Source organism: Gorilla gorilla, chromosome 18 (assembly GCF_029281585.2).
Source record: "Gorilla gorilla gorilla isolate KB3781 chromosome 18, NHGRI_mGorGor1-v2.1_pri, whole genome shotgun sequence".
Lineage (NCBI taxonomy): Eukaryota > Metazoa > Chordata > Mammalia > Primates > Hominidae > Gorilla > Gorilla gorilla.
This window is the reverse complement of record NC_073242.2, coordinates 34,572,531-35,594,224: the sequence shown is the minus strand read 5'-3', so window position 1 is coordinate 35,594,224 and position 1,021,694 is coordinate 34,572,531. Positions and strand designations below refer to the sequence as shown.

Here is a 1,021,694-nt window from a genome sequence, read left to right as displayed (position 1 = left end):
GAGGCAGGTGGATCACGAGGTCAGGAGATGGAGACCATCCTGGCTAACATGGTGAAACCCTGTCTCTACTAAAAGTACAAAACTTAGCCAGGCGTGGTGGCACACGCCTGTAGTCCCAGCTACTCGGGAGGCTGAGGCAGGAGAATCGCTTGAATCCAAGAGGCGGAGGTTGCAGTGAGCCGAGATCACACCACTGCACTCCAGCCTGGGTGACAGAGTGAGACTCCATCTCAAAAAAAAAAAAAAAGAAAAAGTTAGACAGGTGTGGTGGCACATACCTGTAATCCCAGCCACTTGGAGGCTGAGGCAGGAGAATCGCTTGAACCCCAAGCAGTGGAGACTACAGTAAGCTGAGATCGCACCAATGCACTCCAGCCTCGGTGACAGAGTGAGACTCCATCTCAAAAGAAGAAGAAGAATTAATTAATTAATTAAAAATAAAAATAATAGCCATCTTGGCAACAATTGGTGCTGCCTAAATGAGGAGGCAGGGCCAGCTGTGGAGCCCTCCTGGGGGCCTGGTCAGCAGGGTACCTGTCCTCCACCCCCTAGTGCCTGCTACCCCTGGGGTGAAGCCAACTGAGCATGGAGACTGAGAGCCTGCCAAGAGCAAAAGAGGTTTTCAGGAGGGGACCTCAAGAAGCCTGGTTCCAATGCCAGCATGAGCATCTGGTTCTCAGTCAGTGTTCCTCCTGGGCATTCTGCAGGAGATCATTTCTTTTCTTTTCTTTTCTTTTGAGACAGAGTCTCACTCTGTTCCCCAGGCTGCAGTGCAGTGGTGCGATCTCAGCTCACTGCAACCTCCGCCTCCTGAGTTCAAGCGATTCTCCTGCCTCAGCCTCCTAAGTAGCTAGGACTACAGGTGCCTGCCACCACGCCCAGCTAATTTTTGTATTTTTAATAGAGATGGGGTTCACCATGTTGGTCAGGCTGGTCTCAAACTCCCGACCTCAGGTGATCTGCCCGCCTCAGCCTCCCAAAGCGCTGAAATTACAGGCGTGAGCCACTGCTCCCGGCAAGAGATCATTTCTCATCCAGATGGCTACTGAGAGCAGGACTCCAGAGAGTGTTCATTTTTTAGTGCAATGTGGGAACCAGGCCTTTAACCCACCCTGTGGGCTTTCCACTAAGAGCCCACAGAGGCAGGTTCAAGGCCTGGTTCTCCCACCTACAGGGCTTGAGCAATTCACTTTCCCTCCCTGAGTGTTGGTGACCTGTGCTGTGAAATAGAGAGAGACACCTACGACCTGCTGTCAGAGCCCATCAAGGTAAGATCACAAGAGGGAGGTGCCCATCAACATGGGTCTTGTTCATGGAAGAGGCGCAGAGGAAAGATTCATGCATGAGTAATGACTGGCGGCAATTTCCTGCCTGCCTTTGGAATGAATCAAAAATAAGTGAAAACGTGTGGCTGAGGCAAAGCATTTGGGTCTTCAGGGACTCTGCAGTGGACCAGAGGAGGCCTGGGGCTGGCTGAGTCATCTAAGTGGGTGATCGGTTTTTTCCTGTTTGCAAAACGGGAGTCAAGTTCCAGAGGGGATACGTGGAGTGGGATTAAACGTTTCTCTCCAAGCATCCTCCCAGTGGAAGGCTTCCCAAGAAGCATCACTGGGTAACTTTCCGTTGCCACTATCTGAAAGAGGTGGGAGGAGGAGTGGCAAATTTCTTTTTTCTTTTTTCTTTTTCTTTTTTTTTTTTTTTTTGAGACAGCGTCTTGCTGTGTCACCCAGGTTGGAGTCCAGTGGTACGATCTCGGCTCACTGCAACCTCTGCCTCTCAGGTTCAAGCAATTCTCCTGCCTCAGCCACCCAAGTAGCTAGCTGGGAATAAAGGGGCGTGCCACCACGCCTGGCTATTTTTGGGTTTTTTTGTATTTTTAGTAGAGACAGGGTTTCACCATGTTGGCCAGGGTGGTTTCGATCTTCTGACCTTATGATCCACCTGCCTCAGCCTCCCAAAGTGCTGGGATTACAGGCGTGAGCCACCACGCCTGGCCAGAATGGCAAATTTCTTATCCAAAGATAGTGTCTCTCTAAATCCCGAAACTTTTTTTTTTTTTTTTTTTTTGAGACAGAGTTTCACTCGGTCACCTAGGCTAGAGTACAGTGGTACCATCTTGGTTCACTGCAAACCCCGCCTCCCAGGTTCAAGTGATTCTCATGCCTCACCCTCCAGAGTAGCTGGGATTATAGGCATGTGCCACGACGGCCAGCTAATTTTTGTATTTTTAGTAGAGATGGGGTTTCACCACGTTGGCCAGGCTGGTCTCGGACTCCTGGCCTCAATCCACCATGCTGGGATTATAGGTGTGAGCCACCGCGCCCAGCCTAAATTCTGAAACCTTTATAGATGAAATGGATTACTTCAAAATAATACAGGAGAGGCAGATGTAGGTACGTGTATAGATTATACCAGGTCAGCCTGATTTGATGGGTGATGGATATGTGAGGGATTTATTTTTAATCAATAAAAGTTTGTTGTTTTTAAAGAGCAAAAAGTTTTTTTTTTTTGAGACAGAGTCTTGCTCTGTTGCCCAGGCTGGAGTGCAGTGGTGTGATCTCAGCTCACTGCAAGCTCTGCCTCCCGGGTTCACACCATTCTCCTGCCTCAGCCTCCTGAGTAGCTGGGACTACAGGCTCCTGCCACCACACCTGGCTAATTTTTTTGTATTTTTAGTAGAGATAGGGTTTCACCGTGTTAGCCAGGATGGTCTTGATCTCCTGACCTCGTGATCCTACCGCCTCAGCGTCCCAAAGTGCTGGGATTAGAGGCGTGAGCCACCACAGCCAGCCTAGCAAAAAGTTATTTTAAATATAATATCCAATACTCAATATGTATCGAGTCTTTTTTCTTCTTAAAAAAATTTTTATTTCTCAATTATACATAAAAGAGTGTTTTTAAAGTTAACATTCTTTTTTTTTTTTTTGAAGACAGAGTCTTACTCTGTCACCCAGGCTGGAGTGCAGTGGTGCAATCATAACTCACTGTAACCTTAAACTCCTGGGTTCAAGTGATTCTTCTGCCTCAGCCTCCCCAGTAGCTGGGATTATAGGCTTGCAACCACGACCGGCTAATTTTTTTTCAGAGATGGGGTCTCGCTATATTGCCCAGGCTGGTCTCAAACTTCTGGTCTCAAGTGATCCTCCCACCTCACTCTCCCAAACTGTTGGGATTACAGGCATTAGCCACCATGCCTGGCCTAAAATTAATATTTTTTAACCAAGCAATTCCACGTTTAGGAATTTTGCATGGAAGAGATACAAAGCAGATTACTAGAAAGAGCTGGGTTTTTAACTGCAAAAAAAATTGGAAATAACCAAAATGCCTATTAATAAAAGACTGCTTAACATTTATACTATAATTTAAAAATTATAGTATGCCTATTCAATAGAATGCTAGGCACTGTTTACCAAAAAAAGATGATATGAGGCTGGGCGTGGTGGCTCATGCCTGCAATCCCAGGACTTTGGGAGGCCAAGGCGGGCAAATCACTTGAGGTCAGGAGTTGGAGACTAGCCTGGCCAACGTGGTGAAATCCCGTCTCTACTAAAAATACAAAAATTAGCCAGGCATGTTAGTGTGCACCTGGAATCCCAGCTACTCGGGAGGTTGAGGCAGGAGAATCGTGCCACTGCATTCCAGCCCAGACCACAGAGAAAGGCTCCGTCTCAAAAAAAAAAAAAAAAAAAAAAAAAAAAGTAAATAAAAGGATGATCTGAAAGCAAAAAATAAACTAAGAAAAATAGTTGTATCTCAGGCCAGGCACAGTGGCTCATGCCTGTAATCCTAGCACTTTGAGAAGCCAAGGTGGGTAAATCATGAGGTCAGGAGATTGAGACCATCCTGGCTAACATGGGGAAACTCCATCTCTATTAAAAATACAAAAAGTTAACCAGGCAGGGTGGCATGCACCTGTAGTCTCAGCTACTCGAGAGGCTGAGGCAGGAGAATCTCTTGAACCTGGGAGGCGGAGGTTGCAGTGAGCCAAGATTGCTCCACTGCACTCCACCCTGAGCAACAGAGCAAGACTCCGTCTCAAGAAAACAAAAACAAACAAACAAAAAACCCAAAAATTAGCCGGGCATGGTGGCAGGTGCCTGTAATCCCAGCTACTTGTGAGGCTGAGGCAGGAGAATCACTTGAACCCAGGAAGCGGAGGTTGCAGTGAGCCAACATTGCGCCACTGCACTCCAGGCTGTGAGACTCCACCTTGAAAAAAAAAATACAGAATGAATTAGGTTTTTCAACGCAGCACTGAAGTCCTCCAAGTCCGTCAAATGGTTAAATAAATTTGATGGAATGAATTCAGCAGAGACCTGAACAGGGACCAGAAGCGACCATGAGAACATGAGCACTCTAGTGCTCTTGACCTTGAGAATCCACAGGGAATACACTTGGGGTTCAACTCAGTCTTTAGAATCCAAGGGGCAGAGAGATCCCAAATAGCATCTGGGCACATGTAAACATTGAAGTAGATTTTTATGTTCTAACAAAGAATGATGGCCATAAGGGCCAGGCACAGTGGCTGACGCCTGTAATCCCAGCACTTTGGGAGGCCGAGGCGGGTGGATTACCTGAGGTCAGGCGTTCGAGACCAGCCTGGCCAACATTGCAAAACCCTATCTCTACTAAAAAATGCAAAAATTAGCCAGGCCTGGTGGCACGTGCCTGTAGTCCCAACTACTCAGGAGGCTGAGGAAGGAGAATCCCTTGAACCCTGGAGGCAGAGGTTGCAGTGAGCCGAGATTGTGCCACTGCACTTCAGCCTGGGTGACAGAGCAAGACTCTGTCTCAAAAAAAAAAAAAAAAAGAAAAGAAAAGAAAAAGAAAGAAAGATGGCCGTAGTACACTATTAAGTTTCGGGTGTAGGGGTTAGTCATCGAATATTGTTAAGGTGGGTCCTATTTCCATTTGAAATGTAAATATCATGTACATGACAACAGATTCTTTCATATAGATTCAAGATCAAAACGGCATACCTGCTAAGATAGACTGTTGACTCCAGGGGTTTCTTTCTTTATTTTTATTTTTTATTTTTGAGACGGAGTCTTGCTCTGTCATCCAGGCTGGAGTGCAGTGGCGCGATCTCTGCTCACTTCAAGCTCCACCTCCCCGGTTCACACCATTCTCCTGCCTTAGCCTCCCGAGTAGCTGGGACTACAGACTCTCGCCACCACACCCAGCTAATTTTTTTCTTTGCTTTTTTTTTTTTTTTTTTTTTTTTGAGGCAGAGTCTCACTGTGTCGCCCAGGCTGGAGTGCAATGGCTTGGCTCACTGCAAGCTCCGCCTCCTGGGTTCACGCCATTCTCCTGCCTCAGCCTCCCAAGTAGCTGGGACTACAGGCGCCCGCCACTACGCCCGGCTAATTTTTCGTATTTTTAGTAGAGACGGGGTTTCGCCGTGTTAATCAGGATGGTCTCGATCTCCTGACCTTGTGATCCGCCCGCCTCGGCCTCCCAAAGTGCTGGGATTACAGGCGTGAGCCACCGCGCCCAGCCTCTTTGTATTTTTTAGTAGAGACGGGGTTTCACCCTGTTAGCCAGGATGGTCTTGATCTCCTGACCTCATCATCCGCCTGCCTCGGCCTCCCAAAGTGCTGGGATTACAGGCGTGAGCCACCGCACCTGGCCTACTCCAGGGGTTTCTATCAATACCATAAGAAACCTTTTCCCTTTGACATACTCTGAATTTTGTTGTTTGGGGGCTGTGTGTGTGTGTGTGTGTGTGTGTGTATGTATGTGTATGTGCAGTGTCCATCTGTATGAGTGCCAGTGCCTGCTACATTCCTGGTTCTGTATTGAGGAGAAGGATGTATAAAGAACCATGAAATATTAGCCCTCACTTTGTTTTGAATTCTGAGTAATGTTAATTTTTTTCTTTTTTTTTTTTTTTTTTTTTGAGACAGTCTTGTCTGTCGCCCAGGCTGGAGTGCAGTGATGTGATCTTGGCTCACTGCAAGCTCCACTTCCCAGGTTCACGCCATTCTCCTGCCTCAGCCTCCCGAGTAGCTGGGACTACAGGTGCCTGCCACTATCCGTGGCTAATTTTTTTTTTTTTTTTTTTTTTTTTTTAGTAGAGACGGGGTTTCACCGTGTTAGCCAGGATGGTCTCGATCTCCTGAACTTGTGATCCACCCGCCTCGGCCTCTCAAAGTGCTGGGATTACAGGCATGAGCCACTGCGCCCGGCCGAGTAATGTTAATTTTTCTCAAAACTGAATTTTCTTAAAAGAATTTTTTTTCTTTTAGATTTAATGAGGTATTGCTAACTGAAGCCAGTTTGACATAGTGAGAGAGATGTCAAATTGATTTGAAAGGTGTGCAGCCTGATTTAAAACTAAACGCTGAATCCTTTTAAAGAACAATAACACATATTTTACATGCAAAAAAATCATGTATATATGTTAGTATATGCATAGGAAAATCTAGAAAGAAGAGTGTTAGCCAAGCCATCCAATGTCTTATTTCTCTGTATGTTCTCAGCACCTTCTCAGTTAGATGCTGAGAACATACAGAGAAATAAGAAGTTTGAATGTAAATTCCACGAAGAAAGAGAACTTTTGTTTTGTTCTCTGTTATGTTCCCAGTGTCTGACACATGATATCTACTTGGTAAATATTTATGGGCTGGAAGGGAGAAGGAAGGAAGGGAGGATGAGAGGAGGGAGGGAGCGGTAGAAAAGAGTCCTGGCCCCCAAGTTGTTCACTGTTACTCACAGCCAGGCTTGGAAACAGATGTGTGGGCAGAGTGCAAAGAACATTGGGAGAAAAGGGCTCTGAGTTGGTAGGGACTTTGCATAAACTCTCTCTTGTCCTTATGTTAGCATCCTCCTTTCCTCAGAAGAGAAGTCATTTGCAAAGTCATCAGGCATGAAGCCCATCTTCAAATTCAAGGCTTAGCGGGCATGGTGGTTCAGGCCTATAACCTCAGCGTTTTGGGGGGCTGCAGCAAGAGGATTGCTTGAGCCCATGAGTTCGAGACCAGTCTAAGAGACCCTATCTCTTAGAAAAAAATTAATTAGGCTGGGCACGGTGGCTCATGCCTGTAATCCCAGCACCTTGGGAGGCTGAGGTGGGCAGATCACCTGAGGTCAGGAGTTCAAGACAAGCCCAGCCAACAGGACGAAACCCTATCACTACTACTAAAAATATAAAAATCAGCCAGGGGTGGTGGCAGGTGTCTGTAATCCCACCTACTCAGTAGGCTGAGGCAGGAGAATCCCTTGAACCCGGGAGGTGGCTACAATGAGCCAAGATCGTGCCATTGCACTGCAGCCTGGGTGACAAAGCGAGACTCCATCTCGGGAAAAAATAAAAAATAAATAATAATAATAATAAAACAAATTCAAGGCTTATGTGGTTGCAGAGAACACTCTTCTTTCAGGACAAATGAGAACCAGATATTCCTGTTAAGTCGGGGGCACAAGTGTTGGCAATGAATATACTGTATCTCCAAAGCAGATAGATCTTAGACAACCAGAATCTCTGGGGAAAGGCCACATTCATCAACCTCTGGGGGAAACTGGCTTCAGGTGACTCAGAGGTGACACCCAATGTCGCTCTGGGTAACTACACAGAAATCCTAAATGGTGTTAAAGAAGAGGGAGCAAGGCTGCCCTTTACTTCCAATGCTGTCCAGCCAGCTCCATAAGGCTCTGAGAGGCTGGCTCAGGTGAGCCAGGGCTCAAGTGAGGAGACTGGCCAGGGCTTGGCTAAAAGAGCCTCTCACTCAAAAGTAAGCCCAAAGCGAAATAAGCTGCATTCTCAGGGCTGCTGTATATTTTCTTCGCCTGAATAAGCTGCTGCTGATTTAGTTATCCGGGTTCTTCTCGGATTCCTGTGGCTGCATTTGAATAGCAGAAATCCTGGCAAGAGGAGATGAAGATCTGGGCTAAAAACTTCACTGAGGCTAACTAACATCTCAGGAGGACCCTGGAGTCACATGAGCCTGGTGGGAATCTGCTTTGCCTCCTACCAGCTATGTAGTGCTGGTCACACAACTTCACCTTGCTAAGCCTCAGTTTCTTGCTTTTAAATGGAGATGATGATACCTATTTTGCGAGGTTGCTGAGTTGATTGCATGAGATCACCGACGTGCACAGTAATAAAATAGAAAAGGCTTAGCAAGTATTGCTGTCATTACTACTGTGGCTGACATTTACTAAGCCCTTACCAAAGCCTTTGACAGTCACTGTCTTTTTTCCTTCCTTCCTTCCTTTCTCTCTCTTTTTCTTTTTTTGAGACAGGGTCTAGCTCTGTTGCCCAGGCTGGAGTAGAGTGGCCCGATCACAGCATCATGGCTCACAGCAGCCTCGACCTCCTGGGCTCAAGCAATCCTCCCATCTCAGCCCCCTCCCCTACAAGAAGCTGGGATTACAGGCATGCGGCAGGCACCACACCCAGCTAATTTTCAAATTTTTTGTAGAGACAGTGTCTTGCTATGTTGCCCAGGCTGGTCTCCAAGTCCTGGCCTCAAGCAATCCACCCACTTCAGCCTCCCGAAGTGCTAGGATTACCGACATGAGCCACCACACCCAACAAATCACTGCCTTTTTCAATGCTCACAACAAACCTCTGAAGTAGCTAATATTTCTTTTCTTTTTTTTGAGACAGAGTTTCACTCTTGTCGCTCAGGCTGGAGTACAGTGGCGCGATCTTGGCTCACTGCAACCTCCGCCTCCCGGGTTCAAGCGATTCTCCTGCCTCAGCTTCCCAAGTAGCTGAGAGTACAGGTGCCTGCCACCACGCCCGGCTAATTTTTATATTTTTAGTAGAGACGAGGTTTCGCCATGTTGGCCAGGCTGGTCTCGAACTCCTGACCTCAGGTGATCCACCCACCTCGGGCTCCCAAAGTGCTGGGATTACAGGCGTGAGCCACTGCGCCCAGTAAGTTTCCATTTTAAACACTCCACAGTCTGTATTTCCTATGAATTGGTACTTGGATCTACAGACTTGTTTGTATTTATGTTCAATCTTTTTGCCAAAAAATATTTCAAAAATGGTGTTGAGCGTGCTTTCCTCACAGATGCACAATCACCAATTGTCTCTTTGGTATCAGCAGCCATTGGTGCTTGATGATAGGATCCACAGTTCATTAGGAGTGCTTTTTTATTTCTGTTTGGTGAGGTGACCAGGTCACCAACCCTTCCCAGTTCACCTGGAACTTCCCCCGTTTTGGCATCTTCAGTCCCATGTCCCAGGAAACCACTCAGTCCCAGGACAGCTGGTCACCCTGCAGGAAAGCCATGTTTTAGGCAGTGACTCTTCCCACCCCCACTCTGCCTCCCTTTGCTGTAGTGGGCAGAGAGTAGGAGACAGGATGTGGATAACGGGCTGGAGAATGCAGGGCGAGGGGTCTGTATCTAGTGGCCAGTCTTGGGTGTGATTGACACCTTAGTAGTTGTCCGCCTAGTATCCGCTTTCACCTTCTTGCAATCCCCTGATTTTTGGTTAGGTAATGGTCCCTACCCACAGCCCACATGCTTCACGGGCACTGATGCTAGCGCCAGCTTCCATGACCAGCTCCCTTCCAGAACCCAGGACGAAGCTGGTCAGTGCAAGCCAGTCCCCATGCCACACCTTGGGCCAATAAATCACAAGGGGTAATTTGTCAGAGGCATTTGGGAAAACATTTCCTTATTCCTTTTTTAAAAAAATTATATTTACTTTTATTTTTTTCATCTAGAATTTCTGATGAAGATCACTCTTTAAAATATGTATATGTGGCCGGGAACGGTGGCTCACACCTGTAATCCCAGCATTTTGGGAGGCCGAGGCGGGCAGATCACGAGGTCAGGAGATTGAGACTCTCCTGGCTAATATGGTGAAACCCCGTCTCTACTAAAAGTACAAAAAATTAGCTGGGCGTGGCATCGTGCGCCTGTAGTCCTAGCTACTCGGGAGGCTGAGGCAGGAGAGTGGCGTGAACCTGGGAGGTGGAGCTTGCAGTGAGCCAAGATCGCGCCACTGTACTCCAGCCTGGGCGACAGAGCGAGACTCCGTCTCTCAAAAATAAATAAAATGAATAAAATATGTGTATGTACGTATGTACACACACACACACCATTCAACCATTGGCTGGGCATGGTGGCTCACACCTTCCTGCACTTTGGGAAGCTGAGGCAGGAGGATATCCTGAGCCCAGGAGTTTGAGACCTGCCTGAGCATCATAGTGAGACCCCATCAGAACAAAAAAAAATGTTTAATTAAAATATATATAATTGAATTTTATTTTATATATTATATATATGTTTATATATATACCATATATATATATATATAAAAATAATTCAAATAGTTGAATTTAGGCTGGTCAAGGTGGGTCACACCTGTAATCCCAGCACTTTGGGAGATTGAGGCGGGTGGATCACACCTCAGGTCAGGAGTTCGAGACCAGCCTGGCCAACATGATGAAACCGCATCTCTACTAAAAATACAAAAATTAGCCGGGTGTGGTGGCAAGCGCCAGTAATCCCAGCTACTCGGGAGGCGAGTTTATGTTACTTTGTGTAAACATGTGCTTTCATTCCTCTCAGTCAGAGATACCTAGGAATAAGATTGCTGGATCAATTTATCTTTACATTTTTATTAAACTTTCCAACTGCTTTCCAAAGTGGCAGGCCCCATTTTACTTTCCTACCGGCAATGTGGGAGAGTTTCTGTTTCTCCATATCATCACCACTTATTATTCTCTTTTTGAGTATTAGTCATCCTAGTGGATATGAAGTAGTATCTCATTATGCATTGCTTTTCTTAAAGATATGGTCTCACTCCGTTGCCCAGGCTGGAGTACAGTGGCACAATCATAGCTCACAGTAGCCTCAAACTTCTGGGCTAAAACTATCCCCCCACCTCAGCCTCAGCCTCCTTAGTGGCTAGGACTAAAGGCACACACCACTGCACCTGGCTAATTTTTTACCTTTTTTTTTTTTTTTTTGAGATAAGAGTTTAGCTTTTATTGCCCAGGCTGGAGTGCAACGGTACGATCTCGGCTCACCGCAACCTCCACCTCCCGGGTTCAAGCAATTCTCCTGCCTCAGCCTCCCAAGTAGCTGGGATTACAGGCATGTGCCACCATGCCTGGCTAATTTTGCATTTTTAGTAGAGACAGGGTTTCTACATGTTGGTCAGGCTGGTCTTGAACTCCCGACCTCAGGCGATCTGCCTGCTCTGGCCTCCCAAAGTGCTGGGATTATAGGTATAAGCCACCATGCCCAGCTCTCTGGGTTCTTTCCTTCCTTCCTTCCTTTCTTTCTTTCTTCTTTCATTCTTTCTTTTTTTCTTTTCTTTTTTTTTTTTTTTTTTGTAGAAGCCACAGGAAGAAACAAATCATGAGGGGATGCTTTGACAAGCTACAAACACTGGAGTCATAATATACCTGTATTTAACTTGGTAAATCCAACCATGCATGTTTGAATGTGAGAGAGACAGAGAAAGAAAGAGACAGAAATGAGACAGACAGAAAGAATAATGCTTTAAATAATGCAGGGGTTTCTGCCCTCCACTCTTAAGAACATAGAACCCATGGGCTGAATAGAAGGAGGAGAGGGCACAGCTGTCCTTCCCTCAGCCTGTCTCAATCCAGGGCCTTCACATTCCCTATGCTCAGCATGACTCCAGCATTTTGTTTTTGTTTTTGTTTGTTTTTAAGACAGAGTCTCACTCTGTCACCCAGGCTGGATTGCATTGGCACGATTTCCGCTCAGTGAAGCATCCACCTCCCGGGTTCAAGCGTTTCTCCTGCTTCAGCCTCCTGAGTAGCTAGGACTACAGGGACGTACCACCACACCTGGCTAATTTTTTTCGTATTTTTAGTAGAGATGGGGGTTTTACCTTCGTGGTCAGCCTGGTCTCAAATTCCTGGCCTCAAGTGATCCACCCACCCCAGCCTCCCAAAGTGCTGAGATTACAGGTGTGAGTTACTGCACCCTGCTTATTTATTTTTGAAACACGGTCTCCCTATGTTGTCCAGGCTGGACTGCAGTGGTGCCATCAGAGCTCACTGTAGCCTCGAACTCCTGGTCTCAAGGGATGTCCCTGCCTCAGCCTTCCAAGTAGCTGGGACTACAAGCACACACTACCTCATTGGCTATTATATCTTTTTATATATTTATTTATTTGTTTGTTTATTTTTTCAGAGAGAGTTTTGCTTTTATTGCCCAGGCTGGAGTGCAATGGCGTGATCTCGGCCACCGCAACCTCTGCCTCCCGGGTTGAAGCGATTCTTCTGCCTCAGCCTCCCGAGTAGCTGGGATTACAGGCATGCATCACCATGCCTGGCTAGTTTTTTTTATTTTTTTTATTTTTTATTTTTAGTAGAGATGGGGTTTCTCCATGTTGGTCAGGCTGGTCTTGAACTCCCGACCTCAGGTGATCCACCCACCTCAACCTTCCAAAGTGCTGGGATAACAGGCATGAGCCACCGCGCCCGGCTGGCTATTATATCTTTAACACATCTCCAAGGTTTCCTCATCTCCATTTTGAACAGAGAGGGCTTCAGCAGGTAACAGCATCTGGCCTAAATGTATTTTATTTCTTTTGTATATGTTTTGTTTTGTTTTCTGTTCCTGTTTTTTTGTTTTGTTTTGTTTTGTTTTGTTTTTGACACGGAGTCTGTGTCATCTCTGCTTACTGCAAACTCCATCTCCCAGGTTCAAGCGATTCTCCTGCCTCAGCCTTCCAAGTACCTGGGATTACAGGTGCGCACCACCACGCCCAGCTAATTTTTGTATTTTTAGTAGAGACAGGGTTTTGCCATGTTGGTCACGCTGGTCTTAAACTCCTGACCTCAGGTGATTCACCCGCCTCGGCCTCCCAAAGTGCTGGGATTACAGGCGTGAGCTACCGCACTCTGCCTATAAAAAATGTAAGGCCAGGTGTGGTGGCTCATGACTGTAATCCCGGGACTTTGGGAGGCTGAGGTGGGCAGATCACATGAGGTCAGGAGTTTGAGACCAGCCTGGCAACATCGTGAAACCCCCGTCTCTACTAAAACTACAAAAATTAGTTGGGTGTGGTGGCACGCGCCTATAGTCCCAGCTACTTGGGACTTAAAGCAGGAGAATCTCTTGAACCTGGTAGGGGGAGGTTTCAGTGAGCCGAGACCGCAATAGTGCATTCCAACCTGGGCGACAGAGCAAGACTCCATCTCCAAAAAAAAAAAAAACATCCAGTTTATCACCTGTATCACAGGCAGTACTGGTGTTCTGCTGTTTTCTGGTAAAATCTTCACTTCATGTTTTAAAATTTGTGGTTATGTACCAAGTATCACAGCCAATTCGTTAATCTTCCTTTCTTATAAATTATACTATTAGTTTTGCCTCTTTTTTTTTTTTTCTTTTTTTTTTGAGACAGAGTCTTGCTCTGTCACCCAGGCTGGAGTGCAGTGGCGCGATCTCGGCTCACTGCCAGCTCCACCTCCCAGGTTCACGCCATTCTCCTGCCTTGGCCTCCCAAGTAGCTGGGATTACAGGCGCCCACCACCATGGCCAGCTAATTTTTTGTATTTTTAGTAGAGACGGGGTTTCACCATGTTAGCCAGGATGGTCTCGATCTCCTGACCTTGTGATCCACCCGTCTCGGCCTCCCAAAGTGCTGGGATTACAGACATGAGCCACCGTGCCTGGCTTTTTTTTTTATTTTAAGACGGAGTTTTGCTCTTGTTGCCCAGGCTGGAGTGCAATGGCGCGATCTCAGCTCACTGCAACCTCTGCCTCCCGGGTTCAGGGGATTGTCCTGCCTCAGCCTTAGTTGCTGCATTACATAGAGATGCTATATTGCACGCAAAGGCTTTACTGACTTCACAAAAAAGTATTTGTCCCAGGTGTAGTGTACTAGATCCCTTCCAATCTGTAATTTTAATTTAAAAATGTCCAAATAAAAAAAAATGTCCAAATACCCCTGTTTTGAAGGATAAACTCTGTATGCTTGTGCTTATTTTGGAGAAGCCATAAACTTACTGTGTTTTGTACATGATCAGATGTGGGCGCTATCTCCAACTGTCTTCGCACTTCTGAGTAAGAATCTGATGATTGTGCACAGTGACCTGGCTGTTCACTTCCCTGCCATTCAGTATGCTGTGCTCTACACATTGTATTCTCATTGTACCAGGTACTGTATTCACAAATTTTTCTTAAGAAAAGAACCCCACAAAACATTTTATTTTATTTTTTTTATATGCTAACAACACTTTAATGAAAAATAACTGTTTTGCAAAACAAATTTAAAAAATGAGTGAGAAGAGTAGCACTGTTTGACATTTTTGGAAATCTCCTTAATGTCTGGCTTGATGGGAGACAGCTGGGTTCTCTTATCTACTTCTATATTCAATCTGTTGCAACACTGCATTTCTTTTTTTTTTTTTTTTTATTATACTTTAAGTTTTAGGGTACATGTGCACATTGTGCAGGTTAGTTACATATGTATACATGTGCCATGCTGGTGCGCTGCACATTTTATTTTTTTAATGGATAGATTTTAAAGATGTATGTTGATTTAACTTTGGACTTGCTTGCTTTCTTTGATTAAAGATGAAAAGATAATCTATGCTTTGTCTTTCAGGCATGATCACTTTATCTCTAGTAGCCTCAGTTCTTCCTCTCCTTCTTTGTTTGATGGAGCTGTGATTAGCACTGTAACTACGGCCACAAAGAAACATTTCTCAATTATATTAAATCTTCTGCGAATATTACTTAAGAAAGATAACCTTAACCAGGACACGAGGTAACAGATTTTATATAGTATTAACTATTCCTAACTTTGTTAATTTGCCTTTATAATTTGAGAATAAGAAATGTGGATTACAAAAAATTTTTAAAAATGTGGATTATAGAGGTGAGGTAGAGCAGCTTCTTTACTGTCAAACACCTTATAATTTGGTTTTATTGTTTAATCTAGGCTTTCGTATTCTTTCTGAAAAGAAATACATGAAAAACCTCAATCCCCCACCCCCAGTGTTTCATAGAAGAATATATATAGATTTTTAATATTCTATGCTTTTTTTGTTTTTGAGACGGACTTTTGCTCACTGCAACCTCTGCCTCCCAGGTTCAAGCAATTCTTCTGCCTCAGCCTCCCAAGTAGCCGTGATTACAGGTGCCCACCACCACACCCAGCTAATTTTTGTATTTTTAGTAGAGATGGTGTTTCACCATGTTGTTGGCCAGGCTGGAGTGCACCCAGGAGGGTGCAATGGCATGATCTCGGCTCACTGCAACCTCCGCCTCCTGGATTCAAGGGATTGTCCTGCCTCAGCCTCCTGAGTAGCTGGGATTACAGGCGTGTGCCACCATGCCTGGCTAATTTTTGTATTTTTAGTAGAGACGGGGTTTCACCATGTTGGTCAGGCTGGTCTCGAACTCCTAACCTCGTGATCCACCTGCCTCAGCCTCCCAAAGTGCTGGGATTACAGGCGTGAGCCACCATGCCCAGCCAAATCTAGGGCTGGAACATGGCTGCAGTATATAAATAGAATTGAATTCCATAGTTTTGTTAACCCTGTTTTTTGTTTGTTTGTAGTTGTTGCTGTTTTTGAGACAGAGTCTCGCTCTGTCGCCTAGGCTGGAGTGCAGTGGTGCAATCTCGGCTCACTGCAGACTCTGCCTCCCGGGTTCAAACTATTCTTCTGCCTCAGCCTCCCAAGTAGGTGGTACTAAGGCGCCCACCACCACACCTGGCTAATTTTTGTATTTTATTAGAGACAGGGTTTCACCATATTGGCGAGACTGGTCTGGAACTCCTGACCTTGTGATCCGCCCACCTCGGCCTCCCAAAGTGCTGGGATTACAGGCGTGAGCCACCACACCCAGCCCCTGTTTTGTTTTTGTTTTGCTTGTTTCTTAGGGTTGTTTTTCTATTTATGGTAAAGGCATTGGCTTTCCATTTGTAGCATCCATAGAATATTTCCTGTTTACAATAACCTTATGTCATAGTAAATGGTAAAGGGATTTAAAGCAGTGGTTTTCAGCTGCCAGAGGCCTGAGTGAGTTTGGGCACACTCTGTGTGATCGGGCAGAAGGCCTGTGGGAAGTTTCGCTGAGGACAGGGCCAGGAAAGGTGATGGACAGTGGGGGTCTGTCCTGGTCACCAGGCCCCTGTGTCCTGCCCACCTGCTTGGAGCTCCCCACCCATCACACATGATGCTGCCAAGCCCTCTGGGTATTGTGGGCAAAGACCTTAGGAGAGAAGCTGATGAACTTTGTTTCTTGAAATGCACAGATTCCTTGGACATCCCTGAGAGGTCAATCATGAAAGTCAACTTGGTTTTCTCCCCCTCATTTGGGTTCAGAATTTAAAGTCCACACACACAGGCAGTAAGATGATATAGATAAGGACACCATCACTCGGTTTCGGATGTTAAAATGTCTAGGTGGGTTAGGGGTGATTTGAGATCACACAACCTTGTGCCACAAAGAGGAATTCCCAGGCCAGAGGGAGACATTTTATTGCCATGTTATGATCTTATCATTGAGTTGAAAGGCAATCTTGTTTCATTTTGGATTCTTATGTTTATGTCTTATAAGGGCACTTTGAATTTCCAAGCAAATAATAATTTTGAATTAGCTTTTAATCATTGACTTCTAGCACAGCTATATGATCAGAAACATGCTGTGTGATTTGATTGCTCTCAAATATATTGAGATTTGCTGGAACAAAATGAGTCAGGTTAATTTTTGTAAATGTACCATGCATGCTTAAAATGAATGTATCTACATTTGTTCCTGAGATACAGGTTGATGGACGGATGGCTACATGGATGTGATGGAGATGGTTTACTATCGGGACCTTCCGCATCCTGCTGATGTTTTGTTGCTTAGGATATGAATGGCTGAGCGGAGGCTGTAAAACCTGGCACTCTGCTTGGGTATGAGGTTCTTCCTGCCATCCTGCCATCATTTACTTTTTATGTTTTGTCGCCAAAAGTGACCTTGAGGAACCCTGGGAGCTCAGGAAGGAAGGAGCGCCCAGAAGCAGGGACAGGGAGCTGGTTGGGGAGGACCAGAAATCAGGTTTGTGAAGGTTCCAGAGAGGACATGTCCTTGGGAGGAGAGTGGGAGACTGAGATGGGGGAGGGGTCATTGGAATGATGCGGGAGCTACTTGGCATTGTCCATTGTGAGGCACCACCGGGGTCATCAGGGATTGGTGGAGAGGGAGTATAAAGCCCCAGGGTTGCTAAGGGAGGGCCCAGACCGAAGAAGGTTTGGTGGATAGCAGAACCTTTGTCTCCCTCTAATTGCTCCTAAGCCTCACGCTCCCTTGCCCGCTCCCTTGCCCCGCGTGTCCTGTTGCTTCCCTGATCTTCTCCGTGACCTGTAGCTAAACCTTCCACCAGCGCTTGAGAACTTAATTTGAACCGGATCCTTTCCCAGACTCCTTTTTCTTCTTCTCCTCCTCCTCCTCCACCTCCTCCAGGTGCCCAACAGCCCCCTTCTCCTTTCCCTTCCCTTACTTCCCCCCTTCCCCTCCCCTTCCCCTCCCCCTCCCCTCCCCCTCCCCTCCCCCTCCCCAACTCAGATCCCGGCCCGGTCCCCGTCCCCTTCCCTCCCCCCTGCCCTAAGCCACCTCCACCTCTGTCCTGGCCGCCTCAGGGCGCCCTGAAAGGACCAGGACATGCGGGTGTGGTGGATGCTCTTTTGGCTCCTCTTTTTGCTCCTGCTGGAATTTATCAGCCATCAGTGCATCTCTGTGAGTAGACGCTGGACCCGTGGGGTTTCTTCCTTTTTACTGGGCTGTGTCACGCGGCATGAAATTACACAGCTCAGGCCTGTAATCCCAGCACTTTAGGGGGCCGAGGTGGGCAGATCACTTGAGTCCAGGAGTTGAAGACTAGCCAGGGCATCATAGCGAAACCCCATCTCTACAAAAAATTCCAAAAAAGATGAGTTGGGCCTGGTGGTGTGTACCTGTTATCCCAGTTACTGGAGAGGCTGAGGTGAGAGGATCGCTTGGGCCCAGGAGCTGGACGTTGCAGTGAGCCGAGATGGCCCCGCTGCACTCTTGTCTCTAAGAAACAAAACGGACCAAAACAAAGTGAAATGTCATTTGATTTGTGTCATCTGGTTTGATGACTTTTTTTTTTTTTTTAAGACAGAGTCTCACTCTGTCGCCCAGGCTGGAGTGCAGTGGCAAGATCTCGGCTCACTGCAACCTCCGCTTCTGGGGTTCAAGCAATTGTCCTGCCTCAGCCTCCTGAGTAGCTCAGATTACAACGCCTGGCTAATTTTTGTATTTTTAGTAGACCACCACACCTGGCTAATTTTTGTATTTTTAGTAGAGACGGGGTTTCACCATGTTCGCCAGGATAGTCTCCATCTCTTGACCTCGTGATCCGCCTGCCTCAGCCTCCCAGTGCTGGGATTACAGGCGTGAACCACCGCGCCTGGCCAAAATATATAACCTTAAGTGTAAGTTTACTAACTTTGGAAAGTACATACACCAGCATAAACCAACCCCCTTTCAAGATCTACATTATTTTATTTATTTATTTATTTATTTTTTTGAGACAGTTTCTCCCTTGTTGCCCAGGCTGGAGTGCAATGGGGCAATATCAGCTCACCGCAACCTCTGCTTCCCAGGTTCGAGCGATTCTCCTGCCTCAGCCTCCCGAGTGGCTGGGATTACAGACATGTGCCACCACTCCCAGCTAATTTTGTATTTTTAGTAGAGATAGGGTTTCTCCATGTTGGTCAGGCTGGTTTTGAACTCCCGACCTCAGGTGATCCGCCCGCCTCGGCCTCCCAAAGCGTTGGGATTACAGGCGTGAACCACCGTGCCCAGCCAAGATCTACACTATTATGTCACCCCAGAAAGTGAACTCTCACTCTTCCCAGCCAGTCTCTTTCTTATCATAGGTTAGCTTGCTTATTCTGGAATTTCGTGTATACAGATGCATGCCATGCCATAGGTACTCTTTTGTGTCTGCTTTGTTCTGCTCAACACCATGTTTCTGAAATCATTACCACTGTTGTCTGGTTCTCTAACTCCATCATTTCCATTTCAGACTCAGCATATGCTGAGTTCAACCTGTTGAAGGGCTATCTCTGTTTAATTCACCATCTTGAAAGAAACATTGAAAATTGAGATGTTTTCAAGAATATATAGTTAAATCCTGAGGAATCCATGTAGAAATGTTATCACAAGCTGTCTGAACTTACTCAGGGGACGTCTTCGTCTTCACTCACATAAGAGTCTAATGGAATTAATATCAACAGTCTTAGAGAAATCCCACACTATTCATGCCATTTTCATGATCTCCACCTTGGTAATTTTTTTTTTTTTTTTTTTTTTTTGAGACAGAGTCTCGCTCTGTCACCCAGGCTGAAGTGCAGTGGTGCGATCTCGGCTCACTGCAACCTCTGCCTCCCGGGTTCAAGTGATTCTTCTGCCTCAGCCTCCCAAGTAGCTGGAACTATAGGTGCATGCCACCATGCCCTGCTAATTTTTTGTATTTTTAGTAGAGATGGGTTTCACCGTGTTAGCTAGGATGGTCTCAATCTCCTGATCTCATGGTCCACCCACCTCGGCTTCCCAAAGTGCTGGGATTGCAGGCGTGAGCCACCACGCCCGGCCCACCATGTTAATTTTTAAGCACTAAAATTTGATACTTATTTGTGAATGAAGTAATCTCTTCATTGTGTGTTTTTTTTTTTAACTTATGCTGAGCTTTAAATGACAAAGATTCCTATAATCCAAGAGAGAAGTATTATTTAGAGGGATTCTTTTACCATGTGATATATAATAAATGCATCCAATGGTATACATCAATTTAAAAAACAAGTAAATAACTTTAAAGAAAAGATAACTACTGGCCAGGTGCAGTGGCTCACACCTGTATTCCCAGCACTTTGGGAGGCCGAGGCAGGTGGATCATGAGGTCAGGAGTTGGAGACCAGCCTGGCCAAGATGGTGAAACCCTGTTTCTACTAAAAATACAAAAATTAGCCGAGCGTGGTGGCAGGCGCCTGTAATCCCAGTTACTCAGTAGCTGAGGCAGGAGAATCGCTTGAACCCGGGAGGCGGAGGTTGCGATGAGCTGAGATCATGCCACTGCAATCTAGCCTGGGTGACAGAGCAAAACTTTGTCTCAAAACAAAAAAGAAAAGAGAAGATAATTACTTTATACTTAGCTTGTCTTACCCATGAGTGACGGGCTGCATGTGGCCCAGGACAGTTTTGAATGCAGTTCAATACAAATTTGTAAACTTAAAACGTTAGGAGATTTTGGCCAGGTACAGTGGCTCATGCCTGTAATCCCAGCACTTTGGGAGGCTGAGGTGGGCAGATTACCTGACGTCAGGAGTTCGAGACCACCCTGGCCAACATGGCAAAACCCCATCTCCACAGAAAATACAAAAATTTGCTGAGTGCACTGTCAGGCACCTGTACTCCCAGCTACTCAGGAGGCTGAGGCAGGAGAATCACTTGAACCTGAGAGGCAGAGGTTGCAGTGAGCCGAGAGCACACCACTGCACTCCAGCCTGGGTGACAGAGTGAGACCCCATCTCAAAAACAACAAACAAAAACAAAAATAAAAAAATGGCCGGGCAAGGTGGCTCACACCTGTAATCCCAGCACTTTGGGAGGCCGAGGCAGGCAGATCGCCTGTCAGGAGTTCAAGGCCAGACTGGCCAACATGGTGAAACCTCATCTCTACTAAAAATACAAAAATTAGTCGGGCATGGTGGCAGAGACCTGTAATCTCAGCTACTCGGGAGGCTGAGGGAGGAGAATGGCTTGAGCCCAGGAGCTGGAGGTTGCAGTGAGCCGAGATTGCACCACTGCACTCCAGCCTGGGTGACTGAGTGGAGCGGAACTCTGTCTCAAAAAAAAAAGAGGTTTTTTTTTAGATCATCAGCTATTGTTAGCGTTAGTGTATGTTATGTGTGGCTCAAGACAACTTTGCTTCTTTTAATATAGGCAGGGAAGTCAAAAGATTGGATATCCCTGCTTTATACCAAGAAAGACAACACAACACCCCACATTTGCAATGCTTAAAAACACTACCAGCCATCTGAAAAACATGTGACTTCTAACTTCTGTTCTTTTTTGTAGCAGTGGAATCCCACGGTGATATCTGAGGGATGTGGTTACCTTTTGGAGGAGGTTGACGGTTTCTAAGGATGATTCTTTCTGAGTGAAATATTGTCAGTGTCATTGACCTTTTCATTATTTCAACTATTATTATTCCAGGTTATCAATACTCTGGCTGACCATCATCATCGTGGGACTGACTTTGGTGGAAGTCCTTGGTTAGGTATCATTATTGAATTTCCGAGAAGTTATAAAGTTGTCATTATCCTCTGGACAGTTTCCCTTTGGGTGAGTATACTAACTTTCTGTAGAGGTATACTTGTAATCACAAATAAGAATAAATTATATAAAACAATTCACGTTTCTGGACTTCATTATGAATATGTGGTTTTACCCAAAAAATCAGGGAAATGATTTATTAGCATAAGAATTATGAAAATATCTGCCATTTACATTATGAAAATTAAATAGGTCAGTGTTTGTTTAATAGAATGTCAACAGAGCTTTTGGTCAAAAATAAGTTTTTTTAACCTTTGTGCTAGTTGTCACAAATGGAGTATGAGGTTTCGTCTCTTAAATAGGAAATTCTTTCTAAACTCTTCTGTTTTATAGTTCTATCGTATGGGTGGAAGGAAAGCTTCCAGTCTCCTCTCTGAAGATTCACTGCAGAAATGGGCTGACAACAGACAGCTTAACAGGAAAAGAAAAACATAGAACAGGCATAAACATGGGAACCAGCTGAAAAATGAGACTGCTAGAAGGGCTGGATGGTTGATGCTTAAAGAGCACCCTCTTCTGAGGGGAGAGGGAGATAGATGGAGATGTAGGCCATTTAGAGGGGCAGCAAATGATTTTTAGGGGAAATGAAAGAGCCCAAGGAACAAACAATTGGCCTGAGACAAAGTTCCTCTGAGGTCATAGGGACGAGGTGACAAACTGCCGGAAGGTGAAGGGCAGAACTGCACTGCGTCTCATGATGCAGAGAAAGCCCCAGAGAATCTCTTAGAACTGCCCTCCAAGAGAATCAATGAAAAGTGTGTCTGGGAAGGGTAATTTTGAATGAGATCATTCAAAGTGCATGTTCCCATTTGCAACTGGAGAGAGATCAGTATGTCAAAAGTCTGTACTTGGTAAGAATTTGGCTGCTAAGTTGTGCCATAATTTGTCTTTTGAGCCTTTTTTCCTTTGGGTAAGTTGAGCTCTACATTTTGTCTTGCCATTCATGACAGTAAAAATATGGTTGTCTGGGGGCTGAACCTCCTTCTGAACAATGATCCAAGATAAAAGTACTAATACCACAATGCTTTTTTATATTCAAGGGAAGAGGAAGTATGTTTCAGTTTTACCACCTAGATAATTACACGTCATTTGGCACTGCCTTTCAAGATATGTAGAAAACAGAAAATATATGAGTTATGAAGATATCTAGGCACATTTAACATTCTCTATGCCACTTAGTCCTGAACAGAGAATTTTCGGTATAAATTGGAGGAAGCTTTTTTTTTTTTTTTTTTTTTTTTTTTCTTTTCTCACCCCCAAGACGAGTCTCCCTCTGTTGCCCAGGCTGGAGTATAATGGTGTGACCTCGGCTCACTGCAACCTCCACCTCTTGGCTTCAAGCGATTCCCCTGCCTCAGCCTCTCAAGTAGCTGGGATTACAGGTGCCCACCACCATGCCCAGCTAATTTTTGTATTTTTAGTAGAGTCGGGGTTTTACCATGTTGGCCAGGCTAGTCTCAAAACCCGACCTCAAATGATCCACCCGCCTCAGCCTCCCAAAGTGCTGGGATTACAAGCGTGAGCCACCACGTGAGCCAGGGAAGTTTTTAAATTTACCACTTTTTAACAATTCCATTTAGGAAGGTTCAGTTGCGCTGTTGGACTTGGACAACTTCGCATCTCTCATCTTTGTCGTTGTCATCTAGTCATCTATACCATTACCTCCTAAGCAGGGACATCATGGGTGCCATGAAGCATTCATGCGTGATGGCATTTCTTTGCTTCTCATTTCTTCATGTGTTTGACGTTTCTCCTAGCTCCAAACGGGGCCAGCTACCTTTCCTATGAAATCTAGCAGTAGCTGTGGGATTGACGTGGTTGCTGTTTTCATCTTTTTAGATTACCCATTGCTTCTCTTGAAATCCTAGTACATGATTTTTTTTTAATCCTATGTGCAGAAATCAGGAAAAAACAAATTCTACAAAGAATTTGAAAGATATTATTTCAGGTCAGGTGTGGTGGCTCATGCCTGTAATCCCAGCACTTTGGGAGGCTGAGGCAGATGGATCACTTGAGGTCAGGAGTTCAAGACCAGATGTGCCAACATGGTGAAACCCCATCTCTACTAAAAAGACAAAAATTAGGCAGGCATGGTAGCAGGCACCTGTAATCCCAGCTACTTGGGAGGCCGAGGCACAAGAATCGCTTGAATCTGGGAGGTGGAGGTTGCCGTGAGCCAAGGTAGCTACGCCACTGCACTTCAGCATGGTTGAGAGTGACACTCCGTCTCAAGAAAAAAGTCATTTCAATGACTACCTCAGGAGATTCATAGGTATCTGACCCACATCTGAGATGGGATTTGCATTGCATTTTAGCTATGATGAGAATAAATATTTAGTATCTTCGAAGATTAAAAGCATACTGTGATAATATGGAAATCTTGGTGGGAATTCAGTCATTAGTGAGAATGTTTTGCGTTAAGTTCAAACCAGCCTCAATGAAGCTGATGTGAGGGAAGGGAAAGTGAACTCTGAGTAGAGCAGGGACAGAAGCAAGATGCTCCAGTGCAGATCAGGAAGGAGCAGGGGGTGAAATGTTACAAATTCTAGAACTCAGAGAGCTGAAGGTAATTACTTCCTTTTCAAGTTGTGAAACATGTTAACCTGTGGTAAAATACTTATAAGATGATAATTACCATCTAACCGTGTTGAAGTGTACAGTTCCGTTGTGTGAAGTATATTCATGTCTTTTTTTTTTTTTTTTTTTTTTTTTTGAGACAGAGTCTCACTCTGTCACCAGGCTGGAGTGCAGTGGTGGGATCTTGGCTCACTGCAACCTCTGCCTCCTGAGTTCAAGCAGTTCTTCTGCCTCAGCCTCCCAAGTAGCTGGGACTACAGGCGTGCATCACCATGCTCAGCTAATTTTTGTATTTTTAGTAGAGACGGGGTTTCACCATGTTGCCCAGGATGGTCTCCATCTCTTGACCTTGTGATTCACCCGCCTCAGCCTCCCAAAGTGCTGGGATTACAGGCGTGAGCTACCGCACCTGGCCTGTTTTTTTTTTTTTTTTTTTTGAGACAGAGTTTCAATTTTGTTGCCCAGGTTGGAGTGCAGTGGCACAATCTCAGCTCACCACAACCTTTTCCTGCTGGGTTCAAGTGATTCTCCTGCCTCAGCCTCCCGACTAGCTGGGATTACAGGCATGCACCACCATGCCTGGCTAATTTTGTATTTTTAGCAGAGACAGCGTTTCTCCATGTTGGTGAGGCTGGTCTCAAACTCCCGACCTCAGGTGATCCGCCTGCCTCGGCCTCCCAAAGTGCTGGGATTACAGGAGTGAGCCACCGTGCCAGCCTCATGTCATTCTTGTGTGTGTGTGTGTGTGTGTGTGTGTGTGACAGAGTCTCATTCTGTCGCTCAGGCTGGAGTGCAGTGGTGTGATCTCGGCTCACTGCAACCTCCGCCTCCCAGCTTCAAACGGTTCTCTGCCTCAGCCTCCCGAGTAGCTCGGATTACAGGCGCCCGCTGCCGTGCCCGGCTAATTTTTGTATTTTTAGTAGAGACGGGGTTTCACCATCTTGGCCAGGCTGGTCTTGAACTCCTGACCCCGTGATCCACCTGCCTCGGCCTCCCAAAGTACTGGGATTATACGCATGAGCCACCGTGCCCAGCCGTCATTCTTATATTATTATTTCCTAGTTGTCTTTCCTGAGGACTATCTTCCAGTCTGAAAATGGACATGTTGGATCCACAGATGTACAGCAGAGAGCCTGGAGGTCCAACCGCCGTAGACAGGAAGGTATGGCTCTGTTGGAGTCCCCATAGTGTGGAAATGAGTTTGCCCTGGAAAGGGAAAGAACAGCTTCTTGCCCTCAGGTTTCTCACCTTCTCCTCTCCTCACTCTCACCAAGGGCTGAGGTCCATTTGTATGCACACAAAGAAAAGAGTTTCTTCCTTTCCAGGAAATAAAATTGGCCGGAAAGACGTCATTACTCTATGGAGACATGTGAAAACAAAAGTTATGCCTAAAATCCGTAAGATGAAGGTGACAACGAAAATCAACCATCATGACAAAATCAGTGGAAAGAGGAAGACCGCCAAAAAACAGTAAGATGTGCCTTGACACAAATACTGTTGTATGAACCATGTGTCAATCAAAGTAGACAACTGTAAAGCCCTTGAGAATATTTTCTACAATATTTGTGGCAAATTCAGTGGGTTCAAAATTGAGTTTGTCCTTTCTGCTTCATTAGTTTAAGCTGTATAATTCCTTTCCCTTCCTACATTCTTGTTTGTCATTTTTTCGGGGGAAGAGGAGTTGCTAGTACTGGCATTGGTTTTCCTTTCTCTCTCTCTTTTTTTTTTTTTTTTTTCCTGAGATGGAGCTTTGCTGTTGTTGCCCAGGCTGTAGTGCAATGGCACAATCTCAGCTCACTGCCTTTTGGGTTCAAGCGATTCTCCTGCCTCAGCCTCCCAAGTAGCTGGGATTACAGGTGCCCACCACCACGCCCAGGTAATTTTTGTATTTTTACTAGAGATGGGGTTTCACCATGTTGTCCAGGCTGGTCTTGAACTTCTGACCTCAGGTAATCCACCTGCCTCAGCCTCCCAAAGTGCTGGGATTAGAGGCGTGAGCCACCACAGCCAGCCTTTTTTTTTTTTTTAATTTTGAGATAGAGTCTCGCTCTGTCACCCAGGCTGGAGTGCTATGGTGCAATCTTGGCTCACTGCAACCTCTGCCTCCCAGTTTGAAGCAATTCTGCCTCAGCTTCCCGAGTAGCTTGGATTACAGGTGTGTGCCACCACATTTGGCCTTTTTTTTTTTTTTTTTTTTTTTTTTTTTGAGACAGAGTCTCACTCTGTCACCCAGGCTAGAGTGCAGTGGCATGATCTTGGCTTGCTGCAACCTCCACCTCCCAGGTTCAAGCGATTCTTATCCCTCAGCCTCTTGAGTAGCTGGGACTACAGGCATATGCCACCATGCCCAGATAATTTTTGTATTTTTAGTAGAGGCGGGGTTTCACCATATTGGCCAAGCTGGTCTAGAACTCCTGACATCATGATCCGCACACCTCGGCCTCCCAATGTGCTGGGATTACAGGCATGAGCCACCATGCCCAGCCCAATTTTTGTAATTTTAGTAGAGACAGGAGTTCACCATGTTGGCCAGGCTAGTCTTGAACTCCTGACCTCAGGTGATCTGCCTACCTCAGCCTCCCAGTGTGAGCCACCACACCCAGACTGGATTGTTGAATTCAATGCTTGGGTCACCTCCAGATTCATTTTCACAGTCTTTCATGTTTTGGTCATATTACATTGTGTTTTGCTGCCATATGACTGATCTTTTTTTGTTAAATGTGAGATACTTGTTAAAAAATATTTAGCAATGAATTGAGGCCTAGTAGCATGTTATCTTGCTGCAGAAGAGATGGGAGTCTACTTCTGGGGGATGGTCAGGGGTCCTCCATACAGGCTGCAATTGAGGTCGCCGGTGCAGGCTCAGTCCCTACAAAGGCCAGGGTATTTCCTGTCCACCTCTATTCTGATGCATGACTCTTCTGGGTCTCAACCAGAGCCAGTGGACTTCAGTATGGGTCGCTTTCATTGGCAGACCCTCAATCCACTTGTTTTCCTTCTAATCCCACGCATGTGTGCAAAAGCTGCTGTGCTTCTTTGCATCTCAGTAGTTCCTTCTGGAATTCAGCAATGAAACTCAGGGAAATGGGTTCCAAATGCGAGGCTGACTTTCATCCTGGGTTTCCTTCTTCTCCATCTTCACCTCATGTCTGTTTACTGCCATGTTAGCAATTTGATGTATTCAATCATGGGTTTTATATTCTGTTTGGTGTCCCCCATTGTTCTCATCGGAGATCAGAAGCTTCAGATGCACTTACGTCAACTCAAGAGTACAATGCTTCCTTAGCTTCCCTCCAGAGTCAGGTTTTATGTTTCTAGTTCCCAAGTGCACAGCGGGAGTAGTGATGTCCTCACTGGCTTCTCATTTGCATTAAACTGTGAGCTTCTTTAGCGTGGGGACAGGACCCTGCTCCCATTGCATTCTCAGAACCTCACCACACACTCGTTGTTTGAGGCCACTCCAGACAGCATGTGCTGAAGGATGCCCTGTGGTCAGAAACAAGTTCATTAACTTTCTCTTTGAAGTGTTTTCGTCCCTGTTTCCTAGCGTTCTGGGAATTTTACACAACCTTCCTATAAAACCAAGTATCAGGTGAGATCCTTAGGATCAGGACCATGAATCAAGTGGTGTGAGGGCAACACAGCAAACTTACCCTTTTTAGGCCGTTTCCTTTTTCTGCCCTCAATCTCTGTGAACTGAACCTTGTTAAAGTCAGTCAACACCAGGGTGGATGGTTTGCCGTTGTCGCCTATTTTCAGGACATAACACCCTGACTTAGGAGCCATTCCAATCATTTGTAATTCAATAGATGCGCCCAGCCTTCAGATTGCCTTTTCTCTCAACCAGGATCTTTAAAGTCGATGACAAGAGTTCCAGTCCTGAATCATGGCAAAGTGCAGTAGTGAACTGCGGGGTTAATGACACCATATTCTGGAAGGATCTCTCTTTGGCTGATGGTCTCAGTTCCGGCATCAGCCTCTGACTGAGAATCAGGTCTCACACAGGAGGAGTCAGATGAGGAGCAATTCTCTGCTTCCGATGGAGTTAGTTGTGATGAATTGGTGAGGTCTGGTTTTTCACACTGAACTAAAATGAGCTTTCGCTGTGTCAAGCACAAGACTGACCCCAGAAACACACATAGTGCACCTCATAGAAGCTTTTAATAGTCTTTATATTTACTAAAGAATAGGACTAACTATGGAACTATGAAGATGAGCTGGAAATGACAGGTGACTTGCCAGCAGGCCAGAGTGTGACTTTTTTTTGTCCCTCAATGGGAGGTGTCAATTCTCCCTTTGGTTGTGAGAATCAGTTGGTTCATTTGTGGAAAGGTTGCAGGGGGGATCTTTGAATCACAGCCTTCAGATGCCAGAAGGGCAGAGGGAATCCCACACGGGCTGGTGGATCATGTGTGTGCATTTCTCTCCCTTCTAATCTGAGGAAACTAAGCATGAAAGAATGTGAGCATGCAGAAAAGGAGAGGTAGGTATCAGAGGCAGAGGAAAATGGGAAATTGGATATGAAAGAAATACACACCTACAAGTGAGTTCAGAAACTGAACCCCACCCTCCTGGGAAACGCCCATTGGAGTGTTGTTTTTAACCTTTGTACAATGTTTAGACCCAGTAAATGCAGAAATAGAAACAAATGGTCAGAAGACATATCGTGAGAGAGAGAGAGAGAGTTCACAAAACAGAAAACAAAGTACCTTAATATTTACCAGTGACCAAAAGATGTGAAGTAGCAAAACGTCTCCTGACCCCATTGCCAGCTAGACTGTGTGGAAACTCGGTTCATACCAGCCATTCTAGGGGTGGGGTGAGTTGTTGTCATCCTTAGGAAAGTGTGTTGTTGTAGGATCAACCACATCCTTCAAAAGGACTATGCCTGTTTATAAGCCCAGCTGTTTCTGCCCTGTGAAACACGGTAAGGATATTAATACAAAGACAATACAGCTTTATGATAAAAGATGCTCAATGAAGGATGAATTAGGGATATACTGAGAATGGGGAAGGAAACTATCATCTCAGAAGTCAGCAGGCAGTAAGCAAGAGGAGGAATCAATATAGCAACAGTTTGGATCAGACTGTACAGTTTTTTTGTTTTTGTTTTTGTTTTTGTTTTTCTGAGATGGAGTCTCACTGTGTCACCCAGGCCGGAGTGCAATGACGTGATCTTGGCTCACTGCAACCTCCGCCTCCCAGGTTCAAGTGATTCCCCTGCCTCAGCCTCCCGAGTAGCTGGGATTACAGGTGCCTGCCACCACGCCTGGCTAATTTTTTGTATTTTTAGTAGAGAAGGGGTTTCACCATATTAGCCACAATGGTCTCAATCTCCTGACCTCATGATCCATCCGCCTCGCCCTCCCAGAGTGCTGGGATTACAGGCGTCAGCCACCGTGACCGGCTCAGACTGTACTCTTATAGCCATCTGAAATACGTTTTCTAGGTATAGATAGATTGTGTAAGGGTACAGTTGTGAGGATAAGAGAAACATGGCAGATTATTTAAAATCATCCTGAAAGTGGTGCTTTATCTGATGAAAGTGATTGTAATCCATAGGAAAATGTTTCAACGTGCGCAAGAGTTGCGGCGGCGGGCAGAGGACTACCACAAACGCAAAGTAAGGAGCTTCCTCCCCGCAGTTGCAGGATAGTTCAGTGCTGATGCAGATGATGCCACGGCCCTTAGACTCTCTCAACATTCAATTTCTCATGTGTTGGCTTTTTCAGATCCCCCCTTCTGCAAGAAAGCCTCTTTGCAACTGGGTAAGTTTGCTTGTTTTCCTTGCTTTTGGACATAGTCTGCCAGGTCAGGACATGGATACATTTTTCTCCCTACAGCTCTGTGCTCAAGCCCTGCAGAAGGAGATGGCAGAGAGAAAGGCTGCCTACAAGCATCACAGTCCCATCCCTGTTGGTAACCATGTTGTGCAAAAACACTTTCATCCCCACCCAGTGGGGCCCCTGATCTAATATTCTAAGTGTCAGAGGTCCCATATTTGTAATAGCAAATGGGCCCTGACTGTAAATTAGTGAAGAGTGAATGTAACTTATTACCCACAGGGACAATTCCAAATGAAGGCCTTAAATGATGCTCAGCTAAGCTGGTTCTTGTGTGGCCTCTGTACCTTCAAAAGCTGCCGAGTCCTATGATTACACGTGATGGGACTTGTATACTTGAAGTGAAACACAGTTTTAAAACTTGCTTTGTTTAGAATTCCCACCTCATTTTTCCATGGACAAAAGTATTCTTCATGTCCTAGTGCACTTACAATTTGGTATTACCTGGGAGTGAAAAGAAATATTATAGCCATGCCTAACTGACTTCTTGAGATAAGATTGTTCTGTCAGAAAACCCTCTCCCAGTTCCCCTGCAGCTCTTCAGGAATCCACATCTCTCCAGAGCTCTTTGTTCTCATGGGTGGCACCTCCAGAGTGAAGAAGATCCTTTGTCAAGAAGGGAAACAGAGGGGAAATGAGAGGGTCCTGCAGGCAGAGCTGGAATCAACTTCCACTCTGCCTCTTGCAAGCTGTGTGACCCTGGGCACAATTTCTCCTTCCTCTGGAAACCTCTGTTCTCTTAGATTTGGAGCAGGGTGGTCACACTGACCTTGCAGAGTTCTGAGAATCAGAGACAGAACATAAAAGGCCTGGAAAACATTCTCCAAAAAGAAGCTGCAACATGTGTGGACAATGGGCTTTTCATGCCTCTCTTACTGTCTCTTACTGTCTGTTGACCTGGTGCAAGAAACATGCTCTGGTGATGGCTGTGAGGGAGGAATGAGGATAGACATAGACACTCCTGTGTCTCAAACATGCTTCTTTATTACTCTGTTATGACTCTGTCTTCCCTGGGGCAGGACCCCAGCCTGCCTACATTTGCAGACAGACACAGTGGCATGTGGAGACAACAGTGTGTCCCAATGACTTTTCTTTACCCCCCAGCTGTCGGCAGTACTCAGTGGAAGGGTGATATTATGACACTGATACTGCTATTTTGAAACCCGGAGGATGGAAAGGTGCAAAAATCTATCACCAGCAACAGAAGGTGCAGACTGTGTTGGTGGCGGTAATTTTGTCCATCAAACGGATATGTGTGAAAACATTCCCTCCTTTGTCCCTACAGGTCAGAATGGCGGCAGCGGAGCATCGTCATTCTTCAGGATTGCCCCACTGGCCCTACCTCACAGCTGAAACTTTAAAAAACAGGATGGGCCACCAGCCACCTCCTCCAACTCAACAACATTCTATAACTGATAACTCCCTGAGCCTCAAGACACGTGCCGAATGTCTGGTCTATCCCCTTCCACCCTCAGCGGATGATAATCTCACGACGCCTCCCGAGTGTTTCCTCACTCCTCTTCCACCCTCAGCTCCACCCTCAGCGGATGATAATCTCAAGACACCTCCCTTAGCTACTCAGGAGGCTGAGGCAGAAAAACCACCCAAACCCGAGAGACAGAGGGCCGCTGACGTGGAACCACCACCGAAACCCGAGAGGCGGAGGGTCGCTGACGTGCAACCATCACGGAAACCCGAGAGGCGGAGGGCCGCTGACGTGCAACCATCACGGAAACCCGAGAGGCGGAGGACCACTGACGTGCAACCATCACGGAAACCCGAGAGGCGGAGGGCCGCAGTGGATAAGACACCTGCCGAGTTTCTGGTCTATCCCCTTCCACCCTCAGCGGATGATAATCTCGAAACGCCTCTCGAGTGTCTCCTCGCTCCTCTTCCACCCTCACGTCTATCCCCGGCTCCACCCTCAGCGGATAAGACACCTGCCGAGTTTCTGGTCTATCCCCTTCCACCCTCAGCGGATGATAATCTCGAAATGCCTCTCGAGTGTCTCCTCACTCCACTTCCACCCTCACCTCCACCCTCAGCTCCACCCTCAGCGGATGATAATCTCAAGACACCTCCCTTAGCTACTCAGGAGGCTGAGGCAGAAAAACCACCCAAACCCGAGAGAGAGAGGGCCGCTGACGTGGAACCACCACCGAAACCCGAGAGGCGGAGGGCCGCTGACGTGCAACCATCACGGAAACCCGAGAGGCGGAGGGCCGCTGACGTGCAACCATCACGGAAACCCGAGAGGCGGAGGACCACTGACGTGCAACCATCACGGAAACCCGAGAGGCGGAGGGCCGCAGTGGATAAGACACCTGCCGAGTTTCTGGTCTATCCCCTTCCACCCTCAGCGGATGATAATCTCGAAACGCCTCTCGAGTGTCTCCTCGCTCCTCTTCCACCCTCACGTCTATCCCCGGCTCCACCCTCAGCGGATGATAAGACACCTGCCGAGTTTCTGGTCTATCCCCTTCCACCCTCAGCGGATGATAATCTCGAAATGCCTCTCGAGTGTCTCCTCACTCCACTTCCACCCTCACCTCCACCCTCAGCTCCACCCTCAGCGGATGATAATCTCAAGACACCTCCCTTAGCTACTCAGGAGGCTGAGGCAGAAAAACCACCCAAACCCGAGAGAGAGAGGGCCGCTGACGTGGAACCACCACCGAAACCCGAGAGGCGGAGGGCCGCTGACGTGCAACCATCACGGAAACCCGAGAGGCGGAGGGCCGCTGACGTGCAACCATCACGGAAACCCGAGAGGCGGAGGACCACTGACGTGCAACCATCACGGAAACCCGAGAGGCGGAGGGCCGCAGTGGATAAGACACCTGCCGAGTTTCTGGTCTATCCCCTTCCACCCTCAGCGGATGATAATCTCGAAACGCCTCTCGAGTGTCTCCTCGCTCCTCTTCCACCCTCACGTCTATCCCCGGCTCCACCCTCAGCGGATGATAAGACACCTGCCGAGTTTCTGGTCTATCCCCTTCCACCCTCAGCGGATGATAATCTCGAAACGCCTCTCGAGTGTCTCCTCACTCCTCTTCCACCCTCACCTCCACCCTCAGCTCCACCCTCAGCGGATGATAATCTCAAGACACCTCCCTTAGCTACTCAGGAGGCTGAGGCAGAAAAACCACCCAAACCCGAGAGAGAGAGGGCCGCAGACGTGGAACCACCACCGAAACCCGAGAGGCGGAGGGCCGCTGACGTGCAACCATCACGGAAACCCGAGAGGCGGAGGGCCGCTGACGTGCAACCATCATGGAAACCCGAGAGGCGGAGGACCACTGACGTGCAACCATCACGGAAACCCGAGAGGCGGAGGGCCGCAGTGGATAAGACACCTGCCGAGTTTCTGGTCTATCCACTTCCACCCTCAGCGGATGATAATCTCGAAACGCCTCTCGAGTGTCTCCTCGCTCCTCTTCCACCCTCACGTCTATCCCCAGCTCCACCCTCAGCGGATGATAAGACACCTGCCGAGTTTCTGGTCTATCCCCTTCCACCCTCAGCGGATGATAATCTCGAAACGCCTCTCGAGTGTCTCCTCACTCCTCTTCCACCCTCACCTCCACCCTCAGCTCCACCCTCAGCGGATGATAATCTCAAGACACCTCCCTTAGCTACTCAGGAGGCTGAGGCAGAAAAACCACCCAAACCCGAGAGACAGAGGGCCGCTGACGTGGAACCACCACCGAAACCCGAGAGGCGGAGGGCCGCTGACGTGCAACCATCACGGAAACCCGAGAGGCGGAGGGCCGCTGACGTGCAACCATCATGGAAACCCGAGAGGCGGAGGACCACTGACGTGCAACCATCACGGAAACCCGAGAGGCGGAGGGCCGCAGTGGATAAGACACCTGCCGAGTTTCTGGTCTATCCACTTCCACCCTCAGCGGATGATAATCTCGAAACGCCTCTCGAGTGTCTCCTCGCTCCTCTTCCACCCTCACGTCTATCCCCAGCTCCACCCTCAGCGGATGATAAGACACCTGCCGAGTTTCTGGTCTATCCCCTTCCACCCTCAGCGGATGATAATCTCGAAACGCCTCTCGAGTGTCTCCTCACTCCTCTTCCACCCTCACCTCCACCCTCAGCTCCACCCTCAGCGGATGATAATCTCAAGACACCTCCCTTAGCTACTCAGGAGGCTGAGGCAGAAAAACCACCCAAACCCGAGAGAGAGAGGGCCGCTGACGTGGAACCACCACCGAAACCCGAGAGGCGGAGGGCCGCTGACGTGCAACCATCACGGAAACCCGAGAGGCGGAGGGCCGCTGACGTGCAACCATCACGGAAACCCGAGAGGCGGAGGACCACTGACGTGCAACCATCACGGAAACCCGAGAGGCGGAGGGCCGCAGTGGATAAGACACCTGCCGAGTTTCTGGTCTATCCCCTTCCACCCTCAGCGGATGATAATCTCGAAACGCCTCTCGAGTGTCTCCTCACTCCTCTTCCACCCTCACCTCCATCCTCAGCTCCACCCTCAGCGGATGATAATCTCAAGACACCTCCCTTAGCTACTCAGGAGGCTGAGGCAGGAAAACCACCCAAACCCGAGAGAGAGAGGGCCGCTGACGTGGAACCACCACCGAAACCCGAGAGGCGGAGGGCCGCTGACGTGCAACCAGCACTGAAACCCGAGAGGCGGAGGGCCGCTGACGTGCAACCATCACGGAAACCCGAGAGGCGGAGGGCCGCAGTGGATAAGACACCTGCCGAGTTTCTGGTCTATCCTCTTCCACCCTCAGCGGATGATAATCTCAAAATGCCTCTCGAGTGTCTCCTTACTCCTCTTCCACCCTCACCTCCATCCTCAGCTCCACCCTCAGCGGATGATAATCTCAAGACACCTCCCTTAGCTACTCAGGAGGCTGAGGCAGAAAAACCACCGAAACCCGAGAGGCGGAGGGCCACTGACGTGGAACCACCACTGAAACCCGAGACGCGAAGCGCCGCTGACGCGCAGCCATCACGGAAACCCGAGAGGCGGAGGGCCGCTGACCTGGAATCACCACCGAAACCCGAGAGGCGGAGCGCCGCTGACGCGCAGCCGTCGCTGAAACCCGAGAGGCGGAGCGCCGCTGACGTGCAGCCGTCGCCGAAACCTGAGAGGCGGAGGGCCGCTGACCTGGAATCACCACCGAAACCCGAGAGGCGGAGGGCCGCTGACCTGGAATCACCACCGAAACCTGAGAGGCGGAGGGCCGCTGACACGCAACCATCACCGAAACCCGAGAGGCGGAGGGCCGCTGACCTGGAATCACCACCGAGACCCGAGAGGCGGAGCGCCGCTGACCTGGAATCACCACCGAAACCTGAGAGGCGGAGGGCCGCTGACGTGCAACCATCACTGAAACCCGAGAGGCGGAGCGTCGCTGACGCGCAGCCGTCGCCGAAACCTGAGAGGCGGAGGGCCACTGACCTGGAATCACCACCGAAACTCGAGAGGCGGAGCGCCGCTGACGCGCAGCCGTCGCCGAAACCTGAGAGGCGGAGGGCCACTGACCTGGAATCACCACCGAAACTCGAGAGGCGGAGCGCCGCTGATGCGCAGCCGTCGCCGAAACCTGACAGGCGGAGGGCCACTGACGTGGAATCACCACCGAAACTCGAGAGGCGGAGCGCCGCTGACGCGCAACCATCACCGAAACCCGAGAGGCAGAGCGCCGCTGATGCGCAGCCGTCGCCGAAACCTGAGAGGCGGAGGGCCGCTGACCTGGAATCACCACCGAAACCCGAGAGGCGGAGGGCCGCTGACCTGGAATCAGCACCGAAACCCGAGAGGCGGAGGGCCGCTGACGCGCAACCATCACCGAAACCTGAGAGGCGGAGGGCCGCTGACGCGCAACCATCACCGAAACCCGAGAGGCGGAGCGCCGCTGACGCGCAGCCATCACCGAAACCTGAGAGGCGGAGGGCCGCTGACGCGCAGCCATCACCGAAACCCGAGAGGCGGAGCGCCGCTGACGCGCAGCCATCACCGAAACCCGAGAGGCGGAGGGCCGCTGACGCGCAGCCGTCGCCGAAACCCGAGAGGCGGAGCGCCGCTGACGCGGAACCATCATCACCCGAACCCAAGAGGCGGAGGGTCGCTGACGAACCGCCATGCAAACCCCCACGCAAACCCAAGAGGCGGAGGGCCGCTGACAGGGAACGGCCACGCAAACCCCCACGCAAACCCAAGAGGTGGAGCGCCGCTGAGGCGCAGCCGTCGCCGAAACCTGAGAGGCGGAGCGCCACTGACGCGGAACCTCCACGCAAGCTCAAGAGGCGGAGGGCCGCTGACCGGAAACCATCATCACCCGAACCCAAGAGGCGGAGGGTCGCTGACGTGGAACCGCCACACAAACCCAAGAGGCGCAGGGTCGCTGACGTGAGACGGCCACGCAAACCCCCACGCAAACCCAAGAGGTGGAGCGCCGCTAAGGCGCAGCCGTCGCCGAAACCCGAGGGGCGGAGCGCCGCTGAGGCGCAGCCGTCGCCGAAACCCGAGGGGCGGAGCGCCGCTGACGCGCAGCCGTCGCCGAAACCCGAGGGGCGGAGCGCCGCTGACGCGCAGCCGTCGCCGAAACCCGAGGGGCGGAGCGCCGCTGACGCGCAGCCGTCGCCGAAACCCGAGGGGCGGAGCGCCGCTGACGCGCAGCCGTCGCCGAAACCCGAGGGGCGGAGCGCCGCTGACGCGCAGCCGTCGCCGAAACCCGAGGGGCGGAGCGCCGCTGACTCGCAGCCGTCGCCGAAACCCGAGAGGCGGAGCGCCGCTGACCTGGAATCACCACCGCAACCCGAGAGGCGGAGCACCGCTGACGCGCAAGCATCACCGAAATCCGAGAGGCGGAGCGCCGCTGAGGCGCAGCCGTCGCCGAAACCCGAGAGGCGGAGCGCCGCTGACACGCAGCCATCACCGAAACCTGAGAGGCGGAGCGTCGCTGACCTGGAATCACCACCGAAACCCGAGAGGCGGAGCGCCGCTGACCTGGAATCACCACCGAAACCCGAGAGGCGGAGCGCCGCTGAGGCGCAGCCGTCGCCGAAACCCGAGAGGCGGAGCGCCGCTGACACGCAGCCATCACCGAAACCCGAGAGGCGGAGCGTCGCTGACACGCAGCCATCACCGAAACCTGAGAGGCGGAGCGCCGCTGACACGCAGCCATCACCGAAACCTGAGAGGCGGAGCGCCGCTGACCTGGAATCACCACCGAAACCCGAGAGGCGGAGCGCCGCTGAGGCGCAGCCGTCGCCGAAACCCGAGAGGCGGAGCGCCGCTGACACGCAGCCATCACCGAAACCCGAGAGGCGGAGCGTCGCTGACACGCAGCCATCACCGAAACCTGAGAGGCGGAGCGTCGCTGACACGCAGCCATCACCGAAACCCGAGAGGCGGAGCGTCGCTGACCTGGAATCACCACCGAAACCCGAGAGGCGGAGCGCCGCTGAGGCGCAGCCGTCACCGAAACCCGAGAGGCGGAGCGCCGCTGACCCGCAGCCATCACCGAAACCTGAGAGGCGGAGCGTCGCTGACACGCAGCCATCACCGAAACCTGAGAGGCGGAGCGTCGCTGACCTGGAATCACCACCGAAACCCGAGAGGCGGAGCGCCGCTGACCTGGAATCACCACCGAAACCCGAGAGGCGGAGCGCCGCTGAGGCGCAGCCGTCGCCGAAACCCGAGAGGCGGAGCGCCGCTGACACGCAGCCATCATCGAAACCCGAGAGGCGGAGCGTCGCTGACACGCAGCCATCACCGAAACCCGAGAGGCGGAGCGCCGCTGACACGCAGCCATCACCGAAACCTGAGAGGCGGAGCGTCGCTGACACGCAGCCATCACCGAAACCTGAGAGGCGGAGCGTCGCTGACACGCAGCCATCACCGAAACCCGAGAGGCGGAGCGTCGCTGACCTGGAATCACCACCGAAACCCGAGAGGCGGAGCGCCGCTGAGGCGCAGCCGTCGCCGAAACCCGAGAGGCGGAGCGCCGCTGACACGCAGCCATCACCGAAACCTGAGAGGCGGAGCGTCGCTGACACGCAGCCATCACCGAAACCTGAGAGGCGGAGCGTCGCTGACCTGGAATCACCACCGAAACCCGAGAGGCGGAGCGCCGCTGAGGCGCAGCTGTCGCCGAAACCCGAGAGGCGGAGCGCCGCTGACTCGCAGCCGTCGCCGAAACCCAAGAGGCGGAGCGCCGCTGACACGCAGCCATCATCGAAACCCGAGAGGCGGAGCGCCGCTGACGCGCAGCCGTTGCCGAAACCCGAGAGGCAGAGCGCCGCTGATGCGCAGCCGTCGCCGAAACCCGAGAGGCAGAGCGCCGCTGCTGACACGCAGCCGTCGCCGAAACCCGAGAGGCGGAGCGCCGCTGACGCGCAGCCGTCGCCGAAACCCGAGAGGCGGAGTGCCGCTGAACTGGAATCACCACCGGAACCCGAGAGGCGGAGCGCCGCTGACGCGCAGCCGTCGCCGAAACCCGAGAGGCGGAGCGCCGCTGACGCGCAGCCGTCGCCGAAACCCGAGAGGCGGAGCGCCGCTGATGCGCAGCCGTCGCCGAAACCCGAGAGGCGGAGCGCCGCTGACGCGGAACCGCCTCGCAAACGCAAGAGGCGGAGGGCAGCGGACATTGAACTATCATCACCCGAACCCAAGAGGCGGAGGATCGGTGACGTGGAACGGCCACGCAAACCCAAGAGGCCGAGGGCCGCCGACGTGGAACCATCATTACCCGAACCCAAGAGGCGGAGGGTCGGTGACGTGGAACTGCCACGCAAACGCAAGAGGCCGCAGGCCGCCGACGTGGAACCATCATTACCCGAACCCAAGAGGCGGAGGTTGAATTAGGTGAGAACAGGCCATTGCACTCAAGCCTGAGCAATAAGAATAAAACTGAGTAGAACAAAATAAAAAAATCAAAAAACAAAACAAAACCCACACTCCAAAAACAAAGAATAAATAAATAATATAAAAATAAAATAAATACTGCAGTCCTTATGTTATTGCTTTGTTTCGATATCTGGTATGATTGCTTGAGGGACCTGAGGTTTTTAATCATGGGGGTTGTTTTAATCTTTAGAAGTGGTTGGTTATGTAAAATATTATTATTATTATTTTTTGAGACGATTTTGCTGTGTCACCCAGGCTGGAGTGCAGTGGCTTGATCACAGCTCACTGCAGCCTCAACCTCCTGGGCTTCAAGCAATCCTCCTGCCTCAGCCTCCCAAGTAGCTGGGATCACAGATGTGTGTCACCACGCCTGGCCAATGTTAAAAAATCCTTTAACTTTTGTGTAGAGATGCACTCCTGGACTCAAGCGATCCTCCTACTTGTCCCGACCACCAGCCCCTTTCTGATAAACACTTACACTGTTTATTATCTGATGCCATTTCTATCTTCTTCCTTGTCGTCCAGACATCAAATAATTAGCTTTCTTCAGGGTTTTCTTTTTCAAGTGCTCAGTGTTAAAGATCACTCACATTAGGGCCAGACACCACGGCTCATGCCTGTAATCCCAGCACTTTGGGAGGCCGAGGCGGGCAGAGCACTTGAGGTGGGGAGTTTGAGACCAGCCCGGCCAACTTGGTGAAACCCCACCTCTACTGAAAAAAATACAAAAATTAGCTGGGCGTGATGGTGCATGCCTGTAGTCCTAGCCACTTGGGAGGCTGAGGCATGAGAATCGCTTGAACCCAGGAGGCAGAGGTTGTAGTGAGCCAAGATCACATCAGCACACTCTAGCCTGGGTGACAGAGCCAGACTCTGACTCAAAAAATAAATAAAATAAATATCACTTACATTAGCTATACCCAAGGGGTGGTCTATAGAGACTTGGAAGCAGTGGTTATTGCAACAGGGGCACGGAAGTCATCTGGCTATGCCAGGGTGCCCAGGGGATACTCGGGGTGGGTGGCATGGTGCTGCTGGGGACTCACCGCACAGGACGCTCTGGTTGACGCACTGCCAGGAGTAGCACTCTGTCTTGGGGCTGCAGCCGGCCTCCTCAGCTCGAGTGTAACAACAGTCGTGGCCATGGCAGCACCTGCGGATGTCACATGGGCAGGACAGCTGGTGGGTGGAGCTCTCTCTTGGCCCTCCTCTTGCCAGGACCATGGGTGACTGAAGACCCCCAGGGAGGCACAGCATCCTCTTAATCTAAGTTTTTTTTTTTTGTTTTTTTTTGAGAGACAGGGACTTTCTCTGTCGCCCAGGCTGGACTGCAGAGGCACAATCATAGCTCACGGCAGCCTTGAACTCCTGGGCTCAAGCGATCCTCCCACTTCAGTGTCCCAAGTAGCTGAGACTACAGGCACACGCCAGCATGCCCGGCTGGTTTTTTAATTTGTATTTCCTTTGAGACAGCGTATCTCTCTGTCGCTCAGGCTGGAGTGCAATGGCTCAATCAGCTCACTTTAGCCTTGAACTCCCGGGCTCAAGTGATACTGCCACCTCAACCTCCCAAGTCTGCTACTACAGGAACACAAACTCCTTTCAAATGCTGGGATTACAGGTGGGAGCTACTGTACACCTGGCCTTATGTAAGCTGTTTCCCTGAAAATCCCCGACTTGGGTAATGATTCCGTTGGCCCCACCATGCCCTGTCCTACCTTCCTGGCTGTGCCCCAGCTTGGTCCCTGCCTGCCTGCCTGCCTCCCTCTCTGGGTCTCGAGCTCCTGTGACACATGACTCCTCTCTCTTCCTGGAGTGATCCAAGCCCTGCCACTTCCTGACTTTGCCCACACTGTACCCTCTGCCTGGGGCAACTTCATGTCTGCCCATTGACCCTTAGGCCTCAGCCCAGGCACAAGCCCCTGCCTCCGGAGGTCATCCAGGCCTCACCAGGCTACACCCTCTCGTAAAATTGGATTCTCTCCCTTCAGGGCAGGTTTATAATGAAATCCTCCTCAGAGGCCAGGTGCGGTGACACCCATCTGTAATCCCAGCAGTTTGGGAGGCTGAGGTGGGAGGATCACTTGAGGCCAGGGGGTCGAGACCAGCCTGGGCAACATAAGAGAGACTCTTGTCTCTATAACAAATTTAAAAATTAGCTCACCAGGCCAGGCTCAGTGGCTCATGCCTGTGATCCCAACACTCTGAGAGGCCGAGGCAGGTGGATCACGAGGTCAGGAGTTTGAGAGCAGCCTGACCAACATGGCGAAACCCTGTCTCTACTAAAAATACAGAATTAGCCAGGCATGGTGGCACGCACCTCTACTCCCAGCTACTCGGGAGGCTGAGGCAGGAGAATCGCTTGAACCCAGGAGGTGGAGGTTGCGGTGAGCCAAGATCACGCCATTGCAGTCCAGCCTGAGCAACAGAGCAAGACTCTGTCTCGAGACAATAAAAACACACAAAAAATTAACTCGCCATGATGGCACATGCCTATAGTCCTAGCTACTTGGGAGGCTGAGGTGGGAGGATCACTTGAGGCCAGGGGGTCGAGACCAGCCTGGGCAACATAAGGAGACTCTTGTCTCTCTTGTCTCTATAACAAATATAAAAATTGGCTCACCAGACCAGGCTCAGTGGTTCATGCCTGTAATCCCAACACTTTGAGAGGCCGAGGCAGGCAGATCACCTGAGGTCAGGAGTTCGAGACCAGCCTGGTCAACATGGTGAAACCCCATCTCTACTAAAAGTACAAAAATGAGCCGGGCTTGGTGGCGTGCACCTGCAATGCCAGCTACTCAGGAGGCTGAGACAGGAGAATCACTTGAACCCGGGAGGTGGAGGTTGCAGTGAGCTGAGATTGTGCCACTGCACTCCAGCCTGGGCGACAGAGTGAGATGCCATCTCAAAAGAAAAAGAGATTATTTTATTTCTCATTTATTTATTTAAATAAAAAATTGTTTATTTAAAACATGAAAGAAGGTGTTGAGGCATTGGCAATTGGCAATCGGCCAGGTGCAATGGCTCACGCCTGTAATCCCAGTACTTTGGGAAGCTAGGGTGGGCGGATGGCTTGACCTAGGAGTTAGAGATCAGCGAACATGGCAAAATCCCATCTCTACAAAAAATACAAAAAAACTAGCCAGGTGTGGTAGCTCGTGCCTGTAATCCCAGCTACTCGGGGGGCTGAAGTGGGAGGATTGCTTGAGCTTAGGAGGTGGAGGTTGCAGTGAGTCAAGTTCATGCCACTGCACTGCAGCCTGCATGACAGAGCAGGACCCTGTTTCAGAAAAAGAAAAAAAAAAGGCAATCTTGAGATTCCAGGTAAGTTTGTGAGTGATGGTGATTCTTTATACTGTTCTATATTTATACTGTTCTATATTTATAAAATTGTATATATATATATATATATATATTTTTTTTTTTTTTTTTTTTTTTTGAGATGGAGTCTCACTCTATTGCCCATGCTGGAGTGCAGTGATGCAATGTTGGCTCACTGCAACCTCCACCTCCCAGGTTCAAGCGATTCTCCCGCCTCAGCCTCCCTAGTAGCTGGGGCTACAGGTGCGTGCCACCACACCCGGCTAATTTTTTGTATTTTTTTAGTAGAGACGGGGTTTCACTGTGTTAGCCAGGACGGTCTCGATCTCCTGACCTCGTGATCTGCCTGCCTCAGCCTCCCAAAGTGTTGGGATTACAGGCGTGAGCCACTGCTCCCGGACAAAATTATATTTTTTATTTTTTAATTTATCTTTTGTAGAGACAGGGTTTTGCTATATTGCCCAGGCTGGTCTTGAACTCCTGGCCTCAAGCTCTCCTCCTGCCTCAGTTTCCCAGAGTGTTGCAATTACAGGCGTGAGCCACCATACCCAGCCTTAAATTCTCAAAGCTGAAAAAAATTCCCCCTTTCCCAACTGTACTCCTGCCTCAAACAAATTGAATCAAGGAAGACAGAAAAAATATTTTGGTAAAGACTTGGGAACCCAGGCTGAAGTCTGAAAGTCTGAATAATTTCACATGGAATTTTTTTTTTTTTTTTTTTTTCTGAGACAGGGTCTTGCTCTGTCATCCAAGCTGGAGTGCAGTGGTATGAACAGGGCTGCTGCAGCCTCAGCCTCCTGTACTCAAGCGATCCTCCCACCTCCGCCTCCTGAGTAGTTGGGACTACAGGCATAAGCCGTTGCACCCTGCGTTAACTTTTTACTTTGAAATAATTACAGACTCACGAAAAGTTGCAGAAATAGTAGAGAGGTCCCAAGTACCCTTCACCTAGCTTCTCCCAACAGTAAAATCTACCATAACTATAGTACACTATCAAAATTCAGGACATTGACATTAAGACAGCACAACTAACTAGACTACACACTTTACTGTGATCTCACTTGTTTAACCTTTTATTTTTGACTTCTTTAAGTTACAAAAGCAATTTGTCCATCAACGGATAAACAAATTGTGGTAAAATCCATACAATAAAATATTAGCCATTAAAAGGGATGAAGTGGCCGGGCGGGGTGGCTCACACCTGTAATCCCAACACTCTGGGAGGCCAAGGCAGGCAGATCACAAGGTCAGGAGTTCGAGACCAGCCTGGCCAACATAGGGAAACCCCCTCTCTACTAAAAATACAAAAATTAGCCAGGTATGGTGGCTCATGCCTGTAGTCCCAGCTACTCGGGAGGCTGAGGCAGGAGAATCTCTTGAACCCGGGAAGCAGAGGTGGTGGTGAGCCGAGGTCGCACCACTGCACAGCAGCCTGGGCGACAGAGCGAGACTCTGTTTCAAAAAAAAAAAAAAAAAAAAAAATGGGATGAAGTACTGATGCCTGCTTCAACATGGATGAACCTTGAAAACATTATGCTAAGTGAAAGAAGCCTGCCAAAAAAGGTCATAGTGCTATTGTGATATAGTAAGAGATATATATTTGGGCTCTGCCCCCAGTTTCTGGCACAGAGGTTCTAAAACTCTTGACATTTCCTGAGCAATAGAAGTGCTAGGTGCATCATTTGTCCTAATATTTGGTATTTGACCCGGGTTCCTGACACAGAGCTCCTAATCCCTTGGCATTTCCTAGGTGAAAGGAGTGTCTTTTGTTCTAATCATACAACCCTTTTTGTGTGTGTGTGTGATGTATCTCACTCTTGTTGCCCAGGCTGGAGTGCAGTGGCACGATCTTGGCTCACTGCAACCTCCACCTCCCGGGTTCAAGTGATTCTCCTGCCTCAGCCTCCCAAGTAGCTGGGATTACAGGTAGGTGCCACTATGCCCCGCTAATTTTTTTTTTTTTTTTTTTTTTTGAGACAGGGTCTCACTCTGTCGCCCAGGCTGGAGTGCAGTGGAATGATCTTGGCTCACTGCAACCTCCACCTCCCAGGTTCAAGTGATTCTTGTGCCTCAACCTCCTGAGTAGCTGGGGTTACAGGCGTGCATCACCATGGCTGGCTAATTTTTTTGTATTTTTAGTAGAGACAGGGTTTCACCATGTTGGCCAGGCTGGTCTCAGACTGCTGACCTCAAGTGATCCGCCCGCCTCGGCCTCCCGAAGTGCTGGGATTACAGGTGAGAGCCACTGTGCCCGGCCTAATTTTTGTACTTTTAGGAGAGACGGGGTTTCGCCATGTTGGCCAGGCTGGTCTCGAACTCCCGACCTCAGGTGATCCCCTCGCCTCAACCTTCCAAAGCGCTGGGATTACAGGCATGAGCCACGGCGCCCAGCTGGCTATTATATCTTTAACACATCTCCAGGATTTCCTCATCCCCATTTTGAACAGGGAGGGCTTCAGCAGGTAACAGCATCTGGCCTAAATGTATTTTGTTTCTTTTGTATATGTTTTGTGTTGTTTTTTGTTTCTGTTTTTTTTTTTTTTTTTTGACACGAAATCTCACTCTGTTACTCAGGCTGGAGTGCTGTGGGGTGATGTCAACTTACTGCAAACTCCATCTCCCAGGTTCAAGCGATTCTCCTGCCTCAGCCTTCCAAGTAGCTGGGATTACAGGCGTGTGCCACCACGCCCAGCTAATTTTTGTATTTTTAGTAGAGACGGGTTTTGCCATGTTGACCAGGTTGTTCTCGAACTCCTGACCTCAGGTGATCTGCCTGCCTCGGCCTCCCAAAGTGCTGGGATTACAGGCATCAGCCACCGCACCCTGCCTAATGATGCAACTCTTGATGGGCTCCTAGAAGACGACTGGTCACCAGAAAGGCCAAGTCATGATTAGAAGCTTGGAACTTTTAGCCCCACACCCAACCTCTCGGTGGGCAGAGGGGCTGAAGGTTGAGTTAATCAGCAACGGGCAATGATACAATCAATCATGGCTATGTAGTGAAGCCTCCATAGAAACCCAGAAGGACAGGGTTCAGAGAGCTTCTGGGTTGCTGAACACGTGGAGGACCCTTGAGGATGGCACACCTGGAGACAGAATGGGAACTGTATGCCCCTTCCCAGCCCTGTGTATCTCTTCCACGTGGCTGTTCCTCTGTATCCTTTGTAATGTCCTTTTTGGGTAACTGTAAGTAAAGTGTTTCCTTGAGTTCTTTTTATTGAGACGGAGTCTTGCTCTGTTGCCCAGGCTAGAGTGCGGTGGAGCACTTGGCTCACTACAACCTCTGCCTCCCACGTTCGAGCGATTCTCCTGCCTCAGCTTCCTGAGTAGCTGGGAATACAGGCACCCACCACCACAACCGGCTAATTTTTGTATTTTTTTGGTAGAGACAGGGTTTCACCATGTTGGCCAGGCTGGTCTCAAACTCCTGACCTCAGGTGATTCGCCTGCCTCGGCCTCCCAAAGTGCTGGGATTACAGGCATGAGCCACCGTGTTTGCCCCATTTCCTTGAGTTCTGTGAGCCACTCTGGCAAATTCCCTGAACCCATGGAGGGGGTCATGGGAACCTCCAGTTCATAGCCAGTTGGTCAGAAGCACAGGTCACAATGTGGAACCTGTTATTGGCATTGGAAGTGGGGGCAGTCTTGTGGGACTGATCCCTTAACTTGTGGGATCTGTCCTAACTGTGGTTAATGTCAGAATTGAGTGAAATGATTGCTTATCCTGTTGGTGTCTGTTGAAGAATTGGTTGGTGGTCGGTAGAAACTCCCTCACTTACTGGTGGAGTACAACTGGCCCTTAAACAATGTGAGCCTGAACTGCGAGGGTCCCACTTACACATGGATTTTTTTTTTCAATCAAATGAGGATCAAAAAGACGGGATTCTCAGGATGCAGGAACTCAAGTGTAGGGAGGGCTGACCTTTCATACACACAGTATAGATTGTGGGATTTTAGTATCGTTGGATTTTTGTATCTGAAGGGCTCCTGGAACTAATCCCCTTCCTCTACCCAGAGAGGACTGTACTCTGTGTTGAGTGGTGACTTGTGTGTGAGAGTAGGAAAAACTCTGATTTTTCCTAAGTTTTCTAAATTATTAGTCCTGGGGTGGGGTGTGGTGGCTCATGCCTGTAATCCTAGCACTTTGGGAGGCTGAGGCAGGAGGATCACTTGAGGTCAGTAGTTCCAGATCAGCCTGGGCAATATGGTGAAACCCTGTCTCTACTAAAAATACAAAAATTACCAGGGGTTGGGCGGGGGGTGGCGGGCACCTATAATCCCAGCTACTCAGGAGGCTGAGGCAGGAGAATCGCTTGAACTTGGGAGGTAGAGGTTGCAGTGCGTGAAGATTGCTCCACTGCACTCCAGCCTGGGCAACAGAGCAAGACTCCATCTCAAAAAATAAAATAAAATTAAATTAAAATAGCTGGGTGCGGTGGCTCACATCTGTAATCCTAGCACTTTAGGAGCCCGAGGCAGGCAGATCACTTGAGATCAGGAGTTTGAAACCAGCCTGGCCAACAAGGTGAAACCCTGTCTCTACTAAAAAAAAATACAGGCCAGGCGTGGTGGCTCACGCCTGTAATCCCAACAGTTTGGGAGGCCAAGGAGGGCAGATCACAAGGTCAAGAAATTGAGACCATCCTGGCCAACATGGTGAAACCCCGTCTCTGTTAAAAATACAAAAATTAGCTGGGCGTGGTGGTGCACACCTGTAATCCCAGCTACTCAGGAGGCTGAGGTGGGAGAATCGCTTGAACCTGGGAGGTGGAAGTTGCAGTGAGCTGAGATCACACCACTGCACTCTAGCCTGGGCGACAGAGCGAGACTCTGTCTCAAGAATAATTTAAAAAATAAATAAATAAATAAAATTATTAGCCCTGTGTCTCAGCAGTCTTAAATGAGTGTCAAAGGACAGTATCATCCCAGCTAAATTGATTAAGCACCTTTTATATACCGGGCATTACACTAGGCAGTGGAAATGTAAAGAAGATTAAGGTAAGACCCTGCCCTCAAGTCGCACAACTTACACACAACTTAGCACAACTAACAAGAAAGACTTTTCCCTTTTCTGCTGGAGCTCTGTTTGGCAGGTCAAAGCTTTGGAAAACCAATGGAGTGGATTTTTTCCTGAATATCCATAATTATCCTATTCAGAGACAAGGAAATTAATGACATCAACTGCTTTTCTAAGCAGCAGTCTGAGCAGTTTCTGCCTTTGTCGCTAGAAAAAGTACCAGGCAGAAGGAAACTCTGCTAATTCAATTAGATGTGAAGAACTAACCTATGAGAAAGTGATCATTCAGTGCTGTAGGAGTGCTACATGGAGGAGAGTAGTATTCAAAGACAAAATGCTTAGAGAAGGATGTGTAGTTCATTATTTGAGTCAGCTGATTGTGTTGACATTTTCTTAGGGGTGGGTGGCTGGGGAGTGAAAATCTGGAAAGAGAAGGCATTTCATTTAGAACACATTGTATTTTTTCTTGCGAATATAAGATGAAAATCTTTTATTCAATAGCAATACAGGTCTCGCATAAATGAAGTTCTAATTTTCATAACAGTTGTTAAGTTCTCTGTAAATCTGACAGTCACTTAATACCAACTTTAAAATGGACATTGTCAAGTATGATTCGGTGAGGTCTTCAGGTATAATAATAGGCTATAACCAAAACTTCCTATTAAGCAGAGGCAAACTCTGCCGGGTGTGGTGGCTCACACCGATAATCCCAGCACTTTGGGAAGCTGAGGCAGGTGGATCGCTTTTTTTGTTTGTTTTTTGAGACAGAGTCTCGCTTTGTCGCTCAGGCTGGAGTGCAGTGGCGCGATCTCGGCTCATTGCAGGCTCCGCCTCCTGGTTTCACGCCATTCTCCTGCCTCAGCCTCCTGAGTAGCTGGCAATACAGGCGCCCGCACACCACGCCCGGCTAATTTTTTGTATTTTCAGTAGAGACAGGGTTTCACCGTGTTAGCCAGGATGGTCTCAATCTCCTGATCTCGTGATCCGCCCACCTCGGCCTCCCAAAGTGCTGGGATTACAGGCGTGAGCCACCGCGCCCGGCCTAACTTTTGTATTTTTAGTAGAGACGGGGGTTCCACCACGTTGGCCAGGCTGGTCTCGAACTCCTGACCTCACGTGATCCATCTGCCTCGGCCTCCCAAATTGCTGGGATTACAGGTGTGAGCCACTGCGCCTGGCCGGTGTGTGTTTTTTTAATCCCTAAAGCTTGGTAGTTTAATATTAAATTCAAATTACTGTAGCCTAGGACTCTTTTGAAAAATACTTGACAGCTTCGTTTTTGACCTATCTCATTAGGCTGAGTTCTCTTTTATCTTTACAATACAGATGTTTAAAATGAAAATACAGATCGGCCGGGCGCGGTGGCTCACGCCTGTAATCCCAGCACTTTGGGAGGCCGAGACGAGCGGATCACGAGGTCAGGAGATCGAGACCATCCTGTCTAACACGGTGTAAACCTCGTCTCTAATAACAATACAAAAAAAAATTAGCCGGGCGTGATGGCGGGCGCCTCTAGTCCCAGCTACTCCGGAGACTGAGGCAGGAGAATGTTGTGAACCCGGGAGGCGGGCTTGCAGCGAGCCGACATCGCGCCACTGCACTCCAGCCTGGGCTACAGAGCAAGACTCCGTCTCAAAAAAAAAAAAAAAAAAGAAAATTAAAATACAGATCTAGATCTGGATTTTGTTAGGTTTTTTTTTTTTTTTAACAACCTAAGGTTGTTCAGAAACATCTATTCTATGTATGTACTTCTTTAGTCTGTAATTTCTAGGCAGATTAGTTGCACCCTGTCTAGACTCCTTTCAGAAAAATACTAACAATATGTTTTTCTCTGTCTTGGGCTCCACATGGGTGAATTACAGGAAAGCTTAACAGGTACTCAGAACAACATTTTTTCCTACTTCATGAAGGGCCTAAATGCGAACTCTTTAAAGTATTTCTCGTTTGCTTTTGTTCTTTTCCCAGGTTTACCTAATCTGTAAGTGTAAGATGCAGTCGATGAAAAGTACTATGGGAATTCTTGAGCAAATGAGACCATTCAAAAGGAAACCACTTCACGTAATGGTGCATAAGGAAGCTAGACTCACCAAAATAACCCTGTTAGGTAAGCCGGATACACCATGGAATACGGCAATCCTCTGTTTAATTTGCAAACCCTTTGGCAGGGAGGAGGAAAGGATGGAAAAATTTGGGTGAAGGCTTTATATGACTAGTCAAACAAACGGTGAGTCACTGAAATTTTCCAGTTAACAATCCCTTCTGCCTGGGCAGAGCCTGGGCCCCAGCGCTTTATGAGCCACACTGCAGTTTTAAGCCGGAATATCTCACGGTTTTATTGTTTCTTCCACGAAATGATTACATAAAATGAAATCAGCTTTGCAATCTGCACCGGCTTTGAAACGAAGGGCAAAATCTGGCTGGGGGTGAGGAGAAAGAAGGTGGAAAGAGAATAAGGTACGGAGACTGTGAGGCAGAGAACGCAGGAAAGGTGGTGAAAAGAGAATACAACAATTTTCGGGAGCTGAGTGTATTTTTCTTCCCCACGTTATAGATGCTGTCCGTTTTCCCCCAGCCTGTGTCCAGCAGGCCAGAGTGGACCCCTCCTATGGGCGAAAATACTCTCGGTCTTCGGCCCAGCCCAGAGCTGCACCAACCAGTGCCTGCCGCTGCCCCCCCCCCCCCCCCACCAGGTGACAGGTGGGGCCGCGGAGCGGCCACCAGACCTCCGCCTCCTCGCGTTGCCTGCCGGGAGCCGGAGCCGCTTCCGGTTGCGCCCTGTCCCTGAACTTCGACTCCCGTCGGCCCCCGGGAAAACCGCAGCGGGGTAGCGCGGGCGCTGCCGGAACTTGTAGTTCCACCTCCCGCCGCGCTAAATAGCCGGAAACGGGGGCGGCCAGAACAGAGAACTCGCGAGGCGAAGGTACGGGTGGCGGCGAGGGGTCAATCCGCGCCGGGCGTGGGGTTGGCTGTGAGGCCGTCGGAGGTGGTTGGGTGGGAGGAGATCCGCTCACACACACGAGGAGGAGGGTTGAGCCGCCGCCGCCGCCTCTGTCGTCGTCGCGAGTGTGGAGTCGGGACTGGAGCTGCTGCCGCGGCGACGCCGGGATCTTTGTCGCTAGCTCCCTGCCCTTCTGCCCCGCCGCCTTCCCTCGGTCAGCGTTGCCCACTCCTCCCCGGCCGGGCGCCCCTGCCTCCATTTCCCGCTCTCTGTCCACCACACACACGGCCCCCCCGATCATGGATCCGGGCAGTGGCGGCGGCGGCGGCGGCGGGAGCAGCAGCGGCGGCAGCAGCAGCGACTCGGCGCCTGACTGCTGGGACCAGGCGGACATGGAAGCCCCCGGGCCGGGCCCGTGCGGCGGCGGCGGCGGCTCCCTGGCGGCGGCGGCCGAGGCCCAGCGGGAGAACCTCAGCGCGGCCTTCAGCCGGCAACTCAACGTCAACGCCAAGCCCTTCGTGCCCAACGTCCACGCCGCCGAGTTCGTGCCGTCCTTCCTGCGGGGCCCGGCAGCGCCGCCACCCCCAGCTGGCGGCGCCGCCAATAACCACGGAGCCGGCAGCGGCGCGGGAGGTCCTGCGGGTAAAGGCCCGGGACGCGGGGCAGCCCCGGGGACGCGGGAGGAAGTCAGGCCGGGCGCCGGAGCCCACATGGCATAGGGGTGCGGTCCGGGGGCGCGCGGCCCTGGGGCCGGGTCGGCACGTGGGGCGCTGACAGTGGCGCCGTCTGCCTGGGTGGGGCGCCCCGAGCCCGGGAGCCGGCCTTCGCGGGGCGGCCCGCGGCGGTGGCCGGGCGGGGAGCGGACAGCGGGCAGCGCGCCCAAAGACCCGGACCCGAGTGCCGCCCCTCCGCGCCCCTGCCCTGCTGTGGAGTCCGCAGTTACCCCCTTGAGATGGGAACCGTATGGGACGGAGTGGGGGCCGCGGCGGATCCCTGCCACGAGGCGCAGAATGAGGACAGATGGAGCCAGGAGTCATTTGGGTGGGCGTTTAGAGATCCCAGGAGTTGGGGAGGACAAACGGCCGAGTTTTCCTTTCACCTTAGGCCCAGCCGAGGTGGGTGGATCACGAGGTCAGGAGATGGAGACCATCCTGGCTAACACGTTGAAACCCCGTCTCTCCTAAAAAAATACAAAAAATTAGCTGGGTATGGTGGCAGGAGCCTGTAGTCCCAGCTACTTGGGAGGCTGAGGCAGGAGAATCACTTGAACCCGGGAAGTGGAGGTTGCAGTGAGCCAAGATCGCGCCACTGCACTCCAGCCTGGGCGACAGAGCGAGATGCCGTCTCAAAAAGAAAACAAAGCAAAACAAAAGAACGTTGTGAATGTGTAACACTTGTGTTCACACTCAATCCATCACCTTTTCTATCTCCACTGCCACCACTGTAGACAGGCACCATGTCTTGCCTGGACAACTGCAATAACTCCTTAACCACCTGCTCTTTCTCCACCCTGCCCCCATTATAATTCATTCTCATCCCAGGAAGAGCCATTTTTGTTGTTGTTGTTGAGAGGGAGTCTCACTCTGTCACCCAGGCTGGAGTGCAGTGGTGGGATCTCGGCTCACTGAAACCTCTGCCTCCCGGGTTCAAGCAATTCTCCTGTTTCAGCCTCCCCAGTAGCTGGGACTACAGGCGCACGCCACCATGCCTGGCTAATTTTTGTATTTTTAGTAGAGATGGGGTTTCACTATGTTGGCCAGGCTGGTCTCGAACTTCTGACCTCAGGTGATTCACCCGCCTTGGCCTCCCAATCATGCCTTGGGATTACAGGCATGAGTCACCGCGTCCGGCCTAGGAGCCATATCTTAAAACCTAATTCAGATCGTGTCACTCCTCTGCTTGAATCCTTTTTTTTTTTTTTTTTTTTTTGGTAGAGAACGGCGTCTCGCTATGTTGCCCAGGCTGCTCTTGAACTGTTGGCCTCAAGCGATCCGTCCGCCTCCGCCCTCCCAAGTGCTGGGACCTTCCTAGAATTAGGCAGAAAAGCCCAAACTCCTTCCTCTGGCCTGCAAGGCCCTCCCTCCACCTCTTCAATCTCCTTTTCTCACTCACCCTCTCGAACTCCTGACCTCAGGTGATCCGCTCGCCTCGGCCTCCCAAAGTGTTGGGATTACAGGCGTGAGCCACCGCACCAGGCCTATTTTCTCACTCACCCCCTCGCTCCTGTCAACCCCTCCAGGCAGGGGCCTTGCAATTGCCCCTCCTTATGGAACACTTTCCCTGGGGATCTTCCCGGACTGGTTTCCTCTCATCATCCAGGTCTGGGCTCAAAAGTCGCCTCCTTAGAGAGGCCCTCCGGGATTGCCCATCCGCCTGTGCCCACGCTTTGTCCCGTTACTCTAGTTTTATTTCCTTTCCCGCTCGCATCCCTCTCTGGGACGAAGTCGCCCCATCACTCGTGGCTTTCTTCTCTGTCGCCCCGACAGGAGTGGGAACCTCAGGAAGGCAGGGGAGGCGTCTTGGGCACTTGGGGACAGCGACGCCTCCTCGCGGGGTCTCGGGTTTACCCGGAGTCCCCAGCCCGCGTAGCCTCAGCACCGCTCTCCACACCAGGTCCGGCGACCTGCATCTGCGCCGCGGTTTACGTTCCGGGTCGGCGGGCGGGCCTCGTCGGCGGCCAGGCTCTACTTCCGGGGCGGGGCGGCCGGGGCGGGGCTCCTGTCTCCCGGCTTGTCTGGAGCTGGGCGGCCGCAGAAGCGGCAGCGGCGGCGGCGCGGCGCAGGCACCGGCCCGGGGAGAGGCACCATGAGCGGTGAGTGGCCTCCCCGCCGCTGTCACCTGCCCCGGCCGCCCCGGCTCCCGCCGCTCCAGCTGCACACTCCGGCCCCTGCGTCCTCGCGCCCCGCTCCCTCGCAGACCCCCTCCCAGTCGCTCCCTTTTCCAGACCCCTGGCCCCCAGGACTCCCGGCTTGTGGCCCCTGCTCACCTGCGGGTCTCTGATCTCCCATGGCCGGGCACTCCTGGTCTCCTGACTCCTGCCCATCCATAAAAACCAGCTCCTAAACCCCTGTCCCCAGTTGTTCCAGTCCTGCGACCCCCTTGCCTAGTGTCCAGACCCCCAGTTCTGAGACCTCCCAGGTCTCAGTCTCTCCTAACTCCTAGACCCGCTGCGTCCCAGCTCCAGTTCCAGGTCCCCCATCCCCAGTCATCCCCGCTACCCAGGCCCCTGGTCTCCAGTCCCTGCAGTTTCCACACAGGCAGAGTCTTTCTGGACAGTTAGTTTGCTGACCCCAGTACCCCCGTGTCCCGGGAGCTTCTGGTCCCCAGAGGAGCTCAATTCTGCAACCCGTTTGTCTTCCCCATCCCTCTCATCCCTCCCACCCCTGTTCCCAGTGCTTTGCTCTTCCCATCACCAGTTCTTCCCAGTTACCCACTCGGCTTCCCTCTCCGGTCCTGGCTTTTACATTTCGATGATCCTTGCATATTCCATCCTTTTCCATGTCTTATCCTGGCTCATCATTATCATTTAAGATCTCTCTTGCCTTGTCCTGCAGCCATTCCCTTCTTGTCCCGTGCCCAGCCCATCTGGGGACCGTCACTTCGTCCTTGTTCTTCCCAGTCCAAACTTCTTCCTCTCACCATCGAGGGGGTGGTGTTGGTGGGGATGCTGGAAGTGAGAGGGAGGTGGGTGTGGACAGCTCGTCTTCAGTGTTTTCTGAAGTTTAGTCCCTTGACTCTACCCTCTTTTCCTCTGAGGAGTCTTATTGGTGTTTTGGTGCTAAGTCATTCCTGGGTGTTGTATGTGGAGATGGGAGTGACTCAGGGAAGCCTCTCAGCTCTCCCCTGACTGTCTGTCCAACCACTCTGGGATCTGGATTTATTTAGGAAGCCCCGCCTATCCTCCTAGTGCCTGTTTTCCCCTCACTGTGGAATTGTTTCTGAGGATCCCTGCATCCAGCCCTCCTGGCCGTTGTCTTCCACTCAGGCATTTCTGGAGCTTGAGCGGGGGCAAGGCCAAGGGATACTGCTGTCTTCAATTTTAACTTTTAAAGTTATCTCTGTGGACCTTTTTTGTTGGTTGTTTGTTTAAATAAGTGATGTGCCTTTTGTTTTTGTTATTCAAGGGCAAGATTTGTGAAATGGACAGTCCTAATAATGAGGGGGCTGGTGAGGGGGAGTTTCCTGGGAGATAATCCACCTTTGGTTGACAAATCAAATGATTTTAAGCCTAAGTATGGTTTCTGATTCATGAATGTTAGTAATACCTCAATAAAGATGTTATGAGCTGGCTTCCACCAGGAGCTGAGGTAGGTTGGCGTAAGTGCAGGCCTTGAGGCCAGACATCCTGGGTTCAAATCTTGGCCCTGCCACATAAACCTGTGTTATTTAAGAGTAAGTTCTCGACCATTCTAGGAGTCCCAGCAAAATGAGGATACCTAGTAGTACCTGTCTCCTAGGCTTGTAATGACTAAATAACATTCATCAGTTAAAGTGATTGGTACTGTGAATATCACGAGGTGCATTGTCAGAATCTCAGAGCTGCCTGCTTTTGTTTCTGCAAGAGCTCATGTGGGGTAGGAGTGGGGTTGTTTTTGCCTAGTTAGGAGAGGAGGGCTGGGACTAGGCACTCTCTGAAAATCTTTTCCTTTTACTATGACCGAGGAGTCTTTGCCACAAGCTCACAGTTCTGGACCCTTTTCGTTTTACCTTTAGCACAAGAGACAATGAAATTGATAGGCCAATAGAAATTGATCAGTTTATCTTTCAAGGAGAAATAATATGAAAACTCTGGTGGCACGCATCTGTAATCCCAGCTACTTTGGAGGCTGAGGCAGGAGAATCGCTTAAACCCTGGTGCCAGAGGTTGCAGTGAGCCAAGATCAAGCCACTGCACTCCAGCCTGGGCGACAGAGCAAGACTTCGTCTCAAAACAAACAAACAAACAAACAACAAAAGAAAACTTTAAAATTTAATTAAAAAATCATTACGTCTGCTGGATGTGATGGCTCACACCTGTAATCTCAGCACTTTGGGAGGGAGATGCAGGCTATCACTTGAGATCAGGAGTTTGAGACCAGCCTGGCCAACATGGTGAAATCCCATCTCTACTAAAAATACAAAAACTAACAGGGCATAGTGGCAGGCGCCTGTAATCGCAGCTACTCGGGAGGCTGAGGGATGAGAATCTCTTGAACCCAGGAGGTGGAGATTGCAGTGAGCGGTGATCATGCCACTGCACTCCAGCCTGGGCAACAGAGTGAGAATCAGTCTCCAAAAAAAAAAAAAAAAAAAAAAAATCGTTACATCTAAAGCCAAAGAGAAAAGGAAACCAACAAATGACTTTTTAGGAAAAAGCATTAAGGATGAAAACCTTCTTTTGGAAACATTGTAATTGGGGCAGAAAAAGTGCTCTGTGAAAATGGAAGGGGAAGTCCAATGATATATTTTAATTGTTTCTTGAGAATGCAGTTGAAAGTGGGTTTCCCCACTTGTGGGGTGGGTAACTGGTACACGATAAAATAAAGTGGCATGGAAATATTTCCTCTTTCTTCTGTTCCCCACTTATTTTATTTATTTATTTATTTTATTTATGTTTTAGAGATGGAGTCACGCTCTGTCACCCAGGCTGTAGTGCAGTGGCAGGATCTTAGCTTACTGCACCTTTCGCCTCCTGGGTTCAAGCAATTCTTCTGCCTCAGGCTCCCAAGTAGCTGGGACTACAGACATGTACCACCGTGCCTGGCTGATTTTTGTATTTTTAGTAGAGATGGAGTTTCGCTGTGTTGGCCAGGCTGGTCTCAAACTCCTGGCTTCATGTCATCCACTTGTGAACTCCTGGCTTCATATGATCCACCTGCCTCAGCCCCACAAAGTGCTGGGATTACAGGCGTGAGCCACTGCGCTCCGGCCGTAACATTTTATTTTATAGTGTATTTTAAAAACTCAGAATCTAAGGTTTAAACAGTGCACATTGGTTTGTGTTTTAAATCTTTTAGGTCTCTCCCTCACCTCCTGTTTATTTTATTTTTATTTTTTGGTATTTTCAGAGCCGTGTAAACATCACCATAGTTAATTTCACAACATTTTAATTACCTTAGAAAGAAACTTTGTACCCATTAGCAGTCATTCATCTTTTCCCCTCCCCTCAGACCCTGGGAACCACTCATCTGCTTTCTGTCTCTGGATGTGCCTGTTGTGGGTATTTCATATAAATGAAATCATACAATATGTGACCTCTCTTATCTGGCTTTTTTCACTCGGTATAATTTTCCTGAGGTTAAACCACATTACAGCATATATCTGTACTTCATTCCTTTTTGTGGCCACATTATATTCCTTTATGTGGATATCATATATTTTGTTTATTCATGCATCAAAAATGGGCATTTGAGTTGTTTCTACTTTTTAGCTGTTCTGAATAATAATGCTACTATGAACGTTCACGCACATGTTTTTGTGGGGGCAAGTCTCTTCATTTCTCTTGGGCATGTATGTAAGAGTGGAATTGCAGGGTCATATGGTAACTGTTTAACCATTTGAGGAGCTGTGTCAGACTGTTTTCTAAAGTGGCTGCACCATTTTCAGTTCTTACCAGCAGCATATGAGGGTTCTGTTTCTCCACACCTTCCCCAAGAGTCTTTTTAATCATAGACATTCTAGTGAGTGTGAAGTGGTGTTTCTTCGTAGTTTTGATTTGCATTTCCCTAGTGACTAGTGATGTTGAGCATCTTATCTTGTGCTTATTGACCAATTGTGTATCCTCCTTGGAGAAATGCCTCTTCAGATCCTTTGGCCGTTTTAACATTCGGTCGTCTTTTTATTGCTGATCTGTAAGAATCCTCTGTAATTTGTAGATGCCAGTCCCTTATCAGGTTTATTGTTTACAAAAATTTTCTCCCCTTCCATGGTTTGTCTTTTCATTTTCTTTTTCTTTTTCGAGTTGGAGTCTTGCTCTATCACCCAGGCTGGAGTGCTGGAGTGCAGTGAACAATTTCGTCTCACTGCAACCTCTGCCTCCCAGGTTCAAGTGATTCTCCTGCCTCAGCCTCTGGAGTAGCTGGGACTACAGGTGCACACCCCCACACCCAGCTAACTTTTTTGTTGTTTCAGTAGAGATGGGGTTTTGCCATGTTGACTGGGCTGGTCTCGAACTCCTGGCCTCAAGTGATCCGCCTACCTTAGCCTCCCAAAGTGCTGGGATTACAGGCATGAGCCACCGTGCCTGGCCAATTTTTGTATTATTAGTGTTGATGGGGTTTTACCATGCTGGCCAGCTGGTCTCCAGCTCCTGACCTCAATTGATCTGCCTGCCTCAGCCTCCCAAAGTGCTGGAATTACAAGCCTGAGCCACCGTGCCTGGGCTCTTTTCACTTTCTTGGTGGTGTTTTTTGAAGCAGTCTTTTTTTAAACTACAGGCTGCCTTTTAATCTCTCTCCTTTTCCCCTTGCATTTGCTGTTGAAGGAAACACAGTTATTTATCCCAAGATCCTTTGCAGGCCTCTGCTGATTGCATCCTTTTGGTGTGGCATAAAGTGTTTTTCAGTCTCTTGTATGTGCTATAAATTGGTAATTAGAGTCTGCTGTATTTTTGAGTTGAAAATGTTTGAGTAGAGTCAGAGGCAAGATGGGTGCAAAGCTGAATACATTAAGTACAAATAACCAGGCAGTGGAATGGCGCTAGGTAATATATATATACAAGATAAATGGGTATCATGAGGCCAGAAACAACTAAGATGACCATTAATTGGGGAGTAGGTAAACCTAGTGTGCTGTGGACACCTGACGGAAAGCCTCAGAAATGTTAAAAGGATTGATAGGGATTCATACACATCACCGTGGCTGCATCTCAACGTTAATGTTCTGTAAAAAAAAGCAGGGTGGGTCTGGCGTGATTGCTCACGCCTGTAATCTGAGCCCTTTGGGAGGCCCAGGTGGGAGGATTGCTTGAGTCCAGGAGTTTGAGACCAGCCTGGGCAACATAACGAGATCTCATCTCAAAAAAAAAAAAAGCAGGGTGTAGAATTATACCTAAAATATATACCTTGATGCAAATTAAAACATACCGAAGACAATATTTATGGATTCATATATGTATGTAGACCTAAAAAGATTATCAGGAAGAAATGCCTGCCAGACGTGAGTGGGTGGTTATTGTAGGGTGGTGGTCACAATTTGTTTATTTTTCTTTAAAGAACCCAGTAGATAGGAATACTTGATTGCCTACCTCTTCAGACTATGTAAGGAATGCTGATTTTCAGATATGTGTTTGTTGTTACTGGGAAAGTAGAACTCATAGAGCCAGAAAGTCATTATACTCAAGTTTTGTCTTTTGTAAGTCTTCATCCTTAAGTTCCTGGATGCTCCTTTCCATCAGTTTTTTTTTTTTTTTTGAGATGGAGTCTTGCTCTGTCACCCAGGCTGGAGTGCAGTGATGTGATCTCGGCTCACTGCAAGCTCTGCCTCCTGGGTTCAGGCCATTCTCCTGCCTCAGCCTCCCAAGTAGCTGGGACTACAGGCGCTTGCAACCACACCCAGCTAATTTTTTGTATTTTTAGTAGAGATGGGGTTTCACCATGTTAGCCAGGACGGTCTCGATCTCCTGACCTCGTGAACCACCTGCCTCGGCCTCCCAAAGTGCTGGGATCACAGGCGTGAGCCACCGCGCCCGGCCTCCATCAGTAAAGGAGACACTGAGATTCCTGTTTCAAGGGTGAGGAAAGCCAGGCCCATAGTGATCAAACAATTTGTGTAACAGATGAGCTCTAAGATTCATCATATATCAGAGTTTTGGGCTTAATGGGTAATTTACTGCTGTTTCTTGCCTGATGTTAATGTATATTTTGGCAGCTTTTTATTAAAAAAAATTTTTTTTTAATTAACGAATTTTTTTTGAGACAGATTCTCACTGTGTTGTCCAGGCTGGAGTGCAGTGCCATGATCTTGGCTCACTGCAACCTCTGCCTCCTGGGCTCCAGTGATTCTCTTGCCTCAGCCTCCCGAGTAGCTGGGATTACGGGTGTGCACCACCACGCCTGGCTAATTTTTTGTATTTTTAGTAGAGATGGGTTTTGCCATGTTGCGCAGGCTGGTCTCAAAATTCTGAGCTCAGGTGATCCACCTGCCTTGGCCTCCCAAAGTGCTAGGATTACAGGTGTGAGCCACTGTGCCTGGGTTACAATTTTTTTTTTTTTTTTTTTTTTGTAGAGATTGGGTCTTACTACGTTGCCCAGGTTTATCTGGTACTCCTGGCCTTAAGCCATCCTGTCTCAACCTTCCAAAGTGCTGAGATTATAGTCGTGAGCCACTGTGCCCAGCTGCTTTTTGTTAGTTTTCTGGAATGTTGAAGGTCACAGTTTTCTCCTCGGCACTGACTGGGCCCTCTCCGACAGTAGCTTGTACTTAGAATAAAGAATCAGCTGAAATGAATGAATGAATGAAAAAAGAATATTTGTGGTTTTCATTCAAAGTAGAAAAGTGATGCTATCAACATTTTTTCCCCCTTGTGAAGGCACTGGATTGATCTATGATGGTGGAATGCAAGAAGTACATGTTCTACCATCAGCAAACAGTTGACCCCCACCTCTGCTAGCAACTGGCGATGGACTAGGTCCTACTGATGTTGGCTATCTTGCCTCCTGGTTGCTTGACTCCAGGTAACTGATAGGAACTCAAATGCTTAGAGCTCTTAAAATTTGGAACTAAAATCCAAGATTTTATAGATTTCTCCAAATTGTGGCAATGTGAGCATATTTCCAGATAAAGCACCTTCCATCTGCCACTGTCTTGTCTATACATAGGCCGTATATTTGCAGTGGGGGTGATATCACCCTCAAGGGGGTGAACACTGGTTCTCAGGAGAGAAAAAAAACTTGCTTGGATGTATAAAGCACAGATAGGCATATAGTACACAAACAGATGTACATTGTATCTGTGGTATTACTTTTTCATGGAGGGGATGATTAGCAAAAAAGTGTCTAAAAAGTGTCCTTAGGGGGAAAGAATGAAAAAGATGGAGCTGGACACAGTGGCTCACACCTGTAATTCCAGCACTTTAGGAGGCTAAGGTGGGAGGATTGCTTGAGCCCAGGAGTTTGAGACCAGCCTGGGCAACATAGTGGGACCCGTCTGCCCGTCTTTGTACACACACACAGACACAGACACAGACACACACACACACACAAATTAGCTGGGTGTAGTGGTGCATGCCCATGGTCCTAGCCACTTGAGAGGCTGGGCTGACGTGGGAGGATCACTTGAGCCTGGGAGGTTGAAGCTACAGTGAGCCATGAATGTACCATTGCACTCCAGCCTGGGTGACAGAGCCAGACCCCTCAGACCCTGTCTCAAAAAAAAAAAAAAAAAGAAAAGATTGAGACTGATATAGGCTGCAGTAATTGTATTATTATCATACAACTTTGCATCTTGCTTTCACCATTAACATTTCAGGACAAAACTTTACCACATTGCTCCATGGGCTCACTATTGATCACTTTTATGGAATGTACAGTCCATCGTTCATCCATCATTTTGCATGTAGTACAACTTTTAACTATTGATTCTAGTTGTAGAAACTTAGCCTATCTTCCTCTCTCCCTCTCCTGCCTCTCTCCCTCTCTCTGTCCCTTCCTCCCTTTCTTCTTCTCTTTCCTCTCTTTTTCTTTTGAGACAGGGTTTTGCTCTGTTGCCCAGGCTGGAGTGCAGTGGTGATACAATTATAGCTCACTGCAGCCTTGATCTCCTGGGCTCAAATGATCCTCCCACCTGAGCCTCCTGAGTAGCTAGGACTAAAGGTGCGCCACCACACCCGTCTAACTTTTTCATTTGGTGTAGAGACAGGGTCTCAGTATATTGCCCGGGCTGGTCTTGAACTCCAGACCTCAAGTGATCCTCCTGCTTCAGCCTCCCAAAGTGCCAGGATTACAGGTGTGAACCACTATACCTGGCTTTCCTTCTTTCTTTTTTGTTTCTGTTATAAGTAGTGATGCAGTGAACATTTTTTTTTTCAAGGTAGTTTTCCATCCTTTAGATATGTCTGTAGGGAGATTTTCCAAAAGTAGCATTAACATTGAAGAGTTTATCACTTTTGATTCCTTTTTTTTTGGCGTATAATTAAACTCAGTTGAATTGATTTGATTTTTTCCAAAGTGGTTGCACTAGTTTCAATGCTGCTAGTAAGAATAAGGGCTCTGGTGGAAGCAGAGGTTGGCCAGAAATTTGGGGTTCAACATTCAGCAAACATCACTTATCAAAAGGTTGTTACCACTGGGGTCTGTTGAAGCAAAAGGATTTTGTTGGGATCGTGCTGAGTGTGTTAGCCAGGACTCTTTTCAGTGGAATGTGGCAGAAGCTGATGAAACTGATTTCAACAGCATGGGAATATATGGTGTCTTGTAATGGAAAAGTCTAGACATAGGGCTGGCTTCGAGCTTAGCTGGATCCACGTGTTAAAGGACTATCAGGATTATCTTTCTGTCTGGCTGTCAACTCGTCTTTTCTCTCTGTTGGCTTCATCCACAGGCAGCCGCTCCTCCATGGAGCGGGCTGGCCATGTGGTCATCCTGCGACTCATCACTGTGATTTTGGTTGGCCAGGTCTGGACCATAAGTCTAGTCTGGAGCCTGTGGCTGGGAGTCCATCCTACTAAATTGTCTGGATGGAGGATGAACTTCAGGGGAAGGGCTGCTGTAATTTTGGATGGGGTGGTTAGGAACGTGATGTGGCCGCAGAGGCTTCATGAGGCAGGTGGCTCCTAGGTTTTCTTCCTGAGCAGCTGAAAGGGGTTGGAATTGCCTTATCTTTTTTTTTTTTTTTTTGAGATAGAGTCTCGCTCTGTCACCCAGGCTGGACTGTAGTGGCGTGATTTTGGCTCACTGCAACCTCTGTCTCCCATGTTCAAGTGATTCTCCCGCCTCGAGCGCCACCATGCCTGGCTCATTATTGTATTTTTAGTAGAGATGGGGTTTCACCATGTTGGCTAGGCTGGTCTCGAACTCCTGACTTCAGGTGATTCACTGACCTCGGGCTCCCAGAGTGCTGGGATGACAGGTGTGAGCCCCTGTACCTGACCAGAATTGCCTTTTCCTGAGGTGGGAGAGCCAGTAGGCGAGCAGGTTAGGTGGGGGCTGAGCAGTTTGAATCCTGCAAGGGGAGTGAGGACTCTTTTTCTTGCCCTGACTTTTTGCTGTCCGGGAGCCCTTCAGAGACCTGGCACTAGTGTTTCCTCTGCTCACCCAGGCAGTACCCCGCTTCCTCTGAGGAGGGAAACTTGCCCACTCCATCTCATTTTTCTTCGCTTGCATCTGTGTTTCTTGGAATCTGCTCTTTCCTCCTACAACTTAAAAAAAAAAAAAAAAAAAAAAAAGCGAAAACCCAAAATGACATTAAAAACTATTGTGAAAACAGAATATACCTTTAAATATACATTCCTGGCACATTTAATATTTAAATTTGTAGGTATTCCTCTTCTGCCTTTGTTCAAAGCATACACTATATATGCATTTTGCATAATTGCATTGTATCTCCGTTTGAATGAGCGTTTCTGCTTACATGATAGCACTTATCCACGTTCCTTCTCTTCATGATTCTTTGAAAAGGCAGCATAGCATTCCACCAAATTGATGTACTGCAGCTATTTAACCTCTCTCCCATTGCAAAAGACAGTCAATTCCATTTATGGTGTTCTAGGATAGGATTGGTAGGCGTTTCCTGTGAAGGGCCAGATAGTAAATATTTTCTACTTTGTGGGCCATCTGGTCTCAGCCTCAAGTATTCAGCTCTGCTGTCGTAGTTTGAAGGCAGCCACAGACCATGGGTAAATGAAAGGACGTGGCTGTGTTCCAATAAAACTTTATTTAGAAAAAGTCAGCAGCTGGATTTGGCTCGGGGGCTATAGTTGACTGACCCCTACACTAGGACACTGCAATACAAATCTTCGTGCCCACTGATGCTCAGGAAGTCATTGTGTTATTACGGAAAAGCTTCGGATACAGACAAGTTCTGGATTTAACTCCCTATTGAAGAAGTTGGGCAGTTTTTTGTTTTCTGTCTTATTTTTTTGAGACAGGGTCTCACTCTGTCACCCAGGCTGGAGTGCAGTGGTGCAGTCATAGCTCACTGCAGCCTCAACCTCCTGGGCTCGAGTGATCCTTCCTCCTCAGCTCCCCAGGAGGCTGGGACTACAGGTGTGTGCCACCATACCTGGCTAATTTTTTTTTTTTTTAAATTTTCATAGAGACGAGGCCTTACTATGTTGCCTAGGGTGGTCTTGAAGTCCTGAGCCCAAGCAGCCCTCCCACCTTGGTGTCCCAAAGTGCTGGAGTTACAAGCGTGAGCCACTGCACCTGGCCTGGGCAGATTTTTGAACTTCTCTGACTTTTACTCTTTTTTTTTTTTTTTTTGAGACAGAGTCTCACTCTGTCACCCAGGCCGGAGTGCAGCGGTGTGATCACTGCAACCTCCACCTCCTGGGTTCGAGTAATTCTCCTGCCTTAGACTCCCGAGTAGCTGGGACTACAGGTGCGTACCACCACGCCCAGCTAATTTTTGTATTATTAGTAAAGACAGGGTTTCGCCATGTTGGCCAGGCTGGTCTTAAACTCCTGGCCTTTTGATCCGTCTGTCTCGGCTTCCCAAAGTGCTGGGATTACAGGCGTGAGCCAGCACGCCTGACTCTGACTCTTACTCTTAATTCCCTTTTCAGAAAATGGAAATTAAAGCAAGTAATGAATGTATAGTGCTTTTCTCAGGACCTGGAACATAGAGGACCAGGTGAAATTGTTATTTGTATCTTTTCTCATTTCCCCTGTTCCTTTTTAGCTTAATTTCCAAGGTGTGAAAAGGGATTTTGATTTATTTTTGTAGCTTTTGATATGCATTGCCACATCACTTTTCAGAACTTACTGCACCCATAGATTGTTACCAGTGTTGTGTACCTGATTTATCATAGCTTTACCAGCATTGGGGAATTTCACTTTAAATGTTTCTTGGAGGCTGGGTACGGTGGCTCATGCCTGTAATCCCAGCACTTTGGGAGGCTGAGGCAGGTGGATCACCTGAGGTCAGGAGTTTGAGAGCAGCCTGAACAACATGGTGAAACCACACCTCTACTAAAAATACAAAAATTAGCTGGGTGTGGTGGCGGGTGCCTGTAATCCCAGCTACTCGGGAGGCTGAGGCAGGAGAATCACTTGAACCCGGGAGGCAGAGATTGCAGTGAGCCAAGATTGTGCCACTGCACTCCAGCCTGGGCGACAGAGTGAGACTCCATCTCAAAAAAAAAAAAAAAAAAAAAAGTTTATTGGTTAATTTGTAGTTACATAATGGTGCCATGTGGTAGTTATTAATAGGCATATAATTTGCATTTCTCCAACCAGGAGGGAAGATATTCTTTCTTTTTTGAGATAGGATTTTGCTGTGTCACTCAGGTTGGAGTGCAATGGTGTCATCAGTGCTCACTGCAGCCTTGACCTATAGGCTCAAGTGATCCTCCCACCTCAGCCTCCCTCATAGCTTGGACTACAGGTGTGTGCCACCACACACGGCTAATTTTTAAAAAACTTTTTGTAGGGACGGGGTGTCACTGTATTGCCCAGGCTGGTCTCAAACTCCTAGGCTCAAGCAATTCCCTTGTCTCTACCTCCCAAAATGCCAAGATTACAGGTGTGAGCCACCATGCTTGGCCTATTGTCTCTTTAAAGTTTTTGTACATTGCCATGCTAGTGTTTTTTTTTGTTTGTTTGTTTTCTACAGCAAGAACTGGTGAACTGGGTTGGCCTCCTGTTTTGCAAATAAACTTTTATTGGAACAAAGCCATTTCTATTCAATTACTGTTGTCTATGGTTGCTTTTAGGCTGCAATGGCAGAATTGAGTAACTGTGACAGAGAGTGTATGGCCTGCAAAGCCTAAAATATTTACTGTTTTGCTCTTTACAGGAAATACTTGTCAATCCCTGCTCTAGAGTAATTTTTTTTTTTTTTTGAGATGGAGTCACACTCTGTCACCCAGGCTGGAGTGTAGTGGTGTAATCTCAGCTTATTGCAACCTCCACCCCCTTGGGTTCAAGCGATTTTCCTGCCTCAGCCTCCCAGTAGCTGGGATTACGGGCGGGTGCCATCATGCCTGGCTGATTTTTGTATTTTCGGTAGAAACGGGGTTTCACCATGTTGTTCAGGGTGGTCTTGAACTCCTGACCTCAAGTGATCTGCCTGCTTTGGCCTCCCAAAGTGCTGGGATTACAGACGTGAGCCATGATGCCCGGCCTGCTCTAGAGTAAATTGATGGTCCCCATTCTTTGTTCATTTATTTTGTCTTTGATCTTAGACACCATAAGCCCACATGGACGGCCCGAGCCCATCTGTCTGCATGCAGAGCCTGTCTCTTTCCATTGTGTGCTGGCAGACAGTCTGTCCTTTTGTCCTGGGCCAGTGTGCCACTTCACCCTACAATACTGGGAGCCAGTGCCCTGACTTTGGGGAAGAACGATTGTCCATTTTATCTGTGCGTATGCTAAGTCTAGAGCAGATAAAACCACCACCTCACTCTGCCCATGACAGGAATGAGGCAGCCGTTGTGCCCTGGCCAGTTCTGGTCCTTTTTATTTAAAGTAGCAACTTGGGGAGCCACAGAAGTGAGCTGCACCAGAATCTAGATTCAACAATTGTTGAGTTCCTTCTGTGATGGGAGAGTTCGTGAGGCTTCTATGTCCGAGAGCTCACAATGCATAATCCCTCCCATGATGGGGATTACATCAGCGCTATGGCAGGACTGCAGGGCCATGGGAGCACTGTGTAGAGAGACAGCAGTGTGTCCCTTGGGGGACCCTCTGCAGGAAGGCTTCTCTGAGAAGGGAACGTTTGAGTCAGCCATCGGGAGGTTGTTTTTTCTTTGGCAGCACTTTGATGATGTAGCCCTTTTTCTGTGCTAAGATTGAGCCATTCAAGGAGTGAGCCTGGTTTTGTGGAGGTTGAAGGGTACAAGGTTTGGGGTAAAATGTCAGGTCTGTCACCTCTGAGCTGTTCCTTGGGTAAATGATCAATGTCTCCAAGTCTCAGTTCCTTTGTCTGTTTCACCAGGGCGGCCAGCCCCCACCTTCCAGGTAGATGTGAGGGTTAAATGTATGTCTCAGTATGGCGGATTGGTGGCGGACCTGGCCCCAGGTGTGTTGTGTTTGTTTCATGTCAAGTTGGCTGGAACATTGTTCTCACAAGAGTATAATTAGGTGCCAACTAACTGACATAAAAAAGCTGGGTTTTCAGCCTCTCTTGAAAAACCAGGAGATGGGGCAATTGCTGGTATTGCTGTGAGGTACTGTCTGCTGGAGCTGGCTAGCAGCTGCCATCTTGAGAGGGGCACCTGCTCCGTTCTTGCGATCTGTGCCTTGCCAGCCCACCCTGCTCATTTCCATGCCCCACCTGACCCCTTGGGCACTGCGGGGGTCCCTCCTGGTCTTGTATGTGCCCCGGGCATATATTGGGCAGCCCTTTCTGCCCCCCTCCTCCTTTGCTTCTGCTTTCTTTCAGTTTCTTTATTTGGAATGGTTGTGGGTTTTGGGGGGTGGGATGGGAGTTAAACAATAGCAGCAACACTAAAGTCATCATTGGGCTGGTAGCGCCAGGCATCCCAGATGCCCGCCAGTGTAACTGAGAATGAATTCTGCAGTGACAACAGGTTGATGATGTCCTTGTTCCCTGCAAGACTCTGTATGTGGGGCCTTGGTTAGAGGGCAAGGGAAGATGGGAGCATGATTATGATGTGGGCCTGGTCTACAGCCTGCTGGGGAACTCTCACGTTTAACCATCTAACCGCACGGTGGGTGTAAGGTCTACAAACTCCGACACTATTGTTTTAATTTTTAACCTGCCAGCCTTCATTATTTCTGCCAGGGCAGTGGGCTGTTAAATCCAGCCCAAGACCTGTTCGTTACATATTGTCTATGGCTGTTTTTCACACTGCAGTGGCAGAGTTGGGTAGTGACAGCAACCCTTTGGCCCACAAAGCCTAAAATATTGACTGCGGGACTCTTTCCAGAGAAAGTTTGCTGACCCCCATTCTAAGGTATGCTAAAGGTGTAGGTTCAGTGAAAATCAGAAACAAATCATGTGAGGCAGCCCGCCACAGATGCACACGCAGGGCTTAGAGAAATGCTGTGTCCATTGCAGTTTTGCAGGGCACATTGGATGAATCACATAACATCATTGTGTGTATCCTGTAATACTAGTAAGTCATTTATTGTGTATTCATCTGCGCTTCCCGATGCTCTAGCCACTGCATAGATAATTCAGTGCAGGGTAAAGGAAATGAGAGCAAAAGGGCCAGAGCTAGGAACAGCAACTGAGGCAGGGGTGGCTGTCACAGAGGGCCTTTGCCATGAGACTTGCCATCTCATGAAGGAAGAGCCATGCCAGGCAGGGGGAGACAGGGGTGCAGGAGGGGCCCGTGGAAGCAAGGCATGGTTTCTATTACATTTATTCATTTTATTTTATAAAAATATAAATATATGTAAATTTATTTATTTATTTTTTATTTCATTTTATTTTATTTTGAGATGGAGTCTCACTCTGTCACCCAGGCTGGAGTGCAGTGGTGTGATCTCGGCTCACTGCAACCTCCGCCTCCCAGGTTCCAGTGATTCTCCTGCCTCAGCCTCCCAATTAGCTGAGATTACAGGTGCATGCCACCACGTGAGGCTCACTTTTTTTTTTTTTTTTTTTAAGTAGAGATGGGGTTTCACACGTTGGCCAGGCTGGTCTCAAACTCCTGACCTCAAGTGATCCACCCACTTTGGCCTCCCAAAGTGCTGGGATTACAGGCATGAGCCACCTCACCCAGCTGGGAGTAGGTTTTCTACTGTGTGATTCAATATGGGGACTGGGTTCTCCATGCAGTTGCCTTGTCTAGCCCTTCGGAGAATCCTACTGTAGTTGTTCCTTAGAATAGGAACATTTTCTCAGCCAACATCTACCTGTTGCAGTCCTTCTCATAAAAATATTGGGCCAAGAGTGGTAGCTCACACCTGTAACCTCAGCACATTGAGGGACTGAGGCAGGAGGATCATTTGAGGCCAGGAGTTTGAGACCAGCCCAGGCAACATAGCGAGACCCTGTCTTTACAAAACGTACAAAATTAGCCTAGTGTGGTGGTGCATGCCTGTAGTCCCAGCTACTTGGGAGGCTGAGGTGGGAGCACTGCTTGAGCCCTGGAGTTGGAGGCTGCAGTGAGCTATGATCATGCCACTGTACTCCAGCCTGGTTGACAGAGCCAGACTCCATCTCTTAAATTTTTTTTTTTTAATTGAGGTGAAATTCAGAAAACAAAGAATTAACTGTTGTTCTAAAGCAAGCAGTTCAGGGGCATTTAGTACAGTTGCATTGTTGAGCAATCAGCACTCTATCTAGTTTCAAAACATTTTCATCACCCAAAGGAAACTCCATATCCATTAAGCAGTAGCTCCCCATCCCCCTACCACCCCAGCCCCTGGCAACCACCTGTCTGCCTTCTGTCTCTATGGATTTACCTGTTCTGTCCTTCCCAGTTTTGCAAGCACGGCTCAGGTTCCCAATTGTTCAGTGAGCTTGCCCTGGTCCCCACCAGGATGACAGTGTGGTGTGTGGAAGGAACACTTGCCTGAGAGTTAGGGAGAGCAGGGCTCAGCCTCCAATGCAGCACCTGCTTGACTGTGTGCCCTTGGGCAGAATTCCTCGCACACAGTGGGCACTCAAAGAGCATTGCCTTCTTTTTCTTTTCTTGCTTGTACCTGCTTAATGTGTTACAAGGATCTCACCAGGGAAATGTCTAGCATGACATCACCTCCACCACTGCATGGAGAGACAGCGAAATACCACTATTTAAATATCTGCAGGGCTGGGCGTGGGGGCTCACGCCTGCAATCCCAGCACTTCGGGAGCCGAGGTGGGTGGATCACCTGAGGTCAGGAGTTTGAGACCAGCCTGACCAACATGGCAAAACCCCATCTCTACTAAAAATACAAAAAAAATTAGCCAGGCACAGTGGTGGGCACCCGTAATCCCAGCTACTCAGGAGGCCGAGGTAGGAGAATTGCTTGAACATGGGAGGTGGAGGCCTTAGTGAGAAGAGATGGCGCCACTGTACTCCAGCTTGGGCAACAAAGCGAGACTCCGTCTCATAAATAAATAAATAAATAAATAAATAAATATATATATATATATCTGTGTGGCCTTGATTAAGGAGCTTGACCTCTGTGGAATGGGAACCAGTTTACCTGGAGCTCCAGGGTTGCTAGGGTTAAAGAAGGAATATAGCCGGAGTGCCTGGTTGCCTCCTGCTTGTTTTCCCCTCCCCACGTGCCAGGGGTCCTCTTTCACCCTTTCATCTCCCAGGGCAGCAAACACAGAGGCTTGGATTGAATTGCTTTGCCTGGGCTTTGGAGAGAAGGTAGCTAGTTGAAAGGACTTCTGGGAGCCAGAGATCTTGATACCTTGGGGTAAGGGTTGCCAACAATGATGATAATGATAGCTAATTTTATTAAATGCTTGGTATATACCAGGCACTGTTCTAGGTGCACAATACAATTTCCCTCATTTCATCGTCCGAAGAGGTAGGTTCTCTGATGAGCCTGAAGGAGGGAGGTTAAGTAACTTGCTCATGATCACATGGCTGGTGAAGTAGGATTCTAACCCACACTATCCTGTTCTTAATTTCTGCTCTTTCTCTCCAGGAGGTCACTGTAGCTTGAATGGCGACCCCAGGCAGAAGGCTAGAGATTTGTGGTAAAAATTAATGTAGGACCCAAAGGACTCTAAACATTTAACATTAGATCCTGAGGGTTCTAAACATTGAAGACAAAGGCCGGGCACGGTGGCTCATGCCTGTAATCCCAACACTTTGGAAGGCCAAGGCAGGCGGATCACCTGAGGTCAGGAGTTTGAGAGCAGCCTGGCCAACATGGTGAAATCCCGTCTCTACTAAAAATACAAAAATTAGCTGGGCATGGTAGCAGGAGCCTGTAATCTCAGCTACTTGGGAGGCTGAGGCAGGATAATCACTTGAACCCAGGAGGCAGAGGTTGCAGTGAGCTGAGATCACGCCATTGCACTCCAGCCTGGGTGACAAGAGCAAGACTCCGTCTACAAACAACAACAGCAAAACATTAAAGAGAGACCCAACTAGGTGACTGACTTTCCCGTGCACGTGAGGATTCTGAGTAGAGTTGGGGGTGTCAGCTGACTGCATTTCTCAGACAGGTTTGTGGACCCCTGGAGGTATTCCCCTGGGTGCCTTTCCATTTTCTGTTTTCATTTTGATGGTGATCTAAATGAGAAATAGAAAGAAGCCTGTTCTTGTTCACCTGGTTGACTGCTGGCTGGGGGCTGCCCCTGGAGATGAGGAAGCAGGAAGATGGGGTTTGATCGCTCCTGTGTGGCAAAGTGTTTGCTGAATTTGCACTGGGCCACTGCTGCAGGTTGTGATGGAGGTCAAGGGTGAGCAGGGCTTAGCAGCTGGCAGCTCCAGGATCCCATGGACTTGGAAATGTATCCCTCCTCGGCCACTTCCCATGAGTCTAGCCCTGGGTAAAGGTCTTTTCCTCTCTGAGTCGCAGTGTTCTCTACTGAATGGAACCACTTTTCCTTCTTTGTCACGGATTAAATAGGTCATTTAATGACTTAGCCTGTGGTTGGGATTCCGTAGGTGGGCACATTCTTCCTACTTCTCTCTGAGTGGTGGCAACATTTGAAGCTGGCAGATTCTTCTGGGCCCTGGCGGAGGTGCTGTACTCTCCACTGGATTCAAAGGGAGAAGGTAAGAAGGAGACTGGTAGCATTGATTGCTCTGCCTGCCTGTCTCTGCAGAGTCTCCATAGACTGTAGAGCTAGAAGGGCATGATCTCATGCAGAAACCAGTGGCCAGACAAGGGAAGTGACTGTCCCTGTCACATGGCTAGCAAGCAGGCCAGGCAGGATGAGAGCTCAGGCCTTGTGACTTCCTGCTCAGTGCTCTCCACTGTTCCTCTCAGTTCATAAGTGGTCCTGAGACCACCTGTGCTCCTTTCAGCCTAGTAAAACCCCTTCTGTCTTATTTATTTATTTTTGAGACACTCTCACTCTGTTGCCCAGGCTGGAGTGCATTGGTGCAATCTTGGCTCACTGTAACCTCCGTCTCCCAGGTTCAAGCGATTCTCCTGCCTCAGCCTTCTGAGTAGCTGGGACTACAGGCGCCCGTCACCACACCTGGCTAATTTTTGTATTTTTAGTAGAGACAGGGTTTTGCCATGTTGGCCAGGCTGGTCTTGAACTCCTGACCTCATGTGATCCGTCCGCCTTGGCCTCCCAAAGTTGCTGGGATTATAGGTGTGAGCCACTGTGCCTGGCTGACCCCTTTCTCTTAAGCTCATTCAGGGCTAAGTTGGCCACAGCTGCCCCTTCTGAGGTCAAGGTTATCTCACTTGACAGCTTCTTGCCTGCAGAGAGATCACAGCCAGGAAGTGTGAGCCTCTGGGTTGAGACCTGCACAATCTCGGGTAGTTTTTGTATAAAGAACAGGTTTTTCTTTTCTTCCCCCAACCCCATCATGAAAAGAGGCTTTGCAGAGTAAGGCAGAGGAGGCTGCTGACATGTCATCCAGAACAAGCAGTAGAGCCACATTCTCTTAAAAAAAAAAAAAAGACATCGAGGATCATTGTGCATATCAGGAAGGGTAGGTGCTAAATCTTTGTTATTCAGGTGTGAAAGGAGCCAGCAGTATCAGCTCCCCTGGAAGCTTATGAGAAACCCAGAGTTGGCAGGGCGCGGTGGCTCACACCTGTAATCCCAGCACTTTGGGAGGCCGAGGTGGGTGGATCACAAGGTCAGGAGTTTAAGACCAGCCTGGCCAACATGGTGAAACCCTGTCTCTAGTGAAAATACAAAAATTAGCTGGGCGTGGTGGTGTGTGCCTGTAATCCCAGCTTTTTGGGAGGCTGAGGCAGGAGAATTGCTTGAACCTGGGAGGTGGAGGTTGCAGTGAGCCGAGATTGGGCCACTGCACTCCAGCCTGGGTGACACAGCAACACTCCGTCTCAGAAAAAAAAAAAAGAGTTAGGCCCCATCCTCAACCTCCTGAACCAGAACCTCCCTTTTGGGCTGGGTGTGGTGGCTCACACCTATTATCCCAGCTGTTTGGGAGGCAGAGGCAGAAGGATCACTTGAGTCTGGGGTGAGACCCCGTCTGTATAAAAAATAAAAATAAATAAATTATCTGTGAGTGGTGCCCTGTGCCTGTAGTCCCAGCTACTCGTAGGGCTGAGGCAGGAGAGTTGATTGAACCCAGGAGGTTGAGACTGCAGAAAGCTATGATTGTGCCACTTACTCTAGCCCATGTGATAGAGATCCTGTCTCAGAAAAAAATGCCAACAAATAAATTGCTGCTTTTTAACAAGATCTCCAGGAGATCTGTGTGGACATTAAAGTTTGAGAAGCACTGCATTAAAAAATTACCACTGGGGAGATGAAAGAGATTTTTATTTTCTTTGTACATTTTTTCCTGATATTATTCAATTTTTTTCCTGCATGAATTGCTTTTATGATGAGAAAAAAATAGCAAAGGCATTTCCAGTGCGGGGAACCCTGTCAAGTTTCCAGTTGGCATTGCTCAAGGGCAGGTAGAGCTGTCGGGCTCACTCATACTTGGAAAAAGGAAGAAAGCAAGCCTGACTTTTTTTCTATTCTGGTGTTAGGGAGGAAAGATCAGAATCCAAACCCTGGATTCTGAAACAAAGAGCGTTTGATTGATAGACACAGGTGTCAAGAGGTGTTGGAGGACCTTGGCCAGATGGGTCTATAGCCATCCTGAGCGATGCCTTGAGATGCCTCATGGCTGGTGGGAATGGTGTCTAGGCTATTCTTGATCGAAACCTCTTCCAGAAAAAAATACTAACGGTACTTTTTTTTTTTCTTTTTTTTTATTATACTTTAAGTTTTAGGGTACATGTGCACATTGTGCAGGTTAGTTACATATGTATACATGCGCCATGCTGGTGCGCTGCACCCACCAACTCGTCATCTAGCATTAGGTATATCTCCCAATGCTATCCCTCCCCCCTCCCCTAACGGTACTTTTTGAAGAGTCAGTTGTTTTATTGTGTGTCTCAAAGGATCTGCTGACTGGTTTCATTACCAGGCCTGGGGGTAAGGCAGGGTCCTTGGTATCATGGTCCTAACACAGGCTTTAGAGGTCTTGAGTCAGGATCACTGTTCCACCAATTAGTATTCAAATTTCAACAGTCTAACCCCTTTATCACGGCCCACACGATCCTATGTGACTGGCCTCTGCCCGCCTGTTTGATCTTTCCTTCCGCTTTTTTGCTTTTTGTTCAAGCCACAGCAAACTTCCTTCTGGTCCTGGAAGACGAGAGCCAAGCTTATCCTACCTCCGAGCCTCTCCCTTTGCTGTTTGCTCTGTCTGGAACACTGGCCTGCCCTGTCTTTCCATAGCTGCTCCTTCTCTTCATAGAGGGCTCAGCTCAAATGTCACCTGTGCAGAGAGGCCCTCAGTGGCTGCCTTGGCTAAAGCAGCCTTCTTGCTTCCTCCCTATCCCATCACTGTCTTTGTTTTTTCTTCCTAGTGTGACTCTCTAACACTTTTTCATTGATTAGTTTACATTTATACTTTTTTTTTTTTTTTGAGATAGGGCCTCACTCTGTCACTCAGGCCAGAGTGCAGTGGCACGATCTCAGCTCACTGCAACCTCTGCCTCCTGGGTTCAAGTGATCCTTCCACTTCTGCCTCATGAACAGCTGGGACCACAGGTGTGTGCCACCACGCCCGGCTAATTTTTTGTGTTTTTGGTAGATACAGGGCTTCATCTTGTTGCCCAGGCTGGTCTCAAACTCCTGATGTCAAGCAATCTTCCTGCCTTAGCCTTCCAAAGTGCTGGGATTAAAGGTGTGAGCCACTGTACCCGGCCTTCTAGTAGGATTTTAGCTCCATGAGAAGATGGATCTTTTACACCATTTAACTCCTGTGTCCTCAGCTCTTAAAACATTGCCTCACACACACTAGAAGTTAAATAAGTCCTGGGTGGATCAACACACACAATCACTTGACTTCCCTGAGCTTCAGCTTTCCCATCTGTGTTTGGGATCCTGGCTTATAGGGTGGATGTGAAGATGAAGGGAGATGATGCATGCATAGTGCTTAGCTTGGTTCCTGGCATGTAGGATGCGCCCAGCACATGGTGGTGGTGGTTATCAACCAGCTGGCCCTGGCTTGACCTGGAGGAATCACTGACCACCTCTGAGGTAATGCCCTGCTGCTACTCCCTGGTGCAGCCCACGTAGAGTTGCCCAAGACAGAAGCAGCCTGATGGCAATTCAACGCCTGCAGTGTGGAGCGTCTGCCCTTAGAAACTGAATTTCAGTATCCTTTGAAGTCAATGTGCTCTGTGTCTGGTGCATCATACTCCGGGCTTTGTATCTTGCTTGGAGTCATTGGGCCTCTTGTGGAGATCAGGTGTGGCTCTGCCAACTGTCTGCCTGGTGCTTTCAAGTGCCCTTGCCCCAGACCTTCCTAAATGGAAGTTCAGTGTATGTCATGTGTGTCAGTTGGGAATGCTTTTGGATGCAAGTAACAGCCCAATGTGCAGTGGTGTGGACAAATAGGGTTATTTATTTTGTGAGTGTTAGCTTGTTTCTAGTCTTGGCTTACCAACTCAGTGATATCAGGGCTGGTGTCTTTGTGATTCTCTAGGTCTTTCTCTCAGGCTCATGACGTCGTGGTGGCAAAATGCTACTCCGGCTCCACCCAACATGTTTATGATTAAGGCATGAAGGATGGCGGAGGGAGTGATGCCCTGCATAGCTCTTCTTTCTATCAGAAAGGAATGACTTTCCCAGAACTTTGGGAGCCACTTCTGCTGTCTTCTCATTGGCCAGACTGCTTAAATTCAACCTCAGCTGCTGAGAAGAGGAGTAATCAGGTTTCACAGCTTGGATTGCTGAAGGTGGCATGGGAAAAGGATGTTGGAGATGATAGTGAGAACAGCCAGTGAGCAGTTCCTGCTGTACTGGGAAACTTATATTTTATTTTAGGCTGCTGGTTGACAACTGGGGGCAGTTTTGATTCCCAGGGGACATTTGGCATTACCTGGAGACATTTTTGTTATAACTCAGGGGTTTGTGTGTGCTAATGCCACGTAGTGTGTAGAGGCCATGGATGCAGCTAAGCATCTTACAACGTCAGTAGTGCCAAGGGTTGAGAAACCTTTAGACCATTCTAGACATGTTCAGATTTGGGGAAAATTAGTTTAGCTGTTTTCCTTTGATGCAGTAACAGGCAATAGCCAAACTTCATTGTAATGATACAGATTATTGATACCTAGTTGTGCTACTGATTTTGTTAAAGATCAGTAGGAAAGGACTGATCTAGTTGGGGACAGCCGTGTCCGAGCGTCAGAGAGAACTAATTAAGCCTCATTGCATTTTAGGATCACAGAACAATGACAAAAGACAATTTCTGCTGGAGCGACTGCTGGATGCAGTGAAACAGGTAAGCAGAAAGCACACATTTGCCTTTTTGGTCGAGTAATAGTGTCAGATAATTAATGTAGGTCATTTCTTCCCTATAACATACACAGACTAACTCCCACTTTATACCTGGGAACAGTGAAGTGATCTAATCATTTTTCCCAGGAAATGATAGAGCAGTGAACACGGTCAAAGTTGGGTTGGAGGAAGTCCTGTGTCTTGAATTCCCAAAGCCCTCTAGAGGACCCCATCCGTCAGTGATGTCCCTTCAAGAAAGGTACTGGGCCAGGCGCAGTGGCTCACACCTGTAATCCTAGCACTTTGGGAGGTCAAGGTGACCGAATCACTTGAGGTCAGGAGTTCCAGACTAACCTGGCCAACATGGTGAAACCCTGTGTCTATTAAAAATACAAAAATTAGCAGGGTGTGGTGGCAGGCACCTGTAATCCCAGCTACTTGGGAGGCTGAGGCAGGAGAATTGCTTGAACCTGGTAGGTGGAGGTTGCAGTGAGCTGAGATTGCGCCACTGCACTCCAGCCTGGGCAACAGAATGAGACTTTGTCTCATTAAAAAAAAAAAGTCATTGATGTGGGTTTCAAAGTCTCATTGTCTCATTTCCAAGCAGTTGTGTTTGAGGGCAACTCTGAGGGGTGCAGAGGTGGTGGTTTGGAGTTAGGACCCTTGAGCACAAGAAGGCTAGGACAAGGAGGATGGAGGCCACGCCTGAGGTCCTCTGCTGCTGCCCCCAGCTGTGTGGACACTCCAGGTAGCTTTGCTGTGATTGATGTGATGCTGTTTGTGATGCTTGACTCCGGCTGGGCTTGGAAGTAAGCTTGGATGTGAGACTGGAATCTGCTTGCCGCATGTACCAGATGCATGCTGCTGTTAGCTGTAACTGATTACACCTCCACTGTGTGCCAGGCTCTCTGCTAAGCACTTTATATTTAATCCTTCCAACAACACTGTGAGATTATAGTTCCTACAATTGGTTTCATTTTACGGATGAAGAGACTGAAGCTCAGAGGGATCCAACAACTTGCTCAAGGCGTCATAGTAAGAGGCAGAGCTAGGATTCAAATCTAGGAATTCTAGGAGCTCGCTTTTTGGAAGGGGCAGTTGACAGTTATAATTATGTATGTAATTACACTATAGGGAGGTAAGTATTTTAATAGGGGTGTGTGTTAAAATTTTTTTTTTATTTTTTAGAGACAAGGTCTTGCTGTTGCCTAGGCTAGAGCGCAGTGGTACCATCATAGCTCATTGTAACCTCAAACTCCTGGGCTCAAGCAATCCTCCCACCTTAGCCTCCTGAGTGGCTGGGACTACAGGTGCATGCCACCACATGTGCCGGGGTGTACACTGAGTATTGAAGTGAGCCCAGAGAATGCAGTATCTATGCAAGCCTTGAGGCATTGTATGGTAGGAAGGACACAGGCTTTTGGCTCAGACGTAGCTGGAATTAAAGGCCAGCTTTATTACTTCTTTAGCTCTGTGTGTACAGGGACAACTCGTGCACCCTCCCTGAGCAGCTCTCTGCTCTTCTGTAACTGGGTCGCTTATCTGTGTATGGCTGCTGAGGGAATTGGCTTGTTTAAGTAGGTAAAGGGCCTGGACAGAGCCTGGTCCTCTGTTAACATGGTAACATCTGGAGCCCATGTTATTAGCTGGTTCTTTCTCTGCTGCAGAAATGGAAAATATAATAAGGCGAAGAGGCAAGTTGAACTACTTTAAAGGTAGCAGTTAGAGAGAAATAACGTGGAGCTTATGCCCAGAGCTGCTGCTGTTTTTTTTTTAGATGGAGTCTAGCTCTGTCTCCCGGGCTGGAGTACAGTGGTGCAGTCTCAGCTCACTGCAACCTCTGTCTCCTGGGCTCAAGTGATTCTGCTGCCTCAGCCTCCTGAGTAGCTGGGACTACAGGTCCGTGCCATCACACCCGGCTAATTTTTGTATTTTTTAGTAGAGGTGGGGTTTCACCATGTTGGCCAGGCTGGTCTCGAACTCCTGACCTCGGGTGATCCGCCCAACTCGGCCGTCCTAACTGCTGGGATTACAGACATGAGCCACCGCGCCTAGCCTGCTGTTATTATCATTATTATTATTATTGTTATTTTGACGGTTAAAGTGTTGCATATGACTTTTTTTGCATGACTTTCAAAAATAAATTTTATTGATGTATAATTTACATATAATAAAATATAGCCATTTAAGTGTACAGTTTCATGTGTTTTGACAAATATGTTATTTAAAATTATATGTATATACACACACACATATACACATACACACACACAGATACACACACACACATTGTAGTAGTTTTGATAATAAGTTTAGGAACCCTGCAAGCGTGCTACCCATAGCAGAGATACTATACCTTTAAAAGAAAAGACAAGTAGGCCAGGCACGGTGGCTCACACCTGTAATCCCAGTGCTTTGAGAGGTTGGGGCAGGAGGATATCTTGAGGCCAGGGGTGTGAGACCAGCCTGGGCAACATAGTGAGACCCCTGTCTCTACAAAAAATAAAAAATATGAGTTGGACCTGGTGGCATGTTCCTGTAATCCCAGCTACTTGGGAGGCTGAGGTGGGAGAATTGCTTGAGCCTAGGTATTCGAGATTACCATGAGCCATGATGGCACCACTACCCTTCAGCCTGGGTGACAGAGAGAGACCCTATTTTTTTTTTTTTTTTTTTTAAGAAAATTAGAATAGTGGATAATGGTGATGGTTGCTTAACATTGTGAATTGAAATTTACACCTAAAGATGGTTAAAATGGCAATGTTTATGTTATCTATATTTTAATTTTACCAATTCAAAAAGTAGCCTGCAGGGCCGGGCGCATTGGCTCACGCCTGTAATCCCAGCACTTTGGGAGGCCAAGGCGGGCGGATCACCTGAGGTCAGGAGTTCAAGACCAGCCTGACCAACATAGAGAAACCCCATCTCTACTAAGAATACAAAAATTAGCCGGGCATAGTGGCATGTGCCTGTAATCCCAGCTACTGGGGTATCTGAGGCAGGAGAATGGCTTGAACCCGGGAGGCAGAGGTTGTGGTGAGCTGAGATCGATATTATACTCCAGCCTGGGCAACAAGAGTGAAACTCCATCTCAAAAAAAAAAAAAAAAAAGAAGTAGCCTGCTTTTATTTTTCCCACCCTCAGTAAATTGTCATTCTGCACAACCAGATGACTCATATGAGGCTTGATTTGTGCTGTTGTAACGTCATAGCCAGTCATGACAACTCTGGGGCTCGTCCAAAGGGATCCATTCAGCACAGACTTGTAGAAGTTGTAATTATCGCCCGTGAAGAGCTCTGTGTGGTAGACAGTCCGCTGCCGACAGGCAGGAGCAGCTTCCTGGATAATGCACAGATGGCTGTGTGCTTTTGTTTTTCTGTTAGCAATGTTTTCCCACAAGGCTTGCTTCTGTACAAGAGGGAGATAAGGGTTTCCTTTAAGTGGCAGCTTCAAGGCTGGGGTGCGCACCTTCTTAAGTCTTGTGCTGATACCCAGGGGACAGGGACGTCCTCACTTGGCATGCAGAGCTTCTGGTCCCGTGTCCCCTCCCTGACCCTTAAGCCCTGTGTAGGCTGTTTTATGACGTTTTGAGTGTGCCATCCCAACAGCTGATCTCAGCAGCTTCTTTTTCTGTGCAGTGCCAGATCCGCTTTGGAGGGAGAAAGGAGATTGCCTCGGATTCCGACAGCAGGTAAATATGTCACTTCTAAAACCGTTGACCATCGAGGTTGGAAAGGCGGCAGAAGGCGGCCGGCTTCTAAAACTGTTGACCATCGAGGTTGAAAAGGCGGCAGAAGGCGGCTGGCTTCTGGGCTCTGCCTCTGCAGCCAAGAGGTGCAGCGCTGAAATTTGACTCAACCGTGGACTCTCTGTGTGGTGACTGCTCATCTCCAACACTCCACATTTTCCATAATTCTCTTTCTAGGAATCTATTCTGAGGGAATTATTCGAGATACCTTTCCATATAAAGTTATTTTCAGGGTAATTAATAATTATGAGAACTTGGATGCCTAAATACCCAAGAATTGGGAAATGGTTAATAAAATATAGTGCATTAATGGGGTGGAATGTTATATAGCCATTAAAAATGATGTTTATATAGAATTTGTTTTCAACAGAAAAATGCATAGGTAGTGGTTTAAAAATTACATATATAGTAAAAAGGCATATGTTATAACAAGAGCAGGATCCGAAATTATATGCGTATGGAGTGGTCCTAGCTATGTTAGATAGCAACTCTGGCCAGAACACACCGAAACGTGGCCTGAGGTAGCAGTAGGGGTAAGAATACTGGGAATGTTGCTTTCTAGTATTTTTCACATTTTTTATTGTGATCATTTGTTCCTTTTATGACAAAAATAATTCCTAAAAATGGGCCGGGTGCAGTGGCTCATGCCAGTAATCCCAGCACTTTGCAAGGCTGAGGCAGGTGGATCACTTGAGGTCAGGAGTTCGAGACCAGGCTGGCCAACATGGCGAAACCGCGTCTCTACTGAAAACACAAAAATTAGCTGGGTATGGTGGTGCACACCTGTAGTCCCAGGGACTTGGGAGCCTGAGGCAGGAGAATCGCTTGAACCCAGGCTAATTTTGGGGAAAATTAAGGATTTAGGAGGTGGAGGTTGCAGTGAGCTGAGATCGCGCCACTATACTCCAGCCTGGGTGACAGAGTGAGACAGGATGAGACTGTGTCTCAAAAAATAAAATTCAGCTGGGCGCAGTGGGTCATGCCTGTAATCCCAGCACTTTGGGAGGTTGAGGCGGGTGGATCACGAGGTCAGGAGTTCGAGTCCAGCCTGGCCAAGATGGTGAAACCCCATCTCTACTAAAAATACAAAAAATTAGCCAGGCACGGTGGCGGGTGCCTGTAATCCCAGCTACTTGGGAGACTGAGGCAGGAGAATTGCCTAAATCCAGGAGGCAGAGGTTGCAGTGAGCCGAGATTGCGCCACTGTACTCTAGCCTGGGCGACAGAGCAAGATTCCATCTCAAAAAAAAAAAAAAAATTTCCTAAAAATGGCCATTGACATTCATGACCCAGGAAAGGCTGACATCATTGCATAAGCTGATAACATTGGCTGGAAGGAGACACATAGGGCTTGGCAAAGGTAGGAGACACATAGGCATCCAGTCCTTGCTGCAAATGCGTTGTGAGCTCAGTCAGAGCTGATCCTTGCTCTGTAGCCCCTGGGGTGGCAGGAGGGACATTCCTGTGTGGGAAGGAAAGGGAAGGGAACTTGCTTGCCCACCGTTCATCTCATCCTGGAAACTGTTCATGTCCCCCACCCTCTCACCCTAGCCCACGCTCCCGTGTCCATCGTTCCTTTTTCTGTCCTTTCCTACCCTTGTTCTTTTGTAGAATTTTAACAGCCATGAGACAGCATGTAGACCTTCCTGGAATAGAGCCACGTGGATGATTTGAAACTGGCACAGATTTAAAATGATGCACCCTATTATCCGTTCCTTCTTTGCTTAGGTTTTCTCCATTGCACGTATTACCATCCAAACTATATATACATTCGGCTTTTTAATTTTGCCTATTACCTGTCACTATAATGTCGGCTCTGTGCAGGCAGGGATGTTTTGCTGTCTTGTTTACAGATGTTTCTCTAGTGCCTAGAAGCATCTAGAAGGTGCTCAGTAAAAATTTGTTATCCGGATGAGTGTGTGTATCACATTGTACTGTAGTCAAGCATTTAAATATCTGTGCCACCACGAAGCCTGTGAGATTTGAAGGCAGAAAGGGTGTTTCTCCATTTATTTTTAAAATGTTACTTCTCAGTGTTGTACACAAGCACTTTGTGCCTGTCGTGCATTAGATTCTCAGTATATGTTTGTGGCATTAGATCATTCGACTGATTGATCAATTTAGTCCTTCCTGAGGGCCTACTATGGGGCCTGGCCTTGGTCCACACAGGGATCCAAGGTCTGCTTGCATCAGAATCACCTGGGAGGCTTACTGATTAATGATCCTGTGTCTAAGTCCTGTCCTAGTTGTACTGGAGCAGGATGTGTATATGAGCATGAGTGTGTGTGTGTATGCCTGAAGCCGAGGAGCTTGCTGAGAATTTGCATTTCAACAGGACTCCCAGGTGATTCTGCTGGACACCAAAGCTTCCAGTGCAATCACTGTTCCAGGGTCTGGGATGCAAAGGTAATTAGGAAAGACTCCTCCTTCCTGGCCAGGTTGGTTTGTCTGTGTGTATGGGTGTGTGTGCCGTGTGTGTGTCTAAGTATCCATGACTTCTTGACCACTTTTCTTCATTACCATGCTGTCCACTTCCTGAGAGAGGCAATCCTGCTCTGAATGTTGGGTTAATGTGTTCTTACATGGGTGGAGTATCCCTCATCCAAAAACCCGAAATTCAAAATGCTCCAAAATTCAAAACTTTTTGAGTACCAGCATGATGCTCAAAGGAAATGCTCATGGAAGCCAGTTGGATTTTGGAGTTTTGGATTAGGCGTGCCTGTTAAGTATATAATGCAAATATTCCACAGTCAGGAAAAATCTGAAATCCGAAACATTTCTGATCCTAAGCATTTTGGATAAGGAATACTGAACCTATATAATAGAATTTACTACCATAACCTTTGTTATAGAAAATGTTCTATTTTATAGTAGAATTTAAAAAGTTAATTCTTTCTGTGATAACTGTTGTTTATGGCTAAAAGGAGTACGTGGCTTACTATTACTAATAATAGGCCAGGCGCTGTGGCTCATGTCTGTAATCTCATTGCTTTGGGAGGCTAAGGTAGGAGGATTGCTTGAGGCCAGGAGTTCAAGGCTGCGGTGAGCTATGATCGTGCCATTGCATTCTAGCTTGGGCAATAGACAGAGACCCTGTCTCTAAAATAATAATAATAATAATAATAATAATAATAATAATAATAATAGCCAGGCATGGTGGCTCACGCCTGTAATCCCAGCACTTTGGGAGGCTGAGGCGGGAGGATCACCTGAAGTCGGGAGTTTGAGACCAGCCTGACCAACGTGGAGAAACCCCGTCTCTACTTAAAATACAAAATTAGCCAGGCATGGTGGCGCATGCCTGTAATCTGAGCTAAGCAGGGAGGCTGAGGCAGGAGAAGTGCTTGAACCCAGGAGGCGGAGGTTTTGGCAAGCTGAGATTGCTCCATTGCGTTCCAGCCTGGGCAACAGAGACCCTGTCCCTAAATAATGATATTAATAATAATAATAGCCAGGCATGGTGTCTCACTCCTGTAATCTCAGCACTTTGGGAGGCCAAGGCGGGAGGATCACCTGAGGTCGGGAGTTCGAGACCAGCCTGACCAACGTGGAGAAACCCCATCTCTACTTAAAATATAAAATTAGCCAGGCATGGTGGTGCATGCCTGTAATCCCAGCTAGGCAGGAAGGCTGAGGCAGGAGAAGTGCTTGAACCCAGGAGGCGGAGGTTTTGGTGAGCCGAGATTGCGCCATTGCGTTCCAGCCTGGGCAACAAGAGCGATACTCTGTCTCAGAAAAAAAAAAAAAAAAAAAAAAAGCAATAATAATAGTTATAGTTTATGACTGCTTTTGCTACATTTTATTTATGTTGATTCTTAGTCCTCAGAAGGAGCAGAAGTATTGCCCTTTCTTTTTTTGTTTTTGAGACAGGGTCTTGCTCTGTTGCTCAGCCTGGAGTACAGTGGTGTGATCATGGTTCACATCAGCCTCAACCTCCCAGGCTCAAGATCTTCCCATCTCAGCCTCCTGAGTAGCTAAGACTACAGATGCAAGCCACCATACCTGGCTAATTGTTGTATTTTTTGTAGAGATGGGGTCTCACTATGTTGCCCAGGCTGGTCTCAAACTTGTGGACTCAAGTGATCCTCCCACCTTGGCCACCCAAAGTGTTGGTATTACAGGTATGAGCCACACTGTGCCTGGGTTATCCCTTTTTTACTGATGAGAAAACAGATTCAGAGAGGCAAAATGCCATAGCCTAAGTTAGACGTTTTGGAACGGCTAGAGTTCCATGACTTGTTCTTTCTCCCTTGTGTGCTATTTAGTGACTAAATGGTTTTTGAGGCTGAGTTTAAAAAAAACAATTATTCTCCTCTACCTCAGTGGGATTCCTTCTTAATATCAGAGACCTGGTCTTACCTTTGAAATGTATTTGGGTAAAGGTGGCACCACCTTCATGTTGGAAAGGCCACATCATTGTCCCTATTCTGTGAGAAAGTTGAATCTCGGCTGGATGCAGTGGCTCACGCCTATAATTCCAGCCTTTTGGGAGGCTGAGGCAGGCGAATCACTTGAGGTCAGGAGTTCAAGACCAGCCTGGCCAACATGGCAAAACCCCGTCTCTACTAAAAATAAAAAAATTAGCCAGGCGTGGTGGTGCCCACCTGTAATCCCAGCTACTCGGGAGGCTGAGACAGGAGAATCGCTTGAACCCAGGAGGCAGAGGTTGCAGTAAGCCGAGATCACACCGTTGCAATGCAGCCTGAGTGAGAGAGTAAGACTCTGTCTCAAAAAAATAATTAAAAAGAAGAAGAAAGTTGAATCTCAAGAGGGAAAGTCAGCGAACATTTAAAAATAACTTAGGACTGACAAGATAGATGAGTTGCCTCCCTTCCTCACCGCTGATAGCTGGCCCGACCCTGGAGTTGAGCTCAAATCCACTCACTTCCCTCCAACTCCTCTGCTGGCCCGCGGTCCCCATCACCAGCATCTCACAGGATGGCCGTTGCAGCCCTAGGCTCTTCCCATTCGTTCTTGTCCTGCTTCCACCACATTGAATGCAGAATGCAGATTCCCTCACCTCATGCTCCCTTGAAACCTCCCAGCTGCCTTGTCTTTGCTCTTGGGAGAAAGACCCATGTCCTTAACACAGCCTGGAGGCCTCACATGCTTTCCCCTGCTCTCTGATCCAGCCATCTGCCCTTTTCTCCTTTTGTTTCACTACTTTTCACTACTAGCTTTTCACTACTTTTTCTTTCTTTTTTTGAGATGGAGTGTCGCTCTGTCACCCAGGCCGGAGTGCAGTGGCGCTATCTCGGCTCCCTGCAAGCTCTGCCTCCCAGGTTCACGCTGTTCTCCTGCCTCAGCCTCCCGTGTAGCTGGGACTACAGACGCCCGCCACCATGCCCAGCTAATTTGTTTGTATTTTTAGTAGAGATGGGGTTTCACCGTGTTAGCCAGGATAGTTTTGATCTCCTGACCTTGTGATCCGCCCGCCTCGGCCTCCCAAAGTGCTGGGATTATAGGCGTGATCCACTGCGCCTGGCCTGCTTTTCACTACTTTTTCAAGGAAATTTTTTTTTCTTTTTTTGAGATGGAGTTTCGCTCTTGTTGCCCAGGCTGGACTGCAATGGCGCGATCTTGGCTCACCGCAACCTCCGACTCCTGGGTTCAAGCGATTCTCTTGCCTCGGCCTTCCAGGTAGCTGGGATTACAGGTGTGTACCACCATGCCTGGCTAATTTTGTATTTTTAGTAGAGACAGTATTTCTCCATGTTGGTCAGGCTGGACCTGAACTCCCGACCTCAGGTGATCCTCCCGCCTCGGCCTCCCAAAGTGCTGGGATTACAGGCATGAGCCACCACACCCGGCCTGGATCGTTTTTGACTTACAAAAATGACAGCTTGTTCAAAATAGTTAAAAACAATATGTTTTTCGTATGCCTCTCTTTTTTAAAACAGAGTGTGCAGATTTCAGGCTCAGAGCCGTCCTCTGGCCATGGCAGAGAGTCAAAATTTATTACATTAATTGTATTTAGTTTTTTTTTTTTTTTTTTTTAACTTGAGATGGAGCCTTGCTCTGTCGCACAGGCTGGAGTGCAGTGGCGCGATCTCAGTTCACTGCAACCTCCACCTCCCGGGTTCAAGCGATTCTCTTGACTCAGCCTCCCTAGTAGCTGGGACTATAGGTGCGCGCCTCCAGGCCTGGGTAATTTTTGTATTTTTAGTAGAGACGGGGTTTCACCATGTTGGTCAGGCTGGTCTTAAACACCTGACCTCAAGTGATCCACCTGCCTCAGCCTCCCAAAGTGGTGGGATTACAGGCATGAGCCACCACGCCCGGCCTATGTTTAGTTTTAAGGCTACTGTTTTTATGTCATATGATGCTAGTTTACCATTTACAACTGTGATGGAGCTTTCCATTTTTTAAATTTTAAAATAATTTTTCTTCTTAAACAGGTGTATGTAACTGAACAAAGTGAGTCAAATTCAAGACAAATAAGTAAATAATAGTACATATCCTTACACCGAAAAAAAGCTGCCAAGGTGTTGGTGGATGAGTAATGTTTCGAGTAGAGACAGTGCTAGCAGGACAGAGCAGACCATTGCTGGATTTGGGAGCCTAAATGGTGCACCGTATTTTGCCAAAATACAAAATCCAAGGTGGATGTGTGTGAGCATGTTTTTGTATGTGTGTGTGGGTATATATATATGTATACATGTATATATATATATTTATATGTGTGTGTATATATGTGTGTGTGTGTGTATATATGTATATTTGATCTTGTGAGAGACGGACACCGTGAGATGCAGCCGTCTTCACATGGAACATAAAGCAGTATTGACATTAGGGGAAATGCAGGTGAGACTTGTTTTTTCCTTCAGATGGAGTCCTGAGAAGCCTCCCCAGGAGGAAGTGGTGGCAGCCGCTGGGCTCTGAAATGCGTGCTTCTCTTTGTTGGTGATGTTTTCTAGCTCTGTTTTTCCCTAGGAACAAAGACTCATTCTTATGGTTCATTGAAATTATTCCGTGTTCTTTCAGTCAGACTGGACTGTGAAGAAGCTTTAAGATATCTTTGGAATATTTTGCCCTCTAGAAATAATGGCCCAGGAGCTTTGTAGGCCCTAGAAGTTACCTCAAAGACTAGACACGTGATTGTTCCGCCAAGGCGTCTTTGTCCCATACGGAATCAGAGGACGTGATCTGGAAGTTTTCCCTTTAAATTATGAACAGAAATGATAATGGGGGCAGTGGAATCAGCATGGGCTTTGGAGCTTGGCATTTGAATCCTGGGTTTGCCAGTTCTGGGTTGTGTTGTGATTTTGGGCAAGTTTCTTTCTTGCACCTCAATATCCTCAACTCTGAAATGGGTAGTATAATGGTATTCACTTCAGAGGGTTGTTATGAGTCAGTTCATGTGCAACCCTTAAAACATTGCCTGGCAGGTAGTAAGTTTCCAGTAATCGTTAGCTGTTGTGATTTTCATTATAAGGATATGTAAGGTGTTTTGACACTTGGTAGACATTTACCACACACTCACACACTGGATCTCTTTGCCATATGGGTGGCAGTGAGTTGGCTTCAGGTATTCATCTGTATTTAGAAGTTGTTAATTTTGGCCAGGTGCAGTGGCCCGCACTTGTAATCTCAAGCCCTTTGGGAGGCCAAGGTGGGAGGATCACTTGAGCCCAGGAGTTCGAGACCAGCCTGGCCAACATGGCGAAAGCCCATGTCTACAAAAAAACCAAAAATTAGCTAGCCAGGTGCGGTGGTGCAGGCCTGTGGTCTCAGCTACTCAAGAGGCTGAAGCGGGAGGATCACTTGAGCCTAGGAGGTTGAGGCTGCAGTGAGTCATCAACCCGCCACTGCACTCTAGCCTGGGCGATGTGAGTGAGACCTTGTCTCAAAACAAACAAACAAACAAACAAGAAATTGCTCTTTTTAATGAACTTTCAGGTGACTGTCAGAAGAAATCATAGGAGAGCATTTCTTTTCCTTTCAAAGCATGCAGGAAAGAATGATTTGTTTTGGTGATTTTTTTTTTTTTTTTAACCTTTTGAGGAATTAGAATCAGTTCTGGACTTTTCAGGAAGCTAAAAACCAAAACCAGCTGCCCTTTGTTGTTCCTGATGTTATTCTTAATGCAGTTGAAAACTGTCACGTGTATCCCCCAGAGGACTTATGAAACGGAATGGCTTTTTCAGGCTTTTTTTCTCTTTTAAATATCTCTGAATGTTTGTCATGTGATTTTTATGTTCCCTGCATCACAAGTTTCTTACCAGCCTCTAACTAGTTTGAGGTGTTGACTGGATGTTACGATTCTTGTCATCCTGGCCAAAAATCCTGGGGTTCATTAATTGGACTCTCCCCCTCCCTTACCCCAAGTACTTTATTTCCACTTTGAGGCTCTGTAGTAGACAGTCCATATTGCATACTCTTTTATTTTACTGCTTGATTAAATGAATTGCTTGGGTGTTTTTTTTTTTTTTTTTTTGAAAAAAGATTATTTCTAGCAATGGGGAACCTCCAGGACGTTTAACAAATCTAAGCCCATTTTTATATCTGATTTTTTTTTTTTTTTTTTGAGACAGGATTGCACTCTGTCGCCCAGGCTGGAGTGCAGTGGCGTGATCTCGGCTCACTGCAACCTCTGCCTCCCAGGTTCTAGCAATTCTTGTGCCTTAGCCTCCGAGTAGCTGGGATTTTAGGCGTGTGTCACCACACCCAGCTAATTTTTGTGTTTTTAGTAGAGACGGGGTTTAACCATGTTGGCCAGGCTGTTCTCAAACTCCCGACCTCAGGTGATTCACCCTTCTTGGCCTCCCAAAGTGCTGGGATTATAGGCGTGAGTCACTATGCCTGGCCCTGAACCTATTTTTATATCTAAATTTAAATTAGTATTTGTCTTACTTATATTGATAGTTGTTGAGAAATACTGCCTAGGCCATAGTAAACAATATGTTAGCACCATCATCTTCGTCATGAACCTGACAGTGGAGAGAGGTGGTGAGCATGGGGTGTGAGCTTTGGTGTCAGATATACTTACCTTCATGCCTCCTTCAGCCACAAATCACCAGTTACCAGCTGTGTAATTTTGGACTGACTTAGCTCCTTTAAACCTCGCATGCACCATCTGGGAAATCAGATAATAATAATGATACTCACTTGCTAGGGTTTTAGTCAGGATTAGCTGTAATAATATTTGCTTGGTACACCCAGTTAAAACGTAATAAACTCAAAACATTTTTTTTGTATGACTAGACATACCTGTGTTTTTTGACAGTTACTAGTAACTGAAGGTTGGAGGGATTGCCTCATTAATTCCTTCATTCAACAGGTATTTATTTATAGAGTACTATGTTGGCATTGGCGATGCAAACTGGATGAGATGGTTGCTGTCTTCAAGAAATTCAGAATTGAATCTGGGAGTTGGACATGTAAATTGTGGGCAATTATGGTGACCTGTAATAAATATTAGTTGTCATAGGGCGACAACAGGGTTGTTAGCGGTCAAATAGGTGGGATAGGAATTTTAGGCAGAGGGAATAGCAGATGTGAAGGTGCAGGGATGTGGGGCAAAATGGTGGGGTGCATGAATGAGTGTTGTTTGGTTTGGGAGATCAGTTGGAAAGTCAGCAGGTTCTTCTCTGCTATCACAGGGAAGTATTGGAATGCCATCGGTTAGGGCAGTATTTCTTTTGTTTATTTTTTATTTTTGAGACAGAGTTTTGCTTTTGTTGTCCAGGCTGGAGTACAGTGGTGCAGTCTTGGCTTACTGCAACCTCTGCCTCCTACGTTCAAGTGATTCTCCTGCCTCAGCCTCCCGAGTAGCTGGGACTACAGGCGCCTGCCCCCATGCCTGGCTAATGTTTGTATTTCTCGTGGAGATGAGGTTTCACCATGTTGGCCAGGCTGGTCTTAAACTCCTGACCTCGTGATCTGCCCGCCTCGGCCTCCCAAAGTGCTGGGATTACAGGCATGAGCCACCGTGCCTGGCAGGGCATTATTTCTTTAACTTAGGCCATTGTGTACCATTTTCACCATTTTCGCCATTTCTGTGTTCCATCTGAGCCAGAGGTTGGCTTGAGGTGGAATTCCAAGGCACTGTCTACTCTGGTCTGGGGCTGGTTATATTTTTTCCTGACACACATAAATGTTTATCTGTGTTTCCCTAAAATCATGTCATGTACTGTGTACCTATAGCGTAGTATGGTACCAATCGGGAAAAAAGAAAGAAAATGACACAGTCAGATTTGCATTTCAGGTAGATGGCTTCTGCCCAGGATGCATGGGTTGGGGTGGGTGGAGGAGTGGAGGTGGGTGGGGTGAGATGGAATCTGGGAGAACCGGGGTTGGAGGGCAGAGTGAAGCAGGGACTGGGGAAGAGACAGAAGGATTGAGGTTTGGGAGTGAGCCTTGATGAGATTCAGTGATTACCCAGATGTGGAGGTTGAGAAATAATGTCGTGGCTCTACCATGGAAGCTTGGTATAAAACAGCAAAGCCAAATAGCCAGCAAACATATATTAGGAAAAAGAAAGACACCGAAATTCACTAGTGGTCAAGGAAATGCAAATTAAAGCAACAGTGAGCTGCCTACTTTTCACCCATCAGACTGACAAAACCTCAAAACAACAGTCAAGATTATTGTTAGTGGCCAGGCACGGTGGCTCACGCCTGTAATCCCAGCACTTTGGGAGGCTGAGGGGGGCAGATTGCTTGAGGCCAGGAGTTCGAGACCAGCCTGGCCAACATAGTGAAACCCTGTCTCTACTGGGAAAAAATAAAAAATAAAAAATAAAAAATAAATAAATAAATAAATAAATATATATATATATCAAGAGAGAGGAGAAAAGGGTGGTCTCATGCACTGCTGGCCAGAAAGCAGGAATGAAAAGAAATATATATTGGTTTTTAAATTTTTTATTTTTATTTATTTATTATTTATGTATTTAATTTTGTGATGGAGTCCCGCTGTGTTGCCCAGTCTGGAGTGCAGTGGCATAATCTTGGCTCACTGCAACCTCTGCCTCCCAGGTTCAAGTGATTCTCCTGTCTCAGCCTCCCGAGTAGTTGGGATTACAGGTACATGCCGCCATACCCGGCTAATTTTTTTTTGTTTTGTATTTTAGTAGAGATGAGGTTTCACCATGTTGCCCAGGCTGGTCTTGAACTCCTGAGCTCAGGCAATCTACCCGCTTCGGCCCCCCAAAGTGCTAGGATTACAGGCATGAGCCACCGTGCCTGGCCTTTATTTTTATTTATTAAGAAAATGATTTAAAGACGGGTCTTGTTATATTGCCCAGGCTGGCTTTGAACTCCTGGCCTCAAGTGATCCTCCCTCCTCAAACTCCCAAGTAGCTGAGACTCCAGGTGCATGCCACTGTGCCTGGCTGAGTTTTTATTTTTTTAAAGCAAGCTTTTGGTTTGAATTTTTTGTTCTCTCAGGCTGTGGACTTTGACCATACTTGGAGATCCCATTGACTATTGGCTTCATGTGATTTCTCGTGTCGCATTTATTCACGCCTGCATCTAGGGGCTCTTGTTTTTCTCCATTCTCTTTTTCCATTTTGATTTACTGGCTCCTGCCGCAGATTCCTTCTCAGTGCCAGCACCTGTTCCTGATTTTGACGGTCCTCATCCGCCAAGAGTATCCAGGCAGCATTTATTTGCATCTAGACCAAGAGTTGGAGATCTGTCTATACCAGGGAGGACAATTATTGTTTATATTAGTAACATTTGGAAATTATCAGAGCCGGGCACGGTGGCTCATGCTTGTAATCCAAGCACTTTGGAAGGCCGAGGAGCACAGATCACCTGAGGTCAGGAGTTCGAGACCCGCCTGACCAACATAGAGAAACCCTGTCTCTACTAAAAATACAAAATTAGCTGGGCGTGGTGGTGCATGCCTGTAATCCTAGCTTCTCAGGAGGCTGAGGCAGAAGAATTGCTTGAACCTGGGAGCCAGAGGTTGTGGTGAGCCGAGATCACGCCATTGTACTCCAGCCTGGGCAACAAGAATGAAGCTCCGTCTCAAAAAAAAAAAAAAAAAAAAAAAAGAAAAGAAAAAGAAAATCATCAGAAATTATGATTTACCATTTAAAGATAGGTTATTTTTCCATTTTCTGGTTCCTCTGTACAAAGATTAATTTGATTATTTGTATGTACCTTTCTGCTATTCTCAAACCTTCACACTTATGGTACCTTGAAAACTGCTGCCTTGTGAGTTATCACTGTTGCCAAGCATGAATTTTTTTCTTTTTACTTTTTGGTCAACTATTTTTTTTTGGGGAGAGGGGGAGGGTCCCGTTTTTTCTGTCCTGTATGTTTTCCTTCCCTTTGGGTTGCTTCTGTTAATGACCAAGAATTATTTGTTCTATATTTTTCCATGCATACACAATTATTTACAGATAAAATAGCCATGTATATATACACATATATGTAGCCTTATTGCCATTGTTTTACAAAAATAGAATCATACATAATGCTGTGCATTTTTATTTTTTATCTTGGTACTCCTGCATTGAAACATTTCCAAGTTATAGTTCTTTTTTTTTAATTTTTTATATTTTTTGGAGATGGTGTCTTGCTCTGTCGCCAGACTGGAGTGCTGTGGTGCGATCTCAGCTCACTGAAACTCCCTGGTTCAAGTGATTCTCCTGCCTCAGCCTCCTGAGTAGCTGGGATTACAGGCACGCACCACCACGCCTGGCTAATTTTTGTATTTTAGTAGAGATGTAGTTTCACTATGTTGGCCAGGATGGTCTTGATCTCCTGACCTCATGATCTGCCCGCTTCAGCCTCCCAAAGTGCTGGGATTATAGGCGTGAGCCACCGCGCCTGGTCTTTTTATTTTTTTCCGAGACGGAGTCTTGCTCTGTCGCCCAGGCTGGAGTGCAGTGATGCGATCTTGGCTCAGTGCAAGCTCCGCCTCCCGGGTTCACACCATTCTCCTGTCTCAGCCTCCTGAGTAGCTGGGACTACAGGCGCCCGCCACCGTGCCCGGCTCACTTTTTGTATTTTTAGTAGAGATAGGGTTTCACCGTGTTAGCCAGGATGGTCTCAATCTCCTGACCTCGTGATCTGCCCACCTTGGCCTCCCAAAGTGCTGGGATTACAGGCGCCTGAGCCACTGGGCCCGGCCTCCGAGTTATAGTTCTAATGATTCTTTTTATTTATTTATTTTTTTGGGGACAGAATGTCGCTCTGTCACCCAGGCTGAAGTGCAGTGGTGCAATCTTGGCTCACTGCAACCTCCACTTCCCAGGTTCAAGCAATTCTCCTGTCTCAGCCTCCTGAGTAGCTGGGATTACAGGCGCCCGCCACCACACCCGGCTAATTTTTGTGTTTTTATTAGAGACGAGATTTCACCACGTTGGCCAGGCTGGTCTCAAATTGCTGACCTCAAGTGATCTGTCCACCTTGGCCTCCCAAAGTGCTGGGATTACAGGTGGGAGCCACTGCCCCCGCCCAGCTAATAATTCTTTTTAAAAGGCTACATTGCATTGCATGTTGCAGATGTACAAACAGTTGCCTGTGGAATACTGACTTTGTTTCTGATTTTTACTATGATGGACAGTGAAGCAATAGACATTCTTAAGCATCATTTTTTTTTAATATACTGAGGATTTTATATTTCTGGTATAGGTTTCCAGGAGTTGGGTTGCTGAGTCAAAGAGAGCAGCCTCTGGCTTTCGAAACATTTCTACCAGTAGTTCATGAGTCTACCTTTTTCTTTCTTGCCAACAATAATTTCTCTGGCACAAGAGTGTCATTGCTAGGTTGTGTGGTATTTGCATAGTTAGTTTTATCTAGAGCGGCTGTACCGTTTTGCGTTCCCACCAGTAGTGTGGCAGTGATCCAGTTTCTCTGTGTCCTTGCTAGCATTTGGTTTTGTCATGACTTTGTATTTTAGCCATTCTGATAGGTGTGTAGTTGTGTCTTATTGTGGTTTGAATTTGCATTTCCCTAATGACTAATGATGTTGGACATCTTTTCCTGTGCTTGTTGGCCATCTCCATATCCCTTTTGGTGAGCTGTCTGTTCATTTCTTGTTCATTTTCTAGCTGTTAGGGCTTTTATTTTTATAGGGTGATTTCCTAGAAGTGGGATTGCTGGGTTAAAGGGTTATGCACCTTAAAAAAAATTATACTGGCCAAGCACAGTGGCTCATACCTATAATTCTAGCACTTTGGGAGGCCAGGGCAGGAGGATTGCTTAAGCCCAGGAGTTACAGACCAGCCTGGGCAACATAGTGAGACCCCTGTCTTTACAAAAAAAAAAATTAAAAAAATTAACTGACCGTGGTAGTGCCTGTGGTCTCAGCTACTTGGGAGGCTGAGGTGGAAGATCACTTGGACCCGGGAGGTCGAGACTGCGGTGAGCCATGATTGTGCCATTGCACTCCAGTGTGGGTGACAGAATGAGACCCTATCTCAACAACAACAACAAAAATTATACTGCTTGATCTCTTTGCAGAAAGGTATAGCAATTCATATTTCTATTCCTATCGGCAATACCTATTTCCCCATGCTCTTGCTAGCACTATGATTGCTTTTGAAGTCCTTAGTCCTAACCTGGGCCTCAGTGTTACTATACTTTCTTGGGCTATTAGTGAGATTGAGTATCTTTTCTTATATTTCTTGGCCAACTTTTTTTGTGGTTGATTTCTTCACCTTCTGTGCTTTTTATTTTTTGAGTTGCTTGTCTTATCCATTTGTAGAAACAGAGTTTTTGTGAATATTAATTTTTTCAGCTATATGTTCTGTTAATATTTTCTCATCTGTCACTTTAGTTATTGTTTCACTGTATTTATGGTATCTTTTTGTCATGTAGACATTTACAAATTTTACGTAATTAATTCTGTGAACCTTAAAATGTTTTGGTTTTCGAGTACTGCATCTTATCCTCAGATTCTTCAGTATTTTTCTCAGTTATTTTTACTGTAAACGTTTTCATTTTTTACACTTAACATTTTTCTTTGATCTTGATCCATCTGGAATTTCATTCTGTCTGTGGTTTGCATTAGGAGTTTATCCTTATGAGACAGGAATTTATCCTTATTTTTTTTTCAGCTGCATGATCCTTTGTGTTAACGTCATTGGTTAAGCAGCCCATTCTGCCCATCTGACTGAAGTGCTACCATTATTATAGATGAAATGCTTCCATATGTATTAGGATTTTTTTGTGGGTGCGGGGGCTTTCTTTTGTTTTTTTTTTTTTTTTTTTTTTGAGATGAAGTCTCTCTCGTCACCCAGGCAGGAGTGCAATGGCGCGATCTTGGCTCACTGCAACCCCCGCATCCCGGGTTCAAGTGATTCTCCTGCCTCAGCCTCCCAGGTAGCTGGGATTACAGGTGCCTGCCACCACGCCTGGCCTGTACCCCAGAACAAGGGGTGCCAAGTCGTTCCTGCATTTGTTATTGGAATTGTATTAAGTTTGTACATTAATTTGGGAAGAATTGATGTTTTGAGTTTAATAAGTCTTCCCATTCAGGAAAATGGTGTTTCTTTTTATCTATTTGTTTGATCTTTATGCCGTTTAACAAAATTTTATGTTTTTCTTCATATAGGGCTTGTCTATTTATTTTTAAAAATGATTTATTTTGGCTGGGCGTGGTGGTTCACATCTGTAGTCCTAGCACTTTGGGAGGCCAAGGCAGGTGGATCACGAGGTCAGGAGTTGGAGACCACCCTGGCCAAGATGGTAAAACTCCATCTCTACTAAAAATGAAAAAAAAAAAAAAAAAAAAAAAAATCAGCCAGGCGTGGTGGTGGGCACCTGTAATCCCAGCCACTCGGGAGGCTGAAGCAGGAGAATCACTTGAACCTGGGAGGCGCAGGTTGCAGTGAGCCGAGATCATGTCACTGCACTTCAGCCTGGGTGACAGAGTGAGACTCTGTCTCAAGAAAAAAAAAAAGAAAGAAAGATATATTTTATTTTTTTACTGTTATGCATCAAGTTCCTCTCCTCTAGTTTTGTCTACCTAAAGTCAACTTTTAATGTTATGGTGTCTTTGTTTTTCTTTGTGCAAATTTGTGGGGTATATTATCTTTTACACTTTTTTTTGTCTTTTTTTTTCCTTTTTGTGGAGAATGCGGTCTCGCTATATTGCCCATGCAGGTCTCGAATTCCTGGGCTCAAGCTGTCCTCCTGCCGCTGCCTCCGTAAGAGCTGGGATTACAGGTGTGAGCCACTGAGCCCGGCCTGGGGTATATTATCTTTTATTGCAGTGTTTTTATATTTGTGGGTTAGAAAGATTTAAATCTTTTTGTAGATCTGTTTTTTTTTCATTTAATATTACAATCTAACCTTTTAAAAAATGCTATATCCAAGTTTTCTATAAGCATTTTAAATAATTGCATGATTTTTCCTCACCATAACCTTTAAACCATATTTCTTCATTCCTTATCTGTAGTTCAAGGCAATAATATTTCTGGTTCTTGAAGCCCGAATACTTTTTTAAATGCTTGTTTTAGCAAATGAGTTAGGTTCGGAAAAGTATGAAAGCAATAAAACCATGACCAGTAATTCTTTTTGTTTTTTTGAGATGGAGTCTCGCTCTGTCACCCAGGCTGGAGTGCAGTGGCACTATCTTGGCTCACTGCAAGCTCCGCCTCCCGGGTTCACACCATTCACCTGCCTCAGCCTCCCGAGTAGCTGGGACTACAGGCCCGCCACCAGGCCCGGCTAATTTTTTGTATTTTTAGTAGAGACAGGGTTTCACTGTGTTAGCCAGAATGGTCTCGATCTCTTGACCTCGTGATCTGCCCGCCTCGGCCTCCCAAAGTGCTGGGATTACAAGAGTGAGCCACCATGCCTAGCAACCATGACCAGTAAATCTTTTACCAAGTGGCTCTTAATTTTTTTACATAATTCCCTTTGGAATTGTTATATATGTAAATATATATATATATATATATAGATAGATAGATAGATAGATAGATAGATAGATATAGATATATAATTTTTTTTTTTTTTTTTGAGACGGAGTTTTGCTCTTGTTGCCCAAGCTGGAGTGCAGTGGCGTGATCTTGGCTCACTGCAAACCTCTGCCTCCCGGGTTCAAGTGATTCTCTTGGCTCAGCCTCCCAAGTAGCTGGGATTACAGGCACATGCCACCACACCCGACTTTTTTTTGTATTTTTAGTAGAAACGGGATTTCACCATTTTAGCCAGGCTGGTCTCAAACTCCTGACCTCAGGTGATCTGCCTGCCTTGGCCTCCCAAAGCGCTGGGATTACAGCCATGAGCCACTGCACCTGGCCTGTATTGTATTCTTCAAGCATAACTGAGAACATACTTAACATACAGTTCCCTATCCTGCTTATTTTTCATCTTATGTTATAAAGATACTGACTTATCAGTATAAGCTCTTGGTAAATATTTTAAAGACCTAAACAGCTATTGTTTATCTAACCAGTTCCCCAAGTGTTAAATATTTAGGCAGTTTCTAAACTTTTTTTTTTTTTTAAGACAAGGTCTTGCTCTGTCACCCATGCTAAAGTGCAGTGGTGCGATCCCGGCTCACTGTAGCCTCCGCTTCCTGGGCTCAAGCAACCCTTCTGGCTCAGCTTCCTGAGTAGCTGGGACTACAGGCATGTGCAACCACACCCAGGGCTAATTTTTTTATTTTTTGTAGAGATAGGGTTTCAGGCCACTGTGCCTGTAATCTTAACGCTTTAAAAAATTTATTTATTTATTTATTTTTTAGAATAGAGACGAGGTTTTGCTTTGTTGCCCAGGCTGGTTTCAAACTCCTGGCCTCAAGTGATCTGCCCACCTCGGCCTCCCAAATTGCTGGGATTGCAGGTGTGAGCCACTGCGCCCCACCTATTCTTAGATTTTTATCTGATTTGTAGATTATAGTCTAGGATTGATTTCTGCTCCTGAAATTCATGGATTAAGCATGTGAACCTTTTTGAAAAGTTAATTAATTAAACATAAATATAGCTCATGGCTCTTTTTTTTTTTTTTTTTTTTTTTTTTTGAGACGGAGTCTCGCTCTGTTCCCCAGGCTGGAGTGCAGTGGTGCCATCTCGGCTCACTGCAACCTCCGCCTCCTGGGTTCAAGCGATTGTCCTGTCTCAGCCACCTGAGTAGCTGGGATTACAGGCACTCACCACCATGCCTGGCTAATTTTTGTATTTTTAGTAGAGATGGGGTTTTGCCATGTTGGCCAGGCTGGTCTGGAACTCCTGACCTCAGGTGATCCTCCCGTCTCGGCCTCCCAAAGTGCTGAGATTACAGGCCTGAGCCACTGAGCCCAGCCTCATGGCCCATTTCAAATGATTGTCATGTAATGGCCTTGTTCTTACTGTCTTAAATCTGAGATATGGCTCATACTGTCGATTGACTGATTTTCACTGGTACAGCAGACTCCATTCCAGCTAACATTGGGATTTTACACATGACGATAATCCAGTCCATTTTCATGACTGTAGTTGGTTTTCTCAAAAAGGCTCCATTAAAGCTGTAACATAGTAAAAGAATTGCCGGTTGTGGTGGTTCATGCCTGGAATCCCAGCACTTTGGGAGGCTGAGGCAGGCGGATCACAATTCAGGAGTTCGAGACCAGCCTGGCCAACACAGTGAAACCCCATCTCTACAAAAAATATAAAAATATTAGCTGGGCATGGTGGCGCACACCTGTAATCCCAGCTACTTGGGAGGCTGAGGCAGGACAATTGCTTGAACCCAGGAGACAGAGGTTGCAGTGAGCCGAGATCGCGCCACTGCACTCCAGTTTGGGCAACGGAGCGAGACTCTGACTCAAAAAAAAAAAAAATCAAGTAAATAGGTCCTTCTGTCACAAGGTTAATTTGATGCAGTTTATAAAAATGCAGCATTCATGGCTGATCCTGTTGTTCTAATATTTGCCATGCAAAAGTATAGGATTCTTAGGAATCTTTTAATAGATTCGTGTGCAGATTAAGCAGTCTTGAAATATAGGACAGGCTGGGCTTGGTGTCTCACTTCTGTAATCCTAGCACTTTCGGGGGCCAAGGTAGGCGGATCACTTGAGGTCAGCAGTTTGAGATCAGCCTGGCCAACATGGTGAAACCCTGGCTCTACTAAAAATACACACAAAAAATGGCCGGACGTGGTGGCCCGTGGCTGTAATCCCAGCTACTCCAGAGGCTGAGGCAGGATAATCTCGAACGTGGGAGGCGGAGGTTACAGTGAGCCGAGATCACGTCACTGCACTCCAGCCTGGGGAACAGAGCAAGGCTCCATCTCAAAAAAAAAAAAAAAGATAGGACAAAGCTCATGAAAACAAATGCTTGCTGAATCTTCACAGAAAACTAGTTGAGCTGGTGCAGTGTCCAGGTCTGCTGGTCTTGGTGGACAGTTTCAAATGCAGCAGGAGGAAGTTACTTCATTTTCCATTCACAACTCTTTTGCTGCTTTATCAGACTTTTACTGAGCACCTGGGAGGAAGTTTTTTTTTTTTTTTTTTTTTTTTAAACAGCTTTATTGAGGTCTACTTTATATACTGTTAAAATTGTAAGTATACAATTCAGTGATTTTTTTTTTCAATTCAGTGATTTTTGTGCTTTTTTTTTTTTTTTCTTTGAGGCAGAGTTTCGCTCTTGTTGCTCAGGCTGGAGTACAGTGGCACGATCTCAGCTCACTGCGACCTCCGCCTCCCGGGTTCAAGCGATTCTCCAGCCCCAGCCTCTGGAGTAGCTGGGATTACAGGAGCCTGCCACCACACCCAGCTAATTTTTGTATTTTTAGTAGAAATGGAGTTTTGCCATGTTGGCCAGGTTGGTCTTGAACTCCTGACCTCAGGTGATCTGCCCACCTCAGCCTCCCAAAGTGTTGGGATTACAGGCATGAGCCACAACGCCCAGCCAATTTTTGTGCTTTTTAATAAATTTATAGAGTTGTGTAACCATCGATCACAATTCAGTTTTAGAGCATTTCCATTATCCCCCCAAATTCCCTTGTGCTAGTTAACACTTAATCCCTAATTTCAACTCCAGCCTTAGAGAACCACTAATTAAATGACTTTCTGTTTCTATATCCAAATGTTCCTTGACTTATGATGGGGTTATGTCCTGATAATCCTATTGTAGAGTCAAAAAGTCATAAATTGAACCATGGTTATGTTAAGGACTGTCTGTATTTACCCTTCTTAGACGTTTCATGGAATCATACAGTGTGTGGTGTTTTGGGTCTGGCTTCCTTCCTCTAGCATAGTATTTTCAAGGTTCTTCCATGTTGTAGCATGGATCAGTACCTTATTCCTTTTTTTTTTTTTTTTTTTTTTGAGACCAAGTCTCTCTCTGTTGTCCAAGCTGGAGTGCAGTGATGTGATCTCAGCTTACTGCAACCTGTGCCCCCTGGGTCCAAGGAATTCTCCTGCTCCAGCCTTCCCAGTAGCTGGAATTACAGGTGCCTGCTGTAACGCCCAGTGAATTTTTGTGTTTTTAGTAGAGTTGAGATTTCACCCTGTTGGCCAGGCTGGTCTCGAACTCCTGACCTCAAGTGATCTGCCTGCCTTGGCATCCCAAAGTGCTGGTATTATAGGTGTGAGCTACTGCACCCCACCTGACTGGTGCTTTTTAAAAAATTAAAATATTCACTGTTGTTAAGTGACCCACTTATTTAAAATAATATTCCTAGTTCATTAACTTAGAATGGAAGTTTGGTGTGATAAAATGGCAAGGAGGCAGCTGACCTCTCCAGTGAAGCCAGAGTGTCTACAGTAGAGAGTATTCTGGGAACCCCCCAGCCCTCTCAACAAAGTGAGACTCTGTCTCAAAAAAAAAAAAAAAAAAAAAAAGTAGCTGCGCGTGGTAGTGCATGCCTGTAGTCTCAGTTACTTGGTAGGCTGAGGTTGGAGGATCGTTTGAGCCTGGGAGATTGAGGCTGCAGTGAGCCATGATCACACCACCACACTCCAGCCTGGGTAACAGAGCAAGACCCTGTCTCAAAAAAAAAAAAAAAAAAAAAAAAGAAAGAAAAGAAAATAACTCTACTAAAGCTAGTGCCCCTTTCGTTTCGTGGGAATTATCATCTACTGCTTCCCATATAAGATGGTTCATTAACTTAATTAACTTCCCATATAAGATGGGAAGCAGTGGAAAGCCTTAGTGTGACCTAGTGTATGATATAGTGCTTCCAAGATGTGTCCACCAGAAGCTAAAGAGTAGATTCCTGTGCTTGGACAGGTGTGCTCTACTTGATTCACTAGTTTTAACTGACCTGGATTCGAATGACAGTTTATACGAAATCTCCTGAGATGCATCTCCCACCAAAATGTACATCAGGTTCATAATCTTGAGTTCCCTGACTGGAGAGACCATGTCGGTCACATTCTCTGTGGCAACCAGGCATGGTGCTGAGTGCACGGGAGCTCACAGTTAGCAAGAGCAGGCAGCCCTGGAAATCAGACCATTAACAGAGAGTGGCGAGCGTTGCAGTACAAAGAAGCTCAGAATGAGGAAACATTCAGGAAGGCTTCCTGGAGGAGGGAATACGTGAGCTAAGTCTTTTTTTTTTTTTTCTTTTGAGACTGAGTTTCGCTCTTGTCGCCCAGGCTGGAGTACAATGGCACGATCTCGACTCACGGCAACCTCTGCCTCCTGGATTCATGTGATGCTCCTGCCTCAGCCTCCAGAGTAGCTGGGATTATAAGCATGTGCCACCACACCCAGCTCATTTTTTATATTTTTTTTTTTTAGTAGAAATGGGGTTTCACCACGTTGGCCAGGCTGGTCTTGAACTCCTGACCCCAGGTGATCCACCCGCCTTGGCCTCCCAAAGTGCTGGGATTACAAGTGTGAGCCACTGCACCCAGTCGAGATCTGTCTTGAATGACCAGTAGATACGTGCTCAGATCCAAACTGGAGGTGGAAAGGGCATATGGGGAGGGTGTTAAGTAGAACGGCCTTTGGCGAGGAAGGCATCATAGTGATCTAATTAAAAGACTAGCATCCACCTGGGTATTCGTGCAGTGTTAGGTTAGTTGTGACCTCTGTGCCTCTGTGACACAGTACTGACGATGTAACCCAAACCTTGGGGACTGGATTTGTGCAGTTCGCCTGCATTCCATTCCTCTTAGGGCCCTGGTTTTATCTAGAGCTGGCTGGGCAGTTATTGACTTGTGCATTGGAACCAAGCAAACTGATAGCAATTGTTGAGTTGATTGCTGTATTTGCAGAAGATTCTTTTAAAGATAGAGGCTTTGGTTAATTACAGAGAACTCTCAACATACCCCAGAGTTTTTTTGTTTTTGTTTTTGTTTTTGTTTTTTTCTCTCTCTGAGACAGACCCCTGATCTAGGTCATTGTTGCTGTGTGCCATGATTTTGGTTTCTGTGGTATTTAGAGAGTTTTGGTGGACGTCCCAGCTTTCAGGAAGCCTTAAAATATGTGCCTATGAGGCTGGGCGCAGTGGTTCATTCCTGTAATCCCAGCACTTTGGGAGGCCAAGGCGGGCAGATCACCTGAGTTCAGGAGTTGGAGACCAGCCTGGCCGACATGGTGAAACCCCATCTCTACTAAAAATACAAACATTAGCCAGGCGTGGTGGCAGGCACCTGTATTCCCAGCTACATGGGAGGCTGAGGCAGGAGAATCGCTTGGACCTGGGAGGTGGACGTTGCAGTGAGCCGAGATTGTGCCATTGCACTCCAGCCTGGGCAACAAGAGCAAAACTCCATCTCAAAAAAAAAAAAAAAAAAAAAGTGCCTATGTGTACAGAGACTAGCGTATGCACATCTATAATAATTAAGAGTGATATCTGCCCAGCAAAGAGGTTTGTTTCAATGTGGGGGAGTATTCTGGGATCTCTGGTTCAAGGTTAATCATTGATTTACCTACCCACTGGAAAAACATTTGTGGGACACACACTATATACCAGGTGCTGAGCTAGGTGCCAGGAATCCAGCAAAGATAAGATAGAAGGTGAAAACCAAGCAGTATGGTTGAGGGGAAGTATTAGATTTGTGATGCCTAATAGGCTCCCTTCTGTGCAGGGCCAGCTTTGGTCATTTGCCAGTGGTGGCCTACAATGCTGGGATCGATTAGTGATGTCTGTCATGGGCACCGAATACAGTGGAAAGGCATGAATGCTGTGGATTTGCTGATGCTGTGTTAGGGGTGTGTAATGTAGACAGAATGACGAGTAAAGATTGAGTAAGGGAGCTAGAGGACTTTTATCTTAGAATAAAGGATGTTTGTCTTGATGATATGGGGGATGGAGGAAACTACATTGGATCAGTTTGCGAGGATGGGGTTCAGGTACAGATGTCACTGCTTTTTATGCAGTTTTCAGGAGGTCGGGTAAATGTCAGCCTCAGCTTCTTCAAGTGTAAAATGGAGATAATAATACGTGCCTCATCTATATTAAAGTGTTGATGAGAAGAGTAAAATAATGGGTATGAAAATATTTTACTACCCACAGAGTGATAAACACCTGGAGTATTTTTACCATGGGTGTCGGGATGGGTGGAGCAGCAAATGCCAGAGGCCAGGCAAGGCTGAGCCGGATGGTGGTGGCCTCAAGGCCTTTGCACTGGGCCTGTCTTTCCAGCCTGCTGCCCTTGTCATATCCAGCTCGTAATTCCAAGGCCACCTTCATTCAGCCCACAGAATCTAAGCCTGTCCTTGCCCCATCGCCACCTGCCATCTCATCCTGTCTTATTTTCTTCTAAGTTCTGATTAACTGAAATGGTCTGGTTAACTTATTTGTGTACCTCCCTTTGCTAGAAACATTCACATGAGTGAGGCAGAAACCTTGCCTGTCTCACTCCCACTGTCATCTCCTCAGAGCCTAGAACAGTGCCTGGCATGTGGGAGACATTTAGAATTTCTTAACATTTGTTGTATGAATGAATGGAAAGGGCTCAGAAGTCCACAGACCCAGTTAGGCAGAGGCTCAGGAGCCCTGAGAAGATTGCTAAGATCAAGTGCAGTTGCTGTGACCTCATCTTTTTGTTCCTGAATCTCCTATTTCTTTGGTTATTGAGAAACAAATTCAATTAAATGCACAGTAATTGTAACTTAATTGAAAATTCCATCAACTCACAATCTGAGTTCACAATGTAATCTCTTACAACAGAATAAAGAACAAGAATCAGAATTCATATTATTATTATTTTTAGAGCATGTAATCTCATATAATCTCTTTAGAGCATGTAATCTCTTATGTAAAGAATGAGAATCAGAATTCATATATTCTTTTTAGAGCATGTAACAGGCCATGAAATTACACAATGTTTCCAATTTGGCAGCCTGGTTGAATTCAGTCTCCAAAAACATAATCTTGTTCCTTAAACTACATGTAATATGAATTAGAGTTAAAACTTGTGAATTGGATGCAATTAACATCCAATCGCTCCCCACACGGAACTGATTGGTTTTTAACTTGTCCCCCCTCTGCACCCCCGCCAGCTGGCACCCGTCCCTGTTCCCATGTTCCTTGTGAATTGTTACTGTGCCAGTCTGATGCATATGGGTAGACTGTGCTGGGCATCCTGAGCTCTGTGAAATGAACATCAACACGGGAGGTGTGTGGAGTGGTACGGGTCAGTTACCGAGCCTGCACATCCAGGTGTCTCCTGTTTGCCTTCACGCTGAGGTTTACACCTGGCGGCTTACTCACTTCCCGGAGATGCTGGGGCCGCCCTAGTTGCTACTCCCTTTTCTGGGGGGGACTGATGAGTCATTGGTTTTCTCACAGGGTCACCTGTCTGTGTGCCCAGTTTGAAGCCGTCCTGCAGCATGGCTTGAAGAGGAGTCGAGGATTGGCGCTCACAGCGGCAGCGATCAAGCAGGCAGCGGGCTTTGCCAGCAAAACTGAAACAGGTACTGCTCTGCCTGGCTGTAGCTTGGAGGAGCTTGTCTTCCTTCTGCTCTTTTTCTTTTTATTTATTTTTTAATAGTGGGCAGGGCAGTGATCGCGTGGGACTTGGTGGGGTGGTGTATGGGCACAGAAATCCATGTCTTAATAGTAGTCAAAACATAATGGTGTTGTCTGGCATCTTAATTTAAATGAAGTCATCTTTTGTGCAGAATTCTCAGAGCCACATGGTACAGTCTCCTCTGGGTTCGGGGACCTGCAGCACACTGGTTTATTTCACCAGTGTGGCGTGCCAGTCGCTGGGAAATTAATAATCTGTTTTAATTTGATGCCTGAGGATAGCATGGCATTTCATAATTAATGTCTTCGACACCAGCAACAGAAACTGCAGAGGTTCTGTTATCATCCAATTTAATGTTGGAAAAACATTTCCATGTGAGTGACAAGCATAATGCTAAATAATAACTATTAATGCTTAGTACTTAGTGCAAGACTTGCACTTTGATGTAAATTAACTCATTCAGTTCGATAGCCCTGTGAGTAGTAGGGACTGTTATTACTGCCACTGTACAGATGAGGAAACTGTTCATAGTGATCTGCTTTGGAGCTGAACCTTGAAGTGGATCATGTCATGTAACAAATGTCCTGTGGTCTTCTTCTCCCCTGAGCTTTCAGTTCCAGCCCTGACCACGGCTGCTGCTGGGAATCCCGGAATCTTTCTTATCACTATGTCAGTGTCGTTGCTGAGTAAAATGTGCTGTCTTTGGCTGGTTCCCCTTTCACAGCCAAAAGTTGGACCTTGTTGCATTTGGTGGTGGTGTGTGGAAATTCTCTGCTAACAGAATCCTTAGTCTTTCCCTCTCCTTCATGTTGCTGTATCATCCTTTCTTTTTTCTCAACCCTTCAATAGATCTTTTTATTTATTTACTTATTTATTTTTTAGAGTTGGGGTCTTGCTCTGTTGCCCAGGCTGAAGTGCAGTGGTGTGATCATGGCTCACCGAAGCCTGGAACTCCTAGGCTCAAGTGATCCCCTTGCCTGAGCCTCTGAAATAGCTAGGATTGCAGGCTTGCACCACCATGCCCAGCTGGTTTTTAAACTTTTATAGAGACGGAGATCTTGTTCTGTTGGCCAGGCTGGTCTCAAACTCCTAGGCTCAAGTGATCTTCCCACCTCAGCCTGCCAACTAGCTGGGATTACAAATGTGAGACACTGTGCCTGGCTCCAACAGTTCTTTTTTTTTTTTTTAATTATTATTAAAATTATTTTATTGGTACATAATATTTGTACATATGTATAGGGTACCTGTGATTTTTTATTTTTTATTGAGATGGAGTCTTGCTCTTGTCGCCCAGGCTGGAGTGCAATGGCACCATCTTGGCTCAATGCAACCTCCTCTTCCTGGGTTCAGGCGATTCTCCTGCCTCAGCCTCCCGAGTAGCTGAGGTTACAGGTGCCCACCACCATGCCTGCCTAATTTTTGTATTTTTAGTAGAGACAGGTTTCACTATGTTGGCCAGGCTGGTCTCGAACTCCTGACCTTGTGTTCTGCTCACTTCGGCCTTCAAAGTGCTGGGATTATAGGTGTCAGCCACTGCGCCTGGCCTTGGTACTTGTGATATTTTGATACATGCCTAGAATGTGTAATCACTTTCAACAGATGTTTGCTTTTTTTTTTTTTTCTTTCTTTGGGCAGTCTCCCGGGGCTAGGGTAAGTTCAGAGAGGCTCCTAGATCTTTGTTTCTTGTTTATTTCACCAGTTACTCATTTTCAGAAATGAGTTGTTCAATAAACACACAGTTGTTCAATAAAATTATGTTCACTAAACAAATACATCTTGGTTGGAAGGAAGGGCATTATTCATTGCGTGCAGTACTGTATTTCATGGTTCCCGAGGTACCATATACCAGGATCACTCCAGCTTGCTACAGGGAAAGTGATTAATTTTTGAGGAACAAAGCAAAAATTAATGAAAAGTGACCCAGAGCTCTACACAGACTTGGCTTGCTGTCTTTGTAGCCACTGGAAACCCAAGTAGCCAGTACAGAATACAGTATGGAGAAATGAACTATTTTCCATTCCACTTGGGAAAGGAGAAAGAACCACTGCCGTTATTGGCGTTTGATGCATTTGATGGCATGACCTTGGAATTTGATTTTTTTTTTTTTAGATGGAGCCTCACTCTGTTGCCCAGTCTGGAGTGCAGTGGCATGATCTCAGCTCACTGCAACCTCTGCCTCCCAGGTGCAAGTGATTCTCCAGCCTCAGCCACCTGAGTAGCTGGGACTATAGGTGTGTGCCACCATGTCTGGCTAATTTTTGTATTTTTAGTAGAGATGGAGTTTCACCATGTTGGCCAGGCTGGTCTCGAACTCCTGACTTCAGGTAATCTGCCCGCCTCGACCTCCCAAAGTGCTGGGATTACAGGCATGAGCCACCACGCCCGGCTGGGATTTGATGTTCTTTTAATCACTGATATAGCATTGTCAGGTTATAGGTTGGCAGTCAATTACAAGGTGATCGGGGCCATTCAGAATATACCAGAGACACAGTTACTGTTGCTGACCTGCCTGTAAAATTGAAGTCTAATCTTCCCTGTCTGTTCGGCAGCCTTGGGCATTGAGGATCTTCTGACTTTGAAACACTGCCTTCCCTTGCTTTCTGTGATGCCATAGCCTCTTGGCACACTTTCTTCTTCTTTTCTGATCCTTGTTGGCATATCACTTCCATACCCTCGAATATTATTCATCCTTGGATTCATTGTTGGCTCTTGTTTCTATGCATACTGTTTGGATTCCTTGGTGAAGTTGCTCTGTATGTGCCTGTTATTCTTAGTCATACCCGCAGCCCAGAGCACTTCCTTGAACTCTGTCTCATGAATGTCTCTATTTGGTGTACAGCACGGGCTTGTCAGTCTCCAAAACTGAATTCTGATCTTCATCCATATGTGTTCCTGTGTTTCTTGCTTGGTAAATGGCTCTGCCTTTTACCCAGGTCTCCTGGACAGCTCTTGGGCTTCCTCCCAGCCTTCTCCTTCTCCCTCTCCTCTGCCCCAAAACCAGTCCCACAAAGAGCATTGTTTTCTGTCTCTCACATGGGTCCCTGAGCCACTTGCGGTTCCTCCATCCTCAGTGAGTTCTCTTCTTTCTCCCTGACTTGTGTTTTCCTGCCTTCAGTCTTGATCAGCTCTGACCCACTTTGCACATCATGGAGTGGTCTTCTTTAATGACCATCCCACTCCCCCACTTATTCCCCGTAACCCCACTAACTTAAAGCTCTTCTGTGGGTCTCTTGTAGAATCGGGACAAAGTATCCAGTGCTTGATCTGGCTTCTTGGGCTCTCTTCCCTACTGGCTGTGTCTTTCTCTGTTCTACCTCTTATGCCGTGCTGTATGCCAGGGCTGACAGGCAGCGGCAGGTCCGACATCACAACTCTTTCATCCAGTTTGCAAATAAATGATGGCCTGAGTCCCACAAGCTCCCCTCCTGCCACGCCCCTGCCTTGGGACTCTTGAGACTTCTCCATAATTCAGCAGCTAAAGCACTAATGCCAGATCCTGTGTGGGGCAGGGCCTTTAGTGCCACTGCCTGTGCTTTGCTTGGTGCCTCTCAGTAATTTAGATGATTCAGTTCTGTTTTTTTTTTTTTTTTTTTGAGACAGTGTCTTGCTCTGTCGCCCAGGCTAGAGTGCAGTGGTGCGATCTCGGCTCACTGCACCCTCTGCCTTCTGGGTCAGGTGATTCTCGTGTCTTGGCCTCCTGAGTAGCTGGCACTACAGGTGTGTACCACCACGCTGCCTAATTTTTGTATTTTTGGTAGAGATGGGGTTTCCTCATGTTGGCTAGGCTGGTCTCGAACTCCTGGCCTCATGTGATCCACCTGCCTCAGCCTCCCAAAGTGCTGGGATTACAGGCATTAGCCACTGTTCCTGGCCCAGTCCTGTATTTTGAACAGCTCTCCTAGTTTCTATTGTCTTGAAACTCTTCAAGTCTGGCAGTTCTTTCCCTTCTGCTACCTTCCTTCCTTCCGCAGCTCTCACCCAAGCTCCTACTGGCCGAACTTCTATTCTCTCTTAAAAAAAAATATGGCCGGGCATGGTGGCTCATGCCTGTAATCCCAGCACTTTGGGAGGCTGAGGTGGGCGGATCATGAGGTCAGGAGATCAAGACCATCCTAGCTAACACGGTGAAACCCATTTCTACTAAAAATACAAAAAATTAGCCAGGCGTGGTGGTGGGTGCCTATAGTCCCAGCTACTTGGGAGGCTGAGGAAGGAGAATGGTGTGAACCTGGGAGGCGGAGCTTGCAGTGAGCTGAGATCGCGCCACTGCACTCCAGCCTGGGCAACAGAGTGAGACTCCATCTCAAAACAAAACAAAGCAAAACGAACAAAAAAAAATTGGTAAAATATACATAATGAAATTTACCATTTCAGCCATTTGAAGTGTACAATTCAGTGTAAGTGTACTTAATGTACATTCACATGTCATACAGTAATCATTACCACCATTCATCTCAGAACCTTTCCATTTTTACAAACCGAAACTGTGTACTCGTTAAACACTAACACTCACTCCCTCCAGACCCCTGTCCCTGGCAGCCAGCATTCTACTTTCTGCCTCAGTGCATTCTACTACTTTAGGTTCCTTGTACCAATGGAATCATGCAATATTTGTTCTTTTTTGTCTGGCTTTATTTAGCATAACATCTTCAAGGATCGTCCGTGTTGTAGTATGTGTCAGAATTTCCTCCTTCTTCTTTTTTTTTTTTTGATGGAGCCTTGCTCTGTTGCCCAGTTTGCTGGAGTACGGTAAGTAGCGCTATCTCAGCTCACCACAACCTCCGCCTCCTGGGTTCAAGCGATTCGCCTGCCTCAGCCTCCCAAGTAGCTGGGATTATAGGCACACGCCACCATCCCCGGCTCATTTTTGTATTTTTAGTAGAGACGTGGTTTCACTATGTTGGCCAGGATGGTCTCGAACCCCTGACCTTGTGATCCGCCCACCTCGGCCTCCCAAAGTGCTGTGATTACAGGCATGAGCAACCGCGCCTGGCCCAGAATTTTCTTCTTTTTAAAGGCTGAACAATATTTTTGAGGGTATGTAGAGCCCATATTTTGTTTATTCCCATGACAGTTGGGTGTCTTCCACTTATGGGCTATTGTGAATGGTACTGCTGTGAATATGAAGATACAAATACTTGTTTTTTCCACTTTTAGTTCTTTTGGGACATATACCCAGAAGGACAATGCTGGATCATATGGTAATTCTATGTTTAATTATTTTTTAGAAACCATCAGAGGGTTTTCCATAGAGGCTATAGCCTGTTGCACTCCCACTAGCAATGCACACGAGATCCATTTTCTCCACCATCCTTCCACGTCCTTGCCAACTCCACAGCCTTGCCAGTGCTGGGTTTTTATTTATTTTTTGAGATAGAATCTCACTTTGTCACCCAGGCTGGAGTGTGATCTTGGCTCACTGTAGCCTCCACCCCCCAGGTTCAAGTGATTCTCCTGCCTCAGCTTCCCAAGTAGCTGGGATTACAGGCATGCGCCACCATGCCTGGCTAATTTTTGTAGTTTTAGTAGAGGCAGGGTTTCACCACGTTGGCCAGGCTGGTCTCGAGCTCCTGGCCTCAAGTGATCTGCCCGCCTTGGCCTCCCAAAGTACTGGAAGTACAGGTGCGAGCCACTGTGCCCGGCCAATGCTGGCTTTTTAAATTAGAGAAAAGGTATACAGCTTTAATTGTATACATGGGGAGAACCAGAGAGTGATTACCACCCCCTTTTTTCATATATATATATATATATATATATAGTAATTTTATTATTTTTTTGTAGGGACAGTATCTTACTATCTTGCCCAGGCTGGTGTCAAATTCCTTGCCCTAAGTGATCCTCCCACCTTGGCCTCCCAAAGTGCTGGGATTACAGGCCTGAGCCACTGTGCCTGGCCTCCTTTTTTCTATTTTCATAATTGCCATCCTAATGGGTGTGAAGTGGTGTCTCATGTGGTTTTGTTCTCTTCTCTTCTGAAGTTTCATAATTGTTTTCAAAAAGCCATTCATGAGCTCCCTACATGGTTCACCTGGACTGTGCGCCTCCTATAGTCCTGAGTTGTTCTTCCATCAAACCTATGTGTGGAACTACCTGTTTTCTTTGTTCTTTTTTTTTTTTTTTTTTTGAGATGGAGTCTGATCTGTTGCCCATGCTGGAGTGCAGTGGTGCAATCTTGGCCCACTGCAGCCTATGCCTCCTGGGTTCAAGTGTTTTCTCCTGCTTCAGCCTCCTGAGTAGCTGCGATTACAGGTGCACATCACCATGCCTGGCTAAGTTTTATATTTTTAGTAGAGACGGGGTTTCATCTTATTGGGCAGGCTGGTCTCGAACTACTGACTTCAGGTGATCCGCCTGCCTTGGCCTCCCAAATTGTTAGGATTACAGGCTCATCCTTGTAGCTCTAGTGTCTTGCAAGGTACCTGGCCACCTACACAGTAGAGGCCATCAAAGGACTGCATTCAAAATAACCACTTGAAGACCCTGACTTCAGAACATGCTGCTCATTTTCCCGGGAAGCCAAACCCCTACTCTCAGCGGTCTGTACGCGTCTTCAGTCAGTGGGAAGCGGTGGTAATATACCCACAACTGTAAAATGAGAGAGACCGACTTCCTTGATCTTCAGTGGGGATTTTTGAAAATGGTTGATTGCACTCAAAGCAGAATTTGTATTTTGCTTCATTGGGTCACCTTGGGCAACAATTTCATTTCTGTAGAAAATTAATTTTGGAGGAAGCTGCATGTGCCAGGGGAGCCCTGGGTCCATCCTTTTGATGGTGAGGGGAAGTCCAGTTCCTCATTCGCCCATCCCTGCTTTCGGTTCCCTGTTGGTGATTTTCTTTTGTATTCATGCACGTGTCAATCAGCTGCTTTTGGTAAGGGAAGCCTTGGAAGGATGTCTGCTAAAGGTGCAGAGAAAATGCAGAGCTCCATTCAAGGTGAAAAAAGTGGTTGACAACTGGCAGAAAGAAGCTGGCCTTAGGGAGGAAGTCAGAAGCCAGGGTGCTGTACCCCTTGGGCTGTGTGTTAACTCCTGGGTCACTGGATCATGGGGATGTCCACAGGGTCCCTCAGGGGTGGGTTCTTGACACCCAGGGTGGCAGGGACCTGGGCCAGTGGCTGTTTACTAAGGGGTATGAATGTGTCCCAGCATGTTAAGATCTAGTGGAGCTGGACTGATACCTATTGGCCGAATGTGACCTCTGCCTGTTTCAAAGGTGTTTAATCCTGATGTCTCATAAATTAAGACTCAGGCCTGTAATCCCAGCACTTTGGGAGGCCGAGGTGGGTGGATCAGTTGAGGTCTGGAGTTCGAGACCAGCCTGGCCAACATGGTGAAACCCTGTCTCCATTAAAAATACAAAAATTAGCTGGGCATGGTGGTAGGCACCTGTAATTCCAGCTACTTGGGAGGCTGGGGCAGGAGAATTGCTTGAACCCAGGAGGCGGAGGTTGCAGTGAGCCGAGACCGTGCCCTGGCACTCCAGCCTGGGCGACAGAGCAAGACTCCACCTCAAAAAAAAAAAAGGTAAAAAAGACTCAGTTTGGCCTCTGAGTTGTCAGTTTTTAGATCACAGTCATCCAGCCTGAGTTCCGTGGGTCCTTTGCTTTGCTCCTTTCAGAACGTAAATGACTCTTCAGCTTGTGATGGGGTATGCCCCTAAAACGAAGTGAGATACAAGTTTTAGAAGTCCTTCTTAGAAATTTCCCTTTTTTTTTTTAAATAAGAGACAGGGTCTTGCTCTGTTGCCAGACTAGAGTGCAGTGGTGCAATCATGGCTCTCTGCAGACTTGAACTTCCTGGCTCAAGCGATCCTCCCACTTCGGCCTCTCAAGTAGCTGGGACTGCACATGCACGCCACCATGCCTGGTTAATTTATTTCCTACTCTTTAATAAAGGAGGTGGTATGCTGTAAACTCTTGTAGGATGCAGGTGTATTATGCTGAGCCCTGGTTCTGGAAGGCACTCTTGTGGCTAGGTGGAAGATGGTAGAGTGACAGAGCTCAGCCCCTTGTTGGCACTCTGCTCTGACAATCCATTTGTGCCTTGCAGTCAGGCTGGTTCAGTTTGGGATGTGACAGATTTGGGAGCACTTGTATTCACTGAGTTCTCAGGCTGGCACATGAGCGAACTTGGTTTACCTTTGTTCCTGGCATGGCTGATACCATGTGTGGCTGATTCTGTTAGAGTGTGCCCTCACATTCATCCCTCTGTCTTCTTTGGCTTTGATAGAACCCAGATTTTGCTTGAGGCTGTGGTATGTACTCCTTTATCTCGGTGAGGGATTAAGCCAGTTTTGAGTTTTGTTCTTTGCTTTCTCTGCTCCCTTGTGATTTTCTGGGATTACTTGTTCTTTCCTGATAAAAGGGGTGATAAAGCTGGCTTCATCCCGTTCCCTTTCTTCCTGCTCAATTGTAAATGAGATGCCCAGAGTTAGGACAGTCCTCTGGGACAGCGAGGTCAAAAGGTTGGAGATTTTGGCCTGACATAGCCTTTGTATCTATCACTGGCCTATTTCCAGACTAGCCCAGCTCCGTGGGGTTGGATTTTCTTTGTGTGTGGGTTTTTTTCGTTTTGTTTTGTTTTTAGAGACAGGGCCTTGCTCTGTTAACTAGGCTGGAGTGCAGTGGTGCAATCATAGCTCACTACAGCCTCAAACTCCTGGGGTCCAGCCATCCTCCTGCCTCCGCCTCCCAAGTAGCTGGGATGACAGGTGTGTGCCGCCACACTCGGCTCCTTGTAGTTGGGTTTTCTGTTTCCTTTTTTTAGAGATGGGTTCTTACTATGTTGCCCAGGCTGGTCTTGGGGTTTTCTGTGTTTTTCTTTTTTTTTTTTGAGACAAAGTCTTGCTCTGTTGCCCAGGCTGGAGTGCAGTGGCACCATCTCGGCTCACTGCCAGCTCCGCCCCCCGGATTCACGCCATTCTCCTGCCTCTGCCTCCCAAGTAGCTGGGACTACAGGTGCCTGCCACCACACCCAGCTAATTTTTTGTATTTTTAGTAGAGATGGGGTTTCACCGTGTTAGCCAGGATGGTCTCGATCTCCTGACCTCGTGATCCACCTGCCTCGGCCTCCCAAAGTGCTGGGATTACAGGCGTGAGCCACCGCGCCCAGCGGGTTTTCTGTTTTTTTTTTGTTGTTGTTGTTGTTGTTGTTGTTGAGCAATGCTTTGTTTGTTTTTGGGCAGTGTTGTCACATTGATGAGACACCCCTCACCCCGCATGGCTGTGGAGCACAGGTGTTGCTCAGCACCTGGTGTGTTCTTGGTCTTCTATAGATGATTGTCAGATGACTGAAGAACATGCCCTGTCTCACTGCGTTATTTCCTGTGGTTGCAAATGATAGAAAATTCTTTAGATTGATTTAAGAAAAAAAAGATGAAGGACATTTATTTATTGACTCGAGTAATTAAGAAATCATCTTGGAGTTGAGCTGGATTCAGGGGGCCTGCCTTCTCCCAAATCTGTCTCCATCTGTCGTCCCTCAGCACCGCTTCTCTGTGGTTGGGTGTCTTTCCGGGTGGCGTCTCTCTACATGATGGGGTGGAAAATGGCCCCAAGTAGCTCCAGGTTTCCAGGATGATGAGAGATTCTACTTCTAGAACGGGGTCGGCACACTCCCTCCTTACGGGTCATATTATAGGGTTTGTGAGCCATGCGATCTCTATCGCAGTGACTCAGCTCTGCCACTGGAGCAGAAACTCAGCCACAGACCATATGGGAGCAAATGGGCGTGGCTGCGTTCCAGGAACACTGTGCTTATAAAAACAGTTTGGAGGCCAAATTTGACTCCCAGGCCATTGTTTGCTGACCTCAGCTCCTGGAGGAGACAAGGCCTCTTTTCTGGTGGCTCTGGTAGAATTTGTGCAAAGGGACCCTGTGGTCCAGGGCTGAGACTGGGGTGAGGTTAGTGAGACACTCACTTTGGCCACAAAATTGAAGGCGGTACCAAAAAACTTATCAATCAAGATAAATACTATTTTTATGTAATATTAAAAAAAACGAAAGTTGCATATGCCATGGTTCCGGCCAATTAATTGCCTGCCCTGGGTTAGCTGTCCACCCCTGCAGTAGGGGGAGGTTAGGATAGTGCTGAAGGATCCCAGTGGAATGTGTTTCCCCTAGGAAAGAGGGGTGCTCTTACTAGAAGAAAGGGAAAGGGACCAGGCTCAGTGGTTTACGCCTGTAATCCCAGTGCTTTGGGAGGCCGATGCTGGATGATCATTTGATTCTAGGAGTTCAAGACTAGCTTGAGTAACATAGTAAGACCCTCGTTTCTACAGAAAAAAAAAAAAAAAATAGCCATGTATGGTGGTGTACACCTGTAGTCCCAGCTACTCATGAGCCTGAGATGGGAAGATCGCTTGAGCCCAGGAGTTCAAGACTGCAGTGAACTATGATTGTGCCACTGTGCTCTAGCCTGGGGACCTTGTCCCCACCCCGCCCCTCAAAAACAAAACAAAACAAAACAAAACAAAACAAAACCCCAAACAAGGAAAAGGAATGCTGTTTGGTGCAAGTGTAGTAGTGATATTAATAGCTGGTTTTCATTGAGCACCAATTATATGCCAGGTATGTTAATAACTATGGCTAACATTTATTCACTGCATTTATTGGATACACTTTACATGTATTCCTATTTCTCATTTTTCCCTCATAGCAATCCATACACGTCAGTACTGTTCTCCCCACTGTACAGATGAAGAAAGTAGAGGACAAAATAAGTTTTCCAAGGTCACACAGTGCCTGAACTAGAATTTGGGACGAGGTTTTTGTCTTCCTTGTGGTCCCCAAGGAATGAATTCTTGGGCATCGGTGATAGTTAAGGCTTGATAGAAACTTTCCCAAAAGCCTGGTGCTGTTAGTCATCCTCTGTTAACAGGTGTCCCAGGGCAGCTCTTCTCAACACCCCTTCCTGGCACTTGTTCTTGTTGGCATTCGGCTTTCAGGTGTTTGGAGAACCAGAAGCCCTTGCCCGCTTTTTGACTTAACCCCATGTTTCAAAGCAGATCAGTGTATATCCCTAAATTAAATTACGGACACCGCAGGCGCTAATTGGCAGGTGAGCTGCACTTTAAATAGACCACATTAATTCTGGCAGTGGAAGCGGAACCCTGCTGGGATAATTCTTATCATCATCAGCATCACCCTGACAAGCTTTAAAGCGATTCTGTAGCAGTAAGCAATTTGCAGAATTGAAAGGTGAAAACACACTTTAAAGCGTTCATGTAGATTCAAGGTCGGAGGGAGGTGACTGCATTTTTCAAGACAGTCACTTGACTGGAAATGTGATGGACATACCGACAATGATCTGGGGTATTTCGAAATACGTTGTTGGCCAGCTGGCCCAGGGCGTTGTTGTCGCCAGATTCCCCGTCCTGGTTTCTTGAGTGAGGCGGAGAATGGAAGGAAGGCTGTTTTGTACAGTTGTGTGGATTAGACTGATCGGATGAGCTTGGGAGGTGGATTACTTTGACATTTAGGGATTGAGACACAAGATAGTCTTGAGGGACCTGCCCTCTTGCTGGTTTTTGTTATTCCTGGGAAGTTTATTCTAAATGATCCCAGTGATTGGCTTGATCCACAAATACTTATGCACACTCATACAGATGTATACATTTAGATGCTGCTAACACAAAAAGGAACCCACGCGAATGCCCTCTGCTATGAAGGGAATTAATTATTAAGCAAATGCTGATTGGTCATCATGGACTGGGCACTGTGCTCGGTGCTTTCCTTCCCTTTCTAGTTACCCCAGTAACCCTGGGCGATTTTGCACTTTTGTGTTGATTTTATGGGAGAGGATTTTCAGGCTTAGCATGGTTGAGTGACTTGCTGAAGGTCATTTGGTTGAATGGACTTTTTCTCTGTTGTCCTGCCTGCTAGACTGGAAGCCCCTTAGGGACGAGTTCTTGTTGTCTCTAGCTGGTGACACATAGCCTAGCTCGGTTCACAGCTCCCAGGAAGAATGCAGTGGATCCTAGTGAAGTTGAATTGAAACGTTAGAGTGAACTTAACTAGCCTGCCATGCAGTTTCTGGAGATGGGTGTACTTGCCTCCTTCTGGAAGGCAGGTTCAAAGCCTTTGTCACGTTTCAGAGGGGACCGTGAGCCTGTTTAGGTCCTAGATTGGAAGCCAGGTCCAACTGCAAAGACTCAGCTTCCCCTACTTGGAATATTAAACAGTTGTGAACGTGATCATTTTGAAGAAGGCCAAGTCCCCTCATTTTGCAGGGCAGTGTGATTTAGTGGTTTGCAGTGAGCTCTGGGGTCCCTTTCTGCCATACTGTTTACTAACTGTGTTGCTGGGCGAGTCGCTTCACTTGTCCTGGCTTCAGACCTTGTCTTTCACATGGAGATGGCCTTGGTTGTGATGATGTCAGATGTAAAGTGTTTACTGCAATAGCTGGTGCATGGTTAATGCTCAGTAAATAGTAGTTGCTGTTGCTGCTGTTATTATTATTGCCAGCATGAAAAAATATTAAAGAGCCAATGTTAAGTGAAGAAAATTGATCACAAAATTATGTATACACTAGCATTACAACTATGAAAATATCTGGGGTTGGGCATGGTGGCTCCCGACTGTAATCCTAGCATTTTGGGAATCTCAGGCAAGAGGATCGCTTGAAGCCAGGAGTTTGGTACCAGCCTGCACAACATAGCAGAACCTCATCTCTACAAATAAATAAAAATTAAAAAATTAGCTGGGCATGGGGGTGCGTGCCTGTGTCTCAGCTACTCGGGAGGCTGAGACAGGAGGATCACTTGAGCCCAGGACGTTGAGGCTGCAGTGAGCTGTCCAGCCTGGGTGACAGAGGGAGAGGCCCTGTCTCAAAAATAAATAAATAATAATTAATTTAAAATGTATATAAAAAATTTTAAAAATCTGTGTACATGTGGATAAAAAGTAGTGGGATGTGAGGAGATACAAGTAGTTGTAGGAATGACTGTCTTATGGATAAAAACAAACTTTCTTAGGTTTCCCATAACGCCTTAAATCTGTTCCTATCCTCAGACTGAGTAATTCGACCTGTGGAAATCTTTCATAAGGAACTAGGAATGAGGACAATTATTTATGTATAGGGGTGTTCTTTACTGTACAGAGGGAAAGTTGGCCATGTGCCATGCCCTTAGTAGTAGGGAAATAGTTATGTTTTACTGGAAAGCCAACAGAAATCATCTTTGAAAGACTTTTAATTGTAATAGGAAAATGTTCATGCTCTAGACAAGAAAATAAATGAATCAGGATACAAAATTACACATATAAATATGTATGCGTATACACTCATACAATATGATGTGGTTTTATTTATTTATTTTTTGAGACAGAGTGGAGTGTTGTGGCGTGATCTCGGCTCTCTGCAACCTCCGCCTCCTGGGTTCAAGCGATTCTCCTGCCTCAGCCTCCCAAGTAGCTGGGACTACAGGCGTGCGCCACCACACCCAGCTTTTTTGTATTTTTAGTACAGACAGGGTTTCACCATTTTGGCCAGGGTGGTCATCTCTTGACCTCGTGATCTGCCTGCCTTGGCCTCCCAAAGTGCTGGGATTACAGGGGTGAGCTACCGCGCCATCCTGTTTTTTTTGTTTTGTTTTTTTTGAGATAGAGTCTTGCTCTGTCGCCCAGGCTGGAGTACAGTGGTGCGATCTTGGCTCATTGCACCCTCTGCCTACCGGGTTCAAGTGATTCTCCTGCCTCAGCCTCCCATGTAGCTGGGATTACAGGCGCCTGCCACCATGCCTGGCTCATTATTGTATTTTTTAGTAGAGATGGGCTTTCACCATGTTGGCCAGGCTGGTCTCGAACCCCTGACCTCAGATGATCCACTCGCATCGGCCTCCCGGAGTGCTGAGATTACAGATATGAGCCACCGTGCCTGGCCTGATGTGTTCTTTTCTTCTGGCTGCTGTAACAAATTAATACACAGTTGGTGGCTTTTAAACACTATAATTTATTCTCCCACAGTTCTGGAGGTCAGAAGTCCCCAATCAGTTTCACTGGGCTAAAGTCAAGGTGACAGCAGGGCTGCTTCCTTCCAGAGGCTTCAGGGCCGAATCCGTTTCTGGCCCTTCCAGAGTCTGCTCGCTGCCCACCTTCCTTGGCTATGGCTGCCCCATTCTAGTCTTTGCTTCTCTGGCCACATCATGTCCTCGTCTTCTGTGTCAAGTTTCTCTCTGCCTGCCTCTTATGAAGATCTTGTGATTACATCAGCCTCGCAGGGATTATGCAAGATAACCTCCCAATTTCCAGATCCTAACACAGTTGCATAGACTCTTTTACTATATAAGGTAATATTCAGAGAATTCTGGAGCTTAGGACGTCGATATCTTTGAGGATTATAATTCAGCCTACAGCAAATGTTGATTTTATTATCAAAAAGAAAAGTGCAGTAAAAAAGACTGAAAACTCTTGAAAATGTCAACATTGGTCTTTTCTGGATGAGAGGTTTTAGAGTCATTTTTATTTTTGATATACTCTTCTGTATCTCCCACCTTTTTTTCTTATTTCATTATTGTTTTTGAGGCTGAGTCTTGTTCTGCCACCAGGCTGGAGTGCAGTGGTGCAATCTCAGCTCACTGCAACCTCCGCCTCCTGGGTTTAAGTGATTCTCCTGCCTCAGCCTGCCCGGTAGGTGGGATTACAGGTGTGCGCCACAATACCCAGCTAATTTTTGCATTTTTAGTAGAGATGGGGTTTTACTGTGTTGGCCAGGCGGGTCTTGAACTCCTAGCCTCAACTGATCCACCACATCAGCCTCCCAAGTGCTGGGATTACAGGCATGAGCCACCGTTCCCAGCCTCAATTTTTATTTTAGATTCAGCAGGTACATGTGCAGGTTTGTTATCTGGGTACATTGCATGATGCCGAGGTTTAGGGCACGATTGAACCCATCTCCCAGGTAGTGAACATAGTACCTGGTAGGTAGTTTTTCCGTCTGTGCTCTCCTCCCTCTCTACTCTCTCTAGCAGTCCCCAGTGTCTGTTGTTTGCCATCTTTATGTCTGTGTGTACCCAGTGTTGAGCTTCCATTTATAAGTGAGACTATCCAGTATTTCGTTTTCTATTTCTGTGTAATTTGCTTAGGATAATGGCCTCCAGTCATCCATGTTGCTGCATAGGACACAATTTTGTTCTTTTTCATGGCTGCATAGTATTCCATTGTGTAAATGTACCACATTTTGTTTATCCAGTCCACTATTGATGGGTATCTGGGTTGATTCCATGTCTTTGGTGTTATCTCCTACCTTTTCCATGCTAAGGGGATACTCTGTTACAATCTCCAACTTCGCCTAGAGGCTTTGTGTGTTCCTCTCCCAGTGCTGAGTGCCGCAGGCCGAGTGCCAGGCGCCTGTGCCCTCTCTCCGTAGAGCCCGTGTTCTGGTACTACGTGAAGGAGGTCCTCAACAAGCACGAGCTGCAGCGCTTCTACTCCCTGCGCCACATCGCCTCAGACGTGGGCCGGGGCCGTGCCTGGCTGCGCTGTGCCCTCAACGAACACTCCCTGGAGCGCTACCTGCACATGCTCCTGGCCGACCGCTGCAGGCTGAGGTACGTGGCCGGGATGGGACCTGGGATGGGATGGAGCAAGAGGTGAAGATCTTGGAGTCTGGAATCAGACCACCTGGATTTTCATCCTAGTTCCCCGATCTGGGGGAAGTGGGCCTCCCTCTGACAGCTCCGGCTGAGCTGTGGAGAAACTTGGGGGAGAATCATTGAGAGACTGCCTGTAAAGGGCTCGGCATGGCACTTGCATACAGCCAGCTTGGATGTGGAGAGAGCTGTTGTCTTAGGACATAGCTTCCTCTTCACTTTCTGGATTTTTTTTTTTTTTTTTTTTTTTTTTTAAAGACAGGGTCTTGCTTTGTTGCCCAAGTTGGAGTGCAGTGGCATGAACATGGGTCTTTGCAGCCTGGACCTCCCTGGCTCAAGCAATCCTCCCACCTTAGCCTCCTGAGCAGCTAGGACCCTAAGCGTACGCCACCATGCCTGGCTAATTTAAAAAATTTTTTTGTAGCAATGGGGTCTCAGTGTGTTGCCCAGGCTGGTCTCGAACTCCTAGGTTCAAGTAATCTTCCTGCCTCAGCCTCCCAAAGTGCTGGGATTACAGGTATGAGCTACCATGCCAGGTGCAGAATTTTAATTTGGGATTCTTGCATTCATTCAATCCCAAACTGAAAAAAACATGGAAATTTTACATTGGGGAAGGAAGTCATTTTTTTTGTTTGTTTGTTTGTTTGTTTTTGAGACGGAGCCTCACTCTGTTGCCCAGGCTGGAGTGCACTGATGCTATCTGGGCTCACTGCAACCTCCGTCTCCCAGTTCGAGCGATTCTCCTGCCTCAGCCTCCTGAGTAGCTGGGATTACAGGCGTATGCCACCATACCCAGCTAATTTTTTGTATTTTTAGTGGGTATGGGGTTTAATCATGTTGGCCAGGCTGGTCTCGAACTCCAGACCTCAGGTGATCTGCCCGCGTAGGCCTCCCAAAGTCCTGGGGTTACAGGCGTGAGCCACTGTGGCTGGCCGTGGCCATTAGTTTTGCTCTGAGAATGGTGGACTAGACATGTTGTTTTGTGTCCTTGAGTGATACGGAGCGACACTGACGAATCCTTTTCTGGTTCCTTAAGTAACTTCCCCATCAGCAATGCCCAGATCGTCAACAGTGAAATTTCACTGAATTCAGTAAGTGGGCAGTTTGTGAGTAGTGTGGCGTGTTCCCTTGATTTTATATCTTGCCCTGTGTTCCCTAGTTCAGGTCTCCTCTTCTGCTTTATCTACTGCTGTGGTCACCTCTCTACTGGTAATGTCTCAGATCTTCTGGGATTGTGCACTGGGGCTCTTAAAAATATCCTTAAAGTTCTCTGTTGCCTGTGGCTCCTTGTTCAATTGTATGGCAAGACTCTATGGGTCCAAAATGGGAGTGCTTGGGAACCAGGAGGACTGACGCTGATGACACCTGTGTACTGCTCACGGTCAGAGTTCGGAGGCTGAGAATGTATGGACCTCTAGGGCATTAACCAGCTTTAGTTAAGGAAAACACACTCCTGTTTCTTTCTTTCCTTTTTTTTTGAGAAGAAGTCTCGCTTTTTTGCCTAGGCTGGAGTGTAGTGGCGTGACCTTGGCTCACTGTACCCTCCGCCTCCCGGCTTCAAGCGATTCTCCTGCCTCAGCCTCCTGAGTAGCTGGGTCTACCAGCGCCTGCCACCATGCCTGGTTAATTTTTTGTATTTTTAGTAGAGACGGGGTTTCACCGTGTTAGCCAGGGTGGTCTTGATCTCCTGACCTCGTGATCCTCCCGCCTCGGCCTCCCGAATTGCTGGGATTACAGGCGTGAGTTATTGTGTCTGGCCTACTCCTTTTTTTCGAAGTGAATTTCTGTGAAGCTCCTTCCAGCATATCGTTTACGGGTAGTTCAGAGTTACATACTCAGTCTCAAAGTTGAAGTGACCAACAAGAAGAAGTGAGTCCAGCAGGTAAGAATCACAGTTGACCTTACCTGGATCACCAGCCACTTCCCCAGCTGGATGTTGGGAAAACACATTCATTTAGATGCACGAAAACAGGCTCAGATTTTTAAAGGATTATGATTTTAGGAATCAGGTGCAGTCAGAATGTCAGCTTGAGCATGTGGTTTGTACGTCTACTAACATTTTCTGGGAAAGTATATTGGAAATGTGCCTCTTCTTTCTTTCTGTTAGTTGTATTCAGTCACTTCAGTGGCTAATTTTTCCAGTCTCTCACTCAACTACAGGTCACGTGTCCCTGACTTTGCTTTAGCGAAATTGACTTTTTCCTTGATTAATTTAGAATTCAGTGACCTGGCGGGGAAGTTATGGCATTGGGGATTTTTGGTTGCCATTGCTTAACAGGAAGTCAGAGAGAGCTTGGAAGTTGGACTCGGGAGACCTGCTTTTAAGCCCTGGCTGGACCATTTATTGGCCAGATGACCTTGGACAGGCTCTGTAGGCTTCCTTGACACCCCTACCCCAACTGCCATCTAGATTTGTGGGGCATTTTTAGCCTCCTAGCCTTTTCCAAGGATAATGTGGGCTTTCAGGTCTGTAACCTAGGCAGGCATTGTATTATTATTATTATTATTATTATTTTGAGGTGGAGTCTTGCTCTTTCGCCCAAGCTGGAGTACAGTGGCGCGATCTCTGCTCACCAAGCCTCCAGGTTCAAGCGATTCTCCTGCCTCAGCCTCCCGAGTAGCTGGGATTACAAGCGCCTGCCACCATGCCTGGCTAATTTTTTATATTTTTAGTAGAGATGGGGTTTCACTGTGTTGGCCAGGCTGGTCTTGAACTCCTGACCTCAAGAGATCCTCCCACCCTGGCCTCCCAAAGTGCTGGGATTATAGGTGTGAGCCACCGTGCCTGGCCAAGGCAGGCATTATATTAAATGCCCTGGTTGATGAAGCCGTAGAAGCTCTGTAATTTCTGTCTGAAATGGTCTCTTCTTGTATTAGGCAAATCAGGCGAGCCCTGTGATTTCCTGTCTGTCTCTTGGGGACGTTGCTTGAGTGGAAGTCACCCACGTGACTGCTCCCTTCTACTTTGCTGCTTTATAAATACATTGACATATCATGTCTATTTTAGTACTCTAAAGCTGAGGGTCGGCAGGGGGACCAGTGAGGAAGTTGTAGGATGTAAGTGTTCAGTCTTCTGTTTGTAACCAGAAGCTTTAAACCAGCAGAGACCTCAGACAAATCATATCCCTCCTGGGGTGACCAGGTGCAGATCTTCCAGGGAGCCGTCTAATGGAATTTCCTGGTTAATGGACACAGAGAACCACTGCTAAGAACGATTTCCTTTTCTCTTTCAATCTGCAGCACTTTTTATGAAGACTGGTCTTTTGTGATGGATGAAGAAAGGTCCAGTATGCTTCCTACCATGGCAGCAGGTAAGCCTGGCCCAGACCAGGGTGCCGGGCCTTGTGACACATGGCAGAGGGGCTGCCTTGGGGCAGTTCCACAGCGCCATGGAGTGTTGTGATTCTTCTGTCCCTCAACAACTCAATGAGTCACTTGCTGCTGTCCTTTTACTAGCACTGAATGTTGGTTTTTTTATTTTTATTTCTTTAAAGAGAGAGCCTCACTCTGTCACCCAGGCTGGAGTGCAGTGATGCAACCTCGGCTCACTGCAACCTCCACCTCCTGGGTTCAAGTCATTTTCCTGTCTCAACCTTCCGAGAAGCTGGGATTACAGGCGCCTGCCACCACGCCCAGCTAATTTTTGTATTTTAATAGAGATAGAGTTTCACTATGTTGGTCAGGCTGGTCTCGAAATCCTGGGCTCAAGTGATCCACCCGCCTTGGCCTCCCAAAGTGTTGGGATTGCAGGTGTGAGCCACCATGCCCGACCACAATGTTGGGTCCATTTATCTAGAATGTGAGACCCTGGCAGAGAAAGCGAAGATGTGAAGGTTTTTAGTTGGGCTTTGGAGATGTAATATACATTGCGGGGAATTGGAGGTGGGAGACCTACCTTTGAATCCTGGCTTTACCCCTTGCTACCTGGTGACCTGGGGCAGATGCCGTAAGCTTTGCTGCCTTTTCTTTCCTCTCTGTGAGGTGGGAATCATGCTGTCTCAGCAGTCATCTTCATGGGGCTGTGAGAGAATCATGTGAGATCAGGAGTTGCACACATGACGAGTCAACGTGGAGAGACCCTGGGTTGATGTTAGTCGGTGGACTGTTACGTTGTTCGCCCTTTGACTCAAAGGGTGAAAGGTGGAATCAGCCGGACTGAAGTGGGCAACTTGCTTCCTCTTTCCAAGTTTTTTGTTGCCTCCTTTTTGTTTTTCCTTGAAAATTTATACTAAATCTCATATATCTGGGGTTATGTTAGTCCTGTCCATTGATGAGAAGAAGAATTTGACCATAATTTCCTTTGTAGATCATAAGATGCCCAGTGTAAGTTTCTTTCCACAGTAATGATGATGATGTTAACCAGTGCACATTTGATGGTTTATGGAGCTGAGTGTTTTGTGAGTGATTGCCTTTAATACTTACAATCCTGTGAGGAAGATAATATTGTCCCCATCTTACAGATAAGGCGACTGGAGTACAGGGAGATGCTAAGTTGCTGGACCAAGGTCTTTTTTTTTTTTTTTTTTGAGACGGAGTTTCACTCTCGTTGCCCAGGCTGGAGTGCAGTGGCATGATCTTGGCTCACCACAACCTCTGCCTCCTGGGTTCAAGCGATTCTCCTGCTGCAGCCTCCCGAGTAGCTGGGATTATAGGCATGTACCACCACGCCCGGCTAATTTTGTATTTTTAGTAGATATGGGGTTTCTCCATGTTGGTCAGGCTGGTCTCGAACTCCTGACCTCAGGTGATCCGCCTGTCTCAGCCTCCCAAAGTGCTGGGATTACAGGTGTGAGCCACCGTGCCCAGCCTGGATCAAGGTCTTGTAGCTAGTAGGTGGCAGTGCCGGGATTCACCCCCAGGCAGCCTGATCCCGGAACTTGTGCCTTTACCTCCTCCCAGTTGACTTCTTATTCATATTCATCTTCCTGGCTGTTAGGGAGAGAATGTGGCATGACTCAACTCCCATGATAACGGATGTCTGCTGACCCCAGTTTCATGGGAGGTTTTTTTTTTTTTTTTTGAGGCAGAGTCTTGCTTTGTCACCCAGGCTGGAGTGCAGTGGCGCGATTTTCGCTCCCTGCAACGTCCGCATGGGAGGTATTTTTATACCTATTTAAGATCAACGTGTCTCCTCTTCTGTACTCTGTTGTCTGCAGCTGTCTTCTCTTGTTGATGGTATGACTGCCCATCAGCAAGCACTCCAGACTTTTCCCTTTTTTTGGGCAGGTCTGAACTCCATACTCTTTGCGATTAACATTGACAACAAGGATTTGAATGGGCAGAGTAAGTTTGCTCCCACCGTTTCAGACCTCTTAAAGGAGTCAACACAGAACGTGACCTCCTTGCTGAAGGAGTCCACGCAAGGAGTGAGCAGCCTTTTCAGGGAAATCACAGCCTCCTCTGCCGTCTCCATCCTCATCAAACCTGAACAGGAGACCGACCCCTTGCCTGTCGTGTCCAGGAATGTCAGTGCTGGTGAGTGGGAACCGGTGCTCGAGGCGGAGCAGAGGGAATCAGAATGTGGCGGATGGGGTGGACATACCTCGTCATCTGAAAGTAATTCCAAGGGGAATGGAGTCCAGTGCACTTGCGTTTTCCATTTGTGTTTCTGTTTCTCATCCTCATTCACTCTGAAAGGGCTCTGACGGCCTTACCTAGATGCGAGAATTGCCGGGTGGAAAAATGAACAGCTCAACCATAGCAAACGGAAAGTGAGGGTGTGAGAGACACCGGGAGCCAGATGACGTTGATCCTCATTCATTCATTCCTTTATTTGTTCCTTCATCGTATTCTGTGTGTTAGGCGGTGAGCCGAATAGGAAAGACAGATTACCAGCAGGTAGCCTGCAGTCTCCTTTGGGATGGGTGTGGGTGGGTAGTTCATGACAAAATATATAATTTATGATCCTTAGGATAAAAGGGATGAAAGCCAAGCGTAGACTGCTATGGGGAGCATCTGCCATTGGTCTTGCCTCTGATTGGGGATGGCATTTAAGGCCTCAGGAAAGAGAGGAGTTGTCAGGTTTGACTCTAGGCTCTGGGGAAGCAAAAGAGTTGATTCAGGCCGGTCGTGGTGGCTCATGCCTATAATCCTAGCACTTTGGGAGGCCGAGGCAGGAGGATCGCTTGAGTTCAAGGGTTCTAGACCAGCCTGGGCAATGTAGTGAGACCCTGTCTCAGTTTTTTAACTTTTTTTTTTTTTTTGAGACAGAGTCTCACTCTATTGCCCAGGTTGGAGTGCAGTGGCATGATCTCAGCTCACTGCAACCTCCACTTCCCGGGTTCAAGCAATTCTGCCTCAACCTCCTGAGTAGGTGGGACTATAGGCGTGTGCCAACATGCGTGGTTTCTTTTTGTATTTTTAGCAGAGACAGGGTTTCCCCATGTTGGCCAGGCTGGTCTTGAACTCCTGACCTCAGGTGATCTGCCCGCCCTGGCCTCTCAAAGGGCTAGGATTACAGGCGTGAGCCACTGTGCCCAGCCTGTTTTTAAAAATTTTTAATTAAAAAGTTAAATATAAAAAAGGAAAGTTGATTCATTTAAGATTAATTTGGTGAGAAGTTTTCAATACCCTTTGATTCCTTTGGGACATTAAGATGTTACTACAGCAAAATTGGAAATTTTGTTGTAGTATGTATGTGTATATATGTAGACACAGGGTCTTGCCATGTTGCCCAGGCTGGTCTTGAACTCCTGGCCTCAAGTGATCCTCCTGCCTTGGCCTCCCAAAGTGCTGGGATTACAAGTGTGAGCCACTGCACCTGGTTGAAATTGGAAATTTTGGGCTTAAGTACTTAGTATTCTCAAATCTCTTAAACAAGGCAGTAACTGTGGCCATCCCTTTGGAATTATTCATGGTGAAAGTGCAGAGTCCCATGGTGTCTTTGGTACACAGTGGCCTTGTCTGTCTTGCCCTGTGCTTCTCCAGCAGAGACCCTGCATGAACCTTGTAGGAGACAGGCCTGTTGACAGCTTTGTGTAACAGACACTGAAATTTCTACACCCACAGGAGTAGCAGTCCCACCCATTTTTGGAACTCTGCTTTTGAGGTGATCTCAGAGTTGTGCTATACCAGTGAGGCCTCACCGCATCACACATTGGTTTAGACAGATTGGATTTTTGGAATTGGCTCAAAGTGTCTTACATCCAAGTGTGATGATTAAAATAGGGGCACAAAGTGTCTTCTGTGAGTGCTGGTCACTAAGGCAAGCTTGATTTCTTTTTCAGTTAACATTTGCTATATAACAAGTGATTTAAAAATGTAGCGGCTTAAAACCACTGCAGTTCGTTACTTTTTTGTGTGGGTTGGCATGGTGGCTCTTCTGCTGGGCTCTTTCGGCTCACTCATGGGAGCTGGTGGTTAGATTGGAAGATCCAAGATGGCCCCATCCACGTGTCTGGAATCAGTGCTGGGGCAGCTCAGGTTCTACTGATAGCCTCTCATCCTCCAGTAGGCTGTACTGGCTTTTTTATATATGGGGTCAGGGCCACTGTCCAGGATAGCAAAGGCAAAGCTGAGACCTTTTAACGCCTAGCTACTAGAACTCACACAGTGTTATTTCTGCCACTTTTTTTTTTTGGAGACAGAGTCTCGCTCTGTCACCCAGACTGGAGTGCAATGGCGCAATCTTGGCTCACTGCAACCTCTGCCTCCCGTGTTCAAGAAATTCTCCTGCCTCAGCCTCCCAAGTAGCTGGGATTACAGGCACCTGCCACCACGCCCAACTAATTTTTTTTTTTTTTTTGTATTTTTAATACAGACGGGGTTTCACCATGTTTGCCAGGCTGGTCTTGAACTCCTGACCTCAGGTGATCCACCCACCTTGACCTCCCAAAGTGCTGGGATTATAGGCGTGAGCCACCGCGCCCAGCCCTTTCTGCCACATTCTTTTGGTAAAAGCAGGGCATGGTGGCTCATGCCTATAATCCCAGCAATTTAGGAGGCTGAGGTGGGAGTATTGGTTGAGGCCAGGAGTTTTGAGACTAGCCTGGGCAGCACAGCAAGACCTCATCTCTACAAATAATAATAAAATTAGCTGAGTGTTGTGGCATGCACCTGTAGTCCCAGCTACTCCAGAGGCTGAGGGCAGAGGATTGTTTGATCCCAGGAATTTGAGGTTACAGTGAGCTATGATTGCACCATTATACTCCAGCCTGGGCAATAGAGCGAGATGCCCCAACTCCTAAAAAAAAAAAAAAAAAAAAAAAAAAAAGCAGAGCACTACGCCAGCCAGATTCAAGAGGGTGCAGAAATAGACATCACCTCTGGCTGGGAGGAGCCACAAAGACCCATTGCAAAGGGGCATTGCACAGGAATGGCAGGAATTTGAGGCTGCTCAACCCTTGACTACACCCCCCAGCTGGTTCTCCTGGTCTCATCTACCAGCTATGAGAATATTTTCCAAAGTGAAGCATTGAAGATCATTTTGGTAATGGTAGCATCCTTCGCATCAAAGTGACTGCTTAGAAGGAACAGTTTCAAGGCGTGCTCTGTGGTGTGTTTATTTAAATCAGAGGCAGAGGCCTGCATCCATTCTGCTCAATCTTCTGTACACAGATTTTCACTGAGGATTTTAAAAAGTCTGAATTCATGTTACAGTGTATTTCTCACTCGAATAGTATTTTCCATAACCTGGAGGTGAGTTGGTTCCATCATCCTTTTGTCTTGCCTCCTTTTTCTTATACTGTGTCTTTTTTTTTTTTTGCCAGATGCCAAATGCAAAAAGGAGCGGAAGAAGAAAAAGAAAGTGACCAACATTATCTCATTTGATGATGAGGAAGATGAGCAGAACTCTGGGGACGTGTTTAAAAAGACACCTGGGGCAGGGGAGAGCTCAGAGGACAACTCCGACCGCTCCTCTGTCAATATCATGTCCGCCTTTGAAAGCCCCTTCGGGCCAAACTCCAATGGAAGTCAGAGCAGCAACTCATGGAAAATTGATTCCCTGTCTTTGAACGGGGAGTTTGGGTACCAGAAGCTTGATGTGAAAAGCATCGATGATGAAGATGTGGATGAAAACGAAGATGACGTGTATGGAAACTCATCAGGAAGGAAGCACAGGGGCCACTTGGAGTCGCCCGAGAAGTAAGTTCCCCTCACGCTTCTTTGTGTGTGTGTGTGTGTGTAAGATGGAGTCTCACCGTCCCCCAGGCTGGAGTGCCGTGGCGTGATCTCAGCTCACTGCAACCTCCACCTCCCGGGTTCAAGCTATTCTCCTGCCTCAGCCTCCCGAGTAGCTGGGATTACAGGCACCTGTCACCACACCCAGCTAATTTTTGTATTTTTAGTAGAGATGGGGTTTCACCATATTGGCCAGGCTGGTCTCAAACTCCTGACCTCAAGTGATCTGCCTGCCTTGGCCTCCCAAATTGCTAGGTTTACAGGCATGAGCCACCACGCCCAGCCTCCCCTTGTGCTTTTAATGAGGGGGTTAAGTTCACTGTTTTCTCTTTCTATGGTATTGGGTGAAATAGGTCTGCAAGCTTTATATTTGCCTAGGGTATCATTCATTCTTCAGGTGTTGATTTAGGAGTGTTATTTGGAAGGAGTGTTATTTGCTCTTTCCCTGAGAACTGAAAGAGGGGAAGGGAGTACATTTGAGGGCACTTAATACAAAGTTAATGTTAGAATGTGTGCCTTGAAATTCTTGCTTTATACATACATCTGTCATTTTCATTTCACAGGGTTCACAGGGTTTCACAGTCTGATGAGACTGTGCCTGTTATTGTTTTTTATTTTTACTCTGGATTTTCCTTGCATCTGACTTGCCACTAGCACAGGAAGCTCAGGACGAAGGCAGCGTTAGGAGAATAGTTGTGGTATGGTGACTTCTGTGTTTATCTGCAGGGGTGTGAATAGCCGTAACTTGCCTGCACCTGCTGCCTTAACGGTGGAGTTGGCCGGGCGCAGTGGCTCACACCTGTAATCCCAGCACTTTGGGACACCAAGGTGGGTGGATCACCTGAGGTCAGGAGTTCGAGACCAGCCTGACCAACATGGTGAAACCCCTTCTCTACTAAAAAAATACAAAATTAGCCAGGCATGGTGGTGCATGCCTGTAACTCCAGATACTTGGGATGCTGAGGCAGGAGAATCGCTTGAATATGGGAGGTGGAGCCAAGATGACGCCATTGCACTCCAGCCTGGGCAACAAGAGAGAAGGTCCTTCTCGAAAAAAAAAAAAAATTCCCCAAATACCCCAAATAAGCTAGTTACCTCTTAGGCTTTGTGGTGCGCAGTGCCCTCCTAATCATGACTACTGCAAAATCCAGTCCATTAAAATGTAAAATAAGGCCAGGTGCAGTGGTTCATGCCTGTAATCCCAGCACTTTGGGAGGCTGAGTTGGGAGGATTGCTTAAGGCCAGGAGTTTGATACCAGCCTGGGCAACACAGCAAGACTCTGTCTCTACAAAAAAATAAAAAGTGTAAAATGAATATACAGAAATGTATCTTTCTATCTGACCTAAATCTTATGGTATTGTTTAGGCTGCAGTATACCCTTAGCCCTAAGATTTTCGTTTTCATGTTGTTACAATATTAGGGTTTTTTTTTTTTCTGATGAGACTGTGCCTATTATTGTTTTTTATTTTTACTCTAGTCCTCATCTGCATGGATGCTTGTACTAGTAGTGTTACCTTATTGATCATCTGAGATATGCCAGGTGCTGCAGGTGATTTATACACTGTATTGTAAGACGTCCAGCACTGCCCTATGAGGTTCATGGGTATCACCTCCATTTTACAGACAGAAGAACAGGATTCCATAGAGAGGCAAGATTTGTGAAAGCCATTGGCTAAATTGAGATTTGGATTCAGGTATGCTGTAATCCCAAGCTTATACTGTCAGTTTTTTTTTTTTTTTTTTGAGACAGAGTCTTGCTCTGTCGCCCAGGCTGGGGTGCAGTGGCGCGATCTCGGCTCACTGCAAACTCTGCCTCCCAGGTTCATGCCATTCTCCTGCCTCAGCCTCCCGAGTAGCTGGGACTGCAGGCGTCCGCCACCACGCCTGGCTAATTTTTTGTATTTTTAGTAGAGACAGCGTTTCACCCTGTTAGCTGGGATGGTCTTGATCTCTGACCCCGTGATCCACCCGCCTCGGTCTCGCAAAGTGCTAGGATTACAGGCGTGAGCCACCGCGCCCAGCCTTTTTTTGTTTGTTTGTTTTGAGATGGAGTCTTGCTCTGTCACCCAGGCTGGAGTGCAATGGCGCTGTCTCGGGTCACTGCAACCTCTGCTTCCAGGGTTCAAGTGATTCTCCTGCCTCGGCCTCCCGAGTAGCTGGGATTACAGGTGCCCGCCACCACGCCCAGCTAATTTTTGTATTTTTAGTAGAGACAGGGTTTCACCATGTTGGCCAGGCTGGTCTCGAACTCCTGACCTCGTGATCTGCCCGCCTCGGCCTCCCAAAGTGCTGGGATTACAGGCATGAGCCCCTGTGCCCGGCTATTCTTTCAAATGTTTTTCGTGTTTCTACATAATTATGAATATTGATTTGTTGATGTGATGGTTAATTTTGTGTGTCAACTTAACTGGGCTGTGGGATGCCCAGATTGAATATTCTGCTTCTGGGTAGATCAGTGGGGATGTTTCTGGGTGAGGGAAGTGTTTGAATTGGTGGACTCAGTAAAGGCGATAGCCCTCCCCAGTGTGGGTGGACCTCATCCAATCCATTGAAGGCCTGAACAGAACAACAAGTGAAGGCAGGGAGGGATTCTTTCCTTTCCGCCTGCTAGCTTCAGCTTGGACATGGGTTTTCGGCCCTGGGCCAGGGACTCGCACTATCTGCTCTCCTGGTTCTCAGGCTTCAGACTTGGACTTCACCACACCACCAGCTTTCCTGGGTCTTCAGCTTGTGGACTGCGGATCATGGGACTTCTTGGTCCCTGCAGTTGTGTGGACCAGTTCCTCAATATAAACCTGTATTTGTATCTCTCTGTCTCTCTCTCTCCAGGCACACACCCCTTGGTTCCATTTCTCCGCAGAACCGTGGCTAACGCAGTTACCTTTCAGTCAGATCAACATATTATGACTTGTGAAATGTTTCCCCTTTTGTTGGGTATTTATGCTGATGGTTTTTGTTTTTGCTTTTTGTTATCAGCGGATCTCAAATGAATATTTTCACACGCAAGATTTTTTTCCTACGAGTGAACTGTTTGTTAGGGCAGCTTTTCAGCAGCCTTGTTCTTGCTCATAGGGTATGAATGTTTTTGTACCTGGCATCCAAGTCTTGTGACCTGTTGTGTTACTCAGGGCTTTCTAGAGAAACAGAACCAGTGGGGCGGGGCTGAGGCGGACGTTCTGTGTGTGGATGTGTGTAGTTCCTTCTCTGTGCTGCTCTATTTTTTGTCAATTTCTACCTCTATCTCTACCTCTAACTCCATTTCTATCTCTGTTTCTGTGTCTCTGTTTCCTTTCTTTTTCTTTTTTTGAGATGGAGTCTTGCTTTGTCACCCAGGCTGGAGTACAGTGGCACGATCTCAGCTCACTGCAACCTTTGTCTCCTGGGTTTAAGTGATTCTTGTGTCTCAGCCTCTCGAGTAGCTGGGATTACAGGTACCTACCACACCCGGCTAACTTTTGTGATTTTAGTAGAGATGGGGTTTTACCCTGTTGGCCAGGCTGGTCTCAAACTCCTGACCTCAAATGATCCACCCACCTCAGCCTCCCAGAGTGCTGGGATTACAGGCATGAGCCACCACGCCTGGTCTTCTCTTGATTTATTTTAAGGAATTGGCTCATGTGATTGTGGGGCTGGGAAGTCCAAAATCCACAGGTTAGGTGTGTGGACTGGAGACCCAGGGAAGAGTTGCAGTTCAGGTCCAGAGGCAATCTGCTGGCAGAATTTCTTCTTCCTTTGGAAGGTCTGTCTTTTTCCTATCGAGGCCTTGCACTGCTTGCATGAAGCCCACCCACATTATGCAGCGTAATCTGGTTTACCCAAAATCTACTGATTTAAATGTTAATCTCATCTAATAGAAACAGCTAGAATAATATTTGACCAAATATCTGGGTATTGTGGCCCAGCCAAATTGACACATACAATTAACCCTCACAAGTGCCTTTATTCTTTTTTTTCTGAAACAGAGTCTTACTCCATGGCCCCGGCTGTAGTGCAGTGGTGCGATCTCAGTTCACTGCAACCTCTGATCCCAGGTTTAAGCGATTCTCCTGCCTCAGCCTCCAGAGTAGGTGGGACTACAGGAGTGTGCCACTGTACCCGGCTAATTTTTGTATTTTTAATAGAGATGGGGTTTCACCATGTTGGCCAGGCCTGTATTGAACTCCTGAGCTCAAGTGATCCACCTGCTTCAGCCTCCCAAAGTGCTGGGATTGCAGGCGTGAGCCTCTGCACCTGGCCATGTGCCTTTACTTTGTAATCTGGGCCTTTGAGGAGATGCTGCTTGCTGATGCCACTGAGTGTAGCCCCATGGGTGAGGCTGGTGTGTGAGCCAAGGCAGCCCCCAGTATTGTGATATGTAAATGCCCAACACGGTGCAGGGTGACCTGCACTTGGCCTGGGCCCTCTGAAGCCAGAGGGCCTCCTGCAGACTCTGGACAGCTCTCCCTGGCATTAAGAGGGATCTTGATTGACCCTTCCACAGAGCAGCCTGGGGAAGACACAGCGGAGTGATGGGATGGCCTGCTGAGTAATGCTTTGATTTTGATTCTAAGCTAGTGTTCACAGGGAAGGTCGAGGGGGCTGGTGCACAGCAGATGTGTGAGGGGGAATGTAGCCAGACCAGGAGAAGCTCACTGTGGATTGCCACAGTGTCTGGCAGAGTCTGCTGCCCTGTTGTCTTTAAGATCCTCTGTTGGTGAAAGTTAGGCTTACTCCTTGGTTTACTGGTCATTAACCCATTCTTTGATGTCTGAAGAAGTCTTATTTCTTCTGCCTCTGTATTTATCATAAGTGTTAGCTTTGCGTTTTGTATTTTCCTTTACGAGGGATAGTATTTTTATTATGGTCAGGGTTTGTTCTTTTGTTCTTTTTTTGTTTTGTTTTGTTTCTTTGTTTGTTTTTTTGAGACAGGTCTTGCTCTGTCATCCAGGCCGGAGGGCAGTGGCCTGATCACACCCTCAACTCAGGGAACTCCTAGTGTCAAGTGATCTCCCTGCCTCAGCCTCCTGAGTAGCTAGGACTATAGGTGCATGCCACCACGCCCAGCTAATTTTTTATAGAAATGGGGTCTCAAGGCATTGCCCAGGTTGGTCTTGACTTCCTGGCCTGAAGTGATCCTCCTATGTTGGCCTCCCTGAGTGCTGGGATTACAGGCATGGGTCACTGAGCCAGGCCCAGATGGGGCTTTTTAAATCACTTTATGTGTGCTCTATGATACCGGTAGGGAAGTAGGGGGAAACATAATTCAGAAAGAACTACAAACATATGCTGTGTCTCGCTATTCTGCATCTCACTAGCAGTTAAGCAAATGCAAAGTGAAACAAGACTCCATATTTTGCCCATCGTATTTGCGGAGACCTTGGGTTGGCGCCCTGGTGGAAGGGAAAGATCTTGCTGTCAGTGAGTCCTCAGTTCCAGGCACATCCCATAGCATCCACTTGGTGTCTGTGGGATGAATGAGGCTGCAGGGATGGTGCACAGGGGCTGGCCTCATAGACAGCTGGAAGCAGTTGAGCTGGGAGCAGTTGATAGCCATGGGGGAAAGCAGTCTGACAAACTGGCATGAACTTAAGGATGTTTATCCCACTTGGTTTAGCAGTCCCAGCACGAGAAGCAGCCCAGAGAACATACCCTCGATTCAGGGAAAAGTTGCTACATCTAGATACCAAAGTCCTTATTCAGAGAAGCAGAACACTGGAGTTGATCTAAATGTGCAGCCACAGGGGGACGGTTAACAGCAGAAGATTTTATAGTTTAAGCCTTGACATTTTAACGTTTAGGATCTCAAACATCTCAAATGATGTTTAAGAGTATCTAGTGTTATGAGGCTGAGCTAATGAGTACATATATATATACGTATATATATATACACATATATACGTATATATATACACATATATATACACATATATACATATACACATATATATACATTATATATACACATATATATACATATATATACATTATATATACACATATATATACATATATATATACATATATATGTATATATATATTTTTTTTTTGAGCCGGGTTCTCGCTCTGTCACCCAGGCTGGAGTACAGTGGCACAATCTCGGCTCACTGCAATCCCTGCCTCCTGGGTTCAAGCGATTCTCCTGCTTCAGCCTCCCAAGTAGCTGGGATTATAGGTGCCCACCACCACTCCTGGTTAATTTTTTGTATTTTTAGTAGAGATGGGGTTTCACCATGTTGGCCAGGCTGGTCTCAAAACTCCTGACCTCAGGTGGTCTGCCCACCTTGGCCTCCCAAAGTGCTGGGATTACAGGTGTGAGCCATCATGCCTGGCCTAATGAGTTAATATTGAATGGAAAAAACAAGATAAAAAACTCAACATTTTGCTTCATTACAACTGTGTAAAGAATAGTCCGCACAGCAGGAAAGAAAAAAAGGCATGTGGGAAACTGAGTCTGACACAGTAATGTTTTGGATAATGTGGCTGTTGGGTGGTTTATTTTTTCTGTCTCTTCTTTTGGGCATTTTCTACGTTTTCAAATAACGTGTGTTAATTGTCTTGCTGAGGAGCAACAGTTGTAATAATGAGTGGTTTTAAGCCAATCGAGGCACCAGATACTGAGGCAGTCTCAGCTTCAGGAATCTTTAATGTCACTCATTTTGAGGCAGTAGCCCTTGGGGCCCACTGGTGTTTTTTTTTTTTTTTTGAGATGGAGTCTCGCTCTGTCACCCAGGCTGGAGTGCAGTGGCGGGATCTCAGCTCACTGCAACCTCTGCCTCTCGAGTTCAAGTGATTCTCCTGCCTCAGCCTCCCAAGTAGCTGGGATTACAAGCACCCACCACCACGCCCTGCTAGTTTTGTATTTTTAGTAGAGACGGGGTTTCATCATGTTGGCCAGGCTGGTCTTGAACTCCTGACCTCAGGTGATCTACCCGCCATGGCCTCCCAAAGTGTTGGGATTATAGGCGTGAGCCACAGCACCCGGCCTGGGTTTTTTTGTTTTTTTGTTTTTTTTTTTCTCTGTGGCCCAGGCTGGAGGAAGTGGTATGATGTCAGCTCACTGCAGCCCTCGACCTCCCAGGCTCAAGGGATCCTCCCACCTCAGCCCCTCCAGTAGCTGGGTCTACAGGTGTGCAACACCATACCTGGCTAATTTTTAAATTTTTTGCAGAGACAGGGCTCGAACTCCTGGGCTCAAGTGATCCTTCTGCCTCGGCCTCCCAAAGTACCGGGATTAAAAGTGTGAGCCACTGGCCTGGCCAGCAATCTTTAATGTAACTCATTTTGATGCGGTGGTCCTTGGGGCTCACTTCTCGAGTTTGGAACCTCATCCTCTTGGGGCCTGGCTTCACCTTGTACTTGCATATGTTGCGGGGAAGGGTCAAGAATTATCTTAGAAACCAGCAGAACATCGCACCTGCCCTGAGGCAGTGGAGTGGCCTAGAAAGGACTGTCTGCTTTTGCTGCCTTCTCCTGAAAGGGCGCCCCTGACCACCTCTGGGTGCCTGCTCCGTGGTCACCAGTGGCCAGGTCAGAGCCTCAGGAGGGCGCCTCTTGACAGATTCCAGAGGCACAGCCAAGGTCATCTGGTTCTCCGCCCAGGTTGGGCTCGCTGCCAGGACACTCGCGGGAGCGGCTCTTCTTTTGCCCCCACCCTGCTGTCTGAAAGCCTCATTGTGGTACGGGCATGGTTGAATGATCCGTCTTGCAAAATTCTGCTAGGAGTATTTCCTCCTGTGCTTCTCGCTCTGTGCCAGATGTCTGGCCAAAAGCTAGAGAGGGCTGAAAGGAGACTTCTACCTGACAAGCCTCTAAAATAGGAGCTGGCAATCCCTGCCTGCGGGCCAAACCCACCCCCAAGCAGTGAACAGTTGTTACATTTTTTAAGAGTTATTAAGCGACACCAACAAAGAAGACTGTGTCACGAAGCCTGAAATATGTACTCTCTGGTCTATTACAGAAAATATTTGTTGATTTTAGAGTAGCTCTAACATAAAGACAAACTATATAAGTGATGTCACTTGTGGGCAGGAGACGACTCGGTGCACTTGAGTTTGGAAGACCTGGGCTCCAGTCCCACAGCCTTGGTTCTGTTGCTTAGTGCTGATGGCCTTGGACAAGCCACACACTTTTTCTTCTTTTGCCTCCCTTCCCTTTGTCTGCCCCCACACTTCCCTTCTTAAGTAGGTATGATTATGAACTGCTTTGGTCTTCTTTATCTACTGAGATACAGAATGATGTTTAAACCTTACAGTACAGCTGGCTCTCTGCATCCATGGACTCTGCATCCGTGAGTTCGACATCTATGGTTTCAACCAACTGTGGATAAAAAATATTACCAAAAAAACCAATAAAAATAATACAATAAAAATACAGTATAACAACTATTTACATAGCATTTGGATTGTATTGGGTATCATAAGCAATCTAGAGATGATGTAAAGTACGTATGTGGGAGGATGTGCTTATGCAAATACTACACCGTTTTACATCAGGGACTTCAGGCTAGGCGAGGTGGCTTATGCCTGTAATCCTAGCACTTGGGGAGGCTGAAGCAGGAGGATCGCTTGAGGCTAGGATTTTGAGACCAGCCTGGACAACATAGGGAGACCCTGTCTTCACAAAAAAAAAAAAAAAAAAAAAAAATTAGCCGGGTATGGTGGGCTCACACCTGTAGTCCGAACTCCTCGGGAGGCTAAGGCAGGAGGCTCTGCCAAATCCCAAGAGCTCAAGGTTGCAGTGAACTATGATTGTGCCACTGTACTCCAGCGTGGACAACAGAGCAAGACTCCAACTCTAAAACAAAACAAGGGACTTTGAGCATCCTCAGATTTGCAGGGGTTTTTTGAAACGGTTGATACAGATGTAATGCAGATACTGGGGGACGACTATACTGCAAAAATACCTCCGGGTATTTATTAACATTTCTTGATTGCTCAGAGGCAAGTGCTGCAGGGGCAATTACTCCCAAACAAACCCAACCACACCGCCTGGCGTTTCGAAGATGGCACGCATTAGAGATTTGTACTTTGTGGGTAAGGTGACAGTATAACAGATCATATGAGCCTGGTTAATAATTGAGCCGACCCCCTTTCTTGGAAGGGACCCAGACGTGACTGGTCTGATTCTGTCCTTTTACCCACGAGGGGCTCAGATGCAGCGAGGCAGAGCAACACTAGCCCCAGGTCAGGTGGCTGCTGTCATTTCGGAACGTGGAGCAGATGGCCTGTGATGCATGTGCTGTCCCCTTCCCCAAGCCTTTGTCCCTCCTCTTCACTCGGTGGCTTGGGCTTCCTCCAGCTCCCCTCCTCAAGCCCTGCTTCTTCCAGGCAGCCTTCCATGACCTTCCTGGAATGAGCTTCCTCCACAATCTGAGATGCCATTTACAGCTTCTTGCAGGATTATTTGGTTCATGTTCATGCCCCCCAACAGACTGCAGGCTCCCTCAGGGCAGGATCAACAGTATTCACTGGCTCTTTTGCCACCAGTAGGGAGCACAGTGCCTGGCATATAATAGGTGCTCAGTAAACACTGGTTGAGAGAACAAATGCAAGAGGTCTGGATCTGGACTCCACGCTCTACCTCCCAGCCCACACCTCCTTCTGTTCTCAGCCCTGCCTTGGCCTGGTTAGTTCTCAAGAGGGCGCTGTGGATGCTTGTTGGTGAGTCATGCGGCCTCTGGGCTCTTTGGCCTGTCCTGCAGCTGTATTCTTTCACCTTAGGCCACTGGAAGGGAACACCTGCCTCTCCCAGATGCACAGCTGGGCTCCGCTGAAGGTGCTGCACAATGACTCCGACATCCTCTTCCCTGTCAGTGGCGTGGGCTCCTACAGCCCAGCAGGTGGGTTCTCCCGATTACTCCTTTCCTCCAATAAGAGCTTTGGCTTCGAGAACCAGCAGGAGTGTCTGAGTTCCCTGGACAGGTAGGAATGGGAGCCGGGAGGCACGGGAGTCGGGGTGTGGTTCAGTGTCAGGGGGAGCTCACTGAGATGCAGAAGTGAGAGAGGGCTTGGCTTCTCTCCCTGAACCTGGGTATCCTGAGGTGCTCTCCGTGGAGTGAGTGTTGGGCTGAACCGGCTGGCAAGTCACCAGGGCCTGCAGGCCTGTTTTTCTCCCTTACCAGTGGCCCATTGAACTTGGTCGTTTAAAGCTGACCACAAATAGTGACCACGATTTTGCCTCTTTGGAGATGCAAGAAGGTAACTGAACCCCTGTCTGTAAAGGCCCTGCCACCCTGTGCAGAAAAGTGCTTGGGGATCAGGAAGTAGCTTGGTTAAAAGCTGTTTCTGGGCTGGGTGCGATGTCTCATGCCTGTAATCCCAGCACTTTGTGAAGCCGAGGCGGGTGGATCACCTGAGGTCAGGAGTTTGAGACCAGCCTGGCAAACATGGTGAAGCCCTGTCTCTACTAAAAATACAAAAATTAGCTGGGTATGGTGGTGTGTGCCTGTAGTCCCAGCTACTCACGAGGCTGAGGCAGGAGAATTGCTTGAACCTGGGAGGTGGAGGTTGCAGTGAGCCGATATCGTGGCACTCACTGTACACCACCCTGGGTGACAGTGAGACTCTGTCTCAAAATAAATAAATAAATAAATAAATAAATAAATAAATATGTCTCTGGTATGGGTAAGCATTTTTCCACCATTCCACACGGTTGAGCACGTGCCCGTGTGGTTTGTTATTGTTTTCTTTAGTGCAGGTCATGGGGAGGACGTGGTTGATCCCAGCTGGCCCTTGGGGTGCAGTGTAATGCAGCTGGCACAGCATCTGGCTCAGAGAAGTGCCCAGTTGCTGTCCCTGCCCCCAGAACACCGCTGGGTCAGAGAAGACTTGGCCCAACCTTCTTAGGCACCTCCTCGTTTTCTTAGGAAGCGAATGTCCCTTCTCTGGGCCCAGATTTAGGAAATTATGACTGGAGCCCACTAATCACTCAGGAAGCTGTTGAAATTCTGAACTGGGGTGTAGACTCTTCCTGTCACTTGGCAGGGAGCATAAACCTACTCAAACTAGCTGAAGCACAGAGGCAGGGCGGGGACAGTCAGATGCAGTACTAGCTCTAGAAAGTTGAGTAAGCCTGAGTGCATTACTGCTCTGAGCGTCAGCATTCCTGGCTGCTAAATGAGGCTGAGTGCTTCCTGTCTGTCAGTTGCTGTGTCCTCATCTGGAAAATGGGGATGACAGTGACAATGAGAGCCAGCATTTGCAAAGCCAAAGGAGCCCTGCACTGCAGTGTGGCTGACCCTGATGAACTCATCTGCTCTTGAGCACAGTCCTGTGAGAGTGGGGGTTGTGATTATATCAGCTACCTTTGAGATCCACAGTGAAGGCGCCCTGAGTTAATCTGGGGAAGGTGCCAGGCACATGCCAAGGCCCCTGGTGAGAGCTTCAGGGACATCTTCTCCATGGCCTAGGAGCTGGGGCGTTGGCATGGAGGGGGCTTTCTTGACTTGGTGGGGTGCTGTCATCTTTCTTATGTGGCCTCCCTCCACTTCCTGATGGGGGTCTGCCCACCTCTTCTTTTCCTAGTCCATCTTTTTTTTTTTTTTTTTTTTTGAGGTGGAGTCTCACTCTGTCACCCAGGCTGGAGTGCAATGGCATGATCTTGGCTCACTGCAACCTCCGCCTTCTGGGTTCAAGCGATTCTCCTGCCTCAGCTTCCAGATTAGCTGGGATTACAGGCATGCACCACCATGCCTGGCTAAATTCTTTTTGTATTTTTAGTAGAGATGGCGTTTCACCATGTTGGCCAGACTGATCTCAAACTCCTGACCTCACGTGATCCACCTCCTTGGCCTGCCAAAGTTGGTGGGATTATAGGCGTGAGCCACCGTGCCCGGCCTTTTCTAGTCCGTCTTTGCTCCCTGTTCATTCTCATGCCCTCCTTGGCCCACACCATGCCTCAGTCACATGACCTTCCATACCAACTGGAATTTCTTATGGGTCTCAGTTGAGGTCCCCTAAAAGTGACAATCTCGTAGGCCTAGCTCATGTTTGCAGGCCAGGCCACCGAAGTCCTGCATTTCTAGACCATCCATGGTCCAAATAGCCAAAGGTTACGGGGCTGGTGACCTTGCTGATGCCTGTTCAGCAGCAGTGTAGATGCAGGCAGGTCATCTGAGGAGGGGCAGGGGCTGGGAGAGAGCAGGTGGTCCCAGGATGTGTCTAGGACCCCTGGGGAGTTTTGAATGTGTGTTCACAGGCTCTGTCTCATGAATCAATTTCCTGCTCACCCTGTCCCGTTCCCCATGGAGGGGTCTTGTAGTTGGGTTCTTGAATTATTGTGGAGCCGTGAGGTGCTTGCAGTAGGTGGTCTGATTGTTTTGGCAGCTCCTTTGCCGCTTAGCTGCGCCCCCTGAACCATTAGACATCCGGGTCAGCTCCTTTGCCGCTTAGCTGGGCCCCCTGAACCATCAGACATGCGGGTCATCTCCTTTGCCGCTTAGCTGGGCCCCCTGAACCATCAGACATCCGGGTCTCCTTTTTCGTGCATGTTGGGCTTTGGTCTTAGAGAACCCAGAGCTCTTCCTACTCTTCTGGGCTTTCTGTAGCAAGTGTCTCCAGGGAAGGTAGCTCCCCATCAGCCTCTAGAGTCCTTGCAGATTTCCTGTGGTCCCACACCCGGCTGTCAGCTCGCAGACTCAGCTCCATCTTCTCACTGCTGATGGGACCCGAGCTCCAGCTGATGTCGAATGCACTCTCTGGAGATGACGTGTGCCGGCGTCAGCCAGCATTTCCCTTCACTGCAGTAACGATGCTGTCAGGGGGCTTGTGAGCTGGGACAGCCCAGGGGCTGCGCACAGGGGCAGGACATGGCATAGGGAGAAACATTATTCCAGGACTGTGTCAGGATGTTGGACTCAGAGCCAGGGGAATGGGTAGCCTGATTGGGATGCCAGGTTGCATCAAGTCCCTTCTGTCCTGATGCCCCATTTCCATGGGAGGCGTGGGGCCGACTGGTGCCAAGACTCTGCCTGCCTGCCCAGGTGGCCACCGCCACCATTTCTCCTGAGACTCCATTCCTTTTGCTCTGTTTCTGCCTCTTGTCCCTTCTGAGGGACATCTTCCTTCCTTAGCGATATTCTGACATTTCCTCTCATTCTGGAGCCACTTCGTCTTTTAATGGAGACTTCCCACATGGAAGGCTCCTCACCTTAGGAGACTTTTGTCATCTTTGAACACGCTGGTGCCTTTGCAGTCACTGCCAGGGGGGATAGTTAGAGAAGGCAAAGGCACTGGCTGGGAGAGGATGCTTTCTGCAGCTGAGGGTTGGGAGGGAGAAAGGAGCAAAGAAGGGGGAACCCTGAAAGGAGTTCTCCTGAATCTTGGAAGAGATAACTCTGTGGTTTAGGGAGGAGTTTTGGAGTTGCTTTTCTTGGGTAACAGAGCCATTCACAGAAGGGGACAGCATCCCAGGTTGCAAGAGGAGACCCCAGACAAGCAGATGAGGACTGGGGACCATGCGTGGTTCCTCTGGGAGTATGTGGTGTCTATACCTGAGCAAAGCAAATTCACCAGCATTGCTTTCCAGTTGCAAGGAAGGGAGAGCTACCCAGGTTTATTTTGAGTGGGAATAGTAAACGGGTGAAAAATCACCTGTCAGTACAAGGTGATATGACTGCTCATCTCTTCATTGAGGGTCCTGTATTTAGTGTTGGGTTTTAGGAAATGCACAATTTCCAAGGGCTTTCTTAGGTTCCTTTGAAACCTTGGGTCCTCAAACCCTTTGTTTCCCCATCAAGTCCCCATCAAGTCTAAAGTTCTATTTCTCCTTGTCCTCACGTTGGATCTTGGAAGTTGTTTGTTGAGGTTGAGGACAGACTGTGGTGGCTCTGCCATAATCTGATGTGATTGGTTTTAGCACTTAGCTCTTAGTGGGCAGTTTTACTGTTTTGGTTGTCAGTGTTGCGGTGGCTGGGCGGACACTGCCCTGGTTGTGCTTCCCAGTCAGCTTATACGGGTCGTGTGCTGTTTGGGGTTCCTGGTTTTCTTTATTCAGTCTTCCCACTGGATCACTGGATGCAGGCCTGTATGCTAAAGTGGGTACAGGCTCAGCTCTGCCATTGGACGGACCAGGGTTCAAACCTTTGCACTTGTTAGTTCTGTGATCTTGAACAAGTTGCTTAAATTTTCGGGATTCATTTCCTCATCCATAAAATTAGATAATGGTATCTGTCTTGGGGGCCTTAAGGATGAGACGGTCTATGCTGTGTGCACCCCAGAGCGTCAGGCCCACAACAAGTACAAGCCAGTCGTGGTTGTGCATCGTGAAGGGGCCCGTGGGCAATCACCTGGGACCGCGTGGACGTTGTGTCCTCACTGAGCGTTCTCACTGAATGCTGGGTGGATCCATGCCTTTGCCCCAGCTGTGGATTTCCACTCTGCATGTTGGAGTCCCTGTCTTTGCTTCAGGGAATGTAGTCTGACTCTGCATGAGTTAGATGAGCAAGGATGACACGGAACTGGGGCACCTGCTGTAGAAGGCCTCTTAGATGGTATGGAGCCTTTGGACCACAGGGCAGTGGACACGACTTGTGAGCCAAGAGGAGGAGGTCATTTTGGGGGCACTGAGCAGTCTTGGATCCCCCTGGCTCTGTGATGGGATGGAGGGAGGGTGCCGTGCTCTTGTGAGCTTACAGCCTAGTGCGACATAAGATGGGGTTGTAAGGGTCAGGATCTGTTGGTAGGCACAGCGGGGTATCCCAGTAGAGCTTTCTAGAAGGCAGTTAGAGATGTGGGACTGAGATTCAAGACAGGTCTGGACCAGAGGTGAGGGCTTGAGCGCTGTCGTCTTCACGGAGGTGAGAACTGTAGCCAAGACCTTGCTAGATGTGCCGAGGGTGACAGAGGGCCGTGGGGCCATGATTCAGGGCCACCTTCACTCAGGACTCAGAGAAAAGATGGTGGGGAGGAGGGCTGGAGATTAGTGTTGGGAAGGCTGAGAGAGGGGAGCGCCAAGTAGGAGGGGATGGTGGGGTGGGGGCTGAGGGAGGGGTTCCTTGGGCCATTCCAGTTGACCAGGTGGGAGGATGAACGCCCGAGGTAGCCAGGATCTGTTATGGGGTGAGTTGATGCCACCCTCACTGAGCATTCTCATTGAGTTTTACATGCGTTAAGATGTAACATTCGGGAGTCTGAGGCGGGAGGATTGCTTGAGGCCAGGAGTTTGAGACTGGCCTGGGCAACATAGTGAGACCCTGTCTCTAAAATAAATAAATAAATAAATAAATAAATAAGCAGGCCAGTCATGAGGGTGCATGCCTGCAGTCCTAGCTACTCAGGAGGCTGAGGTGGGAGGCTCTCTTGAGTCCAGGAGTTTGAGGCTGCAGTGAGCTATAATCGTGCCACTGCTCTCCAGCCTGGGTGACAGGAAAACCCTGCCTCTAAAAAAAGCGGGAGGTGAAGTGGACTTGAACTTCTTGAGAATTTGAGTCAGTACAATAACTTGATGGAGACAGCAAGGTAGAAGAAAAGGTTAAAACAATTTTTTTTTTTTTCCTGGTAAGTTTCCCTGAAGTTCAGCGCCTACAGAGCTGGGGGTTCTTGGGGCACCTTGAGTAAGCCAAGCAAAGATGGAGGGAATGGCATGGAGGATGGATGACGAAGGCACCGAGGCGTGCTCTCTCCAGCACCATGTTCCTTGTCCCCGATGCACGGCTGGTTCCATAGTGGGCATTCACTAATAAGAAGTTTCTTTTTCTTTTTCTTTTTTTGAGACGGAGTCTCACTCTGTCTCCCAGGCTGGAGTGCAGTGACGTAATCTCAGCTCACTGCAACCTCCACCTTCTGGGTTCAAGCAATTCTCCCACCTCAGTTTTCCAAGTAGCTGGGATTACAGGCGTGCACTACCTCACACAGCTAATTTTTGTATTTTTAGTAGAGACGGGGTTTTGCCATGTTAGCCAGGCTGGTCTTGAACTCCTGACCTCAAGTAATCCACCTGCCTTGGCTTCCCAAAATGGTGGGATTACAGGCGTGAGCCACCGCGCCTGGCCCAAGAAGTTTCTTGAGTGAGCAAGGTTTCTCCTGGGTGATACTGGCCTTAATGTCACCATGCAGCCCAAGGCTCATGGATTTGCACGTTTTCCTGGAAGGACACTTGAGCATTTATGAAAATTGTTCAGGTCCCTAGCCTGTTAGTTCCAGAGACTACTTATGGCCCCAGCTCTTGTGAATGCCTTTCCTAAATGCACTTAATGCAGGGAAAAGTGGTCTTTGTAGAAAGCCGCAGACATTGTCAGGAATTAGACCATGCTGCCCTCTAGTGTCTGACTCAAGGCACTACAAGCAGGAGCAGTTTTGTCTTAACAGCAAGCTGATTCATTACACCCGGTTTCTGGCACTGGTTCTGAATATGGACTTCATGCATAATTCTAGGTGGCTCAAGGTCGAAAATGTCACAGGCCAGGCACAGTTGCTTACATCTGTAATCCCAGCACTTTGGGAGGCCAGGGCGGAAGGATTGCTTGAGCCCAGGAGTTTGAGACCAGCCTGGGCAACATAGTGGGACCCCCATCTCTACAAAAAAAAAAATAAAAATAAATTAGCTCGGCATGGTGGCACACACCTGTAGTCCCTCCCAGGTACTTGAGAGGCTGAGGTGGGAGGACCACTTGAGCCTGGGAGGATGAAGCTGCAGTGAGCCGTGATCACACGCCACCACTGCACTCCATCTCAGCCTGGGTGACACAGTGAGACCCTGTCTCAAAAAAAAAAGAAAAAAGAAAAAAAAAAAGTCACAGGTTAAGGGGAAGTATAGGGCTTTTTAAAAAATTTTTTTAATGGAGCTTTGCTCTTGTTGCCCAGGCTGGAGTGCAATGGCACAATCTCGGCTCACTGCAACCTCTACCTCCAGGGTTCAAGCGATTCTCCTGCCTCAGCCTCCCGAGTAGTTGGGATTACAGTCGTGCACCAACACGCCCAGCTAATTTTTGTATTTTTAGTAGAGATGGGGTTTCACCATGTTGGCCAGGCTGGTCTCGAACTCCTGACCTCAGGTGATCCACCTCCCAAAGTGCTGGGATTACAGGAGTGAGCCGCCATGCCCGGCCAAGTATAGGGCTTTCTGCTTCTACAGTGAGTGACTGATGCCAAGTCTGAGATGATCTCTGAACAACAGGAAACAGCTGATTAAAATCCAGCTTGCAGGAGAGATGGAGAAAAATTTCTTAGTCAAGTGATGTAGCAGATGAGCCAGTGTCTGCATTGTGTCTTTGTCTTATGGAGAACATGTAGTGAGAAAAGTGACCTCTTTCTGTGATTGCTCTCTCTGCACAGATGCCCCCCTCGGAAGCCTGGAGAACGGGACAGGACCAGAGGACCATGTTCTCCCGGATCCTGGACTTCGGTACAGGTTAATATTGAGAAACCCAGTTGCCTTTGGCATTAAAACATCCTATTCATAGCTGTGCATTTTATTCTTTTTTAAAGATAGGAGTGCACCTGCTAGGATTAAAGGGCAAGGGTTTACTTCACATTTATGTTCAGATTTAGTCTTTTTTTTTTGAGACGGAGCCCGGTTCTGTTGCCCAGGCTAGAGTGCAGTGGCGCAGTCTCGGCTCATTGCAAACTCCGCCTCCCGAGATCAAGCGATTCTCTTGCCTGAGCCTCCCAAGTAGTTGGAATTACAGGCACACACCACCATGCCTAGCTGATTTTTTTGTATTTTTAGTGGAGATAGGGTTTCACCACGTTGGCCAGGCTGGTCTCCAACTCCTGACCTCAGGTGATCTGCCCACCTCGGCCTCCCAAAGTGCTGCGATTACTGATGTGAGCAGATTTAGTCTTTACATCACAGAAGATGCAGTTGCCAAGGGTCTTAGATCATTACTGCCTCAGAGAGACTGTGTAAGAGATGGTAGATGTCGAATGTCAACACCTTTTGGGGCATATCTGGGTGCCTCCTCTATTGTTATTTTCTTTTTTTTTTTTGAGACAGAGTCTCGCTCTGTCGCCCAGGCTGGAGTGCAGTGGCGCAATCTCGGCTCACTGCAAGCTCTGCCTGCTGGGTTCACGCCATTCTCCTGCCTCAGCCTCCTGAGTAGCTGGGACTACAGGCGCCCGCCACTGCGCCCGGCTAACTTTTTGTATTTTTAGTAGAGATGGGGTTTCACCGTGGTCTCGATCTCCTGACCTTGTGATCCGCCCGCCTCGGCCTCCCAAAGTGCTGGGATTACAGGCGTGAGCCACCGTGCCCAGCTTGTTATTTTCTTAATTTAAATATTTATTGATATTTGATAACAAGATTTGACCATCCTAGTGTTGTATATTTAAGCCATTTAGATATTACATAGTATTTGTGAAGTGCTTAGTATGCTGTCTGGCATGTATTAAGCACTATATAGGTTTTCTTTTTGTTTTTTCAAATAAAGTATCTCAAGGGGAAATTGAGTTCTCCCAAGTTGTTGGATGCTTTTTTTTTTTATTATTATACTTTAAGTTTTAGGGTACATGTGCACAATGTGCAGGTTAGTTACATATGTATACATGTGCCATGCTGGTGTGCTGCACCCATTAACTCGTCATTTAGCATTAGGTATATCTCCTAATGCTATCCCTCCCCTCTCCCCCCACCCCACAACAGTCCCCAGAGTGTGATGTTCCCCTTCCTGTGTCCATGTGTTCTCATTGTTCAATTCCTATCTATGAGTGAGAACATGCAGTGTTTGGTTTTTTGTCCTTGCGATAGTTTACTGAGAATGATGATTTCCAATTTCATCCATGTCCCTACAAAGGACATGAACTCATCATTTTTATGGCTGCATAGTGTTCCATGGTGTATATGTGCCACATTTTCTTAATCCAGTCTATCTTTGTTGGACATTTGGGTTGGTTCCAAGTCTTTGCTATTGTGAATAGTGCCGCAATAAACATACGTGTGCATGTGTCTTTATAGCAGCATGATTTATAGTCCTTTGGGTATATACCCAGTAATGGGATGGCTGGGTCAAATGGTATTTCTAGTTCTGGATCCCTGAGGAATCGCCACACTGACTTCCACAATGGTTGAACTAGTTTACAGTCCCACCAACAGTGTAAAAGTGTTCCTATTTCTCCACATCCTCTCCATCACCTTTTGTTTCCTGACTTTTTAATGATTGCCATTCTAACTGGTGTGAGATGGCATCTTATTGTGGTTTTGATTTGCATTTCTCTGATGGCCAGTGATGATGAGCGTTTTTTCATGTGTCTTTTGGCTGCATAAATGTCTTCTTTTGAGAAGTGTTTGTTCATATCCTTTGCCCACTTTTTGATGGGGTTTTTTTTTCTTGTAAATTTGTTTGAGTTCATTGTAGATTCTGGATATTAGCCCTTTGTCAGATGAGTAGGTTGCGAAAATTTTCTCCCATTCTGTAGGTTGCCTGTTCACTCTGATGGTAGTTTCTTTTGCTGTGCAGAAGCTCTTTAGTTTAATGAGATCCCATTTGTCAATTTTGGCTTTTGTTGCCATTGCTTTTGGTGTTTTAGACATGAAGTCCTTGCCCATGCCTATGTCGTGAATGGTAATGCCTAGGTTTTCTTCTAGGGTTTTTATGGTTTTAGGTCTAACATGTAAGTCTTTAATCCATCTTGAATTAATTTTTATATAAGGTGTAAGGAAGGGATCCAGTTTCAGCTTTCTACATATGGCTAGCCAGTTTTCCCAGCACCATTTATTAAATAGGGAATCCTTTCCCCAATGCTTGTTTTTGTCAGGTTTGTCAAAGATCAGATAGTTGTAGATATGCGGCGTTGTTTCTGAAGGCTCTGTTCTGTTCCATTGATCTATATCTCTGTTTTGGTACCAGTACCATGCTGTTTTGGTTATTGTAGCCTTGTAGTATAGTTTGAAGTCAGGTAGCATGATGCCTCCAGCTTTGTTCTTTTTGGCTTAGGATTGACTTGGCAATGCGGGCTTTTTTTTGGTTCCATATGAACTTTAAAGTAGTTTTTCCCAATTTGTGAAGAAAGTCATTGGTAGCTTGATGGGGATGGCATTGAATCTATAAATTACCTTGGGCAGTATGGCCATTTTCACAATATTGATTCTTCCTACCCATGAGCATGGAATGTTCTTCCGTTTGTTTGTATCCTCTTTTATTTCTTTGAGCAGTGGTTTGTAATTCTCCTTGAAGAGGTCCTTCACATCCCTTGTAAGTTGGATTCATAAGTATTTTATTCTCTTTGAAGCAATTGTGAATGGGAGTTCACTCATGATTTGGCTCTCTGTTTGTCTGTGATTGGTGTATAAGAATGCTTGTGATTTTTGTACATTGATTTTGTATCCTGAGACTTTGCTGAAGTTGTTTATCAGCTTAAGGAGATTTGGGGCTGAGACAATGGGGTTTTCTAGATATACAATCACATCATCTGCAAACAGGGACAATTTGACTTCCTCTTTTCCTAATTGAATACCCTTTATTTCCTTCTCCTGCCTAATTGCCCTGGCCAAAACTTCCGACACTATGTTGAATAGGAGTGGTGAGAGAGGGCATCCCTGTCTTGTGCCAGTTTTCAAAGGGAATGCTTCCAGTTTTTGCCCATTCAGTATGATATTGGCTGTGGGTTTGTCATAGATAGCTCTTATTATTTTGAGATACGTCCCATCAATACCTAATTTATTGAGAGTTTTTAGCATGAAGCGTTGTTGAATTTTGTCAATGGCCTTTTCTGCATCTATTGAGATAATCATGTGGTTTTTGTCTTTGGTTCTGTTTATATGCTGGATTACATTTATTGATTTGCATATATTGAACCAGCCTTTCATCCCAAGGATGAAGCCCACTCGATCATGGTAGATAAGCTTTTTGATGTGCTGCTGGATTCGGTTTGCCAGTATTTTATTGAGGATTTTGGCATCAATGTTCATCAAGGATATTGGTCTAAAATTCTCTTTTTTGGTTGTGTCTCTGCCCGGCTTTGGTATGAAGATGATGCTGGCCTCATAAAATGAGTTAGGGAGGATTCCCTCTTTTTCTATTGATTGGAATAGTTTCAGAAGGAATGGTACCAGTTCCTCCTTGTACCTCTGGTAGAATTCGGCTGTGAATCCATCTGGTCCTGGACTCTTTTTGGTTGGTAAGCTATTGATTATTGCCACAATTTCAGAGCCTGTTATTGGTCTGTTCAGAGATTCAACTTCTTCCTGGTTTAGTCTTGGGAGAGTGTATGTGTTGAGGAATTTATCCATTTCTTCTAGATTTTCTAGTTTATTTGCGTAGAGGTGTTTGTAGTATACTCTGATGGTAGTTTGTATTTCTGTGGGATCAGTGGTGATATCCCCTTTATCATTTTTTATTGCGTCTATTTGATTCTTCTCTCTTTTTTTCTTTATTAGTCTTGCTAGCGGTCTATCAATTTTGTTGATCCTTTCAAAAAACCAGCTCCTGGATTCATTAATTTTTTGAAGGGTTTTTTGTGTCTCTATTTCCTTCAGTTCTGCTCTGATTTTAGTTATTTCTTGTCTTCTGCTAGCTTTTGAATGTGTTTGCTCTTGCTTTTTTTCTAGTTCTTTTAATTGTGATGTTAGGATGTGAATTTTGGATCTTTCCTGCTTTCTCTTGTGGGCATTTAGTGCTATAAATTTCCCTCTACACACTGCTTTGAATGTGTCCCAGAGATTCTGGTATGTTGTGTCTTTGTTCTCGTTGGTTTCAAAGAACATCTTTATTTCTGCCTTCATTTCGTTATGTGCCCAGTAGTCATTCAGGAGCAGGTTGTTCAGTTTCCATGTAGTGGAGCAGTTTTGAGTGAGTTTCTTAATCCTGAGTTCTATTTTGATTGCACTGTGGTCTGAGAGACAGTTTGTTATAATTTCTGTTCTTTTACATTTGCTGAGGAGAGCTTTACTTCCAACTATGTGGTCAATTTTGGAATAGGTGTGGTGTGGTGCTGAAAAAAATGTATATTCTGTTCATTTGGGGTGGAGAGTTCTGTAGATGTCTATTAGGTCTGCTTGGTGCAGAGCTAAGTTCAATTCCTGGGTATCCTTGTTGACTTTCTGTCTCGTTGATCTGTCTAATGTTGACAGTGGGGTGTTAAAGTCTCCCATTATTATTGTGTGGGAGTCTAAGTCTCTTTGTAGGTCACTCAGGACTTGCTTTATGAATCGGGGTGCTCCTGTATTGGGTGCATATATATTTAGGATAGTTAGCTCTTCTTGTTGAATTGATCCCTTTACCATTATGTAATGGCCTTCTTTGTCTCTTTTGATCTTTGTTGGTTTAAAGTCTGTTTTATTAGAGACTAGGATTGCAACCCCTGCCTTTTTTTGTTTTCCATTTGCTTGGTGGATCTTCCTCCATGCTTTTATTTTGAGCCTATATGTGTCTCTGCACGTGAGATGGGTTTCCTGAATACAGCACACTGATGGGTCTTGACTCTTTATCCAATTTGCCAGTCTGTGTCTTTTAATTGGAGCATTTAGTCCATTTACATTTAAAGTTAATATTGTTATGTGTGAATTTGATCCTGTCATTATGATGTTAGCTGGTTATTTTGCTTGTTAGTTGATGCAGTTTCTTTCTAGTCTCGATGGTCTTTACATTTTGGCATGATTTTGCAGTGGCTGGTACCGGTTGTGCCTTTCCATGTTTAGTGCCTCCTTCAGGAGCTCTTTCAGGGCAGGCCTCGTGGTGACAAAATCTCTCAGCATTTGCTTGTCTGTAAAGTATTTTATTTCTCCTTCACTTATGAAGCTTAGTTTGGCTGGATATGAAATTCTGGGTTGAAAATTCTTTTCTTTAAGAATGTTGAATATTGGCCCCCACTCTCTTCTGGCTTGTAGAGTTTCTGCCGAGAGATCCGCTGTTAGTCTGATGGGTTTCCCTTTGTGGGTAACCCGACCTTTCTCTCTGGCTGCCCTTAACATTTTTTCCTTCATTTCAACTTTGGTGAATCTGACAATTATGTGTCTTGGAGTTGCTCTTCTCCAGGAGTATCTTTGTGGCTTTCTCTGTATTTCCTGAATTGGAATGTTGGCCTGCCTTGCTAGATTGGGGAAGTTCTCCTGGATAATATCCTGCAGAGTGTTTTCCAACTTGGTTCCATTCTCCCTGTCACTTTCAGGTACACCAATCAGATGCAGATTTGGTCTTTTCATGTAGTCCCATATTTCTTGGAGGCTTTGTTCGTTTCTTTTTATTCTTTTTTCTCTCAAATTCCCTTCTCGCTTCATTTCATTCATTTCATCTTCCATCACTGATACCCTTTCTTCCAGTTGATCGCATCGGCTCCTGAGGCTTCTGCATTCTTCACGTAGTTGTCGAGCCTTGGCTTTCAGCTCCATCAGCTCCTTGAAGCACTTCTCTATATTGGTTATTCTAGTTATACATTCATCTAAATTTTTTTCAAAGTTTTCAACTTCTTTGCCTTTGGTTTGAATTTCCTCCTGTAGCTCAGAGTAGTTTGATCATCTGAAGCCTTCTTCTCTCACCTCGTCAAAGTCATTCTTCGTCCAGCTTTGTTCCATTGCTGGTGAGGAACTGTGTTCCTTTGGAGGAGGAGAGGTGCTCTGCTTTTTAGAGTTTCCAGTTTTTCTGCTCTGTTTTTTCCCCATCTTTGTGGTTTCATCTACTTTTGGTCTTTGATGATGGTGATGTACAGATGGGTTTTTGGTGTGGATGTCCTTTCTGTTTGTTAGTTTTCCTTCTAACAGACAGGACCCTCAGCTGCAGTCTGTTGGAGTTTGCTAGAGGTCCACTCCAGACCCTGTTTGCCTGGGTATCAGCAGCGGTGTCTGCAGAACCAGGGATTTTCATGATCCGCGAATGCTGCTGTTTGATCATTCCTCTGGAGGTTTTGTCTCAGAGGAGTACCCGGCCGTGTGAGGTGTCAGTCTGCCCCTACTGGGCGGTGCCTCTGAGTTAGGCTGCTCAGGGGTCAGGGGTCAGGGACCCACTTGAGGAGGCAGTCTGCCCGTTCTCAGATCTCCAGCTGCGTGCTGGGAGAACCACTGCTCTCCTCAAAGCTGTCAGACAGGGACATTTAAGTCTGCAGAGGTTACTGCTGTCTTTTTGTTTGTCTGTGCCCTGCCGCCAGAGGTGGAGCCTACAGAGGCAGGCAGGCCTCCTTGAGCTGTGGTGGGCTGCACCCAGTTCGAGCTTCCTGGCTGCTTTGTTTACCTAAGGGAGCCTGGGCAATGGTGGGCGCCCCTCCACCAGCCTCGCTGCCGCCTTGCAGTTTGATCTCAGACTGCTGTGCTAGCAATCAGTGAGACTCCGTGGGTGTAGGACCCTCCGAGCCAGGTGTGGGATATAATCTCCTCGTGCGCTGTTTCCGAAGCCCTTCAGAAAAGCGCAGTATTTGGGTGGGAGTGGCCCAATTTTCCAAGTGCCGTCTGTCACCCCTTTCCTTGAACAGGAAAGGGAACTCCCTGACCCCTTGTGCTTCCCGAGTGAGGCAATGCCTCACCCTGCTTTGGCTGGTGCATGGTGTGCTGCACCCACTGTCTGGCATTCCCTAGTGAGATGAACCCGGTGCCTCAGATGGAAATGCAGAAATCACCCGTCTTCTGCGTTGCTCACGCTGGGAGCTGTAGACAGGAGCTGTTCCTATTCGGCCATCTTGGCTCCTCCCTTTTTTTTTTTTTTTTTTTTTTTTTGAGACAGTCTTACTCTGTTGCCCAGGCTGGAGTGCAGTGGCACGATCTTGGCTCACTGCAACCTCCGCCTCCTGGGTTCAAGTGATTCTCCTGCCTCAGCCTCCCAAGTACCTGGGATTACACATGTCCACCACCATGCCCGGCTAATTTTTGTATTTTTCAGTAGAGACGGAGTTTCGCCATGTTGGCTAGGCTGGTCTCGACCTCCTGACCTCATGTGATCCGCTTGCCTTGGCCTCCCAAAGTGCTGGGATTCCAGGCGTGAGCCACCACGCCCAGCCTGGTCATAACATTTTTATGTAGCCTGGGTGAGAAAGCGAGACCCTGGATGCTTGGTGGCAGAACCGAAATGGACACCAAAGTCTTATGCCACTGCCATCCTTGCTGCTCTACCGTTTTCTTCTTCTGTCTCTCCTCTTGGCTGTAATTTGGGGTCCCAGGGTGCTATTACATCCTTATTTTCAAACTTAGCTCTAGAGTGGAACTTCCTGACTACCGTAAACCATATTAGATGCCATGGTCTTACCTGGAACAGGCAAGGGTTCTGCTCTCTCAAAATGACATTGCTTGTAGGAAGCTTGTCCCAGTTAGTTCAGTGTCAGAAGGAATTGGTGTTGCCAGACCTTTCCAGAGCATGGAGTCTTTTTTTGCTATTTATTTTAGAAAATGTGACTAGGCATGGTGGCCCATGCCTGTAATCTCAGCACTTTGGGAGGCCAAGGTGGGAGGATTACTTGAGGCCGGGAGTTCAAGACCACCAGTCTGGGCAAGTGAGACCCTGTGTTTACAAATAAAACAACAAAAATTATCCAGATGTGGTGGTGCATGCCTGTAGTGTCAGCTACTTAGGAGACTGATGTGGGAAGATCACTTGAACCCAGGAGTTCAAGCTTTCAGCGAGCTGAGATTGCACCACTGCACTCCAGCCTAGACAACGGAGTGAGACCCTGTCTTAAAAAAAAAAAAATTGGAAAATGCAACAGTAAATGAAAAAAGAAAATCACTCTTAACCCTCAACTCCATTATGTTGTTGATGTTTTGGTACTTTTCCTCCTAGTCATGGTTTGTGTGTGTGTGTGTGTGTGTGTGTGTGTGTGTGTGTGTGTATCTCTGTTAACCATGTGATGACCGTGCTGTTCTCACCAAAGATACTAAACTTTATTTTTCATGTTGTAAATTATTTGTAAACATACAGTTGATTCTTATTATTCCTAGTAGTTGTGTTCTATAAAGTTGCTATGAAGACTGAACCAGTGCTCCTAGGGGAAGTACATGGTTAAGTTGCTTTGAGCCTCTGGTCACACATTTTGTTTTTGAGATGAACTGTTGCTCTTTTGCCCGGGGCTGGAGTGCAGTGTCGTGATCTTGGCTCACTGCAACCTCTGCTTCCTGGGTTGAAGTGATTCTCCTGCCTCAGCCTCCCAAGTAGCTGGGATTACAGGCATGTGCTACCACACCCAGATAATTTTTGTATTTTTAGTAGAGAAGGGGTTTTGCCATGTTCGCCAGGCTGGTCTTGAACTCCTGACCTCATGTGATCCACCCACCTCGGCCTCCCAAAGTATTGCGATTACAGGCATGAGCCACCACACCTGGCCTGGTCACAGCATTTTTATCAACTGATCAACACATAACCTGGTTTTATGTCTGTTCCTGTTTGAAGACACCTTGTTTAATGTATACAGTTGATTCATTAACATTGAATTCACAGCCAGCAGCACTGTAAGCCATGCCTGAATGAAGCATCTCTAACTCACAAATTATCTCCATATGGCACATCACAGCCTTCCTGTGCTTAGGAACTGTCGGCAGTACCACTTCAGCACTGTGCTTGGGGACATTTTAAACAACAAAATCAAGTGGAAAAAAAGGCCGGGTGTGGTGGATCATGCCTGTAATCCCAGCACTTTGGGAGGCCGAGGCAGGTGGATCACTTGAGGTCAGGACTTTGAGACCAGTCTGGCCAACATGGCGAAACCCCATTTCTAGTAAAAATACAAGAATTAGTCGGGTGTGGTGGTGCAGGCCTGTAATCCCAGCTACTTGGGAGGCTGAGGCACGAGAATCGCTTGAACCCAGGAGGTGGAGGTTACAGTGAGCGGAGATCACGCAAAAGAAAGAAAAGTGGAAAAAAAAAATGCTAAAAACGTGGCAGTAAATAGACAGCAAAGAGGATGCTTGTTTACAGTGTGAGATCTGAGGTCCTAGCTGTTCGACTTCAGCTGAGAATATGCACATTAGGGAGTGAAATTATTGGCCTCTGCACGTGTTCATGAATGATTGTGAAAGCACCTCAAGTATTGACTTTGGGGTTACAAATAAATTTTAGTGCGTAGATGAATTTCCAAAGACGGAATCTGCAGATAACGAGGCCTGACTAATTTCCAGTGACTGCCTCTATCCCTTCTAGTAGAGGTACCGGAGTAAACTGACCTCTGCTAGTTTTTGGAATGGTGAGGGTGTGTACTTTCAGTGGCCAAGTGTAACTTCCTCCTGCCTGCTTTTTCCTAGTGTGGAAGCCAGCTCTCCAGGCCACGGAAGTCCTCTGAGCAGCCTGCTACCTTCTGCCTCAGTGCCAGAGTCCATGACAATTAGTAAGTACTTTCGCAGCCCCCTCTACCAGCTCTGGGATGACTTCTGGCCCATGTCTCATGGCGGTGCCTTTGTGCTTCTAACCCTGTGACTGTGGGTTCAAGTCAGGTGTGTACGTCCCTGGTTGTAGACTGGAGGTGTGGTACGTGCTTGTGGATGTCCAGAACCGTGGTTAATGCGTGGCGCTTGGGCGTGTGCGCGCTGAAGGGCGTGCCTCAGGGTGGAGCAGCCTTGCCGTAGACTTCTGTGGTTCCAGGTTTCGGGGTTTGCCTCCCGTAATGCAGTTAGCTACAGAGGACCTATTCTAGTTGGATTTCCTTTGTAACTCTAAAGGACTCATTTTTGCAAGTGAAGAAGAATATGTCTCTCCAAGATGATTAAACTTTGCTAATGATCAGGCTTCAACTGTTTCCAACTTTACTACCTAGAAAAAGTATTAGAGATATAGCAAGGAAGACTAGGTTTGAATGGCTTTGTATAACAAAGAATAAACCAACTGTTATGTAAACTGACGGGTGCTCCTGGTATCTCACTCGTGGCTTGAGCCAGCATTTGTCCCATGGCCTCCCCTGGAGGCAGAGGGGGCACTTGTTCCCAGTTAAAAAAAAAAATTAGCTTTTGTTGCTAAGGAAGGAAGAAGGCGTTTGGGAGGCACCTAGCATTTTCTGATTCAAGGGTGAAGCAGGAAGTGAGCAGACACTATATAAACCAACAGTTGGTTTATTTTTTGTACACAAAGCCATTCAGATCTACTCTTCTTGAAGTTTTTGTGGTTAAGGAGATGTGATGGAAATTTCTCTCTATCCAGAGGTAGATGGGCTGGGGCCGGTATGTGGCTCCACGGCCATCAGAGACCGGGACTCCTCCTGTTTTGCCTTGTAGACCAAAATAGCCATTTTAGCTCCAGCCATTTCATTCTCATTCCAGGCGGCAGGAAGGAGGTGAGAGCAGAGAGACTTCGTCTATTTCTACATATAGGATTCAGGGGCCTGAGCTTGGATAGGGAAAAAAATTACAATGTTTTTCATTTAGCTCTGGGTGAAATATAGTATTTTCTTGAATTATGATCATTCTATTTTGATGTAATTGGTTTCCTTTGTGATATGGTATGTTTTATATATTTTAATACATTTTCCTGAATAGGAGCCCATGGTTATTCCTAGATTACAGAATGGGCTCTTGGTACAAAAACGGTGAAGCTCCCCCCACCTTCACTAGAAGGTGCTCACAGTATACCACTCGTGTCTTGGGCCAGCATTCATCTCATGGCCCCCCTTGGCTGCAGAGGGGGCAATTGTTCTTGATAAAAGAAAATTAGTTTTTGTTGCTAAGGAAGGAAGAAAGAGTTTGGGAGGCACCCAGCATTCTTTGATTCAAGGGTGAAGCAGGAAGTGAGCAGACACCGTAAGGCTACTGCGTGGGAACGGCTGGCCGCACTTTTTGTATGTGAGCATGTGTGGTTTACTGTGGCGCTGCTCAGCCCTGAACTCCGCTGAGCAGGTGTTAATAGATCACTCAGTCCGTGGGACACAGGGTGGGTGAGTATGTAGCTGGCTGCTTTTCACCTGTCAATCTTTTGTTTACCACAGTACTGTTACTTACCCTATAGTTTATTATTCATGTTTATTTATTTATTTTTTTGTAGAGATGAGGTCTCACCATGCTGTCCAGGCTGGTCTTGAACTCCTAGGATCAAGCGATCCACCTGCCTCAGCCTTCCAAAGCGCTGGGATGACAGGCGTGAGCCACCGTGCCCGGCCTACTACAGTTTACTTTTTTTTTTTTTTTTTTTTTTTGAGACAGAGTCTTGCTCTTGTCTCCCAGGCTGGAGTGCAATGGCACGATCTCAGCTTACTGCAACCTCCACCTCCTGGGTTCAAGCGATTCTCCTGCGTCAGCCTCCCAAGTAGCTGGGATTACAGGCCCACGCCCGGCTAATTTTTGTATTTTTAGTAGAGACGGGGTTTCGCCATGTTGGCCGGGCTGGTCTTGAAGTCCTGACCTGATGATCTGCCCCTCTCTGCCTCCTGAAGTGCTGGGATTACAGGTGTGAGCCACCGTGCCCAGACTGTAGTTTACTTTTAATGATGCACTTAAACAAATGTGAATTCCTTTATTTTTTGAAAAAGGAAGCTTTATCTCACTACTGTAAATCGAGAGTCACTATGAGTTAACGAAACCAGCAGGTCGCTGTAAAATGAAGACAGTAGATGGAAACTAGTACTAAGTGTGCCTGGAGTGGTTGCCTGCCCTGGGTTCTGATTGAGACCCACTCTCATTGTTCAAAAGAGAGATGAGTGCTGCTTCTTTTTGGCCCTGGCCTGTGGCAAGTATGTCAGTCTTCATACTGCTGGAAGCTCTGTAACCACCAGCAAGACCAGAAGTGGGGTGATCAGCAGTGCAGGAAAGCCCATTTGGGTGCAGTCCCCGCACCTAGCCCTTTTGGAAGTGCTTCTCCAAAAGGGAATTGTGCCGGAAAAGTAGGGACTGAAACCAAACAGCCACATCCTGCCATCAGGATGCTCTTTATGGCCCCACTGACCAAGAAATCACAGCTTCTGTACTCAGTGATGACTGCTTGACTTCAGTTGAGGAAAACAATGAAGTTCTGTAGCCAGGCGTGGTGGCAGATGTCTGTAATCCCAGCTACTCGGGAGGCTGAGGCAAGAGAATTGCTTAAACCCCGGGAGGTGGAGGTTGCAGTGAGCCGAGATGGCGACACTGCACTCCAGCCTGGGTGCCAGAGCGAGACTCTTTGTCTTAAAAAAAAAAAAAAAAAAAAAAAAAAAAAAAAAGAAACAAAAAGAAAAAAAAAAGCTAAAATAAAAATTTCGGGGAAAAAAATTTCGGGAGAAAAACCTTGGTGAAGTTCTGATTGCTGGATTTGGTCACAAAGGTCATGCTGTTGGTGACATCCCTGGGGTCCGAGTTAAGGTTCTCAGAGTAGTCAGTGTCTCTCCCTTGGTCCTATGCAAAGGCAAGAAGGAAAGACCAAGATAATACATTTTGGTGGTGAAAACACAGTAGAAATATATTTTTATAAGCCAAAGGCAAAGAGATGTGTCAGCGAGTCACATTAGAAAGGTGTTGAGGCTATCCTGTTACTGAACTGATGGTAATGGAGAGGACTGAGGATGGGAAAAGAAGCCACTCCTGTGACTTGCTGGGATCTAACGCCACATCACTTCCCAGCACCTACGATTCTGTCTCTGTGTGGGTGGCACCGTGGTGTAGATGGACAAGACTTGACTCTGGCTGTGAGGCACAGCTACTGTAAAGAACACTGCGTTTTGATTTATGGGCATTTTTTTTTTAAAGGACAGCAGCCCCGAGATCATGCCTGCGAGGCTTTGTAGGCACCGTAAGTAGGGCTGCAGGCATCCCTGTGTGCCCCGGCAGGTGTCTGACATTCTGTTTCCCAAGAGTTCCTGCGGCCGGGGCTGAGGTCCCAGCATCTCAGATAAACACGGTTTGCTTTGTCAGCTGCGTCTCAGGTCCACGTAGAGCATGGTGTCTGGGCCTTCCTCAGCCGCTTTCTGTCTTTGAGGAAGTCACTGGCCTTGCCTGTGCATTTTCAGTGATGACATACATGCCCTTAAACATGCTCGAGTTAGGCCAGTGACAGAGGCATAGATTGTTTTTCTTGTTTTGACTCAGACAATTTTTTAGAAACTAAATCATTTTATTATTTGGCATTTTGAGCAAGTTTGGGACATATCCAGAGCTTATACCTTGAATCTCTGAAGAAAAAAATGTCACCATGTCTGCATTTGAGCCTTGATACTTGGTAGAAATGTGGTCTGTGGTTAGGATTGTGTGTGGGTGGCTGGGACAAGCGGCTTCTGTCTTCTGCGGTGCCTGTACCTTTAGGAAGTCTTCAAGGACAGTGCTGTTGTCTACCCTGGATGTCATCCAGCACAGATGAGGGGTCAGGAATCCTAGAAATTTTGAGCGAAGGGTGGTTTTCAATTGTGTTTTCCCACCCTGCCATCACCTCCTGTGTCACATGCAAGAGGAGTAAGAAGAGTGGGTCTGTCTGGGTGTCCGGGGTATTTGCTTGGGCTACCATAACAAGGGGCCACAGATAGGGTGGCTTCAACAACAAAAACTTATTTTCTCGGCCGGGCACGGTGGCTCATGCCTGTAATCCTAGCACTTTGGGAGGCCGAGGTGGGGGGAATCACTTGAGGTCAGGAGTTCAAAACCAGTCTGGCCAACATGGTGAAACCCTGTCTCTACTAAAAATACAAAAAATTAGCATGGTGTGGTGGCTGGCACCTGTAATCTCGGCTACTCGGGAGGCAGAAGCAGGAGAATCGCTTGAACCTGGGAGGCAAAGGCTGCAGTGAGCTGAGATTGCACCACTGCACTCCAGCCTGGGCGACAGAGCAAGACTATGTCTCAAAAAAAAAAACAAAAAAAACAAAAAAAACCCTCAAAACTTACTTTCTTACAGTTCTGGAGGCTGAAAGACCAAGATCAAGGTGCCAGCAGGGTTGATTTCTGGTGAGGACTCTTTCCTTGGCTTGCAGACAGCCACCTTCTCTCTGTCCTTATGTGGCCTTTCCTCTGCAGGCACATCCTGGTGTCCCTTCTCTCTTCTTATAAGGGCGCCGGTCCTGTGGGATCAGAGCCCCATGCTTATGACCTTATTAACTTTGATTACCTCATTAAGGCCTTGTCTCCATATAAACTCAGATTGGGAGTTAGGGCTTCCACTGGTCCATTTGGGAAGGGATGCCATAGCATGAGTTGTCCCAGGAGTGAGTGTCGCAAATGCCGTCCCAGTTCAGATGGAGCATCCCATCGCTGCATGTGAAGCACCTGAGATTCTACTCTAGAGCAGTCACTCGACTCTTGGAAACCCCAGAGGAGCTTGGCAAAGAAACTCATCAGCTCTGCCCCCCGAAGCAGCGAATGCTTCACTCACATCCCGCCAAGTGGCTTCCCTGGCTTCGTGTAATAATCTGCGCAGGTGGCTGCCTCTGTACTGTAATTGAGCTAGAGCTAGGTTATTTAATCCTCAGTGCCTGGGGATAATTGTGAAGTCTTCTATCGAGCAACCTTTCCCTCTCAGGTATCTCTGAAATTGCAAAGGGTGTTTTGTCCTGAGGCATTCAGAGGGACTGTATTCTTGTGGTTATTTACTACTGAAGAGAAGATGGTGTGTCCAGACCCACATGATTGTTCTCCTTCTGCAAGGCCCTCTGGTACTTCAGAAAATACAAAAGCCTGTTATGAAAAAGTTATTATTTTTTTTTGAGATGGAGTGTTGCTCTTATCGCCCAGGCTGGAGTGCAGTGGCACAATCTCGGGTCACTGAAACCTCCGCCTCCCGGATTCAAGCTATTCTCCTGCCTCAGCCTCATGAGTAGCTGGGATTACAGATGCCTGCCACCACCCTCAGCTAATTTTTGTACTTTTAGTAGAGGCAGGGTTTCACCATGTTGGCCAGGCTGGTCTCGAACTCCTGACCTTGTGATCCGCCCACTTCGGCTTCCCAAAGTGAAAAAGTTAATTATTTAGCAAAGCAGTAAAGACAGTTTGGAGCAAACTAAAACACCCATAATTCTGCCTCACGGATGCCTTGCATTTCTGCAGGTAGGTTCCCAGTTCTTGTTTCGGGCACACGGAGCTGTACCTGGGGTTGGAGTTGCAGCTGTGCCTGTTGCTCTCAGGAGGCCATGTGCCCTCAGGGCCAGGAGGGCACACTCAGAAGCTCAGCTGCCTGGGCTCAGGTTCCAGCTGAGTGGCCCCAGCCCCCTCAGTACCGTGTCCTTATCAAGATAGAGTGACAGGATCAACACCCAAATCATGGGCGGCCATGAAGATAACTGTGATGTGCTTAGAACAGCATCAGGATCAGAGTTAAGAGTCAATAAATAGGCCGGGCGCAGTGGCGCACGCCTGTAATCCCAGCACTTTGGGAGGCCAAGGTGGGCAGATCATTTGAGGGCAGGAGTTTGAGACTAGCCAGGCCAACATAGTGAGACTCTGTCTCTATAAAAAATAAAAAAAATTACCTGGATATGGTGGTGCGTACCTGTATTCCCAGCTAATTGGGAGGCTGAGGCAGGAGGATTGTTTGAGCCCAGGAGGTCAAGGCTGCAGTGAGTTATGATTACACCACTGCACTCCAGCCTGGGTGACAGGGCTAGACCCCGTCTCAAAAAGAAAAAGAAAAAGAAAAAAGAAATCCCCAGGGCAGTGAGTGTCTTCTGTCCCCTCTGGGCCCTTTCCCCTTGTCTGGAGTCACCCACATGGCCAGTGGCTTTGCTTTTCTGCCTCCTCTTCTGTCAGCTCTTAACACCAGTTCCTGACAAACCCTCAAAGCAAACTTCTGGAATGCTATGGGCTTGTTAAGAACACAGCAGGTCCGAGGAGAGTGGCATTTGATTTGTTTTTGGAGGCCCCATATTCCTTCTCCACTCTTCTTCCCTTTCCTTTTGGACGGAGTCTCGCTCTGTCGGCCAGGCTGGAATGCACTGGTGTAATCTCGGCTCACTGCAACCTCCGCCTCCCAGGTTCAAGTGATTCTCCTGCCTCTGCCTTCCGAGTAGCTGGGGTTAAAGGCACGCGCCACCATGCCCGGCTAATTTTTGTACTTTTAGTAGAGGTGGGGTTTTGCCATGTTGGCTAGGCTGGTCTCAGACTCCTGACTTCAGGTGATCCTCCTGCCTCGGCCTCCCGAAGTGGTGGGATTATAGGCATGAGCCACTGTGCCCAGCCCCCACCCTACTTCTCTAATAAAATGTGTCTGTTTATTATTCTAGTTCTGACTAGAATAATAATCTTCTATCAAAATAGAAGCTAGTAAAAGTAACAGTATATTCTGGTAAAACTGACTGTATGCCATGTATGGTGCTGAAGCATTTTTATTTATGTTTTCTCATTGAATCCCCCAGCAGCCTTCTGAGGTGTAGGTTATATTATTCTCTTTTGTATAAGAAAATGAGGCTTAGGAGGGTAAGTACCTGCCCAAGGCCTCATGGCTAGTAGAACAGATAGTTACTGAGCACCTACTGTGTGCCAGACATGGTGTCTAGCTGTAGTAAGTGGTGAATCTGTGAGAGACCCAGGTGTTCTTACTCCAAAACCTACACTCTTGCCAATTCTTATTTTTTTTTTTTTTTGAGATGGAGTCTCGCTCTGGCTGGAGGGCAGTGGCGTGATCTCGGCTCACTGCAAGCTCCGCCTCCCGGGCTCACGCCATTCTCCTGCCTCAGCCTCCCGAGTAGCTGGGACTACAGGCGCCCGCCACCACGCCTGGCTAATTTTTTGTAATTTTTTGTAATTTTTAGTAGAGACGGGGTTTCACTGTGTTAGCCAGGATGGTCTCAATCTCCTTTCCTTGTGATCCGCCCGCCTCGGCCTCCCAAAGTGCTGGGATTACAGGCGTGAGCCACTGCGCCTGGCCACACTCTTGCCAATTCTACATTACCTAAGGAGACACATTTCATTGTCACCAGCCAGGGCAAGCAGCAGTGGACTAGTCATATGTGGGCATCCAGGTCTGAGAGCCTTAAGCTTATCATTACTATTTTTGGAGGCAGGGTCTCTGTTGCCCAGGCTGGAGTGCAGTGGTGCATTCCTGGCTTACTGCAGCCTTGAACTCCTGGGCTTAAGCGATCCTCCTGCCTCAGCTTCCCAAGTAGCTGGGACTGAAGGTGCATGCCACCCCGCCCGGCTGTGTTTTAATGCTTATTTTGTAGAGATGGGAGTCTTGCTATGTTGCCTAGGCTGGTCTTGAACTCCTGGGCTCAGATAATCCTCCCACCTCAGCCTCTCAAAGTGCTGGGGTTACGACATGACCTACTATGCCTGGCCAAACACCAAATTTTAAAATGAAGAAAAATTTTCTTTTTACCAGTTTTATTTAACTATTGTCATTTTTAAAAAACTTAATTTGCGGCAACAATGTTTCAATAAAATTTTGGATTAAATAGTCCCATGGGTCCCAATCTGGGGGACCAGGAGGGTACAAATAGAAGATGCAGGTGAGAGAGAAACATTGTGAACCAGAGTAATGGAGGCTGACACAGATGCAGAGCAGTTAGGTCTTTCTGGAATAGCACGTGTCTCTGCCTTTGGCTGCGATATTTCAGCTCCGTTATTGGCAGGCTTTAATAACAAGCAGGGTAACCATCATAACACTTAAAACTGATAGACAAATGTGGTTCATGGGTGTGGAATGAGAGGCATTCTTGGTGGTAAGTAATGATTACGGGGCCAGGCATGGTGGCTAATGTCTGTAATCTCAGCACTGTGGGAGGCTGAGGTGGGTAGATCACCTGAGGTCAAGAGTTTGAGACCAGCCTGGCCAACATAGTGCAACCCGTCTCTACTAAACATACAAAAAACAATTAGCCGGGTATGGTGGTGGGTGCCTGTAATCCCAGCTACTCAGGAGGCTGAGGCAGGAGAATCGCTTGAACCCAGGAGGCGGAGGTTGCAATGAGCCGAGATCGTTGCCACTGCACTCCAGCCTGGGCAACAGAGTGAGACTCTATCTCAAAATAAACAGATTAATAAAGTAAATAGAAATTAGCTGGTCATGGTGGCACATGTCTGTGGTCTCAGCTTCTTGGGAGAATGAGGCAGGAGGATTGCTTGAGCCCAGGAGTTCGAGGCTGCATTGAGCAGTGATGATGACACTGCACCCCAGCCTGGGCAACAGAGCAAGACCTGCTTCTTACACATTTAAGGTAATGATTAGTACTCATTAGATGGTAAAGCAGCCGTCATTATGCGAGATGCCTCTCTGAAGTTATCCTGGGCTGTACAGCAACCCAGAAGGTACAGGCATTACTGGTCCATTGTACAGATGAGAAAGTCACTGAGGCAGAGGCCAAATACAGTGCTCAGAGTCACACAGCCAAACTTCTGGGGCTGCAGCTTCCATATCCAGCTGTATCCTCTTTCCCTCTTCTTCCTGGTTGACATGGCTGGGAAGCAGCAGTGTTTTGTGTTCCATAGGCTAAGCTGGCAACCTGATTCCTGCTGGTGGAGCTGCTGCCGCCTCTGCAATATGCTTTTGAAGGAGGAGCTGTTGGGCAGTGGGCCCTCATGGCTAGACCCTGTGCAGGGGGCCATGGTCCTTTGGGGGGTATGAGCACTGCCCTGTCTCGTTCTGGCTTTGCTTGTGTCTCTAGGCTAGGCTGCATGACTGGAAGGATGGGTGCTCTCCACACAGGTCCTGCCGTGGGTGTCTGAGGCTGCAGGGCACCAGCTCAGTCTCTGCAGCAGGCCTCACAGTGTCACTGTTTGGGCCAGGCAGAAAGCTAGAGAGAGACAGGAGAGGCAGGAACAGATCTGGTCAGCTGATCCAGCACCTGCAGAAGGCTGCAGCAGGACCGGCTCTGCGGGGTCAGAGCAGGGGCGGGTGTTGGGTGGGTGTTTTCATGTTGCTAGGGGGAGGTGCCACGTTGCCAGGTGTCCCTTGTAAGCTCTGCAGGGTGCTTTTAGGACATGGGTGCTGACTTGTGCTGTTTGACAGACATAGACTCTGTTCCCACTTGTTCTTATACTTAGAAAGGATTTTAGCTGTCCCTCCCCAGCCCTCATTTATACGGGAAGGCTTGGCTCAGGGAGCGTAAGGACATTGTGGTCATGCAGTGTGAAAATGGCAGAGGAATGGCGTTTCGAGTGTTGACAGGAGTGCTTTTCTTTTTGAAGAAAAAAGAGAGATTTCTTTCTTTGTATTTTCTTCTGTTCTTTTACTGTTTGCTGGATCCCTTTTTCCATTCAAACACAATTTATGGCCGGGGCAGTGGCGCACGCCTGTAATCCCAGCACTTTGGGAGGCTGAGGTGGGAAGATGGCTCGAATCCAGGAGTTCAAGACCAGCCTGGGCAACATAGCAAGACCCTTCCTCTACAAATAAAAGCATTTAAAAATTGGCCAGGTGCAGTGGCCCATGCCTGTAATCCCAGCACTTTGGGAGGCTGAGGCGGGCGGATTACTCTTGAGGTCAGGAGTTCGAGACCAGCCTGGCCAACACAGCGAAACCCCATCTCTACTGACAGTACAAAAATTAGCTGGGCATAGTGGTGGGCACCTGTGGTCCCAGGTACTGGGGGGCTGAGGCAGAGAATTGCTTAAACCTGGGAGGCAGAGGCTACAGTGAGCCAAGATCATACCACTGCATTACAGCCTAGGAGGTAGAGTGAGACTTTGTCTCAAAAAGAAAGAAAGAAAGAAAGGGGAGAGAGAGAGAGAGAGAGAAAAGAGAAAGAGAAAGAAAGAAAGAAAGAAAGAAAGTGTGTGGTGGTGGCACCTGGCATCTGCCTGTAGTTCCAGCTACTTGGGAGGCTGAGGTGGGAAGATTGTTTGAGCCTAGGAGGTCGAGGCTTTAGCGAATAATGATTATGACCCTGCACTCCAGCCTGGGTGACAGAGCAAGACCGTCTCAAAAAATAAAATTAAAAAATTAAAAAAACCCAATAGAAAAAATCCTGCAACTATTTCTGCCCAGTGTTCATAGTATAATATGATCGCCACACTGCTACTCTTGGTTTATATATATTGATGAACAAGAAGCAAAGGTCCTGCCCTCAGAAGCTGCCAGAACTGTGGGGAAGACAAGCAGCAAGCATTAGAAAGGCAAAGCCTATGCCCTGTTTTAAGGCATGTTTCAGGAAAGGGCTCTCTCAGATGTCAGCGGGGCTGAGGTCTCAGGATGGGGGGCTTGGCCTGTTTTGGTGGCGGGTGGTACCGCTGGCATTGCGCTGCCAGAAGTGAGGGGGAGAGTGAGTTGGAGGATGCTGGAGAGGGTGGCTCGTGTAGATTTTATCCCACGTACAATGGGAAGCCAGTGGAGGACTTGAAGCAGGGGCAATAGGATTTACTCACTTCCTTTTGCGAAGAGCAGGCTCTGAAGCGTGCTTGCCACGCAGAGCACACTCAGCAGTGCGTTCCTTCCGTCCTTCACTGCTCCTTCCCTCCGCCCTCCCTTGTACAGGCAGTGCTGAGGGCTCCCCTGTGTCTCGGGGTAGGGAGTCCTGAGTTGACTTAGTGGCCATAGTCTCAGGCTGCTGACAGTCCTGTCACTGCCCTAAGCACGGTGCCCTAACACCCGTGAGTCATAGAGCTGTGCTAGGTGCAGCAGGAGAGACGTGTCCCAGCGGGGAGTTCTGGAGCCAGGATGCGGGGTGGGGCGGTGCGCGGGCCGGTATCAGAGTCCTGGCTTCCAGCCTCAGCTCCACCACTTCCTAACTAGATTTCTCTTTCTTTTTTTCCTTAAAGACTCTCTGGTCCCCTGTCCTCATTTGTGAAATGAGGACATTCTCACGGCCGTCTCAGGGGTGTTCTGAGGTCCAAACGTACTAGCTTAGGAAGGCATTAGACTTGAGTGTGGAACCGGGCATCCTTTGTGATTGGAGCCTTCTCAGCTACCTGGAAGCTTTTACGGTGGGGAGCGGTGGGGCTCTAGTTCTTCCGGGTTAGGACTTTGCCCAGGAATGCAGAGGCAGTGGGAGGGAATGGGGGTAAATGTCCCGTGCCGCCTCACGCGGTTATTGATGGTAGGTGGTGGCGTTGCTCCAGGGAGGCCAGTTCCTCTTGAAGTCACATCTGGAGACCCCCTTGGGACCAATTTTTAAGCCCATTTGGTAGCTCCCCAAGGGTTCAAGTGCCAGCTCCAAACCCTAGTCCCGGGGTTTAGGGTTTGAATTCTAGGATGCTGCCTGGTTTCCCATTTCCATCCTGGTTTCTCTCCAGATGGCCTCTGCCAGTCTTCACATATCAAATCCATCCGTAAGTTCATTCCTATTTCTGGGGCAATTCTAGATTTTCCTTCAAAGAGTGCCTGGAAGGCCAGGTATGGAGGCTTACACCTGTAATCCCAGCACTTTGGGAGGCTGAAGCAGGCAGATCAATCACCTGCGGCCGGGAGTTCAAGACCAGCCTGGCCAACATGGTGAAACCCTGTCTCTACTAAAAATACAAAAATTAGCCAGGTGTGGTGGTGCATGCCTGTAATCCCAGCTACTCGAGAGGCTGAGGCAGGAGAATCACTTGAACCCAGGAAGTGGAGGTCGCAGTGAGACAAGATCACACCACTGCACTCCAGCGTGGGCGACAGAGTGAGACTTCATTTCAAAAGAAAAGAAAAGAAAAAAAAGAGCGCCTGGAAAATAGTAATAATACAAATACCTTCTTATTCATTTTACCTACCATAAACCAGGCTTTACCTTCACTAATGCTTAATCTTCATAGCATCCATGTAAAATAGGAGTGCTAGACTTGTTCTGTAGTTGAAGAAACTGAGAGGCTTTGCTGAAGGTCATACTGCTATTGGGTGGTGGAGGCAGGGTTCACACCCGCTCCCCCTCCTTGCCGTTCCTGGAGACCCACAAGCTTGTGTAATGCCCCACCTTCAGAGAAAAGCACCCAGGTCTCAGGATGTCCCCTTTGCTATAGACTGAATGTTTGTGTACCCCTAAAATTCCTAGGTTGGAATCCTAATCCGCAGTGTGATGGTGTTAGGAGGTGGGCATTTGGGAGTTGATTAGGTCATGAGGCTGGAGCCCTCATGAGTGGGATTAGTGCCCTTAAAAAAGGGACCCCAGAGGTTGGGAATCGTGGCTCATGCCTGCAATCCCAGCACTTTGGGAGGCTGAGGCAGGAGGATTGCTTGATCCCAGAACTCGAGACCAGCCTGAATAGCACAGATAGACCCTGTCTCTACACACACACAAAAATTAGACTTGGTGGTGCGTGCCTGTAGTCCCAGGTACTCGGAAGTGAGCCCACTTTGAGGTGAGCCCAGGAGTTTGAGGCCGCAGTGAGCCAAGATCATGCTACTGCACTCCAGCCTGGGCAACAGAGCAAGATCCTTTTCAAAAAAAAAAGGGACCCCAGAGACCTTGTTTACCCTTTCTGCCATGTAATGATGACACAGCAAGAAGGCGCCATCATTGAACCAAGAAGAGGACCCTCACCAGATCCCGAATCTGTCGGTGCCTTGATCTCAGACTTCCAGCTGCCAGAACTGTGAGAAATCAGTCCCCGTCGTTCACAGTGCACTGGGTCCACGGTGTTTTGTTTTCGCAGCCCTACTGGGCGGAGGTGCTCCTGCAAGAGGCCCTCTTTCCCTGGCCGTCCATCTAGAAGAGCGCAGCAACAGGCAATCTCATCCCATCCCCCCAAGTGCAGCACTTCCCTGGCTGCTGACTTCAGGTTTCAGAGCCCCCTGTAACCTCACTCCCCTCTTTAGTTTCTTTCCTGTAGCCCCCACTGGGATACAAGCTCCCTGAGTAGACACACTTTGTCTGCTAATTCATTGCCATTTTCCTCCTCCCCCAAATCCTGCCTGACAAGTAGTTTGTTCAAGAGACATTTAAAGAAGGAGGGAAGGAAGGAAGGAACAAAGGAACTAATGTTTATTTTAGTTCTAACAAGCATGGAGAGTTAAAAGTGCATTCTGCAGGAATGAATTGAAACCGAGTTCCCTGAGGGCGGGCTCCAGTCTGTTACAATCACCACTGTGTCTCTATTTCGGGATGCAGTGAAGGCCTGGTAATATGAGTTGCTCAAGGGAGTGGATTTTCACCTTTTTTCCTCTTGTGTCAGGGAGAGGCAGCTGGTTGTAGTGGAATGATGCATTACCAACTCTTTGCTTTCAGTGAATGGGAACACTTGGTTTTGATCCTGGCTCTGAGAGTAGTAGGTCGCTTGACCTCTCTGTGCCTCAGTTTCCCAAGCTATGAAGTGGAGGAGGCTTCCCTCAAGGATTCTTTGTGGTGCTGACCATCTGTTCTGGGAAAGGAGCCAGGATATCCACATTCTCATTTGCGGTGATTAAAGAACCACGTTGCTGAAGTTTCTCATGACTTGCCTGACCTCGTTAGTTTCTTTGATACCAAAGACAGGTGTCTTCCTTTCCCCCTTGCCTACTGTCTCCTTTATACACGTGGTGACATTCAGGTGAATTTGAATGGCTTTTGGCTAGGCAAGCCAGTATCAGTAAACACACTGGCTTGGACATGTGGCCCATAACTTTTTATACCCGAGGCCAGGTGTTGGCCGACGTGGGAAGAGGGCTGGAAAAAGGCAGAATGGTATTTGTGTGAGTGCCCAGACCCCTGTGGACTGTTTTGCTGAGATGCTGTCTTATGGAGTTTGTAGAGGTGAATCAACAACTGTCTTTGTGAAAGGCAAATGTCACCTTGAGGTTTTAATTCTGAGTGGCCAGCAGCCTTTACATTGCCACTGTATATCATCAGAGCCACTAGAATATTAGATATGTAAATCCTTTCTGCACTTTATACATCCTTTAGTTTCGTAGGGCCCTGTTGTCAGTGATCACGGCAAGTTGAGAAGCAATGTGTTGGGGTGGAAAGAACATGGGTCAGGCAGACCACATCACTGCTGTTCAAGAGCTGTGTGGCTACGTGCAGTGGTTCCTGGCTGTAATCCCAACACTTTGGGAGGACAAGGCAGGAGTATTGCTTGAGGCCAGGAGTTCAAAACCAGCCTGGGCAACATAGTGAGACCCCCTCTCTTTACAAAAGAAGAAGAAAAAAAAGCCAGACATGGTGGCACGTGCCTGTAATCCCAGCTACTCGGAAGGTTGAGGCAGGAAGATCTCTTGAACCCAGGAGTTGTAGGCTACTGTGAGCCTTGATCACACCACAGCCTGGGTGACAGAGTGAGACCATGTCTTAAAGAGAAAGATCTATGTGACCCCGGGCAAATGCTTTAATTTCTCTGAACTCGTCTTCCCAGTCCTTGAAATGGTGGTAATATTATCCCCTTGGTGGATTCCTGGGAGTTATATGAAGTGTCTGTTGTATCTGGGAACCTCATTGGAGGCTCATAGATAGATTTCAGATGCCTCTTGCAATTGTGTGCAAAATCGTGCTTGTGTGTTTGTGCACATATGTGGATTTTCCTGGGGAGAAGTTCCTTTGCTTTCACGACTCTCCTTCAGAGTGTTCCAGGCTTTAGAAAAAAGTAAGAAACACGAAACACTTCATGTAGTTAGCAGGTGGTAATTGCACATAGGGTCTGGGGCAACACTGGCAATCGTAGTATCATTATTTTTGTTTTTACTGTTCTGCTTGCTGATGTTAAACCAGCTACACTGGCTGTGTTCTTATGCACATCCCTACATGTATTAGCAGTGGGAACCTGGGCAAGTTATTTAAGCTAACTGTGCCTCAGTGTTCTCGTCTATAAAACGGGGCTATCATAGTACCCCTCTGACACAGTTGTGAGGATTAAATGAACTAACAGATGGAAGATACTCAGAAGATACACTATGTAAATTACCACCTGAGCTATCGAAGGGTGTTATATGCTATGTAAATTATACCTTGATAAGAAAAATTGGAAAAAAAATCCAAGAGAGTATCTGGCATCTTAAAGACTGAATAACTGGTAGGTGTGATCATTATCAACACCCTCAAAGGGTACGTTGCTGACTAATCTTCCTGAAAACAACATCTGGGCCTTATTGTTGAACTGCAAATAGGTTGACCTGATTTTCCATCTTACTGAAACCATCCCTACTGCAGAGGCCCTGAAGTTCCCTTTAGCTGATATCTACCCCTCAATCCTCACTCTGGTTAAGAGGACATAAACCAGGCTACTCTTTCTGTGAGGCCTGAAAATTGGAAGTGATCAGGCAGGATGGTGGTTCTCAGCTGGGGGTGATTGCAATCCCCAGGGGACATTTAGCCATGTCTGGGACATATGGTTGTCACACCTGGGATGAGGGTCCTTCCGGCATCTGCTAAGTAGAGCCCAGGGATGCTGCTGAATGTCCTGTGGTGGACAGGACAGGTCCTCCCAACAGGACAGCTCCTCCCAACACAGCATTATCTAGTCCCAAACGGCAGTACTTGAGAAACCCCAAGACAGAAGGAAGCAGCAGGGCCGTTTTCCAGGAACCGTATTTTGTCTTAGGCTTTTTTTTTTTAAAACCTCTCGCCTCCTGCATAGGTCAAGGAATGAAACTTAGGAAAAAATGAGCCTAAAGAAAATGACACATCCCAGGGAGCATTTGTTTGTGTGTGTGCGCATGCATGTGTGTGTGTATGTTTGGGAGCTTTTTCGTGCCATCACTCCTGCAATGAAGATGGTGATTTAGGAAGGCAGTAGATGCATAAGGATACACACCTGTGGAATGCACCAGACTAAGTGATCCTGACTCCGTAGCTGCGGAAGTACCGTCACTTCTGCGGAAACCAGCTCACTGGTACTACTTTACTAGAGCTTAATCAAAATTCATTCAGTTGATATTTGTTGGTGTTTACAACAGCTTTGTCTCCCTTCACCTCCTTTTTAACAACAAAGTTTCTACTCTTGAGTTAATTTCGTTTGAATATATGGTTATTTGGGGGCTGGAGGTTGCAAGAAAGCGGCTCAGGCTTTATTCCTGCCAATTTCAGGAAGAGCCACATTGGAGCCACCAGGGGGCGCCCTAGTCTTTTCTCTGCCGCTTTCCTTCCGCAGCTGCGGGTGGTGGTTATCTGAATTTTTCATGTCCAGCGCGGTACCCCTTTCAGTGGTGAGGTCGCGAGTGGTGGTGGTGTTGAGAGCAGTGGTCTTTTCTAGTTGAAAAACATCAAGCATGCATGCAGCTTTCTGTTCACCATCAGTATAGCGCAGTCATGCATTGCCAGTCACTTTGTGGTCCTGTTCTAAAAGGGAATTTGCAGCTAATCAGAAAACATTTCCCGTGTTATTGCTTTTCATGAGATATAGTTGATTAGCTGTGGGTATTCAGCTTTTGAATCCCGATTGTTGCCTTCTTGCCCCTTTTTTGGGGCTGGGGAGTGAAGGTGATAGAGTGAGGTGAGCCCAGACCATCCGGCCCATTTGTTTCCTTTTAATTTGTTAGAGCTTTTGATTGTGAGCCAGGGCAGAAAGGGCAAGAAAAACATCCTTACTTGTCAATAGGCTGTGTTGAGGGGGTCCTTTTTTTTCCTCTTGGCTATTATTGGAAGAGATTCTCAACGCTAGTGAGGCGTTCTGGCTCATCCCCTAGCAACACAATTCCAAACATTCGGCAGCTCCAGAAATGAAGTTGAGGAGTGCTGTAGTAACATCAGAGAGAGATGCGAGGCCCCGCAGCCAGCCGCTTGCTTGGCTAAGGGCTCGATGATAAAATTTTAGGATGAGATGGTGGGGCAGTGGCCGTTAAATCGGCTGCAGTCTGAGCCCCCTGCCCCTTAACTGCCGAGAAGTGAACCTAGGTGGCGTGGCCAATATAGATCCCTCACGCTGGGCATCTTTCTTTAAAGGGAAAACTTCCTACTGAATTTTGTGTATTAGCCCTTCAGTGACTGCCTTAGTGTCTTAGTAATTGGAAGGTTCCAGGTGGCATTTAGACATGCCTCACTTCTTTATCATCTGTTTATTCATTCCCCAAACATTTACCAAGCATCTCTCATGTGCTGGGCGCAGTTCTAGGTGCTGAGGAGCCAGAGGTGGGGATCCAGCTTGGCCATGCATAAGCTCTGTGTCACACGTTAAAATTTCCCCATCATTAAAATGCAGATTTAAGAGTGCCAGCACCATGGGCTGTTGTGAGGACTAAATGAGTTCATACACAGAGAGTGCTTTGACATTTCGCTCAGCACTCAGGAGATGTTAGCTCTTCTCACATGGGCCCTGCCCACAGAGCATTCTAGTGGAGGTAATGATGGTAATAAAGAAATGATGAATGATTGGATGGGGCAAAACGGGAGGCAATGGGGTCATGTGGGAGTGATGTACTCTTTGTTATCTGTGGCACTGAACAACCCCCACTCGATCCACCCATGGGAATGAGTTCCCCGTGAAGTGGGAAATTCCTAATGGAAGTTTTAGGTTATGCAGTACAGCTCCCAACTCCTTACCTGGAAAAAGACCAGTGCTGGATGCTGGTCACTCATATAGACCCTGGATTCCTTGCTCCCAGGAGGGGAAGGAGGAACCGATGACAGCAGGATGAATGTAGCAAGGATAGGGTGGCTGAGGTCCAGAGGGCCACAGGAGGGAAAGGTTAAGGGCTGGGTGCGGGGGAGGTCAGGAGGTCTTGCACAGATGGGGATGCTGGGCCAGAAGGGAACCTCTCTGCAGTGTGCAAAGGGGGCTGACAGTGATCTTCCAGGCTGCACCTCTGGTTCTGTCACTAAGCACTGCAGGATGTCCGGATGGGCTTGAGGAGCTGTTGTCGCCATTATGAAGCCCTTGAGGAAGCATTGGTGATGGTGCTGCCGAGTACTGAGTCTGTCCTTGTCACCCATTAACTCACGCGTGTCTGCGATCCTGTGAGAGCTTGCGGTGATCCCCATTTCACAGAGGAGACGGGAGTGCTTACCGGTAGATAAACCTGGCCAGCATCACACAGCCAGTGGCTGGTGAAGCTGGGTTGCACAGCTAGGCTCTTACTCCGGGAAGAATATGTTTTAGCTTCACCTGGAGACCCTGCACCAAGCCAGAGGGCATTTTGAAGGGGCTGTATTTCAGGCCGACTTCCCGCATCTGGCTGGTTGTTCCCTGCCTCACCAGGCTCTCACTTGTCTGTGGTTAATGATCCAGGCTGCAGTGAGTTCACAAGGTCTCAGTATCATTTCTGTGCTCTTGGTTTGGGCCACACATGATTTTTTTTTTTTTGGTCCTTTTTAGCATTTGATCATTTTATTTGAGGTCTGCTGCATTCCTCCTGACCTCCCTAACAGCTCAGACTCTTAATTTGTTTACAGACTTTCAGGAAGGGCTGTCCCTGAACTGTAAGCTAGGATCAACTTTTGGTCTAGAGGTTTCTAGCCGGCTGTCTCAGCTGGGCCAGGCAGCAGCTTATGTAACCGTTTGATGCAATTCAGAGCCAATCCAAAATGGGCCTCTCGCTCAGGGGATGAGACGCGGTCAGACTTGTTTGAAATGTCAGCTTTGTTTGAGCTGGGACAGCTCGGTTTGTAAAGTTGGAAGGTGGGGGTGGTGGGGAGGCAGCTGGGTGTGAGTTTATTGGGAAGGAGTAGCCTGACTGGGCTGCTTCATTAAAGTTGGGGGAGCTGCACCGCCCTGGAGGAGAGCACCCCAGGCTCCTGCAGTCCCACATGAAGGGCTCACGTCCTGGCTTTGCCCTTTACTTTGTCCGTTTCCTTATTTCCAAAAGGAGGCGAATAGCACTCGCTATGTGCAGTGCCCGCACACGCTGGGCCCAGAGGACGTGCTCAGTACGTGGCCGGGGTGCTTAACGTTTTGGTTGCAGCCCAGCAGTTCTAACCCTTCCCCTGCCCCCTCCTTCAACTCCTTTTCCTCCTGCCCTAGACCTTATATTAATGTTAAAAATTTGTATTTAAATTTTTGTTTTGCATAAGTATATATTTACATGGAACAAAACTCAAAAGGTACATATGGGATACCGTAAAGGATTTCTCTTCCACTCCCACGTCAGCCACCTTGCTCCCCGTCCAGGACTCTAACCATTGGAGTTCACCTTCTGGAAGAACGTCGCTGCCCAGTTGAATAGGGGGTTGGGCATACTGGAGCTCCCACTTGCAGTGGCCACCGCGTGCCCTTTGATGGGACGTTACATTGCATTTCAGCAGCACCCAGCTGCTTCCAGGTGTCTGTACACACCGTCGGTTTCATGTGCGCAGACGATTCAGTTTCATGCGCGCCTGATTCACTTTCATGCTCTTCCGTCTGCCGGGACACCCTCCCCTCTCCTCCTCTTTTGCCTGGGTCGTGCTTATTCATCCTGTAAGACACAGCTTAGGCGTCGCCTCCTCCAGACAGACAGACACGTGAAGATCAAGGGGCTAGCTTTGTCATCAGTAAAGCTGGTTGGAAAACAGAGCTTTGAACCTGTGGGAAGGTGGGCTTACAAAACCTCGTCCCTGAGTCTAACAGTCAGAGGTAGAGACCCCCTCAGGGCAGCTCCTGAGCACACCTTTGGGGGGGGGGGGGTGAACAGGTGGGTGGGCCCTGAGAGAACCCACAGGAGCTGAGCTGAGGAAGAGCGCCTCCTGTCTGGCCCAAGTGGGCCAGGTCACTCCCTGCATCGTGGGAGCAGAGAGTGCGGGACAGAAAGAGTGCGGGTGGGAACTGGGGAGTGGGGACCTACTTCATGTGAAAATGGGAGGTCAGAGAACTGGCGGTTCCCCTCCAGCACAGAGCACTTCATGAGGAAAGAGACACTTAGGTTTCAGGCTGTTGTTAGATACATGGCTGTGGCTGGTGACTTTGCTGAGGTTCTGTTTTCTGTTCTGCAGAATGGGACTAATTACCTGTCTTTCACATGTTTGCTGTGAACATTGGCTAAAATAAAGTAGGTAGAGAGTGGTGTCTGAGTCTGCGAGGTGGTCAGCTCAGCACTAAACCCAGGGCCCTTGGTTCCGTTTTCTTGTACCGCCCTTCTCCCTGATTCTTCTCGAACCTCCCATCTCCTCTTCCCCTGAAGGAAGGAAGAGGCACCGTGATTTTTGAATGGGGTTGTGTAGCTCGTAGGGGAGTTGGGTGTGTGTGAGGAAGGGCCAGTGAGTTGGTGCTGCATTGTTCCTGGGTAGTTAGGTGGCAGCTGGCAGCTCAGTATTTAGTGACCTAAACAGGGAGGCTCCAGGGACAGGAGCAGATGCAGCCTGTCTGAGGGCGGCTCTGCCCTTGGCTCTTGGGTCCCCCACAGCGTTCTGGCCCGGACTCCCGGTGAGGGTGGAGTCCTGTCGGCCTCCAGAAGGAAGCCCGGTTCTGACCATGCCCTCTACCCTTTTGTATTCAGACTCCCACCAGCATCTGGGAGGACTTGCACCAGCCTGCTGTGCCCTTTTGATTCGGGGAGTGTGGATCCCTGGGCTGAGGGGCGGAGCAGAATGCCTATTGTGCCTATGTTCCTGGGGTGCTGGCCCACCTCCCTCTGTGGTGCAGTGCCCTCATGACTGCCTGGCTCTGAGATGGAAGGACCCTAAACGCAAATCCATCTCTGGAGTGGCACTCTCCCGTGAGCGCTAGGCATGATGAACCCGGGATGCATGGTACTTGATCAGTGTGCAGGCACTGTGCTCAGTACCGGACATGGATTTCCCCTGTCTAGTCCTTGCAGCGACCCCATGCAGCGGCTACTGTTATCGCCTCTCTCTCATCGAGCAGAATCAAGGCTCAGCGATGGAGGAACTTGTCCAGCACAGGGAGTCCTTGGTGGGAGAGCATGGGACTTCAAAGCCCACCTCTTAAACTGTGAGCCCAATACCTTCTGGCTTTTCATCCTTCAGTCATTCATTCACCAAATGTTTACAAAGGCCTGCTGTGTGTCATGTGCTGTGCTGGCTCTAGGAAGGGTGTCTCCACTGCGGCACTGTCAACCTTTGGATTGGATCATCCTTGGCCGTCCTGTGCATTGTAGGAAATTTTGCGGTGTCTCTGGCCTCTACCCACTAGTTGCTGGTAGCACCACCACCAGTTGTGATAGAGAAGTGTCTGTGGACAGTGCCCAGCGTCCTCCAGGGGAGCGGGGTAGGTAAAACTGCCCTTGGTTGAAACCCGCTGCTCTAGGAATCCATAAGCAGAAGAGACATGTCAGGTGGGGCTCTGTCCTCTACGGTAAAGTAAAGCTGGACAAGAGGAAGGACGGTGCATGCTGGAGGGGCTGCTGTGTCCAGATCGGGCTGTCTGCAGAGGGCTGTCTGACAAGGTGACTTTTGAGTAGGGGCCTGAATAAAGTGAGGAAGAGATCATGGGGATGTGGAAGGAAGAGTGTGCTTGGCAGAGGGAACGGCCAGGACAGAGGCCCTGGGTGGGGGCGCTGGGTGTGGTTGGGGCAGGAGGAGATGAGGCAGAGAAGTTGGGGATGGGGTGGGTGGGGTGGCCTCAGCTTTCACCCTGAGTGAGTAGGGGTGCTGCTGGGGACATTAGAGCAGAGGTGGTGAGACAGGTCATCTGGCCCCTGTGTGGACTGGGGGACAGCAGGGAGGGCAGCTGGCAGGTCACAATGTAGGCAGCAGATGCTGGCCACCTGGGGGAGGGCTGGGGACTTTCTGATTAGGAGGATGACCTTTGGGTTTTCTCCACATTGAAACGATCAGTGCAACACCTGCCCACGGTGAAAACACCCATCCATGGCCCATCTCTTCTCAATTCCCAGGACGAAGAGTGCCACGAAGAGTGCCTCTCCAGTCTTTCAGCTGTTACTTCATTGGAGGGACACTCTTCTACCACCATTTCTTGAATTGGCACGTTTTAGACATTACCAGTTTCCTGCTGGAATAGGTAGAGGTTGTGCATGCGCATCCTGAGCATCCTGCTGGGCTGAAGGGAGCAACCTATTTTGTTCTCTCCTTTCTCAGGGCTCCGCATTATTTTCTTCTTCATCCGGGTGTCCTAATGTACCTTTGTGGCCCCCACAACTTTTTTTTTTTTTTTTTTTTTTTTGCCTTGCAGAACCTTTAGCATCTCTCTCATTCTGTTCTTCCTCCTACTAAATGGTTGACCCCCAATTTTATTTATTTATTTTTATTTTTTCGAGACAGAGTCTCGCTCTGTTGCCCAGGCTGGAGCACAGTGGCGTGATCTTGGCTCACTGCAACCTCCACCTCCCAGGTTCAAGCGATTTTCCTGCCTCAGCCTCCTGGGTAGCTGGGATTATAGGCATGTACTACCATGCCTGGCCAATTTTTGTATTTTTACTAGAGACAGAGTTTCACCATGTTGGCCAGGCTGATCTTGAACTCCTGACCTCAAGTGATCTGCCTGCCTTGGCTTCCCAAAGTGCTGGGATTGCCGGCACGAGTCACTGTGCCTGGCCTGACCCCCAATTTTAATCATCTTATGTTGGCAGCTGTAGTTTTAGTCATAGCTGTCTCTTGGTAATAATGAAAAAGGAAAGTATCTTTTTAATTTAAATATACTTTTAAGTTCTGGGATACATGTGCAGAATGTTCATGTTTATTACATAGGTATACTCGTGCCATGGTTTTTTGCTGCACCCATCAGCCCGTCATCTACATTAGGTATTTCTCCTAATGTTCTCCCTCCCCTAGCCCCCTACCCTCAGACAGGCCCCAGTGTGTGATGTTCCCCTCCCTGTGTCCATGTGTTCTCATTGTTCAACTCCCACTTATGAGTGAGAACATGTGGTGTTTGGTTTTCTGTTCCTGTGTTAGTTTGCTGAGAATGATGGTTTCCAGCTTCATCCATGTCCCTGCAAAGAAGACGAACTCATCCTTTTTTATGGCTGCATAGTATTCCATGGTGTATATGTGCCGCATTTTCTTTATCCAGTCTGTCATTGATGGGCATTTGGGTTGGTTCTAAGTCTTTGCTATTGTGAATAGTGCCGCAGTAAACATCCGTGTGCATGTGTCTTTATAGTAGCATGATTTACAATCCTTTGGGTATATACCCAGTAATGGGATTGCTGGGTCAAATGATATTTCTGGTTCTAGATCCTTGAGGAATTGCCACACTGTCTTCCACAATGGTTGAACTGATTTACACTGCCACTAACAGTGTAAAAGCATTTCTATTACTCCACATCCTCTCCAGCGTCTGTTGTTTCCTGACTTTTTAATGATCGCCATTCTAACTGACGTGAGATGGTATCTCATTGTGGTTTTGATTTGCATTTCTCTAATGGCCAGTGATGATGAGCTTTTTTTCATATGTTTGTTGGCCACATAAATGTCTTCTTTGGAGAAGTGTCTGCTCATATCCTTCGCCCACTTTTTGATGGGGTTGTCAAAAGCTGGAAGCATTCCCTTTGAAAACCGGCACAAGACAAGGATGTCCTCTCTCGCCACTCCTATTCAACATAGTATTGCAAATTCTGGCCAGGGCAATCAGGCAAGAAAAAGAAATAAAGGGTATTCAGATAGGAAGAGTAGAAGTCAAATTGTCTCTGTTTGCAGATGACATGATTGTATATTTAGAAAACCCCATTGTCTCAGCCCAAGATCTCCTTAAGCTGATAAGCAACTTCAGTAAAGTCTCTGGATATAAAATCAATGTGCAAAAATCACAAGCATTCCTATACACCAATAATAGCCAAATCATGAGTGAACTCCCATTCATAATTGCTACAAAGAGAATAACATACCTAGGAATAAAACTTACAAGGGATGTGAAGGACCTCTTCAAGGAGAACTACAAACCACTGCTCAAGGAAATAAGAGAGGATACAAACAAATGGAAAAACATTCCATGCTCATGCATAGGTAGAATCAATATCGTGAAAATGGCCATACTGCCTAAAGTAATTTATAGATTCAATGCTATTCCCATCAAGCTACCATTCACTTTCTTCACAGAATTAGAAAAAAACTGCTTTAAATTTCATATGGAACCAAAAAAGAACCCATATAGCCAAGGTAATCCTAAGCAAAAAGAACAAAGCTGGAGGCTTCATGTTACCTGACTTCAAACTATATTACAAGGCTACAGTAACCAAAACAGCATGGTACTGGTACCAGAACAGATATATAGACCAGTGGAACAGAACAGAGGCCTCGGAAATAATGCCACAAATGATCTTTGACAAACCTGACAAAATAAGCAATGGGGAAAGGATTCCCTATTTAATAAATGGTGCTGGGAAAACTGGCTAGCCATATGTAGAAAACTGAAACTGGACCCCTTCCTTGCACCTTATACAAAAATTAACTCAAGATGGATTAAAGACTTAAATGTAAGATCTAAAACCATAAAAATTCTGGAGGAAAACCTAGGTAATACCATTCAGGACATAGGCATGGGCAAAGACTTCATGACTAAAACACCAAAAGCAATGGCAACGAAAACCAAAATTGACAAATGGGATCTAATTAAACTACAGAGCTTCTGCACAGCAAAAGAAACTATCATCAGAGTGAACAGGCAACCCACAGAATGGGAGAAAATTTTTGCAATCTATCCATCTGACAAAGGGCTAATATCCAGACTCTACAAGGAACGTAAACAACTTTGCAAGAGAAAAACAAGGAAAGTGTCTTCTTAATGTTTCCTTGTCTCCATGATCATCCTTCTGTGATGTTTTTGTAATCATCAACTTATTCTTCATTCCTAGAGTCCTAATTATGTGATTAGAACCCTTCTAGAACCCTGCTAAAAAAGATGAACTACACTTGCAAAAGTGACCTATACTCGCTTCAGTTTCCTGGAATTGGAAGCCTGCATTCCAGATGAGGCAGCAGAAAAAAGTCAGAGTTTGTTTCCTTGAAACGGTGGCTACCACTTGACCCCATACCATCTGGCAGTTGTGTGCCTTGTTTGAAAATCAAGGCATAGTTTGATGCTTGTGGGTACTGAGCTGCCAGGAGAATCTTCTCAAGAAAAATCAGGCACAGAGATCACCCAGGCTATGGTTCTTTGAGGTCAATGCTTTTAAAAAAACTTGTGGCCAGGTGTGATGGCTCATGCCTGTAATCCCAGCACTTTGGGAGGCCGAGATGGGCAGATCACCTGAGGTCAGGAGTTCGAGACCAGCCTGGCCAACTTGGTGAAACCCCATCTCTACTAAAAATACAAAAATTAGCTGGGCGTGGTGGTGCATGCCTGTAATCCCAGCTATACAGGAGGCTGAGGCAGGAGAATCTCTTGAACCCGGGAGGCAGAGGTTGCAGTGAGCCGAGATTGCACCACTGCACTCCAGCCTGGGTGACAGAGCGAGACTCCATCTCAAACAAACAAACAAACAAAAAACCCAAACGAAGAAACTTGTTGCCACTTTTTCTTTGACCTTCAGGTTCTCCAGATCTCCAGGATCGTTCCAGGATTAGCTGTGGGTTGGGGCCATTATTTTCATAAAGTGTAGTTGGAAGGTTCCTTAAATAGTGGATGTACCCGTCACTGTGAATACTGGAAACCTCTTGTTATGTTTATCCGTGCAAATCTTTGTTACAAATAGTTGGCAACCCTTGTCTTTATTGTTGTGCATTGTATGCAGAGCTTTCTTTGCTTTCCAGACATAAGATCCAAAAGACAAATTGTACTGAAGAAGGCGAACTGGAAAGAATGCCAAAGACTTGCCTTCTAGGGCTGGGTCTGAATGTCTGCTGGGAATGGCGGTGTGATTTGAAGAGTTGGCTCCAAATGCAGATCCACTCGGGTTTTATTAATGCTTCCTTCTGCAGGGTCCCTGCTCATCCACATAGGAAGGAGATTGAGGCTTACTTTGGAATTCCAGGGAAGTCAGCCTCAGTCTTCAGAGCATGAGGCAACACTGTGAGCAGTTTCTTAATGGTGAGGGTCACAGTTAACCCAAAAATGAGGCCAGACTGTGCTAAGAGTTTAATTTATTTCCTTCCTTCCTCCCTTCCTCCCTCCCTCCCTCCCTTCCTTCCTTCCTTCATTGTCTCACTCTGTCGCTAGGCTGGAGTGCAGGGTCGTGATCTCAGCTCACTGCAACCTCTGCCTCCAGGGTTCAAGCGATTCTTGTGCCTCAGCCACCCAAGTAGCTGGGATTACAGGCACACACCACCACACCTAGCTAGTTTTTTGTTTTTTTCTTTTAGTAGAGGTGGGTTTTTACCATGTTGGCCAGGATGGTCTCCATCTCCTGACCTTGTGATCTGCCTATTTCAGCCTCCCAAAGTGCTGGGATTACAGGCGTGAGCCACCACACCCGGCCAGGAATCTAATTTCTAAAGTGCATTTTGGGGAAAAAAAATCCACCCACAAATCTTTATTAAAGAGTGACCCTTATTAGTCTATATGTGATTTTCTTCTTTTCTAAGTAGCACTGGTGACTCAGGTGATGCATTTTAGTGATGGAAAAACTCAAAACACAGAGACAGTGCTGTGTTTCCAGGGTCTCCTAGCCCTTCTCTCCTCCTGCCCCAGAAGCCTTCAGGCTCAGCAGTGCGGTGTGTGGTCCTGCTGCCCAGATGAGCCCAGTCCTTGGAGTGGAGAGATTAGCTTGGAAAGAAGAGATCTGCAAAGCTCTTTTTGGGCGAATATTAAGTTTGGTGAATGAGTGGAGAAGTTGGGTGGGGGACCGCGACCATATTTACCAGCGAGCTCAGCGGTGGGCGTCCTGGCTGGCTCAGCATGAGAGGAGATGAGGAGTGATTGCTTCCTGGAGGAGTCTGTACTAATCCATCTTCATAAGCCTCAGCCGTGGCTCCTCTGGAGGGACAGAGCCAACGTTTCCATCTAAGTAACGCGAGGGAGGAGGGAGAGATGCTGAAGCAAGATTGTCACAGCTTAATGATACGAAATGCTCTCACCGGGGACTCTAGAAACTTGGCTTCTGTGAGTTTCATCTGCTCACCCCTGCCCTGTGTGGGCTGAGGGATGGACTGAAAAGCTACCCTCCTAATGTGTCAGTGGCTTTGCCAGGAATTGCATCGGTGGTGTGTCAGGTGGGCTGTTGTCTGGTTTCTGTGACAGAGACCCTGAGCAACGCTGGTTTAGACAAGGTAGAATTTTATTTCTTCCCACTTGACAGTCCACTCTTCTTGGTGGTGCCATTACATTTCAGATGTTGCCCTTGTCCACGTGTCCATCACATGCACATTTCTGCCAGAGCAGAGATAAGGCCCCCTCCTCGGCCCCCTCCTTTTCTGCTGCTGCTTGTTTTTCTTTTTCAGACAGGGTCTTGCAGTCACCCAGGCTGGAGCGCAGTGGAATGATGATACCTTATGGCAGCATCCACTTCCCAGGCTCAATTGATCCTCCTGCCTCAGCCTCCTGAGTAGCTGGGACTACAGGCACGTGCCACCATGCCTGGCTCATTTTTCTATTTTTTTTTTTTTTTTTTTTTGTAGAGACAGGGTCTCACTATGTTGCCTAGGCTGATCTATGACTCCTGGGCTTAAGCGATTCTCCTGCCTCGGCCTCTGAAAGTGCTGGGAGTACAGGTGTGAGCCACCATGCCTGGCCCCTTTTATTTAAGGGCATACCCCCAACTTGCAGTATTGCTTCCTTTTTTTTTTTTTTTTTGAGACCGGGTCTCACTCTGTCACCCAGGCTGCAGTGCAGTGGCACGATTATGGCTCCCTGCTGCCTTGTACTCCTGGACTCAAGCAGTCTTCCCACGGTAGCCTCCCAAGTAGCTGGGACTACAGGTGCCTGTCACCATGCCCAGCTAATTTTGAAATTTTTTTTGTAGAGATGAGGTCTCACTGTGTTGCCCAGGCTGGTCTTGAACCCCTGGGCTAAAGCAGTCCTCCATCCTCGGCGTCCCAGAGTGCTGGGATTCCAGGTGCGGGCCACGGCACATGGCCCTGCATCACTTCCTATTAACCTCACCTTGGCTGGAATTAGTTAAACGGCCACAGCTGCAAGGCTGCACGCGAAGGCGAGAGATGTCTTTATTCTGAGTGGTCACCTGGCCAGCCAAGGTGCTTCAGTTACTACAGAAGAAGAAAATGGGTGTGGGGACAGCTGGCATCTGCTCCAGGTGGAAGACAGCACAGGCCAATCTGACTGACCACAGCACTGTGGGTTTTTTTTTTTTTTTAAACGTTTTTGCTTCGAAAGAATTTAAGACCTGGTGCGGTGGCTGATGCTTGTAATCCCAGCACTGTAGGAGGTTGAGGCAGGAGGATCACCTGAAGTCAGGAGTTCAAGACCAGCCTGGCCAACATGCTGAAACCCCGTCTCTACTGAAAAATACAAAAATTAGCCAGGCATGGTGACTGAGGCAGGAGAATCTCTTGAACCTGGGAGACGGAGGTTGCAGTGAGCTGAGATGCATTCCTTCATTCCGGCCTGGGCAACAGAGTGAGACTCTGCCTCAAAAAACAAAAACAAAAACAAAAAAAAAGAGGAGGTGCTGGTTACGTGGATAGAAGAGAATCGAGGTGGCGAGTGGGTGGTGGGCACTGTGGATGTGATGACTGCCTGCCCTGTCCAGGCATCTGCTTGTTCTGGAGTTTCATTCTCAGACATCCTCCCCAGGCCCAGAAGCAGGTGTTCTGCTACCCGTCCATAGGAATTCTTCATTAGGAATGAAGAAACTGTGTGCCACAGGGATGGATTAACAGTCGTGTTTTAAGTGATAGAATTAGGTACTGTTGAAGCTATGAAATGAATTAGGCTGTGAACTTTTTTTTTTTAAGGCCAAAGATTGATTGACGGTAGTGGAATGAGACTTCGAAATTTAGTAGGAGTTGCTAGAAAAATAAGAAGGGGAAAGGTCCATGTTGAACCATAGAGATTTTCCATTTGACATCAATTGCTATTTGCTGTTCCAAGGAGGATAATTATGCTACCTGAGCTGAGATGCAGATGGGCCAGGCTCTTTTTGGACAATCTTTAGGGTAGGAGAAGCCCTCCCAGTGGTAGAGGAGGTTGACTTTTACTAGCCTTGCCTGGCATTCTTTGATGAGCTATGGTGGAGGTTAGGAAGGGCCAGGACTGAGGTGGGGGAGAATGCCACCTGGCTCTTGAGGCTGGGACCCCAGGCCTGATGCCCTCCTTATGGAAGTTCCATGCCAGGCCATGGGGAGACTCCATGATGGTGAGTGGCTTCCATGAGAAAAAGACAACTGGGCTGGACTTGAACATGGGAGAACCAAGTCAGCAGGTGCACCAGAAGGTGTCACGGCACCTGGAGGCTGGTTCTGGCTCCAGACTTGAACCTTTTGAGTCTTGGAGGTGCTGTGTTTTCTCTTTTAGGAGAGGGGTCAGAGGCATCCAAGCTTGTTGGGTGACTACTATATCTGGGCACTGTGCATGCGGGAACGTCCATAGCCTGTAGCTCTCTTAATACCTACAACAGCCCTGTGAGTTGAGTGATCATGTCCCTGTGCCCCGATGCCACAGCTGGCCATCAGGGAGGTTCAGTCCATTACGTAGAGTTATGCTGGTGGTGGCCGGTGCAAGGGTTTGAACCTAGACTGAGCCCTGAAGCCTCTGCTCCATCCATACGCACGAAGCTGTCCCTGTCTTGTTCGTTTTCTGTTGCTTATAACAGAGTACTTGAAGTTGGGTAATTAATAAAGAAAAGGAGGCTGGGCACAGTGGCTCACGCTTGTAATCCCAGCACTTTGGGAGGCCGAGGCAGGTGGATCACAAGGCAGGAGTTCAAGAGCAGCCTGGCCAAGATGGTAAAATCCCGTCTCTACTAAAAATACAAAAATTAGCTGGGTGCTGTGGCAGGCGCCTGTAACCCCAGCTACTTGGGAGGCTAAGGCAGGATAATCACTTGAACCTGGGGAGCAGAGGTTGCAGTGATCCGAGATCGCGCCATTGCACTCCAGCCTGGGCAATAGCGTGAGACTCTGTCTCAAAAAAAAAAAAAAAAGAAAGAAAGAAAAGGAATTTATTTCTTAGAGTTGTGCAGGCTGAGAAGTCTAGAGTTGAGAATTTGTATCTGGTGAGGACCTTCTTGCTGGTGGGGACTCTCTGCAGGGTCCTGAACTGGCATAGAGCAGCAGATGGGGAGGGGACTGAGTGTGTGAGCTCAGGTCTCTCTTCCTCTTCTTAAAAAGCCATCACTCCAAAAATGGGCCCACTCCCGTGGTACCCCATGCATCCATTAACTCATTCATCCATGAGTGCGTGAATGGTTCAATACACTCATGATTGCCAAGCTCTCATGACGCAGTCACCTGTTAAAGGCCCCACGTCTCAGTACTGCCACTGGGGCTTAAATTTCACCGTGAGTTTTCGAGGGGACAAACATTGAAACCACAGCAGCCCCCTGTCAGTGCCCTCACTACAGCACTAGTCCTAATTGTCTACATCTGGGACCCTCATGCATGCACCATGAAGCTGCTGTCATCTGGAGCAAGGAGGGACATGGTGAGTAGGGGATGCCCAGCAGTGCAGACTCTGGAAAGCTCCTGCAAGAAGGCTCAAGGGTTAACCTGTTTAGCTTCCATTGCCCTCATCTTTTTTTTTTTTTTTGAGACAGAATCCTGCTCTGTCATCCAGGTTGGAGTGCAGTGGCACAATCTTGGCTCACTACAACCTCCGCCTCCCAGGTTCAAGCAGTTCTCCTGCCTCAGCCTCCCAAGTATCTGGGATTACAGGCGTGCACTACCACGCCCACCTAATTTTTGTATTTTTAGTAGAGACAGAGTTTCACCATGTTGGCCAGGCTGGTCTTGAACTCCTGACCTCGTGATCCACCCGCCTTGGCCTCCCAGAGTGCTGGGATTGTAGGTGTGAGCCACCGTGCCCGGCCCTCATCTTTAAAATGAGTGTGATCTCACTGTCCTGCCGTCTGCACTGGGCAAAGTGAATACGGAGGCTCCGACCCTAAGCTGGACCTCTCACTGGATGCTGAGCTTGCGGGGAGGTGTTTCAGAACTGCAGCTCACGTGTCTAAAGCTGCAAATGGCTCTCAGATGACTCTCTTCCTGCATCCCTGCTTGGAGATACTTTCCCCTGAAGCTCCTGAGGCAAGAGAGAGGTGGAGGCATCCTTTATTTCCTGGGGTGAGGCAGCCCTTCCTCCCATGTGTCTAAAGTCTCCTGCAGCCCAGCATGTCGTTCCCCACTTAGTCTGATTAAAGACTAATTTTCTAGCTCTGAAGGTGGAACTTAGAACAGACTTTTTCCTTTTCTCCAGGTGAGTGGGTTTTGCACAGATGACTCAGACCATAGACTGTGATGAACACAGAAGCAAGACTCCAGCTTTTAGGGCCACCTTTTGGCCTGCTGAGCTCTGTGACGAGGAAGGGATGGATGGCCTTTTGCTAGGGAAGAGCAGGTGTGGTGGCTGGGCTGCTTGACTCCCTTTGGTTTCTGAAGGCTTAGTGGTTGGGCTTGCGGTGAGACAAACGCCCAGGCTTTTAAAAACACCCTGCTCCAGGGTGGTCAGTGTCACTTCACACAATGCCTTGGTGTCTAAACCAACCTCTGGACTACAGCAGTTGTATCATCCAGTTTTCTGTTGACAGTCTGTGGACCTGAGCCCTTTTAAGACAGTGTGGTGGCCTGAGGAAACAAACCTGATTATTAACAAAAAATGGTGTTTTCCTTTTTTAATTTTTTTTTTTTGAGAAAGGGTCTTGCTCTGTTGCCCAGGCTGGAGTGCAGTGGTGCGATCATAGCTCACTGTAGCCTCAAACTCCTGGGCTCAAGCAATCCTCCTGGCTCAGAGTAGCTGAGATCACAGGTGCACGCTACCACGCCTGGCTAATTTCTTATTTTTTGTAAAGATAGGGTCTGTAGCGAGCTATGTTGCCTCGAACTCCTAGGCTCAAGTGATCCTCCCACCTTGGCTTCCCAAAGTACTGCGATTACAGGTGTGGGCCAGAAAGCAGTGTTTTTCTGAGGGGGCCAAGGTCTTAATACAATGGCATGTTCACAAGGGCTACTGAGGCGATCTGCTGCATGCCCCTGCACCCCAGCAGGATGGTGGTTTATCTTGACAGGTGCATGCACACACCTGTACCCTTCCACCCCTGCACCAGTCAGCTCACTTCCCTGCCCAGCACTCTGCTGTGGCCTCGTTCTGCACTTTAGCACAAAATCCATGTTTTTGCTGTGGCCTGCAAAGCCTGCCTGATGTGACCCCTGCTGCCCTTTGCCTTCCATGACCTGTGTTTGTCACTTGCCAGCCACACCGGCCTTTGAGCCGTTCCTCGGACTTGCCAAGTTCCTTCTTACCTCAGAGACTTGAGGCAGGCTCCTCCTTCCCTCCCTGCACAGGAGTCCACTTAGCAGACTTCCCTTTACGTCTCAGTGACACAGTGGGGAGGTTCCTGGCCCCTTCCCACTGCAAGGAAAGCAAGTGCCTGCTTCCAGCCTCCAAGATGGCAGGCAGCAAGGAGAATGGGTCGGGAATGGCTTTGGGCATAGCCACCCAGCAGAGCTTGTTTAGTTGAGTGTGATGGAGAGGTCACCTAGACTGAATGGTGTGGGTAGCAGCTGGCAGGAGGCATGAGAGTCACTTCAGATGGTTTAGGAAAGCCTGAGTGAGAGCGAGAGATCTTCAGGAGGCTGCTGGGGTAAAGCAAAATCATGGGAGTATGGAGAGGTGAGATTTGAGAGTGTGTGTGGGTTGCTCCCCCAGATCCGTGTCACCTGCTTCTCTGAAGATCTGAGGTGGGGCGTGTGGTGGGGGGGTCTAGGAAGCACTCACTGCGTAGCAGTGAAATGCACAGTCTTCATTCTGGAGCAGGGCGTCCACAGACACACCCACCCCGTGGTCATCGTTCCCAGGGCTCTGCTGGCAGAGGATGCACACAGAGGTTGTGCGCAGAGGTTGCAGTGCTTTGCAAAGGTCCAAAGCTATGTGACTGCTGAACTCTGGGAGCTCTTGGAGTTTACTGCTGGGTGAAGCTGGGTCAACTGCCCAACTGTACCTTCCCCTCCCTTCGTAGGAGACAGGGTCAGGGTGGAGGAAGGGGAGCTGCCAGCTGCCAGTCTGTCCTGAGAGTGCCCAGTCACGAGCCACAGGTGCTTCCTTAAGTTTGGAGCTCTGTTCTGGAAGCAGCAGTCTGCTCCTGCCCCCACCTCCCCTCCCTCTTAAGTTTGAATCAGAACAAAGGCAGTTCTTGGTGAGGAGGCAACTCAGAAACAGGGAGCACGGCAGCCTTCGGGCACCTCCAGTGTCATCACTGCGTGGCTGCTGAGGTGGAGATCTGGGGCTGATTTAGTCCCATCCACGTGTATTCACGAAGGTGCTGCCATCAGGCAACGTACTAGGCTGCATGCGTGAGGGAAACGCAGAAGACATGGGTGGAATCCTGCTCACAAGGGACTCGCCATTTAGCCGGGGAGGCTGTGAAGTGAATGCCGAAGACGACAGCAGCCCCAAGCGGGAGAAGTGGCTTCATCTCGTGAGGTCCAGGTCTCTTCTGGCAAGACAGCTTGTCTGAGCTGGGTTTTCAGTGTGAGGTTCGAGTGAAAGGGTGCTAAATCCTTGAATGTCAAAACCCACTGATTGTTCGGTTTCCAGTTATATTTTTGCTCCAACATCACTGGTCCTGAATAGCCTACTGTCCTTAGCTTAGAAGTGCAGGTACCTGCACTGGGTACAGCTGGATGTATAACTGCCATTCCCTTCGGAATGGAGAATATTTCCCCTGTATTCCACATGTTAGAGATCACCTCTGCACTGGATTCATTGGAGCACCTGGAAGGAGGCCTGATGGAAACCACGCTGCCTGGGACAGCGTGGTGGACTCTTGAGTCTCAGGAGATCCACGTGATTCCCATTGTGTTTGTCCAGTTATGCTCTGAGTGTCTCTTGTTGCTCCGCATTTCTGGGCGTTGCTTGCCTTAACTCCAAGACTGGGCAGCATCCTCTGCTTCCCTTCCCTGCTCTCCAGGACTGAGGAAGTGGATTGAGCAGTCACTCCTTAGGCAGGCATTAGCACGGCATCTTTCATTTTGCAGATGCCTAATCTCTTTTCACCATTGAATCAGCTCCATAATTTGGGAGGTTGTCAGGAGGTGCCGTCATGCCCATTTCAGAGGTGGGGAAACTGAGCCTCAGAGCAGACAAGCCACACATCCATGGCTGCAAGGGAGGTAGAGTCGCCGAGCCGGGCTGGAACCTGGCCCCTCCTGACTACATGGCTCCTGCGTTCTGTCTAAGGATGTTCTGGTTATTTCTCGAAGTGTCAGGTGCAGAGTAGGATGGCGCAGAGTTGGTGAGATTCACTCCGGGTGTGAGATCTGCCTGCACCCTCTCAGTGGCTGGCTGCATCTAATTAATTGCAGATTATGTGTGAGAGTCTGTTTGAGAATTGCCCGTGCATATGATACCACAGCCTGAAGGGGAAGGAAGCTGTGCAGCTCCGCGTCCTCATTATTTATGAGTATTTCACATGCAATTAATCTTCCTTGCCACCAGTTAACCCCACCACTCCACTGTGCATGAGGCCAGTGACAACAGATGTTGGCCTCGCAGCCCCAGGGGCCATGGCAGACTCGGGGCTTTAGACAGGTCGGGGTCATATCTCTGCTGCTTGCATTTGGCCGGCGAGCGGCCAGCGGACAGGAACAGATGATGAGGACAGCTAATGTGCCACATTCACTTGCAGGAGCCAGAAACTGGTAGGGCTCATCTGCTATTCCTGATGAATCACAGCATCTGAGAGCTGGAAGGATTCTAGAAGATGAGCTTGTGTAACCTCCGCATTTTGTAGATGTAACATCTGAGACCCAAAGTGGGTTTGAAATGCCATGCCAGTTAGAGGCTGGGCCCACAGTCCTTGTCTGTTACTTGCCGTGACATCACATGTCTTTGCTTATAATGTCATTTTTCTCATCCTGTATATCTCCCACCTTGCTGGCCACGTTGCCTCCCGTGCCAACTCAGTGTAGGTTCCACATAGCATATGAGCTGTGACTCATTTGGTTACAAGGGACAGAAACCAGCTCAAGCCAGCTTAAGTAAAATAAGGGAATAATATCTTCCCCTAACTCCAGCATCCAGAGGTACAGCTGCAAGTAGGCGTCCCTGAATCCCAGGGTTGGATGGTTTTCAGGTCTACCCCTGAAGGGCTCTGTTAGGAGGAGAGAGGTGCAGAGAAGCACACGTCCATGACCTGTGGCCAGGCTGGCTTTGCCCCAATCCTGTTGAGGCTCTGTCTCTAAAATGACATGATGGTCTTGAGAATGTTGATTTGTGCAGAACCAACATGGAGCCCTGGCCTCTTCATTCTGAGATCCCATTTGGGAGACAGTGAGTATCACTAGGGTTATGGGTTCCAGTGTCAGATGGCCCGTGTTTCAGTCCCGGTTCTGTGTCGTCATTCCTTTTTTTTTTTTATTTTGTGTTTGTTCTTCTTGAGACGGAGTTTTGCTCTGCTGCCTAGGCTGGAGTGCAATGGCATGATCTCAGCTCACTGCAACCTCCGCCTCCTGGGTTCAAGCGATTCTCCTGCCTCAGCCTCCCGAGTAGCTGGGATTACAGGTGCCCCCCACCATGCCTGGCTAATTTTTTTGTATTTTTAGTAGAGATGGGGTTTCAGCATGTTGGCCAGGCTGGTCTCAAATGCATCATAATTCCTTTGTAATTTAGGGCAAATCACTTCATATGTCTCAGTTTCCTAATCTATAAAATGGGTTTGATTCTAAACACCTGCTTTGTGGTGTGATTTGGAGGGTCAAATGAGATAATTGACACACAGTTTCACCCTGTGCCTGGCACTCGGCTGGTGCCCTGCTAGCAGTTGCTATTAGGAACACTTAACTTCTCTCTGTCTTTCCATCTGTGAAATGGGGGATGACACCACCAGTTCCATGAAATAAAGGACTCGCTGGTTCCTTTAGTACAGTCGAGCCCAGACCTAGCCTTCAAGGTTGGCAGTGGATGAAAAATTGCCCCTGGCAGAAGCTGAAGTCCGTCCCTCCCCCTCCGTTGCTTTTTCCTTCAGCCCCCCTCGCTGCTTTCACTGCTGCTGGGGTTGTCTTCTTCTTGGCTGGGAATCCCATCCTATCTGTGGTAGGGACTGGATTCTCCTCCACAAGTACCAAAGGAAGAAAGTGGGTTTCTCAGTCTCCCTAGGGTTTATAGACCCATGCAGCTTTGAGAGCCAGGCCAGTGAAACCCCAGGCAGGGATGGGACACAGCAGGGTCAGACATGCTCTGACCAGAGAAATTCAGGGGAGTTTTTGCTGCCTCTACTGTATAGCCCAGGCCTTGCCCCTGGATTGCTCCACCTTGATTTGTGTGTGTGTGTGTGTGTGTGTGTGTGTGTGTGTGTGTGTGGTGCTGGGTACTAAGTGGAATCACTCTGTAAAGGCACATAGGACAGCCTGTTATTCACAAGAGCTCATGTGAATATCTTTGCAGAATGTGCCATCTCTTCTTGGAGACCTACTGATTTTGTGTTTTGCAGTGAAGAATGGGTAGGCTCCACTATGCACGGTTTCACATTTATCTGGAGCCATCTAATTAACACCTGTACTCCACTTGTCACCTGAACCTGGGCCTTTGGCGGGTTTCTGCAATATGTTCCTCCTCGAGGCCTTTCTTTGTGAAACATGTGTGTACCTCGCTTGCAGCTCTCTGCCCACTGACGGAGAAGTGAGTGAGCCTCTTGTGTAATTGATGGATAAGCCCTCCACTGCACCCCGCAAGAGGAGTATTCTTAGGGGAGCAGCTGTCTTCCTTTCCACCCTCGTCCCACTCTCCCTAACTGCTTTTTCAACTGGATCAGTAAGGATTTAGTGTTAAACAATATTTGGAGTCATTGTGGTGAAATAATCCAAATTGACCATGCCAGGTGATGGAGACAAAGATATCTGCCATACTAATTTCCAAACTCTTCTGTAAGTGCAATATAGTGATTTTGAAAAACTCTGTCTCCTAATTGTGGGAAACAGTTTGGTGGATCCTTAAAACGTTAGTGGAATTACCGCATGTCCCTGTAATTCCACTTCTAGGTACACATCCAAAAGAACTGAAAGTAGAGACTCAAACAGGTAACTATGCACAAAGGTTGATGGCAACATGATCACAATCTCCAAAAGGTGGAAACAGCTCAGTATAAATGTCCATCATCTGAAGAATGGATTAACAAATTGTGGCATATCCATACAGTGGAACATGATTCAGCTATAAAAGGAATGAGGGGCCGGGCGCAGTGGCTCATGCCTGTGATCTTACCACTTTGGGAGGCCAAGGCAGGGTGGATCACTTGAGGTCAGGAGTTTGAGACCAGCCTGGCCAACATGGTGAACGTCATCTCTACTTAAAAAATACAAAAATTAGCCGGGTGTGGTGGCGGGCACCTGTGGCCCCAGGTACTTGGGAGGCTGAGGCATGAGAATCACTTGAACCCGGGAGGCAGAGGTTGTAGTGAGCCAGGATCACGCCACCATACTCCAGCCTGGGCCACGGAGTGAGACTCCTTCTCAAAAAAAGAAGGAATGAGGCACTGATACATGCTTCAACGCGGACGAACCGTGGAAACAGGCTTAGTCAATACATGCTTCAACGCAGATGAACCGTGGAAACAGGCTTAGTCAATACGTGCTTCAACGCGGACGAACCGTGGAAACAGGCTTAGTCAATACGTGCTTCAATGCGGACGAACCGTGGAAACAGGCTTAGTCAATATGTGCTTCAACGCGGACGAACCGTGGAAACAGGCTTAGTCAATACCTGCTTCAATGCGGACGAACCGTGGAAACAGGCACGGTCAATACGTGCTTCAACGGGGACGAACCGTGGAAACAGGAGTGGTCAATATGTGCTTCAATGCGGACGAACCGTGGAAACAGGCGTGGTCGATACGTGCTTCAACGCGGACGAACCGTGGAAACAGACGTGGTCAATACGTGCTTCCACACGGACGAACCTTGAAAACCGGCTTAGTCAATACGTGCTTCAACGTGGACGAACCTTGAAAACCGGCTTAGTCAATACGTGCTTCAACACAGACAAACTGTGGAAACAGGCTTAGTCAATACGTGCTTCAACGCGGACGAACCGTGAAAACAGGCTTAGTCAAAGGAGCCAGGCAAAAAGACTCTATTAAAAAAGAAGACCACGTAAGAGATGATTCCATTTCTGTGAAGCATTGGAGTAGGTAAATTCATAGAGATGCAATGTGGATCAGAGGTTGCCAGGGAGGAGGATGAAATGGGAAGAAATTGCTTAATGGGTAAGAGGTTTTGCTTTGGAGTGGTAGAAACGTTCTAGAACTGGATAGTAGTGATGATTGCACAACATTTTGAATGTACTAAAGGCCACTGAATTGTTCACTTTCAAATGGTTAATTTTATGTGATATGAATCGTACCTCAGTACATGATTTTTAAAAAACCTTCAGTTTGGCGGGGCACGGTGGCTCACAGCTGTAATCCCAGCACTTTGAGAGGCTGAGGCGGGCGGATCACAAGGTCAGGAGATTGAGACCACCCTGGCTAACACAGTGAAACCCTGTCCCTACTAAAAATACAAAAAAACTTAGCCGGGTGTGGTGGCATGTGCCTGTAGTCCTAGCTCCTTGGGAGGCTGAGGCAGGAGGATCGCTTCAACCCGGGAGGCGGAGGTTGCAGTGAGCCGAGATCGCGCCACTGTACTTCAGCATGGGCGACAGAGGGAGACTCTGTCTCAAAAACAAAAACAAAGCAAAAAAACTTTCAGCTGTGCCACCGCTCCCCACCCCCTTCTCACTAGCCAAGTAAGCCTTTCGCTTAGTTCCATTGCTTCTACTGCTGGAAGCAACCTCTACAACTTTGTGCTTTTAATTCTGGTGAGTACTCCTTTAAAGCTAAAGTGCTCATGATGCCTTTTAAAAGAAGACTTTAGATAGTAGATATACAGACCACCTTTTTTTTTTTTTTTTTTTTGAGATGGAGTCTTGCTCTGTCACCCAGGCTGGAGTGCAGTGGCACCATGTTGGCTCACTGCAACCTCCGTTTCCTGGGTTCAAGTCATCCCCTGCCTCAGCCTCCCGAGTAGCTGGGATTACAGGCGCCTGCCACCATGTCCGGCTGATTTTTGTGTTTTTAGTAGAGATGGGATTTCACTGTGTTGGCCTGGTATCGAATTCCTGACCTGACGTGATCCGCCCACCTCGGCCTCCCAAAGTGTTGGTATGACAGGTGTGAGCCACCGTGCCCGCCCTAGAGACCACCTTTTGATGCCTTGATATGAAATGAGAACATATATGTGGAAAGGTATAAAATTAAGAGACACCCTCGACCCTCACCTGAGTTACTGCTCCTAATAAATTCACGCATACCTGAGTGCTGTGTTTTCTAGCCTTCTGTGAGTGGCACAGGCAGGGTAGGGATGCTCGGACTCTCTGTGGTCTCTGATTTAGTCACTTCGAGGCTGCTGGGGGAGTTCCTCTGGGATGTCCATTCACTGTCCCCTGTCTGCCTCCATTAGATCCCATCTCAGGCCCCTTCCAACTCTACACTTCTGACATTCACTGATGTGGGTGGAACGCTGCTTTGTAAAAATGGCCGTGCAAGTGTGTGCTAATTACCTTGACATTTCCAAGCTGCTTGGTGCTCAGAACTCATACTTTAGGACAGGAGGCTCACAATAGTGACCCACAGCGTGATCTCTTGGACCTGTGTGGTAAGAACCTCAGTTTACAGTGTTTAAAAATCAGATCTGTGTAAAAATGTGACTCCTGGCTTCTCTCAACAACTCAGGACTGGTGGCAGCCATGTCCCCATGTAGACAGTGGATTGGAGGCAGGGACTGATCGTTAGCTGGGGTCCTCTCGTCCCACTGTACCCTGTGAGGACTTTGCTCCCTGGAGGCCCTGTCTGTATCCGCTTTTGGGATGCCTGCCTTAAGGATTCGTAGTGCAAATCTTTATAAACGCTCACTGTGTGTGTTTGTGTTTGAGAGTGCGCACATGAACAAGAGAGAGAAAACCAAAAAATTACAAATCTGGAAAAGTTAGTAAAGATCTAGAACCTTATCAAGATCTTGCAAGGGGTTTTTCTTCTGTACCTTGTGACTTTCTTCCATTTTCCATCCCATTCCCATGAGTGCCTCACATTTGTGTTTTCTGTTTTGAGATTATAATTATGTAGAAACCATAGTTCTAAAACTGGAAAGGGCCAGAATTTAATCACACTTTTGATTTTCCAAAAGAGTACAGAGAAAGACTGGGAGAACTGCCAGAGGCCACACCCTGGGAACTGGTGTGAGTCCTGAGGCTGTGCACTGCCTCCCAGGAGCCGGGCTGGGCCTGGCACTGCCCGCTTGGGGGGACAGGCCTTCAAGCAAGCTGGACTAGGTGTGGGTCCTTGCCTGGCCACTTCCTGGCTGTGTGGCCTGAGGCAAGTCACTTCCCTTCTCCCGGTCTCTGTTGCCTCATACAGACAGCAAGTGTAATCTTGCTTGCTTCTCAGAAACCTTGTGAGAATTACATGAGATCGTGTATTTCAGGTGCCTCTCACATTGCTGGGTGTGTATGAAACAGGCAGTGCATGGTAACCACTGGCCATCTGAGCCCTGCGAAGGGGTCTTGGGACATTTCTTCCTCCTTCATCTTAACAAATTGAAAAGAACAGAAACTCTGGGTGGGCTAGGGGAGGAGGGAGGCAGGAGAGAGAAACAGAACGAAAAGTTAGAATGGGCCTGAGTAATTTAAAAGTTATATTTTAGAGCTCGATATAGTTTATCCTTTCTTTTGGAGATAAAAGGAAAGGGAGTGGGTAGGCAGACAAAGATATAAAAAGCAGGATGTTAAGTTTGAAAAATGATGATGTAGGTTAAGTCCATCCCCGTAGAGGAACATTCTTTATTTGTGCATGTGCCCTCATGAGCTCTGTCTTTAAATATAGCTGAGTATGGGCCCCAGGGGAGTGTTTGTAAAGGCTCTTTGAGGTCTTTGGAAAAAGATGCTATATAAAGCCAGGGAGTTATTGCACAGATCTGTGTATATATGTGAGAGAGTGTGTGTGCGCACACATGCGTCCACACGTCACCCTGTCTAGTCATCGCAGTCAGCAGTCTCTTCCCTTTTTAATTTTGAAAAGGCAGTTGAAGATCAATTAGTCTCAGGATAATTTCCCCCTGGGGGGCCTTTAGTGGCTGAAGAAGAGATGCCTCTCACCCCTCCCTTGGCGTCACTGTTTCATTGCTTTATATAGCAGCCTCCGAGGCCGTAATCATTTGTGTGAATGGGCCTGTGCGTCATCTGGCTGTGTGTCTGTGTTTATGTTTGGGTCCCTGGGGACTGGAGGCTGGTCCCTGCTCCACTGTTGTTTTTGAAATTGAGCATTCATGTGGTCACTGCCGAGAAAGGAGGGGAACGGTTTTGTAGGCTCGTCCTGTTTGAGGTCATGGTAATGATGTATGGGACCGTGTCCCCTCCTCCCCATGCCTGTCGCATTCCCGAGATGCATAATGGAAAAAGCTCAACGGGAGCCTGAATCTCTGTCACTGGGGCAAGAAATTACAGCTGTGAACCTGCTGGTTAGTGTTCTGTGCCGAGGCCTTGAACTTACGATTAACGTGGTTGACGTTTCTGTCCAGCTCATCCCATGCTCAGTTCCTGGAGCTGAGGGTGGCGTTTTAGCAGTGGGCGACTGTCAGTCATTCATTTGTTTATCAATTCACTTACGCATCTTACCTTTGATCATTCACCAGGTCTCACGTGTGTCCTGTGCTGGGCACTGGGGCCCCGGTACTCAAGGGACCCACAGGCTTGGGGGTGGAGCTTTGGTGGGCAGAGGTGCAGATGGGCACCTCTAGCCCAGCGGACAGTGTGCTTTCGTGGAGGTGCATATGAAGAGCAGTGGGAATCACTGAACTCTACTTGGATTGTTTGGCTGTGAGGACACAGAACCCATGCCAATTTACAACACAAGGGCACAGAACCCCATAGGGGCTCCCCAGAGCCTGGGAGCCGAGAGTCCTGCAGAAGCCAGCGTGGCCATTCGTGCATGACTGCTTTATTCCCTGTGGCCATGCGGTCACTGCAGGTCGGCCCGCACTTCTCCCGCTGGCCCCTGGGTAGCCGCCTTGGCTGTGCTCGTGCAGCAGGAGACTAAGGCAGGAATGAGGAGTTCACTGAGTCACCCCAGGCTACAGGGCTCTGTAGTAGCGCCTGACATTTCCAACACCTGCCGCTTTGCTAGACTCGGCACTTTCTCTGTGGCTGAGTGGGCTTTCCTTGAAGGGCTTTGCTGGCTCCCCTTTTTGGTGGCCCTCTGCCTTGTGGCTGCATCTGCGTTTGTCTCTGTCCAGGCCTCTGTACATGGTGACAGAGGAGCCTCCAGCTGGGGGTCCTGGGCCCAGTTTAGGATTTCATTTAAGGATGGGTTTGTTTGTTTATTTATTTATTTATTTATTTATTGTTTATTTTTTGAGATGGAGTCTCACTCTGTTGCCAGGCGGGAATGCAGTGGCGCGATCTTGGCTCACTGCAACCTCCACCTCCCTGCAACCTCTGCCTCCCGGGTTCAAGCGATTCTCCTGCCTCAGCCTCCCGAGTACCCAGGACTACAGGCATGCACCATCACGCCTGGCTAATTTTTGTGTTTTTAGTAGAGACGGGATTTCACCATGTTGGCTGGGATGGTCTCCATCTCCTGACCTGAAGTGATCCGCCTGCCTCAGCCTCCCAAAGTGCTGGCATCACAGGCATGAGCCACTGTGCCCGGCCAGGATGGGTTTATTAAACTGGTCTTTTGAGCACTTGGCTTTCGGCAAGTCACTATTTCAGTGTGTCTCCACAGTCACCGTGGTGGAGTGACTTGGAACTCTTTGCTCTTGGGCCAGATGCCTCTGTCGCCACCTTCCTTCGCATCTCTTGTCAGGCTGTGGCACATCTGAACTTCTGGAAGACTCTATATGATGGGCTTGGTTTGAGTCAGTAGCTACCCTTGGTCTCACTGATTACAAGTGGGGTGGGTGGGACTGGAGGCCTGTGGAGTCTGAGTCTCTGAGCGGAGGCAAGAGTAAGACAGGGCAGGCCCATGGACTCCCACGACTGCTATAGCCAGCAAGCCCCAGCTGCTCAGAAAAGGCGCTCCCCAAGCAGAAGCTTGAAGGACAACCTGGAGTGAGGGAGGGGGCCAGGCCTTCCAGACACTGGGAAACAGCCTGTGCCAAGACACAGAGGCACGAGAGAAGGAGAGTGTGTTCAGTATGGTTGGAGTCTAACCAAGGGGGAGCAAAGGAGATGGGCAGAGGCTGGAGCGGCAGAGAGGACATGGGTCTGGAGCTCAGGAGAGGGCCTAGGTAGAGATGTGGGTGTGTGCAGGGTGGAAGCGGTGACTGAACCCTCGGTATAGATATAGCCTTATATCCACACAGCACCACTGAGGCCGGGCTCCAACTTTTTCATTGCCTATCATCTCTGTTATTAATAATTAAAAAAAAATTTTTTTTCTAGGCGGAGTCTCACTCTGTCACCCAGACTGGAGTGTGGTGGCATAATCTCGGCTCACTGCAATCTCTGCCTCCCAGGTTCAAGCAATTCTCCCGCCTCAGCTTCCCAAGTAGCTGGAATTAGAGGCGCCTGCCACCACACCCAGCTAATTTTTGTATTTTTAGTAGAGATGAGGTTTCACCATGTTGGCCAGGCTGGTCTCGAACTCCTGACCTCAAGTGATCCGCCTGCCTCAGCCTCCAAAGGGCTGGGATTATAGGCATGAGCCACCGCGCCCAGCCTAATTTTTTAAAAATTTTAACTATATGACAAAAATTGTATGTACTCAGGGCATACAACATGATGATTTGATGTATCTCTGTATTTCGTAATGACTACCACAATCAGATGAACATATACGCCACCTCCCTGAGTGAACTTTTTTTTGTGTTAATGTGTGTGATGAGGACACTTAAAGTCTGCTCTCTCTTCAGATTTCAAGTAAACAGTACCATAGTATTGTTAGCCAGAGTCCCCATTGCTGTCATGAGATCTGCAGAACTTACTCATCTTCTAACAGAAAATTATAAGATGTACATTTTGGCCAGCATCACCCATCTCTCTCACACCCTCATGTACATACATATACATATACATCATATACATATATATCATATACATATACATCTATGCAGTGGAATAATATTCAGCCATAAAAAGAGAAGGAGTCTGAGGCAGCAGTGGCCCTCCCGCTGTTCCGTTTCTCTCCGTCTGCAGTGTCCTGTGTGGGTACAGCCAGCAGCCCCAACTGATTGGCACAGTGTCACAGCAGCTGCAGAGCTGCCTTCAGCCCTGAATGAAGAAGGCTGAGAGTGGGGCATGGAGGGAAGAACTTGCGATGTTCTCCTAAGATGGGCTGGCAAATGTTTTCTGGAAAGGGCTGGACAGTAGATATTTCAGGCTGTGTGGGCCCCACGGTCTCTGTCAAAACAACTCATCAAAGCAGTCTTGAACAATACAGAAATGGGTGGGTGTGGCCGTGTTTAGGGAAAGCTTTACTGGTCCCTGCTTTATCCTATGAGGTTGGTGATACCAGCAACCTTTTCCAGTGGAAGGAGCTGAGAAGCAAGGATGATATCATTTGCTGGGACCTCAAACCGAAGTGTGAGGGACATGATATTCAAAGGTAGATCTGATTAGAAAACTGGTGTTCAAGGCCGGGCGCGGGGGCTCACGCCTGTAATCCCAGCACTTTGGGAGGCCGAGGCAGGTGGATCATGAGGTCAGGAGTTCGAGACCAACCTGGCCAACATGGTGAAACCACATCTCTACTAAAAACACAAAAATTAGCCAGGCGTGGTGGCAGGCGCCTGTAATCTCAGGTACGTGGGAGACTGAGGCAGGAGAATCACTTGAACCCTGGAGGCAGAGATTGCAGTGAGCCGAGATCACACCACTGCACTCCATCCTGGGTGACAGAGTGGGACTCTGTCTCAAAAAAAAAAAAAAAAAAAAAAAAAACTGATATTCTTTCTACACTGCCAGTTTACTGCCCTGAGGAGCTTAAAGTTCCACAAACAATGGACCAGTTTTTTTTTTTTTGCGTGTGCGTTAGATGTGCCCTTGATGTGCAGATACTATAGCAAAATTATTATTTCCTTAGCGGCGTTGGTCTTTTGTTTCATGTTAAGAAAGATGGCATATATGTTTGTTCAGATACTTACGTAGTTTTTATTGCTTCACTTCACATATTTAAACATTATCGTACCAGAAATGTATTTCAGTACATTACAGGAGCAGAGATTCATTGAAATCTGGTGTCTTACTTCCTAAATGGTTCCTTGCTCAGCTGCATTTGTGGATGAATCCATCCTGTCCACAGCATTTTCAATGCTGCTTTTTATCTTAGATCAGTTTCCGTTGGTTGAAATTGACATTCCCCTGTGCTCTTGCCTGGTTTTGTGGTTCTGTCTTCTGAAGCCAAGCAAGGAACCAATGTTGAGATGGATGGTCGTTTGCCTTTCAGCCATAGGAGAGGGGACCCCCCCCAGCATGGCCAGGCTCTGCAGAGGCCACAGTGCAGGAGCGCTGCTCTGTTTCACTCGAAATGTGAGCTGTGGCAGGTCATAAAGAGGAAGGAAATCACAATGATAGAGACTAAACAAATCATGGGCGGCGCGGCTCAGGGGAGAGGAGAGAAAATTACATGTTCGGGAGCTCCGCTGCTCGTGTGTGTCACTCGTGCTTGGCGAAGTATAATATTTACCTGATCTGTGGAAATCACCCCGATGTTACCTACCAGCTTTACTGCCCAAAAAGAGTCACAAAAGAGCCAATGAGGCAGCGAAAGTGAATGTGTGTTCAGGTTCAAGCCCGTTGAAAGAACATTTTGGGGGGCATGCCAGCTCTCGGTCCCTTTCTTTCTCCACCGTTAATCTGAACATGATGTCATAGCTGTGTGGGGAAGGCGGAAGGTCTGACAGCTCGTCTTTCTATGATGGATTTTTAAAAGATTCCCACTATCAGAGTACTGCTTTGGCTGCACTTGTGATATCAGTCATTTTGATGTTGATAAAAACACAGGTGCCTCGTCCAAGAGGCTGGAGATGCACCGTGTATGGGACCGGGGAGGGCAGGGAAGGGTGAGGCCAGGGTGATATAGTGGATCGGGTCGGCATCCATCGTCCTCTGTTTCTCACAGGTGGCTCCTATGCAGTGATTTGGGCTCCTGCAAGGGGGGCTTGTGGCTGAGATCTCTCTCTCTTTTTTTTTTTTTGAGATGAGGTCTCACTATGTTGACCAGGCTGGTCCTGAACTCCTGGGCTCAAATGATCTCCTACCTTGGTCTCCCAAAGTGTTGGGACTACAAGCATGAGCCACCGTGCCCGGCCTACATCTCTTAAGGCTACTTGAGGCAGTACTTGCCAGGCAAGCATTGCTGTCTCTGAAACTTCCTGGGAAACAGTTTTTTCCTCCTAGAATTTCCTCCTGGAATATAACATTTTCAGCTATGAGGTCTGAGTAGCAGCACTGGGGACCCCCTTCTCCCATGCCTGCAAGGCCCAGAACCCAGATACCTGGTCTTCCAAATGCCACATCGCTCTCTGGGGCTGATTTCCCATATTGCCGGTGGTGATCTTGTTTCACACTTCAGAAAATTCTACTATCTAGTCTGCTGCTCTAGGGCATAGATCATTTAAAAAATCCTTTTTATTTCTCAAGGTTGAGGTATACAGGAGCTCAGTAAATCCCCTAACTCTTGAAAATATGCCCAGTTTAACCTACCATACGGCTACCTTATCTCCATCTTCCTATCTTCTGCTGTTGCATTTCTGCAAAGACTTGTAGTGATACTGATCAGTAATACTTGCTAAATGCTATTCTGTGCTGGGCACCATTCCTAAGCATCTCACTTACATATTGTCTTACTGAATTCTTACAACACTTCTAGGAGATAGTAACTGTTAAGATCTCATTTTATAGATAAGGGAGGTGGTGCTCAGAGGGGGTTGCTAACTTGCCTGAGCTGCAGAGGCAGGATTTGAACCTGGGACCTGACTTCAGAGACTGTGCTCTAAAATCCAGGACCCTGATCAGCCGAGTCTCTTAGACTGTTATAGGAGTTATTTTTGAAAGGGAAAAGGGAACTTATCTAGACAAGTCATCCTTGATAGCATATAATCCAGAGAGGTGAGGGCATGCTGTAACAGGCAAGACCTGCCAATTAATCTTGACTTTGTTTTCTTCCCTTAGGTGAACTGCGCCAGGCCATTGTGGCCATGATGAACAGGAAGGATGAGCTGGAGGAGGAGAACAGGTACTGTGATTTTCAGGCTTGAGGAATAGCCTCTTTCTTTGACATTCTGCCTCTGGGGAAGACAGAATATAACAGATGAGGGACATTTTGCTTTCTTGGCAAAAATTGTGACTGGCTATTTCTTATTGTCAGGGATGTGCCACTGTGGTATCTCTCTTTACTGTGGTATCTCTCTTTTGCCTGATACGTAAGAAAGAAGTGAGAACCTTACGATAATGGCAACTTCATAGATCAAGCAAAGAATTTGGTAGAGCAATCATTAATTCTTTTTTAAAAAACAGCCTTTATTGATATTTAATTCGCATACACTATAATTCACTCATTTAAAGTGTATGGCCAAGGCAGGTGGATCACAAGGTCAGGAGTTCAAGACCAGCCTTGGTGAAACCCCGTCTCTACTAAAAATACAAAAATTAGCTGAGCGTGGTGCTGCGTGCCTGTAATCCCAGCTACTCAGGAGGCTGAGGCAGGAGAATTGCTTGAACCCGGGAGGCGGAGGTTACAGTGAGCTGAGATTGCGCCATTGCACTCCAGCCTGGGTGACAGAGCGAGCCTCTGTCTCAAAAAAAAAAAAAAAATAAAATAAAATAAAAAAATAAATGAAGTGTGTAATTCAGTAGTTTTTACTATATTCACAGGAGTTAACATCAACACAGTCAATTTTAGAACATTTCATCACCCCCGAAAGAAGTCCTATACCCTTTAATTATCACCTCCTTAGCCTAGGCAGTCTTTTTTTTTTTTTTGAGATAGTTCTGGCTCTGTCACCCAGGCTGGAATGCAGTGGCGCGATCTCTGCTCACTGCAACCTCCACCTCCTGGGCTCAAGTGATCCTCCAGCGTCAGCCTTCTGAGTGGCTGAGACTACAGGCGCATGCCACCATGCCTGGCTACTTTTGGTATTAGCCTGGCTAATTTTGGTATTTGCTGGGTCAAATGGTATTTCTGGTTCTAGATCCTTGAGGAATAGCCACACAGTGTGTGGCTATTGAGCAGAATGGTTGAACTAATTTACACTCCCACCAACAGTGTAAAAGCATTCCTATTTCTCCACACCCTCTACAGCATCTGTGGTTTCCTCACTTTTTAATGATCGCCGTTCGAACTGGCATGAGATGGTATCTCACTGTGGTTTTGATTTGCATTTCTCTGATGACCAGTGATGTTGAGTATTTTTTCATGTGTCTGTTGGCTGCATAAATGTCTTCTTTTGAGAAGTGTCTGTTCATATCCTTTGCCCACTTTTTGATGGGGTTGTTTGTTTTTTTCTTGTAAATTTGTTTAAGTTCTTTGTAGATTCCGAATACTAGCCCTTTGTCAGACGGGCAGATTGCAAAAGTTTTCTCCCAATCTGTAGATTGCCTGTTCAGTCTGATGATAGTTGCTGACCAGGCTGCAGCATCACAGGTTGATCTTGGACTGCTTCGCTAGCAGTGACCAAGGCTCTGTGGGCGTGCGACCTGCTGAGCCAGGAACGGGAGGGAATCTCCTGGTCTGCCAGTTGCTAAGACCGTGGGAAAAGCACAGTATTTGGATGGAAGTGTACCATTCCTCCAGGTGCAGTCTGTCACAGCTTCCCTTGCCTAGGAAAGGGAAATCCCCTGAACCCTTGCACTTCCTGGGAGAGGCAACACACTGCCCTGCTTCAGCTCACCCTCTGTGGGCTGCACCCACTGTCCAACCAGTCCCAGTGAGATGAACCAGGTACCTCAGTTGGAAATGCAGAAATCACCTGTCTTCTGTGTTGATCTCACTGGGAGCTACAGACCAGAGCTGTTCCTATTTGGCCATCTTGGAAGTGACTCATCTATTTTTATTTATTTATTTTTGGAGACCGCTTCTCTCTCTGTCACCCAAGCTAGAATGCAGTGGCACGATCTTGGCTCACTGTGGCCTCTGCCTCCTGGGTTCAAGCAATTCTCCTGCCTCAGCCTCCCAAGTAGCTGGGACTACAGGTGTGGGCCACCATGCCCAGGTAATTTTTGTATTTTTGGTAGACACAGGGTTTCACCATTTTGGCCAGGCTGGTCTCGAACTCCTCACCTCAGGTGATCTGTCCACCTCAGCTTCCCAAAGTGCTGAAATTACAGGTGTGAGCCACTGTGCCTGGCTGAACATTGCCCTTTAATGTTTTAAAATGTAGGTTTTATTATTGTCTACCTATGCTGAGGCCAACAAATTAGGAGACAGCTGTCATTGAAAAGGTAGTTTGCAGCTGGGCGTGGTTGCTCGCGCCTGTAATCCCAGCACCTTGGGAGGCTGAGGTGGGTGGATCACTTGAGGTCATGAGTTCTAGACCAGCCTGGCCAACATGGTGAAAGCCCGTCTCTAGTAAAAAATACAAAAATTAGCTGGGCGTGGTGGGGGCACCTGTAGTCCCAGCTACTTGGGAGGCTGAGGCAGGAGAATCACTTGAACCCGGGAGGCAGAGGTTGCTGTGAGCCAAGAGTATGCCACTGCACTCCAGCCTGGGCGACAGAGCAAGACTCCATCTCAAAAAAAGAAAAGAAAAAAAAGATCAACGCACAAACATCAGCCACATTTCCATAAACTAACAATAAACAATCAGAAAGTAAAATTAAGAAAACAATTTCACTTCCAATAGAACAAAAATAAATAAATTTAACCAAGTAGGAGTAACACTAGTGCCCTGAAAACTACAAAACGTGGCTGAAAGCAATTATGAAGACCTAAATAAATAGAAAGACGATGTCACATGTTGATATGGTTTGGCTCTTTGTCCCCACCCAAATCTCATCTTGAATTGTACTCCCATGATTCCCACGTGTTGTGGAAGGGACCCGGTGGGAGATAATTGAATCATGGGGGCAGTTTTTCCCGTACTGTTCTTGTGGTAGTGAATAAGTCTTACAAGATCTAATGGTTTTATAAGGAGAAACCCATTTCACTTGGCTCTCATTCTCTCTCTTGCCACCGCCATGTAAAAAATGCCTTTCGCCTTCCACCATGATTGTGAGGCCTCCCTAGCCACGTGGAACTGTAAGACCATTAAACCGCTTTCTTTTGTAAACTCCCCAGTCTTGGGTATGTCTTTATCAGCAGCACGAAAACAGACTAATACATGTGTTTATGAATTAGAAGACTTAATATTGTTAAGATGATAATACTATCCCAAAGTGATCTATGGACTTGATATAATCCCTATGAAAATCCCAGTGTCCTTGTTTGCAGACCTGGAAAATTCAAACCTAATATTCACATGGTATTGCACCCAAGAGCCAATCTTGAAAAATGAGCAGAGTTGAAGACTCACACTTGGTGATTTCAGAATTTACTACAAAGCCACAATACTCAAAAGGTGTGATACTGGTATGAGGATAGGCATATAGATTAGTGGAATAGAATTGAAAGTCTGGAAATGACCCATACATCTATAGTCAATTGATTTTTTCTTTTGAGGCAGGATTTTGCTCTGTTGCCCTGGCTGGAGTGCAGTGGCGCAATCACAGTTCATTGTAACCACTACCTCCTGGGCTCAAGCAATCCTCCCACCTCAGCCTCCCACATAGCTAGTAGCTGGGAGTATAGGCACGTGCCACCACACCTGGCTAATGTTTTTTGTTTTTAGTAGAGATGAAGTCTCGCCATGTTGCTGAGGCTGGTCTCAAACTCCTGGGCTCAAGCAATCCTCTCACCTTGACCTCCCAAAGTGCCGGGATTACAGGCGTGACCCACTGCACCCAGGGTGGTCAGTTGGCTTTTTGTTGTTGTTTGTTCGTTTGTTTGTTTTCGAGATGTAGTCTTGCTCTGTCACCCAGGCTGGAGTGCAGTGTTGAATTCTTGGCTCACTGCAACCTCCACTTCCTGGATTCAAGCAATTCTCCTGCTTCAGCCTCTCGAGTAGCTAGGACTACAGGCACCCACCACCACGCCTGGCTAAGTTTTGTATTTTTAGTACAGACAGGCTTTCACCATGTTGGCCAGTCTGATCTTGAACTCCTGACCTCAGGTGATCCACCCACCTCGGCCTCTCAAAGTGCTGGGATTACAGGTGTGAGCCACCATGCCCAGCCAGTGAATTGGCTTTTGACAAGCGTGCCAAGGCCATTCAATAGGCGAAAGAACAGTTTCCCTCTCTCTCTTTTTTTTTAAATTTCAGTAGATTTTGGGGTACAAGTGGGTTTTGTTTACATAGATGAATTATATAGTGGTAAATTTTGAGATTTTAATGCACCCATCATCACCCAAGTAGTTACACGTGTACCCAACATGTAGTTTTCATCCATACCCTCCTCTCATCCTCCCCCTTCTGAGACTCCAGAGTCCGTTATATCACTCTGTATGCCTTTGGGTACTCATAGCTTAGCTCCTACTTATAAGCGAGAACATACAATATTTGGTTTTCCATTCCTGAGTTACTTCACTTAGATTAATGGCCTCCAGCTCCATCCAAGTTGCTGAAAAAGACATATTTTTTTTTCTTTTTTTTGAGATGGAGTCTTGTTCTGTCATCCAGGCTGGAGTGCAGTGGCATAATCTCGGCTCACGCAACCTCCACCTCCCGGGTTCAAGCAATTCTCCTGTCTTGGCCTCCCAAGTAGCCGGGACTACAGGTGCACACCACCATGCCTGGCATATTTTTACACTTTTAGTAGAGACAGGGTCTCGCCATGATGGCCAGGCTGGTCTTGAACTCCTGACTTCTGGTGATCCACCCCCCTTGACCTCCCAAAGTGCTAGGATTACAGGCATGAGCCACTGTGCCCAGCCTAAAAGACATAATTTCATAGAACAGTCTCTTCAACAAATGACCCTGGGACCATGAGATATCCACATGCAAAAGAATGCGATTGGACTTTGAACTCACACCATAATATTAACATCTAAATTATAAAAGTTAAAACTATAAAATACTTAAAAGAGAGCCTAGAGGGAAATCTTCATTATCTTTGGCTTGGCAATGGTTTCTTAAATATGAAACCAAAACACACAAGTAACAGCAGCAAAGGTTGAGAAACTAGACTTCATCAAAATTAAAACCTTTTATGCATCAAAGAACAGTATCGAAGGAGAGAAAAGGCAGTTCACAGAATGAGAGAAAATATTTGCAAATCACATATTTGATAAGGCTCTACTATCCGGAATATGTAAAGAACTTTACAACTCAACAACAAAAAAAGCAAAGCACCCAGTTTTTAAAAATGGGCCCCGGACTTGAATAGACATTTCTCCAAAGAAGATATACAAATGGCCAACAAGCACGTGAACAGATGCTGAACATCATTTGTTATTAGGGAAATGCAAATAAAAATCACAAAGAGATGCCACTTCACACACAATAGAATGGTTAGAATTTTTAAAAATGGAAAATTACAGCCAGGCGCCATGGCTCACGAGGTCAGGAGTTCAAGACAAGCCTGGCCAAGATGGTGAAACCCCATCTCTACTGCAAATACAAAAACATCATCCAGGCACAGTGGCAGGCAACTGTAATCCCAGCTACTCAGGAGGCTGAGGCAGGAGAATCGCTTGAACCCGTGGGGCAGAGGTTGCAATGAGCTGAGATCACGCCACTGCACTCCAGCCTGGGCGACAGAGTGAGACTCTGTGTCAAAAAAAAAAAAAGGAAAATTACAAGCCTGATGGGGATATGGAGAAACTGAAAGCCTTGTACATTGCTGCTAGGAATGTAAAATGGTACAGCCTCTATGGAAAACAGTTTGGCAGTTCCTCAAAAAGTTGAACATAGAATTACAATGTGACCCAGCAATTTAATGCCTGGGTGTATACTAGTATACAGGTGTTCAAACATTAACTGGCACACAAATGCTCATAGCAGCACTATTCGTAACGGTCCATAAAGTGGAAACAAATCAAATGCCCATCAATTAATGACTGTATAAATAATATTTAGTTTATCTATGCAATGGAATATCATTCAGACATGAAAAGGAAGAAAATACTGATGCATGCTACAACTGGGATGAACCTTGAAAACATCATGCTACAAAAAAGAATCCCAGTCAGGCGCAGTGGCTCATACCGGTAATCCTAGCACTTTGGGAGGCCGAGTTGGGCAGATTGCTTGAGCTCAGGAGTTCCAGACCAGCCCAGGCACCATGGCAACAGCGTGTCTCTACAAAAAAATACAAAAATTAGCCAGGGGTGCTGGTGCACACCTGTAGTCCCAGCTACTTGGGAGGCTGAGGTGGCAGGATCTCTTCAACCTGGGAGGTCAAGGCTGTAGTGAGCCATGATATGAAAGAAAAGAAGAAAGACAAAGAAAAAGAAAGGAAGAAAGAAAAGAAGAAAGAAAGAAAGAAAGGAAAGAAGGAAAGAAAGAAAGAAAAAGAAAAGAAAGAAAGGAAAGAAAGAAAGAAAGGGAGAGGAAGGAAACAGACACAGACACAAAAGACCACATATTTTATGAATATATTTATATGGGATGAAACACACGGAATAAGCAAAGCCGGAGAGACAGGAAGTAGATTGTGGTTCTCAGGGCCTAGGAGGAGGGGCGGAATGGAGAATGTTTGCTTAATGGTTATGGATTTTTGTTTTTTGTTTTTGCTTTTTGTTTTTGTCTTTTGTTTTGCTGTGGTAAAGATGTTTTAGATAGTAATGATAGCTGTGGAACATTGTGAATGTGACAAAAAACAGTGAACTATTCACTTTAAATGGTGATTTTTTTTTTTTTTTTTGAGACAGGGTATCACTCTGTCACCCACGCTGAAGTACAGTGGAGTGATCATAGTGCACTTCAGCCTCCTGGGCCCAAGTGATCCTCCTGCCTCAGCCTCCCTAGTGGCTGGAACTACAGGCACACACCACCATGCCTGGCCCCAAAGGGTGATTTTTAAAAATGTTTTGTGAATCTTACTTCAAAAAAAGAAAGAAGGCCGGGCGCGGTGGCTCACGCCTGTAATCCCAACACTTTCGGAGGCCAAGGTAGGCGGATCGCCTAAGGTCAGGGGTTCAAGACCAGCCTGGCCAAAATGGTAAAACCCCATCTCTACTAAAAAATACAAAAATCAGCCAGGTGTGGTGATGGGTGCCTGTAATCCCAGCTACTTAGGAGGCTGAGGCAGGGAGTATTGCTTGAACCCAGAGGCGGAGGTTGCAGTGAGCCAAGATTGTGCCACTGCACTCCAGCCTGAACGACAAAGCTAGACCCTGTCTCAAAAAAAAGAAAAAAAAAGAAGGAAGGAAAGAAAAAAGAAAGAGAAAGAAAGAAAGAAAAAGAAAAGAAAGAAAGGAAAAGAAAAAAGAAAGAAAAGAAAGGAAATGTAACTCAAATCAGGCTAATGAGATACGAGGAAAGTTTTGTTAAATGTTTCCGAGGAAGTTCTTCCTGGTGCTCTGGCAGAGATCCTGGAAGTCATTCTGTTTTCTCCTCTGAACATTGTAATCCTTGAATATAAGGCCTCAAACAGTGGTGATCATCCCACCAACCCTTAAAAAAATGGTGCCTGTCTGTGGTCCTCACGAAATGGGCACTTGCCCAAACTTGTGCCCTGTGCTATGGAAGTGCCGAGTAGATGATTGGGGGCTGACATTCAGCCCGTATGTGTGGTTGTATCTTCCCAAAAAAGGAGATTTTTTTTTGTTTGTTTTTAAGGAAATTGTCTGCTGCCCAGAGGAATCTCTCTCTCTCTCTCATCCATCTGTCCGTTCATCTGTCCATGGCCCATCCATCTGACCATCTATCCTTCCACCGATCACCCATCCACTTGTCAATCCATTCATTCATTCATTCAGTTGTCCATCCATTCATCCACCACCCATCCATCCATTCATCCACCTGTCCATCCATCCATCCTTCCATCACCCATTCAACTCATCCATCTATCAATTCATTCATCTGTCCATCCACCCATCCACTCATCCATCTCTTTATTCCTCATTCATTCAGTACTAGAATATTCGAAGTCCCATGTCAGGTTTTTTGTTTTTTGTTTCTTAAGACAGGTTGGCTCTGTTGCCCAGGCTGGGGTGCAGTGGTCCCATCTTGGCTCACTACAACCTCCGCCTTCTGGGCTCCACCTCAGCCTCTCGAGTAGCTGTGACTACAGGCATGCACAATCATGCCCAGCTAATTTTTGTATTTTTTGTAGAGATGAGGTCTTGTTATGTTGCCCAGGCTGATCTCAAACTCCTGGGCTGAAGAGACCTATCCACCTTGGTCTCCCAAAGTGCTGGGACTACAGGCGTGAGCCACCACATCAACTGGAATACCTTTTTCTAATTTGGTTAAGATGACCATATATTACAAGTGGCCAGCCTGGGGTAAGCCATGAGAATATAAAGAAAGATAGTCACAGTTACAGGCATAAGTCAACCCTTAAACCTGCCAAACTGACCAGGCATGGTGGCCAACGCCTGTAATCCCAGCACTTTAGGAGGCCAGGTGCTGGATCACTTGAGGCCAGGAGTTTGAGACCAGCCTGGGCAACATGGTGAAACCTGGTCTCTACTAAAGATACAAAACTTAGCCAGGCATGTAGTCCCAGCTACTCAGGAGGCTGAGATGGGAGGGTGTCTTGAACCCACAGGTGGAGGTTGCAGTGACCCAAGATCATGCCACTGCACTCCAGCCTGGGCAACAGAGCTAGACCTTGTCTCAATAAATAAATAAACCTGTCAAACATCTAGACTTCTGGTTATGTTTAAGATTAATCTTTTTTTTGGCCAGGTGTGGTGACTCATGCCTATAGTCCCAGCGCTTTGGGAGGCCAAGGTGGGTGGATCACTTCAGGTCAGGAGTTTGAGACCAGCCTGGCCAACATAGTGAAACCCCCTCTGTAAAAAAAATACAAAAATTAGCCAGGCGTGGTGGCGCGCGCCTATAGTCCTAGCTACTCAGGAGGCTGAGAATCGCTTGAACCCAGGAGACAGAAGATGCAGTGAGCCAAGATCGTGCTACTGCACTCCAGCCTGTGCAACAGAGAGTGACTTCATCTTAAAAAAAGAAAAAGAAAAAAAAAGGCTAGGCACGATGGCTCACGCCTGTAATCCCAGCACTTTGGGAGGCCAAGGCGGGCAGATCACAAGATCAGAAGTTCGAGACCAGCCTGGCCAACATGGTGAAACCCTGTCTCTACTAAAAATACAAAAATTAGCTAGGTGTGGTGGCACATGCCTCTAGTCCCAGCTACTCAGGAGCCTGAAACAGGAGAATCGCTTGAACCCGGGAGGCGGAGGTGGCAGTGAGCCAAGACCATGCCATTGTACTCCAGCCTGGGTCACAGAGTGAGACTCCGTCTCAAAAAAAAAAAGAAAAAGAAAAAGAAAAGAAATTGATATTTTAAAACCAGTAAGAGAGTTTGATTTGCAACCAAAAAAAAAAAAAAAAGTTTAACCAATAGGAGGTTATTTTGTTTTAAGAGCAGAAAAAATAGGATGAAAATAAATCAGACAGGTAGCTACCTATTTGACACATTCCTCCAGCTTACCCTGAATAAACCTGCCCAAGTATGTCCACTATCCATCCATCCCCTGAAAGGGACTGAGGAAGATCTATTATCTAGACAAATTCTTCTGGGACATAATATTTGGACATTTTAAACTTCCCCATAATCTGTCATGCATTTTCTGTTTGATTCATCATTGATCGACAAGCCAATTACTGTTCTTACCTACCATTTTATATTCAGGGACATTTAGTTCTTTTTTTCTTTTTCTTTTTTTTTTTTGGGTGAGACGAAGTGTCAATCTGTCACCCAGGCTGGAGTGCAGTGGCGCGATCTCGGCTCACTGCAACCTCCACCTCCCAAGTTCTCATAAATGTTTTCTAGAGTTTTTTGGAACCCCAAATTTAATATGACATTCAGATCAAGATGCAATAAACAAACATTTATTGATCACAAAAAAAGAGAGAAGGCTAGGTGCAGTGGCTCACACCTGTAATCCCAGCACTTTGGGAGGCCGAGGCAGGTGGATCACATGATCCACCAGAAGTTTGGGGCCAGAAGTTTGGGACCAGCCTGGGCAACATGGCAAAAACCAGTCTCTACTAAAAATACAAAAAGTTAGCTGGGAGTGGTGGTGTGTGCCTGTAATCCCAGCTACTCAGGAGGCTGAGGCTGGAGGATCACTTGAGCCTTGGAGGTGGAGGTTGCAGTGAGCCAAGATTGCGCCACTGTGCAATCTTGTGCCTGGGTGACAGATCGAGACTCTGTCTCAAAAAAATAAGAAATGAAAGAGAGAGAGAAGGAAGAGAGGCCAGATGAAGTGCTGGAGGCTTCTGAAGTGGTACGTAAGAACCAGGAATGGAGAATGTGTAGTTAGGGACAGGAAGAGAAAAATCCTAACCATAGTGTCTTTATTTATTTATTTGTTTGTTTGTTTTTTGAGATGGAGTCTCGCTCTGTTGCCCAGGCTGGAGTGCAGTGGCACAATCATGGCTCACTGCAACTTCTGCCTCCCAGGTTCAAGCCATCCTCCTGCCTCAGCCCCTCTAGTAGCTGGGATTACAGGCATGTGCTGCCATGCCTGGCTAATTTCTGTATTTTTAGTAGAGATGGACTTTCGCCATGTTGGCCAAGGTGGTCTCAAACTCCTGACCTCGGGTGATCCACCCGCCTCGGCCTCCCAAAGTGCTGAGATTACAGGCATGAGCCACTGCGCCCGCCAATGGTGCCTTTAAACAGTACTCTTGATTCCAGGTGACAGAAATTCAAATTAGCCTAAACCATCATGTATTGGCCCATGAATCTAAAATGTCCAGTGGCAGAGCTGGCTTTGGTCATAGTCCAGGAGCTCAATGGTCTGTGTCACTTGTTTCTACTTTCTCTTTGTTGATGTCATTTCAACAGGTTATTCTCTGGCAGAGGCAAAGGTGACACCCAACACTCCTGCCTCTATCCTACCTAGCAACCCCAAGGCAATACACTCTGTCTTGTCCAATAGCTGCAGCAGATGTCTTGGGTTTGAGCCTCATTGTCCCTTCTGAGGGTCACATGACCACACCCGAACCAATCAGTGAGACTGGCGAGGCTGGGTGAACTGTCTTGAATGGCTAGACCTGGGTCTTAACAGCCACCCCTGCAGCCAGCCCCACTGAGAGGGCTGAGGGCGGGTGAGTCAATGGTTCCCCAAAGGGAATTTAGGGTACTGTTTCTGAAAAAATGGACAATGAAGGCTGAGTGGAAACAGCAGTCATGGAAAGCACACAACAGACAAGTGCCTTTCTCTCTGCCTCTGCCACTCAAGGCCGCCTTAAGTTCCTCCAGTGTGCTAATTGTTCCCCCGGGTCTTTTGAACATGTTCTGTGTTTTTTGAATGCTCTTCCATACCTGTGCCTAAGTAACACCTGCTTATCCTTCAGCTGTCAGCCCCAACATCATCTTCTCAGGGAAGCTGTAGCACTTGTATTTTCCAAAAGTGGCCACAATTATTCATTCATGAGTAGATGCTCAATAATATCTTTTGAATGAATGCATGCATGAATAAAAGGTTAAAATGTAAACAAAGTGATCTTACACTCTTATTGAGAAGGGTGGCCTGTGTTCCCTTCCGTTGAATCCAGAGGAGCTTGAGGCTACTGTGGAACTGACATGGTGTGACTTTTTTTTTTTTTTTTTTTTTTTGAGATGGAGTTTCACTCTTGTCACCCAGGCTGGAATGCAATGACACAATCTCGGCTCGCTGCAACCTCCATCTCCCGGGTTCAAGCGATTTTCCTGCCTCAGCCTCCCAAGTAGCTGGGATTACAGGCACATGCCACTACACCCAGCTAATTTTTGTGTTTTTAGTAGAGACAGGGTTTCACCATGTTGGCCAGGCTGGTCTCTAACTCCAGACCTCAGGTGATCCATCCGCCTCAGCCTCCCAGGGTGCTGTGATTATAGGTTTGAGCCACTGCACCTGGCCAATAATATCTTTTGAATGAAAGAATGCATTAATGAAAGGTTAAAACGCAAACAAGGTGACTTTGACACTCATTGTGAAGGGTGGTCTGTGTTCCCTTCCCTTGAATCCAGACAAGCTTGAGGCTACTGTGGAAGTGACATGGTGTGACTTCTGAAACTGGTCATAAAAGGTGAAAAGCTGGCCGGACATCGTGGCTCACACCTGTAATCTCAGCACTTTGGAAGAATGAGGCAGGAGGATCACTTGAGACCAGGAGTTCCAGACCATGGGGGAGTGGAGTGGACTGGGCTGTGACCTGCCAAGGGCAACAAGCAAGACCCTGTCTCTCTCTCTTTTTTCTTTTTTTTAATAAAGATGCCAGCCTGGCCAACATGGCAAACCTAGCCTCTACTAAAAATACAATAATTAGCTGGGCGTGGTGGCACTCACTTGTAGTCCCAGCTACTCAGGAGGCTGAGGCACAAGAATCACTTGAACCCAGGAGGTGGAGGTGGCAGTGAGCCAAGATCATGCCACTGCACACCAGCCTGGGTGACAGTGAGACTTTGTCTCAATTGAAAAAAAAAAAAAGAGATATGAAAAGCTCCAGCTCCCACTTGGCTCTCTTAGGATGCTCCATCTTGGAACCCAACCACCATGCCATAAGGAAGCTCAAGCAGCCCGTGGAGGGGGCCCCCATAGAGAAGAACTGGGATCCCTGCCCACAGCCCTGGCTGAGTTCCCATCTGACAGCAAATACCAAATTGCCAGCCATGTGACTGAGCCATCCACAAAGTGGGTCTTCCAGAATCTTGATAACACTGTACTCAGTGACAGAAGCCAGACACAATAGGCCACGTAGTGTATATTCCATTTGAAGTGTCTAGAACAGACAGATCTATAAAGACAGAAGATAGATGAGTGTTTCCAGGGACTAGGGGAAGAGGGAATAGAAGAGACTGCTAATGGTATATGTTCTGTTGTTGTTGTTCTTGTCGTTGTTGTTTAGAAACAGGGTCTCATTCTGTCACCCAGGCTGGAGTGCAATGGTGCGATCATAGCTCACTGCAGCCTGGAACTCTTGGGCTCAATTGATCCCCCTGCCTCAGCCTCCCGAGCAGCTGGGACCACAGGTGTGCGCCACCACATCCAGATAAGTATAGGATTTCTTTATAGGGAAAAGGAAATATCGTGGGATTAGTAACAATAGTTGTACAATCCTGTGAATATACTAAAAAACATTGAATTGTATGGTTTCACATGGTGAAATTTATGGCATGTGAATTATATCTCAGAGCCAACCAAAAAAAAGTGGGTCCTCCAGCCCCTGTCAAGCTGCCCCATGTTGAGCATGGCATGTGGAACACAGACTTGCTGTCCAGGCCACATCCTGCCCAAATTGCAGATTTGGGGGTGAAATCAATAATTGTTGTTATTTTAAGCCACTAAGTTTTAGGACAGTTTGTTGCATAGAAACACGTGCTGTCCAACCTGCTAACTTTGTGAAAGCTCATCTCTACTAAAAACACAAAAATTAGCCAGGTGTGGTGGCACATGCCTGTAATCCCAGCTGCTTGGGAGGCTGAGGCATGAGAAGCGCTTGAACCTGGGAGGCAGAAGTTGCAGTGAGCCGAGATGGTTCCACTGCACTCCACTAAAAATACAAACATTAGCCAGGTGTGTTGGCACATGCCTGTAACCCCAGCTACTTGGGAGGCTGAGGCATGAGAATTGCTTGAACCTGGGAGGTGGAAGTTGCAGTGAGATGAGACGGTGCCACTGCACTCCAACCTGGGCAACAGAGCAAGACGCCATCTCAAAAAAAAAAAAGAAAAGAAAAAAGAAAAAGAAAGAAAGAAACACATGCTGATATGGAAGCCTTCCATTACCACCAACCTAGGCTAGGTTATGGCCCCTGTCTGTCTCAGAATCTCTGCATTTTTCATTATAGTATTTATCTGAGTTTGTAATTAAATATTTGATTAATTGCTGCCCTTTCTCTTGGCCAGTGAGCTCTATGTGAGTAGGGACCGTGTTTACTTTTTTGAGACAAAGTCTTGCTCTGTTGCACAGGCTAGAGTGCAGTGGTGTGATCTCAGCTCACTGCAACCTCCACTTCCTGGGTTCAAGCGATTCTCCTGCCTCAGCCTCCCAAGTTGCTAGGATTACAGGCATGTGCCACCACCATGCCCAGATAATTTTTGTATTGTTACTAGAGACGGGTTTTCTCATGTTGGCCAGGCTGGTCTCAAACTCCTGATCTCAAGTGATCCACCCACCTTTATCTCTGAAAGTGCTGAGATTACAGGCATGAGCCACCTCACCCAGCCAGGATCCTGTTTATTATATTTACTCTAGTATCCTTAGTGCCCGGTACATAGTAGATGCTCAATAATATCTTTCGAATGAATGAATTCATGAATGAAAGGTTAAAATGCAAAGAGATTTAGGGTCCAAGTGGAGGGTTCCTAGGGTCTTCCTACTTGAGTAGGAAACAGAGTGACCAAAGAGCAGGTGGAGGATGGAGGTGAGGTGGAGGATTTGTGGAGAATGGAGAACATCTGGGAAGGGCAGAGGAAGGGTGAGGAATTTGACAAGAGAAAACTGGAGCATAAATAAGTTCTTACACACATAATCCGGGCCGTCTGGTGTCGAGGCGACAAGAATGGAGACCATGGAGGAGTGGAGTGGACTGGGCTGTGACCTGCCAAGGGGGGAACGGTGAGGAAATAACCACTTTTTTTTTTTTTTTTTTTTTGAGACAGGGTCTAGCTTTGTCACCCAGGCTGGAGTGTAGTGGCATGATCTCGGCTCACAGCAACATTAGTCTCCTGGGCTCAAGTGATCCTCCCACCTCAGCCTCCCAAGTAGCTGGAACTACAGGTGGGTATCACCATGGTCAGCTAATTTTTGTAATTTTTGTACATATGGGGTTTCGCCATATTGCCCAGGGTGGTCTTGAACTCCTGAGCTCAGGTGATCTGCCTGCCTCAGCCTCCCAGAGTGCTCAGATTACAGGCATGAGCCACTACGCCCAGCCCACTTGTCGAGTGCCTATTATGTCCTAGGCACTGTGCTAAGTTGTTGCATGCATTAGTTCATTTTATTTATTTATTTAATTATTTTATTTAACTTTTTAAAATTTTATTTATTTAATTTAACTAAGTGCTCTTCATGCATTAGTTCATTTTATTTATTTATTTATTTATTTATTTATTTATTTATTTATTTAATTTTTTTGAGACAGAGTTTCACTCCTGTTTCCCAGGCTGGAGTGCAATGGCGCCATCTTGGCTCACTTCAAACTCCCAGGTTCAAGTGATTCTCCTGCCTCAGCCTCCCAAGTAGCTGGGATTACAGGCACCCACCACTACACCTGGCTAATTTTTGTATTTTTAGTAGAGATTTAGTAGAGTAAAGTGCTGGGATTACAGGCGTGAGCCACCGTGCCCGGCCCATCTTATTATTATTATTATCATTAGTTTTTGAGATGGAGTCTAGCTCTGTCACTCAGGCTGGAGTGCAGTGGCACAATCTCAGCTCACTGCAACCTCCACCTCCTGGGTTCAAGCGATTCTCTTGCCCCAGACTCCCGAGTAGCTGGGACTACAGGTGCAAGCCACCACACCCGGCTAATTTTTGTATTTTTAGTAGAGACGGGCTTTCACCATGTTGGCCAGGCTGATCTCGAACTCCTGACCTCAGGTAATCCACCCGCCTCGGCCTCCAAAAGTACTGGGATTACAGATGTGAGTCACCGCACCTGGCCCATTAGTTCATTTTAGCCACGATAATATCCCAGGAGTTAGGTACTATTATGGCCTCCTTTTAATAGCTGTAGAAATGGAGGCTCAAGGACGTGTGAGGTGGCTCACACCTGTAATCCCAGCACTTTGGGAGGCCAAAATAGGCCTATTACTTGAGGTCAGAAGTTTGAGACCAGCCTGGCCAACATGGCAAAACCCCATCTCTACAAAAATACAAACATTAGCTGGCATGGTGGTGCATGCCTGTAATCCCAGCTCGTCGGGGGGCCAAGGCAGGAGAATCGCTTGAAGCCAGGAGGCAGAGGTTGTAGCAAGCCAAGATTGCGCCACTGCACTCCAGCCTGCACAACAGACGGAGACTCCAACAAAGAAAGAAAGAGAGAGAGAGAGAGAGAGAGAGAGAGAGAGAGAGAGAGAAGGGGAGGGGAGGGGAGGAGAGGGGAAAGGGAAAGAAAGAATGAAAGAAATGGAAGCTCAGAGAGGTGCAGCAATTTGCCCAAGGCCACACAGGTACCCAGGATTCACCATCCAGTTCAGTGTAACAACAGAGCTTGCACAGATAACCAGGATGCTGCAGTGGGGCTCTAGGTGGAAAATCAAAGCTTCAAGGAGATCAGGGACATGTGTGTAAGAATCTTCTCACGAACCAGTGCCGCAGGGAGGGTCCAGTCATGGAACCAGGTGCCACCTCACCTGGCTGAGTTCAAGATTGGCTCTAACCCAAATCACCTGCAAGACCTTGAGCAACATACTTAACCCTTCTCTGCTTCAATTTTATTTTTGTTACGTTGATCGAAAGTCAGAAAGGAAAGGAAGTCCTCATTGGTACAGAGGTTAGGAAAATTGGAAGAGCTTTTGGAGAGGGTATCAGGTTTATCCTACATTCTTTATCAGCATGAAAAAGTCCTCCTTTGGGCTTTTTGTTTGTTTTGATTTTTGTTTTTTGTTTTTGGGGTTTTTTTGAGACAGAGTCTTGCTCTGTCGTTCAGGCTGGAGTGCAGTGGTGTGATCTCGGCTCACTGCAGCCTCTGCCTCCCAGGTTTCAGCAATTCTCCGCCTCAGCCTCCTGAGTAGTTCAGACTACAGGCGCCCACCACCATGCCCAGCTAATTTTTGTATTTTTAGTAGAGACAGGGTTTTGCCATGTTGGCCGTGCTGGTGTTGAACTCCTGACCTCAGGTGATCCACCCACCTCGGCCTCCCAAAGTGCTGGGATTACAGGGTTGAGCTAGCCAAAAAAGTCTTCATTTGGTTAAGTACAGTGGCTCACACCTGTAATCTCAAAACTTTGGGAGGCCAAGGTGGGAGGATCACTTGAGTCCAGGAGTTCAATACCACCTTGGGTAACATAACAAGAATTTGTCTCTACAAAACATTAAAAAAAAAAAAAAAATTAGCCAGGTGTTGTAATGGTATGCACCTGTAGTCCCAGCCACTCAGGGAGGTTGAGGTGGGAGAATCGCTTGAGCCCAGGAATTCAAGGCTACAGTGAGCTATGATTGTACCACTGCACTCTAGCCTGGGCGACAGAGCAAGACCCTGTCTAAAAAAAAAAAAAAAAAGGCCGGGCACAGTGGCTCACGCCTGTAATCCTAGCACTTTGAGAGGCTGAGGCGGGTGGATCACTTGAGGTCAGGAGTTTGAGACCAGCCTGGCCAACATAGTGAAACCCCATCTCTACTAAAAATACAAAAAATTAGCTGGGCGTGGTGGTGGGTGCCTGTAGTCCCAGCTACTCAGGAGGCTGAGGCAGGAGAATCACTTGTACCCGGAAGGTGGAGGTTGTAGTGAGCCAAGATCGCGCCATTGCACTCCAGCCTAGGCAAGAAGAGCGAAACTGCATCTAAAAAAACCAAACCAAAACAAAACAAAAAACTCTTCACGCTAGGATCTGTGAGTTCATTAGAACAACTACACATCATAGATTTGTCTAGTCCAGCCCAAGTATCAAATACTCTGTCTACTTGCTGGACAGATGAAACTAAAGGACCTTGAACCGGGCATCAGACTGTTTTTGCATCTGGCCAAGTCTCTTTCCAGCTGTTTGACCTTGGGCAGTTCCCTTTAACTCCCTAAGGCTTGCTTTCTTCATCTTAAAATCAGGATGACAGTAGCATCTACCTCTTGAGATCGCGTGAGAAATAAATGCAATGATGCATGAATAATGTTTCATACTGTATCTAGTATAGGGTGAGTACTTCTTCAAAAATAACAGCCACACCTTTTCCTAGGATTGCATGCAATGCAATAATATTGCAAATAAAGGCGGTTGTTGTTTTCTTCCTTAATAAATCAGGAGAGAATTAGGATTCTTTTGGGATTCAGACTAATCTCTTTGAACCAGCAGTTTGAATTTGGTTGCCATAGTGTCCTGGGCCATGAATGGCTGATAGAGAGACATGTCATATTTTCAACAGTTGCCTTGACTTGTCTGATGAGATGCCATTTCTATTAAGTAGCTGTCTCCAATTTGTAAAATTCCATCTGTGGCTTTCCCCAACCCTTATTTTCCAACAGCCTCTCACTCCAGGTCCTAAGAAAAGGCATATCTACCTGGAAGAAAAGAACTAAATCTTGGTAAAAGACATTTACCTTTTCTGAACTCAACCTTTAGTTTTTGTTCAACTGAATTCCCCTGACAAAATGCATTTCAGCAAGATTTACTTCCAGAATTTCTTTATCTCTAATGCTTTTAGTAAAGAAGGCATTGAATGAATTTATTGCTCATCCCTCTGAAAGTGACCTGAGAATGTCAACGTACCTGGAGGATTTATTTTACTTCCTCTAAAGGACTGACAGTAATATCCAGCACCTTCCCCCAACTAAGAACATTCCACTTTGAGGCCAGGTGCAGTGGCTCATGCCTGTAAGCCCAGCAATTTGGGATGCCAAGGCGGGAGGATCGCTTGAGCTCAGGAGTTTGAGACCAGTCTGGGCAACATAGCGAGACCCCATCTCAATTAAAGAAAAAAAGTCCACTTTGAAACCTCTGGGCAGAGTGCAGTGGTTCACACCTACAATCCCAACAATTTGGTAGGCTGAGGCAGGAGGATCGCTTGAGGTCAGGAGCTTGAGACCAGCCTGGACAACATAGTGAGACCTTGTCTCTACAAAAAAAAAAAAAAAAAAAAATTTAATGAAACTTCTCACGTGACAATTTTAATCATGAGAATGATGCACATGCCACAGTCTGGAACTTGGGATCTCAAATGGTCATGGATTCCGTGTTCTCAGTCCCCACACAGAAGGGAGGAGGGCTGGCCTTTGGACTCCCCCAAATCTGGGTTTAAATCCCAGCTCCACCACTTTAAGTCTGGTTGCTCTGGGCCAGTTATTTAATGTTCTCTAAACATCAGTTTCGTCTGTGAGATGAGCTACCTTGCAGGACTTCATTCGGTCCTTCTACAAATATTTGTTCTACCGGAGCAGAGCAGGATAACAAGGCATCTGTCCTGTAAAGCAGTCCACTGGGCACCCAATGTGAAACAGAGCCTCAGCCCCACATAGGCTGCAATGCCACAGTGTGGTCCAGGGTCAGGGAATTCTGGGGAGCTCTGAGGGTGCCTACATTCCTGCTGTGCTCCTGGCACACATTGAGGAGAACGCCCTCTGCTCTGAACTTACTGAGTGATGAGTCACCCTTGAGCACCTGAGGAAGTGGAGCAAGTAGACCATAGGCAGCCTGGAATTGCCCCTGGTTTCTAGGATTGAGTCACAGCCTCCCTGGAAGACTTGAAAGAGAGATCAATTCGATCAAGGCTCCTGGGCTGGATCAAAGCCTAGGAAGTGGGGGAAAGGGAGGAGGAAGTTGGGCTTCTCCACGGTCCCAGCAAAGGCCTCAGCCTACAAATATTCTACAGATATTTGAAGAAGGACTGAATGAAGTCCCGCAAGGTAGCTTATCTCATGGATGTAACTGACATTTAGAGAACATTAAGTAACTGGTCCAGAGCAACCAGACTTGCAGTGGTGGAGCTGGGATTCGAACCCAGATTTGGGGGAGTCCAAAGGCCAGCCCTCCTCCCTTCTGTATGGGGACTAAGAACAAGGAATCCAAGATTATTTGAGATCCCAAGTTCCAGACTGTGGCATGTACATAGTTCTCATGTTTAAAATTGTCATGGGGAAGCCGGGCGCTGTGGCTCATGGCTGTAATCCCAGCACTTTGGGAGGCAGAGATGAGCGGATCACTTGAAGTCAGGAGTTCAAGACCAGCCTGGCCAACATGGCGAGACCCCATCTCTACTAAAATATATAAAAATTAGCCAGGCATGGTGGTGGGCTCCTGTAATCTCAGCTACTCGAGAGGCTGAGATGAGAATCACTTGAACCTGGGAGGCGGAGGTGGCAGTGAGCTGAGATTGCACCATTGCACTCCAGCCTGGGTGACAGAGTGAGACTCCGTCTCAAAAAAAAAAAAAAATTGTCCTGTGGGAAGTTTCATTTTTTAAAAAAAATGTTTTCATAGAAACAAGGTCCTACTATGATGCTCAGGCAGGTCTCAAACTTGTGGCCTACAAAGGCCTCAGCTTACTCCCTCAGCAAGCTCTGCCATTGAGGCGATCCTACAGAATTGTCCCAAACTGGGGTGAGAGGGCTGGAACTTGATACCCCAGCATGGACCAGGCATCGGAAGCGGCCTCCCCTCGAGCCAGGGGTATGACCTCGGACCTGGGAGAAGGGCATTGGTGATGCACCTCTGTTGGAAGCTTCCTTTATCTCTATGCCCCTCCCTCTTCTCAGACTTTCCACCCCCCAAGATACATTTGAGAAGAACAATCGAATTAGCCAGGAAAGCTTTAGGAAGAAATGACATTTAAACAGACCTGGAGACCAGGCACGGTGGCTCATGCCTGTAATCCCAGCACTTTGGGAGGCTGAGGCAAGTGGATCGCTTGAGCCCAGGAGTTTGAGACCAGCCTGGCCAACATGGTGAAACCGCATCTCTACTAAAAATACGAAAAATTAGCTAGGTGCAGTGGCACACACCTGTAGTCCCAGCTACTCGGGAGGCTGAGGCAGGAGAATGGCGTGAACCTGGGAGGCGGGGCTTGCGGTGAGCCGAGATCGCACCACTGCACTCCAGCCTGGGCAACAGAGCGAGGCTCCGTCTCAACAACAACAACAACGACAACAAAAAGGTAGACTGAGACCTGGAGAATGAGCAGAAATTAACCAGAACAGGAGGAAGTTTCCAGGCTGGGGGATGGGCACATGCAAAGGCCCAGTAGAGAGGGGGCTGGGGGAGAGAAAAGAAGAGAGGAGGGCGAGGGAGAAGAAAGAGGAGGAGGGGGAGGAGATAGAAGGGGAGGAGGTGGAGGAGGAGGAGGAGGGCTGGGAAGAGGGAGGAGGAGGAGGGCTGGGTGGAGGAAGGAGGAGGGGGAAGAAGATGAAAGAGGAGGAGGGGGATTGGGGAGCAGAAGAAGAGAAAGGAGGAGAAGGAAGAGAGAGAGTTTGGGGGAGAGAAGGAGGGCAGGGGGAGGACAGAGAAGTGTCTGCAGTGAAACTGAAACAACTGAAAACGGCTGAGCAACGTTGGGTGAGTGGAGCAGAACTGGGGTCAAGTTGCACTGACTCAGCCATTTACTCAGAAGCAACTTCAACCCTCCAAACCTCAGTTTCCATCTGTAAAACAGGCATGATCACATCTGTCTCTCAGCTGTCTTCAGGATGCCATGAAACGACACACACACAATAAGGGCACCATCAATGTGAGTTGCTCTTTTTTATTATTATTGGCTATAGCTGAAAAAAAAAATAATGGTTAATCTGTTAATAATATACCTGTGGCCTAGAAAAAGTATGAAAAAGAATTCAAGAGTGGACAAATGTTTTCTTCAAGTGCCGGGTGAAATATTTTAAGTGAGTTCTGTTGCAGCTTCTCAATTCCTCTGTTGCCATGTAAAAGTGCCCATAGACAATGCATTAAGAAACAGGCAGGCGGCCAGATGCGGTGGCTCACGCCTGTAATTCATCCCAGCACTTTGGGAGGCTGAGGTGGGTAGAATGCTTGAATCTAGGAGTTCAAGACCAGTCTGAGCAACATGGTGAAACCCTATCTCTGCAAAAAATACAAAAAATTAGCTGGGCATGGTGGCATGCACAGGTAGTCCCAGCTACTTGGGAGGATGAGATGGGAGGATCGCCTGAGCCAGGGAAGGTTGAAGCTGCAGTGAGCCCTTATCACGCCACTGCACTCCAGCCTGGGTGAGAGTGAGAACCTGTCTCAAAAAAAAAAAAAGTGGAGGGCATGGCTGTGCTCTAATAAGATTACAGGCTGGGCATAGTGCCTCATGCCTGTAATCCCAGCACTTTGGGAGGCTGAGGTGGGAGAATTTGAGACCAGGAGTTCAAGACTAGCCTGGGCAACATAGCGAGACTCTGCTTCTACAGAAAATAAAAGAAGTAGCCAGGTGTGATGACGCACAGCTGTAGTCCCAGCTACTCAGGAGGCTGATGTGGGAGGATCCCTTAGACTGGGATGTTGAGGCTGCAGTGAGCTGTGACTGCACCACTGCAGCCCAACTTGGGTGACAGAGTTAACCCCTGTCTGGAAAAATAAAAAAAAAAAGAAAAACAAAAGATTTTACATTTCTACAAACATTTTATATTTCTACGGAAAAAAAAAAGAGAGAAAAAAATGTGCACCTCTCGCATCTCACACATGGATTACCACTCGCTCCCACTATTTGTTGGTCCAGCCACATTTCCAGAATTGTGTGGGTGCCTGAAGGGTCAAAAGGACTCCTATAGGCAGCCTATGGGGCATGGCGCTAGACGGGCCCTCAACAACGAGCAAGAGATACTCAAGACAGTGAAGAGGAGGGGTTATTGGGCTGTACTTGCCCACAGCTGGTTGCGCACAGTAATGCATGTACATAGTTAAAATTTTAAATTAGGCTGGGCACGGTGGCCCACACCTGTAATCCCAGCACTTTGGGAGGCCGAGACAGGAGGATCACTTGAGGTCAGGAGTTCAAAACCAGCCTGGCCAACATGGTGAAACCCTGTCTCTACTAAAAATACAAAAATTAGCCAGGCATGATGGTGTGCACCTGTAATCCCAGCTACTCAGGAGGCTGAGGCACTAGAATTGCTTGAACCTGGGAGGCGGAGGTTGCAATGAGCCCAGATTGTGCCACTGCACTCCAGCCTGGACAATAGAGCAAGACTCAGTCTCAAATAAATAAATAAATTAATAAATTAAAATAAGTCTATGGACAAAAGTAAGGCTGGGTGTGGTGTTTTATGCCTGCAACCCCAGGCCTTTGGGAGTTTGAGGCAGGAGGATTGCTTGAGCCCAAGAATTTGAGATCAGCTTGAGCAACATGGTGAGACCCCATCTCTACAAAAAATAAAAATAGCTGGGCGTGGCGGCACGTGCCTGTGGTCCCAGCTACTCGGGAGGCTGAAGGATCAGTTCAGCCTGGAGGTCGAGGCTGTAGTGAGCTATCATGGTGCTATTGCATTCCAGCCTGGGCAACAGAGACTGTCTCAAAAAGAAAAAAAAAAGTAAGTCTCCATTGAACACCGACCCTCAATCACCGAGTCCTCACCAGAGGACATTTTTTATTTTTTTGAAACACAGTTTCACTATGTTGCCCAGACTGGAGTGCAGTGGTGTGATCACTACTCACTGCAACCTGGACCTCCCAGGCTCTGCAGGTCTTCTCACCTTAGCCTCTGGAGTAGCTGGGACTACATGTTCACTCCACCATGCCTGTCTAATTTTTGTAATTTTTTTTTTTGTGTGTAGAGATGGGGTTTCACCATGTTGCCCAGGCCGGTCTCAAACTTCTGGGTTCAAGCATTCATCCCGCTTTGGCCTCATAAACTGTGGGGATTATAGGCATAAGCCACTGTGCCTGGCTACAAGTTCTTTTTTTGTGTGTGTGAGATGGACTTTAGCTCTTGTTGCCCAGGCTGGAGTGCAGTGAAACGATCTTGGCTCACTGCAACCTCCGCTGCCCGGGTTCAAGTGATTCTCCTGCCTCAGCCTCCTGGGTAGCTGGGATTACAGGCATGTGCCACCACACCTGGCTAATTTTCCTGGGTAGCTGGGATTATAGGCATGCTCCATCATGCCTGGCTAATTTTTATATTTTTAGTAGAGACGGGGTTTCACCATGTTGCTCAGGCTGATCTCAAACTCCTGACCTCAAATGATCCACGCGCCTTGGCCCCCCAAAGTGCTGGGATTACAGACGTGAGCCACCGTGCCCGGCCTACAAGTTTTTACTTCACTTGGGCAAACACCTAGTTTTGGGATTACTGGGCCGAGTGTACCTATGACTTAATAAGCAATTGCCAAACTGCTTTCCAAAGTGACTATACCACTTTGTCTTCCCACCAGCAGTATATGTGTGTTTGCCAACAGTATTGTCAGTAGTCTTTATTTTAGCCTTTCTGAAAGGTGTGCATAGTTTTTTCTACTATCAACAGTGAATGAATATTCTTATACTTATATCCTTTGTAAGTAGGTGTGATTATATCTGTAAGATATATTCTTAGAAGTAGGTTTGATGAGTCAAAGGGTGTGAAAATCTGATTGGATATTGACAAACTGCCTTCTGGATGGTGGTGTTGATTGCCTACCTACCAACTATGTATGGCCGTGCCTGTTTCGACATATCCCCAGCAATTCAGTGTGTTACTCAATGTCAGTGCATGTTTTTAATGTATGTATAAAGGTATTTATTTTTTCAGAGATGGGGTCTTGCTCTGCTGCCCAGGCTGGAGTCCACTGGTGCAGTCATAGCTCACTACAGCCTTGAACTCCTGGACTCAAGCAATCCACCTGCCTCAGCCTCCTGAGCAGCTAGGAATACAGGCGTGTGCCACCATGCCCAGCTACTTTTTTTTTTTTTTTAAAGACATGGGTTCTTGATTTGTTGGTTTGGCTGGTCTCAAACTCCTGGCTTCAACTGATCCTCTTGCTTCAGCCTCTCAAAGTGCTGGGATTACAGGCATGAACTGCTGTGCCTGGTCATTAGTACATGTTTTTTTTTTGTTTGTGAGACAGAGTCTTTCTCTGTCGCCCAGGTTGGAGTGGAGTGGCGCATTCTCGGCTCACTGCAACCTCCACCTCCCAGGTTCAAACGATTCTCCTGCCTCAGCCTCCCAAGTAGCTGGGATTACAGATGCCTGCCACCATGCCCAGCTAATTTTTGCATTTTTGGTAGAAATGGGGTTTCACCATGTCGGCCAGTCTGGTCTCAAACTCCTGACCTCAGGTGATCCGCCCGCCTCGGCCTCCCAAAGTGCTGGGATTACAAGCGTGAGCCACCGTGCCTGGCTGTTTGCTCTTTTCTTTTGTTTTGTTTTGAGTCGGAGTCTTACTCTGTTCCCCAGGCTGGAGTGCAACCTCTGCACCCCTGGCTCACTGCAACCTCTGCCTCCTGGGTTCAAGCAATTTTCCTGCCTCAGCCTTGCGAATAGCTGGGATTACAGGCCTCTGCCACCACGCCTGGCTAATTTTTGTATTTTTAGTAGAGATGGGGTTTCACTGTGTTGGCCAGGCTGGTCTCGAATTCCTGACCTTGTGATCTGCCCGCCTCAGGCCTCCCAAAGTGCTGGGATTACAAGCGTGAACCACCGCATCCGGCCTTGTTTGCTCGTTTTTAAAGACAGGTTCTCCCTATGCTGCCCAGGCTGTTCCCCCTCCCTTTAAAAAAAATAGTTAACAATTATTGATTGTATATTTCAAAATAACTAGAATACTTGTAATGCTTCCAACACAAAGAATGTTTGAGGTGATGTTTATCCCAATTGCCTTGACTTGATAATTACACATTGTATATGTGTATCAAAATATCACATCCCTCCCCATAATTGTGATATATCAATTTTTCTTTCTCTCTTTTTCTTTTCTTTTTTTTTTTTTTTGAGAAAGGGACTCACTCTGTCGCCCAGAGTGGAGTGCAGTGGTACAATCAGCCGTCCAGGCTCAAGTGATCCTCTCTCCTCAGCCTCTCGAGTAGCTGGCATGCACCATTATATCTGGCTAATTTTTTTTTTTTTTTTTTTTTTTTTTTTGTAGAAATGCGTCTCATGTTGCCCAGCTTGGTCTAGAACTCCTGAGCTCAAGCAATCCTCTATCCTCGGCCTCTGGCGTAACTGGGACTACAGGCATGCACCACCATGCCGGGCTAATTTTTTGTATTTATTTTGGAGAGATGGAGTCTTGCATTGCCCAGGCTGATCTCAAACTCACGAGCTTAAGCAATCCTCCCTCCTCGGCCTCCCAAAGTGCTGGGATTACAGGGATGAGCCACCGCACCTGGCCAATGTATCAGTTTTAAAAACAATAGGCATGGAACCAAAAGTATGCTGGAAGTTCCTGGGAAAGAGGTTTCCTTGCTCTTAGGTGGTTTTTGTTTGTTTGTTTGTTTGTTTGAGGTGGTGTCTTGCTCTGTCGTCCAGGTGGGAGTGCAGTGGCGCGATCTCATCTCACTGCAACCTCTGCCTCCCAGGTTCAAGCGATTCTTGTGCCTCAGCCTCCCAAGTAGCTGGGATTACAGGCGCCTGCTACCACGCCCGGCTAATTTTTGTACTTTTTTTTTTTAGTAGAGACGGGGTTTCACCAGGCTGGCCAGGCTGTTCTCGAACCCCTTACCTCAGTCTCCCAAAGTGCTGGGATTCCAGGCGTAAACCACCGTGCCCTGGCAGCTCTTAGGTGTACTTTTCTTTTTTTTTTTTTTTTTTTTTTTTTTGAGACGGAGTCTCACTCTGTCGCCCAGCTGGCTAAAGTTAAGCACTAAGGTGCCAGCAGCACCCCACAGGGCTCTCAACTGCCTCAGTCCCCGCCCTCCCTCCCGTCTCACTCAACTGGGCCCTCCGAGAGCGCTAGCTGATTGGTGGAGTCTCTGGTCGACATTCACCACCCACTCAACCGCAGAGCTCGTAAACTGAGAGGGGCGGAAGTAGGCGGGGCGAGAGCTGTGCGCCTATTGGCTACAGACCTCGCCGCAGAGTGAGTGGGGCGGAGCTGCGCGTGCGCAGGGCCTGGCGGCCGTTGAAAAATGGCGACTGTGGCGGAGTTGAAGGCTGGTGAGTGCGAGCAGGGAGGCCTCCACATGGGAAGCGTCGGGCCGTCATCTTGTGGAAAGGATGGGATGGGAGGAGAGCGCGCGGAACACATGGGTTGGCTTTTACAGGCGTCATTCTTCGGTGTGAGGGCCTGCGGGGAGCGTCTGGCTGCTGTCTCGGCCCGTGCGCGGGGAGCTCTTATGGGGAAGAGGTTGCCCACTGGCGAGTTTTAAGCCAGTTTGGAGCTAAAGGAGGAGTTGCGTAATCTTCAGGCACCTAAGAGGCCTACAGGCCTGCATCTTGGGCCCCTGGCGCATCTTCTTGGACCCTGCCAGGGGCTGGAGGACTCGGACCAGGCTTGGCACTCCGGGCTGATGACTACAGTTTCCACAACCCCTATTGGGTTAGGCACTGCCCTAAACAATTTGCTTGGTTGTCTCGTTGGGTCCTTACAACAACCTGTTAAGTAGCCCTCCCCTCCCTGCTTTTTTTTTTTTTTTTTAAAGAGGGTCTCTCTGTCGCCCAGGCTGGAGTGCAGTAGCGCGATCACAGCTCACTGCAGCTTCGAACTCCGGGACTCCAGCTATCCTCCCACCTCAGCTTCCAGAGCAGGTGGGAATACAGGGGCTCTTCACCACGCCCGGCTAATTTTTCTATTTTTTGTAGGCACGGGGTCTTACTGTCGAACTCCTGGTCTCAAGCTATCCTCCTGCCTTGGCCCCCTCAAAGTGCTGGGATTACAGGCGTGAGCGCCTGGCCCCTTTTTCATCGGAAGAAGCTAGAGGTAAAAAGTTTGCTGGCCTGGCCGTTCTCCTGTCTTTTCAGGAAAAGATACTCTAAGCTAGTTATGTGTGTCATTAATGACATTTGTACACTGTTTACTTTGAAGCAAATGTCCAGACAAGTAATAGTAATAATAGTTATCATTGAGCCTCATGTGTCAGGCACTACTCAACTCAGCCTGTGTGTTACCTGATTGTAACAACCCTATGCCCATTTCATAGATTGGGAAACGAGGTACTGAGAAGTGAAATAGCTCAAAGTGATTTCACTGGAAAGAGACAGCATGGGAACCTAGTTGTGACGCACTGGAGCGCCAGGTCTTAATCACTGAGCAATATTGCTGTCCAATAAATAAAACCAGTTCCAGTTTGCAGGGAACCCAGGGTTTAAACTAGTAATTCTTAGAGATTTTAGGGAGGAGACGTGTATAAAAGTGTGTATTTGGGGCACAGGGCTGGTGAACAATCATAAAACAGAACAGGCATGCATCTGTCCACAAGAACAGACTTCACATGAATCTGCAGATCCTGTTCCCAGGGAAATACACATCACATGTAATATTGCATACATTTTCAGAGGATTTAAAGGTACACTTGGAATGGGCCAACCACAGTGGCTCATGCCTGTAATCCTAACACTTTGGGAGGATCGCTTGAGCCCAGAAGTTTAAGACCAGCCTGGCCAACATAGTGAGACCCCATCTTTATTTTAAAAATAAAAATAAAAAAAAAAGAGCCGGGCATAGTGGCCTGTGCCTGTAGTTTCAGCTACCCCACAGGCTGAAACAGGAAGATCGCTTGAGCCCAGGAGATAGAGGTGACAGTGAGCTACAGTGGTGCCACTGCACTCCAGCCTGGGTAACAAAATGAGACCTTGTATCAAAAAAAATACAAATTAAAAAATAAAATAAAAAAGGTACTCTTGAAATATAAGCGAGGTTAAGACCTTTCCGAAGAAGTTTTGATGGCCCAGTGTTCTAAGCATAATAGAGGGAAAGGTAAAATGCTATGGACCTCCAAAAGAAACCCGGTGAAAACTTGTTTGCCAGCCAGTTACCTTACATTTTATGGGCTTTTACCTTTTTTAAGCACGATCATGTTTTTCCTTCTTACTTGGTTCTATCTCTGAGAGGTAGAGCTCATTATTTTAGAGAAGGCAACTGAGGCATGGGTTGGTAATCCACCACTGAGGTGCTGATGAGACATGCTAGCTTTCCTCATTCCACTGTCACTAATTCTCGTTTCTCTGTCCAGTTTGAGGCTGTCCTGTGTGCAATACAGAGTAATTGGGACAGGATCCTTGCCAGTGACAGAATCTCTCCATCCAATTTCCAAAGATGGAATTAGAGAATAGGGGTTCAGTTATGATTCTAAGAGTACAATAAGGCTGTACCTTCCTTTTATGGGCCTGTTACAAACTCTGATCAGGTGATAACTGTACTTAACCTATCTGCAAGAAGGTTGAAGGGATGCTTTAAAAATGAGGGGAAAGAAACGTCAAAAGTCAGTGAAGATTCTCTTTAGTCATATGATCCAGGGTTATAGTTGACGTTATTTATTGAAGCTTAGAAAGATCTTATGTCCATACTGACTTGGATAAGCTCCTGGGCTCTCTTTATGGATTTTTGTTATTGTGGTGTACTTAACTTGGTGCCTTTGGCAGGGTGCAGAACAGTGTTAAACTACATTGATTTCCCAGTAGTGTACAGCAATGTATTATAATCCTCCTAGGTGACACCTACTGAGCTCTTGCTATGTTCTTGACTCTGTGGATGAGATGTGTTCATTCTCTGAAGTTGTCATTTAGCCAGTAGGAACTGTTTGAAAATAAAAGTTGCAGATCACTACAAGGCATGGTGCCAATTCAGTCCTAAGACCCCCATTATCTATACTAAGTATGTACAGCCAAATCCCATGATCATAACTGCTTTGTCATGGTGACTCCGGCTAATCAGTAAGTTAGATTTCCATTCTGCATACACATCCCTGATTACTTAAGATGGCATTGATATAGTCACGTGCTAGATTTCTAACCAGGCTTAAAATTTCAGAATCCTGCTGTTCTAAGGAATTAACTCATAGTTGTCTTTAAAACAACGAGGCCAGTGGGCGCAGTGGCTCATGCCTGTAATCCCAGTACTTTGGGAGGCTGAGGCGGGTGGATCACGAGGTCAGGAGATGGAGACCATCCTGGCCAACATAGTGAAACCCTGTCTCTACTAAAAATACAAAAATTAGCCGGTCGTGGTGTGGCACACCTGTAATCCCAGCTATTTGGGAGGCTGAGGCAGGAGAATTGCTTGAACCAGGGAGCCTGGGGATTGCAGTGAGCCGAGATCATGCCACTGCACTCCAACCTGGCGACAGAGCGAGATTGTTTCAAAATAACAACAACAAAAAACCCAACACCTTTTCACTCCCTAAAGGGTTGTGGATTATCAAAGGTTTGTGTTTTTTTTTTTTGGTTGGTTGGTTGGTTGGTTGTTTGTTTTAGACAGAGTGTCACTCTTTCGCCCAGGCTAGAGTGCAGTGGCACCATCTCGGCTCACTGCATCCTCCACCTCCCAGGTTCAAGTAATTCTTGTGCCTCAGCCTCCCAAGTTGCTGGGACTACGGGTGCGTGCCACCACACCTGGCTAATTTTTTGTATTTTTTTAGTAGAGAGGGGGATTTCACCTTGTTAGCCAGGATGGTCTCCATCTGCTGATCTCGTGATCCGCCCGCCTCAGCCTCCCAAAGTGCTGGGTTACAGGCATGAGCCACCATGCCCTGCCATCAAGGTTTTTACACAGTAATCCAACAGACTTCTTTTATGGAATGTAGTTGTTTTCTTTAATCATCTTTCTAGACCAGAGGTTGTTAGTGACAAGCAGAACCTGTATGCAGTGGCAGACACTCTTGAAAATATATGAGAGACTGGGGCTTAAGTTCAGGTCGCAGTAAGCAACTATAATCCTATCCCCCCGCCTTTTCCCCTCACTAAAGAATTATGTATTGGCCGGGCACGGTGGCTGACGCCTGTGATCCCAACACTTTGGGAGGCTGAGGTGGGTGGATCACGAGGTCAGGAGATTGAGACCATCCTGGCCAATACAGTGAAACCCCCTCTCTACTAAAAATAGAAAAAAGAATTAGTTGGGCGTGGTGGCATGTGCCTGTAGTCCCAACTACCCCGGAGGCTGAGGCAGGAGAATTGCTTGAACCTGGGAGGCAGAGGTTGCAGTGAGCTGAGATCGTGCCACTGCACTCCAGCCTGGGTGAAAGAGCGAGACTGTGTCTCAGAAAAATAAATAAATAAATAAAGTAAAAAAGAATTTGTATTAAGACTACAACCCTTAAATTGCTGATGATGTAGGAATAAACTTGAATTTGCTCAAATATATTAAGACTAAATCACTGCAACATGAGAACTATATGTTTTAGTATAAACATGGCTGGTGGTAGTTAGTGTAATTGTTTAATAATTTGTCACAATGTTTAGATTAAGAGCTGCTTGAGAGCTGTTTTTGTACCATTTACCTTTTCAACATTTCTTTTCAAAGTATGCCTAAGAATGACAAATTTACTCTGTAACTGAAGCCTTAATATTTTATATCGAACAGTTTTAAAGGACACCTTGGAAAAAAAGGGGGTATTAGGGCATTTAAAAGCAAGGATCCGAGCTGAAGTTTTCAATGCCCTAGATGATGACCGTGAACCCCGACCATCATTGTCTCATGAAAACCTTCTAATTAATGAATTAATTTGAGAGTATTTAGAATTCAACAAATATAAGTATACAGCATCTGTCCTCATAGCAGGTAAGTGGTTATTATTTATCACATAAAATCTGTTTCTCCCCTTTCCCCAGTTCTCAGAAACTGTTTATCCTAGAAATCTAATTCCCTTACCAAATAGTGCCATCTGGGTGACTGGGACACAAAAATCACATAGGTTCTTTCTGTAGCTTAAACAGATTCTTACAAGGGAAAATACATAACTAAATAATCACTTAAACTAGGCATGTACTTGGAAAAATCATCTATAATTCCTGTAACTGAGAATAAACAATTGTTGACATTTTGTCCTGTTTGCCACCAGTTTTTTCCTGTGTATTAAGCTTTAAAAATATATGCTGATTAAGTATATTATTTGTTAAAAAATAGGCTGGGTAGGTGGCTCACACCTGTAATCTCAGTGCTTTGGGAGGCCGAGGCAAGATTACTTGAGCCTAGGAGTTCGAGACCAGCCTGGGCAACACAGGGAGACCCCATCTCTGGAAAAGAATTTTTAAAATTAGCCATGCATGGTGGCACGTGTCTGTAGTCCTAGCTGAGGCTGAGCAGAGGTCGGGGAGGGGGTGATCATGTGAGCCCATGTGCTCTGGGCTTTAGTGAGCCATGATCGCATCACTGCACTCCAGTCTGGGCAACAGAGAGAGACCCTGTCTCTTTTTTCTTTTTCCAGAGACAGAATCTCGCTCTGTTGCAAAGGCTCGACTGCAGTGGTGCGATCATGGCTTATTGCAACTTTCACCTCCTGGGCTCAAGCAGTCTTCCTGCGTCAGTCTCCCGAGTAGCTGGGACCACAGGTGCATGCCTCCATGCCCAGCTAAATTTTTTTATTATTTATAGAGATGAGCTCCCACTATGTTGCCCAGCCTGGTATTGAACTCCTGGGCTCAGGTGATCCACCTATCTCAGACTCCCCAAATGCTGGGATTACAGGCATGAGCCACTGCACCCAACCCCTGTCTCTTTTTTTTTCTTTCCTTTTTTTTTTTTTTTTTTTTTTTTTTGAGACGGAGTCTCACTCTATTGTGATCTCAGCTCACTGCATCCTCCGCCTCCCGGGTTCAAGCAGTTCTCCTGCCTCAGCCTCCCGAGTACCTGGAACTACAGGTGTGTGCTACCAGGCCCGGTGAATTTTTGTATTTTTTAGTAGAGACGGGGTTTCACCATATTGGACAGGCTGGTCCAACTCCTGTCTCTTAAAAAAAAAAAAACTACCTGTCTATGTATAGATATGTAGATATATGTCTATTTATGTGTGTGTGTGTGTGTGTGTATCTATATAGATAGATAGGTAGGTAGATAGATAGATAGATAGATAGATAGATAGATAGATAGATATAATGGAGATAAAACTTTAAAATATTACTGCTATGTAATGGATAGGTACATTTACAAATGTATGTATCTAAAAGCATGGTATTTATAAAGGACTAGGCTGGTATATTAGGTTGTTTTTGGATTGCTATAAAGAAACACCTGAGACTGGGTAATTTATGAAGAAAAGAATGTTTGTTTGTTTGTTTGTTTGTTTGTTTGTTTGTTTGTTTTGATACAGAGTCTTGCTCTGTCACCCAGGCTGGAGTGTGGGTTGATCTCGGCTCACTGCAATGTCTGCCTCCTGGGTTCAAGTGATTCTCCTGCCTAACCCTCCCAAGTAGCTGGGACTACAGGCCATGCCCGGCAAATTTTTTGTATTTTTAGTAGAGACGGGGTTTCGCCGTTAGCCAGGATGGTCTCAGTCTCCTGACCTCGTGATCCGCCCGCCTCGGCCTCCCAAAATGTTCGGATTACAGGTGTGAGCCACCGCACCCGGTTGAAGAAAAGAGGTTTACTTGGCTCACGGTTCTGCAGACCCAGTCTTAGGTGGACAGAGCCAGGGGTTCCAGAGACACCAGCTCATTCCAGGTGTCCTGGGGGTGGATTGGGTGGGGCCTGCCTGGGGGCCGGCCTGGGTCAGTTGGCTGGCCAGAGACAGGGACGCAGCACTGGGCTGGGAGTGCTGCCCGGGCGGGGAGACCTGTCCTCACAGCAAGGCCAGGCTTGCTGGTGCAGGCAGTTGGGCATCTCTGACGGTGGCCCGTGGGCGAATCAGGGCCCCAACACCCTCCCCTCCTCGCAGGGACCCCGGAGAACGGCAGCGAGCCTGAGAGCAGGTCCCCGGACAACAGGACCCAGCTGGCCCCCGCGTGCATGCCAGGGGGACGCTGGTGCCCTGGAGCCCTGGAGCCGACATCTGCTTGCCGCTGGACGCCTCCTGCCACCCCCAGGCCTGCGCCAGTGGCTGCACGTCAGGGCCAGGGCTACCCGGGGCCCCCTATGTGCTATGGAGAGAGTTCCTCTTCTCCGTTCCCACGGGGCCCCCCGCGCAGTGCTCGGTGTGTGGCCCTGACCTGGGTCTGTTCCCTGCATCACCTCAAGCCACCTTCCTGTCTGCTGCCCAAGGTCTGGGTCTGCTCACCAGACACACCCAGCCTGCAGGCCCCTCCCACGTCCTTGCCACCTCTGACCTCCGACCTCCAACCTCCGACCTCTGCAGTGCCCTTGCCCCTCTCCCAGTGGGAGAAGCTCTCGCCTGGGCCCTTGGCACGAGCTGTGCCTCCTCTTCCTCTCTCCCAGCACAGCCGCTCCTTCCTGTCTGCCAGGTCTTGGCCTGTGTCCTCTCCCCGTGTGTCCCCCTGTCTGCAACTGTCCTGCCTGTCCTTGTCAGGAGCACTGTGGGGAGGCTCCCTGAGGTGTGGCTGACGAAGCGGGGAGCCCTGCGTGTCCACCCTCATCCGTCGTGCAGGGGTCCACGGGCCATGACCGTGAGGACGTGATGCAGCCCTGCCTCCCTCTCCACAGGTCACCCTCCACGGCCAGGATGTCCTCATGCTCCCTGGTGACCTCGTTGGCTTGCAGCACGACGCTGGCCCTGGCGCCCTCCTGCACTGCTCGCCGGCTCCCGGCCACCCTGGTCCCCAGGCCCCGTACCTCTCCGCCAACGCCTCGTCATGGCTGCCCCACTTGCCAGCCCAGCTGGAGGGCACTTGGGCCTGCCCTGCCTGTGCCCTGCGGCTGCTTGCAGCCACGGAACAGCTCACCGTGCTGCTGGGCCTGAGGCCCAACCCTGGGCTGCGGCTGCCTGGGCGCTATGAGGTCCGGGCAGAGGTGGGCAATGGCGTGTCCAGGCACAACCTGTCCTGCAGCTTTGACGTGGTCTCCCCAGTGGCTGGGCTGCGGGTCATCTACCCTGCCCCCCCCGCGACGGCCGCCTCTACGTGCCCACCGACGGCTCAGCCTTGGTGCTGCAGGTGGACTCTGGTGCCAACACCACGGCCACGGCTCGCTGGCCTGGGGGCAGTGTCAGCGCCCACTTTGAGAATGCCTGCCCTGCCCTGGTGGCCACCTTCGTGCCCGGCTGCCCCTGGGAGACCAATGATACCCTGTTCTCAGCGGTAGCACTGCCGTGGCTCAGTGAGGGGGAGCACGTGATATGGACGTTGTGGGGGAAAACAGCGCCAGCCGGGCCAACCTCAGCCTGCGGGTGACGGCGGAGGAGCCCATCTGTGGCCTCCGCGCCACGCCCAGCCCCGAGGCCCGTGTACTGCAGGGAGTCCTAGTGGTGAGTATGGCCGAGGCTCCACCACCAGCCTCCAGGCAGGTGCCTGCAGACAGGGTGCTCACACAGGGCGTGAGGCCTGGCTTCGCAGTGAGGGCAGCAGCCCAGTTACTGGGGACGTCGGCCCCGGGCAGGTCCTGCTGGTTGGCTCCTCAGGCTGCCTGGTGGGCTTTAAATTCCTGGAAAGTCACGGCTCTGACAGCGGCTCCGCTAACTCATTCCACTGTCTCATTTCACGAGATGAATTTAAAACTCCGCTCCCTGACCTCACACGAGCCCCTGTGAGTCTCTCGCCCTCTGCTGTGTTCTCGCCTGGCTAAAGCGAGTGGCTTTTGAGGTGGAGTCTGAACCCCTGACGGGAAACTGCGGGCTGCCCGCGGTGCCACCATGCTGGGTACATGGGGGGACAGGGCTGTCTCCGTCTTGCGGGTACCTGCCCCTTCACCAGGGGCCTTGGGAGGGGCCATCAGAAATGGCGTGACCTGTGCAGCCTGTCCTGGGTTCCGTAAGCCAGTATAGGTGCTGTCCCTGTGAGGCCCGTGTGCCTCCCCTCACTGCTCCGAGCTCTCTGGCTGAGGAGCTGGGGCAGGAGCCCCGGGAGGGTCTGAGAAGACTCAGAGGGAGGTGGACTCTTTGTAGCTGGTTCTAGGTTTGCTTTACAGATGGGGAAACTGAGGCACAGAGAGGTTGAGGCATTAGTAGTACTACATGGCTGGCTGGAGAGCCGGACAGTCAGTGTCCCATCCCGGGCTTGGCTCCCATGGCATGCAGAGCCCCGGGCACCTCCTCTCCTCTGTGCCCCGCGTGGGACTCTCCAGCCTGACGGGAGGTGTGTCCAGGAGGCGACAGGCTAAGGGCAGAGTCCCCCACAGAGCCCAGGCTGACACCAGTCCCCCCGCAGAGGTACAGCCCCGTGGTGGAGGCCGGCTCGGACATGGTCTTCCGGTGGACCATCAACGACAAGCAGTCCCTGACCTTCCAGAACGTGGTCTTCAACGTCATTTATCAGAGCGCGGCGGTCTTCAAGCTCTCAGTAGGTGGGCGGGGGTGGGGAGGGGAGGGGATGGGATGGGGCGCGGCGGGGCGGGGCGGGGGCGGGCTCCACCTTCACCTCTGCCTTCTGCTCTGCTTCATGCTGCCCGAGGACGCTGCCATGGCTGTGGGTGCGTGGAGGGAGGGACGCCTCGGGAAGCTAAGGCAGGAGAATCGCTTGAACCCAGAGGCAGAGGTTGCAGTGAGCCAAGATTGCACCACTGCACTCCAGCGTAGGCAACAGAGCAAGACTCCATCTCAAACAACAACAACAAAAATCATTTTGAACAAATGCACTTAAATATATTTGTCTTTCAACCCTTTTTGGGGTTTTAGGGTGATGGATATATAATTATTTTTCTTATTGGTACTCACACTGTCTCGTATTTGACCAGATAGAACCCTAGTATAATATTTTGGTATGCAGTTTTCTAGATTTTTAGAAATGTACACACAAACATATAAAATGAAGACAAATACTTTATGACAAATATTTTAATCAGCTTTATTGAGGTATAATCTATATAAAGTAAAACTCAGCGATTTAAAACAAATTCACGTTTTTTTAAGTGTACAGCTTGAGTTTTTTCAACTTAAAAAATTTATTTCTTAATTGACAAATAATCATACATGTTCATGGAGTCCATAATGATTTTTTTAGTTGTTTGGTTGGTTGGTTTTGAGACAGGGTCTCGCTCTGTGGCCCAGGCTAGAGTGCAGTGGCATGATTACAGCTCACTGCAGCCTTGACCTCCTGGGCTCTAGCCGTCTTCCCGTCTTAGCCTCCTGAGTAGCTGGAACCATAGGCATGCACCACCGTGCCAGGCTAATTTTTAATTTTTTTACAGAGACAGTGGCTTCTTATGTTGCCCCGGTTGGTCTTAAACTCCTGGCCTCAAGGGATCCTCCTGTCTCAGCTTCCCACAGTGCTGGGATTACAGGTGTGAGCCACTGAGTCCAGCTGTTAGTAATGTTTTGATATTAATACATATAATGTGTGGGGACATAAGATCAGGATAATTAGCATATCCATCATCTCAAGCATTTACCATTACTTTTATTTTGCTACTTCTTATATAATGACATTTATCATTTCTTTGTGTTGGGAGCATTCAATGTTGTTCTTCTAGCTCTTGGAAACGATGTAATATTTTATTGTTCACTTTAGTCATCCTATAGTGGATAGAACATTCTTAATGAGTTTTGACAAATGTATACAGTCTTGTAAGCACCACCATGACCACAGGGAATACTTTTATCACCCCGAAAGGTGGTGCCTCTTACCTCTTATGTACCTCTTCTGTGCCTCTTACTAATCCATTCCTTTCCTTGCCACTGGCAACTCTTTTTTTCAATTTTTTTGAGACAGAGTCTCACTCTGTCACTCAGGCTGGAGTGCAATGGTGCAGTCTCGGCTCACTGCAGCCTCTGCCTCCCGGGTTCAAGTGATTCTCCTGCGTCAGCTTTTTGAGTAACTGGGATTACAGGTGTGCATCAGCATGCCCGACTAATTTTTGTATTTTTAGTAGAGATGGGGTTTTACCACATTGGGCAGGCTGGTTTCAAACTCCTGACCTCAAGTGATCCCCCTGCCTTGGCCTCCCAAAGTGCTGGGATTACAGGTGTGAGCCACCGTGCATGGCCTCCTCTGGCAACTCTTGATTGCCTGTCACCATAGATATGCCTTTTCTATTTTGCCATTACTTTTTTTTTTTTCAAGACAGAGTCTCGCTCTGTCGCCGAGGCTGGAGTGCAGTGGCGCTATCTCAGCTCACTGCAACCTCCGCCTCCTGGGTTCAAGCAATCCTCTTGCCTCAGCCTCCTGAGTAGCTGGGACTACAGGTGTGTTAATATTTGTATTTTTAGTAGAGACGGGGGTTTCCCCATGTTGCCCAGGCTGGTCTTGAACTCCTGACCTCAGGTGATCCACTCACCTCAGCCTCCCAAGGTGCTGAGATTACAGGTGTGAGCCACCGCGCCCGGCCGCCATTACTTTCAATCTCAATAACCACACTTACTTTTGCACCAGCCTAATAGTTTTTTGTATTGAAGGAATAATAGAGCATGTGGCCTTTCTGGTTTGTTTCACTGAGCATGATGCTTTTGAGACTCATTTATTTTATTGCATAATTTTTTTCCTTTTCCTGAGTTTCCAGTTATATACATTGGGTTGTTTGTTTGTTTGTTTGTTTTTAAGGCAGAGTCTCACTCTGTCACCCAGGCTGGAGTGTGGTGGCTTGATCTTGGCTCACTGCAATCTTGACCTCTCAGGCTCAGGTGATTCTCCCACCTCAGCCTCCGAAGTAGCTGAGACTACAGGTGTGCGCTACCATGCCTGGCTAATTTTTTGTATTTTTTGTAGAGACAAGGTTTTGCCATGTTGCTTAGGCTGGTCTCCAACTCCTGGGCTCAAGGAATCTGGGTAATTCTATGTTTAATCGTATGAGGACTCTTATTTTGTAGCGCACAGTTAGACTTGACCATCTTCCCATATTAGCATGTGTAGACTTACTTCCGGCTTCTTTTTTTTTTTTTTTTTTTTTTTTTTTGAGATGGAGTCTGGCTCTGTCACCCAGGCTGGAGTGCAGTGGCACTATCTTGGCTCACTGCAACCTCTGCCTCCCGGGTTTGAGCACTTCTGCCTGAGCCTCCCAAGTGGCTGGGATTACGGGTGCACACCACCACACCTGGCTAATTTTTGTATTTTCAATAGAGACGGGGTTTCACCATGTTGGCCAGGCTGGTCTTGAACTCCTGGCCTCAAGTGATTCGCCCACCTCGGCCTCCCACAGTGTTGGGTTTACAGGTGTGAGCCACCTTGTCCAGCCCTACTTCCTGCCTCCTGAGCACTGGGTAGAATTTCACAGTGTGGAAATAGCATGGCTTATGTATCCAGCTCTATGTTGGTGGACATTTGGGTTGTCTGACTTTTGGTATTTTAGGCGATGACACACATCCCTTTCTGAAGGGCCTTTGGGTGGTCTCTGTTCTTTGACCACATACACAATACTGCAGGTCTTTGTACTTGGTGGGATGTCTCTGCAGACCGAGTTCCTAGACAGGGCAAGGTGAGTGGTCGGTCTGTCTTCCGGGCTTGGTTGTGGTCTGATTCTGACCCTGTTACCTTATTCCACAGGGGACCAACAAGGCACCATGGCGCAGAAGGGCCAACTCAGTGACGATGAGAAGTTCCTCTTTGTGGACAAAAACTTCATCAACAGCCCAGTGGCCCAGGCTGACTGGGCCGCCAAGAGGCTCGTCTGGGTCGCCTCGGAGAAGCAGGGCTTCGAGGCAGCCAGCATTAAGGAGGAGAAGGGGGATGAGGTGGTTGTGGAGCTGGTGGAGAATGGCAAGAAGGTCACGGTTGGGAAAGATGACATCCAGAAGATGAACCCACCCAAGTTCTCCAAGGTGGAGGACATGGCGGAGCTGACATGCCTCAACGAAGCCTCCGTGCTACACAACCTGAGGGAGCGGTACTTCTCAGGGCTAATATATGTGAGTATTGCAGGCAGCCAGGTACCTGCCCCTGGCCTCATAAGGAAAGTAGGCATTAGAAATGTGTTGGGAGGGCTGGGCACAGTGGCTCATGCCTATACTCCCAGCACTTTGGGAGGCCGAGGTGGGCGGATCACCTGAGGTCAGAAGTTCGAGACCACGCTGGCCAACATGGTGAAATGCCGTCTCTACTAAAAATACAAAAAGTAGCCAAGGGTGGTGGTGCGCATCTGTAATCCCAGCTACTGGGGAGGCTGGGGCAGAGGAATTGCTTGAATCCAGGAGGTGGAGGTGCAGTGAGCCAAGACTGTACCACTGCACTCCAGCCTGGGTAACAGAATAAGACTCTGTCTCAAGAAAAAAAAAGGAAATGGGAGGCTGAAGGTTTGATTGAGGGAGATTGCAAGATGAGGTGGAATCATTCCAAGGTGGGTTCACATCTCAGCCCTTGAAGAGGTTATTTACCCTCTCGAAGCCTCGGTTTTCCTATCCGTAAAATGGGAATAATCACCCTCATTACAGACAGGAGGTGTGACAATCCCATGTCATCACATGTGCCAAGTGCCAAGATGTATGATAAACTCTCAACAGATTTCATTGGCATCATTCTCTGTCCTTCCTTCCTCTTGAAAGTAAAGAAGAGCTCATAACCACTTTGGAAAGGCTGGTTTGTCTTGGCAGCCAGGTGGGTAGGAGACATGAGGATGTGGCTAGGTTTTAGGGAGGCCTTCCTTGTCACAGAGGGGAATGTTCAGGTTGGTCGTAGGACTATTTTAGGTAGACTTGCAGAACAGAGTGGACTAGAGATGGCACAATATCGTAGCCACTGGCCACTCGTGGCTAACTAAATTTAGATTTAAATTAATTAAAAGAAACATTAGACCAGGTTTGGCGACTCAAGCCTGTAATCCCAGCACGCTGGGAGGCCAAGGCGGGTAGATCACTTGAGGTCAGGAGTTTGAGACCAGCCTGGCCAACATGATGAAACCCTGTCTCTACTAAAAATGCCAAAATTAGCCGGGCATGGTAGTGCACATCTGTAATCCCAGCTACTTGAGAGGCTGAGGCAGGAGAATTGCTTGAACCCGGGAGGCAGAGGTTGCAGTGAGCCGAGATGGTGCCATTGCACTCCAGCCTGGGCAATAAGAGCGAAACTCCATCTCAAACAAACAAACAAACAAAAAAAAGAAACATTAAAAAATTTATTGGCTAGGTGCGTGGGCTCACACCTGTAATCCCAGCACTTTGGGAGGCCAAGGTGGGTGGATCACCTGAGGTCAGGAGTTCTAGACCAGCCTAGCCAACATGGTAAAACCCCGTCTCTACTAAAAATACAAAAACTAGCTGGGCATGGTGGTGTGCGCCTGTAATCCCAGCTACTTGGGAGGCCGAGGCAGGAGAATCGCTTGAACCCGGGAGATGGAGGTTGCAGTGAGCCAAGATCGCGTTATTGTACTCCAGCCTGGGCAATAAGAGCAAAACTTCATCTCTAAATAAATACATAAGTAAAAGAAAATAAAAAATAACAAATTTATTTCTTTTGTTGTATTGGCCCTAGGTCAAGTAGTCAATAGCCACCTGTGGCTAGTGGCTGGTGTACTGGGTAGCGTAAGTGCAGAATGTTCCCATTATCATAGAAAGTTCTGTTGGACTGCTTGGACTAGATGATTGGGGCTTGGAGTGTGATGTTGTGGGGCACGGGTCGCCAGACTGATGCGCAGAGGTCACCCAACCCGGCCTATGTCTATCTCTTCTCTCTGAAAGGCCTTGCTCAACCTTGAGCAGGTTACCTCATGCCTCTGAAGCTTTGTTTCCTTTTCTGTAAAATGGATGCAAGAATAGTGCCAGCCTCTTGGGAGCTGGGCATAGTGGCTCATGCCTGTAATCCCAGCACTTTGAGAAACTGAGGCAGGTGGCTCACTTGAGCCCAGGAGTTTGAGACCAGCCTGGGCAACACAAAGAGACCCCATCTCTGCAAAAATAAATTAGCCAGGTGCAGTGGTGCGTACTCGTAATCCCAGCTACTCAGGGAGGCTGAGGCAGGAGGATCACTTGAGCCCAGGAGTTCAAGGCTGCAGTGAGCTATGATTGTGCCACTGCACTCTAGCCTGGGTGACAGAGCAAGACCTTGTCTGTTTCAAAAAAAGAAAAAAAAAAAAAAATAGTACCAGCTTCATGGAGTGGGTTACTCTAAATAGAAAGCACTTATTACACTTCCTGCTACATGTTAAGTGCAGGCACTGAAAATGTTAAGTGTTACTAGATTGGTTTTTGCTGTGGTCATGATCACTTTTGATTTTACTAGTAAGATGTTCTTCTTCCATCACTTGGCATCCTTCTGTCCCTTTGGTCCTGGTCTGTACATTTTGCCAAATGAAAATTACAAAAAGCCCCTTGTCATCTCTAAAAATGTCCTGCACATTCTTTTCCTAATTAGGAAACTAAGACACGTTCACTATGGAACACTTGAAGAGTTCAGAAAGCATAGTGAACACAAAACAGAAAAATTAGTCCTTAACCAGAGATGCGGTGCATTCTTTGTCTCTTTGTGATCATGGTATCTGTTTACATATTTAAAAGCCTATTGGGCACACAGTTTAGTGTCTTGCTCTTTTTTCCATTTGGAAATGCTCAGTGTTGACTTGTGTAATATATCTCAGGAAGCCCCAAAGATACCCCTCGTAAGGGGTAGTATAGAATCTGTCATGGGGATAGGCCGTTTTTCCACTGTCCTTATAGATATTTCAGAAGGAGTTAGAGTGGCTTTTTAAAGAGCCAAATGGTAAGAGTGAGCAACTGAGCAACTCATAACTTTCTTTTTTTTTTTTTGAGATGGGGGCTTACTCTGTCTTTGAGGCTGGAGTGCAGTGGTTCCATCGTAGCTCAATACAGCTTCCAAGTCCTGGATTCAAGCGATCCTCTCACCTCAGCTTCCTGAGTAGCTGTGGACCACAGGCCTGCACCACCACACCCGGCTAATTAAAAAAAAAAAACTTCTGTAGAGACTGGGATCTCACTATATTGCCCAGGCTGGTCTCAAACTCCTGGCCTCAAGCCATCTCCTGCCTTGACTTCTCACAGCGCTGGGATTACAGGTGTGAGCCACTGTGCCTGGCCATAACTGTTAAATATGTCCTCCAATCCAAGTGCTGCACCTTGACACATTGTATTTTATTTAACACAGCATCCCCTGAGTTAAAAATGTTTGCCCCTTTTAGGGAAGGAAGCTGAGGTGCAGTGTTGCAAAATGTATCTTTACTTTCTTAAGTAGGGGAAGTCTCTTGTCTGTGGCACTGTTTGTATGGAAAAAGTATTGATCTGGGGCTGTTTGTATGGTGGACATTTTCTTTTTCTTTCTTTTTTTTTTTTTTTTTGAGATGGAATTTCACTTTTGTTGCTCAGGCTGGAGTGAAGTGGAGCAATCTTGGCTCATTGCAACCTCCACCTCCCGGGTTGAAGTGATTCTCCTGCTTCAGCCTCCCGAGTAGCTGGGATTGCAGGGATGTGCCATCATGCCTGGCTGATTTTTGTATTTTTAGTAGAGACGGGTTTCACCATGTTGGCTAGGCTGGTCTCCAACTCCTGACCTCAGGTGATCCACTTGCCTCGGCCTCCCAAAGTGCTGGGATCACATGCCTGAACCACCACGCCCAGCCAGTATGTTGGATATTTCTAAAGAGGCCCGTCTGTAGGGAGCTAGAGGGAAAATTGGACTCTTTGGGGCCCAGGTCTTCCATCTAAGATGTATCGTCACCATCTAGGGAGTTTCAGGACAGGCCTGTGTATTCATCTCACCTGCTGTCCTCAAATAGAAATCAGAAAAAAAAGGGCGTATGAAGGTCCTGAGACCCAAAATATCTTCTGACAGCAGATTAAAAATAAATGAATCAAAGCTTCAAATTCCTGCTGTGCTTCTCTGGACAGATTAGATTAAAATCCTTTCAGCCTTGTGATGATGGCCCCGCTCTTCTCTTGTTCCTTTCTGGTCAGTTTAATTGCTTAATAGAAACCGTTGTCCATGACGGAGAAGATAAAGAAGGAAAGGGGTTGGGGTGGGGGAGCACAGTAACTTACTCTCCCAGCCCATAATAGCAGCATGCATGACTCTTGTTAATAGGCGGGTAGTGAGGTGATGCCAGGTCCGTGGTCTGGCATGCATGACTTTGCCCTCTGTGATGAAGATAAACTTTCTCCTCCGTTCTGCAAGGCTCGCCTCAAACGATGCGCCCTTGAGAAGGTTCTGGCAGACCTCCTGTGCTCTTGGATCTAGAAGAGTCTATAGAAGCCAGAGGGGCTTTTCTCCTTATCTTAGAGATGCAGGTTCTGGGCTCAGCAATGTCCAGCAGTCTGCCTAAACTGCTGAAGACCGTTTGTGGCATACCTGGCGGGGAGCATGGCTTTGATGCCTGGTCCTAAGGGTCCCTTGGTCTCCTGAATGCTGTCTTTTGGCTGAGTTCGTCTGCCTCGAGTTAGTTCCTTCCTTCCTTCCTTCCTTCCTTCCTTCCTTCCTTCCTCCCTCCCTCCCCCCTCCCTCCCTCCCTCCCTCTCTCTTTCTTTCTTTCTCTGTCTTTCTGTCTTCTTTTTTCTTTTTCTTTCTTTTGAGATGGGGTCTTACTCTGTTGCCCAGGCTGGAGTACAGTGGTATGATCTCAGCTCACTGCAACCTCTGCCTCCTGGAACTCAAGGGATCCTATCTCAGTCTCCTTAGTAGCTGGGACTACAGGCACGTAGCACCATGCCCGGCTAATTTTTTTGTGTTTTTGGTAGAGGTGGGGTCACACCGTATTGCCCAAACAGATCTCGAACTCCTGAGCTCAAGCAATCCACACCCCTTCGGCCTCCCAAAGTGTTAGGATTACAGGCATGATATTGTGCCACTGCACTCCAGCCTGGGTGACAGAGTGAGACTACATCTCAAAAAAAAAAAAAAAAAAAAGATGAGGATGCTGAAGCTCAGATGTGCTTAGTCCCATCACTGGAAAGTGGGCAGAGCTGGGATTCAGACAAGGTCTGTGTGAGTCCAGGGCCAGGGTGACTACCTATGATTAGTAGCAAAGGGCTCTTGGGGTAATAGGCTTAGAGCAGAAGGTGATGGTCGTGGGCTGGAGCAGGAGGGGACAGTGCCAGAGGCCTTGTTAGCTTTGAGGTAGACAAGCTTTAAGTGCAGAGCAAGAAGGAATTGAACCTTTTATTATGATTCCTTGGGCACCTAACTAGGTGCTAGACTAATGATTACAACCTGCTAACACAGAGGAGTGATTTTTGTTTTTAAATTGAGTTAACTTAATATATCAAAAAAAGAAATCTGTTTCTGGCATTGCTCGAAAAAGCAGAGGACCTGACACTGCAGAATGCAGAGTGCGAGTAGCAGTCCCTGTGAGATGGGCTTTATGCTCTCTGCTTTTCTACAGACCCCACCACTCCCTGTCGTCTCCCAGACCCTGGTAGCCATTGACCGTGGCACCTCTTTTTTTCGCTCACACACGCCCTGCTTCACTCATGCCTTACCTGCTTTGTCTCTGTAGACAGTGGGACCCTCCACCCTATACCAAACCTCTGGGGTTGGGAAAATCATGATCCAGAGTCAAGGTGGATGGGCCCCCCTGCTCATTGGAACTCCAAGCCCAAGTCCCCGACCCGTGAACCCCAAAGGACATTTTTCCAGTTCTGGTTCTGCTTCTGGAATGCCCAGGGGGTCAGGAGAAGCCCTCCTTCCAAACTTTAGCAGGTGACAATTTTTCTACCTTAGAGACCTGGCCCAGCAATCTTAGCCTACTCTGGAAGCAGTGTCCACCCAGGGACACAAGGAACAAGCAGATTGTGAACAGAGGCCTCCTGGGTGCCAGCCACTGCACTGGTCCCTAGAGGGTAGAAAGACACTATAACTGGAAGCTGCCCTTTGTCAAGCCCCAGGAATTAGCCCTTCTGATGTTTTTTTTTTTTTAGATGGAGTCTCGCTCTGTCACCCAGGCTGGAGAGCAGTGGTGTGATCTTGGCTCACTGCAAACTCCATTTCCTGAGTTCAAGCGATTCTCCTGCCTCAGCCTCCCAGTAGCTGAGATTACAAGCACATGCCACCATGCCCAGCTAATTTTTGTATTTTTAGTAGAGAAGTGGTTTCACCGTGTTGGCCAGGTTGGTCTTGAACTCCTGAACTCAGATGATCCTCCCACCTCTGCCTCCCAACATGCTGGGATTACAGGCATGAGCCACTGCACCCAGCCTTCTGATCTTTCAAGTCATTATTGCTTCAAAGAACCTCCTCCAGTAATACAAGGATAATCTATGCAAAGACCTCAGGAGAATATTTAAAAATAAGTATGTATCACAAAAAGCAGCCCTCTTCCCTGGAGGCAAACATGATTCACAGGTTCATGTATATATACACACAAACACACACACACACACACACACACATACCAAACATAAGAAAAAGTCACTCCTTGTATGTTTTGCAGTATGATTTTTTTCCACTTAACCCTACCTTATAGTTTTTTCTGTCTGTTCATAACTATCTAGTCAGACTTAAAATATGTTTTTGAATAGGTAAGACATGCAAATATGAAATAAAATAGTGTATAAGGGAATATAGAACTTCCCCCTTTGTTCCTATTTCTCGCCCTTCCAGTTCCCCTTCTTAGAGACACTGTGGTTGCTGGTTACGTATGTAGCCCTCCAGTCGTGTTATTTATTTATTTATATTATTTTTCGAGATGGAGTCTCACTCTGTCACCCAGACTGGAGTGCAGTGGCATGATCTTGGCTCACTGCAACAGCTCCCCCCTCCCAGGTTCAAGCAATTCTCTTCCCTCAGCCTCCCAAGTAGCTGAGACTACAGGCGTGCACCACCACACCAAGCTAATTTTTGTATTTTTAGTAGAGAGGGGGTTTTGCCATGTTGGCCAGGCTGGTCTCGATCTCCTGACCTCAGGTGATCCACCTGCCTCGGCCTGCCAAAGTGCTGGGATTACAGGCTTAAGCCACTGTGCCCAGCCTATTGCTTTTTTTGTGATAAAGTCTCACTCTGTCACCCAGTCTGGAGTGCAATGGTGCGATCTCGGCTCCTGCAACCTATGCCTTCTGGATTCAAGCGATCATCCTGCCCCAGCCTCCTGAGTAGCTGGGATTACAGGTGTGCATCACCACACCCAGCTGATTTTTGTATTTTTTGTAAAGATGGGTTTTTGCCATGTTAGCCAGGCTGGTCTTGAACTCCTGACCTCAAGTGATCCACCCACCTCAGCCTCCCAAAGTGCTACAATTACAGGTGTGAGCTGCTCCATCCAGCCTCCAGTGATGTTTTATACACATGCAGCCACATAGAGAGCCTCTCCTGCACCCCTCCAAAATGGCAGCACAGGCCCCAGCTGTTGTGTGTCTCAATCTTTGCATCTAACTGTGTATTTTAGCCATTCATCCATGGTAGTAGAGACAGGGCCACTGCACAGTCTTCTGCTATAGGGATGAACCATAATGATTAAACCTGTCTGCTATTGACAGGTATTTAGGTTGTTTCTAGTCTTTTTGCTCTTAAAAGCAAGGCTGCAGCAAAAGCACGTGCTTGGTGGACCACGTCTGTCTCTAGGTTGGGTATTTAGAAAGCCGTGATATTGCACTGCAGCTTCATAAAGAAGCCGTGATTATCCATCGCTTTACTGAGGAAACTCAGGGGTAGGTCTGTATGCACAAGTCAGGCAGGTGATAAGGCAAAGCCAACACTCTGCCCAGGCCTGTGTGTCTTTTTTTTTTTTTTTTTTTTTTTTTTTTGAGACCAAGTCTCGCTCTATCACCCAGGCTGGAGTGGAGTGGCACAGTCTCAGCTCACTGCAACCTCTGCCACCTGAGTTCAAGCAGTTCTCCTCCCTCAGCTTCCCGAGTAGCTGGGACTACAGGCACGCGCCACCACACCTTGCTAATTTTTGTATTTTTAGTAGAGATGAGGTTTCACTGTGTTGGCCGGGCTGGTCTCGAACTCTTGACCTCAGGTGATCCACCCACCTTGGCCTCCCAAAGTGCCGGGATTACAGGTGTGAGCCACTGCACCTGGCTATCCCTGTGTGTCTGAAAGCCAGTGTTCCTTCCACTTCCCTCCCTTCCCTCCCTGTTCCTCATTTCTGCTGCAGGCCCTGGGAGCACCCCCTGCTCAGGGCTCTGTGGCTGACCATATAAAGCGTCAGAGAAAAACTGGAGCTGCTTCCTAATACGGTCACAAGAGGGAAATCCTGGGCCTGCAGCTGGGACTTGCTGGTGGCACAGGGCCCATGAGATGCCGGCTGGGACACAGGAGGCTGGGATGTTGAAACCTCTGAATTTAACCAGCTGGAGAGGGGCTCATGGGGCCAGAGAGGCAGAAACACAGCCAACTATGTGAAGGAGAAGTGGCTGAATGATGTGGGAGGAAGAGCCAGATGCTGAAGCCCCACGGCCCTGCCGTGAGATGTGCAGCTGCCTGCACCAGTCTTACCTTTGCTCCATCGTCATACCCTGGCTTGCTTAGAAAGCTTTTACAGAACTCAGCAGAGATTCAGATCTACCTGGAAGTATGGATTAAATGCTTGTTGTGTGCATGGCACTGGGAGAGATGTCCCAAACAGAGAGGATGAAAGTCATATTCCTCTTTCAGAAGCTGGTGATGGAGTTGAAAAGGCAGTGTGGTCCTTCTTTTTAAAAATTCATTTTATTCTTTTTTTTTTTTTTTTCTTTGAGACAGTCTCACTTTGTCACCCAGGCTGGAGTGTGGTGGCATGATCTCGGCTCACATAACCTCTGCCTCCTTGGTTCAGGTGACTCTCCTGCCTCAGCCTCCTGAGTAGCTGGGATTACAGGCAACGCACCACCACACCCAGCTAATTTTTGTGTTTTTAGTAAAGATGGGGTTTTGCCATGTTAGCCAGGCTGTTCTCAAACTCCTGACCTCAAGTGATCTGACCTCCTCGATTTCCCAAAGTGCTGGCATTAAAGGTGTGAGCCACCATGCCCGGCCTCTTCCTTCTTTTTAAAAATTCCTTTTATTATTTTCTTTTCTCTATCTCTCTTTCTTCCTTTCTTTCTTACTTTCCTTCCTTCCTTCCTTCTTTTTTTTTTTTTTTAAGAGTCTCACTCTGTTGCCCAGGCTGGAGTGCAGCACCATGATCTCAGCTCACTATAACTTCCACCTCCTGGGTTCAAGTGATTCTCCTACCTCGGCCTCCCGACTAGCTGGGATTACAGGCGCCTGCCATCATGCCTGGCTAATTTTTGTATTTTTAGTAGAGACGGGGTTTTGCCATGTTGGCCAGGCTGGTCTCGAACTCCTGACCTCAAGTGATCTGACCTCCTTGGCCACCCGAAGTGCTGGGATTACAGCTGACTGAGTGTCTACCCTGTCCCTGGCACTGTGTGGGGTGCAGGAGATACAGTAGTGTGTGGGTCACAGTCCAGGAGGTAACATTTAGGCAGAGTTCTAAAAGATGAGAGGGAACCAGCTGTGGGAAGATGAGGGGAAAAGTGTTCCAAGTGGAGAGAACAGCATATTGAAGGCTCTAAGGTGGCAAGACTTTCCCTCTCGTGAAATGAAGGGAGCATAGTAAGAGTCACTAAATAACATTGATTGAGCACCTACTACATACCAGCCGCCATGCTAAATGCTTTTCGAGCATTATCTCGCAGCACATCTATGAAGGGCTTGTTCGTATGCCTCCCTGTTTTGTAGATGAGGATAAGTGAGACTCAGAGAGGTTAAGGGACTTGCCCAGGGTCACACAGCAAAGAAGTAGTAGAGTGAAGGTTCAAATTCAAGTACCCCATACCCAGTTCTGAGCCCTTAGCTACTGCCCTTTACTGCCTCCAAGTCAAGGGCTTGAGTGAGGACAGGTTGGGCTGTAAATGATACCTACATTCAAAAGGGGCGTGGCAGTGGACATAGCCCCAGAGGAGCTGGAGATGGAGTCGAGGCCTGAAGGAGGGTGGGGCTTGATTGACCTTTGTTCAGGTGACCACGGACTGGGCGCTTCTCTTTGGGAGGCTTGTCCTGGGGACAGGGGACACCGATTGAACCGGACATGGCCCCTGGCCTGGCTCAATGCAGTCCACTGAGTACCTACTGCTGCCGTGCAAGGCCCCCAGGTCACGGAGGTGAAGTCAGGCTGTCCCTGCTCTCAGGAAGCTGTATAATTAATTTATTCCCCTGGTTTGCATTTAGCAAGCATTTAGTTAGCACCTATTCTATACCAAGGCCTGTGCTGGGACTGAAGAGGAGAAAGAGGGGGTTCCCCGGCCTCAAGGCACTTGCAGCTGGTGTTTGCTGGATGGGTGGGAGGGTCCTGGGTGATGGAATGGGGAAGAGGGGTGTCCAGGCAGGCAGCCCCCCACTCCCAGTCCCACCACACTGGATGTTGCTCCTGGGCCCTGCTTACCTCTCACCCTTGCTTTGCTTCTCCATTTCGGTCCAGTGGAGCTGCTTATACCAAGCTGCTTATAGTTCACCCCCAGGGACCCCGTGTCCTGTTTTTCTGCCCATGTCCCTGCTTTGTCCTGAGCTGGTTAACACCTTGTTGTCCTTTAAGACTCAGCGCAGGGAATACCTCCCCACCTGGAGGTTTACCTGACCACCCCCAACGTGGGTTAGGGCCTTCCCTTCCTTGTTCCTATCATTCTCTGTTCTTATGACCCGTTTTAATGTACTTGTCTCCCCCTCTGATTTAAGTTTTTTGAGGGCAGGAGCTATCATTGATTTCTTCATCTCCAGCCTCTGACACAGATGTGATATATAGTAGGTGCTCAGTAAATGGTTGATGGCTATTTAGACAGGCATATGTTGACTCATTCATGCTCCTTTTAGGGGATGTGAGAACCTCTGTCTCCATCAATCCTGTTTCTTTCCTTTTTTGTTTTTTTGAGATGGGGTCTCCCTCTGTCACCCAGGCTGGAGTGCAGTGGTACCACCTTGGCTCACTACAACCTCCCTCCACCTCCCAGGTTCAGGCGATTCTCCTGCCTCAGCCTGCCGAGTAGCTGGGACTACAGGCATATGCCACCATGCCCTGCTAATTTTTTGTATTTTTGGTAGAAACAGGGTCTCACTGTGTTGCCTAGGTTGGTCTTGAACTCCTGAGTGTGAGCAATCTGCCCTCCTTGGTCTCCCAAAGTGCTGGGATCATAGGTGTGAACCACTGCGCCCAACAATCCTGTACCTTCAAAGAATATCATTCCTCCGCAGCACCCGCAGACATTACATACCATTGTCCCTGAGCAGACTGAGCCCTGGAAGGACCTTCCCACTCTCTCTTTTTCTTTCTTTTTTTTTTTTTTTTTTTTTTTGAGACAAGGTCTTACCATGTCACCCAGGCTGGAGTGCATGGCACAATCACGGCTTACTGCAACCTCAACTTCCCAGGCTTAAGCAAACCTCCCACCTCAGCCTCCCAAGTGGCTGGGACTACAGGTAAATGCCACCATGCCCAGCTAATTTTTAAATTTCTTATAGAGATGGGGGTCTCACTGTGCTGCCCAAGCTGGTCTCAGACTTCTGGGCTCGAGCAATCTTCCTGCCTTGACCTCCCAAAGTGCTGGGATTACAGTTGTGAGCCACCACACCCAGCCAGACTTTCCCACTCTCTAATTGGCTCCAGCCCTTGACTAAAAGCCCCTTGAGGGCTGGGATCCTGTGTTTTTTTAATGTTCTAATGTAGTCCTAGCACCTTTTGCATGGCATCTGGGACATACAGAATGAATGAATGAATGAATGAATGAATGAATGAATGAACGAACGATCAGTAGTTTCTGTTTCTGTCGGATGGGCCTAGGCTGGATAGCATAATGGACCATGCTCATACCTGGGGGTGGGCCAGGCTGGGCTTGGTGCTGCCAGGATCTTCTTTGGTGACCTCGGTCAAGTCACTTAACCCTCTGTTGCTTGGTTCACCCTAGCTGTAACTGAGAGATGGATCTGTGGTTCTCCCTAAGTCACTTGCAGGGAAGAGGATACGCTTTATGGCCATCAGAGTCTTGGGCAGTACTGATGTTTATCGTTTGGGGAAAGCAGTTCCTGTGAGACGGGTTGGAGCCTGTCTCCTGAACTGTGACCTCAACCATGGGAAAATCTAGTATCCAGTAAGGAAAAATCATGACAATAGTGCCTTATCACGTACAGCATGGCGGGACTTGCCTTGTGCCTTGACTCCTCCGTCCCTGATCTGATTATTTTCAGATGCTCCTATTCACCCAGTAGGAGAGGACTGCTATTTTTTAAATGGTAAAGTGCATATAACATAAAATTTACCATTTTAAACATTTTAAAGAAAACAGTGCCATTAAGTGCATTCACAATGTTGTACAGCTATCAATTTCAAGACAGGGTCTTGCTCTGTCACCCAGGGGCTAGAATGCAATGGTACAATCATAGCTCACTATAACCTTGAGCTCCTGGGATCAAGCAATCCTTCTGACTCAGCCTCCCAAGTAGCCGGGACTACAGGTGATCACCACCATGGCCAGCTATTTTTTTTTTTTTTTTTTGTAGAGAGGGGGTCTGGCTGTTGTTGCCTGAGCTGGTCTCAAACACTTAGCCTGAAGCAATCCTCCCACCTTGGCCTCCCAAAGTGCTGGGATTACAGGCATGAGCCACTACACTTGGCCCCAGAGCATTTTTATAGCCTCAAAAGGAAACCTTATACCCATGAGCAGTTCCTCCTCATTTCCCGCCTCTTTCCAGCCCCTGGGAACCACGAGTCTGTTTTCTGTCTCCATGGCTTTGCCTACTCTAGACACTTCACATAAATGAGATGATAGAGTACGTGACCTTTCGTGCCTGGCTTCTTTCACTAGGCATATTTTCAAGCTTCATCCACATTGGAGAGCTCATGTCAGTGTTTGTCTCTGTTTTGCAGATGGGGAAGGTATTAATGATCAGGAGCAGGCGCTGTGGGGTAAACAGGAGTTCTAGTTCCCAACTTCCCTCCAGCTGTGTAACCTGGTGACAACCTCACCATGCCTCACTTTGCCCTCCTGTCAAACAGGCGGTGGGGAAATCACTGTTACTGAGTAGTTGTGAAGATGCCATGAGGAGATGCCTCTGCCATCTTCTAGAGACTGAGTCACTGGGGTTTGTTCTTAGATATGGACATTGGGAGGTCCCAGAAAGAGATCAGAGGGTAGTGGGAGGAGAGAGAGCTTGGAGGATTATTATTATTTTCCTCCCTCCCTCCTGGACCACAGTTTCGGCAGCTGTGTTTCTATATGACTGCGGATCCCTCTGGACAGCCCCTTTTTAGGGGTGTGTGGCTTTCTATGCCTCCAATGTTCAGTTAACAACATACCCTCTCTGGCTGGGTGCGGTGGCTCCCACCTGTAATCCCAGCACTTTGGGAGGCTGAGACTGGCGCATCGCCTCAGCTCAGGAGTTCGAGACCAGCCTGGGCAATATGGTGAAACCCTGTCTCTACAAAAAACAAAATAAAAATTACCTGGGCATGGTTGTGCACACCTGTGGTACCACCTACTTGGGAGGCTGAGGCGAGAGGATCACTTAAGCCCAGAAACTCAAGGTTGTAGGTGAGCCAAGATCACCCCACTACACTGCAGCCTGGGCGACAGAGCAAGACCCTGTCTTAAAAAAAAAAAAAGTAAACAACATTCTCTTCTGTTCTTGCACTTCAGACTTAACTGCTCCCATCACTGGTTGGGTTTCTTTAATTCTGCACACATATCTGTAAACACTTTCTTTATTAAATGTTCCTGAGTTAATATCTTAAGCACACTGTTCATTTTCTGTGCCACCTGTTAAATGATGAGCATTTAATACGATTGTCAGCATCCAAAAAAGATCCTGCGTAGTGCTTAGTTTGGTGCCCAACCCATAGTAAGTGCTCAATGAACGGTGGCTGTTATTTAAGCCAGTGAGGTCCAGGGAGGTAAAGTGGCAGCTCGGAGGAGTGGAGCTGAGATTTGAACCCAGAGCTCTTCAAAACTCCACAGTTTGGCCAGGTGCAATGGCTCACACCCATAATCCCAGTGCTTTGGGAGGCTGAAATGGGAGAATCGCTTGAGCCCAGGAATTTGAGACCAGCCTGAGCAACACGGTGAAACCCATGTCTCTACAGAAAATATAAACATCAGCCAGGCCTGGTGGCACCCGCCTGTAGTCCTGGCTACTCAGGAGGCTGAGGTAGGAGGATCACCTGAGTCCAGAAAGGTCAAGGTTGCAGTGAGTCATGTTCACACCACTGCACTCCAGCCTAGGTGACAGAGTGAGACCCCATCTCAAAACAAACACAAAACCCCCACAGTTGCAAAATATAGGCACCCTGGAAACCCACTCTCGCCCTTTCTCCTCTTCCCCCATACCTGGAATATCAGTGAGGCCCAGGGTTTCCACTAAGACTCCAAGCTCCAGTTTCCCCATCTCTAACATGAGAATACTGAGTGCTTCTGTGCGATCTGTCTACCCGGGAGGAGGTCTGGAAGTAAGCTGGGTTCTCTGTCTGCAGACATACTCTGGCCTCTTCTGCGTGGTGGTCAACCCCTATAAACACCTGCCCATCTACTAGGAGAAGATCGTCGACATGTACAAGGGCAAGAAGAGGCACGAGATGCCGCCTCACATCCACGCCATCGCAGACACGGCCTACCGGAGCATGCTTCAAGGTGAGTGAACTCAGGGCTGCACGGGGCCAGCTCCAGGGAGCCCCTCCTGTCCTGCTTGTCTGCAGTTCTTGCCAGGAATGTGGAGTTTGGCAGGCGCTGCGAGGGACCAGGAGTTACTGTGGCTGAAAAAGGGAAAAAGCAAAAGGAACATCTGTGTTTGCAGCCTGGGAGGGTGAGGGAGAGCCAAGAGCTTGGGCAAATACGGGCATGGGCCTGCTCCAGCTCCAGCTCCGGGGCTCACTGCCCAAGGGCCCTGTCGGGCCAGCTGTCTGCAAAGGATGGAAAGAGGGTGGGGAACAGGCCTGGGGCTGAGCTATTGTGGTCTGTGTTGACACCTACCTGTCCCTCAACCCCTGTGGGACTGTGGGTAAATATCTTTTCCTCTTCAGCCTCAGTTTCCTCATTTGTCAAAAGGGGTGATAGTCTCTATCTTGTAGCTTCTTGTGAAGATTGTTAATGCTGGTTTTTCCAAACTTAAGACTTGTGCCTATTACTTTCATGTTTATACGTTATTATTTTTACTATCGTTTTATTATTTTTGAGACAGGGTCTTAATTTCTCGCCCAGGCTGAAGTGCAGTGGTGCCATCTCGGCTCCCTGCAACCTCCACCTCCTGGGCTCAAGCAATTCTCCTGCCTCAGCCTCCCAAGTAGCTGGGACTATAGGCGTGGACTGTCATGTCAAGCTAATTTTAAAAAGGTGGTTTTTTTTTGTTTTGTTTTTGTTTTGTTTTGTTTTGTTTTTGGAAGTGACAGGATCTTGCTATACTGGTTGGTCTCTAACTCTTGGCCTCAGGCGATCCTCCCACTTTGGCCTCCCAAAGTTCTGGGATTATAGGCATGAGCCCCTGCACCCAGGCCTTCTCACCTTCTATTTAGAACACTTTGGAGCCCCTGAAATAGCCACCCCCAAGTCAAACAGAGGGACTAGGCAGTTAATGCAAACAAGTGTACCAGGTCAGGCGAAGAGTACAAGAAACTCGAAAACTCACACCCCCTCTGAAAGGGCACCAACAGGTGGGAACCCAGGGATCTGAGTTGGGAGTTGAGAGGAGCCCAATTCTGGAAGTTCTTGAGGCAGGAATCCAGGTGTGCCTGAGAGATGCCACGACCCCGCCCCCAAGGTAGAGGGACTCAGGTATAAGTGCCCCAACTTTCTGACAGTTAGCCAGACTCCACAGGTAGGACCAGAACCTTGGCCCTTCTAGGCAGGGCCTGCCATTACCTCCAAAGACCAGCAGGTGGAGCCTTGCAAGGGCAATCTTGGAGCTGTAATCTCAGGTTGTAAAGTGATGGCTCCTGGAGTCAGGTATCTGTCTTTGTATTAAACACACAAACACACACATTCTTTATGGTGTCCCTTGATGGAAGAGTATTTACAAAGTGGTTCGTGTACACCTTTGGGAAGCTGAGCGTCACAGACCTCAGTGTTCCTATCATTTGTGGTGCTTTTGGTTGCAAGTAAGATAACAACTAACTAAAGTGGCTTAACCAGTAGGAGTTCATTGCCTCACATAACGGGAAGTCTGGTGGCTGATTTCAGGGTTGACTTCCTTGGGATTTTTCTCAGCTTCTTCCTCATGGTCACAAAGTGGTAGCCATAGTTCCAGATACCACGTTTTCATGTGATAATATCCAAAAGCATGAAGGAAGTGGAGGGTAAGATTCTTTCCCTGTGTGTCTCTCTCTTTTTTTTTTTAAGTCAGGTAGAAACTTGGTCATATGCTAACCCCTACAGCAATCACTGGCAGAGGGGATTGGAGTGTTTGTGATTTGTTTGAACCATTCCTGGTTCTTTTTTTTTTTTTTTTTGAGATAGGGTCTCACTCTGTTGCCCAGGCTGGAATACAGTGGCATGATCTGAGCTCACTGCAACGTCTGCCTCCCGAGTTCAAGTGATTCTCTCACCTCAGCCTCCAGAGTAGCTGGGATTACAGATGTGTACCACCATGCCTGGCTAAATTTTTGTATTTTTAGTCGAGACCGGGTTTCACCATATTGGCCAGGCTGGTCTCGAACTCCTGACTTCAAGTTATCCACCCGCCTTGGCCTCCCAAAGTGTTGGGATTACAGGCATAAGCCACCATACCCAGCAATTCCTGGTTCTTTTCTGGAGCTGAGGTCCCACTAAGCACATTTTGATCTAAATACCAAAAAGAAATAAAATTCTGTTAGCAAAGGAGAAGGAGGGGGAGCGACAGATGGGTAAGCATTTCTACAGTGCTCTGAAAAAATTTATTTGTAACTTTAAAAAGTCTTTAATATTGTATATTCATTCTAGAAAAACTTAAACATATATTTAAGTAAAAGAGAATTTGCTGCCACCTATGATTCTATCATCCAAAACTCATCACCATTAACATTTTTTTATGTGACCTTTCATTACACTAACTGAGCTAAATGGCATGAAAAATGAAGGAAATTTTTACTATCTGAAGATAATTCATTCCAGAAAAAGATCACTTAAAACAGAGACCAAAGTTTCACTGTAGATAGTATGTGTGTGGAGGAGGGAAAGAGAGTGGGCAAAATATTTGACTGAGCTTGAAAAATGACATTGCAGGCCAGGCACAGTGGCTCATGCCTGTAATCCTGGCACTTTGGGAAGACCAGATGGGTGGATTGCTCGAGGTCATGAGTTCGAGACCAGCCTGGGCAATATGGCGAAACCATGTCTCTACAAAAAATACAAAAATTACTTTGGTGTGGTAGCACATACCTGTAGTCCCACTTCTTGGGAGGCTGAGGTGGGAGGATCGCTTGAGACCAGGAAGTGGAGGTTGCAGTGAGCCGAGATCACGCCACTGCATTCCAGCCTGGGTGAGAGAGCCAGACCTTGTCTCAAAAGAAAAGAAAAGAAAAGAAAAGAAAACCAACATTGCAAATTATAAAAATAGGTTAATTTCAGCTTACATGTAATAAGAATTTTATCGTAATTACACGTAGGTGCTAATTTGCAGATTCAGTATAAAATGAATTAAGAGTGGGTGTGGGTTTTTTTTCTGTAACTTTTTTTGGGGTGAGGGATGAAACCATGTGAGCATAAAGTGACATCTTCATGTCATGCTTGACTTCTGCAGCCCGAGCTGAAAAGGATCATTCTTACAGATTTATGTGATGGGTCACCAGTTTTCAGTTTTCCTAAGGGCTTCTTTTACTTCTTTAGTGTTTAAGTCTCTCAAAACCCCTGTGGTCTTAGTGTTCATTCAGCTGTGAATTGCCCTGAATTGTTTTCTTTCTTTTTTTTTTTTTTTTTTTCGGATGGAGTTTCCCTCTTGGTGCCCAGGTTGGAGTGCAATGGTGTGATCTCAGCTCACTGCAACCTCCACCTCCTGGGTTCAAGCGATTCTACTGCCTCAGCCTCCCAAGTAACTGGGATTATAGGCATGTGCCACCACACCCGGCTAATTTTGTATTTTTAGTAGAGATGGGGTTTCACCATGTTACCCAGGATGGTCTCGATCTCCTGACATTGTGATCTGCCCGCCTCGGCCTCCCATAGTGCTGGGATTATAGGCATGCACCATCACACCAGGCTAATTTTTTATTTTTAGTAGAGATGGGGCTTTACCATGTTGGTCAGACTGGTCTTGAACTCCTGGCCTCAGGTGATCCTCCCACCTCGGCCTCCCAAAGTGGTGGGATTACAGGCGTGCACCACCACACTTGGCCCCTGAATCTTTTTTTTGGCCTTTCCAAGGCCACTGACTTTGCCAGTCACTGCACCTTATTTTGCAGAGCTGCCACTTTGTTTTGTGTTTGTATCATGATGGTGGATATTGATACCCAATAATTGGCAAGGTGAAGCCACTGAATCGTTGGAGAAGGAGGTTTCGGTGGAGTTTGATCGCTCATGTAGTCATTGAAGAATATTTTTGTGTTGTGGGGACTTTTGCTTTCCTAGACCAGCAGTCCCCAACTTTTTGACACCAGGGACCAGTTTCGTAGAAGTCAGTTTTTCCATGGACCGCAGGGGAGAGATGGTTCGGGATGATTCGAGCGCATTACATTTATTGTGCACTTTATTTCTATGATTACATTGTCATATATAATGAAATCATTATACAACTCACCATCATGTAGAATCAGTGGGATCCCTGAGCTTGTTTTCCTGCAACTAGACGGTCCCATCTAGGGGTGATGGGAGACAGTGACAGATCATCAGGCATTAGATTCTCATAAGGAGCACTATGAGCAGCCTGGATCCCTCTTATGTACAGTTCACAGTAGGGTTGGTGGTTCTATAAGAATCTAATGCCGCCTCTGATCTGAGAGGAAGCAGAGCTCAGGCAGTAATTGGAGTAATAGGGAGTGGCTGTAAATACAGATGAAGCCCACTGCTCACCTCCTGCTGTGCAGTACCAGTCGGTGGTTTGAGATGCCTGCGCTAGACCCCCTCTTAACTGTGAGGCAATGTTGTAATTGACAAGGACACCCTGTGTTCATATATTTGATTCCTCATGGGCTCTAGGTTTTAACACAAAATTGCATAGTCAGCTCTCTGAAACTACTTGGAAATGCTCACTTGACACATAGTAAGCTCCAATAGGAAATGACTATCATGATTGAGCACAGCAGCGTGTCTCCAGTCCTAGCACTTTGGGAGGCCGAGGCAGGAGGATCACTTGAGGCCAGGAGTTAGAGACCAGCCTGGGCAACATAGTGAGCTCTTGTCTCTGCAAAAAAATAATTAGCTGGCCACAGTGCGTGAGTCTGTAGTCCTAGCTACTCTGGAGGCTGAGGCAGGAGGATGGCTTGAGCCCAGGACTTCAAGAATGCAGTGTGCTATGATTGTGCTGTGGTACTCCAGCCTTGGCAACAGAGTAAGACCCTGTCACAAAAGAAAGAAAGAAAGAAAATGAAAACCGTGAATATGCACATCCATAAAAGATAAACTCTTTACTTAATTTAAATGTTAACCAACACCTGCTATGCACTCGTCTATTTTGGCATGACCTGGTGCTTTCTGGCAAATCAATGATGGCGGACTCCAAAAATAAAAAGAAAAGAATCGGGCACAGTGGCTCACGCCTGTAATCCCAGTACTTTGGGAGGCCAAGGCAGGCGGATCACGAGATCAGGAGATCGAGACCATCCTGGCTAACATGGTGATTCTCCGTCTCTACTAAAAATACAAAAAAAACTAGACAGGCACGGTGGCAGGCGCCTGTAGTCCCAGCTACTCAGGGGGGCTGAGGCAGGAGAATGGTGTGAACCCGAGAGGCGGAGCTTGCAGTGAGCCGAGATCACGCCACTGCACTCTAGCCTGGGCAACAAAGCGAGACTCCGTCTCAAAATAAATAAATAAAAATAAATAGAAAGAATGTCAAAAATAATGGAGAAAAATTTAAGCTTGGGAAGAATTCTGTACATCTGCTTAATTTTTTCTCCATTCCCAAGTAGGAAATTGGTTTTTGTGAAGAAACATGTAGGTCCAGTGTGTTGACTCCATTGATAAATGGCACTATCTCATTCTGTTAAGTCACTGGGCTGGGATCCACACTAAGCTTACCATGAAGGTAGAGAGAGAAAGCTAGCACATGTGGCTTCTTCCTTGAGTTCTTCATGGAAAAGATGGGGTGTGAAAAGGCGGGATTGAGGAGGGATGGGTAACACACATGCACTGAATATAAGATGAAGCATTGCAGTTGTGTCACATAGACAGTAAGTTCCTGAGGACCTATAAACTCCATCCTTCTTGCATGTTCATCATTGTATCTCCAGCACATTTTCTGGTGCCTGGCACATAGTAGCTGCTCAGTTAGTATTTGTTGAATGAATGAATGATTAGAGTTATTTATAGAAAAGAACCTACCAGGGTCAGGATGGATGGGGTGGGTTATTTGATAGAGGTGGGGCTTTATAAGCCTCGAAGAATGGTTTGCTAAAGTGAGAGAAGGGGGCAGGGATGGCTTTCTAGCCAAGAATAATAAAAGCATAAATGTAGGGGTGAGAATGGGTATGATGAGTGTGGGAGGAGCTGGTTTAGAGGGGTTGACTAGTATACTGTGGCAGGGAGCTCAGAGCCAGAGCTCAGCCCTTTGCTGCCTCACAGGAGTTGGGAAAATGGGAGGGACTTTCTAAGAGACACTTCACAACATGGCACCCTCCCAAATGGAAGCCAAGCCCGTTGAGGGTACGGGAAGAGAAGCTGATATTTAAAATATGTATCTTATATCTGCATATGCATAAATTATGTCATGTTTATTTTTTAAATTCTCCCCTCCTTTTTTTTTTTGAGGCAGAGTCTCGCCCTGCCACCCAGGCTGGAGTGCAGCAGCACGATCTCAGCTCAGTGGTATGATTTCGGCTCACTACAACCTCTGTCTCCTGGGTTCAAGCAATTCTTGTGCCTCAGCCTCCCGAGTAGCTGGGACTACAGGCACACACCACCATGCCTGGCTAATTTTTGTATTTTTAGTAGAGATGGGGTTTTGCCATGTTGGCCAGGCTGGTTTCAAACTCCTGACCTCAGGTGATCTGCCCGCCTCAACCTCCCAAAGTGCTGAGATTACAGGCATGAGCCACTGTGCCCGGCCGTGTTTTGTTTTTGGAAAGATGATACATACAAATTCAAAAGGTGAACTTCTCCCTTCAACCCTTGTGCGTTAGACCCTTAGCTTCCCTCCCAAGAGACAATTATGGTTTCTAGTGTATGAGGTTTTCTCCTAGAGATATTTTTGCAAGTATAAGCAAATAGGTATCTATTTTCTTCCCTAAGATTTCCCTACAAATACTAGCATTCCATATATATACAGTTCTATATTTTGCCAGAGGGTGTTACATATCAGTGCATGTAGGAATTCCTTGTTCCCTTTTTTAAAAAATTGGTTTTTATTTTTGTTAAAAGTATTCATGCAGATGGCTTAGAGTCAAGTAATTTTTGAAGGCTTGTTAAGAAAAATAGCCATCCTCTGCTACTTCTCAACTCCTTTAATTGATTTTTTTTTTTTTTTGGTATTTACCACCATATCTCTGAAAACAACACTTGATCATTGTGCTGCTATCTTAATTTTGTTTTCAATTTTAGGTATCATCTATTGACTTGCCTCCATGAAAGATGAAATTTAGCTCATTCACCCCCTGGATTTGCCCGTATTTCCTCATTCCAACACACATGCCTCATATCAGAGTCCCAGTATAATTTTATCTTAGTTTTGACAAACTCAGTGTTCAGAGTTTCCATTATTATGACTATGTAATGCTATCTAGAGTTTACATTATTATGATTATGTAGATGTTATTCGAAGCTGAGCTTTGCACTGCTTTGTGACTATTTTTCTTCTTTCTGTATGACTTTTCTTTTTCCTGGAGTTAGCAATTGCCTTTTTTTCCCCAATCTTGTTTTCCATGTACTTAACCACCAATTCTGCCCCAAAATCTCTTTCTAAATGTGTTAATCTTCTTTTAATATGTCCAGACATTTATTGGATATCATATTGATATCATCTCCTTGAACGTGATCTCTACTATAGCCTTCTGATCTGCCCTGGCTTTCTCTATAGCTAGTAACTGTCATATAGGATCTTTTTCACCATCCTTGGAATTCCCCTTAATGCTTTCATAGTGGATTCCTTGTTTCCCAGTTTTCATGTCTTCCTCTTTCTTGCTTTACTCTCCTGCTTAAATCAAGCACTTTGTCCAGTAGCTTCTCAAGAAAGAATGTACGTGATCTTGAGGCATTGAGAACTTCCACATCTGAGAGGCTTGATGCTTCTCTAACACTTAAAGGATAGTTTAGCTGGGTTTAAAATTTCAGGCAAGAAAGTTGTTTTCAGAAAGTTATAAATAACTTTCTTGCCTGAGCTTTTAAGGCATTTGTGTTGTTGCCTTCTAGTTTCAGTTTTGAGAAGATGAAACCCAATCTGATTCGTGTGTGTGTGTGTGTGTGTGTGTGTGTGTGTGTGTGTGTGTGTGTGTGATTATATTCACCTTCCTGGCTGGGAATATTCTTGATCCTTTGTACATGACCAGTTTTTGTTTTTCCTCCTTCTCTAGAAGCTTTTAGACTATCTTTGTACCCCTATTCAGGATGATGGGACTTGCTATGAGTCCATTTTTATTTGTTATCCTGGACACTTAGTGGCCCAATTAATCTATAAACTTGTGTCCACAAATTCTGGGAAATTTTGCAAATTATTTCTTTGATGCTGTCTTTCTCCCTGTGTTCTCTGTTTCTTTTTCTTAGAAGTCTTTTTATTTCCATAATGGAATTCCTAGACTAATCCTATAATTTAAATCTCTTTCTCTTGTCATTTTCATCACTTTAATGTTTTTAATGGTATTTTCTGGGCACTTACCTCAACTTTTTTCCCTAACCCTTCCATTGTGTTTTAAATTTCTGGTATATATTTTATTAAATTCCAAAAATTCTATTTTATTTTTAAATGTTTCTTTCATATGATATTCTTTTTCTGTGGATGCAGTATCCTGTTTCTCAGAGGATATTTAATGCAGAGTCTATTTCCTCCAAGATACATATTTTCCTAATTGTTTTAACTTCTGTCTGTCATATTAGTGGATTTCTTCAGATGTCTTGGGATTCTTGGCTATCCATTCATCTTGGATGCTTTAGTGCATAGGATACCAAATTGTTGATGGAAGCTCAGTGCTTATAGGATGGGCTTGCTGATGTGCTTGGCTGTAATATGAAAGTGCTGGGCTACCCCATTAGGACGCTTCTGTTTCATCTTTCAGTCTTTTGTTCATGGGCTAATCTGATTCTTCAGAGAAGGTTTGTAGAAAAATCTTCTGCCTGGAGGTTAAAGATTTGTCTAGCATCATTTTGAGGGTCTAGTTGAAAAGAAGCTGAGGGTTTCAAAATGTGCAGTGAAATTTGTACATTACCTTCCTTCTTTCAGTATGGTTCCTGGTGTCTCCCCAGGATGGAGACCCTCTGTTTAACCCTCACCAGAGACTAAACCCACCACCTTCTGTGGGGTGTGAGAAGGGCAGTCACTTGGCTTCAGGGAGTGTAGAAGATATGGGAGGGGTCTAACAGTGCCTTATATTTGACCCAGTCCTTACGTTTTTGTCTCCTCCTTGATCTTTTCTTCCAGAGGCCCCTGGCATTGCCAGTTTCTGAGGTTTGGGGCAGAAATGGGGAATTCGGTGTTGAAGTTAGGTCGTTTCTCACCTTCCCTCACTGCTCACCTAGACTTTTTTCTTGGTACCTTTTTTTTTGAGATGGAGTTTCACTCTCATTGTCCAGGCTGGAGTGCAATGGCATGATCTCGGCTCACTGCAACCTCCACCTCCCGGGTTCAAGTGATTCTCCTGCCTCAGCCTCCCAAGTAGCTGGGATTACAGGCATCCGCCACCACACCCGGCTAATTTTTGTATTTTAAATAGAGATGGGGTTCAACCATGTTGGTCAGGCTGGTCTCGAACTCCCAACCTTAGGTGATCCACCCAACTCGGCCTCCCAAAGTGCTGGGATTACAGGCGTGAGCCACGTGTCTGGCCTTTTTCTTGGTACTTTTCAACGCTTATCCCATTTTCTGTCTTCCAAGATGGCTTTGCTGTTCTCCCCTCTCTAGTTCTTTTTAAACTGCCTCATGTATTTTTACACTTTTTGGTTTGTTTGTTTTTTTTTTGGGGGATGGAGTTTCCCTCTTGTCGCGCACGCTGGAGTGCACGATCTCTGCTCACTGCAGCCTCCACCTCCCAGGATCAAGCGATTCTCCAGCCTCAGCCTCCTGAGTAGCTGGGATTACAGGTGCATGCCACCATGCCCAGCTAATTTCTGTATTTTTAGTAGAGACGGGTTGGCCAGGCTCGTCTCGAACTCCTGACCTCAGGTGATCCACTCACCTCGGCCTCCCAAAGTGCTGGGATTACAGGCGTGAACCACCACGCCCGGCCTTTTTCCCCCCCTTTTGTATGGAGAATGGGGTCTTGTTATATTTTCCAGGCAGGTCTTGAACTCCTGGGCTCAAGCTTTCCTCATGCCTGTGCCTTCCTAAGAGCTGGGATTCCAGGCATGAGCCACCATGCCCGGCTAAACTGGTTCATGTATTTTTGGAAAGTCTTTTACAGTTATTTTAGTAAGGTTTAGGAAGGAAGAGAGCTAAATGCATGCACTCAGCCTACCATCTTCTCATGGGAATTCTCTCATGCCTTCTTTTGCAAAGAAGCGATAATAATAATCATGGATTTTTATTATATGCTTCCTATAAAGCTCAGGGCTTTACAGAAATATTCTCAGTTAATCTTTACCACAAACCTACAAGGTGGACAGGACCAGATTAGGAATTTTAAAATTAAGCCCTGAAACTATTAAGGTTCAGGCATATGTCATCAAAAAAAAAAATTATAAAGTAAAGAAGGCTGACAAAATTGTTTTTGTTTTTGGTTTTTTTAGAGACAGGGTCTTGCTCTGTTGCCCAGGCTGGAGTGTAATGGCACGATTATAACTCACTGCAGCCTCAAACTCCTGGGTTCAGCAATCCTGCCTCAGCTTCCCAAGTAGCTGAGATTACAGAGATGCACCCCCATGCTTAGCTAATTAAAAAAAAAAAGTGTTTTTTGTTTGTTTGTTTTGAGACACAGTTTCACCCCTGTCACCCAGGCTGGAGTGCAATGACACGATCTCAGCTCACTGCAACCTCCACCTCCCGGGTTCAAGTGATTCTCCTGCCTCAGCCTCCTGAGTAGCTGGGATTACAGGCACATGCCACCATGCCCAGCTAATTTTTGTACTTTTAGTAGAGATGGTGTTTCACCGTGTTGACCAGACTGGTCTTGAACTCCTGACCTCAGGTGATCCACCCACCTTGGCCTTCCAAAGTGCTGGGATTACAGGCATGAGCCACCGTGCCCAGTCTTTTTTATTTTTGAGACAGGTTCTCACTTTGTCACCCAGGCTAGAGTGCAGTGGCACAAACACGGCTCACTGCAGGCTTGACCTCCTAGGCTCCAGTGATCTTCTCACCTCAGCTCCCCAAGTAGCTGGGACTGCAGCCACGCACCACCACACCCGGCTAATTTTTGTATTTTTTGTCGAGACGGGATTTCACCATGTTGCCCAGGCTGGTCTTGAACTCCTGAGCTCAAGTGATCCACCTGCCTAGGCTTCTCGAAGTGCTGGGATTACAGGTTTGAGCCCACTGTGCCTAGTGAAAAAACTTTTTTTTTTTTTTTTTTTTTTTTTTTAGAGATAAGATCTTACTGTGTTGCCCAGGCTGGTCTCTCATTCCTGGCCTCAAGTGATCCTCCTGCCTTGACCTCCAAAAGTGCTGGGATTATGGGTGTGAGCCACCGTGCCCAGCCTAAAGTTGCTATTTTTCCCATGATGTTTATCTTCGTGGTGGTTATGAAATGGCAACTATGGCATTCTTCCTTCTCGTGCGTGCCTGTGTGGGTGTGCCTTCAGCATATGCTTACAAGGTTTATTGGGTGATCCAACGCTAGCCGCAAGAGCTATTATTAGCCCCCTTTTACAGCTGGGAAAACAGACTCAGAGGAGTGGAGAACTTGCTGCAGATTTGTTAAGTGTCAGAGCCAAATATACACTTGGATTATCCTGACTCCAAAGCCGGAGCCCTGCTGGTCAGTTGGTGACACCGGGCAACCACAGGGATCCCCCTCAATCCCACGGAAGGCTGTCTACTGTCTTTCATCTCAGAGTGTTGACAGCTCAAAGCTTAGGAGGCTGGAGCTGAGTTCAATAAATGAACGTGATGAATAGGAGAAAAGCACCATTAAAGCCCTCCACACAAGAACCACTTTGGAGCCCCTCCGTGGGTCCCTGGGGTGTAGGAGGGGCAGGAAAGCAGATAAGATTCCATTCTGAGCCTCTGCACTTGCCCTATGCAAGATAGCCACAAGTAATGTTTTGTCCTCACCTCATTAGCAACAAATGGCCACGCTCAGGGGATTAAAAAAAGAAATAACAGCCAGCCTTTATCAGCTTGGGGCTCTTGGCTAAGTCCTCTCTAAGCTTAAGACAACTCTGCGGGTGGAGTGATCCAAACGACTTTCTTCACTTTGCAAGTTCCCACACTTGGCTGTATCCTTCTGCTTGAGATTGGCAGCCCCCTGGGGGATGGTTCCTGCTCACCCAACTCCCCTGAGGCTGCTCCCCAGTAGAAGCAGAGAGAAGAAGGGCACTGATGTCCTCAGCGCCCCTGCAATAGGTCAGGACCTGGGTTCACTACTCCATCAATCCCACATTGCTCGGCCCTCACTAGCACCACACAGGGTGGGTGGCAGCCTCCCCATTTGATCGATGGGGAAAACTCAGCACACCTACTTGGCCCCAGAACTGAGAGTCAAACCTGGGGACCCAGCTTCGTTGCCCTCAGAATGTTACTCTTCCCTCCTAGGTAGCGTGGTATAGATAGTGTAGTATTCTTGTCCCCATATAACGGAAGAGGAAACTGAGGCCCCCAGAAGGCTAAGGGACTAGCATAGGCCTTGTGTCTTAGCCTGTTAAGGCTGCTATATCAAAATACCATAGACTGGGTGGCTTTTAAACAGATATTTGTTTCTCATGGTTCTGGAGGCTGGGAAGTCCAAGATCAAGCTTGGTGTCTGGTGAGGGCCTAGTGCTACCTTCTCGCTATGTCTCACGTGGTGGAAGGGACCTGCTAGCTCTCTGGGTCTCTCCCCCAATGAGGATTGAACCCCCATGATCTCATCACCTCCCAAAGGCCCCACCTCCTAATATAATCACTTTAGGGGTAAGGATTCCAGCATATGAATTTGAGGGAGACATGAGCATTCAGACCATGACACCTTGTAATCAGAAAGGGGTTAAATATCCTTGGTTGAATATCCTGTCCTGCCGATTCAGAATCACTGCTGTCTATAACCTCTTCCCTAGATCCCTATTTTGGATGATGATGATGATGATGATGATGATGACAAAGATGATATTAACGGCAATTACCAAGCTCTTAAATGTGCTGTGGGTAAAACAATTTTAAGCTCCTTCTGAATCCAGTCTCTTTCAGTCATCTTCATGCCCTTGAAAGGTCTGGATTTTTGTCGATTTCCCTGGTGAGGAAACGGGTCCTGGGGGCAGAGGTGATAGGGCGGAGCCAAGAAGTAATTCCCAGCTGTTTCTCTGCAGAGGCAGTGCTGCTACAAACACATCTCCAGGAGGGGGTACAGCCAAATGCTTCTCTGTTTCTTGTGGGTTTTTCAGTGGCTGTCATCTATGTGTCTGGCCCGGTTGGGAATGATGGGGGACTGTGTGTGGGAATGAATGGCTCTGTCTGGCTGGCTCAGTCTTTACAGAGGTGCTAGGAGTATCTGTTTGGTGCTCTGACTAATCATGAAAAGTTCACGTTTTTATTTTTATTTTATTTTTATTTTTGGTACCAATGGTGCATTACAGAGAAGGGAGACAGCAAAGGAGAATTATTTGTTATAAAATAGTAAATATTGGCCAGGCACAGTGGTTCACACCTGTAATCTCAGCACTTTGGGAGGCAGAGGCAGGCAGATCATCTGAGGTCAGGAGTTCGAGACCAGCCTGGCCAATGTAGTGAAACCCCATCTCTACTAAAAATACAAAAAATTAGCCAGGCATGGTGGTGGGCGACTATAATCCCAGCTACTCAGGAGGCTAAGGCAGGAGAATCGCTTGAACCCGTGAGGTAGAGGTTGCAGTGAGCCGAGATTGCCCCCTGCACTCCAGCCTGGGCAACAAGAGCAAAACTCCGTCTCAAAAAAAAAAATAATAAACAAAACCAAAAACTGTAAATATTAAATTGAAAAAGGGACATACTTAAGGGAGTGAACTTGAAAAGCCCCAGCTGACACTTGGCAACACCTTCCTTGTTTGTTTTGGGCTTTTTTGAGACAGGGTCTCACTCTGTTGCCCAGGCTGGAGTGTAGTGGTGTGATCTCGGCTCACCTGAGCCTCAGCCTCTCCAGGCTCAGGTGATCCTCCCACCTCAGCCTCCAGAGTAGCTGCATACAGGCATGCACCGGTACAACTGGCTAATTTTTGTATTTTTTGTAGAGATGAGGTTTTGCTATGTTGTTCAGGCTGGCCTTGAACTCCTGAGCTCAAGCATCCACCTACCTCGGCCTCCCAAAGTGCTGGGATTATAGGCGTGACCCACAGTGCCTGGCCAGCACCTTCCTTGTTAAATTGCATGTGTCAGCCACCTCCCTCGGTGTCCTCCCAGCCTCTGGGCAGTCTGGCTCCCCATTCCTTTCTTTATCCAACAGCATTTTTTTTGTGAGACAAGACCTTGCCCTGTTGCCCAGGCTGGAGTGGAGTGGCACACTCATAGCTCACTCCAGCCTCCAACTCCTGGGCTCAAGTGATCCTCCCCTCTCAGCCTCCCAGGTAGCTGGGACCACAGGCGCAGATCATCACGCCTGGCTAATTTTTTGATTTTTTGTAGAGATGAGGTCTCATTATGTTGCCCAGGCTGGTCTCAAACTCCTGGCCTCAAGCAATCCTCCCGCCTCGGCCTCCCAAAGTGCTGGAATTACAGATGTGATCCACCACACCCGGTCATTCTAGCAATGTTGATTATTCGATGTTGTCCTAGACACAGCCTACTGTGCGTATGTGTAAATACGAATTGAATCATCCCACAAGTAGCTGCTAAGAAGAGGAGGTCCAGGGAGTGGGGAAGTGTAGCCCTGGGGACCTTGGGAGGACAGGGGAGGCTTCCTTGGAAGGTGAAGTGTAGGCTTGGCTAGGGAACTTGATGTAGGTTCTATGAGGCTGCTGGGGCTGGAGCAGAGAGAAGGGGGAGAATGTAGGAGGTAGGAGTGGAGGCCCAAGAGGGAGAGCATTGGTTTTCCTGTCTCCTACACCCCTTCACTGGCCAGTTCTGCTTTCATGTTTTTATTTATTATATTTTTTTTTGAGACAGAGTTTCACTCTTTCACCCAAGCTAGAGTGCAGTGGCACAATAATAGCTCCCTGTAACCTCGAACTCCTAAGCTCAAGCAATTTTCCTGCCTCAGCCTTCCCAATAGCCGGGGCTACAGGCACACACCTCCGTCCACAGCTAATTAAAAAAATTTTTTTTTTCATAGAGATAGGGGTCTCGCTTTGAGTCTCACACTCCTCGCCTCAAGCAGTCGTTCTGCCTCAGCCTCCCAAAGCACTGGGATTACAGGCATGAGCTCCTATGCCCAGCCCAGTTCTGCTTTTACAATACCAGGGCTTCCTGTAGGTTTGGAAAACACCTGTTGGGTTGCAGCACAGGCTCTCAAAGTATCTCTTCTTACTCAGCATCTCATCCTAACCAACTCTGCCGGGAGAGTAGAGTGGGGAGATGAAGGCTGGAGAAAGAGAAGGGCCCTCACTTACAGAATGGCTTAGGTCATGGGCTCTGGAGCTGGGTTCACCTCCGAGCTCTGCCCCGGCTATTACTTTGTGCCTCAGCTTCCTCACTTGTCCCATGAGGATGATGACTGTGCCTACTCCAGTTGTTACAAGGGTAATTCGGTCAGTGTGTAGGGACACGGTGCATGGACAGGACAAGTTCAACAGGCATTAGCAGTCAGCTGCCGAGGACCCACTGTCAAGGGCCATGCAGTGGCCACGTTCACAGTCACACCACGGAAGATCCAGAACCTCTGGCATCTGCCTCCGTGCGGGGCATTAGGTAGAGAGCCACTTTTCTACAGGCAATGGAGGCTGAGACCTTTCTTCTTTACTAGCCCAGGTTTTGATTACCTCTCACTGGGTCCCCCAGCAGCCTGTTACCAGAAAGAAGCGCAGACGCAGGGAGCCTGGGTCTGTGCTCAGTCCCCGCTGGGTTTTCTCCTTTTATGGTCAGCCTGCAGTGCTCTGGCTTCCCAGCCAGAATCCACCAGCTTGTGTTTGGGCTTGGGCCGAAATAGCTGGTCTGTGGGGAGCTGGGTACCTCCTGGGAGTCCTCAGGCCCACAGCGGGGGAGGAACTGCTGAAGCCCTTTATCTTCTCAGGAAACGTGCCTGGGGCCTTGCACATCCAAGGCTGGGTGGGGAGTCTGGGGAGGAGGAAGGGAGAGAGGCACGTTTAAGGATGGGGTGTGAGGTGACATGAACCCCAGGGATCTGGGCTGGGAAGCTCAGCCCCAGGCGGGTCCTGATGATGGCCGGCCGCCCCCAGCTCCAGCCTTCCCAGACTCCACGAAGGCTCGGTACTGTGTCCCTGCCCACTTTGGAGCTTCTGTCCCAGACCCTCTGCTTGGGATGCTCTGCCTCGACCTCTCCCCAGGAGATTCTTTCACATTTTTCTTAATGCTGTTCAGTGGTCACCTCTGCCGTGAAGGCTTCCTGTCTTGCTCAGGTGGTGTGAAAAAAACAAACAAAAAACTTCACGTCTATAGCACTTGGGTTCACATCCATCGTAGCACTGCTCATCTCTTACAGTCATTTCTTTGCCAATCTGACTCCCACCCTGGGTCATGAACTTCTCAAAAGCAAGGATAAGCAAGTCATGAAGCCCGGTGCATTGGCTTGAGCCTGTGATTTCAGTTACTTGGGAGGCCAAGGCGGGAGGATCACTTGAGGCCAGGAGTTTGGGACCAGCCTGGGTAATATTACTAAGTTACCTTACTAGGCCCTGTCTCTACAAAAAAAAAGAAAACAAAAAACAAAAAACCGTTAGCCAGGCGTAGTGGCATGCACCTGTAGTCCCAGCTGCTCAGGAGGCTGAGATGGAAGGATCTGTTAGCCCAGGAGTTGCAGACTGCAGTTAGCTATGATCGTGCTACTGCACTCCAGCCTGGGCATCAGAGTGACACCTCATCTCTTAAAAAAGAAAAGAAAAAAAAAAAGCAGATCTTACTGACTTTTGTGCTTTCAGTACCTGGCTCAGGACTCGTTTGTTGAATGAATATGTGAACACGTGAATATGCATTTTCCATTGCTTCTACCTTGGTTGCCTCTCTGAGCCAGAGAGCAATTCAAAATAACAAGCATTTCCTGAGCACCTACTGTGTGTCAGGCATTGTTCCTTGTACCCGAGATCAGGCACAGCCCTTGACCTTCAGGAGCTCATTGGTTCGGGGGAAAAGCATTGAAAACGAACAATTTTGTAATTGTTGGAAACCTAATAGAGCTGCATGAAGTGGAAGAAGTCAGATTTATAACCATTCAGAGGTGGTATAAAATGAACATCATTTTTAAAAAAGGTTTACGTGGTATAATTTAAATAAATTCATTTTAAGGATACAGTTCACACCTAAATAATATTGCACCTATGTCTGCATAACTGTCTAAATTCACTTGTAATTTACATGGTTATGCAGCCACTGCTGCAATATAATTTTATATTTCTATCATCCCCCAAAGAAATCTTGTGCACATTTTTTTGTCACTCCATATTCCTACCCGCAGCTCCTGGCAGCCACAAATTCACAAATCTACTTTCTGTCTCTATGGATTTGCCTATTCTGGACATTTCATATAAATGGAATCATATGTGACCTTTTGTGGCTGGCTTCTTTTTTTTGAGACAGAGTGTCTCACTGCACTCGGCCAGGCTGGAGTGCAGTGGTGTGGTCTTGGCTCACCACAACCTCTGCCTCCTGGGTTCAAGTGATTCTCCTGCCTCAGCCTCCCGAGTAGCTGGGACTATAGGCACGTGCCACCACACCTGGCTAATTTTTGTATTTTTAGTAGAGACGGGGTTTCACTGTGTTGGCCAGGCTGGTCTTGAACTCCTGACCTCGTGATCTGCCCTCCTCAGCCTCCCAAAATGCTGGGATTACAGGTGTGAGCCACCGCGCCCAGCCGGCTAGCTTCTTTCGCTTAGTATAATGTTGTCAAGGTTCATCCACGTTGTATCATGGATTCGTACTATTTATATATTTTTTTAAGACAAGGTCTGTCTCTATCACCCCGGCTGGAGTACCGTGGTGCAATCGTGGCTTACTACAACCTCCACCTCCTGGGCTCAAGCCATTGTCCCACCTCAGCCTCTTGAGTAGCTGAGGCCACAGGGATTGTGCCACTATGCCCAGCTAATGTTTGCATTTTTTTTGTAGAGATAGGGTTTCACCATGTTGCCCAGGCTGGTTTCGGACTCCCGGGCTCAAGCAATCCACCTGCCTCAGCTTCCCAAAGTGCTGGAATTTCAGGCATGAGCCATGGCCCCCGGCCATAACATCCTTTCTTTTCATGGCTGAATACTATCCCACTGTCTGGGTAGACCACATTTTGTTTATCCATTTACCCATTGATGAACATTTGGTTGTTTCTATTTTTTGGATATTATGAATAAAGTCCATAATTTTTACCAATATGAAAAAGAAAAACAAAAACTCTGAATGCCATATCATGGATAGATGGCCTATTATCATTCCATATCATCTGTACCTTTTTCCGCCAGAATGTTTTGAGACATTTGTTAAGTAAGGATCACAATGATGATAATTACTAAAATGGAGAGAACCTGTGGACCATGGGAACCACTAGGCCATGTGACACTCACGTTTATATTAGAGAAAGGCACCATTTTCTCAAAGCACTTTTCCTCCATCTGCTGAAAGATTATTGCAATAAATACACAATGCAATACAATAAATGACCAATGCAAATAGTTTCTCCATAGAGTTATGCAGTGTACAACATGCACCACGGTCCATGGCCATCCTGCAGGTAGGAGGTCAAGTGGAAAGGTCTCCAACTCAGCTCTAGAAAAGTGCAGAGTTAGAGAAGGTATCGTAGAAGAGTTGACTCCCAAGACGATGTTTCAAATACAGATTAGGGTATGTACCCGAAGGACTGAAAAGGTACTCAGACTAAAACTTGTACAGGAATGTTCATAGCAGCACTATGCAGAATAGCCAAAAGGTGGAAATAACCCAAATGTCCGTCAACTGTTGAATGGATAAACAAAATATGATCTATCCATACAATGTGATATGACTCAGCCACAAATAGGCATAAAGTCTGGGACCTGCTACAACATGGATGAACTTCAGCCACATGCCGAGTGAAAGAAGTCAGACATGAAAGGCCACACATGTTATAATTCCATTTATGCAAAAATATCTAGAATAGGTAAGACCATAGAGACAGAAAGCAAATTGGTGGTTGCAAGGGCTTATGGGGGAGTGACTGCTTAATGGGTAGAGGGTTTCATTTGGGGGTGACAGAATATTTTAGAACTAGATAAAGATGGTTGTTATGTAACATTGTGAATGTACTAAATGCTCCTGAATTATGCACTTTATTTATTTTTTTATTTTTATTACTATTTTTTGAGATGGAGTCTCCCTCTGTCACCCAGGCTGGAGTGCAGTGGCGCGATCTCAGCTCACTGCAACCTCCACCTCCCAGGTTCACATGATTCTCCTGCCTCAGCCTCCTGAGTAGCTGGGATTACAGGTGTGCACCACCGCGCCCAGCTAATTTTTGTATTTTTGGTAGAGGCGGGGTTTTGCCATGTTGGTCTCAAACTCCTGACTTTAGGAGATCCAGCTGTGTCGGCCTCCCAAAGTGCTGGGATTACAGGCATAAGCCACCGCACCTGACTTGAATTATTCACTTTAAAATGGTTCTTTTTATGTAGTATAAATTTTACCTCAATGGAAGAAAAAGAGAGAGAGAAAATGGATTAGGCCAGAGGAGAAGTGGTGGTGGGTGCACTGGGCAGAAGAAATCACTTGTGCAAAGCAAGGAGGGAGTGAAACTGCTTTGTACGGCGGAGAACACTGCTTTTGAGTCCAACACAAGCTCAGGCTTGGGGAAGGAATCAGATAAAAATTTCCAGGATCTCAGAGTTCCATGTGCTCCACACGGGTTGGCAGACAGCACCCACATGGAGTCCTTCTGCTCGTAACCAGCACCCTGCAAGCTTCCCACGCCTGGAAGTGGTGTGTTTCTGATGGGAACGTCAGGCCAGAGGTCTCCCAGCAGCCCCCAGCTCGGAGCCGCGCTGGCAGCTCCCAGGCCTTCTCCTGGAACCCGCTCCCTCTCCTGGGGGCCCTGTGAGCATCTGAGCCTATAAATCTCTCCTGCTCTGGGCCTAGGATTCACAAGGCTGCCAGGAAAGCCTGCCTCTCTCCCTGAAGTAGTGGGTCAACACAGCCCATCTGTCTGTCCATCTCAAAATCTTTCCTTAAGATGGTGGAGGTTGTCTGGGCTGGTCCCAGGAGGTTCTCTCTGCCTGGGTTCTAATCACAGGGTACCTGGTTCTTCTATCCTTCACCCTCTTTTAAAAAATCACTTTTTAGTACTTTGGGAGGCTGAGGCGGGCAGATCACCTGAGGTCAGGAGTTTGAGACCAGCCTGGCCAACGTGGTGAAACCCCGTCTCTACAAAAAATAGAAAAATTAGCCAGGCGTGATGGCACGCACCTGTAGTCCCAACTATTTGGGGGGCCGAGGTAGAAGAATTGCTTGAAACCAGGAGGCAGAGGTTGCAGTGAGCCAAGATCGAGCCACTGCACTCCAGCCTGGGTGACAGAGTGAGACTCCATTTCAGAAAAAATAAAAAATAAATAAACTGGTTTCCCATTTTGCTCTGTCCTCGAGTGAATTTCTCCCCCTGGGTGGAAGCTAAAGGCACGGGTATCTGTCTGTCTCCAGAGTATAATGGAGAGATTAAAGTTTGATTGTTTTTTTCCTGTTTTTTTTTTTTTTTTCTTTGAGATGGGGTATTGCTCTGTTGCCCAGGCTGGAGTGCAGTGGCAAAATCTCAACTCACTGCAACCTCCACCTCCTGGGTTCAAGCGATTCTCCTGCCTTAGCCTCCCGAGTAGCTGGGATTACCGAGTAGCTGGGTTTCACCATGTTGCCCAGGCTGGTCTCGAACTCCTGACCTCAGGTGATCCACCCACCTCAGACCCCCAAAGTGCTGGGATTACAGGTGTGAGCCACCACGCCCGGCCTCCTTTCTCTTATAAATAGGGACACCATTGATTTAGGTCTCACTCCAAGCCAGGATGACCTCATCTCAACATCCTTCCCTTAATTACATCTGCAAGACCCTTATTCTAAATAAAATCACAGGTGGGATACAGTGGCTCACGCCTGTAATCCCAGCACTTTGGGAGGCTGAGGCAGGTGGGTCACTTGAGCCCAAGAGTGTGAAACCAGCCTGGGCAACATAGCAAGACCCAATCTCTACGAAAAATACAAAAATTAGCCGGGCATGCTGGCATGTGCCTATAGTCCCAGCTACAGGGGAGGCCGAAGAGGGAGGATTGCTTGAGCCTGGGAGGTTGAGGTTGCAGTGAGCTGAGATCACGCCACTGTACACCCACCTGGGCGACAAAGTGAGACCCCATCTCAATCAATTGATTAGTCAATAACATCGCAGTCTGAGGTTCTGAGTGAACATAGCTTTTGGGAGTCACAGTTCAACCCACCCCAGTGACCTTGGGCAAGTTGCCTCACTTCTGAACCTCACTCTCCTTATTTGTAAAATGGAGGCAATGCCAGTGCCCACCCCAGGGGCTGCTGAGAGAATTCAGTGGGTCACTTCAACACAGAAGTTCAGCATACGCCTGCAGTGCAGTGAGCGCTCGGGAGATCGGAGCTGTTAGTGGGATCGTAATGCGGTGGCTCTTTCTTTTCTGTCTTTTTTAAGCTTTGTGGTCATGATGATTTCATAAAGAACAATACCGACTCTTTTTCTATTGACCATTTTTGGTGGGATGAGGAAAAGTTTGTATGTGTTCATAGCACAAACATAACCAGGATAGAAGTAGAATGGGTGAAAGTAGGTCTTCCTCCTGTCCCTTTTCTCAGTACTTCAGGCTCAGGCCTGTTTGTTGTTTTTGTTTGTTTGTTTTGTTTTGTTTTTGGAGTCTCACTCTGTTGCCCAGGCTGGAGTGTAGTGGCATGATCTCACCTCACTGCAACCTCCACCTCCTGGTTTTAAGTGATTCTCCTGCCTCAGCCTCCGGAGTACCTTGGATTACAGGTGCATGCCACCATGCCTGGCTAATTTTTGTATTTTTAGTAGAGACAGTGTTTCACCATGTTGGCCAGGCTGGTCTTGAACTCCTGACCTCAAGTGATCTGCCCGCCTCGGCCTTCCGAAGTGCTGGGATTACAGGTGTGAGCCACCGCACCCATCCCAGGTCTGTTTTTAGAGATAGGGTCTCACTCCATTGCCCAGGCTGGAGTGCAGTGGTGTAATCACAGCTCACTGCAACCTTGAACTCCTTGGCTCAAGGGATCCTACTGTCTCAGCCTCCCAAGTAGCTGGGACAAGGGGTATGTCCATCACACACAGCTAATCAAAAAATTTTTTTTTTTTGTAGAGACTGGGTCTTGCTATGTTGTCCAGGCTGGTCTGGAACTCCTGGCCTCAAGTGATCCTCCCATCTCAGCCTCCCAAAGTGTTGAGATTACAGGCATGAACCACTGCATCCTACCTATATATCTGTCTTTTTAAAACACAAAAGGTATAACACTATGCTACCTCATCTTTTAGTTTTAGCTTAATATATTTTGGATATTTTTCTGTGTCCATCCATAAAGCTCTGCCTGGTTCTTTTCAATGGCTGCCTATTTTATTTATGTATTTATTTTTTATTTGTTTTTGAAACAGAGTCTTGCTCTGTTGCCCAGCCTGGCGTGCAGTGGCGCGATCTCGGCTGACTGCAACGTCCGCCTCCTGAGTTCAAGCAATTTTCCTGCCTCAGCCTTCTGAGTAGCTGGGATTACAAGCGTGTGCCACGACACCCAACTAATTTTTGTATTTTTAGTGGAGATGGCATTTCACCATGTTAGCCAGGCTGGTCTGGAACTCCTGAACTCAAGTGATCCACCCTCCTTGGCCTCCCAAAGTGGTGAGATTACAGGCATGAGCCACTGCGCCCGGCCTGCCTGTTTTTAAATGTGCCATTATATAAACACACAAGAATTGAAACCCCAGAGCTGACTAGTCTTCAGGCCTTTTGTCTTGAGGATTTCGTTCAACCAGGCCACCCAAACATCCATCTATAATCCGAGGGAAGAGAGAGAGAACTGATTGGAGTTGGGCATAGAATCTGAGGAACGTGCCCACATCCAATCAGTTCTCCGTTAAGACTACAGATGAAAGAGTCATCTCTTTCACCTTGCCTTCTTCAGTCCCATCCATCCTCCCATTCATATTCCCATCCATCCATCCATCCATCCATCCATCGAACTCATTTACCCACCTATACACTCTCTCCTCCCTCCCATTCACCCACCCATCCACTCTCTCATCCACTCACTCATCCTTCCCTCCTCCGTCCAACCATCCGTCCAACCAGCCATATACCCACCCACCTACCCATCTACACACCCTTCCCTCCTTTCTTCTTTCTTTCTTCCTATCTATCCATCCATCCTTCCTTCCTTCTTTCCATTCATTCGTCCACCTACCCACCCACCCACTCATCCATTTGTCTTCCTGTCTCTCTACCTATCCATCTATCCATCCTTCCATCCAGCCATCTATCTGCCTGTTCACCCAGCTTCCCATCCATTTATCCTCCTGTCCATTTACCTATCCATCCATTCTTCCATCCACCCATCCTTTCTTCCTTTCTTCTTTCCTTTCTTCCTTCCTTCCACTCACTTGCCCATCCACCTCTTCTTCCATCCTCCCATCCATCTACTCATCTGTCCATCCATTTTCCCACCCATCTGCCCATACACCCACCCACCTAACTCACCTACTCATCTGCCTATCCACCCACCCATCCACCCTCCCGTCCATCTGTCTATTCATCCATCCACCCACCCATCCATCTACCTACCCATCTACCCACCCTTCCATTCACCCATCTACCTTACCTTCCTTTCTTCCTTCCTTCCGTCCACTCATCTTCCCATCCATCTACTCATCCATCCCTCAATCCATCCATCTAACAGGCATAATTCAGCACCTACCATCTATGTGCCAGTACTAGAGATACAATGTTAAACCAAGCCTAGGAGATTTTTGATGAAATGAAGCTTGTGAGAGCTGAGCGCTGAACTAGTAGGACTGAAGCCAGGGAGTGGATTTAAGAAATGCTTGCCACTGTGGCATTGTCTACCAGCAGATATGATGCTGGGATTTCTACATTGTTAGGTGACCATTGAACGTATTGGTAACTGTTCTCAGATCCCTCTTTGGGAAGGAAATGGGTCTTCAGAGCCTGGCTCCACCTCAGAGGCCTCTTTAAGAGTAGAAGGTGATGGGTAATGTCTGCTTAATCACGTCTAGTTCTTTGATGACCTCTGTATCTTTTGGGTTTCTCTGGTGGTAAACAAGAGAGACTGACTCTGTCATCTAGTAGAGGAAAGGGATTTGTAGGGGAGTATGGAGGAGCTCACAGATGCAGCGGGAACACTAGGAATCAGGCTAGGTAAATGACAGAAACTGGGCTGCTTGGGCCCAGGGGCAGAAAGGAAGTCTGCCTCGGGGCTCTGTCCACCTGCTGTGCTTCCCTGTCCTTGACTGAGCTTGGAGTTTTAGGCCAGACAGTCTGACCAATGCAGCCTGGAACACATTCTTACCTCTTTGTTGAAGGTACTTATGAGGCATTCCCACTAAGACTGTACATGACGGCAGGGGTGATGGGGGAAACCTCAAGGACCACAGGATGCTTCTGGAAGAAGAGGAAATGGATGCTGGATTTACAAAAAAACACAAATGTGCACAATACTATATTACAGATGAAGGAACTGAGGCATGGAGTTTAAGAATATTTGCCCAAGGCCACAGAGTGGAGAAGTGGCTAAGTGGGACCCCGATCTGTATAGATCCAACATCTGCGTTTGGTCCCTAACCTAATCTGGGTGGGGTGGGCCTCCCGGGACACCTCCAGAGCTGATGTGGCTGGATGCTAATGAATCCTGGATCAGTCAGGCTCCAGCATCTTTCTGGGGCTGCCTCTGGGACTTTGGGGCTGTCCTTTTGGCTTTGGTCTTGGCCCCTGTGGCCTGGGCAATGAGCCCAGCTGACCTGTTGTCACTTCCAATGAGGCCAGCATGGAGAAGCCTTAGAATGGGAGAGCCCTGGGAGGAGCCAAGTCCAGACCCTTAGCTCAGAGCTCATTTTAATTCATGGCTCTTTTTTCTTTCTGTTTGCAGATCGGGAAGACCAGTCCATTCTATGCACGTAAGTGGAACTGCTTTTTATTCTTTTTTTTTGTTTTTTTAAATCTGGAGTCGAGATCCAACCTATGAAAGAAAAGATCCATGAGTGCAGAGATCTTTGATTTGTTCATGGTTCCAAGTGCCTCTCTTTATACCTGGCACCATGTAGATGCTCACTAAACATTTGTGATATATGGTCTTCTGCGGAGGCAGGCAAACTTAAACGCTTAATGACACCTGGTATCATTTGGTTCCATACCTCTCCTCCTTCTAAAAAACTAGCATTTATTGAACATGTACTCTGTGCCAGGACTTGAACTAAAGATTTTATATGCAGAATCTTATCTAATTGCATAACAGCCATCTGTGTTGATAGGGAAGATGTTAAACTGTCACTTTAATATTTCACATTTATCAAGCCACAAACACATCAGTGCCATATTTGGTGATTGGTGTCACTGTTTCTTTGAAGACCTAGGTACATAGGCAGAAGATAGTAACTCATTTTAGAATCATTCAGAGAGTTTTCACTATTGTATTTATATGCAAGTAACATATATTAATATATATTGTTGATTCATTGACATTGAACTCACAGCCAGCAGCTCTGTGGCTGATGCCTGGATGAAGTTTATCTGATGTGTATTTATTACATAATGGATATCACAACTTTATTGTGCTTGGAAACATGAGCCAACACTTGAGTACTATGCTGGGGACATTTTAGTATGTGTGCTGCCGAAGGGAGCACATCTGAGGGGACATTTTAAACTGCAAAATAACTAACAAAAAGCCACAAAAATACAAAAAAAGGTGGCACTAAATACACTACAGAAAGGACACTTGTTTACAGTATGAGAGTTGAAACTAGAAGGTAGAGCATTCCCCTGTTCAACCTGAGCTGGGAACATGTGCATTGGGGGAATAGAATTTTCCTTACTCTGCACATGTTCACAAATTACTACAAAAGTGCCATGAATATTGATTTTGAGGTTACAAATAACTTTCAGCAGGTCAGTGAATTTGAAAATATAGAATATATAAATAATGAGGATAGACTGTGCATATATATATTTACATAATATATAATATGTATTATATTTAATATATTTATATTCATATATATATATATGTTTGAAGGTCTGGAAGCAACTAAAGCTATAATCAACAGAGGTTATTTAAATAAAATATAGCATTTCCAGGTAGCCACTACAAAGAGTGAGGCTGATCTATTTATGCTCAGAGAGAACGCTCTTTATAGATAATACCGTTGAGTGGAAAACACAAGGGCAAAACAGCATATGCATAATGTAAACCGTGTGTGTCTTTAAAAAGAGCAGGATTGCATGGACGTGCATATGTTTCCTATTAGCATGAAATTATCTGGAAGGACAATTAAAAACTAGTACTTAGAATTTCAGATGGTGATGGATGGTAGGATGGCAATGAACTGTATTGAGAGAAGATTGAAACAATTAATAAGTTTGGGGTTGATATAGATAGAAAACCTGGAAACAATAAAACAAAGGCAATTATAAACTCCAGGAAAAACCAAAAGTTGGGATGGAAGGAGAAGTAATCACATTGGACTAAGGAGCCCAGTTGTGCAAGTTAGGAGTATTTATCTAACCAGAATAACTACCTGTGATGGAATTGGCTCTGTGGGGAAAGGGAAGAGGCTTAGATCGGAACTGAATTCTCATATTTCATGGTAGGATGTACACATTTGATGTTTGACAATGAATAGTTTGGATCTAGAGATATAATGCTACCTAGATATGTGGATATAAATGCTAAAACAACCTGCCAACTTGGATTCCTAGTTTTCTGGCTTCTAGGGGTCACCTGCATTCCTTGGCCCATGGTCCCTTCCTCCATCTTTAAATCCTGCAGCATGGTATCTTCAAATCTCTTTCTCTGGTCCCCCTACCTCCCTCTTATAAGGCCCAGTACCTTTGTGGTTATATTAGCCCCACCTGGATGATCCAAGACAGTCTCCTCATCTCAAGCAATTCACAGATTTTGAGGATAGGCCATGGACATTCTTGTGGGGGCTGTTTTTCAGCTGACCACAGAGGCATTTGATCCCCTAGGAGCCGAACCCATGTGTGAGCCACATGTCATCTCCCCAGGAACCAAAACAGTGTAGCTCAACTGCCCTCTGTTGAGTGAATGAATTAAGTGTGGTAACAGAGAGGTGCAGGAAAGAGTAGGACTTTCAGATGGCTTCCTAGCTATGTAGCTATGCACGGGTCACTTGACCTCTCTGAGCTGAGCTTATGGAGAGGCTGTGAAGATGAAGAAGAGGCCACCCTGCTCTCATTTCCAGCACCCATGCCATCAGCAGGTGCTGTTTCATCTAAAACGGTGCTATCCAAAAGAACTTTGGGATGAGCACAAAGTTCACTTAAAAGTTCACTTAATTGAGCTCTTAAAAAGTGGCAAGTATATTGCAGAACTGAATTTTTAAGATTTTAGTTAATTTAGATAGCGGTTCCTGCCTTGGACAGTGCGATGCTGAAATATTTCTCATCTCTGTCCATTCCTCTGACTCCACCACTTCTTCCTAGTTCAGGGTCCCGTCACCTCTCACCAGGGCCTCTGTAGCAGTCTCTTAAGCTCCCTGCTCCCATTGCTTGCTTGCTTCCTTCCTTCAATAAATATACATTATAAGAATATTCACTCATTATTCATTGAATAAATATTCATTAGCATGCTGTCATAAAGTGTGGATTCCAGAACCTAACCCCTTGGGTTTGAATTCTGGCCCCATCATCGTCTAGTTAGTTGTATGCTCCAGGAAATAAGTCAGTTCACTTCTCTGAGCCTCAGTTTCCCCATCTGTAAAATGGGAACAATAAGCACCCCATTGGGTTGTTGGAAGGATGAAATGAGTCACTACATGTGAAGAACTGAGAAACAGGCCACTGCCCCATGGTGAGCACTTTGTAAGGATCAACTGCTATTGTAGTGAAAGTGCTCACTATTTTTTAAAAATCCTTCCTGCAATCCAGTATCCATCTTGCAGTTTATTTGTTTGTTTGTTTGTTTGTTTTTGAGATGGAGTTTTGCTCTCGTTGCCCAGGCTAGAGTGCAATGGTGTGATCTTGGCTCACAGCAACCTCCACCTCCCAGGTTCAAGTGATTCTCCTGCCTCAGCCTCCCGAGTAGCTGGGATAACAGGCATGTACCACCATGCCTGGCTAATTTTGTATTTTTAGTAGAGACAGGGTTTTGCCATGTTGGTCAGCCTAGTCTCGAACTCCTGACCTCAGGTGACCTGGGGAGCCTCGGCCTCCCAAGTGCTGGGATTACAGGCATGAGCCGCTGAGCCTGGCCCATCCTGCAGTTTGTTGTTGTTGTTGTTGATTTTTTTGTTGAGACAGAGTCTCACTCTGTTGCCCAGGCTGGAGCGCAGTGGTGCGATCTTGGCTCACTGCAACCCCCGCCTCCTGGGTTCAAGCAGTTCTCCTGCCTCAGCTTCCCGAGTATTATGCCATCATGCCCAGCTAATTTTTGTGTTGTTAATAGAGATGGGTTTTCTCCATGTTGGCCAGCCTGGTCTCAAACTCCTGATCTCAGGTGATCCACCCACCTCAGTCAGCCTCCCAAAGTGCTGGGATTACAGGCATGAGCCACTGCGCCCAGCCCATCCTGCAGTTCTGATTCTCCCCACACTGGTTCTAAAGTCCCGTTCCCCTCCTGAAATGGTTTCCTGCACCCATGAGAATAAAACTCAGATTCCTTACTGTGACTTGGAAGACTGAGTGTGATCTGCTCTTCCCTTGTCACTTCCTGCTGTCCCCCTCTGTTGTGGCCCTCCAGCCATGCTGGGAGCCATTCTATCTCATACCTGGGCCCAGCATTTCCCTCCCTTGGACCTCTGTCCATACTGTTTGCCCTGCCTGGCCCACCCTTCCCTCCATCCTTCCCACAGGGCTCTCTTGTAACTTTCAAGGCTCAGCAACTCCCTGGCTTCCCCATCCACAGCCTCCCCTCTCCTCCCTTCCCCTCGATCTTCTCAGTCACATCACCCCGATGTAGCAATGATATCTCCACCACAAACTATCTTGATTATTTGTTTACTTGGCTATTGTGTATCTCCATCTCCTGGAATGCAGCGTTAGCAAGGACTTGGCACAGTGCCCACACACAGCCAGTGCTGGAGAAGGAGGCCTTAGCCATTGTTAGGGAGGAAATCCCAAAACGATCTGACTTTTATTTGCAAATGCATCCAGTCAGCCCAGAACCACCACCATCTTCAGTCTCTGTATTCAATTTTATATGGCTTGTTGTGAAATTCAGCCAAACTGACTTGAAGAACCTACAAGTTGACAGCAGGGCTGAGCTTTTAGGCGTAGTTGGTGCTCAAGAGAAGCCAGGCTGGAGCCAACTGTTTGGTTATGCAGTTAAGAAACTGAAAATTGGCCGCTCACCGTGGCTCACGCCTGTAATCCCAACACTTTGGGAGGCCGAGTCGGGCGGATCACGAGGTCAGGAGTTCGAGACCATCCTGGTTAACATGGTGAAACCCCATCTCTACTAAAAAAATACAAAAAAATTAGCTGGGCATGGTGGCGGGTGCCTGTAGTCCCAGCTATTCAGGAGGCTGAGGCAGGAGAATGGCGTGAACCTGGGGGGCGGAGCTTGCAGTGAGCAGAGATCGCGCCACTGCACTCCAGCCTGGGTGACAGAGCGAGACTCTGTCTCAAAAAAAAAAAAAAAGAAAGAAAAGAAACGAAACTGAAAATTGGCTGTGCACCGTGGCTCACGCCTGTAATCCCAGCACTTTGGGAGGCCGAGGCGGGTGGATCACGAGGTCAGGAGTTCGAGACCATCCTGGCTAACACGGTGAAACCCCGTCTCTACTAAAAAAAATACAAAAAAATTAGCCAGGCATGGTGGCGGGTGCCTGTAGTCCCAGCTATTCAGGAGGCTGAGGCAGGAGAATGGCGTGAACCTGGGGAGCGGAGCTTGCAGTGAGCTGAGATCGCGCCAGTGCACTCCAGCCTGGGTGACAGAGCGAGACTCTGTCTCAAAAAAAAAAAAAAAAGAAAAGAAACTGAAAATTGGCCGGGCGCGGTGGCTCACGCCTGTAATCCCAGCACTTTGGGAGGCCGAGGCGGGTGGATCACGAGGTCAGGAGTTCGAGACCATCCTGGCTAACACGGTGAAACCCCATCTCTACTAAAAAAATACAAAAAAATTAGCCGGGCATGGTGGCGGGTGCCTGTAGTCCCAGCTATTCAGGAGGCTGAGGCAGGAGAATGGCGTGAACCTGGGGGGCGGAGCTTGCAGTGAGCTGAGATCACGCCAGTGCACTCCAGTCTGGGTGACAGAGCGAGACTCTGTCTCAAAAAAAAAAAAAAAGAAAAGAAACTGAAAATTGGATGGGTGTGGTGGCTTATGCCTGGAAACTCAGGGCCTTGAGAGGCCGAGGCGGGAGGGTGGCTGGAAGCCAGAAGTTTGAGACCAAACTGAGGAACACAGTAAGACCCCATTACTACAAAAAATTTAAAAATTAGCTAGGTGGGATGGTGCATGCCTGTAGTCCCAGCTACTCAGAAGGTTGAGGAGGAAGGATCACTTGAGCTTGGGAGTTAGAGGCTAAGTGAGCTATGATGGCACCACTGCACCTCAGCCTGGGCAACAGAGCAAGACCCAGAGGCAGGAAGGAAGGAAAGGAAGGGAAGGAAGACAAGAAAGGAAGGAAACTGAAAGCTGAATAAATGTAATTTTTAGGCCTGAGTTGTATTTTGTCTAGCATGTAATCCATCCAGTATAATCAGTTTAATTAGAGGCCATGGGCCTGGCTGGAGATAGAGCTGTGTGATCAGGGGGCTAAAGTAAGAGGAGGAGGGTGGTTTCACATAAAATTAGAGAGAGGTAGGGGGGTGCTTCCAGGCCCCGGGGAGGAGTTTAAACTTTCGTCTAAAATGGATGATAGGCTGGGCGCGGTGGCTCATGCCTGTAATCCTAGCACTTCGGGAGGCCAAGGCAGGCTGATCGCTTGAGCTCAGGAGTTCAAGACCAGCCTGGCCAACATGGCCAAACCCCATCTCTACAAAAAACACAAAAATTAGCTGAGCGTGATGGCATGTGCCTGTAGTCCCAGCTACTTAGGAGGGTGAGGCAGGAGGATCTTGGTTCACTGAGCCTGGGAAGCAGAAAGTTGGCACTGAGCCAAGACTGCACCACTGCACTTCAGCCTGGGTGACACAGTGAGACCCCATCTCAAAAAATATATATAACAATAAAATAAATAAATGAAATGGATGAGAACGTGCTAAGGGACTCAAGCCAAGGAAGGACAAAGTTTGACCAGTGGGTCAAATCAGGCCCTTGTCTGTCTGTTCCAGATAAAGTTTTATTGAAACACAGCCGCACCCACTTGTTTACGTATTTGCTTTTGTGCTGCAGTGGAGAGCTGAGCAGATGTGACAAAGAATGCGTGACCCCTCAAAGTCTAAAATATTTACTGTCTGACCTTTTACAAAAAGAGTTTGCTAACTCCTAGCTTAAACAGTGGGAAAATGTGAATATTATTTATATTTTAATGATAGGATGAATGCTGAAACTCATTATACAAACAATATATAACTTCTGTTATAAAAGTAATAATAGGTGGGCACAGTGGCTCACACCTGTAATCCCAACACTTTAGGAGGCCGAGGCAGGAGGATTGCCTGAGGCCTGGAGTTCAAGACTATCCTGGGCAACTTAGCGAGACCCCACAAAATCAAAAAATTAGCTAGGTGTAGTGGCACATGCCTGTCCTCCCAGCTACTCAGGAGGCTGAGGTGGGAGGGTCACTTGAACCCAGGAGTTCGAGATTGCAGTGAGTCAAGATTGTGCCACTGCACTCCAGCCTGAGCAAGAAGCAAAACTCTGTCTCAAAAAACAAAAGTAATAATAACTAACATTTTGGCATACCAGGCATTGTTCTAAGCATTTTATGTAAATATTCACTCATTTAATCCTCACAAGAATCATATAAAAGGTCAGGCATGGTGGCTCATGCCTGTAGTCCTAGCACTTTGGGAGGCTGAGGCTAGAGATCACTTGAGACCAGGAGTTCGAAACCAGCTTGGGCAACATAGCGAGACCCCTGTCTCTACAGAAAATTTAAAAATTAGCCAGCTGTGGTGGTGTGCACCTGTAGTCCCAGCTACCTGGGAGATTGGGGCAGGAATATCACTTGAGCCTAGGAATTCTCAGCTGCAGTGAGCTATGATTGCATCACTGCACTCCAGCCTGGGCCACAGAGTGAGATCTTGTCTCAAAAAAAAAAAAAAAAAAAAAAAAAAATCATACAAGGTAAGTGTTTTTATTATACCCATTTTATAATGGGGTAAAGAAACTGAGGTATGGAGAGGCTAAATGACTTGCCTAAGGTCACACAGGTAACTGGCAGAGCAGGGATTTGAACTTGAGCAACCTGTCCCTGGAGCCCATTATGCTATTCTGCCAATTGATGCTATAGGGGAGAGAGGCGTTGCTTCTGCCTGGGGTTTTGCAGGACGTGTAGGAGTTGTACAGTACAAAATGCCAGGGTGCTTTGCCAGTCACATAAAGACCAGGGACTGAATAGCTGTGAGGTTCATCAGAGACAATTTGGCTTTCCTACCAGTGGCAAACCACAGGCTGCAATGGACTTGGCAATATTCGACCCTGGGAGCTAGGACCAGCTGCAGAATTTGTAGAATTTTGCAAAATGAAAATGCTGGCTGAGTGCAGTGACTCACACCTGGAATCCCAGCACTTTGGGAGGCTGAGGCGGGCAGATCACACGAGGTCAGGAGTTCGAGGCCAGCCTCGCCAACATGGTGAAATCCCATTTCTACTAAAAATATAAAAATTACCCGGGCATAGTGGCAGGCACCTGTAGTTCCAGCTACTTGGGAGGTTGAGGCAGGAGAATCACTTGAACCTGGGAGGTAGAGGTTGCAGTGAGCCACCATCACACACTGCACTCCAGCCTGGGCAATAGAGCAAGAGTCAGTCTCAAAAAAAAAAGAAAAGAAAAGAAAAAAAAGAAAATGCAGAGCGTTTATAAAGAATTAGGAAGAATTTCCAGGTGGCAACATTAGAGTATTAAGCACAGGGTGGTCCCTGTGAGACTGTACAGGTCACACTCATGAAGCCAGCCTGGCTGGGGGATTAAGTGGCCATTGGTTGTTTCCTCCCAGCTGCTGGGGCTGGACTGATTAAAAGGACTTGGCATTGGGGTAGTTACAAGGCCAGGAGGCCATAACGTGGTCATGAGTCTGGTCCTTCTCCAGGAAGAGGGAGCTCAGTACCAAATTCCCCAAGAAATAAGAAAGGAGTTTAGGATGCTCAGACCAGGAAGGCATCTTCACCCCTAGAGGTCACGGGTCAGAAAAGCCAAGCTATGAATGTTTCTAGACCGGCTCTAAGCACATCAACCTTCAGACGCCCACGAGCCTGGAGCTTGGGATGTTTTCTTTGGCAGAACCTCCCAGGGCAATTTATTTTTCTCAACAGAACTTGGAAACAGTGGAGCCCAGCAGCTACATGGGAAGGGGTAGATGCCCAGAGTTTATGTCCCACTCCCCATCCCAGGCAAAGTGGGAGACCATAGCCACAGATGGGGCACATTGATGTCTTTGGGTTTTTTTTGTCTGTTTGTTTGTTTGTTTGTTTGTTTTTTGAGATGGAGTCTCATTCTATTGTCCAGGCTGGAGTGCAGTGGCACGAGCTCAGCTCACTGTAATCTCCGCCTCCTGGGTTCAAGGGATTCTCCTGCCTCAGCTCCCCAAGTAGCTGGGACTACAGGCACCCACCACCATGCCCAGCTACTTTTTGTATTTTTAGTAGAGACAGGGTTTCACCATGTTGGCCAGGCTGGTCTTGAACTCCTGACCTCAAGTGATCCACCCGCCTCAGCCTCCCAAAGTACCGGGATGACAGGCGTGAGCCACCACACCCGGTGATGTCTTTGTTGTAAAAGGGAGGAGGTGAGAGAGGTTCAAGGCCAGGGTGGAAAGGAAGGAACTTCTGTGGGAAAGGAGAAGTGAGCAGCAGCAGTCTAGGAGCACTGGTTTGTCAGCATGAAGAGTGTGATCCACACGTGTTGTTTGTGCACACCGCTGTCCTGATTCTTGTCTTGGATCTGAATAGGTTCATGACCACCTACGCAAGTGGTTTCCTACATCCAAAAATTTCTCTCCTTTCTCTTGCTTTAATCAGAATCCAACCCCTTCACTTTAGAATGAAGTCAAGCAAAGTTCTGACATTAGCCTGATTGAAGTAATTCATACTTAGGTGTGAATGACTGAGTGGCTTGGTTCATTGATTGGGGCAAGTAAAGCCTCCTGGAATATATGGCAGAATTGCGGTGGAGTGGGGCTGGAACTTCACTCTGTCTTTTCTCTTTGCTGATTTGTTAAAATAAAAGTGTGGGAGGCAGAACATGGGCCCTGGTGTCAAGTGGACCTATGTTCAAATCCTGCTTCTCCTCCATTTCCTATCTGTGTGAAAGCAGGAGCAATTGTGGGCTGGAGCAATTTACTTCAACCTCTCTTTGCCTCAGTTTCCCCAGGTGGGTGATGGGGATAATTAATAACTCTCTCATTAGATTGCTGGGTAGAGTAAATGAAAAGATTTGTGAGCCCAAAGCCTAGTACTGTGCAGGCCTTCAACAAATATCAATTCCCCTTCCCCTGCCCTTCTTCTGGCCTTAGAAAGCAAGTCCCTAGAGGGTTGGGCCTGTGTCATGGAACAACTTGGTGAAATGTAGTAAAAGGAATTCTGACTGCATTAGAATCAGAGACCTGACTTTCCATTCTGACTGTATCCCTTCTTTGCTGTGTGACCTAGGGAAAATTGCTTACCCACTCTGGGCAAGACTCTTCCTTCTATAATAACATGGAAGCAGGAAGAGGATAAAGGAAATAATTCATGTAGAGCAATTAGCAAAGGGACCCTTCCCCCTATATCCCCCCAATGACAAATGCCAATTCTTCTCTGTCTTAAGAGATGGGATCTTGCTATGTTGCCCAGGCTTCTGTCAAACTCCTGACCTCAAGGCATCCTCCCAACTCAGCCTCCTGAGTAGCTGCAATTATAAACGTGGCCAGTTCTCTGCTGCACCTGGCTAGTTATCCTCTTTTACACACACACACACACACACACACACACACACACACACACACACACACACATTCTGGTCTTAGTTTCCCCTTCTGGGGAAATGGGGTAATGCCTTCATGGTCCCCATTTCATAAACTGCCTCTGAGGCCATGTGAAATAATGTGGCCATTGGGAAGGAGGGCCTCTAGGAAGGGAAGGGACCACACAAAGTCACCGCAAGATGTTTCATCATTCTTGGCCATCAGACACTTGATTTCTGGACAGTGGGACCTGTAGGATTAGGCACAGCAATTTGGGGCACTTTTTTTTTCTTTCTCTTTCTTTTTTCTTTTCTTCTATTTCTTTTTTAAGCCATGAGCCAAGTTATTAATGGGCCCTTGGCAGAGAAAATTAATTTCTTTATTTCCTAATTAGGAAGAAGAGCAGACTGTACTAGCTTTGGTGGCACTGGTTCAGCACAGAGAACCTTGGGCTGACCTCGGGGTGAACAAATTCTTTTTCCAACTTAAAAAAAAAAACTCTCTTATATTTTAGAGTATTAAGTGAGCTCAGAAAATAAGAGAGATAAGGCAAAGAAAGGAAACACAAAAAGCAAAAGTAAACTGAAAAATAGAAGAAGACGATAAACAAGTGAAGTTTTGGTCAAGGCACTGTCCTTATCTTTCACTAGGAGTGGTGGGACATAGAGGCAGTATCTGGATGGAGCTGTTCCATTGTGATGATTTCTGGTGGCCAAAACAGGCAGCTAGTTCACAAAAGCCATCTTGGTTAAAAAAAAAAAAAAAAAAAAAAAAAATCTACCTTCATATTCCAGGAGGACATACTTTTTTGATACGACAAACCATGTCGTGCTGATCTAAACATATCAGTCATTTACACTTTAGTGTGAATTACTTCAGCTGGGTTTATTCTTAGATACTTGGCTGAGATCATCAGCTAGCTTCCTGATACATGGGGTGGGATTCCTCAGAGGATAAAGGGGCTTGCATCTGCCCAGTGACCAATGGGATAACCGGTTTTTTGGTAAATTTTTCTTTCCATAAGGGAGCTTCTTAAACTTTAGGTCCTGGTACTCCAGAGGCACTTACATCCTTTCTTGAAGGCTGCCTTGTGCCTGGTCTTTCCATTTCTAGCAATGCTAATGATGTCTGCAGGCGGATCATGAGGTCAGGAGATCGAGACCATCCTGGCTAACATGGTGAAACCCCGTCTCTACTAAAAATACAAAAAATTAGCCGGGCGTGCTGGTGGGTGCCTGTAGTCCCAGCTACTTGGGAGGCTGAGGCAGGAGAATGGCGTGAACCAGGGAGGTGGAGCTTGCAGTGAGCTGAAATTGTGCCACTGCACTCCAGCCTGGGGACAGAGTGAGACTCCATCTCAAAAAAAAAAAAAAAAAAAAGCAGATAATTCCAAATAAACCTGTTTGGACCTATGTAAGAAAACTAAGGTTTTCTTGTTCACCCTATTTTTTTAGAGATGAGGTCTTGCTCTGTCACTCAGGCTGGAGTGCAGTGGTGTGATCATGGCTCACTGTGGCCTCAAACTCCTGGGCTTAAGCCATCCTCCCACCTCAGCCTCCTGAGTAGCTGGGACTACAGGCATGCACCACCATGCCTGGTTAATTTTTCTTATTTTTTATAGAGTCAGGGTTGTGCTGTGTTGCTCAGGCTGGTCTTGAACTCCTGGACTCAAGTGATCCTCCTGCCTCAACTTCCCAAATAGCTGGGACTACAGGCATGTGCCACCATGCCTGGCTAATTTTTAAATCTTTTTCTAGAGGCAGTGTCTCTCTGTGTTGCTGAGCTGGTCTCACACTCCTGGGCTCAAATGATCCTCCCACCTCAGCCTCCCAAAGTGCTGGGATCACAGGCATGAGCCACCGCGCCCAGCCCACCTTTTCACTCTTTGTATCTGAATTCTTTTCTATGTCCTCTTGGAAGGAATAGATTGGGCATTGGACCTAGGCTGGGGACCCAGTTCCACTCACTACCAGAGATGTGGCCTTGGGCAAGTTACTTCCCCTCTGGGAGCCTCTGTTTCACCCTCTGGGAAATGATGGTGATGATCATTATTGTCCTGCCTGGCTCATGGAACTGCGGAAAGGTCACCATGGAACGTGTGCATAGATGATGTTCCCGTGTCTTTCAGAGGCGAGTCTGGAGCCGGGAAAACCGAAAACACCAAGAAGGTCATTCAGTACCTGGCCGTGGTGGCCTCCTCCCACAAGGGCAAGAAAGACACAAGTATCACGGTGAGTGGCAGTTCCCAATCAGAGGCCATGATTTTGCCAACCGGTCTCCAGCTTGCAGCCCAACCGAGATACAAACAGAACATCGTTGCAAGAACTCAGGCCCCTTCTGACTACCCCTCCCCTGAAGACTCAAAGAGGGACTGTCTTTTTGGCGAGCAGGCCTGTTGAGTGTGGGTGATTTCTTGGCTCAGCTAGAAGCATCCCTCCAGAAGGGGGCCCGTTTCGTGAAATGAGAATAAGCCCTTTCCTTCCATAGCGAGATCTTCCTCCACGTTGGGGCTTCTCAGTGGTGGCACTGATGTCATTTTGGACCAGATAACTCTTCCTTGGGGGGGCTTCCCTGTGGCTCGTAGAATGTTTCACAACATCCCTGGCCTCGACCCGCCAGATGCCGACAGCCCCCTTCCCTCCAGTTGTGACAACCAAAAATATCTCTAGACATTGTCAGATGTTCCCTGGGGTGGGACAGTTGCCCTCGATTGAGAAGCACTCCTTTCATGAATCTCTGTAACGTCCCAGGGGTTAAGGTACCTTTTGGGTTCCCGGATTCCTCCACGTGTCCCCCTGTCCCTGGGATGGAGATGCTGGTATCACTCGGCCCGTGGGCTTCAGTGCAATGCCATTCAGTAACTGTGGATTGAGCACCTACTGTATGCCAGGAACCACTTGGGGTGGGGACCTGGGGATAAGTCTGAGAGATGCTGTTATTCTCTTCTCTGAGCTTCCGGACCTGTGGAAGAGCATGTAGTTGTCAAAGAATCCCTCAAATAAACAGATGATGACACGGTATGACTAAGAGCTTGGGAGGAAAAGAAGAGCAGGTTTCTAGAGTCATCTCCTCTAGGGCCCATCCTTCTCTTCCTCCTCATGTGTCAGCCCTGCCCCATCTATCCCACAGGAGGGGGCACGTGGTAGGGCCGCTAGGACTGGCCGGTGCCTCCGTCTGCAGGTTCGTGGGTGGGAAGATGGTAGGATGGAGATCTGACTACGGCGTGCGGTGTCTCCAGTGTTCGCCATTCCAGATGTCACTTTGCATCCTCAGAGGGGACTCTGGGGCAGCCACCATGGCCGGCTTGTCTGGAGGCCCTTGGAGACCTAGGATGGGCGCTGGTCGTGGCTTTGGAGAACTTTCCTTCTCCAAACAAATGCAGGAAACTCAAGATTCAGCATCCTAGAATTGTCTCTGGCAAGTTGGTTTCTAGCCATAGTGAGTGGGAACAATGGCCCCAGAGGCTGTGTGGCAGTTTAAACACAGTTTCCACTGCCTTCCCTTTCCCTAAAGAGTAAACACAGGAGATAATACTTTCTAACAACTCATCGTTATCAAGGGCCTACTATGTGCTGCTTGTTTTGGCTGCATGCGTAAACACATCTCAGACATTGTCTCACTGGATACTGTTTTAAGGAGCCTAATGTGGCCCCAGTAATTATGAAAACCTTTGAAATGTCTGGATCTCTAAGAAATTAGAAAAAGGAGGGAATGGCTGAGCATGGGGGCTCATGCCTGTAATCTGTGTTTTGGGAGGCCAAGGTGGGAGGATGGTCTGAGCCCAGGAGTTCAGGACCAGCCTGGGTGGCGTAGTGAGACCCTGTCTGTACAAAAAAAAAAAAAAAAAAAAAAAATCAGGAGAATTAGCTGGGCCTGGTGTGCATGCCTGTAGTCTTAGCTACTTGGGAGGCTGAGGCAGGAGGATTGCCTGAGCCCAGTAGGTTGAGACTGCAGTGAGCTGTGATCGTATTCCTGCAGCTAAACAGAGAGAAAAGAAACAGTATCAAGGAAAAGGAGCTGACCAGTCTGTCTGGGAGACTCCAGGCTGTTTCGGGGGATCAAAGTCATATATTCTCCAGCCCCTGATGTCCATGTGATGGAAATAACACTGACATTTGTTTTATACTGTGTTGTTCAACCACAGCAAGGCCCATCTTTTGCCTACGTGAGTAACTGAGAGTGTTTTCCTGGTGTGTAGGGGAGGCACGGAGTGAACTTAGATCTGCATGATCCTATTGCACCCACCGAGTCCCGTAGCTGGTGGTAGAAATGGGGTAGGCCCTAGAGTTTCACAACTTAAATCAGTAAATGCACCAAAATACCATCTTGTGGGTGTCTGATGCCAGGGAAGGGTGTGGGGGTGCATTTACCACCCACGGGACGCCTATTGGAGTCCCCAGGGTTGCGCTCCAGCCTGAAATGGATTTCTCCGCTTCAGAATGAACCCCTGCACCCTTCAAAGCATCCACTCCCTTGACTGGAACAACCTAGACAGAGATGTCTGTCCCATCTGGCTGAGTGTTTTAGGACTGTCAGGCCCCAAAGCTTCCCTGGCTCGATGGACAGTCGATGGCACAGCTGTGGCATGCCTCCCTCTTCTCTCCCTGCCATCATCCCTAAGTGTCTTCCCTCAGCCCTGTCCCTGGTGCACCAGTGTGTCCCTGTGCATGCGTGTGCAGTGCGTGTCTGTCTCTTGCATGCTGGTTGCTTGACTCAAGCCTCCAGAAACAGTCTTGGAGGTCACGATGCACTAGCTTTGGTGGCGCGGTAAGGCCCCAGCTACGCAACGCATAACCTGGTCCTGCTTGGACCTGTGCATATGTAAACTCATCTCTAACACAGAGCTTGGGGGGCTGATGTATGGGTCCCAGCCTAGAAGAAACCCACAGGTGTCTTCCTTGGCTCCCGAAAAGATCATTCAATCCATCTTAGTTAGACCCTGGGTGACTGTGTTGCAGATCAGAAGGAGAATTACAGTTCTTATTTGGGATCTGCTTTTGTGTGACCTTGGCCGAGTCAGTTAACTTCTCGGGGCTACGGTTTCATCATCTATAAAATTGAGGGTTTGAACCAGGTCCCCCCATTTAAAGCTCTCTTGCCAAGACTTTTCAACCTTACCTGCCAGAATCCCCATTCTAGAAAGGGAGCCTTTTTCAGAGAGAATGGAGACCCCAAGTTTATGTGAACAAAAGTGATTCCTTTAGTCGTCTTCCCACCAACAAAGAAATGCCCGTGGTGCTCCTTGTAAATTTCCACCAGTCTCAGCTGTGGTGATTCCACTTGTGGCTGAGATTTGTATGCGGATGAGGCTTTTGCTTCATCTTTCTCTGGGAGCTACAAAAAGGAAGATGTGTGGACAAATCAAAACAGAAACAAATAGCAGCTTCCTGCTTTGTCCTGTAGACCAGGTACCCTGATGCCTTCCTAGCATGTGGAGGAATGAGGAGGAAGCCATGCCCATCCTTGTCCCCTCTAGACACTTTCCCGGCTCCTGTCCAGCCCAGCCCTGCTGCCTGGAAAAATAAGGAAGGGAAAGCAGGAGGGAGGACAAGGAGAAAAACTCCCAGAATCCAGGGCCTGGAGGCCTCGGGGCCCAACTGCAGCCACCATGTTTTAGGGCTAGGCCAAGAGCAGCTCATTTGCTTTCCCAGCTTAACTTAACCACATTGGCCCTTTCCTGCCATGATTAATCACGTGACCGCGTTTGTGCAAAGGCATCCCGGTAGAGGGGGCCGGTGGGCTGTGTACAGTCTCAGCTTCCTTTAACCCAGTGAATGGAGCTCAGGCAACCTGCTTGAAGCTTTATTCCGCAGTCCGCTAAGAGGATTCCTGGTGGGTTTTGTGCATTCCTTACTTGTCTGCTGTAGAAGACTTCAGAAAACCAGTCCTGAGAAAGGAAAAATTGCAACTTAAAAAAAAATTGCACTAAAATAATTAGAAGGAGGATTGTAGTGGTTTAGCTTGAAGAAGGCTGCTTGTTAAACATGAACAGCAGCACGACTGCCATGTACAGTGGGACAGGTGGTGCACTGCACAACTCCGGGGGGCACCATTCATCATGATGTAAATGACATCTCCGACATTGTGCAAGGCAGTGGCTTTGAGTGGCAGTGATGTTGCACAGATGAGCAGGCCCTAGTCTTGAAAAAAGTGACCTTCCTAGGGAGCAGATGTCCTAGCTATTAGAGAGCTCAGACAGTTGCTTCTCTTCTGAAATCCTCCTGTAAATCTGAACATTAGCATCAGGGTCTGAGAGGAGGTAGGAGATAGGAGAGAACCTGTGGGTTAAGGGCAGAGTTTTGTGACAACATCCATCCGAGGTAGAACTGTCAGGACCTAGGTTGCTTTCTCCAATAACTAGATATGAATGAATTTTAGGGAGAGCTGGAAAAGCAGCTTCTACAAGCAAACCCGATTCTGGAGGCTTTCGGCAACGCCAAAACAGTGAAGAACGACAACTCCTCACGATTCGTAAGTAGCAAAGCCCACATGGGTTTTCCAGAAAAGCTTTTGTGTCATCTCCTGCCTGGGGCTGCAGAGTGTTTGCGTGCAGAGGTGGGAGGGGCATCTGACCCTGGAGAGATGGGCTGTATCTCACAGTCTTGCAAGGGCTCCTGCCTCTCACTCTCTAATTCATTCATTAATGTATTCACTATTCACTCAACAAATATTGATTGGCCTGGTGCGGTGGCTCACACCTGTAATCCCAGCACTTTGGGAGGCTGAGGTGGGAGGATCACTTGAGCCCAGGGGTTCTAGACCAGCCTGGGCAACAAAGCGAGATCCCATCTCTATTATTAAAATAAAATTTAAAAAATTATTTATTGAGCACCTGGTATGGGCTGGACCCTTATATCCGATACCATTTTATGTAACAAAACATGAATTGAGTGCCAACTGTGTACCAGGCACACACCTCCTCCAAGAAATACTTAGTAAGTACCTACTGTGTACAATTACTCTGGTAGGCACTTTTACATGTACCACCATTCTCTTTGTTTTTTTCTCATTTGCTGTTTTTATTAAGTGCCTACTGTATACCAGGCATTCAGCGAGTCTCACAGGATTGCGATGAATAGTTCAGATATGGTTCCAGACTTCATGAAGCTGGTTCTTCCAATTGAATAACAGAGAGTAAGTGAGGCAGGGGGTACTACCTTCCCATGCACACTCCCCCAGGCTCCAAAGCAAAAGGTTTTTGCCTGAGCCCAACAGGGCAGGGGAACTCTGAAAGTGGGTGGTTGATGATAGGTGGACAACAATGGTTTTATTGTGCAAAAGAAGCGGTTGTCTCCATAGGAGGCTCAGAAAGATATTTTAGTGAGAAAAGATGAAGGAAAAATTGCCTCTGCATTCCAGGAGAAGGGGGTCTCTGAACTGTTGCTCGCTGAGATGGGGCCCTGTGAAAGACTCTTTGCAGAAAGCTCTGCTCTGCTGAGCATATTCACGTGGTGGTCCCTGACCCTGTGATCCCCAAGGCCCATTTTAGTAACAAACAATTACATAATGTCTCCTTTCCTCGCCCGAAATTAGAATCATAGATAGTATCACCTCCTACACGTATTAGATGAATACACATCAGCATAATGCCCTAACTGGAATATGAAGAAGAAATAACATAAGACAATTCATAATGAAAGTGTGCATTTCAGGCCAGGCAAGGTGGCTCATGCCTGTAGTCCCAGTACTTTGGGAGACTGAGGCGGGCAGATCACTTGAGCTCAAGAGTTTGAGACCAGCCTGGGCAACATGGGGAAACCCCATCTCTACAAAAATAAATAAATAAATAAATAAATAAATAAATAAATAAATAAATAAAGTGCATTTCAGCATATTAATGCTCGGGCCAGGCCACACCAACAGAAGACGCAGTAAGAGACAGACACTTAGGTCTATCCACGGCGACAGCTACAAATACAAGGAAAAGGGTCAAGTTCAGGCACTGATGATGTTGGCATGGGATTTTCCAGAATGGCAACTGACTCTCAGTGAAGCGCTGAACCAAAGAACAATCTTCTCTAGAGTCACACAGATGGGATATTCTTGTATTAGAACAACATTTTAAACACTTGTTAATGCTTTTATTTAAAAGCATAAAAATCTAGGCCAGGCACAGAGTGGCTCACACCTGTAAACCCAGCACCTTGGGAGGCTGAGTTGGGAAGATCACCTGAGGTCAGGAGTTTGAGACCAGCCTGGCTAACATGGTGAAACCCTGTCTCTACTAAAAATACAAAAATTAGCTGGGCGCGGTGACACACGCCTGTATTCCCAGCTACTCGGGAGGCTGAGGTGGGAGAATTCCTTGAACCCGGGGAGATGGAGGTTGCAGTGAGCCAAAGTCACACCACTGCACTCCAACCTGGGCGACAGAGTGAGGCTCTTGTCTCAAAAAAAACAAAAACAAAAACAAAAAAACGTAAAAATCAAAAGTCATAAAGGTTAGGTTCTAAGCCCGGCTAATTACAAACAGATTTTTACCTCCATGAGTGGCAGGTGAGACATTGGAAGAGTCATAAGGGATATAGACAAGGATTGGCATCAGAGACTCTCCAGGTCATTGCAGGACTCCCAAAATATCCTTGGCTCCACTGTTCACTAACAACGGCGGCCCCCACCATCATGTGACAAGCCAAATAATGGCTTCCACCGATTTCCAAAATCTCCATAGCAGATGTGCCGCCTCCACTGAGAAGCACTGCGTTTGCATGTTCCAATTCTGTGCAATGTTTCTAGCCTGTCATAAATGGAAGCACGTGCAAGACAAATCCCTAAAAACATCCTCCACTCACTGGCGTCCCTGCCATCTTGGGAAGGAGAGTGAAGAAGGTGCCTGGGCCTTGCCTGTGACCAGCCGGCTCTCCCTGGCTCCATCTGGGATATGGTCATCCCAAATCACTCTACTGCATGTTTCCCAATGGGGAAAGTTTGAAGGTTTTGTCAAGGACTGAGCAAGCCTAGGGGATTGTGTCCACACACGCCAACACTTCCCACCATGTTATGTCATGATGGGGGAAAAGGATGAAATCCTGTCTCACCTATTGAGGAAACAGGAAAAGGGTTGATGCCAACAGATGGAGGATTGGGTTCCATCCTTGGTTTCATGGCTTAGCTGAGGCAGGTAGATAGGGCCATCTTTGGAGATACTTGTTGAGCCTCTAGGGCCAGGGACATGAGCCATTCCTGCCTAAAGGACATCCTACACAGGGCCTGCTTGGGCAGTGTGGCCAATGCATACTCACCTGTCCACAGAAAAGGTTTAATCCATAGTGGGATGATGTGGGTGCAGCATGTTTTGGAGCAGGGTAGGGTCTGGGGAGGGAGCCCTCTAGCCCCTGAATATGGAAAAACCTTCTTTCTGCTTAGGGCCCTACCTCTCAGGAGCATTGTCACGTTGGACAAGTCACTTGATCTCTTTTAGCCTTAGTTTTCCCAGCTTTAAAATGGGGATAGTGGGCTGGGTGTGGTAGTTTACTCCTGTAATCCCAGCACTTTGGGAGGCTGAGGTGGGAGGATTGCTTGAGTGCAGGAGTCTGAGGCCAACCTGGACAACACAGTGAGATCCTATCTCTACAAAAAAAATTTAAAAATTAGCCAGGTATGGTGGTGCATGCCTGTAGTCCTAGCTGCTTGGGAGGGTGAGGTCATGGGGAAAAGGGGATTGCTTGAGCCCAGGAGTTCAAGGTTACAGTGAGCTGTGATTGCACCACTGCACTCCAGCCTCGGTGACAGAGCAAGACCTTGTCTCTAATAAATAAATAAGTTTTTTTAAATGGGGATAGCCATGATGGACTATGGTCATTGCAAAAGCCGAATGAAATTGATCTGTGAACATGTTTTACACGTTCTGTTGCTGTCAGGCCTGGGGTGGTTTCAGCTCAGCAGATGTTGGTTCCGCCTGACAACTTGACCTGTGGGGTTCTGAGTGTTCGCAAGAATCTCTCCGCCCCACCTCCCATCCTCTGTACCATCTGCCTCCTGCTTGCCCACAGCATGGGGTTAAAGGCTGAAGTTGGGCAGCAAAGCCTGAACTGTGTTTTCCTGTTGGCAGGGCAAATTCATCCGCATCAACTTCGATGTCACAGGTTACATCATGGGAGCCAACATTGAGACCTGTATCCTTTCCCTGAGCCTGGGCCAAACGGGTACCCCTGCCCCCTACCAATCTCCTGCCCAGAGGCTGGGAGAGTCCAAGAGCCACCCCTATCTTTCCAGCCTCTTAGGTTTCTTCCAGAACAAATCTCCCCTTAACAGCAGGCATTGTGGTGCAGTGGTTATACATGTGTGGACCGGACCCCTGGTTTGAACCCTAAACAAGCAGCCTAGGCTGCATGTGATGTCAAATGACCTGTCCCTTAGCTGAGTGACCTTGGGCTGGTTACTCCACCTCTCTGTGCCTCATCAGCAAAATGGGGATGATAATGAATGGTACCTGCCTCATAGAAATGTGAGAATAGAGTGAATGAACTCATATAAAGCTCTAGGCACCATGCATGGTGCAGAGTAAGGGCTGGCTATGTAGCGTCTATCGTATGATCTTCACTTCATCCTTATTCAGCCATTGTCCGAGGCCAAATTCTGGACCTGTTGTCCTCTTAGAGAGTTGGTCTGTGATCGGCTCCACTTCTTAGGTAGGAAATTGATGAAAACAGAGTTTACCCAGAAGAATGCTGGTATCGCAAGGAACAAGTAGAGCATCTCTTTCATGAACCTGAGCGGTGAAGTGGAGCCAAGTTAGAAATTTCTGGACGTGGGGGAACAACCAAGTCTACAGTTCAGTGACTGATCAGCCTCAGGAGCTTTGCAGGCGGCCCTAGGGCTCAGGCTTCCTGTGGAACACGTGCTTGGCAATGAATAGGACCTGGGGGGCTGACTTAGCTTCCTTCTGCACCTGAGGTTCTCTAGCAGCACCTAGTGGTCCCATTTGTCCACGTTTTATGTGCCCTGGATAAGAGGGTGGGTTGTGGAGTAGCTTCCTCTCCACTGTACTTGTCTAAGCTGTGGGGATTTGGGAAAATCACTGAAGCTGTCTGGGCCTCAGTTTTGCATCAGTAAAATGGGGGTGATTGCACCTAGTTTCTGGAGCTGGTGCAGTGGTTAAATGATATAATATGCATAATAATATGCACAGCCCTTGGTACGGTGCTGGGCCCAAAGTGAGCATCTCATAGGTGGTGGCTATTGCGTTAATTCAATGTTTTCTACGTTTCTACTTTAATCTGCCCAAACCAGCCAGGCTTCCCATCCTGCAGCTAGGAGGGCTGTCAGGCTTCGGTCAAGTCCAGAGCCAGGGCCTTCTTGTCCTGCAGCCCTGCACACACCTCTCAGCAATTCATTTCCTGTGTTTAGAGCGAGCCCCAGGCATAGCCCCGTCCTTCTGGCCTCAGCCTTCCTTTTGGATCAGTGGTTCTCAAAGTATGTTTCCAAACCAGCAGCATCAGCATCACTTGGGAGCTCTTTAGAAACACACATCTCAGCCAGGCACGGTGGTTCAAGCCTGTAATCCCAGCACTTTGGGAGGCCGAGGCGGGCAGACCACTTGAGGTCAGGAGTTCGAGACCACCTGGCCAATATGGTGAAACCCTGTCTCTACTAAAAATACAAAAATTAGCCAGGCAAAGTGACATGCACCTGTAATCCTAGCACTTTAGGAGGCCAAGGCAGGCAGATCACTTTAGGTCATGAGTTCAAGACCAGCCTGGCCAACAGGGTGAAACCCCATCTCTACTAAAAATACAAAAATTAGCCAGGTGTGGTGGCATGCACCTGTAATCCTAGCACTTTAGGAGGCCAAGGCAGGCAGATCACTTTAGGTCATGGGTTCAAGACCAGCCTGGCCAACAGGGTGAAACCCCATCTTTACTAAAAATACAAAAATTAGCCAGGCATGGTGGCATGCACCTGTAGTCCCAGCTCCTCAGGAGGCTGAGGCAGGAGAATCTCTTGAACCCGGGAGGCAGAGTTTGCAGTGAGCCAAGATCGCACACTGCCCTTCAGCCTGGGTGACAGAGCGAGACTCTGGCTCAAACATACATGTGTGTGTACCCGTGTACACCATGAGAAAGTCTGAGAATCACTGCTTTCCAGATTGGACATGGGCTGTGGTAGCCCGGGCACTGCTAGCTGGCTTTAGGACTTGAAGAAGACAAGGTCTGCTGATCTAGCCCCATCATCCCGCACCATCACGCTTAGCGCTGTGGAAATCCACCCAGTACAGTAGCCCAGCCTCCCAGTTGCCCTCTCCCATCAACCCGGACCCTGTGATCTCCATGCCACCGTCACCTGCCCTCCCCTCTGCTCTCCCTCCTGCCACCCCCCATCGCGGAGCAGCTCTCCTGAAGTTAATTAGTGTGGCGTGTTTACGGTCTGTCTCCCCTCCGTCCCGTCAGACCCCACTCTTGGAACAGAGGGCATGGAAGACAGCTTTGCCACTTGCTAGCTGTATGATCTTGAGAAAGCTTCTGTTCTCTGAGCCTCAGTTTCCCCTTATTGAAAACACCGATAATAGTTGCACTTATTTCCTAGCATACTTTGTGAGGCTTCAGTGAGACAATTTATATCAATCGTTTCACATAGGAATGAATCATAAATCATAGGATCATAGAGGGTGTCATTATTTGTGTTCTGTAATGTCTGAAGACAGCTCATTTTAAAGAAGATTTGCTGGTGATGGCTGTTAGGGGAACATCTCATTACCATTACCATCTTCCTGGAGTGTTTTTATGCTTTTTCTTTTCACTCTATTCCCCTCCCTTCTTTTTGCATCTGAAGTCTGCTGGCAGCACCCAGCGGTTCCATTTGTCCACAGGGGCGATGGTCAAAGTTAGACATTACCGATCCCAGGGGCAGAACTGGAAAGTCATCCCGTGTGAATTGGGTGTGACAGGGATGGAGGTGGAAGACCAGAGGAACACCCGCAGTATCCCCAGAATCCCTAACTCCCTCCAAACCAGATCTGCTAGAAAAATCACGGGCAATTCACCAAGCCAGAGACGAGAGGACATTCCACATCTTTTACTACATGATTGCTGGAGCCAAGGAGAAGATGAGAAGTAAGTGACTAGCAATGACATGTGATTGGATGGGTTGAGCCTTCCCTTTCATCAGAATCCGGGGTTAAGGGATTGGCTATTAAAACAGTCTCAGATCCTGCCAGAAAGGACCATGTCTGTGAGTGACATATGAGCAGTTCTTCATCTCCTCCCAATGAGTGAGTGTGGCTTGTGTTCAGTCATTCTCATTTACTGAGCACCTACTATGTGACATAGTAGCCATCAACTCCAATTAGACATTAGATCATTAATGATTCATGTCCCATTAGACCAGAGAGCATCAAGTCCAACTAGACACAATCTACGCCTTCAAGGAAAGGGAGAAAGACATTTGCCTTACTTGCCAATTTATAAAACTTGCAAATATAAAAGATGCATTCTGGTTTTATAAGGAATTTGCAGGGGCAGCGGGACTAAGCATTTTTCATTATACATGTTTTGCCAGTGACTTTGTAGAACAGGGGTCAAAACTTTTTCTGTAAAAGGCCAGATAGTAAATCTTCAGGCTTTGCAGGCCAGGTGGCTTCTGTCACAGCTATTCAACTCTGCCATTGTAATTCAAGAGCAGCCACAGGCAACACATAAACCAATGAGTGCAGGCAACACATAAACCAGTGAGCGCAGGCAACACATAAACCAGTGAGCTCAGGCACCACATAAACTAATGAGTACAGGCAACACATAAACCAATGAACACAGACAACATATAAACCAATGAGCACAGGCAGCACATAAACCAATGAACATAGGCAACACATAAATCAGTGAGTGCAGATGCATCACTGTGTTACAATAAAACTTTATTTACAAAAACAGGCAGTGGGCAGAAGTTTGCTGACCTCTGTTGTAGGGAAAAGTTTTTTTATGTAAATATAATACACTGTATACCAAACTCCAGTAGGAAGTTATGAGTTCTGGACCTGCAGCTGTTTACTAACTCTTAAAAATATATACAAATCGCATAGCTTAAAAAAGGAATGGATCAGTGACTCTGTACATGGTAGAGTCTACATGTTAGCAATAAGTTTTAAGTCTGAAATTCTATGGGAGCAATACAGACTTTGCTTCCCATCTCTTTTGTGGCCCAAGGTTAGTTATTTTGGTTAAGACAGTTACCAAAAGGATCTGTGTGAGCTCAGAACTTCGCTGTGTCGGAGTGTATTGTAGACCTCAGCTACTAGGGGGTGGCATTATCCATTATTTAAATTTCCAGGGTGGGGCAAAGTGGCTCATGCCTGTAATCCCACACTTTGGGAGGCAGAGGCAGGCGGATTACCTGAGGTCAGGAGTTTGAGACCAGCTTGGCCAAGATAGTGAAACCCTGTCTCCCCAAAAATACAAAAATTAGCCAGGTGTGGTGGCTGGCGCCTGTAATCCCAGCTACTCGGGAGGCTGAGGCAGGAGAATCGCTTGAAGCTAGAAGGTGGAGTTTGCAGTGAGCTAAGATTGCACCACTGCACTCCAGCCTAGGCGATAGAGTGAGACTCTGTCTCAAACAATAAAAATAAGTTTCCTTAATGGCTGGCTTTCAGGAACATAGGCTATGAGGTGGAGCAATTTTTGGTAAAGGGGGAATGCTGAATGGATTTTTTATGTACCAGCAAACATGGTATATTAGCAGTTACAGTGCAGGACCCTGTGGAATGGGCCAGGGAAAAATGTTGACATTCCTTTTCCTTTTATTTGGCACCCAAGAAAACAGTTTGGTTGTCTGGTACCTTGGGTTCCAGTTTTTTGCTTTGCCTCTGGTCTTCCAGAAGTGGGCAAGTATAGGGCTCACAACTAAATTCCCAGGGGTCCTTTGTATTCTAGATGATAGAAGTGGAAAGATGTTAGGCTTTTAGGAAGAACCAAATATTCCTAAATGCATCCATACTTGGGATAATGAAGTCTTGGCAAAGACCTCAATCCTCGTGACTTGAATCAGGCATTTCAAGTTAATCCAAAAGTTTGAGTTAACTGGTGTCTTTGGTCAATTTAACCTCGAGTTTATCAAGCAGCTTCCAAGTGACTTGACCCATAAAAGACCTTTATTTTGAAAGAAAAATATCTTGCTGACGTCTCTCCAAAAGTATAACCGAATCCATCCTAATTAAAGATTGATCTGGAAGAGGATCCTTGATATATTGGAGGGTATAATAAAAGCAAATGGTGCAGGAGAAAGAAAGGCAATTATAAAGTTGGGGGTGGGGGAGAAGCTGAACAACAACAAAGGAAATGTAATCATAGGATACAGTTTGACACAGAATATCTAATTAATGTCATAAAAAGGGAGTTGGCAAACTGTTTTCGCTAAAGGGTCAGTAGTAAACGTTTTAGACTTTAAGGACCAGATGGCCTCTGTTGCAACTACTCAACTCTGTTGCCTAGTGAGAAAGCAGCCATGAGAAATAAACAAGGACATCAGAGCAGCTGTGTTTCAATAAAACTTTATTTACAAAAACAACAGGGGACCAGATTTGCCAACCTGTGATATAAGCCTCATATATTGATTCAACTAAAAATAGCTGGGGGTGGCTGGGCACGGTGGCTCACACCTGTAATCCCAGCACTTTGGGAGGCTGAGGCGGGTGGATCACCTGATGTCAGGGGTTCAAGACTAGACTAGCCAACATGATGAAACCCCGTCTCTACTAAAAATACAACAAATTACCTGGGCGTGGTGGTGGGTGCCTGTAATCCCAGCTACTCGAGAGGCAGGAGAATTGCTTGAACCCGGGAGGCAGAGGTTGCAGTGAGCAGCCAGTATCGCACTACTGCACTCCAACCTGGACAAAGGTGAAACTCCCTCTCAAAAAAAAAAAAAATAGCTGGAGGAAAGGAAAGGTAGTATAAGAAAGCTGCATTTTTGCCTACCATAGCAGGAAGTCACTAGATACTATCTAAATTTGACATATCCAGAAATCACCTATTACAGCGATTGTGCTTTGCCTCTGGTCTTCCAATAGGCCAAAAACACCTGTTACTTTTGGCACTGAGGACTGGTTTCCTGGAAGAAAATTTTTCCACAGATTGGGCGGGCAGGGTTGGGGGGATGGTGTGGGCATGATTCAAGTGTATTACATATGCTGTGCACTTTATTATTACATTGTAATATACAATGAAATAATTATACTAGTCACCATAATGTAGAATCATTGGGAGCTTGTTTTCCTGCAGTCCCATTGGGGGGTGATGGGGGACAGTGACAGATTATCAGGCATTAGAGTCTTATAAGGAGGGCACATGCGCAGCTCACGATAGGGTTTGCGCTCCTATGAGAATCTAATGCTGCTGCTGATCTGATGGGAAGCGGAGCTCAGACAGTGATGCAAGTGATGGGCAGCAGCTGCAAATAGCGGATAAAGCTTCACTTGCTCACCTGCTGCTCACCTCCTGCTGTGTGGCCCAGTTCCTAACATGGACTGGTACTGGTCTATGGCCTATGGGTTGGGGAACCCTTGGCCTATGATATATAATACATAATGGTATATACATTATAATAGGCTAGTATATATAGCAAGCCTATTGTACAGAGAGAGAGTGGTAACTGCCAGATAAAAAACAGCTGAAAGAGATAAAAGCAGGTAATATGGAGTAACGTAGAGTTGGAGAAGGGATGTGACAGGAGAATGCTATTTTTCATTATAAACCTTTGGTAGTAATTGATTTTTAAAACTCATGTGCCTGTTTGAATTTGATAAAAATTTTATAAATACATGAATAAGGCCAGGTGCGGTGGCTCACGTCTGTAATCCCAGAACTTTGAGAGGCCAAGGTGGGTGGATCACCTGAGGTCAGGAGTTCAAGTCTAGTGTGGTCAACATGGTGAAACCCCACCTCTACTAAAAATACAAAATTTAGGCGGGCGTGGTGGCGGGCACCTGTAATCCCAGCTACTCAGGAGGTTGAGGCAGGAGAATCGCTTGAACCTGGGAGGCGGAGGTTGCAGTGAGCTGAGATCGCGCCACTGCACTCCTGCCTGGACGACAGAGTGAGACTCCGTCTCAAAAAAAAAAAAAAAAAGAGTAAAGATTGATCTAACTCTTCTGACAGCTTTGTCTCTGAAGGCAGGGTGCCTCTGGACAATTGAGGTAAAGGCATCCCTTCCTCCAGGTAAATGTAACTTTGTGCCAGGGATTGTGGCTTAGCAAGCAGAACCAAGGCTGGATATCAGCTGCAGTCACTGGAGCAGTGCACAACCTGCACCACTGTGTAAGGCTGGCAGTGGTTGGTGAGGCTGTCTACATGACGATGCATGAGGGCTTTAAACGGTTCAAGCCTTGATAAAGGGAAAGGAATTATGATGGCCCAGACCCTTGACCAGATCTCGGTCTCATGTTGAAATTAGAAGTGTGTCTTATTGACCCTGACCTCTCTTCGTCTCCTTCTAGGTGACTTGCTTTTGGAGGGCTTCAACAACTACACCTTCCTCTCCAATGGCTTTGTGCCCATCCCAGCAGCCCAGGATGATGAGATGTTCCAGGAAACCGTGGAGGCCATGGCGATCATGGGTTTCAGCGAGGAGGAGCAGCTATGTAAGCCTCACACCTTGAGTCTGGAGGGTAGCTTGCCTGGATACCAATGGAACCTGTTAAGAACTCTTCTCTGGTCAGGACAGATTTCTGCTCTCTGAATTCCCCACCTTCCATTAAAAAAAAAAAAAAAAAAGGAGGAAAATGAATTTTATTCTAGGTGGTTTGTTTGTGTTGTAGAAAAGTGGCTGTATAACTAGGACTCTTTTAGTTGCAAGTAACCCGAGCTGGCTTAAACCAAAGGGAAAGTGACTAACTCAGAATGTTGAGAAGTTCAGGGAGGTTAGGCACAGTGGTTCAGGCCTGTAATCTCAGCGCTTTGGGAGGCCAAGGTGGGCGGATCACTTTAGGTCAGGAGTTCGAGACCAACCTGGTCAATTTGGTGAAATCCTGTCTCTACTAAAAATACAAAAAAAAATTAGCCGGGGCTGGTGGTGCACACTTGTAGTCCTAGCTACTCAGGAGGCTGAGGTGGGAGGATTGCTTGAACCTGGAAGGCAGAGGTTGCAGTGAGCCAAGATTACACCACTCCACTCCAGCTTGGGAGATGGAGCTAGACTCCATCTCAAAAAAAAAAAAAAAAGTTCAGGAATTCAAGCTTCAGGTACAGTGAGATCTAGGTGTTCAAATGATTTTTCTAGAACCTAATTTCTTGTCTTCTATGTCTCTCTTGACTACATTGTTTCTCTATAGGATGCAGTTTGTTGACAGCAACATAGCTGGGTTCCAGCCCTTATATTCTTTGGGTTTATGTCCAAAGAACAGAGTAGATTCCCAGCTTAAGTTCCTGAACGGAGTGTCATTGACTCGGATTGGTTGGCTTAGGTTGATATGCACATTCCTGAGCTATGCAGCATAGGCAGGGTTGTGGAAAGCGCAGGGTGGTTTCATTATGGTCCCTAAGAATGGATTCTTGGAGCTGAAGGTAGAGATGTTGGCCTCATCAGGAACATGTGGGCAGGGTTTAGGGGAGGGGGAGTGATCGAGGCAGTGGATTTACTCAGGCTTTTCCTGGAGGGGTTGCTCTGGTGATCAATTGATATTGATCAAAATCATCTAACCAGTGGCCAAGAAATACACTGGGTCTTGAGAACAGGACAGCTCAGAAAGAAATTCTTGGTCGGGACACTGTGTTTCTAGAAACGATTTTCCTTCTGCGTTAGATGTGCCTCAGTGTTGAAGGTTAATCTCTTTCAGGAACACCAGGACAGAACTGTGGAAAGTTTCCCTTCCTTCCCACGCCTACGCCCGTTTGGAGCCCCAGAATAGCACTGAGGTTGCTGAAATGCTGCATAAGGGGAGGGGCAGCTCCTCCGAAGATAACTTGGGGTCTAGAAAAATAAGGCTGTATGGGTCAGTTGACAAATGGATGGTGTATGTGGGTCTTGGCCAGGGTCCCACATCAGAATCTAGTGCTGATAGCCTCCTTGTCTGAATGACATAGGCTCTCCAAGAATGATTCATTTCATTTGGGACAGGGGTCAGTTTTGCTTCTAATCTTGCTTTTAAATAACAATGAACAATGGTTAAGTATTTGCTGTGTGCCAGGAATTTACCAAATCCTTTTTTCTTGATGTACTACACTGTTCAGTATAGTTTTATTTAAATAATAAAAAACTGGAACAGGCTGGGCACAGTGGCTCATGCCTGTAATCCCAGCATTTGGAGACACTGAGGCAGGAGGATTGCTTGAGCCCAGGAGTTCGAGACCAGCCTGGATAACACAGTGAGACTCTGTCTCTACAAAAAAATAAAGAAAATAGAAAAAAACTGGAACAAACTAAAATAGGTTGATTAATAGAGGGTTTATTAAATCATTGTCTGTCCTTGTGAAAGAAAACAATGAGACCATTTAAATTGTTTTGCTGGGCATGGTGGCTCACGCCTGTAATTCCAGCACTTTGAGAGGCCAAGGCAGGCAGATCACTTGAGCTTGAGTTTGAGACTAACCTGGGCAACATGGCAAGATCCCTTCTCTACAAATAATACAAAAGATTAACTGGGTGTGTTGGTGCACACTGTAGTCCCAGCTACTTGGGAGACTGAGGCAGGAAGATTGCTTGAGCCCAGGAGGTGGAAGCTGCAGTGACCCCAGATCACACCACTCTGTCACCTAGGCTGGAGTACAGTGGTGCAGTCTCAGCTCACTGCAATCTCTGCCTTGCAGGCTCAAGCAGTCCTCCCAGCTCAGCCTCTCAAGTCATTGAGACTACAGACATGTGCTACCCCGCCTGGCTAATTTTTGATTTTAGGGTTTTTGTTTTGTTTTGTTTGAGATGGAGGCTTGCTATTGTCACCCAGGCTGGAGTGCAGTGGCACGACCTCGGCTCACTGCAACCTCTGCCTCCTGGGTTCAAGCAATTCTCTTGGCTCAGCCTCCCGGGTAGCTGGGATTATAGGCGCCCACCACCATGCCCCGCTAATTTTTTTTGTATTTTTAGTAGATACTGGGTCTCGCCATGTTGGCCAGGCTGGTCTTAAACTCCTGACCTCAGATGATCCACCCGTCTTGGCCTCCCAAAGTGCTGGGATTGCAGGCATGAGCCACCGCGCCTGGCCTGGGGTTTTTTGTTTTGTTTTGGTTTGATTTTTGGAGGGGTGGGTAGAGACAAGGCTTCACCATGTTATCCAGTATTCTCTGGTCTTGAACTCCTGGGCTCAAACAATCAGCCCACCTTGGCCTCCCAAAGTGCTGGGATTACAGGCGTGAGCCACCATGCCCAGCCCCCAGTGTTCTCAATGTACATTGGCACTTGCCAATTTCCCCTTTAACCACAGAGACCAGACTCCAGGCCTAGCACCTTCGGCAGCCCCAAGCATCTAGCTAGAATTTGGTAATACTGTTTTCCTTGTATTTATATTTATAATTGCTATCTATTTATGGCAAGTGAAGATGATTTTTCACTGAAGATAGAGAAAGTTTTCTGTTAAAACAAATGTAAGGAAAGAGAAGGAAGTAAATTTAAAGAAAATGGTTAAGCAAATAATGGAGCAGATGGTACACAGAGCAAGCATTCAGACAGTGGCGTGCAAATGACCAACTCTCATAGGAACCAACTTAGTCCTAAATGTACACCAATCCCATTTATAAACCAAGAGCTACTTCCAAACCCTCCATCAAGGGGCCTATGGAGAAGGGGGTGGGTCAGGCATCAGGCTGGAGCTTCATGAGGCTCCAAGTGACCAGGGGAGACCAGGATTTTCCCCACCACATTGGGTTCTGCAGCCTTGAACTCCTGGCCTCAAGATATCCTCATGCACCACCATGCCTGGCTAATTTTTTTTTTTTTTTTTTGAGTTGGAGTCTCACTCTGTCACCCAGGCTGGAATGCAGTGGCACCATCTCGGCTCACTGCAAGCTCCACCTCCCAGGTTCATGCCATTCTTCCACCTCAGCCTCTGAGTAGCCGGGACTACATGTGCCCACCTCCACGCCTGGCTAATTTTGTTTTTGTATTTTTAGTAGAGACAGGGTTTCACTGTGTTAGCCAGGTTGGTATCAATCTTCTGACCTTGTGATCCACCCACCTCAGCCTCCCAAAGTGCTGGGATTACAGGTGTGAGCCACTGCACCCGGCCCATGCCTGGCTAATTTTTTAATGTTTTGTAGAGACAGGGTCTTGCTATGTTGTCCAGGTTGGTCTTGAACTCCTAGCCTCAAGCAATCCCCCTGCCTCAGCCTCCCAAATCCTTGGGATTACAGCCATGAGCCACCATGCCTGGCCTGGTTATACTGCTTCTAACGTATTTTTAAGATAAAAAATAAAATCACCTAAATTGTCCATCCTGTGTATCCCTGGTGGTACACATGTCTGATGTTGGAAAGTCCTGTTTCTTATTCCTCAGTAAGAAGAGAGGTGTAAGGCCACTGTAAAAAATTAGCACAAACTTGATGTCTTAAAACAACAGAAATTTATTCTCTCCCAGTTCTGGAGGCCAGGGTTCTGAAATCAGGGTGTCGGCAGGAGCCGGGCATAATGGCTCATGCCTGTAATCCCAGCACTTTGGGAGGCCAAGGCGAGAGGATCGTTTGAGGCCAGGAGTTCAAGACCAGCCTGAGCAACATAGCAAGACCCCTTCTCTACTAAAAATTTAAAAAAAAATTTTTTTTTTTTTTTTTTTTAAAGGCAAGATGTTGGCAGGGGTTGTTCCTCCTGGAGGCACTGAGGGAGATCTGTTCCTGGCCTCTGTCCTGGCTTCTGGTGGCTCTGGCTGTTCCTGGCTTTTCCTTGGCTTGTCTCACTCCAGTCTCTGCCTCATCCTTCATGTGGCATCCATCAATCCATCATCTATTCATCCATCTATCCTCTACTCATCCTTCCATCACCCATCCATCCATCTACCCACCCATCCATCCATGAACCCATCCTCTATACATTTATACATTCATTCATCCGTTCGTCCTCCATCTGCCATCCATCCATCTCCCTCCCTCCCCATGTGTATCTGGACCCGGAACTAGGATTTGGAAATTCAAAGATAATGAGATTTATAAGAAGCAAAGCTGGGATTTGAACTCAGGACTCTCTAACTGCAGAGCGTGTGCTTTGCACCAGCACACCAGGATGCTGCCAGCCGTCACCACCCTTGCTGTGTTGTGTCTCCTCACTGGTTTACTTCTTTGCTGTCTGCTAATTCTGCCCCAAGGTTCATCTCTTATGGCCTGGGAGTGGTGGCATTCTTTTGTCATTTCTGGAATTACATTAACTATACCAGAAAGTGCAAACCAATGGTTCCTGAGCCCACAGGAGAGATCAGCCACTACAACCTTCAAAATTTTTAAAAATTGGTTCCTAAAGTTTAAATATGGGTAGGCCAGGCACTGTGGCCTATAATCCCAGCCCTATGGGAGGCCAAGGCACATGGATCACTTGAGGTCAGGAGTTTGAGACCAGCCTGGCCAACATGGTGAAACTCCATCTCTACTAAAAATAGAAAAATTAGCCGGGTGTGGTGGCACACGCCTGTAATCCCAGCTACTCTGGAGGCTGAGGCAGGAGAATTCCCCTGAACCCGGGAAGCGCGGAAGTTGCAGTGAGCTGAGATTGCACCAATGCACTCCAACCTGGGTGACAGCAAGACTCAGTCTCACACACATACACACACACACACACACACACAAAAACCATGGGTAGACTTCACATAAAAACTCTGGGTTTCCATTATCTAGAAAAATCAGAAGTTCTAGCAACACTTGGCTTATATCCCCTGTGACAATAACGGAGTAGCTGCTGGCCCCTTCAGATGGGTTTGTGGCCTCCTAGGGTCCTCATAGTCCTCATTAGTTGGCTTTGTTCATTTAGACTAGTGGTTCTCTGCCAGAGGTGAGTTTGCCTCCCAGGGGACATTTAGTAGTATCTGGTGACATTTGTGGTTGTCACAACTCTGTCAGGGTAACCACCACTGACATCTAGTGGTTAGAGGCCAGGGATGCTACTAAACTTCCCATGATGCCCAGGACAGCTCCCCACAATAGCGAATTATCTGGCCCCCAATTTCTGCAGTGACAAGATTGAGAAACCCTGAGTTGGCCGGCTCGCCTGGGCTGTGCAGGCATTTCAGGAATCTTTAGTTTAAATTGACACTTTTAAAACTGTGAGTGCAACTCTTCATAGTTTACAAAGACTCTTTCATAGATGTTATGGTTAAAAGGAAGTGTGTTTCCAAGCCCTGTCAACAGCAGCTTCATTCATTTTGGGGAGAAGGCTTTCTACCATAGTGACTGGGAGCAAATGGGTGGGTGGTCAGCAGCTGGGTCCTTTTGCTGAGCTGGGCCAGGGACCCCATGGCGTGAGAATAGCTGTTGTGAAGGGCCTTGTAATGTCTGGTTTGGCCTGAGGAACCAGAGAAGTCTGGGATCTCTAGGCTTTGTTCCTGGAACATAGTGACTGATTTGAAGCCAGAGCTCTGGGTGATTTGTACCTGAGTTAAGCTAAGCCAAGAATTTGCATTAATCATCATCCATCCATCCATCTACCATCCATCCATCCATCCATCATCCATCCATCCATCCATTCATCCATCCATCTATCATCCATCCATCAATGCTCTATCCATTCCTCCATCCATCATCCATTAATTCTCCATCCATCTATCCATCGTCCATCCATCAATCCTCTGTCCATCCATCAATCCTCTGTCCATTCCATCTATCCCTCTATCCTCTATCCATCCATCTATCCATCCATCCATCCATCCATCATCCATCTATCCTCTATCCATGCATTATTCATCCATCAATCCATCCTCTATTCATCCATCTATCCTCTACTCATCCATCCATCATTCACCCATTCATCTACCCACCCATCCATCCATCCATCCATTCATCCGTGAACCCATCCTCTATCCATTTATTCATTCATCCCTCCATCCACCTTCCACCTACCATCCATCCATCTCTCTCCCTCCCTCCCATATGTATCAGGACCTTGGAATAGGCTTTGGAAATTCAAAGATGATTAGGGCAGGCCCTCCACTCTCCAGAAACTCATGGTCTTATGGGGATTTCAGACATAGAAACTATTTTAACAGTAACATGGCCTGAGTATGGAGTCAGAAAGGTTCCAAGTACTCTGGGAACACAGCGTTTTTGTTTGGAGACACCTGGACAACAAGTGGAAACAAACGTATATCTTCTTCATCCCAACATGGGCATCTGGTACACCCAGCAGAGTATGTAAGAAGCACAGGGTTTTTATTTCAAAAATCCTTTTATTGACATATGATTTACATGTAGGAAATTGTGTATGCCATAGCGTGCAGTGCAAAGAATTATTATAAACTGAACACGTCTGTGTAACTAGAATCCATTTTAAATAAGACAATGCCACCAGCCCCATGGAAGCTCCCACATGCACCTTCTAAGAACTTCCCTCAATTAAGGATAATCATTATCCTGACTTCTAACAGCATCAATTAGTTTTGCCTCTTCTTGAATGGACGGTCTATATATGGACTTAGACGGTATGTTCTTGTTTCCATCTGTCTTCTTTTGTTCAGTATTTGTGTCTGGAAGATATGTCAGGGGTTTTTTTGTTTTAGAGACAGGATCTCCCTACATTGCCCAGGCTGTATCAAGCTCCTGGCTTCAAGCAGTTATCCCACTCAGCCTCCCAAAGTGCTGGGGTCGCAGGCATGAGTCACTATGCTGGCCCCAATACATCAGTTTTGATTTTTGGTAGTTGTAGCTCATTCATTCTCACTGTTCTGTGGCAGGGGTTGCTAACACATTTTTCTGTAAAGGGTCAAATAGTAAATTCTTTAGCCTTTTTAGGCCAGATGATCTTTGTTGCAACTCATTAACTCTGCCAGCGTAGCATGCAAATAGTTACAGACAATATGTAAATGAATGAATATAGATGTTTTCCACTAAAACTTTATGTATAATAGCAAGCAGTGGGCCAGATTTGGTCCATGGGCTATAATTTGCCAGTCCCTGCTGCATGGTATTCCATTGTAATGCAAGGTTTTAAGCAACCATATGAAAATATTGAGCTCAGAATTTAGTTTCTTTGGAGGAAAGATGTAAGCTGGCTCTGGGCCCCCAGTGGCTTTAGGCTCCCAAACTCCAGGGTACCTTGGCATTGACCTTTGTATCTGCTCTGCCCTTCTCTCCCCACCTCAGCCATATTGAAGGAGGTATCATCGGTCCTGCAGCTTGGAAATATCGTCTTCAAGAAGGAAAGAAACACAGACCAGGCGTCCATGCCGGATAACACAGGTACTTGCCACTTTTTCCCGATGGCCAATGACTTTGGGGTTGAGGGGGTGGGGAAGGTGACATTTAACCACTGGTTATTTTTCAAGGTGAAGGTATCTGGGATTTTAACAACCGTTGGACTAGGTTCTTATCACTCACTTTTCTTTTTTCAAACTTTTCAGTGCTCAAGACCCTATGTGGAAAGTTATTGAATCAGAGCGCAGGGATTAAAAAAAAACAAATCTAATAGTTTTATTTATTTGTTCTTTTTTTTAAATACAAAATTTTACAAGTTTTAATAGAGACGAGGTCTCACTGTGTTGCCCAAGCTGATCTTGAACTCCTGAGCTCAAGTGATCCTCCCACCTTGGCCTCCCAAAATGCTGGGATTACAGGCAAGAGTCATTACGTCCTACCCCTAATAGTGACCAGACAAGATCCTGAGGGACCATCTCTTCTAGAATACTCCACTTAATTGTTTTGTTAAAGAAATATTTCTCAAGCCTCTGCAATATGCCACTGGGATACAGCAGGAAATGACACAAGAATAGCTCTTCTTACGGTATCTGTGGTCGTCTTGGGGAGACAGACCTCAATTGCCCTGAGAATTAGGGGTGCCAGATAAAATACAGGATGTCCAGATAAATTTCAATTTTAGGTAAACAACAAACCTTTTTTTAAATTTTAAGTATGTCCCTTGTAACATTTGGACCGTGATCATACCAAGAGAGTATTCTTGTTTATCTGAAATTCAGGTTTAACTGAGCATCCTGTCATTTTCCCCCTAAATCTGATAAACCTACCCACAAATAAACAGTATTTTGTGTTTTGAGAAGCTGGCCTGGCTACCACTATGCTTGTTGGTGGCTGAGCTGAGAGCAAAACTTAGGTTTCTTATTTCCCAGCCCAGGCTGTATATTGTGGTGCTTTTTCCCGCTCCCTAGAGCCCACCTTGATCAAACCTGTTGCAACCGCTTACTGGGTTTACCTTGCCCACAGCCTAGACAGAGCCAATTAATCAAGACAGGGGAATTGCGATAGAGTAAGAGTGATTCACGCAGAGCTGGCTGCATGGGAGAACAAGAGTTTTATTATTACTCAAATCAATCTCCTTGAGCATTCGTGGATCAGAGTTTTTAAGCATAATGTGGTTAGGGGGAGGCCAGTGCTGATTGGTTGGGTCAGAGATGAAATTACAGGGAGTCGAAGCTGTCCTCTTGCCCTGAGTCAGTTCCTGGACAGAGGCCATAAGATCAGATGAGCCAGTTTCTTGATCTGGGTGGTGTCAGCTGATTCACCTGGTGCCAGGGTCCGCAAAAATATCTCAAGTACTGGTCTTAGGTTTTTACAATAGTGATGTTATCCCCAGGAGCAATTTAGGGAGGGTCAGACTCTTGTAGCCTCCAGTTACAGGACTCCTAAACCATAATTTCTAACCTTTGGGCTAATTTGTTACTCCTACAAAGGCAGTCTAGTCCCCAGGCAAGAAGGGGGTTTGTTTTGGGAAAGGATTCTTGTGTTTTAAACTATAAACTAAGAGGCTAGGCGTGGTGGCTCATGCCTGTAATCCTAGGATTTTGGGCCCAGGCAGGTGGATCACTTGAAGTCAGGAGTTCAAGACCAGCCTCGCCAACATGGTGAAACCCCATCTCTACTAAAAATACAAAAATTAGCCAGGCGTAGTGGCAGGCGCCTGTAATCCCAGCTACTCAGGAGGCTGAGGCAGGAGAATTGCTTGAACGCAGGAGGCGGAGATCGCAGTGAGCCGAGATTGTGCCACTGCACTCCAGCCTGGGTAACAGAGTGAGACTCTGTGTCAAAAAAATAAAAAATAAACTATAAACTAAGTTCCTCCCAAGTTATTTCGGCTTACACCCACAAATGGTTCAGTGGAGCTTGGAGGTTAGAAGCAAGATGGAGTCGGTTAGGTCAGATCTTGTTCAGTGTCTCAGTTATAATTTTGCAGTGGCAGTTTCATTCTCAGGTGTTTGTTATGTATTAGAGTCCCTAAATCTGGCAAATTAATGGAATCTGGATGCCAAGGAAAGACCTCAGGGAAAGAGAAATGAAAAAGTGCTCTTGCCAAGAGATGGGGAAAAAAATCCTAAAATCACTATTTACTCTGCCTTGCACATGCAAAGCAGCATGTAATGCTATTTTCATGTTAAGGGGCCAGCTCGTGGTCACACCACTGCACTTCAGCCTGGGCGACAGGAAGACTGCATCTCAAAATAAAAGAAGAGCATTTAGGTTGATTCTAGCATTTTGCTATTGCAAACAATGCTGCAACACATATCCTAGAAGGGTGAAAGAAATATTTATTGAATAGTAACTATTCAATAAATGTTACTATTAATAACTATTTAATACTTACTAAGTAACTATTAAATAAATCTCAAGGGCCAGTGGCTCACGCCTGTAATCCCAGCACTTAGGGAGGCCGAGGTGGGCGGATTGCCTGAGTTCAGGACTTCGAGACCAGCCTGGGCAACACGGTCTAACTCCATCTCAACTAAAATACAAAAGAAATTAGCTGGGTGTGGTGGCAGGTATCTGTAATGCCAGCTACTCGGGAGGCTGAGGCAGGAGAATTGCTTGAACCCGGAAGGCGGAGGTTGCAGTGAGCTGAGATCGCGCCACTGCACTCCAGCCTGGGCGACAGAGCGAGACTCTGTCTCCAAAAATAAATAAATAAATAAACAAATCTATCTATCTCAGGGACTTTACATACTTTACCTTATTTAGTCCTGGGTACCAACAAGGTACCGAAGAGCTGACCCTTTTTAAAGCTGAGAAAAGCAAGACGCTGGGAGGGTAAAGAGCTTTTCCAAAGTCACATGACTTGGAAGTGTGAAGGGACAGGGACTTGAAACTAGAACTACCTGACCCTAAACCCCCAACTGGGGCCTGCTTCAGCCCACCGCAATCATTGCCTCTCAGCAAAATACTGGGGAGTGTGACCACTAATGACAGCAGCCTTTAGGACACTTCAAGCTATATTCATGGTCAGCGGGTCCCATTTCCCCAAGAGAACCCGGTGTATTCACAGATCACAAATATCCCATGCGATGTGTCTTCTTGCCAAGCTATTTCTTTTGTGATGGACTCACGATGTTTCTTTTCTCCGTCCAGCTGCTCAGAAAGTTTGCCACCTCATGGGAATTAATGTGACAGATTTCACCAGTCCTCACTCCTCGTATCAAGGTTGGGCGAGATGTGGTACAGAAAGCTCAGACAAAAGAACAGGTAATGATGTACTTGCCGTTTACTTATCACTTATCCATCCATGCACCCACCCATCCATCCATTCATCCATCTATCCACCTGTTCACTCATTCATGTATTCATTAATCCATTCACCCATGGTCTGCCTCTGCATCTGTCCATCCATCCATCTTTCTACCCACTCATTCATCTGTCTGTTCATGCATCCATCCATCCATTCATCTGCCCATCTATCTGCTCACCCATCATCTCTCCATCCCTCACTCATCCATCTGTCCATCCATCCATGACCCAGCCATCTGTCCATCTGTCCATCCATCCATCATCCATCCAGCTGTCATTCCATTCATTCATTCATTCATTCATTCATCTGTCCATCCATCCACCTATCCATCTCTTTATCCCTCATTTATTCAATACTAGAATATTCAAAGTCCCATGTCAGGTTTTGTTTGTTTGTTTTTTGTTTTTGAGCCAGAGCCTTGCTCTGTTGCCCAGGGTGGGGTGCAGTGGTGCCATCGCAGCTCACTGTAGCCTCTGCCTCCCAGATTCAAACGATTCTCCTGCCTCAGTCTCCCAAGCAGCTGGGACTACAGGCATGCACCACAACGCCTGGCTAATTTTTGTATGTTTAGTAGAGATGGGTTTTTGCCTTGTTGGCCAGGCTGGTCTTGAACTCCCGACCTCAAGTGACCCACCTGCCTCGGCCTCCCAAAGTGCTGGGATTACAGTGTGAGCCACTGCACCCGGCCAAGAATAAAAATCTTCACCACCAGCCTGGCTTATGTGAAAATGGAGCCCACTGAGAATAACCGGGTTCCCCTGGTTCCCCTCTGCAGGCTGACTTTGCTGTAGAGGTTTTGGCCAAGGCAACATATGAGCGCCTTTTCCGCTGGATACTCACCCGCGTGAACAAAGCCCTGGACAAGACCCATCGGCAAGGGGCTTCCTTCCTGGGGATCCTGGATATAGCTGGATTTGAGATCTTTGAGGTACAGCTCGGTGGGATCGTAAGAGCCATGGTCTGGTTGTCTGAGATGGGCTTTTTCTTGGAGGAATCATGATTTTGGAGAAAGGCATGTAGATGGCTACTGTAGGGTAGGAGGCTGTCTAGTTAAGGGTGGATCATTGAGGGTATAAGAGACAGAAATCCAACATGAAATGCTTTGGTTTCTGGAACTGAGAAGGCCAGACATGTAGCTGGATCCCGTAGGCAGGGTCTGATCTCCCGCCATCGTTCTCTCTCTCTCTCTGCCTTCCTCCATATTGGCTCCATTCTCAAGCAGGCTCTCCCCTCATGGGGGCAAGATGGCTGCCACAGCTCCAGACTGCCTCTCAGTAATCCTGGTAAAAAAAAAAAAAAAAAAAAAAAAGCACATATCTCTTTTCTAACAGTTCCAACCAAAATCTTGGAATTAAGTCTCACTGACTCTTACTCACCTGAATTGGGCTACATGGTCACCTCCAAGCCAAGAACTGTTTGCAGGAGCTTGCAATACCTCATGTAGTAGAAACATGGATATTGGATCCCTTACCCATGGGTTTGAAGAAAGTTCTCAGAGAAAGGGAAGGTTTTTTTTTTGTCTTGTTTTTTTTTTTTTTTTTTTTTTGAGACGGAGTCTTGCTCTGTCGCCCAGATTGGAATGCAGTGTCACAATTTCGTCTCACTGCTGCCTCCGCCTCCTGGGTTCAAGCAATTCTCTTGTCTCAGCCTCCTGAGTAGCTGGGACTACAGGAGTGTACCACTATGCCCAGCTAATTTTTTTTTTTTTTTTTAGACAGAGTCTTGCTCTGTTGCCCAGGCTGGAGTGCAGTAGTGCAATCTTGGCTCACTGCAACCTCCGCCTCCCAGGTTCAAGTGAGTCTCCTGCCTCAGCCTCTCGAGTAGCTGGGATTAGTGCCACCATGCCTGGCTACTTTTTTTTTTTTTTTTTTTGGTAGAGACAGAGTTTCACCCTGTTGGCCACGCTAGTCTCAAACTCCTGATCTCAAGTGATCCACCGGCCTTGGCCTCCCAAAGCGCTGGGATTACAGGCATGAGCCACCATTCTTGGCCAATTTTTGTATTTTTAGTAGAGAGAGGTTTCGCTATGCTTGCCAGGCTGGTCGCAAACTCCTGACCTCAAGTGATCCTCTCGCCTTGGCCTCCCTAAGTGCTGGGATTACAATCATGAGCACCACACCCAGCCAGGAGGTTTTAAGATTGATAGATGTCCCGAAAGAAGTGTACTACCGAGTCACTTTCTCTCTGCGCCTCTGTTTCCACATCTGTAAAATGTTTCCACATCTGTACATGCAGTAGCGTGCCTTACGAGGTTTGTCCATCCATAGATGGTTGTGCAGATGGAGGAGATAAGCATCTTTAAGGTGTGTGAGGGCCATGTGATGTCAACTTCACCAGCCCTGGTGGACTCCAGGCAGCATGTTTTGGGGCCTCAGCCCTGTCTGGGTGCTGGGATGGCAGAACAGGATGTGGGCGAGCCATGGGGGTGCTGTCGGGTGGAGCTTCTGTGGGGCTCCTTGTCTTCTGACTTCATACCAAGATGCTCACGCCCCGCCCCCATGCCATGTGCTCAGGTGAACTTCGAGCAGCTGTGCATCAACTACACTAACGAGAAGCTGCAGCAGCTCTTCAACCACACCATGTTCATCCTGGAGCAGGAGGAGTACCAGCGCGAGGGCATCGAGTGGAACTTCATTGACTTTGGGCTGGACCTACAGCCCTGCATCGAGCTCATCGAGCAACTGGTGAGGGGCACGTGGGTGTGTGGGGCTCCGTCACACCTTGTACGTGTGTGGCCTCTGTGGAGCTGACGTGGACCCCACACTCTCCCCAGGCACATAGCATTCCCCCACCCAATCCATCACCCAGTCCTGAAAGGCTGTAAGCTGAATCCTTGTGAACTCATAATTTCCATTAACCCACATTTTCATATTAAAGGCATTTTCTTTAATTTCTGCCTTCCTTCCATCTTCTTTTTCCTTCCTTTTTTTCTTCCCTACCCTCTTTCCCTTCCCTTTCCTTCTCTGCCATTGCTTTTTTTTTTTTTTTTTTTTTTTTTATGACATGGTCTGACTCTCTTGCCCAGGCTAGAGTGCAGTGGCACAATCTTGCCTCACTGCAACCTCCACCTCCCTGCCTCAAGTGATCCTCCCGCCTCAGCCTCCCAAGTGGCTGAGACTACAGGCGTGCACCACCACGCCCACCTAACTTTTGTATTTTCAGTAAAGACAGGGTTTCTACTAATTAGCCGGGCCTGGTGGTGCACGCCTGTGGTCCCAGCTATTTGGGAGGCTGAGGTGGGAGGACTGCTTGAGCCCTGGAGGCAGAGGTTGCTGTGAGCCGAGATTGCGCCACTGCATTCCAGCCTGGATAACAGAGTGAGACCCTGTCTCCAAAAAAAAACTTTTCTAACAGGAACCCTAGGTGAATTCAAGTCAAGCAACAAATTCATTTGCAAGAATTATGAACTCGGCTGGGCGCAGTGGCTCACACCTGTAATCCCAGCACTTCGGGAGGCCGAGGCAGGCAGATCACGAGATCAGGAGTTTCAGACCAGCCTGGCCAACGCAGTGAAACCACAGCTCTACTAGAAATACAAAAAATAACTGGGTGTGGTGGTGGGCACGTGTAATCCCAGCTACTTTGGAGGCTGAGGCAGGAGCATTGCTTGAACCCGGGAGGTTGCAGTGAGCCAAGATCGTACCACTGCACTCTAGCCTGGGCGACAGTGCGAGACTCCATCTCAAAAAAAAAAAAAAAGTTCCCACCAATTTAGCCTTTCCAATCGATGACAGCTGCCAACCTTATCAGGTAGTGAGAGCTTTGGTGAGAGCTCTGAGTCAATAGGAAGGCAGTTACAATATTTAAATTCAAATTCTTTTCACATATGGTTTTTTTTTTAGCAGCTAATAGATGTTCCCTTTACCCTGCACTTGATTCCCCAAATCTAATGTATGATAGTAAAATTATGAATATATGAATAATTTGCACACATTAAATTTTGGAATTGCTCTGAAAAGTGTTAGCATGCATTGTTAATATTTTTTTGGAAACTTCCTGATTAAGAGGTTTTCGGAAATGGAGAGCATCAGTTTGGAGCTGTGATTAAAATGAATTCCTTTATTTCTATGTTTAAGATTCTGTCGATGGTGCAGATGACATGATTTTAATGTAAATGTGAGCCTACTTTTAAGTCTTTCACTTAATGTGTTTTCATTGTGAATCTAATGATATGCAAACTCAAGCTTTCAAAATAGATGTCTCTTCCATATTTCAACAGGCCGAAATCCTAGGCAAACCCTGCTTTTTTCATTATTTTAACAGTTATTGGAAAAGTCCACTTTGGACATGTGATTTTTCTAACACTTATTGCCACCCTCACAGAGGATTCATTTTTTATAGCCTTGTGTCTAGCTTTTTTACAAAACAAATGCTGACCTAAATAATGAAAGCTTGCATTCACAGGGCCCTTGGGAGATGCTGGGTGCTGTGCTGTGTGTTTTGCAATGATTCTCAGCTGATCTTCTCATCAACCCAGTAAGGTATATTATTACTCCCATTCCACAGATATGAGTATGCTAAGGCTGACGCTGAGAAGTTACAGCTCTTGCCCAAGGTACAACAGCAAGAATAGGGCAACGGGGCCAGGCGCAGTGGCTCACACCTGTAATCCCGGCACTTTGGGAGGCTGAGGCGGGAGGATCAGATGAGCCCAGGAGTTCAAGACCAGCTGGGCAACGTAGTGAGACCTCATCTCTACTAAAAAAAATTTTAAAAATTACCCAGGAATCGTGGCACATACCTGTAGTCCCAGCCACTCAGGAGGCTGAGGCAGGCAGGTTGCTTGAGCCTAAAAATTTGAGACAGCAGTGAGTGCTATGACTGTGCCACTGCACTCCAGCATCGGTGACAGAGACCATGTCTAAAAAAAAGAGTAGGGCAACAGGTAAAAAGTAAAGAGTTTAAAGTAGAAAAGTGAGATCAGATTTGTGTTAAAAAGAGGGGAAAGGATAGATGAAAAGCTGTTATAATAATTCAGTGGGAGCAACGGACAGGATTTAGAGTGATGAACCCAAGACAAGCTAAAGTTGATTAAATGGTACAGTGGACTAGACGTGAAGGAATTGAGTCACCCAAAAAAATTTAGGCCAGGCGCGGTGGCTCATGCCTGTAATCCCAGCACTTTGGGAGGCCAAGGAGGGCAGATCACTGGAGGTCAGGAGATGGAGACCAGCCTGGCCAACATGGTGAAACACCATCTCTACTAAAAATACAAAAATTAGCTGGGCGTGGTAGCGGGCACCTGTAATCCCAGCTACTTGGAAGGCTGAGGCAGGAGAATCGCTTGAACCCAGAAGGCGGAGGTTGCAGTGAGCTGAGATTGCGCCACTGTACTCCAGCCTGGGTGACAGAGCGAGAGTCCATCTCAAAAAAAAGAAAAAAAGCGCGTGCTGCCTGTTTCATGAGAAGAGACTGCCATGGAGACAGGGGGGAAGCTGCAGACAGTTAAGAGGTAAGGTAGGTGCAATTCTTATTATTACTCCCCTTCCACAGATGAGTAGGCTGAGGCTGAGGCTGAGAAGTTACAGCTCTTGCCCAAGGTCCAACAGCAAGAATAGGGCAACAGGGCCAGGCGCGGTGGCTCACACCTGTAATCCTGGCACTTTGGGAGGCCAAGGCGGGAGGATCAGATGAGCCCAGTAGTTCAAGACCAGCCTGGCCAACATGGTGAAACCCCATCTGTACAAAAAATACAAAAGTTGGTGGGGCGCAGTGGTTCACAAGGTCCCAGCACTTTGGGAGGCCGAGGCAGGTGGATCACGAGGTCAGGAGATGGAGACCATCCTGGCTAACATGGTGAAACCCTGTCTCTACTAAAAGTACAAAACTTAGCCAGGCGTGGTGGCACACGCCTGTAGTCCCAGCTACTCGGGAGGCTGAGGCAGGAGAATCGCTTGAATCCAAGAGGCGGAGGTTGCAGTGAGCCGAGATCACACCACTGCACTCCAGCCTGGGTGACAGAGTGAGACTCCATCTCAAAAAAAAAAAAAAAGAAAAAGTTAGACAGGTGTGGTGGCACATACCTGTAATCCCAGCCACTTGGAGGCTGAGGCAGGAGAATCGCTTGAACCCCAAGCAGTGGAGACTACAGTAAGCTGAGATCGCACCAATGCACTCCAGCCTCGGTGACAGAGTGAGACTCCATCTCAAAAGAAGAAGAAGAATTAATTAATTAATTAAAAATAAAAATAATAGCCATCTTGGCAACAATTGGTGCTGCCTAAATGAGGAGGCAGGGCCAGCTGTGGAGCCCTCCTGGGGGCCTGGTCAGCAGGGTACCTGTCCTCCACCCCCTAGTGCCTGCTACCCCTGGGGTGAAGCCAACTGAGCATGGAGACTGAGAGCCTGCCAAGAGCAAAAGAGGTTTTCAGGAGGGGACCTCAAGAAGCCTGGTTCCAATGCCAGCATGAGCATCTGGTTCTCAGTCAGTGTTCCTCCTGGGCATTCTGCAGGAGATCATTTCTTTTCTTTTCTTTTCTTTTGAGACAGAGTCTCACTCTGTTCCCCAGGCTGCAGTGCAGTGGTGCGATCTCAGCTCACTGCAACCTCCGCCTCCTGAGTTCAAGCGATTCTCCTGCCTCAGCCTCCTAAGTAGCTAGGACTACAGGTGCCTGCCACCACGCCCAGCTAATTTTTGTATTTTTAATAGAGATGGGGTTCACCATGTTGGTCAGGCTGGTCTCAAACTCCCGACCTCAGGTGATCTGCCCGCCTCAGCCTCCCAAAGCGCTGAAATTACAGGCGTGAGCCACTGCTCCCGGCAAGAGATCATTTCTCATCCAGATGGCTACTGAGAGCAGGACTCCAGAGAGTGTTCATTTTTTAGTGCAATGTGGGAACCAGGCCTTTAACCCACCCTGTGGGCTTTCCACTAAGAGCCCACAGAGGCAGGTTCAAGGCCTGGTTCTCCCACCTACAGGGCTTGAGCAATTCACTTTCCCTCCCTGAGTGTTGGTGACCTGTGCTGTGAAATAGAGAGAGACACCTACGACCTGCTGTCAGAGCCCATCAAGGTAAGATCACAAGAGGGAGGTGCCCATCAACATGGGTCTTGTTCATGGAAGAGGCGCAGAGGAAAGATTCATGCATGAGTAATGACTGGCGGCAATTTCCTGCCTGCCTTTGGAATGAATCAAAAATAAGTGAAAACGTGTGGCTGAGGCAAAGCATTTGGGTCTTCAGGGACTCTGCAGTGGACCAGAGGAGGCCTGGGGCTGGCTGAGTCATCTAAGTGGGTGATCGGTTTTTTCCTGTTTGCAAAACGGGAGTCAAGTTCCAGAGGGGATACGTGGAGTGGGATTAAACGTTTCTCTCCAAGCATCCTCCCAGTGGAAGGCTTCCCAAGAAGCATCACTGGGTAACTTTCCGTTGCCACTATCTGAAAGAGGTGGGAGGAGGAGTGGCAAATTTCTTTTTTCTTTTTTCTTTTTCTTTTTTTTTTTTTTTTTGAGACAGCGTCTTGCTGTGTCACCCAGGTTGGAGTCCAGTGGTACGATCTCGGCTCACTGCAACCTCTGCCTCTCAGGTTCAAGCAATTCTCCTGCCTCAGCCACCCAAGTAGCTAGCTGGGAATAAAGGGGCGTGCCACCACGCCTGGCTATTTTTGGGTTTTTTTGTATTTTTAGTAGAGACAGGGTTTCACCATGTTGGCCAGGGTGGTTTCGATCTTCTGACCTTATGATCCACCTGCCTCAGCCTCCCAAAGTGCTGGGATTACAGGCGTGAGCCACCACGCCTGGCCAGAATGGCAAATTTCTTATCCAAAGATAGTGTCTCTCTAAATCCCGAAACTTTTTTTTTTTTTTTTTTTGAGACAGAGTTTCACTCGGTCACCTAGGCTAGAGTACAGTGGTACCATCTTGGTTCACTGCAAACCCCGCCTCCCAGGTTCAAGTGATTCTCATGCCTCACCCTCCAGAGTAGCTGGGATTATAGGCATGTGCCACGACGGCCAGCTAATTTTTGTATTTTTAGTAGAGATGGGGTTTCACCACGTTGGCCAGGCTGGTCTCGGACTCCTGGCCTCAATCCACCATGCTGGGATTATAGGTGTGAGCCACCGCGCCCAGCCTAAATTCTGAAACCTTTATAGATGAAATGGATTACTTCAAAATAATACAGGAGAGGCAGATGTAGGTACGTGTATAGATTATACCAGGTCAGCCTGATTTGATGGGTGATGGATATGTGAGGGATTTATTTTTAATCAATAAAAGTTTGTTGTTTTTAAAGAGCAAAAAGTTTTTTTTTTTTGAGACAGAGTCTTGCTCTGTTGCCCAGGCTGGAGTGCAGTGGTGTGATCTCAGCTCACTGCAAGCTCTGCCTCCCGGGTTCACACCATTCTCCTGCCTCAGCCTCCTGAGTAGCTGGGACTACAGGCTCCTGCCACCACACCTGGCTAATTTTTTTGTATTTTTAGTAGAGATAGGGTTTCACCGTGTTAGCCAGGATGGTCTTGATCTCCTGACCTCGTGATCCTACCGCCTCAGCGTCCCAAAGTGCTGGGATTAGAGGCGTGAGCCACCACAGCCAGCCTAGCAAAAAGTTATTTTAAATATAATATCCAATACTCAATATGTATCGAGTCTTTTTTCTTCTTAAAAAAATTTTTATTTCTCAATTATACATAAAAGAGTGTTTTTAAAGTTAACATTCTTTTTTTTTTTTTTGAAGACAGAGTCTTACTCTGTCACCCAGGCTGGAGTGCAGTGGTGCAATCATAACTCACTGTAACCTTAAACTCCTGGGTTCAAGTGATTCTTCTGCCTCAGCCTCCCCAGTAGCTGGGATTATAGGCTTGCAACCACGACCGGCTAATTTTTTTTCAGAGATGGGGTCTCGCTATATTGCCCAGGCTGGTCTCAAACTTCTGGTCTCAAGTGATCCTCCCACCTCACTCTCCCAAACTGTTGGGATTACAGGCATTAGCCACCATGCCTGGCCTAAAATTAATATTTTTTAACCAAGCAATTCCACGTTTAGGAATTTTGCATGGAAGAGATACAAAGCAGATTACTAGAAAGAGCTGGGTTTTTAACTGCAAAAAAAATTGGAAATAACCAAAATGCCTATTAATAAAAGACTGCTTAACATTTATACTATAATTTAAAAATTATAGTATGCCTATTCAATAGAATGCTAGGCACTGTTTACCAAAAAAAGATGATATGAGGCTGGGCGTGGTGGCTCATGCCTGCAATCCCAGGACTTTGGGAGGCCAAGGCGGGCAAATCACTTGAGGTCAGGAGTTGGAGACTAGCCTGGCCAACGTGGTGAAATCCCGTCTCTACTAAAAATACAAAAATTAGCCAGGCATGTTAGTGTGCACCTGGAATCCCAGCTACTCGGGAGGTTGAGGCAGGAGAATCGTGCCACTGCATTCCAGCCCAGACCACAGAGAAAGGCTCCGTCTCAAAAAAAAAAAAAAAAAAAAAAAAAAAAAGTAAATAAAAGGATGATCTGAAAGCAAAAAATAAACTAAGAAAAATAGTTGTATCTCAGGCCAGGCACAGTGGCTCATGCCTGTAATCCTAGCACTTTGAGAAGCCAAGGTGGGTGAATCATGAGGTCAGGAGATTGAGACCATCCTGGCTAACATGGGGAAACTCCATCTCTATTAAAAATACAAAAAGTTAACCAGGCAGGGTGGCATGCACCTGTAGTCTCAGCTACTCGAGAGGCTGAGGCAGGAGAATCTCTTGAACCTGGGAGGCGGAGGTTGCAGTGAGCCAAGATTGCTCCACTGCACTCCACCCTGAGCAACAGAGCAAGACTCCGTCTCAAGAAAACAAAAACAAACAAACAAAAAACCCAAAAATTAGCCGGGCATGGTGGCAGGTGCCTGTAATCCCAGCTACTTGTGAGGCTGAGGCAGGAGAATCACTTGAACCCAGGAAGCGGAGGTTGCAGTGAGCCAACATTGCGCCACTGCACTCCAGGCTGTGAGACTCCACCTTGAAAAAAAAAATACAGAATGAATTAGGTTTTTCAACGCAGCACTGAAGTCCTCCAAGTCCGTCAAATGGTTAAATAAATTTGATGGAATGAATTCAGCAGAGACCTGAACAGGGACCAGAAGCGACCATGAGAACATGAGCACTCTAGTGCTCTTGACCTTGAGAATCCACAGGGAATACACTTGGGGTTCAACTCAGTCTTTAGAATCCAAGGGGCAGAGAGATCCCAAATAGCATCTGGGCACATGTAAACATTGAAGTAGATTTTTATGTTCTAACAAAGAATGATGGCCATAAGGGCCAGGCACGGTGGCTGACGCCTGTAATCCCAGCACTTTGGGAGGCCGAGGCGGGTGGATTACCTGAGGTCAGGCGTTCGAGACCAGCCTGGCCAACATTGCAAAACCCTATCTCTACTAAAAAATGCAAAAATTAGCCAGGCCTGGTGGCACGTGCCTGTAGTCCCAACTACTCAGGAGGCTGAGGAAGGAGAATCCCTTGAACCCTGGAGGCAGAGGTTGCAGTGAGCCGAGATTGTGCCACTGCACTTCAGCCTGGGTGACAGAGCAAGACTCTGTCTCAAAAAAAAAAAAAAAAGAAAAGAAAAGAAAAAGAAAGAAAGATGGCCGTAGTACACTATTAAGTTTCGGGTGTAGGGGTTAGTCATCGAATATTGTTAAGGTGGGTCCTATTTCCATTTGAAATGTAAATATCATGTACATGACAACAGATTCTTTCATATAGATTCAAGATCAAAACGGCATACCTGCTAAGATAGACTGTTGACTCCAGGGGTTTCTTTCTTTATTTTTATTTTTTATTTTTGAGACGGAGTCTTGCTCTGTCATCCAGGCTGGAGTGCAGTGGCGCGATCTCTGCTCACTTCAAGCTCCACCTCCCCGGTTCACACCATTCTCCTGCCTTAGCCTCCCGAGTAGCTGGGACTACAGACTCTCGCCACCACACCCAGCTAATTTTTTTCTTTGCTTTTTTTTTTTTTTTTTTTTTTTTGAGGCAGAGTCTCACTGTGTCGCCCAGGCTGGAGTGCAATGGCTTGGCTCACTGCAAGCTCCGCCTCCTGGGTTCACGCCATTCTCCTGCCTCAGCCTCCCAAGTAGCTGGGACTACAGGCGCCCGCCACTACGCCCGGCTAATTTTTCGTATTTTTAGTAGAGACGGGGTTTCGCCGTGTTAATCAGGATGGTCTCGATCTCCTGACCTTGTGATCCGCCCGCCTCGGCCTCCCAAAGTGCTGGGATTACAGGCGTGAGCCACCGCGCCCAGCCTCTTTGTATTTTTTAGTAGAGACGGGGTTTCACCCTGTTAGCCAGGATGGTCTTGATCTCCTGACCTCATCATCCGCCTGCCTCGGCCTCCCAAAGTGCTGGGATTACAGGCGTGAGCCACCGCACCTGGCCTACTCCAGGGGTTTCTATCAATACCATAAGAAACCTTTTCCCTTTGACATACTCTGAATTTTGTTGTTTGGGGGCTGTGTGTGTGTGTGTGTGTGTGTGTGTGTATGTGTATGTGTATGTGCAGTGTCCATCTGTATGAGTGCCAGTGCCTGCTACATTCCTGGTTCTGTATTGAGGAGAAGGATGTATAAAGAACCATGAAATATTAGCCCTCACTTTGTTTTGAATTCTGAGTAATGTTAATTTTTTTCTTTTTTTTTTTTTTTTTTTTGAGACAGTCTTGTCTGTCGCCCAGGCTGGAGTGCAGTGATGTGATCTTGGCTCACTGCAAGCTCCACTTCCCAGGTTCACGCCATTCTCCTGCCTCAGCCTCCCGAGTAGCTGGGACTACAGGTGCCTGCCACTATCCGTGGCTAATTTTTTTTTTTTTTTTTTTTTTTTTTTAGTAGAGACGGGGTTTCACCGTGTTAGCCAGGATGGTCTCGATCTCCTGAACTTGTGATCCACCCGCCTCGGCCTCTCAAAGTGCTGGGATTACAGGCATGAGCCACTGCGCCCGGCCGAGTAATGTTAATTTTTCTCAAAACTGAATTTTCTTAAAAGAATTTTTTTTCTTTTAGATTTAATGAGGTATTGCTAACTGAAGCCAGTTTGACATAGTGAGAGAGATGTCAAATTGATTTGAAAGGTGTGCAGCCTGATTTAAAACTAAACGCTGAATCCTTTTAAAGAACAATAACACATATTTTACATGCAAAAAAATCATGTATATATGTTAGTATATGCATAGGAAAATCTAGAAAGAAGAGTGTTAGCCAAGCCATCCAATGTCTTATTTCTCTGTATGTTCTCAGCACCTTCTCAGTTAGATGCTGAGAACATACAGAGAAATAAGAAGTTTGAATGTAAATTCCACGAAGAAAGAGAACTTTTGTTTTGTTCTCTGTTATGTTCCCAGTGTCTGACACATGATATCTACTTGGTAAATATTTATGGGCTGGAAGGGAGAAGGAAGGAAGGGAGGATGAGAGGAGGGAGGGAGCGGTAGAAAAGAGTCCTGGCCCCCAAGTTGTTCACTGTTACTCACAGCCAGGCTTGGAAACAGATGTGTGGGCAGAGTGCAAAGAACATTGGGAGAAAAGGGCTCTGAGTTGGTAGGGACTTTGCATAAACTCTCTCTTGTCCTTATGTTAGCATCCTCCTTTCCTCAGAAGAGAAGTCATTTGCAAAGTCATCAGGCATGAAGCCCATCTTCAAATTCAAGGCTTAGCGGGCATGGTGGTTCAGGCCTATAACCTCAGCGTTTTGGGGGGCTGCAGCAAGAGGATTGCTTGAGCCCATGAGTTCGAGACCAGTCTAAGAGACCCTATCTCTTAGAAAAAAATTAATTAGGCTGGGCACGGTGGCTCATGCCTGTAATCCCAGCACCTTGGGAGGCTGAGGTGGGCAGATCACCTGAGGTCAGGAGTTCAAGACAAGCCCAGCCAACAGGACGAAACCCTATCACTACTACTAAAAATATAAAAATCAGCCAGGGGTGGTGGCAGGTGTCTGTAATCCCACCTACTCAGTAGGCTGAGGCAGGAGAATCCCTTGAACCCGGGAGGTGGCTACAATGAGCCAAGATCGTGCCATTGCACTGCAGCCTGGGTGACAAAGCGAGACTCCATCTCGGGAAAAAATAAAAAATAAATAATAATAATAATAAAACAAATTCAAGGCTTATGTGGTTGCAGAGAACACTCTTCTTTCAGGACAAATGAGAACCAGATATTCCTGTTAAGTCGGGGGCACAAGTGTTGGCAATGAATATACTGTATCTCCAAAGCAGATAGATCTTAGACAACCAGAATCTCTGGGGAAAGGCCACATTCATCAACCTCTGGGGGAAACTGGCTTCAGGTGACTCAGAGGTGACACCCAATGTCGCTCTGGGTAACTACACAGAAATCCTAAATGGTGTTAAAGAAGAGGGAGCAAGGCTGCCCTTTACTTCCAATGCTGTCCAGCCAGCTCCATAAGGCTCTGAGAGGCTGGCTCAGGTGAGCCAGGGCTCAAGTGAGGAGACTGGCCAGGGCTTGGCTAAAAGAGCCTCTCACTCAAAAGTAAGCCCAAAGCGAAATAAGCTGCATTCTCAGGGCTGCTGTATATTTTCTTCGCCTGAATAAGCTGCTGCTGATTTAGTTATCCGGGTTCTTCTCGGATTCCTGTGGCTGCATTTGAATAGCAGAAATCCTGGCAAGAGGAGATGAAGATCTGGGCTAAAAACTTCACTGAGGCTAACTAACATCTCAGGAGGACCCTGGAGTCACATGAGCCTGGTGGGAATCTGCTTTGCCTCCTACCAGCTATGTAGTGCTGGTCACACAACTTCACCTTGCTAAGCCTCAGTTTCTTGCTTTTAAATGGAGATGATGATACCTATTTTGCGAGGTTGCTGAGTTGATTGCATGAGATCACCGACGTGCACAGTAATAAAATAGAAAAGGCTTAGCAAGTATTGCTGTCATTACTACTGTGGCTGACATTTACTAAGCCCTTACCAAAGCCTTTGACAGTCACTGTCTTTTTTCCTTCCTTCCTTCCTTTCTCTCTCTTTTTCTTTTTTTGAGACAGGGTCTAGCTCTGTTGCCCAGGCTGGAGTAGAGTGGCCCGATCACAGCATCATGGCTCACAGCAGCCTCGACCTCCTGGGCTCAAGCAATCCTCCCATCTCAGCCCCCTCCCCTACAAGAAGCTGGGATTACAGGCATGCGGCAGGCACCACACCCAGCTAATTTTCAAATTTTTTGTAGAGACAGTGTCTCGCTATGTTGCCCAGGCTGGTCTCCAAGTCCTGGCCTCAAGCAATCCACCCACTTCAGCCTCCCGAAGTGCTAGGATTACCGACATGAGCCACCACACCCAACAAATCACTGCCTTTTTCAATGCTCACAACAAACCTCTGAAGTAGCTAATATTTCTTTTCTTTTTTTTGAGACAGAGTTTCACTCTTGTCGCTCAGGCTGGAGTACAGTGGCGCGATCTTGGCTCACTGCAACCTCCGCCTCCCGGGTTCAAGCGATTCTCCTGCCTCAGCTTCCCAAGTAGCTGAGAGTACAGGTGCCTGCCACCACGCCCGGCTAATTTTTATATTTTTAGTAGAGACGAGGTTTCGCCATGTTGGCCAGGCTGGTCTCGAACTCCTGACCTCAGGTGATCCACCCACCTCGGGCTCCCAAAGTGCTGGGATTACAGGCGTGAGCCACTGCGCCCAGTAAGTTTCCATTTTAAACACTCCACAGTCTGTATTTCCTATGAATTGGTACTTGGATCTACAGACTTGTTTGTATTTATGTTCAATCTTTTTGCCAAAAAATATTTCAAAAATGGTGTTGAGCGTGCTTTCCTCACAGATGCACAATCACCAATTGTCTCTTTGGTATCAGCAGCCATTGGTGCTTGATGATAGGATCCACAGTTCATTAGGAGTGCTTTTTTATTTCTGTTTGGTGAGGTGACCAGGTCACCAACCCTTCCCAGTTCACCTGGAACTTCCCCCGTTTTGGCATCTTCAGTCCCATGTCCCAGGAAACCACTCAGTCCCAGGACAGCTGGTCACCCTGCAGGAAAGCCATGTTTTAGGCAGTGACTCTTCCCACCCCCACTCTGCCTCCCTTTGCTGTAGTGGGCAGAGAAGTAGGAGACAGGATGTGGATAACGGGCTGGAGAATGCAGGGCGAGGGGTCTGTATCTAGTGGCCAGTCTTGGGTGTGATTGACACCTTAGTAGTTGTCCGCCTAGTATCCGCTTTCACCTTCTTGCAATCCCCTGATTTTTGGTTAGGTAATGGTCCCTACCCACAGCCCACATGCTTCACGGGCACTGATGCTAGCGCCAGCTTCCATGACCAGCTCCCTTCCAGAACCCAGGACGAAGCTGGTCAGTGCAAGCCAGTCCCCATGCCACACCTTGGGCCAATAAATCACAAGGGGTAATTTGTCAGAGGCATTTGGGAAAACATTTCCTTATTCCTTTTTTAAAAAAATTATATTTACTTTTATTTTTTTCATCTAGAATTTCTGATGAAGATCACTCTTTAAAATATGTATATGTGGCCGGGAACGGTGGCTCACACCTGTAATCCCAGCATTTTGGGAGGCCGAGGCGGGCAGATCACGAGGTCAGGAGATTGAGACTCTCCTGGCTAATATGGTGAAACCCCGTCTCTACTAAAAGTACAAAAAATTAGCTGGGCGTGGCATCGTGTGCCTGTAGTCCTAGCTACTCGGGAGGCTGAGGCAGGAGAGTGGCGTGAACCTGGGAGGTGGAGCTTGCAGTGAGCCAAGATCGCGCCACTGTACTCCAGCCTGGGCGACAGAGCGAGACTCCGTCTCTCAAAAATAAATAAAATGAATAAAATATGTGTATGTACGTATGTACACACACACACACCAACCATTGGCTGGGCATGGTGGCTCACACCTTCCTGCACTTTGGGAAGCTGAGGCAGGAGGATATCCTGAGCCCAGGAGTTTGAGACCTGCCTGAGCATCATAGTGAGACCCCATCAGAACAAAAAAAATTGTTTAATTAAAATATATATAATTGAATTTTATTTTATATATTATATATATGTTTATATATATACCATATATATATATATATAAAAATAATTCAAATAGTTGAATTTAGGCTGGTCAAGGTGGGTCACACCTGTAATCCCAGCACTTTGGGAGATTGAGGCGGGTGGATCACACCTCAGGTCAGGAGTTCGAGACCAGCCTGGCCAACATGATGAAACCGCATCTCTACTAAAAATACAAAAATTAGCCGGGTGTGGTGGCAAGCGCCAGTAATCCCAGCTACTCGGGAGGCGAGTTTATGTTACTTTGTGTAAACATGTGCTTTCATTCCTCTCAGTCAGAGATACCTAGGAATAAGATTGCTGGATCAATTTATCTTTACATTTTTATTAAACTTTCCAACTGCTTTCCAAAGTGGCAGGCCCCATTTTACTTTCCTACCGGCAATGTGGGAGAGTTTCTGTTTCTCCATATCATCACCACTTATTATTCTCTTTTTGAGTATTAGTCATCCTAGTGGATATGAAGTAGTATCTCATTATGCATTGCTTTTCTTAAAGATATGGTCTCACTCCGTTGCCCAGGCTGGAGTACAGTGGCACAATCATAGCTCACAGTAGCCTCAAACTTCTGGGCTAAAACTATCCCCCCACCTCAGCCTCAGCCTCCTTAGTGGCTAGGACTAAAGGCACACACCACTGCACCTGGCTAATTTTTTACCTTTTTTTTTTTTTTTTTTGAGATAAGAGTTTAGCTTTTATTGCCCAGGCTGGAGTGCAACGGTACGATCTCGGCTCACCGCAACCTCCACCTCCCGGGTTCAAGCAATTCTCCTGCCTCAGCCTCCCAAGTAGCTGGGATTACAGGCATGTGCCACCATGCCTGGCTAATTTTGCATTTTTAGTAGAGACAGGGTTTCTACATGTTGGTCAGGCTGGTCTTGAACTCCCGACCTCAGGCGATCTGCCTGCTCTGGCCTCCCAAAGTGCTGGGATTATAGGTATAAGCCACCATGCCCAGCTCTCTGGGTTCTTTCCTTCCTTCCTTCCTTTCTTTCTTTCTTCTTTCATTCTTTCTTTTTTTCTTTTCTTTTTTTTTTTTTTTTTTTTGTAGAAGCCACAGGAAGAAACAAATCATGAGGGGATGCTTTGACAAGCTACAAACACTGGAGTCATAATATACCTGTATTTAACTTGGTAAATCCAACCATGCATGTTTGAATGTGAGAGAGACAGAGAAAGAAAGAGACAGAAATGAGACAGACAGAAAGAATAATGCTTTAAATAATGCAGGGGTTTCTGCCCTCCACTCTTAAGAACATAGAACCCATGGGCTGAATAGAAGGAGGAGAGGGCACAGCTGTCCTTCCCTCAGCCTGTCTCAATCCAGGGCCTTCACATTCCCTATGCTCAGCATGACTCCAGCATTTTGTTTTTGTTTTTGTTTGTTTTTAAGACAGAGTCTCACTCTGTCACCCAGGCTGGATTGCATTGGCACCATTTCCGCTCAGTGAAGCATCCACCTCCCGGGTTCAAGCGTTTCTCCTGCTTCAGCCTCCTGAGTAGCTAGGACTACAGGGACGTACCACCACACCTGGCTAATTTTTTTCGTATTTTTAGTAGAGATGGGGGTTTTACCTTCGTGGTCAGCCTGGTCTCAAATTCCTGGCCTCAAGTGATCCACCCACCCCAGCCTCCCAAAGTGCTGAGATTACAGGTGTGAGTTACTGCACCCTGCTTATTTATTTTTGAAACACGGTCTCCCTATGTTGTCCAGGCTGGACTGCAGTGGTGCCATCAGAGCTCACTGTAGCCTCGAACTCCTGGTCTCAAGGGATGTCCCTGCCTCAGCCTTCCAAGTAGCTGGGACTACAAGCACACACTACCTCATTGGCTATTATATCTTTTTATATATTTATTTATTTGTTTGTTTATTTTTTCAGAGAGAGTTTTGCTTTTATTGCCCAGGCTGGAGTGCAATGGCGTGATCTCGGCCACCGCAACCTCTGCCTCCCGGGTTGAAGCGATTCTTCTGCCTCAGCCTCCCGAGTAGCTGGGATTACAGGCATGCATCACCATGCCTGGCTAGTTTTTTTTATTTTTTTTATTTTTTATTTTTAGTAGAGATGGGGTTTCTCCATGTTGGTCAGGCTGGTCTTGAACTCCCGACCTCAGGTGATCCACCCACCTCAACCTTCCAAAGTGCTGGGATAACAGGCATGAGCCACCGCGCCCGGCTGGCTATTATATCTTTAACACATCTCCAAGGTTTCCTCATCTCCATTTTGAACAGAGAGGGCTTCAGCAGGTAACAGCATCTGGCCTAAATGTATTTTATTTCTTTTGTATATGTTTTGTTTTGTTTTCTGTTCCTGTTTTTTTGTTTTGTTTTGTTTTGTTTTGTTTTTGACACGGAGTCTGTGTCATCTCTGCTTACTGCAAACTCCATCTCCCAGGTTCAAGCGATTCTCCTGCCTCAGCCTTCCAAGTACCTGGGATTACAGGTGCGCACCACCACGCCCAGCTAATTTTTGTATTTTTAGTAGAGACAGGGTTTTGCCATGTTGGTCACGCTGGTCTTAAACTCCTGACCTCAGGTGATTCACCCGCCTCGGCCTCCCAAAGTGCTGGGATTACAGGCGTGAGCTACCGCACTCTGCCTATAAAAAATGTAAGGCCAGGTATGGTGGCTCATGACTGTAATCCCGGGACTTTGGGAGGCTGAGGTGGGCAGATCACATGAGGTCAGGAGTTTGAGACCAGCCTGGCAACATCGTGAAACCCCCGTCTCTACTAAAACTACAAAAATTAGTTGGGTGTGGTGGCACGCGCCTATAGTCCCAGCTACTTGGGACTTAAAGCAGGAGAATCTCTTGAACCTGGTAGGGGGAGGTTTCAGTGAGCCGAGACCGCAATAGTGCATTCCAACCTGGGCGACAGAGCAAGACTCCATCTCCAAAAAAAAAAAAAACATCCAGTTTATCACCTGTATCACAGGCAGTACTGGTGTTCTGCTGTTTTCTGGTAAAATCTTCACTTCATGTTTTAAAATTTGTGGTTATGTACCAAGTATCACAGCCAATTCGTTAATCTTCCTTTCTTATAAATTATACTATTAGTTTTGCCTCTTTTTTTTTTTTTCTTTTTTTTTTGAGACAGAGTCTTGCTCTGTCACCCAGGCTGGAGTGCAGTGGCGCGATCTCGGCTCACTGCCAGCTCCACCTCCCAGGTTCACGCCATTCTCCTGCCTCGGCCTCCCAAGTAGCTGGGATTACAGGCGCCCACCACCATGGCCAGCTAATTTTTTGTATTTTTAGTAGAGACGGGGTTTCACCATGTTAGCCAGGATGGTCTCGATCTCCTGACCTTGTGATCCACCCGTCTCGGCCTCCCAAAGTGCTGGGATTACAGACATGAGCCACCGTGCCTGGCTTTTTTTTTTATTTTAAGACGGAGTTTTGCTCTTGTTGCCCAGGCTGGAGTGCAATGGCGCGATCTCAGCTCACTGCAACCTCTGCCTCCCGGGTTCAGGGGATTGTCCTGCCTCAGCCTTAGTTGCTGCATTACATAGAGATGCTATATTGCACGCAAAGGCTTTACTGACTTCACAAAAAAGTATTTGTCCCAGGTGTAGTGTACTAGATCCCTTCCAATCTGTAATTTTAATTTAAAAATGTCCAAATAAAAAAAAATGTCCAAATACCCCTGTTTTGAAGGATAAACTCTGTATGCTTGTGCTTATTTTGGAGAAGCCATAAACTTACTGTGTTTTGTACATGATCAGATGTGGGCGCTATCTCCAACTGTCTTCGCACTTCTGAGTAAGAATCTGATGATTGTGCACAGTGACCTGGCTGTTCACTTCCCTGCCATTCAGTATGCTGTGCTCTACACATTGTATTCTCATTGTACCAGGTACTGTATTCACAAATTTTTCTTAAGAAAAGAACCCCACAAAACATTTTATTTTATTTTTTTTATATGCTAACAACACTTTAATGAAAAATAACTGTTTTGCAAAACAAATTTAAAAAATGAGTGAGAAGAGTAGCACTGTTTGACATTTTTGGAAATCTCCTTAATGTCTGGCTTGATGGGAGACAGCTGGGTTCTCTTATCTACTTCTATATTCAATCTGTTGCAACACTGCATTTCTTTTTTTTTTTTATTATACTTTAAGTTTTAGGGTACATGTGCACATTGTGCAGGTTAGTTACATATGTATACATGTGCCATGCTGGTGCGCTGCACATTTTATTTTTTTAATGGATAGATTTTAAAGATGTATGTTGATTTAACTTTGGACTTGCTTGCTTTCTTTGATTAAAGATGAAAAGATAATCTATGCTTTGTCTTTCAGGCATGATCACTTTATCTCTAGTAGCCTCAGTTCTTCCTCTCCTTCTTTGTTTGATGGAGCTGTGATTAGCACTGTAACTACGGCCACAAAGAAACATTTCTCAATTATATTAAATCTTCTGCGAATATTACTTAAGAAAGATAACCTTAACCAGGACACGAGGTAACAGATTTTATATAGTATTAACTATTCCTAACTTTGTTAATTTGCCTTTATAATTTGAGAATAAGAAATGTGGATTACAAAAAATTTTTAAAAATGTGGATTATAGAGGTGAGGTAGAGCAGCTTCTTTACTGTCAAACACCTTATAATTTGGTTTTATTGTTTAATCTAGGCTTTCGTATTCTTTCTGAAAAGAAATACATGAAAAACCTCAATCCCCCACCCCCAGTGTTTCATAGAAGAATATATATAGATTTTTAATATTCTATGCTTTTTTTGTTTTTGAGACGGACTTTTGCTCACTGCAACCTCTGCCTCCCAGGTTCAAGCAATTCTTCTGCCTCAGCCTCCCAAGTAGCCGTGATTACAGGTGCCCACCACCACACCCAGCTAATTTTTGTATTTTTAGTAGAGATGGTGTTTCACCATGTTGTTGGCCAGGCTGGAGTGCACCCAGGAGGGTGCAATGGCATGATCTCGGCTCACTGCAACCTCCGCCTCCTGGATTCAAGGGATTGTCCTGCCTCAGCCTCCTGAGTAGCTGGGATTACAGGCGTGTGCCACCATGCCTGGCTAATTTTTGTATTTTTAGTAGAGACGGGGTTTCACCATGTTGGTCAGGCTGGTCTCGAACTCCTAACCTCGTGATCCACCTGCCTCAGCCTCCCAAAGTGCTGGGATTACAGGCGTGAGCCACCATGCCCAGCCAAATCTAGGGCTGGAACATGGCTGCAGTATATAAATAGAATTGAATTCCATAGTTTTGTTAACCCTGTTTTTTGTTTGTTTGTAGTTGTTGCTGTTTTTGAGACAGAGTCTCGCTCTGTCGCCTAGGCTGGAGTGCAGTGGTGCAATCTCGGCTCACTGCAGACTCTGCCTCCCGGGTTCAAACTATTCTTCTGCCTCAGCCTCCCAAGTAGGTGGTACTAAGGCGCCCACCACCACACCCGGCTAATTTTTGTATTTTATTAGAGACAGGGTTTCACCATATTGGCGAGACTGGTCTGGAACTCCTGACCTTGTGATCCGCCCACCTCGGCCTCCCAAAGTGCTGGGATTACAGGCGTGAGCCACCACACCCAGCCCCTGTTTTGTTTTTGTTTTGCTTGTTTCTTAGGGTTGTTTTTCTATTTATGGTAAAGGCATTGGCTTTCCATTTGTAGCATCCATAGAATATTTCCTGTTTACAATAACCTTATGTCATAGTAAATGGTAAAGGGATTTAAAGCAGTGGTTTTCAGCTGCCAGAGGCCTGAGTGAGTTTGGGCACACTCTGTGTGATCGGGCAGAAGGCCTGTGGGAAGTTTCGCTGAGGACAGGGCCAGGAAAGGTGATGGACAGTGGGGGTCTGTCCTGGTCACCAGGCCCCTGTGTCCTGCCCACCTGCTTGGAGCTCCCCACCCATCACACATGATGCTGCCAAGCCCTCTGGGTATTGTGGGCAAAGACCTTAGGAGAGAAGCTGATGAACTTTGTTTCTTGAAATGCACAGATTCCTTGGACATCCCTGAGAGGTCAATCATGAAAGTCAACTTGGTTTTCTCCCCCTCATTTGGGTTCAGAATTTAAAGTCCACACACACAGGCAGTAAGATGATATAGATAAGGACCTCATCACTCGGTTTCGGATGTTAAAATGTCTAGGTGGGTTAGGGGTGATTTGAGATCACACAACCTTGTGCCACAAAGAGGAATTCCCAGGCCAGAGGGAGACATTTTATTGCCATGTTATGATCTTATCATTGAGTTGAAAGGCAATCTTGTTTCATTTTGGATTCTTATGTTTATGTCTTATAAGGGCACTTTGAATTTCCAAGCAAATAATAATTTTGAATTAGCTTTTAATCATTGACTTCTAGCACAGCTATATGATCAGAAACATGCTGTGTGATTTGATTGCTCTCAAATATATTGAGATTTGCTGGAACAAAATGAGTCAGGTTAATTTTTGTAAATGTACCATGCATGCTTAAAATGAATGTATCTACATTTGTTCCTGAGATACAGGTTGATGGACGGATGGCTACATGGATGTGATGGAGATGGTTTACTATCGGGACCTTCCGCATCCTGCTGATGTTTTGTTGCTTAGGATATGAATGGCTGAGCGGAGGCTGTAAAACCTGGCACTCTGCTTGGGTATGAGGTTCTTCCTGCCATCCTGCCATCATTTACTTTTTATGTTTTGTCACCAAAAGTGACCTTGAGGAACCCTGGGAGCTCAGGAAGGAAGGAGCGCCCAGAAGCAGGGACAGGGAGCTGGTTGGGGAGGACCAGAAATCAGGTTTGTGAAGGTTCCAGAGAGGACATGTCCTTGGGAGGAGAGTGGGAGACTGAGATGGGGGAGGGGTCATTGGAATGATGCGGGAGCTACTTGGCATTGTCCATTGTGAGGCACCACCGGGGTCATCAGGGATTGGTGGAGAGGGAGTATAAAGCCCCAGGGTTGCTAAGGGAGGGCCCAGACCGAAGAAGGTTTGGTGGATAGCAGAACCTTTGTCTCCCTCTAATTGCTCCTAAGCCTCACGCTCCCTTGCCCGCTCCCTTGCCCCGCGTGTCCTGTTGCTTCCCTGATCTTCTCCGTGACCTGTAGCTAAACCTTCCACCAGCGCTTGAGAACTTAATTTGAACCGGATCCTTTCCCAGACTCCTTTCTTCTTCTCCTCCTCCTCCTCCAGGTGCCCAACAGCCCCCTTCTCCTTTCCCTTCCCTTACTTCCCCCCTTCCCCTCCCCTTCCCCTCCCCCTCCCCTCCCCCTCCCCTCCCCCTCCCCAACTCAGATCCCGGCCCGGTCCCCGTCCCCTTCCCTCCCCCCTGCCCTAAGCCACCTCCACCTCTGTCCTGGCCGCCTCAGGGCGCCCTGAAAGGACCAGGACATGCGGGTGTGGTGGATGCTCTTTTGGCTCCTCTTTTTGCTCCTGCTGGAATTTATCAGCCATCAGTGCATCTCTGTGAGTAGACGCTGGACCCGTGGGGTTTCTTCCTTTTTACTGGGCTGTGTCACGCGGCATGAAATTACACAGCTCAGGCCTGTAATCCCAGCACTTTAGGGGGCCGAGGTGGGCAGATCACTTGAGTCCAGGAGTTGAAGACTAGCCAGGGCATCATAGCGAAACCCCATCTCTACAAAAAATTCCAAAAAAGATGAGTTGGGCCTGGTGGTGTGTACCTGTTATCCCAGTTACTGGAGAGGCTGAGGTGAGAGGATCGCTTGGGCCCAGGAGCTGGACGTTGCAGTGAGCCGAGATGGCCCCGCTGCACTCTTGTCTCTAAGAAACAAAACGGACCAAAACAAAGTGAAATGTCATTTGATTTGTGTCATCTGGTTTGATGACTTTTTTTTTTTTTTAAGACAGAGTCTCACTCTGTCGCCCAGGCTGGAGTGCAGTGGCAAGATCTCGGCTCACTGCAACCTCCGCTTCTGGGGTTCAAGCAATTGTCCTGCCTCAGCCTCCTGAGTAGCTCAGATTACAACGCCTGGCTAATTTTTGTATTTTTAGTAGACCACCACACCTGGCTAATTTTTGTATTTTTAGTAGAGACGGGGTTTCACCATGTTCGCCAGGATAGTCTCCATCTCTTGACCTCGTGATCCGCCTGCCTCAGCCTCCCAGTGCTGGGATTACAGGCGTGAACCACCGCGCCTGGCCAAAATATATAACCTTAAGTGTAAGTTTACTAACTTTGGAAAGTACATACACCAGCATAAACCAACCCCCTTTCAAGATCTACATTATTTTATTTATTTATTTATTTATTTTTTTGAGACAGTTTCTCCCTTGTTGCCCAGGCTGGAGTGCAATGGGGCAATATCAGCTCACCGCAACCTCTGCTTCCCAGGTTCGAGCGATTCTCCTGCCTCAGCCTCCCGAGTGGCTGGGATTACAGACATGTGCCACCACTCCCAGCTAATTTTGTATTTTTAGTAGAGATAGGGTTTCTCCATGTTGGTCAGGCTGGTTTTGAACTCCCGACCTCAGGTGATCCGCCCGCCTCGGCCTCCCAAAGCGTTGGGATTACAGGCGTGAACCACCGTGCCCAGCCAAGATCTACACTATTATGTCACCCCAGAAAGTGAACTCTCACTCTTCCCAGCCAGTCTCTTTCTTATCATAGGTTAGCTTGCTTATTCTGGAATTTCGTGTATACAGATGCATGCCATGCCATAGGTACTCTTTTGTGTCTGCTTTGTTCTGCTCAACACCATGTTTCTGAAATCATTACCACTGTTGTCTGGTTCTCTAACTCCATCATTTCCATTTCAGACTCAGCATATGCTGAGTTCAACCTGTTGAAGGGCTATCTCTGTTTAATTCACCATCTTGAAAGAAACATTGAAAATTGAGATGTTTTCAAGAATATATAGTTAAATCCTGAGGAATCCATGTAGAAATGTTATCACAAGCTGTCTGAACTTACTCAGGGGACGTCTTCGTCTTCACTCACATAAGAGTCTAATGGAATTAATATCAACAGTCTTAGAGAAATCCCACACTATTCATGCCATTTTCATGATCTCCACCTTGGTAATTTTTTTTTTTTTTTTTTTTTTTTGAGACAGAGTCTCGCTCTGTCACCCAGGCTGAAGTGCAGTGGTGCGATCTCGGCTCACTGCAACCTCTGCCTCCCGGGTTCAAGTGATTCTTCTGCCTCAGCCTCCCAAGTAGCTGGAACTATAGGTGCATGCCACCATGCCCTGCTAATTTTTTGTATTTTTAGTAGAGATGGGTTTCACCGTGTTAGCTAGGATGGTCTCAATCTCCTGATCTCATGGTCCACCCACCTCGGCTTCCCAAAGTGCTGGGATTGCAGGCGTGAGCCACCACGCCCGGCCCACCATGTTAATTTTTAAGCACTAAAATTTGATACTTATTTGTGAATGAAGTAATCTCTTCATTGTGTGTTTTTTTTTTTTTAACTTATGCTGAGCTTTAAATGACAAAGATTCCTATAATCCAAGAGAGAAGTATTATTTAGAGGGATTCTTTTACCATGTGATATATAATAAATGCATCCAATGGTATACATCAATTTAAAAAACAAGTAAATAACTTTAAAGAAAAGATAACTACTGGCCAGGTGCAGTGGCTCACACCTGTATTCCCAGCACTTTGGGAGGCCGAGGCAGGTGGATCATGAGGTCAGGAGTTGGAGACCAGCCTGGCCAAGATGGTGAAACCCTGTTTCTACTAAAAATACAAAAATTAGCCGAGCGTGGTGGCAGGCGCCTGTAATCCCAGTTACTCAGTAGCTGAGGCAGGAGAATCGCTTGAACCCGGGAGGCGGAGGTTGCGATGAGCTGAGATCATGCCACTGCAATCTAGCCTGGGTGACAGAGCAAAACTTTGTCTCAAAACAAAAAAGAAAAGAGAAGATAATTACTTTATACTTAGCTTGTCTTACCCATGAGTGACGGGCTGCATGTGGCCCAGGACAGTTTTGAATGCAGTTCAATACAAATTTGTAAACTTAAAACGTTAGGAGATTTTGGCCAGGTACAGTGGCTCATGCCTGTAATCCCAGCACTTTGGGAGGCTGAGGTGGGCAGATTACCTGACGTCAGGAGTTCAAGACCACCCTGGCCAACATGGCAAAACCCCATCTCCACAGAAAATACAAAAATTTGCTGAGTGCACTGTCAGGCACCTGTACTCCCAGCTACTCAGGAGGCTGAGGCAGGAGAATCACTTGAACCTGAGAGGCAGAGGTTGCAGTGAGCCGAGAGCACACCACTGCACTCCAGCCTGGGTGACAGAGTGAGACCCCATCTCAAAAACAACAAACAAAAACAAAAATAAAAAAATGGCCGGGCAAGGTGGCTCACACCTGTAATCCCAGCACTTTGGGAGGCCGAGGCAGGCAGATCGCCTGTCAGGAGTTCAAGGCCAGACTGGCCAACATGGTGAAACCTCATCTCTACTAAAAATACAAAAATTAGTCGGGCATGGTGGCAGAGACCTGTAATCTCAGCTACTCGGGAGGCTGAGGGAGGAGAATGGCTTGAGCCCAGGAGCTGGAGGTTGCAGTGAGCCGAGATTGCACCACTGCACTCCAGCCTGGGTGACTGAGTGGAGCGGAACTCTGTCTCAAAAAAAAAAGAGGTTTTTTTTAGATCATCAGCTATTGTTAGCGTTAGTGTATGTTATGTGTGGCTCAAGACAACTTTGCTTCTTTTAATATAGGCAGGGAAGTCAAAAGATTGGATATCCCTGCTTTATACCAAGAAAGACAACACAACACCCCACATTTGCAATGCTTAAAAACACTACCAGCCATCTGAAAAACATGTGACTTCTAACTTCTGTTCTTTTTTGTAGCAGTGGAATCCCACGGTGATATCTGAGGGATGTGGTTACCTTTTGGAGGAGGTTGACGGTTTCTAAGGATGATTCTTTCTGAGTGAAATATTGTCAGTGTCATTGACCTTTTCATTATTTCAACTATTATTATTCCAGGTTATCAATACTCTGGCTGACCATCATCATCGTGGGACTGACTTTGGTGGAAGTCCTTGGTTAGGTATCATTATTGAATTTCCGAGAAGTTATAAAGTTGTCATTATCCTCTGGACAGTTTACCTTTGGGTGAGTATACTAACTTTCTGTAGAGGTATACTTGTAATCACAAATAAGAATAAATTATATAAAACAATTCACGTTTCTGGACTTCATTATGAATATGTGGTTTTACCCAAAAAATCAGGGAAATGATTTATTAGCATAAGAATTATGAAAATATCTGCCATTTACATTATGAAAATTAAATAGGTCAGTGTTTGTTTAATAGAATGTCAACAGAGCTTTTGGTCAAAAATAAGTTTTTTTAACCTTTGTGCTAGTTGTCACAAATGGAGTATGAGGTTTCGTCTCTTAAATAGGAAATTCTTTCTAAACTCTTCTGTTTTATAGTTCTATCGTATGGGTGGAAGGAAAGCTTCCAGTCTCCTCTCTGAAGATTCACTGCAGAAATGGGCTGACAACAGACAGCTTAACAGGAAAAGAAAAACATAGAACAGGCATAAACATGGGAACCAGCTGAAAAATGAGACTGCTAGAAGGGCTGGATGGTTGATGCTTAAAGAGCACCCTCTTCTGAGGGGAGAGGGAGATAGATGGAGATGTAGGCCATTTAGAGGGGCAGCAAATGATTTTTAGGGGAAATGAAAGAGCCCAAGGAACAAACAATTGGCCTGAGACAAAGTTCCTCTGAGGTCATAGGGACGAGGTGACAAACTGCCGGAAGGTGAAGGGCAGAACTGCACTGCGTCTCATGATGCAGAGAAAGCCCCAGAGAATCTCTTAGAACTGCCCTCCAAGAGAATCAATGAAAAGTGTGTCTGGGAAGGGTAATTTTGAATGAGATCATTCAAAGTGCATGTTCCCATTTGCAACTGGAGAGAGATCAGTATGTCAAAAGTCTGTACTTGGTAAGAATTTGGCTGCTAAGTTGTGCCATAATTTGTCTTTTGAGCCTTTTTTCCTTTGGGTAAGTTGAGCTCTACATTTTGTCTTGCCATTCATGACAGTAAAAATATGGTTGTCTGGGGGCTGAACCTCCTTCTGAACAATGATCCAAGATAAAAGTACTAATACCACAATGCTTTTTTATATTCAAGGGAAGAGGAAGTATGTTTCAGTTTTACCACCTAGATAATTACACGTCATTTGGCACTGCCTTTCAAGATATGTAGAAAACAGAAAATATATGAGTTATGAAGATATCTAGGCACATTTAACATTCTCTATGCCACTTAGTCCTGAACAGAGAATTTTCGGTATAAATTGGAGGAAGCTTTTTTTTTTTTTTTTTTTTTTTCTTTTCTCACCCCCAAGACGAGTCTCCCTCTGTTGCCCAGGCTGGAGTATAATGGTGTGACCTCGGCTCACTGCAACCTCCACCTCTTGGCTTCAAGCGATTCCCCTGCCTCAGCCTCTCAAGTAGCTGGGATTACAGGTGCCCACCACCATGCCCAGCTAATTTTTGTATTTTTAGTAGAGTCGGGGTTTTACCATGTTGGCCAGGCTAGTCTCAAAACCCGACCTCAAATGATCCACCCGCCTCAGCCTCCCAAAGTGCTGGGATTACAAGCGTGAGCCACCACGTGAGCCAGGGAAGTTTTTAAATTTACCACTTTTTAACAATTCCATTTAGGAAGGTTCAGTTGCGCTGTTGGACTTGGACAACTTCGCACCTCTCATCTTTGTCGTTGTCATCTAGTCATCTATACCACTACCTCCTAAGCAGGGACATCATGGGTGCCATGAAGCATTCATGCGTGATGGCATTTCTTTGCTTCTCATTTCTTCATGTGTTTGACATTTCTCCTAGCTCCAAACGGGGCCAGCTACCTTTCCTATGAAATCTAGCAGTAGCTGTGGGATTGACGTGGTTGCTGTTTTCATCTTTTTAGATTACCCATTGCTTCTCTTGAAATCCTAGTACATGATTTTTTTTTAATCCTATGTGCAGAAATCAGGAAAAAACAAATTCTACAAAGAATTTGAAAGATATTATTTCAGGTCAGGTGTGGTGGCTCATGCCTGTAATCCCAGCACTTTGGGAGGCTGAGGCAGATGGATCACTTGAGGTCAGGAGTTCAAGACCAGATGTGCCAACATGGTGAAACCCCATCTCTACTAAAAAGACAAAAATTAGGCAGGCATGGTAGCAGGCACCTGTAATCCCAGCTACTTGGGAGGCCGAGGCACAAGAATCGCTTGAATCTGGGAGGTGGAGGTTGCCGTGAGCCAAGGTAGCTACGCCACTGCACTTCAGCATGGTTGAGAGTGACACTCCGTCTCAAGAAAAAAGTCATTTCAATGACTACCTCAGGAGATTCATAGGTATCTGACCCACATCTGAGATGGGATTTGCATTGCATTTTAGCTATGATGAGAATAAATATTTAGTATCTTCGAAGATTAAAAGCATACTGTGATAATATGGAAATCTTGGTGGGAATTCAGTCATTAGTGAGAATGTTTTGCGTTAAGTTCAAACCAGCCTCAATGAAGCTGATGTGAGGGAAGGGAAAGTGAACTCTGAGTAGAGCAGGGACAGAAGCAAGATGCTCCAGTGCAGATCAGGAAGGAGCAGGGGGTGAAATGTTACAAATTCTAGAACTCAGAGAGCTGAAGGTAATTACTTCCTTTTCAAGTTGTGAAACATGTTAACCTGTGGTAAAATACTTATAAGATGATAATTACCATCTAACCGTGTTGAAGTGTACAGTTCCGTTGTGTGAAGTATATTCATGTCTTTTTTTTTTTTTTTTTTTTTTTTTTGAGACAGAGTCTCACTCTGTCACCAGGCTGGAGTGCAGTGGTGGGATCTTGGCTCACTGCAACCTCTGCCTCCTGAGTTCAAGCAGTTCTTCTGCCTCAGCCTCCCAAGTAGCTGGGACTACAGGCGTGCATCACCATGCTCAGCTAATTTTTGTATTTTTAGTAGAGACGGGGTTTCACCATGTTGCCCAGGATGGTCTCCATCTCTTGACCTTGTGATTCACCCGCCTCAGCCTCCCAAAGTGCTGGGATTACAGGCGTGAGCTACCGCACCTGGCCTGTTTTTTTTTTTTTTTTTTTGAGACAGAGTTTCAATTTTGTTGCCCAGGTTGGAGTGCAGTGGCACAATCTCAGCTCACCACAACCTTTTCCTGCTGGGTTCAAGTGATTCTCCTGCCTCAGCCTCCCGACTAGCTGGGATTACAGGCATGCACCACCATGCCTGGCTAATTTTGTATTTTTAGCAGAGACAGCGTTTCTCCATGTTGGTGAGGCTGGTCTCAAACTCCCGACCTCAGGTGATCCGCCTGCCTCGGCCTCCCAAAGTGCTGGGATTACAGGAGTGAGCCACCGTGCCAGCCTCATGTCATTCTTGTGTGTGTGTGTGTGTGTGTGTGTGTGACAGAGTCTCATTCTGTCGCTCAGGCTGGAGTGCAGTGGTGTGATCTCGGCTCACTGCAACCTCCGCCTCCCAGCTTCAAACGGTTCTCTGCCTCAGCCTCCCGAGTAGCTCGGATTACAGGCGCCCGCTGCCGTGCCCAGCTAATTTTTGTATTTTTAGTAGAGACGGGGTTTCACCATCTTGGCCAGGCTGGTCTTGAACTCCTGACCCCGTGATCCACCTGCCTCGGCCTCCCAAAGTACTGGGATTATACGCATGAGCCACCGTGCCCAGCCGTCATTCTTATATTATTATTTCCTAGTTGTCTTTCCTGAGGACTATCTTCCAGTCTGAAAATGGACATGTTGGATCCACAGATGTACAGCAGAGAGCCTGGAGGTCCAACCGCCGTAGACAGGAAGGTATGGCTCTGTTGGAGTCCCCATAGTGTGGAAATGAGTTTGCCCTGGAAAGGGAAAGAACAGCTTCTTGCCCTCAGGTTTCTCACCTTCTCCTCTCCTCACTCTCACCAAGGGCTGAGGTCCATTTGTATGCACACAAAGAAAAGAGTTTCTTCCTTTCCAGGAAATAAAATTGGCCGGAAAGACGTCATTACTCTATGGAGACATGTGAAAACAAAAGTTATGCCTAAAATCCGTAAGATGAAGGTGACAACGAAAATCAACCATCATGACAAAATCAGTGGAAAGAGGAAGACCGCCAAAAAACAGTAAGATGTGCCTTGACACAAATACTGTTGTATGAACCATGTGTCAATCAAAGTAGACAACTGTAAAGCCCTTGAGAATATTTTCTACAATATTTGTGGCAAATTCAGTGGGTTCAAAATTGAGTTTGTCCTTTCTGCTTCATTAGTTTAAGCTGTATAATTCCTTTCCCTTCCTACATTCTTGTTTGTCATTTTTTCGGGGGAAGAGGAGTTGCTAGTACTGGCATTGGTTTTCCTTTCTCTCTCTCTTTTTTTTTTTTTTTTTTCCTGAGATGGAGCTTTGCTGTTGTTGCCCAGGCTGTAGTGCAATGGCACAATCTCAGCTCACTGCCTTTTGGGTTCAAGCGATTCTCCTGCCTCAGCCTCCCAAGTAGCTGGGATTACAGGTGCCCACCACCACGCCCAGGTAATTTTTGTATTTTTACTAGAGATGGGGTTTCACCATGTTGTCCAGGCTGGTCTTGAACTTCTGACCTCAGGTAATCCACCTGCCTCAGCCTCCCAAAGTGCTGGGATTAGAGGCGTGAGCCACCACAGCCAGCCTTTTTTTTTTTTTTAATTTTGAGATAGAGTCTCGCTCTGTCACCCAGGCTGGAGTGCTATGGTGCAATCTTGGCTCACTGCAACCTCTGCCTCCCAGTTTGAAGCAATTCTGCCTCAGCTTCCCGAGTAGCTTGGATTACAGGTGTGTGCCACCACATTTGGCCTTTTTTTTTTTTTTTTTTTTTTTTTTTTTGAGACAGAGTCTCACTCTGTCACCCAGGCTAGAGTGCAGTGGCATGATCTTGGCTCGCTGCAACCTCCACCTCCCAGGTTCAAGCGATTCTTATCCCTCAGCCTCTTGAGTAGCTGGGACTACAGGCATATGCCACCATGCCCAGATAATTTTTGTATTTTTAGTAGAGGCGGGGTTTCACCATATTGGCCAAGCTGGTCTAGAACTCCTGACATCATGATCCGCACACCTCGGCCTCCCAATGTGCTGGGATTACAGGCATGAGCCACCATGCCCAGCCCAATTTTTGTAATTTTAGTAGAGACAGGAGTTCACCATGTTGGCCAGGCTAGTCTTGAACTCCTGACCTCAGGTGATCTGCCTACCTCAGCCTCCCAGTGTGAGCCACCACACCCAGACTGGATTGTTGAATTCAATGCTTGGGTCACCTCCAGATTCATTTTCACAGTCTTTCATGTTTTGGTCATATTACATTGTGTTTTGCTGCCATATGACTGATCTTTTTTTGTTAAATGTGAGATACTTGTTAAAAAATATTTAGCAATGAATTGAGGCCTAGTAGCATGTTATCTTGCTGCAGAAGAGATGGGAGTCTACTTCTGGGGGATGGTCAGGGGTCCTCCATACAGGCTGCAATTGAGGTCGCCGGTGCAGGCTCAGTCCCTACAAAGGCCAGGGTATTTCCTGTCCACCTCTATTCTGATGCATGACTCTTCTGGGTCTCAACCAGAGCCAGTGGACTTCAGTATGGGTCGCTTTCATTGGCAGACCCTCAATCCACTTGTTTTCCTTCTAATCCCACGCATGTGTGCAAAAGCTGCTGTGCTTCTTTGCATCTCAGTAGTTCCTTCTGGAATTCAGCAATGAAACTCAGGGAAATGGGTTCCAAATGCGAGGCTGACTTTCATCCTGGGTTTCCTTCTTCTCCATCTTCACCTCATGTCTGTTTACTGCCATGTTAGCAATTTGATGTATTCAATCATGGGTTTTATATTCTGTTTGGTGTCCCCCATTGTTCTCATCGGAGATCAGAAGCTTCAGATGCACTTACGTCAACTCAAGAGTACAATGCTTCCTTAGCTTCCCTCCAGAGTCAGGTTTTATGTTTCTAGTTCCCAAGTGCACAGCGGGAGTAGTGATGTCCTCACTGGCTTCTCATTTGCATTAAACTGTGAGCTTCTTTAGCGTGGGGACAGGACCCTGCTCCCATTGCATTCTCAGAACCTCACCACACACTCGTTGTTTGAGGCCACTCCAGACAGCATGTGCTGAAGGATGCCCTGTGGTCAGAAACAAGTTCATTAACTTTCTCTTTGAAGTGTTTTCGTCCCTGTTTCCTAGCGTTCTGGGAATTTTACACAACCTTCCTATAAAACCAAGTATCAGGTGAGATCCTTAGGATGAGGACCATGAATCAAGTGGTGTGAGGGCAACACAGCAAACTTACCCTTTTTAGGCCGTTTCCTTTTTCTGCCCTCAATCTCTGTGAACTGAACCTTGTTAAAGTCAGTCAACACCAGGGTGGATGGTTTGCCGTTGTCGCCTATTTTCAGGACATAACACCCTGACTTAGGAGCCATTCCAATCATTTGTAATTCAATAGATGCGCCCAGCCTTCAGATTGCCTTTTCTCTCAACCAGGATCTTTAAAGTCGATGACAAGAGTTCCAGTCCTGAATCATGGCAAAGTGCAGTAGTGAACTGCGGGGTTAATGACACCATATTCTGGAAGGATCTCTCTTTGGCTGATGGTCTCAGTTCCGGCATCAGCCTCTGACTGAGAATCAGGTCTCACACAGGAGGAGTCAGATGAGGAGCAATTCTCTGCTTCCGATGGAGTTAGTTGTGATGAATTGGTGAGGTCTGGTTTTTCACACTGAACTAAAATGAGCTTTCGCTGTGTCAAGCACAAGACTGACCCCAGAAACACACATAGTGCACCTCATAGAAGCTTTTAATAGTCTTTATATTTACTAAAGAATAGGACTAACTATGGAACTATGAAGATGAGCTGGAAATGACAGGTGACTTGCCAGCAGGCCAGAGTGTGACTTTTTTTTGTCCCTCAATGGGAGGTGTCAATTCTCCCTTTGGTTGTGAGAATCAGTTGGTTCATTTGTGGAAAGGTTGCAGGGGGGATCTTTGAATCACAGCCTTCAGATGCCAGAAGGGCAGAGGGAATCCCACACGGGCTGGTGGATCATGTGTGTGCATTTCTCTCCCTTCTAATCTGAGGAAACTAAGCATGAAAGAATGTGAGCATGCAGAAAAGGAGAGGTAGGTATCAGAGGCAGAGGAAAATGGGAAATTGGATATGAAAGAAATACACACCTACAAGTGAGTTCAGAAACTGAACCCCACCCTCCTGGGAAACGCCCATTGGAGTGTTGTTTTTAACCTTTGTACAATGTTTAGACCCAGTAAATGCAGAAATAGAAACAAATGGTCAGAAGACATATCGTGAGAGAGAGAGAGAGAGTTCACAAAACAGAAAACAAAGTACCTTAATATTTACCAGTGACCAAAAGATGTGAAGTAGCAAAACGTCTCCTGACCCCATTGCCAGCTAGACTGTGTGGAAACTCGGTTCATACCAGCCATTCTAGGGGTGGGGTGAGTTGTTGTCATCCTTAGGAAAGTGTGTTGTTGTAGGATCAACCACATCCTTCAAAAGGACTATGCCTGTTTATAAGCCCAGCTGTTTCTGCCCTGTGAAACACGGTAAGGATATTAATACAAAGACAATACAGCTTTATGATAAAAGATGCTCAATGAAGGATGAATTAGGGATATACTGAGAATGGGGAAGGAAACTATCATCTCAGAAGTCAGCAGGCAGTAAGCAAGAGGAGGAATCAATATAGCAACAGTTTGGATCAGACTGTACAGTTTTTTTGTTTTTGTTTTTGTTTTTGTTTTTCTGAGATGGAGTCTCACTGTGTCACCCAGGCCGGAGTGCAATGACGTGATCTTGGCTCACTGCAACCTCCGCCTCCCAGGTTCAAGTGATTCCCCTGCCTCAGCCTCCCGAGTAGCTGGGATTACAGGTGCCTGCCACCACGCCTGGCTAATTTTTTGTATTTTTAGTAGAGAAGGGGTTTCACCATATTAGCCACAATGGTCTCAATCTCCTGACCTCATGATCCATCCGCCTCGCCCTCCCAGAGTGCTGGGATTACAGGCGTCAGCCACCGTGACCGGCTCAGACTGTACTCTTATAGCCATCTGAAATACGTTTTCTAGGTATAGATAGATTGTGTAAGGGTACAGTTGTGAGGATAAGAGAAACATGGCAGATTATTTAAAATCATCCTGAAAGTGGTGCTTTATCTGATGAAAGTGATTGTAATCCATAGGAAAATGTTTCAACGTGCGCAAGAGTTGCGGCGGCGGGCAGAGGACTACCACAAACGCAAAGTAAGGAGCTTCCTCCCCGCAGTTGCAGGATAGTTCAGTGCTGATGCAGATGATGCCACGGCCCTTAGACTCTCTCAACATTCAATTTCTCATGTGTTGGCTTTTTCAGATCCCCCCTTCTGCAAGAAAGCCTCTTTGCAACTGGGTAAGTTTGCTTGTTTTCCTTGCTTTTGGACATAGTCTGCCAGGTCAGGACATGGATACATTTTTCTCCCTACAGCTCTGTGCTCAAGCCCTGCAGAAGGAGATGGCAGAGAGAAAGGCTGCCTACAAGCATCACAGTCCCATCCCTGTTGGTAACCATGTTGTGCAAAAACACTTTCATCCCCACCCAGTGGGGCCCCTGATCTAATATTCTAAGTGTCAGAGGTCCCATATTTGTAATAGCAAATGGGCCCTGACTGTAAATTAGTGAAGAGTGAATGTAACTTATTACCCACAGGGACAATTCCAAATGAAGGCCTTAAATGATGCTCAGCTAAGCTGGTTCTTGTGTGGCCTCTGTACCTTCAAAAGCTGCCGAGTCCTATGATTACACGTGATGGGACTTGTATACTTGAAGTGAAACACAGTTTTAAAACTTGCTTTGTTTAGAATTCCCACCTCATTTTTCCATGGACAAAAGTATTCTTCATGTCCTAGTGCACTTACAATTTGGTATTACCTGGGAGTGAAAAGAAATATTATAGCCATGCCTAACTGACTTCTTGAGATAAGATTGTTCTGTCAGAAAACCCTCTCCCAGTTCCCCTGCAGCTCTTCAGGAATCCACATCTCTCCAGAGCTCTTTGTTCTCATGGGTGGCACCTCCAGAGTGAAGAAGATCCTTTGTCAAGAAGGGAAACAGAGGGGAAATGAGAGGGTCCTGCAGGCAGAGCTGGAATCAACTTCCACTCTGCCTCTTGCAAGCTGTGTGACCCTGGGCACAATTTCTCCTTCCTCTGGAAACCTCTGTTCTCTTAGATTTGGAGCAGGGTGGTCACACTGACCTTGCAGAGTTCTGAGAATCAGAGACAGAACATAAAAGGCCTGGAAAACATTCTCCAAAAAGAAGCTGCAACATGTGTGGACAATGGGCTTTTCATGCCTCTCTTACTGTCTCTTACTGTCTGTTGACCTGGTGCAAGAAACATGCTCTGGTGATGGCTGTGAGGGAGGAATGAGGATAGACATAGACACTCCTGTGTCTCAAACATGCTTCTTTATTACTCTGTTATGACTCTGTCTTCCCTGGGGCAGGACCCCAGCCTGCCTACATTTGCAGACAGACACAGTGGCATGTGGAGACAACAGTGTGTCCCAATGACTTTTCTTTACCCCCCAGCTGTCGGCAGTACTCAGTGGAAGGGTGATATTATGACACTGATACTGCTATTTTGAAACCCGGAGGATGGAAAGGTGCAAAAATCTATCACCAGCAACAGAAGGTGCAGACTGTGTTGGTGGCGGTAATTTTGTCCATCAAACGGATATGTGTGAAAACATTCCCTCCTTTGTCCCTACAGGTCAGAATGGCGGCAGCGGAGCATCGTCATTCTTCAGGATTGCCCCACTGGCCCTACCTCACAGCTGAAACTTTAAAAAACAGGATGGGCCACCAGCCACCTCCTCCAACTCAACAACATTCTATAACTGATAACTCCCTGAGCCTCAAGACACGTGCCGAATGTCTGGTCTATCCCCTTCCACCCTCAGCGGATGATAATCTCACGACGCCTCCCGAGTGTTTCCTCACTCCTCTTCCACCCTCAGCTCCACCCTCAGCGGATGATAATCTCAAGACACCTCCCTTAGCTACTCAGGAGGCTGAGGCAGAAAAACCACCCAAACCCGAGAGAGAGAGGGCCGCTGACGTGGAACCACCACCGAAACCCGAGAGGCGGAGGGTCGCTGACGTGCAACCATCACGGAAACCCGAGAGGCGGAGGGCCGCTGACGTGCAACCATCACGGAAACCCGAGAGGCGGAGGACCACTGACGTGCAACCATCACGGAAACCCGAGAGGCGGAGGGCCGCAGTGGATAAGACACCTGCCGAGTTTCTGGTCTATCCCCTTCCACCCTCAGCGGATGATAATCTCGAAACGCCTCTCGAGTGTCTCCTCGCTCCTCTTCCACCCTCACGTCTATCCCCGGCTCCACCCTCAGCGGATGATAAGACACCTGCCGAGTTTCTGGTCTATCCCCTTCCACCCTCAGCGGATGATAATCTCGAAATGCCTCTCGAGTGTCTCCTCACTCCACTTCCACCCTCACCTCCACCCTCAGCTCCACCCTCAGCGGATGATAATCTCAAGACACCTCCCTTAGCTACTCAGGAGGCTGAGGCAGAAAAACCACCCAAACCCGAGAGAGAGAGGGCCGCTGACGTGGAACCACCACCGAAACCCGAGAGGCGGAGGGCCGCTGACGTGCAACCATCACGGAAACCCGAGAGGCGGAGGGCCGCTGACGTGCAACCATCACGGAAACCCGAGAGGCGGAGGACCACTGACGTGCAACCATCACGGAAACCCGAGAGGCGGAGGGCCGCAGTGGATAAGACACCTGCCGAGTTTCTGGTCTATCCCCTTCCACCCTCAGCGGATGATAATCTCGAAACGCCTCTCGAGTGTCTCCTCGCTCCTCTTCCACCCTCACGTCTATCCCCGGCTCCACCCTCAGCGGATGATAAGACACCTGCCGAGTTTCTGGTCTATCCCCTTCCACCCTCAGCGGATGATAATCTCGAAATGCCTCTCGAGTGTCTCCTCACTCCACTTCCACCCTCACCTCCACCCTCAGCTCCACCCTCAGCGGATGATAATCTCAAGACACCTCCCTTAGCTACTCAGGAGGCTGAGGCAGAAAAACCACCCAAACCCGAGAGAGAGAGGGCCGCTGACGTGGAACCACCACCGAAACCCGAGAGGCGGAGGGCCGCTGACGTGCAACCATCACGGAAACCCGAGAGGCGGAGGGCCGCTGACGTGCAACCATCACGGAAACCCGAGAGGCGGAGGACCACTGACGTGCAACCATCACGGAAACCCGAGAGGCGGAGGGCCGCAGTGGATAAGACACCTGCCGAGTTTCTGGTCTATCCCCTTCCACCCTCAGCGGATGATAATCTCGAAACGCCTCTCGAGTGTCTCCTCGCTCCTCTTCCACCCTCACGTCTATCCCCGGCTCCACCCTCAGCGGATGATAAGACACCTGCCGAGTTTCTGGTCTATCCCCTTCCACCCTCAGCGGATGATAATCTCGAAACGCCTCTCGAGTGTCTCCTCACTCCTCTTCCACCCTCACCTCCACCCTCAGCTCCACCCTCAGCGGATGATAATCTCAAGACACCTCCCTTAGCTACTCAGGAGGCTGAGGCAGAAAAACCACCCAAACCCGAGAGAGAGAGGGCCGCAGACGTGGAACCACCACCGAAACCCGAGAGGCGGAGGGCCGCTGACGTGCAACCATCACGGAAACCCGAGAGGCGGAGGGCCGCTGACGTGCAACCGTCATGGAAACCCGAGAGGCGGAGGACCACTGACGTGCAACCATCACGGAAACCCGAGAGGCGGAGGGCCGCAGTGGATAAGACACCTGCCGAGTTTCTGGTCTATCCACTTCCACCCTCAGCGGATGATAATCTCGAAACGCCTCTCGAGTGTCTCCTCGCTCCTCTTCCACCCTCACGTCTATCCCCAGCTCCACCCTCAGCGGATGATAAGACACCTGCCGAGTTTCTGGTCTATCCCCTTCCACCCTCAGCGGATGATAATCTCGAAACGCCTCTCGAGTGTCTCCTCACTCCTCTTCCACCCTCACCTCCACCCTCAGCTCCACCCTCAGCGGATGATAATCTCAAGACACCTCCCTTAGCTACTCAGGAGGCTGAGGCAGAAAAACCACCCAAACCCGAGAGACAGAGGGCCGCTGACGTGGAACCACCACCGAAACCCGAGAGGCGGAGGGCCGCTGACGTGCAACCATCACGGAAACCCGAGAGGCGGAGGGCCGCTGACGTGCAACCATCATGGAAACCCGAGAGGCGGAGGACCACTGACGTGCAACCATCACGGAAACCCGAGAGGCGGAGGGCCGCAGTGGATAAGACACCTGCCGAGTTTCTGGTCTATCCACTTCCACCCTCAGCGGATGATAATCTCGAAACGCCTCTCGAGTGTCTCCTCGCTCCTCTTCCACCCTCACGTCTATCCCCAGCTCCACCCTCAGCGGATGATAAGACACCTGCCGAGTTTCTGGTCTATCCCCTTCCACCCTCAGCGGATGATAATCTCGAAACGCCTCTCGAGTGTCTCCTCACTCCTCTTCCACCCTCACCTCCACCCTCAGCTCCACCCTCAGCGGATGATAATCTCAAGACACCTCCCTTAGCTACTCAGGAGGCTGAGGCAGAAAAACTACCCAAACCCGAGAGAGAGAGGGCCGCTGACGTGGAACCACCACCGAAACCCGAGAGGCGGAGGGCCGCTGACGTGCAACCATCACGGAAACCCGAGAGGCGGAGGGCCGCTGACGTGCAACCATCATGGAAACCCGAGAGGCGGAGGACCACTGACGTGCAACCATCACGGAAACCCGAGAGGCGGAGGGCCGCAGTGGATAAGACACCTGCCGAGTTTCTGGTCTATCCACTTCCACCTTCAGCGGATGATAATCTCGAAACGCCTCTCGAGTGTCTCCTCGCTCCTCTTCCACCCTCACGTCTATCCCCAGCTCCACCCTCAGCGGATGATAAGACACCTGCCGAGTTTCTGGTCTATCCCCTTCCACCCTCAGCGGATGATAATCTCGAAACGCCTCTCGAGTGTCTCCTCACTCCTCTTCCACTCTCACCTCCACCCTCAGCTCCACCCTCAGCGGATGATAATCTCAAGACACCTCCCTTAGCTACTCAGGAGGCTGAGGCAGAAAAACCACCCAAACCCGAGAGACAGAGGGCCGCTGACGTGGAACCACCACCGAAACCCGAGAGGCGGAGGGCCGCTGACGTGCAACCATCACGGAAACCCGAGAGGCGGAGGGCCGCTGACGTGCAACCATCATGGAAACCCGAGAGGCGGAGGACCACTGACGTGCAACCATCACGGAAACCCGAGAGGCGGAGGGCCGCAGTGGATAAGACACCTGCCGAGTTTCTGGTCTATCCACTTCCACCCTCAGCGGATGATAATCTCGAAACGCCTCTCGAGTGTCTCCTCGCTCCTCTTCCACCCTCACGTCTATCCCCAGCTCCACCCTCAGCGGATGATAAGACACCTGCCGAGTTTCTGGTCTATCCCCTTCCACCCTCAGCGGATGATAATCTCGAAACGCCTCTCGAGTGTCTCCTCACTCCTCTTCCACCCTCACCTCCACCCTCAGCTCCACCCTCAGCGGATGATAATCTCAAGACACCTCCCTTAGCTACTCAGGAGGCTGAGGCAGAAAAACCACCCAAACCCGAGAGAGAGAGGGCCGCTGACGTGGAACCACCACCGAAACCCGAGAGGCGGAGGGCCGCTGACGTGCAACCATCACGGAAACCCGAGAGGCGGAGGGCCGCAGTGGATAAGACACCTGCCGAGTTTCTGGTCTATCCTCTTCCACCCTCAGCGGATGATAATCTCAAAATGCCTCTCGAGTGTCTCCTTACTCCTCTTCCACCCTCACCTCCATCCTCAGCTCCACCCTCAGCGGATGATAATCTCAAGACACCTCCCTTAGCTACTCAGGAGGCTGAGGCAGAAAAACCACCGAAACCCGAGAGGCGGAGGGCCACTGACGTGGAACCACCACTGAAACCCGAGACGCGAAGCGCCGCTGACGCGCAGCCATCACGGAAACCCGAGAGGCGGAGGGCCGCTGACCTGGAATCACCACCGAAACCCGAGAGGCGGAGCGCCGCTGACGCGCAGCCATCGCTGAAACCCGAGAGGCGGAGCGCCGCTGACGTGCAGCCGTCGCCGAAACCTGAGAGGCGGAGGGCCGCTGACCTGGAATCACCACCGAAACCCGAGAGGCGGAGGGCCGCTGACCTGGAATCACCACCGAAACCTGAGAGGCGGAGGGCCGCTGACACGCAACCATCACCGAAACCCGAGAGGCGGAGGGCCGCTGACCTGGAATCACCACCGAGACCCGAGAGGCGGAGCGCCGCTGACCTGGAATCACCACCGAAACCTGAGAGGCGGAGGGCCGCTGACGTGCAACCATCACTGAAACCCGAGAGGCGGAGCGTCGCTGACGCGCAGCCGTCGCCGAAACCTGAGAGGCGGAGGGCCACTGACCTGGAATCACCACCGAAACTCGAGAGGCGGAGCGCCGCTGACGCGCAGCCGTCGCCGAAACCTGAGAGGCGGAGGGCCACTGACCTGGAATCACCACCGAAACTCGAGAGGCGGAGCGCCGCTGATGCGCAGCCGTCGCCGAAACCTGACAGGCGGAGGGCCACTGACGTGGAATCACCACCGAAACCCGAGAGGCGGAGGGCCGCTGACCTGGAATCACCACCGAAACCTGAGAGGCGGAGGGCCGCTGACACGCAACCATCACCGAAACCCGAGAGGCGGAGGGCCGCTGACCTGGAATCACCACCGAGACCCGAGAGGCGGAGCGCCGCTGACCTGGAATCACCACCGAAACCTGAGAGGCGGAGGGCCGCTGACGTGCAACCATCACTGAAACCCGAGAGGCGGAGCGTCGCTGACGCGCAGCCGTCGCCGAAACCTGAGAGGCGGAGGGCCACTGACCTGGAATCACCACCGAAACTCGAGAGGCGGAGCGCCGCTGACGCGCAGCCGTCGCCGAAACCTGAGAGGCGGAGGGCCACTGACCTGGAATCACCACCGAAACTCGAGAGGCGGAGCGCCGCTGATGCGCAGCCGTCGCCGAAACCTGACAGGCGGAGGGCCACTGACGTGGAATCACCACCGAAACTCGAGAGGCGGAGCGCCGCTGACGCGCAACCATCACCGAAACCCGAGAGGCGGAGCGCCGCTGATGCGCAGCCGTCGCCGAAACCTGAGAGGCGGAGGGCCGCTGACCTGGAATCACCACCGAAACCCGAGAGGCGGAGGGCCGCTGACCTGGAATCAGCACCGAAACCCGAGAGGCGGAGGGCCGCTGACGCGCAACCATCACCGAAACCTGAGAGGCGGAGGGCCGCTGACGCGCAACCATCACCGAAACCCGAGAGGCGGAGCGCCGCTGACGCGCAGCCATCACCGAAACCTGAGAGGCGGAGGGCCGCTGACGCGCAGCCATCACCGAAACCCGAGAGGCGGAGCGCCGCTGACGCGCAGCCATCACCGAAACCCGAGAGGCGGAGGGCCGCTGACGCGCAGCCGTCGCCGAAACCCGAGAGGCGGAGCGCCGCTGACGCGGAACCATCATCACCCGAACCCAAGAGGCGGAGGGTCGCTGACGAACCGCCATGCAAACCCCCACGCAAACCCAAGAGGCGGAGGGCCGCTGACAGGGAACGGCCACGCAAACCCCCACGCAAACCCAAGAGGTGGAGCGCCGCTGAGGCGCAGCCGTCGCCGAAACCTGAGAGGCGGAGCGCCACTGACGCGGAACCTCCACGCAAGCTCAAGAGGCGGAGGGCCGCTGACCGGAAACCATCATCACCCGAACCCAAGAGGCGGAGGGTCGCTGACGTGGAACCGCCACACAAACCCAAGAGGCGCAGGGTCGCTGACGTGAGACGGCCACGCAAACCCCCACGCAAACCCAAGAGGTGGAGCGCCGCTAAGGCGCAGCCGTCGCCGAAACCCGAGGGGCGGAGCGCCGCTGAGGCGCAGCCGTCGCCGAAACCCGAGGGGCGGAGCGCCGCTGACGCGCAGCCGTCGCCGAAACCCGAGGGGCGGAGCGCCGCTGACGCGCAGCCGTCGCCGAAACCCGAGGGGCGGAGCGCCGCTGACGCGCAGCCGTCGCCGAAACCCGAGGGGCGGAGCGCCGCTGACGCGCAGCCGTCGCCGAAACCCGAGGGGCGGAGCGCCGCTGACGCGCAGCCGTCGCCGAAACCCGAGGGGCGGAGCGCCGCTGACTCGCAGCCGTCGCCGAAACCCGAGAGGCGGAGCGCCGCTGACCTGGAATCACCACCGCAACCCGAGAGGCGGAGCACCGCTGACGCGCAAGCATCACCGAAATCCGAGAGGTGGAGCGCCGCTGAGGCGCAGCCGTCGCCGAAACCCGAGAGGCGGAGCGCCGCTGACACGCAGCCATCACCGAAACCTGAGAGGCGGAGCGTCGCTGACCTGGAATCACCACCGAAACCCGAGAGGCGGAGCGCCGCTGACCTGGAATCACCACCGAAACCCGAGAGGCGGAGCGCCGCTGAGGCGCAGCCGTCGCCGAAACCCGAGAGGCGGAGCGCCGCTGACACGCAGCCATCACCGAAACCCGAGAGGCGGAGCGTCGCTGACACGCAGCCATCACCGAAACCTGAGAGGCGGAGCGCCGCTGACACGCAGCCATCACCGAAACCCGAGAGGCGGAGCGCCGCTGACCTGGAATCACCACCGAAACCCGAGAGGCGGAGCGCCGCTGAGGCGCAGCCGTCGCCGAAACCCGAGAGGCGGAGCGTCGCTGACACGCAGCCATCACCGAAACCTGAGAGGCGGAGCGTCGCTGACACGCAGCCATCACCGAAACCCGAGAGGCGGAGCGTCGCTGACCTGGAATCACCACCGAAACCCGAGAGGCGGAGCGCCGCTGAGGCGCAGCCGTCACCGAAACCCGAGAGGCGGAGCGCCGCTGACCCGCAGCCATCACCGAAACCTGAGAGGCGGAGCGTCGCTGACACGCAGCCATCACCGAAACCTGAGAGGCGGAGCGTCGCTGACCTGGAATCACCACCGAAACCCGAGAGGCGGAGCGCCGCTGACCTGGAATCACCACCGAAACCCGAGAGGCGGAGCGCCGCTGAGGCGCAGCCGTCGCCGAAACCCGAGAGGCGGAGCGCCGCTGACACGCAGCCATCATCGAAACCCGAGAGGCGGAGCGTCGCTGACACGCAGCCATCACCGAAACCCGAGAGGCGGAGCGCCGCTGACACGCAGCCATCACCGAAACCTGAGAGGCGGAGCGTCGCTGACACGCAGCCATCACCGAAACCTGAGAGGCGGAGCGTCGCTGACACGCAGCCATCACCGAAACCCGAGAGGCGGAGCGTCGCTGACCTGGAATCACCACCGAAACCCGAGAGGCGGAGCGCCGCTGAGGCGCAGCCGTCGCCGAAACCCGAGAGGCGGAGCGCCGCTGACACGCAGCCATCACCGAAACCTGAGAGGCGGAGCGTCGCTGACACGCAGCCATCACCGAAACCTGAGAGGCGGAGCGTCGCTGACCTGGAATCACCACCGAAACCCGAGAGGCGGAGCGCCGCTGAGGCGCAGCTGTCGCCGAAACCCGAGAGGCGGAGCGCCGCTGACTCGCAGCCGTCGCCGAAACCCAAGAGGCGGAGCGCCGCTGACACGCAGCCATCATCGAAACCCGAGAGGCGGAGCGCCGCTGACGCGCAGCCGTTGCCGAAACCCGAGAGGCAGAGCGCCGCTGATGCGCAGCCGTCGCCGAAACCCGAGAGGCGGAGCGCCGCTGCTGACACGCAGCCGTCGCCAAAACCCGAGAGGCGGAGCGCCGCTGACGCGCAGCCGTCGCCGAAACCCGAGAGGCGGAGTGCCGCTGAACTGGAATCACCACCGGAACCCGAGAGGCGGAGCGCCGCTGACGCGCAGCCGTCGTCGAAACCCGAGAGGCGGAGCGCCGCTGACGCGCAGCCGTCGCCGAAACCCGAGAGGCGGAGCGCCGCTGATGCGCAGCCGTCGCCGAAACCCGAGAGGCGGAGCGCCGCTGACGCGGAACCGCCTCGCAAACGCAAGAGGCGGAGGGCAGCGGACATTGAACTATCATCACCCGAACCCAAGAGGCGGAGGATCGGTGACGTGGAACGGCCACGCAAACCCAAGAGGCCGAGGGCCGCCGACGTGGAACCATCATTACCCGAACCCAAGAGGCGGAGGGTCGGTGACGTGGAACTGCCACGCAAACGCAAGAGGCCGCAGGCCGCCGACGTGGAACCATCATTACCCGAACCCAAGAGGCGGAGGTTGAATTAGGTGAGAACAGGCCATTGCACTCAAGCCTGAGCAATAAGAATAAAACTGAGTAGAACAAAATAAAAAAATCAAAAAACAAAACAAAACCCACACTCCAAAAACAAAGAATAAATAAATAATATAAAAATAAAATAAATACTGCAGTCCTTATGTTATTGCTTTGTTTCGATATCTGGTATGATTGCTTGAGGGACCTGAGGTTTTTAATCATGGGGGTTGTTTTAATCTTTAGAAGTGGTTGGTTATGTAAAATATTATTATTATTATTTTTTGAGATGATTTTGCTGTGTCACCCAGGCTGGAGTGCAGTGGCTTGATCACAGCTCACTGCAGCCTCAACCTCCTGGGCTTCAAGCAATCCTCCTGCCTCAGCCTCCCAAGTAGCTGGGATCACAGATGTGTGCCACCACGCCTGGCCAATGTTAAAAAATCCTTTAACTTTTGTGTAGAGATGCACTCCTGGACTCAAGCGATCCTCCTACTTGTCCCGACCACCAGCCCCTTTCTGATAAACACTTACACTGTTTATTATCTGATGCCATTTCTATCTTCTTCCTTGTCGTCCAGACATCAAATAATTAGCTTTCTTCAGGGTTTTCTTTTTCAAGTGCTCAGTGTTAAAGATCACTCACATTAGGGCCAGACACCACGGCTCATGCCTGTAATCCCAGCACTTTGGGAGGCCGAGGCGGGCAGAGCACTTGAGGTGGGGAGTTTGAGACCAGCCCGGCCAACTTGGTGAAACCCCACCTCTACTGAAAAAAATACAAAAATTAGCTGGGCGTGATGGTGCATGCCTGTAGTCCTAGCCACTTGGGAGGCTGAGGCATGAGAATCGCTTGAACCCAGGAGGCAGAGGTTGTAGTGAGCCAAGATCACATCAGCACACTCTAGCCTGGGTGACAGAGCCAGACTCTGACTCAAAAAATAAATAAAATAAATATCACTTACATTAGCTATACCCAAGGGGTGGTCTATAGAGACTTGGAAGCAGTGGTTATTGCAACAGGGGCACGGAAGTCATCTGGCTATGCCAGGGTGCCCAGGGGATACTCGGGGTGGGTGGCATGGTGCTGCTGGGGACTCACCGCACAGGACGCTCTGGTTGACGCACTGCCAGGAGTAGCACTCTGTCTTGGGGCTGCAGCCGGCCTCCTCAGCTCGAGTGTAACAACAGTCGTGGCCATGGCAGCACCTGCGGATGTCACATGGGCAGGACAGCTGGTGGGTGGAGCTCTCTCTTGGCCCTCCTCTTGCCAGGACCATGGGTGACTGAAGACCCCCAGGGAGGCACAGCATCCTCTTAATCTAAGTTTTTTTTTTTTTTTTTTTAAGAGACAGGGACTTTCTCTGTCGCCCAGGCTGGACTGCAGAGGCACAATCATAGCTCACGGCAGCCTTGAACTCCTGGGCTCAAGCGATCCTCCCACTTCAGTGTCCCAAGTAGCTGAGACTACAGGCACACGCCAGCATGCCCGGCTGGTTTTTTAATTTGTATTTCCTTTGAGACAGCGTATCTCTCTGTCGCTCAGGCTGGAGTGCAATGGCTCAATCAGCTCACTTTAGCCTTGAACTCCCGGGCTCAAGTGATACTGCCACCTCAACCTCCCAAGTCTGCTACTACAGGAACACAAACTCCTTTCAAATGCTGGGATTACAGGTGGGAGCTACTGTACACCTGGCCTTATGTAAGCTGTTTCCCTGAAAATCCCCGACTTGGGTAATGATTCCGTTGGCCCCACCATGCCCTGTCCTACCTTCCTGGCTGTGCCCCAGCTTGGTCCCTGCCTGCCTGCCTGCCTCCCTCTCTGGGTCTCGAGCTCCTGTGACACATGACTCCTCTCTCTTCCTGGAGTGATCCAAGCCCTGCCACTTCCTGACTTTGCCCACACTGTACCCTCTGCCTGGGGCAACTTCATGTCTGCCCATTGACCCTTAGGCCTCAGCCCAGGCACAAGCCCCTGCCTCCGGAGGTCATCCAGGCCTCACCAGGCTACACCCTCTCGTAAAATTGGATTCTCTCCCTTCAGGGCAGGTTTATAATGAAATCCTCCTCAGAGGCCAGGTGCGGTGACACCCATCTGTAATCCCAGCACTTTGGGAGGCTGAGGTGGGAGGATCACTTGAGGCCAGGGGGTCGAGACCAGCCTGGGCAACATAAGAGAGACTCTTGTCTCTATAACAAATTTAAAAATTAGCTCACCAGGCCAGGCTCAGTGGCTCATGCCTGTGATCCCAACACTCTGAGAGGCCGAGGCAGGTGGATCACGAGGTCAGGAGTTTGAGAGCAGCCTGACCAACATGGCGAAACCCTGTCTCTACTAAAAATACAGAATTAGCCAGGCATGGTGGCACGCACCTCTACTCCCAGCTACTCGGGAGGCTGAGGCAGGAGAATCGCTTGAACCCAGGAGGTGGAGGTTGCGGTGAGCCAAGATCACGCCATTGCAGTCCAGCCTGAGCAACAGAGCAAGACTCTGTCTCGAGACAATAAAAACACACAAAAAATTAACTCGCCATGATGGCACATGCCTATAGTCCTAGCTACTTGGGAGGCTGAGGTGGGAGGATCACTTGAGGCCAGGGGGTCGAGACCAGCCTGGGCAACATAAGGAGACTCTTGTCTCTCTTGTCTCTATAACAAATATAAAAATTGGCTCACCAGACCAGGCTCAGTGGTTCATGCCTGTAATCCCAACACTTTGAGAGGCCGAGGCAGGCAGATCACCTGAGGTCAGGAGTTCGAGACCAGCCTGGTCAACATGGTGAAACCCCATCTCTACTAAAAGTACAAAAATGAGCCGGGCTTGGTGGCGTGCACCTGCAATGCCAGCTACTCAGGAGGCTGAGACAGGAGAATCACTTGAACCCGGGAGGTGGAGGTTGCAGTGAGCTGAGATTGTGCCACTGCACTCCAGCCTGGGCGACAGAGTGAGATGCCATCTCAAAAGAAAAAGAGATTATTTTATTTCTCATTTATTTATTTAAATAAAAAATTGTTTATTTAAAACATGAAAGAAGGTGTTGAGGCATTGGCAATTGGCAATCGGCCAGGTGCAATGGCTCACGCCTGTAATCCCAGTACTTTGGGAAGCTAGGGTGGGCGGATGGCTTGACCTAGGAGTTAGAGATCAGCGAACATGGCAAAATCCCATCTCTACAAAAAATACAAAAAAACTAGCCAGGTGTGGTAGCTCGTGCCTGTAATCCCAGCTACTCGGGGGGCTGAAGTGGGAGGATTGCTTGAGCTTAGGAGGTGGAGGTTGCAGTGAGTCAAGTTCATGCCACTGCACTGCAGCCTGCATGACAGAGCAGGACCCTGTTTCAGAAAAAGAAAAAAAAAAGGCAATCTTGAGATTCCAGGTAAGTTTGTGAGTGATGGTGATTCTTTATACTGTTCTATATTTATACTGTTCTATATTTATAAAATTGTATATATATATATATATATATATATTTTTTTTTTTTTTTGAGATGGAGTCTCACTCTATTGCCCATGCTGGAGTGCAGTGATGCAATGTTGGCTCACTGCAACCTCCACCTCCCAGGTTCAAGCGATTCTCCCGCCTCAGCCTCCCTAGTAGCTGGGGCTACAGGTGCGTGCCACCACACCCGGCTAATTTTTTGTATTTTTTTAGTAGAGACGGGGTTTCACTGTGTTAGCCAGGACGGTCTCGATCTCCTGACCTCGTGATCTGCCTGCCTCAGCCTCCCAAAGTGTTGGGATTACAGGCGTGAGCCACTGCTCCCGGACAAAATTATATTTTTTATTTTTTAATTTATCTTTTGTAGAGACAGGGTTTTGCTATATTGCCCAGGCTGGTCTTGAACTCCTGGCCTCAAGCTCTCCTCCTGCCTCAGTTTCCCAGAGTGTTGCAATTACAGGCGTGAGCCACCATACCCAGCCTTAAATTCTCAAAGCTGAAAAAAATTCCCCCTTTCCCAACTGTACTCCTGCCTCAAACAAATTGAATCAAGGAAGACAGAAAAAATATTTTGGTAAAGACTTGGGAACCCAGGCTGAAGTCTGAAAGTCTGAATAATTTCACATGGAATCTTTTTTTTTTTTTTTTTTTTCTGAGACAGGGTCTTGCTCTGTCATCCAAGCTGGAGTGCAGTGGTATGAACAGGGCTGCTGCAGCCTCAGCCTCCTGTACTCAAGCGATCCTCCCACCTCCGCCTCCTGAGTAGTTGGGACTACAGGCATAAGCCGTTGCACCCTGCGTTAACTTTTTACTTTGAAATAATTACAGACTCACGAAAAGTTGCAGAAATAGTAGAGAGGTCCCAAGTACCCTTCACCTAGCTTCTCCCAACAGTAAAATCTACCATAACTATAGTACACTATCAAAATTCAGGACATTGACATTAAGACAGCACAACTAACTAGACTACACACTTTACTGTGATCTCACTTGTTTAACCTTTTATTTTTGACTTCTTTAAGTTACAAAAGCAATTTGTCCATCAACGGATAAACAAATTGTGGTAAAATCCATACAATAAAATATTAGCCATTAAAAGGGATGAAGTGGCCGGGCGGGGTGGCTCACACCTGTAATCCCAACACTCTGGGAGGCCAAGGCAGGCAGATCACAAGGTCAGGAGTTCGAGACCAGCCTGGCCAACATAGGGAAACCCCCTCTCTACTAAAAATACAAAAATTAGCCAGGTATGGTGGCTCATGCCTGTAGTCCCAGCTACTCGGGAGGCTGAGGCAGGAGAATCTCTTGAACCCGGGAAGCAGAGGTGGTGGTGAGCCGAGGTCGCACCACTGCACAGCAGCCTGGGCGACAGAGCGAGACTCTGTTTCAAAAAAAAAAAAAAAAAAAAAAATGGGATGAAGTACTGATGCCTGCTTCAACATGGATGAACCTTGAAAACATTATGCTAAGTGAAAGAAGCCTGCCAAAAAAGGTCATAGTGCTATTGTGATATAGTAAGAGATATATATTTGGGCTCTGCCCCCAGTTTCTGGCACAGAGGTTCTAAAACTCTTGACATTTCCTGAGCAATAGAAGTGCTAGGTGCATCATTTGTCCTAATATTTGGTATTTGACCCGGGTTCCTGACACAGAGCTCCTAATCCCTTGGCATTTCCTAGGTGAAAGGAGTGTCTTTTGTTCTAATCATACAACCCTTTTTGTGTGTGTGTGTGATGTATCTCACTCTTGTTGCCCAGGCTGGAGTGCAGTGGCACGATCTTGGCTCACTGCAACCTCCACCTCCCGGGTTCAAGTGATTCTCCTGCCTCAGCCTCCCAAGTAGCTGGGATTACAGGTAGGTGCCACTATGCCCCGCTAATTTTTTTTTTTTTTTTTTTTTTTTGAGACAGGGTCTCACTCTGTCGCCCAGGCTGGAGTGCAGTGGAATGATCTTGGCTCACTGCAACCTCCACCTCCCAGGTTCAAGTGATTCTTGTGCCTCAACCTCCTGAGTAGCTGGGGTTACAGGCGTGCATCACCATGGCTGGCTAATTTTTTTGTATTTTTAGTAGAGACAGGGTTTCACCATGTTGGCCAGGCTGGTCTCAGACTGCTGACCTCAAGTGATCCGCCCGCCTCGGCCTCCCGAAGTGCTGGGATTACAGGTGAGAGCCACTGTGCCCGGCCTAATTTTTGTACTTTTAGGAGAGACGGGGTTTCGCCATGTTGGCCAGGCTGGTCTCGAACTCCCGACCTCAGGTGATCCCCTCGCCTCAACCTTCCAAAGCGCTGGGATTACAGGCATGAGCCACGGCGCCCAGCTGGCTATTATATCTTTAACACATCTCCAGGATTTCCTCATCCCCATTTTGAACAGGGAGGGCTTCAGCAGGTAACAGCATCTGGCCTAAATGTATTTTGTTTCTTTTGTATATGTTTTGTGTTGTTTTTTGTTTCTGTTTTTTTTTTTTTTTTGACACGAAATCTCACTCTGTTACTCAGGCTGGAGTGCTGTGGGGTGATGTCAACTTACTGCAAACTCCATCTCCCAGGTTCAAGCGATTCTCCTGCCTCAGCCTTCCAAGTAGCTGGGATTACAGGTGTGTGCCACCACGCCCAGCTAATTTTTGTATTTTTAGTAGAGACGGGTTTTGCCATGTTGACCAGGTTGTTCTCGAACTCCTGACCTCAGGTGATCTGCCTGCCTCGGCCTCCCAAAGTGCTGGGATTACAGGCATCAGCCACCGCACCCTGCCTAATGATGCAACTCTTGATGGGCTCCTAGAAGACGACTGGTCACCAGAAAGGCCAAGTCATGATTAGAAGCTTGGAACTTTTAGCCCCACACCCAACCTCTCGGTGGGCAGAGGGGCTGAAGGTTGAGTTAATCAGCAACGGGCAATGATACAATCAATCATGGCTATGTAGTGAAGCCTCCATAGAAACCCAGAAGGACAGGGTTCAGAGAGCTTCTGGGTTGCTGAACACGTGGAGGACCCTTGAGGATGGCACACCTGGAGACAGAATGGGAACTGTATGCCCCTTCCCAGCCCTGTGTATCTCTTCCACGTGGCTGTTCCTCTGTATCCTTTGTAATGTCCTTTTTGGGTAACTGTAAGTAAAGTGTTTCCTTGAGTTCTTTTTATTGAGACGGAGTCTTGCTCTGTTGCCCAGGCTAGAGTGCGGTGGAGCACTTGGCTCACTACAACCTCTGCCTCCCACGTTCGAGCGATTCTCCTGCCTCAGCTTCCTGAGTAGCTGGGAATACAGGCACCCACCACCACAACCGGCTAATTTTTGTATTTTTTTGGTAGAGACAGGGTTTCACCATGTTGGCCAGGCTGGTCTCAAACTCCTGACCTCAGGTGATTCGCCTGCCTCGGCCTCCCAAAGTGCTGGGATTACAGGCATGAGCCACCGTGTTTGCCCCGTTTCCTTGAGTTCTGTGAGCCACTCTGGCAAATTCCCTGAACCCATGGAGGGGGTCATGGGAACCTCCAATTCATAGCCAGTTGGTCAGAAGCACAGGTCACAATGTGGAACCTGTTATTGGCATTGGAAGTGGGGGCAGTCTTGTGGGACTGATCCCTTAACTTGTGGGATCTGTCCTAACTGTGGTTAATGTCAGAATTGAGTGAAATGATTGCTTATCCTGTTGGTGTCTGTTGAAGAATTGGTTGGTGGTCGGTAGAAACTCCCTCACTTACTGGTGGAGTACAACTGGCCCTTAAACAATGTGAGCCTGAACTGCGAGGGTCCCACTTACACATGGATTTTTTTTTTCAATCAAATGAGGATCAAAAAGACGGGATTCTCAGGATGCAGGAACTCAAGTGTAGGGAGGGCTGACCTTTCATACACACAGTATAGATTGTGGGATTTTAGTATCGTTGGATTTTTGTATCTGAAGGGCTCCTGGAACTAATCCCCTTCCTCTACCCAGAGAGGACTGTACTCTGTGTTGAGTGGTGACTTGTGTGTGAGAGTAGGAAAAACTCTGATTTTTCCTAAGTTTTCTAAATTATTAGTCCTGGGGTGGGGTGTGGTGGCTCATGCCTGTAATCCTAGCACTTTGGGAGGCTGAGGCAGGAGGATCACTTGAGGTCAGTAGTTCCAGATCAGCCTGGGCAATATGGTGAAACCCTGTCTCTACTAAAAATACAAAAATTACCAGGGGTTGGGCGGGGGGTGGCGGGCACCTATAATCCCAGCTACTCAGGAGGCTGAGGCAGGAGAATCGCTTGAACTTGGGAGGTAGAGGTTGCAGTGCGTGAAGATTGCTCCACTGCACTCCAGCCTGGGCAACAGAGCAAGACTCCATCTCAAAAAATAAAATAAAATTAAATTAAAATAGCTGGGTGCGGTGGCTCACATCTGTAATCCTAGCACTTTAGGAGCCCGAGGCAGGCAGATCACTTGAGATCAGGAGTTTGAAACCAGCCTGGCCAACAAGGTGAAACCCTGTCTCTACTAAAAAAAAATACAGGCCAGGCGTGGTGGCTCACGCCTGTAATCCCAACAGTTTGGGAGGCCAAGGAGGGCAGATCACAAGGTCAAGAAATTGAGACCATCCTGGCCAACATGGTGAAACCCCGTCTCTGTTAAAAATACAAAAATTAGCTGGGCGTGGTGGTGCACACCTGTAATCCCAGCTACTCAGGAGGCTGAGGTGGGAGAATCGCTTGAACCTGGGAGGTGGAAGTTGCAGTGAGCTGAGATCACACCACTGCACTCTAGCCTGGGCGACAGAGCGAGACTCTGTCTCAAGAATAATTTAAAAAATAAATAAATAAATAAAATTATTAGCCCTGTGTCTCAGCAGTCTTAAATGAGTGTCAAAGGACAGTATCATCCCAGCTAAATTGATTAAGCACCTTTTATATACCGGGCATTACACTAGGCAGTGGAAATGTAAAGAAGATTAAGGTAAGACCCTGCCCTCAAGTCGCACAACTTACACACAACTTAGCACAACTAACAAGAAAGACTTTTCCCTTTTCTGCTGGAGCTCTGTTTGGCAGGTCAAAGCTTTGGAAAACCAATGGAGTGGATTTTTTCCTGAATATCCATAATTATCCTATTCAGAGACAAGGAAATTAATGACATCAACTGCTTTTCTAAGCAGCAGTCTGAGCAGTTTCTGCCTTTGTCGCTAGAAAAAGTACCAGGCAGAAGGAAACTCTGCTAATTCAATTAGATGTGAAGAACTAACCTATGAGAAAGTGATCATTCAGTGCTGTAGGAGTGCTACATGGAGGAGAGTAGTATTCAAAGACAAAATGCTTAGAGAAGGATGTGTAGTTCATTATTTGAGTCAGCTGATTGTGTTGACATTTTCTTAGGGGTGGGTGGCTGGGGAGTGAAAATCTGGAAAGAGAAGGCATTTCATTTAGAACACATTGTATTTTTTCTTGCGAATATAAGATGAAAATCTTTTATTCAATAGCAATACAGGTCTCGCATAAATGAAGTTCTAATTTTCATAACAGTTGTTAAGTTCTCTGTAAATCTGACAGTCACTTAATACCAACTTTAAAATGGACATTGTCAAGTATGATTCGGTGAGGTCTTCAGGTATAATAATAGGCTATAACCAAAACTTCCTATTAAGCAGAGGCAAACTCTGCCGGGTGTGGTGGCTCACACCGATAATCCCAGCACTTTGGGAAGCTGAGGCAGGTGGATCGCTTTTTTTGTTTGTTTTTTGAGACAGAGTCTCGCTTTGTCGCTCAGGCTGGAGTGCAGTGGCGCGATCTCGGCTCATTGCAGGCTCCGCCTCCTGGTTTCACGCCATTCTCCTGCCTCAGCCTCCTGAGTAGCTGGCAATACAGGCGCCCGCACACCACGCCCGGCTAATTTTTTGTATTTTCAGTAGAGACAGGGTTTCACCGTGTTAGCCAGGATGGTCTCAATCTCCTGATCTCGTGATCCGCCCACCTCGGCCTCCCAAAGTGCTGGGATTACAGGCGTGAGCCACCGCGCCCGGCCTAACTTTTGTATTTTTAGTAGAGACGGGGGTTCCACCACGTTGGCCAGGCTGGTCTCGAACTCCTGACCTCACGTGATCCATCTGCCTCGGCCTCCCAAATTGCTGGGATTACAGGTGTGAGCCACTGCGCCTGGCCGGTGTGTGTTTTTTTAATCCCTAAAGCTTGGTAGTTTAATATTAAATTCAAATTACTGTAGCCTAGGACTCTTTTGAAAAATACTTGACAGCTTCGTTTTTGACCTATCTCATTAGGCTGAGTTCTCTTTTATCTTTACAATACAGATGTTTAAAATGAAAATACAGATCGGCCGGGCGCGGTGGCTCACGCCTGTAATCCCAGCACTTTGGGAGGCCGAGACGAGCGGATCACGAGGTCAGGAGATCGAGACCATCCTGTCTAACACGGTGTAAACCTCGTCTCTAATAACAATACAAAAAAAAATTAGCCGGGCGTGATGGCGGGCGCCTCTAGTCCCAGCTACTCCGGAGACTGAGGCAGGAGAATGTTGTGAACCCGGGAGGCGGGCTTGCAGCGAGCCGACATCGCGCCACTGCACTCCAGCCTGGGCTACAGAGCAAGACTCCGTCTCAAAAAAAAAAAAAAAAAAGAAAATTAAAATACAGATCTAGATCTGGATTTTGTTAGGTTTTTTTTTTTTTTTTAACAACCTAAGGTTGTTCAGAAACATCTATTCTATGTATGTACTTCTTTAGTCTGTAATTTCTAGGCAGATTAGTTGCACCCTGTCTAGACTCCTTTCAGAAAAATACTAACAATATGTTTTTCTCTGTCTTGGGCTCCACATGGGTGAATTACAGGAAAGCTTAACAGGTACTCAGAACAACATTTTTTCCTACTTCATGAAGGGCCTAAATGCGAACTCTTTAAAGTATTTCTCGTTTGCTTTTGTTCTTTTCCCAGGTTTACCTAATCTGTAAGTGTAAGATGCAGTCGATGAAAAGTACTATGGGAATTCTTGAGCAAATGAGACCATTCAAAAGGAAACCACTTCACGTAATGGTGCATAAGGAAGCTAGACTCACCAAAATAACCCTGTTAGGTAAGCCGGATACACCATGGAATACGGCAATCCTCTGTTTAATTTGCAAACCCTTTGGCAGGGAGGAGGAAAGGATGGAAAAATTTGGGTGAAGGCTTTATATGACTAGTCAAACAAACGGTGAGTCACTGAAATTTTCCAGTTAACAATCCCTTCTGCCTGGGCAGAGCCTGGGCCCCAGCGCTTTATGAGCCACACTGCAGTTTTAAGCCGGAATATCTCACGGTTTTATTGTTTCTTCCACGAAATGATTACATAAAATGAAATCAGCTTTGCAATCTGCACCGGCTTTGAAACGAAGGGCAAAATCTGGCTGGGGGTGAGGAGAAAGAAGGTGGAAAGAGAATAAGGTACGGAGACTGTGAGGCAGAGAACGCAGGAAAGGTGGTGAAAAGAGAATACAACAATTTTCGGGAGCTGAGTGTATTTTTCTTCCCCACGTTATAGATGCTGTCCGTTTTCCCCCAGCCTGTGTCCAGCAGGCCAGAGTGGACCCCTCCTATGGGCGAAAATACTCTCGGTCTTCGGCCCAGCCCAGAGCTGCACCAACCAGTGCCTGCCGCTGCCCCCCCCCCCCCCCCACCAGGTGACAGGTGGGGCCGCGGAGCGGCCACCAGACCTCCGCCTCCTCGCGTTGCCTGCCGGGAGCCGGAGCCGCTTCCGGTTGCGCCCTGTCCCTGAACTTCGACTCCCGTCGGCCCCCGGGAAAACCGCAGCGGGGTAGCGCGGGCGCTGCCGGAACTTGTAGTTCCACCTCCCGCCGCGCTAAATAGCCGGAAACGGGGGCGGCCAGAACAGAGAACTCGCGAGGCGAAGGTACGGGTGGCGGCGAGGGGTCAATCCGCGCCGGGCGTGGGGTTGGCTGTGAGGCCGTCGGAGGTGGTTGGGTGGGAGGAGATCCGCTCACACACACGAGGAGGAGGGTTGAGCCGCCGCCGCCGCCTCTGTCGTCGTCGCGAGTGTGGAGTCGGGACTGGAGCTGCTGCCGCGGCGACGCCGGGATCTTTGTCGCTAGCTCCCTGCCCTTCTGCCCCGCCGCCTTCCCTCGGTCAGCGTTGCCCACTCCTCCCCGGCCGGGCGCCCCTGCCTCCATTTCCCGCTCTCTGTCCACCACACACACGGCCCCCCCCGATCATGGATCCGGGCAGTGGCGGCGGCGGCGGCGGCGGGAGCAGCAGCGGCGGCAGCAGCAGCGACTCGGCGCCTGACTGCTGGGACCAGGCGGACATGGAAGCCCCCGGGCCGGGCCCGTGCGGCGGCGGCGGCGGCTCCCTGGCGGCGGCGGCCGAGGCCCAGCGGGAGAACCTCAGCGCGGCCTTCAGCCGGCAACTCAACGTCAACGCCAAGCCCTTCGTGCCCAACGTCCACGCCGCCGAGTTCGTGCCGTCCTTCCTGCGGGGCCCGGCAGCGCCGCCACCCCCAGCTGGCGGCGCCGCCAATAACCACGGAGCCGGCAGCGGCGCGGGAGGTCCTGCGGGTAAAGGCCCGGGACGCGGGGCAGCCCCGGGGACGCGGGAGGAAGTCAGGCCGGGTGCCGGAGCCCACATGGCATAGGGGTGCGGTCCGGGGGCGCGCGGCCCTGGGGCCGGGTCGGCACGTGGGGCGCTGACAGTGGCGCCGTCTGCCTGGGTGGGGCGCCCCGAGCCCGGGAGCCGGCCTTCGCGGGGCGGCCCGCGGCGGTGGCCGGGCGGGGAGCGGACAGCGGGCAGCGCGCCCAAAGACCCGGACCCGAGTGCCGCCCCTCCGCGCCCCTGCCCTGCTGTGGAGTCCGCAGTTACCCCCTTGAGATGGGAACCGTATGGGACGGAGTGGGGGCCGCGGCGGATCCCTGCCACGAGGCGCAGAATGAGGACAGATGGAGCCAGGAGTCATTTGGGTGGGCGTTTAGAGATCCCAGGAGTTGGGGAGGACAAACGGCCGAGTTTTCCTTTCACCTTAGGCCCAGCCGAGAGAGCGTCTTCTGCTGCGTTTTCTACTATTGAAACTGTAATTACGGTTTGAACTATCCGTGGCCCCCAACCGTCCTGAAGGAATCCCAAGATGCATTGCAGCCTTGTGATCGGACAGAAACTTGGCTATCAATACCAAGATCTGTTTTACCCTTAGCATTGTGTACGCTTCTAAAGTTTACAAAGTGCCACGAAGTTAGGATTCCTCACTTAATGTGTGATAGGACACTATATTGATTTGTGTCTTTTTAAAGTGAAGCTTACACTTTTATCCTTTGTCAGCGACACGTTTAGAGAATTTTCATTGCTGTAAAATCGTTGACCTTATTCAGATTGCTTGGAATAACTCACTGTGTTCGTGCATCAGTAATTCAGTCTATTTCTTCAGACACTTGAGCATTTGTTATAATTTAATAGTTCTCACGTGTCTTTCTGACCATAGCTAGTAGACATACATTTTCTAATCCATAAAATTTCGAGTTAACTTTGGTTTTTAAACATCTTCCCGTACTTAGGGGTTGCTTAAGTCGTAGGTAGCATGCTTGCAGGTGCTGACGTTGTAGGAATATCCAATGAGTGAACTTATGTATTCTCATAATGGTGCTTATTTTGTGGTAGGTAGCTTGCTTTCAGGTACTGATTTTGTGGGAATGTCAAATGAGTGAACTTAAGTATTCTCTTCCTAATGCTGCTTATTTTAGGAACTATCAGTGTTTCCTTAAAGAGAAAATGAAAAAGGAAGGAAAAGGCTGAACGTCCTTTCATCATTTAGCCAGGACGTTAGTGGGGTGGGTCATGACATCCAGCGCATTTTAAGTGAGAACATATTGTTGATTTCTCTCTTTAAAGTTCTGTATTGTGGTGGTTCTTAGATAAGTGGACATTATAAAAGTGCTCCAGGAGTTTGGTTTCTACAGAAACTTTTGTCACCGTGTGCTCTTTCGTGGTAAAAGGATAGTGTCTGGAGAAACACTCTGATGACGTATGTACGTCAACACGGTTGATTTGGTGGTTTTGTTGACAGTGGCATTTATTTGTGTGGGTGGTTGATGTTTTCTTTTGAGGAGATCGAGCACTTTCAGGGTGGTACGGCCCTAAACAATGTTTTCCTCTTGAATAAGGAAGCTTAGCTTGTAATTCTTGACTTACATCAAGCCATTTTGACTGCCTAACCTAATTCACTTCTCAGCTCCTAAAAGTGCCCATTCCCTACCTTACTTTGCAGATTCTGTTTATCCAGCCATTTTCTTTCTTGGCTCTTCCTCCTTTCTGTGGAGCCACCAGCACCACTCTGACTAGACTCAGGACTCCATTTACAGCCTGTCCAGCGAGTCATCCGGGGATAACCAACCTTGGTCTAGAATGGTCACTGTTGGTGACTAGGTATTACCTCTTATGCAGGCTTTCTCTCTTCCTGATAGTTGCTAATTTGTAGTTACACCTAATCTTTTTCTCTTTGACAGTGCTAGAAATTGGAGATACGAAAACCTGTAGGGAAGTAGCTGTCAGTAAGAGAATCCGTACAGCATGGTCAGCTTTCTTGTTTGTAATCAAAAAACTATTTTGGTGTTACTGACTTTACCAATTGCTTGTACCAAAATGCCAGTTAATGGTTTTAAAAAATTGTCCTATATAGGATGTCTATTTGGAAAAGAACTGATTTTCTAAATTGAGGTCCAGGGTTATATTGAGACTGTTGGATTGCATGTTCCAGACTATTAAGTCCATAAAAAGCCAGCATCGGAGAACAATCAGTGCTTATAAAAAGCAGGGGGATAAATAGGAAATAACACCTGGATTGGAACTTACAAAGGGGGAACCAAAAAGTTTGCAAGGTTTTTTTGATAGCGAGGAAGTGGACAATAGGGCTAGCATGTTTTGTTCTTCAGTTAAGCCATAGCCGAAATTTGTGGTGGGTGTGTTTTTAAACTGCATGCCGGGAAAGCTGTTGAAGGAGCCTGGAGAGTCAGACCTTGGGATTCAGTATTGACCTTGGATCTCTTTGAAAACTAAAGAATATAGGTTCCTTAAGAAATAATTAAGTGGAACTCATTTAAGTGTAATTAAGTGTAATTCATTTAAGCACAGTTCTCTAGAGCCAAGTAAATTGGCCAAGAGATTCTCCTTAAAAAGTGAGGTCCCCAAATGAATAAAAATATAGAAGACAAGGCTTAATGTATATTAGAACAAGCATTTTATCTGATAGGATGTATTTAAGTTGCAATTTGCACCTAGTTTTTTTTATTGTTAGATAAGAAACTGGTTTAGTAATTTTAGGGTTACTTGAACTTTTTAGAACAGCCAGAGCTTCTAAAGTAATGATGTGGTGTTCTTTGCATCATCCCACCTTTAATGCTTCTCAGAACTCACTGCCATTAAGAAACAAGCATGGAATAAAACCAGCAGCCCTCAGTACTTTCTTGGAGGAGGCACTGTCTCCAAAACTTAGCAGATTGTATTGTGGAACTTGAATTTTAAAGAGAAACATTCTGTTTTGTAGTGTTCAGTATTTGCTGAATGCCTTATTTATTGGAGGACGAGGTTTGTTTTTTTTTTTTTTTTTTGAGACGGAGTCTTGCTCTGTTGCCCAGGCTGGAGTGCAATGGCACGATCTCGGCTGACTACAACCTCCTCCTCCCAGGTTCAAGCAATTCTCCTGCCTCAGCCTCCCGAGTAGCTGGGATTACAGGCACCTGCCATCATGCCCAGCTATTTTGTGTGTGTGTGTTTTTGCAGGGATGGGGTTTCACCATGTTGGCTAGGCTGGTCTTGAACTCCTGACCTCAGGTGATGTGCCCGCCTTGGCCTCCCAAAGTGCTGGGATTGCAGGTGTGAGCCACCGCGCCTGGCCTTTTTTTTTTTTTTAAATGATTGAGATTTAACTTACACACTGTAAAATTCACCCTTTTCAACTGTACAAGCTGGGCGCATTGGCTCACACTTATAAACCCAACACTCTGGGAGGCTGAGGTGAGAGGATTGCCTGAGGCCTCCATAAAACATAGTGAGACTGAGACCCTGTCTCCACAAAAAAAAAAAAAAAAACAAAAAAAAACAAAACTACAGCTGGGTGCAGTGGCTCATGCCTGTAATCCCAGCACTTTGGGAGGCCGAGGTGGACGGATCACCTGAGGTCAGGAGTTCGAGACCAGCCTGGCCAACGTGGCGAAACCTGTCTCTATTAAAAATATAAAAATTAGCCAGGCATGGTGGTGCGCGCCCATAGTCCCAGCTACTTGGGAGGCTGAGGTAGGAGAATCACTTGAACCTGGGAGGCGGAGGTTGCAGTGAGCCGAGATCACACCACTGCACTCTAGCCTGGGCGACATTGACACTCTGTCTCAAAAAAAAAAAAAAAAAAAAAAGCTGGGTGTGGTGGCACAAACCTGTAGTCCCAGCTACTTGGGAGGTTGAGGTGGGAGGATCTCTTGAGCCCAGGAGCTGGAGGCTGCAGTGAGCTATGATGGCACCATTGCACTCAGCCTGGGTGACCAAATGAGACACTGTCCAAAAAGAAAAGTAAAGTGTACATACAGTTCAGTGGCTTTTAATATATTTGTAAGGTTATGCAACCATCACCACTTGGCAGATGCTTTTTACAATATTCTCAGTTTTAAGCTGGAACATCTCAGAAGTGACCTCTTCAGGGCCACCAGAGTAGAGAGGATTCCAAATCAAAGTAATGGTTGTTTAATCCAGAAAGGCCCTTACACTTTATTAATATGTTAAATTCTATCTGTTGAGGTAGATAATAGGTAAGATTCTGTATTTGAGAATGTGTTTTTGAGACTGAAGTGCCTGCAAGAACAGTGCTCGTATAAAGGTGTTTTTAGGCTTCAGTGGGACAGCAGATGGGGTAGAGGAGAGGCCCCACAGTATCCCTGGAGTATCACAGTAGTAAACACTGCCTTTCGTCACTTCTCCTGCCATGGCTGACCTGTTTGCCTCTTGTTTCATGGTTTCACACGTATGAATGGCTTGAGACTGAGGATTTAGGGAAGAAGCGAAGGCATCATCTAGGGCTATGCTGTGCCAAGTTGAGCAGTTGTTTAAACTGTTAGAATTTTTGACTGGTATAAAAACCCTCTTTGGAGCAGGTATTACGTAGTGCTGTCAGTACATATCTTATTGCATTCTTCTCTTCTTTATTTTTTACCTTTTCTGAAGTTGCACAGCGTGAAAAGACAGCAATTTCAGTTTGAACAAGTTAAGGAAGTAATGTAGACGACAAAGTTTAAGCCTTGATTTGCTTGCTTTGGTTTGCTGGGGAAGAAATGTCTGAAAGTGTTCAGATAGTCTTTTCTTTCTGGTTGAAGAGAAAGGAATGAAAAAGAGATTTGATAACCTTCTGGGTTGAGTTAGCAGTATTGGAATGGAATTTTTTTCCAGAAATGTGAATTTCTGGTTTTGCTCAGATATATGTACTAGCGACTCATTAACAAACGTTTACCAGTCCACTGAATGTAAGATGCTATGCTAGGCACTTGAAATAACACCAAGATGAATAAACTGTGGTCCTGAAGGAATCTAGAAAGGGATCAGATGCCCAGTGTACTCTAGTGGAAGTCACAGTGTGGTAAGTGAGCCCTGCAGAGAGTGTAGAGAAGGCTTTCAAAGCCGAGAACAGCAATCCCTTACGTAAAACCTCTCAGTCTTGTCACTCTCATAAAACTAAAGATTTATCTATTATCTGCTCACTGTTCTTTGCGAATGCCTTGTGTGTATTTTTTTTTCTGGCCTCCTGGGCCAGAGTTGCAGCCAAAGCCTGATCACCAAGGTTGTGTGTATTTTAAAAAACTTTTTACTTATTATTTTTTAGAGACCGGATCTTACTTTGTCACCCAAGCTGGAGTATAATGGTGTGATTATAGCTCATCGTAACTTCAAATCCCTGGGCTCAAGTGATCTTTCACCTCAGCCTCCTGAGTAGCTAGGACTATAGGCACCCACCACGACACCTGGCTAAGTTTTTTGGTTTGTTTTTGTTTTTTGAGATGGAGTTTCGCTCTGTCACAGGCTGGAGTGCAGTGGCCCTAACTCGGCTCACCGTAACCTCTGCCTCCCCAGGTTCAAGCGATTGTTCTGCCTCAGCTTCCCAAGTAGCTGAGATTACAGGTGCCCGCCACCACGCCCAGCTAATTTTTGTATTTTTAGTAGAGATGAGGTTTCACCATGTTGCCCAGGCTGGTCTCGAACTCTTGACCTCAAGTGATCCACCCGTCTCAGCCTCCCAAAATGCTGGGATTACAGGCGAGAGCCACTGTGCCTGGCCAAGTTTTGTATTTTTAAGTTTGTCGAGAGTGCTGAAGGTAGAGCACTGGTTATCTTTTTACAGTACTTGTCTATTTCGTATTAAACAGCAGTGAGTTCAGTTACTATGAGTCTGGCTAGTGTGTCTATTGGGGCATGTTTAGAATTTCATCATTCTACCCTTGGTTTTAAAATATCTTCGGGAGACAAGAATTTGGCTACTAGTTGAAGGATCTGAGGTCCTCAGAACAATCAAGAAAACTGACAGTTTTTAGCTGTTGATTGTTGATTCATTTCAAGGCTTAGAAGTTCCTGCCTTGTTTTCAGTAGAGTTTAACAAAGTGAGCCGAGGCTGTAGATTTATATGGCTCCTTCGTAAATGGCTTTGTTCTAAGGAAACCTAGTTGTTACAGTACTCTAAGTTGAACCAGTTTCCCATCATAATTCTGCTTTCAAAGAGAGAAGAACACTTAATAAGGCTTTCCCGAGCACCTGACCTAACAGTGGTGACACTCACTTCCAAACCACATTCCCACTAGGTAATTGTATGTCGCTTCACTTGAAAAAAAAAAAAGCGCATTCTACAGAATGTCACTGGGTAATTTCCTGGTTGAATATTTCTGTAGAACTCCAGTATGTTACCATACTACTTGTCCATTGCCTTTAGGTGGTTAATTTTGGTAGCAGAAAAATGTTTCGGTTATTTTTTTTTTTTGACATGGAGTCTCCCTTTGTTGCCCCGGCTGCAGTGCAATGGCGTGATCTCGGCTCACTGCAACCTCCACCTCCCGGGTTCAAGCGATTCTCCTGCCTCAGTCTCCTGAGTAGCTGGGATGACACCGCCATGCCTGGCTAATTTTTGTATTTTTAGTAGAGACAGGGTTTCACCATGTTGGCCAGGATGGTCTTGGTGGCTACTGACCTCAAGTGAGCCACCCACCTCGGCCTCCCAAAGTGCTGGGATTACAGGTGTGAGCCACCGCACCCGGCCGTTTCTGTTATTTTTGTACTTTTTTGAGGGTATCTGAAATGGTTTTGGTTTGTGTATTTTAAATGTTATTTAAATGGTGTTTTGTTTCTTTTTTGTTTTTGAGATGAATCTCTCTATGTCGCCCAGGCTGGAGTGCACTGGCACGATCTTGGCTCACTGCAACCTCTGCCTTCCTGGTTCAAGCGATTCTCCTGCCTCAGCCTCCCAGGTAGCTGGGATTACATGTGTGCACCACCATCCCCGGCTAATTTTTGTATTTTTAGTAGAGACGGGGCTTTGCCATGCTGGCCAGGCTGGTCTCGAACTCCTGACCTCAAGTGATCTGCCCGCTTCAGCCTCCCAAAGTGCTGGGATTACATGTGTGAGCCACCGCGCCTGGCCTCAAATTGTTTTTGAAGTAGTTAGGATGTAGCTCATAAGACTGTCTTTCAGGGTTGTTTGAAAAACATAATGGAATTTTAGTTACTCTGTGCAAAGTCTGATCAGGTTGATAATGTGGCATTGCTTTTGTGTCCGAATAAAGAGGTTCTTAGAATGTTAGCGCATCCAAGAATGTTAGCGCTGGATACGACCCTAGCAGTTGTACAGCCTCTTCATTTTCAGATAAAGGAACTGGAGCCTTAGAAATGCTAAGTAAATGCCTAAGGTCACTCACAGAGTTAATGACACCATTGAGTCTAGAATGCAGATTTGCCACCTGCTAGTTTAGTGCTTGATCTGCCACATCATGCTGTTTAATAACAGGGGGCGGGAAGGGCATGCCTGGAGCTAATTACTACAACTAGCGTGTAGTTTTCTGAGAGTGGCCCTGGCATTTGCCTAATGTTTCATTCTTAAAGGTTTTTGAAATTATTTTGGGGCTTTGAAGTGCTTGCTGTAATAAATTTATTGAGCATTTACCACCCCTTATCAGTTATTTAGTCTTCACAACATTCTCTTGAGGTTAGGTACTGTTGAACCATTTTACAGATGAGAAAATAAAGGCTCAGTAAAACTAAATAACTTAGGTCAGTCATATCCATGAGAAGAGTGAGGCTTGGAATCGAGGTCATTTCAAAGTTTATTCTAGTAGTGACTGCTAGTGCTTTCCTTGTGATTTTGTATTAAAGTAGACTGAGACTCTCCAGAAACTGGACCTGTGAGCTTGGACCATGGCATTTCTCTGTGTTCTGTCTCAGTAGTAGCAGAATGACATTTGTCATAAGTAGGCAGTGCTCTGATTTAAAGCAATATTTTGAAATTACTTCTTTTTACATTTTAGCAAGTGTTGATGTAAAATACTTTAAAACAGCTCTGTTCACCACTGTCTGTACCGAGCCTTTTTATTTTTAGAGTGTTAGGTAATTAAGGCAAAACCATCCACATTGTTTTATGTGTTCTGTAGACTTCTTTCTGGTGTTTGCTTTTACTGTTTTTCAGTATTGTCTATGGGAAAAAAAAAAAAACCTCAGCTTGCAAATTTTTGTTCAGAGATGGGATCGTTCTTTGTTGTTGGAGGGATTTACATTAAAAAAATTCAAGAAATATTGTCTCATGTGATCTTACCAGATAAGTGCCTATTATTAAGACTTGTTGACTGCTGGATTTATTATCTTAGCCTAATTTTCTTTCTGAGTTAAATGAATCTTGCTTTTTTATCGTTACCACCCTGGCATAATCCAATGGGAATATAGTATGAACCACATAGTTAATTTAAAATTTTCTTTCTTTAATTTTGTTTTTTGAGACAGGGTCTCACATTGTTGCCCAGGCTGGAGTTCAGTGGCACAATCATAGCTCACTGTGGCCTCAACCTCCTGGGCTTAAGTGATTCTTCTGCCTCAGCCTCCTAAATAGCTGGGACTACAGTTGTATGCCTCCACGCCTGGCTCATTTTTACATTTTTTTTTGTTGTAGAGACAGAGCATCACTGTGTTGCCCTGGCTGGTCTTGAACTCTTGGCCTCAAGCAACCCTCTTAGCTTGGCCTCCCAAAGTGCTGGGTTTATAGGCAGGAACCACCACAGCTGGCCCAACATCTCCTGAGTGTAGTGTTTCCCTAACCCCTTCTTAGAAAGTTGGCACATTTAAAATTGTTTTCACTCTCTTGAGCCCTAATGGAAATGCAATGAATGTACAGATGGAGGCTAGGGGTCCTGGTCAGAAAAGGGAAGTGAGGCCAGGTGTGGTGGCTCATGCCTGAACCCAGGAGGTGGAGGTTGCAGTGAGCCCAGATTGTGCCACTGCACTCCAGCCTGGGCGACAGAGTGAGACTCCATTTCAAAGAGAAAAAAGAAAAGTGAAAAAATGAAGTGATGTGACTGGAAGGAACCAGTGTGAAAATCAAAGGAAAACACAGTAATTCAGTAAAAATTGATTGTGTATTTATTCTATACAATACATCATGCCAACTTGTTGAGACTACTGAAGTAGAGAAAAAAGTCATCCACCCACAGTTCATTCTGGAAGTCTATAATCTAGGGAACAAGAACTAAGATACATGTGTACCTATAATTTATTTATTTATTTACTTACTTATTTTTGAGACAGAGTCTCGCTCTTGTCGCCCAGGCTGGAGTGCAGTGACTCAGTGATCTCAGCTCACTGCAACCTCCACCTCCCCGGTTCAAGCCATTCTCCCACCACAGCCTCCTGAGTAGCTGGGATTACAGGTGTGTGCCAGCAGACCCGGCTAATTTTTAATTTTTTAGTAGAGACGGGGTTTCACCACGTTGGCCAGGCTGGTCTCAAGTTCCTGACCTCAAGTTATCTGCCCGCCTTGGCCTCCCAAAGTGCTGGGATTACAGGTGCAGGTGTGAGCCACTGCACCCGGTCCCCATGTGTGCCTCTAATTTAAAAAAAGAGGTGTCATGTCCTGGGGGAGTGATCATTAGCCCTTCAGGGTAGGGGATGGACAGGGAATGGGATAGAAATGGGAGATTGGGTAGGCAAGTGTGTACTACAATTAAGGAGAATCCTTGAGCTAGAACTGTTATCCAAAGTGTAATCGAGAACCACATGTGGCTATTTAAATTTATTAAAATTAAATTTAAAATTCAATTCCTCAGTCATAATAGCCATGTTTCCAGTGCTTAATAACCACATGTGGCTGGTGACTATCATGTCACAGCACAGATATAAAACATTTCCATCACTACAGAAACTTGGACAGAATTTTGTCACACATATTTCTTACTTTCATGCAATGTGAGACACTTCTGTGACAGCTCCGAAGTTGTATTTTTCTTTAATGAACACCCATTTGGCTAACAAAACTACAGTTTCACTCAGGATGCCTGTGTTTTGTTGTTATTGTTTGATACAGGGTCTTACTCTGTCACCCAGGCTGGAGTGCAGTGGTGTGATCACCGCTCACTGCAGCCTCCACCTCCCAGGTTCCAGTGATTCTCCTGCGTGGGACTACAGGCCTGTGCCACTATACCCGGCTGATTTTTAAATTTTTTGTAAGGACGAAGTCTCCTTGTGTTTCCCGGGCTGGTCTCAAACTCCTGGCCTCAAGTGATCCTCCTGCCTTGCTGCCCAGAGTGTTGGTTTTACAGGCATGAGCCACTACACCCAGCTTGAAGATTAGTTTTGTATCTAAAGCAGTATGAATTTAAATTGCTGATTTATGAAATACATGCATCAAGCACTTTTTAAGACTTAGCCAAACATTTGTGTTTAAAACATGTAACTTGAATCAAAACGTAGCTTTTTTTTTTTTACCTGCCATGATGTCTGTGGCCTTGACTGACGTATGCTGTGTGGATATGCTGGCCAAGTAGGGTTCTCCATATTCAAGTCCTTTGACCCATGATCATCGCTTTAAAAAAAAATTGTACACTCTTTTAAAAAATTGAAGCAAAATCCACATAACATAAAACTGGCTGGGCGCAGTGGCTCACGCTTGTAATCCCAGCACTTTAGGAGGCCAAGGCGGGCGGATCACAAGGTCAGGAGATCGAGACCATCCTGGCCAACATGGTGAAACCCCATCTCTACTAAAAATACAAAAAATTACCCAGGCGTGGTGGCGCGCGCCTGTAGTCCCAGCTACTCGGGAGGCTGAGGCAGGGGAATCGCTTGAACCCAGGAGTCGGAGGTTGCAGTGAGCCGAGATTGCACCACTGCACTCCAGCCTGGCAACAGAGCAAGACTCAAAATAAATAAATAAAATAAAATAAAATAAAATGAGTCAGGAATGATGTTGATGTTGAGGTTGGCGTACATATCAAGGACAGTAACTACCATGGCTCCCGAAGTGTTGCCAAAACCTCAGATGTGTGGCCTTCTGGCCAAGCGTCTGCGATTTCATATGTTTGGAGCATTCATGGTGTCCCTGGGGGTTGCAGCTTTGTATGAGTTTGGTGTGGGTGAACCAAGAAAGAAGGCATATGCAGATTTCTGCAGAAATTACGAGATTTTGAGCAGATGAGGAAGGCTGGTATCTTTCAGTTTAAAGTAATCTTGGAATATAAAGAATTTCTTCAGGTTGAATTACCTAGAAGTTTGTCACTGACTCGTGTTCCTGAACTATGACACATGAATATGTGGGCTAATAGTTGGTCTTGATAAACAATTAACAAACAAATAAATAAAACCATTTTAAAGTGAACAATTCAGTGGCATTTAGTACATTCACACTGTGTTGTACAACCAGCAATTCTACGTAGTTCTAAAACATTTCGTTTTTTTTTGGAGACAGGGTGTCACACCGTGGTCCAGGTTGGAGTGCAGTGGTGCGATCTTGGTTCACTGCAGCCTCCCTCCACCTCCCGGGTTCAAGTGATCCTCCCACCTCAGCCTCCCAAGTAGCTGGCACTACAGACATGTGCCACCACACCCAGCTAATTTTTATTTTATTTAATTTTTTTGAGACAGAGTCTCACTGTTATGCCCAGGCTGGAGTGCGGTGGTGCAATCTCGGCTCACTGCGACCTCCGCCTCGCAGGTTCAAGATTGCCAGATTCTCCTGGCTCAGCCTCCTGAGTAGCTGGGATTATAGGCACCTGTCATCACCCTGGCTAATTCTTGTATTTTAGTAGAGACAGGGTTTCACCATGTTGGCCAGGCTGGTCTCAAACTCCTGACCTCATGTGCTCCGCCTGCCTCAGCCTCCCAAAGTGCTGGGATTATAGTCATGAGCCACCGTGCCTGGCCTGAAACTGGATTGATAGTTAAAATTTGATTATGGTGAAGCAACACAAACACCACATATTCTATGATTCCATTGATATGAAGTATTCAGAAGAGGTAAATCCACAGAGACAGAAAACAGACATACTGATGGCTGCCAGAAGCTAGGAGAGAGTATGGGCAGTAACTGCTAAATGAATACGGGTTTCCTTTTGGGGTGATTAAAATGTCTTGGAAGCCGGGCGCGGTGGCTCACACGTGTAATCCCAGCACTTTGGGAGGCTGAGGTGGGTGGATTGCTTGAGCTCAGGAGTTGGAGACCAGTCTGGGGAACCTATTGAAACCCCATCTCTATAAAAAATTTAAGGCCAGGTGTGGTGGCTCATGACTGTAATCCCGGGACTTTGGGAGGCTGAGGCAGGCAGATCACATGAGGTCAGGAGTTTGAGACCAGCCTGGCAACATCGTGAAACCCCCGTCTCTACTAAAACTACAAAAATTAGCTGGGTGTGGTGGCACACGCCTATAGTCCCAGCTACTCGGGACTTAAAGCAGGAGAATCGCTTGAACCCAGGAGGCGGAGGTTGCAGTGAGCCGAGACTGCGATAGTGCACTCCAACCTGGGCGACAGAGCGAGACTCCGTCTCTAAAAAAAAAAAAAAAAAAAGATCCAGTTCCAGTTTATCATCTCTATCACAGGCAGTACTGGTGTTCTGCTGTTCTCTGGTAAAGTCTTCACTTCATGTTTTAAAATTTGTGGTAATGTACCAAGTATCACAGCCAACTCATTAATCTTCCTTTATTATAAATTATACTATTAGTTTTGCCTCTTTTTTTTTTTTTTTTTTTTTGAGACAGAGTCCTGCTCTGTCTGTTTTTGAGACAGAGTCGTGTCACCCAGGCTGGAGTGCAGTGGTGCGATCTCGGCTCACTGCCAGCTCCGCCTCCCGGGTTCATGCCATTCTCCTGCCTCGGCCTCCCGAGTAGCTGGGATTACAGGTGCCCGCCACCAAGCCCGGCTAATTTTTTGTATTTTTAGTAGAGACGGGGTTTCACCATGTTAGCCAGGATGGTCTCGATCTCCTGACCTTGTGATCCACCCGCCTCGGCCTCCCAAAGTGCTGGGATTATAGGCATGAGCCACCGTGCCTGGCTTTTTTTTTTTTAAGATGGAGTTTCGCTCTTGTTGCCCAGGCTGGAGTGCGATGGTGCAATCTCAGCTCACTGCAACCTCTGCCTCCCGGGTAGCCTCCTGCCTCAGCCTCCCAAGTAGCTGGGATTACAGGCACAAGACACTGTGCCCGGCAAATTTTTGTGTTTTTAGTAGAGTTGGGGTTTCCTCATATTAGTCAGACTGGTCTCAAACTCCCGACCTCAGGTGATCCGCCCGCCTCCACCTCCAAAAGTGCTGGGATTACAGATGTGAGCCACCGTGCCCAGCCTAGTTTTTCCTCTTTTTTTTTGAGACAGGGTCTCACTCTTTCACCCAGGCTAGAGTGCAGTGGTGCAATCTTGGCTCACTGCGACCTCTGCTACCTGGGCTCAAGCGATTCTCCTGCCTCAGTTTCCTGAGTAGCTGGGACTACAAGCATGAGCCACCATGTCCAGCCTAATTTATATATATATATATATATTTTTGTGTGTGTGTGTGTGTGGAGATGGGGTTTCACCATGTTGCCCAGGCTGGTCTCAAACTTAGTTTTTCCTTGTAATTTGGGGCATGGCATTTGCACTCAGTGGTAAACCCTGGAAGCTTTCCCACTTAGAAAAAATTGTTCCATTTTTAAATAGTTAATAAAGGTGTGTTTCTAAACATAGAGATAACACTGGAAAATTTGAAACTGTAATTTCATTCCTTGAGAGGGTTCTAACTTCCTTTACTAGCAGCTGTGAACCATGCAGGATGTGAGAAATTACACCCTAATCATCTATTTCCTAGCCATGAACAGTTTCAACCTCGGAAAATTCTAAGCCCAGGCTCATTAGTAGCCAGTAAAATCTGGATGTTATGTGAGTCATGAATAAGACCAGAGTAGAATGAACAAGTAAAGGTTTACTGTGTATGTGTGAAGATAGGGTAGAAATATATCGGTTTTATTTTTATTTTTTGAGACAGGGTGTCACTCTCTTGCCCAGGCTGGAGTGCAGTGGTGTAGTCAGGACTCATTGCAACCTTGACCCTCCCAGGCTGAGCCCCCCGAGCAGCTGGGACTGCAGGCGCATGCCGCCACTCCCGACAGTTTTTTGTTTTTTGTTTTTTTTCTTTTTTTGGTACAGGTGGGGTTTTGCCATGTTGCCCAGGCTGGTCTCAAACTCTTGCCATCCTCCCACCTTGGACTCCCAGAGGTTTAGGACTACAGGTGTGAGCCACCATGCCCAACCCATTTGCAACTTACAATCCATTGTAAGTTGAGGAGCCATCTGTATTGTAAATCTAATAGTTGGTGCCAGGAACTAAGTGGTCAGGTGTAAGCACTGTTTTGTTTTGAAAAGCTGTTACAGTTAGTGATACACTTGAGAGTGGTGAGGAAGCCCACCACACCCGTCATTTTCCTGCCTTAAGATACGCAGTACATCATAACTGTATGTCCGTCAGAGCTTAGTTTACTTGTACACTGATTTTCAGCAGGGACTATCTGAGGAAGGGGAAGATGGCACTTGCATAACTTGGAAATGCCTGCAGTTGATTCTGATGTGCCTGTATGTTAGATGGTAGTGATTACAGGATCTGTTTCCTAGGGCTTTTGGTGGGGATGAGCTAGCAGTCGGCACTTAGGGCTCAATAAAAATTAGTTAAAGCAAATTGCTACCCCCTCCATCCCCCACTCCCTACACAATATGGATTTGTGAGTACTTTTATCCTTGTCTGGCCCATAATAGATACTCAATACATTTATATATGTATTCATTTTTATTAATTTTTTTTTTTTTAGACGGAGTTTCATTCTTGTCCAAGCTGGAGTGCAGTGACGTGATCTTGGCTCACTGCAACCTCCACCTCCCGGGTTCAAGCGATTCTCCTGCCTTGGCCTCCCGAGTAGCTGGGATTACAGGTGTATGCCACACCCAGCTAATTCATTCACTCAACAGAGGGCAGTTGAGCTACACTATTTTGGTTCCTGGGGAGATGACATGTGGCTCACACATGGGTTCGGCTCCTAGGGGATCAAATGCCTCTGTGGTCAGCTGAAAAACAGCCCCCACAAGAATGTCCATGGCCTATCCTCAGAATCTGTGAATTGCTTGAGATGAGGAGACTGTCTTGGATCATCCAGGTGGGGCTAATATAACCACAAAGGTGCTGCTACTGACCACAAGCACGCACTACCACACCTGGCTAATTTTTAAATTATTTGTAGAGATAGGGTTTCCCAGGCTGTCTCGAACTACTGGGCTCAAGTGATCCTTCTACCTCAGCCTACCAAAATGCTGGCATTACAGGTGTGAGCCACCGTGTCCAGTCTGTACTTTGTGTTTTTCACTTGGTGATTTATCTTTCATATGAGAACACATCTGTCTCATTCTTTCTGATGGCCATAGTCTTCCATTGTGAGGCTCCCAGTGACGAACAGTTCTGTTGCTCTGGGCTCTTATGAATAGATGTGATGCCACAGTAAACTACATTGTACCTGAGATTTTAAGTACCTGAGCAAGTATATCTGTCAGACACAATAGTGTTTTCTTTCCAAAGAGTTAGCAAAGCTTTCTTCCCCTGGCTTCTGGCTTCCCAGGTATGGTTCCCTTTTTTTTTTTTTTTTTTTTTTTGAGACAGAGTCTCCCTCTGTCGCCCAGGCTGGAGTGTGCAGTGGCATGATCTCAGCTCACTGCAACCTCTGCCTCCCAGGTTCAAGCAATTGCCCTGCCTCAGGCTCCCAAGTAGCTAGGATTACAGGTGTGCGCCACCATGCCCAGCTAATTTTTTGTATTTTTGGTGGAGACGGGGTTTCACCATGTTGGCCAGGCTGGTCTTGAACTCCTGACCTCAGGTTATCCGCCCTCCTCAGCCTCCCAAAGTGCTGGGATTACAGGCATGAGCCATGGCGCCTGGCCTCAGGCATGGCTCCTATTGGCTGCCTCCTCTTCCTCACCACTCCTTAAATATCTACCATCTGGCTTGCATCAGGGACACACTCAAAGGCCATCAATGACCTGCTTCTTTAGTGCATCGCCCCTGATCTTCCTGTAGAATTTGACTCCACTCCCTAACTCAGGCTAAAATCTCTCCTTGCTTGACTGTTATGGGAGATTTTTTTTTCTTTCTTTTCTTTTTTTTTTTTGAGACACGGTCTCACTCCGTAGCCCAGACTGCAGTGCAGTGGCGCAATCTTGGCTCACTGCAACCTCTGCCTCCCAGGTTCAAACGATCCTCCTGCCTCAGCCTCCCAAGTAGCTGGGATTATGCACGCCACCACGCTTGGCTAATTTTTGTATTTTTAGTAGAGACTGGGTTTCACCATGTTGGCCAGATTGGCCTGAAACTCCTGACTTCAGGTGATCCACCTGCTTCAGCCTCCCAAAGTGCTGGGATTACAGGTGTGAGCCACTGCACCCAGCCTGGGAGATAATTTTTGTTCTCTCCCTATTTCTCTAATCATGTTTGTCCTGTCTCCTTTGCCTGTCTTCCAAAGGTCAGCAATCTGGCAGAGGCTGAGGGAGTGGAGCCTCCTGGGCCAGCTGCTTCAGCTTCTCCCTGTCCTGCCTAGGCAGCCTCTCCCACTTACCTCACCACCTGGACCCCAGAGGAATTTGAGGTTTTGATCAATATCTAAGTTCAAAATCTTTCCTAGGCTCAAGTCCTGCATTAAAAAAAAAAAGTATTTTTTTAAATTTCTGCATTTTATTTTCATGATTTTAGCATTTATTATGTACTATTTTAAAAATACAAAAAGAGGCCAGGCGCAGTGGCTCACGCCTATAATCCTAGCACTTTGGGAGGCCGAGGCGGGCGGATCACTTGAGGTCAGGAGTTCGAGACCAGCCTGGCCAACATACTGAAACCCCGTCTCTACTAAAAATACAAAAATTAGCCAGGCCTGGAGGCACGCACCTGTAATCCCAGCTACTAGGGAGGCTGAGGCAAGAGAATGGCTTGAACCTGGGAGACGGAGGTTGCAGTGAGCTGAAATTTTGCCACCACACTCCAGCCTGGGTGACAGAGTGAGACCCTGTTTCAAAAAAAAAAAAAAAAAAAAAGGTATGAGCAGTTGTATAATATGCTCTATCTGCCTCCTGGGTGGATACAAATAAAATAGGTAGGGTCTGAATAGACAGACATAAACAGAGGCTCTATTTGGAAAGACAGAAGACTGACAGTGGCTGGGCACTGTGGCTTACACATGTAATCTCAGTACTTTGGGAGGCTGAGGCGGGAAGATCACTTGAGCCCAGGAGTTCAGGACCAGCCTGGGCAACATGATGAAATCTCATCTCTACAAAAAATACAAAAATTAGCTGGGCATGGTGCCATGTGCGTAGTCCTAGCTACTCAGGAGGCTGAGGTGGGAGGATCGCTTAAGCCCAGAAGGTGGAGGCTGCAGTGAGGCCTGATGGTGCCACTGCACTCCAGCCTGGGCAATAGAGCAACACCCTGTCTTAAAAAAAAAAAAAAAAAAGGCTGGGCGCGGTGGCTTACACCTGTAATCCCAGCACTTTGGGAGGCCGAGGCGGGTCGATCACGAGGTCATGACCATTCTGACCATTCTGACCAGAATTGAGACCATTCTGCCCAACATGGTGAAACCCTGTCTCTACTAAAAATACAAATATTAGCTGGGCATGGTGGCGCACGCCTGTAATCCCAGATCATGAGGTCAGGAGATCGAGACCATCCTGGCTAAGATGGTGAAACCCCATCTCTACTAAAAATACAAAAACAAAATTAGCCAGACATAGTGGCGGGTGCCTGTAGTCCCAGCTACTCTGGAGGCTGAGGCGGGAGAATGGCATGAACCTGGGAGTCGGAGCTTGCAGTGAGCTGAGATAGCGCCCCTGCACTCCAGCCTGGGTGACAGAGCAAGATTCTGTCTCAAAAAAAAAAAAAAAAAAAGAGGAAGACTGACAGTAATTACTGCCTCTGGCAAGAGAGGGGAAATCCAGGGTAGGAAAAAGACTTACTTTTCATTGAAAAATCTTTGGCACTGTTTGAATACTTATTTTTTAATAATATGAATTTTAAAAACAAGAATTATCAGTGGCTGGGCACGGTGGCTCACACCTGTAATCTCAGCACTTTGGGAGGCCAAGGCAGGTGGATCACGAGGTCAGGAGACTGAGACCATTCTGCCCAATATGGTGAAACCCTGTCTGTACTAAAAATACAAATATTAGCTGGGCATGGTGGCGCATGCCTGTAATCCCAGCTATTCCGGAAGCTGAGGCAGGAGAATCGCTTGAATCCGGGAGGCAGAGGTTGCAGATCGCACTACTGTACCCCAGCCTGGCAACAGAGGGAGACTCCATCTCAAAACAAACAAACAAACAAACAAATAAATAAAAAATCATCCAGGCTAGGTGGCTCATGCCTGTAATCCCAGCAGTTTGAGAGGCCAAGGCCGGTGGGACACCTGAGGTCAGGAGTTTGAAACCAGCCTGACCAACATGGTGAAACCCCGTCTCTACCAAAAATAGAAAAATTAGCCGGGCGTGGTGGCGTGCACCTGTCATCCCAGCTACTCAGGAGGCTGAGGCCAGAGAATCGCTTGAACCTGGGAGGTGGAGGTTGCAGTGAGCCGAGATCGCGCCATTGCACTCCAGCCTGGGCAATAAGAGTGAAACTCCAGCTCAAAAAAAAAAAAAAAAAAAAAAGAATAAGTTTTTAAAGGTTGGGGTGCTTGGAGGATGAAATAAAGTAGAAGGGATGGCAGGTTTCCTTGGCACACTCCTTGGGCCTTAAGAAAGTGTAAAGAATAAGACAAATACAACAAAAGGAAAACAAATATCAATGTATCCACCACTCAGCTTAATAAAGAAAATATAATAAACACAGGTGAAGCCTCTTTTGTGCTCCCCTTCTTCCCCACCACTTACCTCAGAGATAATCACTATACTGAATTAGGAGTTTGCCATTTCCTCAAATTTTAATTGAGTCCTGCATTTTTGACAAACATCTGGACGTCTCTGTATGGGTATTTCACTCAGTATGGTTAAAAGCAAATTCAAGCTGGGCTTAGTGGCTCACACCTGTAATCCCAGCGCTTTGGGAGGTCGAGGTGGGTGATCACTTGACCCCAAGTGTTTGAGAGCAACCTGGGCAACATGGCAAAAACCCATCTCTACAAAAAATACAAAACTTACCAGGCATGCTGGCGCATGTCTGTAGTCCCAGCTACTTGGAAGGCTGAGGTGGGAAGATCACCTGAACCCAGCAGGTGGAGGCTGCAGTGAGCTGTGATCGTGCCACTGCACTCAGCCTGGGAGACAGAGTGAGACCCTGTCAAAAAAAAAAAAAAAAAAAAAAAGGCAAATTCAAGTGATCCATTTATGTAAACAGAAAAATGCACTATATAAATGTATCTATCTAGAATTCAGGGATCGGTGAAACAAAAGACATCGCATCGGCAGGTCTGTTTGCAACTTCTGGGATACACCAGGTGTTAGCGGTGATTACTTCTGGATGCTTGGACTGTGGATTTTTAAAATGGTTTTTTATCTGCTCATCTGTATTTCTAAATCTTCAACAATGGAACATAGATTATTGTATTATTATTATAATACCCCAAACCTATCTTCCTTTCAGCCCTCTTTCCACGAGCTCTTACCCTAAATGTCTCTTTTTCTGTCAGTGGCATTGTGAGTCTTCCTTAGTGCATCACCTCTGATCTTCCTGTAGAATTTTTTTTTTTTTTTTTTTTTTGAGATAGAGTCTTGCTTTGCCACCCAGGCTGGAGTGCAGTGGCCTGATCTTGGCTTACTGCAAACTCCGCCTCCCGGGTTCAAGCACGTCTCCCTGCCTCAGCCTCCTGAGTAGCTGGGATCATAGGTGCCTGCCATCATGCCTGACTAATTTTTGTATTTTTAGTAGAGATGGGGTTTCACCATGTTGGCCAGGCTGTTCTGGAACTCCTGACCTCAAGTGATCCACCTGCCTCGGCCTCCCAAAGTGCTGGGATTACAGGAGTGAGCCACAGTGCCCAGCTTACACCCAACTACTTTTTAAAATGTTTTTTGTAAAGTCAGGGTTTCGCCATGTTGCCCAGGCTGATTTTGAACTCCTGGGCTCAAGCAATCCTTTTGCCTTTTGCCTCCCAAAGTCCTGGGATTACAGGTGTGAACCCCTGCACCTGGCCTCAATGTTAAGATCTTAAGGGGCACAGCACAGACCTTGTCTTGTCTATCTCCCTGGCACCTCTCACACAGTACAGCTTATTAACAGATGTTCCAGAAACTGTTACTGAACATTCGGCTTGATGCCGTGGGCTTGTCTGCATCTTGCAACTGTCACCTGGCTGAGAAATTTCTTCTATAAATAAGCAGTTTCTGTTTCAGATGTGATATGCCCTGATATTTACACCTTGTCTCTTACCCCATCCAAGACTCAAACTTAGAAACTTGAATTAGATGTGGTATTCAAATCCTTAGCTGCCGCGAAGACACAGACGGCCCCCGTAAGAACCCACGAAGCAGGCGAAGTTCATTGTTCTCAACATTCTAGCTGCTCTTGCTGCATTTGCTCTGGAATTCTTGTAGAGATATTACTTGTCCCTCCAGGCTGTTCTTTCTGTAGCTCCCTTGTTTTCTTTTTGTGATCATGTTGCAGATGGCTGGGCAGTGCTCCCAAAATGAATATTTTGACAGTTTGTTGCATGCTTGCATACCTTGTCAACTTCGATGTTCTTCTAATACTCCTCCTCTAACATGTCAGCGTTATTGTAATGCAAGTAAGTAATATTGCTTGAACGATTATTCATTGGTGTGAACTATTCTGTCTATATGGACTGCTTATTCAGAGAATCAACATAATGGGCAGGATGGTGAGTTTTCTTGAATCAAAAAGAGAAAGGAAGCAAGGGAATGATTTTAATGTTTATGGAAACAAAGTAATTATTTGGAACTGAACTTGATATGATTCAGCACTATTAGCAACATAGATTTTTTTTAAAAATCAGCTCTTCTAATTAAGCGATATTTAGAATTTAAAAGTCAATGTTCATTAATTAAGGTGATTGAATGGAAAAATCCATACTTTATTATTTTGCTATCAAAACAATCCATAATTCATTATTTTAGCAAAATAATAAAGTATGACAGCCGGTTGTGGTGGATGGCTCACACCTGTAATCCCAGCACTTTGGGAGGCTGAAGTGGGTGAATCACCTGAGGTTGGCAGTTTGAGACCAGCCTGGCCAACCTGGTGAAACCCCGTCTCTACTAAAAATACAAAAAATTAGCTGGGCGTGGTGGCACAGGTCTGTAATCCCAGCTACTCGGGAGGCTGAGGCAGGAGAATCGCTTGAACTTGGGAGGTGGAGGTTGCAGTGAGCCGAGATCGCGCCACTGCACTCCAGTCTGGGCAACAGAGCAAGACTTTGTCTCAAAATAAATAAATAAATAATAACAATAAAGTATGTGAATATTATGTTATCAGCTCATTATCTGTCTGACGTTCTTTTCATAAAGGTGTGACCAATTCAGTGAAAGGAACGAATGCGATTCTCTGGACCTGTTTGGGACTGAGCTTAATAATTTCTTTGGCAGTTTTCGTGCTAATGTTTTTGCTAAGGAAGATAAGCTCTGAACCATTAAAGGACGAGTTTAAAAACACAGGTTGGTTTGATGGTGAATCTTTGAAATCTATTTCCAGGGGATGGCTATTGTGAGTTTCAGTTCCTTTTCTTTTTTTAGCGTTGACTATTTCACTTCGTTACAGCCCTTTCGAATGTGTTAGAACATTGTTACATTAAATGAACTTGGTAGAGGTGAGCCATCTTCATTCTGATTTTGACACCTTGGCAGATTTTCTACAATGTCAGTCTTCTCCAGGATTCTTCCATTGTTAATTACTCTATTGAAAGTACTAAGGCTTTCTTGGGAAACATCAGTCTCTTTGACTAAAGTTAGCACATCGATTAAATGCCACATTATCAGAAACTCCTAGCCAGGTCTGCTACTGTCAGGAAAAGCATATTTGTCAAGATCTATGGTCATGTTTCTATACAAATATAGGTGTTCTTTGCTTGAGTGAACATTTTACTACTGAAAAATGTTAGAAATGAATAACCAGTTGCTCCTGAATTATTTGAGGAATCATCTAAAAAATAATTATTTTTAAGCAATAGAGAACCAGTCCCAGAAAAATGAATGTTCTACTTAAGTGCCTCTTAAGATAAAAATACTTCTGCAGCACCTTTGCTCATGATTGGATTCCCAAGCACGTACAGCCATTGCCCTATTTCTGCATTTATTTATTTATTTATTTATTTATTTATTTAGAGATGGAGTCTCGCTGTGTGGCCCAGGCTGGAGTGCAGTGGCGTGATCTCAACTCACTGCAGCCTCTGCCTCTTGGGTTCAAACGATTCTCCCATCTCAGCCTCCTGAGTAACTGGGACTATAGGTATGTGCCACCACCTCCGACTAATTTTTGTACTTTTTGGTAGAGACAGGGTTTCATCATGTTGGCCAGGATGGTCTCAAGCTCCTGACCACAAGTGATCTGCCCGCCTCAGCTTCCCAAAGTGCTGGGATTACAGGCGTGAGCCACAGGGCCCAGCACATACTCATTCTTTTTTACTGAAAAGATCTGTTTCAAGCTGGGTGTGGTGGCATGGAGCTGTAGTCCCGACTGCTCTGTAGGCTAATGTGGGAGGATTGCTTGAGCCCAGGAGTTTGAATGCAGCCTGGGCAACATAGTAAGACCCCACCTCTAAAAAATGAAAAAATCTCTCTCACATTGCTTTGAGTCCCGATGTGTACTGCTAAGACTCTCATGACCACATTCTCTGTGAAGTTTGGGTTAATGTTTCCGTTTCTACATAATTAGGATCAGGTCTCCTGGGCATGGCTAACATTGACCTGGAAAAGAGCAGGACTGGTGATGAAATTATTCTTCCGAGAGGCCTCGAGTACACGGTGGAAGAATGCACCTGTGAAGACTGCATCAAGAGCAAACAGAAGGTCGACTCTGACCATTGCTTTCCACTCCCAGCTATGGAGGAAGGCGCAACCATTCTTGTCACCACGAAAACGAATGACTATTGCAAGAGCCTGCCAGCTGCTTTGAGTGCTACGGAGATAGAGAAATCAATTTCTGCTAGGTAATTAACCATTTCGACTCGAGCAGTGCCACTTTAAAAATCTTTTGTCGGAATAGATGATGTGTCAGATCTCTTTAGGATGACTGTATTTTTCAGTTGCCGATACAGCTTTTTGTCCTCTAACTGTGGAAACTCTTTATGTTAGATATATTTCTCTAGGTTACTGTTGGGAGCTTAATGGTAGAAACTTCCTTGGTTTCATGATTAAACTCTTTTTTTTCCTGACATCTAAGTTTTTATTACCGTGAGTTTTTAAAAACAAGCATGTATACCAGTGTGGGGGGTGAGGGTGGGAGAGAAAGGTGGGAGGGGGAAAGAATTCCAATCTATTGATAATAAAGCTCCAGTTTTGGCCAGGCGCGGTGGCTCATGCCTGTAATCCCAGCACTTTGAAAGGCCGAGGTGGGCAGATTACCTGAGGTCAGGAATTTGAGACCAGCCTGGCCAACATGGTGAAACCCTGTCTCTACTAAAAATACAAAAATCAGCTGGGCATGGTGGAAGCACCTGTAATCCCAGCTACTCAGGAGGCTGAGGCAGGAGAATCGCTTGAACCTGGGAGGTGGAGGTTGCAATGAGCTGAGATAGCATCCCTGCACTCCAGCCTGGGCAAGAGGGCGAGACTCCGTCTCAAAACAAAACAACACAAACAAACAAAAAGACCTCCAGCTTCATCTTCTGCTGGATTTTATAGTGCCCCAAAGATATGTGGTCCTTAAAAATTGTATACCACTTATTCAGGAGTCTTGTTCCTGAAAGGGTTGTTCTTGTTACAGCCCTAGTCTGGGCTGTAATCAGCTTCTTAAGGTCCCCAATGGTGTTATCTGTGTAGCATTTAACACAGAGCTTCTCCACACTATCCACTCTCCACTGAGGTTGTTGCAAACAACCTCGATCATCCTAGCTGATGCTCATCACCTTGAACATGCTGACATGACAATCTTCTCACTAGAGACCTCTAAACGCTTGACTCACTGAAAAAAAAAAGTACAGCATTCTGTAGATCTCAGTAACCAATTTCTTTTTCTTTTCTTTCTTTTTTTTTTTTTTTTTTTTTGAGACGGAGTCCTGCTCTGTTGCCCAGGCTGGAGTGCAGTGGCATGATCACAGCTCACTACAACCTCCACCTCTCAGGTTCAAGCGATTCTCTTGCCTCAGCCTCCCGAGTAGCCGGGATTACAGGCACGTGGCACCATGCCCTGCTGATTTTTGTATTTTTAGTAGAGATGGGGTTTCACCGTGTTGGTCAGGCTGGTCTTGAACTCCTGACCTCAGGTGATCCACCTGCCTTGGCCTCCCAAAGTGTTGGGATTACTGGCGTGAGCTATCGCGCCCGGCCCCAGTCATACGCTTCTATGGTTAGGGCGCTTCTCTCCCATATACATACATACAGACTTCAGGAAGGATCGGATGTTTCTCTTGATTTTTAAATTTTATTTATTTATTTTTTGAGACAGTCTCGCTCTGTCGTTGACACTGGAGTGCAGTGGTGCGATCTCAGCTCACTGCAACCTCTGCCTCCCGGGTTCAAGCAATTCTCTGCCTCAGCCACCCGAGTACCTGGGATTACAGGTGCCCGCCACTGCGCCTGGCTAATTTTTGTATTTTTAGTAGAGACAGGGTTTCACCATCTTTGCCAGACTGGTCTTGAACTCCTGACCTCGTGATCCCCCTGTCTCGGCCTCCCAATGTGCTGGGATTACAGGCGTGAGCCACCGTGCCTGGCCTTTTCTCTTTATTGTTAAAGGAAAGCTAACTTATGTACTTCTGCAAACAGGAGAAGCCTAGAATCAACTAGACAAATTCAGTGTGCAGTGCACAGGTGGTTCTTGGCCTTGTGAGCTTCCAGCTTAATGAAAGCATCAGGCATTACTATAATTACACAAGTAAATGTGTAATCGCAAACTGTGATAACGGTGCACGACATACTGTTTTCAGCCCAAAATGTGAGTGGTGCTATAATAATCATATCTAACCCTTATATAGTCTTACTAACGTGCCAGGGACTGTTCTAAGTGCTTCACCTGTACTAACTCATTTTATTTTTTTGAGACGGGGTCTCGCTCTGTTGCCCAGGCTGGACTGCGCTGGCATCATCTTGGCTCACTGCAACCTCTACCTCCTGGGTTCAAGATTCTCCTACCTCAGCCTCCCAAGTAGCTGGGATTACAGGTGCCCGCCACCACACCCGGCCTATACTAACTCATTTTAAGCACACAAAAACTCCTGGGTATGGCTGGGTGTGGTGGCTCATGCCTGTAATCCCAGCACTTTGGGAGGCCGAGACAGGCAGATCACCTGAGGTCAGGAGTTAGAGACCAGCCTGACCAACATGGTGAAAACCTGTCTTGTCCCACATTTCCAGTCTTTATTTTTATTCATTTATTTATTTATTTTTGAGATGAAGTCTCACTCTGTCGCCCAGGCTGGAATGCAGTTGTGCTATCTGAGCTCACTACAACCTCTGCTTCCTGGGTTCAAACAATTCCCCTGTCTCAGCCTCCTGAGTAGCTGGGACTACAGTCGCATGCCACCACGCTCAGCTAGTTTTGGTATTTTTAGTACAGATGGGTTTCACCATATTGGTCAGGCTGGTCTCGGACTCCTGACCTCAGGTGATCCACCCACTTTGGCCTGCCAAAGTGCTAGAATTATAGGTGTGGGCCACTGCACCTGGCCTTCCAGTGTTTAAAATCAGCATTTTTTTTTCTTTCTTTTGAGACACAGTTTCACTCTTGTTGCCCAGGTTAGAGTGCAGTGGTACGATCTTGGCTCACTGCAACCTCCACCTTCTGGTTTCAAGCGATTCTCCTGCCTCAGCCTCCCGTGTAACTGGGATTACAGGCGCCTGCCACCACGCCTGGCTAATTTTTGTATTTTTAATATAGACGGGGTTTCACCTTGTTGGCCACAGTGGTCTTGAACTCCTGACCTCGTGATCTACTTGCCTTGGCCTCCCAAAGTGCTGGCATTACAGGCATGAGCCACTGCGCCTGGCCTAAAATCAGCATTTTCTTACTCGTTTCTTTTTTTTTTTTTGAGATAGGGTCTTACTCCAGTGCCCAGGCTGAGTGCAGTGGCATAATCTTGGCTCACTGTAGCCTCGACCTCTGGGGCTCAGGTGACCCTCCCACCTCAGGCTCCTGTGTAGCTGGGACTACAGGCATGTACCACCACTCTCGGCTAATTTTTTTTATTCTTTTAGTAGAGACGGAGTTTCGCCATGTTGCCAAGGCTGGTCTTGAACTCCTGGGCTCAAGCGATCCTCCGACCTTGGCCTCCCAAAGTGCTGAGATTACAGGCATGAGCCACCATGCCTGGCCTAAAATCAGCATTTTCATCTGCTACATTGTTGTGTGCTAGGTCAGTCATGTTAAAGAAAAGGGTCAAACTCTAAAACATGTGAAGAGATTTATTCTGAACCAAATATGAGTGACCAGTGGCCATGACACAGCCCTCAGGAGATTCTGAGAACACATACCCTAGGTAGTTGGGCCACAACTTTGTTTTATACATTTTAGGGAGACAAAAACCATCAATCAATACATATAAAATGTACACTGGTTCGGTCCAGAAAGGCAGACCAACTAGAAGCAGGTATGGGGGAGTGGGGTGGTGGGGGGGTGGGTGGTTCCAAGTCATAGGTAGATTCAAAGATTTTCTTTCTTTTTTATTTTTTTAGACAGAGTCTTGCTCTGTTACCCAGGCTGGAGTGCAGTGGCGCAATCTTGGCTCACTGCAACCTCTGCTTCCCAGGTTCAAGCAATCCTCCAGCCTCAGCCTCTCAAGTAGCTGGGATTACAACTGTGCGGCACCAAGCTCAGCTAATTTTTGTATTTTTAGTAGAGATGGGGTTTTGCCATGTTGGCCAGGCTGGTCTTGAACTCGTGACCTCAAGTGATCCGCTCTCCTCAGCCTCACAAAGTACTGGGATTACAGGTGCGAGCTACCGTGCTCCTGGCCTAGATTCAAAGATTTTCTGATTGGCAGTTGGTTGAAAGAGTTAAGTTATTGTCTAAAGATTTAGAATCAGCCAGGCGTAGTGGCTCTTGCCTGTAATCCCAGCACTTTGGGAGGCTGAGGTGGGTGGATCACGAGGTCAGGAGTTTGAGACCAGCATCGCCAACATAGTGAAACCCCATCTCTACCAAAAATACAAAAAATTAGCCGGGTGTGGTGGCAGGCATCTGTAATCCCAGCTACTCGGGAGGCTGAGGCAGGAGGATCACTTGAACCTGGGAGACAGAGGTTGCAGTGAGCTGAGATCACGCTATTGCACTCCAGAGCCCAGGCGACAGTGCGAGACTCTGTCTCAAAAAAACAAAAACAAACAAACAAAAAAACATTTCTATGTTAAGATAAGGGATTGTGGAGACCGTAGTTCTGTCATGCCAATGAAGCCTCCAGGTGGCAGGCTTCAGAAAATAGATTGTAAATGTTTCCTACTGAAGAGTCTGTTCTGGGCTGGATGCCGCGGCTCACGCCCGTAATTCCAGCACTTTGGGAGGCCGAGGTGGGCAGATCGTAAGGTCAGGAGTTTGAAACCAGCCTGAACAACATGGGGAAACCCCATCTCTACAGAAAATACAATAATTAGCCGGGGCTTGGTAGCATGTGCCTGTAATCCCAGCTACTTTGGAGTCTGAGGCACAAGAATCACCTGAACCTGGGAGGCGGAGGTTGCAGTGAGCTGAGATCACACCACTGCACTCCAGCATGAGTAACACAGCGAGACTGCATCTTCAAAAAAAAAGAAAAAAAAGCTAGGTGTGGTGGCTCACGCCTGTAATCCCAGCACTTTGGGAGGCTGAGGCGGGCAGATCATGAGGTCAAGAGATTGAGTCCATCCTGGCCAACATGGCGAATCCCCGTCTCTACTAGAATTAGCTGGACGTGGTGGTGGGCGCCTGTAATCCCAGCTACTTGGGAGGCTGAGGCAGGAGAATTGCTTGAACTCAGGAGATGGAGGTTGCAGTGAGCCGAGATCACGCCAGTGCATTCCAGGCTGGCAACAGAGCGAGATTCGGACTCAAAAAAAAAAATAGCTGGGCGTGGAGGCTGATGCCTGTAATCTCAGCACTTTGGGAGGCCGAGGCGGGCGGATCACCTGAGGTCAGGAGTTCGAGATCAGCCTGGTCAACATGGAGAAATCCTAACTCTACTATAAGTATAAAACTAGCCGGGCGTGGTGGCGCATGCCTGTAATCCCAGCTACTCAGGAGGCTGAGGCAGGAGACTTGCTTGAACCTGAGAGGCAGAGGCAGAAGTTGCGATGAGCCGAGATTGTGCCATTGCACTCCAGCCTGGGCAACAAGAGTGAAACTGTCTGACAAAAAAAAAAAAAAAAAAAAGACTCTATTCTATCAGTAATTCTAAAAGGGAGGAGTCTATCGTGAGGCATGTCTGGCTCCCATTTCCCATCATGGCCTGAACTAGTTTTTCAGGTTGCCTTTGGAGTGCCCTTGGCCAAGAGGAGGGCTTCATTCAGATGACTGGGGGACTTAGAATTTTATTTTTGGTTTATAGCCATGATTTCCATAGCTGGGATTTGGTTCTTTCCACTGTGGGGGCCAAGGGAAAAACTTCCTTAGTCCTTTGAAAGTTGCTGAAAAATCAGCTCATAAAAGGCAGATAAACTGGAGAAAAGGTAGACAAGTTTTACTGACTTGTACCCTGGGGGAGAACTACAGAGTGAATACCTACCCCTCAACAGAGTTCAGCAGCTTATAAATTATTTATTTTATTTTTTGAGACAGAGTTTTGTTCTTGTTGCCCAGGTTGGAGTGCAGCGGTGCCATCTCGGCTCACCGCAACTTCTACCTCCCGGGTTCAAGCGATTCTCCTGCTTCAGCCTCCCGAGTTAGCTAGGAGTTCCTAGCTGGTCTGGAACTCCTCACCTCAGGTGATCTGCTTGCCTCCCAAAGTGCTGGGGTTACAGGTGTGAGCCACCACACCCAGCCAAATTATCACAAGGCTACAAAAAGAATGAGGGCTTGGAACCCCAGCAAAACAGGTTATGGGACTGGGGAGAAGAGGAATTCTGTTGAGGAGCAATAAAGGATCACTGGAGATGGAATGGATCCTGGAATGGAGATTATGCTGTAAACAGTTCTCTTTGGAATTTGAATGATTCTGAGAGGGTCTTTATCTTGTGAAAGCATTTGTTCAGGTGTGGTTACCTTCTCAGTTTTACAGGGAGGGGAAAAATTGTTATTTTTGGTGGGTCCCAAGTTTAGGCAGATGAAGGAACTTCATCCTGGCTTTGAGAGATTTGCTGTGTATGGGCGAGGCCAGAGAGACTATGATGCTTCTTCAGTCCAGCAGGTCAAAATGCCATATTTTCGGGTACTGGTTTCTAAGCCCCAACGCCACTTTTTCATTATTACAGAGAATGCTGCAGACTGGGGTTGGTGGCTCATGCCTGTAATCCCAGCACTTTGGGAGGCCGAGGAGGGTGGATCACCTGAGGTCAGGAGTTCAAGGCTGACCAACATGGTGAAAGCCAATCTCTACTAAAAACACAAAATACAAAAGTTAGCAGGCATGGTGGCACACCTGTAATCCCACCTACTCGGGAGGCTGAGGCAGGAGAATCGCTAGAACCCGGGAAGCGGAGGTTGTAGTGAGCCGAGATCACGCCGTTGCACTCCTGCCTGGGCGACAGAGTGAGACTCCATCTCAAAATAAAAAAAACAAAAATAACAAAGACGTATTATGGATCAATTGAGTAAGTCTCCTTCAGCATTAGAGGAAAAAAAGAAAGTAGAGGAGAATATACTATCTACAGAATTGTTTTTTAAAACATCTTAAGTGTATGCTTATGTGTACAAGGTTATGATATAAAATACATTTCTTCACTCGGGGTGTGGGCAAAACAAGTTGGGAAAATACTCCTTCAGTCCCTTTTCCCCGATGTGTAAAATGGGACAAAACCCTGGACTTCATAAGAATGTGCAGGGCGCGGTGGCTCACGCCTGTAATCCCAGCACTTTGGGAGGCCGAGGTGGGTGGATCACGAGGTCAGGAGATGGAGACCATCCTGGCTAACACGTTGAAACCCCGTCTCTCCTAAAAAAATACAAAAAATTAGCTGGGTATGGTGGCAGGAGCCTGTAGTCCCAGCTACTTGGGAGGCTGAGGCAGGAGAATCACTTGAACCCGGGAAGTGGAGGTTGCAGTGAGCCAAGATCGCGCCACTGCACTCCAGCCTGGGCGACAGAGCGAGATGCCGTCTCAAAAAGAAAACAAAGCAAAACAAAAGAACGTTGTGAATGTGTAACACTTGTGTTCACACTCAATCCATCACCTTTTCTATCTCCACTGCCACCACTGTAGACAGGCACCATGTCTTGCCTGGACAACTGCAATAACTCCTTAACCACCTGCTCTTTCTCCACCCTGCCCCCATTATAATTCATTCTCATCCCAGGAAGAGCCATTTTTGTTGTTGTTGTTGAGAGGGAGTCTCACTCTGTCACCCAGGCTGGAGTGCAGTGGTGGGATCTCGGCTCACTGAAACCTCTGCCTCCCGGGTTCAAGCAATTCTCCTGTTTCAGCCTCCCCAGTAGCTGGGACTACAGGCGCACGCCACCATGCCTGGCTAATTTTTGTATTTTTAGTAGAGATGGGGTTTCACTATGTTGGCCAGGCTGGTCTCGAACTTCTGACCTCAGGTGATTCACCCGCCTTGGCCTCCCAATCATGCCTTGGGATTACAGGCATGAGTCACCGCGTCCGGCCTAGGAGCCATATCTTAAAACCTAATTCAGATCGTGTCACTCCTCTGCTTGAATCCTTTTTTTTTTTTTTTTTTTTTTTGGTAGAGAACGGCGTCTCGCTATGTTGCCCAGGCTGCTCTTGAACTGTTGGCCTCAAGCGATCCGTCCGCCTCCGCCCTCCCAAGTGCTGGGACCTTCCTAGAATTAGGCAGAAAAGCCCAAACTCCTTCCTCTGGCCTGCAAGGCCCTCCCTCCACCTCTTCAATCTCCTTTTCTCACTCACCCTCTCGAACTCCTGACCTCAGGTGATCCGCTCGCCTCGGCCTCCCAAAGTGTTGGGATTACAGGCGTGAGCCACCGCACCAGGCCTATTTTCTCACTCACCCCCTCGCTCCTGTCAACCCCTCCAGGCAGGGGCCTTGCAATTGCCCCTCCTTATGGAACACTTTCCCTGGGGATCTTCCCGGACTGGTTTCCTCTCATCATCCAGGTCTGGGCTCAAAAGTCGCCTCCTTAGAGAGGCCCTCCGGGATTGCCCATCCGCCTGTGCCCACGCTTTGTCCCGTTACTCTAGTTTTATTTCCTTTCCCGCTCGCATCCCTCTCTGGGACGAAGTCGCCCCATCACTCGTGGCTTTCTTCTCTGTCGCCCCGACAGGAGTGGGAACCTCAGGAAGGCAGGGGAGGCGTCTTGGGCACTTGGGGACAGCGACGCCTCCTCGCGGGGTCTCGGGTTTACCCGGAGTCCCCAGCCCGCGTAGCCTCAGCACCGCTCTCCACACCAGGTCCGGCGACCTGCATCTGCGCCGCGGTTTACGTTCCGGGTCGGCGGGCGGGCCTCGTCGGCGGCCAGGCTCTACTTCCGGGGCGGGGCGGCCGGGGCGGGGCTCCTGTCTCCCGGCTTGTCTGGAGCTGGGCGGCCGCAGAAGCGGCAGCGGCGGCGGCGCGGCGCAGGCACCGGCCCGGGGAGAGGCACCATGAGCGGTGAGTGGCGGCCCCGCCGCTGTCACCTGCCCCGGCCGCCCCGGCTCCCGCCGCTCCAGCTGCACACTCCGGCCCCTGCGTCCTCGCGCCCCGCTCCCTCGCAGACCCCCTCCCAGTCGCTCCCTTTTCCAGACCCCTGGCCCCCAGGACTCCCGGCTTGTGGCCCCTGCTCACCTGCGGGTCTCTGATCTCCCATGGCCGGGCACTCCTGGTCTCCTGACTCCTGCCCATCCATAAAAACCAGCTCCTAAACCCCTGTCCCCAGTTGTTCCAGTCCTGCGACCCCCTTGCCTAGTGTCCAGACCCCCAGTTCTGAGACCTCCCAGGTCTCAGTCTCTCCTAACTCCTAGACCCGCTGCGTCCCAGCTCCAGTTCCAGGTCCCCCATCCCCAGTCATCCCCGCTACCCAGGCCCCTGGTCTCCAGTCCCTGCAGTTTCCACACAGGCAGAGTCTTTCTGGACAGTTAGTTTGCTGACCCCAGTACCCCCGTGTCCCGGGAGCTTCTGGTCCCCAGAGGAGCTCAATTCTGCAACCCGTTTGTCTTCCCCATCCCTCTCATCCCTCCCACCCCTGTTCCCAGTGCTTTGCTCTTCCCATCACCAGTTCTTCCCAGTTACCCACTCGGCTTCCCTCTCCGGTCCTGGCTTTTACATTTCGATGATCCTTGCATATTCCATCCTTTTCCATGTCTTATCCTGGCTCATCATTATCATTTAAGATCTCTCTTGCCTTGTCCTGCAGCCATTCCCTTCTTGTCCCGTGCCCAGCCCATCTGGGGACCGTCACTTCGTCCTTGTTCTTCCCAGTCCAAACTTCTTCCTCTCACCATCGAGGGGGTGGTGTTGGTGGGGATGCTGGAAGTGAGAGGGAGGTGGGTGTGGACAGCTCGTCTTCAGTGTTTTCTGAAGTTTAGTCCCTTGACTCTACCCTCCTTTCCTCTGAGGAGTCTTATTGGTGTTTTGGTGCTAAGTCATTCCTGGGTGTTGTATGTGGAGATGGGAGTGACTCAGGGAAGCCTCTCAGCTCTCCCCTGACTGTCTGTCCAACCACTCTGGGATCTGGATTTATTTAGGAAGCCCCGCCTATCCTCCTAGTGCCTGTTTTCCCCTCACTGTGGAATTGTTTCTGAGGATCCCTGCATCCAGCCCTCCTGGCCGTTGTCTTCCACTCAGGCATTTCTGGAGCTTGAGCGGGGGCAAGGCCAAGGGATACTGCTGTCTTCAATTTTAACTTTTAAAGTTATCTCTGTGGACCTTTTTTGTTGGTTGTTTGTTTAAATAAGTGATGTGCCTTTTGTTTTTGTTATTCAAGGGCAAGATTTGTGAAATGGACAGTCCTAATAATGAGGGGGCTGGTGAGGGGGAGTTTCCTGGGAGATAATCCACCTTTGGTTGACAAATCAAATGATTTTAAGCCTAAGTATGGTTTCTGATTCATGAATGTTAGTAATACCTCAATAAAGATGTTATGAGCTGGCTTCCACCAGGAGCTGAGGTAGGTTGGCGTAAGTGCAGGCCTTGAGGCCAGACATCCTGGGTTCAAATCTTGGCCCTGCCACATAAACCTGTGTTATTTAAGAGTAAGTTCTCGACCATTCTAGGAGTCCCAGCAAAATGAGGATACCTAGTAGTACCTGTCTCCTAGGCTTGTAATGACTAAATAACATTCATCAGTTAAAGTGATTGGTACTGTGAATATCACGAGGTGCATTGTCAGAATCTCAGAGCTGCCTGCTTTTGTTTCTGCAAGAGCTCATGTGGGGTAGGAGTGGGGTTGTTTTTGCCTAGTTAGGAGAGGAGGGCTGGGACTAGGCACTCTCTGAAAATCTTTTCCTTTTACTATGACCGAGGAGTCTTTGCCACAAGCTCACAGTTCTGGACCCTTTTCGTTTTACCTTTAGCACAAGAGACAATGAAATTGATAGGCCAATAGAAATTGATCAGTTTATCTTTCAAGGAGAAATAATATGAAAACTCTGGTGGCACGCATCTGTAATCCCAGCTACTTTGGAGGCTGAGGCAGGAGAATCGCTTAAACCCTGGTGCCAGAGGTTGCAGTGAGCCAAGATCAAGCCACTGCACTCCAGCCTGGGCGACAGAGCAAGACTTCGTCTCAAAACAAACAAACAAACAAACAACAAAAGAAAGAAAACTTTAAAATTTAATTAAAAAATCATTACGTCTGCTGGATGTGATGGCTCACACCTGTAATCTCAGCACTTTGGGAGGCAGATGCAGGCTATCACTTGAGATCAGGAGTTTGAGACCAGCCTGGCCAACATGGTGAAATCCCATCTCTACTAAAAATACAAAAACTAACAGGGCATAGTGGCAGGCGCCTGTAATCGCAGCTACTCGGGAGGCTGAGGGATGAGAATCTCTTGAACCCAGGAGGTGGAGATTGCAGTGAGCGGTGATCATGCCACTGCACTCCAGCCTGGGCAACAGAGTGAGAATCAGTCTCCAAAAAAAAAAAAAAAAAAAAAAATCGTTACATCTAAAGCCAAAGAGAAAAGGAAACCAACAAATGACTTTTTAGGAAAAAGCATTAAGGATGAAAACCTTCTTTTGGAAACATTGTAATTGGGGCAGAAAAAGTGCTCTGTGAAAATGGAAGGGGAAGTCCAATGATATATTTTAATTGTTTCTTGAGAATGCAGTTGAAAGTGGGTTTCCCCACTTGTGGGGTGGGTAACTGGTACACGATAAAATAAAGTGGCATGGAAATATTTCCTCTTTCTTCTGTTCCCCACTTATTTTATTTATTTATTTATTTTATTTATGTTTTAGAGATGGAGTCACGCTCTGTCACCCAGGCTGTAGTGCAGTGGCAGGATCTTAGCTTACTGCACCTTTCGCCTCCTGGGTTCAAGCAATTCTTCTGCCTCAGGCTCCCAAGTAGCTGGGACTACAGACATGTACCACCGTGCCTGGCTGATTTTTGTATTTTTAGTAGAGATGGAGTTTCGCTGTGTTGGCCAGGCTGGTCTCAAACTCCTGGCTTCATGTCATCCACTTGTGAACTCCTGGCTTCATATGATCCACCTGCCTCAGCCCCACAAAGTGCTGGGATTACAGGCGTGAGCCACTGCGCTCCGGCCGTAACATTTTATTTTATAGTGTATTTTAAAAACTCAGAATCTAAGGTTTAAACAGTGCACATTGGTTTGTGTTTTAAATCTTTTAGGTCTCTCCCTCACCTCCTGTTTATTTTATTTTTATTTTTTGGTATTTTCAGAGCCGTGTAAACATCACCATAGTTAATTTCACAACATTTTAATTACCTTAGAAAGAAACTTTGTACCCATTAGCAGTCATTCATCTTTTCCCCTCCCCTCAGACCCTGGGAACCACTCATCTGCTTTCTGTCTCTGGATGTGCCTGTTGTGGGTATTTCATATAAATGAAATCATACAATATGTGACCTCTCTTATCTGGCTTTTTTCACTCGGTATAATTTTCCTGAGGTTAAACCACATTACAGCATATATCTGTACTTCATTCCTTTTTGTGGCCACATTATATTCCTTTATGTGGATATCATATATTTTGTTTATTCATGCATCAAAAATGGGCATTTGAGTTGTTTCTACTTTTTAGCTGTTCTGAATAATAATGCTACTATGAACGTTCACGCACATGTTTTTGTGGGGGCAAGTCTCTTCATTTCTCTTGGGCATGTATGTAAGAGTGGAATTGCAGGGTCATATGGTAACTGTTTAACCATTTGAGGAGCTGTGTCAGACTGTTTTCTAAAGTGGCTGCACCATTTTCAGTTCTTACCAGCAGCATATGAGGGTTCTGTTTCTCCACACCTTCCCCAAGAGTCTTTTTAATCATAGACATTCTAGTGAGTGTGAAGTGGTGTTTCTTCATAGTTTTGATTTGCATTTCCCTAGTGACTAGTGATGTTGAGCATCTTATCTTGTGCTTATTGACCAATTGTGTATCCTCCTTGGAGAAATGCCTCTTCAGATCCTTTGGCCGTTTTAACATTCGGTCGTCTTTTTATTGCTGATCTGTAAGAATCCTCTGTAATTTGTAGATGCCAGTCCCTTATCAGGTTTATTGTTTACAAAAATTTTCTCCCCTTCCATGGTTTGTCTTTTCATTTTCTTTTTCTTTTTCGAGTTGGAGTCTTGCTCTATCACCCAGGCTGGAGTGCTGGAGTGCAGTGAACAATTTCGTCTCACTGCAACCTCTGCCTCCCAGGTTCAAGTGATTCTCCTGCCTCAGCCTCTGGAGTAGCTGGGACTACAGGTGCACACCCCCACACCCAGCTAACTTTTTTGTTGTTTCAGTAGAGATGGGGTTTTGCCATGTTGACTGGGCTGGTCTCGAACTCCTGGCCTCAAGTGATCCGCCTACCTTAGCCTCCCAAAGTGCTGGGATTACAGGCATGAGCCACCGTGCCTGGCCAATTTTTGTATTATTAGTGTTGATGGGGTTTTACCATGCTGGCCAGCTGGTCTCCAGCTCCTGACCTCAATTGATCTGCCTGCCTCAGCCTCCCAAAGTGCTGGAATTACAAGCCTGAGCCACCGTGCCTGGGCTCTTTTCACTTTCTTGGTGGTGTTTTTTGAAGCAGTCTTTTTTTAAACTACAGGCTGCCTTTTAATCTCTCTCCTTTTCCCCTTGCATTTGCTGTTGAAGGAAACACAGTTATTTATCCCAAGATCCTTTGCAGGCCTCTGCTGATTGCATCCTTTTGGTGTGGCATAAAGTGTTTTTCAGTCTCTTGTATGTGCTATAAATTGGTAATTAGAGTCTGCTGTATTTTTGAGTTGAAAATGTTTGAGTAGAGTCAGAGGCAAGATGGGTGCAAAGCTGAATACATTAAGTACAAATAACCAGGCAGTGGAATGGCGCTAGGTAATATATATATACAAGATAAATGGGTATCATGAGGCCAGAAACAACTAAGATGACCATTAATTGGGGAGTAGGTAAACCTAGTGTGCTGTGGACACCTGACGGAAAGCCTCAGAAATGTTAAAAGGATTGATAGGGATTCATACACATCACCGTGGCTGCATCTCAACGTTAATGTTCTGTAAAAAAAAGCAGGGTGGGTCTGGCGTGATTGCTCACGCCTGTAATCTGAGCCCTTTGGGAGGCCCAGGTGGGAGGATTGCTTGAGTCCAGGAGTTTGAGACCAGCCTGGGCAACATAACGAGATCTCATCTCAAAAAAAAAAAAAGCAGGGTGTAGAATTATACCTAAAATATATACCTTGATGCAAATTAAAACATACCGAAGACAATATTTATGGATTCATATATGTATGTAGACCTAAAAAGATTATCAGGAAGAAATGCCTGCCAGACGTGAGTGGGTGGTTATTGTAGGGTGGTGGTCACAATTTGTTTATTTTTCTTTAAAGAACCCAGTAGATAGGAATACTTGATTGCCTACCTCTTCAGACTATGTAAGGAATGCTGATTTTCAGATATGTGTTTGTTGTTACTGGGAAAGTAGAACTCATAGAGCCAGAAAGTCATTATACTCAAGTTTTGTCTTTTGTAAGTCTTCATCCTTAAGTTCCTGGATGCTCCTTTCCATCAGTTTTTTTTTTTTTTTTTTTGAGATGGAGTCTTGCTCTGTCACCCAGGCTGGAGTGCAGTGATGTGATCTCGGCTCACTGCAAGCTCTGCCTCCTGGGTTCAGGCCATTCTCCTGCCTCAGCCTCCCAAGTAGCTGGGACTACAGGAGCTTGCAACCACACCCAGCTAATTTTTTGTATTTTTAGTAGAGATGGGGTTTCACCATGTTAGCCAGGACGGTCTCGATCTCCTGACCTCGTGAACCACCTGCCTCGGCCTCCCAAAGTGCTGGGATCACAGGCGTGAGCCACCGCGCCCGGCCTCCATCAGTAAAGGAGACACTGAGATTCCTGTTTCAAGGGTGAGGAAAGCCAGGCCCATAGTGATCAAACAATTTGTGTAACAGATGAGCTCTAAGATTCATCATATATCAGAGTTTTGGGCTTAATGGGTAATTTACTGCTGTTTCTTGCCTGACGTTAATGTATATTTTGGCAGCTTTTTATTAAAAAAAATTTATTTTTAATTAACGAATTTTTTTTGAGACAGATTCTCACTGTGTTGTCCAGGCTGGAGTGCAGTGCCATGATCTTGGCTCACTGCAACCTCTGCCTCCTGGGCTCCAGTGATTCTCTTGCCTCAGCCTCCTGAGTAGCTGGGATTACGGGTGTGCACCACCACGCCTGGCTAATTTTTTGTATTTTTAGTAGAGATGGGTTTTGCCATGTTGCGCAGGCTGGTCTCAAAATTCTGAGCTCAGGTGATCCACCTGCCTTGGCCTCCCAAAGTGCTAGGATTACAGGTGTGAGCCACTGTGCCTGGGTTACAATTTTTTTTTTTTTTTTTTTTTGTAGAGATTGGGTCTTACTACGTTGCCCAGGTTTATCTGGTACTCCTGGCCTTAAGCCATCCTGTCTCAACCTTCCAAAGTGCTGAGATTATAGTCGTGAGCCACTGTGCCCAGCTGCTTTTTGTTAGTTTTCTGGAATGTTGAAGGTCACAGTTTTCTCCTCGGCACTGACTGGGCCCTCTCCGACAGTAGCTTGTACTTAGAATAAAGAATCAGCTGAAATGAATGAATGAATGAAAAAAGAATATTTGTGGTTTTCATTCAAAGTAGAAAAGTGATGCTATCAACATTTTTTCCCCCTTGTGAAGGCACTGGATTGATCTATGATGGTGGAATGCAAGAAGTACATGTTCTACCATCAGCAAACAGTTGACCCCCACCTCTGCTAGCAACTGGCGATGGACTAGGTCCTACTGATGTTGGCTATCTTGCCTCCTGGTTGCTTGACTCCAGGTAACTGATAGGAACTCAAATGCTTAGAGCTCTTAAAATTTGGAACTAAAATCCAAGATTTTATAGATTTCTCCAAATTGTGGCAATGTGAGCATATTTCCAGATAAAGCACCTTCCATCTGCCACTGTCTTGTCTATACATAGGCCGTATATTTGCAGTGGGGGTGATATCACCCTCAAGGGGGTGAACACTGGTTCTCAGGAGAGAAAAAAAACTTGCTTGGATGTATAAAGCACAGATAGGCATATAGTACACAAACAGATGTACATTGTATCTGTGGTATTACTTTTTCATGGAGGGGATGATTAGCAAAAAAGTGTCTAAAAAGTGTCCTTAGGGGGAAAGAATGAAAAAGATGGAGCTGGACACAGTGGCTCACACCTGTAATTCCAGCACTTTAGGAGGCTAAGGTGGGAGGATTGCTTGAGCCCAGGAGTTTGAGACCAGCCTGGGCAACATAGTGGGACCCGTCTGCCCGTCTTTGTACACACACACAGACACAGACACAGACACACACACACACACAGATTAGCTGGGTGTAGTGGTGCATGCCCATGGTCCTAGCCACTTGAGAGGCTGGGCTGACGTGGGAGGATCACTTGAGCCTGGGAGGTTGAAGCTACAGTGAGCCATGAATGTACCATTGCACTCCAGCCTGGGTGACAGAGCCAGACCCCTCAGACCCTGTCTCAAAAAAAAAAAAAAAAAAAGAAAAGATTGAGACTGATATAGGCTGCAGTAATTGTATTATTATCATACAACTTTGCATCTTGCTTTCACCATTAACATTTCAGGACAAAACTTTACCACATTGCTCCATGGGCTCACTATTGATCACTTTTATGGAATGTACAGTCCATCGTTCATCCATCATTTTGCATGTAGTACAACTTTTAACTATTGATTCTAGTTGTAGAAACTTAGCCTATCTTCCTCTCTCCCTCTCCTGCCTCTCTCCCTCTCTCTGTCCCTTCCTCCCTTTCTTCTTCTCTTTCCTCTCTTTTTCTTTTGAGACAGGGTTTTGCTCTGTTGCCCAGGCTGGAGTGCAGTGGTGATACAATTATAGCTCACTGCAGCCTTGATCTCCTGGGCTCAAATGATCCTCCCACCTGAGCCTCCTGAGTAGCTAGGACTAAAGGTGCGCCACCACACCCGTCTAACTTTTTCATTTGGTGTAGAGACAGGGTCTCAGTATATTGCCCGGGCTGGTCTTGAACTCCAGACCTCAAGTGATCCTCCTGCTTCAGCCTCCCAAAGTGCCAGGATTACAGGTGTGAACCACTATACCTGGCTTTCCTTCTTTCTTTTTTGTTTCTGTTATAAGTAGTGATGCAGTGAACATTTTTTTTTTCAAGGTAGTTTTCCATCCTTTAGATTATGTCTGTAGGGAGATTTTCCAAAAGTAGCATTAACATTGAAGAGTTTATCACTTTTGATTCCTTTTTTTTTGGCGTATAATTAAACTCAGTTGAATTGATTTGATTTTTTCCAAAGTGGTTGCACTAGTTTCAATGCTGCTAGTAAGAATAAGGGCTCTGGTGGAAGCAGAGGTTGGCCAGAAATTTGGGGTTCAACATTCAGCAAACATCACTTATCAAAAGGTTGTTACCACTGGGGTCTGTTGAAGCAAAAGGATTTTGTTGGGATCGTGCTGAGTGTGTTAGCCAGGACTCTTTTCAGTGGAATGTGGCAGAAGCTGATGAAACTGATTTCAACAGCATGGGAATATATGGTGTCTTGTAATGGAAAAGTCTAGACATAGGGCTGGCTTCGAGCTTAGCTGGATCCACGTGTTAAAGGACTATCAGGATTATCTTTCTGTCTGGCTGTCAACTCGTCTTTTCTCTCTGTTGGCTTCATCCACAGGCAGCCGCTCCTCCATGGAGCGGGCTGGCCATGTGGTCATCCTGCGACTCATCACTGTGATTTTGGTTGGCCAGGTCTGGACCATAAGTCTAGTCTGGAGCCTGTGGCTGGGAGTCCATCCTACTAAATTGTCTGGATGGAGGATGAACTTCAGGGGAAGGGCTGCTGTAATTTTGGATGGGGTGGTTAGGAACGTGATGTGGCCGCAGAGGCTTCATGAGGCAGGTGGCTCCTAGGTTTTCTTCCTGAGCAGCTGAAAGGGGTTGGAATTGCCTTATCTTTTTTTTTTTTTTTGAGATAGAGTCTCGCTCTGTCACCCAGGCTGGACTGTAGTGGCGTGATTTTGGCTCACTGCAACCTCTGTCTCCCATGTTCAAGTGATTCTCCCGCCTCGAGCGCCACCATGCCTGGCTCATTATTGTATTTTTAGTAGAGATGGGGTTTCACCATGTTGGCTAGGCTGGTCTCGAACTCCTGACTTCAGGTGATTCACTGACCTCGGGCTCCCAGAGTGCTGGGATGACAGGTGTGAGCCCCTGTACCTGACCAGAATTGCCTTTTCCTGAGGTGGGAGAGCCAGTAGGGGAGCAGGTTAGGTGGGGGCTGAGCAGTTTGAATCCTGCAAGGGGAGTGAGGACTCTTTTTCTTGCCCTGACTTTTTGCTGTCCGGGAGCCCTTCAGAGACCTGGCACTAGTGTTTCCTCTGCTCACCCAGGCAGTACCCCGCTTCCTCTGAGGAGGGAAACTTGCCCACTCCATCTCATTTTTCTTCGCTTGCATCTGTGTTTCTTGGAATCTGCTCTTTCCTCCTACAACTTAAAAAAAAAAAAAAAAAAAAAAAAAAAGCGAAAACCCAAAATGACATTAAAAACTATTGTGAAAACAGAATATACCTTTAAATATACATTCCTGGCACATTTAATATTTAAATTTGTAGGTATTCCTCTTCTGCCTTTGTTCAAAGCATACACTATATATGCATTTTGCATAATTGCATTGTATCTCCGTTTGAATGAGCGTTTCTGCTTACATGATAGCACTTATCCACGTTCCTTCTCTTCATGATTCTTTGAAAAGGCAGCATAGCATTCCACCAAATTGATGTACTGCAGCTATTTAACCTCTCTCCCATTGCAAAAGACAGTCAATTCCATTTATGGTGTTCTAGGATAGGATTGGTAGGCGTTTCCTGTGAAGGGCCAGATAGTAAATATTTTCTACTTTGTGGGCCATCTGGTCTCAGCCTCAAGTATTCAGCTCTGCTGTCGTAGTTTGAAGGCAGCCACAGACCATGGGTAAATGAAAGGACGTGGCTGTGTTCCAATAAAACTTTATTTAGAAAAAGTCAGCAGCTGGATTTGGCTCGGGGGCTATAGTTGACTGACCCCTACACTAGGACACTGCAATACAAATCTTCGTGCCCACTGATGCTCAGGAAGTCATTGTGTTATTACGGAAAAGCTTCGGATACAGACAAGTTCTGGATTTAACTCCCTATTGAAGAAGTTGGGCAGTTTTTTGTTTTCTGTCTTATTTTTTTGAGACAGGGTCTCACTCTGTCACCCAGGCTGGAGTGCAGTGGTGCAGTCATAGCTCACTGCAGCCTCAACCTCCTGGGCTCGAGTGATCCTTCCTCCTCAGCTCCCCAGGAGGCTGGGACTACAGGTGTGTGCCACCATACCTGGCTAATTTTTTTTTTTTTTAAATTTTCATAGAGACGAGGCCTTACTATGTTGCCTAGGGTGGTCTTGAAGTCCTGAGCCCAAGCAGCCCTCCCACCTTGGTGTCCCAAAGTGCTGGAGTTACAAGCGTGAGCCACTGCACCTGGCCTGGGCAGATTTTTGAACTTCTCTGACTTTTACTCTTTTTTTTTTTTTTTTTTTGAGACAGAGTCTCACTCTGTCACCCAGGCCGGAGTGCAGCGGTGTGATCACTGCAACCTCCACCTCCTGGGTTCGAGTAATTCTCCTGCCTTAGACTCCCGAGTAGCTGGGACTACAGGTGCGTACCACCACGCCCAGCTAATTTTTGTATTATTAGTAAAGACAGGGTTTCGCCATGTTGGCCAGGCTGGTCTTAAACTCCTGGCCTTTTGATCCGTCTGTCTCGGCTTCCCAAAGTGCTGGGATTACAGGCGTGAGCCAGCACGCCTGACTCTGACTCTTACTCTTAATTCCCTTTTCAGAAAATGGAAATTAAAGCAAGTAATGAATGTATAGTGCTTTTCTCAGGACCTGGAACATAGAGGACCAGGTGAAATTGTTATTTGTATCTTTTCTCATTTCCCCTGTTCCTTTTTAGCTTAATTTCCAAGGTGTGAAAAGGGATTTTGATTTATTTTTGTAGCTTTTGATATGCATTGCCACATCACTTTTCAGAACTTACTGCACCCATAGATTGTTACCAGTGTTGTGTACCTGATTTATCATAGCTTTACCAGCATTGGGGAATTTCACTTTAAATGTTTCTTGGAGGCTGGGTACGGTGGCTCATGCCTGTAATCCCAGCACTTTGGGAGGCTGAGGCAGGTGGATCACCTGAGGTCAGGAGTTTGAGAGCAGCCTGAACAACATGGTGAAACCACACCTCTACTAAAAATACAAAAATTAGCTGGGTGTGGTGGCGGGTGCCTGTAATCCCAGCTACTCGGGAGGCTGAGGCAGGAGAATCACTTGAACCCGGGAGGCAGAGATTGCAGTGAGCCAAGATTGTGCCACTGCACTCCAGCCTGGGCGACAGAGTGAGACTCCATCTCAAAAAAAAAAAAAAAAAAAAAAGTTTATTGGTTAATTTGTAGTTACATAATGGTGCCATGTGGTAGTTATTAATAGGCATATAATTTGCATTTCTCCAACCAGGAGGGAAGATATTCTTTCTTTTTTGAGATAGGATTTTGCTGTGTCACTCAGGTTGGAGTGCAATGGTGTCATCAGTGCTCACTGCAGCCTTGACCTATAGGCTCAAGTGATCCTCCCACCTCAGCCTCCCTCATAGCTTGGACTACAGGTGTGTGCCACCACACACGGCTAATTTTTAAAAAACTTTTTGTAGGGACGGGGTGTCACTGTATTGCCCAGGCTGGTCTCAAACTCCTAGGCTCAAGCAATTCCCTTGTCTCTACCTCCCAAAATGCCAAGATTACAGGTGTGAGCCACCATGCTTGGCCTATTGTCTCTTTAAAGTTTTTGTACATTGCCATGCTAGTGTTTTTTTTTGTTTGTTTGTTTTCTACAGCAAGAACTGGTGAACTGGGTTGGCCTCCTGTTTTGCAAATAAAGTTTTATTGGAACAAAGCCATTTCTATTCAATTACTGTTGTCTATGGTTGCTTTTAGGCTGCAATGGCAGAATTGAGTAACTGTGACAGAGAGTGTATGGCCTGCAAAGCCTAAAATATTTACTGTTTTGCTCTTTACAGGAAATACTTGTCAATCCCTGCTCTAGAGTAATTTTTTTTTTTTGAGATGGAGTCACACTCTGTCACCCAGGCTGGAGTGTAGTGGTGTAATCTCAGCTTATTGCAACCTCCACCCCCTTGGGTTCAAGCGATTTTCCTGCCTCAGCCTCCCAGTAGCTGGGATTACGGGCGGGTGCCATCATGCCTGGCTGATTTTTGTATTTTCGGTAGAAACGGGGTTTCACCATGTTGTTCAGGGTGGTCTTGAACTCCTGACCTCAAGTGATCTGCCTGCTTTGGCCTCCCAAAGTGCTGGGATTACAGACGTGAGCCATGATGCCCGGTCTGCTCTAGAGTAAATTGATGGTCCCCATTCTTTGTTCATTTATTTTGTCTTTGATCTTAGACACCATAAGCCCACATGGACGGCCCGAGCCCATCTGTCTGCATGCAGAGCCTGTCTCTTTCCATTGTGTGCTGGCAGACAGTCTGTCCTTTTGTCCTGGGCCAGTGTGCCACTTCACCCTACAATACTGGGAGCCAGTGCCCTGACTTTGGGGAAGAACGATTGTCCATTTTATCTGTGCGTATGCTAAGTCTAGAGCAGATAAAACCACCACCTCACTCTGCCCATGACAGGAATGAGGCAGCCGTTGTGCCCTGGCCAGTTCTGGTCCTTTTTATTTAAAGTAGCAACTTGGGGAGCCACAGAAGTGAGCTGCACCAGAATCTAGATTCAACAATTGTTGAGTTCCTTCTGTGATGGGAGAGTTCGTGAGGCTTCTATGTCCGAGAGCTCACAATGCATAATCCCTCCCATGATGGGGATTACATCAGCGCTATGGCAGGACTGCAGGGCCATGGGAGCACTGTGTAGAGAGACAGCAGTGTGTCCCTTGGGGGACCCTCTGCAGGAAGGCTTCTCTGAGAAGGGAACGTTTGAGTCAGCCATCGGGAGGTTGTTTTTTCTTTGGCAGCACTTTGATGATGTAGCCCTTTTTCTGTGCTAAGATTGAGCCATTCAAGGAGTGAGCCTGGTTTTGTGGAGGTTGAAGGGTACAAGGTTTGGGGTAAAATGTCAGGTCTGTCACCTCTGAGCTGTTCCTTGGGTAAATGATCAATGTCTCCAAGTCTCAGTTCCTTTGTCTGTTTCACCAGGGCGGCCAGCCCCCACCTTCCAGGTAGATGTGAGGGTTAAATGTATGTCTCAGTATGGCGGATTGGTGGCGGACCTGGCCCCAGGTGTGTTGTGTTTGTTTCATGTCAAGTTGGCTGGAACATTGTTCTCACAAGAGTATAATTAGGTGCCAACTAACTGACATAAAAAAGCTGGGTTTTCAGCCTCTCTTGAAAAACCAGGAGATGGGGCAATTGCTGGTATTGCTGTGAGGTACTGTCTGCTGGAGCTGGCTAGCAGCTGCCATCTTGAGAGGGGCACCTGCTCCGTTCTTGCGATCTGTGCCTTGCCAGCCCACCCTGCTCATTTCCATGCCCCACCTGACCCCTTGGGCACTGCGGGGGTCCCTCCTGGTCTTGTATGTGCCCCGGGCATATATTGGGCAGCCCTTTCTGCCCCCCTCCTCCTTTGCTTCTGCTTTCTTTCAGTTTCTTTATTTGGAATGGTTGTGGATTTTGGGGGGTGGGATGGGAGTTAAACAATAGCAGCAACACTAAAGTCATCATTGGGCTGGTAGCGCCAGGCATCCCAGATGCCCGCCAGTGTAACTGAGAATGAATTCTGCAGTGACAACAGGTTGATGATGTCCTTGTTCCCTGCAAGACTCTGTATGTGGGGCCTTGGTTAGAGGGCAAGGGAAGATGGGAGCATGATTATGATGCGGGCCTGGTCTACAGCCTGCTGGGGAACTCTCACGTTTAACCATCTAACCGCACGGTGGCTGTAAGGTCTACAAACTCCGACACTATTGTTTTAATTTTTAACCTGCCAGCCTTCATTATTTCTGCCAGGGCAGTGGGCTGTTAAATCCAGCCCAAGACCTGTTCGTTACATATTGTCTATGGCTGTTTTTCACACTGCAGTGGCAGAGTTGGGTAGTGACAGCAACCCTTTGGCCCACAAAGCCTAAAATATTGACTGCGGGACTCTTTCCAGAGAAAGTTTGCTGACCCCCATTCTAAGGTATGCTAAAGGTGTAGGTTCAGTGAAAATCAGAAACAAATCATGTGAGGCAGCCCGCCACAGATGCACACGCAGGGCTTAGAGAAATGCTGTGTCCATTGCAGTTTTGCAGGGCACATTGGATGAATCACATAACATCATTGTGTGTATCCTGTAATACTAGTAAGTCATTTATTGTGTATTCATCTGCGCTTCCCGATGCTCTAGCCACTGCATAGATAATTCAGTGCAGGGTAAAGGAAATGAGAGCAAAAGGGCCAGAGCTAGGAACAGCAACTGAGGCAGGGGTGGCTGTCACAGAGGGCCTTTGCCATGAGACTTGCCATCTCATGAAGGAAGAGCCATGCCAGGCAGGGGGAGACAGGGGTGCAGGAGGGGCCCGTGGAAGCAAGGCATGGTTTCTATTACATTTATTCATTTTATTTTATAAAAATATAAATATATGTAAATTTATTTATTTATTTTTTATTTCATTTTATTTTATTTTGAGATGGAGTCTCACTCTGTCACCCAGGCTGGAGTGCAGTGGTGTGATCTCGGCTCACTGCAACCTCCGCCTCCCAGGTTCAAGTGATTCTCCTGCCTCAGCCTCCCAATTAGCTGAGATTACAGGTGCATGCCACCACGTGAGGCTCACTTTTTTTTTTTTTTTTTTTTTTTTTTAGTAGAGATGGGGTTTCACACGTTGGCCAGGCTGGTCTCAAACTCCTGACCTCAAGTGATCCACCCACTTTGGCCTCCCAAAGTGCTGGGATTACAGGCATGAGCCACCTCACCCAGCTGGGAGTAGGTTTTCTACTGTGTGATTCAATATGGGGACTGGGTTCTCCATGCAGTTGCCTTGTCTAGCCCTTCGGAGAATCCTACTGTAGTTGTTCCTTAGAATAGGAACATTTTCTCAGCCAACATCTACCTGTTGCAGTCCTTCTCATAAAAATATTGGGCCAAGAGTGGTAGCTCACACCTGTAACCTCAGCACATTGAGGGACTGAGGCAGGAGGATCATTTGAGGCCAGGAGTTTGAGACCAGCCCAGGCAACATAGCGAGACCCTGTCTTTACAAAACGTACAAAATTAGCCTAGTGTGGTGGTGCATGCCTGTAGTCCCAGCTACTTGGGAGGCTGAGGTGGGAGCACTGCTTGAGCCCTGGAGTTGGAGGCTGCAGTGAGCTATGATCATGCCACTGTACTCCAGCCTGGTTGACAGAGCCAGACTCCATCTCTTAAATTTTTTTTTTTAATTGAGGTGAAATTCAGAAAACAAAGAATTAACTGTTGTTCTAAAGCAAGCAGTTCAGGGGCATTTAGTACAGTTGCATTGTTGAGCAATCAGCACTCTATCTAGTTTCAAAACATTTTCATCACCCAAAGGAAACTCCATATCCATTAAGCAGTAGCTCCCCATCCCCCTACCACCCCAGCCCCTGGCAACCACCTGTCTGCCTTCTGTCTCTATGGATTTACCTGTTCTGTCCTTCCCAGTTTTGCAAGCACGGCTCAGGTTCCCAATTGTTCAGTGAGCTTGCCCTGGTCCCCACCAGGATGACAGTGTGGTGTGTGGAAGGAACACTTGCCTGAGAGTTAGGGAGAGCAGGGCTCAGCCTCCAATGCAGCACCTGCTTGACTGTGTGCCCTTGGGCAGAATTCCTCGCACACAGTGGGCACTCAAAGAGCATTGCCTTCTTTTTCTTTTCTTGCTTGTACCTGCTTAATGTGTTACAAGGATCTCACCAGGGAAATGTCTAGCATGACATCACCTCCACCACTGCATGGAGAGACAGCGAAATACCACTATTTAAATATCTGCAGGGCTGGGCGTGGGGGCTCACGCCTGCAATCCCAGCACTTCGGGAGCCGAGGTGGGTGGATCACCTGAGGTCAGGAGTTTGAGACCAGCCTGACCAACATGGCAAAACCCCATCTCTACTAAAAATACAAAAAAAATTAGCCAGGCACAGTGGTGGGCACCCGTAATCCCAGCTACTCAGGAGGCCGAGGTAGGAGAATTGCTTGAACATGGGAGGTGGAGGCCTTAGTGAGAAGAGATGGCGCCACTGTACTCCAGCTTGGGCAACAAAGCGAGACTCCGTCTCATAAATAAATAAATATATATATCTGTGTGGCCTTGATTAAGGAGCTTGACCTCTGTGGAATGGGAACCAGTTTACCTGGAGCTCCAGGGTTGCTAGGGTTAAAGAAGGAATATAGCCGGAGTGCCTGGTTGCCTCCTGCTTGTTTTCCCCTCCCCACGTGCCAGGGGTCCTCTTTCACCCTTTCATCTCCCAGGGCAGCAAACACAGAGGCTTGGATTGAATTGCTTTGCCTGGGCTTTGGAGAGAAGGTAGCTAGTTGAAAGGACTTCTGGGAGCCAGAGATCTTGATACCTTGGGGTAAGGGTTGCCAACAATGATGATAATGATAGCTAATTTTATTAAATGCTTGGTATATACCAGGCACTGTTCTAGGTGCACAATACAATTTCCCTCATTTCATCGTCCGAAGAGGTAGGTTCTCTGATGAGCCTGAAGGAGGGAGGTTAAGTAACTTGCTCATGATCACATGGCTGGTGAAGTAGGATTCTAACCCACACTATCCTGTTCTTAATTTCTGCTCTTTCTCTCCAGGAGGTCACTGTAGCTTGAATGGCGACCCCAGGCAGAAGGCTAGAGATTTGTGGTAAAAATTAATGTAGGACCCAAAGGACTCTAAACATTTAACATTAGATCCTGAGGGTTCTAAACATTGAAGACAAAGGCCGGGCACGGTGGCTCATGCCTGTAATCCCAACACTTTGGAAGGCCAAGGCAGGCGGATCACCTGAGGTCAGGAGTTTGAGAGCAGCCTGGCCAACATGGTGAAATCCCGTCTCTACTAAAAATACAAAAATTAGCTGGGCATGGTAGCAGGAGCCTGTAATCTCAGCTACTTGGGAGGCTGAGGCAGGATAATCACTTGAACCCAGGAGGCAGAGGTTGCAGTGAGCTGAGATCACGCCATTGCACTCCAGCCTGGGTGACAAGAGCAAGACTCCGTCTACAAACAACAACAGCAAAACATTAAAGAGAGACCCAACTAGGTGACTGACTTTCCCGTGCACGTGAGGATTCTGAGTAGAGTTGGGGGTGTCAGCTGACTGCATTTCTCAGACAGGTTTGTGGACCCCTGGAGGTATTCCCCTGGGTGCCTTTCCATTTTCTGTTTTCATTTTGATGGTGATCTAAATGAGAAATAGAAAGAAGCCTGTTCTTGTTCACCTGGTTGACTGCTGGCTGGGGGCTGCCCCTGGAGATGAGGAAGCAGGAAGATGGGGTTTGATCGCTCCTGTGTGGCAAAGTGTTTGCTGAATTTGCACTGGGCCACTGCTGCAGGTTGTGATGGAGGTCAAGGGTGAGCAGGGCTTAGCAGCTGGCAGCTCCAGGATCCCATGGACTTGGAAATGTATCCCTCCTCGGCCACTTCCCATGAGTCTAGCCCTGGGTAAAGGTCTTTTCCTCTCTGAGTCGCAGTGTTCTCTACTGAATGGAACCACTTTTCCTTCTTTGTCACGGATTAAATAGGTCATTTAATGACTTAGCCTGTGGTTGGGATTCCGTAGGTGGGCACATTCTTCCTACTTCTCTCTGAGTGGTGGCAACATTTGAAGCTGGCAGATTCTTCTGGGCCCTGGCGGAGGTGCTGTACTCTCCACTGGATTCAAAGGGAGAAGGTAAGAAGGAGACTGGTAGCATTGATTGCTCTGCCTGCCTGTCTCTGCAGAGTCTCCATAGACTGTAGAGCTAGAAGGGCATGATCTCATGCAGAAACCAGTGGCCAGACAAGGGAAGTGACTGTCCCTGTCACATGGCTAGCAAGCAGGCCAGGCAGGATGAGAGCTCAGGCCTTGTGACTTCCTGCTCAGTGCTCTCCACTGTTCCTCTCAGTTCATAAGTGGTCCTGAGACCACCTGTGCTCCTTTCAGCCTAGTAAAACCCCTTCTGTCTTATTTATTTATTTTTGAGACACTCTCACTCTGTTGCCCAGGCTGGAGTGCATTGGTGCAATCTTGGCTCACTGTAACCTCCGTCTCCCAGGTTCAAGCGATTCTCCTGCCTCAGCCTTCTGAGTAGCTGGGACTACAGGCGCCCGTCACCACACCTGGCTAATTTTTGTATTTTTAGTAGAGACAGGGTTTTGCCATGTTGGCCAGGCTGGTCTTGAACTCCTGACCTCATGTGATCCGTCCGCCTTGGCCTCCCAAAGTTGCTGGGATTATAGGTGTGAGCCACTGTGCCTGGCTGACCCCTTTCTCTTAAGCTCATTCAGGGCTAAGTTGGCCACAGCTGCCCCTTCTGAGGTCAAGGTTATCTCACTTGACAGCTTCTTGCCTGCAGAGAGATCACAGCCAGGAAGTGTGAGCCTCTGGGTTGAGACCTGCACAATCTCGGGTAGTTTTTGTATAAAGAACAGGTTTTTCTTTTCTTCCCCCAACCCCATCATGAAAAGAGGCTTTGCAGAGTAAGGCAGAGGAGGCTGCTGACATGTCATCCAGAACAAGCAGTAGAGCCACATTCTCTTAAAAAAAAAAAAAAGACATCGAGGATCATTGTGCATATCAGGAAGGGTAGGTGCTAAATCTTTGTTATTCAGGTGTGAAAGGAGCCAGCAGTATCAGCTCCCCTGGAAGCTTATGAGAAACCCAGAGTTGGCAGGGCGCGGTGGCTCACACCTGTAATCCCAGCACTTTGGGAGGCCGAGGTGGGTGGATCACAAGGTCAGGAGTTTAAGACCAGCCTGGCCAACATGGTGAAACCCTGTCTCTAGTGAAAATACAAAAATTAGCTGGGCGTGGTGGTGTGTGCCTGTAATCCCAGCTTTTTGGGAGGCTGAGGCAGGAGAATTGCTTGAACCTGGGAGGTGGAGGTTGCAGTGAGCCGAGATTGGGCCACTGCACTCCAGCCTGGGTGACACAGCAACACTCCGTCTCAGAAAAAAAAAAAAGAGTTAGGCCCCATCCTCAACCTCCTGAACCAGAACCTCCCTTTTGGGCTGGGTGTGGTGGCTCACACCTATTATCCCAGCTGTTTGGGAGGCAGAGGCAGAAGGATCACTTGAGTCTGGGGTGAGACCCCGTCTGTATAAAAAATAAAAATAAATAAATTATCTGTGAGTGGTGCCCTGTGCCTGTAGTCCCAGCTACTCGTAGGGCTGAGGCAGGAGAGTTGATTGAACCCAGGAGGTTGAGACTGCAGAAAGCTATGATTGTGCCACTTACTCTAGCCCATGTGATAGAGATCCTGTCTCAGAAAAAAATGCCAACAAATAAATTGCTGCTTTTTAACAAGATCTCCAGGAGATCTGTGTGGACATTAAAGTTTGAGAAGCACTGCATTAAAAAATTACCACTGGGGAGATGAAAGAGATTTTTATTTTCTTTGTACATTTTTTCCTGATATTATTCAATTTTTTTCCTGCATGAATTGCTTTTATGATGAGAAAAAAATAGCAAAGGCATTTCCAGTGCGGGGAACCCTGTCAAGTTTCCAGTTGGCATTGCTCAAGGGCAGGTAGAGCTGTCGGGCTCACTCATACTTGGAAAAAGGAAGAAAGCAAGCCTGACTTTTTTTCTATTCTGGTGTTAGGGAGGAAAGATCAGAATCCAAACCCTGGATTCTGAAACAAAGAGCGTTTGATTGATAGACACAGGTGTCAAGAGGTGTTGGAGGACCTTGGCCAGATGGGTCTATAGCCATCCTGAGCGATGCCTTGAGATGCCTCATGGCTGGTGGGAATGGTGTCTAGGCTATTCTTGATCGAAACCTCTTCCAGAAAAAAATACTAACGGTACTTTTTTTTTTTCTTTTTTTTTATTATACTTTAAGTTTTAGGGTACATGTGCACATTGTGCAGGTTAGTTACATATGTATACATGCGCCATGCTGGTGCGCTGCACCCACCAACTCGTCATCTAGCATTAGGTATATCTCCCAATGCTATCCCTCCCCCCTCCCCTAACGGTACTTTTTGAAGAGTCAGTTGTTTTATTGTGTGTCTCAAAGGATCTGCTGACTGGTTTCATTACCAGGCCTGGGGGTAAGGCAGGGTCCTTGGTATCATGGTCCTAACACAGGCTTTAGAGGTCTTGAGTCAGGATCACTGTTCCACCAATTAGTATTCAAATTTCAACAGTCTAACCCCTTTATCACGGCCCACACGATCCTATGTGACTGGCCTCTGCCCGCCTGTTTGATCTTTCCTTCCGCTTTTTTGCTTTTTGTTCAAGCCACAGCAAACTTCCTTCTGGTCCTGGAAGACGAGAGCCAAGCTTATCCTACCTCCGAGCCTCTCCCTTTGCTGTTTGCTCTGTCTGGAACACTGGCCTGCCCTGTCTTTCCATAGCTGCTCCTTCTCTTCATAGAGGGCTCAGCTCAAATGTCACCTGTGCAGAGAGGCCCTCAGTGGCTGCCTTGGCTAAAGCAGCCTTCTTGCTTCCTCCCTATCCCATCACTGTCTTTGTTTTTTCTTCCTAGTGTGACTCTCTAACACTTTTTCATTGATTAGTTTACATTTATACTTTTTTTTTTTTTTTGAGATAGGGCCTCACTCTGTCACTCAGGCCAGAGTGCAGTGGCACGATCTCAGCTCACTGCAACCTCTGCCTCCTGGGTTCAAGTGATCCTTCCACTTCTGCCTCATGAACAGCTGGGACCACAGGTGTGTGCCACCACGCCCGGCTAATTTTTTGTGTTTTTGGTAGATACAGGGCTTCATCTTGTTGCCCAGGCTGGTCTCAAACTCCTGATGTCAAGCAATCTTCCTGCCTTAGCCTTCCAAAGTGCTGGGATTAAAGGTGTGAGCCACTGTACCCGGCCTTCTAGTAGGATTTTAGCTCCATGAGAAGATGGATCTTTTACACCATTTAACTCCTGTGTCCTCAGCTCTTAAAACATTGCCTCACACACACTAGAAGTTAAATAAGTCCTGGGTGGATCAACACACACAATCACTTGACTTCCCTGAGCTTCAGCTTTCCCATCTGTGTTTGGGATCCTGGCTTATAGGGTGGATGTGAAGATGAAGGGAGATGATGCATGCATAGTGCTTAGCTTGGTTCCTGGCATGTAGGATGCGCCCAGCACATGGTGGTGGTGGTTATCAACCAGCTGGCCCTGGCTTGACCTGGAGGAATCACTGACCACCTCTGAGGTAATGCCCTGCTGCTACTCCCTGGTGCAGCCCACGTAGAGTTGCCCAAGACAGAAGCAGCCTGATGGCAATTCAACGCCTGCAGTGTGGAGCGTCTGCCCTTAGAAACTGAATTTCAGTATCCTTTGAAGTCAATGTGCTCTGTGTCTGGTGCATCATACTCCGGGCTTTGTATCTTGCTTGGAGTCATTGGGCCTCTTGTGGAGATCAGGTGTGGCTCTGCCAACTGTCTGCCTGGTGCTTTCAAGTGCCCTTGCCCCAGACCTTCCTAAATGGAAGTTCAGTGTATGTCATGTGTGTCAGTTGGGAATGCTTTTGGATGCAAGTAACAGCCCAATGTGCAGTGGTGTGGACAAATAGGGTTATTTATTTTGTGAGTGTTAGCTTGTTTCTAGTCTTGGCTTACCAACTCAGTGATATCAGGGCTGGTGTCTTTGTGATTCTCTAGGTCTTTCTCTCAGGCTCATGACGTCGTGGTGGCAAAATGCTACTCCGGCTCCACCCAACATGTTTATGATTAAGGCATGAAGGATGGCGGAGGGAGTGATGCCCTGCATAGCTCTTCTTTCTATCAGAAAGGAATGACTTTCCCAGAACTTTGGGAGCCACTTCTGCTGTCTTCTCATTGGCCAGACTGCTTAAATTCAACCTCAGCTGCTGAGAAGAGGAGTAATCAGGTTTCACAGCTTGGATTGCTGAAGGTGGCATGGGAAAAGGATGTTGGAGATGATAGTGAGAACAGCCAGTGAGCAGTTCCTGCTGTACTGGGAAACTTATATTTTATTTTAGGCTGCTGGTTGACAACTGGGGGCAGTTTTGATTCCCAGGGGACATTTGGCATTACCTGGAGACATTTTTGTTATAACTCAGGGGTTTGTGTGTGCTAATGCCACGTAGTGTGTAGAGGCCATGGATGCAGCTAAGCATCTTACAACGTCAGTAGTGCCAAGGGTTGAGAAACCTTTAGACCATTCTAGACATGTTCAGATTTGGGGAAAATTAGTTTAGCTGTTTTCCTTTGATGCAGTAACAGGCAATAGCCAAACTTCATTGTAATGATACAGATTATTGATACCTAGTTGTGCTACTGATTTTGTTAAAGATCAGTAGGAAAGGACTGATCTAGTTGGGGACAGCCGTGTCCGAGCGTCAGAGAGAACTAATTAAGCCTCATTGCATTTTAGGATCACAGAACAATGACAAAAGACAATTTCTGCTGGAGCGACTGCTGGATGCAGTGAAACAGGTAAGCAGAAAGCACACATTTGCCTTTTTGGTCGAGTAATAGTGTCAGATAATTAATGTAGGTCATTTCTTCCCTATAACATACACAGACTAACTCCCACTTTATACCTGGGAACAGTGAAGTGATCTAATCATTTTTCCCAGGAAATGATAGAGCAGTGAACACGGTCAAAGTTGGGTTGGAGGAAGTCCTGTGTCTTGAATTCCCAAAGCCCTCTAGAGGACCCCATCCGTCAGTGATGTCCCTTCAAGAAAGGTACTGGGCCAGGCGCAGTGGCTCACACCTGTAATCCTAGCACTTTGGGAGGTCAAGGTGACCGAATCACTTGAGGTCAGGAGTTCCAGACTAACCTGGCCAACATGGTGAAACCCTGTGTCTATTAAAAATACAAAAATTAGCAGGGTGTGGTGGCAGGCACCTGTAATCCCAGCTACTTGGGAGACTGAGGCAGGAGAATTGCTTGAACCTGGTAGGTGGAGGTTGCAGTGAGCTGAGATTGCGCCACTGCACTCCAGCCTGGGCAACAGAATGAGACTTTGTCTCATTAAAAAAAAAAAGTCATTGATGTGGGTTTCAAAGTCTCATTGTCTCATTTCCAAGCAGTTGTGTTTGAGGGCAACTCTGAGGGGTGCAGAGGTGGTGGTTTGGAGTTAGGACCCTTGAGCACAAGAAGGCTAGGACAAGGAGGATGGAGGCCACGCCTGAGGTCCTCTGCTGCTGCCCCCAGCTGTGTGGACACTCCAGGTAGCTTTGCTGTGATTGATGTGATGCTGTTTGTGATGCTTGACTCTGGCTGGGCTTGGAAGTAAGCTTGGATGTGAGACTGGAATCTGCTTGCCGCATGTACCAGATGCATGCTGCTGTTAGCTGTAACTGATTACACCTCCACTGTGTGCCAGGCTCTCTGCTAAGCACTTTATATTTAATCCTTCCAACAACACTGTGAGATTATAGTTCCTACAATTGGTTTCATTTTACGGATGAAGAGACTGAAGCTCAGAGGGATCCAACAACTTGCTCAAGGCGTCATAGTAAGAGGCAGAGCTAGGATTCAAATCTAGGAATTCTAGGAGCTCGCTTTTTGGAAGGGGCAGTTGACAGTTATAATTATGTATGTAATTACACTATAGGGAGGTAAGTATTTTAATAGGGGTGTGTGTTAAAATTTTTTTTTTATTTTTTAGAGACAAGGTCTTGCTGTTGCCTAGGCTAGAGCGCAGTGGTACCATCATAGCTCATTGTAACCTCAAACTCCTGGGCCCAAGCAATCCTCCCACCTTAGCCTCCTGAGTGGCTGGGACTACAGGTGCATGCCACCACATGTGCCGGGGTGTACGCTGAGTATTGAAGTGAGCCCAGAGAATGCAGTATCTACGCAAGCCTTGAGGCATTGTATGGTAGGAAGGACACAGGCTTTTGGCTCAGACGTAGCTGGAATTAAAGGCCAGCTTTATTACTTCTTTAGCTCTGTGTGTACAGGGACAACTCGTGCACCCTCCCTGAGCAGCTCTCTGCTCTTCTGTAACTGGGTCGCTTATCTGTGTATGGCTGCTGAGGGAATTGGCTTGTTTAAGTAGGTAAAGGGCCTGGACAGAGCTTGGTCCTCTGTTAACATGGCAACATCTGGAGCCCATGTTATTAGCTGGTTCTTTCTCTGCTGCAGAAATGGAAAATATAATAAGGCGAAGAGGCAAGTTGAACTACTTTAAAGGTAGCAGTTAGAGAGAAATAACGTGGAGCTTATGCCCAGAGCTGCTGCTGTTTTTTTTTAGATGGAGTCTAGCTCTGTCTCCCGGGCTGGAGTACAGTGGTGCAGTCTCAGCTCACTGCAACCTCTGTCTCCTGGGCTCAAGTGATTCTGCTGCTTCAGCCTCCTGAGTAGCTGGGACTACAGGTCCGTGCCATCACACCCGGCTAATTTTTGTATTTTTTAGTAGAGGTGGGGTTTCACCATGTTGGCCAGGCTGGTCTCGAACTCCTGACCTCGGGTGATCCGCCCAACTCGGCCGTCCTAACTGCTGGGATTACAGACATGAGCCACCGCGCCTAGCCTGCTGTTATTATCATTATTATTATTATTGTTATTTTGACGGTTAAAGTGTTGCATATGACTTTTTTTGCATGACTTTCAAAAATAAATTTTATTGATGTATAATTTACATATAATAAAATATAGCCATTTAAGTGTACAGTTTCATGTGTTTTGACAAATATGTTATTTAAAATTATATGTATATACACACACACATATACACATACACACACACAGATACACACACACACATTGTAGTAGTTTTGATAATAAGTTTAGGAACCCTGCAAGCGTGCTACCCATAGCAGAGATACTATACCTTTAAAAGAAAAGACAAGTAGGCCAGGCACGGTGGCTCACACCTGTAATCCCAGTGCTTTGAGAGGTTGGGGCAGGAGGATATCTTGAGGCCAGGGGTGTGAGACCAGCCTGGGCAACATAGTGAGACCCCTGTCTCTACAAAAAATAAAAAATATGAGTTGGACCTGGTGGCATGTTCCTGTAATCCCAGCTACTTGGGAGGCTGAGGTGGGAGAATTGCTTGAGCCTAGGTATTCGAGATTACCATGAGCCATGATGGCACCACTACCCTTCAGCCTGGGTGACAGAGAGAGACCCTATTTTTTTTTTTTTTTTTTTTAAGAAAATTAGAATAGTGGATAATGGTGATGGTTGCTTAACATTGTGAATTGAAATTTACACCTAAAGATGGTTAAAATGGCAATGTTTATGTTATCTATATTTTAATTTTACCAATTCAAAAAGTAGCCTGCAGGGCCGGGCGCATTGGCTCACGCCTGTAATCCCAGCACTTTGGGAGGCCAAGGCGGGCGGATCACCTGAGGTCAGGAGTTCAAGACCAGCCTGACCAACATAGAGAAACCCCATCTCTACTAAGAATACAAAAATTAGCCGGGCATAGTGGCATGTGCCTGTAATCCCAGCTACTGGGGTATCTGAGGCAGGAGAATGGCTTGAACCCGGGAGGCAGAGGTTGTGGTGAGCTGAGATCGATATTATACTCCAGCCTGGGCAACAAGAGTGAAACTCCATCTCAAAAAAAAAAAAAAAAAAGAAGTAGCCTGCTTTTATTTTTCCCACCCTCAGTAAATTGTCATTCTGCACAACCAGATGACTCATATGAGGCTTGATTTGTGCTGTTGTAACGTCATAGCCAGTCATGACAACTCTGGGGCTCGTCCAAAGGGATCCATTCAGCACAGACTTGTAGAAGTTGTAATTATCGCCCGTGAAGAGCTCTGTGTGGTAGACAGTCAGCTGCCGACAGGCAGGAGCAGCTTCCTGGATAATGCACAGATGGCTGTGTGCTTTTGTTTTTCTGTTAGCAATGTTTTCCCACAAGGCTTGCTTCTGTACAAGAGGGAGATAAGGGTTTCCTTTAAGTGGCAGCTTCAAGGCTGGGGTGCGCACCTTCTTAAGTCTTGTGCTGATACCCAGGGGACAGGGACGTCCTCACTTGGCATGCAGAGCTTCTGGTCCCGTGTCCCCTCCCTGACCCTTAAGCCCTGTGTAGGCTGTTTTATGATGTTTTGAGTGTGCCATCCCAACAGCTGATCTCAGCAGCTTCTTTTTCTGTGCAGTGCCAGATCCGCTTTGGAGGGAGAAAGGAGATTGCCTCGGATTCCGACAGCAGGTAAATATGTCACTTCTAAAACCGTTGACCATCGAGGTTGGAAAGGCGGCAGAAGGCGGCCGGCTTCTAAAACTGTTGACCATCGAGGTTGAAAAGGCGGCAGAAGGCGGCTGGCTTCTGGGCTCTGCCTCTGCAGCCAAGAGGTGCAGCGCTGAAATTTGACTCAACCGTGGACTCTCTGTGTGGTGACTGCTCATCTCCAACACTCCACATTTTCCATAATTCTCTTTCTAGGAATCTATTCTGAGGGAATTATTCGAGATACCTTTCCATATAAAGTTATTTTCAGGGTAATTAATAATTATGAGAACTTGGATGCCTAAATACCCAAGAATTGGGAAATGGTTAATAAAATATAGTGCATTAATGGGGTGGAATGTTATATAGCCATTAAAAATGATGTTTATATAGAATTTGTTTTCAACAGAAAAATGCATAGGTAGTGGTTTAAAAATTACATATATAGTAAAAAGGCATATGTTATAACAAGAGCAGGATCCGAAATTATATGCGTATGGAGTGGTCCTAGCTATGTTAGATAGCAACTCTGGCCAGAACACACCGAAACGTGGCCTGAGGTAGCAGTAGGGGTAAGAATACTGGGAATATTGCTTTCTAGTATTTTTCACATTTTTTATTGTGATCATTTGTTCCTTTTATGACAAAAATAATTCCTAAAAATGGGCCGGGTGCAGTGGCTCATGCCAGTAATCCCAGCACTTTGCAAGGCTGAGGCAGGTGGATCACTTGAGGTCAGGAGTTCGAGACCAGGCTGGCCAACATGGCGAAACCGCGTCTCTACTGAAAACACAAAAATTAGCTGGGTATGGTGGTGCACACCTGTAGTCCCAGGGACTTGGGAGCCTGAGGCAGGAGAATCGCTTGAACCCAGGCTAATTTTGGGGAAAATTAAGGATTTAGGAGGTGGAGGTTGCAGTGAGCTGAGATCGCGCCACTATACTCCAGCCTGGGTGACAGAGTGAGACAGGATGAGACTGTGTCTCAAAAAATAAAATTCAGCTGGGCGCAGTGGGTCATGCCTGTAATCCCAGCACTTTGGGAGGTTGAGGCGGGTGGATCACGAGGTCAGGAGTTCGAGTCCAGCCTGGCCAAGATGGTGAAACCCCATCTCTACTAAAAATACAAAAAATTAGCCAGGCACGGTGGCGGGTGCCTGTAATCCCAGCTACTTGGGAGACTGAGGCAGGAGAATTGCCTAAATCCAGGAGGCAGAGGTTGCAGTGAGCCGAGATTGCGCCACTGTACTCTAGCCTGGGCGACAGAGCAAGATTCCATCTCAAAAAAAAAAAAAAAATTTCCTAAAAATGGCCATTGACATTCACGACCCAGGAAAGGCTGACATCATTGCATAAGCTGATAACATTGGCTGGAAGGAGACACATAGGGCTTGGCAAAGGTAGGAGACACATAGGCATCCAGTCCTTGCTGCAAATGCGTTGTGAGCTCAGTCAGAGCTGATCCTTGCTCTGTAGCCCCTGGGGTGGCAGGAGGGACATTCCTGTGTGGGAAGGAAAGGGAAGGGAACTTGCTTGCCCACCGTTCATCTCATCCTGGAAACTGTTCATGTCCCCCACCCTCTCACCCTAGCCCACGCTCCCGTGTCCATCGTTCCTTTTTCTGTCCTTTCCTACCCTTGTTCTTTTGTAGAATTTTAACAGCCATGAGACAGCATGTAGACCTTCCTGGAATAGAGCCACGTGGATGATTTGAAACTGGCACAGATTTAAAATGATGCACCCTATTATCCGTTCCTTCTTTGCTTAGGTTTTCTCCATTGCACGTATTACCATCCAAACTATATATACATTCGGCTTTTTAATTTTGCCTATTACCTGTCACTATAATGTCGGCTCTGTGCAGGCAGGGATGTTTTGCTGTCTTGTTTACAGATGTTTCTCTAGTGCCTAGAAGCATCTAGAAGGTGCTCAGTAAAAATTTGTTATCCGGATGAGTGTGTGTATCACATTGTACTGTAGTCAAGCATTTAAATATCTGTGCCACCACGAAGCCTGTGAGATTTGAAGGCAGAAAGGGTGTTTCTCCATTTATTTTTAAAATGTTACTTCTCAGTGTTGTACACAAGCACTTTGTGCCTGTCGTGCATTAGATTCTCAGTATATGTTTGTGGCATTAGATCATTCGACTGATTGATCAATTTAGTCCTTCCTGAGGGCCTACTATGGGGCCTGGCCTTGGTCCACACAGGGATCCAAGGTCTGCTTGCATCAGAATCACCTGGGAGGCTTACTGATTAATGATCCTGTGTCTAAGTCCTGTCCTAGTTGTACTGGAGCAGGATGTGTATATGAGCATGAGTGTGTGTGTGTATGCCTGAAGCCGAGGAGCTTGCTGAGAATTTGCATTTCAACAGGACTCCCAGGTGATTCTGCTGGACACCAAAGCTTCCAGTGCAATCACTGTTCCAGGGTCTGGGATGCAAAGGTAATTAGGAAAGACTCCTCCTTCCTGGCCACGTTGGTTTGTCTGTGTGTATGGGTGTGTGTGCCGTGTGTGTGTCTAAGTATCCATGACTTCTTGACCACTTTTCTTCATTACCATGCTGTCCACTTCCTGAGAGAGGCAATCCTGCTCTGAATGTTGGGTTAATGTGTTCTTACATGGGTGGAGTATCCCTCATCCAAAAACCCGAAATTCAAAATGCTCCAAAATTCAAAACTTTTTGAGTACCAGCATGATGCTCAGAGGAAATGCTCATGGAAGCCAGTTGGATTTTGGAGTTTTGGATTAGGCGTGCCTGTTAAGTATATAATGCAAATATTCCACAGTCAGGAAAAATCTGAAATCCGAAACATTTCTGATCCTAAGCATTTTGGATAAGGAATACTGAACCTATATAATAGAATTTACTACCATAACCTTTGTTATAGAAAATGTTCTATTTTATAGTAGAATTTAAAAAGTTAATTCTTTCTGTGATAACTGTTGTTTATGGCTAAAAGGAGTACGTGGCTTACTATTACTAATAATAGGCCAGGCGCTGTGGCTCATGTCTGTAATCTCATTGCTTTGGGAGGCTAAGGTAGGAGGATTGCTTGAGGCCAGGAGTTCAAGGCTGCGGTGAGCTATGATCGTGCCATTGCATTCTAGCTTGGGCAATAGACAGAGACCCTGTCTCTAAAATAATAATAATAATAATAATAATAATAATAATAATAATAATAGCCAGGCATGGTGGCTCACGCCTGTAATCCCAGCACTTTGGGAGGCTGAGGCGGGAGGATCACCTGAAGTCGGGAGTTTGAGACCAGCCTGACCAACGTGGAGAAACCCCGTCTCTACTTAAAATACAAAATTAGCCAGGCATGGTGGCGCATGCCTGTAATCCGAGCTAAGCAGGGAGGCTGAGGCAGGAGAAGTGCTTGAACCCAGGAGGCGGAGGTTTTGGCAAGCTGAGATTGCTCCATTGCGTTCCAGCCTGGGCAACAGAGACCCTGTCCCTAAATAATGATATTAATAATAATAATAGCCAGGCATGGTGTCTCACTCCTGTAATCTCAGCACTTTGGGAGGCCAAGGCGGGAGGATCACCTGAGGTCGGGAGTTCGAGACCAGCCTGACCAACGTGGAGAAACCCCATCTCTACTTAAAATATAAAATTAGCCAGGCATGGTGGTGCATGCCTGTAATCCCAGCTAGGCAGGAAGGCTGAGGCAGGAGAAGTGCTTGAACCCAGGAGGCGGAGGTTTTGGTGAGCCGAGATTGCGCCATTGCGTTCCAGCCTGGGCAACAAGAGCGATACTCTGTCTCAGAAAAAAAAAAAAAAAAAAAAAAGCAATAATAATAGTTATAGTTTATGACTGCTTTTGCTACATTTTATTTATGTTGATTCTTAGTCCTCAGAAGGAGCAGAAGTATTGCCCTTTCTTTTTTTGTTTTTGAGACAGGGTCTTGCTCTGTTGCTCAGCCTGGAGTACAGTGGTGTGATCATGGTTCACATCAGCCTCAACCTCCCAGGCTCAAGATCTTCCCATCTCAGCCTCCTGAGTAGCTAAGACTACAGATGCAAGCCACCATACCTGGCTAATTGTTGTATTTTTTGTAGAGATGGGGTCTCACTATGTTGCCCAGGCTGGTCTCAAACTTGTGGACTCAAGTGATCCTCCCACCTTGGCCACCCAAAGTGTTGGTATTACAGGTATGAGCCACACTGTGCCTGGGTTATCCCTTTTTTACTGATGAGAAAACAGATTCAGAGAGGCAAAATGCCATAGCCTAAGTTAGACGTTTTGGAACGGCTAGAGTTCCATGACTTGTTCTTTCTCCCTTGTGTGCTATTTAGTGACTAAATGGTTTTTGAGGCTGAGTTTAAAAAAAACAATTATTCTCCTCTACCTCAGTGGGATTCCTTCTTAATATCAGAGACCTGGTCTTACCTTTGAAATGTATTTGGGTAAAGGTGGCACCACCTTCATGTTGGAAAGGCCACATCATTGTCCCTATTCTGTGAGAAAGTTGAATCTCGGCTGGATGCAGTGGCTCACGCCTATAATTCCAGCCTTTTGGGAGGCTGAGGCAGGCGAATCACTTGAGGTCAGGAGTTCAAGACCAGCCTGGCCAACATGGCAAAACCCCGTCTCTACTAAAAATAAAAAAATTAGCCAGGCGTGGTGGTGCCCACCTGTAATCCCAGCTACTCGGGAGGCTGAGACAGGAGAATCGCTTGAACCCAGGAGGCAGAGGTTGCAGTAAGCCGAGATCACACCGTTGCAATGCAGCCTGAGTGAGAGAGTAAGACTCTGTCTCAAAAAAATAATTAAAAAGAAGAAGAAAGTTGAATCTCAAGAGGGAAAGTCAGCGAACATTTAAAAATAACTTAGGACTGACAAGATAGATGAGTTGCCTCCCTTCCTCACCGCTGATAGCTGGCCCGACCCTGGAGTTGAGCTCAAATCCACTCACTTCCCTCCAACTCCTCTGCTGGCCCGCGGTCCCCATCACCAGCATCTCACAGGATGGCCGTTGCAGCCCTAGGCTCTTCCCATTCGTTCTTGTCCTGCTTCCACCACATTGAATGCAGAATGCAGATTCCCTCACCTCATGCTCCCTTGAAACCTCCCAGCTGCCTTGTCTTTGCTCTTGGGAGAAAGACCCATGTCCTTAACACAGCCTGGAGGCCTCACATGCTTTCCCCTGCTCTCTGATCCAGCCATCTGCCCTTTTCTCCTTTTGTTTTTAAAGCTTTTCACTACTTTTTCTTTCTTTTTTTGAGATGGAGTGTCGCTCTGTCACCCAGGCCGGAGTGCAGTGGCGCTATCTCGGCTCCCTGCAAGCTCTGCCTCCCAGGTTCACGCTGTTCTCCTGCCTCAGCCTCCCGTGTAGCTGGGACTACAGACGCCCGCCACCATGCCCAGCTAATTTGTTTGTATTTTTAGTAGAGATGGGGTTTCACCGTGTTAGCCAGGATAGTTTTGATCTCCTGACCTTGTGATCCGCCCGCCTCGGCCTCCCAAAGTGCTGGGATTATAGGCGTGATCCACTGCGCCTGGCCTGCTTTTCACTACTTTTTCAAGGAAATTTTTTTTTCTTTTTTTGAGATGGAGTTTCGCTCTTGTTGCCCAGGCTGGACTGCAATGGCGCGATCTTGGCTCACCGCAACCTCCGACTCCTGGGTTCAAGCGATTCTCTTGCCTCGGCCTTCCAGGTAGCTGGGATTACAGGTGTGTACCACCATGCCTGGCTAATTTTGTATTTTTAGTAGAGACAGTATTTCTCCATGTTGGTCAGGCTGGACCTGAACTCCCGACCTCAGGTGATCCTCCCGCCTCGGCCTCCCAAAGTGCTGGGATTACAGGCATGAGCCACCACACCCGGCCTGGATCGTTTTTGACTTACAAAAATGACAGCTTGTTCAAAATAGTTAAAAACAATATGTTTTTCGTATGCCTCTCTTTTTTAAAACAGAGTGTGCAGATTTCAGGCTCAGAGCCGTCCTCTGGCCATGGCAGAGAGTCAAAATTTATTACATTAATTGTATTTAGTTTTTTTTTTTTTTTTTTTTAACTTGAGATGGAGCCTTGCTCTGTCGCACAGGCTGGAGTGCAGTGGCGCGATCTCAGTTCACTGCAACCTCCACCTCCCGGGTTCAAGCGATTCTCTTGACTCAGCCTCCCTAGTAGCTGGGACTATAGGTGCGCGCCTCCAGGCCTGGGTAATTTTTGTATTTTTAGTAGAGACGGGGTTTCACCATGTTGGTCAGGCTGGTCTTAAACACCTGACCTCAAGTGATCCACCTGCCTCAGCCTCCCAAAGTGGTGGGATTACAGGCATGAGCCACCACGCCCGGCCTATGTTTAGTTTTAAGGCTACTGTTTTTATGTCATATGATGCTAGTTTACCATTTACAACTGTGATGGAGCTTTCCATTTTTTAAATTTTAAAATAATTTTTCTTCTTAAACAGGTGTATGTAACTGAACAAAGTGAGTCAAATTCAAGACAAATAAGTAAATAATAGTACATATCCTTACACCGAAAAAAAGCTGCCAAGGTGTTGGTGGATGAGTAATGTTTCGAGTAGAGACAGTGCTAGCAGGACAGAGCAGACCATTGCTGGATTTGGGAGCCTAAATGGTGCACCGTATTTTGCCAAAATACAAAATCCAAGGTGGATGTGTGTGAGCATGTTTTTGTATGTGTGTGTGGGTATATATATATGTATACATGTATATATATATATTTATATGTGTGTGTATATATGTGTGTGTGTGTGTATATATGTATATTTGATCTTGTGAGAGACGGACACCGTGAGATGCAGCCGTCTTCACATGGAACATAAAGCAGTATTGACATTAGGGGAAATGCAGGTGAGACTTGTTTTTTCCTTCAGATGGAGTCCTGAGAAGCCTCCCCAGGAGGAAGTGGTGGCAGCCGCTGGGCTCTGAAATGCGTGCTTCTCTTTGTTGGTGATGTTTTCTAGCTCTGTTTTTCCCTAGGAACAAAGACTCATTCTTATGGTTCATTGAAATTATTCCGTGTTCTTTCAGTCAGACTGGACTGTGAAGAAGCTTTAAGATATCTTTGGAATATTTTGCCCTCTAGAAATAATGGCCCAGGAGCTTTGTAGGCCCTAGAAGTTACCTCAAAGACTAGACACGTGATTGTTCCGCCAAGGCGTCTTTGTCCCATACGGAATCAGAGGACGTGATCTGGAAGTTTTCCCTTTAAATTATGAACAGAAATGATAACGGGGGCAGTGGAATCAGCATGGGCTTTGGAGCTTGGCATTTGAATCCTGGGTTTGCCAGTTCTGGGTTGTGTTGTGATTTTGGGCAAGTTTCTTTCTTGCACCTCAATATCCTCAACTCTGAAATGGGTAGTATAATGGTATTCACTTCAGAGGGTTGTTATGAGTCAGTTCATGTGCAACCCTTAAAACATTGCCTGGCAGGTAGTAAGTTTCCAGTAATCGTTAGCTGTTGTGATTTTCATTATAAGGATATGTAAGGTGTTTTGACACTTGGTAGACATTTACCACACACTCACACACTGGATCTCTTTGCCATATGGGTGGCAGTGAGTTGGCTTCAGGTATTCATCTGTATTTAGAAGTTGTTAATTTTGGCCAGGTGCAGTGGCCCGCACTTGTAATCTCAAGCCCTTTGGGAGGCCAAGGTGGGAGGATCACTTGAGCCCAGGAGTTCGAGACCAGCCTGGCCAACATGGCGAAAGCCCATGTCTACAAAAAAACCAAAAATTAGCTAGCCAGGTGCGGTGGTGCAGGCCTGTGGTCTCAGCTACTCAAGAGGCTGAAGCGGGAGGATCACTTGAGCCTAGGAGGTTGAGGCTGCAGTGAGTCATCAACCCGCCACTGCACTCTAGCCTGGGCGATGTGAGTGAGACCTTGTCTCAAAACAAACAAACAAACAAACAAGAAATTGCTCTTTTTAATGAACTTTCAGGTGACTGTCAGAAGAAATCATAGGAGAGCATTTCTTTTCCTTTCAAAGCATGCAGGAAAGAATGATTTGTTTTGGTGATTTTTTTTTTTTTTTTAACCTTTTGAGGAATTAGAATCAGTTCTGGACTTTTCAGGAAGCTAAAAACCAAAACCAGCTGCCCTTTGTTGTTCCTGATGTTATTCTTAATGCAGTTGAAAACTGTCACGTGTATCCCCCAGAGGACTTATGAAACGGAATGGCTTTTTCAGGCTTTTTTTCTCTTTTAAATATCTCTGAATGTTTGTCATGTGATTTTTATGTTCCCTGCATCACAAGTTTCTTACCAGCCTCTAACTAGTTTGAGGTGTTGACTGGATGTTACGATTCTTGTCATCCTGGCCAAAAATCCTGGGGTTCATTAATTGGACTCTCCCCCTCCCTTACCCCAAGTACTTTATTTCCACTTTGAGGCTCTGTAGTAGACAGTCCATATTGCATACTCTTTTATTTTACTGCTTGATTAAATGAATTGCTTGGGTGTTTTTTTTTTTTTTTTTTTGAAAAAAGATTATTTCTAGCAATGGGGAACCTCCAGGACGTTTAACAAATCTAAGCCCATTTTTATATCTGATTTTTTTTTTTTTTTTTTGAGACAGGATTGCACTCTGTCGCCCAGGCTGGAGTGCAGTGGCGTGATCTCGGCTCACTGCAACCTCTGCCTCCCAGGTTCTAGCAATTCTTGTGCCTTAGCCTCCGAGTAGCTGGGATTTTAGGCGTGTGTCACCACACCCAGCTAATTTTTGTGTTTTTAGTAGAGACGGGGTTTAACCATGTTGGCCAGGCTGTTCTCAAACTCCCGACCTCAGGTGATTCACCCTTCTTGGCCTCCCAAAGTGCTGGGATTATAGGCGTGAGTCACTATGCCTGGCCCTGAACCTATTTTTATATCTAAATTTAAATTAGTATTTGTCTTACTTATATTGATAGTTGTTGAGAAATACTGCCTAGGCCATAGTAAACAATATGTTAGCACCATCATCTTCGTCATGAACCTGACAGTGGAGAGAGGTGGTGAGCATGGGGTGTGAGCTTTGGTGTCAGATATACTTACCTTCATGCCTCCTTCAGCCACAAATCACCAGTTACCAGCTGTGTAATTTTGGACTGACTTAGCTCCTTTAAACCTCGCATGCACCATCTGGGAAATCAGATAATAATAATGATACTCACTTGCTAGGGTTTTAGTCAGGATTAGCTGTAATAATATTTGCTTGGTACACCCAGTTAAAACGTAATAAACTCAAAACATTTTTTTTGTATGACTAGACATACCTGTGTTTTTTGACAGTTACTAGTAACTGAAGGTTGGAGGGATTGCCTCATTAATTCCTTCATTCAACAGGTATTTATTTATAGAGTACTATGTTGGCATTGGCGATGCAAACTGGATGAGATGGTTGCTGTCTTCAAGAAATTCAGAATTGAATCTGGGAGTTGGACATGTAAATTGTGGGCAATTATGGTGACCTGTAATAAATATTAGTTGTCATAGGGCGACAACAGGGTTGTTAGCGGTCAAATAGGTGGGATAGGAATTTTAGGCAGAGGGAATAGCAGATGTGAAGGTGCAGGGATGTGGGGCAAAATGGTGGGGTGCATGAATGAGTGTTGTTTGGTTTGGGAGATCAGTTGGAAAGTCAGCAGGTTCTTCTCTGCTATCACAGGGAAGTATTGGAATGCCATCGGTTAGGGCAGTATTTCTTTTGTTTATTTTTTATTTTTGAGACAGAGTTTTGCTTTTGTTGTCCAGGCTGGAGTACAGTGGTGCAGTCTTGGCTTACTGCAACCTCTGCCTCCTACGTTCAAGTGATTCTCCTGCCTCAGCCTCCCGAGTAGCTGGGACTACAGGCGCCTGCCCCCATGCCTGGCTAATGTTTGTATTTCTCGTGGAGATGAGGTTTCACCATGTTGGCCAGGCTGGTCTTAAACTCCTGACCTCGTGATCTGCCCGCCTCGGCCTCCCAAAGTGCTGGGATTACAGGCATGAGCCACCGTGCCTGGCAGGGCATTATTTCTTTAACTTAGGCCATTGTGTACCATTTTCACCATTTTCGCCATTTCTGTGTTCCATCTGAGCCAGAGGTTGGCTTGAGGTGGAATTCCAAGGCACTGTCTACTCTGGTCTGGGGCTGGTTATATTTTTTCCTGACACACATAAATGTTTATCTGTGTTTCCCTAAAATCATGTCATGTACTGTGTACCTATAGCGTAGTATGGTACCAATCGGGAAAAAAGAAAGAAAATGACACAGTCAGATTTGCATTTCAGGTAGATGGCTTCTGCCCAGGATGCATGGGTTGGGGTGGGTGGAGGAGTGGAGGTGGGTGGGGTGAGATGGAATCTGGGAGAACCGGGGTTGGAGGGCAGAGTGAAGCAGGGACTGGGGAAGAGACAGAAGGATTGAGGTTTGGGAGTGAGCCTTGATGAGATTCAGTGATTACCCAGATGTGGAGGTTGAGAAATAATGTCGTGGCTCTACCATGGAAGCTTGGTATAAAACAGCAAAGCCAAATAGCCAGCAAACATATATTAGGAAAAAGAAAGACACCGAAATTCACTAGTGGTCAAGGAAATGCAAATTAAAGCAACAGTGAGCTGCCTACTTTTCACCCATCAGACTGACAAAACCTCAAAACAACAGTCAAGATTATTGTTAGTGGCCAGGCACGGTGGCTCACGCCTGTAATCCCAGCACTTTGGGAGGCTGAGGGGGGCAGATTGCTTGAGGCCAGGAGTTCGAGACCAGCCTGGCCAACATAGTGAAACCCTGTCTCTACTGGGAAAAAATAAAAAATAAAAAATAAAAAATAAATAAATAAATAAATAAATATATATATATATCAAGAGAGAGGAGAAAAGGGTGGTCTCATGCACTGCTGGCCAGAAAGCAGGAATGAAAAGAAATATATATTGGTTTTTAAATTTTTTATTTTTATTTATTTATTATTTATGTATTTAATTTTGTGATGGAGTCCCGCTGTGTTGCCCAGTCTGGAGTGCAGTGGCATAATCTTGGCTCACTGCAACCTCTGCCTCCCAGGTTCAAGTGATTCTCCTGTCTCAGCCTCCCGAGTAGTTGGGATTACAGGTACATGCCGCCATACCCGGCTAATTTTTTTTTGTTTTGTATTTTAGTAGAGATGAGGTTTCACCATGTTGCCCAGGCTGGTCTTGAACTCCTGAGCTCAGGCAATCTACCCGCTTCGGCCCCCCAAAGTGCTAGGATTACAGGCATGAGCCACCGTGCCTGGCCTTTATTTTTATTTATTAAGAAAATGATTTAAAGACGGGTCTTGTTATATTGCCCAGGCTGGCTTTGAACTCCTGGCCTCAAGTGATCCTCCCTCCTCAAACTCCCAAGTAGCTGAGACTCCAGGTGCATGCCACTGTGCCTGGCTGAGTTTTTATTTTTTTAAAGCAAGCTTTTGGTTTGAATTTTTTGTTCTCTCAGGCTGTGGACTTTGACCATACTTGGAGATCCCATTGACTATTGGCTTCATGTGATTTCTCGTGTCGCATTTATTCACGCCTGCATCTAGGGGCTCTTGTTTTTCTCCATTCTCTTTTTCCATTTTGATTTACTGGCTCCTGCCGCAGATTCCTTCTCAGTGCCAGCACCTGTTCCTGATTTTGACGGTCCTCATCCGCCAAGAGTATCCAGGCAGCATTTATTTGCATCTAGACCAAGAGTTGGAGATCTGTCTATACCAGGGAGGACAATTATTGTTTATATTAGTAACATTTGGAAATTATCAGAGCCGGGCACGGTGGCTCATGCTTGTAATCCAAGCACTTTGGAAGGCCGAGGAGCACAGATCACCTGAGGTCAGGAGTTCGAGACCCGCCTGACCAACATAGAGAAACCCTGTCTCTACTAAAAATACAAAATTAGCTGGGCGTGGTGGTGCATGCCTGTAATCCTAGCTTCTCAGGAGGCTGAGGCAGAAGAATTGCTTGAACCTGGGAGCCAGAGGTTGTGGTGAGCCGAGATCACGCCATTGTACTCCAGCCTGGGCAACAAGAATGAAGCTCCATCTCAAAAAAAAAAAAAAAAAAAAAAGAAAAGAAAAAGAAAATCATCAGAAATTATGATTTACCATTTAAAGATAGGTTATTTTTCCATTTTCTGGTTCCTCTGTACAAAGATTAATTTGATTATTTGTATGTACCTTTCTGCTATTCTCAAACCTTCACACTTATGGTACCTTGAAAACTGCTGCCTTGTGAGTTATCACTGTTGCCAAGCATGAATTTTTTTCTTTTTACTTTTTGGTCAACTATTTTTTTTTGGGGAGAGGGGGAGGGTCCCGTTTTTTCTGTCCTGTATGTTTTCCTTCCCTTTGGGTTGCTTCTGTTAATGACCAAGAATTATTTGTTCTATATTTTTCCATGCATACACAATTATTTACAGATAAAATAGCCATGTATATATACACATATATGTAGCCTTATTGCCATTGTTTTACAAAAATAGAATCATACATAATGCTGTGCATTTTTATTTTTTATCTTGGTACTCCTGCATTGAAACATTTCCAAGTTATAGTTCTTTTTTTTTAATTTTTTATATTTTTTGGAGATGGTGTCTTGCTCTGTCGCCAGACTGGAGTGCTGTGGTGCGATCTCAGCTCACTGAAACTCCCTGGTTCAAGTGATTCTCCTGCCTCAGCCTCCTGAGTAGCTGGGATTACAGGCACGCACCACCACGCCTGGCTAATTTTTGTATTTTAGTAGAGATGTAGTTTCACTATGTTGGCCAGGATGGTCTTGATCTCCTGACCTCATGATCTGCCCGCTTCAGCCTCCCAAAGTGCTGGGATTATAGGCGTGAGCCACCGCGCCTGGTCTTTTTATTTTTTTCCGAGACGGAGTCTTGCTCTGTCGCCCAGGCTGGAGTGCAGTGATGCGATCTTGGCTCAGTGCAAGCTCCGCCTCCCGGGTTCACACCATTCTCCTGTCTCAGCCTCCTGAGTAGCTGGGACTACAGGCGCCCGCCACCGTGCCCGGCTCACTTTTTGTATTTTTAGTAGAGATAGGGTTTCACCGTGTTAGCCAGGATGGTCTCAATCTCCTGACCTCGTGATCTGCCCACCTTGGCCTCCCAAAGTGCTGGGATTACAGGCGCCTGAGCCACTGGGCCCGGCCTCCGAGTTATAGTTCTAATGATTCTTTTTATTTATTTATTTTTTTGGGGACAGAATGTCGCTCTGTCACCCAGGCTGAAGTGCAGTGGTGCAATCTTGGCTCACTGCAACCTCCACTTCCCAGGTTCAAGCAATTCTCCTGTCTCAGCCTCCTGAGTAGCTGGGATTACAGGCGCCCGCCACCACACCCGGCTAATTTTTGTGTTTTTATTAGAGACGAGATTTCACCACGTTGGCCAGGCTGGTCTCAAATTGCTGACCTCAAGTGATCTGTCCACCTTGGCCTCCCAAAGTGCTGGGATTACAGGTGGGAGCCACTGCCCCCGCCCAGCTAATAATTCTTTTTAAAAGGCTACATTGCATTGCATGTTGCAGATGTACAAACAGTTGCCTGTGGAATACTGACTTTGTTTCTGATTTTTACTATGATGGACAGTGAAGCAATAGACATTCTTAAGCATCATTTTTTTTTAATATACTGAGGATTTTATATTTCTGGTATAGGTTTCCAGGAGTTGGGTTGCTGAGTCAAAGAGAGCAGCCTCTGGCTTTCGAAACATTTCTACCAGTAGTTCATGAGTCTACCTTTTTCTTTCTTGCCAACAATAATTTCTCTGGCACAAGAGTGTCATTGCTAGGTTGTGTGGTATTTGCATAGTTAGTTTTATCTAGAGCGGCTGTACCGTTTTGCGTTCCCACCAGTAGTGTGGCAGTGATCCAGTTTCTCTGTGTCCTTGCTAGCATTTGGTTTTGTCATGACTTTGTATTTTAGCCATTCTGATAGGTGTGTAGTTGTGTCTTATTGTGGTTTGAATTTGCATTTCCCTAATGACTAATGATGTTGGACATCTTTTCCTGTGCTTGTTGGCCATCTCCATATCCCTTTTGGTGAGCTGTCTGTTCATTTCTTGTTCATTTTCTAGCTGTTAGGGCTTTTATTTTTATAGGGTGATTTCCTAGAAGTGGGATTGCTGGGTTAAAGGGTTATGCACCTTAAAAAAAATTATACTGGCCAAGCACAGTGGCTCATACCTATAATTCTAGCACTTTGGGAGGCCAGGGCAGGAGGATTGCTTAAGCCCAGGAGTTACAGACCAGCCTGGGCAACATAGTGAGACCCCTGTCTTTACAAAAAAAAAAATTAAAAAAATTAACTGACCGTGGTAGTGCCTGTGGTCTCAGCTACTTGGGAGGCTGAGGTGGAAGATCACTTGGACCCGGGAGGTCGAGACTGCGGTGAGCCATGATTGTGCCATTGCACTCCAGTGTGGGTGACAGAATGAGACCCTATCTCAACAACAACAACAAAAATTATACTGCTTGATCTCTTTGCAGAAAGGTATAGCAATTCATATTTCTATTCCTATCGGCAATACCTATTTCCCCATGCTCTTGCTAGCACTATGATTGCTTTTGAAGTCCTTAGTCCTAACCTGGGCCTCAGTGTTACTATACTTTCTTGGGCTATTAGTGAGATTGAGTATCTTTTCTTATATTTATTGGCCAACTTTTTTTGTGGTTGATTTCTTCACCTTCTGTGCTTTTTATTTTTTGAGTTGCTTGTCTTATCCATTTGTAGAAACAGAGTTTTTGTGAATATTAATTTTTTCAGCTATATGTTCTGTTAATATTTTCTCATCTGTCACTTTAGTTATTGTTTCACTGTATTTATGGTATCTTTTTGTCATGTAGACATTTACAAATTTTACGTAATTAATTCTGTGAACCTTAAAATGTTTTGGTTTTCGAGTACTGCATCTTATCCTCAGATTCTTCAGTATTTTTCTCAGTTATTTTTACTGTAAACGTTTTCATTTTTTACACTTAACATTTTTCTTTGATCTTGATCCATCTGGAATTTCATTCTGTCTGTGGTTTGCATTAGGAGTTTATCCTTATGAGACAGGAATTTATCCTTATTTTTTTTTCAGCTGCATGATCCTTTGTGTTAACGTCATTGGTTAAGCAGCCCATTCTGCCCATCTGACTGAAGTGCTACCATTATTATAGATGAAATGCTTCCATATGTATTAGGATTTTTTTGTGGGTGCGGGGGCTTTCTTTTGTTTTTTTTTTTTTTTTTTTTTTGAGATGAAGTCTCTCTCGTCACCCAGGCAGGAGTGCAATGGCGCGATCTTGGCTCACTGCAACCCCCGCATCCCGGGTTCAAGTGATTCTCCTGCCTCAGCCTCCCAGGTAGCTGGGATTACAGGTGCCTGCCACCACGCCTGGCCTGTACCCCAGAACAAGGGGTGCCAAGTCGTTCCTGCATTTGTTATTGGAATTGTATTAAGTTTGTACATTAATTTGGGAAGAATTGATGTTTTGAGTTTAATAAGTCTTCCCATTCAGGAAAATGGTGTTTCTTTTTATCTATTTGTTTGATCTTTATGCCGTTTAACAAAATTTTATGTTTTTCTTCATATAGGGCTTGTCTATTTATTTTTAAAAATGATTTATTTTGGCTGGGCGTGGTGGTTCACATCTGTAGTCCTAGCACTTTGGGAGGCCAAGGCAGGTGGATCACGAGGTCAGGAGTTGGAGACCACCCTGGCCAAGATGGTAAAACTCCATCTCTACTAAAAATGAAAAAAAAAAAAAAAAAAAAAAAAATCAGCCAGGCGTGGTGGTGGGCACCTGTAATCCCAGCCACTCGGGAGGCTGAAGCAGGAGAATCACTTGAACCTGGGAGGCGCAGGTTGCAGTGAGCCGAGATCATGTCACTGCACTTCAGCCTGGGTGACAGAGTGAGACTCTGTCTCAAGAAAAAAAAAAAGAAAGAAAGATATATTTTATTTTTTTACTGTTATGCATCAAGTTCCTCTCCTCTAGTTTTGTCTACCTAAAGTCAACTTTTAATGTTATGGTGTCTTTGTTTTTCTTTGTGCAAATTTGTGGGGTATATTATCTTTTACACTTTTTTTTGTCTTTTTTTTTCCTTTTTGTGGAGAATGCGGTCTCGCTATATTGCCCATGCAGGTCTCGAATTCCTGGGCTCAAGCTGTCCTCCTGCCGCTGCCTCCGTAAGAGCTGGGATTACAGGTGTGAGCCACTGAGCCCGGCCTGGGGTATATTATCTTTTATTGCAGTGTTTTTATATTTGTGGGTTAGAAAGATTTAAATCTTTTTGTAGATCTGTTTTTTTTTCATTTAATATTACAATCTAACCTTTTAAAAAATGCTATATCCAAGTTTTCTATAAGCATTTTAAATAATTGCATGATTTTTCCTCACCATAACCTTTAAACCATATTTCTTCATTCCTTATCTGTAGTTCAAGGCAATAATATTTCTGGTTCTTGAAGCCCGAATACTTTTTTAAATGCTTGTTTTAGCAAATGAGTTAGGTTCGGAAAAGTATGAAAGCAATAAAACCATGACCAGTAATTCTTTTTGTTTTTTTGAGATGGAGTCTCGCTCTGTCACCCAGGCTGGAGTGCAGTGGCACTATCTTGGCTCACTGCAAGCTCCGCCTCCCGGGTTCACACCATTCACCTGCCTCAGCCTCCCGAGTAGCTGGGACTACAGGCCCGCCACCAGGCCCGGCTAATTTTTTGTATTTTTAGTAGAGACAGGGTTTCACTGTGTTAGCCAGAATGGTCTCGATCTCTTGACCTCGTGATCTGCCCGCCTCGGCCTCCCAAAGTGCTGGGATTACAAGAGTGAGCCACCATGCCTAGCAACCATGACCAGTAAATCTTTTACCAAGTGGCTCTTAATTTTTTTACATAATTCCCTTTGGAATTGTTATATATGTAAATATATATATATATATATATATATAGATAGATAGATAGATAGATAGATAGATAGATAGATATAGATATATAATTTTTTTTTTTTTTTTTGAGACGGAGTTTTGCTCTTGTTGCCCAAGCTGGAGTGCAGTGGCGTGATCTTGGCTCACTGCAAACCTCTGCCTCCCGGGTTCAAGTGATTCTCTTGGCTCAGCCTCCCAAGTAGCTGGGATTACAGGCACATGCCACCACACCCGACTTTTTTTTGTATTTTTAGTAGAAACGGGATTTCACCATTTTAGCCAGGCTGGTCTCAAACTCCTGACCTCAGGTGATCTGCCTGCCTTGGCCTCCCAAAGCGCTGGGATTACAGCCATGAGCCACTGCACCTGGCCTGTATTGTATTCTTCAAGCATAACTGAGAACATACTTAACATACAGTTCCCTATCCTGCTTATTTTTCATCTTATGTTATAAAGATACTGACTTATCAGTATAAGCTCTTGGTAAATATTTTAAAGACCTAAACAGCTATTGTTTATCTAACCAGTTCCCCAAGTGTTAAATATTTAGGCAGTTTCTAAACTTTTTTTTTTTTTTAAGACAAGGTCTTGCTCTGTCACCCATGCTAAAGTGCAGTGGTGCGATCCCGGCTCACTGTAGCCTCCGCTTCCTGGGCTCAAGCAACCCTTCTGGCTCAGCTTCCTGAGTAGCTGGGACTACAGGCATGTGCAACCACACCCAGGGCTAATTTTTTTATTTTTTGTAGAGATAGGGTTTCAGGCCACTGTGCCTGTAATCTTAACGCTTTAAAAAATTTATTTATTTATTTATTTTTTAGAATAGAGACGAGGTTTTGCTTTGTTGCCCAGGCTGGTTTCAAACTCCTGGCCTCAAGTGATCTGCCCACCTCGGCCTCCCAAATTGCTGGGATTGCAGGTGTGAGCCACTGCGCCCCACCTATTCTTAGATTTTTATCTGATTTGTAGATTATAGTCTAGGATTGATTTCTGCTCCTGAAATTCATGGATTAAGCATGTGAACCTTTTTGAAAAGTTAATTAATTAAACATAAATATAGCTCATGGCTCTTTTTTTTTTTTTTTTTTTTTTTTTTTGAGACGGAGTCTCGCTCTGTTCCCCAGGCTGGAGTGCAGTGGTGCCATCTCGGCTCACTGCAACCTCCGCCTCCTGGGTTCAAGCGATTGTCCTGTCTCAGCCACCTGAGTAGCTGGGATTACAGGCACTCACCACCATGCCTGGCTAATTTTTGTATTTTTAGTAGAGATGGGGTTTTGCCATGTTGGCCAGGCTGGTCTGGAACTCCTGACCTCAGGTGATCCTCCCGTCTCGGCCTCCCAAAGTGCTGAGATTACAGGCCTGAGCCACTGAGCCCAGCCTCATGGCCCATTTCAAATGATTGTCATGTAATGGCCTTGTTCTTACTGTCTTAAATCTGAGATATGGCTCATACTGTCGATTGACTGATTTTCACTGGTACAGCAGACTCCATTCCAGCTAACATTGGGATTTTACACATGACGATAATCCAGTCCATTTTCATGACTGTAGTTGGTTTTCTCAAAAAGGCTCCATTAAAGCTGTAACATAGTAAAAGAATTGCCGGTTGTGGTGGTTCATGCCTGGAATCCCAGCACTTTGGGAGGCTGAGGCAGGCGGATCACAATTCAGGAGTTCGAGACCAGCCTGGCCAACACAGTGAAACCCCATCTCTACAAAAAATATAAAAATATTAGCTGGGCATGGTGGCGCACACCTGTAATCCCAGCTACTTGGGAGGCTGAGGCAGGACAATTGCTTGAACCCAGGAGACAGAGGTTGCAGTGAGCCGAGATCGCGCCACTGCACTCCAGTTTGGGCAACGGAGCGAGACTCTGACTCAAAAAAAAAAAAAATCAAGTAAATAGGTCCTTCTGTCACAAGGTTAATTTGATGCAGTTTATAAAAATGCAGCATTCATGGCTGATCCTGTTGTTCTAATATTTGCCATGCAAAAGTATAGGATTCTTAGGAATCTTTTAATAGATTCGTGTGCAGATTAAGCAGTCTTGAAATATAGGACAGGCTGGGCTTGGTGTCTCACTTCTGTAATCCTAGCACTTTCGGGGGCCAAGGTAGGCGGATCACTTGAGGTCAGCAGTTTGAGATCAGCCTGGCCAACATGGTGAAACCCTGGCTCTACTAAAAATACACACAAAAAATGGCCGGACGTGGTGGCCCGTGGCTGTAATCCCAGCTACTCCAGAGGCTGAGGCAGGATAATCTCGAACGTGGGAGGCGGAGGTTACAGTGAGCCGAGATCACGTCACTGCACTCCAGCCTGGGGAACAGAGCAAGGCTCCATCTCAAAAAAAAAAAAAAAGATAGGACAAAGCTCATGAAAACAAATGCTTGCTGAATCTTCACAGAAAACTAGTTGAGCTGGTGCAGTGTCCAGGTCTGCTGGTCTTGGTGGACAGTTTCAAATGCAGCAGGAGGAAGTTACTTCATTTTCCATTCACAACTCTTTTGCTGCTTTATCAGACTTTTACTGAGCACCTGGGAGGAAGTTTTTTTTTTTTTTTTTTTTTTTTAAACAGCTTTATTGAGGTCTACTTTATATACTGTTAAAATTGTAAGTATACAATTCAGTGATTTTTTTTTTCAATTCAGTGATTTTTGTGCTTTTTTTTTTTTTTTCTTTGAGGCAGAGTTTCGCTCTTGTTGCTCAGGCTGGAGTACAGTGGCACGATCTCAGCTCACTGCGACCTCCGCCTCCCGGGTTCAAGCGATTCTCCAGCCCCAGCCTCTGGAGTAGCTGGGATTACAGGAGCCTGCCACCACACCCAGCTAATTTTTGTATTTTTAGTAGAAATGGAGTTTTGCCATGTTGGCCAGGTTGGTCTTGAACTCCTGACCTCAGGTGATCTGCCCACCTCAGCCTCCCAAAGTGTTGGGATTACAGGCATGAGCCACAACGCCCAGCCAATTTTTGTGCTTTTTAATAAATTTATAGAGTTGTGTAACCATCGATCACAATTCAGTTTTAGAGCATTTCCATTATCCCCCCAAATTCCCTTGTGCTAGTTAACACTTAATCCCTAATTTCAACTCCAGCCTTAGAGAACCACTAATTAAATGACTTTCTGTTTCTATATCCAAATGTTCCTTGACTTATGATGGGGTTATGTCCTGATAATCCTATTGTAGAGTCAAAAAGTCATAAATTGAACCATGGTTATGTTAAGGACTGTCTGTATTTACCCTTCTTAGACGTTTCATGGAATCATACAGTGTGTGGTGTTTTGGGTCTGGCTTCCTTCCTCTAGCATAGTATTTTCAAGGTTCTTCCATGTTGTAGCATGGATCAGTACCTTATTCCTTTTTTTTTTTTTTTTTTTTTTGAGACCAAGTCTCTCTCTGTTGTCCAAGCTGGAGTGCAGTGATGTGATCTCAGCTTACTGCAACCTGTGCCCCCTGGGTCCAAGGAATTCTCCTGCTCCAGCCTTCCCAGTAGCTGGAATTACAGGTGCCTGCTGTAACGCCCAGTGAATTTTTGTGTTTTTAGTAGAGTTGAGATTTCACCCTGTTGGCCAGGCTGGTCTCGAACTCCTGACCTCAAGTGATCTGCCTGCCTTGGCATCCCAAAGTGCTGGTATTATAGGTGTGAGCTACTGCACCCCACCTGACTGGTGCTTTTTAAAAAATTAAAATATTCACTGTTGTTAAGTGACCCACTTATTTAAAATAATATTCCTAGTTCATTAACTTAGAATGGAAGTTTGGTGTGATAAAATGGCAAGGAGGCAGCTGACCTCTCCAGTGAAGCCAGAGTGTCTACAGTAGAGAGTATTCTGGGAACCCCCCAGCCCTCTCAACAAAGTGAGACTCTGTCTCAAAAAAAAAAAAAAAAAAAAAAGTAGCTGCGCGTGGTAGTGCATGCCTGTAGTCTCAGTTACTTGGTAGGCTGAGGTTGGAGGATCGTTTGAGCCTGGGAGATTGAGGCTGCAGTGAGCCATGATCACACCACCACACTCCAGCCTGGGTAACAGAGCAAGACCCTGTCTCAAAAAAAAAAAAAAAAAAAAAAAAGAAAGAAAAGAAAATAACTCTACTAAAGCTAGTGCCCCTTTCGTTTCGTGGGAATTATCATCTACTGCTTCCCATATAAGATGGTTCATTAACTTAATTAACTTCCCATATAAGATGGGAAGCAGTGGAAAGCCTTAGTGTGACCTAGTGTATGATATAGTGCTTCCAAGATGTGTCCACCAGAAGCTAAAGAGTAGATTCCTGTGCTTGGACAGGTGTGCTCTACTTGATTCACTAGTTTTAACTGACCTGGATTCGAATGACAGTTTATACGAAATCTCCTGAGATGCATCTCCCACCAAAATGTACATCAGGTTCATAATCTTGAGTTCCCTGACTGGAGAGACCATGTCGGTCACATTCTCTGTGGCAACCAGGCATGGTGCTGAGTGCACGGGAGCTCACAGTTAGCAAGAGCAGGCAGCCCTGGAAATCAGACCATTAACAGAGAGTGGCGAGCGTTGCAGTACAAAGAAGCTCAGAATGAGGAAACATTCAGGAAGGCTTCCTGGAGGAGGGAATACGTGAGCTAAGTCTTTTTTTTTTTTTTCTTTTGAGACTGAGTTTCGCTCTTGTCGCCCAGGCTGGAGTACAATGGCACGATCTCGACTCACGGCAACCTCTGCCTCCTGGATTCATGTGATGCTCCTGCCTCAGCCTCCAGAGTAGCTGGGATTATAAGCATGTGCCACCACACCCAGCTCATTTTTTATATTTTTTTTTTTTAGTAGAAATGGGGTTTCACCACGTTGGCCAGGCTGGTCTTGAACTCCTGACCCCAGGTGATCCACCCGCCTTGGCCTCCCAAAGTGCTGGGATTACAAGTGTGAGCCACTGCACCCAGTCGAGATCTGTCTTGAATGACCAGTAGATACGTGCTCAGATCCAAACTGGAGGTGGAAAGGGCATATGGGGAGGGTGTTAAGTAGAACGGCCTTTGGCGAGGAAGGCATCATAGTGATCTAATTAAAAGACTAGCATCCACCTGGGTATTCGTGCAGTGTTAGGTTAGTTGTGACCTCTGTGCCTCTGTGACACAGTACTGACGATGTAACCCAAACCTTGGGGACTGGATTTGTGCAGTTCGCCTGCATTCCATTCCTCTTAGGGCCCTGGTTTTATCTAGAGCTGGCTGGGCAGTTATTGACTTGTGCATTGGAACCAAGCAAACTGATAGCAATTGTTGAGTTGATTGCTGTATTTGCAGAAGATTCTTTTAAAGATAGAGGCTTTGGTTAATTACAGAGAACTCTCAACATACCCCAGAGTTTTTTTGTTTTTGTTTTTGTTTTTGTTTTTTTCTCTCTCTGAGACAGACCCCTGATCTAGGTCATTGTTGCTGTGTGCCATGATTTTGGTTTCTGTGGTATTTAGAGAGTTTTGGTGGACGTCCCAGCTTTCAGGAAGCCTTAAAATATGTGCCTATGAGGCTGGGCGCAGTGGTTCATTCCTGTAATCCCAGCACTTTGGGAGGCCAAGGCGGGCAGATCACCTGAGTTCAGGAGTTGGAGACCAGCCTGGCCGACATGGTGAAACCCCATCTCTACTAAAAATACAAACATTAGCCAGGCGTGGTGGCAGGCACCTGTATTCCCAGCTACATGGGAGGCTGAGGCAGGAGAATCGCTTGGACCTGGGAGGTGGACGTTGCAGTGAGCCGAGATTGTGCCATTGCACTCCAGCCTGGGCAACAAGAGCAAAACTCCATCTCAAAAAAAAAAAAAAAAAAAAGTGCCTATGTGTACAGAGACTAGCGTATGCACATCTATAATAATTAAGAGTGATATCTGCCCAGCAAAGAGGTTTGTTTCAATGTGGGGGAGTATTCTGGGATCTCTGGTTCAAGGTTAATCATTGATTTACCTACCCACTGGAAAAACATTTGTGGGACACACACTATATACCAGGTGCTGAGCTAGGTGCCAGGAATCCAGCAAAGATAAGATAGAAGGTGAAAACCAAGCAGTATGGTTGAGGGGAAGTATTAGATTTGTGATGCCTAATAGGCTCCCTTCTGTGCAGGGCCAGCTTTGGTCATTTGCCAGTGGTGGCCTACAATGCTGGGATCGATTAGTGATGTCTGTCATGGGCACCGAATACAGTGGAAAGGCATGAATGCTGTGGATTTGCTGATGCTGTGTTAGGGGTGTGTAATGTAGACAGAATGACGAGTAAAGATTGAGTAAGGGAGCTAGAGGACTTTTATCTTAGAATAAAGGATGTTTGTCTTGATGATATGGGGGATGGAGGAAACTACATTGGATCAGTTTGCGAGGATGGGGTTCAGGTACAGATGTCACTGCTTTTTATGCAGTTTTCAGGAGGTCGGGTAAATGTCAGCCTCAGCTTCTTCAAGTGTAAAATGGAGATAATAATACGTGCCTCATCTATATTAAAGTGTTGATGAGAAGAGTAAAATAATGGGTATGAAAATATTTTACTACCCACAGAGTGATAAACACCTGGAGTATTTTTACCATGGGTGTCGGGATGGGTGGAGCAGCAAATGCCAGAGGCCAGGCAAGGCTGAGCCGGATGGTGGTGGCCTCAAGGCCTTTGCACTGGGCCTGTCTTTCCAGCCTGCTGCCCTTGTCATATCCAGCTCGTAATTCCAAGGCCACCTTCATTCAGCCCACAGAATCTAAGCCTGTCCTTGCCCCATCGCCACCTGCCATCTCATCCTGTCTTATTTTCTTCTAAGTTCTGATTAACTGAAATGGTCTGGTTAACTTATTTGTGTACCTCCCTTTGCTAGAAACATTCACATGAGTGAGGCAGAAACCTTGCCTGTCTCACTCCCACTGTCATCTCCTCAGAGCCTAGAACAGTGCCTGGCATGTGGGAGACATTTAGAATTTCTTAACATTTGTTGTATGAATGAATGGAAAGGGCTCAGAAGTCCACAGACCCAGTTAGGCAGAGGCTCAGGAGCCCTGAGAAGATTGCTAAGATCAAGTGCAGTTGCTGTGACCTCATCTTTTTGTTCCTGAATCTCCTATTTCTTTGGTTATTGAGAAACAAATTCAATTAAATGCACAGTAATTGTAACTTAATTGAAAATTCCATCAACTCACAATCTGAGTTCACAATGTAATCTCTTACAACAGAATAAAGAACAAGAATCAGAATTCATATTATTATTATTTTTAGAGCATGTAATCTCATATAATCTCTTTAGAGCATGTAATCTCTTATGTAAAGAATGAGAATCAGAATTCATATATTCTTTTTAGAGCATGTAACAGGCCATGAAATTACACAATGTTTCCAATTTGGCAGCCTGGTTGAATTCAGTCTCCAAAAACATAATCTTGTTCCTTAAACTACATGTAATATGAATTAGAGTTAAAACTTGTGAATTGGATGCAATTAACATCCAATCGCTCCCCACACGGAACTGATTGGTTTTTAACTTGTCCCCCCTCTGCACCCCCGCCAGCTGGCACCCGTCCCTGTTCCCATGTTCCTTGTGAATTGTTACTGTGCCAGTCTGATGCATATGGGTAGACTGTGCTGGGCATCCTGAGCTCTGTGAAATGAACATCAACACGGGAGGTGTGTGGAGTGGTACGGGTCAGTTACCGAGCCTGCACATCCAGGTGTCTCCTGTTTGCCTTCACGCTGAGGTTTACACCTGGCGGCTTACTCACTTCCCGGAGATGCTGGGGCCGCCCTAGTTGCTACTCCCTTTTCTGGGGGGGACTGATGAGTCATTGGTTTTCTCACAGGGTCACCTGTCTGTGTGCCCAGTTTGAAGCCGTCCTGCAGCATGGCTTGAAGAGGAGTCGAGGATTGGCGCTCACAGCGGCAGCGATCAAGCAGGCAGCGGGCTTTGCCAGCAAAACTGAAACAGGTACTGCTCTGCCTGGCTGTAGCTTGGAGGAGCTTGTCTTCCTTCTGCTCTTTTTCTTTTTATTTATTTTTTAATAGTGGGCAGGGCAGTGATCGCGTGGGACTTGGTGGGGTGGTGTATGGGCACAGAAATCCATGTCTTAATAGTAGTCAAAACATAATGGTGTTGTCTGGCATCTTAATTTAAATGAAGTCATCTTTTGTGCAGAATTCTCAGAGCCACATGGTACAGTCTCCTCTGGGTTCGGGGACCTGCAGCACACTGGTTTATTTCACCAGTGTGGCGTGCCAGTCGCTGGGAAATTAATAATCTGTTTTAATTTGATGCCTGAGGATAGCATGGCATTTCATAATTAATGTCTTCGACACCAGCAACAGAAACTGCAGAGGTTCTGTTATCATCCAATTTAATGTTGGAAAAACATTTCCATGTGAGTGACAAGCATAATGCTAAATAATAACTATTAATGCTTAGTACTTAGTGCAAGACTTGCACTTTGATGTAAATTAACTCATTCAGTTCGATAGCCCTGTGAGTAGTAGGGACTGTTATTACTGCCACTGTACAGATGAGGAAACTGTTCATAGTGATCTGCTTTGGAGCTGAACCTTGAAGTGGATCATGTCATGTAACAAATGTCCTGTGGTCTTCTTCTCCCCTGAGCTTTCAGTTCCAGCCCTGACCACGGCTGCTGCTGGGAATCCCGGAATCTTTCTTATCACTATGTCAGTGTCGTTGCTGAGTAAAATGTGCTGTCTTTGGCTGGTTCCCCTTTCACAGCCAAAAGTTGGACCTTGTTGCATTTGGTGGTGGTGTGTGGAAATTCTCTGCTAACAGAATCCTTAGTCTTTCCCTCTCCTTCATGTTGCTGTATCATCCTTTCTTTTTTCTCAACCCTTCAATAGATCTTTTTATTTATTTACTTATTTATTTTTTAGAGTTGGGGTCTTGCTCTGTTGCCCAGGCTGAAGTGCAGTGGTGTGATCATGGCTCACCGAAGCCTGGAACTCCTAGGCTCAAGTGATCCCCTTGCCTGAGCCTCTGAAATAGCTAGGATTGCAGGCTTGCACCACCATGCCCAGCTGGTTTTTAAACTTTTATAGAGACGGAGATCTTGTTCTGTTGGCCAGGCTGGTCTCAAACTCCTAGGCTCAAGTGATCTTCCCACCTCAGCCTGCCAACTAGCTGGGATTACAAATGTGAGACACTGTGCCTGGCTCCAACAGTTCTTTTTTTTTTTTTTAATTATTATTAAAATTATTTTATTGGTACATAATATTTGTACATATGTATAGGGTACCTGTGATTTTTTATTTTTTATTGAGATGGAGTCTTGCTCTTGTCGCCCAGGCTGGAGTGCAATGGCACCATCTTGGCTCAATGCAACCTCCTCTTCCTGGGTTCAGGCGATTCTCCTGCCTCAGCCTCCCGAGTAGCTGAGGTTACAGGTGCCCACCACCATGCCTGCCTAATTTTTGTATTTTTAGTAGAGACAGGTTTCACTATGTTGGCCAGGCTGGTCTCGAACTCCTGACCTTGTGTTCTGCTCACTTCGGCCTTCAAAGTGCTGGGATTATAGGTGTCAGCCACTGCGCCTGGCCTTGGTACTTGTGATATTTTGATACATGCCTAGAATGTGTAATCACTTTCAACAGATGTTTGCTTTTTTTTTTTTTCTTTCTTTGGGCAGTCTCCCGGGGCTAGGGTAAGTTCAGAGAGGCTCCTAGATCTTTGTTTCTTGTTTATTTCACCAGTTACTCATTTTCAGAAATGAGTTGTTCAATAAACACACAGTTGTTCAATAAAATTATGTTCACTAAACAAATACATCTTGGTTGGAAGGAAGGGCATTATTCATTGCGTGCAGTACTGTATTTCATGGTTCCCGAGGTACCATATACCAGGATCACTCCAGCTTGCTACAGGGAAAGTGATTAATTTTTGAGGAACAAAGCAAAAATTAATGAAAAGTGACCCAGAGCTCTACACAGACTTGGCTTGCTGTCTTTGTAGCCACTGGAAACCCAAGTAGCCAGTACAGAATACAGTATGGAGAAATGAACTATTTTCCATTCCACTTGGGAAAGGAGAAAGAACCACTGCCGTTATTGGCGTTTGATGCATTTGATGGCATGACCTTGGAATTTGATTTTTTTTTTTTTTAGATGGAGCCTCACTCTGTTGCCCAGTCTGGAGTGCAGTGGCATGATCTCAGCTCACTGCAACCTCTGCCTCCCAGGTGCAAGTGATTCTCCAGCCTCAGCCACCTGAGTAGCTGGGACTATAGGTGTGTGCCACCATGTCTGGCTAATTTTTGTATTTTTAGTAGAGATGGAGTTTCACCATGTTGGCCAGGCTGGTCTCGAACTCCTGACTTCAGGTAATCTGCCCGCCTCGACCTCCCAAAGTGCTGGGATTACAGGCATGAGCCACCACGCCCGGCTGGGATTTGATGTTCTTTTAATCACTGATATAGCATTGTCAGGTTATAGGTTGGCAGTCAATTACAAGGTGATCGGGGCCGTTCAGAATATACCAGAGACACAGTTACTGTTGCTGACCTGCCTGTAAAATTGAAGTCTAATCTTCCCTGTCTGTTCGGCAGCCTTGGGCATTGAGGATCTTCTGACTTTGAAACACTGCCTTCCCTTGCTTTCTGTGATGCCATAGCCTCTTGGCACACTTTCTTCTTCTTTTCTGATCCTTGTTGGCATATCACTTCCATACCCTCGAATATTATTCATCCTTGGATTCATTGTTGGCTCTTGTTTCTATGCATACTGTTTGGATTCCTTGGTGAAGTTGCTCTGTATGTGCCTGTTATTCTTAGTCATACCCGCAGCCCAGAGCACTTCCTTGAACTCTGTCTCATGAATGTCTCTATTTGGTGTACAGCACGGGCTTGTCAGTCTCCAAAACTGAATTCTGATCTTCATCCATATGTGTTCCTGTGTTTCTTGCTTGGTAAATGGCTCTGCCTTTTACCCAGGTCTCCTGGACAGCTCTTGGGCTTCCTCCCAGCCTTCTCCTTCTCCCTCTCCTCTGCCCCAAAACCAGTCCCACAAAGAGCATTGTTTTCTGTCTCTCACATGGGTCCCTGAGCCACTTGCGGTTCCTCCATCCTCAGTGAGTTCTCTTCTTTCTCCCTGACTTGTGTTTTCCTGCCTTCAGTCTTGATCAGCTCTGACCCACTTTGCACATCATGGAGTGGTCTTCTTTAATGACCATCCCACTCCCCCACTTATTCCCCGTAACCCCACTAACTTAAAGCTCTTCTGTGGGTCTCTTGTAGAATCGGGACAAAGTATCCAGTGCTTGATCTGGCTTCTTGGGCTCTCTTCCCTACTGGCTGTGTCTTTCTCTGTTCTACCTCTTATGCCGTGCTGTATGCCAGGGCTGACAGGCAGCGGCAGGTCCGACATCACAACTCTTTCATCCAGTTTGCAAATAAATGATGGCCTGAGTCCCACAAGCTCCCCTCCTGCCACGCCCCTGCCTTGGGACTCTTGAGACTTCTCCGTAATTCAGCAGCTAAAGCACTAATGCCAGATCCTGTGTGGGGCAGGGCCTTTAGTGCCACTGCCTGTGCTTTGCTTGGTGCCTCTCAGTAATTTAGATGATTCAGTTCTGTTTTTTTTTTTTTTTTTTGAGACAGTGTCTTGCTCTGTCGCCCAGGCTAGAGTGCAGTGGTGCGATCTCGGCTCACTGCACCCTCTGCCTTCTGGGTCAGGTGATTCTCGTGTCTTGGCCTCCTGAGTAGCTGGCACTACAGGTGTGTACCACCACGCTGCCTAATTTTTGTATTTTTGGTAGAGATGGGGTTTTCCTCATGTTGGCTAGGCTGGTCTCGAACTCCTGGCCTCATGTGATCCACCTGCCTCAGCCTCCCAAAGTGCTGGGATTACAGGCATTAGCCACTGTTCCTGGCCCAGTCCTGTATTTTGAACAGCTCTCCTAGTTTCTATTGTCTTGAAACTCTTCAAGTCTGGCAGTTCTTTCCCTTCTGCTACCTTCCTTCCTTCCGCAGCTCTCACCCAAGCTCCTACTGGCCGAACTTCTATTCTCTCTTAAAAAAAAATATGGCCGGGCGTGGTGGCTCATGCCTGTAATCCCAGCACTTTGGGAGGCTGAGGTGGGCGGATCATGAGGTCAGGAGATCAAGACCATCCTAGCTAACACGGTGAAACCCATTTCTACTAAAAATACAAAAAATTAGCCAGGCGTGGTGGTGGGTGCCTATAGTCCCAGCTACTTGGGAGGCTGAGGCAGGAGAATGGTGTGAACCTGGGAGGCGGAGCTTGCAGTGAGCTGAGATCGCGCCACTGCACTCCAGCCTGGGCAACAGAGTGAGACTCCATCTCAAAACAAAACAAAGCAAAACGAACAAAAAAAAATTGGTAAAATATACATAATGAAATTTACCATTTCAGCCATTTGAAGTGTACAATTCAGTGTAAGTGTACTTAATGTACATTCACATGTCATACAGTAATCATTACCACCATTCATCTCAGAACCTTTCCATTTTTACAAACCGAAACTGTGTACTCGTTAAACACTAACACTCACTCCCTCCAGACCCCTGTCCCTGGCAGCCAGCATTCTACTTTCTGCCTCAGTGCATTCTACTACTTTAGGTTCCTTGTACCAATGGAATCATGCAATATTTGTTCTTTTTTGTCTGGCTTTATTTAGCATAACATCTTCAAGGATCGTCCGTGTTGTAGTATGTGTCAGAATTTCCTTCTTCTTCTTTTTTTTTTTTTTGATGGAGCCTTGCTCTGTTGCCCAGTTTGCTGGAGTACGGTAAGTAGCGCTATCTCAGCTCACCACAACCTCCGCCTCCTGGGTTCAAGCGATTCGCCTGCCTCAGCCTCCCAAGTAGCTGGGATTATAGGCACACGCCACCATCCCCGGCTCATTTTTGTATTTTTAGTAGAGACGTGGTTTCACTATGTTGGCCAGGATGGTCTCGAACCCCTGACCTTGTGATCCGCCCACCTTGGCCTCCCAAAGTGCTGTGATTACAGGCATGAGCAACCGCGCCTGGCCCAGAATTTTCTTCTTTTTAAAGGCTGAACAATATTTTTGAGGGTATGTAGAGCCCATATTTTGTTTATTCCCATGACAGTTGGGTGTCTTCCACTTATGGGCTATTGTGAATGGTACTGCTGTGAATATGAAGATACAAATACTTGTTTTTTCCACTTTTAGTTCTTTTGGGACATATACCCAGAAGGACAATGCTGGATCATATGGTAATTCTATGTTTAATTATTTTTTAGAAACCATCAGAGGGTTTTCCATAGAGGCTATAGCCTGTTGCACTCCCACTAGCAATGCACACGAGATCCATTTTCTCCACCATCCTTCCACGTCCTTGCCAACTCCACAGCCTTGCCAGTGCTGGGTTTTTATTTATTTTTTGAGATAGAATCTCACTTTGTCACCCAGGCTGGAGTGTGATCTTGGCTCACTGTAGCCTCCACCCCCCAGGTTCAAGTGATTCTCCTGCCTCAGCTTCCCAAGTAGCTGGGATTACAGGCATGCGCCACCATGCCTGGCTAATTTTTGTAGTTTTAGTAGAGGCAGGGTTTCACCACGTTGGCCAGGCTGGTCTCGAGCTCCTGGCCTCAAGTGATCTGCCCGCCTTGGCCTCCCAAAGTACTGGAAGTACAGGTGCGAGCCACTGTGCCCGGCCAATGCTGGCTTTTTAAATTAGAGAAAAGGTATACAGCTTTAATTGTATACATGGGGAGAACCAGAGAGTGATTACCACCCCCTTTTTTCATATATATATATATATATATATATATAGTAATTTTATTATTTTTTTGTAGGGACAGTATCTTACTATCTTGCCCAGGCTGGTGTCAAATTCCTTGCCCTAAGTGATCCTCCCACCTTGGCCTCCCAAAGTGCTGGGATTACAGGCCTGAGCCACTGTGCCTGGCCTCCTTTTTTCTATTTTCATAATTGCCATCCTAATGGGTGTGAAGTGGTGTCTCATGTGGTTTTGTTCTCTTCTCTTCTGAAGTTTCATAATTGTTTTCAAAAAGCCATTCATGAGCTCCCTACATGGTTCACCTGGACTGTGCGCCTCCTATAGTCCTGAGTTGTTCTTCCATCAAACCTATGTGTGGAACTACCTGTTTTCTTTGTTCTTTTTTTTTTTTTTTTTTTGAGATGGAGTCTGATCTGTTGCCCATGCTGGAGTGCAGTGGTGCAATCTTGGCCCACTGCAGCCTATGCCTCCTGGGTTCAAGTGTTTTCTCCTGCTTCAGCCTCCTGAGTAGCTGCGATTACAGGTGCACATCACCATGCCTGGCTAAGTTTTATATTTTTAGTAGAGACGGGGTTTCATCTTATTGGGCAGGCTGGTCTCGAACTACTGACTTCAGGTGATCCGCCTGCCTTGGCCTCCCAAATTGTTAGGATTACAGGCTCATCCTTGTAGCTCTAGTGTCTTGCAAGGTACCTGGCCACCTACACAGTAGAGGCCATCAAAGGACTGCATTCAAAATAACCACTTGAAGACCCTGACTTCAGAACATGCTGCTCATTTTCCCGGGAAGCCAAACCCCTACTCTCAGCGGTCTGTACGCGTCTTCAGTCAGTGGGAAGCGGTGGTAATATACCCACAACTGTAAAATGAGAGAGACCGACTTCCTTGATCTTCAGTGGGGATTTTTGAAAATGGTTGATTGCACTCAAAGCAGAATTTGTATTTTGCTTCATTGGGTCACCTTGGGCAACAATTTCATTTCTGTAGAAAATTAATTTTGGAGGAAGCTGCATGTGCCAGGGGAGCCCTGGGTCCATCCTTTTGATGGTGAGGGGAAGTCCAGTTCCTCATTCGCCCATCCCTGCTTTCGGTTCCCTGTTGGTGATTTTCTTTTGTATTCATGCACGTGTCAATCAGCTGCTTTTGGTAAGGGAAGCCTTGGAAGGATGTCTGCTAAAGGTGCAGAGAAAATGCAGAGCTCCATTCAAGGTGAAAAAAGTGGTTGACAACTGGCAGAAAGAAGCTGGCCTTAGGGAGGAAGTCAGAAGCCAGGGTGCTGTACCCCTTGGGCTGTGTGTTAACTCCTGGGTCACTGGATCATGGGGATGTCCACAGGGTCCCTCAGGGGTGGGTTCTTGACACCCAGGGTGGCAGGGACCTGGGCCAGTGGCTGTTTACTAAGGGGTATGAATGTGTCCCAGCATGTTAAGATCTAGTGGAGCTGGACTGATACCTATTGGCCGAATGTGACCTCTGCCTGTTTCAAAGGTGTTTAATCCTGATGTCTCATAAATTAAGACTCAGGCCTGTAATCCCAGCACTTTGGGAGGCCGAGGTGGGTGGATCAGTTGAGGTCTGGAGTTCGAGACCAGCCTGGCCAACATGGTGAAACCCTGTCTCCATTAAAAATACAAAAATTAGCTGGGCATGGTGGTAGGCACCTGTAATTCCAGCTACTTGGGAGGCTGGGGCAGGAGAATTGCTTGAACCCAGGAGGCGGAGGTTGCAGTGAGCCGAGACCGTGCCCTGGCACTCCAGCCTGGGCGACAGAGCAAGACTCCACCTCAAAAAAAAAAAAGGTAAAAAAGACTCAGTTTGGCCTCTGAGTTGTCAGTTTTTAGATCACAGTCATCCAGCCTGAGTTCCGTGGGTCCTTTGCTTTGCTCCTTTCAGAACGTAAATGACTCTTCAGCTTGTGATGGGGTATGCCCCTAAAACGAAGTGAGATACAAGTTTTAGAAGTCCTTCTTAGAAATTTCCCTTTTTTTTTTTAAATAAGAGACAGGGTCTTGCTCTGTTGCCAGACTAGAGTGCAGTGGTGCAATCATGGCTCTCTGCAGACTTGAACTTCCTGGCTCAAGCGATCCTCCCACTTCGGCCTCTCAAGTAGCTGGGACTGCACATGCACGCCACCATGCCTGGTTAATTTATTTCCTACTCTTTAATAAAGGAGGTGGTATGCTGTAAACTCTTGTAGGATGCAGGTGTATTATGCTGAGCCCTGGTTCTGGAAGGCACTCTTGTGGCTAGGTGGAAGATGGTAGAGTGACAGAGCTCAGCCCCTTGTTGGCACTCTGCTCTGACAATCCATTTGTGCCTTGCAGTCAGGCTGGTTCAGTTTGGGATGTGACAGATTTGGGAGCACTTGTATTCACTGAGTTCTCAGGCTGGCACATGAGCGAACTTGGTTTACCTTTGTTCCTGGCATGGCTGATACCATGTGTGGCTGATTCTGTTAGAGTGTGCCCTCACATTCATCCCTCTGTCTTCTTTGGCTTTGATAGAACCCAGATTTTGCTTGAGGCTGTGGTATGTACTCCTTTATCTCGGTGAGGGATTAAGCCAGTTTTGAGTTTTGTTCTTTGCTTTCTCTGCTCCCTTGTGATTTTCTGGGATTACTTGTTCTTTCCTGATAAAAGGGGTGATAAAGCTGGCTTCATCCCGTTCCCTTTCTTCCTGCTCAATTGTAAATGAGATGCCCAGAGTTAGGACAGTCCTCTGGGACAGCGAGGTCAAAAGGTTGGAGATTTTGGCCTGACATAGCCTTTGTATCTATCACTGGCCTATTTCCAGACTAGCCCAGCTCCGTGGGGTTGGATTTTCTTTGTGTGTGGGTTTTTTTCGTTTTGTTTTGTTTTTAGAGACAGGGCCTTGCTCTGTTAACTAGGCTGGAGTGCAGTGGTGCAATCATAGCTCACTACAGCCTCAAACTCCTGGGGTCCAGCCATCCTCCTGCCTCCGCCTCCCAAGTAGCTGGGATGACAGGTGTGTGCCGCCACACTCGGCTCCTTGTAGTTGGGTTTTCTGTTTCCTTTTTTTAGAGATGGGTTCTTACTATGTTGCCCAGGCTGGTCTTGGGGTTTTCTGTGTTTTTCTTTTTTTTTTTTGAGACAAAGTCTTGCTCTGTTGCCCAGGCTGGAGTGCAGTGGCACCATCTCGGCTCACTGCCAGCTCCGCCCCCCGGATTCACGCCATTCTCCTGCCTCTGCCTCCCAAGTAGCTGGGACTACAGGTGCCTGCCACCACACCCAGCTAATTTTTTGTATTTTTAGTAGAGATGGGGTTTCACCGTGTTAGCCAGGATGGTCTCGATCTCCTGACCTCGTGATCCACCTGCCTCGGCCTCCCAAAGTGCTGGGATTACAGGCGTGAGCCACCGCGCCCAGCGGGTTTTCTGTTTTTTTTTTGTTGTTGTTGTTGTTGTTGTTGTTGAGCAATGCTTTGTTTGTTTTTTGGCAGTGTTGTCACATTGATGAGACACCCCTCACCCCGCATGGCTGTGGAGCACAGGTGTTGCTCAGCACCTGGTGTGTTCTTGGTCTTCTATAGATGATTGTCAGATGACTGAAGAACATGCCCTGTCTCACTGCGTTATTTCCTGTGGTTGCAAATGATAGAAAATTCTTTAGATTGATTTAAGAAAAAAAAGATGAAGGACATTTATTTATTGACTCGAGTAATTAAGAAATCATCTTGGAGTTGAGCTGGATTCAGGGGGCCTGCCTTCTCCCAAATCTGTCTCCATCTGTCGTCCCTCAGCACCGCTTCTCTGTGGTTGGGTGTCTTTCCGGGTGGCGTCTCTCTACATGATGGGGTGGAAAATGGCCCCAAGTAGCTCCAGGTTTCCAGGATGATGAGAGATTCTACTTCTAGAACGGGGTCGGCACACTCCCTCCTTACGGGTCATATTATAGGGTTTGTGAGCCATGCGATCTCTATCGCAGTGACTCAGCTCTGCCACTGGAGCAGAAACTCAGCCACAGACCATATGGGAGCAAATGGGCGTGGCTGCGTTCCAGGAACACTGTGCTTATAAAAACAGTTTGGAGGCCAAATTTGACTCCCAGGCCATTGTTTGCTGACCTCAGCTCCTGGAGGAGACAAGGCCTCTTTTCTGGTGGCTCTGGTAGAATTTGTGCAAAGGGACCCTGTGGTCCAGGGCTGAGACTGGGGTGAGGTTAGTGAGACACTCACTTTGGCCACAAAATTGAAGGCGGTACCAAAAAACTTATCAATCAAGATAAATACTATTTTTATGTAATATTAAAAAAAACGAAAGTTGCATATGCCATGGTTCCGGCCAATTAATTGCCTGCCCTGGGTTAGCTGTCCACCCCTGCAGTAGGGGGAGGTTAGGATAGTGCTGAAGGATCCCAGTGGAATGTGTTTCCCCTAGGAAAGAGGGGTGCTCTTACTAGAAGAAAGGGAAAGGGACCAGGCTCAGTGGTTTACGCCTGTAATCCCAGTGCTTTGGGAGGCCGATGCTGGATGATCATTTGATTCTAGGAGTTCAAGACTAGCTTGAGTAACATAGTAAGACCCTCGTTTCTACAGAAAAAAAAAAAAAAAATAGCCATGTATGGTGGTGTACACCTGTAGTCCCAGCTACTCATGAGCCTGAGATGGGAAGATCGCTTGAGCCCAGGAGTTCAAGACTGCAGTGAACTATGATTGTGCCACTGTGCTCTAGCCTGGGGACCTTGTCCCCACCCCGCCCCTCAAAAACAAAACAAAACAAAACAAAACAAAACAAAACCCCAAACAAGGAAAAGGAATGCTGTTTGGTGCAAGTGTAGTAGTGATATTAATAGCTGGTTTTCATTGAGCACCAATTATGTGCCAGGTATGTTAATAACTATGGCTAACATTTATTCACTGCATTTATTGGATACACTTTACATGTATTCCTATTTCTCATTTTTCCCTCATAGCAATCCATACACGTCAGTACTGTTCTCCCCACTGTACAGATGAAGAAAGTAGAGGACAAAATAAGTTTTCCAAGGTCACACAGTGCCTGAACTAGAATTTGGGACGAGGTTTTTGTCTTCCTTGTGGTCCCCAAGGAATGAATTCTTGGGCATCGGTGATAGTTAAGGCTTGATAGAAACTTTCCCAAAAGCCTGGTGCTGTTAGTCATCCTCTGTTAACAGGTGTCCCAGGGCAGCTCTTCTCAACACCCCTTCCTGGCACTTGTTCTTGTTGGCATTCGGCTTTCAGGTGTTTGGAGAACCAGAAGCCCTTGCCCGCTTTTTGACTTAACCCCATGTTTCAAAGCAGATCAGTGTATATCCCTAAATTAAATTACGGACACCGCAGGCGCTAATTGGCAGGTGAGCTGCACTTTAAATAGACCACATTAATTCTGGCAGTGGAAGCGGAACCCTGCTGGGATAATTCTTATCATCATCAGCATCACCCTGACAAGCTTTAAAGCGATTCTGTAGCAGTAAGCAATTTGCAGAATTGAAAGGTGAAAACACACTTTAAAGCGTTCATGTAGATTCAAGGTCGGAGGGAGGTGACTGCATTTTTCAAGACAGTCACTTGACTGGAAATGTGATGGACATACCGACAATGATCTGGGGTATTTCGAAATACGTTGTTGGCCAGCTGGCCCAGGGCGTTGTTGTCGCCAGATTCCCCGTCCTGGTTTCTTGAGTGAGGCGGAGAATGGAAGGAAGGCTGTTTTGTACAGTTGTGTGGATTAGACTGATCGGATGAGCTTGGGAGGTGGATTACTTTGACATTTAGGGATTGAGACACAAGATAGTCTTGAGGGACCTGCCCTCTTGCTGGTTTTTGTTATTCCTGGGAAGTTTATTCTAAATGATCCCAGTGATTGGCTTGATCCACAAATACTTATGCACACTCATACAGATGTATACATTTAGATGCTGCTAACACAAAAAGGAACCCACGCGAATGCCCTCTGCTATGAAGGGAATTAATTATTAAGCAAATGCTGATTGGTCATCATGGACTGGGCACTGTGCTCGGTGCTTTCCTTCCCTTTCTAGTTACCCCAGTAACCCTGGGCGATTTTGCACTTTTGTGTTGATTTTATGGGAGAGGATTTTCAGGCTTAGCATGGTTGAGTGACTTGCTGAAGGTCATTTGGTTGAATGGACTTTTTCTCTGTTGTCCTGCCTGCTAGACTGGAAGCCCCTTAGGGACGAGTTCTTGTTGTCTCTAGCTGGTGACACATAGCCTAGCTCGGTTCACAGCTCCCAGGAAGAATGCAGTGGATCCTAGTGAAGTTGAATTGAAATGTTAGAGTGAACTTAACTAGCCTGCCATGCAGTTTCTGGAGATGGGTGTACTTGCCTCCTTCTGGAAGGCAGGTTCAAAGCCTTTGTCACGTTTCAGAGGGGACCGTGAGCCTGTTTAGGTCCTAGATTGGAAGCCAGGTCCAACTGCAAAGACTCAGCTTCCCCTACTTGGAATATTAAACAGTTGTGAACGTGATCATTTTGAAGAAGGCCAAGTCCCCTCATTTTGCAGGGCAGTGTGATTTAGTGGTTTGCAGTGAGCTCTGGGGTCCCTTTCTGCCATACTGTTTACTAACTGTGTTGCTGGGCGAGTCGCTTCACTTGTCCTGGCTTCAGACCTTGTCTTTCACATGGAGATGGCCTTGGTTGTGATGATGTCAGATGTAAAGTGTTTACTGCAATAGCTGGTGCATGGTTAATGCTCAGTAAATAGTAGTTGCTGTTGCTGCTGTTATTATTATTGCCAGCATGAAAAAATATTAAAGAGCCAATGTTAAGTGAAGAAAATTGATCACAAAATTATGTATACACTAGCATTACAACTATGAAAATATCTGGGGTTGGGCATGGTGGCTCCCGACTGTAATCCTAGCATTTTGGGAATCTCAGGCAAGAGGATCGCTTGAAGCCAGGAGTTTGGTACCAGCCTGCACAACATAGCAGAACCTCATCTCTACAAATAAATAAAAATTAAAAAATTAGCTGGGCATGGGGGTGCGTGCCTGTGTCTCAGCTACTCGGGAGGCTGAGACAGGAGGATCACTTGAGCCCAGGACGTTGAGGCTGCAGTGAGCTGTCCAGCCTGGGTGACAGAGGGAGAGGCCCTGTCTCAAAAATAAATAAATAATAATTAATTTAAAATGTATATAAAAAATTTTAAAAATCTGTGTACATGTGGATAAAAAGTAGTGGGATGTGAGGAGATACAAGTAGTTGTAGGAATGACTGTCTTATGGATAAAAACAAACTTTCTTAGGTTTCCCATAACGCCTTAAATCTGTTCCTATCCTCAGACTGAGTAATTCGACCTGTGGAAATCTTTCATAAGGAACTAGGAATGAGGACAATTATTTATGTATAGGGGTGTTCTTTACTGTACAGAGGGAAAGTTGGCCATGTGCCATGCCCTTAGTAGTAGGGAAATAGTTATGTTTTACTGGAAAGCCAACAGAAATCATCTTTGAAAGACTTTTAATTGTAATAGGAAAATGTTCATGCTCTAGACAAGAAAATAAATGAATCAGGATACAAAATTACACATATAAATATGTATGCGTATACACTCATACAATATGATGTGGTTTTATTTATTTATTTTTTGAGACAGAGTGGAGTGTTGTGGCGTGATCTCGGCTCTCTGCAACCTCCGCCTCCTGGGTTCAAGCGATTCTCCTGCCTCAGCCTCCCAAGTAGCTGGGACTACAGGCGTGCGCCACCACACCCAGCTTTTTTGTATTTTTAGTACAGACAGGGTTTCACCATTTTGGCCAGGGTGGTCATCTCTTGACCTCGTGATCTGCCTGCCTTGGCCTCCCAAAGTGCTGGGATTACAGGGGTGAGCTACCGCGCCATCCTGTTTTTTTTGTTTTGTTTTTTTTGAGATAGAGTCTTGCTCTGTCGCCCAGGCTGGAGTACAGTGGTGCGATCTTGGCTCATTGCACCCTCTGCCTACCGGGTTCAAGTGATTCTCCTGCCTCAGCCTCCCATGTAGCTGGGATTACAGGCGCCTGCCACCATGCCTGGCTCATTATTGTATTTTTTAGTAGAGATGGGCTTTCACCATGTTGGCCAGGCTGGTCTCGAACCCCTGACCTCAGATGATCCACTCGCATCGGCCTCCCGGAGTGCTGAGATTACAGATATGAGCCACCGTGCCTGGCCTGATGTGTTCTTTTCTTCTGGCTGCTGTAACAAATTAATACACAGTTGGTGGCTTTTAAACACTATAATTTATTCTCCCACAGTTCTGGAGGTCAGAAGTCCCCAATCAGTTTCACTGGGCTAAAGTCAAGGTGACAGCAGGGCTGCTTCCTTCCAGAGGCTTCAGGGCCGAATCCGTTTCTGGCCCTTCCAGAGTCTGCTCGCTGCCCACCTTCCTTGGCTATGGCTGCCCCATTCTAGTCTTTGCTTCTCTGGCCACATCATGTCCTCGTCTTCTGTGTCAAGTTTCTCTCTGCCTGCCTCTTATGAAGATCTTGTGATTACATCAGCCTCGCAGGGATTATGCAAGATAACCTCCCAATTTCCAGATCCTAACACAGTTGCATAGACTCTTTTACTATATAAGGTAATATTCAGAGAATTCTGGAGCTTAGGACGTCGATATCTTTGAGGATTATAATTCAGCCTACAGCAAATGTTGATTTTATTATCAAAAAGAAAAGTGCAGTAAAAAAGACTGAAAACTCTTGAAAATGTCAACATTGGTCTTTTCTGGATGAGAGGTTTTAGAGTCATTTTTATTTTTGATATACTCTTCTGTATCTCCCACCTTTTTTTCTTATTTCATTATTGTTTTTGAGGCTGAGTCTTGTTCTGCCACCAGGCTGGAGTGCAGTGGTGCAATCTCAGCTCACTGCAACCTCCGCCTCCTGGGTTTAAGTGATTCTCCTGCCTCAGCCTGCCCGGTAGGTGGGATTACAGGTGTGCGCCACAATACCCAGCTAATTTTTGCATTTTTAGTAGAGATGGGGTTTTACTGTGTTGGCCAGGCGGGTCTTGAACTCCTAGCCTCAACTGATCCACCACATCAGCCTCCCAAGTGCTGGGATTACAGGCATGAGCCACCGTTCCCAGCCTCAATTTTTATTTTAGATTCAGCAGGTACATGTGCAGGTTTGTTATCTGGGTACATTGCATGATGCCGAGGTTTAGGGCACGATTGAACCCATCTCCCAGGTAGTGAACATAGTACCTGGTAGGTAGTTTTTCCGTCTGTGCTCTCCTCCCTCTCTACTCTCTCTAGCAGTCCCCAGTGTCTGTTGTTTGCCATCTTTATGTCTGTGTGTACCCAGTGTTGAGCTTCCATTTATAAGTGAGACTATCCAGTATTTCGTTTTCTATTTCTGTGTAATTTGCTTAGGATAATGGCCTCCAGTCATCCATGTTGCTGCATAGGACACAATTTTGTTCTTTTTCATGGCTGCATAGTATTCCATTGTGTAAATGTACCACATTTTGTTTATCCAGTCCACTATTGATGGGTATCTGGGTTGATTCCATGTCTTTGGTGTTATCTCCTACCTTTTCCATGCTAAGGGGATACTCTGTTACAATCTCCAACTTCGCCTAGAGGCTTTGTGTGTTCCTCTCCCAGTGCTGAGTGCCGCAGGCCGAGTGCCAGGCGCCTGTGCCCTCTCTCCGTAGAGCCCGTGTTCTGGTACTACGTGAAGGAGGTCCTCAACAAGCACGAGCTGCAGCGCTTCTACTCCCTGCGCCACATCGCCTCAGACGTGGGCCGGGGCCGTGCCTGGCTGCGCTGTGCCCTCAACGAACACTCCCTGGAGCGCTACCTGCACATGCTCCTGGCCGACCGCTGCAGGCTGAGGTACGTGGCCGGGATGGGACCTGGGATGGGATGGAGCAAGAGGTGAAGATCTTGGAGTCTGGAATCAGACCACCTGGATTTTCATCCTAGTTCCCCGATCTGGGGGAAGTGGGCCTCCCTCTGACAGCTCCGGCTGAGCTGTGGAGAAACTTGGGGGAGAATCATTGAGAGACTGCCTGTAAAGGGCTCGGCATGGCACTTGCATACAGCCAGCTTGGATGTGGAGAGAGCTGTTGTCTTAGGACATAGCTTCCTCTTCACTTTCTGGATTTTTTTTTTTTTTTTTTTTTTTTTTTAAAGACAGGGTCTTGCTTTGTTGCCCAAGTTGGAGTGCAGTGGCATGAACATGGGTCTTTGCAGCCTGGACCTCCCTGGCTCAAGCAATCCTCCCACCTTAGCCTCCTGAGCAGCTAGGACCCTAAGCGTACGCCACCATGCCTGGCTAATTTAAAAAATTTTTTTGTAGCAATGGGGTCTCAGTGTGTTGCCCAGGCTGGTCTCGAACTCCTAGGTTCAAGTAATCTTCCTGCCTCAGCCTCCCAAAGTGCTGGGATTACAGGTATGAGCTACCATGCCAGGTGCAGAATTTTAATTTGGGATTCTTGCATTCATTCAATCCCAAACTGAAAAAAACATGGAAATTTTACATTGGGGAAGGAAGTCATTTTTTTTGTTTGTTTGTTTGTTTGTTTTTGAGACGGAGCCTCACTCTGTTGCCCAGGCTGGAGTGCACTGATGCTATCTGGGCTCACTGCAACCTCCGTCTCCCAGTTCGAGCGATTCTCCTGCCTCAGCCTCCTGAGTAGCTGGGATTACAGGCGTATGCCACCATACCCAGCTAATTTTTTGTATTTTTAGTGGGTATGGGGTTTAATCATGTTGGCCAGGCTGGTCTCGAACTCCAGACCTCAGGTGATCTGCCCGCGTAGGCCTCCCAAAGTCCTGGGGTTACAGGCGTGAGCCACTGTGGCTGGCCGTGGCCATTAGTTTTGCTCTGAGAATGGTGGACTAGACATGTTGTTTTGTGTCCTTGAGTGATACGGAGCGACACTGACGAATCCTTTTCTGGTTCCTTAAGTAACTTCCCCATCAGCAATGCCCAGATCGTCAACAGTGAAATTTCACTGAATTCAGTAAGTGGGCAGTTTGTGAGTAGTGTGGCGTGTTCCCTTGATTTTATATCTTGCCCTGTGTTCCCTAGTTCAGGTCTCCTCTTCTGCTTTATCTACTGCTGTGGTCACCTCTCTACTGGTAATGTCTCAGATCTTCTGGGATTGTGCACTGGGGCTCTTAAAAATATCCTTAAAGTTCTCTGTTGCCTGTGGCTCCTTGTTCAATTGTATGGCAAGACTCTATGGGTCCAAAATGGGAGTGCTTGGGAACCAGGAGGACTGACGCTGATGACACCTGTGTACTGCTCACGGTCAGAGTTCGGAGGCTGAGAATGTATGGACCTCTAGGGCATTAACCAGCTTTAGTTAAGGAAAACACACTCCTGTTTCTTTCTTTCCTTTTTTTTTGAGAAGAAGTCTCGCTTTTTTGCCTAGGCTGGAGTGTAGTGGCGTGACCTTGGCTCACTGTACCCTCCGCCTCCCGGCTTCAAGCGATTCTCCTGCCTCAGCCTCCTGAGTAGCTGGGTCTACCAGCGCCTGCCACCATGCCTGGTTAATTTTTTGTATTTTTAGTAGAGACGGGGTTTCACCGTGTTAGCCAGGGTGGTCTTGATCTCCTGACCTCGTGATCCTCCCGCCTCGGCCTCCCGAATTGCTGGGATTACAGGCGTGAGTTATTGTGTCTGGCCTACTCCTTTTTTTCGAAGTGAATTTCTGTGAAGCTCCTTCCAGCATATCGTTTACGGGTAGTTCAGAGTTACATACTCAGTCTCAAAGTTGAAGTGACCAACAAGAAGAAGTGAGTCCAGCAGGTAAGAATCACAGTTGACCTTACCTGGATCACCAGCCACTTCCCCAGCTGGATGTTGGGAAAACACATTCATTTAGATGCACGAAAACAGGCTCAGATTTTTAAAGGATTATGATTTTAGGAATCAGGTGCAGTCAGAATGTCAGCTTGAGCATGTGGTTTGTACGTCTACTAACATTTTCTGGGAAAGTATATTGGAAATGTGCCTCTTCTTTCTTTCTGTTAGTTGTATTCAGTCACTTCAGTGGCTAATTTTTCCAGTCTCTCACTCAACTACAGGTCACGTGTCCCTGACTTTGCTTTAGCGAAATTGACTTTTTCCTTGATTAATTTAGAATTCAGTGACCTGGCGGGGAAGTTATGGCATTGGGGATTTTTGGTTGCCATTGCTTAACAGGAAGTCAGAGAGAGCTTGGAAGTTGGACTCGGGAGACCTGCTTTTAAGCCCTGGCTGGACCATTTATTGGCCAGATGACCTTGGACAGGCTCTGTAGGCTTCCTTGACACCCCTACCCCAACTGCCATCTAGATTTGTGGGGCATTTTTAGCCTCCTAGCCTTTTCCAAGGATAATGTGGGCTTTCAGGTCTGTAACCTAGGCAGGCATTGTATTATTATTATTATTATTATTATTTTGAGGTGGAGTCTTGCTCTTTCGCCCAAGCTGGAGTACAGTGGCGCGATCTCTGCTCACCAAGCCTCCAGGTTCAAGCGATTCTCCTGCCTCAGCCTCCCGAGTAGCTGGGATTACAAGCGCCTGCCACCATGCCTGGCTAATTTTTTATATTTTTAGTAGAGATGGGGTTTCACTGTGTTGGCCAGGCTGGTCTTGAACTCCTGACCTCAAGAGATCCTCCCACCCTGGCCTCCCAAAGTGCTGGGATTATAGGTGTGAGCCACCGTGCCTGGCCAAGGCAGGCATTATATTAAATGCCCTGGTTGATGAAGCCGTAGAAGCTCTGTAATTTCTGTCTGAAATGGTCTCTTCTTGTATTAGGCAAATCAGGCGAGCCCTGTGATTTCCTGTCTGTCTCTTGGGGACGTTGCTTGAGTGGAAGTCACCCACGTGACTGCTCCCTTCTACTTTGCTGCTTTATAAATACATTGACATATCATGTCTATTTTAGTACTCTAAAGCTGAGGGTCGGCAGGGGGACCAGTGAGGAAGTTGTAGGATGTAAGTGTTCAGTCTTCTGTTTGTAACCAGAAGCTTTAAACCAGCAGAGACCTCAGACAAATCATATCCCTCCTGGGGTGACCAGGTGCAGATCTTCCAGGGAGCCGTCTAATGGAATTTCCTGGTTAATGGACACAGAGAACCACTGCTAAGAACGATTTCCTTTTCTCTTTCAATCTGCAGCACTTTTTATGAAGACTGGTCTTTTGTGATGGATGAAGAAAGGTCCAGTATGCTTCCTACCATGGCAGCAGGTAAGCCTGGCCCAGACCAGGGTGCCGGGCCTTGTGACACATGGCAGAGGGGCTGCCTTGGGGCAGTTCCACAGCGCCATGGAGTGTTGTGATTCTTCTGTCCCTCAACAACTCAATGAGTCACTTGCTGCTGTCCTTTTACTAGCACTGAATGTTGGTTTTTTTATTTTTATTTCTTTAAAGAGAGAGCCTCACTCTGTCACCCAGGCTGGAGTGCAGTGATGCAACCTCGGCTCACTGCAACCTCCACCTCCTGGGTTCAAGTCATTTTCCTGTCTCAACCTTCCGAGAAGCTGGGATTACAGGCGCCTGCCACCACGCCCAGCTAATTTTTGTATTTTAATAGAGATAGAGTTTCACTATGTTGGTCAGGCTGGTCTCGAAATCCTGGGCTCAAGTGATCCACCCGCCTTGGCCTCCCAAAGTGTTGGGATTGCAGGTGTGAGCCACCATGCCCGACCACAATGTTGGGTCCATTTATCTAGAATGTGAGACCCTGGCAGAGAAAGCGAAGATGTGAAGGTTTTTAGTTGGGCTTTGGAGATGTAATATACATTGCGGGGAATTGGAGGTGGGAGACCTACCTTTGAATCCTGGCTTTACCCCTTGCTACCTGGTGACCTGGGGCAGATGCCGTAAGCTTTGCTGCCTTTTCTTTCCTCTCTGTGAGGTGGGAATCATGCTGTCTCAGCAGTCATCTTCATGGGGCTGTGAGAGAATCATGTGAGATCAGGAGTTGCACACATGACGAGTCAACGTGGAGAGACCCTGGGTTGATGTTAGTCGGTGGACTGTTACGTTGTTCGCCCTTTGACTCAAAGGGTGAAAGGTGGAATCAGCCGGACTGAAGTGGGCAACTTGCTTCCTCTTTCCAAGTTTTTTGTTGCCTCCTTTTTGTTTTTCCTTGAAAATTTATACTAAATCTCATATATCTGGGGTTATGTTAGTCCTGTCCATTGATGAGAAGAAGAATTTGACCATAATTTCCTTTGTAGATCATAAGATGCCCAGTGTAAGTTTCTTTCCACAGTAATGATGATGATGTTAACCAGTGCACATTTGATGGTTTATGGAGCTGAGTGTTTTGTGAGTGATTGCCTTTAATACTTACAATCCTGTGAGGAAGATAATATTGTCCCCATCTTACAGATAAGGCGACTGGAGTACAGGGAGATGCTAAGTTGCTGGACCAAGGTCTTTTTTTTTTTTTTTTTTGAGACGGAGTTTCACTCTCGTTGCCCAGGCTGGAGTGCAGTGGCATGATCTTGGCTCACCACAACCTCTGCCTCCTGGGTTCAAGCGATTCTCCTGCTGCAGCCTCCCGAGTAGCTGGGATTATAGGCATGTACCACCACGCCCGGCTAATTTTGTATTTTTAGTAGATATGGGGTTTCTCCATGTTGGTCAGGCTGGTCTCGAACTCCTGACCTCAGGTGATCCGCCTGTCTCAGCCTCCCAAAGTGCTGGGATTACAGGTGTGAGCCACCGTGCCCAGCCTGGATCAAGGTCTTGTAGCTAGTAGGTGGCAGTGCCGGGATTCACCCCCAGGCAGCCTGATCCCGGAACTTGTGCCTTTACCTCCTCCCAGTTGACTTCTTATTCATATTCATCTTCCTGGCTGTTAGGGAGAGAATGTGGCATGACTCAACTCCCATGATAACGGATGTCTGCTGACCCCAGTTTCATGGGAGGTTTTTTTTTTTTTTTTTGAGGCAGAGTCTTGCTTTGTCACCCAGGCTGGAGTGCAGTGGCGCGATTTTCGCTCCCTGCAACGTCCGCATGGGAGGTATTTTTATACCTATTTAAGATCAACGTGTCTCCTCTTCTGTACTCTGTTGTCTGCAGCTGTCTTCTCTTGTTGATGGTATGACTGCCCATCAGCAAGCACTCCAGACTTTTCCCTTTTTTTGGGCAGGTCTGAACTCCATACTCTTTGCGATTAACATTGACAACAAGGATTTGAATGGGCAGAGTAAGTTTGCTCCCACCGTTTCAGACCTCTTAAAGGAGTCAACACAGAACGTGACCTCCTTGCTGAAGGAGTCCACGCAAGGAGTGAGCAGCCTTTTCAGGGAAATCACAGCCTCCTCTGCCGTCTCCATCCTCATCAAACCTGAACAGGAGACCGACCCCTTGCCTGTCGTGTCCAGGAATGTCAGTGCTGGTGAGTGGGAACCGGTGCTCGAGGCGGAGCAGAGGGAATCAGAATGTGGCGGATGGGGTGGACATACCTCGTCATCTGAAAGTAATTCCAAGGGGAATGGAGTCCAGTGCACTTGCGTTTTCCATTTGTGTTTCTGTTTCTCATCCTCATTCACTCTGAAAGGGCTCTGACGGCCTTACCTAGATGCGAGAATTGCCGGGTGGAAAAATGAACAGCTCAACCATAGCAAACGGAAAGTGAGGGTGTGAGAGACACCGGGAGCCAGATGACGTTGATCCTCATTCATTCATTCCTTTATTTGTTCCTTCATCGTATTCTGTGTGTTAGGCGGTGAGCCGAATAGGAAAGACAGATTACCAGCAGGTAGCCTGCAGTCTCCTTTGGGATGGGTGTGGGTGGGTAGTTCATGACAAAATATATAATTTATGATCCTTAGGATAAAAGGGATGAAAGCCAAGCGTAGACTGCTATGGGGAGCATCTGCCATTGGTCTTGCCTCTGATTGGGGATGGCATTTAAGGCCTCAGGAAAGAGAGGAGTTGTCAGGTTTGACTCTAGGCTCTGGGGAAGCAAAAGAGTTGATTCAGGCCGGTCGTGGTGGCTCATGCCTATAATCCTAGCACTTTGGGAGGCCGAGGCAGGAGGATCGCTTGAGTTCAAGGGTTCTAGACCAGCCTGGGCAATGTAGTGAGACCCTGTCTCAGTTTTTTAACTTTTTTTTTTTTTTTGAGACAGAGTCTCACTCTATTGCCCAGGTTGGAGTGCAGTGGCATGATCTCAGCTCACTGCAACCTCCACTTCCCGGGTTCAAGCAATTCTGCCTCAACCTCCTGAGTAGGTGGGACTATAGGCGTGTGCCAACATGCGTGGTTTCTTTTTGTATTTTTAGCAGAGACAGGGTTTCCCCATGTTGGCCAGGCTGGTCTTGAACTCCTGACCTCAGGTGATCTGCCCGCCCTGGCCTCTCAAAGGGCTAGGATTACAGGCGTGAGCCACTGTGCCCAGCCTGTTTTTAAAAATTTTTAATTAAAAAGTTAAATATAAAAAAGGAAAGTTGATTCATTTAAGATTAATTTGGTGAGAAGTTTTCAATACCCTTTGATTCCTTTGGGACATTAAGATGTTACTACAGCAAAATTGGAAATTTTGTTGTAGTATGTATGTGTATATATGTAGACACAGGGTCTTGCCATGTTGCCCAGGCTGGTCTTGAACTCCTGGCCTCAAGTGATCCTCCTGCCTTGGCCTCCCAAAGTGCTGGGATTACAAGTGTGAGCCACTGCACCTGGTTGAAATTGGAAATTTTGGGCTTAAGTACTTAGTATTCTCAAATCTCTTAAACAAGGCAGTAACTGTGGCCATCCCTTTGGAATTATTCATGGTGAAAGTGCAGAGTCCCATGGTGTCTTTGGTACACAGTGGCCTTGTCTGTCTTGCCCTGTGCTTCTCCAGCAGAGACCCTGCATGAACCTTGTAGGAGACAGGCCTGTTGACAGCTTTGTGTAACAGACACTGAAATTTCTACACCCACAGGAGTAGCAGTCCCACCCATTTTTGGAACTCTGCTTTTGAGGTGATCTCAGAGTTGTGCTATACCAGTGAGGCCTCACCGCATCACACATTGGTTTAGACAGATTGGATTTTTGGAATTGGCTCAAAGTGTCTTACATCCAAGTGTGATGATTAAAATAGGGGCACAAAGTGTCTTCTGTGAGTGCTGGTCACTAAGGCAAGCTTGATTTCTTTTTCAGTTAACATTTGCTATATAACAAGTGATTTAAAAATGTAGCGGCTTAAAACCACTGCAGTTCGTTACTTTTTTGTGTGGGTTGGCATGGTGGCTCTTCTGCTGGGCTCTTTCGGCTCACTCATGGGAGCTGGTGGTTAGATTGGAAGATCCAAGATGGCCCCATCCACGTGTCTGGAATCAGTGCTGGGGCAGCTCAGGTTCTACTGATAGCCTCTCATCCTCCAGTAGGCTGTACTGGCTTTTTTATATATGGGGTCAGGGCCACTGTCCAGGATAGCAAAGGCAAAGCTGAGACCTTTTAACGCCTAGCTACTAGAACTCACACAGTGTTATTTCTGCCACTTTTTTTTTTTGGAGACAGAGTCTCGCTCTGTCACCCAGACTGGAGTGCAATGGCGCAATCTTGGCTCACTGCAACCTCTGCCTCCCGTGTTCAAGAAATTCTCCTGCCTCAGCCTCCCAAGTAGCTGGGATTACAGGCACCTGCCACCACGCCCAACTAATTTTTTTTTTTTTTTTGTATTTTTAATACAGACGGGGTTTCACCATGTTTGCCAGGCTGGTCTTGAACTCCTGACCTCAGGTGATCCACCCACCTTGACCTCCCAAAGTGCTGGGATTATAGGCGTGAGCCACCGCGCCCAGCCCTTTCTGCCACATTCTTTTGGTAAAAGCAGGGCATGGTGGCTCATGCCTATAATCCCAGCAATTTAGGAGGCTGAGGTGGGAGTATTGGTTGAGGCCAGGAGTTTTGAGACTAGCCTGGGCAGCACAGCAAGACCTCATCTCTACAAATAATAATAAAATTAGCTGAGTGTTGTGGCATGCACCTGTAGTCCCAGCTACTCCAGAGGCTGAGGGCAGAGGATTGTTTGATCCCAGGAATTTGAGGTTACAGTGAGCTATGATTGCACCATTATACTCCAGCCTGGGCAATAGAGCGAGATGCCCCAACTCCTAAAAAAAAAAAAAAAAAAAAAAAAAAAAGCAGAGCACTACGCCAGCCAGATTCAAGAGGGTGCAGAAATAGACATCACCTCTGGCTGGGAGGAGCCACAAAGACCCATTGCAAAGGGGCATTGCACAGGAATGGCAGGAATTTGAGGCTGCTCAACCCTTGACTACACCCCCCAGCTGGTTCTCCTGGTCTCATCTACCAGCTATGAGAATATTTTCCAAAGTGAAGCATTGAAGATCATTTTGGTAATGGTAGCATCCTTCGCATCAAAGTGACTGCTTAGAAGGAACAGTTTCAAGGCGTGCTCTGTGGTGTGTTTATTTAAATCAGAGGCAGAGGCCTGCATCCATTCTGCTCAATCTTCTGTACACAGATTTTCACTGAGGATTTTAAAAAGTCTGAATTCATGTTACAGTGTATTTCTCACTCGAATAGTATTTTCCATAACCTGGAGGTGAGTTGGTTCCATCATCCTTTTGTCTTGCCTCCTTTTTCTTATACTGTGTCTTTTTTTTTTTTTGCCAGATGCCAAATGCAAAAAGGAGCGGAAGAAGAAAAAGAAAGTGACCAACATTATCTCATTTGATGATGAGGAAGATGAGCAGAACTCTGGGGACGTGTTTAAAAAGACACCTGGGGCAGGGGAGAGCTCAGAGGACAACTCCGACCGCTCCTCTGTCAATATCATGTCCGCCTTTGAAAGCCCCTTCGGGCCAAACTCCAATGGAAGTCAGAGCAGCAACTCATGGAAAATTGATTCCCTGTCTTTGAACGGGGAGTTTGGGTACCAGAAGCTTGATGTGAAAAGCATCGATGATGAAGATGTGGATGAAAACGAAGATGACGTGTATGGAAACTCATCAGGAAGGAAGCACAGGGGCCACTTGGAGTCGCCCGAGAAGTAAGTTCCCCTCACGCTTCTTTGTGTGTGTGTGTGTGTGTAAGATGGAGTCTCACCGTCCCCCAGGCTGGAGTGCCGTGGCGTGATCTCAGCTCACTGCAACCTCCACCTCCCGGGTTCAAGCTATTCTCCTGCCTCAGCCTCCCGAGTAGCTGGGATTACAGGCACCTGTCACCACACCCAGCTAATTTTTGTATTTTTAGTAGAGATGGGGTTTCACCATATTGGCCAGGCTGGTCTCAAACTCCTGACCTCAAGTGATCTGCCTGCCTTGGCCTCCCAAATTGCTAGGTTTACAGGCATGAGCCACCACGCCCAGCCTCCCCTTGTGCTTTTAATGAGGGGGTTAAGTTCACTGTTTTCTCTTTCTATGGTATTGGGTGAAATAGGTCTGCAAGCTTTATATTTGCCTAGGGTATCATTCATTCTTCAGGTGTTGATTTAGGAGTGTTATTTGGAAGGAGTGTTATTTGCTCTTTCCCTGAGAACTGAAAGAGGGGAAGGGAGTACATTTGAGGGCACTTAATACAAAGTTAATGTTAGAATGTGTGCCTTGAAATTCTTGCTTTATACATACATCTGTCATTTTCATTTCACAGGGTTCACAGGGTTTCACAGTCTGATGAGACTGTGCCTGTTATTGTTTTTTATTTTTACTCTGGATTTTCCTTGCATCTGACTTGCCACTAGCACAGGAAGCTCAGGACGAAGGCAGCGTTAGGAGAATAGTTGTGGTATGGTGACTTCTGTGTTTATCTGCAGGGGTGTGAATAGCCGTAACTTGCCTGCACCTGCTGCCTTAACGGTGGAGTTGGCCGGGCGCAGTGGCTCACACCTGTAATCCCAGCACTTTGGGACACCAAGGTGGGTGGATCACCTGAGGTCAGGAGTTCGAGACCAGCCTGACCAACATGGTGAAACCCCTTCTCTACTAAAAAAATACAAAATTAGCCAGGCATGGTGGTGCATGCCTGTAACTCCAGATACTTGGGATGCTGAGGCAGGAGAATCGCTTGAATATGGGAGGTGGAGCCAAGATGACGCCATTGCACTCCAGCCTGGGCAACAAGAGAGAAGGTCCTTCTCGAAAAAAAAAAAAAATTCCCCAAATACCCCAAATAAGCTAGTTACCTCTTAGGCTTTGTGGTGCGCAGTGCCCTCCTAATCATGACTACTGCAAAATCCAGTCCATTAAAATGTAAAATAAGGCCAGGTGCAGTGGTTCATGCCTGTAATCCCAGCACTTTGGGAGGCTGAGTTGGGAGGATTGCTTAAGGCCAGGAGTTTGATACCAGCCTGGGCAACACAGCAAGACTCTGTCTCTACAAAAAAATAAAAAGTGTAAAATGAATATACAGAAATGTATCTTTCTATCTGACCTAAATCTTATGGTATTGTTTAGGCTGCAGTATACCCTTAGCCCTAAGATTTTCGTTTTCATGTTGTTACAATATTAGGGTTTTTTTTTTTTCTGATGAGACTGTGCCTATTATTGTTTTTTATTTTTACTCTAGTCCTCATCTGCATGGATGCTTGTACTAGTAGTGTTACCTTATTGATCATCTGAGATATGCCAGGTGCTGCAGGTGATTTATACACTGTATTGTAAGACGTCCAGCACTGCCCTATGAGGTTCATGGGTATCACCTCCATTTTACAGACAGAAGAACAGGATTCCATAGAGAGGCAAGATTTGTGAAAGCCATTGGCTAAATTGAGATTTGGATTCAGGTATGCTGTAATCCCAAGCTTATACTGTCAGTTTTTTTTTTTTTTTTTTGAGACAGAGTCTTGCTCTGTCGCCCAGGCTGGGGTGCAGTGGCGCGATCTCGGCTCACTGCAAACTCTGCCTCCCAGGTTCATGCCATTCTCCTGCCTCAGCCTCCCGAGTAGCTGGGACTGCAGGCGTCCGCCACCACGCCTGGCTAATTTTTTGTATTTTTAGTAGAGACAGCGTTTCACCCTGTTAGCTGGGATGGTCTTGATCTCTGACCCCGTGATCCACCCGCCTCGGTCTCGCAAAGTGCTAGGATTACAGGCGTGAGCCACCGCGCCCAGCCTTTTTTTGTTTGTTTGTTTTGAGATGGAGTCTTGCTCTGTCACCCAGGCTGGAGTGCAATGGCGCTGTCTCGGGTCACTGCAACCTCTGCTTCCAGGGTTCAAGTGATTCTCCTGCCTCGGCCTCCCGAGTAGCTGGGATTACAGGTGCCCGCCACCACGCCCAGCTAATTTTTGTATTTTTAGTAGAGACAGGGTTTCACCATGTTGGCCAGGCTGGTCTCGAACTCCTGACCTCGTGATCTGCCCGCCTCGGCCTCCCAAAGTGCTGGGATTACAGGCATGAGCCCCTGTGCCCGGCTATTCTTTCAAATGTTTTTCATGTTTCTACATAATTATGAATATTGATTTGTTGATGTGATGGTTAATTTTGTGTGTCAACTTAACTGGGCTGTGGGATGCCCAGATTGAATATTCTGCTTCTGGGTAGATCAGTGGGGATGTTTCTGGGTGAGGGAAGTGTTTGAATTGGTGGACTCAGTAAAGGCGATAGCCCTCCCCAGTGTGGGTGGACCTCATCCAATCCATTGAAGGCCTGAACAGAACAACAAGTGAAGGCAGGGAGGGATTCTTTCCTTTCCGCCTGCTAGCTTCAGCTTGGACATGGGTTTTCGGCCCTGGGCCAGGGACTCGCACTATCTGCTCTCCTGGTTCTCAGGCTTCAGACTTGGACTTCACCACACCACCAGCTTTCCTGGGTCTTCAGCTTGTGGACTGCGGATCATGGGACTTCTTGGTCCCTGCAGTTGTGTGGACCAGTTCCTCAATATAAACCTGTATTTGTATCTCTCTGTCTCTCTCTCTCCAGGCACACACCCCTTGGTTCCATTTCTCCGCAGAACCGTGGCTAACGCAGTTACCTTTCAGTCAGATCAACATATTATGACTTGTGAAATGTTTCCCCTTTTGTTGGGTATTTATGCTGATGGTTTTTGTTTTTGCTTTTTGTTATCAGCGGATCTCAAATGAATATTTTCACACGCAAGATTTTTTTCCTACGAGTGAACTGTTTGTTAGGGCAGCTTTTCAGCAGCCTTGTTCTTGCTCATAGGGTATGAATGTTTTTGTACCTGGCATCCAAGTCTTGTGACCTGTTGTGTTACTCAGGGCTTTCTAGAGAAACAGAACCAGTGGGGCGGGGCTGAGGCGGACGTTCTGTGTGTGGATGTGTGTAGTTCCTTCTCTGTGCTGCTCTATTTTTTGTCAATTTCTACCTCTATCTCTACCTCTAACTCCATTTCTATCTCTGTTTCTGTGTCTCTGTTTCCTTTCTTTTTCTTTTTTTGAGATGGAGTCTTGCTTTGTCACCCAGGCTGGAGTACAGTGGCACGATCTCAGCTCACTGCAACCTTTGTCTCCTGGGTTTAAGTGATTCTTGTGTCTCAGCCTCTCGAGTAGCTGGGATTACAGGTACCTACCACACCCGGCTAACTTTTGTGATTTTAGTAGAGATGGGGTTTTACCCTGTTGGCCAGGCTGGTCTCAAACTCCTGACCTCAAATGATCCACCCACCTCAGCCTCCCAGAGTGCTGGGATTACAGGCATGAGCCACCACGCCTGGTCTTCTCTTGATTTATTTTAAGGAATTGGCTCATGTGATTGTGGGGCTGGGAAGTCCAAAATCCACAGGTTAGGTGTGTGGACTGGAGACCCAGGGAAGAGTTGCAGTTCAGGTCCAGAGGCAATCTGCTGGCAGAATTTCTTCTTCCTTTGGAAGGTCTGTCTTTTTCCTATCGAGGCCTTGCACTGCTTGCATGAAGCCCACCCACATTATGCAGCGTAATCTGGTTTACCCAAAATCTACTGATTTAAATGTTAATCTCATCTAATAGAAACAGCTAGAATAATATTTGACCAAATATCTGGGTATTGTGGCCCAGCCAAATTGACACATACAATTAACCCTCACAAGTGCCTTTATTCTTTTTTTTCTGAAACAGAGTCTTACTCCATGGCCCCGGCTGTAGTGCAGTGGTGCGATCTCAGTTCACTGCAACCTCTGATCCCAGGTTTAAGCGATTCTCCTGCCTCAGCCTCCAGAGTAGGTGGGACTACAGGAGTGTGCCACTGTACCCGGCTAATTTTTGTATTTTTAATAGAGATGGGGTTTCACCATGTTGGCCAGGCCTGTATTGAACTCCTGAGCTCAAGTGATCCACCTGCTTCAGCCTCCCAAAGTGCTGGGATTGCAGGCGTGAGCCTCTGCACCTGGCCATGTGCCTTTACTTTGTAATCTGGGCCTTTGAGGAGATGCTGCTTGCTGATGCCACTGAGTGTAGCCCCATGGGTGAGGCTGGTGTGTGAGCCAAGGCAGCCCCCAGTATTGTGATATGTAAATGCCCAACACGGTGCAGGGTGACCTGCACTTGGCCTGGGCCCTCTGAAGCCAGAGGGCCTCCTGCAGACTCTGGACAGCTCTCCCTGGCATTAAGAGGGATCTTGATTGACCCTTCCACAGAGCAGCCTGGGGAAGACACAGCGGAGTGATGGGATGGCCTGCTGAGTAATGCTTTGATTTTGATTCTAAGCTAGTGTTCACAGGGAAGGTCGAGGGGGCTGGTGCACAGCAGATGTGTGAGGGGGAATGTAGCCAGACCAGGAGAAGCTCACTGTGGATTGCCACAGTGTCTGGCAGAGTCTGCTGCCCTGTTGTCTTTAAGATCCTCTGTTGGTGAAAGTTAGGCTTACTCCTTGGTTTACTGGTCATTAACCCATTCTTTGATGTCTGAAGAAGTCTTATTTCTTCTGCCTCTGTATTTATCATAAGTGTTAGCTTTGCGTTTTGTATTTTCCTTTACGAGGGATAGTATTTTTATTATGGTCAGGGTTTGTTCTTTTGTTCTTTTTTTGTTTTGTTTTGTTTCTTTGTTTGTTTTTTTGAGACAGGTCTTGCTCTGTCATCCAGGCCGGAGGGCAGTGGCCTGATCACACCCTCAACTCAGGGAACTCCTAGTGTCAAGTGATCTCCCTGCCTCAGCCTCCTGAGTAGCTAGGACTATAGGTGCATGCCACCACGCCCAGCTAATTTTTTATAGAAATGGGGTCTCAAGGCATTGCCCAGGTTGGTCTTGACTTCCTGGCCTGAAGTGATCCTCCTATGTTGGCCTCCCTGAGTGCTGGGATTACAGGCATGGGTCACTGAGCCAGGCCCAGATGGGGCTTTTTAAATCACTTTATGTGTGCTCTATGATACCGGTAGGGAAGTAGGGGGAAACATAATTCAGAAAGAACTACAAACATATGCTGTGTCTCGCTATTCTGCATCTCACTAGCAGTTAAGCAAATGCAAAGTGAAACAAGACTCCATATTTTGCCCATCGTATTTGCGGAGACCTTGGGTTGGCACCCTGGTGGAAGGGAAAGATCTTGCTGTCAGTGAGTCCTCAGTTCCAGGCACATCCCATAGCATCCACTTGGTGTCTGTGGGATGAATGAGGCTGCAGGGATGGTGCACAGGGGCTGGCCTCATAGACAGCTGGAAGCAGTTGAGCTGGGAGCAGTTGATAGCCATGGGGGAAAGCAGTCTGACAAACTGGCATGAACTTAAGGATGTTTATCCCACTTGGTTTAGCAGTCCCAGCACGAGAAGCAGCCCAGAGAACATACCCTCGATTCAGGGAAAAGTTGCTACATCTAGATACCAAAGTCCTTATTCAGAGAAGCAGAACACTGGAGTTGATCTAAATGTGCAGCCACAGGGGGACGGTTAACAGCAGAAGATTTTATAGTTTAAGCCTTGACATTTTAACGTTTAGGATCTCAAACATCTCAAATGATGTTTAAGAGTATCTAGTGTTATGAGGCTGAGCTAATGAGTACATATATATATACGTATATATATATACACATATATACGTATATATATACACATATATATACACATATATACATATACACATATATATACATTATATATACACATATATATACATATATATACATTATATATACACATATATATACATATATATATACATATATATGTATATATATATTTTTTTTTTGAGCCGGGTTCTCGCTCTGTCACCCAGGCTGGAGTACAGTGGCACAATCTCGGCTCACTGCAATCCCTGCCTCCTGGGTTCAAGCGATTCTCCTGCTTCAGCCTCCCAAGTAGCTGGGATTATAGGTGCCCACCACCACTCCTGGTTAATTTTTTGTATTTTTAGTAGAGATGGGGTTTCACCATGTTGGCCAGGCTGGTCTCAAAACTCCTGACCTCAGGTGGTCTGCCCACCTTGGCCTCCCAAAGTGCTGGGATTACAGGTGTGAGCCATCATGCCTGGCCTAATGAGTTAATATTGAATGGAAAAAACAAGATAAAAAACTCAACATTTTGCTTCATTACAACTGTGTAAAGAATAGTCCGCACAGCAGGAAAGAAAAAAAGGCATGTGGGAAACTGAGTCTGACACAGTAATGTTTTGGATAATGTGGCTGTTGGGTGGTTTATTTTTTCTGTCTCTTCTTTTGGGCATTTTCTACGTTTTCAAATAACGTGTGTTAATTGTCTTGCTGAGGAGCAACAGTTGTAATAATGAGTGGTTTTAAGCCAATCGAGGCACCAGATACTGAGGCAGTCTCAGCTTCAGGAATCTTTAATGTCACTCATTTTGAGGCAGTAGCCCTTGGGGCCCACTGGTGTTTTTTTTTTTTTTTTGAGATGGAGTCTCGCTCTGTCACCCAGGCTGGAGTGCAGTGGCGGGATCTCAGCTCACTGCAACCTCTGCCTCTCGAGTTCAAGTGATTCTCCTGCCTCAGCCTCCCAAGTAGCTGGGATTACAAGCACCCACCACCACGCCCTGCTAGTTTTGTATTTTTAGTAGAGACGGGGTTTCATCATGTTGGCCAGGCTGGTCTTGAACTCCTGACCTCAGGTGATCTACCCGCCATGGCCTCCCAAAGTGTTGGGATTATAGGCGTGAGCCACAGCACCCGGCCTGGGTTTTTTTGTTTTTTTGTTTTTTTTTTTCTCTGTGGCCCAGGCTGGAGGAAGTGGTATGATGTCAGCTCACTGCAGCCCTCGACCTCCCAGGCTCAAGGGATCCTCCCACCTCAGCCCCTCCAGTAGCTGGGTCTACAGGTGTGCAACACCATACCTGGCTAATTTTTAAATTTTTTGCAGAGACAGGGCTCGAACTCCTGGGCTCAAGTGATCCTTCTGCCTCGGCCTCCCAAAGTACCGGGATTAAAAGTGTGAGCCACTGGCCTGGCCAGCAATCTTTAATGTAACTCATTTTGATGCGGTGGTCCTTGGGGCTCACTTCTCGAGTTTGGAACCTCATCCTCTTGGGGCCTGGCTTCACCTTGTACTTGCATATGTTGCGGGGAAGGGTCAAGAATTATCTTAGAAACCAGCAGAACATCGCACCTGCCCTGAGGCAGTGGAGTGGCCTAGAAAGGACTGTCTGCTTTTGCTGCCTTCTCCTGAAAGGGCGCCCCTGACCACCTCTGGGTGCCTGCTCCGTGGTCACCAGTGGCCAGGTCAGAGCCTCAGGAGGGCGCCTCTTGACAGATTCCAGAGGCACAGCCAAGGTCATCTGGTTCTCCGCCCAGGTTGGGCTCGCTGCCAGGACACTCGCGGGAGCGGCTCTTCTTTTGCCCCCACCCTGCTGTCTGAAAGCCTCATTGTGGTACGGGCATGGTTGAATGATCCGTCTTGCAAAATTCTGCTAGGAGTATTTCCTCCTGTGCTTCTCGCTCTGTGCCAGATGTCTGGCCAAAAGCTAGAGAGGGCTGAAAGGAGACTTCTACCTGACAAGCCTCTAAAATAGGAGCTGGCAATCCCTGCCTGCGGGCCAAACCCACCCCCAAGCAGTGAACAGTTGTTACATTTTTTAAGAGTTATTAAGCGACACCAACAAAGAAGACTGTGTCACGAAGCCTGAAATATGTACTCTCTGGTCTATTACAGAAAATATTTGTTGATTTTAGAGTAGCTCTAACATAAAGACAAACTATATAAGTGATGTCACTTGTGGGCAGGAGACGACTCGGTGCACTTGAGTTTGGAAGACCTGGGCTCCAGTCCCACAGCCTTGGTTCTGTTGCTTAGTGCTGATGGCCTTGGACAAGCCACACACTTTTTCTTCTTTTGCCTCCCTTCCCTTTGTCTGCCCCCACACTTCCCTTCTTAAGTAGGTATGATTATGAACTGCTTTGGTCTTCTTTATCTACTGAGATACAGAATGATGTTTAAACCTTACAGTACAGCTGGCTCTCTGCATCCATGGACTCTGCATCCGTGAGTTCGACATCTATGGTTTCAACCAACTGTGGATAAAAAATATTACCAAAAAAACCAATAAAAATAATACAATAAAAATACAGTATAACAACTATTTACATAGCATTTGGATTGTATTGGGTATCATAAGCAATCTAGAGATGATGTAAAGTACGTATGTGGGAGGATGTGCTTATGCAAATACTACACCGTTTTACATCAGGGACTTCAGGCTAGGCGAGGTGGCTTATGCCTGTAATCCTAGCACTTGGGGAGGCTGAAGCAGGAGGATCGCTTGAGGCTAGGATTTTGAGACCAGCCTGGACAACATAGGGAGACCCTGTCTTCACAAAAAAAAAAAAAAAAAAAAAAAATTAGCCGGGTATGGTGGGCTCACACCTGTAGTCCGAACTCCTCGGGAGGCTAAGGCAGGAGGCTCTGCCAAATCCCAAGAGCTCAAGGTTGCAGTGAACTATGATTGTGCCACTGTACTCCAGCGTGGACAACAGAGCAAGACTCCAACTCTAAAACAAAACAAGGGACTTTGAGCATCCTCAGATTTGCAGGGGTTTTTTGAAACGGTTGATACAGATGTAATGCAGATACTGGGGGACGACTATACTGCAAAAATACCTCCGGGTATTTATTAACATTTCTTGATTGCTCAGAGGCAAGTGCTGCAGGGGCAATTACTCCCAAACAAACCCAACCACACCGCCTGGCGTTTCGAAGATGGCACGCATTAGAGATTTGTACTTTGTGGGTAAGGTGACAGTATAACAGATCATATGAGCCTGGTTAATAATTGAGCCGACCCCCTTTCTTGGAAGGGACCCAGACGTGACTGGTCTGATTCTGTCCTTTTACCCACGAGGGGCTCAGATGCAGCGAGGCAGAGCAACACTAGCCCCAGGTCAGGTGGCTGCTGTCATTTCGGAACGTGGAGCAGATGGCCTGTGATGCATGTGCTGTCCCCTTCCCCAAGCCTTTGTCCCTCCTCTTCACTCGGTGGCTTGGGCTTCCTCCAGCTCCCCTCCTCAAGCCCTGCTTCTTCCAGGCAGCCTTCCATGACCTTCCTGGAATGAGCTTCCTCCACAATCTGAGATGCCATTTACAGCTTCTTGCAGGATTATTTGGTTCATGTTCATGCCCCCCAACAGACTGCAGGCTCCCTCAGGGCAGGATCAACAGTATTCACTGGCTCTTTTGCCACCAGTAGGGAGCACAGTGCCTGGCATATAATAGGTGCTCAGTAAACACTGGTTGAGAGAACAAATGCAAGAGGTCTGGATCTGGACTCCACGCTCTACCTCCCAGCCCACACCTCCTTCTGTTCTCAGCCCTGCCTTGGCCTGGTTAGTTCTCAAGAGGGCGCTGTGGATGCTTGTTGGTGAGTCATGCGGCCTCTGGGCTCTTTGGCCTGTCCTGCAGCTGTATTCTTTCACCTTAGGCCACTGGAAGGGAACACCTGCCTCTCCCAGATGCACAGCTGGGCTCCGCTGAAGGTGCTGCACAATGACTCCGACATCCTCTTCCCTGTCAGTGGCGTGGGCTCCTACAGCCCAGCAGGTGGGTTCTCCCGATTACTCCTTTCCTCCAATAAGAGCTTTGGCTTCGAGAACCAGCAGGAGTGTCTGAGTTCCCTGGACAGGTAGGAATGGGAGCCGGGAGGCACGGGAGTCGGGGTGTGGTTCAGTGTCAGGGGGAGCTCACTGAGATGCAGAAGTGAGAGAGGGCTTGGCTTCTCTCCCTGAACCTGGGTATCCTGAGGTGCTCTCCGTGGAGTGAGTGTTGGGCTGAACCGGCTGGCAAGTCACCAGGGCCTGCAGGCCTGTTTTTCTCCCTTACCAGTGGCCCATTGAACTTGGTCGTTTAAAGCTGACCACAAATAGTGACCACGATTTTGCCTCTTTGGAGATGCAAGAAGGTAACTGAACCCCTGTCTGTAAAGGCCCTGCCACCCTGTGCAGAAAAGTGCTTGGGGATCAGGAAGTAGCTTGGTTAAAAGCTGTTTCTGGGCTGGGTGCGATGTCTCATGCCTGTAATCCCAGCACTTTGTGAAGCCGAGGCGGGTGGATCACCTGAGGTCAGGAGTTTGAGACCAGCCTGGCAAACATGGTGAAGCCCTGTCTCTACTAAAAATACAAAAATTAGCTGGGTATGGTGGTGTGTGCCTGTAGTCCCAGCTACTCACGAGGCTGAGGCAGGAGAATTGCTTGAACCTGGGAGGTGGAGGTTGCAGTGAGCCGATATCGTGGCACTCACTGTACACCACCCTGGGTGACAGTGAGACTCTGTCTCAAAATAAATAAATAAATAAATAAATAAATAAATAAATATGTCTCTGGTATGGGTAAGCATTTTTCCACCATTCCACACGGTTGAGCACGTGCCCGTGTGGTTTGTTATTGTTTTCTTTAGTGCAGGTCATGGGGAGGACGTGGTTGATCCCAGCTGGCCCTTGGGGTGCAGTGTAATGCAGCTGGCACAGCATCTGGCTCAGAGAAGTGCCCAGTTGCTGTCCCTGCCCCCAGAACACCGCTGGGTCAGAGAAGACTTGGCCCAACCTTCTTAGGCACCTCCTCGTTTTCTTAGGAAGCGAATGTCCCTTCTCTGGGCCCAGATTTAGGAAATTATGACTGGAGCCCACTAATCACTCAGGAAGCTGTTGAAATTCTGAACTGGGGTGTAGACTCTTCCTGTCACTTGGCAGGGAGCATAAACCTACTCAAACTAGCTGAAGCACAGAGGCAGGGCGGGGACAGTCAGATGCAGTACTAGCTCTAGAAAGTTGAGTAAGCCTGAGTGCATTACTGCTCTGAGCGTCAGCATTCCTGGCTGCTAAATGAGGCTGAGTGCTTCCTGTCTGTCAGTTGCTGTGTCCTCATCTGGAAAATGGGGATGACAGTGACAATGAGAGCCAGCATTTGCAAAGCCAAAGGAGCCCTGCACTGCAGTGTGGCTGACCCTGATGAACTCATCTGCTCTTGAGCACAGTCCTGTGAGAGTGGGGGTTGTGATTATATCAGCTACCTTTGAGATCCACAGTGAAGGCGCCCTGAGTTAATCTGGGGAAGGTGCCAGGCACATGCCAAGGCCCCTGGTGAGAGCTTCAGGGACATCTTCTCCATGGCCTAGGAGCTGGGGCGTTGGCATGGAGGGGGCTTTCTTGACTTGGTGGGGTGCTGTCATCTTTCTTATGTGGCCTCCCTCCACTTCCTGATGGGGGTCTGCCCACCTCTTCTTTTCCTAGTCCATCTTTTTTTTTTTTTTTTTTTTTGAGGTGGAGTCTCACTCTGTCACCCAGGCTGGAGTGCAATGGCATGATCTTGGCTCACTGCAACCTCCGCCTTCTGGGTTCAAGCGATTCTCCTGCCTCAGCTTCCAGATTAGCTGGGATTACAGGCATGCACCACCATGCCTGGCTAAATTCTTTTTGTATTTTTAGTAGAGATGGCGTTTCACCATGTTGGCCAGACTGATCTCAAACTCCTGACCTCACGTGATCCACCTCCTTGGCCTGCCAAAGTTGGTGGGATTATAGGCGTGAGCCACCGTGCCCGGCCTTTTCTAGTCCGTCTTTGCTCCCTGTTCATTCTCATGCCCTCCTTGGCCCACACCATGCCTCAGTCACATGACCTTCCATACCAACTGGAATTTCTTATGGGTCTCAGTTGAGGTCCCCTAAAAGTGACAATCTCGTAGGCCTAGCTCATGTTTGCAGGCCAGGCCACCGAAGTCCTGCATTTCTAGACCATCCATGGTCCAAATAGCCAAAGGTTACGGGGCTGGTGACCTTGCTGATGCCTGTTCAGCAGCAGTGTAGATGCAGGCAGGTCATCTGAGGAGGGGCAGGGGCTGGGAGAGAGCAGGTGGTCCCAGGATGTGTCTAGGACCCCTGGGGAGTTTTGAATGTGTGTTCACAGGCTCTGTCTCATGAATCAATTTCCTGCTCACCCTGTCCCGTTCCCCATGGAGGGGTCTTGTAGTTGGGTTCTTGAATTATTGTGGAGCCGTGAGGTGCTTGCAGTAGGTGGTCTGATTGTTTTGGCAGCTCCTTTGCCGCTTAGCTGCGCCCCCTGAACCATTAGACATCCGGGTCAGCTCCTTTGCCGCTTAGCTGGGCCCCCTGAACCATCAGACATGCGGGTCATCTCCTTTGCCGCTTAGCTGGGCCCCCTGAACCATCAGACATCCGGGTCTCCTTTTTCGTGCATGTTGGGCTTTGGTCTTAGAGAACCCAGAGCTCTTCCTACTCTTCTGGGCTTTCTGTAGCAAGTGTCTCCAGGGAAGGTAGCTCCCCATCAGCCTCTAGAGTCCTTGCAGATTTCCTGTGGTCCCACACCCGGCTGTCAGCTCGCAGACTCAGCTCCATCTTCTCACTGCTGATGGGACCCGAGCTCCAGCTGATGTCGAATGCACTCTCTGGAGATGACGTGTGCCGGCGTCAGCCAGCATTTCCCTTCACTGCAGTAACGATGCTGTCAGGGGGCTTGTGAGCTGGGACAGCCCAGGGGCTGCGCACAGGGGCAGGACATGGCATAGGGAGAAACATTATTCCAGGACTGTGTCAGGATGTTGGACTCAGAGCCAGGGGAATGGGTAGCCTGATTGGGATGCCAGGTTGCATCAAGTCCCTTCTGTCCTGATGCCCCATTTCCATGGGAGGCGTGGGGCCGACTGGTGCCAAGACTCTGCCTGCCTGCCCAGGTGGCCACCGCCACCATTTCTCCTGAGACTCCATTCCTTTTGCTCTGTTTCTGCCTCTTGTCCCTTCTGAGGGACATCTTCCTTCCTTAGCGATATTCTGACATTTCCTCTCATTCTGGAGCCACTTCGTCTTTTAATGGAGACTTCCCACATGGAAGGCTCCTCACCTTAGGAGACTTTTGTCATCTTTGAACACGCTGGTGCCTTTGCAGTCACTGCCAGGGGGGATAGTTAGAGAAGGCAAAGGCACTGGCTGGGAGAGGATGCTTTCTGCAGCTGAGGGTTGGGAGGGAGAAAGGAGCAAAGAAGGGGGAACCCTGAAAGGAGTTCTCCTGAATCTTGGAAGAGATAACTCTGTGGTTTAGGGAGGAGTTTTGGAGTTGCTTTTCTTGGGTAACAGAGCCATTCACAGAAGGGGACAGCATCCCAGGTTGCAAGAGGAGACCCCAGACAAGCAGATGAGGACTGGGGACCATGCGTGGTTCCTCTGGGAGTATGTGGTGTCTATACCTGAGCAAAGCAAATTCACCAGCATTGCTTTCCAGTTGCAAGGAAGGGAGAGCTACCCAGGTTTATTTTGAGTGGGAATAGTAAACGGGTGAAAAATCACCTGTCAGTACAAGGTGATATGACTGCTCATCTCTTCATTGAGGGTCCTGTATTTAGTGTTGGGTTTTAGGAAATGCACAATTTCCAAGGGCTTTCTTAGGTTCCTTTGAAACCTTGGGTCCTCAAACCCTTTGTTTCCCCATCAAGTCCCCATCAAGTCTAAAGTTCTATTTCTCCTTGTCCTCACGTTGGATCTTGGAAGTTGTTTGTTGAGGTTGAGGACAGACTGTGGTGGCTCTGCCATAATCTGATGTGATTGGTTTTAGCACTTAGCTCTTAGTGGGCAGTTTTACTGTTTTGGTTGTCAGTGTTGCGGTGGCTGGGCGGACACTGCCCTGGTTGTGCTTCCCAGTCAGCTTATACGGGTCGTGTGCTGTTTGGGGTTCCTGGTTTTCTTTATTCAGTCTTCCCACTGGATCACTGGATGCAGGCCTGTATGCTAAAGTGGGTACAGGCTCAGCTCTGCCATTGGACGGACCAGGGTTCAAACCTTTGCACTTGTTAGTTCTGTGATCTTGAACAAGTTGCTTAAATTTTCGGGATTCATTTCCTCATCCATAAAATTAGATAATGGTATCTGTCTTGGGGGCCTTAAGGATGAGACGGTCTATGCTGTGTGCACCCCAGAGCGTCAGGCCCACAACAAGTACAAGCCAGTCGTGGTTGTGCATCGTGAAGGGGCCCGTGGGCAATCACCTGGGACCGCGTGGACGTTGTGTCCTCACTGAGCGTTCTCACTGAATGCTGGGTGGATCCATGCCTTTGCCCCAGCTGTGGATTTCCACTCTGCATGTTGGAGTCCCTGTCTTTGCTTCAGGGAATGTAGTCTGACTCTGCATGAGTTAGATGAGCAAGGATGACACGGAACTGGGGCACCTGCTGTAGAAGGCCTCTTAGATGGTATGGAGCCTTTGGACCACAGGGCAGTGGACACGACTTGTGAGCCAAGAGGAGGAGGTCATTTTGGGGGCACTGAGCAGTCTTGGATCCCCCTGGCTCTGTGATGGGATGGAGGGAGGGTGCCGTGCTCTTGTGAGCTTACAGCCTAGTGCGACATAAGATGGGGTTGTAAGGGTCAGGATCTGTTGGTAGGCACAGCGGGGTATCCCAGTAGAGCTTTCTAGAAGGCAGTTAGAGATGTGGGACTGAGATTCAAGACAGGTCTGGACCAGAGGTGAGGGCTTGAGCGCTGTCGTCTTCACGGAGGTGAGAACTGTAGCCAAGACCTTGCTAGATGTGCCGAGGGTGACAGAGGGCCGTGGGGCCATGATTCAGGGCCACCTTCACTCAGGACTCAGAGAAAAGATGGTGGGGAGGAGGGCTGGAGATTAGTGTTGGGAAGGCTGAGAGAGGGGAGCGCCAAGTAGGAGGGGATGGTGGGGTGGGGGCTGAGGGAGGGGTTCCTTGGGCCATTCCAGTTGACCAGGTGGGAGGATGAACGCCCGAGGTAGCCAGGATCTGTTATGGGGTGAGTTGATGCCACCCTCACTGAGCATTCTCATTGAGTTTTACATGCGTTAAGATGTAACATTCGGGAGTCTGAGGCGGGAGGATTGCTTGAGGCCAGGAGTTTGAGACTGGCCTGGGCAACATAGTGAGACCCTGTCTCTAAAATAAATAAATAAATAAATAAATAAATAAGCAGGCCAGTCATGAGGGTGCATGCCTGCAGTCCTAGCTACTCAGGAGGCTGAGGTGGGAGGCTCTCTTGAGTCCAGGAGTTTGAGGCTGCAGTGAGCTATAATCGTGCCACTGCTCTCCAGCCTGGGTGACAGGAAAACCCTGCCTCTAAAAAAAGCGGGAGGTGAAGTGGACTTGAACTTCTTGAGAATTTGAGTCAGTACAATAACTTGATGGAGACAGCAAGGTAGAAGAAAAGGTTAAAACAATTTTTTTTTTTTTCCTGGTAAGTTTCCCTGAAGTTCAGCGCCTACAGAGCTGGGGGTTCTTGGGGCACCTTGAGTAAGCCAAGCAAAGATGGAGGGAATGGCATGGAGGATGGATGACGAAGGCACCGAGGCGTGCTCTCTCCAGCACCATGTTCCTTGTCCCCGATGCACGGCTGGTTCCATAGTGGGCATTCACTAATAAGAAGTTTCTTTTTCTTTTTCTTTTTTTGAGACGGAGTCTCACTCTGTCTCCCAGGCTGGAGTGCAGTGACGTAATCTCAGCTCACTGCAACCTCCACCTTCTGGGTTCAAGCAATTCTCCCACCTCAGTTTTCCAAGTAGCTGGGATTACAGGCGTGCACTACCTCACACAGCTAATTTTTGTATTTTTAGTAGAGACGGGGTTTTGCCATGTTAGCCAGGCTGGTCTTGAACTCCTGACCTCAAGTAATCCACCTGCCTTGGCTTCCCAAAATGGTGGGATTACAGGCGTGAGCCACCGCGCCTGGCCCAAGAAGTTTCTTGAGTGAGCAAGGTTTCTCCTGGGTGATACTGGCCTTAATGTCACCATGCAGCCCAAGGCTCATGGATTTGCACGTTTTCCTGGAAGGACACTTGAGCATTTATGAAAATTGTTCAGGTCCCTAGCCTGTTAGTTCCAGAGACTACTTATGGCCCCAGCTCTTGTGAATGCCTTTCCTAAATGCACTTAATGCAGGGAAAAGTGGTCTTTGTAGAAAGCCGCAGACATTGTCAGGAATTAGACCATGCTGCCCTCTAGTGTCTGACTCAAGGCACTACAAGCAGGAGCAGTTTTGTCTTAACAGCAAGCTGATTCATTACACCCGGTTTCTGGCACTGGTTCTGAATATGGACTTCATGCATAATTCTAGGTGGCTCAAGGTCGAAAATGTCACAGGCCAGGCACAGTTGCTTACATCTGTAATCCCAGCACTTTGGGAGGCCAGGGCGGAAGGATTGCTTGAGCCCAGGAGTTTGAGACCAGCCTGGGCAACATAGTGGGACCCCCATCTCTACAAAAAAAAAAATAAAAATAAATTAGCTCGGCATGGTGGCACACACCTGTAGTCCCTCCCAGGTACTTGAGAGGCTGAGGTGGGAGGACCACTTGAGCCTGGGAGGATGAAGCTGCAGTGAGCCGTGATCACACGCCACCACTGCACTCCATCTCAGCCTGGGTGACACAGTGAGACCCTGTCTCAAAAAAAAAAGAAAAAAGAAAAAAAAAAAGTCACAGGTTAAGGGGAAGTATAGGGCTTTTTAAAAAATTTTTTTAATGGAGCTTTGCTCTTGTTGCCCAGGCTGGAGTGCAATGGCACAATCTCGGCTCACTGCAACCTCTACCTCCAGGGTTCAAGCGATTCTCCTGCCTCAGCCTCCCGAGTAGTTGGGATTACAGTCGTGCACCAACACGCCCAGCTAATTTTTGTATTTTTAGTAGAGATGGGGTTTCACCATGTTGGCCAGGCTGGTCTCGAACTCCTGACCTCAGGTGATCCACCTCCCAAAGTGCTGGGATTACAGGAGTGAGCCGCCATGCCCGGCCAAGTATAGGGCTTTCTGCTTCTACAGTGAGTGACTGATGCCAAGTCTGAGATGATCTCTGAACAACAGGAAACAGCTGATTAAAATCCAGCTTGCAGGAGAGATGGAGAAAAATTTCTTAGTCAAGTGATGTAGCAGATGAGCCAGTGTCTGCATTGTGTCTTTGTCTTATGGAGAACATGTAGTGAGAAAAGTGACCTCTTTCTGTGATTGCTCTCTCTGCACAGATGCCCCCCTCGGAAGCCTGGAGAACGGGACAGGACCAGAGGACCATGTTCTCCCGGATCCTGGACTTCGGTACAGGTTAATATTGAGAAACCCAGTTGCCTTTGGCATTAAAACATCCTATTCATAGCTGTGCATTTTATTCTTTTTTAAAGATAGGAGTGCACCTGCTAGGATTAAAGGGCAAGGGTTTACTTCACATTTATGTTCAGATTTAGTCTTTTTTTTTTGAGACGGAGCCCGGTTCTGTTGCCCAGGCTAGAGTGCAGTGGCGCAGTCTCGGCTCATTGCAAACTCCGCCTCCCGAGATCAAGCGATTCTCTTGCCTGAGCCTCCCAAGTAGTTGGAATTACAGGCACACACCACCATGCCTAGCTGATTTTTTTGTATTTTTAGTGGAGATAGGGTTTCACCACGTTGGCCAGGCTGGTCTCCAACTCCTGACCTCAGGTGATCTGCCCACCTCGGCCTCCCAAAGTGCTGCGATTACTGATGTGAGCAGATTTAGTCTTTACATCACAGAAGATGCAGTTGCCAAGGGTCTTAGATCATTACTGCCTCAGAGAGACTGTGTAAGAGATGGTAGATGTCGAATGTCAACACCTTTTGGGGCATATCTGGGTGCCTCCTCTATTGTTATTTTCTTTTTTTTTTTTGAGACAGAGTCTCGCTCTGTCGCCCAGGCTGGAGTGCAGTGGCGCAATCTCGGCTCACTGCAAGCTCTGCCTGCTGGGTTCACGCCATTCTCCTGCCTCAGCCTCCTGAGTAGCTGGGACTACAGGCGCCCGCCACTGCGCCCGGCTAACTTTTTGTATTTTTAGTAGAGATGGGGTTTCACCGTGGTCTCGATCTCCTGACCTTGTGATCCGCCCGCCTCGGCCTCCCAAAGTGCTGGGATTACAGGCGTGAGCCACCGTGCCCAGCTTGTTATTTTCTTAATTTAAATATTTATTGATATTTGATAACAAGATTTGACCATCCTAGTGTTGTATATTTAAGCCATTTAGATATTACATAGTATTTGTGAAGTGCTTAGTATGCTGTCTGGCATGTATTAAGCACTATATAGGTTTTCTTTTTGTTTTTTCAAATAAAGTATCTCAAGGGGAAATTGAGTTCTCCCAAGTTGTTGGATGCTTTTTTTTTTTATTATTATACTTTAAGTTTTAGGGTACATGTGCACAATGTGCAGGTTAGTTACATATGTATACATGTGCCATGCTGGTGTGCTGCACCCATTAACTCGTCATTTAGCATTAGGTATATCTCCTAATGCTATCCCTCCCCTCTCCCCCCACCCCACAACAGTCCCCAGAGTGTGATGTTCCCCTTCCTGTGTCCATGTGTTCTCATTGTTCAATTCCTATCTATGAGTGAGAACATGCAGTGTTTGGTTTTTTGTCCTTGCGATAGTTTACTGAGAATGATGATTTCCAATTTCATCCATGTCCCTACAAAGGACATGAACTCATCATTTTTATGGCTGCATAGTGTTCCATGGTGTATATGTGCCACATTTTCTTAATCCAGTCTATCTTTGTTGGACATTTGGGTTGGTTCCAAGTCTTTGCTATTGTGAATAGTGCCGCAATAAACATACGTGTGCATGTGTCTTTATAGCAGCATGATTTATAGTCCTTTGGGTATATACCCAGTAATGGGATGGCTGGGTCAAATGGTATTTCTAGTTCTGGATCCCTGAGGAATCGCCACACTGACTTCCACAATGGTTGAACTAGTTTACAGTCCCACCAACAGTGTAAAAGTGTTCCTATTTCTCCACATCCTCTCCATCACCTTTTGTTTCCTGACTTTTTAATGATTGCCATTCTAACTGGTGTGAGATGGCATCTTATTGTGGTTTTGATTTGCATTTCTCTGATGGCCAGTGATGATGAGCGTTTTTTCATGTGTCTTTTGGCTGCATAAATGTCTTCTTTTGAGAAGTGTTTGTTCATATCCTTTGCCCACTTTTTGATGGGGTTTTTTTTTCTTGTAAATTTGTTTGAGTTCATTGTAGATTCTGGATATTAGCCCTTTGTCAGATGAGTAGGTTGCGAAAATTTTCTCCCATTCTGTAGGTTGCCTGTTCACTCTGATGGTAGTTTCTTTTGCTGTGCAGAAGCTCTTTAGTTTAATGAGATCCCATTTGTCAATTTTGGCTTTTGTTGCCATTGCTTTTGGTGTTTTAGACATGAAGTCCTTGCCCATGCCTATGTCGTGAATGGTAATGCCTAGGTTTTCTTCTAGGGTTTTTATGGTTTTAGGTCTAACATGTAAGTCTTTAATCCATCTTGAATTAATTTTTATATAAGGTGTAAGGAAGGGATCCAGTTTCAGCTTTCTACATATGGCTAGCCAGTTTTCCCAGCACCATTTATTAAATAGGGAATCCTTTCCCCAATGCTTGTTTTTGTCAGGTTTGTCAAAGATCAGATAGTTGTAGATATGCGGCGTTGTTTCTGAAGGCTCTGTTCTGTTCCATTGATCTATATCTCTGTTTTGGTACCAGTACCATGCTGTTTTGGTTATTGTAGCCTTGTAGTATAGTTTGAAGTCAGGTAGCATGATGCCTCCAGCTTTGTTCTTTTTGGCTTAGGATTGACTTGGCAATGCGGGCTTTTTTTTGGTTCCATATGAACTTTAAAGTAGTTTTTCCCAATTTGTGAAGAAAGTCATTGGTAGCTTGATGGGGATGGCATTGAATCTATAAATTACCTTGGGCAGTATGGCCATTTTCACAATATTGATTCTTCCTACCCATGAGCATGGAATGTTCTTCCGTTTGTTTGTATCCTCTTTTATTTCTTTGAGCAGTGGTTTGTAATTCTCCTTGAAGAGGTCCTTCACATCCCTTGTAAGTTGGATTCATAAGTATTTTATTCTCTTTGAAGCAATTGTGAATGGGAGTTCACTCATGATTTGGCTCTCTGTTTGTCTGTGATTGGTGTATAAGAATGCTTGTGATTTTTGTACATTGATTTTGTATCCTGAGACTTTGCTGAAGTTGTTTATCAGCTTAAGGAGATTTGGGGCTGAGACAATGGGGTTTTCTAGATATACAATCACATCATCTGCAAACAGGGACAATTTGACTTCCTCTTTTCCTAATTGAATACCCTTTATTTCCTTCTCCTGCCTAATTGCCCTGGCCAAAACTTCCGACACTATGTTGAATAGGAGTGGTGAGAGAGGGCATCCCTGTCTTGTGCCAGTTTTCAAAGGGAATGCTTCCAGTTTTTGCCCATTCAGTATGATATTGGCTGTGGGTTTGTCATAGATAGCTCTTATTATTTTGAGATACGTCCCATCAATACCTAATTTATTGAGAGTTTTTAGCATGAAGCGTTGTTGAATTTTGTCAATGGCCTTTTCTGCATCTATTGAGATAATCATGTGGTTTTTGTCTTTGGTTCTGTTTATATGCTGGATTACATTTATTGATTTGCATATATTGAACCAGCCTTTCATCCCAAGGATGAAGCCCACTCGATCATGGTAGATAAGCTTTTTGATGTGCTGCTGGATTCGGTTTGCCAGTATTTTATTGAGGATTTTGGCATCAATGTTCATCAAGGATATTGGTCTAAAATTCTCTTTTTTGGTTGTGTCTCTGCCCGGCTTTGGTATGAAGATGATGCTGGCCTCATAAAATGAGTTAGGGAGGATTCCCTCTTTTTCTATTGATTGGAATAGTTTCAGAAGGAATGGTACCAGTTCCTCCTTGTACCTCTGGTAGAATTCGGCTGTGAATCCATCTGGTCCTGGACTCTTTTTGGTTGGTAAGCTATTGATTATTGCCACAATTTCAGAGCCTGTTATTGGTCTGTTCAGAGATTCAACTTCTTCCTGGTTTAGTCTTGGGAGAGTGTATGTGTTGAGGAATTTATCCATTTCTTCTAGATTTTCTAGTTTATTTGCGTAGAGGTGTTTGTAGTATACTCTGATGGTAGTTTGTATTTCTGTGGGATCAGTGGTGATATCCCCTTTATCATTTTTTATTGCGTCTATTTGATTCTTCTCTCTTTTTTTCTTTATTAGTCTTGCTAGCGGTCTATCAATTTTGTTGATCCTTTCAAAAAACCAGCTCCTGGATTCATTAATTTTTTGAAGGGTTTTTTGTGTCTCTATTTCCTTCAGTTCTGCTCTGATTTTAGTTATTTCTTGTCTTCTGCTAGCTTTTGAATGTGTTTGCTCTTGCTTTTTTTCTAGTTCTTTTAATTGTGATGTTAGGATGTGAATTTTGGATCTTTCCTGCTTTCTCTTGTGGGCATTTAGTGCTATAAATTTCCCTCTACACACTGCTTTGAATGTGTCCCAGAGATTCTGGTATGTTGTGTCTTTGTTCTCGTTGGTTTCAAAGAACATCTTTATTTCTGCCTTCATTTCGTTATGTGCCCAGTAGTCATTCAGGAGCAGGTTGTTCAGTTTCCATGTAGTGGAGCAGTTTTGAGTGAGTTTCTTAATCCTGAGTTCTATTTTGATTGCACTGTGGTCTGAGAGACAGTTTGTTATAATTTCTGTTCTTTTACATTTGCTGAGGAGAGCTTTACTTCCAACTATGTGGTCAATTTTGGAATAGGTGTGGTGTGGTGCTGAAAAAAATGTATATTCTGTTCATTTGGGGTGGAGAGTTCTGTAGATGTCTATTAGGTCTGCTTGGTGCAGAGCTAAGTTCAATTCCTGGGTATCCTTGTTGACTTTCTGTCTCGTTGATCTGTCTAATGTTGACAGTGGGGTGTTAAAGTCTCCCATTATTATTGTGTGGGAGTCTAAGTCTCTTTGTAGGTCACTCAGGACTTGCTTTATGAATCGGGGTGCTCCTGTATTGGGTGCATATATATTTAGGATAGTTAGCTCTTCTTGTTGAATTGATCCCTTTACCATTATGTAATGGCCTTCTTTGTCTCTTTTGATCTTTGTTGGTTTAAAGTCTGTTTTATTAGAGACTAGGATTGCAACCCCTGCCTTTTTTTGTTTTCCATTTGCTTGGTGGATCTTCCTCCATGCTTTTATTTTGAGCCTATATGTGTCTCTGCACGTGAGATGGGTTTCCTGAATACAGCACACTGATGGGTCTTGACTCTTTATCCAATTTGCCAGTCTGTGTCTTTTAATTGGAGCATTTAGTCCATTTACATTTAAAGTTAATATTGTTATGTGTGAATTTGATCCTGTCATTATGATGTTAGCTGGTTATTTTGCTTGTTAGTTGATGCAGTTTCTTTCTAGTCTCGATGGTCTTTACATTTTGGCATGATTTTGCAGTGGCTGGTACCGGTTGTGCCTTTCCATGTTTAGTGCCTCCTTCAGGAGCTCTTTCAGGGCAGGCCTCGTGGTGACAAAATCTCTCAGCATTTGCTTGTCTGTAAAGTATTTTATTTCTCCTTCACTTATGAAGCTTAGTTTGGCTGGATATGAAATTCTGGGTTGAAAATTCTTTTCTTTAAGAATGTTGAATATTGGCCCCCACTCTCTTCTGGCTTGTAGAGTTTCTGCCGAGAGATCCGCTGTTAGTCTGATGGGTTTCCCTTTGTGGGTAACCCGACCTTTCTCTCTGGCTGCCCTTAACATTTTTTCCTTCATTTCAACTTTGGTGAATCTGACAATTATGTGTCTTGGAGTTGCTCTTCTCCAGGAGTATCTTTGTGGCTTTCTCTGTATTTCCTGAATTGGAATGTTGGCCTGCCTTGCTAGATTGGGGAAGTTCTCCTGGATAATATCCTGCAGAGTGTTTTCCAACTTGGTTCCATTCTCCCTGTCACTTTCAGGTACACCAATCAGATGCAGATTTGGTCTTTTCATGTAGTCCCATATTTCTTGGAGGCTTTGTTCGTTTCTTTTTATTCTTTTTTCTCTCAAATTCCCTTCTCGCTTCATTTCATTCATTTCATCTTCCATCACTGATACCCTTTCTTCCAGTTGATCGCATCGGCTCCTGAGGCTTCTGCATTCTTCACGTAGTTGTCGAGCCTTGGCTTTCAGCTCCATCAGCTCCTTGAAGCACTTCTCTATATTGGTTATTCTAGTTATACATTCATCTAAATTTTTTTCAAAGTTTTCAACTTCTTTGCCTTTGGTTTGAATTTCCTCCTGTAGCTCAGAGTAGTTTGATCATCTGAAGCCTTCTTCTCTCACCTCGTCAAAGTCATTCTTCGTCCAGCTTTGTTCCATTGCTGGTGAGGAACTGTGTTCCTTTGGAGGAGGAGAGGTGCTCTGCTTTTTAGAGTTTCCAGTTTTTCTGCTCTGTTTTTTCCCCATCTTTGTGGTTTCATCTACTTTTGGTCTTTGATGATGGTGATGTACAGATGGGTTTTTGGTGTGGATGTCCTTTCTGTTTGTTAGTTTTCCTTCTAACAGACAGGACCCTCAGCTGCAGTCTGTTGGAGTTTGCTAGAGGTCCACTCCAGACCCTGTTTGCCTGGGTATCAGCAGCGGTGTCTGCAGAACCAGGGATTTTCATGATCCGCGAATGCTGCTGTTTGATCATTCCTCTGGAGGTTTTGTCTCAGAGGAGTACCCGGCCGTGTGAGGTGTCAGTCTGCCCCTACTGGGCGGTGCCTCTGAGTTAGGCTGCTCAGGGGTCAGGGGTCAGGGACCCACTTGAGGAGGCAGTCTGCCCGTTCTCAGATCTCCAGCTGCGTGCTGGGAGAACCACTGCTCTCCTCAAAGCTGTCAGACAGGGACATTTAAGTCTGCAGAGGTTACTGCTGTCTTTTTGTTTGTCTGTGCCCTGCCGCCAGAGGTGGAGCCTACAGAGGCAGGCAGGCCTCCTTGAGCTGTGGTGGGCTGCACCCAGTTCGAGCTTCCTGGCTGCTTTGTTTACCTAAGGGAGCCTGGGCAATGGTGGGCGCCCCTCCACCAGCCTCGCTGCCGCCTTGCAGTTTGATCTCAGACTGCTGTGCTAGCAATCAGTGAGACTCCGTGGGTGTAGGACCCTCCGAGCCAGGTGTGGGATATAATCTCCTCGTGCGCTGTTTCCGAAGCCCTTCAGAAAAGCGCAGTATTTGGGTGGGAGTGGCCCAATTTTCCAAGTGCCGTCTGTCACCCCTTTCCTTGAACAGGAAAGGGAACTCCCTGACCCCTTGTGCTTCCCGAGTGAGGCAATGCCTCACCCTGCTTTGGCTGGTGCATGGTGTGCTGCACCCACTGTCTGGCATTCCCTAGTGAGATGAACCCGGTGCCTCAGATGGAAATGCAGAAATCACCCGTCTTCTGCGTTGCTCACGCTGGGAGCTGTAGACAGGAGCTGTTCCTATTCGGCCATCTTGGCTCCTCCCTTTTTTTTTTTTTTTTTTTTTTTTTGAGACAGTCTTACTCTGTTGCCCAGGCTGGAGTGCAGTGGCACGATCTTGGCTCACTGCAACCTCCGCCTCCTGGGTTCAAGTGATTCTCCTGCCTCAGCCTCCCAAGTACCTGGGATTACACATGTCCACCACCATGCCCGGCTAATTTTTGTATTTTTCAGTAGAGACGGAGTTTCGCCATGTTGGCTAGGCTGGTCTCGACCTCCTGACCTCATGTGATCCGCTTGCCTTGGCCTCCCAAAGTGCTGGGATTCCAGGCGTGAGCCACCACGCCCAGCCTGGTCATAACATTTTTATGTAGCCTGGGTGAGAAAGCGAGACCCTGGATGCTTGGTGGCAGAACCGAAATGGACACCAAAGTCTTATGCCACTGCCATCCTTGCTGCTCTACCGTTTTCTTCTTCTGTCTCTCCTCTTGGCTGTAATTTGGGGTCCCAGGGTGCTATTACATCCTTATTTTCAAACTTAGCTCTAGAGTGGAACTTCCTGACTACCGTAAACCATATTAGATGCCATGGTCTTACCTGGAACAGGCAAGGGTTCTGCTCTCTCAAAATGACATTGCTTGTAGGAAGCTTGTCCCAGTTAGTTCAGTGTCAGAAGGAATTGGTGTTGCCAGACCTTTCCAGAGCATGGAGTCTTTTTTTGCTATTTATTTTAGAAAATGTGACTAGGCATGGTGGCCCATGCCTGTAATCTCAGCACTTTGGGAGGCCAAGGTGGGAGGATTACTTGAGGCCGGGAGTTCAAGACCACCAGTCTGGGCAAGTGAGACCCTGTGTTTACAAATAAAACAACAAAAATTATCCAGATGTGGTGGTGCATGCCTGTAGTGTCAGCTACTTAGGAGACTGATGTGGGAAGATCACTTGAACCCAGGAGTTCAAGCTTTCAGCGAGCTGAGATTGCACCACTGCACTCCAGCCTAGACAACGGAGTGAGACCCTGTCTTAAAAAAAAAAAAATTGGAAAATGCAACAGTAAATGAAAAAAGAAAATCACTCTTAACCCTCAACTCCATTATGTTGTTGATGTTTTGGTACTTTTCCTCCTAGTCATGGTTTGTGTGTGTGTGTGTGTGTGTGTGTGTGTGTGTGTGTGTGTATCTCTGTTAACCATGTGATGACCGTGCTGTTCTCACCAAAGATACTAAACTTTATTTTTCATGTTGTAAATTATTTGTAAACATACAGTTGATTCTTATTATTCCTAGTAGTTGTGTTCTATAAAGTTGCTATGAAGACTGAACCAGTGCTCCTAGGGGAAGTACATGGTTAAGTTGCTTTGAGCCTCTGGTCACACATTTTGTTTTTGAGATGAACTGTTGCTCTTTTGCCCGGGGCTGGAGTGCAGTGTCGTGATCTTGGCTCACTGCAACCTCTGCTTCCTGGGTTGAAGTGATTCTCCTGCCTCAGCCTCCCAAGTAGCTGGGATTACAGGCATGTGCTACCACACCCAGATAATTTTTGTATTTTTAGTAGAGAAGGGGTTTTGCCATGTTCGCCAGGCTGGTCTTGAACTCCTGACCTCATGTGATCCACCCACCTCGGCCTCCCAAAGTATTGCGATTACAGGCATGAGCCACCACACCTGGCCTGGTCACAGCATTTTTATCAACTGATCAACACATAACCTGGTTTTATGTCTGTTCCTGTTTGAAGACACCTTGTTTAATGTATACAGTTGATTCATTAACATTGAATTCACAGCCAGCAGCACTGTAAGCCATGCCTGAATGAAGCATCTCTAACTCACAAATTATCTCCATATGGCACATCACAGCCTTCCTGTGCTTAGGAACTGTCGGCAGTACCACTTCAGCACTGTGCTTGGGGACATTTTAAACAACAAAATCAAGTGGAAAAAAAGGCCGGGTGTGGTGGATCATGCCTGTAATCCCAGCACTTTGGGAGGCCGAGGCAGGTGGATCACTTGAGGTCAGGACTTTGAGACCAGTCTGGCCAACATGGCGAAACCCCATTTCTAGTAAAAATACAAGAATTAGTCGGGTGTGGTGGTGCAGGCCTGTAATCCCAGCTACTTGGGAGGCTGAGGCACGAGAATCGCTTGAACCCAGGAGGTGGAGGTTACAGTGAGCGGAGATCACGCAAAAGAAAGAAAAGTGGAAAAAAAAAATGCTAAAAACGTGGCAGTAAATAGACAGCAAAGAGGATGCTTGTTTACAGTGTGAGATCTGAGGTCCTAGCTGTTCGACTTCAGCTGAGAATATGCACATTAGGGAGTGAAATTATTGGCCTCTGCACGTGTTCATGAATGATTGTGAAAGCACCTCAAGTATTGACTTTGGGGTTACAAATAAATTTTAGTGCGTAGATGAATTTCCAAAGACGGAATCTGCAGATAACGAGGCCTGACTAATTTCCAGTGACTGCCTCTATCCCTTCTAGTAGAGGTACCGGAGTAAACTGACCTCTGCTAGTTTTTGGAATGGTGAGGGTGTGTACTTTCAGTGGCCAAGTGTAACTTCCTCCTGCCTGCTTTTTCCTAGTGTGGAAGCCAGCTCTCCAGGCCACGGAAGTCCTCTGAGCAGCCTGCTACCTTCTGCCTCAGTGCCAGAGTCCATGACAATTAGTAAGTACTTTCGCAGCCCCCTCTACCAGCTCTGGGATGACTTCTGGCCCATGTCTCATGGCGGTGCCTTTGTGCTTCTAACCCTGTGACTGTGGGTTCAAGTCAGGTGTGTACGTCCCTGGTTGTAGACTGGAGGTGTGGTACGTGCTTGTGGATGTCCAGAACCGTGGTTAATGCGTGGCGCTTGGGCGTGTGCGCGCTGAAGGGCGTGCCTCAGGGTGGAGCAGCCTTGCCGTAGACTTCTGTGGTTCCAGGTTTCGGGGTTTGCCTCCCGTAATGCAGTTAGCTACAGAGGACCTATTCTAGTTGGATTTCCTTTGTAACTCTAAAGGACTCATTTTTGCAAGTGAAGAAGAATATGTCTCTCCAAGATGATTAAACTTTGCTAATGATCAGGCTTCAACTGTTTCCAACTTTACTACCTAGAAAAAGTATTAGAGATATAGCAAGGAAGACTAGGTTTGAATGGCTTTGTATAACAAAGAATAAACCAACTGTTATGTAAACTGACGGGTGCTCCTGGTATCTCACTCGTGGCTTGAGCCAGCATTTGTCCCATGGCCTCCCCTGGAGGCAGAGGGGGCACTTGTTCCCAGTTAAAAAAAAAAATTAGCTTTTGTTGCTAAGGAAGGAAGAAGGCGTTTGGGAGGCACCTAGCATTTTCTGATTCAAGGGTGAAGCAGGAAGTGAGCAGACACTATATAAACCAACAGTTGGTTTATTTTTTGTACACAAAGCCATTCAGATCTACTCTTCTTGAAGTTTTTGTGGTTAAGGAGATGTGATGGAAATTTCTCTCTATCCAGAGGTAGATGGGCTGGGGCCGGTATGTGGCTCCACGGCCATCAGAGACCGGGACTCCTCCTGTTTTGCCTTGTAGACCAAAATAGCCATTTTAGCTCCAGCCATTTCATTCTCATTCCAGGCGGCAGGAAGGAGGTGAGAGCAGAGAGACTTCGTCTATTTCTACATATAGGATTCAGGGGCCTGAGCTTGGATAGGGAAAAAAATTACAATGTTTTTCATTTAGCTCTGGGTGAAATATAGTATTTTCTTGAATTATGATCATTCTATTTTGATGTAATTGGTTTCCTTTGTGATATGGTATGTTTTATATATTTTAATACATTTTCCTGAATAGGAGCCCATGGTTATTCCTAGATTACAGAATGGGCTCTTGGTACAAAAACGGTGAAGCTCCCCCCACCTTCACTAGAAGGTGCTCACAGTATACCACTCGTGTCTTGGGCCAGCATTCATCTCATGGCCCCCCTTGGCTGCAGAGGGGGCAATTGTTCTTGATAAAAGAAAATTAGTTTTTGTTGCTAAGGAAGGAAGAAAGAGTTTGGGAGGCACCCAGCATTCTTTGATTCAAGGGTGAAGCAGGAAGTGAGCAGACACCGTAAGGCTACTGCGTGGGAACGGCTGGCCGCACTTTTTGTATGTGAGCATGTGTGGTTTACTGTGGCGCTGCTCAGCCCTGAACTCCGCTGAGCAGGTGTTAATAGATCACTCAGTCCGTGGGACACAGGGTGGGTGAGTATGTAGCTGGCTGCTTTTCACCTGTCAATCTTTTGTTTACCACAGTACTGTTACTTACCCTATAGTTTATTATTCATGTTTATTTATTTATTTTTTTGTAGAGATGAGGTCTCACCATGCTGTCCAGGCTGGTCTTGAACTCCTAGGATCAAGCGATCCACCTGCCTCAGCCTTCCAAAGCGCTGGGATGACAGGCGTGAGCCACCGTGCCCGGCCTACTACAGTTTACTTTTTTTTTTTTTTTTTTTTTTTGAGACAGAGTCTTGCTCTTGTCTCCCAGGCTGGAGTGCAATGGCACGATCTCAGCTTACTGCAACCTCCACCTCCTGGGTTCAAGCGATTCTCCTGCGTCAGCCTCCCAAGTAGCTGGGATTACAGGCCCACGCCCGGCTAATTTTTGTATTTTTAGTAGAGACGGGGTTTCGCCATGTTGGCCGGGCTGGTCTTGAAGTCCTGACCTGATGATCTGCCCCTCTCTGCCTCCTGAAGTGCTGGGATTACAGGTGTGAGCCACCGTGCCCAGACTGTAGTTTACTTTTAATGATGCACTTAAACAAATGTGAATTCCTTTATTTTTTGAAAAAGGAAGCTTTATCTCACTACTGTAAATCGAGAGTCACTATGAGTTAACGAAACCAGCAGGTCGCTGTAAAATGAAGACAGTAGATGGAAACTAGTACTAAGTGTGCCTGGAGTGGTTGCCTGCCCTGGGTTCTGATTGAGACCCACTCTCATTGTTCAAAAGAGAGATGAGTGCTGCTTCTTTTTGGCCCTGGCCTGTGGCAAGTATGTCAGTCTTCATACTGCTGGAAGCTCTGTAACCACCAGCAAGACCAGAAGTGGGGTGATCAGCAGTGCAGGAAAGCCCATTTGGGTGCAGTCCCCGCACCTAGCCCTTTTGGAAGTGCTTCTCCAAAAGGGAATTGTGCCGGAAAAGTAGGGACTGAAACCAAACAGCCACATCCTGCCATCAGGATGCTCTTTATGGCCCCACTGACCAAGAAATCACAGCTTCTGTACTCAGTGATGACTGCTTGACTTCAGTTGAGGAAAACAATGAAGTTCTGTAGCCAGGCGTGGTGGCAGATGTCTGTAATCCCAGCTACTCGGGAGGCTGAGGCAAGAGAATTGCTTAAACCCCGGGAGGTGGAGGTTGCAGTGAGCCGAGATGGCGACACTGCACTCCAGCCTGGGTGCCAGAGCGAGACTCTTTGTCTTAAAAAAAAAAAAAAAAAAAAAAAAAAAAAAAAGAAACAAAAAGAAAAAAAAAAGCTAAAATAAAAATTTCGGGGAAAAAAATTTCGGGAGAAAAACCTTGGTGAAGTTCTGATTGCTGGATTTGGTCACAAAGGTCATGCTGTTGGTGACATCCCTGGGGTCCGAGTTAAGGTTCTCAGAGTAGTCAGTGTCTCTCCCTTGGTCCTATGCAAAGGCAAGAAGGAAAGACCAAGATAATACATTTTGGTGGTGAAAACACAGTAGAAATATATTTTTATAAGCCAAAGGCAAAGAGATGTGTCAGCGAGTCACATTAGAAAGGTGTTGAGGCTATCCTGTTACTGAACTGATGGTAATGGAGAGGACTGAGGATGGGAAAAGAAGCCACTCCTGTGACTTGCTGGGATCTAACGCCACATCACTTCCCAGCACCTACGATTCTGTCTCTGTGTGGGTGGCACCGTGGTGTAGATGGACAAGACTTGACTCTGGCTGTGAGGCACAGCTACTGTAAAGAACACTGCGTTTTGATTTATGGGCATTTTTTTTTTAAAGGACAGCAGCCCCGAGATCATGCCTGCGAGGCTTTGTAGGCACCGTAAGTAGGGCTGCAGGCATCCCTGTGTGCCCCGGCAGGTGTCTGACATTCTGTTTCCCAAGAGTTCCTGCGGCCGGGGCTGAGGTCCCAGCATCTCAGATAAACACGGTTTGCTTTGTCAGCTGCGTCTCAGGTCCACGTAGAGCATGGTGTCTGGGCCTTCCTCAGCCGCTTTCTGTCTTTGAGGAAGTCACTGGCCTTGCCTGTGCATTTTCAGTGATGACATACATGCCCTTAAACATGCTCGAGTTAGGCCAGTGACAGAGGCATAGATTGTTTTTCTTGTTTTGACTCAGACAATTTTTTAGAAACTAAATCATTTTATTATTTGGCATTTTGAGCAAGTTTGGGACATATCCAGAGCTTATACCTTGAATCTCTGAAGAAAAAAATGTCACCATGTCTGCATTTGAGCCTTGATACTTGGTAGAAATGTGGTCTGTGGTTAGGATTGTGTGTGGGTGGCTGGGACAAGCGGCTTCTGTCTTCTGCGGTGCCTGTACCTTTAGGAAGTCTTCAAGGACAGTGCTGTTGTCTACCCTGGATGTCATCCAGCACAGATGAGGGGTCAGGAATCCTAGAAATTTTGAGCGAAGGGTGGTTTTCAATTGTGTTTTCCCACCCTGCCATCACCTCCTGTGTCACATGCAAGAGGAGTAAGAAGAGTGGGTCTGTCTGGGTGTCCGGGGTATTTGCTTGGGCTACCATAACAAGGGGCCACAGATAGGGTGGCTTCAACAACAAAAACTTATTTTCTCGGCCGGGCACGGTGGCTCATGCCTGTAATCCTAGCACTTTGGGAGGCCGAGGTGGGGGGAATCACTTGAGGTCAGGAGTTCAAAACCAGTCTGGCCAACATGGTGAAACCCTGTCTCTACTAAAAATACAAAAAATTAGCATGGTGTGGTGGCTGGCACCTGTAATCTCGGCTACTCGGGAGGCAGAAGCAGGAGAATCGCTTGAACCTGGGAGGCAAAGGCTGCAGTGAGCTGAGATTGCACCACTGCACTCCAGCCTGGGCGACAGAGCAAGACTATGTCTCAAAAAAAAAAACAAAAAAAACAAAAAAAACCCTCAAAACTTACTTTCTTACAGTTCTGGAGGCTGAAAGACCAAGATCAAGGTGCCAGCAGGGTTGATTTCTGGTGAGGACTCTTTCCTTGGCTTGCAGACAGCCACCTTCTCTCTGTCCTTATGTGGCCTTTCCTCTGCAGGCACATCCTGGTGTCCCTTCTCTCTTCTTATAAGGGCGCCGGTCCTGTGGGATCAGAGCCCCATGCTTATGACCTTATTAACTTTGATTACCTCATTAAGGCCTTGTCTCCATATAAACTCAGATTGGGAGTTAGGGCTTCCACTGGTCCATTTGGGAAGGGATGCCATAGCATGAGTTGTCCCAGGAGTGAGTGTCGCAAATGCCGTCCCAGTTCAGATGGAGCATCCCATCGCTGCATGTGAAGCACCTGAGATTCTACTCTAGAGCAGTCACTCGACTCTTGGAAACCCCAGAGGAGCTTGGCAAAGAAACTCATCAGCTCTGCCCCCCGAAGCAGCGAATGCTTCACTCACATCCCGCCAAGTGGCTTCCCTGGCTTCGTGTAATAATCTGCGCAGGTGGCTGCCTCTGTACTGTAATTGAGCTAGAGCTAGGTTATTTAATCCTCAGTGCCTGGGGATAATTGTGAAGTCTTCTATCGAGCAACCTTTCCCTCTCAGGTATCTCTGAAATTGCAAAGGGTGTTTTGTCCTGAGGCATTCAGAGGGACTGTATTCTTGTGGTTATTTACTACTGAAGAGAAGATGGTGTGTCCAGACCCACATGATTGTTCTCCTTCTGCAAGGCCCTCTGGTACTTCAGAAAATACAAAAGCCTGTTATGAAAAAGTTATTATTTTTTTTTGAGATGGAGTGTTGCTCTTATCGCCCAGGCTGGAGTGCAGTGGCACAATCTCGGGTCACTGAAACCTCCGCCTCCCGGATTCAAGCTATTCTCCTGCCTCAGCCTCATGAGTAGCTGGGATTACAGATGCCTGCCACCACCCTCAGCTAATTTTTGTACTTTTAGTAGAGGCAGGGTTTCACCATGTTGGCCAGGCTGGTCTCGAACTCCTGACCTTGTGATCCGCCCACTTCGGCTTCCCAAAGTGAAAAAGTTAATTATTTAGCAAAGCAGTAAAGACAGTTTGGAGCAAACTAAAACACCCATAATTCTGCCTCACGGATGCCTTGCATTTCTGCAGGTAGGTTCCCAGTTCTTGTTTCGGGCACACGGAGCTGTACCTGGGGTTGGAGTTGCAGCTGTGCCTGTTGCTCTCAGGAGGCCATGTGCCCTCAGGGCCAGGAGGGCACACTCAGAAGCTCAGCTGCCTGGGCTCAGGTTCCAGCTGAGTGGCCCCAGCCCCCTCAGTACCGTGTCCTTATCAAGATAGAGTGACAGGATCAACACCCAAATCATGGGCGGCCATGAAGATAACTGTGATGTGCTTAGAACAGCATCAGGATCAGAGTTAAGAGTCAATAAATAGGCCGGGCGCAGTGGCGCACGCCTGTAATCCCAGCACTTTGGGAGGCCAAGGTGGGCAGATCATTTGAGGGCAGGAGTTTGAGACTAGCCAGGCCAACATAGTGAGACTCTGTCTCTATAAAAAATAAAAAAAATTACCTGGATATGGTGGTGCGTACCTGTATTCCCAGCTAATTGGGAGGCTGAGGCAGGAGGATTGTTTGAGCCCAGGAGGTCAAGGCTGCAGTGAGTTATGATTACACCACTGCACTCCAGCCTGGGTGACAGGGCTAGACCCCGTCTCAAAAAGAAAAAGAAAAAGAAAAAAGAAATCCCCAGGGCAGTGAGTGTCTTCTGTCCCCTCTGGGCCCTTTCCCCTTGTCTGGAGTCACCCACATGGCCAGTGGCTTTGCTTTTCTGCCTCCTCTTCTGTCAGCTCTTAACACCAGTTCCTGACAAACCCTCAAAGCAAACTTCTGGAATGCTATGGGCTTGTTAAGAACACAGCAGGTCCGAGGAGAGTGGCATTTGATTTGTTTTTGGAGGCCCCATATTCCTTCTCCACTCTTCTTCCCTTTCCTTTTGGACGGAGTCTCGCTCTGTCGGCCAGGCTGGAATGCACTGGTGTAATCTCGGCTCACTGCAACCTCCGCCTCCCAGGTTCAAGTGATTCTCCTGCCTCTGCCTTCCGAGTAGCTGGGGTTAAAGGCACGCGCCACCATGCCCGGCTAATTTTTGTACTTTTAGTAGAGGTGGGGTTTTGCCATGTTGGCTAGGCTGGTCTCAGACTCCTGACTTCAGGTGATCCTCCTGCCTCGGCCTCCCGAAGTGGTGGGATTATAGGCATGAGCCACTGTGCCCAGCCCCCACCCTACTTCTCTAATAAAATGTGTCTGTTTATTATTCTAGTTCTGACTAGAATAATAATCTTCTATCAAAATAGAAGCTAGTAAAAGTAACAGTATATTCTGGTAAAACTGACTGTATGCCATGTATGGTGCTGAAGCATTTTTATTTATGTTTTCTCATTGAATCCCCCAGCAGCCTTCTGAGGTGTAGGTTATATTATTCTCTTTTGTATAAGAAAATGAGGCTTAGGAGGGTAAGTACCTGCCCAAGGCCTCATGGCTAGTAGAACAGATAGTTACTGAGCACCTACTGTGTGCCAGACATGGTGTCTAGCTGTAGTAAGTGGTGAATCTGTGAGAGACCCAGGTGTTCTTACTCCAAAACCTACACTCTTGCCAATTCTTATTTTTTTTTTTTTTTGAGATGGAGTCTCGCTCTGGCTGGAGGGCAGTGGCGTGATCTCGGCTCACTGCAAGCTCCGCCTCCCGGGCTCACGCCATTCTCCTGCCTCAGCCTCCCGAGTAGCTGGGACTACAGGCGCCCGCCACCACGCCTGGCTAATTTTTTGTAATTTTTTGTAATTTTTAGTAGAGACGGGGTTTCACTGTGTTAGCCAGGATGGTCTCAATCTCCTTTCCTTGTGATCCGCCCGCCTCGGCCTCCCAAAGTGCTGGGATTACAGGCGTGAGCCACTGCGCCTGGCCACACTCTTGCCAATTCTACATTACCTAAGGAGACACATTTCATTGTCACCAGCCAGGGCAAGCAGCAGTGGACTAGTCATATGTGGGCATCCAGGTCTGAGAGCCTTAAGCTTATCATTACTATTTTTGGAGGCAGGGTCTCTGTTGCCCAGGCTGGAGTGCAGTGGTGCATTCCTGGCTTACTGCAGCCTTGAACTCCTGGGCTTAAGCGATCCTCCTGCCTCAGCTTCCCAAGTAGCTGGGACTGAAGGTGCATGCCACCCCGCCCGGCTGTGTTTTAATGCTTATTTTGTAGAGATGGGAGTCTTGCTATGTTGCCTAGGCTGGTCTTGAACTCCTGGGCTCAGATAATCCTCCCACCTCAGCCTCTCAAAGTGCTGGGGTTACGACATGACCTACTATGCCTGGCCAAACACCAAATTTTAAAATGAAGAAAAATTTTCTTTTTACCAGTTTTATTTAACTATTGTCATTTTTAAAAAACTTAATTTGCGGCAACAATGTTTCAATAAAATTTTGGATTAAATAGTCCCATGGGTCCCAATCTGGGGGACCAGGAGGGTACAAATAGAAGATGCAGGTGAGAGAGAAACATTGTGAACCAGAGTAATGGAGGCTGACACAGATGCAGAGCAGTTAGGTCTTTCTGGAATAGCACGTGTCTCTGCCTTTGGCTGCGATATTTCAGCTCCGTTATTGGCAGGCTTTAATAACAAGCAGGGTAACCATCATAACACTTAAAACTGATAGACAAATGTGGTTCATGGGTGTGGAATGAGAGGCATTCTTGGTGGTAAGTAATGATTACGGGGCCAGGCATGGTGGCTAATGTCTGTAATCTCAGCACTGTGGGAGGCTGAGGTGGGTAGATCACCTGAGGTCAAGAGTTTGAGACCAGCCTGGCCAACATAGTGCAACCCGTCTCTACTAAACATACAAAAAACAATTAGCCGGGTATGGTGGTGGGTGCCTGTAATCCCAGCTACTCAGGAGGCTGAGGCAGGAGAATCGCTTGAACCCAGGAGGCGGAGGTTGCAATGAGCCGAGATCGTTGCCACTGCACTCCAGCCTGGGCAACAGAGTGAGACTCTATCTCAAAATAAACAGATTAATAAAGTAAATAGAAATTAGCTGGTCATGGTGGCACATGTCTGTGGTCTCAGCTTCTTGGGAGAATGAGGCAGGAGGATTGCTTGAGCCCAGGAGTTCGAGGCTGCATTGAGCAGTGATGATGACACTGCACCCCAGCCTGGGCAACAGAGCAAGACCTGCTTCTTACACATTTAAGGTAATGATTAGTACTCATTAGATGGTAAAGCAGCCGTCATTATGCGAGATGCCTCTCTGAAGTTATCCTGGGCTGTACAGCAACCCAGAAGGTACAGGCATTACTGGTCCATTGTACAGATGAGAAAGTCACTGAGGCAGAGGCCAAATACAGTGCTCAGAGTCACACAGCCAAACTTCTGGGGCTGCAGCTTCCATATCCAGCTGTATCCTCTTTCCCTCTTCTTCCTGGTTGACATGGCTGGGAAGCAGCAGTGTTTTGTGTTCCATAGGCTAAGCTGGCAACCTGATTCCTGCTGGTGGAGCTGCTGCCGCCTCTGCAATATGCTTTTGAAGGAGGAGCTGTTGGGCAGTGGGCCCTCATGGCTAGACCCTGTGCAGGGGGCCATGGTCCTTTGGGGGGTATGAGCACTGCCCTGTCTCGTTCTGGCTTTGCTTGTGTCTCTAGGCTAGGCTGCATGACTGGAAGGATGGGTGCTCTCCACACAGGTCCTGCCGTGGGTGTCTGAGGCTGCAGGGCACCAGCTCAGTCTCTGCAGCAGGCCTCACAGTGTCACTGTTTGGGCCAGGCAGAAAGCTAGAGAGAGACAGGAGAGGCAGGAACAGATCTGGTCAGCTGATCCAGCACCTGCAGAAGGCTGCAGCAGGACCGGCTCTGCGGGGTCAGAGCAGGGGCGGGTGTTGGGTGGGTGTTTTCATGTTGCTAGGGGGAGGTGCCACGTTGCCAGGTGTCCCTTGTAAGCTCTGCAGGGTGCTTTTAGGACATGGGTGCTGACTTGTGCTGTTTGACAGACATAGACTCTGTTCCCACTTGTTCTTATACTTAGAAAGGATTTTAGCTGTCCCTCCCCAGCCCTCATTTATACGGGAAGGCTTGGCTCAGGGAGCGTAAGGACATTGTGGTCATGCAGTGTGAAAATGGCAGAGGAATGGCGTTTCGAGTGTTGACAGGAGTGCTTTTCTTTTTGAAGAAAAAAGAGAGATTTCTTTCTTTGTATTTTCTTCTGTTCTTTTACTGTTTGCTGGATCCCTTTTTCCATTCAAACACAATTTATGGCCGGGGCAGTGGCGCACGCCTGTAATCCCAGCACTTTGGGAGGCTGAGGTGGGAAGATGGCTCGAATCCAGGAGTTCAAGACCAGCCTGGGCAACATAGCAAGACCCTTCCTCTACAAATAAAAGCATTTAAAAATTGGCCAGGTGCAGTGGCCCATGCCTGTAATCCCAGCACTTTGGGAGGCTGAGGCGGGCGGATTACTCTTGAGGTCAGGAGTTCGAGACCAGCCTGGCCAACACAGCGAAACCCCATCTCTACTGACAGTACAAAAATTAGCTGGGCATAGTGGTGGGCACCTGTGGTCCCAGGTACTGGGGGGCTGAGGCAGAGAATTGCTTAAACCTGGGAGGCAGAGGCTACAGTGAGCCAAGATCATACCACTGCATTACAGCCTAGGAGGTAGAGTGAGACTTTGTCTCAAAAAGAAAGAAAGAAAGAAAGGGGAGAGAGAGAGAGAGAGAGAAAAGAGAAAGAGAAAGAAAGAAAGAAAGAAAGAAAGTGTGTGGTGGTGGCACCTGGCATCTGCCTGTAGTTCCAGCTACTTGGGAGGCTGAGGTGGGAAGATTGTTTGAGCCTAGGAGGTCGAGGCTTTAGCGAATAATGATTATGACCCTGCACTCCAGCCTGGGTGACAGAGCAAGACCGTCTCAAAAAATAAAATTAAAAAATTAAAAAAACCCAATAGAAAAAATCCTGCAACTATTTCTGCCCAGTGTTCATAGTATAATATGATCGCCACACTGCTACTCTTGGTTTATATATATTGATGAACAAGAAGCAAAGGTCCTGCCCTCAGAAGCTGCCAGAACTGTGGGGAAGACAAGCAGCAAGCATTAGAAAGGCAAAGCCTATGCCCTGTTTTAAGGCATGTTTCAGGAAAGGGCTCTCTCAGATGTCAGCGGGGCTGAGGTCTCAGGATGGGGGGCTTGGCCTGTTTTGGTGGCGGGTGGTACCGCTGGCATTGCGCTGCCAGAAGTGAGGGGGAGAGTGAGTTGGAGGATGCTGGAGAGGGTGGCTCGTGTAGATTTTATCCCACGTACAATGGGAAGCCAGTGGAGGACTTGAAGCAGGGGCAATAGGATTTACTCACTTCCTTTTGCGAAGAGCAGGCTCTGAAGCGTGCTTGCCACGCAGAGCACACTCAGCAGTGCGTTCCTTCCGTCCTTCACTGCTCCTTCCCTCCGCCCTCCCTTGTACAGGCAGTGCTGAGGGCTCCCCTGTGTCTCGGGGTAGGGAGTCCTGAGTTGACTTAGTGGCCATAGTCTCAGGCTGCTGACAGTCCTGTCACTGCCCTAAGCACGGTGCCCTAACACCCGTGAGTCATAGAGCTGTGCTAGGTGCAGCAGGAGAGACGTGTCCCAGCGGGGAGTTCTGGAGCCAGGATGCGGGGTGGGGCGGTGCGCGGGCCGGTATCAGAGTCCTGGCTTCCAGCCTCAGCTCCACCACTTCCTAACTAGATTTCTCTTTCTTTTTTTCCTTAAAGACTCTCTGGTCCCCTGTCCTCATTTGTGAAATGAGGACATTCTCACGGCCGTCTCAGGGGTGTTCTGAGGTCCAAACGTACTAGCTTAGGAAGGCATTAGACTTGAGTGTGGAACCGGGCATCCTTTGTGATTGGAGCCTTCTCAGCTACCTGGAAGCTTTTACGGTGGGGAGCGGTGGGGCTCTAGTTCTTCCGGGTTAGGACTTTGCCCAGGAATGCAGAGGCAGTGGGAGGGAATGGGGGTAAATGTCCCGTGCCGCCTCACGCGGTTATTGATGGTAGGTGGTGGCGTTGCTCCAGGGAGGCCAGTTCCTCTTGAAGTCACATCTGGAGACCCCCTTGGGACCAATTTTTAAGCCCATTTGGTAGCTCCCCAAGGGTTCAAGTGCCAGCTCCAAACCCTAGTCCCGGGGTTTAGGGTTTGAATTCTAGGATGCTGCCTGGTTTCCCATTTCCATCCTGGTTTCTCTCCAGATGGCCTCTGCCAGTCTTCACATATCAAATCCATCCGTAAGTTCATTCCTATTTCTGGGGCAATTCTAGATTTTCCTTCAAAGAGTGCCTGGAAGGCCAGGTATGGAGGCTTACACCTGTAATCCCAGCACTTTGGGAGGCTGAAGCAGGCAGATCAATCACCTGCGGCCGGGAGTTCAAGACCAGCCTGGCCAACATGGTGAAACCCTGTCTCTACTAAAAATACAAAAATTAGCCAGGTGTGGTGGTGCATGCCTGTAATCCCAGCTACTCGAGAGGCTGAGGCAGGAGAATCACTTGAACCCAGGAAGTGGAGGTCGCAGTGAGACAAGATCACACCACTGCACTCCAGCGTGGGCGACAGAGTGAGACTTCATTTCAAAAGAAAAGAAAAGAAAAAAAAGAGCGCCTGGAAAATAGTAATAATACAAATACCTTCTTATTCATTTTACCTACCATAAACCAGGCTTTACCTTCACTAATGCTTAATCTTCATAGCATCCATGTAAAATAGGAGTGCTAGACTTGTTCTGTAGTTGAAGAAACTGAGAGGCTTTGCTGAAGGTCATACTGCTATTGGGTGGTGGAGGCAGGGTTCACACCCGCTCCCCCTCCTTGCCGTTCCTGGAGACCCACAAGCTTGTGTAATGCCCCACCTTCAGAGAAAAGCACCCAGGTCTCAGGATGTCCCCTTTGCTATAGACTGAATGTTTGTGTGCCCCTAAAATTCCTAGGTTGGAATCCTAATCCGCAGTGTGATGGTGTTAGGAGGTGGGCATTTGGGAGTTGATTAGGTCATGAGGCTGGAGCCCTCATGAGTGGGATTAGTGCCCTTAAAAAAGGGACCCCAGAGGTTGGGAATCGTGGCTCATGCCTGCAATCCCAGCACTTTGGGAGGCTGAGGCAGGAGGATTGCTTGATCCCAGAACTCGAGACCAGCCTGAATAGCACAGATAGACCCTGTCTCTACACACACACAAAAATTAGACTTGGTGGTGCGTGCCTATAGTCCCAGGTACTCGGAAGTGAGCCCACTTTGAGGTGAGCCCAGGAGTTTGAGGCCGCAGTGAGCCAAGATCATGCTACTGCACTCCAGCCTGGGCAACAGAGCAAGATCCTTTTCAAAAAAAAAAGGGACCCCAGAGACCTTGTTTACCCTTTCTGCCATGTAATGATGACACAGCAAGAAGGCGCCATCATTGAACCAAGAAGAGGACCCTCACCAGATCCCGAATCTGTCGGTGCCTTGATCTCAGACTTCCAGCTGCCAGAACTGTGAGAAATCAGTCCCCGTCGTTCACAGTGCACTGGGTCCACGGTGTTTTGTTTTCGCAGCCCTACTGGGCGGAGGTGCTCCTGCAAGAGGCCCTCTTTCCCTGGCCGTCCATCTAGAAGAGCGCAGCAACAGGCAATCTCATCCCATCCCCCCAAGTGCAGCACTTCCCTGGCTGCTGACTTCAGGTTTCAGAGCCCCCTGTAACCTCACTCCCCTCTTTAGTTTCTTTCCTGTAGCCCCCACTGGGATACAAGCTCCCTGAGTAGACACACTTTGTCTGCTAATTCATTGCCATTTTCCTCCTCCCCCAAATCCTGCCTGACAAGTAGTTTGTTCAAGAGACATTTAAAGAAGGAGGGAAGGAAGGAAGGAACAAAGGAACTAATGTTTATTTTAGTTCTAACAAGCATGGAGAGTTAAAAGTGCATTCTGCAGGAATGAATTGAAACCGAGTTCCCTGAGGGCGGGCTCCAGTCTGTTACAATCACCACTGTGTCTCTATTTCGGGATGCAGTGAAGGCCTGGTAATATGAGTTGCTCAAGGGAGTGGATTTTCACCTTTTTTCCTCTTGTGTCAGGGAGAGGCAGCTGGTTGTAGTGGAATGATGCATTACCAACTCTTTGCTTTCAGTGAATGGGAACACTTGGTTTTGATCCTGGCTCTGAGAGTAGTAGGTCGCTTGACCTCTCTGTGCCTCAGTTTCCCAAGCTATGAAGTGGAGGAGGCTTCCCTCAAGGATTCTTTGTGGTGCTGACCATCTGTTCTGGGAAAGGAGCCAGGATATCCACATTCTCATTTGCGGTGATTAAAGAACCACGTTGCTGAAGTTTCTCATGACTTGCCTGACCTCGTTAGTTTCTTTGATACCAAAGACAGGTGTCTTCCTTTCCCCCTTGCCTACTGTCTCCTTTATACACGTGGTGACATTCAGGTGAATTTGAATGGCTTTTGGCTAGGCAAGCCAGTATCAGTAAACACACTGGCTTGGACATGTGGCCCATAACTTTTTATACCCGAGGCCAGGTGTTGGCCGACGTGGGAAGAGGGCTGGAAAAAGGCAGAATGGTATTTGTGTGAGTGCCCAGACCCCTGTGGACTGTTTTGCTGAGATGCTGTCTTATGGAGTTTGTAGAGGTGAATCAACAACTGTCTTTGTGAAAGGCAAATGTCACCTTGAGGTTTTAATTCTGAGTGGCCAGCAGCCTTTACATTGCCACTGTATATCATCAGAGCCACTAGAATATTAGATATGTAAATCCTTTCTGCACTTTATACATCCTTTAGTTTCGTAGGGCCCTGTTGTCAGTGATCACGGCAAGTTGAGAAGCAATGTGTTGGGGTGGAAAGAACATGGGTCAGGCAGACCACATCACTGCTGTTCAAGAGCTGTGTGGCTACGTGCAGTGGTTCCTGGCTGTAATCCCAACACTTTGGGAGGACAAGGCAGGAGTATTGCTTGAGGCCAGGAGTTCAAAACCAGCCTGGGCAACATAGTGAGACCCCCTCTCTTTACAAAAGAAGAAGAAAAAAAAGCCAGACATGGTGGCACGTGCCTGTAATCCCAGCTACTCGGAAGGTTGAGGCAGGAAGATCTCTTGAACCCAGGAGTTGTAGGCTACTGTGAGCCTTGATCACACCACAGCCTGGGTGACAGAGTGAGACCATGTCTTAAAGAGAAAGATCTATGTGACCCCGGGCAAATGCTTTAATTTCTCTGAACTCGTCTTCCCAGTCCTTGAAATGGTGGTAATATTATCCCCTTGGTGGATTCCTGGGAGTTATATGAAGTGTCTGTTGTATCTGGGAACCTCATTGGAGGCTCATAGATAGATTTCAGATGCCTCTTGCAATTGTGTGCAAAATCGTGCTTGTGTGTTTGTGCACATATGTGGATTTTCCTGGGGAGAAGTTCCTTTGCTTTCACGACTCTCCTTCAGAGTGTTCCAGGCTTTAGAAAAAAGTAAGAAACACGAAACACTTCATGTAGTTAGCAGGTGGTAATTGCACATAGGGTCTGGGGCAACACTGGCAATCGTAGTATCATTATTTTTGTTTTTACTGTTCTGCTTGCTGATGTTAAACCAGCTACACTGGCTGTGTTCTTATGCACATCCCTACATGTATTAGCAGTGGGAACCTGGGCAAGTTATTTAAGCTAACTGTGCCTCAGTGTTCTCGTCTATAAAACGGGGCTATCATAGTACCCCTCTGACACAGTTGTGAGGATTAAATGAACTAACAGATGGAAGATACTCAGAAGATACACTATGTAAATTACCACCTGAGCTATCGAAGGGTGTTATATGCTATGTAAATTATACCTTGATAAGAAAAATTGGAAAAAAAATCCAAGAGAGTATCTGGCATCTTAAAGACTGAATAACTGGTAGGTGTGATCATTATCAACACCCTCAAAGGGTACGTTGCTGACTAATCTTCCTGAAAACAACATCTGGGCCTTATTGTTGAACTGCAAATAGGTTGACCTGATTTTCCATCTTACTGAAACCATCCCTACTGCAGAGGCCCTGAAGTTCCCTTTAGCTGATATCTACCCCTCAATCCTCACTCTGGTTAAGAGGACATAAACCAGGCTACTCTTTCTGTGAGGCCTGAAAATTGGAAGTGATCAGGCAGGATGGTGGTTCTCAGCTGGGGGTGATTGCAATCCCCAGGGGACATTTAGCCATGTCTGGGACATATGGTTGTCACACCTGGGATGAGGGTCCTTCCGGCATCTGCTAAGTAGAGCCCAGGGATGCTGCTGAATGTCCTGTGGTGGACAGGACAGGTCCTCCCAACAGGACAGCTCCTCCCAACACAGCATTATCTAGTCCCAAACGGCAGTACTTGAGAAACCCCAAGACAGAAGGAAGCAGCAGGGCCGTTTTCCAGGAACCGTATTTTGTCTTAGGCTTTTTTTTTTTAAAACCTCTCGCCTCCTGCATAGGTCAAGGAATGAAACTTAGGAAAAAATGAGCCTAAAGAAAATGACACATCCCAGGGAGCATTTGTTTGTGTGTGTGCGCATGCATGTGTGTGTGTATGTTTGGGAGCTTTTTCGTGCCATCACTCCTGCAATGAAGATGGTGATTTAGGAAGGCAGTAGATGCATAAGGATACACACCTGTGGAATGCACCAGACTAAGTGATCCTGACTCCGTAGCTGCGGAAGTACCGTCACTTCTGCGGAAACCAGCTCACTGGTACTACTTTACTAGAGCTTAATCAAAATTCATTCAGTTGATATTTGTTGGTGTTTACAACAGCTTTGTCTCCCTTCACCTCCTTTTTAACAACAAAGTTTCTACTCTTGAGTTAATTTCGTTTGAATATATGGTTATTTGGGGGCTGGAGGTTGCAAGAAAGCGGCTCAGGCTTTATTCCTGCCAATTTCAGGAAGAGCCACATTGGAGCCACCAGGGGGCGCCCTAGTCTTTTCTCTGCCGCTTTCCTTCCGCAGCTGCGGGTGGTGGTTATCTGAATTTTTCATGTCCAGCGCGGTACCCCTTTCAGTGGTGAGGTCGCGAGTGGTGGTGGTGTTGAGAGCAGTGGTCTTTTCTAGTTGAAAAACATCAAGCATGCATGCAGCTTTCTGTTCACCATCAGTATAGCGCAGTCATGCATTGCCAGTCACTTTGTGGTCCTGTTCTAAAAGGGAATTTGCAGCTAATCAGAAAACATTTCCCGTGTTATTGCTTTTCATGAGATATAGTTGATTAGCTGTGGGTATTCAGCTTTTGAATCCCGATTGTTGCCTTCTTGCCCCTTTTTTGGGGCTGGGGAGTGAAGGTGATAGAGTGAGGTGAGCCCAGACCATCCGGCCCATTTGTTTCCTTTTAATTTGTTAGAGCTTTTGATTGTGAGCCAGGGCAGAAAGGGCAAGAAAAACATCCTTACTTGTCAATAGGCTGTGTTGAGGGGGTCCTTTTTTTTCCTCTTGGCTATTATTGGAAGAGATTCTCAACGCTAGTGAGGCGTTCTGGCTCATCCCCTAGCAACACAATTCCAAACATTCGGCAGCTCCAGAAATGAAGTTGAGGAGTGCTGTAGTAACATCAGAGAGAGATGCGAGGCCCCGCAGCCAGCCGCTTGCTTGGCTAAGGGCTCGATGATAAAATTTTAGGATGAGATGGTGGGGCAGTGGCCGTTAAATCGGCTGCAGTCTGAGCCCCCTGCCCCTTAACTGCCGAGAAGTGAACCTAGGTGGCGTGGCCAATATAGATCCCTCACGCTGGGCATCTTTCTTTAAAGGGAAAACTTCCTACTGAATTTTGTGTATTAGCCCTTCAGTGACTGCCTTAGTGTCTTAGTAATTGGAAGGTTCCAGGTGGCATTTAGACATGCCTCACTTCTTTATCATCTGTTTATTCATTCCCCAAACATTTACCAAGCATCTCTCATGTGCTGGGCGCAGTTCTAGGTGCTGAGGAGCCAGAGGTGGGGATCCAGCTTGGCCATGCATAAGCTCTGTGTCACACGTTAAAATTTCCCCATCATTAAAATGCAGATTTAAGAGTGCCAGCACCATGGGCTGTTGTGAGGACTAAATGAGTTCATACACAGAGAGTGCTTTGACATTTCGCTCAGCACTCAGGAGATGTTAGCTCTTCTCACATGGGCCCTGCCCACAGAGCATTCTAGTGGAGGTAATGATGGTAATAAAGAAATGATGAATGATTGGATGGGGCAAAACGGGAGGCAATGGGGTCATGTGGGAGTGATGTACTCTTTGTTATCTGTGGCACTGAACAACCCCCACTCGATCCACCCATGGGAATGAGTTCCCCGTGAAGTGGGAAATTCCTAATGGAAGTTTTAGGTTATGCAGTACAGCTCCCAACTCCTTACCTGGAAAAAGACCAGTGCTGGATGCTGGTCACTCATATAGACCCTGGATTCCTTGCTCCCAGGAGGGGAAGGAGGAACCGATGACAGCAGGATGAATGTAGCAAGGATAGGGTGGCTGAGGTCCAGAGGGCCACAGGAGGGAAAGGTTAAGGGCTGGGTGCGGGGGAGGTCAGGAGGTCTTGCACAGATGGGGATGCTGGGCCAGAAGGGAACCTCTCTGCAGTGTGCAAAGGGGGCTGACAGTGATCTTCCAGGCTGCACCTCTGGTTCTGTCACTAAGCACTGCAGGATGTCCGGATGGGCTTGAGGAGCTGTTGTCGCCATTATGAAGCCCTTGAGGAAGCATTGGTGATGGTGCTGCCGAGTACTGAGTCTGTCCTTGTCACCCATTAACTCACGCGTGTCTGCGATCCTGTGAGAGCTTGCGGTGATCCCCATTTCACAGAGGAGACGGGAGTGCTTACCGGTAGATAAACCTGGCCAGCATCACACAGCCAGTGGCTGGTGAAGCTGGGTTGCACAGCTAGGCTCTTACTCCGGGAAGAATATGTTTTAGCTTCACCTGGAGACCCTGCACCAAGCCAGAGGGCATTTTGAAGGGGCTGTATTTCAGGCCGACTTCCCGCATCTGGCTGGTTGTTCCCTGCCTCACCAGGCTCTCACTTGTCTGTGGTTAATGATCCAGGCTGCAGTGAGTTCACAAGGTCTCAGTATCATTTCTGTGCTCTTGGTTTGGGCCACACATGATTTTTTTTTTTTTGGTCCTTTTTAGCATTTGATCATTTTATTTGAGGTCTGCTGCATTCCTCCTGACCTCCCTAACAGCTCAGACTCTTAATTTGTTTACAGACTTTCAGGAAGGGCTGTCCCTGAACTGTAAGCTAGGATCAACTTTTGGTCTAGAGGTTTCTAGCCGGCTGTCTCAGCTGGGCCAGGCAGCAGCTTATGTAACCGTTTGATGCAATTCAGAGCCAATCCAAAATGGGCCTCTCGCTCAGGGGATGAGACGCGGTCAGACTTGTTTGAAATGTCAGCTTTGTTTGAGCTGGGACAGCTCGGTTTGTAAAGTTGGAAGGTGGGGGTGGTGGGGAGGCAGCTGGGTGTGAGTTTATTGGGAAGGAGTAGCCTGACTGGGCTGCTTCATTAAAGTTGGGGGAGCTGCACCGCCCTGGAGGAGAGCACCCCAGGCTCCTGCAGTCCCACATGAAGGGCTCACGTCCTGGCTTTGCCCTTTACTTTGTCCGTTTCCTTATTTCCAAAAGGAGGCGAATAGCACTCGCTATGTGCAGTGCCCGCACACGCTGGGCCCAGAGGACGTGCTCAGTACGTGGCCGGGGTGCTTAACGTTTTGGTTGCAGCCCAGCAGTTCTAACCCTTCCCCTGCCCCCTCCTTCAACTCCTTTTCCTCCTGCCCTAGACCTTATATTAATGTTAAAAATTTGTATTTAAATTTTTGTTTTGCATAAGTATATATTTACATGGAACAAAACTCAAAAGGTACATATGGGATACCGTAAAGGATTTCTCTTCCACTCCCACGTCAGCCACCTTGCTCCCCGTCCAGGACTCTAACCATTGGAGTTCACCTTCTGGAAGAACGTCGCTGCCCAGTTGAATAGGGGGTTGGGCATACTGGAGCTCCCACTTGCAGTGGCCACCGCGTGCCCTTTGATGGGACGTTACATTGCATTTCAGCAGCACCCAGCTGCTTCCAGGTGTCTGTACACACCGTCGGTTTCATGTGCGCAGACGATTCAGTTTCATGCGCGCCTGATTCACTTTCATGCTCTTCCGTCTGCCGGGACACCCTCCCCTCTCCTCCTCTTTTGCCTGGGTCGTGCTTATTCATCCTGTAAGACACAGCTTAGGCGTCGCCTCCTCCAGACAGACAGACACGTGAAGATCAAGGGGCTAGCTTTGTCATCAGTAAAGCTGGTTGGAAAACAGAGCTTTGAACCTGTGGGAAGGTGGGCTTACAAAACCTCGTCCCTGAGTCTAACAGTCAGAGGTAGAGACCCCCTCAGGGCAGCTCCTGAGCACACCTTTGGGGGGGGGGGGGTGAACAGGTGGGTGGGCCCTGAGAGAACCCACAGGAGCTGAGCTGAGGAAGAGCGCCTCCTGTCTGGCCCAAGTGGGCCAGGTCACTCCCTGCATCGTGGGAGCAGAGAGTGCGGGACAGAAAGAGTGCGGGTGGGAACTGGGGAGTGGGGACCTACTTCATGTGAAAATGGGAGGTCAGAGAACTGGCGGTTCCCCTCCAGCACAGAGCACTTCATGAGGAAAGAGACACTTAGGTTTCAGGCTGTTGTTAGATACATGGCTGTGGCTGGTGACTTTGCTGAGGTTCTGTTTTCTGTTCTGCAGAATGGGACTAATTACCTGTCTTTCACATGTTTGCTGTGAACATTGGCTAAAATAAAGTAGGTAGAGAGTGGTGTCTGAGTCTGCGAGGTGGTCAGCTCAGCACTAAACCCAGGGCCCTTGGTTCCGTTTTCTTGTACCGCCCTTCTCCCTGATTCTTCTCGAACCTCCCATCTCCTCTTCCCCTGAAGGAAGGAAGAGGCACCGTGATTTTTGAATGGGGTTGTGTAGCTCGTAGGGGAGTTGGGTGTGTGTGAGGAAGGGCCAGTGAGTTGGTGCTGCATTGTTCCTGGGTAGTTAGGTGGCAGCTGGCAGCTCAGTATTTAGTGACCTAAACAGGGAGGCTCCAGGGACAGGAGCAGATGCAGCCTGTCTGAGGGCGGCTCTGCCCTTGGCTCTTGGGTCCCCCACAGCGTTCTGGCCCGGACTCCCGGTGAGGGTGGAGTCCTGTCGGCCTCCAGAAGGAAGCCCGGTTCTGACCATGCCCTCTACCCTTTTGTATTCAGACTCCCACCAGCATCTGGGAGGACTTGCACCAGCCTGCTGTGCCCTTTTGATTCGGGGAGTGTGGATCCCTGGGCTGAGGGGCGGAGCAGAATGCCTATTGTGCCTATGTTCCTGGGGTGCTGGCCCACCTCCCTCTGTGGTGCAGTGCCCTCATGACTGCCTGGCTCTGAGATGGAAGGACCCTAAACGCAAATCCATCTCTGGAGTGGCACTCTCCCGTGAGCGCTAGGCATGATGAACCCGGGATGCATGGTACTTGATCAGTGTGCAGGCACTGTGCTCAGTACCGGACATGGATTTCCCCTGTCTAGTCCTTGCAGCGACCCCATGCAGCGGCTACTGTTATCGCCTCTCTCTCATCGAGCAGAATCAAGGCTCAGCGATGGAGGAACTTGTCCAGCACAGGGAGTCCTTGGTGGGAGAGCATGGGACTTCAAAGCCCACCTCTTAAACTGTGAGCCCAATACCTTCTGGCTTTTCATCCTTCAGTCATTCATTCACCAAATGTTTACAAAGGCCTGCTGTGTGTCATGTGCTGTGCTGGCTCTAGGAAGGGTGTCTCCACTGCGGCACTGTCAACCTTTGGATTGGATCATCCTTGGCCGTCCTGTGCATTGTAGGAAATTTTGCGGTGTCTCTGGCCTCTACCCACTAGTTGCTGGTAGCACCACCACCAGTTGTGATAGAGAAGTGTCTGTGGACAGTGCCCAGCGTCCTCCAGGGGAGCGGGGTAGGTAAAACTGCCCTTGGTTGAAACCCGCTGCTCTAGGAATCCATAAGCAGAAGAGACATGTCAGGTGGGGCTCTGTCCTCTACGGTAAAGTAAAGCTGGACAAGAGGAAGGACGGTGCATGCTGGAGGGGCTGCTGTGTCCAGATCGGGCTGTCTGCAGAGGGCTGTCTGACAAGGTGACTTTTGAGTAGGGGCCTGAATAAAGTGAGGAAGAGATCATGGGGATGTGGAAGGAAGAGTGTGCTTGGCAGAGGGAACGGCCAGGACAGAGGCCCTGGGTGGGGGCGCTGGGTGTGGTTGGGGCAGGAGGAGATGAGGCAGAGAAGTTGGGGATGGGGTGGGTGGGGTGGCCTCAGCTTTCACCCTGAGTGAGTAGGGGTGCTGCTGGGGACATTAGAGCAGAGGTGGTGAGACAGGTCATCTGGCCCCTGTGTGGACTGGGGGACAGCAGGGAGGGCAGCTGGCAGGTCACAATGTAGGCAGCAGATGCTGGCCACCTGGGGGAGGGCTGGGGACTTTCTGATTAGGAGGATGACCTTTGGGTTTTCTCCACATTGAAACGATCAGTGCAACACCTGCCCACGGTGAAAACACCCATCCATGGCCCATCTCTTCTCAATTCCCAGGACGAAGAGTGCCACGAAGAGTGCCTCTCCAGTCTTTCAGCTGTTACTTCATTGGAGGGACACTCTTCTACCACCATTTCTTGAATTGGCACGTTTTAGACATTACCAGTTTCCTGCTGGAATAGGTAGAGGTTGTGCATGCGCATCCTGAGCATCCTGCTGGGCTGAAGGGAGCAACCTATTTTGTTCTCTCCTTTCTCAGGGCTCCGCATTATTTTCTTCTTCATCCGGGTGTCCTAATGTACCTTTGTGGCCCCCACAACTTTTTTTTTTTTTTTTTTTTTTTTGCCTTGCAGAACCTTTAGCATCTCTCTCATTCTGTTCTTCCTCCTACTAAATGGTTGACCCCCAATTTTATTTATTTATTTTTATTTTTTCGAGACAGAGTCTCGCTCTGTTGCCCAGGCTGGAGCACAGTGGCGTGATCTTGGCTCACTGCAACCTCCACCTCCCAGGTTCAAGCGATTTTCCTGCCTCAGCCTCCTGGGTAGCTGGGATTATAGGCATGTACTACCATGCCTGGCCAATTTTTGTATTTTTACTAGAGACAGAGTTTCACCATGTTGGCCAGGCTGATCTTGAACTCCTGACCTCAAGTGATCTGCCTGCCTTGGCTTCCCAAAGTGCTGGGATTGCCGGCACGAGTCACTGTGCCTGGCCTGACCCCCAATTTTAATCATCTTATGTTGGCAGCTGTAGTTTTAGTCATAGCTGTCTCTTGGTAATAATGAAAAAGGAAAGTATCTTTTTAATTTAAATATACTTTTAAGTTCTGGGATACATGTGCAGAATGTTCATGTTTATTACATAGGTATACTCGTGCCATGGTTTTTTGCTGCACCCATCAGCCCGTCATCTACATTAGGTATTTCTCCTAATGTTCTCCCTCCCCTAGCCCCCTACCCTCAGACAGGCCCCAGTGTGTGATGTTCCCCTCCCTGTGTCCATGTGTTCTCATTGTTCAACTCCCACTTATGAGTGAGAACATGTGGTGTTTGGTTTTCTGTTCCTGTGTTAGTTTGCTGAGAATGATGGTTTCCAGCTTCATCCATGTCCCTGCAAAGAAGACGAACTCATCCTTTTTTATGGCTGCATAGTATTCCATGGTGTATATGTGCCGCATTTTCTTTATCCAGTCTGTCATTGATGGGCATTTGGGTTGGTTCTAAGTCTTTGCTATTGTGAATAGTGCCGCAGTAAACATCCGTGTGCATGTGTCTTTATAGTAGCATGATTTACAATCCTTTGGGTATATACCCAGTAATGGGATTGCTGGGTCAAATGATATTTCTGGTTCTAGATCCTTGAGGAATTGCCACACTGTCTTCCACAATGGTTGAACTGATTTACACTGCCACTAACAGTGTAAAAGCATTTCTATTACTCCACATCCTCTCCAGCGTCTGTTGTTTCCTGACTTTTTAATGATCGCCATTCTAACTGACGTGAGATGGTATCTCATTGTGGTTTTGATTTGCATTTCTCTAATGGCCAGTGATGATGAGCTTTTTTTCATATGTTTGTTGGCCACATAAATGTCTTCTTTGGAGAAGTGTCTGCTCATATCCTTCGCCCACTTTTTGATGGGGTTGTCAAAAGCTGGAAGCATTCCCTTTGAAAACCGGCACAAGACAAGGATGTCCTCTCTCGCCACTCCTATTCAACATAGTATTGCAAATTCTGGCCAGGGCAATCAGGCAAGAAAAAGAAATAAAGGGTATTCAGATAGGAAGAGTAGAAGTCAAATTGTCTCTGTTTGCAGATGACATGATTGTATATTTAGAAAACCCCATTGTCTCAGCCCAAGATCTCCTTAAGCTGATAAGCAACTTCAGTAAAGTCTCTGGATATAAAATCAATGTGCAAAAATCACAAGCATTCCTATACACCAATAATAGCCAAATCATGAGTGAACTCCCATTCATAATTGCTACAAAGAGAATAACATACCTAGGAATAAAACTTACAAGGGATGTGAAGGACCTCTTCAAGGAGAACTACAAACCACTGCTCAAGGAAATAAGAGAGGATACAAACAAATGGAAAAACATTCCATGCTCATGCATAGGTAGAATCAATATCGTGAAAATGGCCATACTGCCTAAAGTAATTTATAGATTCAATGCTATTCCCATCAAGCTACCATTCACTTTCTTCACAGAATTAGAAAAAAACTGCTTTAAATTTCATATGGAACCAAAAAAGAACCCATATAGCCAAGGTAATCCTAAGCAAAAAGAACAAAGCTGGAGGCTTCATGTTACCTGACTTCAAACTATATTACAAGGCTACAGTAACCAAAACAGCATGGTACTGGTACCAGAACAGATATATAGACCAGTGGAACAGAACAGAGGCCTCGGAAATAATGCCACAAATGATCTTTGACAAACCTGACAAAATAAGCAATGGGGAAAGGATTCCCTATTTAATAAATGGTGCTGGGAAAACTGGCTAGCCATATGTAGAAAACTGAAACTGGACCCCTTCCTTGCACCTTATACAAAAATTAACTCAAGATGGATTAAAGACTTAAATGTAAGATCTAAAACCATAAAAATTCTGGAGGAAAACCTAGGTAATACCATTCAGGACATAGGCATGGGCAAAGACTTCATGACTAAAACACCAAAAGCAATGGCAACGAAAACCAAAATTGACAAATGGGATCTAATTAAACTACAGAGCTTCTGCACAGCAAAAGAAACTATCATCAGAGTGAACAGGCAACCCACAGAATGGGAGAAAATTTTTGCAATCTATCCATCTGACAAAGGGCTAATATCCAGACTCTACAAGGAACGTAAACAACTTTGCAAGAGAAAAACAAGGAAAGTGTCTTCTTAATGTTTCCTTGTCTCCATGATCATCCTTCTGTGATGTTTTTGTAATCATCAACTTATTCTTCATTCCTAGAGTCCTAATTATGTGATTAGAACCCTTCTAGAACCCTGCTAAAAAAGATGAACTACACTTGCAAAAGTGACCTATACTCGCTTCAGTTTCCTGGAATTGGAAGCCTGCATTCCAGATGAGGCAGCAGAAAAAAGTCAGAGTTTGTTTCCTTGAAACGGTGGCTACCACTTGACCCCATACCATCTGGCAGTTGTGTGCCTTGTTTGAAAATCAAGGCATAGTTTGATGCTTGTGGGTACTGAGCTGCCAGGAGAATCTTCTCAAGAAAAATCAGGCACAGAGATCACCCAGGCTATGGTTCTTTGAGGTCAATGCTTTTAAAAAAACTTGTGGCCAGGTGTGATGGCTCATGCCTGTAATCCCAGCACTTTGGGAGGCCGAGATGGGCAGATCACCTGAGGTCAGGAGTTCGAGACCAGCCTGGCCAACTTGGTGAAACCCCATCTCTACTAAAAATACAAAAATTAGCTGGGCGTGGTGGTGCATGCCTGTAATCCCAGCTATACAGGAGGCTGAGGCAGGAGAATCTCTTGAACCCGGGAGGCAGAGGTTGCAGTGAGCCGAGATTGCACCACTGCACTCCAGCCTGGGTGACAGAGCGAGACTCCATCTCAAACAAACAAACAAACAAAAAACCCAAACGAAGAAACTTGTTGCCACTTTTTCTTTGACCTTCAGGTTCTCCAGATCTCCAGGATCGTTCCAGGATTAGCTGTGGGTTGGGGCCATTATTTTCATAAAGTGTAGTTGGAAGGTTCCTTAAATAGTGGATGTACCCGTCACTGTGAATACTGGAAACCTCTTGTTATGTTTATCCGTGCAAATCTTTGTTACAAATAGTTGGCAACCCTTGTCTTTATTGTTGTGCATTGTATGCAGAGCTTTCTTTGCTTTCCAGACATAAGATCCAAAAGACAAATTGTACTGAAGAAGGCGAACTGGAAAGAATGCCAAAGACTTGCCTTCTAGGGCTGGGTCTGAATGTCTGCTGGGAATGGCGGTGTGATTTGAAGAGTTGGCTCCAAATGCAGATCCACTCGGGTTTTATTAATGCTTCCTTCTGCAGGGTCCCTGCTCATCCACATAGGAAGGAGATTGAGGCTTACTTTGGAATTCCAGGGAAGTCAGCCTCAGTCTTCAGAGCATGAGGCAACACTGTGAGCAGTTTCTTAATGGTGAGGGTCACAGTTAACCCCAAAATGAGGCCAGACTGTGCTAAGAGTTTAATTTATTTCCTTCCTTCCTCCCTTCCTCCCTCCCTCCCTCCCTTCCTTCCTTCCTTCATTGTCTCACTCTGTCGCTAGGCTGGAGTGCAGGGTCGTGATCTCAGCTCACTGCAACCTCTGCCTCCAGGGTTCAAGCGATTCTTGTGCCTCAGCCACCCAAGTAGCTGGGATTACAGGCACACACCACCACACCTAGCTAGTTTTTTGTTTTTTTCTTTTAGTAGAGGTGGGTTTTTACCATGTTGGCCAGGATGGTCTCCATCTCCTGACCTTGTGATCTGCCTATTTCAGCCTCCCAAAGTGCTGGGATTACAGGCGTGAGCCACCACACCCGGCCAGGAATCTAATTTCTAAAGTGCATTTTGGGGAAAAAAAATCCACCCACAAATCTTTATTAAAGAGTGACCCTTATTAGTCTATATGTGATTTTCTTCTTTTCTAAGTAGCACTGGTGACTCAGGTGATGCATTTTAGTGATGGAAAAACTCAAAACACAGAGACAGTGCTGTGTTTCCAGGGTCTCCTAGCCCTTCTCTCCTCCTGCCCCAGAAGCCTTCAGGCTCAGCAGTGCGGTGTGTGGTCCTGCTGCCCAGATGAGCCCAGTCCTTGGAGTGGAGAGATTAGCTTGGAAAGAAGAGATCTGCAAAGCTCTTTTTGGGCGAATATTAAGTTTGGTGAATGAGTGGAGAAGTTGGGTGGGGGACCGCGACCATATTTACCAGCGAGCTCAGCGGTGGGCGTCCTGGCTGGCTCAGCATGAGAGGAGATGAGGAGTGATTGCTTCCTGGAGGAGTCTGTACTAATCCATCTTCATAAGCCTCAGCCGTGGCTCCTCTGGAGGGACAGAGCCAACGTTTCCATCTAAGTAACGCGAGGGAGGAGGGAGAGATGCTGAAGCAAGATTGTCACAGCTTAATGATACGAAATGCTCTCACCGGGGACTCTAGAAACTTGGCTTCTGTGAGTTTCATCTGCTCACCCCTGCCCTGTGTGGGCTGAGGGATGGACTGAAAAGCTACCCTCCTAATGTGTCAGTGGCTTTGCCAGGAATTGCATCGGTGGTGTGTCAGGTGGGCTGTTGTCTGGTTTCTGTGACAGAGACCCTGAGCAACGCTGGTTTAGACAAGGTAGAATTTTATTTCTTCCCACTTGACAGTCCACTCTTCTTGGTGGTGCCATTACATTTCAGATGTTGCCCTTGTCCACGTGTCCATCACATGCACATTTCTGCCAGAGCAGAGATAAGGCCCCCTCCTCGGCCCCCTCCTTTTCTGCTGCTGCTTGTTTTTCTTTTTCAGACAGGGTCTTGCAGTCACCCAGGCTGGAGCGCAGTGGAATGATGATACCTTATGGCAGCATCCACTTCCCAGGCTCAATTGATCCTCCTGCCTCAGCCTCCTGAGTAGCTGGGACTACAGGCACGTGCCACCATGCCTGGCTCATTTTTCTATTTTTTTTTTTTTTTTTTTTTGTAGAGACAGGGTCTCACTATGTTGCCTAGGCTGATCTATGACTCCTGGGCTTAAGCGATTCTCCTGCCTCGGCCTCTGAAAGTGCTGGGAGTACAGGTGTGAGCCACCATGCCTGGCCCCTTTTATTTAAGGGCATACCCCCAACTTGCAGTATTGCTTCCTTTTTTTTTTTTTTTTTGAGACCGGGTCTCACTCTGTCACCCAGGCTGCAGTGCAGTGGCACGATTATGGCTCCCTGCTGCCTTGTACTCCTGGACTCAAGCAGTCTTCCCACGGTAGCCTCCCAAGTAGCTGGGACTACAGGTGCCTGTCACCATGCCCAGCTAATTTTGAAATTTTTTTTGTAGAGATGAGGTCTCACTGTGTTGCCCAGGCTGGTCTTGAACCCCTGGGCTAAAGCAGTCCTCCATCCTCGGCGTCCCAGAGTGCTGGGATTCCAGGTGCGGGCCACGGCACATGGCCCTGCATCACTTCCTATTAACCTCACCTTGGCTGGAATTAGTTAAACGGCCACAGCTGCAAGGCTGCACGCGAAGGCGAGAGATGTCTTTATTCTGAGTGGTCACCTGGCCAGCCAAGGTGCTTCAGTTACTACAGAAGAAGAAAATGGGTGTGGGGACAGCTGGCATCTGCTCCAGGTGGAAGACAGCACAGGCCAATCTGACTGACCACAGCACTGTGGGTTTTTTTTTTTTTTTAAACGTTTTTGCTTCGAAAGAATTTAAGACCTGGTGCGGTGGCTGATGCTTGTAATCCCAGCACTGTAGGAGGTTGAGGCAGGAGGATCACCTGAAGTCAGGAGTTCAAGACCAGCCTGGCCAACATGCTGAAACCCCGTCTCTACTGAAAAATACAAAAATTAGCCAGGCATGGTGACTGAGGCAGGAGAATCTCTTGAACCTGGGAGACGGAGGTTGCAGTGAGCTGAGATGCATTCCTTCATTCCGGCCTGGGCAACAGAGTGAGACTCTGCCTCAAAAAACAAAAACAAAAACAAAAAAAAAGAGGAGGTGCTGGTTACGTGGATAGAAGAGAATCGAGGTGGCGAGTGGGTGGTGGGCACTGTGGATGTGATGACTGCCTGCCCTGTCCAGGCATCTGCTTGTTCTGGAGTTTCATTCTCAGACATCCTCCCCAGGCCCAGAAGCAGGTGTTCTGCTACCCGTCCATAGGAATTCTTCATTAGGAATGAAGAAACTGTGTGCCACAGGGATGGATTAACAGTCGTGTTTTAAGTGATAGAATTAGGTACTGTTGAAGCTATGAAATGAATTAGGCTGTGAACTTTTTTTTTTTAAGGCCAAAGATTGATTGACGGTAGTGGAATGAGACTTCGAAATTTAGTAGGAGTTGCTAGAAAAATAAGAAGGGGAAAGGTCCATGTTGAACCATAGAGATTTTCCATTTGACATCAATTGCTATTTGCTGTTCCAAGGAGGATAATTATGCTACCTGAGCTGAGATGCAGATGGGCCAGGCTCTTTTTGGACAATCTTTAGGGTAGGAGAAGCCCTCCCAGTGGTAGAGGAGGTTGACTTTTACTAGCCTTGCCTGGCATTCTTTGATGAGCTATGGTGGAGGTTAGGAAGGGCCAGGACTGAGGTGGGGGAGAATGCCACCTGGCTCTTGAGGCTGGGACCCCAGGCCTGATGCCCTCCTTATGGAAGTTCCATGCCAGGCCATGGGGAGACTCCATGATGGTGAGTGGCTTCCATGAGAAAAAGACAACTGGGCTGGACTTGAACATGGGAGAACCAAGTCAGCAGGTGCACCAGAAGGTGTCACGGCACCTGGAGGCTGGTTCTGGCTCCAGACTTGAACCTTTTGAGTCTTGGAGGTGCTGTGTTTTCTCTTTTAGGAGAGGGGTCAGAGGCATCCAAGCTTGTTGGGTGACTACTATATCTGGGCACTGTGCATGCGGGAACGTCCATAGCCTGTAGCTCTCTTAATACCTACAACAGCCCTGTGAGTTGAGTGATCATGTCCCTGTGCCCCGATGCCACAGCTGGCCATCAGGGAGGTTCAGTCCATTACGTAGAGTTATGCTGGTGGTGGCCGGTGCAAGGGTTTGAACCTAGACTGAGCCCTGAAGCCTCTGCTCCATCCATACGCACGAAGCTGTCCCTGTCTTGTTCGTTTTCTGTTGCTTATAACAGAGTACTTGAAGTTGGGTAATTAATAAAGAAAAGGAGGCTGGGCACAGTGGCTCACGCTTGTAATCCCAGCACTTTGGGAGGCCGAGGCAGGTGGATCACAAGGCAGGAGTTCAAGAGCAGCCTGGCCAAGATGGTAAAATCCCGTCTCTACTAAAAATACAAAAATTAGCTGGGTGCTGTGGCAGGCGCCTGTAACCCCAGCTACTTGGGAGGCTAAGGCAGGATAATCACTTGAACCTGGGGAGCAGAGGTTGCAGTGATCCGAGATCGCGCCATTGCACTCCAGCCTGGGCAATAGCGTGAGACTCTGTCTCAAAAAAAAAAAAAAAAGAAAGAAAGAAAAGGAATTTATTTCTTAGAGTTGTGCAGGCTGAGAAGTCTAGAGTTGAGAATTTGTATCTGGTGAGGACCTTCTTGCTGGTGGGGACTCTCTGCAGGGTCCTGAACTGGCATAGAGCAGCAGATGGGGAGGGGACTGAGTGTGTGAGCTCAGGTCTCTCTTCCTCTTCTTAAAAAGCCATCACTCCAAAAATGGGCCCACTCCCGTGGTACCCCATGCATCCATTAACTCATTCATCCATGAGTGCGTGAATGGTTCAATACACTCATGATTGCCAAGCTCTCATGACGCAGTCACCTGTTAAAGGCCCCACGTCTCAGTACTGCCACTGGGGCTTAAATTTCACCGTGAGTTTTCGAGGGGACAAACATTGAAACCACAGCAGCCCCCTGTCAGTGCCCTCACTACAGCACTAGTCCTAATTGTCTACATCTGGGACCCTCATGCATGCACCATGAAGCTGCTGTCATCTGGAGCAAGGAGGGACATGGTGAGTAGGGGATGCCCAGCAGTGCAGACTCTGGAAAGCTCCTGCAAGAAGGCTCAAGGGTTAACCTGTTTAGCTTCCATTGCCCTCATCTTTTTTTTTTTTTTTGAGACAGAATCCTGCTCTGTCATCCAGGTTGGAGTGCAGTGGCACAATCTTGGCTCACTACAACCTCCGCCTCCCAGGTTCAAGCAGTTCTCCTGCCTCAGCCTCCCAAGTATCTGGGATTACAGGCGTGCACTACCACGCCCACCTAATTTTTGTATTTTTAGTAGAGACAGAGTTTCACCATGTTGGCCAGGCTGGTCTTGAACTCCTGACCTCGTGATCCACCCGCCTTGGCCTCCCAGAGTGCTGGGATTGTAGGTGTGAGCCACCGTGCCCGGCCCTCATCTTTAAAATGAGTGTGATCTCACTGTCCTGCCGTCTGCACTGGGCAAAGTGAATACGGAGGCTCCGACCCTAAGCTGGACCTCTCACTGGATGCTGAGCTTGCGGGGAGGTGTTTCAGAACTGCAGCTCACGTGTCTAAAGCTGCAAATGGCTCTCAGATGACTCTCTTCCTGCATCCCTGCTTGGAGATACTTTCCCCTGAAGCTCCTGAGGCAAGAGAGAGGTGGAGGCATCCTTTATTTCCTGGGGTGAGGCAGCCCTTCCTCCCATGTGTCTAAAGTCTCCTGCAGCCCAGCATGTCGTTCCCCACTTAGTCTGATTAAAGACTAATTTTCTAGCTCTGAAGGTGGAACTTAGAACAGACTTTTTCCTTTTCTCCAGGTGAGTGGGTTTTGCACAGATGACTCAGACCATAGACTATGATGAACACAGAAGCAAGACTCCAGCTTTTAGGGCCACCTTTTGGCCTGCTGAGCTCTGTGACGAGGAAGGGATGGATGGCCTTTTGCTAGGGAAGAGCAGGTGTGGTGGCTGGGCTGCTTGACTCCCTTTGGTTTCTGAAGGCTTAGTGGTTGGGCTTGCGGTGAGACAAACGCCCAGGCTTTTAAAAACACCCTGCTCCAGGGTGGTCAGTGTCACTTCACACAATGCCTTGGTGTCTAAACCAACCTCTGGACTACAGCAGTTGTATCATCCAGTTTTCTGTTGACAGTCTGTGGACCTGAGCCCTTTTAAGACAGTGTGGTGGCCTGAGGAAACAAACCTGATTATTAACAAAAAATGGTGTTTTCCTTTTTTAATTTTTTTTTTTTGAGAAAGGGTCTTGCTCTGTTGCCCAGGCTGGAGTGCAGTGGTGCGATCATAGCTCACTGTAGCCTCAAACTCCTGGGCTCAAGCAATCCTCCTGGCTCAGAGTAGCTGAGATCACAGGTGCACGCTACCACGCCTGGCTAATTTCTTATTTTTTGTAAAGATAGGGTCTGTAGCGAGCTATGTTGCCTCGAACTCCTAGGCTCAAGTGATCCTCCCACCTTGGCTTCCCAAAGTACTGCGATTACAGGTGTGGGCCAGAAAGCAGTGTTTTTCTGAGGGGGCCAAGGTCTTAATACAATGGCATGTTCACAAGGGCTACTGAGGCGATCTGCTGCATGCCCCTGCACCCCAGCAGGATGGTGGTTTATCTTGACAGGTGCATGCACACACCTGTACCCTTCCACCCCTGCACCAGTCAGCTCACTTCCCTGCCCAGCACTCTGCTGTGGCCTCGTTCTGCACTTTAGCACAAAATCCATGTTTTTGCTGTGGCCTGCAAAGCCTGCCTGATGTGACCCCTGCTGCCCTTTGCCTTCCATGACCTGTGTTTGTCACTTGCCAGCCACACCGGCCTTTGAGCCGTTCCTCGGACTTGCCAAGTTCCTTCTTACCTCAGAGACTTGAGGCAGGCTCCTCCTTCCCTCCCTGCACAGGAGTCCACTTAGCAGACTTCCCTTTACGTCTCAGTGACACAGTGGGGAGGTTCCTGGCCCCTTCCCACTGCAAGGAAAGCAAGTGCCTGCTTCCAGCCTCCAAGATGGCAGGCAGCAAGGAGAATGGGTCGGGAATGGCTTTGGGCATAGCCACCCAGCAGAGCTTGTTTAGTTGAGTGTGATGGAGAGGTCACCTAGACTGAATGGTGTGGGTAGCAGCTGGCAGGAGGCATGAGAGTCACTTCAGATGGTTTAGGAAAGCCTGAGTGAGAGCGAGAGATCTTCAGGAGGCTGCTGGGGTAAAGCAAAATCATGGGAGTATGGAGAGGTGAGATTTGAGAGTGTGTGTGGGTTGCTCCCCCAGATCCGTGTCACCTGCTTCTCTGAAGATCTGAGGTGGGGCGTGTGGTGGGGGGGTCTAGGAAGCACTCACTGCGTAGCAGTGAAATGCACAGTCTTCATTCTGGAGCAGGGCGTCCACAGACACACCCACCCCGTGGTCATCGTTCCCAGGGCTCTGCTGGCAGAGGATGCACACAGAGGTTGTGCGCAGAGGTTGCAGTGCTTTGCAAAGGTCCAAAGCTATGTGACTGCTGAACTCTGGGAGCTCTTGGAGTTTACTGCTGGGTGAAGCTGGGTCAACTGCCCAACTGTACCTTCCCCTCCCTTCGTAGGAGACAGGGTCAGGGTGGAGGAAGGGGAGCTGCCAGCTGCCAGTCTGTCCTGAGAGTGCCCAGTCACGAGCCACAGGTGCTTCCTTAAGTTTGGAGCTCTGTTCTGGAAGCAGCAGTCTGCTCCTGCCCCCACCTCCCCTCCCTCTTAAGTTTGAATCAGAACAAAGGCAGTTCTTGGTGAGGAGGCAACTCAGAAACAGGGAGCACGGCAGCCTTCGGGCACCTCCAGTGTCATCACTGCGTGGCTGCTGAGGTGGAGATCTGGGGCTGATTTAGTCCCATCCACGTGTATTCACGAAGGTGCTGCCATCAGGCAACGTACTAGGCTGCATGCGTGAGGGAAACGCAGAAGACATGGGTGGAATCCTGCTCACAAGGGACTCGCCATTTAGCCGGGGAGGCTGTGAAGTGAATGCCGAAGACGACAGCAGCCCCAAGCGGGAGAAGTGGCTTCATCTCGTGAGGTCCAGGTCTCTTCTGGCAAGACAGCTTGTCTGAGCTGGGTTTTCAGTGTGAGGTTCGAGTGAAAGGGTGCTAAATCCTTGAATGTCAAAACCCACTGATTGTTCGGTTTCCAGTTATATTTTTGCTCCAACATCACTGGTCCTGAATAGCCTACTGTCCTTAGCTTAGAAGTGCAGGTACCTGCACTGGGTACAGCTGGATGTATAACTGCCATTCCCTTCGGAATGGAGAATATTTCCCCTGTATTCCACATGTTAGAGATCACCTCTGCACTGGATTCATTGGAGCACCTGGAAGGAGGCCTGATGGAAACCACGCTGCCTGGGACAGCGTGGTGGACTCTTGAGTCTCAGGAGATCCACGTGATTCCCATTGTGTTTGTCCAGTTATGCTCTGAGTGTCTCTTGTTGCTCCGCATTTCTGGGCGTTGCTTGCCTTAACTCCAAGACTGGGCAGCATCCTCTGCTTCCCTTCCCTGCTCTCCAGGACTGAGGAAGTGGATTGAGCAGTCACTCCTTAGGCAGGCATTAGCACGGCATCTTTCATTTTGCAGATGCCTAATCTCTTTTCACCATTGAATCAGCTCCATAATTTGGGAGGTTGTCAGGAGGTGCCGTCATGCCCATTTCAGAGGTGGGGAAACTGAGCCTCAGAGCAGACAAGCCACACATCCATGGCTGCAAGGGAGGTAGAGTCGCCGAGCCGGGCTGGAACCTGGCCCCTCCTGACTACATGGCTCCTGCGTTCTGTCTAAGGATGTTCTGGTTATTTCTCGAAGTGTCAGGTGCAGAGTAGGATGGCGCAGAGTTGGTGAGATTCACTCCGGGTGTGAGATCTGCCTGCACCCTCTCAGTGGCTGGCTGCATCTAATTAATTGCAGATTATGTGTGAGAGTCTGTTTGAGAATTGCCCGTGCATATGATACCACAGCCTGAAGGGGAAGGAAGCTGTGCAGCTCCGCGTCCTCATTATTTATGAGTATTTCACATGCAATTAATCTTCCTTGCCACCAGTTAACCCCACCACTCCACTGTGCATGAGGCCAGTGACAACAGATGTTGGCCTCGCAGCCCCAGGGGCCATGGCAGACTCGGGGCTTTAGACAGGTCGGGGTCATATCTCTGCTGCTTGCATTTGGCCGGCGAGCGGCCAGCGGACAGGAACAGATGATGAGGACAGCTAATGTGCCACATTCACTTGCAGGAGCCAGAAACTGGTAGGGCTCATCTGCTATTCCTGATGAATCACAGCATCTGAGAGCTGGAAGGATTCTAGAAGATGAGCTTGTGTAACCTCCGCATTTTGTAGATGTAACATCTGAGACCCAAAGTGGGTTTGAAATGCCATGCCAGTTAGAGGCTGGGCCCACAGTCCTTGTCTGTTACTTGCCGTGACATCACATGTCTTTGCTTATAATGTCATTTTTCTCATCCTGTATATCTCCCACCTTGCTGGCCACGTTGCCTCCCGTGCCAACTCAGTGTAGGTTCCACATAGCATATGAGCTGTGACTCATTTGGTTACAAGGGACAGAAACCAGCTCAAGCCAGCTTAAGTAAAATAAGGGAATAATATCTTCCCCTAACTCCAGCATCCAGAGGTACAGCTGCAAGTAGGCGTCCCTGAATCCCAGGGTTGGATGGTTTTCAGGTCTACCCCTGAAGGGCTCTGTTAGGAGGAGAGAGGTGCAGAGAAGCACACGTCCATGACCTGTGGCCAGGCTGGCTTTGCCCCAATCCTGTTGAGGCTCTGTCTCTAAAATGACATGATGGTCTTGAGAATGTTGATTTGTGCAGAACCAACATGGAGCCCTGGCCTCTTCATTCTGAGATCCCATTTGGGAGACAGTGAGTATCACTAGGGTTATGGGTTCCAGTGTCAGATGGCCCGTGTTTCAGTCCCGGTTCTGTGTCGTCATTCCTTTTTTTTTTTTATTTTGTGTTTGTTCTTCTTGAGACGGAGTTTTGCTCTGCTGCCTAGGCTGGAGTGCAATGGCATGATCTCAGCTCACTGCAACCTCCGCCTCCTGGGTTCAAGCGATTCTCCTGCCTCAGCCTCCCGAGTAGCTGGGATTACAGGTGCCCCCCACCATGCCTGGCTAATTTTTTTGTATTTTTAGTAGAGATGGGGTTTCAGCATGTTGGCCAGGCTGGTCTCAAATGCATCATAATTCCTTTGTAATTTAGGGCAAATCACTTCATATGTCTCAGTTTCCTAATCTATAAAATGGGTTTGATTCTAAACACCTGCTTTGTGGTGTGATTTGGAGGGTCAAATGAGATAATTGACACACAGTTTCACCCTGTGCCTGGCACTCGGCTGGTGCCCTGCTAGCAGTTGCTATTAGGAACACTTAACTTCTCTCTGTCTTTCCATCTGTGAAATGGGGGATGACACCACCAGTTCCATGAAATAAAGGACTCGCTGGTTCCTTTAGTACAGTCGAGCCCAGACCTAGCCTTCAAGGTTGGCAGTGGATGAAAAATTGCCCCTGGCAGAAGCTGAAGTCCGTCCCTCCCCCTCCGTTGCTTTTTCCTTCAGCCCCCCTCGCTGCTTTCACTGCTGCTGGGGTTGTCTTCTTCTTGGCTGGGAATCCCATCCTATCTGTGGTAGGGACTGGATTCTCCTCCACAAGTACCAAAGGAAGAAAGTGGGTTTCTCAGTCTCCCTAGGGTTTATAGACCCATGCAGCTTTGAGAGCCAGGCCAGTGAAACCCCAGGCAGGGATGGGACACAGCAGGGTCAGACATGCTCTGACCAGAGAAATTCAGGGGAGTTTTTGCTGCCTCTACTGTATAGCCCAGGCCTTGCCCCTGGATTGCTCCACCTTGATTTGTGTGTGTGTGTGTGTGTGTGTGTGTGTGTGTGTGTGTGTGTGGTGCTGGGTACTAAGTGGAATCACTCTGTAAAGGCACATAGGACAGCCTGTTATTCACAAGAGCTCATGTGAATATCTTTGCAGAATGTGCCATCTCTTCTTGGAGACCTACTGATTTTGTGTTTTGCAGTGAAGAATGGGTAGGCTCCACTATGCACGGTTTCACATTTATCTGGAGCCATCTAATTAACACCTGTACTCCACTTGTCACCTGAACCTGGGCCTTTGGCGGGTTTCTGCAATATGTTCCTCCTCGAGGCCTTTCTTTGTGAAACATGTGTGTACCTCGCTTGCAGCTCTCTGCCCACTGACGGAGAAGTGAGTGAGCCTCTTGTGTAATTGATGGATAAGCCCTCCACTGCACCCCGCAAGAGGAGTATTCTTAGGGGAGCAGCTGTCTTCCTTTCCACCCTCGTCCCACTCTCCCTAACTGCTTTTTCAACTGGATCAGTAAGGATTTAGTGTTAAACAATATTTGGAGTCATTGTGGTGAAATAATCCAAATTGACCATGCCAGGTGATGGAGACAAAGATATCTGCCATACTAATTTCCAAACTCTTCTGTAAGTGCAATATAGTGATTTTGAAAAACTCTGTCTCCTAATTGTGGGAAACAGTTTGGTGGATCCTTAAAACGTTAGTGGAATTACCGCATGTCCCTGTAATTCCACTTCTAGGTACACATCCAAAAGAACTGAAAGTAGAGACTCAAACAGGTAACTATGCACAAAGGTTGATGGCAACATGATCACAATCTCCAAAAGGTGGAAACAGCTCAGTATAAATGTCCATCATCTGAAGAATGGATTAACAAATTGTGGCATATCCATACAGTGGAACATGATTCAGCTATAAAAGGAATGAGGGGCCGGGCGCAGTGGCTCATGCCTGTGATCTTACCACTTTGGGAGGCCAAGGCAGGGTGGATCACTTGAGGTCAGGAGTTTGAGACCAGCCTGGCCAACATGGTGAACGTCATCTCTACTTAAAAAATACAAAAATTAGCCGGGTGTGGTGGCGGGCACCTGTGGCCCCAGGTACTTGGGAGGCTGAGGCATGAGAATCACTTGAACCCGGGAGGCAGAGGTTGTAGTGAGCCAGGATCACGCCACCATACTCCAGCCTGGGCCACGGAGTGAGACTCCTTCTCAAAAAAAGAAGGAATGAGGCACTGATACATGCTTCAACGCGGACGAACCGTGGAAACAGGCTTAGTCAATACATGCTTCAACGCAGATGAACCGTGGAAACAGGCTTAGTCAATACGTGCTTCAACGCGGACGAACCGTGGAAACAGGCTTAGTCAATACGTGCTTCAATGCGGACGAACCGTGGAAACAGGCTTAGTCAATATGTGCTTCAACGCGGACGAACCGTGGAAACAGGCTTAGTCAATACCTGCTTCAATGCGGACGAACCGTGGAAACAGGCACGGTCAATACGTGCTTCAACGGGGACGAACCGTGGAAACAGGAGTGGTCAATATGTGCTTCAATGCGGACGAACCGTGGAAACAGGCGTGGTCGATACGTGCTTCAACGCGGACGAACCGTGGAAACAGACGTGGTCAATACGTGCTTCCACACGGACGAACCTTGAAAACCGGCTTAGTCAATACGTGCTTCAACGTGGACGAACCTTGAAAACCGGCTTAGTCAATACGTGCTTCAACACAGACAAACTGTGGAAACAGGCTTAGTCAATACGTGCTTCAACGCGGACGAACCGTGAAAACAGGCTTAGTCAAAGGAGCCAGGCAAAAAGACTCTATTAAAAAAGAAGACCACGTAAGAGATGATTCCATTTCTGTGAAGCATTGGAGTAGGTAAATTCATAGAGATGCAATGTGGATCAGAGGTTGCCAGGGAGGAGGATGAAATGGGAAGAAATTGCTTAATGGGTAAGAGGTTTTGCTTTGGAGTGGTAGAAACGTTCTAGAACTGGATAGTAGTGATGATTGCACAACATTTTGAATGTACTAAAGGCCACTGAATTGTTCACTTTCAAATGGTTAATTTTATGTGATATGAATCGTACCTCAGTACATGATTTTTAAAAAACCTTCAGTTTGGCGGGGCACGGTGGCTCACAGCTGTAATCCCAGCACTTTGAGAGGCTGAGGCGGGCGGATCACAAGGTCAGGAGATTGAGACCACCCTGGCTAACACAGTGAAACCCTGTCCCTACTAAAAATACAAAAAAACTTAGCCGGGTGTGGTGGCATGTGCCTGTAGTCCTAGCTCCTTGGGAGGCTGAGGCAGGAGGATCGCTTCAACCCGGGAGGCGGAGGTTGCAGTGAGCCGAGATCGCGCCACTGTACTTCAGCATGGGCGACAGAGGGAGACTCTGTCTCAAAAACAAAAACAAAGCAAAAAAACTTTCAGCTGTGCCACCGCTCCCCACCCCCTTCTCACTAGCCAAGTAAGCCTTTCGCTTAGTTCCATTGCTTCTACTGCTGGAAGCAACCTCTACAACTTTGTGCTTTTAATTCTGGTGAGTACTCCTTTAAAGCTAAAGTGCTCATGATGCCTTTTAAAAGAAGACTTTAGATAGTAGATATACAGACCACCTTTTTTTTTTTTTTTTTTTTTGAGATGGAGTCTTGCTCTGTCACCCAGGCTGGAGTGCAGTGGCACCATGTTGGCTCACTGCAACCTCCGTTTCCTGGGTTCAAGTCATCCCCTGCCTCAGCCTCCCGAGTAGCTGGGATTACAGGCGCCTGCCACCATGTCCGGCTGATTTTTGTGTTTTTAGTAGAGATGGGATTTCACTGTGTTGGCCTGGTATCGAATTCCTGACCTGACGTGATCCGCCCACCTCGGCCTCCCAAAGTGTTGGTATGACAGGTGTGAGCCACCGTGCCCGCCCTAGAGACCACCTTTTGATGCCTTGATATGAAATGAGAACATATATGTGGAAAGGTATAAAATTAAGAGACACCCTCGACCCTCACCTGAGTTACTGCTCCTAATAAATTCACGCATACCTGAGTGCTGTGTTTTCTAGCCTTCTGTGAGTGGCACAGGCAGGGTAGGGATGCTCGGACTCTCTGTGGTCTCTGATTTAGTCACTTCGAGGCTGCTGGGGGAGTTCCTCTGGGATGTCCATTCACTGTCCCCTGTCTGCCTCCATTAGATCCCATCTCAGGCCCCTTCCAACTCTACACTTCTGACATTCACTGATGTGGGTGGAACGCTGCTTTGTAAAAATGGCCGTGCAAGTGTGTGCTAATTACCTTGACATTTCCAAGCTGCTTGGTGCTCAGAACTCATACTTTAGGACAGGAGGCTCACAATAGTGACCCACAGCGTGATCTCTTGGACCTGTGTGGTAAGAACCTCAGTTTACAGTGTTTAAAAATCAGATCTGTGTAAAAATGTGACTCCTGGCTTCTCTCAACAACTCAGGACTGGTGGCAGCCATGTCCCCATGTAGACAGTGGATTGGAGGCAGGGACTGATCGTTAGCTGGGGTCCTCTCGTCCCACTGTACCCTGTGAGGACTTTGCTCCCTGGAGGCCCTGTCTGTATCCGCTTTTGGGATGCCTGCCTTAAGGATTCGTAGTGCAAATCTTTATAAACGCTCACTGTGTGTGTTTGTGTTTGAGAGTGCGCACATGAACAAGAGAGAGAAAACCAAAAAATTACAAATCTGGAAAAGTTAGTAAAGATCTAGAACCTTATCAAGATCTTGCAAGGGGTTTTTCTTCTGTACCTTGTGACTTTCTTCCATTTTCCATCCCATTCCCATGAGTGCCTCACATTTGTGTTTTCTGTTTTGAGATTATAATTATGTAGAAACCATAGTTCTAAAACTGGAAAGGGCCAGAATTTAATCACACTTTTGATTTTCCAAAAGAGTACAGAGAAAGACTGGGAGAACTGCCAGAGGCCACACCCTGGGAACTGGTGTGAGTCCTGAGGCTGTGCACTGCCTCCCAGGAGCCGGGCTGGGCCTGGCACTGCCCGCTTGGGGGGACAGGCCTTCAAGCAAGCTGGACTAGGTGTGGGTCCTTGCCTGGCCACTTCCTGGCTGTGTGGCCTGAGGCAAGTCACTTCCCTTCTCCCGGTCTCTGTTGCCTCATACAGACAGCAAGTGTAATCGTGCTTGCTTCTCAGAAACCTTGTGAGAATTACATGAGATCGTGTATTTCAGGTGCCTCTCACATTGCTGGGTGTGTATGAAACAGGCAGTGCATGGTAACCACTGGCCATCTGAGCCCTGCGAAGGGGTCTTGGGACATTTCTTCCTCCTTCATCTTAACAAATTGAAAAGAACAGAAACTCTGGGTGGGCTAGGGGAGGAGGGAGGCAGGAGAGAGAAACAGAACGAAAAGTTAGAATGGGCCTGAGTAATTTAAAAGTTATATTTTAGAGCTCGATATAGTTTATCCTTTCTTTTGGAGATAAAAGGAAAGGGAGTGGGTAGGCAGACAAAGATATAAAAAGCAGGATGTTAAGTTTGAAAAATGATGATGTAGGTTAAGTCCATCCCCGTAGAGGAACATTCTTTATTTGTGCATGTGCCCTCATGAGCTCTGTCTTTAAATATAGCTGAGTATGGGCCCCAGGGGAGTGTTTGTAAAGGCTCTTTGAGGTCTTTGGAAAAAGATGCTATATAAAGCCAGGGAGTTATTGCACAGATCTGTGTATATATGTGAGAGAGTGTGTGTGCGCACACATGCGTCCACACGTCACCCTGTCTAGTCATCGCAGTCAGCAGTCTCTTCCCTTTTTAATTTTGAAAAGGCAGTTGAAGATCAATTAGTCTCAGGATAATTTCCCCCTGGGGGGCCTTTAGTGGCTGAAGAAGAGATGCCTCTCACCCCTCCCTTGGCGTCACTGTTTCATTGCTTTATATAGCAGCCTCCGAGGCCGTAATCATTTGTGTGAATGGGCCTGTGCGTCATCTGGCTGTGTGTCTGTGTTTATGTTTGGGTCCCTGGGGACTGGAGGCTGGTCCCTGCTCCACTGTTGTTTTTGAAATTGAGCATTCATGTGGTCACTGCCGAGAAAGGAGGGGAACGGTTTTGTAGGCTCGTCCTGTTTGAGGTCATGGTAATGATGTATGGGACCGTGTCCCCTCCTCCCCATGCCTGTCGCATTCCCGAGATGCATAATGGAAAAAGCTCAACGGGAGCCTGAATCTCTGTCACTGGGGCAAGAAATTACAGCTGTGAACCTGCTGGTTAGTGTTCTGTGCCGAGGCCTTGAACTTACGATTAACGTGGTTGACGTTTCTGTCCAGCTCATCCCATGCTCAGTTCCTGGAGCTGAGGGTGGCGTTTTAGCAGTGGGCGACTGTCAGTCATTCATTTGTTTATCAATTCACTTACGCATCTTACCTTTGATCATTCACCAGGTCTCACGTGTGTCCTGTGCTGGGCACTGGGGCCCCGGTACTCAAGGGACCCACAGGCTTGGGGGTGGAGCTTTGGTGGGCAGAGGTGCAGATGGGCACCTCTAGCCCAGCGGACAGTGTGCTTTCGTGGAGGTGCATATGAAGAGCAGTGGGAATCACTGAACTCTACTTGGATTGTTTGGCTGTGAGGACACAGAACCCATGCCAATTTACAACACAAGGGCACAGAACCCCATAGGGGCTCCCCAGAGCCTGGGAGCCGAGAGTCCTGCAGAAGCCAGCGTGGCCATTCGTGCATGACTGCTTTATTCCCTGTGGCCATGCGGTCACTGCAGGTCGGCCCGCACTTCTCCCGCTGGCCCCTGGGTAGCCGCCTTGGCTGTGCTCGTGCAGCAGGAGACTAAGGCAGGAATGAGGAGTTCACTGAGTCACCCCAGGCTACAGGGCTCTGTAGTAGCGCCTGACATTTCCAACACCTGCCGCTTTGCTAGACTCGGCACTTTCTCTGTGGCTGAGTGGGCTTTCCTTGAAGGGCTTTGCTGGCTCCCCTTTTTGGTGGCCCTCTGCCTTGTGGCTGCATCTGCGTTTGTCTCTGTCCAGGCCTCTGTACATGGTGACAGAGGAGCCTCCAGCTGGGGGTCCTGGGCCCAGTTTAGGATTTCATTTAAGGATGGGTTTGTTTGTTTATTTATTTATTTATTTATTTATTGTTTATTTTTTGAGATGGAGTCTCACTCTGTTGCCAGGCGGGAATGCAGTGGCGCGATCTTGGCTCACTGCAACCTCCACCTCCCTGCAACCTCTGCCTCCCGGGTTCAAGCGATTCTCCTGCCTCAGCCTCCCGAGTACCCAGGACTACAGGCATGCACCATCACGCCTGGCTAATTTTTGTGTTTTTAGTAGAGACGGGATTTCACCATGTTGGCTGGGATGGTCTCCATCTCCTGACCTGAAGTGATCCGCCTGCCTCAGCCTCCCAAAGTGCTGGCATCACAGGCGTGAGCCACTGTGCCCGGCCGGGATGGGTTTATTAAACTGGTCTTTTGAGCACTTGGCTTTCGGCAAGTCACTATTTCAGTGTGTCTCCACAGTCACCGTGGTGGAGTGACTTGGAACTCTTTGCTCTTGGGCCAGATGCCTCTGTCGCCACCTTCCTTCGCATCTCTTGTCAGGCTGTGGCACATCTGAACTTCTGGAAGACTCTATATGATGGGCTTGGTTTGAGTCAGTAGCTACCCTTGGTCTCACTGATTACAAGTGGGGTGGGTGGGACTGGAGGCCTGTGGAGTCTGAGTCTCTGAGCGGAGGCAAGAGTAAGACAGGGCAGGCCCATGGACTCCCACGACTGCTATAGCCAGCAAGCCCCAGCTGCTCAGAAAAGGCGCTCCCCAAGCAGAAGCTTGAAGGACAACCTGGAGTGAGGGAGGGGGCCAGGCCTTCTAGACACTGGGAAACAGCCTGTGCCAAGACACAGAGGCACGAGAGAAGGAGAGTGTGTTCAGTATGGTTGGAGTCTAACCAAGGGGGAGCAAAGGAGATGGGCAGAGGCTGGAGCGGCAGAGAGGACATGGGTCTGGAGCTCAGGAGAGGGCCTAGGTAGAGATGTGGGTGTGTGCAGGGTGGAAGCGGTGACTGAACCCTCGGTATAGATATAGCCTTATATCCACACAGCACCACTGAGGCCGGGCTCCAACTTTTTCATTGCCTATCATCTCTGTTATTAATAATTAAAAAAAAATTTTTTTTCTAGGCGGAGTCTCACTCTGTCACCCAGACTGGAGTGTGGTGGCATAATCTCGGCTCACTGCAATCTCTGCCTCCCAGGTTCAAGCAATTCTCCCGCCTCAGCTTCCCAAGTAGCTGGAATTAGAGGCGCCTGCCACCACACCCAGCTAATTTTTGTATTTTTAGTAGAGATGAGGTTTCACCATGTTGGCCAGGCTGGTCTCGAACTCCTGACCTCAAGTGATCCGCCTGCCTCAGCCTCCAAAGGGCTGGGATTATAGGCATGAGCCACCGCGCCCAGCCTAATTTTTTAAAAATTTTAACTATATGACAAAAATTGTATGTACTCAGGGCATACAACATGATGATTTGATGTATCTCTGTATTTCGTAATGACTACCACAATCAGATGAACATATACGCCACCTCCCTGAGTGAACTTTTTTTTGTGTTAATGTGTGTGATGAGGACACTTAAAGTCTGCTCTCTCTTCAGATTTCAAGTAAACAGTACCATAGTATTGTTAGCCAGAGTCCCCATTGCTGTCATGAGATCTGCAGAACTTACTCATCTTCTAACAGAAAATTATAAGATGTACATTTTGGCCAGCATCACCCATCTCTCTCACACCCTCATGTACATACATATACATATACATCATATACATATATATCATATACATATACATCTATGCAGTGGAATAATATTCAGCCATAAAAAGAGAAGGAGTCTGAGGCAGCAGTGGCCCTCCCGCTGTTCCGTTTCTCTCCGTCTGCAGTGTCCTGTGTGGGTACAGCCAGCAGCCCCAACTGATTGGCACAGTGTCACAGCAGCTGCAGAGCTGCCTTCAGCCCTGAATGAAGAAGGCTGAGAGTGGGGCATGGAGGGAAGAACTTGCGATGTTCTCCTAAGATGGGCTGGCAAATGTTTTCTGGAAAGGGCTGGACAGTAGATATTTCAGGCTGTGTGGGCCCCACGGTCTCTGTCAAAACAACTCATCAAAGCAGTCTTGAACAATACAGAAATGGGTGGGTGTGGCCGTGTTTAGGGAAAGCTTTACTGGTCCCTGCTTTATCCTATGAGGTTGGTGATACCAGCAACCTTTTCCAGTGGAAGGAGCTGAGAAGCAAGGATGATATCATTTGCTGGGACCTCAAACCGAAGTGTGAGGGACATGATATTCAAAGGTAGATCTGATTAGAAAACTGGTGTTCAAGGCCGGGCGCGGGGGCTCACGCCTGTCATCCCAGCACTTTGGGAGGCCGAGGCAGGTGGATCATGAGGTCAGGAGTTCGAGACCAACCTGGCCAACATGGTGAAACCACATCTCTACTAAAAACACAAAAATTAGCCAGGCGTGGTGGCAGGCGCCTGTAATCTCAGGTACGTGGGAGACTGAGGCAGGAGAATCACTTGAACCCTGGAGGCAGAGATTGCAGTGAGCCGAGATCACACCACTGCACTCCATCCTGGGTGACAGAGTGGGACTCTGTCTCAAAAAAAAAAAAAAAAAAAAACAACTGATATTCTTTCTACACTGCCAGTTTACTGCCCTGAGGAGCTTAAAGTTCCACAAACAATGGACCATTTTTTTTTTTTTGCGTGTGCGTTAGATGTGCCCTTGATGTGCAGATACTATAGCAAAATTATTATTTCCTTAGCGGCGTTGGTCTTTTGTTTCATGTTAAGAAAGATGGCATATATGTTTGTTCAGATACTTACGTAGTTTTTATTGCTTCACTTCACATATTTAAACATTATCGTACCAGAAATGTATTTCAGTACATTACAGGAGCAGAGATTCATTGAAATCTGGTGTCTTACTTCCTAAATGGTTCCTTGCTCAGCTGCATTTGTGGATGAATCCATCCTGTCCACAGCATTTTCAATGCTGCTTTTTATCTTAGATCAGTTTCCGTTGGTTGAAATTGACATTCCCCTGTGCTCTTGCCTGGTTTTGTGGTTCTGTCTTCTGAAGCCAAGCAAGGAACCAATGTTGAGATGGATGGTCGTTTGCCTTTCAGCCATAGGAGAGGGGACCCCCCCCAGCATGGCCAGGCTCTGCAGAGGCCACAGTGCAGGAGCGCTGCTCTGTTTCACTCGAAATGTGAGCTGTGGCAGGTCATAAAGAGGAAGGAAATCACAATGATAGAGACTAAACAAATCATGGGCGGCGCGGCTCAGGGGAGAGGAGAGAAAATTACATGTTCGGGAGCTCCGCTGCTCGTGTGTGTCACTCGTGCTTGGCGAAGTATAATATTTACCTGATCTGTGGAAATCACCCCGATGTTACCTACCAGCTTTACTGCCCAAAAAGAGTCACAAAAGAGCCAATGAGGCAGCGAAAGTGAATGTGTGTTCAGGTTCAAGCCCGTTGAAAGAACATTTTGGGGGGCATGCCAGCTCTCGGTCCCTTTCTTTCTCCACCGTTAATCTGAACATGATGTCATAGCTGTGTGGGGAAGGCGGAAGGTCTGACAGCTCGTCTTTCTATGATGGATTTTTAAAAGATTCCCACTATCAGAGTACTGCTTTGGCTGCACTTGTGATATCAGTCATTTTGATGTTGATAAAAACACAGGTGCCTCGTCCAAGAGGCTGGAGATGCACCGTGTATGGGACCGGGGAGGGCAGGGAAGGGTGAGGCCAGGGTGATATAGTGGATCGGGTCGGCATCCATCGTCCTCTGTTTCTCACAGGTGGCTCCTATGCAGTGATTTGGGCTCCTGCAAGGGGGGCTTGTGGCTGAGATCTCTCTCTTTTTTTTTTTTTTGAGATGAGGTCTCACTATGTTGACCAGGCTGGTCCTGAACTCCTGGGCTCAAATGATCTCCTACCTTGGTCTCCCAAAGTGTTGGGACTACAAGCATGAGCCACCGTGCCCGGCCTACATCTCTTAAGGCTACTTGAGGCAGTACTTGCCAGGCAAGCATTGCTGTCTCTGAAACTTCCTGGGAAACAGTTTTTTCCTCCTAGAATTTCCTCCTGGAATATAACATTTTCAGCTATGAGGTCTGAGTAGCAGCACTGGGGACCCCCTTCTCCCATGCCTGCAAGGCCCAGAACCCAGATACCTGGTCTTCCAAATGCCACATCGCTCTCTGGGGCTGATTTCCCATATTGCCGGTGGTGATCTTGTTTCACACTTCAGAAAATTCTACTATCTAGTCTGCTGCTCTAGGGCATAGATCATTTAAAAAATCCTTTTTATTTCTCAAGGTTGAGGTATACAGGAGCTCAGTAAATCCCCTAACTCTTGAAAATATGCCCAGTTTAACCTACCATACGGCTACCTTATCTCCATCTTCCTATCTTCTGCTGTTGCATTTCTGCAAAGACTTGTAGTGATACTGATCAGTAATACTTGCTAAATGCTATTCTGTGCTGGGCACCATTCCTAAGCATCTCACTTACATATTGTCTTACTGAATTCTTACAACACTTCTAGGAGATAGTAACTGTTAAGATCTCATTTTATAGATAAGGGAGGTGGTGCTCAGAGGGGGTTGCTAACTTGCCTGAGCTGCAGAGGCAGGATTTGAACCTGGGACCTGACTTCAGAGACTGTGCTCTAAAATCCAGGACCCTGATCAGCCGAGTCTCTTAGACTGTTATAGGAGTTATTTTTGAAAGGGAAAAGGGAACTTATCTAGACAAGTCATCCTTGATAGCATATAATCCAGAGAGGTGAGGGCATGCTGTAACAGGCAAGACCTGCCAATTAATCTTGACTTTGTTTTCTTCCCTTAGGTGAACTGCGCCAGGCCATTGTGGCCATGATGAACAGGAAGGATGAGCTGGAGGAGGAGAACAGGTACTGTGATTTTCAGGCTTGAGGAATAGCCTCTTTCTTTGACATTCTGCCTCTGGGGAAGACAGAATATAACAGATGAGGGACATTTTGCTTTCTTGGCAAAAATTGTGACTGGCTATTTCTTATCGTCAGGGATGTGCCACTGTGGTATCTCTCTTTACTGTGGTATCTCTCTTTTGCCTGATACGTAAGAAAGAAGTGAGAACCTTACGATAATGGCAACTTCATAGATCAAGCAAAGAATTTGGTAGAGCAATCATTAATTCTTTTTTAAAAAACAGTCTTTATTGATATTTAATTCGCATACACTATAATTCACTCATTTAAAGTGTATGGCCAAGGCAGGTGGATCACAAGGTCAGGAGTTCAAGACCAGCCTTGGTGAAACCCCGTCTCTACTAAAAATACAAAAATTAGCTGAGCGTGGTGCTGCGTGCCTGTAATCCCAGCTACTCAGGAGGCTGAGGCAGGAGAATTGCTTGAACCCGGGAGGCGGAGGTTACAGTGAGCTGAGATTGCGCCATTGCACTCCAGCCTGGGTGACAGAGCGAGCCTCTGTCTCAAAAAAAAAAAAAAAATAAAATAAAATAAAAAAATAAATGAAGTGTGTAATTCAGTAGTTTTTACTATATTCACAGGAGTTAACATCAACACAGTCAATTTTAGAACATTTCATCACCCCCGAAAGAAGTCCTATACCCTTTAATTATCACCTCCTTAGCCTAGGCAGTCTTTTTTTTTTTTTTGAGATAGTTCTGGCTCTGTCACCCAGGCTGGAATGCAGTGGCGCGATCTCTGCTCACTGCAACCTCCACCTCCTGGGCTCAAGTGATCCTCCAGCGTCAGCCTTCTGAGTGGCTGAGACTACAGGCGCATGCCACCATGCCTGGCTACTTTTGGTATTTTTAGTAGAGTTGGGGTTTTGACATGTTGCCTAGGCTGGTCTTGAACTTCTGAGCTTCAGTAATCTGCCCACCTTGGCCTCCCAAAGTGCTAAGATTATAGATGTGAGCCACTGTGCCTGGCCTCTAGGCAGCTGTTAGTCATCATTAATCAAAGGCCTGTCTATCTACCATGTTCCAGGCATCTGAGCACTTATCTTAAAGTTTGCCCAAATCAGGGATACTTAGGGCAAGATGAAATTCTGGCTCCCATCTGACTTATCTTGACTGTGGGGTGGTCATAGAGGGCTTACCTGCAGTTACCCCTGAACTTCTGCAAGCATGATTCAACTGCCTCCCTGGGACGTGGGGAGAGGGGGGTGTGTGTTCACGTCACCCTTTCTTACTCACACCCTCTTTTACACACAGTCATGATTCTCCTTTCAACCTCATTTTTGATCCTGCTTGACAAGCTTCTCTCTTGTCCTTTCTGGAAACATATAAAAGCAAACAAACATGATTTCTAAAACAAAAGAGGATGTCTTCAAAAGGAATCTTTAGACCGCACCATTTTCCAACTAGAATAAACTTTCAATAGAGGGCTTGCGCCATTGAGGGATTCTTTGTCCATGCTCCAGCTGGGGCTGTTATCTTGGAAGAAGCCATAGATTTTGTCTTACCTTGTGAAGAACAATAGTCACTGTCTGTTACTTTTTTGTACTTCCCAGAAAGAAAAGAAAAATTATACCATGCTTTTGTCAGGGAGCCCCAGGCCCCAAGAGGGGAATTTCCTCAAAGCTCTCAAGGAACACAAGTCTTGGAGATTTCAGTGAATGATCAGAGTGTGGTGGGGGTCAGATGTTTTTGATTATATTCTTTTTTTTTTTTTTTTTTGAGACGGAGTCTTGTTCTTTCTCCCAGGCTGGAGTGCAGTGGTGTGATCTCGGCTCACTGCAACCTCTGCCTCCCGGGTTCAAGCAATTCTCCTGCCTCAGCCCCCTGAATAGCTGGCATTACAGGTGTGTACTACCACACCTGAGTAATTTTTGTATTTTTAGTAGAGATAGGGTTTCATCATGTTGGCCAGGCTGGTCTCAAACTCCTGACCTCAAGTGATCCACCCGCCTTGGCCTCCCTAAGTGCTGGATTACAGGCGTGAGCCACCCTGCCCGGCCTTGTTTTTGCTTATATCCTGATGTCACGTGGCAAGTGTCTTCTGGATTTAGTATGTAGATGTACCATGGTTGGTAATTGTTTTCCAGAAACAGCCAGGTAGAATGAAGTAAATGGTTAGCAGCACCATGGTTGGCTCTCTCCTAGGCGGTCACTGGTGATGGTTTCTAGAAGACCTGCTGTCTTCTCCTTTATTTAAGACCAGGGATGACAAATACACAGGTGAATCCTGTGCTGGCTGCCAGCCCCCTGTTGGAGGGTTAACAAACTTGGGAATGTAAAATGCTATCTCTGCTATCTCAGATGCTTTAGTGATATAAGATATTTTTTATATATGCTTGTTTCACCTGAAGTTGGCAATGAAACAGGCTCACAGTGTGTTTTATAGGCACAGGTGGAAATGAGACTAGACGTTTGTGAGATAATCTGAGTATATATTCTATTTTTATGCCTCAGATTATTGTTTTGGCCTCTCCTGGCATCCTTTCCTTGGTTAAATCTCTGACCTGGTGTAGCTGTGACAAAATGGCCTCATTGTAATGTGCTACACCTTTGAGTGGGGTACCTGTAAAGGGACTTGGTTGGAATTTGCTCACCTCATTGTTTTCCCTTGATTTAAGCTGTCAGAAGGCTGGCCTGCTCGCAGGCAATCAGGGACATGGAGCCCAGGCCATAGATGACTGTCCCTTAATTCTTACTCTAAGGCTGTCAGTTAGAGTTTGCTATCTCCAGTTCACATGAGATAGACTTGAATTACGGTTTATGCAGAGCCTTGTGGAAAACGCATGGCTTAGGACTTGACTTATGTTAGGAACTGTGTCCTGGGCTCAGTGGGGTCTGGGTTGACAGCTTCTGAACAGATGGGTCCCTCTCTTCCCAGATCACTGCGAAACCTGCTCGACGGTGAGATGGAGCACTCAGCCGCGCTCCGGCAAGAGGTGGACACCTTGAAAAGGAAGGTGGCTGAACAGGAGGAGCGGCAGGGCATGAAGGTCCAGGCGCTGGCCAGGTAGGAGAGGGTGAGGGATGGAGAGGTAAGCACGTGGGGGCTTCATTAAAACCTGAGCATACTGGGCCGGGCATGGTGGCTCATGCCTGTAATCCCAGTACTTTGGGAGGCCAAGGCGGGTGGAGGCCAAGGCGGGTGGATCATAAGGTCAGGAGATCGAGACCATCCTGGCTAACACAGTGAAACCCCGTCTCTACTAAAAACACAAAAAATTAGCTGGGTGTGGTGGCGGGTGTCTGTAGTCCCAGCTACTTGGGAGGCTGAGGCAGGAGAATTGCTTGAACTCGGGAGGCAGAGGTTGCAGTGAGCCGAAATCACACCACTGCATTCCAGCCTGGGCGACAGAGCAAGACTCTGTCTCAAAAACAAAAACAAACAACAACCAACCAAACAACAACAAAAAAAACCTGAGCACACGTTCACCTGGACTTTTTAGTTAAAAAAAAAAAAAAAAGCCGGGCGTGGTGGCTGACACCTGTAATCCCAACACTTTGGGAGGCCGAGGTGGGTGGATCACCAGGTCAGGAGATCGAGACCATCCTGGCTAACACGGTGAAACCCCGTCTCTACTAAAAATACAAAAATTAGCCGGGAGTGGTGACGGGCGCCTGTAGTCCCAGCTACTCGGGAGGCTGAGGCAGGAGAATGGCGTGAACCTGGGAGGTGGAGCTTGCAGTGAGCTGAGATCACGCCACTGCACTCCAGCCTGGGCGACAGAGCGAGACTCTGTCTCAAAAAAAAAAAAAAAAAAAAAGATAGCGACTAAAGCAAAAAAAGTATGTATTTTAATTTAACTTATTTCATTGAGTAAATAGTATATATGCACGTGGTTCAAAATACAAAAGGTGAACCTGTGCAAGTCCCCTTCTCTTATCCCAGCCACCCAGTTTGCTCCCTAGAGGGGGTCATCGTTACTGTTCCCAGAGATATTCCCTGTACACACAAGCAGATAGGTGTGCATATACTTTTTTTCCTTTTCTTTCCCTTCTCCTCCTCCCTTTCTTCCTTAATGTGAAATGGTAGCCTGTCCTATGCAGCATTCACTTGACATCTCAGAGATTGCTCTCGTTGGTCTGCGTGGGGATGCCCTCTGCTTTTTAAGAGCTCCTGACATTTCCTTGTCTGACTACATCAGAATTCGTTTAACCAGCCTGCTGACAGCCAGGCACCGAGATGGTTTCCAGTCTTTTGCTACTACTAATAATGCCACAGTGAACAACCTTTGCGTTGGTTGTTTTTTTCCTGTATGAGTATATATTTTGGAAATATTCCTGGAAGTAGAATTGCCGGGTCAAAGTGCAGCGCATTTGTAAGTCGGACAGGGACCATCAACTCGCCTGGCACGGGTGTGAGCCGCATGTTCTGCCGCAGTGTGGGAGAGGGCCTGCAGCGGTGCAGCTGTGCTCACAGCTGTGGGATCCAACTTCTGGGTCTCTGATAATGCCAGGGGTGGAAATGGTGCTGGCAGAAAATTTTTCATTGCCATTTCTCTAATTAAGAGTATGGTTGAGCCTCCTTTTATTTAAAAGCCATTTTATTTCCTTTTCTGTCACTTTGTTTATGTACTATTAAAGAAAGCTGCAAAGTAAACCACCCCAGATCCCAACTTACATGCATCTTTACTGAATTTGTTCATATACTAACATTTTTCTTTAACTATACATGTAATCTATGCCTGTGATTGTTTAGTCTACCTTCTAGCACTGCTTAGGAGCGCAAAAGCAGCTTTTATTGTTTCCATATAGGCCTCATGTTAACCATTTTTATGTACCTGGATGTGGTATTTGATTGAGTGAACCCACCATATTAAATTGCCCATTCCAGATTGGAATGATGAATTTAATATGGTCAATTTAGCATTCAGGTTGTTTCCAGTTTGTCCTCATTTTAGGTAAGATAAGCAGTTTATTGCTTGTTCTGTAAATCTACTTTAAAATAAGACCACGAGATAAACACGTCTTGTGGATGTGCAAGGGAGCCCAGAGTTAAGTCAGTTTATAGCAGCAGCATTTACCTCTCTGTGCTGTTAGATGCTGTGAATGGCTCTAATGTAATCATTTTGTATGTCTTATTGAATGTTGGCACTATGATCCTATGTTGGATTTCCAATCTTTGAGCTTTTCCCCTTTCATCACGTTTTAAAATGATAGCTCAAGAGCATCAAAGACAGTTAAATGACTGTTATAAATAGTGTAAAATGTGCCTAGTTCGGCATTTTCTCACCTGGACCACCCTTTTGCCTGGCCATGCTAGAGTTTTGCAGCATAATTGCATTTAATGTTCACAATAAAGTCTGAAGTCTTTAGAGGTTCTGGTTCTTAGTCAGCAAAGAGAGACAGAATTATATGCCCTGTCTTTTTTTTTTTTTTAGATGGATTCTTGCCCTGTCGTGCCCAGGCTGGAGTGCAGTGGCGTGATCTCGGCTCACTGCATCCTCTGCCTCCCGGGTTCAGGTGATTCTCCGGCCTCAACCTCCCAAGTAGCTGGGATTACAGGTGCCCGCCACCATGCCTGGCTAATTTTTTGTATTTTTAGTAGAGTTGGGGTTTCACTATGTTGGCCAGGCTGGTCTTGAGCTCCTGACCTCAGGTGATCCGCCTGCCTCAGCCTTCCAAAGTGCTTGGATTACAGGCATGAGCCACCATGCCTGGCCTCCGTGTCATTTAATGGCTTGTATTAGCAGTCAGCGTAGTCTTGAGTCTTTGCATCATTACTTGCAAATTGTGTGTTTCTGGGTGAATTGCTCAACTTCTGCACATATGTGCTTCCTCATCTCAGGGATGGAGAGGATGATCTCATCCAGCTGAAGGGGCTGAATGAGGAGGAAAAGATGTGAGGGTGCATATGGCAGTGGACATGAGTGAGGCGTCTTAAGTGTATTCCACAGGAAGCGTGTTTTAGTGCATGACAATTGTTGGGAAAATTTTATCCCATAGATGGGGTAGATAAAACCAATGTCCTAACCAGGCAGTTTTATAATCCCTATTTAAGCAGTGGGTTGCTGAGAGTTTAAGGTGTCTGAAAGTTTGCAGTCTGTAGGCAGAAGGAACAGATATCTGTAAAACAGACCAGTATTTCAAAAGGAAAAACTAGAAGCAGGGAAGCCGATCAGCTGGGTATGTAAGTTTTGAAAAATTCCATTGCTGACATGTTCTAGATAGAGTTAACCTCTGCCAGTGGTCAGAACTTTCTTCTTGCTTCTGGCCAGAGTAAAAGCAACTGTCAGTGTTGGCTGACAGTGGCTTGCTCGGGCAGTTGTTGCCTGGGGGGTGGGGATGCCGTAGCTGCTGGGGCACAGGGCAGGGCAGTGGGGTGTCGCAGGCTGGAAGGTGAGGCTCATTGCGCTGGCGCCATGCTTTCCTCAGGTGTGTGTGTGTTCAGATGCAGGTTTCACAGTGCAGGTGGGTACAGCTAGGGCTTTATGGTCCAGGTGCCTGCCTTGTACTGATGGAGTCAGACCATGGCTCTCCTGCTTACTAGTTGTGTGACCTTGGATGAATTACTTAACTTCTCTGTTTCTGTTTCCTTAGTGTGGGTTTTGTTTTTTTTTTTTTTTTAAGATAGTGTCTCACTCTGTCACCCAGGCTGGAGTGCAGTGATGCGATCTCAGCTCACTGCAACCTCCGCCTCCTGGGCTCAAGCAGTTCTCCCACTTCAGCCTCTGAGTAGCTGGGACTACAGGCATGCACCACCATAGCCAGCTAATTTTTGTATCTTTTTGTACAGACGGGGTTTTGCCATGTTGCCCAGGCTGATTTCAGACTCCTGGGCTCAAGTGATCTACCCACCTAGGCCTCCTAAAGTGCTGGGATTACAGGCATGAGTCACTGCTCTTGGCCTGTTTCCTTAGTTTTAAAATGGTAATAAGTAAACTCTTTACCTCATAGAGTTTTGTTGAATAAATAAAACGAGAGACCATGTATTGGCTCAATGTGGTTGATGAATACTCAGTAAATGTTAACTATCATTATCGTTTTTCTTAATAATTATGGCACCTTACTTGATCAAAAGTTGTATTTTAACAGTGATAGTGCAGAAAGAATTAGGAGCTAGTCTATCTCCTACTCAGAAAAGTGAAATATTCGAATGCTAAGTATGCGCTTGTGTATATGTGTGTTTCACTGGCTCTGAGTTCATGGTTGTAAAACTGAGCATCACTGAGCAAATCCAGCATTTGATTACACATTCCTTTTGCTAAGAATTACTGGCTTTCCTAGAACAAGGTCATGTAACTAGCCTGGTGCTTTTTGGCCCTGGGCAGCTGCAAGTTCCTGAGGCAGAGGCATAATAATCATTTGCAATTAAGGCTCTGTAAGTCACATTCCTTGAAATAATCGATTGCCTTGTTTCCTTTTGAATTAAGAAAGCTCAAGCTATGAGACATATGTTAAAAAAGACACACATTTACAGGAGGAAAAGTGGCTTTGAAGGAAGCAAGTAAATGGGTTCTTGAATTATTGTGGGGGGTCATTTTCTATTTCTTGTCATTGTATTATGGCAGTGTTAGCTCTTGCTGTGTAACAAATTATCCTCAAGCTTGGTTGCTGAGAACAACAAATATTTATGATTCCCCACAATTTCTGTGAATTAGGACTCTGAGAATGGCTTAGCCAGGGCATCAGGGTCTCTCATGAGGTTGCAGTCAAGCTGTTGGCCAGAGTTGCTGTCATCTGAAGGCTTGACTGGGGATGGAGGGTCCACTTGCAAGCTTCATCCTGTGGCTGTTGGCAGGAGGCTTCAGCTCATTGCCGCGTGGGCCTCTTCGTGGGGCTGCTCCCAACACAGTAGCTGACTTCCCAGGGTGAGTAACCCCGGAGCAGGAGAAGAGAGTGCACCCAAGATGGAAGCCACCATGTTTTTAATAACCTGGCCTTGGAGGTGACACATGATTGCTTCTGCTATATTCTGTAGTCACAGTCAACCTTGGTTCAGTGTTGAGGGAAACACACAGTGGTGTGACTAGCAGGAGGCAGGGGTCACTAGAGGCCACCTTGAAGGCTGCCTGCTACACTCATCAGGTATCTGCTTCCTCCTGGGGCAGATACTACTTGTATTAATATTAGGGTCATCCAGAGAAACAGACCAATAGGATGTATATACATCTCTAGAAAGGGGTTTATCATAAGGTATTGGCTCATATAATTATGGGGGCCAAGAAGTCTCACAAGCTGCCCTCTGCAGGCTGGAGAGCCAGAAAAGCTCATGGTGTAGTTCAAAGGCCCAAGAGCCAGAGAACCTGTGGTGTAGGTTCCAGTCTGAGTCAGAAGGCATGAGAGCCAGGAGTGCCGAGGGCAGGGGAAGAGCCATGTCCCAGCTCAAGCAATTAGGCAGGGAGAGAACTCACCTTCTTTTTCTTCTACTCAGGCCCTGCATGGAATGGATGATGCTTGCCCACATTGGTGAGGGCCATTTGTTTCACTCAGTCCACAAATTCACATGCTAATCTCTTCCAGAAACATCATCACAGGCACACTGAGAAATTGTGTTGATCTAGCTATCTGGGCATCCAGTGGCCCACACACATGGATATGCAAAATTAACCATCACACTCCCCTAATTTTCCTTGGTGGATCTTTGCTCCTTCCTTTGTGTCCATGTGGTTTGATGGGGCTGTCCCTGCCCTCTGCCCCTACAGGGCTTCAGAGGACGGCAGCCCACCCAGGCCTGGACAGTTGGGTTGCTCCATCCATGAGGGCTTTACAGGAGGGCATGTGACCAGGATGGTCTGATAAGAGCCAGTTACAGCATTCTTGAGAGGATGGTGCCAGCCAGCTCTCTTTGCTATTTTGTTGGCAGCTATCTTTGCTATTTTGTGAGGAGATTCTAACCCCACGTGAGAACCATGTGGTGGAGAAATGGAGGGAGAGAGAAATCAACAGTTCTGATAGTCTCATTTGAGCTCCTGGATCCAGTCTTTCCTGAAGCTGTCTTTCCTCTGGACTTTTCATGTATGTGAGCCAATAAATTGCTTTCATTCCTTGAGCCATTTGTGGTGGTTTTTCTCCATTATACTCATAAGAGTCCTGACTGAAGAGGCCTCTTGTTTGGTTATTAGAGATTGGAGCACGTGTATTTTCTCTGCACCTAAGTAGACATGTCATCTCAACAGTCAACCTGCCAGGTCCAGGAAGGGGCTTCTGGTTGGTTGAGAGTCACCAAGGTGGTGGAGAAAGTGTTCCTCGGGGGGAGCCCCTTGGACTGCTTCTCAGAGCACCGCTCCAGAATTCCCTTCGTGTATGTCACTGGGACCGGCCTCGCAGTTACTCTTCTGTCGTGACTCAGAGTGCCGCTGCAGACTTCGCTTCTTGTGTCTCACTGGGGCCAGCCTTGCGGTTACTCTCTTGTTGTGACTTTTCCCTCCTTCTGTGCAATTCTGCTGCACTCACATGAACATGTTGTCAGTTGTATGGCCGGGGCCATTCTCTTCATGCTTCTGAGCCTCTCTGGTTCTTTAACTATTTAGAAACTTAAAGTGGGGCTGGGGTGGCATGGAACACTCTCCCTCCTTCCTCCCGTGCAGTGGCATAAAGCACCCTGTTGATGCGTCACGGTCACTGCTGGCTTTGGAGGGCCATGTCCGACCCTTACCTAGGGAAGCAGCACAGCACAGTGATTCTGGTCTTGGCTCTGCCACTTGGTAACTTCTTAATTCTCAGTTTCCCCACTGACGCTAACATGCCTTTGATGGCAGAAACCCACACCAAATTAGCTTGGGTCACCGGGGAATTTTTTCTTGCAGTAGCTGGGAAATCCAAGGACAGGTCACTTTCTTCAAGCACTGTGGGACCCAGGTCCCCCAATGACACCAGTGCACTCTCCATCTTCCCTTGGCGCCGCCCTCTGCGCACTGGTGTCATGCTTAGGAAGGCCCTCTGCATAGAGCAAAGATGGCCTCTGGTAGCACTGAGACTCGCACAGGATCCAAAGGGAAGAGACTCTTTCCTAATGTCTGTATATAACATTTAGGAAAGGTTTTTGTTGTTATTGTTGTTGTTGTTGTTGTTTTGAGACAGAGTCTCGCTCTGTCACCCAGGCTAGAGTGCAGTGGTGTGATCTCAGCTCACTGCATCCTCCACCTCCTGGGTTCAAGCAATTCTCCTGCTTCAGTCTCCTGAGTAGCTGGGATTACAGGTGCCTGCCACCACGCCTGGCTAATTTTTGTGTTTTTAGTAGAGATGGGGTTTCACCATGTTGGCCAGGCTGGTATTGAATTCCTGACCTCAAATGATCCACCTGCTTCAGCCTCCCAAAGCGCTGGTATTACAGGCGTGAGCCACGGTGCCCAGCCTAGGAAAGACTTTTTAGCGGGCATGTTACGGCTAAGAGTCAGCAGAGGGCCATGATTGACAGTCTTACCAGGTCCCCAAGGCAAGCAGCGGGCAGGAAAAGCATGTCTCTTGCATTTTTTCCTAGGATTGTTGGGACGGTTACATCAGCTGAGGCTCCTAAGCACTCAGCGTAGCTCCAGGCCCTCAGTAAGCACTCAGTGAATGTCACCTAATTTCTTCTTCTTGGCTGGTGCCTTGGCTGTAGGTGGCTGGGGATGCTGAGCGGAGGCCAGAATCTCTTGGGCCCTTTCCTTGTCCAAGCCTCCCCTGCAGTGAGCATCTTAGAGCCATTGGCCCCTGGCCTTCACTTGACCTTCAGCTCCTCCTGGTGTTATTTTTCCAGCCCTGCCTGCCCAGTGTGTGTCCCTTTGTTTATTTGTCCCTGCTGGGCTGCTGAGCAGTGAGAACTTCCTTGACAGTGTTGTGCGTGTGAGATTGAGAACTGTACTGTACATCCTGGAATGGCCTTGGGAGCCCTGCTCAGATCATGCTGTCCTGCACCCCAGGCGACCTTTATTGGCTTTCTATGAAGGCTTTAAATCTCACACTCCACCCTAAGGCTCAGCCTCTGCCTTCCTTTGCTTTTAAATCATTGGAGAAATATGAAGACTATGTCCTTTGTAAAAAAGGACAGTACATTTCTTCAGTGTCCATTCAAAGGCACTGATTATATTTTTATCACAAGGGTCAAATGGTGGGAATTGAGAAGGTCAGGCATACTGACTTGAATTATGGGGAATACTGGCTTGAATTCCAGCCCAGCTTGGGCTAGGGATGGCCTTTGGAATCAAGGGTGTGGGCCTTTTCATTGCTATCTCCCCAGTTCAGAACACCTGCTCTGGCGGGAAAAGCCAGTAGGCTTCATCCTGCTGCCAACTCTGGTAGTCGCTGCCTGGGATTCTGGCTGAGAAGGACTGGAGTGCTGTCAGGACTCAACAGGAAAGAGTGTTGTTATTGATTAGCAATGTCTGCCATGCCCATGGGAAGGGGATGTGGTAGCAAGCCTGCCAAGAATTTGCCATCCATATGCTAGCACTTCTGGAGTCTTGGAAACTGCTTGAGATGAGGTCCCCAGGCCAAGATGGCAGCATTGTACATGAGACTGAAAAAAAAGAATTTGTCACTCTTTTTTTTTTTTTTTTTTTTTTTGAGGTGGAGTCTCACTCTGTCTCCCAGGCTGGAGTGCAGTGGTGCAATCTCGGCTCACTGCAACCTCCGCTTCCCAGGTTCAAGCAATTCTCCTGCCTCAGCCTCCTGAGGAGCTGGGACTACAGGCATGTGCCACCATGCCCAGCTCATTTTTATATTTTTAGTAGAGATGGGGTTTCACCATGTTGTCCAGGCTGGTCTCGAACTCCTGACCTCAAGTAATCTGCCTGCCTCGGCCTCCTAAAGTGCTGGGATTACAGGCGTGAGTCACCATGCCCAACCTGTCACTGTTTTATGAAGCCCACATTATTATATTCTGTTTGGTAAAAGAAACATGCTTTGGAGGAATATCTTAAATTCATAATGTAAAATAAAACAAAACTTTGCTCTCAGGCTTAGTAGAGACCAGAAATAAGACCCAGTTTTTGTTACATGTCTTTCAAAAATTAACAGTTGCTTTGTTACCTGATTTAGGAAGCCTGTGTTTATGGATGAGGGGAGGGGAGGAAGAGAGGGGTTCTTTCACTAGAAGAAGAGTTGCTGTAGTGGACATGGTATTATCACTAGGCTGCTGGCAAAAGGCACCAGAGCTGCCTCTTGACTTTCTAGGTATGTAGGTCAGTAAACTTTTTTTGTTCAAGAGAGTTTGAGTGGGGCTTTCTGTTTCTGACTACAGGAATACAGAAGGCTTTGTTGGTCAGGTGCGGTGGCTCACGCCTGTAATCCCAACACTTTGGGAGGCCAAGGTAGGTGGATCACTGAGGTCAGGAGTTAGAGGCCAGCCTGGGCAACCTGGTGAAACCTTGTCTCTACCAAAAATACAAAAATTAGCTGGGTGTTGTGGTGTGTACCTGTAAACCCAGCTACTCCAGAAGAATAAGAGAATCACTTGGGCCCAGGAGGCAGAGGCTGCAGTGAGCTGAGATCGGCCACTGTACTCCAGAGCCTGGGCGATAGAGCGAGACTCTAAAAAAAAAAAAAAAAAAAAAAGGGAGGAAGGCTTTGTGCACCGTCTCCTGCCTGATCATGAGACCGATCAGGTCCCTCTGAGATACACTTCATGGGAGTCGGTATTCCTGAATAGCGTTATTACTGACAGTCACAGTCTGGGTTGTCGTCCATGCACTGCCTGTCTTCCCTTTTAGACTGTGCGATCCATGAGGGCAGTGGCCTGTCCTTGCACCTAGCACAGTGCCTGGCATTGCTCAGTCATATTGGCTAAATGAGGGAGTGAAGGGACCGTGGGGCCAGTGACTGTCACTTGGTATGAGTGTCACTGGGAAATGTCAGTTCTTCCAGCACCTTAATTGTTCTCCTCCTGTTGGCATCTTCTCTTGGCACAAAGCAGCCAGTTAGGCTGGGCTTTAGACCTGCGGATGGTCATTTGCCCCAAGACGTATTTTTAGTCATTTTCTGGGAATTGGGGCTTTCTGGAAGCCCCTCAGCCATTCATTGAAATCTTACCATATAGAGGCCAGGTGCAGTGGCTCACGCCTATAATCCCAGTCCTTTGGGAGGCCAAGGTGGGCAGATAGCTTGAGCCCAGGAGACCAGCCTGGGCAACACGGTGAGACCCTGTCTACACAAAAATTACAAAAATTAGCGGTGCGTGGTGGTGCATGCCTGTAGTCCCAGCTACTCAGGAGGCTGAGGTGGGAGAATCACCTGAGCCCAGGAGGTCAAGGCTGCAGTGAGCTGAGATTGTACCACTGTACTCCAGCCTGGGAGACAGAGACCCTGTCTCAAAAAAAAAAAAAAAGGAAAAGGAATCTTACCACTTAGAGTCAGTAGTAGGTGACAGAAACCCACCCTAAACTGCCTATGAAAAAGAGCAGTTGATTCGCTCATGAAACTTAAACCTACAGGAGAAGAGCTAGCTTTTTGCTGGGCTGGATCAAAGCTCTCAGGGGGTATCATGCATATCATGCAGTCCCCATGACTTTCCATGTCTCCTCTCTCTTTCCCTCGGTCTTGGCTTCATTCTTAGATCACTCTTCTCTTGTGGTGACAAGAGGGCCCCCAGGGGCCCCAGCCTAAATCCCATCAGTTTAACAATGCCAGTGGGAGGAGAAGACTTTTTTCCAGTAGCTCTGGAGAAGTCCTGGGATTCACTCTCTCATTTCCCGGGCCAGCTGTGTTACTTTTCCTGCCCAAGCCTGGGTCCCATTCCCCCTGGAGCTGGGGGTGGCTGGCTTTCCCTCACCTGAACTCCGTGGAGCAGGAACAAGGATGGAGGAGAGTTTGCTTAAAAGGAAAACCAGGATGTTCCTCCCATCAGATTGGGGGTGCATGCGGTGAGGTGCAGCCTGCAGATGTCCCCGACAGTGGGTTGCTTCCACAGAGGGCTTGTGACGCTTGGATTCTGTCAATTTTCCAGAGTGACACTACCGTGCTGTCACTCTTGTGCCAGCTGTCTTGCGCACCCTGTCTTGGTGGGTGAAATCTGGGCTCAGCCATTCTAAGCGGTAGCCCGAAGGTCTCTGTGCTGTGTTCTCCATTGTGCTTTTCCTTGGCTAGATATTTCGGTCTGATATAATCTGACATTATTAGCAAACCTCTGGTCCAGCTACTTTGGCATATTTAGACTTGATCTTAGAAGACTCAATATCTGTTTTAAATAAAAATATTTGGTAATGCCCCCTTCTGAAATGAAATTTATAGCGAATATAACCTACTTATACAAGTAATTTAAAAAATCAGTATAACACTCCAATATGAAAGAGAAATGAAACGAAAGGAATTTATAATACAAAATAGATTTCAGTACATATTGGTCTGGCGCAACTGTGCTAGAAAACATGCTGACGCTAAGTGCTTGCACCTCCTTCTCATGGATGAGTTTTGATTTTAAGAAGTTAAGAAGATCAGAAGTCATTCTTTAGAAGGAGTCCAGAAAAAGAGCAGAGAGTGGGTGAACCGTAAAGTAAACCTGGCATAGTCAGTATATATGAAAGGCATTCCTTTCTAGGCTCAGATTATGAGTAAGGTTTCCGCCTACATGAATGGCCACAGGACGATTGAAGTATTGCAGGAAGTAGGCTGATCTTGGTTGTGTGGTACTGCCTTGGCCTTTCAGGACAGTTAGTATCCTCGGCTCTATGCTGTAAATGCTGGTAGTGCTAATGGAAAGGGGTCTTGATTCAGATCCCAAGAGAGGGTTGTTGGATCTTGTGCAAGAAAGAATTCAGGGCAAGTGCTTAAAGTGAAGGCAAGTTTATTAGAGAAAGTAAAGAAGCAAAAGAAGGGCTACTCCGCAGACAGAGCAGTGGCATGGGCCGACTGACTTAGAGTACTTATGGTTATTTCTTGATTATATGCTAAACAAAAGGCAGATTATTCATGAGTTTTCCAGGAAAGGGGCAGGATTTCCTGGAACTGACGGTTCCTCCCCCTTTTACACCATGTAGGATAACTTAGGGACATTGCCGTGGCATTTGTAAACTGTCATGGTGCTGCTGTTAATGTCCTTAGCATGCTTATGCATTCTAATTAGCACATAATGAGCAGTGAGGACGACCAGAGGTCACTTTTACCACCATCTTGGTTTTGCTGGGTTTTGGCTGGCTTCCTTACAGCATCCTGTTTTATCGTCAGGGTCTTTGTGACCTGTATCTAATGACACCAGTCCTCCTGACCTCCCATCTCATCCTGTGACTAGGAATGCTTCACTTCCTGGGAATGCAGCTCAGTGGGTCTCAGCCTCATTTTAACCAGCTCCTATTCCAGATGGAGCTGTTATGGTTCAAACACCTCTGACAATAGCACTCATCATCCTCGTGATGACCCAGACTGTCCCCACGGCCCCCAGTGAGAATCTCTGCTTTAGCTCTTTCCCAAGTGTTCTCTTTTTCAAGACCATTTACAAATATGTCGGAATTTTGTGTGCAAGGTCCCTTTCAGTTGCCCTGATCTTTTTGAGTCCTTGTCTAGAGACTGGATCCAGTCCACACTGAACCCACTGTTGAGCACCTGCTGCATATGTGACCCACTCTGGCTCTCCCATCTCTAGCCTCTCCTTGGGCATGAAGCTTGCTTCCCCAAGGTCGCTGGCTTTTTCCCTTGGCTGAGTCTCCTGAGCTGAGTGAGTTGTGCCCTTCGCCATTGTTAAGCACATGCTTGTCAGCAGCTGGCTGGTCTCATGATGTACCCCAGAGCAGCCAAGGAGCGTTGAGTGCATGGGATGGGTGGGGCTGGTGTTGGGGGGTGAGTACAAGATACACTTGTCAGTCAAGAGGGAATATGGCTTAGGAGGAGCTGTTTTCCTGCAGTTTAATGCTACTGATGAAATTCAGTCAAGATGAACGATTGATATTGATTGCTTGTTTTTGAGACGGAGTTTTGTTCTTGTTGCCCAGGCTGGAGTGCAGTGGTGCGATCTCAGATCACTGCAACCTCTGTCTCCCGGGTTCAAGCGATTCTCCTGCTCAGCCTCCCAAGTAGCTGGGATTACAGGCGCCTGCCACCACACCCGGCTAATTTTTTTGTATTTTTAGTAGAGACGGGGTTTCATGTTGACCAGGCTGATCTCAAACTCCTGACCTCAGGTGACCACCGCCTCGGCCTCCCAAAGTGCTGGGATTACAGGCCTGAGCCACCGCTCCTGGCCGATATTGTTTATTTGTTGATTCACTCATCAAACATTTACTGTTCCGTGTGAAGCTTAGTCAGAGAGAAACACAATACAGCTGATTCTGTCCTGTGGTTGCTAGAAATTGAAGGGAAGGATATGCAAGCAAAGAAATTTTTTTTTTTTTTTTTGAGGCAGAGTTTCGCTCTTGTTGCCCAGGCTGGAGTCCAGGGGCACGATCTCAGCTCATTGCAACCTCTGTCTCCTGGGTTCAAGCGATTCTCCTGCCTCAGCCTCCTGAGTACCTGGGATTACAGGCATGCGCCACCATGCCCGGCTAATTTTTATATTTTTAGTAGAGGTGGGTTTCTCCATGTTGGTCAGGCTGGTCTCGAACTCCCGACCTCAGGTGATCCGTCCACCTCGGCCTCCCAAAGTGCTGGGATTACAGGCATGAGCCCCTGCGCCTGGCCGGCCACAAGCAAAGATTTTAACCTTCAGTCTGACAGCTCCAGAAGTTCCATTTTCATGGGGCTACTCTTAGCAGGAAGTGTCGTATGGGGCAGGTGTGGACTTGAGTCCTGCTTCTCAGGGCTAGGGCAAGGGTGAGACAAGTGAGGCACCTACGCTGCTTAATTTAAGGCGGTACTCGTCCTTAGTGTCATGCAAGGGCTTCCACCGCTCCTAGATGTGTGATCTGAGATGGCCATTTTACCCCTCAGGCTCCCTATCTAGAAAACCACGGTGGTAACAGACCCTCCCTTAGAGAGATGATAAAGAGAGATTGCATGTCAAGTGTTAAGCACATTGAATACCCTGCGTAAGTACTGAGTAACAGACAGCCATGGTGATTCCTGTTGGTTTCATGGAAGTAAATTATGCCTCCATTTCAAGCCTGCAAAAAAGTCATTTTCTGCAGTTAATTTAGCCTGCTGTTGCTCAGATGTAACTAGCTTCCTAATAAAGAATTCTCTGGGTTGAAGAGCGAAATATGTTGCTTAAACTTTGCTGAACATCATAGTCACCTGGGGAGCTTTTAAAATGGTTATGTCCAGGCTGCCTTCCAGACCAATTAAATCAGAATCTCTGGAGCTGAGGCCCAGACCCTCAGGTAATTCCAGTGTGCAGTCAAGGTTGACAACTGGTGGCTTAGAGCAGAGTTTCTCAAACCTTAATGTACCCACGAAACACCTGGGGCTCAGGTTAGACATTAAATTCTCATCGAGCAGGTCTGGAGTGGGGCCTGCTATCCTGGAGTTCTAATAAGCTCCCAGGTGACACTGATGCTGCTGGTTCCTAGACCACACATTTTAAGTAGCAAGGACTTAAGAGAGGATGCCAGCAATGATCTGAACGGATAAGCTCATTGAAAACCTTAGAAAGGCTGATTTTTAGCTCAGAACCAAGTTGGGAGCTAATTTTTTGTTGCTTGGCTGGTTTGAAAAATATAAAGAATACTATGACCCACTGCAACAATTAGCACTACTAACATTTGTCATTTTTGTTTTAGATTTTATTTTTAAGTAAACCATAAACAACATGTAGGTTTGTGCTATGGTTAGAAGGTTGTCCCTCTAAAACTCATGTTGAAACTTAATTACCAAGCAACAGTATAAAAAGGTGGTATCACCTGAGAGGTGATTAGACCATGAGCGCTCCACCCCCCCATGGAGGGCGGGGGGTGGGATTCATGCTGTTATAAAAGGGCTAGCTGGGCTCCTTTTTCCGTTACTGCCTTCTGACCTATGATGACGCAGCAAAGGTCCTCGCCAGACGCCAGCCCCTTGAGCGTGGACTTCCCAGCTTCCAGGACTGTGAGAAAAGAAATTTCTGTTCATTATAAATTACCCAGCCTCAGGTATTCGGTTCTAGCAGCACAAAACAGACTGAGACGGCTTGCTTTGTGGGTATTTATTTTTTTGAGACGGAGTCTCGCTGTGTTACCCAGGCCGGACTGCAATGGCGCGATCTCTGCTCGCTGCAAGCTCCGCCTCCCGGATTCACACCGTTCTCCTGCCTCAGCCTCCCCAGTAGCTGGGACTACAGGCGCCTGCCACCACACCCGGCTAAGTTTTTGTATTTTTAGTAGAGACGGGGTTTCACCGGGTTAGCCAGGATGGTTTCTATCTCCTGACCTCGTGATCCGCCCGCCTTGGCCTCCCAAAGTGCTGGGATTACAGGCGTGAGCCACTGCGCCCGGCTGCTTTGTGGGCTTTTAAGGATCTGCCTCTGAGCTTTCAACATGCGCCCACTGTTCTGCAGCTTGCTTTGCTCACCCAATGTAAAGCTGAACGGTTTCAGATTACGATATACACAAGTGGGATTCTACCATGCAATTCTGCCATACCTGAGATTTCTTGAGGGAACTCTTGTTTTCATACTTAAAAAAAAAAAAAAAATTAAATTGTGAAAGCAGCATAACAACTCAAAATGGGGAAAAGAGTCCCAAATCCCATGACTGTAGCGTGATAATTATTTCCATTCTTAGTCCACTTAAGTATATTTTTACATAGTTACACCACTGTTTGTTGTATACATACAATTTACATTCTGTTTATTCTGTTTCTATGTAGATTTCAAATTATGTTTAAATACAAGATTTTTTTTCCCTGTTCATAAATGTAATGTGTACGTTCGAATCCTTAAGGTTTTTCCCTTAAGTTAGGGTATTTTCCCCCCCTGCACATGAAAGTAATTTGCAAGTTAGAATTCTTAAGTCCGGGAATACCAGAAAAGTTTAAAGAGGAAAATCACCTGAACACAATTACCATCAATGAATTTATTATTTATGGGGCATTTTATTCCAGTTTATTTTTATGCATATATGTATTTTATATAATTCAGATCATTCTGAATCTGTAAATTGAGGGTCAGCTTTGAAAAGTTTTTTATTACAATAATACAATAAACAACAGACATTGTCTCATGTTATTCAGTTAGATGGATATCACTTGATGGCTTTGTGGAGTTCTGTGTTTGGATATGTCCTTGTTTCTCACATCATTTTTTTTAACCATTTTTTTCCCCTTGTAGGATTAGTATTTCTATGAACATGTATTTTTATAAACCTATTCTGCCTTTTAAAAATCATTTCCTTCAGCTAGATTCCAAAAAGTGAAATTCCCATGTTAGAAGGTAAGCATGTTTGTAAAGGCTCTTGATCTTGTGTTACTAAAATCCTTTCCAAGAAAGCGGCCTCTCTTTTACCCCTACAGCGGTGAGTGAGAGAGCCTGACCAGCTGTGATTTGTAACGGCTGTGTAGCATTCCTTAGGGTACTTGGTGGTTTCCACCTCAATTTGCATTGCAGCTGTTTCCAGTGCGAGCTTATAGATAAAGGCTGCAGTGACTATCTCAGTATCTGTGTGTATTTCTCTGTCCGTTTCTTTCCTTAATGTGTATTTCCCCAAGTGGGATCTCAGGGCAAAGTATATGATTTTTTTTTTTTTTTCTTTTTGAAGGCAGAGTGTTTCCCTCTTGCCCAGGCTAGAGTGCAGTGGCGCAATCTCAGCTCACTGCAACCTCCACCTTCCAGGTTCAAGTGATTCTCCTGCCTCAGCCTCCCGAGTAGCTGGGATTATAGGCATGCACCATCACGCCCAGCTAATTTTTGTGTTTTTAATAGAGATGGGGTTTTGCCATGTTGGCCAGGCTGGTCTCGAACTCCTGACCTCAAGTGATCCACCCGCCTTGGCCTCCCAAAGTGCTGAGATTACAGGTGTGAGCCAGTGCACCCAGCCAAGAGATATGAATGTTTTCATGGCCCAAGTTGTTGGCGGCAGGCTGAGGCAGGAGGGCCCGCTCATCAGAAATTGAGCTGGTTCTACTACCATTCGTCACTGCTTGGCTCCTGCATCTGTGGCTGTGGAAGGTGAAGGTGTCCTTGGCATGAATGAATTCTCAGCTGGTTTTTCTTTTGGGATTAATGATGTGGGACTCCCAAAGGTGGGAGAATGGAAATTCTGAATGCATTAATGTTGAAATTTAAAATAATGGAAGCACCTTCTCAAACATGACCAACAGTGGAAAGCCATATAAATTTCTTCATGAGCCTTTCAGAATTTTGTAACCAGTATAGGTTTCCTAGATAGTTTTTTAAAGTATAAAATGGTAGACACAGCATAATGGGAGAGAAACAGAGGCTTGGTGACATCTCAGAGCAATCACGTACAAGGGAGAAAGCCATGTGCTTGTTTATTTTCTCTAATGCTTCTAGAATCCAATCAAAGACTCAGGTTTTGTTGACGAACTCAACTTTTTAGGGAGCAAGCAGCAAGGTATATTTGCATGAACATCTGCGTTTTGAAGCGCGTGCCCGCGTTGAGTGGTTGAGCGTCAGAGTCGTTAGTACCCGATGCCAGATGTTCCCTGAAAAATCTGCACCAAACACAGACTTGGGCAGTTCATCAGGATGTGAAAAACATGCAGCTGTTAAGGGGAAAGGGAGAAGGTTGTGTCTGAAATGTCGCTCCAGCCCATCGCTTTCCCCCATCAAAGGACAGAAGCAGGAGGAAATAAAAAAAAATTACCAAAACCCATAAATATGACAGAACTCTTATGAAAAGGTTACGGTAATTATTCACCGGGGAGGGAAATGCTTTTCCCATTCATTAATGCTTCATTTCTTGTCTTTTCTAATGAGAAGTAGGTAGAGGTGTCTAGAGAGAAAGAAAAATAGCAGAATGGTTTTGAGGGATACCAAAAGAGCCCAGGAAAGGTGAACAATGGGAAGAGAGGTGTGGCCACTAAGTAAATGCTGGTGTTTGAGTTACTTCGGAGAAATGGTTGGACTGAAACAGCTGGATGTAGCCGATCCAAGGAGCCGGAGCCCGTGGCTCAGTTTAACCCCCTTGACTTTCCCTCTTTGCCTCCGGAGAGGCAGAATTTGCAGCCTGATTATTCGTAGAAATAATTTTTCAAATATTGCCTTTCCGGTACGGTTCACAAGGTGGCAATTTCCATGTCACTGAACATGAAGCCTGGGTCTTAAATATAGCCAGGATGTGAATGCCCTGCAGGCGGTGACAGTGGCAATGTGACATCACTGCCAAGCAACTTCTTTTTATTTTGGAGCCTGGGAGGGGAGCAACAGGAAGCTGGGCAGAGGGGAGATATTCTTGGCAGCAGCAGCAGGGATGCAGTTTAAAGAGAGACAACTGTCAAGGCTAGTGACTCTGGAAGTTTGCAAAGTTGATTGGTTCACTGAGCAAACCAGAGTTCACTGAATTCGTACTGGTGCCAAACATAGCCGAAGCAAAGATGTGTGAGACTCGTACCTGCTGCTGCTCAGCTCCAGCCACCAAGTAGCCATCATGAAAATGTTTTATTTTAAGCAGAAGAACTTTACTTCAAATGCATTCTTACTTGGAAGCTCTCTGAGACCCGAGAGAGCTACCTGAGAGCTGAGCCACACAGGTTAAAGTGGAGAGGTGGGGTCCTGGAATGCCACCCACGGAGCTACAAAATGCCCTTTGTTATCCATGTTGAAAAGGCCACTTAAAAATGGCGACTTAGCGTGGGATAGGCTTGCCTTTGAGCACATTCCCTCTTGTTTCTGGTAATGTGAGCTAAGGAGCTGTTAGGGCTGAACTAAATCCACAGATGGTCTCTGCCTCTCTTTCTGTATCTGGCAAGGTTCTTTCCCAAGTTTGTTAGGGAGTGATGTTAGCTACATCTTAGTAGATCTTGTTTTTCTTGTTTTTCACTCATTCGTACCTCAGATTTTCTTGTCCAATCTCCCCCTCCCCTGCATGATTAGTCCCTCTTATTTTGCTTAACTTTTTCTTATTTCCATAGCATTTCTTGTTTTCTAATACATCACTTCTTAGATTCATGATTTATCACTGCCTTTTGGTCTTAAGTTTTAAGCCTCATGAGGGCAGGAGCCTTTGTCTTGTTTTATTTTATTTTATTTTTCTGAGGTGGCATCTCGCTCTTGTTGCCCAGGCTGGAGTACAATGGCATGATCTTGGCTCACCGCAACCTCCACCTCCCGGGTTCAAGTGATTCTCCTGCCTCAACCTCCTGAGTAGCTGGGATTACAGGCATGTGGCACCATGCTCAGCTAATTTTTTTGTATTTTTAGTAGAGACAGGGTTTCTCCATGTTTGTCAGGCTGGTCTCGAACTCCTGACATCAGGTGATCCACCCGCCTCAGCCTCCCAAAGTGCTGGGATTACAGGTGTGAGCCACCACGCCCGGCCTGCCTTCGTCTCATTAGTTCACCGATAGATCTATTCCAAGGAGCCTGGACAATGCCTGGCACATAATAGAACTCAGTGGATGTTTGTTGAATGAACAAATGAGCATTTGTCAGTTACTTCTATGTTGTTGTTCTGCTGTGTTTGGCTTATGTTTCCAAGGTGATTTCATTTCATGGTCTAAAGTGGCTGCTGGAGCCCCAGCCCCGACACCTGTGTTCTTGGCAGCAGGAAGGGTGAAGCAGGGGAAGGGGAGAAAGTGTGTGCCAACTTCTCGTACAGAGGTTACCGCAAGTCACTCAAACACTTTCTCTTACTTCTCACTGGCCTGAACTTACTCTGCTAGGGATGCTGAGAAATGTGATTTCTGTTTTTTAGTGGAGCACATTGTCACTCCAAATAAAACAGAAGGCAAGTAGTGGTCTGTGCTTAGTGCCTGGTACATAGTAATCTCTCATGAGGAAAATTCACTTGTTTTGTTACCCGGGGTCATGAGGGAGTATATGCTCTGTTCTGTAGTCGTCAGTAGATCAGATTGTCCCTGTAGTGATTAACAAATGACCTTTTGATTCACAAAGACCTTGACTCTAATCCCTGCAGTAAGCACTTGCTAGCATTGTGACCTTGGGCAAGTTACTGTGCCTCTGTGAGCCTCCGTGTTTAAAAATCATGAAAATGGGAAAAATAATAGAACCTACCTCATGGGTATTGGTGAGGATTGAATGACATAATGCAGGTAAAGAAGTGTGGGCTGCTGTCTGAGACACAGGAAGCTAATAAATGAAGGCAGTTCTATATCATCCTATGATCTTTACCAGCCTCAGTCAAGTATGGTTTCTAGGTGCTCAGGACTCAAGGATCACAGAGACATCCTTCTGGAAGTTCCCAGAGTGCACTCCGGTTAGAACAGTTTGTGCCAAGGGGGAGAGGCATGAAGGAAGACGCTGTGTCAAGGAAGCTTCAGGTTGCTCCCTGTGGCTGTATCCTGGAATTCTGGAGTCCAGAGTACGTTTGGGGAATGATTGAGGGTGGGGTTTCTGCAAGGGTGGCCTGGGAACAGATTCCCAAGGTCCCAGTGAGGAGTTTGGCCTTGGTTCTGTGGGTAGTGGGCAACTATTGAAGGCCTTTAAGGAGGGGGAGTAATTGATCAGATCTGTTCAGGGGACAGAGCCATAATCCCCTCCTGGGCATTGTGGAGAAGTGGATAGGAGGAGGCCAGTGTCGGAGGGGCTGGAAGTTCTTTGAGCTATTCAGGCAAGAGATGATGATGGTCAGATCCAAAGCAGGGTGAATGCTTCTAGAGAGAGAGACTGGGTAGATCAACCATGATAAGTATGATTCCAGTTGTTTGGTTCTTGGATTAGAGTCTGTCTTCCCAGTAGACTTTGCTACCAGGGGTTAAGGATGGATAAACAAGATGTGAATGAATTATTTGCCTAGCTCCTCAAGGTACAAGGCCAGACCTAACCCAGGCCTTCACCAGCACTGGCGTCTTCAGTGAGGTTGTGCCGTCTTTGTTAACCTGAGTCATTGAGGAGCAGACGTTTTGAAGAGTGAGTCTGCATCACAGCTTTAACAACCTGAGCCTGGTGGCAGGTAATTGTGACCAGGAACAGTGGCTAATGAGCTAATTTTTGTCCAGTGATCACATCTTGAGATAGTGTGCGTGAGCTGCATCCCTTTGTAATTGCCACGGTCACAGTGTCGGGAGGCCCCCAGCCCGTGAGGAGGAAGTTGTCTTTGGGTCACCAGCAAGGTCACAGCCTGTGATTTGGGTTCATTTGTGCAGATTGGGGCTAATTTGTTTTTGCTCTTTTATCTGAATTGGAAATTGCTCAGCCAGGCAAGAGATACGGTCATTTAACAGACAGAAGCGCTCAGATGGAGGAGGGTATGAGGCCGGATAGGACCTGTGTTTTCCTCCAAAGTTCATGGTTACTGGGGATGTGACCTTGGCTTTCAGAGGACCTTCCCAGCAAAGATACCTTTCCCCTGTCTGCTGTATGGCCACAGAGTCAAAATGTTAATATGTTTGTTTCTGCTTTTTATTAAAAAAATTTTAAATTATGGAATTTTTCAAACATGAACAAAAATAGATGGAATAGTGTAACAGCCCCCGTGTACCCATCCCCCAGTCTTCGCAGTTACTCACTTGTTATTACTCTTGCTTTGCTGAGCCTGTTACACTCTCTGCTTTGTTTTTTGCTTAACAACTTACAGCAAGTCCTAGATGTTATATCAGCTATAAATACTTGCTTATATATGAATCTATTACAGTAAGACAAAAAAATTATCACCACACACAACACTATTACACAGTAAAATTAGCAACAGTCTCTTAATATCTAAGTTCAAAGTTCCTTGATGGTCGTTTACAGTGGCTTTGTTTGAGTGGGTTCTGATTTTACTTTTCAAAGTGTTAAGTCAGCTCATGCCGTTCTTATGTGTACAACACTCCACTGTACTCAGAAAAAAAAGAACATCCACCCTTCTTTCCCTGGCCTGCATGTTCTGCGTGATCTGACTGGGGCCCGCCTGCTTCCTGTTAAGCATCTTCACTGTTTCTTCTGCCTGGGACTCGTACCCCACAGATCTTCAGATCTTTGCGGGACGGTTTCTTTTCAATTCCTCTGAAGAGAGGGTGGTCCTCCACCTCAGTCATTTCCCCTCCTCATTATGGTTTTGCATTTTCTCACACAACCTACTCTTCTACATTTGTGTTTTTTTGTTTGTTTGTTTGTTTTGTTTTTTGAGACAGAGTCTCACTCACTCTGACACCCAGGCTGGAGTGCAGTGGCTCACTGCAACCTCTGCCTCCCGGGTTCAAGCGATTCTCCTGCCTCAGCCTCCTGTGTAGCTGGGATTACAGGTGCACATCACCGTGCCTGGCCAATTTTTGTATTTTTAGTAGAGATGAAGTTTTGCCTGTTGGCCAGACTAGTCTGAAACTCCTGACCTCAGGTGATCCTGAGGCCGAGGCAGGCAGATTGCTTGAGCTCAGGAGTTTGAGACCAGCCTGGGCAATGTGGTGAAACCGCATCTCTACAAAAAATATAAAGAAATTAGCTAGGTGTGGTGGTATGCGCCTGTAGTCCCAGCTACTTTGGAGGCTGAGGTGGGAAGATTGCTTGGGCCCGGGAGGTGAAGGTTGCAGTAAGCTGAGACTGTGCCACTGCACTCCAGCCTGGGCAACAAAGCAAGACCCTATCTTAAAAAAAAAAAATGCATGCAATAATACACATGAAAAGATTCACATTGTAGAATCTTTGGTTTCTGTGATACTTTTCTGTTAAGAGGTGGTACCAAGCACATGTTGGAATTATTACCTCCCACATCCAGACCAGGTAACTGGTTTACAGATTGGGAAGATGGGACACCTGCAGATGGTCATTTCAAGGTTTGGCCTCAGATGGGCATGTGGGGAGCAGGAGACAGTGTGGCTTCATGGAAACTGCCCTGGGCTTTGCATTGGGGTCTTTGGAAACCCTGCCCTATCTTAGCTCTGTAACCTGGAACGCGTTGCTTTCCTTCTCTGAACCCCAGATTCACCCATCAAATGGGGCAAACCACCATCTTCAAACCAGTGAGAGACACGGTGTTTCTGAGGCTCTTTCCATTTTCCTGCAGAAAAAAATTGACCTGTACCAGTAGCAACTTTGCTGACCAGTCAGGCTGAGAGATGAACGCAGCACATACACCACGGGTCCCTGGAACAGATGCCACTAATTCATTATTGACAAAACATAATAGCTATCTTATTTTTTACATTTTCCAGATGTTTTCTGAACACCAAGAATTGTTCTGTCTCACATAGGTCAGCTAAGTTAATCCTCGTGGTTGCCAGTGAGCAAGGTCCTTTTGTGTTCTCAGTTCACAAGAGGGTGACAGGCTAAGAAGCTTGCTCAGGACCCCACACACAGTGGCAGGGCTGGAATTTGAATGCAGACTCTGCTAGAAAGTCCCCTGCCATCCACCCATCATGGTCATTAGGGTGGTTTTTATACTTGATGATTGTCAGAGTGTCTCTGTAGTCGTGTCTATTACTATAGCTTTCTTTTGTGCCCCAGCCTTGGCTGTTTTTAGTCAAGGATAATAATTGTTTAAAAAGAGCTGGGCACTGGCTCATGCCTATAATCCCATTGCTTTGGGAGGCCGAGGCAGGAAGATCACTTGAGCCCAGGAGTTCGAGGTTGCAGTGAGCTGTGATTGTGCCACTGCACTCCAGCCTGGGCAACAGAGCAAGACCCTGTCTCTGAATGAATGAATGGTACATCCTTTATTTTTAGCTGTACAGAGGGTCATGACATTTTCCAAAATATCATCTAATTCAGAGCCTTCCGTGTTGGTACCCACTCTGGATCTCTTGGCCGGTCTTGTGTACAGTCTGGAGGCCCCTGGGGAGATCCCCCCATGTTTTTTCCTTTCTCTCAACACTCCCCCTGAATCTTTGTCTCAAAAAAAAAAAAAAAACAAAAAAAAAAACCAAACCTCTGGCTCTGTTGCCCAGGCTGGAGTGCAGTGGCATGACCTCACCTCACTGCAGCCTCTGCTTCCTGGGTTCAAGAGATTCTCCTGCCTCAGCCTCCCAAGTAGCTGGGATTACAGGCGTGCACCACCACACCTGGCTAATTTTTTATTTTTTTTTAGTAGAGATGGGGTTTCAGCATGTTGCTCAGGCTGGTCTCGAACTCATGGCCTGAAGTGATCCATCCATCTCAGCCTCCCAAAGTGCTGGGATTATGGGAGTGAACCACTGTGCACAGCCACTCCCCCTAATCTTTATGGTGAGCTTTTTAAATGCAGCTTTTTCCAGAAAGTTTTATGTAGCAAGCCGGTGTGACAGGAAGACAAATTGTTGAGCTTTAAATTGAAGAAAAACAGAAGGCAATTTGTCTGATGTGTTCCGGTTCTGTTCTTCTACCTTCTTCAAGTTTGAATTATGGAGACGGTTTCCTCCCGCTTTGAAAGTTAAACTGCTGGGAGGTATTTTATTGGGGAATGTTCTATTAAAGCATTAAGAACAATTAGATGTAAAGTCCTCTTTTATTTTTATGGAGTTTGACATACAAATAATTAGAAGTTTGGGTTTTCCCTCTCTCCCTACCTTCCTTCTCTTTCTTTCTCCCGCCCCCCGACCCCCGCCCCACCTCTTTCTTCCCATTCTTCCTTAAGGGAATTCTAAAACCCTGGAATGAAGTGCATTTTGGGAAGAATTTGGCAGCAGGCTTTCTGTAATTGCCCACAGAAGGAGAAAAAACATATTTACCTATTTTTAGAGGTGAAAACTGCTCCTCCAGGCTTGAGGGCTTTGCTAGGGCAGGCTGTCCCCCGTTCTGAGACCCCCACAGTGGGAGCTGGCTTTCCTCTCCCCTCTGACACCCCCGAGGTGGAAGCAGGCTGGTTTTTTTTTTTGGAGATTCTGGCAGGCTTTTCTACCTGTCACAGCACTGGCTGTGGTTCCTAATTACATACGTGTGTGTCTGATTAGGGTCTGTCGCCCCTATTAGACTGAGAATCCCATGAGAAAGGGTGTTCTGGCATTTCCCCCGTCTCCAACTCTTCATCCTCAGGCCTGAACTCTGTCTCTCACCCACAGCAGGTGACCGGCAGGTGCCTTAGTCCATCTGGGCTACTATAACAAAACAAAAAGTACCAGAAACTGGGTGGCTTATAAACAACAAATAGATCTCTCATGGTTGTGGAGGCTGGAAGTCCAAGATCCAGGTGCCAGCAGATGTGGTATCTGGGGAGGGCCTGTTTGCTGGTTCATAGATGGCACCTTCTCCCTGTGTCCTTACATGGTGGAAGAGGTGAGGCTGCTCTCTGGGGCCTCTCTTATAAAGGCACAAATCCCATTCATAAAGGGCTCCACCCTCATAACCATAGGCTCTTTAAAATGCCCCACCTCCTAATATCATCATCTTGGAGGTTAGCATTTCAACATATGAATTTGGCAGTGGGGAGAGGACACAAACATTGAGACCACAGTAGCAAGTATTTAGGCATGAAGAATGTCATGGGAACAAGGCTTGGCTTCTCACTCTGCCTCCCACCCCCCTTGCCCTTCTGCCAGTGGCTGCCTCTGCGGGATGCCTTGTTCTGGACTTCTTGCTTGTCCTGCCCCCGTTGGGTGCCCCACCACCCCTTCCCCGCCCAGGGGACTCTGGCTCTTGTTTCTACTGTGCAGACCAGGAGAGAAAACTCCATCCCAGGAGGAAATGTATTTGGTTAGAAGGTTTGTAACAATGTAATTATGCGGCTGAGTGTGCTCAGGTATATTCTATGTATTAAGTTGATAGAAAAATACTGTGTTAAGTCGGTGGATTAAGAAAGGCGCAATTTAGTAAGCCACTGGGAGGAGAAGCTCACATGAAGAGTCACAGAATGTTTATCTTCTTGCGAGCACAGGGATGAGGTGAGCCAGGGACGTGGTCATTAACAAGTGGAGGAGGGGATTTGGCTTGGTTGAAGGACCCTGGACTCTTTCCGTTGCCTCAGTTACAGGCCAGTTTCATTAGAAAAGCCACAGACACACTGAGCCAACTATAACTGGGGACCAAATGAGAGGCCGCTTTTCTATGCTAGCTGCCTCTTGAGGGCAGACTGTGGAGTTGGAGATGCGTTTGAGTAGAGGGTGGTGGCATGCCGAGATGGAAAATGAAAGGGGTAGATGCAGCTGGGAGTGTGAGAGCAGGGAGGGCCCAGAACCTTCTGCAGTTCATCCTCCTGGAGAGTCTACAACCACCATGGGTTCACTAAGTGATCGTGAGTCCCAGGGCCTGTCCTGTTCCAGTGACACTGCTGCAAGGAAGGGTCCCATACTAGAGATGGCTGGGCCCATCCTCATGAGATGACTCCTCTGCTCAAGATCCTGCAGTGGCTCCCCACTTCATTTGAAGTAAAGCCAAAGCTGGTGAGTGGTATAAAAGGACTTGACATGATGCAGTGCTCCCATCACCTCTCTCTGCTCCTCCGACGACTCCTCGTGTTCATCTGCTCTGGGCATATTGGTCTCTTTGCTGTTCCTTAACGTGCGTGGCGCACACCCCCCCACATCTCCTTGAAGCCTTGGCTCTAAGGTTTCTCTCTACCAAGACCCTCTTCCCCCAGAGAGCTTCTTGGTTAACTCCCTTGTCTCTTTTTAATCTATTTTATTTTATTTTTGAGATGGAGTCTTGCTCTGTCACCCAGGCTGGAGTGCAGAGGCGCGATCTTGGCTCACTGCAACCTCTGCCTCCCAGATTCGAGCGATTCTCCTGCCTCAGTCTCCTGAGTAGCTGGGACTACAGGCACCCACCACCACACCCGGTGAATTTTTGTGCGTTTAGTAGAGATGGTGTTTCGCCATGTTGGCCAGGATGGTCTCATCCTGACCTCAGGTGATCCGCCCACCTCGGCCTCCCAAAGTACTGGGATTACAGGCGTGAGCCTCGTTGGCCCAGCCCTCTTGGAGTCTTAGGAAGGGGCGCAGGTTGCCTGGGTTTCCCTCCTTGCCGCTTCCTGCCCCCAGAGAGCACCGCGAAGCCCAATGAAGGTGGATATGGGGCAGGAGCTCGCTGGGGCTCTGGTGTGCAGGAAGGTTTCCCTGTTTGTCTTCAAAACTGATTTTGTAAGTGCTGAGAGCCATGTTTTGTTTCTCTACCTCTGTGGCCTCATCTGCAAGGCAGGCCTCTCTAGGTCCTAAGCAAATGGCTGTTCAGCCGACTTGGCCAAATGAATGAATTGATGCTTAGGGCTGCCTGTTTATCCAATGTCAGGAGAATGAGAGTGCAGGAGCCCAGGGCGTGGTCCCTCTGGGCACTGAGTTTCCTCATGTCCCCCTCCCCCAGAGCTCGGGTGTGTGCAGATGCATGACCAAAGACCAGGGGGCATTTTCACTTCTGTGGGGTGGGCCTGCCGGGTGGCTGGGCAGGGAGGCCCCTGTTCTAGTCGTGGTTCTCCTGGGAGCAGAGCCTGTGTCAGGGGCTTGGATTTAGGTGCTTCTCTGGGAGCTGATCCTAGGAAGCTACAGTGAGGGAGCCGGAGGGTGAGAAGGGAAGGAACGGCAGTCAGGAAAGGGGATTTCTTGAGATGGCTGCAGGTGGGTGGCCGGAGAGTCCCCCGAGGAGTGTGGAGAACATGCCTCGCAGTCGCCTCGGAAGGATGGGGCATGCATCCATCAACATCCACCCCCCATAGGCTGATGGTTGTCCCCTCAAGGTGCTGGCTGTCTCCACCCTGGTTCCACACTATCCAGCAGGGCTGGTCCCCTTCTCTGGCTCTGGAGAAAGTCCTGAGGGCAGCACAGGGGAGACCTCATGGTTATGGAGGTGGGAGTGAGTAGGCGACGTGCACACACTGGCCTCCACAGCATGAGGGCGAGAGGTGAGCCGACGGCAGGGGACGTGGGGTCATGATGTCTCCTAAAGGAACTTCTCTTACTGCCCAGGGCGGGAGGTTTCACAGCAGCCGTTTCCTGGGTGTCCTGCTCTCCCACAGTGCTCTGCCGTATTATCCTTTTACCTCAGGCCACTGTGTAGCACCATGTAAAGGGTCTTATGCCTTTACATTGACACGATTGGAGCCTTTGAAACGTGGTTATGAAGCAGGCTTGATTTTCTGCATTTTTCAGATGAAAAAGCAGAGACTGGAGGTTTCCTATCTTGGTCAAGTTCATGTGAGCTCGTAAGTGAAGAATCCAGGAACTGAATTCCTGTCCCTGACCCCAAATTCCTTGCTGGGAGGGCTTGAGTGGTGCCCTATTCCCTACACTATGAAGTGGAGACAGCGTGCAGGGCCATTCTCTGAAAGCCCTTTGTGCCTCTGGGCCTTTGCATGTGCTTGTCTCCGTCTGCCCGAGGGCTGGCTTCTGTTCATGCATCAGGAGCCAGCTGCAGTGTCACCACCTCTGTGAAGGCGCCGTGATTCCCTCCGGTGCTTCATCCTTTGTGTTTTCCCAGCATCCCAGACTTGTATTATAATTCACATTACATCACAGCATCTGGTATAAGTTCTCAGGTGCTAGGTACAGTAACCAACTCCAGCTGACCGTGCATGAGTTAAAGCGTTGCTGCTGCTTTTTTTTTTTTTTTTTTTTTTTGAGACAGTTCTCACTCTGTTGCCCAGGCTTGATTGCAGTGGCGCCATCAGCCTCTACCTCCCAGGTAGACCACTTTTAATTTTTTTATTTTTATTTTTTGAGAGAGGGTCTCGCTCTGGCACCCAGGCTGGAGTGCAGTGGCGCAGTCTCGGCTTACTGCAATCTCTGCCTCCAGGGTTCAAGTAATTCTCCTGCCTCAGCCTCCCGAGTAGCTGGGATTACAGACGTGCGCCACCACGCCCGGCTAATTTTTGTATTTTTAGTGGAGATGAGATTTCACCATGTTGGCCAGGCTGGTCTCGAACTCCTGACCTCAAGTGATCCACCCACCTCGGCCTCCCAAAGTGCTGGGATAACAGGCATGAGCCAGTGCACCCAGCCGGTTTTAATTGTCACAGATGTGGGCATCCAGTAGTCCTGCTTGGACATTCTCACATATTTTGTGGTCCATTTGCTTAATGATTCATAAGTGCCTCACAGGCCAAGCTCACATTAGTTCTTTTCTTGAACATTGATATGATGCCTCACCCAGGCTGTGGGCCAAAAGGACAGCGTGGCACGATGCAAAGAACATGCAACGTGCACCGGAGACTCGGGGTGGCCCGAGTGGAAGCCTGCTCCCTCATTTCCTGCCGTGTGACCTCAGGCAACTTTGAGCCTGTTTCCTTATTTGTGAAATGCGGATATGGGGATTGAGTGAAATGGGGGAACCCTTAGCTCAGTGCTTGTCTGTTTAAGTATTGACTTCTGTCCCACTTTCTCTAGTTAGTGCCCAGTAAATTGTTGACTTGATCTCAACTCAGAACGAGGATCTTTGCCTGTGGCGTGGAATCATTTCTCCAATCATGGGGAATGGGCGGAGAATGAGATTTGTAACACACCTGCCTGTTAGTTTTAGATGAGCCCTTCTGGAATTAATACGGTGTAGGCTTGGGTAGAAAGCACATGTTGTGCATAACTGCATTATCTTAGCGATTAGACGGAATGAAGGTTCCATGTGCCCTCTACTGAGGACACCCGTCTAACAAAGGGTTTCTTTGGCTCCCAGCAAGGCTGGCACCCCTGCAGGTGTATGACGATACCCAGCCAAGTTGATCTCTCTGCCTAATCCCCAGTTCCAGGGATAGCCTGTGGAGCATTGTAGGGAGTTGGCTTCATTCCTAACCCTTCCATTCTTTCAGAGACGATGGCTCAGCACACTGTATGTTGGGCTGCTTCTCAAGAACTAATTCCCAGTAACTAGCAATCCCAGTATTGAGCAGATGCAAGACGATTTTGAGAACTCTCGCTGTTCTGTTTCTAGGCTTCAACTTCGGATATCTTGGACCAGGCGTTTCTCCCTAAAGCTTTTGCTTAAGTTTCACCAAAGGATTTTATGAGACTGTAGGTTCCATGGGTCACATCTGCATAGAGACATGGCTGTGTATTTCACAAGTAGGAGAATAGAAATCCCCACTGGGGCTGGGCACGGTAGCTCACACCTGTAATCCTAACACTTTGGGGAGCCGAAGCAGGAGAATCACTTGAGCCCAGAAGTTTGAGAGCAGCCTGGGCAACATAAGGAGACCCTGTCTCTATTAAAAATAAGTACATTTAGAAATAAAAATATAAAAAGGAAAGGAAATCCCCAGTAGGACTGGGAGAACTCATACCTCATGGGTAGTGGGCTCAGTGGCCTTGGTGAACACTTAAGAGAGGGACAGGAAGTACAAGGTCCTTTGCTGCTACTCCCTTATCCCGTGCTTTTGCAGACATTACTAATGAATCACCGCACTCTTTGTAGCCCCAGAATCTTAGAATCCAGTGCATCTAGGCAGCCACTTCCAGTCATAGGCACCAATTTTCTTTACTGAAAATCTATTCTTCACCTCTCTTGTCTCTGGGAACTCTAAGTAAGTCCCTTTCCAAAAGCACAGGCTAGTCAGCTGTCTCTAACAAATGGTTCTAGGGCCAAGTGGGAATGATGAGATTTGCCACAGCAGGGAATAGCACCAAGACTCTGATGTTGCCAGGTGTGGAAATGATGCTGGTGAGGCCTGGGTGGTGGTCTGGTTGCCCACTGTTTGCCCCATTGCTGGGTCTGCTGGACCCCACGAACTGCCTCCACTCCACTTTCTGACTGTATTCATGTTGCTGAGGGGCGTCAGGGGGCATGGTAGGAGTAGATATTAGGTTTTTAGCATGAGGAATCTTCATTTTAGTTTAGATTCAGGATCTTTCAGCCCTCTGAGTCTATCCCCTTGGTTACATAGCAGAGAGGCTTATGTGCTCTGCCAGTTAGCCCACCAACTTTAGAAGGTCACAGCCAGAAAAATAGTCTTGTGCTAATCATTTAAAAATAACTTGGTGTTATTATATCATTCCATTCCTGTGAAACATCTAGGATAAGCAAATTTCTAGAGACAGAAACAAGATTAGTGGTTGTCAGGGGCCGTGGTTGGGGTGTGGGTGGTTGGGAGTGACTGCAAATGGATATAGGGTTTCTTTTTGGGGTGATGAAAATGATCTCTTCATAGAATTGTTGTTGTTGTACAGTCTTGCAGATATGCTAAAAACCACTGGACATGCACTTTAAAAGGGTGAATTATATCTTAAGGAAGATGAGAAAAAAGTAAGGAGATTTTGCACAAAATAAAATCAAGTGTTAATAACAGCTACTATCGAGCACTTAAAAACGTAACTTCATGGCAGAAGTGTTAGTGCTGTCCCCCATTTCTTGATGGCATTATAGCATCAATGTCTGGACTGTGGGAGCTTTCTCTTTTGGGTCTGAAGTATTGGGATCTTGACTGCTTTCACTTCTGGCCTTGTGCCGGGAGTAGCGACTGTATGTGTGATTTTGAGATGTGCAAATCATCCTCTTTTTGCTTTCCTGATTTTTCTCAGGATTGCTGACATGCTACAGCTGATCAAAACCCACAGCCGAATACATTTTTGACAGAGATACAGTGATGATTTCATCTTTCATTTTCACCTCCCTCTATCAGTCCCGCAATGAGTTCCAATGTCTGATACCTCGTCACATTCTGCGGTTGATAATGCTATCTCGATTCATGGCCCTTGAAGCCATGTTGACCACCTTTCTGACCTTTGGATAGACAGGGGATACCAGATGGGCTGCGTTTTCCCCTCGGATTTTCTTTCCAGCCTTTTCCCTTTCCACTCTCTTCTTTGCCGCAAGGCGCAGCTTGGTGGACTCCATCACGAGGTTCCCCAACCCCTGACTTACGGTTGGCTTTGGCCCATGTGGTCACTGGGAAGCTCTGCCAGGAATGACTTGAGGGTTGGGGCAGTTACTCTCTCGTCTTCCTCTCTGCTGGAGGCTGCAGCTTCTTTAAGTGGCATGGCATCACTGCACAATTGATGCTGGGCTCCATTAGCTACCGTCTACCTTACCCTTCAGGCCTGAAGGAGCGTAGGGTGGGCATCTGATACAGTTTGGATGTTTGTTCCCTCCAAATCTTACGTTAAAATGTGATTCCTAATGTTAGAGATGGTGTCTGATGGGAAGTATTGGGTCATGGGGACAGGTGGGTCCCTCATGAATGGCTTAGCACACTCCCCCTTGGTCATGAGTGAGTTCTTGCTCTATTAGTTCATGCCAGAACTGGTTACTTAAAAAGAGCCTGGCACCTCCACCCTCCCTGCCCTTGCTTCTTCTCTTGCCTGTGGCACGCCAGTTCCCCATGCCTTCTGCCATGACTGAAAGCTTTCTGAGGCTTCACTAGAAGCAGGTGCTGGACCGCGTTTCTTACACAGTCTGCAGAACTGTGAACCAAATAGACCTCCCTTCCGTATAAATTACCCAGCCTCAGGTATTCCTGTTGAGCAATGCAAAATGGACTAATACAGTCTTTCCACAATTATCGGCCCCCGAATCCCTCACCACCCCTGTTGGTTTCTTTTCACCTTGCTCCTCTGTAAATGGTCTATTAAACCTCACCATCAACCCCTTTGATGGTGCCATGTACTTACTTCCTGCCGGGCTTTGACTGAAACACCAGGCTTGTTCCAACTGGATGGCTTTGCACGTGATGGCTCCCTTCTTGAACACTCTTCCCTCAGATCTCAGCATGGTCGGCTCCTTCTGAGGGTGTCCAGCCTCAGCACACATGTCAGCGCCTCCGAGGGGCCTCGTCTGTTTACCGTCTCATCGTCCATCCTAGTACCATGCGTCATTTTCTTTATATCACTTTGACCCTCTGAAATGATCAATAGTTGGTTGGCTGACTGGACTTGTCCAGGGCATCCACACCCTCCTAAGTAGATGAGGAGTTGGCAAATATTTTCTGTTGAGGGGCAGAGGGTAAATATTTTTGGCTTTGCCGGCCCTATGGTCTCTGTCACAACTACTGAAGTCTGCTGTTGTAGCAAGAAAGCTGCCAGAGACATTACATAAATGAGTGGACATGCCTGTGTTCCACTAAAACTTCATTCACGGAAACAGAGCAGAAATGTGTGGTAGGCACATTCTATTCAATAAAGCTATTTAAGAAGCCACAAAAAATACACAACAGGCTGGATTTGTCCTGTGGGCCATAGTTGATGACCTTGAGCTAGCCTGAAGGCAGTGGGGTCTTGTGTGTCCTGTTCACTTTGGGTCCAGTGCTTTGAACGGGGCCTGGCTCATAGGAGGTGTGTAGTAACTGTTCCCTGAATGCAGACCCGGGAATGCCTGTTCCATGCAGGTCATGGTGCTGGGCAGCGGCAACACCCTGGAGGGCCGGCAAGCACGTGTTTATCACACAACATAGTTGTTGCTTTGTTTTTCTTTTTTTTTTTTGAGACAGTCTCACTCTGTTGCCAAAGCTAGAGGTGCAGTGGTACGCTCTTGGCTCACTGCAACCTCCGCCTCCAGGGTTTAAGTGATTCTCTCACCTCAGCCTCCCAAGTAGCTGGGGCTACAGGCATGTACCACCATGCCCAGCTAATTTTTGTATTTTTAGTAGAGATGGGGTTTCACCATGTTGGCCAGGCTGGTCTCGAACTCCTGACCTCAGGTGGTCCGCCCACCTTGGCCTCCCAAAGTGCTGGGATTACAGGCATGAGCCACTGTGTCTGGCCAGTTGTTGCTTCTGATGGTAGATAGGAATGTCCTTTGGGGAGCCCCCAGGGTGAATTGGGTCACCCTGCTGAGATAGGCAGGACTGGCCTCCCTGAGGAGGGAACACTGGAGCTGCGTCTGGAAGGCTGATTAGGGGTTTGGCAGGTGGGTGAGGTGGGGTAGCAGGGAGGAGGGCTTTACGAGAAGCATGGGAGGGCCCGGTGTGTTTGACGGACTCGACCAGGTGTTGAGGGTGACTGGAGAGGAGCTCGAGTGGACAGAGGCCAGACCAGAGTCCTGCACACCATGCCTGGTGGTGGGTCATGATCCTCTAGGCGATGGAGCAGCACTGAGGATGCAGCACTGACGAATTCACATGGTTAGAGAGGCGTTTCCATTGAGAGCAGTGTGGAGAGTCATGGAGGGGCTGGTGGCAACAGGAGACTAGAAATCCCCTGTAGAAGCTTCCCTCTATAGAAGCTTCTTGCCCCACATGGGTCTTGGTCTAGGGTGGGGTCTTGGCAGGATTTGTATTTGTTAAACCGAACCTTTTGTTCAGCCAGGGCTGGGGACTGTTCCCTGCCTCGGCACATCCTGCGGTCTCTGTTGGAGAGAACGGACCATAAGCTGATGCAGGCTCTGTTTCTGGCTTCCTCGATGGTGATACTGTTCCCTGGTACAGAGGATGAGCAGGTGTAGGTGAGGAGAGGGTGTGTCCAGATTTGGACATTCTACAGGAGTGGGGTGGGGAGAACTGAGATGTTAACAAGTAATTGAAAAATGAGGTCACAGGTAGTACAGCTCTCAAGAAGACAGTACAAGATGATGATGTGAATCTGCAAAGGACCTATGGAGAGGGAATATCTTTTGGTGGGAGGGTTTGCTTTCTTAGTTGGGGAAAGCATTTTGGAGGTGTGGTGTGTGTGTAGGGGGCACAAAGGAGCCAAGACTGGAAGGATGAGGAGGAACCAGCTCTCCCAGTGTGTGGGGGAAGACAGGAAAGGGCATATGCAAAGGCCCTGGGGTAGGGATGAGTGTGGGGTATGGAAGAAATGTCAAGAGGGGCGCAGAGCAGAATGTGAGAGGGCAATGGGGTACAAAATAAGGCATTTGAGTGGAGTTTGGAAAACAGAATTTCCAGTTGACCAAGATTTCTGGTTAATAGAGTACTAGTTATGCTGGTTTAAGAAAACCCATGCGACAGTGAATGACTCTGTAATAAGGATTTATAAGATGTACTTGGGAATCCTTGATCCTGTAGGTTCGTGATTTTGAGAAGTTCAGCTGCTACATTTTTGCCCCTGGCCTAGCATTACAACCTTGAGAAGATTGAGTACTGTTTACAAGTATGTACTTTTTTGGTTGATAATATTTCTTGAAACTTCTCACTTTGAAAGGGGCCATACAGCATTTGGAAGCTGTATGGGCAGCCTGAGCATTTGGCTTGGATTTAATCATGGGATTTTCTTACTTTGGGCAGCAGAATTCATATAAGTGTGTTTATTCATGCCTTTTTTTTGTTGTTTTTGAGATGAAGTTTTTTGGCTCTTGTTGCCCAGGCTGGAGTGCGGTGGTATGATCTTAGCTCACTGCAAAATCCGCCTCCCGGGTTCAAGCAGCTCTCCTGCCTCAGCCTCCTGAGTAGCTGGGATTACAGGTGCCCACCACCATGCCCAGCTAATTTTTATATTTTTAGTAGAGACAGGGTTTTACCATGTTTGTCAGGCTGGTCTTGAACTCCTGACCTCAGGTGATCTGCCCACCTCCATCTCCCAAAGTGCTGGGGTTACAGGTGTGAGCCACCGCGCCCGGCCTTATTCATGCCTTTTTGACTCACTTCTCCTACGGCTGTTCTTGAATTTGCATTTGCCATCATGTGAGTGAATCAAGAGTTTGTCATGTTCGGCCTGTTGAGGAACAGGATAAGGACCACTTAGCAGAACTTTTGGAGACATACTGGCATCTTATTAAGTGGGAAATACATGGTTTCACACGGAAGTGAGTATAAATCGAGTAGGCCCGTGTTTTTGCTTTGGAATCTCTGTTGCTCATGTGTTTCCTGCGTAATTGTCCTGAATAAGAGAGGAGCTTGAGTGACATGCATTCTGCAAACACCTTTTTCCCTTTTGCAGTGTGCTTTCTAGTTATTATGTGGTGCATATACAGCTTGTGAAGTTGTTCAGCAATTTAGTGGTGTGAAAAGATAACTTGCTTGTCATTTTTTGTCTCAGGTCAAGTCACTTATGCCTAAGAAAAGACGAAGAATGATACGTGTAGGCAAAATAGTCAGTCCTTTAGTTTGAGTCTGTATCAGCTAAACATTTTTTGTAAGCCTTCTTTTACAGGTTTGTTTTTTACCATTCAAATATTAAATATAAACTTTACTTATTTTTATTTTATATTTTGAGACAGAGTTTTGCTCTGTCACCCGGACTGGAGTGCAGTGTTGCAGTCTTGGCCCGCTGCAACCTCTGCCTCCCAGGTTCAAGCAGTTCTTCTGCCTCAGCCTCACGAGTAGCTGGGATTACAGGCGCACGCCGCCACCATGCCTGGCAAATTTTTGTGTGTTCAGTGGAGACGGTGTTTTGCCATGTTGTCCAGGTTGGTCTCGAACTCCTGGGCTCAATTGATCCACCTGCCTCGGCCTCCCAAAGTGTTGGGATTACTGGCGTGAGCTACCACACCCGGCCAGACTTTGATTCCCTTCTGACTGATGAGAGTCAGCCAGCTCTGCTGCACACTAGCCATGTGACCTCGGATCTACCACCTCGCCTCTCTAGGCCGTGTTTGACCCTGTCTAATGGGGCTACCTTAGGGGGTTGTCAAGAGAGTTGTTTGAAGTCCTTATCCTGGTGTTTAATGCATGGAAGCATTTAATCCATGTCATCTATTCATGGTAGTAGTATTAACAGTAGTAGTCATTGCCGTTATCGTAATAATAGTAGCAGCAGTGTTGGTTAAAAATGTGATTTGGTGGTTTGCCAAAGTGGATACATTAATTCATTGATGAAACAAACATTTATTGAGCATCTCCTGCGTGTCAGGCACTGAGCAGAATACTTGGGATACAGAGATAAGTGGGTAGGGCTCTTGTTGAAGAGCAGCCAGGCAAATGGGAGAGACAAATGAGGGGGCCATGATGGGCATTCAGAGCAGTGAGCGCTGGGAGCAAATTAAACAGAGGGTGGTTTGGGAGCACAGAGGAAGAAATCTACCCATGGGCTGTGGTCAGGCAAGGCTGAGCCTTGAAACTGGAGGGCTAGCCAGGTTAACATGGTGAAGGAAGGGCTCTCCACTTGGAGGAGCTGGCGAGCACGAAGGCGGGGGAGCATAGGCAGCCGAGTCTTGTAGTGTGCCGGGGAGCGTGGTGCTGAGTTCACTTGGAGCTGGTTATGGTATTGGGCCATTTCCTTACCAGAGCCTTTCCCCACCTACTTCTCAGGTGGCTGGACCAAGAAGGATACGAATTGTTATGTAGACACAGCTCCTGGAAAACCCAAAGGTCCCGTGTACTCACCCTCCTTTAGAGGCGCCGTATTTATTTGTTTGATGATTGCCACCAGCAGCTTCAGGCATCAGAGTTGGGTGTGTGTGGCTGTTGAAAACCAGGAAGTCATGATACACTTTCATTCAGTGCTTCCAGCGGATCTCGTGTCCAACTTAATATTGTGAATTTAATAACTGTTGGTTTGTTTGGACTATTTATATGCTTATTTTGCAAAGCAAAACGCAAGCCCTACTAGGAAGAAGAAAATGCTCCGTCTTTCCTTTTGGGTTGCTGCATGGAACTCTCCTTACGTGGATCAGCCAGTGGTTAAGGAAGGTGGTAAACTGGGGACTTCCTGTTACAGTCTTCCACATGGCCCATTTGCTCAATGCATGTCTTTTTTGCTTCCAGAGGAATTTTGACTTTGTGGGGCACGCTATGATGAAGTCTTAGCTTTGCTGGCTGAACCGAGTATATTGCCTTCCTGGCCATCTCATAGCTGGTGAGGTCGTTCTTCCCATTTGGAAACTGTTTTTTCTTTGTTTCCCTCATGAGAAGTCTGGTTCCAGTGGCCTATGACTGCACCAGCTGGTTGTCTGGCCCAGAGCTGGAGTCACCTGATGGTCCTTGTCTGAGCTCTGCCACCGATGCAGATGAGGTTGCAGAGAGGTGGCTGTGGGGGCCACCTGTCTGGCCCTCCAGACTGTCCAGGTGTCAGATGTCACAGAGCCTCTGTGGGTCCAGGTAGAGCTCTTGATATTTCTTGTTCCTTCCCTGAGCTCACCTGGTTGCCCTTCTTTTTGTCAGGGTTGACTCCTCCACCCACCACCACCACCATCATCAATATGATCATCATCATAGTAGCCACCATTAATTGCCCAGGGCTGGGAGGTGCAATCATTGATTCCATTATCGCCACCATTAAGTAATGATGATTATGATGACTGCAGCTCACATTTATTGAGTGTTTAGTGTGTTTCAGACATTCTTTTAATACTCCCAATGAGGTAGGTAGAAGTACCACTGCCCTCTTAGAGATGAGGGACCAAGGCACAAAGAAGTCATCACTTGTTGAAGGTAACAAGCTGGGGAGTGAATGAGCCAGGATCCGGTTTCAGTGTGATTCTACATCAGGGGTTGGCAAACTATCACCTGCAGGGCCACCATTTATTTCGTGAATAAAGTGTTATCGTAACCCATTTGTTTAGGAATGGTCCTTGGCAGCTTGCATGCGGCAGCAGCAGAGGTGAGTAGTTACAAAGGAGACTGCGTGGCTCACAGGCCTGACCCTTTACCAAAAGAGCTCACCTGGCACCCTGTTCTGGAACCCAAGCTCTCAGCCAGCACACTGCGCTGGCTCTCAAGGAAAGACAAAATCACCAGGTTTCCACAGTGTCCCAGGCACTGGGAGACAGTCATGAAGTGGCGTATTCTGGTGAGGAGGCAGACTGTAATGATATACTCACTTTAGTACAAAGAGAGAATTGCTCTGAAGGAAAAGTGTAGGCTGTCAAGAAAGCAGCAAACACAGGCAGCGAGTGCTTGCATGTCTATGCTGGAGGGCGGGGATCCAGGCAGTTTCGCTGGTGGAAGTGGCATTTGAGCAGATGAGGGTGGAGGGAGGAGCCTTTGGGGGAAGGAAAGGATGTGCAAAAGCCCAGAGGCGAGCAACCACGACCTAGAGGAAAGCGTGATTCCCCTTTGCATGTGAGGAAACCGGAAGCTTAAGGAACCCTTGTCACGGGTCACATGGCAAGCTGAATGGTTGCTCAGAGAATCGAACCAACTTTGTTTGAATCTAAGCCCCATGTTGTTGCTCCTATTCTAGGTTCCTCTGCTCCTAGGTCCCCACCTCCTTACATACCTCGCCCCAGTTAGCATCTTCCCATAACTGAACAGGCTGACGGGTGTCCTCGTGACCTTGGAATGTGCCTTGGCCTTAGCACAGGGGCATCGGTGTGGTTTCTGGAGCCAGCCTGCTGTACATTGCTGGTTTTTCCCTCATCACACAGAGGCACTTCAGCCACATTTCTGGTTCACCTTTGCTGCTAGAATCTTCTTAACAATAACGTATTGAGTTATTATTAGATCGTTACATAAATTTCTATCAACGCATTCTGGTAGATTTGCCCTCTAGAGAGCTCCTTCAGGAGAAAAGCTCTTAGAAGAGTGATGTGAGGGAGTGAGTTCTTTGCATGCCGGTTTCTTCTTGCCCCAGATCATCCGGAGAGAGGGCAGAACCTTGGCACCTGGGTTGTGGGGTGAGGAGGGTGGTGGTCCCCTTCTGAACTGCACGAGTTGGGGAGAGCTTTCACCAGAAAGGGTTTTCCGCCACAGCTGAAGGATGGCTTTGGAGGTGATCTCAAGACTTGGCCTCACTGCTGAGGGGTGTGAGGTTTCTTGTGCAGGTGATGCAATGTTCTACGATAACATTGTCGGGATAGCTGCACAGGTCTGTGAATATGCTGAAAACCACTGAATCGTATGCTTGAACTGGGTGAATTGTTTGGTATGTGAATTGTATCTCACACTGTTCTTTTAAAAAGGAGAAGCCTGACAAAGCTTCAGGGAGGCTGTCTGGGAGCCCCAGTTCTAGGGAGGGTGCCCTGTAGGCTCAAAGCGCAAGTGATGCCGCCTGATTTGTTCATGGCCCCGTGAGGCTGTGACACTGAAACAAGCCAAAATGTAGCTCTCATGGGTGGGAGCTGATCATGGGCTTCCTTTTCAGAAATGACCCCAGGAGGCCACGTGGGTCTTGTCAGTGGGCACGGACTTGGCTGGAGGGCCTGGACTGGGGATGGTCCTTTGCCGCCTACTGCCTTGGTGAAGTGGCTTTGTCTTTGGGCAAGGCAACATGGACGTACTGCGTGAACAGGAGGGGATGGCAGACATTTAAAATGCATTCATGGCCAGGCGTTGTGCCTCACGCCTGTAATCCCAGCACTCTGGGAGGCCAAGATGGGTGGATCACATGAGGTCAGTAGTTCGAGACCAGCCTGGCCAACATGGTGAAATGCTGTCTGTACTAAAAATACAAAAAATTAGCCGGGAATGGTTGTGTGTGCCTGTAATCCCAGCTACTTGGGAGGCTGAGGCAGGAGAATCACTTGAACCCCAGAGGCGGAGGTTGCAGTGAGCTGAGATCATGCCACTGCCCTCCAGCCTGGGGACCATCCAGAGTTCAACAGCCGCCTCCTGGGTTCGAGTGATTATCCTGCCTCGGCCTCCCAAAGTGCTGGGATTACAGGGGTGAGCCACCGTACCTGGCCACGTTCATTTATTAAATATTGGTGCTGCAGGAAATGGTAAAGAAGGTGGATAAGAAGCTCAAGTTCTAGATCGGGTTTCTCGCTCTCCGTGCCGACACTTGGGCTGGATAATCCTTTGTGGTGGGGGCTGTCCTGTGCACCTCTGACTTCTAGATGCCAGGAGTGCTCCTCCCATTCCCGTTATGACAACTAAAGAAGTCTCCAGATGTTGCCCAGTGTCCCCTGGGGTTGAAATTGCCCCAGTTGAGAAGCCTGGCTCTAGATGGTGGGGGCATATCCTGTGGCGGAGGAGCCATGGAGAACACATGGTGTGAGAGTGGCAGTGCGGGTGATGGTGTGTGGGTGACAGGGAGCGGGGTCCTTAGTGAATCTCAGTGAATGTGTGTATGTGAGCTGGCGACTGGGGAGGCCGTGTAGCGTTTGTGGCAGTTGAGAGCACTGGATCCAGACCCATGGAGCAAAGCCAGCTCTGGGTCTCCTCTGTTACATGGGGGAGACCACTTACCCCTGAGGTCATCAGTGGTGGAGGCGTGTGGATGGGTGTGCCTGCCTGCTGGTATGCGTATATCAGAACAGAGAGGAAAAGCTCAGGCAGAAGGAGGAGGGTAGACGGGCTGTTTGTGGGGCTGTGGGGGTGGAGAAGAATGCTCTGACATGGGACGGAGGTTTCTGGGACTTCTCACGGATTGGTTACAGAGGGAGCTGTGGAGGGTGACAGCCAGGATTCTGGTTTAAGTGGCTGAGTAGGTGGTAGACACGGTCCCAGAGAAGGGGTTCTGTGGGAGAGGAGGCTGTATGAGTGAGTGAGTGTGTGTGTGTGTGTGAGAGGAGTGTGTGTGTGAGTGTGTGTGAGAGTGAGAGCACGTGTGTGTGTGGGGGGTGTGTGACTAAGGAGTATGAGAGAGTGAGTGTGTGAGGAGTGTGTGTGTGTGCGCGCGTGTGCTGTTTACAGGGCCTCCGAGACATCCCGGAGGCCCTGATGGCTGGAGAGAGAGCCGTAGGATTTACTGACGACCTGGAGCCCAGGAGAAAAATCCCGGCCAGCGTGTTTAGGGTGTTAGGGGCGCAGCGTGATTTTACATATCTTAGATCACATAGCAGCTTGGAGGAGAGCTTGGAGGGACCTTTCACTAGGCCCGGTGTTTGTTTGCGGTCTATAATTCCTTCTCTAGCTCCTCATGGACCCTGTGGGACAGCCTCACCCTCCTGCCTGGTTGACACGGGCTCTTTGAGAGCTGAGAGGTTCCTATAGACCTGTATTATTCCTGCTGCTAATTGGAGGTTTCAGAAAGCTGCCCACACTATCTTCATGTGATGACTAAGAGCACCAAATGGAACCCAGCTCTGGGGTCTGCTGTTGCATCCCTAAACCTTTCTGAAAAGGCTTACTTTTTTTTTTTTGAAGGGAGGGAGGGAGAAAACACGCACAGTTAGTCCCATCTTTTTGATCATCCTGAGTCAGATAGCAAATGTGTGGTTTTGAAGTCATACCAGAGCATGGGCTTTTTCAGCAGAAGATTCTCACGTTTTGAGCCTGTGCTGCAGAGGGAGGGCTCTAGGGAGGGCAGGAGGTCTGCTGAGCACCCAGCTCTGGCTGTAGCTGTGTTCCAGAGGCCGTGGGTGGGTTTCTGCCTTTACAGTGGAGAGGCTGGTTCAGGGCTTAGCCCTCTTCTGGGGTGGCGTTGCCCTCCCTGGGGAACCTTGGCAAGTGCCAAGAGCCACAGGCAGCCCAGATTTCAGGACAGGGAACTGAAGAGTAGATGGATTTCTCCTGACCGAAAGGATAGGGAGGCCTTAGCTTGGGCATTGTACAGTATTTGATTGCGTTCCTGTTTCACTAATGATTGTTATATGTACTCAGCCTCTAATGTCTTGTGGTGTGGTGGTATGGCCCAATTGTTAGATTTGGTAGAAGACCTAGTTTTGATCATCAGTTCTGCTGCTTTCTGGCTGTGCACTGTCAGGCAATTCCCCGACCTCTCTGGGCCCCAGTGTCCAGTGAATCCCAAGCCTCATAGGACATTGGCGAGGATGCGGTGAGAATTCTGAGATTCCCAGCAGACATCCCCACTGCTGCTTATTAGTGGTGGTGGTCTACGTTACCATGTATTTTTCTAAATTACACCAAAAACTTTGAGTCTTTATTCTGGAAGTGTTACTCTCTGTTTTAGAAGTGTTTTTACAGACTTAACAACATGAAGTGTTGCCTAAGAATGAAATGCAAATCGGTACCTGGTGGCTCTCATTGTGGCTTTGCTTGTCAGCTGAGAAGTAGGCCACGTATGTTTCTGAAAAGGAAGATGGCAAACTCTTCTTGGGAATTCAAGATGGGAAGAAAAAGAAGGGAGGAGGAAAGGGGTGAGGCTGGAGGGAAAAGGTGGAGACAGGCCAGAGGGTGGCAAGCTGTCAGTGCAGGGCTGAGATCTGTCATTTTACTCTTCTGCTGGGTGGTACCTCCAATACCTCTGAGTCCCCCAGGGCCAGGAAGAGAAGAGGATGCTGAATGGAGGAAGAGCTTGGGTGGGATCCCACCTCTACCATCTGGCAGAGGGGTCATCTTGGTCACCATCCTTCACCTCTCCTTTACCTCACCATCATTTACCTCTCTGGATCTCAGTGTTCTTATCTATTAAATGGGTTTATAATATTCTCTTCCTCTCAGCGATGTTGAAGGATTAAATGAAATCAGGCAAGGTGCTTAGAATACTGCCTGGCAGATATTAAGGGCTCAAAGAATTGTCATTGTCATTAACATGATATTATGATAAACGGACTTGACTTTTATAATCCCTCGAGATAGGAAGGACAAATGATCATGCCATTCTCGATTTAAGGGACATGGGCACTGAGATTCAAAGAGGTAAAGTAATGGATGTGAAGTGGCACACAGGGCAGGGGTCAGTCAGTGTTCTATGTGAAGATGGGAAATACTTTCAGCTTTGTGGGCCATATGGTCTTTGTCGCAGCTGCTCAACTCTGCCATTGTAGTGTGAAAGCAGTGTTGAAGTCAGACGAAATATGGAGATGAATCTACATTTAAAACGTTTATTTGGGAAGCAAGAATTGGAATTCAGGGTGTACACACAGACCAGGTGGTCTTTGGTAGGTCCAAAGAACAAAGAGAGGGTTGGAGGTTTTCTAAACAGGAAAAATGTTCCACATTGCTCTGCAAGGAAGTCCATTGGTGCCAGTAAGTTCTGTGGAACCGACAACCTCTGGTTGGTGAGTGACTGCCGGAGATAAAGCTGGTCTTAGAATTGCAGCCAGTTTCAGTAGCTATTAGATAAAAGTGGGTTCCGGTTCCAACAGGCAGTTCCAACAGCCAGGCTTGCAGAGAGTTACATTCTTGGAGCAATGTTATATTCCCTGAGTGCTTTTCCCTACTGGCCACTTGACTCTGTTTTAGTTGGGTGTGACAAGAATGACCCAGTTTGTGTGATCAGCTTTCACAAGCAGGCACAGATACTGTATGCTCTAATGGCATGCCTGTGTTTCAATAAAACTTTATTTACAAAAAACAGGTGCTGGCTGGGTTTGGCCTGTGGGCTCTAGTTTTTGACCCCCTGACTTCAGTGCCCAAGTGCTGAGTGAGGTCTTGAATCTGTGTCTTTTGGCTCCAAATTCTAGCTCTCTCTCATTCTGTCATGTAGCTTCCTCTACGTCCCAATCAGGAGAAGCTTTTATCTATCAACCAGGAGCCAAACACCTTCTGCTTCTGGAGCCAATGCTAATGTTTGGGAGAAGGGAAGGCTTCATTTTCCAACCTCTGTGATGCCTGCAGAGATGTTTCCTTGCTTATAACTTAATGCGATTTGATCCCCTTGACTTTTGGATGGGTGCTGCTGCCCCTCTGCTTCTTATTTATTTATTTAGGGACAGAGTCTCACTCTGTTGCGCAGGCTGGAGTGCAGTGGTGCGATCTCAGTTCACTCTGCCTCCTGGGTTCAAGCAATTTTCCTGCCTCAGCCTCCTAAGTAACTGGGATTACAAGTATGCCCCACCATGCTGGGCTAATTTTTGTATTTTTAGTAGAGATGGGGTTTCACCATATTGGCCAGGCTGGTTTTGAAATCTTGACCTTAAGTGGTCCCCCCCACCTTGGCCTCCCAAAGTGTTGGGATTACGGGCATGAGCCACTGCCCCCGGCCCCCTGTGCTTCTTATTAGTGGTTCTGCAGAAGCAAGTCTGAATAACCCAAGGTCATTATTGGGAACCGCATGTTCCTGTTAACTCCCTCTCTAGAGGGCAGATGGATGCTTCCGTGGTGCACTACTGGTATTACAGAGCAGTGTCTCCTGGGAGAGGTAGCTAGAGCATCTCCCCTGTGCTTCTGAGCTGCAGGAATTGTGATGTGGGAAGTTTGGTGGAGTGAAACTCATCAAGAGAGCAGGTGGTGGGTACACAGTTAGCCTAGTGACCTCTTTGACTGCAGAAACTCAGGGCAAGAAGACAGCGGTCCCATCTTGGCAAGATACATCATTTGAGATTTTCAGCCTTGACCTCTGCCCAAAGGAAAGGGCGAGAGAATCTAGCTGTTGCTGCCCATGTGAGCTCTGGGCAGATGGGAGGTAGGGAGATTTATCATGGGATTTTGGCCAACTCTGCAGCGGCATTAGTTCCTTTGTTGACCCAAGCTGGGCTGGAAGAGGAATTAACAATGACAGACAAACCAACCTCTTGTGGCGTTCACCAGCTTTCAAGGCAGCATTTGAGCCAGCACAAAAGAATTCTCAAAGCTTGTTCAAGGGAATAGGTTTATTTTCCACGTGATAATAATGCTGTTGGTGCTTTATAAATGATGAACAATAAAAAGATTAGGAGGTTATCAAATGACATGGATGTGGGATCTGTGCCGTGTGGCTTGTTTGAAAGTTGCTAAGCTCTCCCCTCCTCTTAGTAATAAACAGCATGTTGAAGGAGGTTTTATGTTTGGCATTTTTGCTCTTTGGATTTTTAGGGGGAAGAAAGTGGTCCTATAAATGGAAACTATTATTACTATGAAAAAAAAAAACAACAACCAATTATCTTGTCCCTGAGGTAGGAGGGCTAGTAAACAGCTTAGTGTCCTCTCCTGAGAGGTCTCACAAGCAATGCTAATTATGTTTCGTTTACTGCTTAGGTGACTTCTAAAGGGAGATTGGCTTGGGAATAATTATTTTGGGATTATTCTGTTTTTAGGGTTTATGTTTAGGGATTATCTAAATTTTTACTGATCTATTACTATGTTGCATTTTTATAAACTTCCTCTATTATAAATTTGTAGCAGGCAAATTTGGCCCCTGGCCAGAAGTGGGTCACTCTTGGTCATGGAGTGAATTATGTCCGCCTACCCCCGAATATATATGTTAAGCCCTAACTCCCAATGTGATTGTATCTGGAGATAGGGCTTTTAAGGATGTAATTGAAGTGAAATGAGGTCATAAGTGAGGGGCTGGCCGGGCATGGTGGATCATGCCTTTGGGAAACCATGGCAGGTGGATCACTTGAGGTCAGGAGTTCGAGCCCAGCCTGGCCAAAAAGATGAAACCCCTTCTCTGCTAAAAATACAAAACAAACAAACAAACAAACAAACAAAAAATTAGCCAGGGATGGTGGTACACACCTGTAATCCCAGCTACTTGAGAGGTAGAGGCACAAGAATCTCTTGAACCTGGGAGGCAGAGGTTTCAGTGAGCCGAGATGGTGCCCCTGCACTCCAGCCTGGGTGACACAGCAAGACTCCATCTCAAAAAAAAAAAAAAAAAAAAAAAAATTACGGGGCTGTGATATGATAGGACCGATACCCTTATAAGAAGAGGGGAGGTCGGGTGTGGTGTAATAGCTCACACCCATAATCCCAGCCCTTTGGGAGGCTGAGGCAGGAGGATCACTTGAGGATCTCTTGGAGTTTGAGACTAGCCTGGGACACATAGGGAGACCATGTTTCTACAAAAATAATTAAAAAAAAAAAATTAGCCAGCTACTTGGAAGGCTGAGGCAGGGAGATTGCTTGAGCCCAGAAGTTGGAGGTTACAGTGAGCTATGATTGTGTCATTGCCCTCCAGCCTGGGCAATAGAGCAAGACCTTGTCTAAAAAAACAACAACAACAAAAAAACAAAGAACAAAAATGATATCAGGGGACACACTGGCAGAGAGAAGATCGTGTGAGGAGTGGGGGGAAAAGGCAGCCATCTACAAATCAAGGAGAGAGGCCTCAGAAGAAACCAACTCTGCCAACACCTCAGTCTTAGACTTCCAGCCTCCAGAACTGTGAGAAATACATTTCTGTGGTTTCAACTGCCCAGTCTCTGGTATTTTGTTATGGCAGCCCTGGCAGACTGATAGACATTAGTGATGTCTCTTCTCCCAGCTTTTGACAGGTGCAGGTTCAAATCTTGGCTCTGCTGCTTAGCAGCTTGAGTCTTTAGACAAGCTGATAACCTTTCTGTGCCCCAGTTTCCATTTATGTGAAATGGGAATAGTAAATGTTCCAGAAACGATGTCTAGTCAGTCCTCAGTATCTGTGGGTTTTACATCCATAGATTCAACCAACTGCAGATTGAAAATATTCAGGAAGAACATACAAAATATCAATACAATAATAGAAAACAACACAGATAAAAATCCAAAATAGTATACCAATTATTTATATAGCATTTGCATTATATTAGGTATTATAAGTAATCTAGAGATGATTTAAAGTCTACCGGGGGATGTGTTTAGGCTATTTACAAATACTGTGCCATTTCATATAAGGGACTTGAGCACCCTTGGACTGTGGTATCCGAGGTGGGTCCTGGAGCCAATACCCCATGGATACCAAAGGATGTGTCTGTGTGTTGTTTTAGTGTGAATTGTGAAAGAGATTGGCTACATCTGAGTGTTGCTATCAAATGTTGATTCTCATTTGTTCTCAGTGATTTGAATTTGACAACCTGGGGATACGCATTTTACTAGGGTTTATGACTGAGGCAGTGTGGTGTGGGGGAAAATTTGCAGGTCCTGGGGTTGGGCTGTTCAGGGTTTTTTTTTTGTTTCTGTTTTTTGTTTTCTGTGATGGAGTCTCAATTTGTCATCCAGGCTGGAGTGTAGTGGCTCAATCATAGCTTACTGTAGCTTCCAACTCCTGGGATCAAGCAATCCTCCTACCTCAGTCTCCTGAATAGCAGAGACTACAGGTACACACCACTACACCTGGCTAATCATTTTACTTTTTGTAGAGACATGGTCTCCCTGTGTTTTCTGGGCTGGTCTTGAACTCCAAGAGATCCTCAAGCGATCCTCCCACCTCAGCCTCCCAAAGTGCTGGGATTATGGGTGTGAGCCACCATGCCTGGCTGAGTTCAGGTTTTTCTCTCAGTTTTACTTCTCTGTCGGTGTGTCTAGCTGCTTTCCTACTCACAGCCTCAGTTTACTTAGCTGTAAAGTAGGAGGAGGAGAGTGGAATTGGGCTGGATCATTAGCAGTCTTGTATGTGATGCCAGTTATATGATTTTTATGGCTCCATTTTAATTATCGAGATGTGACTAGGTCCTCATGACCCTCCTGTGGTCTTTGTCCCCACGTGTGTGTGTTTATCTGTGTAGGTCTTAATGAAAGTTACACCTATCATCTTCACAAGCAGACTGTCATATTCTCTCACAGCTGCAGTGCTTGTCTCAATGCCTGGTATATAATAGATGCTTAATTATTGTGAATTTTTTAATAGCTGTATTGAGATGGGATTTACATCTCTTACAATTCACCCACCTACCTATGCAATTCAGTGGTTTTTTATATATTAACAGTATACAATTATTTTTTTCCAGTCTTTTAAAAAGAGTGAATGAATTCTGTATCTGGTGCTTTTTCTGTAACAGTCTTAACTTCAATCAGTCAATATTTGCCAAATGCCTGCTGTGGGCGGGGTGCTGGTCTCAACACTGGGGAGACAGCAGTCCGACAATCAGATGAAATTCCCCCTGCCCTCACGGAGCTTAGGTTCTTGTTGGGAGAACACTCTGTGCCTAGATATGATAGTTTTTTGGCATCTGTTTTTTGTCTAGCTTTTCTCCAGCTGTTGTGCAGAGATGGTTAGCTGGCTAGTGATAACCCGTAGTCTACTTTGCCTTAGACCTCGTTGTCCTCACTGTTTCAGACATTGCTGGTAAATGCTCTGTGTCATCTTAGTTTTCATATGATTAGTAGTCACTAGACATGGCGGAGGGAGCCAGGGCAGGAAATGCCAGGCTGGAGGTTACAGATGCTGCAGGCTCAAGGGGACAAGACACACAGGGACCCTGGCAGGATGAGCATATCGTGGTTACAGGGCCCGGGGCATGGGCTGATGGGTTCCTCTGGGCTCCCTTACTCATGTTCCTTCCATTTGCTATGATGTGGGGGTGGTGGTTATGTTGGAAGGGCGCCGGTGCCGGGAGAGGCATGTAAACTGTTAGCAGCCAGAAGAGGTGGGAGGTTTAAGTCATGCTCATTGGAGTGTGATGCTGGAGACGTATTGCTCTCTGTTCCATGGAATGCAACCCTCAGTCAGGACGGCACCCAGATGTCCCCAGATTTCGCAAAACCAGCCTGGCTTTTGTCTTCTATTGAGTCAGCCCAGGACACAAGGGGCCAGATGTCCTGAATGTTCCATCATGGTCCTGGAAAAAACACGGAACCCCCAACAATTGGGAAGCTCGCTTGATAGGCCTTCTGACTTTTTGTTTAGGAGATCAGAGATGAGTCAAAACAGGACCTTGCAGGGTATGGCCCGGGCCCTCTCTGTTATCGTGCATACGCAATGCTCTTAGTGGTGGTCGCCTGTCTTCAGCATCCAGAGTATCAGACAGTGTGTGTAGTTTTCCGACTTGAGTAGTATTTTCTTTTCTTTGTACAGTTGTGCATGTGTGACTTGGAGCATATTTGACTAGATGACACATGGGCTTCTCTGGAGTTCCTGCTCTGATCGTAATAGTGTATTATTTTTCTGAGGCTGTGTCTGTATTGTGCTAGAAAGCAAATGAGTTATTATGGATCATTCCAAGCGTATTATCCCATGTATCCCTGAGATGCTTTGTATATGAATGCTTTGTATATGGGTTAAATATAAAATAGCATAAATAAATAACCCAGTAATACTGAGTTTGAATGGGAAATTTCAGTGTGAAATGATGAGGTATTTTAAAATTGTGTTTGTGTGTCTGTGTGTGTGTGTATATATATATTCCTATGTGTAGATATCTATAAGGTTTTAGAATAACACTACTACAACAATATAATTGCCGAGAACATATAAAAATATTGACTTGTGAGGGCCGGGCACAGTTGCTCACACCTGTACTCCTAGCTTTGGGAGGCTGAGATGGGAGGATCACTTGAGTTCAGGAGTTCAAGATCAGACTGGGCAACGTGGCGAAGCCCCATCTCTATACAAAATAGAAAAAGTTAGCCAGGTGTGGGGGTGCACACCTGTAGTCCTAGCTACTCGGGAGGCCAAGGCAAGAGGATCGCCTGAGCCCAGGAGTTGGAGGCTGAATGAGCCGTGATGGCGCCACTGTACTCCAGCTTTGGTGACAGAGTGAGACCCTGTCTCAAAAACAAACAAACTGGCATATGTTTCCCTGTTTTCTTCCATTTTAAGAAAATATTCATTTTAAATCTACTTTACCTGAGCCTATGGCCAGTATATACTTTACTCATTCCTTTTGAATCCTGGTCTCATCTTGAGTTTATGTTTAATGCTTTCCACCAGTTCTCTGTTGGTATGTTGCTAGTCGTTTAGGTTATTGCAAGCTTCATCTGAGACAGATTCTGCAAGGGACTGTTTATGGTTACAGTATTCCCAGAGTTGTTACACATTGTTACTAGTTTGTGCCCTTTATACTTGCAAATCAGTATTGTGGATCCAAAAATTTGTAGGTCACATTTTCTGAGAGTCTTAAATATGTTACTACATTTTCTTGAAGCATTGCTGTCAAAGTTGGTAGTGATCTAATTCTCTTCTCCTTAGAAGACTTGCCCAAAGGAACTCTTCTTTCTCTAAAGGTCAGCGATTTTACTAGACTATATCTAGGTGTTAGTCATTCCGTCAGTATTTTCAGGTACATGGCATGTTCTTTCAGTCTCTTTCAATGTGGAACTTCGGGTCTCTTTATTCCAACAAAGTGTTTTTGAATTGAGTTTTTAGTACCTGTTATTTTGGTTTCTTCTCCAGGGGCTTCTGTTTTCTGTTCATCTTATTTACCTGTCTTCAGTATTTGTCACTTCCTCTCAAATCTATCCCTTTCTTCATATCCTTTTTTTTTCTAAAAAAATAAAAACAAAAAACAAACTTGCTCTTTTCATCTTCTAGGTGTTCCTTCTAGGTTGGTCTTCATTTCTGAAATACTTCCTTTAATGTCCTGAGTTTGGTTACCTCGCTGCATTTTTCTGGTTCTGGCGTACGTTGTTCTTTTATGTCATTTTTGTATTGTCTCCAGCTTGTTTTGCAGTAGGTCACAGTCACTTGAGAATTTCTGGCGCATCTTTATCTGCCGCTATATTCTATTACTTATTCTGTTTCTCCTCATAATGTTGTGTATGGTTTTATTGGATACTTCTTTGTTGCTTCTCTGTCTCTTTTTTTTTTTTTTGAGATGGAGTCTTGCTCTGTTGCCCAGGCTGGAGTGCAGTGGCGCGATCTCGGCTCACTGCAAGCTACGCCTCCCGGGTTCACGCCATTCTCCTGCCTCAGCCTCCCGAGTAGCTGGGACTACAGGCACCCGCCACCACGTCCGGCTAATTTTTTTTATATTTTTAGCAGAGACGGGGTTTCACCGTGTAAGCCAGGATGGTCTCGATCTCCTGACCTCATGATCCGCCGGCCTCGGCCTCCCAAAGTGCTGGGATTACAGGTGTGAGCCACCTCGCCCGGCCCGTTGCTTCTCTTTATGTGTAGTTAGGAAGTGAAACTTTAGGAGAGAGGCGTGGTAGAGGGAGCAGAACTCTCTGTCCTGTGGATTTCATGTGGTGTTAGGTATACTGCAGCTTGTTTTCTGAGCTTTCCTGGCTCTTATCCCCCATTTCATCTGGATCTTCTTTTTCCCTCTTCTCTAATGTCTCGCTCCTCCTAAACTGTGATTCTGCTTTTGTAGCTTTTTCCCTCACTGCAGGGCCCAGTCCTGGAAGGGAGTCCTGGCAGTACAGATTTGAGAGTGAGTGGAGGTGGGCCTGGGTTACCGTGGATCTCCTTGCGCTCACCTGCTAGGGGAGAGGAAGAATCTCCTGGCTTTACTGCACTTCTCAACGTGGCCCACCACGCTTTTATGAACCCCGAATATCTGAGACAGGCCTCAGTTAATTTAGAAAGTTTATTTTGCTAAGGTTGAGGGCGTGCCCATGACACAGCCTCCGGAGGTCCTGAGGACATGTGCCCAAGATGGTCAGAGCACCGTTGGGTTTTATACGTTCTAGGGAGACATGAGGCATCAATCACCATATGCAAGATGAACATTGGTTCGGTCTGGAAGGCGGGACAACTCGAAGCGGGGCTTCCAGGTCCTAGGTAGATTAGAGACAAATAGTTGCATTCTTTTGAGTTTCTGATTAACCTCTCCAAAGGAGGCAACCAGATATGCATTCAGCTCAGTGAGTAGAGGGGTGACTTTGAATAGAATGGGAGGCAGGTTTGCCCTAAGCAGTTCCCAGCTTGACTTTTCCCTTTAGCTTAGTGATATGGGGGCCCCAAGATTTCTTTTCCTTTCACTTTCCTTCCAAGGAGCACCTGTTGGTGATTTGCGGGGAGGGGGCTGCCGGTGACTTGGGGGCCTGTTGGTGATTTTGGGGGTCTGTTGGTGATTGAGGGGGGTCCTCCTCAGGGCTTTTCATCAGATCTATCACTTGCCTCTGTGTTGTACGCAGATACCATGTAGGCCTTGCGGCTGTGACTTTATCCTTGCCTGCATATATTTTGGGGTTTATGGGGGTACCTTGTCACCTAGCTTTGTTGTGAATGCTGTCTGTGGGCTTCTGCCTTTTTTATTTTTTTTTTCTGGAGACGGAGTCTCACTCTGTCACGCAGGCTGAAGTGCAGTGGCACGATCTCAGCTCAATGCAACCTGTGCCTCTGGGGTTCAAGCGATTCTCCTGCCTCACCGTTCTAAGTAGCTAGGACTACAGGCATGCGCCACCATGCCTGGCTAATTTTTTTGTATTTTTAGTAGAGATGGGGTTTTGCCATGTTGACCAGACTGGTCTTGAACTCCTGACCTCAGGTGACCTACCTGCTTCGGTCTCCCAAAGTGCTGGGATAACAGGCATGAGCCACTGTGCCTGTCCTAGTTTTTTTTTTTTTTTTAATGGGGATTTTGAGAGATTAAAAAATTATGCTGCTGTCACTGTCGTCTTTCCAGAATCTATTTCTAAACGGGCATTTAAAATAATACTAATAAATCCCCCTTTAATAATAATCCCACTGGACAAAGCACAAAGGAAGGAAGCTGCCAGCAAGGGTGAAATTAAAGGCGAACAGGCAGCTGGTAATAGGCCAATTGATTACAGTGGATTAGAGCTCATTTTGCTTCACAAAAGTAATTACTCTGATGGCTGCTAACGCTTGCTCATTCAGAGCAGAACTTCCCAGCCACTGTGCTGCAGTTGGTTCTTGGGAGGGCTGAGATAGTGATTCCTTCAGCACTCAGGGTAGTACTGAGGTGGCAGGAGCTCGGCACCCCTGCCAACCAGTTACCTCTAGCCTGAGTTTCATCTGTTTACCCTCAATGGGACATAGAAATGTCATCCTGAGGCCCGATGCAGTGGCTTACACCTCCCAGCACTTTGGGACGCTGAGGCGGGTGGATCACTTGAGGTCAGGAGTTCGAGACCAGCCTGACCAACATGGTGAAACCCCATCTCTACTAGAAATGCAAAAAAAAATTATCCAGGTGTGGTGGTGGGCACCTGTAGTCCCAGCTAGTCAGAAGGCTGAGGCAGGAGACTCGCTTGAACCTGGGAGGCGGAGGTTGCAGTGAGCTCAGATTACACCACTGCACTCCAGCCTGGATGACAGAGCGAGACTCTGTCTCAAAAAAAAAAAAAAAAAAAAAAAGGACATCATGAGTTTTGCAATATGGATTTATTTATTCATCACTCTTTTTTCATGGTTGGGGGTAGAGACAGGGTCTCACTTTGTCACCCAGGTTGGAGTGCAGTAGATCATAGCTCACTGCAGCTGCAGCCTCCTGGGATCAGGCAATCCTCCTGCCTCATTCTCCCAAGTAGCTGGGAGCACGGGCGTGTGCCACCACACTGGGCTAATTTTAAATTTTTGCTTTAGAGGTGGAGTCTCCCTATGTTGCTCAGGCTGGTCTTGAACTCCTGGGCTCAAGCGATCCTCCCGCCTTAGCCTCCCAAAGTGCTGAGATTACAGGTATGAGCCATGGCACCTAGCCAAATACTTTGTATTTTTTTTTAAATTTCCTTTTTATTTTGAGAAATTTCAAACCTGCTGAAAAGTCCTATTACTATAAACTTGGATGTATCTACCGTCCACCTAGATTTACCAACTTTTTTTTTGCATATTTCTCAGTGTTTTTCTAAATAAATGAATAAACACAAACATACAGAGATACATACTGTGTATAGATATGTATGTGTGTATGTAAATATACTTTTCCTAAGCAATGTGAAAGTTGTTTCAGACATTATGATTCTTTTTCCCTGAACTCTTCTGCACTTCTTTCCTAAGAACAAGGACATTCTCCTACATTACCCCATAGGAATGTCAGAGGCATTTGAACCAGAACAACTCCATCTTGAATAGGGGCTGGGTAGAATGAAGCTGAAACTACTAGGCTGCATTCCCAGATGGTTAAGGCATTCTAAGTCACTGGATGAGACAGGAGGTCGGCACAAGATACAGGTCCTAAAGACCTTGCTGATAGAACAGTTTGCAGTAAAGAAGCCGGCTGAATCCAACCAAAACCACGATGACGCTGAGAGTGACCTCTAGTCATCCTCACTGCTATGTGACAGTCCACTAGTGCCATGACAGTTTACAAATGCCATGGCAACATCAAGAAGTTACCCTGTATGGTCTAAAAGGGGGGTATGCACCCTGTGTTTAGCATGTTATCAAAAAATAACCATGACAATGGGCCACCGGCATCCCTCGGGGCTGCTCTGTCGATGGAGTAGCCATGCTTTTATTCCTTTACTTTCTTAATAAACTTGATTTCACTTTGTGGACTCGCCCTAAGTTCTTTCTTGGTGAGATCCAAGAACCCTCTCTTGGGGTCTGGATCAGAACTCCTTTTCTGTAATAGTATTATGCTGGAGAAAAAGGACAGTAACTCCACAGTATCTAACATACGGTTCATATTCACGGTTCCCTGATTGTTCCTAAAGTGTTTTTATAGCCATTTCTTCCCAAGTCAGGATCCAAACAAGGTTTGTATGTTAGCTTCAGCTGGATGTCATCAGACGGTCCTTGAGGCTGAGTTGCGTGCCATGCACTGTGCTGAATGTTGGGCTGTAGAAACTAGGCAGGCCCAGAGTTGTTGGTTTTCAGGAGGTCATGGCTGAGAAACAGCCTTGTTACAAACAAAAGCAATAAAGGTTCAGATCTCCTAGAGCCTCCTGCTGGTAGCCTTATTTCCAAGAGTTCTGATTTACCTTGTAAATAAATGGCATCCAGTTCCCTCGTGGTCTTCAAACTCCCCATGCCTTGTTAGCTTCCTAGAATCCACAGAATCCTTTCACGCTTGGGCACTGACCTGTAAAAAGCCATCTTAAAAGGCTTCCAGGTACATTGTCTTGGCTCTCTTGAGTTTTGAACTGGGAGCCTGGAGGCCAGAGAACAGACACTCCCTAGAAATGCCTTCTGTAGTTCTCACGTAATTCATCCCCAAGGCATGGGCTGGAGTGGAACATAGCAGAAACATGTTTTACTCAAGCGTAGACTAGCAGCAGTGACAGACAGCTTGAGGGAGTCTTGTTTTCCTTTTGCTGTATCAACTCTTGCAGTCATTAGCTGTCAAGGAGAAAATCAATTGTGTTTCCTCAGAAATGTGGTTTATTTGGCTAGATCCTTTGGGACTGGTTTGTGTCAAGGGCAAGGTGTGTGTTTGAGGGGCCAATAGCAGTTCTGCTGTGGATGCTGAACCATCAGCTGTCACAAGAAAGGCTGTTTGTATGAACCTGCGGCCACCTTATTTTTATACCATGTTCTTGCTTTGGTTCTGAGATTCCCAGTCCACAGCTGCCTGTGGAATTTGTAGGATTCCCAGAGTTCGTATGCAGTAGGGGGTCTCAGACTGGAATTCCTACAGGGGCCAGGTAGATAACGGAAGTGAATAAATCAGCCACATGTGAGAGACTAGGGAGTGGGGAGGGATCTTTGGGGGAACTGGAGGGTACTTGGCTGGTCTAAAGGGGCATCAAGTCCTTAGTGCCAGCCCTGGTTGCTCTGAGGTTGCCCAGGCCCCTTGTGGTCGGACACTTGGCTTTTTCAAGAGAAACCTAGATTTTTAAGGGAAATGTCCTGATTTTTAATTGTTTGCACAGAATTTAAAAACCACCTTCTTTCCCTCCCCCCTCTCTGTCTTCCTCCTACTCGCCCTGCAAACGTGTGTTTCAGTCAGCCAGGCCAGTGGGGTGTGGTTCTCCTGTTGGGTACGTGGTGATGGTCCCCCTCCTTCAATCACCTTTCTCTCTCCCTCTGTCTCTGCTGCATGGCCCACATCGTTGTATTTTGTTATCTTTTTATCCTTACTGCATTCGCAGTCCATGTTTCTGCCTGTAGTCTCAAGAGGCCGAGATTTGATGAGACTACTGTGACTTGTGCAAGAGCCAAATTGAGTTTTCAGCTTGGTATTCAGATGCGGGACATCTCACCCTCCAGCCATTATCAGCAACAACAACTGCAACTGCGCAGCAGTCGCAATCCCCAGATGCTATGCCTCTGCGTTGTAGGAAAGGGACTCATTTGAGGTCAGATGCTCAGATGCAAGTTGCAAGATAATAGCGATTGTACCTCCTTGTTCCCAAATGTCACTCAAAGTGTTTCCTAGGTTCTGTCACTGCCTCTGCTGGAATTGTCACAGAGGAGACAGGTGAACTGCACCCCTTAAAACCCCAGTATTTATCAAAGTAATAATAGTAGGTGGGTCTTGTTATTCCCAGATACTGTTTATTATTTAATATGCTGTTTTTATATTGACCAAACAAATTTTCTTGGCTTTATAGTACCAGTTATGAGCTATTCAGTTAACCCTTTTAACCCTTACCACGTGGGCCATTATTATAAATCTATATATATATTTGTTGTTGGGAGCTTTTCATTTCTAAAGGAACTTTTTTTAAAAAATCTTTATTTTGAAGTAATCTGAGATTTGCTCAAGAATTGCAGGGACAAAAAAAGAACTCCCATGTGCTCTTCCTGCAGAGTGACTAGTTAATATTTTGCTCTATTGGAGACAGATTTATCTGTATCTATATCTCTGTGTATCCATACAAACTTTTTTCCTGATCTATTTAAGAATTAGTTGCAAACATCATGACCATTTACCCCTAAATACTCAAGCAGATAATTTTCTAAGAACAGGGATACTTCCTTACACGACCGTAGTGTGATGATAAAATGCAGGAAATGTAACACTGGTGCAGTATTATGACGTGATATTTAGGCTATATTCATATTTCACCAGTGGGGCAAATTTAACCTTTCATGGCTAATCTCTCTGACTGAGTTGGGATCCAGTCCAGGATCAGGCATTGCACTGAAGGGTCCTGTCTCTTTAATCTGAGGAACACCTCCACAGCTTCTTTGCCTTTCATGACCTTGACTTTTTTTTCTGGGTCCCTCTTCTGGCCAGTTGCTTGATAGAACATCCCTCAGTTTGGGTTTGTCAGCTGTTTCCTCATGATTAGGTTCAGGTTATGTGTTTTTGACAGGAACTCAAGGCTTTTAATCCATCTCCTTTTGGCCTAATAAAGAGACACTATAGCAAGTAGACTTCTGGTCTCACAGATGGCAAAACTCAATGCCAAGAGGTCAAAGTCGAGAGAGATGTAGCACTCAGTGGCCGGGGGGGGGGGCCGACTGTGGCTCACAGCTGTGTTTTGTTTGGCACTTGAGATGTTTGAAAAATGAGTCAATCACTGGTTAAAGACCTGATGGGTCCCAGAGGAATCCGGACTTCCACCTGCTCTTGAAGAGTTGGAAGATCTGGCCACACAGGGCCATATTCCTGTCTGCCTGGTTTTGAGTCCTGGACAATGGGCGCACATTCTCTACTTTGCTGTGGCCTCCACCATTCACAAGATGCCCCTGTGCATGTCCCCCCGGCATGCTTCATTCTTCTGTTACCTGCCCTGCCCCTCTATGCCTGGGACTCTGAAAGATATGTTATAGAGCCGGGCGCGGTGGCTCACTCCTGGAATCCCAGCACTTTGGGAGGCCAAGGCGGGTAGATCGCGTGAGGCCGGGAGTTTCAGTCTGGCCAGCGTGGCAAAACCCTGTCTCTACTAAAAGTACAAAATTAGCCGGGTGTGCACGCCTGTAATCCCAGCTACTTGGGAGGCTGAGGCAGGAGAACTGCTTGAACCCAGGAGGCGGAGGTTGCTGTGAGCCGAGATCATGCCACTGCACTCCAGCCTGGGTGACAGAGTGAGACTCTGTTTAAAAAAAAAAAAAAAAATCCAGGATAGGCTCCCAGTTGTGTTCTCTCCGTCTGCTGCTCTGTAGTCTTCTTGGGGCCTGTCGGGAAACAATTTTCTATTTCATAGTAGTTTCTCTTGCCTGTTCTCTCCCCAACCCCCCTTTTTTGAAGGTGTTTATTTGGGTTGCCAGACTTGTGTTTATGAACCTCTTCATGCAGTGGTACTGTTGCATTCACTCCTCCAAAAGGTGAGTTGTCACATTGGTACATTAGGGTATTCCACACTGGCTTCCATGGAAGCCCAGTTCAGTCCATGAGAGGCTCCCTCACCTTCCCATTATTTAGGGAAATCCTGCATCCCTCGAGGGACCTGATGCAGCTGAGGGAAATCGGATAATCATTTTCTGAAGTGGTGAGGTTGAATCCACCATGCCCTAGGAGTTAGCTAGGGGATGAGCTGGGGAAGAGGACTCAGTCATTTGATGCCTGACCTTGAAATATGTCCAGGTGATAATTTGAGCATTATTCCAAGTGTTTCCCTAGTCCTCACTCCCTAGGAGAAAATAGTCCTCCTTGATTTGGAATATGATGACACTAGAGCCCTGGTTTGCAATTTATGAGTAATAATGATGATGACAATGAATTAATAACCGCTAACATTTATTTAATACCATATGCCAGACACTTTATTTATACACACACATAATTATTTTAATTATCTCTGTAGTTTCTGAAGGTAGATACTTTCATCATCCCATTTTATAAATGCTAAACTGGGGCTCAGAGAGGTTAAGCAACTTGCCCAAGGTCACACAGAGGTAGAGCAAGCATTCCCGTCAGGGCTGTCTGACCTCAAAGCAAACACTTCTTAATGGCACAAAGGGCTGAAGTGAGCTGCCTTCTTGGTGCCAGAGGAGTAACTTATGTAAGTTTTGAGTGAGGGACTGACAAGTATGATTCCGGCTATTAAGTTTGGAACCCTGTGATTTTTCCATTGCACCCAGGATATTTTGGGTGTGTGTCATCTGTAATTAATTACCTTCTTGAGTGACGAGTTGTTTGGGCTGTTTCTCTGGCTCTGGATATGCAATACAGGGGCCAGTGTGCCATTCTGAGTGGGATTTACCGGGTGGCTAATGAGATGGGCTTTATAAAATAAATAGTGCAATGATGGTTACGGGGGAGAGAGCACTAAAAATCAAACAAGCTTTTTACAGCTCCATTTTCCACCCCCTCCAGCTGGCAGAAATGAGATGCCACACAGCTTAATCCAGAGAACAGCCAAGGAGGAATGCAGACATCCTGGAATTTGAGTCCCCTGGCAGCCCTTGCCCTGTCTTATTAGAGAATACTGGAAGAAAAGGAAAAGTTACCCAGACTTCTTGTACGTGGGAGGTACCACTGTTTTCTGAACAGGGTTATGAGCAATAATCGTTATGATTGTGATATGGCAGGAGGGCACATGGCAGGGAGTGGCTCCCAGGTGCCAGAGTGGCCCAGAAGTGTCCTGGAGGCTTGCCAAAATACAGATTCCAGGCTTCACCCCAAGAGGGTGATTACAGAGAGGGGCCTGGGAATCTGCTTTTTACTTTTTAATTTTTCACCCCTGAATCTGTTAATGTGTTTCTTACAAGCAAAACATTCTCCTTTGTAATAACAATATAACAATCAGAATTAGAAAATTAACATTGACACATTTCTGCTGTCTAATCTTCACATTATGCTCAACTTTAACCAGTAGTCCCAGCAATGTCTTTTCTTGCGAAATGGTTGAGTCCAGAATGACACATTGCATGTGATTTTCATGTCTGTTCGGGCTAGAACAGTTGTCTCTTTTCTTGACTTTCATGACCTCGACGTTTTTGAAGATGATAGGCCAGTTTATTGTGCAGAATGTCTGTGCCTTTGGTTTGCTTGATGTTTCCTTTTGATTAGATTCGGTTTATGCATCTTCGTAGGAACGTTGCAGAGGCGATGCATCTTTTTAGTGCATCCTGGCAGGTGGTGCATGGCTTCAATTTGTTCCATTCCTGATGTTAACTTTGATCCTCTGATTAGAATGATGTCTGTTATGCTCCTTCACTGTGGAGTTTCCCCTTTGCAATTAATACATATTTTGTAGGGAGGTTTTTGAGCTCTAAATATCCTATTTTGCATTAAATTTTCCATTAATTAATTTTGGATTGTTCAGTTTCTATTTTATTCAGCTTATAATGCATTACTATCACTGTTTTGATGCCCGGATCGTCTCAGAGCGTCCGAGCATCAAAACAGTGATAATAATGGATTATAAGCTGAATCCGTCCCATTCATCCCATTTATCAGTGGGAACTTTTATGAGCTGGCTTCTGTGTCCTTTTAAAGTGGGCCTGTAAGTTCACATTGATGTCTTTAATCCCAGTCCAACATCACCATTGACTTCTCACTTTCTTGACGTATTTGTTATTCTCTTCTCCAATAACAAGATACCTGGCTCCAGTTATCTGTAATATATTTAGTTATTGATCCATCCCCTTGTAAGTTAACTCATCTCTGATAGCTTTGGGCTGAATTGCTTGGGAATGGAAAGTCAGGGTTATGGGGAGATTTGCTTTCTGGAGAAGCTCCTCTGCTCTCTTCATTATAGAGATCCTCCATCCTCTGACCACATCTGGAAGGACCCTGGCCTAGTGCTGGAGGGTAGAGGCTTTGGAGTTGCCCCGATGTCAATTCCACTTCCACTCCTGATTGACCTTGGCCGGTCACTGACCACACTGAGACTCCATTTCCTTATGGACGAGGGCAATATTTCATGGTACAGAGAAAAATAAGACATGGCCACTGTCCTCAAGGATCTCATACTCTAGATAGGGGAAGATGAGCACAGGCCAGGGGTATTAAAGTATGAGACTTGTTAAGAGAGAAGCTTGTCTAGAATACACTTGGGGCAGAGGAGGGAGCTGTCACAAGCTCCATGTGGTGGAGGCAGGGTTGGCAGGAAGGACTTCAGAGAGAAGAGGGCCTTTGAGGAGACACTTGCAAAATTTGTAGCTGTTCACCAGGGGCCTGGGGCAGATGGGAGAGTTGCAGACAGAGAATCAGATCAACCTTAGCAAAGACACATGTGGCAGAAAGAGCTTGGCTGGTATGGGCAACAGGGAAGAGCTGTGATTGGCCAAATCCCAGATTGGAGGTCTGAGGCTGTATTAGGTGGATGTCTCAGCTGCTCTGGGAGCCCTGACAGCTGCAAGAGGAGGGGAGGGGGTCGGGTCTAGCTTAGAGAGCATGGTGTATTGGGTAGCGGGGCAGCAGCCTGGGTAGAATCCGGGAGGAGCCTTTCCAAGATGACGCTGGGGGAAAGTGCTCTGGAAGGTATCTTTTGCTTTCCCTCTTGCCCTGATGACCTCAGTGCCAGAGGCGCTGGCTGGCTGGGTTTATTCCTTCAGACCTCTTAGGATTGATTGTTTCACAAAGATGGTGTAGAGCAGCGGTCCCCAACTTTTTTGGCACCAGGGACTGGTTTCGTGGAAGACAGTTTTTCCATGGGGATGGGTTGGTGGAATGGTTTTGGGATAAAACCGTTCCATCTCAGATCCTCAGACATTAGATTTTTATAGGGAGTGTGCAACCTAGATCTTGCATGCCCAGTTCACAATAGGGATCGTGCTCCTATGAGAATCTAAGGCTGCTGCTGATCTGACAGGAGGGAGAGCTCAGGTGGTAATGCTTGCTCACCGCTCACTCACCGCTCGGTCACCTCATGCTGTGCGGCTTGGTTCCTGACAGCCACAGTGATGGACGACCCCTGGTGTAGAGGACTGGTCCAGTTTTCACTCTGGAGTTGCACTGTCTGCTTGTGAGTCCCAGCTCTGCCAGTTGTCAGCTTGTCACTTGCCAGGAACATGACTTAGCTCCTCTGTAGGTGTCTCAGCCTGCGGCCATCTAAAAAGCTTTGCTTACACCTTTCCCCTTCTCTCCTCCCCCACTCAGTGCTGGACAAGTGGTAGCTACTAGCATCATTGTCATGGTGACAATTACTCGAGGGTGTGAGGGCAAAAGTGTTCTGTAAAGGGCAGTGTAAGAATGCGTGTTAGGCTCAGTGCAGCAACAGGCTAAAGGAGTTCTGATGCCTTAGAATAGGTGGCGGGGTTGGAGTTAGGGTCAGAAGAGACTTAACAGGAATATGTAGAGTTAGGGAAAAATGGTTTTTCAACATTGACTGTTTTATTTTGCAGTGAACTTGACCTTTGAAGATTTAGGAGTGGCTGCAAACACCACAAAGCCAGGCGATTTATGCCTCCCTTCCTGCCTTTTATTGGTGCCTATTTTGGGGGAGTCCTCATGGTCTTGGATAGCCTTGCCACTGGGCCACCGTCTTCTTGTAGTTGGGTGTGGTTATGGTTGATGCCTACTCAGTACCTGCTGGACAGTAGGCATGAGGTCCCCTCGAGCTGTGCTTTTTTGCATCTAGGGAAAGTATAATTCCCATAGGTATATCTCAGTGTGGTGTTTTGATGCCTGAGAGTTACCAAATGTACTTACCAGGTTCGTTAGTTTTGTTGTGAGTAATTTTCCTTTGAGTAGTGCTGTCTGGGGTTGCTGGTTGTTTACTCTGACATTGGGGCAGGCATAATTGCTTTGACTTACAAACATTAATTATTGCAGTCGTTGGAAGCTGTTTGAGAGGTACTTGCCACCTACTCAATGATTTGCTTTCGTTCCCATGCTTTTAAAGAAATCTGCAGGGCAGCCAGCAGGCCTGTTTGGGGCTGGGAGTGGGAAGGAGTTGGCAAGGCTTTCTAGAATTGGACAGGCGAATATTTGAATACTTGTCTCCATGTGCACGGCTACCTCTTCGGTCCTCTCAGTTCTGGCCACCATCGTTTCTTGCTTGGATGACTGTAATGGCCTCCTATCTTCCGGCTTCTTCTGTTTCCACCCCTCATTCCATTTGCTTTTTCCACATAGCAAGTCTGTATTCCCTTGCTTGACACCTTTTTAATTTATTTTTTTGTTTGTGAATTGCAGTCTTGCTCTGTTGCCCAGGCTGGAGTGCAATGGTGCGATCACAGCTCACTGCAGCCTGCAACTCCTGTGCTCAAGTGATCCTCCTGCCTCAGCCTCTGGAGAAGCTGGGACTACAGGCACATGTCACCATGTCCAGCTAATTTTTAAATTAATTTTATTTCTTTCATTTATTTATTTATTTATTTATTTGTTTATTTATTTATTTATTGAGACATGATCTCACTTTCACCCAGGCTGGAGTTCAATGGTGCGATCTCGGCTCACTGCAACCTCTGCCTCCTGGGTTCAAGCAGTTTTCCTGCCTCAGCTCCCAAGTAGCTGGGATTACAGGTGCCTGCTACCATGCCCAGATAATTTTTGTATGTTTAGTAGAGGCAGGGTTTCACCATGTTGGCCAGGCTGGTCTCGAACTCCTGACCTCAGGTGATCCACCTGCCTCGGCCTTCCAAAGTGCTGGGATTACAGGCGTAAGCCACTGTGCTCGGTCTAAAAAATTTTTTTGTAGAGATGTGGTCTTGCTGTATTGCCCAGGCTAGTCTCAAACTTCTAGGCTCAGGTGATCCTCCTGCTTCAGCCTTCCTAAGTACTGCAATTACAGGCATGTGCCACTGCGCCCAAAACATTTATCATAATGTTTTTGGAGTTTCATCCAAGTTGTTGCATGTATCAATAGTGCATTCCTTTTTATTGATGAGTAAGCATTCCATTACTTACATTCCAGTACAGGAGTTTGTAATTCCATTACAAGAGTTTGAGACCAGCCTGACCAACATGGCAAAACCCCGTCCCTACTGAAAATAAAAAAATTAGCTGGGCCTGGTTGTGGGTGCCAGTAATCCCAGCTACTTGGGATCTGAGGCAGGAGAATCACTTGAAGCCAGGAGGTGAAGGTTGCAGTGAGCCGAGATCGCACCACTGCACTCCAGCCTGGGCAACAAGAGTGAAACTTCATCTTCAAAAAAAAAAAAAGAAAAAGTCTTTCACATAGCAAATCCAGTTAAACTCTTTTTTCTACTCTGGACGATGCTCTTAGTATTATATCTAAGAAATCTTTGTCTAACTCAGGTATGATTTTCTCCGACATTTTCTTCCAAACCTTTTATGGTTTTAAATTACATTTCTTTGTGGTCCAATTTTACTTAATATTTGTATAAGGTGTGAGTATTGGTTGAAGTTTATTTTTTTTGCGTATGAATGTCCTGTTGTTCCAAAATCATGTGTGGAAAAGACTGTCCTTTCTCCAGAAGCGCCTTCCTACCTTCGTCACATTGCTTGATTGTGTGTATGGGTTTATTCCCTGATTCTTTGGTCTGTCTTGTTGGTGTGTGTCTGTCATTTTGCCCATATGACATTGGCTTGAGGGCTGTAGCTTTACAGGAAGTTCTAAAATTGGGCAATGTGAGTCTTCCTGCTTTGTGCTGCTTTTTCAAAAATGATTTTGGCTATTTTAGTTTCTTTGTCTTTCCATATGAATGTTACAATCTGCTAGTCTATATCTATAAGAAATCCTGCTGGGATTTTGATTGGGCTTTCATTAAATTTATAGATCAATTTGGCGGTAATTGACATCTTAATTCTTTTGAGTCTTCTAAGCCATGAACCTGGTATCTCCAGGTAGTTAGCTCTTCTTTGATTTCTTTTGTTAGTATTTTGTAGTTTTCAGCATGCAGATCCTGGACACATTTTGTTAGATTTATATGAATGTATTTCATCTTTTGGAGCTGTTATAAATGATTCTTGTTAAAAGTAATTTGCCATCTGATTGTTCATTGTTAGTGTATAGAAATACAGTTGATATTTACATTTGACCCTGTGTTCTGTGACCTTGAAAAACTCGGTTATTCTGTGACCATTTTTGTCAGTTCTTGGGATTTCCTTTGCAGACGGTCATGTCTCTTGTGAAGAGGGAAAGTTTTAGTCCTTCCTTCCTAACCTGTATGTTTTTTTGGGTGGGGAGGGCCTTATTTCACCAGCTAGAATCTACTGTGCTGAACAGGAGTGGTGAGGGAAGAATTGCTTGACTCATTTTCAGTCTTTGGGGGAAAATATTCAGCCTTTCATCATTATGTGTGATGTTACTATAGGATTTGGGGGTGGGTAGTTTTTTTTTTTTTTTTTAAAAAGGAATCGCAGACCCTGTCACCTAGGCTGGAGTGCAGTGGTGTGATCTTGGCTCAGTGCAACCTCCGCCTCCCAGGTTCAAGCGATTCTTGTGTCTCAGCCTCCCGACCAGCTGGGATTACAGGCGTGCACCACCAGGCCCAGCTCATTTTTGTATTTTTAGTACAGATGGGGTTTCACCATGTTGGCCAAGCTGGTCTCGAACTCCCGACCTCAGATGATCCACTCACCTCGGTCTCCCAAAGTGCTGGGATTAACAGGCATGAGCCACTGCACCTGGACTGGGGGTATTTCTAACCTCTTCATACATTTTAAAAAGTGCTCTAGTAAAGTGCATTGTTGAAAAATTAAAGAAAAATTTCCAATTAATTTTATCATATAGAAATGAGCACTGTTAACATTGTGGTCTATACATTTCCAGTGCAAATATATCCATCTAAATAGATATAAGGGGTTAGAGTAAATACACTCTGTACTCTGCTGCATTCAGTTAATGGTATATCAGTGTGAGTATATATGTGTGTGTGTGTGTATATATGTAATATTCATCCCTGGGGTAAACATACATATTTATCATAGCTTTGACAGTCCTATAGCGTCCTATTATAGGAGGATGCACCATAACTTTCCACCCACTCCTACATTATCAGACAATTAATTTGCAGCCAGCTTCTTTCTTTTATATTCAAAGCATCCTCATGCATATGGTTTTGAGACTTCTCTTTCTTTTCTGAATACAGTTTCTTAGAAGTAGACTTGCTGGGTCAGAAGGTTACAGTTCTTGAAGCTGTTGATTCATATTTCCTAAAGCTCACCTGTCACCAACTGCTTACATTTATGAGATGCCTAAGGGGGTTGGCAGCAGAAGCTTGAGCTCCATAACTCGAGGAAAGTTCCTTAGCCTCTCTTAGCAAAGCTAGCTGGTCAGGAGGATCCTGTTCACATCTGCACAGGAGTCTTAACCGCCCAAGAGATTCTGCAGACCTGTGCTCGTTTTCTCACGCAATTTTTCAAGGCCTTACGTTTTCAATGTTGCCCTGTTCACTTAATTCTCTAAACGTGTATAATGTAATAGGAGACTTGGAAGTTAAAGGATATGGGTTTAAATCCCAGGTTGGAGTGTGTGTTAGACTCTCTGGGCCTCAAATTTCTCGTCTGTAAAATGGACACAGTAAAACCAACCTCGTGATGTGTTGCTGGTGGTCTAATGAGACACCAAGTATGTGGCAGAGAGGAGAGGGACATAGACATGGAGAGGCTGAAGTGAACTGTGGCTCTGCCTTTGCTGGTTGTGAGTTTTTGGATAGTTCAATTAGCCTCATTGAGCCTCAGTTTCTTTTCCTTTTTTTTTTTTTTTTTTTTTGAGACAAGGTCTTACTCTGTCACCCAGGGTGGATCTTTGTTCACTGCAACCTCCACCTCCCCGGCTCAAACGATCCTCCCACCTCAGCCTCCCAAGTAGATGGGACAACAGGTGCATGCCACCACACCCAGCTAATCTTTGTATTTTTTGTAGAGATGGGATTTCACCATGTTGCCCAGGCTGTTGTCCTGGGCTCAAGTAATTGGCCTGTCTCAGCCTCCCCAGGTGGGTAGCATGAGCCACCATGCCTGGTCTTCAGTTTTTTCATGTGTAAAATGAAGGCAGTAAGAAAAATGGCAGCAATAATAACCTGTTTTGTAGGGTTACTGTGTAGATAAAATGTGAGCATGTCTGCCGCACCTCAAATATTAAGTGCCCTACTCAGAGGCAAGTGTTCATGTGTTGCAGATTGAAAAGCATATTTCCCACTACATACGTATGGATCTCTGGGAATGAGGCACAGCTTTTACCTGTAAGGGGGTCTTGCTACTGTGCTGCTTCCCACTTCATAGCTAGCAAGGAGGGATTTCAAGGAAGGTGCAAACATCTCAAATGTCCAACTCTGCCACAGTCCATGTTGGCAACACTTTTTTTACTTTTCTTTTTTCTTTTTTTTTTTTTTTTGGAGACGCAGTCTCACTCTGTCGCAAGGCTGGAGTGCAGTGGCATGATCTTGGCTCACTGCAAGGCTCCGCCTCCCGGGTTCAAGCAATTCTTCTGCCTCAGCCTCTTTAGTAGCTGGGACTACAGGCACATGCCACCATGCCCAGCTAATTTTTGTATTTTCAGTAGAGACAGGGTTTCACCATGTTGGCCAGGCTGATCTCGAACTCTTGGCCTCACGTGATCCACCCACCTCAGCCTCCCAGCGTGCTGGGATTCCAGGTGTGAGCCACTGCACCCAGCCAGGTGTGATTTTTAGATGGAATCTTAACACAGTATTAAAAGATTTCTTCAAACCAGAAGAAAAGCAGCTATCTGAAACATTTTAGTGCTGGCCACAGAGTTGGAGATGAACAGGGAAGCTGAGGATTGGCCCGACGGCTGGCAGCAAATGGGAGGAGACCTGACCGCCAAACACTGACATGACTTCTGTTGGTCATGCGGCCTCTTAGAAAATGTTCTTCCATGAACTGTTGTTTAGAAATGTCTATAACTGCCTTTCTTTCCCTGATTTTAAGATATGTGACTTGAATTCACATGTGAAGATTGGGAGTAGGCTGGGCTGGGCGATGAGGCTCTGGCTAAAGGAATCCTAGAAAACATGCTCTACAGGCTGGGCGTGGTGGCTCACACCTGTAATCCCAGCACTTGGGGAGGCTGAGGCGGGCGGATCACTTAAGGTCAGGAGTTCAAGACCAGCCTGGCCAACATGGTGAAACCCCCATCTCTACTAAAAATACAAAAATTAGCCGGTCATGGTGGTGGGCGCCTGTAATCCCAGATACTTGGGAGGCTGAGGCAGGAGAATTGCTTGAACCCAGGAGGCAGAGGTTGCAGTGAGCCGAGATCATGCTACTGCACTCCAGCCTGGGCGACAGAGTGAGACTGCATCTCAAAAACAAAAGAAACAAAAAAAAAAACACATGCTGTACAATCCCCATCAGGGAAGATTTTGTCTCCCACAAACATTTTAAGGACTTGTTATTTTGTTTCAAACATTTGTGATTCATGTCACAGATGGAGAAAGTGCAGACACCTGTGGAGGCATCCATGACAGGCTTTGTCTAGGACGAGGGGATAACTAAGGGACTCCCTTGTGGTTTACTTTCTCCAGAGCTTTGGAGATGAACGTCGAGTTCTCAGGTGATGCCTAAGTCTGTGGTAGTGTCTGAGTTTGATCCTAATTTTTTTTTTCTGCCACAATACAGCACAGAGAAGCAAAATACAAAGAAAGTGCTATTGTTGTGGGCTGAGATGTAGTCAGCTGCATTGAAAACAGACACTCGGCACCAGGGATGAGCAGTCTCAAGTTTTTCAACTAAGTCAGTGTTTGGCGTATCTATAGCAGTGGGTGGTATTTCCATCCGTAAATAGACTGAGTGAGAGGCTTACTGTGGTGCATTATTAAGTGAGACGACCAGTCTCAGAAACATTTATACTATCGCATCATAGAGACTCTGAGTGTTTTGGGTTGGTAGTGATTGCCAAAGCATGGAGGAAGGCCTGAAAGGTATATACTAGGTTTTTGCCATTGGTTACCATGGGAAAGTGTTGAGTGGAACAGTAAACAAGGGAAAAAAGCCTTCAAACATTCACACAAAAAGCATTGTGAAGGGTGTATCATCCCCCTAAAATTATTAGGATGTGTGTGTGCACCTAGAGAAATAATAGGATGGATATAAAAATGTTAATGGGGTTTATTTCAAGGTATTGGGGTCTTACCATGTTTTTGCATTTCTTAAGTGTGTTCTGATGGAGTATTTTGCAATGAGCATTTTTTATTTTTATAATCACAGAAAAAAACCCAGTTTTCAGCTCTTCTCGTTGCAAGGAAAGAAAAAATATTCTAGCACATTTAAAGGCACTTAGACTCAAGACCTGAGGTGTAGGGGGTGGGGGCAGAAATAGAAAACGTGTAAGAGGCACCTCCCTCTGGTAGAGCTGGTCAGAAACCAAGTCTGAATCTCAAAGCAGATGGCGAAGAGTCCTTGTGGGCCTTGGGGGCAGGGAAACCTGGGTTCAGATCTTAGTAGTGAGTTTTACTGGCGACCTTGGTCAAACACCGTATTTGTCCAACTCTTCTCCTGTAAAATGTGGAGAATACTGCAGGCTATTGTGCATTTTTCTACTGAATGAAGCATCTTTCCGCTGAATGATGGATGGATGAATGAATGAGTGGATGCATGCTTGGTTCAAAGAGACATATGTAAAGTCTAAATACTGAACAAATGGCAGTTTTTCCCCTTTTGTCCTCATGTTCCATTGTCACCCAGTGTACCTGGGGAGTGAGTTCAGCAGGTGGGGTCCTGTCGTACCTTGGGTTCTGTGTTCCTTAGTGTAATCTTACATGGGGGTGGATGTGGAGTTGGTCCAACTGCTTGTCTTTATGCCGCAATCTCCTTATCTGTAAAATGAGGGTTGTGTTAGTGCTTTGGAAGGATTCAAGGAGATTCTATACAAACACTTGACATGATGCCTGGCAAATAATAAGTGTTTAGCATAAGTCACAGTTGATAAAAATATTAAGAGCATTCCCCAGGGTGAATACACAGTAGTCAGTACATGCTTCTGCAAATGGAGAGAAGACTAGAGTTCCTGACACTGAATAGGCACCTGATAGGTGGGTACCTCCAAACAGCCTAAGCACAGCCTGTGTCTGCGTTCTGAATTTGTGGACACTGGAACCAATTGGTGCTTATCTGTCTCATGAAAGAATAGTTCTTAAAGGCACTCTGCAGACATGCCCAAGGTAACACAACCTTCTCCTGTGATGATCTCTAAACCATGAGAATATATTAACATTTATAAGATGCAAATTGTGCTTTTCTTTACACAAATTCACCACCCACCCCTGCCCCCTCCTGTGGGTTCACATTGTCACTTTTTAAATATATATATTTTTTAACATTCTTGTACCTGCAGAGAGAACGAGGTGCTCAAAGTCCAGCTGAAGAAATATGTAGGAGCTGTCCAGATGCTGAAAAGAGAAGGTCAAACAGCTGAAGGTGAGGGGGAGCCTGAGCCCGGGTTGGGAGGGGCCGGGCTTTTTCATTAACACCTGTACGTGGCACGCAATAGACACTCAATGTGTGACGAGTGCATATGTGAATGGATTAGAATAATGGTGCTGCTCAGCGTTCCAGAAAATTAATCAGGTGGAAAACCTGATGCATATCCCTGCAACTTGCATAACTAATATTGTAAGACTCCCTTGCTAGACTATTAGCAACAGTCTTATTGGTTTGTGTACTTAGAGAATTTTATGTCCAGAGTCTTGAGACAGTTGCATGGCAGTGAACCTTGTGGTATGATGAAGTCAGAGCAGGCCATGGGTGCAAGCAACAGAAAGCCAAGATGTCAGAGAATCGGAGCGGTGGACTTAGGCTGATGAGGTTCCAATTCCAGCTCTGGTTAAGTTTTCTAATCTCTTTGCACCTCAGTTTTTTCATCTGTACAATGAGATTGGTTGACAGCACCTACCTCATGAGGTAATCCATGTAGACGTCTTAGCATAATGCCTACCATAGAATAAATGCTGAATAAATTTTAGCTATTATTATTATTATTATTATTATTAATCAGAAATTCCAGTAGACAGAAGAACAATCATGAAGATCTCGCCAAATGAGGTGGGGCCATCTGCTGCTTCTAAAATCTCCTAAAATATTTCTCAGGGCAGCCTGAAGAAAGGATCTTTAACTCTGGCTGATGTGTCTTGCAGCCCTCAGCCAAAAGACCATAACAAAATTTCCTTAAAGACAAGCTCATAGAATGTGGACATTTTAACAAATGGTGGGTGTTCCCCACATTCACATGTCTTTTTTTTTTTTTTTTGAGACAGAGCCTCACTCTACCGCCCAGGATGGAGTGCAGTGGCACAATCTTGGCTCACTGCAACTTCCACTTCCTGGGTTCAAGCAATTCTCCTGTCTCAGCCTCCCAAATAGCTGGGATTACAGGTATCTGCCACCATGCCCAGCTAATTTTTGTATTTTTAGTAGAGATGGGGGATTTCACCATGTTGGCCAGTCTTGTCTTGAACTCCTGACTCCAGGTGATCCGTCCGCCTCGGCCTCCCAAAGTGCTGGGATTACAGGCATGAGCCACTGCTCCCAGCCCACATGTCTTCAGAGTCAACCAAACCTGCACTGAATTCATGCTCACCCACGACCACCTGACCCCTTGGAATTATTTTACTATACGTACCAGGACATCACACCAGTGTCATGAGAGCATTGTGAGGATTTTCCAAAACAGTGAATTCAGAGTTTCTAGTATGGTACCTGGCGTATAATAAATGGTTGTTGTTTTTTTGTGTGATGGAGACAGGATTGGAATCTGGCTATGGCTTGTTTAGTAATAGTATAAAGATGTGAATGTTTTTGAAGCTTGTATATTTCTTTTGGTTCCTGTTTGATCAGGATCAGCTTATTGGTGATGCTATTTGGTAACATGCCTTGCTTCATTCATATTTGGGTCAGTAACTGTGGTCATTCTGGAGTTGTCAGTGCAGAATTAATCATCTTTCTCTGTGGGCTCATACCCTTTTCATACAGATATTGCTATTATGGCCCTGAATTCATCTCATTATACAGAATTATTTATATGTTGGTCTCCCAAGTTTTTACATCTCATCTCTGTTTCCCCAGCAACTGGCTTTTTAGTCATTCACTACATTCATTACATGCTTGGAATGAATAGTATTTGTCTAGCCCTTTACAACCTTTCCAAGCAAGCTCAAATGTACTCTGATTTGACTCAGTAACCTTGTGATGAGTAGGTATTTTTCTGTTATTTTAAAGTTTGTTATTAGAGGCTTAGGAGAGCTTATGGGGCTGGTATATGTGTCTGTTCTGGAAATGAACTCACGCATTTTTCTCCAAACGTCTGGTTCTTTGCATTATAAAATTCTTTTAACTTTACTGTGCAGAGGAATTGCCTGGGGAGCCCATTAAATATACCTCTTTCCAGGACACTGCTGCTGGGAGTTACTCCAGTGGACTTAGGATGATGCTCTAGATTTGCACGTCTAGATAATGTGACTAACGCAGGTGACCTGTGGACAGCACCACCACCTTTTGTGAAATCTACAAGTTACTTACACAGAACTTGGATTCAATACAAAAAGACCATTAAAGTCGGGTTAAAAAGAAGCACCACTGGGCTTGCTTTTGATTTGAAAACCTCAGCGCTACACAATGCATTTCTAAGTAGGACAATTTTGAACCTAATTTGTAGGTTCCATATGCCCATTCTCTCCAAATGGGCATATGGAACCTACAATGTACAGAATGGTTTTTCATAGCAGCTGAAGGTCCATTTCCCCAGACCGATCCCGAGTGCCCTGAGCCACAGCTGGATATGAGCCATTTCCGGATGTAGTTGCGACAGCTCTTACGTGAATTAGAGCGGTTACGTACGTATGGCGACTCCACCTAGCAGCAGTCTCTTTCTTCTGCATTATTACATTCTTGTGTAAAAAGCCTCCAGGATTTAAACAAAACAACTTAAAATGAACTTTTAGAATAGACATTGACAACCTTTAATTTTACAGGTATCAAATTTCAGATTCCCACCCTTTTTTTTTTTTTTTTTCCCCCTCCAAGAGAATCATTATTTAAGCACCAAAATAAGGACTGGAATTTGGGTGGCTTCATTATCTAATGGAAAGTTTTTTTTGTTTTATTTTTCTTCCCCGAATGTGGTCCAGAAGTGAGGTTGGGTTATTTGCCTCTCAAGTGCTGTTTTTCCTTGGTGATGTCAGATTTGCCGGAAGTTTACACTTTTATTTGCGCTTTTGAATCTCTCACCTCAGGGCAAATTCTTCTTGCTCTTCCTCCAGCGTTAGAACCCTGGTGCAAGGGCTGCCATATCTACCAGGAACTTGCCTGGCAATTCCACTTTGTTGTAACTCTTACTGGTCATTTGATTAATTCTGTTGTTAATGGTGTTGGACACCCTTTCTCCTCTCCACGGAGCCAGTGTAGGGAAGTTTGACTTATGAAAGCAGGAGATCACTTCAAAGAGGAGGCGATCCTCCTCCTCTCCTTTCACTTACGAGAGCAGGAGATCCCTCTGAAAACTCATGCTTTCATATTGGGCTTATTGCTGAAATTTGAAACAAGATGTTTGCAAGTTGGCTTCCTGCCTGCAGAGAGGCCCCTTGGCAGCTCACCGAGGGGTCTGGGGAGAGCAGGTGCATCACTTCAACCTTAGGGTTGTGTGGACAAGACTGGCTGATTAGGAGTGGGCTCACATTAGCCACTGTCAGGTGGACTGGTGACGTTGGAGGTGACATTTCTGAAGTTGTGTAGCATGGCCCCGCTGTCAGGTGGACTGGTGGCATTGGAGGTGACAGCTCTGAAGTTGCGTAGCATGGCCCTGCTGTGAGGTGGACTGGTGGCATTGGAGGTGACAGCTCTGAAGTTGTGTAGTGTGGCACCACTCTCAGGTGGACAGGTGGTGTTGGAGGTGACAGCTCTGAAGTTGTGTAGCATGGCCCCGCTGTCAGGTGGACTGGTGGCGTTGGAGGTGACAGCTCTGAAGTTGTGTAGCGTGGCCCCACTCTCAGGTGGACTGGTGGCGTTGGAGGTGACAGCTCTGAAGTTGCGTAGCATGGCCCTGCTGTGAGGTGGACTGGTGGCGTTGGAGGTGACAGCTCTGAAGTTGTGTGGTGTGACCCTGCTGTCAGGTGGACTGGTCGCATTGGAGGTGACAGCTCTGAAGTTGCATAGTGTGACCCTGCTGTCAGGTGGACTGGTGGCATTGGAGGTGACAGCTCTGAAGTTGTATAGTGTGGCCCTGATGTCAGATGGACTGGTGGCATTGGAGGTGACGTCTCTGAAGTTGCGTAGTGTGGCCTTGCTGTCAGGTGGACTGATGGCATTGGAGGTGACAGCTCTGAAGTTGCATAGTGTGACCCTGCTGTCCGGTGGACTGGTGGCATTGGAGGTGACAGCTCTGAAGTTGCATAGTGTGACCCTGCTGTCAGGTGGACTGGTGGCATTGGAGGTGACAGCTCTGAAGTTGTATAGTGTGGCCCTGATGTCAGATGGACTGGTGGCATTGGAGGTGACGTCTCTGAAATTGTGTAGTGTGGCCTTGCTGTCAGGCGGACTGGTGACATTGGAGGTAATGTCTCTGAAGTTGTGTAGTGTGGCCTTGCTGTCAGGTGGACTGGTGGCATTGGAGGTGACGTCTCTGAAGTTGTGTAGTGTGGCCTTGCTGTCAGATGGACTGGTGGCATTGGAGGTGATGTCTGTGAAGTTGTGTAGTGTGGCCCCGCTGTTAGGTGGACTGGTGGCATTGGAGGTGATGTCTCTGAAGTTGTGTAGTGTGGCCTTGCTGTCAGGTGGACTGGTGGTATCATTCTTTGGGTGTGGTCAGTGGCTGCATGTTCAGCTGGGGGGCTGGCCACTCTGATGTTTCCACAGCAGGGATGTTCTTGTGGAGGTCTTTGCTGTAAAACAACCATCCTAGGCAGTGGGCTTCTCTTGGACTCTTCCCAGGAGCATTTGCCTGACATGAGAGCTTGCTCTGTGTACTGAAGAAGAGATTCCCCTGCTAGGATTGGCCACATGTGACTCCAGAGAGACATGGGTCTGTCTGTGTCACATGGCTTGAGTGACTTCCCCATCCACATGTAGGTAGTGAACATCTGTGTCCTCTGCACTTGCTCCAGTTTTTACTTGACCAGCATCCTCCCACACTGTCAGTCCTGTGATGTCGGTGGCTTCATCCTTGGCCTGGCACTTGACCTTACCTGGATGGCTCTGGCTAGATCTCAGGGCGTTAGTACACAATCAACAAGAATTCTTGCTTTCCTGTTAGGCTGGGAGACTGGGGCCGCTGTAGTCAGCTTGTTTCCACATGGAGGTTGGGAATGAGGCCATCGCACAGAAAGAGCAGCTGAGCTGAAAGGCAGAGAGAAAGCGAGCTCTGATCCTGTCTTTAGAGCCCCTGAATCCAGCTGTGCCTGGTGTGACAGTCCTACTCTGGACTTTTTGGTAATAGGGGCAGTCATTCCGCCAGCCTCCCCTGCTCCTGTTATCAAGCTTGATTAGTTTTCTATAGCTCATGTGTTCTATAGCAAATTATTACGTCTTTCCTGGATACAGGCCTGTTCATCCTTGTAAAGGGCGATTATTTCTGTGGAATTGTCTTTCCAAGTACAGTGTCTGCTCCTGTGCTGTAAGGCTTTTCCTCCTACCTCCCCTCTTACTGGATACTCCACTGTCATAACTGTTCCTGGCCACCATAGCGTAGTCCTGTTCCACAGCAATGGATTTTAAAGCCACGAGCTCTCCTCGGCATCCCCATTTAATTAATCTGCCGTCAGCCCAGGGAGAGAGGGAAAAGGAACAGACCATTGCTAGTGGCCATCAAAATAATCGGCAGCAAGGGCAGGAGACTGAGTGGGAGGAACTTGACAGATGAGGGAGGCTTGGGAACAATTTAAAAAGTTTGTTCTCAGAAACAAGCAAAAAATTGGGAAGTCATCAGCCTGTCTGATGTGTCGTGTCTTTGCTGCTGTGTGGTGTGCTCGGGGATTCCCGGCTCCACACCCACATGTGCTTCGTGCTCTCACTGGGGTGTCAGTTTCCCTGGGGTGAGTCCAGCGATCCCCAATTCCACACCTGCGTGTGCTTTGTGCTCTGGGGTGTTAGTTGCCCTGGGGTGAGCCCAGCGATTCCTGGCTCCACACCCACGTGTGCTTCATGCTCTCACTGGGGTGTCAGTTTCCCCGGGATGAGTCCAGCAATCCCCGATTCCACACCTGCGTGTGTTTTGTGCTCTGGCTGGGGTGTCAGTTTCCCCGGCCTTCCAAAGAATGGGTCAGGGCATTTTCGAAGGCTGATTCAGTGAAGTTGGATAGTCGTGGGCTAGATGATTCCTAGAGCCCACAATTTTTCAGGGGAACTTGCAGGGTAACTTTTTATTCTTTTTTTCTGAACCATTGCAGGCTTCAGGGCATCCCTACATGCACGGCCTGCTGTTTCCACTCCCATTGTGCACAGAGGCAAAGATGTCTTTGTTTGAGGCAGTCTTCGGCTGCAAGGAATAACAATCCACCAAAGCTGTCTCTGTGTGTGTGTGTCCCAAGTGGAATAAACATGGAGCCTCATAAATCCCGTCACTCTGCTGTTTACGGTTCATGGTTTTCCAGTCCTGACTTTTTGATGATGGCCTTCAGTGCTTGTGATCTGGCTCTTCCCTAAGTTCCAACCTCATCTCCCACCACCCTCCCTCTTGCTGTCTCCACCCCACCCACGCTGGCCTTTAGGCTGATCCTCAAACATGCCAGGCTGGCTCCTGCCTCAGGCCCTTTGCACGTGCTGCCCCTATGCAGGGACGCTCTTCCCTGGTCTCTGTGTGGCTGGTTCCACCTTGCCATGCGTGTCTCCATTCAGATGCCACTTCCTCTTGACTGCCCTCTTACTTTGTGCCGCCTCCCTCATTCTATCTCCGACTTTTCATCACAGCACTTATCAGGCCCTCAAAGTATCTTGGTCATTGATTTTCTTGCTTGTTTCTTCCAGGTGTTCCACCTTGCACTGTACAGCCCACAAGAGCAGGGATGTTGGCATGTCTTTTCCCCTGCTGTGTTGAAAGTGCCTGCACAGTGCTTGATCCATGACACGTGCTCTATAAATGTTTATAACATAAATGAATATAAATAAAATAGGAGCTGTTGGATCTCATGGCCTTTAGTTGATTCCAGATCCGTTGCAGCTGTGGAGAGCCTAGTAGTGGACAAATTCATAGACCTTTCTTCTAGTGCCACCCAAATAATGTGCGTCACCCCCATGTAACTGCATCTTTCAGTTGTGCCTCCAGCAGGATTCTCCTGATCGTGTGTGGTTTTTGCTTTTAGTGACCATGATTAGCATGTGACCTTGACCCTGCCCTGGTTGCATCATTCAGAGCTCTTGTGATGACAGGAGTCATACAATCTGATTTAATCTGTCTTAAGCCAAATACAAGAGAAGTCCAGGAGTATCTGCGTTCAGGGATGGTTTGATCCAGGGTCTGAAACAATATCATGGGAAGTTTTTTCTTTCTTCAGTTTCTCAACTCTGTTATTTTTTCATTGCTGGGAGTGATGTGTTGGTAAATGTCTAACAAATAGCTCTCAAAAAAAAAAAAAAAAAAAAAAGCCCTGATTTAGAATGTTTGCAGATTTCCGTGGTGTTGTAAATCCTCCTTCTATGTCTGATTCCAGACTCTGCCAACACGATGTCTCTGTTTGCAGAGTTGGAAAGAGACGCGCGCAGTTAGCTCCCATGAGTCAGTACACGGGCGCTCCCATCCCTCACTGTGTGCTGGCCGCCTTCTCAGCCAGGTGTTCTCCTTGGACTGGCAAGAGGTTGCCAGCAGCTGTAGCTTTAGTCTTTCTAGCAGGCCCAGCAGGAGAGGAGCTTCTCTCACTGTCCCGTCTTTCCATCTCTTCACCCCACAGAGCAGTGGTTCCTAGTATTGGCTTTTAATAGAGTCACTTGGGAAATTTTAAAAAATCCCAATGCTTGGCCCCACCCAGACCAAAAATCAGTAGTGGGAATGAGGTTTTTTTTTTTTTTTTTTTTTTTTTTTTAAATTCCAGTGTGCAGGTTGGAGTACAGTGTTTGGAACCACTGCCTTGGAGGATGTCACTTTTCAATTAATATGAAGTTCAGGGTCAGCAGATATGCTACAAATGTGCTGACACTCTCTGATTCTTGGCCAGCAGTTGACCCTGTAAATTAATCAAGGTGCACTTTTCTTGTTGAATCCAGATTTAGCCTCAGAATTTGTCTCTTCATGTAGGTACCATTGAGATAAGACCAGGGAGGCTAGGCCAAGCACGGTTGCTCATGCCTGTAATCCCAGCATTTTGGGAGGCCAAGACGGGTGGATCACCAGAGGTCAGGAGTTCAAAACCAGCCTGACCAACATGGTGAAACCCCATCTCTACTAAAAATACAAAAATTAGCTAGGTGTGGTGGCAGGCGCCTGTAATCCTAGTTACTTGGGAGGCTGAGGCAGGAGAATTGCTTGAACCTGGGAGGCAGAGGCTGCCGTGAGCCAAGATCCCACCACTTTACTCCGGCCTAGGTGAAAGAGTGAAACTTTGTCAAAAAATAAAATAAAAAGCAAAAACCAGGGAGGCTCAATGGGAGCTGTTCACCACCACTGTGTGAGTTAACCCAGTGCCTTTACTGTGCCCCAATCCCTGCTCCCGCAAGAATCCGCTGTGGGTGTTAAGTGTATTTCATCTCCGTTCCCGACCCTTCCTGTTCCACCGCAGTGTCTCGCTCTCGCTGCTCATCACAGAGCTGCTTTGCTGTTACGTTTGTCTCATGTGCCCCCATCACAAACACTTTACGACCCCTCTCTTGGCTCATCCAGTCTCCTTTCCTAGAAACTCCGCTTCCCTTATGCTTGCTCAGGCCAGATGTTGCATTTATGGTAAGATCCAGCTCTTCTCCTGTCTCCTGAAAGAAATCTAATTACTTGGATCTTTCAATTTCCTAAACCCCTGTGGTGCTTGCTTGGAGCAGTAAGCAGAGTCTGGCATTTGCTTTTTGCTACTATGGGCTATTCTGTGGTCACGCCTTGTGTGTGTGCTCTGTCTACTCTGCTAGACTGTGTGACCACATAAGGGGTAGGGTCTGGGACTTAGAAACGTGCAGGTTTTTTCTTTTTTTTTTTTATTAATCAAGTACACAACAGGTGCTTAATAAAAATTTGTTACTGGGGTCCATCCAAGTGACTTTCAGGAATGATTTCAGAGTCACAGAGATGTTGATGTAGATGGAAAGAGCATTCCCTGAGAGGGAAATAAGTTTGGGGAAGCAGCATTCCATACCACTTAAGAGCGGGGAGATGATTATCATTCTCCTTTCTGCCAGGAGTGACCACAGCACTCTGCTCACATTCCATGGGTGAGGGCGAGTCATACAGGCCCACCTGGGTGCGGAGGGGTCTCGGAAGTGTTCTCTCTGGTCGGGCAGCTGCTTTGCACAAGAACTCTACCCAGTGGAAGTGGGGAGCATTGAGTTTTGGTGGCCGGTCGGCCAGCTCTGCTGTCCCTGCTGGGGCACTCAGAGGTGTGTGGTCTCCGTCTTCTCATTCATTTGTGTGGCTCTTCAGAAAGAGCTTACTTTGGGGTTTGTGCTCTTGGAGTCTCAGAAGGAATGCCTGATAGGTTGTGAGGGTCTATGGTAGGAAGGGTGTCCAAGAATGTGCTAGCAACATGTCTCTCAGATATACTGAGTCACTTGGCTGGGTGTGGTGGCTCACGCCTATAACCCCAGCACTTTGGGAGGCTGAGTCAGGATGATTGCTTGAGCCCAGGAGTTCAAGATCAGCCTGGGCAAGAGCCTTCAGGGAGCCATGACTGTGCCACTGCACTGTAGTCTGGATGACGGAGCAAGACCTCGTCTCTACAAACAGTTAAAAAAAAATTGGCCAGGTGTGCTGGTGCATGCCTGTAGTCCCAGCTCTTTGGGAGGCTGAGGTGGGAGGATCGCTTGAGCCCAGAAGGTTGAGACTGCACTGAGCCATGATCATGCTACTGCACTCTAGCTTGGGTGGTAGAGTGAGACCATGTCTCTTAAAAAAAAAAAAAAAAAAAAAAAGAGTCACTTGTTACTCGTTTATTTCTCCATTTATGGAGATCCTTGCACTACTAGGTTGCACCTTGGAAATGTACTTAGCTTTGTTAGGGGCTGGTAGAAGGTCTGTTCTGCACGGGTACATTGTGGTGTCATTTACATTGGAGGCACCATTTGCGATGGAGGGACCATGTTGTAGCTGCCTCTTTCTGTAAGGTGCTTTTGGCTTCTCCTGAAAATCTCGGTTTACTAATGGGAAAAAGAGGGCTTTAGAGAAATTTAGTTGTTTACTGACAAATGGGGCAGGCAGGTATTCCCTGTGAAACTCACGGGTTGCAGGGGGGTAAAGTATAATGTCCTAACTCTGTGACAGTTTGGAGCCTGGAGAGATGATGGGCAGATTGTGGTAGGATGATCTCAGCTCACTGTAACCTCTGCCTCCTGAGTTCAAGCGATTCTCCTACCTTAGCCTCCCAGATAGCTGGGATTACAGGCGTGCGCCACCATGACTGGCTCATTTTTGTATTTTTAGTAGAGACGGGGTTTTGCCATGTTGGCCAGACTGGTTTCAAACTCCTGGCCTCAAGTAATCTGCCCACCTTGGCCTCCCAAAGTGCTGGGATTACAGACATGAGCCACTGTGCCTGGCTTTTGAGTGTTCAAGAGTTTGAGTGACCACCTGCTGTCCTCTCACTATCCAGCTCGAGACCCCTCATTTCTGTTTGGACCAGATCCTGGTGGGGCTCAACGGCTCCATGGCTGGGACCTGTAGGTGGCTGAAGGGATGCTCCTGGGCCACCAGCTGCATGTCTGACTGCTCTGTAGTCTCATCAGGACCGCTTAGGAGACGTGAGACCAGCAGTGGCCCCAACTGTCTGCTGCTCAGCCCTCCTTGGTCAATAGCACGAGTTAGACCTTGCCTAGCTGCTGCTCTGCACTTAAGTCAGGCATTCCTTATTTGTGTGTTGTCCTTAACAAGGTGGCATGACTTTAGGACGCTGGCCCTCTGTTGTTGTTGTCGAGCCTGAAGACTCGCTTCGTAAGAGCCTGCCCATCTGACTCTGTGTGGGGCTGAGAAGGGTAGCAGGTGCTGGCGGAAAGAGCATGGGCTCTTGAGACAAATTCGTTTGGGTTGAAGTCCTGTTTCTGTCTGTGTGCACGTGGAACCTTCGACATCGGGTACCTTTTGTCTAATCAGTATCCATTCCCCCTTTCCTGGTAATCTGTTTTTTCTTTGGGGAACCCTCTGTCCAGCCCTCAGTCCATGTGGTTTATGTGGGCCTGTCATCCCCCTACGTCGGCTACTTGCCAGGCACACTGGTTCAGGGTGTGTGTGTGTCTTGGTCAGAGCCAGCCACTGCTGTCACAGTGCTGCTGGGGTCTCAGAGCAGGAGGCGCACGCCTTTACTTGCTGGATTTGAACTGGAGAGGCTGGGGCTGGGGCTCCTCTTTTTGCACTCAAGGGACTCAGACGTTCCCTCCACTTTTTTTTTTTTTTTTTTAAGACACAGGGTCTTGCTGTGTTGCCCAGGCTGGAGTGCAGCTGGACGATCATAGTTCACTGCAGCCTCAACCTCCTGGGCTCAAGCAATCCCTCCCGCCTCGGCCTCCTGAGGAGCTGGGAGCACTGGTGTCCACCATCACTCTCAGTGGGACTGAGAAGTCTTGCCTGAGAATGGAGTTGATGCAGAGGAAGGAAGAGGCAAGAGACAGAGAAAGTGAATCCAGCCAGGCCTGAAGCTCCCTCTCCCTCTCACTCCTCCACTGCGGAGCTTCCACCACCTTTCTGGTCCCCCTGGGCTTGTCTTCTTTTTTCCAGCTGCATCCTTGCTTCAGGTTGTAGCCAAGGTGTCCTCACCTGCTGGCCATTTTCTCTCACATGTTCCCTCCCTCGCTCGTTCCCTCCCTACCTCCTCTTCTCCCCTGTCTCTCCCCTCCTCTCTCTCTTCTCTCTTGTTTCACTCTGCTCCAGTCTATTTTGTATTTGTTTGATGGGCTGAATCTCAAGTGGCCTTTACCTTTTCAGATACTAAGTTTGTAAACAGGAGACCTCATCGTTGCTCTCCCCACTGCTTGAAATAACTGCCTTCTGTGCACTGTTTTCACCTGCAACCCTGTTTTGAGGAGTAATTGAGAGAATTAGATGTAAAGTTCCCAACACAGCCTTTGGTGCAGAGTGAGGCTTCATAAGCTGTTTTTCCCACTACCTCCCTCACTTTTTACACAGACTCCAAAACCCCTGGGTGGTTTGGGAAGTTAGGTTGTTTGATTTGTGCAGAGTACAAGATCAGGGCACCGTTTCATTCATTCAGCCAACATTGATTGAATACTCCTTGAGTACCAGGCACAGTTCTGGGAATACTTCAGGCCCAAGGAGACTCCTCAGGTTTAGTGGGAGAGATGGACACTAAACATATAAACAAGCAGGTAATTTCGAATACATATTCTGATACAGCCCAACCTTTTCCCACAAGGCCTTGTAACCGTCTAGAGAAATCCCTGGCTGACAGATAACAGAAGCTCTGTTCATTGGGTACCTGTAACGTGCTGGGCCCCGGGGTAGCTTTCCCTGCAGCTTTTTTCCTTCTAACAGCTCTGTGATGATGGGGCTGTTGCCTCCATTTTACAGATGTGAGAAACCAAGGCTCTGAGAGGTGGATGTGCTGAAGCTCACTGTATTAGTCAGGGTTCTCCAGAAAAGTGGACCAATATGGGTGTGTGTGTGTGTGTGTGTCTGTGTGTGTAGACAGATTGAGATTGATCGATATTTTAAGGAATTGACCCATGTTATGGTGGCATCTGTCAACTCCAGAATCTGCAGGGTGGGCCTCTAGGCTGGAGACCAGAGAGAAACTGATGTTGCAACTCAAGTCCAAAGGCTGTCTGGGGGCAGAATTCATACTTCCTTATGAAACCTCCGTTTTTTTTTTGTTTGTTTGTTTGTTTGTTTTTTCTTCTTAAAGCCTTCAGCTGATTGGATGAGGCCCACTCTCATTGTGGAAGATAATGTGCTTTACTGATTAAACTGTTAATCTCATTTAAAAAATACCTTTACAATGACATTTAGACTGGTGTTGGATGAAATATCTGGGTACCGTGACCTAGCCACATTGACACATGAAGTTAATCATTACAGTCATCCACCTAGAAAGTAGCAGAGCCGAGATTCCTACCCAGATCTGTCTGTTAAACCCATGCTTTCACCAGTGCTTCTGCAGTTTATTCTCTCAGACGTGTTCTAGGGATAGTGTATATTGCCTCTCCTGGGCCTCGGTGGTGGTGTGTGACGAGCTAGCCCAGAGACGCCTGCCTATGTGGGGCAGCCTCTGTTTGACTGGCTAGCATCTACCATGTACTTTGTCCTGAGAAAAAATGAGCCATGTTCGCCTTTTCCCCCAGAGACTGAAAACTGATTGTGTGCCATGAGTCACATGGGGAGCCAGGTTAGAGTGGGAGGGACTCGGAAGTGGACATCAGGGTTGGCGGAAAGCAGAACCATTGACTTTCTGCTTCTCAGGAGCAGGGCTGTGTGTAGACTGGACCTGCTCTTTGTCCCTGAAGGCTCCTTCGTCCATGGTAGACAGAAGCCATTGCCTGGAAGAGGAGCCTGGGGAAGTTGTTAATAGAACTGGAGCGGGAAAGGCAGGCACAGAGCTTCTGGTTGAAGGAACCTGGGTCCAATCCCAGCCCTGTCATTTACTAGCTCTGAGCTCACGGAATAAGTTGCCATCTCTGAGCTTCAGTATTTCCATTTGAGGAGTAAAGATAATATATATTTTATATATGTTTGTAGGCCATTTGTATATCTTCTTTTGAAAAATGTCTGTTCTTGTTTGCTTACTTTTTAATGAGATTATTCATTTTTTTCATGACTGATGTGTTGGAGTTCCTTGTAGATTCTGGATATTAACCCCTTATCGGATGTGTACTTTGCAAATACTTTTTTGAGTGGAGAAAGAAAACGTGGTATGTATACATCATATAATACTACTCAGTCATAAAGGGCTGGGCGCTGTGGCTCATGCCGGTAATCCCAGCACTTTGGGAGGCCGAGGTGGTTGAATCACCTGCGGTCAGGAATTTGAGACGAGCCTGGCCAATATAGTGAAACCCCATCTCTACTAAAAATACAAAAATGAGCTGGGCATGGTGGCATGCACCTGTAATCCCAGCTACTCGGGAGGCTGAGGCAGGAGAATAGCTTGAATCCAGGAGGTGGAGGTTGCAGTGAGCCGAGATCGTGCCACTGCACTCTAGCCTGGGCGACAGAGTGAGACTCTGTCTCAAAAAAAGAAAAACGCAAACAAACAAACAAAAACTACTCGGACATAAAGAATGGAATACTGTCTTTTGCAGCCACTTGGATGGAACTAGAGGCCATCATCCTAAGTGAAGTAACTCAGGAACAGAAAAATAGCACATCCTCTAACTTATAAGTGGGAGCCAAGCTGTGGGCACACAGGGGCATATAGAGAAACATAAGGGACATTAGAAACTCTGAGCGGGAGGGGAGGCAAGGGATGAAAAACTACCTATTGGGTCTAGTGTACATGTTGTTTGAGTGACAGGTACACTGAAAGCCCAGACTTTGCCACTACACAGTTCATTCAAGTCACCAAAAGCCATTTATACCCTTAAAACTGTTGAAATAAAGGAAAAAAAGAAAATTAAAAACAACATTGACTTTATAGAATTGTTTGCAGTTTAAAAGTGATGACACACGCAAAGTAGCAGGCAGTGGTTGGTGTTGTGGGTTGGAAATGCATTTAGGAGAGTGTCCAGGCTGTGGAAGGTCACAGCACATTAGCAGACACCTGTAAATTAGTTTCTCCAAGTGGATGAATAATTAAGATGAGAATTGCAGAGCAAACCTTTTCAAAAGCTTTTCCATCCATTACCCTGACAAAACAGTATTTGTGTGAGTAGCCAGTTTCCTGACCTTTAAGTAAAACCCTGAACAGGCAGCCCCAGTACCCAGCTATGTGGCCACCCCAAATTGCAAGGTGGGCTGGGAGACGTGGGGCTTATTTGGCAGATAAGGAAGGAGCGATGAATACTGGGTAGGCAGCCAGGAGTCCCTGCTTCTTCTGGTGGCCTTGTTGGGAGGATGAGGCTGTTGGAGTCAGGGATGGAGGGTGCTAAAGTCCCGTCAAGCCACCCCTTTTTGCCCCACTTCTTGGGAAAACGTCATCAAATTTTGGGTCATAGCTGCAAAAGGATCCAGTCCCAGGTTCTAAAAGTGGCCCTCGTCTCTCTGGCGACCTCCGTAAGGGGTAACGTTTTATTTGTTCAACCTGATTTCCTCCCTGGCAGGAGGCTTTCTTCTCCCAAATCACCGCAAACGGAATTGCCTGGAAATATCAAGTATCGATTCACGATTGTTGTTCATTTCATTTTTATCGTTTGGTAGGAAACAAAGACCCAGAAACACAACAGGAGCAATTGGAGTGCCTCAGCTCCCTCCTCGGAAGGAGGCCAGATGTATATTTATTGTCGTCGTCATTAACTTTTTGGGGGCTGTCTCAGCATTGTGTTTATTGGTGTAGTTTGTCAGTCAGCTTTTGTTTTCAACTGCTTTCTGTCCTGGGAGCTGACAGGTGGCTTGTTTTGTAAAAAGCCACTTTGATTTTGAAAACTGCTCTATTTTAAGTTTCTAATTGCAGCTTTTGTAAGGAAACTGCTCATTTTGTTTTGCTCGAGTGGGTAATGATGCCGTGGACCTTGGTTGAGAGTGACTTGCCTGAATATTTTTTTTTTTTCTGAGACTGAATGGAAGAATCGATACCCTGCACAGAGAGCGAGCCTCTCTCCTGGTCTGGGCTTAATTCACTGGTTTATGGCTTCACTTGCATTCTTTGCATTTCAGTAGAAATAGACTCCCTCTTTGTCCTCCCTGTGGGGTGCCTTCTATTTACTCTGCAGTCTCCCTGATGCCTGGCACACCACACTGACCTCCAGATACCCCTGCTCCAGGAAGCCCTCCATGATTTCCCTGCCATCATTTTTGCTAGTTGGTCACTCCCAGGTCTATTGCTGTCTATTTTATACTTTAAAAATGTAATCTCTTTATTTCTGTGGTGACAGATTCAAGAAACATTAGCCAGGATATAAGGTCATGAGAGTAGGGACTGAGTTGATGTTGATACTGTTGTGCACCTAGCTTCCAAAACAGTGCCTGGTCCCTGGTGGGTGATCGGTAGACATTTGATGAATAAATGAGTGAGTGAATGCATAAATGAGTTTGCTGAGCACCCAATAATAATAGCTAACATGCATTAAGCACCATTGCTAGACCCTGTGCTAACTGCTTCATGGCAACTGTCCTGTGAGGTGGGTACTATTATCCCCATTTACACGGGAGAACTGAAGCTTAGAAAGGTCAGAGACCGGCTGGGCACGGCGGCTTCCACCTGTAATCCCAGCACTTTGAGAGGCTGAGGTAGGAGGAGGGTTGCTTAAGGCCAGGAGTTTGAGACGCAATCTCTACAGAAAAAAAAAAAAAAAATCAGAACATGTATAATGGGGCCAGACTCTCTGGGCTAAAGTCCCCTCCATGCACTCTATGTAAGTATTAGATTGTTATCATCAAGCTCTTTGCCCCAGGTGCACAGCTGGGGAGTGGCAGGGCCTGGATCTCTGATGTCCTGATACAGAAGTGAGTAATACTCTCTATCTACCCACCTGGAGCTCATAGACTGGGGTGACTGGGTAGGCACAGGAACCTGGGCTCCAGAGCGGGGTGCCTGGTCTTTTTAGTTCAAGATTTCTGCCAGGCAGTGGAACAGGCAGGCAGGTGGACCTTGAGTCCTGTGATGCCCTAATTGGGTGCACTTAATTAGAGTCACTGGGAGGCATTTGAGGTACGTGCTGTACCCAGAATTCCTCAGCTTGCAAAGCTTCCCCTTACCCTTTCTTTCTGATTCTGTCCTCGTAATCTCACTGTTTTGGGGAGTGAATTCCTCCAAAAACACCCCGTTTCCTGCAGGTGGAGCCAATTAAGCCAAGCAAGGCTCTACCTTTAATTACTGTTGCCCTCATTTGCATCTGGCTGCCCTCATTATAGTGCTATTAGCAGAGTGCAGGGGTCCTCCTGCTGGCCCATCAGGAGTGGTGCGTGCACAGTTGTGGGGCCTTGCTTTGGTGGTCTTTGCTGCCTTCTGGGCAAAATGAAGGATTTGGAGTAGACAGCAAGCAGGCATACATCCTGGGCCAGAAGCAGCCTGCGGAGCTCATGATGGCTTGCCTTAAATTGTTTCTCAACAATAAGGTTGTTGAAAAACAATTTGTGTTTTCTTTCTCCTTATTAAAAACCCAAAATTATATTCATTATAGAAAATTAAAGAAGATAGACACAAGAGAGAAAGGAGAAAATAAAATATCATTGATAAACCCTCAAGCACTGTTAATATTTTGGAATATATTTTTCCGAGTAGGTACGGCACTTTGCCACAAACAGTCTTGGGAGAAGCATTCTCTGCCTGAAGGGCTTTGTGACCCCTCCCCTGACCTTTTCCTTGACATATGGACTTTTTATGGGCTCAGAAGAAATATGATGGCACAAAAAGCAATAAATCATTGGTAGGGAGTTTGGGAAAATCAGATGAAGTTACAATGTGAGTGTACATAACATCAAGCACCTGCCAGCAGCCAGCCACACGTGTGTCCGAGGTGACAAGAAGTCGGGTTTGATGGGCATGCAAGCTGGCCACTGTCTTGTCTGCTCCTTCATGTCTTCCTAAGGAAGGTGAGACAGCATTCATTATGCAGCCTGTACTGGGAAGCCTTATAGCATGAAGACTTAGACCGTGGGTGTTGGCCGAGAAAGTTCTAGCTCTGCCCTTTGCTAGCAGTGTGACCTTGGGCACATTGCCTGCCCATGTGCCCTCCCCGCCCCACCCACCCCTACATCTCATTTTGGATCATTTCTGTTGCTGAGTCTTCAAATTCACTCGCTTTCTCCATTTCTGTTGCTAAGTCTTCAAGTTCATTCATCTTCTCCATTTCTACTGCTGAGTCTTCAAGTTCACTTGTCTTCTCTTCTGCAGTTTGCCCACGACACTTTCATGAGGCCACAGCTAGCTGCAAGGGATGCTGGGAAACATAGTCTCTTTGTTTTCCACCTAGGTGGCCAAGCACCCAGCAAAAATTGCTGATTTTCTTGCTAAAGACAAAAAGAATGGGTATTAGGGGACACCTGCTGGGTTTCTTTTGTTTTTGTTTTGAGACAGGGTGTCACTTCATTGCCCAGGCTGGAGTGCAGTGGTGTGATCATGGCTTACCTCATCCTTGACTTCCCAGGCTCAGGTGATTCTCCCATCTCAGCCTCTGAAGTAGCTGGGACTATAGCACACCTGGATAATTTTTTGTGTTTTTTGTAGAGACAGGGTCTCACGATGTTGCCCAGGCTGGTCTTGAACTCCTGGGCTTGAGCAGTCCTCCTGCCTTGGCCTCCCAAAGTTCTGGGATTATAGGTGTGAGCCACCATGCCCAGCCCCCAACACCTGCTGTTTCTGCCACACTTGTTTGTTAGCAGCCACTGTGCTTTTGATGAGCCATCTGGGAGGAGGTTCTGGCTTTGCTACAGTGATGGGGTCAGTTCAGGGGAGACATGTGAAATACGGTCTCTACTCAATACTTTGAAACCTACAGGTGGTGGTATGTCTAACACCTGTAGGCAGGTAGTACAGGTAATATATCTACCACCTGTAGTATGTCTGCCACCCATAGGTGAGGCAGTGACTCATCCCTGTTTGGGTGAAACAGGGTTGATCCTTCTCTTAATGTTTCAGCAGTAAGATGGCCAGCTGCTTTTAGTCCCATGCTTATTTCCCCTGTAAATCTAGGGTGTTCTTGGAGCATGAATGATTGGATTTACCATGGGCATATGTGCTGTTTATCTGCTATTGATCAGTGCCAAGTGAATTTCATTCAACTGGAACTCAGACCCAGGTCTAAATCTTGGCTTCATGCTCATGTCATTTGGGGATGGCATAACTCAGCCTCATCCTCCATCTATAAAATGTGGATGGTAACTGCCTGGCTTACTGAACAGTGGATCCAGGCTTGTGAGTGTAAGTTTTAAACTACTTTTTCTGTCTAATTTGGTTCCTCATTGGGAGACAATAAAATTTTTCTTGGTTTCCCATGACTTGTTATCACTTTTCCCACCTTTTGGGGACAGTTTTTAGCTGGAGAGTTCCAATTATGACAGTTGACATCCAATTAAATATGAATTATGGAAGGCTCTATTATTTGCAATGATAAAAAAATTGTTTGGATATATTACAGAGAATTGATTTCAGTGGAAGTAGACACTGGAGCTTGTACTTCATACTTTGATTTTTTAAATAATTTAATACTTTATTAGATTTTTAAAAATGAGTAATATATGCCCTTTATAACAAGTCTAGCAGTGCAGAGATACGTAAAGAAGTTAATCTCTCCCAATGCTACCCTTTTTAGATCACCAGAGGTAATCACACAAATCTATGCTCCACAAACAAATGTATATCTATTCTTCCTATTTCTTTTCCAAAAATGAAATTACAGTCTATATCAGGAGTTGGGAAACCATGGCCCATGGGCATGCCACCTTTTTAAATAAAGTTTTATTGGATCATGGCCATATTCATTCATTATTTCCATCTCTGCTTTTGAGCTATAACATAAGAGTTGAATAGTTCTTGCAGAGACCTGTGGCCTGCAAACCCCAAAATATTTACCATCTGGCCCGTTGAAGAAAATGTGTGCTGATCCCTGGTCAACCTTGCTTTTTTCAGGTAAGAGTGTATCACTGAACAGTCAGGAATTTTCCTCCTGATCAAAAGATGTACAGCTAAATCATTAATATCTGCATATTAGAGTCCATCATGTGGCTATGCTATAATTTTTCAAATCATTTCCTCATAGATGGAATTTAGGTTGTTTCCAGGTTTTTATTTATTATTTATTATTTATTTTTTTAGACAGAGTCTCGCTTTGTTGCCGAGTCTGGAGTGCAGTGGCACGACCTCGGCTCAACGCAAGCTCCACCTGCCGGGTTCACGCCATTCTCCTGCCTCAGCCTCCCAAGTAGCTGGGACTAAAGGCACCTGCCACCAGGCCTGGCTAATTTTTTGTATTTTTAGTGGAGACGGGGTTTCACTGTGTTAGCCAGGTTGGTCTCGATCTCCTGACCTTGTGATCTGCCCGCCTCAGCCTCCCAAAGTGCTGGGATTACAGGTGTGAGCCACCGCGCCAGGCCCTGTTTCCAGGTTTTTGCTACTACAAAGAGGATTGTAGTAAGCTGTGTCCTTATATCCTGGGGCCTTTTGGCAGGAAGGAGGTTCAGAAGTGCTGTTGCTGATTCAAAGCGTGGGTGCAGCGTCCATCATTCGGTTTGCAAACCACATGTTATATCGTCAGGTGTCATCTTTGATCTATATCATCTTTTTTTTTTTTTTTTTTGATGTAACATCTTCTATAAAAGTGGTTTTCAGTCCTTTTTGACCGTGGCCCACAGTAAGAAATACTCTTTTAAGTATACACATATGTGTATATAGTCATTGAGACACAACCTTCTGGGAACAATACTTAACCTTTATTACGTGCAGAACGTTCTCATGTTTTATATCCTGTTCTACTCTGTTTTAGCAAACGCCACTTGTGACTTACTGATTATTTTCGCTACCTTGCTAATGAGATACAAGCTGTAGTGTGAAGGCAGTTGTTGTGTAGAAAGGGGTAACAATCTGGAATGCCATGGTGTACTTAAGTTTGATGTTCTTGTCTGTTCGTGAAGACCATTCTTCCCTTTCTGTCTTCCTTATTGAATGTGTAAACATGTTTTCTCTTATTGAAAATTCATGCGTATTTTAACACATAATGTCGTTCTAATTGCAAAGTGACGCACAGACCAGTTTCCTCTGGAAATGAGGATTGTCCTGTGGTTTCCGTGTTTCACTGAAAAGAGTGGATTTAGGGGCTTTGCTACCACCATGCAGTGTAGACATACCTCTTGGCCAAGCCACCTCATAGGTGATTTGTCCTCTCTTGGGTCTGGCTCAATCACTCGTACATTGATCCGGGTACCCCTCACTCCACAGCCCCCCAGCGCACGCATATGTACACACATGTGCACGTGCACGCACACACACCCCACCGGTACCTGTCCTGGCCTCAACTCTCTCTGTGTCCCTGACTGAGTGTCCTGCTTTGTTGGCTTTGGCCCAGACAAGCCTTGAAAACTGATTCTGCTGTTACTCCAGGGTCTGTTGCGACCTGCAGCCTTATTTTAGTAAGAAGAACCCCCAGCCTTTCACCACTGCGCTGTGAGTTGGAGGTAACAAGAATGTGTGTTATTTCACAGAGCTGAGAAGCTTGGGGTGCAGGTGTGGCTGGATCCAGGTGCTCAAACAGTTTACCAGGAAGATGCATCACTTTTTGTGTTGGTTCTGCTTCCAGTGTAGGCTTATTTCATTTTCAGCCAGGTTTTCTTTATGGGAGGAAGGGAGGGAGGGAGGGAGAGCAACAGATTCACAGGCACAAAAGCCCTGGGAGGTTAGGGGCCTGCATAGGACCCAGGGTGGCAGGAGGAAGAGGTGAGAGATGAACTGGAGAGACAGGCAGGGGTCAAGCAGGCAGACTCTGCGTGACCTGCTATGAGGCTGTGATTTTATCCTCAGGCTAGGGGAACCTGCTGAAAAATGGAAAGAGGGAAGTGACCTGAGCCAATTTTCATGTTTCTTCGCCGCTCGTGCTGATCTCCCCTGCGTGTTGTGTTGTTTCTGTGCACATCAGAGACTGGATTCTGCCTTTAAAGGGATGGTTACTTTTAGGCACCTAAAATATTTTTCTTTTCTTTTCCTTTTAATTTCTGAGATTGTTTGAATTTAATGATTCATATTACGAATTATTCATGAAAATGATCTTTTAAGCTTCTTATAATAGCTGAAATTATCTGTCATTAGATGCTGACAGTTCCTGTGATGGGTGTAATTATAAAAACATATTCTTAGGCTGGCTATATTCTGCAGTGTTAAAATTACGCAAATGAGCAAGGGCTAAGAATAGCAGCTGAGTAGGATGGTCAGGTTTTATGGGAGAAGGGGGGTGGTAGCGCTGCACATTTTCTAAAAATGAATAAATATGTGCTGTACACATTAAGTACGTCTTTATTACAGTCTGCCTCGATGCTCACCCTCTCTTCATTGGCAGGGGAGCAAATTAATTTTAGCGCCCTGAATTGTTTGTAGTTCTTGCCCATATATGAATCGTATGATGAAGTTTTTTTTTTTTCTTCTTCTTCATTCCACTCAGCATTTTCTGCGAGGCACACGTAGTAATCTCTGGTACTTCTGAAGAATGGCAAACTTGGCACTGATACGCAGCAGGCTGAGTGGGGAGGGGAGAGATTGGAGGGTGGGGGCAGAAAGCCGGGGGTCACTATCTAGATCACTGAGCCTGGGAAATCAGGCCCTCATCTTGTTCCTGTCCAAAGGGTGACCAGATGGACCAGGTGTGGTGGCTCAGGCCCGTAATCCCAGCACTTTGGGAGGCCGAGGTGGGTGGATTACCTGAGGTCAGGAGTTTGAGATCAGCCTGGCCATCATGGTAAAACCCCATCTCTACTAAAAATACAAAATTAGCCAGGCATGGTGGCACACATCTGTAATTGCAGCTACTTGGGAGGCTGAGGCAGGAGAACCACTTGAACCCGGGAGGCAGAGGTTGCAGTAAGCCAAGATGGCACCACTGCACTCCAGCCTGGGCAACAGAGCAAGACTGTCTCAAAAATGAACAAACGAAAAAAGGATGAACAGATGGGCTATTCATGGCTTATAGTGACCAGCAACTTGGGTTTAACTTTGGTGGCTTTGTGGGGAAGTATTAGGAAGGGAAGGACTGAACATCCATCGCATTTGCTGGAAAATTGTGGCGCCCAGGGCCCCACATGCGTTGGTCCTGTCTGCCTGCTCTCCAGCGTGTCTGTTGAAAATGCCCCGACTGCCTCTTTCCCGCATGATCCCGTGCTTCCTTGGGTGCACTAAGGAACTCCCAAGAGAGGGGTTGTTTATTCCAGGGCACTGTCACTGACCGTACCATCTCATTTCAACTCACCAGCAGTGATGAGCAAGTGAGCTCTCCCTTCTCCCTGCCTTGGAACTGGACCTTTCCACGTTAGGTAGAGAGGATGATTAAGAATAAAAGCTAAAATTTAAGTAGTGCTAACTCCATGCCGGGCACTGTTAGAAGATCTGTACATTGACTCATTGAATCGTCACATAAGCCTACATAGGTAGATGCTATTACGATCTTCATTCTGCAGATGCAGAAACACAGAGAGCTTAAGTCACTTGCCCAAGGTCACAGAGCAAATTAGGAAACAGAAACAAGCCTGGTAAAGTTACATTGATTTCTGATGGGTGCAGGGGTGTGAGGGTCGGTTGAGGGGGTTGTATACTGGGAGAAATGGTTGATCTGCCCACTGAAACATTCTCAAACAAGCGGGCTTGAAATTGATGTCAGCCCATCCTCTAAGCCTCTCCTTTCCTTGTTAGCTCTTCCACAGTGGACATGCATTGTTTTTATAAGGGAAAAAGACCACTTGATAAAAGACAACCACCAGCTTGTATGTTTACATCGAATGGACATTCAGTTGGGGCAGCTTCCCGCTGGGCTTCTGGTGCAGGCAGGAAGAAGAGTGGGGCTGGCTACTTCATATCTGGGTGAAGCTTCACAGTTTGCAGAGTGCTGTCTTTTTTCTTTGAGACAGAGTCTCTCTCTGTTACCCAGGCTGGAGTGCAATGGCGCGCGATCTTGGCTCCCTGCAACTTCTGCCTCCTGGGTTCCAGCGATTCTTCTGCCTCAGCCTCTTGGGTAGCTAGGACTACAGGCACCCGCCACCATGCCCAGCTAATTTTTGTATTTTTAGTAGAGATGAGGTTTTGCCATGTTGGCCAGTCTGGTCTGAAACTCCCGACCTCAGGTGATCCGCCCACCTCAGACTCCCAAAGTGCTGGGATTACAGGTGTAAGCCACCACGCCCAGCCTGCAGAGTGCTGTTTTCATCTGGATCCTTTGACAGCCCTTTGAGGCCACAGGTGTAGATATTATTCTCACTTTGAAAGTGGCTAAACTGAGGCTTAATGCAGGGCTCTGCAACTGGCAAGTGGCGGAGTGGGAAACTGAGTTAGGTCTTTGGATTCTAAATTTGGGACTCTGTCTCTTGCCTCCTTCTGACACTAGTGATCTGAAATGCCTTTCCTCAGTGTGAGTTGTCATTATGAGTAGGGTTTCTGGAGTCAGACCATGTAAGGGTGAACCCCAATGCTACCACTCAGCAGCTGTGTGATGCTGGGGCAAGTTACATACCCTCCCTGGGCCTCAGTTTACTTATGTGTAAAATCAAGATTATACTAGTATTAGGCTGGGCATAGTGGCTCACACCTGTAATCCCAGAACTTTGGGAGGCTGAGGCTGGAGGATTACCTGAGGCCAGGAGTTTGAGACCATTGTGGCCAACATGGCAAAACCCTATCTCTATTAAAAATACAAAAATTAGGCTTGGCACGGTGGCTCATGCCTGTAATCCCAGCACTTTGGGAGGCTGAGGAGGGTGGATCACCTGAAGTCAGGAGTTTGAGACCAGCCTGGCCAACATGGTGAAACCCTGTCTCTACCAAAAATACAAAAACTAGCAGGGCGTGGGGGCATGTGCGCCTGTAGTCGCAGCTACTCGGGAGGCTGAGGCAGGAGAATCGCTTGAACCCAGGAGATGGAGGTTGCAGTGAGCCAGGATGGCGCCACTGCACTCCAGCCTGGGTGACAAGAGAAGAAAAAAAATTCAGGTGAGAGTCATGTGTACTTGATTGAATTGAAATCTGTTGACTGTGCTGCTGCTTTGCCCTGTGGGTGGGTCCAGCGCTTCTGCATGTGATGAGGCATTGAGACCTAGAGGGGACCTTTTCATCTGTCATCATGGTGGCTGCCATGTATTGAGGGCTTACTTTTTGCCAGGCTGTTGGCAAGCATTTCATGGCCAGTGGCTCATGGAATCCACACCACAGTACTTTATGATACGTTCTGATCGTTATCCTGTTGAACATACGAAGAAACGTAGTTTCGGAGGGGTTCAGCAGCTCATTGAAGGCCATGTGGATAATGGAGGCGAGAGTTCAGGTGGATGCCTAGGTCTCCTCACTCCAGAGCCACGGCTTCTACCTCTTGCCCAGGAAAGTGGCCTTGCCTGTGGTAGCCTTCCTCCCGTAGCCAGCATGCAGTTGGTATTGGAGAGCTGGGTGAAACTCTTTTTCCTCTTGTTTCTTTCTCAGCATGTAAAATACTACTCTACTTGAGTAGTAGGTTATTGGGGCACCTGGCATCAGCCTTCAGGAGTCGAGTAGATGTGGTAAATTCTACATCTCCCTTGCTCCCTGCATTCCTCCCTCTCCTCTTCCCTTTTTCCTTTCCTCTCCTTCCTCCCTCCTTCTTTCTCTCTCCCTCTCAATCCTTATTGCTTTCTCCGACAACTGTTTATAGAGGGCCTGCCATAGGCCAGGCCCCGGTGGATGCCATGATGCAGACCTGAGACATGGTCACTCCCCCTGGGGCTCCCAGCCTGGAGAGGAGGGAGCGGTGACTACACCACAGGACGTGTTTCCTAACACGGTGCTGAGGACATCCAGGTGCAGCTGGAGCACCATGTGGAGCTCCTCACCCATTCTAGATCAAGGAAGGGTTCTTGGAGAAAGTGACATTTGATCAGAGGGCTGAAGGTTGAGTATGAGTTCTTCAGGTCAAAACAGGGAAGTGAGATGGCCAAAGCTCACTGAAGAATTCTAAAGAGCCTACATGTGCAAAAGCAGGGAGCATTGTTGAATTTACCGGTGGATCTTTGTCTAGGCAAGGGTTTGTTTTTTTGTTTGGATAGTAAGCAGGCACAAAACCAGATAGTCCACCAAGACAAGCCTGATGGAGTCCCAGCTCTGTGTCCTTTTGCATGTGTTTACAGTAATGAGCCCAGGCAAACATGACAGGGTTCTAGGAGCAGGATCAATTCTCATGAAGTGTGGATTCAGATCTGTGGCTGTACATAGGGCCAGCTCAGAACCAAACCTGAGCATTCTCCCCTCAAAGGGTGAAGACTCTTGGCTTCATAGATGTTCTGCTCTGTTCCAGCAAGGGTGGGATAGTTGTGATAACCTTGCAAACCAGCCCGTGGATCTTGACCTCCTCTTACTTTAGTCAGAAATCTTTCTAACATCTGTTATTCTAACAAACAGTGCCTTTGGTATTGATTAATATTGATTAATATCAAAGGCATTGATATTAATAACAGTATCAGTGATATTAATATCACTGCTTTTGATATTATCTTTTGATCAGAGATAAAGACAGCTGAACTCTTAATGTATCTACCTTTAAGGGACATCTTTTTTACTTGGCTCTGGGTGTATCATAAACTTTGTAGTAGGCATCTGATAACGGCTTGGCTGTGTCCCCATCCAAATCTCATCTTGAATTGTAACTCCCACAAGTCCCACGTGTTGTGGGAGGATCCCGGTGGGAGGTAATAGAATCATGGGAGCGGGTCTTTCCCATGCTGTTTTCATGATGGTGAATAGTCTCATGAGATCTGATGGCTTTAAAAACGGGAGTTTCCCTGCACAAGCTCTGTCTCTTTGATGTCTGCCATCCACGTAAGATATGATTTGCTCCTCCTCCTGCCATGATTGTGAGGCCTCTCCAGCCATGTGGAACTATAAGTCCATTAAATTTCTTTCTTTTGTAAGTTGCCCAGTCTTGGGTATGTCTTTATCAGCATTGTAAAAACGGACTAATACAGCATCCAGGTCAGCCCAGGTACAAGTTGTAAGGTAGAGGCAGCATGGAAAGTTAAAGGCCTTTCTGGCATCGCATGAATATTTGAGGAGCTGATAGAGGGATCTGACCAGATCTCAGCAAAGCCCAAACAAGTCTTGTTCTTCCTCATGTGTTAAAAAATGTATTGACTTTCTAGCATCCAGCCCACATTGGCTTGGGCACCCTCAGTGTAGTTAACTCCACAATAATACGCTAGAGTTAATGAAGAGGCTCTCCTGCCTTTTAACTAACCCCAGTTAGACAGATGAAGCAATTGAGTTCTGTGTTTTCCACTGGGAAACTAGCCAGCATCCAGCCCTCATCCTCCGGCATTCTAGCAAGGGGCAAATTCATACAAGGTACTAAACCCCTCGCATACAAATGACTTCTCTGTTGTTCCGCTCTTTCCTAATAATTAATCCTAGTGATGATTAAGCTTTTCGCACTTAAGTTATCTGAAGAACGGTCTTGTTCGACATTCTGGAGATCTGAAAAGTGCTCTATGTGTTTAATGTTAATAGGCAGCCACTAGAAAGGTGCAGAATAAATCGAATTAATATTGTCTGGGAGTTTGGGATGTCGTAACCAGCAGAGGCCCAAAAATGAAGTGGATGCTGGCAGAAAGCATGAATCACCTCCCTGCAACAGGAGAATGTTCTCATGATTTTTTAATGACCCCCTGCAAATGAATGTGCACTATTAAGGTAAACTGTTTAAAAATTAAGGCTTTTGTGATTCTGTGAGTTTAAAAGGAGGAGAGAGGGGGAAAGAGAATCTGTAGACTGTATGGTTGATAGGAGGCAGCTTGTGGAGCTGAAGGGGTCTGCATGGAGCCCCAGGTTCTCTGTTTATTCTAGAAAGAGGGTTTGGGTTTCCAGGGGAGCTGAAGGGCGTGGACTGAGCCTTCTTCTTCTTCTTCTTCTTTTTTTTTGGAGACAGAGTCTTGCTCTGTCACCCAGGCTAGAGTACAGTGGTGCAATCTTGGCTCACGCAACCTCTGCCTCCTGGGTTCAAGCAATTCTCCTGCCTCAGCCTCCCGAGTAGCCGGGATTACAGGTGTGTGTTATCATACCCAGCTAATTTTTTGTGTGTATTTTTAGTAGAGACGGGGTTTCACTGTATTGGCTAGGCTGGTCTCGAACTCCCGACCTTAGATTATCTGCCCACCTTGGCCTCCCAAAGTGCTGGGATTACAGGCATGAGCCACCACGCCCCACTGAGCCTTCAGGTTTTGGTGGCATTTATGTAACACGTCTACTGGCTAGCTGATTCCATCTTCAGGCGGCAGGGTCTGGCTACCATCCTTAATTGAGACCGGATTTGAATCTATCTTTGAAAGGGAAATTTGGACTTGGCCAATGCTCAGATAAGTTGGGATTATGGGCTGGGACTGTGGTGAAGTGTAGGATGAGGCTGGAGACTCCCTGTTGGGGCTTTTGTACAAGCCAGCATTGCTGTTGTAATGCAGTGCATCTGGGGGTCTGGCGGATTGGGGTGCTGCTTTTCTGGGGACATAGCAGTAGCTCTTCCTTTCTTCCCGTTGTACTTCCCTTGTCATCCCACAGAGCTGAATGTTCTGATCATGACCGTGTGGTTAGGATCAGCCCTGTTTAGCGCATTTCTCACCTTTGCCTTTTCCTCACTTCTCTTGGACTGCTTCCCCCAACCCAAATGATCTGCATCCCAGTTACAACGTGGAGTGGCTCCACGGAAGATGGATGATACACACTTGCGATGTTGCTCATGTTTTGTGGTTAACTGCCTGGAATTCTTCAGAGTTCTTTTCATAGCAGTTGAAGGCTGAAAGGCACACAGAAATGACCAACTCAATTCTGTCAACATTTGCTGAGGGTTCTTTTTCTGTGTCAGGCCCTGGGAACTGGAGCTTATCTTACACAAATCTATAGGGGGAAAATAAGTTCTCTAGATTCTTGCTATTCAAAATGAGGTCTCTGAGGCCGGGCGCGGTGGCTCATGCCTGTAATCCCAGCACTTTGGCGGGCCGAGACAGGCAGATCACCTGAGATCAGGAGTTCAAGACCAGCTTAGCCAACATGGCGAAACCCAGTCTCTACTATGAATACAAAAAGTAGCCAGGCATGGTGGCTCGTGCTTGTAATCCCAGCTACTCAGAAGGCTGAGGGAGGAGAATTGCTTAAACCCAGGTGGTGGAGGTTGCAGTGAGCTGAGATCCAGCCAGTGCACTCCAGCCTGGGCAACAGAGCGAGACTCTGTCTTAAAAAAAAAAAAAAAAAAAAGACTGAAGTGAGGTCTCTGGAGCAGCAGTAGTGGACTCATCACCTGGGAGCATGTTAGAGAGGCAGGATGTTGCTGGGCTGGCCCACGCCTGTAATCTCAGCAATTCCAGAGACTTAGGTAGGAGGATCACTTCAGCCCAGGAGTTCAAGACCAGACTGGGCAACACAGTTGAGACCCTGTCAGGAAAAGAAAAGCAGAATGTCAGACCTTACTGTATCAGAGTCTGCACTTTAACAAGGCCCCAGACGAGCTGTAGACACATTAGTGTTAGAGGCACTGAAATGTTCTCGGTCTCTGTAGAGAGATGGACAGATACTGACATGATACCGCTATTCTCCCTTCCACACCCATGGCAGGCATCATTAATCAAACAGGATACTTTTCCCCAGTGATCCCTGTCTAAACTTCCAGCACGTTCTCAGCACAGTGTTATAGATGGCCACTTCCAGTTGGTCCGAGTTGGCACTCGAGGTCAGGTTCAGCTGCTTTACCTTGCCTCCAGCACAGTCCATGACAGCAGCAGCATCCTGCTCTCTCTGCCTCTGCTCTGGTCACTCTTACCCCTTTCTTTACAACACAGAGCTTTCTTTTAAAACTACAAATATGCTCAGGATATTTTCCTGCTTAAAACCCTTCAGTGACTTCCTGTTGCAATTAAAATGAAATCCAGATGCCTTACCATGACTTGCAAAACCCTGCCTGACTTGGCCCTGCCCACCTTTTCAACCCTGTCTGGTGCGCAGCTCCCCAGCCTATGCTATTCTCTGCCTGTATCACGTCATTTCAGTTCCTGGAACAAGCCGTGTTTTTCCGGCCTCAGGGCTGGGCTGACCAAAGTCACCGTCTCTTGAGTTTTCCCACTGTCCACGTGAAAAAGCTGGGGGCACAGAGACTTGATTTGCCTGAGGCCACATGGCGAGTCAAGAGCCAGAGGGACTTCATTGCAAAGCTGGAGATGCGGGGCAGGCTGCCTCCCTGCAGTGACCACACGAGGGAGCCTCCACCGAGTCTTCTGACTCCTGCTGCTCTCCCTAAGTGAGTGTCTAGAATGCGCTTTTCTCCCCCACTCCCAAATGCCTTGCAGGGCTTGCTCGCCCTCATTCCTTCACACAGACCTTGGACTTGCCACCTTCTCAGAGAGCCATTCCCTGGCCTTTCTGCCAGGATGTACCTTGCCCCCTTCAGCATTCCAGCTATGTTTTCTGGAGCTCTTGTCACAATTTGCAGTATGTCTTATTTATTCCTGGTTTGACTTGTTTTCGGTTTCTCCACTAGTCTGTAAGCTCCCTGGTAGCAGGATTCCTGTTTGTGTTATTGGCCTCCATATCTAAAGCACAGCATAGTACCTGGCACATAGTAGGTGTTCAGTAAATATGATTTGGATGTGTGCATGAATGAATAATGGAAATGGTGAGGCCAGTCCTAGGATTTTAGGCCTGGTCTAGATCTAAATGAACATCTTACCAATTTCCATGTCATGTATGCGGAGAAGCCAAGAAAAAGAGTGGTTTCATCTCCCTGATGTCAAATGGCCAGTTGGACCCAGCATGAGTTTTTGCCAATGTAGAGATACTTTTGTGACTTACGTCCAGTGGACCACATCAGATGGCTCCAAATAAACCTTCTTCCTACCATTTTTCATCTTTTACAATTCCCTTTGAAGAATGGTGGGGTTTTTTTTTTTTTTTTGACTGTCACATGATGTTTAAAGAAAAATCAAGGAAGATAACTTCCTGCATTCTTCGAAGATCTACCGTCAAAGGGATTTACCTAACAATTGAAGTAGGGTAGAGGGTTGCTGTTCTTGGGGTAGTGCCTTCAGCCAAGTCAAAAGGGATGAACTGAGCTGACGCTGAGGTTACCTCTGCAGTCCGACCTGTACTGGTCAACTGTGCTTGGACCTAGATCACTCAGGTAGCTCAGCTCTGTCTCATACTGGTCTGGTTGGACTTACGAGATAATTCAGAGGAACTGCTTTCATTCTTTCTAGGACAGGGTTCAGCAAACTTTTTCTATAAAAGTCTGGATAGTAAATATTTTTGGCTTTGTTGTCCAGATGGGTCTCTGTCACAACTGCTCAGCTCTGCTGTTGTAGCAGCCGCAGACATTGTGTAGATGAGTGGGCTTGGCTGTATGCCAATAAAACTTTATTTACAAAGCTTGCATCAGCCCAGATTTAGCCTCAGGGCCATAGTTTGTACACTTCTGTTCTAGGAGTGTTTAAATGAAAACAAAGAAAATGTAAAAGACAGCTTTCATTAGTTGTCGAAGTTTGCCTGCAAACTGTCTTGAAAGCTTCTGAAGCTGGTCCTTGGACTCAGGAGCTTGTTCTTAAACTTGAGAAACATCGTTGTCTGACTTCATGTTTGGGCAAAGAGTCAAGCCATGATTTATCAGTTGCAATAAATAGCCTGTATTTTTCCAAATAGACAATCACGTTCTCTTCATTAGCAACCCATCTGCTGGACCTGCAATAGTACTGAGGAAAGATGCCTTGGTAAACACAGTAGCAGGATTGCAAAGTGCAAACGAACCCTCTTGCTTTGGTGACAGCTTGTTTGTGGAAACTGGACCATTCTGCAAATGAGTTCATCAATCTTGCCTAAATACTGGAAGGGCCTGTTCAACATTAGGGGAAATGCCAATGTATTTTGAGACAGATCAAACAAAGCTGCAAGTGGACAAATTTTAGCATTTGTTTTTTAACGAATGAGCAGATGGTAGGCCTAGAATGCCCCAAATGCTTATCTTTGAGTTAGGTTGGGGGTAAAATAGGGAAACCAAATCCAAAGTGAATACATTAATATTGTGCCATCACCTAGAAACTATTTGGGCTGCATGTTGGAGTTGCACTTGTGACTCTTAAGAATAAAAATGTTTCTCCCTTGTAATAAGTCATATTTATGTATGTATGTATGTATGTATGTATGTATGTATGTATGTATGTATGTACTTACTGAGATGGAGTCTCTCTCTGTCACCCAGGCTGGAGTACAGTGCCATGATCTCGGCTCACTGCAACTTACGCCTCTTGGGTTCAAGCGATTCTCCTGCCTCAGCCTCCCGAGTAGCTGGGACTATCTATAGGCATGTACCACCACACCCGGCTAATTTTAATATTTTTTTATTACAAATGGGATTTCACCGTGTTGGCCAGGCTGGTCCCGAACTCCTGACCTCAGGTGATCCTCCCACCTCGGCCTCCCAAAGTGCTGGAATTACAGACGTTAGGCAATGTGCCCTGCCGGTAATAAGTCATTTAAACATTAAACTGTCTGATTAGGAAACAGAGGCACGGGTTGATTAAATAGGATGTAAAGATCCCTGGATTGGGTTCTAAAACTTAGTCCCTTTCCACCATACCATCCAGCTCACTAGGGAAAATGAGGAAAACAGAACTTCGTTTAAAGTATTTTCCCTCTCTGTAGACACTTTCTTAAAAACATAATTGAGCTCCTGCTGTGCATACAATTTTGTTTGTTGCTTTTTTCCCCACTTAATCGTCTATCACAAAGCCTTTTCTATCATTATGTTGACTGCATTGCTCTAATTTGTAACAACTGTGAGATATTCCAGCTAGTGGATAGACCAGAGTTTTAGTCAATTTCCAATTGTTGGGCCTTTCTGAAAAACAAAAACAAAAACAAAACTTTTACTATACTGTAAAATGCTGCAGGGAATGCCTTTTGTGTACAGAATTTCCCCATGTTTCTAGTTATTTTGGAGGATGCGGTCTCATAGGCAGAATTGTTGAATGAAGTGCTAAGGTTTTTCTGACTTCTGTTTCGGGTTTCCATATTGCTCCCCAGGATTGTGGCCATTTGAAAGTGTCACCAGCAAACAGGCCCTCTTGGCCACTCTCACCAGCATTCATAACTGTTGCCATTGGAACTCCAGTAGGCAAAAACCTAACTCCTTATATTTGTAATTCATGAGTCACTGTGGAGATGGAATACTTACTTTTTTCTGTGTTTATGAATTGAATTTCTTTTTGGTGAATTATCAGCTCATTTCCTTGGCCTATGTGTTTCAAGGGTTTTTCCTCTGGGTTATGTGAGGACTTGGTATCAATAAAGATGCTGGCCCTTTGTTTTAATGGATTCGTAAGTTCTCATGTCTGAGAATTGTCATGAATTGTCCTGCCCTTCTGGTTGTGTGCCCCAGTTTAGGTTTTTAGCAGTTATTGTGATTTAGGCACTTGGACAGCCCATATTTTGAGGATGAAACCTTCAAGTCTGTTTGAGGATACTTTAAAGGGCTTATGGCCATTAAGGGGGAAGATGCATTTGTAAGCCATGTTAGTAGATGTGGCTTAAATGCTTGAATTGGCTGGGAAGGTGGCTCACACCTGTAATCTTTGAACTTTGGGAGGCTGAGGCGGGCAAATCACTTGAGTCCAGGAGTTCATGACCAGCCTGACCAACATGGCGAAACCCCGTCTCTACTAAAAATACAAAAATTAGCTGGACATGGTGGCGTGCGCCTGTAATCCTTCGGAGACTGAGGCACAAGAATCGCTTGAACCCAGGAGGGTGGAGGTTGCAGTGAGCCAAGATCGTGCCACTGTACTCCAGGCTGGGCCGCATAGTGAGACTCGGCCACAAACAAACAAATAAATGCTTGAATCGTGGCTTACGTTTGCTTTGGTAAACAAAGGAAGAGTTTTGGTTTTTAATCTTTCAGTGGGCTTCACGGTGGAGTAGTGGAAACGTTGGGGAATCTGGCTATTCATGAGAGTGTGATTCTCCCCATAGCCAACAAGGACCCTTTTCCTTTTCTTTTTGAGACAGACTCTCACTCTGTCACCCAGGATGGCTGCAGCCTAGAGGGTGACTGTGGGCAGAAGATGTCCCCTGAGGGGGCTGAAAAGGAGATGACACACAGAAGTCAGCACACATTGGTCCTTCAAAGTATCCTATGGAGACACCTCTGTACTCACTATCAGCCTCAATGCTGAGTTCACAGCCCACCCAGCATGGGCTTAGAGGGGCATGGAGGCTGGTTGGGGGAGGTGGTCCACCCGGAACTTGTCCTCCCAAGCCCCAGCCTGGCAAGTTGTAGTCTTGGGAGACTGAAACCCTGACCCTCACATTCAAGTCACCACAGTTCTGGATGAGAGATGGAAGAGCAGCTTGATTTGCTGGAAATGCCTTCCTCTTTGTCTTCTTTGTCTTTGTCTTCCTCCTCCACCTCCTCCCCCTATTCTTCCTCCTCCTCCTTCCTCCCTGCAAAAACATGTATTCAGTCCAGGTACCCATCGATGGTAGACTGGATAAAGAAAATGTGGTACATATACACTATGGGATACTATACAGCCATAAAAAGAACGAAATCTTGCCCTTTGCAGCAGTATGAATGCAGCTGGAGGCCATTTTCCTAAGCAAATTAGTGCCGCAACAGAAAGCCAGATATTGCATATTCTGACTTATAAGTGGGAGCTAAACAGTGGGTACTCCTGGACAGGAAGACGCTAACAATAGACACTGGGGGCTACAAGAAGGGGAGGAAGGGAGGAGCAAGGGTTGAAAAACTACCAGTTGGATACTATGCTTACTACCTGGGTGATGGGATCATTTTTACCCCAAACCTTGGCATTATACAATATACCCATGTAACAAACCTTCACTTGTACCCCCGAATCTAAAATGAAAGGTGAAAAAAACCACACAGACAACTTCATTGAGATATAATTCACATGCCATACAATTCATCTATTTAGTGTATGATTTAATGATTTTTAGTATATTCATAGAGTTGTGCATTCACAACATTTTAGAACATTTTCACTCCCTCACAAAGAAGCCCATTTTCCTGAGCAGTCACTCTCCACCCCACGGCCTGGCAAGCACCATTCTCCTTCCTGTCTCTGTGGGTGTGCCTGTTCTGGACACTTCATATCAGTGGAATGATACAGTGTATGGTGGTTTGTGATAGGTTTCTTTCATTTAGCATAAGGTTTTCAAGGTTTATCTACATTGTAGCATGTATCAGGATGGCATTCTCTTTTATGGCTAAAACGGATTTTACTATAAGGATATGGCATATTTTGTTTACCCTTTCGTTAGTCGGTGGACATTTGGGTTTCACTTTTTGGCTGTGATAATGTTGCAATGAACATTCATGTACAAGTTGTGTGGACGTGTTTTTCATTTCTCTCGGGTATAACCTAGGAGTGGGATTGCTGGGTCAAAGCGGCTGTACCTTCCCACCAGCAGTGAATGAAGGTTCCAGTTATTCTACTGTATCCTCACCAAACACTTGTTATTGTCTGTCTTTTTTTTATTGTAGCCATCGAGTGGGTGTGAAGTGGCACCTTCACGTTTGCAAATCAGTGGTTTCAATTTGCATTTCCCTGGTGGTTGATGGTGTTGAGTATCTTTTCATTCTACAAATGGCTTACTGGCCCTTTATAGATCTTCAAAAGGTGTCTTTTCAAATCTTCTGTCCGTTGCTTAATTTGTTTAGTTGTCTTTTTTATTGTTGAGTTGTATGAGTTCTTTGTGTATTGTGGATACTAGACCCGTATCAGAGATACGTGATTTACATACCTTTTCTACCATTCTGCAAGTTTCTTTTTCATTTTCTCGATGGTGTCCTTGAGGCATACATGTTTTTAATTCTGATGAAGTTGAATTCATCTATTTTTTCTTTTGTCATGTACTTTTGGCATCATATCTAAGTTTGTCTTTAAACCAGTGTTTCTGTTAATTTTATGCTTCAAAATGATTTGATGTTAGAGCTGAGATGCTGTCGGCTTCAGCCCAGAGGTTTTGGGGGTTGTTGGATGGAGAGTTGTTCATTCCCTCTCTGGACTTAGCACTGCACTGTGTGTTTCCCCACCTGAAATTACTTAGGGCTATGTCCGTCTGCCTACTGGCATCATAGGCACTCAGAAAATACCCGCTGAATGGATGGATGATGGGATGATGACTTCCTGTTTGGGTCTCAGCTCCCTGCCTTAGACGTGGCTCTCATTCTTTCCCTGTATGTTTCTCTCTCCTTTTCACCCCATCCTTCTCTTTTCTGAGTGTGTGTATGTCTACTTTTCTCCCTCATTCCTTCCTTCCTCCTTTCCCTGTCTCTCTCTGTCTTTGGCTTGGTCTCTTTCTCTCGGAATCTGTCTCTGTCCTGCCCTCATTCTGTCCCTCTGTGTCTTTTTTTTTCATTTTTCTTTAACTTTTTCTTCTAAGCTGTTGACCTTATCAGATGAACTTCGCAGTCAGTTGGAAACAGGCTCACTTGCTCATTCTTTCTTTCCTTTCTCTCTCTGTTCCTGGTGTTCAGTAAGTTTAGAGAAGAAATGCACAAACTATTGAGTTCCCCTTCACCAACGTGCCCCAGAGTTGGCAGAAGTCAGAGACCAGCTGGCACCAGGCATCCCGCAGTGCTCGTGTTTTCAGCTTGCTGTGTGTGAGGCTGTCCCCCGGTCCTGCGGTACTTAATTTGAAATTTGGTTAGGAAGCTGCAATGATCCATTTTCACATTTGGAGGTACATTTTTGGCATGTCAGATGGGAGCAGTACAGACAGATTTTTTTTTGTGCACTACTGCTTGAGTTTGTCAGGAGTTTTATTACGGAAATCACTATTTCTGCCTTTCCATTTTCCCAAGTTACTTTCCTATATTGATATATTTTCACCTGCCTAACATTGGGATATTTTTCAGGGTTCTTGCTTTACGATTCAGTAGCAAGACTCAAAATAACGCAGAGGAAAGAAATGAAAAAACTTCTGGGTAAAAAAAAAAAAGACTTGCATCCACATTTTTTTTATTGAAAGGAAACTTCATCAGTGTTTTGAACAGAAAACTTAAACACAATAAAGGTGGATGAAAACATGGGTTGTAAATTGTGTGTGTGTGTGTGTGTGTGTGTGTGTGCTTGGAGTGTAGATTCTGACATAAAAATCACAGTTCTTTTGGCAGTGTATAGAAACCTTAGGAAACTGGATGGTAACAGGTAAAGATTCAGAAATGAATAGCAACTTAGGGATTACTGGAAAAGTATAATTTTCTGTTTCTGCAGGACTTCTTTCTGCTAGGGTAGGGGACAGAATAAATGTTATTTAAAACTCTCTGTTTCCTTCCTGTCCTCTCTGTCTCATATATGCTGCTCCTGGTTGCATAGATAGCCCAGAACTGCTGTACGTACTTATTTCCCAATACTATGGGTTTTGATTTTATATCTGTTTTCCCACATCAATCTGACATAAATCTCATCAAATACCCATCCACTGTTGCCCCAACAGTTAATACATCATCTGGTTGAACCAAAAGATCAAACTGGAGAGGGGAATGTGGTCACTGTTAGTCTTCGAGTGTCTATTTTCAAAGCCTTCATTTGAAGACCCATGGGGAGTCTGAGGAGGGCATGGGGCAGGGGAGAAGCCAGTGGTCTTGACCCTTCTGTTGAGGGTGACCTCTTTTTGTACTTTCATTTCTCGCTATTCTTCTTCTTGTACTTTATACCACAGCAATGCTGAACTACTTGGGATTCAGCAAAGCTATTATTTACTGCAATGGTTGGTGCCGAGAAGCCCTTTTCCCACTACGTCTTCTCTGTTGCATGACTTTCCGCATCCCTGAAGACTTAGTTCGAGGTGTCACCTACTCTGGAAAGACTCTCTGGGTCCATCGAATGCTATTCTTCCTCCTGTCATGCTGACTGCTGTCATTACCGCCATCTGTCCTACTGTGTTGGAAAACCAGCCACGGGCTACCATTGATTGAAGACTCCCTATGTGCCAGGTACCACAGTGAACACTTTGAGATGCTGGCGTTCCTCTTTCGCATCTCCCTTGGCCCTGTGCTGACATTAGTCTGAGCACTCGTCACATGCTTCGGTGATCGAGCATTTGGTCATCCGTCCTCCTCTAGAGGATTCTGAGTTGCTCGGAGGAAACGCTTTGTACCTTCTTCCTGCCTTGGGAACTGTGTTTGACGCGTGGTGAAGGTCAGCAAGTCGGTGCTGCATGAATAGATGGAGAAAGCCGGGTGGGGAGTAAAGGCACTGGGCAGCACGAGGGCTTTCCTGGAACTTGAAGGTTGGTGCAGGCTTGGACCTCCGGCTGGCTGGGTCATTCTTATAGAATATCTTGGGAAACTGACCCTCAGTCTCACAGTAACTTCTCAGGAATGTGTTGGCTGTTTGCAGCAGTTGTACCTGGGGGCAGGCAGATGCCGTGCCCCAGTCTCCAGAGTAGGCAGGTGGGAGGTAGGACAGGAGGGTGGGAAGCTCTGTCCACCCCCGACTCCTCACCCCCACCAGCATAAAACAGAAAAAGGGAGTTTCTGAAGCCCAGCGGTGTTTCCTCTCATGCACAGCGAGAATCACAAAGTGTGTCCACTGGAGGGCCTTTGGGGAGGTGGGGAGCTGTGCCTCTGTCTGGGAGTGGGCAGTTTCCCCTGCTTTATGCGCTTATCTCTAAGCCTCCCAGATTTTGCAATTAAGGACATTTCGCGTTTTTCGTGTCTCTCTGACCATCATGTTGCTGTTCTGTTGTGACAGCCATGCCCCTGGATAGGATTTAGATGGGGCCTGGCCGGGTGCAGTGGCTCACGCCTGTAATCCCAGCACTTTGGGAGGCTGAGGTGGGTGGATCACCTGAGGTCAGGAGTTTGAGACCAGACTGGGCAACTTGGTGAAAGCCCTGTCTCTACTAAAAATACAAAAATTAGTGGGAAGTGGTGGCAGGTGCCTGTAATCCCAGCTACTAGGGAGGCTGAGGCAGGAGAATCACTTGAACCCGGGAGATGGAGGTTGCAGTGAGCTGAGATCATGCCACTGCACTCCAGCCTGGGCAACAAGAGTGAAAACTCCTTCTCTAAATAAATAAATAAATAAAAGATGGGGCCTGAGGTGGGGTCAGATTTCATGATGCAGCGGCCACAGAAGCAACGACGCTGGCAGGCTTTTGTGACATGCATAGCAGCTGAGGAGAAAGTAACTGGGTGTGGGGGTTGAGGTTGGATAAGGGTGAGACCTACAAGCCAGAGAAGGGAGATGAACCTCGGTGGAGGGGCAGTGGGCAGGCCAGTGGCCTTTAGACCTTTTAAAAATCATTGTGGTAAAACATATGAAACCTAAGATTTACATAAGATTTATAACTGTAACAGTTGTAAAAAAAAAATACTCAGAACCTTATTTGTGAAAGGGAGGAAATTAAGGGGTAAGAGGGCCTTGGCCTCTCCATTCCATGGCAGCCTTTTGGATGGGCACTTTTTTTTTTTTTTTTTTTTTGAGACGGAGTCTCGCTCTGTCACGTAGGCTGGAGTGTACTCTGGGAGGATCGCTTGACCACCCAGGCATGATCTCGGCTCACTGCAGCCTCCGCCTCCCAAGTTCAAGCGATTCTCCCGCAACAGCCTCCCGAGTAGCTGGGATTACAGCCACGCGCCACCATGCCGGCCAATTTTTGTATTTTTGTAGAGATGGGGTTTTAACATGTTGGCCAGGCTGGTCTCAAACTCCTGACCTCAAGTGATCCACCCGCCTTGGCCTCCAAGAATGCTGGGATTACAGGCTTGAGCCACTGAGTCCGGCCTTGAATAGGTACTTGTGAGGAACGTCAGTGGGGACCGCAAACCGCTGCATTGCAAACCATGCCAATAATAGTGTTACTGGTTCTCTGGGTTTGGAATTGTGCTTGGCTGCTGGTAACAAAGATATGGCCCTGGTGGCTTAAATGAACAGCGTATCTTTCCTAGAAGGTCCCACTTAGGCAGTGCAGAGCTGTCGAGTGTCTCTGCCACAGTCTAGTGTCCTGGTCCACTTTGTCTTTCTGCTCTACCATCCTTAGCTGTGGCTCTTATACTCAGGTTGGTCTAAGATGCCTGTTGAAGCTCTAGCCAGCATGTCTGTGTTGTAGGTAGGAAACAGGAGAAAACAGGAAGGCTAAAATGACTCTCCCCTGCTAACCGTCCTTCCTTTAAGGAGCTTTCTCAGGAGTCTCATCTCACAACTTGAGTTTACATCTCACTGGCCAGAACTTAGTCAGTGGCACCACTTTGATGGAAGGGGCATGTGAAGTGTTGTCTTTTAGCTTGGCACATGGCCTTTCTGAATAAAATAGGGCTTCTGTGATGAAGGAAGAAGGAGGGGATGGATGCCAGGCAGTCTGCCCTGGTTGTAGAGGTAGTGCTGGAGGTAGCTGATGTTCATTGCGTTCATTGTTCGTTGCCAGGAAGTGCATTCTGTACCTGACATGTATTAGAGATGGTGTGTAGTGACCAGCTGGAGCCCATGTCTCTAGCACCAGTGAGGATTTGGCTGATGAGCAGAGTTTTTCAGTGGTCAGCACCCTTTGCTGGGTCGTATGTAGCTTACTGGACCGTGAACTCCTTGAGGACAGGAGTATTTGCTTTCGTCTCCCAAAGCACCTGGCTCAGTACCAAGGAAATGTCACCAAATGTTGGCTTATTTAAACCAAAGCTATTTCTATTGAAAAATACAATTAAAAAATATTTTTTGGCAGGGCATGGTGGCTCACTCCTGTAATCCCAGCGCTTTGGGAGTCCAAAGCTGGAGAGTCACTTGAGGCAAGGAGTAGTGAGACCCTGTTTCTACAAAAAAAAAAAAAAAAAAAAAAAAAAAAATTAGTCCGGTGTGGTGATGTGCACAATGTGGTCCCAGCTACTTGGGAGGCTGAGGCAGGAGGATTGCTTGAACCCAGGAGATCAGGGCTGCAGTGAGCTGGTGTCATGCCACTGCACTCCAGCCTGAGCAATAGACTGACACCCTGTCTCAAAAAAAAAAAATCCTGATTATAAAGAAATATAAGTGTATTAGAATTTTTTAAAGTAGCACCAGGACAGAAAAAGAAAAATCACTTGTAATCTCATCACCCAAAAATAGCCACTATTGAAGAGATTTGAAGTACTGCTTCCCAGTCTTTTTTATTTGTATTTAGAGCGTCTGTGTAAAACACATTTAGATCATTCTAGGTAAATCATTTTGCATTCTCTCGTTTCACTTGGTATCATATCATGAGCAGTTTTGTGTCTTTAAATATTTTCTCTGAACGGCCTTAACGGCCGCATGATGTCTCTGTTAACTTCCCACGGCTAGGCACTGAGGTTATTTGCTGTTATTACTGCCATGGTGATCTTTATACCCACATTTTAGTGTAGGATTCTGATTAATTCTCTAGGGTCAGCTCCTGTGAAGAGAATTGCTGGGCCCTTTAATATTCTTGGCAAAGATTGTCAACATGCTTCCCAGAAAAACATGTATTGACGCCAGCTGTGTATGAGTATGCCTGTCAGGCCTCACCCTCCTTGGTACGGGGTGTTGTCATTTTAGTTGCTAATTTGATTGCAAGTTTTATTTTGTATTTCTACTGTGTTTCAATTTTTCCAAGACTATTGACCATTTGTTGTTTTGTTTGCAGTCAGTTTTTTAGTATTGAGTCTATAACGATCTTGATTTTTTTTCTGTCGGTTTTTGTTTCTTTTAGATGTTTTTTGATGCGGCTGTGCTTCTTACTTAGAAAATAGCATTTCTTTGTCATTCCTTTTTTTTTTTTTTTTTTTTTTTTTTGGTGAGACGGAGTCTCGCTCTGTCACCCAGGCTGGAGTGCAGCGGCATGATCTCAGCTTACTGCAACCTCTGCCTCCTCCCAGGTTCAGGTGATCCTCCTGCTTCAGCCTTCCAAGTAGCTGGGATTACAAGTGTGTGTGTGCCACCATACTGGACTAATATTTGTATTTCTAGTGGAGACGGTCTTTCACCATGTTGGCCAGGCTGGTCTCCATCTGCTGACCTCAAGTGATCCACCCACCTTGGCCTGTCAAAGTGCTGGGATTACAGGCGTTAGCCACCGCGCCTTGCCATCTTTGTCATTCTTGTGGTAAATCTTTTTCTTTTACTTTTTCTGCATAATTATTTTGACCCATAGTGGTTTTTAATTTTTACCTAATCAAATCCGGTGACTTTTTTTGTGTGGAATTTCTTCCGTTTGTAGTATGCGTGATTGTGGGAACAACTTTCTGCTTGCTTTTCTTGAAAAAATTATCTATTTGTATTTGCTCATTTTCTAGATAAGCTTTAAACCTCGATTCCAGTAGAAAAATAATTAACCGGGATTCCAATTATAATTTTATAAGCTGCCTAGGTTGCTTTTAAGAGGAGTAATGAGTATTGAGTAAAATTCTTGTCTGGCATTGGCCTGGTAGTCTCTTAGAATTCATTGTTGTGAACAAAAAAAGAAAACTGGCTTAAAATTGAAGCAAGAAGCCCTGAAAATCACTGTTTTACGTTAAAAGGTGGTTTATTGATTGAATTAACAAAAGTTTTGTCTTGATCAGACCATGGCATGATCAAGGACTTGGTGTTACCTGGACCTAGTCTGTCTCTGTGTCGGTCTGTCTGTATTTCTCTCCCTGGTATTTTTTTTTTTTTTTTTTTTTTTTTTGGAGATGGAGTCTCTCTCTGTTGCCCAGGCTGGAGTGCAGTGGCATGATCTTAGCTCACTGTAACCTCCACCTCCCGTGTTCAAGTGATCTTCCTGCCTGTCAGTCTCCTGGGTAGCGGGGATTACAGGCACCTGCCACCACACCTGGCTAATTTTTGTATTTTTAGTAGAGATGGGGTTTCACCATGTTGGCCAGGCTAGTCTCAAACTCCTGACCTCAAGTGATCCGCCTGCCTTGGCCTCCCAAAGTGCTGGGATTACAGGCATGAGCCACCAGGCCCAGCCTCCCTGGCCTATCTTTGTTTCCCCATCTCTTTCTCTCAACACTAGTTTCATCCATGATGGGTCCATCATCAGACTGTTTTATCTCTCCTTATGGCTGGAGGATGATTGCAGCAGTTCCAGAACTTTCTAGTTCATGTTCAGTGTGGAAAGGGGGCTCCTGCCTCTGTGCCAGGAGGCTGTGCTCAGGTTCCTCGAGTTGCGCCGACTCCAGCATGCTCATCTAAGAACCCATAGCTGGCCAAGGAGGTTGCCCAGCTCTGAGTGGCCAGGCCCAAGTCACATGCCACTCCTGAAGCTGGGTTGGAGTCAGGCCTGGGGTAGAGTCAGTGGAGTGTGAGAGCTGGGGAGAATTGGCTTCCCAAGCAAAAATGGGTGCTCTTTCCCAGAAGTTGGGTGTATGGGGGTTTAGGTTTCTGATATACAGTAAATGTTAATAGTAATTGCTTGTGAGTGGTGGACTACAGCCTTGAACCCAACTTGTTTGACTTCTTGGGAGGAGAAGGAAGCTACCAGTGCCCTGATTTTATTTATTTATTTATTTATTTATAGTGGCATTAGATTCTCATAGGAGAATCTAATTATATATAATAATAATATATATATATATTTTTTTTTTTAAGAAGAGGAGTTACATTCAATCCTCGTCTTGAATCCTGTGAGTCTTGATGTTCATAGTCCACTTGTCTTTTATCTGGAAAGTGGCCATCTCTGTCTGTGAGTGGTCGGAGAATTAGTCGGCTAAGTTTCCTAGAGAAGAGCATCCCTCCCAGGGGTTCAGCTGTGTCTGATTTGGCCGGCTCTTTTCTTCTTCTCTTCTTCTTCTCTTCTTCCTCTCTTCTTCTTCTTCTTCTTCTCTTCTTCTTCTTCTTCTTCTTCTCTTCTTCTTTTCTTCTTCTCTTCTCTTCTCTTTTTTTTTTGAGGCAGGGTCTCATTGTGTCACCCAGGCTGGAGTACAATGACGCGATCACAGCTCACTGCAGCCTCAACCTACCAGGCTCCAGCAATCCTCCCACCTCAGCCCCACCCCGAGTAGCTGGGACTGCAGGTGCCCGCCACCACGCCTTGCTAGTTTTTTTTTGTATTTTTGGTAGTGACAGGGTTTTGCCACATTGCCCAGGCTGGACTCAAGCAGTCCTTCCACGTCAGCCTCCCAAAGTGCTAGGATTGCAGGTGTGGGCCACCATACCCAACCATTCTCCACCCCCAAAACCCTACCGCATCTCTCAGTTCAGCAGGAGCCTCATCTTTGGAGAGGCCCCTGGCTGTGGAGACTCCTGGGGAGTGGCAGTTCACATGTCCGTCTTTCACGTGTCCTGTCCTGTGGGCTGGAATAATGGAACTGTGGGTGGCACACAGCAGAGACACTATTTGTCTTCTCGCTCTTTGCGTATCTTTCAGTGCAGGCCTGGCATCTCTTGGGCACACACCGATTCGTGCATATAGTTGACAGTGAATAAGCTAAATGTGCATTTGATGCCACTCTAGGGCATATGCCAGATACTGGGTTAGGCTTCATGTGCTCCAGGTGACCAAAGTCTGACCCCCTAGCCTGGACAGGTTTCCTGTCTGGCCCTCGCTGATCTCTGAACCTGTGCTACTTTTGTTCTGCCGCCCTGCCATTCCTCTCTTACATACCTGATGTCTCCTGCAGTTGGTAAGTATTTGATGTCTCTATGATGAATTTATTAATAGTTTAATAAGAACACGTTAGGCTCAGGGACTCAGTACGGTGTGAGATTGTTAGCTAACTTTTACTAGATCCTGCTGGTTATTCTTGATCTGTTAGGACAGCAGTCTCCAACCTTTTGGGCAACAGGGACCTGTTTCATGGAAGACAATTTTTTCATGGACCAGTCTGATACCCTATTTTGGCCCAGACATTTTGGGGCGTGTAATTGGGTTGAATAGTTGTATGATTGGGCTTTGGGTCCATCCATTTAGAAGACATCAGAGGCTGGATTGCAGGCCTGGTTCTACCCTCATGGGGGCCTGGTGGGCTCATTCACCCTCTCAGAGCACCAGGTGGCTTCTCTGCTCAGACAGAAGCACCTCCTGGTGCACCTGCATCAGAGACTCATGCGGATTAAGTAGGGTAATAACTGTTAAAACTTTGTATCTTTGCATAAGTCCATTCAGCATGTCTGGAGCCATTGTCAAATGTCATGGAGTCCTTTGTGGCTCTGGTAGAGGTTAGGTTCTCACCAGTAAAATTACTCTGCTGGTGATGGGGGTGGCGGTTTCAAGATAAAACTGTTCCACCTCAGATCATCAGGCATTAGATTTTCACAAGGAGTACTCAGCCTAGATCCCATGGGTGCGCAGCTCACAATACGGTTCATGCACCTCTGAGATTCTAATGCCACCTCTGATCTGACAGGAGGTGGAGCTCAGGCGGTGATGCTCACTCACCCGCCACTCAACTCCTGCTGTGTGGCCTGGTTCCTAACAGGCCACAACCATTACAGGTCTGTGGCCTTGGGGTTTGGAGACCCCTGCCTCAGGGTGCCAAAGTGGAGTCTAGAATTCTGAGAGTGGAAGAAAGGACTGTTTTTTCCTTGATAAAATCATACAAGCCAGGCACGATGGTTCACATCTGTAATCCCAGCACTTTGGGAAGCTGAGATGGGAAGATCACTTGCAGTCAGGAGTTTGAGACCAGCCTGGCCAACATGGAGAAACACTGTCTCTACTAAAAATACAAAAATTAGCTGGGCATGGTGGTGCATGCCTGTAATCCCAGCTGCTCTGGAGGCTGTGGCAGGAGAATTGCTTGAAACCTGGGAGGCAGCGGTTGCAGTGAGCCGAGATCATGCCACTGCACTCCAGCCTAGGTGACAGAGACTCCATCTCAAAGAAAAAAAAAAAAATCATCCAAATCACCTGTGCAGAATGGAGGGTTTCTTGTGTGCTTCCTGGAAGCAAAATTATCTTTTCAGTACTGATCAGAGCCCTGGTATCTAAATGAAGGATGGTTTGCCACTGTTTGAGAAACACTTCAGCATCTTTAAGCTGGAGGGAGTGGTGTGGATGCTTAACAAGAAGATCCCTGGTTAATGCTCAAACACAGATGTGCGTTGCTGGCAGAGTCACATTTCTCACCATTTGTTACTGTTACTTAATTTGAAATGACAGTTTTGTGTTCTCAAAAGAACAGTCATGTTTCTCCTTTCAGATTTGTTGTGGCAATTTATTAGCAGATCTAATTATAATATTTGTTCGATGAAGCCTCAGGTAGGAGCCACCTAAGTGGTGGTAGCATCGCTTTAAAAATAAGTCTGAAAGGGCATAGTTTTCTTACAGTGATAGAAAACATTGATTCCCTGCCCCCCCAACAAAAATTACTTCTAAATGGTATATTTAAATTGAACAATGGGAAGATTTTTGTTGTTGGATTCCTTAAGTAGTGGTTGAGAGCATATGCTCTGAAATTGGTCGTTCTTACAGCGGAATCCTGGCATTGCTCCCTATGAGCTGTGTGACGTCAGCTGAGTTATTTAACATCCCCCAGTCTCAGTATTTTCATCTGTTAAATGGGGTAATGAGAAGCTCCCTCAAAGGTTGTTGAGGTGTTACGTACATGATCCATATATTTAACATGCGGTGACAGGGTATGTAAAGCGCTCAGTAACTGTGACTGCTGCTTTCATTACTTTGTTTGAATTCATGTCATCTGCTTGGGTTTTGAATTATAGTGACAACTGCCTAGATTTTTTTTTTTGTAATGTAGGAGATGCTGACTTCTTCTAGTTATATTTATGGGGCAGAAGTCTGTTAAACATCTTTAAAATTAGAGTGATTGTAGTTTATTTATTTATTTTTTCCTTTTTGACCAAAGAAAAACCCGTCGTTGTGATTTAGCCTCCCTTGCTACCACTCCTCCTCCTGGTTTATAGAACTAGTCACAGGCCTTGGTCAGTGAATTCTGAAACAAGGATTTTTCCTGCAGGAGTGGCATCTGTTTCCTTGGCTGGAAACACACTTGTGTTGGCAGCTCTGGGGCAGGCAGCTTTGTGGTTGATGGTGAGGGTAGGGAGAGATGAAGTGCTTGAGACACAGAGTTTCTGCTGCAGGAACTGGGTTGTTTGGAAGGCACTGGGGCTGCAGGTTACGTGTTTGGACCTATCAGTCATTTGACTGTGGGATGGTAACTTCCTTAAGCCCCAGAATCATCTTCTGTGAAATAGGGATATTAACAATGCTTAATGAGTAGGTTTTTGAACAAAGTGGATAAGTCAACAAAAGGGTTAACATCCTACCTGGTGTGTGGGAAGCACTCCATAAACAGCAGCTGCTGTGTTTCTATCTCTGTTATTACTTCCCACATAAAGCACAGGTGATGACCAAGAGGGTGTCAACCTATGTCAACTTTGTTATCCTTCCGTTGGAGTCTAATTGAGGCTGATGTATATTAACATGGAAATAAGGTCTCAGGAAGCAAGAGGGTGCAGCTGACAGGCAGCGCTGCAGGCAGACAGCTCATAATTTTCTCCTCCTTTCTGGGTGGGTCACAGCTGGGACTAGTCTCTGGATTAAAAACAGTGCTAATGCCCTCAATGTCTGCATGAAAAAAAAGAAACATTGGCCAGGCATGGTGGCTCACGCTTGTAATCCCAGCACTTTGGGAGGCTGGGGCAGGCAGATCACTTCAGGTCAGGAGTTTGAGACCAGCCTGGCCAATGTGGTGAAAGCCCATCTCTCTTAAAAATACTAAAATTAGCTGGGTGTAGTGGCACACTCCTGTAATCCCAGCTACTCAGGAGGCTGAGGCAGGAGAATTGCTTGGACCTGGGAGGCGAAGTTGTAGTGAGCCGAGATCGTGCCACTGGGTGACAGAGCGAGACTCCGTCTCCATAAAAAAGAAATAACAACAAAAAAACCCAGTGTTAACCCTGATCTTTCATGGTTGACTCCCTGAGTCAAAGGTCAGGCTTTATATGTGACCAGCACAGAAGGGCCAATTGGTGGTATTCTTAGAACAATGACCCAGGCCCACAGCAGTCACTGGCAATAGTAACAGCTGCATAGGGTCTGCTTAGGTCTGGAAGTTGGGGATGGATCTGGCATGGCTTTTTGTGGAAGACATGTTGGAACTCAGGTCTGTGGGAGAGGAAGGTGTCCCCTCCCCTCGGCAGGTTTGTCTCCTTGCCTTGGATATGGGGAAGGCCAGAGGCACAATGGGAAACAGGGTGTCAGGAGGTTGAGAAGAGGCCTGTGTTGCTAGAACTCAGAGAGTGAGGGGAGCAGGGCCTTGTAGGTCCCTGGAAAGGTTTGATCTTTATCCTGAGAAAGGTAGAAAACCTTTGAAGAGTCCTAAACTGAGGGCTGGTGGTATCAGCCCTGCATTTTAAATTGATCACCTTCCCTATACGATGGGGAGAAAATTCAGGAAGGCAGAGGCCGGTATGGGTTGACCATTTGGCCATTATAGCAGTCATCTTAGCAAGGGATGGAGGCTGGCTCTGCAGGTGGAGATGATGGGAATTAAAATAAGTTCAAAGGATGTGGGAGATAAAGTGGACAAGACCAGGAATCCACGGCTTGCATTTTTCGACAAAAGTCTATTATCAGGATATATTCCTCCTGTAGCCTTTCTGCATTTACTTAATTTTCTTATGGCCCGCACAGTCTATCTCCTCCTGTTTTTCCCTCAAAATCATTCTATGGGTAAAAATAAATACCTTCCGACTTACAGCAGCTCCTCTTCCAGATGAAGTAAATGAGTGAGTGACTGCAGTGAGCAGTGACTTGTCACTAGAAAGAAACTGGGCACCTGTGATTGACATGGGCACAGAGTTTCTTCCCGGAGAGCCATCAGGTCCGTGTTCCATTTACCAAGCACTCAGCAGGGCCTGCATTTTGTAGTGGCATGACCCAGTGGAGGATTTCAATGTGGTTTAGTTTATTTTCAGCCTCAAGGTTTAAAAAGTCCCACTTCCCAGCGGCCTCCAGACTAGTTTTTAATTTTTTTAAATGTTAAGGTTGGGTTCCTTACATGGCATTCTCAGGAGGTACTGTTGGAGAGTCTTCCAAAAGTAAACCAGTTATGACCACATGTGCTTCTTAGTCCAACCCTGCAGTTGTACAAGAGTGACAGTAAATCTAACTTTTATCCCAGAGAAAGGAAGATAATGCATGGTGTGTTGTTTACTGCACACTGTGTAGAATTACCATGGAACAAGGGCAGGGCTGACCCCTCTTCCCCTCCGCTGCAGCCCTCCCACCTCCCCAGGCCCGCCGTCATCAGATGCTGAGATTGTCACAGCAGCCTCCCCGCTGCCCTCCCTGCTTTCATTCTGGTGGTGCCCCTCTCCTGTGAGGCTTCCCTGTAGCCAGGTGATCCTTTGAAAATAGAAGTTGGCTCATGTCACTGTTGGGCCCTCTGAGGGAACCCTTTAAGGCTTCCCTTCCTACCTGGAACACAATCATGTCCTGAGCCTGGCCCTCATCCCCACAGGATCCAGCCCTGGCTTCTTCCTCCTCCCTCAGACATGCCCAATCCTTGTTCTTCATCGTGTTGCATCTTGGGTGGTCCCTTGCTCTTGCTTCCCCTGTTTCCTGGAGTTCTTCCTCTCCATCTTTACATGGCTCTCTTCCTCTCCCCATCCAGATCTCTGCTTTTTTTTTTTTTTTTTTTTTTTTTTCGCTTTTTTTGAGACAGTCTCACTCTATCACCCAGGCTGGAGTACAGTGGTGCAATCTCAGCTCACTGCAACGTCTGCCTCCTGGGTTCAAGTGATTCTCCTGCCTCAGCCTCCTGAGCGAGTACAGGCGTGCACCACCATGCCTGGCTAGTTTTTGTATTTTTAGTAGAGTAGTAGTTTTTGTACTTTTAGTGGCAAGGGGGTCTCGCCAGATTGGCCAGGCTGGTCTTGAACTCCTGATCTCAAGTGATCCGCCTCCCTCTGCCCCCAAAGTGCTGGGATTACAGGCATGAGCCACCGCACCCAGCCAGGTTTCTGCTTAAATGTCACTTTATCAGGAGGTCATTTTATCTAGAATGGCACTTCTGGCACTGCTTTATTTTTCTGTGCAGCTTTTAGCAGCACATGATATAAAAATGCATTCATCTTTTGGTCTGTCTGACTCCCCCAGTAGAATCTAAGCTCCGTAAGAGTAAGGACTGTTCTATTCTCTGCCGAGTCTTAGTGTCCAGAACAGTGACTAGTGTGGAGCATGCTGTAGTAATGTTTGTTGCTTGCATGAGTACCTGGGAAGTGCCGTGCTGGGTCCACATGATTCTGTCTCTGATAGTAAGGAGATGTTTTCTTTAAATACTTTTGCTTAACAAACCATTCCCAAAATTAGTGGCTTAAAACAACTCCGATTTTGGTTACTAACAATTGGGTGAGTCAGGGGTTCAGTCAGGGTGTGATGATTCAGGCAGCTGTGACGGGGACAGCTCATCTCTGCTCCATGATGTCTGAGGCCTCAGCTCATGGCTGAAATGATTGGAAGGGCCTGGGCCAACTCAATGAAGGCCATGGTGTCTGGGTCCTTGGCTCTGGCTGCTGACCGAGTCCTGCCATTTTCCTTCACATTGCATCCCCACATGGCTGGCTTGGGCTTATTCATACCACAGTGGTCTCAGAGTTCTAAGAGGGAACATCCTAAAAGACAAGCCCACGTGCAAGGCTCATCAAGTCTCTGCTAGGCTCACATTTGCGAATACTCCACTGACCAGAGTAAGTCACATGGCCAGGCCCAGAGTCAGTCCAGGACGGGACTGCACAAGCGTGTGGATCCCAGGAGGGTGGGGTTCATTCCAGGCCGCTGGTCTAACCACTGGCATTACCATAGGTAGATGAAAGGACAGATTGTAGAACCAGCCTGCCGGGTCTGAATCTTCACGTAACCACTCTCTATTGATAGGACACCAGGGAAATTGCTGAGCTTTTCTGTGCCTCTGTTTTTCTCATTGGCAAAATGAGGTGGAGGGTATTTCACAGGGAGATCATTGAGAATTAGGTGAATAATACATGTAAAAGTTCTTAGACTACTTCTTGGTGCGTAGGGAACACTGTATACGCTACTGGGTGACCAAAACTCACCTGTGTGCTGAGCTGTCCCAGCCCGGTTAACTCATGTATTCCTTTACTTACTCTTTCACACCATTCCTGTTCTTATTTAATGTTAAACACCTGCGGGTCCCAGCCCTCTGCTAGGTTCTGGGATACAGGAGAATCCCTTCCTGGAGTTGGCAGGTGGGGAGGGCAGATCGACAGGTCAAGGAGCAATCTCAATGAAGTGTGGGCTCTCCGGGGTTGGGGAGCTCCAGTGCCAGGGGAGCCCAGAGCAGGAGCCCATCACCAGGACTGTGGTGGGGACAGGCAGGGAGAGCTTCCTGCAGGAACCAACATAAAACCAGCCTTGAAGGGTTAGACAGACTTAGGTGGCCAAAGGGTTCCAGGCAGGTGGAGGAGCATGTGCAAAGGCCCAGAGACAAGAGTGAGCATGGGAGTTGAAAGCCTTGTGCACAGAAACACACAGAAGGTGGCAGAGCCCCTGCCCAGCTCTCATGGGGAGCCAAAATATATAGTGGTCCTTTTGCAATTTTCAGTCTGTAGAAATGAGTGTCAGGGAAAGAGATACAAGTCAGAGCCCCAGGAGAGAAGCCACAGGTGGGAGCCGGGCAGAGGGCCATTCGGCCTCATGTTGTAATGGCCTGTCAGGCAGAAGAGGGTTTTAAGGTAGGTGTTAGCTGACCAGAAGCACAGCTATGGATCAAGGTGTTGGGAGCTTTTTCTGCAGGGCTCATGAGCCTCTTACCCACTTACCTCTCACTTGCTCCACTGGGTACTGGCTCGAAGCACAATGCAGAGCTTGATGCAGTCCTCGGGTTGTGTTTTGGGAGAAGGCTATTATTTGTTTCCATTCTTTAAGCACTCATTTTTGTAGCAGAGATGAAAAGCAGGCAGATCTGTGCACAGGTGGTTGAAGCACTGGGTTGTAACTGCCCCATGTGTGAAGTCCAGAGAGCAGGGCTGTCCTGGGTGGCTCAGGGCTGGCTTCCTGAAGGAGGTAGCATCTGAGCTCAGTGCGGAAAGACAAATGGGTTTTCTAGAAGAGCCTGTTCCGCATCCAGTGATGGGCTGGTGGCTTGGTCTCTTCCCAGAGAGCTCCAGTCGCCTGAAGTCCCCCTGGGCTGGTGCCTGGATCCCTGACCCCGGTACTGCAGTTACTCCTGCAGGCCGCGAGGTACTAGGAAGGATGGCGAAATAGACAGCTGCTGGCTGCTCCTCAGAGCTCCACGATGGCCCCCTTCTTCACCTTCAGGGCCCTGCCCTCTGGGCTGCGGGCCATGTGGCCAGGCTGCCCAGGACATCACCAAGATCCTGCTTTGTTGGGAGCATAGGCTCAAGGCAAACTTCCTGGGTTGGGGTCTTGACTGTGCCATTTGCTGGCTTCCTGTCCTTGAGCAAAGTGCCTGTAAAGTCTGTGCCTCACTTAGTTCATCTGTAAAGTGGACATGATAATAGCTCCTGCCTCAGAAGAGCTTTTCTCAGGTTTAAATGAGCTAATGTGTGGCAAGGACTTAGAACAGCAGAAGAAACGTTATCGCCATTATGGTCATTCATATTATTGACCCTCAGTGGACCATTATTGAGGATTTTTAATGACCTTACCTTTATGATGCACAAGCCAGCAATATAAGAATTCATAGGCTGGGTACAGTGGCTCATGCCTGTAATCCCAACACTTTGGGGGGCCAAGGTGGGCGGATCACCTGAGGTCAGGAGTTCGAGACAATCCTGGCCAACATGGTAAAACCCCATCTCTACTACAAATACAAAAATTAGCCGGGCATGGTGGCACGCGCCTGTAGTCCCAGCTACTCGGGAGGCTGAGGCAGGAGAATTGCTTGAACCTGGAAGGCGGAGGTTGCAGTGAGCTGAGATCGTGCCATTGCACTCCAGCCTGGGCAACAGAGTAAGACTCTGTCTCCAAAACAAAAGCAAAAACAAAAACCAAACACAAATTCATAACTAATTTTATTTGTTTTAATTTTTTTTTTCTTTAGAGACAGTGTCTTGCTCTGTCACCCAGGCTGGAGTGTGGTGACACGATCACGGCTCACTGCAGCCTCGAGCTTCTGGACTCAGGCAGTCCTCTTGACTCAGCCTCCCCAGTAGCTAGAACTATAGGTGTGTGCCACCATGTCAAGTAATTTTTTAAAAACTTTGTTAGAGATGAGGTCCTGCTATGTTGCTCAGGCTGGTGTCGAACTCCTGGCCTCAAGCAGTCCTCTCACCTTGGTCTCCTGAATAGTGGGATTACGGATATGAGCCACCACACCTGGGTCCCATGACTAATTTCCTTGCAAGAAAATCGCAGTATTCTCCCAAGCCCAGTTTACTCCCAGAAATCATCTCTTCTGCTCTTACCAGCTTTCCCCAAATCCACAAGGGTTTCTGCATACAGAATTGAGTGACAAAGGAAACAGTCCACAAGCTACATCCACAAACTTCAAAGTGACAGATTTAAATGAAACTCTTCCTCTTCCTCTATCCTCCTGTCTAAAAGCTTTTGAATCCCCTGGCTGGAGCTGGAAAGCTGGAGTTGCCAGAGAAGTCTGGTCTGGCCTCCCACCTGGCGGCTACCTCTCATCTCCTCTGGGTCCTCTGAGCCCCTGCCCCACTTCTTTAGCAACTGGCTTCTTGACCTTTCAGGAATTCAGTTTTCCTGTCTCTAAGATGGGGGAACACACATGCTTCCTTGGACTGATGGAACTCAGTGAGGCAGTGTGCCATTCTAAGTTCGTAGGAAGTGCTGGCTGAAATCATCATCATCACCCAATAATAATCACATTATTTAGGCTCTGCCTCCCTGAAAACGTGTGCATTTCCCGGTTCCATCAGTGCCCTTTCTCGCTCCTGTCTGCACCAGGTGACATCCTGTCACCACAGCATTGCCTCCTTCTGGTCCTGGCAGCCCCGTTGCGGTGCCGAGGTGCCTGGTGCCTGTTCCGCTTCCCTGGCTCACACCCCTAAGAGGCAGCCGCCATTGGAGGGGCTCTGGGCACCCAGCCATGGGGAGCCTCTGGTGGGCCGCCAACTGCGTCTCCAAGCGGCACAGTGCCCACAGTGAGGGAGCAGCTGGCTCTTCCAGCTGTCTAATTGCTCATCAGACCCACTTTAGCACCAGCTTAACAAATTCCACTCCTTCATCCCAAGCCATCTTTTTCTGTGACCTGGACTGGCAGCTGGGATAGGAGTGGGGGAGGGTTCTTGCGTTGGGTTTGAGAAATTTCCAGACCCAGATAGAGAAGCTATTGGTATTTAGGTCTTTGGGTCATTTTTGTGGGTCTAGCGGTTCTAGAGGCATGTTCAAGGGTTCATTCACGAGCTGTTCCCTAACCCTCCTGCCCCTTAGCAGCATGTGCCAGGCAAGTGCTTGAGATGAGAACAGCAGAGGTGGTGAGACAGTCATTCGGGCCATTACCTGTTGGTGACCATGCATTCGCCTTGATGTAGATCTTTCATTCATTCATAGCTCCTTTCAATACTGTGTTTATTGAGTGCCTGTCATGGGCCAGGTCCTGTGCTAGGCCCTTGGGCTGAAAGTGAATAAAACAGATAAAGATTCCTGCTATGTGGAGTTGCATTCTAGTTAGGGGAGACAGACGATAATCAACAAATAGGATAAACTAAGGATGTATAGCGTGTCAGAAGCTGATAATTGATATGGAACAAAAGTCAAAATAGAGAAGGTTAAGGGGGCTCAGGAGTGTGGGGAGATCATGACTTTAAGTGAGTTGGGATGAACTTTGTTGAGAAGGCGCTGCCTGAGCACAGAGTTGCCCAGCACTGGACATGTGAACACAGGCAGGGGGATGGTGGCGGTGTGCCTGTTGCGTCCAAGGAACACCAAGGAGGCAGCAAGGCAGAGAGGAGGCGGAGAAGCCACAGAGGCTTCAGACAGTCACATCCCCTGGGGCCTGGTGAGGTTGGTAGGCAGGGAGGCTGGCCACAGGTGGGAATGAGAAGGGGGCCACTGGAGGACTGTGAGCAGAGGAGGGGCAGCCTCTGAGTTAGGGTTTTGGAAGTTTGCTGTGTGGAGACTGGAGTGTGGGAGCAGGGGTGGAGGCAGAGAAGAGCTGGCAGGTGGTTATAGGAGCTCAGGCACAAGGCGGTGGTGGCTGGGACCAGTTGGGGAAGAGAGAATGGTAAGAAGTGGCCTGCCCCTGGCCTTATGTGGATGCTGGAGCTGGAAGGATTTCCAGGAACACGGGCTGTGAGGTGTGAGTGAGAGCAGTACCAGATGCCTCCAGGGCATTGTCCTGAGCAGCCAGAAGGATGTGGAGGGAGGCTGCTAACCAGGATGGGGATGGCTTTGTGGGGGCCGAGCAGGAGCTTGGGTACAGGCATGTTGAGTGTGAGCTATCTGAACATCTACGGAGAGACAGAAGGAACGTGTGTATCAAGAGTTCAATTAGTATGCCGGGGCCCACAATACCGAATGGAACACATTGAGGGTATTGAAAGCCCCAAAACTGGATAACGTTTCTGAGAGAGTGAGTGTAGGTGGGCCAGGACTGAGCTCTGTGACGCTCCCACATTAAGATGTGGAAAAAAGGAGATAGCAGCAAAAGAGATGGAGAAGGAGGCCAGGTGCAGTGGCTCACGCCTGTAATGCAGCACTTCGGGAGGCCAAGGCGGGCAGATCACTTGGGGTCAGGAGTTTGAGACCAGCCTGGCCATCCCCGTCTCTACTGAAAATACGAAAAATGAGTCAGGCGTGGTGGTGCGCACCTGTAATCCCAGCTACTCGGGAGGCTAAGGCAGGAGAATTGCTTGAACCCGGGAGGCAGAGGTTGCAGTGAGCTGAGATTGTGCCACTGTATTCCAGCCTGGGTGACAGAGCACCAGAGACTCCATCTCCCCCCCAAAAAAAAGGTGAAGGACTGACCAGGGAGGAGACAAGACTATCCTAGAGTCCTAGAAGCCACGTGAGAGTGTGCTTGCAGGAGGGGAGAGCCCAGCTGTGTCGTGGCTGCCGATGGGGCAAATGAGGCAAGCGCAGTTGGTCCCCTGAGTCATCTGGTGGCAGCCATTGGTGGCATTTTCAAGACCTAGCCAGTGGACTGCAGGGGTGAGAGCCTGAGTGCAGAGCATTGATGAGAGAGTAGGAGAGGGGCTGGAGAGGGCGAGTGGAGACAGCTCTTTCCAGGAGGTTGGCTGCAGACAGGAGTAAGGAAATGCAGCAGTAATGGCAGGGACGTGCAGCAGGAATTGTTTCTTCCCATCAGCTGTATTGAAGTATCATTGACAACAACTGTGTATCTTTATGGTGTACAATGTGCTGTTTTGATCTGTACGTTGTGAAATGATTAAATCAAGTTAATAAACATATTCATCACTTCACATACTTTTTTTTGGTGTTGAGACCATTTAGGATATAATCTCTTCGCAATTTTCAAGGAAACAATCCTGTATTTTTTTATTTTTTTGAGACTGAGTCTTGGTGCGACGCCCAGGCTGGAGCGCAATGGCGTGATCTCGGCTCACTGCCACCTCTGCTTCCCGGGTTCAAGTGATTCTCCTGCCTCAGCCTCCCGAGTAGCTGGGATTACAGGCACCCACCACCATGCCTGGCTAATTTTTTTTAGTAGAGACAGGGTTTCGCCATATTAACCAGGCTGGTGTGAGCCACTTTGTTCTGCCAACAGTCCAGTATTCTTAACTACCGCCACCATGCTGTCCCCTAACCCGCCAGAACTCATTCATCCTGTCCAACTGAAGCTTTGTACTTTTTGACCAGCATCCCCCCATCTCTCCCCTGCCCCGACCCCAACCTCTGGTAATCACCGTTCTGCTCTCTGCTTCTATGCTTGACTTTTAAGATTCCATATGAGTGAGATCATGTGGTATTTTGTCTTTGTGTGCCTGGTTGAGTTCACTTAGCATAATATCCTCCACGTTTATCCATGTTGTCACAAATGACAGGATTTTCTTCTTTTTTAAGGCTGACTAGCTTTCCATTGTGTATATACATCACATTTTGTTTATTCATCTGTTGATGGACACAGGTTGATTCTGTATCTTGGCTGTTGTGAATAGTGCTGCAATAAACATGAGAGCGCAGATAAATAACTCTGACATACTGGTTTCATTTCCTTTGGATAAATATGCAGTAGTGGGATTGCTGGATCGTATGGCAGCTCTAGTTTTAGTTTTTTGAGGACCCTCCATGCTGTTTTCCATAACGGCTGTACTAATTTACGTTCCTACCCACAGTGTACAAGGGTTCCCTTTTCCCAGTCCTCACCAACATTTATCTTTCTTCTATTTTATAACAGCCATCTTAACAGGTGTGAGGTGCTATCTCATTGTGGTTTTGATTTGCATTTCTCCGATGATTGGTAATGTTGAGCAGCTGGTCATACACCTGTTGGCCGTTTGGATGTCTTCCTTGAGAAATGTCTATTTGCATCCTGTGTCCATTTTTTAATCAGGTTATATTTTCCTGCTATTGAGTTGTTTGAGTTCCTTTTATATTTTGGATATTAACCCCTTATCAGACCTATTTTGCAAACAGTTTCTTGCATTTGGTAAGTTGTCTCTTCATTCTGTTGATGGTTTCCTGAGAATTTTTGTTTTTTGGAGGTGGAGTCTCATTCCGTCACGCAGATCTTGGCTCACTGCAACCTCTGCCTCCCTGATTCAGGCGATTCTCCTGCCTCAGCTTCCTGAATAGCTGGAATTACAGGCGTGTACCATCATGCCCGGCTAGTTTTTGTATTTGTAGCAGAGACGAGGTTTCACCATGTAGGCCAGGCTGGTCTTGAACTCCTGACCTCAAGTGATCCGCCTGCCTCGGCCCCCAGAGTGTTGGGATTGCAGGTGTGAGCCACTGCGCCCGGCCTCCTGAGAATTTTTTTTGAAGAGAGACAATCAGCATTCAGCAGTTGTTTATGAAGTGCCTGGTATGTGCCAGGTACCAGGCTACTATCTGACTTAAAATGGGGAACAAGACAGAGTTCCTGGGTACGTGGGATTTCCATTTTACTGGGAATCACGGTGAAAGAGGCAGGAATGGCCACTGATGGCTGTGCTTAGTTCCACATGCTCACAACCATTGGTCTACTGGCCTCCTCCACTTGGACTTATGATAGCTAAAGCAGAACATCTGCTTTTCCCACCAAACCTTCAGTTTCTCCACTGTCTTCCCCACTGTATTAGTTTTCTTTTGGTGTGGCAACAAATGGCTGATAACAAATTATCTTACAGATTTGGAGGTCAGAAGCCTGCCGTGGATTTCAGTGGGCTGAATGAGGTGGTGGCAGGATTGTATTTGTTTCCATAGACTCTAGGGGAGAATTCCTTTCCTTGCTCATTCCGTTGTTGACAGAATCCAGTTCCGAGTAGCTGAATGACTAAGGTTCCCGCTTCTGGTTGGCTCTCAGCTGGGGGCTGCCCTGAGCTCTGGAGGCCCCCAGAACCCAGAACAAGCAATGGCATGTTGAGTCCTTTTCATTCTTGCAATCCGACTTCCTCTTCTCCTGCTTCTCCTCTGTGGTTGTCTTCTGCCATCCCTCTCTTCTGCTTTCGACTGGAGGGCATTCTCTGCTTTTAAGGGCTCGCGTCATTAGATTGGGCTCACACAGGTAATCCAGTATACTCTGCTATCTCAAGGTCTGTAACTCTAATTATATCTGCAAAGTCTCTTGCTATGTGCAGCAACATATTCACAGCATCTTTGGGGCATGGGCGTCTTTAGGGGCCATTCTGCCTACCACTAGCATCTCTCTCTCTCTCTCTCTCTCTCTCTCTCTCTCTCTCTCTCTCTCTCTCTCTCTCTCTCTCTCTCTCTTTAAGAGAGACAGGGTCTTGCTCTGCCATCCAGCCTGGAGTGCAATGGCACAACTATAGCTCACTGCAGCCTTTAACTCTTGGGATCAAGCGATCCTCCTGCCTCAGCCTCCTGAGTAGTTGGGAAGTTGGGACTACAGGCACGCACCACCATGCCCGGCTTATTTAAATTTTTTTTTTTTTTTGTAGCATCAGGGTTTCTCTGCATTGCCTAGGCTGGTCTCAAACTCCTGATCTCACGTAGTCCTCCAACCTCAGCCTCCCAAAGTGCTAGGATTACAGATGTGAGCCACCGCACCCAGCACCCACTCATAAATGCCACCTCTTGGTTGCTCAAACCAGAAATCTGGGAGTCATCCTGTGTTTTTCCGCAGACTTTGTCTCTGATTTACAATCCATAGCCAGTCCTGCCAGTTCCAAAATATACCCTGGAGATGAATGGCCATTTGTGACTGTCCTCACTGCTATCGCCTGGGTCAGGCCCCCAGAGTCTCTTTGCCTGGGATGCTATTGTAGCTCTGAGCTGGTCACCTGCTTTCCATCCTGGCTCCTGTGCAGTCTGCTCTTCACACAGCAGCCAGAGTGATTTAGCAATCAGCAAACAGGTCACAGCTCCCGGCTCCCCTGATGAAAGGCCTCCACTGGCTTTGCCTCATCCTGAGAATAAGATGTGAAGTTTCTCCTGCAGCCTCCAGCCCCTTGTCATCTGCCGCCACCTGCCGTCCTGCTCTGACCTGTCACCTCGTCTCTGTGTGTACCTTCTTTCAGTCACAGTGGCCTTTCTGTTCCCAGAAGAAGTCCCGCGTTCCCATGTCATCGCACTTGCCATTCCCTTTGCCAGAACATTCCCCCCGTGATAGCCCCATGATGGAGCTTCGAGTCAGTCAGTTCTCTGTGTGGTTGAGGTCTCCCCACAGAGGCCCAGCCTCCATGTCTGCAGGAGCTCTCCTGAGGCACCCTCTCCAGTGTATGTTTTGCATAGAAATTGTTACTCCCGGAAATTCTCCTTACTTATCTGGTCATTTGCTGCAAGCCAGATGTAAGTGCTCAGCAGAACTGGCTCTCATGTTCCACTCCCCACAGGTCCCAGGGCCCTGACCCATGGCAGTCGCTCACAATGTATATACTGGGGCAGCAAATGCAGTGGTGGCATCAGAATTCCAGAGCCTTCTTGGAGAGTGAATGATACTTCGCTGCCTTTCCATCTTAGTAGCTCAGAGGAAACGTGGAACTTGTAAGGGTCTGGGAGGTAGTTCCTGAATCAGACGTCTCCTCTGTTAAAGGTGCCCAGTGTGGAGAGCGTTGTTATTTTTTTATCTAATATATAATGAGACACCAAGGAGGACTTCCAGCCTCCCTTGGGAAATTTCCCTGAGTCTCTGTCGGAGGAGGACTTGTGTCTTGTGTCATTCTCTCTCACTATGATAGCCTGGTACAGAGATCCTCCGCAGACAAGAGTTGTTCCATCAGCAGACAGAGAGCTGGATTCAGCCCTCTGGCAGGAGTGCCACGCCTCCCTCCCCAGATTCCCCCTCCTCTCCTGCCCTCTGCTTCCCCAGAGCTTCCTTGCTTTGGCTTCCTAGACATAATTAAGATTTTCCGGGAAGTTGTCTAGGCTGTACATCATCTCCGTGGGCTTTTGAAATAGCCTCTGGTTTGTCATTTATTATATCGTTCCGATTTGTCAAGGTCTCCTTCTCAACATGGGGAAAAAATGCACTCCGCTTCCAGGTGTACATGGGAATCGTTTAAAATACAGCCTGATCACAGCTGGGCCACCTGGCTGCTCGTTCTGCCCCGTCTTTGAGAGGAGGCAGCATTGGCTGTGCTGGCTTGGTGTGGCCACTGGCCAAGAAGGTGTCCTCCTCCTCTCTGCCCCTGCCTCCAGCCTGAGCAAGCCCTAGTTCTGCTGGGTGAGGGGGATGCTAGGATGTTTCTCTGCCTCCTCCAGCCCGCACCCCCCACCTGGCTCCCCGCAGCTTTTATGAGAGCTGTGGCTCAGAGGACTGAGGAGCGGATTGAAGCCAGCCCAGGGTCACGTGTGGCTTTATGGATGAGAGCCCTTGAATATGATTGTTTTCCTGTTTTCTAGTTTTTCTTACCTTTGGGACATTTTCTCATCACCTAATGCTAGTCTTCAAACTGTAAGGTACATCAAAATCACCCTGGATAGTTATTAAAATGCAGATTGCTGGCCCTCGTCTCAGATCCACGGAATTCATTTCTGGGAACCGAGACCCACGAATCTGCATTGTAACAAGTTTCCCCTTCCCTCCCAGCCCTCCCCATGTGACTTTGATGAGCGTGGTTCAGGGTCCCCCTTTGAGCCCTGCTGATATAATGGACCTCTCTGCTCAGGTCAGCGCCACATCAAAGTGCCCTGCCACCCCCTAATCCCCCGCTGCCTCTGCCTCTGCCCCATGAATGCAGCCGCTCAGGTCTTTGCTCCTGCTGATGCGCGGCCACGTTCCTCCACTCTTCTCTTCTGTTCCCGCAGGAGACAGCTGCCACATTGAGGCTTCACAAGCACTTCTCTGTGACCCCTTTTTTCTCTCCATTGTGACCTGACCCTATGGCATTCTTCAGAATTCATAAGGGAAGTGAGCTTTCAACGTGTTTTCTTTTTTAAACCTATCTGTTTTATCCCCTTGAAACATGAGACTTTGCCTTGACCTTGGGTTTCAGGGATGATGAGTCCTCTTCTGCTGGTGCTACAGGCGTCCTTGTTCCAGCCTTGACATTGTTTTCCTTGTAGGTTCCTGGAGCAGGGATAGATTCTGGATTTCCAACATGAATTGTGTGATATTTTTGTTGTTTTTTTAACCTCCCTGTTAACGTCTTCCTTTTCATCCTTCATCTATTGTGCACCTGGTGCTCCTTGAGGACTTTGTATTCTTGGCTTTGGGCTTCCTTCCCATGCGGCTTGAGGCGCTGGCCCATGTTATCTGTTGTTGTCTAGAAGTCTCCACAAAGCCCAGCCCCTCGCAGATGATTTATCTTTGCCTTCTGAGCTTCTCTTTTCTCTCGTGGGGTGGGGGCATCCATGTCCTCCTGGTCTCTTGGAGTGCGTTCCACCTTCTCCGTCTGCTTGCTCTCCAGGGCTTTCTTAGCCAGGTCCCTGGCTGGAGTGGATGTTTGCTCTGAGCTTGGGTCTGTGCACGCGTCCCCGGCTGGAGTGAGTGAGTGTTGAGCTCAGGTCAGTTCACACGACCCCAGCTGGAGTGAGTGTTTGCTGAGCTCGGGTCTGTGCATGCGTCCCCGGCTGGAGTAAGTGTTTGCTCTGAGCTCCCGTCTGTGCGTGCATCCCCGGCTGGAGTGAGTGTTTGCTGAGCTCAGGTCTGTGCACGCGTCCCCGGCTGGAGTAAGTGTTTGCTCTGAGCTCGGGTCTGTGCATGCGTCCCCGGCTGGAGTGAGTGGTTCCTGAGCTCGGGTCTGCACGTGTCCCCGGTTGGAGTGAGTGTTTGCTGAGCTCGGGTCTGTGTGCACGTCCCCGGCTGGAGTGAGTGTTTGCTGAGCTCGGGTCTGTGCACGCTTCCCCGGCTGAAGTGAGTGGTTTTTGAGCTCGGGTCTGTGCACGTGGCCCAGCTCTGCTTTGCTGTTTGTCGTTCATCCTCTGGATCTTGTTTAAAAAGTGAATGTTAGAACTGAAATTGACTCAAAGTCTTCCCCTTGGTTTGATAAATAAGGAGACCCAGGCTCTAGGAAGTGAGGTGACTGTTCAAGGTCACAGAACACTCCCTGGGAATTTGTCAGCTATCAAAATTTAAACTGCATCCCCTTTGACTCAGCAGCTTCATTTCTAGACATTCATCCCAAAGAGATACTTAAGCACATGCACAAAGAGACAGGCACGAGGCTGTAGATGGTGGTGTTATTTGAATTGGGATCAATAAAAGGCTGGTGGAATAGATCGTTGGTTCGATCCTAAAATGCAGCGATGACAAAGAACGGGGCTGGTCTGTGTGCACCGGCGGGATGAGAGCGCAGGCCTGTCGTGGAGTAAGGTAGGAACACGGCAAGCTGTGCCATTTGTCTCTTATAGAAAACAAAACCAGTAAGAGTACACAAACCTGTGACAGTGGTGAGGAGACCAGGGCAGTGATGAAGGGTGACCTGCACTTTCTGTGCTCTGGACTTAGGCATTTGAATTGTCTTAATACAGATGGTGTTCACAAACCATGCAGTTCACGTGTTCTAAGTGTATAAATCATTGGTTTTCCGTGTATTCACAGAGTTGTGCAACCATCACCACTGTCCAACTCCAGAACATTTTGATGAGATCCTGTTCCTATTTGCAGTCACTCACCTCTCCCTGCAGCCCTTGGCAACTATGAAACTACCTTTTGTTTCTATGTATTATCTTTTGAATGCAGTAGACTCAGCTCCTTCATGTGCAGAATGGGAAGCCAGATGAACTGGATCAGAGCATGTAAAGTGCTTGCCATGGTGCTGGACACTTAGCCAGCCTCCAGTGAAATATTAACTGACATTGTTATTATTGTCATGTCCTCTCTTCTTGGACTGTTGTCCACCTTTTTTTTTTTTTTTTTTTTTTGAGACAGGATCTCACTCTGTCACCCAAGCTGGAGTGCAGTGGCGTGATCTCGGCTCACTGCAACCTCTGCCTCCTGGGTTCAAGTGATTCTTCTGCCTCAGCCTCCTGAGTAGCTGGTATTACAGCCACCAACACACGCAGCTAATTTTTATATTTTTAGTAGAGACGGGGTTCTGCCATGTGGGCCAGGCTAGTCTCAAACTCCTGACCTCAGGTGGCCCGCCCGCCTTGGCCTACAAAAGTGCTGGAATTACAGGTGTGAGCCACCGTGCCTGGCCCCAACATCTTGAATAGTTGTATGGACCCGATGAGAGAGAATGAGCTCTCTAGAAATCTTAACAGATTATCATACAACTTGTTGGCCTGGTTGGGATTTATACCCTGTCCCTCTTCCTTGATATGCAGGGGTCTGGCATGTGTACAACAGGGCCATACACATTTAAAAATGGACATATATTTTCCCTGCAGTGAACGTATGTTACTTATATAATTTGAGAAAATAAACTTTTTAAAGAAACAAAGAGAAAACATTATAAAGCCATGTTAAATGTACCTTGTTAGTTGGATGGCATCCCTAGTGAGAGTGACAAATTTTGTCTTTGTTGACTGATACATATATATATATTTTTTGCTAAATTTTTACAGTCAGGCTCAAGTGAGGTATTGGTCAGTAATTCAGTCAGGAAGGAAGGAGAGTCCAATTTGTGGATGTTTCATGGGTTTTGAGAAACTAGATGGAGTCTTTGCCCTTTTGAAGCTTCTAATCTAGGTAGATGGTCAAGGTCATGATCTGATGTTCTATTAATGACTCCAACGACCTCCACCACCATTGCCATCCATGGAGCATGCTTTCCAGACCAGGCACCCTTCTGATTGATTCAGCTCTTCCTTGATGCCTCCTCTGATGTTAACCTGCAAGAAAGGTGTGGTTATTCTCTTTGTTCTGGGCAGGAGACTGTGTGCCGGCCAGCTGAGCCCCTTGCAGAAAGTGGCTGAGCCACGATTTGAGCCCAGGTCTGTCTGGCCCCAGCCCCTGTGCCTTTTGCAGTGTTGTGTCCTCACTCTGTTGACATGCATCGTTTTTTAGCTGCCCCATATCTAACTGCCTGTGGTATGGCATAGAGTCCTAGCATTGAGGCAGTTCTGTGAAATCCTCTGCATGGGCTTTTGAAATTCCAAGGTTCTCTTCTGAAGGGCAGGTTGCATAGTAATTTCCCGAGGAAGGCTTTGTTCCATAAACCCAGGCCTTACAAACAACAGTTTCTGCCTCTGATATGTATAACTCTGCTGCTTTAAGAATGAATTGCAGAAGTCACATGTGCTTACTGCACCAAATAGAAATGCTCCACAGGGCCGGGTGCTGTGGCTCACGTTTGTAATCCCAGCACTTTGGGAGGCTAAAGCCAGAGGGTTGCCTGCAGTCAGGAGCTTGAGACGAGCCTGGCTAACAAGGTGAAACCCTGTCTCTACTGAAAATACAAAAAATTAGCCGGACGTGATAGCAAGTGCCTGTAGTTCCATCTACTTGGGAGGCTGAGGGAGGAGGATCTCTTGAACCCGGGAGGCATAGGTTGCAGTGAGCCGAGATCATGCCACTGCACTCCAACGAGACTCTGTTTCAAAAAAAAAAAAAAAAAAAAAAAAAGCTTCACAGGTTTAGGATGAAAACACTTATTATCTATTGATGTATTGCCCTCCATATCCCAGGGCACAACAGTTAACAGCCTGAGTGTGTCCTTTGTGCTCAGACCTCCGTGTACATGCCTGGATGATACCTTTCCACTCTCACCAAAATAGAACCATACTACATGCATTTCTGTTACTAGTTTAATTTTTGAACCCAGATACATCTGCTGTTTGGAATGAGCTGTTTTCTGTTTTTGTTTTTGTTTCTGTTTGGAATGAGCTGGTTTAAAAACAGCATTTGGGGTGATCCATGATACCCTGTCCCTTTGCTGACAAGCTGACACTTCCTTTTTTGGGTCTGTAGAGTGCATTTAGGGCCCAGAGTTCTTTCGAGCAAATACTTTTGCACCACTTGTTTCAGGGCAGGAAATCACTCTGTCTGGCGCAGCTGTCCGCATGTTTTATTCCAGCAAAGAAGTGGTTTTCACTGTCAAACTGCTTTTCACTTGGCGGGGAGAAACATGAGTCTAAAGTTTCCATCGAAGCCTCTGTTGGGCTCCATCACATGAGCAGGTGGGACTGTGGCTGGGGAAGGGTGTGATAACAGCTTTGATTTTATGCAACAGCCATTCCCAGCTGTCCCCGTGGATGCGTTATATATTTAGCTGATCTCTTGGAAGAGAGACGCAGCTTTGAAACAGGTGAGCAGATTTCTTAGGAAAGACACATGAGACGTGAAACTTAATGGACAGGCGTTCTGATTTTAAAAAGAGGGCAGGCTCTCACTCTTGTATTTGGCTTTTAAAAAATTCTCACGTCGGCCAGGCACAGTGGCTCATGCCTATAATCCTAGCACATTGGGAGGCCGAGTTGGGTGGATCAATTGTGCCTAGGAGTTTGAGACCAGCCTAGGAAACATGGCGAAACCTCAACTCTACCAAAAAAAAAAAGAAAAAAAAAAAGTTGCAAAATTAATTATCTGGGTTTGATGGCACACGCCTGTAGTCCCAGCTACTTGGGAGGCCGAGGTGGAGGATCACCTGAGCCTGGGGAGGTCGAGACTGCAGTAAGCCATGATTGTATCATTGCACTCCAGTCAGGGTGACAGTGAGACACCCTGTCTCAAAAAAAGAAAACTCTCATATCTTTGACACTTGGCATGAGAATAGAAAGTAATTTCTATTTTTCTCATGTTTAATTCTCACAAGAGTTACCATTATCCCCATTTTACAAATGAGGAAACTGAGGTTCAGAGAAAGGAAGTAATGAGTCCAAGAGCTGCTAGTTAGTGACACCTATAGGGAAAAACAAATTGTGTTTTTCTTTTTTCTTTTTTAAAGATAGAGACAGGGTCTCACCATGTTGCCCAGGTTGGTCTTGAACTACTGGGCTCAAGCGATCCTCCTGCCTCAGCCTCCCAAAGTGCTGGGATTGCAGGTGTGAGCTACCATGTCCAGCTTCAGGTTGTTTTTCCGTTTATACTCACACCACTCTCAACACACCATTTTTGCCGCCACACGTATGGGGGTTTCTTCCACACTAGGCAATTCTCCAACACCAGCCCGGCTCCCTACAGTTCAATTCTGACAGGACGTCATAGGGTAAGGGCTTAGTGCCCCAGGACTGCCCCTATTTCGGATTTCAGTTGCAAGTCCATGTTGTCACCTGTGCTTCCGACCAACCAGCCCCTCTGGAGACCATGGTCTACCAGTCATCTCAGTAGCTTACAAAACAACACCTGTCACTTAGGAGATTCCAAGGGACTTCAGAGCTGTATGCCAGGAAATGTTGCAAAATGAAATAATATATATTTGCTATTATGAATTATAGTGTCACTGTGATAGAGCCAAAATTTGAACCCAGAGATGGCGTGTGTCTCTGCCCACACTATTGATCATCTGCAATTCTCCATCTATTATTAAAAAAAAAAAAAAGAATATCCCACTCAGACAACGTGGTTCTTGGTCTTGTTCTTGAGGGATACAGTCAAGTATGTAAATTTTTTTTTTTCTTTGAGATGGAGTCTTGCTCTGCCACCCAGGCTGGAGTGCAGTGGCACAATCTCAGCTCACTCCAACCTCTGCCCCCTGGGTTCAAGTGATTCTCCTGCCTCAGCCTCCCGAGTAGCTGGGATTACAGACACCCGCCACCACGCCTGGCTAATTTTGTATTTTTAGTGGAGATGGGGTTTTACCGTGTTGGCCAGGCTGGTCTCGAACTCTTGATCTCAAGTGATCCGCCTGCCTCAGCCTCCCAAAGTGCTGGGATCACAGTGAGCCACTCTGCGCAGCCCAGTCTGTACTTTTTGGGTAGTGTTTCCTTGGCTTGGGTATCACTGGAATCCCTTGCTTTTTAGTGGAGGATCCATTACCTGGGCAGTAGGTTCGTATAATATGTTTTTAAAGCATTTGGAAAGGTTAAAATTTATAGTTTTCTTAAATTATGAGTAGACAACCAAAAATATTAGCATGGGTGCAAGTGTGTGTGTGTGTGTGTGCGCGCGCGTATGTGTGGCATGCAGGGGAGTAGGCTCCCTTTGGTGTTTAACACACGGCCTTGGATGTTCCCAAGCGGGGGATTTTGAAATTAAGCAGGCTGGGGTTTTCATCACTGGGTTCATCATTGACAGCATTTTCTAAAACCCAGCCCTCCATTTTCTCAGCTCTGAAATAGAGATTTAATGCCGTGGTGTTTGAATTCTCAAGTGGGATGGTTAAATTGTCCAGGCTGTGATGTGCTCCTGGGGTCCTTTAGGCAGTAGCCCCTTAGCACCTTTATTGCTGCCTGTGGATTTGTGTTTGTGCTGGAGCCCAAGACCATGGCAGGGCACTGGAACCTCCCTCATCCTGCAGGAGCAGCCATGTGTGCTCAGCTGTTGACCAGGGCTGTCCGGAAAGAGCAGCGCCTCTGGAAGGTGCTGTAGCTGGAGGCTGTTGGGTAACCGCATTCCTTGCAATGGAACGGCAAGTTATCTTTTGGAGGGAGATCTGAGCTGTTTACTCCCTGGCTTCTACCTCCCAGCCTCTGCACTGCATATACCCTGTGGAGTGATCCCTAAAAACATCCAATCATCGCACTTCTTCTGAATCCTCCAGGGGCTGCTTGTTTTGCTCAGAATAAAATACCACATAGCCTGCAAACCCTTACTGTCCCCTCTCTGGTCTCATTTCCTACCAATGTCTCCCTCCTTCATTATCCTTTAGCCACACGGGGCCTCCTCACTGTTGGTAGAACACGTGGGTGCCCGCCCCAGGCCCTTTGCATTTGCGGTTCCCGGGAACGTTCTCTCCGGGGCTGTGCGGAGCTCACTCCCCTGCCTTATCCCAGTCTCTGCTCAGACAGCTCCTCACTAGCGAGGGCTTTCTTTGAACCTTATTTAACTAGCACTTGCCACCATCATTTTCTCACACTTTAACTTCCTCTAGCCCTTCCTCTGGCCTGGCATATTAAATAGTCACTTCTTGGGTCTCTGAGTCTCCTCACTGGAACAGAAGCTTCATATTGGCACTCACTTTTACCCTCCTTGATACATCCCTGTATCTCTAGTGCCTGGTACCTGGCAGGTAATGAACCTTCAGTAGCTAGTTGTGTAGGAACTAAATGAAATACTTGCCCAGAGTCACCCCTGCTAAGCGGTAGAGCCAGACTTTGACTCCCAGGGTCTGTTTCATCGCAGAGCTCCGGGGTCTTGTTGCCCGTGTTTCTCCCTTTGCTACAGTGAGCACTTGAAGATGGTGGATGTTACTGTTAGGAAGACCATTTCCTTTGTTGGAACACTGTGGGTAACCGGTGTCTTGTAGACATCATTGGCATCTCACCTGGAAGGGTCCTTTCTCCTTCGGAACTGTAAAGTGTCCCAAATTTCCCAAGACACAGAACCTTGCCCGTTGTTATGGGACCTGGGCATACCTCATTTTATGCATTTGAATGTCCTGGAAAACCATCTCTGAATTTAAAATGATTCTTTATTTTCGCCACCAGCATCTCACACTGTTTGCATCTGGGTCATGCTCAGCTTGTTCACATTGAAAGCAAAACAGTAACCTCATCATACTGTTTGCCATGCCGCTCTCCATGGTATCAGAAGTTTCACTTAATTTAGACAGAAAACCCTGTGTGTTCTCTGGTGCCTGCTAGCAAGCTCAGCACAGTTTCTACCTATTTTAGACGACTTAACACAGATACCCCCAGACAGATGTGGCCGGCTGCGATGAGATGAAAAGTTATGAATGTTCTCTAAGTTTAGATGACCTGCTGATGGTACTGACTAACCCACAGCTTTTCTGGAACATGAAAATTAGTTCTTGTTGAACATAAATGTCTATATACTTCTACCAAACACAGTCTCCCTGTCTATTTGAATATAAGGAGAGAAGGCTTCTTGTTTTTGCCGAATCGTTATTTTCCCATTTGGAGTGGAACTTTTATAATTATGCCATCAGGGAGACACAGGAGAAAGTTGCTGACTATTCAGAGTATAGGCAAGTAAGTAGAGTGCAGATTTTTCCCGTGAATAAGGTAGATGTTAACTAGGTTGATTGGCTCAATGGGAAATCCCAGTTAATAGCATCACCATCTTCACATTTGGCACAAGATTAAAATGGCCAGACTGAGTCCTGCTTGGAGGCTCCAGTGAGATTTTGATGTGAAAATACTGTGTAATCTGCAATGCTATGTAAATTGAAGCAGTATCATTATTTTGATTTCTGTGACAATAAGATAGGTCCTATTGACCTATCTTTCTACATTGTGCTTAAAGCACAATGTAAGTTTCTGATTGAACATGGAAATATCCAGCCATGTAGATAAAAGCTTCTGTCTTCTTGGATTCCAGCAGGTGTACTTTTCATGCAGTCCTTGACCAGGGCAAAATACAAATTTCTGAACACTGTCAAGGTAACTCAGAATATGGGCAGAAATTGTTAATGCGTTTCAGATTGCATTGCTAACCAATGTCTTGAAGCCTTCTATTTTTGAAGTCAGTGTGAGGTATCATCGACATGAATAGAGAAGTATGTTTTTCTCTTGGGGTATTAAATTGTCATTCTTTCCATTTTACTTTACATCATCATCATCATCATCATCATCATCATCATCATCATCATCATCATCATTATTATTATTTGAGATGGGGTCTCACTCTGTTGCCCAGGCTGGAGTGCAGTGGTGCGATCTTGGGTCGCTGCAGTTTCCATCTCCCAGGTTCAAGCGATTCTCCTGCCTCAGCCTCCCGAGTAGCTGGGACTGCAGGCATGCACCACCACGCCCAGATAATTTTTGTATTTTAAGTAGAGATGGGGTTTCACCATGTTGGCCAGGCTGGTCTCAAATTCCTGACCTCAAGTGATCCACCCACCTTGGCCTCCCAAAGTCCTAGAGATTACAGATGTGAGCCACCACGTCCAGCCCCGTTCTTTCAGTTTTAAAACCCATAAATCACCCTCAGGAAAGATGCAACTTAGAAAAGTTGTAGTTTGATCAGTTGCAAATGTTTGTATTTATTGTTTAGATTTGACTTTCAGAATTCAGTCACAATTGATTCTTTACGAATTGATTAGTTTATTGGGGGGATGTGCAAAGAGTGTAGAATGGTGTTGTCATCTGTTATTTTTGTCTCTCAAATGACTTGACATTACTCAGACTTTAATTGTGCTGCCTTCCTTAATACCCAGATGTTCTTTTACTCCCAAGGCAAATTGAACCTTCTCGACTTGAAAGTAAATCCGATGTTGTGCTTGCATGAACTTAGCCTCATGGGATGAATGGTCTCTCATGCCTTGACCCCACATACTCACCTTTGGCAGTTGAGAGGTGGGAGATGTCTAACCTGTTCAGTCGATTCCCTCACTTTGTAAATATTAATCCTTATGCTGTGGAGCAACATGGCACATTTACCTCTTATTTATATTTATATTTTTATTTTTTTGTGCATGTCATCTACATGAAATGATATCACCATCTCTGTAACTTCATGGTCTAACTCAGTCTAATTTAAAGTGGTCTCTCGGCTGGGCACAGTGGCTCATGTCAGTAATCCCAGCACTTTGGGAGGGCAAGGCGGGTAGATCACCTGCGGTCAGGCATTCGAGACCCACCTGGCCAATGTGGTGAAATGCCATCTCTACTAAAAATACAAAAAATTAGCTGGGCGTGGTGGTGTGTGCCTGTAATCCCAGCTACTGAAGAGGCTGAGGCAGGAGAATGGCTTGAACCGGGGAGGTGGAGGTTGCAGTGAGTCAAGATCGCGCCACTGCACTCCAGCCTGGGTAACAGAACGAGACTCTCAAAAAAATCAATCAGTAAATAAAGTGGTCTCTCAAGAAGTAACTATGGAATGATTAAAGACTCTACGTTGGTTAACTATTGTTGTGTAACAAATTACCTCACAGTTAGATGGCTTAAAACAGCAAACATTTACAATCTTTGTGTGGGATAGACAGCCTGGGTGTGGCTTAGCCACATGCCTGGCTCAGGGTCTCCCCTAAGGCTCTATCATGGTGTCAGTTGGAGGCTGCGGTTGTCCCAAGGCTCCACTGGAGGAGGGTGCACTGCCCTCATGTGGCTCATGGGGGCTGTTGGCTGCGTGCATCAGTTCCTTGCCATGAGCTTCTCTCCGTAGGAAGTTCGTAAGAATAAATGAAGAAAGGCAACCTCACACAGAAGCTGCAGTCTTTATAACTTAATCTCAGTGGTGAAACCCCATCACTTCTGCCATAGTCTGTTTATTGGAGGTGAGTCAATAAACATAGTCTGTTTATTGGAGGTAAGTCCAGCCTATGCTCAAGGGGTAGGGATTATATAAGAATGTGAATACCAAGGGGCTGGGGGGAATTGGAACCACCTTTGTTGAATGTAATATATTGGAACCATCTTTTTTTTTTTTTTTTTTTTTTTTGAGACAGAGTCCCACTCTGTTGCTCAGGCTGGAGTGCAGTGGCGTGATCTCAGCTCACTGCAACCTCCGCCTCCTGGGTTCAAGTGATTCTCCTGCCTAAGCCTCTTGAGTAGCTGGGATTATAGGCATGTGCCACCATGCCCGACTAATTTTTGTATTTTTAGTGGAGACCAGGGTTTCACCTGTTGGGCAGGCTGGTGTTGAGCTCCTAACCTCAAGAGATCTGCCTGCCTTAGCCTCCCGAAGTGCTGGGATTTCAGGTGTGAACCACTGTGCCCTGCCTGGGGTCCATCTTCAAAGCTGCTTACTGATGGGAAAAGTATGATATAGTTAGGCTTAATTTTGTATTATTTCATACATGGAATTGAAATTTTTGGCATGCTTGCTAAAACTGAACCAGGGCAGCAAGGAAGTCAGGTAGTTGCAGGGGAAGGTTGACTGGCTAGTTGCTAAGAGAACTTATGTAAGTTCATGACTGTCCAGGGTCTTTCCCCAAGCCTTCAAGGTCAAAAAGCTTATTTCTGCACCTCTACCCCCACCAGTGTTGAAGGTTGCTGATTCTTCTTAAATATAGTCCTAGAGGGGCTGGGGCCTTGGGGACAGGAGGCCAGTGGCGTGATTGCTAATGAGATGTGTGGACTTGAAGCAGGTTGAATGAATTGTGATGAGCAGGACCTCCTTGCAGAGGGCAGCAGCCTGGGCCTGGGCAAGATGAAGAGATCATTTGGAGTCACGGGTAGAGCAGGGCTGTGAGTTTGCCATTTTGCGTATGTATTAGCACCGGGCTCTGCTGAGCAGCTGCAGCCAGCTTCATGCTGCGGTGCCTGCCAAGGTATCTGTGTCCTGGTTGCCCTGCCGACGGGCTCCACTGCTCTCTTACCTGACTTTTCTAAGTCCCATGGCTAAGTGCAGGCTCCCCTCAAATTCTGATTACATAGTTTACATATCACTAACATATAATCATAGTTTACACATAATTTTGTTTGTGTCTTTAAATCAAAACTTTGCAGGTACATAGATAAAGTCATTGGTTCTCTTAGCTTTATTACAAAAGACAGGAGGCCTCTGGCTGTCACTGTCTCCCACTTCCCACCCTTCAGAAGCCCCTCTTGGAAGCTTTTCCACTCATGCTTTGGGTTGTTGCCTCCATATCTCTGATCAACACGCCTGTTGCCGCTTTTTTATTTTTCAGTTTTTGGAGTTACTTATTTCTCATTGTGGAAGAGGAAGGGTAACTGTCTTTGACTGCTCCACCTCCAGAAAACACACGCAACACGCAGCTCCCCATCCTCTGGCACAGTCGTATCATCATTTTGGTTAGATCAGTATTCAGTGATTACATTATTATAACTGGAAATGCTATCTACAGCTGTGAGGTGCATGATCGTTTTTCCTGCACGATCTCTTGATTTCTCTGGTGTTAATACTTAATTCAACTCCAAGTTCATCCTCAGTGTGTAAATCCCCCTGGTGCCTTCAGGCACTGTAGGCCGCCTCCCGCTTGCACCCAAGGCAGTCTCTCCTGGTGCCTTCTGGCCTACTCTAGCCAGAAGCCTGCTGCTGGTGGGCCCACACTCTCCAACTCACTTTTTTTCTTAACAGCTTTCTTGAGATATAATGCACATAACATACTGTTCAGCCTTTGAGAGTGCATAATTTCAGTGGTGGTTTTTTGTTTTTTGTTGTTGTTGTTGTTTGTTTGTTTTTGAGATGGAGTTTTCCTCTTGTTGCTCAGGCTGTAGTGCAATGGTGGGATCTCGGCTCACTGCAACCTCTGCCTCCCGGGTTCAAGTGATTGTCATGCCTCAGCCTCCCAAGTAGTTGGGGTTACAGGCGCACACCACCATGCCCGGCTAATTTTTGTATTTTTAGTAGAGACAGGGTTTCACCATGTTGGCCAGCTGGTCTCGAACACTTGACCTCAGATGATCTGCCCACCTCAACCTCCCAATGTGCTGGGATTACAGGCGTGAGCCACCAAGCCCGACCCTCAGTGGTTTTTATATTCACAAATTGTGCAACCGTCGCCACTCTCTAATTCCAGAACTTTTTTGTCATGCCCCAAAGGAGCCTCATACCCTTAGCAGTAGGTCTTCATCCTCCCTTCCCCCAGACCCTGGCAACTAAGACCTTCTCTGGACATTTCGTGTACGTGGGCTCAGGTAATCTGCAGCCTTTCGGATCTGGCTTCTTTCCCCTGGCTGAATGCTCTCACGGTCTATCTGTGTTGCAGCGTGAGTCGGCTCTTCATTCCTCTCATGGCTGAATAGTACAACCCTGCATGGCTAGACCGCATCTTGTTCACTTACCAGGTGATGGCCATTTGGGTTGTTTATGCTTTTCTGTTACTATGAAATATTCTCTGGCTCCCTTTTGTGTTGCATCCCCTATATCTTGGGATCTGTGTATTACGATTGCTAGAATTCTTCCCTTCTTTATGTGCGGGGTAAAGTTTCTGCACGGTCACGTGTCTGAAAATGCCTTTATCCTGCCTCTCACGTGGCTTGCCTGGGTGTATAAGGCTCAAAATAATTTTTCTTCAGAATGTTGAAGAGGTTTCTTCATTGTTTTCTAGCTTTTCATGTTGCTGTTTAGAAACCCTATGCCATTTCTAGTTTTTATCCTTTGTAAAAATTCTTCTTCCACTTCAGAAGTTGGTAGCCTCTCTTCTCTGTCCCCTGTGTTCTCAAGTCTGTGACTGAGGCTTGCTTTTGTCCATTTTGCTGGACACATTCATTGAACTCTTCCATCCTGCTCCTCGTGTCTGTTGGCTCTGAATTATATCTTTGATTTCCTCTTCTGTGTGTTATCTTTTTCTCCTTTCTTGATCTCTTCTCCATTTGGACTTGTAGTTCTCTATTCCCCCCACCTCTTTTTTTTTTTTGAGACAGAGTCTTGCTCTGTGGCCCAGGATGGAGTGCAGCTATGCCATCTCAGTTCACTGCAACCTCTGCCTCCCAGGCTCAAGCGATCCTCCCACCTTAGCCTCCCGAGTACCTGGGACTACAGGCATGTGGCACCACACCATACTAATTTTTGTGGTTTTTGCAGAGGTGGGGCTTCGCCATGTTGCCCAGGCTTGTATTCTATTTTGTTATTCGTTGCCTCTATTTTCTGGAAATTTTGCTACCCTTTCCTTTACAGTCCCTGTTCTATTTCTGCTGTTGTAGTGTCACTCTGTAAAAGGGCTTTTGTGTGCTTTGTGTTTTTCTTTTTCTCCTTTTTAAATATCTCCCTATTCTTATTTCATGACTACACTGTCTCCTCCTCTCTCTCTGGAAATATTACCCACAGTTTGCTTTTGAAGTGTTTTCCCTAAATAGTCTCTCTTTCCTGCAAGTTGCTTTTTTCTGTTTATTCCTGTCTCAATCTTTCATCTTAGGTGCTTTTCTCAAATGGGATGTGATTTCTAGATATCTACTCAGGTGTTGGAGTGGGGTTAGAAATTGATCCGAAGCTCCGTGAACTTTGACTTTGGGCCTCCTGGGGTGATCTGGTGTGCCATTCCACTGGAGAACTACCCCTGGTCTCCAAAGTTTTTTTAGATTCCTGGGAGAATACCTTTCCATTCCCTGGCTTAGAGGCACATGCTGTCTGCCTGCTGTTCTGGGAATGAGTGGGGCTGGGGAGAGGGAAGAAGAATGGGAGAAACTCAGAAGTTCAGTGTGTGTTACTTTTGTGTCTCCATTAAAAAAATGGAATACCCCAACCTCAACTCAGTCCAGACCTACTGCGTTTTCTCCAGAGAATAAACATGTATATTTTGCTAATCGCTTCTTAAACAGACTTTTAAAACCTTTCTTTTGCTTTCTAGTCCTCTGTTCACCATCATTTCCAGAGGTGTCTTGTGCTAACAGTTCATTAGCCTTTTGTGAATCATTCCATTCTCATCAGATATTATTTTGGTGGCATCCATGTCTATTTAGGAATGAAATTTTCTCAGGTCTGTCAAGTTATTTATCAGTCATCTACCTGATTCTCAGCTTCTGTAATTTTGTTTTTTTGTTTCCTCTCCAATTATTATTTTTTTTTTTGTGAGCGATGTCTTTATAAAAACCTTTTTTTGCTTTTATTATTATTTTTGACACATAATAAATTGTGCATATGTATGAGGTAGTGTGTGATATTATGATAGATGTATACAAAATTTAATGATCAAATCTGGGTACTTACTATATTCATCATCACCTCATAGGAAACATTTTAATTGTTTTTTTTTTTTTTTGGTGGGGGGCAGAGTCTTGCTCTATTGCCCAGGCTGGAGTGCAGTGGCACCATCTCGGCTCGCAGCAATCTTCGTCTCCCTGGTTTAAGTGACTCTTCTGCTTCAGCCCTCCGAGTAGCTGGGATTGTAGGAGCATGCCACCATGTCCAGCTGATTTTTGTATTTTTAGTAGAGACAGGGTTTCTCCATGTTGGCCAGGCTGGTTTTGGACTCCTGACCTCAAGTGATCCACCCGCCTTGGCCTCCCAAAAGTGCTGGCGTTACAGGCGTGAGCCACCGCACCCGGCCTTAATTGACATTTTAATGGGATTTTGAGAGGATGTGAGTGTAAATTACTGTGTTCAGGCTCTTATCTTTACAGAGTTCTTCACAGTTTTTCTTCCCATAACTGTTTGGGGTTATCTGTTGTGATTGGGTCACTCCCTGCATTCGTGGCCCAGGACTCAGGGCTTCTTTCTGCGTGTTTCCTGCTGTCACTCAGGGTCTTGAGCCTTCGGCGGGCTCTAACAGTGTGGTCTGAGGAGGCTTAGCCACCTGGCTTAGTTGCATCAGTTTTGACTCCTGGTTTTGCTCAGCCTTCCTGACTTTCACCTTCTCCCTGAAGGCTACCCGCATCACTGGGGGGCTAGTCTCAGATCCTTGTTTAGCCTCACTGCCCCTCCATACAGCTGATAGGGCATCCAAGGGGTTTCTTGTCCCAGAACACACAGGAAACTGATCCTGCATCATTGATGCTTGTTTTGAGGCTTGAGGCTAATCCACATTCTTAAACATGCTGTGGATGTTTTTCTTTGCACTTGGTGTGGGAGGTCTTCCCTGTTCTTGTTTTCTGCTTTTCTTGGAACTATCTGGTTTATTCTCAGTTCTTCTTTATTTGTTTTTCCCTGCAGAGTGGGCATATATGGGCATATACATAATCATGGAAACACTACTTGGAGCCGTCTGTGTGCATGCTTGCTCTGACCTGGGAGCCAGTCTCTTTAACATGTCTTTTGCATTGACGGTCTATGTTGGTTTCCGAGTTTTTCTAGAGGTTTTCTTGCTGTCATCCTAAGTATGGTTTATAAATGCCAATCCTTGGTTTTACACATACTCTGACCCCCATTAGTGCTCCACAGCTGGCTGTCAGCAGGCCCTACCTCACTGGATCACTTTTTTGTTGTAGAAAAAGGAACTTGGCAAATATAAAAGATGTAAGTGGACTGAATGCAGTGGCTCACACCTGTAGTCTCAGCACTTTGGGAAGCTGAGGAGGGAGGATCACTTGAGGCCAGGAGTTTGAGACTAGCCTGGTCAACATGGCGAGACCTTGTCTCTACAAAAACTAAAAAAACAAAAAAAGAACTAGCCTGGTGCAGCAGGGTTACACCTACAGTCCCAGTGACTCAGGAGGCTGAGGCAGGAGGATCATTTGAGCCCAGGAGTTCGAGGCTATAGTGAGCTAAATGATTGATTGTGCCACTGTACTCCAGCCTGGGTGACAGAGGAGACCCCATCTCAAAAAAACAAACAAAACCTCCACCCCCCAAAAAAACCAGCTCTTATGTCTTGCCAAACCTGCCAAAACATTGCCTGTTTTCTCCTGAAATGGAAGGCAGTGACAAGATTATTTCTTGACTCCTGTGCTTCTGTCTCATGACAGTTCTTGCATTTTAAAAATACAGCTTATTGCCTTTTTTTTTTTAAGTGACAAAGTCTAGTTATGTCACCTAGGCTGGATGACAGTGGCACAGTCATAGCTCATGGCAGCCTTGACCTCCTGGGCTCAAGCGATCCTCTCACCTCAGCCTCCTGAGCAGCTGACACTACAGGCGCACACCACCATGCCTGGCCTTGTCACTCGTTTTATTGTACTTAGGTGAAAATGTCCCATTGTTGAAGTAGTTAGTAAGTGTGTGTGTGTGTTTTTCTTGAGAGCTTTTTCAGTCTGAAGTCATCTGAGAAAGAATAATTTTTTCTTTTTTTACTGGGAAAATAATTTTCAATACTGTTGAAATATTTATGACATGTCTCTCTTTCTCTAAAGTGCCAAATCTTTGGAGTGTTGATGGAGAAGTTACAGTAACTGAACAGAAGCCGGGAGAAATTGCTGAAGAACTTGCAAGCTCCTACGAAAGAAAGCTCATCGAGGTAAGGCCGGTGGAGTCTGTGCGTCTTTGTTTCTGATGTTGGCTGTGTTGGAGACTTTCCAGGATAAGTCCAGCCTATTCTAAAGACACGTGAGCAGAACGACCAAGCAACTCCTCAGCCCCACAAAACAAAACAAGACCAAATCAGTGTGCTTTATAAAAAGAAGTATGAGCTGATGCTTTGTAAAATGTCACTTAAATATTGGAACTTTTTGGCACTTATGATAAGGAAATAAGAGAAAACATATATGTGTAACATTAAAAATAAAACAATTGTAAGATTTGGAGATGAAAACAGAGAATGTCACATGCACCTTTGTGCTGTTAAATGTGAAAATATGGATGAGGCGAACTATTTTTCAGAAAAACATTCATTATCAGAATTAATTGAAGATGAGGCAAACTGGTCGAAGGGACCCCCTCACCCTCAAAAGAAAAGAAAAAAAAAACCACCAAAACATTTTGGAATAAAGTTGTACAAATTACTGAAGAACTGCTTCCTTAGAAGACAGCAAGCCTAGAGGGTTTCATGGTGATTTCTAGGAAACTCTTCAAGGTAATACACAAAGAGCCCTTTGCTATTTATATTTCCTGGGAGGGTTTTTATACGTCTCTATCTTGGTTCAGGTATGCATTACTGTGATATAAAAAAATCCTGACAAAGATAGCATAAAACAGAAAACTATCAAATAGAATCATTTGTGTATAAGATGTACAAAAATTCTAGAAAGTCATTACTCAAATTCAGTCACATATTAAAAGAACAGTGCACATAAAACATAGGGTTTATTTAGGATTGCAAGGATGGCTGCATGTTAGGAAATTCATCCATGTAAGTCATCTCATTAGTAGCCTCAAAGAGGAAAACCAGATAATTATCTTGGTAGGAAATGAAAAATCATTTTATAACCTGATTGATACCTGATTAAAAAGTAATTCTTGGATATGATAAAGAGGTTTTTCAAAAACCATCGATTTATTACCATATTCAATGGTAAAGTTGAGAAGCTATGTTTTTGATGAGGTGTGTGTACATGTTGTAATGGTCTCTTGGTGGTAGTATTGTACGTCATGTCTGTATGTACATACATACACATGCTAAGTATACAAGCAAACCTTCGGTTCTTTCTAAATCTTCTACAGTGAGTTTTATTTTGATAATCAAGAAGACACTCACTCATTGCTGTGTAGACATACCTGAGCTTGGGTGGGTTTCAGAGGCCCAGGGCCTTGGAGGGTGTTCCCCTAAGTTCATTGCTGGTGCAGGCTGCCATTCTTACCATCTGTTTTGTCTGGTCTCTAAATTGCCTCTAAAGAAGGAAGGTGGCTTTAGAAACATCTTGCATTCTAACTCAAGTGAGCGCAAGGGAAGGCAAGCTGAGGCCTTAACACACAGGCTGGTGGGGATGAGTCAAAAGCCAGGCTGGGGAGGCCTGGGGACAGGGCACTCCTGTGTGCTCTCTGCCCAGTGCTCTGCCCTTCCTTGGGAGCTCCCTCAGTGGGGCCGTGAGACTCAGACTTGGCTGGTGGCAGTGCCAGGGTTCTGGGCCATGAGTCTGTGCCTGGAAGGCCCAAGTGGAGAGGGAAGCAGGGCCCCAATCTCAGGATTGGGATGACTTGTGTGTATTTCTTTCCCCCAGTGGACTCCGAACCCCTGAAAGGTAGGACTGTGTCTTTGCCACCTCTTTATGTTCCACAGCCACTTATTGGCAAATGGTAGGTGCTGCGTGACCCTTGAATTTTTAAGTTCTCCTGGGATGGGGATGTCTGGATTTACTGAATGAATGAATGAATGAATGAAGGCCTGATGAGCTAGAGAGGGTGACAGGGTTCTCAGAATGAAAGTGCAGGATGAAAGGTTCTGTTCCTCTGGGGGAACAAGGGTGCTGTGGTGAGGACTCCATCAGGCCAGTGCAGCTCAGCGAGGGTGCCTACTTCGCAGGGTCCACGAAGGCATTGAGTGCTGGGTCCAGGCAGCACTCTCCGTGGAGATTCTCCACCTGTGGGGCTGCTGGGCAGCGTGTAGGGGTGGGGTGGGGGTGTTTGACCCTCTGATTGATTGGGTGTTTGACCCTCTGAGCCAAGTGCCACTAGTTTATTCGTGGGCCGGGTGGTTGGATGATTTATTTCAGTGTTTATGAGATGCCTGCTTTCTGCATCAGAAACAGCAAGAACAGAGGCTGAGTACAAGGAAAGCATTGGCAGGAACTGAAAGGAGACTCACGGGTCGGGAACAGAGTAGATCAGGGGAGAAAGATGATGCTGTGGCTGTGTCCTGGCCGTGTCTCCACCTGCTTTGCTTTGACCATGTGAAAATCTCATCCCCCGCTGTGCTGACCTGAGCTGAGATGTGTGGAGAGGATCAGGTCATGTGGGGAGTTACTGCAGGGTCCACCTGCCTGGCTGTTCTGGCCAGCTGTGAGAGAGGGTGAGTGTGGAACCACCAAACGGGAGGGCTCAAGGTTCAGGCATGAAGGTTCGTCTTACTGGCCTCAAGCTTCCTTTCTTTTCCTTCCTGTTTTTTTTTTTTTTTTTTTTTTTTTTTTTTTTTTAATCCCGGGAGCAGTAGAGATGCTGGCTGTGGTCAACGAGCTGAGAGAAGTGTGAGGTTGAAGCAGACATGTCCTCAAACGGCATTTACTGCACCGGATTGATTTTTCCTTCTTTTTTGGTTGCAAAGACAGGTTCTGCCGGTGATCTTTCGTCTGTGAATAGCATTAGCATTTCACTACACCAACACTTTTGCTGTTAATTGAGACCCTCAGAGCGTTCTTTGTGATGCTTCTGTCATTCTGTTAATGGGTTGATTTTTACCAAGATAGTTGTAAAGACTTGTTAGAGTAATGAACGAATGTGAGGGGAAAAGTTGATATAGTTTCTTTCCATGTCAGAAGGGCAAAGGAAGAAGAAGAAACATTGTATTTATTTAGTTATTTATGGAGACAGGGTCTCAGTCTGTCGCCTAGGCTGGAGTGCAGTGGTACAGCCTTGGCTCACTGCAGCCTCAACCTCCCGGGCTCAACGGATCTTCCTACCTCAGCCTCCCAAGTAGCTGAGACTACAGGCATGTGCCACTATGCCCAGCTAATTTTTTTAAATTTATTTTTTCTAGAGATGGGATCTTGCTCTGCTGCCCAAGTTGGTCTCAAACTTGTGACCTCCAACAATACTCTCGCCTCGGCCTCTCAAAGTGCTGGGATCACAAGTGTATGCCATTGTGCCCAGTCCATCTCATTTTAGATAATAAGGATATTTGGAACACCTTAAACATGGTGATTCATCCCAGTGCGAAGGGAGTTTCTGAGAATTTTTTATCTAGGTGTCTTTGAGAGCATGAAAGCCAACTCATCTATCTGCACATACACACTACACATTTGTGCTTGGTGACCTGGAATCTAGTGTCCTGGACAGCACAGAACCTAAAGTCAGTGCCATAAAGCCCTCTTTAAATGGCTGGTGAGCATCTCGTGCCAAGGACTGGAGGTATAAAAATTGTTCCTGACACCCTGTGGTTGTTAACTTAGGAAAACAAGGGGGACAGGAGAATTCTGGCAGGTATACATTAATCTGGCAAGGGTAAAAGCACTAGTAATATCACAGCCCCTGTAATACTAGCAGCAGCTGTCAGGTGAGTCCTGTTAGATCCAGGCACTGTGCTGGGGTTTTTACGTAGATGAACATATGTGATCCTGAGAAGAGTTCTTTGAGGAGGATACTCTTGCTGCCTCCAGTTCACAAAGCTTTGGGAAGTTTAGTAACTTTCCCAAGAGTCCTTAGCTGCTAAGAAGCAGAGCTGGGGCTGGGGGTGGTGGCTCAAACCTGTAATCCCAGCACTTTGAGAGAACGAGGCGGGTGGATCACTTCAGACTAGGAGTTCGAGAGTAGCCTGGCCAACATGGGGAAACTGTGTCTGCCAGATAGAATCTGTTTCCATCCTCAAAAATTAGCCGGACATGGTGGCATATGTCTATAGTCCCAGCTACTTGGGAGGCTGAGGCTGAGGCAGAGAATCACTTGAACCCGAGAAGCGGAAGTTGCAGTGAGCTGGGATCATGGCTCTGCACTCCAACCTGGGCGACAGAGTGAGACTCCATCTGAAAAAAAAAAAAAAAAAAAAAAATGCAGAGCTGGATTTGAATCCTCACAGTTGAGCACCAGAATGCAAACCCACAACTCTCTGCCGTGCTTTGAAAGGCTGAGCTCATTGAAGAAGAAGGTTAACTTGATGGAAGAGACAATCACTACCGATGTTCAAGAGAATGAATGGCAGGACACAAGGGGGAAAACTAGTAGTAGATAACAGAAACTGCAGCAATATCAGCCATTTGAGATGGCGCTGGTGGTGGGGACATCACAAACCCTTTGTTACTGGAGAAGAAAGGGGAAAAGCACATCTTGTCTGTGCCAAGGATTACCTGCTTCCAAAGCAACTTGTAACAGAACAGCAGAGTGAGAGTTCCTCGAGGGCAGTGCGGACATTGTATCTTCATTGCCCAACCCATCTCTAGCATATAGTAGGAGAAACATAACATTGAATAGAAGGCCAGCCTGTTGAGTGGCTTCAGTCATCTTGTGTAATGCTTAAAGAATGATAAATGTGAGTCCTAGAACCTCAGATTGGGAGTGAATTGTCTAAGGCATCACAATTAAGTCTTTTTTTGTTTTGTTTTTTGAGATGGAGTTTTGCTCTTTTTGCCTGGGCTGGAGTGCAATGGCCTGATCTCAGCTCACTGCAACCTCCCCCTCCCAGGTTCAAGCGATTCTTCTGCCTCAGCCCTCCTGAGTAGCTGGAATTACAGGTGCCCACCACAATGCCTGGCTAATTTTTTGTGTTTTTAGTAGAGACAGGGTTTCATCGTGTTGGCCAGGCTGGTCTCGAACGCCTAACCTTAGGTGATCCGCCTGCCTTGGCCTCTCAAATTGCTGGGATTACAGGCGTGAGCCACTGCACTCCGCCCACAGTTAAGTCTTAACTAGAGCTCAGAGCAACCTGGTAGAAAGGATTAGATAGCTAATAAGAGCACATGGGTTCTGGAGAGGAGGCACACTTTCCTCTGGCCCTTAATGTTAGCAGGAGGCATAGCTTGGAGAGCCTGGGGACACCATTGAGTAATAGATGGTGCCAACTCAATTCGTGCACATCCATTGAGCGCCTTCTCAGTGTCCAGCCCTTAGCTTCCTTTCTCCTCCCTTTGTGGCTTTTCCTACCCTGGGAGCAGCAGTGTTGATGGTTGTAGGAGATGAGCCAAGGAAGTTGTGAGGTTGAAACAGAGACATCCCTGAAATGGCATTCACTACCCTAGATGGAGTTTTTTTTTTTTTTTTTTTCTTTTTCTTTTTCTTTTTTGAGACAGAGCCTCACTCTGTCACCAGGCTGGAGTGTAGTGGCGTGATCTTGGCTCACTGCAACCTCCACCTCCTGGGTTCAAGCGATTCTTCTGTCTCAGCCTCCTGAGTAGCTGGGACTACAGGCACGCATCACCATGCCCAGCTAATTTTTGTATTTTTAATAGAGATGGGGGTTTCACCATGTTGGTCAGGATGGTCTTGATCTCTTGACTTCGTGATCCACCCACCTCAGCCTCCCAAAGTGCTGGGATTACAGGCATGAGCCACTTGCAGAGCGACTTATGTTGCAAAGTCATTGGTGTTTCATCAGTGAGTTGCATTAGCTCTTCCTCATGCCAAGAGTGGTCCTAAGTTACAAAAATGAATGGGACGCAGTGCCTGTGTTTAGGGAGCTTGCATTCTTGTGGGTGAGGCAGACGTGCCTGTTCTAATTGTCAGGACAGATAATTGAAGTGCAGAGGTAGGGTTATACCCACAGGCCTGGAGCTGTGTCTTTGACGGCAGTTCTGCAGAGGTTGGCACCTAACCACAGCTTCTTTAGATAATTCCTCCCCACTTCTTAGGGACTGTTAGTGGTGATGCTCAGAATTTCTTCTGTAAACTTCCCTATGCTTCTTGAAATTCTAAGACACCAGAACAGAAACAACCAAGGTTTTGTAGATAAGATATTGGACACATCCAAGATCGATCTCTTCTGAGACTCTTGCTTCTTTACCTCTTTTAAGTACATTTCCTTTGGTTTGGACTCATCTTCAGAGATGTTCTATTCTTTTTCAGCAGTTGTCTTCACAACAATGTGACGTGTTGGCGACATTCGGACTTTGGGCCTGCGTCACTTTGTCGCTGCCTTCTGCAGCCTGGTGACTTGGAAAGCACATGTATCGCGTGTCAGACTGAGTTCAGATTTGCCACTTACTGCCGTATGTTCCTGGGCACGCCCCCTAACCTCTCTAAGCCTCAAGTTCTCTGTTAGTGAAATGCAGCCAGTCATACCTGTGAGTGGGTTTGTTTTGGGAATGACACATAAGAACCCAGCTGAGTGCCTGCAGTAGACAGGAGGTGTCTCTGTGCTTCCTCTTCTCCCCTCCGTCCTGACTTTCTTTGGAGGGCTTCCCTCTCCACCATAGCGTGCTGTCTGGGTGGGACAGTACGTCCAAATGCTTTGCCCTGGTTTTGGTTCAGGGCTGGGTACATGACCTGAGCTAGGCCCATGGGGGCTTTAACTCTGGAGTTGTATAAGAATGCAGCAATGCTTGGGAGGCCGTTTATTCAATAGCAATTAACAGTAAGCATTTATTCAATAGACTAATAGCAATGAGTCTGATAAGACTCTAATTGTTTTCTGTGTTGAACTTGCCAGAACTGCTTTGGTTTCGGTTCCTTTTTTTTTTTTTTTTCTTTTTTTTGAGACAGAGTCTCATTCTGTCACCCAGGCTGGAGGGCAATGGCACAATCTCAGCTCACTGCAATCTCTGCCTCCCAGGTTCAAGCAATTCTCCTGCCTCAGCCTCCCGAGTAGCTGAGATTACAGATGTGTGCCACCACACCCAGCTAATTTTTTATATTTTTAAAAGAGATGGGGTTTCGCCGTGTTGGCCAGGCTGGTCTCGAACTCCTGACCTTAGGTGATCCACCTGCCTTGGCCTCCCAAAGTGATGGGACGGATTATAGGCATGAGCCACTGTGCCTGGCCTCAGTTACTTTTCTGGGCCTGATTTCCCCACTTCTCTGCCTGTTTATAGTGAATTCTATTTTAGCTTAGGTTAGAATCTGTTTATTTTGCTTACCAGCGGTGCCCTCACTTACGTAAAGCTTTGTATCCGTATGTAATCAGTAGATGGCGTTTCCTTTCAGTTCTCCTTCCACTCACTGTTTACCAGGGCTTAGCTCCCTCATGTTGTCTTCGGGCTCTCCCAGCTCTTGCTTGCCGGCACCGTTTTCTAGCTGTTTGCCCCACTTGTGTATCTTCTGCTTCAATATTGCCAGTCCATCCTCTGCAAACAGAACTTTACTCCCTTCTGTATGGCAGGGCTCAGCTAGCTGATGATTGATTTTTAAAATTATAAGACACTTATCGTTTACTGTCTGAGTGTGGTTAGTCCCTGAATTTTTCTTGTGGGTAAAATAAATGGTGTATTAGCAACATTTGTTCTCATTATAATGGCAGAGTCGCTATTAATGGAAAAGTAAGCTTGAACATCAAGCTGGTAAAAAATACACTCATAATCACAAGCTGTAGATAACTGTGAATGTGATCATCATTTTAATGAAGTGTAAAAATTCCGGAAGCAGCCAGGACCTTGGGAGCAGTTACACCACCAGTGCCTGCCTCATAAATTGGCACCAATGGGTTCCAACACTTCTCTTGCATGTCCAGGAGTCATTTTTGTATAAGAGCAGCATGGGCTTTTCAATAAAATACTGGATTTTTTATAAGGACTCAGGATAAAAAACTCTGAGCTGAGATCTATATTAAACTGATACTCAAAATGAAAGGTATGATGTTAGGTTTATTTATTTGTCTATTTTTTATTTTTTTGATGGATTCTCACTCTGTTGCCCAGGCTGGAGTGCAGTGGTACGATCTCAGCTCATACAACCTCCGCCTCCTGGGTTCAAGTGATTCTCCTGCTTCCCCCTCCACAGTAGCATGCGCTACCATGCTCAGCTAATTTTTGTATTTTTAGTAGAGACAGGGTTTCACCGTATTGGCCAGGCTAGTCTCAAACTCCTGACCTCAAGTGATCCTCCCACCTCGGCCTCCCAAAGTGCTGGGATTACAGATGTGAGCCACTATGCCTGTCCTGTTTTTTTTTTTTTTAATCACATGAAGCTGAGTGGATTGAGACCAGGCTCTTACCTCGTATAGTTTGATTACCAAGCAAAATGGAGTGTTTAAGTGCCTCCTATATATCAGTGAAAAAGGGTAAGAAGTTATAGTTTCTAGCAGGATAGGTGTAATTCCCACTGAAGTGTGAATGACTAACAGGGCTAAACCTCCAAGGATTTTTTTTTTTTTTTTTTTTTTTTTGAGATGGAGCTTTGCTGTATTGCCCAGGCTGGAGTGCAGTGTTGTGATCTCGGTTCACTGCAAGCTCTGCCTCCCAGGTTGATGCCATTCTTCTGCCTCAGCCTCCCGAGTAGCTGGGACTACAGGCCCCACCACCACGTGTGGTTAATTTTTTTGTATTTTTAGTAGAGATGGGGTTTCACTGTGTAAGCCAGGATGGTCTCGATCTTCTCACCTCATGATCCACCCGCCTTGGCCTCCCAAAGTGCTGGGATTACAGGTGTGAGCCACTGTACCCGGCCCCAAGGTGTCCTTAAAATTTTTTTATTATGTAAAAGTTGAAACATATACAGAAATAAAAGTGTAATGAGCCTCTATGTACCCATCACCTGGCTGTAGCTGTTAGTACCTCTTGGCCAGTTTTGCTTCATCTGTATCCCGTCCCACCCATCAAACCTCAGCCTCTCATGGTATTTTGAAGAAAATCCCAGGTTCCATATTATTACGTTCCTGAGTATTTCAGAATCTATCTTTAAAAGATAAGAGGTCTTTTAAAAACCCCACATTACTGCAATACCATAGTCGTACTTTAAAAAGCCTGTTAAAGGAGGCTCGTGCTAGTCCCATTGATTCTCAGGTTGGAGTATCAGGGAGAGGAGCTTCTTTAAGAAGGTCTTTTAGGGGGCCCCTGGCTCACTCTTTCTCCTTCCCAGCTTCCCGAACAAGGAACTGGAGCATCTCATTTATGCAAGATGGCTAAGCTGGAGCTTTTCTGTCTCTTGGATATGCCCTTCGCTTGGCTCTCTGCCTTGACTTCAGTTAACAACACACATAGTCATGTCAGCAGCACACTACACAGGCCCTGGGAAAGTGAGGGATTTGGAGATGAGGAGGTGTGACCACAGCCTGCAGGCTCCACCAGCGTATGGGTTTCCAGCCTCCAGCATGGTCTCCTTTACAAACGGACTCCTTCCCTAAGGAAGGTCTCCGAAGGAGGAGGAGGCAGGCTGTATCTCACAGGTGTTCTCTGTTTTTTTTGTTTTTTTTTTTTACTGGTAAAAAGTAGGCAAAAGAACATAAAGAACTTCCATATACTCATCACCCTACTTCAATAGTTAGCAACTCTTGGCCAGTCTTGTTTCATCCACTTACCCTCCTGTTTCCCCAGCATCAAGTAGTGTTTGGAAGGAAATCCAAAGCACAACGTTGATTTCACCCATAAGTAGTTAGGAATATAGTGGTAGTAAACTACAAGGACTGTCTTTTTAAAACAGAAAAAACTCTGTAGTATCATTATCACACCCTAAAGTTAGCAGTAATTCCTTAGTATTGTCAAATACTAAGTGTTCTGGTGAGTGTTCAAATTTGTAGTTTAAACAGGTGTTTGAATCAGGATCCCAGTAAGGTCCCCACCTCATGATTGGTGATGGATCTCTTCAGTGTCTTTTAATCCATGTATTCTGTCACCTGTGTCTCCCTGCCTCTCCCTTTCTTCCTTGCGTGTCATTTATTAGTTGAAGAACCTGGGTTGTTGATCCTAGAGAATTTCTCCCACCAGTGTTTTTTGAGGGTGTATTACATGTGTGGTACTTGGTGACCTGTTAGGTTTTTCATGACATTTCATGAAAAGCAGCTATAGATATTGATGTCACAGCCTGGGCAATGTAGTGAGACCCTGTAATTACAAAAAAAAATTTTTTAACTAGCTGGGTACATCAGCGTGCCTGTGGTCCCAGCCACTCAGGAGGTTGAGGTGGGAAGATTGCTTGAGTCCAGGAGGTCAAGGCTGCAGTGAGCTATTGAAGTGTAGGAGGTGGGACTTGACTCCAGAGGCGGGACTCAGACACTGGACCAAACTGACTACTAGCTAAAACAGGACTGGGTGGAAGCAGCTTTCCATCAGACATGCCCGTGGGTGCCATGTCAGTTTACCATTATCATGGCAACATCCAGGAGTTACGGCCCCTTTCCATGGCAATGACCCAATGACTCAAAAGTTAATACTTCCTCTCTAGAAATTTCTGCATAAACGACCCCTTAATCTACACATAAGTAAAAGTACGTACAAATGTGACTGCAAAACTGCCCTGAGCTGCCACCCTCTGTTTGCGGGGTCACCCTGCTCTGCAGCAGCAGTCCCGGAGCTGTAACTCCACTGGAGCTGTGACACCGCCACTTCAATAAAGCTGTTTTCTTCTACCTCCAGCTTGCCCTTGAATTCTTTCCTGGACAAAGCCAAGAACCCTTGCAGGCTAAGCTCTTCTTTGGGGGTTATCTGTCCTGCATCACTATGATGGCACCACTGCATTCCAGCCTAGGTGACAGAGCGAGACATCTGAAAAAAAAAAAAAAAAAAAAAAAAAAAAGATAATGAAGGTAATAGCAGTTAGTGCAAATTGAGGGGCTATTCTATTTTTAGGCACTGTGTTAATTGCGTTACATGGACTGTTTGATTCATTGTTCTCTGCATACCTACAGATGATGAAGCCGAGGCTTGGAAGGGTTAAGTCACCTGCCCGAGGTCATGGGGCTAGCATAGGTAGAAGCAAGATTTGACCCCCTGACTGACCTCAGAGTTGGTACTCTTCCCATCGCCCTCTGTGGCCTTCTCTGTATCTGACTAGAAACAGGAATCAGGCCTGCCTTGCCTACTAGCTCTAACTTTTAGTTCTAAGTGGAGCCAGGAAAATGAATGCAGTGACAAACATGCTGGCTATTCGCTTGTCAAGAACTAGAACGATGGAAGAGATAAGGAGGGAGAATGGAAACAGATTCTAGCTGGCGACACGGTTTCTGATGTGAGCACTTACTGGGTAAACAGCCATGTGTGCTGCCTTGGATGGCAGGCCCCTTCTGATGCCTCTTGTGCTCACTGGATGTTCCCATCTGTTCCTGTGTGCTGGGGTTATCCGCCCATGCAGCAGGAGGAAAAGGGTCCACTACTGGCACTGTCTTCTTCTCAAGGGCTCTTCCTTCTTCGCTCCTCTCCCTTGGCCTCTCAGTTACTGTTTGCATTTGCCTGGGGCATGTTCAGGTGCAGGTCACAGTTGTGCCTCTGTGCAGGCATGCTTGCGCCCCTAGCCTTCTAGTGTTTATCCTTGCCGATCTTTTGATTTCTCTCACAGAACCTTGGATACCTCGTTTCCCATTTCCTGATGAGGTCACCACCCTCTCCGGTGATGGCGCCGGGCCCTGATCTTTGCTGTTTCTCCACCCCATGTGTTCTGTTTCGCTTCCATTTCTGCTGAAGCCTCATTTCTGGTTGTGCCTCTGATCTGGAAGTCTGGAGTACTTGCGAATGAACAGATGAACTTCCTTAGAGAAACACTTGGAAAATGATCCAATACTCCTTTTTGGGTGATAGATAAAAATACTTGTAATTATAGTGGCTGGTTTTCAGCTTTTCAGACCCACACTATTTTGGGCCTGTTTTATATTTGCCTTCCTCTTTGAGGTGGGAAGTGGCTTCAAGAAGCCACTTCTGGGTCCCCAGAAGGAGTCGTATGGCCTTGATGGAAGCGAGTGAAAGAGATGTAGTCCTGTCAAGATTGGGCTCAGAGTTCAGTATACACCCGGCGAAGGGGCAGGGCTGTCCTGAATGCTACATGAGCTCAGCCTGCAGGCAACATCAAGGGCTCGTCACTGGCAGTGTGGAGCTGGAGAAACGGGATACAGGGGGAGTGGAGAATGCTGAGACAGGGAGGAGGGAGGGACTTGTTGCATTTAATGCATGTAGACGGACAATGACAAACTACTCTGGGCCCAGTCTGCTTGGGCCATTTCTTTTTCTGCTTAAAACTTACCAGTGGCTCACTTTAGCATTTAGGTTCCTGTAAAAGTAACATGTTCACATGTTAAAGTAAGCCTTTTTGCTATACTCTTGCCTTCCTCTTCAGTCATGCTTCTTACCTTGCTCTGAGCATGTTTTCCTTTCTCAAATGCACGTGTTCTCACTGCAGACCTTCACACAGGCAGGTGTAAGGTCCCACCTGGAACCCTGTTCTTTTTTTTATGAACCCTTTCCTGTCCGTTTTCCCTGGCTGACTTCTGATCTTTCAGATCTCATCCTGGAAGCCTTCTCAAATCACCCCACTGCACTCTTGAAGACTGATTCAGTTTGCCCCAGGTGTCCTGCACGTCCTTTGTGTCACCTCTCCTAATCCTCCTAGTACGGTGTCGTGAATGTGTCCCATTTACCTGTGTTCATCCTTCATGACCTCTGGTACCTGGTCGATGCTTTTATCATTTAATAATTTTTTTGGTTGCAGAATAAAAAAACTTGGCTCAAGCTGTCTGTGACAAAGACTGTGATTTATCAAGGTCTGTCTCATTTTTCTTTTTGTAGACACATAGGACAGATGCATTTCCTAGTCTCCTTTATGGGTAGCTTGGGACTGTGTGACTAGTTTTGGCCAGTGGGTTGAAAGTAGAGGTAATGAGTGTTATGCTAGACTGAGGTATAGGAGAGTGGGGATGAGTTTTCTTGGTTCTTGCTCCCCTGCCATGGTGATTCTGGAAGCTATGTGTTCCATGATACATAGCTAGAAAATGATACTGACCTGGATCCCTGAGTCACTGCTTGGAGGAGAGTTTCTCTGTTGTGTTGCTGGATCCACTATAGACTTTGTAAGAGCAAGAATTTACTGGTATCTAGTCAGCTTGTTGTTACCACTGAGTCGAGCCTGTCGTGGTAATCTTGAGGAAGGGAATCCTTTGGCATAAGGAAAAGTCTGGCTTTAGCTGTGGCAAATGCTTGATACTTGAGCTGTGTTACCAGGCTCCTGTTTCTCTCTCTTTAGTGCTTTCCTCTTCCCTTTCTGGGTTGACATCATTTTTGGTAGGTGTTATTAGTCCATTGTGATGGTGCTGATAAAGACATACCCAAGACCGGGAAGAAAAAGAGGCTTAATGGACTCACAGTTCCACATGGCTGGGGAGACCTCACAATCATGGCAGAAGGCAAGGAGGAGCAAGTCATGTCTAACATGGATGGTGGCAGTAAAGAGAAAGAGCTCGTGCAGGGGAACTGCCCCTTATACAACTGTCAGATCTCGTGAGACTTGCTCACTGTCACGAGAACAGCATGGGAAAGACCTGCCCCCATCATTCAGTTACCTCCCACTGGGTCCCTCCCATGACACGTGGGAATTGTGGGAGCTACAATTCAAGGTGAGATTTGGGTGGGGACACAGGCAAACCATATCAGTAGGTTTTCCTCCTCAGGGTCACAGATGGCTGTGATCACCCCTGGGCACACAGTTTTTCTTCCAGGTTCACATTCATAGGAAAAAGCAAGAGTCTCTCTCCATTCCTGTCAAAAACCTTATGTTTACTCTGTAGAGTTAACTTAGGTTTCATTCTCTCTTTTCAGCTGATCACGGGATCTGGCTGGTGCTAAGACAGGGAAGAGCTCCATTGAGACATGGAGAAGGGAGATTGGGGAGAGGGATGGATCCCCAGATGAAAACTGGGACTGTTGCTAGGGGAAGCGGATGCCATGGTGGCAGAAAACCAAGGTTCACTTCAGTGCTCAGTGCATGAATGAATGGATGAGTGAGTGAAGAGTGAGTGAGAGCCAGATCAGTGGATATATTGAAGAATCAGCCCTCTCCCTTGCCTTCGGGGGCTCACAGCTTACTAGTAGAGTTAGCGTCATAAAGCAAGTAATTTTTAGCAGCAAGCAATCAGTGAATCAAAAGAAGAGGGAAATTGGCGCTGTCAGATCTGCTGGTGGAGGGGTTGTGGTTTGGGGTGTATTAGAGAAGATAGTGCAGAAATGTTCATTTCGAAGCTGGGCTTTGCAGGTAGAATAGGACCTTGCCAGCGAGACAGCGTGGGGAAGGGCAGTCCAGATGGCAGGAACAGCAGGTGCAAAGGTTTGGCCACCTGGGCGTGTCAGGTGGCAACTGACTGATAGACCATAGAGTGAGACAGAGGCAAGACGCCTCCATAGTTCCTTTTTTAGCACTGTTTGTCATTCCTACTAGAGAGAGTCTTTTAGGTTTCAGATGCTACAATTAATGTTTCTTTTTCTGAAAGTGGTAGGATTGGAAAGTTCTCCCTTTTCCTCGTTTTTTCTGTGTCTTGATTCTCCCTAACACAGGTGCATGTGGAGAGCTGCACCTTCCTCCCGTGGCCGCTCTTGGCCTTTGGATAGGAATTTCCTCCTAAGTCTCCAGCCAGTCATTTCAGACCCATTGAGGAAGATATAGTTTTGTCAGGTCAGTGGTGCTGAGAGGCTTCTGTTTCTTAAAGGTGCTCTTCTAGTTGATTGTAAGGGGCACTGCCAGAAGACTTTCAGCTTGAATGGCTTGTAGCAGTTTGGCTTGGAAGACATCTTGTAAAAAGCATTGACTCCAGGTGCCCCGCCATTTTAGAAACATCCCCCGATATGTAATAGTGAGACTTAGGACTTTGCTTCTAATAGTGTGATATTCTTGTTTGTTTTATTTGAAGGATCTAAAACCTTCTGTCGCCTCCCTGTTCTCTTCCCCTGTGAGGCTGATACAAGGCACAGTGGCTCTAGTGTTAGTTAAGCTTGTAAGGATCAGAGATTTTACTAAGCTTGTTTAAGCTCTTATGTAAGAATTGTTGCTAACGTCCATCTGAGGAACTTTCTTATGTAGAATAAATCAAAATTTTCACCAGAGTAGTTCACTCTTGTTAATGAATGAATAATGAATAGACAAATTATTTAAATCTAAATTAATATAATTGACACCATTTAATAAGCATGTACTATGTGTCAGACACTGGGCAGGGGCATCATATACATCTTTTTATTACTATACATATATTTTCAAAGAGATGGGGTCTTGCTATGTTGGCCAGGCCAGTCTTGAACTCCTGGCCTCAAGTGATCCTCCCACCTTGGTCTCCGAAAGTGCTGGGGTTATAGGTGTGAGTCACCACGCCTGACCCCATTATATGCATCGTGTCATTTAATCTTCACGACAACCCTGCAAGGTAGGCGGTGGTGGATACTGAGGCTCAGAAAGGTTGAGTAGAATATCCCGAGTTGCATAGTCAGCAAGTGGCAGAGCTGACATTTGGACCCAGTTCTGATAACAGCAGTGACTGTGATCTTGCTTTCCTGCTATTCAGACCGTGTGTTCGTTTCCGAAGATTAGCCAGCCTGCGGTAGAGGTTAAGCTCATCGTTTCTGTTTCCTGACACATTTTATGACTGTCTTCTGGTGGAAGACGTTTCTAAAGCCTGAAAGAGACTTGAAATTCGACTTGGAATGACTTTGAGGTTTTGTAGCTTCTCCTGATTGATTACAGTGCAAATTAACTAAATGAATTATTTAGCTCAACTAATAGCGTGCTTTGATCCAATAGCTTGGTAGAAAGAACATATTGAACATTTTTTATTTAATCCACTTTGGGGCAATATTTGAACAAATTAAAAAAATAAAGTACAAAGGATCTTTTTTATCAATTAATTTTGAGCCATTCTGTTCTTTTGGAAAGCTGCAGATATCTTTCTCAATGATGGTTAAAATCCTTATCAGTCTGGCAAGCTTGCATTCATTCAGTGCTTATACGGTGCCAGGCATATTCCTAAGCACTTTATTTATCTCATGTGATCCTTATAGCTACTCTGTGTGGTGGTATTACTCTCATCCTCGCTATACAGAGGAGGAAACTGAGGTGTGGTGTGCTTACTGATGGTCAGGGTCATGTAGGTGCTCAGATTCCAAACCTGAAGCTCACAGCCACTCTCTGGGGAGGAGAACTTTGACTCCAAACACCAGGAGATGACGGTCAGTCCCCACTGTTGGTCAGAATGTGAGAATCGAAATCCTAGCTCTAGGCGCATGCCTGGGCCCTGTCGCCTGACCTCTGTGAGCCTCAGATGTCTGCGTCTATGGCCTGGGAATCATCATTTCCAATGTGTAGCATTTATAGATCAAGTAGGGAGTTGTATGCATGGCTCCTGTCACCCCTCATCTCTTGGGTGAGGTGCCTGCTGTAATGGGGAACCCTCTTGTCTCATTTGCCTGTTTTGGGGACAGACAGTGTCACTCTCAGTGGAACAGCCCTCAGCCCTGTCATGCATAGGGTCACTGGACATCTTCTCTCGTTCCTCCCTCCGATGGGCTGAGAATGGCCCGGGATGCTTACTCAGGGAGAATGAGTCTTCTTGGTTTCTAAAGACTCACCCTGTCTACTCCCAGGCCTGGGAAGTCCATAGTCACCCACCTCCCTCTGCTGTCTGTCTGTAGCATTCTGGGTGGCTGTGGGCTCATGCTGCCGCCATCACGGTTCCCTATTAGCTGGTCCCGCCTCCCTGCCCTTTGCCTATGCTCAACGGGGAGCACAGTTCCTCTCTGGGTAGGTTCAGATCCTTTCAGTAACAGCTCAGACCTGCCTATGTCCCCAGGCTGGCTCCTTGCCTTCCTACTGGCTGTCTGTTGCTTGGCTGAGGACTAGAGCTGCCCTGGACCGCTCTGGGCCTTTGTGTCCAGGCCTAACACAGCTGGAGCTCCCGGGAAGAGATGACTGTCTCTTCCTGTATTAGCCTGTTTTCACACTGCTGATAAAGACATATCTGAGACTGGGTAATTTATTTAAAAAAAAAAAAAAAAGGCTTAATGGAGTCACAGTTTTACGTGGCTGGGGAGGCCTCACAATCATGGCAGAAGGTGAAAGACACGTCTTACATGGTGTCAGGCAAAGAGAGAATGAGAACCAAGTGAAAGGGATTTCTCCCTATAAAACCATCAGATCTCGTGAGACTTATTCTCTACCACAAGAACAGTACGGGGGAAACTGCCCCAGTGATTCAATTATCCCCCCCACTGGTTCTTCCCACAACACATGGGAATTATGGGAGCTACAAGTCAAGATGAGATTTGGGCCGGGGCACAGCTAAACCATGTCCCTTCCCATGTCCTTCCTTCTCCACTTCTACTCGTCCCAGGGTTGACTTTCTTAGGATGACAGGCAGTGGGGTCACCGGTTCCCTTTAAGGATACACACACCCCGCCATGAGGCAGTGAAGCCAGCCTCCCAGGAGAAGTTGCCAGAATCCCTGAACATTCCTTCTCTTCCTACCAACCCAAGGACTTTTTCTTGCCAAGTCGCCCACCACTTTCTTAGTTTTGTTTTTGAGAAAACAACTCTCACAACTTCCTTTGTGGCTAATTTTTTCCCATCAGTATCCTGCTTTTTCTGCAGCTTCCGTTGACGAAGGTACATTTTACCTCTGGAACCGGTGGAGCAGAGAGCTGAATATACCCTGTTTCCTTGGGCTTCCTTGGAGTGACTCACAGGTTCCATTTTCAGTACCGAAAACTCAGCTTTGCCAGGGCAAGCTCTCAGCAACTCTTTTACAGTGACAAGTACTTTAGAAAAGTTTCAGTTCTCTTATTTCTCTGGGTCACACAGGCAACTCTCTGCCCTGCTTTGAGCAAAGACTATTTCTTTAGCAAAGGATATTGAAATTGGGTTCTTTTTTTTTTCCGCACTCCCTTCAAGTAGATTTTTTTTTAAATCCATTTTTAAGGTAGAGAAGGGAGATGAGTCTTATAAAAACTTGAAAACTGTCTTTTGACAAAGAACAACTTCTGCGCCCAGCGCTTTCATCTCCAGATGCCTGAGATTAACGTTTCCAAAAATGAGTCTTTTAAACTCAGTTCTTCTCCTCAAAATGAAATATGTTCTGTGGTAACAACCCAGTTCCTACTATGTAATATGTAGAAATCATTTTCCCTTTGTGAAGAAAACTAGATTTAAATGCTAACATATTATCTTTTTGTCTTCCTGAAAAATTTTTCTTCCTTCGGTGGTAAAAAGCTTTTAAAGTTAATGGAAAATTCTCCCCTTCCTGTGCTCTGGCTCGGGAGGAGAGGGAGATAACAGATCTCAGTTTCTCTGTAAATATCATAATGACTGCCTTCCTGGTGTTAGAGGTTTGAACTGCTGTGATGGCATATATTTTAAAGCCAAGTGGTGGTCAATTTTGATGAAAAGTGACCAAATTGAGTGGATAAAATTGGCTTTCAGCATTTAGAATGCTCTGCACCTGTAAGTTTGTGCCCATGGCCCTTATATATGGGGGGAAGAAAGAAATTTCCTACAGTTTTTTTTGACAGATCAGAATTATAACAATTTGTTTTTGGTGTAACACTTCACATTTCTTGATCATTACTAGGCCAGCAGACTTTTTTATATAAAGGGATGAATAGTAAAATCTTTCGGTGTTGTGGGCCATGTGGTCCCCTGCCATTGGAGCACTGAAACAGCCCAAGACCATTTGTAAACATGGTTGTGTGCCAATAAAACTTTATTTACCAAAACAGGCAGGGGGCCAGCAGGTCACATTGTGCCAATCCCTAATGCAGGTACTTCTCCTACTTAGTGATGGTGGTGATGCTGACAGGGATGGTTATACCATTAGTATCGGCTGCTGTTTTGAGTGCCAGTCATGGACCAGGCAGTAGATATATTTACTGCTCATAAACACTTTAATGAAGGGTAAACATGGTTATCGCCACTTAACAAAGGACTAAAGCGAGGCCCACCTAGGTCAGGTGACTTGCTCTATGCCAGGGTTCTCAACCCCAACACTATTGACATTTTGGACCACATAATCCTTTGTCATGGGGGCTGTCCTGTGTGTAGTAGGATGTTACACGGCATGCCTGGCTGCTGCCCGCTAGATGCTGGTGGCACCCCCTTCCCCACAACTGTGATAATCACAAATGTCTCCAGACATGGCCACATGTCTCTGGGATCAAAATCCCTGCTGGTTGAGAACCACTCCTCTAGGATATACCACTTTTTTCCCCCGCTGCAGAAAGAAGACAGGGTTAGGGGTCAGAGGCTGGAGACAAGGGCAGACCATACCAGCAGCTGCACTGGGGCGGAGGCCACGGCACCTGTTAGGGTCTGGGTTTCACCACCACACACGGGCAGTGTGCGGTGAGCTGAGGCCCTGGAGGCTCTGGGCATCGAATCGCACCTGCAGCCATGGCCAAAGCCCAGGGGTGATTTTCAACTAATGCCAGTAGGATGTACCACTTCTCAATGTCAAAATCTGGGCTGGAAAAATGGTCTTTATGATTTTGTTTTTTTGTTTATTGGTTTGTTTTGTGTTGTTCTACACAGAAATAATGACTGCCCCCAAGCCAAAGCTCTTTTCTTCGGTGCGTGTATTCACTTCTCTCCTCCTCCGCATCCCTGGCTTCCTTCCCTTCTCCTGGCCTCTCCTACTTGAAATTTGCTAAGAGAGATCTGAGGTGTCCTCAGCACCCCCTGTTGTGTTATAAAGATCACAGAGTTAAAAAATGATAACCGTGGGTGGTGATGGATGTGTTAATTTAACTGCATTCGTCATAACACAGTGTACACATACTTCAGATCATCTCTTTGTACATCTCCAATATATTCCATTTTTATTTGTCGGTTGTACCTCAGTAAAGCTGGGGGGAAATGTGAGCTGTGGACTATTGTTGACTGGCTTCCAAGCCTGGCTCCACGTGTGTCTCACTGAACAACTGTCGAACAACTGTCGAAACCTTCCCAACTTTGCTGAACCTCACTTTTCCCCTCCAGGAAGTGGAATAATAATAGCACTTATGGGCCAGGTGCTGTGGCTCATACCTGTAATCCCAGCACTTTAGGAGGCCCAGGTGGGCAGATCAGTTGAGGCCAAGAGTTCAAGACCAGCCTGGCCAACATGGCAAAAGCCTGTCTCTACTAAAAGTACAAAAAATAGCTTGGCATGATGGTGTGTGTCTGCGATCCCAGCTACTTGGGAGGCTGAGGCAGGAGAATTGCTTGAACCCAGGAATTGGAGGTTGCAGTGAGCTGTGATTGTACCACTGCACTCCAGCCTGGGCAACAGAGCGAGACTCTGTTTTCAGAAAGAAAAGAAATAATAATAGCACTTCAGTCATGGCATAATTGATGTGGAATGATCAATTCAATGCTCAGTGAATAATTGAGCAATGCAATTCATAATGCAATGAATAACTGGTATGATGATGACAGTGACAAAAATGATAACACAGATAATTTCCTTAGACTCCTCATCCCCTGGATGGTTTTCTGCAGGGCTGATGTTTATCACCTTCTTCAAGGTTTCATACTTTGCAGAATCTTGAACAAGCCTGTGCAGATTATACCTTTCCTTGCCATGAACAAGTCTATGATCATGAGAAAGTCATTAACCTCTCTGAGCCTCAGTTTTCTCATCTGTAAAATGGGAATGGTAATAGTTCCTACCTCCTAGTGTTACTGTGAAGAATAAGTTAACATGCGTCTAACATTTAGAAGAATGTCTGGCCCTTAAATATATATGCATGTTATGTGTTTTTAGATTTTCCTGCCAATGAGAGACAGAAAATACTCTCTTACTTTCCTCTCTAGAATAGGCCAGGCATCCTCTGCTGCCTCCCATGGCTGGGAGGACCCTTGCTGTCTCTCACCGGCCAAGGAAGGTTAGATGTGGGTGTCCCCAGGGGCCCAGGGGTGACGATGTGGGTATAGTGACAACAGTTACAGTTGCTTTCACATGTGGCGTGATTCCCATGTGCCTGATGGTATTACCAGTTGTTACCTACATTAACCTTATCATAATGCAATGAGGAAGCCAGAGGAACCAAGGCTTTGATTCTTTTATTTATCCATTTTCATAATAATGAGTTGGTTCGTTTCCCTCCTCCAGAGAGGACCAATGAGTCTTTAAAAAAAAAAAAAAAAAAAAAGGGCCGGGTACAGTGGCTCATGCCTGTAATCCCAGCCCTTTGGGAGGTCAAGGTGGGTGAATCACTTGAGGTCAGGAGTTTGAGACCAGCCTGGCCAACATGGCGAGACCCTATCTCTACTAAAAATACAAAAGTTATTTTGGTGTGGTGGCACGTGCTTGTAATCTCAGCTACTGAGGAGGCTGAGGCAGGAGAATCGCTGGCACCCAGGAGACGGAGGTTGCAGTGAGCTGAGATCATGCTACTGTACTCCAGCCTGGGTGACAGAGTGAGACTCCGTCTCAAAAAAAAAAAATTACAAATTTATGTATTTAAGCCTATTTGATGTTTTCCAGTTCATCACAGTAATTTTTCTTTGTGATATTCAAGTTGTCCTATCTTCAGCCCATGGACGGTGTTTAGTTTGATTCCTGAGTCCTCAAGAGTAGTTTTTGCCATTACACTGGACATCAAAGCAAGGAAGCTGAGGTGTTCTAGGCCCTTCTTGTACTTCATGCCCCAGACCTGGAAACACCTGTTCCTCCAGGGGGTCCTGGCTCTTTGACTGGGAAAAAAGGTATTTATACAGCATAATCTAGGTAGTGGGGAGTGCTCGTTGCTACTGGGTTGGCTATTGTTTCTAGGCCTTTTCAGTGTTCAGAGCTAGAAAATCTTTCCCTTTCTTCTTCCCCACCTGCCTCTTCCCTCCCTTTCCCCCACCCCATCCCTTCTTTTTTAGTAGACTATATATTATGATCCATAGATATTTCTAATTCAAATTTTGAGTTATGGTTTGTTTGTTTTTTTTTTACTTAACTACCTTGATTTAATATTTGTATCTTTTTTTTTACACTAGAAATCTCTTAATGGCATAAATAAAATTTCTTTTTTTTTCTTTGAGATCGAGTCTTGCTCTGTCATGCAGGCTGGAGTGCAGTCGCACGATCTTGGCTCACTGCAACCTCCACCTCCCTGGTTCAAGCGATTCTCCTGCCTCAGCCTCCTGAGTAGCTGGGACCACAGGTGCCTGCCACCACACCTGGCTAATTTTTTGTATTTTTAATAGAGACAGGGCTGTGCCATGTTGGCCAGGCTGGTCTTGAACTCCTGACCTCAGGTGATCTGCCTGCCTCGGCCTCCCAAAGTGCTGAGGTTACACGTGGGAGCCACTGCAGCTGGCCGGGATAAATACAATTTCTTATGAGGTTTTGCTAATCTGGTAGCCAAGTAACGTAATCTCCATGTAGTTTTAATTTGCATTTCTCTAATATGAATGAAAAGAACCCTTTTTTGCCTCCCGTCTTCCGCCACTTTCTCCAGTCAAGGCAGAGTTGATCACATTTTCCTTCCTGTCCCCATAATGCCTTGGAGACAGCGCTCTGATAGCATCGATCATCAGTGATCAGCTTGGTGGTTTCTCCAAGCTGTATATTTTACTCTGTATATTTTACTGTCTTTTTATCTTCCGTTGTTTGGCATTGTGTTTTGCCTTAGTGTTTATGAACGACTTAATAGTTTTGACAGTTTTTACTTAGATCTGTTAACCTCAGTCCCTTTTTAATTCCTATGTAACTGCTTTTCTCCAGCAGAGCAGCTAAAAAAAGAATGATGAGAGAGAATAGCAACACAAGACAAACAAGCTGTTGAGAAAAACCAGATGCATACTTGTAACCCTGACTTCTCTTTGAGTTCCAGGCACACGTTGCTCCAGCGGCCTTCGTGACATCTCCGTGGATTGTCTAAAGCAGGGTTTCTCAAACTCAGCCTTGATGACATTTTGGACTGCGTAGCTCTTTGCTGTGGGAGGCTGTTCCACATGTTGCAGGGTGTTTAGTGACATTGCCCCACTAGCCTTACCTACTAGATGCTGGTGACATCTCCCTATCCCAGTTATGATCACCAAAAATGTCTCTCGACATTCCGTACTCTGCCCTTGGAAGCAAAAATACCCTCCTTTGAGGACCACTGGTTTAAAGGCATCTCACACTGAATGAGGCCAGTGCAGAACTCTGTTCTTCCTCCTGACTTGTGCGTCTGCTGTTTTCTCCATCTTCCTAAATGGCACCACCTTCCATTCAGCTAGCTAATCAAGTTAAACAGCCTGAGTCATCCTTGATTTCTCTCTTTCCCGCACTGTCTACATCTAGTCACTCAGTGAGTTACAGTCCCTTCTAAAATATCTCATAAAGCCAACCATTGTTTTCTATCTGTGTTGCTACCACAGATCTAACTTGCCATTTTCTCTTGCCGGGAGTACTACCAGTAGACTCCTTCCTGGACTCTGCAAGCTGATTCCAAATCCGCCCACGCTCTGGTGTGTGCCCACATCTCCTGCCTCACCTGTCACCACACTCCTCGTTCTACTCTCCAGCCCCCTCAGCCTGCCCCTAGGAAGGGCCAGGGTCACTCCACCCTCCAGGGTCTTGTGTTTCCTATACTCCCTCTCCCCCAAATCTCCACGTGGCTGGCTTTGTGTCCTCCCAGTCTCCTTTCAGTGTCACCGCCTCAGTGAGGCCTTCCCTGGCAGTCCAGTCTGATCCAATGGTGCCTTCCGTCTGACTAATCCATTGTATTGCCCAGTTTTATTTTCCTGATTGAAATATCAGGATCCCCAGTCTTCTCGTTTACATCATTGTTGGCTCTTTATGGTCCATCTCCCCTCTAGAATGTAACTTCCAGGAAGGCAGGGATCAAGCTTACCTTGCTTCCCTTTGAATCCTGGCTCGGAGGATGGACTCTGCATGAGATAGGCACTAAAAGACTGTGACATTAACATTCTGGTGTTTCTCTGAGAGGACTCTAGTCGCGGTTTGCCTTGCCCTATGGACAGAGAAAGAAAGATTTTAATCCTTCTCAGAGTCGAAGCTCTTTTACAGGCATCATCCCGAATACACTTGATAGTCACACTATCACTTTCCTCCTTACCTAACATTGCGGCTGCTGGTCCTCATCCCTTGTACCATGTTTAAAGAATATTGATCCTGAAGGTAAATTTCAATTATATACTAAAGAAAGATAATTACTTAGAATCTGGTTCTGTCTCAATTCACAATGAAGGAAATGAACCAGTGCCTACGGTCCTTTCTTTATCAGAATCTAGAATGTGTGTGTGACCCAGTGATCTAAGACAGAGATGGGAAAACCTCTTTTGTAAAGGGCCAGAGGGTGGATGTGTTGGTGGGACGGACGTCGTAACTATTCACCTCCGTCAAAGCGGCGTGGAAACAGATGAATATAAGCAAATGGCTGTGGCCACGTTCCGTCAAACTTTATGAAACTGATTTCCAAAAAGTAAAAGTCAGTTTCTACAGTTACAGCAGGCACACTTTTATGTTTTTTGCACTGACGCTGTAATTTTCTGTTTATCATTATTGATTGTGTTATCTGCTGTCTTAGTGTGTTCAGGCTATTTTAACAAAATACCATAAGCTGAGAAACTTATCAACAACAAAAATGTATTTCTCACAGTTCTGAAGGCCAAGGTCAAGGCAGATGTGGGGTCTGGTGAGGGCCCACTTTGTGGTTCATAGAGGGCATGTTCTTGCCGTGTTCTCACATCGTGGAAGGACAAGGGGTCTCTGGGGCCTTTTTTATAAGGGCACAAATCCCATTTGTGAGGGCTCTGCCCTCATGACCTAAGCGCCTCCCAAAGGCCCTGCTCTTCTAATACATTACCTTGGGGGTTAGAATTTCAATGCGCTTTTGAGGGAACACAAACATTCAGACCATAGTTTCTCCTGTTCTGTCACTTTGGAAACTTCCTGCTAGGTAATACCTTTTATAAAACGCCATGGAGTGACTTGGGGCCACACTGTTAGGGTGAATGCATTTTAAAAGAAATCTCATCAGTGCACATTTTCTAAAAGCACTTCTAGTTTAAGAGGATCAATCTTGGCTCTTGAGGAGCTTCTGGGCTCGTGTTAGTGAGGATAAGCCCAAGCTTGTCACTGTTCAAAAGGTTTAAAGATAATTTTCAAGAAATGATGTTTATAAACACCTGCCCAAAGGTCATGTGATCTGGCTATGTGAGACCCTTTTGTTCTTGAAGTAAGCTAGATAAAAGGCAGAAACAAATGCAGCCCGAACCATTTTACTGCTCAGAGAATCTTCTTTTGCAATTTACCGTGAAGCTGTCCGTCTGTTGCAGGCTGTAGACTGGCAGTCGATAGAGGTATGGAGTTGGTCCACATAGTTGCTTTTGTTTTTTTAAAAAATAATTAGTTTGACCAGTATTAAAACATAGATGAATTTTAGCCCCACCCTAGTGAAACACTTGCCCACGAGCACCAGGAGAAACACAGCCATGTTCACAGCATCGCTCACGATGGCAAAACATTCCACACAACTTAGATATCCATCGATAAGAGAGTCGATTTTTAAAAAGTGTGTTACAGCATAGAAATCAGCACAGCAAGGAAAATGGATGAACCTCAGCTGTGCACATCAGTTTGGATGGATCTAATGAAAATTGTGTGGCTCGAAGAAAGCGAGTTACAGCCAAACACATTCGTAAGTATATGAGAAAAGTGTAGAATGGAACAGGAGGTAGGTTAAGAATTCACACTTGTGGGAAGCTATACGGAAAGGCAAGGGCATGGTAACCATAAAAATTAGAGTTGTGATCATGGGAGAGGGCCAACATTGGAGAGAGGTTCTCAAAAGTTCCAGAGGTTCTGTACCTTAAGGTGGTACACAGGTATATGTCTTGTTATGGTTCCTCATTTCCTATATGTAGATATGCATTAGTTATTCTCTTGCATGCTTGAAGTGTTTCGTAATTTAAAAAATTAGATGTTCTGGAAGCATTGGGCTGATGATTTCCACATAGCAGCGGTTGGCTGGGCGGAGTCACAGCTGAGTCCTTGAGAATGACGTGCACCTTCTGGTTTATCACAGTACTTAGCTGTACTCTCCCTCCTATTCCCCCAGCTGAACCTATCTTGCCCATTTTCAGTGGCATTTGAGGTTTGGACGTCTGGCCCTGGGATGTTAGGGGATACAGCCTGTTGAAAATGGTCGTAGTGTTTTCTGTGAACACATTGGTAAGGCAGTTGTTGCCTATGCATATCGTGTGTAATAAGAATGATTTCTACCTGAGAGAAATTTTTCCCAGGCCTAAGTAGCAGGAATGAGTCCCTTGACCAAGTGGTCAGATCTTTTGGAGGCTGTGAATCCTATCACTGTTTTTTTTTTTTTTTTTTTTTTGCCTTGACTTCTAAGAAGTTTGACAGAAATGTGAGCTCATCTTTAGCAAAAGTGGAGACCTTGTGGCATGTGGTTTTTGGTTTGAAACTTACTGTTGGCTTTTTTTTGTTGTTGCACTCCCAGGCTGGAGTGCAAGGGCGAGATCTCGGCTCACTGCAGCCTCTGCCTCCCAGGTTCAAGCGATTCTCCTGCCTTAGCCTCCTGAGTAGCTGGGACTACAGGCACACGCCACCATGCCTGCTGTTCAGATTTAAAACAGACATTTAATTCATTTTGCAGTTTGTTGAAATAGAATCTTTGGCTGGAGAATTAGCATATTACAGAGGCTTTGAAATCTTTGTCCTTTTCTGGCCAGGGCTGAGCGTGTAAATGTCTTTGAATAGAGATGGGGTTTCACCATGTTGGCCAGGCTGGTCTTGAACGCCTGACCTCAAGTGATCCACCTGCCTTGGCCTCCCAAAGTGTTGGGATTACAGGTGTAAGCCACCACACCTGGCCAGTTTCACTTATTTTCTTGCTTCTCCTATTTTATTTCCTCACTTAAGAATATTACTCCATAATTCACTTGTTTATATAAGTGGCCATATTTTTTTTAAAAAGAGAGGATATGAACTGTAAACTCTCATTTACTTAGCATGATGGCAGAATGTGATTTTACGAGAACATTCTGGAAAGCTGAGCTTTATCCAGAATGTTTTATTCACAAAGCTGCCTTGATCATCTATTTCAGCTGTGCATGTTACTAATTTTCCAAGAATGAGAATATGATTAAAATACACTTAATGCTAAAATGCAACTGAACATAATTTGATCTTCGATAATTTAGAAGGCAGTTAAAGAGCGTGCTGTGCCTCAAGGCTGTAATTAGGAACATCAATTATCATAGTGTGACACTATAAAAATCTGGTTATTTCGGCTTTCTAATGATTTGAAATCTGTGGGAACTAGAATTTCGAGTCTGTGCATGCAGTCTGTGTATATATAGGTCTTTTGAGCCCCTCATATGAGCAGTTCATACATGCTTTCATAGCCGATGAGTGTGAGAAAGGAGAGGCCACCTGACAAGTCTTGGCAGAGGTGTGACAAGGTTAGACTCAGGTGTTGCGAAGATCCCCCCCGGCCGCGGAGTGGTATCAGGACTGGAGCAGGGCAAGGCTATGGCAGTAATCCCTGCCCAAGGTGACAGGGACCAAAGAGCACAGCGCCGAGGGCGTCAAGCCCTAGGCATTATAGCTACCAGTGACTGTGACACTGGCAGGTCCCTTCACTTTTCTGGGCACACTTGACCATCTTCAGAAGGAGCAGGAGTGTGGAGCCATAGGCCAGAGGAAAAATCAGTGTCCTGAGCCTGTCTTCATGCCTGATTTAAAATTTTGCTATTTTATTCTCCATAGATTTATTTTTTTGGCATTAATTTTGATATTTCAAAACATTGCATGGAAATATTATTTATCATGATTACTGAGCTTTTTGCCACCTCCTTAAATTTTGCACCTAGATGCCTGGGCGTTGTGTATCCAGACTCCGAAAACTTCTGAATGGTGCCATTCCTAATTACAATTTTTAATTATAATTCTCTGGGCTTTGAATACGGAAAGACTGTGTTTCCACTTAGAATTTGGTCAAAGCCCTTGTCCTTTTCTGTACATCAGGGTGGAGTACCGACGAGCTGTAACCTGTTCGGATTTAAAAGGCTCTGTAATATGCCAATTCTCCAGCCGAAGATTCTGTTTCAACAAACTGCAAAATGAATTGAATGTCTGTTTAATTCATTTTAAATAGTCCTTGTTTTATACTGGAGGACACGGTTCTCTCTGTGGCCTTAACAACCTGACTCACCGTCTATCCCACACCCTCCCTCGGCCAGGCACCTGCATGTAAAACCATTCATCCTCGTGATCATATGAGGGGCCCTCTCCTCTGAACCTTCATTTCCCTCTTCTTAAACAGTTTGTGAACAGACTATTTTATTTTAGCAATGGATTTCAGAATAGTGCTCTGTCAACTGGAATGGCTTTGATATAGAAAGAGTTGCATCGAAATTCTGTGTACTCTTAACCACTGTGGGTCTACATTTTCTCCTCACTCACACGGCATGGTGATGCCAACTGCGTATGATCACGAGGATGAATGGTTTTACATGCAGGTGCCTGGCCGAGGGAGGGTGTGGGATAGACGGTGAGTCAGGTTGTTAAGGCCACAGAGAGAACCGTGTCCTCCAGTATAAAACGAGGTCTGTTTAAAATGAATTAAACAGACATTTAATTCATTTTGTAGTTTGTTGAAATAGAATCTTTGGCTGGAGAATTAGCGTATTACAGAGCCTTTGAAATCTTTGTCCTTTCCTGGCCAGGGCTGAGCGTGTAAATGCCTTTGAATACGTGTTTCGCTGTCTTTGTAACTACATTCCCTCCAGCGGAAATTGAAGGCAACTTTCAAGTTTAATGATGATTAAACTGAGTTAGGCCCCTGCTGATGGCAGCACTCCTGCTGCAGCGGCATGGTCTTTGGGGATAATATTCAATATTGCTTCCCCAGCACTTTAGAAATTCTTCAGAAAAGTTACTAGGGATCCGATAGCAAAGGACAACCTTGTCAGCCGAGCTGTCCTATGTAACTCCCTGGTGGCCAGCCCCTAGTTTGGGCAGAATCTTTTGTCTTTTGGGGAGGTGGGTAGAGTGACTGCTCTTCAAGGGTTTGCCATAAGAGAGGGCTTTGGTGATCGCAGGAACACAAGCTTCAGGGCTGCCTGCACCCCTCGTGCAGGGAAAGGGTGTGAGGGAAGTAGAGTCATCCTTTGGAGGGACCCGGAGTAGATGCTTAGTATGGGCCTTACAAGGGAGGGGAGTTCCCTGAATTGGGCCCCTCTCCTCTGAACCTCCGTTTCCCTATTCTTAAACAGTTTGTGAACAGGCTATTTTATTTTAGCAATGGATTTCAGAATAGCGCTCTGTCAACTGGAATGGCTTTGTTGATATACAAAGAGTTGAGTTGAAATTCTGTGTACTCTTAACCACTCTTGGTCTACATTTTCTCCTCGCTCACATGGCATGGTGATGCCATCTGCATATGATCACGAGGATGAATGGTTTTACATGCAGGTGCCTGGCCGAGGGAGGTTGTGGGATAGATGGTGAGTGCGGTTGTTAAGGCCACAGAGAGAACTGTGTCCTCCAGTATAAAATAAGAAATGCAGTTCCTGTCATTAAATGAGGTGATGTCACTAACATCATGAGGACAGTGCCAGGCATGTGGAATTCTCACATTTGTGAATGTTGAATGGGGTATGGATGCTTTCACGCAGGGCTGGTCTGGGTACAGTTTTGTCCCCACTTTATTCTGTGTCTGGACAGAGTTGGGAAGCTTAATAGGTGTCAAACATTTGCCTGCTTAATGCCTAGGCCAAGAAGAGGGGAGAAGTTGTCAGCAGTAGAATGTAGAGGCCACACAGGGTCATGAATGGTCTTGGATTTGCCGAAGCCTGGAACGGCGTGGAGAATCTGTCTTGAGGGCCTGCCTGTCTGCACGGTGGTCAAGGCCTAGATGCCTTTGCTAGGCTCGGCCTTGGCTGGTAGGCAACAATGTAGCCATCAATGGCAAAACACACCTCCATCGGTCAGCAAAGTCCTGCTACCCTGAGATCCTCTCATGGTGACGTTCACTTCCCCACTGACCCTGACCTTCTGAACTCCTGGCCCACCAAGAGATGGGAGAGAAGAGGTGGGCTTCCTCTGCAATCAGGGTCTGTTTGAGTTGTCTTCAGGACAAACAACGTTTGGTGTAGACAGAGTGCTGTGTTAGCCACTGAACCCATCGCTCATTCTGCCTTCATGGTGCTCATATGGGAGAGATGCACAGACAGGGTCTACCTCAGCTCTGGCCTCCCAGTGTAACAGTAGCCTACAGCCTGCGAGGGCTCACTGCTGAAGGTGATGCATGGTCTCTGCTCTGAGGGTTTTTCCCCAACCAACAGCAGAGATGGCACCTCGCTGGTGGTGCTGACATCCGGCAGGCAGGCACATATATGCCTACTGCTCATCTGTACCCACCAGGTGGCGTTCCACAGAATCACCTGCTCATGGTGGCTTCTGGGTCCCACAGCCTCTACTGTGTATCATTCTGATTATTCAGTAATGTGAACGTTTCCCTCATGGGGTGTCGGGTATTTACGGATTTCATCCAGGCTTTGGGTGGCATGTTATCCCTTCTGCAGGGATCAACCTTTTAGTAGCGGCCACATGCTGGATTGTTGCTGTAGCCTGGCACTTCTGGGGCCCTCTGCAGATACTGTCATTAATCCTCAAGTCACTCATGCCAGGTGGGTGCCATCGTCATCCCTCCTTCATGTTTGTCAACTTGTTGTGCAGATACCTCCGGAGTGCCTTCCGTGTGCTAGTCACGGCGTCGAGTGCCAGGGATAAACAGGAAACAAGACAGAAAAAATCCTCAACTTCTAAGGTATAAGGCAGACTCTTGCAATGCCTGTGTAATATTTTCTATTGCTATTTACACATAAATGGTATTTCTAGATGGGTACAAATTAAACACGAGTCCATCAGTTTCTCAGCTGGAGAGTCTTGACAACATGTAAGGATTTATTTATCTAATGAGCAAAAGAAACAAGAACGCCTGCCTGCAAGTCCCAGTGGATGCAAGTGTGATTATGTAAGCTGTCCGTTACATCGAAAAGTGCTAGAAGACTCTTAAGCCTGTTGCATGTAGGAAGGAGAGAATGAGTCGGGGAAATGCAGGTCACAACCAGCTGGGGCTAATGGGACAAACATAAATGGTTATGGCAGAGACTGTTACAAAGGAAGCCTCACTTTGAGAGAGGCGATGGAAAGGTTGTCTCTCTTTGGGCCATTAGCATCGACAGAAACTGCTCTAAGATTACCCACCAAGTGTGTTTCGGAGTTATTTGGGGGTTCTGCAACCCTGCTGTGATTTCTATATACAGCAAGAGATGGGAGAGAAGAGGTGGGCTTCCTCTGCAATCAGGGTCTGTTTGAGTTGGGTTCAGGACAAACAGTCTTTGGTGTGGACAGAACGCTGTGTTAGCCCGTCCCTCATTTTGCCTTTTTGGTGCTCAAGTTGGGGAGATACACAGATAGGGGCTACCTATCTAGCCTCCCAATGCAACAGTAGCCTAAAACCTGCGAGGGCTCACTGCTGAAGGCAGTGCATGGTCTCTGCTCAGTTATTTATCCCTCTGGAAGCCCTTCTTCCCTGATCCCCCCACAAGTAACCTGTCCCCTCCCATCTGTCGCTCTCTTGGCCCCTCTGTCTCATTTTTCTTGGTAGCACCCAGCAGAGACATTTATTTGTGTCCTGTCTGGCTTCTCCATTAGCTTGTCCACTCTTTGAGGGCAGAGACTGACTTGTTCACCATGGTGTCCCAGAGCCCACTGTGGCACCTGTCACATAGTAGGTCTTTTCTGAGCATGTGGTGAAGGAATGGGTGCCCACAGTGATTCTCAGAGGGAGGCGGGTTCTCACTCGTTACTTGAAGTGAATGTGTTCAACACTGTTAAATCGCTCCCGCCAGTTAGTATCTGGCTGCAGGTATTGAGTGGTTTGGAGGAATTGGAAGGGTTTCCTTTAGAAAGGGCAGTGGAGTTGAAGGCACCTGCGTAGGTGTCATGCAGTGCCTTTGACCATCCCCTACCCTTGATCTGAAGTCTATGTGTATCCCCTCAACTCTGCAGCTGAAGTTCCAGCTTGGTGTGAGTTTGTATTTTGTCTTGATACTTCTTGAGCTAAATATGCAGCAGAGTTCAATCAGAAGCAGGATCACCAAGATAAACACACACATGTGCACGCACGCTTCCACACATGGATGTGTGCACACACATACGTACACACACATGCATGTACGCACATACATACACATGTGCACACACATGCACACACACACTTGCACACACACATGCACACACATGCATGCACATACATACACACCGCATAGTTGACATACGGTGTTTACCGCTGCACCAGCTAAAGTTTTCTCATGTCAGAGATCATACATGCATTGCATTAGGAGAGACTCACCGAAATGCTACTTGACCCTGAGAAAAGGATGTAACAATGAGATAATACTCCACCTTCAAAGGCAAGGTTCTCATTCCCCTCTTAGGTTTTTATCCTAGAAAAAAGGAAATACACGTTCACACAAGGACTTGTGCACAAATGTTCAGAGCAACTTTGTGTTAGCCAACAACTAGAAAAGGCCAAATGGCCATTGGCAGTGAAAAGATACACAAGATGTGTCAAGGAGGAATGAACCATTGGCACGCGTAACAGCATGGATGAATCTCAAAATAACTGTGTGCCAAGTGGAAAAAAAAAAAAGACCATAAGGAGCATATGCTGTATGATTCCATTTATAGAAAACTCTGGAAAATGCAAGCTAATCTACAGGGACAGAAAGCAGATCACTGGCGTCTGGCGACGGGATGGGAGGGTGGCGTTACCAGGAGTCTGAAGGAACCTTTGGGGGTGGTGGACATGTTCTGTGTCTTGTGGTGGGGGTTTCACAAACGTAAACATATGTCAAAACTTGTCAGAAGGTATTCTTTAAATATGTGCACTCTGCTGTCTGCTGGTTAAACCTCAAAGAAGCTTAAAAAAAAATAAAGGCAAGGTGGGAACTGCCCAGGGCATCCTGGCACATAGGAGCAGTGCCCTGCTGCAGGAAAAAACGTCTCAAAATCCATCAATTCAGGGCAAAATAACGAAGAAGTAGCACATCCCCCACAGGGGAGGTTTGTTCTTTCCTAAATAACAGCTGTGGGAGAAGGGAAGGAGATAAGTGATGAGATGGGGCTTTCCTGGGAGGACCATAACCTAGTTATAAATTATAATAAAAAGACAGTGAATAAGGTTTCTTGTAAAAAGAAAGTTATAAGTGAGGGCTGGTCCTTCCTAATCAACTCTATAGGGCAGAGCTGCATTGCTAAAAAATTAAGCTCTTCATTTGAAACCCTGTTGGGAACTTCAGGGAGTTGTTTTCTGAACCCCCCGCCCCCTACCCTAGGTAAAGAAACTTCTTTCTAACCTTTCATTGCCTCTCTCCCAGAGCTTGCTGGATTGAGTAGAGATCTTTCCTACCAGGTTCCATTACAAAGGGGACAGGAATTGAAGCCCTTGCTCCAAACACAGCCTCTCACCCCATGACATTATTTGCACCCCTGTTCAGGTGTTAATTTCTCTGGCAGCCCACAGGGACCTCCCAGGCAGGGCTCACACCCTCCTCCGTCCTCCTCTCCTGGCTCCTGGCTTCCTCTGCTGGCTGGACTGCACCATGCTGGCCGCCTCCCATTTCCTCCAGGAGATGCAGGGCGGTTGAGCTTGCAGCTCCCTCTGCCTGAAATGCTCTTCCCAAGGCCGATGGCCCGTCCGCCTTTAGGTCTGAGCTCTCCCTTCCTTGAGACAGCGTGGCTGGCCATGCCTAGATTCATCTCCAACCCTTCACCCAGCTTATTTCCTTAGGAAAAACACAGTCTGAGTTACTTGTTTCTTTGTATGTTGTCTGTCGCCAATTCCAGTGTGAGCTGCTGGAGGCAGAGAGCTTGGCCATCTCTGTACGTCTCTGCTGTATCTATGGCACCTGGAGCAGGATGGCAGCCGCAAAACTGGGGCTTGTTTTAGTGAGAGTGTTGGTTTAACTCAACATAGCTTATCGTTGGGTTAAACAAGATAGAGTTATTTCTCTCTTTGCATAAAAGTATGAAGTGGTAGGTGTGGGGTGGGTAGGCAGCTCTTTTCCATGAGGAACCAGGGCCCAGGTTTCTTCTGCTTTGTTGCTCCACTGGCCTGTGGGAAGGGTGTGTGATCCAGAAGTTGCTCACATCACTAATTTCCACATCGTGCTGGGCAGAGTTTAGCTACTCAGGTGGCTGCTCTGAGCTGCAAGGGAAGCTGGGAAATGTAGTCTTTATCTTGCAGCCCTGTGTCCAGCTACAACTTGGTGGGTTTTATAACTCAAAGGCAAAAAGGATATTGGGGGCTATTTGGCAGCTGCAGTGCTTGATCCGTATTTGATGAATGAATGAATGTCCCCATCCCAGCCCCCTGCACTTCCATCTAGCACAGCACTTGCTGTGCTGTCGTTTAGTCAGGGCTTGCTCCTCTCTGAATTTCCAGCGCTCAGCCAGAGCCTGGGTATAATAGACACTTAGCAGAGGTTGAGTTGAAAAACTGGCAACTGGACTGTAGAGACTTTCCCTTAACTCTGGGCCATTAGTGAGAGTGAGGGTCTGTTTTTGAGAAAACCCTGCTCGTCTGCAGGAAGAGCTTTCCTTGTAAATGTAGATGAAAATGAAGTGTCCCATCGAGGCAGGTTTTACCCGGAAATAAGCTCCACGAGCCAGAAGCAGAGGTGAGGCGTGAGGGCAGGGGAGGCCAGGGGGTCTCGCATTTCTTGGGAGCTTAAGATCTCATACTTCATCTCCCCCTCCTCAAGAACTTTCTTTGCTGAGTGTCAGATGTTTCTGCTTGGCTTGGGGACAGAGTGGGAGAGCTTCCAAGTGGTCCTATTGCTTAAACAATTTATAGGCCAAATAACTTCCATGGTAAGGGAGAAACTGATATGCTTGATGTATTATTTACTGTTAGGCAATGGAGATAGAGGACGTTTTACTAAGTTCACACTCAGACATTCCTGTGACCATTCTAAGACAACCAGTTCTACCTCATCCCGAGACTGCTTTAAAAGCCCTTTCACAGAAGGCTGTGTGGCTTGCCGGAGGTGGGACGGCCTTCCGAGTCAGGGGGATCTGGCTTTTCAGGTCCTAGCATTGTCATAAAGGAGCTTCGGACCCTGGGGAGACTTTTTGTTTTTTGTTTTTTTGTTTTAGACGGAGTATCACTCTGTCACCCAGGCTGGAGTGAATGGGGCGATCTCGGCTTACTACAACCTCCGCCTCCTGGGGTCAAGTGATTCTCCTGCCTCAGCCTCCTGAGTAGCTGGGACTATAGGCGCCCACCACCGTGCCCGGCTAATTTTTGTATTTTTAGTAGAGACGGGGTTTCACCTTGTTGGCCAGGCTGGTCTTGAACTCCCGACCTTAGATGATCCACCTGCCTCGGCCTCCCGAAGTGCTGGGATTACAGGCGTGAGCCACTGCGCCTGGCCTGGGTTTTTTTAAACCTCTGAGAAGCTTGGTTGATGTGTCTGTGAAGTAAGGATAATTATGCCTACACCCTGAGTTGCAGAAGGGGTAAAATGGGGTTGCCTAACCACAGGATCACCCCAGGGCCTTTATACCTGCCCTTCTCTCTTCCGGGAAAGTCCCTGCCACCATGGCTTGATAAGTTCCTGCCAGATGAGAAGTGCCCTTCCATGACTTGCCAGTATGAACTGGGGCAGTCTCCGTCAGCCCTCTTGTGGAATTCCATCCATCCCTTGCAGGATCATCCCAGCTCTGAATTCGGTGGTTCTTCTTGTCAGCGTTTGTTTCACGTGTGTTATAGCAGCTGACTCAGGGCCCCATGAGGGCAGGGAAGTCTCAGTTCTGCTCATTGTTGCATCCCCCACACCTCACCCCATGCCGGGTATGGAGTCTTAATTGCCCCATTGGTATCAGTTGAGTCAGTGATTCTGTATGTGACAGATGAGCAGTAAATTAGAGCCAATCCAGGTGAATCCTATGACAATGGCTTCCTATAACATAGAGGGTATTTATGATCCTTGCTTTACAGCAAATGAGACTGAGGCTCAAAAACAACCATCTGGCTGTTAAGTGGAGGGCCTAGGACTCAAGTCCAGTTCTTTGGTTTCTAAGCTAATCATTCTTTTGCTTATGTTTATTTTTAATTATTTATAGAGTCAAGGTCTCACTCTGTTGCTCAGCCTGGAGCACAGTCGTGCACTCACAGCTCACTGCAGCCTCCAACTCTTGGGCTCAGGTGATCCTCCCACCTCAGCCTCCTGAGTAGCTGGGAGATCACAGGTGCATGCCACCAGCAGGCCTGGCTATTTTTTTTTTTTTTTACCTTTGTACAGCTGGGGTCTTTCTGTGTTGCCCAGGCTGGTCCCAAACTCTTGGTCTCAAACGATTCTCCTGCCTTGGCCTCCCAAAGTACTGGCATTACAGGCATGAGCCACTGTACCCAGCTTGTTAATTGTGGAAGTACCTGTTGGATGAATGGTCTGCAGATGTAATATATGCACATAGCTTATATCTGAAAGAGAAGCAACACAGAGTGGTGGTTGTGAGTGGACTCTGGAGCCAGACAGCTCGGGTTGGACTCTTGGCTCCGTGACTTCCTAGCCGTGTGGCCTCAGCCGAGTTACCTAGCCTTTCTGTGTCTCATTTTCCTCATCTGTAACATGAAGGTCTTCATAGTGGTTTGTTGTGAGGACTAAATGAGTTAATGTTTATGAATAGGCTGGAATGGATCCTGATACGCAAGAAATACCACTTAAGTCTTTATTTTAAAAACTTAAAGCTGTTTCTTCTGCATCTTCTTTCCTGTGAGCTTTTGCAACTGAGGTTCTTTGATTCTACAACTTGGTGGATTTTATAACACAAAATCAAAAAGAATGTTGGGGGATAGTCAGCAGTTGCAGTGTTCAATTGAATTGGTTCTGATTGAAACTGTGGTTGAGCAGAAAGAAGCAGCAGGAAGAATAAAAGCCATCATGTCCTTGCCCTTGATAGATTTTGGTGGCTAAAACATGACACACACGATGTCATTCTGTCTCCTACCGGGAGGCCTGTGGCACCAAATTCTCGTCTTCTCAATAATCCTTGAGTGGTTTCTGAATTATTAATGGATGTGGTATTAGCAAACCACAAGTTCCACGAAATTGCTCTGGGGCTGGCATTTGACAGGCAATTCTGTTCCCTAATTTTCTGCACATATCTTAATTATGACTTCATGGGCTTGTACCTTTTAATCTCTGGTTTCATCCTCTGGAATCGTGGGAGGCCTCACTGTCTCCTTTTGTCTCAGGGGAATGATAGAACCCTGGTGACTGTGAAGCAGAAGAAGAGTGGCCAGGTGCATTGGACCGGGCTTCAGTGGGGCCTCCCAGTTGAGAGTGATGCGGAAAATTATTGTTGTTGTGATATGTCAAACAGCAGGGGCCTTGCTCCGGACCAGGGATGAGTATTTTTCTTCCATAAAGGGTGGCCAGAGAGTAAATTCTTTACACCTTGTGGATCTAACGCCTCTGCTTCCAGCACTCAACTTGGCTGTCGTTCCGGGAAAGCAGCCAGAGATGCTATGTAAACAGAACACAGCAATGCCCATTTGTTATGTGGATGGAATTGTGTTGCCCCCATCATTTACATATTGAATCCCTAACCCCCAGTGTGAATGTATGTGGAGATAGGGCCATTAAGGAGGTAATTAAGATAAAATGTCATTAGGGTGGGGCCTGTGTGCGTGCAGAGATGAGACCGTGTAAAGACACGACAAAAAAGATGGTCATCTGCAAGCCGTGGAGTGGCCTCAGGAGAAACCAACCCTGCTGGCACCTTGATCTTGGACTTGCACCTCTACAACTGTGGGAAGTAGATTTCTGATGTTTGAACAACCGTCTGTGGTATTTTGTTACCACAGCCCTAACAGACTAATACAGTTCCAATAAAACTTATTTACAAAAATGGATGATGGGCTGGATTTGACTCATGGTAGAGAGTTTGTCACACCCTGCTCAATAGGACTGTCAATATTGTTACTAAATCAGGAGGCATCTCTTCTGGGTCAGGGGCTGGAGATGTAATGAGGTGAACTGCATCAGGCCTCTGCTCCCGTGGAAGATCCTTTCTAGTGAGTGAGATAGACACTCAACAGATACACAACTGCGTAGCCAGGCTGTTCTCAGATACAGCTGAGTGCTCCGAAGAAGACACGGGGTGATGTGATCGGGCGACTGCTCGTTGGGGGAGGGAGATATTGCTTGAAGTACAAAGATCTAGGAGGGGAGCATCCCAGGCAGAGAGACAGCAAAGGTGAAGGCCAGAAGCAGGAGAGCTTGGCAGATTGGAGGGACTGGCTGTAGCCAGTGGGGCGGGAAGAATTTGGGATAGGTTCCACAGGGACAGGGCTGACTTGTCTAAACTAGCGTCAGATTCAAAAGGCCTCTTCTGGGAGGCCAGGGTGGGTGGATCACAAGGCCGAGGTGGGTGGATCATGAGGTCAAGAGATTGAGATCATCCTGGCCAACATGGGGAAACCCCGTCTCTATTAAAAATACAAAAATTAGCTGGGCGTCGTGGCAGGCACCTGTAATCCCTGCTACTCTGGAGGCTGAGGCAAGAGAATTGCTTGAACCCAGGAGGCGGAGGTTGCAGTGAGCCGAGATTGTGCCACTGCACTCCAGCCTGGGAGACAGAGCGAAACTCCATTTCAAAAAACAGCAAAAAAAGTCCTCTTCTTACCCAAATCGGGATCTTGCTCTCTCTCACCTCAGGGGCCTCCCTCCCACTCCTTCTGTGCCCCCCAAGGTCTTTGTTATGCTCCCCCTGCCCCATTCCACATCTTAAGGTCCCGCTCACTGGGCTTGGTTAGGGCAGGCACACTTCCTTCTCTCCCATCTCTCCCATCCCTCCTTCCTGCCCCTGGCTTCTCTGCATCCTCTTCCCTCCTGGCTCTTTCTGCAGCCCTCCCAGGGATGGAACGATGAGCTCCAAGTTGCTGCACAGTGGTCCTTGAAGGTGGTGGAAAGTGAAATCTTCTGAGGCCTTTGGGAAGGAATGGAGGGGGTTGAGTAGAGAGACAGGTTTTCAGTCTCATTCTGGTTATTGGATTCAAAATCGATCATAAAGTGGTGGCTAGGGCAGGAGCCCGTCACAGAGGGCTAGAAACCTCACATTCAGTGATTCCTTTATTAAATGGAATGTAACTTGAATTGTTCTTTTCCAGTTTGCCTCCTACCTGCCCAGGTGAGAGGAAATTCGGTTACAGTGTTTCTCCCAGTTTTCTCTTTCCACCTTTCTATTGTACAGGCACCCAGGACCTTGGAGAAGGGAGTGGCGGACTGTCTTTAGGTTAACAATCCATGGGGCAGCTGCTCCAGTGCCCATGCATGGGCCTGTGAAGGCTTGGCTGCTGGCTGTCACTCCCTCCAGAGACACACTTGGGTGCAGGGACCTTCGCAGGCCCCAGATGTGCAGGACTCAGTCTGAACAGGTGGCTCCCCTCGTCTTCCCCCTGGCTTCTCTGTGTCCTTCTCTGTCTTGGCTCTTCCGTGAAGCCCTCACAAATAAGCTGTCCTTACAGTGGGGCTTAATGACTCATTGAGAGATGCTGGGAGTTTGGGCAGCTGGGCCCCACGTCCTAGGGTGACTTGAGAACCTGGTGGCCCTTCCTGTGCCTTTAGAGCCACGGTGGCCTCAAAGATGGGAACGTGCTGCTTGTAAAGCCACAAAGAACAAATAGCATGGCTTAGATTTCTGTGTCCTGCCACCTAACACTCTCACTTCCTCACCCTGTGAGCAATTCATTGTGCATTTAATTAACACCTGACATCAGCTTCACAGGGACTAAGTGTATCTTATGCACCGTGTTGTGCCTAGTGGCCAGCAGACACAAGCTGTGAAATGAGTGTAAAATGAATTAAATGAACATTGTTAACTGGGTGACCCTGGATATATTCCCTAACCTCTCCAAGCCTCAGTCTCTTCATCTGCAAAATGGTGATGCTCATGACCCCCCGTCCCGGGGTGAGGGGGTTGAAATGAGATAATGCACGTAAAACATTCAGCCCAGGACCCGACTGAGAGCTGAAATGTATCAGCACCTGCCATTTCTACCGGCCTGGGGGAAACATGCTTAGTTTGGATGGGAGTGGTAATAACAGCCTTGGCTGAGGCGGTGGTTGTCATGCCACCATCACGCCACCGATGGAGGACTGACCTTGTGTTCGGCCCCACGCTGGCTCTTGGTGTTCTTTGCTGTCAGCAGTGCTGTGACTGAGATATCCTTGGCCCATTTCACATGTGAGCCCCCACGGCTGCAAGAGAGTGAGCTTCTTCCAGAGAGGGCGGCAGAGCCAGGGTTGAAATTCACATCTTGCTCCGAGCTCATGCACACCTGGGAGCCTGCATGTTCTTGCTAGATTTTACAGCCAGCAGGCCTTTGTTGAACCATAAGCAGCAGCGGCCTTGATCAGGCTGGTTTTTCTGCCCAGAGGCCCCTTTGGCATCGTGACTCAAAATTTTCTCTGGGTATCTTGCCTTCTTGCTGATGCATCGTTTGCCGGATGGGAACCAGCAGGTAGAGAGTGTTGGCTTTCTGCCTCTGGTCAGAGTCGGGAACGTGACTTGGATACAAACTCAGCATGGAGGGAGGCATGACTTGGGAGGGCAGAACCCGGCAGCTTCATTCCCATCCTCTGTTGGTGGGGAAGAGTGAGCAACTCACAGGTAGAACCAGGACAGTAGTCAGGGCTGTTTAAAAATTTAGGGCTCCCGGCTGGACGCGGTGGCTTATGCCTGTAATCCTGTTCCTGGACCAAACCGAGGATTGCGCTGCTTGTTCTTATGGCCCAATAACAAGATGCAGATGAACTGGGAAGAGAAGAATTTTTTTTTTTTTCTGTAATGAGGTACTGTGCATTAGAAATGCACAGAAATTATCTGCAGACCAACTCAAAATTAGAAAGTGTCCCAGAGCTTATATACCTTCTAAGCTATGTGTCCACGTGTAAGTGTACATTCCTCTAGAGACCGAAGTGATTAGCTTCTTCTAGTCTATGACTAAGGTCTGAGTCCTGAAGACCTTCCTCTAGAGCTTCAGTAAATTTACTTAATCTAAATGGGTCCAGGTGTGGGCGTGATTACCCTTATCTTGTCTCCTGCTAAATCATGGAGGTTTGGGGAGTCCCTTCAGACCCCCAGTAAACTTGTTTGTGGAGGCCTGGGGAGTTTCTTCACATCCCCAATAAAACTTGTTTAATCCTTCGTTATCTTGTCATGCTTCAAGGCCCAGGAAAGGCCTGGGCACAACTAGGGGTGGGCTTTTGTTACATTCCAGCCTTTGTATAAGGGCAGTAGCTCTCTCAGCTTTTAATATTTAACTTAACCACTCAGTCAGTGCTGACACAATTGTTATAGAGGCCTGTGTTAGTGAGAAGTGGCCTGCCACAATCCCAGCACTGTGGGAGGATCATTTGCGGCCAGGAGTTCGAGACCAGCCCAAGCAACACAGACCGTCTCTACAAAAGTAAAAAGTTAGTTGGGCATGATGGTGCATACCTGTAGTTCCAGCTACTTGGGAGGCTGAGGTGAGAGGATTGCATGAGTCCAGGATACCAAGGCTGTAATGAGCTATGATCACCCCAGCCTGGGTGACAGAGCCAGACCCTGTCTTAAGAAAAAATTAGGACTCCTATCCCACCTCTTCAGAGACACTCTCATATAAAAACAGTGTTTCCAGCTGCCATTTGTTGAGTACCTGTTGGCCGTGAGCCAGACCGTTGATCTCTGATGTTGCGTTAGATCATCCTGGCAAGGAGTGAGGTAGTGATGAGGAGGGCCCGTTTCACAGACCAGGAAACTGACCCGCCAGGAGGAGAGAAGATTGTCTCGGCCATAGCTCTCTGTAGTGTGCTCTGGGCTCTGTGTGCCCAGAGCGGCTCAGCCCAGATCCACACCACAGCCCCAGGTGGTCAGTATCACTGCAGCTTTGTTAACTATGGAGACGTCAAAGCAGGAAGGGGGAGGGATGCACACACTTTCTCTTGGAAATTTCCTGGAAGGCAAGAACTGCTCGGGCTCAGCCATAATTAGTTCCTTGGTGGCAGGTTTGTTCAACCTCTCACATGAGAAGAAACCCGAGTAGGTTGTGGAAATGCGGGTTCCAGGAAGCCTTGCCTGACAGCTCCTGGCTGGACATGGCTGCATCTCGTCAGTGGTCTCTCTGCTCCTGGGGAGCTGCCACCTCTCTGCCTTTCAGTGGGGCAGACACAGATGGGTCCTAAGGAGAGAGATGAACAAACTAATTACTGCTGTGCTAAGACATAGTACGCTTGAGAGACAGAGTAAAGGGCCGACCCTGACTTCCCAGAGGGAGGTCTCCCTCTGTGCAGGTGTCCTTCCAGGATGAGAAGGGGCCAGGCAGCTGGAGACTTGGGCAGGAGCATAGCAGGCAGAGAGGGCACAGCCTGTGCACCAGCCCTGCCATTGGAAGGGGCTTGGAAGGAACTGCAGGAGAGTCACCGAGGGCCAGAACCATGCCTGTCTTCCTGCCGCAATGCCTGTGCCCAGCATGGGGGCTGGCGCGTAGCAGGGATTTATTTATGTTTGTCCTGAATGAATGTGAAGACAGGAAGCGCTCAGCCACCGTCATCAGCCCCAAGCTGTGGGAACCAGAGGTCAGAGGCTGGGAACCGTGACACGTTACTGCTGCTTTTTTGGTGACCTCACTGGAGAATACTTAAGATTAACCATGTGTGTGTTTGTGTATGGATGTGAGTGATCCCTCACTCATCCCTTCTAGAATGTTCTGAATTGCCCACTGTGTTCCAGGCAGTGTGTCTTGCGCTGGGGAAACTAAGATCACTCCAGCATAGACCAATTTCAGGGAACTCAGTTTAGATAAATGAGGCCGATAAGAGAACAACATCACCATGCATTGTGACAAAATGACACTGACCCTTTCTTCCAAACTCAAGAGTTGTGATCTAATCAGAATTGTGTTCCAGTTCTTTAGATGAAAAGGCAATTGGGAGTTTAAGCAAATCTGGGACCTGAGGTTGCCTTAGGTCCCACATTTGGGTGCTTAAAAGGATGGCGGCAGTGTTTAAATGTTGATAAACAAGAACAGAAAAAAGCAACACGTTTGTTTGTCATTATCTGTCCATAGAGCAAATCAGGACTGAGGTGATAAGGCCTGAGCACAACCTGTTGAAGAAAATCCTCACCCTCCTCATCTGGCCTCCTCCAGGAGGTCCTCGCCACCATCCCGGTTCCCTCCGCTGCCTCCTCTAGGTCTCAGCTTCCCCATGACTTCCAGAGTGTCCCTTCTGTCACCTGCCACACTGCTCTGTTCCTACCACATCCCAGTCTCACCCCGCCACAGTTACCACCCCTGCTCAGACCTCGTAGTCCCCCTTAGTTCCCCACGCAGGGACCAAAGCCACCTTGTCTTCTCCAGCGGCCACCCTCCCCCTCAGAACAGGGACACTCCATTGGAGTAGGTTCACTGTGTCCTGGAGGAATGACTTCCCAAACCCAGGCCGACCTAGCTAGAGAAAAACATCTCAGCCTTTCAGAATTTAGCCCCCACACTTCCACCTCTGGAATCACAGCGATTCCCAGGCCAGGCCTGGGAGTGAGGACAGGTGACCTGTGTCAAGGGCATATGACGTCATCTGTCATAGCTATTTCTTTCTTCCGTGGAACATTGTTGCAGAGCCTTTGAGAGAGCCGGGGGAGGAGTGCTTTGTTTTTGGAGCTGTGCAGGTGGTTGAGAGATTAGGGGATGAGCTCCAGTGAGCAGATGAGCTCAAAGAGGGCACTGAGAGCTGGGCTGAAAGCGCACGCTGGAGTGAGTGTCTAAGTGGGCCTCCAACCAGCCTGTGGATACCCAGGTCTTATGAGGGCCCCGGGGAGAAGAAACTTGGGCCCAAACAGATGGCAGGTGTAAGAGTCATAGATCTAGTTCTCAGAAGACAAACACATGCTACCACCCACTCAAAGAGCACAGGTCCTGATGGGACTTCCTTGGTGGGGTGGGGAGGAGAGAGAGCCGGGGATATCACAGCTGTGCCAGGGAGGTGGCCCAGCGTGGATGAGCTTTGGGATTTGTGTTAGTTAGGGCCCCGATTCTGGCTGACTCAAACATCAAAGCACCTATCGTGGTTCATGTGATGGTGAAGTCCAGGTAAGGGGGGACTCCAGAGGAGGTTCAGGCTGTCGTCGGGGTCCCGGTCCTGTGTCTGCGTGACACAGTCCTACCTGGTTCCCTTCACTGGAGGAAAAATGGCTCCAACAGTGCCAGGCTTCTCCCTACCTGCAGGTTGAGAACAAGTGCTTGTCCCTGCGTCCTAAGCAGGGGATCTAGGGTAGAACCCATAAGGCCAGTCACGCTAGTGATGGGAGTGGGGAGAACTCCCTGAGTGGCCTAACCTACATCCTGTGTTCCACGCTGGAGCTGGGCGAGGAGTCAGCTTGCCCAGAACTGCATAGGGTCTCTGGTGGAAATCAGGGGCTATCGCAAGAGAGGGCAGGGAGGGGACCCTGGACTCCAGCACCTAGTGTTCGTGACAGTTCTCTTGGGATTCTGTCCCATGTAAAGTACAGAGTCTAGTCCTGGATTTGAGAAACTTCTCTGATCACATATCCAATTGTTAAAAAGAATTGTGGGTTACTGCAGTATACATTTGTTTGTTTGTAGTGTACATAGATTCTTTATAATATACAAAACAAAAATCAGGAACTTATTAAAGATGATGAATAGAAACTAAGTTGGAGTTCTAATACTCCTTTGGGTAACTTGGGGATCATCTCAAGCATCCTGTGCTGGAGACCTCTATTAGGATGCAGTCACTGGGGACTACCATTAGGACGCAGTTGCTGGGGACCACCGTCAGGACTTGGTCACTGGAGACCACCGTCAGGATGCAGTCACTAGGGGGCCACTGTCAGGATGCGGTCACTGGAATCACCGATGACCACTGTCAGGATGCGGTCACTAGAGTCACCGGGGACCACTGTCGGGATGCGGTCACTGGAGTCACCGGGGACCACTGTCGGGATGCGGTCACTGGAGTCACCGGGGACCACTGTCGGGATGCGGTCACTGGAGTCACCGGGGACCACTGTCGGGATGCGGTCACTGGAGTCACCGGGGACCACTGTCGGGATGCGGTCACTGGAGTCACTAGAGTCATTTCTGTGCTGTGGCATTTTAATGTCGTTACTTTGAGTCATTCCTTTTCTCCAGTCGTGAGTTGTGCTGTCTGCCCACCACTACTAATTTAATATTTTCTTTAAATTTTCTCTCACTTTTTACCTAAAGTAAACTCATTTGTAAAGAAAACGAGCATCATTTGCCATCAATAGAAAAATAACTTCAAAAGTACCATGATGAATACAAAACAGTAGGTTAGTGTCTAGTCAGCCACTGTAGTCTGCCTAGAGGTTTAAAAAAAAAAAAAAAAGGTGAACAAAGGTTAGCAGGCAAAGGCAGATGAGCCCCGACTTGAAAGACTGAGAAGGCATGAGAAAGGGAAAAGCTTTGTCTGGAATCCAGCATTGTTCACTGTCGTATCCAGGCACCACAGAAAACCATCTTGGTTTCCGAGTTCCATGCTTGGGGAGACACTGGTGGGGTGATTAAGGGTGTGGGCACTGAAGCCAGGTGGCCTGGAGTTTGAGTGCCATTTTTATGCCTTCCCTGTGCCTCGTCTTCTTCATCTGTGATGTGGACCTCCCTCCCAGAGATGTTGGGACTAGATGGAGCAGTATTTTCAAATGTCTTCACGTATGACATGCAGTTGTTAAGTACTAACTTTTATTATTACCGGTTTAAGTTGTTGTTTAAACTGTTCCAGACTTTTTAAGGAATATTTTCAATTTGAAAATATAGAGATTGATTGTAAGTGTTCTGTGATCAAACTGATCCTAGAGAAGAATATGACGTACTTCCTCGATTTATCCATGGGGCCTGAGATCCAGCCAGTCTGCAGAGACCCAGATTGGACCATCGCTGTGTGCTGGGGTTTGTTTCCTCATGTGATTATAAACTTTCACATGGGACTGGGACCTGTTCTAGGCATTTTTGGGGGTCATTCCATGGGCTTTTGGGGGGGTCCCATGAGTTTACATTGAGGACAGCATCCTTGGAGCCTCAGAAAACTGAGCAGCCCATCACCACTGGTCTCTCGGTGCTGCAGAGGCAACTTGGATGCCAGCAATTTCCAGGCCAGCGGTATAATGAGGCATGAAGTCCCAGGAGGACTGGGAGGAAGACAGGAGTGTCCAAACAGGATGACCTTTCTCCTCTCCAGCTGATTCTCGCCCTGTGGAAATGCTCTTGGCATTTCAGTGCTGGCATCTGTTTTGTTTGTTTGTTTGTTTGTGGAGATGGAGTCAGGCCACGTTGCCCAGGCTGGTCTCAAATTCCTGGGCTCAGGCGATCCTCTGCCTCAGCCTCCCAAAGTGTGGAGATTCTAGGCCTGAGCCACTGTGCCTGTCAATGTTTTCTTTTTTAAAATTGTACTGGGTGAGCAAAACCTGTTTGCAACCTCTGGTCTAAGCCCATTTGTGAATTGATCCCCTTCCCCTCTCCTGCTACCTACGTTGTTGACTTTAAAGCTCTATGCTCGGCCCCCAGCCCATCTCCTAGTCCCTTTGATGATAAACAGTGCCATGAACACAGCTCAGAGCTGACAAACGGGCCTCCTGACCCAGCAATCCATCTATCTGGGAGGTTGCTGAAAACCGAAACCTCCCAGGCTACCCAAACACCCACTTCTGAAGCCCCCAAACTCCACTAGGTAATGAAAGATACCCAGGGAAATTAGAACAACGACAATAAAAACAGCGTTTCAACCGGGACACAAGCTCTGGGTGGCTTTACTCAGGAGGGTTTTTTCTCCCACTGGCCCTTTATATAATTCTCCACAGTGATGGGTATATTACAGCAATCTTGTAGAACGACAGCCTTGTGAAAGACAGAAAACAATGTAACTGCCCCCAGTTTTTAACTGACTTTCCTTTGCAAAATTTTGCCCTTCACTAGCAATGTATCCCATCTCTACTTCTGCAGGCCCCTCCCTAATGGCAGGAAAGAATAGAAATCTGAATTGTCTGCATTTTGACTATAGCCCTTCCAGTGTGACCCTCTGAAAGGCATTTTTAAGAAAGAGCAGAAATGTTGGAATGTCACAGACATTTATTTGCATGGTATCATAACAGATTTTAATTTGACAAGGAAACCGCCTAAGAGGAAGGATTGAAAAGCCAATGCAAGGTGGAAGAGGTTTCCTTTGCGAAAATTATTTAAATGCATTCTGGCAGCTCTTATTTGAAGGTTAATTGTGATTCCGACTGTTAGGGAAAACCTAATTAACAATAATGGGAAAAAACTACATTTAAGTAATATTAAGGTTGTGACAAGCATTTTATAAAAGCAAGAACTCATTGCTGAAGTTTAGACTTGCTCTTCCAACCTGTGGCCCATTGTTCTCAGGTAGTGAAGCAGATAAAATGCATTAATTAAATATTTGGAAGCACTTTGCTGGTTCTTCTTATTTATTATCTTGCGTGAGATTGACATCTTGGCAATTTCTGAGTACAAAAGAATATACAGAGAAGTAGATTTGCTCCTTATTTTATCAGCGGGATTATATTTAAATATAATTTTTGGCCAGGCACAGGGGGTTATGCCTGTGATCCCAATGTTTTGAGGGTCCAAGGCAGGAGAATTGCTTAAGGCCAGGAGTTCAAGACCAGCCTGGACAACACAACAAGATCCTGTCTCTAAAAATTTTTTAAAGCTATTAGTTGGGTGTGGGGGCATGTACCTGTAGTTTCGACTGTTCAGGAGACTGAGGCAGGAAGATTTCTGTGATGCAGGAGGACCCAGGAGGTCGAGGTTGCAGTGAGCTGTAATCACACACTGCATTCCAGCCTGGGCACCAGAGGGAGACCCTGTCTTTTTTTCTTGTTTTTTGAGATGGAGCCTCACTCTGGTGCCCAGGCTGGAGTGCAGTGGTGCGATTTTGGCTCACTGCAACCTCTGCCTCCTGGGTTCAAGCGATTCTCATGCCTGGGACTACATGCACGTGCCACCCCGTCTGGCTAATTTTTGTATATTTTTTAGTAGAGATGGGGTTTCGTCATGTTGGCCAGGCTGGTCTTGAACTCCTGACCTCTCAGGTGATCTGCCCGCTTTGGCCCCCTAAAGTGCTGGTATTACAGGTGTGAGCCCAGCCAAATAAATATATAGCTTTTTTGTCTTTTTTTTTTTTTCTTCCCTGTCCAGGTGTGAGGGGCAGTCAGGTTGGGAGGAGCCCTGGAAGGGTTGAACCAGGGGGGCATGGCATGGAGGCATGAGTATTGGGCAAGTTGGCAAACTTTCTGTAAAGGGCTGTGTCAGAAACATGTCCGGCGTGACAGCCATGTGGTCTCTGTCACATCTGCTCATCTCTGCCAGTGTGTCTCACAGACAGTCATAGGTGATACATACATGAATGGGTGGGATTGTGTTCCAAGAAAACTTTATGTGCAAAAACGGGCACTGGGGCTGGCTTTGGCCCGGGACTGTAACTTGCTGGCCCCTGTGTGGAGTCTGGAATCTGGTGGCCTAGGTTTGGATTTAAGTCACTCCCAAGTCTCCAATCCTAGACAAGTTTCTCTGTGCTGTTGTTTTCTTGGAGTACAGTGGGTATTATACTAGCCTTGTGGTACTGTGGTGCAGGTGGCACTGAGGCTGGGGCAGTGTGGTAGGGCATGGGCCACTCACTGGGCCTTGCGGGAGGTGTGAGGTGGGGGCAACCCCATTTGGTTGGAACGTGGTGCTTTTTATTACTGTGGGCCAAGGTCCGAGGCATTTGGGAAAGACTGGATTAGGAATGGGGGCAGCTGCTGCAGGTGGAGAGAAACACTGAAGGCTTTGGGGGCGTGGCTGATGATGGGGTTGACCGATGGGGCTGATGGGATGCTGGGTTGCTCTGTGAGAATCGGAGGTGTCATCCTATAGGAACCACATGACCCATCTTCGTGGGTCCCTTTATATCCTGTTGGACAACCTCTGTCTTCCCCCTGTAAGTCAATAAAACAGTCCCCCTGGCTTAATTTCATGTTTTTTGTGTCAGTCATGTTACCGTCTTGGTCAGTATCAGTGAAATCGCAGCCCCCACAAAGCTTCCTTTCTAGTGATGGGGTCTTTTTAAGCTTCTGAGTGACATCAGCCGTTGTAGCAGGATGGGCGTCCTGTAATTTGAGGAGATTGGATGGTGTATTAATTAGCTAGAGCTGCCCTAGCGGAGTACCATAGGTTGGGTGTCATCACAGAAATGTATCTTCTCACCTTCTGGAGGCTGGAAGGCTGAGACCAAGGTGTCGGCAGGGTTGTTTTCTGAGGCCTCTCTCCTTGCTTTATAGACGGCCGTCTTCCCCCTGTGGTCTTTCTTCTCTGCAGGACTCTGTCTTAATCTCCTCTTCTTAGAAGGACAACAGTCATGTTGGATTAGGGCCCACCTTAATGACCTCATTTACCCTTAGTTACCTCCTTAAAGCCTCTGTCTGCAGGTACAGTCACATTCTCAAGTACTGGGGGTTTGGATTTGAACATGTGAATTACGGGGTGACACAGTTCAGCCTATAATAGATGGAGTTGCTTGGCACATGGAAGCAGAGCCAGAGAGAGAGAGAGAGAGGAAACCATAAGTGAGGCTGTTGATGCTTGCAGGGAGGACAGGCAGGAAGGGTCCTAAATTGGGTCCCCTGTTGAGGTCACTCCCATGAGGTGACCATTTGGGATTAGGTCTGAGCATCATTCTACTGAGTGCCAGGTGGACAGGGCCCTTCCTGCCACCATCCTGCTCATGGCACCGTCCTGTGGATTTCCGCATAATCTCTGTGTGGAGTTGAACCCCACCCGGAGACCATATTCAGACACTGTCAGCTGGTGGCACGAGCAGTGTCACAAAGTCAGACTGTTGTGGGTTTCTAAAGCCAGCTTAGGCAGGTCACCACTTTCCAGAGCCTCGGGTTACCCACTGGTAAAATGGAGCTTCACATACCTCTCCCTTGTAGTCGTGGGAAGATTGAGAATCTGCATATGGCACGTTTGGCACAGTGCCTCCCGCAGAGTAGACCTCAGTAAACTCTAGTTGTTCTTTTATCCTAGCTGTTGCTTTTATTATTTTACTGCTACTGTTTGTATTACCCTCAGCCAGAGATGTTTCTAGCTTGTTGATATCTCTTGGCCTTTCAGCTATAGATTATTTATTGTAGCAACTAACTTGAAAAGTGATGCATTTGTGGTTTCATGTATCTTAGAAGTAAAGAAAATTCTTCTACAAGCCAAACAGAAAGCCCTTGGCTGCCTCACATCCCCAGTGACAATATTTTTCACAGTGTTAACAACTCTTAGAAGCACAGGCTATGACCTCTGCCCTAAAGCACTTGACTCTCAGCCAGGGTGAGGCTGTGGGCAGGAGGACTTCTAGAACATGAGTGATACCTGTGTGCCCAGATTCCTCGTTCTCTGTCCCCAGAGGCCTTGGTTCTCTGACTTCTTGGTCAGCTCCACTGTCTTACCACATTCAAACCTTTCTTGGGAAAGAATTGTTCATCCTTTCACTTGGATGCCCTCTAAATTTGAACACGTTTCTATCACAGTCTGCTAAGTCTTATTTTCATCTGTGTATCTCTCCCTGTTTTACTCAGACGTTTTTTTCGTTATTGCCACAAATGCTTCTTTAAATGATTTAGGCAAAGATGGAGTTGATTGGCTCATGTAACAGACAATTCTGAGAACGCTGGCTGAAGGTATGGCTGGATGTGGGAGCTGAAGCAATGTGATGTCGGGACACTGTCTCCCTGATTCCTGGGCTCGGTTTCCTATCTTGGCTTCATCCTCGGTGGGCTTTTCATCTACAGTGACAAAATAACCCCCTGGCCAGGCATGATGGCTCACACCTGTAATCCCAACACTTTGGGAGGCTGAGGCAGGGATGGCTTGAGGCCAGGAGTTCAAGATCAGCTTAGGGAACTTCAGGAGACCTAGTCTCTACAAAAAATAAAAAACAAAATTGAGCTGGGCATGGTGGTGCGTACCTGTGGTCCCAGCTACTCAGGAGGCTGAGGCAGGAGGATCTCTTGAGCCCAGGAGTTCAAGGCTGCAGTGAGCTATGATTATGCCACTGCACTCCAGCCTGAGCAACATGGTGAGACCTTGTCTCAAAAAAAAAAAAAAAAAAGTGAAAAAATACCCCCAGTAGCTCTAGGCGTCCATCTCAGCAGCTCTAGGCGTCCATCTCAGCAGCTTAGCAACTGTAGGCAAAGACCTGGGATGGATGCTGGGTTGCTACTAGCAGCTATGTCCACTTGAACTCTCCACAGGCAGGGTGCTGGCTTACTGGGTTTTGTCATCCCAGCCACTTGCATGGTGCCTGGCACATAAACCCCAGGACTGACCAGTATTGGCTGGTAAAGATAATTTGGTTCCTCGCTGGGAACTAGCCCTCCTCTTAATGGTTTTTATGATTGTATTTTTTAGTGGCATAAATGATGGGACAGTGATCTGTACCCCACACAGCCCTATGCAATAAACAGGAGTGTATATTACCTTCGTGTCTATCCATGCCAGCTGCTAAGCATGTTTATCTGGTCTGCGTTGGCTCACGGTTCACTGGCAACAAGTCTTCTGCTTTAGATCACTCAGGTGGGATTGAGGTGTTGGCACACATGCCAAGTGGCCCTTCTCTTTTCAGCTTCTGTTGAATGACTTGACTTGTATTTTTCAGACCTGTTCTTTGAATAGCACAAAGATCACTCTTCCTCTTTGACAAGAGCTCTTTTTTTCTGAAGGGACTAAGACGCGTTAACAGTTATTTATACCCTCTCTTGTTCCAGAAAGCATTTGAGTGGCATATCTTACAGACAGGTGCAGGAGCTTGGGCTGTTGCGTCTGAGACACTATCCTGATGGGCACACTCCTCAACATCTCTGAACCTCATTTTCCCCGTCTGTGAAATGGGGATAACGAAGACCCATTGCAGAATGTTGTTTTGAGAATTAAATAATTTACAGCTTAAGTATTAGTCACTTTTGTTGTTGTTGTGGGAGGCTCAGGATCAGTGATGTGAAACAGTTGACCTGGTGCCTGGGACAGAGATGTGCTCAGGAAATGGTGGCCCCCTTGTGGCCTGGAGTAAAAGACTTAACCTCTCTGTGCCTGTTTCCTCACCTGGCGACCAGCCTGACCAACATGGCGAAACCCCGTTTCCACTAAAAATAGAGAAATTAGCCAAGTGTGGTGGCGGGCGCCTGTAATCCCAGCTACTCGGGAGGCTGAGGCAGGAGAATCGCATGAACCCAGGAGGCGGAGGTTGCAGTGAGCTGAGATCACACCACGGCACTCCAGCCTGAAATGGGCTTGACGGTCATAAGTAATGATAGTTAACACTCACGCAATGCATCTGTGAGCCACGCTTTCACTGCCAACTGTTTAATCTTCCCGACAGCTCTGGACGACAGGTGGTCACCATTGTCACCTTTTTACAGAATATGGAAACTGAGTCCCAGTGGGTTGAAATAGCCTGAGGTGACATCTTCGCAGGCAGCGGAGCCAGGCAGCTGGACCCCAGAGCCCTGGTTCTTAACCAGCGCGCGAGTCCTGGCGGCACTTGTGGCAGGTTTCAGGGCTGAGGGTGGCATCCTTGCTCCCAGAAAATCGCTTCAGATATTTTTAGGCCTGGATTCTGTTTGGTCACTCAGCAGCCCAGTGTAGGTCTGGCGAGTGGAGGAGTTTGGGGGCAGCTTCACGTTCAGATGGAAAAGCGGGTCTTCCCTGCACTTGCCTGCGAAGGCTCCTGGGGCAGAGCCCTGACACAGAACATGGTTGGCCACTCCAGGCATGCTAGCCCCCTGGCTTATAGGCTGCAGAAGGCTTCCTTGACTGTCGTCCACACACTGGGAGCAATTCAGTTTCTCATCTTCTTTGGGCCTCTGCAGCCGACTACAGTTCCTTGCTTCAGAGCCTGTGTCTGTGTTTGGAAGGGGGCTGTGGATTGCACCCCATGGGCTCCTACCTTGAATCCTCTGCTGTTATGAGCTTGGCAGGCCTGACTGGCCCTTCTCCAGAGAGAGCTTTGGCCTCAGCTGCCTGAGCCCAACTTCCCAGGCTGCTGGGCTTGGCTGCCCGGTTTCACTCCTAGAAACTCCTACACAGAGATCATGAGATTACAGGACAGAGCCTTCTCTACGTGCTCCAAGTGGGTCCCTTGGTCATGCATTTCTTGGGCCTAGCTTGGTACCAGAAAAAGACACAGAAGCTGTCCAAACTTTGATTTAATTTTTATTCATTTATACCTGGTCTTGTTCCAAAAAACATTTGAAGCAGCATAGCTTACGTATAGGTGCTGAGAGCATGAGCTGTTGTATCTGACACACTGTGTCATTGTGGGCATGTTCCTTAATGTCTCTGAGCCTCAGTTTCCCCACCTATGAAATGGGAGCAACAGAAGACCTGTTGCAGAATTTTTTTTGTTTTTGAGATGAAGTCTCACTCTGTTGCCCAGGCTGGAGTGCAGTGGCAGCGATCTTGGCTCACTGCAGCCTCTGCCTCCTGGGTTCATGCAAATCTCCTGCCTCAGTCTCTGAAGTAGCTGGGACTACAGGCGCCCACCACCACAGCTGGCTAACTTTTGTATTTTTAGTAGAGATGTCGTTTCACCATGTTGGCCAGGCTGGTCTTGAACTCCTGATCTCAGGTGATCTGCCTGCCTCAGCCTCCCAATGTGCTGGGATTACAAGTGTGAGCCACCACGCCTGGCCAGAATATTGTTTTAAGAATTAAACAATTTGGCCAAGCAGAGTGAATGCCCCAGGAACCTTAGCAGGCAAGTGGTGGCGCACGCCTGTAGTCCTAGCTACTTGGGAGGCTGACGCAGGAGGATCGCTTGAACCTAGTAGGTGGAGCCTGCAGTGAGCCAAGATCATGCCACTGCACTGGAGCCTGGGTGACAGAGCGAAACTCCATCTCAAAAAAAAAAAATAATAAAGAAATAATTTACAATGTGAGCATTACTTACTTTTGCTGTTACTGATGCTGTTATTAACATTATTACTATTATCCTCATCCTAGAAGAAAATTGATGGTCAGGGAAAACGAACTTTCACCTGACTCAGAGCCAGGTGTGCGTGCGGTGTGTGCACTTGCATCCTTGTGTGTGTGTGTGTGCACGGGCATATGCATGCACATGTGCGTGTCTTCAGCTCGTTGCCAAATGGTTGCATCTGGCTTTCCCCTGCATGAAGCTCCGTCATTTTCCATAGTTTCTGAGCAAATTAACTTTGGCATCTAGCTGGGTTGCTCCTTTGCTAGTCGTGCCTGTTAGGAAAGTCTTGTTAAAGCTGTGTTATTGGTGGCGTTTTAAAAATGTGTTACTCTCTGTGTGCGCCTTTTGCCTGTTAAAGTGATGACTCTATCCTCCCCCGTCCTCGTCATATTGAAGGCCATGATCACAAAGCTTGAGGAAGACCCAGTGCTGCATGGTGGGGTGGTTGTGGGCTCCCCCGAGGTCCATGGGCAGGTGCTTCTGACGCTCAAGAATCCCGTCCTTAGGCCCACCTTCCAGGTCCACCTGCATCCCAGCCCCTCGCCGCCACCAGGGTTGGGCACCTCTGTCTTTCTCTTATCCTCCCAGCCTGATCTCTAGCACTTCCCCATTCCTGCCCTTGGTTCTTCTGGCTTCTCGTCTCCTCGTGAGTCCTCACAGTCCTGTCTGCTCCTCTTTTCATTTCATCTTGGCTGCTGTTGCCCGCCTGCTTCGTCACTCCATGTGCCCTCGTCCTTCAAGCCTCACCTCCAAGCTTACTCCTCTCCTGGGCCCGCTTTGAGACCCTCATGGCCACCCCTGCTCGTGCGGTTAGTGTGCATGTACAGATGCTCTGCAGGCAATATTTCAGAGGGGAGGAAATGGAAGAAGCGAGGAAAGAATGAAGGGAATGGAGTATTTAGCACCCTGGATATTTAGCAGTGTGCGTTTGTTCATTCATGGGATGCCGGGTACTATGTTTTGCAGGCAATCAGTTAATTTTTTTTTTTTTTTTTTTTTGAGGCAGAGTCTTGTTCTGTCGTCCAGGCTGGAGTGCAGTGGTGCGATCTCGGCTCACTGCAACTTCCGCCTACCAAGTTCAAGAGATTCTCCTGCCTCAGCCTCCCAAGTAACTGGGACTACAGGTGGGTGCCACCATGCCCGGCTAATTTTTGTATATTTTAGTAGAGATGGGATTTCACCATATTGGTCAGGCTCGTCTTGAACTCCTGACCTCGCGATCTGCCTGCCTCGGCCTCCCAAAGTGTTGGGATTACAGACGTGAGCCACCGCACCTGGCCGTAATCAGTTAATTTTTACAACTCTTAGGATGTTGGTAGAGTTTTCCCTGTTTGGGAGAGAAGAAAGCTGAAGCTCAGAGATTAAGTAATTTGATCAATTACATTTGATCAATGATCAGTATGGGTGTGCTGAATTCAGTGTACCTTTGTTCATTCAACAACATTTATCAAGCACCTGTGATGGGCCTGGTGCTGTCTAGGTGTTGGGCTTGTAGCTGTGATCAAGAGGGTGTGATTTCCTCTTCCCCAGGGCTCCCAGTCCAGACTCTCTAATCTTTTCATGGCTCCTGATAAGAATTTCTTCCCAAGCAGGTGAGAAGGTCTTATTACTTCAGCCATTATCTGTATCTCTCATAGAGCCTATGTCCTGGGGACTGGGCAGGAAGGAGGGTCCTACCCTGTAGGATGGCTGAGGTAGAAAAGGCCATGTTTAGCCAGGTCCATTCCAGTTACTCTCAGAGACCCGAATGGAGAATGACAGGTGTGGCTGCCAGGCGGATGCATCCCGCGTTTCCGTGCCCTGCATTTATCTTTGCCATCTCACTGAAATGAATGCAACCTCATGGGGATGTTCCTTGTCTTCCTCTGTGGCTGATGGGTCTGTTTGGTAAATATCTGGGATGTTTAATTTTTAGATGGCCTTGTAGGGAAGCAAAAACATGGCTCATCCCTTTCAGCTAGACGTAGGGAATCACTTCAAAGACACTGTCACCTCTGAAGCCATCCACTTTAGGTCTTTGAGGTTTTGAGTAAAGACAAGTGCAGTGAAATGACAAATGTTGATTTAAAAACCTAAGCAGTCTGGAGATCTTTGGGATGGCATGTTTTAAAACAAAGCACACCGCCAAGGAACTCGCTTAGCTTGGGGCAACTTTCACAGCAACTGTTTGTTGGTGGGTCCTTTGATAGAGAAACATTAGAGACTTCGAGGTCTGGGGCTTCGCTTTTGTGAAGCTCTGTCTTCCTGTGTAGGTGAGTCCCACCTTGGGGAAAAAAATCTTCCCCGGGTGCATTCGAATGTTCTTTTGTGTTCGGCACCGTGCAAACCACTTTGCATGAATGATTTCACTTAATCTTGATGCATAAAACAGGGACACAGGGATGCTATTCTGATGACAAAGTATCCTTCCCCCCAGACATTATGGGACCCCTTTAAATCAAAGATAAGAATCTGGCATCCTGGGCTGCATATAGCCCATAGATCTGTTTGATTTGGCTAATTCGGTTTTTAGGATTGAATTTATTGACAATGCTGAACATTCGGGCCATTTCCCATAAAGCTCACTATTTCCAATTTCCCTTGAGAAAATGGAAAGCTCCCACATAGGTGGGTATGTTCACTTGGGGCTCAGTAGTGGTGGCCCTGTTTTCAAGAGGGCAGTCCTCACCATGTCACCCCATCCCCATCTAGCCTGCTTCTCTCACTTATTTTACCTGCCTGGTCCCTGTAGGCATTTGTGTCAGCCCCTTTTGCTTTAAGTTATCAGCCCCAGAGCCTTTTTTTTTTTTTTAAAAAAAAAAAAAAAAAAAGCAACAGTCTTTCAAATTTGATGTCATACACAAACCTTTGGGCCTGTCATCTACTGAGCATTCCGTCAGCGAATATGCGTCAGAAAACAAACCCTGCCAAGATGCATGTGAGGGGAGGTTGACTGTCGCTTCACTACCGTTCCTGTGGGAAATGACATCAACTGCAGCAGGGGAGCAGGACACTTAGCAGCACTTCCCAGAGTGGTGTCCCAGGACAGAGGGGCTGCAATCTCCAGGAAGGTGGATCATCATCTCGCTATTGTCTTAAATGTCTGAGTTATAGATCTTTGAGGGCCTTGAACTCCAGGACAGGAGGGAGGTAGGGGGAGGAGTCATCCAGACTTGGAAAAGATTCTTTAATTTTACTTGAAGTGAAACTCTTGCTGCTGGGAGTATAAGAATTTATTTCATCAAGCAAAAAAAGCTCAAATCAGTGATGTTTAGTGGTGACTATGAGGCCAGGTGCAGTGGCTCACACCTGTAATCCCAGCACTTTGAGAGGCCAAGATGGAAGGATCTCTTCAGGTCAAGAGTTCAAGACCAGCTTGGGCAACATAGGGAGGACCCCTCCCACCCCATCTCTACAAAACATTAAGAAAATTAGCTGGGCATGGTTGCATGTGCCTCTGTATTCCCAGCTACTCAGGAGGCTGAGGTGGGAGGATCTCTTGAGCCTAGGCATTTGAGGCTGCAGTGAGCTATGATGGTGCTGCTGCACTACAGACAGGGTGACGGAGTGAGACCGTGTCAGCGTTGGGGGTTTGGGGGGAGCTGGTGGTCATGATGAGAGCAGCCAATGCTCTTTCCATTTCTTTATGTGCTAGACAGTGTGTTAAGTGCCTTCCCCAGATTATTTCAGTGAATTTTTCACAGTAACTCAGTGAACTGGGTACCATAGTTATCCTTCCCGTTTACTAATGAGGACACCAAGGCCCAGCCAGGATCACCACATGCTCAAGCTCATGTGGCTCGTCACTGGCAGGATCAGGATTTGAACCCAGGCAGTTGGACTCCACCTCCACCGCTACCCTCTCCTGCTTCCTGTGGGTCAAGGCACATCCGGGAAGACAGTCTGTCTGGGTCTGTGTTTGTGACAACGGCCCAGCACTTGATGTCTTTGTGAAACCCTTATTAAAGAAGAAGAACCAGTTGGCATTTTGGGACATAGAGAAATATAATATTTGCATTTTAAATAAATTAGGCCATCACCACAGACCCAGAGACATTGATTATTCTCAGAGTAGCTAACAGGAGGTTGAAATGGCTTCATATTGCGGGTCTTCCAGCCTGTAGGGAGAAAGCTTTGGTTTGGCGCTCAGTGTAACACAGTTAAAGCCAAGGTATTGAGAATAGACTCTCTGCTCAACATCCTGCATTGACACAGAAGCCGTAAATAAATTTGATGGCAGAGCAGTTCTTGGCAAGAATTTAACAACAAATCTTGACATGAAACTGTGTCCCCGCTGCCCTGTGTCTGTCACCGTGTTGTTGAGATTGGCCTGGACGTGTTGGCACGTTTCACTGGATGGTTTGTGTTGCAGTCATGCCCATAGCTTAAAATTTTATCCCCTCAGAGAAAAGATATTGGAATACTGTGTTTTCTCTTTACTCAGGGTTTGCATTTGGAGTGGTGAAATTTGCACTTCATTGTATATTCTGAAGGGTTGGCAAGTGACAAGTCACCTGTCCTTCCATTTTAGAGATGGAAAATCAAGGTATGAGAGAACTCTGTTGGCTGAGTACAGTAGCTCATGCTTGTAATCCCAGCACTTTGGGAGGCCGAAGCAGGAGGATCGCTTGAGTCCAGGAGTTGGAGACCATACTGGCCAACATGGTGAAACTCCGTCTCTACTAAAATTACAAAAATTAGCCAGGTGTGATGATGTGTACCTGTAATCCCAGCTACTCAGAAGGCTAATATGGGAGGATCACTTGAGTCCAGGAAGTTGTGGCTGCAGTGAGCTATGATGGTGCCACCATACTCCAGCTTGGGCAACAAAGTAAGACCCTGTCTCAAAAACAAACAAACAAACAAAAAACAGACACCACAAGAAGCCCTGGAAGGCAGAGGGACTGGGCATCATTGAGCACCAGAGCTGGCCAGGCCTGGGAGATGTTTTCTCAGTTTGATCTTAACCATCTTGGGCAGCAGGTAGTGGTAAACTCTTTTACAGACAAGGAACTGAGTTTGCATAAAGCATATCACCTTCTGAAGGCCACCCAGCTGGCAGGTGATGGGGCTGGGAGGCAACAGTAGGTTTGTCTTCCCTCCAGAAGTTCCTTTTATGTCGCACTGTCTCCACAGTTGCTGGGGATAGGTATATTAATTTTTTTTTTTTTTTTTTTTTTACTTAGCTATATTGAGGTATAAATGGTAACGGGAAATCATGTGGATTTAAGGTATGCAATGTGATGGGTGTTTTGTTGTTGTTGTTGTTCAAGACAGGGTCTTGTTGTGTCACCCAGGCTGGAGTGCAGTGGTGCGATCTCGGTTCACCACAGCCTCGACCTCCTGGGCTCAAGTGATCCTCCCACCTCAGCTTCCCCAGTAGCTGGGACTACAGGCACGTACCATCATGCCCGGCTAATTTTTATATTTTCTGTAGAGACGAGGTTTTGCCATATTGTCCAGGCTGGTCCTAAACTCCTGGGTTCAAGCGATCCTCCCACCTCGGCCTGCCAAAGTGCTAGGATTACAGGTGTGAGCCACTTCACCTGGTCACAGATCTCACTTTAAAGAAGAATACTTGCAAACATGTGACCCATTTGCCCCAGATTTTATGGACGAAGGGAAGGATTGTCATTCAGTGACGGTGATGGCGTGGTTTCCCTGGCCGAGTGAGGACAATGGCCTCATGGAGAAACCCTGAGATTTTGCTGCCATTGTCAGCATCTTCCCGCATCATCTCAAGTTTGGGACAGTCCTCTTTAGGTCCTGGGTATAAAAGCTCCGAAGAAGCAAACAGGTTGCAAGTGGAAGTTTCTGCAGCCGAGGAACGGTCGGGTGACACTTCCATGGCCCTCTCACAACCGCTTCACCTTGAAAGTGCTGCGGTCCTTGGGTTGAATCCAGGTTCTCTTCACAGCGACTGCCAGAGGAGCCGAGGAAGCACCTGCATTTGGAGCTATTCAGTGCATCCTGGAACCGGTGTTTGACTTATTTTCTTAGCATAAGTAGATTTCTACCTAATGGGTCATCAGTGTTTTCTGGGGCTGAGTCATTAGGGAGGTGGGAGGCGGATCGATTGTTTAGACCAGACATTGCCTCTGCAGTTTGCCGAAACCACGGCTTTTGTTTTCTTTGAAAAGGAAAATGTTGGAGTCCAGTAGACTTTCTTAAGTAGTGTGGAGGCAACTCATGAGCCCGTGGGGTTGGGCGAGGAAGGGAAGTACACTCTGTTCAGAACCCTGGGGATGTTCAGAACCCTGGGGGTAAATAAGGAAGCTCATCGGGGACCAGACCAGCAGAGGGACTGCCTTCCTTGGCTGCCTTCCCCCCGGGAGGTATTCCCAGGAACAAGGAAGCTCATCCCCTCTTAGGTTCTCACCGTGCATCAGGCGTTGTGCACAGGTTCCCACAAGGGGTGTCACGTTCTCCTCACAGCTTCAGGAAATCTGTATCATTAAAGTTTCCACTTGTAGGTGAGAAAACTGAGTCTCAGAAAGGCTGTGTAATTTGTGTGAGGTCACACAGCAGCATTCACACCAGGTCTCCCAGAACACACAGCCCATACTATGTCCCCATAGGCAAATCAGAAATGGCTAGCTTGATAAGGGACATCATCCTTGACCTGTTGCCTTCCTGGATGGCAGGGGCCTGGGAGATGAGACTCTATGGAATCTCTCCCTGCAGCCCCCTACCCCATCCCCACCCCGAGACCCACCTTCCACGTGGGAGGCGCTTGTGGAATATTTATTGATTGAAAGAGGTTGAAAGAAACATGTTTAACAACATATGGCCCAAAATCATAACAGTGTTTCCAGATGGAGGATTCATGATGCTGCCCTGCAGCTTATCCCCCAGATGAGGAGTGTCACATGGAGGGAGAGGTTAAACTTGTTCCACCTGTGGCCGTCATGGGCCGTCCTAGGACTACACACAGACAACTTTGAATTCAGTGGAAAGAGACATGCGCCATCATGACTGTTTCATGATAAGTGGCAGCCGGGCATGGTGGCTCACACCTGTAATTCCAGCATTTTGGGAGGCTGAGGCAGGTGGATCACCTGAGGTCAGGAGTTCGAGACCAGCCTGGCCAACATGGTGAAAACCCCGTCTCTACTAAAAATATAAAAACAATTAGCCAGGCGTGGTGGCGCATGCCTGTAATCCCAGCTACTTGTGTGGCTGAGGCAGAAGAATCTCTTGAACCTGGGAGGCAGAGGTTGTGGTAACCTGAGATCGTGCCATTGCACTCCAGCCTGGGCGACAGAGTGAGTGAGATTCTGTCTCAAAAAAAAAAAAAAAAGATTATGGGTAGTGAGTTTCTTGTGAGTGGAGGTGTTCAAGCAGAAACTGGGCAGTTACTTGGTGGCTCTGTGAGTCAGGACTCTAATCCAAATGACAGAAAACTCAAAATGGGCTTAACAAGAAATGAAGCTTTTTGATTGATGAAAACTGGACATCCAAGGATTGGTGTAACCTTTGGCAGGGTTGCATCCAGAGGTCAGACGAGCAAATGTGGATGTTCTCTTCCTGCTGTTGCTCTCTGCTTTCTTTTTTGTGGTCTTCATTCTTAGGAAGGCTTTCTCTATATGTGATGGATCCTAGCAGCTCCAAGCTTATGTCCTATGAGCTTAGCAATTCTTGTCATGAAGAGAGGGTTTCTCTCCCAGTAGCTCTAACAAGATTCTTGGAATTGACTCCTATTGGCCTGACTTGAGTCTTCTGCCATCCCTGAACCGGTCACTGTGGCTAAAGGATGAAATACACTGATTGGCAGGGCCAGGGCACGTGGCCACCAGTCAGTGGGGGCGTTTGGTCAGCTTCCCCAGATCACTGGGAAGAGAGGTGGTTTCTTAAGAAAAAGCAGGATTCCATTAGCCAAAAAAGAGGGGAATTCATCTTGGGCAGAGAGAAAAAGAGAGATGTTCACCATGAGGGTCACTGAAAAAGGGTCTTTTAGCATCAAATGAGGAATTGGAGATGATCACTTTTTAGATTTAAATCTAAGACATAATGATCAGGTTTAGTTTCTTAGCCAAAAATTTTTTGCTTTTTCATCTTTGTTTTCATCATCGTCATCTTCTCTATCCTCCTCCCCTTCTTCTCCTTCCCTGGAGAAACTAACTAGAATGGAATGCAGCTGTAGAAATCCTGGTTAATTTCTCAGATGCAGAATCTGGTCTCTGCAAAGGAAGGAGAATTTCTATTGAAGCCCGACCTTTTGTTTGAAGTCCTATTCTCTGTAACGGGGCATAAAGACAATGTTCCTCAGTCAGTAAGCATTCCTAACCTTGAGCTCTAGGATGTAAGCTCAGAAGAGGAAGGAGCTTTTATCTGTTTGTTCCCTGTTGTATCCCCAGTGTCTAGACAGTGCTTGGCGTGTAATAGTAAGGATGGATGGATGTGGGAGACAGAGTGGGAAGAGCGTGGTTTTGCGTTGAACAGATTTGTGTTTGGAGTTCTGGAAACGTTGGTCTGTGAGTCATCTGGAGCAGGGTGACCACTTGGGGGCAGTGTGAGGTTATTATCAGTAACTCGCACCTGGTGGCCAGGTAGACAAGAGGCTAGAACTGTGAGAACAGTCGGGAGGGACTAGAAGGGACGATCTCCCCTGTCTCTCTTTCACAACCCTGGCAGCAAACATCTCTAAGAGTCTGATTAGGTCACCCGGAGCATGTGGTATCTTGGGCATTGAAGCATCTTTGTGGGTCCTTGAAGGCCTGAGATCCTCCAGTGGAGAGTGTTCCTCGGTGTCCCGCTTTATAGCCTTTTACATGGAGTCTTTGCCTTCCATCCACTAAAGGGGCCCCTATCCTTTGTCTGTCACCACTGGCATCTTTCCTCTATTTACTTCACCATGAGGTTATGAGAACTCATCCTACAGTCTCTTCTAAGCCCCTATTTCCTTACCTGTAGAATGGGCATAATACCTTGAAGAGACGTGATGATTACAGTGAAGGAATATTGATAAAGGACCCAGAAGAGTGTCTGGCCTGTGGAATGCATCCAACCTATGGTTACTATTATTATTGGAGCCCAAGGAGAGATTTGAATTGTATTTGGGGCTTTCACAGACAAATTCATTAGAAAGTACTGCCTGGGCCCATATAGCAGACAGAATACAAGTCTTGTGATGGATAGACCTGGGTTCAAATTCTGACTTCACCACTTGTGATTTGTATGACCTTGAACAAATGATTTAATGTGTCTGAGCCCAGTTTCTTCTTGGGTAAAAGGATATCATGATACCTACTTCCTGTGGCTGTTGCAAAGCTGCCTTTAACAAATGTCTTTGGCCTCTGTGCCTTTCCTCAGACTTTCAGGCCCATTGTGAGAGAGCTAGGAAGATACGGGGTTGTCAAGTTGACACATGTCAGAATAGGGTTGGTTCTGCCACAGTAACAAATGATCCTCAATCTCGGTCTTTAACAAAATAAAAGCTTATTTCCTGTTCGTATGTGTCCAACATGGGTTGCCCAAGGGCAACAGTGGGACCGTTCTGCTCCACATAGTGACTCAGAAATCTAGGTGGACAGAGGCTCCCATCTTGTGGCCACATCATGGCTTTCTCACTTAGTGTTACAGGGAAGGGATGGTACAGGGTCACACGCCAGCAGTCCTATGCTGTCACTCAGAAGAAACATTTGTCACTTCCACCTGGAGCTCGTTGGCCCTAAGTCAAAAGCTTGTGCCCTGTTGTGCAGAGGGGGCTGGGAAGCTTGGGGAGCAGGTATGGTGCCTGGTGAGCACCAGTATCTCTGCCACAAGGACCCACTTGTTGTCTCCATGACATTCCCATTGTAGGGATTAGAGCAGCTGTGGGCTAGTGACTCCGTAGCTGCCAGATCATTTCCAGCACAGTGCTTCGTGCCAGGAAGTAAAGAAATTTAGGCTTGAGACCCTAGCTTCATAGATGCTGCTGAGAACATGAACTCTTTTACCTCTCCCAGATTCTGGGAGGTAGATGTGGTCTTGTAATGCTGACTGTTGAATAGAAAACAGAAGAAGATCACATTTGATGAGCCACTCTGTTGGCGGTGGCCTAGGCAGGGAAGCATTGTGATACTTTTGCACTTATCTTCACTGCGTATATCATGGGGATATGCGTCACCCAGAGAAAAAGTTTTATTGCCTGTTGCCCTCTGCAAGGGAAGAAAAGTCACAGATGTCTGCTGCATGCCTCCTGAGGGCGAGAGTATATGCTTGGCATTTTAACATACAAGATCTCAGTCATATATTCAGTGTCCCATGGGGAGAAGAGATTACAGTCTCCATGTTGCTGATGAAACCATGAGGCTTAGGGGTGTTCAGAGCTGTGTAGAAACAATGGCTGCCCCGTTCATGGGAGACAGCCAGTGAAGTGTGGTCCCAGATTCAAGCCCTTAAATTCCATGTTGTTGTTTTAAACTATACCATCTCGTCTTTCCATTGTAATGTCTGTGGGGCTTAAGGAAGTTGTAGGGATGTGCCCAGTTCTATGTGTCAATCAAAGCTGTAAGAATCAGAATCTTGTGTCTTTTACGAAGCTTGAGTTGTATATTGGCTCATTTAGTCCTCATAACAACGCTATCATGTAAGAGCTCCTATGGCCACCATTTTTCAGATGCAGAAACTGAGGTCCAGAGAGGTTGAATGATTTACCCAAGGTCACCCAGCAAGTTACTCGCAGACTGGGACAGAATCCTGGCCATCCAGCTCCAAGTTCAACCCCCAGACCAGTACCCCACAGTGCTCGCTCACATTTGAGCACAGTCTTTCCTCTGTCCAGGTGCTGGTGTTCACGAATTACTGCTTGGTACAAATGAAAGGCTGCATACCCCTTCCTGGGAGGAGCAAGCCAGCCTTTACCTGAAGGAGGCTCTTGACAGCTTTACGGTAGTGCTGTTGGGTATGAGAAAGAGACTCTCAAAGGAAAACAACATTTTGATGCTCATAAAATTTAATGTTCTTTCATTTACTGTCTTTCTCTTGAAACTTGGACATAATTTATTGAGCCTGTGGTTGAAATATTCAGGAGGTCTCTGTGTGTTACTTCGAAAGGAATATGATTAAAAATGCACACCAGCCTCCACTGATTTCTCAAGACATGAGAACACGACAAAGAGCCACATAATTTCAGAATTCACATCTTTATGTGAAAGCCTGTGCTTTCCAGCACCTTGCAGAATGAATGGAAAAGCAGCACTTCAGGGTGAAATGTTTTCCAGAAAACTTCTGACTTGGTGTGCTAGTGTTAGCTTCACGGTACTAAGTAACTTCTGTGTCCAGCAACCTATTCTCGGAGATAAAAAGAAGCTGCCCCAGGCCCTGTGCCAGGCTGGCTGCTCTGAAGTCACATCTTAACCATGTTTAAAATCCTGCTCGATAAGATGGAGCCCCACTTTATAGCCGAGGAAATGGGAGCAGATGCATGATGGGGCTTGGGTGTGAACCTGTTCTCATGCCTCCTGCCAGCTGACCTCTGCCTGCCTTTGGCCTCAGCTTAGTATCACAAGCCCTAGGACGGGTAGCTGCTTCCCCTTCATGTTCCCAGGGACCGTAGTCTTCCTGCTGTGCCACTGGCCACTTTGTCTGAGAACCGTTGACCACCTAGATCCCCACGAGATAGGGAGCTCTGTGAGGGCAGGGGCAGGGGCAGGGTCCTTGTCACACTGATGCCCAGAGCTCAGATCAGTGCCTGGCACACCGTTGCTCAATAAATGTTTGGTGAATGAATGAAGAAACCTGAATGAATGACTGAATAAGTAAATGAATTAGTGCTTCCAGGCCTGTGCAGGGAGGTGCTTTTGACCTCTTCTATGGTTTGGCTGTGTCCCCACCTAAATCTCATCTTGAATTGTAGCTCCCATAATTCCCACATGTTGTGGGAGGGACCCAGTGTGAGATAATTGAATCATGGAGGTTGTTCCCCTCTCCTGTTCTTGTGGTAGTGAGTCTCATGAGATCTGATGGTTTTATGAGAGGTTTCCTCTTTCTCTTGGCTCTCATTCACTCTCTTGTCTGCCGCCATATAAGACATGCCTTTCGCCTTCTGCCGGATTGGGAGACCTCCCCAGTCATGTGGAACTTGTGAGTCCATTAAACCTCTTTTTCTTTATAAATTACCCAGTCTTGGGTATGTCTTTGTCAGTAGCATGAGAACAGACTAATACAACCTCACAAAGGGAGAGGGTTTATAAAATAACCCCAGAGCAGAGAGAGATTGTCCAGCATGGTGGTGTGAGAAAGGACTCTGGTTCCAATCCCATGGCCTTTAGTGTTAGCTTTGCCTAGGACTAAACCTCTGTGAGCCTCCATTTCCTCAATCTGTAGATGGAACCACTAGCTAGAATATAGAAACCACGAGGGCAAGAGTCTCTCTTGTTTGCTGCTGTATCCATAGTGTTTAAAACAGGGTTTGGCAAATGGTAGATGCTCAGTAGATGTTTGTGGAATGAATGAATGAATGAATGAATGAATGAATCTGAGAATTTTCAGATATTGAAGATAAGTTTCTTAAGAAGGAGCCATGGACAGGCCTTGTATGGATAAGTTAACACAAGGATGGGGCTTAGGATTGGGTCTGGCGTCCAATACATGCTCAGTAAATGTTTGCGCTTAATGACAGTGGCCTCACTGTATCCTCCTCTTCCTCTTTCTCCTCCTGGGCTGCCTGCCCAGCAGGCTGGAGAAGGCCTTCTGTGCCTGGGAGGAGAGGAGGCCAACGCTGCGCTGCCTTCTAACTCCCAGGTCTTGGGAAATCAATAGCCGTCCTCTGCAAGCCAGCCTGTAACCACTGTGCTTTTGAAAGGAGAGGCCAGCAGAGCCTTTTTAAAGTAATTCCGGCCCCATTTTCACAGGCCTAGCCGAGCACCATGTTTTGTGCTTGTGATGGAACTGTAATTACACCCATTGTGTGGCGCCAAGTAAACCACCTCATATGCTACGTTTACGGAAAGAGGCCTCTGCCCCTTTTTCCGCTGACCCTCCCATAATCCATGCAGCAGAAATAAGCCCTACAAGTGTCTGGTGTTGTCAGTGGCTTTGGCAGTGATCCCCAGTAACACACGTAGAGTTGGGTAAGATCCTGTGCTCTGCGCTAGAGCTGTGAACTGCGCAGGAGACATTACCATCTGCAGAAGTGCATGCTACACCTTCTTCTGGGGGAGCCTCATGTAACAGTTAGAACATGGGTCTGGGCGTTAGCTACTTGCAGCCGTCTCCATGTGACCATGGGCAAGTGTTCTAGTCCCTGTGGGCCTCAGTTTCCTCCCATATAAAATAGGGACAACACCAGCACCTAGTATGATGTCTAAGACTTCTGTGTCCGGTTGTGCAGGTTGTACACTGCACAACAGCTTATGGCTCTGGAGGGACCAGTGGGAGCTCTATCTAGCTGTGCTCCACTCACCGAACTCAGATATCATGGGTCTGTGGCCAGTCGGAGCACTTCCTTTTATTGCATGAAAGAGCCTTTATGTCAAACGTGACCTACTTGACATTTAGTAAGTGCTCAGAAAACAGTAACTGTTGTTGCCACTACTACTGGGGGATGATCTGTGGAGGAGGTGGATGAATGGATCGAAGGCGTTGGGCAAGGAGATCAACTGAGATATGAGTGACATTGTGAAGGGTGGATAGCATTTTAGGATGTGGGCATAGTGGGAAGGTGGGGATGCAGCCGTATTCTCATTCCATTCATGTCGGTCCTTCTCTTGAAATGTTTTCTGCCCTCTCCTCCCACCTCCTCTCCCACCAGTTGCTTTTATGCCATGCCAAGAAAATTAGTGGAAAGCCATTGAAGAATTTTTTTTTAAGTTTGGATTGTGGACAAACGTGAATGTGGACAGAATAGTAGAATGCACCTCTGTGTGCCCAGCACACAGTCCCGTCAGCTTCAGCAGCCACCAACCCAAGCCAGTCCCACTCCCCACTCCCCACCGCCATTCCTAGTATTATTTTGAAGCAAATTGCAGACATCATGCAATCTAGTTTGTAAATGTTATTGAAGGATTTTAAGCAGTAAAGGGGTGTGATCCTGGGTTTTAGAAAGATCTTTGAGTGTCAGCTGGTGGCGGGGGCAGCAGGGAGGCGGTGGTGTTTGTCTAGGTGGGAGGGGGCTTCTGAACCTAGGTTTGGCCACAAGGATGGAGGAGCGGGGACAGACCTTGGAGAGATGAAGGATGTGGATTCTACAGGACCAGTGGTACTGAACACTTCTGCTGGTGCCTCTTTAATGGATAATCATGGTAATTAACATTTATGGAGTACTTTACGTAACCCTAAGTTAAGCACTTCTTTCTTTTATTATTTAAACCTCACAAAAGCCCTTTGACATTTGCATTGTTGTTAATGTAATTTTATGGTTGAGAAACTGAGGCCCAGAGAGGTGGAGGTACGTTGCCCAAAGTCACATGTAGGAAGTCAGGAATGGTGGGTTTTAATCCCAAATGGCCTGCCTCTGGCGTTTGCACCACGCTGCACGCCCTCTCCCATACTGCTCTCACAGGACAGCTGTGAATTGGGGAACCCGCTTAAAGACCCTCACAGCTACGTGAGTGCCTCTTGTGTGTTCTTCTTAAAGGAACACACCTTTCAGCAGAGGGCTGGGGCTCCATGTTTTGTTTTTTGCTTTCTTTCCCCTGTCATTGCTCACCAACCACCAGGAAGGTGTTGGCTGCTATTGTAACATGGTCATTTCTGTGGATTCTGCGTTGGCTCTTGGAGGGCTGTTGTGGGGGCCAGGAGAGCATCAATGTCTCCAGGTGGGTAGCAGCTGCTGCTCTATGAAGCCTCCCTCCCTGGCTTGCCTGTGTATATTCTGAAAGGCCACATGTCGGGAGAAATGATGACCAACATTGGGGCCTGAGACCTGGCAGCCCCGTGGCCAAGCGATGACGGTCACCTAAACCTCTGCTTCTCAGAGGAGTCCCCTTACTAACTGAGCTGTTGTTAGTGATGGGTGTTGTCCCTCTTTAAACTGTAATCCCATCCTGATTTGTGTAAGCATTACCTCTCGCCATCTCAGTGTTCTGAGTGCTGAGGGGCTTGTTGCAGAGGTGATCAAGGGAACCTATGAAATGTGAAGTTATCACCAGGATTACTTAAAAGCCTCTGCTTAGTGACTCTGCAGACAGAGCCCACACAGCACTGTCTCGGTGGCACTTCAAGATGATCTGCCCCACGGGTCTCAGTTGAATTTATTACATGGTGGCTTTATGGTGCGGCATTGAGGAGGAGTCCCGGGATTCCAGAGCACCTGGCTCATCAGGGCAAGCCTGAATAACTTCCTGGGGCCAGCCCTCCCCACAGCAGAACCAAAGCAAAAGGTGTATTGGAAGGAAGAAAGAAACAGGAGAGACTCCAAAGATGGGAGATGCAGGACCATGAGCCTCCATGCAGGCTCTGGAGCCAGACTGACCACCTCCCTCCCTTCCAGACTGCATGACTTGGGGCATTCGAGTCACCCTTCTGAGCCTCAGTTTTCCTTATCTGTAAAATGGGGGTAAATATACACCTCCCAGGCTTGTAATGTCTGCTAATATGTAAAACACTTAGAGTGCTATCAGACCCATAGCAGGTGCTCATTCTGTTACATCCTGTCTGCATCATGGCAGGTACTGGTGACTGCCCGAGAACTCTTTCATCCCTTTGTACCTCATGACAAACCTGTACAATAGGTGACAATAACCTCATTTGACAAATAAGATACCAGGAATTAGAGCTGGGTGCGGTGAGTCATGCCTGTAATCGTAGCACTTCGGGAGGCTGAGGCAGGAGGATTCCTTGAGTCCAGGAGTTCAAGACCAGCCTGAGAAACATAGCCATATCCTGTCTTTACAAAAAAAAAAAAAAAAAAAAAAAATAGCTGAGCATGGTGGCACATGGCTGTAGTCCCAGCTACTTGAGAGGCTGAGACAGGAGGATTGCTTGAACCCAGGAGGTCGAGGCTGCATGAGCTGTGATTGCACCACTGTACTCCAGCCTGGGCAACAGAATAAGACCTTGTCTCTGGAAAACAAAATTAAAAAAATAGGATACCAGGAATCAAAGACGTGTGATTCTTTACACAAGGTCATCCAGCAGTGAGTAGACAGGACCTGGATTTGACCTCCAGGGCCTCATTTTTCTCCTTGACATGGAACATCCGGAAGTCATGTCTGCCAGTCTCCTGGAATGTCTTCATGCTGGGATTTTCGTTTGAAGCTGTTGTCGGTGTTGTCTTCACCTGAAGCAGAAACCATTTTGGAGAAGGCTTACCCTAGCTGCTGGGGAGCTCCTAGACTCTTCTCTGGGAGTCTCCTTTGGCCTTGCATTGGCCGAGGTTCTTACTTACTCTAGGTGCCCCTTCCCTTACTGCTAGGGTCCCCCTGAGGGGGATGTGGGAGCAGCCAGAGCCCACATGGCTTTTCCCCTCTGCCTGCTGATGGCAGCCATTCACTGTGGCATTGACAGCGCCTTTCCCCGGCTCTGTGTGTGTGTACATGTGTGTGTGAGACAGTGTCCCTTACCTTTGAGATGCTCCCAGCCCTCCATCCCTGGCTCAGCACCCTTCCAGGTCCTCTGCTCTTCACTGGTACCTTGAGATGCTAGCTCAGCATCACAGTGATGGCGTATGCTGAGAGGGAGGAGAGAGGAGTGTGGCCAAGAACACAGGCTGGGGAATCCGAATCCCAGTTCTGCTGCTTACTTCCTGTGTGGTCTTGGACAAGTTGCACACCTTTTCTGTGCCTCAGTTTTCTTAGCTACAAAATTAGGGACGGTAACACCACTCACCTCCCAGGGGAGTTGTAGGGTACAGGTGAGTACTGCTCGGAGAGGAAGTGGAACATTCCTGGTGCGCAGGGAGTGCCCCCTGAGTCTGCCCGCCCCTCCACACTGTCACTATTGCCCCTCCGGGAAGACAGCGCCCTTAGTTTACAGAACACTTCCCCATTCCTCAGCTTGTTTAAAAGTCTTGTGGCCTCCCAGTAGAGGAGCAGAGAGCGCTGAATTAAAAGCAGGAAGCTTGATGTGTAGTTGTGGCTCTGTTAGGGAGTAAAATAAACTGTGTAGCTTTAGACAGGCCACTTGCCCCCGCCAAGCCTACATTTCCTCAAATGGGCACAGTGTTTCTCTTCCTGGGTTATTTTTTGTTGCCTGAAAGGCCATGTGACCAGAACAGCATGGGCTTTGGAGCCCTCATAACTGGGATTCAGATTTCACTGTCACTCCCTGGACCCACCGTGCCAAGGTCAAAGAGAGCTATGGCTACTAGAATTCCCTGAGGATTTCCTGTGACTCTGTGTCTAGTGCTAGATCTGGACACCCATTATTTCAATGAACATTTCTAGTTTTCTTAGTTTTCAAGGCTAAATGGACACTGTAAGACAATGTACAGGTTGAGCATCCCAAATCCAAAAATCCCAAATTCAAAATATTCCGGAAGTCAGCATATTTTGAGTGCTGACATAATGCTCAAAGGAAATGTTCATTGGAGCATTTGGATTTCAGATTTTCAGATTTGGGATGCTCATCCTGTAAGTATAATGCAAATACTCCAAAATCCAAAAAATTCAAAATCCAAAATACTTCTGGTCCTAAGCATTTTGTATAAGGGATACTTGTATAGGCATCTAAAAGAATGACAGGTGTTGATAGCATTGGTTTTATCTCATTTTTCTTTTCAACTCTCTTGAATTTTATCCAAATGTGTTTGTAGTTTGGCTTTTTTTCATTATTTTTTATCCTTGTTTTTCATAATTATTAATGCAAGAGATTGCTTCAGACATAGCACTTATAGGTCAATGCTTCTAAAACTATGAGAACCAGTTTTCTTTTTAAAAAAACTTTCAATTCATTGCAGAATGATATTTTTATAAATCACCCAAAAACAGTCTAGAAAAACCCTGAAGCTCCTGTTTCACAGCAATATGAAATTGCTCGAAACATTTCTAAATGCTTGCTTCCAGTTTCTTTCCTCCTCTGATGTCATACTGGTAGAAAACAGGTGGCACACCCACACGAGTTTGTGGGCCACCCTGTGCATGTCACTGTCATAGAGTCACTTGCTGTGTGTGTGTGTGTGGCACTTACTGTGTCATTACTGAGGTAGCAACACTGCATGTGACAGTTACAGTTGGCCCTCTGTATCTACGACTGTGCATCTGTGATTCAACCAACTGAGGAGCAAAAATACCGGGCAGGGAGAATGCATCTGTACTGAAGGTGTACAGACTTTTTTCCTTCTCTTTATTCCCTAAACAATATGGTATAACAATTTACATAGCACTTACATCATATCAGGTACTGTAAGTAATTTAGAGATGATTTAGAGTATACAGGAGGAGGTGTGTAGGTTCTATTGCAGATACTAAAACATCATTTAATAGAAGGTACTGGAGTGTCCATGGATTTTGCTATCCGTATGGAGTCCTGGGACCAATCCGCCACCCATACCGAGGGATGACTGTACCGCCATCCGCTGTGGGCAGGCAGGGTTCATGCCATTTTCTTCTGGCTTGTGGCTTTGTTCACATCAGCGAGAGTTCAGAGGTGGAGAGCTGACAAGTGGAGGAGCTTCTGCAACGTCCCCGTTTTACAAATGAGGAAGAGGAAAACTGTTTCCTACAAGTAGGGAATGGCCCAACTGCCGTTCAAAGCTGAGTCTGTGAAATGCTCCTTTTGTGTTTACCAGTGGCTCTCAACTCTGACTGATCATTACAGTCACCGTGGGCTTTAAAAAGTACTTCTTTGAGGTCCTTCCCCTCAGTCTACTGAATCGGAATTTCAGGGGCCAAGACCCAGAAATCCGCATTTTTCAGAAGCCGTCCCAGTGACTAGTGATCGGCTTGGGTTGGGAGCCACGAGTGTAAACCATGCCACTTCCCTCTACTCTGCAGTACAAATGAATTGTCCTTAACCACCAAAGGGATCATCTTCCTACCATATCCGAAGAGGGAGTGCAAAGAGCACAGATAGTAGGGCCATTAAGGTGGAGGTTCAAATCCCCACTCTGTCACTTCCTTGTCCTGACATTTGAGGCTTATAAGCCAACCTCCCTGTGCCTCATTGGTAAGGAAAGCATGGCAGCCCTGTAGGGGGATTGCAGGAATTACATGAGCTGGTGCACCTAATGCCTATAAGAGGCCTGACACTTAGTTGGTGCTCCGGAGCGTGTGAACGCAAAGTGGGGACTGTCTAGGTTCACTTTTTAACAAGACAGGTGCAATGCCATCATCACAGAAAGAGGCTTCAGGCCCCTCCCCACAACCAGAGTAAACTGGGCCAGAAAACGGGTTGTGAGTTTTATAAAATGTAACAGATTCTAAGGCATCGAAGTGAATAATCTTGGAGAGTTTTGAGTATGTGACCCCCAAAGAGCCTCAGTTGCTATTGAAATTTTGGGGGGTGTGTTGATCTAATTAATCAAGAAGCATCTAATTTGTTAGCTGGAGGAGGGTGAAGCATGATTTACTTGAATGTGATTAAATGGAGGGAACATTCTGATAGGAAATGCCAGAGGCGTTTTTGAAAAATTTGTAATCCTTTTGTGATTTGGCAGGTAATTATGATAATTCCTGGTATTTTTACAGACTTAAAAGTCTTCTCACAGCCACATTATTTTTGGAGATCATCTTTCCTGATACTCCAGCTGGAAGGAATTGCTCCATCTCCTAAAGCTCCGAAGGCATCATTTTCCAAAGCCCAACTCAAATGTCACTTTTTTGGTGGTGCTTTCCCCCATCTTTTAGGCCAGGGCTACCAAATAGGCATCATCTTGCTGGTCAACACACTGATTGATTGGTTATGACTGCTTAGGTATCTTCTTGAGGAACAGTGATTGATTAGTGCTGTCTGCCAAGGGAACAGCGGGCAGGGGCGTAGTGGCATCCTGAGATACTTACCCAGTCCCCTTTGATAGGCATTGAGGTGGATCCCAGCCATTTGGAGTTACACTTGTATTTTGAGCTCACATGCAAGTAGAGAGGCAGGATTTCTGCCCAGCCATGATTTGTTAAATCAAAGGTGAGTGACTTAAAAAATTTGATAGACTTGGAACCCACCCAAATGTCCAACAATGATAGACTGGATTAAAGAAATGTGGCACATATACACCATGGAATACTATGCAGCCATAAAAAATGATGAGTTCATGTCCTTTATACGGACATGGATGAAGCTGGAAACCATCATTCTCAGCAAACTATGGCAAGGACAAAAAAACCAAACACCGCATGTTCTCACTCATAGGTGGGAGTTGAACAATGAGAATACATGGACACAGGAAGGGGAACATCACACACTGGGGACTGTTGGGTGGGGGGAGGGGGGAGGGATAGCATTAGGAGATATACCTAATGCTAAATGACGAGTTAATGGGTGCAGCACACCAACATGGCACATGTATACATATGTAACAAACCTGCACGTTGTGCACACGTACCTTAAAACTTAAAGTATAAAAAAAAAAATTTGATAGACATTGCCAAATAGGCTAGTTACTTAAACTTCTTGAATCTTCTACTTTCTCTCCAGCCCAAAAGATGAAACCCAGATGATGACGCATAGTCTTTGCACCTCGTTAACTGATAAGTTGTGCACCTTCCAAGCACAAGTTCAGAACCACAACTTCTGCTGGCTAGGTGGTGTCCTTGGGCCTTTTGGAGAACCAAGGCTTCATTCCTGGTCCTCTGTCCCTTGCTGGGCTGCGTTTGTGGCTGTGCCAGCCCTGGTCATTGTATCTCCACCTGGCCTTTACTTTTGATTTGTCACTGTCATAGTGTTGTCAAATGGCATCTCCTCCTTAACTACCTGCAGATTGATTAATTTTCATGAAATATAACAACTGAGAATAGAAGGAAGCACATCAGACTCTCAAACTGATGATGTCAGGACACAAGTGCCTGGTGGGGATATAGGCGTGGGATATAGGCATTGGATATGGCATGGGAGGCTGCCTGGCATGTCCCAAGGCTCATTAGATAGGTGACTCCCGAATGTTAACTCTTGGAGGGGTGGGCCTTCCCTGACACCCTGTCTTCTCTCCGAGTCACTCTATCATAATTTACCAAATGTCAAAGGATGTGAACTGTGTGGCTCTCCTTCCTCCTCCCTAAGATCCTAGCACTGTGCCTGGAAGATGGCTAGCAACTCTGTGGTGCTCTTGCTTCGGGGCATATTGAGTGCTCCCCACAGCATTTCTGTCTCCTTGGTGTGGCACATCATGGCCTTTCTCCATCTGGCCCCTGGACACCTACTTGTCTGCCACTTCCTCCATGTCTCCTGTCATGATCACCCATGTCATAAAACCAGCTCTCATCCACTGGGAACTTATCCTGCCCCCAGATGTGCTGCCAAGCCTGCTAAGTGCGGCATCTCTTGCCATCCTCACAGTGGCCTGGTGAAATGGGTGTGGTTTTTAATGCCCATTTCATAGATGCACAGCCACAGGCTCATACCATAACACACACACTGTCAGTAACTGATCAAGCCCAGGCCCATCTTGCACCAAGGCCTGATGCCTGAACCACCTCTCTCTGCCTCCTCCCTGCCAGCCTCTGGTGCCGGCATTTGCACCTGTAGTTTCCTCCACTGGTCATACCTTTCTCTTCCTTGTCTCCAGGGTGACCTCTTATTGCTCAACATGTTTATGGAGCAGAGAAGGCCTGTGGGGACTGAGTGAGTTAGTGAGACCCCAAGAGGGAGAAGGGGGATTGGAGAGAAAGGCTGGGGCTGCATCTTGAAGGAGTTTGGGTTTTACTCTTCAAGCAGTGGAAGCACTGAAAGTATTAAACAGCAGGTGACAACGTTAGATGTTACTTTGGGAAGATCATTGTGCCTGCTTGGAGGAGAATGGATTGGAGGGCACCTGTTCTCTCTCTGTCCTATTTTCTGTGGCTGTTGAAAAATAAGAAGGTCAGATGAGAACCCATAAGTGCCCTCAAAGCCTAATAAAAATTCCAAGAGGCAGTGGTTGTGCAGCCTACTTTTATTTTTGTGATAACAGGAACTATTTGTGATCTCACATTCTCCCTTCTGAGGCTCTTTCTGAGTCTTGAATTTATTTCTAGTTATACTGGAGTTTGGAAATAGTTATTCGAGGAACAGTAAGCTCAGTGTGGTTTATGTAAGATGAAAGCTGTTTATACCAATGGCTGTAGGTAGGGATATGTGATATAAAAACTCAGAGTTTCAGAGGTTAGCTTAGTAACAATGAACATCATAGTTTTAATGGTTGCTGGAAATTATTTGATCAAATTTTGTCTCTTAAGTTGCATGGGATTTTTCCTTTTCATTCCCTAGTGAAATGAAAGATTTGCCTGATGTGGTCAAGTTCTGCTCTTCTGGCTGTGGAAGAGAACCAGGGTTTTGACAGCTTATGGTAAACACAACTTGGATCTGGGATGTTTCGATGTTTCCTGCATTTATGGAAAATTGCAGTAACACTCTGGCTCCCATTGCAAAACAAAACAGAAACAAAACACAAAACCCTGCTTGGCTTTGGAAATGGCAGTGGCATTTATTTAAGGCTCACATTTTGTGGGGGCACATTGGCAGGTATTTAGCAGTAATATCGGCAGCTGTGGATTTCTGTTTTGCTGCGTGGTGAATGGATTCACAGCCCAGAGGAAGCTCGTGGAGGGTTTATGTGATTTCTGTGTGGAGGGGGCACATAGGCATTATTAGCAATACTGTATTTGTTTGTTAAAGGCCCAAAGACGATCGACTCAACCTTTTCTTATCCAAAACGAATAAGGTAACAAAGGAATATTAATTTTACATCTGTACAAAGAAAAAAGCTGGCAGAAAGGCTCAGTGACTTATTCTGCCTTTGTTAATTGCATGGTTCTTGCAGTATCTTTTGTGTCATTTTCACTTACTATTTCATATTTCACACTGGTTTGAAAGCGTCTGTACCTCAGGGACAGAAGGGGGTACCTTTGGAGGGGAACTCAAAGAGCAAGTTAATGGAAGCCTGATATATTTCATGTTGATTGCACAGTGGCTCCCTTGAATTTCAGATGAAGAATTTTAATTCTTTATAAAGGGTCTAAGTGGCTTCTCTCACTGATGAAGGGGAGCTTAAATAAGGAAAAGTAGAAAGAATGAGAAGGAAACATACCCCTTTGGCTATCATTCATATCTTGGCGGATTCTTTTTTGTGACTTACCCTTCATACAACAACAAAAAAAGAGGGCTCCCTTTTATTCCTCCTCAGATATGACACACATTTAGCGACCCCTGTTTTTTCCACAGAGCTTCTCCCTGTATCCCTCCTTTACTCTGACAGTGTCTTCTATAGCTCATGTAAAGTACTTACTGCAAATGGCCTGGTATTGTTTTCGCACTGCACACAGTGTAGTTAGTGCTAAGGTGAGGCCTGGGGCATTGGAGGGGTGATCTCTTGGGAAGGGTAGGGAGCTAGGGGTCTAGATAAGGATCTGCCTGACCTCGCATTCTGGGGACTTCTCTTAAAGATGCTTGCAGGATTCTTCCTTCAGGGTTCTTGGAGAGTGTAGCAGGATTACATCTCACATTTCTCTAAAAGGCTTAAGTAAATTATAGTTGAATAGTCTGTACATTGACTATAGACCATCTGTAGTCACGTCCAGTTTTATTTATTGGGGATCAGCTGAGAATATCGAATAATTCAATTTGGAAAAATTCAGCAGCTTACAGCTGGCCCAGATGGGTTGCATGTGGGCAGAGTGGAGTGGCAGGACCACAGCGCATAGCCAGGGCTCTGGTGTCAGTTCCTTTTTAGATGTTTGACCTTGACAGAGCGAGATCTTATTTAAAAGAAAAAAAAAAAAAGAGGAAAAAAAAAGCCCAAGGTCCAAACATGATCTGATACTATCCTATTTGGACCATAACTTCATACTGTTGACTCTGAAGTGTCAGTATGAAGCAGGTCAAGACACATTGAGCTTACGGGTGGATTGCATGGTTCACAGGTAAGCAGTGTCATTGACTCCAGCCCCAACAACCTACAGATGTTTTGCTGACAGGTGTCAGGAAGGAGAGTCCAGAGAAGGCGGGATTGGTCCCTGGGGAATGTCTGCCTCTAAGCCTCACCTTTCCGTGCTTGTGTTCCAGGTGGCGGAGATGCATGGCGAGCTGATTGAGTTCAACGAGCGCCTGCACAGGGCCCTGGTAGCCAAGGAAGCCCTCGTGTCCCAGATGAGGCAGGAGCTCATTGATCTCCGGGGACCGGTGAGTGTTCCCCCAACCCTGTGTGTCTATCCAGCCTCTGCTGCCCACAGCCCAGTAGAAAAGCACAGAGACTCACAGAGCAAGCAACCATGCATCCACTGGCCAGATTTGCCCACATTCACCTCTGCCACATTTGCTTTTTATTTTTTATGGGGAGGGGGTAGAATAAGTAAAATGTTACAAGTTCTGTTGAAGCAACATTTCCTGTTTCTCCTTCTAGTCATCTATAGTTAAAATTGGCATATAGTCCCCCTTCCAAACCCATATTTCCATACTTTACTACATGGATAAATTTCCACGAGCAGTAAACAGTCTTGGTTTTGTGTTGTTAACTTTTACCTACATGGTATTACTTTTGTATGTATCTGTTTGCCACTTGTTTTTGCTTATTTGTTTTTAATTCAGTATTGTGGTTTGAGGAGTAATCCACATACATCAGGTACAGGGCTTTTCAACCACAGCACTGCTGATATTTTGGATCATATAATTCTTTATTGTGGGGGCTGTTCTGAGCATTATGGGATGTTTAGCAGCATCCGTGTGTTCCACCCACCAGAGGCCAGTAGCTTCACCTCGCCAGGTTTTGACAACCACAAATGTCTCCAGATATCGCCAAATGTCCTCTGGATTTCAGAACCTGGCAGAATCACCCCTGGTTGAGATCCACTGATCTAGATCACTTACTTGCTTGGCTCTGTAGTTCTCTGTTGAATGAAATAGCACAATATTTTGGATTCAGTCGTGTCTTTGTAAACATTTAGGATGTCTCCAGTATTTTGCTATTACAAACCACAATGCCGTGAGCATCTAACACTTGTCCTTTTGTGCAGACGTATAATAGCTTCCTCATTTTACAACTTCTTTATTATGTAAAATGCCCACATTTAGGCAGGCTGTGTAATGCACGCTTGTATATCCTTTGTCAGGGTGAACAATTATCCATCACGGCCAATTGTATTTCAGGTTATCTACATCTGCTTCCTCCTCCTATATCATTTCAATCAAATTCTGGGTATTATTTCATGTATAGACATCTTTGTATTTATCTCTAAAAATACAAAAAAGATACAATATCCTTATCACCCGCATTACCAGTAATTGCTTTGTGTCATCACAGTCAGTGTTCAAATTTCCAATTGCCTCAAAACTTTGAATAGTTTTTTTGATTCAGGATCCATGTGAGACCCATGCATTGTAATTGGTTAATATGTCTCTATGTTGCTTTTCCTTTAAATTTTAAAAATTAGGGTAAAATATACCTAACATAACTTTTACCATTTTAACCATCGTTAAGTGTACAGTTGAGTGGCATTAAGTACGTTCACACATTGTGAGGCCATCGCCACCACCCCTCTCCAGAACTTTTCCATCTTCCCCGACTGAAGCTGTCCCCATTAAACACTCAGTGCCTGCTCCCCACTCCCCCTAGCCCTTGGCGACCATTCTACTTTGTTCCTCTGTGAGTCCACTACTGTCTTAGGTTTCTTTTCTTCAACAGAGTCTTCTCTCATCTCTCTCTCTCCCCTTCTCTCTCATAATTTGTTTACTGAAGACACTGGATTTGCCTTACAGAGGTTTTCAACCCCTCAGTTTTGCTGATGGTATCTCTGTAGTGTGATTCGATATACTTCTTCATTTCCTGTATTTCCTTAAATTAGAGGCTTGGATTCAGGTTTAATTTTGCTGATTATATGACTGTGTTGTTGGGTGGTGTTTTCTGTCAGGAGATGCATAATGTTTGCTATCTTTTTGTGATATTAACAGCCATCTCTTATCACTTCCTGGGTCCATTACACAAACGTTTCTTTAAGGTCAGTACCTAAGTGTGAAATTGCGGTGTTTTAGTGTATAGCGTCTTAAACTTTACTGAGTTTTGCCATTTTATAAAGTAAAAGCACCTATTTATTATCCGTCTGTTTGTGTGCAAAAGTTCCTGCTGACACTTTTACATCCCTGCTGTGATATTTTATATATTTGTGTTTTCATCTGCTGTTCCTGGCCCATAACTCCCGTAGCCCTTGTTGTAATGTTGGAGGCACTTTAGGCCTCAGAAGAAGGCCTCGGAAAACAGAATCTCTCTGACCTTCTCCTGCTCTCTTTTCACCTCTTCCTTTTTCTACCCAATTCAGGACTCTTATCTTGCCCTGCTATCCATAAAGAAATTGACCCATATTGTCTGATTGTAGGTCACAAGACCCCCATTTCAGAAGGGGTCCAGCCCCGCACCCTGCAGGAAAGAATACTGCACAGAGAAGCCAGGAAGCATCTGGACAGACAGGCCTTGCAGGGTCTCCCCACTCAGTCTGTTCATCTTAGACCATACCCTTTTTATCCAATCACGTTGTTAATCTTGATTATCCAGTGATGTCTCCATAAAAGGCCCAGGAAGACAGGATTCAGGGAGCTTCCAGGTAGCTGAATAAGTGGAGATTCCTGGAGGTTGATACATGGGGAGAGCATGGAAGCTCCGCACCGCTTCCCATACCTTGGCCTGTGCATCTCTTCACTGTATCCTTTGTAATATCCTTTATAATCACCGGAAAATGTGTTTCTCTGAGTTCTGTGAGCTGCTCTAGCAAACTAATGGAACCCAAAAAGGGGGTTGTGAGATCCGCATTTTATCGCTAGTGAGTCAGAAGTACAGGTAAAACAACCTGGGGCTTGTGGTTAGCATCAGAAGTGAGGGGCGGTCTTGTGGGACCGAGCCTCACCCTGTGGGATCTGATGCTGTCTCCAGGTAGATGTGTCAGAATTGAATCAGAGGACACCCAGCTGGTGTCCGCTGCAGAACTGATTGTTTGCTGGTAGGGAGAAACCCCCACACATTTTGTCCCAAGAAGTCGTCTTTGTTGATGGTTGTGGTATGACAGCAGAAGGAAAATGGTTCATGTTTTCCCACTTGTACCTACCAATACCTTTTTGCATGAGATGGGTTTAACTTGCGTTTCCCTGACCACAGATGAAGTTGCTTATCTTTTCATTTGCCTGTTCCCCATTCTGGGTTTCACATATGACTTCTCACAGCCTTTGTCCATTTTTCTACTGCACAGTATTTGGTTTTCTTGCTTTCTCACTGTTTTTATATCTCCTTTTCAGTTACATGTATTTTAACATACCTGCTCCTAGTCTTTGGCTTAATCATTGACTTTAAAAGTAGAAAATTTAAAACATACGTAAAAGCAGAGGGAATTATGTAACAAAAACCCATGTCCCTATCACTCAGCCTCAGTAATAATCAACTCAAGGTCATTCTTGCTTTGCTCATACTCTACTCATTACTTCTCAACTCACATTATTTGGATGTATATCCAATCCATCTTATGCTTTCATTCATAAATACCCAATATTTACTGCTAAAATATATTCACAGTACCATTATCACACCTATTTTTATTTTATTTATTTATTTTTTTGAGACTGAATCATGCTGTATCACCCAGGCTGGAGTGCAGTGGTGCGATCTCAGCTCAATGCAACCTCCGCCTCCTGGGTTCAAGCAATTCTCATGCCTCAGCCTCCTGAGTAGCTGGGATTACAGGCGCCCACCATCATGCCTGGCTAATTTTTGTATTTTTAGTAGAGACGGGGTTTCACCATTTTGGCCAGGCTGGTCTCGAGCTCCTGATCTCAAGTGATCTGCCTGCCTCGGCCTCCCAGAGTGCTGGGATTACTGGCGTGAGCCACCGCACCTGACCTAACACCTATTGTTAACAGTAATTTCATGATATCATGAAATACCCAGTCAGTGTTCAGTATTCTCCAGTTAGCTTAAAAGAGTTTTCCATGTCCTTGTGCTGATCAGGACCCTGATAAAGTTCATATAGTGCAGTTGGTTGGTGTGCCTCTTCAGGCTCTGTTAATTTGTAGATTCCCTTGCTATCACTCTCTTTTTTCCCTTGTCTTTTTTGTCATTATTGTGGAAGACACTTGGCTCCTTGAACTGTAGGTTTTCCCAGTTAGGATTTTGCTAATTGCAGTCCTATGGTGATGTTTGTCATGTTCCTCTGTCCCTTACCTTTCCTTTAAATTGGTCATTCACTCTGGAGGCTTGATGAGTTTCAGGTTTGGTTTTTTTGCCCCAACGATGTCACAGGTGGTGGTGTGTGTTTCCATCAGGAGGCTCATAAATGTTGGTCTAGGAAAGCACTATTGGAGGTGCCAGTTCACACCAGACCCCATTTGTTTCAGTGGGGCCAGTATGCAAATGTAATCCCCATCCCCCCACCCCCTACCATATTGAAAGCCTAATACTGCAGTCCCTGACTGAGTTTGCTTCCCTAATTCCTGACAGCTCCAAGACGTTGTACATGTTTTTGTGGATTTCTTTAATTAGGTAGTTATGAGTTTCCTTAAGAGGAAGCATATTTAGGAAGGACCTGTTGTATACTAAGAACTCTTTCAGGGAGGTGATATCATCTCCATTTTACAGGTTTACTGAGGTTCAGAGTAGCCTCCAGTCATTCTGTGAGTGTGTATGTAATAGAGCCTGGATTCAGATGCTGGTTTAATTACAAAGCCCATTTTCTTTCTCCAAGCTACACCAGCTCTAGAGAATTGCAGGAACGGGTATGGGAGAGGGGGTCCCCTTATGTTACCCATTTCCGCCAGCCAAGGTTCCAGCATCCCTGCAGTGGCCCTGCCACCCGTGTTGCACATTAGAGACTTGGGCAGCATCTAATCTACCTCCTCTGAGAAAGGACAGTGGGATGTGGGGATGGAGGCCTGGCTCTGACCTGTCTCCCAGTGTGAGTGGGGTAGGTCTTGAAGGTGGGCCAGCCTCTCTGTTGTCCCTGCCCAACACCAGGGGTCCCAGCCTACTCCAAGGCTAGCCTTGCAAGAGAGGGGCTCAGTGGGCAGTCAGGAACCAGGCAGTGGTCCCATTTCTTAGGACAGGTTCAGTGTCAGGTGGTAAATGTTAGGTGACTGTTGTCACTGTAGATAAATTTTTGGAGAGCAACATCAGTGCATCATTCTCATTGTGGATAATAAAACCCAGTTAACCTGTACAAATGAATAACTGCTGATATTAATAGCTAATATTTATTAATTGATATCAGTCAAAAATTTGGCTTCCCTCTTGTATGTTAGTAGTTCATTTAATCCTCACGTGGCCTAATAGTACTTATATTATGATGGCCATTTTGCAGAAGACAAAGCTGAGACTCAGAAATGATGCAACTCTCCCAGCATCCCACACTGAGAAGTGGCACTTCTGGATCTGACTTAAAAAATTAAATTTTTGGTTTTTTAAATTTATTTTTTTCTTAAACTTTTTTTCATATTATACAATATGATATACTAATGGTAATATTTTTGCTTTTAACAGTTGGGAAGTATCAAAATTTTTAGACTCATGACAAACCTTAGCACCCCCATGCTAAAAAGTTAAGTAGTAAAAAAGGGTAAAATAAATTTCTTCCTGTCTCTTACCCCCTGATTTTCCTACCTGGAATCAGTAACTGTTACCAGTGTTGGGTTTCTGTTTCTAGGTATGAGTGATGCCTCAGTACACCGCTTGCTTGCGCCTATACATATTAATAATGAGCGCATGCCTATACATGTTAATAACGAGCATGCGCCTATACATGTTAATAACGAGCATGCGCCTATACATGTTAATAACGAGTAGCCTGCTGAATTCCTTCTTCTGTGTCCTACCTTTCCTCATTTAACAGTATGCTTTAGAGATCTTCTAATTTTACTTCATGAGTAGAATTGTTGTTCATTTTAAGAATCGTGTCTTGTTCCCTTGAACTGACAGAACCGTAATGGATTTCCCCAGGTCCCCGTTGGATGTTGCATGGTTTCCCGTTTTTGTTTTTACAGTAATGTTGGGATAGCATCCTGGGTGGAAATCCTCAATGTAGATGAAATCCTCCCTTTAGACTGGAAGGCTGGCTGGCAGTCTACGGGGCTCAGTTAGACTGGAGAGGTCTTGCCCTGCAGGACTCTTGGGGCTTTGGAAAGGGTGACCATCTCCTCCCAGCCTCCTCCACCTGCTGCAGGAATATCCTTTTTAAGGCTCATAATCCTTTCAGAGGTCACAATGTAGTTCCAACAATGCGTTGGGCATACAAATTAAGTATTTTTCTTTTTTATGAATTTGACAACTGAGTTGCAGAAGGATTTTGGCTGCTGCACCCCCACTCCCCCCGCGCCCCCCCCCCCCCCCCCCCCCCCGCCCCACCAGTTTCTCCTCATGCTCCCCCAGGGTGCTGGACCTCCTGCCCTGTGCTGCCTCCCACTCAGGGCCTTTGTTCCTAGTGTTCCCTCACCTGGAACACTGCCCAGTGCCAGGGCTGCATATCAGCTCAACGCTTCCTCAGGAATCCTCCCTGAAGCCCTGACAAGGTCACATTTTCCATGTTGACTATGATGCTGACATGTGTCTCTCCCTTCCTGTCTTAATGTAATGTTACATTGATTTATCACTGATCAGTGTTATCTTTCCCGCGTCCACAAGGGCAAGTTTTTGTTTCTTTCTGCTCCCTTTGGGTTTCAGTGATTCACATGGTAGGTGTTCAGTAAATGTGGGTCAACTCATTGAGTGAATGAATGAATGAATGTCACCAGTGGGCCCCCATGCCATGCCAGCCCATCTCTCCTCTGTGCCATGCTCCCTCTGCCCAAGTCTGATGCCCTGCAGGACAGAGACAGCCATTTACACAGAGGCAGCTCTCGTCATCAGATCCTTTCCTCTGGCAGGCTGTGATGGCCAGAAGGGAGGAGCAAGTAAAACGGTCACTAAGGGCCTGAAGGCTGTCAGAAGAGCTTGCCATTTGGACCGGGTCCCCAGGGGACACCCCATTATTGCCTCAGGCCTGCTTTGGTCGTCATCTCAGAGTCAGACAGCCAGGGCAGAAGAAAGAAGGCTGTTTCCAGCTCAGTTTTCCTCCTGGAGTCGTCTTTTGTCTTTTTCTCTGGCTTTTCACTGTAAGAGGCATCTATTATGGGAATCTCAGCCACTTCCCTCTTCCTTTCCATGGGGCCTGGATCCCTGACCACACTGGATTAGGCTTCCTCCCAGACACCAGGGTGTTCGAGTGACTCAGGGTCAGGACTGTCTGCTTTAGGTGGAAACCCAAATCTCCTCTTCTATCTGCTGGGAATAAACATAGTGCTGACTATAGTGCGAGGTTCTGTGAGATTCTGCCAGTGAAACAGTGCTCTCTGTGCTGGCCCTCATGTCCCATTTCCGACTCTGATCCCCCGTGCCTAGCACCATTCCCAGCATGTAGTAGATGCTCAGTAAATGTTTGCTACATGATGACTTCATTTTCATAGGGCAGAGGCTGAGTGCATAGACCAAATGATAATTCAGAAAAAAGAGACGAGCAGGGTTATTTTCCTTTCAGTGGTATCTTTTTATAATGCAGGTTGAGTAGCTCTTTTCTGAAATACTTGGGACCACAGGTGTTTCAGATTTCTTTACATTTTGGAATATTTGCATTATACTTGTGGGTTGAGCATCCCTAATCCAAAAATCTAAATCTGAGGTACTCCAAAATCCAAAAATTTTTGGGTGCCAACAGGATGCTCAAATGGGATTGGAACATTTTGGATTTCAGATTTTAGGATTAGGAATGCTTAACTTGTATCACTATATTTACTTTACTTTTTTTTAGAGACAGGGTCTTGCTGTGTTGCCCAGGCTGGAGTGCAGTGGCACCATCATGGCTCAGTGTAACCTCAAACTCCTAGACTTAAGCAGTCCTCCTGCCTCAGTCTCTGGAGTAGCTGGGACTACAGGTGTGTGCCACCAAGCCTGGCTAGTTATGTTGTGTTGTGTTGTGTTGTGTTGTGTTGTGTTGTGTTGTATTATTTTTGTAGAGGCAGGCTCTCACTATATTGCCCAGGCTGGTTTTGAACACCTGGCATCAAGCGATTCTCCTGCTTTGGCCTCCCAAATTGCTGGGATTATAGGCGAGAGCCACCAAACTTGGCCTGTGTATCCTTTTAAGCTAAGACACTTACTTTTAAGGAACAGGAGTTTCGGATTAAGGATTGAATTTTTCTCTCTCTCTCTCTCTTTTTTTTTTTTTTTTTACTGTGAGTATTTTTAGGACTCTTATTATGTTTTTCCCCTTTGGTATAAGATGTGAATGAATGCTGGAGATTTTTACCTTTTAGCAGGATTTGATTACACTCTGGGAGAAGAGCTCCCTGTTTGAGTAAGAAATGGAGACAGGGAAATAGAACCTTGTAAGACTGCAAGTTGTAGAGGTCAATTAAAGACACAGCGCGGTGAAAGGTAAAGGTGAAGCCACTCATTAAATGCAGTTTGTTCCCATGGTGGATGCAAACACGAGCTCACTTCATATAATGGACATTGGATTCCTCTTTATTTTGGTCCCACTGGCAAGGCTCTGTTTCTCTGTCCCTAGTCCCGTTTCTGATCACCTCCACTTAAGCAGAAAAGATGGCCTGGCTTGGTAAGACTTGCTGCCTGTGGAATCACTGCCCTGACTCCAAGCATCCATGCTGTTGGCTCCTTCCCACCACCTCCGCTCTCTCACTCGTCCCCTCCCTTGTCTGTTTGATGAGGGAACCACCCTTTGGCAGAGCTTTGCTGTGTGTTTGGTGTGCATTTTTTTCTTTGCACCCTCTAGGCGGTCCTTATAATTTTCTTATTAGGCCCATTTTTCAGCTGAGCAAATTGAGGTACAGAGAGGTTTTGTGACTCACCCAAAGGCACAGAGCTTCATGGTAGCACCTGAATGTAAACCCAGGACTCTCTTGTTCCATACCACCACACTGCTCACTCTTTTATTTTATGTTTTCCAATTTCAAGCAAAATGTGGTGTCTGTTGTGCTCCAGGCACAGCACTCTGGATGGTTTTAAACATTCAGATACTTCGGTGGTGAAGCTCTCAAACATGCCCATTCTTTGTCTGCAAAGTGAATCTCTCCCTTTCTTATCTCTCCTTCTCACTTCATACATCAGGAGTTGTGTGTGTGTGTGTGTGTGTGTGTGTGTGTGTGTGTGTGTGTGTGTGTTTAGCATACTCATCACATGGTGTTTATGTCAGGCTCTTCGGAGGCCGGGTGTGGTGGCTCATGCCTGTAATCTCAGCACTTTGGGAGGCCGAGGCAGGAAGATCACTTGAGGTCAGGAGTTCGAGACTGGCCTGGCCAACATGGTGAAACCCCATCTCTACTCAAAAAACAAAAATTAGCCATGCATGGTGGTGCGTGCCTGTAATCACGGCTGCTTGGGAGGCTGAGGCAGGAGAATCGCTTGAACCCGGGTGGCAGAGGTTGCACTGAGCCGAGATCACGCCACTACACTCAAGCCTGGGTGAGAGAGCAGGACTCCATCTCAAAAAAAAAAAAAAAAAAAAAAAAATGCTCTTTGGAAACTTGTAATCTAGAGAAGGCAGAGTTTCCCAAAAGCAGAACAGTGGGCCGGGCGCGGTGGCTGACGCCTGTAATCCGAGCACTTTGGGAGGCCGAGGCAGGCGGATCATGAGGTCAGGAGATCGAGACCATCCTGGCTAACATGGTGAAATCCTGTCTCTACTAAAAATACAAAAAATTAGCCATGCGTGGTGGCAGGCGCTTGTAGTCCCAGCTACTCGGGAGGCTGAGGCAGGAGAATGGCATGAACCCGGGAGGCGGAGGTTGCAGTGAGCAGAGATCGTGCCGCTGCACTCCAACCTGGGCGACAGAGTGAGACTCTGTCTCAAAAAAAAAAAAAAAAAAAAAAACAAAAATCAGAACAATGATTGAGTGGGGGGTTTGCATAGTTGCTTCATATATTTTTAAAAAAGGACCTGGGGTTCTGTGATGCAGTAAGCCTGAAAAATGTTGGATTAGAGATAGTTTGATAGTCTTCTATACTGTGGGATTTCCCTCAAGGGTCACACACGGGGGTGCTCCGTGCTTCTCCAAAGGGATGGGCTAGGTACAGCAGCATTTCCCAAAATTATTTCCCCAAGGAACACTATTGCAGTCATTATGTTCCAGAATTATTTCCCTGAGGAACATCTTCTCTAAGAAGATGGTCATGGAACTATTTTCCGATGAGTGCATTTGGGAAAGGTAGGGCCATTAAATGTCATGTTTTTTATTGATGTGCTAGCTAGCAGGGAGCTCATCAGAGCCTGCCTTATCTCATGAGCCTGCCCTGGCATGGAGTCTGCAGGGCCCGGAGGAGAGGAAGTGACATAGCGTGGCTGTGGGGTGCAGTGGGCCTGCCTGTGTTTAGTCCCAGGTCCAACTGGCCTCCCACCCACTCACCAGCCTGGTCAGAGTTTGGTCTAGAACAGCATTGCCTTTCCCAGGAACTTTGGGCCTCTGCCACCTGGGCTGTCTCTTATATTCTGCATTTTCTCCCACTCTCTCCATTTCTCCTCCTGTTTTTGTGTCTTTGTTTCTTCTTTGGTCTCTGTGTGCTTCTCTTTTTGTTGTTCTTTTGTGTCTTTCTCTCCCTCCCTTTCTCTCCTTTTGTTTCTTTCTCTGCTCCTTGCTTTGTCTCTGCCTCTGTCTCTCTCTCTCTCTTTCTTTTCCTCTGTCTGTCTCCTCCCCCTGCCTGACTCTCTCTCTGGTTGCGATCCTCTCCCTCTCCCTCTTCCTTCCCTTCCACTCTCCCATTGTCTCCAGTTTAATAAACATTTACATTGCTGTATGTTGCCATGATAATTGCCATTCATTGCAATTGCCCTGAAAAACTACAAAGCCTTTCCATCTCCCCTTCGTCATCCAAGCCTTGTGTGTTTTGTGAGGGTCCCTGTGGAGTGGGCCATTGCCTGCCTTCCAGCATATGGCTGACCCCTGACGATGTTTCTGGAGCACTTTGTGCTGTGGTGTTTGCCACTCTGCAGTACCACTTGGCGTTGACTTCCATTTTCCCCTGTGGACCTGGAGCTTCCCTGAGACAGAGACTGTTGTCTTCATTTTCCTACCCTCAGAGCCTGGAACACGTAATCACTCAGGGAGCATATGACATATACATCTGAGTGTGCACCTGGAGTATCTCTGGCAACACTCTATTCACTAGCACGTTCGATTATCCAGAAAGCTGCCTTCCTGTCTTGCTCAATAACACTTCATGTGGGTCCTCGCTGTGAGCCGTCTGTGTTTCCTGGGGCACCTTGCTTCCTCTGAGATGACTGAGCTGATGGGAAAGAAAGATGAGTAATTTCATATCCAGGGATGAGATAGATGGAAAAACCCCATCCCAAGTTTTGTAATAAGATTCACTGTAAAATAAAATGCTCCCTGGGACTTTCTTGGTTTCTTTAAAACCTTCGGAGGGAGTGATCTCATTTGAGGGCTGATGCTATTTAAGTATGAAAGCTTAATAAGAAATCTGTTTTTCTGCCGGGTGGCACTTGCCGCATAGCTAATAATCAAGTACCAAACTGTCTCCTGTCCCACGGCAGTGTTAAACTTCGTGTTCCAAATTATAAGAGGCTTTTTAACTCAGCGCTTGGACATCTCTGTTTTAATCGTCTGCCGTCTTGAAGGAGATTATTTTTAAAAGTGCCATTTAAGAGGGGCTACTAAAAATATATCTCACATAGAGGCTTAACTCAGAAATATTAGCCTTTGACACAAAATTATTTGGAAAGATGCTTGTGGAACCCACTTTAAACCTCTCAGATCCAGAGAAGAAAAGCGTCTCTTTGGGCCTAGCTGTGTTTTCCTGACCATGGCCAAATACCCCAAGTGATCACATGCTCCTTGCTGTTCATGCATGTGCTTCTTGCTCCTGGGGGGAGTTGGAAGTATTAACATCACAGAGCTTTCTTTTCTGATGCACCTGTGTGAAACTCATCTTTTACGTGGCTTGCTCATCACCATGGGTAGTCAGTTTCCCCTGGGGACCCATGAGGGGCTGGACTCTAGGGTTTGAGTGGAGGAGTTTGGTTGTCCAAGGCATCCAGGTGTGGAATTTTACACTTCCCTGAAGATCAAAGTTTCGTGTCAGCTGGCAAATGCACCGTATGCAAGCTTATATTTAAAGCTGGTCCTATGTTGATGCAAATAGAAAACATTGGCAAGGTGCAAAATAATCAAGATTTAGAAACTTGGTACTCTATAATGACTTCAGCTGTGAGTCAAGAGAGGCATTTTCCACACTGGCTTACATCGCTTGTCGGTCACTGTGTTTTGTGTGGCCGCTTTACCCAATGTGAGGCAGACTACAGAGATGTAGCAGAGGTGGAAAATACAGTCCCTGCCTTTGAGAAGGTCAAAGCCCAGAATATATTTCGTGTAACTTGTGTCTCTCTGGCTTCACTTCATGGTGATTTGGCATGGAGACAGAAGTCTTGCTTGGATAATGCTGAGATCTTTGCTGCCACTGATCCTGAAGGAATAGAAGCTGGGATTGGAAGGCAGCTTTTGACCCCTCCGTTCTACCTGTCCTGTCTTCTCTTCTCCAGCATATGTTTGTGAACGCGTGGTTTGAGTTTGCCGCTCACAACGTCACCTGCAGGAGAAGTGACAGGCAGCGGCCACCAGGATTCTCCTGGGGCTCACGTGCCCCCTGTTCTCATTTTAGTTACCACCCAGTCCTTCTTGAAATGGCCTCTCTGTTCTTTGAATTTCATCTGAACCAGGTGCACAGATATGGATTCATCAAAATCCTGAGCTCATGACCCACATTCGTTATTGGTGCAAGAAGGCCTGCTCTGATTGAATAAGTAAGTTTCCTCTGATCTCATTCTTGGTCTCTTACAGAAACTTCCCCCAGACTCCACTCACCTCTCCCACAGGGAGTAATCTCAAGACCCTGGTTCTTTGCTCCTGCCTGGTGTGCATGTTATTAGCATGTTCATATCTTTTTTTTCTTTTTTTTGAGACGGAGTTTTGCTCTGTCACTCAGACTGGAGTGCAGTGGCGCGATCTCGGCTCACTACAACCTCCGCCTCCCAGGTTCAAGCAATTCTCCTGCCTTAGCCTCCCGAGTAGCTGGGATTACAGGTGTGTGCCACCGTGCCCAGCTAATTTTTGTATTTTTAGTAGAGATGGGGTTTCACCATGTTGGCCAGGCTGGTCTTGAACTCCTGGCCTCAAGTGATCGACCCATCTTGGCCTCCCAAAGTGCTGGGATTACAGGCGTGAGCCCCCATGCCCGGCCGCATGTTCATATCTTAATATGATGTCATGAGCATGGGAAAGGGGTTTCTGTGCCTGGGGCAACCGCATGGGACTCCTCTAGAAGCTGGTCTGGGCCAGGTCCTCTCCTGTACATGGTCAGATGATGACACTGTCCTTGACCATTTCATTTTTGTCATCCTAAAAATGTGGACCCTCCCAGTGCTTTCCATTCTGTCTCAGTGCCACCTTGTAAATCTCACTGGCTATGACACATCCATCTAGATACTAAGTTAATTTATTCAATTTCTGCTAAATTAACACACAGAGTATTTCCAGGGATACATAATAACCACATGATTATATTAATAGTTGTACAAGCCTTCTAACTAAATACATTATACTTATTCCTTAATTTAATATATTTATTTCCCTGCATTGAGAGTTCACTTCTTGTTAGTCACCTTCCGCACAAGTTGCATCTGATGTTCTATGTATTTTTTGAAAGATTTCTTCTTATTTTAAAAAATCTTTCTTTGAGGCTAGGCACAGTGGCTCATGCCTGTAATCCCAGCACTTTGGGAGGCTGAGGTGGGCTGATCACCTGAGGTCAGGCAGGAGTTTGAGACCAGCCTGGCCAACGTGGTGAAACCCTGTCTCTACTAAAAATACGAAAAATTAACTGGGCGTGGTAGCATGTGCCCTTAATCCCAGCTACTTGGGAGGCTGAAGCAGAAGAATCGCTTAGATCCGGGAGGTGGAGACTGCAGTGAGCCAAGATGGTGCCATTGCACTCTAGCCTGAGAGACAGAGCAAGACTCCGTCTCAGAAACAAAACAAAAACAAAAAAAACAATCAACAACAAAAATAAAGGTGGCTGGGTGCTGTGGCTCACACCTGTAATCCCAGCATTTGGGAGGCCGAGGTGAGCGGATCACCTGAGGTCAGGAGTTCGAGACCAGCCTGGCCAACGTGGTGAAAACCCGTCTCTACTAAAAATACAAAAATTAGCTTGGTTTGATGGCAAGTGCCTGTAATCCCAGCTACTTGGGAGGGTGAGGCAGGATAATTGCTTGAACCTGGGAGGTGGAGGTTGCAGCGAGTGGAGATTGCGCCATTATACTTCAGCATGGGTGACAGAGCAAAACTCCGTCTCAAAACAAATAAATGAAGGTACATCTCTGCTTCCTTGTCTCCTGGGCCATCATTCACGTAGGCACTTTGGGCCAGGCAGTGAGCAGCACCAAGGGCATCTCCCAGCGTGTTCTGGGAGGCTTCCCCATCTCCCTGAAATGAGTTTATATAATCTCCTAGTAAAAGTCAATGCTGTTTTGCTGTGTTTCATGGAGTTTGGTTCCCTGGCCAGCTGGTCTGTGGGAACCAGAGCAGATTGTGCCTAGATTCATTGCTGTCTCTTTTCTGGGCGACCAGCACGTTATGTGATTAGACGGGAATAGATACATTTTGGTAAAGGGATCCCTGATTTAGTTGCAAAAAGCCAAGCCATTGGCTCCCTTTGACCTGTTCTTCTGGAAATAACCTCTTCTTGAGGGGTGGGCACCATCTTGGTATTACCTACACCCCAGTGTTCTTGGGCCACAGCTTTCTTGCCCATGAGGTCTGCAGAGCTGCCGTCCTGGTTTCTGAGGAAGGTGATTTTGTTGATCAGAGTTCAGATGGTGTTCTCCCAGATATTCGAAAACGGAGGGCCTTGTCCATCCCAAAGTGGTGGTTGGGGATGCAACTGATGTTGCCAGCCAGGCGCTGGGGATCAGCCAAGGCTTTTGATAAAGTTGGAAGAACTTCAAGCTCCTTTGGACCGACCTACCTTCCTTCCTTCCTTCCTTCCTTCCTTCCTTCCTTCCTTCCTTCCTTCCTTTCTCTCTTCCCTCCTCCCTCCCTCCCTCCCTTCCTTCCCTCTTTCCTTCCTTTCCTCTTTCCTAAATAGAGACAGGGTCTTTCTCTGTCACTCAGGCTGGAGGGCAGTGGTGTAATCATAGCTCACTGCAGCCTCAAACTCCTGGGCTCAGCGATCCTTGCACTTCAGGCTTCGGAGAAGCTGGCACTATAGGTGCATACCACCATGCCTGGCTAATTTTGTTATTTTTAAATTTTTTTTTGTAGAGACAGGGTCTTTCTATGTTGCCCATACTGGTCTCGAACTTCTGGGCTCAAGCAATCCTGCCTCAGCCTCCCAAAGTGCTGGGATTATAGGCGTGAGCCACTGCACCCAGCCAGATTTTTATTTCTGTTCTGGGAGAGTGGCTTCCTTTCATTTCTCCTGTCCAGGGTGTCATTGCCTATGCCAGCCTGAGTGCGTGGGCCTCCTGTGGGAATCGCCACACTGTCCTGTTAGAGCAAAGCTTGCAGCCAACTCTTGCCCCCGGTGCTGCAATGCAACGCAGATATTTTTTAGCTTTGTTTTAAAAATAATATGGCAGATGGCGAAGCAGGACCTGACTCTCGCCTTCGCCCTATGTCTTGCCGTCTGCTGTTTCTTCACCGAGTCCTGTCCCTCAGCATTTGCTCTTCCTGTTCCTTCTACTTCCATCGCTCTGCCTTTTCACCATTTGTCTTTTAGAAGACATGCTTTAACATTTTTTGTAAGTTATATAAATAATATAAAAATACATTTCTGAAAGAATATAAATAATGCACAGCTATCTAGAGTACAAAAGACAAGTGTTCCCTCCTAGCGATCCTGCTGTGAAGCGTTTGGTATATACCCTTCCAGGTATTTTTTATGCATTTGCATATAGGCAGGCATATATATACACACACATGCCTAACGCACACCTATTTTTAACACAAGTGGGATAATTTATACTGTTCAGATTGTTTTGAGACTTTACATTCTTCAGTCATGAATATATGTCGACTTCCTCCTCTTTCACACTCTTCCAAATCTTCCCCATCCTTCAAGGTCTCATTCATTCTTTGAGAAAGCCCCTAGTGGCCCTGTCAATAGTGAGTTTTGGTAGGTATGTTTCCAATGTTCTTTAAATTCCTGTAATCCTTTTCCCCTCTGGACCGCTCACTTTGTCTAATCTTATGTTGTTCTTTGTTTATTCATTAGTTAATTAATTCCGTTGAGCTACACTCAGTTATTTGGCCCCCAAGAAGTTTGTCGTCCAGTGGAAGACACAGACATCCTAAACATTTTTGCCGTGGAGGGTCATGAGGGGGTGGTAGATGGCAGGCTGTTGATGCACAGTAGTTGAATGAAAGAATGAGCAATGAGTAAGAAATAGAATTATGTAGGTATGAAGTATAATGATGGCACAATGGTGGGGTTAGTTACCTGCTGGGATATGTCATGGAAGGTTTCAAAGAGGAGACGTTTGACTTGAGTTTTTAAAGATGAGTTGAAGTTGATCAGGAAGATGGGCCTGTTAGGCAGCGGGAATGGTGCTATCAATTGACATGGTTTGTTCAAAATATTCTCATTGCTAGTTTCATGGATGTATCCTTTGGCTTCTCCATGAGATCATGAAGTTCTTGAAAGTGGGAGTGTCATTTACACTCCTACCTGCAGACAGGTATACTGGCACTTATTACATACCAAATCCTATTCCATGAGCTGTGCATGTAGTAGCAAGCACTGATGTAGGTTCTCGCGTCTCCATTTTAGAGATGACAAGACTAAGGCACAGATAAGGTAGGTAATATCCCCAAGTCTCCATGTCCCCAAGATTAGTAGGAGATGGAGCCATAAGTCTCTTTTTAGAGTCTTCATGTCCTCACCTTTATTTCTTTACATTTTGTATTTTTAATTTTTTTAAGAGACAGTCTCGCTCTGTTGCCCAGACTGGAGTGCAGTGGTGCAGTCATAGCTCGCTGCAGCCTCCAACTTGTGGGCTCAAGCAGTCCTCCTACCTCAGCCTCCTGAGTAGTTGGGATTACAGGCATGCACCACCACACTTGGCTAACTCAAATTTTTATAGAGATGGGGTTTCACTATATGGCCCAGGCTGGTCTCAAACTCCTGGGCTCAAGCGATCCTCCTGCCTCGGCCTCCCATAGTGCTGGGATTACAAGTATGAGCTGCTATGCCTGGCCCATATCCTCATCTTTAAATGGGACTAGGAATGCCCACCAAAGAGAGTTGTATGAGGTTTAAACAGTAAATGCCTCTAAATCATCCAAAGTAGGGAATAAAATATCAGCTTATATCATAAACTTGGTTAAAATAGCACTCTCCTGCTTTATTTTTCTTCATAACACTAATGCTACTTGGCATAGAGTTGTTTATTTGCTCTCTCCTTTGTCCATTTTATGTATGGCTGTGTCCCCAGCACCTGATACAGAGTATAAAGCATTGGCTGAATGCGTGAATCTTAGTTCCTGCTTTTCACCTTAGCATCCTGACTACGGATGCCTGGAACACACATGGTGAATTTGGCTGAAATGAAGCACTCTGTGCCTGCCCCACAAACCACCAAGGGACTGTGGGTTTATTTGTCTCAAGATGGTCAACACTGCTGTTTTCGTTTTTTACTTGCTGTCAAATATAAAGAGAGATCATATGTTGCCCGCCTCTGATTTTCCTGATGTCTCAATTTAAATGGTTTCCAATTTGGGTATGAAATTATCCATCAGTCACAGAGAGAACTGGTGCCTTCAGCAGTGGCTGTTGGAATAAGCCAGGGCTTAACTGGGGAAGCTAATGGTGGAGGAGCAAGGGCTGGCTAGCAGAGGTTTGGCCCTGCTCCTCCAGGTCCCCTCTGGAATACCACTTCTCCCCACTGGATGGTGGGCTGTGTCTAGCCCATTCCCCAAGATCCAGTTTGGATGACACTTCACCTATTTATTCATTGGGTGCTAATAGTGTCTTCCCTATGCCAGGGACTGACCTAGGCACCAGGGATGCAGAGAGAGCAGGCCTTGGTCACTGTCCCCCGGACTCACACAGTCTGCAGCCTGGTGGAGGAGACACCATGTGAGCTGAGCTATGATGACTGAATCCAGTCCCTCGCCAGATGCTGTAACCTACAAGTGTCTGTTGCTCAGAATGTCTTTATTTTGATCAGTCACTTCCACAGAGGACTGCCCAAAGAGACGCCTCTGTCCAGGTCTCGGGTCTGTGTGTGTGGAGTATGAGGCGTGTAGCCCTGGTGATCGTAGAGTGATGTTAGATGTCTCAGGGTCAGGTGTTGAATAATATGGGCTCTGCTTTGGAAGGTGTTCCCCTTTTCTTTTCCTTTCGGCCATGCTGGTGAGGTCTGAGGTTGGTGCTAGCCCGGCTTTAACTCTTGGAGACCCTGACAAAGTGAGTGTGGGCCTCTGGGTCAGGGTGCCGTCGGCCGCTGGGAAGTTCCGAGCTCTCAGATGCAGCTGCAGTAGACTCCGCTCAGAAAGTCCAGATGCCTTGATGCCAAGGCTCAACCCCAGATCAGCTGCAGGAGAATCTCTTCGATGGGACCTGGGCACCTCTCACTGTTTCACATGATTCTGATGCTCCTGAGGTTGAGAACCACTAACACTTAGGATTTAATCACATTTGGCTTTCATCAGATCCAGTTGCCTTCTAGTGATACTGGCTTTCTGTTTGCTAGAGTGATACATACTTTCCTTTTTAAGTAAATGTTATAAGTGAAAAAAGATGAATGGTGTAATCCCACCCCAGGATCACTTGAGCCCAGGAGCTCCAGACTAGCCTGGGCAACGTAGTGAGACCCTGTCTTAAAAAAAAAAATGCATGGATTGAAAAGGCAACGTTATTCAGCAACAGTGCAAGTGGGGGGCGAGTGTGGCAAGAATCCTGGTGGTGCTTTGTGATGCACCGGGGTCTGGGGAACACTCCTCTAGATTTTATCCATGGATTGCAGTTTTAGCCCCCATTATTTTGGCGCCCATAGACTCATTGGGAATGATTTGACATTATGCCAATGACTCATTAAGTGCAAACACCAGAAATAGCTAAATGAAACAATTTAGAAATAGCTAAAAGGTACAATTTAGTGATTGTATCTTTCTCTGCGTAACAAATTGTCCCAACACTGACAGGAAAAACGACATTTGGCAGTGACAACATTTACCATCTCACAGTTTCTGTGGGCCTGGAGTCCTGGTGCCACTCAGCTGGTTCTCTCTCCAGGGTCTCTCCCAGGCTGCAACCACAGCCTCAGCCGGTGACTGCAGACACCTCAGGGCTCTCCTAGGGAAGGATCCGTGTCCAAGCTAACCCGTGTGGTTGTTGGCGGGATTCGGTTTCTTACGGACTCTTGGACTGAGGGCCTCAGTTACTCTCCAGCTGTTGACTGGAGGCCACCCTCGGTTTCTTGCCTATCCAGGCCTCTTCACTGCGGCCAAAGAAAGCAAAAGAGAGAGACCAACTAAATGGGAATCAGGGTGTTTTGTAGTCTAAGCTTTAGAGGTAGCATTCTGGCCGGGAGCGGTGGCTCACGCCTGTAATTCTAGCATTTTGGGAGGCTAAGGTGGGGGTGCATTTGGGGTCAGGAGTTTGAGACCAGCCTGGCCAACATGGTGAAACCCCATCTCTACTAAAAACACAAAAATTAGCCGGGCGGTAGTAACACACGCCTGTGATCCCAGCTACTCAGGAGGCTGAGGCAGGAGGATCACTTGAGCCCGGGAGGCGGAGGTTGCAGTGAGCCAAGATCGCCCCACTACATTCCAGTCTGGGTGACAGAGCGAGACTCCGTCTCAAAAAAAAAAAAAAAAAAAAAAAAAAAAAAAGTGGCATTCCATGATTTCTACTATATTCTACTCTAATCTGTTCATTAGGACAGAGGCAAGTCACTAGGGCCAAGCCACACTCAGGGGTTTACCCAGGAGGTGAGGACCAGGAAACAGAGCCACCGGGGTCTGTTTAAGAAGGCTGCACACCACAGGAATATCACTGAAGACAACCCCCACGCCACGTCCCTGGCACCTTTACTGGCCCCCCGGGAGCGAGTTGTCACAGGCTGAATGCCAGGTGAAGCTGAGCAATCGCTAGTTATTTTATGGACGAAGTGAGTCTTACAACCGTGTTTGCACTCTACTTTGGTCACAAATCATCTGAGCCAAAATTACTGCTTCCCTGTAATTGATTATGTAGGAATGATTAATTGGTCGTGTTGAAAATCTGTGGCAGGGGCCAGGCATGGTGGCTCATACCTGTAATCTCAACACTTTGGGAGGCCGAGGCAGTTGGATCATTTGAGGTCAGGAGTTTGAGACTAGTCTGGCCAACATGGTGAAACCCCATCTCTACTAAAAATACAAAAATTAGCTGGGCATGGTGGCCGGCACCTATAATCCCAGCTACTCAGGAGGCTGAGGCAGGGAGAATTGCTTGAACCTGGGAGGCGGAGGTTGCAGTGAGCCGAGATCGCACCACTGCACTCCAGCCTGGGCAACAAAGCAAGACTGTGTCACAAAAAAAAAAAAAAAAAAAAAAAAAAAAGCAGCAGCAATTCTATGGCAGGAGTTTCTGCAGACTAACTCACCCTGGCCTCTTCTTCAATAACGTACTTTATTTCCCTTCTCTTTCCTCTGTCTCTTTCCCCGTTGTATCCTGCATTGTATGTTTTCTCACATGTCTGTAATTTCATGTCTTGAGGGTTGGTTTGGGGAACTTGGTTTCTGTGAATTTTACTCTGTCTTGGCTGTTGGTTTCTGAGGTCCAGAGGTTTTTCTGGTTCTGGGGTTTTCTAACCAGGAGAATGTGGGCAAGGCTTTCATTGAAAGCCCCAAATCATCTGGGGTGAAGACGGGGATCAAGGACCTGGGGAAGAATGGCTAGACTTTCTGTGTTCTCCAGGCCTATACAAGCCTTTCTGCTGCAGTAACTATGTGGTTTCAGGCAAGGAGCTTTATGTCTCTGAGCCTCAGTTTTCACAGCTGTAAAACAGGTGTGAAATGTTTTACACATTTGTCAACGTAGTCAACGTAGGTTGAGTTGCACTGCAGTAAGAATCCCATAATGTCCTGAACAGAAAACACATAGATTTCTGTCTCTTTCATGTCGCTTGTCCTTCGTGAAGTTGGCTGGGCCACTGCTCTGTGTTGTCACCATCCTCACCTGCAGACCCAGGTTGTGGCAGAGGGGCAGGAGACATTGGCCAAGCACATTCTGACTCTTAAAGCTTCCACCCAGAAATTACATGTCACATCTCTCTTATTTCAATGGTAAAGCAAGTTCCACAGACACATCTAACTGCAGGTGGGTGGGGAGGGGCAGTCTCCCAGGCTCCTGGAAAGAGAGAGCATAGTTACTTGTGAGCGGTCCTGATCACTCAACGGGTGGGTTATGAGGCTTCATGCAGGTAATAGATGCAGAGATGTGCGCGCCAGGTACCTAGTAAGCAATCAACAGATAGTAGTGCTGATGGTGGTTACGGTGGTGATGGGAATGATGCTGATTAGAGAACTAAAGCTTATCTCAGGCCTGCAGTTTACAAAACCTTTGTCTTACTGAGCCACTCATTTAGCCCATGTGTGTGGAGTTTTTCAGTTTCCTGAGTTGTAGGTACTGTGCTTTGAACTCGGGATCAAAGAGAAGACTGCCATGGTCTGTGGCCTTAAATAGCCCACAATCTCTCCTTGGCAACAGGGATTGAGGGTTTTCCTTTGGGTTTTCATTTTCAGGCCTTGGCATGGTTAGGAAATCTTACAAATAAAATAAAAGAAATGCTGGAGCTGGATGAGACCTTTGGGATCATGGTTTTTGTATTAGGATGATTCCAGTGGAAGAAACAGAGAAGCCGGTACAAACTGGCCTCTGCAAAGCAAGGAATTTTTTATATTAGATACTAAAAAAGTCCAGAGGTAGGTGAGTGCCTCATTGTGTTTTGTGTTGCTGCAAAGGAATGCCTCACGCTGGGTAATTTATGAGGAAAAGGTTTATTTGGCTCACGATTCTGATGACTGGAAAGTTCAAGATTGGGTATCTGCATCTGGTGAGGGTGTTTCCACTCGTGGCAGCAGAAGGCAGAGGGGAGCTGGTATGTGCAGAGATCACATCGATAGGAGTGAAAGCAAGAGAGTGGGGAGGTGCCAGGTTCTTTAAAACAACCAGCTCTTGCAGAGATAAATAGAGGCCAGGTGCGGTGGCTCATGCCTGTAATCCCAGCACTTTAGGAGGCTGAGGCAGGTGGATTACCTGAGGTCAGGAGTTCAAGACCAGCCTGGCCAATATGGTGAACCTTGTTTCTACTAAAAATACAAAAATTAGCCGGGTGTGGTGATGTGTGCCTGTAGTCCCAGCTATTCAAGAGGCTGAGGCAGGAGAATCATCTGAACCTGAGAGGTGGAGGTTGCAGTGAGCCGAGAGGGCTCGGTCCCCAGCACCCAAACACCTCTCATGTGGCCCCACTTCCAACACTGGGGAATGAATTTCAACATGAGGTTTGGAGGGAGCAGGCATGCCAACCATAGCAGCAAGTGTCAGCTTCACGGTGACCCAGAGGCCTGGGATATCATGGAAACCTGGTACATTTCTGCCTGACTCCATTCTCACTGCTCCCTTCCGCTCCCCCAGCCTAGTCCCTCTCCCCTCATGGAAACAGCAGTCGCTGCAGTGTTCTCAGGCTGTTCAGACTCAAGAGAAAGAACGAGTCTCTGCCCAGGGTTGCCAGCAGAAACCCCCAGATTCACTCTGAACCATGTTAGTTAATTGACCCATCCTGAACGAGTTACTACGGCCAGAAGGACAAGATATGCTGATTGACTGAAGTCAGTTAGTGCTCACCCTTGGATCACATCTCTTGGAAGGATGGTTTCCCAACAGGAGAGTGGAGGTGGGGGCAGCAGACAGCCATAGTCCACCCCTGTTTCCTGCCCCTTCTTTTCTTCCTTTTCTTAAAAAAATAGATAATGAACTTATTTATTTTTGAGACAAGGTCTTGCTCTTTTTCTCAAGCAGGGGTGCAGTGGTGAGTCCCTGCAGCCTCACCCTCCTGGGGTAAAATTATCCTCCCACTTCAGGCTCCTAAATAGCTGTGACCATGCCTGGCTAATTAAAAATTTTTTTTGTAGAGATGGGGGTCTCCCTATGTTGCCCAGGTTGATCTTTAACTCCTGGGCTTAAGCGATCTACCCCCCTTGGCCTCCTAAAGTGTTGGGATTACAGGCATGAGCCACTATTCCCAGCCGTTTTCCTTTCTTTAGGGAAGAAATTGAAGCTCAGAGCAGGGAAATGACTTGGCTGCTGCCACTCAGCTTGTTAGAAGCAGGGCAGGCCATGGGTCCAGGACTCGGCTGCTACCACTCAGCTTGTTAGAAGCAGGGCAGGCCTTGGGTCCAGGACTGTGCCCTTTAGCCACTTTGACTCAGTTCCAAACACATCGTCTCAAAGAGTCATCAGTTTCAAAAGGGTATTGGGGAAGCAGTGATAAAGGGAGGTAATTATAAAAGGGATGTTAATTGCACTATGCCTGGCATTTTCAATGAGCAGAACTTTGTTATTTATTGCTTATTGACAGAAGAGATGAGAAATGAGGCTGATTTTTCTCTGGCAGGGCTGCTGCTTGGGTTTGATCACTGTGAGGAACAGGTCAGGGCTCTAATTGAGGGTTTTGGTGATTGGCTTCCTAAGTCATCGATCCCGGTGAGTGGGGCCTGCCCAGCAGTGATGAGACTGTTGTTTAGCTGCTGATGGGAGGCACTGGTGTGTGTGTTTGGGGGCATGTGTTAACTTTTCCATATGAATATTTCTGGAAAGTACTTTTTTGGAATTACTGCTAGGCTTCACTATTGAATGTCACAGAGCAAGTTGTCCAGGAGGCAGATTCTGGTATATGACCTCTTGGTGTTTGAAGACAGAACTCCTAAGAATTCCCTCTTACTTTCTGCTGCCAATGCCCTAATCTCTTAACCTTGCAGAATGGAATTATCTGGAAGCTGCACCAGCACATGAGACCCCAGGAAGAGTCCTTAGCTGACCTAAGGGCTGATCAGAATGACCTTGGTCTCGGTTCCAGGGGTTCAGAAATATAACTGGATCAGGAGGGTACGGGCTTAGAGAATCTGAGGTTGAGGAAGGCCACTTACTTGTCCAGACTGTTCTCATCTACCCCTCACCACCCAACCACCCACCTATCATCCACCCACCCATCCCTTCACCTGTCATCCCTCCACCTATCCACCCACCCACCCACCCATCATCTACCCACCCACCCACCCCTCATCCATCCACCTAGCTACCTACCACCCACCATCCATCCACCCACCCACCATCCATCCACCTACCCACCATCCATCCACCTATCCACCTACCCACCCACCCACCCCTCATCCATCCACCTATCCACCTACCACCCACCGTCCATCCATCCACCCACCGTCCATCCATCCACCCACCGTCCATCCACCCACCCACCCACCGTCCATCCACCCACCCACCCAGCCACCATCGATCCACCCACCCACCATCCATCCACACACCCACCATCCATCCATCCACCCACCATCCATCCATCCATCCACCCACCATCCATCCATCCATCCATCCATCCACCCACCATCCATCCATCCACCCACCATCCATCCATCCATCCATCCACCCACCATCCATCCATCGACCCACCATCCATCCATCCATCCATCCATCCACCCACCCACCCACCATCCATCCATCCATCCACCCACCCACCCTCCATCCATCCACCCACCCACCATCCATCCATCCATCCACCCACCCACCCACCATCCATCCATCCATCCACCCACCCACCCACCCACCATCCATCCACCCACCCACCCACCCACCATCCATCCACCCACCCACCCACCCACCATCCATCCATCCACCCACCATCCATCCATCCACCCACCCACCCACCATCCATCCATCCACCCACCCACCCACCATCCATCCACCCACCCACCCACCATCCACCCACCCACCCACCATCCACCCACCCACCCACCATCCATCAATTTCATCCACCCACCATCCATCCACCCACCCACCATCCATCCACCCACCCACCATCCATCCACCCACCCACCCACCATCCATCAATTTCATCCACCCACCATCCATCCACCCACCCACCATCCATCCACCCACCCACCATCCATCCACCCACCCACCCACCATCCATCAATTTCATCCACCCACCATCCATCCACCCACCCACCATCCATCCACCCACCCACCATCCATCCACCCACCCACCCACCATCCATCCACCCACCCACCCACCATCCATCCATCCACCCACCATCCATCCATCCACCCACCCACCATCCATCCATCCACCCACCATCCATCCACCCACCCACCATCCACCCACCCACCCACCCACCCACCATCCATCCACCCACCCACCATCCATCAATTTCATCCACCCACCATCCATCCACCCACCCACCCACCATCCACCCACCCACCCATCATCCACCCACCCACCATCCATCCACCCACCCACCATCCATCAATTTCATCCACCCACCATCCATCCACCCACCCACCATCCATCCACCCACCCACCATCCATCCACCCACCCACCCACCATCCATCCACCCACCCACCCACCATCCATCCACCCACCCACCATCCACCCACCCACCCACCATCCACCCACCCACCATCCATCAATTTCATCCACCCACCCACCATCCATCCACCCACCCACCATCCATCCACCCACCCACCATCCACCCACCCACCCACCCACCATCCATCCACCCACCCACCCACCATCCATCCATCCACCCACCCACCATCCATCCATCCACCCACCCACCCACCATCCATCCATCCATCCACCCACCCACCCACCATCCATCCATCCATCCACCCACCCACCCACCATCCATCCATCCATCCACCCACCCACCATCCATCCACCCACCCACCCACCATCCATCCACCCACCCACCATCCATCCACCCACCCACCCACCATCCACCCACCCACCCACCATCCACCCACCCACCCACCATCCACCCACCCACCCACCATCCATCCATCCACCCACCCACCCACCATCCATCCATCCATCCACCCACCAACCCACCATCCATCCATCCATCCACCCACCCACCCACCATCCATCCATCCACCCGCCCACCATCCATCCATCCACCCGCCCACCATCCATCCATCCACCCGCCCACCATCCATCCATCCACCCGCCCACCATCCATCCATCCACCCGCCCACCATCCATCCATCCACCCGCCCACCATCCATCCATCCACCCGCCCACCATCCATCCACCCGCCCACCCACCATCCACCCGCCCACCCACCATCCACCCGCCCACCCACCATCCACCCGCCCACCCACCATCCATCCGCCCACCCACCATCCACCAACCATCCATCAATTTCATCCATCCACCATCCATCCATTCACCCACCCACCCACCCACCATCCATCCACCCACCCACCATCCATCCACCCACCCACCATCCATCCACCCACCCACCCACCATCCACCCACCCACCCACCATCCACCCACCCACCATCCATCCATCCACCCACCCACCTTCCACCCATCCACCCACCATCCATCCACCCATCCACCCGCCCACCCACCCATCATCCATCCACCCACCCACCCACCCACCATCCATCCATCCACCCACCCACCCACCATCCATCCATCCATCCACCCACCCACCCACCTACCATCCACCTACCATCCACCTACACACCCACCTACCATCCACCCACCGACCCACCCCTCATCCATCCAGCTATCCACCTACCACCCACTATCCATCCACGCATCTGCCCACCACCCATCCACCCACCCACCCACCCATTATCCATCTACCCACCCACCCATCGTTCATCCCACCAACCAACCCATCATGCATCCACCTATCCACCCAGCCACCCACCCACCGACTCATCATCCACCCACCCACCCATCCATCATTCATCTACCCACCCATCGTCCATCCACCTATCCACCCAGCCACCCACCCACTCATCATCCATCCACCCACCCGTCATTCATCCACCAACCCCCCCATCATCCATCCACCTATCCACCCAGCCACCCCCCCATCATCCGCCCACCCACTCACTCATCCATCATCCATCATCCATCCCCCCACCCATCATCCATCCATCTATCCACCCAGCAACCCACCCTACCCATCATCCATCCACCTATCCACCTAGCAACCCACCCTACCCATCATCCATCCATGCACCCATCATCCAGCCACCCACCCACCCATCATCTACCCATCTGGCATCCATCCACCCACCCATCATCCATCCACTCACCCATTATCCATCCACTCACCCACCCACCCATCATGCATCCTCCCATTCACCCCCACTCCTGTCATCCATCTACCCACCCCACCCACGCATCTGGCATTTCTAAGAGCTCATAGAGTAGTGGATACGGTTGTGCAAATGAATTTAGAAAATGATTTGTACCTAAAGTCATCACATTCATCATGAGGAATATGTCTTCAAGCAGCTTCCAAAACCCAGCCATCTGAAATGACCACCCCTGCCAATGAATAACACCTGGGTTCCACATCAAGGGAGGCAGCAACCCTATCTGACCCCTACCTCTCATTCATTCAGGAGGTATTTGCTGAGCGCCATGAGGCCCTGCGATAGACAACACCAAACTCAATTTTCATTACTCCACCAGCAGGGAAGTCATATTTCCCTGCTTTCTAACTGAGAAAAGTGAAGGTTAGAGAGGTCACGTGCTTTTGTTAAGATAGTAGAGTCGTGGTGTGAACCTTGCTCCGTCGGACTCCACAGCCATGGTCTTGCAAGTTGAGTTATAACCTAGTGCGTGGACTCTGGAGCCCACACTGCCTACTTCCAGTCCTCACTGTGCCACTTAGAGCCCTGTGCCCTTGAGCAAGTTAAGTCAACTCTCTGAGTCTATTTCCCCATCAGTAAAATGAGAATGATCATGATATCTACTCCTTAGGAGGATGATGTATAAAAAAATGCGTAACCCAGGGCCTGGTGCTGAGCATGCGGTTACCTGATGTTAGCTGCCAGTGTTAGTTTCTTAGAGCTGCTGTAACCAATTACCATAAATGTGCTGGCTTAAAACAACATACGTTTATTTGCTCGCAGTTCTGGAGGCCAGAGTCTGCAATCATGGTGCCAGTAGTGGCAGGGCTGTGCTCCCCCTGGAGGCTCTAGGGGAAGATCCTTCCCTGTCTCTTCTAGCCTCGGGTGGCTCCAGGCATCCCTTGCCTGGTTTATGGTTTATGGCCGTGTCACACCGATCTCTGCCTCTGTCTTCACTTGGCCTTCTCCTGCTTCTCCCTGGTGCCTCTCTGTATCTCTCTTATAAGGACACCTGCCATGGGATTTAGGGCCTACCTGGCTAATCTAGAATGTTCTCATCTCAAGAGTCTGAATTACATCTGCAAAGACACCTTTTTCCACATTTACAAGTCACGTTTATAGGTTCTGAGGCTTAGGATGTGGACATATCTTTTTGGAGGACGCCGTTCAACCTACTACAGTTGCTGTTATTTAAAAAATTTTTTAGAAGATACAAGTAATACATGAAGACATTCTCAATCTAAGCCTTTAGACATTAAGTTAAGCATCTCTTTGGCCATCACCGTCACCTCCATTCCCATCCCCTGAGGTCACCATTGTGATGAGCTTGGAGCTTATCCTTCCACACCTTCCTGTTAGGGTGGAAAGATACATGCGATCTTTACATACAGGGATTATTGTCCTGTTGCCAAGCACTGGGATAGGTCTTGGGTATTCTGAGATAAGACATAGCATTATAAGAATATTATTTGAAAAAGCATCTTAAACACTTCATTATATACATTACAGTTCGGTGACCACCGAATTAACACTGTTAATAGTGTAGCTGATGAGTAACTTTCTTTTTTTTTTGAGACAGAGTCTCGCTCTGTTGCCCAGGCTGGAGTGCAGTGGTGTGATCTTGGCTCACTACAACCTCTGCCTCCTGGGTTCAAGCGATTCTTCTGCCTCAGCCTCCCGAGTAGCTGGGATTACAGGCGCCCACCACCACACCCAGGTAATTTTTGTGTTTTTAGTAAAGACAGGTTTCACCATGTTGGCCAGGCTGGTCTCGAATTCCTGACCTCAGGTGATCTACCCACCTCAGCCTCTCAAAGTGCTAGGATTACAGGCGTGAGCCAGCACACCCAGCCTGATGTAACATTAAAAAAAAAAAGATACGTCAACTTTCTTTTTTTTTTTTTTGCTATCAAATACCATATCTTATTCATTCTTGCTATTTTTTGTACCCATTAGCCATCCCTTCCTCCACCCTCCTCCCTCCACTACCCTTCTCAGCCTCTGGTAACTATCATTCTACTCTCTGTCTCCATGAGTTCAATTGTTTTCATTTTTAGCTCCCACAAATAAGTGAGAACATGAGATGTTTGTCTTTCTGTGCCTGTTGTATTTCACTTAACATAGTGGCCTCCAGTTCCATCCATGTTGTTGCAAATGACAGGCTCTTTTCTTATTAATGGCTGAATAGTACCCCATTGTGTTTATGTACCACATTTTCTATACCCATTCATCTGTTGGTGGACGTTTAGGTTGCTTCCAAATCTTGGTTGTTGCAAATAGCGCTGCAGTAAACGTGGGAGTGTGGATCTCTCTTCAATATACTGATTTTCTTTCTTTCTGGTATATACCCAGCAGTGGGATTGCTGGATCATATGGTAGCTCTATTTTTAGTTTTTTGAGAAACCTCCAAATTTTCTCCACAGTGGTTGTATGAATTTACATTCCCATCAACAGTGTACAAGGCTTCCCTTTTCTCCATATCCTCGCCAGCATTTGTTACTGCCTGTCTTTTGGATTAAAACCATTTGAACTGGGGTGACACGATATCTCATTGTAGTTTTGATCTGCATTTCTGTGATCAGTGATTGGAGCACCTTATCATAGACCTGTTTGCCGTTTGTACGTCTTCTTTTGAGAAATGTCGATTCAGATCTTTTGCCTGGTTTTTAATTGGATTATTAGATTTTTTTTCTTATTGAGTTGTTTGAGTTTCTGATATAGTCTGTTTATTAATTCCTTGCCAGATGTGTAGTTTGCAGATCTTTTCTCCCATTCTGTGGGTTGTTTCTTCACTTTGCTCATTGTTTTCTTTGCTGTGCAGAAGCTTTTGAACTTGATGTGATCCCATTTGTCCATTTTTGCTTTGGTTGCCTGCTGGGGTTTAAGTAACTTTCTTAGAAAGTCTGCATGACCCACAGACTTATGGGGCAGTAGAAAGTAAACCCATCATCTCCACGCAGTGTAGGCGGTGGTGTAATGGACACATATAAAAAGTGCTGTGGAGGCCGGGCATGGTGGCTCCTGCCTATAATCCCAGCACTTTGGGAGGCTGAGGCAGATGGATCACCTGAGGTCAGGAGTTCAAGACCAGCCTGACCAACATGGTGAAACCCCATCTCTACTAAAAATACAAAAGTAGCTGGGCATGGCGGCACACGCCTATAGTACTAGCTACTTGGGAGGCAGAGGCAGGAGAATTGCTTGAACCCGGGAGGCAGAGGTTGCAATGAGCCTGAGATCGCGCCACTGCACTCCAGCCTGGGCAACAAGAGCGAAACGCCATCTCAAAAAAGAAAAAAGAAAAGTTCTGTGGGGACACAGGGGAGAAGGATTATCAGTTCTAAAGTCTTTGCTTGTTGGGGGACACCTGAGCCTTGTTGGCTTTGAAAGAATAAACCTTGACAGACCCACGTCTGGGGACTTGTGGAAGGAAAGAACCCGGAAGGGATGTTGCCTGCAGCAGGAAGTGAATCCTGAGACAACTTGTTCCTAGAAGATCTTGATTGTCATCCTCAAAGAGTTGGAATTTTTTTCATGGGGCGGTGGGATTCACATTGTGTCCCGCAGGGCTCTAGGGCTCTGAGAAGAGGCCGCCAGGCCAAGGCAGGGAGAAGTGAAGGAAGGAGGCGGCCAGCACTCAGGGCCCTCACCCGGACTGTGTCCCTGCAGCCTCTGCTCTCTGCCAGGTGACATTTGCAGGAGCTAATGAGTGGCTTGAGGGGGCTGTAGTTACCTCCCACCCTGTGTCCATCAGCTGTCCCCAAACCTTCCCAAATAAACATGCAAACGAAGGAAAAGCGTGTGTGCTCTAGGCCACTTAGCTGTATCGACAACTGACAATAATAGGCATAGAGTGACAGAAAGACCTGATGAGATGCCACTTGGCTTCCTTTTTCAAGTAACTCTGTAGGGTTTTCCCACATAACGGATACAGAAAGAATTTATTGTTGGAAAACGGGGCGGCAAGATGGACAGCGTTCTCCGGGACCAACGGGATGTGCGGCCTCCTGGGCTCAGGCCTCACCAGCTCCTGCACAGTGGTGGGGGTGAGGACTGAGGGACACATCACATCTCCTGGGAGCAGAAGATGATGTCTGCGAACCCAGCTCAATATGCATGGCCTTGTCCCCAGGCAGGGGTGGCCTCAGCTGGCCAGGTGTCCCTGTCACTGCAGAGTTCTGGTCTTAGACTGGCTGCACACGGAGACTCCAGGGCAGCAAAACATTTTCTTTCCTCACCCTCAGGCTCTCTGAGCCAGCACCTCCTGATCCAGATCCATTTCTGAACTCCCGGATCCAAGACCAAGGTCATTCTCATCAACCCTTAAGCCAGTGAAAGACTCTTCCTGGGGCCTCCTGTGCTGGTGCGGCTTCCAGATAATGATAGCCAAGGTCACACTTGCCGAGAGCCCTGGTGGTTCAGGCGCTCTTCTTAGTACTTTATGCAGATTATCTCATTGAGTCGTTACAACAAACCTCTGAGGGAGATGGAATTACCATATTCATTCCATGGAGGAGGAAGCGAAGGGCAGAGAGGTGGAGTCACTTGCCCTGCTCACAGAGCTAGGAGGAGGCAATTCGCAATGTGAACTGGGTGGCTGCTTCTCCCTCCATGCTCTTCACTGCTCTGCCCACCTGTTCTCAGTCCACTGGCCAACCAGAACACTGTCCCAGATAGCAAGTGTGACACTGTTGCCAATAGCAGGGTTCTTGGTAAGATGCCATTCCAGAGAAGGAGTCTGCTAAAAAAGAAAATAATAAAAAATAAACATGCAACTGCAGGGAATGGAAAACCCATGGATGCATTTTTTAATGTGAGATGAATCTTTCCCGAACAGTTCAAAGTGCCTATGCCTGCTCACTGTTAATAAGAAAAGAGTTGAAGGGTGAAAAATTAAACAAAAAAAGGCCTTCTTTTCCAGAAGAGAGGGGAGAACAAATAAGAGAGAGTCACACCTAGGCCGGGCGTGGTGACTCACGCCTGTAATCCCAGCACTTTGGGAGGCCAAGGTGGGTGGATCACTTGAGGTGAGGAATTCAAGACCAGCCTGGCCAACATGGTGAAAACCTCATCTGTACTAAAAATACAAAAATTAGCTTGGCATGGTGGCATATGCCTATCATCCCAGCTACTCTGGAGGCCAAGGCAGGAGAATCACTTGAACCTGGGAGGCAGAGGCTGCAGTGAGCCGAGATTGTGCCACTGTATTCCAGCCTGGGCAACAGAGTGAGACTCAGTCTCATTTAAAAAAAAAAAAAGAGAGAGCCACACCTAGATTCCCATTACTGATCCATAGACACCGAGTTAGCGGTTCCATTCCTGCTGCTTCTGCACTGATTGGGAGGGAAGCAGGACTGCAGCAGTCCTCCTTGTTACTCATCACACAACCGAATGGTCCTAGCAGAGGCCGAGAGAGAAGGCTACAGCTTGCTCCGGTGCCCCATTCTTCCCAGGGCTGCAGTCTACCGGTCTACTTGGGATAGCACTTGAGCCTTGGGAGAGCGATGAGGAGAATCGTTGGCGTCTCAAAAGTGGAGAACTGGTTCCCATCCAAGCTGAGCTGAGGGGACGATGGCTCAGGTCAAAGCTGGCTACACTCCCCTTGCCATTTGTTATCTTTTTAGTGCAGGGATGTGAAAGGGAGGGGCTGGGGTGGGAAGGTGAGAAAGGCCGTTTTGTTGAGTGCTTATTAATTATTGTGCAGCCAGCAGGATGCTGGGCATTTTACAAATAGGATGTCGCGGGCGTCGTGGTGGGTGAGTACTGGCTCTGTTTTACAGATGAGGAAACTGAGGCTCAAGATTTTCTGTTAATAAGTGTTGAGGCTCGAGTCTACTTGACCTTAAGCCATCTGACCTTAAGACCCTTAAGGTCTTTTCCGGGAGACCTTGGTAGCCAAAACTAATCAGTGAAGAGCTTCATGAGAACATTCTTCCCCTACCTCCATGCCTCCATGTCTGAAGCAGCCTCCGGGATGTGGCATTCTTTCTTGTGACTGGTGGAAGTTAAACTCTAAGGAAGAACCCTGGAGGAAACATTCCAGAGTTATTTTGCTTTTATCTGCAAATTAGCAGCAAACAGAGAACCTCTTCATCCACAGATTTCATCACTGTGCTTATAATGTTAAAAATACACTCCATGCGTGTGGTTAACAGCAAATGGCCCAGTCATACGCATGCTCGGATTGCCAGAGCATCTTCTCTTCCCTTTCGAGGCACCGCCTTTTGCAGGTGCCGAGCTTTAGGGCTTCCTTCTTTCGGAGGAGATGAGCCCGGATTCTTTTTCCGCACCCATGTTTCTTCTGGGGGAGACAGCAGGTGTTATAGAAGGAGCACAAGTTGGGATTCAGCCAAAGCTGGCTTTGAATTCTTGCTGTGTCTGTGGGCATGTCACTTAGCTTCTCTGAGCCTCTGTAGAATATGGGAAACAGGTTACTCAAAGAATTACATGAGTTGGGTACAAATAAATGTCTGACTCTTTAATGTCTTGACATTCCTTCTCTACCTGGAGCCAGGGGCCTCATTTGATTCTCAAGCCCTTGACATTTTATAAAGCTATGGAGATCAAAGATTTATTCCTCCCTACCTAGACAAATGAGATTTCCCTGAAATTGCAAATGATTTTTCTGCATCTTTCCAGCTATCAGTTAGGAATTGGCAAACATTTTCTGTAAATGCCCAGATAGTACATGACTGTGCGGGTCACGCTGTCTCTCTCACTGTTACTCCACTTTGCTGATGGAGCCTGAAAGCGGTCATAGATGATACATAACTGGCTGAGTGGGACTGTGTTCCCATAAAACTTCGTTTACAAAAACGGGCTGGATTTGGCCCAGGAGCCATAGTTTGCTGACCCCTGATGTAGAGTATGGAGAGGTACTGGGTTTAGGTGCTGGAAATGCAAAAATGAATGAGAGTCCTTGCCCTGGAGGGTTCTGCCTGTAACACACTTGCATGTAGTGTTGGTAAGGGATATTCTGTTTGCAAGAGGACATTTAAGGTAACAGGAAAGGCAGGTGCCTTTGGTTGTTCTTACAGGCTGATGTCACTAGCGGATCAACCCAGGTGTATCTAAATCTGCTCCCCCCTGCAAGGGTGAGCTCCTCAGACCTGCCGCTTAAACATCCTTGATATCTCTCAGTGCTATTAAATGCTGCTCAGTGGTCCCAGGCCAATTTTTACATCATAGTTTTCCTTGGGATTGTAGCGTATCTTAGGAAATCCTACATCCACTCCCCATGTTACTGTAACACTAGCGCGAGCCAGTTAAGATTCTCGGTTTTGGACAGCTGCCTTTCTTTGGCATCATCTGGTTGACCTGTGCCTCAGTTTCCCTGGCTGTTAAATTGGAGTTAAGGATGAAATAGTGCATGAGAACTGATATGGATTGGCTGTGTCCCCACCCAAATTTCATCTTGAATTGTAGCCCCCACCATTCCCACATGTTGTGGAAGGGACCTGGTGGGAAATAATCGAATCACGGGGGCGGTTTCCTCCCATACTGTTCTCATGGTAGTGATTAAGTCTCATGAGATCTGAGGGTTTTATAAGGAGTTTCCCCTTTCGCTTGGCTCTCATTCTCCTGCCTGCCACCATGTAAGATGTGACTTACTCCTCCTTGCCTTCCGCCATGGTTGTGAGGCCTCCCTGGCCATGTGGAACTGTGAGTCCATTAAACCTCTTTCCTTTATAATTACCTTTATTAGCAGTGTGAGAACAGATTAATACAAGAACATTTGTTCCCTGTTTTCTAAACTTAAAAAAAAAATCATGTTTGTGTAACCCTTTAAGAAGAACTCTTCCTTAGCAACTCAGTAGGGGGAATGGGTCAAGGTAGAACCTACCCTCATAGGAGAACACAGGGAGGGCTCTGGCCACTGAGCCTTGAAACATCTCCTGGAAACCCTGGGACCTGGGAGGAGAGGCTAAAAACAACCACAGATGTAGGGCAGAGCAGGAGAAGCCTGCAGCCCAGGGACCCAGCCACTGTAAGGCTGCTCATTGACTCTTCAAACCTTGTTACCCTCATCTGAAGCAGGAGCGAGTTTGGGTTAGTTGAATACTTTCCACTCATTGCAGTAGGTCTGAGTGTTTCACCAATTGGTTGAAAATTCATAACTTAAGAATAGTTCTATATTGGTAGCTTCAGCCTGGAGGAATTCTAGGCAGTTGTTGATTTGTGCTTTTCTTATAGGTGATCCTTAAAAGTCTGTTGATATAAAGAGGATGGCAGAGAGTTTGGCATGTTACCCCGTGCGTGCAATTGAGGGGTGTGTGTGTGTGTGTGTGTGTGTGTGTATATATATGTATATGCGTGCACGCACAGCCTCCTGGCAGTTTGCCTCTTGCCTCCCATCTCTGTTCTGCCGCCAGAGTGACTGAATTGTGAGCTGGACCAGCCTCTCTCTTGCTTAAATCCCTCATAGGTTTCCCCCATCGGAGCACAGACCAAAGCCATGCTCATCTCCCTCATGCTTCAGGCTCCTCCCAGATGCCTCATCCATCCCTGTCCTCCGTGGACTTTTCACAGCCTTAACTGTCTAATGAATTGTGCTGACTGCTGTGTGGAGACTGTCTCTCCTGGTGGATTGTATGCTCTGCGAGCCCCGGGGCTTCCTCTCCCCCTGTCACCTGCAGAGAGTCTGACTACTGAGTGGAATGTAGTGCAAATCTGTGGAATAAACGTATGCATAATTGGCGTGCATTTGTGGAATGGAGCAGTCAGCCCCTCATTCTGGGTGAGGGCTGCCAAACCCCGAAACTGCCATGCCCTCAGCGGGTTTTCCACAGAGCCCAGAATGTTTCTCTGCCAGGTGCTGGGCTGGGATGGTTCTTGCAGGATCCTATTGGAGCTTCCTAACAACCCCACCAGGGCAGCTTCTGTTGTCCCCATTTTCCAGGAGGGAAATAAGACCCGGAGAAGTGGAGTGGCTTATTCTCGGCCACGCAGCTGAGTCAGAGCTCAGGCCCAGCTGACTCAAGTCTTGTTCAGTCTTTAAAAAAAAAAAAAAAAAAAAAAAATCACTTATTTAGAATGAGGAAATAAATCGCAACAAATTGTCTTTATTTATTGTTTCGAGATGGGGTCTCACTCTGTCACCATGGCTGGGGTGCAGTGGCGCAATCAGGTCTCACTGCAGCCTCTGCCTCCTGGGATCAGGCAATCCTTCCACTTCAGCCTTATGAGTAGTTGGGACTATAGGAGCATGCCACCACACCCAGCTACTTTTTAAATATTCTGTTGAGATGGGGTCTCCCTGTGTTGCCCAGACTGGCCTTAGACTCCTGGGCCCAAGCGATCCTCCTGCCTTGGCCTCCTGAGTTACTGGGATTACAAGCATAAGCCACCATGCCCAGCCTTACAAATTATCATTGTTAAAGAGCTGATACATACCACAAATACCACAGAATCCAGACAAACATCATAGGTTAATTAATTAACCATCAGGTACTCTTCTCTGATCCCTTTTCTCCTACATTTTTAAGCTGCATACTCTGATAGCCTGTTCAGAAGACAGTACTGTTACATCATTTTCTGTACAGAGAGTAGGAAGATAATTCAGTCATTCTTCCAGCATGGTGGAACAAAAACTTTCCAGCATTTTGCTTGAAATTTTAAAAGCAATTATATGAAAGAATTTTACAGTGAACACATGTATACCTACCACTTAGAGTCTACCATTAACATTTTACTGTACTTTATCATCTGTTTTTTTATCCATCCATCTATGCGTGCATCCATCCTTCCATTCATTCATTCATCTGTCCATCATTTTATCTTTTTTGGGATGCATTTCATAGTAAATTGCAGATGTCGGTATATGTTTCTTCCAAAATACTTCAGTATGCACATAGAACATTACCATCGCCCCAGAATGTCCCTTCATGCCATTTGCTGGTGTTTCCCACTCCACTCTCCCTGAGGTATTCACTGTTCTGATTTTCTTTCCACCATAGACATGATAGTTTCTTTCTTTCGATTTAAAATTGCGTGACTGTTACGTTGATTTTTTGAAAGGTTAACAAGTCATGTACATGGTAAAAATCTACAAGGTGTAAAGTTTTACAGATAGGAATAAATCCTCCTCTCTCCTCTGACGCTTGCTTCTCAGTGCCTTCCCTCAAAGGCACCCATGGCTAGCACGTTCTTACATGTCTTTATAGAAATGGTTCATGCATATAGACACGTGTGTCTCCCAACACGCTAATACTTCAAGAGGATAGTAGCTCACCTGACACTTTGTTTTGTGTCTAGCTTTTGTCATTTGACATTATATCTTAGAGATCTCCTCCTCTTTAGAGGAGATGCCTGCTGTTCTTTTCATAGCTGTGCAGCCTGGCTATGAGTGTGCTGTGTTTTATATAACCATTTCATTCCTTGTTTCCAGGCTTTTATTACCCTAAGTGGTGTTGCAACAAATGTCTTTGTATCCTTGTCTCTGTGCTTATGTTGTCCATCACTCTTTATTTCTTGGAAAGAAAGTAGATGTCCATTCTTAGTGAAGTAGTAAGTTCGATCATTTCCCCATGCCCTTTGCCTCCCACCCTTTCCCTGCTCCAGCCATTCATCCGTCCATCTGTCCATTTTTACATCTGCCTGTCTATCCATCCAGTGGGAACATTCACTGAGCGATCAGATGTGCCTGCCTGCCACGTTGGACTCTGAGAATATTGTCCTCTACACCCTTGTTATCTTTTGGGAAAAACAAATGTGTCAAAAACTAATTCACAGAAGTGTGATAGTCTATGTTTGTGTGAGGTTTCAGGGCTGCCCAGAGGATAAAATAAAAACTCTTTAAAGCTCTTATTTGCCAAGTTTTTACTCCTAGCAAAGAATCCTTGACCTCAGCTGTTTTTAAAAACCACAGAGAACAAAAACAACAACAACAAAAGCCACAGAGATATGATGCCTCTAGTGGTATGTTTGTAAAGCAAATGAAAAAACTAACAGAGAACCCTGAAAGTGCTCCAGAACTGGGGAGCTTTGTCCTGAAGGCATGGATAGCCCAGGCTGACTTTATGATCAGATCATCAGGCCTGAGCCTGTTGCTTGGTTTGACCAACCAAGCTGAGAGACAGAACCATGCCATTTCACATTCTGTTCCTTATTAAAAGATGAGATGAGAAAGCAAGTGCATTGGTGGGATGGAAAACAGTTGTCATTTTTTGGCAGTAAAAAGGGAGAGCTAATTGCATAAGGGCAGGCTATTTGAAAATAGGGATGAGTGAGAAACTGACTCTGGAAAACAAATTATGGCTGCCATTTCATGATTGGAACAAAGGTTTGCTGCCTCCATAGGATCTTCCTTGTTGCTTTTCTTTGGAGCAGTGAATCTGAGAACCTGGTAATTAGAGGAAAGAAATAAGATTCTCTTTCTTTGGTTCTTTTTTTGTCTCCAAACTAACTTATCCTTCCCATGCATCAAGATTTTGAATTTGCTACAAAGCAATCTAAAAATCTGTTGGCATTTCAGGGTGGAAACATAGCATATCTTATGATTCATTCGTTCATGCATGCATACATTCATTCATTCATTCATGCATTCACTCATTCATTCATTCATTCAGTGTGTTAGTTCGGTGCCTACATGTGCTGGGTTCTTGGCCAGGCTGCAGTGTGTCATGGTGAACGGGTGGGTGTGGTAAGCACATATAGAGCTCTCTGAGCTCACAAGGAGGGTTCCAATCCACAGATAACCAGCGTGGAGTCATTACAAGCTGAAGAATGTGAACCGTAGAGGGTTACAGTGGAGACACTGTTTAGTTCTGGTGGTCTGGGAAGGTGCCTCCTAGGAATTCATATTTTGGCTGAGTCTTAGGTGAGAAGAGCTAACCTTACAGAGAGGCTGAGGAAGAGGAGAAGGGAGCAGTAGCTTACAATAATACTTGCTTCGCAGATTGTTTGAAGATTAACTGTGAGACCATGAAGTCCTTGGCACATAGTAATTGTTCAGCACATGCTGGCCTCTCCCTTTACCTTTGTTGATTTTTTCAATAGGGCAATCAGAGGCTGGTTGTCATGAGGGAGGCAAGGAAGAAACCAAGGTTTATGGAAGCCAAGTGACTTCTCACATCATCAGAGGAAGCCCAGGATTAGAACTCAAAACATGTGCATTTCTATCTGTTCCTAAGAGCTTATGTACTTGGCTCAGAGTCTGGAGGCTGACCTGTGTTCCCAGACATGGAAAAGGACCTGGGACTTCGTAGGGGCAAAGCCTCCTAAGTCATCCTGCAGCAGCAACAGCAAAATAAAATCAGAAAACCCCCAAGCTTTAAGGAGGCTCAAGGTTTTAGACCCAGTTGTGCATCTGTATATGTCTACTCTGGAGCTATTGAGTCCTTTCAGATTTTCTTCACCCATCAGAGGTCCGTTTACCAGCTAAGGCTCTTGAGTATGAATTTGGGTTACTTGATCTTCTGGGCATCCCAGAGGCAAGATGCGAAGAACGGATACTTTGTAGTGGGAGGCAGTATAGCTTAGCAGTTAGAAGAGCAGGCTCTGGAGCCAGACCACCTGTGTTTGAATTCCACCTATGCTACTTACTAGCTGAAGGACCTTGGGCAAGTTACTTTTATGGATTATATGTCTCTGTATGTGAAACCACCCCAAAACTTAATGGCTTTTAAAAAAAACTTGGCTATTTTTTTATCTCTCATGATGCTGTGGGCCGACTGGGCTCAGCTGGGTGGTTCTTCTACGTCATGTGGTGTCGACCAGGGCTTGACTGAGCTGGACATCCAAGATAGTGCTCTCATTTATCTGGCAGTTGGTGCTGGCTGTCCACTGGGACTTCAGATGGGATTATTGATCAGAATACCTCATGTGGCTTCTCCACCTGGAGAAAGCCTGAGCACCTGAAGGCACTGAGGCTGAGTGAGAGGCTGCTGAGTAGACTAAGAGATTTGGTTTGGGCTCCTGATATCTTTACTTCCTCTGTGTTTATTCACAGTAATCTCTCTTGTCCTTGCCCATGAAATCGGAAGCACTCCTCTGCCCACCCTCTGTGGAAGAGCTTTGTGGAGTGGGCAGCCTTTGATGATACTGGGTGGTGGTGGTGTCATGCTTGCACACCCCTCAGGACTAGAAGTGAGGGTAGCTGCAATGACAGAAGGGTTCCCTGTTCATCTTTACCCACCCCCTTACCTGGGGGTGTGGTAGTTTTTTTACCACAGTGGGAGGAGGTGTAATTTTTTTTCTATGGCTTTGGCAAATTGGCTGATTTTCTTTTTCTCTCCCTCTTCTGTCTTTCCTTTTTATTTAAATAAACATTTATTCAGGACATAGTGGCTACTTTTCATTCTTTTTGGCAGAACCTCTAGTGTCTTCCCAGGTTTGAGGACTTGCCAGTCAAAGTGGCAGGGTGGGCCTGTGTCAGAGTTCCATGCTGGCACTGGGGTCAGAGTTTCATGACTAGGGAGAAGAGACCTGTTGTCTGTGTTCTGTCCCTGCTCCCCACCTCCCCCAAACAACCCAGGAAATCCTGAGTCAGAGGAGATGATGGAAACTTCTTTGCTGATGCAGCCCAGAAGTGGATTCCCCGTTGGTCTCATCTACCATTTCACATCCTTGTGTGTACAGCACTGAGGGTGTTTGCTCCAGCATGATTAAGGAATCCTGGCTGCTCTGTTGCTCTAGTAACGGGCTTTGCCTTTCCTTGCACCTGAAGACTGCCACGTGAGTGCCCAGACCACAGGCAGAGTGTGAGCTGCCTTCTCTGCAGGGTCAGGGAGAGGCGAATAGAGATAGCCATGTTGCTGATGGCTGGTTTGTGCCCCATATTGAGGGTAAACTACAGAGAAATCTGCATCCCAGGGATGTGTTCTCCAAGATTCCCCAGACTTCAGACAAACAGGGGATGTTTGTGGCCAGTATCAGTAGAAAGTTGATTTTTCTTACAAAATAATCTCTGCTCCACACTCTTTATTGCCAGAATATAAAATAGAATCAGCTCTCTAAAGGGCTGCTGTCAAGTCTAGCTAATATCTGGCTCCAGTCTTGAAAGACAGCAAGAAAAGACAAAATTTGATGTTGAGTAAGCTCGGCCTTTAATTATCATCATGCATTTGCTACAGTGCCTGGCCTTGTTATCAAGTTATGTTCCTAATGAAGATTAGAAAGTTCCCAAATTCTTTTTCGAAGCAGCCTCCCTGGTACTCATGTAGACACACAAAATCTCCGGGTTTACTGATCCTAATAATGCCATGTAATTAGAAGAAAAGCCTCTAAGTCAGAAGGATTGAACAACTCCTGGGTACGCATATCCCCTGTTCAAAATGTTCCCTGAAAATCCCCACCCCTCAGGGGAAACTTACCTACCCAAAAAATACCTTGTTCCAGAATTAGTCATTTTTGAAGAAGCCCTTTGTTTTCGATAATTGTAATGTCTGTCCTTAAAAAATCTGCCTTGTCTTTCACCTTGGTCCTTTTGGTTGCCTTCTGCCTGTGCTCTGTGGGGTAGATACAGCCAGATGTTCTTGTGATTGAGGTTCCTGGGTGCAAACTGTTCACTTCCAGTTGGAAATGAGGCTGCATCTAAAGGCGGTGGCGATTGTGTGTAGCAGTGGAGCTGGTGTCCTGATGGCTTGTGAGTCCCCCTCTGGTCTGCTCACTTGATCCCCATAGCATGCCCAGAAGAGCCTTTCCCAGCCTCAGTGCTGAGTGGGAAACCCGGAGAAGAGGAGTGGCCAAGAGCTGCCCTACAGTGTCTGCCAGAGAAGGTGCTGGCATCCTCCACATGGATGAAAAGAGGAGAATGGGTGTTGTCTAGAATGGGGCGTGGCCTTAGAATCCTTTCTTTGCCCTTTTCCATCCATGATGCGTAACTGTTAGGAAGGCACCATCTCTGCCACCTTGCTCTCTGGATTTGAGTGAAATGCATGGAGTGGGATGAGGTGGAAAGGGTATTTGATTACTTAGTAATATGATACACACTTAAATTGATATATAATGTATCTGCTTATGGTTATGAAGTTAATACGTCTTCATTGTAGAAAGTACAAAAAAGTTCAAAATAGAAAATACAAATTCTCTTAACTTTTTTTATTTTTTTGAAACAGGGTCATGCTCTGTCACCCAGGTTAGGTCACTGCAGCCTTGAACTCCAGGACTCAAGTGATGCTCCCACGTCAGCCTCTGGAGTAGGTGGGACTACAGGCTTGTGCCACCATGCCTGGCTAATGTTTTTTTGCATTATTTTTAGGAGAGACAAGGTCTTGCTGTGTTGCCCAGGCTGGTCTTGAACTCCTGGGCTCAAGCAATCCGCCCACCTTGGCCTCCCAAAGTGCTGGAGTTACAGGCATGAGCCGCTTCACCCAGCCTCCACTGTTGATTTAAGGAGAGCCTTCTAATGTGTCCTAACCTTCAAGTTTCTTCATTTCTTCTTGAAGCCTTCAAGACTACTTCAATCTTTCTTTTTTCACCTTTTAGCTGACTTTTCCTGTTTGCTGAGGGTTTATAGCAGAAAAGCTTTGAAGTTGGACAGATCCATTTCCTAGATGTGTGACCTTGGACAAGTTTTACAGCCTCCCTGAGCCTCGGTTTCCTCATCTGTAAAGTGGGGAGAATGATACCTGTCCTCAAGTTCACTGTGAAGCTTGCTGGGGATTGTGGGTAGTGTGGAAACCCTGAGAGGTAAAAGGTGTAAATTCAGTGTTCTCTTTTTTCACTTCACTACCCCTCACCCTTCTCTGTTCCACTTGTTTTCTCATAGTCTTGATCGTCCTTCTTAAGATTCTAGCCAATTTAGTTTCTAGCAGATCAAAAAAAGAAGCTCATTCCCTGGGTATGAGAAAAATATCAACATTTATTGAACATCTACCACTACTGGGCATTTTGTTGTCTGCTTTACATAATAATTGCAATCCTTGTGACAGCTGTGAGAATCAGTTTCCTATCTGACAGGGAGCTGAGGGTAGGTAGCTTACTGGGGGTCATGTGCACCTTTGAATGCTTGCTTGCCCTCACCCCCACCTCCACAGTGTGGGGTCAGGACCCCTAAGCGGTACTGGTGGTGGGGTCCACCATGCCACACAGTTTAGTTTCTCTCCCCTAGTCATCATCTCATGTGGCCCTTCTGAGTCAGGAGGAGAAGCCATATTCTGCTGCCTCAAATTGCTCGTACATTATGAGGGGAAAGGATGGAGCCCTTGTGGGGATGACATTGGCCTTTTGTGTTTACCTACTGGGTGTGTCTGTGTGTGTGATGTTCATCATGGTAACAATGGATATTTTTTCCATTGCACATCTGATAACTTGCATCTCAGATCCTAATTAGGCCTTTATCGCTCCAAAATTACATGCTCTTACATGCCTGTGATTATCTCAATAGGATTAACAGTCCCTTGCCCGTAAAGATAATTGAGATCCCTCATGGTGGCATATTTTTATTGCTGCAACATCCTCTCCAACCATCCCTCCACACAATCTCTTACCGTTTTCCAGTGACTGCTTTTTCACTTCATTCTGAACAGGAAATGTTCAGGGATCTCTGAGAGGCAGAATTCTTCTGTGATTATGCAAACCATGGTAACCATTATGCCTTTTTTCTCCCCTCTCCCCCTTCTCCTGATGTTAGGTGCCTGGAGATTTGAGTCAAACGTCTGAAGACCAGAGTTTGTCGGATTTTGAAATGTAAGTCCACAGCCTGTGCTCACAAGGGGTCCTTTAGAAACTGGACTCTGTTGTTGGCTTCTGTCCCAGAAGACCACAGGGGGAAACAGAAATCACTGTTGAGACCCACACAAGGTTGATGTGGTTCTTGTAGAGCTGGTAGGAGTCGCTCTCCTGCAGCCTCAGTCTGGCCCTCAGATGTGTTTTTTCTCACCCTTGGGTATTTAAAAACATTTTTTTTTTTTGGCTGACATTTAGAAGTTGGAAGCTATCACATAAAAATACAAATTTCCTTTATTTTCTTTAAAAATGAGACGCTTGTCCCTGTGAGGCCACAGTCTGCTGGAGCTGAGTAAAAGCTATCCCCTTTGCACAGGGCATGTGCCGTCCAATTGACCACAGTTCCCGCTCTTTGCTGTTGCCTGGAAGTGACCGACTTCACTCATTTTATGATCTGTGTGGCCCCTGGGTTAAAGTAGTCCATGCCTTGGTCGGATTTTTGATTGGGTTCGATTCTGTTTGGCGCCTCTGCTGAGCCACCCATAGGGAGAGATTAGTTGATCATCAGACTTTTTTTTTTGAGATAGAATCTCTGTCGCCCAGGCTGGAGTGCAGTGGCACGATCTCGGCTCATTGCACCCTCCGCCTACCGGGTTTAAGTGATTCTCCTGCCTCAGCCTTCCAAGTAGCTGGGATTACAGGCACACACCACCACGCCTGGCTAATTTTTGTATTTTTTACTAGAGATGGGGTTTCATCCTGTTGACCAGGCTGGTCTCGAACTCCTGACCTCAGGTGATCCACCCACCTCGGCCTCCCAAAGTGCTAGGATTACAGTTGGGAGCCACCATGCCCAGCCGATTTTTGTTCAGGATTTCTTGGGCTTTGGACAAATAGATCCCTTAGGCTGGTAAAGGAAATGGGATAAGTTGTCTCCTCTCTCATTCATCTCTGGCGAGTTTAAGGTTCAGCACCCGTTGGGAAGAAAAGCCCGGGAAAAGTCCCTTCTAGAGCAGGCAGGGCTGGGCCTTGGAAAGAGCATCTCTTCAGAGCCAGGCTGGCCTGCATTGAAATCTCAGGCATCAGTCCAGCCATTTGACCTCACTGGGCCTCACTTTCCTAATTTGTGAGGCGAAGGTCCTGATGCGAACCTTGCAGAGCTTGTGGTGGCGATGAGTGAGATTATGAAAGGCATGAGGGCATCACGGGGCTACTCATGTTGGGGCAGCTGCTGGGGTCGGGGGTGGCAGTGGCTGTTAGGCTGATAGGGTGGAGAGGCTGAGGTGGGTGAGAGGTGAAGGATGAAAATCAAAGGTGAATTTGCCTGCTATGGGCTTGTGGGCAGGGGGAGCACGGCATGAAGAGGCTCCTGGAATGGCAGAGTCTGGTGGAGGGCAGCTGTGGGAAGAAACTGGGAAGACAGGAGAGAGCCACAGAGGGGAGTCCCAGACACAAGGCTGGAAGCACTCATTATTAAAGCAAGAATTCACCCATGTCCTGCTGCAGGCCGGTGTCTGGGCAGGTCCCTAATAGAGAGGATGAATTAGCCATGGTCCCTGCCCTCAAGTGGTCTCTGCCTGATCCAGGCCACGTTGTCTCTCCCCAGAGATTTGGAACCTCCCCCAACCAGTTTACTCATCTACACTAAAGCCAGAGGCAGCAGTGGCACCATTCCCCTCTCAGCATGGAGACCGAAATCCTTTGTGGAGCTTATGAAGAAGGCCCTCACTCACTCTGGCTTCGTTCCCTGCCTTTCCCACTCCTCTCCCTGCACCAGCCATCCTGGCAGTTCTGCTCCTCTAACCCACTTGGTCTTCTCCCTTTAGGATTATTATTTTACCCACTTAAACCACTTGTACACAGCATCACCTCTGTGCTGGACACTGTTCTAACTCACTCAGTCCCTACAACAACCTTCAGAGATGGGTGTCTCCTCACGGATGATGAAATTGAGCCGGGATTCAAACCCAGGCAGTGCTGGTCTAGACTCAGTGCTCTTCACAAATGCTTATTCCCCTGCCTGAAGCACCTTTCTCATCCTCATCTTGGCTAACTCTAAATATCCCTTAAAGCCTGGCCGAAACATTGCTTCTTCAAAGAAGCCTTCTTGGTGTCCCAGACCAAAGCAGGCCCTGGAAGTCACTCTCCTTAGATCCAGTATTCCTTTGTGGCACTTACAATAATAGTAAATAATTTATCTGTAACAACTATTGGCATATATACACCTGACAACAAAGCTTCAGAACATATGATGTAAAAAATCAACAGAAATGAAAGGAGAAACAAACAGCTCTACAATAAGACTTGACTTCAGTACCTCACTTTCATTTATTTATTTATTTATTTAGAGATGGAGTCTCGCTCTGTCACCCAGGCTGGAGTGCAGTGGCACTATCTCTGCTCACTGCAAGCTCCGCCTCCTGGGTTCATGCCATTCTCCTGCTTCAGCCTCCCGAGTAGCTGGGATTACAGGTGCCTGCCACCACACCCGGCTATGATTTTTTTGTTTGTATTTTTTAGTAGAGACAGGGTTTCACCGTGTTAGCCAGGATGGTCTCGATCTCCTGACCTCGTGATCCGCCTACCTCGGCCTCCCAAAGTGTTGAGATTACAGGCGTGAGCCACAGCCCCCGGCCTCAGTACCCCACTTTTAATAATGGATAGGATAACTAGACAGAAGATCAGTAAGGGGTTAGAAGATTTGAACAACATGAGAAACCAATTAGATTTAACAGCAGAATGCACATTCTTCTCAAGTGCCTGTAACTTTCCAGGAAAGACTGTATGTTAGGCCACAAAACCAGTCTCAATAAATTTTTTAAAATTGAAATCATCCAAAGTATCTTCCTTGACCACAATAGAGTTAAATTTTTTTTTTTTTTTTTTTGAGATGGAGTCTCACTCTGTTGCCCAGGCTGGAGTGCAGTGGTGTGACCTTGGCTCACTGCAACTTCCGCCTCTGGGTTCAAGTGATTCTCCTGCCTCAGCCTCCCAAGTAGCTGGGACTACAGGCGCGTGCCACCATGCGCAGCTAATTTTTGTATTTTTAGTAGAGACAGGGTTTCACCATCTTGGCCAGGCTGGTCTCGAACTCCTGACCTCAGATGATCCACCTGCCTCAGCCTCCCGAAGTGCTGGGATTACAGGTGTGAGCCCCTGCACCCAGCCCACAACAGAGTAAATTTTATGGAGATTTGTCTCTCTCCCATGTTAAAACTGAATGCTCCAGAAGAAAGGGCTGTCTGCTTCTTTTATTGCTCTATCTCCAGTACCCAGAGTAGTAGCTTCTCAATAAAACTTGTTTAATGAGTGAGTGAAGGAACAAAAGGATGAACAAATGAACTAACATCTAGGAGGGAGATGGGTCACTTAAACAATCAATTTCTGATACAGTGTGGTCAATGCACTGAAAGAGAGAACCATTTAACCCAGGCTGGGGTAACCTCGCTCTAACCCTGGGAGGTTGTCCAGTCCTCACCAATCCAGAAAAGTTAATAAAAACCAGAGTGCTAGTTATATTTCTGCCTTGTAGCCTGACACAGAAATGAAAGGAGAATGTTCTAGGCACTAATATAATTTCAGGGACCTTTCCAAGAGGAAAGTGATTAGATACACAAACCAGTTTTGATGGCTCAGAATTGCAATGTACAAATTGCATTGAGCCCTGGGGAAGTGATCAATGGGGTTTAATTTACCCCTCAAAGGAGGTCAGCTCCTCTGCTCAGAGATGAGAAGAAATGCTATTTCAGGAGAGACCCATTACCTGAAGGGTTATTTTCATTGTGAAAATGAAATGGTCTTTACTCTAGAGGTTGTGAGAACATTGAGTCGTGGAATCTTCCATCACTGGTGTCTCACACTGTGTTCCAAGCCCAGAAGGCTGGCGAGTTTTTATGAGCTGCTCTTGAGAGAGAAGGAGAGCTCAGGAGAAAGCATTGAGCCCTGGAACAGCTCTAATTAGAGGCGAAGGCCGGGACCTTACAGCCCTTCCAGAATGGTGCAGCACCGTTTTGATAATTATTACAATTGATCTTGAAGTTTCAGGGACAGTCAGCTTACGAGCTCTGTGTAATTTGGATCCAGCCAGGTACAAATGTGACAGTGACTTACAAGTTAAGTTTAAAGTCATCACATAAGACAAAACAATCACATAACCAAAATATCTGTTAAACATGCCTCACCTAGCCCACGTGAGGTGAGAAATAAATGATTTTACCATAGGTAAAAGCATGGAGCTGTGCATGGTAGGTGCTCAGTAAATTATTTTGCATTTGAATTTAAACCTTGGTGTATTGGACCCATATACACAGTGTTTTTGGAAAAGTTGAAAGAGAGGTATTTGTACCCATCAGCCTGGTTTTCTAACTTGTCATTTTCTCTGGTCCCTCCCTCCTCCCATCCTAAACAGCTGTCACCCTTGTTGCCATGAGTGTTGGTCTCCTGAGCTCGTTTATGGAGTCTGATCTTAGAATGGGCTCAGGGTCAGGGTCTAAAGTCAGCTCAGTGAGGAGGCAGCGTGACTGCTGGGTGCTCCAGAAACGCTGGGCATTGCCGTGTGTGACCTCCTGTGATCGCGTCCTTGGGGCTTCCGGTTATTATCTTCATTTTCAGATGTGGAGATTGAGGTTCAGATACATTATGGGCCAGATCACTCCATAAGAACTGAAGGGAGCTCTTTCACGTTCCAGAGTACAGATTGTGTGTGTGTGTGTGTGTGTGTGTGTGTGTGTGTGTGTGTGTGTGTGTGTGTGTAGAGAGAGACAGACTGAGTGATGACTTAAACTTGTCCTTTAGCTTGCCATCAGGTGTGATGTAAGTTGTCATAAATTGCTTGTGCATAATACCTCTTGGAGGAGAAAATTGTCTCCTTTCCTTGTTTTTATTTTTTATTTTTTTGTAAGTTAAAATGTCTAATGTTGGTCTCTCTCTCTTTCTTTTGGTTAGATCAAACCGGGCGCTGATCAATGTCTGGATCCCCTCAGTGTTTCTCCGGGGCAAAGCAGCAAATGCATTCCACGTGTATCAGGTGAGTGCCTGGTTTTCAGGTGGACATCACAGCTGGGTGGAAAGACGCCCATTTGTCATGCTGTGGTGCTTTTTGCCTCTTGGTGGTGGGGCGCTGTGATTAGGAGGCTATGGCCTTCCAGACACCCACATCTTAACTGCCCAGAGGCCTTGCCGAAGAAGTCTGTGGCTTTCAGTTGGGCAGGGGGATACGGTGGGCCTCTTCGTGCCAGTCAGGCTCTTAGTGGGGCTGCTGTGGAATCTCAGCTCAGACTGCATGAGCAGAAACGGAGATGTGTGTTGGCTTGTTTTGCATCTGAAAAGTCCAGTGGTAGGTCGGGCCTTGGGCATGGCTGGACCTGCCATCAGGAACCTCCTGCCATATCCTGTGTCTACTGCTTGGTGACCCTCTCAGGCCAGCTGTCTGTGGGTTGACAGGATGACCCCAGCAGCGCCAGGTTCTCAGCCTGGATGGGCGGGTCTCACTGGTGTGTCCTGGATCTTGAGCCTCTTCCTACACCTTGGGGTTGGGTGACGGACTCTGTGAATGGCCTGATTCAGCTCATGTGACCACCACTGTCCCCAGGGTGGGCGTTTACCTCACCTGACCACATGTCTGAGAGTGGGGAAAGGAGATTCCCCAAATGAGAGCCAGAGAATTCTTTCCAAAAGAAGGGGCAACAGATGCTTGACAAGCGAGACCTGTAGACATCGCCTCTGCTTCCTTGGGGTAGGGATAGCCACACCCAGGTGGGCATTGAGTGTCTGGGGCAGCGAAATGTGTGTCTGCTTAGGAGGTGATTTTACCCAATCAAGGGGACTCCAGTTCTCCATCTCCTCTCTGATTTTCTGAAGCCTCTTTTAGCCCTGCCCACAACTGCATGTCTGTCTTCCTTCTCCTCCTCTCTCTTACCACGGACTCTGATTTCCAGATTTTTGTGTGCCCTTGTTCTGGGACTGCTTTGTTCTCAGTGCTGAGCCCCAGCTGCTTCCTGCTTCTCCTGTCTGCTTGTGCTAAAATAATTGTCATTAGGTTTTGTTTTATTCCCCATGAGCTCTCTGCAAACCCTTGGATTTTGTTGCCATTTTTCTTAGTGAGAAATTGACTTATTGAAGAAATTTTCTTGGCTATTAAGATATTTTTCCCCAGAGTGGGGTGTTGAAGAAAGGACACTGAACTTGAAAGCGGAATCCCTGGTTTAAATCCTGTGACCTTAGATGAGTCTTAGTTTCTTCAGCTGTAAAATGGAGACAGTAATCTATCTTGTAAAACTGTTTTGAGATTAGAAATAGCTGGCCTGCAGTAGACACTCTATTCATTTCTCATCTTCCCAAATGACCACTGTGCTTTGTCTCGGGTCTAAGCATAATATGCACATCTTACTGGAAATCTTAGGGACAGATGAGCTAGACTTTGGCATGAGAAGTTTGTTTTAGTTTGACACGTTCAGCTGGGCAACAGTCATAGGAGAATCTTGAGTGTTCATGTTGTTCCCAGCTCCGGTTTAAAGGGAGAATTAGATATTGTGGATTTTCAAAAATCCTCTTCTCTTTGTTTCTCCTTTTGTCCCCGCCAAACCCAACTTTCTTATTTGACACTTCAAGTTCTGCGTTGTGGTCATCAGAGAGCTGGAAGGTGCAGCCTGGAGGATGAAAAAAGTACAGCAGACAGCTCTATTTTAGAGCAAAATTAAAACATGTTATCACTTGAGAGGTTTCCTTGACCTTTCAGTTTTGACTTTTCCCCCTGCTCACCCCATGAAGCAACTTGGCAATTTTTAGTTCCTGAAAGTCAGCTATGAAATGAGACGGACCTTAGCAAATATGCCGTTGCCTGGGAGATTGTTTCCACAGTGGCCACCGTGGCAGTGAAGCCACTCTCTCCCCGTCCTTCACTGTGTGAAGCTCTTATGGGCGCAGCCCTGCTTCCAGCCAGCCTCAGGCCTGGCTGCTCTGCATCGCTGGGAGCAATTTCACTCCACGCCTTTGGCCTTCTGCAGCCTTCCTGATGCTGGGGTGTGTGAAGTGGTGTCTCTTGCATGCAATTATTTTTCTCTCTTTAGCAAATGATGCTTCTGATTGGTGCCTGCAGAGCAAAATCAGAGCATGTGTTTGGAAGCATTTTAGAAATCCTTTATTGCCATGTTTTTACTTTATATAAACGATATTGCATAGAAGGTGACTCATTTAAAATACTGGTACTGTTGAAGAGTACTTATTTTAGAATTAAAAAAGTATGCTGGCCAAGCATGGTGGCTCACGTCTGTAATCCCAGCACTTTGGGAGGCTGAGGCAGGTGGATCACCTGAGATCAGTAGTTTGAGACCAGCCTGGCCAACATAGTGAAACCCCATCTCTACTAAAAACACAAATTAGCCGGGCGTGGTGGTGGGCGCCTGTAATCCCAGCTACTTGGGAGGCTGAGGCAGGAGAACTGCTTGAACCCAGGAGGCAGAGATTGTAGTGAGCCGAGATCGCGCCATTGCACTCCAGACTGGGTGACAAGAATGAGACTCTGCCTCAAAAAAAAAAAAAGTATGCTATTTAATTCCACAAAAGATTTGAAATAATTTCTAGAGAAACGTCTAAAAAAGAATGATAAAAGAGAGGTTAAAAAAAACACATCAGGGTCAGTGAAAATGTAAACTAAGAGTTTAAAAGGAAAAAGCGGAAAGCATATATATGTGTCATGAGATTCTACACAGTTGCACTCATTGATTTATGAATTTCCTGTGGGCTTCCTGGCAGCCATTGTGAAAGGGAAATGTGGTTATTTGGATAATTCTGTTGCTAATGATAAGAAAATGTGTTAATTCTTTAAAAGAAGCTGTAAAAGAAATTTCCACACAGGATTTGAGATTAAACAGTAAAAAAGGATAGAGTAGACAATCCCCATCTACATTCCCGTGACAGCCACTGCCTGGTTTTGTAAGATTTCCCTTGAAGGAAACCAAGGGCATAACCCCAAAGTGAACATAAATTCGATTGGAGAGCCAAGACATGTAGCTTTCTCAGGAGAGCGGTGCTCCCTGGTACTGGAGCTGCGCTGTCTGTACCAGAGCTCCTAGCCATGTGTGGCTCTTGAGATTTATATTAATTAAAATGAGATTTATATCAATTAAAATGGCTCACGCCTATAATCCCAGCACTTTGGGAGGCCGAGATGGGCGGATCACTTGAGGTCAGGAGTTCAAGACCATCCTGGCCAACATGGTGAAACCCCATCTCTACTAAAAATACAAAAATTAGCTGACCGTTGCTGCTGCATGCCTGTAATCCCAGCTACTTGGGAGGCTGAGACAGGACAATCGCTTGAACCTGGGAGGCGGAGGTTGCAGTGAGCTGAGATCATGCCACTACACTCAAGCCTGGGCGACAGAGCGAGACTCTGTCTCAAAAATAAAGAAAAAGATTCGGCTCCTCAGTTGCACCACATTTCACATGCTGAGCAGCCACACATGGCTGGTGGCTCCTGTTCTGGACAGCACAGATCTGGAACATTTACCCTGCACACAGAGGTCTGCAGGGCGGCTGCCTTGGAACAAGCTCTCCTAGCGTGTGGGATGGCAAGACGGTGTTGTATGTGCCAAGTCAGGTTTTAGAAGGACCACACTGGCCATGAAAGGCCACATCCTGCAGGGAGAAGGGCCCCCCCTTTTTCAGCCCTTCATGGCTTCCACCTCCTTGGAAGAGAAAGTCTCTGTGTCACTCTCTTACCTCTCATGTCCCTCTGATCTTTCTTCTTAGGAAAAACAGCAAGGCTGGGGTCAATGCCTTTGGCAGGTGACAAGCTTAAGGTTAATTAGATTGGGTTTTTTTTTTCCTGTATTCATTTTTACATTTGCCTCCTAGTTATGACACAGAATTCTATTTTTCCATTTACCATGGTGATGTACAGTCCCCCTTTAAAATATATTTTAGGTAAAAAGGAAATGAGTCAGCTTAAAGAAAGCTACTAAATAAACAATCGTGAAAACAGTCCAAAGTTTAGCATGATGCTCTATGAATGATTGATATTTGGGTAGCACTATAAAGGAACAGATAGACTGTGATTAACAAATACCAGTATAATAATTAGTAGCCACCTCTCACTGGTTTGTGTGTTGTGTAATAGCTCATTCAATCCTTGTAGCCATCCTGTGGGGTAAGAAACTCTTACCCCATTTTATAGGTGAAGAATGAAAGGCAAAGAGAAGCATCTCATTTACTGACATGTTTTTCAGCCCCCAAAGCAGTCTCTGACAAGGTCCCGGTCTTTAGAGATTCTGTGTTACTGAAGGAGGGCTGAATCAAGCTCTTTAAAAATCCTAAAAGCAGCTGTGCATGATGGCATGCGCCTGTAGTCCCAGCAACTCCAGAGGCTGAGATAGGAGAATTACTTGAGCCCAGGAGTTTGAGCCTGCAGGGAGCTATGCTTGCATCTGTGAATAGCCCCTGTATTTCACCCTACGCAACACAGTGAGACCCTGCCTCTCAAAAGAATGTAAAAATTAACTGGGCATGGTGGTGCATACTTATAGTCCCAGCTACTGGGGAGGCTGAGGCAGGAGGATTGCCTGAGCCCAGGAGTTTGAGATTGCAGTGAGCTGTTATAATGCCACTGTCACTCCGGCCTGGGTGGCAGAGCAGGACCCTTCTCAAAAAAAAAAAAACAAAACAAAAACAAAACTAGAAGCAGCTGGGACAGTCACCCTCATTCCAAAAGGCAAGGCCCAGCTCAGCGAAGATCTCACCTGCATGGGCAGCCACCTACACCCCTGAGATGGTAGGCTAAGGGCAGGCCTGCAGCCAAGCCAGGACTTTTCCATAGGACCTCTCTGGGTCCACTGTGGTGCACACATCATCCAGTAAGCCCTCCACATCCAAGAGCCAGGCTGAGATGGCTTGCTTTGGAAAGTTGTCAGAGCAGTTGCTGGTCCACAATAACTTCTGTGGCCGTCCAGTATCTCAGGACATCTTGTTTGAGCAATGTCAGGGTCCCAGAACCTGCCTCGGGGTGGCTGCTTGAAAAAGTCCTCCGGCCAGGTGCGGTGGCCAATGCCTGTAATCCCAGCACTTTGGGAAGCCAGGGCGGGTGGATCACCTGAGGTCAGGAGTTCAAGACCAGCCTGGTCAACATGGTGAAACCCCGTCTCTACTGAAAATACAAAAATTATTGTATTTTTGTATGCCCAGCTGGGCATGGTGGCACACGCTGTAATCCCAGCCACTCGAGAGGCTGAGGCAGGAGACTCACTTGAACCTGGGAGGCGGAGGTTGCAGTGAGCCAAGATTGCGCCATTGCACTCCAGCCTGGGGTACAAGAGCAAAATTTCTCAAAGGAAATAAAATGTCATCCTACATGCCAAAGAAATTAAGGTAATTCCCCTGCTATGTGCAGTCACAGAGCCCCCACTACTTGTATTGTGGAAAAATCTGGAATTATATTTGGCACAGAGGATTCTAGCAAGAGGTGCTGTGCATTGCCAAGGTTGAATGCAAATTATTGCAAAAGGTTTGTGTTCTTGTGTCTTGAGAGGGAGCTGAGGTGTGTTCTGCCACTGAAAATAAGAAATGGCAGCATTTGACTACTTTTCAGGGCAAAGTAATATCTGGAGAGTTCCTGATTTTAAGTTTTTCATCCGTGAGTACTTCTTACACGGTAGGCTGTGCTGATGCTTGGCTGCTGGTAGGCACTAGCCAGAGACAAAATGATTAAGGAGTGTCAAATAAAATGGAAAACAAAATTAAACTCAACCCAGTACCTTGTTTTGCTGGGTTTTTCTCTTTCTCTTGTTAACACACATTTTGGTTTGATTTTTCTGGCACTTCCATATGACAGAGTTAAATTTGTTGTTAATTAATTTCTAGTTTATACCTTTGCAGATGTTTGATCTTATTCCCCAAATTCGCTGACTCCAAACAGGTTTGAGATTCACTGTCTTTTTTTTTAATTTGAGACGGAGTCTCGCTCTGTTGCCCAGGCTGGAGTGCGGTGGCGCAATCTCGGTTCACTGCAAGCTCCACCTCCTGGCTTCATGCCGTTCTCCTGCCTCAGCCTCCCGAGTAGCTGGGACTACAGGTGCCCGCCACCACGCCTGGCTAATTTTTTTGTATTTTTAGTAGAGACGGTGTTTCACCGTGTTAGCCAGGATGGTCTCAATGAGATTCACTGTCTTAATATCCCACTCAAGTGTCTCTAAAGGTATGTTAGGCCTTAAAAAAGCTCACCTATTTGTTTTCTTCAACTATTACAGCCATCAGATTGGTATGAAGTAATACATCAGTGTACTTACCTGAGATCTTAGGTCTTTCCCTTAGAAAAATACCTTCAGTGTAAGTACATTTGGAATCAGTCTTCCATGTGGGATAAATTTCAGCCTTTGCGTCTAGCGACCACAAATGCTGGCTGTTATACAATATTTCATTTGTGCAACAGAACCGATTAGATCTCCTTTGTAAAGAGGGTTGCTTTGTTTCAGCAAAGCGTTTTTTGTTGTTGTTGTTTTGTTTTGTTTTTTTTGAGAGGGAGTCTTGCTCTGTCACCCAGGCTGGAGTGCAGTAGCGCAATCTCGGTTTGCTGCAAGCTCCGCCTCCCAGGTTCAAGTGATTCTCCTGCCTCAGCCTCCTGAGTAGCTGGGAGTACAGGCACCCATCACCACGCCTGGCTAATTTTTTGTAGTTTTAGTAGAGACAGGGTTTTGCTGTGTTAGCCAGGGTGGTCTTGATCTTCTGACCTCGTGATCCACCCGCCTCGGCCTCCCAAAGTGCTGGGATTATAGGCATGAGCCACTGCGCCTGGCCGCGTTTTTTTCTTCTAGAATAAGTTCTGTTTCCTAGAGGCCACAGGGTGTTGTCTTGGCCTGAGGAATGTTGGTATCCCAGGAAGACTTGTTCAGTATCTGAACTCTTCCCATCCCCCATCCTGCAGAACAAAATCACATAGCCTGAGCGATTATTATTATTACTTTGTTGGAGACAGGGTCTCGCTTTGTCACCCAGGCTGGGGTGCAGTGGCACAATCATGGCTCATTTCAGCCTTGAATTTCCAGGTCAGGCAGTCCTCCTGCCTCAGCCTCCTAAGTATCTGGAACTGTAGGCATGTACCACAATGCCCATATTTTTGAAGAGACAGGGTCTCACTATGCTGCCCAGGCTGGTCTGTAACTCCTGGTCTCAAGTGATCTTCCCACTTGGGCCTCCCAAAGTGCTGGGATTACAGGTGCAAGCCACTGTGCCTGGCCTCTGGGGACTTTTAAAGGTTTAATCCAGCTAAGCATGTTTATATATGTAATGCAGGGAAAGCGTATTATTTTTCTATTAATAATAGATCACAGCGTCTTGGCAGGCTGCATGAGCTTCAGGTGGTTTGGAGGATGGTGATGTTTTTGGACTTCAGGCCTTGCGTTTCTCAGCTCTTCCTTTTCATCCTCTCTTAAGATAGCTTACCCCTTGGGCCCTCAAGTTCTCTTTTACCCACAGCTCTGTGTTTATGTTTGCTTCCTGTGTAGCTATGCAGAGAGGGAAGAATTCATTAAGTAGAGAAAGATGAAATGGTTGGACCGAGTACAGAAATGGGAACTGCAGCTGCAGTGATGTGGGCTCTGAGAAGCCTCTGCCTTAGCAGATACCATTCCAAATTTAGGGGAGAGAAGGACCCGTTCTAAGGCTGAAGCATTTCTCTCTTGCTCACACCTGGTCCTTCCTGTCATACCTGTTGTATACCAGGTAGACAGGAGAGCTGGCCATGGACTGAGGCAGCCGTTTGCTGTTTGATTTGTGAGTTTCATCCCAGCCAGTGTGGGCTCCTGTGTTGCAGGCCAAGCCAGACCAGGGGAGCACTTGCCCTTGTTCTTGCTGTCTCTCTCCTTGAGAGCTTTCCACCCCGGCATTCTGAGGATCATAGCACATGAACCCCCAGCTGTTCCTGGAATGCTTAGGGCTCCCAGGAAAGCCTGATGTAGGTGAAAACAGAAAGCCAAAGGCAAAATGCTCTCCCCTTCCTGCTGGACATATGTGTCACTGCTGTCCTCTTTCTGCTTTATCTTTCCAAATAGGAAGAATTTTTAAAATTTCCCTTGCAGTATAAAGCCTTTATTCATCCCAAAGCTGTTGATCAAGGGTTTGCTATATGCCCAGCATGTGCCAAACCTGCAGAACCAGTGGGAGCCAAACTTGACATTGAGCTGACCGTCACCAGTCTCGCTAGTTTAGCAAGAAGGCAGGCTGTGTGGGGTAAAGGTAGCCTCGCTCTGCAGAGAAAGGAACAAGGAGGAGGGACGGGACACCTCTCACCTTGCAGCATGGATGTGACCGTGTGTGATGACATGAAATGCTTGGCCCATAGCTACTCTGTGAATGTTACCTTTGTGATCTCATAACCACTTGACTTGTGATAAGCAATTAAGCCTGGAAGGAAACGTAAAAAGATTTTCCCCTTGTTGAATCAGATGTCTCTGGGCATGTCCCCGTGTTCAAAAAAACTGTATGGAGCATCTACTTCACCAAGGGCTTTACAAGGGCTGCAAAGAGCAAGATAGCATTTTCCTAAGGTATCTGGCACCTGGTGGGGAGACAGGACCTCCATGAAAGCAACCGAAGTTCAAGGGTGGTTACATGAGGCTTTGTGGAGGGGTGGGAGAGCCGGCCATCGGGTAGGACGCCCCAGCCTCTGCTGCAGGCTGTTCAGTGCACATTGTTGCTTAATTCTTTCAGCAACCTATGGGGTAGGCACTGTTTTCATGATCCCCATCTTATAGATGAAGCAGCTGTGACTCTGGGTTGAATAAGTCCCTCTGGGTCATGCACAAGATCCTGCCTCGTGCCTCTGTCTGCTCCATGTTGCTCCTCACCCAACCACCAAGGCGTGTGCTTCACGAATTTGTCTCAATGAAATGAACCTGTTTCCTGAAAGGAATTCTGTCACTCTGTCACTGACTCATCACTCATTGTCACAGCTGCCATGGGCAGCTGATATTGGTGACAAGGTAATATTTTCACGCGGGAGAGAGCGCTGCAAAGACGAGAGTGTGGAATTGATGGGTCCCTGGGAATGTGACAAGTCTGTTAAGGTGGAGACCTTTTCAGCCTCATATGCATAAAGTCTTTGCGTATTAGGCTTTGAAGAAAACTTAGAGCTCACGTGTGTGTGTGTGCATACGTGTGCATGTGTTTTTGTGTGTGTTTTGAAAGGTACATTCAGAATTATAATTTTTTACTTGGAAAGCTAAAGACATGGGCTTTGTAAATAGTCTATAGGTAGAGGTGGACACACCCTCTTGGCAGGTGAACTGTCTGAATTTTTATATTTACTTTTTATATGAGAAAATCAAAAGAAGTGTTTTGCACTAGATCATACTCTCAGTAGCAAACAAAGTGGAGGAATTGGTGACACTTCCTGGCCACTCATGTTTCTGCTGTGTCTCAGGGCTACCTGGCTCTCTCTCCCTTTCCTGACTCCTTCTGCGCCCAGAAGTAACCCATCTGGAGAGCTGCCCAGTGTGTTTATCAGGCAAGGGCTGGGGAGGTTAGAGCATGCTGTCACGTTTGCTCATCATGGAGATTGGCAGCTTTTGTTTTGTTTTGTTTCTGTTCTGTGGCCACAGTTGTCACTGAGTATTTGGTTTTGGTTGGGAAGGCAGTGTTGGGCCTGGGCAAGGTTCATCTCATTAGCTAAGTTCTAATGGAGAAGGGGAATGTGAAATAATCATTTCAAGTGTGGGGAATGTCTCAAAACGGGAGATAAAAACAGTGAAGGGCATAGCCAGATCACTCTTGCTAAAGTGGTGGGATCTCCTAACTGCAGGCAAAATACGTTAGCAGTAGTAACTGTCCTTCCTGGAAATGAAAGTGCTGGGGAAGAGACAGGTGGCAGAGGGTGGGGTACAGGGTGGATATTGGAGCGAATAACAGGGTCCTGACTTACTGAATGGCAGCCAGGGTGCAGTGATCTCTCAGAAGAGGTCTGAGGGTGCAGAGAAGGGAGCCAGGTGAGGTGGAGACAGCAGGAAGGATACTGAGGAGAAGGAAGCTGAGGTGCGAACACAGAGGAGTGGCTCTGTGAGAAGTGACAGGGCCCTCGAGACAATGGCACCTCGGAAACAACGAAGTGACGTGAGTGTTCAGTGGTGCGCTGCTGTGCAGAGGAGACAGCTTGTTCATCCTCTCTCCTGTTGAGTCGTCTTGGAGGTGGGCAGCATGTTGAGCATACTCAGGCGCTGGACGGTCCTCACGCCAGGCACCCTGCCCCACACTTCCTGCATCAGCCTGTGGCTTTGAGAGCCGCCTTGCTGAGAGTGGCCTTACTCACTTACCGCTCCTAAATGGTGGTGTCCATTGTTCTAAATGAGGCGGGATGTAAATTACCATACGGTCATCCCTTGCTATCTGGCGGGGATTGGTTCCGGGACCCCCCATGGACACCCAAATCTGAGGGTGCTCAAGTCCCTCATATAAAATGCCATAGTATTTGCATATAACCTAAGTGCATCCTCCTGTAGATGCTAAGTCATCTCTAGATTACTTACAATACCTAGTGCAATGCAAATATCATGTAAATATGTGTTACATGGTATTGCTTAGGGAATAATGACAAGATAAAAGCGTGTGCCTGTTCAGTAGAGATGCACTTTTTTGAGTATTTGTAATCTGTGGTCGTTTGAATCTGTGGATGCAGAACCCACTGATATGGAGGGCTGACTGTATTAAAAAGTAAGAGAGGTGTTTGAGCCAGGTGTGTTGGCTTGTGCCTGTAAACAGAGCTACTCAGCAGACTGAGGTAAGAGAATTGCTTGAGCCCAGGAGATCGAGACTGCAGTGAGCTATGATCACATCGCTGCACTCCAGCCTGGGTGACAGCAAGACCTCAACTCTAAAAGTACAAGTAAAAAAGTAAGAGTGGTCTTTGGAAATCATCCTCTTTTCACCAAGTCATATTAACCGTGGCTTAAGTGGGACCTTCTAAGTGTGGTCTCCATATCCCATCTTCACCTCCACCGTTACAGAAACAAAAACATGAAGAAGAGGAACTTGGTAAGCTACTGATCTGTGATTCCCCCGGTCGCTTTCCTTTTCCAAGTTCCCTGGTTGTAGCCAGCTGGTCTTTTCTGCTCCCTCACCTGAAGGGAGATTTCTGGTAAAAGTAGAAGTACTGCAAAGACATTTTCCTGCCTGGCCATTGTTTTTCAAAAGCTTGGGACAATTTTGTTTGTTTATTTGTTGGTATGTATGTATGTATGTATTTAGAGACAGACTCTCTCTGTGTCTCCCAGGCTGGAGTGGAGTGGCACACTCTTGGCTCATAGCAACCTTCGCCTCCGGGGTTCAAGCAATTCTCCCACCTGAGCCTCCTGAGTAGCTGGGATTACATGTGCCCACCAGCATGCCCGGCTAATTTTTTGTGTTTTTAGTAGAGATGGGGTTTCACCATGTTGGCCAGGCTGGTCTCGAACCCCTGATCTCAAATGATCCACCCGCCTCAGCCTCCCAAAGTGCTTGAATTACAGGCATGAGCCACTGCACCCGGCCTGTTGTCTTTTTAAAGAGAATCCTTTGAGAAGACAGCTAGGGGCTAAGGGCTCCATGGCAGGCCCCAGAGCAAGAGAGACCTCCCAGGGAGGCAAGGCTCCAAGTCTGGGCAAAAATTCCAGCTTGCTTGTGTGCCCCGGGAGCAGAAAACCAGGACCAACAAACTGGCAGTGAGTGGGCCACTGTCTGCAGATTGGAAGTCCTTTCTGCAAGGTATAAGCGCTGCACAAGCGCCACACTCTCCTGAAGGCTGGGGAGTGGGCAGGACCCCAATAATGGCTGAGACAGCCTTGCTGCCCACTTGGCAGGACTGCCTTGGAGTCTCGATCAAGATGCACTAAGCAGCTCCTTCTGGCACCATTGAGTTTCACACTCACACACAGCATTTCTGATGTGTTTAGATGAGGCCTTGTAATTACACAGCAAGGACAGGTTGTCCATTTGTCCTCTCCTCCTGCCTGGACAGAGTATAAACTTAAAAAACTTTCTAAAATGAATTAGTCCACCCATGAAGGTCTCCTCGCAGGCAGGTTAGTATTGATGTCTTGGGGTCCTGCACTATGCCAGGCCCAGCGTCTGCCCCCATCAGACCTTCCATCCCACCTGATGATTGGGGCTGGTCTAGAATGTTCCTCCCACATCCAGGGCAGGAAGTGAGGCCTGGTGAGCGGACTTGGTCAGGCTGACAGGTCGATGGACTCTCCTCCCCAGCGGGTCTCCATGGGGAACAGATGGCACCTGCCCTGAACTGCCACACCACACACTCCCTGTTCTCCCTGTGCTCCCCAACCCAGGCTGGGAATGCCCACTCTCTCCTACACCCAAAATAGTTATATTTATTTTTAGGGGTGTTGGAAAGGGATGCCTCTTAAACCCCATCTCCCCTGGGGAGATCATCTTGTCGGGAAGAAATGGCAGGACCTCTTCCCTGTACAGCTCGTCCTGGGAGCATTGTTGGAGTGGGGGCCGTCTTCTGAATGTGGCCAGGGCCGTACTGTGGGACACATGCATCTGCCTCAGTTAAACAGGCTCTGAGGATGGCTGCCTGGCTTGTCCTCTGGTTTGAAAAAGACAACTACAGCCCCTTTGCATCAGCCTGTGGGAGGTAAGGAACCCAGAGCTGGGCAGGCTGTGCTCTGTTCAGTTTCTGACCCCAGACTGCTCATGGGCCCTCCTCCTTAAACGTTGAGTCCCTCTCAGCTTTTCTTAAACTGCCCCTCAAGTGCACTTAGCACAGACGCAAGCAGAGCCCAGGGGCTTGGCTGGGGGCACCGCCCAGTCACTCATTCATTGGTCATTGCAGAGTCACAGTTAGACAGGAGGAAGAAGTTCTGGTGATCTGTTGCGCAGCAGGGTGACTATGGTTAACAATGACGTATATTTCAAAATAGCTGGAAGAGAGGATTCTGAATGTTTCCACCACAAAGAAATGAGAAGTATTTGAGGTGATGGATCTGCTCATTACCCTGATTTGATTACAAAACAGATACATGTAGCAAAACACCACATCATGCCCCTGAGTTCGTTTATTTTGTGTGGCTGTGAAGGAACACCTGACGCTGGGTAATTGATAAAGAGAAGAGGTTTCTTTGGCTCCCAGTTCTGCAGGCTGTACCAGAAGCATGGTGCCAGCATCTGCTCGGCTTCTGGGAAGGCCTTGGAGGCTTTTAGTCATGGTGGAAGGTGCAGGGGGAGCAGGCATGTCACATGGCAAGAGAAGGAGCAAGAGAGAGGAGGAGGTGTTACTCTGTCCCAACCACCAGCCCTCACATGAACTAACAGAACAAGAAGTCACTCATTCTCATGGGCAGGGCACCAAGCCATTCATGAGGCATCTGCCCCATGCCCCAGACACCTCCCATTAGGCCCACCTCCAGCTTCAGGGGTGACATTGCAACATGATTAGGAGGGGACAAACATATCAACCCCATAACTGTGTATAATTATTATGTACCAATTAAAAGTAAAACAAAACTGAACATTTATGGAGCCCCTGCTGTGTGCCAGGCACTGCGCTCAGTGAGATACGCTTGAGTAAGGGGAAGCCAGGATGCCGGCCACCTCAGGCACAGTACGTCTTGGGAGCCTGCCATTCCATGAGACAATCAGGGGCGGTTTGCATTCTACTCCATAATCCATCCGTATCTTACTGTTTATGAAACTTGCATTTCCCTCAGGCTAGTCTGCAGTGGAAATGCTTTGTGTTTCTTCTGCGTAGCCCACGCTGTGTGTACCTCTTGGCACACTGGGCTTCCTGTGTTCTGCGTCTAGAGTGCTCTGGTTCCGGAAGTGAGCTTCCATGGAAGCCGCCTCTGTCCAGGTGTCTTTCCTTGTTTCAGGCTGTCTGGCTCACCTGGTCTCCCAGCATCTGTCTGTGAGGGCCAGGGGCAATGAGGACATTCCTCTGGCACATCGGGGAGGGAGACGAGCTAGTAGGTCAGAGGTGGTGGGTGATTCTCCTTTCCTTCCTTCCCTTTGCTCCCCGCTTTGCACACTCTACATCCCTCCCCTGGTCTTTTCCTTTTCTCTTTCTGTTTCCCTCTTTCCTCCTCCTTCTCATTCCTTTTCCCTATTCCTCATCATTCCTTTTCACTGTTCCTCGTCATTCCTTTTCCCTGTCATTTCCCTCTTCTCTTCCTCCTCCTCCTGCCTCTCTGCTGTTCTGTGTCCTCTCTTCTCTTTTCTTCCTCCCACTTCTTATCTCCTCACCCTCCTCACCTTTTCCCTTCCCCTTTCCTTCTTTCTCTTTGTTCCTTCTTAGTCCTTGATGTGGAGAGGAAATCCATAATTTCCTGCGTCTCCCTGTTTTTCTTGAGCCCTGGGAAGAGAAGCGCTGTATGCCGACAGCGAGTGAGCTTTCTCTGCCTGCAGTAATTGGATGGCTTCTTGGTACTCCGCACTGTCTGTCTTTGGCCGCAGCATTGAGTCTCTGAGCTCCTAGGAAGGGGAAGGGAATAGATAAAGCCGCAGGGCACGTTTTTCTCTGGGAACCACATGCAAATGCATGTGGGATTTGTCTTACATTGGAGGATTCCCACGTGTTGGGAAAATGCTTCCCTGACATGACTACCGAGTCACTCCTGATAGTATTCACCCAGAACTTTTAATGACCAATTATTGTTGTAGTACAGATTTAAAATTGATGTTAATTGGCTGGTGATATTTCATACTTAAGACAGCCTTAACTCTAAATACCACTTTTCACCAATTGCTGCAAAACCGTATGCCAGCGTTCTTCCTCCAGATTAACCTGATCAGGAGAGAAGACAGTCTGGAGCCACAACACACATCAGATGTAGGATGTTCATGTTGACAGTGAGGATTGTATTTATTTATTTTTTTTGCTAGAAAGCTGTTTTTCTATTGGAGTGGGTGAGAAGGAGAAAGGGACCTGTTCAGTCTGGCTGTGGTCTTAGGGTTTCTGGGCATGGTGTGGTCATCTGCACCAGTTTCTGTCCTTCTGTGTTTCTGGGTTTTCTTTTCTTTTCTTTTTTTTTTTTGAGATGGAGTCTCACTCTGTTGCCCAGGCTGGAGTGCGGTGGCGCGATCTTGGCTCACTGCAACCTCCACCTCCCGGATTCAAGTGATTCTCCTGCCTCAGCCTTCTGAGTAGCTGGGATTACAGGTGCCTGCCACCATGCCCAGCTAATTTTTGTATTTTTAGTAGAGACGGGGTTTTGCCCTGTTGGTTAGGCTGGTCTCGACCTCCTAACCTCAGGTGGTCCACCCACCTTGGCCTCCCAAAGTGCTGGGATTACAGACGTGAGCCACCGCACCTGGCCATGTTTCCGAGTTTTCTTCACATGCCTGGTGTCAGTTCCCGTCTTGCAGTCTCCTACACAGTCAGCCCAGAAGTCCCCTTCTCCATGAAGCTTTCTCTCCTTGCCAGGAGCAGCAGTTATACATCTGCCTAAACCTGTCTGATGCCTCCCTTGCTAGACTGGGTGGAAAGAAGGGGCTGCTGGCTTGTAGTGGGCAGCGCCGGGGGTGCTGCTTAGCATCCTACAGTGCACAGGACATCCCTCCACAACAGAGAATAGCCTGTCCCAAAATTTCTACAGCGCCACCGTTGAGAAACCCTGGTCTATAGTAAACAGTGTAAGCATTGTTTAGTTCCGATGTTTCTCCCTGTCCTTGTGCTTGATTCTTTGTAGGCAGGTTTATGTGAGGAGCTGCATCTTGGTCCGAGGGCTGGTGGTAGGGGTTGAATCTGTGCCTGCCCAGATACTTGTGTGACAGCATCCTCTCAATGCAGCCATCTCCTCAGCAGGACCCAGCCTGCCCCTGTAATGTGATTCCTGTTTCTATTTAAGGCAGGGCTCCTCCAATGGGGACAGTGTGGGAGACAGCTGACCACCTCATTCTTCTTACCAAGACACTCATTCCCCGTTGACACTTGCACGCTCTTGGTTGCAGGAGGAGGAAATCCAGCTCAGATTGACAGGAAGCAGATGACATTCATTGACTTGCCTGGTGGAAAAGACCAAGGGTACAGCTTGAATTTTAGGGGCTCAATGTCATCAGACTCAGCCCCCCCATCTTTCTGTCGATTTGCGTTGCTCTGTGTTGGCTGTGTTCACGCCCAGGCTGTGGTGGCAGGGGTGGCGGGTTGCAGCTACAGGCCTGCATCGTCTTGGAAATGTCCATGCTGCCCCCAGGGGAAAGGCCCCTGTTTCTTCTGAGGCTGACAACAGTCCTGGAAGTGACTGTCTTTGACTCTCAGTGGTCTAGGCCATACCACGTGTCTGCTGACCCCAGTGCCTGGGTAGGTGTGATACTGGGTGGGTGTCGTGTACCTACTCCTAAAGCCATAGGTCGGTGGGAGAAAGATGTTTTCCCCAAAAGAAAATGAGGATGCTCTGACTAGCAGAAGGGAGATGGTGTTTAACTGGCCAAAATCAGCACACGTCCACTGCAACCTGCAGACTGCCCACAGTTCAGGCTCGGCTTAGGGCCAGTTTGGTGAAATATGTGCATCTCCACACCAGGGTTTTCCAACTGCAGTACAGCTGACATTTTGGGCCAGGTAATTCTGGGTTACAAGGGGTCCCCTGTGCATTATGGGATGTTGAACAGCCTCCTGGCCTCTACCCAGCAGCACCCACATCCACTCCCTAGTTGTGACAAGCTAAGATGTCTCCAAGCATTGCCACATGTCCCCTGGGAGGCAAAACTGCCTTCTTGTGAAGTTTCACATTAATACTTACTGATGAATAGACAACTGAAATGAGTCAAGAAATGAATGAGTTGATAGCCCATTATTTCCAATATTTCACAGAATCGAAGACACCGTCAAGTGTTAGACCCATCCTGATTTCAGAGATGTCAAATGTGAAGATAATGCCTGTCTTGGAATCAGTAAAATCGGGGTGTTTCATCTTCTCCTCCAGAGGCCTGGGAGGTGAGGGTGGTGGGAAGCCCGTGGCTGTGCCGGAGGACTCAGACCTCTGCAGTGAGGCACACCCTGGTGTTGGCAAGTGTTTGACATGGATTCTCAAGATGGAGTATGGTGTTGAGTCGACTGAAACCCGAGTTCACGCCTCTATGTGCTGTGAAGTTTCTTAACATCTCTGCATGTCAGTTTCTGTGTCCATACAAGGAGATAATCATAGCACTGTCCTCACAGAGTTGATATAAGGATTAAAGGAGATGATAGAAGTAAAGTCACTTAGTAGGACTGGCCCCTACTGAGTACTCAGTCAAGGTGAGATGAGATGAAGAGGCAGCCTCAGGGAAATGATGGACTCATGAGTCACCAAGCTCATGCTTCAGGGTGAACACTGATAGTCTCGCCCACAAGGCCCCATGTCCGCCCTGGGGGAAGTGATGAGCGAGGGAAGGAGGGAGCCACCAGCGCTGCTGAGAGCACCACCTTCTTGTCTCCTCCGCAGTTTGACAGCAAGATGGGAACACAGATGAGATAATGCCTGTTAGTCCTGTGTACTAGGTACTGTGCGGGGTACTTTTTCTGCGATACCTCACTTAATCTTCATGCCAGCCCGAGACATGAGGTGGTCAGTAGCTGCATTTTACAGTTAAGGAAACTACGGCACAGGAAGGTTAAGTGCCTTGCCTAAGGTCATAGCTGGGAAATAATAGAGCTAGGCTTTGCACTCTGATCCACAATCTTTCGAAACCCAAGGTGTTGAAAACACAGACTGAGAAGCCAAGCCAGCAGCCACTGCTTTATTCTTCATGCTAAGAGTTAGAAGCCAAAAGTAATGGAGGCTACTCCTAAGAGCCAAGGAGGTGGAAATTCAGAGTAGGCTGCTCTGCCCTTTAACAAGTCCAGACAAAGATTTAGCCAGGGAGAGAGTAAAAACCAAGGTCTCAAAGGAGGTTTGGAGACCAAATGGGGCTTCAGTTCCCCAGGCTCTGCCAGGCCCTTGACCATGAATACTTAAAAGCCAGCTGTGTTGTAAACAGTGGAAATATTCCTAGATCTTTCTTGATTTGATTTCCCTTAACACATATAGGGTGTTCAAGGAAAACACTGACCTCTTACTCTGTAACTGCAGCCGTAACTAGAATTTTCCTATCAGAGTGCTGTTAGATTTAAGGAGGTAAAGAATGGAGAGAACTTGACACAATGTCTGACACATGGGAAGTTCTTAGGAAACATTATAGCTGCTGCCACTGCTGTCATCAACCATGATCACCATTGTCATCATTAGTTCCCCTCCTCCTTCCTCCTCAATCAGAAGCATCACCATCATTATCATCATCACCAGTTATCATCATCATCACCAACCATCACCATTATTAACCATCCATCACCATCACCATTATTATCCATCACCATCACTAGCCATCCATCACTATCACCAGCCATCCATCACCATCACCAGCCATCCATCACCATCACCAGCCGTCCATCACCATCACCAGCCGTCCATCACCATCACCAGCCGTCCATCACCATCACCAGCCATCCATCACCATCACCAGCCGTCCATCACCAGCCATCCATCACCATCATCATCCATCACCATCATCAACCACCCATCACAGTAATCATCCATCCATCACCATCATCAGCCATCCATCACTTTCATCGTCAGCCATCCATAGCATCATCACCTATCATCCATATCATCCTCACCATCATCAAACATTGTCTCCATCAGTATTTCGTCTTCTCTCTCCTTTCTTAGGGAAACTCATTTAAGAAAGAGGCAGCATTTTTCTCCTTAAAAACATACAGCTGGCAGGCTGTCTAGACCTAGGTTTGCAGCTTCCTCTACCACTCAATGGCTGTGTGACCTTGGGAAGGTTATTGCACCTGTTGGGCCTCAGGTTACCCATCTGCAAACAGAGATGAAAATACCTCCCCTCATGAGGTGGCGGAGAGGAATCAGAGCTGTAATATGAAAGGCTCAGTAAATAGCCATGCTTCCTGTTACCACAGCCCTTGTGTATCTGTTTCCCCTGGTCTTTTTAATTAATGCAAAATTAGGCGGAGTGGGGCAGACTTGGTAACATAACTGTTACTTCGACAGTCTAGCAAGTAACTTCTTCCAAATCCCCTGCTGCAAAAAGCAGCTTGTTTCCCTTTCAGCTTCTTCTGGCAAGTGAGATGCTTGAACTTTGCTTCCCTCCTCTTCTTCCCTGGGCTCCTTGTCCCAACACCCACCTCCTGTTGTCTGGGCCAAGTCAGTCCAGCAGCAGAGCTGAGATTCCTCGTCCCATCTCCACTGTCCCATGCTCTCAAGGTCATAATACCATCCTCAGGGACTTCCTGAGAACCCAGTCAGCAAACTACACACTTTTTCACACACCTCTCTCTCCCAGCCCCTGAGAAGAGGCCTCCACATGGCCGCCAGCTCAGCTGCTTCCTTCAGCCCCGGACAGAGTAGTCTGACAATTTCACTTTTGTGAAGCCTGGCATGGAGCTGGGATTCACAGTCTCTCAGGATGAGGCTGCTGGTGGTGTACGGAGATAGGCTTTAAAGGTTGGACTGGAAATGCATTTTTGTATCTGGAACAGGTAGGAAAGAAACATCCGAAGCTTAAAGGAACAGCCCCACCCTGTCTACTTCATTATAAGACTCAGGCTTCTCAAAGCCCAGCTCAGGAAGAAACAAACACACACACACAAACCCAGCCTCATAGTGTCATGCAGCAGTTCAGGTGAATACGAGGTGATACGAAGCCTTCATGCTACAGGCACAACGCAAGTTCCAAAGATGGACCCTCGGCTCGGTAAAGCCAGGAGAAGCATTTACTCGCCAACGCATGGGGTTGTTTTTTTTTTAAACACAGAAATAAAATACTTATTATTCCCATGCCGCAGGCCCTGGAAAAACATTCATCACATAAACGTAGATCATAAGAGCTGATGACTGAACAGCTGCCTGATGGCTCACAGACCGTCTCTACCCACTGCCTCCCGTCAACCTCAGGATGAACATTGGGCATGAGCAATGGCATCACTTCCAGATGAGGAAGCTGCAGCCGGCATCACTCAGCTCAGAGCCCCCGCCCCCAGCTCAGGGCTTTGGGGCTCAGGCAAACCCTACGAGCACAGAGGGACAGGCAGATAACTGTATCCAAATGTGAAACCTTTGGAACGAAGGCTGGGGTAACAGGTGCCAAGTGCATTTGGGACATGCTTTTTTTCTTCTTCTTCTTCTTCTCGAGATGGAGTCTGGCTCTGTCGCCCAGGCTGGAGTGCAGTGGCGCCATCTTGGCTCACTGCAAACTCTGCCTCCCAGGTTCAAACGATTCTCCTGTCTCAGCCTCCCGAATAGCTGGGGTTACAGGCGCGCACCACCAAGCCTGGCTAAGTTTTTGTATTTTTAATAGAGATGGGGTTTCACTATGTTGGCCAGGCTGGTCTTGAATTCCTGACCTGAAGTGATCCACCCGCCTCAGCTTCCCGAAGTGTTGGGATTACAGGCATGAGCTATTGTGCCCAGCCTACAAGTTTTTGTAAGAAGAGTGCATGTCAGGGCGTGTGGCCAAAAGGTGATACTGTTGAGGTGGACAAGGGGCCTGGTGTCGGGGATAGTCCTGTTTCTCACCACAGAGTGTGAGGTCCATGAAGTGAAGTTCTAAGCATATTCTGAGCTGGTTGGCCAGAGGGAATCAGGGCTACTGGCAGCCTTAGCTTCGCATATGTCCACGTTAGAGCCTCAGAGGCGTGATCAGAAAGATTTAGTTTTAAGAGGATGACTTTGTACTTTTCAGATTTCAGAAGCCAATTTCTCTTCCCAGGTAGCAGTGCAGCGACTTTCTCTTGTCAACCTCTATCACAGGTAAAATGAAGAGCCCTTCAAGAGCAGACTGTGGGTCCGTCTAGGTTGTGGTCATTGCCCAAGGCCAGAGTCTTTGACCAGGAGACCCCATGGTCAATTTCTGTTCTTTTCCTTGCATAAAAGTTTTGAGTTTGCTGTTTCTTTTCTCTTCCACTGCATACTTTATACGGAAAATTGAAGAGATAATTGAATCAGGGAGGTTTTATCTCTTGAATGTGCTAATATCATGGAGATGATAATATTCTGTCTTAGGGCCCTTCCTTGGGCGACTAGAACCATGGTAAGCAACCTGCTTTGAGAGAGCTGGAGACTGCTGGTACCTGCAGATTATTACTAATTACATCTAAAAATCTTCATTAGCAGTAAGAGGCAGAAATAGCTTAAGAGCCTAGGGGCTTAATTAAATGTGAAATATGCAGGAGAGAAGTAGCTTATAAAGCAAGCAGGAATCGGGCTATTATTTACTTTGATTGTTGAAATAGACCTTGTTGTTCCGAGTGGAGTTCTATCTGGGGGGATACCTGTAACAGTATCTTCTCCTCCGTCTCTCCCCTCTCTATCCCTTCCCTCCCTCAGTTATTATGGATCAGGCACTGTGTTAAGGATTAGGTTACAGTAATGACAGAGTAGACTAGCTTCTTGTCATCATGGAATTACAGTCTATAGTGAGGAGAAAATTAATACTAATCAACCACATCAATAAATGCAGGATAACCCTAACATGCCCGTCCATAGACAAATAGATAAATAAATTGGGGTACATTCACACAGTGGAACTTTGGGCTGCACGGAGATTAAAGATCTGTAACTACAGGCAACAGTATGGCTGGATCTCATAAACAATGTTGACTGAAAGAAACTAGGTACAAAAAGATACAAACAAAACACACCCAGGTGATTGCATTAATCTAAATGCAAAAGCGGGTGAGACCGATCTGTGCTCTTGGAGGTTGTCCTCTGGGGGTATGGTGCAGCTTGGCTGATGTGGGTGACTCAGGTTTTCAGTGCTCAGGGTGAAAGTGAGGGGTCAGGAGAGAGCAGAAAGCTGTATCACCCTGCACATGCTAAGAAACCAGGATGGCAACATGGATGTGGCGGGTCAAGCAAATTGAAACTGTGGATAATCGTTAGCTCAACAGATGCCATAAGATCAGAGTGCCCCTGAGGCCTCTGGTCTCTGGATGATGCCCATGTATTTATCACTTAGTCACGGGAGCACAGATCTTAGAAGGAGGCCCAGGAGCCCTGGCTGCACAAGTCATTCCATTGCACACTGATTCAGTTTGGTGAAGTCCACACTACTCAAATGACCAGAGTTTAAAAAAAAAAAAAAAAAAAAAGGGAATAGAAAACAGAGGCAGGGTGGGAAGTAGAGAAGAGGCAGATAGAGACAAGGGGAAAAAAATCCAACACGGATGGACAGACGTATCTGGTTTAAATCCCAGGGCAGCCTGGGCCAGTTCTACTCAAATAGAGTGTGTCCTGGAGTTTGCACAGATGATTTGGGCGGCCGGGGTCCGCTCTTCCCCCGCCAGGAATTAATTTCTGAATTCCTCTCGGAATTCCTCTCCTATTGTGAGCATCTTGTGCTGAGAGCTACATGTTTTTTCATGCTGCTTTTTTTCTGCCCTTGGGCACTGTTGACACAAGTAACCATTTCTGCTGTACCCACAAAACTTGGTGTGTTTTCTGCAGGGCTAACCTGGACTCTCTTGCAGGCAGACAGAACCATCACCCAGCCACAGCCTGCCAAGACCTTCAGGGATAGGCCTTGGGCATTGGCCAGAGACCTTTTAAAATTATTTTATAGGAGTACTGAAGGTTTACTGGGAGAAAAAAAATATTAACTTTTTAGTTATCTAATTTTTTTTTTTAAAAGGTACAGTACTGTTTTAATACTTTGGTGTATCAGGTAGCTTGGGCTAAGTTATACTGTTGTGACAAACAGTCCTCAAACCTTGGCAGCTTACAACAGTAAGTTTATTATTCATCTGTTTCCCACTCATGCCACACATCCATCATGGGTCAGCTGTGGCTGCGCTCACACTGTCTCTATGCCAGGATCCAGGAAGAAGCAACAGCCCTTAGCCAGGGCTTGCAGCTCTCCTGGCAGGGGGATAAGAGACAGTGGCAGGCCTTGCTCTGATCCTGAAAGCTTCTGCTCAGAAGTGACACATGTCACTCCCTCAAAACACATGGTCAGGCCTGAAGATAATGAGCCGGAAAGTATAATCCTCTCACAGGGAGGAGCCCTGCAGGAGGATAACGGGAACATCTGGTAGAATAGAAATATAATGTGCCTCCACAAGTAATACTCACTATAGAAAACCCCAGGAAGGATAGATATGTGTTACGTAGCCAGTAAAAATGGTGATGTAGATCTAATTTTTAAAATTCTTTTTAAGGTGAATTTTATGGTATGTGAATTGTATCTCAATTTTTAAAAATTGTTTATTTTTTTGAGACAGAATCTCACTCTGTCGCCCAGGCTGGAGTGCAATGGCGCAATCTCAGCTCACTGCAGCCTCTGCCTCCCGGGTTCAAGCGATTCTTGTGCCTCGGCTACCTATGTAGCTGGGATTACAGGTGCATGCTACCATGCCCAGCTAATTTTTGTATTTTTAGTAGAGATGGGGTTTTGCCATGTTGGCCAGGCTGGTCTTGAACTTGTGACCTCAAGTGATCCACCTGCCTCGGCCTCCCAAAGTGCTGGGATTACAGGGCCCGAGCCACCATGCCTGGCCAGTATTGTAGATCTAATATGTCAGCTTGGAAAGCTATTTATTATATATGCCAGAATGGGGGAGGGAGAAGCAGGTAACAAAAGAGAATGGATAGTTTAGGCTCATTTTTAAAAATTACAATTAAAATGTATATATTAGCATAGGAAAAGAAATGGAAAGATCTAGGCCAGATGTAGCACCCCTTGGGGTCTGCAGAGCCTAGCTGGGAAATGACTCAGGGTGGCTTCTTCTCGCTGCCAACCCTCTGTCACCATGCAGGGTTTCAGACTCTGTGTTCCCTCATCTTCCAGGTTTGTTTGTCATTGCTGTTTTTTTTTTTTGTGATGAAAATCTTGATTTCAATGTTAAAACCTCTTATTTTTAAATGTTGGCAACCAATTAGATGTTTTAACCTGCGTGAATTACCAGTTTGCCACCTCTGATAGGAACCAACAATGGCTTTCTCTGGGTAGTGAGATTTTGTATGTTTTGTTTTTCTTTGTTTTATTTATCTGTATTTTCTCACTTTACCTTGAAGCCAGGTATTTCCTTTTGACAAATAGTAATTGGGGAACTGATAAAAGAAAAAAAAAATACTTTAGGTATAGGAATTGCTCTTGACTGTGTAATTGTCTATTCGGTTGTTGGTATTTAATCAAACAACAGTGACCCAAAGCATCGGCCATGCTTGGAGGTTAATAAAACAGCCAGAGACAATGCCTGTGCCAGGACAGGCTGAACCCCAAGAGGAAGTCACAGTGGGAAGAGGGTGCAGAGCGCCCTTGATGTCTTGCTGACCTTGAACATCAGGATTCTCTGTGCTGGCTTCTGTTGACACAGAGCCCTGATGTGTCTTCTTGAAAATGACCCCATGACTGGGAAGATGCCAGCTGACTTGGTGGGAGAAAGGAGAAACCTTCTGAGGGCAAGTTCCCAGAGCAGCTGCTAAATAAGATCAGACAAAGCACTTAAACTCCAATTTAGCAGTTACCCAAAGCACAGCTCCCTGCAGCAGCTTCATTTGCCAAATGTGCCTTTTGCCTTTAAAGACACAGGAGATTGCATGAAGCAGAGAAAGATAATTTGTTGGATATAAATGTGAATGTAAGAGTAGGCCTTAGATTCAATACACACTGTTGAATATTCAGGGTTTTATTTTATTTTATTTTTCCCCCAACTGTAATTCCCTGCCTCATCACCCATCATGCAAATGTGATTCTTAGACATTTTCTAATGTTACTCTTTCCCTAAACAAGTAATCAAAACAGGGCTTTAAGCTGCATTTGGACTGCAAATAAGTTTAGTATAAAATGTAATTATTCTCCTTAAAAAAAATCAACAGAGACAATTTGGACATTGGAATGGCTCGAATTATCCTTAATCAGAACTCAGAGTGGTGTCCATTACAAAGATTAAAATAAGGTAAGACCAGTCTTAGCTGGTAGTAGCCAGTTTCTTAAAAAATAAATAAATAAATAACTTTAAAAATGCTAAAAGTAGTACATCTTCTTTATAGAAAATTCAGAAAATAAAGTTAGAAAGAAGGAAAACAAAGGACTCTCATAGATACAGTTGCAATTAATATCTCCTTCTAGTTAATCCCACCACACAGATACGATTGCAATTAATATCTCCTCCTAGTTAGTCCCAATACATACATATTTGATTGCAATTTATATCTCCTAATTAATCCCAATACATAGATATTTGATTGCAATTAATATCTCCTTCTAGTTAGTCCCACCACGCAGATACGATTGCAATTAATATCTCCTTCTAGTTAATCACACCACATAGATACTATTGCAATTAATATCTCCTCCTAGTTAGCCCAATACATAGATACGATGGCAATTATTATCTCCTTCTAGTTAATCCCAACACATAATATATGAGTGCAATTAATATTTCCTTCTAGTTAGTCTCACCACACAGATACGATTGCAATTAATATCTCCTAGTTAATCCCAGCACACAGATACGATTGCAACTAATATCTCCTAGTTAATTACAACACACAGATATGATTGCGATTAATAGCTCTTTCTAGTTAGTCCCAACACATAGATACGATTGCAATTAATCTCTCTTCCTAGTTAGTCCCACCACACAGATATGATTGCAAGTAATATCTCCTTCTAGTTAGTAACAACACACAGACACAATTGCAATTAATATCTCCTTGTAGTTAATCCCAACACATAGATACGATTGCAGTTGATATCTCCTTCTAGCTTTTCTTCTGTGCATTTTTTTCTTTAGTTGGAATCGTGTCACATGTAAACGTCTGTGTTCTGCTTTTCTTTTTCCTCTAAGAGACAGTGTCTCATTCTGTCACCCAGACTGGAGTGCAATGACAAGATCATAGCTCACTGAAGCCTCAAACGCTTGGGCTTAAGCTGCCCAAAGCCCTGGGATTACAGATGTGAGCCACTGTACCTGGCTCTGCGTCTGCTTTTTAATTTAACGTGAGATTTTTCTCATGTTACTCTGCACTTTACACCAAAACCATCTCTTGCGGTGCACAGTGTTCCACCATCACGCTGTCATATCATTTCTCTGATTGTTCCTTTTGCTCAACATTTAAGTTTTTTTCTAATTTCTCCTTGTCAAACAGTTGTAGGGAACCATGTTGCTCTTCAGGCTTGTTTTGTATGTTACATTCTTTTCCTGAATAGGTTTGTGGTTAGAGGAGCCCGTAGCAGTGTGCTGTCTTAGAAATGGCATGGACTTTTGTAGTAGATGGATACAAATTGCAATCTTGACTATTGTTTTCTTGCTCTCTGACCACAGGCAGCTTACTGAACTGCTGTGCTTTATTCAAGGGTCCTAAACTGGTATTGGGCTGTTGCCTGTTAGGAACCGGGCCACACAGCAGGAGGTGAGCTGTGGGCCAGCAAGCATTACAGCCTGAGCTCCGCCTCCTGTCAGATCAGCAGTGGCATCAGATTCTCATAGGGGCACAAACCCCATTGTGAACTGTGCATACAAGGGATCCTAGGTTTCATGCTCCTTATGAGAATCTAATGCCCGAAGATCTGAGGGGGAACAGTTTCATCCCCAAACCATCAGTTTCCCCCCCAGCCCCAGTCCATGGAAAAATTGTCTTCCACGAGATTGGTCCCTGGTGCCAAAATGGTTGGGAACTGCTGCTTTATTTTCTTTGTCTGCACAGTGGGGGCAATGCCACCCAACTTGCAGGGTGGTTGTGAAGTGAAGGATAATGACTGTGAGGTTCCCGGTCTTGTGGGGGACACTTACATCAGTGCTGTGTTTTCTGCTCCAAGAACAGACCTGAGGGGCAGTGACCTTGGGATCAGGCACACCCGCTTTGGAATTAGTCATTCCTGAGTTTGCATCCCAGCTCTGCCCTCAGAGATCTATAGCCTTGGGCAAGTTAACATTCCTAACCTCAGTTTATTCATTTGTAAAATGAGCATAGTGCATCAAAGCTTATAAAGTAGTTATTAGGATCAAATGAAATTAATAAAGTGTTATTACTTGTAAAGCACTTATATAGTCCCAGTAATATAGCTCATTCTGAATACATGACAGGCTTTATTGTTATGACTGTTACTTTTGTCGTCCTCATTGTTCTTATCCACGCTGGAAGCGGGCTGTAGAGAAGCTGCGGTGGGAGAATAAAGAGAGACACCTTAGTCCACTTGTAAGTGGTGACAGTCATAAAAGCTTCCAGGAGGGGGTGATTCTTCATGCAGTCTTTTTTTTTTTTTTTTTGAGACGGAATCTCACTCTGTCACGCCCAGGCTGGAGTGCAGTGGCACAATCTCTGCTCACTGCAACCTCCGCCTCTTGGGTTCAAATCATTCTCCTGCCTCAGCCTCCCGAGTAGCAGGGATTAGAGGCACCTGCCACCACACCCGGCTATTTTTGTATTTTTAGTAGAGGTGGAGTTTCACCGTGTTGGTCAGGCTGGTCTCCAACTCCTGACCTCAGGTGATCCACCCACCTCGGCCTCCCAAAGTGCTGGGATTACAGGCGTGAGCCACTGGGCCTGGCCTGAAGCAGTCTTAAATGTGGAGTTGGGAGTGAGCGGGGTGGGGGCCCTGTGAGCTCTCCCAGGCCCCAAGACGAGATGTCTGGGCAAAGGGTGAAGAGGGGAAGAGGGGGTAGGTAGGAGAAATGGCCCCCTGCTATGAAGGTCGAAACAGTGCAGATCCTGAGAACATCGCTCCAATTAACTGAGCCCCAGGGGTCTGTGAGGAGGAGAGTATTAGATTTATTATATTGTGATGTCTTTTGCTTTTTCATTTAGGGGCTGGAGCTTTTTCTTCTTCTTCTTCTTCTTCTTTTTTTTTTTTTTTTTTACATTGAAGTTATTGATCCACAGTGTACGAATGATGTTCTCCTGCTCTGTGGTCTAATGAAAAAAGTCAGCTCTGATAGAACACATCAAAAAGTGAAATAAAAAGTGAAATAAACTCATTCCCTTAAAAAAAAAAAGTTGACCTTTTACAAAAAGTGTCAGAAAATGGGTCCATCTGTGTTAAGTAAAGTGTGAGTTTTCTCTCTGAGTTGAACGAAGTCAGGAAATGATCATGTAAAAAACTTCTGCTTCAGAGTGTCAAGAATTGAGGGGTGTTGCTCTTGGTCACAGCATCTTCTGAGCTGTTGAGCTGTTACCTAAACCCACAGCCGGTGCTGTGAGGTCGGGTAATGCTCATGACATAGCTTTAGCTCACAAGCTGCTTTCTGAAGTCTTGTTCCTTCATTCATTTGTTCTTTCATTCATTCTTTCTTTCAACTAACCAGGCAACCAGTGAACCCACGAACAAAGACTTATGGGGAACCTTCTGTGCAGGCCTCTTCTGTGCCCTGGGGATATACTCAGGAGGCCAGAGAGATAAGATGGCTGCTCCCAAGGAGTGCAGGTTTAATAAACAGTTCAACAAATAACACTTTACTTTTATTCAGCAATGAGTGCTGGGAAGGAAATAAGACCTGGTGATGGTGGAGGGGACCAGGACACAGGGGTGGAAGCTGCTTTATGTTGGGTCATTGGGAAGGCCTTTCTTCATTTTTCTTCATTGATTGGGGCAGGAATAGTCCTTGGGCTTTTTGGCAGCCCAGACTGAACAGATCGGTCCTCCGCATTTACACATTCGCCAATTACCGTTAGTCACGGCTGTTTGTATATCTTGTATTCTAAGACTTGACCCTGGTTCTCCGGAAACCTTGTGGTGTGGTGGAGGAAACAGATGCATTTTTGGGGTCCAGGCTGTCACTGTAAATATTCATGATGAATAAGGGGCACACACCAGGACTGTAGAAGTCCAGGGTTTGGGCACTTAGCCCAGGCTGGCATGGGGAGTGCTCAGGAAGACACACCTTCTGGAGAAAAGATGGCCTGGGCTGGTGGCAGGAGGATCAGGCAGAGAAGGCTGGGCAGGGCATCCTAAGAAGGGGGACGGCAGGAAGCAGAGCCAGGGAACAGCATGCTATGTATAGGAGCAGCAACGCCACACACGTGCCGTGCGTCACCTCCTGTAGGCCCAGGGTCAGACCCTGCCTTAACTGTGATGTCCGAGTACAGGGCTGTCTAGGTCCATGCCTTCACTTGCCAGTGACAGGAGCTTGGCTAGTTTATGTGGGAGGGAAAAAAAAGTTGAGGAGAGGCGCTCACTCTGCTAGAATTCAGTGGCAGCTCACAGAATGAAGTGTGGGGGTGAGAGGCTGGGTCTTGCAACCGGGGAGCAGGGCTCCCCACTATGCAACTGCCAGGGGCAGAAGACTTTCTCCCCATGTGTTGACTGTGCATTGGTCTTACGGAAGGGCTTTGGTGGACCGGACCTGGTGCGTGGGGTAGTGTGACTGGCCGGGCCTGGGCCATGGCATGGGGGTGAGGGTGTGGGTAGAGGTGGGTTCTCTGGCAGAGCCACTAGGAATATGCAGAATGTGGAGCGGGTTCCTGAGTGGAAGGAGCCCCAGGGAAACAAAACCAATCACATGCTTCTGAAAAGTTGTGTGTGTCCCGTTCCTTTCCGACCCCGTGGAGGTCCACTCCCACCACGAGTCATTACATTTGTCTACATCTTGGTTAGCCACAGTTCTGGGCAGCTTTTGTCACCTTGAAAACAGAGAAAAGAAATGTCTTGAGGGGAGATAATGTCGATCTAACGAGCCTTCTTCCTCTGCCTTAACGTCCACTGATTGGAACACCCCCTTTAGAAACTCGGCTCACAGGATCATAAAACTGTAACGATTGGCCGGGCGCGGTGGCTCACACTTGTCAGCCCAGCACTTTGGGAGGCTGAGGTGGGTGGACCACCTGAGGTCAGGAGTTTGAGACCAGCCTGGCCAGTATGGTGAAACCCCGTCTCTACTAAAAATAGAAAAATTAGCCTGGCGTGGTGGCATATGCCTGTAGTCCCAGCTACTGGGGAGGCTGAGGTGGAAGAATCGCTTGAACCCGGGAGGTGGAGGTTGCAGTGACCCGAGATCATGCCACTGCACTCCAGCCTGGGCAACAGAGCAAGACTGCATCTCAAAAAAAAAAAAAAAAGAAACTTAGCTGGGCGTGGTGGGCATGGTGGTGCGTGCCTATAATCCCAGGTACTTGGGAGGCTGAGACACAAGAATCGCTTGAACCTGGGGAGCGGAGGTTGCAGTGAGCTGAGATTGTGCCACTGCACTCCAGCCCAGGCGACAGAGTGAGACCATGTCTCAAAACAAAACAAAAACCCAGAAAACTAATGATCAAAGGCCCTGTTCAGCTTTCTCTGGACCCATTCCGGTTCATAGCTGTTTTCATTCCTGATGCTTATGCCAGTGCTTAAGGGTCAGTCTCCTCTGCTTAACTTGCTGGCCAGAGTATCTGTCCCCTGCCCCCTGTTTTGAGGTCCTCACATGGGGCATCCTTTTTAAAACCTCCCATGCTTGTTCTCTTGCCCAGCCCTAGATCAAGGTTGATGGGCAAGTTTACTGGGTGGTGTTTATTTCATGCCATTTGACATGCTGGGGTGGAGAGTTTGGACTATGGATTGAAACATACTTCTCCTGCACATCCTCAGGCAACTTAATTGACCTTTCTGGGCCTCAGTTTCCTTCTCTGTGAAATGGGGATAATATTATAACAGGAACAAATCGGTGGGATAATACTCATCGTTGACCAGAGTGTCTACAAAGTAGTAAGCTCTCAGTGGCTGTTTTTGTTTCTCTGTTTGCCTGAAATAGGAAGTAGCTGATCTGTGAGTTCTAAGATCAGAAACCTGGGCCCTGGGGACAGGCCTGTACCCTGAAAACTGCAAAGCAGGGTGTTTGGTGGGGTGGGAGGCAGCAGAAGGGGGAGCAGGGCGAGGGAGCCGATGTTCATTCATTTTTTGTGTGTCCTGTCTCAGAGCCAGAGTGATATGCCTGGAAGTGCTAGTCAGGGGGGTAATATGTATCTAAACCACTGTTTTCTAAACTGTGTCCTGAAACAGCCTTGTGTACCCTGCAACCCCCAAAGCAGGGCCTTCCCATAACCCACCCAAAGACAGTTCCTCCAAGTGCTAGGGACCCTCCAACACCCCTGCACAACGGCTGGGGGCTTTCTTAACTTCCTGCATCTGACACCGAAGGCCCTGCCGACCTCATCCAGGACAGCACAGGTCAGACAGGCCTTTGCTCCAGTCCCATGAGCACACTGGTGTTAACCTGTAAGGAAAGGCTAGAACGGGGGAGTGCCAGGCCTGACATCTCACATGGGAAGTCTCTCCATGCTGCCACTTTGTGACGTCTGTTACAAAGTATAAATTCAGCCTTCTGGAGTCCCAGAGAAAAGGGAACTGGCACTTGGTGTCTTTGGTGTCAGTCCTGTTATGGGGGTAGGGGGGGTTGGTCATCTCTTCATGGGGAAGAGGCTGTGATCTGTGACCAGGTCATATACCAGGAGCTTGACCTTGGGCCAGTCTGTCCATCCCCAGGCCCAGGAGAGGGTTGGAGGGATCACATCACTTTGCCATTTGCAGCTGTTCTTCAGTTGCAGAGAATGTGCGCACCCTGCTGCCCTCTGCCTCTCCGTCTGTCTTCCTCTGTCTCCTCCCGTTTCCCTCTATTCCTCCCATCCCAAGAAATCAGCACAAGCGTCAGCTGATAGTACCCATCTGGTCTTAGCCAGTATTGAGAATAAAGGCATTTTGCAGGGACACACTTCTGCCTTACAACTGTTTCTTAAAATTCTGAAGTGTTCTCTAGATCAGAAAAAGATCCCATTTATTAAATTGATGACCAGCGAGGAGACGGTCAGGTAGTTTAGTTGAAGGGAGCAGCTCCTTCTTAGGGCACCATCTTGGAGACTCAGGCCACAGGCAGGTGGGTACGAGGCTCTGAGAACCCGCCCTGCTTGAGGGGTCCTGGGCATGGCTTTGGCTACTTCCATTTTTATGAATCCTTCTAGACATCTCTTGGGACACAGCTGTTTCAGGACACGGTCTAGAAAACACCAGAGGACGCAGTTTAGAAAACACCAGTTTAGATATGTATTTCCTCCTTGATGAGCATAGTTCTCAGCAGCTGCATCCAGTAGCCCAGTCTGGGTCCTCAGCCTTGCGGGGTTCTTTTGCTTTGCTCCTAGAAGGCCCCGGCTGGAATGTTGTCACCCATGATCCTGGGTCTCCTTGCAGCAGAGCCAGCCACTCCATGGTGAGGATGCACTTTGTTGGTTCCCCTGGCTTCTGGGCCTTGGGCAGGTTGAAATGGCAGGTGTAGTCCCAGCTGGGCAGGGCATCCTGAGAGAGAGGGGATGGCAGGAAGCAGAGCTAGGGAGCAGCACGCTATCTGTAGGAACAGCGACGCCACACACGTGCCGCACGTCACTTCCCGTAGGCCCAGGGTCTGGGCCTTGGGGTTGGATTTTGGGTCTGCCTTGCTCCTGGGGCAGCTGCTAGGATCAAATGTTGGGGGGGGGGCGGGTGTCAATGGCACTCAATTGGGGCACCACACACACCGGGAGTTTTATGTTGGTGATGCAGACGTCGCTGAAGGTTAATTTTCCAAAGGGGATTAAAGCTCTTTTCCTGGCGATGCCCGAGACCCCCTGCTATGCTCTGCTGCAGCCCCCGGAACAGTATTGGCACAGGTGAGGGCCACGCCTCCTCCCTGGGCCCAGGCATCAGGCGCTGGCTCTCCACAGGAGGCCGCGGCCTAAGGAGCTCACAGACGTTTCTATTCGGAGAGAGGGGAAGGAACGAAGACAGGAACACAGCACCGTTTTTAGTACCAGGAGACAGCGACAGCTTGGCATCAGTGCGATGCGTGACATTTCCGTGTGTAAGGTGTGCTGCTGCCTGGTGGAGTGGCGCGCCAGCACCTGGCTGCTTTCCTCCCTGCCAGATGCCATTTCAGGAAATCGCCTTTGTTGCTCAGGCGTTCATACCCCTGACTGCTCAGGCACAGCCTGGCTTGGGATTCAGGAGGGCTGAGCGGCCTCTCTGAGCTCCTCTGGTGCCTGGAAGGACTCTTCAGGGTCCTAGTCCCTGGCCTGCCATGAGGGCCGTCATCTTTAGGCACTTTCTGACCGGGGGACTTTGGCTGTGTCCTTTTGAGACACAGTCTTGCCCTGTGGCCCAGGCTGGAGTATAGTGGCTCACTGCAACCTCCGCCTCCCAGGTTCAAGCAATTCTCCTGCCTCAGCCTCCCTAGTAGCTGAGATTACAGGTGCCTGCCACCATGCCCGGCTAATTTTTGTATTTTAGTAGAGATGGGGTTTTGCCATATTGGCTAGGCTGGTCTCGAACTCCTGGCCTCAAGTGGTCTGCCTGCCTCGGCCTCCCAAAGTGCTGGGATTACAGGCATGAGCCACCACGCCCGGCCTCTTTCCTTGTCTTTGAACTTGAGGTATCGCTAGGGTATTTCCAATGTCCCAGTCCAGGTCTGACATCTCTGAATACATGAAAGGAAAGTAGCAAACCTGAGATTCTGAAAGACAGTTTGTGTTCCAGCTTAGAACGAGAGACAGAGAAAGCAACAGCGTGTCCATAAAGAATCATGGGGTTTTAAAACTGTTACTGAAATTCTGTAATTTTTCAGGGTAACCCAAATGAATGTGGTATGTTTCTTTCTCTTTGCTTTTCCTCCTATTTTTCATTCTTTCTCTCTCACTTTGCTTTTCTTCCTTTCTTGGTCTGTTTCTTTTCTCTTTCTCTCTTTCACCTGAGTCCTGGCAAGGTGTCACACACTGTGCTCTGAGCTCAGGATGGAGTGGATGGGCCTGAGGCCCTGCACACTGCATTCCCTGTCTCATAGCAGGGAGAGTCAGGTTCAGACGGCTGTGAGGCAATGGGTAAGGGGGTAGTGTGAGAGGAGGGTTGCCTGTGCCAGGCATGGGAGATGGTGGCCTTTGCGGAGGACAGGTGACATCTGAACTGAGTCTCAGGACATACATATGAAGTACATCAAGGGGCAGAATGGGGATGGCAGGTAGACAATATCTCTGTCTCCCCGAATTGCTGGTTAGCTGGTCTGATTCCTTTCCCCTCTTGACCCTGGCTCCTTCCCCACCCATAGCTGCCCTCTCCTCCTTCATAGCCCCAGGACCCAAAGTCCCTGGGAGGGGTCAGGAGCACACCGGCACCCAGATTTATCTCCACCATCTTCCCCTTCTTCCTTCAGGTGAAATCTCAAAAATGCACGCTGGCTGCTAGCACTTAATGTCTTTTTCGGCTGCACCATCAGTGAAGCAGGGCTGGCCTTCCAAACCACTCTGGGGGGTGCCCTTCCCCCCCAGCCCAGGGCCACTGCCTGGCATCTTCATGCTGGGCTTGCTGCAGCTGCCCACAGCTCAGGGCTCCAGCGGTCCATCTGCACTGCCAGGCCCAGCTCTGCCTGGTGTGGGCTCCTCACCCCATGTGGCACAGATGCAGAACCTTGGACTTGGACTTGGACTTGGGAGCACACGTCCACTCTTGGCCAGGGGCTGCTGGCTTGCTGAGAGTTTCCTGTTGACCTTTCCAAGCAGCCTCAGAGATTCACCTCTTGGCCTAGCTTGGGCAGGAGTGGGGAGGTCGGGGGGCAGGAGTAGGGGGGCATCTCTGGACTGTCTTTATTCTGACCTACTTGATGCATCAGGTGACTTGAAGGCAGCCACCAGTCCCATGAGGCCAGGCAGGCAGTTCACTGCAGGTGTCCCGGCCCCACCTGGTTTCTAGCCAAGGCCTCAGCCCTCCTTGGGAAACTTTCACCTAATTTGAGAGCTCAGCTGGGTTCAGCGCTCTCCCCTCTCCCTTTATTTTCTTTCTGCTATCGTCCTTCTCCTTTCCTCCTTACCACGCAGTTTACCTCTCCCCTTCTTCATTTACCCCCTCCCTCCAACCCGGGACCCCTTTACTCTGGCAGACCCTGTCTTTTCAGTGATCATTTGATCTCAACCTCTGTCCAAGCAGGAAAAGGTAGCAGCCTAGATTTGGGCATTCTTTTAACACAGACCAGCATTGAGGCTGCGCCTTGCTGGGTGCCAGGTAGAGGCAGTGAGGCTGCCTGGTCTATGATGGCAAGGACAGCCAGACTCACAGACTTTCAGAACTTCAGCCCAGAGGTAAGAGCTTGTCGTTGAAGAAATGATCATAATCATGAATGAACAGTCAGAAAGCCCAGGGACTTTTGAGCACATTAAAATCAGAAGAAGTCACATTTGAACTGAGATCTGATGACTGAGTTGGAGCTAACCAGGTGTAGGGGTGGAAGGAACGTTCTAGACTCAGGGAAGGTTCTGGGCTGAGGGCCTGGGATGGACAGGAGCCGGGCCTGTTGGAAGAACTGGAAGATCTACCTGGCTGCAGAGAGGGAAACACAGCAGGGAAGGGGGAGAGTGATGTAAGGTGAGGGTAGAGAGGAAGACACCGGACAGGATTGTCCACCTGCCATGTAGACCATTGTCTTCCGTTGTGGTTGCACATGGCAGCCCGGGCTTCCAAGGCAGGGCTCAGAGCAGGTGAGAAGGAAGGCTTCCCTTCCCCAGCCTCCCTCATCAGTGAGGCCAGTCTTTCCCAGAGGCCCTCCACCTGCTCTTGTCCTGGTTGCAGGGGCACCTGAGAAAGTGTCATTTGCCAGTCTTGCAATGGGAAGCAGCCTCTGTAGGCAGGGAAGAGAGCTGAGAGACGGCTAGTGGGCCAGCAGCTGCATGTCTACTATGACCTGGTGACAAGATAGTGACACCTAAGAGCCACTGGAAGTCACCAAAGAGGCCAGCGGGGAGTAGTGGGTCCTGATTTTCCGGTGTGGAGTCAGGGCTTGGCGTCTGAGTTAGCCACTGTATTAGTTTGTTTTTACAGTTGTGATAAAGACATACCAGAGACCGGGCAATTTACAAAAGAGGTTGAATGGACTCACAGTTCCCTGTGACTGGGGAGGCCTCACAATCATGGCGGAAGGTGAAAGTCCCATCTCACATGGTGGCAGACAAGAGAATGAGAGCCAAGCGAAAGGGGTTTCCCCTCATAAAACCATCAGATCTCGTGAGACTCATTCACTACCACGAGAACAGTATAGGGGAAATTACCCCCATGATTCAGTTATTTCCCACTGGGTCCCTCCCACAACATGAGGGAATTATGGCAGCTACAATTCAAGATGAGATTGGGGTGGGGACACAGCTAAACCATACCAGTCACATACTAGCCATGTGACCTTGGTACACTTACTTTGCCTCTCTGAGGCTCAGTTTCCCCCTTTTCTGCTAGGGCAGTAGTACACCTTCACCCCTGCAGTGGGGGAAGAGCACTAACATGCTTGGTGCAGGGTGGGTGCTCCCCAGATGCCAAGTTGTATTTTCCTGGCTCTCCCTGAGTATCTGGTGGGGTTCAGCTGGCTGGCCAAACCGTCCAGCTGGTGTGTGGGTGTAGGGGACGTGGGGATGCAGCCCAACTCTGCCTCCTGGAATTGCGTGGCCTTGGGCCAGCCTCGCCTCTTAGAGTCTCATGTATAAAATGGGAATGTCACCCACCCCACCGGATTGACTCGAGACTGAAAGAAGCTGTGCTCGCAAAGGGCATAAATTGGAACATGGCCCAGAGCAGGAGTCAGCACCTGTCACATCCTCCCTCCCCTTGCCTTGAGCTTCAGCCTTCTCTCTCTCCTGTCCTTAAAAACAAAAGAAAAGAGATATTCACAAACCATAAAACTCACCTTTTCAAAGTGTACGATTCAGTCACTTTTTAGGATATTCACAAGATTACGCAACCATCACGACTCTAATTCCAGAAGGTTTTCATCACCCTAGAGAAACTCTGTGGCTGTTAGCAGGCACTCTCCATCACCCCCACAACCCTTCCCCTCCTAGCCCTTGGCAGCCAGTAATCGACTTTCTTTTCTCTTTTAACTTTTATTTGAAGTTCAGGAGTACAAGTGCAGGTTTGTTACGTAGGTGAACTTGTGCCATGGGGGTTAGCTGTACACATTATTTCTTCACTCAGGTATTAAGCCGAGTACTCATTAGTTATTTTTCCTGATCCTCTCCCTCCTCCCACCCTCCACCCACCAGAAGGCCCCAGTGTGTGGTGTTTCCCTCTGTGTCACGTGTTCTCATCCTTTAGCTCCCACTTCTAAGTGAGAACATGCAATACTTGATTTTCTGTTTCTGTGTTAGTTTGCTAAGGATAATGGCCTCTACCCCCATCCATGTCCCTGCAAAGGACATGATCTCGTTCTGTTTTTGGCTGCATAGTATTCCATGGTGTATATGTACCACGTTTTCTTTAACCAGCGTATCATCGATGGGCATTGAGGTGGATTCCACGTCTTTGCTATTGTGAATAGTACTGCAGTGAATATGTGCTAAGCATGTGTCTTTATAATAGAATGATTTATATTTTTCTCTGCAGATTTTTCTCTAGATCTGCCTTTTGTGACTTAGAATCGTAGAAATCATACAATATGTGGCCTTCTATGCTTGGCTTCTTTCACTTAGCGTAATATCCTCAAGTTTCATCTGTGTTGTAGCATGCATCACTACTTCATTCCTTTTTTTTTTTTTTTGAGATGGAGTTTCTGTCGCCCAGGCTAGAGTGCAGTGGCGCTATCTCGGCTCACTGCAAGCTCCGCCTCCCGGGTTCCCGCCATTCTCCTGCCTCAGCCTCCCGAGTAGCTGGGACTACAGGCACCTGCCACTGCACCCGGCTGATTTTTTTTGTATTTTTAGTAGAGACGGGGTTTCACCGCGTTAGTCAGGGTGGTACCAATCTCCTGACCTTGTGATCCGCCCGCCTCGGCCTCCCAAAGTGCTGGGATTACACGTGTGAGCCACCACACCTGGCCTACTTCATTCCTTTTAATGGCTGAATAATATTTCATTGTTTGGGTAGATCACATTTTTCTTATCCATCCATCTACTGATGGCCATTTGGGTTGTTCCCCATTTATGGCTGTTACGAATTATGTAGCTATGAACATTCCTATACTAGTCTCTGTGTGAACGTTTGTCTTCAGTTCTCCCGTTTTGTGGTTGTCCTTCCATTTTGATAGTGTCCTTTGAAGCACAAAAGTTTTTAATGTCGGTAAAGTCCAATTTATCTGTTTTTTCTTTTGTTGGTTGTGCTTCTGGTATCATGTCTAAGAATCCTTTGCCTACTTGAGGACACACAGATTTAGCCCTGTGTTTTCTTCTGAGAGTTTTATAGTGTCAACTCTTAAATTTAGTTATTTGATCCATTTTGACTTTTTTTTTTGTTTTGTTTTGAGTTAGATTCTCACTCTGTCACCCAGGCTGGCGTGCAGTGGTGTGATCTCAGATCCCTGCAACCTCCGCCTCCTGGATTCAAGCTATTCTCCTGTCTCAGCCTCCCAAGTAGCTGGAATTAAAGGCACCTGCCATTATGCGTGGCTAATTTTTGTAGAGATGGGGCTTCACCTTGTTGGCCAGGCTGGTCTTGAACTCCTGACCTCAGGTGATCTGCCCGCCTCAGCTTCCCAAAGTGCTGGGATTACAGGCGTGAGCCACCACGCCTGGCCTTGACTTAATTTTTATATATGGTATGAGGTAAGGATCCAGCTTCATTTTATTGTGGATACCCAGTTGTCCCAGCACAGTTTGTTAAAAAAAAACAAAACTGTTCTTTCCTCACTGAATGATCTTGGCACTCTTGTCAAAAACAAGTTGACTATAGATGAATGGGTTTGTTTCTGGACTCTTGACTCTGTCCCTTGCATCTCTGTGCCTGTCCTTCTGACAGTGTCACTCAGTCTTGATTAGTCTGGCTTATTAGGACGTCTTGGAATCAGGAAGTGTCTATTCACTCTCCTAACCCTGTTTCTTCTTTTCTCTCTTCTTCACTTCTCTCCTTTTATCTTTTGTGCAATCTTTAGGGCAAGGGATTACAAGTGTTTGTTGTAAAGGGCCAGATAGTAAATATTTTATGTCTTTGTAGGCCGTGCAGCCTCCATCTCAGATGCAACTCTGTTCTTAAAGAGCCAAGGCAGCCATAGGCTATATGTAATGAATGGATGTGACTGTGTGTTTTTTTGTTTTGTTTTTTTTTTTTTTTTTTTGATAGAGGGTCTCAGGCTGTCACCCAGACCCAGGCTGGAGTGCAGTGGCAGAATCATGGCTCACTGTAGCTGCTACCACCTGGACTCAAGTGATCCTCCCACCTCAACCTCTCGAGTAGCTGGGACTATAGGTACTTGACACCACACCTGGCTAATTTTTTCTTTATTATTTGCAGAGACAAGGTCTCACTCTGTTGCCCAGGCTGGTCTCCAACTCCTGGGCTCAAGCCATCCTCCCATCTCGGCCTCACAAGTCCTGGGATTTTAGGTGTCAGCCACCATACCTGGCTGTGTTCAAAAAATACTTTTTTTTCTTGTTTGACACTGAACTTTGAATTTCATATACTTTGCCCATGCTAAAGAATACTACTTTTCTTTTGATTTTTTTCTAGCTATTTAAAAATGTGAAAATCATTCTTAGTCTGTGGGCCATATGAAAACAGCCAGCAGGCCAGGCGGCCAGCCTGGTTTGAGAGGAGTGCGTCTGGAGGGAACAGTGTGTCAGAGGAAGATGGAGCATCTGCCTAAATCCTGCCGGGCCTAGGGCCTGCGTGGGCTTTCTCTGTCATGCTCCTTCTTATGGAAGCTGCTCAGTAGATCCTGCTGGGGACATGGCATTGAGGCACTGAGACATCAGAGCAGGGTCACCTGTGTGCTACTAGAGGGGCCCACGCTGTTCCTCCCTGACTACTCTACCAACCCCTGGCCAAGGCAGCAGAGAGAGTCTTTGTGCAGATACTATGATAAATCAAACTACAATGGATGCCAGCCACATGTTTTACCTTTTCTTCTGGAAAAACACACAATCCTCACTGCACCCCAAAACATCAGCTCTAAATCTTTCTAGGAGGAGCATGGCTTTTTTTTTGAGATAGGGTCTTGCTCTGTTGCCCAGGCTGGAGTGCAGTGGTGCTATCTTGGTTCACTACAATCTCTGCCTCCCCTTCAAGCGATTCTCCTGCCTCAGCCTCCCAATTAGCTGGAACTACAGACATGGACCGCCATGACTGGCTAACTTTTGTGTTTTCATTAGAGACAGGTTTTCACTATGTTGACCAGGCTGGTCTCAAACTCCCGACCTCAGATAATCTACCTGCCTTGGCCTCCCAAAATGCTGGAATTCCAGGCATGAGCCACCGCACCCGGCCAAGCATGACTTTTAAAGCCAGTCCAAACTCTGCCGGATGGCTGTCATGTGTGACTTTGGTCTAGTAAGGTAGTCTGTCTGAGCCTCAGTTTCTTCACTTGCAAAAAGGGTATGGGATGAGTGGGTACCTTCTTCACTGGGGAATGTGAGCATTCGAAACTTGCATAGCACCTAGCATGTAATAAGCACTCAGTATAGCACCTAGCACGTAATAAGCACTCAATATAGCACCTAGCATGTAGTAAGCACTCAGTATAGCACCTAGCATGTAGTAAGCACTCAGTATAGCACCTAGCATGTAGTAAGCACTCAGTATAAGACCTAGCACATAGTAAGCACTCAGTATAGCACCTAGCATGTAGTAAGCACTCAGTATAGCACCTAGCATGTAGTAAGCACTCAGTATAGCACCTAGCATGTAATAAGCACTCAATATAGCACCTAGCACGTAGTAAGCACTCAGTATAGCACCTAGCACATGGTAAGCACTCAATATAGCACCTAGCACCTAGTAAGCACTCAGTATAGCACCTAGCATGTAGTAAGCACTCAGTCAAAGCTATTTGCTGCTGTGCTGCTGTTTCTTCCCACTGCATCCCTTATTGCACTGGATGCTGAGGGAGATCCAGGTGGCTGCTTCCAGCCCGTGGTGGTTCCCTGAGCCTGCAGCCTCATCTGCAGCATAGGAATAAACACAGATACTCAAGTACTGGCCCCAGATCCTGGTACATAGTAGATGTTGACTTTTCTTCTTTGCCTGAGCTGGATCAGGTGGGTCTAGGGGGAATTCTTGTTCCATGCCAGAGTAAGCGTTTGTGGTCTGTTTCTGGCACAGGTACCTGGGTCATTTTCCTGGACTTTTTGAATGAGGGAGAGCGTTTTTCTCCATGGCCTCCAAGCCTCACTCACCAGGCTGCAGGTCCTTCCCTCTGTCTCTTCCTTGTAGGCCCCACCCCATTTACAGGTCATATTCATCACATCTCCAGAACCCCTTCCTCTAGATCAGGGGTCAGCAAACTCTGGCTTGTGGGCCACATTGTCCCCTCGACAGTTTTTTTTTTTTTTTTTTTTTTTTTTTTGAGACAGAGTCTCACTCTGTCATCCAGGCTGGAGTGCAGTGGCACGACCTCAGCTCACTGCAACCCCTGCCTCCTGAGTTCAAGGGGTTCTCCTACGTCAGCCTCCCAAGTAGCTGGACTATAGACATCTGCCACCACGCCCAGCTAATTTTGGTATTTTTAGTAGAGATGGGGTTTCACCATGTTGGCCAGGCTGATCTTGAACTCCTGACCTGAAGTGATCTACCCACCTCGGCCTCTCAAAGTGCTGGGATTATAGAAGTGAGCCACTGTGCCTGGCTGACAGTTTTTTTTTTTTTTAAATAAAATTTTATTGTAATGCAGCCATGTCCATTCATTTATATAATGTCTGTGGCTACTTTTCTACAACAAAGAGAAAGGTGAGTCTTTAGGACAGAGCCCGTATTATCCACAAAGCCTAAAACATTTATCATCTGGCTGGCTGCAGAAGATGTTTGCTGAGCCCTTATCGAGATGCCCCCGCTTTAGGGCTCCTGTATGCTGAGCCGTCCTCCATTCTACGCTGTTGATGCTGTACACTGAGCAACTCTCCTGTGTGTGTCTCTCCAGGAGGCTGGGGCTCCCTGAGGGTAGGGCTCTCTCATCCTAGGTGCCCACCTTGCTCACAACACAGGCACATAGTAGGTGCTCAATACCTGTGAAGTGATAGATGACTGGCTGGGTGAATGAATGAAAGAATGAAATAAACATGAAATAGTAAATCAAGATGGAGTTCTTCCCAGGTCCACCTAAGCTAAGCTTTTTCACTTACAAAAAAATAGCCTCAGTGTACAGTGGGTTCAGAACTTCTCTTTCTGCAGCCCATCAGCTTCCTCTCCAACCTCACAAGTAGGTGTCACCAGTAAAAATGGCTGACACTCAGCATGGCGCCTACTGTATGCCAGGCCCTGGATTGAGTGCTTTACAGATATTAACCAATTCAAGCCTCGGGACAACCCTAGGAAGAAACTCCTGCTGCTGCCCCCATTCTACAGATGAGGAAATCGAACACCTGAGAGGCTAAGCCACTTCCCCAAGGACACTAAGCTGGTAAATGTGTGTGAAAAGGGAGTGCATTCAAACCCAAGAGGTGGAGCTCCCGAGTCCACCCTTTCCCGCTGCACACCTGCTTCCATGCAGCTCCTGGACGTGCAGTTGAAACAGTAGCTTCTCATTCTTTTTTTTTTTTTTTTGAGACAGGGCCTTGCTGTGTTGCCCAGCCTGGAGTGCAGCGGTGCAATCTCAGCTCACTGCAGCCTCCACCTCTTGGGCGTGCAGCGGTGCAGTCTCGGCTCACTGCAGCCTCCACCTCTTGGGCTCAAGCAGTTGTTCAGCTTCTGCCTCCTGAGTAGCTGGGACTAGAGTCGTGCACCACCATGCCTGGCTAATTTTTGTATTTTTAGTAGAGACGGGGTTTCACCATGTTGGCCAGGCTGGTCTCGAACTCCTGACCTCAAGTGATCCACCCGCCTTGGCCTCCCAAAGTGCTGGGATTTACAGGTGTGAGCCACTGTGCCTGGCCCCATTTGTTTTTGAGACAAGGAAACTCCTTTCAGAGTCTCTGCCTAGAATCTTAAAAGCTCAGCAGAGTCATTAATTGTTCTTTATCATCTGGTGGGATATTTAATGTAGTAACTGCCTCTAATTGAGTGGGTAATTCAGGATTGATCTAGCACTCCAAGAGGGACCCACCATGTGCTCAATGAATAGAGAGGAGTCAGAGGAGCTTATCAAGAACATTGCTCAGAATAGGAGCTAGTATCGATGTTTTAGTTGGAAAGAGTTGGCCCTGTGGAGGGGATTCCTTGCAGAGTTTCATGGCGGTGGAGCTCCTGTTGACTTTCCTCTGTGCCTCGTTAGGTATACTCAACGCTTAACATGGATGAGGATTAAATGATTTAACCTATAGGAAACACTTAGAATCGGCTCCGGTATGTACTAAGCTCTCAATATGAAATGGCCGTTATTAACCTGTTTTATTAACTGGATCCCAACGAGCTGCCTTATGTTCTTTATTTTCTAAGGGCAGGATTGAAGTATGTAAAATAGGAGCCGGGTGTGGTGACTCACACGGTAATCCCAGAACTTTGGGAGGTCAAGGTGGGCGGATCATTTGAGGTCAGGGGTTCAAGACCAGCCTGACCAACATGGTGAGACCCCGTCTCTACTATAATATAAAAATAATTAGCAGGGTATGGTAGCATGAATCTGTAGTCCCAGCTACTTGGGAGGCTGAGGCAGCAGAATCACTTGAAGTTGGGAGGTGGAGGTTGCAGTGAGCCGAGATGGTGCCACTGCACTCCAGCCTGGCGACAGAGGGAGACTCTGTCTCAAAAAAAAAAAAAAAAAAAAAAAAAAAAAGTAAAATAAATGCTACAGACCAGCACCATTTCTTAAACACAAACTTTGATTCTGAAAGCATCCAGGCAATTGAAGAAGTCCCATCGGCTTAGCATGAACTTTGGGCACCTTTCTGTCTTACCTTTTTCTGCAGATGGACAAAAGTATGCATGATGGATTTTTGTTGTTAGCGGAATTCTAAAAATCAAAACTAAAAACTATCCTGGTGTCCACCCTAATCCTGGATACCCCCAAAGACTCTCAATCAGTACTTTCTGGATCAGTTGTCACCCTTCTAAACCTCATTTTTAATCTGTAGTAACAAAAGTCCAGAGAAACCACCCGGACAGAGCTGAGATTTCATAAATGGGAAGAAGACAGTGTAAACCAGCAGCCTGTTCTCCTAGGTCTTATAGCAAAATCAATATTCCCTTGCTGTGAGACCCGAATGGTGGAAACCAGTTGGCTGAGGGGACTAATTGGATGCCTTTTGAAAATTCCCTGGCTGGAATTGAGATGCAGGTTAACAGATAAGATTGCCAGCTCGTGTGTTATTTTTCAAAGCTCTCTCCTGAGATTGTGTTTGTCACTTGGCGAGAGTGCTTCATGTGTCCCACAAAAGCGGGAACAGCCCCACCACTCAGAGAGCCCTCTCTTCCCTGTACCCTGCCCCTCTCAACACACGTCTGAGTGTCTCCATTGCTGGCACGGTTGTCAGGAAGACACTAGGGAAGGGCTTTTATCCAATGGGATAAAAACCTCCCCCAAATCAGCTGATGGTAGCTGAGATCATTCACATCTAGCTCTGGGAAGGCCTAGGATTGGGGCTTGGGAATGATGACGGTGGTGGCCTTCCCGGGATTGTGCTGACTGTGGATGTATGAGGCCTGTGTCTCGCAGTGGCCCCACCAGGGCAACAGCAAGAATGACATTATTATCTCCCCATTTATGGATGAGCATTGAAGTTCAGAGGGGTTAAGCAAGGGGACCAAGGACACATAGCTTGTAAGTGACAAAACCAAGACTTGCGTCCGGGTCTGTCTCACTTCAAAGCCTGTGAGTTTCCAGCTGACCACCTTTCCCTGTCCTCCTTGCAACCCCAGTGAACTTCCCTGAATCCCCTTCCTCAGATCCCTGTCTTTGGTCAAGGATGGTAGTGACGGTGACAGACACCAGCTGAGTATTGTACAGTGTTTTTACCTGATTCCCATGATGTATTGCCATGTCTTCAATTGCTGGTGAACATGTTTTTCATAAAGTGTAGATTATTAAATTGTTCAAGGCAATTGGGAACTCTTTTTTTTTTTTAGGCCACCAAGTCAGTGATCCTGTTTGACTGCAGTTATTTTTCATGGTGACACCTCCTGCTTATGTACAGCCCAACATCTGGTGACATACTAAAGGTTCTGAGAAGTTGATGAGAGAAGAGCAGATGACTTCTTTTTTTTCCAGAAAATCCTCTTGCCCTCATTGTTGGCTGGAAAAGCCTGACTTTATCGCATTCCACCCTGCTAATTGTGGGAGTGGCTGCCCAGTGCTCAGAGACAGAACTGAGACTTTCCCTGAAGTGTCTGGCTCATAGTCATGTCTGTCAGTCTTTCTCCAAGACAACAAGCTGTCCTGATCAGGTGCATCAAACCTCCTTGCATCCAGCTTTACCCATTTTCTTCTAACTAAGCATCTTTCTTTGCCTTTTGGACGGTAGTGATTTGCTTTGGTTTTTGCATTCACTAGGCTCTGCCCATAGGTACCAGGTTGACTCCCAGTGATTATCTCTCCAAGCTAGGGGAAGAGTTGCTGGCTGCAGGGCAGGTTTGCATTGAGGAACAAGACTCAGTTTAGTTTCAACATACATGTACTACGCAACCTAATTTCTGCTGGATATGGTGCCCAAAACTGGGGATAGAGAGATGAGACATAGCTCCTTACCCTCAGGTGGTGCTCAGTCTAGTTGGGGTGGATAGGGAAGGCAGGCACAGCAGCAGGGGACAGGGAGGAGGAATAGTGATAGACCTTGGTCTAGGGCATTGGAGGAACACAGAAGTTGGGTAGAATTGAGGAGAGGAGAAGAGACCAGGGAAGGATGTTGCAGGGTGAAGATGCTGGAGGCAAGCGCTCCAGGATAAGTAGAACTTAGCCAGGCAAAGAAGGCACAGGGGGGACAAGCAGAGGGAACAGGCTTGAGAATAGGCATGGCAAGGACAGGGATCATGGCATATGTGTGAGCTTGGAGTGAGCTGGTTTAGGTGGATTATGCAGTGCAAAGCAGGTAATGATGTTTGTATTTGGCATCTTAACTCACAAGTGGTAGAAAACCCAAACCAAACTGGCTTACACAAAAAGGGAATTTGTTACTTTCTGTAAGTCAGTAGTCTTGGGGTAACCTAGCTGCAGGCACGGGTTGATCAGGGGCTCAAATGCAGCACCTCCCCCGCTCCAGCTGTGCATCTCCCTGCTCTGTTTTCTGCATTTAGAAGTCACAATCACTTCAGAAGCTATTTGTCTGAGGTTGCGCAGGTTGCATCCAGGCCTGTCTCACTTCAGAGCCTGTGGGTTTCCTGCTGACCACTATCCCTTCTCTTCCCTGCAACTCCAGTGAACTTCCCTAAATTCCACTGCTGAAATCCCTGTCTTTGGTCACAGGTGGTGGTGACAGGGGCAGACAACAGCTGTACATTTGACAATGTTTTTACATGATTTCTGATATGATTTGGCTGTGTCCCCACCCATATCTCATCTTGAGTTGTAGCTTCCATAATTCCCCACGTGTTGTGGGAGGGACCCGGTGGGAGATAATTGAATCATGGGGGGCGGTTCCCCCATACTGTTGTTATGATGGTGAGTAATTTTCAGGAGATCTGATGGTTTTATAAGGGAAAACCCCTTTTGCTTATTCTCGTTCTCTCTTGCCTGCCACCATGTAAGAAGTGGCTTTGCTCTTCCTTTGTCTTCTGCCATGATTCTGAGGCCTCCCCAGCCATGTAGAACTGTGAGTCCATTAAACCTGTTTTTCTTTATAAATTACCCAGTCTCAGTATGTCCTTATTAGCAGTGAGAACAGACTAATACAATTCCCATGATATATGGAGACACTCAGTTGTGTGTTGAGAGGGGCAGGGTGCAGGGAAGAGAGGGCTCTCTGAGTTGGTGGGGCTGTTCTAGCTTTTGTTTGGGCACATTCTCAAACAGCCTTTCTTCTCATGGGCAGGAGTCAACTGTGGAAGCTGCAAATGGGATCAACTTGACTTCAAGTCAGTGAGAAAAGGGTACAGCTCTCTATCCCATTAGTTGGAAAAGCTGCACCCAATCATAGGCAATGATGTGCCCATTCCTGAACTCCTTGCTGTGGCCAAGGGAATGAGGTGCTCTGATTGGCTGAGGCCCGAATCATAGGCTCTGTCCAGCGCACACCATGTGAGAGAAGGGAAGACGGAGGCTTCCCGGAGAGTGGTCAGGCCACGGTTACCAAAGAGGATGCAATATGAGCCAGGTGGCCCAAAGCATGAGCTAGTCAGATGGGCTTTGTCTGCTTGCTGAAGAGCTTGGGCATTGACCCAGAGAATTTAAGTGGAGGAGTGACATGGTATGATTGGAGCTTTAGGCCAATCTTTGTGGTGGCACTGGGGAACCTAGGGTCGATCAGGGGCCATTTGGAGGTCCTGGCAAGTACAGCTGATGAAGGACCAAGGGCAGGAGTGGAGAAAACCCAGAACACATGAGGAGGTAGAAGTGCCTGGACTTGATACACCATCCCCCTGCTTGCCCAGTAAGCAAACCGAGATGAGCTCCGCCAAGCAGTTGAGTCAGGGACCCAGTACTAGGGAATAACAAGGCTTCTGACCATGGCTCTGCACAGAATATGCACCTTCTACAAGCAAGGGAGAAAGTACGTCTACTGCCCCCAAAGTAGCCACTTTTGTCCTTCAACAGAAGAGCTGCAGAGGTACTTACTGCTATTTTTATTGATTCAACAATCTGCTACTCGCTGGCCTCCAAACTCCTGAGAGTTATGTGCTCATTACTGCCAACCACATTCCTCTAAAGTACACATTAGGTTCATAAACACAATTTCAGGGCTCTGTGCGAAATGGAGATGCTCTGTAATAGAAAATTAGCTTCTTCCCCACCAGCTCCACCAAGTTTACATTTCATCTCCTTGGATGGCAGTATTCTTGGTAGGGGAGAGAAAGCAATCCATGGAGCTGGGAGTATTAGAGGCTGATTGCCAAGTAGGAGCCTCCTCTTGTCCCCAACCATTTAATGATCCGGTGGCTGCCCAGTGTGTGGGATGACCTGTGACCTGCTCTGTTCTATTTACCAACCAAAGAGATTCCATGCAGCAGCCTTTTAGCATTAACAGAAATAGGAAAGGCTGCTATGCCCTGGTTGCATTCAAGAAACGGATGGGGCCGGGTGCGGTGGCTCATGCCTGTAATCCCAGCACTTTGGGAGGCTGAGGCAGGTGGATCATGAGGTCAGGAGATCAAGACCATCCTGGCTAATGGGGTGAAACCCCCATCTCTTCTAAAAATACAAAAAATTAGCCGGGCATGGTGACGCACACCTGTAGTCCCAGCTACTTGGGAGGCTGAGGCAGCAGAATCGCTTGAACCTGGAAGGCGGAAGTTGCAGTGAGCCCAGATCGCGCCACTGCATTCTAGCCTGGGTGACAGAGCAAGACTTCATCTAAAAATAAACAAACAAACAGATGGTTTCTAACCAAACTGGCCTTACCGGATACCTCCAATTCTCTCTTTCTTAAAATAAGGGAGTGATGTCTTTGGCCTGGATAAGCAGCTTGAGCCATATGGTTCTTCTGGATTCAGCTCTAGAAAGGGCCCATGCTCAGCTGTTTAGCTTTGGACAGTTATTGAGCCCCACCGAAGCTCAGACCTGTTATCTGTGGGATAGGGTGCTGGACCCACCGTGAGGGATTATCACGAGGCTTAAATGAGGTAGAACAGATGTAGGGAGCTCAGTGCAAGTTCTAGCTGAGTGGCCCTGGGCAACTCTGAGATAATGCCCTTCAGTGATTCTTGGCCAGGGGTGGTTTTGTTTTGTCCCTACGGGGACATTTGGCAGTGCCTGAAAGCATTTTTGATTGTCACAACTGGGGTGGCTGCTACTGGCATCTCATGGGTGCAGGCCAGGGATGCAGTGGAATGTCTCACAATGCACAGGACAGCTCCCATACAACGAAGACTTATCGAGCCCCAAACGTCAGTAGTGCTGTGACTGAGAAAACCTCAAGCAGAGAAAACTGTGGGGTATCTGGAGCTGACTGTGTTCTCAATAGCGGGTAGCCGTCAAATGGTAAGTGCTCTGTGCCAGGGACTGTGCTAAATGCAGAAAGTCAGAGATCAGAGGCAGATGCCCACCGCTGAGTACACCGCTCCGTAGAGACCAGAGGAGCTCAGAGGGCAGTTGCCTCATACAGCCTGGAGGCAGGATGGGGTGAGGGGGTGAAGGATGGCTTTGTGGATGGGGAGGGCATCTGAGCTGAGTCTGGAAGTTGCCCCAATCATTTTCTCTCCTTCTTCAGTGGATGTGAGGGAGGGTCACCAGCCCTGGGGACTGGCGTGGGGAAGAGGTAGCTTGCATCTGTGACTGCCAGAGCCCTCCAAGTGTGAGGTCACATGGGCCCGTGGGTGTGAGGAGAGGAGCCGGGTGGTGAAGGTGTTGGCAGGCATGGTGCTGTGGGACAGGAACTGTCACCTCTGCTCTGACATGAGATCACAGGTCTATCTATCCAGTTCAAGTTGGGTTTTAAAATAAAATTGCTCCTTGTTCTGACTGCAGCTGTCATTTCTTTTGTTATTTCTGAGGCCGTTTGTTAGTAAGAGGAATAATTTAGAGCTTGGAGGTGGACTTCATCTTGGCTAGTTGCTAGGCACCCACTTTCTCAAGGCACGGGGCTCTAGATTCAAGAAGGATCCCCAGCAGTAAGATCTGGGGCTGTCGCACTTGGTGGCAGCATGTGCCTCCCCTCCCACCCTTCATTCTCCCAGGCGTGGCATTTCCACAGACGAACCAACTGCTGTAAGCCTCTGAAACAGGAATGTTACATATATGGCTCTCATGCCACCTGGCCCCATTCACCTGTCCATGGCAGACGTGGCTAATCAATCACAGACTTTCTCATCGAACTCAGATGCATTCTCAGAATCATGCCCCACATGACCACCATCTTCCCCAAGCAACCACCACTGTACACTAGAGTAGGCAGGTAGCTCTAGACTTGGCAGGTTTGCCGTCCTTGCTGGAAATCCTTACTGGCGGTGTGACCCTGGGCACATCATATAACCCCAATTTATTTCCTCTTAAACAAAATGCAGATGCCTAATGCCTACTTTGCAGGGTTGTTGTGAAAACGAAGAGAAGTAAAAACGAAGAAAGTGGCTGTCATGGAGTCCAGCTGGAGTAAGGGCTCAGTAATTTTTTTTTTTTTAAGAAATGGGGTCTCACTGTGTTGCCCAGGCTGGTCTTGAACTCCTGGTCTCAAGCAGTCCTTGTGCCTCAGCCTCCCAAATTGCTGGGATTACAGGCATGAGCCACCTCGCTGGCCCTCAGTAATTGTTCCTTTTCTTGCTTTTTGCATAAAACTTACCCTTCAAAGACTGCAGTGGGACTTGTGGTTCATTTAATTCTTCTTGATATTGTCATTTATCTTTTCAGCTATATTTGTTTGAGTCCTCAATAAGACTGTAGGCATTTAGATTGCAGGGAAGGTATCTTTGGAATTTTTTTTGTCCCCTGGCCTTCCATCAAGATGTGGTAATTGGATGTATAGGAGTGTGGCAGACACTGCTAGTTGCTTGCTGAAAATAGCCATGGGTTTTTGTTGTTTTTTTTTTTTTTCCTTATCTCTTAGTAACAGAGCCCTGGGCATTATGCCCACATAGAAAATAGTAAATTTCTCAGCTTCCCTTGCAGCTACATATGGCCCTGTAACTAAGATCTGGCCAGTAAGATATAGGTAGATGTATTGGTTGTGGCTTCCCAGAAAGGCTGCTTATACCTCATCTGCGTGGTACATGCCTTGCCTTTCTGCTTCTTGTTGCCTAGAATTGAGATATGATAGCTGGAACTCTAGCAGCCGCCTTGGGCCATGTGGTAACCTGGGGGATGGCTACTCTGCAGCTAAGATCGCAGAGCAGAGAGATGGACGGCCTCAGTCGTTGATGACTAAGGAGAGCAGCCATCCCAATCCTGGACTGCCTCCCTCCAGACTGCTTGTCCATCAGAAAAGAAGCCCCAAGTGATTACACCCCTGCTATTTTGGAACCAAATGCGATTCCTGCCTGATGCAAAGAGCTCTTTTGAGTAGAGGCTGAGAGAACTGCTGCCCAGAACTCTAGAGGTGACATAGCACGTGGCGTTTAGGGACTTTGGTGTTCAGCTCACATAGTCAACAGCTAGTTATGAGTTTCCATGGGCCACAGGGGCTGCTGGGGAATGTGGCTTGCTGCTCAGTTGAAGAGCAAACATCGAAAATAACCCGAAGAGAGAGGTGAGGAAGAACAGATCAGGCAGGGCCCTGCAAGCCACGTCTGGGAATTTAGACTTGAGCTTGAGTGCAGTGGTGCATCATTGGAGGAATGAATTTATTTATTTATTTTTATTTTTTATTTTTATTTTTTGAGATGGAGTCTCACCCTGTCACCCAGGCTGGAGTGCAGTGGCGCGATCTCGGCTCACTGCAACCTCTGCCTCCCAGGTTCAGGCACTTCTGCCTCAGCCTCCCGAGTAACTGGGACTATAGGCATGCACCACCATGCCTGGCTAATTATTTTGTGTTTTTAGCAGAGATGGGGTTTCACCATTTTGGCCAAAGTGGTCTCAAACTCCTGCCCTCAAGTGATCCACCCGCCTCGGCCTCCCAAAGTGCTGAGATTACAGGCATGAGCCATCACGCCTGGCCTGTTGGAGGACTTTAATTTACACTTGGGAACCATTGCTCTGGCTGTGGTGTGGAAAAGGAGTAGGAGGCAAGATAGCTGGTTTTGTCCCTCCTGACAAAGGTTTCCTCCTCCTTCCAGAAGACCTGAGTCTGTTAGCCAGCTCCAAGACGCCCTTTTCCTTGGCAGAACCCCACCCAGTGATTTGGGTGGCAAGTTAGAGCTTGGTCTACCCCTGGGGTTTCTAAAGCCCCCACACCTCGTGGCCCTTTTGGCTGCGACTTCCAGACCCTGGGTCTACCCCATCAAGGACTTTTTTTTTGAGAACCTCCAGCATTCCTGGTCAGCCACACTCCAGGCAAGCCCTGCATACCGGCTTGGCCAGCACCCGCCGTGGCTGTAACTGACCTCTAGGTGGCGGTGGCTACCTGCTGCCACTCTGGCTCCCAGAGCCCTGGCCAAGGAAGTCCTCTTTCTCCCCACATTAGCCAGTGTTGTCTCTTCCCTCCCTGAGTTGTGGATCCTGGGACCTACCTTTTTCTTCCTCTGTCTTAGGTGAGGCTTTTCTGACTTCCCAGTTTTCGCTGCTATGAGTGTCGGTAACTTCATCCAGTAGGCTTTGCAAAGTCTTTATTTGTGCAGAAGACTGGAGGAGGTGTCACAGTGCCACACACACAGATTTGCATATGCAGACCTTGGTCTTGACTGTCAAAAGCATCCATCCTTTGCTCGCTGCCAGTTGCTTATAAGCAAGGATAGATGAGATGTAGGTGGCCCGGTATGGAGGGTAAGCCCTCCCTCCTTCCTTCTTTCCTGCTTGCCTTCTTGTTTCCTTCTCTTCCTTCCATTTATCCATCCATCTACCTACCCACCCATCTAGCACCCATCGGGCATCTCCAGGAACTGAGGGCTCCTAGGGGTTTCCATCTTGGTTCTTGCCCTCAAGGAATTCATTGCATAGTAAAGATGAAGACTTGTAAAGGTACAATTGCAAGTAAATGTTCAGGTGATGTTCATTTATTCATCTGTTCATTTGTTCGTTCATTCAGTCATTTATAGTATTGAATATCCATTATTTCCAGCCACTGGTCTGGGTACTAGGGCATAGTGAATAAGACTCTGGTCATGTACTCCCAAGAATATGTATAATTAGTATTTGTCAATTAAAAGAACAAAATCTTAAAATGTGCAGAGCTTACGTTCAGTGGAGAGAGGACAGCAAGCCATCAATAAATAAAGTCTTGATATGTACCACAGATTGAGGTCAGCAGCTGCGATTGCCTGCCATTTCAAATGATTCATCTTGTAAATAGACAGTGTCAACCTATGGCATCAATAAATACAGCGCGATACTGGAAAAAACTAGGCAAGATAATTGCTCATTATGCCAAATGCTGTGAAGAAGCAGAGAGAGAATGATGGTAGAGGATAGTTTTGGGGTGGGGTAAGGGTGTATACTGGGTGGCATGTGTGCACATGTGTGTGTGCGTGTGTGTATGTGCATCTGGTGAAAGTGATGTATACCTGGTAGGGCAGTGTGTGAGTACTTGGTAGTGTGTGCACCTGGTAGTGTGTGTATGGATGAGCATCTGATGGGGTGTGTGCATGTGTGCCTGAAGGGATACGTGTGTGAGTACTTGATAGTGTGTGCACCCGGTAGCATGTGTATGTATATGTATCTGGTGGAGTATGTGCATGTGTGCCTGGGGGGATGTGTGAAATTGCCTCCTTTCAGGGAGAGGATGCATCGGGATTGTGAGCTTTTCCAAACGTGGAAAGGTTCTGAGCTGCTGGCCTTCACAGAGACGTACCTAGGTTGATGGGAGCTGCTCAGGAGCACCCTCTGAACTCCCAGAAGGCCCGGGGCATTAGCATCTTGTCTGCCGATGGCCTCCGGAGAGAACACTGTGCATCTCAGGACCAAAGCAGTGTTTGAGTTGCATTGACAGAGTTGATTGTGACACTCGAGGCTTCCTTTGCCATAATGCCACCCTCTTCTAGTGGGCAGTAAGCTGTGATGTCAGACCAGACCCCTTTACCCTTTTCTTCTCCTTACTAAGTAGCAATACATTCAGGGCAGGTCAAGTCACATTGTGTGTTCATGTAGCATTTAAGGAGAGTTCAACCCCTTTCCAGAATTGCTAATAACAGTACAATAAACACCGGTCATGCTTTATGCATGCGTTATGTCACAACCCTCTTAGGTGGGTGCTAATACTATCCCCGCTCTATAGATGCTAAAACTGACGCTCAGAAAGGTAAGGTAGGTTGGCCAGGGTCGTCCAGCTGGCAGGTGGTGGAGTCGGGGGTTAATCGAGGCAGCAGTTCCCACAGCCTGCACTTTAACCTCTGTTCTCTGGAGTGGGGCCTCCCCACTCTTAGTGATTGGGAGGCATCTGCCTGTGTTTTGTAGAGATACGGCAGGTCTCAAGAATGGCCCACACTATACCTCAATGCCTTGTCTAGAACCTGAGCTCTTTCTCTACTGCTTCAGGACAGGGTGGTCTGGAGGAAGAACACAGATTAGGTGGGGGAAAAGACACAGGTTCAAATCACGTCTCCACCACTCACTCTGGGTCTTTGGGCAAGGCCCTGTTCACACCTCATTTACCCATCATAAAAAGACTTGGACCAGGCAAAATGGAACACGTTAGCCTCTACCGTGGTGCTTTGCAAGCCTGCAAGATGGAAAAATGTTCATCCCAGCCCCATCTTGTATGTGAGGAAATTTTAAAACAAAATTGAATGCTATCTTACGGGCATTGTTATGAGAGAGAAATGAGTACATTGGGTAGATTAACTGTATTACGATGTTTGTGGTCTGCATATGGGTGCAATTTGATTGCGTGGGGAGACAAAAGAGGGTTCCTCGTGATGACTAATACATCTCTTTAAACATACATTAGAGAGAGGTGCAGAGAGCGTGCCTATCACATCTGAAATGTTCTATTGTTCTGTTTGTTTTTCATTACTCTGAAATGATTACTGCAAAAATTCCTAAATTGGATGCTTTTCAAAGAGGAAGATTAAAGACCATAAGCACAGTCTTGCAGCTGTGCAAAAAAGACTGTGCATCTGTAGATGGATGGAGAGCCTTAACAGCTTCACCTTGGGCTCTGCACTGCACGTGGAGAAACCTCAGGCCCATTGGGAAGTGGCAGCCACGTTCCATCTGTGAGCCCAGAGGGACGTTAGTTGGCATTTTGTAGCATATCTGCCCCGAGCTGACCACCATCTGCTTGGCATTATTTAAAACCTCTTAAATGCATTTCGGCGGGGGACAGGTCTCCATAACACTGGGACAGGGAGGCAGAAGTCTTCTGGAGAAACCAGACGGAAACCTTGCCTGGTTGCAGAGGAGGAAGAAGCATCAAACGCGAGCCCTACCCAGACACTGAGTGGTCTTGCTTCTGTGGCTGCCTGAGAAGTTGCAGCTCTTTGATTAAAGATCAGTACTTATTTGAGGGTTTTGTATTTATTATGTACATTTTGTTGTTAGACAGCTATCACTGGTCCTGTTTCTAGAGGGATAAAGGAAGTATTTATACTCTTGGTGTTGGCTGCAAGGTTGTCCCAGCCAACAATTCCCAGTCACGGCGAAGGATACAGGAAGGAGCTTTGAATTGTGTAGATGAGTTAGAAGGCCAGTTAAACCCAGAAAGGGCATTGCTGTGAGCACCAAGGAGGAGGTAGCCTTTGGAGTGTGTCACAATCCACTCCCCTTCTCTTCCTGCACACGCTGCACACATGCGCAGAGGCAGGCTCTGGCCACAGCTCGTTGGCCCAGAGTGAGCACTCACACAGGAGGAAACTACCCAGATACTGGCCCAATCAGATTCTCTGTTGGTCTCAGGTCTTTTCATTACAAGTGGCAAAATCTTAACCTTGAGCTGGCTAAAAGAAAACAATTTTTTGCCTTATATAAGTAAAACATTCTGTTGTCGCCTGATCCAGGGTCTCAGCTATTCTCCTTCCTCCTCCCTTTCTCCCTTCCTCCTCCTCCGCCCCCTCCTGCTGTCTTCTTCCCCCACCTCCTCCTCCCCGGTCCACTCCCCCCTCCTCCCACCGTTTCACTCTCCCCTCCTCCTCCCATTTCACTCCCCCCTCCTCCCCCTCTCCACTTCCCCTCCTCCCCTATCCTCCTACCCTCCTTTTCCCGCTTAGGTTCTGCCTCTCTGTAGTGTGTTCTCTAGTAGGTTCCTCTCCTGTGGGGCTCGCCAGCAGCTCTGAGCTTAGATCCTCACAGGCCAAGAAATGTGGCTATGAAACCCCTCAGCTCTCTCCCTGTCATACAGGCTCCTGATGGGCCTCGATGGGGTGGAACACCCTCACGGTGGTGCATGCAGGACTTTGATTTTCCCAGCCTTGATCTCATGCCTACTCTAGGGTCAGAGCTGGAGCGGGACCCACAGGGAGCCCAGAGACAGGCTGGGTGGAGAGTGGGTCCCTAAAGGAGAACTGAAGAAGAGGAAGTGGATGGCAGGCAGAGAAAGACAACCACTGTTCGCACGGAGGCTTCCTCCTGGACCATGCGGGATTATGCCTCAGAGCCTGGGTCAGTCTGCATGCACGTGGGGCTGGGTGGAGGGAGTGTCATATCTAGACCCTGAGCTCGGGAGGTGGAGAAAGCAAACTTGCAGGGAGGCAGCAGGATCCCTTGGGTGTGCAGAGGAGCAGAGCAGCATGGCCTCGCAGCTAACCTTGGACTTGGGTGGCTTTCTGGTCACTGGTCCTGCCCCTCAGGAGGCCCAGCAGTCTTTCCAGCTCTTGGTTTTTTTGAGATACCCTTGTTACCCGTCCAGTAATACCCCATTTCCCCAAAGCCATAGTGAACTGGCTTTTCTTCCTGGTAATCAAAGAGTCTGTGACTAAGAAGATAGAAGGACCAGCAACACCATTGGCCTAGCTCACAGAGTTCCTCTCCAGAAGAGAAGTGCCTGGCTCCCAGTGTGGTTGGAAACATACAGAACAGAAGCATGGCGTGATGAAGCATGGCTCAGCTTCCATGCAGCCAGAGAAGCTCCTGATTCTGTAAAGCATAGTTAGCTGTGGCAGGAGGGAGAGGGCCATTCAGGATCACATCAGAAGGTGACATGCTAGTGGCCGTCCTGGCTGAATGACGACCTCCCCAGCCCATTCCTTCTCACAAGAACTGGTTTGCTGAATGAGACTTCATCACCCAACCACGGCTCGCAGCCAGACGCAGCTGAACAGGCCTAGTGCGGCTGAAACTTTCCTTCAGAGGGGGAAACCCTAAAACTGTATGCTGGGCATAGTGATTTCTTTAGTATTTTCAGAGTTGAGTGCATTGCTTGTTCAAATGCCAAGATTATTTTTAAGTCCATTATATTCTCACTGATTTCCTATTGTCAAGAACATTTTATTTGGAAAGGTCTTGGTGTAACCAAAGTAGAAAACTCCTTCTGTATTTTTAGCTTGGTCTTCCCTCTTGTTACCTCCTCCTCCCCTTGGCCAGCTCCTCTTCATCCTTCAAGGCTTTGCTCAGCCATCACCTCCTCCAGGAAACTGCATTCCATGTCACCTCTCCTTATCTTCTGGCCTCCTGTGCATCCCTATGCCATAACACTTATTCCACTGGACTATAACTTTTTGGCTGGCTGGCTGCCTCACAAATGTGTGAACTCTTTTTTTTTTTTTGAGACGGAGTCTAGCTCTGTTGCCTAGGCTGGAGTGCAGTGGTGCGATCTCAGCTCAATGCAACCTCCGCCTCCCGGGTTCAAGCAATTCTCCAGCCTCAACCTCCTGAGTAGCTGGGACTACTCAGGGCGCATGCCACCATGCCCGGCTAATTTTTGTACTTTTAGTAGAGAGAATTTCGCCATGTTGGCCAGGCTGGTCTCGAACGCCTGACCTCAGCCTTCCAAAGTGCTGGTATTACAGGCATGAGTCACCGTACCCAGCCAAATGTGTGAACTTCTTTAGAACAGGCACATTGCTTTTGCTAATAATAGCCGACTTTTGTTAAATATTTAAATGTTAAGCAAAGTAGTTGATCTTCAAACACAGTCCTAGAAGTTAGATGCGATAATTGCCCACATTTTACATTAAGAAATTGAAGCAAGTGTGGAGAGCTTTAGCAAATTACTGAAGGTCATACAACTAATGAGAATATGAAATCAAGATTCTATCCCAGGCAGCCTTAGTCTTATTGTGTCCATAACCACTGCTCCAAACTATTGGCTCAGCTCAGTATCTCTCCTTGGAGCCACCACAAGTCTGGTGCCTAGTAGGTGCTCAATAAACATTGGGTGAACTTCAAGAGATTGGATACCTGTGAATGTGCAGCTGGGCTGACTTGGAAGGAATTTCCAGAGGTGGTTTTGCTGCTTCTATTACTGTGACGAGGGGTAGAGACACGTTTGGCTTCCTGCCTGCATGGAATTTTGCAGTCAGAGCAAGTTCTCACCGCAGCCCTTCACTCCTTCTCTCCAAGACAAATGGAAACTTATTCTGTTCTTAAAACTCGTCTCCTCTATCAGAAGCTTTTTCAGAGGCTCTGATGCTGAGGCTGCAGGGTGAAAAGTAACCTCCCATCCATCACAGCAATTCTGTTTGGGGTGGGAAAACAATTTGAAGCATCGCGTCTTCCAAGAGGAGTTTTCGTTTAAATTTTTTATGATAGAAAATATTCAGGCTGGCCAGGTGCCATTGCTCACACCTGTAATCCCAGCACTTCGGGAGGCTGAGGCGAGCAGATCACTTGAGGTCGGAAGTTCAAGACCAGCCTGGCTAACATGGTGAAACCCTGTCTCTACTAAAAATACAAAATTAGCAGGGCATGGTGGCAGGTGTCTGTAATCCCAGCTACTCTGGAGGCTGAGGCAGGAGAATCACTTGAACACGGGAGGCGGAGGTTGCAGTGAGCTGAGATTGCGCCACTGCACTCCAGCCTGGGTGACAGAGCGACACTCTGTCTCAAAAAAAAAAAAAAAAAAATATATATATATACACACACACACACACACACACACACACACACACACACACACTCATATATGAGAAAATATTCAGACCAGTGTGGAGATCAAAATCTCAAACACCCTGAACACCCTGGGCCTCAGCTGTGGCTTCGCTCTGGGTGCTGGGCTCAATCTCTTGCCATAGGTCTAGTCCCCAGTGAGCTCTCAGTCCTGGCCCTGCAGCCTGGGCTGGACCCTGCTTCCATGGTCAGCTTCGCTTTCCGCCATTCACTCTTGGACATTGCCTCTTTTTTCCTGAAGGATAGAGACGTGCCTTTCATTTTGGGATGTGACTTGCCTTTTCAAGTACCTCTACAGTTTAGTCTTCATCCAATTGCATCTGGGGAGAAGAGGATGCAACCAGAAGTCCCACTTAACTTGAAAGATACCATTTAATTTTTCTGTTACCAAAGTCTGTTCAGTAGAAGAAAGAAATTTGGAAATCTTGAAAGAAGATAAACAAAATAAAAATCTATCACCATTCAGAAATAGCAGCCACTGTTAATGTTTTAATTTGTATCCCAGTCTTATTTCTGGGGATTTAATTATACACATACACACACGTGACTGGAGTCATACTTATCAATATATCATAAGCAGTGTCTTAATTCCGTGATTTCAGAATAAACAAGGGTCCAGCTTCTATTCCTCACTGCCTTCCCCCATCCCAGGAAGACTTGGCAGATGTTTATATCTATGAAGAGAGAAGCAGAAGCCTGCTGTACCTTCCCAGGGAAATAGAAAGCTCTATGCAGAATATCAGTGCCGCAAATGGAGCAGCCTGTTTAGCAATGCACATGGCTAAGGGGGGATCATGTGCATGACTCAAATATACAGACTGCAACATGTGACTGCAGGATGAAGTCATACTTCCTTTTACATCCCCCTGCTATGATCGCTGGAGCCCCCAGCAGCTTGATTGCCGGAAATTAGCTCCCATAGCAGTGACTCCAGCTATTTCTGAGTTTCCCAGGAGCCGCCTCACGTGGACTCAGGGACTCGCCCCTTGTGATTTTCTCTGTTGCCCCTGCTGCTGCTGCCCATGCTGAAGATGCCCCTTATTAGGACGCCAGGCTCCTGGGCACTGCTGCCCACCAGCGGTCGTTGTCCCTCTGACTTGGGGTGGAGGCGGAGGCACTTTCTCTGCGTTGCTACTCAAACCCATATGTGACAGCTGGGCCTGTGCCGTATATCCACACAACACAACTGAGGCGAGGCTAGAAGTTTTTCATTGCCTAATCACCTCTGTATTAGTCGGTTTTCATGCTGCTGATAAAGACATACCCGAGACTGGGCAGTTTACAAAAGAAAGAACTTTAATTGGACTCACAGTTCCACATGGCTAAGGAGGCCTCACAATCATGGCTGAAGGCAAGGAGGAGCAACTCACATCTTACATGGATGGCGGCAGGCAAAGAAAGCTTGTGCAGAGAAACTCTGCCTTATAAAGACATCAGATCTCATGAGACTTATTCACTAACGAGAACAGCATGAGAAAGACCTGCCCCTGTGATTCAATTATCTCCCACCAGGTCCCTCCCACAACATGTGGGAATTATGGGAGCTACAATTCAAGATGAGATTTGGGTGGGGATACAGAACCAAACCATATCAACCTCTATTATTAAAAATTGTTTTTAAATTTTTAAATGTTGACAAATAAAAATTGTATATATTCAAGGCATACAACATGATGGTTTGATGTACATATACATCGTGTAATGACTGCAACAATCAGATTAACATATCCACCACCTCCCGAAGTGAGTGTGTGTGTGTGTGTGTGTGTGTGTGTGTGTGTGTGTGATGACACTTAAAGTCGGCTTTCTCATCAGATTTTGAGTAAACAGTACCATGGTATTGTTAGCCAGAGTCCCCATGCTGTCATCAGATCTACAGAACTTATCTTCTAAGAGAAAGTTATAAGATGTACCCTTTGACCAACATCACCTATCTCCCCTATCCATCCCCCCAGCCCCTGGCAACCCCCGTCTGTTGTCTGCTTCTATGAGTTTATCCATAGAACTTCACTCACATCCGGCTGTAAGTGAAGTCAGGCAATATTTGTCTTTCTGTGTCTGGCTTATTTGGTGTAATACGATCCCCTCCAGGTTTATCCATGTTGTCACAAATGACAGAATTCCCTTCTTTTTTATGGCTGAATATTATTCCACAGTGTGTGTGTGTGTGTGTGTGTGTACCACATATATTCCATATGTGGCATGTTTATGTGTGTGTATATAAATATATAGACACACCACATTTTCTTTATCCATTCATCTGTTGACAGACACCTAGTTTGTTTCCATATCTTGTGAATAATACTGCAGTGAATATGCGGGTCCACATTAGCTCTTGAGGGTACTAATTTAATTTCCTTTTTTATTTTAAAGTTTCATTTTATTTTTCAGTTAATTAATTTGAGACAGGGTCTCAGCTCTGACACCCAGGCTGGAGTGCAGTGATGCGATCACAGCTCACTGCAGCCTCCACCTCCTGGGCTCAAGCGATCCTCCCACCCTAGCCTTCTGAGTAGCTGGGACTTACAGGCATCTACCACCACACCTGGCTAATTTTTAAACTTTTTTTGTAGAGACAGTCTCACTGTGTTGCCCAGGTTGGTCTTGAACTCCTGGCCTCAAGGGATCCTCCCACCTCAGCCTCCGAAAGAGTTGGGATTATAGGCCTGAGCCATCACACCCTGTCTTACTTTCTTTAGATATATATCCAGAAGTAGGATTGCTGGATTCTGTATAGTAGTGCTATTTTTATTTGTTGGAGGCGCCTTCATACTATTTTCCATGATTTACATTCCTGCCAGTAGTGTACAAGAGTTTCCTTTTCTCCATACCCTCACCAACACTTGTCTCTTATCTTTTGGAGAAGGGCCATCCTAACAGGTGTGCAGTGGTATCTCACTGTGGTTCCGATTTACACTTCTCTGATGAGTGGTGATGTGAGCACCTTTTCATCTACTTGTAGGCTATGTGTGTCTTCTTTGGAAAAATGTCTATTTACATCCTTTGCCCATTTTAAAATCAGATTATTTGGGATTTCTGTATATATTTTGGATATTAACCCCTTATCAGATATGGGGGTTGCAAATATCTTCTACTTTGTAGGTTCTTTTCATTTTGTTGTTTCCTTTGCTGCACAGAAGCTCTTTAGTTTGATGTAGTCCAACTTATTTTGTTTTTGCTTATATTGCCTGTGCTTTGGTAACATATTCAAAAAAATTACTGCCAAGACTAGTGTCTACAAGCTCATTGCCTATGTCTTCTTCTAGGAGTTTTACAGATCTTACACTTAAGTCTTTAATCTATTTCATGATAATTTTTATATGGTGTAAGACAAGGGTCTAGTTTCATTATTTTGAAGGTAGATATTCAGTTTGCCCAGCACCATTTATTGAAGAGACAGTCTTTTCCCCATTGTGTTTTCTTGGTGGCTGTGTCACAGATCAGTTGACCATATATGTGTGGATTTATTTCTGGGCTTTGTTCTGTTCTCATGGTCTATGTGTCTGTTTTTAATGACAGCACCAAACGATTACTGTCGTTTTGTAGTATAGTTTGAAATCAGGGACTGTGATACCTCCAGCTTTGTTCTTTCTCAATATTGCTTTGGCTATTCAGGGTCTTTTGTGTTTCCATGTGAGTTTTAAGGTTGTTTTTGTATTTATGTGAAATGTCATTGGAATTTTGATAGAGATTACATTATGTAGTATGGACATTTTAACAATATTATTTCTTCTAGTCCATAAACTTGGGATATCTTCCATTTATTTGTGTTTCTTTTTTTCAGTTTATTTCATCAATGTCTGATACTTTTAAGCATATAGATATTTCACTTCCTTAGTTAAGTTTATTCCTAAGTATTTTATTTGACAAAATTCAACATCCTTTCATGATAACCCCCCAACAAATGAGGTATAGAAGGATGTACCTCAGCATAAGAAAACTGTATGTGACAAGCTTACAGCTAACATCATACTCAACAGTGAAAAGCTGAAAGCGTTTGCTCTAGGATGAAGAACAAAACAACGATGTCTACTCCTGCTGCTTCTGTTCAATATAGTACTGGAAGTCCCATTCAGAGCAATTAGACAAGACAAAGAAATAAAAGGCATCCAAATTGGAAAAGCAGAAGTCAAATTATCTCTATTTGCAGATGATATCATGTCATATAGAAAACCTTAAAGATGCCACCAAAACAAAACAAAACAAAACCCACAGCTGCCAGAACTAATAAGTAAATTCAGTAAAGTTGTCAGATACAAAGTCAGCATACAGAATCTGGTGTGTTTATATACACTAACAATGAACCATCTGAAAACACAAAGTTAGAAATGTCCCATTTATAATAACATCAGGCTAGAACTTTTAATAAAACTGTATATACAGCAGCATAGTGATCATGGGAGAGAGAGACAGCAGGGGGACAACTTTTAGTGGCTACTACCAGATGAACCTGCCGTCAGATGTGGCACCCCTCTTCCAGAGTTGCAGCCTGTCTTCAGAGCGTCTTTGAATGGGGCCTTCATGCCTTGCTTGTGTCCACCACTCCCTTGAAAAGGCCAGCTTCCTGCCTCATCATGATCTACCTGGAGCCCCAGCCCAACAGCCATGAACCAAAGCATGGATAGTTTCACGCTTAAGTTGTGTCCTCCTTAGTTTTGTGGCAGGGGCTGGTGTTGGCAGCAGTTGGGACTGAAAGAGGCCATAGCAGTTGGCTGCCTGGGCTCTTGGGTCCTCGGTGGGTTCCGAGGGGATTGGAAAGTCCATTAACTTAGCAGGGTGACATAAAGTGGAGACTGTTCCATGAGTCCTCTAACAGAGGCCGTTCGCATCTTCCTTTGGTGGAAATGGTCCAGTCCATGGCATATCTACTCATAGACTTTGTTTTAGAGCCAAAGGGTGGGCACCTGGACCAGAAATTCAGTGAGTTAGGGGAACAAGAGTGCCCACCTTTTCCCCTGACTTTCCTAGGTGTGAAGGAAAAGGCAGTGGCCAGTGATGCGAAGATGTGGGCCATGAAGTCGGGCAGACCTGGGCTTCAGTCCTTGTTTCACTTCTAACTAGCTCTTTGCTAGACCAGTGGCTCAGACTCAGTAAGGGAGAGTGGCAAATTCTTCTCCATCAGGGCTTATGGCAAGTAAAAGTGGATGGGCCAACCATGGTCCATGGCCAGTAGTGCTAAAAATATTTCCTTTTCTCTTAGAGACATACATCTGTGTTCTCTCTCCAGTAATCTAAAAGTGAGTGAAATAAAACCCATTTGTATATAAATGGCTATCGCTCACTAGGGCGAAGATCCAGGCTCTCCTTTTCCTCTTCCAAATCCGTAAGAGCTGTAGATGACAGTCCCATGCTCTGAGCAGCCCCCGGTTATTGTAATTGACATGTATCTATCAGGCACATGCACAGACACACGGGTGACTTCCTGCTTCTGTGGGATTGAGAGGGGCAGGACCTGTCAGTAAGACACTCCCTGGCAGTGCTCTCATGGACGGGCAAATACACTGCCTGCATCCACTCTGACCTGTTCGTTCATTCGTTTGTTTGTTTGTTCGTTCGTTTGTTAGTTCGTTCATTCATTCATTCATTCATTCATTCATTCTGTCCTTCTTAAAAGTTTAGTCCTGGGACTATATACTGAGTGTTTCTTTTGTACTTCCTGTGGATAAAATTGACCAGATCCATGTCCTCATGGAGCTGTTCCTCTGGTTGAAGGAGAAAGACAACAAACAGGTCTACCTAGCATGCCAGATGGTGGTCGTGCTGGGGTCAGCACTGACAGTTGAGCCAGAAACCTCACGGAATGAGGGGATAGGCATCGAGGCTGTCCAGGGACAGGGCACTCTAGGCAGAGGGAACAGCCACAGCTCCAGCTCCGGCTCTGTGGCTCCACTCACTTCATCATCCTCTAACATCCCGGACCGGGCCCTGGCCACCTCCAGCATCGTCTTGGATCCCTCGTCCTCCCTGCCGCAGCTGCCCCAGCCTCCTTTCACTTGTCCCCTGTTACACGAGCCCCTGCCACATGTTCCCTCTGCCCTGCCCTTTGCCCTACAGCTGCTCCCCTTCCAGGATTGTCTACTCTGACTCCTTTTTTTTTTTTTTTTTTTTTTTTAGGGGGAGTTTTACTCTGTCTCCCAGGCTGGAGTGCAGTGGTGTGATCTCAGCTCACTGTAACCTCTGCCTCCCAGTTTCAGGCAGTTCTCGTGTCTCAGCCTCCTGAGTACCTGGGATTATAGGCACCCGCCACCATGCCCCGCTAATTTTTGTATTATTAGTAGAGACGGGGTTTCACCATGTTGTCCAGGCTGGTCTCGAACTCCTGACCTCAAGTGATCTGCCCGCCTTAGCCTGGGATTACAGGTGCTGGGATAACAGGTGCTGGGATTACAGGTGTGAGCCACCACGCCCAACCTCCAACTCAATATTTTGGTTCCAGATCAAACATCAAAGCTCAGCTAATCCAACCCCACTCCCAGGCGTGGTGCCCCTGGCAGAACCAGGCCCCCTCCCGCAGCCCTCATCTCCCTTTGAAAGCCTGTGTTTCTATGGGTGATTATTGGCATCAGGTTAGCTGAGGTCCCCGAGGACTGAGCCCTGGGAGGCTGGGATCCTGCCTGGTTTTGTTCTCCATGATAGCCCCAGGGCCCAGCCCGGAGCTTGGTATACAACAGGCCACCTGGTGGTGACTGAGGAGGGAACACACAGTTCTGCCTGGGGGACAGCGGGGTTTGGGAAAATTGAGGAGGGTCTTGAAGGAGGAGTACACACCCTCAACCTAGCATCCAGTTCTCATCATGTCTAAAAACTAATAAAACAGCGCAGACAGTGTCAGCGGGTTGGGAAGGCTGGTCTTTGGGCACTTCCGGCCATGCCACTTTCAGAAGCATTGAGTCAAATGTCCAGAGACAGTAGAGCATGGGCTGAAATGGAGTGAACATAATCTGTGCACCTCAGTTCTCTCCGAGACACAGAGGCTGCTCTTCAGCTACAGTTACGGTACCGCGGTTCCAGGTAAAGCAGAGACTGGCTGGGTCTCTGCCACATCCAGACCTTTATGCTACATCCTTCTTTCAAAGGTCTGTGGAATGGTGCTGGCAATTCTTAGTAAATAATGCATTTCCGCTTGTACTAGGCTGCCTCATTTACATAACCCAGTGAACTGAAAAGTCGTTTTTCTTGGGCCAAGTTATTCATCTTATTCTTCGCATTTGGCTGCGATAATATCTGTCTATCGGCATGGCCATACAATAATTCAGGCATTTTGTTCTAGCAGTGAGGACACTTATAGTTAATAACACATGAAGCCATTTCATTAAACGGAAAGTTTTGTTAGGATACATTAACACAGGCCTTGAACCAAAACACAAATCATTTCATTCCCTGGCTATTGAGGAAGCAAAATGAATTGGGAACCTGAAGCCATTTTTTGAAGAATCGTTGTTATCCTCATGTCATCTGATTCTCTCTGCATTCAACAATCAGCATAAAGGGGATCAGGGTTTTAGAGAGTTGATAACACTTGTTTTTCTCTGAGATGGAGAAGATGTGGTATAGGCTTTGGGGGCAGCATTCACTGAAGGCCCGGTGCTAGTTCCGCTGCTCACTCCTCGGGTGATAGAGAGCGCATTTCTTAGTTGCTCCACGTTTGTTTTAAGGCATACAAAACTGCAGGGCTGGCCGGGCGCAGGGTGGCTCACGCCTGTAATCTCAGCACTTTTGGAGGCCAAGGCAGGTGGATCACCTGAGGTCAGGAGTTCAAGACCAGCCTGGCCAACATGGTGAAACCCTGTCTCTACTAAAAATACAAAATTAACCAGGCATGGTGGCTTGTGCCTGTAATCCCACTTAGGAGGCTGAGGCAGGCTGAGAATCACTTGAACCCGGGAGGCGGAGGTTGCAGTGAGCTGAGATCGCGCCATTGCACTCCAGCCTGGGCAACAAGGGCAAAACTCCGTCTCAAAAAAATAAAAAAATAAATCGCAGGGCTTTTGTGAACATTGTGCGTAACATGTCTGGCACCTGACAGGTGCTGTGAAATGGTACAGCTTTTTCCGTATGTCCAAGAAAGTTCCAGCTAATACTAGTTTTCACTCTTGAATATTATAACACGCAGAAAAAAGTATTTAGTTTTGAGATGCAGGACTTTGGATCGTTAAGGAGTTAGTGAAGTTTGAAATGGAGAGGGAGGCATTTGGTCTATGCTGCAGGAAGCAGGGGCAGCCTGACATGTTGGTTCCACATTCGCTGTGTGTCAGTGAATGTTTATTTCTGAGTTCTCACCGCCTTCATGTCAGCGGGTTTCTCTGTGGGGTCTGATCCTTGCAGGGGTTTATAACATCCATCAAGTATCTCCTACGAGGTCCTCCTCCTAAAATAGCACTCTTGCCCGGGAACCTGGGGGCTTGCGTGGCAGGGACTGGATAAATGCTCAGGCCGGCCTGCAGCCAGCAGAGAGGTGCACCGAGCTTGTTCTGAGTCAGAAGCCCGGGGAACGCTTCCCGGGTTTTGTTTTAGCACTCAGAAACCCACTCGAGAAGGTCATTTCCTGAACTCTGCTGTTTCTGTTGAGTTTTCTGAAAGCAGAGGGGATGCTTAGCTGCCCAATCCACAGAGCACGCTTTATGTTTGTGTTTCCCCGCCTGCCTAGCATTTGACAATTAATTAGGCATGGTAATTACCTGCTTTAATTTCATGATTGCACATCCTATAATTAGCCCTAATTCTGTAATAGGGAAGTTCATGTACACAAAGGCAGCCGATGATGAAGGTGATAAGGGTTACAATATTAACAGCTGCCATTGCTTATTGCCTGTCAGGCATGGGCGAGGCACAACACCTCACAACCACCCAGTGACATTGGCATTGGCCTGTCTTACAGATGAAGAAGCTGAGTCTCAAGGTGGGGTGTCATCCCCAGGGTCACAGCAGCCGAAAAGGATAATTGTGGGGATGTGAACCCAGGCCTCCCTCCCTACGTAGTTGTGCGCCTTCACACTGCCGTTCTGCCTCTTGCAGGAGCACCTGAGATCCGACATGCTTTGGGCTAAAGACGCCCGTTCCTATGCCTGGCACACCCTTAAACCAGATTGAGGGCTTCATCCACTTAAAGGAAGCTTTTACATCTTCATTCTTTCTGTCTGTCTGCCTGACTCCCTCCCCACTTCTTCTTTTCCACCCGCTTATGGGAGTGTATGTTTGTGTGTGTGTCTGAGATAAATTTTACCCTGGAATGTTGACTGCTTGGTGGTTAGATGTTTTAGTACGTGTACAAAATGTTGTCCTGAATATAATTGCTTAATTCTCCTCCTCTCCCAAAGACTTAGCCTCTAGCACTATCTTCATTTATCCAAATAGAGACTCAGGGCTTGAAGAGGTGAATTAACTTATCCATGATCACTTGGCTGGCAAGGGGTGGAGCTGGAATTCGAACCCATTTCTCGCTGAGGCCAGAATCCAGTGTCTGGGCTCACTCCCGATGCTGACGTATGATGAAGTGTCAGGTCCACGTGGATGTGTACCCACAGAGCCTTGGCACTACCTCCTGTCCCATCTACGGCCTGGCTTAGACATCCCTGCCCCACAAGTTAGGGTGAAAGCTCACTCTCCCGAGGACAGCGAAGGTAGGGCTTTGTTTTGTTTTTGCTTTTAAATTCAGGATTAACATAAATACGATCAGGTGTATAAATCTTAAGTTTATGGTTCAATTAATTTTACTTCTGTATAGACCTTTATAACCACTGCCCAGATATAGATCCTGGATGTTTCCAGCACCCAGAAGAGTCCTTTGTGCCCTGCACAAGAATCCTTTCTCCCACCCAAGGTCGTGAAGACATTCTGCCATGTTTTCTCCTCCTCGCTTTATGATTTCACTTTTCACACTGAGGTCTATGACTCCAAAAGACACGAGTGCAAAAGCCACACACGCGTATGTTCATAGTTGCTTTATTCATGAAAGTCTCAACTGGAAACAACCTAAATGTCCACCCCAGCAGAACAGGTGGATACAAACAGGGAAATATTCATACAGTGGAATACTATTCATTAGTGCAAAGCAACATGAGGGCCATACACAGAAACACAGCTGCATCTCACGTCCACAGTACTGAGTGAAAGAAACTAGACCCAGAGGAGCACACACTGGTTCCGTTTAGGTCAAGTTCAAAAACGGGGAAGGCTGGGGGCGGTGGCTCACGCCTGTAATCCCAGCACTTTGGGAGGCCGAGGTGGGTGGATCACCTGAGGCCAGGAGTTCAAGACCAGCCTGGCCAACATGGTGAAACCCCATCTCTACAAAAATACAAAAATTAGCCAGGCGTGGTGGCAGGCACCTGTAATCCCAGCTACTCAGGAAGCTGAGGCGGGAGAATCACTTGAACCTGGGAGGTGGAGGTTGCAGTGAGCTGAGATCATGCCACTGCACTTCAGCCTGGGTGACAGAGCGAGTCTAAATCTCAAAAAACAAAAACAACAAACAACAACAACAACAAAAAAGACAGGGAAGAAATCTAGGGGATAGTGCTTAGCATTGCAGGAGAGCACTACTGATTAGAACAGGGCACAGGCAAGTCTCATAGGAACACTCTGGTAGACGCTCTTCATCTTCTAAAAGAAAGCGTCCCCTTGAGACCTTATCTCTACTAGAGCTTGTTCTGGATTCTGTTCATTGACAGACTGAGGTTTTTGCATTTTTTTCTCCCCTTAACCCTCCTTTACCTCCACTGTTACTACAGACATCATGAGGGTAATTCTTCTCAGTGGAAAAGAAATCTTCAGATTTGAACTTCCTCTTAAAATGAAGAGGAAAGGGTTTGCCCCGATGCCCGATTACAGATATTACCCTCCTATTTAATCTTCTTTTGCTGAGTCAAGGAGATCCGACATAAAGTGGTTTTTTATTGCTTGTTTAAAAAGGGAACTTGGTTGTGTCGGAAGAGGTCAACTCTTTTTATCCCTCCAAGGAATTATTATCTTTATGGCTCAAGCAGAAGGAATTGGAGCTGATCGAACTTAATTTGGAGGGGAGAGGCTTTTAAAATAACAAACAAAACAAAAAATTCTAACAATTTTGGGCCTAAGCCCTTTGAAATCCTTAGTGAAGTAAGTCCATCATTTAGTTAAGTATATGTAATTCAAGGACAACTTAATTTGCAGAGAAAGTTTCCTAACTTTGGATGTTTGAAGCATTGTTGTTGTGGATCAGCCATTTGGGTAATTTTGAGTAATTTTAATGGCATTAGACTAGCTTCGATTAGATCCAAAGGGAGAGGCACAAATGAGGTGAGATTGGAACGTCTGACAGCAAGGAGACCTTTCTGAGAACACAGGATCTGCAAAGAGGTGCCTGGGCTTCAGGGGAACGAGGCAAGGGCTCCTGGTCCCAGCTACCCACATTGCTGGCCTGGGGTTCCTGGTGCCTTCAGGATTCTGGGTCACTGCAGCAGAGCAGCCTGCTGTTGTCAGAGGTGTTTGAACCAGAGCAACTCCATCTTGAATAGGGGCTGGGTAAAGTGAGGCTGAGACCTACTGGGCTGCATTTTCAGACGGTTAGGCATTCTAAGTCATAGGATGAGATGCGAAGCTGGCACAAAATACAGGTCATAAAGACCTTGCTGATTAAACAGGTTGCAGTAAAGAAGACGGCTAAAACCCACCAAAACCAAGATGGCTACTAGAGTGACCTCTGGGTGTCCTCTCTGCTACACTTCCACCAGTACCGTGGCAGTTTGTAAATGCCATGACAACATCAGGAAGGTACCCTATATGGTCTGAAAAGGGGAGGCATGAATAATCCATTTCTTGTTTAGCATATAATCAAGAAATAACCATAAAAATGGGCAATCAGCAGCTCTCGGGGCTGCTCTGTCTATGGAGTAGCGATTCTTTATTCCTTTACTTTCCTAATCAACTTGCTTTCATTTTACTCTACAGACTCGCCGTAAATTCTTTCTTGCTTGAGATCCGAGAACCTTCTCTTGGGGTCTGGATCGGAACCCCTGTCTGGTAACACTGTGATAGAAAGTGTTAGAGGGCAGAGGGCAGGTAGCCGTGGGTTCAAATTCCTTATCTCCCCACCTGCCCTGGGCAAGTGATCTGACCTCTCTGAGCCCATTACTTCATCTGAAAAGGGAGTGTTCGTACCATCTGCCTTGCAGGTTAACTTGCGGCTGGGCAGTGAGGTGTGTAGTGCCTGTGATAGGACTCAACACATAATAGGTGGGCGGATCCTGGGTGCAGATTTAGGCCTCATGAGTTTTAGGTACCTAGGGAATATCACGTCCTGGTCTGGAGTTTGTATCAGAGGTCCACACTAGAGATACAGATTTTGGAGTCATTGGCCTAAACATGAAACATGCAGGCCTGGGATTGCGCATGTGTGTTCCGGGGAGAGGCAGGGCGTGGGCAGGAGAGGAGGTGCCCATGTGGAAGGTGGAGAGAGAGCAGTTGGAGAAGAGGGAGACTGAGGCCTCCAGGGAGCAAAAACAGTGGGCTCTTGTATATACATTATGAAAAATGTAGAGTCGGAATTTATCACTCACAGGAGAGAGACTTGTATTTATTATTACGTTAACCAGGTTTTAAAGATGTGTATTGACATTCACTGATTCAAATTACAGTGGCCATTTATCATTGGAGGCTTTACCCTGTGGGCTGTTCTTAACTCGGGTAATTTTTTTAAAGTGCATTGATCTCTCTCCCACTTCCGTGGTTTCCCTTGTGATGTATTATAGTTGCTGTATATCCTTGGAAGGTGCTAGGGCCTGTAAAAGGCTGGTGAAGCAGTGCCCATGTTTTCTCTACTTGGTTAAAATAAAGAAGGTGTACGCCCACGTGTGCTGGTCCCATCTGGATGTGACCTTTTGTTCAGTTGAGCTGATAATTGCAAGTCCGGATCTTGACCTCAGCCTACTGATTCCTAACCCAAGTCCAGTTGCTCTCTGTCTGTAGGGTGGTCCATGTGATCCCGGCATAGCTGCGCTGTTCGTAGACCTGAATTCTCTCCACATCACTTTGGGTGGGAGATGCTGCTCTCAGCTCCATTTTCTAGATGAGGAAATAAATGGCCAGAAAGGTTGCACGGCTTGTCTGATGGGTGAGTTTGTGCATTACATCAGGGGTTCCTGAAATTGCCCACTCGTCAGAATCACTGGAGAAGCTTTGGTTGTATTGGGGATTCCTGGGCCTCAGATGGTTAATGCAACCCACCCAGTGGTTGGTAAGATTTGGAAAGGACTGCCTTCTCCACACCGGATCTTGGATATGTTGGTGGAAAAATAACAATAATGACTTCTTGATTATTTGGATCGGGGGTTATCAAACTCTTTTTGTAAAGGCCAGAAAAAATACTTTTAGCTTCGCAGGCTGTATGGTCTATTTCAGCTTCTTAACTCTGCCGTACAGAAGCTCCTTGACTTGTGATGGGTTTATGTCACGATAAGCCCATTGTAAGTTGAAAATATCGTAAGTTAAAAATGCATTTAATAGGCTTCATGTGGTGAACATCATAGCTCAGCCTAGTCTACCTTCAGCCTGTTCAGAACACTTACATTCACCTATAGTTAGGCACAATCATCTAATACAAAGCCTGTTTTATAATAAAGTGTTGAACAGCTCATGTAAAATATCATACTGCACATCACTAGCCTGGAAAAAAGATCAAAATTTGAAGTGTGGTTTCTACTGAATGCTTATTGCTTTTGTACCATTATAAACTTGAAAAATTGCAAGACAGTTACCAGCCTAAGTGAGGGACTGTCTGTATTTCAAAAGCAGCCAAAACAAATGAATGTGGCTGAATTTGGCCCATGGGCCATAGTTTGCCCACCCTGATCTAGATAATTAGTATAATGTATGATGATCAGAGAAGTGATTGAACTTGCCACTCTCCAAGGGAAGTTTGGTCTTTTATAAGAATATATCATAAGCAGGTATGGGCCAGTCAAGATATATAGGGTGACAGCCAGGCGTGGTGGGTCACGCCTATAATCCCAGTACTTTGGGAGGCCAAGGCAGGCAGATCATCGGAGGCCAGGAGTTCAGGACCAGCCTGACCAACATGGCAAAACCTTGTCTCTACTAAAAATGCAAAAAATTAGCCAGGTGTGGTGGTGGGCACCTGTAATCCCAGCTACTCGGGAGGCTGAGGCAGGAGAATCACTTGAACTTGGAGGTGGAGGTTGCTGAGATCGTGCCACTGCCCTCCAGCCTGGGCAACAGAGTGAGACTTCGTCTCAAAAAAAAAAAAAAAAAAAAAAAGTGAGCGAAGGACACAGCGATATTTCTCAAAAAAAAAAAAAAATATATATATATATATATATATGATGAGAATTGCATTCAATTGCTCATAAAAGACCCCTAAAACATTAGCTTGAACAAATTAGAGATGGATATTTCTCGTTTGTTGAAGAAGCCTTGAGTAACTGATCTGATTATAGGTTTGGTGATGTGACGTCAGCAATAATGGAATGACATTATTGCTCCTTAAGGTCATCAGAGACCCCGGGACTTCTGTAAACTTGATAGGCATTCTGTTTCTCCATCTCACTCCATTGGAAACATCTATCCATTCGCTAATTGAAATGTTGTGGTTTTAGTCTCTAGTCCTTCCTCCTGTTCACAGAATAATGTGAGACATTCTGTGGTCACCATACTAGAGTTTGAACACATAATGTCTGTGTTTGGGGTTGATGGGTGGCTTTCATGTAGGAACAGAATTTATCACTCACATTAGAGATGCCTGTTTTCACGGTCATAGAGGTTTTAAAGATGTGTATTGACACTCATGGAGTGTAAATTACAACAGCCCTTTATCCTTGGGGACTTTTCTCTCTGGGCTGTTCTTAACTCATGTAATTTTAAAAAGTGGAGGCCGGGCGCGGTGGCTCACGCCTGTAATCCCAGCACTTTGGGAGGCCGAGGCGGGCGGATCACGAGGTCAGGAGATCGAGACCAAGGTGAAACCCCGTCTCTACTAAAAATACAAAAAGTTAGCCGGGCGTAGTGGCGGGCGCCTGTAGTCCCAGCTACTCGGGAGGCTGAGGCAGGAGAATGGCGTGAACCCGGGAGGCGGAGCTTGCAGTGAGCCGAGATCGCGCCACTGCAGTCCAGCCTGGGCGACAGAGCGAGACTCCGTCTCAAAAAAAAAAAAAAAAAAAAAAAAAAAATAAAAAGTGGATTGATCTCTCTCCTGCTTCTCTGTTTTTCCTTGTGATGAAGTTGCTACTTGCCCCTGGAAGGTGCTAAGGCCTGCAAAAAGCTGATGAAACAGCCCTTACATTCTGTATCCCCAGAGTATTCTCTAAGGAGTCATAACTTGATTAAAATAAATTCTATGTCCCGGTTATGCTTATCCCATCTGGACACGGCATTCGCTCTAGTGGGGGCAGATCTCAGCTCTTGCGCCCTCCCTTCTTTCTGAAACTGAATTCCACCTCGTCTGTGTGGTGGTCGGTGTGGTCCCAGGCACCAGCACATTGCTCTCCAAACCACCTTTGGAGCGAGGTGCTCCTCTCAGCTCTGTTTTACGATGAGGAAACAAGTGTCCAGAAAGGTTGACTAGCCTCTCAGCAGCACGCTGTTAGTGCTGCAATACACACATGACAGCAACATGAAAAATGCATCTCTGCTATTAATTGGGCTGTGGACCTCTGTTGATGTTGGGAAAATAGCATACAGTATGTTGTTCCCATAACTTGCCTGATGTAGTCATTCTTGCCTGTACCCATCTGTTCAGCTAGCACCAATAAATCCCTGCTCTATGCCAGGAACTGGGCATCCAGTGGTGTGTGACACAGATGTGACTCTTGCTGCAGTTGATTTTCATGGGGAAAGCATAGCCGAAATCCTACTCCTTTATAATAAGGGTTTAAGAGGAATTCACGTTTTCTCTTTCTTGACAGGTCTACATCCGGATAAAAGACGATGAATGGAATATTTATCGCCGGTATACAGAGTTCAGGAGTTTGCACCACAAGTTACAAAACAAGTACCCTCAAGTGAGGGCCTACAATTTCCCACCCAAAAAGGCCATTGGAAACAAGGTACCATCCCGTGCTGGGAAGCGCACTTGTCACTGCCTGCGTTAAAATGGATTATTTATTCTTCTTCTTTAGTCCGTCGCTTAAAAACACATGCTCCTTAAAGAAAAGTTGGTGGATATAAGAAAAAAATAGAGAAAAGAAATAGCCATTCGTAATTCCACCACCTAAAGATGGTCACCATTACGTCATGTGTGTGTGTCTATCCTCTTATTTCTCTAGGGCAAGAAGTTGGAAAACTTTTTCTTTAAAGGGCCAGAGAGTAAATATGTTTGGCTTTGGGGGCTATACCATTTCAGTGGCAAATACTCACCTCTGCTGGGGTCCTGTGTAAGCAACAGTAGACAGTACAGACACAAATGAGTATGGCTATGTGCCAATAGCATTTTATTTTTAAGAATAGACAGCAGCTGGATTTGGCCTGTAGGTTAGTTTGCCAACCCCTGTTGTGGACCAAAAAATGCTTTTCTAGTTTTCATCCGTAGTTGTCATGATGTTTACTTCAGCTTGTGACTGTGGAGTAGAACTTTCTCAGAGGAGTTTGTTGTTGTTATTGTTAAACGGTTATTCACCTCATGAAGGTTAATGATTTGTGATGACCCAATTTGTCTCTGTTTATTCATCCCGGTTCCCTTGAGGAAGGAGGTGCTAGCCCTCTGCAAGCTCATTGGTTGATTAATATTATTCACTCAGCAGTCATTAATTGGGCACCAATTGTGTGTCATTGTGCAAGGGGCTGGGTTCAGCCGTGGAGAAGACAGACCTGGGTCTAGACCTGGCTTGGAGCCCTGTCAAATGGTCAGCTTCAGCCAGGCGGCATCATGATGTCACTCCTCATGTTTGTTTAGGGAAGGAGTTCTCTGTCATGGCTGCACTTTGGATCCCCTGGGGAGCTTTGAAAACCACTGAGGACTGCCTGTGCCCTACCTCCATCCCCATTCTGATTGAATCGATCTGAAGGGAGGCCTGGGCATCAGGGGTTGAATAGTTCTCTAAGTGATTGCACTCTGCGACCAAACTGGAGAATCTTTGGCTTAGAGTCAAGAAGGAGACAGGGGCACTTCATCAATTTCGGTATGTGTTGAATAGCTTGGCAGGGACAGTCTGATTGAAAGGTAGAGCCATGACCTTTCTCAGGATGTGTAAGACATCGGGCATTGTATTGAGCATGATCTCTCTGCCATGGTCGTTCTCAAAGTGTGACCCCAGCTAGCAGCAGCAGGAGCCCTTGGGAGCTGGTTAGAAATGCACATTCTTGGGCTCACCGTAGACATGCTGATTCACACGCTCTGGGGCTGAGACCCAGCAGTCTGGGTTCAACAAGCCCTCTAGGTGATGCTGTTCATGAGGAAGTATGAGGACTGCCGTTCTATCTTTTCACAAAGCCATGCGGCAGATGCCATATGGGGCGAATCCCTAGTTTCTGTCTTCAGGAGGTACCGTGCTAGCATTTCCTTGACCTTTATCACAGAAACACAGAGCAAGAGTTTCCATAACCCACTCCTGGCACTTGGGAATTTCATAGGGAAATCTATTCCCAACCCTTACATTTACATGTGTGTAGATTTCTATGTATAAAACAGATTGAAACCTGATCACGCCAAGGTCTGCTCGATTTGAACATAAACATTTACAAAGCAGGTTTATCCCAGGCCCAGAATACATTTGTCCTTCATTTTTCTGTTGAGGAAAAGTAGAGCTGAACCACTACACGTGGCAGACAGAAACTCTATACTTGTTCATAGCAAGGAGTACAAGAATTCTTTTGAAAAGAGGGGAAAATTATATATTGATTTAATCTAATGACCCATAGGCTCATACAAATCTTGGGAGTCATTCAGAATGTCCTAAAATGTCACAAAACAACATGCTGCTAACCAGCATATTATCAAATTATAAGACATTCTTATGTGCAAGAAACACGATCCTGGAGTGGCCCTTCCGTGACAGCTTCTTCACGGAATCTGCCTGCGTCTTGTGCTAAGGGAAAGCCATTGTAGCACAAGGTGGAAATGAGGGGATTTGGAAGGGGAAAAGTCTTAGGTTGTGGCTTAACACTGTCCTGACTTAACATTGTCTGGGGTGAGTCCTGACTTAACATTATCCAGGGGTGCCTGGGAACTGCAACTTCAAGCAAAATGACATATTGTGTTACGAAATGAACTTTACCATGGACAAATGGATACAAACAAGAGTTCAGTTCCTAGGGCATACAGTACTGTATTTAGCTTAAAGTCTTAGTTAGAACCTGTCAACAACATTAAGTCAACACTTGCTGTGTTAGTTTCCTCTTACTGCTGTCACAAATCACCACAAATGTAGGGACTAAAACAAATTCATTATCTTACAATTCCAGAGGTCAGAAGTCCAAAATGAGCGTCACAGAGCTAAAATCAAGACGTCAACCAGGGCTCTTCCTTCTGGAGCCCCAGGAGAGAGTTTGCTCCTTGCTTTTTCAGCTTCTCAAGGCCACCCTCGTTTTTGCCTTATGGCCTTCTGTCTTCAGAGACATCACTCAGCCCTCTGCTTCCGTCATCATAGTCACATTTTTCTCTGGTTCTGACCCTCTTCCTCTTAGAATTCCCCTTAGATTCCCTGTGATCACATTGGGCTCACCCAGATCATCCAAAATAATCCCCCGACCCCACCCTTTGTCTCAAGATCCCTAACTTAATCACATCGGCTGAGTACCTTTGGTCATGTGAGGTTCTGGGGATTTGGGTGTGGACATCTGTGGGGGCCATTATTGCGCCCACCACATGTTAGACATTGCTCCATGCTTTCTCTCCAGCCTCAAACAACTCCCTTCCCACCTCCTCCTTCCTCAAGCCCCCCAGTTACACAAAACTTAAGACAAAATAAATCTCATCAGTCCTGAAAACACTGGATTTGAGTTTAGTGAGATGAGGCTGAGCCCTGAGGAGTGGGAGGGTTTTTCTGGTGTTGCGTCCTGTAGAAAGAGGGCATGAAGCTGTCCTGGGTCTCTGCTGTGCAGGAGCTGGGAACTGTTTTGTCGTTGTTGTTTGGTTGGTTTTTTGGAGGCAAAGTCTCACTCTGTTCCCAGAATGGAGTGCAGTGACGCTATGTCAACTCACTACAACCTGTGCTTCTGGAGGAGAGAACTGAGTCTCCTTCATGCTGTCCACCCTCATCCCCAAGCTAGAGAGACGATCTGTCCCTGCTCATCCCGAGGCTGATTCCTCACAGCAGCGGACCTTTCTCCTATGAAGCCTGTGTCAGCCAAGCAATGTGCTTTTATCCCCCCAACATAACCCTATTTGCAAATAAACAAACTTGAGAATAAAAGACACCATCTTAGTGGGCCTGGACCAATAACGATCAGCTGGTACAAGTGCACCAGCTGGTTCTTAACCAGATTTATGGTCCTGCCCCCAGTGGTGGAGGTGGATCTGACCACCCAGTTCATGAGCAGTCTTGGGGCCACAGCTCCATTTCTAGCCTGTGCAGCTTTTAACTTTTAATTAACTTTTAATAAGCTGGTTGAACTGTGATTGTCTTTTATACATATATATATACACACACACATATATACGCACACATATACACATATATACACACACATATATACACACATATATACACACATATATACACACATATATATACACATATATACACATATATATACACATATATATATACACACATATGTATATATACATAGAGATACACACGCACACACAGAATGTCACCCTGTCGCCCAGGCTGGAGTGCAGTGGCACAATTTCACCTCACAGCAACCTCCGTCTCTTGGGTTCAAGTGATTATCCTGCCTCAGCCTCCCGAGTAGCTGGGACTACAGGCACCCACCACCACACTCAGTAATTTTTGTATTTTTAGTAAAGACAGGGTTTTGCCATTTTGGCCAGGCTGTTCTCAAACTCTTGATCTCAAGTGATCCTCCCACCTCGGCCTCGCAAAGTGCTGGGATTACAGGCGTGAGTAGCAGGAGGGGCCATACCCAGCCCCATGATTGTCCTTTGATTCCTTCTTTCTTTTTCTGTGCATTTGGCTAAGACATACCCACTTCCCTGAAATCCACCTTGGCTGCTGCTGAGGACAGATCTTAGTGATTCTTCCCATTTCCAAAGGAGGATTGAGTCAAGATTCAGAACCTTCAACACTCAACAGAGGCCACTGGTGAATTCATTTCAAGGCCAAGCTTATGCTAGCCTCACTGGGCCTAATAACTCAGGACACCTGCTTTAATATCCCAAAGGCAAAATTTTTGGAGTGCATTGATTCTAAATTGGCCCAGAAAAATCAGCCACGTCAGAATCTTTTGTTTGATTGGGTTACTTCAAGGATAACTCACTTGTCTGCCTGGACCATTGTGGCACACGTCTAGACAAGACGTGTTTGGGTTGATTTAATTAATTTCTTTCTCCTTTTCCTTTTTCTTTTTCCTTTTTCCTTTTCCTTTTCCCTTCCTTTCCTTTCACAGAGTCTTGCTCTCACCCAGACTAGAGTTCTGTGATGCAATTGTAGCTCACCGCAGCCTCAAACTCCTGGGTTCAAGTGACCCTCTTGCTTCAGCCTCCCAAGTAGCTGGGACCACAGGCATGCAGCACCATGCCTGTCTAATATTTCAATTTTTTGCAGAGACAGGGTTTCACCATGTTCGCCAGGCTGGTCTCAAACTCCTGGGCTCAAGAACTACTCCCACCTCAGCCACCCAAAGTGCTGGGATTACAGGCATGAGCCACTGCTCCTGGCCGGGGTTGATTGAATTTTGCATGCCTTGTTACTCTTAAGCCTTGAACCCATTAAATGACTCACTGCAGAATCCATAGACCTAGACATTATTCATGGAAATAGCAAGCATAGTTTAGCCTTTCTCATTTGTCAGATGAGTATCCTTGTAGCCTGAATGTCTATATATTTCCCCTACAATGCCATCATTGGTGATTGTCTGACAGTTTTATAATTGAAAGTGATCTTAATCCCAATTTGAATCTTTTTTAATTGACAAAATTAGCATGTTGTATAGTGTGTGGACCCAGCATTTGTCTTTACCAAAGAATCTGTTGCTTTAATATGCCATGCATGTGTGTAATTATATATTCACAGGATACCCAGAGCTCTCCCTGGAGGTGTCCATGCCTTCACATACTGTATCAAGTTCAAATCATGTTGAAATAGTTGGCCTGAATATCAGTTCACCATTCGATGAAGTTTATTCTTTCATAGCTGAGTCAAGCCACAATAGATACATATTGAAGTTATTAACTTTTTTTTTTCTTTTTTTTTTTTTGGAGACAGCACCTGTCATCATGCCTGGCTGATTTTTGTGTGTTTTTGTAGAGATGGCATTTCACCGTGTTGGCCAGGCTGGTCTTGAGCTCATGACCTCAGGTGATCCGCCCACCTTGGCCTCCCAAAGTGCTGAGATTACAGGTGTGAGCCACTGCACCCGGCCGTTAACTTTTTTTTTTTTTTTTTCCCCAGATGGAGTCTTGCTCTATCACCCAGGCTGGAGTGCAGTGGTGTGATCTCAGCTCACTGCAATCTCCGCCTCCCAGGTTCAAGTGATTCTGCTGCCTCAGCCTCCTGAGTAGCTGGGATTACAGGTGTGCACCACCACGCCTGGCTAATTTTTGTATTTTTTGTAGAGGCGGGGTTTCACCATGTTGGTCAGGCTGGTCTTGAACTCCTGAGCTTGTGATCCACCCACCTCAACCTCCCAAAGTGCTGGGATTACAGGCGTGAGCCACCACATCTGGCCCATTAACTTTTATGTATCACAGGTGTGGGGTTTGTTTAGGCCAAGGTAACAATTCCAAGATCTTGGTGACTTAAGCCAACAAGGGTATATCTTTGGCTCATGTTCTCTGTCCATCGTGGGTTGGCTCTGGGCTCTGCTCATCACAGTGCTGGGTTCCAGGCTGCTGGAGGCTGCATCTGCATGCATGTGGCAACAAGAACAAGGAGTAGGGGCAAGTCAGGTGGTGGCTTCTAAAGCTGCTGCCCGGAAGTGATACATGGAAATTCCACTTGTATTTCGTTGGCCAGAGCAAGTTCCTTGGCCATGCCTAATGCCCAGGGAGCAAAGGAGTCACTCCAGATGTTAATGACCAGCTCTAATGACGCAAGCTGGGATGACGTTTCTGTTAAATGACCTTGTTCAGCGGGACTGAGATAGTAAGAGCACAGCTTCACCCATCCAAAACTATACATGCCTGTCCCATGGGCTCCACTTTCCAAGGAGTCGCAGTTCACCTGCTTCCTGCATCCCTGCTTAAGTCATTCTCTCTTTCTCTCTCTCTTTTTTGCTTGAGACAGGGTCTCTCTCTGTCACCCAGGCTGGAGTGTAGTGGTGCGATCATGGCTCACTGCAGCCTCGAACTCCCTGGCTCCAGCCATCCTTCCACCTCAGCCTCCCAAAGTGCTGGGATTACAGACATGAACCACTGCCCCTGGCTCCTGTTTAGATTATTCTAACTCCAAGCCACTGTCACCGCAGTGTGGACACCTGCAGTGGCTGGCCTTTTTCTCTTTTGCCTCCCTGTAGCCTATTTTCCACACTGTAGCGAGAGAGATTTGTACAACATAAATCTGATTGTGTCAGCTGTAGATTAAGACCCTCCAGTGACACCCCTGGTGCTTACAATGGGGACTCGTTACTGTGGCCTCAGAGGTGTCCCCTGGTAGCTCCCTCACCTCCCTCTCCTACCTTATCTCGTGCCGTGCCCCCACCCTCTCCACTCAGCCACACTGGTGTCCTAAGACATCTACACTGATCTCACCTCAGGGCCTTTGCACCTGTCACACCCTGTACCTGGAATGGCCATTCCCAGATTCCTGCATGGACGGCTCCTCCCATTCACCAGATGTCAGTTCAGATTTGCCCTCCTTAGGCAGAGGCCTTTCCTGACACCCCTCACTCTGCTGCCCTCAGTCACTCTCTTGGCCCTTTCCTCTGCTTTAATTTTCTTCCCAGTGTATACCATTGATTGAAATGACTTATTTGTGCGCTTCAATATGATCTGTCTCTCTGCACCAGCATGGAACCTCATGAACCAGGACTGGAGTCTGTTTCTGTTCACTGCTCTGTCCCCAGCTCCTAGAATAGCACCTGACGTACCAAGATACTCACGGTCTAAATTAATGAACAAACAAACAGAAATTCAATGCAAGAGTTTCCCTTTTATTTTCTTCTTCGCTTTGCTGGGTGTTGGCACACATTCAAAAAATTTCAATTCCAAAAGTGAGTACATAAACTTTCAAGGTGACTCGGGAGGTTGTTCTCACCCGACTTTTGGCTGAATATTTTTTGCAGAGTGGGCATGAGGCCAAGCAGGCTTTTGGAGACCGGAAGGGTGGCTCTGTAATGGTCTGAGGGAGTTGACCGGTGAGCTGCCTGTCCACATGGGCTTTAGCAGCATGAGGGCTTAGGTAAAGGACTCGTTTTTGATGATGTTACTAAAGTCTGCATTATGGCTCAGGGAGCAAATGAGAATAGAGAGACTGTCATTCCTTCTTAGGATAATAGATTCCGTCTCCAGAAGTTCATTTGGCATTAAGGCAAGGCAAATCACTTTCCCTGGAGCCACAGATAATTCAACTTGTTGGAGAAATTATGCATTAAAATCCTCATTAAAAACACATACACCCGTGTGTGGTAGAGGAACCGACTGGTACTCGCTGAGCCGTGGGAAGCCCCTTTGCAACTTCTTGGGAGGTGCCATTGGAAACACAGCCCTCGAGACGGCAGGGTCAGTGGAGAGATGGGAGCGAGTGGATCTCATGCAGGAACCAGAGGCAAATGTGTACCAAGTGCAGGGCTGTTGTGCTGGGTGCAGGGGCAATGAAGGCGAATTAAGGTTCGGTCTGTGTCCTTAAGAAGCTGGCAGTCTTGTAGGGAGGATGACATGTAAATAAGTCCTCAGGAGCTATATGAGCTGCAGGGAACCTGGTGCAATCTGCAGATAGAGGAGAGAGAAGCAGAGAAGGCTTCCTGCAGGAGGCGAAATGCTTGAGGAGCCACAGGGCTCCCAGCCAGAAATCTAGGAGAGGGAGCAGGTGGGCCAGCAGAATCAATGCAAGGCATCCTTTCTGTACATCCCGGATGAGTTTCCTGTGGCTTACAACAACACACATTTATTCTCGTACAGTTCAGGAGGCCAGACGTTCCATATGAGCCTCACTAGGTTAAAATGAAGGCGTCAGCGAGGCTGCATTTCTTTCTAGAGACTCCAGGGGAGAATCCTTCTCCTTGCCTTTTCCAGCTTAGAGGCTGCTTGCATTTCTTGGCTCGTGGCCCCTTCCTCTGTCTTCCGTGCTGCCTCTCTCCCACCATTCTTCTGTTCTCAGATTTTCCCCCGATCACAGCAGGGAAGAGTTCTCCACTTTGCAGTAATGTGATTAGATTGGGCCCACCCAGATTATCCAGAGTAATGTCCCTGTCTCAGGGCCCTTAATTTCACCTCCTCTGTAGTGGCCCCTGTACAGTAGCATGTTCACAGGTTCTGGGGATTGAGGCATAGACACTTTGGGAGAGGGTGGGCCTCATCCTGCCTACTGTACACCTCTTCTTCCTTCTTCCTTGTCCTGGGTAGAGAACTCTTACTGTTAGCCCACTTTACAAATGGGGCAGCAGAGGTACAGGGATGTGAAGTGACTTGCTTGGGCCATCTCGCTTGGCAGCGTCAAGGCTGATATCTGGGCCCAGGGAGGTGATCTGCCTTCAGCCTCTGTGAGCACAGCCTGTCCCACAAGAAGGTCGGCTGTAGAGGATCCTGGAAGCTGGACGGGCAGAATCAGTCAGCCATTGCCCATTTGATGGACATTCACATTAACTCCCTAAGGCAACTCCTCAACCTCATTGCCGTGGAGAGCAGGGGGAAGGTGAGGAGGGGCTCTGATGGCCTCTCTCTCCGCCCACACCCACCGCTCCACCCTTGCTTAGGGGCCATTTTTAGAGTTGGGAGTGCTGCCCTCATAGTTCATCCACAGGCCTGTAAGAACTTCCCTGTTAATCCTAAACTTGTGGGGCGACAGTTACTCGTTCATTCATTTATGCATTTATTCTTTCAATGGCACTTTACCAACTCTATAAGTAAGAGGCTGTAATAAGCACTGAGAGAAAAAGAAAAAGATCCTTAAGGCTGTACTATCTGTGTGGCCTCGGGCACGTTATTTGACCTCTCTGTGCCTGTTTCCCCTTTTATATACTAGGAATACTCATGCCACTTCTAGTATTGTGTTTATGAGGATTGAAGGTGGTTACATCTGTAAAGTGCTCAGAACAGTGGCACATGGTAAGATCTGTGTTCAGGTTTGTTAGGTAAGGGGGCATTGGGCTGGTAGTGAAGTGGGGCGAGCAGACACACACGTGCGTTCTCATCCCCAGCGATGCCAGGACCCTGAACCTGTGCAGTGGGTGAGCCCGACATGGATGGTCCCGCCGGAAACCTCAAAGCCAGTGTTTCCATGTAGACTAACACCAGCCACCATATGCCGGCTTGCCAGACACACCGGGAACTTTGTATTCATTTTCTCATCATGCAGTTCTTATCAGGCTCCATATAAAGTGTTTATAGATGCGGAAACTGGGGCTTAGGGGCATTAAGCATCTTGCCCAAGCTCCCGTAGCTTGTAAGTGCCAGAGCCAGGAATTGAGCCGAACTCTGCAAATGCCGCCGCACTACCCAGCCCTCCATGGAGAAGCCAGCCCCACACGTCCATGCCCAAATCTAGGAGCTGGTGATGCAGAAAGTCACCTACTACAGGTTTCAGCCGTAAAGTTCGTCATGTGAAGACAATTCAGAAGATGGTGGGACTCCCCCAACCTGCTCGCAGCAGAGATGCAGGGAGTTCACACACCATCCCCCGCAACTGCTAGGGCTCCACAGAGAAATTCGGGAGCAAAAAGCAGCTCCGAGTGAATGAAGCCATAAACTCAAGCCTGTGTCTCATTTGACACTCTGCCAACCACCATGTAAATATTCCTAGTACTTAATGTATTAATCGAGAAGAAGAGAGAAATTGGGCTCATTATACATCCCACATTTGTGTTTCTCTTTAATACAGTAAAAGCCTCTTAAGATATTTTCCAGGAGAGCAACCACTAACGTCATCTTGCCAGAAAAAAAGCATCTCAGGGGAGAGACCTTGGTGAGCTTCAGACTCGGAATATGTATGTGGAGGCCTATGCATAGGTATATATATGTTTAATTAGTGTGGTTTCTTGGGAGGACTTTTCTATAATATCAAATTAAAATCCAGTAAGAAAAAAAATTAAGGTCATTTATAGACAAAAGAATCCAGAGCCAGCCACTGAAAGCATATTTGCTGTTCTGTTCCCATCCTGCATATTTTCTAGGTATAACACACAGAGAAGCTGAATTCAAGAGACTCCTCTTGGTGGTCTCAAGTTGTAGAACTTGCAGGTCCCACCCTCCATTGTGGCCTTCATACCTCCACCAGGAAGTCTTCCCTGACTTCAAAAACATGAGCCGCCCCTCCCCTGGGTTCATTTCTCATACTCCATCGCATCACGGTTGCCTGATTGACAGTTCTTCCTTCCCGCAGTCCCCCCCCCGTCCCCGCACCCATGACACCATAGAATTAGAGGGCAGAGCCTGGTCTTACTTGAGTCTTTGTCTTCTTGGGATCTGTCACAGTGCCGGGTACAGAGTCGAACCTGTTTGTTGAATAACGAACCGAAGCTGTGTGGAAGTCATTGTGTAGCACCGGCTTTGCTGGGTGGTTAATTTCCTTTCTCCCTCGTCCTATGTCCCTTCACTTCCAGGACACTGTCATTCATGGTCGTTCATAGATGCTCAGTTCCCATGTGGCGCCATCTCACCTGCCCGCTGGACATTGACCAGCTGATACTTGCAGGAATTTCCATGAAGACTCTGCCTTAGTTGTTCCTGGTGACAAAGAAAATTTGTTTGACACTTCTGGGGTCTGGTCTTCTCAGTGAACCCACCAGAACTGGCCAGCTTGCCCCACTTCACTCATTTCAGGCTGAGTTCGAGGACCCTATTTCTAGATAGAATGCATTGGCTTTGTGATTGAGTGAATTATAAGACAACTTGACTCCGTTGGGCATTAAACGTTGGCCAAAGTATTTCTGGGGCTGTGAGTTTCCTTGTATATCATTATTTAGTCTCTCCTTCCAGCTCTAAAAGCCTTCTGAAGAGACTTAACCCGTATTCTCTCTGCTTTTGTTCCTCACATTTTCAGACAACTGATTAAAATCACAACTTAGAAAGAGTATTTCTTGGCTCTTACCCTTTTGAATAGTTGGAGAATAATTGCTACCTTTCCCTTCAATATTCTCATTAATATTTGAGAACTTCAAACAGCAGAAAAACACAAAAAACAAATTGAGAACTGTGTATTGCAATCTTGGTTCATCTCTAGCACGCTGGAAAAAAAAAAAAAATTCAGCCTCTCAAGTTACCACCAGTTGGTTATTTCCTGAAGCCACCTTTTTGGAGTTCACAACCCCAGGCTGGAGGAATCCTCTCCCTTTCTCTCGTCCTTCTCTGCAGTGTCATGGGCCACTTGCATCTTTAGAAACCATGCAACACAGAGGGAAAGAGCTTGGGCTGTGGATTCAGATCCTGCCCCCGCCCACACTGGCTGTGTGACCCTGGGCAAGTCCTCAGCCATTGTGGCACTCAGCTGTCACATGGTGGTGAGCACACTGACAGCATGGGCTGTGGTGAAGAGTGAACAAGCTCATGCCAGTCAAGTGTTTCCCATGGTGCGGTGTGTCCTTAGCCCTCAAACGCCAGCGTAAAAACCAGGTCTACAGGGAGGACGCACTCATTTGATTTCTTTTCTTTTGTGATTGGTGACAACTCACACATAAGCATGCTTGCTTTTCCTTTCTTTCATTCTCCTTCTTCCTCCCCCTGTTCACTTCTCTACTTCTTGTGGGTTTTGGCTTTTTTTTTTTTTTTTTCGAGATTGCATCTCACTCTGTCACCCAGGCTGGAAGGCAGTGGTGCGATCTTGGCTCACCGCAACCTCTACCTCCTGGGTTCAAACAATTCTTGTGCCTCAGTCTCCTGAGTAGCTGGGACTATAGGCATGCACCACCATGCATGGCTAATTCTGTATTTTTAGTAGAGGTGGGGTTTCTCCATGTTGGCCAGGCTGGTCTCAAACTCCTGGCCTCAAGTGATCTGCCCACCTCAGCCTCCCAAAGTGCTGGGATTACAGGCGTGAGCCACAACGCCAGGCCTTTTTTGGCTGTTTTTTAAGTTGAGGTGTAGCATACCTCCAATTTTAAGGTACAGTTTGATGGATTTTCACAAAATGAACACACCTAGGCAAACAGCAATAGACCAAGAAATAGACTATTATCAGATCTCCAGAGCCTTGTCTTGTTAAAGGGCCACTGTGCTGCTTTCTGATACCATAGTGTGCTTTTGCCTGTGTGTACTCCTTCGTATCTGGCTTCTTTCTCTCAGCATCACATCTGTGAGCTTCCTCCATGTTGTTGCAAGTAGCAATTGTTGGTTCATTTTCATTGCTCTTTAATAGTCCATTGTGTGAATACACCACAGTTTATTTATCTTTTACTATTAATGGATAGTTCAATGTTTTCTGGTCTGGCTCAATTACAAATAGTGCTGTAATTAACAATTCTTGCATACGTCTTCTGCTGGCTCTGAGCCCTGGTTTCTGTGGGATGAAATCCTTAGGAATGGACTTGCTGGTCACAGGGTATGTTTATACTCCACTGTAGTGGATACTGCGACACAGTGTCCCAAAGCAGCCATACGGTGATGATTTTTTAAAGAAAGAGAAAAAGAATACAAAGAATAGGATACCAGGCACCTGTATTCCCACCACACCAAATTAACAGCTGTTCACATTTTATCATATTTGCTTCTAAGCACCTAAAAAATTGTTAGGAAATGTTTCAGGTGTGCCCTGGAATACACAGGAAAATGTAATGAACACACACATATCACCATCCAGATTAATCAATGTTAACATTTAGAAATTAAACACTGTAAATACAGCTAAACCCTCTTTGCACCTTTTCTCCCAGAAGGGAACCACTCTGCGGAATCATTCTGTGTCCTTATATTACATATGATTATGAGAGGGTTTTCTTTTTACAGCTTCACATCAATGATACTTATTCTTTATGTAGCCCTTCACAACTGCTGTTCTTCACCAATATCCCATTTCTTGAGATGTATTCATTTAGATGCAGGGCATTCTGATGCATTAACTGCTACACTTGCTGATAGTCTATGGTATGACTGCTCAGTGTTGCATTTATGTACTCTCTCTTTGATGAACATTTAGGTCGTTTGCAATTTTTCCCTATTTGGTCATTGTGGCATTAGCATCCTTATACACATGTCTTGGTATACATGTTTGAGACTCGGTTTCTCTAGGTTGTGTGCCCATGAATGAGGTTCCTGGCTTATAAGGTATGCTTGTCATCAACTTGCCTAGCTCTTGCCAAATTGTACTCCAAGATGGCAGCACCAGTGGTTCACTCTTAATCATGGGTGAGAATTCCCATTGTTTCACATTCACAGCAACACTTGGCTTTGTTCAACTTAAATTTTATTTATATTTCACCAACACAATGGGTATAAAATGGTATCTCATTTTGTTGCTGCTGTTGTTTTTTTATGTGACTTATTTTATTGTTTTATTATTATACTTTTAAGTTTTAGGGTACATGTGCACAACGTGCAGGTTTGTTACATATGTATACATGTGCCATGTTAGTGTGCTGCACCCATTAACTCGTCATTTAGCATTAGGAGGTATATCTCCTAATGCTATCCCTCCCCCCTCCCCCAACCCGACAACAGTCCCCGGTGTGTGATGTTCCCCTTCCTGTGTCCATGTGTTCTCATTGTTCAATTCCCACCTATAAGTGAGAACGTGCGGTGTTTGGTTTTCTGTCCTTGTGATAGTTTGCTGAGAATGATGGTTTCCAGCTTCATCCATGTCCGTACAAGGGACATGAACTCATCATTTTTTATGGCTGCATAGTATTCCGTGGTGTATATATGCCACATTTTCTTAATCCAGTCTATTGTTGTTGGACGTTTGGGTTGGTTCCAAGTCTTTGCTATTGTGAATAGTGCCGCAATAAACATACGTGTGCATGTGTCTTTATAGCAGCATGATTTATAATCCTTTGGGTATATACCCAGTAATGGGATGGCTGGGTCAAATGGTATTTCTAGTTCTAGATCCCTGAGGAATCGCCACACTGACTTCCACAATGGTTGAACTAGTTTACAGTCCCACCAACAGTGTAAAAGTGTTCCTATTTCTCCACATCCTCTCCAGCACCTGTTGTTTCCTGACTTTTTAATGATCACCATTCTAAATGGTGTGAGATGATATCTCATTGTGGTTTTGATTTGCATTTCTCTGATGGCCAGTGATGATGAGCATTTTTTCATGTGCTTTTTGGCTGCATAAATGTCTTCTTTTGAGAAGTGTCTGTTCGTATCCTTTGCCCACTTTTTGATGGGGTTGTTTTTTTCTTGTAAATTTGTTTGAGTTCATTGTAGATTCTGGATATTAGCCCTTTGTCAGATGAGTAGGTTGCGAAAATTTTCTCCCATTTTGTAGGTTGCCTGTTCGCTCTGATGGTAGTTTCTTTTGCTGTGCAGAAGCTCTTTAGTTTAATTAGATTCCATTTGTCAATTTTGGCTTTTGTTGCCATTGCTTTTGGTGTTTTAGACATGAAGTCCTTGCCCATGCCTATGTCGTGAATGGTAATGCCTAGGTTTTCTTCTAGGGTTTTTATGGTTTTAGGTCTAACATGTAAGTCTTTAATGCATCTTGAATTAATTTTTGTATAAGGTGTAAGGAAGGGATCCAGTTTCAGCTTTCTACATATGGCTAGCCAGTTTTCCCAGCACCATTTATTCAATAGGGAATCCTTTCCCCAATGCTTGTTTTTGTCAGGTTTGTCAAAGATCAGTTGGTTGTAGATATGCAGCATTATTTCTGAGGGCTCTGTTTTGTTCCATTTGTCTATATCTCTGTTTTGGTACCAGTACCATGCTGTTTTGGTTACTGTAGCCTTGTAGTATAGTTTGAAGTCAGGTAGCGTGATGCCTCCAGCTTTGTTCTTTTTGGTGTAGGATTGACTTGGCAATGCGGGCTCTTTTTTGGTTCCATATGAACTTTAAAGTAGTTTTTTCCAAGTCTGTGAAGAAAGTCATTGGTAGCTTGATGGGGATGGCATTGAATCTATAAATTACCTTGGGCAGTATGGCCGTTTTCATGATATTGATTCTTCCTACCCATGAGGATGGAATGTTCTTCCATTTGATGGAATGTTCCTCTTTTATTTCACTGAGCAGTGGTTTGTAGTTCTCCTTGAAGAGGTCCTTCACATCCCTTGTAAGTTGGATTCCTAGGTATTTTATTCTCTTTGAAGCAATTGTGAATGGGAGTTCACTCATGATTTGGCTCTCTGTTTGTCTGTTATTGGTATGTAAGAATGCTTCTGATTTTTGCACATTGATTTTGTATCCTTAGACTTTGCTGAAGTTGCTTATCAGCTTAAGGAGATTTTGGGCTGAGACAATGGGTTTTTCTAGATATACAATCATGTCATCTGCAAACAGGGACAATTTGACTTCTTCTTTTCCTAATTGAATACCCTTTATTTCCTTCTCCTGCCTGATTGCCCTGGCCAGAACTTCCAACACTATGTTGAATAGGAGTGGTGAGAGAGGGCGTTGTTGTTGTTTTGAGACAGGGTCTCACTCTTGCCCAGGCAGGACTGCAGTGGCACGATGTCGGCTCACTGCAACTTCCGCTTCCTGTGTTCAAGTGATTGTCCTGCCTCAGCCTCCCAAGTAGCTGGGACTATAGGCGCATGCCACCAAGCCCAACTAATTTTTGTATTTTTAGTAGAGACGGGGTTTCACCATGTTGGCCAGGCTGGTTGCAAACTCCTGACCTCAGATGATCCACCCGCCTCGGCCTTCCAAAGTGCTGGGGTTACAGGCGTGAGCCACCGCACCCAGCCCTCATTTTGTTTTTGATTCACATTTTACCAGTTACCGATAAGACTGATGATCTGCTTGTGATTTTTAGCCATTTGGATTTCTTCTTCCCTTTCTTGCCTTTGTGTGTCCTTTGGCTATTTTTCTTCTAGGGTATTTTTCTTATTTGTTTCTAGGATCATTTTATGTTTTCTGGATGCCATCCTTTGTCTTTAGAAAGATAGAGCTCCCAGTGCTTTGCGAGGCTCAGGTGGGAAGATCCCTTGATGCCCGGAGTTCAAGACCAGCCTGGGCAAGATAGTGAGTTCCTGTCTGAACAACAACAGCGAAGTCTTGCTGCCCCCTCATTGGAGTAGCATCTCTGGCTCCATTCACACTAGATCCACCATCTCTGCGTCCTCCCTGTGCCTCCTGCGTGCCTGGCCCCCGTTCCCTTTGCAGCCCCCAAAGCATTGGTGCACACGCTTGTTTAAGTGTCTCCTTCCTTGCTGGGCTTGTTTTCTGGGGGAGCAGTTCCGCATCAGACTCTGCGCACTGAGAGACGGGCATGGCCTCTTGCGTCAGTGGAGGCTGGATTTGTGGGTATTGGCATGAAGGAACATTGGGCCGCAGATTGCATTCTTTCACTTGCATCCAGAGTAAACCCACTCCAAAGCTCCTCTCTCCAAAACGGGGTCCAGCAAGCTTTAAGTGTCCTGGCATTACAGGGCCCAGTCTCACTTGCTGAGGAGCCCATCTTCTCTACCAGCTCACAACCACGTTCAGCTTAACCACCCCCTTGGAACTTTCTCATCATTTAATTTTTCAGCTCTTCTGCCTTCTGAGGGAAAGTGAAGTTCATTTTTGTAATGAGTTTTGAAGCTTTTTTGAGTTAAGTGCCTGATCCTCATAAGCTGGTGAAAATGGGAACTGTTTTGTGTCACAGAGGAGCCTTTGATGCTGGCTCTTAGCTCTCCCTGGTGAACTGGGCCGCCTTTTTCCTGTCCGCAAGAAATAAACTAGCCCTGCTTCACATCAGTGGCACCATCTTAATAATAATGGTGGCTATTTATTGAGTGCTAACTGCATGCCAGGCAGGGTGCCAAGGACTGCCTGCACATTCTCATTTAATCTCGTCAGCATCCCTGGGGCCGAGGAGTTAGCATCCCTGCCTCACCTCATGTGACCCCTGAAACCTTCAAGCTCTTTCTTGCCTCAGGACCTTTGCACATGCAGGTCCTTTAGGATACTCCATCCCTCACCCTTCCTGGTTTTATCCTCTGGCAGGTCTCAGTGGGAATTCTTTCTTTTTCTTTTTTTTTTGGAGTCTTGCTCTGTTGCTCAGGCCTGGAGCACAGTGGCATGGTCTCGGCTCACTGCACCCTCTACCTCCCAGGTTCAAGCAATCCTCCTGCCTCATCCTCCCAAGTAGTTGGGATTACAGACGTGCACCACCACATCCAGCTAGTTTATGTATTTTTAGTAGAGACAGGGTTTCACCATGTTGTCCAGGTCTCGAACTCCTGACCTCAAGTGATCCACCCGCCTCAACTTCCCCAAGTGCTGGGATTACAGGTGTGAGCCACCGTGCCTGGCGTCATCTGGAATTCTGTCTCCTTGAAGAACTGTTTCCCAGCTACCCAGAATAAGTTAGTTCCCTCCATTACATGCTTTCTTTGCCCCTTATTTTTTTGTTTGATAGCATTAGCACATTTTATGAACATAGTTGTTTGCTTAAACATGGTAGGTGTGTTGGTGTGCTGGCCGGGGGAGCCACTGGGATTTTAAGCAGGGTAGTGACAAAATCCAGTTTGTATTTTGGAGATATCACTGCCCTGTAGAGGACAGCTGGATGGGGTCAGTGTGGCTGGGAGTCTCCTGTGAGGGGAATGTGAGAGACAGAATGTCTGCAGCTGGTTGGGCGTGGTGGCTCACGCCTGTAATCTCAGCACTTTGGGAGACCAAGGCACGTGGATCACTTGAGGTCAGGTGTTTGAGAGTGGCCTGGCCAACATGGTAAAACCCCATGTCTACTAAAAATACAAAAATTAGACAGATATGGTGTCAGGTGCCTGTAATCCCAGCCGGAGGCTGAGGCAGGAGAATCTCATGAACTCAGGAGGTGAAGGTTTTAGTGAGCCGAGATCATGCCACTGCACTCCAGCCTGGGCGACAGGATGAGACTCTGTCAAAAAACAAACAAACAAACAAACAAACAAAAAATGTCTGCAGGTTTCAGTGAGCGCAGAGCTACTGAGAACTGAGAGGGGAATCAGCAGACATGGAGACGTGGAGCCTGACTTGGCAGAGATGGGGACTTGCAGAAAGGTCACACTTATTTGTAGGTGACTATACTATGCAGTGTGAGGGCCCTAAAATTGTGCCTTGGACAAAGTTGCGACACAGGGGTAGTCAGCTGGCAACTCACAGGTCTCATTCCACCCAAGGCAGGGGTTGTGTTTCCGTGGTGGTGGTGATGATAAGTATGATAAACCCATGCCTGCAGCTCAGGGTACACGGCCTCCCCAGCAAGCGAGGCTGGTCTTCCTCTTTATCTCACGCTTCCTCGTTGCAACCATTGTGAGGCACTCAATGGAGGCTGGGCCCTTCGCTGGAGCACGTGGTCCCAAGTCACCAGCCTGCCCTGCTTCTCACACCTCCTTGGCTCTCATGGCTTTTTTTTTTTTTTTTAAACCTAGTCTTGCTCTGTTTCCCAGGCTAGAGTGCAGTGGTGCAATCTGAGTTCACTGCAACCTCTGCCTCCTGGGTTCAAGCAATTCTCCTGCGTCAGCCTCCAGAGTTGCTAGGATTACAAGCACCTGCCACCATGCCTGGCTAATTTTTGTATTTTTAGTAGAGACAGGGTTTCACCATGTTGGCCAGGCCGATCTCGAACTCCTAACCTCAAGTGATCCGCCCGTCTCGGCCTTCTGACGGCTTTTGAATTTGGTTCCCTGCAGGGTTCGGGGAAGACATTTTGGAGCAGGTGTTTTTTTTTCCTCTGAGCTTTGAATAATTAAGTAGACAAGGGAAGAGCATTCCAGGGAGGGGAAAGCATGAGCAAAGCTGCAGAAGCATGGGTAATGGACAGGTTCAGGCATGCACTTGATTCTTGATGTCCAGGTGCTCCTGCCCCTCACCAGTGTTGGGAAGGGGTCCGGAGATGAGTGTGGCCTTGGGTGAAGCCCATGTGAGCAGGTAGCATGGTAATGGTAGGATCCTGGGCCCTGGACTTTCTCAGCAGTCGGGACCTGCCCTCCCTGTTATCTCCAGGACCAATGACTTCAGAGGACTGAACAACAAGGGCTCTGGGCAGGACAGCCACCTGGCTGCAACCAAGATCCTAAGGCATCTTAAGAGTTCTTGGCAGAAGGGCCCTGAGGTAAAAAAGTAAATGAAAAGCTTCATTAATTTCTAGATAAACATTCCTTCATTTTTTATTTCACAAACCTGTATTGAATATCTATCATACACCAAGTCTCGTGGCCTTGGAGACGAATAAGATACATTTCCTGCCCTCAGAGAGTTCACAGTCTCATAGGGCCTCCGAGTCAGTGCTATGGAGGAGGTTAAATTAGGGTGTGGGAGCACACGGGAGAGTGTATCATCATGGATGCTTTCTACGGCAAGTGGCAACACCAAAGTCAAACTATTTTTAATCTAACAAGATCATGTATTGGCTTGTGTAACGAGAGGCTTAGGAATGACTTCAGGAGTGGCTGGGGTCGGGAGCTCAGTATCATCAGACATCTCTATCTTGACCAGTCTCCTTCTCTTGTATTTGCTGACACGAGAAATCAACTGAGTCTTGCCTGTTGTATCTGTTCCTGTTTTTTTTCTCTGCCTGCTTTTTCTCAGTTGGCTTCCTTCTTAGGCAGCCACCTCTCTCAAGGCAAAGATGATCAGCTGCCTCAAGGCTTCCATTGTATCCACTAGGCGCCTCAGGCAGAAAGAGCATATTGTTTTCCCAGTAGTTTCAGTCTCAGCACTGATGCTCTGTGGCCTAGCTTGAGTCTTCTGCCTGTCCCAGGACCAATCACAGCGACTGTGATTGGCCAGGTCATTGGTTCAGCCCTGGATGGAGGGGTGGATAATTTCTGTCCACTCTCAGACAAGGTTGATTCCCCAAGGAAAGGCTGTAGCACTGTCACCAGGAGAAAAGGACATGGGTAGCGAGCAGGCAAAATATCAAGGGGAGACAGCCTGTGGGGAGAAGGGAAAGAGAGACTGGGGAAGCGTCAGAACTGAGGTGCCGCCAGAATTGAGTCTTGAGGGATAAGCGGCATTCAGCTGTTGAAGCAGATAGACGAATTCCAGGCAGAGGAAACAGCACTTCTGAGAGCTGAGTTTATGGAACAACGCAACTTCCTCTGGCCCATGAGGCCCACTGAGAAGTCAGCATGTCCCACTAGCAGCAAGTACACGTGGCAGAGCATGTGCACGTTAGCAGGTGAGGCAAAACAGCAAGGCAGGGCCAGTTACCTTGTATGCTTAGCTAAGGAGTTTGGAATTTTATCCTGAAAGCAAAAAAAGTGACATGGTTTTTAAAACTGGTTTTGCATTAAAAAAAAAAAAAAAATCCTTGCTTGGGAAGCAGTGTAGGGGATGACCAGTAGCAGGAGACGCTGGGCTAGTAAATAAGTAAATACAGAGAGGGCTGCGTGCATATCAAGGAGAACACCATTTATTCATCCATTCTGCACATCTTTCATGAGCACCTACTATGTGCCAGCCACTGAAAATACAGTGGGAAATCAAACAGTTAAGGGCTCTGTTTGCATAGGCTTACAATTTTTGAGTGGGAAGGAGAACAGATAATGCACACATAAGCAAACATGTAGGTAGTCTCTAGTAATCTCTGAATAGCATGAAAGAGATTCAACTCTACATCTGTCTCTAAGTCAGGTCATAGGAGGCATTAACTTATAAACCAAACAGCATAGAATTTTTTCAATTTGCAAATTAAAACAATTTTTGGCCACTGTTGCCAACAAAAGTAAAATTGCTCAGTTCTGCTTGAAAGATGAGGATGTAAGTAGAGAGATGGTAGGTTTTTCAGAAGCTAGCAGTGAACTATCATCTAGGATTGAACTGCTACTTGATGGCAGAAGGGGCTTTGTATGCTGGGTAGTGGAGCCATAGCTCCTTTTGGACAGCTGCATAAATCTTTTTAGGGAGCTGGAAAAATGAGCCACCCAGGCAGACCTGGCATTCTGCTTAATTCTCATTTCCACCTTTCATTCCTTCCCCTTACGCCCTCCGCTCATTCCCTCCTCCTGCAGTGGGAAATCGCAGCAGAAGGCATAAGTTAGGGTTCTATATGGGCATTCTTCAAACTGGAGCAACCAATAAAAAATGTGTTTGCTCTCTGGGACATTTCCCTCAGCAGTACTGTTGGTGGCAGGCAGGTCTGGAGAGCTGTACCTCATGCATTTCACATTGTTTTGGAGATTTTTGCAGATGCCCCCAGTGCACTGATTTTGGAAATAATTGAACGTCACTGTTTTTCGTTTTGTGGTGGGTTAGGCTTCACTGCTAAGTTCCAGGTGACTGACGGGGGTGCCAGTAATGCCAGCACCCGAGCAGGGCAAGACATAGCTGCATCTTTTCCAGATTCTCAAGGCAAGTGGTAAAATGACAGCCTCTTGGGGATCCTCCCTTAGTCTGTACTTAGGCCACATAGCTCTGCACTGGTCAGCACCAAAGACAGGTCCACCGCAGCTGTCATTTGCCTGATGGTTTCCCACTGTGGGTGTGATCTGAATCATTGGGGGTTAAGCATATTCACATGATCAGACCACACCCCAGACCCGGTGAATTAGAATCTCTACAGTGAAACCCCACAATCTGCATTCATTTACTTCTTTATTTATTTAGAGATGGAATCTCACTCTGTCGCCCAGGCTGGAGTTCGGTGGCACAACCACGGCTCACTTGCAGCCTTGACCTCCCTGTGCTCAGGTGATTCTCCCAACTCAACCTCCTGAGTACCTGGGGCCACAGGTATGCACAACCATGCCTGGCTAATTTTTGTATTTTTTTGTAGAGACAGGGCTTTGCTATGTTGCCCAGGCTGGTCTCAAACTCCTGGGCTCAAGGGATCCACCTGCCTCAGTCTCGCAAAGTGCTAGGATTACAGGTATGAGCCATGGTGCCCAGCCTGCATTTATTTTATTTTAATTTTAAATTTTTTAGTGATAGGATCTTGCACTGTCACCCAGGTTGGAGTACAGTGGCGTGATCATAGCACACTGCAGCCTCAAGTTCCTGGGCTTAAGGGATCCTCCTGCCTCAGCCTCCTGAGCAGCTGGGACTACAGGCACATGCCACCACACCTAGCTAATTTTTTTTCTGTTAATTTATGCAGCGACAAGGTCTGGCTGTGTTGCACAGGCTGGTCCTGAACTCCTGGACTCAAGCAAACCTTGTGCCTCAGTCTCCCAAAGTGCTAGGATTATAGGCATGAGCCACTGCTCCTGGCCCTGCATTTGTGAAAGGTCCTTAGATAATGCTGATGGAGCTTGCCTGCAGACCAATAACTGAGGACCACCCAGAAGGAGGAAATAACTGGCCCCAGGTACACAGTGAGGTACATAGGTGCTCGGAAAGCCAGGGCTGGGACTTCTGACAGGAGTCCGCCTCTCTGTGACCTCCATGGGCTCCTTTTGCTGTCAACCCCATGCCGTTATGTGGATGAGCAAAGAACACAGTGGTGAATCTTTTCATGCATTGGTGCCAGACTTTCCAGCCAAAATGTGGCTTGAGATGAACAGTATCAAATAAGACCTCAGAGAATGATTCTACAATTTTATCATGTGTCTATTCTTTCTCAATATCTTACCACTTAAAATGTGGTCTGTGTACCAGTGACATCAGCCTCATCTGAGAGCTTGTCGGATGTGCAGATTTCAGGCCCCATGCCAGACCTGCTGCGTGAGAATCTGCGTGTTCACAGGCCCCCAGGTGGGTTGCATACACAAGCAAGTTTGAGAAGCACAGTTGTGTGTCATTTTTGCAGTTGCTACTATCAGATTGGACCCTTCCAATGAGACCCTTTCCTGTCTCCTTCCTCCCTGCCTCACCTTGGTCCCCTCGGTGGAGGGCAACTGTTGCTCACTTGTCAGATTGTCAGCTCTGAGCCACGCCTGTCATGGGCAGAGTGACTGTGTGTTATGTTGTCATATTGGGGTGTGGCTGTGTGCTGTGTTGCCCTCTCAGGATGAAACAGGAAGCTCCCAGCTGCAGGCAAGGCTCCAGCCTCTCACTGCTTCTGCCTCTTCCTATGGGCTCTTCATTCAGATTTATTCAAGAATTGTGTTCAACTATAACCCCAGCACTTTGGGAGATCAAGACAAGAGGATTGGTAGAGGCTAAGAGTTCAAAACCAGCCTGGGCAACATAGTGAGACCCCATCCCTACAAAAACATTAAAAATACAAAAATTAGCTGGGTATGGTGGTGTGCCTCTGTACCTTCAGCTACTTAGAAGGCTGAGGCAGAAGGATTGCTTGAGGTCAGGAGTTCAAGGCTTCAGTGAGCTAGGGTTGCACCACTATACTCCAGCCTGGGTGACAGAGTGAAACTCTATCTCTTTAAAAACAAACAAATTATGTTTAAGAGAGTGGTAGGCCAGGCGCGGTGGCTCACACCTGTAATCCCAGCACTTTGGGAGGCTGAGGTGAGTGGATCACCTGAGGTCAGGAGTTCAAGACCAGCCTGGCCAACATGAAGAAACCTCATCTCTACTAAAAATACAAAAATTAGCTGAGCATGGTGATGCACGCCTGTAGTCCCAGATACCTGGGAGGCTGAGGCAGGAGAATCGCTTGAACCCGAGAGGCAGAGGTTCCAGTGGGCCAAGATCACACCACTGTACTACTCCAGCCTGGGTGACAGAGCGAGACACTGTCTCAAAAAAAAGAAAAAAAAAAAGGGCAGTGGTAAAAGATCTGCATGGTTCCTGCCCTCATGGAATTTTCAGCCTAGCAGAGAATTTTATGGGTTTTATTTGTTGACTTATTGAATAAATAACCTGATTTAGTCCCAGGGTCAGTTAGGGCCCTTTACTTTGAGATGTGGAGGCTGTGATCCAGTTAAGCTAAGAAGCAACAGGCAGAGTGGATGCCAGGGGACATGCAGGCCTGCACCAGGCCAACACTAGTTATAGGGTCAGGGACCTTCTCTCGCTGACTCATGCAGCTTTTCCTGCCACTGCAATGGAAAGGTTCTAGTTCTTGGTGAGAACATAGGACCTGCTTAGTGTCCAGGCTCAGGACTGCCTCCGAGCTGGGCAGGCAACATGCTTCGTCCAGAAGTGTGAGACTTGGAACTGAAGCTGCAACTCAAACTAGGGTCTGATGAGGCCTCCTCTGGGCATTTGCCTCCCTTGGGACAGTGGCAGTGAGGGGCGGTGGAGGAGGGCATGGGTTCTGGGGTCAGAGTACTTGGGTTTGAATCTTGAGCCAGTGTAGACCAGCATGTCACCTCGCTGTGCCTCAGTGTGTTCAAGTTTCAAGACGGTGGCATCTCCCTTACGAGGGCGCTGTGAGGATTGAGTGATTCGGGGAATGGCTTCAGAATGTGGCCGGGCCCACAGGGAATGCTTCACAACCGCCGGTGGTGGTGGTTGCTAGGCTGAGGTAACATTTGAGATTTCCTGACCAAAATGCCCTTTGAATGCCACCCTTCCAACCCTGACTCTCATCAGCCTCCCCACGGTGGCCGGGGCCTCATTCCCAGCCCTGTTTTACAGATAGGGAAACTGAGGTTCAGAATGGCCTGCTCTGGGGCTCAGCCTGATCTTCTAGCCAAAGAATTCTTATCCTGGGGTCTGAGGATGAAATTCAAGTGATCAATGGAAAAGATTTACACTTTTATTCTCACTACCCTCTACATGAAACATGAACTTTAAATGTGAACTTAGATGACAAATTATAATAGCAGTAATGGTACCTCCTCCTTTGTCCCAATAGAAAGCAATCACAGGTATTTTCGTATCACATTGCAGTTGCTGCGATGTTTCCAGCCATCATTAAAGCTCATGGTTAAAGGTCACGACTTTAGAATTACAGGAGCGATTAGAGCTGCCAGTAGATCTTGTTATTGAATGTGTCTGCAAAGAAGCACTCACGTTGCTGCATGGCAGTTCTGATACCTGTGTTTAAGAGTATGTGCTTTTCTGCCTTTTTTCCCTAATCCTGTTTATCTTGTTTTGTGAACTTAAAAACATCATTCTGACAAGGGGCCAGTAGGCTTTATTACAGCCACAGAGAGGACTCTCCCATCCACCACCCCCACCCCCAGGGTCGCCTCAACCGCACACCCCCCTGCCCATACCCTGCTGGGTGCTGCCACCCACCACTGCTGCTCTGAGCTGCCTCACTCCTTCCAGTTCCTCCTCCTTTTCCTTCCCTGCGAAGTTCCTTTTTGTGAAGCAGGTGCTGGATAAATAATTAATAGGGTGGGAAGAATGTGGAGAGAATAACATAGCTCGTGTTTATTTTTAAGCAGCTGCTCCAGGTGCAGTCTAGGTGGGGAAAGTGGTTGAGGGGAGGCTGCTGCCGAGTGGTGGGAAGAGGCTTTGCAGATAAGCCCGTGCACTGAGAAGTCAGGGTGTTGGGGGACAGAATGGGGCTCCAGGATGGGCAGCCCAGGGAAGGAGGGTCTCTGACTAGAACAATAAGTGGGGGATGCCCAGGGAGTATCAACGTTTCAGTGAGAAGCTGAGGAAAACTCCTAGACTAGCAAAGTCGTGAGAGGAATTTGATTTCTGTGATTGAAAAGAGCAGAAATGGTGCAGCTTAAAGCTGGCTCCAGGGCTGGAGCGATCCCAGCAGAACGGGGTCTCCTCTTCCTTCTTTCCCTCCTTCCCTCTCTCCGTCACTTTTTTTCTGTGTAGGATTCACTGTCAGAGAGGCTTTCTTCAAGACAGAGCCTCTGGCAGGCCCAGACTTATTATGGCAGTACCCGCTGCAGAAAGAGAGCTTCTCCTTTCTAATAGTCCCAGAAAAGTCCTAAGATTAGATTCCATTGTTCTGTTTGTCTGAGTCATGTGTCCATTTTTTTTTAAAAAAAAGTTTTATTAAGATATAATTCACATACCATACGATTTAACCATTTAAAATGCACAAGTCAGTGGCTCTTAGTATATTCAGAGTTGTGCAGCCATCACCCCAAGTTTTAGAATATTTCATCACCACCAGAAGAAACCCTCTACCACTTGGTAGTCACCCCATCCTCTCCTGCCAAACCCCAGACCTCAGCCCCTAGCAACCACTCATCTGTTTTCCGCATCTAAGGATCTGCCTGTTCTGAACATTTCCTATCAATGGAATAGTATAATATGTAGTCTTTTGTGAGTGGCTTCTTAGCATAATATTTTCAAGGGTCTGTCCTGTTATAGCACATAACAGAACTTCATTCCTTTTTTAAAAGATACAATTCATGTACCAGGTGATTCACCCCTTTAAAGTCTCAAATTCAGTGGTTTTCAGTATATTTCCAGAATTGTGCAGTTATCACGAGGAGCAATTTTAGAATGTTTTCATCACCCAGAAAGAAACTCTATATCCTTACACAGCCTCTCCCCATTTCTCCCCAACCCCCAGCCCTAGGCAACCACTCATCTGCTTTCCGTGTCTGTAGGATTGCTTGTTCTGGAAATGTTGTATACATGGAATCATGCACTGTGAACTCTTGTGTGTCACAGAAGGATCATGTTTCCATGGTTCGTTTGTGTCATAGCATGTATCAGTGCAGTAACCCCCCTTATCCAAGGTTTTACTTTCTGCAGTTTCAGTTACCCACAGTACAGTATAGTAAGATATTTTGAGAGAGAGACCACACTCACATTACTTTTATTGTAATATATCGTTCTAATTGTTCTATTTGATTATTGTTGTTAATCTCTTCCTGTGCCTTATTTAGAAGTTAGACTTTGTCATAAGTATGTATGTATAGGAGAAAAGATAGTATATATAAGGTTTGGTGCTATCCACAGTTTCGGACATCCCCTGGGGGTCTTGGAATGTATCCTGTGGATAAGCGGGACCACTGTACTTCATTCCTTTTTATTGTCAAATAATATTTCATTGTGTGGCTATGCCATATTTTGCCTATTCATTTGTCAGTTGGTAGACATTTGAGTTGTTTCCATTTTTTGGCTTTTGTGAAGAATCCTAGGCCGGGCACAGTGGCTCATACTCCTGGGACCTTGGGAGGCCAAGACGGGACCGATCACTTGAGCTCAGGAATTTAAGATCAGCCTGGGCAACATAGTGAGACTCTGTCTCTACAAAAAATATAAAGGAAAAAACAAAAAGAGACTCCTACTGTGAATGTTTTTGGGTGGACAAACGTTTATCTTCTTTATTTCATTCCATCTAGGAGTGGAACTGCCAGGTCATGTGGTGTCTTAGTCTGTTCAGGCTGCTGTGAGAGAATACCACAAACTGGGTGGTTTACAAATAACAGAAACTTTTCATTCTTCTGGAGACTGGGAAGTCCAAGATAAAGGTGCTAGCATATTCGGTGTCTGTTGAGGGCCTATTTGAAAAAAAACCATTGTTTCCACATTGAATTTTCTTGGCATCCTTGTGGAAAATCAATCGACTATAAATGTGAGAGTTTATTTCTAGAATTTCAGTTCTTTTTCATTGATCTAAACATCCTTATGCCAGTTCCTTTTAAAAAAAACAAATCTTATTTTGTATATTCGAGGTTTGCAACATGATGCTGTGGGATATGTAGAGATAGGAAAATGGTCACTATAGTGAAGCAGATTCGCATAGTTAGCTCACGTGCTTCCTTGATTACTGTGGCTTTGTACAGGTAGTAGCTTTTGGAATTGAAAAGTATGAGTCCTCCAGCTTTGTTCTTTTTCAACATTAGTTTGGCTTCTCTGGGTTCCTTAGTTTTTATATGAATTTTTGGATCACCTTGTCAATTCTGCAAAAAAAAAAAAAAAAAAAAAAAGGCAACTGGGGTTTTGAGAAGGAATGACGTTGAATCTGCCAGTCAATTTGAGGAGTATCAGCATCTTCATGATATTAAGTCTTCCCAGCCATGACCATGGAATTTTTTCTATTTAGGCCTTCTTTATTTCTTTTGATCATATTTTATAGTTTTTCGGTAGAGTACAGGTTTCAGATTTCATTTGTTTGTTTGTTTGAGACAGAGTCTCGCTCTGTCACCCAGGCTGGAGTGCAGAGGTGTGATCTCGCCTCACTGCAACCTCCGCCTCCCAGGCTCAAGTGATTCTCATGCCTCAGCCTTCTGAGTAGCTGAGACTACAGGTGTGTGCCAGCACACCTGGCTAGTTTTTGTATTTTTAGTAGAGACGGAGTTTCACCATGTTGACCAGGCTGGTCTTGAACTCCTGACCTCAGGTGATGCGCCTGCCTCGGCCTCCCAAAGTGCTGGGATTACAGGCGTGAGCCACCGGCGCCTGGCTACTGTGTCCATTCTCAAACCAATCACTGTATCCAGGGGGACAACACCCTAAAAAAAAAAGCTGGGCTTGAATCCTGTGCCTGTCCCTGCAACTGGAGGGAGGAGTACTCTGTCCCCAACTACTTGGTCTGGAAATGGGAAGTGGGAGATGTTTGAAAGGATTATTCTAGTGCTCCTGACAGGGCCATGAAGGGGATGTATGCTGGACAGGCAAGAGTTAGAAGAAGAAAAGTTATCTATTATAAATTCTGACCACCAGAGCTTCATTAAAGGCACCTCACGTGATACGGAGGGAATAGAATCAGACTTGAAAAGGCTTTTGGCTATTTGATTGCCCAAAAAGAAAGAAATGAAAGATGAAAGAAATCACTGAGCTTTCTAGCATTTTATCTAGAGGTGATTTCTTAGAATCGTGTTCAGCAAAGGCAGCATATCAAGGGCTTAAGACAAGTCAGGCTTGAGAACATCAACTATGGTCAGGGAATGGTGGTAAAGAAGACAGCTGAGGAGGTGGAATCTGTCTGCCTGGCCTGGAAAGGTTATACTAACCACACTTCCCTCCCAACCCACCCACCAAACCCAGCTGAAACCTTCTCATCTTTCAAATCTCTTTCCTGAGGCTTGTCCTTAACACAGTGTGTATGTATTTTCTGATCACCACTCATTTTTGCATTCGTTTGTCTGACAAAGCTCTGAGCTGCAGGGCGAAGACCATGTCTTGGATGCTTATCTTGTGGTGGGGAAAATTATTGTACTGAACCTGTAGATTATTGTGAGAATTAAATGACCTGACAAAGATGATGACGATAGCTAAGGTGAGCTAAGTGCTCACTTTGTGTTGGGCACTACAACTATTGTTATCGTCCCTCTTTCAGAGGTGATGAGACCGAAATGCTTTCTGAGGCTGTAGACCTGGTAAGTGGTGCAGCCAGGATTGAAACACAGAGGGTCTGAATCCTGGCCTGGGTCCTTTCCCATCACATCAAAGCACTTAGCACCGTGCCTGGCATCGAGCAAGCCCTCAGTAGATGCGAGCTGCTATTTATAGTCAGAGAAAGAGAAGCTTGACTCCTGTCTGGCGTTGCTGGTATTTGTGTGCTAGCCCTGTGGTCCCAGGTCTGGACAGTCAATGGCTAATGCAGAATCGAACCCTCCCCAATTCCGTTTTCCATATGTGTTGGAAATGAGCTAACTGCTGTGACAGATTTCAATGCCAGGCTCTGTTTCTTGTTGATGTTATTGTTTGGATGCTTGTGGTTGATGAGTGGCTTGTGTGTAGATCCTAGATCTTTCCATAGTGAGCCTTCACCATCCCCTGGGGCAAAAGTTAACAAACTTTTTCTGCAAAGGGCCAGATAGTAAGCTAAGAGCCTGAGTTGGGACATGTCTTGACTGAAGCTGGAATGATTCCTTTTTCGGCCCTGATTTTTTACTTTCCTTCTTATGAGAAAACTCCAGAACCTTTGTCTAGAGTATATAATGCTCTGAAGTAGAACGTTCAAATAACCCCTTTACCTTCCCTCCCTCCCCTTATCCATGTGGTTTGCATTAAACTCAAAGGTCCTGACAGGTGGCGCTTCTGTGCTCTGCTGCCTCCTTTCTCCAGTTCCCAGCATGGCACCAGGCACACGGTCAAGGCCAAGTCAAGGGCTTTTAATTGAATGGAGCTTTTGCAAACCTCTCTTGTGTAAACAAAGGTGCAAATGGGACAGCAGAGTAGCTGGGCCTGGAAGCCGTGTGGACCTGGGTTCAAATCCCAGCTCTGACGCTAGTTAACGTGGCCAAGGGCAAGCTAATTCATCTATGTGAGTTTAAGTGTTCTTACCTGTAAAATGGAGGTACCGCTGCCTTCTTGGGAAGAGTGTTTTTGAAGATACAGTAGCTGCTGTATATCGAATGGTGCCTGGTGGGCTGTGGCGGGTGGCTATTCTGTCTGTAGCCGTTGTATTCACAGGGAGGAGTCCAGAGAATTGGCAAGGTCACGCATCCCGGCCCTGCTCCGGAGGGCGAGCTGGGCCCCACCCTTCCCAGCGTGTCTGGATTGTTTCTGTAGATAGGTGCTTGGCGTTCAGAAGCATGGACCGGTGTCACCTCTCAGTAGCACAGTTCAATGAACTGTAGCAGCGGGGCGGCAGCAAGCTTGCAGACTGTTTTTGATGGCCCATTGATTTCTTTTTTCTGTTGCTTCTGGATGGCCTGCAGATATATTTTGTTTGATCTGCACTGTGATATTCAGGCATTTGAATTAGCTGCTAGCTGATTTGAGAATGGAGAGATCTTGCCTAATGATCCGGATTTGCAGCTTCCCTTAAAAAGCAGACAGAGCTGGCCCTGCGAGCTCCTGCTCTCAAAGGGCTGTGGTCCGCCAGAGCGTCCCTCCCGCTTCACCAGCGTTCCTGGTGCCCTCTGTTAAGCTTGTGGCCATTGCAGTATGGAATTGTCTTTGGGGTGTTTAATTCACTCCAGGTTTCTTTTATCTCCACCAGCTCCAGGGAGGGGTATAAATGCCACGCCACCTTCTCTCTCCTGGCTGGCTCTGAAGGGTACCTGTTCCTCCCCAGCCATGTCCTACCCTGAGGGAGCTTTCTTGGGGACACACAATGGCCAAGCAGAGTGGAAAGAACATGGCCCTGGAGTCCCTACACTGTGGGGTCCTGGCCATAATACTTATCTCCTTTGAGCCTCATCTGTGAAATGTTGTTCAGGTTGGAGATAGTGTCCATAAGTCCCTCCGCTCAGTTCCTGGTATCCAGCGCATGTTGTCTGGTGCTAACATTTTGTCTCCATTATGGTCTCTCTGACCACTGAGACATTTCAGCCTGTGGCCTCTGCAGTGAAGAATTTATGCTGGTTGTAGAGGCTACAATTAAGGCAGTTAGAGATAGTCCCACCTAATGCCACCACTGCTGCCATTAAAGCCTCTGATAATCTCTAATCCAGACCCTGGGTGACCGTCACAGTTGGAATCGAGTGTGAAGGGATTCAGGGCATGGGGAGGGCATTCACTCGGTGATCACAAGGGAAGGGCACTAGGCATGCCATCTGTCAGCCCAGCGAGCCCCTCAGCTGGTCCAGGGCCCACACCACCCAAGCAGTTGCTTAGAGGGCTGGGGAGGCACGGGGAGCGGATCCCAGGGAAGACTGAAATGTAGAGTGTCTGAGAGCACTGGGAATTCTTGGTTGGAATTCCACAGCTCAGTCTTGGCTTCTGAAGTTATTGGCCTTGGGAGCTCTTTCAGGGCAGAACATGTCGGAACCCCGTATCCTGTCTTTGGGTCCCATGGAGGGGTGTCCTGGCAGTAAACAGGTATGGGCAAGAAAATATCTTTCCTTTTTGTTTTTTCTCTTTGGACCTCAGATACAAAAATGCGAGTGAAACCAAGGGTAGTGGCTTACACCTGTAATCCCAGCACTTTGGGAGGCCAAGGTGGGAGGATGGCTTCATCCCAGGAGTTTGAGACCAACCTGAGCAACATAGTGAGAGCTTGCCTCTCAAAATCCATGAACCAATGAATAAATAGATCCACCCCTCCATTCCGCCACATGAGTGAATGCCGTTCCCAGCTCCTGGCATGTTGTCCTCACTGGTCACTCTAAAGCCCTGTATTTATTCCCTCTTGTCCCTGTTCTCCCTGCCACAGGCAGCTGCTCCAATAGCCTCAGCATGTATCTGTAAATTTGTTTCCTTCCAGAATATGTTGGGTGATTGCATGTATTTTTCATTTACTTCATGGCATTGTGCTGTAGTCCTCATTCTTTGGCTTGGTTCGCCCAGTGCCATGTTGCAGCTCCAGCCATGTGACAGTGCATACCTGCACTCTGCCTCTGGGACTGTTGATTCTGTTTTTGGAGTGTGCATTGGCGACATCTCCTTTGATGTAGCCCATACGGCCCAGGACGAGAATTCCTCTGGGAGAGATCCTCCAGGTGGAATTACAGGGTCATGTATTCTACTGTGTTTAATTTGACCAAATATTGATAGATTGCTCCAAAATATGGTAGTTTTACTGAGGGGTGTGTGCCTTGTGCTGAAGATGGATACAGGGATGAGGTGGACCGTGGAGGCCCTTGCAGCAGATGAGAGAGAGTCAGGGACATCTCAACAGATGAGGCCAAACTGCATAAGGAAGAGGCTGGGCGTGGTGGCTTAGGCCTATAAAACCAGCACTTTGGGAGGCTGAGGTGGGTGGATCACTTGAGGTCAGGAGTTGGAGACCAGCCTGACCAACATGGCGAAACCCTGTCTGTACTAAAAAGACAAAAATTAGCTGGGCGTTATGGCACCGGCCTGTAGTCCCAGCTACTTGGGAGGCTGAGGCAAGAGAATTGCTGGAATCCAGGAGGCAGAGGTTGCAGTGAGCCGAGATGGCCCCACTGCACTCCAGCCTGGGCGACAGAGTGAGACTCTGTCTCAAAAAAACAAAACGAAACAAAAAAAAAAACAAGCATGAACTAGCCTTTTGCCTCCTCTCCTCCCCCACCCCCCAGCTGTCCAGCCTGCAGTTTGCCTTGGCTGCAAAGTCAAAAGCAAAGAAAAAATAGGCTTTAGCTACAATAGAGCCCACAGCTTTCCTGCCATGGGAATCATTTGTTGTGTCCTGCTGAGGGCCCATCCAGCCTGTGCCAAGCACCGTGGAGGGTAGAAGGAGTCATCGCAGGTGGGGTCCTTCCTGTGGGGAGACAGGCTGCCATATCCAGCCCTTCTTGAACGAAAGCACTCCCCCCACAGAGTCTCACTCTGTCGCCCAGGCTGGAATGCAGTGGTGCCATTTCAGCTCACTGCAACCTCTGCCTCCCGAGTTCAAGGCTGGGGATCTGTTGAGACATAAAGATGAGATTTCATCCAACCACAAATTTCTCACAGTGCCAGGAGGAAAGTTTTTGGAACTCTGGTATTTTGGTTCACCCTATGTGAACTGCGGGACTAGTTCATTTTTTTATTTCTGTTTTTAGCAAAGCCGCAGGTCTCCTGTGGTCATGAATGCATGGGTCTTAAGAGGCAGGACAGCCTCACACTCCTGAGCTCAGGTGTGGAACTCAAGCAGACGTGGCTCTAAGCTCAGCTGGGTCACCTTAGAGAAGCCACTGAATCTCTTGGAGCCTCAGTTTATTCTTTTGCCAAATGGGGATATTACTGTCTATTTCCCAAAGCTGTTGCAGGGGTATGCTGAGACAATGGAAGCAAACACTCCACATCGTGCTTGGCATGTAGGAAGCTGGTGATAAAGGTCCTATTATTGTTGCGAGAAACACGTGTGAGGAGAGTGTAACTGGGCCTTGAGCTCCGTGTGGAGCCCTTGTTCCTTTTCTGAAATAGAGACATGCTTTCCTCCCTGTGTTTGCAGTGAAGTTTTGATTTGGGCACATTGTCATTGTAGATGCGCGATCAGGTTTTATTTTCTGTTCTAACATTTAGCAGTTTAATGATACCGTGTGAATGCTGTGGTGTAGTCTCCGAGCTCTTTCTTGGGTATTCCCCTCTTGAGCTGCCCAGGGATTGGGGCTATGATCTGCCATCCCCCCTCCCCCACAACTTTAGAGTAAGATCTCGAAAGCAATGGGGCTGAGCTCAAAACCTCGGGCTGTCCCACAGCCTCCTATGGGACTTGAGAACTTCAGAGTTCATTCTAGGTGGACCAGGAAACCACTGGACGGCGTTGGGCAGGGCAGAGGAAGTGGTTGGGCCGCATAGAAGCGACTCGGTTCACAGTAGCTGTGACCGTTCACTGAGGGGTGTGTGCTTTGTGCTGGGCACTGAAGATGGATACAGCCGTGAGGAGGACCCTGGAGGGCCTTGCAGCGGATGGGGGAGAATCAGGGATGTCTCAACAGATGAGGCCAAACTGCAGCTGGTTCTGGCTTCGTGGTACAGGCAGCAACCAGCTGTCCCCCAGGGGATGTAGGGAGGCATTTGCATTGGCCCCTAAGATTAAGTTTGGGGTGTGAGCATCTTCTTGGTGGTGTGAAAGTGCCCAGGGAGTGGAGCCGTGCCAGGAGAGAGGGTGCGGCTGGAGAGGCAGGTGGGAGCTGGATGGTGAGGGCCCTTGAGTGCTCTGCAGGGAGCTTGAATCTCCCCGTCACTGTTTACGTCCATCATGGAAGGCCCAGGGAATAGATAGATAGATAGATAGATAGATAGATAGATAGATAGATAGATAGATAGATAGATAGATAGATAGATATAGATAGATAGATATAGATAGATAGATAGATAGATAGATAGATGTTTTTGGTTTTTGAGACAGGGTCTCCCTCTGTTGCCCAGGCTGGAGTGCAGTGGTGCGATCTCAGCTCACTGCAGCCTTGACCTCCCATGCTCAAGTGATCTTTCCACCTCCCATGGGGTTGTTTTGGAGTTTGCCATTGCTTCTTCACTTGACTGGCCCCTTCTCATCCGTGGGACTCATGAGCAGTACTCGAGGGAGACGAGCATCCCATGGATACGCAGGCGGTTGATGGATTCTCTCTACCATGGGTGCCTGATGGAGGCTGGAGTACGTGCATGAACCATAGACCGTCCATGCTTTCAGGGACAACTAGGTGCTGTTCACCTCTACTCACAGGGCCTGGCACAGAAGTGAAGTCAAAGATGTCTGCTTAGATGGAGAACTGAATCCGATCCCATGGACTCAATCAATGCCTGGGGAGCGAGGGCGAGATGGCCTCTGCAGGGCGAGGCCTGTTTCCTCCCCTCCTCCCTCCTTCCCAGTCCGTCACCAAAGCACTTGTTTGGGAAGTGGTGGCAGAGCGGAGTTGCTGGGGTGAAAGAGTCGATGGGGCCTTGCTTCCCTCGTCCCCACAGAGGGCAGTGGCCCTGGCCTCCAAGGCAGTGTGTCCGCAGAGGCTTATGGGAGGGGAGTCCCACCAAGGGTGTCTTTGACATGCATCCTGCCCTGCGTACCCCTTCCTCAGTTCTCTCTTCTCCTCTCTGACCCTGCCCTCCCTCATCCTCCCTTCCTCTGAACTCCTCTCCCCTCCCTCCTATACCTTTCCTCCCTCTCCCTTGCCCTGCCCTACTGTGCCTGCCTTTCCCCTGCCCTGCTTGTTTTCTCTCCTCCTCTCCCCTCCCCTTGCTAGTGCTCCCTCCCCAGCCCTCCTGCCCTGCCCTCCTCTCCCCTTCTCTCCCTTCCCCCTTCTCCCCTTCTCTCCCTTCCCCCTTCTCCCCTTCTCTCCCTTCCCCCTTCTCCCCTTCTCTCCCTTCCCCTGCCTGCCCTGCCCTGCCCTGAGCTGCTCTGCTCTCTTCTCCTCAGCCTTCCTCTGCCCTGCCCTGCTCTCCCTTCCTCTCCCCTCTACTCAGTTCTCTTTCCTCCTACCCTCTCCTTTTCCCTGCGCTGCCTTCCTCTGCTCTCTCCTTCCCTTCTGTACCCTTGCAAAACACCTTCAGCTAAAGACTTCATCTCTCCCCTCTTCCATCCATGCCTGGTGCATTCCAGGTGGTGATCACCTAGAAGAAAGCCTGGTGAACAAGCTGCAGGACCTGTTCCAGCCTCTCAGCCGGGCCGTTGCCCCGCTGATTGGCCCAGATGGGAGCCTCAGGACCTTCCTCATGAATATTTGGGGCCAAGTCCCAGTATAAAGATTAGAACAGTTTTCTTTTCTAAATTTGCAATTGTATTATTTTCCCCAAGTTAATCAGGGGAGGCCACTTCGTGAAGCTTTGTTAACAGCGCCCAGTCAGCAGCTGATAAAAGGAGCTCTGTGACATTTGGGAAGCCACCGCTATGAGGGCCACCATGCCCGACTATTTGTTGCTCTCAGATGCCTCTGTCGAGAGTTTTTAAGTGGCAATAACAGGAATTTCTCTCGTCAGCTTCCCAATTAGCAACAGCATAGTGGGCTCCCCAGAAACAACTGCTCAGGCCTGGGTGCTGGGAGCCCAGGTGCCCCCCATTATAAAGCAGAGTTCACAGGTTGGCATGGATTTGCCATGGATTGCGGCTTGCTCCCTGCATCCCAGGGTGGCGGGATTGGGCCTGTGGTTTAGATGAGTTCCACACCTCCCAGCTGGCTAATGCTTGAAAGAAGAAAGGCAGATTTTCAATGCTCCAGGGATAAAACAGAGGGGCTTTTTAAAATTGAAGACTCAGAGCTGTTTTCAGTCTCATGGAAGGAATAGGTGATTCTCACTCTCTGGCTTAAAATGCCTGTCACTCCTTGGGTAAAGTCCAGATTCTCTCATGTGGCTTCCCAGGGCTGCCCTAGCTCCCCCTACCTCAGGCCCCTCTGCTCCTGAATCTTGTGGTCCCCCTAAGCTACTGTCTTTGGCATCTTCGGGCTCCTCCCTGCCCTGGAGCTGCCTTTCTCTCCCACTGTCGTAGAGCAGAGTGGATGTAAGGGCACTGGCTCAGGAATTAGGCCTCTTGGGGCAATTCTTGTTTCCATCCCCCAACTAAGGAGTTGTGGACCTGGGCGCCTCTGAGTCTCAGCTTCATTCTTCTGAAATGGGAACATGAAAAAGCCCCTCTCTTGGCCGGACATGGTGGCTCATGCCTGTAATCCCAGCACTTTGGGAGGCCAAGACGGGTGAATCACTTGAGGCCAGGAGTTCGAGACCAGCCTGGCCAACATGGTGAAACCCCGTCTCTAGTAAAAATAGAAAGATTAGCTGGGCATGGTGGCATGCACCTGTAATCCCTCCTACTCAGGAGGCTGAGGCAGGAGAATCACTTGAACCGGGGAGGTGGAGGTTGCAGTGAGCCGATATTGTGCCACTGCACTCTAGCCTGGACAACAGAGCAAAATTAGGTCTCTAAAAAACAAACAAAGAAAGAGAGAGAGAGAGAGAGAGAGAGAAAGAAAGAAAGAAAAAAGCCCCTCTCTCGATGGGCTGCTGAGAATAAATGAAATGATGCTTAAGCATAGGTGTGCCTAGCCCAGTGCCTGGCAGAGAAAGCACTCCAAAAATGTTGCTAGTAACGGCTCCTCCTGCTGCTGCTGCTACTAATAATGATGACGGTCATTATTTTGTCACACAGTCCTGTGGGAGGGCTCCCTGACCCCCATTCAGATCAGGCACCGTGTCCTCATTCTCCCCTATGGAAGACCTTGTGTAGCCCTTCATCAGGCATGTGTTGTGGCTTTGTCACACTGTTTTGTAATTTCCAGCTGACTGTAAGTTCCACGAAGGCGGGATCCACAGGTCTCATTTATCTTTTAACTGGAAGTGCCTGGCTCACAGTAGGCCCCCAAAGAACGCATGCTGAATGAATCAACAAACCAATATATGTGACTGGAGAGCTGAGTGAGTGGATGAATGATTGCACCCCATCCGCAAGTCACCCCTGAAATAGATCAGTCAGCTCTGAAATAGAACTGAAACCCATTCACTTCTCCTTGCCTCCCCGGCCGCCACCATCTCCTGCCCGGATGACTGCAGCAGCATCCTTGCTGGCCTCTCTGCTTCCTGCATTGCCTCCTCTGAATCTTCAGGTCTAGCCTCCGAAGTCACCTCCTCCCAGGTGCCTTCCTCTCCTAGCCACCCAAGCCAAGTCCATCTCCGTCCCAGCACTCTTTATGATGTATTCACGTATCTGCTTGTTGGCTCTACTGGATCTAAGCTCCGGAGGGCAGGGGCCACATCTGTTTGCCAGTACGTTCCTTCAAGGCACGATGCCTTGGACATATGCAGGCATGCGGCAGATAGTCACTGAGTGAACCATGCAGGAGCCAGCACAATTAACACGGGTGCCAGTAACCAGCCTGGGCGTAAATCTGTAACTCGATGGTGCACCATGAGTTAACTTCTCATTCATGTCACCGTCCACTGCAGATCAGGTGGCCCCTCCTTTCTCCACGTGTGGGCTACATGCTCCCAGAGAAAGGGGAAGGGGAAGCAGGGGAGGGGAGGATGGCAGGGAATTTCCTTTTTTCGGCTAGGCCTAGACGTGGCCTGTCCCAACTCCCATTACCTTACATTAACCATGAGTCAGCCTATGGCTCTCGTCTAATTGCAAGGCATGCTGGGAAGCCTGGTCTGTCTTTGTGCCCAGAAAGAAGAAACGGGGTTGGTGAGCCAGTCTCATCAGAATGGGTACGAGACCAGGCGTGGTGGCTCACACCTGTGATCTCAGCACTCTAGGAGGCTGAGGAGGGAGGCTCACTTAAGCCCAGGAGTTCAAGACCTGCCTGGGCAACATGGTGAGACCCCGTCTCTACAAAAACTTTAAAAATTAGCCAGACGTGGTGGTGTGCACCTGTAGTCCCAGCTACACTGCAGGCTGAGGCAGGAGGATTGCTTGAGCCTGGGAGGTCAGGGCTGCAGTGAGCCATGATTGTACCACTGCACTTCAGTCTTGGCAACAGAGAGATATCCCGTCTCAGAAAAAAAAAAAAAAAAAAAAAAGGTGCAGGCTGGAATCTCATAGCCAGGAGGCCTTGTTGCTGGAGTCCTTGGTAGTCTAGTCAACATTCTAGAATTCTGTAGCCAGTGACAAGTTGCTATATCAGCTGACTCCAAAGCAGATATCTCTTAAGGGGGCTGAGCTGCCTGCTACTCCCGATAGACAAGACCTTTTTATTTTACAAAATACCTTGATGTTCCTTGATAAAAAGAAAAAGAACTTTGGAAATGCAAAATCACCTCTGTCTGTCCTGTAGCTGACACGAGGTGCGGCTCCTGGGGAGGGGCCCACTGGGGAGCGGGACATGCGTTGCAAAGACACACTTGTCAGAACCGAGCCAGGAAACAAAATTCGGGGAAATACAGGGGGCGGGGCCTGAGCATTGCTTCCAGGAGCCTCATCGTCTTGTTCACAGCATTCCATCGTTTTAAAAATAGCTATTCTTCATTTGATGATAACTTTATCTTCTTGAAGCTCAAAATAAAATTAACCTTTTCTGGAGGGAAGAAAAATATTCCTATTAAAATTGTCTTGAGTGTTCTTTTTGAAAGCGAGGCCCAACTCCTAGTGCCGTCTATGAATAGCTCTCAGGCATCATTGACGATGGCCTTATGGTAGGAATGCCACACAGAGTGACAGCAGGGCCACGGGCGGGTGGCAAGGACTCATTAGGCAGCCCCTAGAGGAGTCTGGCAGGTTCCATGCGCTGGGTTTGCCTCCAGTCCTGTGGCTTCTCATCTGAATTTTGGCTGCCGCCCTAGGAGCCCAACCAGAAAACTCATAGATCCCTCATGGCCCTTTAAGAGCTGGACATTGCTCAGGGGGTCAGGGCCCTTCCTGGATGCCCTGTCTCCTCCTGGGAGCCCCATGTGACAGATGGGGCCTCTGAGGGCCTGGTTCCCCGTCTTCGCTCACTTGCTCCCTGGTGTTCGGCTCTCTTTGGAATCAGGGAGCTGGCTTCCAGGCCAGTCTGTCCACTCCACCACCAGGGATCTTTGTTCTCTCTCTCTGGACTTTGGCAACATCCTCCAGGCCATTCTTCCTATGGTCTGCCTGGCCTTCCCTAATTTTATCCCCAACAGGTATTTGTTCTCTCAACAAATGTGTATGGAGCCTCTTGGGATCTCCAGGCACTGTGTTAGGCTCCGGCGATAAAGGGATGAACCAGACAGATAAGGTGCCTGCCTTGGTGGAATTACCATCTAGCAAGGGAGGTGGGGGAGTTAGCGAGAGTCCTGCAGTGAAGGAATGAGACTGTCCCAGGAAGCAACGAGTGCTTTGAAGAAAGGAGAATGAGGACTGGATCAGAGAGGGCCTGGGCGACCTCCACTGGCATGTCCCGAGAGGTCTCTCGGAGGTATTGGCACAGGAGCAAAGACCAAAATGGCAAGGCCTTCTGGGACATCCCAGACGAAGACGGGAGACATCATGAGACTGTGTGCTGGACATGAGAAGAAACTTGGGGCTGCTAACATATTACAATGTTGGTGAGGGTCGGGGTGGGAGGTACTGGGGAGAAGGTGACATGAAGAGAGGTTAGCAAGGCATGCTGGGGCCACGCGGCAAGGTTCCCATGAGCCACGGCTAGTTTAGTCGTGTGTGCTGGGAGGTGGACAGAGTTCATGGGAGCCATTGAAGAATTCCAATAGCAGAGGGTTGTGATGGAGTTTTGAGAGCTCTCTCTGCCTAGGCTGCCTACACCCTACTGTCCCCCAGCATTGCTTCTCAGTGTTGATCAGATCATCTACCTCATGCCTCCCACCTCCCGCTGGCTTTGTTCACTGGTCTACGTGGCTCTGCACGGTTTTACTGCTGCTCACACTGCAGTCTTACACCTCTGGAGCCGCTAAACCCAGCCACGCCGGCTGCCTCCTGTTGCAGCAAGCCAAGCTCCTTCTGCCTGGGGGTTTCTTCTTGCATTTGCTGTTCTTTCCACTTGGCATGCCCTTCCCCCACCCTCAGGGCACCACCTTGACCACCTGATGGCCACACGCCTTTCCTCCAGGAGCCAGCTAAAGCACCAGCTTCAGGGGCTGCTTCCTTGCAGTGACACGCTCTCTCCAGCCCTCCTGCAAATGTAGATATTCCTCCCTGCGAGGTTCCCTGAGCACCTGTGGGTTCCATCGCAGCACTTGCCCCAGCCTGTCCCTACCCCCTCCTGCACATTTAAACTCCTCGAGGAAAAGGATCCCAGCTAAACATCTGTGGATCATCAGCACCTGTCACAGGCCTGGTGGGCCATGCTGAGCCTGGGTTATCACCAATGGGGTAGGAGCTACCCCATCGCTGTCTTGCAGATGAGAAACAGAGATTGCAGGGGATTTCGCTGCATTCCCACAGAGCCGGTAAATGGTACCGCAGGTCTCTGACAGCCTCAGGGAATGTCACCTTGTAATGTAAAGTAGATGCAGTGTAGCCTCTGGGATGCATTTCCGGGGCCTCGGCTGGTCATACTGCCTGTGCAAGGGGTATAAATCAGGGCTTGCAAATGCACTGGCCCACGGAGGCTGCCAGGACGGGGAGCAGGCTGGGCAGAGTGACGGTGCTATGTGGTCCGCTAATCAGGCACTCCTGGCTTAGCCCCTACCCACTGGCAGGGCTGCTCATTATTTAAAGGGAAGCCAGAAATCTGGGTTTTATGCAGAAATCTGCCGGTTTTAATGTCTCAAAACATTGCTCAGGCCACACAAAACATACCTGTGGGTCACAGTTAGTCTGTGGACCTCCGTGAACAGCTTGTGGTGAAAACGGTGGCACCATGTCCCCCAAAAGGTCAGAACCCAGGTGATCCCAGGGGGAGTCCAGTCTGAACAGTGTTGCATTCAACCTATTAAAGAATGGATAAAGAGGTGCACTGTAACTCGTCTTTTAAAATTCCAGAAGCAGCAGGCACATTTGAAAACTCAAACATTTAAACACAGGCTAGGTCTTAGATAACACCAATGAGTCATCATTAATTTTGTTAGAGGTGATTATGCCATTGTGGTCAAATGGGAAAATGTTGTTAATTTTTCAGAAATACACACTGAAGTATTTAGGAGTAAAATGTCATGACTATAATTTACCTTAAAACACCTTAGCGAAAAGGTAAAAATGATGACACAAATATGGAAAAGAGTTAAGACTTTTTAGACAAAGTATTGTGGAGATGCATTAAAATTTGTGCTGCTTTTCGTCTTATTTAAAATTTTTCAGCGAGCCGTGATGTCTCACACCTGTAATTCCAGCACTTTGGGAGGCCGAGGCAGGTGGATCACCTGAGGGCAGGAGTTCGAGACCAGCCTGGCCGACATGGCGAAACCCTGTCTCTATTAAAAATACAAAAATTAGCTAGGCATGGTGGTGTGCCCCTGTAGTCGCAGCTACTTGGGAGGCTGAGGCAGGAGAATCTCTTGAACCAGGGATTGCACCACTGCACTCCAGCCTGGGCGACAGAGCGAGACTCTGTCCCGCCTGCAAAAAATAAAAATAAAAATAATAATAAAAAAGTAAGAAAACAAAACACAGTCACAGGCAAGAATATAGCCTTCCATGAATTATTCTGGGATCTTCCACACCTCTCAGGTCACATTCTACCGAGTCCTGTGCCGCGATTCGGGCCAAGGTGTCTGCACCTCTAGGGTCAGAGTGAGACCTGAGGGAAAAGTGCCTGGGGCGGAGGATGAGTCATGCAGCCCCACCTGCCCCTGCACCCAGGTGTCAGGCTTCCTCCTCTTCACAAGGCAGATGGCTTCTCCTAAAGCCAGCCTGGAAGTAGAATCTCAAAGAACTGAACCCCGCTTTGGGGAAGCCTGGTGTAGAGGAACCCATGGGCTTTTATTTGGAAGGTTGAAAGTTGTCTTCTGTACTGGGGAGGCTGTCCCTGTTGCCTGATGGAAGGCCCTGCTCAGCCACCCCCTAGTCTTGACCCTTTGTGCAAGTTCCTCAACTTTCTGAAATTCGGTGACCAGCCTTGGCTGTGCTGTAGGGACACAGGGCAGGGAAAGCTCTGAGAAAGGAGCATGAGTGAAGATGTCACAGACATCAATGGATAAAGAAAATATGGTTTATATACACCATGGAATACTATCAGCCATAAAAAAGGAACGAAATCATGTCTTTTGCAGCAACTTGGATGAAGCCAAAGGCCATTATTCTAAGTGAAGTAACTCAGGAATGGAAAACCGAATCCCATGTGTTCTCACCTATAAGCGGGAGCTAAGCTATGGGCATGCAAATACATACAGAGTGATATAATGGACTTTGGGGACTCAGACGTGGGGGAGGTTGGGAGGGAGGTGAGGGATAAATGACCGCATATTTGAGTACAGTGCACACTGCTCAGGTGAAGGGGGCACTAGAGTTTCAGAATTCACCACTAAAGAACTCGTTCAAGGCCGGGTGCAGTAGCTCACACCTGTAATCCCTGTACTTTGGGAGACTGAGGTGGGCGGATCACTTGAAGTCAGGAGTTCGACAACAGTCGTCACTACTAAAAATACAAAAATTAGCCAGACATGGCTATGTGTGTGTCTGTAATCCCAGCTACTTGGGAGGCTGAGGTAGGAGGACTGCTTGAACCTGGGAGGTGGAGGTTGCAGTGAGCAGAGATCGCGCCACTGCACTGCACCCTGAACGACAGAGCGAGACACTGTCTCAAACAAACAAACAAAACAAACAAAAAAACACTTGTTCATGTAACCAGAAATCACCTGTACCCCCAAAAATTATTGAAATAAAAAATCAGATTTTTTTTTTTTTTTAAATTCCAATTGCTGCCATGTTGGACATTCCTAGAGCAGAACCTGGCTTAGGTTTCCAGGGAGCAGCTATTGTGAGGAGTGAGCACTTGGGAGGGACTTGGGATTCCTCCAGGGGCCTTTGGGACCTGGGTGAGAGATGCAGATTAGACTCATGGATGGAATTCTCTAACCTTCATTTTGGGGGTGGGGGGTTCACCTTCCTTGGGCTCTGTAGCACCACCCCACATATAGTAGGAAGGACCATCTCTGATCTCTCCTTATTGCTTTAGAGTGTTTTGAGCATTTCCTTTCCAAAAAAAGAAAAATCTTCACAAGTTCTTCCAGGGCTGATGAGCTCCTTTCTTGTATTCCTGTAGCAGAGTCTATCAAGCTGCCTTGAGGGTTTCTTGTGCAGATTAAAAACTAGGCTTCATGAGCTCCCTTGGGCACTAGCCAGGCATCTTAACCACCTTCCCAAGGAAAAGCATCTCATTGTTTAATGGCGGGTTGAAACTTGGCAACCGAGGAGCAGAACCAGCATTCAGACTGGGTGAGCAGAGGCTCCAGCTTGGGTTGGAGGACCCTGGGACAACCTTGTCTAAATATCTTCTCTCATTCGCACATAGCCCGCCTCCTGCCAGGCTGTGAGATGTTAGCCACCAGCTGGACTGATGGTGACATTGGAGTGGCTCTCAGCAGTGTTTGAGAGCTGCCACCCCTCTGGAGGGAGGTCCCCCACCGAGGCCGCTCATTGGAGGTGGCTTTGGAGAAGAAGACTTTGTTGTGACTTTGGAGTGGCCCCGAGGGGCCCCTGCTGGCACAGATGCTCCACGCTTCCATCTCCCACCTGGTGCTTGCAAGAGGCTTGCTAGAGAAAATATAAGGATGCCCAGTGAAATTGGAAGTTCAGATAAACCAATAATTTTGTAGTCTAAGTGTATCGCAAATACTGCATGGAAAGGTTTCCTTGTATAGAACATACTTTTTGCTGAAAAATTGTTCATTGTTTATTTGAAGTTCAAATTTCACTGGGTGCCGTGTATTGTCATTCGCTCAATCTGCCAACCCTGGCTCAAAGGTGCCTCTTAAGAAAGACTCTTCTTGCCATGCTCGGGGCCTTGGCAAGGCTTTGTGGGAACTCTTCTCTTCTTTTTATTCTGATTTTGATTTTTGATTTGTTTTTATTTTTTAGAGGCAGTGATGTGGTTTGGATCTGTGTTCCTACCCAAATCTCCTATCGAATTGTAATCCGCAATGTTGGAGGTGGGGCCTGGTGGGAGGTGACTGGATCATGGGGGTGGATTTCCTCCTTGCTATTCTATTCTCATGACAGTGAGTTCTCATGAGATCTGGTTGTTTAAAAGTATGTGGCACCTCCCGCTTCACTGTCTTCCTCCTGCTCCAGCCATGTAAGACGTGCCTGAGTCCCCTTTGCCTTCCACCATGATTGTAAGTTTCTGAGGCCTCCTCCACCATGTTTCCTGTACAGCCTGTGAAACCATGAGCCAGTTAAACCTCTTTTCTTTATAAATTACCCAGTCTCAGGTAGTTCTTTATAGCAGTGTGAGAATGGACTAATATAGTCAGGGTCTAACTGTCTCCCAGGCTGGAATGCAGTGGTGTGATCATAGCGCACCGTGCACTCTACCTCTCGGGCTTAAGCAGTCCTCCTGCTGCAGCCACCCATGTAGCTGGGACTACAGGTGCACACCACCACGCCCGGCTACTTTTTTCAATTTTTTACAGAGATTGGGCCTTGTTATGTTACCCAGGCTGGTCTCAAACTCCTGGGCTCAAGCGATGCTCCTGCCTCAGCTTCCTAAGGTGCTGGGATTAAAGGTGTGTGAGCCACCACACCTGGCCTGTGGGAGCTCTTCACCGGGGACCAGGGCACGTGATGCTAGGCGGTTTTTCTAGTTGCTGACAGATTGTGACTGAGCCCCTGCCTTGGGCCAGCTCTGTGCCTGCACAGGGAGAGCAGAGACGAGTGCCCCACCTCACGTATGGGGCCTCCTGGGTGAGGTACCGAGGCCCACTGCAGACAGCAGTTTCCTCATCTGTTACACGCCGTCGTCATAGAACATTCCTCCTCGTGTTCTGTGAGGTTGGAATGACCCCGTTCCTCCACTGCCTTCTCTCAGCTCTTTGTTTCTTCACCTTGCTTGGTCTTCGGTCCAGCAGGAGCGTGACGGTCTCAGAGAAAGCCTTGTTCCGGCCCCGACGCTCACTGCCCAGGGTGTCTTTGTTACAAGCCAGGGGCTACTAGCACAGATACACGGAGCAGGACTGGCTATGGATGTGTGGGACCCAGGCCAACGTGACAGTGCAGAGCCCCTGGTTCCAAATTAATGAGAATGGTGGGCAGCAGCTCACCACGCAGTCCCAGTGTGGACCCTCTGTGACAGCTTGGGTTGCACACCAAGCAAGCTGGCCCTGCCCACAAACACCAAGCAGACACAGGGGTGGGGTGGGGTCTGCAGGATGAGTGAGGGGGTTCTGGATCACAGAGCCCCTTATCACTGAGTGGTGGAAACTGCTCAGACCTGGGGACCTGTGCCTGCCTTCTGGGGCCACGCTGCACAGCCCAGCCTGGTATGGCCCTATGGGTGGGGCCATGCTACCATTCATCCTAGGTTTTTTTTTTTTTTGTGAGATGGAGTTTCGCTCTTGTTGCCCAGGCTGGAGTGCAATGGCGCCATCTTGGCTCACCACAACCTCTGCCTCCCAGGTTCAAGTGATTGTCCTGCCTCAGCCAAGTAGCTGGGATTACAGGAACGTGCCACTACGCCTGGCTAATTTTGTATTTTTAGTAGAGAAACATGGGGTCTCTCCATGTTGGTTAGGCTGGTCTCGAACTCCCAGCCTCAGGTGATCCGCCCGCCTCTGCATCGTGGCCCACGCATCCTAGTTTTTCAAGAGAATACGGAAATTGTTTATTAAGAAAATCTCTTTCTTAATCAGTGGCAGTTGTTTTGTATTTCGAGAAACTCCCCTGAAGGCAAAATTAAGCCGGTGCTCTGGAGTGGCATTTGGTGTGATTGATAGTTACCCGCTGACCTGTGTGGTCACTGGATTGATTTGTGTCTCCCTCGCTGGCCTGTGAACTCCACGAAGGCCACAGCAGTGCGTTCATTGTTCTACCCTGACCCCCAGCACCACATTTGGCACATTTTGGTGCCCCATAAATAACTGTCCCATTTGAATAGGAACACACCAGATAGAGGTCTTGGACCTGCTTTTCCTCCACTTAATAATAATATCGTGAGCATCTTTCTTGTTATTACATGTGATACTACATGTAAGGGCTTAGGGACCATTCATACAAGATAGTTGCTCAATCAGTGTTGGCTGCCTGGATGGCGCTGATGGGTGATCGCCTGTTCTATAGGGTCGTTTCTGACCTGGTGAGGAAGACATACCTAAGCGAAGATGTTTTGTGTTTCCTCAGGATGCCAAGTTTGTGGAGGAACGGAGAAAGCAGCTCCAGAATTACCTGCGCAACGTCATGAACAAAGTCATCCAGATGGTCCCCGAGTTCGCCGCCAGCCCCAAGAAGGAGACCCTCATCCAGCTGATGCCCTTCTTCATGTAAGTAGCACTCCCACGGGCATGCGCCGCCAGCCCTGCCAGCATTTCTTTCTCGGTCGTTTTGGAAGGTCAGGGAGCACGGCGGCTCTCCGTGATGCCCTGATCGCCATGGGACCCAGGCGAACTGCAGGGGCTGTTCCAGGTGCCAAGGTGGAGGTTGGGTCTCAGTGCTTTGGAGCTTCTGAAGGGATGGGAAGAGAGCAGGCCTGCAAATGAGCATTGTTGACTTGAGGCTCACAAATAAACTTGGGGCTCTGTGATTTTGTACTTTCACACATTTCGATCAAGGCAAGATTCATTTTCTATACAGCCCACGGGTGCTCCAAAACTGAAACAAATTGTGTCATTGTTTCTCAAGCTTGGGTAATGAACCCAAGGAAAGTTCTCCCAGACTCCTACCAGTATTGACTTAAAATATTTTTATATGAGTTTTACTTAAAAATGAACATTAATGTTATTTAAATGCCTTCTTCTCTCTTGAAAAAAGTAAAAAAAAAAAAAAAATTAAAAGAGTTTACATATTATGCACTTAGAAAATCATTACACTTCAGGCTGGGCACGGTGGCTCACGCCTGTAATCCCAGCACTCTGGGAGGCTGAGGCGGGTGGATCACCTGAGGTCGGGAGTTCGAGACCAGCCTGGCCAACATGATGAAATCCTGTCTCTACTAAAAATACAAAAATTAGCCAGGTGTGCAAAAATTAGCTGGGCATGGTGGCGGGCGCCTGTAGTCCCAGCTACTTGGGAGGCTGAGGCAGGAGAATCACTTGAACCCAGGAGGCAGAGGTTGCAGTGAGCTGAGATTGTGCCGCTGCACTCCAGCCTGGGTGACAGAGCAAGACTCCGCCCCGCCCCGCCCCCCCCCCAAAAAAAAGAAAAAATCATTACACTTCAAAATTGTCAATTAACCCAAAGGATGCTGCTGTTTTCAAGAAAGCTAATCTTGGCTTGAAATGTCATGCAGTGACTTCTTTTCGCCTGCCACATGCCAGGCATGCTGACTTCATCCACCCCTTTGCTCTGGTCCCATTGCTGGGAAACATCAGGCTGTCCTTTTGATGTCCCTGCCTTGCCACTGATTAGTCCACTCTGTTGTCATAACCTGGGAATGCTGACATTTACATCCTTGGAATTAGGGGAGCCAAAACCATCAAGCCCGACTTGGTTTTTATAGTCTTCAGATGTTACAGAATGTAATTGTATTATTTCTAAAATCTTATCGTGATAGAAACACAAAACATAAAAATCCATAGAGAAGACCTGTGGCGTTGGGACTCATTCGAGAAGCACTGTTCTGGGTCGGTGTGATTTGTATGAAATGCTGGGGTAAAATAAGAGTTTCCTGTCACTGTAGCTGTTTAACGGTTGTTCTAATGGTGTTGCTGGGTTCAAAACAGAGGGTGCATTTCTGCTCCCCTCTGTGGGGTGCACCTTTGGGAGCCGGCTTCTGTGCGGTGTGCTCCTGTCTGTGGGGTATGCCCAGCGGTACCATCCAGATAGACATGAGCAGCTGCCTGTCTTCCCTGCTTAGGCCCTTTGAAATTGTCTCCAAGATGGTTGCTTAGATTTTCTAATTCTTCCGGGGTTTTTGTGAGAAGACATCATAGTATCCTGCTGCCTGTGATAAGAGGTGCCTTTTTATCCTGAATAGAAAACAGTTTCTAGAACACTTTATTTTTCTTTTCTTCTTTTATTTGTAATGCCAGGGACTTGATCTCAGTGTTTGGAAATGGCCGCGATAGTTCACGTGAGGAGTTCTCATTCTCTTAGAGGCATCCCAGGACGCACAGGGCTACAGGTACCAGCCCACAAACAGTGACTAGGGCTGACTTTCCAGGCAGCTGCTACGGATTCTGCAAAGCGCTCCACAGGAGAATGAGCTGCCCTTTCGGCAAAACAGCAGCAAAGTGTCCTCTGTGGCCTCAGATGGCTGCCAGTTCCAGAATCCAGTTTGTTCAGAGACAGGCCCTGCCTGGCAAAGGCGGCCGTGTTTCTAAGCAGAGCTGTCGAGTTGAACCTGTCCCTCCCCGGAGCTGTGATGTGGGCTGTGGCTTGCAAAAGCACCATCGTTTCCCCTTCCTGCCCTTGATGACTTGTTGGTGGCACTCTCCCCACAGACGAGGGGCTCAGGGATGCCACCACAGCCGTGCTGCGCCACCTGCTCCCTGGGTCTGCAGCCAACTTGGCAGCAGAGGAGGACGGCCTGCTGTTCTTAACGCTCTGGGGCTAGGTGTTGATTCTGCAGCTGTCTCACGCAGGGGAAGGCTTCTCTGGGAGACACTGGCTCCCCTCGCTAGGCTGACCAGGCTGTCTTCAGCTTTCGCACCTCCTCCTGCCTCTGCCCCACGGACTCCAGGCTCCTGCCCTGTCCCCAGCTTCCATCCAAGGCCAACACCTCTTCCTGACCTCTCTTTCCCTGAGCACCTGACCCCGACCTCGTAACCTCTGTGATCCCCCATATGTCAGCCAATTCCATGTTTTATATCAGGAAATCGCATCCCAAAGAGTGTTTCCAAATACCTGAGAGAGACTGGGATTTGAGATGGTGAAGTCAGAATTCCTGCAAGTTCTTAGTAATTCTCCAAATCATAAGTTATTCTTAAACTATTACTAACATCCTTCCCACTACTTATCCATTATCATAGAAATCTAAAACTGTTTGCTTAATAATATTGAGCTTAGTAGGATTTGCAAAACACGACAGCCTAGAATGAATATACAGATGCTGGGAAACACAAGTGAACGCTGCTGGGTGCTGCTGAAAGAACCACGCAACACGGGCACCTGCTAGCAAGGCTCATGGCACTATAGAGTCTGGTGTCCAGAATGCCAATTTAAGGACTTACTGTGCTTTTCTTGGAATGCCACTCACAGAAAGTACACAATTCACATAAACATATTAGTATTTATTTGCAAGAATGATTCATTGTTTGCAGTAGACAGAGCCAGGAACACACAGTTAGAACATGGCATCAGTACAAGGCAATCCTGACTAATGAGATCGTGACCACGTCTCTCCCACATGTTCCTGTCCTGGTTCCTGTAAACGGCGACCCAGACCTGCAGCTCCATGTGGTGACACCTCCTGCTCCTGCCTCTCCTCTGTCGCTGTGGATTCCTCCAAACTGTGATTGCTAGACCTTAATTTTCAGCAGGAAATTAACACACTCTCCGACCTCTTAACTGGTTTTTCTTGTGATGTGAGATGGGAGAAGACATACATTTCCTGAGGCATGCCTGGGAGAAACTGCTACCTGAAGCCAGCTCAGAGGTGGCCATCCTAAAAGATGTTCACTCTGCTCTCGCCTGGCTCTGGGCCTGCCTTCAGGATGCACGTAGACCGGTTTCTGACCCCAATGCTTCCTTTTTATCTCATCTGCTCCCAAGCGGGCTTCCCCTCCTTGTCCCCTTGACCTCTCTGCACCCAGATATTCAGCCTCAAAACTCGGCATCTTCTGCGGCTCCCCTTCCATTGCCCCAGCGAGCAGCCTAGTCACCTACTCAACTCTCACCGTCCTCATCCCAGAGAATGGCAATGCCGCTGCTGCCCCCTTGCCATGAGGACCATGGGGCAGATGGTACGGCACACCTGAGACAGTGGGGCCCCACATCCCCTCTTGGTAGGGCCTTCCAAACCCATGTCCCCCTTTCCTCTTAGCCATCTGGGTCAGGCCCTGCCTGCCTTCTGTCTGCAACATGATGAGGGCACCCTAGCCCATCTCCCAATCCATCCCATCTCCCAATCCATCCACTATACCCAGTCCTGGCGTGCTCTTCGGAAAGCACAGCCCTGAGTTCACACACCTGCAAGGGCTCCAGCCCCCAGAGACCAAGACTTCCACCCCAGGTCCCACTGTGCCCTGACCATAGGGCCAAGTGCCCTGTTCTCCAGCCACAGGGGATGACTTGGGGCTCCCTGCTTCTTGCAGCTGTTCTGCACACCTGGGAAGAGTGGCTTCCCCTTCGATCCAGATCAAACCCTGCATATCAAATTGGTGCAAGAGGGTGGGCTTTAGTGATGTCGGGAAAAATGTAAAATGCACATACCCTCTAAGCCAGAATGGCTTCTAGACATCAAGCCTGTAGCTCTACCTGCCAAAATATGTATCCATCGAGATGTTCCAGACTACAGTCTGGGGGAGAAAAATCTGGAAACCGCTTAATTGTTCAAGTAGAGCAAGGGTGAAATAAATTATGCAACAGCCATTACGGTGGATACTATTAGCTTTCAGAAGGACTGAGCCAGTTTTATTAAATTAAGAAAGGTGGCCAGGCACAGTGGCTCACGCCTGTAATCCCAGCACTTTGGGAGGCCAAGGCGGGTGGATCACTGGAGGTCAGGAGTTTGAGACAAGCCTGGCCAACATGAAGAAACCCCGATTCTACTAAAAATACAAAAATTAGCTGGGTATGGTAGCGGCCACTTGTAATTCCGGCTACTCAGAAAGCTGAGGCAGGAGAATCGCTTGAACCCAGAAGAGGGAAATTGCAGTGAGCTGAGATTGCGCCACTGCACTCTAGCCTCGGCGACAAGAGCGAAACTGTTCCCCCTCCAAAAAAAAAAAAAAGAAAGGCAAATTTCAGAACAGTGGAGTTTCTATTTGACTTACATAAATATTGACGATTTCTGCAGTTACACAAGAGACTTGACAGTGAGTGCAAGGGTAGGTGTGCCTGGGGTGGGTGCTGTTTACTTCCTCATCTTTCTGTAGTGTTTTAGGGTTTTTCCACACTAGAAATTCATCACTTTCCCTAAAATATCTGCTCCCCACAATCTCCTTCCCCGAGGCTCCCTTTCCTTTGGTACAAACAGTGACACACATACAGTGCTTACTATGTGTGATGTCTTGTTCTAAAAGCTTCTAAAAGACCACTTTCCTCCTTAGTGGAAGAGCCAAAGACTATCAGCAACTCCAAAATCAACACCGCACTTTCTATGTGGCTACCAGGGGTCTCAAACTCACCTGCCTTAGAGGGCCAGGTGGTTGATGTAAGTCAGCAGAGCAGGCCAAGGGGAAAAGCAAGAGGGAGTAGTTGGAACGGTGCCGAACTGGGACACACTTGCCCATGGAAAGTCACACGCATAGACACTTTACTGAACACACACCTAACCAATACGCCTGCAGGTTTGAGATCTCTTGCACGGCATCACCACTCCTTACTGGCAACTGGGCAATGCTGAGGACTTTGGAGTCTGGAAGGTTCTGGCCAGTCCACAAAACAAGGGAAGTCAAAAGTTGCTACTTCCTGTTAGCAGTGACTTGCAAAGCAGCTTAGGTTCAAGTGACCCCTGGCAGTGCACAGGTCAGGGTGTGGCATCGCTGAGCTAAACGTAACCTGCTCACTGGAAGAACAAGGCAGCTCATATTTCAGCAAAAAATGGATGTATTTCACAACCCTAAGAGAGAATGCAGCAGCAAATGGGGGCGGGGGCGGGGGAAACCCAGACTGGGTTTTCTGCTGAAAATCCAGTTGGGAATTTGTGCTGTGACCTACATTACTCTGCCACCTTCCAGCCCCCTAACTTTCTCTCTCCTCAAGGAGCAGGAGAACATAATGTATTTCCCAAAGTTAAATTACTCTGCAGAAAACCATTTTAATAATGCGCTAAATGACAGCACAGCAAATCACTGAAGCTGTCACCGATTTGCGGTCCAGTTTCACTGAGCGAATTCTTGGAGTCCGAGCCTCCCTCCACAAACGGTACCTGACATCTCCCCGGGGATCTCTGCCATCTGCAAAGTGTCACGTCTCTCAGTAACCACCCTTTCCCCAAATGTCAGATGACGAACACAGCACGGGGCTTCCAAAAGATGTGGGTGTTGGGAGGCTGGCACTCATCTGTTCCTTGTGTTGGGGAGTAGACTCTGGTCCCCCCCAGGCCACACTGATATACAGAGTTCAAAATAGAAAAGAAATGCCCCACTTCCCACTGGCCTACTTTCCAATTCAGAGCTGGCATTAGCAAGGGAGGCAACGGGAGGCACAGAGACTGGGAGGAAAAACTCAACCTGCCGATTCTTCAACTCAGATTTGTGCAGATGGCAGATTATTTAGAAGTCATGATGCCTCTCACAGAACACAGTGAAATATGGACACGTCAAATGGAATTTAAAAATGGAAGAGTGTGTGTCAAAGCAGGTTCCATCTAATACTGGACTGAAAGTTATAATATTTGTGAGGAAAAACACAAGCAATTTCTACCCACTGGTTTTTATCTTTCCTGCCCACCTTCTCAGTTCCCAAACCAGAATGGGACCACCATTCCTGAAGCTGACCAGTGGCCCTGTTCATAGAACACACAGGGGCACAGTGTGCAAACCAAATGCATCATGAGTAACGTGGATGTCCGCAGATTCAAATGGAGGGGCCGTGGGAGCAGTGGGGAAGAGCCAGGACTGCAAACTCCAGAGCCAGGTGGTCATGCAGGCAGGTGATCCACACAAATGTATGACATAACCAGGCAAACAGCATGGAGGGGATGCTGGATCAGTGCCCAGGACACAACAGGAGATGGGGGTTCAGTGGACACAGGGAATCCAAGTGTGGGAGAGTAGGGGAATGGCGCTGTGACCAATTCTTCTGATTTTTCAAGAGAAGCTAGGCTGGGGGTGGTGGCTCACACCTGTAATTGCAGCACTTTGGGAGGTCGAGGTAGGTGGATCACCTGAGGTCAGGAGTCCGAGACCAGCCTGGCCAACATGGCAAAACCCCATCTCTACTATAAAAAATACAAAAATTAGCTGACTGTGGTGACACATGCCTGTAATCCCAGCTATTCAGAAGCTGAGGCGGGAAAATCACTTGAACCGGAGGTAGAGGTTGCAGTGAGCCAAGATTGTGCCACTGCACTCCAGCCTGTGCAACAGAGTAAGAACTTGTCTCAAAAAAAAAGAAGCTTGACATCTGGATTTTTTTTTCTGACACCTTCTAATTTTTTGATGTTGGCAAGTACTTGAATTAAGAAAAATAAATAACAGGCCGGGTGCGGTGGCTCACACCTGTAATCCCAGCACTTTGGGAGGCCAAGGCGGGGGAATAATGGGGTCAGGAGATCGAGACCATCCTGGCTAACACGGTGAAACCCCATCTCTACTAAAAATAAAAAAAAAAAATTAGCCAGGCGTGGTGGTGGGCACCTGTAGTCCCAGCTACTCGGGAGGCTGAAGCAGGAGAATGGCGTGAACCCAGGAGGCAGAGCTTACAGTGAGCCGAGATCGTGCCACTGGGAGACAGTCTGGGAGACAGAGCGAGACTTCATCTCAAAAAAAAAAAGAAGAAAAATAAATAACAAAACAAAACCCCACTATACTGGTTAAATAAAATAAGTTGGAGAATCAAGCTCAGTCCACAGGCTGCAGGCTTCCCACCTCCATCCCAAAAACATGGGCTATGGTGCCAAACACCCTAGGATCCCCATGGGCTGGGTGGGGACCCCGGGACCAGCCAGTTCACCCCTTTGAGCCTCACTTTCCTCAACACTATGAAACATATTTCATTGGCTCTCCAGAAGATGAGATGGGTGCTCTGAAACATAAGGCTGGCATCCACAGGAAAATGGGGGGCCCGCTCTTTAGTGAACAATCCAGTTACGTTCAGTAACTCAAATGGACTTTTTGGATCCTAAATCAACATTTGAAAGAACCAAGGAGAAAATCTGTCCAAATTTATAAGAATAATTATGCTTTGGGGGTTTATTTCCTTAGGCAGGAGATTTGTATTTTTTATTTTTTTTTAACCAGAAATCTCTCAGGCTCAGCTTTCCAGCTGAGACAGCAGTCTCGCCGCTTTCTATGGGCAGCACATGGAGAAAGGACACGATCACATGGAGATTCGTCAGCACGGGTAAGGCTTGGCTGTGGCTCATCCATCATTACCCCAAAATGAAACAATCCGTACATTCCGACCTGTAATCCCCTCCTGCTCAAAAAGGAAGAAGAAGGGGGCTGTGTTATTTGGAACAGTGAGGAAAGCCAAAGAGCTTTTATTAAAAGCGCTGTTTAATTTCAACTGGGGTCTAGACCAACATGTAGTCAAAATTCCAGTGTCAACACTGTGTCATTTGCCACAGTCTCCCACTGAAATTCTTGTTTTGAAAAGTCCATAAATCGAACCTTGTGTTCTGTTCTGCGTGCTAATTAGGCACAACAGGTTTCTCTCTCCGTGCTGACTGATGGCAACCAGCATGGCTGAGATTCACGTCACGCTGAAAGGCTCGCATTAACGTGCAGTTTTTACAATTCGGCACGCGAATGTTTGGGAAACACTGGACCGGAGATGCCTGGGCTGTGGAGCCCCGCAGGGGGTGGGGGACACTGACTTGCAGATGGGGCAGCGCCTCCTGCTCACACTCTCAGCATCAGGAGTATCTTAGGAACAACTCGCTAACTCAGTTTTCACCAGGGAATTCAGTTGATGCACGATGACTCCGCGAGAGACTAATTCCCCCGTGCACCCTGGGCCATGGGGATAGCTTAGATGCTAAGAGGCTGTTTGAGCTCATGGAGTCTTTGGCCCCTTTTCTGGTATGTTGATGCATATTTGCACACCACAGGAGGTGACACACTAATGTTGCACCTCCCCACCCCCATCCCCAGCAATGGGGCTCCTGGACAGACTTGTCACATCAGAGAGCAGCCCCTGTCAGCCACTGCAGCCTTTTGTCCTCATTTCTTACTTAGCCTCGTCATTATCAACCAGGTATTATTTGGAGGGAGGAGACACCCCGCTACCTGGACTGACACCCCAAATTGGGGCCTTGGTTGTGTGATCTCCCAGCATCAATAGGCACCCCAAATTTACCTCTGTCGACTATGATGCCATGGCAAACTCAGGTGCCATGTGAGGTCTGGCCATGTAGGTCTGGGTGGGTCATATAAGTGAATTAAGCCATTGAGTTGTCAGCAGGGAGTGGTGTGGAGTGCAGGTCATAGGCCCCATCTAAAGGGATCAGCCACTCCTCACCCAGCTGATTCCTGTTATATAGGACTGCAGCTAGCTGGATAAAAGTCCTTGACCTTTTCAAGAGGTGGCAGAAATGCACATCTTGATATAAAATCTGCTGTTTAAGTTGGTTGGAAGCTCCTTTGTTTGCTTAAAACATCTGTGGGCCACATGGGGTGCACTGTACCTCAGAAGCCTTCCAGGGCAAAAGGGGACTTTGGTGCATAAATCTGTTTAACATGTGAAGCAGTGCAGAGTGAGGGCAGCAGGGGATCCCACTTGACCCCAGGGGATCGCGATGACAAGGTGCTAACCAGGACAGCTCCAACACCAGGCCTCAGGGCAGCGCAGCCCCTGCGGTTCTGACTGAGGTCTTCATAAGAGTGTGGGCTCCAGGAGAAAGGGTCCATTGGAATAATCGTCGGGCTAGAGATGTCTGCTCAGTGCCCAAGCACCGCCGGCACACCTGCCCTCTTTCTCCGTGTGGAAGACGTGTTCCTAATGAGGGCCTCTGTGCCCAGCCAAATGTCCTGCTCTTTGGAGAGGTTTCCTGCACCTCTCACACCTTCTCTATGGCAGCTTCTTTTGCTTCTTGTGCTCTGTGTAGCCAGCGGCTGCACTTGGTTACCTGTAGAAAGGACACAGATTACGGAGGCTTTGGTTTTTGTTTTCGTGGTTTTTTTGTTTTGCTTTTAGCAGCTCACCCAGAAAAGTGGGTCTTTGGAGGGCAGTTGTGTCAGTTCAGGGAAATTGGTCACAGGTTATTAGGGTTGAAAAGGAAGTCTGGTATTCTCACCTGTTAAATTCAAAAAGCAAATTCCATTTATGGGTAAAATTCACCTGAAGGAGTTCCCTGCAGACGGGCTGTCGGAGGACCTTTGATTCTGCTTTTCTTGGCATTGCTACTCCCCTGTCACTCGCTGCCCCCTGCCCTACTAAACCCAAGTGGGTTTCCTTATGCCTCTACCCCTCTGGTTTTTAACTAAGGGCAATTTTGCCTTACTCCCCAGTTCCAGGCACAGCTGGGAGTGAATGCAGACATTTTTTATTGTCCCAATCATGGGGGACAGTGCACCAGAATCTAGTGGGTAGAGGCAAGGGATGTACTGAGCATCCTACACCTCACAGGACGGCCTCCTCCCTGCACAGTAGAGTTATCTGACCTGAACGTCAGTAGTGTCAAGGTTGAGAAGCCCAGAGCTGGCCTGAGGAGCTGGCTCGTTGGGTCTTATAAAACCAGCTACAAAGCGCTGGGACTCCACAGTCAAGAGAGAGAGAGAGAGAGGGAGGAGAAACCAACATGTGTTTAGCACCTGCCAGGGTCCAGGTATTAGGCCAGGAGCTTTTTATTTCTTTGAGACAGAGTCTCACTCTGTCACCCAGGCTGGAGTGCAGTGGTATGATTTCAGCTCACTGCAACCTCTGCCTCCCGGGCTCAAGCGATTTTTGTGATTCAGCCTCCCAAGTAGCTGGGATTACAGGCATGTGCCACCATGCCCAGCTAATTTTTGTATTTTTAGTAGAGATGAGGTTTCGTGTTGGCCAGGCTGGTCTCGAACTCCTGGCCTCAAGTGATTCACCCATCTCGGCCTCCCAAAGTGCTGGGATTACATGAGCCACTGTGCCTGGCCAGCTTTTCATTTATTAACACATCCTTTCTTTGAGGTTGGTGTTACTGTCCCTTTTTTCCAGATGAGGAAACTGAGTCTCACAGAGTGAAGTGGCCAAGCCATAGTCTCACAGCTGGGACGTGGCGGCGTGGGGAGTGTGAGCTGGGTGTGCACGATTGGCAAGCCTCTACCCTTTGTCACTGTCACACCAAAATGAAGCACTTACAGAGCAGTCTTGAATATCTTCAGGGCTGGGGCTTTCCAGGTCCTGCATTTTAACTGTGGGTCCTGTGTGCCCCTCGGAAACAAAGCCAGGCTTGGTCACGCTCGTCTTCCACCACTGTGTGTCTCCTCTGGAGGTCCTCAGAGTATAGAGGCCACAGCCACTGTGTAAGCCCTGCCACCACTTTGGCCTTTCAGTGCTTAGATCGGCCATGGGAGCCCTATTGGTGCTGTCCAAGTTCCTACCCATCTCCCCTTCTTTGAGGTTAATTGAAGAAAGGGCTAGAAAATGGGGCTGGGGAGGGTTAAGGAACTTCTGAGAGCTTTGACCCCAGCTGAGAAAAGGGGTCTTTGATACCTGTTCGACAGCCACTCGGAGCTATCCTGTTCCTAACTTGTTTGCCCATGAGCTGAGCCCTTTGTCTTCATCTCACACACCCAGGATGTTTTGCCTGGACCAGAGAGAAGGGTGAACAAAGCCCAGCTTTGGTGCTGGCACTCGCCTGTGAGAGCAGAATCTGCTGGCTTAGCACACATCACTCAGAAGATAAGGCAGGTTACGGCTTGCTGAGTAAGAACAGGATTTCATGTTTTTTTCTTTTTTACACACGAGAACTTGCTGTGACAGAGTTGAGGATGTTTTTCTCACTAGCTCGTTCTGGGAAGACAGGTTGAGAAATTAGTAATGCAGCAGGAAACAAGCAGTACTGTCAGGGTTGGGGGTAAAGCTAGTTTATAACTTTCACATTAAAGGTACAAGCAGAATGGCCTCATCAGTAAGGAGGGCGGCAGTTGTGCAGGCTTGGGTTTGACTCGAGGCCATGCCGTTTACTTTATCAGTGATCCTGGATTAGAACCTTTAGGGACTTCATGCCTCTATTTTCCCCTCTGTAAAATGGGACTAATTATAGCCCCTACCTCAGAAAGTTGAAGAGTTCACACCTAGCACAGAGAACGCACTAACTAGTTTGGCTGTGGCTGCAGCAGGGGTCGCTTTTGTTGCTAGCAGGAGTGTATACAGCTAATTTCTGGGTTCCTTAGATCCAGGGCAGAGCTGGGATTAAGAGGTGTTCAGGGGGCTGGGCGCGGTGGCTCACGCCTGTAATCTCAACACTTTGGGAGGTCAAGGCAGGCAGATCAGGAGGCCAGGAGTTTCAGACCAGCCTGGCCAACATGGTAAAACCCCATCTCTATTAAGACTACAAAAATTACCCAGGCATGGTGGTGCACACCTGTAATCCTAGCTACTCAGGAGGCTGAGGCAAGATAATTGCTTGAGCCCGGGAGGTGGAGGTTGCAGTGAGCCACGATCACAGCACCGCACTCCAGCCTAGGCAACAGAGTGAGAGAGAACGCGTCTCAAAAACAAAAAAAGAGTTGTTCAGGGCATGGGGGTCGGGGGAGCACACAGCAAGCACATTCACTGAGCCTATTTAGGAGACGATGTAGATTTATCCATGTATCTCCACCCACGGTCACTCCCTTTCCTCCCAGCTGTTGGTCAAGTCGATCTCAGAGGCTGGGACTCTGGGATCTTGTTAGCATAAAGATGCCATCCCCCTGGCCAGGCCCTAAATTGCCGAGCTCAGAGACCAGACTGCAAGGTGCCAGGCACACCCAAAATAAGGTACCTTCTTTTCACCTCGGTAAACTGGTTAGTGTGGTACACGTTTAGATTTTAGTATAGTGGCTAAGCCAAAGCTCTGTTAGTAATATCCTACAGGAGCTCATTGGCAACTTGGTACATGACAGAAAGAGCAAGACTTTGAGCCAAACAGACCGGGCTCAAATTCCAGCCCAACTACATAGCAGCCTTGTGAACTTCACCTCTGCCTCAGCATCCCCATCTATAAAATGGGGATAGTGGCAAAGATTTCACAGGCTTGTTGGGAGGATTAAAGGAAATATTACCTACTAGGAGCTTCTCAAAGGGAAGCAATTTTGACTTTGTTTTTACTTCTTTATTCAAACTCTCACTTCAGTCCCAAAATGATTTGAGTTGGCAGCTTAGATATTACAGTTGCTTGCCCTACTTCATGTCTTTTTTAAACATTGGAGCATCTGAAACTTCGCTTTGGAAAAAGGGAAGCAGATTTAGGTATGTTTGGCACAATGACCTCTATCCTATGTGCGGTTTAAATAACAAAAAAAAAAAGTAATAAAATATCTCCTATATTAGAGAGGCGTGTCCACAGCATATAAGTTGTCTGGCTGGGCGTGGTGGCTCATGCTTATAGTCCCAGCTTTTTGGGAGGCTAAGGCAGGAGAGTCACTGGAACCCAGGAGGCGGAGGTTGCAGTGAGCTGAGATCATGTCACTGCACTCCAGCCTGGGCAATAGAGCAAAACTCCGTTTCATAAAAAAATTGCCATTTATAGACCAAAATCGTCCTGTCCCACTTAAGTATAATTGATCTTGGTGACAGCTTTCTTCTCAGTGGGACAAGGAAATTCACAGCTTTCTGCATTTCCCCTTGCACTTTTTTTTGAGACGGAGTCTCACTCTGTCGCCCAGAATGGAGTGCAGTGGCGTGATCTAGGCTCACTGCAAGCTCTGCCTTCTGGCTTCATGCCATTCTCCTGCCTCAGCCTCCCGAGTAGTTGGGATTACAGGGATCTGCCACCACACCCGGCTAATTTTTGAATTTTTTTTTTTTTTTTTTAATAGAGTCGGGATTTCACCATGTTAGCCAGGATGGTCTCGGTGTTCCAAAGTGCTGAGGTTACAAGGCGTGAGCCACCGCACCCGGCCTCCCCTTGCACTTTTAAAATGATGTGTGGGAGTAATAACTGAGAATGGTTCCTTGGTTTGGTTTTCAGGTATCTCCTACCATGTTGATGCTGTGTAACAAACATCTATGATACTTTGTGATAACATATTGCTCATGCATGAGGTGATGGGCTAGGAGGCTTAACTGGTCTTGGCTGAGCTGGCTTCTGTGTCTGGGAATCAGTAGGTGGATGCAGGAGGGCCTTGACTAGGAAGAATGGAAAAACCAGGCTGTGAAACTGAAAGATCCACAGATCTTTCATCCTCTTCCCAGGACCAGTGGGCCAGCCTGGGCATGTACAGTAGAGAGCACAGACAGGGGAAGCCCACCCATACGGGTACCATCCAAGCTGTGAGTATGTCACATCAGCTGATGTCCCATTGCTAAGGAAGATTACAAGGCAGAAACCAGAGTCAGTGGGAGGGCACTGCAAAGTCACGTGGCAGAGGGGCACAGAGAAGGGTAGATCATGGGGCCATTTGTACACTTGCACAGATTAATGACCTGTTCTAAGCAGGAGAAAAGGGGGCTGTGGGCATGTAGCAGTGCTGTGAAATGCTACAGCAAGTGATACAAATAGGGGGAGGATGGAACAGACTAGTAATTCGAGCCCAAACCATCCATGAATCCACAATGGAGCCCAGAAAGACATCACTTTGTGTATTCTGGGATAGGGCCAAGTTTAAATAGATTGACCAGAGTCCTAGTTGCCTTTACTTTCACAAAAAATTAACACACAGTGCAATTGACTTTTGCTCTTGTTCATGTCTGTGAATTTAAACACATGCATAGATCTGAGTAACCACCATCACCACCAAGATATAGACCAGTTCCTTCACCCAAAAAAGCTTCCTTTTTCCCTTCTAGCTGCACCCTCCCCCACCTCTAAGCCCTTGTCCCCACCCCTCTAGTTTTGTCTTTTCAAGAATGTCACATAAATGGAATCATGCAGTAAGCAACCTCGAGGCTGGCATCTTTCAGCATGTGTGAGAATCATCAAGTTGTTGGGTGAGTCAGCAGTTTGTTTTTATTACTGAGCAGAGTTTGGTGAAATGGATATACCACGGTTTATCTATTCATAAAGGAATAGATAAACTTGCATTGTTTCCAGTTGTTGGCAATTTTGAATAGAGCTAGTGGAAACATTCAAGTGCAGCTTTTTGTGTGAACAAAAGTTTTCATTTCTGTGCCGCAAATACCTAAGAGTTGAGGACTGGGTCCTGTAAGAAACTGCATTCCCACAGCATAGGAGAGGCCCAGTTGCTCTGCACCCTGGGCAGCATGTGATACTGTCATGATTCTTTACTGTGGCCGTTCACAAGGATGCAGAATATCTCATCATGGTCTTAATTTGTGTTTTCCGAATGACTAATGTTGAGCATCTTTTTGTGTGGATATTTTTCTTTCACACATCCTTTTTGGGGAAGGAAGTGTGCAAGTATTTTACCTGTTCTTAGAAACTAGGCTGTTTGTGGTTTTACAAAGATTTGAGTTTTGGGAGTTCTTTGTATATGTTAGATACAAGACCTTTGTCGAACATGTGACTTGCACATATTTTCTTGTAGTCTTCAGCTTCTTTTCAGTCTTTTGCATGACAGCTTTTTAATTTTGATGAAATTTACTTTTTGTGTCCCAGATCATGCTTTTGGTGTCATATCTACCGATTGTTAGCCTAAACCCAGGTCAAAGATTTTCTCCTAGGTTTTCCTCAAAGTTTTATAGCTTTACATTTTAGATCTGTGATTCATTTTGAGTGGACTTTTGTCTCAGGTCCAAGGATTGGACCCAGAGCTGGAGGGCTTCTCTGAGAGCCCTGTCTGTTCACCCCCTGCCCACTTTTGGGGTCAGGCTGCCTGTAGTTTAGGCTGGAGGATGCTACAGGGGAAAAATGGTGAGCTCACTGCGGGTTTCCTGGGACAGCAATAACTGGTCATCTCTACAGTCTAGCTGCTGCTATTCACTTTCCTGAGTTATTGACTAGCTGCCTCATGCATCCACTCCAGGTTTGAAAGCTCACTTGGAGGGGAGACACAGGGGGAGGTGACCTTACTACACATCATACCCAGACCTGGAACCTCTTCCTCAGCATTGTCTATCCTGAAGTATTATGGAATATTGGTGCATGGAGAGAAGGACTATGGAACCATGTATCATATCTTGTCAGGGAGAGAATGACAGGAGCAGGGGAATACCACTAACACTGGGGATGGTCAGCCCTGATGGAGGACTTCTGAGTGCCAGAATTACCTTCTTTACTCTTCACAGAATTCCCTGAGGGCAGTTACCATGTGCAGGCTCATTGTACAGATAAAGAAACTGAGGCTCATGGAGGGTCATCAATGTCTCAAAGGACCCACGCTTAGTGCTTGATGGAGCCAGGATCTCAGACCCAGACCTCTGGGATCTGAGTCCCAGGTCATAACCATTCCAGCATGTAGTTGTTCATCAGCCCCCCTTGTCAGGCTGCCAAATTGCTCTCCATACCAGACCTCGACCCTGAGGTCACACTCTGGGCCACATCTCTGTCGGGGTCCGTCGCATCTTCCTTCAGCCAGCTCCTAATGCAGCCGTGCTGACACCCGTTTACCACTACCCTGGGTCGGGAGTGGGTTCCTGATTCCCGTCACCTTCTGTCTTTCCAACCCCCTGGAATGGAAAGGTCCAGAGGGCAGGAACCAAGCTCACCTCTTCCCCTCTTCTCCCAGCTTTGTAGCATATGCCTGGAAACCAGTCAAGGCCTGATGAATGTTTATGATGATGCAACAGATGTTTTCCACTGATTGCCTGTGGTACATCCTGGGCCCACACAGGAGGATGCTGGATCCACTTCAGAGACTTGGCTTGTCATATGAGTCCAGAAGGGCTCACGCTTGCAGCACCGCTCTGTTTTTTCTTTTTTTAAGTAGCTTGGCAAAGATATTCCTAGTCACCAGTTAGTCCAAATCCTCCAATATTGTCTCTTCCCAACGGATCCCTAAATTGAGCCACCATTTCCAATTCAGCCCACGCCACCTGGGCTCCTGCTGGGTGTCAGGCCCTGTGCTAACCCTTTTCCACACAGGGTGTCATGGAATCTGCAACTCTGAGAGGGATAGGACCTAGTGTTATTCCCTTTTTATAGATGAAGAAATTGAGGCATGGAGAAATGGAGGAACTTGCCCAAAATCACAGCTAGTAAGTTTTAGAGCTGCTGTTAGAGCAAGAGATTGTCTCAAAAGGAAAAGTTAGACCCAAGTTCTATCACCCAGGGTGGAGTACAGTGGCACAATCTCAGCTCACTGCAACCTTCGCCTCCCAGGTTCAATTTTGTTTCATCAGCCTCCCAAGCAGCTGGGATTACAGGGACCCACTACCACACCTGGCTAATTTTTGTATTTTTAGGAGAGGCAGGGTTTCACCACGTTGGCCAGGCTGATCTTGAACTCCTGACCTCAAGTGATCCACCCGCCTCGGCCTCCCAAAGTGCTGGGATTACAGGCGGGAGCCACGGCACCCAGCGTGGGTCTAACACTTAAACTTGTGTTTGAAGGCAGACTGTTGGGAACATGGACTTTGGGGCCAGGCTGGTGTTGGTCCCAGTCTTTTACTCTTAAATCCTGTGCAGATAAGCCCTAGACTGTCACTGCCTGTTTTAAACAAAGTATTAGTTAAATCGGTAAGTAAGTGAAGTTAAAGCATCCTGTAAGGTGTGTGGACCCATGAGCAGTACTCAGAAATGCTAAATATCTGAGTCTCTAGAGGTCCCAGAAACATGATGTGTGTGAGTAGGGAATCTTTGCTTAGCAAAACTATAGCGCCCTACTTCAAATTAGCTTGAAGCAGAAAAGAAGTACTTACTACTCCTGTAACTATGAAGTCCAGGGACTTGGCTAGCTTCAGGAATAGCTGGATCCAGAGGCTCAAAAAGTGTCAGCAGGACCCCGTTGGTTTCACCCTCAAACATGTTCTGTCTGGTGGAAAGATGGATCCTGGCAGCTGCGTATCTTATGGATGGTTTAGATCCATGCCCTAAAGCATAAGTGTTCTCAGCAGCTCCTGTAAAAGTCCTAGGAAAAATCATATTCATCACGTTGCTCCTGATAGCTGTAGCGGAAATTCTAGAGATTCTGAATGATGCAGCTCTGGGTCATCAGCACATGCATCTGGGTCCATGCCTGTGGCCTGGGGAATGGAGCACCTTGATTAGCCAAATCTGGATGAGGAGCAGGGTGTTCAGTCCACCTAAGCTCATGGACTGAACGTGATTATTCCAGAAGGAGGGGGCCCGATTCACTGAAAGGAGAGAAAGTGGGTGGGCAAACATATGTTCATACTGCGGGGTCTGGTGTACAGCTGTCAGTAAAGCCACAGCCACCTGTGCTGGCGAGTCGTTGTTTAAGAAGCTTGTGACACCTTTGGCCCAGACTTCCACGCCCACTGAGCCACGAGATCATGCTTCCGTGGTGCGTCCCAGTTCATCCTCCCCAATGGAGTGGGCAGTGCCCCAGTGCTCCACAGCTGGTGCCATCTGTCTCCAGACGCGCTTCCAGCCTGCATTCAATAAGGCAGTCGTATCAGAAAATATTAACCACGGGAATTAATGAATTTTGGCATTGCAGTGGAGTTGATTGGGGGAGATTTTCCAAGTTTATTTTCCAAGATGTGTCTGGTGCTCTAGAGATTTCTCCCAGCCCATGAGACAGGGACACCTTCATATTTGGAAGAGAGAAGCCAGTGGTGGAAAATCCTCTCACCACACTACAAGAGCTTGCATATTCCTTCATCCTGGATTGCCGAAGGTGGAATCCAGCACCCTCTCGTTCTAAGCGAGGAGCCTATCTGCTGGGAGAAATGGTCTCGGCCAAGGTCACGCCACGAGTTAAATGCAAAGGCCCTGGGCTCTAGACCACGTTGACTCATCACATTGCAAAGCCACAGGAATCACATTTGTAGGGGTAGAGGTCTTTCTGCAGATTTGGTTGTGGAAGGCTGTTACAGAGAAGTCCATAATCCTATCTTCACCGGCGTCATTCCTAAGAACACAGGGGATGGGAATGGGTGGTGTGCACATCAGCCAAGGGTCCAGAACCGTGACAGCCGGTTCCTCACCACACCAAGATTGAAACTTACCCAGATTGCAACTCAGGACCTTACACTCTCAGAATGGCGTCCAGGCCACAGGGGAAGGTTGTCTCCTGACACTCAGGGAAGGTGGACCCCAAAGTCATGAGGCAGCAGAAGTCAGTACTGTTGGAAAGGAGAAGTGATGCTGGGGAGTGGAAGGTGTTGTGAGGTGGTTCTGCTGAAACATTATGTCAGCTGGGGGAACTTGGACATTTATCTTATCTTATTCTGAAGAGGCCGATTTCATGATTGGGGTCGGCGGGGGTCTAGATGGCATTTTTCTGTGGGGAATTGTGTGGCCTAGGAACATTCTCCGGAATGTTACAGTGAGGGATTCATTGTTCTGCAGGCATCTCTTAATGAGTTGTCACTCCTGACTCCGCATCATGCCTTGAGATCGGCAGGTTCATGCCAGACTCTGTTTACTTCTCATGAAGCCTTTGAGAGCGCTGTCACTCGAATTCTCTTCCCTGCACCATCCCTTTAATAGGAGGGGAAACCTCAGCCCAGAGAGGTGAAGGGACATGCTGTGGGTCGCACAGCTGGTAAACTGCAGAGCCAGGATTCTAGAGACCAAGCTGTTGACCACTGCTTCATGCCCACTTATTCAGCAGGAACTCCTTGGGGAAATGCCCCCATGCAGCCAGTGTCGACACAGCCCCTGGCCTGTGCTCAATGGGCCAGTAATCAATAGTCATTAGATGTTATCATCCCTTGTTCACTGTATTTCCAGATGAGGAAACAGGCTCAGAGAGATTGAGTAATTTGTCCTAGGTTGCACAGCTAGGAAGCAGCAGATATCGGCTTCAGTAGCCACGTCTGTGAGGCCCTACTCCTGTAGCACAGCCATGAAATGCACTGTGCCAGCCCTCAGACCCAGGCTGTAGTAGCCAGCTCTGTGAGGCCCTACTTCCCTAGCACAGCTATGAAGTACAGACACTCTGCCAGCCCTCAGAGAAACAAATATGGTCAATACAAAAAAGGAAGGGGTGGGGCAGGCAATGACAGGGAAAGGGCCTCTGTTCTCAAGCAGCTCCAAAGAGTACTGTTGAGAAATTGGTTTGCCACTTGGCCCTCTTTACATCTGGAAGACTCGCACCCACCAGAGCAAGGGTGTCACATACTTCCAAGTACATAAAGAGTGACAACCCATTGTCACACAACAGGTGTATTAACAGGTGTATTGTCTGCTTCCTAACTGGGTCCTGCCTGGCCCAACCCCTAGGATTGTTCCTTCCAGGGCTTGTGGACAGATAGGATGCCAGTGACTCTCCTCCTGCAACTGTGGCAAGACCTTGTGTCCTGTCAGAGTGGGTGACCAGGGCCTTTGCCAGCAGAGGAGTTATGGAGGAACCCATTTCCTCTGGAATCTAGAGGTGCAGAAAGCAAGGGTCTGGCTGTTTCCGTCTGTTCTTGTTCTGAGTCTAGACTATGGCCCTTCCCGGCTCCAGGTTAAGGGGAGGGGCTGGTGCAAGGTGGGTGGCCAGAGACGAGGTCACCATGAAGCCTTCAGATTTTAACTTGAGATGGAGAGGCAGCTTTTTAAACAGTACCGTTCACCACTAGGCATACAGGGGCCCTTCAAGTCTCCACCCGGAGCCTACTCGGCAGAGCTACAGTGGGCAGCACAGACATAACCCTCAGCTGAGCCCACTTGGTCTCCTGCTTCCTCTTTCAGCTCCCAACAACTCAGCCGGCACAGGGGCCGCCCTGCTGACTCTCCAGACCTGTGGGGGAGTGACCACCTCTCCTTGAGAGGGGGAGCCTAAGCCGTGGGCATTGGGGTGGGGTACCTGGAGCATTCTAGGTGTTTGACAACTAAGGGCAGGATGTGTGCTTCAGTAGGGACTATAATTTGAATACCTGGATGCCAAAAAAAAAAACCCACACCCTTGAGTACACATAATGGGAGTGAAGCAGTCCTGGGTTTGAGTCCCCAGTCTCTCACTTTGCTGTGTGACTTCGGACAATGTATTCTCCCCATCCACAAAACAGAGCTAATAACTTCCGCCTGGTAACATAGGGATGGGCACTGGTGCAAGGAATGTAAAGTAACGAGGGACATAGGAGGTACTCATTGCTGTAGAGGTAAACTTGACGTCTCTTTTCTATCCTTGGTACAACTGTATTAGTCCGTTTTCACAGTGCTGATAAAGACATACCTGAGACTGTGCAATTTACAGAAAAAAGGTTTAATGGACTCACAGTTCCACATGGCTGGGGAGGCCTCACAATCACCGTGGAAGGCAAGGAGCAAGTCACGTCTTACCTGGATGGTGCCATGCAAAGAGCTTGAGCTAGGAACGTCTTCCTTATGAAACCATCACATCTCAGGAGTCTTATTCACTGTCAGAAGAACAGCACAGGAAAGACTCCCCCGTGATTCAATTATCTCCCAATGGGTCCCTCCCATCATACGTGGGAATTCAAGATGACACATGGTTTGGCTGTGGCCCCACCCAAGAAGAATACAGGTGGAACATAAATGCCAGATTGATCTACTGATAAACAATTACCAAGAAGAGGGGATAAATCTTCCTTTCTGAATCCATCTAGACCCACTGTGATTAAAGCTATTATTTTGACTAGAAAACTAAGAAGATATGATGAGAAAATTAGACATTTAAACAGCTACCTTCCATGCAACAATTTATTAAAGGAAATTTTAAATACAGATGATTAGGATTGCTTTCAAAATATATGAAAATAAAGGGATTAAGATTACACAGTCACCAGTAAGATCAGGCTGGTTTGGTTTTCCCAGGGCTGGGAGTGCAGCTGGAAGCCCTAGGAGAATGAGAGCAGGGATGAAGAGAAAGTAAATTCCCCACCCCTCCATCCACCCATTCCTCCAATTAGTACTTACTGTGCACCATTTCAGATCCTGATAGTTCAACAGCAGATAAAGCATCTGTCGTCATGGAGGACACAGACATTGAATAGTGAAGCAGACATGCTATGTCAGGTGGCGATTTCCACTGAAAAGACAGGAAACATCATCACAGTCAGCGCAGAGGAAAAGAAGCCTGCTGGGGATGTGCCGTTTATGGTCCAGGAAAACCACAGGGATAGTTTGACATGAAGTGGAGACTTGAGACAGGGAGCCAGGCAGTGGACACAGCAGGTGCAAAGGTCCTGCAGCCTTGAAGACTTGGCCCCTGGGAGAAACAGCAAGGAAACCAGGGCAGCCCAGGCACAGAGGCCTTGCAGGCAAGGGAACGGAACGCTCGCTGCCACGTGGAGCCAGCAGAGGATAGAGCTTTGTTATGGGTGATAGAACAGGTAGTTAGGGGACCGTGTGGGCACCCCGGGGAGAGGGAATGGTGCTTCAGGCAGCCTGGGAAGGGGTATTCTCAAAGTAGAGCTACCAGAACGTGCTGCTGGTTAGAATGTGGGTGTGAGAGAAAGAGTGAGGAACTGGAAGAACAGAGTCCCGAGCTGTGGTTAACATCCCCCTACCGCACGAGGAGGATTAAATACACCCCTACGAAGTCAGCCTCAGCACCATCAAGCTGTCCCATGGGATGGAGATAGGATTCCCACCCCAGGCACCATCTCCTGTAATGAAACCTGGCCCTGGAGTTCCTGTCTGGGATCTGCATAGCATGGCGCCCATCACTGCTCCTTTAAGCCTCCTGCTGTGAAGCTGCAGCTGCTCACACTTGCCTGGCTACCAAACAGGATAGGCTCAAGGATGCTCTGCAGGGACAGCCTTACTGAGCACCAAATTCCAAACTGGAGTTGAGCAAAATGAGCCGCTTCCTTCAGCAGCAGTTCTAGGGCTGTACAGGGGCTGGTCCTAGGGGTTCAGGGACACCTCAATCCCCAGTCTGCCCTCAAGGTGCTCAGTCTGTTGGGAGGTGGGGGGGAGGCAGCATAGCACAGTGGTCTGGAGTGAACATGGCATCCTGGAGTTTTGTGCTGCTCATGTTGATAAGGCAAGCACCACCCCTGGCACAGACAGGGTCGGGCATGACGTAAAAAGATGTTGCTGAGAGACATTGAGGTCCATTTCTTGGGTCAAGCAGGAATTTTCTATCCCTGTTCATTCTTAATCCTGGCCATACACATTTGCTCCCTTGCTCATCCCACAGCGCCTCCCACAAGGCCACACTGGATCCTGCCACGGTGTTGGGTTACATTTCCTTCCTTCTGGCTCACCAGATGTGGACCTGACTGGGAAGGCTGGAGGCTACTGTCCCTGGAGCCCTGCTCTCCTGGCTTGGTGCCTCCATGGGGAATGACAGTGGGTACTCTGTGCCCACATGGAAAGGAGTCCCACACCTTCCACGGTCTCCTTTGTAACCTACCTCTGGCTCCCCCACTATGGCACGTCCCTGTACCATGGCATCTGTGTCTCTTGGACAGCACCGGGCTTTTAGGATGAGTGGTCAGGGTTGTCTTGTCTGGACCAGATGCTTTGAGGGTGCAGCCTCCGGGAATTCCCTCTGTCTGCGGATTTTCTATGACACTGGCTTCCCCGTAAGTCCCACTCCAGGCCAGGGTACTGTGTCCAAGCCCCACAGCAGAAGAGGCTCTTCAGGGGCCTCATGTGGTCTCAACTCTGCAGGAAGTGAAGTTTAAAGCCCAGAGCACTGCAGGGCATTGTACTGGGGTAGGAGTAGTACATCCAGGGCTCCAAGGTGTTTTCTGTGCTGAGCTCACCCCTCATCCCCCAGCCACCAGTGCTGGGTCAGAGCTGGGCTGTTGTTTTCCCACGGCAGGCCCAGCCCTGTCCAGGTCTCAGTTCCTCCGCTCTGCAGCTAGCGCCCTTGGCCTGAACCCTGCACATAGCGGCACTCACTCTGGCTGTAGGTATTCTCCAGTACCTGCTATGGCCTAGCTTTCAGGGACCTCTCAAGCAACAGGACAAGTGAGGCCCCTGCTCTCCCGTGCTTTGGGTCCATTTTAGCAGCATAAAAAGCTTGTGGAATATCTTAGGTGAGTCCACTCTTGCAGCTGGGCAGGCATCATAGTGTTCGGCTCCCTGTTACATAGTGTCGTTTCTTGGGGACATAACAGATGGAAAATCCTGGGGTAGTTTTGATTTAGCAGTTATCATTATCACATGTGCTGTTCATGGAGTGTCTACATGGGCTAGGCCCCCCTCAAGATGCTTGTATATGCCAGGCATGGTGGCTCACGCCTGTAATCCCAGCAGTTTGGGAGGCTGAGGTGGTAGATCACTCAGGGTCAGAAGTTGGAAACCAGCCTGGTCAACATGGCAAAACCCCATCTCTACCAAAAATACAAAAATTAGCCATGGGTGGTGGTGTGCACCTGTAGTCCCAGCTACTCAGAAGGCTGAGGCAGGAGAATCTCTTGAACCTGGGAGGTGGAGGTTGCAGTGACCCAAGATTGCACCATTGTACTCCAGCGTGGGCAACAGGGAGATCCTAACACACACGTACAAAGATGCTCATGCCATTTTTCATCCTCTATTCTCATATAGCCAGTAAGGCATGGAGTGGGCTTCCACCCTGGGACCCCAGTCCTAAGACCTGCCTTTTTCTACTCCAGAGTCCTTGCCCTTCATACGCTCTCTGTAAAGAGCATAGCTGCCGAAACCAGCTTGAGGCAGTCCCAAGGCCTGGCATCTTGATGTTGCAGATGCTCCTTGGAGCCAGGAGAGTCATCATACAAAGTCTGTTCCAGCATTTACTTTGAGACCTGTTGGTAATTAATAGGTGATTTCTATTTGCAGACAAGGCCCAGCACGGCTTCTGTGCACTGTGTGGGCAGGCCTTGCCTCCTTGGCCATATGACTGTGGTTAAACGGCCAAAGATGGTTCAGACTAGAACAGAGATCAGAAAATGATGGCCCACAGGCTAAATCTTACCCTCTACCTGTTTTTTGTAAGTAAAGTTTTATTGGAACATGCCCATTCATTCACACTTTAGCTTCTTTCTTGTTATAAGGGCAAAGTTGAAGAGTTGTAACTGAGATGGAATGCCTCCCTGGAGCCTAGTATGTTTACAGTCTCACCCTTTATAGGAAGTTTGCCAACCTATGGGCTAGAATACTGAGGCTGATGTACACTCACATGTAAAGGGAATACCTTCCATACCACATGTAGTGATATGGAAAAAATCTCCATGATATTATCACTAAGAGGATAACGCATGTAAGAGTACCACATAATACCTTTCTAATTTTAGAAATAGCAAATATGGGCCAGACACAGTGGCTTGTACCTGTAATCCTAGCACTGTGGGAGGCCAAGGTGGTTGGGTCACCTGAGGTCGAGTTTGAGACCAGCCTGGCTAACAAGAGGAAACCCCATCTCTACTAAAAATACAAAAATTAGCCAGGCATGGTGGTGCACGCCTGTACTCCCAGCTACTTGGGAGGCTGAGGCAGGAGAATCACTTAAACGCGGGAGGTGGAGGTTGGAGTGAGCTGACATTGTGTCATTACATTCCAGTCTGGGAGACACAGTGAGACTCAGTCTACAAAAAAAAAAAAAAAAAAAAAACAAAAACCACCACATATGAGGATATATACTTCCACCAGTGCATACATACATGCTTGTATATGTAACGTATACCTGTAGAAAGACACATTAAAAAATAACCGTCGCTTAGTGGAGGACCAAGGTGGGGAGACTCACTTTTTCACATATTTGTCCCCCCTCATGCTCTTATTCTGCACTCCTGTGTTGCCTATTTAAAAAAGGTGATGAAATAAAATAGTTGAAAAAGTATATTGAGGCTGAAGAGCTGAGATAGGGAGCAAAGAATATGTCTTAATTTACCTTTTTACAGATGATTTTTGAGCAGTATTTTCATGATAGATTCTTTCTGGGAGGAAACCTGTGAGGGGAGGGGAAGCTCAGAATTGCTGGTTTTATTTAAGTGGAAATAAATTTTTAGTTGACTCATAAAGGTAGAATGGCTTAGGGCACAACAGAAAGGTGTTTCTCGATCTAAATATTTCTTCTCTCGCTGAGTGATGGGCTTCTAAACAAGGTGCCATCCAGATGAAGTGGGGTGTTTTCTTCTTCATGTGATCCTCTCTTTCCTTGGATGAAATCTGGTCTGAAATGATGAAACTGGTCCACAGCCACCAGGAGAATCTCAGAAAACCCTCAGTACCGTCGTGCAGACTTCCCCACAGAGAGCCTTTAGGAACACACTGCAACTCAGATCTGCCATCTTCTGAGGACAGTCTAAAAATCACTGCTCCAGAGGTTGACAGCATCAAATGTTTAACCAGTTTCTCAACCCACCAAAAAGCCACTTGTAACCTCAGAGATATGTGGAATCATTCTTTTGGGGGCTAGTCTTTCCATTTGCAGAACTTCCCCAACAGTAGGATTGCTTTCAAGTTGGGGTCTCAGCCACAGCTTGCACATTCGATCACCCGGCATGCTTTTAAAAATACGGAGGCCAGGCCCTGCCTGGTTAATGCAACATTCATCTTTGGGCCTCAGCATCAGGATCTTTTTGAAGTTCCCCAGGTGATTCTAAGCTAAGGTGCATCCAAAGTTGAGAAGCCCTGCTTTCAAAAGGCTGGAACAAATTCTGGTGTTAGAATCAGATCTGAGTCTGAGGCATCAACCCAGCCAGTATTTTCTGAGCTTTGGTTTCCGTTTCTGTGCGGTAGGATCAAAGTACCACCGTCCTTTCAGGTGGTGAGCCAACTTCTGGAAGGGAACAGCTGACAAGAAATAATTACTTTCTGGCTGCCTTGTACACATACCAGGGGCCCGCTTCAGAAGCACATGGGCGTCAAACTTTTGTCACTTAGCTGCTGCTGGGGACACAGGACCAGGCAGGTGATATTTGTAGCCTCTCTGCTCATCTGTAAGGTGGGGATCTCTATACCCAACCATACAGAGCCACTATGAGGCTCTAGTGAGATCCCTCAGCCAGGCTGTGCCCAACACAGTGCCATGTAAAAGTAGCTCCTGCTGGTCCCTGTCTCTAAAAAACGTGGCAAGTCCGGGCTCAGATGGGAAGGATTTTTGGGGCACTGAATCTCTGTCTCAACCACTCAGCTGTGCTATCTCAGTGAGTGCAACCATGGCTGATACGGAAATGCCTGAGTGAGGCCACGTTCCAGTACAGCTTAATCTACAAATCCTGCAGAAAGGGAAACAGCAGCAGCTGAGGCAGGGGAGGGCCGTGGAGTCAGACACCCAGCACCATGTCCCAGCTTTGCCTCCTAGGGGCTCGTAAGCCCTGGCAAGTTAACTTCTGTGCCTCAGTTTCCTCTTCTAGAAGAGGTGATAATGGAACCCCTCTTGGCTTCTGTGAGGGTTTAATAAGCCAATACACCTGTAAGGCAGCAAGGATGGTACTAGGCGCAGAGCAGTGGTGAGGACATGGTCAGTTCTTTTGGCTCGAGAACTGGAGTGAAATATCTCGGGTCCATCTCATCACCCAACCATTGGGCCTCAGGAATCTTGCTCAAAAATAACCTGCCAAATGGGCCTTCATTTCTCAGTGATGTCCCCAGCACTGGCACACAGGCCAGCCAAGTTGCTGCCCTCATGGAGTTTACATTCTCGTGGGGATGACTGAAAAAGCAAAAACCAAACACCAAACAGATGGAAGGATTGCAATGGGAGACCCAGGCCATGAAGGGCGTTTACAAGGGTCAGGGGAAAGGTTTAGATTGATAAGAGACATGGTATCTCCAGTGAAGTCACTTCCGAGCTAAGATGTGAATTCATCTCAGCTCTGGGCTTTCAGTCGTCCTGGAGGAGACAACAGCCAACAGTGTGACACCTGACCTGCCAGAGAGAAGAGGGTGTGGTAGGTGGTAGGGCCAGGGGAAACATGGACATGGGGGCAGGAGATAGGCAAGGGTGGCAGAGCTGATTGCTCCTGGCCTTATCTGCCACGTCATCAGGAGCATGGATTGTAATTGAGTGCAGCAGGCACTGTCTGATGGGCTGAAATCAGGAGAGAGGGATTAGATCAGCTTTAAGAGGCTGGGGACACTAATTGGAGTTGGTAACTCCAAAGCAACACTCACCTGCATGTAGTTCAGGCTTGGCCTGGGGCTTGCAGGCTGAGAAGGCCTTGGGCATCTGGCTCACAGCTCTGGGGTCTTTCCTGGGATTTTTGGATCTTTAAGTCAGCATACAGCTGCAGTTATTTCCAGTGGCCATGGTCGCAGATTGTACAAGACCACTGCCGCCTAGGGGCACACAAAGTAAGAGGAAAATGAGTGGGCACCCGGTTCTGGGAAATGCCCTGACCAGGCAGGCAGAGGAGCCAGCTCGTCTTCTCAGAGCTTGCCAGACATGCTCTCAAGTTGAACATATAGTTCTTGTGGTTGAAAACCGGGTCTGACACAGTCCAACCTGCTGAGCAGGGTGTAGACCAGCTCAGACCAGCCCCAGCTGCTTAGACCAGGCAGCGCAGGTGCACACTTGCCATCACAGTGCTGGAGGAGGAACCCCACAGAGCACTGCAGGGGGCTAAGCAGGAGCTGGGGGCTGCGAGGGTGCTTTGTTCCCCACCCCCAACCCCTGCAAGATGGAGTTTCACACTTGTTGCCCAGGCTGGAGTGCAATGATGTGATCTTGGCTCACTGCAACCTCCACCTCCTGGGTTCAAACAATTCTGCCTCAGCCTACTACACAGCTGGGATTATAGGCACCTGCCACCACCCCCAGCCTAGTATTTTTTTTTTCTTAAGTATAGACAGGGTTTCACCATGTTGGCCAGGCTGGTCTCGAACTCCTGACCTTGTGATCCACTCACCTAGGTCTCCGAAAGTGCTGGGATTTCAGACGGAGTCTCACTCTTTTGCGTAGGCTGGAGTGCAGTGGCATGATCTCCACCTCCTGGGTTCAAGCAATTCTTCTGCCTCAGCCACCCAAGTAGCTGGGACTACAGGCATCCACCACATTTGGCTAATTTTTGTATTTTTAGTAGAGACAGGCTTTTACCATGTTGCCCAGGCTGGTCTATAACTCCTGACCTCAAATGATCCTCTCACCTTGGCCTCCCAAAAGCACTTGGGATTACAGGTCTGAGCCACCATGTCCAGCTCGGATGCTTTGGTCTTTACTGTGTTTTTTTTCATTAAATGAGCAATGTGTGAATGACTTCTGGCTTAAACCCTTTGAACAATGAGCATATATGGAGCAAAACGTGAACATCTCCCTTGGCTGCATCGTCTCTGCCTGTTGGTGCATTTGTGTATACATGGGTGCTTGCTTTATATGAGGTTTTAGTTTTAACTGAAATGGGACCAGACGTTGTTTGTTCTGTAGCTTTTCCCTTACCTGTGTCTTGAAGGTGTTTCTGTGCCCCTGTGCACAGGTGTGCATCGTCCTCTGTAATGTCAGCATGTCCTGTTTCTGCACACCTGCCATCCCAAGTCCATGGGTCCTGCACATGGGCATGGGGTGGTTTCCAAGCTTCCTCCTCAGAAGGATGTTGCATTGAACGTTCTCGCCCACGTTTTTGTGAATTTGTTCAACAATTTCTTAAAGCTGACACCAAGTCAGAGGAGCTCACTCACACATACCTGCCTCAGTTTCCCCAGGTTTCACCAGTTTGTGCCTCTACTAACCACAGGAGCGCCAATTCTCAACATCCCTACCCATGTCTGGTAACAGCTGTCTTTGAATCTTTTTCAGTTTGCATTTTCCTTATGACTCATAAGTGTATTCGAACGTGCTCTCTCCCCCCATAGAATGCAATTGTTTATTCCAGAAATTTGTATTGAGCACCTGGCTCTGTGCCATTCTTTCTGTAGGTGCCAGGGTGCTCAGAAGAGGACAAAGATACATCAGCATGCCATACAGGACAGGCAGTGCAGGGGAGAGGGGCTGAGGGCAGTAAGCACGGCTTCCGGAGAAAGTGACGGAGGTGGTGAGGGGGGTCAGTCAGCCGGAGCACCTTTCTTTCTTGCAGAGGCAGGTAGGACTGTGCTGGCCTGGTGCCACCGAGCAGCCTCGAGGCTGGAGTTGTGGGGAGGTGGAGGAAAGGTGAAAGGGCCAATCAGGGAGAATCTGGTAGAGTATCGGAAGGCTTATTCTCTGAGACTTGGTGCAGGAGTGACAGGGTCTGGCATCAGTGGGGTTACTCAGGTGTGGCATGCAGACTGGAGTATGGGCAGCTGCTGGGTACAGGGAGAAATGGAGGAGAGAGATGAGGGTGCTCAAACCCAGGGTATGACCTCCCAGAGAGCAGGGGCGTTGTCCACTCAATCCCTCTCATAGCCCCAGTGCTTCTTGGCACCTGAGAAACATGTTGGTCAACTTTTCTCCCATGAGGCACTCCCTGTCTTTTCCTGCGTGTCTGCTGGGCTGCTGGTCCCTCAGGTTGCTCTGTAGGAGACCCTCACGCACACAGGGTGTTTCCCTAGCTGACATGTCCCAGGACGTCTTTCGTTGCGGGGAGTCACAGTTCTTGGTCTCAATCCTTACGTATTTTTGCGTGTGTTATCAGGTCTGTTTACATCACAGACTTGTAACACCATCTGCGTGGCTATCACTTTTCAAGCGTTTTTTTTTTGTTTACTTGTCCTGTGGACTCATGCCATCTCACCATAGTGTTGAGTGATGCTTAAAGGGTGCTTATTAATCTTATAGAATTAATCTCTGCTTTCGTTGAGAAGTATGGGTTATTACTCATGTTCTCAAAGTGATGGTTGGAGAGGTTAAATTGCTTTGTCGCCATGACCACATCCCAGATGTTGCTGAGTCTGAAATCCAATCCAGGGTCTTCTAATTGTGAGGTTGGTTTCATGGCGTCACACCTCACCTCCCTAAGCTGACAAGAAATCCAAGGTCCTGTGGAGCCAGCAGGCAGTGGTCTGCTATGGAGGAGCTGGACCAGGACAGACCACTTTGATTTCACTCACCTGGTTGAGTGCACCAGACGTAATTCTAGGCACTGGGGATATAGCACAGAAGATGACACTTCAGATGGTTACAGATGCTGTGAAGAAACTCCAAGGAACTCTTAGGCGAAGGCCAAAAGCACGAGGAGGAGTTAGGGCATGGCAGGCAGTCCCCATGTTGCCAGAGGAAGTGATGATGGGATTGCAGCTGTGGGAAACATTTGCATTTGATTCTGAACGCAGTGGGAAGCTATAGAAGGGTTTGGTCTGAGGAAGGGTCAAGGTAAGAAGGGAGGGTGTCTGGGTTTAGGAGACACAGCAGAGACAGAAGTGGAAGCAGTAGACATGTGTCTGGAGGCAGAAGCCAAAGGCCAGTGGGTGTTGGATTTTGTTTGGAATGTGAAGAAAAAAAATTAAGGCGCCCCCAGAGTTCTGGTTTGAGCATTGGAGTCGGTAGTTGCCCCGTTTACTAAAGTACGGAAGCCCAGAGGAGGAACAGAAGTTTGATGGTGGAAAAAATTGATTTTTTTTTTTGAGATAGGGTCTCCGTCTGTCTCCTCACCTGGAGTGTAGTGGCATGATCTCGGCTCACTACAGTCTCTGCCTCTCAGGCTCAAGCAGTCTTCCCACTTCTGCCTCCTGAGTAGCTGGACTACAGGTACACACCACATCTGGCTAATTCCCCCCTCCCCAGAGATGGGATCTTGCTATGTAGCCCAGGCTGGCCTCAGACTCTGCCAGGCTCAAGCCATCTAGCTGCCTCAACCTCCCAAAGTGCTGAGATTAGAGACATGAGTCACTGCATCTAGTCACAATTTTTATTTTGGCCATGTTCAAGGTAGATACACGGACTCTACGGCTCCAGAGGGAAAGGCTGACATACGAATTTGGGAAGCTTTACCGTTTGGATCTATGGAAAGACACGTGGGGAGTGCAGGCAGAAGAGAACTGGGACCCTGTACAATTTAGTGGCAAAGAAGTCTTCAGAGAGATGGGAGGAACCTCAGAAGAGGGTGGAGATGCTGAATGGTTGAGGGCTTGCGAATAGAAAGAAGCCACCTTTGGCTTTTGAGATGGAGTTTGGCATAATCTTCGCTCACTGCAACCTCCGCCTCCTGGGTTCAAGCAATTCTCCTGCTTCAGCCTCCTCCGTAGCTGGGGTTACAGGAACACGCCACCTCACCCAACTAATTTTTGCATTTTCAGTAGAGACAGCATTTCACTATGTTGGCTAGGCTGATCTTGAACTCCTGACCTCAAATGATCCATTCTCCTTGGCATCCCAGAATGCTGGGATTGCAGGTGTGAGCCACTACAGCCAGCCCAAAAAATCTTTTTGATGACTGGGAGTGCAGTAGGCTTGCTTGACACCACCATCACCTCAGAGGCAGGAGTAGTGCAGTGCATTGTGATGTCACTAAGCAACATTTTTCAGCTCCATCCCGATCTTACAGGATTCACTATCATATCTGCAGTCTGTTGTTCACCAAAACATCATCAATGTGACATGACCATAGCCATTCCAGCAAGTGGAGGAGGGCCTGTGCAGTGAACTGGAGGATTCTCAAGTCGTCAGGGCAGGCAGGTTGCTATTTTCATTCACCGTTCGCCCTGTCTTCCTGTGGGTGTTCTGCTTAAGTTTGTAGCCGGGGTTGGTTGGGCTGGGTGCTGCAGTGGGGAGAGCACTGTGAGGGAACTGGCCGGGATTACAACAGCAACATGATTGTGCTCTGAACATCCCATGCAAAGTGGGGACGGGGCAATTGAGAATTAGAAGAGCAGCAGGATTCAGGGATAATCCTTTCCATCCTTAGCAAGTCAGGCGTAGTGCATCTTAGTTTTTAATAATTACATTTACTCCTGCAGAACCATCACACAGCCTCTCTTCAGCCCACCCTAGTAGATGATATCTGAGGTCTTCTGAAATGTCAGGCTGAGCCAGCTCTGAAACCCGAGATAGCCACTTAAGTTGACCAGGGGCTATCAACAAAGGGGCCCCCTCAGCATCACAGTCATTGGTAACCATCAGAATTTGACATACAGTGATATTTTAGCCTTGAAGTGGTGAAAGCTGACATCTAGAAAGCATTGGTAGACTGCTGTATGAACTTAATGCCATCCTTGAAAGTTAGGCACAGTGCATCTTTAGTTTTTAATGAGCACTATTTACCCCGGGGATGCGCACGCCTCACAGTGCCATGCCTCTCACTACCCGGTCCATGGTGGATCCATACACCTGTCACTCTCTGCCACAGCTGCTCACACAGTGCAGGGCCCGAGCTTAAAAGAAACCTGTTCTCCATGCCCCCCATCCTGCCGGTCCTTGTGCCTGGGATTTGAATCCACCCCCATCCGGTTTCTACGGGGGGCTGCACAAGCCTCACCACTAGGCCGTCTCAGGCTCGTGTTTGTCCCTGACACTCCCAGGCCCATTGAGTGATCATCACGCATTGTACAATCTGAAGCAGTTTATCTGCCTAATGGGGCTCCCTAGGGGCAGGGCCACAAGAGGGCCATAGGCAGCCCATTTGCAGAAAACGTGCCTGAGTTTGCTTCAGGCCCTGAATGCATTGTTTTGTTGAATCTCATAGGTGGGTTGGTATCACCCCCATGTTTCAGATAACAGAGGGATTAAGAGACTGTGTAAATTTCTTTAAAGTTATGGGGGAGAGAGACAAGACTCCTTTTAAGTAAATTCACAGATGGTACCTGCAATTTCGAGGCCTACCGCTCTGTCCTGTGCTCCTTAGTCTAGGATGAGTAGTCAAATTGGGCTTGGGTCCCTCTTCTAGTCCCCAACCCCTGGCCCAGTACCAGTCCATAGCCTGTTAGGAACTGGGCTACACAGTGGGTGAGCAGCGCTGCGTCTGTATTCACAGCCACTCCCCATCACTCGCATCACCACCTGAGCTCTGCCTGTCAGATCAGCAGCAGCATTGCATTCTGACAGGCATGCAAATCCTATTGTGAACTGCACATGTGAGGGATCTAGGCTGCGTGCCACTTACGAGAATCTAATGCCTGATGATCTCTCACCCTCTCCCATCGCCCCCTGAAGGGACCATCTTAGTTGCTGGAAAACAAGCTCAGGGCTCCCAGTGATTCTACATTATGGTGAGTTATTACTACATGGAAAAAATTATATAATAGAATATAGAAATGTAATACACTTTGTATCTCAAAACCATCCCTACCCCCTACACATCTGTGGAAAAATTTTCTTATACAAAACTGGTCCCTGGTGCCAAAAAGGTTGGGGACTGCTGCCACGTGACCTTGGACGTGACCCTGTATCCGAATGTAAGCCACATTCTGCTTCTCTACCATGGGCCTGGGGCAGTAACTTCTTGAGCTTCCCATCTCCCATGGTGAGAACAGCAAGAAATAGATGAAATAGTGATGCCCAGCCTCACAGCAGTCACTCTGAAAGCATTACACAGCACCTTCGTCCTTACTATCTTCCAGGCCATTTCCACCATCATCTCTGGCATTCTAATGCCAGACTGCTTTGATTTGAAATACCAGATTTCAGAGGCTGAGGCAGGAGAATGGCATGAACCCAGGAGGTGGAGCTTGCAGTGAGTCGAGATTATGCCACTGCACTCCAGCTTGGGCAACAGAGCAAGACTCCACCACGAAAAAAAGATTTTGCAAGCAACTTTACTTACATTTTGGAAGACTCACTATGACAAACACACAAAGAAAAATGACTAGAAAACTATATAACTACTGTCCTAACGGTGGTTATCCACAAAGGGTGGATTGACAAGCTATTTCAGTTGTGTTCCCCTCCCCCGCAAACAAACCATAAGCCTTTCTCACTTTTTTAATTCACCATTTAACTTGTGCTTGTAGAAGAGCAACTACACAGCCAGAGCTTGCAGAAGAAAAGCCTGAAGCTTAAAAATATCAGGAACTCAGCAGCAATGTCAGTGTTATTGAAAGCACACTCAAAAGATCATGAAAAAATAATGCTGGGTTTACCAAAGGGGGATTTACATTCATCTGGTGACAGGTTGTGCCCTCAGGATTTTGAGTTCTTTAGTCCCCAAAAGCCAGTGTCTGTCCTGTAGGCATCCCTGTCCCCAGCCCCGAGTCTTTTGGGTTCTTGTCTGGGAGTCACACATACCTTCTGCTTTTCTGGGCACACCTGTCCTGCCCTCCACTTTCTAGACCATTTATTTCTGGTTGAAAGCTTGCTCAGTGTGATTGCTTGCAGTCTGTTCATCTGTACCTCTCATAAAGCCGCAAGCAACAGCTGCCTTGTCACATCCCCACCTTGTGCCACCACCTAACTATAGCATCTTGGGGGCTGGGCTTGGATGCATTTACATCTAGTCACCGACTCTGGGCTCAGATTGCACACATTCAACATCAAAACCAGCCTCTGCTGCTGATTAGCCATAGGATTTATCTTCTGTGCTTTGTTTTCCATGCCCCTAAGATTAGGATGGTAATTACAGCACCCCTTTCAGATGGCCGGCTTAAGGATGTTATGAGAATTTGTGTTAGTCCTTTAACTCAAGATTTGACAAGCAGTGGCTTGTTTAATCCTTTCAAAATAAGGTACCTTGTGGTGTTGGGATCCAGAAAACCAGACCCAGACCTGCCTTCAAGGAATGCTTGGGTACTGCAAGAGCTATTTCTGGATCACTTGTGGATGGTGGAAGTCTTGGAGACCCATTTCAAACCAAGAGGCAGGAGGTAAAAGCCTTGATGGATGTCAGTATAGTTCACAGTGGAATTGGATTTCACGGGGCACCCATCACGCAGTCTTGAGGCCCAGGTGTTGCCTAGGAATGAATTCAAAGGCTATTCAGCCTGGCATGCTCTGATACTGCCCATCGGGACCCCCCCCAGTCACGCAGTACAGAAGGCAGCACCCACTGGGACCCCTACAGACACGCGGTACAGAAGGCAGCGTAAGGCCACTCCCTCCACTCCACAGATCTGAGGGGCAAAGACGCAGGGAGAACATTCTCCATGATTTTCACATCCTGGAGGCAGAACTGGGTTTTCAAACTGGTGATACTCAGACTCATGAGGGAGCTGGGTCGTGGAGGATGCTGGCCACATCCCCACCACACACACAGATCAGTCCTAGCTAGGTTGCAGGGATCCAGCCCTCTAAGCTTCGAAGGCAGCTCCTAGTAACTGGAGTATTGACCAGCTTGCCAGACCCAGATCACAGGTGAAACAAAGTGAAAAGCTAGTCTTTCCTCACAGCCATTTCAATGATGAGCAATTGAGGCTGTGTGATCAATTTCAGCCGCATGCTGGTGACAGGACACAACGCAGTGTACCCCAAGAGGCTTATTAAAAATAACAGCCACTCCTGGGGCCCTCGGAGGGTGTCCTCACACACAGACTCCCTTTGCCCCAGCTCCCCAGTGCTGTGTTAAGTTGCTAGCAGCAGGGAGGATGGAGACGGAGTTTCTGAAACGAACACTAAAGCACATGTCAGGACCACGCGTGGCCTGGCAGGGGGCTCATTACCGCAGCTTACATCCCTCTCCCTGCAGGGGAGGGGAGGCAGTGCCCTGGGGACTTAGGGGCTGTTTCCTAGCTGGCCGTGGCATCCTAGGAGTTCCTTCTCCAGTTGCCTTCCAAGTGAGCTTAGAGCCAGGTGCATCCCTGGGGGCATGATGTCCCCAGAGTGTTTCCCAGCTTGGTGACAATGGACCCTGCCACCCAGGAGGCCTGGCCCCTCATGGATTTGGGGATGGAATCATCTATGCCATTTTCCTTCCCGTGTTTTCTGCCCAGTAGTTTGAACTGCATTTCTAAGGCCGTTCCCTCTGCCGTGCGACCCCAAAATGGCCCTAGCAATACCAGGTCTGTGGAATAAGATTGAGGTCTGACCTGAGCATAGGGTTCACAGAGGAGTGAACCCTGCTCGAGGTGGCCAAGTTCGAAGTGAAGGGCGAGGGCATTCACTAAGCAGCATCCCCATGGGCCACGCTCTATCCCAGCATCAAACGTGATCGTTGGCTTTGTCACAAGAACCTGCAGGGCAGGCTAGGAATTCGAGTCCTAGAAAGGAGCATCGTGACCAGCCCAAGTACACCTGCTGGTGAGTGACACAGCTGGGAGTCATCTAAGACACTGTCCCCAAGGTCCCTACTTTTTACCCAGAGACAGGGACAAAGGTCGCTGGCTCCTGAGAGCTACAGGCTGAGTCTTCCCTGAGGAGCTGTTTTATGCCGGGAAAGTCTAGATTTACAGGCACTGCCCTCTTTGGAGTCAAGATTGAAGCCTACCGTGGTACTATTTCTCGTTTTTATGGCGTAGTTCCTTGAGTTTTCACAAAGGCATGGAGTCCTTTAGCCATCACCGTCAAGATGTGGAACAACTCCTTGACCCCCAAATTCCCTAGCATTCCCCTATAGGCAACCCGACAGCTCCCGCTCTGTGCTTTGTCATTGCTAGTTTTGCCTTTTCCAGAGTGGCCTATGAATGGACTCAAATTTGGGAATTTGACGATGTGCTTGAGATTCGTCCATGCTGCCAAAAACCTGCATAGTAAGAAGCAAACATTCACCCAATACAAGGGGTAGCAAAGGAACAAGAGCTGATGCGTAAGAAAAACTCGTTAAATTCTTCAAGCTGCCTTTAAAACCGTGCTTATAAATATCATTGCAAAGGCCAAGGTCACCTCAAAATAAAGGTACTGAAAGAGACGCATGGAAGACACTAACAGAGCCTGGGAAAGGTCACAACACGTCCTCATCCCAGCTCCAGGTGGGGTGACTCTGGGCTCAGGGATGTCACTTCCCACAATCAACGTGCTGGGATTCTGAGGCTCATACCCTGAAAGTGGCCTCCCCATCATCACTGACCCCACCCAGGTAGCAGAGAAACGTCGGGTTCTGGATCCATGGCTCGTAAAGTCTGCTTTGTGACTGGAGAAAGTCACCCTAGAGGAGTGGCCATTATCCTGAGCCTGTCTTTTATCGCCACGTTGATATTTTACCCATGACAATGAAAATAGATGGCGACTGGATTTTGTTCCTTGTGGTATGTCTTTTGTTGGTAAATTTAGGAAACCTAACAGGGTAAATGGCTCAAGGAATAGGGCCATTAAAACAGGGAGACTGGTCCCCGCGTGTGAAAGATGTTGAGTCGTCTTGCACCACTGCCGGAGGGGTCTACCCCCACCCGTTCAGGTGGTGGCTTAGGCCTCCATGTCCATATCACCATATCTCACAGACTGTCCTGGCCCCAGAAGGTAGGAACTGAGTCTTTTCAATTCCCCGAGAGCCCATGATGGGGTCTGGCCTCACCCAAGAGGAACATGACAGTGCCATCTCTGGCTTTCCTCATTCTTTACCGAACAGCCAACTACACTTCTCCACCCTCGTCTGCCGACCTGTCTGAAGACTGCAACACCCACCCATTTACTGCCTTTTATTTATTCAGGCTGCCTGTAAATATCCCTGCTGAATAGCCATCTCTCCCCATCTCTGTAGCCCCTTGAGCCTCTGCCGTCTCAGGAGCAGGCAGCCGAAGACCTGCAATACCTAGATGCTGATCTTGTTCCAGAAAGACGAGGATGGACTTTTCAGATAAGGTTCCCTCTGCCCCCTGCAGCACCCTCTTCCCCCAGGGTAGGGAGTTGAGGGGTTGCACTGGTAACAGGTTGTGGTTTGGGAAGTATGCTGTATTTTGGGAGTTTGTAAAATCTTTGTAAAAGCCTCCTTGGCTGGGTGTGGCGGATCGCGCCTATAATCCCAGCACTTGGGAGGCCTGAGGTGAGAGGATTGCTTGAGTTCAGGAGTTTGAGAGCATCCTGGGCACCATAGGGAGACCCGCATCTCTAAGAGAGAAAAAAAGTCTGTACTGAGTTCCTTTGTTGTATTAGATGCCTCTACCAGTAAAAGTTCTTATGAAGTTGCGGGCTAGACTTCACTGGTGTCTCTTATTTCAGTTATTTCAGGATGTCAAAGGAGCCAAATCTATTTCTAATCATCACCAACTGCATAAATATCCATCGAATGATGTATGATTGGCACTATTATCCTCATTTTACGGATCAGAAAGCTGTGTCTCAGGAGGTTATGGATCTTTGTCCAAGGTCTAGAGTGTCTTAACAGAAGGAACTCAAGTTTTCTGACTCTGAATTTGGAGTTAAGGCGTTTGGCAACCCATTGTTATGGATTGCCATCCAGACCCCCCTTTTTCTTGTTTGCAAAACTATAACAGACCTAGTCCCAGCATTAACAGAGTCCCTGCGGGGAGCAGGAATGGAACATACCTTGTCCACGCATTCCTCTGTTGCTTAGGCCCCAGAGCTGCAAGCCCACTTTGTTATAAAAATGCAGTTGTGCCCGACCACAGTCTGCTTCTTGGTGGCTGGCTTTATCATTGGAGCCAGCTAAGAAATGGTGTTGTCATTCCAGAAGTCTCGGTGGTACACAAGGCAGAAGTCAGCAGCTAACAAGGGCTATGAGAGATGAGAATTTCACTCTGAGGATCCTGTGGGGAGGAGGCATCTGCAGCAGGGACTGGAGGGAACCTTGGTGTTTAAAAAAAAAAAAAAAAAAAAAAAAAAAAAATCAATAGATCTTAAGGCTGTCATTGTAAATGCGAGGCCTTTCAGCTTCCCTGGAAAGCTGCTGACTACAGCCCGTGTCTCTACTGTTGGACGCCAGTCCTGGGATGAGCCTGGCACTAGCCTCATTCGCCTGTAGCAATGGGGCCCAGTGGGGACACATGGGGTCGTCTTCTCTTCTGAGTACTGGCCCTGGTCTCTTATCCACATTAGCCCCCACTTCCTTTGCCAGTTTACATACTCCCAGTCCCACCCACCCCACACCTTCAGATTCTGCTATTCAGCCAGACAGTACTACCAGTATTAGGCTGTTCTCAATCTATGAAGATGGCAGTTGCAGGAGGTTCAGCCTCACATATGCCAGCAGCCCTCTCCATTCAAGTCCACTGTGTGCAGCAGTCTGGGTTTTCCATCTGTCACGTACTCACTGAAGCCCCTGTTCCAGCCAGATTTTCTGCAGGTGTCATCCACTCAACTTGTCCCAAATGAAGCCCATCCTCCCGTGGCCTCACCTGCCCCCTCATCCTGGGTTCTCTGGAGCCATCACAGCAGCCCTGCCTCCAAGCCTGTGTCCCGAGACATGGCTCTGCTCCACATGGCCTCGAGGATTGAACCGTCCCCGTGTCACAGAAGCCTACTGTCACCCTCAACCACAGCAGTCTACACTCACTGTGACTTCCCAGGAGCCAGGCACAGACATGTGACACATATAGCCTCGTGACAGCTCAGTGCACGTCCCGAGCTAACCCTGCCTTCCACGAAGGCAAAGCAGCTGGGCCGGGTATGCCCGGCTACAAGTCCACCCCCTCCCCCATGGGCCTGCCACCTTCACTTATGTTCATTTTCACATCTAGAGGGCCCTTCACACAGTGACCCTCAGGCTCACTTCTGCTCACCCTCTACACCTCTGCCTCCTCCAGGAAGCCCTCTGTGCCCTGCTCAGAACAACCTGAGTTCCCTCTCATTGGGGCATCCACCGTGATCCACCACCGCCATCTGTCAAGTGTCTGCCCTCCCCATCCTCAATGACACTGTGGCTTTCCAAGCCTGGGGCCACTTCTGCACCCCCCTTCATGCCCAGCATGGTGGTGACACAGCTCATGTGTTTGAATGCTCACTGTTGCCCATTGTCTCTGTAGACACTTGATCCCCATGATGCTTACAACCACCCCACGTTTATTCTGTCCAAGGCTCAGAGGGCAGGCATTTGCCTATGGAAACACAGCTAGTTGGTGGCTTTAGGTAGCCCTTGAATCCTTACCACAGTACTAGGATATGCTTATGGTTGTCACCCCCAATGACAGACAAGGAAACCAAGGTCAGACAGCACTGCTCATGGCAGGACTGAACAGAGACACGTGCCTCGGAGCTCTATCCTCTCCCCAGCCCTGCATAACAGGCACTGTTTGTTAAAAAAGCCTCCTTACCCCACCGACTGCTACCTCTCCTCTCCCAACCAACAAGGCACTGGCCTCTCCCAGGCACTCTCAGAGCCCGTTACCTCCAGGGCCCCTCCCCAGCCTCTGGTCATTGCAGGGCAGGGCTCACCCTGGCTATGCTGAATGATGGTGGTGGTTGCGGGCTAAGAGTGGCTGCTCAGACCCCGGATCTGAAGAGCATGACAGGAGGGGATTGTGAGGGCATGGCTTGAAACTGACTTTTACATTCAAGCCTTCCTGTATCTAAGAATCAGTCCCCCTACGCTGAGAGCAAAGACCTCCTTCCAGCATCTTTGAACCATCCTCTAAGGAGCATTCAGGGATAAAGAGGCTCTTCGTAAGGGGGGTCCGTCGTTTGAAGAGGAGCATGTTTGCTTTGGGCCTGCGGCCAGACAGCCACCTAAAGGAGGAAAACACAGCACACACCAGGCTGGTTGGGCTCAGAGACGATTCAGAGCAGCTCCGGCTTTGTTGAAGGTCCAATGTTTCTTTTTCATCCATGCACAGAAGGCAAAGCACAACGTGACGTACAGGAGAAGACGATCATTAAAAGGGGTCTTCATTTTGTTAGCTTATCAGGGTGTCAAACTTGAAACGAGGGATCTCACTCGCACAGTGGCCATGTCCCTGGAAAAGTGCAACGCAAAGTAGATCATTGTAAAGAGATTCACTCCTGAGATACATGAAGATGCTGGGCTATTTCAGGGAACCCTGCAGGGACCCTCTAGGGGAATGATTTATTTATGAATCCAAGTCTCTCCTTAACTCATGTGGTTTGTGAAACTAGGCTTGGTGACAGCTGGGGGTCAATGTTCCTGATCTGACATTCACTTGGCATCTCTGGTCCTTTCTGAACCACAGATAGGGTGGAGCTAGCTGTGGAAACAGTCCTGTCTTGCCTTGTAGGGTCCAGTGGATCCAGGATTCACATCCAGAAAGCCACAGCACCACAGAGGTGCTCTGGACGCAGGAGTGGACGTCGATCCTATTAGGTTTTTGTCTTGTTTTAAAACATTTTATCCCAGTGAGATATTTACTTCCTATTCAAATAGCCTATAGTAGACAGAGTAAGAACATTCCTAGCCCCAGAATTTGTGTGTCCCCTTATCTGGCAAAAGGGACTTTACAGGTGTCATTACGGATTGGCCAGGCACAGTGGCTCACACCTGTAATCCCAGCACTTTAGGAGGCTGAGCAGGAGGATCACTTGAGACCAGCCTGGGCAAGAGCAAAACCCCACCTCTACAAAAAATTAGCCAGGCATGGTGGCTGGTACCTATAGTCCCAGCTGCTCAGGAGGCTGAGGTGAGGATGGCTTAGTCCCAGAGGTCGAGGCTGCAGCCAGCTGTCATTACACCATTGCACTGGAAAACCTGGGCAAGAGTTGAGACTGTCCCCAGAAAATACAATTTTGAAAAAATTCAACCATATCACGGGACTTCCTGCTGAGCACCCTCTGCTCTCAGGGTGAAGCCTCCCAGCCTCTACCCTATCCCCTAAAAAATGTGCCGAGGGCCTCCCACAAACCAGACCCGTGCCCTGGGACCCGTATACGCTGTGTGTTCATGTTGCTTCAGAACCAGGATCACTGTCCACCCTCCTTGGTGTTATCTTCCACTGTTCCTAGCTCTTAAACACAATACCATGCCAAACCACCTTATAACTAGCCCCTGGCCTAGGACCTGATTATTTTCTTAGGATTAATTCTACAGGAAGTCCCTCTCCTGTGTTTTGCTACACATCTTGTATGGCTTTATATAGTGTTCTCCAAAGTCACCTTGGACTTAGAAGCGAACCTTTGCTGGAAAATCAAGGAAAATGTGGGGAAGAAAGCTGTGCCTAGAACATTCTTTCATAGCCTTAAAATGTAGACCGGAACGATGGTACCACGAGCTAGCTCAGACTCACAGCCAAGCTTGGTTGTAGCCTCGGAGTGCTGTTAAAAAAAAAAAAAAGTAAAGTTTACGTGACAATACGGGTTTCTCCTTTCTTCAGGTGGCACCAGTTAGAGGCCGCTCCAGTAAGCCAGTCACAGTTGCCAACCAGATCCCTCCTGCCCACACACCTGGCTCCCCTTCCTGGCCTGTGGTCATTTGCTTTTCAACCCCAGACTTAACCCGATTCTCTCCCTGCTCTTTCAGCGACATCACCCTGCCCGGAGAGCCTGTGAACAACAGCCGGCCCAAAGCAGCTTCCCGCTTCCCCAAACTGTCCCGGGGTCAGCCCCGGGAGACCCGCAACGTGGAGCCCCAGAGCGGCGACCTCTGACCTCGACAGAACCCCAGCCACAGGCCCTATGCGCCGCACCAGCTGCCTCCACCCCAGCCACCGCTGCTGGCCCGTCACCTCAGCGTGACAACCACGTCCACCTGGTGACCCTGAGAGCACACGATTCCCAACAGTTACACAACACCCCGATTAAACTAGTTAGTCTTCGAGCTGCATGGTCCCGTGATCTGAGAGAGCAAGGCAGCACCTCACTGGACAGACTGGGACACACAGTTCTTCTGCTTCTGGGGTCTGCCCTAGGCTGTAAGGGCTGTTCCTCCACCTTCCTGTAGTTCAAGGCTGGCAGGAGGGTGGGCACCAGGTCAGGCTGGGTGCCCCCTGGTTGAGATGCACAGCTGAGCCCCTATATAGGAAGGTTCATACAGAGCTAGCCTCTCCACTCTTTCCCACATGGGGACTAGAATGACTATTAGCCTCTCCTTTTGCTTTTTAAGGTTATTGCCTGGCCTAACCTAGGGACGGCTGGCTTTGGGGGGGGGGGGGGGGGGGGCCTGGTTCCTTTCATTGCATTTTCCACCAACAGTCATTAGACATCTGGCACTGTCACAGCTCACTTTTCCAGAGGGATATTCCTGTGGTCTTGGCAAGGAGCCATTAGTGATGTGTAACTTGAGTTCAGAGAACTTCCCCTACCTCCCCCATGGCTGGCTTCAGGAAGGGCCAGTGCCCTCCATAGCCTGAGGCCACCTAGGCCCTCGCCAGGCTTGGCGTGGGGGGACTCCAACATCTGGCCCAGCCATCAGCAGCAACCTAGTAACCCGGCGCCATCCAGCATGTCCTAAGTAGCATTGGCTTTACAGTCATGAGAGACTTGGGTCAGGGAACCACTACAGAAGGTTCCATGGTTTTCAAACCAGGCTCCATGTCTATGAAGTTGGACCCAGTGTGGACACTGAACAGATCATGTCTCTCTCCACTAAAGACATTTTCCATCCCGTCTGCCCCCCACATTGTCCTTGATAACAGAACTCTGCATCCCCTAAGACAGAGTCCTCTGTTCCTCCCATGTCAGGGTGGCTCTCAGAGTACAGAGGCCTTGGCAGGTGGAGAGGAGGAGGGGGACCAGCAGCTGGGCAGCCCCCAGGGCTGCTCCTCCAGTGAGCTGACATCAGAGCACCTCGCAGGGCATGAGCCGTCCTCAGATGCTCAGCAAAGTTGAGGCAGTTTGCATTTCTAGGGTAAACTAACTAGGAAGGATGTCGTGAAATGGACTATGCAAGAGTAAGTTTGTGTGTTCCGCCTTAATCTGAGGCAGAGATGCAGCAGAACCTGAGGACAAAAGCAGGTGGAAGGTGACAGATGGCAAGCCATAGGCTTGTCCTGGAAGTGCTTCAACTCAGTGGCTTAAAATGTGAACTGCCCAGGTGAGCATGGTCCATCTCCTAGGCTCGAGGACATCTCTGGATAATCATCTGGAAGGTTTATACTGTGCCTTCCCCTCGTAGCAAGAAGGAAGATTGTTCGTGGCCTTTAAGGAAGGCTGAGCTCACTCACACACAGCGCGCGCCCCCCCCCCCCCCCCCCCCCCCCCCCCCAAAAAAAAACCGAGGCAGCCTACATGACTTCCAAGGGGACCTGGGGCCAGGTAAGCCCTGCCCCGGTGAGACCATATGAGCCGGAGCGTGTATGAAGGTGCGGACCCTGCAGTCAGTTTGCGAGTGTGGAGGACCCGAGACACCCTGTAAAGGCAACTTGGTCTCCTCCCACTCACCTGCCAACATTGCTGCAATACACATGCTTTATCTGAAATTCCAGGGCCAGAGTGCACATCAGCCTACGTGACTGGTAACTCTAAATAGAGAGCCCTAATGGACTGAGGCAGGGAACGTCTAAAAGCTCCATCTGCTGTATGTCATGACCCCTCAGGTTGGGTTTATGCCACATAAGTCATTTTGAAGTAGGTGTTTGATGCCAGCTCAGACTGTCTCAGGAGTGCCTCCCGGGCCCGGGCACCTGCCTGGAGGTCAATCTCCCTCTTCTCTGTTGGATAAAGGAACCTCCCCCATCTCTGACATTCCCCTGGGCCCAGGCTTATGACCTGCACCTTTTCTGACACCTGCCCCCGAAGCACAGGATGTGAATTGGGTCTTACTCTCTTCCAGATACCCCACCAGGAAGCACCTTAGACATTCTGCACATGATAACAATGCAACAAAGAGTCCCCCATTGCTGAGAGGTACTAACCCGTGAGAAACAAGTATGCTCTCAGCTGGTATTGAACGGGTGGGAGAAACTGCCTCCCACTTTTATAATGCTGAATTATTCACAAAAAACCTGGTCTGCTCTCCAAAATGAGGAGAGCATGTTCCTGGGAGCCACATGGGGACCATCGCCAGCTGCCTGCTCCTGGTACCTCTCCCATGATCATGCACAGACCCTAGAGTCATCTCCCAGATCCAGACCATCTCCTCTGATTCTGAGAAATGCTGGTGGCCGGCACGTGACAGCAACTCCCCCGAAGCCTTCCCTTTGGAATCCCATAGGATGTCCTGCAATGATTGGGTCCATCTTGCTGCTCAGAAGAACCCCGTCCTGCTCTCTAGTGCAGTGGGATGAACTTCAGGCAACAGACAACTGGCAGGGTTCCCAGTTCCTGGAGTAATGGGGCAGAAACACCCAGGCCTAGCAGGATTGTGGATGGAACCTGGTGCCCAAATTCCACACCCTGGAAATGTGTCATCTGCCCGTCAGCCTGGATTCAATTCTGAGGGCTGGCTAAGCCCACGACCTTATCCATGAGTGGCGAAGACACCCCTGAGGAAAGGATTGCTTGCACCTCACATCTGTCTTCCAAGATTCCTCAGAGGTTTTCAAAGTCAACATCTGAGAACAGAAGCCGCCTCCCCTACTCAGAGAGGAACGAGGGTGGCCCACCTCTCAAGGGCCTTGGATTTCTGGGACCACCCTCTGCTGGGAGGAAGAATCCACACCGAATTCTTCTCTCTTCATGGCCTGCTGTGCTGAAAGAACACCAGGTTCCATCTTTCACATCCTTTTTTCTTCTTTTTCCCCCAGATGAAGAAGACTCAGGAAGGTAGGGCTGGGCAGAGGCATCTCTCCTTGAGAGAGAGAGAAAAGCTTCTAAGGGAGAGAGTTTAAAGGCTGCTAGAAACCTAGCCCAGCCATCCACTCCTGATCTGAGACAGAACCTTCTCCCCCACTCTTCCTGCAATCAGTGTGAAATTCCAGCTTGATTCCCACTTAGCAGTATGCTCCAATCACGTTGCTGGCAAGGCATTTTAGAGTATGGAGCTGGGGTTCAAAGCCCCCTGCATTTCTCTGCTGGCAAGCCTTGGTGGAGGAAGACACTTTCAGGGAAGAGGCTCTTACAGTCTATGGTGGTAGCCATCTTCACATCGAGTCACCAGTTGCATCTAGGGAGCTGCTGGCTATAAAAAGGATCATCCAGTGGAGTTGTTATAAAAGGGATCATCCAGTGGAGTTGTAAACGAGAGTACCGTCTTGCAAGATCTAGGAAGAGAAAGGGGAGGGATGTGGACTGGGTCTGATCACAGCCCTTGGCCCTGCTTCATACTTTGGAGATTAAGATCAATTTTGATAACCATGTAATTTATTAGAACCATGGCAGGTAGTACTGTGCTTTAAAAACCAGAGGCTCCTGAAAGTCGTTTACACCAGGTGGATTGATACCATGGCTGTAGCTGATGCAACTAACAAGCACTGGGGCCAGTGATCACAATCCGGGGTTGGAAACAGGAGCGAAGCCCACCAGCCTGCCTGGTTGATGGACAGCAGGCTCTGCTTTCTGGAGGCAGCTTATATTCCTAACACCCTGAGCCAGGGCTCTGTGGCCCAGGCCAGCAGTGGCTGCCTCCCTTGGTTCTGCATGGGACATTTTGCCAACCCTGAGGACCAGTTCTTGGGGTTCCAGGCCTCGGCCTTCCTGCTCCACCTGCTCAAGCCCCCATGGGGCTGCGACACCATCTAGCTCCTCACAGGGAGGCCCAGCCATGTTCTCTGGGCTCCCAGTGAGCCCCCTCCCCTCCGGCTACCCCCAGAATCCATCCTTCATTCCTCCACCAAGCTCCTGTGTGAGCTGTAGCACCCACACGGGGGAAGCCCTGCACTCCAGCAGTATCTTCCAGCCTTGGCACAGAACTGATGGCAAAGGAAGGGCTGGGTTTTCAGCTCCTGGGACCTGAGGAAGACCCCATCCTCACTCCTCCTTCCCCGGTACATCAGACTGGCTAGGAGGCATCCCGGAAGGGGCAGCCTCATGCCCAGGTTTCAGCCCTAAAGGTAATGATTGTCTTGACTCTGCCTTGGCATTTCGCTCGGAATCACGGCAGACTTGGGGTGTTTCTTGAAGGCAGGCATCTGCTTATGAGCAAGGTCAGTCATAACAAACATTTTTCAAAATATTGTGCATTAATTCATTAAAGCTACTGTTAAATATTTGCTGTTTTTAGATTGGCTTCCGTGCTAATTGTGCAGTTGTAGCACTGTATATTTTCTCATTTCTGTGCCAAAAAAGTTCATCTTCATGTTTTTCTAATACACAATCTTGATTATGTTTCCAAAATAAAGCTTCAGCTCCTTGGTCAATAGGAATAAGGGTGCAGCCATCCAGGGTCTCCCGGCTCTAGGCAGACTGGATCCCGCGGTTCATCCCATGGTTGTTGAAATGTACCTCAATCAGTCATCTCTGGTATTCCTCACTCTAGCCATGAGCCATTGCCATCTTATGGGCCCGATTTACGTACTCTGAATTATGTCATGGAGCAGACAGTTATTGCTAAATCCCAGCAACCAAGTTGCCTATCCTTCCTTATAGCTAGTTTCTATAGAGAAGTGAAAAAGAAATCTGGCTTCCTTAATAAGATAGTTGAGCCTATGACATGAAGGAGCAGCCCTGCTGGTGGAAGATTCTAGATTCACTGGTGGTTTAAGGCCCAGGGATTTAGTTCTTAACTGGTGCATAAATGTTTTCCCATCCTAACCGGAAAACCACTCACCCAGGCTTCCCCTACTTCCCCTCAAATTTTCTCAGCTCTGCCGCTGGTCTCCATGAACGGCAAGGGGAACCACCACTCACTCACTGTCAGTGTAGGAAAGACAGAGGATGCCCTTGCAAAAATTGGGACTGAGGACAGAAGCACACACAATGGTGGATCGTACATTTGCACCCAGAGCTACTAAACGCTCAGTGACCCCAGAGACCATTAATTTCCCGGAGTGAAGGGGATGGGGGTAGAGCTAATTGGGATTTTTATTATCCTAAGAAGAATGTTGGCCTCTCTTCATCCCTGACTTAGCCATGAGGTAGAACACTTACTCACCTGACACCGACTTCTTAGAGAAGCGAGTCTTTTTTGAATGGAGGAGCGATGGTAACCCCACTAGGGGGCACCCATTATCGGCTCCCAGTGAGCCCTCTTAAGGGTAAGCAGGCCACGTATCTAGAGTCTGATAGTCTGTGTGTACATAAGGTCTAGAAGTCTGTGGAAACGCCCTGAAACCTGTAGTATTATCTTAACTACCCTCTTATGTTAAGGTTTACATAATAGGATTTTTAAACAAATGTGTTTAATTTTTTAAGATCTCTTGTATTAAAATTTTCTTTCGGAATAAGCTGTGGAAATTTTGTTACAACCTGGTTGAGATAAACCTCTTTACAATGACAAAAATTGTGACATTTTATAAATTAGATACTTCAGTGGATGGTCTCTGTCTCAGTTCTTTTTCAACAACTGGAGATTGAGGTGAACTTTTAATACACGTGGATCAACTGAATTGAAATGGAACAGAATCTCATTTTGAGTTAATTATATTAGGCAGATTTGGATAAACTGGCAATGCAGCATTAAAATTTCATACAGAAAACACTCCTCATTACAGGTACCTATGTATTCACTCATGTAAGAAACTATTAGGCGGCTACTGTATACCAGGTGCTTGGCAAACAGCAGTAAGACAGGTAAGGTGTACTGTTGGAGTCACACTGGACATGAAGCAGACAGATTTTTAAGAAGTCAACCATCCGGATAATTTCAGACCACAGTAAATATTGCAAAAGAGTGACAGGAATTAGAGATTCTTGGTCCCAACCAAGAATCTACGTTAAACAGCCTAGGCACTGCTGTCATTGGGGACTGGATGATTCTGTTGTGGGGGGCTGTCCCGTACATTGTAGGATGCCTCCACCTGTTAGACGCCAGGGGCACCCCTTTAGTTATAACAGACAGATGTGCAGACATGGCCAGAGGTCCCCTGGGGGGAGGGGGGGCCAGTAGAGAGCCATGGGGCTAAGGCCAAGGGGTCCTTTTGGCTAAAGTGGCTTTTTTTTTTTTGGAGACAGTTTTTTACTCGTGTTGCCCAGGCTGTAGTGCAAAGGTGCCATCTCCGCTCACCACAACCTCTGCCTCCCGGGTTCAAGCAATTCTCCTGCCTCAAGCCTCCCGAGTAGCTGGGATTACATGCATGGGCCAGCACTCCTGGCTAATGTTTTATGTTTTAGTAGAGACAGGATTTTTCCATGTTGGTCAGGCTTGTCTCGAACTCAGACCTCAAGTGATCCACCCACCTCAGCCTCCAAAAGTGCTGGGATTACATGTGTGAGCCACCACACCTGGCTGGCTAAAGTGACTTTTAAGCTGAGACCTAAAGGATGAAAAGAAACTCTGCACTGCCCCCACACCTCCCAAATAATGTACACTGGCTTACTCAGACCCTGCAACAAAATAGTCAACATTTTTAACCCAGTTATGGTAACAGAGAAAAGGCTCCTGGGATGAGAATCCAGGCATAAAGTAAGTTCCCACCAGGGCCGCATGAAGGGCATTGTTGCAGGCGGCCCTTGAAGCCCGGCTGCCCAAAGGCTGCTGTGGGCTGTCACAGATGGAGGCAGTGTGTAACCATTTCTGTCTGGGGGGGTGGGGGTGATGTGGGCACCATGCCAGGCACCCCACAGCTGCGTTGCCATGGGCATTAAGTCAGGAGGCTGCACTTAGGGGAATGCAGAGGGACCTTAAGGCAGTCTTCAGGCTGCTGCTGCTGTCCTGCACCATCCTAAGTGACCCTCCCAATGCCACCTCCATCAGCGCTGTCCAGCTGTAATACCATGTGAGCCATGTATGCCATTTAAAATTTTCAGCCAGGTGCAGTGGCTCAGGCCTGTAATCCCAGCACTTTGGGAGGCCGAAACAGGAGGACAGCTTGAGGCCAGGTATTCAAGACCAGCCTGGGCAGCATAGCAAAACCCTGTCTCTATAACAAGGTTTTTTTTGTTTTGTTTTGTTTTTGAGACGGAGTCTTGCTCTGTCGCCCAGGTTGGAGTGCAGTGGCACCAATCTCAGTTCACTGCAACCTCTGCCTTCTGGGTTCACGCCATTCTCCTGCCTCAGCCTCCCAGGTAAGCTGGGACCTACAGGCAAATGCCTCCATGCCTGGCTTTTTTTTTTTTTTTTTTTAAAGTAGAGATGGGGTTTCACCATGTTAGCCAGGATGGTCTCGATTTCCTAAACCTCGTGATCCGCCCGTCTCGGCCTCGTGAAGTGCTGGGATTACAGCCGTGAGCTGCCGTGCCCAGCCCAGTTTGTTTTTGTTTTTTTGTTTTTGTTTTTTTTAAAAAATTAGCCACATATGGTAGCATGCTCCTGTCTTCCCAGCTATTCAGGAGGCCAGGACAGGTAGATCGCTTGAGCCCAGGAGTTCAAGTCTGCAGTGAGCAGTGATTATAGCACTGCATTCTAGCCTGGGCAACAGAGAGATCCTGTTTCACAAAAACACATTCTAGTAGCCCCATTAAAAATATTTTTAAAACGCAGGTGATAATTGTAATAGTATATTTCATTTAACCCAATACATCCAGGACATTGCCATTTCAACACGCAATCCTTTTGAAACTTACTGATGTATTTTCCATTTCTGGGTACTAAGTCTGCCAAACTGGTATGTTATTTTATGCACTGCACAGCTCTGCTCAGACGAGCTGCATCTCAAGGGCTCAGTGTCCTGTATAACTGGTGTCTTCCCGTATTGGGCAACACAGCTCTGTGGACCCAACTCCCAAACCTATGTCAGCCTCATCTCTGACTGCCTAACCAACACTCCATTTGCATCACTTCACGAGCATCTCAAACCAAACTAAAAGGCATCTTTTGTTTTCTGCCCCAAAAGTGCTCCTACCCGTGACTCCCCAGCTGAGGAAGTAGAGGTTCCATCTTAGCAGCTGTGGAGACCGCCAGTCCTTGCCTCTTCCTGTCCCCTAACTCCTAATTGACCAGGTTCCTATTTATTCACTTCCGTAAGAAACAAGCACCTACTATATACCAGTTGCCGGGCACACGGCAGTGAGCAAGATAGGTAAGGTGCACTACTGCCCTTGGCTCCACCCCTGAAATCGATCTAGATCCGACTGCTTCCAGCACCCTCCACGCCTCACCACCACCATGGTCAAAGCTGCCATTGCCTCTCATGATGTGGGTGCCACACTGTCCTCCTCAGTCACCCCCCGTGCCATCACACTGCCATTCAGGCTCCTCTCCACGCAGCACCCACTGCGACCTTTAACATTGGTTTGGATCACTCACTCGACCACAACCCTCCGGAGAACTCCTGCCCTGCTCTGCTCCTGGTGACCTCTCCCGTGGCAGACAGTGCTTTAAAAAGTATTGGCTGGGTGCAGTGGCTCACACCTGCAATCCCAGCACTTTTGGAGGCCAAGGTGGGTTGGATCAATTGAACCCAGGAATTTGAGACCAGCCTAGTCAACACAGTAAGAACTCCATCTCTACAAAAAAACACAACCACATGTACACACACACACACACTAGCCACATGTGGTTGCACATGCCTGTGTCTCAGCTCCTCAGGAGACTGAGATGGGAGGATCGCTTGAGCCTAGGAGGCAGAGGCTGCCGTGAGCTGTGATCACGCCACTGTATTCTAGCCTGAGCAACAAAGCAAGCCCCAGTCTCAAAACAAAACCGAACCCTAAAATCTGATATGAAGGGGCAGGGATGTGGGGGGCTGTCATAGAAACTTGCCTTGAGAGTGGCCTCAAAGCCTGCGCTAATGCCCCACATCTATAGCTGAAGATTCTGAGGATTCTTTCCGATGTGCATGTAAGTGATGGGTAATTGAGTCATCATTGTGTGTGTGAAGCGGGACCTCCGTGAACCTTGATGACTGACACGCCGAGGCAGGCCGGATTCTCCACATGGACTGTTTTTCCTAGAGTCTGCATACATCTGTGACATGCCATCTATGACAGACCCAACAACGGCCCCAAACACACCCACACCCAAATCCCCGAAACCTGTGAATGTATGACCTTACAACGGGCAGGGGGTTGAACAGTGTCCCCCAAAACTCATGCCTGCCTAGAACCTGAGTGTGGCCTTACTTGGACACAGGGTCTTTGCAAATGTCATCAAGATGAGGTCAGACTGCGTTTGAGTGAGTGCCAATCCAGTGACTGGTGTCCCTGCCAGAAGGGGGATATCTGGACACAGAGGGAAGACAGCTTGTGAAGACAGGCAGGGACTGGGGTGTGGCAGCTACAACCCAAGGCGCATCCAGGAGTGCCGGCAACCATGAGAGTCCAGGAGAGGGGCACGGGGCCACCTGACGTCAGAGCCCCCATAAGGAGCCAGCACTGCCGACACCTGGAATTCAGACCTCTGGCCTCCAGAAGTAAAATACATTTGTTTTGAGCCACCATCTTATGGTCACTCATGACAGCAGCTCCAGGAAGCAATACACATGGTGCAAGGGCCTTTGCAGATGGTAGTAACTGGAGGATCTGGAGATGGGGAGATGATGCCGATCATCTAAGCAGCCCAGTGGCATCAGAAGAGTCCTTGGAAGAGTCAGGAGAGGAGACATGATGGTGGAAGTAGGGAGACAAGGGACAGTAAGAGAGACTTGAAGATGCCACCCTGCTGGCTTGGAAGATGGTGGAAGGGCCTTCACAACCAGGGAATGCAGACAGCCTCCAGAAACCAGAAAAGGCAGGGAACTAATGCTCCTCCTAGAATGTCACCCTTTAAGTGCCAACCCCAGGGCTAACACAGGCACATCCAGTGACTCCTCAAAACCAGCCACCAGTGGTCGGTTGAGGAAGGCAGTGTGGCCAGCATCATAGCAGCAGATGTTCCACGCCCCCTACCACCCCTGCTCCATGCCAGCCCTACGCTGAGCCCGCCCTGGAATCCAAAAAGAATGAGATAGGCCTGGGGAGGGGCAATTAGGAAAGGTGTTTCAAACACCTAGAACAAAGTGCACTGTTGGGAGACGGGTTCATCTGTGATGATGCTGAGGGTACCTAAAGAATTTACAACAGCAAAGACAAGGAATCAAGCTAGGTTGCCATCAATGGATTGGATAAAGAAAATATGGCACATAGAAAATGTGGTATCATGGAATACTATGCAGCCATAAAAAAAACAATCACTTCGTGTGCAGCAACATGAATGCAACTAGAGGCTGTTATCTTAAGAGAATTAACACAGGAACAGAAAACCAAATACACGTTCTCACAAGCAGAAGCTAAACATCAAGTACACATGGACACAAGGGAACAGACACTGGGGCCTCCTTGTAGGTTGTAAAACCACCTATCAGGGAGTAGGCTTATTACCTGGGTGACAAAATAATCCGTACACCAAACCCCCGACACCCAATTTACCCACATAACAAACCTGCACCTCTGAACCTAAAACTTGAAGGAAAAAAAGAATTCACAGTTTGAGGTTATCCTAAAGGATTTAGATTTTCTGCAGCAAAAACAGGACATGGCCTCTCGTCCTAAACATCATCCTGATAAATGGGTCAGCAACACCAGCTCTTTCCACACAAGGGAGGAGTGCTCAGCCTTAAAAATGAAGGGAATGCTGACACATGGATAAGCCTTGAGAACTGGTATGGTTTGGCTCTGTGTGCCTACCCAAATCTCAGGTTGAATTGTAATGCCCAGTGTTGGGGGAGGGAGGTGATTGGATCATGGGAGCAGATTTCCCCCTTGCTATTCTTGCAATAGCAAGAGTTCTCACGAGATCTGGTCATTTAGAAGTGTGTAGCACCTCCCGCTTTGTTGTGTCTCTTAACTCCACCATGATGATATGCGCCTACTTCCCCTTCGACTTCTGCCATCATTTTAAGTTTCTTGAGGCCTTCCAGCCATGCTTCCTGTACAGCCTGCAGAACTGTGGTCAATTACATCTCTTTTATGAATTACCCAGTCTCAGGTAGTTGGGGTTTTTTTGAGACTGAGTCTCACTGTTGCCCAGGCTGGAGTGCAGTGGCACAATCTCAGCTCACTGCAACCTCCACCTCCTGGGTTCAAGCGATTCTCCTGCCTCAGCCTCCCGAGTAATTGGGATTTCAGGTACATGCCACCATGCCCAGCTAATTTTTTGTATTTAGTAGAGACAGGGTTTCACCATGTTGGTCAAACTGCTATGCAACTCCTGACCTCAGGTGATCCACCCATCTTGGCCTCCCAAAGTGCTGAGATTACAGGTGTGGAGCCACCGTGCCTGGCCTCAGGCAGTTCTTTATAGCAATGAGAGAACGGACTAATGCGAGGACATTATGCTGACTGAAATAAACCAGTCACAAAGAATGGGCGATTCTGTATGATTACACTTATGGCATTTCCTAGAAGAGTCAAATTCAAAGGGAGAGAAGGTAGAGTGCCTGTCGCCAGGGGTTGGAGGAAAGGGAGAAGTTCGTGTTTAATGGGTGTGGAGTTTGGGAAGATGGAGTAGTTCTGGAGATGGACAACAGTGTCAGCTGCATACTGACTTGAATGTACCGAATACCACACAACAGCACCCTTACAAGATAGTTAAGATGAGACAGTTTATGTTACGTGTATTTTATCACAGTGAAATCCTTAGTCATCACCCCGATTTCTCAGATGAGATTGAAACCCAGAGGGCCAAGAAGCTTGCCCACGTGCCCGCGTCTTTGACGCAGCATTACTGCCGATTCAAACCCAAGCTTTTCCAACCCAAAATCTTAGCCCTGACCACTGAGCGAAAGGGCAGCTAGGAGGATGGTGAAAGAAATGTGGAATTGTTTTCCTATCCTGCACTGTTAACTGGGTCTGACACCAGTTGAGATGGCCAACCAAGTTTGCTGGAGATTTTAAGTCAAACAAGGATAACATTTATCACAGGCCTGTTCAGCAGCTTATGGCAAGAGGTCAACTTTTTGATCACACATAATAGATGGGAGTTACCACCCAAGACAGGGCTGGACCACGTGACTTCTGAGATGTGCTGCCAGCCATGGGGAGGTCGATTAAGTACCCTGGGGAGGTGGCAGGACTCCTCCGTGAAGCCAGCCCCCTGCAAAGGGGGTTTCTGATGACACAGCCAGCACTTCACAATTCCCCAGGGCCACTCTCTCAAACATTATGTTCAGACCAGAAAAATCAGATGAAAGAATGGAACCCCTTGCAAGCCCACGCATGAAAAGGCTCATGACTAGCTGGACGTGATGGCTCACACCTGTAACCGCAGCACCTTTGGAAGGCAGAGGTAGGCAGATCACCTGAGGTCAGGAGTTGGAAACCAGCCTGGCCAACATGGTGAAACCCCTTGTCTACTCAAAATACAAAAGTTAGCCAGGCATGGCGTTGCACATTTGCAATCCTAGCTGCTTAGGAGGCTGAGGCAGGAGAATTGCTTGAACCCAGAGGTTGCAGTGAGCCAAGAGCATGCCATTGTACTCCAGCCTGGGCAACAGAGTGAGACTGTCTCAAAAAACAAACAGGCACTGACTGTGGCAAGGGAGTCAAGGGCATGAGGTGGGGGTCTCCTACCAAGGCCCAGGCCTGGCTCTGCCCCACCTGGCTATGGGAGCTGAGCCTTGTCTATCAACCTCTCCGGGCCTCAGTGTCTTCAATCTGGAAAATGACCTTCCTGCTGGTCATTGTATGAAATGAGTAAGATGTATAGAGTGCTCAGAACACCGTTTGTCTCTAAGGAAGCATTTCTGAAGGGTCTTCTCACATCTGCGAACACAGCTGTTGTTCAACGCCTCACACTCTTCCCCTAGCTCATTCTTCCACTTTCTCTGCTCTGACCCTGATCCTGGTCCATGGCAAGATGCCTGGGGCACAACCCAGGAGCCAGAAACATCTCAGACAGTGAAGGCACCAGTGAGCCGCTGGCCACCTTTTCTTATTTAAAACCCTCAGTCCCACGAGGCAGGGATTCTCCACCCCCATTTTCCCCAATGGGGGAACTGAGCCTTGGAGAAGGTAAATTACATAGAAACCAAGAAACCCTAAAAGCAGCTGAGAGACTCAAGAACGACATGGATAATGGCTCAAGCAGGGACGCTATCCTCCGAGGCCTGTTTGTCAGATGGGACCAACAGCATTACTCACCTCATGGGGTTCATGGGGTTGTCGGGAGGAACAAATGAGGCAATGCAGCATCCAGCATACAGTAAGTGCTCAATGGATGGTCAGTCCCATCCCCTTGGTGTGGAGACTGGATAGTCCCATTAAATCGTTCCACTGTGGCAGACAAAGGCCCATAGACTTATTTCAGGACACCCTGTATGGCTAATGATTATTTATTGAGCACTTAGTATGTGTCAGATCCTGGGCTACTAAGCCCCCCTTCACGTTTACCCTTCAAAGCAGTTACAAGACTTACAGCAATGCTGGAAGCAATCTGAGGCCTAGAGAGGTGGTGAAACGTGCTCAAAACCACACAGCACTGGATGGTAGACTTAAGTGCAAGGACAGCGTGTTGTGGGGTTGGGGTTGGGGTTGGGGTTGGGGTTGGGGTTGGGGTTGGGGGGAATCGGGACTGCTGTATCCCAGCCTCACCACTACCCCCTCCTAGGACACCTGACTCACTCCCCAAGGTATTATGGGCACAGAGAGATGAGAAGGCTCAACCAAGACATGCCTTTTCTAGGAAGAAAAACTGGTTTCTAATATTCATGTTATGTCGCAGACGTCCTTCTCCATGAGACGCCCACCTGCCAGGTCTGCCTGTTCCATTTCCCGCCCTTTCTCCTAAGGAACAGTATTACTCCGTGTTCTTGCTCTTTATGGAACCAGGAGTTCTGGAAACAGCAAGGTGAGTCATGTGTGCACAAGCTTTGGAATTTGTCAGTCCCCCTGCAGTGACCTGCCAAGCTGTCACCCCGGGACACAAGTGCAGCCTGCAGCTCAGGGAGGCCACCTTCTGCCTCGCGAACATCTGCATCACCGTGGGTGACAGAGGCACTGAGTGTGGTAAAAGCCAGTCACCAGAGGTTGACAACCCTGGGTCCCTCCGCCACCCTCCTCCAACTCTGGTGGGGCTGTCTGGGTGGCAGCAGCTCTCCATGCCTTCAGCCCGCCCAGCTTGCTTCCTCAGCTCCCGGTCTCCCAGAGTGACACTAAAAACCCACCCAGCTCGGTTCCTTGATAGGCTGTACACTTCAGCACACCCCGGCATCACCCAGAGGACTGGAGAGGGAGGGAACCGTGTTGGTTTTATTCACCATTGCCAGAACATAATACACACTCAGTTAAGTGAATGAATAATTCAGTGAATGAATGAACTAAGTAACGGATCACTTGCTGTTAGGCTCCTCTCCCTCTCTCCTGGTGAAAAAGCATTATTATCCCACCGCCATCCATGAGATTTCCCTGACAAGCTGGCTGTGAAGACACCAACTAGACCCTATGCCCTCAGCTGTTACAGCTCAGAGCCAAGACCCTGACCTGTGTCTCAGTGATGGCTGCATGTGCCTCATGTCTGGTTCCGAGCAGCTGCTCTGTGGATGGGGGTGACACGTTGGTCTCCCAAGCCTCTGCCATGTGTAGACAACCCATCTCAGGTGGCTACAAACCCCGAACCAGGAGTGGAACCAGGGGGTGGGGGTTTATCTGGATCTCAAAAGCCTCCTTGGGGTAGGGTGCAGTGGCTCATATCTGTAATCCCAGCACTGTAGGAGGCCAAGGCAGGATTGCTTGAGCCCAGAAGTTCAAGAGCAACGTGGACAACATAGTGAGACTCCATCTCTACGAAGTAAGTAAACAAACAGCTGGGTGTGTTGGTACATGCCTGTAGTCCCAGCTACTTGTGAGGCTCAGTTAGGATTACCTGGGCCCTGGGAGGTTGAGGCTGCACTGAACCATAATCACACCACTGCAGTCCAGCTTGTGTGACAAAGACTTAAAAAAAAGCAAGCAAGCCTCCTTGGATCATGAGATCTCAGCTTGCCCTCATCCCTGAAGAGCATCCCAGAGACTGCCTCCAAGGACACAGACTGCCTCCAAGGACAAGGGTTCATAGTAGCAGAAATCTAGGACACCTCTGTATCCTGTGCCAGGGAAATTCTGTGTTCTCTGAAGAGGGACTTTCCCTAAGTGTCCCTCCTGTGGTTACTTAACCCTGATGAGGAAGAGCAAAATCAACATACCAATCCACCCAAGGCTGAAAATGTTCTGAGGCTGAATATCGTAATTTTTTTTTTTTTGAGACAGAATCTCACTGTCACCCAGGCTGGAGTGCAGCATAGCAATCTTGGCTCACGGCTACCTCTGTCTCCCGGGTTCAAGCAATTTTCCTGCTTCAGCCCCTGAGTAGCCATAACAGCTTTTTCATTCTTTGAAAACCAGAAGTGTTTCCCTGTTCTGCATGAAATGAGTTAGGTGAATTCGAGTAGGCTGCTTCATCAAGATACATGAACGCATGGAAAGTAATTTTGATTTCTCTGCAGTGCAAGTGCAGTGTCTTAAAGAAAAAAAATTAAGACTGAATCTCACTCTGTCACCCAGGCTGGAGTGCAGTAGGCACCATCTCAGCTCACTGCAACCTCCACCTCCCGGTTTGAGCGATTCTTGTACTTCAGCCTCCTGATTACAGGCACATGCCATCACGCCTAATTTTTGTTTTTTAGTGGAGACGGGGTTTGCCATGTTGACCAGTCAGGTCTTGAACTTCTCACCTCCGGCGATCCACCCACCTCGGCCTCCCAAAGTACTGGGATCACAGGCATGAGTCACCATGGCGGGCCTTATCTGCCTTTTTTCTTTGACTATTGTTACTGTAGCTTGCATTTGTTTCTGTAGCTTGCATTTGTTTCTGTTTGAATGATCACAAAGGCTGCTGTACTTCCATCTCTCCCTCCATTTGGAAATCTCTCAAGGTTAAGGGCTGAAGGCTGGATGTTTGGCCCCTTCTCTGTCCACATCCTTTCCCAGTTTTATCTGCTGCTTTCAACACTGCCCATACACTTGAGACTCTCCCATGTAGATATCTCATAGGCATCTCCGATGTAATATGGCTCAAGCAGAAACCTTGAGACATCCCCCACCCTGCTCCTTCAGTCTCTCATGATGGTACAGGCGCCTCCACCCAGCATTTCAAGCTCACACCTGAGTCCTATCTGACTCTTCTGCCTTCGCCCACTTCCCACAATACCCAACACATCAGCAAGTCCCATCTGCTCTACATCCAATACCTGTCATGTGTTGATGAATATCTCCATAAGATCCAGGGGTCCTCCCGGAACCTCAGAATTTTACCTTATTTGGAAATAGGTAAATAGGTCTTTGTAGATATCGTTACATTAAGGTCAAGTCATACTAAATTAGAGTGCGTCCTCCATCTAATGCTCAGAGCCCTTCTAAGAAGGCAGAACATGGAAATAGAGATGACCAAGGCTCCGTGAAAAAGAGACAGACCCTGCGGAAATAGAGATGACCAAGTCTTGGTAAAGAGACAGACAGAACCTGGAGCCACACATCCTTGCACTGAGAAATGCCTAGGACTGGCAGAAACCACAGGAAGTCAAAGAAGGGGTCTTCACAGAAAGGACGGCCCCGCCCACAACGCAATTCCAGCTTTCTCGCCTCCAGAATTGCTGGGGAACAAACTTCCACTGAGCCACCAAGTCCATGGTCATGGGTTACAACAGCCCTAAAAAGAAACTAACTTGGCCAGGCATGGTGGCTCACACCTGTAATCCCAGCACTTTAGGAGGCTGAGGCAGGTGGATCAGCTGAGGTCAGGTGTTAAGAGACCAGCCTGTCCAATGTGGTGAAACCCCATCTCTATTAAAAACACAAAAATTAGCCAGGCATGGTGGTGGACGCCTGTAATCTCAGGCACTTGGGAGGCAGAGGTGACAGAACTGCTTAAACCCGGGAGGTGGAGGTTGCAGTGAGCTGAAATGGCGCCACTGCACTCCAGCCTGAGTGACAGAGTGAGACTATTACAAGGAAAAAAAAAAACCAACACACTTCTCCACCCACAGCCATCTGCATCACTCCATCTCTGCTGCCATGCCCTCTTCTAGGTCACCGTGAGCATCTGCTGAGACACGCTAAAAGCCTTCTGCTGATCTCTGCCCTATCCCCATACCTTTATTTCCCCATAAGCCACCTATTTTATACGCACACACGCCTCCCATACGATGTAAATTTAACATGCAAACACATAAGCACTATATATATACACATGTATATACACGTGTGTATATGTATGTGTGTATTAAGACAGTCTTACTCCTGTAACTCAGCCTGGAGTGCAACGGTGCTATCAACTTCCAGGCTCAAGCGATCCTCCCATCTCAGCCTCCTGAGTAGCTGGGATTACAAGCACACACCACCACGCCAGGCTAATTTTTATTTTTAGTGGACTTGGGGTTTTGCCATGTTGCCCAGGCTGGTCTCGAGCTCCTGGGCTCACACAATCCTCCCGCCTCTGCCTCTCAAAGTACTGGGATTACAGGCATAAGCCAATGCGCCCACCCCATAAGCTGTATTTTGTATAGGTATATGTATGTATATGTCATATGTACATACGTAACATATGCTTGTGACTTCCTCACAAAATACAACATCCTCCACCCGAGAATGTTCCCTGCCGCCCCTTTCCAGCTAATTCCCACTCTGAACTCAGCAGGGCAGCTGCTTTCTGATTTCTGTCACCATGGAGGAGTTGGCCTATTCCCGGATGTCATGTAAATCACATCGCATGGTGTGCAAACAGTCCCGTCTGGCCTCTCTTACTCAGCATAATCTTTTTGAGATTCGTCCATAGTGTTGTATGTATCAATAATTCATCCTCTTATCACAGTTATATTCTACTGTAGCCAGTGATGTTTGTAAAATAGAATCAGAGGCTGGGGGCAGTGGCTCACACCTGTAATCCCAGCACACTATGGGAGGCCGAGGCAGGTGGATCACCTCAGGTCAGGAGTTTGAGACCAGCCTGGCCAACATGGCAAAACCCTGTCTCTACTAAAAATACAGAAACTAGCCGGGTGTGCTGGCACACACCTTTAAGTCCCAGCTACTCGGGAGGCTGGGGCAGGAGAATCACTTGAACCTGGGACATGGAGGTTGCAGTGAGGCAAGATGGTGCACTGCACTCCAGCCTGAGTAACCGAGCAAGACTCCATCTCAAAAAAAATAAAATAGAATCAGAGGTCATTCCCTGTGCTGAAAACTCAAAGCTGCCTGCAGTGTTGGACTGAAACATTAGCCCACCACTGCAGCCCACTGGTGTTAGGTGGCCCCTGTTCTTGCCCACCATGACCATGTCCTACTCCCCAGACCCAGCATGTCCCAGGCTCAAGGTGACGCTGACCTAAACACTTGTGCCTATGGAATCCTCCTCACCCTCTGTTCAACTCCACACAGGGAGGTTTTCCCTGGTCATTCTGTCTAAAACCACCACACGCACTGCTGTCTTCCAGATAGCTAAGTGGGAGTTAGAGTGAGGACTTCACCTTACTCTGTGCTGCCCTCTCAGCTCCTAGAATAACTTCCTGGCAGAGCAGTTCACCCTCAAATATTTGAGTGAATTATCTGCAGAAAGCTTCAAGCATAGGTTATGCCTTTTGTATGATTCACGAGTGCCATTTGTTGATACCTCCGGTTTTCTCAGCACCCTGTGAGGTTAGAAGTAGTCACGCATCCTGGTTTGGCCAATGACATTTGAAAGGAAGTGATCTATGTCCATTCCAGGTGTGAGCTCAGAAGGCTCGTGTGGGATCCTACCTTCCCTTCCCTTCCCTCTGCTGTGGGTGATGATCACCAAGCTCATGTAGAGAGACCCTCCACCAGCCTCCTCCCAGGGGAGCCACAGTGCCCAAAGCCCCCCAAGCTGGCCTGTATTGAATGGATACCTCAAGCAAGGAACAAATTTATTGTGTGAAGACAGTGCCCTTTGGGAGCGTTTGTTATTGCAGCATAACCTACAGTATCCTAACTCAGTTTTTTCCATATACACCCTCCATATTCCACTCCTGCCTCTTTTTTCTGGGGGGTGATAGTCTCTGTCACCCAGACTGCAGTGCAGTGATACAATCTCAGCTCCCTACAGCCTTCACCTCCTGCGTTCAAGCGATTCTCATGCCTCAGCCTCTGGAGTAGATGGGGCTGCAGGTGAAGGCCACCACACCGA

The 1,021,694-nt window shown here is 47.3% G+C and overlaps 8 protein-coding genes, 1 long non-coding RNA gene, 1 other non-coding gene and 2 pseudogenes across 48 annotated transcripts; 8 read left to right on the top strand and 4 right to left on the bottom strand.

The window, feature by feature from the left end:
* Positions 1-14,735: 14,735 nt before the first annotated feature.
* On the top strand, positions 14,736-38,727 carry LOC109023568 (titin-like). Of its 6 annotated transcripts, none has more exons than XM_063699654.1 (7): positions 14,736-16,859; positions 21,187-21,315; positions 24,946-25,045; positions 25,158-25,353; positions 29,446-29,506; positions 29,616-29,651; positions 31,012-38,727. In XM_063699654.1, the coding sequence occupies exons 1-7, from the start codon at positions 16,797-16,799 to the stop codon at positions 38,575-38,577; spliced, it is 8,151 nt and encodes a 2,716-aa protein (XP_063555724.1). In that variant the 5' UTR covers positions 14,736-16,796; the 3' UTR covers positions 38,578-38,727. The 6 variants fall into 6 exon arrangements, with proteins under 6 accessions (XP_063555724.1, XP_055221837.1, XP_055221836.1 ...); XM_055365862.2 differs by having other exon boundaries at positions 14,737-16,859; positions 25,209-25,353; XM_055365861.2 differs by lacking the exon at positions 14,736-16,859 and adding an exon at positions 17,517-17,682 and having other exon boundaries at positions 25,209-25,353.
* A 10,948-nt stretch (positions 38,728-49,675) lies between these two features.
* LOC129527637 (sorting nexin-29-like) lies at positions 49,676-223,649 on the top strand. 14 transcript variants are annotated; one of them, XR_008672650.2, is made up of 16 exons: positions 49,677-50,537; positions 75,332-75,393; positions 79,028-79,080; positions 84,671-84,793; positions 103,773-103,897; positions 119,318-119,498; positions 122,781-122,851; positions 124,767-125,015; positions 128,249-128,624; positions 138,360-138,478; positions 145,911-145,986; positions 155,725-155,807; positions 203,188-203,251; positions 216,098-216,195; positions 217,828-217,945; positions 223,573-223,634. XR_008672650.2 is itself a non-coding variant. In XM_063699649.1 (15 exons), exons 1-15 carry the CDS (start codon positions 50,195-50,197, stop codon positions 223,647-223,649), a joined length of 2,124 nt encoding a protein of 707 aa, XP_063555719.1. In that variant the 5' UTR covers positions 49,676-50,194. The 14 variants fall into 14 exon arrangements, 9 of the variants coding, with proteins under 9 accessions (XP_063555719.1, XP_055221857.1, XP_055221859.1 ...); XM_063699649.1 differs by lacking the exon at positions 216,098-216,195 and having other exon boundaries at positions 49,676-50,537; positions 217,824-217,945; positions 223,573-223,649; XR_010131351.1 differs by lacking the exon at positions 223,573-223,634 and having other exon boundaries at positions 216,072-216,195; positions 217,828-217,924.
* Positions 164,546-166,926, bottom strand: LOC129527642 (putative uncharacterized protein FLJ32790). The gene is given in 3 exon segments (XM_055365898.2): positions 164,546-164,977; positions 164,980-165,086; positions 166,657-166,926. Coding segments are annotated over 3 exon segments (582 nt in total). The 5' UTR covers positions 166,827-166,926; the 3' UTR covers positions 164,546-164,672.
* Positions 223,650-223,835: 186 nt separating the features above from the next.
* Positions 223,836-236,655, top strand: LOC129527641 (centrosomal protein 20-like; annotated as a pseudogene).
* LOC129527341 (myosin-11-like) lies at positions 236,486-327,820 on the top strand (the record flags this gene model as incomplete). Its single annotated transcript, XM_063699801.1, is given in 23 exon segments — positions 236,486-236,629; positions 236,632-236,787; positions 237,254-237,646; positions 237,649-237,882; positions 237,885-238,013; positions 238,912-239,047; positions 239,891-239,983; positions 242,179-242,540; positions 257,006-257,162; positions 282,136-282,163; positions 294,403-294,505; positions 296,419-296,439; positions 298,653-298,745; positions 302,326-302,389; positions 305,228-305,326; positions 309,700-309,843; positions 317,468-317,563; positions 320,675-320,723; positions 320,725-320,788; positions 321,607-321,759; positions 323,345-323,515; positions 325,236-325,312; positions 327,751-327,820. Coding segments are annotated over 22 exon segments (2,934 nt in total), but the record flags the coding sequence as incomplete, so codon positions are not given.
* A 13,487-nt stretch (positions 327,821-341,307) lies between these two features.
* On the top strand, positions 341,308-366,296 carry LOC129527636 (titin-like). Of its 6 annotated transcripts, none has more exons than XM_063699647.1 (7): positions 341,308-343,431; positions 347,748-347,876; positions 351,500-351,599; positions 351,712-351,907; positions 356,000-356,060; positions 356,170-356,205; positions 357,566-366,296. In XM_063699647.1, exons 1-7 carry the CDS (start codon positions 343,369-343,371, stop codon positions 366,158-366,160), a joined length of 9,180 nt encoding a protein of 3,059 aa, XP_063555717.1. In that variant the 5' UTR covers positions 341,308-343,368; the 3' UTR covers positions 366,161-366,296. The 6 variants fall into 6 exon arrangements, with proteins under 6 accessions (XP_063555717.1, XP_055221832.1, XP_063555716.1 ...); XM_055365857.2 differs by having other exon boundaries at positions 341,309-343,431; positions 351,763-351,907; XM_063699646.1 differs by lacking the exon at positions 341,308-343,431 and adding an exon at positions 344,075-344,243.
* Positions 366,297-377,769: 11,473 nt separating this feature from the next.
* SNX29 (sorting nexin 29) lies at positions 377,770-1,007,977 on the top strand. Of its 15 annotated transcripts, none has more exons than XM_063699637.1 (23): positions 377,770-378,112; positions 432,508-432,569; positions 436,203-436,255; positions 441,832-441,954; positions 460,938-461,062; positions 476,486-476,666; positions 479,949-480,019; positions 481,935-482,183; positions 485,417-485,792; positions 495,528-495,646; positions 503,079-503,154; positions 512,893-512,975; positions 560,354-560,417; positions 563,352-563,480; positions 633,274-633,356; positions 710,876-710,979; positions 789,018-789,134; positions 832,993-833,048; positions 837,972-838,053; positions 912,357-912,497; positions 959,421-959,560; positions 967,304-967,406; positions 1,002,150-1,007,977. In XM_063699637.1, the coding sequence occupies exons 1-23, from the start codon at positions 377,770-377,772 to the stop codon at positions 1,002,567-1,002,569; spliced, it is 3,300 nt and encodes a 1,099-aa protein (XP_063555707.1). In that variant the 3' UTR covers positions 1,002,570-1,007,977. The 15 variants fall into 15 exon arrangements, with proteins under 15 accessions (XP_063555707.1, XP_063555708.1, XP_055221841.1 ...); XM_063699639.1 differs by lacking the exon at positions 377,770-378,112 and adding an exon at positions 409,785-409,892; XM_055365869.2 differs by lacking the exon at positions 377,770-378,112 and adding an exon at positions 416,291-416,738.
* LOC129527640 (cytochrome c oxidase subunit 6C-like) lies at positions 378,030-396,749 on the top strand (annotated as a pseudogene).
* Positions 378,466-401,416, top strand: TNFRSF17 (TNF receptor superfamily member 17). 2 transcript variants are annotated; one of them, XM_055365897.2, is made up of 3 exons: positions 378,466-378,511; positions 399,555-399,701; positions 400,918-401,416. In XM_055365897.2, exons 1-3 carry the CDS (start codon positions 378,481-378,483, stop codon positions 401,193-401,195), a joined length of 456 nt encoding a protein of 151 aa, XP_055221872.1. In that variant the 5' UTR covers positions 378,466-378,480; the 3' UTR covers positions 401,196-401,416. The 2 variants fall into 2 exon arrangements, with proteins under 2 accessions (XP_055221872.1, XP_004057277.1); XM_004057229.4 differs by lacking the exon at positions 378,466-378,511 and adding an exon at positions 398,686-398,815.
* Positions 409,020-410,889, bottom strand: LOC134757434 (uncharacterized). Its single transcript, XR_010131350.1, has 3 exons — positions 410,515-410,889; positions 410,067-410,115; positions 409,020-409,820 (listed from the first exon to the last, which is right to left on the bottom strand). It is a non-coding gene; the product is annotated as an uncharacterized lncRNA (long non-coding RNA).
* Positions 521,713-524,093, bottom strand: LOC129527643 (putative uncharacterized protein FLJ32790). Its single transcript, XM_055365899.1, is given in 3 exon segments — positions 521,713-522,144; positions 522,147-522,253; positions 523,824-524,093. Coding segments are annotated over 3 exon segments (582 nt in total). The 5' UTR covers positions 523,994-524,093; the 3' UTR covers positions 521,713-521,839.
* Positions 730,221-730,346, bottom strand: LOC115931162 (small nucleolar RNA ACA64). Its single transcript, XR_004067708.1, has one exon. It is a non-coding gene; the product is annotated as a small nucleolar RNA ACA64 (small nucleolar RNA).
* Positions 1,007,978-1,021,694: the final 13,717 nt, after the last annotated feature.

Excerpts from the sequence above, each read along its gene's own strand:
- LOC129527636 (XM_063699646.1), top strand. The coding sequence starts at position 344,169 with ATGCGGGTGTGGTGGATGCTCTTTTGGCTCCTCTTTTTGCTCCTGCTG. Across the intron at positions 344,244-347,747 it reads TCAGCCATCAGTGCATCTCT|GTTATCAATACTCTGGCTGA; the intron begins GTGAGTAGACGC and ends TTATTATTCCAG. Across the intron at positions 356,206-357,565 it reads GAAAGCCTCTTTGCAACTGG|GTCAGAATGGCGGCAGCGGA; the intron begins GTAAGTTTGCTT and ends TTGTCCCTACAG.
- SNX29 (XM_063699637.1), top strand. The coding sequence starts at position 377,770 with ATGGATCCGGGCAGTGGCGGCGGCGGCGGCGGCGGGAGCAGCAGCGGC. Across the intron at positions 480,020-481,934 it reads GCTTCCTACCATGGCAGCAG|GTCTGAACTCCATACTCTTT; the intron begins GTAAGCCTGGCC and ends TTTTTTGGGCAG. Across the intron at positions 789,135-832,992 it reads TCATTGATCTCCGGGGACCG|GTGCCTGGAGATTTGAGTCA; the intron begins GTGAGTGTTCCC and ends TCCTGATGTTAG.
- LOC109023568 (XM_063699653.1), top strand. The coding sequence starts at position 17,608 with ATGCGGGTGTGGTGGATGCTCTTTTGGCTCCTCTTTTTGCTCCTGCTG. Across the intron at positions 29,507-29,615 it reads AGGACTACCACAAACGCAAA|ATCCCCCCTTCTGCAAGAAA; the intron begins GTAAGGAGCTTC and ends TGGCTTTTTCAG. Across the intron at positions 29,652-31,011 it reads GAAAGCCTCTTTGCAACTGG|GTCAGAATGGCGGCAGCGGA; the intron begins GTAAGTTTGCTT and ends TTGTCCCTACAG.
- LOC129527637 (XM_063699649.1), top strand. The coding sequence starts at position 50,195 with ATGGATCCGGGCAGTGGCGGCGGCGGCGGCGGCGGGAGCAGCAGCGGC. Across the intron at positions 84,794-103,772 it reads CCAGGTAGCTGGGATTACAG|GGTCACCTGTCTGTGTGCCC; the intron begins GTGTGTACCACC and ends GTTTTCTCACAG. Across the intron at positions 103,898-119,317 it reads TGCCAGCAAAACTGAAACAG|AGCCCGTGTTCTGGTACTAC; the intron begins GTACTGCTCTGC and ends CTCTCTCCGTAG.
- TNFRSF17 (XM_004057229.4), top strand. The coding sequence starts at position 398,686 with ATGTTGCAGATGGCTGGGCAGTGCTCCCAAAATGAATATTTTGACAGT. Across the intron at positions 398,816-399,554 it reads TCAGCGTTATTGTAATGCAA|GTGTGACCAATTCAGTGAAA; the intron begins GTAAGTAATATT and ends CTTTTCATAAAG. Across the intron at positions 399,702-400,917 it reads GGACGAGTTTAAAAACACAG|GATCAGGTCTCCTGGGCATG; the intron begins GTTGGTTTGATG and ends CTACATAATTAG.